The 1,153,433-nt window shown below is 36.6% G+C and overlaps 2 protein-coding genes, 3 long non-coding RNA genes and 1 other non-coding gene across 11 annotated transcripts in view; 2 read left to right on the forward strand and 4 right to left on the reverse strand.

Moving 5' to 3' along the window:
* Positions 1–63,810: 63,810 nt before the first annotated feature.
* B3GALT1 (beta-1,3-galactosyltransferase 1) lies at positions 63,811–847,526 on the forward strand. 2 transcript variants are annotated; one of them, XM_007494310.3, is made up of 7 exons: positions 63,811–64,886; positions 355,030–355,124; positions 410,376–410,405; positions 516,732–516,794; positions 673,837–673,944; positions 783,557–783,707; positions 840,349–847,526. In XM_007494310.3, the coding sequence occupies exon 7, from the start codon at positions 840,566–840,568 to the stop codon at positions 841,544–841,546; it is 981 nt and encodes a 326-aa protein (XP_007494372.1). In that variant the 5' UTR covers positions 63,811–64,886; positions 355,030–355,124; positions 410,376–410,405; positions 516,732–516,794; positions 673,837–673,944; positions 783,557–783,707; positions 840,349–840,565; the 3' UTR covers positions 841,547–847,526. The 2 variants fall into 2 exon arrangements, with proteins under 2 accessions (XP_007494372.1, XP_016289177.1); XM_016433691.2 differs by lacking the exon at positions 673,837–673,944.
* Positions 601,170–606,794, reverse strand: LOC103099215 (uncharacterized). The gene is made up of 2 exons (XR_001629962.2): positions 606,555–606,794; positions 601,170–601,351 (listed from the first exon to the last, which is right to left on the reverse strand). It is a non-coding gene; the product is annotated as an uncharacterized LOC103099215 (long non-coding RNA).
* Positions 660,406–670,708, reverse strand: LOC130453712 (uncharacterized). The gene is made up of 2 exons (XR_008911224.1): positions 670,646–670,708; positions 660,406–660,752 (listed from the first exon to the last, which is right to left on the reverse strand). It is a non-coding gene; the product is annotated as an uncharacterized LOC130453712 (long non-coding RNA).
* A 3,849-nt stretch (positions 847,527–851,375) lies between the features above and the next one.
* LOC130454168 (U6 spliceosomal RNA) lies at positions 851,376–851,482 on the reverse strand. The gene has a single exon (XR_008911841.1). It is a non-coding gene; the product is annotated as a U6 spliceosomal RNA (small nuclear RNA).
* A 15,890-nt stretch (positions 851,483–867,372) lies between these two features.
* On the forward strand, positions 867,373–927,411 carry LOC103100215 (uncharacterized). 2 transcript variants are annotated; one of them, XR_001629964.2, is made up of 4 exons: positions 867,373–867,706; positions 873,231–873,425; positions 915,451–915,577; positions 926,684–927,411. It is a non-coding gene; the product is annotated as an uncharacterized LOC103100215 (long non-coding RNA). The 2 variants fall into 2 exon arrangements; XR_001629966.2 differs by lacking the exon at positions 915,451–915,577 and having other exon boundaries at positions 867,408–867,706.
* A 439-nt stretch (positions 927,412–927,850) lies between these two features.
* Positions 927,851–1,153,433, reverse strand: part of STK39 (serine/threonine kinase 39) — a 364,512-nt gene continuing 138,929 nt past the window's right edge. For 2 of the 4 annotated variants that reach the window (XM_007494315.3, XM_007494318.3), the window contains 14 exons: positions 1,135,458–1,135,567; positions 1,135,220–1,135,321; positions 1,132,691–1,132,824; positions 1,118,039–1,118,087; positions 1,117,869–1,117,934; positions 1,041,719–1,041,787; positions 1,041,062–1,041,184; positions 1,040,894–1,040,923; positions 1,031,603–1,031,665; positions 1,027,636–1,027,703; positions 986,529–986,581; positions 977,485–977,553; positions 937,691–937,755; positions 927,851–929,426 (listed from right to left, as the gene is read on the reverse strand). In XM_007494315.3, the coding sequence (XP_007494377.2) occupies positions 929,352–929,426; positions 937,691–937,755; positions 977,485–977,553; positions 986,529–986,581; positions 1,027,636–1,027,703; positions 1,031,603–1,031,665; positions 1,040,894–1,040,923; positions 1,041,062–1,041,184; positions 1,041,719–1,041,787; positions 1,117,869–1,117,934; positions 1,118,039–1,118,087; positions 1,132,691–1,132,824; positions 1,135,220–1,135,321; positions 1,135,458–1,135,567 (1,076 nt within the window). In that variant the 3' untranslated portion in view covers positions 927,851–929,351. Of the gene's footprint in view, positions 929,427–937,690; positions 937,756–977,484; positions 977,554–986,528; positions 986,582–1,027,635; positions 1,027,704–1,031,602; positions 1,031,666–1,036,352; positions 1,038,908–1,040,893; positions 1,040,924–1,041,061; positions 1,041,185–1,041,718; positions 1,041,788–1,117,868; positions 1,117,935–1,118,038; positions 1,118,088–1,132,690; positions 1,132,825–1,135,219; positions 1,135,322–1,135,457; positions 1,135,568–1,153,433 lie in introns of those variants that run through there. The other 2 variants (XM_001367443.4, XM_056793976.1) reach the window with 2 other exon arrangements.

The raw sequence follows: 1,153,433 nt of genomic DNA on the forward strand, positions 1-1,153,433 counted from the left end.
ATCTCCCTTAGTGTTTATTCAGCTCTTCTCCATTATATTTCATCCTTCCAGTTCCTCGATTTGCTCATATGAGTCTGTCTTAATATGAAATGCTCTCTGCCCTATTCTGCTTTTTATATATCTTTTTCAGTTTGAATTTCATCCTAGGTCTCATTTCACTGAGTCAAGGTGATATTTTATTTAGTTCAAATTTATTTCCTTGCATTAGGATTTCTAATTCATTTTGGTTGTTGCACATATTTTATGTGATTTGATGATGACTCCAGTTTGAAAGCAAAGTTTGAGAAGTGTGTGTGTGTGTATGTGTGTGTGTGTGTGCTTGCATGTGTGTACATTCACACACCCACGCATACTCATGCATGCATTTGGGGCAAGCTTTTTAGACCAAACTCCCTCCCCAGAGGGAAGACAATGGGTATTACATTATTTGCACACTACACATAGTTCTTGGCACATGGTGAACATTTACTTAATAAATCGTTGTTGACTAAGTTGACAAAAACAATTAGATTAATGATAGGTCTATTATTGCAGCCCCCAATACCAAAGGAAGTATATCAAATCCTATGTTTATCATTATCTGAACATATAATAATTGGTATAGTCAAAGATGCCTGGGGTCTGCTCAGCCTGGGTATATTGGTAAAGGACTCCAAGCTCCCTTTGTCTACATCAGTATTGAATCACATAGATTCTCCCTGGGAAACACTAATTTCTTAGTTTCAATTATTGTGTTTTCATTTCTCAGAACCATCCAGGGAACTAAGGTTGGTGGTGGTGAAAGGAAGCATGTATTTCCTTGTCTCTCTGGCTTAAGAGTTAGTTTCCCATGAAATGTTTTATAATAAAAATAAATGCAACAATTGGATTAGAATTGGGCATGGCTACATTTATTTTCCCTCAAAATCCAGGTCAAACTGTAAAAGTCAATATAAAGGATAAATTCTAGATTACAGGGTTATTCTTTTCTTTCTGTTTTTGAGTCTCTCTAACATTCAATTTACTCTTTTTTATTTTACACCTTGAAATCATAAAAATGTATATCTTATGTTTGAAAGTTTTTCAATCAAGGAGCCACAAAGTATGTTTTGTATGATGGGGAAGCATACTTAAATGTGGAAAATCTTCTTCAATGAGGACTGACTGAAACCAAAAGGAGTTTGTTAAGTAAAGACTGAGCAGAAAATCCAGTATCCCACAGTATCCATGTTGGTTCACGTTTAAAACTTTTCTGACCCTGTAATGTAGATGCGTACTTATAGATTATTTACATGTACAATATGCATGTATGTATTTCTCCATGTACACATGCATGCATAGCCATTGCATGCATGTTCATATCTGAATAAAGGCACAAATAATGCAAAAGAAAAAACACTGATTGTTCACAATTATCGTATGCTTTATGAAAACTGTATTCCCAACAGTTCTTTGAGATTGGTAGTTTAAGTATAACAAAAGCTATTTTGCATTCAGTTGTTTTCAGCCACATATGACCCTATTTGGGATTTTCTTGGCAGAGATATTGAGCAGTTTGACATTTCCTTCTCCAGCTCATTTTACAGATGAGGAACTGAGGCAAAGAGAATTAAGTGACTTGCCCAGGATCACACAGCTAGTGACTGAGACTGGATTTGGATTTAGGATGTTAAGTCTTCTGCAATCCAGGCCCAGGACTCTCTCCACTGTACCACCTAGTTTCCCCATTTCTATTTTATAGATGAATAACTAGATTCAAATATGCGACCTCACTTAGTTAAAGACAATGCTTGTGAATGGCAGAGTTCAGAAAAGATGCCAGATCTCCCATCTCTCTAGACTGGCAGTAACTCCTGAATAAAGAAAAAATAGTACTTGTTGAAAATTTAATTATCTTCAGGGAATGAAAGTGAAGGATTATATATCATGCCTCCTGCCTCAATCCTTTTGCTGACATGAAAAGAAAGCTGGAAGCAAGACTTAACTTTTTAAATCAATGAAATTAGCAAAATAAATTGAAGATGACAGGATATATCCAGCACAGGCCGCTGCACATGGGCATGAGGATTCTGAATAGCTCAGAGACAGAGATATCATTGCCAACATTGCAGCCAGCGCTGCAAGTGACTCATTTCAATATGGCAACAGTTAACCCGGCGTCATTATTGTAAAGATTTGGTTCTAATTCTGTGACACAGAATCTAATTCTGCAACTCTGAACATTTTCTATTTCCAAAATCAGAGACAGTTATATCTCAAAATACATTGGACCGAGGACTATGTAAATGTGTCTGATTCACTTCGATTGACTGCAACACCTGTCCACTGGGGCATTTATATGCCAAAGGCCCAGAGTTTTGATCTCTTTACCTTCCTAAAGGCCCCAGGTCAAAGTCTCTAATCTCATCACCTAAAATAGAAATAAAAAAGAAATCCAGAATTCAAGAAACAAGGAAGCCAACTTTTCATGAGGTCAACTATTGGTTTGAAGAGGGAGGAAGTGTCCAAGGTGCCCTCATAACAGTGTCACTTGCCAAACAATCAGTAAAGCCAACAGAATGAGTGAAGCCAACTAATGCCTTTTTTTAATATTCCCCCAATTCAAGTGCCCCAGTCAAAAACTTTTTCCTAATAACATGGTTAGCAAACCAGAACTATTTATTAAATATCCACAGATGTTCAAGACTCCCTAAGACACTGATATCAACCAAATAGAAACAGAGGCTACTAACTTATATGTAAGAATCCCAATGGGCTGCGTGTTAACTTGGAAAAATAAATATTAAGATTATCTATGTTCTTTGGTGTTTTTGTTTATTTTGTTAAATATTTCCCATCTTACATTTCTTACATTTATACTTGTTTTAATTTATTATTTCTATATTTATTTTATATTAATTATATTTTAATTCTGTTTAGCCCAAATTGCAGAGAAGTGTTTGATATTGGTTGTATGACAGATTGATTATAAAAACACAGAAACAGGTATTCCAGTGGGGATACACCCTTAGGGTATTTTATGCATGCACCAAACTCAGTGAGACAAAGGAAATGATTAAATTGAACTACATTCTAGGCATAGGAAAGGGCAGAGTCTACAATGAGAGCCAGCATTTTTGTCTAACATTCCTAGCACACCTTTTCCACAACAATGTGGAAAACATACCAGACCTAATTCTGAGTGAGAAAACTAGAAAAAGTCAGCATGAGTCATTTTTCTAGATGAGGACAGCTTAGGAAGTGAGAGTCCTCCAGACACTGAGATCAGAACTGTCCAGAAGCTAAGTACAGAGGGCCAAAGTGAAGGAGGGATTCCAGAGCCTTGGGATGGAAAGTACCTATGTGACTCTGAGGCCAAGATTAGAGTAGGGACTCACTTCTAGACCTTTATGCCTAAACATGAGCCTGCAGTGGAATAATTAGTCCTGAAGACTAAGATAAAAGCAGAGTCAGCAAGTCAGTCACTCTGAACCCAAAAAAGTTCCTAACAGAGCTAACAGTGACTGAGTTCAGTTACCATACCCAAACTCAACCACACAAAAACCAAAAAGCACAAACCTGGGTCAGGAACTTGCAGAGCTCATATCAAGGAGGCAATGAACAAAGCTCTCTTCATATTTCACTACCTTAGAAACAATGAAAACTTGCAGGTCACAAGATTGAGCTGTAAAAATGGTGGAAGTACATAAAAAAGAAAGAAGTTCAGGCCAGAAATTTCTCCCCCACTCCCCAACAAAAATGAACAGAGCCCAAAGTTAACATGAAGTCAAAAGTAAAAAAAGTAACCTGGAAGAATGAGTAAACAAACAACAATAAAAAAAGAACATGATCAATGTAAAAAAGTAACCTGGAAGAATGAGTAAACAAACAACAGTTAAAAAAAGAACATGACCATGAAGAGGTACTATGGTGGCAAGGAACCTCAAACTTCAAACATAGAAGACAATGACAGGAAAAAAAAAACATACCAAAAAACCTAGAAACAAAACTTCAAAGAAAAATAAGGATTGGACAGAAGGCTATTAAGAACCCTTACATGAATAATGGGGAAAATGATTCCAAAAACTAAATAAAAGTTGCAGAGGAAAAATGGGAAAAGAATTAAATGTTATGCAAGAAAGTTATGAAAAGAAAAAGAAAGCTTGGTAAAAGAGATATAAAATATTACTGAAGAAAATAACTCCTAGAAATTAGAACTGGCCAAGTGGAAATTAATGACTCCATGAGATATCAAGAAATAATAAAACCAAGTCAAAAGACTGAAAATAGAAGAAAATGTGAAAGATATACTAAGAAAAATAACTCATCTGGAAAATAGATCAAAGAGAAATAATTTAAGAATCACTGACTACCTGAAGTCCATGAAAAAGAATAGAGGCTAGACATTGTATTTCAAGAAATTACAAAGAAAAATCACCCATAAATCTTAGAAACAGAAGAAAGAATAAAAACTTAAAGAATCTGCTAGTCACATCTGGAAAGAAACCCAATATGAAAAATCCTAGGAATATTATGCCCAGATTGTAGATTGTCATAGACAGCCATACAGAAAGAATTCAAGTACAATGGAGCTATACAATCAAAATCACATGAGATTTAGCAGTTACTACTATAAAGGAGCAGAAAACTTAAAAATAACATTCAATAAGGTAAAAATAGACAAAAGGGGAAAATGTATTTTACTAAATGGCACTGTAAACAATTATTTAATATCAACATGGAACATATATGCATCAAATTGCATAGCATCTAATTTATTTTTTAAATTTTATTTTCATTATCATTCAAACACACAAAACCCAGACCCCAAAAGAAATTGTAAAAAAGTGATGTAAATCATGAACCTAGCATTTGATAAACCAAAAGATCCTGGCTATTGGGGCAATTACTCACTGTATGACAAAACTATCAGGAAACTTGGGAAATTGTCTGCCAGAAGGCAGATAGAGAGTAACATCTCTATCATATACCAAAAAATGGTGAGTCCATAAGCAAATTAGCAGAATAGTTAATAAATTACATATTAGGTCTATGGAGAGGGTGAGTTCATGATTACACAAGAGGTAGATAGACTCATGGGAAATAAAATACATAATTTTGATAGCATAAAATTTTAAGAGTTTTATATAAACAAAATCAATGCAGCCAAAATTAGAAGGAAAAAAAAAACAGAAAGCTGGGGGGGAAATTTTTGAGGTAAGTTTCTCTAATAAAGTTTTCATTTTTAAACATATGGGAAACTGAATTAAACTTATAAGGATAAAAGCAATTTCCCAATTGATAAATGTTCTAAGGATAAGAATAGGCAAATTTTAGAGTAAAACAATCAAAGCTATCAATGAAAAAATGCTCTAAATTAAAAAAAAACAATTACAGAAATGCTCTGATATACTATGTAGTACCCATCAGATTGGCTAATATAAAAAATAACATACCATAGAAGATTTGGGAAAATTTGTACACTAGAGGTAGACCTGTAAATAGTCCAATCACTCTGGGAAACTATTTGGAACTATGCCCCAAAAGCTTTTTAACTATTCATGCCCCCTGATCCAGCAATAATACTACTATTTCTAAATTCCATATTAAAGAAACAAAAAAAGGATCTATAAAAATACAAATATATCTCGCAACTACTTGTGGTAGCAAAGAAATGAAAACTGAAAAGATGCTCATCAACATGGGAATAGTTGAATAAATTATGATATGTAAATGCAATGGAATACTATTGTGCTATAAGACATATGTATGATTTTAGAAAAATAAAACTGGGAGGATCTATTTGAACTGATGCCAAGTAAAGTGTGCTGAACCAAGAGAACAATATGCATAGTAAAGGCAATATTGGAAAGATTAACTTTGAAAGATTTAATAACTGAACAATATAGTGACCCTACAATTACAAAGGGCATGTGATATGATAAACTATCACCTTCCATATAGAGAACTGATGAATTCAGAGGGAAGATTAAAACATATTTATCAATTTCTTTTTTCTTTTCTTTTTTTAGAATATGGCTAATTGGGGTATTTGTTTTGTATAACTATAAAATAATAAAACAATTAATTACTATAATTTCAGAGATTAATCCCAGTTCTCTACAAAATCAGTGAAGGAAATATTATTTATCTCCAGGCCAGCTCTACCCTGCTACCCACAATGTTTTTGAGGTACCTACTAGGTCCTCTACTCTGTCCCTACCCTCCTGCCTCTTTTATCTTTGGTTAATTCAAACTAGTTTTAATATTAGTCTGAGTAAGAACATATTATATGTGTTAAAATAATAATCTCATTTCTCCTTTCCCCTGATGCTTTTAGTCTAAAATAGGAAGAAATATTGTTAGTCTCTAACATGTTGGTACTTCTTATCCCTTTATTCCTCTGACTGCATACAGAGATACAGCTACATTGGATTACTTGCAAATCTAAGAACATTATACTGTATCACCCTTTTCTTTGACTTTTCTATGGCTCTCAACATGTCTGGATTGTGCTTCCCTTTCACTTCCGCCTCTTAGTTTCCTTGGCTTCCTTCAAAACTCAGCAGAAATCTCAACTTCTGTGGTCAAGGGAAATGAATAGGCAGTTTTCAGATGAAGGAATCAAAACTATCAACAAGCATGTGAAAAAGTATTCTAAATTCCTCTTGATTAGAGAAATACAAATAAAAACAATTCTGAGGTCCAACCTCACATCTAGCAGATTGGCCAATATAGCAGCAAAGAAAAATGACAAATGTTGAAGAGGATGTGGCAAAACTGGGACACTAATACACTGTTGGTAGAGTTGTGAATTGATCCAACCATTCTGAAAGACAATTTGGAACTATGCCCAAAGGACTTTAAAGAAATAATAAGGAAAACATACTTGTACAAAAATATTTATAGCCACATTCTAATCCAAAAGATTGGGAAATGAGGAGATATCCATTTATTGGGGAATGGCTGAACAAATTGTGGTAGCTGATGGTGATGGAATATTACTGTGCTGAAAGGAATGATAAACTGGAGGACTTCTATGTGAACTGAAAGACCTCTAGGAATTGATGCAGAGCAAAATGAGCAGAACCAGGACATTGTACATGAAAACTGATGCATTGCAGTACAAGCAAATGTAACAGACTTTTCTACTAGCAGCAATGCAATGATCCAGGACAATCCCAAGACACTTATGAGAAAGAATGCTATCTATATCCAGAGAAAGAACTGTGGGAGTAGAAGCACACAAGAAAAACATATGATCTATCACATGTGGGGATTTGATTGGGCTTTTGGCATTAAAGGATCACTCTATTGCAAATATGAATAATATGTAAATAGGTTTTGAACAATGATACATGTATAACCCAGTGGAATTGCTTGCCAGCTCCAGGAGGTAGGGAGGGAAGAAGAGTGGGAAAATCATGAATCATGTAACCATGGAAAAATTTTCTAAATATATAAATAAATTTAATTAAGAAAACAAACAAAATTAGTTCACCAAATTCTAAAAAAAGAAAGAATTTTCAAATTAAAAAAGAAATTTCACTTTCTGCAAGAATCATTTCCTGTACTCCTAACTGCTAATAAAAAAATACAGAATACCTTCATCTACATATCATATTTGTACCTCATTTCATATCATTTCTCCTATTAGAATATAGTTTTTCATAGGCAGGGTCAGTTATTTTCTTTTCTTTATATCCCCCAAAGCTCAGCACATTCCTGGAATGTAACATGTGTTTAATATATGCTGGTTGACTGCATTACTGAATGAATGAGCATTAGTTAGTAGTAGTCTCTCGATAACCGAGGATGACGATTGTCTTTGTGTGTTTTCATCTATGACTGATGAATGTGCACAAAGACCCTTGTGCGTGAAGGAGATTTAAGTGGAAAAGTCGATGCACAGAGACAGTCCCACTCTCTCAGCATTGGAAGCAACGAAAAATTGTTATGTCTGGAGACTTCCTCAGCTGCATTGGGTGGCCGTGTTGTCCTTTGTGTTCCAACATGCCCTAAGCACTCCACAGTGCCTTGCTGCATTTCCATCTCAGCCTTTGAACCTTCTTATTGGTTTCTTCCACCTGTTCAGCCGAAGCAGTCTTCACATGCTGGGTGAGCAAAGCCCTGGTTCACCAGGGGTCGATGACGACCCGATGGCTACCCTCACAAGGTTTAGCCGGCCTGTCGAAGCCATTGAATGAGCATTATGGTGTCCTAAAGAATCTCCCCACTTGTTTCTACCCATTTTTCTCTTCTCATCTTGGACTCCTCTTCTCCTAAACAATATTAGTCAACAACCAGCACTAGAATTTTTCTAGCATTCTTTATGGTGAGCATCTTCCTCCTTTGTTCCTTTAACAGCAGAGGGAGAAATTCTTCAATCATTAGTGAATGGGATAGGAAAGGCTGTGCTTATTCTTAAGAGGGAAGAGAAAGTGGAAAGTTGGTGGGGAATGGACTTCTTTCTCCTAGTTTCAGATTCAACTTCCATCTTTCTCTGTGCCCATTTCCTGCTCAATCTTCACCCTGCCTCATCCAACATTCAGAGAGAAGATAAATAGTGAATCAAAACTTCCCATCTATCCATCTCACCATGTACCTTCCATCTCATACTTCATTTGCTCTCATTCAATCTCAAATTGCCTTTGGGAAGAGAAGTAGCACCCTCCACTCAATAATGAACATTCTTACACTTGGTCAAATCCTTCACATTCCAGAGGTTCTTAATTCCTTTAGATCACCTTCCAAATCCATTTCCCACCCCTGTCACCCAATTCCTTATTCCCATCCCCTCAACTCTCCCAACATAAGGCTTCAACTGAATACCACCCAGGCCTTCCATTCGATCCTCAGCTCATAATTTTTCTCTCCCCCAAAACCGACCCTAACTTTCTTCCATCATATTTTCCTTTCCAATCCTTCCATTAATATTTGTCACTTAAATCTGGCTCCTCTATGAGAACACAGCATTCTCAGTCAACCTTTCCAATAGTAGTTTCTCCTTTACTAATTTCTTTGGTTCACATGTTGGGCAGGCAGTTGTAATGCCCCTTGATCACCATCAGCACTTCCAGATTCTACTCCTACCTCCATCACTCATTGACCTCTTCTTTAAGGTTCATGAGGTTCATATCTACCACTGAATCAAAATCCTGCTAACTGGCCCATAGACCCCCCAGGTAACTTCCTTTTATTCCTCATTGAGTTTAGTACATGGCTCATAATTTTTTTCTCCCCAAAAACCTACCCTAACATTTGGAGACTTCACCATACATATTAACTCTTCTTCAACACCTTAGCCATTTAATTCCTCAACCTTCTCACTTACCATGAGATACTCCTCCACCTCACCTCAGTCACACACAAACATCATCATTTCCTTGATCTTGCCATTGCCCACAAGTGTATCTCCACCTTGTTAAAAAATTCTGAACTCTCCTTACCTGACTATAACCTCTTCACTTTTCATCTCTCTCACTACTGTCCCTCACAAAACCCTGTTCTTTTTCCAAGCCACAAGTCCAATCCCTTGACCCCTAAATTCCCTACCAGTCCACCTGCCCTATATTAGCCACTCTCTGCTCTTTTCTCCTCCTTAAGACCTTACTGAACCAATTCAACATTACACTATTCTCCTTTCTTGAATCACTAGTCTCCTTATAATATTACTAAGTATCCTCTACCAATCCTTAAATTGCTGTCTTTACTCCTACACAAATGGTGCTGAAAAAAAGTGAAGAAAAGTATGAAACATTTCTGGGTCCACTGTAAGTTTGTTAGGAAATGCCAAAGGGACCCTCAATCCAAGTATACTTCCTCTAATAATTCTTTAGCTTCTTTCCCTCTCTGAAAACCCTCTCCTCCTCCTTCTCAGTTAATATCTTTGCCTTATATTTTATAGAAAAAAAATAGGTGATTTCCAAGAGTTCTTATTTTTCTCCTCTTTCTCATTTCCTAAACACCTTTTGTCATTTTGCCTTTTGCCATTACCTCTTCCTTCACCCCCATGTCACATGATGATGTGGCCCAACTCCTTACCAATGCTGACTCTATCTTTTCAAGAAATCTCATTCCATCCCATCTCTTCCAACAAAATGTCTCCTTTTTCATTTCAATCACTCAATCACTTATTTTCAGTGTCTCTCTGACTACTGGTTCATTCCTTACTGTCTACAGTCATGCCTGTGTCTCCCCAAACTTGAAAAAAGCCTTTATTTTATAATTCCATATACAAAAATTGTCATCCTATATTTCTTATGCCCTTTGTACCTAAACTCAAAAAGGAGGTCTATAACAGGAGTCTTCATTCACTTCCTTTCCTCTCATTCTGTTATTAACCCTTTATGCTCTGGATTCCATCTTTATCAGTCCAACAAAAGTTCTCTCTCCAGTTATCTACAATCTATTAGTTGCCATATCCATATGGCCCTTCCTCAATCTTCATTCTCCTTCAACTCTGCAGTTTTTAACACTGTTGATCACCTTTCTCATTCTTGATATTCTCTTTTCGCTAGGTTTTCAGGATATTACTTTCTTCTGATTCTCCTTTTTAATATCTGACCATTTCTCAGACTAGGCCATTAGATTGTAAGCTTCTTCTTTTTTTTTATAACTCTTACCTTCCATCTTGGAATCAATACTGTGTATGGGTTCCAAGGCAGAAGAGTGGTAGGGGCTAGGCAATGGGGCTTAAGTGACTTGCCCAGGGTCACACAGCTGGGAAGTGTCTGAGGCCAGATTTGAAACTAGGACCTCCCTAGATTGTAAGCTTCTTGAGAACAAGAACTATATTTTGTCTCTTTTTGCAGTCCCAGGGCTTAGCACAATGGTTGGCACATAGTAAGTGCCTAATAAGTATTGATTGATTGATATTAAAAAGTAAGCAGCTAGGTGACACAGTGTAGCCTGGAATCAGGAATACCTAAATTCAAATCCACTTTTAGATACTTAATAGCTGTGTGACCTTACTTGAATCACAATTTCTCTCTGCCTCAGTTTCTTCAACTATAAAATCAGAAGAATAATAGCACTTTGTTGTGAAAATTAAATTAGACAATTTGTCTGGTGCATTATAGTGACTATATAAATGCTAGCTATTATTATTTTTAAGTACTAGCTAAACTATTCAGAGAAACTTTACAGATTTTACCACCTGAAATGAGATAAACATAATATGAAGAGTTGAAGAACATGGCTAAGTATCCTGGGAGAAAACTTCCTAAAATAAAATATTATAACAGGATTAATATTCAATTCTATATTACCTCCCCTGTGAATTCTAGGAGCCTCATCAGAGCAAATAAGTCAGAGTTGCTACCATATATCATCTATGTGTTATACATACCCATATATTTGATGAAATGTTTTTCATATCATATATTTATTGTGTCCTTTTAAAAGAATCACTACTGTTTCTGATGAGGCTAGATGGAATAGTACCAGATTTGAATTCAGGAAGTCTTATACTCAAATTCTCTATGACACTAATTAATTTACATATGTATTGAAGTAATCTGAATAAAATTGTAAAATAAAGTACACCAAAAAAAATTCAATATTTGATAAACTCAGGAACATAAACTACTTGGGAAAGAACTCTTGGGAAAACTGGGAAGAAGTTTCACAGAAAACATATTTAGGTCAGCATTTACATCTTATATTTCAAGAAGTTCCAAATGGATAATAATTTTTTTAAAGTTACATTACCAAAAAAATGAACAAAAGGGGTGGAGTTATATATCTCTACTAAGCATAGAGGGGAAGTTCATGACCAAAGAAGGGATAAAAATCACAAAAGATAAATTGATCATTTTAATTTCATGAAATTGAGCTTTTACATAAAAAAAATAGAACAACTGGGATAAGAAAGGGAAATCAAATGAGAAAAAACCCAACACAGCTATTTAAGATAGAGCTATTCCCTAATATTTTCATTTTCTATGAGGTTGGGAAATTGTCAGCTTCATCAGCACTATTCTATTTAACAAACACAATTCAATGTTATCATCATATATTCAATGCCAGCCCCTCATTGTACATTAATAGACTTTTCCCAAAATATATGTATTGATGGACCATTGTCTCTCCATCTAATTGCTTGTCATCGTTTGGGCAATAGAAATATTTCATATACTCCTTTTTATCTGATGTAGATTAGTAAGTATCTTGAGAGGCTATGGATAATTGGTCCAGACATAACGGTCCCATGGACACCAGAATATTCTTAGCAGGATACTTTTGTGGAAGCAAAGAACTCTACACAAAATGATTGTCCATTTATTAGGGAATATCTAAACTGTAGTACTTGAATGGAATAGAATATCACTGGGGTTTAAGAAATTATAATTATTAAAATTTATAGAAACATGAGAAAAACTTATGTCAACCGGTATATAAAAAAGTAAATGAAACTAGGAAAACAATATACATATTGATTTCAACAACATAAATTGAAATAATAATAAAATAATATTAAATACTATATACCAAGTCTTGCTATATAGAAAAACTGATCTTTCATTGTAAATGTGGAGGAATTCAGATGTGGAATACTAGATATTGGCAGGCATGGTTAACTTGTTTACTGGTTGCAATAGGAAGAGAGTAAAGGGTTATATGAATAAAGTGAGTAGGAAATAGGGCACTGAAGTTTGTTGATTAACTACATTTGATAAAGAGAAAGACACGATAGTTGATGAAGCATTACTTCAGCAGATATTTCTCTTTTTTATTTAATTTAATTATTTTTTTGAGCCTGGGTCTCTCCATCTCTCATAGGTGGGTTATGCATTAGCCATTTGCAAGTTAACTTCACTGTTTATTGGCAAAAAAAAAGTTTTGATTGGTTCCATTTCCAACCTAGACCAATTAACTCTTCCATAGACACTGAAAGTAAGTGTGGTAATTAAAATATTTTGGGAGCAAGGGAAATATATAACAATTATGACCACTGAAATATGTTTTCTACTGTGTCTTGGTTTCATATAAATAGAAGATGGTCGCTAGGGAATATATTCCCAATTTATGAATATGCCCAAGCCAACTGGGTTTTATAGAGAAATTTAATTTATAATACACTGATTAATCAATAGAAAAAGAGAGAAAGTAAGAAAGGAATAAGAATGAAAGGTCTCAAGCCAATAAGGCCTAAACCTCAGTTCTAAGAGATAAATCAGTTAGTTGGTTTTACCACTCACCCAAGATCTCTCTAGGTAAGGCTTCTCATGCCAACCTCAGGCTCCACCTTCAAGAGAGCCTCCTTTCAAGAAATGTTCCAGAGAATTCTCATCCTGACTCCTCCTGAGTTCTCCTTCCACAGCCTCCCTCAAGACCTCTCCAGGAGCTCTCCCTCCAGGACCTCTCTCCTCTCAGACTCCTTCAGAGCAAAACCTCTCAGAGCAAAAAAACTCTCCTCTCCTCTGTCCTCAGACCCCGCTATCTTTAAGGAAACCATCTAAGTTCCCTCCCCTCAGTTCTCACATCTACCAATCACTGTCAATGTCTCCCCTGTGCCAATGGTGGCTCTAGTTTAACCCAGGACCGCCCAGAGGTCTGTGGCTTTGCACATGTCTGTTGAAGGGCATATTCTCAAATAATTAAATCTTGATCTTTGCTGCAGCCCTTCCTAAATCCTGTTACTCTAAGTAGGGTGGAGATTGTATTTTCCAAGACCTGGTTCTGTCATTCCAAATATCTCTATTGTATCAATTCTAAAATCAATCATGACTCAAAGAACTTCCTGTTCTATGCTTAAGCATAGGTCAAAACCCTTTCCATTGTTTAGCAAAAGGTTTCTGTCCTAAAGTAGTCTTAAGTAGGGAGGAGAAGGATCCTCCCATGCCAAGGGGTTTCACATTCCAATAGAGTTCTTACTATCAGTAGGAAATTTTTTCCAGTATGAAATTTTCCAATGGTGAAATTTCCAACATTCATAAGTCTAAGAAATTTTAAGGTTTACATAAGGCAGGCAGGCAAAGATATAGGAAGGGAAGGTGAAAACAAGCTTCTATTAGAGGTCTATTTTGTGACACACACTGTGCTAAGTGCTTTATGAATATTATCTCATTTGATCCTCACAACATTGCTACATGGTTGGTTTTGTCATTATTCCCATATTATAGATGTAGAAAGAGGTTAAGTGAATTGTCTAAGACCACACAGCTAAAAAATATTTGAATCTAGATTTGAACTCAGGTTTTCCTGATTCCAGTCTTAACACATTAACCACTGTGCCACTTAGCTGATGGTTCATCAAATTGGAATTAGACTTAGAATGGATACCTCATTAGTTTTAGTCCTACTTCAGCTCAGAATTTTGAAACTCAAATAATCTATCAGCCTCAGTCTTCTCAATAGGAGAGACTACAAATACTCTCTTGACAAGATAGCCAGTGCCTTAGGAAGGAAACAGGTCAATATTCTTTTACTACAACAGCAGACAAAAGATATAGATAGTAAGGAGAGAATGAAAGTGTACAATTGATTGAACAGTAATGCCTATGTCTTTGGTGGATAGATTCCAAGACATGCCAGAGAGAGCTGAAGCTGCAGATATTTTTAAAAATTCACCCTCTGATCTAATATATATGTACTCCCTCTCCCAGCTCCTGCATCTTGATTTGGCAATTCCCAAACTCTTAGTCTCTCTTCCAAAACTCCTTTTTTTTAAAGTGAAAGTGAAAACAGAAGAGACTATGGCTGGGGCACAACACTCCTTGGGGACACAAGGCACATGTGGGTAACTAACAGCACTGGTAGATCTCTGACCATAGAAAATGAAACCAGAAAGATGGGGGCCATACTGGATTGATGTTGGCTATTTTCTTTCTTATGTAGCTTCTCCTTCTTTTCTAGCAAAGGCATTCACTGAAACAATTTGATGCCAGCTCACTACTCTCTAACAATTAGAGATGCTGAAATGTGTGCTGGAATGCCTCCATAGTGGATGGGCTCCTACTAAAGATGCATTCAAGGATATTCAAGCTTTCAGTAAGTCTTGGATTAGATGACTGACTTCCCTTCTATCTCTGAGATTTTATAAGGCTTCTCTTGGTAGCAGTGTTGAATATTCCAAAGCAGAAAAGAAAACAGTGGGGATACAGGAACTACATGGAGAGAGATAATATAATGGAATGTGTGGTGGACATGGAGTCACAAGGAACCCAAGTTTGCATTTCAGCTCTGATACAAGTTACGTGACTTTGGATTTAAACTCATCAATACTCAGTTTTCTCATTTGTAAAAAGGAGGTCATAATAAAACATGCAAAGAGAAGGATTTGTGAGCATTTAAAAGAAAAAATATATTTTAGTTAAAAATATTTATCTTGATTTTCTTCTATAGAAAGAAAAAATATATAGAAGTAAAACATGGGAGCAAGAGCATTGAATTTGAAACCATGGGACCTAAGTAAAAATCCCATCTCATTTCTAACATGTCTGTGTCCTTGGACTAACACTTAACCTTTCTGGGTCTCAGTTTTTTTCATCTTTAAAATGAGGATTTTTTTTCCTATATGCTAGCTAAAATTCTTTCCAGTTCTAAATTTGTAACTTAGAAGTAAATATTCTAGTCTGAAGATATATGGGGAAAAGATTTGAAGTAAAGTCACATAATTCAATGAAAATGGACTATATTCCCTCAAAGAGGAGTGTCAGAACAAAGAAAGAGAAAGAAGGCAAATGAGACTATGGTGATTATCATGACGATGATAATGATAATGACAACAACAATAATAACAATTCTTTGATTACAGGTTCCAGATTTCAACATTATGGGTACTTTCTCCAACAATGCAAATAAAAACTCATCCACTAATTCTCATTCTGCATATCCATTTCTTCCCCTTGTGAATTTTAAAATCTCCATCTTGCTTGGTCTAGCACCCAAAATTGTGCACACCCACACTACACGGGCATGTGCTAGTCAATGACAAATCAGAAATAACTAACTGCCCACCTGGGCTGTCCTAAGCCAAGCTTGAGCCAACCATTGGCACTTGTGAGGCACAGGAAGTGACGTAGAAAGCAGCCTCTGGAATTTATTCACTTCCTGTGGACAGGGCTAGATGCCAGTTTGTGCTACAAGCTTGAGCAAGGTGGAGGCCCGCAGACAGCTTCCCTTCAGATCGGTCACGTGAGTCAAGGACTGATTTCTTCTCTATCTTGGCCTTTTGGGCCTAAACTCTCTCTGGCTCCTTGCCAGAGGTTGAGTAACCCCTTTCCCTTTTCTCCTCTCTCCTTCTCTCCCTCTCCCTTTTCTTACTCCCATTGTGATTAAACCACCATAAATTCCATTCTAACTTGAGTATTTCATTTTAGGAATTTCATAAGTAAATTCCTTGGTGGCCATAGTTTTAATATTATAACAGTCTTCAAAGGTGAAATTTTCACTACAATACCCTTGAAGATCTACATCTTATGTCATAGGGTCTTTCAGTATTATGCGAATGTTAGTAGAACTCTTAAACCATCCATTTATTTGCATTCACCTCAACAGAATCAATAAACATTCAATAAATAAATAAATATTAAGACCCTAATATATACCAGGTATTGTGTACCCTACCCTATTTGTCTGGTTATAGATGCCTCTGATACTGTCTTTAATGCTGATTCTTCATAAAAGATGATAGAGAAGGTATATGGACTGATCTGATCTCTACCAAATTACCCCCCCAAAAAACAAGAATACCTCCAGACAAATTCAGAACAACATAACCCAGAAAAAAGATTTGATGAAGTAATTTTTCTGTCCAAAACAATAGCCATATAAGTTGTTTTGGACAGAAAAAATTACTTCATAAAGGCTCTAGTGCACTGGGGTGGAGATAAAGCACAAAAGAATATGTCTGGGGAGACTTCACTGTGGCAACAGGCCCTGGATTCAGCTGAATGAGCAGCAGACTTCTTGAACTCTCAGCCAAAGATAGTAAGGAAAGGTTGGACAACTGCTTGGAATGATATTGTAGGGGTCCTTTTGTTGAGTCTGGGTAAGACTTTTGTTGCATTGCCCATATGCCGATCTAGGTAGTAATTGTGGGCCAAGATTTCTGGGTGAGGATAAGCACTATCACATACTAGCACTTGCTACTATAGGGGAACAAGGGACTTTGGTCACATTTCCAAAAAGTAAAAAAGGTGCTTACTCACAGACCAGAGCATAGGCTTGGGGAATATTAAACATATCTCTCCTAACAACATGCCACCTTAGAAGAACTGAAAGCTGATAGATCCCCTGGGCCAGCTCTGATGGCAGCTGCATAAAGACTTTGAAGGTTAGAACAGTGCTCCCTTCACCATGGTTACAGAACCAAACTTTAACTTTTTTAAAAAATAAGGTAAAAGAAAAAAAGCTTGAAAATGAGAAAACAACAAAAAAGGACCCCAAAAAAGAATGTTATTTTGGTGACAGGGAAGACCAAAACACTGTGGCATTAAAAGCCTTCACAAACAATATAAATTGTTCTCAAGCTCAAAAAGAATTAATGGATGGGATCAAAGAGAATTTTAAACATGAAATAAGAGAGGTAGAAGAAAAATTGAGAAAATAAATGAGAGTTATACAGGATAATCATGAAAAAGAATCAATAGCTTGGTAAAGAAAGTACAAAATACATGAAGAAATTAATAACTTAAAAAACAGAATAGTCAAATTGGTAAAAGAAGCACAAAAATCCAATGAAAAGAACTTCTGATAAAAGCAGAATTGTCCAAATAGAAAGGGTGGTACAAAAGCTCATTCAAGAAAATAATATCTAAAAAATTTAAATTGGGTAAATGAAAGCTAATGACTACATGAGACATCATGAAACATTCAAATTAAGTTAAACAATGAAAAAAAAGAAAAATGTGAAATATCTCATTGGAAAAACAATTGACATAGAAAATAAATCCAGAATAGATATTCTAAGAATTATTGGACAACCTGAAAGCCATGATAAAAAAAATGAGCATAGACATATATTTCAAGAACTTATCAAGAGTTGGAGTCAAGATGGCAGAGTAACAGAAAAGAAAGTTGGAACTACTCTTAAAATCTTCTTAAAAAATTAAAATTGTGCCACACAATGAATACTGGATTCATAGAAACAACAAAGGATGAAGTGAAGTAATTTTCCTGTGGAAATCAACTTGCAAGGTAGGCAAGGAGGATCTATTTCACTGGATCTATTTAAAGGAGAGGAATTTGAAGTAAAATTGCATACAATGGAGTACAAGCCATATACCCACCCCTACCTTCTATGCCATGTTTCCAAATTGGTCACAAGCCAACTTTGAGACCCTGAGATCCTGCCTAAGTCAACAGTAGAGTACTCCATGCCAAACAATGGAAGTCCAAATCCCTGGCCTAAGCCTGTAGCAGGTCTCAGTTTTATTGAACTTGGCCCATTCAAACCTATTGTGTACAATCTAGCCCCAGAGTTTCTCACAGTGCTTTGAGTCCTAAAAACCATCACATCAGTACCACAATAGGAGAACATTTAGAAATAACTGAAACTTGCAGAAAACTAAAAGTAGAAAAGCAGGTAGCAGCAAGGAAAATGATATTCAGAGAATACTGGCTCTATCTTGAGAACAGAGAATGCCTTTAAGATAAAAGTATAAGTTTTAAAAAATGACTGGAAAAATGAGCAAATGGAAAAAGAAACAACTGATGATAGAAAATTGTTATGGAGACAAAGAAGAATGTGGAATTGATTCAGTAGTGAACAGTGAGAGAAAAGCAACCACATAAAAACTACAAAGAAAATGGGAATTTACTCTCATCAGAATTGGCTCCGAGAGGGAATAACAGCCAGATTCATTTTGGGGGTATAGAATCCTATCTTTTTCTATAGAGAAATAGAAAGGGTATTAGAGAAGTAGAGATGAGGAGTAGAGAAATAAGAGAGGAGATATTGGAGGTAGTGATTAAAAAACCCTATAGAGAAGTAGAAGGGGAATAAGAAGGATTCTGGTAGAAAGGGGAGTAATATAAGGGAAGTGTAATTGGGGGAGTCATTAAAAGCAAAACACTTGTGGGGAAGAACAGAATGAAAAGAGAAAGTATAAGATTAAAAGGGGAAAACAAGATGGAAGTGAATATACATATGATAATCATAACTTTTAATATAAATTGAATAAAATCACCCATTAAATGGAAGTAGATAGCAGAGTGTATTAAAACCAGTATGCTATGATGTGTTCTATATAAGAAACATTTGAGGCAGGTAGACGAACATAGATTATAGGTAAGGGGATGGATAATAAGTCATTACTGACAATGTACTTGTACATCAATTAATCATCAAGGATTTATTAAGCATCTCTTGTGTTCCAGACACTGGTCTTGGTGCTAAGGGATAAAAAAGTATAAAAACTAGCTTTCAATGTATTGGGGGAGATAGCGTGGAAATATGTGTACCTATATAATAAAAAATGCAACATTAATAAAAGATAGTTAAATATTAGATAATTTGATAGGGAGAGGACTAACAATTTGAGGGTGGGGCTGTCAAGAAAGACTTCAGATAGGTGATAATTGAGTCACATCTTGAAGAAAGGGATCCCATGAAGAGTTTTAGAGAAAGAGCACATTGCATACATGAGAGATAGACAGAGCAAAGAAAGAAGATAAGGAATGCCATGTGTAAAGAACAAAGAAAACGCCAGTTTTCCTGGATTATATACTACTAGAAAAATAACAATATATAACAGTGTTATAAAGATATATCATGATTTAATATATTTTATTTTGATTATTTTATTTTTAATTATAATTTTTGTTTTTTTAGATTACATATCCATACAGTTTTTAATATTCATTTTCTGACATTTTGCCATCTATTTTCTGTTCCTTCCTCTCATCCCTTCCCATTTCCCAAAAGGCAAATAATATGATAAAGGTTGTACATATATTATCTCTTAATACATTTTTCCATATTCATCATGTTCTGAAACAAGACACATACTGCTTACACTAGAGAAAAATTCAAGAAGGAAATAAAATGAATAATTATATGCTTCATTTGCATCCAGCCTCTGTCTGTTCATTCTTTGCAATATATTGTTTCTCATCCAGTCCCTTGGAATTGTCCTGGATTCTTATCTTATTGATAATAGTTAAGTCACTTACATCATACACTATTGTTACTATGTATGACATTCTCCTTATTCTGCTCACTTTACTTTGATTCATTTAAATCTTTCCAAGTTTTTCATCATCTTATTCATAATTTCTTATTGTACAATAGCACTCCATTACAATAATATACCACTACTTGTTCAACCATTCCCCAATTGATGTAGATCCCTTCAGATTCCAGTTCTTTGCCAACACAAAAAGAACTGTTATAAATATTTTTGTGCAAGTAGGTAACCTCTATCTTTAATCTCTTTGGGATATAGACCTAATAGTGACTTAGTCACTATTAGTATGGTTTCAAATTGCTCTCCAGCATGATCATATCTATTGACAGCACCACCAGCAGTGTATTAGTATTCCAAGTTTTACATATACCCTCTGAAAAATATATATAATTTTATTTTTTGCCATGTGTAAAGGGTGAATATTATGGTTGAGAGTGAAAAAAAATCTAAATTTAAATGGTCGCCAAGGGAAATCCCAAATAATAAAATAACCAATTCAGCTGCCAAATTTTTATGGTGATTTAATTACAAGAGGAGGAAGAAAATATTGGAGGGAGGGGGTGAGAGAAGGAAAGAGGGAGAGAAGGAATGGAGTTTAGCTCAGAATCACTCTGGCTTAGGCTGAGCCAAAGCGGGCATTAAGGCCTTGGATAGCCAAGGCAGAGAAGTTAGTCAGTCCTTATCACTCATGTGACGGGTTTGAAGGAAAGCTGTCTGCGGGGCTCCTATAAGCTCAAGCTCCAGGATCAAACTGAACTCTAGCCCTATCCACAGGAAGTCATGAGAACTCCAGAGGCTGTTCTCTACCTCACTTCCTGCGTCTCACATGTGCCAATAGTGGCTCAAGCTTGACTTAGCACAGCCCAGAGGTCTGTCCTTTTATTTTTTGCACATGTCTGTTGAAGGCCATTTTCTCAGATAATTAAATCTTGAGTTTAATGCAGCCCTTCCTAATCTTGTTAAACTAAGAAGGGAGGAGAAATGTATTTTCCAAGACCTGATTCTGTTATTCCAGGTATCTCTAGTGTTATTGATCAGGAAATAGCTAAATCAGATCTTCTAAAGAATGGTCTGATTAGGGTGGAATAGTTTTGAAATTCACATGTTAGCCAGTCTCTTAGGTCTAAGATGATCCCTCAGAATTGTTTTAATTTGCATTTCTCTAACTAATAGTAATTTGGAATATTTTTAAATGACTAAAGATAATTTTAATTTTTTCATCTGAGGATGCCTGTTATTATGCTTGGATAATTTGTTGGAGTCCTTTGTATTCTTATTAATCTAATTCAGTCTCTATGTATTTGAGAAATGAGGCATTTGTCAGAGATACTTGCAATGAAATTTTTTTCTCTAAGTTTGTTGTTTGTCTTTTAATTTTAATGTTTGCATTGATTTTGTTCTGGAAATTCTATTAATTTGATTTAGTGAAAATTATATATTTTATATCTCAAAATGTTCTCTATGTCTTATTTGGGCATAATCTTATCTTATCCATAGGTCTGGGAGGTAAACTATTTTGTGCTCCCCTTAATTTGTTTGTAATATCTACCTTTATTTCTAAATCATATATTCATTTTGACTTTACTTTAGTATATGGTATGAGGTGTTGGTCTATACTTAGTTTCTGCCATCCTGTTTTCTAGTTTTCCAAGCAGTTTTTGCCTTATATTGAGTTCTTAAAAAAACTTGAATCTTTGAGTTTTTCAAACACGAGGTTACTATGTTCAGTTAACACGTCTAGTTGAATGCTTAACCTATTCCATTGGCTCACCACTCTATTTCTTAGCTGGTACAAGATTGTTCTGATGATTGTCACTTTATAATATAGTTTGAAATCCAGTACTGCTAAGCTACCTTATTTCATATTTTTTATCTTGATATTCTAGGTCTTTTGTCCTTACATATGAATTGTGTTATTATTTTCTCTGACTATATGAAATAATTTTTGAGTAGTTTGATTAGTATGGCACTAAAAGAGCAAATTATTTTAGGTAGAATTGCCATTTTTATTATCGTGGCTCAGTCTATGCATGAGCAATTAGGGTTTTACCAGTTATTTAGGTCTGATTTTATTTGTGGGAAAAGTGTTTTATACATGTTTTCATGTAGTTTTGGCAGGTAGACTCTCAAGTATTTTATTTTGTCTAAAGTTATTTTAAATGGGATTTCTCTTTCTATCTATTGCTGTTGGACTTTATTGGCAGTATACTGAAGAGCCAGTGATTTTTGTGTTCTTATTTTATATCTTGTAACTTTATTAAAGTTCTTAATTGTTTTGAAAAGTTTTTGTTAATTCTCTGGAATTGTCTATCATATCATCTGCAAAGAATGATTGACTAATTGTCTATTCTAATTCCTTCAACTTCTCTTCATGTTATAGCAAGTATTTCTAGTAGAATATTAAAAGGGAGTAATAATAATGGGCATCCTTGCTTTACTACTGATCTTTCTGGGAAAGCTTCCAGCTCATCCCCATTACAGATGATGCTTGCTAATGATTTAAATGAATAGTATTTATCATTTTGAGAGATGTTCCATTCATTCCAATGTTCTCTAGTGTTTTTAAGAGAAAGGAGATTGTATTTTTGTCAGAAGCTTTTCCTGAATCAATTGAAATAATCATAGTTTCTATGGATTTTGTTATTGATATTAAAAAATTATCCTAAATCCTAAAAAATCCTAAAATTGAACCTTCTATGATTTCCTGGTATTAAATCCAGATGGACATGATGTATCCTTGTGATATATTGCTTTTGAATTTGTGATCAAAACAGGATGATTTCAGAGAAACCTGGAAAGAACTGATGCAAAGTAAAGTGAGCAGAACCCAGAGAGCATTATACACAGTGATATTAATATTATATGATGAATATTTATGAATGATATAGCTATTCTTAGCTATACAGTGATCTAAGAAAACAAGGTGAAAAAATCAGAGAATGAACTGATGAATTTTGAATTGTAAAAAATAGACTCGAATACAGGACTACAATCCCCACAAGCCTTTGCTCCACTTCCCCAAAATGCTTTGTAATCTCACGGGAATTCTGAGGTGGGCCAAGATCGAGGAAGGATTTCAGCTGGTGGCAAAGGTTTTTGGGTCTCTCTCTTGCTTATTTTTGGACTTCAGTTTTGGGGCAGAGGCATCTCTTCCATGATGTGAGGTTATTTTGTCTAGGCCTCTGGCCTAGACACATGTTTCTTACTTGTATATTCTTTAATCCTTAATCCTTAATAAACCTCTAAAAAATATAATACTCCTTGCAGAGAGAAACTAATTTCTACCTGCCTCAGTCTCCCCATATTCCTAAATTTTAATCTTTACAGAATGCAGACTAAAACATACTCTATTTCACTTTATTTCTTCATTTTTATTTCCATTCTCTTTTATAAAATGACTAATATGGAAAAATATTTTACACTTTTATACTTGTAAAATCAGCATCATATTGCTTGCCATCTCAGAGAAGGGGGGAAGAGGAAGGATGGGAGGGTAAAAATTTGGCTCAAATTAATAAAATGTTTTAAATGTTTTTCCTGTAATTGAGGGGGGAAATAAAATATTTAAAAAAATTTTTAAAGAGTTTTCTCAGTGAATTTTCTAGCTTTGGTCATTTAATCAGGGATATATAGAAGTCCTCTTTTTTATTAAATATCCATTTTTTCTTCTAAAGTATTATGTTTAGTTTTGCTGGGTAGGTGATTTTTGGATGTAGCCCTTGATCTTTTGTCTTGTAGAATGTCATATTTCATGTCTTCCAATCCTTTAATGTAAAACTTTTAGGTGCCATGTAAACCTGACTGTGGTTCCAAATATCTGAAAACAGGATTTTTTTTTTTACTTCTTATAGTATTTTCTTCTTGACTTTGGGAATTTGGCAAAAGCAGTTTTGGGATTTTGAAATTTGGAATTTCTTTTAGGAAGTGATTCTTTCCATTTCTATTTTCCCCTCCCACTCAAGAACATAAGGGCAGTTTTCCTTGATAATTTCTTTCATTCTGTTGTGTATGTTGTTTTTGAATCATGGCTTTCTGGAAATCCACTGATTCTTAGATTATCTCTCCAGGATCTATTGTCCAAGTCAATTTTTTTTTCCGGTGAGTGAATTCATATTCTCTTCTATTTTTATCATTGTCTTGAATTTGTTTTATTGTTTCCTGTTGTCTTATTGAGTCATTAGCTTCAATGTATCCAATTCTTAGTTTTAGAAAACCATTTTCTTCTTTAATACTTTGTGCTTCCTTTCTTGTAGAATGATGTTCCTGTTTGAGATATTGTATTTCTTTTATTTTTTTTGTAATCAACTGTTTTCATCAGTAAGATTTTGTTCTAGGCTGTTGATTTTTTTTTACTCATACTTCATTTATTTTAATATATTTTTTACTTTTTTAATTTAGAATATTTTTTCATTGTTACATGGTTCATGATCCCTCCCTTCTCCCCACCCCCCCACACACTCTTTCCTCCCTCCTCCTAACTTGGACTAGCAATTCCACTGGGTTATCAATGTGTCATTAGTGTTGATTTTTTCTATTATTTTCTTTTTAAGTTTCTTTTAAGTTTCCTTTTATTTTTTTTATCCTTCTTGGAACTCTTCCAGGAATTTGTTTTGATCCTAACACCCATCCACATTTTCCTAGGAGGTTTCACATGCTGGAATTTTTAAGTTGCTATTCTCTTCTATGCTTACATTTTGGTCATCTCTGTTGCTACAATATTTCTCTAGTGTCAGTCTTTGTGTCGGTCTTTTGTTCATTTGGTTTTTTCCCCTTTATTTAACCTATATGCTGAAGTTTAGTGCTCTTCCTAGGCTAGAGGGAGTACTATGCCATTCTTGCACTGTACTTTTTTCCACTGCTTAGGGAGGGTTCGGCTGTCTCAGTCCCAGATTCAGCACTAAGCACAAGTGGCCTGGTTGTCTGCTCTAGGGGAGATTTGTAGCTATTTTGTTCAGTTGCAGTTCATTCTGGGTCCAGTCAATTCTACCCAGTCCCACCAGGGCTGGGCCTCTTTGGGCTAAGTTTCTTGCTCTGCTACCCACACTGGGTGATTCCTGGCTTCTGTTATACTACTGGACTGTGAAGGTCTGCTGTCCTCCCATTGCTCCCTGTTCTCTATCACATTGGTTTCTGTTCTTGTCCTGCTGAGACTTTTGAGATTTAAAATAGTGAAACCCATAAACTGTAGTGAATTAAAATGGTGGAAGATATAAATTGTGATAGATATAAGGGAGGGTGAGTAAATTTGACCACAGAAAATGTTTCACTACAGTGTCTTAGTTTTTAAATCAAATATAAAGTGGTCGCCAGGGAAATATTCCCAATTATTCAAATACCCAAGTCAACTGGGTTTTATAGAGATTTTTAATTAATAATATAATGAGGAATTAGAGAAAGAGAGAAAGAGTAGGAAAGGAATGATTATGAGGGGCCTCAGCCAATATGGCCTAGACCTGAGTCTTAAGAGAGAGAATCAGTCAGTCAGTCTTTTAATACTCACCACAAGGTCTGCCTAAACAAGGATTCTAGTGACACCAGGCCAGCTCCATCTCAGCTGACTTCACCAGAGTGAGCTCCAGCAAGACCTCCTTAGAGATTGTCCTCCAAGAGCTTCCCTTCTCCAGAGCCTCTCTCAAGAGATTCTTCCCAAGTGATCCTCATCAGAGATCCTCCAAAAGGAATTCTCCAAAAGGATATATCCTCAAGAGATTCTGCTTTTTTCTTATATAGGGGTTTTCTCCCATGTCACCTCCCCTAAGTCCCTACATCTACCAATCACTGTAGATGCTTTCCAAAGGACTGCCCATCTAAATTCCTGCTAAGTCGACCAATCTCCTCAGTAAATCTGAATCAGAAAAAATGCTGCTGTGTCGACCAATCTCCTCAGTAAGTCTGAACGAGAGAAAACACAGCTGAGTCAACTAATCTCATCAAGAGAAAACTTGCCCAACCCTTTTACATACCTAGCATCCCATTGTATCAATTCTAAAAACAGGCCTGGCTCAAAGAATTCCTTGCCTTATTATAAGCATGGGTCCAAGTACTTTCATTGTTTAGCAAGGAGTTTTCTCTCCTAAAGCAGTCTTAAGTATGGTTGGAGTAGAGGTCCTCCCATTTCTGATCCTGGCAAGTTCTCACATCAAAATGGGGAATGTTTCTCAGTAGGGAATTTGTTCCAATTAAGAATTCCCTGATGGGGAAATTTTTAACATTCACAAGTCTGAGAGATTTCAAGATTTACAAATTCGAGTAAGAAGTATGTGCTCTTTCCCCTGCCACTCGAGCTGTATTGCATCTGACTTTCCCCAAGGCTTGTTCAAAACTCGTTCCTCCTACCCAAATGAGATGGGTCCTCCTTGTTGTCTCTCAAAGTTGTTTTGGCCCAAAGAACCACTTCACCTCTTCTGTTGGTTCAGCTGTTCCAAGATGTGTTTTCAATAATTTTTGTTCTTCTATCATTGTTTAGAGTATAATTGGCAGGCTCTAAATACTTCTTATTCTGTCATTTTAGCAACTTCTATATCAAGAATCTCATACTTCTCTGGATCACCTGTAGTTTTCTTTTCTAGAGATGATGATAGTGTGTGACTCATGGTCTCATTAGTGTAGCCCAAAGTATAGCTTTTTTTTATTTTAGAAGAAAGGGGTGTAATTTAAGATCATTCATTACAAACACTGCACTTTTGAACAAAAATGGTTCAGTCTTATCACCATCCAGTTTTGTGTAGAGGTATGCCAGTACTTATTTAATAACTGACTCTCTGAGTGGAGGAAATGTAAGCAGTTTCATCTGCACTATTAACATTTTTAATCACTTTCTTAAGTCTAGGCAATCAATAAAGCAAAACCTGAACAAGCTGATCCCAGTATAGAATTGCTAATGATTATGGACAAAAGAAGACTCCCATCAAACAGCATTACTTCATTCCAATGTTATTGTTTTCAAGATTTATATTCCTAAGAGTGAAAGACAACAGAAACACAGAGAATTGTGATAAGAAAACAACTAAAGAAATAAAGAGGCTGAGGTTGAGGTTAGGAAAACAAAAGGATCAAATGGAGAGAATCAAATTAATTGAAAGAGCAACACAAACAATTTAAGTACATTTAAACATCTTGGGATAGGAAAAGCAAGTAAAAAGGGAGAGAGAAACAGCAAACTGGTGAAGATAAAAAAAAGGAAACCAATAAATTTTGGATGAGGAATAGCTAGATAGGCATACTAATATACTTTTAGTGTGTCTATAAATTGGTCTAACTGTTCTTGAAAGTTATTTGGAATTTTGCTTAAAATATTGCTCAGTGGGAGAGGACTTTTGGTCAAGATGGCAGCTTAGAGAAAGCTAAAGTTCAGAGCTCCAGAAACCCTTTCTTACCGATCTCAAACTGAATGCTCCTAGGGCACCGAAATTCAAAAAAACAACAGAATAGACCCCGGGAACACTCCTCCTGGATCTGGATCAAAAGGTAAGGCCCCCCCAAAGTAAGAACCCTAGATCACTGGGATCTAAGGGATAGTCAAAAGGAAGATCCCAGGACCCATCCCCCCCAACCCAGAGTGCTGAATCCGAGGCAGCAGCAGGAACCTCAGGGCAGGCAAAAGGGCCTCGGGAGCCGGCTATTCTGAAGGTCACATCCTGAAAACAACCTGACTCAGTTGCAGGGAACTCAGAGAGCAGGGAAACAGAGAGAGACTGGGGGAGCCTGTAGCCCCCTGACCAGATCCTTCCATCTGAGTCTCAGGGAAGGTCCCTGCCTCAGGGCATACTCAGTCTGAGGTTAATCCTATCACCAACCCACAGAGCTCCTGGGAAGCCACGGCCCCTCCCCCTCAGAGTGCAGGCTCCTATGGCCAGCAAAGGCATTGAAATAAATCTGAGAGTGTCAAGCCAGGTGCAGAGCATAGAAGTAAGGCAACAGAGAAGCATCTGGAGGGAACTGAGGAGGGTAGTAACACCAAAACACCGAAACACCAGCAATTCCTGGCTTCCTGGGGAAGACAGACAATTTGCCTGGGGCTAAAGCCACTGAACACCAGACAGATAACAGAAGAAACAGCCCCCCTCACTCAGATAGAGATGGCAAACATCACAGAAGCAAAAAAGCCTCAAAACAACAAGAAAAACAAAAAGGGGGCAACTTTGGACACATTTTATGGAGCAAAAATACAAAAAACAGAGGAGATAGAAGAGGAAACACAAGCAAATGCGCCGAAAACCTTCCATAGGAAATGGAAACGCTCCACAAATTTTGAAGAATTAGAATCAAAAATGATCAGAACAATGGAAGCCTTCTGGCAGGAAAAGTGGGAATTAATGCAAAAGAATTTCAAGCAACTACAAAACCGGTTTGACCAAAGTGAAAAGGAAAACTAGGCTTTAAATGTCAGAATTAGGCAACTGGAAGACAATGAGCAGATAAAAGAGCAAGAATCAATACAGCAAAGCCAAAAGATCAAGAAATTAGAAGAGAACATAAAATATCTTGCTGACAAGATAACAGACTTGGAAAATAGAGGAAGAAGAGATAATTTAAGAATAATTGGACTACCAGAAAAGCCAGAAATAAACAGCAAACTCGACATCATAATACAAGATATAATCAAAGAAAATTGCCCAGAGATTCTAGAATAAGGGGGCAATACAGCCACTGACAGAGCTCACAGAACAACCTCTACACTAAATCCCCAAAAGACAACTCCCAGGAATGTAATCGCCAAATTCCAAAGCTTTCAAACAAAAGAAAAAATCCTACAAGAAGCCAGAAAAAGACAATTTAGATATAAAGGAATGCCCACCAGGGTCACACAAGACCTCGCAAGTTCCACTCTGAATGATCGTAAGGCATGGAACATGATTTTCAGAAAGGCAAGAGAGCTGGGTCTTCAACCAAGAATCAGCTATCCAGCAAAACTGACTATATATTTCCAAGGGAAAGTACGGACATTCAACAAAATAGAAGATTTCAAACTTTTTGCAAAGAAAAGACCAGAGCTCTGTGGAAAGTTCGATATCAAAAAACAAAGAGCATGGAATACCTGAAAAGGTAAATATGATGGAAAGGGAAAAGGAGAAAATTGTTATATTTTCATTTATTCAAACTCTCTTCTATGAGGACTACATTTATATCAATCTATATATATTAATATATGGAAAATGTAATGTGTAAGTAGGGAGAAAAGAAAAATAAAATAAAATAACCTTTCTCACACAAAGATTCACACGGGAAGGGGAGGGAAAAAAACTCCTATAAGAAGGAGAGGAAGAGAATTTTTACTTAAACCTTACTCTCAGGGAAATCAACTCTGAGAGGGAAAAACAACCAGATCCATTGGGATGTTGAATTCTATCTTACCCAACAAGGGTAGGGAGAAGGGAAAACCAAGGGGGGAGGGAGGAGGGAAAACAAAAGGGGAGGGAAGGAGAGGGGGGAGGGTAAGGGAACAAAAAGGGAGGGGCTAGAAAGGGAAACATATCAAGGGAGGGGACAAGGGGGACTGATTTAAAGTAAATCACTGGATTAAAAGTTTAGAGCTAAAGAAGAAAGGTTAGACTTAGGAAAGGATATCAAAATGCCAGAAAATTCACAAGTCACAATCATAACTTTGAACATGAATGGGATGAACTCACCCATAAAATGTAGAGGAATCGCAGAATAGGTTAGAATCCAAAACCCTACCTTATGTTGTCTTCAAGAAACACACATGAGGAGGGTAGATACCCACAAGGTGAGAATTAAAGGATGGAGTAAGACCTTCTGGGCCTCAACTGATAGAAAGAAGGCAGGAGTGGCAATCATGATATCTGATAAAGCCAAAGCAAAAAAGACCTGATTAAAAGGGATAGGGAAGGTAATTATATTTTGTTAAAAGGGACTTTAGATAATGAGGAAATATCACTAATCAACATGTTTGCACCAAATAATATAGCACCCAAATTTATAATGGAGAAACTAGGACAATTGAAGGAAGAAATAGACAGTAAAACAATATTAGTGTGAGATTTGAACCAACCATTATCAAATTTAGATGAATCAAATCAAAAAATAAATAAGAAAGAGGTAAAAGAAGTGAATGAAATCTTAGAAAAATTAGAGTTAATAGACATATGGAAAAAATAATTAGGGACAAAAAGGAATACACCTTCTTCTCAGCACCACATGGCACATTCACAAAGATTGACCATACACTAGTTCACAGAAACATGGCACAAAAATGCAGAAAAGTAGAAATAATAAATGCAGCCTTTTCAGATCACAAGGCAATAAAAATAATGATCAGTAATTGTATGTGGAAAACCAAATCAAAAATTAATTGGAAATTAAACAATATGATACTCCAAAATTGTTTAGATAGAGAAGAAATCACAGAAACAATAATTTCATCAAGGAAACTGACAACAGTGCAACATACTTTCAAACCTTTTGGGATGCAGCCAAAGCAGTAATCAGAGGTAAATTCATATCCCTGAGTGCATATATTAACAGACTAGGGAGAGCAGAAATCAATCAATTGGAAATGCAAATAAAAAAACTCAAAAACAATAAAATTAAAACCCCCCAGCAGAAAACCAAAGAGAAATTCTAAAAATTAAGGGAGAAATTAATAAAATAGAAAGTGATTGAACTGGTTTAATAAATAAGACAGGAAGGTGGTACTTTGAAAAAACAAACAAAATAGACAAAGTACTGGTGAATCTAATTAAAAAAAGGGAAGAACTAAAGCAAATTAACAGCATCAAATGAAAAGTGAGACATCACCTCCAATGAAGAAAAAATCAAGGCAATCATTAAAATTACTTTGCCCAATTATATGGCAATAAATACAGCAATCTAGCCTATATGGATGAATATATACAAAAATACAAACTGCCTAGACTATTGGAAGAAGAAATAGAATTCTTAAATAATCCCATATCAGAAAATGAAATCCAACAGGCCATCAAAGAACTCCCTAAGAAAAAATCCCTAGGACCTGAAGGATTCACAAGTGAATTCTATCAAACATTCAGAGAACAGTTATTCCCACTACTATACAAACTATTTGACATAATAAGCAAAGAGGGAATTCTACCAAACTCCTTTTATGACACAAACATGGTACTGATTCCAAAACCAGGCAAATCAAAAACAGAGAAAGAAAATTATAGAACAATCTACCTAATGAATATAGATGCAAAAATCTTAAATAAGATACTAGCAAAAAGACTCCAGCAAATGATCAGAAGGGTCATCCACCATGATCAAGTAGGGTTTATACCAGGGATGCAGGGCTGGTTCAATATTAGGAAAACCATCCACATAATCGACCATATCAACAAGCAACCCAACAGAAATCATACGATTATTTCAATAGATGCAGAAAAAGCCTTTGATAAAATACAACATCCATTCCTATTGAAAACACTAGAAAGCATAGGAATAGGAGCGTCTTTCCTAAAAATAATAAACAGTATATATCTAAAACCATCAGCCAATATCATCTGCAATGGGGATTAACTAAATGCATTCCCAATAAGATCAGGAGTGAAACAAGGATGCCCATTATCACCTCTACTATTTGACATTGTACTAGAAACACTAGCAGTAGCAATTAGAGAAGAAAAAGAAATTGAAGGCATCAAAATAGGCAAGGAGGAGACCAAGTTATTGCTCTTTGCGGATGACATGATGGCCTAATTAAAGAATCCTAAAGATTCAACCAAAAAGCTCCAAAACCTTCCAAAGGAAATGGAAACTCTCCACAAACCTATGAAGAATTTGAATCAGAAATGACCAAAAAGATGGAAGCCTTCTGGGAGGAAAAGTTGGAAATAATGCAAAAGAAATTCACGCATCTACAAAACCAGTTTGACCAAACTGTAAAAGAAAACCAGGCTTTAAAGGCCAGAATCAGGCAGCTGGAAGACAACGATCGTGTAAAAGAGCAAGAATCAATAAAGCAAAGCCAAAATACCAAGAAATTAGAAGAGAACATAAAATATCTCACCGACAAGGTGATAGATCTGGAAAATAGGGGGAGAAGGGATAATTTAAGAATAATTGGACTCCCAGATAAGCCAGAAATAAACACCAAACTGGACATGGTGATACAAGATATAATCAAAGAAAATTGCCCAGAGATTCTAGAACAAGGGGGCAATACAGCCACTGACAGAGCTCACAGAACACCTTCTACACTAAACCCCCAAAAGACAACTCCCAGGAATGTAATTGCCAAATTCCAAAGCTATCAAACAAAAGAAAAAATCCTACAGGAAGCCAGAAAAAGACAATTTAGATATAAAGGAATGCCAATCAGGGTCACCCAAGACCTTGCAAGTTCTACTCTGAATGATCGTAAGGCATGGAACATGATCTTCAGAAAGGCAAGAGAGCTGGGTCTCCAACCAAGAATCAGCTACCCAGCAAAACTGACTATATACTTCCAAGGGAAAGTATGGGCATTCAACAAAATAGAAGACTTCCAACTTTTTGCAAAGAAAAGACCAGAGCTCTGTGGAAAGTTTGATACCGAAAATCAAAGAGCAAGGAATACCTGAAAAGGTAAATATTAAGGAAAGGGGAAAATGTTATCTTCTTCTTTTACTCAAACTCTCTTCTATAAGGACTACATTTATATCAACCTATGTATACTAACATGTGGGGAAAATGTAATGTATAAATAGGGGGTAAAGAAAGACCAAATAGAATAATCATTCTCACACAAAGATTCACATGGGAAGGGGAGGGGAAGAAAACTCCTATAAGAAGGAGAGGAAGAGGGGGGGGGGGTACTTAAACCTCAATCTCAGGGAAATCAGCTCTGAGAGGGAAAAACATCCAGATCCATTGGGATCTTGAATTCTATCTTACCCAACAAGGGTAAGGAGAAGGGAAAACCAAGGGGGGGAGGGGGAGAGGGAGAACAAAAAGGGAGGGAAAGAGAGGGGGGAGGGGGAGGGAACAAAAAGGGAGGGACTAAAAAGGGAAACATCAAGGGAGGGGACAAGGGGGACTGTTTCAAAGTAAATCACTGGACTAAAAGGTAGAGCCTAAGAAGAAAAGGTTAGAATTAGGGAAGGCAATCAAAATGCCAGGGAGTCCACAAATGACAATCATAACTTTGAATGTGAATGGGATGAACTCACCCATAAAACGTAGACGAATAGCAGAATGGATTAGAATCCAAAACCCTACCATATGTTGTCTTCAAGAAACACACATGAGGAGGGTAGATACCCACAAGGTGAGAATTAAAGGATGGAGTAAGACCTTCTGGGCCTCAACTGATAGAAAGAAGGCAGGAGTGGTAATCATGATATCTGATAAAGCCAATGCAAAAATAGACCTGATCAAAAGGGATAGGGAAGGTAATTATATTTTGTTAAAAGGGACTATAGACAATGAGGAAATATCATTAATCAATATGTATGCACCAAATAATATAGCATCCAAATTTCTAATGGAGAAACTAGGAGAATTGAAGGAAGAAATAGACAATAAAACCATACTAGTGGGAGACTTAAACCAACCATTATCAAATTTAGATAAATCAAATCAAAAAATAAATAAGAAAGAGGTAAAAGAAGTGAATGAAATCTTAGAAAAATTAGAATTAATAGACATATGGAGAAAAATAAATAGGGATAAAAAGGAATACACCTTCTTCTCAGCACCACATGGCACATTCACAAAAATTGACCATACATTAGGTCACAGAAACATAGCACACAAATGCAGAAAAGCAGAAATAATGAATGCAGCCTTCTCAGATCACAAGGCAATAAAAATAATGATTAGTAATGGTACATGGAAAACCAAATCTAAAACCAACTGGAAATTAAACAATATGATACTCCAAAATCGGATAGTTAGAGAAGAAATCATAGAAACAATTAATAATTTCATCGAGGAAAATGACAATGGCGAAACATCCTTTCAAACCTTTTGGGATGCAGCCAAAGTGGTAATCAGAGGTAAATTCATATCCCTGAATGCTTATATTAACAAACAAGGGAGAGCAGAGATCAATCAATTGGAAATGCAAATGAAAAAACTGGAAAGCGATCAAATTAAAAACCCCCAGCAGAAAACCAAATTAGAAATCCTAAAAATTAAGGGAGAAATTAATAAAATCGAAAGTGATAGAACTATTGATTTAATAAATGAGACAAGAAGCTGGTACTTTGAAAAAACAAACAAAATAGACAAGGTACTGGTCAATCTAGTTAAAAAAAGGAAGGAAGAAAAGCAAATTCACAGCATTAAAGATGAAAAGGGGGACAGCACCTCCAATGAGGAGGAAATTAAGGCAATCATTAGAAATTACTTTGCCCAATTATATGGCAATAAATACACCAATTTAGGAGAAATGGATGAATATATACAAAAATACAAACTGCCTAGACTAACAGAAGAGGAAATAGAATTCCTAAATAATCCCATTTCAGAAATTGAAATCCAACAAGCCATCAAAGAACTTCCTAAGAAAAAGTCCCCAGGGCCTGATGGATTCACCTGTGAATTCTATCAAACATTCAGAGAACAGTTAATCCCAATACTATACAAACTATTTGACATAATAAGCAAAGAGGGAGTTCTACCAAACTCCTTTTACGACACAAACATGGTACTGATTCCAAAACCAGGCAGGTCAAAAACAGAGAAAGAAAACTATAGGCCAATCTCCCTAATGAATATAGATGCAAAAATCTTAAATAGGATACTAGCAAAAAGACTCCAGCAAGTGATCAGAAGGATCATTCACCATGATCAAGTAGGATTCATACCAGGGATGCAGGGCTGGTTCAACATTAGGAAAACCATCCACATAATTGACCACATCAACAAGCAAACTAGCAAGAATCACATGATTATTTCAATAGATGCAGAAAAAGCCTTTGATAAAATACAACACCCATTCCTATTAAAAACACTAGAAAGCATAGGAATAGAAGGGTCATTCCTAAAAATAATAAACAGTATATATCTAAAACCAACAGCTAATATCATCTGCAATGGGGATAAACTAGATGCATTCCCAATAAGATCAGGAGTGAAACAAGGATGCCCATTATCACCTCTACTATTTGACATTGTACTAGAAACACTAGCAGTAGCAATTAGAGAAGATAAAGGAATTGAAGGCATCAAAATAGGCAAGGAGGAGACCAAGTTATCACTCTTTGCGGATGACATGATGGTCTACTTAAAGAATCCTAGAGATTCAACCAAAAAGCTAATTGAAATAATCAACAACTTTAGCAAAGTTGCAGGATACAAAATAAACCCACATAAATCATCAGCTTTTCTATATATCTCCAACACAGCTCAGCAGCAAGAACTAGAAAGAGAAATCCCATTCAAAATCACCTTAGACAAAATAAAATACCTAGGAATCTACCTCCCAAGACAAACACAGGAACTATATGAACACAACTACAAAACACTCGCCACACAACTAAAACTAGACTTGAACAAATGGAAAAACATTAACTGCTCATGGATAGGACGAGCCAATATAATAAAAATGACCATCCTACCCAAACTTATTTATCTATTTAGTGCCATACCCATTGAACTACCAAAATACTTCTTCACTGATTTAGAAAAAACCATAACAAAGTTCATTTGGAAGAACAAAAGATCAAGGATATCCAGGGAAATAATGAAAAAAAAACACATATGATGGGGGCCTTGCAGTCCCTGACCTAAAACTATATTACAAAGCAGCAGTCATCAAAACAATTTGGTACTGGCTAAGAAACAGAAAGGAAGATCAGTGGAATAGACTGGGGGAAAGCGACCTCAGCAAGACAGTATATGATAAACCCAAAGATCCCAGCTTTTGGGACAAAAATCCACTATTCGATAAAAACTGCTGGGAAAATTGGAAGACAGTGTGGGAGAGACTAGGAATAGACCAACACCTCACACCCTACACCAAGATAAATTCAAAATGGGTGAGTGACTTAAACATAAAGAAGGAAACCATAAGTAAATTGGGTAAACACAGAATAGTATACATGTCAGACCTTTGGGAGGGGAAAGGCTTTAAAACCAAGCAAGATATAGAAAGAATCACAAAATGTAAAATAAATAATTTTGACTACATCAAACTAAAAAGCTTTTGTACAAACAAAACCAATATAACTAAAATCAGAAGGGAAACAACAAATTGGGAAAAAATCTTCATAGAAACCTCTGACAAAGGTTTAATTACTCATATTTATAAAGAGCTAAATCAATTGTACACAAAATCAAGCCATTCTCCAATTGATAAATGGGCAAGGGAAATGGATAGGCAGTTCTCAGATAAAGAAATCAAAACTATTAACAAGCACATGAAGAAGTGTTCTACATCTCTTATAATCAGAGAGATGCAAATCAAAACAACTCTGAGGTATCACCTCACACCTAGCAGATTGGCTAACATAACAGCAAAGGAAAGTAATGAATGCTGGAGGGGATGTGGCAAAATAGGGACATTAATTCATTGCTGGTGGAGCTGTGAACTGATCCAACCATTCTGGAGGGCAATTTGGAACTATGCCCAAAGGGTGCTAAAAGAATATCTACCCTTTGACCCAGCCATAGCACTGCTGGGTCTGTACCCCAAAGAGATAATGGACACAAAGACTTGTACAAAAATATTCATAGCTGCGCTCTTTGTGGTGGCCAAAAATTGGAAAATGAGGGGATGCCCTTCAATTGGGGAATGGCTGAACAAACTGTGGTATATGTTGGTGATGGAGTACTATTGTGCTAAAAGGAATAATAAAGTGGAGAAGTTCCATGGAGACTGGAACAACCTCCAGGAAGTTATGCAGAGCGAGAGGAGCAGAACCAGGAGAACATTGTACACAGAGACTAATACACTGTGGTATAATCGAAGGTAATGGACTCCTCCACTAGGGACAATGCAATGTCTCTGAACAATCTGCAGAGATCTAAAAAACACTATCCACAAGCAGAGGATAAACTGTGGGAGTAAAAACAGTGATGAAAAGCAACTGCTTGACTACAGGGGCTGAGAGGAAATGACTGAGGAGAGACTCTAAATGAACACTCTAGTGCAAATACCAACAACATGGAAATGGGTTCGAACCAAGAACACATGTGAAACCCAGTGGAATTGTGAGCTGGCTATGGGAGAAGTGGTGGGAGGGGTGCGGGTGATGGAAAAGATAATGATCATTGTTTCCAATGAATAATGTTTGTAAATAACCAAATAAAATAATGTTTAAAAAGTCAAAAAAATAAAATAAAATATTGCTCAGTGGAATAATTTATGTCCAAATAAGACATAAATAACATAATAAGATGTAAAATAGATTACTTTACAGTAAATTAAGAAGGTTTTGAGCAAACAAAACTGACAACCAAGATTAGAAAGGAAATAACAAAATTGGGGAGGGATAATAACAAATGTCTCTGACAAAGGCCTCATTTCTCAACTATATAGAGAACTGAGTCAAATTTATAAAAATGCAAAGGATTCCCCAATTCACAAATGGTCAAAGGAAAGGAATAGGTAATTCTCAGATAAAGAAATTAAAAGTATAGTTATGTGAAGAAATGCTTCAAATCACTATTAATTAGAGAATTGCATATTAAGACAACTTTGAGGTATCATGTCATACCTATTAGATTGGCTAATATGACAAAAATCATATCATAAATATTGGAGGAGTTTGGAAAAATTGGGACATTAATATACTTTTGGTGGAGCTGTGAACTGATACAACCATTCTGGGGGTGGGTGGAATTTGGAACTATGGCCAAAGGACTATCAAACTGTACATACTCTTTGATCCAGTAATACTACAACTAGGTCTGTATCCCAAAGAGATCAAAGGGGGAAAGGAGTAAAAAAAAATGCATATAAGCTCTATTAGTGAAAGCAAAGAACTGGAAATTGAGGCTATGCCCATCAATTGGAGAATGACTGAACAAGTCATGGCATATAATTGTAATGGAATACTATGGTACCTTAAGAAATGATGAACATGATTAAAAAATAACAAACCTGGAAATACTAAAATGAAGTGATGCAAAGTGAAGTAGAACCAGGAGAATATTGTACATAGTAACAGTGATAATGTATGATGATCAACTGTGAATGATTTAACTATTACCCACAATGCAAAGACAACATACTACTCCAAGATGCTTGAGGCTAAAAAGGTTATTCGCTGCTATAGAAGGAATGAATGCAGTCTGAATGCAGATTGAAGTGTGCCATTTTTTATTATATTTCCTCTATGTATTTTTTTCTAGTATGAGTAATATTTGTCTTCTTTCACAATTTCATGAAAATGGAAATATATATTGTTGAATAACACATGTACCTATATCATTTTACCTGTCTTCTTGGATAGGGGCTAGAAGAGAGAGGGAGAGAGAGAAAATATGGATTACACAATGTCAGAAAACAATAATCAAAACTATATCCACATGTAATCAGGGAAAATTGTTTTTAAAAGTAACTTTTATTTTTTTTTCCATTTGAATTAGTTTATTTAGTCAATTTAGAACATTATTCCTTGGTTACAATAATCACATTCATTCCCCCTTCTCACCTCCACCCACTCTTCCCGCAGCCCACATGCAATTTTATTGGGTATTACGTGTATCCTTGATCAGAACCTATTTCTATGTTGTTGATGTTTGCACTAGGATGTTTTTTTGGTCTGCATCCCCAACCATATCCCTTCGATCCGTGTATTCAAGCAGTTGTTTTCCTTTAGTGTTTTTACTCCCACAGTGTTTCCTCTGAATGTGGATAGTGGCTTTTCTCATAGATTACTCCTAGTTGTTCAGGATCACTGCATTGCCAAGTTCATTGCATTCAATTATACCACAGTGTATCCGTCTCTGTGTATAATGTATTCCTGGTTCTGCTCGTCTTACTCTGCATTAATTTCTAGAGGTTGCTCTAGTTCCCATGGAATTCCTCCAGTTCATTATTCCTTTGAGCACAATATTATTCCATTACCAACATTTATTATAATTTGTTCAGCCATTCCCCAATTGAAGGGAATCCCCTCATTTTCCAATTTTTGCCACCACAAAGAGCACAGCTATGAATATTTTTGTACATGTCTTTGTCCTTATTATCTCTTTGGGGTACAAACCCAGCAGTTCTATGGCTGGATAAAAGGGCACACATTAATCAAAATTATTGATTTTACATTTGTGATTTTTTCCTAGCTCTTGCTTGGTTTTAAAGTCTTTCCCATTGATCTGACAAGTATACTATTCTGTGTTCATCTAATTTGCTTATAGTTTCCTTCTTTATATTCAGGTCATTCACCCATTCTGAGTTTATTTTGGTGTAGGGTGTAAGATATTGATCCAAACCTAATCTCTTCCATACTGTCTTCCAATTTTCTCAGCAGTTTTTAACAAATAGTGGGTTTTGTTCCCAAAGCGGAGATCTTTGGGGTTATCATAGACTGTCTTGCTGAAGTCATTCACCCCAAGTCTATTCCACTGATCCTCCTTTCTGTCTCTTAGACAGTAACACATTCTTTTGATGACCGTTGCTTTATAGTATAGTTTGAGATATGGGACTGCAAGTCCTCCTTCCTTTGCATTTTTTTCATGATTTCCCTCAATATCTTTGATCTTTTTTTCTTCCAAATGAATTTTGTTATGTTTTTTTCTAACTCAGTAAAAAAGTTTTTTGGTAGTTCAATGGGTAGAGCACTAAATAAGTAAATTCATTTGGGAAGGATTGTCATTCTTATTATGTTAGTTTGACCCACTCATGAGGAATCAATGTTTTTCCAATTGGTTAGATCTAGTTTTAATTCTGTGGAGAGTGTTTTATAGTTGTGTTCATATAGTTCCTGTGTTTGTCTCAGCAGATAGATTCCTAGGTGTTTTATACTGTCTAGAGTGATTTTAAATGGAATTTCCCTTTCTAATTCTTGCTGCTGAAATGGCTTGGAGATATATAGAAATGCTGATGACTTGTGTGGGTTTATTTTATATCCTGCAACTTTGCTAAAGTTGTTCATTATTTCAACTAGCTTTTTGATTGATTCTCTAGGATTCTTTAAGTAGACCATCATGTCATCTGCAAAGAGTGATAACTTGGTTTCCTCCTTGCCTATTTTGATGCCTTCAATTTCTTTTTCTTCTCTAATTGCTACTGCTAGTGTTTCTAGTACAATGTTAAATAATTGAGGTGATAATTGGGCAACCTTGTTTCACTCCTAATCTTACTGGGAAGGCTTCTAGTTTATCCCCATTGCAGATGTTTGCTGATGGTTTTAGATATATACTGTTTATTATTTTTAGGAACGACCCTTTTATTCCTATACTTTCTAGTGTTTTCAATAGGAGTGGGTATTATATTTTATCAAAGGCTTTTTCTGCATCCATTGAGATAATGTCATTTTTCTTGTTAATATGGTCAATTATGTGGATGGTTTTCCTAATATTGAATCATCCTTGCATTCCTGGTATGAATCCTACCTTGTCATAGTTGATAACCCTTGTGATGACTTCTGGAATCTTTTTGCTAGTATCTTATTTAAAATTTTTGCATCTATATTCATTAAGGAGTTTGGTCTATAGTTTTCTTTCTCTGTTTTTGACCTGCCTGGCTTTGGGATCAGTATGATATTTGTGTCGTAAAATGAATTTGGTGGAACTCCTTCTTGGCTAATTCTGTCAAAAAGTTTGTATAATATTGGAATTAGTTGTTCTTTGAATGTTTGTTAGAATTCATTTGTTCATCCATCAGGGCCTGGGGATTTTTTCTTAGGGAGTTCTTTGATGGCTTTTTCAATTTCTTTTTTCTGATATTGGGTTGTTTATGTAATATATTTCTTCTTCTGTTAATCTAGGCAATTTATATTTTTGTAAGTATTCATCCATACCACCTAGATTGCCATATTTGTTGTCATATAATTGGGCATAATAGTTTTTAATGATTGCCTTAATTTCCTCTTCATTAGAGGTGAGGTCTCCCTTTTCATCTTGGATACTGTCAATTTGGTTTTCTTCTTTCCTTTTTTTAATTAGACTGACTAGTACTTTGTCTATTTTATTTGTTTTTTCAAAGTACCAGCTTCTAGTCTTATTTATTAAATCAATAGTTCTTTGACTTTCACTTTTATTAATTTCTCCTTTGATTTTTAGGATCTCTAATTTATTCTTCATCTGAGGATTTTTAATTTGTTCACTTACTAGTTTTTTTAATTTGCATGCCCAATTCATTAAAGCCTGCCCTCCCTAATTTGTTAGTATATGAACTCAGGAATATAAAATTTCCCCTCAGTACTGTTTTGGCTACATCCCATAGGTTTTGAAAGGATGTCTCATCATTGTCTTTTTCTTCAATGAAGTTATTTATTATTTCTATGTTTTGTTCTTTAAGCAATTTTGGAGAATTGTATTGTGTAGTTTCAATTAATTTTTGATTTACTCTACATGTATCCTTACTAATTATTATTTTCATTGCATTGTGATCTGAGAAGGTTGCATTTATTATTTCTTCTCTTTTGCACCTGTTTGCAATGTTTTTATGCCCTAAAACATGGTGAATTTTTGTGAATGTACCATTTGCTGCTGAAAAGGTGCATTCCTTTTTGTACCTATTTTTCTCCATATATCTACTAACTCTAATTTTTCTAAGATTTCATTCACTTCTCCTATTTCTTTCTCATTTATTTTTTGGTTTGATTAATCTAGTTTGGATAGAGGAAAGTTCAGGTCTCCTATTAGTATAGTTTTTCTATTTTTTTCATCCTGGAGCTGCAATAGTTTTTCCTTTAGAAATTTGGATGCTATGCAATTTGGTGCATACATGTTGAGTACTGATATTTCCTCATTGTATATACTACTTTTTATCAGGATGTAATTATCTTCCCCATCTCTTTTAACTAGATTTATTTTTACTTTCACTTTGTCAGATATCATGATTGTGACTCCTGCCTTCTTTTTATCACTTGATACCCAAAACATTTGGCTCCATCCTCTTACTTTCACCCTATGCATATCTACCTTCCTTATGTGTGTTTCTTGTAGACAGCATATTGTAGGATTTTGGATTCAAATCAATTGTGCTATTCACTTGCGTTTTATGGGTGAGTTCTGTAATATTTGTTGGGAGAGAATGGTGGGAGGATATGAAAAATCAAGGGATAAAGTGAGGTTTGTATGGGAGTATGGAGAGAGGGAATATTGCTTGGTGAGGCAAAGGAGAGAGATGACCCCTGCCGACAGGAAGCAGCAGGGGTCTGTTTCTCATTGAATGACTGAACTGATGTTCAGCTCCCTCTATGCACAGAAAAGATAGTCCACTTATCTGACTGAGAATTCAAATAATATAAAGTTTAATAACCAGTTGAGATTGGAGGTTTTTCTCAGCTTTTGGAGTTGAGGCCAGGCCCCACTGTCTGGTTGTGGGTTTCTTTCCCTCCTGTCTACTCTGTATCTGTCCTTGCTTTGTCTAATTCAGAATCTTAGCAATAGACAGAAAGCAAACAAGAAAATTTCTGACCTTCAGAAATGATTGGACCTGAATCTTTGGGCTGAACCAAGAAGAGGCACAACACACCAGACTGGGCTGAATGAGCTCCTCTCTCCTCCAACACCAGGAGGGAAGCCCACACTGGCAGGAAGGAAGTGTTAGTCACAAGACCCCACTGCCACTCCCAGTTGGACCTTCCCCCACCAACTGTCAGTCTTTTTTCCTTTCCACAGTTCATTCCATTCATATTCAGAGTTATGATTATTAGCTGTGTATTTCCCAGCATTTTTATTTCTACTCCTGGTCCTGCCTTTTCTTCTTTCTCTATTTCCTTCTACACCAATGTTTATTTTTAATCAATCCCCCTAGTTCCCACACTTATTTTACTTACCTTTCTACCCTCCTCCTTTCTTATTCCCCCCTTATTTGCCTTTCAGTCTTTCTAAAACTATCCCCCACCTTTTCCCTCCCTTATACTGCTTCCCCCCCAGTCCATTTGTTACCCTCCTAATCCCCTATAAGGTGCAAATCTATTCTCTTCCCCAATGGATTGCATTATTCTTCCCTCTTTGATTCAATTTCAATGCACATAAGAATTGAGTATTTCCTATTTTCAACCTCTTTACCCTTCCAGTGTATTGATGTTCTCCCACCTCCCGCCATAAGCTTATTTGTGACATATAAATATATAAATTTACCTCCTTTTGTTTCTTTTCCCATTTCTTTTAGTATTAATCTCTTTTTTAACTCTAGTTGTGTGTGTGTGTGTGTGTGTGTGTGTGTGTGTGTGTATATATATACACACACACACACACACACACGTATATGCATTTATACATACATATATCTATATACATATTTATGTCTTGTCATTTCATCCTATACAGTGTGTCACTGTTCTCACTAAATGTAATTCTTCTAGCTGGCCAGTTGAAAATAACAATTTTTAAGAGTTACCAATGACCTCTTTTCTAATAGGGATACATATCATTTTAACTTATTGAGTCTCTTTAAAAAAGTTTTTTTTTGTTTTGTTTTGTTTTGTTTTTCTTTTTTTCCTCTTTTTTAATTACCTTTTGATTCTCTTGAGTTCTGTGCTTGGGCATCACATTTTCTGTTCAGATCTGGTCTTTTCTTTATAAATTCTTGGAATTCTTCTATTTTGATAAATGACCATTCTTTCCCCTTTAAGAATATAGTCATTTTTTTCTAGGTAGTTGATTCTTGGTTGTAGATCTATTTCCCTTGCTTTGGAATATCACATTCCATGCATTTCAGTCCTTCAGTGTGGATGCAGCCATATCCTGCATTATCCTCACTGTGGTTCCATGGTATCTGAATGACTTCTTCTTGGCAGTTTGTAGTATCTTTCCTTTGGTCTGATAGTTCTTGAATTTGGCTCTAACATTCCTGGGTGCTTTCAGTTGGGGATTAAGTACAGGAGGTCATCTGTGGATTCTTTTAATTTCCCCTTTTCCCTCTTGTTCTAGAATATCAGGGCAGTTTTCTTGAATAATTTTCTGTAGTAGTATGTCCAGGCTTTTTCTTTTGCCATGGTCTTCTGTTAGACCAATGATTCTTATATTGTCTCTCCTCAAATGATTTTCTAAATAATTTGTGAATGAGATGCTTAATATTTTCCACAATTTTTCATTCCTTTGGTTTTGTTTTGTAGTGTCCTGCTTCATTGTGAGGTCACTTAATTCTACTTGTTGTATTTTGGTTTTAAAGACTGGATTTCATCCCTGGCTTTTTGGTCATCCTTCTCCTTCTGGTCTGATTTTCTTTGGAGGTCATCTTTCATTCTCTTTACCTCATCTTGTAATAAAAATATGTAAACTGACTGAAACTGTTACTTGTTGATTTAGAAAAGGTTAACTGAGGTAACTGTTTCTTCACAATGGCTATGGCCACAGAGGCTGCTACATGGACCTGAAGCTGCCAATGGAACCTGAGGCTGCTTATTTGTAATGGAGGACAGAAAAATTCTGGGGGATGCCACACACACACACACACACACACACACACACACACACACACATACACAGGGAGACTAGTACACAAGGGACACTGCTTATAAGGGACTGCTCTGGGGGATCTGCCTATTGATCCCTAACAATGGCTGATCTATTTCCTAACTCTATTTCCTCTATGATCTATTTCCTCCCTCACTCCCTCCTCCAACCCTCTTCCTCCTGGCACACTTCTCCTCCCAATTTTCTCTTCCCTCTGAGTGAATTATAAAATACTCTTAAGTTTCTATCTCAGGTAAGGGGTTTATTGGGATAAAAGGATGGTAACCTGAGGCAAGGGGGATGAGGAAGTCCCTAATTTAAATGAATGATTTTAGAAAAGTTTTGAGGAAGTATTCGAGTCACAAACTGTGACTCTGAGACAGGGAGGTGGAGGACAATGGCTTTTCAAGATCTTCTTTATTCTTCTAAAGCTAGGTTTCTCTTTCTTATCAGTTTCAACTGTCCAAAGTCAGAGAACTTCAAGTAACCAAGTCAGCCCCCACCAGAGTCCAAAAGCCAAGTCAGCTTCACAATAGTCTGTCAGCCAACTTCAAACTCCAGAGAGCAAATGTGTGTCCCCCAGTCAGAGACCCAGAGACCAAAAAGCCCCCTGGTCAACTCCACCTATTCAGAGCCAGAGATACAAAGTCCAAAAGCCAAATTTCTCCTCCCTGAGTGTGGCCAGCAAACCCCCAACTCAGCTCCAACTGCCAACAACCCGTGGACATTCCGTTAGAACCCTGGGTTTTGCATTTTAGAGCTAGATCTCCAGTCCTGCATCTTGGTCCACAGGTCCTACAAAAACTTCTCTCTTCATATCTCTATCACAATCTCTCATCTCCTTTGCCTCATCTTTCATCTTCTTTGCCTCATTTTCAAACTGGTTGATTTTGGCTTTCAAGACACTATTTTCTGTTTCCAGGTGACTTATCTTAGTTTTTAAATTATTTTCCCAATTGTCTTCAGTCTCTCTTAATTGTGTTTTGAATTGCATTTTGAGTTCTTCCAAAGCCTGTATCCGATTTGCTGGGATTTTTGTTTTATTACTTGCCTCCTCCTGTGTATTGTTCCTTCTTGCTTTGTTGACTGTGCAGAAGCTGTCAATTGTAATTTCTTCTTTTTCTGTTGTTTGCTCATATTTACCCTTTCTTTGCTCCCCATATTTGTCTGTGCTCTTGCTCTTCTCATTTTTTTGGTTTTGGGGGTTTTCTGTCAGTCTCCCCTCTTGGAGCTTTGTCAGATCTCTCAGTGCAGTCTCTGGGGGAAGAGTGTTGGAGCTTGGGCTTCCCTGAGCTCTGAAGACTTTTGATGGGATTAAGTTCAGCTGGGTTGGACTGGATGTGCTCTGAGGCCAAAACCTCCTGGAAGACTGGAGCAAAATGGAGGGTCTCAGCCATTCTGACCAGACTGCCAGCTCTTTGCTCCCTCTCCAGCTGCTTCTCCAACACCTGTGTCCAACATTTTGAGTCTGGCACAGCCACAGTGCCTTTGCCCATTCAGAAGTTCCCACTGCTCCTGGAGGATTAGCACTCTAGGTGGGGGGGGGGAGAAGGGTCCTGGAACCTTCCCTCTGCCTTCCCCCTAAACCTGAATGTTCTAGGATTCTGGCTTTTGGGGGGGCTTACCTTTCGAATTGACTCCAGCAGGAGGGTTCCCCAGCTCTGTGTTGTTAGGTTTGATTTTCAATCCCCTAGAAACATTTAGTTTGTGATAGGTAGGGAAGGGTTTTCAGAGGTCTGAACTACTGCTGCTCCTAAACTGCTATCTTGACTCCTAAAAAATAAAGGTAACTTTTATGAGGATAATGAGTTTTAAAAATTAAAATATTGCTCAAATACCTGCACCATAATACAGAACTCTCACTTCTGAAAATATATGACAGAGTGGCCAAAATCATAAAGAAAAGTCTAATCTGTACCAAAATCTTTTTAGAAGCAATTTTTTGATGTAGTAAAGAATTGGAAACTATGTAAATGTTCATGGATTCAAGACTATACATGTGGATATAAATGTAATGGAATATGAGCTTATCCACCAATTCCTTTGATATTACTTTATTGTAAGAAAAGGTGACTATGGAAAAAAAAAGAAATGATGGCTGTGGAGATTTCAGGGGATGGCAGAAGATATATAAAATGACACAGAGTGATATAAGTTGAACCTTAAAGACAATTTACCCAATGACCCTGGAAAGAATATTAAGCTTCCGTTAAATGCTACATAATTTTAATGACCACATCCAGGTCTAAAACTACTGCTAAAACCCACCTTTTCTGCCTCTGTAGGTATGGAGAACTCTGGATGTGGAATGTGTGCTTTGTTGTAGACATTTAACACATTTCTGGTGATTGATTCTTTCAGATCCAGTTGATGCCATTCTTTGTTTCTTTAGAGTTCTTACAATTGCATTTAGTTGATTGGTTTTACTATGTTGCCTTTTTTTTGTTCCTTTTAAAAACATTTTACAAGAGAAGACTCCCAAAGTAAAAGTGGCAGGGAAAAATAAATTTGAAACTGAAGGAAATATAAATACAAAAGTTTTCAACACAAATAAGAAAATAGAGAAATTCAGCAAAATTAAATAAAGAGGTTACTATAAAAATGGTAGCAAATCTATTCCATTATATTTCTATTCATTATCCTCTTTGCAATTTCAACTAAAAATATTTTTCTGACAGTCTGGTTCTATTGGGTCTTGCACCAAACTTTATGAAGATTAATTTTCCCCTCCACTATTTTTTTCAACTTTATTATATGATCCCGCTCATAATCTTCTCTGTAATTCTTCCTCCATGTTTATAAATTACTATACTTGGGTTCCATGTTTCTCAATTCTGCAGATGGAAGAGCCTCTGGGTTATTTTGGCCTCATTATTCTGATGATTGATTAATATTGGTTAAATTTATCTAATAAAATGAAATGAGGTAATTTCTTTACTCTTGTCTTTCTAATTTTTCTTTCTTTTTCCACTTTCTTTATTTCACATATTTTTAAGTCAACAGCTCACAGATTGGTCATTTTGGAGCTGTTGTAATTGCATTTAGTAACTCCTCATCTATGCTTTCTTTTTGATTCAATATTGATTTTGACCTTTAAAGTAACCAACTGGTTTTACTGCACACAATCAGCCAATCGTGAATACTTCAAGGCTGATAATCAGTCACTGTTTATCATTAAATATATGTTTCATGTTTTTGTGCTGCTCCTGTTCAGTATTCACCAGGACTAGAAAAATTCTCTACTTAAAGGAAATTTTCATTATGCATTGGCTTGTGGATATTCAGTAAGCCTTTGATCTTTTTTGGTTCTTAATGCTGCAACGTATTCCCACATAATTTTCACTATTGTCCTCTGAGCTTACTTTTATATTGAAAGCAACAAGTGTGAAAGTATAGGTGAATTTAGTTTGAAACATCTCAAGTTTTTCAAAGATTAGGCCTAGTAATTCAGCTTGTTTAACAAAGCTTAGTACACTGAATGCAATTTTCTTCATGTTAGCCCACTGACAATGCTCATAACATTAATAGTATAAGGCAAGATGGCCAAACAGCCCTTGAAATAGTATTTCCTATTTCCTTTGAATGTACGAAAAAATCCAACTCAAAGATAACCTTTCTTCACTTTTCTTGGAAGAATATGTGAGCTATTTTTCCCCTTAGTTGCTATTTTTTTTCTAGTTTCATTTATGGCAAGAAAGACCATATGGATGTAGTGTGTCAAAAAACATTCATCTTTGGGTAAACCTCTCACATTTATACACCAACGTTTAAATTAATGTCTTTTAGATTATCCAAAAACTTTGCCAGATTCTCACTACTTTCTCTTTACTTTTCCACACTGTTATAACCATCATTTCCCAGAGAAATGGAAGGTCATTATCAATTTTTATCTCTTTAATAGTTTGCCATATCCAAATAAGCACTTGATTCCGATTTAATCCCCCAATAATCTCCGAAAATATGTAGACCACTCCTCAAATAGCAACTGCAAACTGTTGCAGGGGCTGTACTTGAAGCTTTTACAGCTGGTATTCTGCTGGAATAATTTGCAAGAACTCTGGGTCACCTCTGTGCAATGATGAAGCATCAGGGCAGGACTTTGTTGAGGATCAATACTAATGATACTAATAATAATGATAGCTGACAAATGAATCCTTTATTATGAAAGTCAGGATATTGAGGATTAAAGTATGGTCTTCCTTGCCAAAAGCTACTGAGAAGACAAGTGAGATCAAAGTAGAAAAATGTCCTGTACTTTTTGTCAATGAGGCAGTCATTGGTGACCTTGGCAAGCACATGGAAAGGAGTAGATGAAAATATGATGAGAATATGATTTTTAGGATCCTGAAAGAACTAAAGGGGTCTCAAAACAATGTCATCATGGAACAAGATATTAATCCCATCGACTGCAACTTCTGGAAAGAATTTAGATTAGATTAGATTAGATCTGTTTTTTTAGGAAAATCACTTTGGCAGGTGAGTGGGGGATGATTTGGAATAAGAAACGATTTGTGGCAGGTTGACCAATTTAAAGTTAATTTTGATAGGCAATCAGTCTTGTTTAAATACTAGGGCAACATGAGGGGGAGATGGGAGGCAGCATGTGTCAAGTAACTCGGGCCACTACCATCGCTTCGGCTACCATCTTCTCCTCAGATTCTAAGGAAGTAGTCCAGGATCCTAAATCTAGGAGCCTTGGGAAGAGTAATGTGTTCATCCAAGTGACCTTAGAAATCATTATCTTGGGTGAGAAATGGGACTTTGTAGTGATTCAGGGTAGCCACTGGTCCTGCAGGTGATTATACTAAAAACCCAAAATATGGATATAAATATAAATATAAATATGAATGCTACCATAGTCCTTGATACGTCCAGATGTCTAACATCAAAAATGTATATGATTTTTTAAGTAGAAAGTCTTTAAAGAGGCACGAGGAACAGCTAAATAGCACAGTGAATAGAGTACCCAACCTGGAGTTGGGAGAACCTGGGTTCAAATTTGGCCTCAGACACTTCCAAGCTGTGTGATCTGGAGCAGGTTACTTAACCCTATTTACCTAGCTCTTGCCCTTCTGTCTTGGAGAACCATGTGACTTTTCCATTTCACTTAAAGTTGAAATCTTCCATGTGTATTGTCTCCTCCATTAGAACATGAGCTAATTGAGAGCAAGGACTATCCTTGTCTAGTTGTATTTTCAGGGTTTATCATACTATTTTGCACATAGTAAACAGTTAATAAAATGCTTCATTCAGGCAATCATTCTTTCATAGTCCAGATGAGCAGTTATGGGGACTTGAATTATAATAGTGTTCAGTTAAGTACAGAGAAAGAGAAAAATACAAGAGTCATTTCTGCAAAGGGATCAATGACAAGATTTGACAATGAATTTGCTTAAGAGTAAGGAATCAAGGATGATATCATCATTGGGAATGTTTGTCCATGGGTAGATAGTGATGCCTTCAATATGAATAGGGACATTCCAAAGAGATAGGGTTTTTGAGGGAAGGAAATGAGATTTTTTGGACATAGTTTGCTTGGAAGTTGGTGAATAAATGATAATTTAATGAAGATAACCCTAGAATTTTAGTGACAGAAATTGCCTTACCCAGGACCATTCATGGAGAAAACTGGAAAATTTAGCTTTAATCCCTCCTTCCCAATGTATGGTTCTTCTCTCCTTTTTGGCACTTATAAGACAGTGGAGAGATACTTAGCACATGGAGGTTTTATTTCTTTTATGAGTCACCATAACACCCACCAGTCATTGTGGTTTGACTAAATTAACAAAATTTCATGAGGTGAAAATTATGCTAGATTTGGAGTCAAAGTAACTGGCTTCTGGTCAAGGTTCTCCTGCTTACTCCCTGAAGGCTAAAGTCACTTAATTTTCTATCTCATTTTCTTCATTTGTAAACTGAGGAGGTTGAACTAGATGATTTCTAAGGTCCCTTCAAAAGGTAAATCTCATGACACTTTGACAAGATCAAATAACTTTAATTAAAGAGAAGATAATTGTATATAGGCAGTGAGGAAGAAAAATCATTATTTCATTAAATATAAAAAGTTTATTATAATTTTAAAATTTATAATAAATTTCCTAATCTTGAAAATAGAGTTTGTTTTTCACAGAACAATAAAAATTTCAATTTTAAAAACTCAGTTGAGGCTGCCAAAAGAATATTATTTCACATTTTCTGTCCTTCTGAAGGCCTTTTTTTGTCTTATTTTTGCTGCTATGTACAAATATTCAGAAGTTAATATATATAATTTTGGCAAAAAGATAGGTGAAAGATGCCCCAAATGTTAATGCATCCTTGTCTCTACTCCTTAAGGTAGATTCTAGTACTTTGCAATATGCTTTTCATCTTGGGGGAAAAAAGGTTTAAAAATACACAAAGAATGAACTTCTGAGGTAAAAGGCATAGTATGGAAGTGGATTTAAATCACCAAATCATAGGATGAATGCCTTAGAGATCAAGGTTTTACTACTTTTAAACTGCCTTAAGTACTGACAGTCATTGTAAAGAAATTCATCATGAATTAAAGTTCTGAGTTTAAAATATCCTTCTAGGATATGTCTACATGAACCTGTTTCAATTTCATTCAATTAAGATTTATTACATTTCTACTGCGTATCTAAGTGTACCAGATTCTGAAAAGGGAAGACAGATCTTGACCTCAAAAAGCCAGGGATCTAGATGGAAAGTTGAAATTTACCCACCTGAAACAACAAAGGGAACAGCACAAAACAGAAAATAATTCAATTTGATGTTGATAGGAAGTGCACTCAGTGATCAAAAAGGGGATGAAACTGGGGGAGATTAAGCACTAGTAGGGTATTTACTGAAGCACAAAAAGTACCTTCCAATGACTGGTCATTATTTTCCTTGAAAACTGTAAAACAAAATAGAACTGTGGGACTCCTCATATCTGGTTGGCCTGAGCATTAAAACCAAGTGATTTCAACTCAAGCCTACATGCTATCTCTTTGAATACAACCAATCATATTTTTTTTATAAAAACCCTTACCTTTCATCTTGTAGTCAATATTGCATATTGGTTCAAAGGCAGAAGAGTGGTAAGGGCTAGGCAAGGGGGGTTAAGTGACTTGCCCAGGGTCACACAGCTGGAGAGTGTCTGAGGCCAGATTTGAGCCTAGGACCTCCCATCTCTAGGTCTGGATCTCAATCCACTGAGCTACCCAGCTGCCCCCAAATAACTCTAATTTAATAATTCCAGAATTCTGAAAAAAGACTATAATAGAAATTCTGAAATTTCCTAAACTGGCATAGCAATCTGTAAACCCCTGGACAATCTATTAAATAGGGTCCTTTAATCTGCCTAATTAATGCTGCTTTAAATCCCAAAGCAGTAGATGGATTGTTTCAGCTGGAAGAAAATTTGATTTTTTTGTGAATCTACCTCTGATGAGCTAGGATAATTGGGAAAGACATTTTGAAGGTAACGGATAGGATTTGAAGAATGGGAAAGAGGTAACATTTGGTGTAGACAAGACAAAACATTTGCTGAAGGCAAATAAGGCACTCTGGCTCCAGAATGTGTGTGTGTGTGTGTGTGTGTGTGTGTGTGTGTGTGTGTGTGTGTTCAGTGGGGAATAGGAGAGCACTAATTCATTCTCTAGAGTGGAACTGAAAAATTGAAGTCATTGGATGCTACCCCTGCCACTGTTTACCTATTATAAAATCATATTTTCAAAGGATTGTTGTAGATGTCTTTAGGTATAATTTAAATCATCCTTCTAATTAAAATCTTTCCAATCCATCACCAATACAGATATTCTGCTGGACCTCTTCCACATGATGATTTTAATGCTCAGACAGCCTAGAAACAAATTTCATGTTTAAATTAATTATTTTTATGTTTCTTAAGTGACTATTTTCCATGTACCAAATGAATTTACATTGTCCACTGGTGTTAATTCCCAGAACTTTCCAGTAAAACAATCAAGCAATAAAAAGTAAGAGTCTTTAGATTTTGTTTTTGCTCAAGAGAAATTGTACTTTGTGCCAATTATCCTATTACTCTCCAGAAAATTATGATGTTCTTCCCTCCAGAGGCTCTATGTGGGAGCACCAATACCAGCTATTGGAACTTTTTCTACAGCTCAAATAGTCAGTTTGCTGCTTTTACATAACATGGTTTCCTGTCCAAGTCCCAGAAAGTAGAAGTTTTTGTTTGCATGATTAAAAAGACACTAATTAGGCAGATTAAAGAACCTCATTTAATATGGTAGTAAGAAGTTTCCACACTGTAACAGAAACTTGGGACAACAGGGAGCTCCTACTATGAACTCCTGTTGTAGCATCTTTGGGATAATTGAATCTTGCTGTGTTCAACAAGTGTCCTGGGGACTAAGGATCTACCTTTCTTCTGACATTGAACTTGTTCAGAGGCTGACATTGAAGACTTGCATTATAAAAGTGGAGCAGCACTCTGGGGCTGAGTTAAACCCCATCTGGAAAGAATGTGTCCTCATAATCGCCTTTCCGTTTTCTTTTTCTCGTGCATATTAACATTCACTCTACTACAAAGCTCTCCTAAAAGACCTGAAGCCTTAAAGAAGTTAAAAATGTATCATGCTGGGGATCTGCCTTATCTCACCCTACACAGCCATGTTTCCCAATGCCTGTGTTATAAATATTTATAATTAGGGTCTCACTTTAAAGTACTTGATAATAATCAAACTGACTTTTTGAAGAAGTGGGGCACTCAAGTACTCTACATATCCAACTGGCGAACTCAGAACAACTCAGCCCCTAACTGTGGGGAGAAATTAATTGCCCAGAATGTACACAGTCTTCACCAATACATGGAAGAGAGATGCAAAGGGCAAACTGCTATCGTTAAATCTTTACAACGTTCAAATATAAAAGTGAAATATGGGTTTACAGCAACTTGTTAGGAGTGGATCGAGTACCTGGACCAGAATTAAAAAGACCTGAGTTCACATGCAAACTCAGACACTTTCATAGCTGTGTGACTCTTGCCAAGTCACTTAACTTGTACCTTTCTTAGTTTCCTTCTCTGTAAAATGAGGATAATAGTAGTACTATCTTTTGGGGTTGCTGTGATGATCACATTTGATAATAATTGTAAAGTACTTGGAAGAGTACCCTGGTATGCAAGGAGACACTGCATACATGGCATTAGTTTATTATTATTATTATTATTATACTTTTGCATAATTCTATTAAAGGTGGTTTTTATCTTCAGGCTTAGTTTATGGCAAACATTTCAAGACTGATATGATAATGATTTGTTCATATATTTAGTCACCCAAAAAGGAACTCACATAAAGAACACCAACAATGGTGTTTATAGACAGCATAAAAGTAGATGTTTCTTAGCAGCCTTTGCCCATCCTCACTTTTTTCCTGCCACCGCCACTGTGGAAGCAGAAGAGGGTCTTAGAGGTCTGAGGGCCATTTTGCATTTCTCTTTGCTTCATAGTTTGTCATGTCTAAAGACTCCAAAAACCAAATGGTTGTCCTGCTGGCCTCTATGCTTGTTCTTGGCTATAAAGGACATTTTCATCTTTGACGAATTAAAGTATAAATGAATCAGGTAAGTATAAACCATAGTTATGTATGATCATTTAGTTAGGATAACAAGGCAAGGCATAGCTAAGGATCATGGCAATGTGGACTCCAAAATCACTGGCTCATACTAGTGAATTTGGAGAATCTCTTTGAGATTCATTAATGGATTTTCCCTCGCAAAATGGAAATAACTACAGCTAAGTAATTGTGATTTTTCTGCGTTTTAAAATTTGTTTTCACTCAATCTTGTTCATACATATAAGTCCTGTTTACTATCAGATAAAGAAAAAAATGGACAAAATTTAGTACACAGACAATATGTTTAGAACATTATCTGGGAATAGACAAGTAAATATGTCCTGGATGAATTTCATTCATGATAAAGTCTCATATAGCCTCAAGCAAGGCAAATTTAGAAATATGTGATAATTTTTTGTATCGTGATGTAAGGCCTTCAAGTCCATTATTTGAAGTGTATTGTATTTTCTCCCCAGGAACACAAAGGTGCTCAAGCCATCCCTCATTGTGTCTCTGGAGTCAACATGCGATGTAACAGGGGCAGGACTGGCCTCATACGCTGGACTTACTGACTAAGCAACAGAGTCCAACTCTCATTTCAACAGTATTGCAGGTTCAACAGTAGGCAAGTTTATCATTTACAGAGAGACAAAGGGAGCAGGTGGAGAGAGAGGAGACAAAACTCTTCTTGGAGACCTGATTTTATGGAAACTAAGAAAGCAAAATTTCAACAGGAAACTTCATTAATATTGATTAGTCCAAATGTTCATCCCCTTTGACTCAGAGGCTTCACTGCTGTTACAAACCCGAGGGATTTCAAGGGCAAAAAAGAAAAGCCTCGAAATCAGAAAAAATATATTTGTAGGCAGAACTTTGTGTAGTAACAAAGAAATGAAAACAACGATGTTCCTGGACTGGGAATAATTAAACAAGTTGTGCTACATGAATGTTATAGACTATTACTGTGCTTTAAAAAACAATGAATATGATGATTACAGAATTCATGGGAAGACATATCTGAACTGATGGAGTGACATATGCAGAAACTAGGAAAACATTGTAAATAATACTACAGAAATGTCATTAGAAGAGTAACAACAAAACAATTAAAACTGAAGCCAGGGAAATAATAATGACTAAGCTTGGTCTGACTGAAGAGTAAGAGATATGAAAAGCTATCCCCTTCTGCTTCCTTACAAAGATGGAGCATTATTGGTGTGGAATACTTCATATAATGCCAAAATTTTTTTGATGTATTGATTAATTTTGCTGAACTTTCCTCCCTTCTTTTTAATTCTTTGATTAAGTAAGTCAAATATTTTGAGGGTTGCTCCCTAGAAAAGAGAAGGCAAAGGATAATTAGAAAATGTAGTTAATCTAAAAAAAGTTATCAATAAAAATTAATCTCAAAAAAGGAAATATTAGTCCAGTGTTATATGTTTTTTATGTTGGATCCTCCTCAGTCTTTTCTTCATTACTCTTCATGATCCCTTTTGCAGTTTTCTCGGCAAGGACCCTAAGTGATTGTAACATATACATGCAAGCAGACATAAAAATAAATTTAAAAAAAGATATTTTACTAAAGAAAGAGAAGGACATTCATTGCATCTTTAACAACAGCTTAGACTAATACTATCAGAGCAGAGGGATAGTTTGGTGCATTTGATTTTTTAAAGCTTTACAAACCTAATCACTAGAAAGTAATTATGTAGCAGCATAATAACACACAAGAGTCTATTGATCAAAATTTCCCTTTCTCTATGGACTCCACAGACTTCCATGAGTCAGCATCAGTAAAGGCTAATGATGATTCATGTTCTGAAATTTATATGGCACCAATCCCAGTGAAATCAACTTTGACCTTTCATTAGCATTTCTCCTCCTCCCAAGCCACCAGAATTAGGTTCTAATCACACCTCCTATGCCCAGCAAATCGATTGACAGACTGATTGAGGACTTGAGGAAGGACCAAGGAAAGGTGATGGTTCAGGGTGCTACAGAGAAAAAAATATACTGGGATTATTGCCAACATCTGTCAGATAATTGTAAGAGAGGCCAGAAAATGAAATTACATGTGAAATTTTAAATAAAGTGAAAAAATTGTGATTAAAAAAGAGCATGTTGATTTTTGACATTTGCCATAGAAATCCAGTAATAAAAATATTTGATAAAATCTGTATCATAACTATCTACCTATCTATCTATCTATCTATCTATCTATCTATCTATCTATCTATAACAGACATGCACAGAGGAAATTGTAGAGGGAAAAGAGATAACAAAGAAATAAATGCATGACAAAGAATTCAATGGATTGGATTCACTTTTAAAGATAATGTTACATTCCCTGGGAATAGAAACCTGGGTCTAGAGTCAGGAAGACCTGAGTTTAAATCTAGCTTTAGAAACTATTCATTGTGTTACCCTGGGCAAGTCACTTAACCTCAGTTTCTTCAACTGTAAAATTGGGATAATAATAATGCCTACCCCTTAGCATTATTTTGAAAATCAAATGAGATATTTGTAAAGAAGTTCAGTAATAGGTCCTCAAATCATTTTTGTTAATCCTCTTTCCATGGAGAATATATTCAATTTCATTTCTTCAAGTACAGTGATGAATATATGATCTCACTAATGTGAAGACTCCATATGGCTGACAACCCATTCATCTCTTTATATACTGTCCACATCATTCCATAAATCTTCCATAGAGTATCTACCCAAAGTGGCAGAAGTTTTATCCAACTATTTCAATATTTCATAGATATAAGTTCAACAAGTACCTATCTATTATCCTTGACTCTTGCCATATGCCTCACTCACCTCCTTTCCTGCTCCTATTCATTCCATTTGATATTTTATTCCAGCTTTCATAAGGGATCCTTGATAATAACTTAAACACACACACACTCTGCATCTTACCATTTCACTTCGGTTAACTTAGAATTTTGCTTCAACTGAACTTGTGATATTCCATGATTTGGAGAAACATAGCATGACTAGGACATTTTTTTTTGCTGAATATATTGTTGCTAAACTAGGACATAGTTGCTAAATATGGGTTTGTTTGTTTGTTTTTGTAGGAAGGAGTAGTTTGAGATTACTGAAAGTGCATGACTCCTTAAATGTAATCTACTTGATCTCTCTACTATATAATTCCAAGCCCAACTCATTTACAGTTTCTGTCTTAGATATATGTAGCAAAAGGCTTATTCAATAGACTGGTTACCCAACTCTCTATCATGATCCAGGCATGCCATACCCTTGGTGTTATGTCTGTGGATTAACAGGTTGGTCTCTGGGATTTCAATTATTCTTTCAATCCTTGAGTGAATAGTTTTTATTTGCCATGCAGCGCTTGGAAACAATTTAAATGATCACTTTTCTGGATTGTTGTCTTTAGGCAGACAATCTTAGAACTCCCTGTCTTATTCTATCTATGCTATTAGTTATCAATTCTCTTTGCAGGCACCTAGGTCAGAAGCATTAGAATGAATGAACTTACCCATAGGTCAGAGAGGGCTCATAACAAAACTTGTTGAAAACAACAAGAGACTGGTGAACAATCCTCTTCAGAGGCCCATAAAAATCTGCCCATTATTTGTGTTCATACTAAATAATTTTCAGGTGGTTGTTCATTATCCTTATGATAAGGAGGCTCTTTATGAGGCTAAGTAGTACAGTGGAAAGGGAATGTTTGTGATGACGTTAAGCAAACCCCTTAATCTCTCTGGACCTCAGTTTGATCAACTATAAATCAAAGCGGGGCTTCCAGCTCCAAATCTGTAGTTTTTTTGGGTTTGGTAATTATGGACATTCTGAACCAGAGCTCTGTCCTCCAACCCTCTATGGTACTTCATGGCTCTTCCTGGATTACTCCAACTAGATGTCAGTCAGTCTATAGTTTGTGCTGCCCTCAGTTCTCAGTTCCTTCCAGATGGGTAATGTAGGTTGATGCTCTGTATTGCTGATTCCATAACTTGGCTGGCCATGCTAAAATTCAAACACATCTCCAGAACAGGTCAGCATTTTCCTTTTCACTCCAGGTCAAGCTTCCACGTGGCTGAAGCTAGGATACCAGGAGAGAGAGATGGGAAGGAACATGTTCCAGGCAAATCAAACCATCTCTACCATCTTGATCACCATCTCCCTTCAAATTCTTTTTAAAAAATTTCCAGATTGCATATTGATAACAATTTCCAACAATCATTTTCTGACATTTTGTGATCTATGTTGTCTCCCTCCACCCTACCCAAGACGGTCATCATTATGATACAGGTTGTACATGTGTTACAATATAATACATATTTCCATGTTTCTTATGTTGTGAAAGAAGATTCATATTGTTTTCACCACTGAAAAATTCATGGAGGAAATAAATTGAAGGATGGAATGCTTCAGTCAGCAGTAAGGTTCTATCAGTTTCTTCTGTCAGTGAATAGTCTTTTTCATCATGAGTCCCTTGGAGGTGTCCTGGATTCTTGCATTTTTATGAGTTAAGTTATTCAGAGTTGATCATCATACACTATTGTGCCCTTCAGATTCTAATGAAGGCAATCCCTGAGTCTGAGCCCAAGAGCCTTGGGAACAACAGTAATCCCTCAAACCACCAGAAAGTTTTCCAACCTAACCGTTAAAGGAGGGGAGAATTGGGAGACCAATAACCTCATCACCACCAGTGAAAAGTGCTGTCAAACTTCTATTAACACTCACATAGGCATGGATAGGGTCTTCCAGATCACTAGTCCCACTTTCAACCCAGCTTCCATAGGCATCATTCTAGAGAAGCAATCCCTGTGAAGAAGGGGGCAGTCATCCTCACTGGGTTCCACACATAGGGCAGGTAAGCCAGACTACCAGAAGTAGTAAGGCACCTAATGGGAGATATGGAAAGCAACATGTGCTCCCAAGTCAAACTGCCTCCATCCTCAACTAACATTTCTTCTTAGATTTTGATAGAGAAATCCCAGTGTCTTCAACTCAAGAGCCTTTGAGAAAGTAATGCTTCTCTCCCAATGACCTTCACCATTATCAATGTGAGAAATGAGTCCCATGGAGATGTATAACATGGCAGCTACTCCTTCAGCTATTGAAGACCTAGAAGAAAAGTTCTTGCCACCAGTCTGTGGCACTGTCAAGGGGTACATCAGAAACTGATACCACTGTATCAATCAAAATGGTATTGGAAGTATCAATATCTGCTTTGTGATAGCACACTAAAGTCATGATTATTCCAACTGATTTAGCAGCTAAAACTTTCTAAATGTTTTGTTCTCCTTATTGAAATATAAACTTTCTGAGAGAAGTAGCTGTCTCATTTTTCAATTTGTATTCTCAGCACTCAGCATAGTACTAAACACATAGAAAGTGCTTAATAGATGCTTCATTCATTCAGTGCTGAAGTTCTATGACCTAATATTCTTGTATTCTAAAGGTAAATCGCCCCAGGGCATTGGTGGCTTCAGTGTCTTTCATGATCTGATTCCCTTTCCAATGATTCAGCAATGGTCCTTTGGCATATCAATGACATCTTCCAGTTTAGAGGTTCATATGAGTACCCCAATTTTCTCTCAATCTCTTGTGATTCTCTGTTAGGATGATTCAGCAGAGTTATCCAAGTTATCTGGGTATGCTTTGAGGAAAGGGAGGGGAAACTATATATTACTAAGTGTCATGAAGGAAAAGCTTTTGGTCCTTAGTACATTCTTATATTTATGAGTAATAAATCTCTAATTCTAGCCCTGGCTTGAGGTCTTTCTTTCATTTCCCAACTCCTGAGAACTTTAGAATATTCTTCAAGGTAATGCTTAAGTGTTATCTCCTATGTGAAGCTTCTTCCAACTGCTCAAACCTATATCTCTTTTCTGATCCTCAGTAAAAGTTTCTCCCCTGAATTTCACAAAATTATAGAATCTCCCACTATGACTTTACAGATAATTTTGCCTAACTGGATCACTTTACAGATGAGGACACTGAAGTGTGATGTTTTATAATTTTGTTATTTTACATGGGCATATTTTCTCCAGGTCAAGTCTGGAAGTGCCTAAAAGACAAGGATCATATTTTGATTTAATCAAGGCATCTCAAAGCAAAAGATCATCTAATCTCACCTTTTCTGAAATAGGAATTTCATCTGTGGAACCCAAAGAGCTATATGGTCATCTAGGGGTGTGGAATATATTGAGACAGCCCTTTCAATTCTGGAAAAACTGTAATTACTAAGAAGGTTTTCCTAATATTAAGCCAATATCTGACTCTAAAACCTGAATTAATTGGGATTTCTCCGAATTTCAGTACATACAACTTTTATGTTAGTATCTCCATCTGTAAGTCCCACTAGCACTTAAACCATTATATGTCCAAAACCAAGCTCATCATTTCCCCCTTGCTACAAATTTCCTTTATTTTCCCTATTAAGGCCAGCATTTGTCTTTCCTTACCATGGAGATAAATTCCAGATTCTTTAGTTAATTATTGTTACAGGTGGAATTTGACAAAATTCTCTTACTCCTGAACCACAATATGTTCTGAGAAATTTAGCCTTACTCAAGAAGCAGGTTTATGGCCCTATTTATGAAATTTTGATTCTTAAAATGAAATTAATTTATCAATGTTCAGAAATATAAATATGGATGATCTCATATTTTCTGAGTTATTTCATAGCTAAGAGACATGGGGGGAAAAGGGGGAGAAATAAGGAAGGAGGAAGTGAAGTTGGGTCTAACATATGGAATGGGAAGTGCATCATGCAATCAAGAAAAATGGAGCTAATGATCATTTCATTTATTATAGAAACTATAAGATGCTACAAATGTATACTACCCTGCACAATTGGAAAAACTGCATGAACAAGAACTACAACTGCCAATCCTTCAAAGCTGAGCTCAAATACCACTTATTTCTTGAAGCTTTACTTAGTTCCCCAGCCTGAGAGATGTCTCCCTCTTTGAAACTCCGAGAGTACTGTTTTCTACCATTTCATAGATATTTCATGTGTTTCTATTTTGTAATATACAATGTCTTTATGTGGGAATATCTTATCTGTCCTACTAGTTTGTAAGTATCTAAAGGGTAGGGGTGTATCATTAATTTTTGTGCTTTTTCATTCTTGAGCTATCATACTTTACACATATTAGATGTTTAATAAATTAACTTGAGGTGAATTGGAAATGCTCTCTCAAAGGTAAAAAAAAAGTTTGTATGTAACTGAAACAGGTAATAACAAATTAATTAAATAAATAATAAAATAGGTAAAGGCCATTAAAATGAACTAAAACTGGTCTATCCCTCCAACAAATATCGACACTTTGAAGAAGTTTAAAGGTTTTAATCTTACTAACTGACATAAAATGAATGGGATATAGGTTTACTACTCTGTTTAATTTTCTTGCTTTTGCATCTTCATTGATTTTTACTGTTTCATGTAGGTGTCTGTCACTATGTAATTTAAAATGGAAATTTATTGCAGAAAGAAAGAAAAAAAGAGGAAGAAAGAGAGGGATACAGAGAGAGAGAGAAAGAAAGAAAACCAAATGAACTGAAGCATTACATTAACATTATAACAAATGTTCTTTAATAATAAAATTAATGAGCATTAATATAATGCTTTCCAAAGGACTTTAACTCACGAGGTAGGTAATTTTATTATATCAAATTTACTGATAAGAAAACTGAGACTAAAGGTTAAATGACTTGCCCAGCATTACACAGACAGTATCTCAGGCAGGATTTGGAGTCCAGCCTTCCTAACTTCAAGGCCAGTACTCTCTCCACTGCAGATCCCAGTTGTCTCATGATGTTTGACCCTCTGGTTCCCTTAGTCTAACTATATTGTTGGTTCTGGTTTAAATGAAATTTCCTTCCTAACATGGGAGCTCAATGTTTTCATGACCAAGTATTTTACAATACCAAAATGGTTTGGAGGTTGAATTAGAATATGTATGTATATCTATAATTTCCTTTAAAAGTAGCTTTTAAAAATCCCTTTGAATTGAAAGGCAACTAAATTCTGATTAATGATAATAATTAATCTTGTCCCAGGGTATCGGACGATGGCTCAAAAGATAGAACTTGTCTTTCTATTGATAGGTATGGACTATTACAGCTGTTGGAATCAATTGATTGGTTTTTCCTCCCTCCTCCTTCCCTTCCCTCCACTCTTCCTCCCTTCCTCCCTGTTCCCCTGTTTCTCTCCCTCCTTTCTTTCTTGGAACTGGGAAGTGAGATTATATGTTTGAAAGGGCTCCTATAAGTCATTTTTAAAGTTGAAAAGCATACATCCTCCAATCATAGTTCTCTAGTTGTATAGCACAAGTACCAATTAAAATAAAACAAACTGCTTTTAATGCTATGAAGCCCTATGAGATTATATATTTGTTTTTCTTAAAGACAATGCTTCTCAATTATTAAAATCATTTATAAAAATTATTTGTAATAAACTATTGGATTTTGATAAAATATATTTTCCAGATTTTTTAGTTTAATTTCAAAATGATCTGGTTTCTAAAACCCTCAAGTATTTCAAACTATCTTAAAATTTGATGTAAAGGTATGGGGTGAGTTAAAACTAAAGGCAAAGTCCCCCCTCAGAATTTCAATACTATTGAGTAATTTAATAACTTTTTACAGAAATGAACAATAAGCTCTTACTTTAAATAGGTCCTACTTATTTAAATTACTATGTTAAGTTGGGAAAGGACCTTCATTTTTCTGAGATTCCACTTGTCATTGTACAATGGAAAGGGGTTAATTAAATACTCTCTAATCTTTTCCATCTCTTTGCTTCTTTTAATTTCATATATATATGTATATATGTAATATAAATATACATAATTCACACAGTAAAAACTCAAACTAATTTATTTTATATCTGTTTATAAAAAAACAAATGTGAACTGATCAATATTTCAGTGGCCATAATATGATATACTCCCGATATGATAGAATTGCTATTTCTTGTCTGGACAAGGAAAATGAAATTCAAAAGCAAAGAGTACTACAGTAATTGTGTCAAACCATTTAGTAGTTAAAGACACAGATGACACCTAGAAAAACAATGTTGAGATTTGTCCTGATAATTTGCTTCCTCACATTAGGTTAATAATTTAGTGAGATTTGTTTGTTGTATGAAGGTGAAGTATGAAATCAGACAGAAAATTCATAAAATCACCTTCTCTCTGCTTAAAGCAAATATTAGCTTTTTCCTGGATTTATCAAAGCTATATTTGTAATTTTGGGTAGAAATTGAGGAAAATCTATGATGACTACATTCATCAGAAAGCAAGAGAGATTGAGGATAGTGTCACTTTAGAAAAAATGGTAAAGCTTAATTCTGAGTCTCATATAAGCATCATATACACACAGGTGGCAGTAGGACACTGGCCATTTCTGCACCAATCCTTTGTGGCACATACAATTTACTAATATTTCTTTGGTCTACAAAACAATGCAATTTTCCATTCCTACCTTTTTTTTTATTAAAAAAAAAAAAGTAGAGAAAGCTTCCACGGATGGGGGAAGCAGCCTGAGTTTTCTGGGTTTGTGCCATCACTTCACTTTGGGTGTGAGCCAAAAAACTTTGCATCTTTCAGAGCTGATTCTCCAGAGAGACTTAAAGTGGCTAACAAGTATTTCATGCTTCAGAAGGGGGACAGTGAGGCATCTCCCTACCACCATTTCTGTGATCATTCTCCAGTATGCATCAACGGGTCTTTGCCTCCCACAAGAGGGGTGTGTGTGGGCGTGAGGAGGGATTTTTCTACGTAGATTAGTTCTAGGAGAGCCCAGTGTAGAGCTGGAACCGAGACCTCGCAACAGCCTTGGCTACTATAGGAAAAATGAAGAGGTCGGCTTTGCTGCGCGGGTTGCTTGCCAGTATGATCATTTGCGTGATTTCTTCCAGGCCAAGGACCACCTTTGGCAACCTCGCTCTCCGACAGTGAATGTCGCTTACACACTTGCCCCACGGACTGTGAAACGGAGAGGCAACGATGTCGAACGGCCATGCCACAGTTCTGGGGTCAGAGTCACCCTGGGGCGCCCTTTTCTTTAGAGCCTTGGACTTCATTCATCCAGACCCCAGCGAAAGCGCCCCCGGCCCATCTCAATAAGCCCAGCCATACTCAAGGCACTTACGGGAACCGGGCGAAGGGCCACCTACCCAGTACCAGTACCACTCTCACTCCTCCTTCTCCTCCTCCCCCTCCCCGCAAACCCATAAGCATCGCATTCTCTCCCGGAAACAACCCTGCTGAGCAAAGGCGGAGGAAAACCTTGGGCCTTCCGCTCTGATTGGTCTCCCCCCGCCGAGCTGGGCGAGGCAGCGATTGGCTGCCGGCTGTTGTCAGTCGGGGGAGACCAGTGCCATCCCTGGGTAAGTGGAGCCGGCCGGGGCTTTGGTGCTCCCGCTGCCGCCGCGGCTGCTCCGGCTGGTGCAGCTGTGGCGAGCTCGCGCGGGGCGGCAGGCGCTGCTGCCGCTGCTGCTGCTGTTCCTGTTCCTGCTGCGGGAGCTGCTGCTACGGTAGGAGGAGGAAAAAGAGGAGGAGGACGAGGTGGAGGAGGAGGCGGTGGCGGCGGTGGCGGTGGTACAAGAGGAGAAGGAGGAGGCGGAGAAGTGATGCTGGCGCCAGGGATCCGGGCAGCGGCGGCGGCAACAGCATCACCGCCGGGAGTGCAGCTGCAACAGCCCAGTTGTCATCCAGCCGGGCGGCCGGCCGAAGACAACAAACCCAACTGGTAAGGTCCAGTCCGGAGGGGATCCGCGGGCGTCTCTGGCAGCCTCCCTGTGAGCTTTGGGGATGGGTTTTGCTGGCTGGCAGCTGAGTGGCCGGAGGTTGAGCGTGGTAGGCAATTCAAGGTGCAGGGTGAGAGCACCCTGCCCGGTGCCACGGACAAGGGTAAGGCGCAAAGCAAGGATGCTTGGGACTAGGGGCGCGGGTCCTGGGCGGGCAGCGTGACTGCTGCTGCTTCTGCCGCTGTTGCTAGCCGCCGCTGAATCTGTGACAGACTTTGACAGCAGAGAGATTGCATGGCATGTGTGCTTGTGAGTGTGACTGTATGTGTTTGTGTATTGCACTTTCCAGTAAAAAGCAGCGGATCTCCCCCCTCTAATGTGCATCGATGTCCTTCAGGAACTGAGACTTGGATGAAATAGATAGGATGCTCTTAGAGAGAAAGGGGAAAGAAAGAGCGAGAAGCGTGATATGAGCAGCAAAGTCCGCCGTGGCTCATAAAGAGCCGAGTAAATTGAACTTTATTGCTATAATTAAAAGAAAGAGCATTTGGATCCGATCGCCTGGGGACAGCGGATCCAGAAAGGCACCGTAATGTCAAAGCTTTTCTTTGGAATTCTGGAGGGGAAGAAAGAGTGTTGGTAAATGGGAGCTTAAAGGGGAAGAAAAGAAACAGTGCAAGAAGGATGGCCTTTGGGAATGAGGACTATTTGTAGTATAAAGAACGAAAAAGAAGAGACATCCCATACTTTTTCTAGAGACTGCGGATCCGCCTTACATCTTTGGGTTTCAGAAAGGAATAGAGAATCTCCCTTTCTTACCCCACCCCCCGTCCAAATCAGTCACTATCTGTAGTCTCCGGAAGCAGCTTCATGTTATGTTTCTCCAATACATTGCCCACTTTAGGGCAACTCTTTTGTACCTGCTTCCCAAGTAGGAATGAGGGAGTCATCAGTAACTGTTAAAGGGGCAAAGATTTTGGAAAGGACTTGCGATGTCCTATAGTGGGATGAGAGGAGCTCTTTGCTAGTTGAGGGGGGAGAAGGTAAGAAAGGAAGGTGGTACCCAAGCAAAGATAAAGAGTGATCGAAGGAATGATAGTTATGAGCTACTTTCTCAGAGAAAGTTCCTAGTTCCAGAAGGTCTGGAAAACAGAACAGTCTTCTATTAATCAGAGTTTTAAACCATCTGTTTCAGCAACTACCTCACTAGCACTGTTAGTGCTGTTCTTCTGGCATGAGCAAACGGCTAAGTGTATGAGTGAGTGCGTGTGTTTTGTTTTGTACCGAAAGACCTTAAAATGAACGCGCCTTTCATAAGTCCCTGCAGATGGGAAGTGCTGCTTGTCTGAAACTAGATTTCTGTCCCTCAGTGGAATGAACCTGCTGTTAGTTAGTTGTGCAACGTGTCCAAACTTTTAATCCTTTCATGATATATATATATATATGTATATATATGTATATGTATGTATGTATATGTATATATGTGTGTATATATATATATATACACACACACACTAATGGTTGGTTTTCTCAGTTCCACTCTTAGTTTAAAAAAAATTGAAATACCTCACATATACCTAAGAACAGAGTCAGACCTGTCATAGTGAGTCAGGGAAAGGCTTATGTACTTGAAGGGGAATATGAACACCAAAGAACTCCCACCTCAATCAAAATTGATGAGAAATCCTTATTGCAGGTAGCTTCATCTTCTTCTGATGATTGTGCCTTTTCTTATTAAGCTGTTTGCTTTAACATTAGGTGTCTAACTAATTTCACCAGGAGGAAAAATAAAAGATTTTGCTCAAGAACAAAAATAGAGGAGACAAAGACTGTTCCTTTCTGCTTTCATAAAATGTTCTCTAAATTGAAAGTATACTTGTAACTTAAATACTGAAGAAAATTAATGCAAAGACTGTTCAGATTATTAGAGAATTTCACTATTTTCTCTATTTTTCCAATATAGTTTACTTTTTCATTACCCCTTAGTGTGAGTTTTCCTCAAGTTGATAATGAACCATCTATAGTATTCTCTACAGTGTTCTTAGATTTGTGCTTTAAGGCAGTTCTAGATTTTTTTTTATCATTTGGTTAGTTTACTTTTGTTTAAATGCATTTTAATCACTTTTTATTTCAACACTTAAAAGATCTTAATTGTGTATGCATTTAGACAATTGTTGCTATTTTTTTTTCCCTAGTAGCTTTCACATCTGGCTCAGTATCTAAGACTTTCTGAAGTAGCTGAAGGGAATATAGGCTGGTGGCTATTGCATCTTGACATGCAATTTGCTTTTTTGTCATTATTTTTAATATTGCTGAATTGCAGAAAAAGTAGTCTTTGTAAAAAGCTTGTTGAAAACACTAAAAAGTTGATTTTCTTCTAAATTTTATTTATGATGTGTCAGGAGTAGTTAAATAAAATGATTCAAAAACATGAAAAATTAGCTGAGCAATCAGTGAATAATTGACAACCATGAATGCAGCTATTCTTAGTAGGTATTTAAAATGTATATGTGGAACAAGATGGGGTAGCTTATTGCTTCACAGTATTTTACTGTAGTATTTTTCTGTTTAATCCAATATGAGATAGAGTATATCCTAGAAAGTGTAACTAACATGCTTTTCAAGGCCTAACCATGCAATAATACATTTTCCCTTTAAACATGTTCTTAGATTTTTTCAGTCTTTTATGAGAAAACTACTGTAATTGTCAGAACAATTATTTTAAGAAGCACTTTGTCCAAAGTCTGAAGATAAAGAATTCATTCTGAAAATTGGAATAAGGAACTGGTTGGTGTAAAAGTGGTATATTCTACACAAGCAATCACAAGTAGGTAGAATATATAAACATGCTTGTAAGATAATTTCTATATCCCTATACGTATGAAAGGTAGCATTAGCCTTCATGAAGGGACAATTATTTATACTTCTGCAAATACACTTCATCCATGACATTTTCCTCCATGAAGCCCATAAGCTTTGATTCTGCCATGTTTTCTTGATAGCTTTGCTATATGGATGGTTGTCAATTTGACAAGACCATAGGCCATTACATTTGTTTTGGGGCCTATACCAGATTTTACTTTTGACATCCAAATGTAAAGGTTACAGAAGGAACTCACAAAGTAATTTCTGATCTTTGCGCTATGAATTATTATTATGCACATTTTAACAAATTTAATCTTTAAGACAAAGTTAAACTTCTTTTGAAATATAACATTTTCAAAATGAATATGCAGCAAAGTTTAAGTGGTTTTTTCATGCTTATTTAATCATTTATTAGAGAAATTTAAATATAAAATTAATTGTCACTGCAGTATGAGTTCTTAGCATTTGAGATGGAATCCTGATATGTCTTATTATAAACCTAGGCCAGTTTATGAAAGGAATATTAGGGAGATTTAAAAAAATCAACAAATTAAAAATGTTAAAATCAGGAGGAGAACCCCAAGAAAAAATAATACAGCTTAGTCACCTGCCCTTGGGAAGACTAAAACCAAATATCTCAGAAGGAAAAGCATTCATCTGGGTTTTAAGACTCTTACTTGGAAGAATCCACAGTCTCCCACAGTAAGTCTTCTATTATGCATAATTATTCTGATTGGTCTCTTCTCCTTCCAGGTATCTTACTCCCTACCTTCATCCCCACATGCCATTATAAAAACAACAAGAAAACAAATTAGCAAATTAACATGAAAAGTGGAAAGTTGATTGTTTTAAAAGTCAAGATCATAGAATTCTTTCTGATCATAATTGGATAATCTTTATCCTTTACCATCTGCATCTGACTTAAGAACTACAGTTTTGTTGTTGTTTGATTTTAATAGGGCCTATGATTTCATCGGTGTAGCAAGCACCTGGTTAGGAATTCCCTATTCCTATATACATGTGGCTCTTAAAAAAATTGCCAAGGGTTAGGAGACCAAGTTCCTAGTGTCACATAAACAATATATTCAAGAGATGGAATTTGAATTCCCAGGCTTCTTGTGTCTAAAGCTGTCTAGACTATGTAATAGCTCTTGGTCTCACCTAAATTACTTTTTTTAAAAGATACTTCTTTCCATCCAAATCTATATCTATACAATTACAAGTTCCTTGGCAATTTATGTACTCAGCAGGAAGATAACTAAAGAAATGAAAAAAGTGGTATTTTTCCTTTTTCCTTTTTTAGCATAAATTGAGCATCTCTTTCATTCAAAATTAATAATAATTATTGTTCTCTTTATATATACATATATTATATTGCTTTCTAGAATATTTCAAATCTAATGAGGAATTTTAGGAGAGGACTCCCAACCATAAATTCTAATTCCTTCAAATTGAGTGAACTGTGTACTCTTGTATAGCAGAGAGATTTTATTTTCCCTTAATGCTTAAACTGCTAATTTAGATTCAAAGACTGAATTTCTAGTAAAATATTCTAAAATATTTCTAGACTTTCAAAGGGAGGTTGAGTTATAAGTTAATATTGTTATATATTTCCCCCCAAATTACTGTTTCTCTGTTTGTCTATCACCTTTCTATTTAATCTATCATACACACATATATAAATATTTATACACACATAAGTTCTTCCCCTTAAAGTAGACCAATTACCTGAAGATAGAGTTTGTTTAATTTTTACCACATTTCTATTATCTGATGCATAAAACATTGTTTTCACTTGTGATTTCAGTTTGACTTTCTGGCTTTCCATTTAATTATGAAATAACTTCGGTCTAAAATAAGTCATCATACCAATAGTTTAAATCTGTAGATGACAATGTAACACAAGTTCCAAAAATTGGAATTTTGAATTGCATTTTTAAATCAAAGAGAAAAATTTAATTGCATCTTTGAGAAATTGTATGAGATAAATTACTATTGACCTATTCATAACTTCTTTCTGTTATCAGTGTATTAGAATAGTAATTCTTCCTAAGTGTTTTTCCTTTCTCAAAGTGAGAATCTCAAAGTGTTTGTATATTCAACCTAGTTTTAGACAACTAGAAAAAAGTTCTGGCAATGCAATTTCATCATCATCATCATCATCATCATCATCATCATCATCTTCTTCTCCTTCTCCTCCTTGTTCTTGTTCTTGTTCTTCTTGTTCTTCTTCTTGTTCTTCTTGTTCTTGTTCTTGTTTTTCTTCTTCTTGTTCTTGTTCTTCTTGTTCTTGTTTTTGTTCTTCTTCTTGTTCTTCTTGTTCTTGTTCTTGTTCATGTTCATGTTCATGTTCTTGTTCTTCTTGTTCTTGTTCTTGTTCTTGTTCTTGTTCTTCTTGTTCTTGTTCTTGTTCTTGTTCTTGTTCTTGTTCTTCTTCCATATGAAATATCAGTTCTGAGGCACAAGAGTGGTAAAGGTGAGGCTACTGGAGTGAAATGTCTTGCTTAGGAAGTGTCTGAAGCCCAATTTGAACCCAAGACCTCCCATCTTCTCCCTATATCATCATTTCTTTTGGCACCATAACTAAATCAATATTTTTTTTCCCAAAGAAAAGAACTTTATAGTCTTTTATGCATTGAGCAGACCAAGGAACCAATAGGGAAACAAAATCTTTTGAGTTAGTTATCATATTTAGCTAAATTTAACATTTCTCATTATTTTAAGGAAAAAATAATGCTGAAAAATCATTAGCTTTTCTTGTGTGTTTTAACAAAATGTTTCTAATTTCTATTTTTAACACTTGAGAGTACTCTTGAGTCACTCATTAGGGTTTTTGTTTATTTGTTTTCTTGTTACAATTGTGTATACATTAGAGATGACTGGAAATTTCACTAATAATTACCATTTGGCTACTTGTTACTTGGATAAAGGTAATAACACATGCCCAAATGACTGATCATTTTGGTTTCAAGAGAAAAAAAAAACTTATTTTGATAAAGAAATCACTACAAAATACTAGAGGTTACTGACTATGTTCACTATTTTTTATGTGATTGCTTTAGATATTATATCTATACATTTCCTTAAAATCATTTATTAAATTATTTAGTGTTACTAAAGTGCATGAGAATACAAGGGAAATTTAAAAGAGAGAAATAAAATGGAGTTTCTAATTTTTCCAACTCCATTAAATTATAAAAGACTTGTATACACCTCCTGTCTACTGTACCCCTGTTTTTTTTAAGTTCATGTCCTCACTTAGGTAATAAGATAGCATAATTTAGGAAGAAGGCTACTGCTTGGCACTGACCGGCACAATACAGCCTTCATAGTTTTTGGCTTACAGAGGCACTTCTTATCTCCCAAAATATACAACAGCACATCTGAGAGGCTGGTTCCTAATTGATCATATTGTACTCTATTTTGAGGTATTCTAGTCAGCATTCTGTGTGGTCACCAAAGACCAGCTGTTTTCCAAGGAAAGAGTCACAAGGTCCAATGACATCTGGAGATGATATCAGGGTTGAATCATAACAGTAAGATGTGAGGTTTTCCTACAGTGACTTGAAACTCAGTTAATCAAAGGGAAACCAGTACTTACTTGTAAGTATCTGTGAATTTTAGATATTATAAGATAAATATTGTGGTTTTATTTCTAAAATTAAACTGTGTACTAGTGAATAAAGAATAAAGACTTGTAGTCATACTTCCTTAGTTATTTATCCACATTTTTATTGTCATTTCTATATTTGAGACCTGAAAAAAATGAACTTATATCTTTATATTCTATATCCATGGAATGGAGGGGTAATATTAGATAATTGTTTATTTTGTGAGAATTACTCACAGACCCAGAATGAAAACTCTGATCTAAAAACATATGCAAATAATATTATTTTTGTTAGAAATAAGAAAAGAGTGGGTTGTATCTTTTTATAATTAGCATTTTTCCTTATGTCATCATTATTCCCATGAAAATAATATTTTTTGCTTATTTTCAGTACACCTCAGTGTTAAAATTTGCTTATCAAAACAATCACATGTTTTGATCATCATATATACTTATTTGTTTTATATTTAAATATAAATTTATTATGACAATAAATATTTAATTTTCCATAATAATAGGGTTGTTCTCTCTGTCTCTCTTTTTCTTTCTTTCTCTCTCTTATATTGATGAGATCTGATCTGAGATTTTTTTCCTTTGTCTATGATATCTTCCACTGCTTCACATACATTGAGAACCAGTCCCTCAACACCCTCACAATCATGTCACTTCCAGCACTGACTTCCTCCAAGTATAATTGTTATAACTCAGATGCTTTCCCCATTTTTGTTCTCTTTAGTACAATTTCCTTCTCAAATTTAAGCACTGCTGAAACAATGATGTTATAGTCCAACTGTGGTGAAAAAAGTTTGGAATGATGAATTTTTGCAGATTTTTTACATTCTCTAACTTGTTTGTCTGCCCTTCTAAATGTTCAGGTGATTTTACGTAGGCATTCTTTTGGAGCCTTACTTAAAGCTATTGTTTGCTTTCCTCTGCTTGTCTTTGCTTCTTTGAGACAGTATTTCTCATAACTCATAATTCTTCCTCTTCTTCCTAATATTTTAGAAATAACTTATGTGTGAGATAATTGTTATATTTGACTGATGTATTTGTCCAATTGTCAAGACAAGTGTTTAGAGATTAAGGTTGTTGGGTATTTATTGCAATATGTTTTCTTCTATTTAAATTAATAGCCTCACCTAATGATGTTTGAACTAGCCTTCATATGTGATTTTTTCTTCTTTAAATATGAGTATAGTATGAGACATGGACATTACTCCTTCCAAACACATGAGCTTTGTGATCATGGTCAAATCACTTAATTTCCCCGACCTTTAGCTTTCTCATTGCTTAAACGAAAATAGTAATTCTGATAGTAACTGCCACACTGGGAATTGTTTTAAGGCTAAGATTAAAGAATACAAATAAAGCATATTGCAAATCAGAAATGGATACATAAATGTCAGCTGCAATCATTTTAATAGAAACACCATCCTTTTCTCATTGTGTCAATCTGTCACAATTATGTACCCCATAATCTATTTTTAGCAATACAAATATGTTTCATTGTTATCTGAAGAACTCTTCTAATTTTTTGACAACTATTTGTATATTGGGTCAGCTGGAAAAAAAATTAAAGAAAAAAAGAAAACAAAAACTTTTTTCCCCACACTATTTGGCAAAAAATTCAAAACAAACATGTCTTGAGCTCTCTCTCTGTCTGTCTCTGTCTCTGTCTGTCTGTCTGTCTGTCTGTCTGTCTCTGTCTCTCTCTCTCTCTCTCTCTCTCGTCCACTCATGGATCATGCCAACATTAGACTCCTAGCACTAGGGATTATAAATAGGTGCCACCAGACCCAGCTCCCTTTCTCTCTTTAAATACTTTTTTCAGTGTTCCTTTGCTTCAACTTGATACCAGTCCAAAACTCTTCTTGCAATTTTAAGCTACTAAAACTTCAAACTGTGTTAAGATTTTTGTTTGGACCATTTTTTATATTTTAAATTATATTAAGGTATTTTTGGGGTACTGCCTGAATTTTCCAGCTTCTATAACAGCAGTTGAGAATCACTGGAAATCCAGTGTCAAAGGTTGTCTTCCAAACTATTATGCTGGAAGTCAAATATTTGACTAGTGTACCTTTTAGACAGATGTGGTCATTTTTAAAGAAAATGAGCCATTTGATTATACTTTATTGTCAGCACTATGCTAAAATGTATCAAGAAGTATTTGGCTTTTTGCCCACTTGGTCCACTTTTCAGAGTCCTTTTCTACTAGAATCCAATTATGTTGTTATCTCTGCATAAATGACATGAGTGAAGAACTTTAATTTTCTTTTTTTCAGGATAAAAACAATGAATTCTGTTTGGATTGGAATAAAAACTATTAGATTTCATTGGTTATACTTTTAATTCTTATTTTATCAAATTTAACTCTAAGCAATACTAGATATTGAAAATTAACAAATTAATATTGTGCCTGTCTGTGTTGGACCTTACAATTTAAATGCCATTTAAATTTAGACCACAATGAACAGAAAACTATACTTCATTTCACAAATCAGGAGACATCAACCTCCTGCAGATAGAAATTTAGCATTCCCCCTCTAGCCCCAACACAGACACTCTACTCTCCCTCCCTCTCTCTCTCTCTCTCTCTCTCTCTCTCTCTCTCTCTCTCTCTCTCTCTCTCTCTCTCTCTCTCTCTCTCTCTCTCTCTCTCTCTCTCTCTCTTCATTGTAGCAATCAGTGGTAGCAGAATGGAACCAGATGTACCCATCAATAGTGATGAGCCTTCTTCACAATAAATCTTGTATTTTAAGAAAACTTCTTGATCTGTTGTATGGAGAGATTTTCAGGGGATGATTTTTCTTAATCTTCTGTCTTATAATTTAATTCAACAAATTCATTAAGTATTGAAATTTGTGGGTATTATGGATGGTAAGATTTGTAGAGTTGTTGTATCAAGGTTTGATATATACACACAGAGGGTAGGCCTGAGATGCAGTTTGTAGGCCCCAAATGCTATCTGACTAGTTGACAACTTGATAAAAACAGTAATTAAGGTTTATTAATATCAAATAAAAGAGGAAGGGAGGAGGACCAAGGAAAAGGAGTCCCTAAGCTTATACTCTGGATAGTCCACCCAAACTCCTTGCAGAACCATCTTCACAGTTCTTCAGGCTGCTTAAATCTATACTCATTGCTTATTATTCCCACACTATTTATCTAGCCTGACCTAACTGGTCCTCCAAATAAAAGGTAGGTAAGTTAAAAGTTTGTCAAGATATGATAGCTTGAACCCTTGGAGAGTTCACCCTTTTTGGCCCAAGCCAAGATGGCGATGCCTTTCCCACAGACAGTCCACTTCACAAGGCTTAGACAGATTCCCTCACAGGAAGTTTCTTCTTTAATCACCCCTGAAGGATAGGAACAGCTCATTCCAACTATCTCCATGTGTCCACTTTTAGGACATCCCCCCAATCCAGAATAGTCTATAAAGTTCTGTGTATGTGGCCAGTCCCTCTTTTCACAGTTCTATATTGAGTCTCTTATGCAAAATCTTTATTTCTTGAATGCTGAGAGAGAGAGAGAGACAGAGAGGGAGAGAGAGAGAGAGAAAGAGAGAGAGAGAGAGAGAGAGAGAGAGAGAGAGAGAGAGAGAGAGAGAGAGAGAGAGAGAGAGAGAGGGAGGGAGAGAGAGAGAGAGAGAGAGAGAGAGAGAGAGAGAGAGAGAGAGAGAGGGAGGGAGAGAGAGAGAGAGAGAGAGAGAGAGAGAGAGAGAGAGAGAGAGAGAGAGAGAGAGAGAGAGAGAGAGAGAGAGAGAGAGAGAGAGAGAGAGAGAGGGAGGGAGGGAGAGAGAGAGAGAGAGAGAGGAGATGCCAGCACCCAGTGAGAACTGTCTGTGGGAAAGGCCTCGCCATTTTGGCTTAGGCCAAAAAGGGTGAACTCTCCAAGGGTTCAAGCTATCATATTTTGACGAACTTTTAACTTATCTACCTTTTATTTGGAGGACCAGTTAGGTCAGGCTAGATAAATTGTGTGGGAATTAGACAGTGAATATGGATTTAAGCAGCCTGAAGACCTGTGAAGATGGTTCCTTGCAGAACCCATAGGAGTTTGAGTGGACTATCCAGAGTGTAAGCTTAGGGATTCCCTTTCCCTGGTCTTCCTCCCTTCCTCTTTTATTTGATATTAATAAACCTTAATTACTGTTTTTTTTTTATCAAGTTGTCAACTAGTCAGATAGCATTTTGGGCCTACAAACTGCATCTTAGGCCTACCCTCTGTGTGTATATATCAAACCTTGATACAACAACTCTACAAATCTTACCATCCATTATACACACATATTTCAGTATGTATTATATGCCAAACACTGAGTTAAACAATGAGGGAGATACATAGTTTAGATAAGACAGTTTCTGTCTTCATGGTACTTACGGTCATTATGAAATTATACAAATATAATTACTTATAATACACAATCATACATGATGACAAGTCTTCTATGGAAGCAGGAACCAGAAGTTGCCATGAAGAAGAATTATTACTAAGAAGGCGTTCTCACAAATCACAAAGGAGAATAATCAAGAAGAAAGTGAGAGGTGGCCCTGGTGATCTTGGCTTTTTTACTTGAAACCAGTGTTAGTCTATGACTGACTAGACTATTTAATTCTAATACCTCTTCTTCCATGAATAAAAATCAAATCCTCTTCTCTATCTTATTCTACATCTCTTGGACACTTCCATTTTGTAACTGTTTTTTTTTAATGTGGTACCCAGAATGGATCACATGATTACATAAAGAATCTTTCTAAAGCAGAATATGTGTGTCCTTCATCTTGGATACTCTTATTTCCACTAATATGCTCTAAGGTCACATTAACTTTTTGCATTACCATAGCTTGTAAATGGCTTATTTTAAACTTACAGTTTGTTAAAAATCTCCACTTCTTTTTCCCTTCACAAAAATCATTGTGTACCCATGCTTTTCTCACACAGTAATTGCATAATTAATTTACTTAATCAAAATATAGAATTTTAAGTTTTATCATTTTAAATTTTATATTATTTTTAGTGACCCATTGTTCTAGACTGTCAAGATCCTTTGGGATCCCTATTTTTCCATTCAGTATGATGTTATTCTCATTTCAAATCATTTTCAAATGAGATAACCAGTCATGTATGCATTCATCAAAATCAGTAATGAGTGCTGAACAAAACAAGCATAAGAGTGCATCTCTAAGATCTACTACCAGAGATCTTCCCCCAAATATCTCCCCTTAGGTTAACATCAATGCATTCATCACTGATTTGAGGATTTGAACTGAGTCATAAAGAAAGCTAGGGATTGAAAACAATTAGGGTAGGAGGGAAGGTACAGTAAGCTTGCAGACACATAGTGAAAAGCCATAGAGTTGAGGGTTCTGGGAAAAGAACAGTTAAGTAAACCATTGTGGCTGAATCTAACCTAAGTGGAAGGAAATAAAATATTGAATAATAGAAAAGTAGGAAAGATCCAGGCCATGAAAAATTTGTGTCCCCATTGCCTTCAAAAGCATTCAGTAGGAAAATGATTGTAATATCTAACTTTTTGTAGTCAATTTTGTTATTCCATCACTGGTTATTATTATCACTAAAATTAATACTATAGTATCTGTTGTTCTGAGTTGCTTGCCATTTCCTTCTCTAGCTCATGTGGTAGATGAGGAACTAAGGCAAACAAGAAGAAGTGATTTGTCCAGGGTCACACAGCTAAGTGTCTGAAACCAGATTTTAACTTAAGAACATGAGTCTTCCTGTCCCCCAATCTATCTAGTGTGATACTCTAATGTAAAAATTCAATATATATATATATATGTACATATATATATATAAATACATACACACATATATATATATATATATATAGAGAGAGAGATTATAAGAGAAATGTTATCATATCAAGAGTTCTTTACAATAATATATCTTGAGTAGATCTCCAAGCATATTGCTTCTATGTCTTCCTCTTTATGATTTCCTAGAATTCCCAAGGGATAGTGGATTAAATAAAAACAGTGAATCCCTAGACCTCTTTCCTTATAAAATTAACTATAGGCATCCCTCCCACACTTTTCATTCCACCACCTCATCTCACCAATGAAGGATCTCACAGTTAAGTCTTTTTTTGTGTGTGTGTCCCTGAAGCAAAGCTTTAGGTTCCTGAAAAGCACCTCCACCTCATTAAATTAACCTCTTTCATCTAATTTTTCTACATCTAAAACCTTTAAAATTTGGTTTGCAGGTTGGTTGCTTGATTTTTAAGTTATAGTGAACTCAGTTATCCATGGAATTAAGAGAGAGTTATAGCATCATTACATGAAAATGAATAGAAATACACAACTTCATTTTAGCCAACATATCAATATACTTTTCCATTGTCTTTCTGACAAGTAGCAAATATGAGGATATGAATCTCATAGTCTCTTCTTTATAAGTATATAAGTATAAGTATATAAGTAACTCCTGGTTTGGGTTCATTTTCTTTAGGATAATCAAGAGAAGAGAGGAGAGTAAAAGGATAATCAATACTTTTATTTACCTGTCTCTGCTTAATTAAAAGGTGACTAATTATCATTTCAATTTGATATGTCATTTATAACCCATTTTCAGTTTTTATATTCTGCTTGTAATTAGTCAGTTAATAAACATTTATTAAGAGTCTGCTATATGATAGGCACTGTGCTAAGTTTTGAGGTTACAAAGTAATGTAAAAAGCAGCCCCTGATTAGAAGGAGCTCCCAGTCAGTTGCACCAAGATGCAAGGGACTAGGTACAAAGAAGCTATAGGCAGAATAAATTGGAGATAGGCAATAGAGGGAAGAAAATAGATTTAAAAGGATTATAAATGGCTTCTTGTAGAAGGTGAAATTTTAGTTGGAACTTGAAGGAAGCTAGAGAAGCCAGAAGGCAGAAATGCAAAAGGAGAGAGTTCAGAAAGCTGGCTCACTGAATATTTAAGTGTCTGTCCCTGTCAATAAGACTTCCTTTGCTCTTGCAATACAGTAATTAATGGGAAAAATTTACATTCACCAAATCAAAGAAAGTTATTTGGCATTGTGCTTTTGTTATCTGGGCCTTTTTGTCTTGATGACAGACATCCTGATTTGATGGTCTCATAATTTGAAAGCAAAGATAACTTTGGCAGTATATAGAGTTGAGTTGTGTTTCCTTTTCTTGAATGATTATTGTTCAAAATACTGGGGTTAAATCTATTCAGATTTATCATAGTGGATATTAGCATTTATAGTATCTGATCAGTCTTCTTTCCCTAAAAAGGCAAAAACTTACCATGTCTGTTTCTTTTTGTACATATGAAATTATGAAAAAATGCCACAAAACTCTAATCCAGTGATTGTGGAGTTTAAGAACTTAATAATTAACTTCTGTTTACTGAGAGTTTCAATTCTTAAAAATCTAATCCTCCAATACTAAAGCAGTGTTAGTCCAGCTGTATTCCTGTAAGATTCAAAGTCATATTTATCATTAAACAGATTTACCAGATGTAAAACTGACTTATTAAATAGTGTAACATCTAACATTGGAGATGTTTTAAATGGAATAGAACCATGTGGTTGCTTCTATTAAATTATATTATTGTTGTATTTAAAGTAATTTAATTACTTCTCATACCAATGACATAATCTCAACCTCATGAACAAAGAAAACCTGGCATAATTGTAATAGAGAATATTAAATGTCACTGTCATTCTATTTGAAGATACATCTTTCTGTGGTAATGAAATAGTGTAATAATCTGAACAGCCTCCAGAGCAAAATATTCGATTTAGCACTATGCGATTACTGTGCAATTAGTCTTCCATGAGTTATTCTTTTCAGTGTTTTAAGTAACTTTTATGTAATGAATACTAACATAAAGTTAAATTACTATATTATAATCTGCAAACCATAGAGCAATAAGCTTGAATTTTGAAGGTGGCCTAAGGAAAATAATTTTTGGATAAAATAGAATTGAGAGTTTGATTTCCCCAAGGTTTACATATTAAATTCTTCATTTTTTTGTTCTTGCACACATTTTCATTTTTGTTTTCAAAGCAGCTACACTGTATTCTGCACAATCATGTACATGTTCTGGTAGAGAATTTTGCTGTATTCAAATAACTATGACAATGATTTATGCTGTCTGCTAATAATGTCTCATCTAATCATTCTGAGAAGGCTTAGTGTCTGTTCTCTCATGCTCTCGAAACCACATAATATCAGTGAGCTCCATATAACTTACAGTACCAATAGGGTTCCATTGCAAAAACCAAAGACACAAACACAAACACAAACACACACACCTCTTGTGAATATTTTAACATATGAATTGCTATCTAACTTAATGATAGTTTGGTGAATATGATAATTTTTCATATACTTAGAGTAGAGGGAATAATATTCATTGGTTAGACTCCTACTTAAATTTGAATTATTTTTTCATATAGCTGAATAACATTTATTGAGTGCTTAATTCATGTGTTGTACTGTACTATGATGGTAATGCAAAGAACAAAGAGAATGTAGAGAGCCCATGTGTAGAGTAGAAGTAACTCAAGTAGGCCAGTAAATGGTAAGGCATGTGTTTAAACATCTATAAATCCGGATAAAATAAAAGTGCAAGTGGAGAGAAAGACAGACAGATAGAGAGACAGATAATGTCAGAGAGAGACAGAAAGTTGGAGAAATAGAAATAGAGACAGAGAAAAAAGACCAAGATCAATCACAGGACAGATCTATACAATTAGGGAGACATAATGTGGATAAGCCCAACAAAGGAAACTGAGGCATTTAGGAAGAGAATGTAACATTTAGTGTTAATAAAACCCAGAACGGAGAGTGCAGGAGAAGAGGGTGATCAACATGTCAAATGAAAGAGAGAGAAGTAGAGAGTTGAAAAAAAGTCCATCAAATTGAGCTCCTAACTTTGGAAAAACATAATTTCAGTTGATTAAGAGCTAGGTTTGATGACACCTGCAAGAGAAGAAACAGTCAATGGATGTGCCGTTTTCCTCTAAGATTTTGGCTGGTAATGTGATAAAAGATCATAAGATGATTGAGCCTACTGGACATCAGATAGAGATGACTTAGACATGTTTGAAGACAAAAGGAAGGAACCAATAAAAAGGGAGAAATTGAAGATTAGTAAAGAGGAGGCAATCTACTGGAGAAGAAGGGAGGAAATTAGATCAAGCAGTCTAGTATCAACTACTGGATCCATCAGAGGTCAAGAATCTTCCTGAACAAAGCGAATGGTTAGGAGGCTTTCTGAATTTCAGTAATGACTGAAAGAAAAATGTGAGATAAGCAGCTACTTCAGATCCAAATAAGGCTTCCTGCAGAAAGTAAGATTTGATCTGAATCTTGGAGGAAGCCAGAGATTCTAAGAGATCTAAGGAAGAAGGGAATGCATTACAGGCATGAGGGATACCCAGTGGGAAAATACAGGTGTGAGACATACTTCAAAAGAAGAATCAACAGGATTTGGTAAATGACCAATAACAGAGAACATACAGCAACAAATGTCAAAGAGGACTATAATTTTGGTTCAGGGTGCTCAATAACGTTGACAGAGTTTTCAGTAAGGAGACGCCGGCCAAAGAAGCTAAAGAATTGTGACAAAACTAATAATTAAAGGGATTTGTTAGTGTTTTACTTTTTGACATAGCACACATGCCATGCTTATCTATGCTTCATTGCTTCAATGGATACATGATCTCCTAATTGAGAACACTCTCATCAATGGTGCAGAATGCAGCTACCAAGACTTTCTCATCTTGTTTGATTCTAGTTCCATGTCCTTTGACAAACCTACAATATACCCAGTTTCCTAAAGGTCTTCCTCTAGGTTAAAAAATTTATTTAAGTACTAGAGCAATGCCTGGCTTTCCATTTCTCATTCCTTGCTCTTGCTATGTGGCCTATTTCCTTTTCTTGGGTGATTCATCAGAATCCTATCTTTTACATCTTCATTGGTATCTAAATGACTATTGGTCATATGCTGTAACCTACCTATATCTATCATATGTGTCTTCATTGCTCTTTTAATAAGTTACATTTTTGACTTTTTTAGAGTTTGGGACATTCAGATAGTTAGAAAGATGGATGGATGGATAGATGGGTGGATGGTTGGATGACAGATAGGTGGATAGAGAGATGGTAGCTAGGACAGGTACATGCATAATCGTATGTGTGTTTATGTAAACACACACATATACCAACATACATATATTCACAACTGACACATTTTAAGAACATTATCATGCATGTAGCATGTGTAGAATAATCTAATTAAAATATTCTGACTATATAATTTTGGACAGTCTACTTCATCTCTCTGAAAAGCAGTTCTTTCTCAGTAAAATGAGAGGGATGAAAGGCTAGATAATATCTAAGGTCTCTTCCTACTCTAAATCTATGATCCTAAAAATCATGGTAAGGGGCAAAGGGAACTTTTTTATTTTGTTATTTTCTACTATATCATCTCCCACTTCAATTCTTATTAAATGCATGCAACCATCTATATAGCATTTTCTGTCTGCATTGCTTTTGATACTGATGAAACCACTGTTGCCTTAGAGAGACACTTTTATCTATCTCTTTTTATCTCCTTCTTTTATCTCCCTAAAGGATGTAATGCACTTAGAGAGCACGTCAAATGAAAATCAAGTCTCTTCCACTTAGAGAGAATTCTAGGAAGTGAGCTGGGGATGGTCTTCACTGGAAATATCCTCATATGCATGATGTGTCCCCTCTGTAGTTTGCAAGAAATAGAGTGATACTCTTTAGGTATTATATCATGATTGACATTCCCATTTGATCTATACTTATAGAGGAGTAGGAGTCATATCTGCTATTTCTTTGCTTTGAGAATCCCATGGTTCTATAATTATGATTATAATCTGTAATTGTAACTTGTTTAGAGAATAGAGTTAAAGAATTTTCTGAATGGTGTATGAGAGATTGTGTGTGTGTGTGTATGTGTCTGTTTCTGCAAGAAAGAGACAAGCAAGACAAAGGGATAGTCAGAAAAAGACAGGAAGAAATTATAGGGAGAGACAGAGAGGAACAGGGAGAGAAGGAAGTTTATTTTTTTTTCTTTTGGACATTTGTAGGGAACATTATATATATTATATAGATACAGATATGTATATGTAAATTATTTATAATGACAGATGATTTGGTTCATTTAGATGAATATATAAACAGATGCCCAACCTAAATGCAACTTGCTTTATGAAACCTTCCTGAATTTCTGACTTTCAGAAGTGATATTTTTTGAATCCTTAACCCTTGTGCCTTTCTCATACATTTGTGTATTTTGTATAACTGTTATTTGTATTTCTGTTTTATTGCCTCCACTATATTGTAGACTTATTTATTTTTATATTGTCCTCAGTCACAGAACAGGGAATTTCATGTAGTTGGAACTTAATAAGTATTTGCTGAAGTAGAACAAAGAACAAAAATATGTTTAAAACTCCTCAGTACAAAAACTCCCTTTAATTGACTCAGTTACTCTGTTTTGGCCCAGATTATGTCAGCCAATTATATCTAATTTAAGAAGTGAAAATCAATCAAGATGTTTAAATATTAAGGTTGTAATATTTTACCACTGCATTACTTGTCTAATTCCTGCTTCAGAGACAGGCCACTTTCTGCTCATTTCTCCCCTTTTGTTCTAGCCTTTATTTTTGGTGTTGACTTGGAGAACTGCTAATTTAGGGAGATACAGAGAAAGACAGACAGAGAGAAAGACAGAAAAGCAACAACAATAAAAAATATTTTTCCTCTTTTATGCTGTTGCAATGATTCTTGGGTTCCAATGAACAGTAACCAACTTCTTCTTTCTCCAAATGTGTGAATCAGAAACTCTAATTTTTACAATGGCCAGAAAGATCAGAGCGTGCTAAATAGAATGAAACCATTTAATCAGTAATGGCAATTGAAATGTCTTCATAACAGGACATACTTAACATAGGGCTTCATAAACATGTTGATGTGGCTCTGGGTCTACTGTGAGTCTGGAAAATCTGTGTCAGTCTTAAGTTGATACTGGTCCATCAATCCATACTTTACCTGTCTAGCCTGAATAAGGCAGGAGGGAAGACAGCAGCTTCATTCAGCCTGGCATAATTTAGGCTGTCACATCATCTCACTTGGGAACTCCTTTCTTCAGAAAGTGGCCTTTTGGTCATATGTATGTCAGTCAGTTGTTTTCTTCCTCAGTATGATCCTGACAGATGCACCTTGATTTATACTTCCCATTAGGAAATACAAGACTCTTACAGATCCTGTCAAAGGCACAGGTCACTTGTAGTCACATATTTTATTTGATCCTTTTCCCCACTTTTTTTGGCAAAAAGCAAGCACTTTCTTCAGACAACATTTTTCAATCTCTGCAATGTATGTATTTGCCTCCAACTCAGTATATTTGTAAACTTTATTAGGAATGATCCTTTCTTCTGACCTAGTATCTCCTGAGAGAGACATGATATTTTTTGACCCTCACATTTCCTATACGATCATGTCCTATTCAGAGTGACACCACTTGGGTTAGCAAGGAATGCCTACTTCTACAAAAATTTTGTCAGAGATTTTGGAACAGAATGGCTTTTTATTGGTCAGTATGCTCAACATAGGTGACAGTGTTAAAACTGCTTTTACCACCCCCCCCCAAATTCAAACCTAGCTTGTTGTACCTGCTTTCAGAGTTGAGCTGGAAGTATGACAAAAAAAGATGAAACTGAGGGGGGCAGTTGGGTGGCTCAGTGGATTGAGAACCAGGCTTAAGGGCAAGTCACTTAATGCCCATTTTCAAGCCCTTACCATTCTTCTGCCTTGGAACCAATATACAGTATTGATTCTATGCCTGAAGGTAAGAGTTTAAAAATTAATTAAAAAATTAAAATAAAAATAAATTAAAAATTAAAATAAAAGATAAGACTGAAATTGGTCATCTCAAAATGGGAGTCAAATTCCAATAGGTTCTAGGGGACAGTTTGCCTTTCAGTTATTCAGTTAATCTCTTCACCCACTATGAATTGAATCTGGCTGTTTAAAAAATTTAGACTTCTATCTGTCACCACTTATATGCAATTTTAATTCTACAAATATTGGCATAACAACCTTAACAAATATTATATTAATTCTGTATTTGATAGTCATTGAACAACCCAATGAAGATATCAGGTCATTAGTTGATGTGACATTCAGTAGTTTCATTCTGAGAAATGATAAAGTACACATATTTCCTGTCACTTGTTTCATAACAAATTATTTATAATTATTGGTTTATATTTAGTTAATATTTCAGGAGATATTGTTTTCATTATGTTTTCTAAAGGCTTTGAAAGATCGTGCAAAAATTCATATCATCAAGAAATATTTTAATCAAAATAAAAAATGTGTTCTCTTTAAATAAGTTGAGAAAAATGGCTTAATTAAAAAAAAAAGCAGTCCTGCAGTTTGTCACTTACATCTTCCATAAAAAACAGTTCATTTTAAATGATATTCTACAAAAATTCATTTGTGTAATTCATTTGGTTATACTCTAATGTTACCTTTTCAGACACCAAACTCTAATTCCTATTGTATCATAACACAGTTTCAACATTTCCCATAGCTCTCAAACTCCTGCAGGGGAGATACTTATAAATTATCCTCTGTAAACCCCTAGGTGGAGTGCTCAGCAAATGTTCATTTGTAATCATGATGATGCTGTCCAAGTTAGAATTCTTGTGTTTCAAATTAAATATATGCTGAAACCTTTAAATGAAGTGTGTTATCTAAAGAGAAAATAAAAGTTAGGAACCAGCAATGCACGTGTCTGCCTCCATCCCAGTACACTGGAAGTATTATTTAATGTTACTCACTGCCTAAACATCTTTACTAGAGAATTGTTATGAAAAGGAAAAAATAGGAAAGTTGCCAATTACAATATATATTTTGAGATATAAATGGCTGCATCCACCAGGAACAGAAATGAAATGATATTATTTTTATATAGTCTTATCCAGCAAAATGGTTTAATTGATATAAAATGAGAGACTAGACTGTCCTGGGTTATCATCTGTCCTTTTTTGAGAGGTAGAAAAATAGGGAAAGAAGAACTGGCTTAGCAAGTCTTAACTCTTCCATGCTTTCTATTGATACTCAAACCATGGCAGGGAAGACAGCATTTTCTCTACTACTAGAGGCAGGAAATTTTTGGTTTTGACTTTGTAACCCCCAGTACATTACACAGTGTTTTGTACATAGTAGTTAACTACTTAATAAATGTTGATTGTATTTAATTTAATTGATTCAGTTGCCTGGATTGAGTTAAATCTTCTCTAGAATTTATTTAATACTCAAGTTATTTTCTACTGAATTTAAAACTTTTGTTTTGCCAGCCCATTGGAACTTGGAAAGTGTCTAGATTTTACAACTAGTTCCAGGTCTCTCAGATGTTGTATCCTTAATTGTAGGCAGTGGTCACCTGTACACCATTTCTGTTTAACCACTCATAATCAGATTAGCTTTTAACCATAAATATTTCCAAAGATATAGTCACAAAAATACTAACTTATTTCCCTAACATAAGAGCATAACTTCACCCTCCCTCTACCTCCAGCTTCCTTAGTACCAATTCTGGCTCTAGGGAGGGAAAAGGGATCAGGTTCCTAGTTTAGCTCAGTTCCCATAGAACACAAAATGATTTCCTTGTGTAAAACCCCATTCTGGTTCAAGTCCCAGGTTCCCTGTCTTCTCCAGACTTCTTTGCCAGGCTTCGGGCTCCAAGGTCATCATCCTGGCTTCATGAAGATCACCTTAGGCATCTGAAACTAAGGACAAACAATACAGAACAGAAACAAACACTTTCCATCCATTCCTCCAAGACTAAGTAAAAGAAGGAGAACTGAGGAAGGAAGCCCCTCCCTTCTCACCTGTTCTGGTCAGTAAATGTGCCACAGGAAGGAACAAATAGGTAAGAGGGGTCTAATAGAGGATAGAAGAAAGAACATGGCAGAAAAGAGTGACTGGTTAAGTCTCAACAGTTTTAAAGATGCAGTCATCCAGGCAAAGGAAACTGCCTCTACCCCATGTGCTAAAGGGAGAGACTTCTAGATTAATCAATCTAAGCAAGCTCCTCAATATTAGATGAATTGGGCATGCTCAGAGAAGCCTGGGATACACATATAAAATCCAATTTTCTAAAATTATTGCATTAAGAGAGCAGTTCTTTTCTTTAGAAAAGCATTCTCCATATTTTTTAGATACTAATATCACTTCCACTTAATTTTTTTAAATTCATTTTTACCAAGATGTGCCTTGCATTCAATCTTTTATTATCTTTTCAAATATCCTTTTAAACTCCTGATGTACAACAGTCAAGCAGTGTTGCTGTCGTCTCATCCTGGTTGGTTGCAGTTCACTCACACTGACTCTTCATCATCTAGTGAAATATGCAAGTTGTGATAACATGGATTCAAACACAAAGCAATGTTTTAAATGAGGTAAGAAAATGTTGGAAATCACAACACCAAGCTGTGATGAATGAATGAGCAAACTGAGTGTAATGCTAATACAACTCCTCCATTCTGTTCTTGGTATTGAGAAAGAAAAAATATTTTTAAAAAAGGAAAGGGAAAAGTTATGAAACTTACATTTGATTTGATTTTTATATATTTTTTTCAGTGTAGCACAGCAATGCTAATAAATTTTGGGAGAGGTTATCATTCAAGAAATACAGATAAGCTAATATCATCATGTGCCATGGGAGCATGTCTTTGTTTTTGGCATTGGGGAGGTAATTTAGGGATGATGTTTTTTTTTTTTCTAAATAGCATTTTAATTTACCAGACTCCATTCCTCTTTCACCAATGCCATAAAACCCTATGATAAACAAGTACTGCCAGCAAAACATATCAACAGATCATTAATTTCAGAAAATGTATGATTTGTTCTGCACTTGTAGCTCACTGGCTCTCTGCTGAGAGATGAGGAACACGACTTATGATCAGTCTTCTAAAGTCATGTTGTCTTTAAATGTTATTTTTTCATTATTTAGGCCATTATATACATTGTTCTCTTGGTTATGTTTACTCTGAAACATCTAATATATAGCTTCAAAAATTTCTCTTAATTCCTCAAAGTTGTCATTTCTTATGACAATAATAATCCATTTTATTCAATTAATGCAGTATTTTTATCCTATCTCCAATTGATGGGTGCTTGTTTTCTTTCCAATTCCTTGCCTCTTTTGGAGTTAATGCATTTTAGTTAATTATAATCTCTTTTTTTTTTCTCAGAGTTTATGTATTTGCTCTTTTCACCACAGATCAGTCTAATTAAAGTCTTTTGATGGAATTGGATATAACAGATACCTCCATCCCTCCACATATCCTACTGTCCACTAGAATTGTATTATTTAAAAGAAAAATATCTTAAATTTAAAGATAGGATTCCTGTATGAAAATCATTATTAGCATTTTTTCACCTGAATTTTCAGATAAAAAACTCAGCTGTTTTTTGAATGTTATGTAAATGAATTTTTATTTATCTAAAAAAATTCAGAATCTGAAAGCTAATGTTATATTAGAATGTCGAGAGAACATATTTTGCTGAAAATATGAAATATTTTCCTTCTTGATAGATACAAGCTTTATTCAAAACCAAATTTTTAAGAAGTCATAATCTGTAGCTAGGTTTTATTAAAGGCTTAGTGAAAGTCCTTTAGCTTCAGTCCATTAGTAATGACCATTGCTGGAAAGATGCAATTATAATAAAAGGATTCTGTTTTTGTTGTTAGTGTTAAAAAACTAACAATTCATCACCCCAGTAACAGGGCCTTGAAGCTTAATCTAATTTAAGAAAAGTTGTTTTTCATTGTTTCAGTAACTGACTCCATTCCCCAAAGCTAGCCCAAGTACAACTTGGACTCCTCTTGGCAATTATTTTTAGAAGATGAATTAATGAATTTAAAGTCTTATCTTTTGGTTTTCTAGAATTAGTCCTTCCTATGCAAATGTCATTTACACAGACATTAAACAAATAACAACTCCATTTCAAAGGTTTCTCTATGATATCATGAGAGTTTTTAAAAAATAAATTAGATAAAAATTCAGAATTCGTATATTTATTATGTACTATATTATATTCAGAAAAAAATTATAATTTAACATTCATTGGTTTCAATTCACCGGTTGGACACTAGAATATAAACCGATATATACAGCCTCTGTCTTGCTCATCCTGGATTCCCTAAGCTGCCCGGGCTTTCCCCCAGGCACCCCTGCTAAATTGCCTTGCTGCCCTAGCAGTTGGGTTCCTGGCTGTTTAAAGCTGTGAGAAGTCTCTTTGAAGGAGATCAACACTGGAACTGGAGAGGCCAGCTCCAGGGTGGTGTATGGCAGCCAGGAATTACACATAATTTCTGCAGCAGGGACAGTCATGTTTGTTAAATGCTCTTAGCCTACTCTTTACTGGTGAGCCCAAGTGAAAAATGTAGCCCCTGTTCTGAACAGGGGTTTAGAACACTTGATATTTATAGCTGGGGAAGAAGGAGGCCAAGTTTGGAAATAGTCCCCGATTGGCCAGCTCGTGTGTAGAGAACATCTGAGCGGGAGGTATTTGTTTCCCTGGCTTTTATGTTTCTTTATAGGCTTCTTTGTCGTGAATAATAATGGCAGGAGCAGATTGAAAGGTGACCTCATTCTGTCTAGCTACCTATTAGGGACGTATTTACAGTGATTTTGTTACTAATCTCTGTAAACTCAAGACTGTTTCTGTAATACGCAGGTATATAATTTGACAGCACATTTTTGAGATGGCTTGGCTTAACCTTTAAAACTTCTCTCACTCAACTTACCTTCGGACCTTCCTCTGCGCCCCACCCGCCAGCCAATCTTTCAGGCTACGCAGATGCATGCTAGAGCCACACAAACATAGTAAAAAAGCACAAGTATTGTTGCAGCTATACATATGCGTCAGGCCGAGTGTTGGTGTCTAGAACACATCACTTACAGCCTGTGAACTAGGAAGTGGAGTCTCAGAGACCCCGGCAGCTAAGCACAGGAGATAATTTAGCAGGAAAAGTCCTGAATGTAAGTAACATTTTTACTTTCAGACAATAAGCGCTGCCTTTGGATGAGAAAAGCAGTAACAAACAGTGTTTCCCCATGTTGGAAATCAAAGGCTGCCGCTTTATTTAATAAACATTTCTCCTGTCATTTTGATCTTGGACTTGAAAAGGAGTGACATTTGGATATTTTTAAGCAACCACAAACATAGATATGTTTTAAGCCCAGTTAAATTCTTTTTTGATGACATAGAATTTCCTCAGGCATTTTGTGTCAATGGGAGAGACTGTGATTTTATGGGTGTTGGAACTCTTGCCACCCATGGAGCTCCCAATCCATTCATAATGTATACACATTCAGTAAGCACTGCCAGAGCTAACCCTATGATGTCATATGACTTCTCTGGGAAAGGATATAGGATCTAGGACTCAAGCCCACTTCCAATTCACCGGGGTGTAGGTTAACCAAGCCAAGCGTTCCCTAGAATTATCCATTTTCTATTACTTCTTGTTTATATAAGGCTTCTGCCACAGCCAAGTTTAGAGAAGTTTCATCATTGGCATTATTTTTTATATTTTTCATCCTCATCATCCTCATCATCAACCCATCGCTGTGATCATCCCCCAGATAGGACTTAACGGTTTATAAACCTTTTAAGGCAGGTAGTAGAATTCACAACTGTACTATAAAATGAACTTGCCATTAAATATGTGCCTAGAAAATAAGGAGTTAATAAGCTCATCCAAAAAAGATTTGCAGAAGTTTTGTGCCATAAAAAAATGACACATTTGAAGAATTCAAGGAAATGAAGATATGGAAAGACATGAATGGATGCAGAGTGAAGAAAGCAGAACTAGGATAGCGATCACCTGAGGGACTAATAATGTAAATGGAAACAGCACTAAAACTGATCTGAATTCAGATTAAATGCAACATGGGAAGCTGGGTTGCAAAGGAATGGTGAAAAACATTTCTTTCATCTTGGCAAAATGTAGTGAATAATGGATAGGGAATGTTGCATATGCTCTTGGTCTATGATTTAGTTTTGCTGACCTGTTTTCCTTTGTTGCAATGAAGGATTCTGCGACTGAGGTCTTATATGAATGTGACTAAGGCATAAAAACAAAAGCAATGAGACTTAAAAAGAAGACACGTCAAAGTAATAGAAACTAAGTAATGTAACGACAACTATAGTTATATATGTAAACGGTCTACTTAAAATGTTTAGAAAAATTGTATTTAGGTCAGAGGTAAGATTTTCAGGCATCAGGTGCTTTCTTTGAGAATTGCTGTTTATTTAAGGAAAGCAATGGGGTTTTTAAGGAAATCTTCAAGAAAATGAACTGTGCTAACAAATATTGTGAGAGGGAAATAGTCAAAAGAGTGTATTATATAAATATAAATATATATATATGTATATATATATAAAGAGTCAGAAGAGAGGCTTCTGATTACTGTGCTCTTATTTACATTATCAACATTTAATATGTACAATTTAAAAAATATTTTCCCCAATACACTTTAATGGAAATGTAAGACAACATGTTTATTCAAGTAAGTAAAAATAAAAGAGAAAAAATTTCACCTGTAAAGTTGTTTGTTAAAAAAGGTTACTGAGACCTTTCACTTAAGTTTACAATGTGCAGGAACCAGAAAAAAAAATAAACCCTGGCACCTATTTACTTAATAGTTCAATAATTCAGGGAAAAGGAGAGAAAGTACTTAAATCTATGTAGTATTTAAATTTGAAATTAAGTGTCTTGTTTATAATGACCATTCTCTTATTATTAAGCAAATATTTATCTTTGTCAGTATCATAATTAGAAAATCTTGTGCTTGCTATTCATCTGTATCTCAACTTATCTATCTTTGTGTCTTTCTTTCTATCTAGATATGCAGAGTTGTGGGCTGTGTTTTCCCAGGATTTAGGGCTGAATTTCACACTGCTTCATTTATCATTATTTAAGTTGGAGATGGTCTTTTTTATACATCTACATTTTGCCACATTGCCTCAATTTTTTTCTTTTTTACTATATGCTCTCATACTAAATATAAATTTTCAAGCTAGTGAAAGAAAATGACGCCTTGTGAAAAATATCTTTTATAACATCTTATTTTTCTTTAGATGAAATATAAGTTATTCTTGTCTCTGCTTGCCCTTCTGTGTTGGGCATTTATCCAGTCATTCCTAAATAAGTCAGGGAATAGATTCTGCTCTCACCAAAACAGGGAATGAACCATACCCCTAATTCCTAAGTTACAACTAATGGTCAGCAAGAAACTGTGCTTATAGTTCCTAGGTTGTTCTTCCAAAGTAAAAATGAAATGTAGTAGATTCCATCCGATTAAGCCATTTGGGGATGACTTAATACATTTAACAAGTTCAAAATGTGTGGCATCTATTATTTATAAGCTTTTTAATAAAAGAGGGAACACTAATATTGAATGAAAAATTATACAGAAATTTCATTTGGGGAAAAGATATCTCTTAGCTAGTGGAATATAATTTTAAGTAATATTAAAATGTTTTATGCATCTAAGAATTAGAGGGTAGGAGATGCTTCTATCAAATATGATAAAAAATGAGCCTCTCTTCTGGTGGGTGCTATAAGTGGAAAGTAGTATTTCCTGGTTTCACAGTGTATTGAATTTGGCCATTTTTAAAAGGTTGAAGAGAAATAAATTTAGCTCATATCAATTTGCCTTATTTAACTTCAGGCAATAATTCCTGGAGAAGGTTTCTTATCAAATCATATATGTAAAGATAATCTTGTTAGCTTTATGGCTCAACATAAAGACTGCTCTTTCCTTTGGGGAAAGACTTGCCTCAGGTGTAATGATTTTTAGATGATAAGTTTTTTGAGGGCAAGCATCATGTCACATTTCCTAGTTGTCACAGTGGAGAGGTTACTGGACTTGGATAAAGAAGAATTCAAATCATTCCTCAGAGTCTTAGAATTATTCCTTTTCCATATTCATATTGGAATCACCTGCATTATTTTTATAAGAGTTTCCATAAGGAAGATAATATCTTTCAACATGGGTCAAGAAATTCAGTTCAATTGATTTTAATTCATAGATATTTTTTGAGATTTTTATTTAGTGCAAGATGAAATTCCATGTAATCCTGTGTTTGGATAGTGAGACAAGCCATCCTAAGAGTTTGAAGACCCAGGTTCAAGTTACCCCCTGACATATACTTTGTGAGCCTAGATAAATTACTTTTGCTCTCCATGATGAAAGCAAGGCTCTTAAAACTATAACTTGAAAGAAAAACAATAATCTGCTTTGGGAGAAAGAATTTCCTTTTTGGGAGTCCCCTATACCAACAAATTTATATTTCCAGTAAAAATATGTAAGATACAGATTTTTCTCTACAGTGATAGAAATTGATGTATTTTTATTTCAATGGAATTATGATTTAGGAAAATTATAATAATTATAGCAGTACTTATTCTATCAGGAGGGGAAAGACCCATATTAGTAAAGCTGTACTGTGCATTGCTGTTTTGTGTTGGTTTTTATACAGATATTTTATTGTTATTGCTGTTAGTTGTTTTAAAATCTTTAATTAATGATGTTTTATTGTATTTACACTTGAGCCTTTTAAAAAGTGCAATTAAAAAATTAATAAACATTTGTGCATTATCATACAAGATACTGAAACTGCCAGAACAGAATGTTAAGGCTTTTAAACTATAATGTTACCTCCTGCAAGGAAGGTTTAAGAAACCATATGCTTTGTAGATGATATGTTTTGGAGCTCTGGTAATAGAGTACAGATCATTTTGTGAGTCTAGGAGGTATAGCTCTAAACTGATTTCCATATGTAGTCCATGGAACAAACTAGGCAAAATAAATGTTTTGCTGCATGCTTGGTGAGTCAGTTTAAGTATATCAGTATCAAAGAGCATTTAATAAATGCCTACTTTTTACAGGCATTAAAGAAAGAAAATATCTTTTGGGGATTAAACCCATTCCTGTTTGGGACTGATTTTTAAATTGCTCAATGAAAAAAATCTACAAAATAAAGATTATCATATATAACTATATGATGATACAAACACAAGTGCTGGTATTAGATCAATTATTTTTGTTCTATATAAACCAATTCTAGACATTAATAATGGCTATGCCAATATTTCCTTATTGTTTCATGATTATTTATTAATATTTTCATATTTGTCATCTTATATACATACTAAAGGAGCTTTTTATGTGTGATGGATATTATTGTTATATTTGGGTCAGCACCATCTTTGATGTGTTATCCCCCTTCAAAGTGTAGCATTTTTACTATTTAGTTAGTTCTTCCATTGCTCTTAGTCAATTTACAAATGTTTATTGAATCATTGCTATATTCAACATACAGGGGTAATGTATTTTCAGTGGCATCTAAGATATCTCTGTTCTAAAGGATCTAATAATAGTTAGGGAAATATTTTTTACCAGATCTGATTTCAATGGAATTGTAAATTCCCAAAGAGCAAACTACCTCAACAATAGAGATTGACATCTGCCCTTCAATTTTTGTGATCATTAAAAAATTGCCTAGGCTAACTGAAAGTTAAATGAATTTTCCAGAATCAAGTAGCAATTATATGTCAGAGATGTGGCTTAAACCCAGGTCTTCCTGACTCCAGTGCTTGCTCTAAAAATAAATGCCATTCAGTAAGACACATGCACATGAAAAATGATCTGGCAATCAGTAAAAATATGTGACAAATCATTTGTAATACTATTTGGCAAATTCATATGCTGTGATGCAAAGTTGAGTTGCCAGTCTTTGGTGTTATGGGGAATTTCCACATGGGGAGATCCTCTCACTGAAAAATTTAAAGGTCTAAACCCAAATGGAAAAGTGCTAAATGAGTGATAATAACAAGAGGTTCAGTAGTGATGAGATCATTGTGGATTGGCTTTCTCGAAGTAGTGAAACTTAAAAGATGGTCCTTGGTGTTTGGGTAGGACTTGGATAAGGTGGAAAATTGGGGAAGCACATTCCATAAAGTGAAGAACAAAGTCCCTCAAATAAATGTGTTCAGGCGATGGCCAAATGTTATGATTAGAATAGCTTTGATGGATCAGAATATTCATCTTGGGGAAATAGAGGATTTAAGTTTGAGAAGACAACATAAGAACTGTACAGAATGATAGGTTTGGAAGAGATCTTAGGGATCATCCAGTCTAACCTCTTCCTTCACATGCACAAAGACTTAAGCTTAGAGGTGAACTAACTTTGGAAAGCTCATAAAGTTAGCGTATGGAAAGATCATAAAGTTAATTCCAAAACTTGTTGTTATGGAATTTGAACTACAACTCCTGATTTAGGCAAATGTTCTCTCTATTACTCTATGCACAGAAATACTGTATTCAAATAGTGGAGAGCTGTAAATGTTACACTGAAGAATTTGAATATTATCCTATAGGTAATAGGGAGCAATTCAGATGATTTTATATAGGTTGCTTATATAGGTTGCTAAAAAAGGAAATTGAGGAGGGAAAATGCTTGTTTAGACTATTATATTAGCCTAGGACTAATTTGTGGCATAATAGATTTGAGTGATATGAAAAAAGTATGCTATCGTTGTAAGAGACTAGGACTTGGGGGGTGAGAATTTGGATTTCAGTTCCTGCTCCACCATTAATTTAGTTGTGAGACCTTTGGTATCCTCTCTTAGCATCCATCTTCTCATCTGAATCATACAATTAAGATCAGTCAAGGCATCTTGGAGCTAATCTGTATCAAAACAGGAAACCTTTGTATATTCTTAAAAAGTGATAATATATGCCATGCTGGAGGACCTTTTGTAATGGAGAAAATATCAGATGAGGCAATTCTAAAGTTCTTCCTCAGTTCATCCCCAAATCTGCCTCACTGCTATGTCCACCTTGTTTTTCTTCCTGTTCTTTTAGTCTCAGGAGAAAAAGTCTTCTTGTGCAGAAATGGTTGGAGGCAGTTAGGAACATGCAGGAGTCAGCATATGCAGGCTCTGGAGAGCTGATTGTAAAATTTTCATTGTAAATTTTACACCTTGGAAATCAGCAAAAGCTTCAAATTTGGGCCTGATTTATTCTTTCATTGTCTATAGATTTGAGAAAAGGATGGGAGGAGTTAATAAAGCAGATTAAACCTAAAAGTGTATCATGTGTACATTTTATTTGAAAACTCAGAATATTTATCAGAACATCCTTTGAGTCAGTTGTCATGTTTCCCTTTAATTTTCTCTTCTCCAGGCTAAGCATCACTAGCTTATGCAACCTTCTTCTCATCATACTGATCATCCTTCTTTGAATACTCTTCAATTTGTCAATGTCTAACTGACCAAGATGAGGACCAAAGAACCAATACCACTTTAATTCCATTAATGTTGCCTCTTCAATCCTCTTAATGTTGTTGATCATGCAATTTCTTTTGACTGCAGCCTTGCACTGTTCATTTGTATTGAACCTGGAGGTCTCTGAAGTACCAAGATTTTTTCATGTGAGCCATTGTCTATTTGAAGCTAGTTTATCTTTAGAAAGTTCCTGGAAAAATCTGATACCCAATAACCATATCCAGGTGATGTGTGCTAACATGGATCACTCCCAGGACTTTGTCTTGGGCCAACTTCTCTTTTAATTATTTGGTGAATATATATCAACTAGGTGGTACAGTGAATAAAGCTCTGGTCCTGGAGTCAGGAAGACTTAAGTTCAAATCTGATTTCAGACTGTTACTAACTGACCCTGAGCGAGTCGCTTAATTATTCTTTGCCTCACTTTCCTCATCTGCTTTTTTTAATTCCCACAACCCTATATATTATTTATAAATAATTAATTGTTTAATTATTTATTATTAAATTAAATTAAATGAGATAATGTAAAGTGCTTAGCACAGTACCAGCCATAGAGTAGATGCATTGTAAATATTATTTTCATTAATTTCATACTTGTGTTATCAACTTAACTATTTTAGTATACATTTATTAATACAATTTATGCTATATTGTCATATTGTGTTTTTATTATCAGCTCCTTTGGATTCAGTTAATATCCACAGGCTGATTCTTATTATCTACTTATTGAGCCCTAATCTGTCACTTGACCACCAGTCTTGCCTCTCCAATTACCTATTAGACTTTTTGAGCTGAACAGCTGATGGACATCTTAAATTTAGTATATTCAAAACTGACCTCATTATTTTTACCCCCAAACTCACCTATCTTCCTAACTTCCCTATTCCTGTTAGGAGAAACACCATCGAACCTAAGAATTATCCTCAGCTCTTCATTTTGTCTCCCTCCCCCTGTTTAATCTGTTGCCAAGGACTGGTGATTTTACTTTTTTGTATAGATACATCTTTCTCTCCTTCTACACTGGTACAAGGTCTTCTCACTTCATGCCTGGCTTAATGCTACAGCTTTCTGTTTGGTCCCCTTGACTCAACTTCCCCACTCCAGTCTTCCCTCATTCATGTACCAAATAGATGTTTCTATAGTGCAAATGCAAAACCCTCCCACTCCAAAAAAGCCAATAGAACCCTATCACCTCTGCTATAAAATATATTAAGTCCTGTTTGGCATTCAAAGCCCTTCATAACGTATGCTTCATCCCAACCTTTCTCATCTTCTTACAATTTGACCATGCTCCCCACCCACCCCATATATTCCCATGCTTTCTTTTCTGTCTCTCACACAAGAGGCTCCATCTGCTCCCTCTAGGCATTTTCACTGACTCCTCCATGCTTGGAATTCTCTATTGCATCAACACTGCTTTTGGCTTTCTTGACTTCCTTCAAGTCCCAGCTCAAATCTGTTTCTACAGTAATTATATACCAGTCTCTCTTAATACTAGCACATTTTCTCAGTCAATTATCTCCATTTATACTATATATAGTTAATTCATTCGACTGTGAACTCCATTAGAACAGACTGTCTTTAGCCTTTCTTTGTAATACCAGCACTTTGTATATAGTACCTGGCACATAGTAGGCACTTAATATTTATTGATCAACTTATTGGCAATGTAAGGTCTTGTATTAAGGAACAGCCATTTGTACTTCTTCCTTTCTCTGAATTATGATAAAATGACTTTGCAGCTATTTTCCTTACATGTTTAAGGAATTTGCCTATGTCTGTGAACTTATGCAGCTAAGCCCAAGTTCATAAAGATTAAAAGGGCAGTAATGTAGCTTCTAGAATATCTGAAAGTTTACAAAAATGATGCAATCGTTTTTTCTGCCATTTTATAGGTGAGAAAACCGAGGAATAGAGAAGGTAAGCAATGTGTCTACTGTTTGATAGCTCAGAAATATCAGAGCTGAAATTCAATCCCAGATTTTTTAACTACAAGCCCAATTCTCTTTCTACACGTTTTTGTCATTATAGTCCTTGTTAGGTTCGGCCCATAGAAATTCTAGCTTTCTTTGGCAGAGTATTTCATTTTGAGAATTCATTTTACTTACTTTCTAAGCTTTATCATTTTCCAACTCTCTTTCCATCTTTGTCTTATTATTTGGATTGAACTTCTTTTTGTATAAGTATTGTCATTTCCTTTCCTGCAGAAATATTTATTAAGGGCATATCTGTGTGTGACACTGAACAGACTGAAGAAAAGAGACAGTTCTTATATTCCTAGAAATTTATAACCTATGCCAGAAAATTTCAATTTGGGTAGATATGGCTAAGGACACATGACAGTTGAATAAAAAGTATATACTCAAAAAAGCATTTCTATAATAAGAGAATATAGCTGCAAAGATATTAATAGAGGGAGATGAATGAAGTAGCAATCAAATAAAGACTATATAGAATGACCAGCCTGACTTTCTGATTTCACGTCCTTCTAACTGGAAGCTTCATTTAACACTTATTCAGGTTTAGCTTTGCTTTTGGCCCTGGAACCAGTAAAGAACCCTGGGAACCACCTTTCCTCCCTAGACCTCCCTTTCCTTCCTATGAATAGCTTATTTGGACATAGTGAACTCCCTTTGCACCAAGACATAGCCTACATACCCACAGCTTTATTTCTTTGATAGGGATTAAAAAGCTTACTGATGCTTCAGGGAGGGGGAGAGGGAAGAAGAAGGGAAGGAGAAAATCTGAATTGCATAATGACAAAAACAATCATCAAAATTATTTTTACATGTAATTAAAAAATAAAATTAAACAAAAAATGTGTGCCTATGCTTCTGCAATACTTTTGCAATGACCCAAAACTTTGTGTCTGCTTTCTTCTATAACTTGCTATGGGAACTTCCATTGAACTTCCTGGTAAATCTGTAAAGAAAAATCTGTAAAAAAAAATTGTAATTCATTGTCACTAGGTTTTTGCTTTCTATACTATACTTTCTATACTAAGGAATAGTTCAACACCTACAAATGTATTTCTGCATTTCTGAATGCAGAATGTCACTTCTACATTGAATTTTATAGAGAAGAAGATAAAGGCTTCAGATCCTACAGAAGGAATCTTTTGATAATAACTAAGAAAAAAATTGGGAGGCATTCTGATCAAATTTTAAATTAAGATCTGAGCACATAGTTTTGCCCATCTTACTTTATGAAACAATTTTCATTCAAACAAATATTAAAAGCTTAATATATATTGCCTATTAGTAATAAACAAGTCTTTGGTAATTGTCTGAATGCATGAGAACTTAGGGATATGTGTTGATCGTCCTGTAACAACTGTTTGATTGAGTAATAATTCAGTTCAGTTTATGTAAACCCTTTGAGTGTCTAAGCTCTGATAAAGAAAATGAACAACTATTAAAGTCATTATTTTAATAATTTCTGTGAAATAACCAAATTAGGTCATGAGTTATTATGGCCAGGTAAGCTTATAGTCCTTTTAGCAGGAAATTGATTGTCTTTGAATTTTAATTTCTTCTTCTGTAACATAACATCTACCTGACTTTGTTGTGAGTATGAAATAAGATTATATTAGCATATAAAGTGCTTGGCAAAAGCTTAAAGTGGCTCTACTTTTGAGAATAGTTTTATAGTTTGGGTATTAATTGCTCTATAATTTTTTAAGTTCTCATATTCAATGGAATTAAAGTAAAAGTGGTCTCAGGACAAAGAACGAACCTATTTTTGTTCTTTTTAATTAATATTCAGTGAACTATTGTAGAGGTACTTAATATTTTTGTTAGTGAATAAAAGTTTTGGAATGTAGCTTAGTCTTCAATAGATTTACTGAAAGGATCTAGATTTCAACTATAACAGAAGATAGTATTGACAATAAGTACACCATCATGTCCTCATATAGTTTTTGTTTCTTTAGTGTACCTGTATTTTGATATTTTCTTAACTTTTTATCCCACATGTATAAATATTATCTTTATTGTATTTTATTATATAGTATTCATTGTGGTGACCATCTTAAAATATTATTCTAAAATTTGCAGGATTCATATTATATCTAGGTCCACAGTTTCATCTGTGATCACCATCCATTCCCAGGACAGTTTATTTGTTGAATTCTCAAGGATATTTTAGGGTTCATATCTTCTATGGAGTTTTTTGTTTCCATTCTTGAATTTTGGTATTTCAAAGGACAGTATATCATCATATAAGAAGATAATTTCAGAGTTCAGGATCATGGAAGTACTAAAATTATAGACCATACCAGGATCTAAAGTCTGATTGTTCTTATAGATGACTGATGGATTTTAAAAATATGTTACATAAGCTAAGGACATTGATAAATTGGAAGACAAGGATGTCTGAAAGGATATTAACATTTATACTGAAATTCTAGAGTAGATATTGGGGTGGAGAAAACAGTGAATTAACTACTGCACTTTAAAAAAAACAGAGAGGATGCTTATCACTAATAAGTTATATCGACAGTTATATAGAATGGAGGATGATGTGAAATAAATCTTAAAAGGTGAGTTTTATGGGTGATTGTAGCAGAAACAGGGTCTGAAAGTGCATTTAAGAGCAAGAAAAATACCTATTCTTCCTCCTGAGCCACTGTTTGGAGTGGAGACTGATATAAGAGAGGAACACTCAGTTCTGAAGAGTAGTCAGCAATACAGTATCTTAAGGAGGTAGGCAGATTTCAATGAGGGTAGTTTATTGATGTGAAAACATATTTCCTAAGGGCACAATAGAAAAGTAGGGGAGAAGAATTGGAAGATAAATGAGATTAAGTATAATGAAATTACAGAACAAAAAAGTTTGGTCTCATCAAATGGCACATGAGCATTGCAAGAATAAATGGATTTTGCTAGATGTAAGTAGAGGAAGTAATAGCAAATTGGACCTTATGTCCTCCATGATGATAACAGGGCAACACCTCCCTCTTTGTTCAGACGCTGATGAACAAAGGAGTGGAGGCAGCAGGTAGATTGGGCCATGAGTTGTGTTGGAAAATAACTGATAATCATATATTAATTTTAAAGTATAACATTTTTCATATCTACCATTTGATATTTGTCTTCATTTTCTTTGATTAGATTGCTTTTGGTGGGGTGGGGAATGGGAAATTATTTACTCTGAATTATTATTTGGCATTTATCTATTTTTGATTGAAGGATCCAGTCAACTACACTCTTTATGACTGGTTTGAGAAGTATTTATTAAAAAGAGGCTATTGTATTAAAATATTTCTGAGGTAAAAGTTGCTTGATAACTACTTATTTCTTTGAAAATGTTTTATTGGTGTCTTTAGACATTAATAATCATTTCTGAGTTAATATCTCATTAGCTTCATCTTTTCCCCCTAGTAGATTTCTCTTGAAACAGAGTAGAAGAGTTAAACAAAAATACCTAATTAATTGGCATTATGTGAAAATATACACTGGTAGAGACAGCTCAGTGGTTCAGTGGATTGAGAGCCAGGTCCAAAGATGGGAGGTCCTGGGTTTAAATCTGGCCTCAGACACTTCCTAGCTGTGTGACCCTGGCCCTTACCACTCTTCTGCCTTAGAACCAATACGCAGTATTGATTCCAAGACAGAAGGTAAGGCTTAAAATATATATATATATATATATATATATATATATATATATATATATATATATATATATATATATATATATATATATATATATATACACATACACTGACTTTAGCCATTCAGCCATAATGTCTCTCTACCAGGAGAAGCAAAATAGATTTCATTAACTTTTTCAATGAGCATCATTATTTTTCATTTATGAAAAGTTTATCTTCCTAAAAGTGAATTTTTAATTAATACTACTGAAGTGTTTGGGTAACTTTCTGGATTCTCCACTTTTCTCAGTTCTTATTTAAAAATAATATTTTCTTATTCACTTCTTCCACAATTATTTTTCCACTTGTTCCCCCATTGGGGAGGGGTATGCATGCAGAATAATACATTGATATCCTGATACTTATTCATTTTTTTGTTTCTACTTTTGATCCCTGCAACAAAGGTTATGGACAAATTAGCCATTGTTTTCATATCATAGTATTTCATATCCATAGTAGCCAGAGCAATTCACAGTTCCACTCACAATATCCTGGTGAACTTATTTTCTACAGCATCAGCTTCTCACTTTTTATAATATCTGCCAGTTGTAGCCCTAGTTATTGACATTGATATTTCTCTTACTATTACTGAGGAGCTACTAATTATCATACTTTGGTTACTTTGAGACAATTTATAAAGTTATATAATAATGTTTGTTTCTTCTAATGTTTGTCACATCATTTTAAAACATTAAATCTAAAGGGAGGTTTCATGGCCTTCTGATATTTTTTTCCACGTTCTGGGCTATAGGTCCTTCATGCATAAAAATAGAAGATAACTGTCTACCTAGTTTCTGGATCTTAAATATTTTGTTGTTTGGCACAAATTGGCTGCACACTGTTATATTCTCTACCCCAAACCTTTGTCATCAGTAGCTTATAGAATGTATAAACCTTTTGGAGGGATAGTTTCAAATGTCTTTATTGGAGGAAATAATTTTACTCAATTTCCCATATAATAGGGCAGTTGATTAGGTTATTTGAAATGGGAAAAAAAAATCTTTAACAACATGGAAGTGGAATGGGGTCACCAGAGCTACCAAAAGTAGGAAGTATTTACCACATAAATTACTGTTATTAATCTCATAGGTAGGAGCCATCAAAAGCCATATGGTTCCCTATGAGCTAATTACATTTCGCTGCCTGTTCCTATATTCTCCTGAAGTTCTGCCTACCTTTTCTTTATGATTAAAATGGATTTGCAGCAAAGATTTTAAATGATAAAAGAAGAACCAGATAAAGAGAGGGAAGTAGGGGCCATCTAGGTGGCTCAGTGGATTTTAGAGCCAGGCCTGGAAATTGGAGGTCCTGGGTTCAAATCTTGCCTCCAATGTATAATATTGCCTAGCTCTTATGGCTCTTCTGCCTTTGAACAATACACAGTATTGATTCTAAGGTGAAAGGTTAGGGTTTAAGAAAAAAGTAGGAGGAAAAGTCTTATCACATGACACGGGGCAAAATGGACCAAAAAAGACGTTTATTGATTCAGGTAATGGCAATAGCTAGAAAGAAGTGTAAGGAACTGTTCCAGGTGTGGAAGAGAGGTTAGAGGTCTTGGACTCTGATATAAGAAAATAGAATAAAATATAAAAGTTAATGCAGTTATAGAGAAGGGAAGTGAAATAATCAAAAGGACAAGAAGAAAAAAGTAGGGGATCACTTGAAAGCTATTTCTTTAGGCAATATAGAATTGCACTATTAAAAAAAGAACTCAATAGTTATGGGGGATTGCAATAAAGAGAATGAAATAAATATTTAAAATAAAATAATGGCTAAAAATATTAAGGGGAAAATCCCAGTAGAGCCAGGGTGCCCTGCAATCAATCCTTCCTAAAAATGAAACATCAATAGGATGATATGTAAAATTATGCCAGCAAGAAAAATATTACCTTCTCTTACCAATTGTTTAATACGTATCTTATGTATCTTTTTTCTTCTCTGATAATCCCCCACAAATACCTTTTTAAGATCCTTGTCTGTTCTATTTACCATAATTCAATCTCAGGTATTGCCCGCCTGAGATATATTCTGTACACAAAGGATTTGACTGGTCATGAGACCAGCTGTGGCTGTTACCTTTCTGACAGTGTTTAACACCAGCTTTCAGGACTTTCAGACTCATTATCTCTAAAATAACACCTTCACTGGGCTTCAGAGAATCTTTTCAAAAGATGAAGAAAGACGATTAAAGGAAAATGGACCATTATGGAGGTCCAAACATGCCGCTTCAGCGGGACATTCAGAAATAAATACATTGTTTGTTTCTTTTTTTTTTTGGTAGAATCTTCCTATCCTGATTAATTTCTGCTGACTTTTTATTGTACACATTCTGAAATATCTGTGAATAGGATCAAATTTGAAAATGACAAATGGTCACAATCATAGGAGTGCCTTCACATTTTCATCTCTTTTAATCCCTCTCTGATAATATTGAGAGATAGTACTGCACATTGTGACCAAGTTAGAAAGAAATACCCAGAAGATGAAAATCTAACACTATTTGAGGCTCTTTAGGTAGGTCACAATCCCAAGAACAAACCTGTTTTTACTTCTAGATTATATAATAGGAATGAGAAAGTGTCTTGGGGGCTTTAGTTTTCTAAAAAAAGTCGTTACCCCAAATTCTAGTTATTTGCTCAGGTTTCCAAACCTAAGATAACTCTTTTTTTTATAGGTCCAACTTAGAACAATTCTCTTAAACCTTATGTTATAATGAAACAAAACAGTTTATTTGGGAAAAGCATGTATGTGCAGGGGTTTGCTGGAAATAGCCAAAGCTGGATCTGAAGATCTGATTATTGAATTTTTGGTGTGAGAACTTATACTCCAGAAATCTATAAAAACTTCAGATCATGGTTTTGATTTATTGTTTTGTTGCCAGTCTTAAGAAAGTAATGGAAAAAAAAGTTTTAATAATACATATCAAACTTAAAAGTGAGTTGTGTATATATATATATGTATACATATATATATATATATTTTTTTTCCCCAGTGAGCTCATTGTTAAACATCTATCAGCATACACCTGGAAAAAGGCTGGCTAAGTTCAGCAGTTGTCCCTCTGAGGGATATTTTACCTGGAGAGAGGACAGAAACCATTAAGTCTCATCAACATCCCTCTTTTCACTTTTATATTAACACCCCCAATCACTACTCCCAGTGCAATTCTCCCTTATCCCTAGAGTGGAGAATAGTCTACTTACTATCCCACCATTCCATGCCTTAGTAGAAGATTTCCAAAGTTTATTATCTCTTTTTGTTTCCTACTACAACCCTGCAAGTGATTATCTCTGTCACTCATGGAAAGGTGACAGCATAAAAAAAATGGAATGCATTATAGAAATATCAATAATAGTAGTTTGTTTTTAACACCATAAAGTATTTAGATATTAGATATTTATATATTAACTTTTAGATATGATTGTACATATATAGCTTTTTTTTTTCTTATTCTTCTGCTACAATAGGATATAGAACTGTCACTGGTATAGCTAGGTCAAAGAGCAGGAATTCAGCAGTAATTTATTGTACATAATTGCAAGTTGCTTTCCAGAATGGTTTGACCCATTCATGGACTTGTTTCCCTTTTGTCCTTCTTATATTTGTCACTTCTTGGTCACTTTTACCTGATGAGTGTGAGATGGAATCTCAGAAATGCTTTATTTGCATTTCTCTAATTATTAGTGATTTGAAGAATTTTTCATGTAGCTATAGATAAACTGGGCCCCCTTACTTGAGATTCTCTCATGCATATATACTACATGAACATAGATCATGAGTAATTCTCCAGCTATTCTCCTATACTCTTAGAATCCCAATTCTGCCCATCACATTCTCAGTTCTGCTTAGTACAGAAGAGCCTGGGAGCCTTGATGTTTTTCCAATACGAAAGAGGAAGAATAAAAACATAAGAGAAAGGATGAGATAGCAAGAAACTTTTAGCTTTGTCAAACTGCTAGTCTATTCTTATTTTCTTTTTTTTTTGTCTCCCATAAATTTACTATGGCAACATATTGGCCCTCCACTTGACCAACAAATATGGGCCTTGTTGGCACTAAAGCTATATCAGAAATGCCACAGGAATGACAGTTTCTTTGGAAACCAGCCCGAGAAGTTAGGGTCACATCTCAAAGGGAAGAATTCTTATTTAAGGATCACTTTGAAGGTAATATATCTTTTGAAGATCATGTCAACACAACAACTTTTAGAAAAAAATGTTTTAAAAAGAAAACAAAACAATTGAATCATGATAGGTGTCAAATGCAATGATTCCATAACTTTAAGATGCTATCTCCTTTCCTTTTTAAAAAGTTTAAACCATGGGCTATCAATTGAGGAATAGGATCTTCTCTGCAGAAAGCCCTGTTTACCCTACAAAGCATTTTTACATGTGGTTGCTCCCAAACACCCTTCAAAAGGAGGAAAGTCTTCATCATTCATCCCATTTTTCTAGTAAAAAAAAATAGGCCTAGAGAGATTACTTAAACAAGGTGTCCAGTAATAGAGAGGCTGAAAGTGGAGACAATTCAGGAAGTGACTTGATTGATTAATTTATCAATTAATTAATCATTCATTCATTCAGTTATTTATTTAAATTTTTTTTGTTCCTGGTTTGTTTGTTCATTTATTTCTTTTTTTGAGGACTAAGTATTTAGTGATAATGACCTGCACTTACTGTATTTCACAGAGTATTGTAGTCAAGTTGTGTGTATCTTTGAGGGCAGGGTGTCTTTTGCCTTTATTTATATCTCCAGCATTTAGCACAGTCTCTGGTGTATAGTAGGTATTTAATAAATGCTTAATGACTGGTTGGCTGATAAATAAATTATAAACTTAGCCATTTAAAAGATATAGAACAGCTATTACAGCTTTGTTTGAGGTTGTAAAGGACAAAGGAAGATTGAATCACAGAGTGTTCTTAGAAGATCCACAAAAACAGGCTTCAAATAGAAGAGCGGAAAAGCAAGATTAATATCTTTAGGGAAAAAATTGTGGCACGTAATTCCTTAAGTACTTCATTGTTTTGGAGGTTTATTTGGAACATAAGCACAAAATTATTTTCTCTCCTTTAAAGATTGAGAATAATAAAATTAAATTAAAAGTTAATTGCTTTGAAATTTGGCCACCATGAAAGGTTGACAAATTTCCCCAGAAGGTGCTAATCTCCATAGAAGTAGAAAGGGACAATGTGTTTTCTTCTTAACACTCTGTAAACTTAGAAGAAGGGAGTTGGGAAAATGTTAACCTACCATCAGGAAAAAACAAACAAACAAAATCCATGATGTTCACTTTGGGGGGGGGGGAGATATTTTGTTAATCACCAAGGAAGAGGGCATGGTTTGACCCTTCTTTGCTAAATAAAATTCTTAATTAGAATAACAAATGTTGTAGTAAGTTGGGTCAGGAGTATATATATTAAATAACTGAATAGCAAATATAAGACGCTTTAATTTTAATAAAACGCCAGACAGAAATGCCTGAAAGAAAACCAAGTACTTCAGAATGAAAAATCAGGGCTAGGCATCCTGAGAAGGTGATTTGGGAGATTCAGAAAATAGAAACTGAAAGCTCGAGACTAACTTCACTAAAAGATTTACATCAGCTCTCATAAAAATTCAGCTGATATGCCATTCTTAATGGACCAAGCATGAAAAATATAGAATCCCCATCATGCCTCAAGGATTTCATCAAAAAGGTGGACTTTTAAAAAAGAAGATATCCTTGAATTGTTTGAAGCCCAACATAACTTGAATAAAGTTCTAATTTAGTCTCATTATTGCTGAAAATACCTTAAAATGAAATGTATTTTTGAAGCTGAAACATTTTCTATGAAAATATTGGTAGAATAGATAGGATCATTTCTTCTCAATGGTATATGGAACCTTTACAAAAAATGACCATATGTTAGGATACAAAAACATTATAGTTAAGTATAGAAAAGCAGATATATTAAATGCATCCTTTGTAGATCCTAATGTAATAAAAATATATAGAAAGGACCATAAAGATACAATGTAAAAATTAAGTGTAGACTAAATGATTTAATCATAAAGAATGAGTGAGTTAAAAATCAAGCCATGGAAGTAATACAAAATTTACTAAAGAGAATGATAACAATGAGACAGCATACCACAGTGCATACAGCAAAATGAGCAATTACAGGAAAATTTATATCTCCAAATGCTTATGTTGATAAAATAGAGAAATAAAAATCAACTAACATGCTTGAGAAAAAACAAATAAAAATCTCCAACTGAAGACTAAAATAGAAATCCTAAAAATTAAAGACAAGATCAATAAAATTAATGTAAGGAAACTATTGAGTTAATAAATAAATCTAGGGGTTTGTTTTATGAAAAAAAATCATTAAAATAGATAAACCAGTGAGTAATATGATTTTGAAAAGGAGATAAAAAAGCCAAATTACTAGCATTAAAGATGAAAAGGGTAAAATATACCACCAATGAAGATGAAATTAAAGCAATTATTTGGAATAATTTTGCTCAATTATATGCCAACATATTTGCTCAGTTATATGCCAGGAACTTAATTTAATTTTTTTTTAAATAGAAAAAAAGAAAACATTGGTAGCAAGTATCCTGACCATTTCCCTACCAAATAGGTCATGCAAATTTGGTCATTGGTAAAATGAAGTTATTGAATTAGATTTTCCCTAATAGAAAGGCTTTCCTGATGTAAATCCTATGGTTCTAGGTTCTGAAAACAAAGTCCATCAAGTTACACTAATTACAGACATTTAAACAAAGCCATATGCTATATATCTATGGTTCCCTAGGACTGACTAATGACATCCTACTGCACAGTTCTGATAAATAGTATCATCTGTATATTCTTTCTTAAACAAAGAGGCCTTTCCTCAAGAATTCTGTTTCTTGATGTTATTTTCTTGTTCAATTCCTAATTTTCCCACTGTACGATTACATTGCTACTCATTAGCAGACTGATCAAATCCTCAAAATGCTTAAATTATTGGAAAAAGCCTTGAGTCTTGGGGACATCTCATGTGACATACGTAAAGCATATGGCAAATGTAGTTGTTGACAGTCAATATTTCTGCATCTTCATAATAATAATAGATGATAGATAGTATATTTACACATATATACACATGCGACTCTCTAAGGTTTGCAAAATGCTTTTTGGCTAATAGCAATTGATCCTCATGTCAGTTTTGTTGAGTGGATGCTATTATCCCTATTTTACAATTGGGGAAATGAGGCACATAGGTGAGGAATTTGTCCAGGTAACTGAGACTAATATATGTCTAAGGCTGGATTGGGATTTAGAGTATTCCTTATTCCAAAGTCATTAGCTGCCCCTGGGAAACTGAAGAATAGTCAGTGTATTCCAGAGACAACCAGACATTTGGCATAATACAACCTAATTTCTAATCTAAAGGGAAATCCCAAGAAATATAAGGTAAACCATAGTACATGCTTCTAAATCCACATTGTTAATTTTTTATTTTAAATCTGATTATGGAATAAAGTAATCATTGTTTGGGGAAAGAAATGATCATGAAGTAATCAAGTCATGTTTTAATCAAGCAAAATTTTAAATCTTTTTGTTCATACTCCATAGATTGTCAGTGGTCTTACAGAGTTGAAAGAGATCTTAGACACTACTGAGTTCAACTTCATCTTTTTACAGTTTAGGAAACTGAAAACTGAAGAAAGCTAAATGAGTCTTTTCTTATCACAGAGCTTTGAGGCAGGATTTGAACTCAGATCTTCCCAACTCCAAGCCAAATCTTCTAGTGATCAACTGTGCCAGAAGGCTGCCATTATTAACATTGTTAAGTCAATCTATCTCTCTATCTTTGATAAAGAGCTTTGGCCATTGTATATCTCCAATGATGTGCCACTTCCAGCACTTTCTCCATAAATTCTAATCCAATATTCCCAATGAGAAATTGACGGCCTTTTCTTCACCTGAGAGCCGAAGCCCCTTAGTATGTGTGTACCCCTCTTGGCACTTCAATATTCTGTCTTTGTGTGTAGAAGTTCCTCCTGAACTGTATACTCTGGGAAGACAGAAATCACTTTTTATCTTTTTATTACCCACACCTCAAAGTTTTTATTGTCTAAATAAATGAACTAATGAAAATGTCATTCTTCTTCACTCTTTTTTTTTTAACTTCTGTGTTTGGGCAGATAAGGACTCTAAATGAAAGATAATTGGCTGTGGGATATTTAAATCATGAAAAATGGTGATGGTCATTAAGGGAAAAAGAAAACATTTATGGAATGAGGGAATGGTATTTTCAACCTACTCATTTGAGAGAGTGCACTTGAACCATTGATTTTAAGATTCTCAATCATTCTCATGCAGGACTGTGTTCAAATAACTCAATAAGGTTTTCTTCCAATCACAACGTATAAGGTTTTCATACAACAGCATTTTGTCTAGACATTTAATTAATTTGAAACCCTTACCTTTTGTCTTGGGACCAATATGGTGTATTGTTTCTAAGATGGAAGAGTGGTAAGGGCTAGGCAATGGGGGTCAAGTGACTTGCCCAGGGTCACACAGCTAGGAAGTGTCTGAGGCCAAATTTGAACAAAGGACCTCTCCTCTCCAGCTTTGGCTCTCAATCCAGTAGGTACCAAGATATCCCCAACTAAACCCATAATTGAATAGAAAGGGAACTGAGCTCAGCTAAGGAATTGAGTCGAGATGGAGTCAGTGATTCACTCAGTTGTAATAATTAACTACTTGCTGTCCTAATCCTCTTAATGCCCTCAGTTTCTAACAGACCTACAATTAATTAATTTGTTCATTTGTTCACTGAACAAGCATTTCTAAATGTTTACTTTTATTCAAGGTACTATGTAAGGTACTTAGAAGACAAAGATTGAATCAAAATCCAACAACTTTGCACTTAAAAAGTTTATATTCTTACACTTCCTAGCTGTATGACCCTGGGCAAGTCACTTGACCCCCATTGTCTAGCTCTTACCACTCTTCTGCCTTAGAACCAATACACAATATTGATTCCAAGATGGAAGGTAAGGGTTTAAAAGAAGTTTATATGCTATGAGGAAAATTTGACATTTAAACATATAATTAAATATCATATAATTTGAAAAGAGAAACATTATTTACTTGAAAGAAATTATGAGTAACTTCCCATAAGAAGTATCACGAGCTTAGCCTTGAAGCAAGAATTATCAAAGATGGGGAGTGAGGACTTTCCAGACATGGAAAACAACCCATGCAAATGCACAAAGGTGGGAATTGGCCTGCAGATGTTCCTATTTGGAAATACCATGGGAAGGCGATTGCTATGAAATGTGTCCTGAAAGGTAGCTACACTGAAAGGCTTTAAATGGTAAACTAAAATTTTTATATTCAACATGAAGGCAATAAATGATTGCCCTAATTATTTGGTAATATATAGAAATGCTGATGACTTATGTGGGTTCATTTTGTATCCCACAATGTTGCTAAAGTTGTTGATTATTTCAACTAGCTTTTTGGTTGATTCTCTAGGATTCCTTAAATAAACCATCATATCATTTGCAAAGAGTGATAACTTGGTCTCTTCATTGCCAGTTTTAATACCTTCAATTTCTTTTTCTTCTCTAATTGCTACTGTTAGTGTTTCTAGTACAATGTTAAATAATAGAGGTAATAGTGGGCATCCTTGTTTCACTCCTGATCTTATTGGGAAGGCTTCTAGTTTATCCCCATTGCAGATGGTGTTTTCTGATGGTTTTAGATATATACTGTTTATTATTTTTAGGAACGACCCTCCTATTCCTATGATTTCTAGTGTTTTCGATAGGAATGAGTGTTATATTTTATCAAAGGTTTTTTCTGCATCTCTTCAGATAATCATGTGATTTTTGTTGGTTTACTTGTTAATATGGTCAATTATAGGGATGGTTTTCCTAATATTAAGCCATCCTTGCATTCCTGGTGTGAATCCTACCTCGTCATAATGAATAACCCTCATGATTACTTGCTGGAGTTTTGCTAATATCCTATTTAAGATTTTTGCATTTATGTTCATTAGGGAGATTGGTCTATAGTTTTCTTTCCCCGTTTTTGACCTGCCTGGCTTTGGAATCAGTAACCTATTTGTGTCATAAAAGGAATTTTGTAGAACTCCTCTTTTGCTTATTCTGTCAAATAGTTTGTATAATATTGGGAATAGTTGTTCTTTGAATTTTGATAGAATTCATTTGTGAATCCATCTGCCTCTGGGGGTTTTTTCTTAGGGAGTTCTTTGATGGCTTGTTCAATTTCTTTTTTCTGAGATATGATTATTTAAATATTTCTTATATTTTTCTATTAATCTTGGAAATTTGTATTTTTGTAAATATTAATTCATATTATCTAGATTGTCATATTTATGTCCATATAATTGGTTCCCTAATTATTTGGGAAAATTTGCTTAAAGCTTAAATTTGCTTCTTTATAAGTTCTATCCACTCTTCATTCTGTCTTTTGTGGTATTTCTTCCTTACCATCTTGATTTGGCAAAATGCTTGTGTTTTGACCTCCAAGTTTGGTATAAGATGTATATATTCAAATTGATATTATATCCTTGGTAATTTGAAAATATAGTATTAACTTCCCATATTATGCCTAATGTAATTTAACTAAGCATTGTGCACTGTGTATTTTGTGCCTAAGGCAATTTCATCAGAAAGGACACAATTTTGTAAATGTAAAAAGAAAATGACATTTTTGCCACAAGAATCTCTGAGAAGTAGCAATGACCTTGTGAAAATTTAAGAACTTCATTTTGACTTCAGAGAATACTTGCATTTTCTTTACTTTTTTACTTCTGGAGCTTTAAGACTTTAAATAGCTTTACTGTTCTGTCTCCATCAGAAGTAGAGGAAATAGCTTAGTCTCAGGTGAAATTATTGATGGAATTAAAGACATAAAACTAAAAAGTGCCCTGTCCAAGAACACTTGGCTTATCATGTAATTTTTATACCTGCTACTTTAATATCCTATCTTCCAAACTGAAGTGGCTTTATGATGAATTTATCACATCTCACAATAACTGCAGAACCATGTATAAACTTCCCTTTATAGGCACAAGATAGAGACATATGGCATTACAGTGGTGAATGTCTCTTTTTATATTTTGCTTCAATCTTATTTATGTCTTGGAACATAATTTCAAGAATAAAAGATTGTTCTACTTTTTTGTTTACGCTAATCAGAAAGGTGGGTCTAGGAGAAGTGATTTACTCTTGCTCACCTAGACTAAGAAAATATTGTGAACTGATTTGTTATGCTAGAGACATTTCTGTCTTAGCAGTGGTGCTTCCCTTGATTGATCTGACGGTTCAGAATGGAAATATATTGCCTATAGCTTTCAAAGGCCTACTTTGTTGGTCCAATTGTATTAAGTACATATCTCAGTGTACAGAAATTCCTTGGGTGGAACTTAAAATAACAGTTTAATTTTGCATCCCTTCAAAGTCAAGCTCAGGTAGTCTGCCTTCACTTGAATTTTTATTTTCAATTTGGATTCCCCTTGCAATGCTTGCTTAAAAGAAATATAGCCTTCACACATATTTACACACACACACACACACACACACACAAACACACACACACACACACATCCCCCCCTACCACCACCACCACCAACAGAGTAACAACAAGGATAACAAGAGCACAACAAGAATGGCAAAAATATTTACTTGTCCTGATCTAGGGGAGGAAGTTAATATCAGTTTTTAGGATCATAAAAATTCTAACAGTTTCACTCCATACAGCTTGAACTGCTTCAAAACTTCAAGGGTCATTGCTTTTAACAGTGTGGGTTGTGATGTAGTGGACAAAAGCATTGGACTTTGGACTGGGAAGAATGGTGTCTAAACCTCCCCTTAGGCAACTATTAACTACATGACCCTGAGGAAATTACTTAATTTCTCTGTACTTCAGATTCTTCATCTGTAAAAGAAGGACTGGATCTGGTGACTCCCAAATCCCAAATAGCTCTAGATCTATGACTTCTAATTTCAGCCCTTCTACCACTTAGGATACTGTTTGATATGACTGCTTTTGTTTATGGCATCATCATTATCATTATCACCATCATCACTTCATGACCAAACTTCTGGTGATGAATTTCTCTTAGCTTGACTGGTCCAGAGATGACAGTCTGTTTCCAGGGGAGAGTCTGTACTCCATTGGCATGGACTTTGAAGGCTCACAGTCATCTTTCCCTTGAAATGAGTCATTGGCGTGGTTCTGCTGCTGGGATGATGTAGAAAAGGGTACTTTAGGACTTCACCTTCTGCCCCTGTGTATATAAGAATAGCAATGATGATGATGGTGGTGGTGGTGGTGGTGATGGTGATTACTGCCACTGACATTTTTAGTCCTTTTAAGTTTCAGAGCAGTTTTTGTCATTTCTATAATAACTCATCCTTCCAATCAACTGTAAAGCAAATTAAATGGCAAATGAGAAAATTGACATTGAGTGAGTCCTCAAGGAAGCACAACTAAGTCAGTGGGAAATGGAATTCTACCATGGCCTTTCCTAACTCCAAATCCATCATTCTCTTTAGTTAGATGATTGACTTTTAAGGAAAGTGGATTTATGTGTATGTCCATTTTTCTTTTTCCATAAAATTTCACACTAAAAATTGTTTCAAGGGGCAAATAGCAATCTAATAATATGAATACTAAACACAATGACAATAGTATTTACATAATGCTTACCATGTGCTTTGCACTGTGCTAAGCACTTTATAAATATTGTAACATTTTATCCTCAGAACAACCTTGGAGTGTAGTTGCTACTATTATCCCTATTTGGGAGATGAGGAAACTGTGACAGCTAGAGCTTATGCGATTTGCTTTAGAGACATAGAGCTAGCAAGTGGCTGAGGCAGGATCTAAACTAAGGTCCACCTAACTCCAGGTCCAACATTCTATGATTCACTGTGGGCACCCAAATGCTTCTAGTGGTAAATAAAATTGAGTTTATCTTTCCAAATCAGAGAGATCATGCCTGGTTAAGGATCAAAATCAATTGGTGTTAATGGTCATCATCTCCCAGAAAGATCTTAAGTAAACTAGAACCTATAAAAGAAAATATTCTCAACTGAATGCAAAAGTAAATGGTTAGCATGGTGAAAAGAGCAATGAAGTAACAGTCAGGAAAACTGGATTCTCTAACTTTCCAGTGTGTAAGACTTTGGCCAAGTCACTTCCCCACATTATTCTCAGTTTCCCCAAGTGCAAAATGATAAGTTTGAAACAGTGCCCTGTAGATTCCTTTCTATCTTTAATGTCTTCTGATTCTATAGTGACAGACTTTATAAGGTAACCAAAATGATAGCAAATCCATCATCCTAGTTTGCATTTATGTGCTGCTCTTCTTTTAAGGTACTTGGGTAAATATAGTCATTCAACAAACCTCCAAATGTTGGGGTAGACGTAGAGTTTAGGTGATTTTCGTATGTTTAACATATCAATGAATAGAAAGAAGATTGTAGGTATGCAGATGAGTTTTATTTATATTTTCAGCAAAAAGATGGTGATCTCAATAGGACTTCATTTGAATAAAATAAGCTAAAACAAAGTAAGGCCCCTTAGGTAGAAAAATTAGTATAGTCTTAGAACTAGAAATAATATGAAGAGGCTATGTAGTCTGTTTCATATAGAATTATCCTAAGCCATCATGGCTTACTAAAAACTTTTTCCAGAGAAGATTCCCAGAGATATTTAATAGTTTCTCCAATTTTGCACATCTACCCTCTCAGTTTTGAATGACACTACTAGAAAATGAATGTTACTTTGTGGTAGGTTTTTCCTCCCTTGAATTATATCTATGCTTTTATCTAGTGAGAAATTATGAAAAATATATTTTACTCTTATTTATTTGAAATAATGCTGCAAGTAAAAAAAAATGAAGCCTGACCCACGAAGCAGGTTTTGTCTACCATTTAAAGGATCTTACCTGATACCAATGTGCAACAAAACATGAAAAACTCATTCAATACAGACAATATAGAGAATTTACAAGAAATGTAATAAGTAGGCCAAAATAGTAAAGGTTTAAGTTATTTATTTGAAAAGTCCAGTGTTATTTGAATGGTATTCAGTAATTTACGTGGAGATGAATAGTATTAGTTTTAGGCAGAGTTTTTGACTAGTTTACATAGTTAAAACATTACATGGGTGACAGATGATTGGAATACATTTTACACAATGTCCATAACTTGTGTTTAGATTTAACCAATAAATCTATCCAATAAATAGAAACACTGATGTTCTGTGACTACACTTCATTTTATTATCTTTATTTTTTTATTATTATCAAATATTTATTGGGTGCCAACTATTGGCAATGCCAGGGTCCTTCACATTTTCAAAGAATGGCATGGTCTCAAATTTACTTTCTCGTTGTTTCTACTGCTTTTTAATTGGGAGAGGGAAAATTTTGGGTCATTATTATGCCACAGTCCACATTCAGTCCAGAATTAGCAGTTTTAATATTTTTGTATTCAACATTTTTGAAGAGTAAACCTCAGCAAAATTGACCCAAATGAAAAGACCTTCATCACACATGCAAACCATGCTGGCTCTAAGAGCAACAATGGGCACTTTGAAATCCACAGCAAATTCAGTCCAGATGCTCATAGAACCATAAGAAAAACCTTCCAAAAAAGGATTATCTAGCCCCCATTAACTTCAAATCCAGTTATCTCTAGGGGAACATGTGACAGTTTGGTTCAACCATGGTAACATCTCATAACCTCCTGAGCTCTTGTGACTGACCTGGACTAGCTGATGCCTACAAATTATAGAAACAAATTGAATAGGAGAGGTACCATCTGAATGGACTTTGTGCCCTGGTGACAAGAGGGCCTCCCAGGAGCAAATCTAGTTCTGCCAGAACACTCCTGGGTAGAGAAAGCTCTTTCTAAGCATTGGATCTAATTACTAGGTCATGGGTGATCTACTCCCCAATGGTTACCAAGACAGTGGGTTTTTCAAACATTGCCTCAGTGGGTTACCATTGTTTCATCTACAATGTAGGAAATTTTCAGACTTTATATCCCAGTTCAGGTCTCTATGGTGACTGTACTGAATATTCTGAAACCTGGCTCGGGATTTTTCAGCAAGGCAGTGCCAGTAGATAGAGTGATTTTCTTTTCAAATTCTGTAGAAAAAAGATTTCTGAGGCCTTGCTTTCATTTCACATTTTGTGAATTTATTTTTTAGCCCTTACAACTTCTCTTTACATGGATCCTTTATTAGTCTGGATATTTGGAAAAAGCAAACCCAAAACAAATCCATTTTTTTTTCAGTCTAGAAAATTTTAATTGGTCTCTAGACAACCTAAGGATATGAAAGACTTTAAAAAGCAGCCTTGAGCTACTCTTTAGAGGATCCAGATACAAGTTAAAGCTGCTAATAAACAAATCATTTTTTCCCTTTTAGATGGATATATTTCTTTTTATTTGATAAGATCTGAACTAAATTGGCATTCACCTTTTTTGGTCCAAATGTTTTGCTTTGCTCTTATGTATTTCATCTAAATTTTTTAGTTCTTTCTCAAATTTTATTATTAATAAGATATGTTTTTAACTGTGAAGAATTTCTTTTTAAGTTACAATATACATCATTATGCGGCAACATGGTATAGGAAGACCTAGGTTAAATCCTGGCTTTCCTACTTACTAATTTTGTGACTCTATGCAAGTTATCTTTTCAGAGACTCAGGATCCTCATCTGTAAAATGGGAATAATTATAACACCTAACTCATGAGATTCAATGAGGGACAAATGAGATAACACACCAAATGCCTTATAAATCTTAAAGTACCATAAAAATAATATATCATTCTTATCACCATCATTGCAAGGCAGAGATAGGAGGTGGCATATGGCAAGTAAGTCAAGCCAACACCACTACCTCTGCTCAGACCATGATGCAGTTAGGTCAGGACCCCCAGGAAAAGCAGCATCTTGTAACCTACCCTAATCAGATGGCCTGCTTCAAGTCTGGTTTGCCCTCTGCCCCATTACCATCATGCAGGGTATCTACCTAGAGATTCAAGGGGACACATGCTTCCATGAGTTCTTCAGCCCCTTCCTCCTTAGAATCCACAGCTACTGATGACTTGAGAAAGAATGTTCTTTCCACAAAGTCTGTGCTACCATCCAGTGGCTCAACATTAGAAGCAGAAATGTTTTTTATCAATGGAAATGACATTAAAGTTGATATTTTATCATCTGCTTTGCTGCTGCTCTTCAAAGATCACTGGACCTTTACATCTGACTTGCAACAGAAACTTCCTCCCTCTTTTTGAATGTGAGCTCTTTAAGAACAGAAATTGTACTGGTTTTCCGTTTGTACCCCCAACATTTAGCAGACTGCTTTGAACATAGGAAGTACTTAACAAATGCTTTTTCATTCATTTGTTCACTGCTTTCAGTTACAATGGGTGCATACTGTTGGTGTCCCAAAGATAGCTTTTGATGTGGATCCCTCTAAGACTCAGATTTAGTAGAAAGTAGAGCAGAAAATAATTCACAGAAGCTGGATATGATTTATATACATTTTATTTTTTCATTTCAAGGCATTGACAAGAGACAGTAACATAATAAGGGATGAGTAATGTGATCACTGTTTATTTGGTTTTCTGGAGAGTTTTATTTTATATTATATATTAATCTTGCCTGAATTTCAAGGTTCCTGTGCCCATCTCCAAGAAAACTTCTCTATTGAAGCTAGAGTTTTAATTTCCCTCTTAATATTGAAAACCAAACTTTAAAATTACACTTTGATTCTAATAAAATGTCTTATAAACTGAATATAGCAATATCCTTCCATCTATATAATATTGTTAAGTTCAAGGTCTAATGCTATGAAATTTTTAGAATTGATACATCATATGACATATATTATATTGCCTGACATCTTGGGGAGGGGTGGAAGGGAGGGAAAGAACATAGTTTGCAAAACGTCAGAAAATGATTCTTAAAAATTATATCAACGTGTAAAAATTTAAAAAAATTGAAAATAATTAATACATTATGATACCTTTAATTGCCAATAAGCATAGGCCACTATTTCTAGTGGGCTACAAAAATGTTTTTATTTTTGGCATTATCTAAACAAAAAAAATTATGGAGGGCTAACTATGGTGGCCAAAGGGTTAGAAGGTCAAAATTCTAGAACTGGATCTTTGACTTATTAACAGTAACTTCTATAATTAATTTAAGCCTCAGAAACCAATTTGCATAAAGCTTCAACTGTCCAAAAAACAAGCATATAAATAAATAAGTAAAGAAATGCATAAAAATGATAAATGAATGAATATCATTTGTTTTATGTGAGTGGGAAAGGTTACTCATGTGGTTAAATATGATTATGAAATGTGATATGAGCAAAAGTGCTTTGAAAACAGTAAAGTTCTATGTAAAGTAAGGTGATTTTATTGTACTAATTATTAAATTATCACTATAATTAATTAAAGGTTTATTTATATTTATTTTTAATAGACATTTAAGTGGTACAATAGATAGAATGCTGGGCCTGTATCTGGGGTTCCTGAACTTGAGTTCAGGCACTTATTACTTGTGTGATCCTAGGAAAAACATTTACTACCCTCTGCCTCAGGTTCCTAGGCTGTAAATATGCATGATATCTGCTCTCCTATCACTTTCATGAGGATAAAAATAAAATAATATTTGTAAAATACTGTGCAAATATTACAACTATAAATGCTAGCTATTATTATTAATAAGATTCATAAGGTTTCTTTTGCATTTTATCTACAAAAACTTTTGCATAAAAATTACATTTTCATTCAAATGAAACTTAAATCCCTGGTCATTCATTTCCTCGTTTAGTGATAAAATTAACCATGGTGATTTCAACAGAATGCCAAACTTGCTGCTTGATGGAATGGAATTATAAGTAAAATCAATTTTGAAAACTTTAAGATACCAAAATTTTCAACTTGTAATGGTGAAACCATTTTTAACATATTGGATTGTGAGGTAAACATCAAGTGCCATGAATTCAGTATCTTATAAATTTACCATTGACCAGCTGTATCTTCAGTGGTGAATCTACTAGAATACCTTCTAGTGGGAAGGCACTTTTCATCTAAATCCTCAATAAAATATTCATCTTTGAGGATCTACCAATAGACTTTAGGCCTTCTGTTAGGCTCCTTACTACTATATGGTAGATATCAATGTATCACTCAAACTGACCACCTGCTAGATTTTTATTCCTGGATATATGACCACTGTACGGGTTACTACACATTCAACCTTTAAAATGGAAAGAAAATAAGTAGTTTTTATTTTTTTTGCATCTAGAAAATTGTCCAGTCAACATGATGATAGCTAGGGCCCAATTAGTGCAAGTAACTAATCCCTTGAGCTGATTCAAACATGCATGGTGTATTTTCAGTAGGCTGCAAACAATGACTATTTTCACATAATTATACCTTTAAATAGTGAAAATTCAAATACCTGTGACCCCTTTAGAGGATTAATTATTTGCCTTAATCATGTACTGGCTATACTTTAGGTTTTTTTGTGATATATAGAATATACATTCCCATGACTCTCATATTCCCACCACACATGCACTCACACACACACACACACACACATGCACATACATATACATCAGAAGAAAAAGCATCTTAAAAAGAAGTTGTGATTCTTTTGTGGAAATTTTAATCTATCTAGGAAGCTACTTCCATTCTAAAAAGGGCCTTTCATAACTAACAGAGTGCCTGCATATCAGCCCTCTGACAGTCCAACCTCATTGCCTATTTATGGCAAAAGAGAAGAGGGGGAAAAGAAAGGAAATTTGAAATTAGCTTTGCTTTGTGAAAGGACAACCAGTACAACAAATCAAACAAGGTCCACAAATTGCTGTGGAGGAAGGGTTAGACAGGTGAAGCCAACATCAGTTAAACAAGAGGAATTTTATAGATTTATAACTAAGGAATCTTTTGTATCTTTGAATTTTTACATCTTGCTATTCTCCTTCAAGAGGGAAATCAATACCATAAGCATATATGAACAAGGAGAGAATTTAAGGGATGTGAGTTTCAGAAAAGAAGACTGAAAAATATACTGACAGGAAAAAAATGCCTTCCTTCATTTGATTTTCTTTCTCCCCTTACTAGTTTATTAAATGTGCACACTTGTGCTCCCATACAGCTGTAACCTGGGGCTTGACTTGATAAAATGACAGAGATGACATGACTGACCATGTGGGTGAATGACCTGCCTACAGCTATTTTAGATCTTGCTGCTTTTCATAACTCTATTCACCTCATAAGCTAGATGGGACTTAAAAGAAAATGTTCCTGCTCAGTGTGTGCCACACTTGTCTGCCTGCTCGTGCTGTCCACATACTTCTCACCTGAAGGTTATCTTCACTGTATTTCTTCTGACCTCTTTGTAGCTAATGCTCTCACTTAAACTCACTTCATGGCTGATTTTAGAGATCTAGTTTTCTGGGCTACTACTAGCATTGCTGGAATGCCAAGCTTGGTGCTCTTGTTCTTAGGTGGTCATCCATTTATCCAACCAACTATCGCTGAGATAACAAGTCAAATTGAGGCAAATAGATTAGGTGACATTGCCACACAGACCAAAACTCTACATACTCTCAAGCACCATCTCCCCTCATGTCCTGATGGAGAAAGCCCAGGTCTCTGCATCTAAGAGTCTTGAGAATAGCGTTTGCCTCCTAGAACTCTAGCCTGTTCTACATAGAAAGCCTTGTGACCATTATCAAAGGGAGTAGTTATTGTGCAGAAGGGGTATACCTTCTTCACATTCCCTATCAACTGCTAATAATTGCCATTAAGAAGATAAATACAAGAACCTTACAAGGGGAAACACCTGCCAGACCACTTATCCTATTTCCATTACAGCCATTCAAGCTATTTTCCCAGAAAGTAACTTCCATGAAGATGAAGTTCTATATTTATTTTGTGATTGTTATAGCCATAGCTTCATCCTGAAGACCCAGAAGAGAAAGCTCCCAATGACAATGTACTTGGTCCTATCAAATCATTCAATATCTCACATTAATATGATTAAATCAATGAAAATATCTAAGAAGCTATATTGCCATCTACTTTGTATCCAAAGGAACACAAAGTCCTTTTTTGCCTTATAGCTGAAACCTTCCATATGTATTGTCTCTCTATGAAAATGTAGGCTCCTTAGGGACAGTATGAAACTGACTTCCTATTAACAATAAAACAGCAAACAGTAGAAGCTCCAGAGACTTGAGTGGTGGCCTCAGGCAAAAACCTTGCTCCTTAGCTCCATACACAGAGAGCCTGCTCTCCTCACTCAGACTTCTGACTGGAAAGAGAAGGAAAAACCACCAGAGTGATGGCAAAAAAACACTCAGGAAAAACAACTTCCCAACACCAATAAAAACAAGAAGAAGGCATTGACCCTGGATAATTTTTATGGAGGAAAAGTCCAGACTACAGAGGAAATAGCAGAAGAGGACATACAATTAAATAAATCCAACCCTTTCCTGCCCAAAATGGAAATTGACCTCAAGCTCTTGAATTTAAATTGGAGTTTATGAGAAAAGATGGAAGGATATTGGCAAGAAAAATGGGAAATAGTTCAAAAAAGAAAATAACATTTTAAAAGAATGGAACCCCCAATTGGAGAAAGAAGCCCAGAAATAAAATGAAATGATAAATAAATCAGATACCAAAATTAAACAGCTGGAAGCCATGAAAAGCAGGATAGAACAAACCAAAAAGGAAAATCAAAAAATTATAGTGGAAATTCAAAAGATTATAGTGGAAAACTACACTCTAGAGGCCAGAATGGGGGCAATTAGAAGCAAATGATCTTGCAAAACATCAAGAATTAATGAAGCAAAATCAAAATATTGACAAAAATAGAAGGACATATGAAAATATCTCACTGAGATGATTGACCAAGAAAACAGGTCTACAAGAGACAATTTGAGAATCATTGGTCTACCTGAAAACCCAGAAATAAACAGAAATATTGACATCATACTACAAGAAAATATCCAATAACACTGCCCTGACATTCTTGAACAAGAGGGAAAAATGAACATTGAAAGAGTTAATAGAACACCATCTACTCTAAATCCTCAAAAGACAACCCCCAGGAATGTAATTGACAAATATAAGAGCTTCCAAGGTAAAGAAAAAAATTTACAAGCAGCCAAAAAGAGATAATTTAGACATCAAGGAGCACAAATCAGAATCACACAAGGTTTGGCAGCTTCCACACTAAAGAACCTCAAGGCTTGGAATATGATATTCAGAAAGGCAAGAGAATTGAGTCTTCAATCAAGAATCACCTACCCATTAAAACTGACTATATACTTCCAGGGGAAAGTATGGGCATTCAACAAATAGAAGATTTCCAAGTATTAGTAAAGAAAAGACCAGAACTAAGAGGAAAGATTGATATCCAAACACAAATATCAAGAGGAACATGAAAAAGTAAATAAGAAAGAGAGAGAGGAAAGGGGGAAAATGTTTTTTATTTAAATTTTATTCTTAAAGGGCTTCAATAAGATCAAATTGTTTATATTAATATGTGTAGAATGCTATTTGTAACTCTCAAAAATTATATTCACTATTATAGTAATTAGAAGATTCATTCCTAGGTAAAGAGATTGGAGTAATAAGTGGTCTAAGATGATATGCAAAAAAAGAAAAAGGGAGGGGGTATAGAAGATGGCACCAAGAGAAACTTGAAAGAATAAGATAAATAGGATAATTGATATCACACAAAGAGGTGCCTGGGAAGGAGACGGGAAGAATACTGTTATAAAAAGGAGAGGAAGAGAGTGCTTAAACCTTACTCTCAGTGAAACAAATTCTGAGAGGGAAAAGAATTTAGATTCATTGGGGTATAGAATTCTATCTTACCCTACAGGGAAAGCAAGAAGGGAAAAACTAAGGGGGAAAGTGGGGTGGGGAGTACAAAAAAGAAGGGAAGGGGGGACTTAGTGGACACTAAAAAAATTAAAAAGGAACAAAAGGAGGGGGCAGAAAGGAAACTAGAATAAGTGTGGGAATTAAGGGGAATGACTAAAAGCAAATCTCTGGTCTAAAAAGATATAGTGAAAGAAGAAAGGGCAGAACTAGGAGAGGATATCAAAACGTTGGGGACTACAGAGGTGGTAATCATAACTCTGAATGTGAATGGAATGAACTCATCCATGAAACAAAAGCAAATAGCAGAGTGGATTAGAAACCCAAATCCTACAATATGTTGTCTACAAGAAACACACATGAGGCAGGTAGATACAGAATAAGGATCAAAGGCTGGATCAAGATCTATTGAGCCTCAGCTGAGAAAAAGAAGGCAGGGGTTGCAATCGTAATATCTGACAAAGCAAAAGTAAAAATAGATCTGATCAAAAGAGATAGAGAAGGTAATTATATCCTGATGAAAAGCCATATAGACAATGAAGAAATATCAGTACTCAACATGTATGTACCAAATGGTATAGCATTCAAATTTCTAAAGGAGAAAATAGTAGAGTTGAAGGAGGAAATAGATAGTAAAATTATACTAGTGGGAGACCTGAACCTTCCTCTATCAGATCTAGATAAATCAAACCAAAAAATAAGTAAGAAAGAGAGAAGAGCTGTGAATGAAATCTGAGAAAAATTAGGGTTAATAGATATGTGGAGAAAAATAAATAAGGGCAAAAAGGAATATACCTTCTCTTCAGCAGCACATGGTACATTCACAAAGATTGACCATGTATTAGGGCATAAAAACATGGCAAACAAGTACAAAAAGCAGAAATAATAAATGCCACCATTTCAGATCATAATGCAATTAAAATAATAATTAGTAATTGTACATGGAAAGGCAACTCAATAATTAATTGGAAATTAAATATTATGATTCTCCAAAACTGGTTAAAGAACAAACCATAGAAACAATTATTAATTTCATTGAAGAAAATGATAATGATAAGACATCCTTACAAAATTTGTGGGATGCAGCCAAATAAATAATAAGGGGAAATTTATATCCTTAAGTTCATATATTAACAAATTAAGGAGGGCAGAGGTCAAAGAATTGGGCATGAAAAAAAAACTCCAAAGGGAACAAATTAAAAATCCCCAGATGAAAACTAAATTAGAGATCCTAAAAATTAAAGGAGAAATTAATAAAATTGAAGTGAAAGAACTAGTGAATTAACAAATAAGATTAGAAGCTGGTATTTTGAAAAAATAAATAAAATAGACAAAGTACTAGTCAATCTAATTAAAAAAGGAAAGAAGAAAACCAAATTAACAGTATCCAAAATGAAAAAGGAGACCGCAATTCTAATGAAGAGGAAATTAAGGCAATCATTAAAAACTATTTTGTCCAATTATATGCAATCTGGGTGATATGGATGAATATTTACAAAAATATAAATTGCCTTGACTGACAGAGGAATAAATAGAATGCCCAACCAAGTCCACATCAGAAAAAGAAATTGAACAAGCCATCATAGAACTCCCTAAGAAAAAATCCCCAGGGCCTGAAGGATTCTATCAAACTTTCAAAGAACAACTAATTCTAATATTATACAAAGTATTTGACATAATTTGCAAAGAAGGAGTTCTACCAAATTCATTTTATGACACAAATATACTACTGATTCCAAAGCCAGGCAGGTAAAAAACAGAGAAAGAAAACTATAGACCAATCTGCTTAATGGACAGATGCAAAAATTATAAATAGAATACTAGCAAAAAGAGTCCAGTAAGTGATCATGAGAGTCATTCATTATGATCAAGTGGGATTTATACCACGAATACAAGAATGTTTCAATATTAAGAAAACCATCCACATAATTGACCACATCAACAAGCAAACCATCAAAAATCACATAATTATCTCAATAGATGCAGAAAAAGCCTTTGACAAAATGCAACACTCATTCCTATTGAAAACACTAGAAAGTATAGGAACAAAAGGATCTTTCCTAAAAAATAATAAACATTATATATCTAAATCCATCAGCAAGTATCATCTGCAATGGAGATAAATTAGAGGCATTCCCAATAAGATCAGAAGTGAAACAAGGATGCCCATTATCACCTCTATTATTTAACATTGTACTAGAAACACTAGCAGTAACAATTAGAGAAGTAAAAGAAATTGAAGCTATTAAAATAGGTAATGAGGAGACCAAGCTATCACTCTTTGCAGATGATGTGATGGTCTATTTGAAGAATCCTAGAGAATTCAACAAAAAGCTAGTGGAAAAATCAACAACTTTGCTAAAGTTGCAGGATACAAAATAAACCCACATAAATAATCACCATTTCTATATATCTCCAACACATCTCAGCAGCAAGAGTTAGAAAGAGAAATTCCATTTAAAATCACCCTAGACAATATAAAATACTTAGGAATCTATCTGCTGAGACAAATACAGGAACTACATGAACACAAATACAAAACACTATCCACACAATTAAAACTAGATCTAAATAATTGGGGAAAAAAACATTCATTGCTCATGGGTGGTATGAGCTAACATAATAAAAATAACAATCCTACCTAAACAAATTTACTTATTTAGTGCCATACCCATTAAACTACCAGGAAACTTTTTTATGGAATTAGAAAAAACTATAACAAAGTTCATTTGGAAGAACAAAAAATAAAGAATATCAAGGGAAATATTGAAAAAAATGTGAAGGAAGGAGCTCTTGCAGTCCCAGACCTCAAACTATACTATAAAACAGTGGTCACCTAAACAATATGGTACTGGCTAAGAAATAGAAGGGGAAGATCAGTGGAATAGGCTTGAGGTAAATGACCTCAGCAAGACAGTCTATGACAAACCCAAAGATCCCAGCTTTGGGGACAAAAATCCACTATTTGACAAAAACTGCTAGGAAAATTGGGAATCAGCATGGGAAAGATTAAGTTTAGATCAAATTCTAACACCCTACACCAAGATAAACTCAGAATGGCTGAATTACTTGAATATAAAGAAGGAAACTATAAGTAAATTAGGTGAACACTGAATAGTATACTTAAAGTGTCAGATCTTCGAGAAAGGAAAGATTCAAAGACCAAGCAAGAGTTAGAAATAGTTACAAAATGTAACATTAATAATTTTGATCACATCAAATTAAAAAAGTTTAAAAACAAAACAAAACCAAGGTAACCAAAATTAGAAGGGAAGCAACAATTTGGGAAACAACCTTCATAACAAAAAACTCTGACAAAAGTCTAATTACTCAAATTTATAAAGAGCTAAATCATGTGTACCAAAAAAATCAAGCCATTCTCCAATTAATAAATGGGAAAGAGATATGAATAGGCAATTTTCAGATAAAGAAATCAAAACTATCTATAAACACATGAAAAAATGTTCTAAATTTCTTATAATCAGTGAAATGCAAATCAAAACAACTCTGAGGTATCACCTCACACCTAGCAGATTAGCTAATATGACAACAAAGGAATGTAATAAATGTTGGAGGGGATGTGGCAAAATTGGGACATTAATGTATTGCTGGTGGAGTTGTGAATTTATCCAGTTATTCTGGAAGGCAATTTGGAACAATGCCCAAAGGGCTCTCAATGATTGCCTACCCTTTGATCCAGCCATAACACTGCTGGGTTTGTACCCGAAAGAGATAATAACGAAAAAGACTTGTACAAGAATATTCATAGCTGCGCTCTTTGTGGTGGCAAAAAATTGGAAAATGAGGGGATGCCCATCAATTGGGGAATGGCTGAACAAATTGTGGTATATGTTGGTGATGGAATACTATTGTGCTCAAAGGAACAATGAACTGGAAAAATTCCATGTGAACTGGAATGACCTCCAGGAATAGATCCAGAGAGAGAGGAGCAGAACCAGGAGGCCATTGTACACAGAGACGGATACATTGTGGTACAATTGAATTAATTGAAGTAATAGACTTCTCTACCAGCAGTAGCAATGCAGGGATCCAGTACAATTCTGAAGGACTTATAAAGAACACTATCCACATTCAGAAGATCTGTGGGTATAGAAACGCAAAAGGAAAAACAACTGCTTGATCACATGTGTCAATGGATATGATTGAGGTTATTAACCCTAAATGATCACCCTAGTGCAAATATCAATAATATGGAAATAGGTCTTGACCTATGTTGACATATGTAAAGCCCAGTGGAATTGTGCATTGGCTATGAGAGGGGGTTTGGGGGAGGGGATGCAAAGAACATGATTTTTTAATCCTGGAAAAATACTCTAAATTAATCAATAACATTTTTAAGAAGCACTTAATAAATATCTCTTCATTTACTCATTCATCAATTCATCTATGTATAGCATTTTTTCTCAGAACTAATGATGGGGAACATCAAATAGTAAGGTAAATAAAACAGAGTAAAAGATATCTTTATGCTTTTGTTTGAAAAGTTAAAAATTTCTGTGTAGAGAATTTTCAATCTTTTATACAAATAATGAAATCTCATTTTTAAGATTTTCATTTTTTCAGTCAATACACATTTTTTGTGTCTACTATATATCAAGCTCTCTGTTAGATACTAGAAATACAAAGACAGAAGAAACTGTTCCTGCTTTGGAGGAGCTTCCATTGGAGGGTGGGGACAGCAATGTACCCACAGAAAAGTAAATACATAATAAGATCAGAGTAGATACAGAGTAGATACATTTCTGATACCAGGCTCACTAGCAATTGTATAGAAAGCATGATAGGCTTCCTCAGGAGGCAGTATTTGACCTGAACTTTGAAGAAAGCCAAGGAAAAACATTCTGAAAGTGTGTAAAAACCCAAGCGAAATCACAGAAATGGGAGCTATGGTGTTCCATGTGAGTAATATCAAGTAAGTCAATTTGGCTGGGGAATAGGATGTCTAAAATTGAGCAATATGCAGTGTCTGTTAAGATCACCTGGAGCCAGATTGTTAAGGTCTTTAAAAGACAAAAGGGGGTTTGTTTTTTCATCTTAGAGACCAAAGAGAACAACTGGAGCTTCTTAAGTAGAACTATAACATGATTAGAACAGTGTTTTCAAAATGCCTTTCAATTTGTCCTAACACGAGGCATTTTTCTTGAACTCTCCAGCAATGAACTTTGAGCCCCTTGGCTCAGTTACATTTTCTGCTTTCTATTCCAGCCTTGGACAAAAACCTATTTAACTGACACAATCAGTTTTATTCTCTATTCTCTCTATGCCCTCCCACCTCAAACACTCATGGAACTGCAAAAATATTGTTGAATATTTTGTCAGATCTGGGCTTAAATCACTAGCTTTGTGACCTTGGGTGAATAATTTTTATCTCCCTGAGAGTCAGTTTTCTTGACTGTAACATGAGAAGAAGGTTGAGCTAGATGACCTATAAGATCCATTCCAGCTTTAAATCGATGATCCTTTCTACCTATGTTTGCATTCCACTTTATACTTTATTTTGGAGGAAAGAAGTCATTGAATATTTTGATTCTTAAAGCAGAAATCTAAAAGCTCTCTTTCCGTCACTTATTAGCAACAGATATGATGTTTTCATGTCTCAGTTCACATTTATTAAGCACCCACTAGATGCATAGGTACATTGTGAGCAGGAGCTATTGCTTCCACTGACAAAGTGCTCCCTCTTCTAATTGATGCAGCACCCTACTTACTCTCTGCTATTGTGGTGGTGCTGGAGGGAGCCCAGGGAATCCTCAGGAGTGTCTGTATCATACCTTTGAGACAAGTTATTTTAGCAGTAGGGTATCACTTGACCAGAAACATTCTGGATATTTGCTATTCCCCAAAGGCTGGAGCACCATTTCACCATAGTCCAGGAGTCTCTGAAGTTTTCAAGGGACCTTCCATTGCAAGCTCCCTGAGAGGGTTCCTCTAATTCAATTCAGTCTCCACTATCAATGTATCATTCTTTTATTTATTTATGTACTTATTTTAAAAGTCTTTACCTGCTGTATTAGGATCAATATTAATTATTGGTTCCAAGGCAAAAGAATGGTAAGGATTGGACAATTGGGTTTAAGTGATTTGCAGAGGATAACAACTAGGAAATATTTTAGGCCAAATTAGAACCCAGGACCTCCCTCCTGTCTCCAGACCTGGCTCTCTATTCACTGAGCCACCTAACTCCCCACCTCCCACCCCCCAATTATTATTTTAGAGAAGGAGTGAATCTGTTATTGTGTCAGGATATGCCTATCCATTTTAGGGTAAACTTACTAACAGGGTTAACTTCTCTGGGAAACAGGTGAGACCTGCTCATTGACTGTCCAAACGTAGGCTGGCTTATTGTATTTAGAAGGTTGTTGGGTTTTTTTTAGTCTATGAATATAGAATGAAGTGTGTCGTAACCAAACATCACTGTGTGTGTCTTCAGATTTGTGTATAACTCTTTATTATAAAGACTTCTGCATAGAATAATAAATTAAACATTTATATAGAACTTTAAGATTCCCATAACACATCTCACAGTTTACCTGTGACGCAAAGAATGTAAACATCCTGATTTTAAAACAGAAAAACTGAGACTTGGATGTTTAATTATAGTCTTAATATCAGCTAGTAGATATCAGACTGAGATTTGAATCCGGATTTCCTGGTGTCTAGCACAGGTTTGGGGTTTTTTCTTATACACTTCTTGCTTCCTAGGGCTTAATCCCTCAAGTAAATACACATGCACAATTTGTATTTTAGAAATCATCCTCCAGTTCCTTGTCCTCTGCTTTTTTTTTTAATTCAGCAAACACATTTTTGGATAGTGATTTTTCTTTTTGTCTTTCATGTTTTGTTTTTCAAAATGACTGATTTTCTGGATCGCTGAGTCTAATTTTGTTTAATTATAGTTTGAAAATTTGTACTGAATCCCAGATGCCAGTGATGGATACTTTTAAAGAGAATAAAGTATTTAAATGTGAAGATGCACAGTGTATGCTTTTCTGTTTTTTTTTTTTTGTTTGCTTTTTGAGAAGAAAAAATTGAAACAGAGCATGAAAAATGTAATGAAATGCTGCTCAGGTACTAAGGCTAGTCAAGTTTTATTTTTCAGTGTAAGGAAAGAATTAAAATTACAAATAACCCTGCAGGAAATGGAAAGACACATAATTGGCATAAGTAGGCTAAAATATGTTACCAACAGCAATTTGTGTTCAAAAAAATGTTACTAAAGACATGAATAATCAGAAAAGATAGTGGACCATGTAGCAAAAATGAGAGATAATAAGATGGACAGCTAAACTGGTGGACTAATGTCCTTATGATGATTTTTTTTTAAAGCAGGCCTCTAGCATGCTGGATATAGGCTATATGGAGGATTTGTGAATAAATGTGATCAAGAGACAGAAATGATAAAAAGTGATAGAGGGCAGAAATTTGCTGTGGTAATAACCACATTTGTGACATCATAGTTCCACCATGTTCTCATGTTGTTTTGAGAATTCATTTCTGTCTCATTAATCCAATTCAAGGAGCATGTATGAAGTACTTTCTATGTACAATAGATAAAGTAGGTGCAAAAAAACCTTAAAAAATAAAACTACATTCCCTACCCTTAAGTAGCTTACATTTTGCTAGGGAGGAGGTTATACTATATACATAGATAAACAGATGGTTAAGTTACATAATGGGAATAGAAGAAGGAAAACAAAGTATTCTGGGAAAACTTGAGAAAGGAAAGGATACATTTGGTGGGGTAATGAGAAAAGGCTTCCTGAATGAAGTGGCACCTGAACTGGGTCTTTTTCTGATAATTTTCTTGAAAGGTTGAGTTGAGGAGAGAAAACATTCCAAAGATGGCAGAAGGAGTAAGTAGTTTGTTGACCTGCAATAAATTCAGGAAAATCGAAAATGACATGTTGAGCACAGGGAGTAACTAGTAGTCCAGTTTATAGATCTCATGGGCAGAAATCATATGGGAAAAAAGCTGGAAAGTAGTATTTAGCTTGATCATAGGAGGCATTAAATTTAAGATCAAGGGATTTGTATTATATTCTATAGGCCTAAGATCACTTAAATACTCCTCATAGTAGCAAGACAATTAAGTTAGCCCCTTTCCCCTTCACTATTTCAGGAATGGTGCTCTTCATGAATATAGGTTGGGTGTCCAACTTATCCTAAGATTCCTCATATTATATGGGACATGATTTATTGGTATTCACCTAACTTGTCTTAATTAATATAGTTAATTTTTTGTAAAAAATTGTCTCTACTTTCCTCCCCCTACTCTTAGTCTAACACACATACACAAACACATATACACTCAGAAAGATTGTTTGGAAGTTGAACAATTAAAAATGATAAAATATACACTCATGAGGGTCCTTGAATATTCTAAAGTATTGTTTAGTTCAAGCAGATGCACAGGTGTACCTCCTTTGCATAAAAGTAGTGTCAATAAAATTTTTGTGAATCAAATTATACTGGCTTCTGACACAACTATTTAAAAGTGTCTCTGTCCCCCGTACTCTCTCACATCCTGAGCTATAAACAAACACTTAAATATACTAGCAGGAAGTTTATGTTTAAAGAAAACCAGCTGTGAATGCTTTCTTAAAGTGAAGAACCTTTTAGCAATGCAGTAATTACAGCATAATTGATATGGTTTATAGCCTCAAATTTTTGTATAAGTATTGCTCAAAAAGACATTTATAGCTTTTTCATATTTTTATTAAAAGCAGTATTCAATTTTAGGTATATACACACTAGCCTCTGGCTACATTTCTTCATAATCTTCCAGTAGGTCTGAGTATTTTTCATAGCACAGAACAAGCTATTTATTGCCGTGAATGAAAAAGATCTCTCATTCTAAATACAGTCATTTCCTTATCACTAAATGAAACCTTCAGAGAATCTGACTCTTTATCTTAAGGTTAATCAATCTGAAAATAATCAAGCTGGAGATATGCTGTATCATAATTAAGAATGATCTTAAATCAGACACCCACTGAGAAGAAGCATATATTCCCATGAGAAGATGAAAAGAATTTTGGAAATCTTAATTAACTTGGTAGACTCAGTGGGGTGGCACGTATGGGAACAAAGAAATGACATAACAAGATTCTTGTTTTTTTTTTTTAATCCAGCATTTTTTATTTCCTTTCATTGTTTATTATGTTTCAGTTTGTGATATAACAAATGTTTCTGTTCATCTCTGTGGCTGAAATAAAGGAACAAAATGGTATGTATTTAAAAATGAATTTCTTCCATATAAATTCATAGTTTTGTTGTTGTTCAAAGCACTTCATTTTAATGTTTGAAAGTATTTTTTGAGATTTTACTCTCATACTGGCACTGAAAAATCAGTTTCCTGAAAAGTGAAGACATGTTTTTCCCCCACATGTTTTCCAAGTTAAGTAAGAAGAAATAATGTTCTCAAAATTCTCCAAGATTCCTGAAAGTGATTTCTTTCATTGCTGTATTCCTAATATTTTGAACAGTTCATGGCACATGGTAGCATTGAATAAATATTTGTTGATTGATGTTCATATAACCTTTTAGGTTTGTGAAGTATTATAATACATTATTTCATAGGAACCTCACACTATCTAGGTTTGGTTGTTTCTTATTTGTTTGTTTTTCATTGAGATCTGTGCTTTTATTTGTGTGGGAACTTTCCCATAGTTGCATATCTACAACTTAGTGCTGCAGGAAAGGTGCCTATCTAGCAGTACTGGAAATATTTGAGTTTAGTTTTAGTCCTACAATCATTTGGTTATTAATGTTGGTTTTGAAGGAAGAAAATTAACAAATTGCAGGGGTATTGTCATCATATGCTAATTTAATGATATATCACATATAGTAAACACAAATGTAGATTTATTTAATGTAAGAAATGATCTTATATACAATGAAATTATGAAGCATATGCTAAAAGGTATAAAAATGCCTGCAAATAAAAACATGGCAAGATAGAGAAAGCCATAGTTACCGTGAAATTGAAAGAAATTAGTCCATCTTGGCAAGTGTGCAAAATTTAAATTTAGATTTGTCCAGGATGACTCTGGAATTATTTTTTTAAATAAGTTTAATTAATTAATTTAGAATAGTTTTCCATGGTTTCATGAATCATGTTTTTTCCCTCCCTTCCTTCCAACCCCCTCCTGTAGTCAATGAGCAATTACACTGGGTTTTACATGTGCCATTTGTCCATACCTATGTCCATATTATTAATATTTGCACAAGGGTGATCATTTAGTCTATATCCCCAATCATGTCCCCATTGACCCATGTGATCAAGCAGTTGTTTTTTTCTGTGTTTCTGCTCCCATGGTTCTTTTTCTGAATATGGATAGTGTTCTTTCTCATAAGTTCCTCAGAATTGTCCTGGATCATTGCATTGCTTCTAATAGGGAAGTCTATTACATTCAATTGTACCACATTGTATCAGTCTCTGTGTACAATGTTCTCCTGGTTCTGCTCCTTTCACTCTGCATCAATTCCTGGAGATTGTTCCAGTTCCCATGGAATTCCTCCAGCTCATTATTCCTTTGAGCACAATAGTATTCCATCACTATCAGATACCGCAATTTGTTCAGCCATTCCCCAATTGAAGGGCATCCCCTCATTTTCCAATTATTTGCCACCACAAAGAGCACAGCTATGAATATTCTTGTGCAAGTCTTTTTCCTTATGATCCCTTTGGGGTATAAACCCAGCAGTGCTATGGCTGGATCAAGGGGCAGTCAGTCTTTTAAAGCCCTTTGAGTAGAGTTTCTGGAATAATTCTGAGACAAGTGACAGATGAGATATAGTCTTATATGCATATAAATGTAAACTCTTTGAGAGGAGAGGCTTTTATTTTTGTTTTTGTATCCCAAGTGCTTAGAACAATTCCTAACACATAGTAGGAGCTTCCTGATTTCTTAACTAATGTAAAGTTATAAAATACTGTTATCAGTTCCTTTATAGATGCTTCAAAATAAAAAAACTCAACTCAGGATTAAGCAAACTTTATTTCCAACACATCAAATAATGTGTAATATTTTAGGATATGTGATAATATTTAAAACATGTGTATACCAATTTATCTTAAGGCTGTACTTTGTAGGAAATAGACTTGTTGAAATTGACATGTGTTTAGAATATTTGGATGAACATAGCAATAATGCATGAAATGCTTAAGAAAGGGACTCTAAATAGGTTTGATCAAAGGAATATAAAAAGATTATTCAACTGAATTGTTTACATTTATGTAATGCTTTAAAATACTCTATAGTTTGCCAATGATTTTTATATTTAATTTCTCATTTGATTTTCCCAATAGTCCTTTTTATAGAGTGCCTTTTGATTCTTTTTTAGTCTGCTTCTATAAGTCTTTCCATGCTTTTATGAATTCTTCATTTTGCTGTTTCTTGTGGTATAAAATTACATTCATATTCTGCAATTATGGGAGCAGAATCCCAAATTGCTTTCCAGAATGGTTGGTCCAATACGCCTTTCTACAAATATTGTAACTTTGTGTAATCTTATACTTATTGTGTACACTTTCTTACTTTCAATCATTAACCCCTTAGAGCTGGATCTGTTCTCTCCACTTAAAAGAGACTCTTTTCTTCTAGATGACCAGCAATCCTTGTCAGAGTAAAAAATATTAATACTAACATTGTTCTCTGTGATACAGATCTAGGTCTACCTAAAACAATTTTATTTAATTTGTTATTTATCTATATCCAAACTATTTCTATCTTAGAGATATCCAAATTACCATAGTCCTCTATGCACTTTATATGACACTTCCCAAAGATTTACAGATATTTTGAACAAGAAGTTATATTAAAATACAATCTGAGTTAGAATTCCAGAATTGAGCAAGTATGTCTCTATCCCACTTCTCTTCAACCACAACCCTTGGGTTTCCTCCCAGAGATTTATTTTGAGAATCTAAATGGAAAAGAGTGGGGGTTGGAGGGAGCAGCAGGGTAGCTCAGTGGACTGAGGGCCAGGGCTAAAGATGGGAAGTCCTAGGTTCAAATCTGGTTTCAGACATTTCCCAGCTGCGTGACCCTGGGCAAGTCATTTGACCCCCATTATACAGCATTGGTTCCAAGACAGAAGCTAAGAGTTTAAATAAAAAAAATTGAATAGTAGGCAAAGAGAATCCTTTTATTGAGGGGAAGAAGGCACTTCACATGTGATGAACACTAGTCAAATCCCTTCAGAAGATAAAGAAGGGGAATTGCCCTTTAATTTAATCTCCTAATGAAAATCATTTTTTTCCTTTTGTGACAATGTACACCCACATTTATAAGAGGCTTTTCCAAGGATTTTGGAGAAAAGTATTATTTCTTAATATATTCAGTTTTATAAAAGGGAGATTTGAAATATGTTTCAATATCTTTTCATTGCTAAGTCAAATGGTTTTTCTCATAATTCATCATCCTTGATGTCACTATAGATTTTGACATTCTTGATCATCCCCTTCTTGGGTTTTTATGAAATTGTCCCATGCTAGCCCCCCACCCCATCCTGTATAAATGTTCCTTCTAAGTCTTCTTTGTCAGACTTTAGTCAATAGGCTATCCTTAATGTGGCAGTGTAGTCCATGATACTATTCAGGAACCTCTTCTCTTTCTATAATCTCTCAGTTCCCTCATTCACTCAATTACCATGTCTGCATTACCCCTCACATCTAATAAGCTACCAAGTCTTATTTATTTTATCTCCTCAAAACATTACACCTTTCTCTCTTCTTACAATATAACCACAATTTGGCACCAAAATAGTTCCATTAAAGAGAAATAATTTTTATCTCTGCTACTTCAACTCTCTGTCAAAAAGCCAATCAATTCTGTCAGGAATCAGGAGGGTGCTTAAGAAATGGGAAACATCTCTGCTGGCAGGTTCACTATTCATTTCTGACACCAGGCTGGTGCAGTATTGAATACTTTAATTTATGGAAGGTAGTAGTCTGAAAATAAAAGCCATACATTCTCATGCACTGAACCAATTTCAACATTTCTTTATGACTACTTGGGCCAAGATTTTCTGTTCTTAATAAAACATTGAAAGTTAATGTTTTCAAATAAGTTTCATAATTGACAAAAAACTCATTTGATCAAAGAGTCATTGACTTCTAATGTATACAAAATGTATGTGTAATTGAGATAAAAACATCTTACATCCATCATGAAATGGCTATTTTGTTGTTTTCAGACTTTAATTGGATAGAGCATAATTGAAGTCTTTACTTGCTATGACAGAAAATTGGTGTACATTTTTTACCCCCTTAGAAATTGCCAAGTGAGATGATGCTCATCATTCCTCTCACTCTGGTCCTTTTTAAGGCAACAACTGGGTCAACCATGCTGCTCTTTTAAGCTTCATTAAGACAATTCAAGCAAAGAAAAGCTTTGTACTTTAATATGACTTTTTTAACTGATTATTTCCCAGCAACAATCCAGATCTAGAAGTGAAAAAAATGAAACTGATATTTTTTATGTTATTCAACATCTATAGATGAAATACATGATCTTAATGAGATGGTAAGAGCATGTGCTCTTAAAGGATTCTTAAAATGTGTTTAATAATGAACTATATGTAATTTGAGGGCCATCTTAGTTTGGTTTAGAGTGACTCATTGGCAGATTAGCCACAGGTACTGAGTATTTTAGCTATGGTGTCTCTTAAAGACTGTTAACTAAGTCATAAAAGGCTTATATTCAGTGTCACTATAAGGTATATCATACTGAAACAATCCTACTTACCCCTCACATCTAATAAGCTACCAAGTCTTATTTATCTCCTCAAAACTTTACACCTTTCTCTCTTCTTACAATATAACCAAAATTTGGCACCAGAATAGTTTGTTAAAGAGAAATAATTTTTTATCTCTACTACTTCAACACTCTGTCAAAAAGACAATCAATTCTGTCAGGAATCAGGAGGGTTCTTTGAAATATGTATCCGTTTTTCATCAAAAATATATAATGGTGACATTTTTACTGATTATGCCTATTCATAAGCTCCTCTATGTGAGTAAGCAAGGGATTTTTGAGAGTCATATTAACTTTTTAAGGAAGAATGGTAATTTATTGCAATAATATAATAATTTATTTAAAAGTTTCAAGTAACCATAGTTTTTAGTCATGGAATATATGTTATCCATAAGCATAAATACAGATAATAGAAATGCTTGTGCTCTTGCCTTTGCATGTTTTAAAATGTTTTACAGTGACATATAGATAAACATTTCCCCATACATTCTGTTGGTTGTTTTAGAATGTCTGAAGATGAAAACAAAACAAAACAAAACAATTTATCTGGTATTAGCATATGCATTCCCATTCCCAGGACAAACAAATGACCATTTGCATACCACCAAAGACCACCTCTTGGAGTTTCCCTGAAATTAACAAGCAGTTTGAAGCCAATGGAATACTGTGGGTCTAACCAACACTGAACATTCTCTCCTTTCTCTTTCCATCCCAATAATGTGAGTGGAAAGAGAATAGATATATGCCACACTACCCTTCCCATATTATCTGTCTTTATCTTTTAGGCTATAATAAAGAGCTAAACTTAATAAGTTAATATTGGATAAGGATAAATGGAAAGCTCCATCATGGAAGCTAGTAATCAACTGCGTGAACACAAGATCCCAGAGTCATGGGTACAGTGATTAAAAAAATACTGGAAAGACATATACAGTGATACAGAGTGAAGTGAGCAGAACCAGGAAAATGCTGTACACAGTAACAGCATAATGTATAACAATCAAAATTGAATGATAACTATTGTCAGCAATTCAAAGATCCAAAATAACTCCAAGAGATCCACTAGCCTAGAAGAAACTGATGGAATATGAATGCAAATTGAAGAATAGTTTAATTTATTTCCTTTATCAATTTTTCCTTATATAAGCAACATGTGTGTCTTCTTTTGCAACATGATGAACATAGAAATGTGAATTGCATGATAATACATGTATAAACTACATTTTATTGATGAGGGGAAGGAGAGGGATGAAGGGAGACAACATGGATCACAAAATGTTAGAAAATAATTATTAAAAATTATATACAAATGTAATATGGAAAATAAATATGTAATTTTCTTTTAAAAAAGGAGTTACGGATAGAGAGTAATCCATGTGCAAAAGATCTGAGAAAAGAAAATCAATGATTTGAAAATTTAATATGACTGAATACCATAATCTGGAAGCCAAGAAAGCAGAATGAATTTTAAGTTGTGCTAAGGGTAGGGAGATAGGGAGGATTACACATAGAATATCTGAGTAAATAGTCATGACTAAGCCTTTTAGCACTATGAAATATCAAAAAAGTATGATAAATAAAATTTTACAATAATAATAGGAAAAAATGAATGAATTATCATAGGAAAATATTATTTCCTAGGAAGAGGGAGAAAAAGAATTGAGATAATGAATAAACAAAAGAAATGACTCTAATACAATTAACAGTTATTTTGGGATAAAAGTCATGCTCACCTCAAGGATACCACTAGAATCCTCAGATGGAGGGCTCTAGGAGCAGCTGTGGATAGAATAAAAACTAAAAGGTAAGAGGGAAGGGACAATGGAGGGGGACAAATTCTAAGGAATAAAGTATACATGTACAGCTAGTAACTATGACAATGAGCATAAATGAATTGACTTCACCCTTTGGCTGAAAATATATTGCAGAAAGATGAAAAAACCCCCAGTATCTGACAATGTGTTGTTTACAAGAAACACACTGAAAATGAGAGACACACATATACTGAAGGTGAAGGGCTAGAGCAGAGTATACTATGCCTTACCTGATCCAGAGAAGATAGAGTAGTAGTTATGATAACTGATAGTGTTAGGGCTAAAATGTATATAATTGGAGGAGATGAATAGAGTAACTATATAATGTTGGAGGGGTAGAGTACTGTGGATAATAAAGTCTTTTTAAAAATTTGCCTGTTTGCTCCAAGAGTTATAGCATCCAGATTTTTAAAGGAGAAACTAAATGAGATACAGATGGAAATAGTTAACAAAATAATAATAGAAGGGGATTTTAATTGTCCCCTCTTAAAACTAGATGAATCTAACTAAGAAATAAATAAGAAAAAAGATAAATAAAGAGATAAATACAAATCATATATAAGTTAAATATAATAGATATTGAGAGAGCCCATACATGCCTGTGTGAGACAAGTAGTAGATTTAAGTCGGAATATACAAATAATCTGAACATAGTTTTTAGTGAGATACCAGTGGTTTAGAGAGCATAAATATTAAGCAAAAGCTGTACTTTGACATTCAATATACTATGGAGATAATCCTGCATTTTAGAGGCGTTGTGACAATGGAACAAAAGTTTCCCTGGCTATGACCAAACTAGAAAGCCTTGGTTTTGGAAAGAATATGATCATGACAACAGATTGTGCCTGCTGCCTAAGGACTAATCTATTTAAAAATGGCCCTGATGATGTATGTCAAGTGAGAACCTGATGTGTTAAGTTGATCAAATTAAATGCTGATAGCAATATGGAGAAATGGGCCTAATATTACATTACTAGAGCAACTGTGAATGCTTTTTAGAAAATAAGATATAAATATACATTAAAAGTTATAAAAGCTGTTCATGTTCCTTGACCTAGGGATTCCATTACTAGGATTTGGCCCTAAGCGCATGACTGGGAGCATAAAAATTTTGTATATGAAAAATCCATAGAAGCTTTGTTTGTACTGACAAAATAACTGGAAATAACACAAATGCAATGATTGGGAGAAATGGCTAAATAGAATGTGATATTTGAATGTAATGGATTGTATTATGTTATTAGAAATGACAACTATTGAAATTATAGAGATAATAAGGGAAAGATAGGAAGATAAGAGAAGAGAATAAGAATTATATATATTATCATTGTATTAAAAAATAACAGACACAAAATCAAGAGGAAAAAGTTTTAAATTAAAATAAATCCAATGAGAACTCTAAACACAGAATGTTTTATTACCATATTTATATAGTTTACATATTTTAATAAATCATAAATAATGTAGAATTTGTCCTTTTAAACATAAATTTTATGCATTTGTTTATTTAAATTTTGGTGGTAATATGGTTGAGTATATAATAAAAATAAAATTCAAGGGAAAATAAATTGTCTCTACTAACATGTTGCAATAAGTATTTTTCATTTATTGCAATAAAACAAGCTTATTTACTTTAAGAAGTACAAATATTCATTTGATTACAACAAAAATATATATAGAAACAAAAATGAATTTGATGTCACACTTTCTCTTGGATTATGGTGTTGTTTTTTTCTTCTTTTTCATGACTTTGATTCAATAAAAAGTTAGCTAATTCCTGTATCTAATGAGCATCTTTTCTCTAGGAGAGGTGTTCTTCATGCATGCTGTTCTGCTGAGAATACAATAAAATTACCCTTTCCTTCTCCCCAAAAAACAAAATAAAATAAAATAGAAAAAAGAAAGTTAGAGAAAGTCAGGGAGGGAAAACAGTAAATTAGCAACAACAAAGGAAAAATGAGTAAATTATAGACATCTTCAGTGTAGTTAATTTTCCAAAGGAGAATTAATAGATCTATTATCAGTTTTTAAAATGAATATAAAAACAATGAAGAAAGATATGTCAAGATTTAACATGAGATTCAGTAATTTGTATCAATTGTTAATACTCCAAACTTTTTAATAAATAGATTATTAAACTCCTTAGTAAACTGTTATATTCTCTGAGGAAGAGAAAAGGCCAGTGTGAAGACAAACATAGAAATGTAAATTAAAAACACATTTAGAAAATGTTATAAGTATAAAACTAAAATTATAAAAGAAACTAAAGGCTTAATTCATAGGGGAAAAGAGGTTGATTAGGAAACCTAAATTTTTAAAAAATAAAAATATGAATAATTATGAAGTTTGAATATATAAATTCCTAGATATCATACATTTCCTGAAATATTGAATGCAGGAACTAAAGAAGTTGTTAGAATCCTTAGAATATTATCATAAATGAGTGACAGATGTAACTTACCCATAACAATTGTGTTTATGTTCCAATTTTGAAAGAGGTTTATTGAGGGAAATACTCTTCAACACCTCTTGGAAATAAAAAGAGATAGCCTTTTAGCAGTATGAATGGGAAAAGGGAATATAACATTATTAAATTATTCACTGAATGTAATTTCAAGGAGAAGAAACCAATGAAGATATAGGGATAATGATCTAAGCAAGTGATTCTAAATCAGATTCCTATCTGGAATTATGATAAAGATACAAAATTAAAAAAATAAAAATAAAAATAAAATCCTAGAATTTTTGACAGTGTAGAAAGAGTAGGGGGAAAACAGAGTTATTATATGTGTAAAGGCCTTGATTGACTTGATAAAATCTAAATAATCAATACTATAAGTTGTATTGAGAAGAAAAATTATATTAGTAGATATAATCAAAGGAAAACTAAACATAATTTTAACATTAACTGTAAATGAATTGAAGATGCTTATACAAAGAAGAGAGTTGTAGAAGGAATGATTTTTTCAAAGATAATTAAAGTTGTCTATTTAATATCAACTTATAATTCATAATCAAAAATTAGAACTCACAAACTAGAAAACTAGAAATAAAAACCTCTCAAATCCTTCAGGAATTCTCTAAACTCTGAAGGAACAAGTAATAGACCCACTCTGGGACTTCAGCTTTCCAATGTTAGTAGGGTTGGTAGAGTGACTCTAGAACTCTAAAGCATGTGATATATAGTATCCTTCTTATTTATGCATATATTTATGTGTGTATAAATATATATATATATGCATACATATACATTTGTGTATATGGCCTTTAACTCTATGTTCAGTTAAGTAATCCAATGGAAAAGAAACACTAGATTTAATGATGAAGATAATTAAATAGGAATCTTATAGAATGTATATATAACTATTTATACATATGTATTGCTTGTATACACATGGTACTTTAAAATACCTTGTTTATGCACTAGACCAAAAAAGAACTCATAAAAACAAAGTCAGATATTTTAAATGCCTTCCATTAAGAAAATTTTTCAAGAATAGCAGTATTGGAATTATTATTGAGATTACCGATGGAAACTATCAAATGGAGTATTTGAAAGGATACTGTAATGATATATTGAAAAATTATTTATTATGATCAAGTTGGATCCATATAAAGAAACCAGGGATTATTTAGCATTAGAAAAAGTCAGCATAGTACACCAGTGTGTCAATAGATCAGTGTACTCCCTCCAGGGATACAGATCACAAAACCTTTGTACCTGCCTTTCCTCCTATAATAAATGTCATTAATAACAAAAAAAAAATAAAATGAGTACAATAATGGATATAGAAAAGATCTTTGATGAAAATATTTTATTAAAAGCTTACCTAAGTTGAAATACTAAAAAACATAGGAATAAAAATATCTCATTGATACATTGTTCTTTTTAAATCTACCTCAGTCAAAAATCTAATATTGTATGTAGTATAAAATAATGTGGAAGTATTTTCAAATAAGATAAGGCATGAATCAAGTATGCCCACTGAAGGTTTATATGACATTCAAAGTGAAGTGAGCGAAACCAGGAGAATACTGTACATAGTAAAAGCAATATTTTAACAATGATTAACAGTGAAAAGCTTAGATACTCTGATCAAGGATCCAAGATATTCCAAAGAACCCATAATAATCCATCTCAAGAAAGAAAATGATAAATTCTGAGTACAGATTGAAGTACGTAGAGAACTTCCTCTACTCATCTAGATCAAGAACTCTGCTTTACTTTAAGAGTCTTGGGGAAGGGAGAGTCAAGATGGTGGCTTAGAGGCAGCAAGAGTTCAGACCTCTGAAAATCCTTCCTCTCTGATTAAAAACAAAATGCTTCAAGGGGACTGAAAACCAAATCTAAGAATAGGACAGAGCTAGGGAACCCTCTTGCTGGACTCAACTTTTATTTTTCTTGCTTTTGTTTGTTTTATTTTTTGCAACATGGCTAATATGCAAATTTTTGTATAATTTCACATACGTAATTTTTATGATATTAATTGCCTTCTCAGTGAGTAGGTGGGAGGAAAGGAAATAATTTTGAATTCTATTTTGAATTGTATGTTAATATTTTTAAATATAAGGGCGAATATTTAATCAAATATAAATGTAAAAAAGAAGAAAGAAAAAATGTATGAGTATAGTATTTGCCATAGACTAGAAATGTTACATACTTGAATAAAAGGAATCAATAAGAGAGACTTAACAGAAATTTGTTGTTCTAATAGTTTCAGTAAAGTAGTAGGATATAGTTTAGTTGATAAAAATGATCAATATTCATACATAGTAACAAATCATAGAGGAAGACTATTCCAAAATAATGACCAATAAATAACATAATATTTGGGCATTACCTTACAAAGACATGAGGTATGATGACATTTAATGTTAATGCCAGAAATCTATTGAAAAAAATTAAATACAGCTTGTAACAATTAAAATTATGGAAAACTGAGGCAGGTAGAAATTAGTTTCTCTCTTCAAGGAGTATTATTTTTATGAGGTTTATTAAAGGTCAAGGATTAAAGAAAATACAAGCAAGAGAAGCATGTGCTAGGTGGGCCATAAGGCCCACCCAAATTTCACTCACATCATGACACGCGTCTGTTTGCCAGGGGAGACAGGAAGAGAAGAGACCCCACCTACGGCGAAGACCCTTTAAATCATAATTTGCTTTTGGCCTAGGTGAGAATTCAGTGAGATTACAAAGCATTCTGGGGAAATGGAGCAAGGACTTCTGGGGATTGAAGTTCTGGATTCAAGTCTCCATTTTTACATTCCCTCGTTTGATCCTCTGGGAAGAAGGACTTCCCCAAAGGATCATAAAAACATAATCAATTTAAAGATTACAATAATTTGAGGATAAGAGAAAAAAGAACAAAACCAATAATGGATGCATTGATAAAAAGCCAGTTAGGAGGCAGTCCTCTTTGGCATGAAAGTATACATACAAATAAATGTTCAATCAACCACACCCAAATTTCATTTTTGTGCAGCTTGTTGTCTGGAGGCTTCTTCATGGTATCTTCTCCAACAGTTCAGTTTCTGGATTCAGTGAGGTATCATCTTTCTTTACCTAAAATTATCCTCAAAAGGAATTTAAACTTTGCAATTTAAATAATGATATTTTTTACATTCCTCCATTAAGAGGGTGATTGAAAAAACACAGCATCACTTAGGGATGCATGGCTGAGGTATGAGGTATTTGAAACAATTGGCAAGAGAAATTAAAAAGATAGCAGAAAAATCCAAAAGAAAAGAAAATTTCTGGATGAAAATAAAGGGTATCAAAGTCTTATGTGTAAAAACTCCAAATAAAAGAAAATAAATCTATAACAGGTTCTTGAATCAGGGCCCAATCAAAATGATCTAAGCAATGATGCATTTACCCAGTCAATAGCCAGGACTACAGAAAGTTACCACACTATGAATGACAGAAAAAAAGGACTAGATTATAAAAGCCAAGGTAGGAGCCAAGTTCGAGATACTTGGTAGAATGTGGAACAAAGAAGACCTGTTTTTAACACATGTTAAACAGGCTCAACCTCGAACCCCAAACATGTTCAAGTCCTCTTTGTCTAGGCTCAAAGTTACATCAATCCCACAAGGATTGGTTGGTCTCTTTGACCTTGTGCTCGATTGGCACTATGCAGTAGCTCTTTTGTGTATATCTTTTCCTGGAATCAGACAGAATCATTAAATAAAGTCCCATAATTTCTTTAAACAATTAGTGGCATCATTTTTATAGTCACAAGCTTTTGGGGCATGCATTAGCAAATGTATCTTAAACTTATATTACTGCAAAATCAAAAAGTTAAAGAAATCTTAATACTGGTGACATGCTTCAAATATAAAAAAGGAGAGAAAAATAAAAAATACTGAAATAGTATGTTGCACATGCAAGAAAATATAATAATAAAAGTCTTTAAAAATTCAAAAATATAGGCTATAATCATTGACACAGTGTGTCAGCTAAGAAAATATAGAATGCAAGGCTTTCTCACCAAAAAATGAGATCCATTTCCTCTTCATATCTGGCCATGATCCACTGTAAGTATGAGTAAATTAATTGAACAAGGTAACATTTTTCATTGTTAAAGAACAGTAGTGCAAATATGTGGTTATCAATATCCCCAAAATTCTCAATAACCCAATTAATTATAATAGCAAACAAACATACTATCATATTTCACATGAGTTGCTATATGGCATTTTAAAAAACCTATGAACTGATGGATATTTGCCACAATTTTTACAAATGTAGCAATCTTTCAACCTTGGTAATAAACATATTTTTTAACAAAGTAAAACTCATCTTGGGTTAAGAACATAATCAAGAAATCTAGATATCATTCTGGTGGAAGTAAAGTAGTGAGCTGAAGAATATAAATGAGGGGTGCTCCTTTGGAGACTTTTTAGGGGTACAAATGCCTTGAGATTAAATGCCCCAACTTCCATTCACATATTTAGAAATGTGGGAAGGTTGGGGGTTATAAAATGTATTTCACTTCAGCTACTAGAATGGGCCTTACCTTGTGGTAGGGGCAGGCAAAAATGACCAGAGATTTTTTTTAAAAAATTTCAAAAATCATGTTTAAAAAACCCTTAAAATCAGTTGAGATATTTAGCACATTCAATTTTCCAAAGGTTGTTATAGCAATTGTAGCCAGTTCTGATGAAGTCCATCTATTCTCTATGTGACAACTTACAAAGGCAAAAATATAAAGGCTGTTTTTTCATATATGGCCTTAATTACAATGATCTAAATATGGTTATAGGGGAAAAGTAACAGAATTTAACAGTAGTTAACCCAGTACATTAAAATGATTCAGTGCAACAGAATAATATTGAATGCAGTAATATATGAATTTAAAATAACAAAGTTAAACCTTAAACAAAGCAAACAGTAAAATGCAATAGAATACAGAGATTTTTTTATAAACCTTTGGAGTCTGAAATGCCTTAGAATATATAACCTCCAGTCTTTAAGTTCCTTGGGTTCTTATCCATTTAAATGTCTATTGTCAGAAGGCGGATTGATAAGGGGTAAGCAATGAGGTCCAAGGGATCTGCTCAGGGCCACATGGCCATGAAGTATCTCAGGCCAGATTTCAACCAGAGATCTCCAGTCTCTGGGCCTGGCTCTCAGTCCACTGAGACACCCAGCTGCCTCCCCAAAGTTAGCTAAAAGGTTCTACAGAGCTGAATATTTTCCCTGACAGGCAGGTGAAGTCAATAACAGGATCAATGCAATTAAAAGATATTCTTGTAAAATAGCCATGCTTTTAAGTTCCTGCTTGAAAAAAACTTTCTTCTTTCCCTCTTGTCTCTCTCCCCTCCAATACCGCCTCCTGCTCCAGTCCCCATGGCTAATCTGAGCCTAAGGGAAAATTACCCCATTTTTACCAGCTGGTAGAAATGAGTCTTGAGTGATGAGCGGATCTGCTCCAAGGCTAGAGTTTGTTAGGCAGGTAGGTCACCAGGTAATTGCAATCTAGGTTGAATCAGGTGGGCCAGGTGAGCGAGAGAGAACACCGGGGTGGGCAGGGCCAGGACAGGAACGCAGACAAGCAGCAGGGCCGGGAGCCGGAGCAGGGCCAAGATGAGTCAAAAGGCTAAAAAGGCTTGAATAATCGCAGCTTTGCGAAGGTAAAAAACCTTGGCTAGAGAAACGTGCTTAAAAAAATATTCTAGGCAGTAGCTATGAAAAGCTGAACTAAAGTAGAGAAAAGAATCAGAAGATTGAGATATTTCATTTTCCCGAAGTGGTCTCCAAACTGTAAAGATTAAAATTTTGGGAAACTGAGGCAGGTAGAAATTAGTTTCTCTCTGCAAAGAGTATTATTTTTGTGAGGTTTATTAAAGGTCAAGGGTTAAAGAAAATACAAGCAAGAGAAGCATGTGCTAGGTGGGCCATGAGGCCCACCCAAATTTCACTCACATCATGAAATGTGTCTGTTTGCCAGCGGAGACAGGAAGAGAAGAGACCCCACCTACAGTGAAGACCCTTTAAATCATAATTTGCTCTCAGCCCAGGTGAGAATTCAGTGAGATTACAAAGCATTCTGGGTAAGTGGAGCAAGGACTTCTGGGGATTGAAGTCCTGGATTCAAATCTCCATTTTAAAAAAGCTGTACTTAAATTAAGAAGTAATTTCTAAATGGGTGTGGATTACAAAAATGTAAAAAAATGAAAGAGATATCAAAAAGAGAAATAGAGAGTAGAATGGTATTACCAGGGCAGAAATTAAAAGTCAAGTAAACAAACATTTATTAAGTTCTTACTCCTCACTAGTCACTGTGGTCAAAACAATACAAAGTATGGAAAAGACATTGGGGATATCCTGTGTAGTATAGAATAAAAATGTAGAAAAGTTGAAGTGTAGTGAATGAATATCTTGGTAGCAAGTGTATCAGTTAGGCTCATAAAAAGAAACATACACATTCACAGGCAAAAATACAAGGAATTAGCTAGGCAACATCCAAAATACTGATTTGGGGCAAAATGCCTTTGTACTAGTGTCTTGTAAAACATACAAAAATTTTTTCAGAAACATATGATCTAAACATATAAAGTCATAACTTAGTAAAGAATGAAAGCTTATATATTTCATATGTATGTGTGTGTGTATGAAAATTTGGGAGGAAGATGATCCTTAGCATGCAAAATAAAAAAACCTATCAATATAAACTAAATAAGAGTAAAACTTGGGCCTGAGATTTCATTAATGTACAAACTTCCTTACCAACTAAGTAGAGAACTTCCTCTACTCATCTAGATCAAGAACTCTGCTTTACTTTAAGAGTCTTGGGGAAGGTGGAGTTAAGATGGTGGCTTAGAGGCAGCCAAAGTTCAGACCTCTAAAAACTCTTCCTCATTGATTAAAAACAAAATGCTTCGAGGGAACTAAAAACCAAATTTAAGAACAGGACAGAGCTAGGGAATGCTCCTGCTGGACTCAACTTAAAAGGTAAGCCCCCCCAATACCCCAAATTCTAGAACACTCAGGTTTAAGGGGAAGGGATAAGGAAGCTTTGGGCAGCCATCAGTGCTAGTCTGGAAGGAATACCTTGCTGGCACAGCTGTGCCATGCTCAGGGCGTTGAACACAGGTGGCGGGGAGGCAGCTGGATGAGAAGCTCAGAGAAGCCAGCCTACTCACAGCCAAGACACTTTATATCACCCCCTCCCCTCTCCCCCTTCTCCAGATTTTGGCTCAGGGCACATCCAGCTCCACAGATCAACTCCACCCTGGCTCAATCTTATCAACAGGGCAGATAAGAAGCATGCAGAGGGCAGGGAAGCTCAAGCTCCAACACTGCTCCCCCAGACTGCACTGAGAGCCTTGCAGAATAAGATCCAAGGGCAAAGGCTGCAACAAACTACAGGCAAGTGAGAAACCCATCTCCTTTTCAGCTTCTTCTATCATCTGGGGAAGACCTGACCTCAGGGCTCAACCTGGCCAATTGGCAGAACAGAAAAGCCCCTTCAGAACAGAATACCCCAAACCCAGAGATCCAGCACATAATCAAAAGAGCATGATTACAGGCAATTACAAGGGGGGAAAGAAGGGAAAATATGATTAAACAGCATAAACAAAGAAATTAAAATCGACAGCTTCTATCCAGGTAATGAACAAAGAGAAATTTGAACAGAGGAGGACCAAGGAATACTAAACAAAAACACAGAAAATCCAGCAAATTGGACACAGGTTTTGGAAGAACTCAAAATACAATTCAAAACACAATTAAGAGAGGCTGAAGAGAACTGGGAAAAGAACTTAAAAAACAAAATAAGTCATGTGGAAACAGAAAATAGTGTCTTGAAAGCCAAAACTAGCTCGAAATTGAAGCAAAAGGAGATGAAAGATGCGGCAAAGAAGATGAGTGATGACCTCCAAAGAAAATCAGACTAAAAGGAGAAGGATGACCAAAAAGCTAGGGATGAAATTCCATCTTTAAAAACTAGAATCCAACAACTAGAAGCAAATGACTTCATAAGGCAGCAAGAATCTATTAAAAAAATACAAAGAATAAAAAAATAGGGAAAATATGAAACACTTAATTCACAAAATGACAGACTTAAAAAACAGAGCCAGGGGAGATAATTTTGAGAATAATTGGACTACCGAAAGAGCTTATAAAAAGGAAAGCCTTGAATATCATTCTACAGGAAATTATCCAAGAAAACTGCCCCAATATTCTTGAGCAAGAGGGAAAATTAGAAAATGAAAGAATGTACAGATCACCTCCTGTATTTAATTCTGAATTGACTACTGACAGGAATGATATAGGCAAATTCAAGAACAACCTGATCAAGGCAAAACTATTACAAGCTACTAAATAGAAGTCATTCAGATACCATGAAACCACAGTCAGGGTAACACAAAATCTGGCTGCATCTACCCTGAAGGACCGAAAGGCATGGAATATGATAATCTGGAAAGCAAGGGAATTAGGTCTACAACCAAGGATCAAATACCCAGCAAAACTGACTATATTCTTGCAGGGGAAAGTATGGTCATTTAATAAAATAGAAGACATCCAAGCATTCATAGAGAAAAGCCCAGACATAAACGGAAAATCTGATGCCCAAACACAGAGTTCAAGAAAATCACCAAACTGTAATTAAGAAAGGGGGGGACACTTTTTAAGGGACTCAATAAGTTAAAATGATTTGTATGCCTATCAGAAAAGAGGTTCCTCTGGCTATCACATGTGTCCTCGGTCCAAACTCTTTTCCATGTTGTTGGTAGCTTGACTACAGATGTGGAGGGGATATGATTGAGGAAAGACTCTAAATGAACATCTTAATGAAAATATCAACAACATGGAAAAGAGTTCAGACCAAGGACACATGTGATGCCCAGAGGAAGCACGCATTGCCATTGGGAGGGGTGGTGGTGGTGGGAGAAGAAAATAATCTTTGTTTCTAATGAATAATGTTTGAAAATGACCAAATAAAATAATGTTTAAAAGGGAAAAAAATAAAAGATTTCTACATGTGCATCCAAATAAAAAAAAAAGAAAAGAGGTTATTGGTAACTCTTAAAAATTAATAAGGGTACATAGAGAGGCAAATAAAAAATTAATTGGAAATTAAAAAATATGATTTTCCAAAATCAGTTAGGTAAAGAACAAATCATAGAAACAATTAATAATTTCATTGAAGAAAATGACAATGATCCTTTCAAAAATCTATGGGATATAGCCAAAGCAGTACTCAGGGGGAAATTTAAAACCTTGAGTTCATCTATTAACAAATTAGGGAGGGCAGAGGTCAATGAATTTGGCATGCAAATTAAAAAAAAAAACCTAGAAAGGGAACAAATTAAAAATCCTCAGATGAAAACCAAATTAGAGATCCTAAAAATCAAAAGAGAAATTAATAAGATTGAAAGTCAAAGAAGTATTGATTTATTAAATAAGACTAGAAGCTGGTACTTTGGTAAAAGAAATAAAATAGACAAAGTACTGGTCAATCTAATTTAAAAAAGGAAAGAAGGAAACCAAATTGATAGTATCCAAGATGAAAAAGGAGACCTCACCTCTAATGAAGAGAAAATTAAGGCAATCATTAAAAATTATCATGCTGAATTATATGGCAATAAATATGGCAATCTAGGTTATATGCATGAATATTTACAAAAATATAAATTGCCTAGACTAACAGAGGGAGAAATAGACTACCTAAAAACCCCTTATCAGGAAAAGAAATTGAACATGCCATCAAAGAACTCCCTAGGAAAAAATCTCCAGGTTCAGATGGATTCACAAATGAATTCTATCAAACATTCAAAGAACAACTAATCCCAATATTATACAAACTAATTGACAAAATAAGGCAAGAAGGTGTTCTACAAAATTCCTTTTATGAAACAAATATGGTACTTATTCCAAAGCCAGGCAGGTCAAAAACAGAGAAAGAAAACTATAGACCAATCTCCTTAATTAATATAGATGCAAAAATCTTAAATAGAATAATAGCAAAAAGACTCCAGCAAGTCATCATGAAGGTTATTCACTATGGTCAGGTAGGATTCATCCCAAGAATGCAAGGATGGTTCAATATTAGGAAAACCATCCCTATAATTGACCATATCAATAAGCAAACCAACAAAATCACATAATTATGTCAATTTTTTGACATAGATACAGAAAAACTCTTTGATAAAATTCAACACCCTTTCCTATTGAAAACACTAGAAAGTATAGGAATAGAAGAACCTTTCCTAAAAATAATATACAGTATATATCTGAAACCATCAGCAAACATCATCTGCAATGGGGATAAACTAGAAACCATCCCAATAAGATCAGGAGTGGCCATTATCACCTCTATTATTTAACATTGTACTAGAAACACCAGCAGTAGCAATTAGAGAAGAAAAAGAAATTGAAAGTATTAATAGGCGATGAGGAGACTAAGGTATCACTCTTTGCAGATGATATGATGGTCTACTTAAAGAACCTCAGAGAATCAACAAAAAAGCTAGTGGAAATAGTCAACAACTTTAGCAAAGTTGCAGGATACAAAATAATCCCACATGAGTGGCATTTCTATATATCTCCAACACATCTCAGCACCAAGAACTAGAAAGAGAAATTCCACTTAAAATAACCCTAGACAATATAAAATACTTAGGAACCTATATGCCAAGATAAACACAGGAATTATATGAACACAACTTCAAAACTCACCCCACACAATTAAAACTAGATCTAAACAATTGGAAAAAAACATTGACTACTCATGGATAGGACAAACTAACATAATAAAAATGACAATCCTACCCAAATTAATTTACTTATTTTGTGCCATACCCACTGAACCAACAAAAAAACTTTTTACTGAATTAGAAAAAAACAAAACATAACAGAGTTCATTTGGAAGAACAAAAGATCAAGGATATCCAGGGAGAATCATGAAAAAGATGCAAAGGAAGGAGGCCTTGCAGTCTCACATCTCAAACTATACTATAAAGCAGTGATCATCAAAACAATTTGGTACTGGCTAACAGAATGAAAGGAGGATCAGTGGAACAGACTTGGGGAAAGTGGCTTCAGCAAGACAGTCTATGATAAGGCCAAAGATCCCAGCTTTTGGGACCAAAACCCACTATTTGATAAAAACTGCAGGGAAACTTGGAAGACAATATGGGAGAGATTAGGTTTGGATCAACATCTCACACTCTACACCAAGATGAAATCAGAATGGATGTATTACTTGAAAATAAATAAGGAAACTATAAGCCAATTAGGTGGACACAGAATAATATACTTGTCAGACCTTTGTGAAAGGAAAGATTTTAAGACCAACAAGAGTTGGAATTACAAAATGTAAAATAAATAATTTTGATTACATTCTATTAAAAAGTTTGTGTACAAATAAAACCAATGCAACCAAAATTAGAAGGGAAGCAACAAATTGGGGAAAAATCATCATAACAAAAACCTCTGACAAAGGTCTAATTACTCAGATTTATAATGAACTAAATCAGTTGTAAAAAAACAAAAACAAAAACAAAAAAACCAAGCCATTCCCCAATTCATAAATGGGCAAGCGACATGAATAGGCAATTCTCAGATAAAGAAACCAAAACTATTAATAAGTACTTTAAAAAGTGTCTAAATCTCTTATAATCAGAGAAATGCAAATCAAAACAACTCTGAAGTATCACCTCACACCTAGTAGATTGGCTAACATAACAGCAAATGAAAGTAATGAATGCTGGAGGGGATGTGGCAAAGTAGGGACATTAATTCATTGCTGGTGGAGTTGTGAATTGATCCAACCATTCTGGAGGGCAAATTGGAACTATGTCCAAAGGTCGATAAAAGACTGTCTACCCTTTGATCCTGCCATGGCTCTGTTGGTTTTATGCCCCAAAGGGATAATAAGGAAAAAAGACTTGTACAAGAATATTCATAGCTGCGCTCTTTGTGGGGACAAAAAAGTGGAAAATGAGGGGATTCTCTCCGATTGTGGAATGGCTGAAGAAATTGTGGTATATGTTGGTGATGGAATACTTTTGTGCTCAAAGGAATAATAAACTGGAGGAATTCCATGTGAACTGGAATGACTTCCAGGAATTGATGCAGAGTGAAAGGAGTAGAACCAGGAACATTGTACACAGAGACTGATACACTATGGCACAATCTAATGTAATGGATATCTCCATTAATAGCAATGCTATGATCCAGAACAACTCAGAGGGATTTAGGAGAAAGAACACTATCCACATTCTGAGGAAAACCTTTGGGAGTAGAAACGCAGAAGAAAAACAACTCCTCCATTACATGGGTCGATGGGGATATGATTGGGGATGTAGACTCTAATTGATCATCCTAGTGCAAACATCAACAACCTAGAAATATATTTTGATAAAGGACACATGTAAAACCCAGTGGAATTGCACGTCGGCTATTGGAATAAGTTCAGGGAAGGGAGGGAAAGAATTTGAATCTTGTAAACAAGTAAAAATGTTCTAAATTGTCTAAATAAAAATTTCTCCCCAAAATAAATTAATTTTAAAAAGTCTTGGATATTTGTTAGTGTACTAATATGTTAAATGCCTCCATCATCCCAAGATTTCATCTAGAATTTCCATACTCTATGAAGAATCATGTGGTCTATTTATCCTATTATATCTATTAAATTGACAAGGCAATAAAAGTTGGAAAAATCCAATGTTTCTGCATCTGTGGAAAAGGCTGTGCATACTAATTCACTACAAGTGTCAATTGTAAATTATTCTGATAGTTTGAAGTTAGCAATTAGGAATTAGTATAACAGTGACATAGTAATCCGTAGTGAGATGCTATATGCCAAGGAGGTTAAAGACAAAAATAAAAGAAACAAAACAAATATCTGTCTGAACTAAAACTTTCTTTGCAACTCTATTCATAGTAGCAAAAAGCTGGAAACAAACTAGGGGCCAAACGAATGGGGGATAGCTTTAAAATTACATCATATGAATGCAGTGAAATATTATTGCACTATAAATACTAATGAATGTGAAGAACTTAAAGAAATATGAGAAACCTTTTGTGAACTGATTCAGAGTAGAGGAACCAGATGCATAAAGAAATATTCATATTCACCACATCTTTGGAAATGAAGGTATTATGCAACAAATCAAGTCTGTATAAATGTTAAGTTGAGGCACATTGTATATAATCAGTTCTATATAAGCACAAGTTATATACAATCAGTTCTAAAAACTTGTTTTGTATAATAGTGTTGGAGAATTGTCTTTGCAACTCTTTTATTCACATCTTTTTATTGATGTTTTATTATATACCGTCTTCAGAATTAGGAATTTGAGGGTCCAGCTCTACTCAAGTCAGGCCACATTTAGAATTTTGTGTGCAGGTCTAGATTTCACATTGTTGAAAAACACTGACAAATTGAAATGGGTTTAGAAGATTGTGATCAGAATGGTGAGATTTTTTGAAGGGATTTAAAGTGTTTAATGTGAGGAAGAGATGGCTTGAGGACATTATAGCTATCTACAAATATTTAATGATGCTTTATGGAAGACAGATTGATATCCTATTTTTGAGAGGTTATGCTCCTTAACTGTGGATGGAAGCTGCAGAGAAGCAGATTTAGATCCACAATATAAGGAAAGCTTATTAATAATTAGAGTTATCCACAAATGGAATGGACTGATTGCTTCAGGAAGTCTGGTATTTTTTCTCACCAAGAGTTTTAAGAAAAGATTAGGTAACCATTTATTAGGAAAATCATTCCTGGGATGTTAAATCAGATAGTATTTGATGTCCTCTCTATCTAAGATTATATCATCCTATGGTTAATAGTTTATTTTAATTCACACAAACACACACTTTCTCTAACTTTCCTCTTTTGCTTATTTTCCTCTTTCTTCTAATTCTTTCTAAGTTAATTTAGGAACCATACCCTTTCTTGATTATATTTATTATTCCTCTCCAACCCCTAACTCTATTCATAGCTCATGTGGAAGGGTAAGAATCATGGTCATAATAAAATTTATGTCAAAGTAAATCACAACTATTAAAATGAAATTAGACATGAAAAAGAAGCACTGTTAGCATAGCATAATGGAAAAAGGGCTAGATTAAAACCAGAAGACTTATGTTTTGGACCCTCCTCTCACATTTACTGTACTCAGGTGACCTTAGACATGTATATCACTTATTTTCTCTGAACTTGTTTACTCTTTTTAAAAAAATAAGTAATAATCCTACCTATGTAACAAAGTAATTGAGGAGGAAGATATTTTGTGAACAATGAACTACATAAATTTTATCTATTATTAGCAAACTCTGAAACCTTTGAAAGTATTACAGACTTCCTTCTACATATGTACATACCTACAATTTTCCATTTACTTCCTTTTCTTCTTTAATCAAATTTTTATTTTCCCACAAACACCAGTGATGATAATAAACCCACTTATTTTTATCTTTATTGCATTCTTATTCAAATTTATTGTTTTTCTTTTTGAAGTAAAAATTATTAAAAATTTAACCAGGAAATATTCATCAACCTTTTTTTTTTTTACTTCTATGTCCAGAGCCCAGGCCTAGATGCTCTAGGGGATACAAAATTTTTTATGAACTATGATCCCTGTTCTCAAGGAGGCTAGAGTCTTGCTGAGTAGATAAAAACATGTTAGGTAAAATAATGATCTTTATTTTGCCCTGTAGTATTTAATATTTTATTTAATAAATTGAATAACGGTAAGGTTGACATATTTATCAAACCTAAACATGACTCAATATTAGAAGGTATTGCTAAGCAACTAGGTGGCAGAATGGATAAAATGTTAAATCTGAAGTCAGGAAAATTTGAAATAAAATCTGGCCTAAGACACTTGCAACTGTATGATGTTGAGAAAATAATTTAACCTCTCTCAGTTTCTTCCTCTATAAAGCATTTATATAATTGAAATAAGCCAAATTTTGTCATAATTTAATTTAAGTTTAATGAATATTGTGAAGAAGATTTTACTTCAGGTTTGGATTCAGTTAGATGGCCTCAAAGGTCTCAGGCAACTTTGTGATCCTGAGAATGTGGTCAAGATCTAGCATAGTCAATATTATAATAAAGATGTTACAAAATGACTTTAATTAACTGTTGTGACATTTAATTTTAATCAAACAATATACCTGTTATTAGCAAAACAGTAGCTAAATTCAGATACATACCCAGAAGCCTGGCTATATAGGGCTGTGATTTTTCAAAACCTTTCAGTTCTCGCAAGGACTAAATACTGTGGCAGGATGGAAATCTACATTGTTGGAGATAAATAATTACACATGAAATCCTGAGTCCTTTTGGTATTGAAGTATAAGACTTCTGGTTTCTAGTCTTGCAACCAAATGATTTTCCTCTATTTTTCATTATAAATGGCATCAGTTTGGTTCTATTAGGGGTTAAATTGTTTTTTATAAATTGGTTCAGGGATTTCTCATTTCTAATATCATTTCTATAAGAAATACTGTTCTGAAATTCAAACAAATGAGATGATCAAACTTTAGAATCACAGTCTACTTGTTAGACTTATATCATTTCCACTTGAAAAAAGAAGAGCTTGTCATCTGCCAATCAATGGACATTAAGTTCACTTGCTGGAATACTTAACATATTACTAAATTCTTGTGAGCAATCTATGAGTAGATTGCCATAAAAATAGATGACTGTGTGTGATAGACCATGAATGGGCACACTATCAATAAACAAAAAACAGCAAACCATTGGAATCATCCATTCCAAATAATGCAAGGAGGCTTGTCTTTTAAAACAGACAAAAAAATTTAACAATGAACAGAACAGAGATTCTAGGAAGGGAACAGGTAATATCAAAATGGTGATTAAGATAATTTCAAAACCTCACTTGTCTTGCTTTAGAATATACATTTTATAATTTTTGATCTATTAAGAAGAGCCCCAGAAGTCAAATCTCAAAAAAATATCACAAGACTTTTCCTTTTTCATTGTGACTGGCTGGCTGGTTGGTTTTTTAGTATTATTAATGATTATTTATCTGTTTCTTTCACATAATCACTCTGACAAAGTACATGTACCATTATTTAATTCTTTTTTCTTCTTAGTTTCTCTTTTGATTTAAAAACCTTCCCCTCCCCCCAACATCAGAGTTTGAAATTCGAAGAAAATTACCTGTAACTGTCTCTCAGAGTTCTTTTATAAATACATGGCCCAGGGTAATAGTACAGAACAGCCAGTACTAGGCGCAGGAAATCCTCTCAGCAAGCTATTCAGTATTTCCATTCCTTTAAAAAAAATCTACATAGATATAGTGTCTGGCAAAGAAATAGCAATACATGAGAAACTATGATGAAGTACAATTAATTCTGGGAAATTTAGTGTATTTTTCCCCTTCATTTTCCCTTTATTCTTATTCCTTTTTCTTCACTGTCACCCTCATTTCACCTTCCTATTTATGTTATTTCCTTCCTTACTTCAGTGGTGTTCTCTTTAATTTTTACTGTATTATTTTGCTTATTTTATTCCCTCTTTTCCATTTTTCTGTTTTTAAAAGAAAGCTAGTTTTCTCCCCAGTTCTAATCTGCTTCATATCTTCCCTTCATTTATCTCCCTTTATTCTTGTTCATGTATTTTTTCTTTTTCATATTTTCTATTCCTTGTTCAGCCACCCATATTTCTTCTCTCTCTTTTCCCATTCTTCAGTCTTACATGCACTCTTCTCTAAAGTGCTCTATCTTTTTCCTAGGCTTTACTGTCTTTGGAAATTGAACTTAGAAGAACATTCTCCCCATCTCTTATTTTCTCCTTCCCATTGACTTCTTGATCATTTCCACTCTCAGTTTCTTGTACTCTAATCTTGCTACTTCCTCTCAAAGTACAGCTTTTTTCCTCTTTGCTCTTTGCATTCCTTATTGTCTCTTCTTGCCTGCTCCTTACCCAAGTATTTTTTTAACTTTTGTCCTCACCTCTTTGTATATTACTCCCTTCAATTGACCAGAATAGCAGCAACTTATCTTCTAAGTTTTTAGATACTTTAGACATTCTCTGTTATAGTCTGCAGAACTCAGTACATGAATTGTTAAATACTCTCTTGTTTCCCTTCCCTTCCCCTCTCTAACTAGGGTTTGACTAGAAAAGGGAAAGGGGCATTCTGGTCAAAGCTTCATCCCCTAAAGATAATGTAACATATAACAAGTAGGTGTAATAGCAAATACAGCACATAATAACAAATAACTAGACAATAACTTCAGGCTCAGACCATTTTTGTTATCTTTGCCTACTTCAATATTTTCTCTTCTATAGCTGTGCACTTTGTGGTGGCAAAAAATTGGAAAATGAGGGGATGCCCTTCAATTGGGGAATGATTGAACAAATTGTGGTATATGTTGGTGATGGAATACTATTGTGCTCAAAGGAATAATAAAGTGGAGGAATTCCATGGAGACTGGAACAACCTCCAGGAAGTGATGCAGAGCAAAAGGAGCAGAACCAGGAAAACATTGTACACAGAGACTGATATACATTGTGGTACAATTGAATGCAATGGACTTCTCCATTAGTGGCAATGCAGTGATCCTGAACAACCCGGAGGGATCTATGAGAAAGAACACTATCCACATTCAGCGGAAAAACTGCGGGAGCAGAAACACAGAAGAAAAACAACTCCTCCATTACATGGGTCGATGGGGATATGATTGGGGATGTAGACTCTAAATGAATATCCTAGTGCAAACATCAACAACATGGAGATAGGTTTTGATCAAGGACACATGTAATACCCAGTGGAATTGCACATCAGCTATGGGAAGGGTGGGGATAGGGAAGGGAGGGAAATAATATGATTTTTATAACCAATAAATAATCTTATAAATTGACTAAATAAATTAATTTAAATCAAAAATATTTTCTCTTTTACTGTTTATAAAAATTCTTTGCTTCTCCATCTCATACTTAGGGTTCTCTTTCTCTTCAAATCACTTAGGTTTTGTTTTATTTATTTACTTACTGATTTATTAATTAATTCATTTATTCACTTATTGATTTGTTTATATAAAATGTTAACTCTCTGAGGGAGCATTTATTTCTTCCTTGCCTGTTCTAGCTTCTAGCAGAGTATCTTTCATATAATATGACATGTACATAATAAATGTGTCCAGTTCAGTAGGATTGGAATGAATTAATTCATACACTATTATTAGAAGAAACCTTTCAGATCATTGAGCCTAACTTCTTCATGTGACATATGATGAAAATGACATCCAGAGAGGATAAATCATTTCTTCTAAGTTATAGAGTTGGTGGCTGGCAAAAATAGTCAGACAATAATTAAGCATTGGTTAATGACCAGATCCTATGACTTGATACTCATTCCCCACACCAGTGTGCTCTTCTTGCCATCTTGTCAGTATTCCTTCCCACACTTCCTGTATTCTACAGTTCTACCATTATATTACATGTTTTTTTCTTTCTTCATTTCTTAAGGAATAATCAATGGCATCACTAGGAACAAGAAATGCATTATTAAGAAACTGAATCAAATTAAAACTTTTGCTAGAATTTCAGTTCCATACACTCAGTTTATCTGAATTTTATCCAGCCATTTAATGAATCAACACTGTCACTATGTCTTTATTGCGAAGGTAGAATGATATGATCCAGGTGATGGTCCTTTAGGTGGATCTATAATTAATTAAATAATCACAATGAACAAGTACTGGTCAATGAATAAATGTCACTTGATATGAAGGCAGAAATAGCTGAGACTCATTCAAGAACTTTGAAGTAACCAATTGTATAGAATAACATTTTTATTTCGGGATTATTAATAAGGTCATGTTTGGAAAGGTGATTTGTGACACACCTGTGGAAGATTTTTTTGGATAAAAAGTTAAGGAGTTTGGACCCAAAACCAAACAAATTTAGAGTTTGGAGAGGGGCTAAAGGTCATATATATTGCCATCAACAGGAACTTCCTCTCTAGAAAATTTCAGACCTGTGGTTATCCAGTTTCTGTTTGGAATCTTCAAATGATGAGGCATTCACTGCCTTACAAAGCAAAGCATTATTTAAATTTAAAACAGCTCTAATGATTAATAATTTTTTCTTGTGTTCACCAAAATATTTCCTCTTTACAAGTTGCATTATTCTTACTCCTGTTTTCTATGATTACATACCATGTCTAATCCATTTTCCACATGAAAGCCCTTCAAGTATTTTTAGAAAAGTATCAACATTCCTCTGTTTTAAAATTTCCAAGTTCAGTTCTTTAAGCAAAGTATCGTAAAGTAGTGGTTTCAGATCCCCTCATTATCGTGGTGTCCCTTCTCTGAATGGTCATCACTTTTTCAACTTCTCCTTAAAATGGGATATCTGGAGATGAACATTTCAAGGGATTATAGAATAGCTTCTTTTCTGTGGACTCTATCCTATTAATTTGGTCTAATATTTCATTAGCTTTTTTGGAAGTTACATCACACTGTTGACTCATACTAAACTTGCAGGAAACTAGGATTCCCATGTCCTTTTTCATAAAGTGCTATTAAACCAACTCTTTATTGTGAATTTGACTTTTTAAAGCCTAAGCGAAGAATTTTACATGTGTCCCTGTCACATTTCTTCTTGCTAGATTATGTCTATATTCCCAGATCAGTGGAAACATTTTGAATCTTTATTGTGTTATCAAGCATATTATCTCTTACAGCTTTGTGTCATCTACAAAACTTGATAAGCAAGTCCTATCTGTCATCATTGAATTAATTTTAAAAATGTTGGCCAGGCCACTATGGCGGTGGCATGTAATAATATGAGAATTAACTAACTTGGAGTCAGAAGTTGTCAGTTCAAATCCGGGGAAGGCTGTCATTTACAGCCTGTTCAACCTTGAGCATATTCTCTCAAGTTTTCAATTTCTCTATGTGAAAAATGAAGAAATTTAGAATAGATTACATTAAAGGTTGCACAAAGATTCTATGATTTCTGGGGTCAAGAACAATTTTGTAGCAAATAAGTAAAGTCCTAACATTTAATTGATTCCAGGGCATTAATCAGAGCCTTTTGGTATGACTGTTCAATCAGGTGTAGATTCACCAGCCATATTGTTATTCAATTCACACATCATTACCTTATATAGAGAGATGTTATTGTAGACTGTCAAAAATTTTCTGAAATGAAGAAGTGTTATGTCAACTGTATTTACCAAAAGGGTACTGGCAATTTACCAACTTAATGAACTTATCAACAAAAGAAATGTCATTTCACATCTCCAAGGCTTTTTTCCCTCACCTATGAAACAGAAATATCAACACATGAAAATTGCTTCTAAATTTTCCCATTTTTATGGAAGACATAACTATCTATCCAATGAAGTTTCCATGCTTAGAGTCATTCTTAAGACTTCTTTTTCTTTTACACCTCATAGCCAACCAGCTTCTAAGTATTTTGGATTCTACCTGTAAAATATATTTCATATTACTCCTGTTTTCTCCTTTTCTATGGGCCAGGCCCTCATCATCTCTTGCTTTGACTATTTCAATGATTTCCTTATTGATCTTGCTGCTTTTGGATTGTCCTCTCCAAACTACCCTTCACTCAAATGTCAATTTGAAAATCCTAAAATACTTAATTGACCATATCACTTTCTATTAATATTTTTTCCTCAGTGGCTCCCTATTGTCTCTAGTTTAAAATTCAAATTCTATTGCCTCACATTTATTGTCCTACACAAGCTATCCTTCACTTACTCCTTTCAGTGTTATTTCATATTTCACTTTTCACCCCATTCTAGTTAAACTGACTGGCCAGCTTCAGTGAAGGGCATCTCAAAAGAAGTGAAATTCATTAAGAGTTGATAGGATCACAAATTTAAAGATAAAAAGGACCTTATATGTCACCTAGTTTATTACCTCCCCATTCTATAGATAATGAAAGTAAGATCCTTAGAAATGATGTACTTTGCCCAAATTCACCAAATATATAGCAAGAAGTTAGATTTAACTTTATTTCTCCAAATCCAAAAGTCTTTCCATTACATTACATCCATTCAATAGTGCCTCTATTTAGCTGTAATGCTATTACAAAAGCAGATTCCTTCCATATAACTAGCAAATTCCATAGGGTGTCTTGGTACATAGGATATTCCTTTTATAGACAGCCTAATTACAATCCAAGAACAATAGGGAACTTCTTAAGAATATACCACCAATAGTCAAGTCAACAAGCATTTACTATGTGGGAAGTGCTGTGCTCTCCTCTAAAAATACAAACATAAGCAGAGAGAAAGACAAGTACTACCCTCAAGGAGTTTATAGTCTAATTGAGAGAGAAAACACATAAAGGCAGAACCTAAAAGAGGTGAGGGGAAGGCAACCATGTGATGGTATGGTTGAAAACCTGTGGGGAGAGAGAAATGAAGACATGAATTCCCTGGACATTTTCTTTCAAATGGAGATTCTGGGAGGAACCAATCAGAGGAAATTGTCAAAGTAGCAGAGATTATTTCTTGTGTAATAAAGGCCAAGAGTAGATTAAAGTCCTTGCATGAGAACTCTAGGAATGGAGTGAACTTCCATGGTAACTAATGAGGACTCCCTTTTTAACTTAGGAGCATCAGATTTTAGATATGGAAGGGTCCTTGCACATTATCAGGTGAGGTTCCCTCTTTTTATAAGTGAAGAGAACTGAAGACCTCAGAGGGAAATGACTTGTTGAAGACAATCCAGGTGGTATTTAGAAAAACTGAGCTTTTGATTCAAGTCTTCTGAGTCCAAATGCATGAAACAGATCCAAGGTCAGCTATTAAAATTTGTTTCCTTGACTTTCCCTAGACTATATCTCTTCCTTAGATTCAACTAGACTCAGGAACCTTCTGCGAAATTCTCTTCCTAGTGGTAGTTTTGCTTGGAATATGGGTTTGGAAATGGAAGCTTTCTCTGGAATTATAGATCTACTTTCTTTCTAGGCCATGTACTTGATAGTAAATTCCATCTTTGACCTCCTAAGAGGAGTGCTAGAGTCTGAAAAAGTCAAAAGGAATTATATTCTCCATGCTGCTGCTTCTAATGCATAACACCTGCAAAAGCTGCCTAGCTCTCAAGCTTTCCTAAAACAATATATAGCATGTCAGGCATTGTATTTTTTTCTTATCCTTATAAACATATGAAGGGTTGGTCCAACTTGCAAAGATTAAACTTATACCTCCTCAGGACTCATTGTGATGGTTGTTCTTTTCACAAGTAATACAATATTAAGCTCCCCTCATTTAGGAAATTCCTGAGTCAGACATCTATGGCTGAATCCTTTAAAGAGTTTCTGTCTTAAAAAAAAAGATGAACATGGACACTAATGTGCAAAAAAAATGCCAAATCTTCTGAGAGAAAAATGTAACTTGTTTTTAAGCTATTTTGGACTTGCTAATTTCTCTTAATTCATTTTCTTTTCTGTGGGAACAGAAAAAATTAATAATCCTGAGGTCATTTAAAGCAAAAAAGGAGAGAACAACCATATACCTATTGCATGTGAGGTTGGTATAAACCAAAAGAAAATCAGGCAGATGAATGAATATATTCAGCTTAATTCATTCTCCTTTGTGTTCACAAGGAAGCTTTGAAAATATTTTCTTCAGACAGGTGCTTGTGTTTTCTGAGCCCAGTGACATGGAGAGCAGAAGGAAGAAATAGCTTGGCAGAATAATAATCTGCAAATCATTTTGGATGATTTAATACAGATTACAGAACCCAACCTACATCAAGAGCTTTTGAATGGGCCATTGTATATCATACCACGGTATAATAATTGTGCCTTATATTCTTAAGCCACTTATTGTTTTCAAAGCATAATTTCATTCAATCCTGTTATCATTCCTGTGTAATAGACAACACACATATATTGTTTTCCCCATTTTGCAGATGAGAACCTGAGACTTAGAGAAGTTGTCATTTGGTCTCTCTAATGTGGCATGCTGTGATGCTTACAAATCATCAAGAAAACCTGAAATTAAATTCAGAAATTATTTAATAAAGTAGAAAAATATGAATACATTTGGGGAAGATTTTCATAAAAAATGTTTTGTGCTAAATTAATGTGGAGGAAACTATAAGAGCAAAAGCCTCTTATGACAGTTATTATAATTTAAAACATTAATGTGATAATTGAGGAAATTAGTAAAGCTCTGATAAAAAAAAATTCCATTAGTTTTACATGTGAAATTTGTTGGCACTGTCCCCCATCCCACGTTGTGTTCCTAGTAGACCTTATATATATATATATATATGTGTGTGTGTGTGAATATATATATATATGTATACATATACAGACAACTTCCTTAATTCTTCCAAAAGACCAGCTATCACTCACTATGTCATCCAGTAAAGGAATGCCATATCTTAATTATCCAAAAAGTGAAGTTCTTTTTGAGCCACAACCCAGTGGCCTCATAAGTTATTTGCTCTGGTACATGTGCCAGATAATCCTTCCCTAAAATCTGGAGTGTCCCCACTGACAACCAGAGGACCCAGCCTACAAACCTATATAGTGCTTCCCTCCTTGCCTGGAGCAGAAACCAAGCTCATAGGGTAAGACAGAGGTTGTGAGAAGCAATTTAGATTTAATTACTTCCAGTCACGTCTAAAATTAAACTAGGAGATGAAAAGGAATGTTGCTCAAAATATTAAAATATAAGCTCTACCATCTCTCCATAGTTACTGAGCCCTAACCACACCTGCCCAATGCATTCACAGATTGAATCTTAGTAGGTTCTGATCTTTGTTTATTATCCATAGAATGGTTGAACAGGAACTGAATTAATGCTCTAGATGCAAGCATTTGCCTACAACCATCTCATAGCCTTCCTCCCAATCACCCTCATAAGAACTTTGGGCAAGGAGATGACTGCACAGCTTTATTTCTTAAGAAAGCAATAGAGCCAAGACTATTTTGCTTCCTGTCACAGGTTCAAAGCTCAGGAACAATGGAAAATGAGGAAGATTAAATTGTCCTCAGTTCCCCCTCCTACAGATACCTGGTAGTCATTGACACTGAGACCAGTGCCTGACACTGGTCACTTCTTCTTGGGAGGTGATGGAGGGTAAAAACTATGTCTCTGATCCTCACTGCTTGAGGCAGCCTGATTGCTTCCAGGCTTCCCTCTTGTTGCTCATGCCACCATGGCCTCAGCTGCCAACCCTATCATTTCAGAGGAAGTTCCTGCCATCCGGTTCTAAGAAGAGAATAGTGAGAGGAATAACAGCAATATCAAGAAGGACAAAGAGGAGTGTAGCACTCGGGTATCACTGCCATTTTATCCCCATCCTTGTCCTACTGTCCCAAAGCACTCACTGACCTAGAGATTGTCATCATCACCTCATTTGCATGATATAGCTCACAAATCCTGCTTCATTTGCTTACTACTGTGGCATATATGCTGTGTCTGATGATATTCCCAAAAATTAAAAAGGAAAAAGTAGAACTACTGGGTAATGGCAACATATGAATAAAAAAATCTCAGAATGCTAGAACTAGTTCTAAATTTGGAAGTCAAACATTAGGTCCAAAGAGATGGAGCTACTTGTATAAGATTACACAGATGGCAGCAAATTTAGAACTAGAATACAGGCCATCTGACTTCTGTCCTTTATTTTTTCTGTTAATTTTTAACTTATCAATTAGATTTTCTTTTTTTCCCTGAGAATAGTCCATATGATGGTTTTCTACCTTCTCTCCGTACTTTGTTTTGCTCTTGGTCTTCTTGAGACAACTGACTTCCTTACTCTACTTTATAGAACTGGATAAAATTCTAGAAGAGGCTCTTCATGTCACTTTGACCATTGGCACCAGAGAACCGTGAATGAATCCCCTTTATGTTATATTTTAGCTGAATAACAAATTAATATAATTTCTTATTTTCTGAAGTTGATGTAGAGACAGTCGAGCTGACATAGTCCTAAGAGAAAAACATATAACTTGTTTTAGCTTATTTAGGACTTGCCTATTTCTTTTAGTTGCTTTTCTTCTCATGAGGGACAGAAAGGTGGGAAATCCTGAGATCACAAATCAAAAAAAAAAAAAAAGGAGGGAATAATCATATATCCAGTGCACCAGAGAGGTTAGCATAGACCAAAAGAAAATCATGCAGTTGAATTAATGTATTCAGCTTCCTTTAGGACATACATTTAGCTTTAAGCAGCAAGAGGAACCTGTCAAACTTTGATACTGAATGGGAAAATGCACCATTGTCTTCAACTTTACATCAGCAAAAGACCACAAGGTTTATCTTGCAGGATGGCCCTAAAGGAGTTTAATCAAGGATTTGAACATTTATTTGCCAACCAGAAAAAAAAAGCCCCCTCCCCTGAGCAATGCTAGCCTTATTCAACGAATATTTATCAAATGCTATGTCTCCCTTGCTAACATCCCCCTGCACTATTCTTGTCAACCTTTGAATCATAAATAAGATTCTCCAGAGTGTTTCAAGGCATAGCAAATCAAACATAACAGGACTTCAAGAGCTAGAAATTCCCCGTTTATTCTTCTACCAATCTTGTAAGGAGAAGGAATTTTCTGTCAGTTAAACACTAAATTGTTCCATTCCAATATGAATTCCCCCTTCTATTAGAAGCTCCTCTGGAAAAAAACTAGAGGACTAAATGACTACACAATACATTTTTTTTTCTTCTAAGGATGAGAAAAATATGACACCTTTATCTTGAGCAAGCAATATATAGACCAGATGAATGATGAGACTCCTTAACCAGTCATATGTAGGGCAAATTTTCCTGAGGGAAAATTGCCTTTGGCATAAATAAAAACACTGTTTAACTTTAAATCAGGTTCATTAGTAGGAATCTAAGCAGTATATTCCCATTCATCTTTTATCACTCTAAGACAACTTTATTTAGGATCAGAAGACCTTGTTTTGAATCCTTTTACTGACATTTCCATGAGGTCACTTTTCTTCTCTTCTTCTCTTAGATAAAGGGGCATGGACACGATAGTCTGTAAAACCCCTTGTAGTACAAAATTTAAAATTCTATGGACAATTTGATGGAAAATATTGACTCAGTTCTAGCTATGATATTGATATTAAATATGATATAATCATATTTAAATATGATTAAAGCTTGTTCTGGTCCATATCATGTGTCATTCTCATTGGGGGTTGCTGAATATAATTTTAGAAAGTAGACCCTTTGCAATCCACTGCTTCTAGTGATTGTGCTTCCATGTATACTGGTCCCTCCTCTCTTTTCATGGTTCTTCAAGGCCTGTTTATGGTACATAAACCTGCTAAGCCAACTTTGTGTATTTATACAAGGATTATTAAATAAAAGTCACAATAACCTTTCCTATACTTGTTCAAAAACTCAGTCTTTTTCTTCAGTTTTAAAGAGGATTGACATTTTTTGTTGCTTTCCATTTAAGCAGTTTGCACAGAGAGAAACCATGATCACCTGAAACATCTGATTAGGAAGTCTAATTAAGACTTTATAAGATTTGCAATTAAGACTCTATATTTAACTTTGTGTGTGCACAAATCACTGTTAACTTTACAGCCTTGGCTTAATATTGTGATCAAGGTCTATTACCTTTTCTTGCATTTTCAAATCTTAGCAATTGCTAAAACCTTTCACCGCTAACATATACACAACTAGGACCTTTTACTTTCCTTATTTTTTTGTGTGTGTTGCTTCTCAAATATGGCCAAATCTGTCTCTACCTGTTAACAAAGCAAAACCATTGAGAAGTGAAGAATACAATCAATTAGCCAATTAATTGTCTTTGAAGAAGTTGTTGTTTGTTTCTTTTTTAGGGATGACAAATATGAACATTCAAGCAGAATCAGTTCCCATATTGGCCATGTCCAAAAACCTGTGTATCATTCCACAACATTAGCCCATCATTTCTCTGTCATAGGAGTGGGTAGAATGCAGAGATGTTCTAGAGTCTACTCCCAGCATCTCATGAAAGCTGATTTTGTTGATTTTCTAGACTTAAGAAGATGAGGGAGAAATGTTAATAACACAGATTAAATTTGAAAGTGTAAAATGTGTGTGGATTATATATCTAATAAATTTGTGTGTATGTTCCCAGAGAGCCATTTGCCAGGTAGCATGCTTTATCATTGTTCCTTTGGATTTGTGGTTGGTTATTGCATTGTTTAGTAACAGAAGGCTTGAGAAATTTTTTTTTTACTTTATATTACCACTACATTTACTTGATATGGTAGAAAGAATAGTAGATTCGTAGTTAGAAAATCTATGTTCAAATTCTGATTTGACCACTTTGTGATCTCAGTGACTTTTGGACAAGACACGTAATCTTTCTGGGTGCTAGGTCTCTCATTTGTACAGTATCAAGATGACCTCCAAGTTTCCTTTTCAGATCCAATTTTGATTTCAATATAATTTAAAATTACAGCCTGATAAGATATTTTAGTATTATGAAGTTTCAGTTCAGGTTTGTTTGGGGTGTATATGTTTGGTCTCCTCAAATAAATAATCAAATTTGCAGAAATAATGACATTTGTGTAGTTCTTTCCCCATAGTGCAAGAATCTGTATATAATCAATGCTTAAGAGATGTGGACCAACTTCATAAAAGAATATTCTAAGTGCATTTTAAATCACTAAAAATTTAGCAGTTGAATGGTAGAATAGGAGGAAATGCTAAGGACTGGTAAAATATATTCCATATTTGGAGTAAAAGAACTTGAATGAAAATACCAACTGTTTTTTTTTTTATCATCAGTGTGATCATGGCAAAATCACAACCTATCTAGATTCAATTTCTTCACCTAGAAAGTGAAAGGATTGGATTAAAAATCAATTCTTAACCTTTTCATGTCCTGGACCCGTTTGACAGTCTGGTGAAGCCTGTAGGTCACTTATTACAAAAATGTTTCAATGAATAAAATGAAATATATAGGATTATAAAGGGAAAATTATACTAAAATACTAATATGAGCTTTTTTCCAAAAACAAGTTCATAGACTTCATGGGAAATGCGTTTAAATTATGAATCCTTTTATCTAAGATGGAAAATGAGATATACAGTTTGGGACATAGACAATGTAGGAAATTGGCTTAGCCATGTTTATCTATTATAGTGGTTTTGTTTTGTTTTTTCTTTTTTTACCCTGTGAGGGGGAGATAGGATGGACAGAAGATAAGTGCTTATTAATTGAAAAACTAAATTGTTAAATGTTAAATTCATAAATCCTTTTAATGCATTTTCTGATTAGGAGGAGCAAGAAGAGTAGATACTTTTGAGTGCCAGTTGGGAAATGAAGGCAAAAGTACTTAAAGTTTATATTTTTTGCACTCTAATTTTGCATTGTAAGGTGAAAAAGAATACTCATTTTGACTAAATAATTAGAATATGTGAAGTGCTTTGTAAAACTTAAAGCACTCTATAAGTGATTATTAATATTGATATTAATACTATTTGAGGAGAGTATATTAAAAAAAGGATTTGAGCTTAGAGATATATTGATTATATCTTGGATTATATCAGCCATGATCGAGGACATTGGTATTTTTCTTTGTAAACTAGGTAATAGAATTTATGTTGCATCTACTCACTTTCCATTACCCCAAGGACCCCAAACTGTACAATGGGTGAATAAAAAATACACACTACCAAGCATTGTGTTAGTAACAGATGGTTTTTGTTTGTTTGTTTTTACTAGCCAAGCATGGTTTGGAGTGTATTAAGTGGGGGTAATGAGGCAAGCATTCTTTTGTGGGTGTGGAACACAACTTCATTTTTACTCAATAATGGATATAAAGCACCCCAAATGAATGTGAATGTATATTCTTAATTATGGTAGAGATTATGGTTAAGAAAGAATCATGTTATGGGGAATCTGAAAAAGGACTCCATTTTTACTTGAAAAAATTTAAAGTTAATATACTAAAGATAAAAATTATCTTTCAGACAAGTATATTTTGGTGAAGACACAAAGCGTTTCCTTTGACTACTGGTCCAATCTAAAAACCAAATTGACTAACTAGATTCAGTTCCATTACTGAGCTCAGTAATTCTCTAGGTTTTTGTCCTTTTTGTTTTTAATGAAAGCAGTGATGTTTGAAATTAACAGTAATTAAATGAAAAAAAAAGTTACAGTTCGGGTGTTTTTTTTTTTAAGGAGAAGAAAAGAGCCAAAACATGTTCTTCAGGATAAATGTTAGCTTGTTCACATTGCATGGATTATAGGATTGTGATATTCATTGAATTGACATTCAGAGGGACCGCACCCTGTGCTCATATCCAGGACTGGTTTGTTTAGATAGTAGGACACTGAAGGGCCAAGGCTGTATCTGTATAATTGATGTTAGCACAGCTTTGAATATGTGGCAGTTTGGATGAGAGAACTTATCTGGGTGAGCATAAGTTATGCTCAGGTAGCTTTTGCTTTTGAGACTCCAATGAACAGTTGGAAGTTATTGTCACAGAGAGGGCTTTCAGATTTTTGCCTCTGTCTCCCAGAAGAGAGAGAAGGGTTCCATAGCATAGGGTGAAGGGTAGTAGAGAAGCTAGAATGTGAGAATTTAAGGGGTGGTATGTAGACTAAGGAAATTAGAAGAAGCTATTAATAATGGAACTTCTAGATGGAAATACCCAGAGGAAATTGATGGTGCAGGATGAAAGTTCAGACTAGAGTTTATCTCAGGATATATAGATGTGGGAATCATTCCATAAAGCTAATACTTGAAGCCATTGAAAACAGATATTACTGAGGAAGAGAATGAAGCAAAGGTTGTCCCAGGGCTGAACACGGGTATCTATGCTAAGGAAAGAGGAGAAGGATGATGGAATGAGCAACTGAAAATGAGCAATCAAAAGGATCAGAGAACTACTTTGAGGCACTACAACTTTATAAACAAAACAAAGTGAAGCAAAGACATCACAATTACCTGGTAATTGCCAAGTAATTGCTTATTTGAGGCTGCTAGTGGGTACAATGAATGTAGGATTGAGAGTCAGGAAGACCTGAGTTCAAATTCTGTCTAAGACACTTACTACTCATGCACCCCTGAGAAGTCACTAAACTTTTCTCAGATTGTTTTCTTGCCTATAAAAAGCACCTACCCTGTTGGGTTACTGTTTGGAACAAATAAGATAGCATGTAAAGTATCTTGCAAACTTTCCAAGTTCTAAATAAATGCTAGATATAATTGTTGTCATTGTTGTTTTAAACAACAATTAATTATCTGGGATTAAATTATATTCTTGGATGACTAGCACTAATGAAATCAACTAAATAGCTAGATTTTCCCATGGACCTCTAAAATGGGAATGAGAGCATTACCCATTTTTTGCATCGAAAACAGAATTATCTTTCTTCGAAAACTTTACCCCATCCTCTTATTTTTCTATTTATTTCAGGGTCACTACTGGTTTTTCAGACAATCAGACTGCCAACCTAAGAGTCATTCTCAACTCTTTAATGTCATTTTCCAACCCTAATTCAATCAGTTGTCAAAATTGGTCGATCCTACCTCCTCAACTTATTTAACATCCATGTTCCACTTTCTAAAACTGTCATAATTCAAATACCCAACATTTACTTAAAGATAAACTCAGTTTAGCATTTGAAGACCTTCATAATCTGGTTTCACCTCGATTTTGTTCTCACCAGCTCCATCTCCAAGATGATTACTTATTTCCTCTCATGTTCTCTCCATTGTCATTAAACTACTTACTGTACCCCATAAAAGACTTTCCATCTTCTGCCTCTCTGTCGTTAGATAGGCTGTCCTGACTTTCCCTGTTGTGCTCTCCCTTTCACTTTACTTCTTGGGATTCCTACTTTCCAGGCTCAACTCAAGTGCTCTTCAGTACAAGAGGATTTTCATGATTCCTCCAGGAGCTAGTAACCTCATCCCAAGTTACTCTCTATATCAATCCATTATTTACTTATCTGAGAACAAGCTGTGATATCCTAGCAAAATATAAATTCCTAATCCAACCATTCTGGAAGGCAATTTATAATTGTGCCTTTACATTCTCTTTGATCAAGCAATACCACTACTAGGTTTGTACCCCAAAGAGATAAGGAAAAATATTTCTACAAAAATGTTCATAGCCATGCTCTTTGTGCTGGCAAAAAAAAAAAAAAGAAAAGGAAAATGAAGGGTTGTCCCTTGATTGGGGAATGGCTAAACAAATTGTGAATTATGATGGTGATGGAATATTATTGTGCTGTAAGGAATGATGATCTAGAGAAATTCTATATGAAATGGGAGAATTCCAATGAACTGATTCAGAGTGAAATGAGCAGACCGAGGAGAACATTGTACATAGAAAGTAATACATTGTGGAACAATCCAAGGTAATGGACTTTGCTACTAGTAGCAATGCAACAAACCAGAACAATCCTTAAGGACTTAATGTGAAAGAATGCTATCCACATTGAGAGAAAGAAATATGGGATTATAAATGGAAAAGAAAAACATATGACCTCACTTATCCCATGTATATATGGGTATGTGATGTGGGGTTCAGACTTTAAAAGATCTTTCAAAAGCAAAAATGAATATGGAAATTGATGAAAATATTTTCAAATTAAAAAAAATAAGTTCCTTGAGGTCAGAACCTATTTCATTTTGCTTTTGTATATCTTATGTCTAGCATTGTGCCCAGTAGGTGGTAGATATTCTTGCTTAATCAATTGTTATATTTCTGAAATTGTATGTTACTGAATCTAATAGTACTAGCAGAATCAGGTTGATGAAGGATAACTGATCTGAAAAAATTAAAATTCATGTTTTTAAATCAATTTAGACATATATTATGCAACTTCTTTTTAAAAGCTTATGAAAAATATATCTGATCCTAATAAAATCATAAGTGCATTTTTTATTTTTTAATGTTTCATTTTTGATTTGACATTAACTCTGAGACTTTTTTTTTATCAAGAGAAGAAAAAATTCACAAAATCCCAAAATTTGAAAGCAAGGTATATAATAGAATGCAAATGCTAAATAAAATAAGGTGCCATGAGTGACTCCAAGATAATTAAAACTCAAAAATATTTGTAGTGAGGCCATTCATTCTGCATGAGGTAATGTATGTAAAATGTGTTATAAAACCTTGAAGCAGTACATATGTGTTAGCTAATAATATATTGTGACATCGTCTAGGGTTTTGAATAATGTTAGAAGTCAGATCTGAAATAAGAGTCTTTTCTCAAGTGATCAATGTTGAATTTTAAAACTTTATAATTACATGCAAAAATCTTTCCTGTGATGTTTATGCAATTTGGTATATGTTTCACAGATACTGAAATGTTTCTTGTTCATTACTTAGTAGACTGTGAGAAACTGAAAGATGTCTTTTCAACCTTACTTTCCTCACTATGAGACCATAGCATATCAATAGCCATTGTTTACATATGAATGTAATCATGGGTGTCTTTGATTTCATACAATTAATCTATTTCAAAAAAACAAAGGACAAATCAATATTTTGTTGAATTAACTCATATTTTATATATAATAAATACTCCAGGCATTAAAAATGTTCTGGGTGAAATTTTTGTAATGCTGATGATCTAATTGATTCAATTCAAATATATTTATTAGATGCTTAATATATGCCAAATGCTGTACTAGGCACTAAAGTGTTTTTATTTAGATTTTAATCATTCAGTTTTGAAATGAACCTTACACTTTGAAACTTATCATCCAATCCAAAATGCAAGGACTTTTTATTTCTTTCATTATCAGAATTATAATGAAAAATTTAAATTACTCAGACAAAAAATACCAACAGTAGCTTCAAACCTAAAGTTGGGTATAAACATTGCTTACAATAACCCTCTTTTCTAGTCTGTCAGCAAGGACTTTATTTTTGCATTTGAGAAAGTGAAAATGGTTTTCTCTTGTTTTGTTTACACTGGTTTTTTAACTTTTCTAATAAGTACTCACATCTCACATTCCATATTATAATCATTTGTTGACATCATTGAAAATATTTTCTTGGAAAAGATAATGAAAATAGCATTTTTTACACATTACATATATTTTGAGAAAATCAAAGTGTCAACCTTGAACTGTAATTATCTTCCCTCACTGAAGATTTTTCTGCTTTTGCTCATGTTATTTATATATTAGTAAGACATCCTCTGTACAATACCTTATACCAAATGTATGAAACTTAAAAGCCATAGTTATTGGCTATCAATCATTTGAGACCTTTATAAATTATGATATTAAATGAATTAAGAAAATTTCTTCTGTCACTCCATGTCATAAGAAGTTTGTTTTTCTCTCCCTCTACCATAAGGAAAGACTTTTTCTTCCTCTAACTCTTCCTTCCAGTTATTTACTCTTTAAGGTTAGAAATATAATCTTGATTGAGCTTCATGCCTTCCACTTAGCATCAGGATAATAGAGAACTTAACTTTCTAGTGGCCAAAAATGTTTTGCCAAATGAAGTAGTTTGTTATATAAAACAATTTTTGGCCTATGTAATGATGAAAGGTTTTGCTGCAATGTAATGATAAGAGTATTGGATTTAGAATCAGAAAACTTGCTTTAAATCCCAGATATGTGATCTCAAGAAAATCATTTAAGTACTCAGATATATTCTTTCTTTATATGTAAAAATATAACTTTCTCCTCTACCTTTCAAAGTAGCTGAGAAGACAAATGAAATTATGGGCTTAGAGCACTCCATAAATGGCTATTTTTATCAACTTCATCATTTCTGAATTCATCATATTCAGTTACTTAAACATATGTTTTAAAATAATATATTTTTTATTTTTTCCAGATTATGCCAATACAGTTTTTTGTCTGATTTTATGCAATTTCTATTCTTTCTCTCCTACACCCCCTTCAAAGAAGCAGATAATATATAATATTGGTTGTTAGTATATTATCATATATTACATATTTTCATATTTGCCATGTTGTAAAAGAAGTTATATATTGCTTTTGTTAGAGAGAAATTCATAGAGGGAAAAAAGTAAAGAATGATTATTTTGATTTTTGTTCCAATTCTATCTGTTCCTTCTATGGTGGTATATAGCCTTTTTTTTTTTATCATGAGTCTCTTAGTGTCATCCTGGATCCTTGCTTTGTTGATAATGTCTGTCATTCACAGCTGATTCTCATACATTACTATTGTTACTGTATAGACTGTTCTTCTTCTGCTCACTTCACTTTGCATCACTTCCTATGACCTCCGAGATTTTTGGGGGATCATCTTGTTTGTCTTTTGTTATGGCACAATAGTATTCCATTATAAGCATAACCCATACGCCTTTCTTTTTTTTTTTAAATATATTTTATTTGATCATTTCCAAGCATTATTCGTTAAAGACATAGATCATTTTCTTTTCCTCCCCTCCCCACCCCCCATAGCCGACGCGCAAGTCCACTGGGCATTAGATGTTTTCTTGATTTGAACCCATTGCTTTGTTGATAGTATTTGCACTAGAGTGTTCATTTAGAGTCTATCCTCTGTCATGTCCCCTCAACCTCTGTATTCAGGCAGTTGCTTTTTCTCGGTGTTTCCACTCCCATAGTTTATCCTTTGCTTATGAATGGTGTTTTTTTCTCCTGGATCCCTGCAAGTTGTTCAGGGACATTACACCGCCACTAATGGAGAAGTCCATTACGTTCTATTATACCACAGTGTATTAGTCTCTGTGTACAATGTTCTCCTGGTTCTGCTCCTCTCGCTCTGCATCACTTCCTGGAGGTCGTTCCAGTCTCCATGGAACTTCTCCACTTTATTATTCCTTTTAGCACAATAGTACTCCATCACCAACATATACCACAGTTTGTTCAGCCATTCCCCAATTGATGGGCATCCCCTCATTTTCCAGTTTTGGGCCACCACAAAGAGCGCAGCTATGAATATTTTTGTACAAGTCTTTGTGTCCATTATCTCTTTGGGGTACAGACCCAGCAGTGCTATGGCTGGGTCAAAGGGTAGATATTCTTTTAGCACCCTTTGGGCATAGTTCCAAATTGCCCTCCAGAATGGTTGGATCAGTTCACAGCTCCACCAGCAATGAATTAATGTCCCTATTTTGCCACATCCCCTCCAGCATTCATTACTTTCCTTTGCTGTTATGTTAGCCAATCTGCTAGGTGTGAGGTGATACCTCAGAGTTGTTTTGATTTGCATCTCTCTGATTATAAGAGATGTAGAACACTTCTTCATGTGCTTGTTAATAGTTTTGATTTCTTTATCTGAGAACTGCCTATCCATTTCCCTTGCCCATTTATCAATTGGAGAATGGCTTGATTTTTTGTACAATTGATTTAGCTCATTATAAATATGAGTAATTAAACCTTTGTCAGAGGTTTCTATGAAGATTTTTTCCCAATTTGTTGTTTCCCTTCTGATTTTAGTTATATTGGTTTTGTTTGTACAAAAGCTTTTTAGTTTGATGTAGTCAAAATTATTTATTTTACATTTTGTGATTCTTTCTATATCTTGCTTGGTTTTAAAGCCTTTCCCCTCCCAAAGGTCTGACATGTATACTATTCTGTGTTTACCCAATTTACTTATGGTTTCCTTCTTTATGTTTAAGTCACTCACCCATTTTGAATTTATCTTGGTGTAGGGTGTGAGGTGTTGATCTAGTCCTAGTCTCTCCCACACTGTCTTCCAATTTTCCCAGCAGTTTTTATCGAATAGTGGATTTTTGTCCCAAAAGCTGGGATCTTTGGGTTTATCGTATACTGTCTTGCTGAGGTCGCTTTCCCCCAGTCTATTCCACTGATCTTCCTTTCTGTTTCTTAGCCAGTACCAAATTGTTTTGATGACTGCTGCTTTGTAATATAGTTTTAGGTCAGGGACTGCAAGGCCCCCATCATATGTGTTTTTTTTTCATTATTTCCCTGGATATCCTTGATCTTTTGTTCTTCCAAATGAACTTTGTTATGGTTTTTTCTAAATCAGTGAAGAAGTATTTTGGTAGTTCAATGGGTATGGCACTAAATAGATAAATAAGTTTGGGTAGGATGGTCATTTTTATTATATTGGCTCGTCCTATCCATGAGCCATAATGTTTTTCCATTTGTTCAAGTCTAGTTTTAGTTGTATGGCGAGTGTTTTGTAGTTGTGTTCATATAGTTCCTGTGTTTGTCTTGGGAGGTAGATTCCTAGGTATTTTATTTTGTCTAAGGTGATTTTGAATGGGATTTCTCTTTCTAGTTCTTGCTGCTGAGCTGTGTTGGAATTATATAGAAAAGCTGATGATTTATGTGGGTTTATTTTGTATCCTGCAACTTTGCTAAAGTTGTTGATTATTTCAATTAGCTTTTTGGTTGAATCTCTAGGATTCTTTAAGTAGACCATCATGTCATCCGCAAAGAGTGATAACTTGGTCTCCTCCTTGCCTATTTTGATGCCTTCAATTCCTTTATCTTCTCTAATTGCTACTGCTAGTGTTTCTAGTACAATGTCAAATAGTAGAGGTGATAATGGGCATCCTTGTTTCACTCCTGATCTTATTGGGAATGCATCTAGTTTATCCCCATTGCAGATGATATTAGCTGTTGGTTTTAGATATATACTGTTTATTATTTTTAGGAATGACCCTTCTATTCCTATGCTTTCTAGTGTTTTTAATAGGAATGGGTGTTGTATTTTATCAAAGGCTTTTTCTGCGTCTATTGAGATAATCATGTGGTTCTTGCTAGTTTGCTTGTTGATGTGGTCAATTATGTGGATGGTTTTCCTAATGTTGAACCAGCCCTGCATCCCTGGTATGAATCCTACTTGATCATGGTGAATGATCCTTCTGATCACTTGCTGGAGTCTTTTTGCTAGTATCCTATTTAAGATTTTTGCATCTATATTCATTAGGGAGATTGGCCTATAGTTTTCTTTCTCTGTTTTTGACCTGCCTGGTTTTGGAATCAGTACCATGTTTGTGTCGTAAAAGGAGTTTGGTAGAACTCCCTCTTTGCTTATTATGTCAAATAGTTTGTATAGTATTGGGATTAACTGTTCTCTGAATGTTTGATAGAATTCACAGGTGAATCCATCAGGCCCTGGGGACTTTTTCTTAGGAAGTTCTTTGATGGCTTGTTGGATTTCAATTTCTGATATGGGATTATTTAGGAATTCTATTTCCTCTTCTGTTAGTCTAGGCAGTTTGTATTTTTGTATATATTCATCCATTTCTCCTAAATTGGTGTATTTATTGCCATATAATTGGGCAAAGTAATTTCTAATGATTGCCTTAATTTCCTCCTCATTGGAGGTGCTGTCCCCCTTTTCATCTTTAATGCTGTGAATTTGCTTTTCTTCCTTCCTTGTTTTAACTAGATTGACCAGTACCTTGTCTATTTTGTTTGTTTTTTCAAAGTACCAGCTTCTTGTCTCATTTATTAAATCAATAGTTCTATCACTTTCGATTTTATTAATTTCTCCCTTAATTTTTAGGATTTCTAATTTGGTTTTCTGCTGGGGGTTTTTAATTTGATCGCTTTCCAGTTTTTTCATTTGCATTTCCAATTGATTGATCTCTGCTCTCCCTTGTTTGTTAATATAAGCATTCAGGGATATGAATTTACCTCTGATTACCGCTTTGGCTGCATCCCAAAAGGTTTGAAAGGATGTTTCACCATTGTCATTTTCCTCGATGAAATTATTAATTGTTTCTATGATTTCTTCTTTAACTAAACGGTTTTGGAGTATCATATTGTTTAATTTCCAATTGGTTTTAGATTTGGTTTTCCATGTACCATTACTAATCATTATTTTTATTGCCTTGTGATCTGAGAAGGCTGCATTCATTATTTCTGCTTTTCTGCATTTGTGTGCTATGTTTCTGTGACCTAATGTATGGTCAATTTTTGTGAATGTGCCATGTGGTGCTGAGAAGAAGGTGTATTCCTTTTTATCCCTATTTATTTTTCTCCATATGTCTATTAATTCTAATTTTTCTAAGATTTCATTCACTTCTTTTACCTCTTTCTTATTTATTTTTTGATTTGATTTATCTAAATTTGATAATGGTTGGTTTAAGTCTCCCACTAGTATGGTTTTATTGTCTATTTCTTCCTTCAATTCTCCTAGTTTCTCCATTAGAAATTTGGGTGCTATATTATTTGGTGCATACATATTGATTAATGATATTTCCTCATTGTCTATAGTCCCTTTTAACAAAATATAATTACCTTCCCTATCCCTTTTGATCAGGTCTATTTTTGCATTGGCTTTATCAGATATCATGATTACCACTCCTGCCTTCTTTCTATCAGTTGAAGCCCAGAAGGTCTTACTCCATCCTTTAATTCTGACCTTGTGGGTGTCAACCCGCCTCATGTGTGTTTCTTGAAGACAACATATGGTAGGGTTTTGGATTCTAATCCATTCTGCTATTCGTCTACGTTTTATGGGTGAGTTCATCCCATTCACGTTCAAAGTTATGATTGTCATTTGTGGACTCCCTGGCATTTTGATTGCCTTCCCTACTTCTAACCTTTTCTTCTTCGGCTCTACCTTTTAGTCCAGTGATTTACTTTGAAACAGTCTCCCTTGTCCCCTCCCTTGATGTTTCCCTTTTTAGTCCCTCCCTTTTTGTTCCCTACCCCTCCCCCCTCTCTTTCCCTCCCTTTTTGTTCTCCCTCTCCCCCTCCCCCCCTTGGTTTTCCCTTCTCCTTACCCTTGTTGGGTAAGATAGAATTCAAGATCCCAATGGATCTGGATGTTTTTCCCTCTCAGAGCTGATTTCCCTGAGATTGAGGTTTAAGTAACCCCCCCCTCTCTTCCTCTCCTTCTTATAGGAGTTTTCTTCCCCTCCCCTTCCCATGTGAATCTTTGTGTGAGAATGATTATTCTATTTGGTCTTTCTTTACCCCCTATTTATACATTACATTTTCCCCACATGTTAGTATACATAGGTTGATATAAATGTAGTCCTTATAGAAGAGAGTTTGAGTAAAAGAAGAAGATAACATTTTCCCCTTTCCTTAATATTTACCTTTTCAGGTATTCCTTGCTCTTTGATTTTCGGTATCAAACTTTCCACAGAGCTCTGGTCTTTTCTTTGCAAAAAGTTGGAAGTCTTCTATTTTGTTGAATGCCCATACTTTCCCTTGGAAGTATATAGTCAGTTTTTCTGGGTAGCTGATTCTTGGTTGGAGACCCAGCTCTCTTGCCTTTCTGAAGATCATGTTCCATGCCTTACGATCATTCAGAGTAGAACTTGCAAGGTCTTGTGTGACCCTGATTGGCATTCCTTTATATCTAAATTGTCTTTTTCTGGCTTCCTGTAGGATTTTTTCTTTTGTTTGATAGCTTTGGAATTTGGCAATTACATTCCTGGGAGTTGTCTTTTGGGGGTTTAGTGTAGAAGGTGTTCTGTGAGCTCTGTCAGTGGCTGTATTGCCCCCTTGTTCTAGAATCTCTGGGCAATTTTCTTTGATTATATCTTGTATCACCATGTCCAGTTTGGTGTTTATTTCTGGCTTTTCTGGGAGTCCAATTATTCTTAAATTATCCCTTCTCCCCCTATTTTCCAGATCTATCACCTTGTCGGTGAGATATTTTATGTTCTCTTCTAATTTCTTGGTATTTTGGCTTTGCTTTATTAATTCTTGCTCTTTTACACGATCGTTGTCTTCCAGCTGCCTGATTCTGGCCTTTAAAGCCTGGTTTTCTTTTACAGTTTGGTCAAACTGGTTTTGTAGATGCGTGAATTTCTTTTGCATTATTTCCAACTTTTCCTCCCAGAAGGCTTCCATCTTTTGGTCATTTCTGATTCAAATTCTTCATAGGTTTGTGGAGAGTTTCCATTTCCTTTGGAAGGTTTTGGAGCATTTTCTTTTATATTATCTTCTGTCTGCTCTGTATTTTGTATTTTGGCTCCATAGAATGTGTCCAAAGTCGCCCCTTTCTTCTTATTTTTCTTGGTATTTTGGGGCTTCTGTGGTTCTGTGGAGTTTGCCATTTCTGAATGTGGAGGATTAGTTTTTCTTGTCTCTGTCTGGTGTTCAGAGGCTTTAGTCCTGGGCAGATGGTTCTATGAGCTTTCCCTGGGTTAAACTGAATATGCCTCACTGGAACTGGGATGGAAGGGTCGGACCACGAGGCCACACTCTCCCCCCCGGCTCGCTTTCCGGAAGTTGCCTTCAGAATCGCTGGCCGTGAGGCTGTTTCGTCGGCCTGCGGGGGGATGGGCTGTAGCTAGCCCAAGCTCCGAGGGCAAGGACTTTCACTGAGACTTGGATAGCAGGATCCAGCCTGTGAGGCTGTCTTGCCCGCCCTGAGGGTTGCTGTTGTTTCGACCAGCTCTCTGCAGCGGAAGCCCCAGGCAGTAACTTTCACCGGGACTGTAGAAGGCCCTGAGGGTTCTGCTCTCTGAGCCCAGCAGGGCTGTGGCTTCCGGGAGCCTTGGACTCTGCGCTCCTACCCCTGAGGTCCAAGTGATCTCGGGTTCTGGCTTTTGAGGGGAGCCGTACCTTTTGAACCGGTTCCAGGTCCAGGAGGAGGGTTCCCAGGGTCTGTGCTGTTGATCGTTTTGAATTTTGGCGCCTTAGGAGCTTATCGTTTGAGATCGGTCGGGAAGGGTTTTCAGGAGATCTGAGCTTTAGCTTTCTCTAAGCCGCCATCTTAACCGGAAGTCCCAACCCATACGCCTTTCTACGATTGATGGGTATCACTTAAATTTCCAGTTCTTTTCCACCACAAAATGAGCTCCTGAAAATATTTTGGTAGGTTTCCCCCAATATCTCTAATCTTTTTGTGACAGAGACCTAAAAGGGTTATTGCTGAGTCAAAGACTATGCACAGTTTCATGACTTTTTGGACATGTCCCATAGCTCTACCAGTAGTGTCTTAGTGTCCCATTTTTTCCAAGTTCACTCCAGTATTTATAATTTTCTTCTTTTGTCCTGTTAGCCAGTGAGGTGGTAACTCAGAGTCATTTTAATTTACATTTTTTATTCAATAGGGAATTGGATCATTTTTTCATATGACTGGAGTTTTAATTTCATCATCTGAGAATTATATTTTCATATTCTTTGACCATTTGTGAATTGATAAATGCTTTGAATTCTCATAAATTTGACAGTTTTTTATATATTTGAGAAATGAAGCCTTGGTCAGAGAGACTTACTATAAAGGTTATTTTGCAGTTTGTTGTTTGCCTTTTAATCTTGCTTTTTTTGTACAGAAACTTTGAATTTAATGGCTCAAAATTATCTACTTTACATTTCATAATGTTCTCCAAGTCTTGTTTTGACCTAAATTCTTCTCTAATCAACAGGTCTGACAAGCAAGCTATTTTGTCTTTCCTTAATTTGTTTATGAGATCACCCTTAATTTCTAAATCACGTATTCATTTTGATATTACCTTAGTATATGGTATGAGCCTTTGATCTATGCCTAATTTCTACCATATTGTTTTTCAGGTTACCTAGCAGTTTTTGTCAAAGTTCTTCCAAAAGCTGGTTCTTTTGGTTTATAAGCATGTGTTTTGTTTTTTTTTTGTTTGTTTCTAACATGTCCTGATATATTACCTAACTAACTGGGAAATCCCCTCTTTCTTGGCCAATTGGAATACTTTTATAAAATATACTTAGCTTATATAAAGGTGATATTGACAAGGTACAGTGGATAGAATTCTGGACTTAAGTCAGAAGATGACTTTGAATCCTGCCTTAAATATCTACTTGTATGACCTAAGTGAGCCACTTAATTCTTTGGTACTTCAATTTCCTCATTTGAAAAATTGCAGTTATGATAAAAGCATTATCTTTATTCATTCAAAAAACACTTATAAAGTTTCTATTACCTATTTACATTATACTAAATGATGAGAGTGAAAAACAAAGGTAAATAAATCATTATCACTGTCCTCAAGGACCTGATAATACAGCTAAGGTAAAAAGTATGTGCTCAGGTGAATTTACAAACTAGAACATGATTTGGCACAAGAGAGATATAACCTGTGGATGAAATAAGTAGATACATAGTTTCAGTCTCCATGAGTTTGGCCAGTGTTCCCTTCTCTTATCTTGATAATGTGAAAAACTGGATTCTTTAAAATTTGTAGTAAATAAACTGGGACCATTCTTCCAGGCTAGTAAATCATTGCTGCAGACTATGCTTTATTAAAGGTTGGTAGTGTAAGCTAAAGGTCATTAGTTACAACAACACTTATACAAATAGGGGTTGTGGGGCTTAAATTGGGGCCTTCCTTATTTAAATTGTAAAAAAGTCATTTCCCCATTTATTCTTTTCTGAACAGACGCACTTTTAACCCCACTTTGACTTCATGTCATATAATTATTTATCTTCTACTCTTTCATGAGGAAAAACTTTTTTTCTGCTCTAAATTGAGTAATTCAATAAAAGGGTCAAAGTATCCTCTCTTTTCTCTTTAATCCTCTAGTTTTTCTTTGTATTGCATCTTCCTCGCTTTCTGAATGAATTTTTTTTCATTTTTTTCAGTTATATATAAGAATTATATTTTTGATTAAACTGAATTTGGGCCCATATGCATGAACTATTGAAAAAAGAAAAGCAACAATTTGATTTTCCTTTGTGCTGTTATTAGAAAAATTTTTGTGACTCGGGTGTTTGTCAAAAAGAAGAGGTTAAACTAGATGGCTTCTAAGGTCCTTTGTAGCTTGAAATCTAAGATTTTATCATTTAAAAAGATTTAAAAATTGTGAAAATCTCTAATTTAGTAAGTTATACCACCCAATAAACAGGCAATTGCCTTCTGGTATTGTATTCTAAGAAACTACATTTAAAATATTAAAAAACTACAGTAACAAATATGTAATATGAGATGAAAGAGAATAGACAAAAACAGCAAGGTACCCTACCAAGAAATACTCTCTGACCATGATGTGAAACTTTGGCCAGACTGCTGTGTCAATTAACTTAAATGGCAGGACACAAAACAAACCCATATAAATCATCAACATTTCTATTTACCACCAATAAAGCCCAATATCAAGAGATTAAAAGGTAAATTCCATTAAAAATAACTGTAGACAATATTGAATACATGGAGGTATACCTTGCCAATATAAACTTATGACTACCTGAACACAATTACTAAACACTTTTCACACAAATCAATCAGACCTAAATAATGAGAAAAGCATTAATTACTTATGTATATAGCATAAACCAATGTAATTTTGAAAAATTTTGCCTAAATTAATTCACACCTTCAGTACCATACCAATCAAATTACCCAAAAAGTTATTTCATAGAGCTAGAAAAATAATAATAGAATTCATCTGGAAGAAAAAATACTTTCTAGAGAATGAAGGGAAAAAATTATGAAGGAAAGATGTCTAGCTCTACAAGATCTCAAACTACCATAAAGTAGTAATCATCAAAGCAACTGTTCCTGGCTTAGAAATAGAGTAGTAGGTCAATGGAATAGGTTAGATAATAAAAACATACTAGTTAATGACAATAGCAACCTATTGTTTGATAAACCCAAAGATCTAAGCTTTGGGGGAAGAAATTACTATTTGTTAAAAAAAATCTGTTGGGGAAACTGGAAAACAATATGGCAGAAACTAGACATAGACCCACATTGCACACAATATATCAAAGTAAAGTTAAAGTGGTTACTTGATATAGAAATAAAAGGGGACACCATAAACAAATTAAATGAATGTAGAAAAGTTTACCTGTCAGATTTGTTGATAAGGGAAGAATTTATGACTACACAAAACATAAAGAACATTATGAAAAATGAAATTGATAATTTTGATTACAATAAACTAAAATGTTTCTGTACAAACAAAACTAAATGGAAATAAAATTGGAAAGAAACAAATTGGGGGAAATTTTATAGCAAGGATTTATTTTATTTTATTTTATTTTTTTTAGAGTTACTGGTCCTTTATTTCCTTACAGAAATTTAACCAACATGGCAACCATGCCAAAAGAATGAAAATATTTTTAAGACATATGTACAAATGTACACTTCAGAAACAACCAAACAATTAAGATGCAAGAACAATCATTGCATTATGAATTAAACATGACAAATGGATCGAAATGCCAATGCAATAAATGGGATTACAAAGGCACTTTATTACACAAAAGGGGAAATGAAAACCTGAAGCCTCTGTAGGGGAGACTGAAGAGTATAGAATCATTGCATAATCACAACTTTAAGGAAGACAAATAAACAGAATTTAACAGATATAGGATTCAGTGTGATCCACTTTTCCAAAATGAATGTAAAGAAAAAAAACGCTTGATCTCTAAAATAGAGAACAGACTCAAATTTATAAGAATACAAAGCATTCCTCAAATGATAAATGGTCAAAAGATATGAATATGAAGTTCTCAGAGGAAGAAATTAAAACTAGTCATGAAAAAGTGCTCCAAATCCCTCTTAATTAGAGGGATACAAATAGATACAACTCTGAGATTCCAATTTACACATATGAGATTGAATAATTTAACTAAAAAGGAAAATGATAAATGTTGGAGGGGGTGTAGGAAAATTGGAACACTAATACACTGTTGATGGAACTGTGGTCTGATACAACTATTCTAAAGAGCAATATGAAACCATGTCCAAAGGACCATAAAACTATGCAGCCCTTTGATTGAGCAATACCACTACTGGGTCCCTGTCCTAAAGCAATCAGAAATAAGGGAAAAGAACTCTTATAAGGTCTTTTTGTAGAAGCAAAGAGGTGGAAACTAAGGGGTATCCATCAATTTGGCTAAGCAAATTGTGATATATGATTGTAATGGAATATTCTTGTGCCACAAGAAATGATGAACAAGACGAGTTTAGAAATACCTGGAAAAACTTATATAAACTGATTCAAAGTGAAATGAGCAGGCTCAGGAAATCAGTATATATGGTAACAGAAACGTATAATGATCAACTATGAAGGACTAAACTACTACCATCAAAGAAATTTTCCAAGATATCCACAAGGAACTCATGACGAAAATTTCTATCTACAACCAAAGGGATAACTTTGATGGAGTCTGATTGCAGATCAAAACATGTCATCTTCCACTTTATTTCCTTCATGAATTTATTGTGTGATGTCTTCTCTCAAGGCAATAGAAATGTGGAAACATAAATTGCATGAAAGTGATGATATAACCTATTTCAGACTATTTATATCCTTTGATGGTGGGTAGGATAGATTATCAATCATAATATGTCAGAAAACAATTGTCAAAAGTTTCTTCTACATGGAATTGAAAAAGAATTAAAAAGTAAAAAGAAATCAATGGACTACATGGTTTTTGCTCTTAGGAAACTTATAGTCTAATTGAAGAGAAATAACACACACACACATATATATTTACTTACATATATATCTGTAGACACATTTATAGAACAAATGCAAATTAAATATGATACTAAGTAATAATAATAATAGTAGCTTGCATTTATAAAATGCTTTGTTTTGCAGAGGACTTTTAAGAACTTTATTTCTTTTAATCTTTACTATAGTCCTGAGAAGTAGATGCTTTTATTGTCCTCATTTTAGCAATGACTAAACTAAAGTAGGCAGAATTAAATTGGTTTCTAGCGGGTCACACAACTAATGCTGGAACCTGGATTTGAATTTAAGGCTTTCTGACTCTAGATCCTGTGCTTTATCCATGTTCAAATTACCTCAAAAGATCAAATAGAAGAATAATCAATCAGCAAACACCAATCAAAGGATTCCTTAAGTGAGCTAATTCATATAGAAGTAAAGAAAAAGGAAGAGAGGAAAGCTCTTCACTTCAAAGGGGTTGATAGCATCAAAGTGAAGAAGTCAGCATTTACTTTTTGCTTATTTTAGCTAAAGCAACCAAGATTAGCTTTACTATGTTGCTTTCATTTCCTCTTCTTCTAAAAGCATAGGTCTGATTGAACAACGCCCCTACTCTTTGTTCATCATTATAAGTCCTTCATAATTTGTCTCCCTCACCTCCAAACTACTTTTCCATACCTCTTATTACTTATTCAACTCCAGGTATGTCTCCTTGTTGTTCCTAGTACAAGACATTATATCCCCCAACGTTAGGCACTTTCACTAGTTGTTTTTCATGCCTGGATTTTTCCCTCTCTCTCTCTCTCTCTCTCTCTCTCTCTTTCTCTCTCTCTCTCTCTCTCTCTCTCTCTCTCTCTCTGTCATATATATATATATATATATATATATATATATATATATATATATATAACCACCCTATAACTCATCTACTCCACCTGCCAAGATATTGAAAGTCCTCCAGAGGAGGTTAGGCATTTAAAGTAATATTATCCATGTTTTACAAATTAAATGAAACTTAGAGAGGTTGAGATGTTGCCCATCATTACACAGCCCTGGTAGGTGTTGTAGAAAGGATTCAAACTCATTCCAGTACTCTCTATTACACCTTATTTACATTCAAATAAATATTTATCATGTACTTCTTGGATGCAAAGCACAAAGCAAAGAAATATTTATAGCTCAAGACAGAGATAATTTAACACTTTTCACAGTGTTTTATGCATAAAATACTTTCTAACAATCTATGTAAGGAAGGCAGTGTAGTATAACCCAGAAAACTGAATCAGGTACTAGGAAACCTGAGTCCTCACCTTGGATCCAATAGCAACCAAAATTTTTAGAGTTGAAAGAGACTTTAACAGCCCCCTAATGGAACCATTGTTCAAATAGGAAGCTATATTTAAAAAAAAAACAAACACTCAAGTGGTTATCTAGCCTCTGCTTAATGATCTCCAGTCATGGGGACATCAGTATATAAAGAAGCAACCCATTGTATTTTTGGATAACTCTAAGTTTTAGGAATTTTTTCCTACCATCAAGCTTAAATTTGTCCCTTTGAAATTCTTTTCCATTATACTTGGTTCTCAGTCTTCTAGTGTCTAACAGACCAAGTATAATTTTTCTTACCCTGGAGAGCCCTTTATATACTTGAATATGGGAAGGAATTGTAAACTAAGGGAGTGCCCATTAAGTGCAGAGTGATTGACCAACAGATAGAATATAAATGTAATGATATACAATTCTGCCCAGAAAAATGACCTAACAGATGATTTTTAAAGAAACCTGGGAAGACTTCTATAAACTGATAAAGAGTGAAGTGAAAAAAGAGGACAATTTATACAACAAAAACAATATTTTGAAAAATGTACAACTTTAAAAAGACTTAGAGGGGGTACAATCAAGATGATGGCTTAGAAGCAGCAAAAGTTAATTCCTCTGTGAAAACCCTTCCATACCAATCAAAAAAAAGCATTTCAAAGGAGAAAGAAAAGCAAATCTAACAACAAGAAAGAGCTGGGTGACCTTCCTGCTTGATTCAGCCTAAAAGGTTAGCAGGGAAGTTTGAATTCTCTGGTTTAAGGAAAAGAAAGAAGGAAGGACCCAGTGCCCCTCCTGTACCTACTGTGCTGAGACTTGGGTGTTGTTCAATGGGATCTCAGAGAGAGGGAGTCAAATGGGACAGAGTACTTTACTACCACAACTATACAAAGCCCAGGGCTCTGACAATAGCTGACCAGAAGGCTGGAGGAGAAAAGCTGAGGAGAGGGCAGGCTGGTCACAGCTTCCAGCCTCCACACCTCCATTTTTCCCCAGTACATCTAGAAGTTTTGGCCTCCGGGCACATGCAGCTCTGTAGATCAGCTCAATAGTAAGGAGAAGAAACCTCTAGAGGGCTGAAAGACCCGAACTCACAGAGCTAATAAACAACCAGAAAAAGTCTACAAAATAGACAGAAAGCCAAACTCAACAAGAGAGAGCCAAAGTTCTCTCCTACTTGAACCAACCTGAAAGGCAGACAGATAAAATCAAATTCTCCAGTATAAGGAAAAGTTCCAACACCCCTACCCCACCTACTGTGTTGAGATCCACAGTAGGAATCAGGCTGACTGGGATCCCAGAGTGAAGGCTTTGGTGGTACCATTACAGGAAGCTCTGAGCTCTGACCAGGCAAATGGCAAGGAGGTAGCTGGCAGAAAGGAGTCAGAGAGGAGAACCAAGGGTAAATAACTTCAGCTTCTGTTCCTTCATTTTCACCCTCAGCCTCTGATGACAGCTGAGGAATAACTGTACTCAGAGTGAATTAAGAGGATAGATCACCTTCATCAACCTAATCCAATTAATCAGTGGAGTAGAGAAGAAGACCCTTCAGGGCATAAAAACCCAAACTCACAGATCCAGCAAATAAACATAGGAGCAATAATACAGCCAATAAGGAGAGGGAAAGAAGGGAAAAAATATGAGTGAACAACAAAAAAAGAAAAAAAAAGAATTTATAATCAATAGTTCCTATTCAGGTAATGAATAAAGACTAAATGGACGAGAAAAAGACCAAGGAACACCGAGGTAAAACTCAGAAACTCCAGTAAATTGGACTCAGGCTTTAGAAGAACTCAAAACACAATTAAAAAAACAATTAAGAGAGGTTGAAGAAAATTGGGAAAAGAACTTAAAAGGCAAGATAGGTCATCAGGAAAGACAGACACATGAACTAAATCAAGAAAATAGTGTCTTCAAAGCCAGAATTTACTAGCTCAAAAACAAGGCAAAGAAAGTAAAAGATAAAAACAATGACCTACAAAGAAAAATAGATCAAAAGGAAAAAAGAGGATACAAAACTCAGTGTTGAAATTCAGTCTTTAAAAATTAGAATCAAACAATTAAAAGGAAATGACTTCACAAGGCAGCAAGAATATATAAAACAAAATAAAAAATTGAAAAAATTGGGGAAAATATGAAACACCCCATTGATAAAACAACACACCTGGAAAATAGATCCAGGAGAGATTATTTAAGAATTATTGAACTCCCTGAAAATCATGACCAAAGAAAAAGCCTGGACATCATTCTACAGGAAATTATTTAAGAAAACTGACCTGATATTCTTGAACAAGAGGGTAGAGATTGAAAGAATCCACAGATTGCCTCCTGTATTAAACCCCCAATTGACAATACCCAAGAATGTTATTGCTATGTTCAAGAACTTCCAGACCAAGGAAATGATACTACAAGCTGCTAAGAAGAAATAATTCAGACATCATGGAACCACAGTCAGGACTACACAGGACCTGGCTGCATCCCCACTGAAGGACAGGAAGGCATGCAATATGATATTACAGAAACAAGGGAACTGTTTCTAAAACAAAGAATCAAGTACCCAGCAAAAGTGACCATATTCTTGCATGGAAAAGTATGGCCATTTAATAAAATTGAAGATTTCCAAGCATTCCTGAAGAAAAGACCAGACTTAAACAAGAAATTTGGTGCCCAAATACAGAACTCGAGAGAATGACAAAAGGTAATTAAGAAAGGAAAAAAATAATTAAACGACCAAATAAATTCAATTTGTATTTCTGTATGAAATGATGATAATTGGTAACTTTTAAAAATGTTATTATCTTTGAGGTAGCTAGAAGTATACATATAGCAGTTACAGTGATAAATTGTACAAGATGATATAACAAAACTATATAAAAACTATATAAAAGAGAGGACAATACTAAGATAAATGAGAAAAGAGATAAAATGGGACAAAATATATTTCACGGGGGAAGTGGGGAGGAGAAGATCAATACTATTGTAGGGTGGAAGAGGTTGGAAACAGGTAATACTTAAATCTTATGCTTATTGAAGTTGACTCAGAGAGAGAACAATGCAATCCATTGGGGCAGAGAATTGTATTGAGCTCTATAGAGAAGTAGAAGGGTAATAAATTGGAGGGTGGGGAGGGGAGCAATACAAGTGAGGGAGAGATTGGGAGGTTGTTTAAAAGGCTAACTGTAGTAACAGGGGAATAATAAGAAGGGAGGAGGTGGGAAGGGAAATAGCATTAGGAAGGGGAAGGGGGGAATGACTAAAAGCAAAAAGTTTGAGAGAAAGGTAAGGTAAGAAGGAAGGAGAAAAGGCAGAATCAAAGGAAGAAGTCAAAATGGAGGGGAATGCACAGACAGTAATCATAACTGTGAATGTGAATGGGATGAATTCTTCTATAAAAAGAAAGAGGATAGCAGAATGGATTAAAAACCAGAATCCTATAATATGTTGTCTCCAAGAAACACATCTGAGGAAGATAGACATAGTAAAGGTAAGAGGGTGGAACAGAATTTACTGGGCTACAACTAAGACAAAAAAGGTAGGAGTAACAATTATGATCTCAGACAAAGCTAAAGCAAAAATAGATCTGATTAAAAGGGATAAGTAAGGTAATTACATCTTAATGAAAATCAGTATAAACATTGAAGAAATATTTGTACTCTGCATATATATATACATCAAATTGTATAGCATCCAAATTTCAAAAGGAGAAACTAAAGGAGCTTCAGGAGGAAATAGATAGCAAAACCATACTAGTGGAGGACCTCAGCCTTCCTCTATTAGAACTAAAAATAATTATTAGAACCAAAAAATAAATTAGAAAGAAGTAAGAGAGATGAATGAAATTTTAAGAAAAATTAGAGCTAAAATCTATCTGGAGGAAAATAAATAGGGATAAAAAGGAATACAAGATTTAAAGCATTCTGATGAGCTGTGATTCCAGAAAATCAGAGTCAAAGGATGCTACCCACAACCTAACAAGAGAAGTGATGAACTCAATATGCAAACTGAGGTGTACATTTTTGGACATTTTGCCAATTTGGGTATTTTCCTTGTTCATAATATAACGATTTTGTTTTGCTGAGAGGAAAAAAAATTAATTCTTAAAAAATCAGATACTTTAACATAGCCATTATATTCCTCAAATCTTATTTTGCCGTGCTAACTATCCCCAGTCCATTCATGCTATCCTTAGTTTTGATGGAGTTTTGAAAAGTTTAAAAATTATTTTAACTATTCCAACTATGCTAGTACCCCTCTCTACTCTGTAATCTTGATTGCTAAGCAATGGCACTTATAGCTCAATCACTATTTGACCAACAGTGGGTCACTTAGATTTTCTGAGTCTTGGTTTTCTGACGTGTACATCAAAGAGTGTTGTACTAAATAACCACTCACATCCCTTTAAAGCTCTAATAACCTAAAAATCCATATTCCACTATTGTCTCTTGACTATAACTTTCAACAAGTAGCTCTAATACCAAAGTTCAACACCAGAGGGCAGGGATGCCTGTAACACAGTCTTGGGTAGCACTGAGTACAGGATAGACAGCATTCACAGAGACCAGTTCAGAATTTGGTCAATTAACTTGACTCAAAACAAACACCAACACTGAAAATTGACAGCCAAAGACAAGAGAGGAGTTATTCCTAACAAAATATTTTTTGTAGCATTGACGTATCTATAAACAACAAGATTCAGATACCAGACTGATTATATATGGGATCTAGGCAGATGCCTCTGCATTTAGTGGTTAATTCTAACTGACTTTTGCTCATCTCATTTCCTAAGGCAGCTTCTCCCTGATATCTGACACTTGCCTCAGGTACACCACTAAACTATTAAGTAAGTAATAAAAAGATAGAATAATTTCATGCTTAACACTGAGGACCAAGTCTAAGAATGTCTGTAGTTTTTCTTTATGTACTCTTAAAATTTACTGTAGACATCATCTTCTGAAATACCAAATTTTATTATGTAATGAGATTAAATGCAACTCTAGTGACCTGTAAATTATGTTAAACCTTTAGTTGGGATTCATTTTTCCCCTTTTTGTAGTACTCTTTTGCCAAAAGAAATGATGGCAAGAGATGATTTTAAAAAACCCTGGGAAGACATATAAACTGATGCAAAATGAAGTGAATGAACAAAATAGTTTTATTCTATGCTGCTTGTTCTTTCTTTTCTATTTAGAGTTTCAGAGAAAAATAACATTTTTTTCTCATATAATTTTGCTTAAACCAGACTTCTCTTCAATGATCCTATATGTAGGTAGCAAGTACCGAATTTGTTCTATCGTCTGGTCTCCATGGGCTTTATCAACATCCACTGAATATTTTTAGACATAGAAAAGTAGCATTATAAAGTTTCTTGATATTCTCTACTGAGAATGACATGAGATTGTAGAAGATCTTTCCTATATTGCTGGGACAAAGAGGTTCAGTTTCCTGGGAAGTCTTTTATCTGTTAGAAAATCAAGTTTAGAGGCAGTTTTGGGAAGAAGTGATGTGGGTGAATGACCATGAGCTAGGGCTGCTAATGGAGGCATTTCAGTGCTGTAGGTTCTCACACCATTAGGAAAAGAGACTCTTGGTGCTCCAGCCATTAAGTAGGATCCCTGTGAACCAAGGATGAGTTTATAGCACATGGGGATGTGGACATGAAGGACAGATATTAAATCTAATGGGATTGGGGAATAGGGAAAGCAATACTAGGAATACTTGGATAAGGAACTGTGCTGGAACAGAGGAGTGGCAGAGTCTCTTCCCAATTATAATCATTCTAGAGATACATCTTAATGTGTCTGGATACATGGTCATCCCTGTTATTATTTTTCTTCTTCCCTTAGAGACTACTCTATTTAATTAATTCATTCCACAATTTAGCATAAGTTAATTGAATACTTTCTGTATGTTACTATTAGGCTTTTAGGTCCTAAAGAACATTTAGTTTCAAATAGAAGAGATGTATATATGTTTTTGTACTGGGGGCAGAGCATTCCAGGCACAGGCACAGGGTTTTGCTTTTCCCTGATCCATTGCATAAATGTTCCATGTCCTGTATGTTCCATCCCCTGAATCAAGCACAAAGCCACTTGGAGGTTTTCTGATCGTTAACTGTGCAAAAAAGGACAAAAAGTCAGGTTAAAGGTGCCCTTTTATTCCCCATAGGTACTGATTTTTGGCCCTTTTCTATCTAAATGACCAAAGCAAAATTCATTCATTTTTCAGAGTAAAATCAGATTCAGAGTGTCCTGGACATTTCCTCAAAGAATAACTCATAATGCTTTACTTTTTCTTACTATTCTCCATCTTCTTCACCATCACTAACCATCCTACAACTAGAAACCAATATGTCCTCCTGGGAGGATCACTGGTTTTAGAATCAGAAGAGCTAGTTTTAACTCTTCCTCCTCCTCCTCTATTATTTCCATATTGTGTAATAACCGACTTTCTTTACTCTTTTGGTTCTGTTATTATTTTCCCTAAAATCTTAAAATAAATGATCACCAAAGTCCCTAGGTTTTGTTACTATTAGTGGGCTTGGGATATAGGTATAGGGTAATCCGAAGTGAGCCAAGAGAAAATGAGAGAAAAATTTCTAGAAGTAAGAATTTAATGATGAAAACATATATTGGGGCAACCTGACAACTCTGCTAAGTGGTAAAGGGTTTTTCTTAATTTGAGATTGACTCTTTGTATGGCATGCAGCAAATGGAGTCATGACCAATTTTGTTGGCCAAATGTTTCTCCCATCTTTTCTTTTCCTCCTTTACTTGTAGGCTTCTGAATGCATATATGAAGAGAGTTATTACTTATTACCTGTGGCCCTACATTGATAGTCTGTGCCTATGGTCTCTATTGCTGATTGACATAGACGAGGATTGAAATAGGCTCATTATTAGAACTTCTGTTGCCTTTTTTCTGCCAGAATCTAGTACTACCCTTCTATGTGGTTGCTAATGTCATTCAGTCTGTCTTTGAGGGTACCCTGGATATCTGAATGGTTACTGTCTTTGAGAATGTACTATTTACTACACGTGAAGAAGGATCTTTTCCAAAAAGAAAACAATAAAGTCTTTGCCTCCACCCAACTAAGTTTATGAGATTACTGTGAAGGGCAGGTCTTTTTTTATTGTCATAAATTCAATTGAGAAATGAGGTATAAAAACAAAGAGCAACACATTTTAAAATATAGTTTTATTTCCACACCCAGGTAGATTCTCTACATGTGCAAAATATCAGAACAAGTGTAATTCAGATCCTGCCTTGTTCCAGTATAAATCTTCTTAGACATTGACACATGTATTATTAGAAAGTAGAATCTTCATTACAAAACGTTACTAAGTACAATGGGATTTCAGAGTAAATTTAGCTTTATAATCCAAGTATACCATGGAAGGCTAAAAATACATTTCATAATTTCATAGAACTCAAAGGATATTATAAGAATAAATTTCATCTAGTCTAAATCCCTCCCCTCACCATTTGACAAAGGAAGAAATGGAGATCTGCAAAGTCTGATTCCCAAGGTCATATAATTAATATAAGAATGGGGTCTTGGACCCTTGTCTCCTATTTCCCAAACAGATGATTTTTCCCTTATGCCATTTGTTTACTTCCTCTACTCTATTATCAGAATTAATGACTTAATGGACATCTCATTCTCCTCATTAGACATTTTAATTAACCTGCAATTTTTAGCCAGATATATTGACCTCAAAAATAAATGGCAAAATGGAATAAATTAAATCAATTTTATTATTCCATTAAAAGATTCATTTGGTTTAGTCAGGTGGGAAAAAACCTAATAAAATTAGTAGTCCTATTAATTAAGTACACTAATATAATAAAGGTGAAAAAGTATTGTAAAAATCTAATTTGGCTATGGGATTATGGGACATAGTAGCTTACTGAATGACTTGTTACTGCAATTTCATCTTATTTACATTCACTGTGAAAGTTTTCAATGCCTTGACAAATTCCTATTTTTTTAAACTTCAAAATCTATAATAGATTGGTTTTTCTCTAAAGTAGCCTAAGGGGCATTATGAAATGAACATGTACTGAGATGGAAAAAACCAAATGACTTAGTCCATTGCTGCTATTTTCTCATTTTTTGTGACCACTAAGCTTACTTATAAATTCTTCAAAAAAGAGAATATATGTTGGCATATATATGCATTTATATATGTATATATTATATATAATACATCATTGCCTTTTAAATAAATTGAGTACATTTACTACAATAAGTTGATATTATTTTTTACACAGTAGATTTTTGAGTCAAATGACTCTAGGGCCACCTACATAACATTTACCAAGTTGGCATTTTTTTTTCCTTTTGAGTAAGCCTAATTTCTTGCTTAAATTGTAGCATGTGTTGTTTGGCATGCATTTTCTTTTCAGGCTCATTTTAACTTACATATCCTATATATAGGTAGGAAAATAATTGTATCAAATAATATAATTAGTCTTCCTTCCCACCTAAATCTCAATAACACCTTGCTTGCAGTATGGAAATATTGCATTTCAGAAACAACCTTTTGTTCATGAGAGTACTGAAAGATATTTAAAGGAATGTGTGCAATTTAATGGGATGCTACCTGCTGCATCACTTGTGACATTTTCTAAAGAGCAAAACTTGAATAAATATATAAAATAAATATAGAATAATTTTGAGTAGCAGGTGGTGCTGGGGGAAAAGAGACAGTATGTTTGCCAGCAGGCTTGTGTAAGGGGAATTTCTCCGAAAGGAGCAATCTAGATAGGAGAGACATTTAGGAATGGTCGATGTATTTAATCCTAAGGTTTTTAAAAGAATATATTAAAATATATTTGTAATAAAGTAATGGAAGAATGAAAATGATTTTTTGAAATACATTTTCAAGTAAGGTAAATTAAATACTATCTAAAATGCCTAATAGTTGCTGTAAGGGTTTTTTTTGCGTGTGTTCTGAGGGCAAAATCTGAACTTAAATCATCCAACAAATTAAAAATAGCAAAACATTTTCTGAAAGCAAACCATCTGTTCACTTAAAACACCAAAAACAGGCTGGTTGAAGAAGATGGTAGGGTTATTATGAGTTAGGAGTAGAAAACTCATCTCAAGAGGAAGGATGTTGTTCAGCTTCATGCCCTACTTGAGTTAATTGTTTATTCCAGCCTAGGAGGAAAGGTAAGTTAGAAATTCATTTTATTGGAGTGCAGAGAGCAAGAAAAATAACTAAGGAAAATTCTAGTTCAGCTGAATGGACTTCCCAGCATGTGGTAAGGAGGAACAAAGACAAGAGTCCTCCATGTGTGAGCACAATATGGATGCTTTTCTTAGAAGCAAGATGGGATGCCTCACTTTTGGGCAAATCACATTGCACACTTGTGTTTCATTAATACAACTCTATTATATGTGACCGGAGAGTCTTCTAGGTACTACTTTTATGGCAGAACACATCCTTTTATTTTGTGGACAAAATAGCTCATAGGACTGTAGATTCTCACTGATACTAGGAGAGAGAAAAAATAGCATTTCCAAGAACATATCAGCTTTTTGACTGCCAGAAAGAAGTCTCAATCTGGTTATAAACAGAGCCAGTACATTATATAAAAAGAACAGTCTGTCATCGACTAAATTACACTACTGTTTCTCTGTGAACATCTTTTATGGCATAGCTGGGCACTAGGATTTTTTATAATATACCTTTGCTAAGAAAAGGTTTTCTTCTCCTTTTCCTAGAGAAAAATTATGCTATATATGGTTTCAGGAACTGGGTCTAACAGTTTTAAATAATTTTAGGAAAAAATAGAGATTAGAGGGAAGGAAAAAAGGGAAGAAATGAAGGAAGGAGAGAAGAAAGTAAGGGAGGGAGGAAGGAAGCAAGGAAGGATGGTGATAGCTTAAAACATTACCTTAGACTGTAACTATTTCTATAACAAGTTTTCCTAAACCAAAAAGAGTTACCATAATATGAAATTAAAAAGAACAGAAATTGCTTTTTTTTCTTTCTTGTAAAATCTTCTTGTCAAGTAGGAGCCAAGACTAACCTAGATTTAAATAACTAGATCCTTCATAAAACATGAAGGAGGAAGATGAACCTTTATTGTGTAATATACAATGAGCTGGACTTGAGATCAGGAACACCTGTGTTCAGAAGTTTATAAGAAAATATGTCAGGATATTTATTGCTGACCTGTTCTTATCTGTGGTAAGTAGAGCTACCCTATTTAAGCTGTATCTTGGGTGAAAGAGTGACAGTAACACATAAGAAAATGATGTCAAAAGATGAAATATTACTGAGGAAACAAGTGTCAACAGTAATAAAATTTTAATGGCACACCGAGACTGATCAAAATAACTCATAAAAGGGCAAATTTCCCAAAGAATGGGAAACACTTCTGGTGGTGCTTTTTTCCAAAAGTGTTAACCAAGAAGAAAGTAGTAACACTGGCTATGTTTGCTCTTTTATGTCTTTAAAATATTCATGAGGATAGTTGGTCTATGCATTTATTAAGAATATCTTCCATAGTGAAAAATGTTGGAGGTGATGTGTCAAAATTGGGATGTTATTACACTACTGGAGGAATTGTGAATTAATCCAACCCTTCTGTACTTAAGCATCAAGTTTCCATTTTATTAAATGACCATACTTTCCCCTGCAAGAATATGGTCACGTTTGCTGGGTACTTGATTCTTGGTTGTAGATGCAGTTCCTGTGCTTTCTGTAATATCATATTCCATGCCTTCTGGTCCTTCAGTGGGGATGTGGCCAGGTCCTGTGTAGTCCTAGCTGTGGTTCTATGATATCTGAATTATTTCTTTTTGGCAGCTTGTAGTATCATTTCCTTGGTCTGAAAGTTCTTAAACTTGGCTATAACATCCCTGGGTGTTGTCAATTAAGGATTTAATGCAGGAGGTGATATGTGGATTCTTTCAAACTCCACTTTTCCCTCTTGTTCAAGAATATCAGGTCAGTTTTCTTGGCTTATTTCCTGTACAATGATGTGTTTGTTGTTTTATCAATGGGGTATTTCATATTTTCCTCAATATTTTTATTCTTTTGATTTTGTTTTACATATTCTTTCTGCCTCATGAAGTCATTTGCTTTTAACTGTTTGATACTAATTTTTAAAGACTGAATTTCATCCCTGACTTTTTGATCCTCCTTTTCCCTTTGATCTATTTTTCTTTGTAGGCCATTGTTTTTATCTTTTACTTTCTTTGCCTTGTTTTTGAGCTAGTAAATTCTGGCTTTGAAGACACTATTTTCTTGGTTTAGTTCATGTGCCTCTCTTTCAGATGACCTATCTTGCCTTTTAAGTTCTTTTCTCAATTTTCTTCAACCTCTTTTAATTTTTTTTAATTGTGTTTTGAGTTCTTCCAAAGCCTGAGTCCAATTTGCTGGAGTTTCCGAGTTTTTCCTTGGCGTTCCTTAGTCCTGTTCTCTTCCATTTGTTCTTTGTTCATTACCTGAATAGAGACTATTGATTATAAGTTCGTTTTTCTTTTTCTGTTGTTTATTCATATTTCTTTTCCCTTCTTTCCTTCTCCTTATTGGCTGTATTCTTGCTCCTATGTTTATTTGCTAGATCTGTGATTTTGGGCTTTTCTGCCTGGATGGGGGTTTTTCTCTGCTCCACTGATGAACTGGATTAGGTTGATGGAGCTGACCTATTGTGTTAATATGCCTGGAAGCCAAATCTTCCCCAGTTGTCTGCAGAGGCTGAAGGTGAAAGTGAAATTGTGGAGGATGAAGTTAGTTACCCTTGGTCCTCCTCTCTACTCCTTTCTGCTAGCCACCTCCCTGCCAGCTGCCTCATCTGAGCCCTGAGCTTCCTATGGTAGTACCAAGGTACTCTCTAGTGGTTACAGCCTTCATCCTGAGATCCCACTATCAGTTGAAGTACTACAGGCTGAGTCCTGAGTGAAATAGGTGGGGGAGGGTTGTTGGATCTTTCTTTCAAACCAAAGAATTCTACTTTATCCATCTACCTTTCAGGTTAGGTCAAGTAGGAGAGACCTGTTGGTCTCTCTTGTTGAGTTTGGCTTTCTGTCTATTTTGTAGACTTCTTCTGGTTGTTTATTAGCTATGTGAGTTTGGGCCTTTCAGCCCTCTAGAGGCTTCTTCTCTGTACTGTGGATAAACTGGATTAAGCTAGTTGAGCTGATCTGCAGGGCTGAATGTGCACTGAGGCCCAAAATTCCAGAGGCTCAGGCCTAGGATGGGGGTGTGGTGGCTGGAGGCTGTGACCAGCCTGCCCTCTTCTCTGCTTCTCTCCTCCAGCTACCTCCTTGCCTGCTGTGGTCAGAGCCCTGAGTTTTGTGAGTTATGGTAGTAAGGTACTCTGTCCCATTCGGTGCCCTCTCCTTGAAGTCCCACTGACCACCCAACTCTCATCACAGTAGCTACAGGAGGGGCACTCTGACTTTCTTTTTTCCCCTTAAACCAGAGAATTAATTTTTCCTACTTCTAAGCTGCCAGCTTGAGTCCATCTTTTTCTTGTATTAACCCAACCATTCAGATGGGCAATTTGGAATTATGTCCAAATTAAGTCCAAAATGTCTTTAAAAGAATATCTGTCCTTTCATGTAGTCATACTACTGCTGGGTTTGTAACCCAGAGATAAGGAAAAATGCTTGTACAAAAATATTTATAGTCACACTCTTTGTGGTGACAAAAAATTGGAAAATGAGGGGATGTCCCTTAATTGAGGAATGGCTGAACAAATTGTGGCATATGTTGGTGATGGAATACTATTGTGCTAAAAGGAATATAAAGTGGAGGAGTTCCATGGAGACTGGAACAACCTCCAGGAAGTGATGTAGAGCGAGAGGAGCAGAACCAGGAGACCATTGCACACAGAGACATTATACACACTGTGGTACAATCGAAGGTAATGGACTTCTCTACTAGCAACAATGCAATGATACAGGACAATCGAGGCGAACTTGTGAAAAAGAATGTTGTCTGCATCCAGAGAAAGAAGTGTGGGAGCAGAAATGTAGAAGAAAACATATGATCAGTCACTTGATTTGATGGGAATATGATTAAGGTTTTGGCATTAAGAGATCAATCTATTGCAAATATGAATAATATATATATATACACGTATATGGCATGTATAACAAATGGAATTGCTTGTCAGCTCAGGGAGTGGGGAGATAAAAGGGGTGGGAAAATCATGAATCATGTAACGATGGAAAAATATTCTAAATAAATAAATATATTTTTAAAAAGGATATCTTTCATAGTCACCTGAAACTAGCATAAGGAGTCAGTTTTCTATAATAGATCCCCTTCTTTACAATCCTATAACTTATAATAGTGCATTTAAAAAAATAAAGATACTGCCATCTTTTGTTTCAGTAAAGGGTTATTTTCTTTTTGTTGGTTTGTTTTTACATCTTTGAGATGGTAGAACTAAATGCAGCCTTGAAGGTTTTCTTCAAAGTCTCACCCTCCATTTCTCCATTACATTTATAGACTATTCCTAAACACACGCAAAACATTCGTTTCAGCAGTCTATTTAGTATGGCCTTCCAGATGGGTATAAAATACCGAGATATATACTCACCTTAGGTTTTCACCACTGTCACTGAGATTGTTCTTTGATACATCAAAATAAAAGAAATATTCACTATTGATGACAGCAGTCTCCAAAAGTTGCCATTTGCAAATGAAATTGCATCAATCACTTTGAACATAGAAAAACTGTGGAGATTCCACAGCTATATCCATAACCATGTAATACTAACTATTCACCTTGAAAAAGCATTGCATTTGGAGCCAGCAAAGACATGGGTTCAACTCCCACCTCCATTGCTTACTAACTGTATGATCATGGGTAAGTGTTCTAATCTCTCTGAAATTTGCTTTCTCATTATATAAATTGTATCCATTTCCTGTTACATATACTTAGAGTTATGTCAGCAGACTATTTCGAGTTTAAATAATATAAAACTCTTAGGAAAATGTAAAGCATCCTATAACTGTCAGCTATAGTGTCATGTTATTCAACTCTCTCTCTCTCTCTCTCTCTCTCTCTCTCTCTCTCTCTCTCTCTTTCTTTCTCTCTCTCTCTCTCTCTCTCTCTCTCTCTCTCTCTCTCTCTCTCTCTCTCTCTCTCTCTCTCTCTCTCTCTCTCTCTCTCCTGTACAAATAAAAACAGTCCTAGGATGAGTCACTATCATGTGAATTCTTTTATGTTTAATATTCCACAAACTGTTGCATTGGCAGACAAAATAACTGCTGTTTTTTTTGGTAATTGAGTAAAAATATAATAATATAAGTTCATCTTCTGTAGGCCAACTGAAAGCAACTTCAGGAGAACTCCAGTAACATATAGGACAATGGGGAAAATGGATGCCTTATCCTATTCACATAAGATTTTTATTTTTTGAAGATTGTAAATATTAAACATAATTATGTCTATTGAAATGTTTCCCTTAAATGTTTATGTATCAATAGGTCTAGGAAATTGTAAGAAATATTTTTTCTCTGTAATAATGCCCCATTTCAAGTGAAGTTTATTTGTTGAATTCTCAGGGATATTTTAAGGTACATATTTGTAGCACAAGGATTTGTTGTCTGTTCACATATGAAAGATAGCTTTTGATGTATTATTTTATCCAATAAATTGTATCTTGCTTGGTATTCAATAGATATACATTTTTTCAGCCTATAGTGATGTTTCACAGTTTCTATCAATTCTTTCCAAAATCGATAACTCTAGGTTCTTTAAGATATTATGGCCATGATTATTAGTGGCTGTGACACCTGACCTAAATTTTCATCATAAACCTTATGTTTTTATTTAAAAAAACTTGCTTGACTCTGCCTTTATTTTGATATGTCTATAGATAGTTAATTACATTTGCATGCATGTCATCCATAGATGGCCTTTGATTTCCCTCATATCTTCTTGTTTCATGAATTACATCCAGATATGATAAACAATTTGAGAAATCTAGTTGAATGTTGAATTATTAGCAGAGTTCTTAATATTCATTTGGTTTGCATCATGAAGATTTCATTATTAAGTTTTCAGTAAGAGCATTTACACCTCAGAAAGTGACAAAGAATACGAAACAGGGTTTGATTGATTGTTTTGTTGATTATCTAGTCCTAAGAAAGTAAGGGAGAAAAATATTAATAGTGCAGGTTGAATTTTAAAGTGTCTCAAGTATAAATTTTGGAGAGCTGGTTGTTAAACATTTGCCAGCACACCCATTCATTTAACTATATGAGCAACCTATCTATCAATCTGTATGTACTCTGTCTAGGGAATTATATGCAACAATTTTCTCTGTAATCTGTATATACTGGATAAATGATTCAGATAGATAATTAATTGAGCTTATAATTGAAAAGAGAAAAATGAGGCTAAATTACATTTGAGAAACTGTATAGTAATTTCAAATATTACAAACTACTTATAATTACAAAATCCCTTTTCTTTAATTCAAGTGTTCTCCAGTTGTCATTTTTATGACTGTAGGTCATGGAATACCATGATCTTAGAAGAAGGAAAAATAACTTAAAGTGTAGAAACAAAAATGGTGAATGTAACTAGACTTCAGTGTATTGCCAATAACAATTTGCACTTGAGAAGTTGCTTTTAAAAATCAAGTCAAGACACATTTAATGAGAAAAAGAAGTGATCTCTTCATAGTGAGAATGAGAGAATAGATTGTCAGCCTGTATGGAACACTGTTGAGACTTTAAAAGAATGAAGGAGAATGTCAGAAAATAATGTGACCTATTCTTCAGAGAATTTTGAGGAAAGACATGGATACCAAAGATTTAGAGTGAAAAAGCAAAAGATTTACAAGGGTAACAGCATTCACCAGAGGAAATAGCACATACACAGCTATTTTTCTTCTGCATGAATAATATATCTTACATGATAACGTATGTATAATCATAGATCCACTGAGGTGACCAAGTGCTCAGGAATATATCACATAGAAAGGTTTCCTTGTTTCATATAATGAGAAACTGGGTGATCCCACAAGCAAGTCAGAGGGCCAAATGTCTATTGAGGACAGATTAGATAGAATCTTGGAGGGAAGGAAGCTAAAAGATTATCTAGTACAATTCAGTTCTGGACAGGAATGACCTCTGTGACAATCCCCACATGAAGCATACAACTCCTGGCTCAAGACTTCCAGTGAGAGCAAATCTATTATCTCCATTGTCACCCTTATTAGTGTGGGGGCAGTTCTAATCAGTACGGAGATCATTGGCAAGTAAACAAGACAAAGGATAAAACTCCCTGTACCAAAGAGATCAACATCTTCTCTGCCAAATAGTCAGAGAATTGGCTAGGGCACAGAGAGGCTAAATGAATTGTCTAGAGGAACACAGCCAGCTGTCATTGTCTCCATCATCATCATCATCATCATCATCATCATCATCATCATCATCATCATCATCATCATCATCATTGTATAGCAGTCGTAGTTGTAACTGTAGTAATAGCAGCACCTGGCGTTTATATAGGACTTTGAGGTTAGCAAAAATCTTTACAAATATTATCTCATTTTATCCTCACAACAACCCTGTGAGGTAGGTGTTTTTATTATCTTCATTTTATAGGGGATGAAACTGAAGTAAATGGAAGTTATGTGACTTGTCAAGAGACATATAGAAAGTGTCCAAGGCAGGTCTTCCTGATTCCAGGCTCAGTGCTCTGCCCATGATTCATATTAATATGAAATATTCCTCTCTGTAAGTCTCCAACCAGTCCTTCGTTTTCTACCCTTTCCCAGTAGGACACAGCTTAACTTTCCTCCTACTTAGAGGCCTTTCAGTATTTAAAATCTGTCAGTTAACATACCCTCTCCAAGACTTTTCTTCTAAGTGAGCATTTAACATTTAAACAGTCCCTGGTGATGCCCTCCTCAATGTGGTCATTATCTTTATGATGTCCTCAAATGTATCAATGTCCTCCCCAAAATGTTGCACTCATTATACATTTGGCCTGATCAAAGCAGTGTAGAGTGAGATATTACCTCCTATGATAAGAACTCTGTGTGCCTACGAACGCACTCTAAGCTTGAATTGGCGTTTTAGTCTGTAATGTTCCTTCCTCTCTATGCTCTGTCTCTGGCTCTCTGGCCTTTCCCTACCATGTTCTTGAAAGCCTCTCACCCTATAACTTCACTCCTCCTGGAGACTTATCAAACTCTAACCACACTTCAACCCTGGACTCCTTCTTCTAGTTGGCTGATTCTTCTCAAAACCTCCATTTTAACCAAAGTGTCCATTCCTGACATGCTTTATTCCTCTGACTCTCTGGACTTTATGATGCCTGCATGAGACACTTTTTTTCCCAACCCCTTTTAGATCATGTTTTCTTATGGCCATTGGACTCTAAGGTCTTGGAAGACAGGCTTATCTTTATTTCTTCTTGTATTTTTATTCTCAGTGCCTGGCATAGTATTTGATATTTAACAAACACTTAATGAGTACTCCAATTATCCTGTGAGATAAGGAACCAAGAATCCTGTCAGATCAATATTCAGCAGCATCAGCTGAACCCCCAAACCTTGGGAATAGTAATATCTCCCAGATCAAGAGACTTGCTTCCACCTCAGCCCCAAAAGCCATCATTGAGGAGAGAAATAGAGAAAGTCTGTCTTCCTCATCACCTCCTGTAACTGATGTTGATCAAGTGTTACCAACAGGCAACTCCCAGACCACTGGTCAGGCTTCTCCTCCTCCTAACAGCAGCCTTATGGGCTAGCACCTGCTCCCATACATATGATAGCCACAAATATTAAAGACTTAGAAAAGAAAGTTTTTGTCACCATAGTTCTTGGCATTAACAAGTGGTTCAACATCAGTAACTTTTATGATTTCATCAGTGGAAATGATATTAATAAGGAGGCATTACCGTCTGCTTTGGTGCCCCAAAGGACTATTGGACTTCTCCATTTGACTTGCAACTGAAATCTTACTTATGTGTTGTCTCCCTCATTAGAATATGAGTTTCTACCGTTGGTTTGATGGAATTGTGAACTGATCTAACTATTCTGGAGAGCAATTTGGAAACATGTCCAAAGGGCTACAAAATTGAATACCCTATGATCTTGTAATGATACCACTACTAGGTTTGTGTCCCAAAGAGATTTTTAAAAAAGAAATGGAAAAATGACCTTTACCAAAAAAAAAAAATTATAGGTGCTCCTTTCGTGGTGACAAAGAACTGGAAATTGAGTGAATGTCTGTCAGTTAGAGGAATCGATGAATGAGTTGTGGTGTGTGATTATAATGGAATAATATTGTGCCATAAGGAATGATTTGAGGCAGAACAATTTACTGTAAACCCGGAAAGACCAATGAACTGATGTAAAGTGAAGTGAGCAAAACCAGAGGAGCATTGTAAATGGTAACAGCAATATTGTATAATGATCAATTGTGAATGACAGCAAAACAATGATTCAAAACAACTCTTAAGGACTCGTTTTGAAGAATGCTATCCACCACCAGAGAATGAACCCATTGAGCCTGAATACCATTTTCTCTTTATTTTCTTATTATTTTTGGTGATATGCATCTTCTTCTGCAATGTAATGAGTAAGGAAATACATTTTGCATGATAACACATGTAAAGCCTAGAACAACTTTCCTACCATCTCAAGGAGGGGGGAAGGGAGTGAGAAAGGGAATGAATGTGGAGCTTAAAATGTCAGAAAACAAATGTTAAAATTGTTTTAAATGCATTTGGAAAAAATAAAATATTACCAACCAAAAAAAAAAAACAAAACCCAAAGACAGGAAGAAAGAAAGTGAGAAAGAAAGAAGAGAGAGAAAGAATAAAAGAAAGAAAAAAGAGAAAGAAAAGAAAGAGAAAGAGAAAGAGAAAGAGAAAGAAAAGAAAAGAAAAGAAAAGAAAAGAAAAGAAAAGAAAAGAAAAGAAAAGAAAAGAAAAGAAAAGAAAAGAAAAGAAAGGAAAGGAAAAGAAAGGAAAAGAAAGGAAAAGAAAGGAAAAGAAAAGAAAACAATGTGAGTTCTTTGAGGGGAAGGGCCAGCTTACTTTTCTATTATTATCTCCAGGGCTTAGAACAGTACATTATGTTATTTAGAGGCAGTTAGATGATATGGTAGATAAAATGCTGGGCTGGGAGGAAGGGAGACAAGTTCAAATAGGGCCTCCAGGACTTATTAGCTGCGTAACCGTGGGCAAATTATTTAACCTTGGTTTTGCTGTAGTATCCTCAGCTGTAAAATGGGAACAATAACAGAATTTACCTTACAAGGTGGTAGTAAGGATCAAATGAAATAATATTTGTAAAATGCTTAGCACAGTACCTGGTTAAATAAATAAATATTTATTTCAGAATTTTTTATTTCCTTCTTCCTTTATATAAAATAATGCTTAATAACTGCTTCATTCATTCATTCATTCAAATAATTAGTATCTCTAGTTTATAAAGGATTGATGATTTGTCTCAACATTCTTCACCTGATTACCATTCACCTCACTCCAATAATACTGCAGAAGGACATATCTTTGAAACCTTGACATACTACTTTCCTTAGGTTTTTTACTCATGGTCTAAGTTATAGGGACTCTGGACAAAGGACAAAGTACAGTTTATCTCCCTGTTATAAAAATACTCATTATTATATGGATGTGGATATATCATATCACCTGAACTAGAACTATTTAGCATGCAAAAAGAACTTTTTAAAAGATGATTTTTAAGATGGAACGTTAAAACTTGAAACAACTAGATTTTTTAAATGTCTCCCTGGTTTTAGTTTTATTAATTTTTCATGAATAGATGTTAGATTAGACATTAACTCTTGAGTTAAAAAAATTTGAAGTTGACTTCCCAAGATTAGGAAGCAGAGCATATACACCAAACAATGGAAATTATGTTTCTTCTTTGCTGAATCATTATTAATCTTCTCTCTAAATACGGATAGATCCCAATATCATTTCTGTATAACCTCTCCCTGTGATCTTACTTCCATGAGTTGAATAAAATCTCCAAACAGATGACTACCAAGTTTATACATCCATCCCTCATATCTCTTGTGAATGCTACCCTTGCATTAGCCCTGCCAGTTTGTTTACCCACAGCATCTCAAAGTCAACACATCCAAAATTATTTCTTCATCTTCACCCCAGCTTCTCTCCTCCAAACCTCCCTCTTTCTGTGGAAGGCATTTTTATTCTCCCAGATCCTCAGGTGTGTGATCTCAGCCATGTTTTAAGTTTTGCCATTCTCTCACCTCCAATATTCCATCAGTTACCAAATTCTGTTGATTCCACTCAACATCTCCCACATCTGCCCTGCCCCACCCTATCTTTGCACTAGTATTTACTACTACTTTCATCATCTCTTGTCTGAACTATTACAATGTTTTCCTAATTGAACTCTCTTCTGTCAGGTTCTCCCTGTGCCTTTCACAGTTGATAAATATTTCAAAGGCACAAGTATGAAAGCATTCTTTAGCTTAAGCATTTTCTGTGGCTCACTATTAACCCTAAGGGGGAAATATGTAAATATGTTCTTCAACCTGGCATTTTCCTCCAATCTATCCCTTCAGCCTTATTTCATATTCCTTCCTTCATGACCTCCACATTCAGGCATTCCAGACTAATAACTGTGCCCTGAACCTGTTATAACACCTACTTCCTTTTGAAAAATTTCACATCATGCCCCTTATGTGGAATGTATGCTAACCTTACCTTCACCCATCATATGCCACATTTTCATGAAAAAATATTTGGTCTCTCATCCATTTGCTATTTGTTTTTTCCACAAATTTTCCTGGGACCCCCATTCTAGATCTCCAATCTTATTAGCCCCCTGTATTTTCTTTTTCATGTTTTTTTAATATATTTACATACATGTATAGAAATATACTGTATAAATTAGATAGATATCTATTAATATTATAGAATATAAACAATTTAAAGATAAGAACAATTCCATTTTTCCTAGCATATAGTAAGTGCCTAATAAATCATTGTTGACTATTTAATAAACTCTCATTTTTGTGATTATTATAGATGTAGACACATAATAAGGAAATTGAGTTGAATTTGTATTATCTCTACAAAATGTCCCAAACGTTACTTCAGGGTAAAATATAATTTCTATATTTCATTTTTAAAATTTACTTTCTTCACCTAAAAACTTAGTTAAGGAAAAGGAAAACAAATTATGGTTAATTGAAACTATGATTAGTTGTACTTTGGGCAATAAGGGTTATGCTGTATTCAATTTCAATACTACAAACCAATTTTCTGTCCTGGGTTACAGAAATTTTAACCTCAGACTGCAGAGATACCTCATAGGTGAATAAGCTAACTGCAGAAGGATGTATTTCTTTAATATATCTTCACCTGTACTGTTATGGTTAGATACTCAAGACTATATCATTTGAAATGCTTTTCTGCAATTTCAGCTCCTGAGTGCTTTTTTCTTGGTTACTTTCATATGAATCATCTGGCATTCAAAACCTTTTGCTTAGAAATGTTGCTGCAGTATGTCAGTGTGATGCTCGGTTCCTTATCTTGGTTCCTTAGATATTTAACATTTATCTGATGGGACCTAGAACTACTTTTTGATGCTGGACTTTCTTCTTTCATCTGTTATACCCCAGACACATACAACTACTTAGCGTGACTGTTTCACTAGTTTTAAAGGATGATCTCTGGTATAGATTCTACTTGTTTTAATGATAGTTATCATTAGATGAATGGAACTTGGCTGAAGCTCTATCTGGATGAGCTTGAACTGATTTATGTGAACATGAATTTCCAAAATTGACTGATTTTAATCTTATTTTGGAAGAACACCAACAGATGAGTTTTCTTCTATCACTTATTATTAGGTTTTACATTTTTTATATCTCCTTTTTATCTCCTAGAATGCTTCAATATTTCCTCCCCCCTACTTCGAGAATCAGTCTGGTTAAACCAGATGTTTATTGTCCTTTCTGCATTTTAATTTAAGGTATCACTAAGACAAGAAAATTGTCTGAGACCCAGCCTAACTAAGATGAAAATGAGGAGGCAATGATATTGGCAGGTACATGGTAACATGGGAAAGAGCTAGAGATATATTACTCATCTTATTTTTTGGCCGGGCAGGTCACATTGCCTAGCCTTGACATAACCATTTAATTGATTCTTTTGTTTTTCAACTGATTTCCCTGCCATCTAGTTAGGGTTGCTTGATTTTGTCTTCAAAATTCTGTTGTTTACATTATTTCCTCTTACAGTGTTCTGTTTCTCATCTTCTCGTTTTTGCTTTAACCAGGAAGGTCACAGAGTCTTCTATCGCTTAATATTTCATTCATTCTGTCTTCCCTGCCTCCTCCTACCTTGAGCATAAGCCAAACATGTAAGACCTTCTCCTCCATATCTTCTAAATTGTTTCTTAAAATAACTTCTGAAGCATTTTCAGGGATCATCTTGCACTGAATGTGAATACTAATCCTGAAGGATGGAGGAGATGAGAATCACAAAAGAAAGAAGACAAAGTTGAGATATGAAAACATTGAGAAATAGTGAGACTCATCCGGAGATTTATTTACCCTCTGACCTAGTTTGGTTGGTTCATTTGTCTCCCTTGTTTAGAATATAAAGCCATTGGTCAAGAACTGTGAATTCTCTGATACTGAATGTCGATTATCAATATGGAGTGAAAACAATGTAGTTTCAACAGAATCCTTTTTAAATCATCCATAGTGGGACGAAGTCTCCATAAATAAAACTCCTCTTCTTTGTTTTCTATGGAATATATTGGTCATCATTAATTGCTTACCTATTATCTTACAGAAATTTTCAGATTGGCTTTTTAAATGTTTTTAAATTATGGAAAGATAGTCTTAAAAACAGAATACTGTGTAATGAAATTGAACAAACCAACTATCAAATAAGGGATAAGAAAATACAACTCTTTCCCCTCTGAAGAAATAGAGGACTATGTATATGGAATGTATTAACTAGTAAAGTGTTAATTTTGCTCAACTTTGTTTTGTCTCTTTTTAATTCTTTAGCAGAAAAGATTGATTTCTTTGTAAAAGAGGGGTGGGATTTATTTGGAAATGAAGATGTAAAAATAAAGAATCAATAACTTTTAAGTGTTATTTAGTATTTTACAGTAGTTTTAATTTGAATAGAAATTTGAGACAAAATATACATGGAACCCTTTTGCAACATTTCTATAAATATGTCATATACTACAATGACACTCGGCATTCATTTATTCACTTTAAAATTAGCTTATATTGCTATCTTTTGTTTTTACATAGTCTATTTCTCCGGAGGAGGCATACTCTCATCTTACCTTCCCAGAGAGGCAGGGCTTTGTAATAGAGTAGAAAAGAGGGAAAATAGATTTTAAGATGTATAAACAATATATTCAAAAAATTCTGAAATTACAAATGCAATACTGCACACCTGAAGTTCCCTACCTCTGCAAAGATAAGGGAAAAAAAAACAGAAGGGAGCCTTCTCACATCTCTTCTTTGTCCATTAGCATTTCACAGCATTCAATTTTGCTTCTTTCCTGGTTGGCATTTTTTACATTTGCATTTTTTTTATTCATTGTGTATGTGAATTTTCTTATTCACTTTGCATCATTGAATGCCTTCCCAAGCTTCTCTTGTCTTTCTCTCTCTCTCTCTCCCCCTTCCTCATTCTCTCTCTGTCTCTGTCTCTCTTTCTCTCTCTCTCTCTGTTTCTCTGTCTCTCTCTCTCTGTCTCTCTCTCTGTCTCTCTGTCTTTCTGTCTTTGTCTCTCTGTCTCTCTGTCTCTCTCTCTCTCTCCACTTTTCATCCTCCCTTAATTCGTATAAGTGTGCAGCCCTGCCTGCCCCCCTTCTCTCCATTTCATGCAATGTCTTTATGTGACATTCATTTGTAATGTCCCTTTCCAAAGATTTATTGTGTTCATTCTTCCCCATTGAACTTTTGAGAGGACTCTATGATATTGTCTCAGTAATGATCATTTCAGAGTGCCAGATATTGTTCCTCTACCTTTATTTAATTATTAATTTTGGTGTCATGGCCTTCTCTCTTTGAACAGAATAACCAATCTTTTCCATGATATCTTCTTCAAATTTGTCAATGATATGCCTTCTGGGATCCTAACCATTTACTTTTCCTTTAGTGGAAGTAAGTATTCTTCAGGGACTTTCCAAGTCAATATTCTTTTGTGTTGACCCACATCTTTCATTTATGGTTGACCTGGAAAGATAATATTCATCAAGTCTTAAACCTTCCTTAGTGTTTATGAGACTTTTCCAAGCTCAGCCATTGCTCTACACAAAATCAATGAAGACAAGTCAGTTAAAAGTAACATGTTAAAGCAAGATATAAAGTCTGTCCAATGTGGCATTAAAGGAGTTAAGGCAGTAGGGTCCTGGACCATTCACCCATTACCAGAGCTATTCTCAAGGAATTGATACCCAGTTACAGAAATGTAACAAATTCAGCGGTAGTGTGCTGACCATCAAAATACTTTTTTTGTGTGTTTTATATTTCTTTAATGATATATACATTGTTATTTTTTTTTACCTCTCTGGATATCAGCTTTTATAGAAATATCTTAAGAATCATACATTTCTGAGGAAAACATGTTAACTTTTTAAAAATAATATTTTATTTGATCATTTCCAAGCATTATTCATTAAAGACAAAGATCATTTTCTTTTCCTCCCCCCCACCTCCCATAGCCGACTACATTGTTATTTCTACATCATTAATAAGTAAGCCCCTTGAGGGAAGGAACATTTGTTTCGTCTCTCTCCCTATTGCTTGGTACCTAGAATGCATCTTATAAATGCTTGCTGGACTGAATTATTGAAATTGAAAATAAACTTCTTCCCTAACTATAATCTTCATCATGCAAAATCAACTCTCCCTCATTTTCAAAAAAATACTGTACAATCAATTTCAGAAACAAAAATTTTTCTTTAATAATATTACCCTTAGACAGTTCTTCCCTTTTCCCTTCCCATATTTCCCTCATGAAGTATTTGTAAACTTCTCTGCCTAAACATCTCATGTTGGAACTACAAAGATTATCACAAATATTAAAGAACAGAAATTCAGTTCTTTGACTTCTCTACTGAGCAAAAGGATACTGATTAGTTTGGTTTATATTATTGAGATGTTACTGTCATTTTTAAATAACTAGGAAACATATATTACTTTATATTTCTTATGAAAAGTAATTGAATTGATATTGATTACAGCATTATGGAACAAAAAGTTCGTTCCAACTTTTTTAATGGTGAGGACAAGAGGACAAGATTTATCTTGAGAAAATACACATCATTTATTAGGTATATTCTATGTTTTTAATTTTACTTTCTGCATTTATTGTAATTTAGCTATGGGGGTTGTTTTTCTATTATACTGATCACTCAGAATTAAAAGCAGATAGTAGATAAAAGGCTACAAAAAGTTACTCTCCAGGGCTTTTGGGAAGGGAATTATTTGGAATAGTGGGGGACTTAAAAGATTAAAACATTAAGACATTAAGAAGTAACATTTTTTCTTAGTTTAGCTATTTTAGATGAAAATTCTTTTAAAATAAATTGTTTATCAATGGCTTAAAACCGTATATATATGAAACTAGGTCACTTAGCTTTCTTAGGCCTTCGTTTCCTAGGCTATAGAATCATAAAGTTAGTTTAGATGACCTTGAATGTCCCTTCCAGCTCTAGATATATGATATATGATTATGGCCTTTAAAAATTTACCCTTAATTTTTTATTTACACATAGAAAAACATTTTTGACAATTGTTTTCTGATTGCAATTCAGATTATCTCTTTTCTTCCTTTCCCCTTCCCCAAGGTAGTAAATAATCTGATATAGCCTTTTCTTAACGAATTGCCATGAGTATTATGAATAAAGCATCAGAATTTTAGAGTTAGAAGTAATCTTAGGAGGCTACTTAGTTTAAGTTCTACTGATGGAAGCACTGGAAATTACTCATGAAAACTTACTAAATGCTTAGATGAATGAATTGAATGAATGAATGAATGAATGAATGAATGATTGGACAATCTTACCATCTATTAGGAATCCTTTGATTTAGTCTCTGTGCTCCATGATAATGACAAACACCTTTGGCAAGTTTAAATGCCCTCCCCCCTGACTCATTTAATTATTAATAGAGGATTTTTGAGCAAAATTGTGTTTATTGTTACACTTTCCACAGTGCCTTGCATAATTTTGATATTTACACGAGAGACACCTTTTTGGAAAAGAGCCAGATGGGTGGTGTTTTGCCCAATCCCCTCAAGTTTTTTAATGGACAAAACACAATAAGCCCTGGGTGACTTAATGTTCTCCACACTTTTCATTGTGTGATTACAAAGATGTGATCTACCAAAATATAGCAACTGAGGAAGACCAGTTATTCCTTTCTCATACCCTCATCAAGGCATTAGAAATACATTTGAAAGGCAAACATAAGCCCTTCAGGTGTGTAGATTGTTCTCACTAAAACATTGTTTAGATGTTCTTACAGATTAATAAAATAGGAGAGTTGAAATGGATGTGAGAGATCATCTACTTAATTCTTTTCTTTTCATTTTTCATTTTAAGAAAACCTTATCAAATGATTTCCCCAAGTTCATACACTGACTTTGTTGCAAATCTAGAACTCCATCTTTGGTATCTAAACCTCTATTTCAGTGCCCTATCCTCTCTCATCCCTATTCTTCATTAGAATAATGGTCTCAGGATCAAATTAGTTCTAAAGGGCTATTTTCCCTTAAGGATTAAGGAATTTTAATTAAGGATTTTTTAATCTTTCTCCTTACTATCAAGTTATCAAATATTACCTTTTGCTATTGTCGTTATGCCTCCTTATCTTATTCCATGAATCCTTGGTGTTTTTAAGGGATTAGTGTATGGTGAGCTGGTACAAGTGTCAATAACAGCAAATGCAAGTGTCATTTGAAGATATGAAAGTATCAACAACCCTAGACTATTTATGGCAAATGCACTAGAAACAGAATTTATTCTTTGGGGAATTGGTTGGAAAATGAGTAAAACTGAAGAAAGATCTAAGCCATAAATTTATTAATAATGGAGGAAACCAGATCTATTGTGTGGGGAGGGGAAAATTTAGCAGCTCATATCTAAAACCAAGGAGGAAATCAATCCACAAATCTGGGTCAGAACAACATGGTCATTTGTTTCACCAAAAGAGATAATAATTATCAACTACTTACCACATATTAGTTATTATTATTATCATTATGACTTCATGAGTAGAATGAAAGACAATGTAATTTTATGGTGATTATAGTCAGTTCCCCATCACTTTAAGCCCCTTGTAACTTAAAGCACTGTCATTCTCTATTGCTGTCCTCCTTCTTTCTAAATTGCTTCTTCTGGTTTGCCATAGACTCTTTCACAGGCATACATTCTGTATCTCCTCCCAGAATTTCTTCCCCTTTCCCTACAAAAACCCCAAGGGGCTGAGACATGCCAAATTCAGATAAATTATGGGACTTTTGCCTCATAAAAACTCTAAGATTCTAAATATAAGACTCTTAACCTCTCATTGCCTCTAGGAAACTGAAAATGACTGAAGATCTGTATCCGACAACTTTATTACCAGAAGTATAATGAACAGCTGCCAATCTACACCCATGGATACAGGACAAGTAAAGGGAATAAACATTTATATAGGACTTAGTATGTGTAATGCCCTGTGTTAAATGATTTTTCCAAATATAACCATATGATCCTCACAACAATCCTGGTACATACTTGCTAGCATCCCCACTTTAAAATTGAGGAAACTGAGGCAAAGAGAAGTTATGCCTAGGGTTACACAACTAGTAACTTCTGATGTTAGATTTGAACTTGTCTTCCTGACACCAGTCACAGAGGTCTCTCCACTCTGCCACAACCAGCTGCTCCACTGTGACACCAGCTGAGAGAATTTCCCCAAATACATTTCTTTCCCTAGATGAAATCACTTTAATTAATTAACTTAGAATATTGTTCCACAGTTACATGAATCATGTTCTTTCCCTCCCCTCCTTCCATCCCCCTCCTGTAGCCAATGAGCAATTCCACTGGGTTTTACATGCATCATTGATCAATACCCACGAAATCATATTTAAACCAAATAAATACGTGATAATCTCTAATTAGTTGTTTTATATAATAGCTTTCAACATGGAAGTATTTTCTTTGTGTAAGGGGCCACAAGCTCCAGGTCATTCCCTTATCCTCAATCATAGTATAAGATCAAAGTTCAAGCTTCACCTGTTTTAGTAAATACTTCTCTAATTCCTCTAACACCACTTATGATTTCTCTTCTCTCTCTCTGTATCTCTTTCTCTGTCTTTCATACACACACACCTATATGCATTTTGTGAATTCTCACTTTTCTCTATTCCCTGCTCTCACATTTTTTTCTGAATCCTCTCAATAAGTCCCATTATCCAGCCTTTTATCACATTTCTTTCTAACCAACGACTACCTCACCCAACTGCTAATTCTCTAGCTCTTCTAATTCATTTTATCCAGGCTAGCTCCTTCCTGTACTGTAATCAATAACATCCTAAAGCTTAAATAGGCTGGAAGAACTACATGCAGCTACATGGCCCTCTCGCCTCCTCTACATAGCTATTCTTTCTTTCCTGTTGAGCTTTATCCTGTTGAGCACATCCAAATTGCAACAAAGTCTAATCTTGCTAGGATTGTGTATAAATAAGTTAGTTCTAAGGGAACAACTTAGGGGTTCTATCAGTATCTATCTATTTCTTCTATCTATCAACCTATCAATCAAATAAATTACATAAGCTTCATTTCATAGACTTTAAAACACCTATTGTGATTACTTAGACACCATTTTCCATCTCATTTCTCTTTCTTTCCTGTGTTCTATTTCAGTGGGTTTCCCAGATGTTTGAGGTATTATCCTTTGTTAAGAAGCACCATAAAATGAAAACTTTTTTTTTAATTTGAGGGTTTTTTAGTTGCTGTTCTGTACTTTACAAATATCCTCAAAAATAAGCATTTCCACATGTAGAATAAAAAACTAGGATTACACATGAACCTATGCATGTTTCACATAGCCAGCATTTTAAGGACTTTAATATGCTCAACATATTAGTTTCAAAGCTGTCCTGTTTGTGTTTCCTACTGAACTTGTTTTGTTCTGTAAATGTTTTTAAGAAGGATTACAATAACTCTTTTCTTTTTCTTCTTTTTTATACCTCAGCATGTCTTCCTTTTCCTTTTAAGCCCCCCAGATAGAAAAAAAGTCTCTCTGTTGTAACAATTAAGCATAGTTAAGCACATATTAATAATAACACTCACTGGTTATGACCATGAATGTATATTTTGATCTGTCTTTTATACAACCTCTACCCCTCAAGCAAGATAATATGCTTTATCATTGGTCCTATTGAAAACATTTCTATGTTTCATGAATTAATTATGCAAAGTATATACCTTGCTTAAGAATTATACTAGAAGAGTTAAAGTCAAGGATAAAATCTAGTTTGGAATGTAATTCCAGTCCAAGCAGTGGTTTAAAGTCTTTTAGACATTTGAAAATGACTCACTGGTTCATAACAAGCAATGGATATAATTTTTCTTGACTTTAGCAAGGCTTTTGATTCTGTCCCTCATGACACAGTCATCAATAAGCTGTGAAAATGTGTTTCAATCCATACTAACTTTCCCTGGGCATGCAAGTGAATGGGGGGCTTATGCTCTTAAGGGCTGCTATCAATAGAGTAGAGTCAACCTAAGGGGATATTATAAGTGGCTTTGCACAGGGCTTAGTTCTAGGTCTGGTGCTTGTGAATATGACTGAGTGAGAGGCGGATCAATAAGTTTGTAGCTGACATAGAGCTAGGAGGGGTCACAATAATCTTTTTAAGATAGGCTTAGAATTCAACCTGACCTGACAAGTTAAAAAAGTGGGGACAAACAATGAATTGTGATCAATGATTCAAAAAAAAACTGTGGAAGAATAAGCAGGACAAAAAACAGGATTGTCACTTACTGTGGGAAGTCATTGAAGAGAAAGCTGATCAGTTTATGGTGACTCAGTTGGAGTCAGTAACAGTTACTTCTAGAATATTTATATATATTAATAAAAATCATAACACTCTGTAATGATATATGAACCAGTTGATATAATGTAGAAGTTAGTCCTCTTGCTTGGCAGGTGTGAGTTAATCATTGGAATGCCAGGATTCCAGAATAACTGGCTTTCACACTTAAATAATGAGATGAAACATTTAAATCAATTAATGAAGGGGGTAGATCCATAATCAAGGGAAGAATCATCATGCCAAAGAGAAAGACAGTAGCATCAACAGAGGGAATATGGAAGCCAAACTCTGAAGTCATTAATACCACAGAATTCTGGGTTGCAAGAGATCTTAGAAGGCAGCAGAGAGGTAGCTCAGTGGATTGAGAGCCAGGATTAAGAGATGGGAAGTCCTGGATTCAAATTTGTCCTCAGTCACTTCCTAGATGTGTGAACATGGGCAAGCTAATTAACCCCTATCCTCTAGCCTTTAATACTCTTCTACCTAATAACCAATATATTAAAAGAGAAGGTAAAGGTTATTGTTTTTTTATGTTTGTTTGTATTGAGAGACAGGCAGACAGACAGACAGACAGACAGACAGATAGACAGACCTTATGGCCCAAACTCTGAATTTTGCACACTTGAAAGCTAGGATTCAAAGAGGATATGTGACTTGCCTGAAAACACATCAGGGAGAGACAACATGAAATTATATGGCATGGCATAGTATGATATTAGCATAATATAATATAATTGATATAATACAGCAATACAATATAGATATAATGTGATAGATAATACTTCTTTCTTCTGAACACAATCAGTCAATCAATAAAGATAGTGCCAAGCACTATGCTAACTACTGGAGATACAAAAAGAAGCAAGAGATTGGGTCTACTCTCAAGGAGTTTACAATCTAATAGGAGAGGTAACATGCAAACAAATCTATACAAAGCTGTGGTATATATATATATATATATATATATATATATATATATATATATATATATATATATGTGTGTGTGTGTGTGTGTGTGTGTGTGTGTGTGTGTGTGTGTGTGTGTGTGTGTGTATACACACAGAATAAATAGAAAATAATTAAGTGAGGTTAGGTATTGGCAATAAGGGGGTGGATGAAGTTTTCCTGTAGGAGACTGGATTTTAGTGGGGATTTAGAGTGATCCACCAGTGTGGCAGCAGAAACACAACTCCCAAAGTCATTCAGGCTGTAAAAAGATCTGGACAAGAATTAGGAAAATGTATGTTCAACTTCTGCCACTATGGACATGAGGACATTGTATTTCTTCTCTAAACCTCTCTTTCTTTTCTTGTGAAATAAGGATGATAGTACTGCTTTAATTACCTCCTAGGGTTGCTGGAAGTATCAAATGAGTTAATATATCTAAAGCAAACTTTAGAATATTCTATATATTCATCATTATTGTCTATTAAGCTATAGATAAGAGCCATGCCATGGCATATTAATTTCTGGTGTGGTAGACAGAAGATTCAGTTTTATCTTCTGTCTCATGCTATCTGTATGACCATGAGCAAGTCATTCAATTTCTCAGTGACTCTGGAAAAATTCCTGAAACTCTAAGTTATTAATGGGTCGCTGGTATACATTGGTGGAGAGGGTTTCCATACCTAGAATATTGATGAAATAATAAATCTGGTAAAGGGCCCCCTTTTAAAAAATCACTGAAAACATTATTTACTTCAGTGAAGAAAGTTTTTACATTCACTAAATTATAAAAATATTGAAGAATTGATTTTAAGTACTCTTGTTAGTGCCTAGTTGGAAAAAAAAGAAACGATGGAAAAATTCTATAATCAAAAAGAATTATGTTATTTTCTCTATAAAAGTATATTTACTATTATGAATAGTCAGCATTAATGAAACTTTTTGAGAAAAACTACAAAATCTGGCTCTTTGGAAACAGGTCAGCTTATTTTGAGGCTCCTCTGAAAACAAGACAGTGTGTGTTGGCTCATATCTGTAGTTTCTGTAATAGAAAGAGACAGAGATTTGTGGATCCTTTGAGTTGGGAAGTTCTGAGCTCCAATAAGGCTAAAGTCAATCAGATGTTGTCACTAAGTATGGCACCATTATTATAATACTTGAAGGAGCAAAGGTGCTTGGTTTCACATGACTCTGAAAGAGATTTGGGTAAGGCAGAAGGATTACTATCTTGACAGGGGCTCTCTTCACCATAACACTTCCTAAGGTGGAGCAAACCAGGGAATGTGAGAAATGGAGATCTAAGCGGCCACTGATTAGCATTGGAGTTGGGTCCATGAGTGACCCATTACACTTAAGGCCTATGTGAAAGAAAGAAAGAAAGAAAGAAAGAAAGAAAGAAAGAAAGAAAGAAAGAAAGAAAGAAGAAGGAAGGAAGGAAGGAAGGAAGGAAGGAAGGAAGGAAGGAAGGAAGGAAGGAAGGAAGGAAGGAAGGAAGGAAGGAAGGAAGGAAGGAAGGAAAGAAAGGGAAGGAAGGAAAGAAAGAAAGAAAGAAAGAAAGAAAGAAAGAAAGAAAGAAAGAAAGAAAGAAAGAAAGAAAGAAAGAAAGAAAGAAAGAAAGAAAGAAAGAAAGAAAGAAAGAAAGAAAGAAAGAAAGAAAGAAGGAAGGAAGGAAGGAAGGAAGGAAAGGGAAGGAAGGAAAGAAAGAAAGAAAGAAAGAAAGAAAGAAAGAAAGAAAGAAAGAAAGAAAGAAAGAAAGAAAGAAAGAAAGAAAGAAAGAAAAGAGAGAGAAAGAGAGAAAGAAATAGAGAGAGAGAAAGAGAAAAAGAGAGAGAGAAAAAGAGAGAGAGGGAGGGAGAAAGAAAGAAAGAAAGAAAGAAAGAAAGAAAGAAAGAAAGGGAGGAGGGAAGAAGAAAAGAGAGAAGGGAAGAGAGAAAGAAGGGAAGAGAGAAAGAAGGGAAGAGAGAAAGGAAGAAGGAAGGAAGGAGAGAGGAAAAAATAAGACAATGCTGGAGTTTTATTTTATTTTTAGCATCTTTATAGCCTAAAACATCTCATTTTCAGGAATAATCAAGGATATATCAAGATTCAAATAAGGTAATGTTCATGAAGTGAATTCAAAGGTATAAGTACAGTTATGCAACTCCAAGTAAGTCATCAAGAGGGAAGTCCATTCTGTCTATTACACTAATCTTTGTTGTTGTCACTCTACTCTTTTAGTCAAGGTCTAGGCCATTTTCTACCCTTTAATACTGACATGGTTCAGTTTTTTTAAGATAATGGACTATTCTTAACACTTAATTTAACATCACTACTACCCCAATATGAATTTATCTCCTCCCCTATCTTCCCAAGTCTTCTACTTATCATAATAAAAATTCTAGTATTCGCTGAATTAAGATTTGGTTAGTTTGTTTCCTTTTCTCTGATATTCACATGATCCACTCACCATATTTTTATTATTCTACACAAACAAAAGAAACATATCATATGACTCTTCTGCTCCTCATTCTTTTCATTCTTTAGATTTTTTATTTTTTGGTTAGCTTTCATTAATTGAATGTCAATTTTATCTGTATGAACTTCACTTGGAAATGAAGAAATTGCAGCTTAAATGGGGCATGGAAAAACTAAGTAGTTATTTGCTTTCCATCTATTTCAAAAAATTCCAGTACTAAATGTTTACAAGCGGAGTTTCTACCAAAGCTTGGCAAGCCTACAGAGGCCACAGGTGCTATTGGCATGACCAATTACCAACTCATCTCACTTGGTTGTTCAACACACCACCATTCCTAGTGTCCTGTCCAGAATCTTAGATTTCTGCACACTAACTTTGGCTAAAGGTACCTCTTCATCCAACACTAATATATCTGCAGCCAAGATCACAGCTGCTGGTGTAGTCTACCTCTGCCAAAGCCTTAGCAATAGGCATTAACAATCAATCAGCAGGGTCTACAACTTCCAGCAGGTCCAGTAGCTCTAGCCATGATTGTTTTCCTCACAGCCAAATCTGCCAAATGCAGACTAGAAAGCTTTCTAGGCCACATTTCCCTTTTAATGATGCTGGATAAAGGGGTACAGACAGCTCAGGTACTTCACAGGGCGCTTGGTGGGCTGTTGTCACGCTATAGCATGCTGATAGTTTGGGACCAATTTGCTGGCAGGAGTGGTAGATGGTGCCAGTAAAGGTGGAAGGCACTTCCAGAACCATCAGCATCATATGGCTCCTTCATCCAAAGCACAACTGTCCCAATACTCAGTGTTCCCAGCAGTCAATTTGAACCAAAAAGAAAAAAGAGACAACATATTTCCCCCTTAAACCAGAATCATTATGCTTATGTCTTTCTAGGGCTTTAGCCAAGCTGACCCAGAGAACAAGTAGCCTGTTTGGTGTGTTTGACAATTTCAACTCATAAACCAAACATGGATAGATCTATCCTGAACACACACACACACACACACACACACACACACACACACACACACACACACACAGACAGAGACAGAGACAGAGACAGAGACAGAGAGGAAAAGCGCCAAAATATAGTGCCCAGGTAAAACAGCATGTGGCTTCCATGGTATAAGTTTTTTCCCTAGATTTAAGAAAGGACCTGCTGAAAGACCTAGCTCTATATCATATCATTATAAGAGAACTACTGGCATCTCCAAAATAATTTTTCCTATACTCTTAAGTGACATTGAACAATGAATTCTGACTCTCACTCTAATAATATGGAAGACTGAGATGGCCTGGGGACTTCATGTTGCTTTTCATGCTCATGACTTTTCCCTCCTAGACTATTCATACAAATCTCCACAGTTCAATATATTATATGAATGATTACTGAACAAATCAAAATTGCTTTTGGAAGTGCAATATGAATTAAGGAAGAAAATTATTCAGACTTGGTTCCTGTAGCTGGGAGTAGGATCTCATAAAAAGCAAGGAATGAAATGGAAATGAATGAGTCGTTGCCAATAAATGGTTTGAGACAGTCACTAATTTGAAAATAAGAGGTTGTGAGTGAAATGAGGAAAGGACCAGCTTTTAAGTAATTTCAGAGGCATAGCTTTAAGTAAAGGTTGGTTGGAAACCAAATTGAGTAATACAAGCAATATGTACAAATGCAAAAGGGAGCTAACCAGGTTTTTCAGAAACAAATAATTTCAGGGAACCCTACAAACTGGAAATTGCAGTTAACATTAAAAAATTTTAGCTATCATAAATGACTTATAGAGTATAATATCTTATTTTCATTCTTAAGGTTGTTGTGATTGCCGAAACACAGACTACAAATTTAAAGAACTTAGAGGACAACTGAAATATCTTTGGTGATGTTAGTTACATTCCTTAATATTAGTTAGTTAGATGTTAATTAGATCCTTCCTTCCTTCCTTCCTTCCTTCTTTCCTTCCTTCCTTCCTTCCTTCCTTCCTTCCTTCCTTCCTTCCTTCCTTCCTTCCTTCCTTCCTTCCTTCCTTCCTTCCTTCCTTCCTTCCTCCCTCCCCCCCTCCCTCCCTCCCTTCCTTCCTTCCTTCCTTCCTTCCTTCCTTCCTTCCTTCCTTCCTTCCTTCCTTCCTTCCTTCCTTCCTTCCTTCCTTCCTTCCTTCCTTCTTTCCTTCCTTCCCTGCCTCGAGAACTGATAGTTTCAGAATGTTGCTGTGGTTAAAAAACTCTTTGGCCTGTGGTCAACATGTTGCTGAGGCTTCCACACTCCAACAAGAAAGGCCCTCACATTACAGATTTGGTCTGTTACTAGGACTGTACTTTAAATCCTTCTAGCATGATAGGAACTGCCAGAGACTGGCCCAGTCCTTGAGAAGTCAGTATCACCCCACACTATGAAAAAGCATCAGATTAAGTGCTTTTGTAGTTTTCAAAAGCATATTTTTAACACTTACTTAAACATTTTGGATTCTTTAATAGTGACAGCTGCTCTCCCTATGAACACTTTTCTGAGTCTTTCAAATTTTCCCTTTGAATTTACCTACAAATCTAAAAAAAGCAGTAGTTTCCATTGTACTTTTTTTTTGTTTTTTAAACTTTAATTAACTTAAAAAGTATTTTCTATCCCTCTCACTACCAACTACATTAAAAAAAATAAAATTAGAGAAAACAAGTCCCTTGTAACAAACAATAAAATTTCTTTATTGGCTTTTCCAAAAATGTCTGTTTCATTCTGCATGCTAAGATTATCTCCTTTGTCTAGAAATAGGTAGCATGTTTCATCTTTGGACATCTAGAATTATAGTTGGTCTTTCCATTCTTCTGAGTTCTCAAATCTTTAATTTTTTTTTATTTTTATAGGTTGTTAGACATAAATTATACTCTTGATTCTTCTAAGTTCACTTAGCATCTGTTTATACAAGTCTTCTCAAGTTAATCTGACATTGTTCTATTTCATCATTTCTCATAGAACATGTGTTCTTCATTACTGCCATACTTTGTTCATTCCTTCCCCAGTTTATGGACATCTATTTAATTTCCATTCCAGAAAGAGCTGTTACAAAAAAAAAATGTACTCATGTGTTTTTCCCTCTTTGATCTCTTTGAGGGATAAGCTACAGGGTTTTATCACTCATGGAGTCAAGGGACACAGGTTTGTTTATGTAGATATTGCCCTAAAAGGGATGTCTGAACTATTTCTGCTGAATATTGGGAACATTTGAATAGATGAGTATTTCTTTCTTTCTTAAAAATAACTTTTTACTTCATAGTGGAAAATTTTCTTTTAAAAAATAAATTTCATTTATGTCTTTTGTTGTTCCATCACCTAAATTTCTCCCAGTATTTCTTTTCTTCTCCTCTCTCACAGAGTAATCCCTACAACAAATAATATTTTTAATTTTGATCAGTATAATATATACTGTGATCTATACCTGTGATTCTCCTTCCACTGCAAAGGACTGTGGTGGTGGGGAAAGGAGGAGGAAGAATCTTCTAATAACTCTTATTTGGTACTATGCTTCTATTTTGTAATTCTGCAATGTTCATTTTGAATTATTTTGATTTATAATCATATATCACAACTTATTAAATTGTTTTTTTCTTTTCATTTACATTGTTGTCATTATGTGTATTGTTTTCTAGGGTCATCTTGCTTCAATATATATTGGGTCACTTAAGATTTTCAATGTTTCTCTTTATTAATCATATTCAGATTTTTTTAAAACATAGCAATGTTTCACTGTATTCAGGAACCACAATTTATTTAATAATTCCCAATTGTTAAACATCTACTTTTGTTTCCATGGCTTTGCTGGCATGAAAAAACTGTTGCTATAAATATTTTCATATATATGCTAAATTTCTCCATGTTAATTATCTCCTTGGGGTATTTGCCTGATAGTAGAATCTATGAGTTGAATAAAGGGTATGAAAATTTTAGTCAATTTGTATAATTCCAAATTACTCTTCAAATTAACTTTACTGATTCACAGCTATACGAGTAATGCATCTATGTGCCTATCTTTTCATTGCTCCTCCAATGTCAAATTTCTGGTCCTTTTTGATCATTTGATATGAAATCTCTGGTGTATTTTGATTTGTTTTTATATCATTTTTAATGTTTCCAGATTACATATCTTTATAAAATTCAATATTTGTTGAGAAATTTTGTAATCCACATTTTCTCCTTCCCTTCCAGTCTTCCCCACTTCCACAGAAGGCAATTAATATGAAATAGATTGTACATATATTATCATAATATACATATTTCCCTGTTCATAATGTTGTGAAATAAGACACATATTGCTTACAATAGAGAAAAAATCATGGAAGAAATAAAAATGAAGAATGCTATGTGTCTAAATACATTTGGAGAATGTCTGCTTTTTCTATGGCAGTAGATATTCTTTATCATCAAGAGTTCCAGGGAGCTGTGCTGGGTCCTTGCCTTAAATTATTCATAGTTGATCATCATATATCATTGTTATTACTGTGCATTACATTCTCCTGGTTCTGCTTTCTTTACTTTGCATCATCACATCATATGTCTTTCCAGGTTTTTCTATAATCATCTCACCATTTATTATGGCACAAAAGTATTCTCCTACAATTATATTCCACTACTCATTCAGGCATTCCCCAACTATAGGACATCCCTTCAGTTTCTAATTCTTTGCCACCACAAAAAGATCTACTATAAATATTTTGGAATTTTTGCATTTCTCTTATTATTGGTTATTTAGAACATATTTTCATGAAGTTGCTAATAATTTTATTTTATCTTAAAATCTTAAATCTTAAAATCTTAAAAATAAGAATTTGCAATTCTTCTTATTTGTTACTATTGTCTAGTCACTTATCTATTGAAGAGTGGTTAGTCCTTTCAATAAGTTTATAAATTAGGTTATTATTATCCGTATCTCTCCTGTGGTAAAGAAGATGAACTTAGTAAGTTAGTGCGGGATTCTGAGAAATTTAAGTTCCTTTGTACACTGTCCCATTTAAGAAGTGTGTCATTATCAGATGTGTCCACAAATGTATAAGATGGATTGAATAACATGAAAAAAGTTTATTCTGTTTTTTACCTGTGGAAGGGGTTCATAACCATTTTTGTGTTTTATGGATTCCTCATGTAGGCTGTTGAAACATATAGATCATATATCAGAATGATATTTTAAATACATAGATTCATGAAAAGCATATTTTTGACAAAGAAAGCAATTATGTTGAAATATGATTATCAAAATATATATTTTTCTAAAAATAAGCTTACAGATCTTAGATTTAGAACACCTCATTTAGGGTAACATTTTTAAACTCTTACCTTCCATCATAGAGTCAATACTCTGTATTTATTCTAAGACAGAAGAGCAGTAAGCACTAGACAATGGGAGTTAAAGTGTCTAAGGCCAGATTTGAACCTAGGACCTCCTCTCTAGTCCTGGCTCCCAATCCACTGAACCACTCAGCTGCCCCCCAGGATAACAAATTGAAAGAAAAACAAAAGTACCAATTTAGGCATTCTACCAAAACTGTATCATATCATTTAAGTTTGAAGTGGCACTTCTAGCAATCTGTAAACAGCATCAACCACTACTTTTTGTCTGGTACAAGATGAAAGCAAACTGAATGTTTTGGTACATGCCATTCACAGATCACCATAAATTCTCATTTGCATGGGAATTGTGCATACATATGAGACAACCTGCAGATTAGAGACATCTGAGTTCTGGATAAGTCATAATGGTCATAAAAGGAAGGAATAAGGATAGAGAATGGCCCTGTGATTTCATTAGCATAAGGAACTCCAGATAAGGAAATGACTTCTAACCAAGTTTGGACTTAATGTTTTCCAAGATCCTTTCTATGACTGAAACCATGATCGTAGGATAACCTTAGAAGTTATACCCTTTAGTTGCCTACCACATTGAGAGGTGATGGTCACTTTTAAAATACTATCAAGGAGAGGATTTACAAGCCAAGCCAAGCATGCAACACAAAGTATAGTACCTCAGCTGTCAATCAAAAAAGAACATTCCAGATAGAATGTTCCCAGGAAAGGCAGTTGGAGTCAAGCCAGGATGAATGGAGAAGAAGCTCTGAACAGGACCCCTGTTAGCTTCTGTACTAGGCTGAGCTGAGGGAGAAATTTGTGAACTAACTTTTGTTGGTGGCTGAGTGTGGTGAAGAAGATATTGGTATCTCTGAGACTTGAGTTTGAAGGAAGAAGAAAGAAGATTAAACAGTTGTCCTCCCATCTCTCCAACAGACTTTTGTGTCATAGCTGTGACAGGACTGACATTTCCCCAAATCCTCTTAACCCTCATTATAGACTAGCGACAACCCCATCCCTCTCACCTCATCTTCCATCCTTGTCCAGTTTTTCCCAATAAACCCCCTTTCATGAGAAAGAGAGAAAGAGTATCTTTTCTAAACCTCATAGTCCACTCTGGGAAGGAGGGGGGAGGGGCAAAGCTAAAAGGCTTCAGAAGTGTGAGGTGAAGGGAGGTATTGAGGGAAGAGGAGGGTTGGAAAATATTAATCAATTAGTCATCTAGGGAATTGATAGACATCCTCAAGTATTCCCCTAGTATCACTCTCTCTTTTACAACTAGGCACTTTCAGGTTTCCCCTAATATTTTTCTAGTCAATCCAAAGTATCCATTTATTACAACAGATACCATAGTATATAGTTATTACAATGGACACACCAGCATCCTATTTTTTACAATACTCATAAAAATTTGTATCAATTAATGTAGTCATTTTTCAGTCATGTCTGACTTCACGACTCCATTTGGGATTTTTTTGGCAAAGATACTGAGGTGCTTTGCCATTTCCTTCTCCAGCTCATTTTACAGATGAGCAAACTGAAGCAAACAGGGTTAAGTGAATTGTTCCGGGATCTATTGCTATTAAATATTTGAGATTTGATTTGAACTCAGGTCTTCCTGACTCTATGCTCAGCCCTCTATCCACTATTTATGCTGGGTCTATTTGCCCACCTCCCTGAGTTCCCCCTACCTTTTTTGTTCTCCTTTTCCTTCTTCTCGATGGGTTAAAATAGTTTTCTATATTCAACTGATTATGTATGTTATTCCCAATTAGTGCCAATTCTGAGGAGAGTTCAGTTCAAGAATTACCCCAAACCCCCTCATTTTTCCTTGTACTATATTAATTCTTTCATGCCTCCTCATGTGAGGTAATTTTACTCGAACTATCTCACCTTTTCTCTTTTCACAGTGAATCGACTCTTCCTAAGCCCTTGAATTTTAAAATAGTATTCCATTATAGTCAAATTACTCCATGTTCTCTGTTTGCATATGCTTCTTATTCATTGTGATAATAGTTATAAAGTTCTTAAGTATTTTCGGTACCTTCATCCTAAGTTAATTAGGTTTCTTAGGTATTTAAAATATCATAGATATTAAGCATTTTGGTTATCACCTTACTAGTAATATAATTGGTTTAACCTCAGTTCCTTTTATTGCTTTAAACATGTTAAATACTTTAGGATACTATAGAAATGCTATATCATATATACATACATATATATCATACTATAGAAATTGTCAGTATCCTAGTTACCATTTTCCCATGCAAGAATGTGATTAGTTTAACCACACTGATTTCCTTTTTTTTTAATTTACTTTTTTATGCGTCTTTTGAGTGTTAATTTAATCACAGAATTCTCTTTTTATCTATGACCTTTTCATCAGAAATGCCTGAAATTTCTTTCTTTTCATTAAATATCCATTTCTTCCCCTACAATGCTCAGTTTCCCTGGGTAGGTGATTTTTAGTTGTTGAAAAATTGCTGGGTCCTGTGAAATCATTCCACAATATTTTATTTTTTCCCTGGCAGTTTGAAGTTTCTTCTCCTTTACTTGAGATTTCTGGAATTTAGCTATAATAGTCCTTAGCTTTGGAATTTCTTTTAGGAGGTCATTGGTGGTTTTTTTTCAATTTATTTTCTTCTCTTGTTCAACAACATTAGGTCAATTTCCCCAAATCATTTCTTTCAGTTTGGTGGCTTTCCGGGCAATCCAATGATTTTTTGACTTTCTCTCCAGGATCTATTTTACAAGTCAGTTGTTTTTTCACTGACAAATTTCAATTTTTTCTATCTTTTTCATTCTTTAGAATTTACTGTTTTCTGCTGTCTGATGATACTGTTAGCTTCTATTTATCCAACTCTAATATTTAGGAAGTAATTTTCCTCTTTGAAACTTTGTACTTCTTTTCTTAATTAGTTTTTTTTCCTGTTTGATATATTATATTTCCTTTTTAAGGAAACTGTTGATTTTCCTATCATTTTCTTTTCTAATTTTTCTTCTAAGTGGCTTCACACATTTTTATTTTTTCATTGCTGTCTTTTCTTTTTTTGAGTGTGTATTTTAGTCATCTCTCTTGTGAGTTATTTTTTCTAGCATCAGACTTTATCTCTATCTTTTACTCATTTGGGGACTATTTTTTCTCTTGATTTTGTCTATATTCTAAAGCTTAGTTCTGTTCCAGGAGGTGGAGGGAGTATTTGTACTTGTACTAGGCCTAGAATTGGATTAGCTGTATTAGTCTCAGATTGAGCAAGCTGCAGAAGTGGCATGGTTGAGCTGCTGTGTGGAGGTTTGCAGCTGCTCAGTTCAACTGGATGTAGTTGGATTCTGCCCCATTCTATGGAGGGTGGACCTTGTTGTGTTGAGTTCCTCCCACTGCTGCCTGCACAGTCAAGCGTAAACTCTGTTCTGGTTGGATTACATGTGACCATTTTCCTCTCACTGTTGCTTATTCTGTATTGTGTTGGTCATCCCTCTTACTCTCCTGAGGCTGGACTAGACCAGCTATTTTCATTCCCCTGCCTCTTGGGTGATATTTCTCCTAAGTCCCTTTGGGGCTTGTGAAGCACTCCCTTCTCATACCCCAATGAGGTGAGTCCCCCTTGCTGTATCCTGACATTGTTCTGAGCTAGAGAACTACTTTACCCCTTCTTCTACTGATTCTGCTGCCCCAGGATTTGATTTGATACATTTTTGTTCTTTGATGGTCATTTAGAGGGTGGTTTGTGGACTTTCAGTGTTTGGTACTTCTCTTTCTTGGCCCAATCTATTGCTGCCACTGCTGCTGCACTATTTATACTATATCTATTTTTATATGTACTATCTCCCCTATATTAGTGTGAGCTCATTGTGAGTGGGAATTAAAACATTGTATTGGTATCTTCAGCATCAATCATCATGCCTGGCAGATAGCAGGTGCTTAATAGAAACAAAATGATTGATCATTTAGAGGTTGTTTTAATCTCACTATGGGATGTAAATGGTTAACGACTTATTTTGAATAAAAGGAAAACTAGTTTAATATATTTGCTATATAATAAAACAAAGGTTGACAGTGTAAGGTGGCAATTGCAACACACCTTGTAATTGGTCCTAGGAGAGCTACTTACTTTGATGCAGTTAGTCACCCAGTGATTCTGAGATTCTAAAGCTATATAGCCACGGTCAGAGAGCCAAATCCTTTTGGAATTAATTACCAAATGTATATTCATTGGAGCTTATTACAATTAGGATGATTGTTTAATTGAGGTCCATTTTCAGCTATACTAGTTAAAGCTCAGTCTCTGAACCACATATCCACACACTGGCATGTTATGATTTCATCTGAGTTGTAATGATGATCGTACAAAAAACACAAAATGGCAAAATAGTCAAATTTTCCATACAAGCGTGAACCATTCTGAGGAATGGCTTTGAAGCTTTGTTCCTTAGGTAGGAAAAATGATCCTTTGAAGATGAGTACTTCAGCAAGACTTCATTTTATCTGTAGATGACTAGATTTATCATTGTTCTACTCCCATAATTATTATTTAATGAGAACTCTTGAGATTTCTACAGCAGACAGTATATCCAGATTATAAATATAATTATTTTGATATATTCATAATAATGAAATTTTTGTGAACTAGGTCAGAACCAAAGATTTTGTTTTTCAGTGAATTTCTCAGTAAATTAAATAATTGTTATTATTTTTAAAGATTATAGTCATAAATTTTAATAATGTTTAGCTGTAACTTCTTAAATACCTTTCATTTCTTTCTGTTAAATAATTTGAGTCATAAATGAACTGTAGTGGGGATTTTCCAGGCTTGGAGTCCTTTAAACATTTATCCTTTCATAATTTCTGAGTTCCTATTATAAACTTTCAATACCTATTAAAATGATAAGAAAGCAAAACCTTCAGCTCCAGAGCTGAGAGTAGAGTTTGACACTAAAATTAAACAAAAAGCCCTATTGATACTTAATTTGGGTACATATCCATTTTAGGTGGGGCACCATCTCTGTAATTATGGGAAGTCTTGTACGTAGTAGATCATTAATAAATTTTTGTTGAATTGAATTGAGTCGAATTATGACACAAAGAAAGTATTACAAAAGGTCAGAAAGGAAACTGGGATACAAAGGAAGGCTTCCTGGAAGCTTCAGTATCTGAACATGTAGAGCACAATAGGTAAAACTGTTTTTCATAAGCAACACTGATACAGGAGGGTAGCAATCTTGGATCATATCAGGCCAAGGTGGGAGGGTGAAGGATGGGAGGGGTACATCACATGTGTATGTATGTATATGTACTTCACTGTCCCCAGTTCCATGGGCTGGTGGGTAGCCCAGGCATGGGCAGAATGAACCCTCCAATAAAAGGCTCCCCAAAGCCATTCTATCTCAAACCAATACAGAATTTTAGACAAAGAGCTTCAGTGGCACTAAGAGTTAATTTCTCCCATGAGACAAGGCAGTGGAGGTAGTTTAGACTAGTGGTCTGCATGAACCCTACAACACTTCTGGGTGCAAACTAGATTAAAATGCAACTCAGAAATTTTTAATCAAATAATTCAATAAATGTCCATGTGTATTCTTAAGGGATCCTAATGTATCATTTAGTGACCCTTATTTCTATTTTGAGTTTGACACTGCTGGTGAATTTTCTGAGTTGCTTTAAAAGGATGATGGTTGGACTATAGAAAATGTATCTGATTGTGTCCTATCGAGCAAGATAATAGAGGATGGAACAATGACTATTAGTTTAACCTTCCTATGGATACATTTTAGGGGTTGGGAGGTTCCAGTCAAATCTATTTTTCACGAGCACACAGAATGGGATTCTTAGGATCAATAGCAATTCAACAGGCAGAAGGCAGGGGAAAGTGGAAAAAAGTAGATGAAGATGACAGAATAGTATATGTGTATTGTAGGGGAGGCAGATTTCAGATACTGGGAAGAGCAGGAACAAGGAAGCAGAAAAATGCTGGAAATAGAGCATTCTAGCTTAACTGAAATATAGACTGTATACAGGGGGGAATAGTTTGAAATACAGTTGAGCAGGTAGGGTATCCTCAGACTGTGAAGGGCTTTGAATACCAAGCAATGGATTTTTGAACTTGACCCTGCAGGCTATAGACAAATATTGAATTATTTTGAACAGAGAAAATTAGGTTCATAGCTCTAGAGCTTTCAAGGAATCCAGAGGCTAGTCATATAGCCTGCTCATTTAACCAACGAGGAAACTGAGGTCCAGAGAGGTTTTATGTCCAGCCAGTGGTCATATAGAGAGTGTCAGAGATACAATTTGAAACAATTTCCTCTGAGATGAGAACTGACACTCTTAACCCACAGTGGTGTAACATCTACCCAAAACACAAACAAGTTTGACAGTGGTATGATAGATGTTTTGGAGGAAAAGGAAGTGGATACCAGAGGTTTATGGGAGAAGTCCATGGAGTCTTTTCTTTCCTTCTTATCTCCTTTGAATTATTGGTACTATAGAGGGAAAGAGAAGAAAAAATCAGATATATTTTCCATTCTGTTTTTATACTGAATCTAAATCATTCCATAAATATTATCCCTTGACCTCATTCCATTTTATCATATTTAACCTGTATGTGACTTTATTTGATATGTAATATATGTCTTCCTTGTAACCTAAGCCCTTAAGTATGGTGCTGAAATTTTTGTGAGTCTCTCAACTTTTTAGCTCTAGCTATACTTGGAAAGATGACTTCTTTCGATATTTCGTGTTGGCAACATGTTAGTTTGAGGTATTATGGTTGGATATTTTCATTGGGCCTCCGAGTGCTATTTAGATCTATATACTACTTGTCAAAAGAGAGGTATGAATGAATGAATGAATGAAAGAATTCTATTAAGGCCTACAAAAATTTCATAGTCATTAACAAATTTATTACCCTTATTATAGCCTGGTGAGAATGAGAGTTCAAAAAGTATTACTCCTATCTCATAGATGGAGAAATTAAGACTCAAAAAGTCTAAATGATACAAATTGAAAATGATGGAGTGAGACTTGAACCCAAGTCCACTGATGACAAATCCTTTGTTATTTCTCACATGCCATGATAATGTTTAGAAGAAAAAAATCTTTGCAGTAGTTTTCTCTACCAAAGGTCAAATTTATAAAATATATAAGAAATAGATTCAAATTCATAAGAATAAGAACATTCTCTGATTTAAGGAAAAAGATTTAAAGGGCAACCCTCAAAGAAAGAAGCAAAGGCCATCTTAGCAATATGTAAAATTGTTCCAAATTGCTAGTAATTAGAGAACAGCAAATTAAAACAATTTTGAGATTCCACCTCACACACCCATCAGATGACTAAGATAATTATAAAAGAAAAATAACAAGTGTCTTAGGGGCAAATTTTTTTCTTTTTTTTTTCTAATGGGGTGGGCAGTAGACAGGAAAGAAAATTGATTTTGTAGAGTAAACAAAAAGAAACATTTTAAATTCTCCCACCAAAAGAAATAAAAAACCAAAAAATAAAGTCTCCTGATTTTAGTCTAGTGTATAGAATATTAGAATTGTTCTCTGTTAAGACAGAATGAATTTACTGCCCAAAGTTCAAGTACAGAGTATTGGCCTAATATTTCCTTTAATGAGGCAATACTTAGAGTCATGCCAGTAAGACCTTTATGAAAGACTAGAGTATTTCCTAAATTTCCTCCCACCACTTTTTATTTTTAACAGTATTGGCAAAGCTGTTTTAATTCAGAACTTACTATGGGTTGTGTCCCCTGAAGAATGGTTCCCTAGATGATTGATGAGCAACCAGGTGTAAAACTCATAATATGAAAGATTCAAAAACCATCTTGTTATACTTCTGGAGCCAATAGCACTCAAAAGAATCAGAGACCCCAAGCTGTATGATGTAGTCTGTTATATGGATGTAATTATAAGCCATATAGAGTTATAGGGAAAAAAAGGAAAAAAATTCTTATTATGAAAGAAATTTTGGGAGGGAGGGAAAGAACGTGGATTGTAAAATGTCAGAAAATAATTATTAAAATTGTATTGACATGTATTCCAGGAAAAAATAATAAATGAGGTCAGAGGTTTCTGGAAGGAAAGGCTAACTGTGACTGAGAAAAAAAAATTAGAAAGAAGGAAGGAAAGGAAGGGATTCGTCCTTTGTGTCTTTAAAACAACGAATTAGCACCAATATAATCAGCAGCAACCAAAAGGAAAATTTTATGTATTTTGTCATTTCCATGGGATTAAAATGTCCTTCTAATCTGAGGAATTCATATATTTTGATGTAATTTGGTATGAGGGAATTTTTGTCTTGATAAAAACATGGAGTGTTTAGTTTATCATTTTGTAGTTTAAAATTCAGAGGAAACAATTTTTTTTCATCCTATCTTTACCTGCATCCTCACCCTGGAAATAGTGAATTGCTTTAACAAATTTACACAATTTTAAACAAACATGTCAGTTTTCATTGCTAATTTTTCATTGCTTTGTCAATATGTCAGTTTGCCTGTGATATAGATATGTATTGCTATACTCACTTTACATACAGCATAACTAGAAAAAATAGTAGGTGAGGTTGTAATTTTCAGAAAACCGCCTCCCTGTCTCTGTGTATAAAGATTACACTGAAGCTAAGTTAAATGTGCCTGTATTTGACAACCTAGTTTTCATTGGAAAGGAATGAGCAATCAACTAGGATACCAATTCATTTATGTTGCCCCCCACCTTTTTTTGGCTGACAGTCTTTTGCTTAAATATTGGGGCCCAATTAAATATGGAGGCAGTGATTAATTCAGAGCTGTTTTCAAGGTAACAAAATAAAACAAGACAACCTGAATCCCAAGTGTGTCCCAAGAAGAGTGAATTTGCTTTATGTTTTCTCCATAAAAGTCAATTCTTAACAGTAAAAGCTTCATTTAAAAAGTCATGTTGAGGTTACATTACATTTTCAATTAAAGTTTACCTGCCACTAACAACTTAGGATAATGCTCCAAATAACTTTTCCTTAAAATCATTAGCCAGTGTAGCTTGTGTGTGTATCTTGTTTATTTTATACCATATCTCTGATTTCATTGGAGCAAGTAATTCCCAGTGAATAAACTGTAATAATAAACATTCCTCTACCCTCAGTCTTTGTCTCCTTCCTCTTCCTTTTTTCTTCTCCCCTTATGTCTTCTCCTCCTACCTTGTGTCTTTCTCCTCCCTTTCTTTCTCCTTCTCTCTTAATAATATATCAATGTATAAGTTATGCTCATGCATATATCAATATGTAGTTTATTTGACTCAAGTTTCCAAATTTCATAGATTCATGAAGGACCATTATTTTTCCATAGTCATAGATGCAGATTTTGTTAATAAAGTGCCTAGATTCCCAGCATTTCCCAGCAAGTTGTTTCTACGAGTCATAGCCTTCTATGCCCTTTATACAGATGAAGGTAAATACTTTAGACTATTGATCAATGAATTTTAAAAGATTCAGCATTTTTGATGCTACTCTGTGGAAGGTACTACTATTCTTGGGACTAACAAAACTAGAATGATATTAATTAGACTGACAGTCTTAGAGATTATCTAATTTTCATTTTAAGAATGAATCAGGTACGGTTCAAAGAAATGTGAATGGCCAGAGGTCACACAACTAACTAGGGAATTTCAGAGAATGGAATTTATTCCCACTCTGGTGATTTCTCCTATATATAGTTATTTACTGTTTGTTTTTTCAGGTATTCTCACAAGATTTTCCCCATTTGTGTTCTCCCACCCATAACAAGAATTGAGAACAGTGCCTAGAAAATTGATCGGGGACTTAGAGGTATCCTCAGGTACACTACTCTATCAAACAGATCTTGCCCTTTCTTGACAGTATCTTGTCTCCTAGGTCCAATGGCATCCCATGCAATTGTAGCATTTTTTGCTTGAATCCAAAGTGAGGAATGATGAGCTGAACAGAACCATGTGCTTGTCTCAAAAAATGAAAATCCTTACTATTAAAGAAACTCAGAGAAAAGATGGTGATCCCTGAAAGAGAGATATCCTGATAGGGAGATCTCAGCATAATAATGCTGCTAAATTAGAGCTCTGATTCTTGACACTTTGGGGCTTGAGAAAATTTTATACATGCTCTGCAATTTCTGCAGTCCTTTTTTGACAAAATTTTCTTTGTAAAAACAGAATATAGTAGGCTTTGATGTTAGCTTAGAAATCATTCAGATATAATTTGCTAGGGAGAGTTTTCTTCAAGGACCTATCCTCTAAATGTGCTCAATTCTTCCCACTTAATTGAAAATCATTAAAGAAATAAAGTAGTTTGCAGCTACCCCTTCATACCCCAAACTTCATTTATCAATGCAAATACATTGTTACATTCCTCTGCCCCACTGGAAACCATGTATCTCTTAAAAATTTAAATTTTCTTTGTATTTTATTTATGCCTTTTCTCTTGCTTTTTAGTTGTCTTCCTTTTAGAGGGTCAAAAAGGTGAAGTTTTGTATGCTTAAGCTTTGTTTATCCTACTAAGAAAACCAATTGAGCTGGGACACCAAGGTATCATCAATGTAGCTCCCATGCATGGTATGCCTTGGGAAAAATGACCTAGGAGTTTAATGTCCATGATATCCAGAAACAGATTAAACTGGACTAAAAACTCCCTGCCTATGTCTTTGAAATGAGCAACTAATTGGTAAATATATTTCTTTGAGGGAAATGTAGTACTGATCTTTTCTATATTCACTAGCAAAAGCCCTTGTCCTAAATAACATATGTTAGATTCTTAAGTAGCAGAATATGAAAGTAAATTCCAAAGCTTCTCATTTTACATAGGCAGGTGGCAATTACTGATGTTAGCTAATGGCCAAGATAACCACAAAAACAGTAAGACACATTCATATAGGACTTTAAGGTTAGCAGAGTGCTTTATAAATACTATCCTACTTTATCTCTTGATAACTCTGGGAAGCACATGCTATTTTCATCTTCATTTCACAGAAGAGGGGTCACACAACTGGTAAAACATCTGTGACAGGATTGGAACTTATGTCTTCCTGACTCCCTCTGCCACTGATCAGACTTCCAATTGACTAAATCAAGGTGCCATTGACACCTTTCAGTTCCCAAAACTCTTAAAATTCATTTCTAACCCATGAATTCAAGGTTAAGAACACTTGGGCAACATGATCTTTAAGATCCTTTGACTAAATTAGCCTTCTTTCATAGTTAGATATGATGAGAGATAAAAGGAAAGGCTAAATATTGTATTTTCTTTCCTTCAAAAAATGTTCAGACGAGATTGGAAGATTAACATCAATGGAAAAAAATGCTACTGTTGATTAGATTGACAATTGGAAATACTTCAATTATGAAATGGTAGAGTAAAACTGCAAGTAGGTATTTCAGATGTCCCTCCCATATCTTAATTTATTATGGTGTGATGGTAGGAGTTGGAAATTCCAGTAGGTGAAGTTCCTCCCTGGATATAAATTGACAACATTTTTGTGATTTAGATCATGAAAGAGTTTCCTGAGAGGTATTAAAAGGTTAAGAAGTTCAGCAAGGCTACAGAGCTGGTACATATTAAAAGAAATGTTTAAATCCAGGTGATTTAAGTTGTAAGGCCAGTGATTCATGAGTGTTAAAAGAGTTTTGAAGAGATCATTGGGGTCCGTAGATAAGTAAAATAAAAACAATGCTTCAAATGATTTTTAATATCCTTCCTTTGTACTCTATCTTTTATTTTATAGGGAAAGCTTCCTGAAGAATGTGAGAAACTCTTTACATTTTTTTTCAGTGGAAAAAGCATCATTTAATGAATATTGCTACAGTAACAGTATAATTAATTCAAGTCAGCAGCTATTTATTAAGTAACCATTATGTGCCAAGAAGTATAAGTTCTAGGGATACAATAAATGGCAAAAAGGTCCCTGCCCCTGAGGAGCTAACAATCTAAAACAACTATGTACTAAAAAGATAAATAGATTTCATTTAAAATTAACTCAAAAGGAAGGCATAAGGACCAAGTAAGGCTTCTTGTGGAATGTGGGTATAATGTGTCAGTTCATGGAAAATACCAATTTGCAAAGGACAAGGACTTTCAGCCCAGAATATTTTCAGACAAGCCTTTCTTTGATGGTTTCAGCAGCTTTCAGGGTCTGGTGATACTTCTGACTCTTCATACCACTTTTCCTCAAAGAACTAGCAGCTTCTCTGCTCACTACCCAACTGGCTGCTCTAACAATACTTTTTTAGGTTTCAGGTAACAGCAGCAGTGCATCATGTGAAATCGGGCCTTTTTTTAGTCAAATTTGCCTTTGGATTCACAAAACAGCTGGGGTTAAAATACCCTTTTCCTTGGCATCCTACACTTGAAAATTTAAAGTAATACTTAAAGTGAACTCAGATGAATTATCTTTGAGAGGAGAGAGAATTTGCTCATCACTGAAATAACAGCAACGAGGTTCCCAATCCTCCTATCTGTTAATAGTTCCCCTTGAGATTATCTCCAATTTATCTTGTCTATATCTTGTTTGTATACAGTTGTTTGATGTTGTTCCCTTCCTTGGAATGAGAGGTCCTTGATGGCAAAATTATTTTTCCTTTTCTTTGAATTCCCAAAGTTTAGGATGGTCTCGGCATATAGTAGTTGATTAGTTATTAGACTTGTTTTGAGAAGTATTTCCAAGTTTGCAAAGCAATTTCCACAAAACCACCCTATTAAAGAAGTAGCAAATTTACTATAATGACTCTTTAAGATAAAGAAACTGAAATTCAAAGTTTAAATGATTTCCCCTTTGTGACATAGTAAATGTCAAATGCAAAATTCAAGTGAGATTTTGTTCTCAATTTAGCATTCTTTCTTCTATACTCTCTTGTTGTAAAATCTAAGTTATACATGTTTTTCTAGCATAGCTAATGGATAACATGTTGAAGGTTCTTCCAAAAGGGGCCTGAAAACACACGTTAATAACATAGACATCACCCTCTAAGAAATGGGTTTGAGGGCATCGCATCTCCTCAGAAACCTGACATGTGTATGGGATGCATCTGGATTCCATCCCTCTAGGAGGCAAGCAGGCAGTGTGAAGCGTAAGGGCAACATTTAGCTTAAGAGCAGACTGAAGATCTTTGGAGTAGGCTATATGCCCAGTAAGTGGAAGGGGCAGGAATTTCTTCCAAACCCCACAAAAACAATACCTCTGATCTCTCCAGCCACGAATGCCTCCATCTTCCCCTCATATTACTGTGAATTTTCTTTCTGTGAGTGATTGTATGTGAACAAACACAATATGCCATATTTGTGTGTAAGCATTTCTGTATAATATATATATGTATACTAGATATACTGTACATGCAGCATATAATTATGCATAACCATGCACATGAGAGTATATATACTTATATGTACTATTAGTGTAAATGCATGTGTGTATGCTTGTTTATTATCTGAATATATGTGTACATGTCATCTCCCTCTCCCAATAGAATCAGACCTTTTCAGAAGACTTGGGCTATCTCGTTCTTAGGTCTGTATCCCCAGCAACCACCAGTGGATCAGGCATATAGTAGAGTACTTAATAAATACTTGCTTCCTTGATTCCTAACTAAAAGTATGATTTGTATCTCTATGTTATTCCATGCTGCCTATTTAATAATTCTATCCAAATTATTAGTTATTATATTATGTATTATATTATATATTATATGTTATACCCATTATAATACATTATATAATATCATATTAATTATGCTATCTTCTATTATATTATGTACTGTTATTGTTATTAGATAATCATATAGAAGTGCTCTCATTGTCTCTATTCAAAATTCAGTGCTCAGTCAAATTATATTTAGTGTTTTACAGGAGAAAAAAAATATGCTCAACATTGTAGACTCATGGAAAATAACCAAAAGCCAATGCATAAAGGCATATAGGACATTGTCCAAATATATTTAACATAGAAAATATACAATGAAATCCTTGGACAAGTGTGAAACTGGAAAAAAGTTACTGGATTTGAGCAAGGATAGTTAAAGACAGCTTCATGTAGGAGTTTGATTTTTGAAAGAGTGTTTTAAGCTAAGCTGAAGCTGACATCTCCCAGTCATTTTCCTTTACTGTATGTTTCTTCACAATTTCTCTTGCAATCCAAACTGCATTATTTGCTGTCCCTCAAACTCCGCCTCCTATCTGCTACCTTTCTTCCTTTTGTATCTGTCCCTTTGCCTGAGGAAATTTCAATATGCTGCTAGATTACTTCAAGTGAAGGGAGTGGGGGTTGCACTGTGTCCAAATAAACAGATCTTGGAGAAACTGCAAGGCCCCAGTCAAGACAGATATCCTAGGAAAACTGTAAGACTCTACCCCAGCCCACAGCTGTTGAATCCTCCCTTTAAGCTACTCTCTATAAATATGCACTCTCGGGTTTGCCCCAGGATGGTTCTTTTGGGGAACCATCCTAGTGCTAGTAAATAAACCTCTCCCTGCTTCCTGTTGCATTGTCTTTGCGTGTTCCTTTGTGGGGTACTTCCACTCGGACCCTAAAACAAGGCTCAGTTCATCAGGCAGTCCCTTATATGTCCTCAGTTCTTCAATTCTTTTCCTCACCTCCATTTGTTAATACATCCTCTCCTGAAATGATTATATATAAATATATATATATATATATATGATCAGATAGATAGACAGATGGATAGATAGGTAGATGGATAGATGGATGAGTGGGTGGATGGACAGATATATAGATAGAAGGATGGATGAATAGATATATGGATGGATAGATAGATAGATAGATGGATAGATAGATGGATAGATGATAGATAGATAGATAGATAGTTAGATAGATGGATAGATTGATAGATCTGTGTATATTTTATATAACATTTCCCCCCAATACCCTCTAGAAGTATGTAAGCTCCTTGAGGCCAATGATTCTTTTTTGAAAATATTCTCTTCTTACCTTCAGAGCTTCCCATGGTATTTTTCACTTAGTAGGTGCTTAATAAATACTTGACATAAGAGGAATTTCTTTTTTTAATATTATTTTATTTAGTCATTTTCAAACATTATTCATTAGAAACAAAGATCACCTTTTTACCTGCCCCCTCCTCCAACCCCTCCCACTGGCAATGCGTGATTCCTCTGGGTGTCACATGCGTCCTCAACCCGAGCTCATTTCCATGCTATTGGTTTCCTGAGTAGGGTGTTCATTTAGAGTCTCTCCTCAATCATATCCCCTCCACCCCTGTAGTCAAGCTGCTGTCCTTGGTGTTTTAACTCCCACCATTTGTCCTCTGCCTGTGGGTAGTGTTTTTTTTTTCTCCTTGGTCCCTGCAGGTTGTTCAGGGACACTGCATTGACACCAATGGAGAAGTCCATTACGTTCGATTGTACCACAGTGTATCCGTCTCTGTGTACAATGTTCTCCTGGCTCTGCTCCTTTCGCTCTGCAGAAATGGAATTTCCCTGCTTCACATATTTAGGATGAGATACACTGCCTATTAGACTTTGAGGCTCCTGGATATGGTGACTATGCAAATTTATGACACCCTTATTACCCTCCAGAGGTTGCTACAATATCCTACGATATAGCCACATGAAACTTGCCAAAAGAGTAGATGTTCAAACTTCTTTTTCCTGCTCTACTAGTTTGTGGTATCTGACTTACAAACTAGCCTGAGGAAAGGAGTCTAAAAGACTCATTATCTACATTTCTTAGAATTATGGCAGTTTTGTTTTCTTTTGAGATATAGTATATAGTAGTAGTCTCTCAGTAACCGAGGATGACGATTGTCTTTGTGCGCTTTCATCTATGACTGATGAATGTGCACAAAGACACTTGTGTGTGAAGGAGATTTAAGTGGAAAAGTCGATGCACAGAGACAGTCCCACTCTCTCGGTGTTGGAAGCCTGGGTTCATTGGCACGAAAAGTCGTTACACCTGGAGACTTCCTCAGCTGCATTGGATGGCCCTGTTGTCTTTTGTGCTCCAACACGCCCTAAGCACTCCACAGTGCTTTGCTGCGTTGCCATCTCAGCCGTTGAACCTCTTATTGGTTTCTTCCGCCTGTTCAGCCAAAGCAGTCTTCGCATGCTGGGTGAGCAAAGCCCTGGTTCACCAGGGGTCGATGACGACCCGATGGCTACCCTCACAAGGTTTAGCTGGCCTGTCGAAGCCATTGACCAGGGTGTGGCCGCTGCCACATTCTAGCAGCTACTGGGAGCCACAAGTGAGAGCTGGGTGTCAGGTGAGGGTCAGAGGTTGGAGAGCTGCCCTAGGAGGGCACGACAAGCCCTCCATACCAGAGATACTACCCCTCCCTGAGCACCCCATACACCCCTCTTTTATTATCTTTTGAGATAATATAGAAATAAAAGGTGGTAGAGATTGACTTGTAGAAGAATCCACCTTCTAAGAAGAATTTAGCAAAATCCCTTAATTAAAAAAACGATTAGTAAAAAAAGCCCCTGTAAATATATGATAATGCATTATCTAGGGAGTAGGTTATGGTGGAAGAAGCAGTAGCCTTTGAATCTGACAAGAGGCTCCAGATCTTCACATTAAATAATTATATAGAAGTCATTTAACCTTTATGAGCCTCACTTTCCTCACTTAGATAATGGGAATGGGAATAATAATAATTAGCAATTATATAACATTTTGAGGTTTGCAAAGCATCTTATACTGACTATCCTATTTGATACTCATAATAGCCCTGTAAGTTAAGGATTATTATCATGCCTATTTTATGTATGAGAAAAAACTGAGTCTGTGAGTGGTTAAGTGGCTTGGCCCTGGTCACACAGCTAGTCTGATGCAATTTGAATTCAGGGCTTTCAACTCAGGCTAGTGCTTGACCCATTGCACAAACCAGCTACCTTAATTGAATTTGCATTAACTATCACAAGAACCCTGCAAATCTCAAGGGCCTTCACAAATGAGTTGTTATTCAAAAAGAATTAAGTGATTTTTTTTTTACATTCCAATTGAGAAAATATATTTGAAATAGTTAATGATAATGGAAAAGGTTCCTATGTCTTTCGTAGCAATGAAGTAATGTGATGAATATACAATAGAAATCAGTTTATAACATGGAAGCTTTGAAATATCCAAACAGCTTAGTTCATTATGCTGTAATGTGCTAATCAGTCAAGGAGTATTTATTGAGAAAGACTGTTCTAGGTACTTTGATCTGAGGTGATAAAGCCAACTTTGCGGCCTTTTGCAATATTAGCTCTCTAAACATGTCATAGGTAGGAGATTCTGTTTAAGAATCCAAAGTGTGGAGGAGGAAGATATTGGAACAAGGAGTTCCTCGTTAAAGAGAAGTCTATTTTGGACCATTCTTGGGCTTCAAAATGAGGAAAGGTGCCCAAAGATGTGGTTTTTATTAGAATCTAAAAATGATGGTGACCATAATATGATTCTCACTCAGTGGCCTGGCAGCTTAGAGTAATATACAAGGATGCACAGATGCCAGTACTTCATTGATCACTGAAATGCCACCTGCTAAAATGCCAGTGGGAAGGCATAATTAAAATTATGTAATCTGAAGCAGAGCCCTCTTTCACTGAAAACTATGAGATGAAGTACCTCCTTGGTCTTAAACCATGGCAATTCCTGAAATATTTTCAAGAAGCCACCGGAACAAAAGTCCTTTCAAGCCATGTTTAGATTGAGGCAAGCCTATAAATTTTGGGACCTCTGTCGTCTCCTACTCATTTTTTTCTGCACCTGTCAGGAAGGATGAATGGTTTGGCAAAAGCATTTTCCATATCTTCTAGCCAAAGGCATGTTGACAAGAGGGGCTGTGGACTCACTGCAGTAACAGACGGCTATATTACATCTTATTTCCTGCAACAAACAGACAGTGAATTTGAAAGTATTCTGTTTTTACTATGTGCCTTGGGGTGGTGGGTGGGCAAAGGAGGGAGAGGACTTTTTCCCTTTTAGCTTTAGAGCCAACATTTTATCTGAAACAAAATATACACCCATATGCCTGTACTTCTCCCAGATGCTTCTCCGATCTAAGTTGTTTACTTGTATGTGGTACATCTTGCTAGTGGTTTTGTGTCAGGCTTACCTGCTGCAATAAATCTGCCCTATTACCTAATATGCCCCAGCAAATAACTTGCATTTGCAATTTTAAGCATTGTTGGCAACTTGTCTGAATAATAGACACTTAACAAAGCATTGAGAAAAGTTTCCATTTGTTTCTGGCAGATGAAACCTTGCAGTTTGTGGCATGAAGGAGGTGCAAATCCAAACACTCAAACGTTATGTCCTCATTTCTCTCTTAACAGCTTACTGTATTGAAATGATTCTGAAGAGTAAATTTATCTTTTATTTTGCACATGTAGTACCCCACTGCCAAATTCAGGTTCCTAAGACTTACTTGAGTTGTCTATCCAGATACTGTTTGCAAACTTGTTTTTTCCTCTGCACTTCCCCTGACCAACCAGAATTAATCTGATTGCAATGGGAAAGACCATTTTCTTAACTTAAAGTGTGAAGTTTATTTTTAATAAGCTTAAATGAAAGCACCAACAATTCCATCACCCAATTGTTTCCAAAAAATATGCTATATTTCTAAGAAATGTAGATTGGGTTTCCTAGGATCCTTTTCCCAGGCTGGATGGATACTAAAAAAGCAAGAAAACAGGGAAAACAGTTTAGCTTATATACTCTCTTGGCATTCTTCATGCTGTTGTATTTGGATACTTTGGCAAAATAGAGGAGAGCCAGAATGCATTAATTCCTCACCTGCCCAGTCAGCTAGCCGACCTAGGAAATGAAGATTCCAAGGGGCAGTGATTCTCAGCATCAGATCTGTGAACCAGTGAATTATTGCAACTCTGGCTTCTCAGAAGAGAAAGGGAAGATGACTGTGGCCATTGCTTCCTGGAACAGAAGAACAGAAATCTTCTGTTAGAATCATTTCCTGGCTCTACATCTGTCTCTTCTTTTTTTTCCAGTTGCCTGTAAGAATCCCGTATTTCTCATCAAAGTTGGTACCCACTCTCTCTACCAGGTAGACTGCAGATACTCACCTCCAACCAAAGTCTATGTCAGCAACCAACATCATCTGCTCTACTCCACAGTGGGCTGAGCGGGATGTAGTTCTCATGAAAGTCATCTCCCTTCACAAGTGTTTAGGAGACATATAAGTGCACACAATGACAAGGAGAATAACATATAGAAAAATTTTAAAATATTATAGAGGAATGGAATATCCATCCTCATGTCAAAAATAATTGATCTTACCAAAAGTACTGTCTTGTGCATTTAGTCTTCATTAATGTCACTTTAAAGAGATTACAAACAGTTCAGTAACATATTTGAGAAAATCACTTTTCCCCTCTATTTGTAGATAATGTACAATTCTCCTACCATGCTGGGTAGAACATTGCTAGCTTTTGGTTCTAAGAATTATCTCCTCAGGCAAATTAGCAGGAAAGCAAAAGACTTTTTATGCTTAACTGTCTTGAGTTGATAATGGGAATTGGATTTACCCAGTCTTTTTCTTTCCATCATTTTGTGCACAAATGTACATGTACAACTATGCACTGTTACAAGAGTCCCATACCTTTTTAAATGATTCAGGAAGAAGTGTTCCCTTTCTGAGCAAAAATAAAAGATCTCTGGAAAGTCTTACATTGGAATTTGAGGTAGATCAATTGCTATTTAAATAATGAAACTGATTAAATATTACTAACATCAATTTTTAAGTTGCAGTTATTTCCTACTGGATCCCCCTTTTTTCTACATCTGGACAGTGATACAAGTAGAAACCAAAGATCTGCCTTTGTAACCTTCTTCCAAGTTATAATATAGGGTGACTTGGAAGTTAAAGAATATTTTATCGATTTGGTACTCATCTTGGATAAATGTAATATAAGCTTTGTTGAGTGAGGTTGGTTGATTGATAGCTTGGTAAGTTCTATAATCATTATAATGATATGCTTTATTCCTTTGCTGCTAAGTTAGGATTCTGACTTTTTAAAAACTTTATTTTTGGTTCATTTACAGAGAATAATAAAATGTTGGAATTAAAAGAAATTTTAATAGCCATACACATCTACAAAGCTAGCTACTAGCAGAATTAGGACCGGAAAACAATTCTTATATTTTGAACTCAATGCATGTTCCCTTCATTTTACTACAATAATTCCAACTCTGTCTTTCTATCTCTAAATTGCACCTTTTGTACTAATGGTCAAACTTCCTTCTTCTTTCTCCCTGTTTTGTAGAGCTAGTGGTAACCCTCAAAGAGACACAAGTTCATTAGTCATGAACAATAGGTGTGTTTTTTGTTTGGTTTTTTAAATTTTTTTAGAATAGGTGTTTTTTGAAAAGTAACTTATACTGAAGCTTTAGTCCCTTAAAATTCCAGTTAAGCAATAGAATATGTTTTGTGTTATTAAAATAGTTCTGATGGGGGAAAAAAAACCTTCTGTCAATAGAGCTATGACAGAACATTCAGAACCTAGAACCCTCTTACCTTTCCAGTATTCTTACACTTTACTTCTGAGCACATAAAGACCAAGTGAAGCTGTCCTCTGGCTTGTTCATAAACAAGACACTGCATCTTTCCCCTGCGGATATTTTTAGCTGTTCCCCATGCCTGGAAAACTCTTCTTCTTCCTCACTGCCCACTGACCTCCCTGAATCCATTTAAGTCTCAAATAAGTCCCTACCTTGTATTAGAAGCCTTTCTGAACCTCTCTTGATTTTGATGCCTTCTCTATATTATTTATTTGTCCTGTATATAGTTTGCTTTGTATAAATTTGTTTGTATGTTGCCTCTCCTAATTATAAACCCCCGAAGACAGATAACTGTCTTTTGCCACTTTGTGTACTCCCAGCATTTATTACAGAGCTCAGAAGAGTAAGCACTTAATAAATGTGAATTGATTGATTTATTGATTAATTGGTTATTATAGTATTGAAATTGGCTATTATAGTATCTTACATAAAGCATAAATCCCTTGAACTAAAAAAAACAGGTCATATAGACTCATTTTCGAAGACTTCCATCAATAGAGAACTCCCTAACCTCCTATGGAGATCTCCTATGAAGTTCATTTTTATTTTGGACAGCATTAATTCTTAGGAAATTTTTCTTTATGTTGTGGTGAAGTTTTAAACCCTTTAGGTTTAATCCATTAGTTCCACTTCTTTTCTCCAAGACCAGGCAAAATATATCTAATCACTCTTAATCCTTCAGATTTTTCAGGAAGTCCTATATAGTCACTATTAATTCGTTTTATGAGGCTAAACATCTGCAGATCCTTCTAGCAATCTTCTTTTAGCATGGCTTGATACCTATTCCTCATCTTGATTGTTCTCCTGTGGATAATTTCCAGTTTATCAATTCTCTGTCCAAATTTTAGAATTGAAGGTTGATTATGTAAAAGTATATCATTGAAAATAGATTTAAGATAAACCTGCACCAAAGTAGTTGAGAAAGCTATGAAAATACAAGCAATTGTCAAGGGATATAGTTGAAAGAGAAGACCTAAGGGATAAGAGCAAAATATTACAGAATATTCACCTTAAAGTGATGGAAAGAGGAACATAGGATTGTGAAGGAGATAAAAAGGAGCAGTCAGAGAATTGGGAGAACCAAGAGAGTATGGTGTCACAGACACTAAGAAAAAAAGGGAGTATCAAAGAGGAAGACAGAGTCAATTTGATGTGTTTCAATTCATTAATATTTTATTAAGCTCTTATACATCCACAAGATATGTCAGGTACTGAAGGAAAAAAGAACTTGGTTTCATATGAAAAAAGTATGCAGTCTTTCCCCTCAAGGATCTTAAAATTTAATTCCTATATAATGCATAGAAAATTCTTGACAACATATAAAGGGTCAGAGTGATATGAGAGAACAAAGGAATAAGGGATCATCAGAAAAACAGTGAAATAGGTAGAATTAAGAGTGGAGAGCAAGGGGTAAGCCATTCCTAATGAGTGGGATAGCATGTGAGAAGATACTAAGGTAGGAAAGTCTAGAACAAGAATAAATAAAAGATAATAGGTGTATAAAGGGTAAATCACAAAAGTACACAAATGTACAAATTACTTGAAACAAGTAATATTTTTCATATAGCTTTATTTGTGATAGCAAATGCCATATATTTGACTCTTGTCTGACTTATAGCATCATACCTTGATCAAAAGAACTGTATTGAGTTCGTTTTACCAAATTTAGGTAGTTTCATGTTTATTGGATGCTGGATTCTGTGTCATACACACATAACACCGAACTCTTGTGTTTTTAATTTGGTGGATTGCAAAAATGCATATGACACAAAAGAAAGATGTAAAAGTTGTACCTTTTAATATACATACTTCAATAAAGTGGTTTTTGGTGTGGAGACATCTATTTATGTAATTCTGCCACTCAAAAAAAACTGCTGTGCTTCTATATTGCCTCTAGGATAAAATTCAAATGAATTTGCCTTTAAAATCCTTTCACAAATTGACCTGAACCTATCTTTATAGTTTTGATATCCATTATTCTCCTTCCTAAACTTTACAGTTCAGCTAGAGTGCCCTATCTCTTCCTGTTAAACAGTACTCTACCTCTTGTTTCCATACCCTGGCAATGGATGTTCTTCTGTAATGCACTTCATCTTCAAATGTATGTCATAGAATTCTCTACTTTCTCCAAAATACTGCTCAGGTATCACCTTCTATACAAAACCCTTCTTGAATATCCTCAATGACTAGTGTCTTCCTCCCTAACTATTTTGTTTTCAATTACTTTATATTTATTTTCATTTATTAATAATGAGTACATGAATATTTTGTCTTCCATATTAGCACATGAGCTCCTTGAGATCAGAGATCACTTCATTTTTTAAAAATATTTGAATCCTCAGAATCCACCACAATCCATGGCCTATAGTAGTCAATTAAAAATATTTGGCTGATCAAAGTATATTTAAAAAGTTATGCAAAAAAGTGCAAACTATTAACAATATATAAAGTTTCTCAAAATCAGTAAAAAAAGGAATAGATTAGAAAACATAACAAAAGATGGAAATTGTTAATACTGGAGAAAAGAGAATTGGATTCAACAAAATGTAGGTAGAATTGATCTAATAGTTCTGGAAAACAATTAGACATTTCACCAAAAAAGATAAAAAAGGAAAATAACTCTTCATATTCATGAACCCAGCAATTCTTCCTTTAGACTTGCATACCAAGGAGGTCAAAGGAATGAAGAAAGGTCTAATTTAAACTAAAATTTTTGTGAGCAACACTTATTTTTTATAATGGAAAAAAAGTAGAAATAAATTAGACATGCCTTCGGAATTGATAAAAAATTACGAAACATGAATATTATGGAATAATATTGTGCTTTAAGAAATATTGACATAAGAAATAAATTCAGAAAAACATGGCATTTTTATAGATTTTAAGAACTGGAAGGGTCCATAGAAGTTTACCTGGTCCAACACATAAATGAACAAAAAAATCTCTTATTTTTCTAAAGAGATATCAATATGCTTTGTATTTACATTAGATTTATAGGTTATTTCCACTTCCTAAGAAGATACTTGTCACAAAGTAAATGAAACTAATAATAGTGATTTCACCTGAAAATGTATGCAAAGGGTTATATCTATACCACCCCAACACTCAATTTTTTAAAATTGAGAAAATGTGTTTTCTCTGTCTCTCCACCTTTACTACTTTGGGAAAAAAAGGAAAAGAAAAGCTAATTTCTTACATCAAATATGCCTAGACTAATGAAAGAGATTCCCTCAGGGTCTGATAGTGAAAAGCACAGATAATAGATAGTTAAATACTTTATATATATATATATATATATATATGTATGTGTGTGTATGTATATGCATATACACACACACACTAAGTCCATCACTTCTGTAACAAATGACATGATTTTTCATCAGTCCTCTGGAATTATAAATGGTCATTTTATTGATCCTATTTCTTACAGCTTTCAAAATCATTTGTATAGTGTTGTATAAATTGTTCCCCTGGCAAAGAATTTTAGCTTTCTTGAGATGTTCATTCAGTAAATCTATACAAAAATCAATGACACCTCTCCAACTTTGATGTGGTCCATATTGAGGAGTAGAAACTTTCCCCATTTCAAGTAAGTTCACTTCCTTTTTTTGCCTTAGTTTCCATCTGTAAAATGGGGATGATAAAAAGCACCTAAATTCCAGTGTTTAGAGGATCAAATAAAATAATAATAACAATAAAACATTCATCACAGTGCTAACCACATAACTCCTACAAAAATGTTGGCTATTATTGCTTTTATTCTTATTTCTCAAATGGTCAGATGAATCTTGCTAAAGTTTGCAAAGATATTTACGAACATTCAAAAACAGTGTCAACATATTTTAAAAAGTGTTACTCATCTGGATTTTATATAAGTAGTAAAAAGCATATACTTTTAAAATAGTACTTATGAAACTTGGAGATGATTTTGCCTTTGCTTGGATGACTTAGAAAAATTGAAAAAAATATGTTTCCATTGCCTAAAAATTATCTAGAAGTATGAAGAAAAGAAGTTGGATAGGGATTTCTGATTGTACTCATTTCAAATGAACCTAAATAGTTTTCATACCTTCAGAAGGAGGCCACTTGGGCAAGTCATTGAAAAAAAAAGGCACAGCTTAATAAATATGAATATGCTTATGCATATGAATCACAATGTATCCTACAAAACTTTTTCCATCATATTCTGTTATCTACATTTAATTTTTTTAACAGAAAAGGAGTTCACATGGTAAGAGTAGGACATAGTACTATTAATAGTTTAGCATTTAATATTTCCCAATTTTTTGAGAGTTGGATGTTGAAAATCTGCCATGATAATACATTTATAAAAGCTCCTTGAGTACTTTTGAATCTATTTTGCTATTACTTCTTGCGTTTTTAGGTCAAAATACTCAAGCAGATCCTCTCACAATACAAAGGCCGAGGAAGATGTTTTCAAAGTGTATAAGGGGGAGTATATTGCTCTGTATTGTAGGTACTCATTAGTAAAAGATAAGACCTCTCTCTTCAAGTCTGGATCACACATCTCCTATGGACTGTGCATAGCTCTAATATTTAATCCGAAGTAAGGCAAACCCAGGACATTTCAACATCTTACAGGATGTTTTGTTATTTCTACCCCTACAGATGTTGAGTCCAGTGTGTCCTTGGGATTAGTGGGTAATTCATGGATGAGAAAAATCTCAAAAAACTTATTGAAAAAAGTAATGTGATGCAATTACAGTGGAACATAGAAAATATAAGAGAAGATAACCAAGAAACAATCTAAGCTTCAAAGTTAGAAATTCAGAAGGCTAGGTGAGATAACATGATCTAAGCTTTAGAACAAAACCTTCAAAGCTTGGGCAAGAAGAAGGGGTTAGAAAATGCAAAGCACTAAGTCAGAGAGGAAGATAAAGTCTAAAAAAGAATCACTGGATATTGCATTATGCTTTCCTTTCCCTTGATCAGCTGAAGGCAGCACAAAGATGGGCTTTAATATCATTGCTCTTCCTCAAGTACTTCCCCATATCTCCAAGTTACCACTTAGTAGGATAGTATTGGGACATTTCCACCAACTCAAGGGTGAGAAAGCTGTACGTTAATTTACTTATTCTTTCTTCATTTCTGTGGTTTCCATTGTACCAGCTTATAAAAACAACCAAATTGCTACCCTTAAATCTATTAGGACTTGAACTCTAGACATTTCTGAACCAGAAGAATAAGGAAGGATTCAGTGGCTAAAGTTTGATTCAGAAAAAGTGATTGAGAGCAAGTTAAATAATCTAGTTTATAAGCCATGGGTCCACTATTTGTTTTATTTAGTAGGGGCATATTTATGGTTCATCACTTGGAAGAAATATTGGTATGCAGTAAATGAATAAATATTAATAAAAGTAATTACTAAATACCAGACACTAAGTTAGAGGTTAAAAGACACAAAAGTATGGAGGAAGACCATGAAAGAAAGGGGTAAAGACTATGCAAAGCCATGGAGAGAGGAAATAAGATCACATGAACAAGTAGTTTGTCTAAACACAATGTTTAAAAAATAGCATTTAATCAACTGTAAAAGCAAAGCTAGAGGGGGCAGCTTGGGAGGCTCAGTAGATTGAGGGCCAGGCCTAGGGATGGAAGGTCCTAGGTTCAAATGTGGCCTCAGACACTTCCCAGCTGTGTGATCCTGGGCAAGTCTCTTAACCCCCTTTGACTAGCCCTTACCACTCTTCTGCCTTGGTGCCAATACACAGTATTGACTCCACGATGGAAGGTAAGGATTAAAAAAATCAAAGCTAGAAACAAATTGTTAAAGGTTTTTCATACAACCTAGAAGAGTTTATATTTCATCCTGGAAGCAATGGGGATCCACTGAAACTTCTTGAACCATACAGTATAGTAAGGTGTGTGCTTTCAGATTATGAATTTAATACCTGTGAAGAGATTTGTTTTTAGAGAAAGAGACTGCATGTAGAGAGACTAATTAAGAATTTAAAGCTATGACATTACATTTTTGTAATAAATTTTGTTTCTCTTGCCTTCTCATTGAGTAAGGGAAATGATGAAGGATAGAGAGAATACAGAATAGAAAATAAAATAAAATTGAATTAAACAAAAAATAAGTTATTGCTTTAGTCCAAATTAGAAATGATGGGGTAGTGAACTAGAATTAAGGTGAATTGAGCAGAAATAAGAGCGGATGAGGATGTAAAATCATTAAGATTAGGCAACTTGTATATGGGGAGGGTAAGGGACAATGAATGAGCAGAACTAAGATAACTATATACAACAGAAATATTTGTTGAAGAATAATTTATGTATTTCTACATATAGAGAAATAATTAATAAAATAAAACAAGGCAGGGGAGAGAGAGAGAGAGAGAGAGAGAGAGAGAGAGAGAGAGAGAGAGAGAGAGAGAGAGAGAGAGAGAGAGAGAAATGTAAGGGAAGGGGAAGGAGATATATAGGGATTTTAATGTAAAAAATAAACAAATGAAAGTTTCTAAAGAGTCAATCATGACTCCAAAGTTGTGGACTTGGGTAACCAAAAGAATGGTAATGCATCCCACCAAATAGGTTGTTGGCAAGAGAGGTGAATTAAAGAAAAATAAAATGTAATTTTTAAATTGCATTTCAAATAAGATGGGACACATTCATGACATTTATCAAGCAATTATAGTTAAAAACTTAAAATTCAGGCAAAAAATGAGAACTGGATGTGGTTTTGGGGGTCCTCTTAATAGAGATGACAGTGAAATTCACAGAGCCTGATGAGATGAACATGAAAGCAAATGTTGAAAAAGAAGAGCCTGGTCAGAGAACTGCTAGATGCTCCCTATGCACAAAGAAGGCTAAGAAGAATGGTTCAGAGAGTGAGGAAAAGAATAAGGATAGAAAAGAGTCTATAAGAGAGGAAAGTTTCTAGATGGTGAGGGTGGTGGATAATCAAATACTACAAAATGATCAAGAAGTATAATGTCTGCGGGGAAAGGCCATTGGATTTAATAGTATCATTGGTGGCCTTGGAGAGGTCAGTCTCAGTTGAGTGGCTTCATGGAAGTCAGATTGCAAGGGGAGTAATAACTGAATGGGAGATGAGGAAATAGAAGCAAATAGTATAGTTAGATTTTCAGGTGATAAGCCACACCTGATCATTGGAGTTGTGGGAAAGTTGTCACTTGGCTGGTCAGTATATATTGGGATGCTGGTATGGAAATGTTGCATATTTTCCTGGGTATCCTCTCACTCCCATGGATGGTTCTCAGTAACTAAAACTGCATGTGAGGCATCAACGCTCCTGGGAATGAAAACCAATTTGGATAAAAGGGCAAGTTTGAGGTTGACACATAAAATTTTACATAGAATTCCATTGTGGAAGGGAGTATAAACAAGATTTTAAATGGGACCTGTGATACTTTTCAAGAATCTGGTAAATGTCTTCTGCCTTTCCATTAAACCGTGGTTGATGAACCATGCAAAGTGGAATTTTTGCTTTTTAATAAAGGTTTTAATAGTATAGCCCATAAACGTGAGACAAACTTAAGACTTCAAATGGAGAAGAGTTTGGAAGAGAAACTATTGAACTTGAAAATCTCCTTTCAAAAAAAGAAATCATCTCTACTTTCAGTGGAAAGTCCTGCACAGGAGGAAAATAAACTTTCTTGCTTAAGGCAACTAATAGGACAGCATCATATAACCCTGGAATAGGAGGAAGTCTATAAGAGTCAGTATTACTATATCCAACAAACTTATTAACTTCTCTGTGGTATCCTTTGCCTGGTCACGTATTTTGCAATTAGTCATAAAGGCAAATATCCAATTTTATATATGGCTACCAATATTCCTGGAGATGACAGAATTAATATTATAAGTAATCAGTCATCTGTAAAACCATTTGTGTCTAACAAAGTACTTTTCTCTCAACAATCTTGTGAAATATATTATTAAAATTTTATTACCTAAATTTTAAGGGAACTTGAGGTTCAGAGAAATGAAGTTATTTGCCTAAGATCATATAGCTTAATAAGTAGCAGGACCTAGATTTGAAACTAGGTCTTCTGACTCTAGATTCAGTGTTCTTTCCTCTGTTGTAGTATAAGTAGCAGCCTAGCTTGTATGACAGAGTCTATGCATAGATTCTCTTGGAGACTTCTTCAGACATGAACAGGTAGACACCTCTCCAAGATGCTGCCTACTTCAGCTGTACAAACTGAGGCAGTGTGGACCTTGTTTGTTGGTGTCTGGTTGTTGGCATCCAATCCCTGTAGTGCAGACTTAGTAGGCTTAATTCAGGTGAAATGCCTATAAATTGCCAGGTATGACAAGTGACAACTTTCCCCCAACTCCAATGAATTAGGTGTGGCTTATCACCTGAAAATGTCTACTGATTGTAGTGTCTTAGCATTTGGAATCATAAGATTTGGACCTGAAACAGATTATAGAAATGACCTTGTATTGCCCCCTCATCATGCACATATTTAAACTGGAATCCCCAAAAGGAAATGGAGTGAAAATAAAGCTAATTGTTGTATAACTGTATGAATAAATGATCTACAAAGGAAAAATAAAAGAAAAGAACCCTTCATTCTTTCCTTGAAGAGGTGGAGGACTTTGGGTGCAGGATGTTGTATGTGTTACTTGGCAGTTTCTGTGTCAGTTGGTTTTGCCTAAATCTTTGTTACAGAAATTGTCATCATTTGAGTTAGGATGATGTATGTCCAGAAATGACCAAGATGCAGAAATAAGAGGAATTAATGGGACTTTTTTTAAAAGAGAAGAATAGCTTGACCAGGTTCATATAGGTATTCCGCAACAGAGATGAAATTCATCCTATTGCATGAAGGGTAGTGATACCATAGGAATAGTTATAGATTTGTAGACAGAGGACCAAGGTTCAAATCTATACTCTTCTATGAAGTACTTTTGTAACACCATTCATACCTGTAAAAACAATAGTTTACAAAGATTGTTGAAAAAGTTCTCATGCCATGGACCTTTCTGACAGTCTGATAAAACTTATGGACCCGTTCTCAGAATAATGTTTTGAATACATCAAATAAAATATATTACAACAAAAATCAATTATATTTAAACAATTAAATTTCCAACCACACAGTCTGCTTCCCTGGAATTTACCCATAGTGACCTTGGTAATCTGTGGAACCAAGGCTAAAAATCTCAGTTTTAATGAAAGAATTATATTAGCTGACTTTATAAAATCTTTTAACAGGCAGGTAAGTGGTGTAGTAGACAAATCTCTGGACCAGAAGTCAGGAAGATTCATTTTACACAATTCAAATCCAGGCTCACTTACTAGCTATGTGACCCTGGGAAAGTCACTTAATTGTTGGCCTGAATCTCCTCATTTGTAAAATGAGCTGGAGAAAGAAATAGCAAGCTACTCCAGTATCTTTGCCAAGAAAACCCCAAATGGTGTCACATAGATTGGATATAACTGAACACCAAAATCTGTTAATTAAGGACTAAATCCAGTGTTCTTTTCATTAATCCACAATGAGGAGATAGTAAAGTTAACTCTGCTGACATCAAAACCAAAAATATTACCTAGAAGATTGTGAACAAATACAGTTAATTAGAGGGATACTGAATTCTCTTTGATGATTTCTTCAAACTTCACAAGTGGAGTTGACCCCAAAGTTTCTTCTTCTCTCATATAATGTGATTCCTCTTGTCTTCCCATACCAAACACACTGGACTCACCTTTGCTGTTGGACTAAACTCTAATTGGTAGGAGAAAAGACTAATAAAGAGAGGATGCTTGACTCCTTCCTTTAGGACAAGGGGAATAACTATTAATGCCCTTTGATATGTGAAAGAGAAAGCTGTTTTTTTTTTTGTAGCAGGTTTTTTATAGCAGGTGCATGATTTCACTGGATCATATTTTCCTCTCCTTAGGAATATATATCCCTGGGCAAAATCTGCACTGGATCATTATTTGGGAGACCATAGCAAAGTTTTTGTTTTTTAAAACTTCTGTCTTAGAATCCATAGTCACATCAGTTCCAAGGCAGAAGAGCAGAAGGGCTAGGCAGTTGAGTTTAAGTGACTTGCCCACAGTGTCTGAATCCAGATTTGAAACCAGCTCTTCCTGACTCCAGGCCTGGTACTCTGTCCATTGTGCCACCTAGCTCCTCCCATAGCAAGGTTCTTTGGTACTGGGTGCATAGATGTCCACTATAATCTTCTGGAAAATGTGAGAGAGTTATTACATCATAGATTCAAGTAGATCAAGATTGGGAACAAGGTCAATTTTCATAGAAGTATATGGAATGTTCTCACTTTTTCCAATGTCCAACAAAATTATTTTAGCTATTTCAGGGGGTTGGTGAAAGGTGATGTTAGAGAAACTTGGTGATAAAATAGTAGTAGTATCCTGCAAAACCAGGAAATCATTTTAGTCTTTCGAAGATATCAGCATCCTCCATTATCTTATAGTTTCACCTCACAACACCATTTGTATTTTCACAAATGGATTATAATATATCACAGATGTTTCATCACCTTCCTCTCAAAACTTATATCTTTACCTTGGCAAATAGTTAGGCCTGATCAGTAAATAGGAATATCATCAAGATAAACCATGATCCTATGATACAACGATTCTTGGAAGAGGAAATCTGAGAACAATAAAAGACTTCACAAGATCTATACACAATTATATATTCACTCTGGCCAAATTGGCTCTGGAAGACTCTTTTCTATCCTTTACCTTTTCTTATGCAAATCAGCTTCATAATTCCCTGTTTTCCAGTTCAAGATTGAGGAGGACTTTTTTTTCTGAAAGAGAGGATAAAGCAATAGTGAATAGACCTAACAGATTTACAGCTCTCTGCTCATTCCACAAAATTGCAGTGGGTCCTGAGCAATATTAGCTTGGTAAGATTCTCCAGATGTACAGCATAGACCGATACAAGATATTGTGTGAGGTCAAGAAAAATAGAGGGAGAAGGATGTGACTTCAACTAATGAATAATAAGTTGTTTTAGTGGAAGGAATCATACAATCTACTACCTTGCATCTTATGTTAGTGAAAGTCTGGCCTCCTTTCCACCCACCTCCACTAGTCCTCATTATTCCCCACATAAATACACAGTAAATATAGTAATGGGTAAAGACAAAGGTCACTCATGGAAAAGGCTACTCTCTAGTCATTGTCAAGTGTCAAGAATCAGACCTCAGTTATTGAATGGATTTAAATACACAGAAGAAAGAGATTCCTACAAATACCTGATTGTTCTTTGCTGCTAATGTAAATTATATTTTGTGGGAGAGAGGGCTACTGTTGAGATTGTTTTTCCCTCCTTTCTTCAGACAAGAGAATCCCTAAGGCTCTTCTATGCATGAAGGAGAAAGCAATCTGGTAGGTTTTTTGGATAGGTCATATTCTCCCCTCCTTTAGAATATTTGATTCACAAACTATAAGAAAAACAAGATTGAGTAGCAACCTTGTTTTCAGAGTTTATAGAAGTTGAATAGTGAGAATCATTCCAAAAGCACTTTCAGTCAAGTTGGTGCTCCTTAGCTCAATCATGCATTATTCAGAATAGCTGTGGTAGAAATGACCAATTCAGTATGAATATATTGAATGCTTTAGATTATGCCGAATAGCCTTTGTGAGTCAAATGAATAACCATAATTTTTGACAAACTTTAAAAATGTGAAATCTTTTTTAGTAATCTTCACTTGAACTTTTTATTGTATCAACCTTTATGGCAACGTTAGATTTTGATTGACTGATTTATAGCAAAAATCCACTAAAGAATGAGCCACAATTCTTTATCCATCTATGAACTGAGTGATTGATTAAAATCAATTTTTAAGTTTGATCAGTCAACTAACCAACATGCATTATTAAGCATCTACTATTTTCCAGGCACTGTACTAAGTTCTAATTATACAAAACCCCAAAAGAAGCAGCCCTTATTCACAGGGAACTTATATTTCTATAGGGGGATAAGTACATTTAAAAGTTTATGAAAATAAATCCAAGGTATTTTGTGGAGAATGATATCCTTGCATTGATGGAAAAGACAAAGTCTTGTGAGAAAGATAGTGTTTGATCCGAACTTTGAAGGAAATTCACGATACTATGATATAAAATTAAGGAAGCCATACATTTCAGACTTGGAGTAGAGGCTATAAAAAGGCACAGATAAGATAAGCAAAGTTAATGTGTTAAGAACAGCAAGGAGGATAGTTTAGCTCAATCCAAGAGCAAGTGAAGTAATGAAAAATAAAGCCCAAAAGGTAGATTGATAAAACATTAAACAGCAAGTCTGTAACTAAGAAAGTTTCCTTATCAATATTTATGAAAGAAAGGGAGAAGTTGAAATTCTGGTCCATTAACCCTTCCTTGGCTTAATGTGTAAAATGAAATGTAAATATTCTTAACTCATCATTTCAGGGATGAAGCTATAGCTATGATATCAGAAGAAAAGGCTAGAGTGGGAGGATATTTTAGTTTTGGATTGTGAAATAAGTACATTTATTTTCCTGGGAGTAAGGGAATTAATACGAAATGTCAAAAATGACTTTTAATTTCTTTCATGCTTCATGTGATTTCATTGATATTAAAACCCCATCCAAGAGTAGAATTAGCTATATATTCATGATTTCTCATACAGAATGACTTTCTGGATTTCATTATATCATGACTACTAATGAAGCATACCAACTCTTGATGTGTTTTCTTTTACTCTTGCTACTATCCAACAGTCAGCTTTTTTTCTGATCAAACTTCTTATTTCGTGATGGCTTTTAAATCCACCATTGCCCTTTGGGTGACACATTTTTTTCTGAGTGTAGCATATTATTAGTGTTCCATACTCCAAATTCCATAAGAATATTGGTATTAAAAACGTGGGCTTTTCTTACAGGGAGAAGCTTCCAGTCATTAAAAGTCCCAGATGATGTCCCAGAAAAAAATCCAACCAGTTTTATTCCTCCAAATCAAATCTGTAAAAATCATTATCCATATATAGCATGTCAACATGGACTAACAGTCTGTCTATCAGAATATGTATCATGGTTTGGACAATAGAAACTCCATCCATTTTTTTTAGTTAATAAGCATTTATTTTTTAAATAATATTTTATTTGATCATTTCCAAGCATTATTCATTAAAGACAAAGATCATTTTCTTTTCCTCCCCCCACCCCCATAGCCGATGCGTGATTTCACTGGGTATCACATGTGTTCTTGATTCGAACTGATTGCCATGTTGTTAGTATTTGCATTAGAGTGTTCATTTAGAGTCTCTCCTCTGTCATGTCCCCTCAGCCGCTGTAGTCAGGTAGTTGTTTTTCCTCCGTGTTTCTACTCCCACAGTTTGTCCTCTGCTTATGCATAGTGTTTTTTCTCCTAGATCCCTGCAAATTGTTCAGGGACATTACATCGCCACTAATGGAGAAGTCCATTACATTCGATTATACCACAGTGTATTAGTCTCTGTGTACAATGTTCTCCTGGTTCTGCTCCTTTCGCTCTGCATCATTTCCTGGAGTGATGCATTTGGTTTCCATTTGGTTTTTTATTGTACATGTAGTCTACTTGGATTCCTTACTGATAAATCCAATTTAAAAGGCTCTGACTTTTTCTGAGAATTTATGTAATTAGCATAGTATCACCTACATACAAATAGGAGCATCTGGAAAACTTTGTGACCTGTAACAAATTCTTTGCTCATTTGGATTTTCTCTAACAAAACCTTGAAAACTAGACAAGAACCAAGGACATGCCTAACTACAAACAAATATGAGAATAAAAAAAGAAAAGAAAAACGGTTAAGTAAAGAAGGGATCCTATTTCAGGTGAATTTTTTCCCTTTTCTAGACAGATATTTTAACAGAATTTTTTTCAAGTCACTAGATTTCTTTCTTAAATTCTGTGAGAATATTACATTTCCATCTATGTCAGAGTGAGAGGACTGCAATCTTGGTTGAAGTAATACTTATAATTCACCTAGACTTTATTTTTAAATTTTTATTTAGTCAAATTAGAATGTTATTCTTTGGTTACAAGAATCATATTATTTCCCTCACTCCCCTCCCACCACCATTCTCATAGCTGATGCACAATTCCACTATTACATGCGTCCTTGATCAGAACCTATTTCCATGTTGTTGATGTAAGGGCATTATATTCATTCAGAGTCCATATCCCCAATCGTGTCCCCTAAACCCATGTAATTAAGCAGTTATTTTTATTCAGTGCTTCTACTCCCAAAGTTTTTCCTCTGAATGCGGATAGTGTTCTTTCTAATAGATCCCTCCAAGTTGTTCAGGATCACTGCATTGCCACTAATGGGGAAGTCCATTACAATTGATTGTGCCACAGTGTATCAGTCTATGTACAATGTTCTACTGGTTCTGATACTTTCACTTTGGAGTAGAAGGGCCTTTCCTAAAAATAATAAACAGTATATATCTAAAACCACCAGCAAACATCATATACAATGGGGATAAAATAAAAGCCTTCCCAATAAGATCAAGAGTGAAACAAGGATACCCATTATCGCCTCTATTATTTAACTTTGTACTAGAAACACTAGCAGTAGCAATTAGAGAAGAAAAAGAAATTGAAGGTATTAAAATTGGCAATGAGGAGACCAAGCTATCACTCTTTGTGGATGATATGATGGTTTACTTAAAGAATCCTAGTTCACAATATTGATTCGAAGATGGAAAGTAAGGGCTAAAAGAGAGAGGATCTAACTCTATCTGGAAAATTCCTTGGCTTGCCAATGTCCTGCACATGTTGTTTAGGAATATTGGTACGATATTTGGTGTTATTTCCAGTTAAAACATTCAAAGCAGACCAATACAGTGGTCTTTCTTTCAAAGACTGGCACTTGTGAAGCTTGGGGAAGGAGAGAGTGCATTATATTGTTTAAATGCGAGCTTTGGTGTACTTGCTGTTGCTGTACTTCATTATTTAAATTGCTTGTGATCATTTCAGCTGCTCCAAAGGATCCTCTCTAAACTGGTTCTATACTTCTCATGAAGGGTTTAAAGAAAATTTTAAAGACAATTAAATTAGAATTTAACTATTTAAAGAAAACAATCCTAGAGGATCTACCAAAAAGCTAGTTGAAACAATTAACAATTTTAGCAAAGTTACAGGATTCAAAATAAACATAAGTCATCAGCATTTTTATATATCTCCAACCCATTTCAGCAGCAAGAATTAGGAAGAGAAATTCCATTTAAAATCACCCTAGATAAAATAAAATACTTAGGAATCTACCTGCCAAAACAAACACAGGAACTCTATGAACACAACTCTATGAACTACAAAACACTCTCCAGGCAATTAAAAATAGATCTAAACAATTGATTGCTCATTGGTGGGACAAGCTAAGGTAATAAAAATGACAATCTTATCCAAATTAATTTACTTATTTAGTGCCATATCAATGGAACTACCAAAAAACTTTTTTAATGAATTAGAACAAAACATAACAAACTTCATTTGGAAGAACAAAAGAACAAGGATATCCAGGGAAATCATGAAAAAAAAATGCAAAGGAAGGAGGACCTGCAGTCCCAGATCTCAAACTATGCTATAAAGTAGTGGTCATAAAAACAATTTGGTAGTGGCTAAGAGACAGAAAAGAGGATCAGTGGAAAAGACTTGGCGTAAATGACCAGCAAGACAGTCTATGATAAACCCAAAGATCCCAGTTTTGGAAACCAAAATCCACTATTTGATAAAAACTGCTAGGAAAATTGGAAGAAAGCATGGGAGAGATTAGGTTTGGATCAACATCTCACACCCTACACCAAGAAAAACTCAGAATGGGTGAATGACCTGAATATAAGGAAGAAAAATATAAGCAAATTAGGTGAATACAGAATAGTATACTTGTCAGATCTTTGGGAAAGGAAAGACTTTAAACCAAACAAGAGTTAGAAAAAATCACAAAATGTAAAATCAATAATTTTGATTATATCAAATTAAAAAGCTTTTGTACAAACAAAACTAATGCATCCAAAATTAGAAGGGAAGCAACAAATTGGGGGAAAATCTTCATTACAAATACTTCTGACAAAGGTCTAATTACTCAAATTTATAAAGAGCTAAACCAGTTGTACAAAAAAAATCAAGCCATTCTCCAAATGAAAAATGGGCAAGGGACATGAATTGGCAATTTTCAGTTAATGAAATCAAAAGTATTAATAATCACATGAAAAAGTGTTCTAATTTTCTTATAATTAGAGAAATGCAAATCAAAACAACTCTCAGGTATCACCTCACACATAGCAAATTGGCTAACATGACAGCAAAGGAAAGTAATGAATGCTGGAGGGGATGTGGCAAAGTTGGGACATTAATTCATTGCTGGTGGAGTTGTGAATTGATCCAACCATTCTGGAGGGCAATTTGGAACTATGCTCAAAGGGCACTAAAAGACCTTTTGATCCAGCCATAGCACTGCTGGGTTTGTACCCAAAGAGATAATAAGGAAAAAACATGGTCAAAAATATTCATAGCTGCACTCTTTGTGTTGTCAAAAAATTGGAAAATGAGGGGATGCCCTTCAATTGGGGAATGGCTGAACAAATTGTGGTATATGTTGGTGATGGAATACTATTGTGCTACAAGGAATAATAAAATGGACTTTCCATGGGGACTGGAACAACCTCCAAGAATTGATGCAGAGTGAGAGGAGCAGAACCAGGAGAACATTGTACACAGAGACTGATACACTGTGGTACAATAGAATGTAATAGACTTCTCCATTAGTGGCAATGCAATGACCCTGAACAACTTGGAGGAACCTATGAGAAAAACCTCTATCCGCATTCAGAGGAAACACTGTGGGAGTAGGAACACTGAAGAAACACAACTGCTTGAATACATGGATCGGATCGAAGGGATATGGTTGGCGATGTAGACTCTAAATGAACATCGTAGTGTAAACAACAACATGGAAATAAGTTCTGATCAAGGACACAAGTAATACCGGATGAAATTGTGCATTGGATTCAGGAAGGGTAGATGGGGGTGGGGGGGGAGGGAGGGAAATAATGTGATTATTGTAACCAAGGAATCATGTTCTAAATTGACTAAATAAACTAATTCAAATGTAAAAAAAGGAGATTTAGAACACTTTTTCATGTGCTTATTTATAGTTTTGATTTCTTTGACTGAAAATTGCCTATTCATGTCCCTTGCCCATTTTTCAATTGGAGAATGGTTTAATTTTTTGTACAATTGATTTAGCTCCTTATAAATTTGAGTAATTAGACCTTTGTTAGAAGATTTTGTTATGAAGATTGTTTCCCAATTTGGTGCTTCCCTTCTGATTTTAGTTACATTGGTTTTGTTTGTACAAAAGCTTTTTAATTTGATGTAGTCAAAAATATTTATTTTACATTTTGTGATTCTTTCTATGCCTAGCTTGGTTTTAAAGTCTTTCCCCTCCCAAAGGTCTGACATGTATACTATTCTATGTTCACCTACTTTACTTATAGTTTGCTTCTTTATGTTCAAGTCATTCACACATTCTGAGTTTATCTTAGTGTAGGGTGTGATATGTTGATCCAAACCTAATCTCTCCCACACTATCTTCCAATTTTCCTAGCAATTTTTATCAAATAGTGGATTTTGGTCCCAAAAGCTGGGATCTTTGGGCTTGTCATAGACTGTCTTGCTGAGGTCACTTACCCTAAGTCGGTTCCATTGATCCTCCTTTCTGCCATTACCAAACTGTTTTGATGACCACTGATTTATAGTGTAGTTTGAGATCTGGGTATGCAAGGCCTCCTTCCTTTGAATTTTTTTTAATGATTTCCCTGTATATCCTTGATCTTTTGTTCTTCCAAATGAACTTTGATATGCTTTTTTCTTGTTCATTAAAAAAGTTTTTTAGTAGTAGATATGGCACTAAATAAGTAAATTATTATGGGAAGGATTTTCATTTTTATTATGTTAGCTCATCCTACCCATGAGCAATCTATGTTTTTCCAATTGTTTCAAATGTATGGAGTGTGTTTTGTAGTTGTGTTTGTATAGTTCCTGTGTTTGTCTCAGCAGATAGATTCCTAAGCATTTTATATTGTCTAGGGTGATTTTAAATGGAATTTCTCTTTCTAATTCTTGCTGCTTAATTGGTTTGGAGATATATAGGAATGCTGATCACTTATGTGGGTTTATTTTGTATCCTGTGACTTTGCTAAAGTTGTTGATTATTTTGACTAGCTTTTTGGTTGATTCTCTAGGATTCTTTAATCATATCATCTGATATGTACCTGAGACTCTAATCCCCAGAAGTCCTTGGATACTTCCCAGGATGCTTTGTAATCTCAGTGAGATCCTCACCAAGGCGGGATCAAAAGTTCTATTTAACTGGTTGTAAAAGCCTACTGAGCAGCTTCCTGTTTCCACTTCCAGGTAGATTCGTCTCTCCACCTAGCAGGCAAGATGTGAGTGGTTGTGAATGGCCTCTCTGGGTTTAGACACGTGCTTTCTTATTCTGTATTTTCTTTAATTCTTAACCTTTAATAAACCTCAAAAATATAATACTCCTTGACAGAGAAACTAATTTTTACCTGCCAAACTGTGGCATAAGTTTTACACTTTTAATCAAACCAAACATTAAACTCACTTATGCAAATACATGTAACAATAAATATTAGTGAACTACGTACATAATTTACATATATACATATAGTATATATATACAATATATACATGAATGCCATACCTATGTATATATGTACACTTAGGTATACTTCATAATTACACATATTTACATATATGCATACAGCATAATACACTTATTTGCAATTCTATTATACGCCATATTTACATATATTTACATATTTATTCACTATTTTTAATAGTAATGTCATATGTTTGTGTTGTGTAATGTATGATGTAGTACAAGTCAGTATCTAATTTTTTTTATCTTATTTTACTTAATCCTAACTAACTAATCCCTATCTTCAAAATTCTTCTAACTAGATTTCTATTCTTAAATTAAATCTAAGTATGTAACTATATTTTGTTAGTAAATAACATATCTATAGCTAATCATAGCACTGTTAGTACCCTAACTATGCACTGTTTCACTTATTTAAGTAGTGATTCAATTAACCTAACCATATTTATGTTTTGTGCTTATGTTTTATTATGTTGTTACCTTTGCTATATTATGTTATTTTGCTATTTTAATGTCACTGTCTTGCTGAGGTCACTTAGCCCAAGTCTATTCCACTGATCCTCCTTTCTGTCTCTTAGCCAGTACCAAATTATTTGATGACCACTGCTTTATAATATAGTTTGAGATCTGGGACTGCAAGGCCACCTTCCTTTGTATTTCTTTTTTCATTATTTCCCTGGATATCCTTAATCCTTTGTTCTTCCAAATGAACCTTGTTATATTTTATTTTCTAATTCAGTAAAAAGTTTTTTGGAAGTTCATTGGGTATGGCACTAAACAGATAGATAACTTTGTGTTGGATGGTCATTTTTCCAATTGCTCAAGTCTAGTTTTAGTTGTGTGGAGAGAGTGTTTTGTAGTTGTGTTCATATAGTTCCTGTGTTTATCTCGGCAGATAGATTCCTAAGTATTTTATATTGTCTAAGGTTATTTTGAATAGAATTTCTCTTTCTAATTCTTGCTGCTGAGATGTGTTGGAGATATATAGAAATGCTGATGACTTATGTGGGTTTATTTTGTATCCTGTGACTTTGCTAAAGTTGTTGATTATTTCCACTAGGTTTTTTGTTGATTCTCTATGATTCTTTAAGTAAACCATCGTATCATCTGCAGAGTGATAGCTTGGTCTCCTCATTGCCAATCTTAATACCTTCAATTTCTTTTTCTTCTCTAATTGCTACTGCTAGTGTTTCTAGTACATTGTTAAATAATAGAGGTGATAATGGGCATCCTTGTTTCACTCCTGATCTTATTGGGAATACATCTAGTTTATCCCCATTGCAGATGATGTTTGCTGATGGTTTTAGATATATACTCTTTATTTATTTTTAGGAAAGACCCTTCTATTCCCATGCTTTCTAGTTTTTTTTTTAATAGGAATGGGTGTTGTATTTTATCAAAGGCTTTTTCTGCCTCTATTGAGATAATCATGTGAATTTTTTTGGTTTTCTTGTTGATATGGTCAATTATGTGGATGGTTTTCCTAATATTGAACCATCCTTGCATTCCTGGTATAAATCCTACTTGATCATAGTGAATGACCCTCCTGATCACTTGCTGGGGTCTTTTTTCTAGTATCCTGTTTAAGATTTTTGCTTCTAAATTCATTAGGGAGATTGGTCTATAGTTTTCTTTCTCCATTTTTGACCTGCGTGGTTTTGGAATCAGTATCATATCTGTGTCATAAAAGGAATTTGGTAAAGCTCCCTCTTTGCTTATTATGTAAAACAGTTAGTATAGTATTGGGGTTAGCTGTTCTTTGAATGTTTGATAGAATTCACTGGTGAATCCATCAGGCCATGGGGATTTTTTCTTAGGAAGTTCTTTGATGGCCTGTTGGATTTCTTTTTCTGATATGGGATTATTTAAGAAATCTATTTCTTCTTCTGTTAGTCTAGGCAATTTATATTTTTGTAAATATTCGCCTATATTGCCTAGATTGGCATATTTATTGCCATATAATTGGGCAAAGAAGTTTTTAATGATTTCCTTAATTTCCTCTTCATTGGAGGTAAGGTCCCCCTTTTTATCTATGATACTGTTAATTTGCTTTTCTTCTTTCCTTTTTTTAAATTAGATTGACCAGTGCTTTATCTATTTTGTTTTTTTTCCCCAAAGTACCAGCTTCTAGTCATTTATTAGTTCAATAGTTCTATCACTTTGGATTTTATTAATTTCTCCCTTAATTTTTAGGATCTCTAATTTGGTTTTCTTCTGGAAGTTTCAATTTAATTCACTTTCAAGTTTTTTGATTTGCATGTCCAATTCATTGATCTCTGCCCTCCTTAATTTTTTAATATATGCACTCAGGGATATGAATTTTCCTCTGAGTACTGCTTTGGCTGCAACCCATAAGGTTTGAAAAGATATTTCACCATTGTCATATTCATCATTGAAATTATTAATTGTTTCTATGCTTTGTTCTCTAACTAACCAATTTTGGAGTATCATATTATTTAATTTCCAATTGATTTTTAATCTTGCTCTCCACTTACCCTTACTGATCATTATTTTTATTGCCTTATTATCTGAAAAGGTTGCATTTATTATTTCTGCTTTTCTGCCTTTGTATGCCATGTTTTTATGAACTAGTGTATGATCAATCTTTGTGAATGTGCCATGAGTTGCTGAAAAGAAGGTGTATTCCTTTTTGTCCCTATTTATTTTTCTCCATATATCTATCAACTCTAATTTTTCTTCAACCATAAGTTTTACATCAGAATTCCTTCTAAACCAAGCTTCTAGATCTTTTAGGCTATTTACACAAAGGCACACAGAGGCATGAGACTTGTACACAATACACCCACAGATATCAGTAAGGGGCCCATAAGGCATTACATCACACAACTTCATATCCATTACAGAATTTATACAATTCATTTTGAATATTTAGTGACAATAATTAGGGAAAGATACAAAAAGAAAATAAGATATACACATTACATAGTCATACAATAACATTAGCATAGTACTAAACATGCCTGATGACATGTTAAATTCCATAGTTAAAGTATTATTCAAAATAATATTGTTACAATGCACTTAATACATACAACATTTAAGATATTATAATTATATTTTAAAATTAAAAAGAAAAGTTTTCCCAAGATGGCTAGTACAAGATGGCTGCTTGGGGTCTGTGATACAGTCAAAATAACCTCCCTTAAGCAAGGCAAGCCCTCAGAATTCTATTTGGCTTTCTCCCTCAGCTTCTAGCAGCCTATAGGTGGATTAAAATGTTGGTTACTTAACTATACTTAAGAAATATTATACATATAATAAACATACAATATTCCTACCTGGATTACCATAAAATTATAATAGGAATTTGGTGAGGAATAAACAAGAGGGAAAAGTATAAAAAATCCAGATTTATTGGTTTGGAAGGGTGAGGAGGAAAAGGGATTTGGAGAATTGTTACAAGCTATCTTAAACTCTAATTTCTATAAATCTATCAATACCTATCTTATTCTTAGCTAAACAATAAGTTACTCCAATAACCAAATTTCATAAGTGGAGTCCAATCAAATAGGTCAGGATCTTGAGGTGATAACTGTCCAAACAGGTCCAGTGGACCTGTTTGTCCAGTGTGTGTCCAGTGGACATAAAGTGTGTCCTTAATATTGTAATGATTAAAATAGTGGAAGACATAAACTGTGGCAGTTAAAAGAGTGTTTTTGGCTTAAATTGTGATTGTAGAAAATATGGTTTCAAGAGAGTGTCTTGTTTTTTAATCAAATATAAGGTGGTCGCCAGGGAAAAAATCCCAATTATTAAATATACCCAAGTCAGCTGGGTTTTATAGAGAATTTTAATTAATACAAATGAGGAATTAAAGAAAGGGAGAGTGAGAGATAGAAAAAGGAAATAATGATAAAAGGATAGGTCGGCTCAGGTGAGCCCTGGCCAACCCAGGCCCAAGCCCTAAGAGAAAGATCAGTCAGTCCTTTATCCACTCACCACAAGATCTCTGAGAGGAAGCCCCAAAAGAGTCCTTCAAGGCAGCCTTTCCCAGCTGAATCCTAAATCTGAATGTCCCCAGCTCTCTCTGAGCTCCCTTTTAAAGCGAATTTTCTCCTATGTCACCTCCCCTAAATTCTTACATAAACCAATCACAGTAGACATTTTCCAAAGGACAGACCATTCTTAATTCACACCTAAGAAGGCTTAAATTTTTTATTAAGTTCACACCAGAAAACCTCTGAGTAAGTTCTCACCTCTTTGTTCCTTGTAAATTCACAAGTTGCCTGACCTTTATAGGTACTTAGCACCCTTTTGTATTAGATCTAAAAATAGGCACAGCTTAAGAACTTTTGTCTTTCTATAAGTATGGGTTTAAGTATTTTTCATTGTTTAGCAAGGAGTTTACAACTTTATCTTCCCCTAGGGCATGCCCAAGTAGGGGTGGAGTAGAGTTCTCACATCCCTGATCTAAGATCCTTCATTGTTTAAAATGGGGAATGGTCTTAACCAAATCTTATGAAGTAGGGTCTAAGAATTTTTAAGGTTCACAATATTTTGTTCAAACTGCCAGCAGCCAGTTAAAAAGATTTCTCTCTTCAGTTGGTATCAGGAAAAGCCAGTGAGTCCTTAGCAATATAGCTTGGTAAGATTCTTCAGATGTACAACATAGACTAATACAACATATTGTGTGAGATCAAGAAAAATGGAAGGAAAAGGATGTGACTTCAACTAATGAATAACAATTGTTTTAGGGGAAGGAATCATACAATCTTAGTGAAAGTCAAAAACTGTTTTTCAAGCCTCCAACCAAGGATCTTCCAGGAGAGAAGTGCCCAGACAGTTGGGTATTTAGAACCTTTCCCCAGATCTTGACCCTGAGGCTCCCATATGACTCTCATTCACATTCTTCTGTCAATCACTCTGACATAAGCATTACTCAGTTTGTTGCCAAATGTCCTTTCCCTATCACACTATTTAAGATTTTTGGATCTATGTTCGTTAAGAAGATTAATCTGTATTTTTCTTTCTCTGTTTTTGACCTACCTGGCTTTGGAATCAGTACCATATTTGTGTCGTAAAAAGGAATTTAGTGGAACTCCTTTGCTTATTTTGTCAAATGGTTTGTATAATATTGGGATTAGTTGTTCTTTGAATGTTTGATAGAATTCATTTGTGAATCCATCTGGTCCTTGGGACTTTTTCTTAGGGAGTTCTTTGATGGCTTGTTGAATTTTTTTTCTGGTATGGGGTTGTTTAGGTATTCTATTTCTTCCTCTGTTAGTCTAGACAATTTATATTTTTGTAAATATTCATCAATATCACCTAGATTGCCATATCTATTGCCACATAATTGGGCATAATAATTTTTAATGATTACCTTAATTTACTCTTCATTAGAAGTTAAGTCTCCCTTTTCATCTTGGATAATATCAATTTGGTTTTATTCCTTCGTTTTTATAATTAGATTGACAAGTACTTTGTCTATTTTGTTTGTTGTTTTTTCAAAGTACCAGCTTCTAGTTTTATTTATTAAACCAATAGTTCTTTGATTTTCAATTTTATTAATTTCTCCTTTGATTTTTAGGATCTCTACTTTAGTCTTCATCTGAGGATTTTTAATGTGTTCACTTTCTAGTTTTTTTAATTTGCATGCTCAGATCATTGACTTCTGCCATCCCTAATTTGTTAATATATGAAATCAAGGATATAAATTTCCCCAGGAGAACTGCTTTGGCTGCATCCCATAGATTTTGAAAGGATGTCTCATTATTGTCATTTTCTTCAATAAAATTATTAATTGTTTCTATTATTTGTTCTCTAACTAACAGATTTTGGAGAATCATATTTTTTTAATTTCTAATTAATTTTTGATTTGCCTCTCCATGTACTCTTACTAATTATTATTTTCATTGCACTGTGATCTGAGAAGAATCCATTCATTATTTCTGCTCTTTTGCAGTTATTTGCAATGTTTTTATGCCCTAGTACGTGGTCAATTTTTGTGAATCTACCATATATTACTGAGAAGGTGAATTCCTTTTTGTCCTTATTTATTTTTCTCCACATATCTACTAACTGTAATTTTTCTAAGATTCCATTCACTTCTCTTACCTCTTTCTTATTTATTTTTGGTTTGATTTATCTAGTTCTGATAGAGGAAGATTCATGTCTCCCACTAGTATAGTTTTTCTATCTATTTCATCCTTGAGCTCCAATAGTTTCTCCTTTAGAAATTTTGATACTTTGCCATTTGGTGCATATAGGTTGAGTACTGATATTTCCTCATTTTCTATACTGCCTTTTATAAGGATGTAATTACCTTCCCTATCTTTTTTATTAGAGCTATTCATTTGAGTTTTATGGGTGAGTTCATTCCATTCACATTCAGTGTTATGATTACTTCCATATGTGTATTTCCCAGCATTTTGATTTCCACTCCTACTCCTACCCTTTCTTCTTTCATTATTTTCGTCTACAGCAGTGTTTTGTTTTTAATTGGTCCCCCTAATTCCCACCCTTATTTTACTTCTCTTTGTACTCACCTCCCTTTTCTTTACAGTCTTTTTAAACTACCTCCCCACCCTCTCCCTCCCTTGTATTGCTTCCCTCCCCTCCAGCCTGTTTGTTGCCCTTCTACTTCTCTATAGGGTGCAAATCAATTCTCTGCCACAATGTATGTGATTGTTCTTCCCTCTTTGAGTCAATTTCAATGCATCTAAGGTTTGAGTAGTTCCTATCTCCAACATCTTTACCCTTTGAGTTTATTGATGTGATTGCCCCCTCCCACCATGCAATCCTTTGTGACATATAAATTTACCTCATTTTGTTTCTTTTCCCATTTCTCTTACTATTAAACTCTCTCTATATATATATACATATATATATATATATTTATACTTACATAAATCTATATTTATGTCTTGGCATTTCATCTTATACAGTGTTTCACCATTCCCTCTAAGTATAATTCTTCCTACCGAGATAATAAAACAATTTTTAAGTTACCAATATCCTATTTTCTTTATAGGGATACATGTTTTAATTTATTAGGTCCCTTAAAAAAGGGTTTTTTTGTTTTGTTTTCTATTGTTTTTTTCCCCCTGTTTTCTTAATGACCTTTTGATGATTCCCTTGAGTTCTGTGTTTGGGAATCAAATTTTCTGTTCAATTCTAGTCTTTTCTTTACAAATGTTTGGAATTTTTCTATTTTAATAAATGACCATACTTTCACTTGTAAGAATATAGTTAGTTTTGCTGGGTAGTTGATTCTTGATTGTAGACCTAGTTCCCTTACTTTCCGGAATATCATACTCCATGCCTTTTGGTCCTTCACCTGTAGATGCAGGCTGATCCTTGTTACCCTCACTGTAGTTCCATGGTATCTGAATTACTTCTTAGAAGCTTGTAATATTTTTCCTTGGTCTGATAGTTCTTGAATTTGACTATAACTTTCCTGGGTGTTTTCAGTTGGGGATTAAGTGTAGGAGGTGATCTGTGGATTCTTTCAATCTCCACTTTTCCCTCTTTGTTATAGTCTTCTGGTAGACCAATGGTTCTTAAGTTGTCTCTCCTGGAATGATTTTCTAAATCTTCTGTTTTGTGAATGAGGTGTTTCATATTTTCCTTAATTTTTTCATTCTTTTGATTTTGTTGTATAGTTTCCTGCTGCCTTGTGAAGTCACTTGCTTCTCATTGTTCTATTCTGGTTTTCAAATACTGAATTTCATCCCTGTTTATATGATCTCTTTTTATCCCCACAATAGCCCTGTGAAACAGGCAGAGTAGATAGTATCACCTCTCTCTCTAAGAGATGATGAAACTAAAGAGAGGATAAATGACTTATTCAAGTTCAGATACCTATTTCTTGAAGGAATGCACACATTTATTTTCAAACTTTAGGGTAGTATGTAAATGTCAGCTTTCTTGAACCTAGGATCATCTGTATTTCATAATGGACCATCAGAGAAAATCTTTCAGTTGAGAGTGCATATGTCAGATATAAGCAAGGTATTCTGACTTAGTACTAGGACAATTCCTAACTCATGGAAAGCACTTCATAAGGTTGTTGATTGATTGATTAAAATGGGCACATATTCTAATATGAAATCTTAAAAATCTATTTATACATATACATATATAATATATGAAGATTATTTGAAATAGAATTATGGTTTACCTCAATAGAGTTCTTTTATTATCAGACTCCAAGACTCATCTCGGGCTTTAGGTCAAAGAGAAAACTTCTTGGACCTTGGAAATACTATTTTAAAGAAAGAGGGAGAATTAGAGAGAGACAGACAGACAGACAGACAGGCACAGACACAGACACAGACACAGACACAGACACAGACACAGACACAGACACAGACACAGACACAGACACAGACACAGAGTCAGGGACAGACAGAGAGAAGATTCCAAGTCTCTAAGGCATTGCATCACCATTAGGCCCAAGATTTTAATTTATAAGGCTGTAATCTTCTACAAATGGGTCTTGAAGAAGTAGTGTGGGGAGTTTATTGCATGCAAATAAACTATGTTTCATACTACTTTGCTGAGGGGAAAAAAAGATGAGTGAGGATTTTTCATTTGTGAACTATACCTTCAGCCCCAAAGAGCAAAATGGAGCAAAATAGAAAACACCTACCTACTATTTTTTTAACTTTTCTCTTCTGGTTTGGCAAGTTTAACTTCAGATATAATGGGAAAATATTATCTTTCCATTCATTTTTATTTTGCACCATAGCCTTTCCCTTCTCAGTGGTCAACCATGTCATTCTTAGCTCTCCAGATTTAGTGGTAGAAGAATGATTCCTCTTTTCTCTTACCACTTTCTCATTTTTCACAGTTTTTCCTTTGGCTTTATCCCCAGGAATGTGTTTTTTGAATTTACCAAAATTTCTCTTCACTCTGCCCTTCCTTGTTCTCCCAGGCTATCATTCATTCTCATGCTTATTTTCCCCCTTTTTTCTCATTCTTAACTCTACGGTTTACCTTCAACTACACATTAACATCTAACTGAATTCCATTGCCTTTTATCCCCATTGCCAATTATATCTATAGTCTAGCAAAGGAAAATATGAAGTATATAAGAAAACAAAATTTAATTCACAAGAAGTGAATAGATGATAAAGGATAACTACCACATTGAAAAAAAACCTGTTGAATCTAGGTAGACTGGACTATCCTCTCCTTTTATTAGTTGACATGGCTTAAATTCAGTCCTTGAGTAACTTAGCCTCTAAAGAAATGACTCAGTATCTGCAATAAGTGGCACTATTGAGTCCTGAAGACCTGAATTCAAATCTGACCTTGGATACTTATTAGCTACAGGATTCTCAGCAAGTTTCAACTCTGTTTACCTCATTTTCCTTAATGTTAAAATGGAAATTATAATAGTATGTACCTCCAGGATTATGAGGATCAGAAGAGATAATATATGTAAAACACTTAGCAAAAAATGTAATGCATAATCAGAGCTTTATAAATGCTTATTCCTTTCCCTCTCAAAACTCTGGCTACTTACATTCCCTCACTGTGGATCTCCAGAGAAAATAATTTAAAGCTTAAGATTGGATCATGTCTAGGGCCTCCCCAAAATAATGTTAAAATTTATTCAAGGTACAATGTAATGTAGATTAGGTACTGGACAGCTTTCTATTTCCTTCAACACAAAAGAGATGTTTAAAGTATATATCTCCTAAAATGCCTGTGATTTAGGTTTATCTTTTCTGAGAAGCATTTTAATAGCTGCAAGGAATAGCATATCTCCTGTAGTGCAGCCATCATTCATTAAGAGATCTTGGAGTTCATGACCTCTTAAACTTATGAGCTTGCCTCCAAGGCTGGAAATGTCCATATTAATTTGGTTATGTTCAGGATCCTGAGATTCATTCTCAAGCTCACCTAGTTTGCACATATTTTCAATGCCATATGTTAGCCACCAAATGTGCCTGGAGGGAGGGAGAAAATCCCTGACCCACTCACCTGAAGTCAAAGACAGAGCTTCACAGAATTCCCATGTGCTTGAAGGATGGGTAAAGAAGAAGCACTGGAAAGTTGTCACTCATTTTAAAAACCACTGAGTGGGAGGAGCACCTAGTTGACTAGGTGGATTGAGAGTCAGTCTTGCAAACAGAAGGTCCTGGGTTTATGGCCTCACTCACTTTTAGCTGTGTGACGCTGAACAAAGCACTTAATTCCTATTGCCTGTCCCTTCTGTGTTCCTCTGCCTTGGAAACAATATATAGTATTGATTCTAAGATGGAAGGTAAGATTTTAATGAAACCTACTGAATGAGCAGCTTTTTCTGGATTAGTATCTAATCCTCTTTGACTCAGTCCCATTCTCTATGATTCCATCACAGTGACCAGAAGACATGTCCTTAGAAAATACCAGGAGGGTTGGGGTCACCTCAGCTCCATAAATACTCATGGGGTATGCTTCACTGAATTCATTTAGGAAGAAAGAAGGAAGGAAGGAGAGAGGGAGTGACAGAGAAACAGATTAAGTGGAAGCATAGGATGATGTTATCATCTGAAATTGTGGATCTCTTTTCTTCTGATTACTTAAAGGTAACAAATACCTACCTGACTGGATTACCCTGCTCTATTCTTTAAAAGTCTTACTTATGACTCTAATTTTACAATAGAAAATGGAAGCTTTAATAATCCATTTTCACAACCTTTATCCTTTCTCTGAACCATCCAGGCTTCTCTATTAAAACAAGCAAATCTTATTTCTATCCACTCTCAGCTTTCTATAATCAAATCTTCCCCTTGAAACTTGGCAACTGAACCCATGTTTGCCTTACCATCTCTTGAATATTTTCCAAATGAAACATTGCTACCTTCAGGGTTTTTTGGTTCCATTTTGTTTTGGGTATATTTGGTAGTGATTTCATATTTAAAATATATAGAGAAAGGTTACTGTTTGAAATGAAGTATTTTATCTTGATTTATCCTCTACTAATTTATTATATCATTATTCATGACTTAAATATACAGTTTTAAGTGAAAATAGTTCCTTAGTGAAGGGGATAATCTTCAAGATTCTCTCAGTACTAATTCTATAAAAAGACATTAAGTGCATAGAATCTAAGGAGTTCAAAAAAACACCACTTCCATAACTTTTAACTTTTAGCTCTTGAGAACAAGAGATTATAATGATTATTGAGAATGTTTGACTTATGAATGTTTGACTTTGGATCATAGCATCCTTTTAGAAGAAACTTAATCTGATATCATGTACTAACTCCCTTGTTTGCTACTATCCTGTATTGTAAATGAAAAGGAAAATCTCAGGCATGGTCTGAGATGTCAGAATTTGGCATCTTATATCATCCTAGGCTTATTCCCTTGTGATTTCAGAAGACTGGATTTGTTCTTTCTGCTTACAGGAAAACAAAATAGATAGGAGCATTTTTCTAGAGTCAAATGGAAGAAGAAATTAGGAAATATGGCTGAGTCATGCATGAGGCTAATCAGTAATGGAAATCCAAAGCCGTCCTGAACTTCTATATTACCACAAGCCTCTCTTAGTATTCAATGGAAATAATCCACCTCATAGGATAGTATGTTTGCTTTGGTTTCTTGTTTATATGCTTAGCATCATTAAAAAGACTTATCCATTGACTAAAAAGTTTAAATATATATATATATATATATATATATATATATTCATCTTGGGTCCACAGTTTAACTGTGGCCAAATATCTCTTTCTGAAGTCTTTGCTAAATGCTTTGTGTCTTGCAGCTTTTGTCCATGATGTGCCAGCAGCTGTTGTTTGTTCGATATGTTTTATTTCTGTTTTCCTTTGGTGTACAATGAATGGAAGGAGTTAGGGAGAAGACTAAATGACAACAGCAAATTAAAATCAACTAATCCAACATAGATTTGTTAAACACCAACTGTGTTTCAGGTACTGAGGTAGTTCTGAGAAGTAGAAATATAAAAACAAAATGGTTTTTGCCTTTAAGGAGATTACATTCTACTTAGAGAGAAGCAATATGTATGCACATAAGTAAAGGCAAGAGTTATATGTGTATAGATAAAGTATATAGAAAAAAATATATTCTATATACACATCATATGCTATATATACATATGTTGAATATATGAACATATATACATAATAATTCATGAATATTCTGGTATTATTCTAAAATAAAAACTCTCATTCTATTACTTAAAAAAGGAACTACAACCTATTTGGATTCCTGATACTATATTTTACTGATCTACTTAATAGAATTATAAGATAAAGTAGAAATAAGTTACAATTATTCACTGTTGATTTGTTCATGATATGAATGTGGCTTTCTAATACTTATGAACATCATGTATTCTCTTATGTGTGTATATGTATATGTGTGTGAATAAACTACAGGTAAATCAGTGGAATGGGTTAAAAAGGAACGATCAGAAAAATGAATTTAACTTGATTTCTGATAAATTTGAGAACATGAATTATATAAGGAAGCATTCCCTATTTGATGAGAATTGCTGGGAAAAGTGGGAAGCAGTTTGGCAGAAATTAAGCTTAAAAGAGCTTACATTGCTTACCATAAGAAACTCAAGGTGGATACCTGGTCTGAACGCTAAAAACTCATAACATGAAAACCAAACAGAAGGGAACTAAATCAGGTATGGCCAGGAAAAGAGTTCTTACTAAAACAAAAGATAGACATAATGACCAAAGAAGGAATAGATCACTTCATATACCTGGAATTTTTTTTCTCATACTTTACATGTACTTATTCTATAGACGCTGCTACAAGAAATTGTTATAAGATAGATTTCAGATTGTATCTGTCTTTAAAAACCAAATATTTTGAGATTGAGCCTGCAGTCTCTTAAAGCTGAGGGCCCTTCTGTCTAGGTGGAGTGGTCAGCCAATTAATGAAGAAATGAGAGACAACTGAGTGCTCAGACCTGTGCTTAGGCATCACACAGTTGTTCTGCTCTACACATAATTCATGTTTATTATATAGCTTCAATGAGTACATGCTTTTCTGGCACACAATTATTTTTCAGCATCCATGATCTTCTACAGATAACTGGATGTGCCACACATTAACAAATCACTTAACATTCTGTGATCATTTACCCTGTTGTTACTACAGAAATATTCATGATGGAGATAAATGATATAGACAGGGTGATCTTGAGGTTAGTTCCCCCTGACCTGTGGGATGACTAGCTAGGAGAATCATTGTTACTCTTGATCAGCTTTCACAATCAATAGCAATTACTTAGGAGATGGGTAACAAAATATTTCACAGCTAGGTACGGGGAAAAAGGACAGTTTAAAGCAGACCAGAGTTGGAATTTTCCTCAATTTCCAAGTCACATTTTACTTGTGTTTCATTAAGGCACCTTGAAATGTTGCCTGATTATTGTAAACAAAATAAACTAATGAAGTGTGTCAATAGCTTGTGTTTTGGTGGAGTGATTGTGGTGATGCTTGTGTGTTTGGCTAACAGATGGTTGTGGGGCCTCTGAATGTACTTGTCCTAAGAGAAAAAAGGAGGGGGTAATGGCTAGTGATCTTTAGGTTTTATTTCTGTGAATGTAATACTTTTGGGGTAATAATCTAGGGAGATTAAAGTGGGACATATGTGTGTCAACTCCATAGGTATTTGCTCTCATATTATTTCTCTTGCACTGGGAAGAGAACAATAGTCATGACAATTCCATTAGCAAGGGAAGTTAGTGGGAGAAGTCACCCAAAGGGGGCTGAGTGGGTGCCTCATCTTTTCAGAAGACTGCTCTGCAGCCTTCATTTCCCAAATTGCAACTCTATCAGACAGCGAGGGTATGACGGCTCTCCACACAAATACTTTCAATTTCAAACTAAGGGAAGTAATAGCCTCATGAACTATTGAATGATATAATCAGACTTGTACATTAGGAATTCTTTTGGAAGCTGTGTGGAGAATGGAATAGAGAAAGGGGAGATTTGCGGTAGGAAAACCAATTAGAAGTCTATATCATTAGTACAGGTGAGAGATATTAAGGGCCTGAACTAGGATAGAAGCTGTTTGAGTGAAAAGTTGGCAGAGGGCTGATTGGAGATATGTTGTGGAAGGAAGATTGATAATAACCATAAGTAGATCAGATATGGATTTGGGTTGTTGAGAGTGAATGAAAAGTTGCAGATGACATAACAATTATGCACCTGGATAACCAAAAAGACAATAGTACCCTGATAAAAATAAGTAAGTTGGAAAGAAAGGTAAATTTCAGGGGAAAGACAATGAATTTCATTTTGTGTAAATTAAATTTGAGGTAAAATTGTGTAAATTAAAAATGAGGGACATGTGGGTAGAGATAACCAGAAAGTAGTATTAATATTGTAGAATTCTCAGTTCCTCATGCAGTAAAGGGTAAAAGTTTCACATTCTTTTCCCTATATAAAGGGGATCAATGAGTCTTATTTCATTTGATAGTCTCATAAACTAAAGGACAGGATCATATGCATAGAGTTGTGTGGAGCAAAAGGGTCATAAATGTCTTGGTTTATGACCCCTTTTCCCCCTGTGATCTTGAAGAGATGAAGTCAATGCTTTTCAATTATGGAAGAATTGAGCTTAGTGGTTTGAAATGCTCTGATATCACCAGGTGGAAAAGATATTATGGAAATGGGAAATGGAAGGAAGTAGAGGTGTCTATCTCTGATTAACAAGAAAAAATAAGAACAATATATAAAATACAAATCATTCTTTTTGAGTCCTGTGGAAAGTGGTTAAAAAGGAAAGAAATTTTTGGAGAAAAAATTCCAAACTGTAGTTATGAGGGCAAAAGCAATTATTAGCCTGTTCCTGACATTTTAGAGATGTAGCTCATTCCTTTCCATGGAGTCTATCCTATCTAACCGTTCTAAATAAGAAATGATATAAACTGGTTTTGAACTGAGCTCTCCTTTTCAATGTTTTGCCTTTCCCAAGCTCGAAGGAACTAAATTATCCTATCTTTAATCTTTAATCTAATTTCTTGGAAAAGTCCAACTGATATATGGAGCCTTTCTGAACCATAGTTAATTTAAATGATTTATACAAAGACTTCATTACTGGAAACCATGTGCTCCATTCCATTATGAATTTTTTAAAAAGGAGTGAGACTTCCCAAGATATCTTGTATCAAAACCAAAGCATTAAGAAATACAATTAATGGCCATGATATATTGTTTCATTAATTTCTTAAAGGAGTAAGCAGGAAATTCAAGACAATAGAATCCGAAGTCCTTAGTATCTTTTTATAAAACTCTCATTTTTCTTCTAAAGGAAGAATAGTATCAAAATTTTTTGAATAGGCCTTTTCTTATAAGACCCCCCAAATTGCTACTTCCTAGCATATATTTTGTTTCATGAAACAAAATCCTCTAGGAAAAAATTATCATTCTACTGCCTTTTTTTTAGTGGAGAATGGTATTTTGAGCCCTAATATCAAAGTCCTCATATTATCTATTAAATGGAATGATAAGTCACAGCAAAGTCCATCATTTACTGTTGGCTTATTCATGGTGTGACTTAACCTCAGGCAAATGACATTTTCAAATAAGTACCCACATCCCAGTTTTTTTCTGTCTATATTTTTATATAAATAAGATGTCTGGTCAGTATAAAATCTTAGAATTTCAAAGCATGATGAGGATTTTAGTACTCATTGGGGCAATGATCTGATTTTACCTATTAGGAAGATGAAGCCCAGGGAAGTTATTTGCCTTAGGTCACAGAGCAAGTAAGAGCTAATCTAAGACCAGTATATAAATCTCATGACTTCTAGTTCAGTTCTTGTCCAGTAACATCTTATTATAATATTAACATGAAAATTTTCTTAAGAACATGTCTCTTAGATTTAAAAAAATTAACCCCTTCCTCATGGAAGTTGTAAACACTAAGTTTGCAGATAAAGCCCAGCTTTGCTTTTTATCTCATTATTTTCATAGGCTAGACAATAATTTATTGCATTTTTCCATTTTCAACATAGACATAAGAGTTAATCAGGAAGACAGAAGGATATAGAAACGAAGACACTAGAATATATTAAAACATATATACTTATTTTCTTTGAAATATTGTTAATTCCTAGGTGCAAAAGTGATATTCAAATGTGATTAAAAAATCAGCTCCTGAAGCCAAAAATATACTTTAAAGTATGTGTAACAACCAAGCTAGCTAACATAACAAAAAAAGAAAATGATAAATGTTGGAGAGAGTGTGAAAAAATTGAGATAGTAATATGCTGTTGGTAAAGCTGTGAACTGGTGTAGCCATTCTGGTGAGCAATCTGGAACCACACCCAAAGGGCCATACAACTGTGCATACCTTTTTACTTAGCAATACCTCTACTGTATCTGTGTCCCAAAGAGATTAAATATAAGAGGAAAGAACCTACTTGTTAAAAAATCATTCATAGCAGCTCTTTTTGTGATGGTAAAAAACTGGAAACAGAGGGGGTGTACATTGACTGGGGAATGGCTAAACTAGTTGTGGTATATGCTTGCAATGGAATACTATCATGCCAAAAGAAATGTCAAGCAAGATGATCACAAAAAACATGGAAAGACTTATATGAAGTAATGCAAAAAGAGAAGAACCAAAAGAATGTTGTACACAGTAAAAACAATAATATATGATGAGCAACTGTGAATAACTTAACTATGTTCAAAAAGGCAAGGATCCAGGACAACCCCAAGGGAATCATGATATAAAAAGGATCTCTACCACCATAGAAGGAGTAGAAAGAGGCTAAATGCAGATTAAAACATATTCTTCATTTTATTTCCTCCACTAATTTTCTTCTAGCATAAGCAATATGTATCCTGTTTCACAATATGACAATGATATGTATGTATATATATAAAATATGATATGTATTATATGACCTGTATTATATGACCTGTATTATATAACCTACCTTCTTAGGGAAGAGGAGAGAGTTAAGAGTGGGGGAAGAGAACATGGTTTTCAAAATGTCAGAAAATTAATATTAAAGATTGTACCAATATATAATCTGGAAAAAATCTGGAAAAAAATAAATAAATTGAAATACCTTTTTGCATTTGTTTGGATAATTGAGGATTGACTAAAACAAACCAAAAGGACATATAAAAATGAGTGGAGGTCATTGGAAAAGATTGCTGGATTTGCACTCAAGGAACTTGATTTCAAATACAGTACTCCTACTTACTACTCTCCTTTGAATCTCAGTTTTCACATCTGTACCCTGAGAGGACTAAATTAGATGACTTCTCAGTTCTTTCCAGCTCTGGCACATAGTAGGCATCTTAAAACATGCCTGTTGAATTGATATAATCAACTGCTACTGTCTTCTCTCCCAAAATTACTTTGTATTTTAGACATGTCAGCAATCATTTATTGAGTACCTACCATGTACCATTGCAAAGCACTAATTTTATGTATCTCTTCTGTATATTTGTCAGAATAAATGCGTGTGTGAATGTTTGTGTAGATGTCCACATATTTTCTCTCTTTATAGAATATAAGTTCCTTAAGGGTAGGGACGAATTAATTTTTGTCTTTGCTGAATACAGTACCTGATACATAGCAAACTCGTAACAAATACAAGTTAAGTGATTGATTATGACTTGGACTTGAGTAGACATTTCTTTACAGTGACATTTTTCCCCTTTCTCCAAAGATCTGTATAACATGAAACTCTCTATAATAAATAAAAGCTAAGTGATATTGCCTCTAGAAATACTCCATCATATCTCAGTCATTTGTACATTCTGTTTCTCAAGAAAATACTTTGTTGTGTTATGTCTGCCCTGCCTGCCAATGAGCCTCTTCTGCACCATGATGTGGTCCCATTTCTTGAGACCTGACTTATGATTCTTACTAAGGTCTTCCTTCTCAAAAAAATATAAATCATAAAATCATGATTTGACCAGTAAAATTTTACCAGTTAAAAAAACTTTGTAGAGAACAAAATCTTGAAACGACATTGAAAAGAAAGCAATTACTCCAGTAATTTTAAGAAGATAAAACTAGTTAATGGCAAGAAATTTGCATGAAGCTCATGAAATATTTAATAGAAGATATATGCTTAACACTGAGTGAAGTGAGTCCCCAGCAAATTTAATACCTCATTATTTCAATACTTCAAGGATCTATGATTTAATTTGTGCTAGTACTCCTGCTACCCATGAAGAATATTGCCCTTTCATGCCTTTGTAGACATTCATCAGTTTATCAGTTACTGTGCCGGAAAAAATTCATCACTTCCTGGCCAATGTACTTACTAAGGCTTATCTTCACATAGTGCATATGTAGCCTTTTTCTGATGTTTTACTCAGTCCTTTACTCAGATGTTTTACAATTTGGATTGACCACTAGAATTTGTACTATCCTGGCAGTCTTCAGGAATCAAGATCATTGCCATTTCATAAGCAATTGAGTAGGATCTTAGTTGAAGGTTAATACCTCATTTACTCTGTTTTTTTTTTTATTTGTATCTGTGACCTTTTTGATGTTGATATGCCCTTCAGTGGTCATCTAATCCAATACCCTCCTTTTACAGTTAGAGAAAACTGAATCAGAAAGAGAGGAAATAACTCCTATATATGTATAGAGAGAGTAAAGAGTAAAACCCATATTTGTGTCCAGGTCCTGTGATTTCCAAATCCAGCCCTCGTTCTACTCTCTTCTTGCTGAATCTGATGAAGTAGAGACTACTTTTTTATTCCTTTGAAGTTTCTAGCATAGTTCTTGGCATATAAACAATGCCTATTGAAAAGAACAAACTATGACTCCTGAATGTATTGCTTCTTTACCTAAAGGGTTTCAGTAACAAGAATTTTTCCTTCACCTCAAAGAGGCTGAGAGTTAACTAGAGAATGACATAAAATTACAGTATAGAGCCAAACCTCTGCCTAAATGATAACAATTGTTCTAACTGGAGGCTCAGATTCTCAGTGAACCACTTGTTTGTTTTCCGTTTAATATAGATTCCTTAAATCAAAAGAAGGGGAACCTGAGACTGTCCTAGTTTTTACTGTCCTAGGCTTTTTTTACACTGTATTAGGCTTACCACAAGTAGAATTTTATAACAGAATATTATATAAAGATCATTTGGCAAAACTGAGGGATGTTTAGTCTGGAGAAGAGAAAATTTGATGGAGGGAAGACAATTGGTATTTTCAAAAATCCATGTCTGTCACATGGAAAAGGAATTAGACTTTTTCTTACTCAGACACAGAAGAAAGAAGTAGGTGGAAATTGCAAAAAAAGACATTTAAATTTGCTATAGTGAAACCTCTCTTTTATTTAGAGCTATTTGAAAGTGGAATGAACATCTTCAAAAGACAATGAGTTCTCCCTGATTGTATTTCTCTAAGCAAATGCCTTTCATTGAGCATATTAAAAAGGAATTCTTGTTCAGGTAAAAGTCAGACTACATACATACTGAGACTCATCCCTTCCAATTGTATTATTCTACAAATCCATAGCATATATCATCACTTGTGTCTATGCTGTTGTTACCTGAGATATTTTACAGGAAGTCCACCTAGACTTAAACATTGTATTGATTTCAATGGCACATGTGAGAAGCCCATGAGTTATTTCTCACCTCCTCTTAAGTAACTCTTTGAAGATATCCAATCTACACTTTCTATAATCCTCTCACATCTTCCAAATACTTCTCCAGCTAAAATTTACTATCACCTTGCTATTCCTACTGACATTGTTATTTTAACGGTGTAGGAATGTTTATAAAATGCTATTTAATGAAGCTAACTGATCAAGAATAATGAAAGAGGTACAGTTCCCATCGGTTTTTTTTTTCATTTTTCTTCTTACTTCATATATATTCTCTATTCTCTGTTGGCTAGTCCCCTTTTGCTTTGTGCCATCAGCCAGAGTTCTGACACAATGAAATATGAAGGGCCAAGCTGTTTTGCTTGTAAAAGGTGAGTACAGAAGACTGTTCCATAGTAAATATAATGAGAGATCAACATCCTGGCTTTAAAAAAATTTTTTAATGTTTTTGTTCTTAGCGTTTAAGCTATTGTAGTTCAATCAAACCTTTTTGGATGAGGGGAAAAGGCTCTATGTAAATAAATGCAACCTACAATTTATGCAATTAATCTAGAAATATAGATAAACCTTATGCTTTTCACGTTTCTGAAAAAGTGAGGTGAATTTGATGTCTCCAATAACATGGGGGGGTGAAAGATTTTGGTTGTTTAGAGTAAATATTACTGTGAAAAGATGTTCTTAACTTGAAGTTCTCAGGAAGATTTAAATACTACAGTTTTTATTATTATTTTAATTTTCCAGATTACATATTGGTACAATTTTTAATATTGATTTTCTTTCATTTTTAATCCCTGCTCTCTCCCTCCCTTTCTTCTCTCCCCTATTCCTAAGAGGGCAGATAATATGATATAGTGTGGATATATTATCATATAATACATAAATCCATGTTCATCATGTGAAAAAATATATGTTGCTTATACTAGAGAAAAATTCCAAGAAGAAGTAAAGTGAAGAGGGTTATGCTCTTGGACTCCTTTTGTTCTTTCCATGGTAGTGGATATCCTTTTTTGACATGAGTCCCTTGGGATTATCATGGATATTTGTCTTTTTGATAATTGTTAAGTCATTCAAAGCTGATCATCATACAGTATTTGTACAATATTCTCCTGGTTCTTCTCACTTCACTTTTCATCATTTCAGATGTTTTTTTCCAGTCTTTTGCGATCATCTTGTTTGTCATTTCTTATGGCAGAATAGTATTCCATTACAATAATATATTACAACTTTATTAGCCAACCCCCAATTGATGGACATCTTTCAGTTTAATTTCTTGACACCACAAAAGAGCTGCTATAAATAATTTTGCATAGGTACTTAAATACTACATGTTTTGACAAAAAGGTTTTAACATTTTCAGATCAGAAGCAGACTCATATATATGTGTATATGTATGTATTGTATATGCCCACATTCATCTATATTTTATACATATACTTCATTTAATTCAATCATTCATTCACTCAATATTTTTAAGTATTTGCTAAGTAAGTACTGAAATAGGAATGATTGTAAAAATGAATAAGACTAAGTAATATTTGTTTAGTTGGTGGCTTCAATAGATATGTTATTTGAAATTGAGTAAATCTGCTTTTATTTTGAAGAGATTTCTATCATTATTAAAATCATTTAGGTTAAAATAGTTGGGTATATGAGATGAATGACTTTTTCCCTTATATTGTCTTGATAATTATTTCTATCACATGGATTTCTTTTAAAAAACTCACTACGTGGGGGCAGGTGGGTAGCTCAGTGGGTTGAGAGCCAGGCCTAGAGAGAGGAGATCCTAGGTTCGAATCTGGCCTCAGACACTTCCAGCTGTGTGACCCTAGGCAAGTCACTTAACCCCCCATTGCCTAGCCCTTACCACTTCTGCCTTGGAGCCAATACACAGTATTAACTCCAAAATGGAAGGTAAGGGTTTTAAAAAAAACTCACTACAGGTAGTTGATGCCTAAACATAATACTTTAAATAAAATGTAAGTCCAGTGAAATATTAATAGCTATTTTTGATATCAACAGATATAACTTATTTCCAGGATAGCAGTTGAAAAAAAATGTGTTAACTAGAGTGTTGCTCTTTCAATAGTTCCTGGAGTATTTGACTTTGAAAGGGATGATATTCATGCTCTTTTGGTATAATTCACTTTGTTTAAGATCTAAGAAATTCAGTTGTTCTCAATAGTTTTTAGCATAGGATAAAGATCAAAATAATATGCCATCTTCATTCTCAACAAAATAGTTTAAGCTCATTCATCCCAGTGTCTTCCATAATTTGTATTTCTCCAGGTGAGTTTTTAAATGCTGTAGAGATGAAGTACTCTTTCATGAGGCTTAATTTTGAGTCTCATCTCTGTGATGTCTTAGAATCATTAGGGATCCCAATCAATGGGAAGGCAACATGGTTTAATGGAAAGAATCATGGTTTTGGAGTCAGAGGACCTCGGTTAAAATCCCACTTTTAATACTTAACCCAAGGGTGACCTTGGGCAAATCATTTAATAACTTCACTAGGTTTTAGTTTTCCCATATATAAAATAACAGGGTTAGACTACTTGACCTCTGAGGTTATTTCTAGGTTCACTTCTCTGATCTGATCTTCTAGTCACAGAATCTTAGACCTAAAAAAGACCCTACTCAGTCCATTTGTAGCATGAGCAGGAATCTCAGTATCATTACTGACAAAGTGATCATCAAATAAGTGACTCCAAGCCCAGTAAGAGATAAATAAATGAAACAGTATTTGTTAATGTTCAGGCCTCTATTCTGACATGTGAGTACTCTATACCAAAACAAACAAATTTTATTTTATTTTATTCAAGTCCAAAACATGTTTTTATTAGTGCATAGGAAAAGTCATTTTGAATTTGCTTCAGTGACTTTTTTGCTTTCAAACGAAGCCAAGTTTCCTCAAAAGGATGACTGCATCTAGACTCTTAAGATCAACTAAAACATCCCTATTCTGAGAAGCCTTTCCTGATTCCCTCTGAATTCTAATTCCTTCCCTTTAGTGATTCTCTAATTTATCATGTATGCATCTTGTTCATATATATTTTTGAATTAATTTATTAAGTCAATTAAGAACATTATTATGTCATTACAAGAATCACACTATTTCCTTCCCTTCCCTCACCTCCACCCTTCCTAACAGTTCAGACAAAATTTCATTGGGTATTACATGTGTCCTTGATCAGAACCTATTTCCATGTGGCTGGTGTTTGCATTTGGATGTTCACTTACAGTCTACATCCCCAATCATATCCCCTCGATGCATATATTCAAACAGTTGTTTTTCTTCTGTGTTTCTACTCCCACAGTTTTTCCTCTGAATGTGGATAATGTTTTTTTCTCCTAGATCTGTCCAAGTTGTTCAAGATCACTGCATTGCCACTAATGGAGAAGTCCATTACATTCGATTGTACCACAATGTATTGGTCTCTGTGTAAAAATTTTTCCTGGTTCTGTTGCTTTCATTCTGCATCAGTTCCTGGAGGTCATTCCAGTTCCCATGGGATTCCTCCACTTTATTATTCCATTGAGCACAATAGTATTCCATCATCAACAAATACCAAAATTTGTTCAGCCATTCCCCAATTGAAGGGCATCCCCTCACTTTCCAATGCTTTGCCACCACAAAGAGTGCAGCTATGAATATTCTTATACAAGTTTTTTTTTTCCTTATTATCTCCTTGGGGTACAAACCCAGCAGTGCTATGGCTGGATCAAAGAGCAGACAGTCTTTTATCTCCCTTTGGGCACAGTTCCAAATTGCCCTCCAGATTGGTTGGATCAATTCACAACGCCATCCGGAATGCATTAATGTCTCAATTTTGCCACATCCCCTCCAACATTCCTTACTTTCCCTTGCTGTCTTAGCCATTCTGCTAGGTGTAAGGTAATACCTCATAGTTGTTTTGATTTGTATCTCTCTGATTATAAGAGATTTAAAACACTTTTTAATGTACTTTGTAATGGTTTTGATTTCTTTGGCTGAGAACTGCCTATTCATATCCCTTGCCCATTTTTCAATTGGAGAATGGCTGGATTTTTTGTACAATTGATTAGCTCTTTATAAATTTGAGTAATTAGACCTTTGTCAGAGGCTTTTATTATGAAGATTGTTTCCAAAGTCATTGCTTCCCTCGAATTTTGGTTCCATTGGTTTTGTTTATACAAAAACTTTTTAATTTGATGTAATCAAAATTACTTATTTTACATTTTGATTTTTTCTAGCTTTTGTTTGATTTTAAAGTCTTTCATTTGCCAAAGATCTGACATGTATACTATTCTGTGTTAACCTAATTTGCTTATAGTTTCCTTCTTTATATTCAAGTTATTTGCCCATTCTGAGTTTATCTTGGTGTAGGGTGTGAGGTGTTGATCCAAATCTAATCTCTCCCACACTGTCTTCCAATTTTCCCAGCAATTTTTATCAAATGGGTTTTGGTCCCAAAAGCTGGGATCTTTGGGTTTATCATAGCACTGTCTTGCTGAGGTCACTTACCCCAAGTCTATTCCACTGATCCTCCTTTCTGTCTCTTAACCAGTAATACATTGTTTTGATGACCACTACTTTATAGTATAGTTTGAGATCTCAGACTGAAAAGGTCCCTTCCTTTGCATTTTTTTCATGATTTCCCTGGATATCCTTAATCTTTATTTCTCCCAAATGAACTTTGTTATGTTTTTTTCTAATTCAGTAAAAATGTTTTTTTTGGCAGTTCAATGGGTATGGAATTAAATAAGTAAATTAATTTGGGTTGGATGGTCATTTTTATTAAGTTAGCTTGTCCTATCCATGAGCAACCGATGTTTTCCAATTGTTTGGATCTAGTTTTAATTGTGTGGAGAGTGTTTTGTAGTTGTGCTCATATAATCCCAGTGTTTATATAGGCAGATAGATTCCTAAGAATTTTATATTGTCTAGTGTGATTTTAAATGGAATTTCTCTCTCTAATTCTTACTGCTAAGATTTTTTGGAGATATATAGAAATGCTGATGATTTGTGTGGGTCTGTTTTTGTATCCTGAAATTTTACTAAAGTTGTTGATTATTTCAACTAGCTTTTTGATTGATTCTCTGGTGTTCTTTAAGTAGACCATCATATCATTTGCAAAGAGTGATAGCTTGGTCTCCTCACTGCCAATTTTAATACCTTCAATTTCTTTTTCTTCTCTAATTTCTACTGCTAGTGTTTATAGTACAGTGTTAAATAATAGAGGTGATAATGGGCATCCATGTTTCACTCCTGATCTTATTCGGAAAGCTTCTAATTTATCACCATTGCATATGATGTTTGCTGATGGTTTTAAATATATACAATTTGTTGTTTTTAGGAAAGGCCCTTCTATTCCTATACTTACTTGTGTTTTCAATAGGAATGGATGTTGTATTTTGTCAAAGGCTTTTCTGCATCTATTGAGATAATCATGTGATTTTTGTCGGTTTTCTTGTTCATATGGTCAATTATGTGAATGGTTTTCCTAATATTGAACCATCCTTGCATTCCTTATATTAATCCTACCTGGCCATAGTAAATAACTTTCATGATCACTTGGTGGAGTCTTTTTGCTAGTATCTTATTAAGATTTTTGCATCTATATTAATTAAGGAGATTGGTTTATAGTTTTCTTTCTCTGTTTTTGATCTGCCTGGCTTAGGGATCAGTACTATATTTGTGTCGTAAAAGGAATTTGGTAGAACTACTTCTTTGTTTATTCTGTCAAATAGTTTGTATAATATTGGGATTGGTAGTTTTTGAATGTTTGATAGAATTCATTTGTGAATCCATCTGGACCTGGGGATTTTTTTCTTAGGGAGTTCTTTGATGGCTTGTTCAATTTCTTTTTCTGATATGGGGTTGTTTAGGTAGTCTATTTCTTCCTCTGTTAATCTAGGCAATTTATATTTTTGTAAATATTCATCCATATCAGCTAGATTGCCATATTTATTGCCATATAAATGGGCATAATAATTTTTAAATATTGCCTTAATTTCCCTTTCCTTAGAGGTGACGTCTCCCATTTCACCTTGACTACTATCAATTTGGTTTTCTTCTTTCCTTTTTTAATTTAGATTGACAAGTACTTTGTCTATTTTGTTTGTTGTTTTTTAAAGTACCAGCTCCTAGTTTTATTTATTAAACCAATAGTTCTTTAATTTTCAATTTTATTTTCTCCTTTGATTTTTAGGATCTCTAATTTAGTCTTCATCTGAGGATTTATAATTTGTTCACTTTCTAGTTTTTTTTTTAATTTGCATGCCCAATTAATTGACCTCTGCCCTCAGTAATTGGTTAATATATGAACTCAAGGACGTGAATTTCCCCTGGAGTACTGCTTTGGCTGCATCCCATAGATTTTAAAAGGATGTCTCATCATTGTTATTTTCTTCAGTGAAATTATTAAATGTTTGTATGATTTGTATGATTTCTTTAACTAACCGATTCTGGAGAATCATATTGTTTAATTTCCAATTTATTTTTGATTTACCTCTCAATGTACTCTTACTAATCATTATTTTCATTACATTGTGATCTGAGAAGGTTGCATTCCTTATTTCTGCTCTTTTGCACTTGTTTGCCATGTTTTTATGCTCTGTTACATGGTCAATCTTTGTGAATATACCATGTGCTGCTGAACAAAAGGTGTATTCCTTTTTGTCACTATTTTTCTTCACATATCTACTAAATCTAATTTTTCTAAGATTTCATTTACTTCTCTTACCTGTTTCTTATTTATGTTTTGGTTTAATTTATCTAGTTCTTATAGAGGAAGGTTTAGGCCTCCCAGTAGTATAATTTTTCTATTTCATCCTTGAGCTCCCCTAGTTTCTCCTTTAAAAATTTGGATGCTATGCCATTTGGTGCATACATGTTGAGTACTGATATTTCCTTATTGTCTATACTGCCTTTTACCAGGATGTAATCACCTTCCCTATCTCTTTTAACTAGATCTATTTTTACTTTAGATTTGTCAGATATCTTGATTGCTACTCCTACCTTTTTTTTATCAGTTGATGCACAATATATTTTTCTCCATTCTCTTACTTTTACCTTATGTGTTTCTACTTTCCTCATTGTGTTTCTTGTAGACAGCATAGAGTAGGATTTTGGATTCACTCTGCTATTCGTTTGTGTTATATGGGTGAGTTCATTCCATTCACATTCAGAGTTATGATTGCCAGCTGTGTATTTCCCAGCATTTTGATTTCTACTCCTAGTCCTTCCTTTTCTTCTTTCACTATTTCTTTCAACACCAATGTTTTGTTTTAATCAGTCCCCCTAATTCCAACCTTTGTTTTACTTCCCTTTCTACCCCCTCCCTTCTTATTCCCCCCTTATTTTCTTTAAAGTCTTTTTAAACTACCCCTTCCCTCCCTTGTATTGCTTCCCTCCTAACCAGTCCATTTGTTAGCCTTCTACTTCCCTGCCCCAATTCTCTGCCCCAATGGATTTTATTGTTCTTCCCGTTTTGAGTTAATTTCAATGCATGTAAGAGTTGAGTAGTTCCTATCTCCAATCTCTTTACCCTTCTGGTGTATTGGTGTTCTTCCATTCACCCCCTATGAACTTGAGATTCTTTGTGACATGTAAATTTACCCACTTTTGTTTCTCTTCCCATTTCTTTTAGTATCAACCTCTTTATTTATCTCTATTTGTATACACACACATATATATGCATTTAAGCATACATATATCTATATACATATTTATGTATTGACATTTCATCCTATACAATTTGTCACTTATCCCTCTAACTGTAATTCTTTTAGCTGCCCAGGTGATAATAACAATTTTTAAGAGTTACCAATGATGTCTTTTCTTAAAGGGATACACATCATTTTAACTTTTTGGGTCTCTTAAAAAGTGTTTTTTTTTTGGTTTATTTATTTTTTATGTTTGTCCCTCTTTTTCAATTACCTTTTGATGATTCTCTTGAGTTCTGTTTGGGCATTAAACTTTCTGTTCAGGTCTAGTCTTTTCTATACAAATGCTTGAAATGCTTCTATTTTGTTAAATGACCATATTTTCCCTGTAAGAATGTAGTCAGTTTTGCTGGGTACGTGATTCTCTCTTGTAGACCTAGTTTCTTTGCTTTCTGCAATATCATATTCCATGCATTTTGGTCCTTCAGTATAGATGCAGGCTGATCCTATGTTTTCTTCGCTGTGGTTTCATGGTATCTGAATGACTTCTTCTTAGCAGCTTGTAATATATTTTCCTTGGTCTGATAGGTTTTGAATTTGGCTATACTCTTCCTGGGTATTGTTAGTTGGGTATTAAGTATAGGAGGTGATCTGTGTATTCTCTCAATGTCCACCTTTCCTTCTTGTTCTAGAATATTAGGGCTGTTTTCTTGGATAATTTCCTGTAGTACAGTGTCCAGACTTTCTCTTTTGTCATGGACCAATGATTTTTGTCAATAGACCAATGATTCATAAGTTGTCTCTCCTAGAATGATTTTCTAAATCTTCTGTTTTTTTTAATGAAGTGCTTCATATTTTCCTCAATTTTTTCATTCTTTTGATTTTGTTTTATAGTGCCCTGATGCCTTGTGAAGTCACTTGATTCTAGTTCTTGTATTCTACTTCTTAAAGTCTGGATTTCTTCCCTTGCTTTTTCTTCATCCTCCTCCTTCTGGTCTGATTTTCTTTGAAATTCATCTTTCATCTTCTTTTCCTCATCTCCTTTGCCTCATTTTCAAGCTGGTTGATTTGGGCTTTCAAAACACTATTTTCTTGTTTTAGTTCAAGTGCCTCTGTTTCCAGATGACTTGTCTTAGTTTTTAAATTATATTCCCAGTTGCCTTCAGCCTCTCTTAATTGTGTTTTGAATTATATTTTGAGTTATTCCAGAGCCTGTATCCAATTCTCTGCGGTTTCTTTTCTTTTCTTTTTTCTTTTTTGCTTGGTGTTCACTCATCCTTCTTTGTTCTGTTTGCTCTTTGTTCGTTGCCTGTATAGAAGTTGTCAATTTCTTTTTTCTTTTCAGTTGTTTGCTCATATTTACCCCTTTTTTACTTCCTGTAGTTACCTGAGCTCTTGGTCTTCTCATTTTTTTATGGTTTTGCGCTTTTATTTTCCATCTTCACCCTTGGAGTTTTGTCAGTAAATATCTCAATGAAGTCTGGGGGGGGAGGTGTTGGAGCTTGAGGTTCCCTGACCTCTGTAGGTTTGATAGGATTAAGTCAAGTAGTGTGTGTGGGAGGGGTTTTTGAGCTTGAGCTTCCCCCCCCACTCTGAAGACTTTGATTGGAGGTAAAAAACTCCTGAATGGGTGGGGGGACAATATGGAGTGTCTGTGCTGCTGCAACTGTTGCCCACTCTGGGCTCTGCGTTTCTTCTCTAACTGCTTCCCCACTGACAGTGTTGGACACACTCTGAGCCTGGCACAGCTTTGCCCATAAGGTTCTCCGTCCAGACCAGCACCTTTGTCCACCCAGAGATTCCAGCTGCCACTGGAGCCTTAGTACTCTAGGTGGGGGAGGGGTCCCAGGACTTTCCTTCTTCCTTACCCTTAAACCATAGTGTTCTCAAATTCCGGCTTTGGGAAGCATACCTTTTAAGTTGAGTCCAGCATGGGGATTCCTTGACTCTTGTTGTTAGGTTTGATTTTCAGTCCCCTAGGAGCATTTAGTTTGTAATTTGTAAAGAAGGTTTTTCAGAGGTCTGAATGTTTGCTGCCTCTAGGCTGCCACTTGACTTCGCCCTTCAAACAAATTTTAAAATATTCTTTGATCTCAAGGATAGGCAAAGCAATGTAAATCACTAAGTTCAGGGAGATACTCTCAAAGAGGAAGGCCATAGATTCTAGTGGGGACTGGGAAATCCTGGTGATGAAGATAAAACTTGAACTTTGTATTAAAGAAAACCAGGGAAACTAAGAGACAACAGTGAGGATGGAGAGCATTCTAATCATGAAGGATAATGACTGGAACAGCATAGAGAGGGAAATTCAATGGTGTATGTAGGAAACAACAAATAACCTTGTATAGCTGCTTGGCAGAGAATGTTGTTATTATTTGTGTCCCACATTTTGTTACTTCATGGACCAAAGTATACCAGGTCTGTCCAGGGTGGTTTTTTTTTTTTTTTGGCAAAAAATCTCGAGTGAGTTTGTCATTTCTCTCTGCAATAGATTACAACAAATAGGAGCTAAATGATTCACCAAGGGTCACACAACTAATACGTATTTGAGGTCAAATTTAACTCAGTTCTTCCTGACTCCCGGGCAGTTAGCTGCCTCCCTGGTAAAGTACAGCAGCCAGTAAAGTGTAAAAAAGATGTGAAAGGTAGGAATGGGTTGGCTAGTGATGAATTTTAAATATTAAATAAAGGGCCTTATATTTATTTCTGTAGGAAGTATGAAACTACTGGAGTTTATCTGGGGGGATGGAGGGAGTAAGGCAGGAATGGAATGGATCATAGCATGGTCAGCCTGGCACTTGAAGAAGACTTATAGGGAGACTTGAAGGATGGAGAGCAAATAGGAGGCTGCCACAATAATCTAAGTGAGAAGTGATGAAAGTAGGCATTTGTAATAGATGATATTTGAGGGGGTATATTTTGATAGATTAATATCCATCAAATAATAACTAATGGATCAAGTAGTTGTCCTCTTTTTGCCTAACATCCTCCCTTTTGTACCTCCCTCTTAAGAAGCCTCTCAGCCTCTCCTCCCCTCTTCTTCAGTCTCCTTCAAAGTCACTCAGTGTGAGCTGTGAGGTTTCAATGAAATAGTTCTTAATCTTCTTTGTCAAACAAGGGGTTTATTTGGGGAAGACAGGACAAGGGTGAAGGATGGAGGTTAGAGGGGTGGGATAGCCCTATTCTCTACAGTGAGTGTTAGGTTGGAGGATATTGAGAGAAATAGCAATTCAGTCACTAGCATGAAACAGAGCCAGTCAGAGAAAGAGATATAAGAACTCTTTTCCTTCTTCTGCCTTCAAATCAGCCAGGTCACCTCCAACTTGATTATCTCCAATCCCAGAGACAAAACCAGCTTCTTTCTTCAGGTCAGCCAGAAAGCCCCAAAACCAGAAAAAGTCCAGCAGTAGGCTTGGCTCCAAACTGCTTTTCCTGGTCACATTCCAAAAGAAATCTTCATTTGACTGACAGCTGACCCATCTCCAGCTTCTGTCCTTTGCATGCATTTTCTTATAATTTCTCTCTTCTCCACACCTTAGTGAGATAGTTACATGAATGGGGGGAAAAGGATGTTTATGAAAGATGTGGAAGTAAACAGTTGAGAGTGAAAAAAGAGATTGTGCACCTACATGGCTGAGAATATGGTGATGCTCTTGATAGTAGTAGAGAACTTGGGAAAAGGAGAGAGTTTGAATGGAAATATAATTTCTGTTTTGGATATTAAATTTGAGATGTCTGTGGATGTATAATTTCAAATGTTCAAAAGGCAGCAAATATAACTCTGGACCTGTTTCAATTTGTCATTTCTATCATTATTAAAATCCTTTAGGGTATATGAGATGAGTGACTTTTTTCCTTGTATTATGTTGTATTATACTGAATGATAATTGTATTATCTTGATGATTAGTTCTAGCACTTGAATTTCTTTTAAACAGCTCACTACAGGTTGATGATGCCTAGACATTAACAGGTAGATAATGCCTAGGCATTAATTAATTTAAATAAAATGTATGTCCAGCAAAATATTAATATCTATTTTGACACACACACACACACATATATATATTATTTCCAGGATAGCAGTTGAAAAAATGTGTTATTATACTTCATCTATCCCTGCCCCCAGAAATGGTACCAAAACTAAATATAACATTGCAGGTGTGTTCTGCAGGCCATGGCAAAACACAGCAGGACTGTGGCCTTACTTTTTTTTTATTTGTAAATTTTTATTTAATTAATTAAGTTTGAAGATTTTTACCATAGTTGCATGACTAGTGTTCTTTCCTCCGCTCCTCCTAACCCCCTGCCATAGCCAACGTGCAAATCCACTGGTTTTTACATGTGTCATTGAGCAAGACCTATTTCTATTTTATTTATATTTGCATTAGAGTGATTGCTTAGAGTCTACATCCCCAATCATATCCCCATCGACCCATGAGATCAGGCAGTTGTTTTTCTTCTATGTTTCTCCTCCCACAGTTCTTCCCCTGAATGTGGATAGTGTTCTTTCTCCTAAGTCCCTCAGAATTGTCCTGGGTCATTGTACTGCTAGTAGAGTAGTTCATTACATTCAATTGTACCACAGTGTGTCAGTCTCTGTGTACAATGTTCTCCTGGTTCTGCTCCTCTCACTCTGCATCAATTTCTGGAGGTCATTTCAGTTCACATGGAATTCCTCCTGTTCATTATTCCTTTGGGCACAATAGTATTCCATCACCAACATATACCACAATTTGTTCAGCCATTCCCCAATTGGAGGGCATTCCCTCATTTTCCAATTCTTTGCCATGTGGCCTTACTTCTAAGGCACATTGTTATCCTATTTTATGGTGCCCAGCATGATGACCTTTTGGTTATTGTCATACTGCAATACTCTCATTGATTAATCTCTCATAATTCATAATTTATACAAACAACTAGAACCTTTTCAATGAATTATGATCTGGCCAGGCCTGCCCTGTTCTGTATTTGTGTGACTGAGTTAATGTCTTCTCAGCATCATTAATATTTGTGATTAGCACTCAGCTATCAATTTAACTAGTTAGGATTGCCTCAAGAGAATATTAAGCAATTAACATTCATGATGGGATATTTACTGAAAAGACAAAGTGAAATCTGAAGTATAGATACATCTTCCCAAGCCAGAGACATCCTTTTTTCCTCTATCACTTCCATTTCTAGTTAGAGTGGGCTCAAACTTAAAACATTTGCAAAAAAGCATTTGTCCTACCATGCTCATTTCTAAATTCAGCATTACTAATGGGCAATGTAGTGTAAACAAGTTGCCAAGGTTGCCCCCTGCTAGGTGAGACTTCACAGGACATTCCTTAGGGCTACAGCAGAGCCTCAACTGGCTTGCCTCTGGCTAACCCACTCTGACATGACCTCCTGTCACTGGATCACTGGAGATTCCTCCAAATTGTTGAAAGTCACAGCTCTGTAAGTTCAGGAAAATTCAATCCAAGCAGTGCCAGAGGTAATATCAGGGCCATGAGAGTCTAGCCGCAACCAAGTCAGGAAAGCCTAAAACCTCCCTTTCTCCTCAAAAGTGTACACATCTAGTTGATTGACACCAGACGAAGAGACTGACTTGACCTGCATCTTCCTTTTCTTTGCACACACGGTTCCAGCTTCACAGTTACTGAAAAGACTTCCCTTACCAATCTGCAACCACAAGGACCATAAAACTGTGCACATCCTTCAACTGAGCAATACCACTGCTGGGTCTGTGAATTAGAACAGGGCTCCTTCATTCTATGCTATCAGACATACCCAGAAGCGAGTTTAATCCAATTATGTATACTTCCAGCACTGACCTCTCATCAGCCAACATGCCTTTTCAACATCATGAAAACATTTCTAAACCTCAATTAAGTATGTTTTTGTAATGATGGGAACAAAATGCTCACGCTTTTGTGACTAGAAATAGTCATATGTTTATTTGACTATCATGGTGAATACAGTAAGATTTTTCTTCCTGAGTTCAAATCAAAGCTCAGACACACTAGGCGAATGACCCTGGGCAAGTTACTTAACCCAGTTTGCCTCCGTTTCCTTTTTTTTTTTCCAAATGATCTGGTGAAGGAAATAGTAAACAACTCCAGGATGTTTGCCAAGAAAATCACAAATGGGGTTATAAAGGGATGGACACAACTGAATAACAACTGAACATATATTACTGGAAGCTAGTAGATACTTAATAAAGAAATGATTGTTTAATGGATGTATCCTTAGAGATGAAATGTTTTCTTCTTTTCTCAGTGCTATCCAATTTCCAAGCTTAGATATAATCACTTGAGACCTGCCCTTGTTAATGATGAAGAAGAGATTATTTCTTTTTTGTTTATTTGGCAAAGTGTTATGGTAGAGAGAGTATTGCCTCTTAACTCAAAAGACCAGGTTCAATTCCTACTATTATAGTCTACTGTCTGAAACTTGAACAAGTCACTTAATCTCAGAGAACCTCATTTTCCTCTTATGTAAAATGAGGGGGATGGACCAAGTGGCCTCTGAGGGTCTGTCTAGTTTTAGATCCATGATCTTCTGTGATCCTTCCCTATGGACACAACTACTGTAGAAATAATTATCCTCTTAGAAACATAAAACTAAATGAACCAGTCCTTTCTAATTATTGTTCTTAGTATTTTGGGATGCATATACATGGTTATAATAAAAATGTAGTAGCATTAAGCAGTTTACCAAGTTTGCAAATGCACTGCTGTTGTTTTGTTTTTAAGTAATGAGGGTTTTGTTCCCATTCAAAACTGCCAGAAATGCTCCCTCTCTATTTTTTTAAAATTAAGCTTGGACTGCATAAAATTATTTTGAATTGTTTGCAACAAAGGTCAACCTGCAGTGTTTATTTTGTATGGCAGTTGATTATTGGGAATTTTTTTTTGATCTGGGAAAACAACACTAGTTTCTGCTTATTCTTGGCCAATCTTAGACAAATAAGTTCAAATTTAGAACTTGTTTGCAATTTTCATCCTAATTTATATTTATGAAACTTACAATCATAGAGTCAATAGCATTTCTCATTTGGTAGTTCCCTGCTTGGCTTCCTTTGTGTCTGAGAAAAAAGAATATTTTTCATATTTGGAATCAATTAAATGATATCAGTCATATGTATTGAGTTCATAATCACACATGAAAGGAGTTTCATTTACTTTTTTTGGTGATTCCTTGAATCTGAAATAACCCAGGAAATTCCAAAGGCTCATAGACCTCTGTTTTCAGGAAAAAATGAGGAATTGCTACTTAAGGTAATGAAGTAGCAGTTGTGGATTTTAGGATCTTCCCTTGATTTATAATCTGATTTTTGTGGCTTAAATCTCTGACCTTAGTTTTTCCACTTACATACTATTTACAGTTTTATATAACATTTGAAGTATTGAATTTTACACGAATTCCTTGAATACAAATCTTGAGGAAATGTTCATACCTTAAGACAGGTTCTGAGATATTTTACCTAAGAAACATTCAATTTATCAAGCACCTACTATGTGTCAAACACTTGCTAGGCAATGGGGATATAAATACAAAAATGAGAACTATCCTTCTATGCAAAGAGCTTAAATTACTTCTATAAGCTATCAATACAAATAAACAGATAAGTAAATAGAAAATATAAGGAAAGCAAATGCAAAGTTAAAAGCCTTGTTTGGGAGTAGGGAAGGGAAGCATAGTTCTCTTGTAGCAGATGATGTGAGCTGAGCCTTGAATGGAGCTAATTCCAAGAACTAGAAGTGTAGAAAGAAAGCATTGTCAGAATGGGTGACAGCCTTTGCAAAGATAGGACATGTAAATCTTGTATGTGGGTAACAGCAAGATCAGTTTGGCTAAACTGTGGAATCAATGAAAGAGACTAAGTCGAAAAAAATGTCTGGATCCAGTTGATGGAGGGCTTTAAATATCATACAGAGATATTACTTTGTCTTAGAGAAAAGGGGAAGTTAGTAAAGCTCCTTGAATGAAGAGTGGCATGATCACATCTGTAGTTTGAAGAATGTCAATTTGACATCTCCAATGAGCTTGTTGATAGTTTCCATTTTAGGAGGCATGTTCTGATTTTTTTTTTGGATTTCCTCCTCATTCTCCTCTTTTCCTTGGGTACTCCCACCATAAAAGTTTTCAATAGTCACCTTTTTCCCTTTCTTCCTGGAGGCTTGATTTTGGGCCATGTGGGCATCCCTTTGGTGGTTTTATTCCCCTTTCCTTTTTGGTCTGGGGTCTGGGTTATATGGGCGGGTTTTCTGTGAATTTAGGTTGCCTCAGACTAGTTCTTCCCAGCCTCCAAGGTTTCTTAGAGCGCTGGGGCCCTGATCACAGCCAAACTGCCCAGGTGTTCAGCTCCGCCCAGATAATCAGCAAGTGATCCGCCCCTGGTGTTTAGCTCCACCCAGATGCTCAGTGCAACTGCCCCGAGTACAGCTCCATGGACCCCTTTGATCAGCACCAGGTTCTCCTGTGAAACCGCCCTGAGACATTTTTCCTGGCAGTTCCCAGATCCCAAGGACCCTGGAGTGCCCCCCCCCAGACAGAGACGTTCCCCACTCACTGTCCCAGTGAGCACTCTGGTAGCTCACTCTGGTTTGGTGGGGAAGGTGGTGGGGGGAAGGGCGGCTCAGTTCACTTTTCTGTGCAAGCTTTTCCTCCTTCTTATTATAGTGTGGAAATGTTCAAACCCCACGTACCTTTGCCTCTGTGGGGTGGGGTACTGGGGAGTACTGGGGAATCCTTCTGTTCCTCCAAAGGTGATTTTTATGCTCCTTTGATGTAGTCTATTTCATTTGGTGCCGGGGAGAGGAAGGCTTCTAGATTGCAGCCATGATTACCCGGAAGTCAAGCCTTGGAAGTATTAAGAAAACCTGGGTTTGAACTCCAGCATTGGCTCATAATTTTACTAATTGTGGAAACTTGGACAAAATCATTTAACCTTCCTTGGTCTTCAGTTCCTTGTCTATAATATGAACTTATCTTTTTAAAAAAAAATTTTTTATCTTTTAATGTTCCATCCTACTCTAACATTTTAGGTGTTGGTCCATGATGAAGATCCCAGATTATTGTATGAATTTGCAATAAAAACATCAATTTTCTACTTCTTAAAAGGGTTTTGGCTTGAGGTATTTGGTAGACATCCTTCAAAGAGCTCAGTACAATACATAGAGGGTTTGAAATCTCTAGAAAAGATGGGAAATTTATGTATGTGATATATATCACATACATATATATTATAAGCATATATAACACATGGAATATATGTATATAGGTACGCATATAGCTATAAACATATGTTTGTCATGCAGTTTGATGATTTGAATATCGTTTCAGAAAGGTGTTGGTTGGAGACTTCTGCCTCATAGATTGGTATCTTTCAACAGAGTCATCATTCTACCATGAAAACGGGCTCTGTGACTTTTGGTTACTTAGTTCATTATTTTCTTTTAGAGAAGTAGGAGTGGGAGTGGGTTGATTGGAGAAATTCATTATACTGTAGTTTCCAACGCCTTGATCCTGTCCAGTGGGGGAAAATGAAGTAAAAATCTGCTAAAAATAGATAAGCTGAATATTGGATAAACAAGGTGAGGAAAACCTTCCTTCTTTGTTTTTTTTTTCTGAAAGAGCCTATGGGGATCTTATTTTTGAACATAGCCTAGTAATTAATTAGCACATATTAAAAATGCATTGGTTTTGAGAACAAAATCAGTTGAGATTGTGTTCCAGCATTGGGCATAAATAGGACTGTTCCTATAACTAGCAGTAAAATTGGAATTTGAGATTCTTTTAAGAATTTAAAACTATTATTGAGTAGATAAATTCCTCCATGGTTTGATAAATAATAACTAGTGTTCTATGCAAAGGCACCCAGTAAATACTTACTGAATTGAATTTGGCCCAATCACACTGACTTAACATCACCGGCCTAATCCCCACCTGTCATAAAGCTGTATTTATTTATCAGATCATGAATTACTTCTGCTCTTCTCCACCGGCTCATTTTTTGCTTATCTTCTTGAAATGAGGAAACAAGTAACCTTTCATTTGAAAGAATGAGTAGCTATTCTATTGAATGACCTCCTTAAACTGCCAATTTAAAGATTATTGAATAAAATGGATTAAACATGAGTATTGTGAGAGACTTGAGGAACTTCCGGTCAAGATGGCGGCTTAGAAGCATCAAAAGTTCAGACCTCAGAAACCCTTCCTTACCGATCGCAATCTGAGTGCTCCTAGGACACCGAAATTCAAGCTGAACAACAGGACAGACCCTGGGAACCCTCCTCCTGGACCTGGATCAAAAGGTACGGCCCCCCAAAAGCCAGAATCCTAGATCACTCGGATCTAAGGGGTAGGCAGAAAGAAGGTCCCAGGACTCATCCCCCCCAACCCAGAGTGCTGAGGCCACAGCAGCAGCAGGAACCTCAGGGCTGGCAAAAGGGCCTCAGGGCTGGCAATTCTGAAGGACTCACCTTGAAAGCAACCTGAGCCAGTCTCCAGAGAGCCCAACACAGATGGCAGGGAAACATAGAGAGAAGGGGGAAGCCTGTAGCCCCCTGGCTGGGTCCTTCCATCTGAGTCTCAAGGGAGGTTCCAACTTTAGGGCACCAGCTGAACCCAATCCCATCAGGAGCCCTCAGAGCTACTGAAAGGACAGAAACCTGAGGGCCTGCAAAGGGGTTGCTCCAAAGGGCATTCTTTAAAAGCAACCTGGGCCAGTCTCCGGGCATTCAACACAGATTGTGGAGGAGGAGGTTTTTTTGGTTTGGGGATCATTTGGCCCACACCACCTGAACTTAATCCCATCAGGAGCCCTCAGAACCCAGGGAGGCCAGGACCCCTCCCCACTTAGAGAGCAGGGTCTTTGGAAAAAACAGAAACCTCAGGGCCTGCAAAGGGGTTGCTCCAAAGGGCATTCTTTAAAAGCAACCTGGGCCAGTCTCCGGGCATTCAACACAGATTGTAGAGGAGGAGGTATTTTGCTTCATGGCTCATTCTGCCCAAACCAGCTGAACCTAATCACATCAGGAGCCCTCATAGCCCAGGGAGGACATGACCCCTCCCCCTTAGAGAGCAGGGTCTTCTGAAAAAACCAGAAACCTAGAGGCAGAGTCAAGATGGCAGCCTAGAAGGAGCATAGACCTGGCAGCCTGACCAGAGCTTTGGAGATCCTCCATATTTGCTCCAGCCATCCAGGAAGCTTAAAACTCAGAGCAAACCCAGCCCAACCAAGCTGAACTTAATCCTATCAAAAGTCTCCAGAATGCAGGGAAGGCCAGGCTCCCCACCCATCCTCATTGACTTCTGGACTTTAAGCCAATCAAAAGCTTCCAGAGGACAGGGAAGCTCAAACCCCCAACAACCCTCCCCCAGAGACTATACTAAGAGATCTGCTGTTAAAGCTCCAAGAGGGGAGACTGATAGAAGTCCCCAAAAAACAAAAAAATGAGAGGAACAAGAGCACAAACAAATATAGGGAGTAAGAAGAGGTGAATTTGAGCAAACAACAGAAAAAGAAGAAAGAAACTACAATAGACAGCTTCTACTCAGCAAATGGAACAGAGGGGGAGAGATCAGCAAACGATAAACCAGAAATCCCAGTGAATTGGATACAGGCTATGGAAGAACTCAAAATACAAGTAAGGGAGGCTGAAGACAATTGGGAAAAGAACTTAAAAATTAAGATCAGTCATCTGGAAACAGAGGCACTTGAACTAAAACTAGAAAATAGTGTCTTGAAAACCAAAATCAACAAGCTGGAAAATGAGGCAAAGGAGATGAAAGATGAGGCAAAGGAGATGAAAGACGAGGTAAAGAGGATGAAAGATGATCTTCAAAGAAAATCAGACCAGAAGGAAAAGGATAACCAAAAAGCCAGAAATGAAATCCAATCTTTAGGAACCAGAATAAACCAACTAGAATCAAGTGACCTCACAAGGCAGCAAGACACTATAAAACAAAACAAAAAGAATGAAAAAATTGAGGAAAATGTGAAGCATCTAATTCACAAAACAGATAATTTAGAAAATCATTCAAGAAGAGACAATTTAAGAATAATTGGACTATCAGAAGACCACAACAAAAAAAAGAAAAAGCCTGGACATAATACTAGAGGAAATTATCCAAGAAAACTGTCCCGAGATCCTAGAACAAGAGGGGAAAGTGGTGATTGAAAGAATCCACACATCACCCCCTGTATTTAATCCCCAACTGACAACACCAAGAAATATTATAGCCAAATTAAAAAACAATCAGATGAAAGAAAAGATATTACAAGCTGCCAAGAAGCCATTCAGATACCATGGAAACATGGTGAGGTTAACACACAATCTGGCTACATCCACACTGAAGGACCAAAAGGCATGGAATACAATATTCAGGAAAGCAAGGGAACTAGGTCTACAACCAAGAATGAAGTACCCATCAAAACTGACTATATTCTTACAGGGGAAAGTATGGTTATTCAACACAACAGAAGAGTTCCAAGCATTCATAAATAAAAGACCAGACCTGAACAGAAAAGTTGATGTCCAACCACAGAACTCAAGAGACTCATCAAAAGGTAATTAAAAAAGAGGGGGAAAAACAAAACAACAACAAAAATTGTTAAGAGACTCAATAAGTTAAAATGATATGTATCCCTATAAGAAAAGAGGTGATTGGTAACTCTTAAAAACTGTTGCTATCATCTGAGCAGCTAGAAGAATTACACTCAGAGGGAACAGTGACAAACTGTATAGGATGAAAGGACAAGACATAAATAGGTATATAGATATATGCATGCATAAATACATACACATGTGTATGTATATATATATATATATATATATATATACATACACATGACTAGAGCTAAAAAAAGAGGTTATGACTAAAAGAAATAGGAAAAGAAACAAATGGGGGTAAATTTATATGTCACAAAGAACCTCATGGCAGGAGGGGGGATAACATTGATATCCTGGAAGGGTAAAGAAGTTGGAGATAGGAAATACTCAACTCATACGTACTTCAAAACTGACCCAAAGAGGGAAGAACAATCTAATCCGTTGGGGAAGAGAATATATTTGCACCCTATAGGGAAGTAGAAGGGTAAAAAATGGACTGGTGGGGAGGGAAGCAATACAAGGGAGGGAGAGGGTAGGGGAATTTTTAAAAAACTACAGGGGAAAATAAGGGAGGGAATAAGAAGGGAGGGAGTATAAAGGGAAGTAAAATAAGGGGGGAGAACTAGGGGGACTGACTATAAATAAACATTGGTATACAAGGAAATAGTGAAAGAAGAAAAGGAAGGACCAGGAGTAGAAATCAAAATGTTGGGAAATACACAGCTAGTAATCATAACTCTGAATGTGAATGGAATGAACTCACCCATAAAATGCAAGCAAATAGCAGAGTGGATTAGAATCCAAAACCCTACCATATGCTGTCTGCAAGAAACACACATGAAGAAGGTAGATACACATAGGGTGAAAGTAAGAGGATGGAGCCAAATCTATTGGGTATCAAATGATAAAAAGAAGGCAGGAGTAGCAATCATGATATTGGACAAAGCCAAAGTAAAAATAAATCTAGTTAAAAGAGATAGGGAAGGTAATTACATCATGATAAAAGGAAGTATAGACAACGAGGAAATATCTGTATTCAATATGTATGCACCAGTGGCAGAGCATCCAATTTTTAAAGGATAAACTAGAGGAGCTCAAGGATAAACTAGATAGAAAAACTATACTAGTGGGAGATCTGAACCTTCCCCAATCTGAACTAGATAAATCAAATCAAAAAATAAATAAGAAAGAGGTGAGAGAAGCAAATGAAATCTTAGAAAAATTAGAGTTCATAGACATATGGAGAAAAATAAATAGGGACAAAAAGGAATACAACTTCTTTTCAGCAGCACATGGTACATTCACAAAAATTGACCATGTACTAGGGCACAAAATCATTGCAAACAAGTGCAGAAATAATAAATGCAACCTTCTCAGACCACAATTCAATAAAAATAATAATTAGTAAGGATACATGGATAGATATGAGGAGGAAATCCAAAAAAAAAAATCAGAACATGCCTCCCAAAATGGAAACTATCAACAAACTCTGGAAGATCTCAAACTGGAACTTATCCAAAAGATGGAAACCTGGAAAGAAAAATGGGAGAAAGAGATCAGCAGTCTGACCGATAAGACTGCTCAATTGGAAAAAGAGCTCGAAGCTTCCAATAGAAGGGCAGACAAAGCTGAAAAGCAAAAGCAGTCCCTAATGACCAGAATTAAGCAACTCAAAGAAAGTGAGATCATAAAACAGCAAGAATCAATAAAGCAAACCCAAAAAATTAATGAATTAGAAGAAAACATAAAATATCTCACTGAGAAGGTCACCGACTTGGAAAACAGAGGAAGAAGAAACAACCTCCGAATTATCGGTCTCCCAGAAAAACCAGAGATAAACAATAAACTCGATATTATTCTACAGGAGATTATAAAAAAAGATTCCCCCCACATTCTGGAGCAAGGGGGCAAAATAGAAATAGAAAGGGTTCATAGAACACGCTCTATACTAAATCCCCAAAAGACAAACCCTAGGAATGTAATTGCCAAATTCAAGAGCTTCCAAGAAAAGGAGAAAATCCTACAAGAAGCCAAGAAGAGGAGCTTCAGATATAAGTGGGCTCCCATAAGGATCACACACGACTTAGCGGCTAACACACTAAGAGACCGCAAAGCATGGAACACGATATTTAGAAAGGCAAGAGAGCTAGGTCTCCAACCAAGAATCAACTATCCAATAAAACTAACTATATACTTCCAGAGGAAAGCATGGGCATTCAACAAAATAGAAGATTTCCAAGCATTTGCTAAGAAAAGACCAGAACTTAGTGGAAAATTTGATATCCAAGCACAGAAACCAAGAGAAACATGAAAAGGTAAATATGAAAGAAAGGGAAAAGGAGATAAATCTTATCTTTTTCTTTAAGTCAAACTCTCTTCTATAAGGACTACATTTACATCAAATTATATGTATTAATATGTGGGGAAAATGTTTTGTGTAACTCTCAAAAATTGTATGCATCATAAGAATAGTTAGAAGGAACATGCATAGGGAAAGATTGGGGCATCAAGATTTGGGGAAAGTGGGGGCACAGAAAGGAAAAGGGAGGAAGGAAACATCGATAACACTAAGATCTACTTCAAGAAATAGGGGGGGACTTAATAGAATAATCTTTCCCATATAAAGATACACATGGGAAGGGGAGGGGAAGAACTCTCATATGAGAAGGAGAGGAAGAGAGAGTGAAGTGGAATTACTTAAACCTTACTCTCAGTGAAATCAAATCTGAGAGGGAAGAACATCTGTATCCAGGAGGATCCTGAATTCTATCTTATCCATTAGGGCAAGAAAGAAAGGAATATTAAGGAGGGTAAGGGGGTAGGGAGTATAAAAAGGAAGGGAAGGAGAGGGGGGAGGGGAAGGGAGCATAAAAAGGGAGGGGCTAGAAAGGGAAGCATATCAAGGGAGGGGACTAGGGGGATTGACCCAAAGTAAATCACTGGTTCAAAAGGATATAGCTAAAGAAGAAAGGACAGAACTAGGGGAAGATATCAAAATGCCAGCAAATGCACAAGTGACAATCATAACTTTGAACGTGAATGGGATGACCTCACCCATAAAACGTAGACAAATAGCAGATTGGATTAGAACCCAAAACCCTACCACTTGTTGTCTTCAAGAAACACATATGAGGCAGGTTACACTCACAAGGTTAGAATTAAAGGTTGGAGTAAGACCTTTTGGGCCTCAACTGATAGAAAGAAGGCAGGAGAATCATGATATCTGACAAAGTCAAAGCACAAATAGACCTGATCAAAAGGGATAGGGAAGGTAAATATATTCTGTTAAAAGGGAGTATAGACAATGAGGAAATATCACTAATCAACAGGCATGCACCAAATGGTATAGCATCCAAAATTTTAATGGAGAAACTAGGCGAATTGAAGGAGGAAATAGACAGTAAAACCATATTAGTGGGAGACTTGAACCAACCACTATCAAATTTAGATAAATCAAACCAAAATATAAACAAGAAAGAGGTAAAAGAGGTGAATGAAATATTAGAAAAATTAGAGTTAATAGATATATGGAGAAAAATAAATAGGGACAAAAAGGAATACACCTTCTTTTCAGCACCACATGGCACATTCACAAAAATAGATCATACACTAGGTCACAGAAACATGGCAACCAAATGCAGAAAAGCAGAAATAATAAATGCAGCCTTTTCAGATCACAAGGCAATAAAAATATTGATCGGTAAGGGTACATGGAGAGCCAAATCAAAAATTAATTGGAAATTAAATAATATGAAACTCCAAAATCAGATAGTTAGAGAAGAAATCATAGAAACAATTAATAATTTTGTTGAGGAAAATGACAACAGCGAGACATCCTTTCAAACCTTATGGGATGCAGCCAAGGCAGTATTTAGAGGGAAATTAATATCCCTGAGTGCATATATTAACAAATTAGGGAGGACAGAGATCAAGGAATTGGAAATACAAATCAAAAAACTTGAGAATGAACTATTTAAAAGCACCCAGAATAAAACCAAACTAGCAATCCTAAAAATTATGGGAGAAATTAATAAAATCGAAAGTGACAGAACTATTGAGCTAATAAACAAGACTAGAAGCTGGTACTTTGAAAAAACAGACAAAATAGACAAAGTACTGGTTAATCTAATTAAAAAAAGGAAAGAAGAAAGGCAAATTAACAGCATCAAGGATGAAAAGGGGGATCTCACCTCCAATGAAGAGGAAATTAAGGCAATCATTAAAAACTACTTTGCCCAACTATATGACAATAAATATACCAACCTAGGTGATAAGGATGAATATTTACAAAAATATAAATTGCCTAGACTAACAGAAGAAGAAATAGTTTTCTTAAACAATCCCATATCAGAAAAAGAAATCCAACAGGCCATCAAAGAACTTCCTAAGAAAAAAATCCCCTGGGCCTGATGGATTCACCAGTGAATTCTATCAAACATTCAGAGAACAGTTAATCCCAATACTATACAAACTATTTGACATAATAAGCAAAGAGGGATTTCTACCAAACTCTTTTTATGACACAAACATGGTACTAATTCCAAAGCCAGGCAGGCCAAAAACAGAGAAATAAAATTATAGACCAATCTCCCTAATGAATATAGATGCAAAAATCTTAAATAGGATATTAGCAAAAAGACTCCAGCAAGTGATCAGAAGGGTCATCCACCATGATCAAATAGGATTTATACCAGGGATGCAGGGCTGGTTCAATATTAGGAAAACTATCCACATAATTGACCACGTCAAGCAAACCAACAAGAACCACATGATTATCTCAATAGATGCAGAAAAAGCCTTTGATAAAATACAACATCCATTCCTACTAAAAACACTAGAAAGCATAGGAATAGAAGGGTCTTTCCTAAAAATAATAAATAGTATATATCTAAAACCATCAACTAATATCATCTGCAATGGGGATAAACTAAATCCATTCCCATTAAGATCAGGAGTGAAACAAGGATGCCCATTATCATCTCTATTATTTGACATTGTATTAGAAACACTAGCATTAGCAATTAGAGAAAAAAAAATTGAAGCCATTAAAATAGGCAAGGAGGAGACCAAATTATCGCTCTTTGTGGATGACATGATGGTCTACTTAAAGAATCCTAGAGATTCAACCAAAAAGCTAATGGAAATAATCAACAACTTTAGCAAAGTTTCAGGATACAAAATAAACCCACATAAGTCATCAGCATTTCTATATAATTCCAACACAGCTCAGCAGCAAGAACTAGAAAGAGAAATCCCATTCAAAATTACCTTGGACAAAATAAAATACTTAGGAATCTATCTCCTGAGACAAACACAGGAACTATATGAACACAACTACAAACCACTCTCCACACAACTAAAACTAGACTTGAACAATTGGAAGAACATTAACTGCTCATGGGTAGGACGAGCCAATATAATAAAAATGACCATCCTACCCAAACTCATCTACCTATTTAGTGCTATACCCATGGAAATTCCAAAAAAATTTTTTTACTGATTTAGAAAAAACCATAACAAAGTTCATTTGGAAGAACAAAAGATCAAGGATATCAAGGGAAATAATGAAAAAAATACAAAGGAACGGGGCCTTGTAGTCCCTGATCTCAGACTATATTATAAAGCAGCAGTCATCAAAACAATTTGGTACTGGCTAAGAGACAGAAAGAAGGATCAGTGGAATAGACTAGGGGCAAGCAACCTCAGCAAGAGAGTATATGACAAATCCAAAGATCCCAGCTTTTGGGACAAAAATCAACTATTTCATAAAAACTGCTGGGAAAATTGGAGGACAGTGTGGGAAAAATTAGGTTTAGATCAACACCTCACACTGTACACCAAGATAAATTCAAAATGGGTAAATGTTTTGAACATAAAGAAGGAAACTATAAGGAAATTAGGCGAACACAGAATAGCATACATGTCAGACCTTTGGGAAGGGAAAGACTTCAAAACCAAGCAAGAATTAGAATGAGTTACAAAATGCAAAATAAATAATCTGGAATACATCAAATTAAAAAGTTTTTGTACAAACAAAACCAATGTAACCAAAATCAGAAGGGTAGCAACACATTGGGAAACAATCTTCATAAAAACCTCTGACAAAGGTTTAATTACTCAAATTTACAAAGAACTAAATCAATTGTACAAAAAATCAAGCCATTCTCCAATTGATAAATGGGTAAGGGACATGAACAGGCAGTTCTCAGCCAAAGAAATCAAAACTATTAATAAGCACATGAAAAAGTGCTCTATATCCCTTATAATCAGAGAGATGCAAATCAAAACAACTCTGAGGTATCACCTCACACCTAGCAGATTGGCTAACATGACAGCTATGGAAAGTAATGAATGCTGGAGTGGATGTGGCAAAGTGGGGACAATAATTCATTGCTGGTGGAGTTGTGAATTGATCCAGCCATTCTGGAGTGCAATTAAAAAATATTCTGGAGGGGAACTATGCCCAAAGGGCGATAAAAGACTGTCTGCCCTTTGATCCAGCCATAGCACTGCTGGGTTTGTACCCCAAAGAGATAATAAGGAAAAAAACATGTACGAGAATATTCATAGCAGCTCTCTTTGTGATGGCCAAAAATTGGATAATGAGGGGATGCCCTTCAATTGGAGAATGGCTGAACAAATTGCGGTATATGTTGGTGATGGAACACTTGTGCTCAAAGGAATAATAAAGTGGAGGAATTCCATGGAGACTGGAACAACCTCCAGGAAGTGATGCAGAGTGAGAGGAGGAGAACCAGGAGAATATTGTACACAGAGACTGACATACTGTGGTACAAGAGAATGTAATGGACTTCTCCAGTAATAGCTTTACAATGTCTCTGAACAACCTGCAGTGAACTATGAGAAAAAAAAAAAAACTATCCTCAAGCTGAGGACAAACTGAGGGAGTAAAATCCCCAAGGAAGAGCAACTGCTTGACTTCAGAGGTTGAGGGGACATGATCGAGGAGAGAAGCTAAATGAGCACCCTAATGCAAATACCAACAACAAGGAAATGGGTTCAGAGCAAGGACACATGTGATACCCAGAGGAATTGCCCGTGGGCTATGGGAGGGGTTGGGGGGGAAGGAAAAGAAAATGATCTGTTTCCAATGAACAATGTATGAAAATGACCAAATAAAATAATGTTTTAAAAACTAAAAACTAAAAATAAAATAAAGTATAGACTTGATCCTACCACAAAAAAAAAAAAACAAAAAAGAAAAACATGAGTATTGTGTTGTCAAAAGAATTTTTAAATTCAACTTAATTCAACCAACAAGTATTTAGTGAGACAAGATAATACAGTGGAAAGAAATAATGGCTCTCAAATTAGAGGACCTCATTTCAAGTTCTACCTCTGATACTTCTTCAGCAGATCATTTAAATTCTCTGGTCCTCTGTTTCTTCATTCATAAAATGAGAACTGGACAAAAAGGAATATTCTGTCCACTGAATACAATACTAGAGCCAGGAAAGAAGTCCGTAACTACCTACATGGAGTTTAGTCTAGTGTGCACAAATGTAGATAAAAATAATAAATGATAAATGCTTAAGAAGCAACATGGAATCATAAAGCAACAAATCAACAAAGGCCAAATAATTCATAAATTCTGAGGGAATCATTAAGTCAATAAACATTTCTTAAGTGCCAACTATGTACCTGCCATTAAGCTGTAGTCAGAGGTTTCAGAATCATTTTTTTCTTTTAATTAATTGTTAAAATGCCTTTAGAAGGTGAATTGTGAGAATGGGAGGTGAGGGGGAAAGAGGGAGTAGAAAATAGACCAGGAGGAAAATAGCAAAGGAAAAGTTTCACTTTCTATTTCCTTCTACTATTTGGTGGTCAGAGTTGATGAGGACTGGGATAAGAATTATACATTCTCTGTGTTTTTACATACAATAGGAGAGCAGAAGAATTAAGTCTGGCTTCTGACTTGGAAGCAGCAGTTACCTGAAGAATTCAAAGGAGCAGATCAAAAGGATAGAGGGCTCACAAGTAGCCAGGCTGGTGAGGCAGCCACAAGACAAAATACATGCTAATTCTTCAAACCAAAAATATAGAATTAAATGTATCTCACTGTTGTACATATTCACTTTTGTTCTTCTTAGAAAGGGAGTCCAACTCACTGCATACATATGCATATATATATATGTTAAGAATATGTGAAAATTTAACTTAATATTCATCTTGAATGCTGATATCAGCATCTGAAATTTGTGCTATTTTTTCACAGTCCTTTTCAAGGATAGATTCTGGCAATCTGAAAAAATGTCTGAAACCTCCTTTTTCTCCATTACTTCAGTGACATATCAGTGCATGAAGGTCAACCAGGTCATTATATGAACTAAGGAGCCAAGCCTGAGTGGAGCCTGTTTGGTTTCTCGACACACAAATAATGTGCCACTATTTTGTCAGAACCCCCCTGCCACCATTATGAAAGACTCAGTACTGATAGTCACCCTAAACCATTTGGAAATCAATTTATAAGCTGGCTTGCATGATTTTCTTATAGACAACATAATGCAATCAAAAGATTACACGTCCTCTCTTGAATCATCAGATGTCTGGAGTCCAAATCCTATTTCTGATATCTGCTATTGATGTGTCCTTGAGCAAGGCACATGGACCTCAGGATCCTCATCTATAAAATCCAAAGTTTTGGTCAATTAGATTATCTTTGAAGTCCCTCGTAGAGTTTTTATTTAATGGCTGAAATTGTCATGTTGACATCCTTGGGAACTACTCAAGTTTTAGTCACTAATTGTATCTGCCTCTCAGGTATGACACTAGAACAACCCATTAAAAAGAAGGAGCTCAATCTCATTCCTTTGTCATGACAACACCAAACTTTTGATTTGTCTGATAATTCCCCTACGTGGACTGACCTTATTCATTAAACTCTCAGTTTTAATGCTTGTGGAAGACTGCCATTCCTGACTGATTGACAAGATATAAACTAATCTGTCTGCTCCTTTTGTTTCCCTAGTACTCATTAATTATGCTGTATCTTGTGCCCTGTGCTAAAGTGTTTCTTCTTGCCCTCTTTCTATCTCATGCCATCTCACTGTACAACAATAGTCCTCTATCATTTGTTTTTCACATAAACACAAAACAGTATTGAAAACAGTAAATAACACTTCAGTCCTAAAAAACTTGCCATTTTCCAAGGTCTCATTTTTTAGACTACAGGAGCTTCAAGCTTTGAAGGTACATAGAAGCCGTCAGTAAGCCTTTACTTTGCTTTTCTGTATGTATGATGAAATAATTTATCCCAACTTTGCATCTGCCAGTTTTTCTAAGGACATACTATCCCCATTGAAAGCCAGAAATCATTAATCCTATTCCATCCGCTTTGAAAATTATGCTTTGAGGCTCGGGGGCATTCCCATTTTCCATCATTCTCATTATTCTTCTGACTTCCTTGAAGATTGCCACAAAGATGAGAGTAATTTCATTAGCGTCATCTGCAAGACTTAACATTAAATGGCAAGTTGCCTTTCTGAGATATTGTTTTTTAGACCAATGGGAGATCATTGGTGAACAAATGAGTATACGTGATAACATAAATAGCAGATAAGATAAATAGCAGAATAAATCTATTATACAAGCTTACTTTAAGCCCTTTCCAATGAGAAATGGATCAAAAAGAACAACAATATTTTCCATATAAAAAGCTCTACCATACTAAAGGAATCTAGGATTCAGGTGAGCTTGTTAGGACAACTTTTTTTGAGTTAAAACAAAGATAGATCAGTATTGAGCATTTCTGAAAAGTTAGCAAGTTTATGAACATGGTACAAATAAGATCCTCTTCATACCATGACCTACAACATCTAATTTCAACTGGATCTAAAGGCAACCAGATTAATGTGGGTATAACCCATGGCAGCCCCACCCAACATTTGGCATGTGAAATTATTCTGCCTAGGTTCACAGGTCTTATTAATTCCATTTCTAAATCTGCCCTGGAATAATTCATTGCTATACATAACAGTACTTTCTATCTGACTCCTATCCTTGAGAAATTCTCATGGGATTTTTAGGCAGTGGGACTGTAGGATGTTTGTGATGTGGGATAGGATTTAGCCTAATGGAATATATTCAGATCTTTTGCTAGGAAAAAAGAACATAAATGTGCAAACATAGTAGTATTCTGCCCCTCCTGGTACATTTGGATTCAAATTCTTCTTTTATCTATTTTTTCATCTTCACAGGGAAAGGACCTGGCAACTATCTCAAAATATTATTTCATCTTTAGGAAATCCCCTCTGATGCTTCCCTCCAATAGTCCAAACTCTGTGAAGGCAGAAAGTATTTTATTTTTGGTGCTTATATCTTGAGCTCCTAGCAAGATGTTTTGGTTTATTCTAGGCAGATCAAATATTTGTTGAATGAATACATTTAACAAAGGTCACAAGATTATCTAAGGAGCTACATTTTCTCTAGGAATTCAACTCTAGCCAATTGTCCAATTCTCCTATTAATTAATACATTTGATCTTTTTCATTTATGACTTTCCTGTTTTGGTCCTCAGGTGAAAAAATCATATACTACCTGCTATATTATACCCAGAAGCCACCTCACAATTCTGGGACCCCATAGCTAATAATGTCTTTGTACCTCTTGACTTCTTGCCACTCTAATGGCAATGATATTTGTGACATCTCTGAGTTTCAATTTCCTCATTTGTAGAGTAAAGGGGTTGGATTCCTCTGAGGAAATTCTCAGCTTAAATTTCCGATCCAATGATTCTGTGATTTCATGGAATTTTAGGATGTTATTCCTGCTTGTTAAGGAAGAGCTTATGTTGACATCTGTCTGAGGACTATCTTATAATTTTTTTGAAAATTTTGCTTTGAAGTCCAGGGACATACTTATCTCCAATGACTCTCACTGTACTATTGACTGCCTTAAAAGTTGGCATGGAAGACCAATTTTGTCAGCATCACCTGTGAGTCATATTTTAAATTAAATGACAGTGGGATTATTAACAATGGGATTTTCAAAATCTAGAGAAAATTGAAGACTGAAACTGCCTTTTTCTTGAGTTTTCAGTAAACCTTTCTCCAGTTAGTATCATATGTCTTTAATTCTGGCAATGAAGATAAAAATTGATTGCCCAATTGCTTTCTTGTTGTTTGATTTTATGCATGTTTTCATTAATTTTCAAAGCTGTAGGAACTGCCAGAAAATCCCAAAGAGTAATATATAATATAGAGCAAAGATAAATAAAAATATATGGGCATGTGTTTTTAGTTTCAAGGGATTTTTCTCTTTCATTCAAGATTACATATTGAACATTAGTCTAAATTCTCTTCTTTGTCTCCAGAAGAATACTCATGACATGTGATCCTGAGGAGATAGCAATAGAAGCCTGGGATTCAGGAACCCCACAGATCACTTCGGAAGAGCAAAACTACCTGCTGCATGTTACGTTGATATATGTAGTGTGTCATGACACACAGAGAAGATGTATGCCTAAGACTGTGCTTCTATTGAGCTTGTCTCTCAGTGCTAAGAATGACCATTCGTAATACGAGTACTTAAGGCAATAGAAAGGAGAATTAAATTACAGAACTGTGACTTATTTGAATAAGATAGAAGAAAGAAAAAGGGACAGTGCAGTAAGAATCTATAATAATGTGAAAGTAAGGTCCAATGAAACAGTTTTAGTAAAACTATAACATATTACTTTAGTTTAATCTCTATTGAAAGTTACTAGACCATTTTATGGGAAACATAATGTCACCACAAGTGCATTTCTAACAAAAAATAATAGAGGACATTACCGATTCTGCTTTGATGGCCACTGCAGAGAAGGTATTAGTCCCATTTGTCTGTGTAACTTTGAAACTAATAGAGTGCTATTGTCTATAAGCATTCACTAAAAAAACAAACAAACAAAAACTATTCAACATATTTTTAAAAAATATAAATGTTTTATTTTCAAATGCAAGATTAAAAAGAATTATAAAAAAGTAATTGGAAAAGAAAAAATCATAAGAGATTTGATAAGCTTAAATGATTTACATTTCTACGTGGAAAGACAGTAGTAGTAATGCCTAAGAACTTTAGCATTATTATAGTAGTTGAAAGGGGTATATAGAGACAGTGGTCATTTTTTTTATCTTTTTTTAAAAAATTTTAAATATATTTTAATAATATTTTATTTGATCATTTCCAAGCATTATTCATTAAAGGCAAAGATCATTTTCTTTTTCTCCTCCCCCAAACCCCCCATAGCCGCACGTGATTCCACTGGGTATCACATGTGTTCTTGATTTGAACCCATTGCCATATTGTTAGTATTTGCATTAGAGTGTTCGTTTAGAGTCTCTCCTCAGTCATGTCCCCTCAACCACTGTAGTCAGGAATTTGCTTTTCCTCGGTGTTTCTATTCCCACAGTTTTTCCTCTGCTTATGGATAGTGTTTTTTTACTAGATCCCTGCAGATTGTTCAGGGACATTACACCGCCACTAATGGAGAAGTCCATTACGTTCGATTATACCACAGTGTATTCTGTGTACAATGTCCTCCTGGTTCTGTTCCTCTCGCTCTGCATCACTTCCTGGAGGTTGTTCCAGTCTCCATGGAATTCCTCCACTTTATTATTCCTTTTAGCACAATAGTATTCCATCACCAACATATACCACAATTTGTTCAGCCATTCTCCAATTGATGGGCATCCCCTCGTTTTCCAATTTTTGGGCACCAAAAAGAGCTCAGCTATGAATATTCTTGTACAAGTCTTTTTCCCCATTCTCTCTTTGGGGTACAAACACAGCAGTGCTATGGCTGGATCAAAGGGTAGACATTCTTTTATCGCCCTTTGGGCATAGTTCCAAATTGCCCTCCAGAGTGGTTGGATCAGTTCACAACTCCACCAGCAATGAATTAATTTCCCTACTTTGCCACATCCCCTCCAGCATTCATTACTTTCCATAGCTGTTATGTTAGCCAATCTGCTAGGTGTGAGGTGATACCTCAGAGTTGTTTTGATTTGCATCTCTCTGATTATAAGAGATTTAGAACACTTCTTCATGTGTTTATTAATAGTTTTGATTTCTTCATCTGAGAATTGCCTATTCACGTCCCTTGCCCATTTATCAATTGGAGAATGGCTTGATTTTTTGTACACTTGATTTAGCTCTTTATAAATTTGAGTAATTAAACCTTTGTCAGAGGTTTCTATGAAGATTGTTTCCCAATTTGTTGCTTCCCTTCTGATTTTAGTTACATTGGTTTTATTTGTACAAAAGCTTTTTAATTTGATGTAGTCAAAAATATTTATTTTACATTTTGTGATTCTTTCTATGTCTAGCTTGGTTTTAAAGTCTTTTCCCTCCCAAAGGTCTGACATGTATACTATTCTGTGTTTACCCAATTTACTTATGGTTTCCTTCTTTATGTTTAAGTCATTCACCCATTTTGAATTTATCTTGGTGTAGGGTGTGAGGTGTTGATCAATTCCTAATCTCTCCTACACTGTCTTCCAATTTTCCCAGCAGTTTTTATTGAATAGTGGATTTTTGTCCCAAAAGCTGGGATCTTTGGGTTTATTGTATACTGTCTTGCTAAGGTCTCTTGCCCCCAGTCTATTCCACTGATCCTCCTTTCTGTCTCTTAGCCAGTACCAAATTGTTTTGATGACTGCTGCTTTGTAATATAGTTTGAGGTCAGGGACTGCAAGGCCACCATCATTTGTGTATTTTTTTTTCATTATTTCCCTGGATATTCTTGATCCTTTGTTATTCCAAATGAACTTTGTTATGTTTTTTTCTAAATCAGTAAAGAAAAATTTTGGGAGTTCAATGGGTATGTCACTAAATAGAAAAATAAGTTTGGGTAGGATGGTCATTTTTATTATATTGGCTGGTCCTACCCATGAGCAGTTAATGTTTTTCAAATTGCTCAAGTCTAGTTTTAGTTGTGTGGAGAGTGTTTTGTAGTTGTGTTCATATAGTTCCTGTGTTTGTTTTGGGAGGTAGATTCCTAGGTATTTTATTTTGTCTAAGGTGATTTTGAATGGGATTTCACTTTCTAGTTCTTGCTACTGAGCTGTGTTGGAGATATATAGAAATGCTGATGACTTATGTGGGTTTATTTTGTATCCTGCAACTTTGCTAAAGTTGTTGATTATTTTAATTAGCTTTTTGGTTGAATCTCTAGGATTCTTCAAATAGACCATCATGTCATCCACAAAGAGCAATAACTTAGTCTCCTCCTTGACTATTTTGATGCCTTTTATTTCTTTTTCTTCTCTAATTGCTACTGCTAGTGTTTCTAGTACAATGTCAAATAGCAGAGGTGATAATGGGCATCCTTGTTTCACTCCTGATCTTATTGGGAATGCATCTAGTTTATGCCCATTGCAGATGATATTAGCTGATGGTATTAGATATATACTGTTTATTATTTTGAGGAACGATCCTTCTATGCTTTCTACTGTTTTTAGTAGGAATGGATGTTGTATCAAAGGCTTTTTCTGTGTCTATTGAGATAATCACATGGGTCTTGTTGGTTTCCTTGTTGATGTGGTCAATTATGTAGATGGTTCTCCTAATATTGAACCAGCCCTGCATCCCTGGTATGAATCCAACTTGATCATGTTGGATGACCCTTCTGATCACTTGCTGGAGTCTTTTTGCTAGTATCCTATTTAAGATTTTTGCATCTATTTTCATTAGGGAGATTGGTCTATAATTTTCTTTCTCTGATTTTGGCCTGCTTGGTTTTGGAATCAGTACCATGTTTGTGTCATAAAAGGAATTTGGTAGAACTCCCTCTTTGCTTATTATGTCAAATAGTTTGTATAGTATTGGGATTAACTGATCTCTGAATGTTTGATAGAATTCACTTGTGAATCCGTCAGGCCCTGGGGATTTTTTCTTTGGGAGTTCTTTGATGGCCTGTTGGATTTCTTTTTCTGATATGGGATTATTTAATAATTCTATTTCTTCTTCTATTAGTCTAGACAATTTATATTTTTGTAAATATTCATCCATATCACCTAGGTTGGTATATTTATTGCCATATAATTGGGCAAAGTAATTTCTAATGATTGCCTTAATTTCATCTTCATCAGAGGTGATGTCCCCCTTTTCATCCTTGATGCTGTTAAATTGCTTTTCTTCCTTCCTTTTTTAAATTAGATTGACCAGTACTTTGTCTATTTTGTTTGTTTTTTCAAAGTACCAGCTTCTTGTCATAATTATTAACTCAATAGTTCTATCACTTTCAATTTTATTAATTTCTCCCTTAATTTTTAGGATTTCTAGTTTGGTTTTATGCTGGGGGTTTTAATTTGATGGCTTTCGAGTTTTTTTTTTTTTATTTGCACTTCCAATTAATTGATCTCTGTTCTCCCTAGTTTGTTAATATATGTACTCACAGATATGAATTTACCTCTGATTACTGTTTTGGCTGCATCCCAAAAGGTTTGAAAGGATGTCTCAACATTGTCATTTTCCTCAATGAAATTATTAATTGTTTCTGTGATTTCTTCTCTAACTATCCGATTTTGGAGTATCATCTTGTTTAATTTCCCATTAGTTTTGGATTTGTCTCTCCATGTACCCGTACTGATCATTATTTTTATTGCCTTGTGATCTGAAAAGGCTGCATTTATTATTTCTGCTTCTCTGCATTTGTATGCCATGTTTCTGAGACCTAATGAATGGTCAATCTTTGTGAATGTGCCATGTGGTGCTGAGAAGAAGGTGTATTCCTTTGTGTCCCTATTTATTTTTCTCCATATGTCTATTAATTCTAATTTTTCTAAGATTTTATTCTCTTTTTTTTACCTCTTTCTTATTTATTTTTTATTTGATTTATCTAAATTTGATAATTGTTGGTTCATGTCTCCCACTAATATGGTTTTACTGTCTATTACTTCCTTCAATTCTCCTAGTTTCTCCATTAGAAATTTGAGTGCTATATTATTTGGTGCATACATGTTGATTAGTGATATTTCCTCATTATCTAAAGTCTCTTTTAACAAAATATAATTACCTTCCCTATCCCTTTTGATCAGGTCAATTTTCCTTTGGCTTTATCAGATATCATGATTGCCACGCCTGCCTTCTTACTGTCAGTTGAGGCCAAGAAGGTCTTACTCCAACCTTTAATTCTGACCTTGTGGGTATCTACCCGCCTTATGTGTGTTTTGTGAAGACAACATATGGTAGGGTTTTGGATTCTAATCCATTCTGATATTCATCTTCTTTTTATGGGTGAGTTCATCCCATTCACGTTCAAAGTTATGATTGTAACTTGTGGAATCCCTGGCATTTTGATATCCTTCCCTAATTCTAATCTTTCTTCTTCCACTCTACTTTTTAATCCAGGTATTTTCTTTAAATCAGTCCCCCTTGTCCCCTACCTTGATATGTTACCCTTTCTAGTCCCTCCCTTTTTGTTCCCTCCCCCTCCCCCCTCTTATTCCCTCCCTTTTTTTGTTTTCCCTCCCTCCTACCCCCCTTGGTTTTCCCTTCTCCCTACCCTTGTTGGGTAAGATAGAATTCAAGATCCCAGTGGATCTGGATGTTCTTCCCTCTCAGAGTTGATTTCCCTGAGAGTAAGGTTTAAGTAAAAACTCTCTTCCTCTTCTTCTTATAGGAGTTTTCTTCCCCTCCCCTTCCCGTGTGAATCTTTGTGTGAAAAAGATTTTTGTATTTGGTTTTTCTTTTCCCCCTATTTACATATTATGTTTTCGCCACATGTTAATATACATAGATTGATAGAAATGTAGTTCTTATAGAAGAGAGTTTGAGTAAAAGAAAAAGATAACATTTTTCTCCTTTTCCCTTTCCTTCATATTTACTGTTTCAAGTATTCCATGCTCTTTATTTTTCGATATCAAACTTTCCACAGAGCTCTGGTCTTTTCGTTGCAAACACTTAGAAGTCTTCTATTTTGTTGAATGCCTATAGATTCCCATGGAAGTATATAGTCAGTTTTGATGGATAGCTGATTCTTGGTGGAAGGCCCAGCTCTCTTCCCTTTCTGAAAATCATGTTCCATGCCTTACATTCATTCAGAGTGGAACTTGTAAGGTCATGTGTGACCCTGATTGGCATTCCTTTACTTCTAAATTGTCTTTTTCTGGCTTCTTATAAGATTTTTTCTTTTGCTTGAAAGCTTTGGAATTTGGCAATTACATTCCTGGGAGTTGTCTTTTGTGGATTTAGTGTAGAGGGTGTTCTGTGAACACTTTCAGTGTCTGTATTGCCCTTTTGTTCTAGGATCTCTGGGAAATTTTCTTTGATTATATCTTGTATTACGATGTCAAGTTTGCTGTTTATTACTGGCTTTTCTGGTAGTCCAATTATTCTTAAATTGTCTCTTCTCCCTCTATTTTCCAAGTCTATGACTTTGTCAGTGAGATATTTTATGTTCTCTTCTCATTTCTTGGTCTTTTGGCTTTGTTTTATTAATTCTTGCTTGTCTTCTAGTTGCCTAATTCTGACCTTTAAAGCCTGGTTTTCCTTTTCAGTTTGGTCAAACCGGTTTTGTAGACGCATTAATTTCTTTTGCATTATTTCCCACTTTTCCTCCAAGAAGGCTTCCATCTATTTGATTATTTCCAATTCAAATTCTTCATGGGTTTGTGGAGAGATTCCATTTCCTTTGGGAGGTTTCTGAGCATTTGCTTGTGTTTCCTCTTCTATCTCCTCTGTATTTTGTATTTTTGCTCCATAAAATGTGTCCAAAGTCTCCCCCTTTCTTCTTGTTTTTCTTGGAGTTTGGAGGCTTTTGTGCTTCTGTGCTGTTTGCCATCTCTATCTGAGTGGGGAGGTCTAGCTTTTCTTATCTCTGTCTGGTGTTCAGAGGCTTTAGCCCTAGGCAAATTGTCCATTCTCCTCAGGTATTCTGTCTTTCCGAGTAATCCAGGAATTGCTGGTGTTTCAGTGTTACTGTCCTCCCCAGTTCCCTCCCAATGCTTCTCCATTGCTTTACTTCCACACTCTGAGGCTGGCTTGGTACTTGCCGCGAGGTGTTTCTATGCCTTTGCTGTCCAGAAGACCGTCTTGCCTTTCTAAATGTCGTGTTCCATGCTTTGTGGTCTCTTAGTGTGTTAGCCTCTAAGTCATGTGTGATCCTTATGGGATCCCCCTATATCTGAAGCTCCTCTTCTTGGCTTCTTGTAGGATTTTCTCCTTTTCTTGTAAGCTCTTGAATTTGGCAATTACATTCCTTGGGGTTGTCTCTTGGGGATTTAGTATAGAGGGTGTTCTATGAACCCTTTCTATTTCTATTTTGCCCCCTTGCTCCAGAACATGTGGGCAATTTTCTTCTATAATCTCCTATAGTACAACATTGATGTTTTTGTTTATCTCTGGTTTTTCGGGCAGACCAATTATTCTCACGTTGTCTCTTCTTCCTCTGTTTTCCAGGACTGTGACCTTTTCAGTGAGATATTTTGTGTTTTCTTCTAATTCATTAATTTTTTGGCTTTGCTTTATTAATTCTTGCTGTTTTGAATGCTCACTGTCTTCTAGTTGCTTAATTATGGTCATTAGGGACTGGTTTTGCTTTTCAACTTTGTCTGTGCTTCTATTAGATGCTTCCAGCTCTTTCTCCAATTGTGAAGTCTTGTCTATCAGACTGCTGATCTCTTTCTCCCATTTTTCTTTATAGAAGGTTTCCATCTTTTGGGAAAGCTCCAATTTGAGTCCTTCCAGAGCTTGTGGATAACTTCCATTTTGGGAGGCATGTTTTGATTTTGTTTGGTTTTCATCCTCTTTCTCTTCTTTTCCTTGGGTACTCCCACCATAAAAGTTTTCATTAGCACCTTTTTCCCTTTCTTCCTGGAGGCTTGATTTTGGGCCATGTGAGCCATTCCTTTTTTGGTGGTTTTATTCCCCTTTCCTTTTTGGTCTGGGGTCTGAGTGATATGGGCGGGTTTTCTGTGAATTTAGGTTGCCTCAGACTAGTTCTTCCCAGCCTCTGAGGTTTCTTAGAGTGCAGGCCCCTGTGCTCAGTGCAGCTGCCCCTTTTCTCAGCATGGCCTCCCCTTTGCTCAGCACAGCCTCTCAGCATGGCCTCCCCTTTGCTCAGTGCAGGATTTTCCCGTGAAACCACCATGAGAGGTCATTTCCTTGCAGTCTTTAGATCCCAAGGACCCTGATGTGCCTTACCAGACAGAGATGCTCCTCACTCTCTCGCTGTCCCAATGAGCACTCTGATACTTTACTCTGGTTTGGTGGTGGTGGTGGTGGGGAGGGGAGGCTCAGTTCACATATTTGTGCAAGCTTTTCCTCCTTATAGTGTGGAAATGTTGAAGCCCCATGTACTTTCATTTCTGTGGGGGTACTGGAGAGTCCCTCTGTATTTCCAAAGGTGATTTTTATGCTCTTTTGAGGTAGTCTATTTCATTTGGTGCTGGGGAAAGAAATCGATTCGTGTCTAGATTGCACCCATGTTAACCTGGAAGTCCAGAGTTGTTTTGATTTGCATCTCTCTGATTGTAAGAAATTTAGAACACTTTTTTCAAGTGTCTATTATTAGTTTTGATTTCTTTAAATGAAAATTGACTATTCATGCCCCTTGCCCATTTATCAACTGGAGAATGACTTGATGTTTTGTATAATTGATTTAGCTATTTATAAATTTGAGTAATTAAAACTTTGTCAGAGGTTTTGTTATGAAAATTGTTTCCCAATTTGTTGCTTCCCTTCTAATTTTAGTTGTATTGATTTTGCTTGTACAAAAACTTTTCAATTAATTGTAATCAAAATTATTTATCTTACATTTTTTCATTTTTTCTAGCTCTTGCTTGTTTTTAAAGTCTTTCCCTTCTCAAAGATCTTACAAGTATACTATTCTGTGTTCACCTAATTTACTTATACTTTCTTTCTTTATGTTCAAGTCATTCACCCATTCTGAGTTTTTCTTGGTGTAGGGTGTGAGGTGTTGATCCAAACCTAATCTCTCCCACACTGTCTTCCAATTGTCCCAGCAGTTTTTATCAAATAGTGGATTTGGGTCCCTAAAGTAGAGATGTTTGGGCTTATCATAGACTGTCTTGCTGAGATCACTTACCCCAAGTCTATTCCACTGATTCTGTTTTCTGTCTCTTAGCCAATAACAATTTGTTTTGATGATCACAGCTTTATAGTATAGTTTGAGATATGGGACTACTAGGTGACCTTCCTTTGCATTTTTTTCATGATTTCCCTGGATATCCTTGATCTTTTCTTCTTCCAAATGAACTCTGTTATGAATTTTTCTAATTCATTAAAACATTTTTGATAGTTCAATGGATGCTAAATAAGTAAATTAACTTGGGTATGATTGCCATTTTATTATGTTTGCTTGACCTACCATGAGCAATTGATTTTTCTCCAATTGTTGAGACCTATTTTAATTGTGTGGAGAGTGTTTTGTACTTGGGTTCATATAGTTCCTATGTTTGTCTCAGCAGATAGATTCCTAGGTATTTTATATTATCTAGGGTGATTTTAAATGGAAATTCTTTTTCTAATTCTTGCTGCTGAGATGTATTGGAAATATATAAAAATGCTGATGACTTATGTGGATTTATTTTTTATCATGCAACTTTGCTAAAGTTGTTGATTATTTCCATTAGCATTTTGGTTGATTCTCTAGGATTCTTTAAGTACACCATCATATCATCTGCAAAGAGTGATAGCTTGATCTCCTCATTGCCTATTTTAAAACCTTTTATTGTTTTTTCTTCTCTAATTGCTACTGCTAGTGTTTCTAGTACAATGTAAAATAATACAGGTGATAATGGACATCCTTGTTTCACTCCTGACTTTATTGGGGAGGCTTCTAGTTTGTCCCCATTGCAGATGATGTTTGTTGATGGTTTTAGATATATATATATACTGTTTATTGTTTTTAGGCAAGACCATTCTATTCCTATGCTTTCTAGTGTTTTCAGTAGGAATGGGTGTTGTATTTTGTCAAAAGCTTTTTCTGCATCTAATGAGAAAATCATGTCATTTTTGTTAGTTTGCTTATTAATATATTTAATTATGTGGATGGTTTTCTTCATGTTGAACCATCCTTGCATTCCTGATATAAATCCTACCTGTCATAGTGAATAACTCTCATGATCACTTGATGAAATCTTTTTTCTAGTATCCTATTTAAGTATTTTTGCATCTATATTAAATAAGGATATTGATCTATAGTTTTCTTTCTCTGTTTTTAACCTTCATGGCTTTGGAATAAGTACCATATTTGTGTCATGAAAGGAATTTGGTAGAACTCCTTCTTTGCTTATTCTTTCAAATAGTTTGTATACTATTGAAATCATTTGTTCTTTGAATATTTGAAAGAATTCATTTGTGAATCCATCTGGTCCTGGGATTTTTTCTTAGGGAGCACTATGATGGCTTGTTCAATTTCTTTTTCTGATATGGGCTTGTTTAAGCATTCTATTTCTTCCTTTGTTAGTCTAGGCAATTTATATTTTTGTAAATATTCATCCACATGACTTAGATTGCCATATTTATTGCTATAGAATTGGGCATAATAATTTTTAATGATTGCCTTAGTTTCCTCTTCATTAGAGGTGAGGTCTCCCTTTTCATCTTGGATCCTGTCCATTTGGTTTTCTTCCTTCCTTTTTAAAATTAGATTGACAAGTGCTTTGGATATTTTATTTGTTTTTTCAAAGTACCAGTTTCTAGTCTTATTTATTAAATCAATAATTCTTTGACTTTCAATTTTATTAATTTCTCCTTTGATTTTTAGGATCTCTAATTGAGTCTTTATCTGAGGATTTGTAATTTGTTTACTTTCCAGTTTTATATTTTATTTTGCATGCCCAATTCATTAACCTCTTCCCTCCCTAATTTGTTAATATATGAACTCAAGGATATGAATTTCCCCCTGAGTACTGCTCTGGCTGCATCCCATAGATTTTGAAAGAATGTCTCATCATTGCCATTTTCTTCTTTGTTTCTGTGATTTGTTCTTTAATCAATTTTAGAGAATCTTATTGTTTAATTTCCATTTAATTTTTGATTTGCCTCTTCATGTACTTTTACTAATTATTCTTTTCATGGCATTGTGATCTGAGAAGGTTGCAATTTTTATTTCTGTTCTTTTACAGTTATTTGCAATGTTTTTATGCCCCAGTACATGGTCAATCTTTGTGAATATACCATGTGCTGCTGAAAAGAAGATGTATTCCTTTTTGTCCCTATTTATTTTTCTCCATATGTATACTAACTCAAATTTTTCTAAGATTTCATTCACTTTTCTTACCACTTTCTTATTTATTTTTTGGTTTGATTTATCTAATGAGGATAGGGGAAGGTTCAGGTCTCCCACTAGTATAGTTTTTCTATCTATTTCATCCTTGAGCTCCACTTGATTCTCCTTTAGAAATTTGGATGCTATGCCATTTGGTGAGTACATGTTGAGTACCACTATTTCCTCATTGTCTATACTGTCTTTTATCAGGATGTAATTATCTTCCCTATCTCTTTTAACTAGATCTATTTTTACTTTGTCTTTGTCAGATATGATTGTGACTCCTGCCTTCTTTTTATCAGTTGATGCCCAATATATTTGGCTCCATTCTCTTACATTTACCCTATGTGTGTCTTCCTTTTTCATGTGTGTTTCTTGTAGAAAGCCTATGGTAAGGTTTTGGTTTCTGATCCACTCTGCTATTCACTTGCGTTTTATGGGTGAGTTAATTCCATTCACATTCTGAGTTATTATGATTACCCGTTGTTTATTTCACAGCATTTTGATTTCTCCTCCTAGTCCTGGCCTTTCTTCTTTCACTATTTTCTTCTACACCAGTGTTTTGTTTTTACTTGTTCCCCCTATTTCCCATCCTTATTTTACTTCCCCTTTTACCCCCCTCTTATTCCCCTCTTATTCTCTTTACAGCCTTTTAAATTTAACTATACCACCCTCTCCCTCCCTTGTACTGCTTCCCTCCCCACCAGTCTGTTTGTTACCCTTCTACTTCCCTATAGGGAGCAAAATTGTTCTTCCCTCTTTGAGTCAATTTCAATGCAACTAAGAGTTGAGTATTTCCTATCTCCAACTTCTTTACCCTTCCAGTGTATTGATGTTCTCACCTCCCCCGCCAAGTGCTTCTTAGTGACATATAAATTTAACCCATTTTTTTCTTTTCCCATTTCTTTTTGTATTAATCTCTTCTTAAACTCTATACATATGTATGTATTTATGCATACATATATCTATATACATATATACATATTTTTGTCTTGGCATTTCATCATATACACAGTTCCCTCTCAGTGTAATTCTTCTAGCTACCCAAGTGATAATTTTTAAGAGTTACCAATGACCTCTTTTCTTATAGGGATACATGTCATTTTAACTTATTGGGTCTCTTAATTTTTTTGTTTTGTTTTTCTTTTCCCTCTTTCTTAATTACCTCATGATGATTCTCTTGAGTTCTGTGTTTGGGCATCAAATTTTCTGTTTAGTTTTCTTGGATAATTTCCTGTAGTATTGTGTCCAGGCTTTTTCTTTTGTCATGGTCTTTCGGTAGACCAATGATTCTTAAATTGTCTCTCCTGGAAAGATTTTCTAAATCTTCTGTTTTTTTTAATGAGGTGCTTCATATATTCCTCAATTTTTTCATTCTTTGGATTTTGTTTTATAGTGTCCTGCTGCTTTGTGAAGTTGCTTGCTTCTAATTGTTGTATTCTGGTTTTTAAAGACTGCATTTCATCCCTGGCTTTTTGGTCTTCCTTCTTTTTCTAGTCTGGTTTTCTTTGGAGGTCATCTTTCATCTTCTTTGCCTAATCTTTCATCTCCTTTGCCTCATTTTCAAGCTGATTAATTTTGGCTTTTAAGACACTGTTTTCTGTTTCCAGATGACTTATCTTGCTTTTTAAGTTCTTTCCCCAGTTTTCTTCAGCCTCTCTTAATTGTTGTTTTGAGTTATTCCAAAGCCTGTGTCCAATTTGCTGGAGTTTCTGTGTTTTCGCTTAATGTTTCATGATCCTTCTCTGTTCCATTTGCTCTTTGTTCATTGCCTGGATAGAAGCTGTGGATTGTAATTTCTTTTTTCTTTTTCTGTTGTTTATTCATATTTCCCCCTTTTCCCGCCTGTGGTTGCCTGTGCTTTTGCTCCTCTCATTTTGGGTTGGATCTCTGGTTTTGGACTTTTCTGTTAGCCTTCACCCTTGGACCATAGTCAGCAAATCTCTCAGGGCTGTCTGTGGAGGGGGGTGTTGGAACTTGAGCTTCCTGCCCTCTGAGAGCTAGGTGAGATTAAGTCCAGCTGATTTGACCTTACAGAGTTGGATGTGCCCTGAGGCCAAAACCTCATGGGGGTGAAATATTGAGTGTCTCTGTTGCTGCATCTAGGCTGCGCATTCTGCATTTCTTCTTGGACTGCTTCCCCACCATCTGTGTTTGATACTCTGAGCCTGGCACAGCTCTGCCTGGAAGTTATGACCTCCAGATCAGCTCAGTTGCCCAGAGGTTCCAGCCACAGCTAGAGGGTTAGAGCTCTAGGTGGGGGAAGGGTCTTGGGACCTTCCTTCCTTCTTTCTTCTCCTTTAACATAGATTTTTCTTGAATTCAATCTTTTTGGGGGTGTACCTTTTAAGTTGAGTCCAGCAGGAGGGTTTCTTGACTCTGTCCTCTTCTTAGGACTGGTTTTCTGTCCTCTATGAGGCATTTAGTTATTCATCGGTATGGAAGGGCCTTCAGAGTTCTGAACTTTCACTGTCACTAAGCTGCCATCTTGACTCCTCCTCCTCTCATCAACATTTTAAAGATATAATTTTCTTTTAAATACATTCCTCATAATTGTGAACTGTGAGTATATTTCACTGAATGAAACAGATCAAAACAACAACAACAAAAAAAACCAAAGTATTTTTTTGAGTTTTTTTAAAGTATCAACAAAGTGGGTGCACCACACTTGGAAGTTTTGTTTGTGTTTTTCTATAAATTTTATGGACATGTTATTATATCTTCAATATTAAAAACTAAGCCACAATATTAAAATAAAACATGTGCAAGTCAGAATTCCATTAAGGCAAAAGATTCTTCATAATAAAAAAAAAAACAAGCTCAGAAACCAGAGCCAGCTGCATGCCATATATTTTCCAACATAAAAAATATACAATTAAATAAAAATAAAAAATCCCATTGAAAATTTTATTTTGTGGCTGGGGAGATGATAACTCTGACTTGCCTCTTTTCTATCTATGCATAAAGTCTTGATAATACCTGCAACTCCATTATTTGCATATCAATATGATTTTTAGTGAAAAGTAGTATGAAGAAAAGATGGAGGGAAAATAGAAAAAGTACAATGCCTGGCACATAATAGGACTTTAGGAAGCCTTTCCCCAAACTGTCTTATTTCTAGACCCTTCCTGCCTTTAATTAATTCCTTTTTGTGCTTTATATGTATTTATTTTCATACTGACTCCCCAATTAGAGTGGCTGCTACTTAGTAGGTACTTAACAAATGTCTATTAAAATATTAATAAATTCAATTGAACTGAATTGAGAAATGGAAGAAAGTCAAGAATGTGAAGGGGTTTTCTCTGATGAAGAACCACTAAATAATTTTAACAAGCCATTGATCATTGTTGGAGCTCAGGTTCCTCATTCCTAAAATAACTAGATGACCTTTTGGTTCCCTTTGAGCATTGTGTTTCTTTTCTTTTCTTTCTTTCTTTCTTTCTTTCTTTCTTTCTTTCTTTCTTTCTTTCTTTCTTTCTTTCTTTCTTTCTTTCTTTCTTTCTTTCTTTCTTTCTTTCTTAATAAACATTATTTTATTTAGTCATTTCCAAATATTATTCATTGGAAACAAAACCCATTTTCTTTTCCTCCCACCACCCTCCCACCACCACTCCCATAACTGACGCATGATTCCAGTGGGTATTATATATGTTCTTGACTCGAACCCATTTTTGTGTTGTTGGTATTTACTCTAGAGTGTTCATTTAGAGTCTCTCCTCAGTCATATCCCCTCCACCCCTGTATTCAAGCAATTGCTTTTCATCGGTGTTTTTACTCCCACAGTTTATCCTCTGCTTGTGGATAGTGTTTTTTAGATCCCTGCAGATTGTTCAGGGACATTGCATTGTCCCTAATGGAGAAGTCCATCACCTTCGATTGTACCACAGTGTATCAGTCTCTGTGTATAATGATTTCCTGGTTCTGCTCCCTTCGCTCTGCATCACTTTCTGGAGGTTGTTCCAGTCTCCATGGAATTCCTCCACTTTATTATTCCTTTTAGCACAATAGTATTCCATCACCAACATATACCACAATTTGTTCAGCCATTCCCCAATTGAAGGGCATGCCCTCATTTTCCAGTTTTTGGCCACCACAAAGAGTGCAGCTATGAATATTCTTGTACAAGTCCTTTTCCCCATTATCTCTTTGAGGTACAAACACAGCAGTGCTATGGCTGGATCAAAGGGCAAACAGTCTTTTATTGCCCTTTAGGCATAGTTCCAAATTGCCCTCCAGAATGGTTGGATCAATTCACAACTCCACCAGCAATGCATTAATGTCCCTACTTTGCCACATCCCCGCCAGCATTCATTACTTTCCTTTGCTGTCATGTTGAACAATCTGCTAGGTGTGAGGTGATACCTCAGAGTTGTTTTGATTTGCATCTCTCTGATTATAAGAGATTTAGAACACTTCTTCATGTGCTTGTTAATAGTCTTGATTTCTTTGGCTGAGAACTGCCTGTTCATGTCCCTTGCCCATTTATCAATTGGAGAATGGCTTGATTTTTTTACAATTGATTTAGCTCTTTGTAAATTTGAGTAATTAAACCTTTGTCAGGGGTTTTTATGAAGAATGCTTCCCATTTTCTTGCTTTTCTTCTGATTTTGGTTACATTGGTTTTGTTTGTACAAAAATTTTTTAATTTGATGTAATCCAAATTATTTATTTTGCATTTTGTGACTCTTTCTAAGTCTTGCTTGGTTTTAAAATCTTTCCCTTCCCAAAGGTCTGACATGTATACTATTCTGTGTTCGCCTAATTTTCTTATAGTTTTCTTCTTTATGTTCAAGTCATTCACCCATTTTTGAATTTATCTTGGTGTAGGGTGTGAGGTATTGATCTGAACCTAATCTTTCCCACACTGTTCTCCAATTTTCCCAACAGTTTTTATGAAATAGTGTATTTTTATCCCAAAAGCTGGGTTCTCTGGGTTTGTCGTATACTGTCCTGCTGAATTCACTTACCTGAGTCTATTTTACTGATCCTCCTTTCTGTCACTTAACCAGTACCAAATTGTTTTGATGACCACTGCTTTATAATATAGTCTGAGATCTGGGACTGCAAGGCTGTATTTCTTTTCTAACATTGCATTTTTCTTAAGGGGAAATATAACAACAGTTGCCCTAAAACAGGTATGGGGAAACATAATATAAACACTGCTTTAAAGAATTGTAAAGGTTGATTTTTTCAGATTCTGACTCTTCCCCTCTCTTTCCTGCTCTTTCATTTTTGCCCATTTCCCTGCCTATCATTTTTAGTATTTTATGGGCCTAGAAAGGAGCAGAAAGCCCATCCATTTGATTTACCACTCATTAGCAGTTCTAGTCAGAGATATGGGGGTGGAAGCAAAAGTAATTGGCTAAAATCAGGCATGCCACTTACTTGTTATATGGTTATCATTTATCTACATCATTCTGGCTACCATTTGAATGGGTAATAAAAAACCAAGCTATTTATCATTATATTCAAATTTAAATAGTTATTTCCAAACAAGCCAGGGCATTTTTGAATTAGCATGATGTAGTAGAAAGAACATTGGATTCAGAGTCCAAAATGGCTCTAATGTTTATAAGGCTCTACAAGGCTGGTCAAGTCCCTTAACTTGTCTCACAATCTTTGTTCTATACCTTCTTCATAGGGCTACTGTGATAAAAAGTACTTTTAAAATGATTATTGTATCAAAATAATGTCAGAGATAAAAGTTATACTTCAGCCCTTTTCTGTGGTTTGACTTTCTTGTTTTAAGTATCTTAAATTATGATCCACAGACAGTACATACATCCACTGTCTTGGTGTCTATTTAGAGTTGATCAAGATTTCCTATTGTCAGTACACTTTGTGATCACTTCATTTTCCATTTGCCATACTGAAAAATCCTGGCAGACTGCCTTGGCATGCATGAAAAGGACAGGTCTGAGATACATTTAGTTATGTTCAAATATATAGGGTTGTCTATATATCTAGGACTCTTTTCTCTACTATCAGGGAACCACTTTGCTACCTTTCTAAGTCAAAAACTCAACTAATACAAATTCAACTTCTTAAAAGCTGTTTCAGAAAGATTTTTTTCTTCTTTCTTTTATTTTTCCCCAATTGCATGTAAAATTTTTTCAATATTTTTCAAAGAATATTGAGTCTTAATTATCTGCTTGCATCCCTCCCCATAAAACCCACACCCCTTCTTGATGATAAGCAATCTCATAGATTTTTCATGTGCAAACATTAAAATATTTCTTCCATATTAATCCTTTTGTGGAAGCAAACTCATATAGAAAAAAATAAAGTAAAGGTTTTCTTTGGTCTGGATTATCTCAATCTACACCCTGCCCCCTTGGAAGTAGATGACTTATTTTATTACAAGTCATTTGGGATAGTTTTAGAACATGTTATTACTGACAATATCTGTTATTCAGTTGTTCACTGTAAAGTATTCCTGTCACTGTGCAATGTTTTCCTGGTTCTACTTAATTCACTCTGCTTCCATTCATGTAAATCTTTCTAGGTTTTTTTCCTAATCTCCTCCTGCTTATCATTTCTTACAACACAATAGTATTCCATGACAATCATATACCATAGCTTACACAGCCATTCCCCCATTGATTGGTATCCCTTTATTTCCAAATCCTTGCATACATAAATAGAGCTGCTTTAAATATTTTGGTACATATAGACCCTTCCCCTTTTCATTTTTTTGTTTTTGTTTTTGCTTTTTATTTCTTTTGGGATACTGTGAGATTTAAAATGGTTGAGGTCTTAAACTGTAGTGAGTTAAAATGGTGGAAGATATAAATGGTGATAGATATAAGATAGGGTGAGTAAATTTGACCGCAGAAAATATGTTTCACTACAGTGTCTTGGGTTTTAAATCAAATATAAGGTGGTCACCAGGGAAATATTCCCAATTATTCAAATACCCAAGTCAACTGGGTTTTATAGAGAATTTTAATTAATAATATAATGAGGAATTAGAGAAAGAGTAGGAAAGGAATAATTATGAAGGGCCTCAAGCCAATATAGCCTAGACCTGAGTCTTAAGAGAGAGAATCAGTCAGTCAGTCTTTTAACACTCACCACAAGGTCTGCCTAAACAAGGATTCTAGTGACACCAGGCCAGCTCCATCTCAGCTGACTTCATCAGAGAGAGCTCCAAGGAGACCTCCTTAGAGATTGTCCTCCAAGAGCTTCCCTTCTCCAGAGCCTCTCTCAAGAGATTCTTCCCAAGCGATCCTCATCAGAGATCCTTCAAAAGGATTTCTCCAAAAGGATATATCTCAAGAGATTCTGTTTTTTCTTATATAGGGGTTGTTCTCCCATGTCACCTCCCCTAAGTCCCTACATCTACCAATCACTGTAGACACGTTCCAAAGGACTGCCCATCTAAATTCCTGCTAAGTTGACCAATCTCCTCAGTAAGTCTAAACGAGAGAAAACACAGCTGAGTCAACTAATCTCATCAAGAGAAAACTTGCCAGACCCTTTTAGGTACCTAGCATCCCATTGTATCAATTCTAAAAACAGGCCTGGCTCAAAGAACTCCTTGCCTTATTATAAGCATGGGTCCAAGTACTTTCATTGTTTAGCAAGGAGTTTTCTCTCCTAAAGCAGTCTTAAATATGGTTGGAGTAGAGGTCCTCCCATTTCTGATCCTAGCGAGTTCTCACATCAAAATGGGGAATATTTCTCAGTAGGGAATTTGCTCCAATTAAGAATTCCCAGATGGGGAAATTTTTAACATTCACAAGTCTGAGAGATTTCAAGATTTACAATACAAACATAGTAATGGCATTGCTGGCTCAAAGGTTATGTACTGTTTTATAGCCCTTTAAGCATAGGTCCAAATTACTCTCCTTAGAGATTGTATCAATTCATAACTAGCTCCACAATGCATTTGTGTCTCATCCCATCCCCTTTTACACATCCCTTCCAGGTTTTATCATCTTCCTTTTCTGTCATAATAGCTAATCTGATCGGTATGGGATAATACCTCATAGTTGTTTTGATTTACATTTTTCTAATTAATAGTGATTTAGAGCAGTTTTGCATGACAATAGAGAGATTTCATTACTTTGAGAACTATCTGTTCATATCCTTTGACCATTTGTCAATTCAGGAATGGTTTATATTCTTAGGTATTCAACTGATTTCTCTATGTATTTAGAAATTAAGCCTTTATCAGAGAGACTTTAAAAAAAATTACATCATTATGACTATTATGTGCTACTTTCTCTCCCATTTACCCAGTTTAGTTTCTGACTTACACTACCCTCAATTTGCCCTCTTAGCTATCATCTCCACTTCCCTTCTCTTATCCTTTCCCCTTCTTTAGGGTAAAATAGCTTTCTTTACTCAATTTATTGTGCATGTTCATTGAGCCAATTCTGATGAGAGTAAGGTTCACATACTTTCCTTCCCATCTCTCCCATCTTCCAATCTGCTGGGAATGCCCTTTCATGCCTCTTTTATGTGCAATAACTTACCCTATTATATTTTTCCTTCTCTTCCCAATTTATTACTTTTTTCATTCCATAGTTTAATTTAATCTTTCAGATTATCTTATCATTATCATCTCACACTCTTGCCTGCTATCGTTCTATGCATACTCCTTCTCACTGCCCTAATAATGATAAAGTTCTTTGGCATTACAGGAATCATCTCCCCACCTAGGATTATACACAATTTAACCTTACTGAATGTCTTTTGCTGTCTCTTTCCTATTTACTTTTTTATGATTCTCCTAAGTCTTATATCTGAGAATAAAACTGCCCATTCAACTCTGGTTTTTTCATCAGGAATGTTTGGAAGTCCTCTATTTCATTTAATACCCATTTTCCGCTTAAAGGATTATATTAAGTTTTAATGGATAAGTGATTCTGGTTTGAAGTTCTAGCTCATTTGCCCTTTGGAATATCTTATTCTACATACCCCCATTCTTGACTGTGTCCCCATGATATTTGAATTATTTCTCTTTGCCTGCAATATTTTCTTCTTTGCCTGGGGGTTTGGGAATTTGACTATGGTATTTCTATAGTTATCCTTTTGGGATCTCTTTCAGGAGATGATCATTACATTCTTTCAATTCCTATTTTATTCACTGGTTTTGGACTACATTTCCTTGATGATTTCCTAAAAAATAATGTCTGAGCTCTTTTTTTTTTATTGTGGCTTTCAAGTAATCCAATAATTCTTAAATTATCACTCCTGGGTTTAATTCCAGGTCAGTTGTTTTTCTATTGATAAATTTCATGTTTTCTTCTTTTTTTTCCATTCTTTTGACTTTGATTATTTCTTGACGTCTCAAGGAGACATTAGTTTCCACTTGCCCAATTGTAATTTTTAGGACATTATTTTCTTGAGTAAGCTATTGAACCTCCTTTCCCATTTGATCACTTCTACTTTATATATATATATATATATATATATATATATATATATATGTGTGTGTGTGTGTGTGTGTGTGTATGTGTGTGTGTGTGTGTGTGTATACTTTATTTATTTTTAATTCTTTTCTTCAGTGAATTTTTGTACCTTTTCCCAAAAGCACCAATTATGCCTTTCAAAGAGTTTTTCTCTTCAGTGATTTTTATATATATTTTTCTATTTGACCAATTCTGCTTTTTTAAGTAGTTCCCTTCTTGGATTTTTGTGCTTCTTTTCCTAATTGGCCTATTCTTTTTTTTAAAGTATTAATTTCTTAAGTATTCTTTTATGCATCCATTACCAACCTGTTGACTCTTTGCATCATTTTCCTTTATCCCTCTATTTCTTGTCCCAGTGTTTTTTCAGCCTCTCTTATTTTATATTTGAAATAATTTTTGAGCCCCTCCATTAATTGTTTTTGGTTTGAGAGAAATTCATATTTTTCTAAGACAATGGTTCTCAAACTTTCTAATGCCGTGATCCCGCAATTCAGTTCTTCATGTTGTGGTGACCCCAAACCAAAAAATTATTTTGGTGGCTACTTCAAAACTGTAATTTTGCTACAGTTATGATTCGGAATGTAAATACTTGATATGCATTATGTATTCTCATTGTCACGGCCCAAAGGTTGAGAACTGCTGTTCTAGGAAGCGTTTGGTGCAGCAATATCATCTTTATAGTCTTCTTCTGAGTCTGATACTATCCTGTCATCAAAATAACTTTCTATGTTGAGTTTCTTTTTTGTTGTTAGCTCAGTTTCCTGCCTTTTCCTTTTCCTTTTTCTTTTTGTTTAAGACACTGATAAAATTGGGATATGTAACTGTGGTGAAGAGAACACTGGTCCAAGCTTCAGTATTTTTGTGCAGCTGCCTTCAGAATTGACCCTGGAGAATCTATCTAATTTCATTTTTTTCCAAGGTGGCATGATGTAAGGAGAGGTATGTTTAATATTCTCTCCACATGTGCTCTTCTCTGTGAGTAACTGCAAGCACTCTTTTAAACCTTTGGAACTGTGAATAGGGTCCCCTGCTCACCTGTGGCTGCAAGTGCTTGGTGTATGCTGGTGTTCCCCTTTTCCCTGCAATGGTGCCATATGACTATCACCTAGTTCTGTTAATGTGCGAGAGTCCTATAACCAGAGCTAGCAAAAGGATCCTTGTAATATCTTGAGGAGTTGTCAGACCCCCTCCCCCATACCATCTTCTGTCTGAAAGTTCCAAAAACCTTGGCTGCTGCTTCAGTTTCAACCAAGGCCTGTTGCTGCTCCAGGGCCTGCCCTGGCACACTGTGCTCCACCACCATCATGGTGCAATGGATGCCTTGTACTGGCCTTCAAAGTTGTTTTAGGCTGAAAAATTATTTCATTTCCCCTTTTATGTGGAATATGCTGTCTAGAATTCATTTTGAAGCATTATATTATGTTATTGCTTTGGGGAAATTAATTTTGGGTTCCTGTACCTTATCCACCATCTTGACTCCACCCTGACAAAGAACTTTTTAAATAAACAATATTTTTGGAGAAATATGTTTGTTTTCTCCAATAAACAAAACCTACATTCTACTTAGTTGTTGATACTTTCCCCCAATGAAGCTAGCTTTGGAGAAGTAATAGAGAATAATAAATATCTCCATCAACTTAAGCCAAACCATTTAGTAGGGTTATTTCCTCTTAAGTCATTGCTTTAAAATGGGTTGAGCACAAATTCATCTATCACTGCTATCCTGTGCTAATAAAATAAGCCACCTTCCAGGCTTTACCATTACTGATCTTAGAATTAAAATGTGAAGAGATGAATGGGCAAAAATAATAATAAATTGTTCAGAGCAAAGCTTTTAAAATTCCATTAAAGGCCTCTCTACAATAAGGACACTAATTATTTTACTCCTTTTTGTTTGTACAGAACTTAATTATATGGAAAGTCATTGTGACAGAAAGACTCTTGAGCATGAGGTTAAGTAATTCAGGACACCAGAATTGTTTGGTAAATTTATTTTTCTGGGACATTAATTTTCAAGGAAAAGGAGGCTTAAAGTTTGTAAGAATCCCTGATCCCAGGATTTCTATTTCTGTCCAGAACTATTACTAAATCAAAGAGGATAAGGACTCCAGTGCTGAAGAAAAAAACATCATTCTCAACAAATCCAGACTTTTTATTTCCAAGATCAACTCTTCTATATCCAGATTAGATGCCATTACTAATGAATCTGATCTAGTTGAGTTCTACCTTCTTTATCAGAACTCAAGCTGTCAACACTTATCCTGAATCCAAGATCTACTGCTGAGGATTTTTTTAATGGTTCATATCTTCAGAATTTTTTCAAAGGAACAATGGCCGAGTGCTCCCTGTGTTAATCCTCATTGATTTTTCTTCATCCTCTGCCATCTTTCCAAATTGATGACCTCAGATCTCAGATTCAATCACTCTAGCTCTCCTGGATACAGTACCTGGAATGGACCATTTATTTAGTGGTAATTCTAACCAATCAAACAAAAGCCTATAGCTAGTCCCTCAGCTTCCTCAACACCACAATCCTAACTTCTGATGGGCTTGGAGCCCACTAAAGATAAAGATTATGGAGCTAGGACCAGAAGGGACTACAAAGATCATCTAGCATTTCATTTTACAAATCAAGAAAATGAAGCCCAGGGTGATTAAATAATTTACCCCTAAAATACATAGGTTGCAAATTCCCAAGCAATGATTAAAAGAAGTCCCTAAATGCTAAATCTTGTTCTCTTGAAAACCAACTTTAAAAAGTTATTTAAGGAAAGCCAAAGCACAAATAGACTTGATCAAAAGGGATAGGGAAGTTAAATATATTCTGTTAAAAGGGAGTATAGACAATGAGGAAATATCACTAATCAACATATATGCACCAAATGGTATAACATCCAAATTTCTAATGGAGAAACTAGGAGAATTGAAGGATGAAATAGACAGTAAAACCATATTAGTGGGAGACTTGAACCAACCACTATCAAATTTAGATAAATCAAACCAAAAAATAAATAAAAAAGATGTAAAAGAGGTGAATGAAATCTTAGAAAAATTAGAGTTAATAGACATATGGAGAAAAATAAATAGGGACAAAAAGGAATACACCTTCTTTTCAGCACCACATGGCACATTCACAAAAATGGATCATACACTAGGTCACAGAAACATGGCACTCAAATGCAGAAAAGCAGAAATAATAAATGCAACCTTTTTCAGATCATAAAGCAATAAAAATATTGATCAGTAAAGGTACATGGAGAGCCAAATAAAAAATTAATTGGAAATTAAATAATATGATACTCCAAAATTGGTTAGTTAGAGAAGAAATCATAGAAACAATTAATAATTTTGTTGAGGAAAATGACAATGGTGAGACATCCTTTCAAACCTTATGGGATGCAGCCAAGGCAGTACTTAGAGGAAAATTCATATCCCTGAGTGCATATATTAACAAATTAGGGAGGGCAGAGATCAATGAATTGGAAATGCAAATCAAAAAACTTGAGAATGAACAAATTAAAAACTCCCAGAAGAAAACCAAACTAGAGATCCTAAAAATTAAGAGAGAAATTAATAAAATCTAAAGTGATAGAACTATTGCACTAATAAACAAGACTAGGAGCTGGTACTTTGAAAAAACAGACAAAATAGACAAAGTACTGGTCAATCTAATTTAAAAAAGGAAAGAAGAAAGACAAAATTAACAGCATCAAGGATGAAAAGGGGAATCTCACCTCCAATGAAGAGGAAATCAAGGCAATCATTAAAAACTACTTTGCCCAACTATATGGCAATAAATATACCAACCTAGGTGATATGGATGAATATTTACAAAAATATAAATTGCCTAGACTAACAGAATAAGAAATAAATTTCTTAAATAATCCCATATCAGAAAAAAAAATCCAACAGGCCATCAAAGAACTTCCTAAGAAAAAATCCCCAGGGCCTGATGGATTCACCAGTGAATTCTATCAAACATTCAAAGAACAGCTAACCCCAATACTATACAAACTGTTTGATATAATAACCAAAGAGGGAGTTCTACCAAATTCCTTTTATGACACAAACATGGTTCTGATCCCAAAGACAGGCAGGTCAAAAACAGAGAAAGAAAACTATAGACCAATCTCCCTAATGAATATAGATGCAAAAATCTTAAATATGATACTAGCAAAAAGACTCCAGCAAGTGATCAGAAGAGTCATTCACCATGATCAAGTAGGATTTATACCAGGGATGCAAGGCTGGTTCAATATTAGGAAAACCATCCACATAATTGACCACATCAACAAGCAAACCAACAAAAATCATATGATTATTTCAATAGACGCAGAAAAAGCCTTTGATAAAATGCAACACCCATCCGTATTAAAAACAATAGAAACACAACTACAAAACACTTTCCACACAACTAAAACTAGACTTGAACAATTGGAAGAACATTAACTGTTCATGGGTAGGACAAGCCAATATAATAAAAATGACCATCCTACCCAAACTCATCTATCTATTTAGTGCCATACCCATGGAACTTCCAAAAATTTTTTTTTACTGATTTAGAAAAAAACCATAATGAAGTTCATTTGGAAGAACAAAAGATCAAGGATATCCATGAAAATAATGAAAAAAATACAAAGGAAGGGGGCCTTGCAGTCCCAGATCTCAGACTATATTATAAAGCAGTGGTCATCAAAACAATCTGGTACTGGCTAAGAGACAGAAAGGATGATCAGTGGAATAGACTCGGGATAAGTGACCTCAGTAAAACAGTATATGACAAACCCAAAGATCCAGCTTTTGGGACAAAAATCCACTATTTCATAAAAACTCCTTGGAAAATTGGAGGACAGTGTGGAAAAGATTAGGTTTAGATCAACACCTCACACCCTACACCAAGATAAATTAAAAATGGGTGAATGACTTGAACATAAAGAAGGAAACTATAAGAAAATTAGGCAAACCCAGAATAGCACACATGTCAGACCTTTGGGAAGGGAAAGACTTCAAAACCAAGCAAGACTTAGAAAGTTACAAAATGCAAAATAAATAATCTCAACACATCAATTTAAAAAGTTTTTGTACAAACAAAACCAATGTAACTAAAATCAGAAGGAAAGCAACAAATTGGGAAGCAATCTTCATAAAAACCTCTGATAAAGGTTTAATTACTCAAATTTACAAAGAACTAAATCAATTGTACAAAAAAATCAAGCCATTCTCCAATTGATAAATGGGCAAGGGACATGAACAGGCAGTTCTCAGCCAAAGAAATCAAAACTATTAATAAGCACATGAAAAAGTGCTCAACATCTCTTATAATCAGAGAGATGCAAGTCAAAACAACTCTGAGGTATCACCTCACACCTAGCAGATTGGCTAACATGACAGCTATGGAAAGTAATGAATGTTGGAGGAGATGTGGCAAAGTAGGGACACTAATTCATTGCTGATGGAGTTGTGAATTGATCCAACCATTCTGGAGGGCAATTTGGAACTATGGCCAAAGGGTGATAAAAGACTTTCTGCCCTTTGATCCAGCTTTAGCACTGCTGGGTTTGTACCAAAGTGTTATATATAATGTACCAAAGAGATAATAAGGAAAAAGACTTGTGCAAGAATATTCATAGCTGCACTCTTTGTGGTGGCCAAAAATTGGAAAAAGAGGGAATGCCCATCAATTGGGGAATGGGTGAACAAATTGTGGTATATGTTGGTGATGGAATACTATTGTGCTAAAAGGAATAATAAAGTAGAGGAATTCCATGGAGACTGGAACAACCTCCAGGAAGTGATGCAGAGCTAAAGGAGCAGAACCAGGAAAACATTGTACACAGAGACTGATACACTGTGGTACAATCGAAGATAGTGGACTTCTCCATTAGTGTCAATGCAACATCCCTGAACAATCTGCAGGGATCTAAAAAATACTATCCACAAGCAGAGGATAAACTGTGGGAGTAAAAACACTGATGAAAAGCAACTGCTTGACTACAGGGGTTGAAGAGATATGACTGAGGAAACTCTAATTGAACACTCTAATGCAAATACCAACAACACAGAAATGGGTTCAAGTCAAGAACACATGTGATAACCAGTGGAATTGTGCATTGGCTATGGGAGAGTGAAAGATGGTGAGGGGGGGGGAGGAAAAGAAAATGATCTTTGTTTCCAGTGAATAATGTTTGGAAATGACCAAATAAAATATTGTTTAAATTTTTAAAAAATTAAAAAATAAACACTAGAAAGTATAGGAATAGAAGGGTCGTTCCTAAAAATAATAAACAGTATATATCTAAAACCATCAACTAATATCATCTGCAATGGGGATAAACTAGATGCATTCCCAATAAGATCAGGAGTGAAACAAGGATGCCCATTATCACCTCTATTATTCGACACTGTACTAGAAACACTAGCAGTAGCAATTAGAGTAGAAAACGAAATTGAAAGCATTAAATTAGGCAAGAAGGAGACCAAGTTATCACTCTTTGTGGATGACATGATGGGCTACTTAAAGAATCCTAGTGATTCAACCAAAAAGCTAATTAAAATAATTAACAACTTTAGCAAAGTTGCAGGATACAAAATAAACCCGCATAAGTCATCAGCATTTCTATATAATTCCAATACAGCTCAGCAGCAAAAACTAGAAAGAGAAATCCCATTCAAAATTACCTTAGACAAAATAAAATACTTAGGAATCTATCTCCCGAGACAAACACAGGAACTATATGAACACAACTACAAAATACTCTCCACACAATTAAAACTAGACTTGAGCAATTGGAAAAACATTAATGCTCATGGGTAGGATGAGCCCATGGCCCATCATAGCTGTCCCTTATAAACAAAAGTTCTCAGAAAATGGTCTGTAACAATTATCAGATACAAAAATAAAAACCTGAGAAACTGTCTAGAAACTCTCAATGGCATAATAGAAAGTCACAGAGCAGGCTTGGAAGCAAATACAGTGGGTCAAAGAAAATCCAGCCAAGGAGAAACAATTTGCTGCCACTCATATTAAGCCTCTATAGAGCCACTGACTCAAATGTTTTGACAATCTTGCTTGTGTTTATTTCTTACTTTATAATTATATCTCTAGAGGCAGTTCTTGAGCCAGAGAATGTCTTCTAATTCTAAGTACTGGTCTTGGAATCAGAAGACTAGATTTTTAAACCCTACCTTTGGTATTTAAATAATCCTGGGCACGTTTAACAACCTCTCAGGGCCTCATCTATAGTTCACAATTTACCAAGAATATGTCATAGACAAAATACTCTATTATAGCCTACCAAGAAGAAGACAAAAATTAAATTGTTCCTGTGTTCCAAGAGCTTTCTTCTGTAAAATGTGGACAATATTAATTTCTCTGTCTCTTTAAAAAAATTACATAAACCTTTAAATGGGATCAAAATTGAAGATAGGGGTTTTTGTTTGGGGTTTGTTTTGGTTTTGGTTCTTTATGTGTTTGTTTGTTTTTTTGTTTGTTTGGTTTTTTTTTAATATCTTCACATTACCATCAGCAACACAGTGGTATATATACAATCTATTGATTCCATGAGTTTTTATGAACTACCCACTACACTTATTTTTTTAACTATGTGAATTACGTATATATGTGTATGTGTATGTGTATGTGTATGTGTTAATATATCACTTTGGATTTTTTTTGTATCCATTTTTCTCTTGATTTTGTGGCTGTTATTTTTTAATTTAATTATAATATGTATTATACTTATTCTCTCTTTTTCTCTTTTCATCTCTTCACATATTTCAGTTATTTTCTTTATATTTCCAATATTTGTCATTTCTAATAACATAAAATCAGAAGATGATCTGTAACAAGTATAAGATAAAAAACAAACCTGAGAATGCAAATATCATCATCTATTCAACCATTTCTACCAATCATTGAATTTGTGCTTTTTGCAAATAAACCTTCCATGAATATTTTCATTAACACACAACTTTTTTTTATCCACTCAATAATCCCTGTATGTCCTACTTCTAGCAGTGGGATTCCTATGTTATTGAGTATGAATATCTTTACAGCCCTTAATATATATTTCCATCTTGTTTTTTAAAGAACAATTCATGTCTGCTCTAGCAATATATTGTTAGGCTTGTTTCTCCACGTTTCTATCAGTATTTAATTTGATCATTTTAACCACTCTGGTTCTCAGAAAACATATGTTACTAGGACCATATTTAGCTAAATTGGTCCTTAGTCAGCAGAAACAATCTATTGTCAAGACTATACTTTTGCCAAAATCAAGTCGTTCCAGCTTGGTCATGTGCAGTGGAACTTTTGTTCCAGTGCCACAATCACTGAGAGATGCCATATTATCCATAGTATGATAACTGTGTAAAAGTAAAACTTTGAAGAATATATATGCTCTATAAACCTTTGTTGTCCCACAAGAAACCATATTTGGATTATATGTATGCTCGGGGTTAGATCTACTGTTAGCCTCATGCAGGTATGTGAGGGCTCTCCAGAGAGCTAACTTATTTAACTTATCTGAGATTCTATTTATTTGCTTAACTTCATCATTATTTATTTTTTGTTTAGATTTATCTAATTCTGAGAGGAGAAAATGAACATCCCCTACTATTATTATCTTGTTATCTATTTCCATTTGCCACTCATTTAGTTTTTTCTTTATTCTATAACACTTGTTACATACAGGTTCAATATTAATAATGGTTCATTGTTCATAGTAATTCCTGTCCAAACTTAATATAGTTTTGCTGTTTATCCCTTCTAGTTGTATCCATTTTAACTCCAACTCTTTTGGAGATAATGGCTGCTACCCCTGTCTTCTCTGGACCAGCAGAGGCATAGTATGTTCTGCTCCAGCCCTTTCCTTACCTTCAGTCTTTTCTGTGCCTCTCATTTTCAGTGTTTCTTATAAACAACACATTGTCAGGAACTAGTTTTTTATTCTTTCTGCTATTCATTTTATTTACACGGGTGAATTCATGCACTACATTCCTTCTCAACTGTTTGTCCCCCACTTCCCTTGACACATCCCTACTAAGATGTCCCATTTCCTTTGACCAATCCCTCTCCAATTCACACTGCTTCCCATAAAGTCTTCCTTATTCCTTATTAAAGGCCCTTTGCCTTTCTAATTCCAAATTGGCCCACTTTTCCAAAATTCCTTCCCTTGTCCCTTCCCACTTACCTTTTCATTCTTATATTATCCTCCTTTCCAAACAATCCCTCCTTATCACTCTAAAACTGCCCCCCCTAGTTCTTGATATGCATTTGACTTTTAAAATACCCTTACTTTCTTGTCCTAGAAGTCCCTCACTTATCCCCTCATCTTACTCCACTACTTCTTGATATGTTACTTTCGTCTAGTTTCCTCTCTTTCCTTATTCCCTTGTCCTCCTTCCTCTTGACTTACACTTCTTTCTCTTAGTCCCTTAGTCCCCTAAGGGAACTCTATCAGACCCTCCCTTATCCCATCTTCCTCTCCTATTTCTCTTAATGTTGAGATTTTTAGATTTCTAAAGTTATGTAGATTGTTCTGTCCTTATCCTAGGTCTGATGAGAGTAGGGTTCTAATGATAACTTCCCTCCCCTTCTCTTCCTCCTCTTCTCTTCCACTCATTCCTCATCTCATTCCTTTTCCATATAAGATAGTTGTTCTGCCTTATATCCTCCTGATCTGTTCACTACCATTTTGACTCATTCCATTATATTCACCTTGTCCTTGAGTCTTCCATTCATTCAAAATACCCATATAATGATGCCATTCCTGGGGGCCACAGATGACATTTTCCATCCAGGAATCAAATAATTGAACCTTTTGATTTGCTCATGATTCATCTTTCATCATTATCTTTTTATCTTTCTTATGTATCAAATTTTATACTGAGTTCTAGATTTTTCTTCAGGAATAGTTGAAACTCCTTTAGTTCATCAAATATCCATTTTTCAAATCTTTTATAATTATGCTCATCTTTTCTGGCTATATTGTCTTGGTTGTAAGGCCAGTTCTTTTGTGATATGAAATACTGTGTTCCATGCCCTGCATTTTATAGAGGTTAAGTCTTGTGTTATTGTGACCATAGCTTTCCAGTATTTAGTTTGTTTCTTGTTGCTTATAATATTTTCTCCTTAATATGGGAACTATGGAACTTAGCCATGATGTTCCTGTATATTTTCATCCTTAGATCTCATTGAGGTAGAGTCAATAGAGTCTTTTGATTTCTATTTATCCCTTTTTCTAGAATTTCTGGACAGTTTTCCTTGATTTCTTGGAGTATGGTGTCTAAACTTTTTTTATCATAACTTTCCTACAATATAAGAATTCTTATATTGCATCTCCCTCTTATATTTTCCAGGCCTGTTGTTTTTGTGATAAAATATTTCATATTCTCTTCTATTATTTCATTCTTTTGATTTTGCTTCATTATTTCTTGATGTCTTAAGGAATTGTTAGTTTTCTCTTGTCCAATTCTAGTTCTTATTTTATTGATTTGTTTTTTGAGTTTCTAGATGTCTTTTTCCATTTCAATGATTTTTCTTTTATAATTTTCTTGATTTTCTGCATTACTTTTCCCTAATTTTACCTCAATCTCTCTCATTTAGTGTTTGAGGTCTTTTTAAAAATTCTTCCAATAGTCCTTTTTTTAGTTTGTGGTCATTTATAATATTTCTTTGCTGTTTTTGAGGTACATATTTTTACTTCACTGTTCTCTGAGTTTGAGCCAAGATCTTCTCTGTACTCATAATAGCTATCAAAAGTTAGTTCTTTCTACTTTGCTTGCACAATTTTTAAAATATTTTTTTAAATTTTAGCTACCAGACCAATAGCCTTTGTTTTGTAACTCAAATATATTTAACTTGATGACATTTCTTCCAGATGCTCTTATTTGTGGATAGAGTGATGTTGAAAATATTAAACCCCATAATCCTGCTGGATCTCCTTATTGTGATCCACAGCCACTCAAAATAAATCAACTTAACAATCCACACAGAAAAATGAAAATAGATAAAATTTTTATATTACCCTAATTATGCTTTGTAATTTAATGGACAGCACAAATATATTTTGGACAAGCAACGAAAATGTACAGTAATCTCAATGCAGAATTAAAATTTAGCCAGCTGTGCTGAATTTGGAATATTTTATAGAACTTTCAGACATACATATTTTTAATCCTTATATTCTATGTGCTATATGACTGGAACATCCCATTTCCAGAGAAGTAACAATTATAGATGACCCAAGGAACAAAAGTTATATCTTGGAAATATGCATCCTGCAATGTATGACCAATAATTTTGTGCGTGTGTGTGTGTGTGTGTGTGTGTGTGTGTTCAGCATAGCATAATGAATAGGAAGCTGGTCTTTGAACCAGTAAAACTAGGTTTAAGACTTATCTATCTCTGACACATAATGAATAACTTTTGTGCTCTAACAACACCCTAAAACTATAAGTTAACAATTTTATATTCAATTATTAAGAACTTACTTTATTCAAGGCACTGTGTTAAATTGCAAAGTCCCCATTGTAAAGGGAGTTTCCTTATCTATGAGTGCCCTATTTCAATGAAATCGTAGGTACAATCTCTATTCTTATCACTACTTGTGTGTAAGAATTGGCCTTAAAAGTGGAATTAAAGGAAAAGGAAAAGGTGATATGTTGGTCATATAGTAACAGAGAGGATAACAAATAGGAGGATGGAATTCTTGCTTCACAGGTACCCATGAAATGTTAGAAGATCTAGAGGGAGATTTCTAAAATATTAAGTAAAGCCTCCAAGGAGAATTTTAAGGAGGACACAGACAAGGAATTAATGTGATTTTAAAAAAGTGTTCATATTAACTACTTCTTTAGTAATGGATGAAGTACCCACATGATTGAATCATTGAAGTACTGAATTATAATGCATTTCGTATGTAATATTGTATGACATCAGAATGCATTTTGGTGTCTCCACCTACGAAACTGTACATCCCATAAAGAAAGGGTTTACAACTGATCCAAACTTTCTCCAGCATAAAGATACCTCTCTTTATTCAATAGATACCCATAACTTTGTTAAATAGGTGACTCTCCATTAATTTAGATTTCAACAACTTCACAATTCAAAAGCTACTCTACAAGCTGCCTATACTCAAAGATTTCCAAGAATCTACTGGAATTTTAGTTTAGTTTTGTCATCTTTAAGAATCCAAGGTCTTGATTTTGCCAATATGAAGTGCCAGAGCAGAATGTTAGGAAAGGCTGGACAGTACTATTTGTACATTATCAGGAATCTAGTAGGTGTTTTTTATTAACAGCCTGAACACAGAAGGGGATTGAAGTTGGATGTTTTTTATTCATATGAGTCTTTTTCTTGTCCCTTTTCCAAATATGTTAGAAATCATGATTTCCCTAATATTCTTTCTTATGCTGTGACATATTTGAACTAAATGCTATTAAAGGCTGACCACAGGATTAGGAACAGCAGAAGGGATTATGCCTAGAAATTAAGCAAAAAAAAAAGAAAAAAGAAAACAACTAGAAAGGGAAAAAATCATCAGTACTCCTAAGGGGATTTTTTAAAATAGAAAGTTCCAATCATTTTAATTATGCTGTCTTGGGGCACATCTCCAAGATTAAAATAAAATGTGAAATTTTGGGGAAAAAATCACAGGTAGAAAAGGAAAGTATTTCTATTAAATGTTCCATTTGCCCAGATGGATGATCAAACAATTGCAAACAACAGAGAACATCTTAGGAATGTGAGATTGCACCAACTAAAGTTTGATTATGATTTCTCTCAATACGTAAAAAGGGCCCTGTGTTTCAGATAACTATATGCATTCTTCTTTTAGTCCTCAATTCCATGTTTAAACTCCTGCATTTTTTCCTATTAATGGAACTTCTTCCAAACCAAGGATATTAGTTCAGAGACTCAAAGTGCCATTAAGGGGATTAGTTGGAAGGACTGATTGCTGTCTACTATTGATTAAGATTAAACTAAGCAATCCACACCTAGACTTTCAGTTATGCAGAGTTCCTTGCATGTTCCCTCCATAATCATCCTTTTAAAATCATGTGAATTTAACTCTATACTACCATAAAAGTATATATAGGAATCTTTAGAAAAACTCTCTTGGAATTAATTTGAAAAAAAAACACTTTTTACTAGTAATGGAATTATATTACATATTCCTTACTTTTTGTTTGTTTCATTGCATTTATCTTCTCATTTCTTCTTTTATGTTATTTTCTCTTTCCCTAATAAAGGGGAATATTTTAAGCAATGAGGTCAGTAAACCACTTGTACAAAATTATTTATAGCTGCTCTTTTTGTGGTGGGAAAGAATTGGAAGTTGAAGGGATGTCCCTCGATTAGGGAATGACTGGAGAAACTGTCATATATGATGGTGATGGATTACTATTGTTCTGTAAAAACGATGAACAGGATTATTTCAGAGAGAGATAGAAAGGTATATGTGAACAGATGTAGAGTGAAATGAGCAGAAACAGAACACTGTATACAGTAACAACAATATTGTAGAATGATTAACTGTGATATGCTTTACTACTCTCAGCTATATAATGATCAAGGACAACTCTGAGGAACTTATGACAAAGAATGCTATTCATAGACATTTGAACTATTTGAATCAGAATGCAGATCAAAGCATATGATTTTTTCTCTTTAGTTTATTTGGGTTCTTATTTAAGGATTTTAGTTTTATATTATTCTCTTATAAAAATGAATAATATGGAAATATTTCTTGCATTATATATATATCTTGCATATATCTATCTATCTATCTATCTATCTATCTATCTATCTATCTATATAACCCAGATTGAATTTTTTCCAACTCTGAGAAGGGGGAGAGAAGGGAGGGAGACAGAAAATTTGGATCATGTAACTTCAAAAACTTCATGTGGAAATATGTTATTACATGTAATTGGTAAAATAAAATATCTTTATAATGAGAAAAATATGAAGTCAGTAAACCAATAGAGGAAGAAAATTATCTCTTTAGGCTAAAGTAAATTTTCAGGCTCCCTAAAATTCTGATTAAGGAACAAATGGGTGTGGGAATTTGCAAATATGGACTCTTAGATTTAGAAGAGAACTTGGAGGCTCTTTGGTCCAACTTCCCATAGGTATCCCCTCTACTGAGAAATGGTCATTCCACCTGTGCTTGAATAGTTGTTGTGAGGAAGATCTAATTATCTTGAAGAGTAAATTCTATTTTTTTGGAGAAAAATATTTTGTTTTATATATTTCACCATGAAATATATTTGCATATATTTCTCCATGAAAAGAGAGGTGAAAGTATTTACCTGAAAACTTTCTGTGTTGGAATACTGCCCCATTCGTGATTGTAATTTGTTTGCATGTGAAATATTACAGCTGTCATGGGCTCAGAGTTATAACTAATATGCATGCTGCTGATTGTTAGGAGAGCCTTCAAATCCCTCACTGGCATCAGAGTCACCAGGAGCATCTGCACCTGTCTTCCCAGCTGAGGCTGACTTGCTAGAAGGAGGATCATTTAGCATCATATTTTCTACAGGGACAGTTATGGATACAACCTGCCATTAGACTCTAAGATAACTGAGCTTTGTTAAAAGGAGGACTCAAACTGAATGAAATACAGACATACCTCATTCTATTGTGCCTCACCTTATTGCATTCAGCAAGTATTGCATTTTTTACAAATTAAAGCTTTGTGGCAACACTGCATTAAGCAATTCTATTGGTGCCATTTTTCTAATAGCATGTGCTCAAATCATGTCTCTATGCCATATTTTAGGAATTCTAGAAGTAGTTCATACTTTTTCATTGTTTATAAATGTGTAACAGTGATCTGTGATTAATTAATTTTTGTATTAGTATTGTAATTGTTTTGGGATGCCACAAACTACATCCATATAAGAGGGAAAAATTCATTGCTAAATGTATTTGTTCCTACTGCTGTTTCTTCTCCCTCTCCTCAGGCCTCCCTGTACCCAGACACTTGACAATATTGAAATTAGGCCCAATAATCCTATAGTGGCCTCTTAAATATTCAAGTGAAAGGAAGAGCCAAGCAGTGCCTCAAACTTCACTGTTACCTAATTTTAAGTAACTGCCACAACCACTCCAACGTTCAGCAGCCACCCTGGTCAGTTAGCAGCCATCAACATAGAGGCAAAACCCTCCTCCACCAGGAAAAAGATTGCAACTTGCTGAAGATTCAGATGATGGTTAGCATCTTTTAGCAATAAAATATATTTAACTAAGGTATATACATTCTTAGATATAAAATTGTTGTACAATTAAAAGACTACATAAATATATAAATGTATCTAATACATGCAGGGAAACTCAATTCACGTGACTCAGTTTATTATAATATTTGCTTTATTTCAGTGGTCTGGAATTGAACCCACAATATTCCCGAATTATTCCTGTAGTTTAATTTAGAGAAATTAATCAAATTCTGACTCAGTAATTTCAGAAAATAAAATATCTTGGTTGAAGTAGAAACTATTTCACTAAAGATTTTTTGGTTTATAATTCAGTAAAAAAAAAAATTGGATACTTTTCAGTTTGAAGTTCAGCAAATTCATGTTGTTTCTCTTGATTCAATTCAAGAACATCTTTAAAAGTCAGCACTTTCTCCCTGACCAAGATAGGGAAGAACTTGTCTCTACAGATTCATCCTTATCAATACTAGGTTTGAGGAAGAAAGTAATAAATTAAAAGCATAGAGGTTTCTTCAGGACTCCATTGTTAAAATAATTTCCAAAAATGGGGAAGATTTTTAAAATAATCTGAGTTGGCTGGGGGACAGCGAGGTGACTCAGTAGATAGAGTGTCAGGCCAACAGACAGGAGGTCCTGGGTTCAAATTTGATCTTAGATGCTTCCTAGTTGTATGACCCTGGGAAAGCCATTTAACCCCAGTTGCCTACCCCTTATTGCTCTTCTGACTAGGAACCCATACTCAGTATTTATTCTAAGAAGAACGTAGGAGTTTTAAATCAATATAATAAATGATCTGATTTCAAATTCTAGAAATAGGTTTCTGGTAGCTATGTAGCACAATAGATATGGTGCTAGGCTAGAATCATCCCATGGAGTTAAAATCTGGTCTCAGGTACTTATTGGCAAGTCACTTAATCCTGTTTGCCTCTCTCCTACCTCATCCTATCAAATGAGCTAGAGAAGGAAATGGCAAGCTACTTTAGTATCTTTACCAAAACAAAAGCAAAAACAAAAACAAATGGGGTCATGAAAAGGCAGAAAGAAATAATATGAGTCAGAGAACAAACAACAATATCAACAATAACAAAATGGATTTTGGGGAAATACTTGTGAACTCAAGAATTCTTATAAAAGGAAATTAATTACTTTAGTTAAAAAAAACATTGTGTTCTATATGAGTTCTAACTTTTTTACAAATATATAGAATTTTTATTAATTATTGAGGTTTTACTAAATCAACTTCAAAAGTACATAAAGCTCCTCAACAGGGTTAGAGTACAAAAAGACCAGATGAGTCTACTGCCCATTACTCTGAATTGCATTGGCCTGACATCGTTCTTGAGGAAAGGCATGGAGTACCCAAACAAATCATCGAATCATAGAATTGGGCCATAGATTTCATTTAATCACTTCTTATTTTTATAGTTTATTTGTAGAGCTCTGAGGAAGGCAGCATTAACATTTTATCACCATCACACAGACAAGAACACCAGGGCTTGGAGAGACTGAGAGTGTCTGAGAGAAGATTTTAACCCAGGCTTCTAACTCCAAATACAAATTCTTTTCAGTAGCATTTACATTGCTCCTGCCCCTGCCAACCAAAAAAAGGGGGGAAAAAAACTTTCCAGGCTTGCAAACTGTAGAGAAGCTGTTTGCCAAGTAAAGTCCATGAAAAATGGATTCATCGCATTAGAGCCATCCATGATCGACTGCCAAAGCCAGCTTATTTCCTTTGCTAGCTCCAGAGGAGAATGCATGTAATGTTATGTGGATGGAAAGCCATCTTAGAGAACATGCTAGCTGAGCGCAGTTTCTTACTGACTCAGATCAGCGTTATTACAAACTTGATGGGCTACTTAAGGCTCTGTTAGGGATTTTTAGATCAGAAAAAAAAAATAGACACAAGAGATTACGGACCAGAATGTGTTAGTTTTATCTCACAATTCAGTAAAGCAATAAAACAGCCTGAGAGAAACCATAGACAAGAATGTCTAAACCTAACAGTTTTCTATTTCTCAAATAGGAATACTTGCCATTACTAATGAGAGTGAAGTGTAAAATTGCGGTCTAGGGAAAGTAAGTAAGTAATTGTAGAAAAGTCCTAATTTCCCCTAGAGAAGACAATGTGGAATTAATATGACTTTATAATGGGAAAAGAGTACATTAGTCTCAAAGGTGGGTAAAGCTAAATAATAAATTATGTTGATAGTACAAATAGAACTCTCCAACAAATAATATATCAAAAAATTCTGATTACTTTATGTATCTTTGGTCTGTGCAAGATACCATGGGAAAACTACGCCATGTGCTAAAGAAGGAATCTGGCCATCTTCAAATGCAGAATTATGCATTTGTTCTTTCACAGAGAAGCTTTAGAGATGATTCTTTATTTTTCCCTTTGTCTCCATTAGAATATCTTTTCTTTTTCTTTTACTTTAGAGAAACTTCAAGAACTGATCAGCCACATAGTAAAGGGATTGAATGAAAACATGGCAGCCATACTTTGAGAGAAGAACAGAAGTTCTCATATAAAGGTAAAAACTTGTTTTTATTTTCTATACTGTGTTTCTTAATGTTATGAAGTTCATGAAACTATAAAATGAAAATCTAGTTATTTTTTTCTAAATAATTTATAAATTAAAAAGTGATCCAAATTTTAATAGCTTGATTGTATCATGACTTTTCACAATAGAGTTTTTCCTCTTAAAAATATTGACATGATCCTTGTATGTACTCATATCTATATATGGATTTGAGACCCTAGAGATGGGCTTTCTAGAAGAAAAATGACATTGAGCTTCCCTATTATTCATTTTACAAAGTTGATATCAGCTAAAAATTCTTAGTAGAGGTAACAAAATAAATCAGTGGATAGAGTGTGAGTCCTGAAGTAGTCAGGAATATGAGTTCAAACCTGACCTAGATGAGCAACTCTGGGCAAATCACTTTGGCCTCTGTTTGCCTTGAAGGTAACTAGGAGACTCAATGGATAGAGAGCAGGGCCTCGAGTGAGGAAGACCTGAGTCCAAATTTTTCAAAACTGACCTCAGACACTCACCAGATTTGTGCCACTGAAAAAGTCGCTCAACCTCTGTTTGCCTTAATCCACTAGAGAAGGAAATGGCAAACCACTCCTTTATCTTTGGCTAGAGAGCGCCATAAGGGGTCAGAAAAAAGTCAAATACAACTGAACAACTGAAAAACAAGGTTCAATCAGTACTTGTGCTGTTAATCCCCAGGGACATCCTCATAAAATATCCAAGAACTTGTCTTCATCTCCTAGCACATCACAATGGCTTCATCTCAAAGCCCAGAGAACCAGCCCCACCCCAGCCTTTGAGACGCCTAAGCTAGTATTTGAGCAGACCAGGCAAGTTCTCCTCTGCCTCCTGGACTCCTCTCTGACACCAAACTGGATGAGAGTCAGCTCGCTTTGGAAAATTCAAATGCGAGACGATTGCACGGTATCATTCATTCATTTATTCTTTCACTCATGCAACAAACATTAAGTTCTTATTTTAACATACTATGTTTTAGGGATACAAATACAAAAAAACAAATATTCCTGCCTTCCAGAACTTAATCAGTTCCCTTGAGTGTTCTGATATTTTATAAATAAAGTCTGATTCTGTCTTGTCCAGGTGTTCAAATCTATTCAATTCAGGAAACATTTATCAATTGCCTATGATGTGCCAAGCACCACGCTAAGCACTGGGGATACAAATTAGAAAAGAAAGAGACTTAGTCCTTAAGGAACTTAAATTCTAACAGGGAAAGACAACATGTAAGAGGAAACTTAAAAGGGGGGAGAGAAGAAACAGGGGTTTATCTGATAGGGAATGTCTTGTTCCATTGGGCTGAAATGAAGTGGAACTGCAAATGGAAAAGGAGAGAGAACAGCAAGTACAATTCCACCTCTCTAATAAGGAAAGCTTTGGGCCAAGTTACATGTTCTAGCCTCTAATCTTCCAATCAGAAAAAAGAGTAGCCAAGGATTCTTAGCCTTTTTATGTCATGGATGCCTTTGGATATCAGGCAAAGTCTGTGGACTTCTCAGGATAATGTTTTTAAATGTATCAATCAAATACGTAGGATTGATTACAAAAGAAACCAATTAATCTTCCAATCTTCTAATCAGAGAAAACAGTAGCCAAGGATTCTTGGCCTTTTTATGTCATGGATGCCTTTGGATATCTGGCAGTCTATGGATTTCTCAGGATAATGTTTTTAAATGTATCAATCAAATACGTAGGATTGATTACAAAAGAAACCAATTAATCTTCCAATCTTCTAATCAGAGAAAACAGTAGCCAAGGATTCTTGGCCTTTTTATGTCATGGATGCCTTTGGATATCTGGCAAAGTCTATGGACTTCTCAGGATAATGTTTTTAAATGTATCAATCGAATACATAGGTTTGATTACAAAAGAAATCAATTACATGGAATTAAATTATGAATATAACTTAAATATATTTTTGTGGTTAAAAACTTGAATCTAGCCTAAACTCTTCACCTTACATGCGAGAAAACTAAAATTCAGAAAAATGCAACGATTTATTCAAGATGACATAATTAGTAGCAGGCAGGATTAGAATCCAGGCCTCCTGACTTATACTTCATGCCCCTTCCACAATAATATATTCCACTTGAGGATTAATGTGAAATTAAGAGTATAATCTCTTGAGTCACATCAATCTTCAATCACTTTCCAGCTAGTGGGCCCAAATTGGGCCTTGATTGAACCTCCTAGAATGGTTACTGGTCTGAGGAGCTCTGCAAACATCCTGGTTTAATTGAATACCCTTGGTATAGTCTAAGATCGTCCAGGCCACTGGGGTCCAACTTGAGTAGAATCCATTCATGAGGGTGTCTTCATGCCACATATTTACTTAGGAAACCACGTGTCAACATGCTTTATTGGTTTTTATTTTTATTAATTTGATAAATATCTCCCAATTACATTTTAACTTGGTTTGGTTGCATTTGGGAGTATTGTCAGGCATTTGCTGATATACATTTAACCTGTCTAGGTCTAGGTCACCTCAGAGAGCTGCCCTATGGCCTGGGGATGCCCCTTGGCACGACAAGGATTACCTTGACAGACAGACATCCTCACTTGGTCTATTAGGCATAAATGTAGAAATTAGAGCCTCATACAAAGCTATCATCTTGTTCAATACAGCTAATTATAAGAATTGATGTGTCCTACCCAGGAAACTTTATTTTATTTTTTAACATAATTTGATATTGACTTAAGGGCATTGGGATTGAGAGTTTAAGCTTTGTTCACAAGCCGTATTTCTGTGTTAATTCAGTTTTTGGAATTGCAGTTGTGTGTGTGTCTGTATGTACACATATATGTTATGTGGATGCTGTTACTTTTTTCAGTGTAAAGATATGTTATTTTATCAATTGCATGTAATAACTATGATGCTGTTATTCACACAAGTGTGTGTAACTACCGTTACCACCTAATCCTAAATCCTTTTTGTGATATTCAAAATTTCAATCTTTTTCATATTCCAACAAAACTAAATTGCATGGTAAATTAAGAATGATTTTCTTCAAAATGCTGCATGCAAATACTGGAAATGTTAGTCTAGTAACGGGCCAAGATTGAGTCCCTGGAAGCTGTTTAATGCCAGACAGGAGACAGAATGGATGTCTCTATTTCTGTATGTGCCATGAAGGAATGACAAGTAAAGGGGAAGCCACTCTGAAAAGGGCCTGCCAAGTTGTTTGATGTACAAGACTAAACACCACTAAAATGTTTACAAAGTCAAGAAGAGATGGACATTTTTGTGGTTCCTATTTTAATTGTCAATCAGAAAAGGAAAACTAAAAGAATAAGAAGTTATTTTTAATAAAAGAACAGAAATATACAAAATTGTAACATTTGTCTAATCTTATAATTTTTATATATTTTATATATAATGTAGTTATCTTTTTATATTTTAAACATTTTAATGTAGTTCATTTTTAAAATAATGTAGTTAATAAATGATTATTTTAAATGATTATTTTTAATATTGGTTTTTGTTGCTGTCATTCAGTCATTCAGTCATGATAAACTCTTCAGAATCCTATGGACCATATCAGACCAATACTATCCCTGAAGTTTACTTGGTAAAGATATTGAAGTTGTTTATCATTTCCTTCTCCAGTGGATTAAGGCAAAGAGAGGTTAAATTATTTGTCCAGGGTCACACAGCAAGTAAGTATCAAAGACCAGATTTTAATTTAGATCTTTCCAACTACAGGCCCAGCACTCTATTCACTGAACCATCTAGTAACCCAATATTAACATTAATAACTGAATATTAACTATTAATTTATGCTGTGCTAACCCCCAGTTTGAGGTGAGGTGTTGTGGTTTTCAGTTCAATGAGTCTCTGTTATGAACTTTTCATGATAGGAGACAAAATACAGATGATAAAAAACCATAACTAGGACAGAGACATTTGAGTTTTGTACTAGAACAGTTTAATTCAGGGGAATCTGATGGCATTGCTACTTTAGCAATTGATCTTTACAACCAGTTAGCAGTAATAATTTAATTTTTGTTTTCCTTCCATTATTTTCTTTCATATTTGAATTTGGTGACCTCTTTGGGGTTTTCTTGGCAAAGATCCTGGAGTGGTTTGCCCTTTTCTTCTCCAGCTCATTTTACAGATGAAGAGACTGAAGCAAAGAGGATTAAGTGACTTCCCAGGATCACACAGTTAATAAATATCTGAGGCCATATTTGAACTCAGGTCTTCCTGTCTTCCTGTCACTGTCCCATCTACTGCAACACCTAGTTACCCCAGTAGTTTAGGCAAGATACTATATAACCAGGGGCTCCTCCCTCAGCAACAGCACATTAGCTGATTTCCTCTAACCCCCAGACTCATTTGCTTCATTTCTGATCATTATTTTTGCTTCAGTTGTATCTGACTCTTCATGATCCCATTTGGAATTTTCTTGGCAAGGATGCCAGTGGTTTGCCATTTCCTTCTCCAGCTCATTTTACATGAGAAAACTGAAGTCAACAAGGCTAAATGACAGATTATAAGTATCTGAGGCTGCCCCTCTTCGTGTGATGTAATCTCCTTGACCCCCAGCCTTCATCCTAGCATAAACTGGTCTAAGATCTGAGACCTGTGCTCATGGTTTCCTCTTTCCTTCAAGTGCTTGCCCCAGACTCAGGAATTGTGTCTCAGAGTTAGTTGTGTCTCAGAGAAGATGTTTTTCTGTCCCATGAAGATCTTATCCTCCATTTGACAAGGTACATGAGATATTAGAGAACTACTCAAGAAAATATGAACTTCCCCTTCCTGTAGAATCAAATCCACTTATCTCATTTTAGTCCCTCTGAAATAGGATAACTCAAAAATGCTTTCTCCATATCTTCTTTATCCAAACTTGCCATTCATTTAATAAAAATCAATTGGATACTCATCCCCTTAATACATAAGAATGTAGTTGTTTCATAAAGTTAATTATACAGCCACGTATAATTTATGGCATCTTCCCTTAAGTCAGTGTTACAGTAGAAAGATTATTGGACATGGAGTCAGAGAATTCAAACTCTAGTTCTCCCACTTACTAGCTGAGTGAGCATGGTCAAGTCATTTAATCCCTTTGTAACTCAGATTCCTTGTCTTTAAAATGGGACTGAATAATGACATAACTGTAATAATGAATAATGATACATTGTTACTCATTATTATAGTTATGTCATTACAGTGCATACAGCACTGAACTTGGAAGACCCCCCTTCATAAGTTCAAATCTGGCCTCAAACACTTATTAATTGGGTGAATCTGGGCAAATCACTTAATTCAGTTTGCCTCAGTTTCCTCATCTGTTAAATGAATTGGAGAAGGAAATGGCAAAATACTCCAATATCTTTCCCAAGAAAACCCCAAATGGGCTCATGAAGAGTAAGACATGACTGAAAAACGGTATCTGTTCTATAAAGTTTATAGTGTGTTTATGAAGAAACCTTTCTCTAAGCAATTAAGTTCATGTAAATGTGATATACCATTAAAAATTATACTTTATAATGCTACCCATGGACAAAGAAGGAATTGTTGAAGTCTGATTGCAGATCAAAATGTGCCATCTTCCACTTTACTTCCTTTACTAGTTTTTTATTGAATGTGTTTTATTCATCTTCTTTCAAAACATGAGCACTATGGAAAAATTGGAGAAAAAAGAACTATATTTTATCATATATTTTGTTGGCTTCTGTCTCTCCTCATGTGATGGGAACTCCTCCATATCCAACCCTCAACTTAGCATAAAGTTTTCTGGTAAGAGATATGAGATATTTCCTTATGGTCTCATCCCCTCGTTCCTCCAAGTGCTTGCCCAAGGCTCAAGAATTGTCTCAGAATTCGTTATGTCTCGGTTATACAGTATCCTATCTAAATTATTGGGAGCAACTAGGTGGTGCAGTAGATGGAACACAGCACTTGGAGTCAGGAAGACCTGAGTTCAAATAAATTAAAGAAATAATGACTATTAAAGGAATTCAAAGAATCAATAAATCAGCATAAACTGGAGTAATTAGAGAATATTTCCTAAGTGAAGTTTGATTTTGTGCTGGGCTTCAAGAAATAAGCAGGATTTCAATAAGTGGAAAATATGTGGAATAGATGGAACCTATGGGGGAACTCCAGGCCTATTGTTCCTTTCAAATGTTTCCAGATATGTTAACATTTGTCCTTTATTAAAATCAAATATCCCTAAAAGAGGTAATTAATACAGTCATTTATACTTTAATATTAATTAGTTTATTAGCCTTTTTCTGCAGCCAGATTCTGGTAGAGAGAAATCTGATGGTGATACAAGGACACTGGTTAGTCATACAGTGGGGTAGATGAACACTAAGTACACTCAGAAGAGGCAAAGGGAGATGGAGATGGATGTCACTACAAAGGAATTCGACTTACCTAAAAACATTACCTATCATCAACTCTGGTTGAAGGGAAAAGATGAAAAGAGTAAGCATTGAGAAACATTTATTAGGAGTAAGGATGGGTAAATGAAAAAAAGATTAAGTTGCAGAAATAGGAAATGAATCATATCATGTCAAGAAATAGAAAAGGGGGTGATTTCATTAAGGAAAAGTGATTGTTCAGTGTCAAATGCTAATGGGAAATTTGAAAAATAGAGGGAAGGAAAGATGACTAGATTTGGACAAACAATGGCTGCCTTGAATAGAACAGTTCTGGTAGAGAAGTAAAAAGTGGAAGATGAGAGTTTTCAAATACCAGATGATTCATCTTACAATTAATGATATTTCTCCTTTTGCCCTATATAATATGAAACGTGGGATCTGGAATACTGGAATATAGCATTCTATCTTATCTACAAAATTAGTGTTAAAATGTCTAAACAAGTATATGCAAATACAATTTTGAAATTAACTTGTGAAGTTTGGACACCAGTAAATTTGTCTTTCCTTGTCTTCTGGTTGGGGACATGCATTTCATACTTTTCTCATGTATTGTGATTGCAAAACATGATTACATGATTTCAGAAAGACAATATAAGGTAAAGCTAAGGATATATCTTTTCAATTGAGCAAGCAATCAATACAAATGTATTTATCATGCACTATGTATCAGACACTATACTAAGTGCTAGAGATTACAAAGTTAAAATGGAAAGTCTCTTCCTTCAATGAAGAGTGGCAATGTCTACACTGAATGTGTGTTGATATATGAAAAAGAAATAAGGTGATTTGGTGGGGGTGGAGTGGGGAAGGGAACCATTAAGCAGCTAGTGTGAACAGGAACAGCTCCAAGTAGAAAGTGTCAACTAGACTGAGTTTTAGAGTTTCTAAGATGAAGAAATAATAGGTAAGTGCATCCGAGGAATGGGAGGTAGACATTACAAAGGTATGAGGAATGGAGTATCTTGTCAGTAAGTAAACTGGATAACTACCTAATGGCCAACTCTAAGACTGTCTTCATTCCTCATTTATTTTTACCTCTTTGTTTTGTTTGACATTGAAACCCATATATATGATGGCATTCAGAAGCTTCCTGGGCTTTATATCCTATGGTGAAGAGGTGCTCTAGTATCACTCTCCTTACAGATTTCTTTAACCTGATAGGTGATTTTTTCAGGTCGCCAGCAAAGCTGGCATTTAATCAATTGGGCAAGCCTGCTTTGGGGAAGTCTGAAAGGATTTTCTGAGTTTTAAGAAAGCAGTTAAATTAACACATATATATTGTAAGATAGAGTTAAGCTGGGGGGCCTGTCAACTCTGATAGTTTCCTTTGATATCTCCTTTATTGGACAGTTTTTTTTAAATGTCTAAGAATCAAAACTTAGCAGGAAGGACTATCTTAGCATACTTCTGTCAGCAAGCTAATAAAAGATAATCAGAACTCAGGAATTTGTAAAATTGGTAGAGTCAGTTGTGATTCTCAGCTATCCGTATTCTAGCTAAAATTCATTTTAAATGTATTTCCATGTTATGAGTTGCTCCTCAGCAAAATTTTAATTTTAAATTAAGTTGGATTTAAAACTTTTCAATGAATAAAAATATATGAGGAGAACAGATATAAAGGAAGAAGAGACATTAAGGAAGGTGTCACACCTTCCTTACAGTTAATACAATTATAAAGAGAAATGAGGTGCTTGGAGAAGGTGTAAATTCTCCCTCATAGAAATGCATAAGCTAAGTTCAAATAACCATATAATAAGCCTGCTACAGAGTAGATTTCTTTGGGGTATGGTTGTATTGGGGTCCTGCCTAATCTCCTCCAACTCCAAAATCTGTGATCCTATGAAGCTTGAAGATATGAAAAAAAAACTTTTTTCATGAATAAAAAGTGAATGGGTATGTAACTCAAAAAGTCAGTGACCATATAGATTGATCCTTTATAGAACCCTTTCCTTCTTCCCCTTTAGAATCCAGTTCTGTCCTTTCCCTTCCACCTAAGTCTTTCATATTTCATTCACATCTAATTCCCATTATTCCAATATTTGAGTACTATTATCATACATTAAATTAAAATGAAAGTTGCTGTGTTCCAATTCCCAAGGATATCTGCATTTTAGATTTTATTCCTCAGTATGAATTGAAATTTTGAAACAACTTTAACAAAACCTTAACAACATAAAATTTATAATTGGGAATCAGAAAGAGCAAGTGAAGAAGATAAAAGATGACTAGTTGGAGAAATAGGAAAGGATGTAATGTATCATGTCAAGAAATCCAAAAAGAAGATTAATTTAGTGAGGAAATGGGAAGTAGTCAGTGTTAAATGCAAAAGGGAAGTCAAGAAAAATAAGGAATTGGGTATTTCATTATAACATTTCAAGTGTAGGTGGTAAAGGGAGATTCATTTAGGTAATACTACTACCTATCAAGCCCTGAGTTCAGACCAGAGACAACTAACAAGTGCTTCCATCCATGAGCATTGCCAAATATTTATCCAATTCATTATTCATCAGACAAGTCTTAAGCATAATTTTGTACATAGGCTTGTGTTGGGTGTTAACAAGTATGCAGAATTTAGATAAACATGATCCCTGTCCTGAAACTTATGGAGATATCGCATATTTACAAATAAATAGTATATGGAATAATGTAATGTTTGATTTATAATACTGTATATTTTTTGCTCTATTTTGCACTTTCATTTTATTTTTCTACTTTTATTTCATATTAAAGGCAATCTGTGGTTCTTGGAATTACACTGTGATAAGTTTCTTGCTACTTTTAATTAAACTGCCTTTCCCCCTTAAACTCGACATTTAATTTGGCTGAATTTGTTAGCAAATGCAAAATTTTAATTAGAACACCATATTTCTTCTCTACTACTTAATATTTGATGTACTGTAATTGATATTATGGTTCAAATTAGAAAGTTTTAAGATAGAATTTATAGTAGAAATTATTTGTGGGGAAAAAGCCTCTTTTCTTCTGCAATGAGCTGGCTTATAGAGTGGTAAAAAAATCCTCTTGGGTTATATTTCTTAGAAGGTGAAAATATACTAGGGTAACTATCTTCCTCCACTGGATGCTGGTTGATATTAACAGGCTTAGAGATAAAACTGTGATGAAAAATAACTGATTCATTTGAATACGGGAAAGATTTTAAATTGATATTTCTAAATGAAGATCTGAAGCCACCATAAGTGGAACTTAGAATGGAAGAAATTTCTAAGCTTTTAATGTAGATTAGTCATCTTTCAATATCAAAGACAGATTTTCTCCCTTTCTAAAATAAGAATATTCATAGATTCTCTTCCTTCAATTTCAGAAAATTGAAAGTAATTTGCTTTATAAAAAAATAGAAGTCATAAAGGGAGAGTAGATAAGCAATACAAATGGTGCAGCAAAAAATAATTCTTCATTTGAAGTTAAAGGAATTCTAGATCTGCTACATGCTAAACCCATGTGACTTTGGGGAGATTTGTTAACTTTTCTTGGCCTCCTTTGACATCTATAAAATGAGAGAGTTGGACCAGTTAACTTCTAAGGATCCTTCAGTTGTAAAGTGATAATCTCAAAGATCTAGAGCAGATGATGCTACCAAAAGCTTTCCAACTTCCTCCTCCAGTATCTGCAATAATAATTCAGTAGAGAATATATAAGGAAGAAGCGATATTTGGAGGTTACTTGTTTTGAGGAAAACTGTATAAATTAGTTGGACTCCTCAGTGTTACTTGTGTTCAAGGGGAAAATGTTTCCCAAATATTCATCTAAAAATGTTCTTCTTCTCTTCCATTCACCCATATAGCTCTATTAATAAAAATGTTATTTGAGAGTTTCAAGTACCATCCTTACCCTATGTGTCATCAGCCCTAAAGTGAGCAGTCCAAGTTCAGAAAAGAGAGAGATTTACAGAAATCTCAGGTTTGGATGCTTAATCTTCCCCTGTATTGTGTGGCTATTTAGAAAAAACATTTACTTTTTAATAACTTGAATTTTGTGAAAAATATTCTCTCTATTTCATATTTACCGTGTAGGCAAAATACAATATTTGTTTGTTCCAAAATAGTACTCAAAATTAGTGAAAACTAAAGAGTCCAAGAAGCTTATAATGTTTTCCTGCTTTTATAGATTGGTAACCTCACAGTAGGACAGCTAGGTGGCACAGTGTATATGTTCAAATAGATAGAACATGACATTTGAATTCAGATTATCTGTATTAAAATCCTGTCTTTATTACAAAATATATGATCTTGATTATATCACTTAACCATTTGACCTCAATTTCTTTATTTTTTAAATGAAGAAACTAGACATCTAAGCTCCATTATAGTTACAAACTTCAGTCTCTTCTGGCTCCAAATCTAAAAACACTGTGAATAGCATGTTCTTAAAGTGAGATTTTTTACCATCTTGAAGGGTAGATAAGAAACTACAATAGTAAAGGTCCCCATATGCTCATCCCCAACATCAAATAGTTACCAATCCAGTGGAGGTCAACCTCATTTTAGTGATTTGTTCAGTGTGCATATTCAATATGAATACATAATGTGAATAATTTTGTTTTAATACATTAAATAATATCTGATAACTTGGCATCTACCCAAAATTTCTCCTTGGAGTACAATTGAACTGAAAAATCTTTTATAAAGTAATGCAAGCTCATTTCTACTTTAAATGTTCTTTTAATGAGACATTCAATCATAGGTGGTACCCCAGGTCTCACTCACTAGACATGCCTTGCTGATCCAGTTCAGTGCCTTGCTGAAAATATCATCTCTTCCCATTCTTATTCCTGATGATGAAATGAAGACTCATAGAATTTCAGTAACCTAACATCACCCAGCTAGCTAGTGACAGAAGCCACCTCTCATGATTGAAAGTCCAGTGCTCTGTCCACTATTTCCTTTTAGTTAGATGCTTGATTTTGCCAATTTTTATAGAATTTTTGCTGGTCTAGAGCTAACTTCCTTTGACTTTTCCTTTCAACTACTCTTCTCTTAACTTAAGCAAGAGATAATCTAATGACTACTCTCTGTGAAAGAGAAATTTAAGAATGGGGATAGCAAGGAGAAAGTTGGGAAAGAATAACCCTAAGAAAGACTACCTATTACTGAGACTAATATAATCAAGAGAAAAGAATGCTAGATTCACAGTTAGAAGACCTTTTCATGAATTAGGTTTCTACCATATATTGGACAGATAACTTTGGGCAAGTGGCCCACTACTCTTATCTTTGGTTTCCTCATCTGTAAAATAAAGATAAATATATTTACTCTGCCAAACTCATAAGCTTTTTGTGAAATTTTATTAAACTTAAGTGAGCTATACTGTATAAAGTTTTTTGAAAATTTAAAGCAATATTCAAAAATATGAGCTACTGCTATTATTATAGTTCATTTAAGCCACAACTTTAGCAAGGAACCTAGAAAAAATAGGATAAGGAAAAATACATAGCTATTCCCTTCCTTATAATACAACCATATCCAACCAGTAAGTATAAATTACCTTTTGAAAATATGTGAATTTTAAAATTAAGTTCATTTTTTCATTTAATTTATAATATTTTCCCATGATTACTCATGTTCTTTCCCTCCCCTCTTCCCTTCACCTCCTGTAGCCAATGAGCAACTCCACTGGGTTTTAAAGGCATCATTGATCAAGACCTATTTCCATATTATTAATAATTGCAATAAAGTAATCCTTTAGAGTCTACATCCACAATCTTATCCCCATCAAACCATGTGATCAAGAAGTTGCTTTTCTTCTGTGTTTCTATTCCCACCATTCTTTTTCTGGATGTGGATATGTGAATTTCTTCACAGAATATCAGAAATGGAAGAGTCCAACAAGATTCCTTCTTACAGTATTCCTTATAAGTGGTCATCCAAACTCCTCTTAAAATTTTTTCTTTGAGAGAAATATCATTAATTCCAAGGCATCCCATTACATTTATTAAGTAGACTTTTTGTTGTCATATATTTATTTAAACAAAGTTTTCTTTTAATTTTTATTTTTCCAGATGACATCAATACAATTTCTAATATTCATTTTCTGACATCTTGCAATCCATGTTTCTCCTTTCCACCCCTAACCCCTCACCAAGAAGACAGGTATTATGATATAGGTCATACATATATTATCATATATTAAATATTTCCGTGTTGATCATGTTGTGAAACAACACACATATTACCATCACTAAAGAAAATTTCATGGAGAAAATAAAGAATGTCATGTTTCAATCTGCATTCAGACTCTGCTCCTTCTATGCTCCATTTTTGCTATGAGTCATTTGGAGTTGCTTTGGATACTTCTTTTTTGGTAATAGTTAAGTCATTCACAGTTTATCATCATAATTGTTGTTCTTATTGTGTACAACATTCTCTTTGCTCTTCTCACTTCAATTTGCATCATTTAATATTATTAATTATTATTATTATATATAAACATACATTTATATATATAATATTTATTATATATTTATCATTATATATAAATAATTTATACTAATATAAATATTATTATTAATTATTAATATAATGGCACAGTAGTATTCCATTGCAATCCTATACCACAACTTATTAAGCCATTCCCCAATTGATGGACATCCCTTCAGTTTCCAGCTCTTTGCCACCGCCAAAAGATCTGCTAAAAATATTTTACAATGTAGAGTTTCATATACTTTTTCTTTGATCAACATAGGAAATAAAGCTAATAGTGGCATTTCTGGGTCAGAAGGTACACAACATTGTATACCTCACTGACTCTAATTCCAAATTGTTGTCCATAATAGTTGGATTAGTTCAGAGTCCCATCAACAATTTATTAGTATCCTCATTTTTCCACATCCCATTCCCGTTCAACATTTGTCATTTTTCCTTTTTTTATTTTAGCGAACTTTATAGTTTTAAGATGATATTTCAGAGTGGTTTTAATTTGCATTTCTCTAAATAGTAATGCTTTAGAGCATTTTTCATGTAGTTATGTATAGCTTTGATTCCTTAATCTAAAACTGTTTAAAAACATTAATGTTTTTAATAGGGTTAACTATTTAGGAACCTAGGTCATTGAAATCAAATTAAGCAGTTTTGGGTTTTTTTTTTGGGGGGGGGGGGCTCATCTTTCCATAAAATGTGTATTTCCTAAATTATAAATCAATTAGCATGACCAGAGTGTCAAATTAAATAAGAAACTCTGAGGACTCAATGAGTATTCAAAAAAGTACATATGGTATAATTTAAAGAATAAGAAAGCAAATTCATGTTTTGATTGTCCCTTGACTAACTTTTCAGAGAAGTTTTAAAGAATAATTAAATGGAAATAAAATGAATCTTTGTGAACATAGAGTGATCTTTAAAGTAAATATAAGGATTCCTAAGTGTGAAATTTATTAGGATTAGGGTAATTTTTTCAGAATACAGCAATGAAAATCTAAAGGAAAATAAATGAGGATGTATGATATATTTTCTCTTTTTTTGGTTTATTAAAATGTGTTGTTGCCCAATGAAATAATTTCTATAAAATATTCTGCAAATCTCATGATATTGTAACTGTCTATTATTCTTACAACAATCCAGGCATTCATATAAGTGGTCAGCCATTATAAGGTAATCTCATTATCAAATACTCATTAAAACAACAGTCTTCGAAATAAAATAAGACTGGTAACATTTTAATAATGTAAAATCAACCTATAATCACAGTTAATGTTATATCATTAATAAAATGGAAAGTACTCACAGGGCATTATGAAGCAATTAATGGTATTTATCTTTTAAGTGAAATGCAAATAGAAAATAGCTTAATCAGTTCTAAATTTTGAGATACTTTTTCCCAGTTGACAATTCAAGAAATGTTAATTCATATTTCTGTAACAGAAAGATGAATATCAATTAGTCTAAGCACACCACAGAGCTATTTCTGCAGTAATTAAATTTGCTAAGCTTTACCTGGAATTATATTTAAAATTTAAGGCTTTATTCATGGTTAGCTTGAAACCAAGATATATGTGAGTTATGTACTGCTTTAACTGTGTTACTGTTGACATTGTGAAATCTAAAATATTGAATAAATTGTGACATTATATGTAAAGAGGCAAAATTCTATAGCCATTTTAATATCCACTCCAATTATTGCCTCCTCTTCAAATATAGCCATTCCAACAGAGAAGTAACTAAAAGTGATTAATGTGATCATTGTTGGCAATGGCTTCCTCTAGGATTGGTGAAAGACCAGTGAACAAAATACAACCATTTCAAGATTTACACATTCCAAATCAGTTAGATGTGGAATTCAAGTGGCAGATTTTTATACTCAGAATGCTATTACTTCTTCATTTTTATCCCTATAGCCCTTACCCATCCACTCTTATTGGCCAAATGAGTATAGAAAAGAAAGATGAACAGACCTGGAGAAATGGAAAAAGTTTTGCTTTTATTTCATTATGACAGTGGCTAATAAAAAGTAATCAGAAATTTTGGCTAAATTATTAATAGCTTCTGGATTACTTTTTAGATATCTGTCATGCCATTCCTTAATTCAAAAATAATCACTGTGGACTCTTACTACAGATATAATAAAATGAATATAGAATCATAATCTGGATTTAACTTATATTTCCAATCATATCTTCCAAAATTCCATGAAACCTTGACCCCATCTAAATTACTCCCTATCTCCTCAACATGGTTTATACTGTCCCACACACATATCTTTGTTCTTAAAATTCTCGCTACCACAAATGCCTTTCATCTTCCCTTTCTGTTTTTCCAAATCCTTATCATCAATCAGCTGCAGAATGAAATGCCATTTTCTCTGACCATTCCCAATTCAGAAATTGTCTTCATTTTCTCAACTTCTATAAAGCACCTATTGACTTATATGACTTGAGTTCAAAACCCATCTCTGTCACCTATTGTGTAACTTGAGCAGCTTATACCTTGTCTGGCCCTTAGTTTTTAACTATAAAATGAGGGGGTTGAACTGGATAATGTATAAAGTTACTTTTAGCTATAAATCTATATTATCTTTGCTCTTGTGAGATGCATTAACCTCATGATCTAATCAATGAATTAAAAATTTAACTCCTTTTAGACCAGAGATAGAGGTGCATTTCAACATTATATCCTCAATTCCTAGCTCAATTATGTACATAAAGATTATGTTAAATTTTTAATTTTTTCTAAATTACATATTAATAATAACATTATAATTTTTAATATTTTTCTACATTTAGTAAGTCATATTTTTCCCTCTTCAGCTCTTTCTACTTCCCCAAGGAGGTATATAATATGATATAGGCTATACATGTATTATCATATAATGCTTATTTTCCTGTTGTCATATTATGAAATTAGGTATACATTACTTATGATAAAGGAAAAAAAATTAAGGAGGAAATAAAGTGAAGAATGGTACTTTTTATATGTTTTAGAAGAAATTGCATTTTAACTAAATGGTTTATGTGGGATGGCATGAAGTGAGGACAATATGCAAATGTTTCAAATTGAAAATGGATTCCTGGGTGATTCAATTTGTTTGTCTTTTCCTAGACCTGTGACTCTAGACCTAGATTTCCTAGACCTCTTGATCAATCCCAAGTAAGAAGAAGCTCTATTCCTTTTCTTTAACAGTGTCCACTTCAATTAATAAATAAGCATTTACTAAAAGCCTGCTAGCTAGGTGTTACAGTAGATATGGTACTGGATCTGAATTCAGAAAGATCTGTATTGAAATCCACTCTCAGACACTTACTACCTGTTATCCTGGCCGAGTCACTAAACCCTGTTTGCTTTAGTTTCCTCATGTGTAAAATGAGCTGGAAACAGAAATAAATGGCACACCACTCCAGTATTATAAGAATACTTCAAATAGGATTTTGAAGAGGAAGACATAGATAAAATGACTGAAAAACAACATTTATTAAGACATAGAGGAAGTAACTGCTGACATCAGACAGACAGAGCTCTGCAGAGGAGGAAGCACTTGACCAGGAGACACTGAGTTTTGAGATGGGAGGTTTCCAGAGGGAAAATGCTCAGTCCTGTCTCCATCTTCTGTCTGGGATATCATGCTGGCCAAGAACACCAGGTGCAGAGTTGACCAGGCAACGAGAAAGGGAAAAAAATAACAGCAAAGGATTTTTAATTGTATTCCATTTGACACATACTTCTTTCTTAAATGTATATATTTGTTTGTTGCTTACATTAAAATTACTAGAAATCTCATCTTTCTCTCCTTTCCTTGCACTAAAAAAAGACATTGTCTGGCAAAAACACATATAAACTAAGTCTTTCATGTTTTCTGTTTAATCACTTCTTTCTCTGGAAGAAGATATTCACAAATTATTATTCAAATATTAAAGTGTAGCTGTACATAATGTTCTCTTGTTTTTCCTCATTCCTCCTTTCACAATTTCCTGTAGGTATTTCCTCATTTAAAAAAATTAACCTACTTATAATTTCTTATGGCACAGCAGTATTCTTTCACAATCACACGTCACAACTTGTTCAGCCATTCCCCACTGCAAACTGTTTCTTGAGTGACCGACCCATGTTGGGTTCCATTTCTAGAAAACCAGGGAGATGTAGATGCTTAATTGATGTTCTTGAAAACCAACTCTAAGGACAGCTAGAAAAGAAAATCGTGAGTTTGGATGTGGCACTTCTGGATCTGATGTCAGAAGACTTAAGTCAAATTCTGCTTCTTTCCTTTGCTACCTTTGTGACCTTAAGCAGTAAGCTCTCTGTACCCCATTTTTTCCCTATTCAAAATGAGGAAGTAGGATTTTAATCTCTCAGATCCCCTCCAGCTCTTAAGCAGGTTCTTGGTTTGGAGCTAAACCTTTAAGCAGAAGGTATAGAATTATTCTAAAAGCTTAATTTATTGAACCTCAACTATTTGCTGAGAATAGACAGAACATAGAGAATTAGACTGGGTTCCATACTAATCTAAAATATTTGAGACTGGATTCACCTAAGGTCTTCTGAATCTAACCCTAACCTAAATTCAACTGGAAATAGCAACTATCTGAAGAAAGTGCTTCTAATTATTCTTTAGCCATGAAAATAAGCAACCAGTCTGTCCAAGGGCTCAGCAAAATCACACTACATCTGAGGCTACGCTTGGTAATTGATTTTCATGAAACTGTTTGTGGGGAAAATTATTTGGTGTATTTACTGCACGTGTTTTGCTTTTATTTCATTATGAGAGTGACTAGTAAAAAGGTATATGGATGATTAATATGGGGATGTCCATGCTAAATGGGAATGGGATCTCTTAAGTTTTGTAAGACTGTATAAAGACCAACAGATCTTTTTATTTCAGTAATGTTTTATTTTCTCCCAATTTTATGTAAAAGCAATTTTTAACATTCATTTTCTCTGATTTTGAGTTTCAAATTCTTTACCTCCCTCCTTCTCTGAGATAGCAAGCTTTTTGATATACATGTTACATATTTCCATATTTATCATGTTGTGGAAGAAGGTGATCTAATGGATTCTAAAAATAAATTTCAAGGCAGTATTCTATGTTTTGTGCTTACACACACACACACACACACACACACACACACACACACACACACACACACACACAAATGCTTCCAACAAGTCAGAAATTATTAGCAGGTCTGAAGAATCTTATTACTGACAATAAGAAAAAAGACACATAGCTTTGAATTGTGACTCTCTACTTGAGTAGACCATAGCTGGAACTGCTCTTAACTACCTGAGAACTCTGCTGTCGTCCTTGGAGCAAATATCTGAGACATGACTGAGACTTCTAAGATTCATCACATCTCCAAACGTCTATTTCTTTTACTTTATTTGTGAAAAAAATATTCTAACATAATCATTCTATTTTGGAACACAGTACAAAAGACTTTGAGAGGAAAAATAAGAATAGGAAGAGATTTGGTTTCCTTGACATCATCCTCCTCTGTTGGGGCCTGAACTGACATTAAAAGAACTAACTTGGTTGTTTCTATTTCTCACTCCCAGTTTTCAGTGACAAAAGTGATATTTAACATATTTTTCCTGGATAAAATTTCAAAGAATATTTAGAAAATAAATAGCTGGTTTTCTAAACTGGATTAAAAAGCAGAATTTGTGGTCTAGTCCTGGGCCCAAGAGATGTTTCAAACAACGAATGGAGAACATATTAAGAAGACCATCTATTCTTTTAAATGAGTAAAAGTAAAAAATCTGCCCATTTGCAAGCAATCTTTTTATTTCAGATTTTAATGCTACCTAATTAACATTTTTTCCTCAGCACATCAGGCAGGAGGAATGACCCATTCTTGTACTGACCTTCCCTAGGGCTTTCATTTAAAATGGTTACCTTTTCCAGTGAGGTCTGCGACCAAGGAGAATTCTGGCAATGTCTATTGCATTTGCTGTTTGCCAAACCAAACAGATATAAAGATATAAGCATTAAAGGAAAGGGAAACAAATATGGCAATTAATTTTTTTATTTGAATTTGCTGGTGATTGTGTATGTCTCCCTTTAAAAGAAAGTATATGTTGATTTTAGGAAGACAGTGAATAAGGAATTATAAAGTACCAGGCATACTTTATAAAGTACTATTCTATCTGCTATGAAGTGAACCTATCTCTTTTGGAATAGTCAGATATATGAATCTGGGTTTTGGATTCTCCCCAACTTTCTTGCAGAGGAGGTGGATGGGAGAAGCTCAGTTTCTCATTCTCTGAAAACACACACTAAAAAAATGATTTTTCTTACCTCTGACAAAGACAGCCCAAAAGACAAAAATCATTTTGTTCAAATACTTCAAAAAGATAATAATTTAAGAACCATTTTAAAATTCCTCTTTCCTAGAAAATACAGCAACTACAATTAAAGTTTTAAAAAATTAATTACTTCTCTGATGAAAAAGTGACACAAGTTTAGTTCTTTTGAAGAAACTGATGAGAGTTAATAGGATCACAAATTGACAACTATCTGGAAGATAATTTTCAAAGAACTAGACTTTCTTTACTGATGTTTTTTTTCTTTCTTCAAAGCTCAGTTTATTATGCAGAGAAGACTCTGTTCAGTAAAGCTTGTAACAGATGATTGATTTCTCTGTTCAACTGCAATTTTCTTAGTCAAGATATTTACTTCCTTTTGTACCATAATAGGTGACAGTACTAAGGTTGGCTACATATTAATTTTCATTCAACTTAATGTACACATATTAATAGTTTTATTTGCCCATATAAAGTACTTAGGTTTATAACATGTGTATTTATTTCTTGAATAAGTTGTCATATTTTGATATCAAGCTGAAATAAATTAATTTTTACATTAACAGGTATTTAGATAATATCAGATTAGCTATAGTAAAATGATGATTTTTGCATTCATCAAGAGTAAATTGTCTTTGAAATTATACTCAGAGTTATAAAACTGTAGATACTTTTGATGTAGCAATATCATAGATTTATTTCCTAAAATGTTCAAAGAAAAGGGAAAGAAATTATATATTATATAATATGTGGCAAAAAATTTCAAATTCCCCATCAATTGGGCAATGGCTTATAGGTTATGGTATGTAATTATAATGGAATACTATTGGGCCATAAAAAATGACAAGCGAAATGATCACAAAAGACCTGAAAAGAATGATATAAAGTGATGCAAAATGAATTGAGCATACCAGGAGAATGTCATACACAGGAACAATAATGTATCAGCTTTGAATAACTTAACTGTGTTAACTATGTTCAACAGTCTTTATCTTACTAAAGAAACAAGATAAAATATTTAGTAGTGACTTACATTTTCTCTAAAAGTACTCAGAAGTAAAATATAAAAATAAAATGATTAATTTGTTTATTGAGTTTTTGGTCCTTACAATGATATCAGCACATGGGCATTCCATGGGTAAAGTTAAAGAAAATATTTCTGAAGGTGGGATTGTACACAAACAATTTCTGTTTTATAATACAGTCCAAGTTAAGTGAAATAAAAACTTTAAGGGATATTTCTGTATTAGAAACCACCCCCAACTCCAGTAGTAGACTGTGTGTGTCTTGAAGACAAGGACAATTTAATTTTTGTTATTACATATCCAGAGTGCAGGACAGTGCCTTGAACATAATAGGTACTTAATTGATGCTTAATGAATGAATGAGCAAATGAAAAAGACATTGAGCTATAAAAACAAACGTATATCATAATTTTGAACTGCTGAAAATATAAGTTAGGCATTTAATGAACAAAACTTAACTGGAAACACAGTACATGTTTTAATTATGTCATTCTTTCTAGGTTCTTAAATCAGGCTACAACATTTTCTGAAGGAAATTAGTATTTTTTTTTACTACTTTTGGAGAATACAGCCCAATACCTTTACTCTTAAACATGAAATTATTTTAATATATTGTCTTTAATGCTCTTACATCAAATATCTTTTAAAAACCTAAAACATATATGACTAGTATAAGGAGTAATATTCATCATGAGTTTTCCCAAAGCATTTTGAAACAGCACGATTTTTTCCCCATTTCCCCAAGAACTGCATATATATACGCAGGTACAAATCATACAGGATTCATTAGTGTTCATGCCAATCAACCTCCTTCAAAAACAAATACTTAATTTACTGGAGTAGGAAATGCCTCCATGTTGTTCTGATAATTAAGTCAGAGTGTACAAGAATGTCTGAACTGAAAGGCACTGAACGGTGTTAGTCAGCTGGGTTTTACTCAATTGGCATCAGCTGATAAACTAGGCAATCACAGAGAAGCATAAATCCAGGCCCTGAAATGCTCATAAGCAAACAGATTACAGCTTCAAGGATGATGTGCAGCTATTTATTGTTTTGTCTTTACACAATGTAAAAAGAGTCACTTCCATTATGGTTTATTACTATCGAAATATTTATATTGGCTTTTAGTTTTGCTTCCCCATGTAAGCTGTCCACAATTGCTTGTTTTCCTGTGAAAATTAAATCTATTTGCAGAACAAGACAACCTACTTCAGTTCCTATAGTAAAGTGAACAAAATGCTGACCATGGAGTCAGAAAGAAAGACCTAATTTTAAAATGACCTTATACTGACTGTGAACAGAGACAATAGACTTAACCTTTCTACCTCAATTTCCTCAGTTGTAAAATGGTAATTAATAACAACTACCCCAAAGGTGAATATGAGAAAAAAAGAGAAAAATGTCGACTGCTTTACAGTCATTAAAGTGCTACATAAATGCTTGCTACCCCATTCTATTTGCACTGAAAGATGTGATATGGTAATCGACATCTTATCCTCTGAAATTGAGATAGACTGATCATCCTTGGAAATCCCATGAGCCTATTAGATTATCTAGACTGTTCTCAAGCAGAATTAACAATGTTTTTTTTCCATTTGAATAAGTTTATTTAGTCATTTTAGAACATTATTCCTTCGCTATAATAATTACATTATTTCCATCCCTCCACTCCAACCACCTTACCCACAGTCCACATGTAATTCCAGTGGGTATTACTTGTATCCTTGATCAGAACCTATTTCCATGTTGTTGATGTTTGCACTAGGATGATCATTTAGTCTACAACCACAACCATATCCCTTTGATCCATGTATTCAAAAAGTTATTTTTCTTCAGAGTTTTTACTGCCACAGTGTTTCCTCTGAATGTGGATAGCATTTCCTCATTGATCCCTCCCAGGTGTTCAGGGTCACTGCATTGTACCTAATAGAGAAATTCATTACATTCGATTGTACCACAATGTATCAGTCTCTGTGTGCAGTGTTTTCCTGGTTCTCCTCCTCTCACTCTGCATCACTTCCTGGAGGTTGTTCCAGTTCCCATGGAATACCTCCACTTTATTATTCCTTTGATCACACTAGTATTCCATCACCACCATATACTAAATTTGTTCAGCCATTCCCCAATTGAAGGGCATCCCCTCATTTTCCAATTTTTTACCACCACAAGGAGCGCAGCTTTGAATATTTTTGTACATGTCTTTTTCCTTATTATCTCTTTGGGGTACAAACCTGGCAGTGCTATGGCCGGATCAAAGGGCAGTCAGTCTTTTATCGCCCTTTAGGCATAGTTCCAAATTGTCCTCCAGAATGGTTGGATCAATTCACAACTCCACCAGCAATGCATTAATGTCTCAACTTTACCACATCCCCTCCAGCATTCATTACTTTCCTTTGCTGTCATGTTAACCAATCTGTTAGGTGAGAGGTGATACCTCAGAGTTGTTTTGATTTGCATCTCTCTGATTATAAGAGATTTAGAGCACTTTTTCATATGCTTATTACTAGTTTTGATTTCGTTATCTGAAAACTGCCTAATCATGTCGTTTGCTCATTTATCAATTGGAGAATGGCTTGATTTTTTGAACAATTGGTTTAGCTCTCTATAAATTTGAGTAATTAGACCTTTGTCAGAGATTTTTGTAATGTAGATTGTTTTCCAAGTTGTTGCTTCCCTTCTAATTTTGTATGCATTAGTTTTGTTTGTACATTTTAATATGATGTAATCAGAATTATTGATTTCATATTTTGTGATTTTTTTCTAGCTCTTGCTTGGTTTTAAAGTCTTACCTTTTCCATAGATCTGACAAGTATACTATTCTGTGTTCGCCTAATTTGCTTATAATTTCCTTCTTTATATTCAGGTCATTCACCCATTTGAGTTTATCTTGGTGTGGGGTGTGAGATATTGATCCAAACCTAATCTCTTCCATACTGTCTTCCAATTTTCCCAACAGTTTTTATCAAGTAGTGGGTTTTGATCCCAATAGTGGGGATCTTTGGGCTTATCATAGACTGTCATGCTGATGTCATTTACCCCAAGTCTATTCCACTGATCCTCCTTTCTGTGTCTTAGCCAATACCATATTGTTTGATGACCACTGCTAGTTTGAGATTTGGGACTGCAAGTATCCTTCCTTTGCACTTTTTAAATGATTTTCCTGGATATCCTTGATCTTTTGTCCTTCCAAATGAACATTGTTATGTTTTTTCTAATTCAGTAAAAAAAGTTTTTTGGTAGTTCAAAGGTTATGGCACTAAATAAGTAAATTAATTTGGGTTGGATTGTTATTTTTATTATGTTAGCTTGTCCCGCCCATGAGCAATCAATGTTTTTCCAATTGTATAAATCTAGTTTTAATTGTGTGGAGAGTGTTTTGTACTTGTGTTCATATAGTTCCTGTGTTTTTCTTGGCAGATAGATTCCTAAGTATTTTCTATTGTCTAGGGTGATTTTAAATGGAATTTCTCTTTCTAATTCTTGCTGCTGAAATGGGTTGGAGATATATAGAAATGCTGATGACTTATGTAGGTTTATTTTGTATGCTGATACTTTGCTAAAGTTGTTGATTATTTCAACTAGATTCTTGGTTGATTCTCTAGGATTTTTAAGTAGGCCATCATATCATCCACAAAGAGTGATAGCTTGGTCTCCTCATTGCCAATTTTATGCCTTCAATTTCTTTTTCTTCTCTAATTGCTACTGCTAGTGTTTCTAGTACAATCTGAAATAATAGAGGTTATAATGGGCATCCTTGTTTTACTCCTGATCTTATTGGAAAGGCTTCTAGTTTATCCCCATTGCAGATGATGTTTGCTGATGGTTTTAGATATATACTGTTTATTATTTTTAGGAAAGGCCCTTCTATTCCTATATATTATAGGGTTTTCAATAGGAATGCCTGTTGTATTTTATCAAAAGCTTTTTCTGCATCTATTGAGATAATCATGTCATTTTTGTCAGTTTGCTGATTAATATGGTCAGTTATGTTAATGGTTTTCCTAATATAGAACCCTCCTTGCATTCCTGGTATGAATCCTACCTGGCCACAGTGAATAACCCTTGTAATAACTTGCTGGAGTCTTTTTGCTATTATTGTATTTAAGATTTTTGCATCTATATTAATTAAGGAGATTGGTCTATAGATTTCTTGCTCTGTTTTTGACCTGTCTGTCTTTGTGATCAGCACTGTATTTGTGTCATAAAATGGATTTGGTAGAACTCCTTTTTGGCTTATTTTCTCAAATAGTTTGTATAATGTTGGGATTAGTTGTTCTTTGAATGTTTGATAGAATTCATTTATTAATCCATTAGGACCTGAGGATTTTTTCTTAGCGGGTTCTTTGATGGCTTATTCAATTTCTTTTTCTGATATATGGTTGTTTCCATAATCTATTTCTTGCTCTGTTAGTCTAGGCAATTTATATTTTTGTAAGTACTCATCCATATCACCTAGGATTGTCATATTTGTTGCCATATAATTGGGCATAATAGTTTTTTATGATTGCCTTAATTTCCTCTTCATCAGAGGTAAGGTCTCCCTTTTCAATTTTGATACTATCAATTTGGTTTTCTTCTTTTCTTTTTTTAATTAGACTTACCAATACTTTGTCTATTTTATTTGTTTTTTCAAAGTACCAGCATCCAGTCTTATTTATTAAATCAATAGTTTTTTTACTTTCAATTTTATTAATTTCTCCTTTGATTTTTCAGATCTCTAATTTAGTCTTCACCTGAGGATTTGTAATTTGTTCACATCCTATTTTTTTAATTTGCATGCCCTTTTCATTGACCTCTGCCCTCAATAATTTGTTAATATATGAATTCAAGGATATAAATTTTCCCCTGAATACTGCTTTGGCTGCATCCCATAGGTTTTGAAAGGATGTCTCATCATTGTCACTTTCTTCAATGAAGTTACTAATTGTTTCTATGATTTGTTCTTTAACCAGTTTTGGAGAATTGTATTGTTTAATTTCCAATTAATTTTTATTTACCTCTCCATGTACCCTTATTAATTATTATTTTCATTGCATTGTTACCTGAGAAGGTTGCATTTATTATTTATGCTCTTTTGTACTTTCTTGCAACTTTTTTATGCCCTAATACATGGTCAATTATCGTGAATGTACCATGTGCTATTGAAAAGGAGGTGTATTCTTTTTTTGTCCCTATTTATTTTTCTCCACATATCTACTAACTCTAATTTTTCTAAGATTTCATTCACTTCTCTTACCTCTTTCTTATTTATTTTTTGGTTTTATTTATCTAGTTCTGAGAGAGGAAAGCTCAGGTCTCTCACTAGTATATTTTTTCTATCCATTTTATCCTTGAGCTCCACTAGTTTCTCCTTTAGAAATTTGGATGCTGGGGGCAGCTGGGTAGCTCAGTGGATTGAGAGCTAGGCCTAGAAACGGGAGGTCCTAGGTTCAAATCTGGTCTCAGACACTTCCCAGTTGTGTGACTCTGGGCAAGTCACTTGACCTCCATTGCCTAGCCCTTACCACTCTTCTGCCTTGGAGCCAATACACAGTATTGACTCCAAGATGGAAGGTAAGTGTTTAAAAAAAAGAAAGAAATTTGGATGCTATGCCATTTGGAACATACATGTTGAGTACTGATATTTCCTCATTGTCTATACTGCCTTTTATCAGGATGTAATTACCTTCCCTATCTCTTTTAACTTGATTTGTTTTTACTTTGGCTTTGTCAGATATCATGATTGCAACTCCTGTCTTCTTTTTGTCATTTGATGCCCAATACATTTGGCTCCATCCTCTTATTTTCACCCTATGTGTATCTAGCTTCCTCATGTGTGTTTCTTGTAGACAGCATAGAGTAGGGTTTTGGAATCTAATCCACTATGGTATTCACTTGCTTTTTATGGGTGATTTCTGTAATATTTGTTGGGAGAAAATGGAGGGAGGATTTGAAAAACCAAGGGATAAAGTGAGGTTTGTATGGTGGTATGGAGAGAGGGAATATTGTTTGGTGAGGCAAAGGAGAGAGATGACCCCTGCCGAGAGGAAGCAGCAGGGGTCCGATAAGTATTATTTGTTGTTGAATGACTGAACTGATGTTCAGCTCCCTCTATGTACAGAAAAGATAATCCACTTATCTGACTGTGAATTCAAATAATATAAAGTTTAATAACCAGTTGAGATTGGAGTTTTTTCTCAGGTTTTGGAGTTGAGGCCAGGCCCCACTGGCTGGTTGCAGGTTTCTCCCACTCCCGTCTACTGTGTATCTGTCCTTGATTTGTCTAATGCAGAATCTTAGCAGTAGACAGAAAGCAAACAAGAACAGTTCTGACCTTCAGAAGTGATTGGAACCTGAATCTTCGGGCTGAATCAAGAAAAGGCACACCACACCAGACTGGTCTGAATGAGCTCCTCTCTCCTCCAACAACAGGAAGAAAGTCCACACTGGCAGGAAGGAAGTGCTAGTCACAAGACCCCACTGCCACTCCCAGTTGGCCCTTCCCCCACCAACTGTCAGTCTTGTTTCCTTTCCACAGTTCATTCCATTCATATTCAGAGTTATGATTACTACCTGTGTATTTCCCAGCATTTTGATATCTACCCCTGGTCCTGCCTTTTCTTCTTTCTCTATTTCCTTCTACACCAATGTTTATTTTTAGTCAATTCCTCTAGTTCCCACCCTTATTTTACTTCCCTTTCTATCCCTCTCCCTTCTTATCCCCCCCGTTATTTGGCTTGCAGTCTTTCTAAAACTATCCCCCACCCTTTCCCTCCCTTGTACTGCTCCCTCCCCCCCAGTCCATTTGTTGCCCTTCTAATCCCCATAGGGTGCAAATCTATTCTCTGCCCCAATGGATTGCATTATTCTTCCCTCTTTGATTCAATTTCAATGCACTTAAGAGTTGAATATTTACTATTTTCAACCTCTTTACCCTTCCAGTGTATTGATGTTCTCCCACCTCCTGCCATAAGCTTCATAAATTTACCCCCTTTTGTTTGTTTTCCCATTTCTTTTAGTATTAACCTCTTTTTAGCTCTAGTTGTGTGTACGTATATATACATACACAAATGTATATGCATTTATGCATACATATATCTATATGCATATTTATGTCTTATCATTTCATCCTATACAGTATGTCACTGTTCCCTCTAAGTGTAATTCTTCTAGCTGCCCAGTTTTAAAATAACAATTTTTAAGAGTTACCAATGACCTCTTTTTTTATAGGGATACATGTCATTTTAAATTATTCAGTCTCTTTAAAAAAGTGGTTCTTTTGTTTTGTTTGTTTTTCTTCCCCCCACCCCCATCCTCCTGCTTTTTTAATTACCTTTGGATGATTCTCTTGAGTTCTGTGCTTGGGTATCACATTTTCTGTTCAGGTCTGGTCTTTTCTTTACAAATTCTTTGAATTCTTCTATTTTGTTAAATGACGATTCTTTCCCCTGTAAGAATATAGTCAGTTTTGCTGGGTAGTGCTGGTAGTACAACCAAGGTAGCTTGGTTGTAGATCTATTTCCCTTGCTTTCCAGAATATCATATTTCATGCTTTTTGGTCCTTCAGTGTGGATGCAGCCATATCCTACATTACTCTCACTTTGGTTTCCTTGGTATCTGAATGACTTCTTCTTGGCAGCTTGTAATATCTTTTCTGGTCTGATAGTTCTGTAATTTGGCTATAACATTCCTGGGTGCTGTCAGTTGGGGATTAAGTAAAGGAGGTGATCTGTGAATTCTTTCAATCTCCACTTTTCCCTCTTGTTCTAGAATATCAGGGCAATTTTCTTGAATTATTTCCTATAGTATTGTGTCCAGGATTTTTCTTTTGTCATGGTCTTCTGGTAGACTCATGATTCTTAAATTGTCTCACCTCAAACGATTTTCTAAATCCTCTCTTTTGTGAATGATATGCTTTAGATTTTCCTCAATGTTTTCATTCTTTTTGTTTTGTTTTATAGTGTCCTGCTGCCTTGTGAGGTAACTTGATTCTAGTTGTTGTATTCTGATTCTTAAAGACTGGGTTTAATCCCTGACTTTTTGGTCATCCTTCTCTTCTGGGTCTGATTTTCTTTGGAGGTCATCTTTCATTCTCTTTACTTTATCTCTCATCTCCTTTGCCTCACCTTTCATCTTCTTTGCTTCATCTTTCATCTTCTTTGTCCTATCTTTCATCTCCTTTGCCTCATTTTCAAACTGGTTGATTTTGGCTTTCAAGACACTATTTTCTGTTTCCAGATGACTTATCTTTGTTTTTTAAATTCTTTTACCGATTGTCTTCACCCTCTCTTAATTGTTTTTTGAATTGCATTTTGAGTTCTTTCAAAGCCTGTATTCAATTCTTTGGGATCTCTGTTTTATTACTTGCCTTCTCCTGTGTATTGTTTGTTTTTGTTTTGTTGTCTGTGCAGAAGCTGTCAAATGTAATTTCTTTCTTCTTTTATCTGTTGTTTGCTCATATTTATCCCTTCTTTTCTCCCTGTATTTGCCTGTGCTCTTGCTCCTCTTGTTTTTTTTTTTGTTTTGTTTTTTTGTTTTGGGGCTTTCTTTTAGTCTCCCCTTTTGGAGCTTTGTCAGATCTCTCAGTGCAATCTCTGGAGGAGTGTTGGAGTTTGAGCTTCCCTGTCCTCTAGATGCTTTTGATTGGATTAAAGTCCAGCAGTCAGTGAGGGATGGGTGTTGGAGCTTGGGCTTCCCTGATCTTTGAAGACTTTTGATGGGATTCAGTTCAGCTGGGTTGGGCTAGATGTGCCCTGAGCCCAAAACCTCCTAGATGGCTGGAGCAATAAGGATGGTGTCAGCCCTTCTGTCCTGGCTGCCAGCTCTTCGCTCCCTCTCCAGCTGCTTCCCCACTGCCTGTGTTCCAATGCTCTGAGCTGGGCACAGCCCTGCCTGCAAGGTACACCCTCCAGACCAGCACCTTTGCCAGTCCAGAGTTTCCCATTGTCCCTGGAGGCTTAGCCCTCTAGGTGTGTGTATGGGGAGGGGTCCTGGGACCTTCCCTCTTCTTTTCCCCTAAGCTGGAGTGTTTTCGGATTCCAGCTTCTGGAGGGTGTACCTTTTGAATTGAGTCCAACAGGAGGGTTTCCTGGATCTGCCTTGTTGTTAGGTTTGATTTTTAGTCCCCTAGGAGCATTTAGTTTGTGATCAGTAAGGAAGGGTTATTAGAGGTCTGAACTATTGCTGCTCCTAAGCCGCCATCTTGACTTTGCCTCTAGAATTAACTTTTAAGTAAAGCTGTTAAAGAATATTTTGTTTTGTTTTTTCAAAGTAGAGAAATGTTTGATCGGCCCACTAACAAATGCCTACACAATTTTTATCAGAATGATCCATGTTTCCAAATATCTTAGTGATTTAGTATCTGAGGAGAGGGTAAAGGGATCATGTAGTATCCAGACTGTGAAGTAATCTTTAACTTTTAGTTTTTAGAAAATCTTTATGAACTACAAGTTGGTCTTCTTTTAGACTCAATCAGACTTTCAAATGTTATCTGTGAATATATTCTATTTCCACAATTGAAATAATTTGTGAAATGCTCATATTTTGTATAAATTTTTCCACAGGAACCATGTTTGTTTTTGTCAATGGAACAAAGGAGAAAGAGCTATTTTGGCATGGGGTTGGGTGGGAGGAAGGAAGGGATGCCTGAAAAGATGAAAGTTGAAATAGGTTCTGGCTCACTGCATCAGAACCTTAGTGTTTCATAGTTTTGTTCTCATTAACCAGAAAGTATTAGCACAACCCAATACTACAGGATCAAATTCCCCCCAAGGGAAATCTAATTCTTTAGGATTTCCATTGAATATGCTTATTAATGATATCCTACTTGAATTTCTCACTCATGACACAAACTTCTTATTAGTTTATTTGAAAATTCCTTGAATGCAAAGTAAGTTTTTTTACCCCCTGGAAACAATTTTAAATCTAGCAAAACATTTAACTGTAATAACTTACATTGTTCACCTCTCTCAACAAGTTAGTAGTCTCTTCTAATAATCATGAGCTGTTTGTTTCTGAGCTTCTGCATGTCCTTTTATTTCCCATTTTATACGTCTCTTATTTTTCATTGATTTCCTTTAGAGTAAGAGGAGCAGTGATCCAGAAACAACTCATGAATTGCATTATCTAATTTAATTAAGGTGAACTGAAAGTTTCTCTCCAGATTCAGCAGTCAGTAGAAAGCCTAAAATGAAAGCTTAAGCTGGTTTCGCGATGGACATATGCTTATGCCAGTTACTAGAATGATACCCTCTTAGCCATTTTCTTCCCATTGGTTTAAGAATAGTGGCCCAATTATTGTTTCATCAAAGCTGGATTTGTCCAATATATCTGTTTCTCAGTGGTGCTGCATTTGTTCCATTCTCCTGTACCATTTTTCATAATGATTGATTTAGGGTGTTTTTAAAATGATACCAGTGAACTATGGGGAATAGGAAAAAGACTTGGAGAGACAAGGTTAGAATGAAGGAGGCACAAGTACCAAGCAATTCCTTGACTGCCTGATTCCTCTACTTTTGGCACAGTCATATGTCTCTTGTTATAGGGCAAAGCTGGATCCATGGTTCAGAAGGACACACAAGAACTACAGGTCAGAGTAATATATTAGGTCAAAACTGGGCAAATATGAGTTAGCGTTACATATATCACAAAGAGTAAGGTAGCACGTCCAAAGATAGGCAGACAGTCAGGAGAGAAGAAATCCACAGGAACCAAAGAGTTAGGAGAAGGCAGAGAATCACCAAGGCAGAAATTGTAGTCCATTTGGAAAAATCTGGGTAGAAGAATGATGAACATTTGGAAAGTACTCCAATCCAAGCAGTGAGATCTGGAGGATGAAACAACTTCTGCTTCAGTGAGGTGAAAATTTTGGCAATATTGGGGACCAGTCTTGAAATGTGTCCAAATGACAATTCAGCAATTTATCACACTTTAGCAAATTCATACAAAAGAAAGTTGGGAGTATAACTTAGTGGTCAAGAGGCATTGTTTTGCAAAATTCTCTTCAAAACATTAGATATAAACCTTTCCAAATAAAGATGATACAAGGGTGGGATCTGTTCTCAGACCAAGGCATTACCTGCAACTGTTTGCATGAAATTGCTGTCAAAATAGTTGATTCCTATCAAATAGATGTGACTTCTAAATAGTTACTAATGAAACTTGTATCCCCAAGTTATATACATATATGTATGATTACTTCTATCTTCTTCAAGCTAAAACATGCACATATTTTATCTTTTACATAAATTTATGTACTATTTTTAGAAAGGCTTTAATCATTGCGAGTTTTAAGTATTTCTTCTGATAGTAAATAAGCTTTTCCTTGGGGGGGGGGGGAAACATGTGAAGAGTAAGACTATAGCATTTCTACAATTGCATATTTAACAAGACTAGGAAAGTTTCTTTGTATCTGGCTTTAGACTAGTTAAAATCTAGATCAATTAACAGCTAATTAGAGCATGTTCATTGAATTAAATTCAATAGACATTTATGAAGCACCTCATTATATAATGAAATAATATTGGTAAAGTGCTTAGTACAATAGCTAGAACACAGTAGGTGCTATTGGTTTTTTCTTCATTTTTTTTTTAGTGGTGTCTGACTTTTCATGACCCTATTTGAGGGTTTCTTGGCAAAGATACTTGAGGCATTTGCCATTTCTTTTCCAGGTTATTTCATAATTGAGGAAACTGAGGCTAGCAGGATTATGTGACTTTCCCAAGGACACACAAATAGTGTCTGAGACCAGATAAATCTTCATGACTTTAGACTATTCATTGTGGCATATATAAATGCTTATTCCTTTCCCTCGCCTATTGAATGTGCCTCACTGTACTAGAAACTGAGAAAACAGAGATAAAAATGAAGCAGGCTAAGCCTTTAAGGAGATTACATCCTAATATGAAGGATATGACTCGGACACAGGTTAAATAGGAGCTGGACCTGTGATCATATTGGTATAGGGATCTCCGAGATAAGAAAACTCCCTTTATCAATGCAGGCCAGCACCTTATTTGCAATTTATCATCTGAGAGTTGCTTATAGAGGACCAAGATATTGAGGCTGAGGAATATATAACCAGTACTTTTTCATGGGCAAGACTTGAATTCAGATCTTCCTGTTGCTAGTACCAATTCTCTATCTACTAAACCACGTTTATCTGTCCTACAGGTAGGATGTATTCAAATAAGTAATCCTCAGCAATAGGAATCCAGAGCTAGTCCTGACACTGAGAGGATCAAGGAAGACTTAACATAAGAGAGTTGATCTCTGCTTGCACCTTGAAGGAAGGTGGGAATTCTGAGGGCTGAAGATGAGGAGTGTTTTTCAGGCACAGGGGATATCCTCTGCGAGAAGACAGGAGATAGCATACTGTGTGTTCAGAACAGAGTAATACTGTTTATACAATGTGAAGCATTTCAAGGAAGCTAATAAGAAGGGTCTGACAATTTAGGCTGGAACCAATTATGGAGGTCTTTAAATACTAGACTGACAAATTTGTATTTTATCCTGTCCAACACAATTCCACTCAATAGGATAGTCCTGGACAGTTTTTATTAAATACCTACTACGTTCAAGATACTATGGTAAATGTCAGGATACAAAGATGATGGATTCATAGAGGCCAGAAGCAATCATTGAAGGTTTTTGATCAGGAGAGTGACCTTGTCAGATACCTTAATGGGATCAAAGTGTCAGCCTTATTTCCTATATTTTTACAAGTAAGTTTCATGCTGAGGGGGGGGATATTATGAGAAAAGTCATTTTTAAAAGTGTAGATAGTTCAGAATCATGTTCTTTTCCCCCATGTCTGGCAAAAACAACTACAAACTCATATCTTACTGACTGTCATCAACGACATTTTTTTGCATAGGAAAGACATCACCATTTAGACTGACATTTTATTTTTATTTTTTTCCTTTTTAAATTTTATTAAATTTTAATTTATTTAAAATATTTTCCATGATTACATGATTCACAATTAGTCCCACCCCTCTTCCATCCCCCACTCCTGGAGATGACAAACAATTTCATTGTGTTATACATGTACCATTGTTTAGACTGACATTTTAACTGGGGCGCTGGACTGAGCTTATTTCCCATTAAATTCCCCTCAGAGATTACTTTGAAACCAGTGGGAAAATGATATGTAGATCATATCTTCAGGGTACAAAGCATAATTGAGAAATAGGCTTCCTGATGGAATAGTTATTATTAAAAATTATTCTTTAATTGTTGGAACTGTCCTATTCAATTGAATGATGCCTACTTGAAACTTATCAGTATGTATTTATACAAACAGTAAACTACTAAACAAGCTTAACATGAATACCTTTTTCAGATTTAGAATGGCAGTTAGTATATTGCTAATAAACATGGATATTGTCAATATATCAGTATCATATTTACCATATGTTTATTGCATATTAACCAGATGGTTTTTTCCATATTAAATTTCATTCTAGCTTCATTGAATATATCAAATTATTTTTTAGGCTTTTGAATTTTTATGTAATACTTCTACTGTGCTTTTCCCCAAGCATTCCTAACCCAATTTATATTTCAAGAGAAATGTAATCCATATATTTCTGTTTCATTTGCAATTAAATCATTCAAATTTTATTTAGGAAGGATCAATTCAACCACCTGAAAATATTATGCATTTTGTTTTCTAGTAGATATGACTAAATCACTAGGATTGAACAGTCCTCCTCACCCAAGAATTACAGAGAGGTGAAAAAAATTGGGTTAGCTACTGACTAAAATATACAAAATCACTTTAAAAATGACAACTGAAACAACAGGGACAGATTATCAATATGAAATTCATTCATAAGAAGGAATCCAATACAGAGCCAGGAAACAATAGATTAGTGCTTCATTTCCATTGGGGAGGAAGAAATATAATTTATAATAAAAATTAAGATAACTGACCATTTAAGGAAAATTGTTGGGGGAAAGACACATTAACTTGATCATTTTTTAACATTTCACACAAATACATACACACACACATACACATACTCTTGAGCTTGCTTCTCCCCAAACTTTCCATACTGCCTTCTGTATCTTTTGAACAATATTGCTCTACCAGTTTATGTTTGCTATTAGGAGGAATAATAATAGTTCATATTTATAAAATTCTTTAAATTTTATGAATCATGTTAATCACAATAATATTTTATAGTTGGTAGAATGACCATATAATTTATTTCAATTTTATAGATGATGCAACTTTGGCAGAGTAAGGTTAAGTAATTCACTTACAGTCATATTGCTAATGAGTTGAAGTCTGAGCTTAGATCTACTGATATCAAGTCATATAGCTCTACTACGTGTGCTAGAACATCCCATCAGGAGACTTGGGGTCTTCTTCAGGCTTTGAAATTTACTAGATGCATGAGCTTGAGCAAATCATATAAATTTTGTGAATCTTTTTCTTTTTGATACAAATGTGCAATTTCATTAAGGAATTTGTATAACATTTATGTCATCCCTTAAAGTTTGCAGAACATTGTATATATTATCTCATTTGTTACTTACAACAACAATGGTAGAATGATGCTAAGGAACTCTTCAGTGGATACAGATCCGTGATTTACTCATTTTCATTAAATGAGATTAATAATTCTTAGATTGACTGCTACAAAAGTATAAGAATTAAAATGTGTAAAAGAAATTATTTGCAACTATGGCACTTCAATAGACCCATTACCTCACTGATATGAGTATTTCTTCCAATAGTACAGAACAGGTGGTACAATACTTGCAGTCACCAAGGGCTGACTTAAAATTCTGCCTTAGAGACTTAGTAGCTGTGTGACCCTGGGCAAGTCAGTTCACTCCACTCAGATTCAGTTGCCTCATCTATAAAAATAGGGATAATAATGCCACCTATCTCATAGGATTGTTGTGAAGACCAAATGAGATAATATAATATTAAACATTAACTATTATTTAGTCATTGAATAAATCCCTTCTAAAGCAACTGGGTGGCAAGAATATAGAGTGCTGGGAGAAAAGAAGGAAGACTCTTCTTTCTGAGTTCAAATCTGGCTTCAGACATTAACTGTGTGACCCTGGGTAAGTCACTTAAACTCTATTTCCCATACTTCATTGGAGAAGGAAATGGCAAACTGCTTCAGTATCTTTGCCAAGAAAACCTCATATGGGGTAGTAAACAAGACTACCATATAACTCCACATGAGATAATGGACATGACTGAAAACAACAGAACAAAATCCCTTCTTATCCTGAGAAAACCTACCTTTTTTGTAAGTGCTCGACAGATAATCTTCAGAAAACCTTGGAGGATGGAGGATAGCTTCTGGGATTTTTTTGGTTTGGTTGTTGTTTATTTTTTCTTTCAACATTATCGGTGAGAGGACCAGTGCAAAGCTAGAGCTTTCCTTTCACTATATAATTAGCCCACCTCCTTTCCCAGCTATCTATCTTCTTGATGAAGTCTTTCATGCCATTTTTTTATACACAGGTCATTATTGCTAATGTGCTATAGCTTGTACCCAGTTTGTATCAGGTGGCTGCCCTTTGGATCATCCACAATTATAATTATTTTTGGATGTTGCTATGTTCCATGCTACACGCTAAGTAAATATGAATTGCTGTTTTCAGCAAAAAAAAAATAAGTGTAAGAGCATTAATACATTCATCTAGGTTTGTCAAAAAGTCTTCATCATCCTACATCCATTATATGCAAGCTGCCGTTTTTCTACCTGATTACAGGAAAGGGAGAAATTTTACTGCTTAATCAGTTGAAATGAAGCCTGGGAATATCTTTGTGATGGGCCGTAAGTACTAAACAGAGTTTAGATTTTAGCCTATAGGCAATGGGAAGCTGTTGGATATGTTAAGCAGGAAATTTGAAATAAGCAAATATGTTCTTTAGGAATATAAAATGAGGAACTGAGTGGAAAGTAGACTGGAGAGAAGCAAAGTTTGAGGCAAGATCAGTTTAGAAGTAATTGTACAGATGAGAAGGAATATTTGAACTGGAATGGTAGTTGTGTTATTGTAGAAAAGGGGTGTAGAAGGGAGATGCTATAGAGATAGAATTAACAAAACTTTACTATCCCAGATGCCTACTAGCTGTGTGACTTTGAGGAAGTCACTTAACCCTGTTGGCCACAATTTACTCATCTGTAAGATGGGCTGAATAAGGAAAGAGCAAGCCATTCTAATATCTTTGCCAAGAAAATCCCATGGATAATATTGCCCATGGGGTCATGAAAAGTCAGGTATGACTGAACAACAACAAACACAACCAGAGGGATATAAAAGTATTTTACTCTGGTCATAGGTGGAGAGAGTGACCCTTTCTAAATCTGCTGTTCCTTCATCATATTCTGCTTTTGGCTCCATATCTATGTTAATACAGATCTATTGGTGCCACATTCATTATCCTTCAAGAATAATGTTACCATAAGTAAATTTAAACTTGAGTTTTCCTTTTTATTACTTTATAATCTTAGTTATTATTTATATTGTATGTGTACATATATATAATATAATCTATAATTATATGAGTATCTTCCTATAGTATTTACACTCGATACATTTCATGCTAATGTGATATTATTCCCATGCTACTTGAATTCTCCCATATATGTTATCTTCCATGAAATTTAATACTGATGTGACCACACCAGATTTGCAAACTTAACATGACAAATTAAGAAATCCATGTTCTCCAACAAATCATAAAAGGGATTCCCCTCATTTAGTGGATCCATTCTTTTGCCAAGTAATAAAACCTGGATATATAAATAGTAGATTGTGAATTATAGACAATCAGAGTCTTAATTGATGATCATGAGTTATTTATTGTCTCTCTTTTCCCTTGACATGTTCCCATGCAATTGTTCAGTAACTGGACTGTGGAGAGTCCCAGTGTACATTCTTAATTTAAATGATCCTAATTTGCATCAACTATAAAATCTATAAATATACCAGATGTGCCTTAGGATATTTAATTCTCTATACTGGTGATTTAATTGTCTCTTGCTTCATTGTGTAGCTATTTAGTTCCCAGTAATGAGCTTTTTTCTTTTAATTCCACAGGTAGAAAGTATAATTTTTGTGGTTAACTTTTTCCTTCTAAAAATTTAATAGCCTTCCATGGTGGTTAGGTGCAAAATCGACATGACCAGGTGAAAAATATCAGACAATTCATAGTTCTATTTCATTTAGATACAGTTTCTAGACCTTACTGCTGCTCCTGAGAACTTTCTTTCCAAAATCTAGGCTTCCTATGGATTAGCCATTCCAATCCTCTACTTCCAGGCAAGACAACATTCAGATAATATTCCCCCTTTGTAGAATAAATGAATTCTTCACATAATCCAAGAACAAATCACTGTGGGTATTCCTTCCAACAGTGTTGATAAGCAGTTATTTGGCCAAAATAATTAATTACCAAGGAGATAAAGTACTGGTTATGAACTTCTCTGTATTTAGCTAGCCTATGTCTAAACCATTTTTTTTGCTTGCTTTGTTAACAGAACATTTCCAGTTTAGTAGGATTTTATACAGCTCCAATGGTACTTCCTCCCAACAATGAAGCATCAATGACAATGCTAGTGGAGGATTTCTTAAACTGTTCATTTTCCTTCTGAAGTTCTCTTAGGATGGAAAGTTCACAACCTACTTCACTAAACAGATGGTACCGTGGACAGAATGCCAGTCCCAAAGTCAGAAAACCTAAGTTCAAGTCCAATCTCAGACACTTACTGTGTGGCCCTAAGCAAGACACTTAACCCAGTTTGCCTCAGTTCCTCATCTGTAAAATGAGCTGGAGAAGGAAGTGGCAAACCACTCCAGTATTTTTGCCAAGAAAACCTGAACTGGAGTCTCAAAGAGTCAGACATAACTGAAAAATGACTGACAGTGACAAACTAAAATGATAGCCTTCCAAACTGAATCACGACCCTTCCCTACTAAGTAAGCCCCTTTTTTCTTATTGGTTGCCTTATAGAGACAAAAAACAAATGAATGGCCAATGTCCTTTTAACATTACTTCTTTTTGTATAATAAAACTGTATCACCAAGACTGAATATAAACAGTATTGGTTCTGTATATGAACCTGAAATAAGCTCTAGTTCAAAACTCATCTTTGCTACTTATTTAGGGCAAGTCACTTTACCTGTCTTGCCTTCAGTTTCTTCATATGTAAAATGAAAGAGTTGAACTAGAGGTCCTTTTCAGTTATGAATCTATAATCCTATAAAATACCTTTGGAAAATAACTGATTAAATCATTCAGTTTTTCCTGACTAATATACCCCAACTGCTAGGGAAATGGATGGCATCTAATCTCCCTTCCAACTATAAAACTCTGAATTTATGAATGTTTTATCATCAAGCCTTTTTCTGGATGTAATCATATTTGTTCATCTTTAAATCCTTTAACTATTTTTTTCTTTATATCTCTTTCAAAATGTAGTCATCACATTGAAAACAATAAAGGACTCATGCTGACTAGAGAATAATTAACTCCTAATTCTTGTCATCCTACTAATGCATCTAAATAGCATATTACCTTTTTAAACAATAGCATTACCATGATTCATGCTCACATTGGAAGGGATGTGTAGGTGCATGTGAAAGGGATGAGGTCAAAGGGGGTGGATGGAAGGGACTGTAAGGTATGAAATGGACAAAGGATCAAGAGATGAATAGTTCACTTGACAGAATTAATGAACTATTAAAAACACATGAGGAGGATGTTTACAACATATAAAACTTTTCATGTTTTATCTCTAATATCCTACATTAGTCAGATGATGCAATATTAAATAATTATTGCAATCTGAGTTTAACTAGAAACAATAAGTCAATGGAACAGAGTGAATTTTGAGCCTATTTGAGAAATATTCCAATGGATAAATATACATATGTGTATATGCATATAGGCATTGATGTGCATCCATAAGGACACTGGGTTTCCATATATTGCCCAGGCTAGAAGTGCAAGTCATTCACAATTAATCCCATTTCTAATCAACGGGAAACTTTAACATGCTTCTCTTCTCCCATGGGTTGGTTTGGCCCTCTGTTCCTAGCCACTCACTTATTGATGCCAGACTTAACAAAGACTCAAGCAGTTTTAGGGCTACTTCAGATTGGAACTCCCAATCTCCAGCAATCTATGAATCTCAGTTTAGACATAACAAAGATTGTGTGCCCAACTGTCAGTGGAATAATATTCTTGATCATAATAATAAACTGGTTATAGCAATGTCATGTTACTGTAACAGTCAGGACTAAGATGAATTATTTAATAAAAACAAGACTACCTTTGAAAGCCAGCCAATAAGTAAGTCAGTCAATAAACATTTATTTAGTGCCTACATATAGGGCAACTAGATAACTCAGTAGATAGAGCTCTAGTCCTTGGAGTCAGAGGACCTGAGTTCAAATCTTCCCTCAGACATTTCCTGGCTGTGTGACCCTAGGCAAATCATTTAAACTTGGTTTGCCTGGAGATGGTAAACTATTCCAGTATTTTTGCCAAGAAAACTTCATAGGTAATATGGTCCAAAGGGAAACAAAAGATTAAGACACAACTGAACAACTGAACACCTACAACAATTTATGATCCAGTCACTGTGCTAAATACTAGAGCTGATTAAAAAAACCCTCAAAAGACAGTCCCTGCCCTCAAGGAGGTCATATAATAATATGAAAATATAAAAATATAATATAAATATATAAAAATAGAAGAGAAAAAGAAGCATGTACATACAAGCTTTATACAGGAAAAATTGGAAATAATTAAAAAGGAAAGCAATAATATTGAGGTGTTGGAAAAGTCTTCTAATAGAAAATATGATTTTAGCTGGGACTTGAAAGAAAACAGGGAATACAGTAGGCAAAGATGAAGAGGGAAAGCATTCCAGGCATGGGGGTCAACAGTGAAAATACATAAAGCTTTGTATTTCTTATGGGTCTGCTTCATTATTTTCCACCCAGACAAATTCATACTATCTCCTGACCCTCCCATCTGTTCTCTTTTCTCCCTCCCCTTTCCCCTCCTCCTTTCTTTTTTCCTCTTTTTTTTGCCTCCTTCACTCCTCTTTTCCTTCTGGTACCTCGTGGTCCTTCTCTGTAGACTGCTGTAGCAACATATTTTGATTAACTAGAATCAGCATGTCCTCTCTTTGCTTGGTACAGTGGCCTTTGTTCTGGATTTGAAGTCAGAGAATTTGATTTTAAGTCCCAGATCACCATTTACCTACCACCTGTATAACCTTGGGCAAATCTCATAACCTCTCTTGGTCTTAGTTTCTTCATCAGGAAAATGAGAGGTGAAATAAATGTCTTCTAAATTCTTTTAAGCCTAACCTATAACTGCCTATGAAAAAAGAATGACTACCATTCAAAATGACACAGAAATAGTTTGGCATTCCTTCGAAATATCATTGGTTGGGGCAATAGTTTGTGTTTGTATATTTTATTGCTGAGAGATATGAAAAATGCTTTAAGTCACAACAAAACATTAGGAAAATCAATTCTTTCTTTATTCAAATACAATGCATGTATTCAAAATAGAAAATGTGATAAAGTGGGGTTTTTTTTTGTTTTTAATCTAAAATCATTTTTTAACCATTTTAGCCATTCAATTGTGTACATCCTCATTGAAGGGTAGGATGGCTGTGTGTGTGTGTGTGTGTGTGTGTGTGTGTGTGTGTGTGTGTGTTTGCCAGGACATATTTATATAAACCTGCAAACAGGTGGGATGTATTCTATAAAAGTCTAGTTCTCTGTCTCTCACTCCTTTTCCCTCTCACCTACTCTCACAATGAATAATAATAACACCTTCCCACTTGCTTTCACATACAGTCCCATTCTCTCAAACAATGAATTTAGATGTGTGTGTGTGTGTGTGTGTGTGTGTGTGTGTGTTGTAGCTTTGGTGTGTTGTTTTTAAATAGAGAAATATGGGGCAAGCATTAGCTCCTGACCAGACCAAGTAGGAATATTGGGTTGATAAAGGTTTGTTTTTTTTTCTAAAAGTCTTAGTGTAGGTTTAAGATTTTTAAGCTTAAAATTATATATGTGAATATTGATGGGGAGATCAAGTCTCCTGATCTTGTCCAGGCTGGATGTGCAGAAACTTTTTACAGCTAAAGCCACTGCTAATCAACAGGGAATCTGTAACCTGCCTTTCCTATGCTGGCTCATTTGCTCCTCCAGCTTGATACCCTCCTTTTGCCAGTAATTTAAGCTTATTAAACACTAACCTACTCTGAGAATTTTGAGATACTCTTTTGTTTTGTTATTTTGTTTCTATTTTTTTTATTTTTCCTGAGGTACCCTCAGACAAGAGAAATTGAAAATGTTAGAAGCTGAGAAAAATAACAGAATCTTAGGGTTGGGAGGGACCTTGGAGGGCAATCATTGACTGCAATTCCTAACTGAATCTTGGCAAAAACACTCTTTAAAATGTGTCCTTCAAGCCCCCTTCAGGCATGTAAAACCAACCCTCTCCCCAGGCAGCCCACTCACCATTGGACAGTTCTAAGTATTACAATGTTTTTCTTTATATCTAATTGAAGCTTATTTCTGTCTCTTTCATGCAGGACAAATTAGGGGTGATCTCAAAGGGACGGCACTAATATCAAGGAGGATCAGAAATGATTCTTAAAGAATATGGGACTTGAGCTGAATCTTGAATAAAACCAGGGAAGCTAGGAGGTCGCTAAGAGGAGAGAGACTATTCCAGGCATAGGAGACAACCAGTGAAAATGCTCTGTCAGGAGATGGACTGTTTTGTTCACAAAAGAGAAAAGAGGTCAGAGTATGTGGAGGGGAATTACCTATAAGAATTATGAAAAAGTAAGAAGGGGACTGGGCTATAAAGAGATTTAAAATACAAGCAGAGAATTTTATGTTTGATACTAAAGGGAATAGGGAGCCATTGAAGTTTATTAAATGGGGAGGTGGAGTAGGGAGTTCCATGGTTAGTCCTGCCTATGCTTAAGAAAGATCATTGACAACTTAGTTGATGGACCAGATAGAGTGAAATGTTGTCAGAAAGAGTGATAGTCAATTGCAATAGTCTAGGCATGCTAAGGAAATGGAAGACCTGCACTGTGGTGATCGTGTCAAAGAAAGATTAGAATGTATATAGAGAAGAGGCAAAGATAGAAATGACAGAATTAATTAATGTTTGGAAAGAGTGAGTAGTCAAGGATGACACCTAAGTGTCAAGGAAAGAGGAAGAGAAGGGAAGAAAGAAAGGAAAAAGGAAAAAGGGGAAGGGGAAATAGGAAGCGGGAAGGAGAAAAGGAAGGGAAGTTGCTCTTTGTGTGAAATACAAAATAGTGCTTTATTTTAATTTTGGTCAAAAGCCTGGATAAAGTAATTAAATGCCACTAGACATTATGCCTAGAGAAAAACTAATATGAATGTTACCTTTCACACTTATTCAAGGGATACTTAAGCCTGGAGATCATTTGAATTATACATTATTACCCATATAGAGTATCCAATGAGATCTGAACAAATTAAACCAAGTTTGTAATAATTGAGCTAAATTTAGAAAAATATAAATGTCATTTTACCTAATAGTTAAAGTCACTCTGGTTAAAATTAATGATAAATGAATGCAGTTCAGTGAGAGTAATGTAAAGTAGGTTAATCTTCTCAAGCTCATGCAAGTGATGTCAGCCTCTGGTCTTTCCCCTAAGGTACAAACATGATTTGAATTTTTTAAAAAAGCTTTAACAGAACACTGTTCTTTTTAATAAGTATTTTGGTCAGAAAGAAATTAATTTTAAAACTTTTGTAAATATGTTTTGGTAATACAATTCAAAAGTAGGCATATGAGACTTCCAAGGACATCCACACACAAATTCATCAATGCAAATATTTGTGGAATTCAAGAGAAGTGAAGGTATGCATTATATCCAAAGGTGATGCAAATCATTATTCATCATTCCAGCTAAGTTCAAGGGAATGCATTACTCTGCAGAAAGGGGTCACCCTTTTTAAACAGAGTAATATGTTTTTAACCTCAACCTGAAGAAAAAAAGATGGTGATTTATGACCTCAATGATATGTTTCGTGAAAAGAAGGGATAGGGTTGATTATTCAGTCTGACATTGCAAAATAAACCAAGGTTACCTGTAGATCAAATAAACAGGCCATATTCTAATTACATTGAAACAGGAGTGACATACTTGTAGCCTTTATAGCTTTTGTCAACATAACCAAACTGTTCTTTATTTTTCCATTCTTCAAGGACTCAGCTTGAGAGATTAGTGAGAAAGGTAGAAGGCAAAATAAAAAATAATATATCCCAGTCTTCATGCAACAACGTTAATAAGAGACCAAAAGACTTACATGGAAATATTTTTGAAAAGGCATTATTTTTTCATTTCAAATCCTTATCAAATTAATGAACTTTTGTTTCTCAAAAAAAAAAAAAATCATTCCATAGAGCAAGAAAGGAATCACTGATGGTCAGAGCCCTTGATTTAGATATGTTTTATGTTATACTAGTGAAATCCATTCAACCCAGCCAGTCGGAATCATTTAAAGAAAAGCATTCTTTCTTTATTGTAATCTTGGAATTTTAGAATATTTTTGTACTACATTTATGACCAAGAGCAAGACACATCTCTAAGTTATCATAGTTTTCCATTTCTAATCTTGTTCTGTATGAAGAAAGCAATTCTTTTTGATGCCTAACCTAGAAATAGAGTAACTAGCAACTTTAAGAAGAAGAATACTTGACAATGTGGGCTTTTAGCTTCCAGTCCATATAGGGTCACAATAGATATAATAATAGTTGGCTACTATGGCTACATCATTACATATCAGTATCACATGTTAAGTTGACCAAAATGAAAGTTCAGTAAGACTTCATTGGATTGAATATTTTGTATTCAGAAGTTGTCAGAAGAAAATTTTTAATGTAATTACACAGTCCTATAATGTTTCTATTTCTTTGCTTTTAGAAACTCATCTCATGATTTTAGTTTGGGGAGAAGGTTTGTATTTAAGTTCTTGCTGGATGACTAGAGATGTTTCATAGGATCATAACCCAGGCCAACACCCTTTTTTTAAAATACAGATTAGGAATTTGAGAAACAAAGATGTTGATCTCTTGAACAAAGCAAAGAAATAAACATATCTCTAATTTAAAATTTTATCAATACTTACCCAAATGAAGAAAACATCATTAGCACTACAACAATTTCTAAGGAAACAAGGGCAGCTAAGTGGCACAGTGTTTAAAGTTCTGAACTTGGATTCAGGAAGACTCATCTTGCTGAGTTGAGAACATTGACTAGATAGGTGACCTTGGACCAGTCACTTAATCCTATTTGCCTCAGTTTCCTCATCTGTAAAATTAGAGAAAGGAAATGGCAAACCATTCTAGCATATTTGTAAAGAAAACTTCTCATGGGGTCACAAAGAGTCAGACATGACTGAAAATGACTGAACAACAAGAAAATCATGCCCTACTTTGAGGGCAGGCTTGATTAACCCAAGATGAGCTCTCCACAAAAGGACTGGGGCAATAATATAATAGGAAAAAAAAGACATCAATTGAGTAAACTAATAGTAAAACTAATTAATTGAGTAAACTAATAGTAAAACTAATAATATGAGTAAACTAATTTATAATTACCTTAAATTGTCTTTTAATCAGATAGAATGAAGACTCTTTAGAGGGAGTGATTACAGAGGTAGTCAGTAGGTTTTTTAAAAGTAATTCTTCAAGTAATATTCTTCAAATAATTTTAAGCTATGATTGGCTTTAACTTTCTTTGTATCCTTAGCCTGGAACATAGTAGATGATTCATGAATGTTTATCTACTGACTAACTGATAAAGAGTGTTTAGAAACTGTTAACTGAAATCCAAACCATTGTTTAATCTTGACTGTGAAATTTTGGTTTTGTTTGTGATTATCTTAAAGGTAATTTTCAATGCAGGGAAAATTGCCCATTTTCCAACTTTTCTTTTGCTTAAAATTATGTAGATAGAAATGCTCAGAATTAGAGTAATTTAATTAATAGTTTCTAGCAGGTAAGTGCCTAAAACACAAAGTACATCATTATAGTTATTGTTTTTCTATCCTTCAACATTAAGAAAAGTCAAAGGTTCTATATTTATACCTGAGGCATTTTCACTCTAAACTCAGTACCATATCTGCTGTGCCATACTTCTTTAAGCAAAGATTACATGGGTAGAGTTTAAAATATGAATAGCATAATTTCTACTTTGAGTAGATTGTGAATTTTGTGTTCCCAGCAGTGGTACATCCCCTTTTTCATTCACCAATAACTTTAGTTTGAAAAAATGGTGCTTAGAATCCCTTAAAAAAATCAATTTTCTATGAAAAAAAATTTGAAGGAAGGTGGTCTAGCAGTACCAGCTCTCAAACTGTACAATAAAGCAGTAATCATCAGAGCAGTCTGGCACTGGCCAAAAAAAACAGAATGGTAGATCAATGAAATAGATTAGGGGAAAATGACCTTAGCTATCTAGTGTTCGGTAAACCCAAACACCCTCAGCTTTTGGGATAAGAACACACTAACAAAAACTGCTCAGAAAATTAGAAAACTGTATTGTAGAAATTTGGTATAGATAATATCTCACACCTATACCAAGATAAGGTCAAAATGGGCATATGGTTTAAATATAAAGAGTGATACTGTATGAAATTAAGGGGAAATAGAATAATTTGATGACAGATCTATGGAGAAGGGAAGAATTTCTGAACAAAGAGATAGAAAGCAGTATAAGACGTAATTGAAAATTTTTGAAAATATTACACTTAAAAGCTGATTGGAAGGGAAACAATAAACTGGGAAAATTATAACAAAATTTCTAATGAATGTCTTATTTCTTAGATCTATAAAGAACTAATTCAAATTTATAAGAATACAAATCATTATATTGACAAATTGTCAAAAGGTCAAAGGATATGGACAAGAATTTTTCAGATGAAGAAATCAAAGTTATCAATAATCATATAAAAACATTCTAAATCACTCTTGATTAGTGAAATGCAAATTAAAGCAACACTCAGGTACCACTTCAGAACTACCAGAGTACCAAATATGTTATTAAATGAAAGTGATAAATGTTGGAGGGGACAAGGCAAAATTGGGACACTAATGTATTTTTGGTGGAATTGTGAACTGATCCATCCATTCCAGAAGACAATTTGGAACAATGCCCAAAGGGCCAGAAAATTGAGTATACCCTTTGATCTTATTCAGTCCATACACCAAAGAAATCGTATTAAAGGGGAAAAGGGGAAAAGATCTACTTGAACAAAAATATTAATAACAGCTCTTTTGTGGCAGCAAAGAATTGGAAACTGACAGAATGTCTTTTATGGGATTGCTAAACAAAATATAATATATGTTGGTGATGGAATACTATTATGCTCTCAGAAATCTGGGAAGATCTACATGATATGAGGCAGAAGGAAATAAGTAGAACCAGGGGAACATTGCACACGGTAACAGCAATATTGTACAATGATCAACTGTAAAAACATGGTCGCTCTCAAAAATGCAATGATCTGGGACAATTCTGAAAGACCTATGAAGGGCAACGCTGTCCATCTCCAGAGGAAAAAAAATGTTAGATTTAGATGACTGTGGATCAAAACAAACTATCTTTCACAGCAGTATATTTTCAGTTTTATTTTAAAGTTTTGGTTTTATATGAGCATGCTGTTATAACAATGACCAATATGGAAGTATATTTTGCAAAATAATACATGTATAACCCAGAACAAATTGCTTACAAACTCTGCTTAGGATAAGGGGAAGAGAGGGAAGAAGTTGGTTTGGATCTTATAATTTTGTAAAATGTATGTTGAAAATTATTATTATTTGTAATCATAAAAATAAAATATCTTTGAATTAAAAATTCAATTTTCTTATTTTCACAAATCCTTACTCAAACCCATCCCAAAGCAATCCCTGAAAGAAAAGAATAGATAATTAAATTTAAATTCTATAAAACTTTTGTCATATTTCTGGATCTGCTATTCTCCAACTATATGCTTTGTGCAGACTATTTAGTCTCATAGTATCTCCATCTTTAACTGAAATCTTCACCAGAACCTTAGGCACGAAGAGATTATTTTACTTGACTTGGATGAGTTTTCTTCTGTCCATAGCATCTGATGAAGATCATTTATAATAGCCTAGAAAGAGTATGAATTGTGCTTCTGGAAAGGATTCCTGCCCTGAGGAAACTACATATCTTTTGAAATATTAAAGTAATAATATTTATAACCAACAACTCCCTAGACACATTTTGAAGACCTATAAGATAGCATACAGTAAAATGTTGAGTTCTGAAGAAAGATGCTATATAAAAGTAAAATATTAGCTATATTGATTTTTTGAGAACACCATCATCTTTGCCTTCACATGTCACCTAGTATATGACAAACCCCCTCTTAAAAAAGAAAAAAAAAAACCTCCAAGGATCCCATCTGCTTTTCCATCAAAATGGCATTGGTATGAATTCTAAGTGTGCTGAATTTGTAGTTTCTAATATCTGGGTTCAAATGCCACATACAACACTTACTAGTTACATAACCAATTCAGGAAACTCTTCCCAATCTCAGTTTCCTCCTTTTAAAAATACATATAATAATACCCAAAGTACTTACCTAATAGGGTTTTTGTGAGATTTAAATAACATAATGCTTACAAAGCATTTTGCAAAAATTAAGGTATATAAATCTAAGTTATTGTTACTAGCTACTTTATATTGATATAAATAAAGTAAACCAATTTCATCAAAGTGTATTTTAGATGATTTCTAAAAAATAACCTTATTTTATTAAAATTTCTAAAAATTATATTGACATCACTTAAATTTTCCCTGTATTCCTCTTGCTCCTCCAATAGCTATACTATTTAATTTTTCCCTTCATATGATGCATTCTGTCATATACATAGTTATATTCATAAACCTTTCCCCTATCAATAATTTGAAAAGTAAATTCTTGTTTTTTTACCTCATTTATTCATGATGAGATCTAGCTAAGTCACATGTCTATTAAGATATTTTCTCAGTGCATGGTGTGGCATGTTGGTCTAACTATAATTTCTTCCATACTAGTGTCCAATTTTCCCAGCAGATTTTTGTCCCACAAAATCCCCCTAGTAATTAATAACTAGTGAGTTTATCAATCAATATATTGTTGTTTTTGTTTTCTTCTGTATATAATCTGTTCCAATAATGTTCCTTTCATTTTTAAAGCATTATCAAAAAGTTTAATATTATTATGTTTAGTTTGAAATCAGATACTGGTAGGCTCCCTTCTTTCCCAATTTCTTTCATTAATTACTCTTGAAATTTTTTACCTTTTCTTCCCATATTAATTTGCTGTTTTTTTTTCTAGCTCTATAAAATAGCCCTTTGGTAAATTGATTGACAGAATACCAACAAGTAAATTTAATTTAAATAGCATTGTACTTTATATTAGGTAAGCTCAACTTATCTACATAGCTTGTAATCATTTAGGCTCATTCTACCCACAAATAATTTATGTTTCTCTAATTATTTAGGCCTACCTTATTTCTGCAATGTGTGCTTTATATTTTTATTTAAATAGTTTTACAATCTTGATAGATATACAATACACATGTAATTCTTGTAGTTTATAATCTTGATAAATATATTTCTAAATATTTTAGAGCTACTGTAGGAATTTTGAATGAAATTTCTCTTTCTAGTTCTTCCTGCTGTAGTTTGTGGGTGATAAACAGCAATGCTAATGCCTTATGTGGTTTATTTTGTGTACTGCAACTTTCCTAAAATTATTGTTTTAAATAACTTTCAATTTACCATCTTAGTTTCTCTAGGTATGCCATTATATCTTCTGCAAAAACCAATGATTTGGTTTCACTTTTTCCTGTTTATTACTTCAGTATTATTGCTTGTATTATTACTATTGCTAGCATTCTAAAACTGTTAAATTGTTTTGACAATAATAGTAGCCAAACCTTATTTTCATCATATTTTAAAGACTTCTATCATTACTCAATAACAGACAATATTTGCTTTTGGATTTAAATTAATATTATTTTCCAATTAAGAAGAACAAATCAATTTATTACTAGGATAATCCTGATCTCACGCTTTTGATCTTCCTTCCTTTCTTTTTAATTTATTCTTCACATCCTTCCCTCAAAAACACATCTTGAGACACTATTCCATTTCCTGTCCTGCTCTTCTTCTCTGACTCCCTAGAGTCCTCCCTACCCCACTTTCCCCCCTTTTCCTCCTATTTTCCAATTGAGTTTAATGTATTGATGGGATGAACTCATTTGACTGTCTTTATCATTGTCTCACATGCAGAGGCAGAGAACAGTGTATAACTGAGTAACTGTATTCAATCTTCCTTTATCTAGTTCAGAGGAAAGTGGGATTTGTGGCATACACTTTCACTCTACTCATTTTTTCATGATATAAACTCTTCACTGTACATCCCTTCATAATATAGTAGTGATTTCCCTCTCTCTTCTTCCCCAGTATAGTTCCCATGTCCCTCCCATTTTAGTATTCTTCCAAGAACATTCAAACAGAATGCAACTACATGCAGATTTTTATCTTTCTCTGTTATGCTAAAAGATATTAGGGTTGTGAGAATCCCCTATTAACATGTAAACAGTCTTTCCCCCACTTATTTCTTTTAAGTGAAATAAAGGTTTGTACTTTTTTATTTTTCCCTTGATGCCTGCATTCATTTAAAAAATGATTGCTCAAGTTTGGCATTTTCCTCAGAAGTATTTGAAAAACCTCTAATTAATTATAGACCCATTCATACACACACACACACACACACACACACACACACACACACACACACACACATACACACACCCCCTCACCCATAAGATTATATTTAGTTTTGCTAGATAGATAATCTTTCATTCAAAGTCTTTATTGCCTTTGAAAATATCATATTCCAAGTTCCCCTTTTCTTTAAGGTGTCAGCTACTAAGTATCGGGTGATGGTTAGGATGACTCTTTGGTACTACTTTGAACTTATTTTTGGCTACGTGTGTGCAATTTGTTTTCACTTAAAAGCTCTGGATTATAGTTTAGATGACTTTTAAAAAATTCTTTCTCGACTGTCAATTTTTCCTATAGTTAAAGCAATTGGAAAAAAACACATTTTATTACTTTAAATTGTGATACATGATACATGTATAACCCAATGGAATTGTTTGTCAGCTCTGGGAGGGGAGAGAGAAAAGGGATAGGAAAAATAATGAATCATGTAAACATCAAAAATTATTCTTAATTAATAACAAAAAATAAACATAAAATAAAAATAAAAAGTTGTGATACTCTGAATAATCCTTCAAGACATGGAGCACTCACTGCTATGAAATCTAGCATACAGTTATTACTATTTATTCTGTTATAATTTTTTATGTCAAGATCAATGCTTTCTATTTAAATTTCTCTGTATTTGGAAAGAAAATAAAGGATTAGAGTATAATCTTTTCCTTAAGAAGAAAGAAAGTTCACAGTTACATGGAAATCTTTAGATTCCTTCTGTACTGAATAAAGCATAAACTCATACAATATGCTGTTTTTACTGTGAGAATGGAGAATTGTTTGCAAAAAATAGTGGCCTTCTCTCTGCTTTTGCAGGAAGCATTTCATTCTTCCAGAATTTTTGTTTTAATATTAGGGTTCTCTTGCCCAGGACTTTTGGAGAAAAAGCAAACCCCTTACTCTGAACTCTGGCAATCCTGTTCTGATTTAGGAAGGAATACAATCTCTACCTGCAGAAGGGAAGAAAAAAATTTGCTCATAGGATAATCTAAGTCCATTTAAAAATGTTAATTCTTTTTCCTTCAAAAAAGAATGCTATGACAATCATTTACATTCTAGAAACAATTTTGACATTACTTAGTGATAGTTTGTTCCTTCATTTTTTACTGATACTATACTAAATAATTTACTTAATGAGAGTTGATTTACAATTTTGGAGGGAAAGTGTTAATTTCATAGTTGACAGTTTCATGTAATTATGACATATCAGAGCTGATGCGATGTTAGACTTCATCTTTTTAAAACTTGATGTAAGAGTGCTGATCAATGATTTAAAGAAGCTGAAAAATACATTGGATTTTAATTACTGTATAATCTAAATTTTAAGTGAGAAAATGTGGTAATTCTGTTTTGAACTAAACCAATGAGAAAATGAAATTTTAAACTTATTCTATAGTGTTTCAAGTTTTTATCACTAGGAAATTTATCTGCAAAAGAGATTATAAATATTGGATAGTGTTCTACTTAGTAATATTCTTAATAAAACAATAATGTCTAGGCTATTATTTTAATGCTGTTTATGAAGCCAAATGACATTATTTATTTAAAAGTTATGATAGAAGTATAAAATCAATTTTGATCAAAGATTGCATTGATATATTGAGATAGTTGAGATCAAACTTAATGAAACTTCTGATGTTCTTTAAAGGTATTATTGTATTGATGCAGGAAGGGAACTTACTGCATTATGACTGTCATATACTCCTGAGAATAATGAATGAAAAGTATCATAGAAAATAGTTTATTAGAATTAGATGCTTAAATATGAAAAATAAGATTAAACAGTCAGGTTGAACATATAAATAATCAACTTCCTCAAGAGAACGAATGGGAGTGAAATGACCTCAAGGACTAAAAAATGTCTATTAACAAAGAATCATTTGTTCCTCTTTAGTGAAAAATAATAGACAAATTATAAATAAACATTGGTCTCTATGTAGACTTCTGATGATAATATTTTCTCTATTATTAAAAGGATATTTCAAGAATGATTAATTCATCATCTGTTATTTCAGATACTAGACATTTTTATTTGCAAAGAGGGATAAATTTCAAACCAGAAGCCAAAAGATCTGAATTATAAATTTGATTTAGGAACTTTGTAAAGCTACTTCACTTCTTTTCTTCAGTATAGTATTACAGTTTGTGAAGTGTGAATAATACATGGCCTTTTATCTCTCATAAGGGTAAAAGAAAGATGTTTTTGACGTTTAATAGATCTGAAAATACTGACATCTGTGGTATTCATTCAATCTACATATGTGAGACGAATACTGTGTTCAAGGTACTATTTTAACCGCTGAAAGAAATAGAAAATAAATATGAATAGACCTTGCCAGGGGCGGCTGGGTGACTCAGTGAATTGAGAGCCATGCCTAGAGATGGGAGGTCTGAAGTTCAAATCTGGCCTCAGACACATCCTAGCTGTATGACCCTGGGCAAGTCACTTAATCCCCATTGCCTAGCCCTTACCACTCTTCTGCCATAGAACCAATATACAATACTAATTCTAAGACAGAAGGTAAGGGTTAAAAAAATAATAGACTTTGCCTTTGGGGAGCCTATTAAAGGAAAGCCACATAGTATGATTGAGAGGGAATTGACTTGGGAGTCAGAAGATATGAGTGAAAATTCTACCTCTGATCCTTCCAATCTGTGTGAGCCCTGTTAAGTCATTTAACAAGACACGGTCTTAGTTTCCTCATGTGGAAAATGAATAGGTTTCCAGTTGGCCTCTGGAGTTCCTTTTAGCTTTAAATAATTCGTCTTAAATTATTAATATTAATAGCTCTCACTCATACAGTGCTTCATAAAAATACTTAACATGTTTTGTTTCTTGTTCTTTGCAAAAATCCTATGAAGATAATGGTGCATTATTATCTTCATTTCATAAATGAAAAAAAATTTAGCAGTTTTCCCAATTTTGTCCAACTAATTAGTGGTAAAATTGAAACTAAAACCCCAGTTTTCTGTTCTCAATTCCAGTGCCCTATTACTTTATCAGAGTGGGTACAGAATATTTTATTCTGACTGGTAATGCTTTCTGGAGAAGGAAAAAAATAGCAAACAGAAAGTAGAGAACCTAAGTTGGGAAAAATGGACTCTCAACCTCTGACATAGGCATACAAGCAAGACTAAAGAAGGGTTTAGAAGATATCATCAAGAATATATATATAAACTATTATAGACCATAGAATGATTGAAGGAGCACAATTTGTGTAAAAGCACACAGTTCAATGACACACAGATATTCAGGCAAATTAATCAAGGAAACATAGACATCCTACATAGTCAACCTTATTGCTCCTTTATGAAAACGTCTTCTGATCTTAGGATCACAAAATTAAAATTCAAGTGGATCTTCAAGACTCCATCTCCTCATTTTACAGTTCAGGAAATGAAGTTCTAGAGGAGTTAAAAGTACTTTTCAAAGCTACATGGGTATTAAATTGAGCTCAAGTAACTTTTCCAAAGTCACAGAGGTATCACATGGGATTTGAATCCATATCCAACATAATTTTTGCTGCACCATATTGACTCTCTTCCTACAAAATGAACAGTTCAATAATGGCCAGAATGGATCATCTAAAAATCAACAGCCATGTAGTTCTGGCTGTCCCTGCTTTTATCTTTATAATAAAAGCAACCACAGAATTGGACAGAGATTACTGTAGTCATCAGACCTATAGAGCTTAATGCCATTTTTTTTCCTTCTCTAAAACTTAACCAAACTGCCTAGGCTTCCTTACTGTGGGAATGACTTAACTAGATTACATTTAAGGGATTACCATTTTAGGTTATTTTTAGAATGTGGAGATTAGTGATTATTGTATCCATCCCACAATTTTCTCTTCTTCTGTGAACTTTTAGAATATCTAAAGTCCAGCATACATTAGGTAGTCATTTGCTGCCTCTTATAGTTATTTAATAACTTGCTATAGGGAACTTGTCTCTACAATTAAGTTTAGATTTCTTGAGATCAAGCACTAGACATCATTACTCTTTGCATATACCAAAGTATCTCACAGAGAGCTGAATTCTGACCCTTACTCTAACCCTAACTCTGTTTCCAACTCTAACCTTAACCCTAATTTCAACTCCAGCTTGAGTTCTAACCCCTTTGCTCTACAGTTAATAGAAATTAAATAAACATCAAGCTACATTAAAGTATATTTCATGCCAGATCATACATGCTACTATTTTAGGCAGAACTGAGAGAGAGATATCTAGGAACTCAATTTTCTATTGGAATAAAAAGTATTAATCATCTCATTGTTGAATAAGCACATATTTTTGATAATGTTAAAACACTCAATTATATGCATGGGAGCTAACAAATGTACCAGTTAGAAGCATGAATACACAGTAAGTCAGATTCTTCTATTACATTAAAGAAATTATGTTCTATTGTTTAATACTCTAGAAACAAATGCTCTTCCATCCATCAAAGGATATTGTTTACTCTAAAAATACTTTATTTGGTCCCAGTACAATATGATTGTGTATACTTCAATGTCCACCAAATTCAACCTCAAATACTAGCCTCAAAACAAAGAGCCAGAGCCCCATTTTGCCTTTTAACATATTATCTGAGATTAACATGAAAGAAACTATTTTGCCAAAAATATATAGAAATGCATCCAAAAGCCACTATTATGAGCTCTATCTAAATCTTTGTACTCTGATGAAAAAGTATGCCAGGCAAAACCAATTCCCCATTCAGAAACATTTTGTTTTTCTAGATTTCAAAAGCCTAGTTATGAGGAACAGTGTATCAGTCCTTTGGCAATACCTGAAGCATTTACTTTGGTGTGAGCCCACTTGTTTTATAGCTAAATCCAAAGTAACTGTAATAGGTAGTTGCATTCTCCAACATAAATATCCTTTCTTATTTTTCTCTTCATTCTTTTCTGTTAAGGGACTTAGAACGATGCAGGTGATATTAGCATGATAATCACAAATTACATCATATTTATATGTTATATCTTAAATCTGTGATATATATTCATATTTATTGTTTGACATAAGTATGAACATAATTAATTTATAAAGATAGATGTGTATATATTTAAATGAAATCCAATTATTTATGTTTCTGGAGAAAGGCTAGATATTTGACTAGAAAGGGTGTCTATTTAGGGCATTTGTATTTAATCATTTGAATAGAAAATGAAATGATTGATCTTATGCTAAGAATCTCACTAAAACTTGGAACATCTATTTTTCTTTCAGGAAAACCCGGTGACAGTTTGACGACCAAAGGTAAATGTAATGCTTTTGATTCTTTTCCAATGATAGATTATGTATCTCAAACTCAGAAGATAGATCTGAAAAAAAAAACACATATCTAAGATCTTCAAAGGTCACATCTCTTCTGTTAGGTATGGAAATTATTTATTAGATTTATAGAGTGTAGACTAGAGGTTCTCAGTCTTTTGTGAGAAAGGGTTGCTTTTCATTTCTTTGAAGATGAGGTCAACTGAATGAAATGGAAGTGTGCTGTCAGTGAAATCCCTGAGACGAGCAGAGGTCAAAGAACTGTTGGCAATCACATTATTGTATTGGCTGAGAATCTTGGCAAACCACAGAGAAAGGGATACCATGATGATTTACAGTAGGGGAGAGAATTGTGGCAAAAGCAGCAGAGTTGCTTGTCTACACAGTAAATTTTGAAATCTACTGGTGATTCTCAAATTCCTGTTACTTAGGGGACCCCAAAAATGGTAACAAAGTAAATTCTGATTAGAATAGATTTTTCAACCCCCATAGTGACTTTTCATTGGCATTCAAGTGCATTCTCACATCATATAGTAAATCTACTCTTTAATGTTCCCAAGGTCCTGGAATACACCTTCTAACTGCCATTTTCCCCACAATACTTTATACTAAGCAGACATGACCTAAAAATATAACTAGTTCTGAAAATCATTAGCAAAGAACGAGGGGAAAGTTGGTCTGATGAAGAAAGGGAAAACATCTAAGCTAGATCTTAAAGAAAGTACCAGATTGACAAACAAATTGTCCATTCATCTTTCTGTGTAGTTAAATCAAGTTCTAATTAACACTATATATGAACTTTATTGAGCCTTTTATATAGAACTTTGTTATACAATTAAGTATGAGAAAACTTTAAATATCCTAATCATTTTGCAAGCCATTTGTCTCCCACCAATGCTTTTGTTGACATTTTAACCTTCTATTGATTTGTATCCTATGCAAACTGAAATGTGTGTAACTCTTGGTCACCTCTTAAGCCATTTTGGGGGAATTCGGGCACTTGGAAAAATGTTTTGATCTGGAAGGAAGTTATTGCAAAATCTGTCTATAAGCATTCCTCAGAATTGGTATTAAACGGGAATTGGCAGGAATAGTAGGAGAATGGAAGGAAATGGGGAAAGTCGGCAACCTCTTTCCACCCTGCCATATCATAGGGTCTAAGCTACCTGGAGGTTGAGTAAAGGATCCCTTTGAAGTCAGAAAGTGAGATGTAAGAGGGAATCTACTAAGGATGCACTCAGGACTATATTTCCCTCCTCCCTGATAATATGATCTAGTTAGCACAAGGATAGATATGGTAGAAAGTGAAAACAGAGGGAAAAAGTGACTGAGGAAAGACTGAATTTACCCTGCAGGTGATAAAATATGATGGCTATTGGCAAGCCACAGTCAGTATTTGTCTCCTTCCCTCACTTCACCTCCAGGTAATCCCAGAGGTTTCAGACATCCTTTTTGGCACCTGACAACTTGTCTAAGAGCACAAGAGCAGGTAGTCAGTGTATAAGGTAGTTCTAAGAAGGGACAATGAATATCAGGAAGAAATATACTCCCTAGGATTTACCATTTGAGGTCCAACAATAATAGCTCCATCCTATTTCTGGATTTCTCCTGCACTGTATCCATAGGTTTCCAAACCTTTTCTTTGGATCAGATATCAAATAGGCCTTTATAACCCAGATATCTGATGAAATTGTTTTCCAGCAAAGATATGAACCAAAAAGGCAGCAGTCTTAGAACAAGGCAGCTTTGATCAGGACAAAGCTCATGTTCTCCTAGACAAAAATGTAATAGTGCTCATCATTAGCATGAAATTAAAGGAGCAGGGAGGGAGCAAAGAGTTATACATTTAAAATCAGGAACTCCTTAAAGAGTTATGTATCCTTGCAGTGTGATTTCGCTTTTTTTGTCCAATATTGATAGTTTCTAAGATATCAGTTAAATCTTGGATAATTTCCTAAAACCTGAATGATGAAGGGAATTCTCAGAAATAATTATGTAATTTCTCCAAGGACTTTGCCTTCACTTCTTACCACTGTTATAATATTATAGGATTCAAACAAAACAGGAGAGAAATCTTAAGAAATCTCTGTGACATTTCTATATTTATCAGTCTTATAAAAAATACAATATGTTTTGAAAAAATAGATAAAACTGCAGGATCTCATAGTGAGAAGGGGTTTTAGAGGTCATCTAGTCCAATCCATACTAGAGCAAGAACCCACTCTGCAAACATTCTGGAAAGATGGTTATCTGATCTCCACCTTATGACCCCCACAGCTCTGGTATTAAATAGCTCCCTACTTTCCAAAGTATTCCATTTCACTCTTAGACAGTTTGGATTGTTCAAAAGCCTTCCTTTATAATGATCTGACCTGTAATATTCTCTGAACTTTCTACCAATTGTTACTAATTCATTGAACTGAGGCTAAGTAAAATAAATTTAACCCTTCATCTATTGGGGAGCTTTTATATATTTAGTGCAACTTTCATCTCCATACCCCTGCATTAAGTCCTTACCCCTCACCAAATCATTTTTATGTAGGGTAAAGATTCTGAAACTCTTCAACACAGCCTGTAGTTGCCTTACCATTTAGATTTTCCTTCTCTGGATGTGCTCCAGATTGTAAAAATAGGAAAAACAAGATTCTCTAAACTAAATCCTTCATTTTAGAATTCCCCTAGTAGATGCTAGGAAGATTAATTAACTCCCCTTCAGTCACATAGTTAAGTAGTTACAAAACTGGACTTGGAATGATGTTTTCTAGGTTTGCTCATTCATGTTCATTTCTATAGATTGTGGAGTTTATTATAAAGATGATTTATTCCATGATTTTCATGGCAATTCTATTTTGTCCTTCTTTAAAAAATAGGCCAATATGAACCAAAATTAAGATTCTTGAGTTGTTCTGAAATTTTAATAACATTGTGAAGATGGTAAGACATTTTTGCCATTGGGCAACCAATGGTCATTCCCTTTATATTTTGACTCAAAGGATTATCTGTGTTGTTATTTTATAATAAAGGTGCTTTGTGTCCTTGAATTTCCCCCTTGGCCACTCTTGAGTTTCATTTATTATTCCTTAATGGCAATCTTAATCAAGTCTTAAGTACTGGAATGTCTTATTAAACATCTTTAGGGCTTTATTATTTTATTTCTGATTACACAACCAAAATATATAATCAAATATTTATTGTATTATGGTTATTAACTGTATAACAGCTTTGCTAAAGCATAAAATATAAATTATTGTGGATTTCATTTTTTAAGTTAGATTAAGATAACAGGTGTTAGAAATAACCAAAATCATAACAGAAACTAGGATTTCATTGTTAAAATGTGTTCTTAAGATCTGGAAGATGAAAGATAGATAGATAGATAGATAGATAGATAGATAGATAGATAGATAGATAGATAGATAGATAGATGATAGATAGATAGATAGAAGATAATAGGCAGAACCAAAGAAATAGATAAAAGTGAATTTCAGACTTAAAGAGAGAGATACAGCACAGAATCATCGATTTAGAGAGAAAAGGATTTTTTGAGATTTCATAGTTCAAACCCCACAAATTTTTTGAGGAAGCTAAGAACCTGAGAAATTATGACTTGCCCAAAGTCACATAGGTAATACATAGCTAAGTAAGGATTAAAATCTGGGTCTTTTGACTCAAAATCCAGCACTATTTCCACGGTTTCTTTATATGAAAATCTTGAATTCACCAAGGCTGAATCAGCCCTAGAATAATACATTTAAGTGTCAGGAGGGGTCTTTGAGAATAAAATCCAGTCTTTTCATTTTCCAGACGAGAAAACTGAGCCCTTTGGAGGCAGAACTGGGACTAGAAAATGGGGCTCCTGGCTTCTGGTCCAATGTTCTTTCAGCTCTAAATGACCCAGATCAGTGACTTTGAGTCAAGAGACTTGGGTCCAATCAGAATCTGCTCATTAATACCCTATGTGGCCTTGTGAAAGTCATTCCATCTCTTAGGAATACAGCTTCCTCATTTGTGAAACAGTTGGGCCAAACTAGATGTTTTCTTCATATCATAACTTCTGTTACCATGCCATAACCTATTTTTCTTGGTCATCTAAGCATGAACATTGTCCTTGGGACAATCTAATTTAGATTTGCCATTTTGGACTCATGACCATGTTTATGAGGCTTTTTAGCTTAAAACATTTTCCCAAATTATCTACCCATCAATCATCAGAAAAGCAGTTGGCAAATATTCTGCATTTTGCTATTAATGGTAATTGTTTTTAAATCAAAGAAGGATTGAGATGAATACTATAGAGCCAAGTTGATGAACCTATGGCGTGCATACCAGAGTGTGCCAGAGGGGGCTCCTTCCTCTTCCTCTCCACAGGCACCTAAGGACATTTCTCATATCACCCACCCCTCTGCCCAGTAGCCCAAAGGAAACACTTCCTCCCTCCTCTGTCTGAAGTAACATGGCTTATGGGTTGCAGTTTGGGTTACTCAGTCTCTAAAATGTTTGCCATCACTAGAATAGAGTATGAGGCAGATTCTAGCCACACTCATAAAATGAACAAATTTTAACATATTGGCTATCAAAACTATATTTATAGATCATTATTCAATGGATATACAGGAATGGTGGCTTTTGTTTTGTTTTGATTCTTATCATTCCATGACTAAGACAGATGACCACTGTGTAAACTGTTTTTGTCTCTACATCTAAATAAGATCTTTATAGTCAAAGACATTCTGAAATCCTCAGGGCAATGCTTAAAGGAATCCGATAGGATCTTATAGATGACAGTTAAACCATCATGAAGGAGGAAAGACAGTTTGTAAAATCTATTCTTGCTGACTAGACCCAAGGAAGGGGGAGAGCATGAGGAATTCACCTTCTGTTCTCAGGCGGATTGGGCTATGCTTCATGATTCCAGGCTCATATTCCTGGGGTTTAGTAGCCTCAGAGATATTGAGGAAAACCCACTTAAGGAAATTACAGTATTCTATCAGAACAGGAACATGGAGTGCAACAGCCTCAAGGGATCTGGACTGATTGCCCTTTGTTTGGCATTTGATTGTGCAGTGTCAGTCTTCTCTCTCTATTTTTTTTCTTCTCCCTTTTCCTATTTCAAACTTCATGATTTTAAATGGTACAATATTGAGGTTTTCTTTCCATAACACTGAGCTGTATATCATACACAGGATACAGCATAGAGGCTCTAAACATAGCATCACTTTGTAAAAATTATCTATGAATTTCAAAGCTCAGTAGTACAATGAAATATGAAATATGAAAACTATTTGAGACAAATGCATTATAGAACTACTTTGCTTATTGTTTTTAAAAATATACAGATGATACATAAGTGATAGATAGATATAGATGTGGATGTGTATTGTGGTAGAGGCATGAAGAGAGAGAGGACTTGTAAGCCAAGATGCAAGAAACAAGCTGGGGACCTAACCTGCCTGTCAATCAAGAAGAAGATTCCAAAAGGAATGTTCCCAGGAGTTGGCAGTTGAGGCGGGCTGAGGACCCTTGTGGGGCTGACTTGGTTTTGGGAGCTCTCTGACCCTTCACCTTGGCTTTCCTCCAACTGTTGGTCAGTCAAATCTCAAAGAGAGAGAGAGAGAGGTTTCCCCCTTGGTCAGAGAGCTCCCAAAACCAAGTCAGCCTCACAAGGGTCCTCAGCCCGCCTCAACTGCCAACTCCTGGGAACATTCCTTTTGGAATCTTCTTCTTGATTGACAGGCAGGTTAGGTCCCCAGCTTGTTTCTTGCATCTTGGCTTACAAGTTCTCTCTTTTCATGCCTCTACCACAATGTGTAGGTATAGACTTTATATGTGTGAATATATATATGTATATATAAAATATATTTTTCTGTCCTTTTCCTTCCCCTTCTCCCCTTATACACACAGGCAAGTATGTACACATTAAGCATATACATATAATTTATATAATACATATATGTTTATTCAAAATAAATATATTTGTGCATATTTAATACAAATTATATTAATTTTTGAGAAATTCAATTATATGTACATTTATAAACATATATACATAAAGACATGTATTTTTGCATATATGTGCATATATATCTTTATATACACATATATTCCTCTTTCTATTTCTAGTATCTTTATAAGGAATAAGAAAGTTAAAGGGAAATAAGAAATATTCTAAAAGTGTATTTTTTCTAAATTGAATTTCAGTGAAAGTCAAATCTACTAAAAATAAGTATATTTCTCATCCCAAAGAAAATGCTTAATATTTCATTGTTCCTTTCAAAAAAATTTGAGGATGTTGCAAGCTAAATTAAGCATAGTTATCTTCTGAATTAATTAAAAGTTCTATTCTAATCCTCTCTATCATCTCTACCCATTTCAACTGTTCTTTCAGAGTTTCTCTTTATATTATTACCATTTCGTGACTATAAAAGATATCATTGCTATCACCCAAGTGCTTTTATTAATCAGTCATGTGCATATAATATTAGACTCTAAACAAAAGGAAGATATCAAAGCCCTTGCCTTCTCAGTGCTATAGTCTAAAGGAAATGTCATAGCCAAGAAAAAAAAAGAAATAACAAGGAAGTACAGAGATTTATACAAAAATTTAAATCAACAAACAGTAATTTTAATCCCACCATGTATAAGATACTATGCTAGATGGACCCAAGGGATGGGAAAACAAGAATGAATGAGATTTCATCCAAGCAGCTAAAATTCTTATAGGTAAATTCAGCATGTAGATATTTTGTATAAGAAAAAAATGGATCCCACCTGTGTAGCAGAAATGAACTCATGTGTATCTAGTAAGAACTGATGTTACATGGCTCAAAGGGAGACAGAATATAGACATTTCTAGCCTCTTCTCCCTTCACTTCTCTCCAAGGTGGACTTTCATTCCTACCAGGAAGGGGAGCAAAAGGTTGACCCTGTAGGTTACTCTGCTCATCTCAGGGAGAGGAGATATCAGAATAAAATTCTATCTTTCTTCTCCCTTACATATTATTAGCCTAAGTAATACATTCACATTAATTCTGATTTCTGATCACTTTGTCATTTCTGGTGGATATGGGAACCCTGAATTTATATCCAAGACTTGATACCCTTCTCATTAAACACCAGATGCACAATGCACACTCATAACAAAGAAACCCATTTATAAAAAATAATAGCAAAACAGAAATCAGAAGAAGTATATATAGGAGAATATATACCAGGCAGTACAGATTGAAGGAGCTCTCCCTTTGGGAGCAAGGAAACTCAGCTCAATTAAGAGAGACTATCCTTGATCTCACCCAAGGACAAACTGCCCAGTCTCTTGAATATCAAGCTGTATATATGAATATGATGGAAACTACAAGCTCCTCTCAAGTCTTCTAAGAGTCTTTTCCTTCACAAACCTGAAGTGAGCTTGGCCTCTTCCATCTTCTCTCTTGATACTGAAAGCTAGAAGTGATCAAAGGAACTTGATGCTTTTTATGCTTAAAGAAAAGGCTTGAGACTTGATGAATCCCCAAAGGAGACTTGCTCTGAAGAATTCCAAAAGGCTCTGACCCTGGAGAGTCCCAAAGGAGGACTAATGAGGGCTGGAGCTCTTTGTCACCAATTCCATCCTACCACTCCTACAGAGCAGGGCTTCACCTCCTGTCACTAATAAGGACAAAGTTCCATACAAATAGACTTTGGGAGAGGGATTACTGGTGTAATACAAACCACTATGATCTTCACTGCTTTCAAGGCCTGACAGATTAAATTTCACTCTTTCTCCATAGATCTCAGGAGAATTCTCTAGTTCTTTAAGGGGATTATAAGTGAGTGTTTAGGTCTCTATCAAAGGTTCCAGCTCCACCACCACCACCAGTGATGTCCTCACCCCCAAATATAGGGAGTAGTACCTACTCTCAAGTTACACTTATCACATGTAAGGGTTAAAAATTAAAGGTTGGTCTAAATGTATAAAAATGTGATTGCTAAAATATATTACTCAAGTTAGTATAACTTTTTATAGTAGTTTATTTATAAAAGGATAAAGAGTGAAAGTAAGGAAATGAGAGAGATAGTAGATAATTACACTGACCCCTCTGAACCAGAAAGGGCTTCAAAGGCCCCAGCAAAGAGGGACCCAGAGGTAAATCAAACAAGGGTTCTAGCCATAAGACTTCCTCCAAGATGAGGGGCCTCTCCAGAGGCTAGTACCTCCAGAAAAGCCAGGAAAAGGAGTCATCCTTTTTCACTCACCCATGTGGTAGTTCAAGGGAAGAGATTCAAGAACAGTCTCACCAAATTTCAGAGTCTCAGGTCCATGAAGCAGATCCATCACCAGCCTCCAACTCCAACTCCAACTCTGAACTCCAAAGAACTTACTTCACAGGAAGTTGCCACTGCTTTTAAAGACACTTCTTTGCATCACTTCCTGTGCATTGCTTCCACTTTATGTGGACCAATTGTAGCTTTAGCTTTCCTTAGAACTGCTCAGGGGGCAGTCAGTCATTTCTGATTCATCACCCACTGTAGCACACATGGGTCACAGACATTCCCATACTTATGGATAAGTGGAGTGTATATACTTCTGGTGATTGAGTCTAAAAATAGGTGAGAGGAGCGTTAATCCCATATTCACACTACTAATGGTCAAATTAGCTTTTCCAAAGTCACATTTACTTCAAAAAGAATAATTAAAATTATACACACTTATTACTTCAACATATATTAGAAGCATGATCCTTCTCCCTCCCCCCCATTCCCTTATATCAACCCCTTTGGGGAGGGGAAAGGAGTCAGGTTCATAACTTAGCTTGGTTTCCTTAGAACACAGTGTACTTTCCAAGTCCAAAACCCTCCTCTGGCTCCATTTCTTGGCACTTTGGCTTCTGAGGGCTTCCATTGTAGCCTGACTGGTTTTACTATCCTGCCTGCAGTTTTAGCCCCAAGGTTTCCATGACTTGGACTCCAGTTCCCAGAAGTATTACTTTTGGCACCAGATCTGAAGATAACAAAATAGCACAAAACCAAATATGATTAAAAAAAATTAAAGTTACAAACAGCCAATCAAATGAGATAATATACTCATATAGTAGGGGGTACAGTGGCCTCCATGACTGGTAATCTGGATGTGCTCCTAAAGCTTTTCTGGGCAAGTCCATGTTAGGAGGACAACATTCTAAGATAAACCTGGACGTAAATATACCTTATAAACAAAATAGCTGAAAGAAGCTCAAAAGAAAATATTAGTCATGAGGAATCAGAAAAGCCCTTTCCTAAGAAGTGTCAATTGAGTTGTGTTTTGATCGAAGTTATTGATTCTATAAGGGAGAAATAAGACTTGTAAGGTAGGTAAAAGCCAGATATAGAGTTCCTTAAATGTCAAGGCAAGGCATTTCTCTTTCATCCTAAATGAAATAGAGAGACATAGAAGATTTTTGAGTAGGGGGTGACATGGGGACATTATCATTTCCATGTTTTAGGACCATTAAATTGTCATTTATATAGAGAATGTATTAGAGAGAAAATGGATTCAGAGAAAAAGTTGTGAATTATGAGACAATTGAAAATCTCTCTGTTTCCAGGAAATTTAGAGAAGAGGTAATAAGGACTAGAAATTAGGTAGAGACAGTGTGAATAGAGAGAAGGCAGATAGGTGGCATAGGGTATAAATTGGTAGACTGGGAGTCAAGAAGATCTGAGGCAAATACTGCCTCAGTCAAATATAAACTGTGCTACTCTGGGCAAATCACTTAACTTTTACCTACCTAAAGTCCTCCATCTATAAATTGAGAGGGTTGTACTCAATGGCCTTTAAGGTCCCTTCTAGCTCTGAATTTCTCACCCTATGATTCTATAAGGAAGAAATATATAAAGATGTGGGGAAGCAATAAGACTTGAGGATGAATTGGATCTGGAGAGTGAGAAAAGAAAGGAAGAATTAAGGATACTCTAAGTTTCCTTTAACAGAAACAAGAAAAACTGAGTTGGGGTTGGAGAGGGCAGGGAGAGGTGACATTTAGGAGATTAATATGCGATCTGTTTGGGCCATACCAAGTTTGAGATGTAGATGGGATATCCAGGAAGAAATGCTTCAGGACATCTGAGTCTAGAGTTACATAGTTACAGAGGAAAAAAAAAACAGCCAAGGCTATAAATAAATTAATACTTGCATTATGCATGAATTTTTAAATGTTCACAGCTACTGTTTTTTTTTTGTTTACCCAGTTGGGAGGGCATTCAGTAAAGAGAAAAACTTCTCACCTCAGTTGCACTGTCAGACTTTATGAAGGAGGTAAAATTGTAGGAAAGTGGAATTCAGTATCTTATTGAATATACAACTCTGTTGCACTGAAGTAGCACATCTGTATCTATTTGAGCTTCTTGCTTACATTATATAGGCTCTTGTAATAACTGCCACATTCAAAGAAGTTTCACTATCCTCCCTCCGTTTAGAGACATAAATAGGTTAACAGCCATGACAGAGATAACTCTCAAGGGAAAAGTGAGATATTGTCAGATCTATGTTAAAAGTTACAATATTGATCAATTAAAGTTTTGAGAATGTCATACTATGAAATACAATAAGATAGAATATGTGATATGGTGATCCCATTTGCCATATGGTATGTTACTATATTGTATTTCCTTGGGGAAGGCACTGAAGATAAAAAAAAAGGATTGAACTCTTTAAAGGTTTATTGAATAATCATCACAGTTTGAATGGTTTTTGATTATGCCAGTATGCACAGTAATAGAGAGAGGACAATGAAAATATTGAAACCTCTAGATGTATACTGTTCAGTTCTCTAGCTATTTACTTTAGTCAAATCTGAACTAGTGAAAAAAATGAAATCTCCAAGGATTTTCTTAGGGATTATAAGAACAATCCAGATGAAACCAAAGCCAATATATAGCATGATTATTGGTGGCATTTTTCTTTTTTTAATAGTGACAACCCAATTGTGCTTTGGTTTCCATGGTAAGGTAAAAGAAGTATTAATGCAAAAATTTTTCAATGTTGAAAGTTTCCACAGAATCATCGAAAAACCAGTTAGGATTCTAATTATGGAGAATTCACCTACTTGGGGTGCTTAGATAAAAAAGAATCCTAATTTAAGCATAACACTTAGAAATTAGGGCAAATGAAGCATGAAACTAGATGACGTGAGAAAAACTTTCTTGCTTTGGCTGCTCAATGCACTTTCAGTAATCCAAATGTAGAATGATTAGAGCATATGGTGGTAGTTGATGCAATTTTTTAAATATGCCCAGTATTTTATTGTTGTTGTTGTTGTTTTCATAGTTGTTGCTTAATAAACATTTGCTAGATTAAAGAAAGAGACATGCATTAACAAAAATTCATGAGAGAGCATAAGAATATACTCTATGAACAGGTACAATGACACATTCTTGTAATTTCTGCTGCTGAGAACCTGAGGCTTAGTGCATAACTTGAACTTGAGAGTATAGTATCTGGGGTACAGTATTACTAAAGCCAATCAGATATCTTCATTAAGTCCAGAATCATAGTATTGAACCTCCAAGGACAAACCAACTAGGTTGGAAACAGAGTAGATCAAAGCTCCTCTATTTATCAATAATATGCTCAGGCCTATGAGCATACTGCTATATTTCTAGTTTAGTGAGATAGGAAGATCCAATCTCAAAAAAAAAAATAGAATATATTCTATCGAAGAATAACACTGGAGCTTTAGGATGCCATATGCAATTTTATAATAAATAATTTTAAACAATCTAAGTGTCATAGTTGGTACTTCTTTTCTTTATTTTATTTAAAAGTTTTTGTTTTGAGAAGCATGTAAACTAAAATAAAATAGTAAACTGAAGGAAAACTTTTACTTCTTGAAGTAGAGAGGATAAACTGAGGGGAAACTGTTTCTTCTTACAATGGCTGTTGTTCTCTGGCTTTGACTTGAGAGAGCTGCTACAGGAACCTAAACCTGCTTATTGGTGAAGGATGTAGAACAGAAAATTGCTGAGGGAAGCCACCACACAGAGATGCTGGAACACAGGGGACTACTTATAAAGGAATGCCCTGCGGTTTACTCTGGGGTTTTTGCTTCCTGGTTGCTGATTGATCAATCTATTTCCTAATCTCCTTCCTCCCTCACTCCCTCCCTTAACCAACCTCTCCCTTTTGCTTCTCTCACCTCCCAAATCATCTTGAAGCCTTTGCTTCTTCCTTCCCTCCTAAGTGAACTATAAAGATACTCCAGTTGCTTTCTCAGTCAAGGGGATTATTGGGATAACAGGATGGGAAACTGAGGTAAGAGAGATGAGGATTTCCCTAAACTATGGGGATAATTTTAGAAAGGTTTGAGGAAGTATTCCAGTCACAAACTGTGACTCTGAGACAGTTAGGGAGATGGAGGACAACAGCAATTCAAATTCTTCTTCACAAATCAGTAAGGTCTCTCAGCTTAAACCCAGATAGAAACAAAGTTCAAAATCTCTCCTTTTCTCCTGGCCAGCTCAACTCTCTTATAGACCACCAACTCAAAAGCTTCTCCCCTGGTTAGCTTCTACTGCTCAGAGCCAGAAAGACAGAGACCCCGTCCTCAAAAGCCAAATTTCTCTTCTCAACAACTGCTCAAAGTCAGAGAAACAGAGTCCAAAAAACCAAGTCAGCCCCCCCCCCCAGGGTCCTTTCAGCCAGCTTGAAACCTCCAGGAAAAAAAGTGACTTCCAGTCAGAGGCAAAGTCCCCTCCCCCCAGTCAGCTCAAACTGCCAGCAACTAGGGACATTCCATTGGAACCCTGGTTCTTGCATCTTGATCCACAAGTCCTGCAAAATCTCTCTCTCTTCATGTCTCTATCATAATTCCCCCCATTTTATTAGCAAAAAATGAAACTTGCATTTTCTTTTCCATGATACTTACCTCATTAATAACAATTCTATCTTGACTCTTTGCTATCTGAAATATACTCTTACCCCCCCCCAATAACAAATCCTAAACTCATCTTAGCTGTTCTATCTATCTAAATACTAAACTAAGAATGGGTCATAGGAAAATGGTTTAGGTAGGGGAATTACATGAGCATAGTTTCCATAACAAAACAAGTAACCTTTTCCAAATCATCTCAACAATAAAATAACATATTGAACTTACAAATGACTTATCCTAATGTCTATATAAATGCACTAAGTAAAATTTCCTAGAGACATGAAGAGAGAGAGGTTTTGCAGGACTTGTGGACCAAGATTCAAGAACCGGGGTTCCAATGGAATGTCCTAGGTTGGTGGCAGTTTAAGTTGACGGGGGGGGGGGGGGGGTGGGACTTTGTCTTTGACTGGAAGTCACTTTTTTTCCCTGGAGGTTTGAAGCTGGCTGAAAGGACCCTGGGGGGGGGGGGGCTGACTTGGCTTTTGGACTTGGTCTCTGACTGGAAGTCATACTCTCTCTCCCTGGAGGTTTGAACCTGGCTGAAAGACCTTTGTGAAGCTGATTTGGGTTTTGGGGTTTCTCTGGTTCTGAGCAATTGAAGTTGACACTGAAGAAGAGATTTTCTTGGTGAAGAAGGAAGAAGATTCAAACAGTTGTCCTCCATCTCCCTAACTGTCTCAGAGTCAGAGCTTGTGACTAGAATACTTCCTCAAACCTTTCTAAAATTATCCCCATAGTTTAGGGAAATCCTCATCCCTCTTACCTCAGTTTCCCATCCTATTATCCCAATAAAGTCCATTGACTTAAAAAAGGAAAGGAAAAGAATATCTTTATAGTTTACTCAAGTGGGGAGAGAAGGAGCCAAGGCTTCAAGAAGAACTAGGTGGAGAGGGTTGGAAAAGGGAGTGAGTGAGGGAGGAAGGAGGTTAGGAAATAGATTGAAGAATCAGCCATCAGTAGGGATCAACAGGCAAACCCCAGAATAAACCCCAGGGCATTCCCTTGTAGGCAGCTCCCCTATGTACCAGCATCCCTGTGTGGTGGCATCCCTCAGCATTTCTCTGTTCTACCTCCATTACCAATAAGCAGCCTCAGGTCCCATTAGCAGCTCTCTTTCTCAAGTCAAAAGCCAGAGAACAGTTTACCTCTCTATTTCAAGAAGAAACATTTTCAGTCAGTTTACCTCTTCTATTATAAAATATACACTTTGAAGCTTGCTTTTTAGGCCACGAGGAGGAAGGATGCTCAAAAGGGGTACAAAAGTAAAAGGTACAACTACAAGTCATTTCCAATGCCTCCTTTAGATATAAATGATTAATGGAGGGGGGAAACTCCCCTTTCTAAACGTCAACAGAGACAAAAAGACAGGATTTTTATTGATTATATGGTACCATTTTTTGGAAATAAGAAATGAATGGAATTATACTGAAAGGGCCATTCACTCAGTAATACCATTACTAGGTCTATATCTCATAGCTGTCAAAGATAGGGGAAAAGAACTTACTTATACAAAAAAAAAAATTTGTGCCCTTGCTGTTTGTTGTGGCAAAGAACTGGAAACTGAAGATATGTCCATCAATTTTGGAATGACTGAACAAATTTGGATATATAATTATAATGGAATACTAGTATGCCATAAGAAATTACTATCAAGATTAAAAAAACCTGGAAAGATTTATATGAAATGATACAAAGCGAAATGAGCAGAACCAGGAGAATACTGTGCATATAAACAGCAATAAAATATGACTATCAACTGTGAATGACTTAACTATTATAGCAATATAAGGACAACCCCAAAGGGCTCATGATGAAAAAGGCTATTCACTTTAGGACTAATGGAATCTGAATAAAGATTGAAGCATACCATGCTTCACTTTATTTTCTCCATGATTTTTTTCTCTCATGTCTTCAAATATATAATAAATAGTAGCATAAAAGCCTTAGAAAGAAAAGAAAGAAATGAATATTTACTCTTAAACAAATCTGAATACAATTTATCCCTTCCTAAATTGATAATTTCCTTTGAAAAAAATAACATCCATTCTACTACGTAGAGTACTTGAAACAGCCTAAATGCTTGGTACACATTTTAAGAGACCTGGTAAAATGCTCTGCCTCCTTGTGACCTTCAAGTATTTGTTTACAAAATACTTGATCTTACCAACCAATTAATTAGAAACCATGTAATGCATTATAATAAAAAAGGAAGTTGCCTCTTCATATCACAAAATGACAATATTTTTAATTAAGTTAGTGAAAAAGTATGTTATTAAATTAGCTTAAAAACCTAATTTTTTATTAAGACTTTTTGAATTAAATCATTAACCAGCATGACTTCCTTCCTTGCCAAGAATGGTCACCTTCTCAAAAGAAAATATGCAACTTTCACCTTCCCAATTAGAATCATTTCATTGTGAATCAAAGTAATAAACTACTTGGCTAAAAGATGGGAATTGCTTTATTTGATTAAAATTTTATGTGTTTTATATATGTTTTAATGTTTAAATAGTTTGGCTCTGAATGCTACAGTTGGCCAGAGAGGCATTTGTCTTGGATTTCAGGATCATGCCAACATTTCTCTCTATTTTATCTCTTTTCTCTTGGTGAGATATAGTAGGAAGAACACTGTATATACATCAGGAGACCTCAATTCTTGTCTTGACTTTGTCCCTCTATAGCTATATGAATAGGAAAAACACAGAACTCACATATACACTCAGATACCCTGTATGCAATATGATTTACAGAGATGCAACATAATGGCTCCAGTGCTATTTTTCCAAAGGATGGCAGCCTCATGCCTACCCTTAGAAAAGGCTTAAGTACATACCTATGTCATTCGGTGACTACAGTATCTATCTAGAATCTACTGATCTAGACTAACCAAAGACCTTGGACTGAACCAGAGAATCATAGTAGGAATGAAGAAAAATTCATACTACCTTAGACTCAAGAGGAAAAATCAAGACTATTTCTAGACATTTTTTTCATCATAATCAATACATTTTTATTTGTTGCCCATATGTGCCAGTTACTGTGCTAAGTGCTGGAGACACAGAGGCAATGGACTACCTGCCCTCAAGGAGCTTATGATATAATTTTATATTGAGGCTGAACCATTTATAGCATCTTGAGTCACAGCTCATTTTCAAGTAGTGTCACTCATTAAAAAATAAACCAAAAAAAAAAAGACCATATTATAATGTCTCCTCCTTCTCCTTTCTCTCATCCACAAGTATGAGCCACTTTTTCAAAGGATTTGCTGAGATCAAGGTATGCAATTACCTGGCATTTATCTGATCTACCAGTATAATAAGCCATAAAATATATGTGAACCAGCTTTGTGGGGAAGAGTAGAAAACTCCACAGAGGGCAGCTAGGTAGGTGGCTCAGTGGATAGAGTGCCAGGCCTAGAGTTTAGAGATCCTGAGTTAAAATCAGACCTCAGATGCCTCCTCGATATGTGAACCCAGTTCCCTATTCCTTATTGCTCTTTGGTCTTGGATCCAATACTGAGTATGAATTCTAAGACAGAAAAGTTCCACGTAAGTCCTAGTCTTGGTGCATCCCTATATTAGGAAAGTGACCCTGAGATTCATAAAGTATTAGCTAGAGGCGTGAAAATTCTGGGAAGTTCTCCTGTTCTCTAAGAATGGACTTGGCATCCAACTGAATCTGCTATCTGAGAACTATTCTGAGAAACACAGAGAAGTGCATCATGAGCCTAGTAAATAGGGGATGAAATTTTAAGTTGTGCAAATACTTGCAAGAAATAAAACTAGCAAATAACTCACTTTCTTTTTGAAATAATAGTGATACATTAACAGAATGGAAACAAAAGATGCCAAGTATCATGCCATCTATAAACGTCCTTCAAATATATATTTAACTATTGATAATTCAAGTTTGGGAGCCTCATCCAATGTTCAATGAGACATATTTATAAAAGGGTATGAATCATATCAATATCAATAAGCTCAATTCATTTATCCATAACTGCTTTATATTTTCTAGTCTCATTTATAGTGTGAATATAAATATTGATGTTTGAAATCAAGTACCTATTTATAAAAGAATCAAAGCATATCAATACTGATAATACAAAGATGAGCATAGAGGAAGACAACAAATAATGCATTGGAGAATGTGACTTATAATAAATAAACTAAAGGCAACAAAGGGTTTTTTTTTAAATGGACAGTTGTGACAAGATATTGGTATCATAAATTGGGAAATAATTCAGAAAATAGGAAATAATACAGAACCCGACATCACCATGGTCTGTTACAATGACCTATAGAACATTAGCTAAGGTAAAGTGATCACCACAAGGAGACCAAATGAAGTCAGAAACCACCTCTGCCAAAAAAATATTTTATGTCCTTGACAGGCTGAGCTAAGACATCTACTAGCAACACCAATTTGGAATATAAACCCATTTATAATATCTTATTGTGGAAGTCAATACAAGATTTATTTGTCATATATATGCATAAAACAGTGAGGAGAAACAAAAAAAGGAGAACGGTTTGAAAAAAAAGCAAAGACCTAATCAAGTCATATTTTTTTAGGAACACTTTTGGATGAAATTGGAAGGAAGACAACAAACTCAAACAAAATAAAAAATATTTAAAAACTTTTTCATTGCAAATTTTTCTTTTTCAATTTTAATGGAGTCACCTCCTTTAGAATCTAATATTGTAGTGCTCAAAGTACTGAATGAGGAAGTAGAAACATCATTAAAGAAAGAGGTCACTCTAATGAAACAAACCTAACATGTGGAAGGAATATGTTACAGGCAATACAGTTTTTAGTACTATATCATTAAATCTCAAGATATTGAAAAGAAGAAAAGAAAGTGAAAGCCTGGGAAAAATAACAAAAAGTATTCTTAGTAAAACTGATTAAAAAAGAGATCAACAACTAGTGCATCATATGGCTGACTTCTTATCTCTGCAAAATTTTATGAGACTGACCTAAATTTAGAATGAGTAGATTTTTGATGAAAATATGTAAAGGGTCAGGTAGGCCTCTTCAAATCATATTCTCTAGGAGACCACAGTGTTGTATTTGTACAATTGACCTAAGACTGCAGCAGATATGAGATCCAAGTGTGTTTATTATTCTTTGACGATAAGAAGCATTTGAGTTGAGCAAAAATACAACTATTCTTCCCACAAGTTGTCTCTTTACCTATGTCAATACAATTGGAATTTAACCTCCTTGAAAACAATCCCAGAACTCATGAATCAAAGAAACTAATTGTTCTACCAATCATACAGGAGAACTGCTGAAATCTCAACGCTCTGAAATTCTCCAGACATAAGCATGAATCTTTCTATAGACTGTTTCCCTCTTACAGCTAGGAAATCATCTTGAAGTCTATTTGTTTTCATAGAAACATGCACAGAATTGCATAAAATAGGAATATATACACTTATAACGTATTTTCCACTATATTGTCCACTAGACAATGTCTAGCACAGAGTCCAAATGGAAAAATAATCCCAATAGGTAGGGAGAGGAAGTTGTCAGACAGGTGCTCCTCTTTGCAAACGGCATTGTAGTCATTGCATTAAGTTTGTAAAACATTTTTAGAGCATCCTAAATTAGATCCACACTTACTCCCAACAATCCACACAAGAAAAAGCAAGTGTATGAAGAATATTCATTGCAAACATTATTATATGCAGTGAAATAACCAGACCATTGAGCTAATACGTAAAAACCAATGATAAAAATAAAAAGTTATTTATATAGTACTTTAAGATTTACAAAGCAGTTTACATATATTATTTCATCTTATCCTCATTACAATCTTTGGATGTAGATATTATTAATATAGATTTTTCAGCTGTGGAATCTAAGGCAAATAGAAGTTAAGTGACTTGCCAGTGTCACACAACTAGCAAGTCTAAAGCCAGATTTAAAACCATACTTTCCTGAGTATAGATCTAACATTCTATCCCCTGCACCACTAGGTGCCTCTCATATGTATTAGACTGACAATGAATCCGAACATTGAACTGGACCCAGAATTATGTAAAAGGAAGAGAGCAGCCTAAATTCATTTAGAATACCCTATTGTATTTTCAAGGATCAGAAGCTTCTTCAAAAAAAAATTCCTCCTTTTAACACCTACATTCTTTTGTCATTGAACATGGCTATAAATCATGAACTATTGCAATATCTTGGGGAAATAGTTAAAATTGTGGGTCACACAAAGGAAAAATATATTATGGTTGCAAATTTGATATGGCATATTTCTAATGATGAATTGAATGCAAAAAGTGGCATAAAATATGGTATAAAAATGACATATGAACAAAAAAGAGATGGGCCAGTCATGTGGTGAGAGTGAGATTGAAGGATAGATAGCTTGCGGGCTATACTAGTACCAATATATTCTCAAGCAAGGCTTGAGGAATGCTTCCAGCATATTGAGTAGAATGCAAGTGGAAAATTTTATGGTAAGACTTACAGGATAAAAAGATGTGGATGACTTGGTATCTGACTCATAGAAGAGATTACCCACATCAGGGAGATAACAAAGCCATAGAAATATTGGGGTATAAGTTCAATGGCTAAACATTGGAACTGTGTCAACTTCTCGAGCAATACAGAGAATTTGTAGAACATTCACAAATGATTATAGAGATGAAGGATCTCATATTTAGCTGCTTACATTTAGTATTTTCTAATGGAGTTCTCTTGTATCTTCTATCTTGTATCAAACTTCTTCATGGTCATCTTTCTGGAAGGTAATGAGAACGAGACATGTAAGTAGAAATCAAATAATCAACTACTTTTGCCTTTGAACCTCATTTTGCAAATCTATATTCTATCATGCCAAAATTACAAAAATCACAAATTTATTTACTTGTTCAGTTTCATACCAATCAAACTACAAAAGGATTATTTGTAGAAAAAGGATAAATAATTTAAAATTTGATGTAGTAGATCAAAATGTAATGAATCTCAAGGAAATTAATTTCTTAAAATGTGAAGGAAGTGAAGCTAGAACTACCAGCCCTCAAACTATACTTCAAAGAAGGAATTCCAAAACTCTTTGATATTGGTTTAAAATTTTAAAAGCCAATTGTTGGAACTAATTAGGTAAACAATATAAATAAGCAAATGAAAATATTAGCAGAGTGTTCAATAAATCCATAGACTCCCAACTCCCATAATAAGGAATGTTTAACAAAAACTGGTAATCAGGGAATAAAGAACATAAGTTTATTAAGCATTTACAATGTCCCAAATATAATATTAATCACTGGAAATTCAAATATAAGCAGAAGGAAAGCCTCAACCCTCAAGGCCAGAATGACCTTAAGTCCATGCTTGAAGTGGAGTCCTAGAAGGAATTCACGAATGGGAGACTTGGTGCTCATGTTGGAGAGATGTTATAGGGTAAGAAGGTCCCTGGCTCTATAACAGATTTCAGGGTAAGAATGCAATTGGGTCATAATTGTAGAGTCCAGAGAATCTGAAGCACAGCTGAAAAGGAAATAAAGCTATAGGGAAAACTGGAAAGCATCCCAGAAGAAATTAGTTTTAATCCTTTAAAGGTCATATCATAAATAAATTAAAGGACTAAGGAAGGAAATTCCTTTCACAAGTATGGATAAGGGAAGAATTAATAACCACATAAAGAATAAAGGATCATTGAAAGTAAAATGAATAAGTTTAGCTAACAAAACTGAAAAGGAAATAATCAACTAATCAACTGGACAAAAAAACCATGGCAACTATTTTCTCTGATAAACATCTGATGTTCAGTATGTGTGAAGAATTAATACATATTGAATCAGATACATTAGAACAAGAGCATTATTTAAGAATAAAAGTTAAAGTATATGAACAGGCAGTTCTCAAGAGCAACAAAAAGAGCACTATACAAAAAAACACTCATGAAAGAATATACCAAATAATGAATAATGAGATATATACTAATTAATATAATAATAGAGAAATATAAATTAAAATAATTCTTCCTCAGACTCTTCAGTTTAATATGGATAACAAATAAAAAGAAAAACGGCAACTGTTGAAGAGGGTACAAAAAGAACCAGGAATTATTCCATTCAAGAAAGCAATTTGGAACTATATCAAAAATCTCATTAAACTGCATAACTTTTGACCCATAAGTACCTCCACAACCTCTACATCTTAAAGATAGCAAAGAGGGAAAAGGACCTATATGTATTAAAATATTTGCAAAAGGTACTTTTTTTTTTTGGTATAGCAAAGAAATAGATGTAAAAGGGGTAACCATCAATTAACCATTAGCTGAGAAGTGGCTTAACAAATTATGGTATATAAATGCAATGTAATATCACAATCAAAGAAATTATGACAATTTCATAAAAACGAGAAACATATGTATGAACTAAAAGCATAGAGCATTGGAGAAAATTTACATAATAACAACCTAAAGAAAAATAATTTTGAAAGATTAAAAAATCATGACCATGCAATAACCAAATACAACTCAATAGGATGGAAGATGAAGCAAGCTACCCATCTTCTGACAATAGATTTAAATAATGAATTTAAATGGTTAATGGATTTACATAAATAAGCATTTATTATAGTAGGCAGTGTCCTAAGCCCTTGGAGATGTGAATAAAGACAAAAATATTCTCAGTCTTCAAGAAACACACATTCTTATTGGGGAAGCAACATATACATATCTAGAAACATACAAAATATATATTGGGTAGATAGACGATATTAGTGTCAGGGCATATAGAAAGCACATTGATAATTCAAATTTAGGAAATGTGCTTGTTCATTTTTCTTGACTACTTATTCATTATGAGTTATTTTTTCTTCATTTCAATGGTGCTGGTTGACTGAGAGGAATGGGAAAGGAACAGAATTAAGGACAGTAAAAAGAAAAGAAGGTTAATTAATGTATCTAATGGAAAATGAATAGAAGAGAAAATAAGGAAGTTCAGAAGAAAACACAATCATGACAGCTTTGAATGAATAGGTTGAATTTAATTTATACTTTTCAAAAAGAAAGATGTACAAATAGAAATTCATGGTTTCATATACAATCACCGTTCACTGTTTGCACAATTAATTATTAAAAACTGTTCTAGATGGAAGCTAATGGTAAAGAAGTAAAATAAAATAAAGACTTATCATATACCTATACAATGTTAGAGTATGTCTAGTCCTTCTCTCTTTCCTCCATTTTCCCTATGAAGTGACAGTCTCAAAGAGACTTGCTAACCTGTCAGAGTTAGGGCTATAACCTGAGACTCCTGACCTATGGTTCATTGATAGCTTGAAGTATTCATTAATTCAATTTCTGTCCAACATTTTACCTTGGAGGCAGTAGCAGCAAGAGTTCCTGAAGCCTCACCATATAGTCCAAGGATAACAACAAGAAGAAGGATGCCGGCAAGTCATACTAAAAGAATAAAGACCCCACGAATAGGTCTGGAGGCACAATTAAGAAGAAATGATCCAAAGGAAAAGTCCAAGACAAGTTCAACATTTTGGTTCTTTTTGACAAAGCAATATATGACAAACTCTGCAAAGAGGTCCTCAACTGTAAACTTCTCACCCCTTCAATAGTCTCAGAGAGATTGAAGATCTATGGCTCGCTAGCCCTGGCAGCTCTTCAGGAACTGCTTAGTAAAGATATAATGAAGTTAGTTTCTAGACACAAAGCACAAGTAATATATACTAGGAACACCAAAGGTGGAGAGGTTTCAGCTACTGAAGATGCATGAAATGGTTCAATATTTTTGTGTGCATTTTGAAAAATAATGTATTCCAATAAGAATAATCAATGGAGTTCAATTGATTTATTGAACACCAACTATTTCCAAAGTTTAGTTCAGGTATTATTCAGGATATAACATTAATACCCAAGGGAGTTAGAAGAATTTCTCTAAAATAGAACATCAATGACACATGATAAGAACTATTCATCAAGTTACTGATGAAGAAAAACTTTATTAGAATAGACGATATTGTATTAGATTGCAGAAAGAGTTTGCTTGTTGAATAGGAACACTTTTCCCTTTCAAAATTTGCCTACATATATTTGGCCTAACATCATCTCTCATTGAGATCTTTGGGATCTTGGACTTGTTATTATCCACCATATTTGCTATCCTTATCATTATAATGTCACCAAAATTTTTATGACATCTAAGTTTTTATTCAAGTCATTGATAAAAAATGATCAAAGGAAAGAAACGAAAACCAGAGCTCTGTAGCAAATAATTAGAGACATATATAACCCTTCTGGGTTAACAACAATCCATTAATCATCAGTCTTTTGAGTAGAGCATTCAATTTTTCTTTGATCACAATGGCTATAAATTTAACATTGTCATTTAAAAGAGGGAGTGAGAGATGCAGCAAAAGAAAGACTGGGAATCTTATAACTATTCTGCCTTTTCAGGAGTCAATAACTCTTTTCTCCTGGATAATTTGTGAAGACTAGAGCCATTTTTAAAAAAATATTTATTTTTATATTAATAAGAGATTTCCACATAAGTTTTATGATTCATGTTGTCTCCCTCCCTTCTTCCCTTCCCCCTCCCAGAACTGACAAGCAATTCAATATGGGTTATACGTGTATTATCACACAAAAATTATTTCCATATTCCTTTTTCTAAGTGACTAATCTTATAGAGCCAATTTTTTAAAACTAAAACTAGTTTCCACTGGTGAGATGATCTAAAATAAACTTATTCCAAGCACCTTCAGTGAGCAAATTCTAAGTTATTTTCTGTAGTTAGGGCTGTGTTAATTAATATCACTACAGTTTGGATGATTGGGAAAATGTAATTTCAAAATTAGGAAAATAGTAGAGTTAATATCTAAGACAGAGGATAATAATATTTGATCATTTTTCAAACAGTGTTCAAATAAATCTGTTCCTTTCATTTAAAACTGGGAATTGTCTTTTTATTCATTATGCACAGAATTCTGATTGGTTTTGATAATCCAAGGCCATCTCAAAGACAAGTCAATTTATGAAGACTTATGCATCATTACAGGAAAAGAGATTGTCCCTGAATGTGTATATTTTAAGTCTAGGAAAGTGACATTGACAGTGGTAATTAATTTTATTTCTGACAAAACTATTACTGTTATATGTATTGCTTTTGGTTTAAAGTTTGTTTTGATGTTTCAGATGCTTCTTTTATACTTAAGTAAAAGGCAAGCAAGGAAAAAGAGAAAGCAAAAGAATTCTAAGGATATCAATCTAAGTCAGAAATTCTGGCACAGTTAGGAGGAAATGATGGTCCCATAAAATAGTTTTAGTTTCAAAGTCAGTAGAAGCACTTAAACAACCAAGAAAGTCTTGATAATGGAATTTTTAAAAAGGTAGAAGTCAAATTCTAGATCATTTATGGACTCTGTTGACTGGTAAAAGGCAATAATGGGCATCACTTTAATTGGCATGGATTCAGGTTGGGTACAAATTCAGTATTTAAAATAGACATAGTAATGCCATTTGTATTTTTCATTGCTTTGGGTACGTGTTAAGACATTTGACTTTCTCTTTAATTTTTATTCCTAGGGTTTTTATTATTTAAGTAATATTTAATGAAAAAATATAAAACTACTATTAGTATTAAGATATTTTTCAATACCTTTCTCTTTTCTTTTCAAGTTTAGAGTAATAAAGTTTATCCATTTTAGAAAATGTTGACTAGAGCCATAACTAGAAGTTCTGATCCTATGCAAAGCACCACAAAATATGCCCAGGGAAAACCAGATAAAACACATCCTAAAATTATCTTTTTTAAATAAAATCTATAATGGGCAGACATCCAAAAAATCCTTGAATCTTTGAACACAGGTCATGTAGAGTGAGAAATTATTGGACATCTTCTTTCCAAAAAAAGAGGTAAAGAGTCCATAACACTATAGAGATCGTGCTTGGTAAAACAAAAAACAAACAAACAAACAAAAAAAACAAGATTGGACAGAATGGAGGAGGTCCTCACCTGAGATGAAGCCCTTAGAGGAAAGAAATTCTGTAGTTGATTACTTCTATTTTAACAAATTATTTTTGTTAACCAAATCCTCAGTTCTTCCTAACTACTGAAGAAATACAAATGCTACTTCCGGGTAAATATGGCTGCAATCTAGATGCCACACGCTTCCTCCCCCCGGCACCGAACGAAATAGACTACATCAAAGGAGCATAAAAATCACCTTTGGAGGAACAGAAGGACTCCCCAGTACCCCAAAGAGGCGAAGGTACCTGGGGTTTGAACATTTACACACTATAATAAGAAGGAGGAAAAGCTTGCACAGAAACATGAACTGAGCCTCCCTTCCACTGCCCCACACCTCCCCCACCAAACCAGAGTGAGCTACCGGAGAGTTCACTGGGACAGCAAGTGAGTGGGTAATGTCTCTGTCTGGGGGGGGGCACTCCAGGGTCCTTGGGATCTGGGGACTGCCAGGAAAAAATGTCTCGGCGGTTTCATGGGAGAATCCTGTGCTGAGCACAGGGGGCCCAGGGAGCTGTACTCAGGGTGGTTGTGCTGAGCATCTGGGTGGAGCTAAACACCAGGGGTGGACCACGCACTGATTATCTGGGCGGAACTGAATACCTGGGCAGTTTGGCTGTGATCAGGGGCCCAGCTCTCTAAGAAACGTCAGAGGCTGGGAAGAACTAGTCTGAGGCAACCTAAATTCACAGAAAACCCGCCCACATCACCCAGACCCCAGACCAAAAAAGAAAGTGGAATAAAACCACCAAAGGGATGGCTCACATGGCCCAAAATCAAGCCTCCGGAAGAAAGGTAAAAAGATGACTATTGAAAACTTTTATGGTGGGAGTACCCAAGGAAAAGAAGAGAATAAGGATGAAATCCAAAAAAAAATCAGAACATGCCTCCCAAAAAGGAAACTATCAACAAGCTCTGGAAGATCTCAAACTGGAGCTTACCCAAAAGATGGAAACCTTCTGGAAAGAAAAATGGGAGAAAGAGATCAGCAGTCTGATAGATAAGACTGCACAATTGGAGAAAGAGAGGGAAGCATCCAATAGAAGGGCAGACAAATCTGAAAAGCAAAACCAGTCCCTAATGACCAGAATTAAGCAACTTGAAGAAAGTGAGATCATAAAACAGCAAGAATCAATAAAGCAAAGCCAAAAAATTAATGAATTAGAAGAAAATATAAAATATCTCACTGAAAAGGTCACAGACTTGGAAAACAGAGGAAGAAGAGACAACCTCCGAATTATCAGTCTCCCAGAAAAACCAGAGATAAACAATAAACTCGATGTTATTCTACAGGAGATTATAAAAGAAAATATCCCACAAGTTCTGGAGCAAGGGAGCAAAATAGAAATAGAAAGTGTTCATAGAACGCCCTCTATACTAAATCCCCAAAAGACAACCCCCAGGAATGTAATTGCCAAATTCAAGAGCTTCCAAGAAAAGGAGAAAATCCTACAAGAAGCCAAGAAATGGACCTTCAGATATGGGGGGGGGGGTGGGGGGCTCCCATAAGGAAAACACATGACTTAGTGGCTAACACACTAAGAGACCACAAAGCATGGAACACGATATTTAGAAAGGGGAGAGAGCCGGGTCTCCAACCAAGAATCAATTACCCAGCAAATCTGACTATATACTTCTAGGGGAAAGTATGGGCATTCAACAAAATAGAAGATTTCCAAGCATTTGCTAAGAAAAGACCAGAACTTGGTGTAAAATTTGATATCCAAGCACAGAAAGCAAGAGAAACATGAAAAGGTAAATATGAAAGAAAGGGAAAAGGAGATAAATCTTATCTGTTTCTTTAAGTCAAACTCTCTTCTAAAAGGACTACATTTACATCAAATTATATATATTAATATGTGGGGAAAATGTTTTGTGTATCTCTCAAAAATTGTATGCATCATGAGAGTAGTTAGAAGAAACATGCATAGGGAAAGATTGGGGCATTAAGAAGATTTGGGGAAAGTGGGGGCAAAGAAAGGAAAAGGGAGGGGGGGGAACCATCAATAATACTAAGATCTACTTCAAGAAATAGGGGGGACTTAATAGAATAATCTTTCCCATATAAAGATACACATGGGAAGGGGAGGGGAAGAACTCTCATATGAGAAGGAGAGGAAGAGAGTGTGAAGTGGAATTACTTAAACCTTACTCTCAGTGAAATCAAATCTGAGAGGGAAGAACATCTAGATCCAGTGGGATCCTGAATTCTATCTTATCCAACAGGGCAAGAAAGAAAGGAAAATTAAGGAGGGTGAGGGGGAAGGGAGTATAAAAATGGAGGGAAGGAAAGGGGGGAGGGGAAGAGAGCATAAAAAGGGAGAGGCTAGAAAGGGAAGCATATCAAGGGAGGGGACTAGGGGGACTGACCCAAAGTAAATCACTGGTTCAAAAGGATATATAACTAAAGAAGAAAGGTCAGAACTAGGGGAAGATATCAAAATGCCAGAGAATCCACAAGTGACAATCATAACTTTGAATGTGAATGGGATGAACTCACCCATAAAACGTAGACAAATAGCAGATTGGATTAGAACCCAAAACCCTACCACTTGTTGTCTTCAAGAAACACATATGAGGTGGGTTGACACTCACAAGGTTAGAATTAAAGGTTGGAGTAAGACCTTTTGGGCCTCAACTGACAGAAAGAAGGCAGGAGTTGCAATCATGATATCTGACAAAGCCAAAGCAAAAATAGGCCTGATCAAAAGGGATAGGGAAGGTAAATATATTCTGTTAAAAGGAAGTATAAACTGAGGAAATATCACTAATCAACATGTATGCACCAAATGGTATAGCATCCAAAATTTTAATGGAGAAACTAGGTGAATTGAAGGAGGAAATACACAGTAAAACCATATTAGTGGGAGACTTGAACCAACCACTATCAAATTTAGATAAATCAAACCAAAAAATAAACAAGAAAGAGGTAAAAGAGGTGAATGAAATCTTAGAAAAATTAGAGTTAATAGATATATGGAGAAAAATAAATAGGGACAAAAAGGAATAAACCTTCTTTTCAGCACCATATGGCACATTCACAAAAATAGATCATACACTAGGTCACAGAAACATGGCACCCAAATGCAGAAAAGCAGAAATAATAAATTCAGCCTTTTCAGATCACAAGGCAATAAAAATATTGATCAGTAAGGGTACATGGAGAGCCAAATTAAAATTAATTGGAAATTAAATAATATGATACTCCAAAATCGGTTAGTTAGAAGAGAAATCATAGAAACAATTAATAATTTCATTGAGGAAAATGACAATGGTGAGACATCCATTCAAACCTTATGGGATGTAGCCAAGGCAGTACTTAGAGGAAAATCATATCCCTGAGTGCATATATTAGCAAATTAGGGAGGACAGAGATCAAGGAATTGGAAATGCAAATCAAAAAACTTGAGAACAACAAATTAAAAACCCCCAGGAGAAAACCAAACTAGAGATCCTAAAAATTAAGGGAGAAATTAATAAAATTGAAAGCGAAAGAACTATTGAGCTAATAAACAAGACTAGAAGCTGGTACTTTGAAAAAAACAGACAAAATAGACAAAGTACTGGTCAATATAATTTAAAAAAGGAAAGAAGAAAGGCAAATTAACAGCATCAAGGAGGAAAAGGGGGATCTCACCTCCAATGAAGAGGAAATTAAGGCAATCATTAAAAACTACTTTGCCCAACTATATGGCAATAAATATACCAACCTAGGTGATATAGATGAATATTTACAAAAATATAAATTGCCTAGACTAAGAGAAGAAATAGTTTTCTTAAATAATCCCATATCAGAAAAAGAAATCCAACAGGCCATCAAAGAACTTCCTAAGAAAAATTCCCCAGGGCCTGACGGATTCACCAGTGAATTCTATCAAACATTCAGAGAACAGTTAATCCCAATACTATACAAACTATTTGACATAATAAGCAAAGAGGGAGTTCTACCAAACTCCTTTTATGACACAAACATGGTACTAATTCCAAAGCCAGGCAGGCCAAAAACAGAGAAAGAAAATTATAGACCAATTTCCCTAATGAATATAGATGCAAAAATCTTAAATAGGATACTAGCAAAAAAGACTCCAGCAAGTGATGAGAAGAATCATTCACCATGATAAAGTAGGATTCATACCAGGGATGCAAGGCTGGTTCAATATTAGAAAAACCATCCACATAATTGACCACATCAACAAGCAAACCAACAAAAATCACATGATTATTTCAATAGATGCAGAAAAAGCCTTTGATAAAATACAACATCCATTCCTATTAAAAACACTGGAAAGCATAGGAATAGAAGGGCCTTCCTAAAAATAATAAACAGTATATATCTAAAACCATCAACTAATATCATCTCCAATGGGGTTAAACTAGATGCATTCCCAATAAGATCAGGAGTGAAACAAGGATGCCCATTATCACCCCTACTATTTGACATTGCATTAGAAACACTAGCAGTAGCAATTAGAGAAGAAAAAGAAATTGAAGGCATCAAAATAGGCAAGGAGGACACCAAATTATCGCTCTTTGCAGATGACATGATGGTCTACTTAAAGAATCCTAGAGATTCAACCAAAAAGCTAATCGAAATAATCAACAACTTTAGCAAAGTCTCAGGATACAAAATAAACCCACATAAGTCATCAGCATTTCTATATAATTCCAACACAGCTCAGCAGCAAGAACTAGAAAGAGAAATCCCATTCAAAATTACCTTAGACAAAATAAAATATCTAGGAATCTACCTCCTGAGACAAACACAGGAACTATATGAACACAACTACAAAACACTCTCCACACAACTAAAACTAGACTTGAACAATTGGAAGAACATTAACTGCTCATGGGTAGGACGAGCCAATATAATAAAAATGACCATCCTAGCCAAACTCATCTATATATTTAGTGCCATACCCATGGAACTTCCAAAAAAATTTTTACTGATATAGAAAAAACCATAACAAAGTTCATTTGGAAGAACAAAAGATCAAGGATATCCAGGGAAATAATGAAAAAAATACAAAGGAAGAGGGTCTTGCAGTCTCAGATCTCAGACTATATTAGAAAGCAGTGGTCACCAAAACAATCTGGTACTGGCTAAGAGACAGAAAGGAGGATCAGTGGAATAGACTCGGGATAAGTGACCTCAGCAATACAGTATATGACAAACCCAAAGATCCCAGCTTTTGGGACAAAAATCCACTATTTCATAAAAACTCCTTGGAAAATTGGAGGACAGTTTGGGAAAGATTAGGTTTAGATCAACACCTCACACCCTACACCAAGATAAATTCAAAATGGGTGAATGACTTGAACATAAAGAAGGAAACTATAAGAAAATTAGGTGAACAAAGAATAATACATATGTATCTTTCCCTTTGGGAAGGAAAAGACTTCAAAACCAAGCAAGACTTAGAAAGAGTTACAAATGCAAAATAAATAATCTGGAATGCATCAAATTAAAAAGGTTTTGTACAAACAAAACCAATGTAACTAAAATCAGAAGGGAAGCAACAAATTGGGAAAGAATCTTCATAAAAACCTCTGACAAAGGTTTAATTACTCAAATATACAAAGAACTAAATCAATTGTACAAAAAATCAAGCCATTCTCCAATTGATAAATGGGCAAGAGACATGAACAGGCAGTTCTCAGCCAAAGAAATCAAAACTATTAATAAGCACATGAAAAAGTGCTCGACATCTCTTATAATCAGAGAGATGCAAATCAAAACAACTCTGAGGTATCACCTCACACCTAGCAGATTGGCTAATATGACAGCTATGTAAAGTAATGAATGCTGGAGGGGATGTGGCAAAGTGGGAACACTAATTCATTGCTGGTGGAGTTGTGAATTGATCCAACAATTCTGGAGGGCAATTTGGAACTATGCCCAAAGGGTGATAAAAGACTGTCTGCCCTTTTATCCAGCCATAGCACTTCTGGGTCTGTACCCCAAAGAGATAATAAGGAAAAAGACTTGTACAAGAATATTCATAGCTGCACTCTTTGTGGTGATCAAAAATTGGAAACCGAGGGGATGACCATCAATTGGGGAATGGCTGAACAAATTGTGGTATATGTTGGTGATGGAATACTATTGTGCTAAAAGGAATAATAAAGTAGAGGAATTCCATGGAGACTGGAACAACCTCCAAGAAGTGATGCAGAGCGAAAGGAGCAGAACCAGGAGAACATTGTACAGAGACACTGATACACTGTGGTACAGTTGAATGTAATGGACTTCTCCATTGGTGTCAATGCAATGTCCCTGAGCAATCTGCAGGGATGTAAAAAATACTATCCACAAGTAGAGGATAAACTGTGGGAGTAAAAAAAACGATGAAAAACAACTGCTTGACTACAGGGGTGGAGGTGATAGGACTCTAAATGAACACTCTGGTGCAAATACCAACAACATGGAAATGAGTTAGAAACAGGAACACATATAATAACCAGTGGAATCGTGCATTGGCTATGGGAGAGGGAAGGGTTGTGGGGGCGGGGGGGAGAGGAAAAGAAAATGATCTCTGTTTCCAGTGAATAATGTTTGGAAATGACCAAATAAAATAATGTTTAAAAAAAAAGAAATACAAATGGTACTAGTACCCTCTCAGTATTAAAGCACTGGGACCAACTCTTGATTGCCTCAGCTTAATTATAGCTCTAATATTGACATGTGCTACTTATATGATTGCATAGAGTATTTCTGAGTCCTTTAGTGTTGAGAGAATAGATGTTATCACCACCAACTGAGGTACATAAAGCTTTTATAGATTTTCTTAAATATCCAAGATAATCTTATCACAAGTAATGAAGTGTGCTATTCAAATAAATGAGAATCTCTCTAGTTCTATTCATGCTGGCCAAACATCCTATAATATTTATAGTTTTTTTCTTACCCTCTAAATTCTATCATGCATAGTAGTTTGCCTATTTAGGCTCTTTGCTTCTATTTTTGTAAATAAAGCTCGTTTCCGGATTGGATCTGTTATTCCTTGGTATCCAGGAGTTCACTCAGTTCTAATGACCAAATGACACAGTACCAGTTAATATATTATATTCCTGAGAAAAGGCATCCACAATGAGACAGGTATGTTACAGTCAGTCCAGAATTATACCTGGAGGGACAGCAAGAAAATTTGATGCTGGTTGCCCTAGATTGGAGGAAAGGAAAAGTTGCTGGTTGGCCTGTTAATTCAAGATAATGAGGGAGAGAAAATTAAATCTGGAGACTTCCTTTCCCCTATCCATAGCAATAGTGATCTATTTTGACTTTTTATACTTCTATCTCAAAATATCCCTAATAAGACATCACCGTGGTTCACATTTTCCCTAATGACTTCTCCTGTATATGTGATTTCTTTTATTTCATAAGAATAAAGCACATAAAAATTGGAAAGGGCTAAAGGGAAAATAGAATCCATTGCAAACTTTAAACACTGACTGAGAAGAAAGTTTTCTTTTGTCATCATTTTCAGAAAAGTAATTTTCCCTTTCATATAGAGAATAGGACATTAATAATTAAGAAATATAACATATTGAGAATTGCCTTATTACTCCAAAAATATGCATTTCTCATTTTCATTAAGTAAACTAAAACATGTATATGCATATTTACAGACACACTTATTATATATATTTAAAGGTACATTTTTTTACTATTTAGAACATTGTTGAATTTTGTTTGACACCAGAGATGACAGTAAATGTGATTAATTGCTGTTCATAATTGCAGTTTCATTTCAGTGGTTATTGCTTGTCAGTATCAATTAATAGCTCTACGAAAACCTCATTCATTTTAGAATATTAAAGAATAATGGCTTATGGGAATTATGCTAAGCTAGCACTTTCAATTAAATTTTGTATATTATAGGATACTGAATGATAGCGTATGGTTTATAATAGTAAGCAGCAATGGGTTATTGTTATATTGTAATTATTATAATTATGTATGTTTATCTGGAGAATGATAATTAGTATTGTCATCATTTAAAAATAGACAATTGTACTTAATTTTCATTTAATATTCAGATTTTGAGGTCCATTATAGAAGAGCCTGACTGTCACAATTAATTAATCTCAGCAGTTTGTAGCCAAATATAAAATGACTTGTGATGTGTCTACAAGAATGAAAGTTTTGAATAAAAATTATCAGATATTGAGGTTCAAAGTATGAAGTTTTTAATCTATATTATTCACAGCCTGATCTTGAGTTTTCTATTTGATTTTCCATCTTCTAAATACTTTTCCATATACTAAAAATAATATGAATTAGTAAGAATAGAAATAAGTAAAACAGTTTCTGAATAGAATCTAGCATAATTTGTTAAATGATAGAATAACAGGTGAAAACTAACTTTACTTCCATATACACTATATATTCCTGGAAACTTTGGCCTGTATTAGAAGTTGGTAAAATTACATGCTATTTTCCCGAAGTCCTAATCTTCAAAGCACTGAGTATTAAAATTAGAAAAGTCTTTAGGAGACTAGATATCTAATCATTAATTCTGGATAAAAGGAATGTAGCCTTAACTTACTTGAATTTGCTACTTTAATAGTTCATTCAGTAATTCCAGTACTTCAATGGTGTAGCAATCCAGCCCATAGACATTATGGGGAGACAAGGAATGTGAGTGAGCACATGGCCATCCTGTGCATGGCAATAAATTTTATTGCCAGCGTGGGATGGCCATGTGCTCACTCACATTCCTTGTCTCCCCATAATGTCTATGGGCTGGATTGCTACAAATGGTTTAAAATACTAAGAAAAAAAAGAAGGAAAAAGCTCATGCTCAAAACTTCAGTTTTCAAGTATAATTGAGAAAATAATTAGCTTTGATACTTTGTGATAGAAATTTCAGAAATGAGGTCAACTAACTAAATCTAAACCAATCTAAACCCTTTGTTTATAGAAACAATTATAACATTTCTCATAAAGTATTATAGCTTGGACCACACTAGCAGTTACTTAGCATCAATGTAGAGTAAGACCAATTGATTATGTGATTATTGCCAATTACAGTAACAATAGTACAAAATGTCAAACTCATAGCCAGGAGGTTAAATTTTTTCCCCAAAAGAGATGAAAATGAAATTGGGCAATGTTTAATAAAATAAATAAAAATACAATATAACATAGATGATGTTACTTTTGATTTTCCAAATCACTATGAACCATTAGAGATCATTTGGTTTGATATTACTGTTCTACTTTCTCTTCTGCATCATAGTTTCTCAGATATTTTAATACAGGTATCATGCTGCTTGCCTTTTTTAGTTCCCAATATGACATGTTCTATAGAATCTTCACAGTCTTGGTCATCTGCCTTTGGATACATTCTAATTTGTCAATATATCTTGAATTAAAAATAATATTCCACATGGGTATTTTCAGACCATTAAATACAATTGAAAGATTATTACCTACATTGTCGTAGGCATTCCACTTTAGGTAATGATGCCTAAAATTGCATTGACTTTTTTAGTAGCCAGAGAATTTTGTTGAATTGTTTTAAATTTACAGCCTACCTAATGGTCATTTTTTCACATTAAATACAATTTAACCATTACTCCCCAATCTTTATGCTTGTCCTGTTTAATTTTGACCCTGTGTAGAACAATTTTCCCCATGTGGCCATTAAATCTGACCTTTTGTTTTGAGCCATTTTTTAAACCTATATGTTTTATATCTTGATTCTTTTATTTAATATTTTTCTATAATATCTAATTATTATTTATAATATTTAAATATTCTTTGTCCTTCTCATCATTATTTTACCTACAAATTGGATGAGTATGTTATTCATGTCTTTCTCCAAAGCTTTAATCAAAATATAACATAGAATTGAACCAGCCCCTTTATAACACCAAGAGATATTCTTCCAGTTTGGCATGACTTAATTACTAATAATAATCTCTGGGTAAGATAGATCAACCACCTCAAAACCATTAAGTTCATGAAAGCAACATTTCTTCATTTTGTCTACATTGCTGTCATTAGAGATATTTTCCAACTATTACTAGAATAAAAATTTAGTCTCTTCTAGACATAATCCTGAAAATTCCCTAATTGCTTTTTCATGAAGCTTTATGGAAATAATCAGTAAGCTCACTCAATGTTCTTTTCTTCAGGGAAATCACATTTTCTAGATGCTAAAAAGAAAGAGGCCCTTCAAAGACAGGAAGATAATTTACCTTGTCATCCTATGGTTTGTGTATTTGCTCACTTCTTTAAAATTAAGGTCCTAGAAAGATAACAACCAGGGTGAGCCCATGGAACTTAAAAGCACAACCTAAATGTGCTAAAGAGGTTAGCATCCTTTCCCCTACAATCCACATTTTACTCCTTCACTTCACTCATTCACACTTAATCATTCACAAATAAACAACTTTATGCCTTGCTATAATTAGAATTCAAACTTACCAAATAGATGCATTGGGATAAGAGAAAAAAGCAATTCATTAAAGATTTCCTTTTTAAATTTTTTTTAAATTTAACTTAATTTTTTGGTTACAATACTCACTTTCTTTCCCTCCCTCCCCTCCATCCACCCTTCCCACAGCCAATGCACAATTTCATTGGGTATTACTTGTATCCTTGATGAGAACCTATTTCCATGTTGTTGTTTGAACTAGGATGTTCAACCATATCCCTTTGACCCATGTATTGCGGTTTTTCTCATAGATTTCCTTTAAAAAGCTCTTTGCCCTTAAAATGTATAAATCCTATTTATAAAAATTTACATATGATTTTAAAGAACATAATTATAAAGCAAGATGCACTGATACAAAAATTACTCATTTTTGGCCTTGAATTAACCAGCTTGGCAAAATCAAAACAACTAGATTATTGCCAAAGCAGTGTGCCATAGAGGATGAAGCACTAGCATTGCATTGAGACCAAGAAGACTTGGGTTCATCCCTGGACTCTAATATAAACTGGCTGTGTTATTCTGGGCAAGTCACTTAATTTATCAAGGCTTTACATTGCAGAGAAGATGCTGACCTACATGTATTTGACTAGACCAATGAAATCACAAGTCTGGTCCCTATCATCTAACATGCTGTGTAGACAAACAGAAATAGAATTTTTGAAGGAGGATAAGTATAATTGCTTAAGTGGTATAAGTCTTTCTCATCATCTAAGAGCATTAAAGAATGCTGAGGATAAAATAGCTGACTTTGTGATTTAGTACCTACTGTAGTGCCTTATACATAGTATATGCTTAATAATTATTTGTTAAATGATTGAGTGAATTGATTAATACAGACCACAGTGGTGAGAATTTAGTTAATTCATCAGTTATCAGATGCCCCAATCTCTGTGGAAAGGAAGGAATGGTATAGTTATTATAGAGTGCTGGCTTGTCCATGTAAAAGTCTTCTCTATATACAGTTTGCTTGTCTAGAAAATTGGAATAAAAATATCAGGGATGTCTATTTTACATGGTTGTTTTGGAAGATCAAATGTAATAATGAGTATAAAGTGATTTGTAGGTTGTTTTCTTTCTCCCCATTTGTCTTTTACCCTGATGAATGAGTGACCACATCTTTCTTCCCTTCCTAGTCCATCTTTTAACAATTACTGTGAATAATCTTAGATGGAAGCTATTATTTATACATTCTTCTACCTTCTTGCCTGTTCTTTTCCAAGTCCCTATCTTCTATCTTGAAATCAATACTGTGTATTGGTTCCAAGCAAAAGAATATTAAGAACTGGGTGATGAGCATTAAATGATTTGCCCAGGGTCACACAGCCCACATTTGAACCCATGATCTCCTATCTCTAGGTCTGATTTTCAATCCAATTCATGCCTTTTATCAGGTCATGCCACATACCTGAAATTCTGTCATTCCCCATTTTTACAGCCATTCTTTGAGATACATATTTAATGTAATCTCTTCTAGGAAACTCTTCTCCCTCCCTAGATTTTAAGATTATAAAATCAAAGATCATAGATGTAGATATGGAAGGGATCTTAGAGATCATTGAATCAAAAAAATTTTACAGGTAATAAAAATTATACCAAAAGAGCTTTAGCGAGTTGCTTAGGATCACCCAGTTAAGTATGTGTATGAGGAAGGATTCAAATTCAATTCTTCTTGATTCCAAACTCAAACTATATACGAGGTCACCTAATAATGACCTTCCTCATGGAGTTTTTTATTTTACTATTCCCTAATATACTCATCATATAGTTTTGTAGCTCCCTGCTTTAATGTCTAACACCTCATGTACTTTAAATACCTTGAAGTCAGAAACCATTTCTTTTTTAAACTGAATATCTCTCTTCTTAGAGCCTTCTTTGTTTTGTTATCTAAATTCATTTGTTTGTCACACAAAATTCCCAAGTCCTTCTGAAAAAGAACTAGGGTCTGAATGCAGACTGAAAAACACTGTATTTAATTTTTTTCTTTATCTTTGTTTCTATTTGAGAATTCTTCCACAAAATGATTTATATGGAAAAAATATTTTACATAACTACACATGTAGCATCTGTATCAGATTGCTTGCTGTCTTGGGGCAGGGGAGTAGGGAGGCAGTGATGAGGGAGGGTCAGAAGAAGGGAGTGAATTTCTAACTCAAACCTTTTTTAAATGCATGTTAAATGAATGATTTTATATAATAACGTGTGAAAAGTAAAATATTACTTTAAAAAATTCCCTAGTATGTCCCTCTCTCCCTCTATCCTCCTTAGAGAAGGTATTATATGACAAAAGACAGATGTATATATAAAATTATATCTTGCTTGTTTCTATTTATCAGTTTTTTTTTTCCTGAGATGGACATATACAAGTCATTCTTCAAACAATATTTCTGTTGTTGTATATGTTTTCTTGGTTCTGCTCATTTCACACGTCATATTTTCATGCCGGTCTTTCCATGTTTTTTCCAAAATTAACCTACTTGTCATTTCTTATGATACAGTAGCTTTCCATCCCAATCATATGCCACAACTTATTTAGCCATCTCCCAATTGATGGGCATCCCTTCAATTTCAAAGAAAGCTGCTATAAATATTTTAGAACATATAGATTCTTTTTCTTTTTCCCAGATCACTGAAAGAAATAAACCTAACAGTGGTTGGATTTTTTTATATGTCTTTAGTCATAATTTCAGTCTGAAGAGACTCTTTTATAAGAACTTCACTTATTCTCCCTCCAGTTGAGTCAATGATAGGTCTCTATAGTCAAGCCAATAATTTCCTAGTGATCAAAAAACATTCCTCTTTGACTCAAATGTGTGCATATATGGTCACATGGTCCTTGCAAAGAAGGATATAAAACTCTTTCACAATCAAAATAGCCAAATGTTTTCCATAGCTTAAAATTCTGTTTTCCATGTTTATTTCTCCATAACGTAATATAAATCCTTAAAATCCTAAACCTATCATTTCATTTTTGCCGGAAATTCCTTATGTGGAAATTCCTCTACCACAATAGATTGGTCCCTTCTCTTCAGTTTATAGTCTTTGAAAGTTGTCTGGCTTACTGAGAGATTAAATGGCCTCCCCAGAGTTATCATAAACAGGACTTGAACCAAAACCTTTCTGGAATGCTGTTCACTATGCCATTTATTATAATAAATTCATATTAATGTTTTTACTTCTCTTTTTTTAGGAGTTCAGCATTAGGATGAATAGACGTACCTATAAACCAAAGGATTATGTTATAGAAGACATTTCTAGAGGCCACGTAGCCTGAATGTCTGGCTCCAAAGATATACCAATATTAACTAGACAGAGTTAGGGAAATATCATCAAATTTGAGATTTGGAATAGATTATCTCTGAGATTATCTCTATCCTTTCCTGGTCAAGTGTCATACTCTTGAAAGGTGCTGAACCTTGAATAATAAAACTCTTATATCATATATCTATTCTGTATGTATGCCAGGAGGCTTTTGATATGATGGAAATATTGGTAAATCTGATGAGTCTATTTCTCTTAATATTTTGTTCAATTCAAGATCTCCTGTTTGTATTTGACATCCATTCCTAGTTACAGCTAATTATTTTTTGTAGCAATAAGTGATGGGATTGTTAAAGGCAGTAGGATTCTTCCTTTTTCTCTGATTTAGGATGTTAACACAAAGTCATTGGTGGATATAGGTAAAATGTAGGCTGTTCAACCCCTAGGCCAGAAGTCTATCCATTAGTGCTTTCTCTGATGATACCATCAAGTCTGAGATTTCCCCTCTGGTAAGGGCTAAATGAGTATTAAGCAGGATTTTCCCTATCCCTATCAATTTCCACACACTGATTTTCCTCAACAGTTTCTAACAGACAAAAAAGCCATCTCTTAGAATCAAGCAGAGAAATCTTCAGGCTGTTGAAATATATTTTCTCTCAAGAACTCAGTAAGGAAAATGCTGCTGTTCTAATAAAAAAGTTTCTGGAAACCATAACTCTGGCCCTAATAGAGGTGAAGAGACGACAATTGCATGGTTCTGAAAGCACTTATGCTCGTAAGCATTAAGATAATCTTTTTCTCATTTAAATAAATTTCAGAGCAACCTCAGAAGTTGGAAGTGAATGGGCAGATAGTGATAGAACAAGTACTCCAGGGAATTGGGGACACTTAGAGGGCAAACCCACTTTTTTTTTCTGGTGCTCAATTCTGATATTCAGACCAGAGTACTGTGGCACATAATAGGGAATCTAATAATACAGTGGGAAATATTTCTGTTCTGTAGAATGAGAGGAAGGCACAAAGGGAACAGATGGTGATAAGTTTTTGGTGATAGGGCAAAGCATTAAATAGTCGTTGACAAAGCTTGCCCCCAGTTATAATAGCAGTGGCAAGGCTTAAATCATTTTTTCTTTTAAATTGTGCATTGACTTTCTTTGCCTACTAATAAGTCTTCTGCGGTTGAAGTCAGTTGGCTGCCTGACTTTGCTTTTCTCTGCTAATGTAACATGGCCTACTCTAGATTTGGAAGAGAAACTTTGTTTAACTCCTGGATGGAGGGCAACACGGTTTCGATTTCTGTTTGTCATTTTCAATCAATGCTTCGTCTGACATGGCTGAAATGAATTTTGCAGAAAGCAGCTTACCTTCAAATATTCCTTTTCTGGGTCTGTGCATAAACCAGAGAAAACTAAAGGAAAAAGAAAGCCATGTGGGACAGCATGAAAAACAGCAATAACAACAACACCTTGAAGTCCACAAAGAGCTGAGCTCAAATCCTCTACCTGAGCCCTTGGAAGCTTTACTTAAGGCAATGCACACTCTCCCTGAGTCTCAGTTCCTTCCTCTGCAAATGGAACTGGCGATACCTATTGATCATCCCCATCAAAAAGGGCTTGTTGTGCAGGTTAAATGAAACAATATGGAAAAAGGGCATTTGTAAGCAACATAAAAATGGCCTCTATCATTAATTATTCTAAAGTAATATCAAGAATTTTGACCAGTTATCTATTCTTCGTTTTCACTGAAGACCAAATTAAAGGAATCTGTTTTATACTGCTGAATTTTGGTAGAAAGAAAGATGATATCTTAATCAAATTCTTTTTCATTAGTCTGATTCTCTTTAATGATCCAATTAATTCAAACAGAAGGCTACTAGGCTGCTTGCTGAAAGTAGAACTTATTTTGTTTTTCTCTTTTCATGTATTGAAAAGTCACAGCACCACAGAATTTGAGAGCTAGAAGGGATTGAAGAGGTCAAGTCCAACCCATATTGGAATGGAATCCACAGTATAACATACCCAAAAAGGTCATCACCTTCTGATTAAAGACCTCCAAAAAGAGGGTAATTACCACCTCTTCAACATGATAGTGTTATCAGGACAGCTAGGTGTCTCCGTGGATGGGGCCAGACCTGGAGATGGGAAGTCCTAGGTTCAAATCTAACCTCAGATATTTCCCATCTGTATGACCCTGGGCAAGTCACTTAAACACAAATGTCTAGCCATTATCACTCTTCTTCCTTGAAACCAATATTTAGTGTCAATTCTAAAATAGATTATGAGAGTTAAAAAAATTAGAGCACTACAGACATGAGAAGAAAGCTATCACGTTTCTCCTGAATACTCTTCTCTCTAGGTTAAACATCTCTAATCCTTTCAACCAATCTTCATATGATATGAACCCCTTTTCCTTCATTATTCTGGTTGCTGTTGTCTGAGTACTCCTTAGTTTATCCATATCTATTAAACCAGATATTCTCTCTCCTTATATATGCAATGGAATCATGAACATTTTTATTTAAAGCAGCTACTTTTATTCCTCTAAAATTAAACCTTGCTATTAAAAAAAAAATAATAGCCACACAGTGCAACCTTTTAATCTGTTCTTATTTCTTACCTCAATCTGCTGCCCCCACCTTCCTCAACCCTTCAGAGGACTTGTTGTTAATATGTGGGCTCCAATGTACCCTAGGCAGTTAGGAAAGGAACCACAAGGTTGGTTATATTTTAATTCTCAGATTTTCCCATTCAAAGAATAATGCTTGTGGTGATTGGAGAAACCCAATTTCCTATTACCATTCCTACCCTTTGTCTTAGTACTGCAGAAGGCAGTGACCCTAATCCCAGGCAGAACTAATACCTCCCTTCTTTACCATGTAGCCTTGAAGAGATAGAGAGTACCCATTGCTGGAAAGCTCTCCTAGAATTGCTATGTTAAAACTGTTAAATCCGGACTTGTTTTTAGTTCTGTTGGCCATATAATTACTGATTAAAATTTTCCTGACTCCCTCAAACTGTAGTTACTGGTGCTTTGTTTTGTTTCCTAATGTTTGAATAGTGATTTCATAGGGCTTCAGTCTTTTCTGGAGGGTACAGTTAAATTGTCTTACATGGGCATGGACTCTATTCTTTGCTCCTGAAATCCAGGCTCAATGCTGGAAATGACGCACTCTCACAAGATCTTAAATCTGTAGTCAGTTAAAATTGTTTGGCTGTACTTCAGATTTGCTCATTTTAAGAAGTTTTTACTCCTCAATGAATCCAAGGAAATACTTTTTTTTTAAACCACTGGATCATTACATGATTTGAATACCGTAGTTACTTTGCCAGTAGTTAGTTGCATAATTGCAGGCAACTTATCCATTTGGATTATCAGTTTGCTTTTTCTATAATATAAGCATAATACCTGCCCATTGGCAAGTATCAAGAGGTTGTTGTGAGGGAACGCATTTATAACCAAGAAAGAATTTTTTAAATGCAATTCTTATTGTTACAATCATTTATTCTTATAATTTCCTACAAAGTGCAACTAGAAATAATCCTAGGATAAGTTGTTGTCTTACTATTTTATTTTATATTTAATATTTTACAGACTTGCACAAATTAAAAAACTTTTTTGTGACTGAATAAACATGTTAGCTCATCCTCTATAGGCCATCTCAGAATAACTCCTTTAGCAGCATAGGGAGTAGAGACAACATGCACTTCTTTTCATTCCCAAATAATTTTTATCTCCTCTCCTAAGTATCTATATTTTGAAAATTATTCATTCAATATAACTTGGTTACAGTGTTTGATATGTCAGGATCAATTCTTGTGCATTAATATTATGTCTGGGCAATGTTTGTCTATGAAAATGGTCTTTTCTAGTATATGCTGTCATCTCAGTTCTGTTGACTATTTTGAGGTCTGTATTTGTTGGTTAACAATTTGTCCTTAATCAGACCAGGAAAGAGAGGAATTTTCTGATATATAATTCCAGACACTGAATCAATTCTTCTTAATTATCCAAAAAATATTAAGTTTTTGAAGCTTGAGATAGTGTAATCTAGGAATCTATGTTATTATTGCATCAAGATTCCTCAAGGATTTTTGCTCTAATTGCTTATTTTAACTTTTATATATTTATGCTTCAATTGTGTTTCTTTTAAACATCATATTATTGGCTTTTTTATTTTCTAATTTAATCTGTTAACTTCTTCCATTTTATGAATAAGTTCCTCCCATATGCATTCAATATGATAATTACTTATTCTCTTCATTCTCTTATCTTATTTTTTTCTTCTCAATACTTCTCTTTCTCAATAAATTTCAAATTATTTCAACCTGTTTTTTATCTTCTCTTTCCTATCCCCTCTTCAAGCTCAGAGTTTGTTTTACCTATGACTAAATTCTCCCTGAGTCTACTCTCCCTCCTAAATTCTTTTTCAACTTCTCTTCTTGTTCCTGTGTTTTCTCTTGTTGAGTTGAACATATTTACACACCAAACTTGTTCATGTGTATTCTGACCTCTTTTGACATTCTTCAAGTGTTTACAGTATACTATATCCTATACTAGGTGCTGAGGATACTTCCTTTGATTGGATCCATGATTTCAGTGATATTGATACCTACCAATAATGCAGTTCAAAATTTGTCAATGCATTTTGTCATGTGCAGCTTTGACCCATGTCCTCTTTCAAATGCTGGACATGGAGCCCACTTTTTATGCTAAGGACTTCTTTCAGGATCTCTTGACTCTGTATGTATCTCAGTGGAACACAAGAAGCGTCAATTAATTTGCCACATGACCAATCACGTTTTTTTTAGTCATATAGTTCTATAATGTCCTTTATGCCATTATCCTACTTATTTCTGAATTGTTAATATTCTGCAGCCTAACAACACCCATGATGTACCTCTCCATTGCCCTTTGGTTGAACTGCAATTTTAATTCTTCAAAAACTATAGTGCTTCATGATTCACCAGAAGAATATTGATGTGAAAAAGTGAGTCTTAGTTTCAGAGGGAAGCTTGAGGTCATTCAAATGACTGGCAAACTTCCAAAAGCAAGTCAGTCTGTTCTCTTCCCTCCTGTTAAATTCTTGTCCTAGTTTTATTATCCATCCATTGTGTCTGTTCAATAAATACATACTGATTCCCCAGGTCTCCAAGTTGCCTATCCAACTCCATACCATTGTCTTGACAATAGTCATTCTTCATCCACTTGATTCTTCCTGAATGCATAGTTAGGCTGAACTGTTGTATAATAATGGGTCTCATTTAGGAAATTGGTCAATAAACCAGAGTTTGATGATTGAGACAATACATCAATAAACAGAGTCTTCTAGGGGACTTGATCCTTTATAGGAAATCCCTCTCTTCAGTTTGGTTTCTATGCTGGACGTCATCCAGAACAGAGACAAACTCCTTGGGCTGGCATATGTTGTCCGTTTTATGCCTAACTTGACATTAATGATCAAAAAAACATCTAACAACATCATCTCTGTTGCAATTGCATGGAATCCTGTATAATTTTGAAATATGCATAGGAGACAATGTGCTGAAAACTAACCCTTAAGGAGGCATATTATTCTACAAATACTTTTTCATATTATAAAAATAAGCATAAATATTTTTATTCTCTGAAGTTCTGTAAATTTTTAAACTACCTGGTATGATTCAGAATTTTGTTTGTGACAGCCTACCTTCCCCCTTACCCTGAAAGACATCCTCAGTAATACATAGCTGATTTCATAAAGATTTCAGAGAAATAAGAAAGTAAGTATATGAAATTTGTTGCTGCTGATTTTTCAGTTTCTTTTTCTTTCTATGATAATAAAGTCTGTAATGGTTTCTGTGCATTTGGAATCCCTTCTCCTTTCAGGTATCTTTAGTATTAATGTCTGAAGACCCTCAAAATTGTGCTGATTCCTGCATTGACCTCCATTCTGCTTACTTGGCTTAGTTCAGCTGCTCCTTTTGTCTTTGTTTACCATAATATTGTTTTTACAACTTCTGCCCATGAAGCGCATAAGCAAACTGATGTGATTTATTGTTGTTGAATCATTTAATTTATGTCTGATTATTTAAGATTCCATTTGAGTTTTTTGGAAAATACCCTAGAGTAGTTTGTCAGTTCCTTTTCAGTTTTTTGCTTTTTTTTTTTTACAAGTGAGGAAACTGGAGTGAACAGGGTTAATTGACTTGCCCAAGCTCACACTGCTCTGTGTCTGAAGTCAAATTTTAATTCGAGGAAGGTGAATCTTCCTGGCTCTAGGTCTGGCATTCTATCCACTGTACCACCTACCTGCCATGAACAAGATACTTCATCTCTTCTCTCTCCACATTTTCCTTGGCTGTCCCCCAATCTTAGAAAGCTCTCCCTAAGATTCTACCTTTTACAAAAACTCTTTCATAATACTCATCAAAGCCAATGCCATCCCTCTGCCAATTACCTCCAATGTATCTCCTCTGTGGCTTGTTTATATGGGAGGGGGAGGTGTATGCATACACACATATGTGATTGTTTGCATCTTATCTCCATTAGACTCTAAGCTCCTTGAGGGTAGGGACTGTTTTTACCTGACTTTGCATATCCAAAGAATAGTATATTGCCTGATACATGATTGATATTTAATAAATGCTGACAAAAGGACAAAAGACAGGCAGAAATAAAGCCAAAGAAACAGACAAGCACCACTAAAATTAAATGGAGACAGAAACTTATTAAGAAAGATACAGAGATGAAGACTGAGACAATAAGAGTGAGAGTCAAGTGTGATGATTTACTATAATTTACTTTATTATATAAATTCTGGTTGATCTTTCCATTCTTTTACCTATTATAGGTCTCCATATCTTTGGAATGACATTGCTTAGATTGATTTCAAACTGTTTTCTTATTTTTCCCTTCACTTTTTCTTACTCTTTTCCCAGGCAACAACATTGTTCATAACATTTAACTATTATCTTCCACAAGATTTTTCTTAAGACAAATGGTAGTTCCTAAGTCAGTTTTCCTCATAGCTACCTTTTCTCTTTTCTTGATGTGGAAACCAAAATTTCCTGTCTGAGAGAATGCCTAGGTTCTTTTGGCCCCTTCATAGTGAAAACTGATTTAAATCAGGGAATCTTCCATAGTTAATTGTGATCGTGTCAGTTTCTCTTCTTTAATATATTTTCTATTTTTAATCCGCAACAACCTATTTAAAAAGATAAATTTGGAGCTGCCTCTCTTGTGTACCATACCTTCTCACTTTTATTCTTTATTCTAATTTGGTATTGATTATATAGCACTACTCTAATAAATTTCTATTCTGATAATACCCATGGAAGTGATGCCAATTTGTGGGGCAGCTAAATGGCTCAGTGGATAGAGTGCCAGGCCTGAAGTCAGGAAGAAAGACTCATCTTCCTGAGTTCAAATCTGGCCTCAGATTCTTACTAGCTGTATGTCTCTGGGCAAAGCACTTAACTATTTACTTTAGTTCCTCATCTGTCAAATGAACCAGAGAAGGAAATGGCAAACAATCACAGTAGCTTTGCCAAGAAACTCCAAATGGAGTCACAAAGAGTCAGACATGACTGAAACAACTAAGCAACAAAAATCTTTTTTCCTATCATAATCAATTTCAGTTTTCTGATGTTATTTTGTCTTGGCCTGTCTACGATTTCCCAACTGTATTCTTGAAGGCATTATTGACAATATCTAAGTATAAGGCTTCTGGGCAGTAAAGAAGCCTTAGCTTCTCTCATCTCTGTCATTTATTTTCAAATTATTTTTCCCTTATGTTTATTGCCATCTTTCTTTATGATTCACCTTTGCATTTAAATAATGAATTATTATAGATTATAGAGGCAGGTAGGTGGTTCAGTGGATAGAGATTCAGTACCATAAAGTCGAGAGGATCTGGGTTCAAATATGCCTCAGTCACCTCTAAGGGGCTTTTTTTGAATGTATAATGATTTCATTTAGGAAGTCTTATTAAGTTCTTTTAGGGGTAACATGTCATATTTAATAGAGAGCTGGACTGAGAACCAAGAAGAGCAAATTCCATGTTTTGCCTTTAATATAGCTCTTAATACTTGGCAAGCCATTTAAATTCTCAGTGCTCCAGACAAATCTTCAGGACTACAAATTGCAGAAAATGTCCCGACTTACATAAGTAAAAGGAGTTTTCTCACCTGGGACAAAACCATTCTTTATCTATGTCAAGTTCATCATAGAATTCCACCTCTTCATCCATTGCAATAGATATGGGTATACAAATTATAAGTAACCTCAATATATTGTGTCAAGGGATCTTATCCCCTCCCCCTCCTGGAGGGCAAACCGAGTTCATCAACATTCCTCGCATACCAGAGTTACCTCCATGAATGTGAATAAAATAAAGCATACCTGGAGCATTACTGGGTGTTTTGGCATGGATTCTGGGAGAGATCAGACAGGTGAGAGAGAGAAAGATTCTTGGAGAATAGGGACACATGGTCTGAGAACTTAGAGTAAGGGAGAGATTTAAATCTATACTTATTTAACTTTTCTATTAATAAACTTTATGAAAAATAATAACTGGTAGATATATTAATTTTAAATATAACATATGGCAACCACCTTGGTTTATTTCAGATTCTTAAATTCTTCTGAGTGACTTTTGAGTAAGTGCTTAGGAAGACAGAGAAGGTAAAATCAGACCAGGGAATTATTTTCCTACTTGCTGTTAAAACCTAGTCCCTTCTCTCTCATAGTTTAGCAATCTTCTCTAGTCCTGGCTGCAAATGAATAAAGTGCTATATTGCTGCAATTATCCTACAGACTTGTGGGAAATAAATCACTTTAATTGGGCCTTGCCTGTGATTCAAGGACCTTTTATAGCTTTTTTTTACTCAACATTTTCGACACATTAGGTTTTTTTGGGGGGGGTTTTTTGGTATTTCTTATAATTTTTATACAGAATATATTTTTTGCTCTTTTATTTGGGATTTCTTTGTGGGGGTTGTTTTTCTTTTGGTAATTGTTTCATATACCTCATAAGTCAGTCATGTATCCCAGAGTGATTCTGGTGTTGGTCAACACCCTCCTCCGGGGGGTTGTGCACGTGTAATTACCCTAAAATTCAAGATTTAAAATCTTTTGCATAAACTTCAGGGAAAGAAACTTCCCAACATTCCTAATGAAGAAAGTGGATCCTTTTGGTGAAGGTACTGAAAAGATGTGTGCAGATGCCACACACCACATCAAAAGATCCAGAATGAACTTTGGATATAATAAATTGAACTGAAGGGGGTTGAACATTCTTATTCTGAATGTAAACTCTAATGCCAAAAGAGACTTCCCCTAATTGGCATTTTGTCAATGTGTCTATGAATCATTTTTTTTTGGTTTTCTCATATTTTCCTCTCATCTTTAACTCTTGTAACTTCCTCTTAGAAAGTGCAATATTGTATGTACTTTTACCTAGACGATATTTAGAGGTGTAAGATAATTATGTTTCAATGATCACTTGGGGTGACTGGTCTCCCAAAGGATCACAGGTACTTTTTTGTGTCAAGGAATCTTATCCCCTCCCCCTCCTGGAGGGCCAACCCAGTTCAACATTCCTCACATACCAGAGTTACATCTGTGAATGTGAATAAAATTAAGTGGGGTGGAGCATACATGGGTCTTTTGACATGGACTCTGGGAAAGAGCAGACAGGTAAGAGAAAGGAAGATTCTTACAGAATAGGGACACATGGTCTGAGAACTTAGAGTAAGGCAGAGATTTAAATTTATGCTTATCTACCTTTTCTATTAATAAACTTTATGAAAAATAATAACTGGTAGATATATTACTTTTACATATAACAATGGTCTTTTGCCAAATGTATATTACATATACTATAATCTAGGAGGATCAATTATATTTCTTATTGTCTTTGAATTCACAATAATAACCAACTGCTTTATTTTTCTCTGCAAAGAGAACCTACTATGTTCTACAACTTATTCTTGGCTTATCATTTAATTCCTTTAATAGTGTGTCCATTTGTTGGTCACAGACAAGTATCACCAGGCAAATAGTATATCACTATCTACTATTGACTATCCACAACTTTCCCAGACAAGTAATAGATCACAGACAAATATCATCCATCTAGCATGAGCTAAGTCAATATTCCTAAACTTTCTAAAAATTGTACACCCCTTGCTCTTTGCTCCTTTGTTTTGCCACAATATACTTTTATTGCAGAAGCAAGAGGGGATAAATAGTTCATTATCAAGTGGTCAACCTACTGCCAATGAACAACTCTGTACAAAGTCTGTCACCAGGCCAATATCTGAAGGCTTTCTCACATGGTAGAATCTAGATAGCCTTTGATAAACCCAAGGTAACCTCAGATACCCTGGTTAGATTTCAGAACAGACATTGCTGAGCATTCAAACAAAAAACAGTTACTGATCTCCAGAAATCTTCCTTCTCTTTTTAGCTAGTTCACTCCCTAATATAGGTTTGGAGGGGAAACGTATTAATGATCTTTTGACTCTGAAAACTTCTAACTAGCTTCTCTATTCTTGGTTAAATCAATATTATAAATAGTTTCTGATTCTTCCTTGGAGATTTTCAATCTACAAGGAAATAGATCTTCCCTGAAAAGAATAGAAATTGACTCTATTGATCTGCTGAGCAAGTCTTTTGTCTTTTTTATTTGAAAAAATATCTTTGAACATCATTAGATTTTATAGTTCCTCTGAGTTTTTTGTTTTCTGATTCCAATCATGTTAGGCCACCTCAATACATCTGTCCAAATAGATAAGTAATGAAAAAGGGCTGTACCACAAAGACAGAGATGATGTTCACTCAATCAGAGTATGAACATCAGAAACACAAAGGCTTCTGAGTATAGCACTAAAGAGATTATTTGGACCACCACAGATTTTCGATCCATGCATCTCTTTATCGTAGAATTTTTTTTTCTGTTTGTTAGATTTTGGTAATGTCTTATGAGCACTGCAAATAATGCTTCCTAAAATTTTCATCTTGAGTTTCTGTTATTTTATGGTTTTGTTAATAAACTCCTAACTCAGTGTGCTTTCTCTACTGTGTATGTGTGTCCTGGTGATATAGTGCAATATGACAATGTACCATCCTTGCCTCAGGTTATCAGCAGCTTGCAGTGTGACAGTACTAAGATGGAAGAGGGGCCCATCTTTAGTTAACTGATCCTAAAAGAAAAAGAAAACCAAATCCACTTTTCTTGGTTCATCTCCCAGATTATAGAAACTGACTGCCTCATTAATGATTAAAACAGCAGCTGTTAATGTCTTGGAGCAGGTTGACCAGTTTAATTATCTTGGAATCTGGCTGAATTCCTCTCTTCATTTAGCCAACATGTGGATTTCACTCTCTCCAAAGTGAAGTCAGGACATGGAAGAGTGAATGAAATTGGAAAAATCTCAAGTAATTCCAGAAAGCCAAGTGTCTCCTCCTCTAAACTCTATAGATATCTTTTACCTGATGGACATTGCAGTAATCATGAACATTATGTAAACAACTTGTCATCTATTATTTGCCCAGTTTGTTAGTATACTCCCTTCAGACAACAACAGCTCCATTTTTGTTCTGAATTTCTCCATATAAGACCATCAGCATTATCTTATTTGAACATGGAAGCAAAATCATGACATGTCAGTATATTTGATATCCATATTTAATGCTGGTCACACATACTTAATTTTGAGATTCCAACAGTTCACTTTAATGTGCCTAGAGCCAATGCAAATTGTGGATTACAACGATGCACTTTGTTGCAGCTTCAAATATCAGCACTATTTCAAAGAATTTCCCATTCCTTGTTGTCTTCTGGGCACAGGGGAGTGTACACAGTTTGAAGAAGGGATGGAGGTTTGCAATTTTAACTTCAGTTTTGTTAAGTTTCATTTGATATTTTAAAAAGATTATGATCTTAACATCAATAATAAAAATATACTTTAAAAAATATTGACTAAAGTTTACATATAACTATATCAATCTCAATATTCTTCTTCTGTGTCCCTTCCATTGTTTTTGTCTATTCACTTGTTTTTATTATGTTATATCATTTTAGTCAATGTATAAATTGATTTAGTTCTTCTTTCATCCTATTTTTATATACTGTGAGTACATATTTATATACCTCATAGTTGCGATAGTGAACTACGTTGTATACTACATTAATGTATTGTTTTATATGACTATTCTCCAGATACTAGAAAATTGGGGTTTTTCATAATCTTTTGAAAGTTTACACAATGCTGCTATAAAAATATTTCAATAACCATTAAGTTGAATATAAGTTTCTTGAAGTTAAGGATTGTCTCACTGTTGTATTTGTATCCCCAGTGCTGAGGACATAGAAACTGCCTAATAAATATTTATTAATTGATAAATTTTTTATTTTCCCTTTTAGATACTGTGTGAATGTAATACTTCTGGCAATATGATTATTGTTGAAGTCAAAGGGCATGACTTTTTTATAACCTCACACTGAAACAAATCATTTTCCAAAATAATTTGCCAATTGGTAGATGTGATTGATAAAGGATAGGTGTGCCTGTTTTTCTATGATTTTAATTTCAAAACATTTTCTGTTTTGTTTTTCTTTTTGTAAATTAGTTAAGTGTGATATGGTACATATTAAAGAAACTCTAAGCTATTTTCATGACTGTCAGAATTACCACAATCAGGGATATAGACTGGTTGAATAGTGGGAGCAGAAAGGGAGACTCTACTGCCAAAAATGCTAATGGTAAGGCAGCCTAATAAAATTGGAAAAAATACAGGATTTGGAATCCAGTCATCTGGGACAAGTCTCTGTTCTGTTGCTCTTCTTACTACCTGTGTGATTGTGGCAAATGGTTTAACCTCTTTGGGCCTTAGGCTCTGCTCTGTAAAATGAGGAAGTTAGAGTAGATGACCTCCATGTTTCCTTCTAACTCTTCTTGGCCTTTGAGGACTTAAATTTCTGTGTCACTGGGAGATTGCCCATGAGCATATTATTTAAAATAGAAAGAACCCAAGTCACTGGCATCTTAATATTAGAGGCTGTATTGACACAATAGATAGGGAGCTGGACTTGGAATCAGGAAAACCTGAGTTCAAATCTTGCCTCAGACATTTACTAGATTGTGACCTTGGCAAATCACTTAACCTCTCCCAGCTTCAGGTTCCTCATTTCTAAAAATGAGGATAATATGTGGACCTATATCTCAATGTTATAGGGAGAATCAAAAGAAATAATATTTATTAAGGTCCCTGTAACCCTTAAATAACTATATAAAGCAAGATATTATTAGCTATAATCCTGATTATATTTATACTGTGATGATAGAGCTCAGTGTAATAATAATACAGATCAGAGGACATCTAGAATTTCAGAAAAACTCCCTGGTTTTGAAGATCATCTGAGGGTTAACCCCCCCAACCCAAAGCCATAGCTCATAGTCTCCACTAACACATTCACTTTTCACTGGGCACAGAATGAATAAAAGTCATTTAAACAAACAGCATAGCCAAGAAATTAACACACGAGATTTCTTTCCTATACACATGCAGTACCTGATCCCACAAGCTACCATACCACCATTTAGGGGGGCAGATACTCAGAGGATATATAGAGTAAGGAAACAGGTCATGTGAAGGATACACACCAATTGATTGATCAATAACAAGTATTTGAAATTCTACTATATGCCAAACACCATTCTAAAGGCTGGGGATATAAAGACTAAAATGATAGCTACTTCTCTGAAGTAGTTTTCATTCTGCTGGGGATAAAACATTTTCATATAAAAGTATATTCCAAAGATTTCTTAGTTATTTGCAAATTATATATTGTGTGTGTGGGGGGGGGGGGGGTAATGAAGGGAGAGTCACTAGCAGCTTGGAGAACCAGGTAAGGCTCTATATAGTAGATAGAAGGAAATAGGATCCTAAGAGATGTAAGTAATAAGGGAGTACATTCCAAAAATGGGGAACAGCCAATGTCAAAGCAAAGAGATCAGAGAGGAAATATTATATGTAATAAAAAACAGCTAACTGTGACTACAAAGTATATAAAGCTACAGCAACTACAAAGTATATAAAGAAAAGTATCATATAAGACTGGAAAGTAAGCTGGAACCAGTATATACAGAGCTTTTTGTGTGTGTTTGGGGAGGGAGGCATGGATTTTTGTTGTTGTAAAGGGCCTTAAGATTCTAAGTGAAATCCTCAGAATTAATTATAGCCATTGTTTTTATGAACTAAAAACATCATAAAGTGATGTCTTGACTTGCTCATGAAATGGATTTAAGTGAGGCAAAGTTACTCAAAGTCATCATCATCATCATACTCTCTCTTACTCTCAAAGTCATCAAGGTCCAGGAGCAAGACAAAAGTTGGATGGTAGGTGATGGCCTTGGTATCTCTGATAGGGAACCACTAGCATTTACTCAATTGAAGAGTGATGTCACACCTGTGAATTAGGAGAATCATTTTTATGTTGATTTGGAGGATAGATTAGAGTGAGAAAGATGAGGTAAAGAGAATAGTCAAGAGTATAGGAAAGAGGTGATGAGGGCTTACTTGAATTAGAGTAGTGGCTATGTGAGTGGAAAGGGAACTGGTGTGAGAAACACACAGAAGTAGAATCAAAAGACTTGTCTAGTAATTTATTAGGTACCAAAGGTGAGAGCAAAGAATGCCTCTAATCCTGCTGAAACACCAATATTATTCTGGTGATATCACTATGCTGGACATTTTATTTCTCTACTAGATAAATCATCTCTGCTAGGCATCTGTTTTCTCCAGTGCTATTTATTGTCATTTTTCCTTTCTGCTCCCAACTTATGTGATTCTTTTCTTCAGGACCACCTGTTGACTATCCAAAAAGAACAGTATGGCAGCTCTTAAATATGTCACCATATGTAGCTGCTGAATAAAAGCCAGGCATAATGCATGTGGATTAAGATTAAGTATCTTCTTTGGATTACGTCTCTGGGGCTGAATCAAAATCTGTTGCCCCTTGGTATCCCAATGAGATAATAAGGAAAAAGACTTGTAGAAGAATATTCATAGCTGCGCTCTTTGTGGTGGCAAAAAATTGGAAAATGAGGGGATGCCCTTCAATTGGGGGATGGCTGAACAAATTGTGGTATATGTTGGTGATGGAATACTATTGTGCTCAAAGGAATAATAAAGTGGAGGAATTCCATGGAGACTGGAACAACCTCCAGGAAGTGATGCAGAGTGAGAGGAGCAGAGCCAGGAGAACACTGTACACAGAGACTGATATACTATGGTACAATGGAATGTAATGGACTTCTCCATTAGTGGCAATGAAGTGATCCCAAACCACTTGGAAGGATCATCTATGAGGAAGAACACTATCCACATTCAGAGGAAACACTGTGGGACTAAAAACACCAAAGAAAAACAACTGCTTGATTACATGGGTCAAGGGGATATGGTTGGGGAGGTAGACTCTAAATGATCATCGTAGTTTAAACATCAACAACATGGAAATAGGTTCTGATCAAGGTCAAATGTAATACCCAGTGGAATTGCCTGTGGGCTACAGGAAGGATAGGGGTAGGGGAGGAAGGGATAGAATATGATTCTTGTAACAAAGGAACAATTTTCTAAATTGACTAAATAAAATAAAAATTAAAAAAAAAATCTGTTGTTCCAGACAACTATCTTGATTCAGGGTTAAAAAGTCCTTGTAATTCCCATGTAATTCATTTTGAAAATCTTGTGACCCTTAAAGAACTATTTGGTGGGTATTGCCAAAGAAACATCACAGAAAGCTTATAGAAACTGGGCTACAAAATGCACATTGCTTCCAAGATCCTTGTCCAGCTTGACATACAAATAAATCCATGCATGTCAAAAGAAAAGTAGGCAAATTCACCTTCATTCTCCTGGTCTATATTACAATTTTTATCATATATATATATACATACACACACACACATATATATGTATATATATATATATATATATATACATATATATGTCAGCAGCCATTAAAATGAAGCAAAATACCCTAGATTTTGTGTTCTCATCAATGTAAAACCTTGCTTCTTCCCTAGGAGAGGGTAAGAAGAGGTATAGTCAGACACATGCATTCTTAAGAGCATTTATTCATGGGTAAAACTATGTAGTACAGTAGAGACAATGCTGGACCTAGAGTCAGGGAGATGAGTTCAAATCTGATCTCATAAACTTCCTAGCAATATGACCCTGGTCAAGTCAATTAACTCTATTTGCCAAGGTTTCCTCATCTATAAAATGAGGATAACAATAACACCTACCTCCCAGGATTGTTGTGAGAATCTGTGAATTTTAGATTGCTCCACCCTACTTAGTCTAACAAAAACAGGAATGTCTACACCAATACTTAAGAATTAAGTATTTAGGAGGATGGCCTATGACCGATGTGCTAGCAAATGACAAATCAGAAACAACTGACAGACTCCTGGGCTGTCCTAAGTCAGGCTTAAGCTACCATTGGTACATGTAAGACATAGGAAAGTTATGTAAAAACCATCCATATATTTCACATCACTTCCTCTCTTCAGCCCCTTTGGAGGCGGAGAGGTGGCTAGCAGAACGTGCTGAGCATTTCAGCATCTTGGGTGGAGGCTGCTTTTGTCCAGGTTTAGTGGTGAGTTTTCCTTGATACCAAACTGGAAGAAGCTGAGTAGCCTAGTTCAGGTGAGGCATCTTACTGAGCTCTATTGGAGTTTAGGCTGATTCTTTCTCCTTTACCTTCCAAACACTATCCTCCTAAAAAGCCACCAATCTTCTTCAGGGACCTCATGGCAGAGGACTTTGAACTCCCCCTGGCACAAGCCAGGTGGGAGAAATCCTACACCCTTTACCTATCCCTTCTTAATTCCTTCCCTCTCTATTAATTAAACCACCAAAAAAAAAAAAAACTGACTTGGGTATTTTATTTGGGATATTCTTTGATGACCAAAAATAAATTAGATTAGGTCACAACCCTAAAATTACCTTTACAAATCAAAGAAGATAAAAACTATAAAGTGTTTAGCACATAGTAAATGTGATATAAATGTTAGCTAACTATGATTACTCGAATGACTCCTAATATTCCAGGGTCTTTGTTTTCCTGTGCTATGTATATTGCTAGGAAAGTCTATATAGGGTTCTACAATGGACCTGGACCCCTTTGAAAAGTAAAGCCTTCACTGAAGAGTTTGGTAATTATGACTCCCTATCACAAGTTTTGCAACAATTAAATCCTTGATAACACCTGCTAAGCCTTTACTGTTACCTTGGGCATGATAGTATTATCAGTCATCGGACCTTCTGTAGTTATAGGACCTTGACAGTCAGCAGTTATGGGATGTAGTTAGGGAGTTTGAATTTCTTTTTCAAGTGATTCTTTTCTAATTTGTGTATTTGAATTTGTAAATTTTTTAGTCATATATTTTGGCTATCTCTCCACTGGAAAATGGGTCTCTCTTTTGAATATGTGTGGAATTCTTTATATAATTTAAATGTTAAGTTTTATTCACTACATTTGCCACAAATGTTTCCAGTCCACCTAACTGACTCTTACGTGTCCTTTAAGCCACAACTTAAATTGTACCTTTGTTATTAAACCTGCCTCAACAACTCTAACTTCCTCTTTCCTACCCTCTTACATCATTTCTGAATTTTGTCATTCATTTGACACATAAGATTTTATAGGGCTTAGAGTTGAGTACCATATAGCCTCATACTGATTATCTATGTCTGTGTGCCCTGTCTGATCCAAGACAAGAAGTCTAGTCACTTATTACAGTCCCTGAGGATAGAGTCCTAGCTTCTATTTATTGTCTTTCCTTCTGCCACATTCCTTGGGCATCGTAGATATATAATGAATTATTTGTTGGAGATTCATCTAGTCAGCATTGTATTGTAAAGTAAAATCTAGATATAGTTTTGGTGATTTTCTTCCTAATGTGCCAATTTATTTTAAATACTGAAGCAGCTCTTTAAAGCTATGTATTGTTTCTCTAGTTTTCTGATAAAAAATGACATATTAAATTATCCTCTGGCACGTAGAACAATTTCGGTATCTAAGAGAGGTTTCTTGAATAAAATTGATTGAATTGCTGGGATAGCTAGGTGACTCAGTGGATTGAGAAACAGGAAATCCTGGGTTCAAAGCTGGCTTCAGACCCTTCCCAGCTGTGTGACCCTGGATAACTCACTTAACTTCCATTGCCTAGCCCCTACCACTCTTCTGCCTAGTAACTAATACACAGTGTTGATTCTAAGACAGAGAGTAAGGGTTTAAAAGAAAGAGAGGGAGGAGGAAGAAACAAACAAACAAACAAAGCAAGCAGGAAGGAAACAAACAAACAAAATAGGCAGGAAGGAAACAAACAAAGAAGGCAGGAAGGAAACAAACAAAGAAACAAAGAGAGAGACCTAAATGTATAAAAACATCATGGATCTGCAGTAGCTCTTCCCAGGTCTTAGATAGCAATTATTTTTAAGTGATTATGAATGTTTCTGTATGCTTCCTGTTTAAAAGAGAAATGACTTTAATACATCCATATATTGCATTTTGGAAGCAGACATTGTATCTTGGAGCATGGGGAATGAATCAAAAGAATCATTGCATTGAATCATAACATTTCATAGGCCTGAATTTCAGTGCACTGCTAATACTAGCAATGATGAGAATTTGCTCACACATCTTGGTCATTGTTTTATAGCTTTAAATGTGGCTGGTTTTCTTAGCCTTTGAATATTCAGCTAGCACACTATAAATCCATCATGTTTTTGAAAACAGCAAGCACAATACTGTGTATTTGTGAACCTTATTTCCTATTTCCAATTTTAATTGTGGTAGTCTCTGGATCATTGATCTAGAGCCAGAAAGAATCTGAGAGGATATGTAGTCTAACCCCATCCTTTTGGGATGAGGGAACTGCAACTCTGAAAAATGAAGTGACTTGCATGTAGCCAATTACTCAATCTTCTTTGCAAACTTCTCTAAAAACTGTTTCTGTTTGTGATGTGTGGTAAGTGGTTAATTGGCTTAAACAAAGCAAAATCGGCAATATCATTGGACGAATTTTTCACAAGGGCATGATGAAGGACAGGGATAAAGGTCCACCCATGATTGACCATCTGCAGGGGAAGGCTCTCTCTGAAGAACATTTAGGGCTGCTGTCTACTGCTAGAAAACTCTTTGTACCTAACAGAAGAATGATGGAGATCCTGAGCTGAAGGCCCAGCAGTCATACTCAACATGAAGTTTTATGCCTTGATAAGAAAAGCTGTAGTATTCAAATCCTGAGTCTTTGACCACAGAACAGATCAAACCAAGTCTGAGACACCATGGAAAAGCATGGCGCAGTGGCTGTACAGCATAAAGTTAAAGGGAAATTTTCCATTTGTCAAAATTTAATCTACTCAAGCAACAAATCGCCAGACTGAATTAATTCAAGCATCAAGTCTGAAGTAAACTAGATTAATTAATGAACAATAGATTAATTTTGTTCAGAATTATCTAGCTCAAGTGTATGATCCAATCATTCTGTCAATTGACAAATATTCATTAGAATCCACCCTGAGCTCAGATAATTAACTAATTAATTTATTTATTGCCTTTGCAATGGGGGTGGATCCTGAGGAAAGATAAGAATTGGCTTGACCCTCAAAGAGTTTATAATCTAATTGAGAATGTTATTAGCATATGTGAAAAAATGGCAAAAAGCACATGACCCAAAATAGAGACTTCACAATGCCTTTATGTAATTCTTAAATTCTAAAAATTTAGTGTAGTTTATAGGTTGGCTAGAAACAAGAAGCCAAGGACACAGGGAGGCAAATTAAATCTTCTTGTCACTCACATGGTCTACAGATCTCCTGGTCATAGACCTTCTCAAATTCAGTAGCCTCTTTCTATTTGTCACAACTCTTTAATGAGATGATATATATATATATATATATGACAATCAGGTAATATAACTTTCATAAACTTTCATCATTTTGCTTTCAAAAGCCTTGTGAACTTCTTTTAATTATACCTAAAACTTGAGTTATTAACAAAGTGCATAAATATTTTATGAGGACTCTGTCATTAAGCACTAAATTGTATAAGACAGGTTCAAGTTCATTAGTAAAAGGGAGATCTGTAAGGACTGAACAGTCCAAGAAATACCTCATGTAAGAAATGAGCCTTGAATTATTTGTGGAACTTAATCATTTAATCAGTAAACATTCATTAAGCTTCTACTATGTGTCAAGAACTGTGCTAAACTCTAGAAAGTAAAAAAAAAAAAGAGAGAGAGGCAAAAGCAAGTCTCTGCCCTCTAGGAACTTACAATCTAAGAGAGGAGATAAATAAATATATACAAAACAAGCCTATACAGGATAAATAAGAATATTGAACAGAGGGAAAGCGGTGATATTAAGGGGAGCTAGGGAAGGCTTCCTGTAGAAGACTGGATTTTAGTTAGGACTTGAAGAAAGTCATAGAAGTCAGTAGTCTGAACAGAGAAGGGAAAGTGTTTGAGGCATGAGGGACAGCTAGAGAAAATACTCAAGAGCCATGAGATGTCAAATCTTGTTTCTGGAATAGCCAGAAGACAAGTATCAGTGACCTGAAGAGTACATGTCTGAGAAGGAGGTGTATGAAGTTTGGATAGGTTGGAGATGGTTAGGTTATTAAACGGTTTTTGAATGATGCCAGATAGAACATTCTGTACTTGCTCCTGGAGGCAACAAGGAGCCTCTGGAGTTGATTGAGTGAGGAGCGGGTGTGACATGATCAGATCTACATTTAAGGAAAATCACATTAGAGGCTGAATAGAGGATGAATTGGAGTAGGGAGAGCCTTGGGGCAGACAGACCCACCAATGGGTTATGGAAGTAATCCAGGTGTGGAGTGATGGGGATCTGCACTGGTCTAGTGAAAAGTAACAGAGGAGAGAAGGAAATGTATTCAAGCAAAGCCATGAAGATGAATTTGGCAGGCCCTGGCAACAGTTTGGGAGGGGGGTGAGAGAGCATGGAATCTAGAATGAAAAGTCTATAAATGATGCCATCCCAAGGGCAGGGGGGAAATTTAAGTGAGTGCATTAAGATGGAAATGAACATGGTGTTTTTACAGGACTGATTTAAACAAAGGAGACATGTTAGAGAGCAGTGGGAAATAAGATTATATAGGAAAGGTCTGGGCAAATAATGGCAAGGAGTTTTAAAAGTCAGAGAGAGGCATTCATATTTGATGTAGCAGGAAAAGAGGGAATAGCAGAAAGTTTCCAGGTAGGAAGAAAAGTAACATGATGAAAGCAATATCTAACAAGATTAATTTGATCACTGAGTGAAAGATAATTTGAAGAGAGCTATATTATATTATAGACCTTGGCTATAATAGTGAGCATTTGCATAGTGCCTTAAGAATTGCAATGTGCTTTGCAAATATTATCTCATTTTATCCTTCTAACAATGCTTAGAGGCAAGTGCTATTATTATCCTCATTTTACAGATGAGGAAACTGAGGCAGATAGTATAAAGGTTAAAATTATGGTTGAGACTGAATGTAATAATTATATTTGGTCACCAAAGATTTTATTTATAAAATCCTAATGAAACACCCCCAAACTCAGCTCGAAATTTTATGGTGATTTAATTGATATAGTGGAGGAAATTAAGAAGAAGGGAGAAGGAAGGGGCTAGTACCAAGCGAGAAGATTAGGAGATCTGGAAAGTAAGGTTTTGAGTATGAAGGAGGAAAGAATCAGCCTGACCTCTGAAGGGGCTCAGCTAAGATGCCCGAATCAGAATTAGCTCAAAGGCAAAACTCACCACCAAACCCAAACAAATAACTGTCACCACTCCAAGATGTAGGAAAGTCTAACACACTGCCAGACAGAGTTGCCTTGGTTTTATGTCACTTTCCTGCATCTCATCTGTACCAATGATCACTTAGCTTGACTTAGGACAGCTCAGGGGTCTTTCTGTTTTTCTGCACATGTCTGTTGAAGGCCATTTCCTCAGATAATTAAATCTTGAGTTTGATGCAGACCTTCCTAATTTTGTTAAACTAAGAAGGGTGGAGAAATGTAGAGTTTCCAAGACCTGACTCTGTTATTCCAAATATCTCTGTTGTTACTGATCAGGAAATAGCTAAATCAGATCTTGTAAAGTACAGTCTGATTAGGGTGGAATAGTTTTAAAATTCACAATAGCCACTTAAGTGATTTGTCCAGCTTGTGTCTAAGCATGTTTTGAACTCGGTTCTTCCTAACTCTGTCCATATCTAGGACTCTATTCATTTTGCCATCTCACTGCCTTTAGCAAGAAAGAAATGTGGAGGAAGGGAGCAGGAGGCTGGGACACTGTTGCTAAAATCTAGATACAAGTTGATAGTAGCCTCAAGTTGGGTTGTGGTAAGAGAGACTAAGGAAAAAGCAACAGGACTTGGTGACAGAATGTGATAGTTGAAGGAGAAAGCTAAATTATAAGGAGTCAACCTTCCAAACCAAGAGGGTAATAAGATCACTAACAAATATCAGGGAGTTTGGAATGGGAGATGATTTAGAGGAAGAGAAGGGAAACAAGAGAGGACAATGACAAGTTTGTTTTCAGATGTTTGACATTTGATGTGTCCAAGAGATATCCATGTGGATATATCCCCTAGGGAGTGAGATACCCTATAGATATAACTTTCACAGTCATCAACATAGAGGTTGAATCCATGAGAATGGATGAGGTCTCCAAGGGAGATAGTGTAATTAGCAAAGAGCAGGGACACAAATTAACTAGATATTTACTTAATGTTCACTCTGCTTCAGCAATATTTATTAAGTCACCTTATGGTGCTCAGTACATAAATAGTTGGCAGATTGATTGTTAATGTCTATGGTCCTCTATTATGTGGAACTACATTTGCTCAAATAAGAATTTTGTAGAATTCATCTTTTTTTGTTGTTGTTCTAGCAATGAGATTTTCTTTCATGTTAACCAGTGATTAGTTCTCTGGAAAAATATGCACAGATAACTATTCCTGTATTAAATATTTGAGATTCTTATTATATACCCTATATCTCCCAAGCCACTAAAGAAAACAGTGCCCCAAATCTAGACTAACTCTACAGTAGATATTCCATAAAATTATTGTTTATTTGGTGTGGAATGGTTTGACTCTTGAAATAAAGGAATAGGAATTAAGATGGTGTAGCTGGGAATGAAGCAAACTAGGGATGAAAGAACAGGTTAGGGAAAGTGACAAGAGAGAGGAAAAGCAAGGCAAAATTCTGAGAAAGAAAAGAAGGGGAAGGAAACAAACATTTATTAAGCATCTACTATGCAGTAAGCACTGTGCTAAGAGTTTTACAAATATTATAGCAATTTATCTTTATGACAACCCTGGGAAGAAAGTGTCCATTTTACTTAACCCCATTTGACACTTTAATTAACCCTATTAGAAGAATTTACAACCAATCAAGAGAGTGTTATAAGACCTAAAATGAACAGTGTTAAATTCAAGATTCTTTATACAAACTGTGCATACACTTTAACCCATCAATACTACTTCTATGATTGTATCCTCAAAAGATCCAAAAATGATGAGAAAGAGGAATCTATTTGTACAAAAATATTTGTAGCAGCTCTTTGGAAACTAGGGGGATGTCCACTGATTTCTGAATGACTAAACAATTTGTGGTATATAAATGTTAGGAATGCATTGTGCTAAAAGAAATGATAAGCAGGAAGATTTCAGGAAAAAAATCAGAAAGATTTAAATGAACTGATGAGAAATAAAGGGAGCAGAACCAGGAGAACATTACACATAGTAACAGCAATATTGTATGATGATCAACTGTGAATAATTTGGATTTTCTCAACAATGCAATGATCCAAGATGATGAAAAATGCTATCTACATCCAGAGAAAGAATTGATAAAGTCTGAATGCTTACTGAACCATACTATTTTCACATTATTTATTTTTCTTATTTTTTCCTTTTATTTGTCTGTGTTTTTCTTCAAAACAGGACTAACATGGAAATATGTCTTGCATGAGTGCATATATATATATATTTTTTTTTCCTATATCAAATAGCTTATCATCTCAAGGCGGCAAGAGGGAGAGAATTTGGATTCAAATAAAAAAAAACAACAAATGTTAAGCATTGTTTTATATCTAATTGGAGGGAAATACTAAATTTAAAGAGAATTTTTAAATCAAAAATGATTTTACCCTAATATATTGAATTATAATTTAATTAATTTGGGGAACACTTTTTGAACATTTGGGGAAACTGAGGCAGATAGCTATTATGAGACTCGCCCAGGGTCACCCAGGTATTAAGTGACTAAGGCTAGATTTGAAATCAAGTCTTTCTGACTTCCAGTTCAGTACTCTATTCATTGCATCATCTGGCTGCTAAATTTTACAGGAATCAAAAAACATTTATGATGATGCAGTTATATCTAAGAGACTGTAGATAACAGCTACCTGTTAGTCCTAAACAGTTAGCTGAAACTGGATGAACAGTGAATAGAATGAAACTTCTGGCTGTCAATGACTATTCACCCAAATCAATGAATTTTCTCATTTGCTGTCCTGTTTACTTTTGTGGTTCTGCAGAGCATAAAGCAAGATTGAGTTAAAAGAATCTTTGTGGAGATAGCTATGTGGCACAAGAAATAGAGCATCAGGCCTGGATTGGGAAGAACCTGGGTTCAACTCTAACCTCAGACACTTCCTATGTGACACTGGTCAAGTCTCTTAACCCCAGTTGCCTAGCACTTGCCCTTCTGTCTTAGTGTTTTAAATGCTTGTGTAGACCGTTACATATTATAAATACAATAGAGGATAGCTACATGGCAAATATATGGACAACTTCATCATGAATCATTTTATAGAGGCAGATACACCACAACAGTAGGTCACCTTATCCTGGTTCACACTATGGAAGAAATTTTAAAAGCCCTAGAACTAAAGAGCTGTCCTGGAGGCAGAGGCAACAATGATCAGTAGTATGAGTGCAGACTCAGAAGCGATGGATCCCAAAACATCATGGGGTCAAGGCACTCACTGAGCTGATTAATATAATTTCCAAAAATAACTTTGGATAGAAAGATGTGTGAAGCCTTGATAATACACAGGATGAGCTGATCTCTATGCCACAGCTTAGGATGAGTGTGAATTCATGTTTGTATTTTTTTTTATCAGATGGTTTTTATCAGATAAAAATGAAAGGACTTCCTCTGCATTCAAAGCTTCAAAGATCCATATAAGCAGAGACCGAGCTCCTTTATTTGTGTCTGTGTGTGCATGTTGTAGGTAGGAGTTGGCAGAATGTTTTCTATGCCTTTATCATTCATGCTTATCCATTTCAGGGCAATTTAAGTATTTTCATGCCTCTGGCTGACTTCTTACCTACGTGTGTGTGTGTGTGTGTGTGTGTGTGTGTGTGTGTGTGTGTGTGTGTGTGCTTTAAAAAAAGAAATCTCTTTGGAGCTTTATTAGGAGATATTAGTTCTCTACTCTGTGGTTGCCTTCTTCAGTAATGGAACATACATCAGCTGGTAATGGTTAATTACTTTGCATACACACATTTTTGTCTCTTGAGGACTGAAATGAAATCTCTTTCTCTTAGCCTGAAAGAATACAGGTATTTTGTCAGGTTCTTATTTCATTTGGACCACCAGCAATGGCAACATTTTAACTTAACCATCTCAACCATCTCTCTATGTAAAAAGGATACAAATACCTCAAAAGTCTGAAGAACAAAGGTGTATATTTCTAACTTAAGCTGGGCAGCATGCCAATCAATCAATATGCACTTATTAAATACCAACTATGGGTCAAGCACTAAGGACACAAGTGTTGGGGGGAAAAAAGGAGGCAACCATTCTTTTTTTAACATTATTTTTTTTATTTGGTCAATTTCAAACACCATTCCTTGGTTACAAAAATCATTTTCTATTCCTCCCTCCCCTTCCCACACCCCTCCCCATAAACGAAGCCCAATTCCACTGGGTATTATATGTGTCCTTGATCAGAACCCATTTCCATGTTGTTGGTGTTTGCACTAGGATGTTAATTTAGAGTCTGCATCCCCAATCATATCCCCCTTGACCCATGTGATCAAGCAGTTTTTTTTTTCTTCTGTGTCTCTATTCCCACAGTTTTTCATCTAAAAGTGGATAGTGTTCTTTCTCATAGATGCATCCAAGTTTTTGAGGATCACTGCATTGCCAATAATGGAGAAGTCCATTACATTCGATTGTACCACAGTGTATCAGTCTCTGTGTATAATGTTCTCCTGGTTCTGATCTTTTCACTCTGCATCAATTCCTTTTCAGCCATTCCCCAACTGAAGGACATCCTCTCATTTTCCAATTTTTTGCACCACAAAGAGCACAGCTATGAATATTCTTGTACAAGTCTTTTTCCTTATTATATCTTTGGGGGTACTTAGGGAGGTCTGAGCAGGAAAATTGCCCAGCCTTGGAAGTTCAGCAAGGAGCTGCCTGGCCTTGGAAGTTCAGAACTACAAATATGCCAAGGTCCCAGCTGCAGTGGGTACCAGATAAAAACTTAGAGGCCAGGAAAACCCCAGTAACATAAAAATGCAAAGGTCCCAAGAATAGATTGTAACAGATAAAGGCCTGGAGGGGGGAGCCTACATGCTGAAGGATATTTAAGGCCCAGCCTTAAGGAGGGAACTCGGAATACTTTTGGATGAGTTTCCACTGGTGCACACCAGTACAATAAATGGCCCTTTTGCCTGATTGCATTGTCTACAGGTCTTCCTTGGTGGTGGGCGAATAACCGGACCCTAACAGTACAAACCCAGCTGTCCTATATCTGGATCAAAGGGCAGACAGACTTTTAGCACCCTTTGGACATTGATCCAGATTGTCCTCCAGAATGGTTGGATCAATTCACAATTCCACCAGCAATGCATTAAGGTCCACATTTTGCCACATCCCCTCCAGTATTCATTACTTTCCATTTGCTGTCATGTTAGCCAATCTGCTAGGTGTGAGGTAATACCTCAGAGTTGTTTTGATTTGCATCTCTCTGATTATAAGAGAGTTAGAACACTTTTTCATGTGCTTATTAATAGTTTTGATTTCTTTGACTGAAAATTACCTATTCATGTCCCTTGTCTATTTATCAATTGGGGAATGGCTATTTTTTTGTACAATTGATTTAGTTCCTTATAAATTTGAGTGATTAGACCTTTGTCAGAGGTTTTTGTTATGAAGATTGTTTCCCAGTTTGCTATTTCCCTTCTAATTTTGGTTACATTGGTTTTGTTTGTATAAAAACTTCTTAATTTGATATAGTCAAAATTATTTATTTTATATTTTGTGACTCTTTCTAAGTCGTGCTTGATTTTGAAATCTTTCCCTTCCAAAAGGTCTGACATGTATACTATTCTGTTCTCACATAATTTACTTATAGTTTCCTTCCTTATGTTCATGTCATTCACCCATTATGAGTTTATCTTGGTGTAGAGTGTGAGGTGTTTATCCAAGCCTAATCTCTCCCACACTGTCTTCCAATTTTCCCAATAGTTTTTTTTATCAAAAAATGGATTTTTGTCCCAAAAGCTGGGATCTTTGGGCTTGTCATGGACTGTCTTGCTGAGGTCACTTACCCCTAGTCTATGCCACTGATCCTCCTTTCTATCTCTTAGCCACTACCAAGTTGTTTTGATGACCACTGCTTTATAGTATAGTTTGAGATCTGGGACTGCAAGGCCACCTTCCTTTGCATTTTTTTTTCATTATTTCCCTGGATACCCTTGATCTTGTTCTTCCAAATGAACTTTGTTATGGTTTTTTTTTCTAATTCAGTAAAAAAGTTTTTTGGTAGTTCAATTGGTATAACACTAAATAAATAGATAAGTTTATGTAGGATGGTCATTTTTATTATGTTAGCTCATCCTACCCATGAGCAGTTGATGTTTTTCCAATTGCTCAGATCTAGTTTTAGTTGTGTGGAAAGTGTTTTGTAGTTGTGTTCATATAGTTCCTGTGTTTGTCTCGGCAAATAGATTCCTAAGTATTTTATGTTGTATAGGATGATTTTGAATGGAATTTCTCTTTCTAATTCCTACTGCTGAGATGTGTTGGAAATATATAGAGATGCTGATGATTTATGTGGGTTTACTTTGTATCCTGCAACTTTGCTAAATTTGTTGATTATTTCCACTAGCCTTTTTGTTGAATCTCTAGGATTTTTTAAGTAGACCATCATATCATCTGTAAAGAGTGATAGCTTGGTCTCCTCATTGCCTATTTTAATACCTTAAATTTATTTTTCTTCTCTAATTGCTATTGCTAGTGTTTCTAGTACAATGTAAAATAATAAAGGTGATAATGGGCATCCTTGTTTCACTCCTGATCTTATTGGGAATGAACCTAGTTTATCCCCTTTGCAGATGATGTTTCTCTGATGGTTTTAGATAGATACTGTTTATTCTTTTTAGGAAAGACCCTTCTATTCCTATACTTTCTAGTGTTTTCAATAGGAATGAGTGTTGTATTTTGTTAAAGGCTTTTTCTGCATCTATTAAGATAATCATGTGATTTTTGTTGACTTGCTTGTTGATATGGTCAATTATGTGGATGGTTTTCCTGATATTGAACCATCCTTGTATTCCTGGTATAAATCCCACCTGATCATAGTGAATAAGCCTCCTGATCACTTTCTGGAGTCTTTTTGCTAGCATCCTATTTAAGTTTTTTGCATCTATGTCCATTAAGCAGATTGATCGGTAGTTTTCTTTCTCTGTTTTTGACCTGTCAGTCTTTGGAATCATTACAATATTTGTGTCATAAAAGGAATTTGGTAGAACTCCCTCTTTGCTTATTATGTCAAATAGTTTGTATAGTATTGGGATTAGCTGTTCTTTGAATGTTTGATAGAATTCACTTCTGAATCCATCAGGCCCTGCTGATTTGAAATACTGAAAATCTTCTATTTTGTTGAATGCCCATAGTTCCCCCTGGAAGTATATAGTCAGTTTTGATGGATAGGTGATTCTTGGTTGAAGACCCAGTTCTTTTGCCTTTCTGAATATCATGCTCCAGGCCTTGCTGTCCTTTATTGTGGAGGCTGCCAGGTCTCGTGTAATCCTGATTGACACTCCTTGGTATCTGAATTATCTCTTTTTGGCATCTTGTAGGATTTACTCCTTAGCTTGAAAGTTCTAGAATTTGGCAATTACATTCCTGGGAATTGTCTTTTGGGGGTTTAATGTAGAGGGTGTTCTATGAAGTCTTTCAATGTCTATTTTGCCCCCTTGTTCAAGAACATTGGGGCAGTTTTCTTGGATGATTCCTTGTAGTATGGTGTAAATATTTCTGTTTATTTCTGGCTTTTCAGGTAGACCAATTATTCTCAATTTGTCTCCTCAGGACCTGTTTTCCTGATCTGTTACCTTATCAGTGAGAAATTTTTATGTTTTCTTCTATTTTGTCAGTCTTTTGACTTTGCTTTATTAATTCTTGCTGTTTTGCAAGATCATTGGTTTCTAGTTGCTCAATTCTGGTCCTTAAGGTCTGGTTTTCTGTTATAATCTTTTGGTTTTCTGCTTTAATTTTTTGGTTTTTCTGCTATAATTTTTTTTATTTTCTCTTAGAACCATTTCCCACTTCTCTTTCCAGAAGGCTTCCATCTTTTTAATAAGCTCCAATTTAAATTCTTCCATAGCTAGTGGACAATTTCCATTTTGGGGGTAAGCTTTTGGGTTTATTTGAATTTCCTCCTGTTTTTCCTCTGTAGCCTGGGTTTTTCCTCCATAAGAATTTTCAAGGGTCACTGCCTTTTTGTGTGAATGTTTCTTGGATGATGTCTGCCCCTGGACAGAATTTTCCATCACTGTGGAGGGTTTTCCTTCCCTTTTTAGTTAAAAATCTGAGTGAGCTGGGCAGGTTCTCTGTGTATGGAGTTAAGGAACAAGGTTTTCTACTGAGGCAAGCTCTTGAATCTCTGCAGCCGCCAGTCTTTGCAGCTCTTCTCCGTTCAGGATTGCCCACAGTCTGCACTCCCCCACCTTCCAGGGTTTCCAGTATAGCTGCTCTCAGCAATAGGTCTTTGTTAGTCCTAGCTAGCTTCCAAGGACCTAGAGGTGCACCCCTTGCTCTCCCTAGAGGTGCTCCTCGCTCACTCACTGATTCTGGTGCGCTGTCTCTGACTCTGGCTCCATAGGTGGGGTGTGGAGGGTAGATCAGCTCACATTTGGGTGGGAGCTTTTTCACCCCCTTGTAGTGTGAAAATGCCGAAATACCATGTACCTTCAATGCTGAGCCCTCCTGTAGAGTCCCTCCATTCTTATGGGAATGTTTTTTGTTTGTTTGTTTGTTTTTGCCTTTTGAGGTAGTCTATATTAGTGAGTGCTGGGGAGAAGAAGCATCCCGCGTCTAGACAGCTGCCATGCTTACCCAGAAGTCAGAAGCAAACATTATTCTAAAAGACTGTATTCTTTGATGGTAGTTGACTTTTTGAGAGCAAGTGTGTAATGGACAGATTACTAGATTCAGAACGACAGGCAGCAATTATGTGACTTTAGGTAGGTCACTGAATCTCTCTGGACCTCAATTTCCTCATCTGTAAAATCAAAGGGGTTAGACCTCTTAAATCCCCCACAATTATGATCTTATTATTCCATATACATATAAAAGTATAAAGTGAATAAATATATGCAAAATAAATTCAAGGTAGTTAAATACAAGGTAATTAGGGAGGGAAGGGATTAGCATTTGGGGTATCAGGAAAGGCTTGTAATAAAACATGATGTTTTGGCCACATCTTTTTTTTTTAAAACCCTTACCTTCCATCTTGGAGTCAATACTGTGTATTGGCTCCAAGGCAGAAGAGTGGTAAGGGTTAGGCAATGGGGGTCAAGTGACTTGCCCAGGGTCATACAGCTGGGAAGTGTCTGAGGCTAGATTTGAACCTAGGACCTCCCGTCTCTAGGGCTAGCTCTCAATCCACTGAGCTACCCAGCTGCCCCCTTGGCCACATCTTAAAACAAAAAAAGGAATTTGGCAAGGCACAATTATGAAGGAAGTATCTTCTGAGCACAAGGAACAAAATCAATTTAAGAGCATGGAGATGGGATATTTGATGCTATATGCTAGAAACTCCTATGTAGGCCAGTTTTGCTGGAACATAGAATGCTAGAATGGCCATTGCTTACAATAGTCACTCTTGCATTACTCATTAGTGATTGGTACTGGGCTAAACCCATAGTAGACATTCCATCAAATATCTACTCAATTGACTTGGAAGGAGTTTTCATCCATAGGCCTTTGAAGGTCACATCCTTCTGCCTCTCTTTTTCTCTCTCTATTCAGTGGAAATTTCCCAAGATAAATGTGAAAGCCTTAAGATTCTAGAACCAAAGTGGTTTTTTTAAAATTTAATTTAATTTTTTTTTTTTGCAGAAACAGGTCTAGTATATATCTAGGCTGACCAATTTAATATCCCTAGATGACACTTTTATAACCTAATGCCTTTTGATATATGTAGCTGGCACAGATTCTAGGGCCATATGGTATTCCTTTGGCTCATTGGCTTGCCACTGGACCAATGTTTATAGTTATCCCTAAGGTATATACAATGTGGTAGAACTAGTAAGGACCAGTGCCACCAATTTTGGCTGCAAAAAGAACAGCTATAGCTATCTCACTAGGCATGAAAATAGCAATGAGTTTCCATTTCTTGCCATATCTACTTTCTTTCGTGGGTTTGCACAATCACCCCATTGATTTCTATCTGCATATTATGCTATTAATATCTTCCCTACCAGAAGCTGTCTGGCTCTTGGTTAGGGCTTTGTGCTAATGAGCCTGAGATCTCAGGTTGAATCCCCATTAGTGCCAGTTAGCTATACACAAGGGAAAAGCTGTGTCCACAAAAGACTACCATCCAAATTCCTAACTTAGCCAGTCATTTTGTAGCCACGTGCATCAATTCTCTAGCAGAAAAGGGATCATAGGAGTAGCCTCCCTTCTGGAAAATTAAAATGCTCAGAAAATTAGCATCTTGTAAAGGAAAGATACACTTTCACAAGTGAGTTTCAACCTATTAACATTGTAATTTCAGAAACTTGAAACTCTCTGAATTCCTTCCAGAAGCTAGAGAGAAAAAATATCAACTCATACCTCTCTGCACTTTCTGGGGTACAAAGTACTTTCTTTCTAACAGCCTCATGAGGTAGCTAACATAAGTATTATATGTACATTTTATAGAGGGATTATGTGACTTTCTGTAATTATACAGCTTGTATACCAAGTGCTTTTTGGTGGAAGAAAGGATATGAACCTAAATCGAAAATAAAAAGTACCATAGGTATAGGCTGACAATTGGATAGGTAATCTCTTTTAAAAAAATACATCAATTCAGTTCAACAATCAATGATTACATATTTTGATGTGCCAGGCACTCTGTGCTAGACTTCTGGTACCAACAACAACAAAAAAGAGGTGAACAAAACAGTTATCCTCAAAATTCAGTCAATTCAAACAACTTACTTACTTCATGAAAAATTGCCCATCTTCCACAACCTATATAGTCCAATCCAATGATTCAGGCCCCTGATTCTTCTTTTTGCCCATGCAGAGCAGGTGAATTACTGTGTTTTATTTTCTTGAAAAAACAGATAATTACTTCAATTACCTACTTGATTGAGCCTAGGTGAACTCAAAGTCTGCATCTACACATGTAAATCTGATATGAACTTCCTTACCTATGTGGAGTTATTCAGGGTTAGGGAATGCTCTTGCAAGGGGGCAGTTTAGTGACTCAGTGAGTTGAGATGCAGTCCTGGATATGGGGGATGCTAAGTTCAAATCTAGCCTCAGATACTTCCTAGCTGGGCAAGTAACTTAACCTCCATTTTGCCTAGCATTTATTGTACTTCTGCCTTCATAATACATGCTATCAATTGTAAGATGGAAGGTAAGAGTTTTTAAAAAAAGAAAGAAAATTTTACTGAAGAAAAATGAAGAAAAGTTATTTATAATCTAATGTTTGTATTATATACTCAAATAAATAAGGATAAAAGATTAATTAGCTTACCTAGACTAACAGTGTTCATGCTAGGAATGAAATACCCACTTATTAGTATCTTCCATGATGAGATTTTTCATCTAACTTTTATGAAATTATTCTCCAGGCTGAAAGCTCACCATCATATCAACTAAATGGATTTCAGTGGGTCCATTTTCAATTTTTAAAATCTATTTCAACAAGGCTCATAGTTGCTTAACATTTTTTACCAGACAGACACTGTTTTTCCCCAACTCTGACTTAAATGAAATAGAGGAAAAGACATCATATTTCCTATCTTCCATGGTAATCATTTTGATACAATAGTGTGTTACAATCTCTTCTACTTACACTATTGATCATTAGTTGCAAAATATTCAGCCTTTTCCAGCCTAAAAATTGCTACTGCTAATGGTCTTTTAATGTGAACAAGATTTTATTCTTTTCCATTATTGTTTTGTGTAGCTTTTAGAGTCTAAAGTGATATGTTGCTCACCCCTAAATAGAAGATAAGACAATTGAAAACGGGGAAAATGAGATCCAATTCTATGAGATATAAATTCAGAAAGTCTGATCACATTTTTGCCAATAGTTTTTGAGCACATTATCAAAACCTCCATCTGCACATCATGTTTAATAACGCATTACAAGCTCTTCTATAGATGATACCTCCCATTGTATAGGTTGTGGAAGATGGGCAATTTTCCATGAAGCAAGTGTTGGAGAAAGCTGTGAGTTAGTGGGTGTTTCTTCCCATATGTCATCTGAAATATCCCTGAATTAAACATTTTTGTTGTGTGTCACCAAAATATGTGTCAGCTTGTGGGGGAACATTGCATCTTCTGTCCTTTATATTCTTAACTTGGAACAAACAAACTGAAATCAGATTCTTATTGAAACGCATGGCATTGTGTAGCTTGAAGTGCTATTGCTACAGAATTGAGCAGTTCTGTTGAAACACCAGCTGGACATATGTTCTTCTAAACCCAGACAGGTTATGACAGTGGGAAAGTTAGTCATTTCCAGGGTCCTAACCACCTAGTTACCGATCATTCATTAGAAGTATAGAAAGGGGAGTGATAAGCAAATTTGAGCATTTATTATATTTTTATCTATATCGAATTAGAAATATTCTTCCCATATGCTTTGTGCTTTTACAAGAATGAGAGGCTTTCAATATCAGGATCTCTCTGTTTTCTTAACTGTTGCTTATTTAGGTTCTTATTTAGGTTTAGGTTAAGAGAAAGCTAAATCAGGAAACTGAAACCAGATAATGGGGGGGAAGGGGGGGAAGAGCAACCATGACTTAGAAGGCTAGTCTGTTGTAAGATCCATACAAAAAAAAAAAGATAATCTATATTTCAAGAGCAGAGATTGTCAGGATGACAATAAGACTGTTATGAGGTAGCTCCTTATCTGAGAAAGAATCCTGGCTTAAAATCAGATCTAGCCTAAAATCCTGGTTATTCCATTTAATAACTCCCATTTACTAACTCCATGACTATGTCAATTGTGGAGAGTCAGTTATCTGACCTGTGAAATGGAGATGATAATATTTACATTTCATATCTCACAAAGTTGTGCATATCAAACAATATAATATATGTGGAGCACTTCATTAAAGCCATATATCCACACAAGTGTGTTGCTATTCTTACTCTCCTTCCAAAATGAAGCAGCTTTACAGGAGGACAGTAGTTTATAAAGATGTTGAAAATGCCCAGATTTTAATCATCTCTTTGTATTCGAAGAGTTCATTCTTATATCTAACTAGACCTCCTTGCTCCAGTTCAAGCCCATTTTCTTTTGTTCTGCCTTCCAAGAAAGTGTATAACTGTTCTAATCCTCCAAGCAAGAGTCTGTCATCTACTTGTCCATCATCTAGCTAACCCCCAGTTTTCATATTCTCCAGCTAAGCAGACTGAACTCCTCTGATTTCTCATTACATTTTATTTTTTTCATTATTTTCATCAATTTCATTTTTTTCTTTTAGCCCTATCTTCATTCTCCATGTTTTCTTAAAGCATGGAACTGTAGATTGCACAGTCTACTCTAATATTAACCCAGCTTTTTACGTTGCTTATATTTGCGGTTTATATTTATACTTTTTTACATACAAGGTTTACAAAGTACTTTTCTCCCACATAGTGCTATGAAATAGGTCATATAATACCTTCCTATATAATATGTGAGGAAATCAAAGTTCAAGTTGTGCAATTTGCTGAGAGTAACAAAACTATTAAGTGTCTGAATTTAGATTTAAATCAAGATTCTCTCTACTTTGTTGTACTGTCTCCCAGGATCTGCTCTATGCTCTGTAAAGAGGGAGGATATTTTTTTCAGGTCTTATATAATTGTTCCACTTTTTAACTTGATTGATTTTTTTTTGTGAGTAAACCAAGTAAGGCTATTAAAAAATTCTTATACTTGACTCTAAACAACATCAGGCAATTAATACCATGTTTTACCTAAACTTCTTAGTTCCCCAGAGCTTGCACACAGTAGAAACTTAGTTTTGTTTGTTCAGTTTAACTAATCGGAAATAAAACAGTTAACTGACTAATCTCCAATAGAGAGGAGCTCCTTCAATTTCCTGTTAAGTTAGACTATGTATAAAAGCCCCAATACATTTCATAAAACCTATAAACTCTTTCAGCAGGTGCTGAACCTAACAACAGACAGGAAGACTGGTTCACATACAGATGTCTATTGTCAATATGAACCCCAATCTACTTTTATTCCCCCTTCTGCATCCTCTCTCCTGTTTGCCATAGAGAAGATCTATTTCTACAAATTTCAAACTTCGTGCCAACCTTTCTCTGTTTGCTGAATTGCTAAGAAAATTCTTCCTGTGCACTGGTAAACTGTGGAAGGAGCACACAAAGGTCACACTGTTCAGATCCCAATGTCTATGAAAGCCAAGTTTTGAGACTATTTTCTGCCCTCCATGCCACCATAGGTCCTCTGTTCCCTGCTTTTCTTCCCTGGCCATGGATATATATCTAAGTCTATAGCACCTTTTTATCAAAATAATTGTTTAATAGTTTGACTTCTTTCTTCTACTCAACTGCATGATTTTGTAAAGAGCTTATTGAACGTGGAGATGATAGCACAGTGAATAGAGCTCTGGGCCTGGAATCAGGAAGACTGAGTTCAAATCTAGTGCCAGACACATACCAGCTGTATAACCATGGAAAATAACTTTAACCCCTGTTTGCTTCAGTTTCTTTATCTATAAAATGGGGATAATAACAGTACCTACCTACCATTATTATTGTGAGAACAAGGGAGATAATAAATATAAAGCACTTGGCACAGTGCCTGGCACTCAGTAAGCAGGAGAAGATGCCATCCATTATTATTATTATTTATTGTTACTATTCTTCTGAGAGACATTCTGAGAGCTATTTGGTATGAGATTCTGGGTATTTAACTTAACCTCTCATTGCCCGAGGCAACTCTCTAATAGAATAATCAGTCAAGTAATTAATAAGTATTATCCATTTGAGTTTACAAAGAACAAAATAGAACAGTTCCTGGCCTTGAAGACTTTGTTGTTTTTCTGGAGATTTATTGCATATTATGGGGAAAGATATGCAAAATATATGTGAGATAATTTGGCAGATACTAATAGCTAGGCAAATGCTATCAATTAAGGAACTATAGCTGATCTCTTTTGGTAAAGGAAATTTCCTTATTGGTAATTCATTACATCAATGAAATTGCAGGAACAGGTAAAAAATCTGGGGCCAACTAGGCAGCTCAGTGGATGGAGTGTCATGCCTAGAGTTGAGAGGATCTAGGTTCAAATCTAGCCTCATACACTTCTTAGATGTGTGACTCTGGGCAAGTAAGTTAACAGCAAATGCCTAGCCCTTGCTGCTCTTCTGATTTACAATTAAAACTAAGACAGAAGGTAAGAATTGTTTGTTTTTGGTTTTTGGTTTTTTCCCTAATCTATAGTAGGGGAACAATTGATGATATAGTACACAGAGTATTTCTGGAGTTGAGAAGACCTGAGATGAAATTCTGCTTCAGATATCCACAGGGCAAGTTATTTAACCCATCTTACCTTTAGCAAGTGTCCTGTAAAGGTCAAAATTAATAGTTGGACAATAATTTGATGAAATTGTGTGGTCACCAATATTTATTATATCTCAAGTCAGAAATTTATTTACAAAATAGAGAGGAAACAATAAAGTAAAGAAATATGAAGGGGATAGAAAAGTTATCTATCCTATCTTAATCCAGGCAGAAATTGATTAGCTCTCAACCAGGAAGGCTAGTAGTGAGTAATCAGGCAGCCTCCTCCAAGATGGAAGCTAGTCTCTGCAGAGACTAGGAAAGGAGTCAGCCTTTCACTCACCCCATGAAGTAGTCGACGAGTCAGAGTGCAAGTTGAAACTGATTTCCAACCCCATGATCCAAGCCACAGTCTCCAGTTAAGCTCCCTTGAAGACTCTTTCCAGTCAGGAGACTATCTCTACAAAACTGGCACAAGCCGCAGGATTTATGGCTTTTTATGGTTATTTCTTCTCCCTGCTTCTCTTAACAGGGGCCAATCACAGTTTCTAAATTGTCTAGCACAGCCTAGGGGGCAGTGTTTGTGGGAACCATGTCTAGCCTTCTGGAGGGGTAAATACTCCTCTCAATACCCAGAAGGATTCATAGATTCCTGGCTGGTTGAGCTGTAAACTCTGATCATAGAATTCACAAGTTTGGGACTGAGTTAAAAGGGTAGAGCTCTAAGTGACTTGCAAGTTCTCTAAGTACCTTTCTAGCTTCTCACCTAGTACCAAGTAGGCTTTTCAATCTCATTGATTCCATTCAAAAGTATACAAAGGAAAGTTAATCCTGTCTTCACAATAAAGTAGGGGTACTTAAGTTAGTGTTAACTAAAAATAGACAAAGGGAATAAAGGATTCTCTTTCACAAGTGTAAACTCAGAGAGAACAAAGAATTCTCTTTTACAATCCTCACCTGCAAAATAGGGATAATAAGAGCACCCACTTCCCAGTGGTTCTAACTTTTATCATAAAGTTCAATGTAAGTAAAGAACTTTGCAAACTATAAAATGCCACATAAATATCAATTAATATCATTATGTCCTTCTCACTCTACTTATAGAAACAGCTTCAATGTGGGAGTTTTGCTGTCTTAAATTGCAAGTGATCAAAACTGTGCAGATGGAGGAAGCCAAGAAATATACAGACATGAGTTCAAAACCTTAAATATATGTTTTCCTCAAACCAAAGTGCTTAGAAGAAAAGAACTTAGTCCTTTTGGAAATCTGTGTAGGGTGAAAACTGCTGCAATTTCAAGTAACTTTAAAAGTTCTTTGCTTTAATTGAGTTATTGCATTAATAGCAACAAAAGAGAACATTTGAATAGGAGAACAGCCAAAGAATAAATAATTAAAATAATTAGCCCATTTACATTAGAGATTTCCTGGGCTGGATGGGTTTTTCAAACTAAGAAATTGAAAGGAGTACTATCCACACTGATTCTTCTCTTCAGGGCATTAGCCCTTTGATCTGAAGTTGATGCTGTCTATTTTAGGGAACTATGTAGGATTCAGAAGAATTGAGATGGTTCAATGTGTATGGAATGGACCCCAAAAAAGTGATTGCTTAGCCACCACAGTGCTATATTCTATTACAAATATTGGTAACAAAAGACCATCTTTCTAGAAAAACATAATTTTCAGAAGACTTCAAAACATCTCTAAATACCAAAACCAGAAAGTTTGATTGGCTTCTGAATTAATGTAATTGCATACATTGATAGTATGACCTCTATCAAGAAATTTGCATAAAATCACTTAGCCATTCTAGTTTGTAGATTACTGTATTTTTTTTTATTCATGTGATTCTAAGAGAATAATCTGACTTTTTTTGTTATTCAATTCTAAATCACTGACTTGTATCTAGGGAGGAAAGGGAGGAAAAAAGAAGGATATTCCTATTGTGGAAATTTCCCTCCACTGATGAAGATCAACATTTCCCTACAAGTTACTCTTAGATGTTTACCAGAGGCCCTGAGAGCTAAATGACTTGCCCAGGTCACAAGTCATAAACAAGATAGTAGGATCACAGATATACATCTGAGAGGAGCCTGAGGTTGTGACCTTGTTGTGACTATTCCAGTGTCACAAAGTTGGCAAGTAGCACTGGAGACTTAAATACAATTTGGTGCTTTTTCTATTTCCTGACTCCAATGTCTGTTGTCTATCCATTATAACATGGTCATGTTAACTATCTACATATTTATATGCTCATAGTTTAAATAATAACATATTAAAATTGCAAGGAATGGAGCAATAATGGAATAAATCATGCCAGGAGATCAGAACTAAGAAAATATTTAAGTATATGATATTAGCTCATGAGGTCATTGATCTAGAATTGGAAAAAAATCTCAAAGGCAAATTGTCCAACCACCCCAGAATTTCAACTCAGAATTTCTGGCTCCAGGGTCAGTGTTTTTTTAAGGATCAAGGTTTTTTTTTCCCCTTTATTTTTCATATACATATGTATGTATATATATATATATGTATATATATATATATGTTTTTCATCTATATGTAACTGTTGTGTTTACTGAATGATTCATGACAAAAATAATGCATTTGTATAAAATTTCCCTTCATGTATAGTATCCCATTCCTGTAGCAAAAGAACAACAACAAAAATAGTCCACTTTTCAAAATATTCTAGTTCATGGAGCACTTGGAAGTTGTATCTGCTCCAAATTCTAGCTCTCTACAAGATTCAATGGGAAATAGAAACTAGAAATGATTCAACTTTGGCTTTCTGAGCTCCATCATCACAGTTTGAGTGGCTCTTTGGACACATCCTCTCAGCCCCTTCTCTTCGTCAGCTTTTAGATTCTTCCAGGATGAAAGTAGGGATTAGATTAAGGCAAATTCCCTTCTGCACAGACTGTTATCTTTTTGTAGGAAATAATTTCTCATATCAAAATCTTTCACATCCATCTGGCCAAACTGGGGCACTCTCCTCTTGCCCGCAGATAGGGTTGAACCATTCCCACAGCTTCACAAAGATGTACACAATTCAAGTTTGTAGACAGGCATGGCCATCAGTCAAAGCATGGCCGGATCTGCCATGGCCAAGCAAGGATTATTTGTTTTTCTCTCTAGCAAGAGCCTGGCAAAAACAGTGATTCTAAAACTCCAGTGGGTTTGGTTAAGATATCAACTCATAGAGGGAAAAGTAGTCTAGTGCCTCAGTTTCATACAAAGGACCCTAGACTAGAGTATCTGCAAAGATAGGAAATCTAACCTGCATAGATCTAGCCAACTGAACTGAGTCCAAAGTTCAGGAAAAACAATGGAGATAGGAAGGCCTTGGCCTGCTTTCTAACCTAATTTTAACCTAATTTTATAGTTTGCTTCTTCTTCAGTCTGGGCTATGAAAGATCAGGCAATGTGTGTTTTTGGTCAGGGAGAGACAGAGCCCACTAGGTGCTGAGAGTTCTGATTATGACCCTTGCAGGAGGCTAGAACTTATAGAAATGTCTTATACCTGACCTAGGTTCTCCAACAGTTTTTTCTAACATTTTTTAAGAAAAGATACTTGGAACTTAAACATTAAGAGTGCTATAGGAAGGGAATGCTGGCAGAGAAGCCCCTTAATAAAGCAGGGGAAGGGGAAAAGTGGCTAAATCCTATACTTTTTTCTGGGAATCCCAGCAGGCAATGAAGATTAGGCTGAAATGTCAATGGGAGATCTACCAAGTAAGGTGTCACGATCTTCTAAATGATCCTAAAATATTAATGGGGGATGCCTGCCTTACTAATTTCCTTTAAGAATCGTAGGCACTGTGCTAGGCAGACACTGGGGATACAAGGCAAAAATGAAACAGTCCCTCCTCTCAAGGATCTCAGTTTGATTCAGAGGATTACCAACTAAGCAAGCACCCTTCAAATTCTGAATCTTATAAAATGCAGCATATATAGTGAACAAGAATGCAAGACCTCATAGCAAAGACTTGGGTTGACCTCTATCTTATGGCACTCGGCTGCTGTGGCACCCTGAAACCTGCTTGGGCTCTACACAATTAAACTGTTTGAGCTGTCCTCCTAATCTGTAAAATGGAGATTTTTAACTGGAAGAAAAGAACTCTTAAAACTTATAATAACTATAGAAATGTGAGTTTTCATAAAGTTCTATAAATATTATTTCTAATTGTATATTTCAAAATTTAAGGCTGTAATAAATGATTAAAAAGTTCAATTTTCAGTTAATTATTTGGTTGGTTGTCTACACAATGCAGCAAGTGGATTAACAAACCATTTCTGAATTGGAACTGTTTGTCCTGAATGGGGGAACCAAAATCTAGGTGAGAAGACAAGATAATGAAAAGGTCAATTTGGAACTGTTGTTTAACAAAGCAGATTTTTACCAGGGTTAGTTTCTCTTGGGTGTAGGAGGTAAAAGTAAGAAAAAAATTTAATAACTAATCAATTGGACAAAGTAATCAGAAAAAAATAATGGAGGAGTACTGGGTTTTAATCTTGTGTCTTTCTCATTTGCAAATAAGAGGCAGGGGAGCTGGATTAGATATCCACCTCTCAATGTGCCTTCTTGTTTTACAATTCTGTGATTCTCTAACTGTTTTGATACCAGCTGGACATGGCATAACAAGAATTAGAGAACCAAAAAATCATTAGATGTTGCCTTATTTTTTTTTCTTGAAATGTACCTGTGAAGAAAAAGTGAAGGAGCTGGAACTATTTTGCTAATGAGAAAAAAGACAACTAGAAACATTTTAAATTGTAGTATGAGACACTTAGGATGTTTTAGAGAAAATGCTCATAGAGATCTTGTGGTTAGAAGCAAGAAACTGGTTGCTGAGTGAGGATATGGTTCTCCTTTGAAAAAGAGTGAGATTCTCACTTATTCCTTAGTATTTTAGGTGTAGTCATAGTTGAAGGCAGGGGAATAGAGCAGATAACTTCCTCAAAGTCCCCTTTTGGCCTTATGAATTTAAGAATTTAAGACGTGTTGGAGCCTGTCACTCCCATTTTAATGATTAGGAACCTTTACAACACTGCAAGGTTAAGTGGGTTAAATCAGGTCATCACAAGGTATAGAATATCAGAAATTCAATTCTTTATTCCCTTCCCTATCCAGTAAGCCATTATTCTTCCAAATGCTACCCTAACCACTACCACCCCCAAAAAATTTTTAAACAAGGTAAGGACAGTTACAAATAGGTTTTGAGTGTGTGTGTGTGTTTGAAGCTACTTTTTAAACACGAACATTGGTCATACTAAATCCTTTTCCCCCCCTCATACAGTCTATACATAAATGTTGCATTTCTTATTGTGGTCTCTCCTATTATGATTCCACTAGAAAATGAAACTTTTTTCTGAACTATAGTTAAAATTCTTAGAGCCAAGGAAAGAAATAGGGTAATTTTTAGCAAGTGCCAACAATTTCCATGTGAATGGGGCCTTTATTAAACATATTTTAACACTCCTGTGGATTAATAATGTGTTAGCAGAAAAAGACATGTTGAGCTTAGCTCAATTATCCTTCCATCCCAATTATACTGTGACATTAAATCTTGTGACATTTCATAAGAAAGGCCATTTCACCCATGGCTACCTCGAGTGCAGACAATTTATGCAACAGTGTTCCCATAGACAAAATTATGAAAAGCAGGCATTCTGGTATGCTGATATGTCTAACTGTCCATGTAAATTAAATAAGGCTTAGCAAAATATATACATTGTTAATATTGTGATTACCTGGTACCTGAAACAAAAGAATGATTGAATTACCACACCAACAACTTCATCATAAAATTAAACATAATGTACACCAATAAAAAAGAGAGGGTACAATAAAAGGATTTTGAAAAGCGTTCTTATCAATGAGAGACTAAGTGAAAGTTGATTTGAGAAAGCTTTGTCCACCCAGCAAAGGATTTGGACTTGAATCAAGCTTAGTGTTTCTTTAATATAAAGTTAATTTACCATTAGAGAGTTCCAAGACCAACTTGTCACAGAGCAACTGAAGCATTGGAATTTAACTGTTGATTCTTTAAGCTTTCAACTTGATCTTATTTTAGTCATTTTAGTTAATAGGTTCTGATTGCATGCTAAATAATCACTTAAAAATGTTGAGGAAAAGGGGATTAAATAATGATTGGATTACATGGACAATAACAAAAAACTAGTGGGACTGATCCCCCAATCACCACCACTAATTTACTATAAAGAGAACTTTTTAACCATGCTGTGAAAATAGAATAAGAAAGAGGATCTTCGATTAGGATATTCTGATGAAGATTCCTAGAAAATGGAAGTTTGCCTTCATTTAAAATATTCAGGTTTAGTTTATATATTGGGAGGATAAGAAGCAGAATTTGACAATTTTGGTTAGGCAGCTCCTTGGCATAATACTATTAATAAATGACCGAGTCAGGACATAAAAACCATTTTGTCTGATTTTTAAGCTAAAAATATTTAACATCCCTTCTGTGTTGTCTAGAAGGTCTGGCAAATACTTTTCTGAAGCTTAGATTGCTGACCTCAGTGTTATCCTTTCTATATCCTTTATTGAAACGTCTAGCTCCAAGCATCTATCCGTCCTATTTTCTTTTCCTTTTTTTATCCCTAAAAAGTTTTTGAAAATATCATATATGATAAATGCATTGTAGGGTAGGGACAATGAAATATTTTCCACTGAAGTGGTATGTACTTGACATGTAGAGCAGCTGGCAATGTCTCCAACCACTGCCACAAGCATACCCAGAGGGAAAAACAGTGGCCTCACAAGGTCATATCAGGCATAAGCAACAGCTGCGCCTGTGGTACAAATCATCATTGGCTGAAACCCTATTGTGGTACTAAGTGCTTCTATCTATGAAAACAAGTCCACTCAGTCATGGATCTAGAAATATACTCAGACTGACACACACAGGACCTGCCATCCTAATTGCCTTCCCCAGCTATAAGGAATACTAGTGAGTACAAACACACCCAGAAAAAGGCTCTCAGGTCACCCTGGATCTGCTATTTCATTGCAGTGAAGATTTCGAATTACTTCTCTCCCTCCCTTTAAATTCATTCTGCCTCGACACAATACTGATGTTTGTTCTTCAGCTAACGGGCACATGCCAACAATGTCCTGTTACTCTTCTGACCGTAAATACCCTGCTTCATGATTGTTGCTGGCAATGTGGAAGTGCCAATGCATTTCCCATAACAGACTGAGCTTTCTCCCTTCCTTGCAGGTCAGATCTGCTTTGCAGTTTTTCCTTTGACTAAATGCCATACTTCATCTTAAGGACCTTCCTCTTCCAAGTCTCCTCTACTTCATGGAAGATGGATGGAATTTCTCTAGATGTCTTTTAAAACCAACTCATCAATCCCTCTGCATAGATGATTTCTATCCATTCCCCTGATTGCCTCCACTCTAGTTGTGATGCTTGAACCCTGAAGATATTTTGGCCAGCTGGCTAACATGGGCAGTAGATGTAAGGCAAATACCTATATTCTCCTTCATTTATTGTTGTTGTTCAGTTATTTTTCAGTCAGGTCCAACTCTCTGTGACCCCATTTGTAGGTTTTTTGGCAAAGATACCAGAGTGGTTTGCCATTTTCTTCTCTAGCTCATTTTACAAATGAGGAACCGAGACAAACAAGATTAAGTGTAAATCAAGCTCAAGGTCTCACAGCTAGTTAGTGTCCGTGGTCATATTTGAACTCAAGAAGAGGACTCCCTGGGCCACTTACTTGTCTTTCATAGTTTATATAGTTAGATTTTGTTATGCTTGCCACAGGTCCTTTATTATATGCTCTTTTCCCAAACAATGATCATGGAGTATTTGATGTTATTTTTCAAGTCAATCCTAGAAGACTTATTATGTCCCTGTATCTACTTATTGAATTTCCATCCATGCTTGAAGATATGGCTCAAATGCTGAATTCTCTGTGAAGCCTTCTTTGACACTTCTAGTCACCCATCATCCTTTCCAACTTGGACCTGTGCAGAGAGCCATCAAAGACCACAATGTTTGACATGGTTACACATGGAAACCAGGGACTGAAAAGCAGCCTCCAGAAAGGATGAAAACACCCACTGAAACCCCACTAAGTGACTTTCCTTATTAACATGCCCTTATTATTGGAATTTCTATGATTATTATTCTTATTTAGCCCCAGGAAAAATAGACAAGAGCAACATGCTTGCAGGGTTAATACAGATGTCCCACTCAGTCCTCCCAGGATATTACCGGGATATCCCACTTACAAAATTAAACCAAAGAATTCTTATATACCCACTTAGATAGGACCCTCTTTTCTAGGCATAAAAACTTCTGGCAAATCTGTGCTCTGAATTCCCCAAACTATATCTGGGTCATGTTGAGTCTACTCTCTGACCCTGCACTTAGCAACAATGTTTTGTTGACTATCTCCATAGGTTTCCTGTCTGTTGTTAGGTTCTATGGAAACATGTATGTTGAGAATGAAACTGTGTGCCAAGTATATGTGTGATCATGAGGGTATAAAATAAAGCCAGGCCTCAGCCAAGGTGGAGTAGTTTATCTTGTGAAACCTGTGCTGCGGGTTGAATGCGAAAGCTGTGTCCCATCCACCAATCTTCCAAGACCCCATTCCCCTGTAGGAGACTGCCCCACCCCACAGGAGACCTGAAATTAAACCTGTTCTACACCTTTCCTATGTGTTTATCATTCATCATTTTTATAATGTTATGCATATATTATAGATTTCAAATTCTATTTCAGAGTTTTTTATCACAATCAATTGTTGCAACAAGTAGAATCCTGGAATTTTCAAAAAGATTCCCATTGATATATTATTTATATGACAATTTGGAAGCCTTCTAGATTCCCTGGTTTCCTTCAAGTCTACTAAAATTTTACCTTCTCCAGCATATGTGTTAAATTCAGGGGTACAATTTAAGCCAAATTAAAAAGTAATTAGGAAAGTGGTTCAGTGGGTTGAGAGCCAGACCTAGAGATGGGAGGTCCTGAGTTCAAATATGACCTTAGATACTTTATAGCTGTGCAACTCTAGATGAGTCACTTAATCCTCATAGCCTAGCCCTTACTATTCTTCTAAAATGTAAAGTAAGGATCTTTTTAATGTAATTGAGAAATCTTTAACAAAATAAACGAAAATATAATGCAACAAAAATAATGTGTGATTTCTAAGTCAATATGTTGCCAATATGCTCAAATTTCCATTTGAGTATGACACCACTTTCTATAGAAATCCTTTCCTGTGGAATTCCATATTCTAGTTCTTTTCCTCTGCTGATAATCTCTGTGCTGTGTATAGCTTATTTGTATATAGCAGTTTGTGTATTGTCTCTCCCATTAGACTGTGAGCTCATTGAGAGCAAGGATTTGTCTATCTGGCTCAGAGGAAGGAATTACCACCTAGTTGAAATTATAGGTATCTGAAGTACATTTGCCTTCATTTAACATAGTAGATACTCCAATGAATCTGTGATCCCATTAATGAAGGTATGCCTTCCAACAATGTGTGTGCGCGTGCACACACACACACAGACACACACACACACACATATATATATATATAATATTTACATATTATATATAATTTTAAATTCTTACTTTCTGTCTTAATATAAACTCCAAGTCAGAGGAGTAAGGACTAGGCAAACAAAGTTAAATTAAGTGGCCTAAGTGTCTAAGGCCAAATTTGAACCTAGATCCTCCTAGTGATGATGTATATTGAAGTCTATTTGTGTTTGGCCATCCTTTTTTCCATAACCTCACATAGTTTCAACATATTAGATCTACCCAATGTGCTACTGCCCCTCTACATGAAATCTTCATTCTATCTTTTCCTGTGTTCTCTAGAAAAATGCCCCTGGATCATCTCCTTCCCCTTTCTTATCTTTAGGCTCTCCCTATCTACTGGTTCCTTGACTTATGCCAACAAAAATACCCAAGTGACCCTGTTTCTCTAAAAATATTCACTAGATCATACTCATATATATATATATGTATATATATACATATATATATGTGTGTGTGTGTGTATACATATTGAGATATAATCCACTCTATTTTATTAACTAAAATCTGAAAAATAACCTATACTTAATACTTTCTCAACCTCCCTGATATTCTTATAAACTTCCTTCAGTCTCATATCCAAATTTGTTATTCAACTTAAACATTTTCCTCCAAAGTTACCAGTGATCTCTTTATGGAGAAATATCATGGTTTTCTCAGTAGTCATTCTTCCTGACCTCTACTTTTGAAACTATCAACTGCTCTGTTCTACTTGAAATCTTCTCTTTTCTGGGTAATAATAATTATGGATCATTTATAAGGTGCTTACTATGCACCACGTATTGTGCTAAGTGTTCTCTAATTATTATCTCATTTGGTCCTTATAGTTCCTAGCACTGCTAACTCAGCTGTCTTAACTGGTTCTTCCTAGGCTACTTAGATAGTTCATCATCCAAGTCATGGTCACTACTGTGGATCTGTTCCAGATTTATGGAACAGATTAATGATTTTGTTATTTCCTATGGCTTCAATTCCTATTTCTGTGCAAATAACTTCCAGGGATGGGTGTTGGGGGGCAGAGGCAGAGAGACAGAGAAAAAGAGAGACAGAGAGATAGATGATAAAGAGATAGGTATCCAGCCCCATTCTCTCTCCTCAGCTCCAGTTCTACATCATGAACTGCCTTGTAGACAGCTTGACCTAGATGTTCCATATACATCTCAAGCTGAACACAATCAAAACAGAAGTTATCATCTTTTTCTTCCCCAAAGCCCACTCCATTTCTGTACTTCTGTTAAGGGCATAAACACCCCTTCAATGACTCAAATCAGAACTTTGGTCTCCTTGACACCTCATTCACACTTACCTCACTTATCGAACCAATTGTGAAATCTTATCAATGCCATCTTTTTTTTCTCTTCTCTCTCTTTTTTTTCTTTTTAAAGTTTGATTATTGTGTTTTGTTTCTACTTTAAGTTTATCAAATCACTCTCCCTTTGAAGAGGCCTCTTGTAACAAAGTAAAATAAAGCAGTTAAGTAAAATTAATTAATATGGAACTCTCATCTAAAAATGCATGCAAAATTTCACATCTGTAGCTCTCACACATCTTTCTATTTTTTAATTAATACAAATCTATTTCCTCTCCCTTCCAATACCTCACAGAAAAAGGAATTTTTTGGAACAAATATGTAAAGTAAAAAAAAATTTCCTTCAAAGGCTTTGAACAAATCTATATGTTTCTTTATATACCCTAAATCCATCACCTCTCTGTAATGGATAGCATGTTCCATCATTAGTCCTCTGTAATTATGAATTGTCACATTTCCCTCCCAGACATTCCTTTTTTCTTCATTCATGAATTCACCATCTTAATTCAGGCTCTCATTACCTCTCATTTGAACTAGTGTTATTGCATCGTATTTGGTCTCTGTCTCTAAATTCTCTCCACATTAAAGTTTATTGTACTCCATATCACTACCAAGATGATTTCCCCCAATTTCTGACAGATTTTTTGCTACCCATTAAAGTCAAGTGGCTTCCTGTTGCCCCTAGGATCAAAAATAAACTCCTTTGGTATCTAAACCTCTTCAAAATCAGACTTCAGTCTTCCTATCTCTTTCACCATGGCATTATATGTTATTTTCCCTCTGCTTAATAATAGTCATTGAAGTTGTAAATGTGAACTCCAGTTAACTGTGCCCACAAGATTTATCTTGGCTAAATGGCCATCTGCCTTCTGGGTTAGCAGGATGGCTTGGTACTATATTGTGGTACAGACAGACTGACAAACTTGCTTTTCTTCCTTTAGAATTTTCAATCTCCTATCTCCATGCTTTTGCAACTTCCATCTTTCATTCCTTCATTGCTCTCCTTCCTCATCTCTGGCTCTTAGAGTTCCTGACCTCTTCAAGAGTCAACTCAGAAGAGCACAAGTATATATACACATAAGCATGTACAAAGTTTTCCATTTAACTGCATAGCACTTGAGAGTACTTATGGATCTCATTAAGTAGACTCCACTGAATGCACAATCCACTGAATGTCCATCCAAAACAGGAACCCCGAGAGGACATCTGCATCTATAGGGACGTTTTACAATTGGACTTTGAGCTATATCTACTTGACACTGGCAAATACCTTTGGTAAACATGCATTTCTTTCTTCATCCTCAGCAAATTCTAAATGCAATGGGATCTTGTATTCCTATATTTTTCTGGAAATTGTGTGTTGATAAAGGTTGTGTGTACTGGGTAATAACACTTTCAGAAGTCTATCAGTTCCATCCTAATACTCTCATCAAGGATGCCCTCAATGTATCTATAGATTATTCTCATAAAAATTTAATATAGATGGGAAAGTAGTCAGAGTAGACACTTAATAATAGTCACTGAAGTTGTAAATGTGAACTCCAGTTAACTGTGCCCACAAGATTTATATTGGCTAAATGGCCATCTGCCTTCTGGGTTAGTAGGATGGCTTGGTACTACATTAGCTCTCCTTCAAGGGAATAATCCCTCCACTTTACTATATACTCCAGGGCAAGGGAATTATGACTCTCTTTTTGTAAAATTTAAAAATGGTACATAGAATGAATAAAACATGGTGCTCCTGTGGACATGTTTCAATGACCCTTTAGCAATTAAAAAAATCATCTCATGCTATCAATTGCCAAAGTTATAAAAGTAATTAAAATGAAAACACCTACTATATATAAGCTAAAGTGTCTCTAACTGCTGTGGTAAATATGACATGTTATTACCTAGAGACAGCTGGCAGCTCAATGGATAGAGTACTAAACCTCGAATCAAGAAGACATGAGTTCTAATGTGACCTTGAATGTGATCTTGGGCAATCCCAACATATTTGTCTCAGTTTTCTTCCCACCTTTGTTTTCAAGGAAGACAATGCTGATAACTGTTACTACTTGGATGGATTTGTTACTGAAAAGCAAAAGAAGAGAACTCATCTTTCTTTTTTTTATTTTATTTAGTCAATTTAGAACATTATTCCTTGGTTACAAGAATCATATTCTATCCCTCCATCCCCTACTCCCACTCTTCCCCTAGACCACATGCTGTTCCACTGGGTATCACATGCTTCCTTGATCAGAACCTATTTCCATGTTGTTGGTGTTTGCATTAGGATATTCATTTAGAGTCTATATCCTCAATCATATCAATCTCGACCCATGTAGTCAAGCATTTTTTTCCCCTCCCTTTGGTGTTTCTACTCCCACAGTTTTTCCTCTGAATGTGGATAGTGTTCTTTCTCATAGATCCCTCAGGGTTATACAGGATCACTGCATTGTAACTAATGGAGAAGTCCATTAAATTCCATTGTACCACAGTGTGTCAGTGTCTGTGTACAATGTTCTCCTGGTTTTGCTCCTTTCGCTCTGCATCACTTCCTGGAGGTCATTCCAGTTCCCATTGAATTCCTCCACTTTATTATTCCCTTGAGCACAATAGTATTCCATTACAATTTGTTCAGCCATTCCCAATTGAAGGGCATCCCCTCATTTTCCAATTTTTTTGCCACCACAAAGAGCTATGAATATTCTTTTTCCTTATTATCTCTTTGGGGTACAAAACCAGCAGTGCTATGGCTGGATCAAAGGGCAGACAGTCTTTTAGCTCCCTTTGGGCATAGTTCCAAATTGCCCTCCAGAATGGTTGGATCAATTCACAACTCCACCAGCAATGCATTAATGTCCTAACTTTGCTACATCCCCTCCAGCACTCATTACGTTCCATTGCTGTCATGCTATCCAATCTGCTAGGTGTGAGGTGATACCTCAGAGTTGTTTTGATTTGCATTTCACTGATTATAAGAGATTTAGAACACTTTTTCATGTGCTTGTTAATAGTTTCGATTTCCTTAACTGAAAATCGCCTATTCATATCCCTTGCCTATTTATCAATAGGAGAATGACTTGATTTTTTGTACAATTGATTTAGCTCTTCATAAATTTGAGTAATTAGACCTTTGTAGGAGGTTTTTGTTATGAAGATTGTTTCCTTATTTGTTACTTCCCTTCTAATTTTGGTTTCATTGGTTTTGTTTGTACAAAAGCTTTTTAATTTGATGTAATCAAAATTATTGATTTTACATTTTGTGATTCTTTTTCCTAAATCTTGCTTGGTTTTAAAATCTTTCATTTACCAAAGATCTGACATGTATTCTATTCTTTGTACACCTAATTTACTTATATTTTCCTTCTTTAAGTTCAAGTCATTCACCCATTCTGATTTTATCTTAGTGTAGGGTGTGAGATATTATTCCAAACCTAATCTCTCCCAAATTGTCTTCCAATTTTCCCAGCAGTTTTTATCAAATAGTGGATTTTGGTCCCAAAAGCTGGGATCTTTGGGCTTGTCATAGACTGTCTTGTCACTTAACCTAAGTCTATTCCACTGATCCTCCTTTCTGTCTCTTAGCCAGCACCATATTGTTTTGATGACCAGTGCTTTATAGAATAGTGTGAGATCTAGAACTGCAGGGCCACCTTCCTTAGCATTTTTTTCATGATTTACCTGGATATCCTTGATCTTTTGTTCTTCCAAGTGAACTTTGTAATGGTTTTTTTCTAATTCAGTAAAAAAGTTTTTTGGTAGTTCGATGGGTATGGCACTAAATAATTAAATAAGTTTGGGTAAGCCTGTCATTTTTATTATGTTAGCTCGTCCTACCCATGAGCAGTTGATGTTTTTCCAATTGTTTAGATATAGTTTTAATTCTGTGGAAAGTGTTTTGTAATTGTGTTCATATAGTTCCTGTGTTTGTCTCAGAACATAGATTCCCAAGTAATTTATATTTTCTAGGATGATTTCAAATGGAATTCCTCTTTCTAATTCTTGGTGCTGAGATGTGTTGGAGATATATAAAAATGCTGTTGACTTATCTGGATTTATTTAGTATCCTGCAACTTTACTGAAGTTGTTGATTATTTCCACTAGCTTTTTAGTTGATTTTCTAGGATTCTTTAAGTAGACCGTCATATCATATGCAAAGAGTGATAGCTTGGTCTCCTCATTGCCTATTTTAATACCTTCAATTTATTTTTTTTCTATTTTAATACCTTCAATTTATTTCTCTTCTCTTTTCTTCTCTAGAAACAATAGCCTAGTACAAAGTTAAATAAGAGAGGTGATAATGGGCTTCTTTGTTTCACTCCTGATCTTATTGGGAATGCATCTAGTTTTCCCCATTGCAAATGTTGTTCACTGATGGGTTTAGATAAATATTGTTTATTATCTTTAGGAAAGACTCTTCTATTCCTATACTTTCTCATGTTTTCAATAGGAATGAATGCTGTATTTTGTTAAAGGCTTTTTCTGCATCTATTGAGATAATCATGTGATTTTTGTTGGTTTGCTTGTTAATATGGTCAATTATGTGGATGGTTTTGCTGATATTGAACCATCCTTATATTTCTGGAATAAATCCCACCTGATCATAATAAATAACCCTTGTGTTGGCTTGCTTGAGTCCTTTTGCTAGTATCCTATTTAAGATTTTTGCATCTATGTTCATTAGGGAGATTGGACTGTAGTATTCTTTCTCTGTTTTTGACCTGCCTGGCTTTGGAATCAGTACCATATTTGTGTCATAAAAGGAATTTGGTAGAACTCCCTCTTTCCTTATTTTGTCGAATAGTTTGTGTAAAATTGGGATTAGTTATTCTTTGAATGTTTGAAAGAATTCACTTGTGAATCCATCAGGCCCTAATGATTTTTTTCTTACAGCATTCTTTGATGGCTTATTCAATTTCTTTTTCTGTGTGACATATAAATTTACCCCCTTCATTTTCTTTTCCCATTTCTTTCAGTATTAACCTCTTTTTTTAGCTCTAGCTATATATATACATATATACACACATATGTATGTATTTATGCATACATATATCTATATACATATTTATGCTTTTCATTTCATCCTATAGTTTGTCACTGTTCCCTCTACGTGTAATTCTTTTAGCTGCCCAGGTCATAATAACAAATTTTAAGAGTGACCTCTTTTCTTATAGGGATGCATGTTATTTTAACTTATTGAGTCTCTTAAAAAAGGGGGTGGGGGTTGGTTGTTTTTTGTTTTGTTTTGTTTTGTTTTTCCTTCTTTTTTAATTAACTTTCGATGATTCTCTTGAATTCTGAGCTTGGGCATCAAATTTTCTGTTCATGTCTGATCTCTTCTTTACAAATGCTTTGAATTCTTCTATTTTTTTAAATGACCATACTTTCCCATGTAAGAATATAGTCAGTTTTTCTGAGTGGTTGATTCTTAATTGTAGACCTAGTTTCCTTTCTTTCTGGAATATCTTATTCCATGCTTTTGGTCCTTCAGTGTAGATGCAGCCAGATCCTGTGTTATCCTTGCTGTGGTTCCATGTTATCTGAATTACTTCTTCTTAGCAACTTGTAATTTTTTTTCCTTGGTCTGATAGTTCTTCAATATGGCTATAAAATTCCTGGGTGTTGTCAGATGGGGATTAAGTACAGCAGGTAATCTGTAGATTCTTTCAATCTCCACTTTTCCCTCTTTTTCTAGAATATCAGAGCAGTTTTTTTGAATAATTTCCTATAGTATGATGTCCAGGCTTTTCCTTTTGTCATGGTCTTCTGCTAGACCAATGATTCTTAAGTTGTCTCTCCTGGAACAATTTTCTAAATCTTCCATTTTGTAAATGAGAAGCTTCATATTTTCCTCAATTTTTTCATTCTTTAGATTTTGCTTTATAGTGTCCTGCTGCCTTGTGAAGTCTCTTGATTTTAGTTATTTTATTCTGGTTCTTAAAGACTAGATTTCATCACTGGCTTTTTGGTCATCCTTCTCCATTTGGTCTGATTTTCTTTGAAAGTCATCTTTCTTCCTCTTTACCTCATCTTTCATCTCCTTTGCCTCATTTTCAAGTTGGTTGATTTTGACTTTCACGACACTATTTTCTCATTTTAGTTCAAGTGCCTCTGTTTCCAGATGACTTATCTTAGTTTTTATGTTCTTTTCCCTATTGTCTTCAGCCTCTCTTAATTTTGTTTTGAATTATATTTTGAGTTCTTCCAAAGCCTGTGTCCAATTCACTGGGTTTTCTGTTTTATTACTTTGTGTTCCCTACTCCTCTGTTCTGTTTGCTCTTTGTTCATTGCCTGTATTGAAGCTGTCTATTGTAATTTCTTTTTTCTTTTTTCTGTTGTTTGCTCATATTTACCCCTTCTTTACTCCCTGCAGTTTTCTGTGCTTTTGCTCCTCTTATTTATTCATTTGGGGGGGGGAGGGTTGGGGCTTTTCTTTCAGTCTTCCCTCTTGGAGTTTTGTCAGCATATCTCTCAGAGCAGTCTGTGGGGGAGGGGTATTGGAGCTTTTGCTTCCCTGCCCTCTGGAGGCTTTGATTAGATTAAAGTCCAACAGTCTGTGGGGGAGGGGTGTTGGAGCTTGAGCTTCCCTGCCCTCTGAAGACTATTGATGGAATTAAGTCCAGCTGGGTTGGGCTGGATATGCCCTCAGGCCAAAACCTCCCAGAAAGAGGGACCAATATGGAGGGTCACCCCTGCTTCAATTAGGCTGCCTCCTCTGTGCTCCTTCTCTAAATCCTTCCCCACTGCCTGTGTTCGATGCTCTGAGCCTAACACAGCTTTGCCTGCAAGGTACTCCCTCCAGATCAGCTCCTTTGCCCACTCAGTTTCCATCTACAGCTGGAGCCTTAGCACTCTAGGTGGGGAAGGAGGAGTACAGGGATCTTCCTTCTCCCTTCTCCTTAAACCCGAGTGTTCTTGAATTCAGGCTTGGGGGGGGGTGTATCTTTTATATTGAGTAAATTGAGTCCAGCAGGAGGGTTCCTTGGCTCTGTCTTGTTGTTAGGTTTGATTTTTCAGTCCCTTAGGAGCATTTTGTTTGTAATTGGTAAGGAAGCGTTTACAGAGGTCTGAACTTTCTCTGCCTCTACACCGCCACCTTGACTTTCTACTGTGTCTGTCTCCTAGCTGCCCATAATAGAAAATGAATGGAAGCAAGAGAACCAATGATACTTGTGTTCAAAAAAGAATTAAGAAAAACATGTGAATTTAGTTCATCTCCACACACTTGTATTTCAACTCAGTAGATCTTTGATTATACTACAGGACTGGCCACTTTTTCAGGCACTGCATTAGTGGATACTTTATTAGAAGTATAGCATTTAAGTATTATTGAGTTTCTGATTTTGACAGTTTGATTCTGAGCATACTGAAAAAGTATAACATCTTTGAAGTTTTCCAGTCTTCCCCCTCCATCCTTTTTCTGACACATTTTTTGGTGGCAAGTCACTACACCCTTTGCTAGGCCTTTGTTTTCTTTTCAAAAATATGAGAGGCAAGGACAAATAATCTCTTATGTCCTTCAAAAAGGTAGTAGTCAAATCAAAAGAAAAAGGAAGAAATCCCTTTGAAGAAAAATAGCCTACAGGTGTCCAGTGTAGAGTCAATGCACTCTCTAAAGGTACCCACAGATAAAACTGGTCCAGGATTCTACCAAGTTATTTCACAAATTCACTTTCTACAAAAGTACATCTAGACTCCAACTCCAAGTTTGATTATATTCAGCTGAATTTATTGGTCTGATAATAGCTTGGTAGCAATCTGTTTTCTGCCAAGAGATCTTTGCCCCTAGTGTAAGGGAGAAATAAGAGCTAATGTGACTGACTGCTGATATAGAGTCTCCCAGAGTAGCAGGTAAACTCCCACTGGTGACCATTCGCAGCATCAGGAGCACTTTTCCAACTGGGGAAGTGTGAAATTATACTGAGAGCCAAGAGAGAATAAGTAAACAAAATTGGAATGAAGGAAAGGTAGGTTATATGAGAAATAGATTATTACCATAAGAGAATATCAAACAAGCCTTAGGAAGTGACTATGTGTAAGGAAATCTGTACAGGATACTGGCAGAGTTGGAGAAGAAAGAAGACAAAAAGAAAAGTAAGTAGCTAAAGAAGCAGTCAGAATAAAGGGAAAAGTGTTAAAGATGGCATATGAATTTTTAATGGCATATGTGACATGGAAATCACATTAAAATACTGATATATATTAATTTAAGGTCGCCAAGGAATTCAGCTATGTAATTCCTAAATGAAAACTGAAGTCAGCAGTCAACCTTTTATGGAGTTTAATTACAAACAGGAGGAAGAAAGGTATTAAGAAGAGAGAGAGAGAGAGAGAGAGAGAGAGAGAGAGAGAGAGAGAGAGAGAGAGAGAGAGAGAGAGAGAGAGAGAGAGAGGGAGAGAAGGGAATAGGGCTTAAATACCCCCTCTGTTTAGGCTGGGCCAAAAGGCCCAAGCCCTTAGATAGCTGAGGCAAAGAAAAGAGATCAGTCCCTATCACTCACATGACCAAAATGGAGAAACAGTCTCAGGGGCCTCCACCTCCAGCTTCCTTCAGAGCAAGCTTCTCAGAGCACAACCTCTCAGAGCAAAAACTCTCCAACCACCTTCAGAGCCACCTCGCTCAGAGCAAGACCTCCTCCTCTTCCCTCAGACCCCGCTATCTTTAAGGAAACCATCTAAGTTCCCTCCCCTCAGTTCTCACATCTACCAATCACTGTCCATGTCTTCCCTGTGCCAATGGTGGCTCTAGCTTAACCCAGGACTGCCCAGAGGTCTGTGGCTTTGCACATGTCTGTTGAAGGTCATATTCTCAAATAATTAAATCTTGATCCTTTGCTGCAGCCCTTCCTAAATCCTGTTACCCTGAGTAGGGTGGAGATTGGAAGTTCCAAGACCTGGTTCTGTCATTCCAAGTATCTCTATTGTATCAATTCTAAAATCAATCATGACTCAAGGAACTTCCTGTTCTATGCTTAAGCATAGGTCAAAGCCCTTTCCATTGTTCAGCAAAAGGTTTCTGCCCTAAAGTAATCTTAAGTATGGAGGAGAAAGACCCTCCCATGCCAAGGGGGTTAACATTCCAATAGACTATCAGTAGGAAATTTTTCAAGTATGAAATTTCCCAATGGTGAAATTTCCAACATTTATAAGTCTAAGAAATTTTAAGGTTTACACATACCAAGCTATAGAAAAATAAATATTGTGATATTTGATTTTTCTTCATGAGAAGATATTGGTGGCATAAGTGAATAGGATGATCTGGGAGTGAGAAGCCATCTGGCATGGATTCAACTCTTTTAACTCAGATCAGAGCTGGGAGGAAGGGATGGACATGAGTATGGATAACTTATTGCTCCTGTTTGTATAGATACGTTGATATTATATAAAATTGTTTTACTACATCTTTAGCAACATAGTGGATGGCAAAAATGCTACAGAATATCAAAGTTGAAAGCAACTTTGAAAATCATCTAGTTCATGCAGAAATCTGCTCTACAATAACACTGACAAGCACTTATTCAGCTCAAAGGTTACTAATGATGGGGAAGTATTTTGCAAACAAGGATTTGCATATGTTTTTGTTTTTTTTTTTATCCAAAAACAACCCTGGTTAGCAGGTGCTATTATTATCCCCATTTTATAGCTGAGAGGTTACGTGATTTTCTAAGAGTCATACAGCTAATAAGTGCTGGAGTTAATATTCCAACTAATCTTTCCTGACTCTACATCCAGCATTCTATTATGTTGTTTAGCTGCCAATCAGATACTTCCACTGTTCCCCAAGCCAGCCTGTTACACTTTAGAACAATTCCAGTTATGGGAAAATTTTTCATTAATATTTTTTCCATTATAACTCAAATCAGTCTATCTACAACTTTTGATTGCCAGATCCAGGGGCTTATTCTCACCTACCTAACCACTGTGTATCAGTTAAACAAACAAACAAAAACCCTTTACTTTCCAGCTTAGAATCAATAGTAAAAATCAGTTCCAAGGCAAAAGAGCTATAAGGGCTAAGCAACTGAGGTTAAGTAACTTGCCTGGAGTCACACAGATGGGAAATATCTGAGGCCAGATTTGAACCCAGGATTTCCTGTTTCGCCATTCACTGAGTCACCCAGCTGCCCCTATTTGTATTTCATTTGATGCTCTTGACCACTCCATGATAATATTCTCTCTTGGCTCTCCTTTCACTATATGACTGTTCTCTCTTCAATACCCTCTCTCTATTTTCTGTTTGATGAAAGACCCCAAAGCCTCTCTTTTTCTTTTTCTCTTCCTCTCTTTTCTAATCTTTATCAGTCTTAACCAGTTCCATTGCTTCAATTATCAACTCCATGCTCATAACTACCAATAGCTATTCTAAAAAGAATGGCAAATTATTAATAACTGTATGAAAGAATGCTCCTAATCATTAATCATGAGAGAAATACAAATCAAAACAACCCTTAGGTTTCCTCTCAGACCCAGCAAATTGGCAAAGATGACAAAAGGCAGGAATAGTCAATTTCAGAAAGATTGTAGGAAGATAAGTACTAGTAATTCATTGTTGATGGAGCTTGGTATGAATCAATACAATTACTTTGGAAAACAACTTAGAATTACACAAATAAAATGACTAAAATTCCCTTCTCTTTTACCCAGAGATTCCACTATTAGATATATAACCTAAAGAATTCATGACAAGAAAAAAGTCCTTATATAGACCAAAATATTTAAAGCAGCACTTTTTTCAGTAGCAAAGAACTAGCTTCAACATAGATGCTATTGATTAGGGAATGGCTAAATAAATGATGGTAGAAAATTAATGGAATTTTATTGTGCTGTAAAAAATGAGAAATGTGATCAACAAAGAGAAGCATGGCAAGATGGCTCCAAAGAGACTTTTGGAGATGACAGGGGTGTGTGTGTGTGTGTGTGTGTGTGTGTGTGTGTGTGTGTGTGTGTATTTAATCATGGTTTGCTTCTGTAATGCAAATGAGCACAAAACCCTTGAGATCATTGGAATGACCCCCACTTCCTGAAAGGTTGAGTTCCTGTTTCTATACTCTATGGTCTAGCCCATGTCCTTAGTGCTGTTTTTTTTACATGCGACACTTCATTTCCCAATTCAGTGCCTATATACAGTAACAATTAAAATTAGTTTCTCTGCTAAAAGTATTATATTTTTAGAGGTTTATTAAAGATTAAGAAATAAAGAAAATACAAAATAAGAAAGAACCTGCAATCTACATCTTGCCTGCTAGGTAAAGAGCCGCATGTGCCTAGATGCAGAAGCAGAGAGAGAGAGGGCAAAGTAGGCTGAGAGTCAGTTTAAATACAAATTGTGTTCTCACACTCAGGTGAGGACTCAGGGTGATATTATAGGGAATTCTGGGAATACCAAGGACTTTGGGGAATTGAAGTCTGGGGTTCAAATCTCCATTTTACAATACTGACTTTCTCCCATTCCTGGCATTTATTCCATCCTCCACCCTGTGTCTTAGATTCCCTTGTTGTTTAGTCATTTTTCAGTTGTGTCTGACTGCATAACTCCATTTTGGGTTTTCTTGACAGTGATACTTGAGCAATCTGCCATTTCCTTGTCTAGTTCATTTTATTGATGAGGAAATTAATCCAAACAGGGTTAAGGGACTTGCTCAGGGTCACAAAGATATTAAGTGACTGAAGCCAAATTTGAATTCAGGTGTTCCTGATTTCAAAACTGGAACTCTATCCACTGTCCCACCTAACTGACTCTTAGAATCCTTCAACTCCTTCAAAACTCAGTTTAGGCACCAACTTCTACACAAAACTTTTCCTGGTTACCTTAGCTCCTATTGCCCTTCCCCTAATACCTTAAAAAAGAAAATTACCTTTATTTCATTTTGCATATACTTATACATGTACATGCTCGCCTTTAAAAAAATCTCTTTTATTGCTATGAACATGATAAACATTAACAAGGATGAACATGTACACATTCAAAAAACAGAAAAAGGAAACCACCCAAAAATTTGAGTCTCCATTATATACAGCTTTTGCAACATGTCTATTTCTATTCTAGTTCCAACTAAATTTGATAGTTCCAACACTGAGTTGCTCGTATGGGTCCCATTCTGTATTTTCTTTTGCTCTCTTATTTGTATTTTTAAATGGTTCATCAATGTTCTTTTCTGATCGTATTATCATTTAGTCTACTTCTTTTCAAAACTCTCTTATTCAACAAGAGAATAAAAACTCCCTAAGAAGAGGAACATTTTAATTTTTAGTTTTGTGCCCCCATTACTAGCACAGTTTTTGGCTCCCAGTAATCTCTGAATAAGATTAATAAGAGAAGGTGCATATATTTAGAACTGAAAGGGACCTTATGGAACCCTTCATTTTATGTCCTTAAAGGACCTTATAGCTCCTCATAGGACAAACATTTTCATTTTATAGATGAGAAATCTGAAGCCCAGGAAAGTTCAATGGCTTACCTAAAGTCTCATGAGAGTGTGTCAGGAATCTGATTTGAACCCAAGTCATCTGACTCTGGAGGCAACATTCTTTCCACTGTGTAATACTTCTGATTAATTGATTGATATGGTGCCAGAGAGTTCTCAGAGTTCTCTGTCTTCTGACAAATCTTGCAATGACCAGATCTCTCAGTCTTGATACAGGGGCCCATAGTTCATTCATGGAATGGAGCATTGAGACTAGTATAGTAACAAAATTTGTGCACAATCAGACAAGCAGACTAAAGAGCTGAATCTGAACCAAGAACCATGACTCTGATGCATGGATAGAACATCCAATCCAGATTAATTTGCATTTAATAATTCTCCAAAGATATAACTTTAGTTCCAGGGAAAAGTGGAAAGTTAAAATCATTATCAAGATAATGGATAATTCAGGTAATTATTTGAATCCAGAACCAAAAAAAATCCCACTCTTGAGGAAAAACATGGGAAAAACCTAAAATATTTCATTGTTTTCAGCTCATTTTATCTCTCAGCCTTTTCATATAAAATAGGAATTCTCTTATTTCTTTTTAGCTAAAAGTAATTTATTCTGTTTTATGTTCACTTCTAGGCACTATATTTTATAAAGGACAAAGATGAGCTATATAGGTACCTAGGAAGACATCAAAACTATGCTACATAAATATCTGTTAGAGGAAGTAGAGATATTTAGTTTGGAGGAGAGAAGATGTAGAGAGTACATGATAAATATTTTTATGCAACCCTACTTTTACCCAAGCCTGGGTGATTTTGCTAGCCACAGAGCTATCCCTCAGAAAAACCAGACCAGCCTTGGGCAGAAACTGAACTACATTCAAATACTTGGGGGGTTGTAACAATGAAGTGGCATGCTAGAGCTTTCATTCTAAGATTATCTCCAATTTCTCCTGCCTATATCTTGTTTATGCATAATTGTTTTCAGGTTGTCTTCCCCTTTAGCTCCTGAGCAATAGCTTTCTATCAATTAAAGTTATCTAGAAGTGGGTCCAAGTGGTCAAATAGTAAATGCTTTATTAAGTTTGCTCATTAATTGGCTGATTGGTAAACAATGAAGTCCCTCACTGGAAGTGTTTAGACAACAGCTAGATGCGCACGTGTGTGAAATGCCATTGAAAGGATTCTGGCCTAACTATGCATTAGACTAGATAGTCTGAGGACCCTCCCAACTCAGAGATTATTCTATCTAGGAGAATACACTAAGGATTATGTCTTAAATTTGTCTATCAGATTTACACCTGGCCCAGTGTCTAAAACAGACTCACTTTATACATTGTCTGAATTTGCTGGATAAATGTTTGGTGCATCATTTTGTTTCTACATATTAAATCTATGCCGGTCTGCATTTTAGTAGAATATTTTTGTTTTCAAATGTCTTTTAGAATGCAGAAAACTGCACCTGCTGCAACATATCTGTTTCTTCTCAAAAGAGTTCCCAGGGTTCTTCATGATTTCCTTCCCCCTTTTCAAAATTCTCCTGATCACATCCAAGCTGCATATTAGAACTCCGTATATAGAAGCACTGAAAAGTCAGGGATTTATTTATACTTTGGGGCATGAGTGAGATAACTGATTTCCGGGTGGAAAAATGATCACGATCATTTATGTTGTAAATAGGCATTGCCTGTGAGTTGTATTTAATAGATGAAATTCCCAGTGGTGCCCAGGGGCATCTGGATATCTGTGAACTGTTACAATGCACCAGGCAGAAAGAGGTAGAGTAGGGCCCAGGGTAATGGAGTTGAATCCTTGCCAGACAATCCAAGGTTTTCGTGGAAATGAATTAACAACAGTGTCACAGACTTGCAGCTCACTGCAGTTGTTGCTGTGGACATTCATCTAAAGAACCAAATATGTTGATGAATGAACCCCTGTAGCTTTTCAAATGAGTATCTAGTCACCCTTCAGCCTCTGTCATTCCAGGACTGCAGTGCTGACACTGTTAGAGATCTCAGAGACTTCTTTAGCTCTAACTTTAAGGATGACTTTGCTTCTAAAAAGTTTTATCTTGTCCATTGGTGCAGCAGCAGAGTCTTAGACATGTCAGCTAAGAGATCATTTGCAATCCCAGGAAATAAAATCCATCATATTTCTGCTCTGCATAGAAAAGAATATCTAACAGATTGTTTAATTTGAAAGAGAGCGCAAGTAGGCTTCTGATGAATTGCTTTATCTCCTTACATTACTGGGAGACAGCTGATAAAAATGTCTTCATATATAATCATTAACAGTGGGACTTTTTAGGGGGTGGTGATAGCCTGTGGATATACCAAAGAATTCAGACCCCCTCAGCCTCTATCAGTATGCTGATTAATCATGGTATTAAAGGACAGTTCAGGGAAATTAGCAATCTCTTTGAATGATCTGCTTTTATTACTAGATTGTTAATTGATGAATAGTGGACCTAAAAACCCTCAATTCTTTGCTGTAATAATATGTTTACAGTAAATGAGACATTAACCTTTTGAAAATTCTTTCCTGGAACCCTGGAGGCAAGGGGGGAAAAAAAGGCTTAAAAGAGACTTTTGGTAATGGCAAAGTGAGTGTGTGTGTGTGTGTGTGTGTGTGTGTGTGTGTGTGTGTGTGTGTTTAAGCAGGCTTTGCTTTTGTAATGTGAATGAGTCCGGAACCTCTGAGAAGAGCCAATTATTTTAATAATCCTCACCTCCTAGTAGGCATATCAGAACTTCAGCTTCACCAAGTTCCAAGCATGATATCTTGGTGTTAGGTGGCCAAGTCAGTCCTCTTTGTGTTATGAATTCTAATACCTAAAATTTCAACACCTGTTTTGTTAAATGGGAAAAGTCATGAATTGATAACAAGGTTCACATCCCTGGAAAATGGGGATCATTCTGACAGCTTGTCAGTCAAAGCTGTCAAAAGCTTTCTTTTCCTTCCTTTCAATAAGTTTTAGTGTTTCTCTTCTTTTTCTTTTAGAAAAAAAATTTAAGAAGTAGCATGTCAAAATTACAAATGGCAAAACCTAGCTAAGAGACAGTAGTCTACCTTGCTTTCAGAAGGCAGACTTGAGCTGGATTGTTCCCTTGTTCCATGTACAATATCAGCTTGGTTCTGTGATAGTTTTCTCATTGTAGCCACAGTCTACACCAGTCATTTTCTATGTCTTGAGGGGGGTGTCCATATATTGTTAGAAGTTAAAACAGCACTACACCCTAAAGTACTTAAAATACTGCAAGGTGATCAGTGAAATAGCTAATATCCCCCCAAAACAAGCACATATACTTATAACCCTCACTCTGTCACTAGAGAAGGAAAGAAGTACCCAAGGACGTCTAAGGAAATAGACCTTAGTCATCCCGGAGTTTTGCACTAGAGAAAGGGAGAAAAAGGAGGAAGATATAGAATAGTGTACATCAGTATCAGTTATTCCAGTCCCTTTCCTGAAACAAAAAGGGGTGTTCAGGAATCAGCAGTTCTAATCATCCTATTCCCTCTAAAACCTTCAGTGGCTTCCCATTGCCCATGTATTAAAGCTAAAATGCCATTGCATATGGTATCAAATTTTCTCCATAATATTATTGAAATGTGTCCTATCTATAGTGAATCCCCCACAGGTACCCCATGCTGCAGTCAAACTGAACTATCTATGGATTACTGAATGCCTGGAACTTTCCCACCCATTTGCCTCTTTCCCATGCTATTCCCCCTGCTTCTAATACCTCCCACTCCAAATGGAATCCTCTTCTCTCTTATAATTATAGTAGTGATAGTGATCATATTGATAATTATAATTGTGATCATGATAGTTCTCATTTATTTGGCACTTTAAAGTTTGCAAAGAATTTTACATGTTATTTTCTTTGATGCTCCCTAGTACCTTCTTAAGGTAGGTGCTATTTTAATCCTTATTTTACAAGATGAAGAAAAGGAAGCTGAGAAAGAGGTTAAGTGAGCTTCCCAGAAAACACAACTAGTAGGTGGCTGAGGCAGGATTTGAATTTCAGTCATCTTGTTCCAAATTCAGTGCCTCCTTCTCCATGAAGACTTCCCTATTGCTCCATAAAATGTTACCCTCTACCATATTCATATTGCACTCTTATGGTAATCATTATATTTTTGTTTGATAGTTATTGATTTACTTGTGATATCTTTCCTACAATAGCATATATAATATAGGGGTGGGGATTGCGGGCTCCATATGTATATCACACCATATGTGGCTCAATGACTACTTCAAAACAGGCACTCAGATAAATACATGTATAATGCAGTTGAATTGCTTGTTAACTCTGGGAGATGGTTAGGAGTTGGGTGGGCAGAAGGGATAGAGACAATATGAATCATGTAACTTTGGAAAAACTACATATAAATTTGTTAGTGGCATTTTTAAAAAGAGATCAATAAAAACTTCTTTTAAAAGCCAATAAACAAACAAACAAGTAAATAAATAAATAAATGACCAAACAATTAAATAAATAGATAAATGAATGAATACATGAATGAATAAATGGATAAATAAATGAATAAATAAATAAATAAAAAGGAGACAGTAGATTTTATTTATTGAAAAGAAAGGAATCAAATATCAGGATTTGTTTCAAATTTCAAGTCAAAAGAATTTTGAAATTAGAGGAGAGTATAAATATAATGAAATATAATACTCATTTTATAAATGGGGCTATTTGGCCTCAAAAGAGATTAAATAATTTGCCTAGGGCTAAACAACTAGTTGGTCAAGTAGGTGGTACAATGGATAATAGAGTGCTGGGCCTGGAGCCTCATGAAGACTTGAATTCAAATCCAGACTGAGGGACTCACTAGCTGTGTGACCTTTGGAAAGTCACTTAACCCTGTTTGCCTCAGTTTCCTCATCTGTAAAATTATCTGGAGAAAGAAATGGCAAACTGCTCCAGTATCTTTGCCAAGAAAATCCCAAGCAGAATCATAGTCAGAAACTGAAATGGCTGGATAGGGGCAGAGCCAAGATGGCAGTTTAGTAGCATCAAAAGCTGGAAGCACTCTGAGAATCCTACTCACAACAGCTTGTTTTCTAATGTGTCTGATACAATTAAATTTTTCTTTGGGGGAAATTTATTTTTAAATGATTAATTAAAATTATCACCATAAAATTTTCTCTCACACAAAAAGGGACAAAGCCCTAAAATTTTATAGAGATATTTAAATCTCTCCCTGGTAATGTCTTTGTATTTCCAGCAAGTCATTTCTATCCTTCATTTGCCTTCCCTATATAGACATGTGTCACAAAATAAGTATGATGATTCATTGGGGAGCTTTTTAGTTGTTTTGTTTTTATGAAACATCATCAAGAAGCAGAAAGAGTTTAAAGAAATAGTGAGAAAAATCAAATAGATGTGCCTAAAAGTTTGGGGGACAAGACAAAGACAGAGGGGGTGAGATGGGACAAAGACAGAGAGGTAGGGGGGAGGAAAGACAGACAGACAGACAGACAGACAGGCAGGCAGAGAAAGAGAGAGAGAGAGACTTTTGGTAAAGAGTCAAAAGAAAAAAAAAACCTTTTGTAGCTTTTCTTCAAGTTTCAAAGGGGAGTGACCACTAGCAACATTATTTAGTTCTCTTTTCTCTATAGTGAAAGCTTGGCTGGCCACTGAAACCAACCTGCCATGATTAGTGTATATTCTTTTCAGATTTTTTTTTTGGTTTTTTGTTGAGACCTTTTTGTTTTAATGTCAGATTCATTTTAAATGTGTTCTCCCCTATCCTTATTCAGAAAGCAATCCTTTATAAATTTTAAAGGCATCCTTTCAAAATAATGTTAATTGTTGTTGTTCAGTTATTGCACTTGAATTTCCACCCTTCATGACTCCCTTTGGGGTTTTCTTCCTGGTTTTCCATTTCCTTCTCCAGTTCATTTTACAAATGAGTAAATTGAGACAAACAGAGTTAAGTCATTTGCCCAGGGTTACATACATATCTAGCAAGTGTTTGAGGCTGGATTTGAAGTTGGGTCTTCCTTACTCTAGACCCAGAACTCTATCAGTACCACGAGGCTGCCTAATAACAATTATATCTAGCATTTATATAGCATTTTAAGCTTTGCAAGGTACTTTATGAGCATTATCTTATTTTATCCTCACAACAATCCTGGGAGATAGATGCTATTATCATCCCCATTTAACAAGTGAGGACACTGAAACAGAAAGTTGTTACGTGACTTGCCCAGTATCACACAACTACAAATATCTGTCTGCATTTGAACTCAAGTCTTCCTTTCCCCTAGTCCTGTGCTCTATCCATTATGGTACCTAGCTGCAAAAGAAAGAAAAAACAGTAGATGAAAATAAATAATTATCAAGCATTCACTTTTTCCCCCTTAATATCTTCTCTAATCCGCTGAAAATAAAATGTATCAAGACAGTTGTAAAATTCCTGCATCACTTAAACATAATTAAGCAAAATTAATCCATTGAGAGGTCATTTCTGAGTATATGGCCCATATTCTGCATATTAGTTCATCATCTTTCTATCAGGAGATAGGCAGCATTCTTCTCTATCAATACTCTGGAATGATGGTTGATAATTGAGTTTATTACAATCCCTAAAACCCAATTCCTGGAATCCACACTGCAAGTTGCCTGTAGGGACCTCATTACCATCCCATCACCACAATTGTTCCCAGTGAAAAGATGTTCCCTTTACAACTATGTCCTTTCTCTATTCAAAACTCTCAGTATTACCCAAGACTAACCTTTAGTTCAGTCCTCACCATAAAGCCAATCTCTGACAGATAGAACACTGTCCCTCCAGGAGTACAATTCCCAAGATTCCAAGGGTTTCAAAAGTTATTTTTCCCCCATGACCCACAAGAGAAGTTCAAATAATCAGTTTTGCTTGAGTGCAAACACACACACAAACACACACAATATTGCCATTATTACTACGGTTTTTATAACTTTCTTTATTTAGGGGGTAGGGATTGGAGAATTCTTTGCAATTTTCAACAGCAATGCAAAATCAAGAGCCTCTGTTCCCAGTGGATTTTCAATAATCCACTTCATTATGCCAGCATAAAACATCTCAATTTGCTACTTCATCATTTTCATGAGATTATAGACATTAAAAAGGCATTTTCTTCTTAACATTCCCAATTGGAGCACATTTGAATTGTTTAACTCAAGGTATTTGCTTATTCTTCATTCTTTCATGTAGTATAGAAATCAGTCTTAAGTTCTGAATGGATCTAACTCAATTCTTTTCTTTAGTTGAATGTTCTGGACCAAGTTCTAAAACAGATTTGCTATATGTTCTGCACTACACAACAGCATCTCATTTTTAGTAGTTATTGTGTTCTAACTCATTTCCTATTTTTGATAGGATAACTGGACTGATAGACCAATGGGGTTCTGGTAGATTAAAGAGTGCCTGGATTTCATCAAGGTATGTGAAATATTATCTTATAATATTCTTGTAAATGATATGAAGAAATGTGAGTTGGATGAGAACATTCTTAGGAGGATTCTTAGCCCGTTGAATTATTGTACCCAATGTGTGCCCATTAATAGATTGACGTCAACTTAGAGGTAGGTCTCCTGGGATGCACCACAGAGTTTAGTCTTTAGACTTACCAGGTTCATCAAATCAGTGGAATACATAAAAGTCATGCTTATCTGAATTGTAGGTAAGACAATATTGAAATGGAGAGTTAATATGATAAATGACAGAATCAAGGTTCACAGTGATTTTAACAGGGTAGACAAATGAGTGGAAACCAACATGATGACATTTAATAGGGATAACTATACGTTCCTGCATATAGACTCAGGGAAAACTGCTACAGCATGGCAGAGATCCAGCTTGAACGGCATTTATGTGAAAAAATACCCTAGCAATCTTAGGTGACCACAAGTTCAAGATAAGTCAACATTATAGCACAAATGTTTTAAAAAATACAAAGTTAACAATGTCGATTGCAGTTATATTATTGTCTAGTTCAAGGAAATAGTAATAAAGCATATTCTGCTTCAGTCAGACTTCATTTAAAACTCTAGAGTCAGTCCCAAGTGCTGCATAATAAAGGAGATGTTAACAAAATAGAGAGCCTATGAAATAAGATAACAAACATAGTGAAGATTTGGGAAACCATAAAAGGTGAGGAATGATTAAATAAATTGATGTAAAAGGGTGTGTGTGGGGGGGGGGGGGAGACTGGAAGAACAAAACTTCCAAGTGCATCGGCTTTAATATGACATGTACAAATCATACAAAGTCACTGAGTCTGCAGACCCTAAACATCAGCATCAACATGATTTTTATAAACAAAAGAGGAATGAAGTGAGGAGGTTACAGCAAAACTACAAAAACAAACTGAGGAATGAGTATCCAGGGGTGACTGAGGTATGTCTAAGATGGGGTTATTAATATTCCTAACTTTGAATTAGATTATTACATATGTCCACCATGTGGCTAACTTGTTTTGAAAGGGGGATTTGACAACCCTCTAAAAAGGGGCCACCAAAAGTTTTGGTGGAGTAGACACTCTCCATCCCCTAGCCAGTTTATGACTGGCTTGTAAAGAAAGGAGGAAAGGAAGACTATTTCAGGAGGGAGGGTGTGTTGGATAGGAAACTAACAAGTATCCAAAAAGTAGAAAGGACCTGTTGATGGTAGGGGAATTCAAGGGATTTTGACACACAGCTACTTTGATATACATTCTTATAGTTAAATGATTAATATAATTATCTTCTTATACCTAAATGATTAGCTTACTATTAATCCTAAATATTAAAGCTGACTTAACTCAGCCATTAAATCATAGTAGCAGGGACTATTTCTGACTTCAAAATCAGATCAACCAATAGTTACTTTTTAATCAATCACAATTCTTAATCAATAATCTAATATCACTGTGAAAGTTTAATATATAGATACCTTCTGTTGCTCCCTCTAATTCTCCTCTACAGTCTTGAATGTTTCTAAATTGCCACCTTGCTGCCTTCTGATACGTTTTTCTTTACTCCCCAAAATCACTTTGGGACCAGACTCTGTCCTGTGTGTGCCATTGATTTCATAACATCAGTTTCTTGGGCAGCTAGGTGGCACAGTGGATAGTGTACTGAGTCTGGAGTCATGGAGCTGTGAGGTCAAATTCAACCTTAGACACTTATTAGTCCTGTGACCTTGGGCAAATCATTTTTGCTTCAAGTATTTGACTCAAGAGTCCTCATTTGTGAAATGGGGATAATAGCACCTACCTCCCTGTGAGGATCAGATGAGATATTTGTAAAGTCCTTCATACAGTGCCTAGAATACAGAAGGTCTGACTAAACCCCTATGGTCTGATTTACCTGCTCACTCATCTCCCACATGTACACTTTGCTTATTCTTTCCAAAAGTGATGAGTAGTCCACTAGTCAGCTCACCTCAAGTGAAGTCTCTGCCCAAGGGTATGATGGTAAATGTTTAACCACTGGACATGTACACTTAAGATATGTTTTTAAGTTTTATCTTCATTATTAACATTTTCTCTGTCACTTTCAGTCTACAAAGTGAACAATAAATCAAATCCTGATTTGGAGTCTTTGTCCATTTCTAATAGAAAGTGGTGTAAATACTTACTCTGAAAATTAAACAATCAATTCTCTGGAACCCTTCAAGCTTGCCCCAGCTCTCCCTTGTCTCTGTCTCTCCATGAATCTTTCTGATCCCTTTGCTCATCTTCTTGTCAAATCCCCAAACTCCTCAAGCTCTAACCAGACTAAATCACTTCTAATCAGAGAATGGGAAAAGCTTGGCTGGACTTGGAAGAAGCCAGAGAAGTCCTTTAGAATCGCCCAAAATACGTCAAATCCTTCATCTACATCACAACTTTAAATGTTGCAACACAACTGTTGTGTTGCCCTTATTGTCTCCCTCTTCTAAGCAGTGGTCATAGAGGTATTCAAAGAAGTCAAATCATATTTTGTGTTTGTGCACAGTTATTTCTATTTTTGTATCCCCAGTTCTTATATCACCTCCCTAAGAGTTCCTTTCAACTGAGTTAACTTCCATTTAGAGTAAATATATTTGTATGTACAAAATTTCTTCTCCTTTTTTATTTTAAATTTTGATTTTTTTGCTCTACGTATGTAGCTATCTGCTGGTTGTCTCCTTTATTACTATGAAAGCTTGCATGCAAGGGCCATGTTTTTGCCTTCTTTGTAGCCTTAGCCCTTATAATAATGCCTGGTATATAATAAACACTTAATAAATCTTTAATTTCCTCCCTATCTTTCTATAATAAAGAGTGTATGCAGACATAAAGGCGAAATGCAACCAACTAATAGCAAACTGCCTAGGATATGTAGCTGCTTTAGTAGAAAGTCCCACTTTCCTCCTCCACAAATCTGCTAGAAAGCATAGTAACTGGCCCATTGAATCACCACTGTTCATTCCCTGTGACTACCTCCTGTTACATCCCCATTTGGGGCTGTGGCTGTCTCTTACACTAATGTACCTCCTGGGTCATGAGGTAGCCCCCAAATCTGTTAATCTGTTATAATTCCCTCTTAATGGATCAGTGTTTAAACCCCCCTTTGCAACTACATCCCCTGCTATGGACCACTTCCACAACTCCCTGATTTAACTCTTACCAATCAGCGTTCTGCCTTTCTCCCCTACTTTCCTCAAACATCACCTCCCTCTAGAGCAATTAAGAAATTTTGTTTCACTGTGTATATGCACATTCTGTCTAACTTCCTACTTATCTGCATCATGGGGCCTAATTTGCCCAGGCTAGGAAATATTTTGATGCTGAGAATGGTTACATGAAAGTTACTGTAGCCTCCCTCTTTTTTTGTCTACAGAAAATGTCACCATTAAAATCCCTCATAAGCCCCCAACAAAAACCAGAGACAATGATGCTTCAAAAGAGACAGCTTTTCAATGCTGGATGATGGATGGCTCAGGAGTGATTTAAAGTGCATATATGCATAAGTTCTATATCCCAAGGCACTGAAAAGGATACAGTAAATATTTCTAGTGGAAATGTATCTCTATGCAAATTACGTATTTGTTAGGTAAGGTCAGAAATATGTGACTTCCACTAAAAAGTAGTAAGTAATAATGTCTTTAGCAGAAAGTGGGGAGGGAAGAAAGGGAGGGAGGGAAGGAGAAAGGAAGGGAGGAAGGAAGGAAGGAAGGAAGGAAGGAAGAAAGAAGGGAAGGAAGGAAAAAGGGAATGAGGAGAGAAAGGAAGGAAGTAAGAAACAAAGAAACAAAGAAAGAAGGAAAAAGAAAGAAAGGAGGGATAGAAGAAAGGAATGAGGAGGTAAAGAAACAGGAAAGGAAAGAATGAGTTAAGAAGGGAAGAAAACGGGAAGACATTAAAAATGAAATATTGTTATATTGTGTATTAAATACTATTTTGGTTTACCTATCACATTTCCTTTCTGACTTTCTGCTAAATCATTGCTCTGGTGCCTCATTGGCATATAGAGGTAACCTTGGGTCATCTAAGAGTAGGCCAGCAGTACACAAGTTATTGTAGGTTCTTCCAATTTGGAAAAGCTTTGAGTATTTTACCTGCCGGCAGACTGTGTGTCAGTCATCCAGACTCTTCTAGTTAAGCTGGGATTTTTTTTTTCATATATTTATTGTCATGTAAAACACATTGCCATATTTGTCATTGTTGTAGGAGCAAACTCATACATAGGAGCATACGTAAGAGCAAACTCATACAAAACCTCAAAGTAAAACCACAAATGCACTGATATGAAGGATGATTCCAACAGTTCTTTCTCTGGAAGTGGATAGCATTCCCCCTTCCATAAGTTCTTCAGGACTGTCTCAGATCATTACTTTGCTGAGAGTAGCCAAGTTTTCACAGATAATTATCATATAATATTACTATATTATTGTGTGCAATATTTTCCCAGTTCTGCTTAGTTAACTCTGCATCAGTTCCTGTAGTTCTTTCCAGCATTTTCTGAAATCATCTTGCTTATCATCCCTTACAACAAAAAGTGTTCGATCACTAAAATATACAATAATTTGTTCAGACATTCCCCAATGGATAAATATCCCCTCAATTTACAATTCTTTGCCACTACAAAAAGAGGTGCTATAAATATTTTTGTATTGGTAGGTCCTTTCCCCACTTTATTATCTCCCCATTTATTATATTATCTATATAATATTATCATATTATTATCTATATATTACATATAGACCCAGTAGTGGTATTACCAGATCTAAGGGTACACAGACAGTTCTATAGCTTTTTGGGCATAGTTCCAAATTACCCTCCAGAATGTTTGCATCAGTTCACAATTCCACCAACAGTGCATTAGTGTCCCAGTTTTCCACAGTCCCTTCAACATTTACCACTTTCCTTTACTGTCATATTGGCCAATCTGACATATGTGAGGTAGTACCTTAGTGTTGTTTTAATTTGCATTTCTCTAAGAATGATTTAGAAAATTTTTTTCATATGATTTTTGATGACTTTTATTTCATCAGTAAATTGATTACCCATATCCTTTGACCATTTATCAATTGGGAAATGGCTTATATTCTTATAAATTTGACTTGGTTCTCTATAAATTTGAGAAATTACACATTTATCAGAGTCATTTGCTATAAATTTTCCCCAGTTTGTTGTTTCTGTTCTAATTTTGGTTAAACTAGTTTTGTTTGTTACAAAAACTTCTAATTTAATGTAACCAAAATTATTTTATATCTTATAATATTCTCTATCTCTTATTTGGTCATGAATTCTTCCCTTCTCCAAAGATTTGCCAGGTAAGCTATTCTGTGTTCCCCTAATATAATTATGGTATCACTCTTTATATCTAAATCATATATCCATTTTGACCTTATCTTTTTAAGGGGTATGAGATATTGATCTATAACCAGCTTCTGCCATACGGTTTTCCAAATTTCCCAGCAGTTTTGTTAAATAGTGAGTTCTTATTACACAAGATGGAATCCCTAGTTAAGTTCTGAAAGACTTCTAATTAGTGAGACAGCATAATATAGTCAATAGAGTGCTAGACTAAATCAAAAAGAGATAACTTCATATCCCACTTAAGTTACATATTTAGCTGTATGACCTAGGAAGGTCCTTTAATCTGTTTGGGCATTGGTTTCCTTATCTATAAAATACAAGGTTGGCTACCAGATGATGATTTTTTGTTCTCAACCATAGCAACTCATGAAAACATCTTTTAAATTGTAGTGAGGTAGTTTCTGTGCCAGGTGAAGGCAGGTTGACATAGTTGTTCAGTTGTTCCAGTCATGTCTAATTTTTGTAACCCCATTCAGGGTTTTCTCACCAGAGATACTGGAATGTTTTGCCATTTCCCTCTCCTACTCATTTGACAGACGATGAACTGAGGCAGACAGGTATAAGAGTCTTGTCTAGGGCCAAACAACTAGTAAATGTAGGAAGCCAAATTTGAACTCATGAGTCTTTCTAATTCTCTATGCCTGGCCCTCTCTCTACTGCACTAACTAGCTGCCCATGTGCACATAGAGGGAACCCCAAATCCTTGCCACAATGAATTAGATGTTTTTCTATATGCCATTCTAATCACGTTAGGAAAAATCCACAAGCTCCTCAAGAACTAGTGGTAATAGACCCCATTTCATTTATGTTGAAATATACCATTTCTTACTAAAGAGAGTTTCAGAAAATTAATTATTTTATTCTCATTTTTAAGGAAAAGATAAATTTTGTTTGTGGTCATTCATGACTACAGATAAGAATCTGTACCTCAGAACCCTCTGAAAAAAAACAATGAGAAACTGAAAAAAAAAGCACAGAATTTTACACTATGTAGAATTTTGTTATCACATACTATTGATCAGATCTCCTATACAATGCCATGAAACAGTTATCTCCCGACTACTGAGAAGTTATGAAATAGGATTTCCCTAAAGGAAATTGTTTATGGTTTCAAAAGAACTAATTGCACAGCTTGCTCTCAATATTTTCCAGTTTGATGACTGAGTTGTAGTGAGGATATGTTTTGAAGACTAAAATGTGTGAGTTGTTGTTTTGTTGTGGACATGCAATGTGGTACAGTCAGTTGTTATGAATAAAATTATCTCAAGAGATTGATTTTGGGGTAAGATTATCAGTTTTTTTTATTATATCAGGTTTATCGGTTAGTCCAGCATCATGACCAATAAAGTGATATAGGTTTTCATGGTTCTCAGGACCAAGGGATGATCCCAGCTGAGTCAGGCAGCCCAATAAATAGATGTTTAGGAGCTCATTATTTAACCCCTCCTTTGACCATCCCAGATACCTTTAATTGGTGATAGCTAATTAAGAGGTTGTCCATCCACCAATCCATCTGTACCCATCCCCAAAGACAGAAGGGAAAGGACTCCTCTACCCTTCATCTATTAACCAAATTCTATTAAAAAGGAAGACATTCTTTGGGATTCCCAAGGACAAAGAAAATGCAAAAAGCTACAGACGAGATGGTATATCTCATCCAGATCCCAGACACCAGAATACACAATAATTCCCCCTAACACATGGGAATTTATACAGTATGTGAAAAAAATTAATACTTACAGAATGTAGACATAGTCTCACAGTTAAGATGATCTGTTTTTAATTCCTACTCTACATATACTGGCTGTGTGTTATTTTCGAATTGTTTAACTTCTTAGTTGTGCAAGTTGTTTAACATCTCAGAACCATCAGGCAACTCTGTAGTTGTGGAGCAGGTGTGAATATACATACATTGGTAAAAGAGAATTCTTTCTGGGGATTTTCCCAGATTCTTTCCCCAGAAAGAATTCTCTTTTACCCCTTTCCCAATGAAATCACAGGTCTGGACCAAAGCATTATTATCATCTCATATCTTTTTTTTCAATAGGTTTCAGAGAGAAACAGTCCCAAGACAAGTTACTACCCTATTATTCTTTTATATTTAATGTTTTGCAGGCTATTGTACAGGTGGACAAGATAACTGCTTTTTTGTAGCTGAATAAAAGCATTAAGCTAGAAGCTCATCTCTATAGGCTCACTGCAAGCATCCTCAGCACAACTGCAGTAGCAGAGAGGACAATGAAACTACCTTATCTTGTGCCTACATGATTTTGATCTACTCATACTGGGCTTCTGTGTTTTGAATGCTTTTAGTACCATTTTTGAACTCATAATGCATAGCTCATGTATTTGGCCTCTATTATATAGTTTCTTGATTTGTTATTGATCAGTGTTATATCCTGACACTGATGAGCAAAAGTTTGTTCTATGATAATGATTTGGCTCTAGTACAATATATTCTCCAAAATATTTAGAGACAAATGTTTATAGAATAGGATTTTGCTATACTTCAATCCACGGAAAGTAATGAGCTTCTGGTGTATAATTCTAGTCCTGAGGTCATATCTTTGCACATATTTGGGTAGGTACTGTTTTCAAATCCAGCAAATTTACAAGGCAAGGAAAACAGGAACTTCAATACTCATAGAAAATAATATAACCCACAAGTAGATTTATATGTGTCATTGCTACCCTATTATTTCATTCTTATTCTTTTGATGGAAATATCTATTAAACATTTATTTGAGATACTTTTCTTAAGTGTTTCTGGATCGATTTTTGGTGGATGTGGGCAGCACTTCTCTCTGTAATGATGCCTTAGCTCTCATACAGTTTATTTATTGATTCTCAAGGATATTTGGAAGTTTGTAATTAGAGGACAACGATCAGTTTTCTTTTAGTTTATAAAGACAGAAAGTTTCTGGTGAATAATTAAAACAATTTGATGGTATATTGGTATATATCTAGTCAATGCTAAAAAATTTCAAAGTGAAATATCACATAGCTTCTCAAATTTTATTTCATATCATCATCACCATCATCATCTATTTCAAAGAGATTTGGATAGAAACAGTCCTGAAATAAGCCAGTATCCTCTTATTATTTTATAAGTAATATTCTATAAAATTTTACATAGGTGAATAAAATAATTGCTTTCTATAATCACATAAAAGCATTAGGCTTTAACCTCACTTTCTGTAGTCTCACAGAAAGAACCTTTCGTACAACTCTGGAGGCAAACCAAATAACTCTAAGAACACATCTCTCCACCCTGTCCATATGATTTTTATCTCCTATGTTATGTATCTTAGAGATTGTTACACTATGAAATGATGAAATGAAAATGAAATATGAAATGTCCACATGCCTTCCATCTCTTCTTGAGTGAAGCGTGTTCCCTGAGGGAAAGCCACAAGGAGCCAAGCAGGGCCAGGAGGAGCTGGGTCTTTCCAAGCATCTTCCATCTACCTCAAAGCAATGATCTCCATTTGTGGAAATTGTACCAGAAGAAGGCAATTGCCAACTCCTTCTGCCAGCCTGATATCCCAACTGAGATGAAGTGAATTTCCAGGGCTAAAAGGAGAAACCTACCCTTTAATCATAAGCCTTCTATCTCATTCCTGCTACATCTGACTCCTTGAGGATAGAGGAAGAGGAATGTTAGTAGGGAATGGAACTTTTTTCTCCTTTTGTTTAGATTTGACTTTCCATCTCACACTGTATGCCTTTTTTTGTCTACCGTTCACCTCTGATCCAATTATCTGATTGTGCTTCTTGTCTCATACTATATTAGTCTGCAGCTGAACTCCATTCTCTTTTGGGAAATGAAGAGACACCCTCCATGCAAGAATAAACATTCTTATACCCAGTCATAGCCTTCACATCCCAGTGATTTTGATCTTCTAAGGTCATCATTCAAACCCCATTCCCCACCTCCCACCACCTTATTCCTTATATCCATCCCCCTCTATTCTTCTAACCTAAAATTATAACCAAATTTATCATTCAGTTCTTCCATTGTTCTTTATGAAATATCTGGTTTTGGGGCAGCAAACTTCCTGTTATCTTAAACCTTTTCTCTTTTACTCTTTTCATTTATTAGTTATTACTGAAATCTGGCTTCCCCCAGTGACACAGCTCCTCTAGCCATCCTTTCAAGTTCTGACTGCATCTTCACTCATTGGCTCATTGATCAAATTTGGAGAGTTGAAACATTTCTTGCCACTTTCAATTTCTCTCCTTACCTCCACCACTCAGGAACATCCCCTCCTTTGAGGTTTATGTTCTTGATATCTATGACTCCATTCAAATCCTGGCAGCTGTCATCTCTAGACCTCCTGGTCACACCCTTTCTTTTCTCAATAAGTTGCTCCCTGGCTCACAGTTTTGCTCTTCTCCCCAACTCCTGCCCTCAGGAGAAATTGAAAGTAGACTCCAACGCACATATTGACTTTCCTTCATACTCTCCAACCTTTCAGTTCCTCAACCTACTCACTTCCAAAGAGTTAATTCTACACCCTATTTCAGCCACAAAAAGATGGTCATACCATCAGTCTTGCCATCACTCACAAATGACTACAACCATGTTAAAAAATTCTGAAATTCCAATTTCTGACCAAAGTTTATTGATTTTCACTTCTCTCTCTCTCTTTCTCTTACAAATTCTACTGTTAATCCACATACTGGACTCTAATTTCTTGTCTCCTCATTTCTTTCCCAGGACATCTTCCCTGCCTCTTTTCCCCATCTTGACCTCTTGTGATCCATGTTGTCTCTACCCTGTCCTCTCTCTCTTGAACCTTGAGTGCCCTTATCATTTGCTCAGCACTGGATCACTTCCACCATTTGCTGCCCCTTGCTCCTAAAACAAGCCACTACATGAAGGTGGAGCAAATTATGTAGTCATTCTAAGTCCAAATCAAATTTATTACATAGCCTCAACTGGGCCCTGACCTCTGCTAGACAAACTTGCTATATCTTTCCATCCCCCCCCCTACAATATCCCATTGTTCTCCATCCCCTGTCTCTCTACTGAGAATCCTGTTTTCTATTTTCCAGAAAAAATGAGACCATGAACTCTCTCTTCTCTCCTCTGCCCCATATTGTATTATTCATATGCTTTTTTCCAATATTACTTCACACCTATCCCCTAGAATGAAGTAGCCTTACTCTTTACAAAGACTAACTTCTCTAGCTACTCAAATTTTCCTAATCTTTCCTATCTCCTCCAATAGATTACCTCCTCTGTCATTGCCATGACACTTTTTTTTTCATTTATTTTCAGTCTCTTTCTGCCTACTAGATCATTTCTTCTTGCCTACAATATAGTGATGTTTCTTGTATCCTGAAAAAACTGTCATTTGATCCTTTTGTTCCCATAAATTCTCTATATCTCTTCTGCCCTTTGTGGCAAAACTACTTGAAAAGACCATGTACAAAGGTCCCTCCACTTTCTCTTCTCTCATTATCTTCTTGGCCTCTTACAATCTGACTTCCAACCATATCATTTCTAACAGAACTGCTCTCTCCAAAGTTAAAAATGATCTCTAAGTTGCCAGAAATCAGCTAACCCAAGAAAAGAGAGAAATGGAAATATAATAAGATATGCTATGAAGCTCCTAAGATGAAGATATAGTCAACATTTTGGACAAAGCCAATGGCAAGTTTGAATGGCTTAAAGGTTAATCTGGACCATTTATGATGCTGTTTTTAGCATGCAAAAACCACAACAACACTTGTCATAGAGCTGAAAAGTATATTTGAGCTACAAAATAAGTAAAAGGAAATTCAAAATGAAAGTAATTTGTAGACTTTTTTCCAAATCTCTTTTATCTCCTTAAATGTAGTCATGATACCTCTACTCCCCTAGTTAGGAAAGAAGGGTAATATTATAGAATCAATTACCATATTAAAGAGTGTTTTTTTTTTGGTTTACTTTAATTTAAAAAATTATTTTCATTGTTACATGATTCTTGTTTTCTCCCTCTCCTCTTCCCTCCTCTTCACAGAGGTGACAAGTTTCAATGTATTATACATATGTTATGATTCAAACTCTATTTCCATATTAATTTTCCTAATAATTTTTAAACCAAAATCCCAAATTATATACTCATAAAAATAAGTGATAAATCATATGCTTTCTTCTGCATTTCTATACCCACAGTTCTTTCTCCAGATATGGATAGCATTTTTGTTATAACTCCCTCAGCACTGTCCTGAATCACTGCATTGCTTTTAGTAGCAGAGTCGATCACATTCGATCATCCCACAATGTCACAGTTTCTGTGTATAATGATGTCTTCATTCTGCTTATTTCACTCTGTATCAATTCATGTAGGTCTTCCCAGTTCTTATAGAAATCAAGCAGTTCATCATTCCTTATAGCACAATTGAATTCTATCACCATAATACACCACAATTTGTTCAGCCATTCCCCCCAAAACAGAATATTCCCCAGTTTTTAAAATCTCTTAGGGCTACAAACCTAGTGGTGGTGTGACTGGATCAACGGCTATGCATTCTTTTATAGTCCTTTCAGCATAATTCCAAATTGCCTTCCAAAATGGTTGGATTAATTCACAACTCCACCAGTAATGATTAGTGTCCCAATTTTGCCCTTTAATCTCCAACATTTATTATTTTCCTTTAGTGTCATATTGGCTACTCTGCTAGGTGTAAAGAGGTAACACAGAGTTGTTTTGATTTGCATTTTTCTAATCAGGAGGAATTTAGAACATTTTTCTGTATGATCAATGATAGTTTTGATTTCTTTATCTGAAAACTTAATATTCTTATCCCTTGAATATTTATCAATTGGTTTGTAAATTAAGTCAAATAAGTTTGACTTAGTTCTTTGTATATTTGAGAAGTTCGACCTATATAAGAGAATTTTCTTATAAAAATGTTTTCCCAGTTTCTTGCTTCCCTTGTAGTTTTAGTTCAATTGGTTTTATTTGTATAAAAAACTTTTTAATTTAACATAATCAAAATTATTTATTTTACATCTTACAATGTTCTCTATTTGTTGCTTGGTATTAAATTATTTCCTTCCCCATGGATCTGACAGGTATATTGGTCCATGTTCACCTAATATATTTATAATAAATTAATTTTTATGTTTAAATCATATACCCAGTGGAGTCAAGATGGTGGTGTGGAGGCAGTGAAAGTTCAGACTTCTGAAAAACCTTCCTTACTGATTACAAACTAAATGCTCCTAGGGGACTGAAAAGCAAACCTAACAACAAGACAGAGCCAAGAAACACTCCTGCCAGACTCAACATAAAAGGTATAGCCCTCAAAAGCCTGAATTTGAGAACACTCAGGTTTAAGTGGAAGGAAGAAGGAAGGTCCCAGGCCCCTACCCGACCTAGAGAACTAAGCCTTCAATGGCAGATGGAACCTCTGGGCTCAAGATTTTGGCCTCAGGGCAAATCCAGCTCAATCCAGCTGGACTTAATGCCATCAAAGCCTTCAGAGAACAGGGAAGCTCAAGCTCCAACATCCTTCTCCCACAGACTGTGCTGAGAGATTTGCTGACCTTGGGTGAAGGCTGACAGAAAATCCCAAAGGTCCAACAAAAAAAAGAGAGGAACAAGAGTACAGGCAACTGCAGGGAGTAAAGAAGGGGGGGGGCAAATATGAGCAAACAACAGAAAAAGAAAAAAGAAATTACAATCCACAGCTTCTATACAGGCAATGAACAAAGAGCAAAAGGAATAGAGAAGGATGAGGGAACACCAAGTTAAAAAACAGGAACCACAACAAATTGGGTACAGGCTTTGGAAGAATTCAAAATATAATTCAAAACACAAGAGAGGCTGAAGACAACTGGGAAAAGAACTTAAAAAGCAAGATAAGTCATCTGGAAAAAGAAAACAGTGTCTTGAAAGCCAAAGTTAATCAGCTTGAAAATGAGGCAAATGAGATGAAAGATAAGCTCCAAAGAAAATCAGACCAGAAGGAGAAGGATGACCAAAAAGCCATGGATGAAATCCAGTCTTTAAGAACCAGAATACAACAATTAGAAGCAAGTGATTTCATGAGGCCGCAGGACACTATAAAACAAAACCAAAAGAATGAAAAAATTGAGGAAAATGTGAAGCAACTCATTCACAAAACAGAAGATTAAAAAAATCATTTGAGGAGAGAGAATTTAAGAATCATTGGTCTACCAGAAGACCATGACAAAAGAAAAATCCTAGACATCATACTACAGAAAAGTATCCAAGAAAATTGCCATGATATTCTAGAACAAGAGGGAAAAGTACAGTTTGAAAGAATGCACAGGTCACCTCCTATATATAATCTCCAAATGACAACACCCAGGAATGTTATAGGCAGATTCAAGAAATATCAGACCAAGGAAAAAATATTACAAGCAATTAAGAAGAAGTCATTTATATACCATGGAACCACAGTGAGGATAAAAGGATCTGGCTGCATCTACACTGAAGGACTGAAAGCCATGGAATATGATATTCTAGAAAGCAAAGGAATTATGTCTACAACCAAGAATCAACTAACTGAGTATATACTTACAGAGGAAAGTATGGTCATTTATCAAAGTAGAAGAATTCCAATCATTTGTAAAGAAAAGACCAGAACTGAACAGAATATTTGATGCACAAGCACAGAACTCAAGAGAATCATAAAAAGTTAATTAAGAAAGAGGGGGAAAAGGAAACAAAACCAAAAAAAAAACTTTTATTAAGAGATTAAGTTAAAATTATATAAAATCATATCCCTATAAGAAAAGAGGTCATTGGTAACTCTTAAAAATTGTTATTATCACCTGGACAGATAGAAGAATTACACTCAGAGGGAATAGTGACAAATTGTATCAGGTGAAATGTAAAGACATTAGTATGTATGTAGATATATGTATGCATAAATACATATAAACATAGAGATAAAAAGAGATTAATTCTAAAAGAAATGGGAAAAGAAACAAAAGGGGATAAAATTATATATCACAAAAAAGCTCAGGACAGGAAGGAGGAGAACATCAATACACGAGAAAGGTAAAGAGGTTGGAGATAGAAACTACTCAACTCTTAGGTTCATTGAAATTGACTCAAAGAGGGAAGAACAATCAAATACATTGGGGCAGAAAATTGATTTGAGCCCTATAGGGAAGTAGAAGAGTAACAAGTGGATTGGTGGGGAGGGAAGAAGTATAAGAGAGGGAGAGGGTGGGAGGTAGTTAAAAAAGACTGTAAAGAAAATAAAAGGGGAATAAGAAGGGAGGGGGTAGAAAGGGAAATAAAATAAGGGTGGAAATTAGGGGCACTGATTAAAAACAAAATATTGGAGTAGAAAGAAATAGTGAAAGAAGAAAAGGCTAGGAGCAGAAATCAAAATACTGGGAAATACACAGCTAGTAATCATAACTCTGAATGTGAATGGAATGAACCCACCCATAAAACACAAGGAAATAGCTGAGTGGATTACAAACCAAAAATGTACCATATGCTGTCTACAAGAAACACACGTGAGGAAGGTAGACATACATAGGGTAAAAGTAAGAGGATGCAGCCAAATCTATTGGGCATCAACTGATAAAAAGAAGGCAGGAGTCACAATCATGATATCTGACAAATTCAAAGTAAAAATAAACCTAGCTAAAAGAGATAGGGAAGGTAATTAGATCCTGATAAAAGGCAATATAGACAATGAGGAAATATCTGTACTCAAAATGTATGCACCAAATGGCATAGCATCCAAATTTCTAAAGGAGAAACTAGTGGAGCTCAAGGATGAAATAGATAGAAAAACTATACTTGTGGGGGACCTGAAACTTCCTCTATCAGAACTAGATAAATCAAACCAAAAAACAATAAGAAAGAGGTAAAAGAAGTGAATGAAATCTTGGCAAAATTGGAGTTAGTAGATATGTGGAGAAAAATAAATAGGGACAAAAAGGAATACACCTTCTTTTCAGCAGCACATGGCACACTCACAAAGATTGAGGTCAAAAAACTATTGATTTATTAAATAAGGCTAGAAGCTGGTACTTTGAAAAAACAAATAAAATAGACAAAGTACTGGTCAATCTAATTTATAAAAGGAAAGAAGAAAACCAAATTGACAGTATCCAAGATGAAAATGGAGACCTCACCTCTAATGAAGAAGAAATTAAGGCAATCATTAAAAACTATTTTGCCTAAGTATATGGCAATAAATATAGCAATCTAGGTGATATGGATGAATATTTACAAAAATAAAAATTGCCTCGACTAATAGAAGAAAAAATAGACTACCTAAACAACCCCATATCAGAAAAAAGAAATTGAATAAGCCATCAAAGAACTCCCAGGAAAAAAATCCCAAGTTCCAGATGGATTCACAAATGAATTCTTTCAAACATTCAAAGTACAACTAATCCCAATATTATACAAACTATTTGACAAAATAAGGAAAGAAGGAGTTCTACCAAATTCCTTTTACAACACAAATATGGTACTGATTCCAAAGCCAGGCAGGTCAAAAACAGAGATAGAAAACTTCAGAACAATCTCCTTAATGAATATAAATGCAAAAATCTTAAATAGGATACTAGCAAAAAGACTCCAGTAAGTGATCATAAGGGTTATTCACTATGTCCAGTAGGATTCATAGCAGGAATGCAAGGATAGTTCAATATTAGGAAAACCATCCACATAATTGACCATATTAACAAGGAAACCAACAGAAATCACATGATTATCTCAATAGATGCAGAAAACACCTTTAACAAATACAACACTCATTCCCATTAAGAGCACTAGAAAGCATCGAAATAGAAAGGCCTTTTCTAAAAATAATAAATAGTATATATCTAAAACCATCAGTAAATATAATTTACAATGGGGATAAACTAGAAGCCTTCCCAATAAGATCAGGAATGAAACAAGGATGCCCATTATCACCTCTATTATTTAACTTTGTACTAGAAACACTAGCAGTAGTAATTAGAGAAGAAAAAGAAATTGAAGGTATTAAAATATGCAATGAGGAGCCCAAGCTATAATTCTTTGCAGATGACATGATGTTCTACTTAAAGAATCCTAGAGAATCAACCAAAGAGCTAATGGAAATAATCAACTTTAGCAAAGTTGCAGGATACAAAATAAACCCACAGAAACATGCATTTCTATATATCTCCAACACATCTCAGCAACAATAATTAGAAAGAGAAATTCCATACAAAATAATCCTAGACAGTATAAAATACTTGGGAATCTATCTACCGAGACAAACACAGGAACTATATGAACATGACTACAAAACACTCTCCACACAATTAAAACTAGATCTAAACAATTGGAAAAACATCGACTGCTCATGGGTAGGATGAGCTAACATAATAAAAATGACAATCCTACCCAAATTAATTTACTTTTTTAGTGCCATACCCATTGAACTACCAAAAAATGTTTTTACTGAATCAGAAAAAAGCATAACAAAGTCCATTTTGAAGAACAAAAGATCAGAGATATCCAGGGAAATCATGGAAAAAAAAATATGAAGGAAGGAGACCTTGCAGTCCCAGATCTCAAACTATACTATAAAGCAGTGGTCATCGAAACAATTTGTTACTGGCTAAGAGACAGAAAGGAGGATCAGTGGAATAGACTTGGGGTAAGTGACCTCAGCAAGACAGTCTATGATAAGCCCAAAGACCCCCATTTTTGTGACCAAAATCCACCATTTGATAAAAAATTGCTGGGAAAACTGGAAGACAGTATGGGAGAGATTAGGCTTGGCTCAACATCTCTCACACTACACTAAACTCAAAATGGGTGAATGTCTTTAATATAAAGAAGGAACCTATAAGCAAATTAGGTGAACACAGAAGAGTGTACATGTCAGATCTTGGGGAAAGGAAAGACTTTAAAAGCAAGCAAGAGTTAGAAAAAATCACAAAATATAAAATCTGTAATTTTGATTACATCAAATTAAAAAGTTTTTGTACAAACAAAACCAATGCAACTAAAATTAAAAGGGAAGCAACAAATTGGGAGACAATCTTCATAATAAAAAAACTCTGAAAAATGTCTAATTACTCAAATTTATAAAGAGCTAAACCAATTATACAAAAATAAAGCCATTCTCCAATTGATAAATGGGTAAGGGATATGAATAGCCAAATTTCAGTTAAAGAACTCAAAAATATTAATAAGTACATGAAAAAGTGTTCTAAATCTCTTATAATCAGAGAGATGCAAATCAAAACAACTCTGAGGTATCACCTCACACCTAGCAGATTGGCTAACATGACAGCTATGGAAAGTAATGAATGCTGAAGGGGATGGTGGCAAAATTGGGACATTAATGCTTTGCTGGTGGTGTTGTGAATTAATACAACCATTCTGGATGGCAATTTGGAACTATCCCCAAAGGGTGCTAAAAGACTATCTGCCCTCTGATCTAGCCATAGCACTGCTGAGTTTGTACCCCAAAGAGATAATAAGGAAAAAGACTTGTACAAAATTATTCATAGCTACACTCTTTGTGGTAGCAAAAAATTGGAAAAGGAGGGAATGCCTTTTAATTGTGGAATGGCTGAACAAATTGTGGTATATGTTGGTGATGGAATACTATTGTGCTCAAAGGAATAATAAAGTAGAGGAATTCCACATGAACTGGAACAATCTCCAGGAAGTGACACCGAGTGAAAGGATCAGAACCAGGAGAACAATGTACACAGAGACTGATACACTGTGGTACAATCAAATGTAATGGACTTCTCCATTGGTGGTATTGCATTGATCCTGAACAACTTGGAGGGATCTATAAGAAAGAACACATTCCACATTCAGAGGAAAAAACTGTGGAAGTAGAAACACAGAAGAAAAACAATTGCTTGATTACATAGGTCAAGGGGATATGGTTGGGGATGTAGTTTCTAAATGAACATCTAATGCAAACACCAACAAAATGGAAATAGGTTTTGATCAAGGATACATGCAATACCTAGTAAAATTGCCAGCTACAGGAAGGGTCGAGGTAGGGGAGGGATGGAGATAACATGATTCTTGTAACCAAGGAATAATGTTCTAAATTGACTTAATAAATAAATTTTTAAAAAGAAAATCTTAAGAAAATAAATCATATACCCATTTTGAACTTATCTTGGTATAGGCTGTGAGATATTGATCTAAGCCTACTTTTCCCTATACTGTTCAAATGTTCCCAGCAGTTTTTTTTTTCAAATAGTGGGTTCTTATCCTAAAAGCTGGGATCTTTCAGTTTATCAAACAAAAGATTGCTGAGGTTATTTACCCATAGTCTATTCCACTAATCCACCCTTCTATTTCTTAGCCAGTACCAGATTGTTTTGATGTTCACTGCTTTATAGTACAGTTTAAGATCTGGTACTGCTTTGCCACCATCCTTCACATTTTTTTTTCATTAGTTCCCTTGATATTCTTGATCTTTTGTTCTTCCAGATGAAATTTGTTATTTTTTCTAATTCTCTAAAATAATTTTTTGGTAGCTTGGTAGATTTGGCACTGAATAAGCAAATTAATTTAGATAGGATTGTCATTTTTATTATATTAGCTCATCCTACACATGAGCAATTAATGTTTTTTTTTCACAATTGTTTAGATATAGTCCCTTGTATTAAGTGTCTTTTATTTGTGTTCATATAATTCCTTTGTCTGGGAAGATAGATTCCCAAGTATTTTCTATTGTCTAGCATGATTTTAAATGGAGTTTCTCTTTCTAACTCTTGCTGTTGATTTTTGTTGGAAATATATAGAAATGCTGATGATTTATGTGGATTCATTTTGTATCCTGCAACTTTGCTAAAGTCATTTCCACTAGCTTTTTAGCTGATTTACTTGTATTCTCTAAGAATACCATCATATCATCTGCAAAGAGTGACAGTTTAGTTTCCTCATTGCCTACTTTAATTCCTTCAATTTCTTTTTCTTCTCTAATTGCTATATCTAGCATTTCTAATATGATATTAAATAATAGTGGTGATAATGGGCATCCTTGCTTCAAGGAGAGTTATTATATTAAGAAAACAGGTTCAATTTTTTTTCCTTTTTTCTTTTTTTAATTTTTCTTTTAAAATATTTTCCATGTTTACATGATTCATTTTCTTTCCTTCCCTTCTTCTCTGCCCCACCCTCCCCAAAGCTGACAAGCAATTCCACTGGGTTGTACAAATATTATTACTTGATACCCATTTCCATATTTTTCATTTTTGCTATAGAAGAATCTTTTAAAGCCTAAACCCCAAATCACATACCCATATATACATGTGATAAGTGATGTCATATGTTTTTCTTTTTTATTTCTACTCCCATAATTCTTTCTCTCAGTGAACTTCACATTCTTTCCCATAAACCCTTCAGGAGTGTCCTGGCTTGTTATATTGCTACTAGTAGAGTTTAGGTTCAAATCTTGACTCAACTTGCTTCCTGTGTGATTTGGGACGTCAGTAAAGCTATCTTCTCCTTTGTTTTATTCATCAGTGAAATGAGAGGATTGTACTAAATAATCTCTAATGTCTCTTTTATCCCTGAAGCTTTGACTCTAGTAATTAATGAGAGGCCCCAGCCATGTTCACTTCCATCTTGGTTTGATTCATTCTCTGCACTTCTCTACCTCCTAACCAGCCACCTCCCTACCTCATTAGAGATACCCTCCCTCAGAGATCTACTCTCCTGATTTATGACCTCCTAGGCCAGACTAGCATTTCATTAGTAACCCCAACTATGCTCACTTCACTCTCAGCTAGATATAAACTCTCCATTTTCTCACCAGCAGTTTTAGGCCACAAGAAGATAATTTTCACCTCTTTCTTTTTCCAGATTCCTTTTGTGAATTTTCTTCTCCCATTAAAATGAGTAGACAATAATTTGTTTGCTTAAATTTATATCTTCAGTGTTTAGCATAGTACAGTAATTGTGAACATTTTAGAGACCTGCAACCCTCATGCCTCATATGAGCTGCCCTCTTAACCTAGACTGGGGAGAAAGGAAGTGTTCCCATTGGCTTGCTGGGTAGAGGGGCAGATGATATGAAAATTGTCCTCAAGCATGGTGTAGAGGGAGAAGAGAGCAGCCCCCTCTGCCATACATTTTGTCATATTTATTATATTAGCTCATCCTACATATGAGCACTTAATATTCTTTCACAATTGTTTAAATCTAATCTTGTGTGGAAAGTGTTTTATAATTGTGTTCATAAAATTCCTTTGTTTTGGAAGATAGATTCCCAAATATTTTATATTATTTTCTAGTGTGATTTTAAATGGAGTTTCAAACTATAGGTTCCCCAACACCAACATAATACCTAGCACAAAGTAAACCATAAATATTTTGGGCCTAACTACATAATTTATTTATCTATCTATCTCTCTGCCTAAAATATATTTATCTTTATGTCTTTCTCTCTCTCCAACCTTGGGTGCCAGATATGCTTGGACATTACTAACTTATTGGCTCACCCAAACAATTTTGGAATTTTAACATCTATCACTCAGTATATGTTTTAATCACCAATCCTAAGAGATACGTATTTTCAAAAGGATCAAACCATGAATAGGTTGATTTATAAGTTCGTGAAAACAAAGCCCATAAATAATAATGCCCATCTGTGAGCAGTTCTTCCCACGAGACCTATATAATCTTAATATTTAAGATATTGTCCTGCAAAAGGGTTCAGCAAAGGATACCCAACATAGGGTTGTTGGTGTGGGTTGTTTTATTTTTCTTATTTATGAGCACCTTCATGTCTATCATTTTTGCTACAACTTATGACTCCGGTAGTTTACAGTAAATGTCAATGTTAGTTATTCAATGTCATAGCCCTTTTTTTCCATCCATCCTACTTCATTAGATCTTCAACCAGTTCTCAGCAGATTTCATGGATCGCTTAACTTGATTCAGTATCCTATGTTGGTTCTTTCTAATATCCTGTTTCACTAGAATTCATTTAGGCTTACTGAAGTTCTCCTTGGCTGCCAATAGAGAGTGATTATTTCTTCCCTTGTACTAAGGTTCCATGACACCAGCTCTCACTTTTAAGACTCTCCGAAGTCAGGAACTACCTTTCCCAGTACTCACGAGTCCCCCATTACCATTTGGCTACAGGTAATTTTTCAGCCTCATGGCACATCTTACCCACTACCTTGACTCTATGACTATCCCTTGCATCAACACCTTCATTACTCTAGGGCAAGGATTCTAAATCTGAGGTTCATGAACTTCAAAAAATATTTTCATAACTATGTTTCAAAAATATATATTTATGTTGTAATCTTATGTATTTATGCTATCAAAACCATGATTCTGTGAAGGTATAAGTAAGCTTTACTAGCCTGCCAAAGGATTCTGTGATATCAAAAAAGGATCCATGGTCTAGAGGTAAAGAACTACCTAATCTTATCCTTATTGTCTCATGTTCCTCCAGGAATCCTCCTGGGAAAGCTGAAGAGGAGTATTCAAATTCCCTGTGACTGTTAACTCGGGCATCTAAAGGATGAAGGAGACTTGGGGGAGGAAGATCAATGCACTTCCTAGCAATAACTCTATATTCAGAGAGATAGAGGTAGAGGTAGAGATAGAAAAAGAGATAGAGATAAGAGTCACTCGTTCATAGGTTCAAGAGATCCTAAATAAGTAAGCTACTAGTTTTAATGTCTGATTCAAAGAGTAGGAATTATCTGTGTTTAATGTTGGTTTGATTTCTGTATAAAGCAAAACTGAGCACAGCTGGATGCTTAATGAAGGCCATTCTGATTTGGAAATTTCAAAATCCAGAAGCTGTTGAGAAAAAGAAAAAGGCCTAATTTAAAGAAAAATGCTTTCATTAAATACAGTATAAGTGCAGTGTTGCTAATATACAATAATGAAAAATTAATCTGTATTCAAATGAATAAATTTTCTTTTCTTAACCTTTAGGCACTTTCTAATTTCTTTAAAATTTGTAAATGCACTGTTACCTTGAATAATCTCCAGTAAAGCAGAAAGACATTTTGAGGACAGGCAACTGTAGTCCAAACAAAATTCATAGCATTATTTACATTTGAGATTAAATATTATAGCTTAGAAGGAAAATTAATTGTATATTTCTGGTACAAAGGTAGAGACTGTTAAAAAAGCATTAAATCCTCAAAATTATGAAGACAATAAATAGGTAAAAATAACATGGATTTGGAATAAGTAGCAAATGAAATGTGTTAAATTCTAGGAATATCAGCTTGTGTCATTAATATGCAAAAATGTTATAATCAGATGTTAGTATATTCTGATTCCTTAGTTCTATACACAGGAAAATTCTTCTAATATCATCATTTGGAATAGCTTAGCAAACACCTTCATGCATTAAATCTTACAAAGTTTTCAATTATGCTCCTCTCACCTACCTTCTCAAATGACCTTTAAGTGACAGTACAATTAAAAAACAAATTAAACAGTCGAGATGCTCTTATTTCTGGGGTTCTAAAGGCCTCAAGAGGATACAAGCATGGCATCTCTTTGGCTAGGCAAATTTGTCCTTCTGTTTAATAACTATTAGGGATGGAAACCAGAGCTTTGCTCCCATTGGTATAGGTAACTCCCAAGTGAGAAAACCCCCTCCCCCACTGCATATGAGTACTTCTTTGCAATTTAGAACATCATAGACTTGCCTAAAGGACTGAGAGAAAATGACTTAGACCGTCACAATCAGAATGTACCAGAGGAGGGACTTGATAGATTAAAACTAGCATATATAAAATGCTTTAAGATTTGCAAAACACTTTACGAATGTTATTTCATTAGATTCTAATAATAATCTTGGGAAGTAGATGCTATTATCCCCATTTGTACAGATGAAGAAATTGAATCAAGCTGAGGTTAGATGATGCAGATAGGAAGGGTTCTTAAGTGTGGATTTGAATTTGTTTTCCTCTTTCTGGGTCTAGTGCTGTGGCTGCTGCACCACCTACCATCCCCACTGACTGAAGGCCTGCCTAACTCTTGAGCCAGCTCAAAATACAGTGTGTTGTACTAGCTCTTAGTAACTATTACAGAAAATTCTTTGTGATATCTAACCTAAATTCCTTCTGCTGCCTTCTTCCTTCATTTCCATTGTCAACAGGATTACAGAATGGCTGGTCATTTTGCTTCTTTGAAAAAGTCATTTTGGTATTTGAAGACCCTCTTTAAAAGAGCTTTTGAAGCTCCCATGCCCAGGGCAGTGTGTAAAATCTATTAATGGACACAATGTCTGTCCTGCAGATCATCTGTTGAAAAGAGAAACCCTGGCATGAAGGGAGAAGGCAACTGGGATAGGAAAGGCTACCCAAGAGAGAAGGTCAAGTGCTGATGCTTACCTGCCCTGGGTATGTTATGGTAGATTCATTTGTGAGATATGTAAGTTTATGTGCATTGATTGGTCAATGCAGGTATCAGTCCATAGAAGTCCATAATCTAGTCTGTTAAAAGATAATGAATGAGGGTGAAATTGCCCTCTTTAAAATGAAAAGCCCAAGGGTAAGTCAGCTGTTGCAAGCATCCCAGCAGCTAAAGGGATTTTTTTAGTGATGGTAGCTGTCACTCTCTGTAGGTACTGATACTGATGGTCTTGCTTTAGCCTCATTATCAGCTGGTGATTTTGCTTTCTTTTTAATGGTTATTTCATCTCTGGTTGCTGCCCACCCCCATTTTCTATCTGGAGCCATTACCATAGATTCTTTTGATCTATTGCCATTGAAGAATAAGCTGAAGTTTATTGTCTTCTTCAGCAATGTTTGGAAAAATCAAACTTTTATGTATACCAGTTGGAACCTTTTAGTCCTAAGCTCAGTGGAAGTTGGTGCCTCAGGATCTGGTTCATGGTTTGAGAGAATCTTATCTAACTACTCATTGCCACTTGTTAATAGAGTATAGGTCAGAAGTTATTTAACATGGGTCCCTGAACTTGTTGATAGGTTGATGACAAGTTGATTGATAGATAGGAGAAAAAGAGAGAGAGAGAGAGAGAGACAGAGAGAGAGAGAGGGAGAGAGAGAGAGAGAGAGAGAGAGAGAGAGAGAGAGAGAGAGAGAGAGAGAGAGAGAGAAAGTTTGTGTGTTTAAGTATTAATATTTTATTTATTTGGTATTCTGATATGTTTTATGTCATGCATCTAAAAACATTCTCAAAAGGGGTCCAAAAACTTTACCAGACAGAAAAATAGGTCTATGATTCAAATAAAGGTTAAGAAACTCTAGTGTATGTGGTAGTAGTCTCTCGGTGACCGAGAATGACTATTGCCTTTGTCCATTATTATCTATTGATGTACCCTCATGTGGCTTTGCAGTCCAAAGGCTGAGGCGCAGAGTGTGTGGCACATGGGGCCTGGGACACCAATTGTTACGGGAGGTGCGGGTGTGGCCTGGTGTCGGCGTTCACGCGCAGCAGCAAGACGTCGACGTCGCTCATCTTCAAAGGTGGCGGCGGCATGGTGAATGTGGGTTCGCCAGCTGCTTCTGTCAGAGGCAGCGAGTTCTAGTTGCTTTGGTGTCATGCCAGCCCACTTCAAGTTGGACTTTAGCTGATCCTTGAATCTTTTCTTCGGCCGGCCTTGTTTCCTGAGTCCAGCTGACAGCTCACCATAGAATACCTGCCTTGGTATTCGCTGTGGGTCCATGCGGATGACGTGTCCAGACCATCGTAGCTGGGTGTTGAGGACCATGACTTCGATGCTGGTGGAGTTGGCTCTGTCGAGGACTTCCTGATTGGTGATTCGGTCCTGCCATCGGATCCTCATGATTGACCGGAGAGAGCGTTGGTGGAATTGCTCCAGCTGTTTCATGTGCTTCCGGTACAGTGTCCATGTCTCACAACCGTACAGGAGCGAGCTGAGGACCACTGCGTTGTACACTTTGAGCTTCGTCGCAGTGCTTACACCGCTGTGTTGGAGGACTTTGGAACGCAGCCGCCCGAGTGCCTGGCTGGCCTTTTGGATCCTGGCATTGATCTCGTGGTCTAGGGACCCGTCGTTGGCAATGGTGCTGCCCAGGTACTTGAAGGTGTTGACGTTAGAAAGCTGCGTGCCATCGATTGTAATGCACGACTGGTTCGCTGGCCTCCCTGGTGCAGGTTGGAACAGCACCTCTGTTTTGCTGAGGCTGATAGGCAGGCCAAACAGTTTTGTTGAGGTGGAGAACCTGTCCACGATGGTTTGGAGATGATTTTCTTGGTGGGCCCCACTCATCTCTTACTTGTGTCTCCTAGTAGCTGCTAGCATGCGGCAGCGGCTACATCCCGGGCAATGGCTTCAACAGGCCGGCCAAACCTTGTGAGAGTAGCCATCGGGTCGTCGACCCCTGGTGAACCAGGGCTTTGCTCACCCAGCATGTGAAGACCGTTTCGGTGGAACAGGCAAAAGAAACCAATAAGAAGGTTCAACGGCTGAGAGGGCGAAGCAGCAAAGCACTGTGGAGTGCTTAGGGCGTGTTGGAGCACAAAGGACAACACAGCCATCCAATGCAGCTGAGGAAGTCTCCAGGTGTAACGACTTTTCGTGCCACTGGACCCAGGCTTCCAACGCCGAGAGAGTGGGACTCTCTCTGTGCACCGACTCTTCCACTTAAATCTCCTTCACACACAAGTATCTTTGTGCACACTCATCTATCTAGTGTATGTAGCAAAGAGTATTTCTCTAAAGTATCAGCCTTGGGAATCAATCTACAAAAGTAAGCAAATTTGATCTCTGATGATCACTTTTTACAGATTCTTTATAACCTTCCCCTAATCTTTACTCTTCCATACTTTATAGGCTCTCAGGACTCTCATCCCAAGTACCCCACCCCCTTTCTCAGCTTAGATAAAGCCCCAAATTTTTTTCATATTTCTTTCCTTTACTTTTAATGTACATAATATACATTCCTATACATTTAAACTCTTCTATGACATAATAGACAATCTTCATGAATTTCTGTGGGTATATATGTACACATATCTATGTATACACACAAACACACATATATAACATCATCAAGTGACCATCTTTCTAGTTCATGAAGATCCAGCTGAATTGAACCTTCAAGAACAAATAAGATTAGCTAACATTTATACAGCACCTCAAATTTCACAAAGTCCTTTACAAACATTGTCTCATTTTATGTTAGCAACAACCCAAAGAGGTAGGTGTTTTTATCTGAAATTTATAGATGAGGAAACTAAGGCTGAGAGAGGTTAAATGACTTTTGGGGAAGAAAAAGGAAAAGAATTAAAAGGAAAGGAAGGGAGAGGAAAAAGGGAGTGGATGAGAGGAGAGAAGCATAAAGGAAAAGAGGGGAGAGGAGAGTAGAAAAGAGGAGAGAAAGGGAGAGAATGTATGGAAAGGAAACAAGATGGTAGTTTGTGGGGGAAGGGTCCAACTGGGAGTGGCAGTTGGGTCTTGTGACTAGCACTTCCTTCCTGCCAGGGGGAACTGGCTTCCTGGAGGTGGAGGAGGAAGGAGCTTGTCAGCCCAGTCTGGTGTGGTGTGCCTCTTCTTGGTTCAGCGAAAACATTCAGGCCCAATTGCTTCTGAAAGTTAGAACTGTTCTTGTTTGCTTTCTGTCTACTGCTAAGATTCTAAAAAGACAAAACTGGACTGATATAGAGTAGACGGGATTGGGAGAACCCTCCACCAGCCTCTGGGTCCTGGCCTCAGTTCTGAAGCTGAGAAAAAAATTCCAATTCCAACTGGTTATTAAACTTTATATTATTTGAATTCGCAGTCAGATAAGTGGACTATCTTTTCTGGTCATAGAGGGAGCTGAACTTCAGGTTAGTCATTCCAGGACAAACCGTTCTTATTAGACCCCTGCTGTTTCCTCTCAGAAGGGGGCATCACCCTCCCTTGCCTCACCAAGCAATATACCCTCTCTCCCCTCTCTTCTCCATACCCCATACAAACCTCCCATTATTCCCCATTTTTCCAATCCTATTTCCTTTCCCAATAAATATTACAGTTTTGGGCAAGCCAGCTAGGACTACAGGCTTTTGAAATGTATGCAGGCCCAATTTTTTCAAATTCTTGACAAAATAGGTTGGAAAACCTTGCTGGCTCTGACGTGGTGGTGCTCACTTGTAGTCCTAGCTACTCGAGAGGCTGAGGCTGGAGGATCGCTTGAGCCCAGGAGTTCTGAGCTGCTGTGTGCTATGGCGATCGGGTGTCTGCACTAAGTTCGGTATCAATATGGTGACCCCTTGGGCACAGGGGGACCACCAGGTTGCAAAAGCACAAAATAAAACTAAAGAACAGATAGAAGAAATTCAATTAGATAATGATGTAACAGAGATTAAAGAGAAAATTTTTGGAGCAGTAGAACAAGCTACAAAGAAAGGAAGAAACAGAACTGGCAACATTCTGTAATACACAAACTATAAATGAATTAATTGAAGCATATGAGCAAACAACAGAAGGGTCTAATGGGGACAAAAATGCAACAACAGAGAACATTCAAATTATCAGACCTCCTGGAGACAATGGCATGGAAAGCAGGGATGATAGTACAAAAGAAAATACCAATGACATAATAGAAAAGTCAACCTTAAATCCTTATGCAGAAGAATTCCAACCAATAGTAACATGGCCCGTGTGAGGCGGAAGAAACTGGGGCTCTTGGGGTATATACAGGAAGGAAGTGCTAGTCACAAGACCCAACTGCCTCTCCCAATTGGCCCCTTCCCCCACAAACTGTCAGTCTTGTTTCCTTTCCACAAAGGGAAGAAGAGAGGAATTGAGAAAAGTAGAAATGAGAGAAGAGGAGAAGGAAGGGGAGGAAAGGAAGGAAGAGAAGGGGAGGAGAGGAGAGGAAAAGAGAGGGGAGGAGAGGAGAGAAAAAATAAAAGAAAAAAAAGATGACCTCTTTCCACACACATAGCTCAAAGGAGAGTTTTCTTGTGATGGGGGTGATATAATGGACAATTTCTAGGATGTTACAATGTAAATAACTTCAATACCAGCTAATGGCCACAGCTAGAAAGGACAATTAGGAAGTGTACTCATTGTGCTCTTGTGTATTTTTTTTATTTTCAAGGCTAATTATTTGTTGTTTAATTAAGGATTATGTCCTAATCAGAAGTATTACCAAGTAAAAATATTTGCCTTCTGGTTTCCTGCTATGAAATTCAATACTTATGATCTTCAAAGGTACTTATAAAATGCCAACACATTACTAATGGCGGGTAATCAAGACAAACAATTTGTTTGGATATATAAGTATAAACAGAAACACCCACTGATGCAAATAAATACCACTGATGAATTTATTAATTGTCCTTTTCCCATTCTAGTAAAATAACTTACCATAAAAGTCTTAGTAAGCAAAAGATGGAAGTATTCTCTAGTGATCTGAAAGGGTTAATGTAACCTGTAAAGTTACCTGAATTTGCTGGAGACTGAAAATGAGTCGAGATATCTGAAGGAATTTCGTACTAATTGAGCTCCAGAAAAAATAAGAAGGTACATCAAAATGTAAATATAGGGAAGATGAACTTCCAGCTGGGTGTCAGGCTTCTCCAAATGCAGCAGTGCTCTCCAGTTCAGCAGTTTGGTTGAGTTTCATGTTAAGAGTTTGGGAGAACCTAGAATAATCAGCATTGCCTCATTCCATTTTCATACAGTTCTATGTAGTGTAAACTAGTTCATAGTCTCATTATCACATTAATGAAGAGATGGATGGAAAGATGAAAGCAATGGAAATATTATTCAAGATGAAAATATAATCTCGATCTATAACTTTCAATCCTACTCTATACCCTACTTTAGAGTTCTTTGGCCTTTGTTCCTGTAGAAGCTATAATTGCTTTCTTTCAGGAAATGAATATTATCCTATGAGGTTATATGTTTTCTTAAATCCACTGTAATAAAACTACTATGGCTTCAATATATGGCAAAAAATTCATCTCCTCTAAGATTATTTCTGTACCTTACTATGCACTTCTAGCCATTCCTTTACATTATATCATTTTCAGAATGAGGACATCCAGTTTATTTTTTATATTTATTATATATTTATACATATAAATATATTCATATGTTTATTTTATTTGTTTATATGTATTTATATTATTATCTTATATAATAGCAGCTCTGTTATTTTAGACTTACTCATTTTGCCTTTGAATTTCTTCTCTAATGATTCAACATTTTGTTCTTGTCTTCCCTTTTCATACCTCGTCTTTTTTTCACATTTTAGCTTTTACTGGAATTCCATTAAAGGTAGTGACTCAGTCTTCAGCTTTGTCTCTCATCTCAGTGATATTCCACACCACCAAGAAGACTGGGTGAACTATGATGTTCACACAGTCCACATGTGTACATGTAAATGAATGACTTATTTGAAAAATTATTCCTGGATAATAATAAAGTCTGAAACTGGGCAAAAAGACTAATTAAACTTTTGCCAGATCTCTGCTTGCTTTACTGTGCTGTTTTCATTGAAATATAAGAAAAATGTTTCTGAGAAGCAACTAGAATTTCTTACGAAGAAATAACCTATAATTGCCAATTTCTTTTTTTTCAAAAATACTGAATTGCTGTCTAAGAACTGGTCAATCCCAGCTGATCAACCCATTAATGATTTCATATCAGCTTAAAGGATTTAGTATTCCCCTGGGCCAAATCTTGCTCCATAAAGAAGAGAGGCCTAGGCCTAATTGGAGAATAAATCTCAAGCATGAATCATGAGAAATATAGATTTTATTTTATTTTCTACAAATAACTTGTCAAGGAAGTGCACTGAACTTCAGGAAAAACTTAGGGTTGGACAGTCTTTAAAAGGAAAGGAAAATAAGAAAGTATAAGCTCCTCCATCTTTTTCCCTGGAGCCATTTAAAATCCAAGTCAAGTATGTTTTTTGTTAAAAAACAGTATAGACCAGTTTGCAACTCCAAAGGCCACAAAATGCCATAGAAATAAAAATGGATGGCTAACCTTTGAAGTAGTACTAACTGCACCACAATTATTCTGACCTTCATCTGCTCAGTCCTTTGGCAGGAGCTTAGCTATTCATTTATTTAATACTTTTTAAAAACACAGTAATATGATTAAAAAAACACATTTGTTTTGGCTAATACATCTGTATCTAATGGAGTCATCCAGACTAAAGAGACATTTATAGTCTTAGAATATTATTATGTAATCAATAAAATTAAGAGGTAAGAAGTCTGTAAATTCAAAAGAAAGAATGTATACTTCAAACACTAAAACATGCCAATTCCCTCCCTGAATTGTATTTCAAATTCGAATGAGGAAATGTGCTAATAGCTGCTTCTGAACTTTGTTGAAGGAGAGCTTTTGAATCATGTTACAATCATCTTAGTGGCTTGATCTACTCTAAAATAGTTTTTCCATAACTCAGAGAAATTCCAATGCCAAGGAGAAATTGATGATGAATAATACTTTGGACTTAGGTGAATAGATGGAGCAACCAGGACACCTCAAGACATCCACCAGAGGAGAAATCAGAGTAAATTCAGCTTGCTAAGAGAAGTACACCTGGAATATAGGAAAGGTGGCATCTAGAAAATGACTCATGAAAGCCTTTTCCACAGTTCACATTTAAGGACAGGCCTAGTCGATGACTAACAATCCCAACCCCTTGCTCCCTGGAAATAGTTACAATAAAGTAGAGTGACAGAGGGATCTGGGCACGGTGGTGTGGAATGATAAGCCCCAAGAGAAAGGTGCAAAGGCCATGATACCTTCAGCAGGGTACAGGGATGACAATTTCCTCTGTAATTTGGATAAAACCTTAGTTATATTCCCTTAAATATGGCCCTTATACAATTTAAGTGAGGCTAGTTTTTATCTCTATATGTGAAAAAAATCTGACTTCCCTCTCCCCAATTATATCGTTCTCTTCTGATTGGCAAGTTAGCATTGACTTCAAAGTGTTCTTTGAGTGTGGAAAAATTGGATGAAATCATAGAAAGCAATGGGAATAAAGTTGCATCTATACCTTTGAGGATTTTTATTTTCTCTGTTGAAGTATGTTCTTATGAATTAATGTCCACCAAGGATGACTTCCAAACCCCTTTCTTCCTACTTTGAAAGGAGTGAGAGACACACACACATAGAGAAAGGGGGGGGGGGGGCGGACAACAAAGGTGGAACAAATACCACTCATGTATTTAAAGGTAATTTGATAATTTAATAAAATGGTGTGGCTAAGTTTTTATATGTACCCAAGGAAGAAAAAAACTATACAGGAGTCCCTTCAAGTATTGAATTATTATTTTTAAATAGTTAAGATTTATATAGTGTTGTATATAGTACTAATCTCACAATTTTGTGAGGTAGGCAATTCAATCATTATAATTTCTATTCTATAGAAAGAGAAATTATAGAGGAATGAAGCTATTTACAAAAGGTAATAGAGTAAGTCAATGAAGGAGCTGAGATTTGAATTTAAGACATCCAATCCCTGGTCCAGCATTTTAAGAGTGGCTCTGCTTCTTATTAGCTGTAGGCAATTCAATCACTTAGTTTACTTGAACCTTAGTTGCTTTATCTGTCAAAACAAGAGATTAGAACAGTTGGCTACTGAGAGGCATATTTTGCCCTAAATCTTTGAGCAAATCCAAGTCCAACACCTCTTTCCACAGCACCATTCTTCCTCTCTAATTATATATCAGCAGAATAAAAAGATTGCTCTCCCCATCAGATAGACGGATAAATGACAGGCAGAATAATGGTAGATGATAAAATATAAAAAGATAACAGGTGACATTGATGTGAGAGAAAGAGAAGTGAGGATGAGAGAGAGACACAGAGAGAGAGGACAGCAGAGAGAGAGAGAAAGAGAGAGAGAGAAGGAGAGAGAGAAAGAAGGAGAGAGAAGGAGAGAGAGAAAGAAGGAGAGAGAAGGAGAGAGAGAAAGAGAGAGAGAAAGGAGAGAGAAGGAGAGAGAGAAAGCGAGAGGGAGAGAAAGAAGGAGAGAGAGAAAGAGAGGGAGAGAAAGAAGGAGAGAGGAGAGAGAGAGAAAGAGAGAGAGGGAGAGAGAAAGAAGGAGAGAGAAGGAGAGAGAGAGAAAGAGAGAGGTAAAGGGGGGAGAGAGAGAGAGGGAGAGAGAGAGGTAGAGAGAGGGGGGAGGGGGGGAAAGAGAGAAGCAGTGAGAGAGAGAGCAGAGAGACAGAGACAGAGAATAAAACATAAACTTGGTTAAGGTTACAAGGCATTTAGTTTCAACCTCTACAATTTCAAGAGTCTCAGCAGAGAGGCAGTGGGAGAAATAGCATAAGCTATCAGAAGACTTCTTGGATTTGGAGGCAAAGGACCTGAGTATGGATCCTAAATCCAACTACTACCCAGTGTGACCTTAGGCAATACCTTGACCTCTCAGATTGCTAGATTCCTGATTTGCAAATTAAGGAGTCAGACAAAATACCTTCAATGATCGCTTTTAAGTTCTACATCTTAAGCTGCACCTGAAGCTAGGGAGGCTAATTTCAGCAATCAGTAGTCTCTAATTATTTCTTTTATCCAAATGAGTTGTCTATATATTTAAAATTGCAGAGAGAAACTAGAATGGATAGAACCTTCTCTAATGCTTATGTTTGTATAGCTTTCCACTTGTAGGTTGAACTAAGAAGTTAGGTAAAGCAGTTGAGACATATCTAATATGCTTACATACATGAAAGGAAGCCATAGTAGAATACAAAGCCCCTTGGAAATAGCATCAGAAGACCTAGATTTAAATTTCTTATATCACTCTCTGTGTAACCTTAGGCAAGTTGTTTAATCTTCCTGAGCCTCAATCTCCCCATCTGTAAAATGGATATAATAATACTTTGTGAAGACAAAAATGAGTAATATTTAGAAATCATTTTGTGAGAAATAAAATGCTTTATAAACAATGGATCAGCACTTAATTATCTCATGAAGCTGAAAAAGCACTTTGTAAATACTCTATAATTTTATGCTATCACTTGTATGAATCCCCTGGAATTTTAGAATAATTATGCCTTACATTTGTCACATCCTTGTCACTAGGCCTCATTTTTCTCATTTGAAAAGTGGAGGGATTGTGGGCAACTCGGTGGTTCAGTGGATAGAGCACAAGGCCCGGAGTCAGGAAGTCTCATCTTCCTGAGTTCAAATCAAACATTTACTAGTAGTGGTCCCACTTAAATCACCTAAACTGTTTGCCTCAGTTTCCTCATCTGTAAAATGACCTGGGGAAGGAAATAACAAACTACTCCAGCATCTTTGCTGAGAAAACCTCAAATGAATGTCTTTCTTGACTCCTCCCCTCCACCTTTTCAAATTACCAGGTATTTTTCTTAGCTTTTTATATATTACATCCCCTAATGGAATGTGTGCTTCTTAAAAGGGGGGATTTTAATAAAAAATCCTTGCCTAGAATAATGCCTGGCACATGGCAGGGATCTTAATAAATACTTGTTTAATTGAACAAAATAGAGAATGGTTTGAGAAAGCACTCCCATAGGGATTGGGGTATTTCAAACAAAAGCATATTCTAGGCCAGCCTCTTTCTTATATCTGACTCCAATTTTTCTATTCCAAACTCATTGTTCCCTTACAGTTTAAATTTTCAGTTTTTATTTTTATAATTTTCTAAGAACCTAAAAAACTAAAAGTTTCTCTTGCTGACCCACATTGAACACTTCTTTCTCTGACAAGTCAGAAAAAAAAATGCAGATAACTACCTACTGTGTTTTCATGCCTTCTTTTTACTTGCATTCACCTCTCTCCTTCCTGAAAAGATTAAAAAATAAATTGAATTCAGCTGGGCTATAGTGGATCAAATTTAAAGGTGTCTGTCAGCATTTGAGGGGATTAAGATTTTCAGGGTAATATTAACCTGCCTGCACTGGGGTTCTGTTCTGGGCTTTGAGTCCAGGGGAGTCCTAGTGATGAATGTCCCTTCCTAAGAGGGAGAGGCTTTTTCCACCCCTCTCCCATATCCTCTTGTCGCCGACAGAGGAGCCTTCTCTCCTGTTCATCTCTATTATACCCAGGTCTTGATGGGAACAGAGAGTCTAAATATAATATTGTGCTTATTGCCAATATAATATGATTAGATGGCCACACACACATCTAGCTGAATAAAAATTGCACCCCTAAAACCATCTATCTTAAAGAAAATATATAGGTATCCCATGAAAAAACAATGCCCCCCGTTCTATTTTGGAGGCAGAGAGAACTTAAAATTCAGAATTTTAGTAGGATTTTCCTGATTTGGTGTTTCTGACCTCCAACTCTAGTACTCTTTTCTCTTCTGTATCACATTACCTCTCAAAGATGCGAATGGGAAACAGGAGAGGAGTGTGTGGACAGGATATCAATAGATCATTCTCATTTGTCCTCTCCTTTTCACCTGATCCCTTTTCCCCATTTCTCCCAGGCACATTTATTAAAGAATATTCTTTGCAGCTCATTGAAAATGAGAGAGGATACTATGGATCTCCAAAATGGCATTCAAAATGGGTCTGTGATATGAAAGCTCCCAGATGACGTGTCACTCCTAAAGACTGCCCCCCAGATCTCTTTTTATATAAGAAGAGTCCTTCTTCTGACATGTTAGTTATACTTCCTTCTTTTAGGGATATCTAGAATAGTGACTGGGGTGGAGCAAGATATTATCTGGCACCTCCATATCCAAATGCACATTTTGGCATCTGAGGATATCAACTGGTTGATGGCGGTGAGAATGCAAGGCTAGAATATTTTCTTGTCAACTTCAGATATACTAAAAAGAAGGACATGATGGATCTTATATATGGTATAAGGTTCCATGAAGCCACCTGATCTACAATGTTATAATGAGTAGGAAGGAAAAGAGAACTTAAACTATTTGAGGGGTAAAAGGAAAAAGGAAAAGACAGATAAAATTCAGGATACATCCCAATTATCTTGCAACTGCCCGGAGGATGACCTTAGATTTTTCTCTCAAGTGAGGAATCAAAGACCTCAGAGAGACACTGATCAGCTTCTCTCCTCCTTGGGGATAGCACATGAAATGCTAACTAGGATTCCACAGATGACAGGGGAATACACTTTCACCACACAGTTCTTAACCGCAGAGTAAAGCCATTAATTAAAGCTCTGTATAACTGTATAAGCATGTTTATATTTTATAGCAAGTAATATTGAATCATTTACATTCTTCAGAGTAAGGAAAGGATAGCAATACAGCTGCAAAAAATCTAGTCAGAACCATAACTTTACACATCTAAAGTTTCAAAAATTGCAGAAACCTGGCATTGTGGGAAATGGGACAACAGCTAAAATTTCGTCTGCCCTGACAGGGATCTAGTAAAGTTTGAGATGTGTGTATGGTACTAAACGTACTTGTTTTCTATACAAGTCAGATTTAGGGTGGGAAATCTGATTTTTTGTTGAACAAAAAAGAAAGGATTTCCATGATTTCTATAAAATACTGAGTTGTGGTCTGTATGGTACTTGGGGCATCTAGGTGCCATAGTAGATAATATGCCAAGCCTGGAGTCAGGATGCTTCTTATTTTAAGTACACTAAAATCTAGGATGCTAGATTCTGAAAGAAGTTTACAACAGCAATCATTTATTTTAAATTGAGTAAATTGAACCCCCCCCCCAACTTACATAACTGGTTTAAGATCCTAGTGGCAAGGTCAGGACTGAAACTCATGCCATTGTAAATCCCATTCTAATGCTCTATCTACTCTACTATGAATATCTCTTCAATCACTTGGTTATACCTAGAGGGGTGTGTGTGTGTGTGTGTGTGTGTGTGTGTGTGTGTGTGTGTGTGTGTGTGTGTGTGTGTAATTATTGATAGACAGATAGATAAATATATGTGTGTGTATTTTTCAAACATTTGAAGACCGACTACCATTTCTCTTCCCCTTCAGTCACCTTTTATCCCCCAAAGTTTTACAACTTTCAACCAATTCTTTGTATATCAACCTCGTATATTATATTCTCCTGTCTTCTTCTCTCTATATTTCCCAAAATGTGATGGCCAGCTGTGGCTTGAGCAGGGGAGAATATATTATATTTTCTGCAGGGAAAATAGGTGGTGAAATGGAGAGTGTCAGGATTGAAGGCAAGAAGACCTAAATTCAAATCTGACCTAGGACACTTACTAGCTGTATGACCCTGAGCATATCACTTCAATCTGTTTGCCTCAATTTATTCATCTATAAAATGAACCAGAGAAGGAAATGGAAAACTACTCCTATATTTTAACCCAAAAAACTCTGAGAAAAGATACAAAGAGTGAACTAAAGAAGACTAAACAAGAACAAAAAATTATGTTTCTTCCTTTGTTTGAACACTGTCTTTTTTCTTTATTTTTTACTAATTAATGCAATTTTTAATATTTCTTTTCTGACATTTTATAATCCATGCTCTCTCCCTCACTCTCCTCCCCCTCCCTGAAATGGCAGATAATGATATAGTTTTTACATGTGCTATCATGCTGTATATATTTCCATATTCATCATGTTTTTAAAGAAAGCAAATATTACATATACAAGGGGAAAAACCTATGAAAGAAATAAATCAAAAAATTGTATGTATAGATCTGCATTAGTTTTTTTCTATAAGAGTGGGTAGCTTTTTTTCTCATAAGTTTCTAGGAGTTGTCTTGTAGCCTTGCACTGCTGTTTATAGGTTATTCACATTTGATCATCATACATTATTGCTGCCATTGTGTAGAATGTTCTCTTGTTTCTGCTCATTTCACTTTGCATCACTTCATATAAATCTTCGCAAGTTGTTTTTTTAATGATCCTTCTGTTCCTCATTTTTTATGGCACAATAGTATTCCACTACAATCAGGTACTACGACCTCTTCAGTCACTCCCCAAATGATGCTATCTCTTCAATTTTCAATTCTTTGCCAACACAAAAAAGAGCTGCTATATATCTTTGTATAAGTAGATTTTTCCTTCATCTTTGATACCTCTGAGATACAGACCAATTGCAATTTTGCTGGGTCAACAGGTTTGCAAAGTTTTATGGACTTTATATACCTCTTAATGTAGCTTAGTATTTCCTTTTTGGGCTGCCATGACAAATTGCTGTTTCCTATTAACTTTGATGTAGTCTATTGGAATTCCTAGATCTTTTTTCCTGTTACCTAGCTACATCTCCCTATCTTGTAACAATGGAGTTGGTTATTTAAACTCAAGGGAAAGAACTTCTTTTTATTTTTTATATAAAATTTAATGTTATTTCATTCAAGTCATCTTTCTGGCCTGTCAACTTATTTTTAATTAACAAACAGTATTAAATTTAGGATACCAAGTTAATAGTAGGCAGAGTACAGGACTTGGAATATTGGGAAGACTAGAGTACACTTCTTTAGACACTAACTAGCTATGTGATACCAGGCAGATCATTTGACCTGTCTCATCCACAGTTTTCTCATCTGTAAAATGGAAATAAACTTACAGAGTTGGTATAAGGAATAAATGAAATCCTATATCTAATGTGCTTTTCAAATCTCAAAGTTTTGTATAAATTTTGGTTATTACTGTTATAATTATTGATTATCTCTCCATGCATTGTACCATCTGAAAAATTTAACATGGTATCGGTATCTTTATTGATCAACTATCAACCATTCATTACTCAATTTAAAAACTTGAATTAAGCACATACTTTATATTACATATATTATATATAATGTACATATTACATGTAATGGAAGACATTTAAAAGTAAGACATTGTTACTCTCATAACAGCACATAATTTATTAGAGAGAGATTATATATAGAGAGAAATAAATATATTTTAACTTTTAAATATCTGAAAGGATATAGGTTGCTATGATATTAAAATAGTTTAAAAATAGATTAATTTCCAGAATGAAGGCAGCTAAGAAAATTATATGGAAACTACACATAGGAAAAGGATTGATTATTATTTGTCATTTTTTGTTCTTTGTAATGATGATAGCTCCATCACATACTTGAATTAATGCCTTTGTGATTTCTCTTTTACATGTGATAGAATTGTATAATAAAGAACTTTCTATCTTGGTATATGCATTATATATTTTATATCCTCACCAGGAGAATCATTGAAAGCTAGACTGATTTTTGTCTTATATCTCTGGTAGCTAGCACAAGATCTTGCAAATTGAAAGTGCTTCATCTATAGAATTGAATAGAATTTGTATTTCTCCAAAGAATTTGTAAATTGGTATATATAAAGAGGTATACATATACAAATATCTTAATATACCATGACAAGATCACCAGGAAGAATGTGGCAGAGAAGAACAATTTAAGAATTAGTGAATTCCTAGTCAGTTGTTCAGCTAATACTGTAATCTCCAGTAATTTATAAATTTAGATAAGATTGTAGTCCTTTTTCTACATGTGTAACATGTAGATATATTATTTCAGCCTCATTTTTACTGCATGCATAATGTTTCAAAAACCATTAACTACCTGTATGTACTAGGGAAAATTACTCAGTTTCTCTAAACCTCAGCTTCCTCATTTGTAAAATTAAACAGGTTGAACAAAATTACCTCTAAGGTCCCCCCAAAATCTAAAATTCCATGTCTTGTAAAATTTTAAAATGATTTTTAAATTCCAGCATAGTTCCTGTTCTTGTGATTTCACTGGTATAAAAGACCTCCCAGGTGAGGGAACTTCCTTTACTCATGCAGATCAATATTTTCTCGGTGACTTCCTGTCTTTTGGAGTTGACTAGAGCCCTGAGGAATGAACAGACTTGCACAGGCTCCCACTGTCAGTATGTGGCAGTCAGGACTTGAACTCAGATCCACCTGGCTTTAAGCTAGCTTTCTGTCAACTTTTGTCATACTGCTCCCAGAACATATTGTCATTTACTGGAAGCATTCATGGGTAATTGCAGATGCAAAGGTTAGTTGAAATAAATTAATATAATGAAAATGTGGTGCCATTAGGACTCATTAATGAATCTTCAGGTTATTCTTGCTTTCTTTGGTTATTAAATCAAGATGATTTTAGCCATGATTCATATACACATTCCATTTAATTATAAAAATATAACCAAAACAATATTCAATTTTAAGTGGGATAGTCCAGAAATCTGAATATTTCACCTCTTAATTATCATCACTTTTATTTTTTTTCCAATTTTCAAAGTGGTTCTTTAACTCATAATAATACTTTTTTTAAAAAATATATTTTATTTGATCATTTCCAAGCATTATTCGTTAAAGACATAGATCATTTTCTTTTCCTCCCCCCCACCCCCCATAGCCGACGCGTAAGTCCACTGGGCATTAGATGTTTTCTTGATTTGAACCCATTGCTTTGTTGATAGTATTTGCATTAGAGTGTTCATTTAGAGTCTATCCTCTGTCATGTCCCCTCAACCTCTGTATTCAGGCAGTTGCTTTTCCTTGGTGTTTCCACTCCCATAGTTTATCCTTTGCTTATGAATAGTGTTTTTTTTCTCCTGGATCCCTGCAAGTTGTTCAGGGACATTACACCGCCACTAATGGAGAAGTCCATTACGTTCGATTATACCACAGTGTATTAGTCTCTGTGTACAATGTTCTCCTGGTTCTGCTCCTCTCGCTCTGCATCACTTCCTGGAGGTTGTTCCAGTCTCCATGGAACTCCTCCACTTTATTATTCCTTTTAGCACAATAGTATTCCATCACCAACATATACCACAGTTTGCTCAGCCATTCCCCAATTGATGGGCATCCCCTCGTTTTCCAGTTTTGGGCCACCACAAAGAGCACAGCTATGAATATTCTTGTACAAGTCTTTGTGTCCATTATCTCTTTGGCATAATAATACTTTTTAAGTGCAGGCAGTTTAAATGATCTAATCACTTTTTGTCAATACATGAATGCAAATAATTACATGTATGTATATATATATATACACACATATACACACACACACCTGAATATCACTATGCTCTTCCTACTATATTACATGTTTAGGATATTTGTTGCACATAAATATATATGCTGTGTGTATACCCATCTCTCTATATGCATATATACCTATATATAGTCAGCAACAGGTTTAGTACAATGTTTGTCTTGCAGCCAGGGAGACATGGGTTCAAGTGCAACCTCAGACACATAATGGCTGAGTGACTCTGAGCAAGTCCTTTAAATTCCCTGTACTTTAAGCAAGTTGTAGAGAAGGTAGCAACCTGAAGTGTTAGAGGGAGTTTTCTCATTTGTGAGTGCTTTTTATAGAGAGAGATAATTTTTAAGTTGTTTCAGACATATGTAACTCTTCATGACTCCATTTGAGGTTTTCTTGGCAGAGACAGTAGAGTGGATTGTCATTTTCTTCATCAGATTATTTTACAGATGAGAAACTGAGGCAAACAAGTCAAGTGACTCGCCCAGGGTCACACAGCTAGTAAGTATCTGAGGTCAGATAAACTAAGAAAAAATTAGTCTTTCTAACTACAGGCCTGGTGTTCTACCCACTGCACCATGTAGCTGCCCCAAAGGAAATGTAATAGTTCCATTTTATTCTGCTCTGCTCAAGTCACATTTGCCCATTACATCTTAGGAAATATACAGGCAAGAAGACAAGAGAACATAATATACAAGGTTAATATAGAAGGAACTGGTTAAAATTTGAAAAAAGCAGGAACTTTATCCTGGCTAAGAGGTGACAGGAGGGAGGAAACTTCATAGTTGTTCTCCAAATTGACGGGCTGTCTTGCAAAGGAGCACAGACTGGCTCTGTTTGGTCACACAATGTCAAATTAGGAGCAGTGGCTGAATGTCAAAGGGATAGATTGAGGTCCCTAAGAATACCTTGCTTTGAAAGGTGAGTGAATCGATCATTATTACAGGTTTTCAAGCAGATGCAAGTGGACCAGTTATTAAGCATACTATAGAGGGATTCATGATCAGTTTCAGTTTGGACTAGATGACTACTGATGTCATGTCTGAGTTTTGTGATTGTGTGATTCATATAAAACTTATGATAGCTTATCTCTATAATCCCATGTATGATTGCAAAGCCTTGTCTCCACTCGTCTATACTTCTGGAAAAACCAAAGATTTATTCAGAATCAATGTCCATAAGATATATATAAACATTCTTTAATATATGTGTGTACGTATTTATAGATTTTTAGAAGGTCTAAAGGGCAAAAATGATTTTGGCCCATCAAAATTTAAGTGAATTCCATAATTCCAGACAACACAGTGTTACTCATTCCATTGTTGATGATAAATAGAAACTCAGATGAAATCAAAATCACGACAGTTCCCTTCAAAAATATGGTTCTTGCGTGTGGTTGACAATCCTCAATACCAAATGATTATAGGTCCTTTGGACCCTGCCAGGAAACACGATATGACTAATAAAAGGGGAGTGAAAGAAGCTCTCATGTTTAACCAGGGACTTTGGGAGTGGAAATGCTGAAGGGAACATCAATGAGACTAAATGATGGATCACAGTAGTACCTGTAGTCAGCATTTTATAAGCATTAGTGACAGTTCCATATATTGGCATTTTCTGAATTGTATTGTAGTGAGTAAAAAATATTTTTTGATATAGGTGCAATTCTCTGAGATAAACAAAAAAATAAAATGAACACCTATTTAATGACAAGTGAAATCTTTTCTCTGGGAAAAGGTGAACTAAAGTTCCCTGTTTCCCCTGCCCACATTCTCTGAGGAGACAGCCTGAATGAAGGTCAGTCTTCAGACCATTGACAATTCAAGGGAGAAATGCAAAGAGGTGCTCTTTTCAAACCACCTGCAGGGAATCTCTTGTGTCACAGCATGTTTGGGGTTCCCTCTGAGTTTCCCTCTTTTATGGATAGCTTTAAATGCAGAACTTGAAAGGACAGGGACAGTTATGATTTTTGTTTCAAGTTGCCCCAATATATTTATACAAATTGATTTTATCCTCATGTTTTCATCTTGAGATCTTGCTGTCTAGAGAATTTGGTAGGCTTTAGGACATCATTGCAACGATTTGATAATCAAAAAAATTTGTTCACTCAACCATATGACAGCAAATAACCAACCTGATTGTGTTATTGTTGGGTATTTCTTGGGAGGTTACATGATCGAGTCAGGACTTGAGCCCAATGCATTCTAAGTCAAAGTTAGAAGTTGAAAACCAAATTCCATAATACTGTGATGTTTCCCCATTGGAGAGGCAACAATAGCCTAAGTAGGGCAGTGTATCTTTGTCATATGTATGCAACTGAAGGGAGAGGAAAAGAGTAGTCAGAACCTTATGTTAATTATTTTATTTTGCTGCTCCAGAGCCTGAATGTTGAATGTACATAACAGAAAAAGGAATTATGTATGCAAGACTGATCTATGTCACAAATTCAGTCCAACAGCTGCAAAGCTGAATCTGTCAGCTGAGCTGAACCTTTCAACCCTGCATGTGTCCAGTGGCAGGCACTAGATGTGATATTTAGGCTCATGATTTCCTCGCTTTCAGTGATTCTCCAATTTATACAGCCAATAAAAACTGAAGTTTTCCTATGCCCCATCTCCTTTCTCTAAGAATCGGTCAGGCATTAAATATTTAGTAAGCATATATTGGGCTTTGCAAAAGATTTTTGGCACACTTAGTGCATACACCTATATGCATATACATTTGTGCAGACCCACCAGCCAGTAATCACCCTTACCTTTCACAAGACCCTTCTCCCTTCCTTACCTCACTCAAAAGGCTGTTTTTACAACTTCTTCTCTTTAAAGCCTTTTCTCCATGCTCATTTTAACCCAATTTCATCACTATAAAAATTTCCGGGGAATGAAAGGAAACACCATGGCCATCTGCTGTGAGTTCTCTTTTGCTATTCTTCTGGGAGTGATCTTGATGTTCACTTGATGACTGACCAGAAAGGGTTTCTCCAGCTAACTTAATCACTCTGATCTAACAAAATTCTAAGTGCATACATGAGTATGTCCACTGAACTCCTTTCTATGTTTGATAAGAAATATCCCTGCCAAGTGCCTTGTATTCTCCTAATTACCCAGGCCTTCTGATTATTGTAGAATTTTTTGATGGAGTGATTCCATAATCGAAAGGTATAACTAACAATCTTTATCCCTGGAGCAAGGAAGGGATAAGTGAGAGAGAGAGATAAAAATTCAGTACCCAATACTCCATTTGGTGGGGGGAGACACAGAACATACTCATACATAGGGGAAGCAGTGACTAAATCTCCTAGGACACAATGAAGACCCTGCTGGAAGAATATCTCTATGGGTGGGAACAGGAAGAAGGGGAAACCAAAACATTAATAGGAATAGCTTAGAAAGAAGTAGTCTAACTTCCATCATTCCCATGGTACAGCCTGGATCCCTCTAACTTCAGGGAGGAGTGAGACAAGGAGATGAACAAATAGATAGAAGGATAGTGAAGGAAGGTATGACAGTAGTCTCTTGACCCCAAGATGTGCCTGTGTGTGTGGGGGGGGGGGAATTAACCTTTGGTAATGGGAACCAGACATAATATTGGAGGTAGGGAGAATAATCAAGGTAGGGGAGTACCATGGCACCCCAGTGATAACATGAGGAAAAAGAGGTGATCAAATAAGAGGACACAGCACAGGAATTATGGAGAACCATGAGACTTGTAAGGACTTACTGGGGAAGGAGGAGGAGGAGAAAATGTAAATGTGTACCTTAAATATCTAAAGTCTTGGGCAAGAGCCCCAGTCAATCTATTCTAGTTATGTCTATGTCCCAATTCATTGCTGTCTGAACAATTAAAGGCTAGTTTTTCAATACTTTCTTCTAATTAACTTTCACAAGAACACACAACCAGTGCATGTTTTGAAATGGAAAAGGAGTAGGACAAGATAAAGAAGACTAAAGACAGGAAAGAAAAGCAAACTATTAAAATGCTAATTAAAATAAAAGATTTTGCAAATACCAGCTAAAATAAAACATTATTCCTATTTCTGGGGATGATATTTACAAATGCTTATAATAATTATTTTGTCTCAAGCTGATTATTTAAGTTGACACTGATGGAAGACTGTAATTACCAGAGCTTTTTCATTGGGCAATTTCTGGGGGAGTGAATGTAGTCAAAAGCCCAATATTTTGATGGAAAGAAAAAAATTATGAACTATGTCTAACAATTTAATTCAGCTATTCCATGAGAAAGAGTGAGGAGGGAGAGAGAGACAAAAAAGAGGGAGGAGAGAAGGAGGAAGGAAGAGAAGAGAAAAAGACAGAGAAAGAAATATAAAGAACAGATGGAAAGGAGAGAGGGATGGGGAGAGAGACAGAGAGAGGATAGAGAAAGCAGAAGAGAGACAGAGAAAGAGTACTCTCTTTACTGGCTTCAAAATAAACTTCACCTCTAAAACCTCAATGTCTTATTATTGAGGAGGGATGGGTACTATTTACTGGAGGATTTGAAAGGTATTCCCACCATTGATTAGATGTTCATCATTGTCTTCAATTAAAGAATCCTGCTTATACACAGCAGCAAAAAGAAACATTTTTCTGGTTCAGCTATTGAGTTGATTTAGGAGGCATCCTACCAGGTTTCAGGCTAATTTCTACAGTCTTAATAGATTTTTCGATTGCCCTTCTACACAAGAGATTACCTTTCAAACTTTAGCCAGTTGATTCTGGTATCTAAAGCTATCCAAGTACTTAATTGTATGTCTATAGCCTAGAATTTTATTTTTGGAATATTTTTTCAATACATTTCCCCTTTATTCCAAACAACTACAGATGTTACTAGGCAAAGAGCTTTCCTTATCTTGCACCATAATCCATTCTCCTTGTTATCTTTATACAGGACTGCTTACTGAGGAACAAAATGCTCCAGTATTTGACTTTTGAATTAGGAATCCACTAGCTACCACTGTTTCTTCTATATATTATCAGTAAAATTTGACTTTGGAATTGTCCAACATGTGCTCACCATCCTAATATTTTTGAAAAACCAGACCTGCCAGAACTCTTATAAAAATACTAAAGTATGAATAACTGAAATAGAACAGAATTTAAAAAAATACTTGGCTATGTTTTGCATGAAATATTTTTTAAATCTCCCATTAAACTTTGAGTAGCACCTGAGATTCGGGATGATGGAGAACAAAATTGAATATGCTGCCCTGGACTAAATGCCAAACCCCATACTGGAAATATGTAAAATGAGGCATATTATCTGAATAGGGGACATTTCTTGCCCATCTCTAAACAAATTATTGTTTTTAAAATATTTCAGGCAACATCTGGTCAACCTCAGGTCATTTAAAATAAGCATTTATGAGTAATTTTAATAGTTGTTTTTCCCCCAGAGTTGACTAGTGGACTTAGTATTTTCCTTGCTAAGAAAGTGGTCACCAAACCATGAGACATGATTTCTAAGTAATGCTTATAAGTAAATATCTGCTATCTTCCCCTTGTCCCTTAATTTCCTTGATTTCTCAGCAACTTCTGTAATGGCAAATTATCTACGTATCCATTATGAAACACAGGGAACTAGCTGGCAATATTTTCACCTCAATCAAAGACAGCTTGGTGTGAATGATAGCAAATGGGGTCATAGTAGGAAAAATGGTGATCTGACTTTTAGAAATGGTGAGTGAAGGCTGGTGAAAGAAGAGAGACCCCATAAGGGGAGCATCCCCATAAGACATCCCCTTAGAAAGACATCCTTATAAGAAGGATTCCAGAAGAGGTCCCTGGTGGGAAGTCAGAGGCAGATTACACATTAAGGTAGTATAGGCTATAAATTGATTTCAATGCTAATAACAGGGACAGTGACCCTCAAAAGAATAGCCCTGAAAACCCTAGTTGTCTCCTTCTAGTTATAGCTCAGCTACAAGTTTATTCTCTTGCATCCTTGAAGATAATAAATAGGGTATCTTCATCCTCCAGACTCAAATAAGAACAGGCATCCTACAAATTAGGACATAGTTCTATGGGAATCCAATAGCCAGAATGAGAAGTTGAATACAGTCTACCTCTTTTTTTCCTCCTCCTCCTCCTCCTCCTCCTCCTTCTCTCTCTCTCTCTCTCTCTCTCTCTCTCTCTCTCTCTCTCTCTCTCTCTCTCTCTCTCTCTCTCTCTCTCAGAACTTGCTATTACTTTTCAGGTCTTCTCAACTGATGAATACTTTTCTTTAAAACAAAAAAAAAACCTTATCTTCCATCTTGGAGTCAATACAGTGTATTGGCTCCAAGGCAGAAGAGTGGTAAGGGCTAGGCAATGGGGGTCAAGTGACTTGCCCATGGTCACACAGCTGGGAAGTGTCTGAGGTCAGATTGATGCATACTTTTCTGGAATTAAGGGATCAATTTATAGGGTGCCACAGTACCTTCCTTTTCTATTGTATAAAAATTGTATTTGGTTTGCTTTTTCTCATTATTTATTTATTTGATTAATTTACTTAATTAAAAATGTGTTGAGAAGCCTTCTCTCTCTGCTCTTGGACACATTTACAAAATTGATTTTTTAGCTCAGAGTGGTTAAGTGACTTGGTGCTGGTACAAATAGTGAAGTATCAGAGATCAGATTTGAATTCAGGTCTTGCTTATGTTAGGTCCAATACCCTATCTCTTCTGCCACTGTACCTATCATACCATGTACCCATAGGACAAGAGGAGAAAGTAAAAATATGCTGTCTTTCTTAGAAAATTCAATGAGATTTGAGTAAAGAAATTGTGTCCTTTTCATGAATCCTCTACTACCATGTAGTCAGCATTTAACAAATATATATTGAATTGAAGTCCAGGAGGATGGAGGTAAGAAAGAAGAAAAGGAGACAAACCAAACATTCTTGCTATGTGGAGACATAGTGAGATAGAAAGAAGGAATGGAGAACCTGTTTAGGGCCAGATTTAATGTAATTTGTGTAAAAAGTAGTTAAATTAGTATATTAGATCTACTGCTGTACTCTTCCCATTGCTACATGTTGACCACTTTAGAGGCTTTTCCTGTTTGTTGTTCATTCAGTTCCAGTCATGTCTGATTCTTCTTGACCCCAATTGGGATCTTGGCAAAGATATTAGTCTGATTTCCCACTTCCTTCTCCAGCTCATATTACATATGAAGAAACTGAGGCAAACAGGGTTAAGTGATAGGCCTAGGATCACATATCTAGTAAGTGTCTGAGGCCAGATTTGAACTTAGGAAGAAGAGTGTTCCTGACTCTAGGCCCAGCACTCTATCCACTGAGCCACTGGCTCTCCTGTCTTAGAGGATATAGAACCTTTCTGTTTGTTTATTTTTAACTAAAAAACAAGTTTGAATAAAAGACAGTAGCCAAATATATCCTTTTAAATTTTTTCCTCCCTCATTTTTGACTTTCCTTATTTTTATTTTTATTTCATTTATTTATTTTACTACTTTATTTCCTGACCTATACCCTGACTTCTGTGCCCCATTCTGTTATCCTTTCTGTATTGTCTGAGGTCAGAAAACCTGGGTTTGATTGCAGGATAAAACACTTGCTGGACAAGTTGCTTCAACTTTTGACATCTCAGTTTCTTTATCTGTAAAAAAAAAATAATAATAATCCTGGCACTACTACTTCTCTGAGTTGTTAGAGGAATGCCTTGTAAACCATAGCATGTTATGTACCCATAAGTAAATTCCCTTGATTTTCCATTTCCATTTTCCTGTTGTTTCTTCTTCATTTGCTTCCTCTGGTCCCCTAGTTCCCTAACCCATGACCCTATATCTCTTTAACCCATGTCATTTTCCTTGCATCTGTCTCTTTAGGTGCCCACGTACAGATATGGGTGATTTTAAACAGACATACTGATGGAGAGTGAGAGAATTAAGAGGAAGCAAATGGTCCAACACTTATTCTGAGTCAAGCAATTAGCCACAGAAATTCAAGAGAAGCAACCAGTAGAATTCAAAGACTTTAATAAGAAAGTATTTCAGAACATGCCATATTAAAAGATTCTTCTGTTAAGAAGTTTCATTTCATTGGCAAGTAGAAGGGATTTGGATCTTCCTCACCATTCTTAGCCCAAGAAACACATTAGCTCATATCTGGGCTGCTAAAAGTCCCAATATCCCTGCTGGCAGCCTCTCCCAGCTCCAGTCCACCCAATGCATCATCGCTTAATTAAATCTTCCAGAATGCACAGTTGTGACTCTTCACTTCACTATCCAAAGACTTATAAAGCCTTCAACAGTTTCCCATTGCCTACATCATAGTCATTCTCACCTTCCTGCATGCTGTTGCTCTCCTGCTCAGAATCGTATAAAATTTCTACATAACTTCAGTGCAAAACTCAAATCCCATCTTTTTCATAAAGTCAGCATTTCCTTGGAGCAGCTAAGTGGCACAGCAGATAAAGAACCAGGCCTGGAGTCAGAAAGATTCATTTTCCTGAGTTCAAATCAAGGCTCAAATACTTACTAGCTGTGTGACCCTAGGCAAGTCACTTAACCCTATTTGCCTCAGTTTCCTCATCTGCAAAATGAGGTGGAGAAGGAAATAACAAACAAGTTCAGTATCATGGGGCCATGAAGAGTTGGACAAGACTGAATAACAAAACAAAACAGTTTACACTGATCTTTCCCCTCTCTGAATTCCTGAATTCCTATCTTATAGTCAATAACATAGTTTTAACACCTAATTGTTCTCCATTTCCTGTATGTATATATTGTCTTTTTTAAGCATCTTAAAGGTACTTCCCTGTGTGACTCTTTCCTCCTCACTAAAATGAGATGATTACCCTAAAATTACCTCTGAGGTTCCTTCCAGCTCTAACATTCTTTGAAACTGTGAATGTTTAAAAATATATTCTAATCCCCATGAAGTCCAGGGCACATGGTAGTTATTCCATAAAAAAATGTCTTTATTAATTTACGGGACAAGGTTAAGAGTCCTATTGTTTGGAGTTAGCTACTACAACTGACATGCTTCTTTTTCTCCCTCCTCACAATGGTGTGGACAGTGGGAAGAGCATTGGTGGCAGAATTCCTGGGCCACGTGCTCCATATGACATTTGCTAGTTTTTATCCTTTTAAGGACATTTAGTAGGGCAAAAATCTATGAACATGTTTCCTAATCTGTACAATGGAGATATCTATCACAGAAGTATACAGTGAGAGTCAGTGAAATAATGCATGAGTACTTTGTTACCATAAAGATAATCCATAATCATTCTATTCCCTAACACTTTGATGGTGGTGATGATGGTGATGATGACAAAGAGGATGCTAGCTAGCTTTTATACATGGCTTCAGAATTTGTAAAGCAATTTACATCTGAGCTCCTGTAATCCTCAGTGATCCTCACAACAGCCTGATGAGGTAGATGCTATTATTATTCCACTTTTTACCGATGAAGAAACTGAGGCTGACAGTTTAAGTGACTTGTCCAGTGTCATACAGCTGATGTCAGAGCAGAATTTGAATTCCAAATATAATGTCTACTTATTCTCTTCAATTAAACAGTCCATATCGTCCAAATAAATCACCAGACATTTTTAAAGATTTTACTCCATAGAAGCCCTGGCTAAGTGCTGGGAATACAGTAAAGACAAGCTCCCTGGCCTCAAAGAATAAACAGTTAAGTACATACAAGGTATGTAAACCATCTACTGGGAAAGTCAGCGATAATCTCTGAGGGAAGGCACTTCACTAGAGGCAAATATACTGCCTTTTAAATGAATTTACCTTGTGATCATTGGAGGTTTTCTTTTTGGACCTGGCTTTGAAAATGACAGCAGTCAATTTCAGCCCAACCCAGAAAACTCTGTGACAATAGCCGCTCTTTCAAGGTGCCAGCTCCATTGGTAACTCATCATTCTCTCTAACAGTGTGTGAGTCTAAAGTGGGAGAGACAGTATAATAATGGAAAGGCTGAGTTCCCCACCTCCCAGCTCTTCCTTTTACTTTGTCCTACTTTCTCCCATTTCTGTCCCTATCTCCCTCCCCTGCCACACTCCCATCCAGCTTCATTTTCCATCTCAGCAGTGTGATTTATCTATAATCACTGTGATTTATCTCTAAGTTCTTATACCTAGCCTAGTGTCCTATGCCCATTCACTCAAGAAGAAAAAAACCCTTATTGTCCAGCTGTGGCTCTTAGGCCATCTCCTTATCCCTCTTCCTAATCCCCCCCCAAAAAAAGCCAGTCACCCTAAAGCCAGGAATGCTTCTCCTATTCACTTCTTCCTGCCATTATGTATTGAGCTTCTTCCTGATTTGGAGTGAGAGACATTAACAATAAAAGTTCTTTATAGAGGATAGCATGGAGACATTTTCCTTTGACAGAGGAAAAAAAATACAGAAAAGAATGCCATGCTTTTAAAAGAATTTTTTCCAGTAAATTAAGCTCCAGTATTAATAAAGCTTTGGTGGTGTGGCATGAATTCTCATTCTCCATATAATGTTTGTCAGATAAAAATTCAGTAATCTAATTTATAAATTTTAATGCATGGCCAAAGAGATGGGAATAAAGAGAGTATACAATCATGGAATTTCAAGTGCCTTGCCCTTTAACCATCTTTCATATTTGTCCATTCAGCTTTGCTTCATTCCATCCTTAGTTTTGTCCTTCATCTGCTTCCTAATATGAAAGTCAGAAGCCCCAAGAATCCTCTGAGCTTTCTCATTGAACCCCAGCACTGCACTGTAATAAAACTCATTCCTGGCTGTTGTTTAGTAAACATATTCACCTCACAAAAACTCCAAATCCTTTAAAACTACTAATCATACACAAAAGGAAAAATGGTATGAATAACGAAAGTCTAGTCTAGGGATTCCAACATTTAATCTACTTGCTCAGTCACGTCTAAGTGCTAGACCCCCACATTCTATGTGCTCCCTTAAAAAAAGTGCAAGAAATAAAGCTAGTAGAGCGTTTTATACCTGGACTTGCCCTCTTGCCTAGCAATCACAAAGAGACTTTTTCAAGTCTATTTGTAGTCTGGTGTCTCCAGTAATGTGCCTAATGAGATATGGTAAATCCCTTTCAAGTAGCTGGCAAAAGTTATTAAACATAGAAGCTTTTGAAACTGACATGGGGTCAGGCAGCAGGATTAACACCCCAGCTATTTACCTCTGACAGCCCAGCTTTAAATGTGTAAACTTGGGCCACAAGTGCTGATTACTTTGAGATTCTAAAGGAGATTGGTGCATATGAAAAAAAGCAAAATGAAATTCAAAACAGCAGGTATAATAGACTCAGCCCAGGGATATGACAATTTAAAAAATAAAGTTGACAGATAAAGTAGTAGAAAACCCCAATGCATTTGGCATAACCCATGTTAGGCCATTAGTGCCTTACTTACAAGCCTGTGGGAAAAGTCCAATCCTTAATAATAATAATAATAATAATAAGCTTGCAAATCAACACATTGTGACACCCTGATATAAAAACTATGAAATCAGAAGGAAAGAAAATACTACCCCCAAGCGCAGCAAATTCAGAAAGGATATTTTGGGAGTCGAATGCTTTATTTTGGGAAAGGAAAATAGGAATAAATTTGAATTTTCTTATTGACAGTTGGTAAATCATCATATTCATTTCTATTTAACTATGTGGTACAGATGGATGGGCTAACTTCTCTTAAATTCATTTCTTGAGCATGGATGGGTGTGAATTAGCCCTAGAAAATTATGTGAGTTTTGCCCTATTTACTTTGTGAAAAACTCAGGATTGATTCAATATTATCTATCTTTTCTGAAGCTTTAACTTGTCATTCGATGATTTCAACAAAGACTCTAAGGAAATGTCAACAAATGAGAAATACAAAACTAGATATGTCCTTGTGTGTAGACCTACTTCCTTACATATTTAAGAGGCAGAAGCTAAATTATGAACACTCAACTAATAAGCAGTTCTTTATCCTCTTACATTCACTGGAAGGAAGAACACTGGCCACCCTCTCCTTTACTGCTTCTCTCGGATTTGCCTTTCTTGTTCATTAATGCTCATCACACACTCACTGACCAGCAGATATAGTCTAGTTTGATCAATAGTCTGATTCCATTATCTCTGTGACTGATGCTAACAGGCCCCAACTCAATCCAGTTGTTGCCAGCAGCTCCCTTCATCCTGAGCATCCCAGAAGATTTTGGAACACAGGGCACAGAGCAACCAAAGCTAGGTTCTCTTCCACATCTAATTCATTCTCACCATGAATGTCAGCCTCTAGCCCATCCACCTGTGCCCCCATACCCATGCATGTCCCTTAACAGGAAAGGACAGGCAGATAACTGCCATTCTGGGCTTCCTTCTCTCCTGTCAATAGGTTCTTATTTTATTTAGCAATTAGCAGGTCAAGTTAAAGCAATAAGCATGATTTAAAAGCTTAATTTGTAAGAGGTACCTGGAATACAAAGACAAAAAGAAAAAACAAAAGCAAAGGGACAAGGACAAAAAACAAAACAAACAAATAAATGAACAACAACCAAAAAAAGAAAAACAGTTCCTGGACTCAAGGAGCTCACAATGACATCAGATGATAAAAGAGGGACAAAGATGGAGTATGTGTAAATACAAAAAAAAATTGAGGACAAAGAGAGCATAGACAAGTGGAGGGATCATGAAAGGCAGGAAGTGGCAACTAAGTTGACAGTGGAAGCAACTTAATGCTTGTATGAGGTGAGGTAAAAAGGAAGATTGTTCCAGGAATGGAGGCCATTCTTTGCAATGGTGTGGAAGGCATAGGTAGAATGTGAAGGTCAGAGGACCGATATATCTACAGTTGGCTAGCTTAATTAGAATGTAGAGTATATGAAAGCAGTAATATGAAATGCCATATTTTCCTGGAAAAAATAAGTTCCTTCTCTTTCTCCTGTCCTAGAATTTGGAAGGTCTAAGAGAATGAGACTCAATAACGGAAAGGATGAGCAGGGATACATTATTTTTTTTTCCAGAAGGAACCAAATTCCCATAAACAAAGTGGGAAAGATAAGATGGAAAAAAAACATAGAATTGAGACACATTAAAGGGGGCAATATATAAGTGGGGTACGGGGAAGATATGGATTGTGGAAATGAAAAGGAATGAAAATAAATTACAGGTAAAAGGAAGTGTTTTGTTTCAATAGATGGTCCCTAAATCACAGGGAAAAGACAACAGGAGAGGAGAGTCTACTATTCACAGGATGGTTGAACTCTTTCAATTTGTCCCACCTCCCTCTAGGATCCTCTGATTGCTGGACATGCCATTAATGAAAGAGTGAAAGCATCAGCTTCCATAATTAATCATTCCAAACACTGGAGAAGTATAGTGATAGGGGCAAGGAGTTTTATGCTATTATAGGGGTTAGTGTTTCCCTGTATTTCTGTACCTTATTCAAGTTTATTTTATAAACTTTAGTGTATTATTTAAATATGAGTTGTTATTTTGTTACTATGATCATTGTGTTATGATTAAAATCATCTCAAGAGACTGATTTGGGGATACGAATTTAAATGTATTGATTATATCTGGTTTATTTTTTAGGCCAGCATTATGACCAATAAAGTGATATAGATCTCGATGGCTCTCTCCTACCCATGGAGTATAGGCAGCTTACTAAATATTTTTGGAGTCCATTATTCAGCCCCTCTCTTGAACATCCAAAGATATCTTTAATTGATAATAGCTAATTAACAGGTGGTCCATCAATCTAGCCACCTCTCTCAGTATCTACATCATGGGGAACATCTACAAAGGAAAAGGAACTTTCTCTCCTTTGATTATTATATAAATTCTGTTACAAGGGAAGACATTTCTTGGGATTCCCAAGGACAAAGAAAATACCATATTTCTCCCTAATATACAGGAATTAATATAATATATGAAAAACAATTTCTCACAGTTGTTATGCTATTGTGAAAGCTTTTCCTTTCTGCCCTTCTCCTTAGTGCTCTGAAGTCTTTAGACTAGGTTGTGTCAAAAAAAAGGCCAAATTGTCAACTATTGGAGTATCTTTTCCTTAAGAGTTTCTGAACCAAGTAGAGATATGAATTGAAAAGTTTAGTACATCTCCATTTGAAAGGCTCTTTAAAAGCAACTCTTCATGAAGGAAGAAGTATGCCAGTCATCCCTGTCATACTACTATCTGTTGCCTAGTACTTTTACTTCCTTCTCCCCAGGCAAACTTGGAAGTGGACTTCTTTTACTGTCGTAGTCATGAAGAATTATCTTGGTCTACCTCTTTAAATTCAATCAAGGAGAATGGCATTATCCAGATCACCCATTGAATTGGTGTCTATCCCCTGGGAAAGGAGACCTTCAGGGTCAGATGATCTAGATGGCAAAACAGAAAACAAAGATGTTACCCTGCCTAGTGTGACCAAAGTGAGGACCATATAATTTCAAGATGACTCCCAGTGGCATAGTCTCAAGACTGCACAAACCTGTCCATTTAACTGGTCCAGTTCCTAAGAGAGGAACATCCTACCAAACAGTCCTCAAGTACATCATTTATCCCTTGACGTGAATTAGGAAGTTTACTTACCTAAAAGTTATCCATTATAATGCCCAAATCCAAATAATTTGGACTATTATTTAGTTCTCTTACAGAAAATAATTATTGACAAAGTGAAAATATATACAAATAAAATCAGAATAGTTATGTTTGAACCTTGTAAAAGGATTCAATAAATAAGTAATCAGTAGATAAATGTCAAGTCTTTACTCAAAGACTTCAACAATTCAGCAAATATTTGATTTTCTGGGACCATAACAAAGACATATAAATTTTCCACACTATCCAGGACTGATGAATTTCAGGAAAGCTGTTTTTGATATAAAATGACTTGACTTAAAATTTTTATTTTTCATTTATCAAACATTGATTTTTTTCTTCCTTCTACACCCCCATCACTTAAAAAAGAAAAAGAAAGCCTTTGTAAGCAGCCAAACAAATTCACATGCTGTCCATGTCCAAAAATGTATTCCACATGATGCATGTTATCCTATGGATCAAGAAGTAGATAGCAACTTACCATCTTAGGGAGAGGGGAAGTGGAGAAGAAAGAAAAGAAGACAATCTGGAACTCAAATTAAAAAAAAATTAATAAACAATTGTTAAAAGAAAGGAAGTAGCTAGCATTTCATCATGAGTTCTCTGTAGCCATGATTGATCATTGCATTAATCATTGCATTATAGTCAGAAACTTTCAAACTATACATTATAATTATATAAAAAAGCAAGCCAGATATATCCACCTAAATTTAAAATAGCTTTTACATAAAATATGTTCTCTATCTGCTTCTTATCCTATAAATTAGTCTCCAGAGAAGAGAAAGTTTTCTAGTTATTGTCTTTAAAGTTTCTTGATGTTTTAGTCATTTTAATTATGTAAAATGATCTTGCAGATTTGCACTTAAGTCCTAAGACATGGGAGGGGTTCATCTAAAAATAAATTAGTGGGTAATTATGCATTTTCATTGAAAATTAAGTATGACTTAGTATTGGATTTAGGTACCTGGTTTTGCAGAGTATATCCACATTTGTACATTAAATCTGTTCCTGATAACTTCTTTCACAAATAAAAGTATTTCAAATGCATTAAGGGAATATGCAAATTGAAGGATTCTTATGGTGAAGATACCTTTTGTGGAATGAATAATTAGCCCTTAATTTGATTTTATAAATGCAGATTTCCATTAATAAGTTTCAGAGTAAGGACCTCCATCAAAAACAGGTTCCCCAGAAAACTATCAAGTTCCAAAGCATTCTGTGCATCAACAACTACTCAAAATTATTGGCTGACTAACCAAACTTGATGTTTTTACTTTCATCAGTTATTAGTACAAAATCAGGAATGTTTAATCAAAAAGTATAACAAATAGAGTGAAAAGAAAAGATATTCCCATGAATAGGATACTTTTTTCCCAGAGATGAGCATACCACCAATAGGGAGGTCAAACATGTTGAAAATATATGTGACAAGTAAGGGGACGAGGGGGGAATGTTTATAGAGAGCACAAATGGTCAGGACAATCATGTGGCATACACAAATCACCCCTTTGATGTTATATTGCTTCTATTGTTTTCTGGTAATGTCTTTGTGCTAATTACTTCGTGTTGCTCCTCTCTGCTGAGGTTTACCTTGTGGTTCCTGAGCTACTCTCTACTTCTATCTGCTAGAGTATAGCTATTTTTTATTTAGTGTACTATTTATTATTTAGAGTACAGTAGGTTTTTTTTCAGGGTCCTTTAGCCTCTTCAGGACCATCTACTTCTTTCTGATACTATCTATTAGTGTAGAGTAGCTAGATAGCCTCTCCCAAGAAGGGAGAATGGCAGCTCTATTAGGGAAAAGTTATCAGTATATGACCAACTGTGAATGACAACTATTATTAGCAATGCAAGGATCCAGGACAACTCCATGGGACACATGATGGAAAAAGTTATCTACTGCTATAGAAGGAATTGATGGAGTCTGAATGCAAATTGAACTATGCCATTCTTCACTTTATTTTCTCCATGAATTTTTCTCTGGTGTGATGTCCTCTTTCATGATATGACAAACATGGAAATATTGAATTATATGATAATATGTGTATAACCTATATATTATCTGCTGTCTTAGGGAGAGGAAAGAGGTGGGAGGAAGGGAGAGAACCTGGATCACAAAATGTCAGAAAATGATTATTAGCAATTATATCAATATGTCATTCAGAAAAATAAATTAAATTTAAAAAGAAAAGAACATCTGTTATAGCTTTTTACTACAAGAGCTGTTATTCTCCCTGTTTGGGAGTGAAAACCACCTGGATATTGCAGGCAGCTAGATGGTGAAAAGGATAGAATGCTGGGCTTGGAGTCAGGAAGATTCATCTTCCTGAGTTCAAATACAACCTCACACACTCACCAGCTGTGTGACTGTGTAAGTCCTTTGACCCTATTTCCCTCACTTTCCTCATCGATTTTATTAGCTACCTTTTTCCTGGGGTAGTCTTAATTTTCTTTTTCTAGACAACTCTAATTTTGGATTAGAAATCTCTATTATAATAAGGAAAAAGACTTGTACAAAAATATTCATAGGTGCACTCTTTGTGGTGGCAAAAAATTGGAAAATGAGGGAGTGTTCCTCGATTGGGGAATGACTAAACAGATTGTGATATCTGATGGTGATGGAATAGTATTGTACTGAAAGGAATAATGAACTGGAGGAATTCCATATGAACTGGAAAGACCTCCAGAAATGATGCAGAGCAAAAGGAGCAGAACCAGGAGAACATTATGCACAGATACTGATACACTGCGGTACAATCGAATGTAATGGACTTCACTACTAGCAGCAATGCAATAACCCAGGACAGTCCAGAGGAACTTATCAGAGAAAGAACTGTGGGGACAGAAATGCAGAAGAAAAATATATGAAAGATCACATGGTTTTCTAGGGATGTGATTAGGGTTTTAATGTTAAACGATCACTCTACTGTAAATATGAATAATATGGAAATAGGTTTTCAACAATGATACATGTATAAGCCAGTGGAATTGCTTGTCAGCTCTGGGAAGAGGGAACCAAGAGGTTGGGGGAGGGGGATTATGAATCATGTAACCGTGGAAAAATATTCTAAATTAAAAAAAAAATCTCTCAACTCCTATTGAATCTTTTTCTGTGAGTCTTCATCAGCCTTAACAAAAGACCACTGAATTTTTGTGAGAACTGATGACATTAGATTCTCCTTTCATCTAATGTCCTTGACTGTCATACAAATGTAGGTTCGAATGCAAACAAAAGGCTAAGTGAATCTGGTGGAAAGAACTGTGAACACCTATCCTTTTTCCTATTCTTGTCTTTATCATTATAAGTCAGTGACTTTCATGTTGACTTTCAGTTCAAAGAAATTTCACATTTCTGACTTCTGCATGCTTTGTTTAAAGTAGACTACAGTTCTACTACCATTTGTGGAACCCAATTTTGGTTGGGGCAAATAACATGCGAGAAAATAAAAATACTAGGTCTTGTAAGAATTTAGCCACAATCTTCAGTTTTCATTTTTGCATCATGATCTCCAAAGAGATCATCTCTTGTCCTTTTTTTTTTTTTTTGCTCTTCAAGCTCCTATTGACATTCAGGAGGTGTTTTCAGTTTGAAAGTACTTTCAGATCGATGGTTTGGGATTTTAGAGCCAATTTATAATATTATCTCTAAAGAATATATACTAGATTTGGAAAAGTCATGGTCATTTCATTGCCTACAATTTTTTTTAAAAAGTTTCCATCAAGGTTAACAGAAAAGACACATATCTTCTTCATTATCCCTTTAACATCCCTGTTTGTCTCAGACCTACCTAATTATAACTGCTGCTACTACAACCACAATTTCAGTAACAAAAAATGCTCCATAGTAAAAGAAGGTTGGAGAGAATATGAAGTCAAAAACAGTGTGTCATTCACAAATGTAATCTGTCTAGAATTTAATATACTGACCAAGCTGGTATTTCTAGCCTTATTTCAAATTAATCTTCAGATATTCCACCTTCTATCCAAACTATACATTCTAGCTATTCTCTGAATTTGGCATTCCAGCTCCCATCTCCCTACACTTGTCCAAGCTGTTCCCAAAATCTCAAATATATTTCTTTAACCTCTTTACTTTTCTATCTTGCAAAATCTTTATCCTTCAAAGCACAATTTAAATACTATCTCCCTCCTGAAGTCTTTCCTGATTCTCATCCCCAGCTCTTAGTGTTTTCTTCTGCCTAAAATTATATTTTAAAACTTACTTTTCTATGAATACTCTTTCAACAGTAGAATATAAGCTCCTTGATAGCAGGAACTATTTTTTATTTGTGTCTTTGTATTTCCAGGTCCTTTCACAAGAGGAACTTAATACATGTGTTTATTTGACTTGAATGAAACAAAAGAGATGATTTCAATCATTCCAATTAATTTATTCAGAGGATGTTTTATTCACTTTAATTTATTGTTAGGCATTCAATTCCATCTTAAAACATAATCTTTTTTCTCAATTATTTCTGTCTTCCTTTTGTCTTGGGAGGATATGAATGATCGAGCTCTAAAAAAACAAGAATTTTCTATTTCTGGTTCTCCCTCCTATGTCCTTACCATATGCCCCCTATGTCTATCAGGTCTACAGTATATTCACAGAGACCTAATTCTTCAATGAGAGTGAAAAAGTAAATTTTCTTAATATTCTTTTTTAGTCATGTCAGTCATGTCTGATTCTTCATGACCCCATTTGGGGTTTTCTTGATAAATATTCTGAAGTGGTTTGCCATTTCCTTCTCCAGCTCATTTTACAGGCGAGGAACTGAGGCAAAGAGAGTTTGAGTGTCTTGCACAGGATCACACAGGAAGCATCTCAGAACAAATTTGAACTCAGGAGCACTCTATCCATTTTGCTATGTAGCTACCTTAAATTGTCTTAATAATAATTCTAGAATATTGTATTAAATGTCACCCAGAAACAAATAAAAGTTCCTTGTTTCCAGTATCTTCTATTTTATATATACATATATATGTATGCTGTCATAGTAAACCTATTAAACTATATTCATTATGTTATTCGCCCTTCCAAAAATATTAACAATAAAGTTCAGCTTATTTACCTAACATTCAAAGCCATCCAAAAAGAGGTGCTTGTATACTTTACTTTCACAGACTTATCTCACACTTCTTACTACTCCAACACTTCACTGAAGCCAATCTAGTCTCTCTCTTGTCCCTGAAACACATCTTGGTCTTTGCCTTTTTCTTAAAATTTCTGCCTTACTCATAATGCCCTCTTTCTATTGCTCCAACTATCAAAATTCCACTTATTTCTAATGCTCAGATTTATCTTTTCTCCTTCATGGAGTTTATATCACTTATTTCCTAGGCTCCTCATCTGAGCATGACAGACCATCTCATGGAGTCTCTGCTATTATCTTCTTGTATGTTTAACATTTCACATGAGAGGTAACGTGTTATAGTAGGCACTCGAAACTAAACCCTTTGATAAACAATTGAAGAAAGAAGAGATAATCAATGATAATGAGGTTGGAGAGTATGCCAGTCATATTTGTGCATCTGAAAAGATGACAGAAGTTTGTATTTTCTGGTCCCAGAGAATGGAAACAAGAGTAATCAACAGAAGTTTGCAAAGACAGATTTTGACATCCTTAGATGAAAGTTCCTAACAGTTAGTGTTGCTCCACAATAAAAGAAGCTGCCTTGGGAGATTTTAAGTTCCCCTCTCACTGAAGATCTTCAAACATAGATGAAATTGCCACATGTTGAGCATGATGTACCTGTTCAGGTATAATCAATCAACAATTCTTTTCTTAAATAATTATTGTGTTCCAAGGGCAGCTAGGTGACACACTGACTAGAGTGCTGGGCTGAGAGTCAGGAACATTCATTTTTTTTTTTAGTTCAAATCTGACCTCAGACGTTTACTAGCTGTGTGACCCTGGGTAAGTCACTTAACCCTTTTCCCGTCAATTTCCTTATCAGCAAAATGAACTGGAGAAGGAAATAACAAACCACTACAGTATCTTTGCCAAGAAAACCCTACATGAGGTCGCAAGAAGAGTTGCAAGTTACTGAAAGGACTCAATAATAACAATATTCGGTTCAAGATTCTATGCCAGAAATGACTTACAATGAAAGAAATAAAACACAATTACCTCAAAGAACTTATACTCTTTCAGAGGAGACAATCTGCAATCATACAAATATATTCAAAATAAGTATGAGGTAATTTTTTTTGAGAATGAAACTAGTAACTGAAAAGACCCCAGGTAAGAAATGGTGTTAAAACTGAGCTCAAAGGAAACCCAGGGGAAAAGAAGAGTGAAAGATGATAGGAGAATGCTTTCCAGTGACAGAGTATACCCTGTGCAGTCATGGAGATGAGAGATGTGTGTTGGAAGTAGCAAGTAGGCTAGGCTGACTGTTCCACAGAGAATATAAATCTTAAATAATGTTAGAAATATAAGTTGGATCCAGATTGTGAAGTTTGTGTTTGATGCTAAGATAATAGAGATCAAAGGCTAGACCATACCGTGCCAGGTGCCCCAAAAGTCTTACTGCAGTTTTAAGCTATTAAAGTTTAAAATATGTAGGTAGATTTCAAGAAGTCTATGAACTTGGATGCAGAAAAAATTTAGTCTTTGTTTTGATTAACCTTAAATGAATTTAGCATTTCCTTCTATTATTTAAAAACATTACTCCGAGGAGATAGACTTTCCCAGACTCTCAAAGAGGTGGGTCTCTGACAAAAGAGGCTAAGAATCACAAAACTAGACAATCCTCTTTGAAATGAACCTGGTGGTTGTGGGAAGGGGTTTAATCATTTAGTTGTAGATTCGATCTTGTAATATCACTTCATAGCTTTAAACTATTAAAGCTTATAATTGCACCAAGAACCTGAGAACATAGTGTATTAAATTTTAAGGTTATTTTCTAAACTGGTATTTTATTATTATTCTTTTTTCCCTCGTGATAAATGCCACCCATGACTAATCTGTTTAGAAAATGGACTGAATCTGAACAACTTCTTGATATTAAACAAGGAATCATAGTGTTTTTAGCTACCCATTCCCCAAAGTGAAATGTTTTTGCCAAAATCACTTCCATATCAAAAAAACAGTAAGAAATAGGTCAAACAAAGTAAAAATAATTTTAATTAAGAAAAATACTGTGAAGAAATTCTAGCAAAGTAATTCTCACCAAAAATTAAAAGAAAAAAAAACAGCAAAAGCTATATTTACCAGGCCCATGAGTCATCTATCCTCATTCCAGCCCTGACAGCCTTTTTGATCAGAGCATTGATTATGAAGTCAAAACTAACTACAAAGGTTTGGGTTGGCAAGCAGTCACTAAAAGCCCTCAGTAACCCCCTGGAAATCCATTAAAGGAAAAACTGGCCTAATGATCACCATGAACCCAGCCAGAATAAACCATGGACTTCCCCCTACGGAATGGTGGGTACTGAGTTCAAAAACATCAAAAGTTACATTGTCCTTCAACTTCTACCCCCAAAAGGAAATCTAGTGGAAACAGATATGTTTATGAAAGATATGGGGAGGATTGCAGGTGTAAATCACAAAAGACATTCCTACAACACTTTAGTTCTCACAAATGCCATTGGCAATCATGTTCATTTATTTCCTCAAGCTTTCCATCATGTTCTCCAAAGTATCTGGATGCCAGGGAAAGTAGTTCTAATTTCATTTCAAATTGGCATACCTGTCAGGTATGGAGCTCCCCCTAGGTCAGGAGTTTTTAACCTGAAACTTCAGAAAATCTGTGATCAGATTTCAGGGAATCTGTGAACTTAGATGAGAAAAAAATTATACTTTTCTTTTTAATAACCTCTAAATGAATTAGAATTTGCTTCCATTAAAAAAAAACACATTATTCAGAGAACAAGGTTCACTAGATTTAAACTCCAAAAGGAATCTATGCAAAACAAAAAAGGGTAAGAATCTCTGAACTACATTCTTCACTTTGAATGAGTGTGAGGGAGGGAGGAAGAAGGCAAGAAAACTGGAATACCGCCTCATCCAATTCAGTTCAATTCTTGTTGAATTATGTGCACACTACACACAAGATATAAGATCTGGCATACAAAGACACCAACAAAATGGTTTCTGCCTTCAGGGAGCTTACATTCTATTATTAATCAGTTCTTCCTCTCATTGGGTACACCATGTCTTGTGTAGGAAAGACTCTCAGTAGAATGTTAGAGAGTTTTCCCTGCTAAAAGAAGAATGAGGGTGATAAGAGGGCAAAATCTGGGGACTTAAATGCTAATCCAACCTGAATAACATGTGCCTCCTATCAGGAAATGCAAGTAGGTTCTGAGGCCACACCAAAAAAAAATGCATTCAGAGAAGAAATCACTGTTGAATACAATGAATTACCAGCACAGTCCTGATTTCATTTTTGAGTGGCCCAGCAGGAAACACTTATGAATTCTCACAGCCCACACCCATAGTTTCCTTAATCTTACAAATGTATTTGAACAATTTTCTCCTAGTATTAGAAAACTTTTTCAATTCTCCTGTACATGTATTTTTCTCAAAATTCTAGGGCATCCAAAGCTAAAGCACTATGATAGGAAGAGAGAAGAATGTGCTTTTGTGCACTCTGCCTCAAGCATGTAATTGGAAAGAAGAAAACCATCAGAAAAGAGAAAAAAGATAAGACATTCAGGCATTGAGTTGGCATTTTTTTTAAAAAGTGATGACTTACACTGGATAACTGAGGGATTGTTCCATTGTAGAAAGGGAAACACAAGCTGCAAGGCTAGAATAGATAGTCTACAGCATATTGAGTAGGGTCCCTTCATAGTCAACTTTGGTGCTTCTTTATCCTTCCCAGTATATATAGTTTGGAGAAAAGTGAACTTCTATCAGTATTTAACAATAAGTTCAGGTGCAGATAATAAAGAATAAATAACTTCTGAAGTGTAAAGTGAGGGAAGAGCCACAATCATGGATTGTGAGCCATGAACCATGAATTGCGTTTCTGTGTAGCCTTCTGTTGTATAAGACGTCTTGACTAGGGCTGTTAGTATATGATACTGTTTTATTTGAATTTGATTCTCTATTATGAAATAAAAATGTATTAGATTCAAAATTTTCATTTATCAAAGATTTAAATCAAAACAGTGTCTTATATGGGACAAACATTAGTTTTGAAAATAGAAAACTAATCATAAAAATAATTAATGAATAGGATCTTTATCTCAAATGTTGTTCAGTCATTTCAGTCATGTCCAATGTTTTGTGGTTAAAGTTGGAATTTTGTTGGCAAAGATACTAGAGTGACTTGTCATTTCTTTCTCCAGTTCACTTTACAGATGAAAAAACTGAAGCAAAAGAGATTAGTGATGTTCCCAGGATCACACAACTAGTAAATTTCTGAGGCCAGAAATGAACTCAGAAAAATGCCTTTTGGCACTCCATCCACTGTGACTTCTAGCTGCCCCTAGGTATTTTCATATTCCCCATTAAAATGTTTGCTCTTTGTGGGCAAAAGATGATGGCCTTTCTATGTATAATAAATGTTGACCTTATGACCATGGACAATAGTTAGTTTTTACATTTTATCTGTTTGAAGATTTTTATCAATAAGTAGAAATTTTTTGCCAGATAAATCTTTTGATTAATGTTTTTCTTGAACACTCAAGATATTATCAAATTAATAATAAAATGTTTATTACACTTTTAATTCATATTAATAGCATTTATGAAAGCAATTGCTTTTTGAACTCATTAATTCTAAAATATTTGCAATTTTAATTTCCACATAATTAATGCAGAAGATTTAAATAAACTTATAAAGGGGGGAATACTAAAGTACTTATTCTACTAATTTTCTAATGAAATACTTCCATTGGCTAGTGGATTTAATGGTATTTTTACATATTTTAGTTGAATGCATAAATATGTTTATTAATCTGTCTGCTATTGAAAGAATCAAGTAAAAACTTATTAATTCTGTCTCAACGACATTCTGAATCTTTCCCCTACCAATTCATGTAATGATATGTTAAACAAAATAATACATTTTTAGACAGTTGCTCTGTTTAACACTTAAGGGTGAATTAATCTCAGCATTTTTGTATACCTATCAACATTTGTGTTTTCAGGCATTTATATACACAAGCATTAAATTACCTGGAGCAGAGACTTCTTTTTTATTTTTTCTTTGTCTCTAAAATTTAAGCACAATACCTTTTGTAACATAGAAAGTATTTAATAAATATATGTTCACTGATTCTTTTATTGAAAGGAAAACACCAAAGAGATAGAGATAGCACAGACCTTTTGGAAAAATCTGCATGATGGTGTTATGAAGGGAATAAAATGGAAATGATTGGAGAAATAGAAAGAAAACTAAAGCTGTGGTGCCTTTGAAGCCAAAGACAGAGATTGCATCCCGTAGAAGAAGGTGGTTAATGTTAGAAACTGTAGAGAGGTAGATGAGGATGATGATTCAAAAGGCCATTGGGTTTGACATTTAAGTTAGGTAGAAAAATTCACCCTTTGCCACTAGTGAATTTAGAGGGAAGTTTTGGTAAAGTGGTAGGTATGGAAGTTATTTTGAAAGGTACTGATGAGAGATTTCGTGATGAGAATAAAGGCTTTGGATATAGACATTTTTTCAAGAAATATAGCAGTAAAAGGTAGAAAAGAGATGGTTCATTACTCAAATGTGCTAAAAGGATCAAAAGAAGTCTTTTTTATGATTGGGAAGATCTGAGCAGGTTCACAGACAAATCTACTGAAGCAAACAGTGATGGAGAAATTGAAGATACTTGAGAGAAAGATTAAGAGGATTACCACCACAAACTCTTGGATAAAGTAAAAGACACATCATTTAGTTATTTTAGCCCTCCCTGAGAGTCTTAGCTACCACTTCCACAACCCCTGCTATTACCACCCCCAAGAAAACAGGTAATGGAACATGTGAAATCAAACAATTCCCAAATGTCATTCAATTCTAAATCTTGTGAAAGAACTACATCCAGATCTCTGAGTTGATAAGCTCAGGGCCTAGAACTGGTTCTCAATGCTACTACTCTTTTGTTCACTGATCAGTTCCAGGAAATAAATTCACACAGAACAGATTAACAATCCCAGTCATAGAATGAGTGGAGTGGCCCTGAGGACCTGTCCTTGGTCCTGCTGTTCAACATTTTTTTTTTTAAAATCAGTGGTTCAAGTAAAGGCACATATGGGAATTTGGCAAATTTGCAGTTGACAGAAGGTTGGAAGGAAAGCTAACATAATGGACTTTGAATCATAATTTAAAAGCTTTCAAAAGTCTAAAAGCATGTGCTGATATTAAAAAGATAAAATTTAAGAAGGCTAAATATACAGGATTTCTCTTGTTCTGCTTAGTACCATAGGACAGAATTAGGAGTTGTGGGTAGAAGTTGCAAAGAGGCAAATTTAAGTTTGATGTAAAGAAAACTTTTCAACAATTAATGCTGTCCAAAAGTAGGTTCCTTGCCACTGGAGCTTCTCAGGTAAATGAATGATGGGTATTTTCAGTGCTATTGTAGTGGGGATTCTTGGTCAGATTCAAAATTATCTAGAAGTCCTTTTGCATGAAGAAGTGTCATGTTCAATAAGCCTGAAAAGGTAGGGTGGTGCTAGATTTTTGAGGACTTTAAAAGCTAATAGAGATTTGCCTCCTTTTTTCTCATAGATAGTAGGTAGCTACAGGTACTTTTTGAGTAGGAGAATAATACAATGGTTGGAAAGGAAAGAAATAAGCTATGTGCTGGGCACTATACTGTGATCTTTTATAATTATTAATCCTCATAAAAAACTGATGATGTAGGTAATGTACTCCCCATTTTATAATACAGAAAACTGAGGCAAGCAGATTAAATGACTTGCCTAGGGTCACAAAGCTAGTAAATAGAATGAAAGTAAAGAAAAATAAAGGGATTATTAAACTGTAGCAAATTCTAGTTTTCTTAATTACTTCTTAATACTTATCAAGATTCACATCCAGATTCTGAATCTTTCAAAATATGGGTTATTAAACATGTCATTTAATGACCCTGGATCTGTAGGAGTGATAGCAGGGGGGCTTCTCTATCTAGGAATTTCTTTCATTTTCAACCTGTTCAGTCCATTTCTGATCTTTTGTGGGACACATGGTGACATAGGGGTAAAGAATTCCAGTTGTGGATGAGGATATGGGCACTATAATAGCTATGGGCATGGTATTTTCTAGGAAAGTCCCAATAGGAATCTACTAACCTTTCATAGAGAGCTAAGGGTCTCATTGCCCCTGACCTCAGAATACTTCATGCATAGAGCTCTATACAATTAGAGCCAAGAGACCAATACTTAATTTTTCTACTATGTCCTAGAATGCTTCCCCATGAGCTGTCTGGATTTACCCCCACTTTGCTGTTGCTGGTCATAAGGAGTATATCTCCCCTCAACACATTCAGCCAAGTGCTCAAGAAGCTGATATAGCTTATGATTCACATCAATGCCAATGTCCTCCAGGTGGTACCATCAGATTGTGCAAGCCTTTGGACATAAGATCCTGCTGGACAATGGAGAAATCAACTACAATACCCTAGGAAGCATCATCTTCAAGTTGGCTGAGAACAGAAAGGACTGTACACAAGGAAATTCTGAGGCAGGGCCCTCAAGTATGAGAGATCCCTTTGTGATCCTGGACATTCTACTGATGTTTGAAAACAAAACAACAACAAAAAAACTGAGATTCATGAATAATGAATACCACTATAGTGACTGTGTCCTGAAACTCATCTATCACAGAGAAGGTAGCCCTCAGGAATGGGTTGAGTCAGAAGGAAATGGAGGCATGGAGTGCTGCCCAACTACATATAGAACTGCCAACTGAAGTGGTACATTCTGGATATATTAGAGGAGTGAAAGCTCACTCAGCATTAATACAGTTTCTATCCACACTCCTAGCTAGAAGATTGCCTAAACTTTATGCCACTGAGGCTTAACCTATTTATTAGCTCTATTGGCCTTGTGTACCTGTTATCCTAGAACTTCTTGCTCCATCAGACCCTTTAACAGGTGTCTCCTGGGTAAGCAGATCTAAAAAATCTAAAATCCTCTCCCAAATCCTCTTTGATATTTTGCCAAGAGGACAGTGTTTTATTACTCCCATGGGCTCCTCCTCTCCCTTTCTCTCAGATAACCCTACTGGGTTAAGGGGATTGAAAGTTGGGAAAGTTGGCACATAAATGGAGATCACTTTGGACACAATGCTCAACTGAAGAATGAATGTACTAATATATTTTTCCCTAGTATGCTTCACTGGCATTTTTGTGCCTCTGGTCTCATCTATCATTCATGTTTTAGAATGATTATTTGGCAAGAGGAAGAAACTGGTCAAAATGATACTCAGGGGCTATAAAAACTTTAGGAAAGAAACATGTTGCCCAGTGCATCATCTGTTTTACTCCATAAACTATGTGGATACAGAAAGCAAAGGTATCTTTGGAGCCTAGAAAAGGAGAATTGCTCAGGGATCATTTTTCCTTACCATCCCTGTCCACTTTCCCTTCACTTCAGGAATAAAGAAATTCATTATATGAACTAAAATCATCTACTTCATTCAAAGTTTATTCTATAGGCTCCTTTATGATTCAGCTCAAATCCTGCCTTCTGCAAGAAGCTTTCCTGGTCACTCCCCTCCCCCCATATTAGGGCTTTTCTCTGGAGATTACCACCCATTTATACTGCATATATCTCATAAGCCCAATGAGTACATCTGTCTGCATGCTGTCTCCTCTATTAGAATATGAGCTCCTTAAAGGCAGCCAACATAGATATGCTTTGCTTTGTATTCTAAGAACTTAGTATAGCGTCTGGCACATAACAAATGCTTAATAAATATTTAATATTGAGGAAAGGCTTACCAGAGCTTTTGAAGCAATACTTCCTCTAATAACATGTAGCAAAGTGTAGTTCTTTGTTAGGGGTTGAATAAATGTTCATGAACGAAAACAAATATATCTTTGAACATTAGTTTTGCTATCTATAAAATGAGGCTAATATAATATATCTACCTCTCAGGCTAACTGGGAGAAAAGTGCTTTGTATACACTTTTTGTAAAAAAAAAAAGTGTTCCAAATATGCAAATTCTCATTATTATAACAGTCCCTCTAAATCTCACTTTTTAAATTTTAATTTATATTTATTTTTATTTTTATTTTATTTAATCAATTTAGAACATTATTCTTTGGTTACAAGAATCATATTCTATCCCTCCCTCCCCTACGCCCACTCTTCCCGTAGCCCATGCACAATTTCACTGCGTATTACATATATCCTTGATCAGAACCTATTTCCATGTTGTTGATGTTTGCACTAGGATGTTCATTTAGAGTCTACATCCCCAATCATATCCCCTCAACCCATGTAATCAAGCAGTTGTTTTTCTTTGGTGCTTTTACTCCCACAGTTTTTCCTCTGAATGTGGATAGTGTTCTTTCTCATAGATCCCTCTGGGTTGTTCAGGATTACTGCATTGCCACTAATGGAGAAGTCCATTACATTCGATTGTACCACAGTGTGTCAGTCTCTGTGTACAATGTTTTCCTGGTTCTGCTCCTCTCACTCTGCATCACTTCCTGGAGGTTGTTCCAGTTCCCATGGAATTCCTCCAGTTTATTATTTCTTTGAGCACAATAGTATTCCATCACCAGCATATACCACAATTTGTTCAGCCATTCCCCAATTGAAGGGCATCCCCTCATTTTCCAATTTTTGTCACCACAAAGAGTGCAACCATGAATATTTTTGTACAAGTCTTTTTCCTTATTATCTCTTTGGGGGTACAAACCCAGCAGTGCTATGGCTGGATCAAAGGGCAGACAGTCTTTTATCGCCCTTTGGGCATAGTTCCAAATTTTCCTCCAGAATGGTTGAATTCACAACTCCACCAGCAATGCATTAATATCCTGACTTTGCTACATCCCTTCCAGCATTCATTACTTTCTGTTGCTGTCATGTTAGTCAATCTGCTAGTTGTGAGGTGATACCTCAGAGTTGCTTTTATTTGCATCTCTCTGATTATAAGAGCAAATCTCACATTTTGAAAGAGGAATATTTTCTTCCCCCCCCCCATCCCAGTTATTCTTGTTACTGCAATTTAAGTGCTGATTTAGTCAGCTCTTGATTGCAATTTGGAAAAGCCAGAGAACCAAATCAAAGTTGGAAACTTGAGGTGATTCAGGACAATGGAGAGCACACAACTGGGATAGCATTTTTAATTAGAAAAAGTCAGCTGTCTCCATTTTTTCTTTTTGGTTTAGTGATTTATTTTTTTATTATTGATTTTTTGCCAATGTTTGTTTTTTGCCTTTGTCAAATAGTGTTCTAGAGTATCCATGTAGCTCTAAGTTACAATGTCAAAAATATAGAGTGGGTGAATACTAGCATGATTAGACTGAAACCTGGGAAAACGACCAATAAAAGGAAAGCTCCATTATTGCAAATCATGCTGCAATAAAAGTGGCAAAAACCATTACAGAAACTAAGAGATTTTTAATATTGTTTGTGTTAATATATCTCTATTCCCACCTTGTAAAATATCTTTACATTATTCTTGGATCTCATGTATCTCTAAAATATGGGAGAAACCTCTGGATCAATCAACAAGTATTTACTAAACATTTTACTAAGCATTGTACTAATTATTACTAGTTGTGCCAGGAAGTGAGGATATAAAGGACAAGTACAAACCTGTCCCTAACTTGAGGCAGTGTGTATCCCAGTGACAGGAAACCATATGGACATATATAAGTATGTAAATGGGTATCCCTTCCACATTGTATCTTTCTCCATTGTGGTTTTGATATATCACAGGGGGAATTCTGTGAAAGCTGCAGATCATATGTGATGGCCAGCAGATGACACAGAAAATGTATATAATATTATATAATATATGTATATTTTATCTTTTAATACCATAAGTACATACAATTTGTTTTTAAAGTTAAAATAAGTAAAAAGTTAAAGTTTGTGAAAAAAATTGGAAAGCTAGCAGAGGACACAAAAGGCTAGAAATGTTAATAATGCCTGAAATGTAGCCTGGGGCCAAATACTTAACCCACATTATAAAATAAGGTACTATAAATACCTCCTGAAAGGAAAAGAAAAAAAAATTCATGTTTCTTCTCTGGTCAAAAGAGAGGGCCAAAAAGTTTTATGTGGTTGTTCCAGATTGCTGGGGTTACCATGCTTCTAACCCCAGCAATGTGGAAGGTTTACCTATGCTTATAAATATGGGTCTTCAAGTATCTGCATGCATTTTCCTAGGGCAGAAAAAAGAATGAGAATAGTTTTCAATGGATTAAGGATAGTAAATGGAGATAGCCTGTCAAATGGGGAGATATATGTAAAGGGCTTTGCAAATGTTAAAAGTGCTTGATAAATGTTAGCTATTAGCTACTTGGAGCTCTCATCTTACACATGCTGCTTCTTGTCTCTTGTTAGCCTTAGCCTTTTGGTGTAGCCAGATAATTCCTATGAAGTGAATGGCCTTAACCATTGTTTTAGTAGATTATCTCCTTTGGTTCCAGATGTTTCAATTAGCAAGGTTTATTAGCAGAGGCAGCTTTGATGCTTTTTTAGCTGATGAGGATCTCACTGTGAAGCCCTTTTATGAAGGTGGCATGCCTGGGGCTCCTGTGAATTGGAAAACTTTCAAGGTGTATCCTTCTGATCCCTAGAGATAATATTCTTCTAATACCTGCATTAGAAGCACACACTTTTCACAATCAACAAGTCTCTGTTAATAGACACAAGTTTCTCCTAATGATATTATACTGTCTAGTATTTATATGTCTTCAAGATTTCTACCTCATCTGGTCTGTTCCCAAAAATTAGCTAGGAAGATAGATTCTATTATTATCTCCACCTTATAGATGAGGTAACAGAGGCTGAGATTAAATTACTTGTCCAAGATCACATAGCTAATAAGTATTTAATCAGTATTTGAATTCAGGTCTTCCTAATTTATGTCCTTCACATTGTCCACTATGCCACTTATCTGCCTAATAAATATTTTTAGAAAAGGATTAGCATATTGGACACCTTGACAGTCAAGTGGTACTATAGAAAGTATACTGGACCTGAAGTCAGGAAGACTCATCCTCATAAATTCAAATTATGCCTTGGAGAAGTCACTAAATCCCATTTGCCTCAGTTTCCTCATCTGTAAAATGAGCTGGAGAAGGAAATGGCAAACCACTTGAGAATCTTTGCCAAGATAAACTCAAATGAAATCACAAAGGATCAGAAACAATTGAACAATATGCACAAGAGAAATGAACTACAGCATCATATTGAACTGTGTCCTCCCATATCAACAGACCAATCCCCTGAAAAGAAAATGTTGTGCATTTATCAATCAGACTACGTTTTGTAGACATATTAATTTTACTTGGCAGTTAGATTCAGAAGTTTATGCATCATGTTCTAAAAGAGGATATTTTTTACCACTGGAGTATTTAGTATTTTCTCCTCTTATGAAGGCTCTAAAATCATAATAAGGATGCAAAAGCTGGAATGTATTACAGGAAGCTGTCTCAGGATGCTACTTTGCCTTCCCTTACTGTCTGTGCTGCTGTTCATTTTATGACAGTGGTAATGCTGATGAATCCTTTAAGAGGAACTTGCCCTGTATTTTAAGAGGCATGCCATTAAGAAGCAGGCTAATATAGCATAGAAGAACTTTGGGATAATTATAAGTACAGTCTAAGTGAGACTCTATAGACATTGCAAACTTGCTCCTTTCTAATATGGTACAGGAAAGTAGTATAGATATTCTGTGATCAAGACATGCCATTTTCAAACTTTCAACTGCCAGTACTTCTGTATGATTGCCAGATATGCATTACTTGCATGTTGATGCAGAAACCTTGGCACAGACACTTTCTCTCACCTAACAGAGATGAGGCCCATGTCATATTAATGACTGATAAAAGAATCTTTCCAAATATAAACCATGAGGATCTATTCTTTGAGTACTCATTTAGTGGCTCACAATGTAATGTTAGCTACAATAATTTAAGATTCTATGATAATTAATAGGGACAGCATTTCTTGGTCTGTCGCATCACATCTCTAGATTTGATAAATTGTCATTGTTACTCTAAGTCCAGTGCATTCTTTTGTTCCTATAATTTCCTCAGATTCCTATTTGATCAGCCAGAATGAAAAAAAGAAGCTGCTATACTTAAAACCCAGATTTTTGTTTTTATCATGAGTCTTAATTTTTCAATGTAATGTGTTTACTCACTACTAGAACCACAGGAGGCATAGAGTAAGAGGACTTTATCATCCTTTCTCCCAAATTCATAAGCCAATATATAAAGATGGTTAGAAAGAAATTATATACATATTTGTTTATACACATATATACATATATATATATGCAGTGCTATTAAATATAATATATACAGGAGAGAGAGAGAGAGAGAGAGAGAGAGAGAGAGAGAGAGAGAGAGAAAGAGAGAGACAGACAGACAGACAGACAGACAGACAGACAGACAGAGAGATGTGAAGGGGAATTTTTTTTATCTTAACTTAATCAAGTACTTGGAGTGCTGCTCCACCCTTTTAACCTAATCAGTCAGGAACTTATGAATCTTTTTGATAAGAGTTCACATCCTCAGGACTGGAGGTGGATCCTACAGTCTCTGACTCACTGGCAGTGCTAGGCAATAGGCTAGGCACTATGTGATAGACAAGTTCATAGTGAAAGGAAGAGCCAGAGAGATAGGAAGTGATGGGGAGAAAACTGCTTATAAAAGCCAGCCAAGAGCATTCTGAGTAACTTCTACTTCTTTTGTGCTGGTGGCTCTTGCTGAGGAGTATTCTGTGGCACTTCTTCTGGAGGACTTCTGCCTTGATGTCTCTGTGCTGGAGGATTTTCTTTGTTGAAGGACTTTTGTTTTGGAGGCTGGGACTCTCATTGGAATTTTGTCTGGGTGAGAGCTAGATTTCAAGGAGCATACTTAGAGTTGTAGGCTAGACAATTCCCCTATCACCTTCCTACACTTCCCTCTTTACAATCTCTACCCTGCTGTAATAAAACTGCTAACAGCCTTGGACTTAAGAGTTAATTTTATAAATGGTGACCACAATAATTTTTTTTAAATTCTTATATTTGTCAAACCCATTTTGAATTGTTACAGAGAGCACCTACCACATTCAAGAAAGCCCTTAGCTTATTTTTTGTGACATGAAGGTAAAAAATTCCCAACCCTAAGGTTGTTATATTTTAATAGTGAGAAGGGTTTAAAAAATATACACATGCATAGGATACACAAAGCAATTTTAAGACAAAAGAGGTACCAGCCATTTGGGGTGTCTAGAAAGGTCTTTTGTACACCTGGGCTTGGCTTCAAATGGAGGTGAAACCAAATTTATTAAAATCTTAACAAAATGGCTAGAATTTTCATTCAAATCTTCAGAGAGAAAAATAGCATTATTTCTCAAAGACAGCATGTAAAAACTTGGTGGGATTTTAAGTCTAGACCCAAAATGTGCATAGTTCTTTGCATTTCATCAAGCCCCAGAGTGATTTCTATAGTCCAATGGTGGGTGTTGAATGAAGTATTTCTACCTCAAGACTTAGTGAGGAGTATGGGGGAGAGAAGGAGTAGAAACCCCTTTGGAAATAGTGTTAACTCTCTGATTTCTTGGGGAGTATTCTGTAAATTAAAATTTCAGCAACCTTGAGAAGAAAAAACTGTCTGTACAGATCTCTATGTAGCTTCTAAGCTATTACTAATAAGTTCCATTTCTTCGATGTGAAAATTTTCTGTGAGCTTCTAAGTTAGATTCTCAAAACTTTAGGTCACATATTTGTGACCATGATGACCCACAGGAAAACTAAAAAACTGTTGTCTATTTAAGGATATCAGTGCTGTACAAATAGTCAAAATGATGCTTCTAGGTCCTGACCAATTCTTAGTACAGTACCTGGCACATAGTAGGAACTTAATTAACATTTATTGACTGACTAACTGATCACACAATTCTGCCCTGTTATGCTAAACCAGGCTTGTTAAATTATATGTGTTTGCATATAGATACAACTTAAGTCTTAGAACTTAGATATATCGAATGGTAGATGCATCCTGGGATGAGCAAATATAACTCCTAGATGGCCTGGAAGAGAATATATAACTTCCACAAATGCCTACCTTATAGAAAATGGCCTAAGAGAATTTAGCTCATTTTATGGAATGGAGGGGGGGTAGTTTAAAAAGACCATAAAGAAAATACAAGGGGAATAAGAAGGGAGGGGGCTAGAAAGGGAAGTAAAATAAAGGTGAGAATTAGGGGGACAGATTAAAAACAAAACACTGGTGTAGAAAGAAATAGTGAAAGAAGAAAAGGCATGAGTAGGAGTAGAAATCAAAATGCTGGAAAATACACAGCTGGTAATCATAACTCTGAATGTGAATGGAATGAACTCACCCATAAAACACAAGCAAATAACAGAGTAGATTAGAAACCAAAACCCTAGCATATTCTATCTACAAGAAACACACATGAGGAAGGTAGACACACATAGAGTAAAAGTAAGAGGATGAAGCCAAATCTATTGGGCATCAACTGATAAAAAGAAGGTTGGAGTCACAATTATGATATCTGACAAAGCCAAAATAAAAATAGATCTAGTTAAAAGAGATAGGGAAGGTAATAGCATCCTGATAAAAGGCAGTATAGTCAATTAGGAGATATCACTACTCAACATGTATGCACCAAATGGCATAGCATCCAGATTACTAAAGGAGAAAGTAGTGGAGCTCAAGGATGAATTAGATAGAAAAACTATACTGAGTGGGAGACCTGAACCTTCCTCTATCAGAACTAGATAAATCAAACCAAAAATAAATAAGAAAGAGGTAAGAGAAGAGAATGAAATCTTAGAAAAATTAGAGTTAATCAATATGTGAAGAAAAATAAATACAGACAAAAAGGAATACACATTCTTTTCAGCAGCACATGGTACATTCACAAAGATTAACCATTTACTAGGGCATAAAAGCATTGCAAACAAGTGCAAAAGAGGAGAAATAATAAATGCAACCTTTTCAGATAAAAATGCAATAAAATAATAATTCTCAAGGGTACGTGGAAAGGCAAATGAAAAATTAATTGGAAATTAAATAAAATCATTCTCCAAAATCAGTTAAAGCACAAATCATAGAAACAATAATTTCATGGAAGAAAATGACAATGATGAAACATCCTTTCAAAATCTATGGGATGCAGCCAAAGCAGTACTTAGGGGGAAATTTATATCCTTGAGTTCATATATTAATAAATTTGGGAGGGTAGAAGTCAATGAATTAGGCATGCAAATTAAAAATCCTCAGATGAAAACTAAATTAGATATCCCAAAAATTAAAGGAGAAATTAATAAAACCAAAAGTCAATGAAGTATTGACTTAATAAATAAGACTAGAAGTTGGTACTTTGAAAAAACAAATAAAAGGGACAAAGTACTGGTCAATCTAATTTAAAAAAGGAAAGAAGAAAACCAAATTATCAGTATCCAAGATGAAATGAGAGATCTCACCTCTAATGAAGAGGAAATTAAAGTAATCATTAAAAACTATTATGTCCAATTATATGGCAATAAATATGCCAATCTAGATGATATGGATGAATATTTACAAAGATATAAATTTCCTAGATTAACAGAAGAAATAGAATACATAAATAACTCCATGTGAGAAAAAGAAATTGAACAAGTCATCAAAGAACTCCCTAAGAAAAAATCAGCAGGGTCTGATGGATTCACAAGTGAATTCTATCAAACATTCAAAGATCAACTAATCCCAATATTATGCAAACTATTTGACAAAATAAGCAAAGAGGGAGTTCTACCAAATTCCTTTTATGACACAAATATGGTACTGATTCCAAAGCCAGTCAGGTCAAAGACAGAGAAAGAAAACTCTAGACCAATCTCCTTAATGAACATAGATGCAAAAATCTTAAATAGAATACTAGCAAAAAGACTCCAGAAAGTCATCACAAGGATTATTCATTATGATTAGTTGAGATTAATACGAGGAATGCAAGGATGGTTCAATATCAGGAAAACCATCCACATAATTGACCATATTAACAAGTAAACCAACAAAAATCATATAATTATTTCTATAGATGCAGAAAAAGCCTTTAACAAATACAACACTCATTCCTACTGAAAACACTAGAAGGTATAGGAATAAAAGGGTCTTTCCTAAAAATAATAAATAGTATTTACCTAGACCCATCAGCAAACATCATCTGCAATGGGGATAAATTTGAAGCCTTCCCAATAAGATCAGGAGTGAAATAAGGATGCCCATTATCACCTCTATTATTTAACATTGCACTAGAAACACTAGCAGTAGCAATTAGAGAAGAAAAATAAATTGAAGGTATTAAAATAGGCAGTTAGGAGACTAAGCTATCACTCTTTGCAGATGATATGATGGTTTATTTAAAGAATCCTAGAGAATCAACTAAAAAGCTAGTAGAAATAATCAACAACTTTAGCAAAGTTGCAGGATACAAAGTAAACCACATAAGTCATCGGCATTTCTATATGTTTCCAACACATCTCAGCAATAGGAATTAGAAAGAGAAATTCCATTTAAAATCACCCTAGACAATATAAAATACTTAGTAATCTATCTGCTGAGACAAACAGAAACTATATGAGCATAACTGCAAAACACTCTCCACACAATTAAAACTAGATCTAAATAAATGAAAAAAAAACATTAATTACTTATGGGTAGAATGAGCTAACATAATAAAAATTACAATTCTACGCAAACTAATTTACTTATTTAGTGCCATACCCATTGAACTAAAAAAAAAAAACCTTTTTACTGAATTAGAAAAAAAAACATAACAGTTCATTTGGAAGAACAAATCATTTTATGGATGGAGAAAATGATACAATTCTTTGAGGAAAAGAATCTACCATTCCATCTCCTCATTCAATAGGCACAGGAAAAACCAGATACTTTCTGAGAAATATGTAGTTTAATCTTCACCTTCTATCACTAGAGCACTCAGCATACCCTTGAGAGCCATAAGACTCTCTATTAATTGTAGAACTACTACAAGCTTCTGCCAGGCCAGGTGGAGTACATACCATTCCCCTAAATACATTTTTCCAGCCAAAGTGGCATATTTACTTTTCCCTGTATTTAGCATTTCACATCCCTCCACCAGACCTTTGCATAGATCTCCAGAACACAAGTAGTTCTTATAAACCATAGCTTTCTTCATGCCCCACTCATATCCTATCCCTTATTAAAAAATTTTGATCCCTTTTGTCATTAGCTCTTCTCCAATTATCACATATTTTATGTAAATGTATACAATTTATCACACTTTTATAAAGTGCTTATGATTATATTGTCATATCTTGTGTTAGGCACTAGGGACACAAAATGAAAACTACCCCTACTCTCAAGGAGCACTCATTCAAATGGTTAAGATAATATGTATATGTATAGGTACATTTCCATACAAAAACAAGATATGTACAAAGAAGGTATAAGGTAACCTTAGAAGGGAAGAACCTGAAGCTTGGAAGATAAGGAAATGGAGTCTGAAGAGGAGAATAATGTAGGAAAATCCTAAAATGATAGGAAAAGGCCAGGTTGTGAAGAATTAGAAATGAAGTGAAGTGAAGAAATAGAATGCCAAAAAGAGGAGTTTATATATAAAGGAGGAGATTAAAGACAGAAGCCAAGATTTATGGGGAGGGAGAAAAGGAAGAACAAAGGAGAGACAGGGACAGAGACAGAGAGGAGGAAGAGGGGGAAGAAGAAAGAAGAAGGAGGAGGAGGAGGAAGAAGAGGAAGAGGAGATAATAATAATGGTGGTGATATAAAGTTAAACTCATCCTGCTAGTTGTTGAGTGAATAAAGGCAAGAGTCTAGCTGAGCATAGATAATGGTCTGGAAAAGAACTGAGGGATAAATGGAATGGAAGTCACAGTGAGGAGGAAGAATAGGTAAAGGAGTAGTAAAAAGATAAACAGATGGAATGATAATGAGAGAAAGAAAATAGAAGGAACAAGAAAAGAAGAAGTCTAGGAAGAAAGTTGTTTTTCTTTATAGAGAGTACAGTTAAACTGTATGGGATTGAAAGAACAGACATCAGCAGTTGGAGAGTGGCCTTTAATCCTCATAATGAAAGGTTAGGTATCACTAGAATATGGGATCAATAAACTAAGAGCCATCTTAGATTAGGATCTTAGATTAAGTGTATCCTAATCATTTGGAAATTAATCCAGGCAGAATATAAATGAATTGGAGATGTTTCATTAATAAAGACATATTTAAAAGGTTCAGAGTCTCCTCAAAATTCTAAATTGGCAGACCCTGTTGCTGAACCCCCAGGAAGTCTCCAGTAGAATATATACTTCTTGAGGGCAGGAGTTGTTTCTTTCATTTCTGTCTTTCTAGCTCCCATATATTTGCTCAATGCCTTGGACTTCATATGTACATTATTAATGTTTGTTGGACTACACTGGAGAACAAAATCCTTTTTCTATTAATTATCAAGGGAGTGGGAAGATGAAATTTCCCAATCTGGGATAAATCCACAAAAGTTTTCCTCTGAGACCTTATATAATAGCCTGATTACTCAACAATGGATCAGAGAGAAGATAATGATGATTAGACTTTCACCCAAGAGGATGCAACAGAAACATGATACACAGCCAAGTATTCAATGAGCTTGTAGTATAGCTTCATTTAAAATAATATCCTGCATAAACCAAGTAAAGAATAAGAAAGACAATATTAATGTCAAATTTTGCGATATAGAAAACTGCTATAGATAACAGTTCCTGGTACACAGTAAATGCTTGATAAATGTTTTCTTCTCTTTTTTATATAACTATAATACATACATATATCTATTCATGTATCTACTCATTCATCTGTTCATTTAAGTATCCATCACCTATCAATATATCCTTTCATCCATCCAACTAGACATCTAGACATCTATCTTTCTTTCTATCATTCCTAAGGTCAAACTGAATATTGTTATTAACATTCATTATTCTAAGCAAATTTTTTCAATAATATTTTATTTTTCCTAATTACATGTAAAAAACAATTTCCAGCATGTTTTCTGAAACTTTGAGTTCCAACTTCTGTCTTTCCTTCTGTCTTGTCTCTCCCTGAGAATTAGCAATTTGATGTGTTATGCATGTGCAGTCATGCAAAACATTTCCATATTAGTTATGTTGTAGAAGAAGATGCAAATTAAAAAAAAAACAAAGAAAATAAAGTAAAAATTGTATGCTTTGGGACAACTAAATGGCTCAGTGGATAGAGAGCCAGGCCTAGAGATGGGAAGTCCTGAGTTAAAATCTGGCCTCAAATACTTCCTAGACCCTGAGAGTCACAACCCCAGTTGCCTAGCCCTTACTGTTCTTCTGCCTTGGAACTAACATTTAATATTAATTCTAAGGGAGAAGATAAGTTTTTTTAATAATACACTTCAATCTGCTTTCATACTCCAATACTTCTTCCTCTGGAAGTGGATAAAATTTTTCATTATGAATTCTTTGGAATTGTTTTAGATTTTTGTGTTACTCAGAGTAGCTAAATCACAACTGGTCTTTGTATAATGTTACTGTTACTATGTACAATGTTCTTCTGTTTGTGCTCACTTTACTTTGTATCAGTTTGTGTAAATATTTCCAGATTTTTCAGAAATGATCCTGATCCTAATTTCTTAGAGCACTAGAGTATTCCATCACAACCATTTACCACAACTTCTTCTGCTATTCCCTAATATGTAAACATCCCCCTCAATTTCCAATTCTTTGACACCACAAAAAGAGCTGCTATAAATATTTTCATACAAATAGGTCCTTTTCCATTTTTTAAAATCTCTTTAAGATATAGATGTAGTAGTGGGATTGTTGGATCAAAGTACACACAGATGATTCTATGGATTGATAGCATCTACAGATATGCCAGATTATCTTGTGTGCCTTTATTTGAATCATTGATTTTTTTTTAAATGTTGAAACAGAAGGACCAAGGACAGATCCCTTAGGGATCTACTCAATCTGTGAGTGAGAGACTTAATCTGTTGTATGTGAACTAGGTTCTTGGAACTGATCAGTGAATCAAAGAGTAGTAGCATTGAGAACTAGTTCTAGTACCCTAAAATTATCAACCCACAGATCTGGACATAATTCTTTCATAAGATTTAGAATTGAATAGCATATGGGAACTGTTTAGATTTCACATAGTCTTTTACCAGCTTCCTCTAGGTAGGATGGCTAGAGCAACAAGGGAAGGATAAAAATAATTCCATTGTGTCTTTCTTTGCTTCATCCAGGACTTTGTTTTAGTAATTATCACCTCTCAAGCATCTTCAATCTCTCCATCACTATTTGCTTCTGCAGATTTATATAGGAACATGCTTAGATCTCTTTACTATTAAAAAAGATTTCCCTTCATCCTTTAGCACATTCAACTAATGAATCATCTTTCCTTTTTACTATTATACTCCTTGAAAACTCTATATCCAATATCTTTATTCTCCATTCCAACCCTCTCAATAATTCTTTTTTTTTTTACTTTGCCATCTACTAAGTATCGGTTCCAAAGCAGAAGAGCAATAAGGGCTAGGCAGTTGGGGTTAAGTGACTTGCCCAGCGTCACAGAGCTAGGAAGTATTTGAGTCCAGATTTGATCTTAGGACCTCCTTGCTCTAGGCCTGGCTCTCTATCCACTGAGCAACCTAGCTGCCCCTTACTAAGCACTTATTAAAGATTTCCTCTGTACTACATACTGTGTTACCTGTTAGGTATACAAAGAAAGACAAAAATATGATCCTTTCTTTCAAGGAGCATATATGTGGTAATGGAATTATAGGAGGAAATGGTTCCAGAGTCAAGTATGGAAGAAAATAAAGGAAGGAAAAAGAATGAGTATTTGAGTTCCTCAGGAAGAATCGACTCTAAAATGAGCTGCAGAAGGCAATGAAAAACCACTTCAATATCTCTCCAAGAAAGCCACAAATAGGGCCAAAAAGGATCAAACACCAGGGAAATAACCCAACAATAACAAAAACTATGTGCCAGGCTCTGTGCTAAGCACTCTACAAGAATGATTTCCATTTGGTCCTCACAATGACCCTGTAAGGTATGTGCTATTATCTGCATTTACAACTGAGGAAACTGAAGCAAACAGTGCTTCAGTATCTTGCTATTGGGGCTCAGAGCTAGTGTGTGAGGCTAGATTTGAATTTTGTCTTCCTGACTCGAAGTTGAGCATTGTACCACCTGGCTGCCAGCTAAGAGGAGGTGGAAATATGAAATGGTTAACAAAATATAGTCAAGTTTGACTGGAGTATAGAGTATATCAAGGGCAGTACTGAGAAATCAGACTGGCATAGCAAACTGGAACCAGATTGTGGGGGCTCATGAATGCCATAAAAAAAGAGTTTGTACTGTTTAGACAACAGAGAACCACTAGAGATAGTTTTAGCAAGAGAATGATAGGATCAGAAAGGATTTCTCTTAGGTAGGTTATTTTTGCTGTTATATGAAGGGTATTTTGAAGAGTGGAAATATTATAAAGAAACAACAAAAAAGAGAGAAAGCCTTAGGTTCAGGTAAGAGGTAATGAGGGTCAGAACTAAGGTAATCTATCTATTGATAGATGGTTTGTTGTTCAGTCATCAGTCATGTCTGATTCTTCATGACCCCATTGGCCATAGCACATCAATATCCTCTATGGCAGTGATGGCAAACCTTTTAAAGATGGAGTACTGGGTCCCACCCCCACACCCCCAGACCAAGTGCCATACCCTCCCCAGCATTGAGTGCCAGGTGACCCCTATGCCCCCCACCCCTTACCACTTCCATTGGACTATTAGGCAGAGGGGAAGGTGAAGTGAGGTATGTCCTTAGTGAATATAGAGAGGGGGAGAGGAGTGGCCCCAGCACTCTGCTCCCCTCCAGCTCTTCCTCCTGTGAGCCACCAACCTCATCCCCTGTACCCTCCCATTGGCTGCTGGGCAGAGGTGGGGGTGGGGATATAAAAAGTGTTATCAGTTATGGTGAAGAGGGGGAAGGGATCAGCTTCACCCCAGTCCCTCTGCCTTTCTGGTTATGAACTCTAGGGGTCGTGGGGAGGGAGGTCACATGCCCACAGAGAGTGTTGCATGTGCCATCTTTGGCTCCCATCTCACATCATCACTGCTCTATGGGGTTTTCTTGGCAAAGATACTATAGTGGTTTGCCATTTCCTCCTCCATAGGTTTAAGGTGAAAAGAAATTAAGTGATTTGCCCAGGGTCACACAACTAGTAAGTACCAGAGGCTGAATTTGAATTCAAGTATTCCTGATTCCAGGTCTAGTACTCTATCCAGTGAGCCATTTAGCTGCATAAATTTAGTATACACCAAATAGTATTATTGCATATATTATCAAAGGAACATCTTTTTTAAAAAAACCCTTACCTTCCATCTTATAATCAATACTGGGTATTGGTTCCAAGGAAGAATAAAGGCAAGGGCTAGGCAATGGGGATGAAATGTCTTGCCCAGGGTTACACAGCTAGCAAGTGTCTGAGGTCAGATTTGAACCTGGGACTACCCATCTCTCAGCCTGGCTCTCAATCCACTGAGCTACCCAGCTGCCCCCAAAGGAACTTCTTTTTAATCATAATTCAAATATTATAGCTTGTTACCAAGCCAGTAGCTGTCACAAGTGAATTTTCTAATAGAATACTAAACCAAAAATTCATTTTAGTTTCTATATTTTTAAAAAGCTGTATCCTTTTATGAGTTAATATTATTGAAAGATGAAAAAACTATTTGAAACTTTATTGAAGGATTAAAGTCATTATAAGAGAAAAGGCATAATGGAAATGGGTCTCAATCCTCTTCCAAAGGCATTTTTTCTTACTTTTCTTTGATAAAATATTTCATACATGTGGTAGTCTATTTTATAAAAGTAAAAGACTAATACAGATTTAATTGTAAACTGAAATGACCAATTTTCCTTAGGGCCACATTTGGACCATGGTATGATTTTATGCAGCTCCTAGAAGGTTTCATTCAGGAAAAGAAAATTTCCAGTGCCATTTGAAGCATTACTTTTTAAATTAAACCGGAATACTTGGCTAATAAAACTCACCTCTCTGGTTGCATACAGAAATTTGATGCTGCCCTATAGGAGGCATTAAGGAGGACTTCTCACAATTTGGAATTACCAACTGTTTGAATTCAATTTATAAATGATTAGAGACACAGAGCTTATTCAGAGTAAAAGTTTCATATATGATACAACAATATATTGCTTCAGGAGTTAAAGAGTTGAGAATTTTTGTCAAGAGATGTGAAAGCATGGGGGGAAACTGAGTTAAAAAAGAAACATTTGTTTTTAAGGACAATTTTGTTCCTTTTTCTGTTTTTTTAGAGAATATATTTTATAGAATGATTTTTAAATGTTTGAGATAATATATTTCTAAATTACTGTCCAGACTTTACTCTGTACCATCCCAACTCCCACAATGATTTCTAAAACTTATTCAAAGGAGAGATTTTCTTATGTAAAACTATATACAGTATTGAATCACTACCAAAAAGAAAAGTCAGCACATGGAACTTAGTGTAAGAAATGCACTTTAAAATGTTATAGAACACAGAACATTTTTAGGTATTTGGCACAATAATGGAGGCTAGGGTTCTGCAGAAGGGATATCCCTTCTGCAACTTAGGAAGGCATATTTGTAAGACATCACTGCTAACTGGTTTTCCCCTGCTTCAAATTCCTGGATCTTCTGAAACCTGTTGGAGGGAAAAATAGACTTTGTTGAAAATTCTTGTGCTATATCAAGAAATAAACAAAACATGGAAAGACAGAGAAACATCTCAATCTAGACAAATCTTCAGTTTTCAGAGGATCCTGACAATGTTAAAGAATGAAGCATCAGACATAACATAAACTGCTGGCAAGGCCAGCTCAGAGAATAAATATGTGGAGACAAAGGTCGCTGTGGCAAATGTTATATGCAATGAATTTTAGATGTTTGTTTCCTCCTGTTTTTTCTTGGTTTCTTGAGTCTTGGAAACAGAATTTTCTCCAGATATTATGTCCAGAAAATATCTTAACTTCCCCATCTATATAATGTTGATTCTTCCTACCATTTTCAAATACAGTGCTGATTTTTATAAAGTAGTTAAGACTAGGAGAATTTAGATTCCTTAAAGAACTGAAATAGATGGCTCCTTTTTAAAGAAAAATTAAAAAGCATATTATAGTGGTGAATCTTAATTGATTTCCCAAATCCACTGAATCTTTCAATGAATATAAAATCATTTTTATGAATTAATCAAGTTAGAAAATCACAAAACTTCAGGGCTGTAAGGGACACAATCCAAATTATATATGAAAAGGAATCCCCACTCAGGGGATGACTCAGGGAACAAGTACTCCTCCAAATCTTTTCTTGAAGATTGACAAAGAGAGGGAAACTGACTATACTTGGAGTCTGCCTGTTCCATTTTTGTGTAGCTCTAATTTTTAGGACATTTGCCCTGATAGCCAGCCTGCTTTTTCAACTTCCATCTTTTGTTCTATGGAAATCAAATCCCCTTCCATTTGACAACCCTTCAGATACCTGAAGGTTGCTACCATGTTTGCACTTTTCACCTTGTCATCTTTTCTCCAGGCTAAACATTCTCAGTTTCTTCTTCTGATCTTCAAATTTCATGGACTTAAGACCTTTCACTTTTCTGATTGCTTTTGGAATTTTTTTTCCTTCCTAAAATATAGTGTCCCAAATAGAATATAGTACTCATTTTATGGTCTGACTAGTGCAAAGTACAACATAATCATCACTTCTTAATGCCTGGAAACTAGGACTTTTTAAATATACCCCCAAGATGTCATTAGCCTTATTGGTTGCTTGGACACACATACTATTGATTCATGCTCAAAATCCACTGAACCTCCCTGCCCCCATTTTTTTTACAATATCTCTCTTAGCTTGTACTCTTAGCTTTTTTGAAACCACAATTCATCCCAAATAAATTTAATCTTATTTGATTCAGCTCATAAAGATCTTTTTGAATCCTTACTGACCTCCAATAAGTTAACTATCCTAATATAAAATCCATTACTTAATATCTCTGTGTATAATCAATTTTAGCTTCTTACCTTACAAAGTGACCATAACTCTATGGAGACCTATTAACTAGTATAGATATGAATATAGATCTCTATATATTTTAATTTCTCAAAAAAATTCAATTTTTAAGAGAAAATTGGTGAAAAATTCTCTCCCTTTTCCTCTCTGTGACTTCATATGCAGTGGGTATTTTATTTTAAATCCCTCATTTTAAATCCCCAAAGAATTATGGATCATATATTCCTTTTCCTCAACATATCTTCCTGCCTTCTGGAAGGATGAAGAGTAATCAACTTTCTAAAGACTTTCTTTCTTTGTTGTTTTTTCTAGTTTGGTGAAGGTGGGTTTGGGTGAGGGGGCTGATGGGGTGATGCAAATTTTAAGGGGAAGAGAGGAGGCAGAGGCATAAAAGAATCTCTGTGTGAGAGGATGTTGTTGGGCTTGGGGGTTCCAAATGTCCCAAGGCAACATTTTCCCTCCAATATGAGAAGTAGATAGAGGTTTTCTTTTCCATTAATCCTTGGCAGATAACTGGCTTTGTTTGATTACATCTTTAATTGATAGGTTGTATTCCTAAGTATTAGGTTCTCTAATTACAAATGTAAACATACAAGTCCTTCTTACTTAACGCACCTTAACAATTTCTAAATCACTCACATTGTGGTTGCCCTGCTCTTGGGTGAAACCTTAGAGCCTGACATTCTAAATGCTAATTGCTTTCTTTTTGTCACTGATAATTCACTCCAAACACACCTTTTTTGATGGAGGATTAGTTCTACATAAATATTTTGTGAATGAAATATCAGTAGAAAGTAAAACCTCTGCTTAAGATGCAGAGAGCAGCTTTGCTGCTATATGTCAGTGACTTAGTTTGGCCTTATTTCTCCTGGGCCACAACAGCACCTGAATTCCTATAATATACAATTTGAGAAGCTCATAAGCAAAAAGTTCTTGAAAATAGCTTCCACAAGGGGTGTGCTTTGTATCCAAATCCAGAGATAATGTGCTAGGGATATATTTGTTTGGGTGGGGGTTATTGCTTTGTATGAATTCACAAAAACACATCATATCTAACCATATTTGGAATACAGAATGAGAGGGAATTTTCTTGAAAGCAAATTCCTGTAATTGCAAAAGCTACGTCTTCAATGCCTTACACATGGAGAGTTTTTAAAAGTAACAACAATACACCCCTCTTCCTAGCATCTAACCTACGTGCTTAATGTATTTGATTTTTTTTCTGCTATGTACCAATTAACCCTCAGAGATTCCCAGGGATGTAGGTCATTTTTATTCATGGTTTCCTCTATGGAAAAGGAAGTCTTAAGAGGTTAAGTGATGTATTTGACCAAGGCCACAGAAGTCAGTTGCAATTCTGGGATGGAGACTTAAGCTATTTCACATATTCCCACTCCATTATGAGATGCAGGTCTCACCTATTCCCAAGAATTGCAAGAATAAAATCCATCTAAGAACTGCTTATAAAATGATTCCAGTTGAAAGTGATATTTGGTTGTCAGTGATCTTTGAAAAAACTGTGGAAGAGCAGAATAGGTGCCCTAGGATTGGAGTTGGGTGAAAGTAGTTTGGTTTTCAAAAAAGAGGGGAAAAGTAGAATCTATAAACTATACACTGCCTCTTGACTTCTATTCCAGGCAAAATTCTAGAGCATATTACTTAAGAGATAGTGTATGATGAGCTTTTAGAAGTAGAACTGGGGATCCCCTAAATTAGCATGAGCTGATTAAGACCCAGTGACTAATCTCATGTCTTTTTTGATGAGATAATTAGCCTGATAGAATGGAAAGTTGCTATAGGCATTGTACACCTGGGTTTCAGTAAGGCTTATGACAAAGACTCTCGTGGTATCCCTATGGACATGGTTAAAAGATGGGGGCTAGATGACAGTACAGTTTAGAACTAAAAAGAAATAACATTCTTGAGCCAATCAATACAAAAATAAACATTGATTTAAGTGCCTACTAAATATTAAACAGTGTGCTGGATGATGGACATGCAAAGTCAAAAATGAAAATAGCCTTTCCTACTCCCAAAGGAGCTTACTTATGTGATATGTGGAAAAGCAACATGCACACATATGATTATATGATTATATAGGCTGGAATAAAGGTTTTTAAATATCCAAAGGAAGAGATTTTATTTGATTTTTGAGGCCATAAAGAGCCCTTGGAGCTTACTGTTCAGAGAACTGACATGGTCCTATATTAGCCATATCACTGTGGATGGGAGAAGAAATAGGATTGAAAGAGATAAACCAATTAGGAAGAAGGGTAGGTACAGATAAGAAGTGATGATAACCTGGACTCAAGCTGTGAATATGTGCAAGAACAGAAAGGGATGAAGGCAGAATTGACAAGACTTGGCAACTGAGTGGCTATGTGGGCAAGGGAGAGTGAGGTGTCCACACTTACTATTATAAATAATTATTAATGTATTGATACCAACTGGAAGAAGTTCTCTACAGAAGGGCACCAAGATCTGTCTTCTATTTTTTGCAACATTATTATCAGTGGTTTTCATGGAAGTGTTCAGGTTATTCACATGTAGATACCACACGGCTGGGAAGGAAAATGAACATATTGAACAAAGGAGTCAGGATCCAGAAGGGTCTTGACATGCAAGAATAATAAGCTGAGTGTAATAAATTATTACCTCCATTTCAGATGAGTCCTTAATGAATAAATCTAGTCTCAGTCTCTCTCCTGAGATTCAGGCATTCAGCAGTCTATAGAATAGCTCCATTTGGATGTCTCCATACATTTTAACCAACCCTATCATCAAACTTTTCAACAGCTATTGAAAAAACCACACCAGCTTTTCAGTCATCCATTTCAATGAAGATTCAAGATATAGTGTAGAAGCAATGAAATCCTGGCCTCTCATGGTGTCTCTGTCACTATCTATGTGATACTGAGCAAATAACTAACTCTCTGGGCAATCCAAGTTTCCTCCTTTCAAAATCGAGGGGGTTAGAATAAGTCATTCTTTCAGATCTTTCTCTTCCTGCTCTAAAAATATGTGATTTTCATGAATCAAGGACATGGTAGCCATGCTATATAGTTCCTTAAAGAGCTCCCTGGAAGCCTTGGAAAATCCCATTTTCTTTTTTTTTTAATTTTTATGTATTTATTTTAGTCAATGTAGACCATTATTCCTTGGTTGAAAATCCCATTTTCTTAAAAGGTATCAAACATTGACCATAATCGTCACTTTGATTTGGAGTAGGATTTTTATCTTTCCATGTAAATATTTCTGTAGCATTTAATTCCTAAATACTTTGTGTAGCCCTAGGTCAAGTCACCGTAGCCAAACTGGCAGCTGTGGTTAAAGAGGATAAACATCTAGAGAGACATCTGTTATAGTTGATACAGTAGACTGCCATGCCCAAAGGGCTCTTTGTTATTGGGCACAATATCTTACATAATTTCACATCTTGTTTTTGTTAAGTCATTTTAAGTCAGTTGTGTCTGATTCTCCATGACCCCGTTGGAATTTTCATGGCAAATATATGGAGATGTTTGCCATTTCCTCCTCCAGCTTATTTTATAGATAAGGAACTGTAATAAGTGACCGATTAATCCCAGGGTCACACAATTAGTGTCTAGAATCAAATTGGAGGTCAGGAAGATTAGCCTGCCTGACTTTAGTCCCAGCAGACTATCCATTGTGCTCCCTAGCTGCCCCCTTCTTCATTATCTAACCTGAATCTATTTCTTTGGATTTCTTAGCCCAATCAGTAGACCAACTTACCCACATAGGTTTTGAAATATCTTTCCTTAGGTAGCTGATCTCCTAGGATGATTTAGAAGGGAGAAGTAATATAGAGGGGGCTACCTCACCTTTGAGACTAGTTGAACTTAAAAAGTTATATTCATCCATAATATGCTAATTCTTCTCCTCTCTGCTTCAGCCGAAATCATCATCTTCAAATAATATTTACCAAGTGCTATGGCATTCATATATGCAGGTGACAATATACGTAATCCCTCTGCAAATGAGCTAACACAGTAGTGATAGATTATTCAAATCCACACTCTTTTTGTCTCTATAGAATTTCTCTATAACTTCCAGTGTTTCAAAAACAGTTCTAATGGTTTTGTGAACTCAGAGAATTCTAGAACCTGAAGGGACCTTAGCGATCATGTAGGTCAATGCTTTCATTTGGCTGATAAGAAAACTGAAGTAAAGAGTGTTTAAATGTTTTGTCCAAGGTCACATAGCTAATTAATAGTGCATTTAGGTCTAGAACTCTGTTTTCATGACTCCCAAACCATTTATTTCCTCCAATTCACTCCACTGTCTATTTACTAGGCTTAACATTTTCGAAAGTGCCTGAAAATGTGCCATTTGGTCCAAGATCAAATTGAAAGATAGCTGATATTCAATCATCTTTCCCGTTATCCACTGCTCCTTCAGGTGTTGTTTAGAATAAATCACTATTATGGGACTCTGATATAATTGCTGTATAGGTGACTTATAAATGTGTAGATCTTAGGAAAAAAAAAACATTTGTTCCTTTTTAATTCACAGGTGAAAGTTTTTCAGGGTTGTTAATTTACAGAGGCATAAATTCCCTAAATGCCTATGCAGTTACAGCCAGAATGAAATTATATTGCTTCTCTTTGACAGTTTATTCGTATTGGCAGGCAAAGTATCTCCTGAACTCCTTTATTTTAAATTACATGGCAACAGTGCTCACCAAAAGAATTACATAAGATTGTTGGGAAAGAGGGATTAACATAAGCACAGCAGTGACATATCCATTCTGAAAGGTTTATGAAGCCTAGACCCTTCTGGATTCTCTAAGACTATAAGAAATATGGGCTTTTCAGAATGTGTTGACAGACAAAGCAAAGTGAATAGGTTGAGGCAACTATTTGGATAATTCAGATCTAAAGCTCTCCTGTGATGGTGGTACCCACAACAGAAATTAGGAAGGTCAATGAAAGGGTAGATTTAAAGGAAAGACATCTATTTGAAGTAATTCAATAAACTCCATATTTAGAGCTGTAGTTATTGAAACTCAAAAGGATATTTAATGGTAAGGTGACCTGAACCATAAGAGTCAGTCTTCTAGCAACAGAACTAAAGATAAGGAAGATGAAACCCAGAGTTGAATAATAAGGACCGACATTTCTATTTTGGTTTTAGTGATGGTAAAGTACTTGGCATTAATGACAGCCACACAGTTATAATTATACCCATTTCTCAAATGAGGAAACTGAAGCCTAAAGAAGTCAAATAATTTTACCAAGATTATATAGTAGTAGATCCAGGACTCAAACCTAAGAATCCTGACTCACTGGCCTATATATTTTCCTGTTAAAAAATAAAGTCACCTTTTACATGCTTTACAAGAGCTCAGATCTTTTCTTTTCTTTTGTTCTTTGTGGGAGATGATTTTCCTGTCTGTGAGAGATAGTGTTTTATGATTATTTTCTTAGATAGTACCATCATCTCCATCTAAAGATTTGGGGATTACTGAATCTTTTTCTAGTTGATCATCTTGGATTTCCTCATATTTGTTAACTTCTTTGCTACCTTTCTATAAATTCTTTCCTGGTATCTCTCCCCAACCCTATTGCCTTATTAGTATCTTCCTCTTTTAGGCTTTTGTCTTCTACTAGCTGATTCTAATTATATTTACTAATTGCTTGGTCTCTTTCTCTGGTCCGCTAGTGTGCCAACAAGATCAAATCTCTTTTTCTCTGATGGTTGCCCATCAGACACAAACATCAAGGGTCCTTCAGTTAATTTGGAATCCTAGACCTCCATCCAGTAGGACTATTGTGACCCTAAATAACCCCATCTTGCTGAACAAAACATTACTCACAATTCCTAATTATAGTATCAAGTCTCTATCACAAATAATTTTTAAGTTTTAATAGTCTGCATTATTGTCACTCAGGACTATCTCTCTCGTTTATAATATTATTGCCATAGAACTAACTGAATCTCACCTACAATCATGTATTATGAATTAACAATATCAGAATAGGGACAGCGATAAACATTTATTATATAGGATCAAGTTCTGTGTTAAGTGCACGTTATAGACATTATCTCATTTGACCCCCTCAAGAACATGGTAAAATGATTATTATTATTATCCCCATTTTTAGATGAGGAAACTGAGGCAAACAAAGGTCAACTGACTTGTTCAAGGTCACACAACTAGAAATTATCTAACGCCAAATTCAAACTAGAATCTTTCTGACTCTAAGCCCAGTTCTTCATGCACTCTTTCGTTAGCTATCTCTGATTAGCTATATTAGGTAGAAGATACCTCTATGACCTAAACCAACATGAGATTTTTTTTCTTTTACCATAAACAAAGACAAGCTCTTGGAAAAAAATGTCATCCTGTGTCAATCTAATGGTAGTAATAACATGTTGCTTAAATCAGTGGATATGGTTAAGGCAGAAACTTAGGAATTATGGGAAATTCCTGGTAGATGAACACAAATGGCAGACTCTTCAAGGTGGTGGGTGAATGATGAATAGTAAATGGCCAATATATTGCATGGGATGATCTTATAGACTCCTTCATTTCAGATATTTTCCATTCCACCATTTCACCCATGCTTCCTTCCTATTTTTCCAAGCTGGAATAATCATGAGAATGACCAGAATGGTCAGCCTAGTCATCCTACATAATTAGAAGTAGTCATTGTAGCTACTGCCTCCTTTAAAAGTAATTCTCAAGCTAGAAGATAACTTAACTGGCTAGATTATGAAGTTTCCCAAACACTATTCATAAATGAACCTGAACCTCCACCCAGGAACTAAAAAAAAAAAAGTAAACATTTCCCAAATAGCACTAAATTCCATTAAGAATACATGTTCTCTGTTTGTTTGCTTCCTTGATCCTGCTAAATATTTTAGTTCATGCCTCACCTACTTCACCTAAAGAAAAAGGTCATTTCTAATTTATTTATTATTAGTTTGCCTTGATAAAAATCAAAATGGGAATGTGAATCAATTTCAACAAGTTTTGGCTATGAGACTTCAAGCTTGGGGAAAAAATAGAAATGAAGGATTATTAGACCTCAACACCATCAATTTTTTCATTATTTTTAATGTTCCTTTTTGAGAGGAACTGGAAGTAGGAAGATTAGACAGCCCATTAGGATTTATGAACATAGACTTTCTAATAAAGTCCCTTCAATGCTTTACTTTGTGCAAAATTAGTTTCTTTAATAAAAACATGCACATTATTCCATTCTAATATTCCAATGCATTTGTCTAGGATTATTTGTGGACCATACAATTTTATAGCTATTTGTGACCTGATCTTGAGGTTTTCTCCTAAGGAAAAGTCTCATTGACTCAAATTAATTTCTTAAAAAATGTTCTGGGATTTAAATCTACAATGTTAGCAATTGAGTGGAGCTAATGAATTCACTTCCTCTTCATGTCTCGTTAGATATTAGATGAATCTAGCAACATTACTTTGCAATAGAAACATCTGTAAAATTAAAAAGAAAAATGTTAATAAAAATAAAATGTAGGTTCAAACAAATTTTCTTTCCTCATTGATTTCCAAATCAATACACAATCACTGGGGCAAAGAAGGGATTCTCTACATTTTAAATTTCTCCATTAGTTTTGCATTTTTAAAGGAAAGTTGTTTAAGATTTAGCTTTAGTCATAATCAAACTGTTTTTGAAACCATATTGAACTACAGTGGGAATCATAGTCCAAGCATAAAGATTGTTCCTCTGTTGACAACTACAAACATCCTTTTTATTTTTCACCCTATGAGACTCATCGGAAATGGATGTCCAAGAAAACATCTACCAATCCACTTTTAAGCTTTCAGGACCCAATTGCAGCAAGTATCAGCTACCCTGATACAGTCACTTCTTCAGACAATGGAAAGAGTTGCTTTTTTACATGTCAGCTACAACAGGAGCTTTGTTATAGTTGTGGCCTTTAAAGGTATTTTGACAATAGGTATCTTCTAAACTAGACTTGGTTTTTAAAGTCATATTTCTTGGATTACAGTAAAAAAATGTGTATTTGGAACACATTTAAGTCTTCTGACCAGGTTGATTGGTAAATGGTCACTTGCCTAACAATTCCAAAGTACTAAATTGGCAAAACTCTCTTGGTAAAGTCAGGTGATTCATATCTTCCTAACTCCTTAGGAACTACAAAGGAGGATGGAGGTTATTTATAAAACAGACCTAATGAACTTGAGGGAATCATATAACCCATTTTTCAAAAGCCCTGACCTTTGGTCTTAGAATCAGTACTGTGTTTTGATTCTAAGACAGAAGAGCAATAATGGCTAGACAATGGAAGTTAAGTGACTTGCAAGAGACACAGAGCTATATTTGAGGCTAGATTTGAACCCAGGACCTCTCTTCTCTAACCTTTGACTCTCAAGTCCATTGAGGCTCTAGCTGCCTTTCCAGACAACCCATTTTATAAAAGTTATATGTTATTCCAATTTTAAGCCCTATTTTAATGAGCACTGAAAATATTTAAATGAGGCCATGCTGAAGGATTTGGTAGCCATGGCAACACGATGCTGAGAAGGCACCCAGAGCTTGCTAGCATATTAGAACAAATAAGCTATGGTTCTTTCCTTAGGGTTTCCCTTTAAGGACCAAGTATAGGAGAGAAAGGTAATGAGAGTGAAGGTAAGAGAGGATTCGTTTGTAAGCACTTTTTATATGTTTTGAAAAATGAGAGAAATGCAAGATCAGAAAAAAAAAAGATGGTAATCCAGGGTGCTATCCAAAACTAACCAAAAGCAAAGTGACACAGGAAGTGCTGAATGAGAGAAGCTAGACACCTGGAAAGCAATTTAAGACCCTTATGAGGAAGTCTCAATACGGTTTCCTGCAAATTAGAATCATTGACCATAGTGTGGGACCAAAGAGTGATATGATATATTGAAACATTTAAATGAATTGCTTTTATAGCAACTAGTGCCTTACTGTGGATATGTGAAATAAAATCACAAAAGAACAATTTTAAATGAGCTTACTGCAACAAAAACATGATATTGATTGTGCTTGCAGTTAGTCCTAAATTTCTAGTCTTTATTGTGAGGCATATGTACTAACTCATTCCAGGGGATTGTAAGTTAATAGTGTACCTACTGTTTAATATCATATTAAATTATGAAATATAGGTATCAAATATACAAATCTGGATTTACATGATAAAATGTTCAATATTCTATAATTAGCAGATATTAAACAGTAAAAATCCTTCATAACTGATTATCTGATCTTATAATCCTTCCAGTTTTAAAAATGAAGTCAGGTGAGAAAATATGACTGCAAAAGTCTGCTTAGGACACTCAGTGGACCTTTAGGATTGGGGGAAATGATCAGAGTGAATTTATGTGGCAATGGTTTCTCTGAGGGTGAACTGAGGCATATTTAGAGGTCCCTGGGGTTGAGCTAGTTGATGTGCTTACTAGTTGATGTAAGACTCATCCTTCTAAGAGTCATATCTAGAACCTTCTTCCCAATGGATCTGCAATTTCATTGTTTTGTATGTTCCCTGCAATGATACATCTTAGAACTCATCTATGTCTTCATATTCCTTGCAATTCTTACCAGTGTACTTCTATCAGTTCTATACAAGGATCTGTCCAACATGCCAGGGATCTTCCTCTGCATTACTTGTACCCCAGTGCTACACACAGGATACTTTATTCTTCATCCTCACTTCAAGGCCAGATCACCTCTTTTCTAGTCATACATCCATTTGTTGATATCATTTTAGTGTTTTTATTTATGCATATCAATGATAATATGCTAAAGCTTACTTAAATACACTTTAAACAAATTCAACTCAATAAATACTGAATAAGTGCTGATACATCCAAGATATTAGCCCTAAAGGTGGAAAGGTAGTACAAAGCCTTGTATGTATCTCTACAACCTTTTACCCTCATTAAAAGAAAACTCTTGCTTTCTATCTTGGAATCAATACTAAATATTGTTTCCAAGGCAGAAAAGTGGTAAAGGCTAGGCAGTTGGGGTTAAGTGACTTGCCTAGGGTCACACAGCTAGGAAATGTCTAAGGTCACATTTGAATCCAGAACTTCCCATCTCCAGGTCTGGCGCTTTATCCAGTGAGCCCTCTAGCTGCCCTGATGACCCTAAATTTTCATTACTGTAATATGATTTATATCCATTTCACATTATTCTAACAATTATTGGTGATTAAAAAAAAAGTCGGCTGTTGTTTCAAACAGAAATTTGGAGTTTTGAAAAACACTGTATAATTTATCAAATGTAAGTCTGCCTCCTTATTTCAAACTCTTCAGTTGTGAGCCCATTCATTCATGGTTCATCTTCAGCATGTTCAAGGTGAACAAAGTCTATATCCTGCCCTTCCTACTGCATGTCACAGTATGGAAAATATGTCTTTTTCGTCCACTTGGCTCATCCAAGTTAGATAAACCAAATTCTTTTAAGTGATTATGATTCTCCATTAGTCTAGAAATGGTATAGTCATTCAAATACTTTTATTTTAGGATGAAAATATGTTGTTTATTGAAGCCCTAGAAAAACTATAAATCCTCTTAAATCAGATCTATACCTATACTCACTGCAAAAAAAACTTTTTCCTAAGAAATATAAATATTTACTATTTTTCTATGTAAAAATTTCTAACAACACATTTTATTCTAGCAATTAAAGTTAAAAGATTCAATGGTGGCAGTCATCTCTCTCTTATATTTACTATCTACAGTAAATTTCATTTGGCTTAATTTTCTTCTGAAAGGAAAAATCAAATGATACTTTGTTGTTCAATAGCAATATAACCTGAAAAGATTGTTCTTCTTGATATTTTGGAATGTTTGGTTTTGTTGATTATTAATTCAACAGGTTAAAAAAGAAATGAAAGAAATGAAGCATACATTTAAAAAATTTGTAACAAAGCCAATTTTTTTTGGTGAAATTCAATTCAGAAACCTTTCTGATCATCAAATGGTGATACTATGCTATGCTCTGGGACTACAGACAAAAATTAATTGCCATTTGGCTTGATGGAAAGAGTTCTCAGGCCAAGAGGCTTCATGATGACAAAACCACAAATCTTCAATGATTCTAATGTGGGGGATTAATGAAGAATAATAGAGTGGTTTTGAAACTGTTTATTTAAACACCAAAGTGAAGGATTAGAAGAAATAGTTGAAAGGGGTCATTGGGTCTATAGCTGGGTTCAGTGGCACAATTCCTGAACAATAACTACCTTACCTTATCAAACTTGATAGCAGAGGTTTCCAAGGCGTTTCTTTTTCCATACAGTAAAAAGGATTTTTGACCTTTTCCTGAGCATGCGCCTTAGAGAAAATGATGAGGTGGGCTTTTCATGCAGGTTCCCTAGAGATTCAATTCAATCCAATCCCCAATAAGTTTGATGAGCCAAGAAAAGGAGAGAAGTCCATGAAAGTACAAACTGACAGCAGAAGAAGTTAAATTATAGCTCTTAAGGAAGTCACAGTAGCAGAAGGCTTTGCTAAATGCATGATTGAATCCTCTGAGAGTCTCAATGGGGAAATTGATATGCTGGTAAACCAAACTCAAGTTTAAAACTTTGAAATGCACTGAGTTTTGGAGAAAAACCCCACAGAGTTTATGAGTAAATGGTTGCATAATTTTCATCATATGAAGAGGCATTATTAAAAAAAAAAAAGGCAGAACTGCAATCGAACAACTAAAAAGCCAGCAGGAGAAAGAAGCAAAGGAGAAACTTTACTGAATGTTTCAGCAGATGCTAATAACTGTGGCTGTCTCTCTAAAGAGAACAGAAAGCAAGGAGCCTGACGTTTTAAGGGACTCAACCTCCTGTGCTCATTTAGCCCCCTGATGAAGGAATGTAACTGAGCTTGAACAGTCTTGTATAGAAAGAGGAACCAACAGAACTTTGCACTTTCCCCAACTAAGTGAAGAGTCACACATGAAGAAAAACTTCCATCTGGTTTGGGACACTAAAGCTACCATGAATCTTTTAGAAGCCATAAACCTAAGTGGGGGGAAAGAGAACCCTCACTGTGAAATCTAATTCCGTCAGAAACTAGCATGTGCGCCTTATGGTAAACTGGTGGGATACACCAATGGTAAGTTTGGATTTTTCCCTTTATTAAACTTAAACTGTTGATAGTGCCTTGAAAATTTCTACCTCTTAAATGTCACTTGATGTTCCTGGCATGTTCCTGCACCCTCCCTGATAAACTCTTTTCCTTTGGTCTTTACACTAAGCTTATCTCACAACTATTCTTTCTTTACTTCCTCTCCTGGTTTCTTCTACCTCAAAAACTTGGGTGTTGCCAAGATTCGATCTTACGTTATCTGTTCTTTCTTTTTCCCCTCTCCTTCAGAGAGCTGATCCATCCCACTGGCTTCAAATGTTGTCACTTCTATGCTGATTTGTCCTAACTCTATGTATTTCTGGGGCATTTTTCTCAGAAGAACTCTAACTCTATAAAGAACTAGCAGTCACCAAATCCACTTAGGTGTTTTTCAGTTACTAAAAAACACAGCATACCCCTTTCCAAAGTTGTCACCTTCTCTCCACTTTGACTTGCTTCCAGATAAGGCTCAATAAGCTGCCAAATCCTGAGGATTTCCCAAGTGACCACAGTCATGCCTGGGCAACTGCAAGTCCTTAGAAATTCCTCCCTTCTCTCCCCCCAGGGACTAGTCTTGTCAGCATCCAGGTGAGTCAGTTCAAGGATGTGCAAAGTCACCCAGACAAGAGAAAATCACATCAGACCAAGTTCTGTGTTTCCAGTAAACCTTTCTGAATGACAGATTTGTTTATGGGGCCAGCCCAATAAAGGCTAATGTGGAAACAAGATGTATCTAGGTGAACAAGATGGTTAAGAGCCTCGAGGTCATACAGAAGCAGATTCATATAAGGAACTGGGAGGTGTTCGAACCAGGGAAGAGAAACTGGGTTTTGCTTTTGGTTTGTTTTGTTTTTTTTTTTGGGGGGGGGAGTGATTATATTCTTCAGGTATTTTAATGGATGTTATATGAAAGAAGAGACTTGTTCTTCTTGACCCGTGAATTCAAAACTAGGAGTTGTGGGTCAGGCAGATTTAGGTTTCAGAAAGACTCTATCTTTTTTACAGAAAGTAATAAAATAAAACATCTTAAAAGATAGAGCTAACCAGATGTGAAATGAGCAGCCTTAGGAGACAGTGAGTTTTATGTCACTGGAAGTCTTCAGTCAAAGTCTTGATGACCACTTGTCAGAGATGTTGAGGATGCAGTTCCTATTATTCCTATAAAATGAAGCTTCTACTCACAGATTCTCTGAGTGATGTGGGCATTCAGATAGGCCATAATTCATTTAATTCCACTTACCTTTCACTTTTTAATCTCTCTGCTCCCACAGAAATCCAATTGTCATATAGATCCAAATTTCTTTATCTCCTATGGACAATTTTTAAAAATCAAATTAAAACTGAATTTAAGTAGTTTGTTGTTGTTCAGCCACTTCAGTTGTGTCTAAATCTTTGTGCCCCCATTTAGGGTTTCCTTGGTAAAAATACTAGAGTGGTGTGTCTTTTCCTTCTTTGGTTCATTTTACAGATGAGGAAACTGAGTCATAATATTAAGTAACTTGCCCAGGGTCACACACTTACTAGCTGTGCACTGAGTCTTCTTTCTTAGTCTTCAAAGAACTGAGAATCCTGATTATATTACATTTTTTTTCATTTCTTGGCACCTCAGCAATGTTTTAAAGGCCTGATAATTTTATAGGGAGTTTATTGCATTGCTTTATTAATGTAATTTTATCATTGAGTTACACAATGAGTTCTTATTCATCATTGTCTCTTTTTTTGTAATTATGTTTGAACTTTTTGGTTTGAGTTCCATTTTAAGGCTGATGAAAAAGGACTTTACAGACTGAGAAATCTCTGAAAACAAGTTGTTTTTAATTTCAAAAACTTGAAATCCTGCTCACTCATCTGAAAATACTAGTTCTACCATCACCTATTCCATCAACCTGTGAAATGAACTTGGAAAATGGAAAGAATCATGGAACTTTAAGACTGGAAGAACTATTAGGATTAGAGACCAACTTGTCTAATCATTTCATTTGAAGTCCAGAGAAAAGACATAACATGCCTGGCTTCACACAGCTAGTTTGTAACAGCTCCAAACCAAGAAACCTAGTCTTCCAGCCTCTAATCTGTTATTTCCCTTCTAGCATGCCACACCATGCTATCTAACTCCCTTATGGAAGAGAGACAAAAAGCAGGGTAGCTAAGTGGTGCAGTGGATTGGGTGCTGGGTCTACAGTCAGAAAGATTGATCTTCCCATTTTCAAATTGGCTCTGACACTAACTTGCTATGTGACCCTGGGCCAACCACTTAACTGTTTGCCTCAGTTTAAAATGAGCTGGAGGAGGATTTGGCAAATCACGCCAATATTTTTACCAAGAAAACCACCAAAATGAGATCACAAAGAATCAGATACAACTGAAAAATGACTAAATAACAACAGATAATCTCTAGGAAGTCATAAAGGTTCAGTGACTTGCTCAGAGTCACAAAACATTAATAAGTCAGAGGCTGGATTTGAAGTCACATCATTCTGACCCAAGTCCAGTTTTGTATTTATCATGCCACCTGCCTGAGTATGAAAAAAGTTACAGAACACTGTCAAAATTATTCAAATGCATCCTGCACTAAGAAAATGTCATATTCAACACTCTGAACCTCCTGAACAAAAATGTTGGGGAACTCTTATTCATATTATATAAGGCTTCTTCTCTTTACAGAAAGCTGCACTGCAGTGTTTCTCCTCTGCATTAAAGATTTGTTTCACAAAGAATTGATTTACCCACAGTTTTTCAAGAACACATCTGCAGCACACCTGGATAGAAATAGATGTGTGTATATCCATATGCATGATGAAGCCTTGGTGGAGATTCTGTCAGCCTGAAAACTTACTGCATTATTTGCTCTCTTGTCCTTTATTATGTACAGCAAGGCAAGATAAATCTTTAACACTATCTGTTACTTAGTAGGCACTTAATAAAAATATGTCGAATTGAATTAAATACTAGAATTTCCTCTACTTTGCTTTTTAAGCAAAAGAAGTAAAGGAAAAACAAAACCAACAAATTGCTGTCAAGAGTTTATTTGTCAAAATAACTCCTAGAGCTGAATCTGGCATTAGTAAGAATCAACCAAAGCTCCTATGTGTATCACCTCTGCATCTTCACCCTCTTCTAAACACTGAACAATAAGATGCATCTTCAGAATAATCATTTTAGATACAAGGAGATTTTGATTCATCAAAGTGAGATAGGTGCTTAGTATACTGAACTTACTAAGGCAGGGATGTGAGTCAATGTATTTTAGAAAGATTTTATTTATAGGTTTGAAAGAAAAGTATTTTCTATTTAAATCCAGAATTACCCAGAAAAAGCAATTCACCCAAATGTCTTGTTTCCTGAGCCACTGTAGATTTTATTCTGTTACATACTGTGTGGAATAAAGGAATGATATTTCTCAAGCTCCTTTCTTGACTTAATGCCACTCCATTCAGCCTGTGACTCCCTGGATGACTTTTCTACCTGTTCCTCTTCTTCTCTGATTGGTCAGTTCCTCCAGCGTCATTCTTTGAAGAAGTACTCATGTCAACCGTGCTCACTTCAAACTCAAAGCATCCACTCACTATTCAGATAGTTTTTCCATCTTGCCCCAAATGGAAACCTTCCCTATTCCCTTCCAACCTGGTCATGCAACAGCTTTCTTTTTATATATTATCTTCAGTCCAGTAGACTGTAAGCTACTTGTGGGAAAGACTGTCTTGTCTTTCTCTTTGTTTGTACCTGTAGTCCTAGAACTTATTATAGTCACTGGTACATAAGTCCTTAATAAAAGCTTTATCCATTTACTTACATACTCTTTTTTTTTTTTTTTTTTTTTTTTTTTTTTTTTTTACAATTTCATTTTCTTTAATGACAACAAAGAGAAAAGACATTAAAAGTTTGGGGATGCACTCAAAGTAACATTTACAGGGAAAATTATATCTCTAAAACACTTTCATTAACAAAAAGAGAAAGAACAGATCAATAAATTATGCATGTAATTTTTAAAAAATCACAATACATTAAAACCAACTGAACAACAAAACAGAAAATTTGATCATTTCCATGCATTTTTCATTAAAGACAAAGATCATTTTCTTTTCCTCCCTCCCACCCCCCCGTGGCCGACGTGTGATTCCACTGGTATCATATGTGTTCTTGACTTGAACCCATTGCCATGTTGTTAGTATTTGCATCAGAGTGTTCGCTCCGAGTCTTTCCTCTGTCATGTCCCCTCAGCCATTGTAGTCAGGCAGTTGCTTTTCCTTGGTGTTTCTATTCCCTCAGTTTGTCCTCTGCTTTTGGATAGTGTTTTTTTCTCCTTGATCCCTGCAGATTGTGCAGGGACATTACACCACCACTAATGGAGAAGTCCATTACGTTCGATGATACCACAGTGTGTTTGTCTCTGTGTACAATGTTCTCCTGGTTCTGCTCCTCTCGCTCTGCATCACTTCCTGGAGGTTGTTCCAGTTCACATGGAATTCCTCCACTTTATTATTCCTTTTAGCACAATAGTATTCCATCACCAACATATACCACAATTTGTTCAGCCATTCCCCAATTGATGGGCATCCCCTCATTTTCCAATTTTTGGCCACCACAAAGAGCGCAGCTATGAATATTTTTGTACAAGTCTTTTTGTCCATTATCTCTTTGGGGTACAAACCCAGCAGTGCTATGGCTGGATCAAAGGGTAGACATTCTTTTATCGCCCTTTGTGCATAGTTCCAAATTGCCCTCCAGAATGGCTGGATCAGTTCACAACTCCACCAGCAATGAATTAATGTCCCTACTTTGCCACATCCCCTCCAGCATTCATTACTTTCCATAACTGTCATGTTAGCCAATCTGCTAGGTGTGAGGTGATACCTCAGAGTTGTTTTGATTTGCATCTCTCTGATTATAAGAGATGTGGAGCACTTCTTCATGTGCTTGTTAATAGTTTTGATTTCTTTATCTGAAAACTGTCTATCCATGTCCCTTGCCCATTTATCAATTGGGGAATGGCTTGATTTTTTGTACAATTGATTTAGCTCTTTATAAATTTGAGTAATTAAACCTTTGTCAGAGGTTTTTATGAAGATTTTTTCCCAACTTGTTGTTTTCCTTCTGATTTTAGTTACATTGCTTTTGTTTGTACAAAAGCCTTTTAATTTGATGTAGTCGAAATTATTTATTTTACATTTTGTGATTCTCTCTATGTCTTGCTTGGTTTTAAAGTCTTTCCCTTCCCAAAGATCTGACATGTATACTATTCTGTGTTTACCCAATTTACTTATGGTTTCCTTCTTTATGTTTAAGTCTTTCACCCATTTTGAATTTATCTTGGTGTAGGGTGTGAGGTGTTGATCAATTCCTAATCTCTCCCACACTGTCTTCCAATTTTCCCAGCAGTTCTTATCAAATAGTGAATTTTTGTCCCAAGACCTGGGATCTTTGGGTTTATCGTATACTATCTGGCTGAGGTCGCTTTCCCCCAGTCTATTCCACTGATCCTCCTTTCTGTCTCTTAGCCAGTACCAAATTGTTTTGATGACTGCTGCTTTGTAATATAGTTTGAGGTCTGGGACTGCTAGGCCCCCCTCATTAGTGTTTTTTTTCATTATTTCCCTGGATATCCTTGATCTTTTGTTATTCCAAATGAACTTTGTTATGCTTTTTTCCAAATCAGTAAAGAAATTTTTTGGGAGTTCCATGGGTATGGCACTAAATAGATAAATAAGTTTGGGCAGGATAGTCATTTTTATTATGTTGGCTCGTCCTACCCATGAGCAGTTAATGTTTTTCCAATTGCTCAAGTCTAGTTTTAGTTGTGTGGAGAGTGTTTTGTAGTTGTGTTCATATAGTTCCTGTGTTTGTCTTGGGAGGTAGATTCCTAGGTATTTTATTTTGTCTAAGGTGATTTTGAATGGGATTTCTCTTTCTAGTTTTTGCTGCTGAGCTGTGTTGGAGATATATAGAAAAGCTGATGACTTATGTGGGTTTATTTTGTATCCTGCAACTTTGCTAAAGTTGTTGATTATTTCGATTAGCTTTTTGGTTGAATCTCTAGGATTCTTTAAGTAGACCATCATGTCATCTGCAAAGAGTGATAACTTGGTCTCCTCCTTGCCTATTTTGATGCCTTCAATTTCTTTTTCTTCTCTAATTGCTACTGCTAGTGTTTCTAGTACGATGTCAAATAATAGAGGTGATAATGGGCATCCTTGTTTCACTCCTGATCTTATTGGGAATGCATCTAGTTTATCCCCATTGCAAATGATATTAGCTAATGGTTTTAGATATATACTGTTTATTATTTTTAGGAATGACCCTTCTATTCCTATACTTTCTAGTGTTTTTAATAGGAATGGGTGTTGTATTTTATCAAAGGCTTTTTCTGCATCTATTGAGATAATCATGTGGTTCTTGTTGGTTTGCTTGTTAATGTGGTCAATTATGTGGATGGTTTTCCTAATATTGAACCAGCCCTGCATCCCTGGTATAAATCCTACTTGATCATGGTGGATGACCCTTCTGATCACTTGCTGAAGTCTTTTTGCTAGTATCCTATTTAAGATTTTTGCATCTATATTCATTAGGGAGATTGGTCTATAGTTTTCTTTCTCTGTTTTTGACCTGCCTGGTTTTGGAATCAGTACCATGTTTGTGTCATAAAAGGAGTTTGGTAGTACTCCCTCTTTGCTTATTATGTCAAATAGTTTGTATAGTATTGGGATTAACTGTTCTCTGAATGTTTGATAGAATTCACTGGTGAATCCATCAGGCCCTGGGGATTTTTTCTTAGGAAGTTCTTTGATGGCTTGGTGGATTTCATTTTCTGATATGGGATTATTTAAGAATTCTATTTCCTCTTCTGTTAGTCTAGGCAGTTTGTATTTTTGTATATATTCGTCCATATCACTTAAATTGGTATATTTATTGCCATATAATTGGGCAAAGTAATTTCTAATGATTGCCTTAATTTCCTCTTCCTCAGAGGTGATGTCCCCCTTTTCATCTTTGATGCTGTTAATTTGCTTTTCTTCCTTCCTTTTTTTAATTAGATTGACCAGTACTTTGTCTATTTTGTTTGTTTTTTCAAAGTACCAGCTTCTTGTCTTATTTATTAAATCAATAGTTCTATCACTTTCAATTTTATTAATTTCTCCCTTAATTTTTAGGATTTCTAGTTTGGTTTTCTGCTGGGGGTTTTTAATTTGGTCACTTTCGAGTTTTTTTATTTGCATTTCCAATTGATTGATCTCTGCTCTCCCTAGTTTGTTAATATATGCACTCAGGGATATGAATTTACCTCTGATTACTGCTTTGGCTGCATCCCAAAAGGTTTGAAAGGATGTCTCGCCATTGTCATTTTCCTCGATGAAATTATTAATTGTTTCTATGATTTCTTCTCTGACTAAACGATTTTGGAGTATCATATTGTTTAGTTTCCAATTAGTTTTTGATTTGGTTTTCCATGTACCATTACTGATCGTTATTTTTATTGCCTTGTGGTCTGAAAAGGCTGCATTTATTATTTCTGCTTTTCTGCATTTGTGTGCCATGTTTCTGTGACCTAATGTATGGTCAATCTTTGTGAATGTGCCATGTGGTGCTGAGAAGAAGGTGTATTCCTTTTTATCCCTATTTATTTTTCTCCATATGTCTATTAATTCTAATTTTTCTAAGATTTCATTCACTTCTTTTACCTCTTTCTTATTTATTTTTTGATTTGATTTATCTAAATTTGATAATGGTTGGTTTAAGTCTCCCACTAATATGGTTTTACTGTCTATTTCTTCCTTCATTTCTCCTAGTTTCTCCATTAGAAATTTGGGTGCTATATTATTTGGTGCATATATGTTGATTAGTGATATTTCCTCATTATCTAAAGTCCCTTTTAACAAAATATAATAACCTTCCCTATCCCTTTTGATCAGGTCTATTTTTGCTTTGGCTTTATCAGATATCATGATTGCCACTCCTGCCTTCTTTCTGTCACTTGAGGCCCAGAAGGTCTTACTCCATCCTTTAATTCTGACCTTGTGGGTGTCTACCCGCCTCATGTGTGTTTCTTGGAGACAACATATGGTAGGGTTTTGGATTCTAATCCATTCTTCTATTTGTTTACGTTTTATGGGTGAGTTCATCCCATTCACGTTCAATGTTATGACTGTCACTTGTGGACTCCCTGGCATTTTGATATCCTTCCCTAATTCTAACCTTTCTTCTTCAGCTCTACCTTTTAGTCCAGTGATTTACTTTAAATCAGTCCCCCTTGTATTTCCCTTTCTACCCCCCTCCCTTTTAATTCCCTCCCTTATTTTCCCCTGTAGTCTTTTTAAAAATTCCCCCCCCCCCCTCTCCCTCCCTTGTACGGCTTCCCTCCCCACCAGTCTGTTTTTTACCCTTCTACTCCTCTATAGGGCGCAAATCTATTCTCTTCCCCAATGGATTGGATTGTTCTTCCCTCTTTGGGTCAGTTTCAAAGTACGTAAGAGTTGAATATTTCCTATCTCCGACCTCTTTACCCTTCCAGTGTATCGATGTTCTCCCCCCTCCCGCCATGAACTTCTTTGTGACATATAAATTTACCCCCATTTGTTTCTTTTCCCATTTCTTTTAGTCATAACCTCTTTTCTTTTTTAGCTTTAGTCATGTATATATATATATATACATACACATGTATATGTATTTATGCATGCATATCTCTATATACCTATTTATGTCTTGTCCTTTCATCCTATACAGTTTGTCCCTTCCCTCTGAGTGTAGTTCTTCTAGCTGCTTAGGTGATAGCAACAGTTTTTAAGAGTTGCCAATGACCTCTTTTCTTATAGGGATACATATCATTTTAACTTATTGAGTCTCTTAAAAAAAACCTTTGTTGTTGTTGTTGTTTTTTCCCTCTTTTTTAATTACCTTTTGATGATTCTCTTGAATTCTGTGGTTGGACTTCAAATTTTCTGTTCAGGTCTGGTCTTTTATTTATGAATGCTTGGAATTCCTCTGTTGTGTTAAATGACCATACTTTCCCCTGTAAGAATATAGTCAGTTTTGATGGGTATTTTATTCTTGGCTGTAGGCCTAGTTCCCTTGCTTTCCGGAATATCATATTCCATGCCTTTCGGTCCTTCAGTGTGGATGCAGAAAGATCCTGTGTTATCCTCACCATGTTTCCATGGTATCTGAATGGTTTCTTTTTGGCAGCTTGTAATACCTGTTCTTTTATCTGATTGTTTTTGAATTTGGCTATAACATTTCTTGGTGTTGTCAGTTGGGGATTAAAAACAGGGGGTGATCTGTGGATTCTTTCAATCTCCACTTTCCCCTCTTGTTCTAGGATTTCGGGACAGTTTTCCTGGATAATTTCCTCTAGTATTATGTCCAGGCTTTTTCTTTTGTCGTGGTCTTCTGGTAGTCCAATTATTCTTAAATTGTCTCTTCTTGAACGATTTTCTAAATCGTCTGTTTTGTGAATGAGATGCTTCACATTTTCCTCAATTTTTTCATTCTTTTTGTTTTGTCTTATAGTGTCCTGCTGCCTTGTGAGGTCACTTGATTCTAGTTGTTTTACTCGGGTTCTTAAAGATTGGATTTCATCTTTGGCTTTTTGGTCGTCTTTTTCCTTCTGGTCTGAGTTTCTTTGAAGATTGTCTTTCATCCTCTTTATCTCGTCTTTCATCTCCTTTGCTTCATCTTTCATCTCCTTTGCCTCATTTTCCAGCTGGATGATTTTGGCTTTCAGGACACTATTTTCTTGTTTTAGTTCAAGTGCCTCTGTTTCCAGATGACTTATCTTAATTTTTAAGTTCTTTTCCCAATTGTCTTCAGCCTCTCTTAGCTGTGTTTTGAGTTCTTCCACAGCCTGTATCCAATTCGCTGGGATTTCTGGTTTATCGTTTGCTGATCTCTCCCCCTCTGTTCCATTTGGTGAGTAGTAGCTGTCTATTGTAGTTTCTTTCTTCTGTTTCTGTTGTTTGTTCAAATTCACCCCTTCTTTCCTCCCTGTATTTGTCTGTGCTCTTGTTCCTCTCATTTTTCTGTTTTTTAGGGACTTCTATCAGTCTCTCCTCTTGGAGCTTTAACAGAGGATCTCTTGGTGTAAACTCTGAGGGAGGGTTGTTGGGGGTTTGAGCTTTCCTGTCCTCTGGAGGCTTTTGATTGGCTTAAAGTTCAGCAGTCAGTGAGGATGGATGGGGAGCCTGGGCTTCCCTGTGTTCTGGAGACTTTTGATGGGATTTAGTTCAGCTTATTTGGGATGGATTTATTCTGAGTTTTAAACTTCCTGGACGGCTGGAGCAGATATGGAGGATCTCTAAAGCTCTAGCCAGGCTGCCAGGTCTATGCTCCTTCTAGGCTGCCATCTTGACTTCGCCTCTAGGTTTCTGTTTTTTCAGAAGACCCAGCTCTCTAAGGGGGGAGGGGTCGTGGCTTGCCTGGACTCTAATGGCTCCTGATGGGATTAGGTTCAGGTAGTGTGGGCCGAATGATCCCGGAGCCAAAAAAGAAGAAAGAGAAAAGCAGCCACCTCCTCTTCTACAGTCTGTGTTGAATGCCCGGAAACTGGCCCGGGTTACTTTCAAGGCAAGCTCCCCGGAGCACCCCCCTTGCCAGCCCTGAGTTCTCCGTCCTCTCAGCAGCTCTAAGGGCTCCTGATGGGATTAGGTTCAACTGGTTCTTTCAGAAGACCCTGCTCTCTAAGAGGGGAGGGGTAGTGGCTTGCCTGGACTCTGATGGCTCCTGATGGGATTAGGTTCAGGTAGTGTGGGCCGAATGATCCCGGAGCCAAAAAAGAAGATAGAGAAAAGCAGCAACCTCCTCTTCCTCAGTCTGTGTTGAGTGCCCAGAAACTGGCCCGGGTTACTTTCAAGGTAGGCTCTTCGGAGCCACCCCTTTGCCAGCCCTGAGCCCTCTGTCCTTTCAGTAGCTCTGAGGGCTCCCGATGGGATTGGGCTCAGATGGTGCCCCGAAGCTGGGACCTCCCCCGAGACCCAGAGGGAAGAACCCAGCCAGGAGGCCACAGGCTTCCCCCTTCTCTCTATGCTTCCCTGCCGTCTGTGTTGGGCGCTCCGGAGACTGGCTCAGGTTGCTTTCAAGGTGAGTCCTCAGAGCCCTGAGGTTCCCGCTGCTGCCGTGGGCTCAGCACTCTGGGTTGGGGGGGATGGGTCCTGGGACCTTCTTTCTGTCTACCCCTTAGATCTGAGTGATCTAGGGTTCTGGCTTTTGGGGTGTGGTACCTTTTGATCCAGGTCCAGGAGGAGGTTTCCCCAGGTCTATCCTGTTGTTCAGCTTGAATTTCGGTGGCCTAGGAGCACTCTGTTTGCGATCGGTAGGGAAGGGTTTCGGAGGTCTGAACTTTCGCTGCTTCTACACCGCCATCTTGACCGGAAGTCTCTACTTACATACTCTTATAAAACCTCCCAATTACCCTGCCTTTTCCAAATACTCAACACTCCTCTCTATTCACTTCCTCACATTCAAGAAAGGGTCTGATTTTGAATTTCCTTTTGGAGGCAAGAGAACTAGATTTAGATTCTTTATGCAATGGAAATATACTACAGTCTCTTTTTGTGTCTAAGATGAAAAAGATGCAATTCCTTGGATCAGTCCTTCCTGTCAGGAATTTCCTTTGGATACCTTAGAGAACTTTTCATTTCTCTGGCTATTTGCCCCAACTCAGATGATCTGGAAATTTCAATGTGACATTCCCAAAGGTCAAAACCAATGTTCCATTACAAGCATGCAAAGGTCAACATACAGTATTATTTAGGAGTTAAGGGAAACAGATAGGAGTTGCAATGAAGCCCACCAGTGAGCACTTCTCTCTCAGAAACTTATAAGGGCTCAGTGATTGAAATTATTTCCTTGGCAAAGGAATGGTTGGCATTTGCTCCTCCATATCAATGTTCCTATCCACAGCCCTTCATCTGTGTGCTTTCTTTCTAGACCATCTCAACAAATGCTACTATTCATTATATCTCATCACTGTCCTCTGTGTCCATTTCCTACAGCTTCCCTTGGTTTCCAAGAGGTAACCATTTATCATACTGCCCTTCCCTCTTTGTCCTCTGTCATTTTACAATTCTACAAACCCCCTTACTTCTTCCCTTTTACAGATGATCAGGATCTAACAAATGGCCCCTTAGTGGAAAGAGAGAATCTCTGGCTGAGTTTAAAGCCTTAGTATCTACAAATCAGAGTGATTTCATTCTTCTTTTGTACACCTGCACTCAAGGATGCAGGTCTCGTATATAAGAAGCCTTCTTTAGGAGCACGGGGTGCCCTTTCCCTTGGTCTCTCTCCTCAGTGCCACTCAAGGGCATAGCAGCTTATTACAGTTTGTGAACCCCAGCATCTGAGTCATTTGTATCCCCACCTATCTCAGGGTTTTCTACCGAGTCTAAGGGTTGGGGTAGGGATTGGGGGGAAGTACCAGTCTCTCTCTGAAATTGTCCCTCTATGCTCCTATGCATCTGGTGGGTTATTTAAATAACCTGGAATTCCTTCTCCGTGGAGCTAAGGGAAGATCCCAAAACTGACTACTGCTAGCAGAGAGAAGAATCTTTAAACCTTGCTACAGAGATATTATCTGTGTATTGCCATACGAACCCTGGAGAGCTGATATATCTGAAAATGGTACTGTTACTGAGATTCCCATTTTAATTTCCAAAGAATGAGATTTTGAAAATCAGATGGGCCCAAAGTTCTCATTTCCTAAAAGTGGAAAGGAGAAAAATGATTGATGAATCACTTGTTTGTGATAACTATTTATCAGCTTTAAGAGAATTAGCTGATTCTTAGAAAGATATCAATGGTGGATATAAAGGTTCCTTTGTAAATACATCTGCCTAGTAGCTAATGCATGTTTTCTCATAGATAAAAATAACTCAAATGAAGAGCCTTATTTTATTCCTAAGTGCTGTTGACTTTACTGGAAAAATTGAGGATTTTTTTAAGATCTTAGATCTTCACATTCCTTTGTTTTCACTCAAGCAGATGTCCTTGATCAAAAATTAATTAGTATACAATCTAAATCTGTTCTGTGGTTTGGATAATTGCAAATCCATGCAGTATGCTGGTATGCTAATTCCCAGCACCATCACCACCCTCCCTTCCTTCAAATTTTCAGGTAAGCTTCCAAATTTTGCAGAAGTTTTCCAGTCAGGAATTTTGAAGACAGATGCTACTTGGCAGGAGTCAATAGAATCAGCAAAGTTGCTTTTAGGGCCCCCATTATAGCACTAGCATTTTGCTACTGCATCAGTTGTGGACCCCTTAACACCTGTTTTAATTTCTCATCCATTTCCAATTACACCCACCAAAATTGGGTGCATCAGCTGCCAGCTTGTGCTAAGATCTGAGTTTTGAAAAAGTTGAGCTGTTTCATTGTTCATTGTAAACTGCAAATGTCCATGATGCTTTGTTGTCAAGCAGGAGTTCTCAAGTGTCTCCTGCTCTGCTCTCTCTGGGCACTGACTAGTCTAGGCTCCTCTGAGGGCTCCTGGGAGATCACCATCTGCCATATAACACCCAACTGAAAAAAAGGCCAGAAAAGATGGTCATTTTCATCCCATGCAGGAAACATGCTGGTGGTCAGATTTTATTATACAGCATGATAGTACAAAAGATGATCTATCTGGTAGGGCAGAAGATGAATCAATCCACCTGTCTCCTGCCAGAGAGGAGATGCATTTAAAATGCAAAATGAGACCTACAGTTTTTTTGGATATCACCAATATAAAAATTTGTATATACAAAATTAAATATTTGTTATTTTTGGTTTTTATTACATTACATTATTATATTATGTTATATTATATTTATTAATTGGAGGACAAAACTGGAAGGAAGGGAGATGAAATAGTTGTTTATAAAATAAGTAAAAGAGAGACAGAGAAAGAACAAAAAACTCCCCGATGAGGAAATTCTGCTGCAAATTATAGTCAAAGAGAATTGCTTAGAACACTGAAGAGTTATAACTTGCCCAGGATCACGTAGAGTGTTTATATGAGAGGCAAGATTTGAACTCAGGCTTACCTGACTCTAAGACTGTTTCTGTAACTTCTCAGCTCCATTGCCTCGCATCACTAATATGCTGTATTGTTTTCTGAAAAATGCTGTGCTACAACAAGTAATATTTTCCCTTCTGTTCCTGGGAGAGCACTGGAAGATGAATGTTCATGTATGTTGAAGGACAGGATAAGATATTGCACAATAAGGATGAAATTGTCATTGGTTTGCTTTATATTCTATACATTTTAATAAGCAAATTCCCATTTAAAGGCATTAAATCTTCTAGCTTTTGATTCCAGTAGGACTCTATGTGTTAGGAAAGTAAGATTCAGCATCTCATGTGATGATTATATAATTCTTTGGTATGGAGAAAATCTCAGGAAAACAAATAACATATATGCATTCCTAATTCAAAGAAGGTTCTATCTGTTGGAAAATTTTTAGAAAACCAGATACTTCTCTGAAACAAGAATATCTTAATATTGTTGTTAATTGATTCACGGTTTTAAAAGTTGTTTATATGCCAAACATAACTCTGGAGCCTTTCTTTAATGACTTTGGGAAAGGAGGAATCCTTACAGAGATGAGGGACTCAGTTTAGCACAGTTTTTTTTTTCATTTTATTGTAGCAAAGTCTAAGATGAGCCCTGATAGCAAACAATTAGAATTACTGGATCCCAAGTAAAGGAATTTACATACTAGGGTGAAACTCTGCTCTAGATCCACAGAAATAATGAATAGACCATATTTGGTCCTAAAGAAACCTAGTATCTAATGAGATGGGTAAATGTCCTTTTCTTACAATTTTGGTTCCTTATACCCATTTCCAAGTTTCTGGGTAAGATTTACTTAAAATTTAAAATCTAGCAGGTCCCCAAAGGAAGAAGCAGATAGGTCCTCAATATAGAATGTAAATCAGGCATGAGCCAAGTATTTATTTCATGCAAAAGAAATGTTAAACACAAAAGGCTATCAAATGAATTCAAAGTATCAGCATGCAATAACTAATGTTTCACTCTCTCAGAGAATGAGACAAACTTCCGAATGTGAACCAGTCTGCAAGAGCTACACTGGCCCTTCACTCTGCCCTTTCTCCCTCAAGGGCTCTGTCTTGTTCTTGACAGCCAGGCCAAGGGTTGAGTTCCTTCCTTTGTTGGGATGCAATGCAATCCCAATGCAACAACTCCCCACCCCATGAGGCAGCTCTAACGAAAGGACTCAGGCTCACAAGGCTGACCCCCAGGACTGGATCCCATCTTGGGAACTCTGGTCAGCCACCTATCATTGGGAAAGGAAACCCCAGGAAGTCAGTTCCTAAGGGAGCAGCTGTGTTCTCTTCCAGGGTGGTAGGAAGAATAGTTGGCATTTGTTCCCATCTCTCTAGGCATTGACTCAGATAGACCCACCGTGATCTGATCCACTGAGATAGTAGCTCTCCCTGTTCAGTGATTATGTAACTATTTATTGCTTTATTGATTATGTCCAGTTAATCATGTCACCATCCCCAAAATGTCTGTGTCCTTCAGCAAAAGGGGGATGCAGGGGCTCTATCATCCCCCAAATCCTCAGCAGACAAGATCCACTGGAAGCAGGCAGGGCACCGTGCATATATCCTATTGTGTACACACTAGAGACTTAATAATGCTTGTCCAATGACTAGTTTACATCCTAAATACACATGTCAAACATTCCACTGGATATAAATTTTAACTGCCAACAAGTAACTAAACTGCTGAGTTTGATCTTCTAAATAATTAGGATAACAATAGATAATCTATTTGGGGGTACACTTAAACTTTTACTTAGGAAATATTCTATTCAAGTCAACAAAGGTTTATTAAGCGCCAACTGTATTCCCAGCTACAATTTAGGGCAGTGATGTCAAGAGGCATCCCTGGCTCATTTCTGACAGAAGTAGTAAAAATGAGTATAGTAGCATGGGGAAAAAAGGATGGATTAGGCGTCAAAGGATTTGTGTTTAAAATCCACTATTCCTTTGACCATGAGAAAGGCTCTTCCCCTATCCCTCTAGGTGATGCAATGGTTAAATGCTAGCTATAAAAGCAGCAAAGTGGTTTAGGATATGGAACACTAGACCTAGAGACAGGAAGTCCTGGGTTCAAGTCTGGCCTCAAATACTTCCTGGCTGTGTAATGCAGGGCAATTAACTTAATTCCCATTTATGAAACCTTACTACTATTCTACCTTAGAACTGATTGGTGCTAAGGGAGAAGAAAAGAGTTTTAAAAAAATAATAATAAATATAATAATAATGAAATAAAAATACATTTAAAAATCTGGAACCTGGAGGAATACCTGAATTCAAATTGGGCATTAATCATTCCCTGACTGTGACAAATTATTGGGCAAATTCATTAAACTTCTGTTTGTTGCAGTTTCATCAAATCTAAAATGGGTATAATAATAGTACCCACATTAGTGGGTTGTTGTGAGAATGAAATGAAATTATATTTGGAAATCACTTAGCACAGTGCTTGGCACATAGTAGGTTCTTAATGAATGCTTGCTTCTTCCCTCCTTCCATCTATTTCTTCATCTGTAAAATGAGGATATTGGAATATATAACCTTGAAGGCCCCTTCCAGCTTTAAATCTACAATCTTGCTTTTGAGTCCATTTGTTTTTCAGGTTTTTTCAGTTGTATCTGTTTGATTTTGTGACTCCAGTTGGAGTTTTCTTGGCAAAGATATTGGAGGGGGTTTGCCATTTCCTTTCCCAGTTAATTTTATTGATGAGAAAACTGAGGCAAATAGGGTTAAATGACTTGTCTAGGATCACAAGGTTAATAAGTGTCTGAGGCTGGATTTCAATTGAGGTCTTTCTGACTCCAGACTCAGCACTCTATCCATAGAGTCACTCAGGCTGCCCCACTCCTTTCCACCTTTCCATATAACCCAGGATTATACTTTGTGAAATCTTGAGACCAAAGAAAGTGCACCCAAATTGAACCAAAACTGTGGGATGTGTTTTTCTCTTTGAATATTTAGGCTGAGGGGAAATCACAAGTTTATATTAATCTGCAAAAGGGGGATTTAATTGAATGGTTCCAGGAGAAACACTTAGCATCTCAGGAGCTCACAGCTTACCCATCTGCAAGCTGTTTTAATATGAGACACTACAGGGACCTGTATGTTTGCCCAGAAACAGAGGTCACTTCTTTCCTGAACTCCTTAGTTCAGGTTAGCTGTGGTTGAATGTATGGGAAGCTGAACTGAGGAATGAAGAGATCTGGGAGTAAGAACAGATGGCCTTAGAATAGAGAAATTAAGAAACGCCCAGGTGCAGAGAAAACACAGAGAATTACTACAGGAAGCCCAGAGAAAATACAAATTGGAAACAGAACAGCACAAAAGAAAGATGCCTATAATATGACCCTAAAAGATTTCTTCCTCCTTGCTCACTGGAAAGAACCCAACAGTTACTCTCTTCACTTTTGAAAACAGTGACACTTGGCAGAGGTAAGGGATATGATGTTATTTCCTAACATAATGGGGACACTCAAGTACTCAACAACCTCATAAAAGAGTTGAACTAGAAAGATAAAGTATAACTATATTAGTATAAAATATTTTGTATGTAAATATAAATAGATTTTATTTTATGTAAAGACACCATTAATAAAAAGCAGAAGGATTTAAACTGAGTAGGAATTTCTTCAGACAAAAGTCCCAGAACTATCCACCGCAGGTTGGACAGTTATCTAACCACCAAAAGGAAGTGAAAGTAGAACCAAGAAAAAAGATGAAAAAAAAAAACAGTGGGCTGTATCAGCTCTATTATTAAATCCTTGTGAAGAGCAAGAAGAGATCTTGTGTTCACCAACAAGCCACCCTATCACTCACCCCATCCAAAGAAAACTGATGAATTGTGAGCAAGCTTTCCATAAACTAAGATGGACTAGACAAAATAAGTGTCCCAAAATTGGGAGTAGGGAGAAGAGAGAAATGATGTGCTGTTTCAGAGGAAGAAAAGAATGAGGGGAAGAAGAGGTGACATGTTTACAAAGAATTGAGAACATTTAAGAAAACATTTATTTCAATAAAACCACTAGAAAATGCTCTATGAGCATGATTTATTAACTACTGGATAACTTGGGTGCTCCTGGGTGCTCCTGGAATATCCAGAGATCCAGAAGAAAGCCCCCCCCACAAGCCCCTCAGGATATTTCTAAGAATGTAAGATTTGGGGGAAAACATGGACAAGAGTCCCATGAGATGAGAAAATATGGCTGCTTTATGATGTGTATTCTTGATGTGCTAAGTAGTTAGATGGCGCAATGGGTAAGAGTACTGGTCTTGGTATCAGAAAGATCTATATTCAATCCTGCCTCAGATACCTATTAGGTGTAAGATCTTGTACAAATCTCTTAATCTCTCTTAGCCTCAGTGTTTTCATCTGTAAAATGGAGATACTAGCACTCACTTTATAGGGCCATTGTGAATCTTATGAGAAAGGAGAAAGGGAAAAAAACATTTATTAAGTGCCTACTATGTGCCAAGCACTTTACTAAGCTCTTCACAAATATTTCATTAAGATAATATATGTTCATGTAACCTTGGAAAACTTATGTGTAGATTTGTTACTGAAATAAAGAAAATTAAATTTTATAAAAGATAATGTATGTACAGCATTTTGCAAACCTAAACTTTTTAAAGTATCACATAAATTCTATTAATTATCATTATTAAAACTATTGTTTCCCACACACACATGGAGGAAACTACAGGTCCATCAAAGTATTGAAGTATTATCACTGTCATTTCTCATCCTTTGGGACAGGGAGAGGGACTGGCTCTGTGATTTCATTTGTACAGAGATCACTCAGATGAGGAAACTCTATGGTTAAGTGACTTTCCCAAGACCACATAGCCAAAATGCAACAGAGCCAGGACTTCCTGACCTGCTATGCAATCCTAGCTCTCATTTTCACCACTTGCCTTCAGGAATAGTTAATCATAAGTCTTTCCAGGGTCAATCTTCTCTCTTAACAATAAGCCCTGAATAATCATCTCATCTCAAGGAGTTTGCCTAAGGTTGCCTCCCAGATCAGAGAAGCTGAGATCTCTAAGCAAAGGAGGAGAAATGGGCTTGCCAATATCAATGCTTGCAAAAAGAGATGCTGGAATGAAAGCAATATAAATTAGGGTAGATATCATTTTGATGAAGGAAGTTATTATCATGAATGACATGTGAATTCCAAGGATAAACCAGAGGCCATTTAAGCTGCCATGACTAGCTTAGAAATTTAGTGGTGAGCTGTAACTATCAAATCATAAGTAAGAGTAAAAACTGACTAATGACCTTGAGTAATATTTTAAAAATACCAGTCTCATCTGCATTAAACTGCATTTCTGAATGCTATGAAATTTCCAAAACCAAGAAGAGCCAGTACAGCAAGGTCCCTATTAGTGCAAGTGATGAATCTCATGAAGACATTTCATTATTCAAATTCACATTGCTTATTTCTATTGAGCTGGAACTAATTACCACATTTTACATAATTATAACTTCAAATAATATCACCCTTCAAGGGACTCATCCACACATTATTCGAGGGAACTTAACTGTTCAGCAATGGCCATCAACTAATTAGTAGAGAACATCCAGCCAGGTTTGGATGACAATTTGAAAATCACAAATGGAAGATTTAGGGCAAAGGGGCCCAATGAAGGGGCAGAGCCCTCCCCCATCAATGTGAGAGGAAAGGGGAAGGGCACTTTCAAGTTGAAGGACCTTATAAAAACAATTATAAGTGAGAAAATAGGTAAAAGAAATGAAATAAAGCAGGTTAACATCTGAACAAGAAGAAGCAGGGAAGGTCAGCAGACGCAACAAAATTGCCTTGAATCAGCAGCTAAGGAAATAAAGAATTAAAAGGTGTTTTTAGCCACATAGACTATAGAGGCCGCAGACAGTACAATTAACTGTATGCTGAGGACAACCCGGTAACCAGGAGCACAAATGAAATTTAGGCCACATATATAGTTCTTAATTTTGATCATTCTAAACTGCCTTAAATTATATTGTCATGTAAATATAAAAAAACAATCTACATTTATCTGAAATTAGGAGGCCCTGTGAGTCTGGAAATGAAATGGGAAAAGTGGTTTCGTGTTTTGCTGATCCCTCTAAATTTCTGCTACACAGAGAGGACAAAGAGGAGTGGATCACAAGAGCAACTAGACTACTTTTCCAAAAGTATCCATTAACCTCAGAGAAATAAAGGAAAGGGTTGCTTGCCCCAAACTGCTTTTAATTTGTCCACAAAGGGGGAGAAGATGACACATGACACCCTGGGATGCAAGAAGGAGCATGTGGGACTATTTAGGAATTAAAACTAATAATTTGTTATTTGCCATAAATTCAGAATGCCATATACCTTGCCGAACTGATTTCAAAGAATAGGAAAATAGAGTGAAAATCAAATAGTATCCCATGCTGCTCTTGAGCCAAAGGGGTCAGAGAATAAATCCTAATCTGGCTGAGATTGGTGTACTTAACACACATCCTTTGGTTTGTGTTGATATGTCAATATGTCGAGAGCCTATGATTTGGGGTTGATGCTTGACTAAAAATATTCTATTTGGAAATTTAGAAAGAGAGGCTAATGAGATTAACATTCTGAATATGAAATAAATCTAGACTTTTTTTAGAAAACCTATAGATTCAGAAAGAATGGATTTAAAGAATGTCCTGCTTAGATCCTCACTTCTACCTTTTAGAATTCCTGGCTTGCTTACCACCTCCTAAGGAGGTCTTTCAGTATTCCTTGTAGTAGGAGATCTAGACCTTGAAGGCAGTGTGGCAGAGTTGGGGAGGGGGAGGAATCTAATTTTTAATTCAGAGGATTGATCCAGGTTCTGCTCCTAATTACCTTTGTGAGCCTAAAGTATTACTGAACATCCCCTCTAGAATTACCTTCCATCAAATCTGTGTCTATCTTATTCGTATATTACTATCTGCATGTTTTCTCTCCTATTGTGATGTGAGCTCCTGGTAGGGCAGGATCTTGACTTTTCCCTTTCTTTGTATCCCCAGAGTTTAGCACAATGCCTGGTTAACTGACTCTCTGGACCTCAGTTTCCTCTGCTACAAAATGAGGGGATTAGACTAGATGATCTCTAAGGTCCCTTCTAGCTCTCAATCCAATAGCAGAAATTGCTGTTTACTCATTTGTCAAGTTATTTTTTTTCTGATCGCCTAAACCAGTTAATGCAACTTCAAAATGGTGAGCAATTTCTTCCCTTACTCATCCTAGATAAGCAGCCTAAATCTTGCAAGAAGCTTTCCACATTTCCTTAGAGATAATTCAGTAGTTTAATAGACCTCCCATACAGGATTTTTCCTGATGTTCAGTCTATTTTTATCTCTCTGGCTTCTAGCTCTTATTCCTTTTAAAACCTTCAGCCTCATGCAAAACAATTACTCTCCTTTCTGGATGTGTATGCCTTTCATTTGCTTGTTGATTCCCAACTTTAAGTTCAAACTGTTAACAATGGAGAAAAACAATGAATTACAAAATCGACTTTGTTTTCAACAAGTCCTAGAAAAGAAAGGCTGCTAAAAAGCTGTGTTTATCACCTGTTTCTGACCTGCGACTATATTTACAGAGAGGCTTAATATGTCCTAGAATCAAGTGACCAGCATCCTTACTGGGTGGTTTCATAACTATGACTAATATTTATTATTAGTGTTTGATGATGAGTTAAATTAATGGAAAGCAAGATGATACAGTGGAAAACCACCAGCTCTAGAATAGAAGGGCTTGGCTTTGAATCCCAGTTCTTCCACTTCTTAGCTGTGTGACCTTGAATAAGTCACTGAATCTCTCTGAGCCTTACATTAATGCTATTCAGCCATTTGGTTGTGTCTGATCCTAGATGACCCTATAGACTTTGTCCATGGGGTTTTCTTGGAAAAGATCTGGAATGGATTACCAATTCCTTCTCCAATGTGCCCCTATTTTACAGATGAGCAAGTGAGGTGGATAGGGGCTAAGTGACTTGCTCAGGGTCACACAGCCAGTAAGTGTCGGGTCTTCCTGACTCCAGGCCTGGTGCTCTATCCACTGCACTACCTAGCTGCCCAAAGCCTCAGATTACTCCTCTAAAAGATGATAATATTGGACCAAATTACCTCTGAAGTCCCTGCCAGTTCTAAATGTATTCTCTACAAAATAAATATACTGCCTTAAGGTTTGCAAAGCATACTCCTCATACCAACCCCATGAATTAGATAGTTATAAGCAATGTAATCCCCATTTTACAGATGAAAAAACTAAGGCATAGAATGGTTATGCTACTTGCCAAAAGTAACACAGCTGGAAATGCTAGATCTAGAATAGGAGTCCAGACCCTTTGATTCCAAATTATGCCATATTGTCTCCCAAATAGTATCCATCTGCCTGCTAGCATTGCTCCAAAGTTACAGCTTCTCACCAATCACTGGCATTTTAGTAACAGCTGGAAGCATCAAAGCCCAACTGCTTCCTGTGAAAATCTCTACCTTGGCTCATCCATTGCTTGCAAATGCCCTTCTTTTGTATGCCTGCAGTTGTCTTGCTTACTGGCCAAGCCTGACTCAATCTGTGGCTAAGTGGATTACTCTGCTGATCTGGGAAAACTCTAACCTCATACAAGATCCTAGAATCAGCATGCTTTAGAGTATCCAGGACCCTAGACAACTTCTAGGGCAAATGTCTTGTTTTATAGATGGGCCAATTGAGGTCCATCGAAGCTATGACCTGCCTAACCTAATTGGGAGTGGGAAGAGGACCCAAACTCCCGTGTTAAGGCTCCAAGTATAAAACTCTTTCTGCAATATCGCACGATAACCTATTCCCCTGCCCCTGAGTCAGCTGGATGACCCATGCTACGGATGACCCATACCCCCTCCTCAACTTCTCCACTACAGGAATTCCCAACAGTGTAGATGAAGGACATTAGGACTGGAAGCCAAGCAATAGCAGCTCTCACTTTGGGCTTCCATCCTTAAGCATCACCAATCTGTGATCATCCACTCTTTCCTGATAGGTGGAGGAGGATGTGTTTGCATGTGCATGCATCTGTGTGTGTATGCCTGTTTATATGGAAAGAGGGAAAACTAGGTAGGTTATTAGGGAAGGAGGAAGGAGAGGAGTTTAGTTGTTCTGCTATTCAATGGTGTCCCTTTCAAATATATACCAGGGTTATATATAATATATATGTAATATAAATATATAATATATAACCAGGAAGGGTTACACATATAATGCAAGCATACTGCCCTTTGTGAATACTCCCCTGACAAGGAAGTCTACGTTGAGGAAGAAGCCTCCTGCCCAATTGGAATCCCAGGTTTTGTGCATTGAATTGAATAGTCAAATAGTCAAAGAGTCAGGTTGTTTTCTCCTCAGTGGAAGACTGGGAAAAGTTCTGAAACAAACAAAAATTCTGAGAATGTTCATTCCAAAGACACAGTGCTCTTTTTGAGCCTTCAATAAAAGAAACTATCACAAAAGTTAATCTCTGAATCTGAAGGAAAGGTAATGAACTACAATGGCAAGGAGGCTCTTGGATTCTTAATTTTAGAAGAGATTGGGGGCAAAAGAGTAGAGGGGCTAAAAGAAGAGTTAGACAAAGAGACAACAATGCTGAAGCTATTGTGATGAGTCATTTTTGATGCCAGTTTTGAGACTAAAGACCACTATGTCCATATTTTTAAAATTCTTAAATATCTTTTTTCAATTATATGTAAAACATGTTTAACATACATTTAAATTTTTTTCAGTTTCAAATTCACTCCTCTCTCAGCCCTCTCTGTCCATATTTTTTGAGAACTACAAAATCAATTTTCTCTTTGTGCCTTTCACTAAGAGGCATTTAAACATATGATTTTCTCTATTTTTTATTTTTATTTATATAAAATAACTGTGATCAACCATAACCTTTTTTATACAGCTGGACATGTCAGTAAGTATGTAAAAAAGCATTGAGCCTGGAGTTAGGAAAACCTGAATCCAAATCCAGCTTCAAATAATTCCTAGCTGTGTTACCTTGGACAAGTCACTTCATAGGAGCTTGTATAGGTTTCCTCAACTGTAGAATATGGATTATAATATTTACCTTTTAGACCTGAAGTAAGGATAAAATGAGATGTTTGTAAAGTGTTTAACAGTGCTTGGCACATAGTAGCTGCTATATAAATGTTGGCAGTGGTGATGATGATGATGATGATGCATTACTAGAATTTAATTGCATGCAAAAGAAAGGGCAATGGAGGACATCAGTAAATAGCTTAGTTTACATAGAACATAATTAGGTCAGAGCACTAGACTGCTGTCAAAAATGCTAAGGAATGAGCTAATTTTTAGAGAACCTTATAGTTAATGATTTCATTAAGAATTTTATTAACTCCTAAATAGCAAAGGCAATCTATGTGAAGCAGGGCCATTTCATCCCTATGGTAAAGTGATTACTTCTTTTTAGCCAGTCAGATCATTTTGAAAGTGAGTGCCTTCAGAGAATCTTTTCTCTTCATCTAAAGAAGCTGGTGGGTAGAGGTATGTACCAAAGGTAGTTCCCACCTCCTGGGCCACCTAATGGGAGGAAAAGGATATGTTCTGGAAAGAATCTATCCTACACAAAATTTCTAGGATGGTAGTGAGAAATATAAGAGCAAGTGCCTAGTTTATAGTTGGTTTCTTTTTAGGCAGCCAAACCTTGCTTCACAGTGACATCTGTTGGTTACACATTTTAAGCCATTATTAAGGTAACAATTTAGTAATCAGTTAAGACCATGGCTAAGTTTAAGTAATAACCACCTGAAATGAAGGATAGAAGACTTAGAAGTGGGGGTAAAGAATACCCTGAGGGGAAAATGGGGGGGAACGTGTTCATTTATTACACTTGCTCCTTCCTGGCAATCTATGAGGCAGATAAGTCAGAATAAGCATTATGTCTATTTTATAGATGGAGGAAATTGGGACCCTTTACTCTAAGCTGCTTTGATGAGATTGTTATTCCTGAAAACTGTTAAAAAGTATGTAATTATTTTAAACCCTGACAAAATGTACTATCTTAGCCACTGGTATTGGTCATATCCCAAATAACAGGAAGTGGAGAAATCATTATGTAAAAAGTTAACCTAAAAGAAATTGCTATACTTAGCTCAAAATTTTTCTTTTCTATTTATTGCAGTTCCTATTATTAATAGCATAATATAATATCAAGCAGTGAACTTCAGTGATCATGTTGGGCAGAAAATCACTGTGTGAAAACATTGTGTAATAATTAATAATTGGAATATAAGTCCACATAAAGGCTACAGCTGGTACAGATGGCAGCAGCCCACTTACTGAGAAGAGTATACCACTGAGCATCCATCTCCCATTTTTAAAATACTAACACCACATTAAATACTAACACCATTTATGATCCTCTCTAAAATCTTGCACTCATTTTCAGAACCCTAGAACCAGATTGCTTCAGAAAATGTCATCTCCCTCTTTCAGTTCTTAGAGCTTGTTTCCAAGAAAAAAGAAAAAGGATTTTCTTAAGAAAGCTTAGTAGAACTGTGTCCAAAGAGGGTTGTAACAGTTCCAAATACAACATCCTCAAATAATATTCAGCCAACCATTCCACCCTGGCAGAACTGTTCCCAATTGTTAAAAGTAGGGATTTAAAACACACACACACACACACACACACACACACACACACACACACACACACACACACACAACTCTCTCTTTTCCCTAATCTCATTGTGAAAAAATGAAATAATAGATTTGTAAGTGCTTTGAGTTCTCTGGATAAATCCCACCATCTCTCTCCTTCTGCTCCTGTTCTTGATCAACAGAATATTGCTGGAAGAAATCAGACAACCATGTCAATTTGGTCCAAGCTAAATTTATATCAAAGGGGCCTTCACAGCTGCTCAGTAATCCTTTTATTCTTGTCACTCATTCTCTGTCACACTCCCCACAATGGCCATTCTGCCAACAGAAGAGTTCGTTAACAAATATTTATTAATGTTAGTCAACAAACATTTATTAAGTGCCTACTATATGCCAGGCATTGCTAAGCACTGAGAATACAAAAAAAAAGTAAAAACACAAGGAGTTCACAATCTAATGAGGAAATGAATGCAGATAACTATATACAATCAATATATGAGATAAATAGGAAATAACCAATAGAAAAAAATACTAGAATTAAGAAAGATTAGGAAAGATGGATTTTCATGGAGACTTGAAGAAGGCAGGAGATACAGATGAAAAGGGCAAGCATAAAGGGACAGTCACTAAAAATACCTAGATTTGGGAGAAAGAAATGTTTTATTTGAAGAAGAGCAAGAAGGCCAGTGTCATTGAATCACTGTGAATGTGATGGGGTTTAAGGGGTAAGAGGACTAGAAAGGTAGGTGGGGACCAGGTTATGAAGGGCTTTGAACTCCAAAGGATTATTTTTATTTGATCTGGGAAGTGAAAGGTAGCCACAGAAGTTTACTGAGTAGGGAGAAGATATAGTCAGATCTGCCTTATATTCCTGACCTTCTTTCCTCTCTTAGAGTCCTTAACTCTACCCCTTCCTCCTTATTTCTTAGCACATGACTTTGCCTCATATGATACTAAGAAGATCAACATTAACAAATAGTTAATATTTGTTTAGTGCTTCACCCTATCTCATTTGGTACATATAACGATTCTCTTCCTCTACTCCTCAAATTGTTTCTGTTATCATCGATCTTCCCCTTCTCTACGGTTTCAGAGGGAGAAGTGGTGCTTCTTGCTGAAGCTAACTTCACTTCTTTACATCGCTTCTTCATCCCTTTCTTCTCTTTTATGGCCTTATTTAGATGTCTTTATCATAAATCTTTTCTCTACCTCTCTCTCACCTCCTCTTCTAAAAAGAGAACAGTCCTAAAACATTCCTCATTCAGCCCTACTATTCCCTCAAGCTTTTGCTCTTTTTTTCTCCTCTTTGCTCTTGAACTTATATAAAAATATAGTCTACACTATATGCCTCTACTTCCCCCTAAACATCCATTCTTTGTACTCTTGTGATCTAACTTCTGTTCTCACACTAATGAAATGATTCTTTGAAACTCACAAATAATTTTCCCCTTTCTCAACCTAATGACTTTTCTGGCTCCATCCTTTATGACCTTTCTGCAGCATTTGGTATGACTGAACATCCTTCTGCATTATGATATTTTTCCTCCTTAGGTTCCCCTATTATTCTTTTGTCTCTGTCCACTCCTCTGTCTCCTTTTCTTTCTCTTCATCCTCTTCACTTACTTTCTATATTATTTCTCTTAATGAGGATATCAATTTCTTTGTTTCAGTTAATATCTCTACACATGTGACTATACCCACACCCCAATCTCTCCTCAGAGTTCCAGTTTGACATTTCTAATTACCTACTGAATAACTCTCTCCACCTGAATGTTCTTCTAGTTCCTCAAACCTAACATGTGCAAAATTGGACTCATTTTTCTTATCTTTTGCCCTGGAATATTGTATTTAATTCTTAAATGACCTTCATGCCTCTAGTGTATCATTTGTCCAATAGATCTTTCATACATTTATTTGAGGAATTTTCCTAATGCATCTCTTTCATTGTGTTACTTGTCTAATCAAAACCTTTAGGAGAATCTCACTGCCTACAAAATAAAATATTATATACTGATCCAGGCATTCCAAGACTTATGCAGTTGGCTCCAACCAACATTTGTAGTTCATACAATGTAATATGTTACTAAACAAAATTGTTGTATCAAACAGATTGGATTACCTCATCCTGATCTCTCCCTTCTCTGGGTCTTTGCCCATGAAGTTCCTTCTGCCTGGAGTGAATTTCTTTCCACTCCTCATGTCCATCTGTTAAAATCCCTCCTTTTCTTCATGGATCAATTCAGGTATCACAGTCCCCATGAAGTCTTCAATTATCTTTTCCTTAACCTAAAAGTAATCTCCCTCATCTCACCTTTCTCATGGCACTTTGCCAGTACCTCTCTTTTTGTATTCCAATATTTCCCTCATTAAATTTTAAGTTCTCAGAACCCAAGGTCTGTATCATTGTCATAACTGAATCTCTAGTACCTAGTATGATGCCTTGCATTAAATAATGTCTTAGTAATAGTTAGCATTTTGTAAAAATGCTTTAATACTTATGAGGTGCTTTATACATGTTAATTAATTTGATTCTCACAAGAACCTGGGGAGGTAGCTGCTACTATTATTCCCATTTCATAGATGAATAAAGGCAATCTGCAAGAGATTAAGTGATTGGCTCAGTGTCAAACAGATATCTAGTAACTGCCCTAAGCAGGATCCAATTCAAGCCTTCCCTTCCCTTCCTAACTCCAAGTCTATTTTCTATCTAGTTGACCATTAGCTCCCTAAATAAATTGCTAAATAAAAACTGTGCTTAATAAACTTTTGTTGAAATGAAAGTAAAATAAATATCATATAAGAAAAATATTCTAGGAGTAAAATGCCCTTATTGTATCTGATTAACCTGGTCATAATATTATGGCATAACTTGTATGGGTATTAGTTTAGAAACTGCTAAAATTAAAATAGCCTGGTTTGTCAGGATTTTTCTGAGAGGTATCCTAGAATAATTGTATCTGAATTTCTGTAATTTTACAATGCAGTTCAAGCTCTTTAAGGAGCTTAGTTTATGTAAAACCATACCAATTATGAAATTGTTTTATTAGTAGAAACAGTGTTATAACCCAGAAGACATTGATATAATAAAATCATTATAATAGAAAAAGGTCCTCTAGCCCAGGTACAATATGCCAATCTGTTATTGAGACAGAAACCACATAATAATAAGCAACATAACTAGAAGTATCTACCACCTTCTGAACTACTGCCAAGACTGGTATGAATATTTCTATTAAGATGTTGAATATAAATCACCATTTCTTTGCACTATTTCCAATATTATAAATCTGATGTTATTGTTTCCACATTTGTTTTTGCATGTCTGAGCAACATGTACATAGATTTTTTAAAAGATTTTACTATATAGGTTTCTATATTATCAATTAGAAATCTATTTTATATTGCTATATTATCTAAAAACTTTTTTTCAACCAGTCAACAAAGATTAGTTTAATGTCTTCCTGTGTGTCAGGTACAGGAGATACAGAAACAAATTGAAATAACTCTTGCCCTCAAAATATTTAAATTATACTAGGGAGATAAAATTATATATGTTAATATATAAATACATATGCTATATTTAAGACATAATAAATATACAAAACACATATAAAAAGTTAAATATATAAAAATATACCAAATAAAACATGGCATTTGTTGTATCCTAGTATTAGTTCATTTCAAAAGCAAGAAAAGATAGCAAATCATAAAGGTCAGTATCAATGTTAGCACTAGAAATAGTCTTCCTGACCAAGATTCTTTTGTATACTTATGTAGTTGATACCTGCCCTCTGTCTGCTTCTGACTACAGAAGTTTTTCTTACTCTTTTTTAATTTCTACATTCTGCCTTAATATCAATATTCTAAGATAGAAGAGTAGCACAAGCCATATAATTGAAGTCCAGTGACTTGCACAGGGTCACATAGCTAGGAGGCTCTTTTTCACTTTTATAGTCTTCTTATACTTATTCTCTTTCATTGTCTCTAGGATCCACTGGAATTCCTGTTGCTCCACTTTCAACAATTTGCCCTAGCAATTCCCCTAAGTAGTTAGTTCTTCTACTTTAGCTCCACTCCTTTGCTTCTCTGCCTTCCTTCTAAAGTCATCTTAAATCTTATCTCTTATAAGAGGTTTTTCCTAGTCCACTTCAACTCTTCCAAAGTTAGAACATTCTCTCTGAAATCAACTTCAGTTTACCCTGTATCTGTCTTGTTAGTACTTAATTGTTTGAAAATGAATGGGTCAAAGAACAAATCATAGAAACAATCGATAATTTCATCTTAAAAATGACAATGAGGAGACCACACAGCAAAAGTTATGGGATGCAGCCAAAGCTATACTTAAGGGGAAATTTATACCTTGAAATGCTTACATCATTAAAATAGAGAAAAAGCAGATCAACCAATTGGGTATGCAACTAAAAATACTAGGATTTTTAACTTCATAATACATAAGCTATTTGGAAAAATAGGGGAAAAGGGAATCCTTCCAAATTTCTTTTATGACACAAATATGGTACTGATACCTTAATCAGTAAGAGTTAAAGAAAGAAAGAAAACCATAGACAAATCTCCCTAATTAACATTGAGGCAAAATTTTTAATTAAAAATACCAGCAAGGAGAGCAATATAGAACCAAAACCAAAGGACCATGAAACAATGCATATCCTTTGATCCAGAAATGCCATTACTGGGTCTATATACCAAAGAGATCAGAGATAAGGAAAAACCTATACAAAAATATTTAGCATCTCTTTTTTTAGTGGCAAAGAAGTGGAAATGAAGGTAATATCCATAAGTTTAGGAATGGTTGAACAAATTGTGGTACATGTTTGTAATGGAATACTCTTGCTCCATCAGAAATGACAAGATGGGTTTGGAAAAACCTGGAACGACATGAACTGACTCAAAGTAAAGTGGACAGAATAAAGAAAAAGTACATACTTACATACATACATACATTCATATATATAATACATATACAGAATATATATATACACACAGAGAGAAATATTGTATAATGACTAAATATAAAGGACTAAACTTTTATCAGCAAAACAAGTTTCTAAGATATCCATAAGGGACTCATGATGAAAAATGCTATCCACAGCCAAAGAACGAACTATTGGGGTCTGATTGCAGATCAAAGCATGCCATCTTCCACTTTATTTTCTTCATGGGTTTTTATTGCATGTGTGATATGTATCTTCTGTCATAGTACAAGCTATATGAAATATGTATTGCATGAAAACATTGGCATGTTCTATAACAGGCTATTTACTGCTGGGGAGAGAGGGAAGATGGGAGAGAATGTGAATCACATAATGTCAGTAAACAATTGTCAAAATTTGGTTTTATATGCAATTTAAAAAATGTTAAAGGAACAAAACAAAAAGTTTTAAACACTTTAACTAAAATAAAAGTATGTAGTAATTTGCATTCCCATTAGAAAGTGAGCTCCTTGAGAGAAGAATCAGATTTTTTTCCTTTTCTTGCACCCTTAAAGTTTAGTACAATAAATGGCACAGAATTGAAGCTTAATAAATGTTTGTTGACTGACTAAATAACACCCACAGAATTTTCCATTGAGCAAACTGCACCTCATTGTCTCATACTACTGAGTTACTTAAAAAAAGTATATCTATACATACATATACATAACTTTTACCTATATTAGAATGAATAAGGTCTTGTTTCAAAGGCAAAAGAACAGTAAAGGCTAGGCAATTAGGGTTAAGTGACTCATCTTGTGTCCTATAGCTAGGAAGTGAGTGAGACCAAATTTGAATCCAGAAATTCCCATCTATAAGCCTGGCTCGCTATCCACTGAGTCACCTAGCTACACCCCTCCAAAAAAAAACCCATATTTTCTCTATTAGTCTTATAGTATATTAGAATATATTGTTTATTGGTCAGAATTTTTTCATTTGTGTTAATCCATGTACTCAACGAAGTTATTTCTTTGTTTGCTAGATGGTTTCAGTTTGGAGATGAAATAAAGATAAGAATAGGAGCTGGTGGTTAAGTTGGAAAAAATTGGCTTTGTCTCTATAATACTATATAAGCATGTTGGTGAACCTATTGCACACATGCCAGAGGAGATTACTCAATTCCCCCTCACCATAAATGCCTGAGGACATTCCTCAGTTCATCTGTCCCTCTGCCCAGCAGCCCAATGAGAGCATCTCCTCCTTCCCCTGTCTGGGTTTTGGTAGGGACTCACATACTCACATGCAGATTGAGGGTTGCAGTTTGGGCACCAAGTCTCTAAAAGGTTCACCATCACTGCCAGATAACATCTGAATTGGAGCATTTTATATATATATATATATATATATATATATATATATATATATATATATATATATATATATATATATATATAGGAGAATTATATATGTATATATATATATACACACATACATATACATATATACATATATATATACATATATAATTCTCCTATATATATAATCTCTATGTTGTTCTACATCATAGTAATACCTAAATAATATAAAATTTTCTATTTTATTCAGATATTTAAGCATAATTCAATGATAATCATGGTCTAAGGCATTTCTACCAAGAAATCAACCATTATCCCTAACTTGTAAACTATATCTATCCTACTCCATCTTGATGTTCTGAGCTGAGCTAAGAGAAAAATGTTAAGAAATTCCCCACCCAAAAAATGGACATATAAGAATCTCATTTATTTATTCAACAAATATAACTAGGGTTGCTGAAAAGGACTTGAATTTTGAGTAAGATTTTTGAATCATGACTGTGTTATTTACATTTCTAACCAAGAACAGATTCCTCTGCCACACATTTTTACATTCCCTGCTATTATTCCTAAATTCTGTTTTCCTTCCTGAGATTAGACTGAATTGATAGGTTTCTCTGGTTAGTAGGTGCCTGACTTGTGTTTAATACATCCTCAGAATATATTACAAAATACTTATTGTCCCAGTTGAAGGAAGAAAGGAAGAAGAGGGAATATAATTTGCTTCTAGGAGCTACTAGTGATGTCACAAGATTCCATCTTGTTATGCCATTAAGTTTTTCTTCTTGTTTAAAGTTTTGCTTTTTGGACCAGATCCTATTCTCAGACAGTGCCTGCCCATGGAGGTATATTCATCGTTGCAAACATTTGGTGTTACAGACAATTTGGTTTATGTACCAGAGCAAATATACATGGTTTCAGGCAATTTGTTTTATGTACCCAGAGCAGTTTGGGTGTCTGCACATAGCCCCTGAGTCACCCTTGATGCAGAGAATCAGAAATGCTGAGAACAACAGCAAGATCTTGGTCAAGATATAAGGAAGTTACCACCAAAAACTGGGGAAAGGGAAATAGTCTTAGGAGGTAGCTGAACAAGGAAATAGGAAACCACTCAAGTATCTTTGCTAAGAAAATACTAAATAGGGTGACAAAGAGTTTGCCCTGACTGAAATGACTAAGCAGCAAGAAAAAGGAGGAAGAAACAATCAAAAAAAGAGAGAAAACTTTCAGTTCAGGGGACTTTTGGAAAGAACATAATTTGTGCCAAATATGCACTTACCAGAGAAGGAAATTTTCTCTTCAGAGAAATAAAGGGCAAGGAACTGAAATTCAGAGGCAAAGTTAGGATTTGTTTTTCTGTGAAATAAATGAATGCCATACCCTGAATGAGAGAAGAATGACATTTTAAAAGTTTCCTCTAGATATGAAGAAGGCAGGTTTTCTATATTTATAACATTATTTCCTTCACCCATGCTGACATGTTTTGTAGGATGAGCAAAACAGGACAATCCTTGTGGTCATGAGAGAACTGCTTTGTGCTCCCAATTCTTGGTATATTATAAATCCTATCCTGTCTATTCATTTTGATTATATTCTCCTAGGAAATTATCATTTGTCTTGTCTATTGCTTTTGGCAGAAAAGAGTAGTGTATGTAAGAAGGATAAAGGAATAAACCTAATTAGTGTTTTCAAAAGTTAATTGTTGTGACATTAGTTGTTTATTTTTGTTTTCTGTATAATAAGCATATGCTTGGATGTGGGGTGTGCAATTAGAGCATTGTAATATAAGTGTAATTTCCATTTATGGTGGATAATTTCTTCTACTGATATTCTGAAGCTAATGGACCCTTTTAATTCATTAAAGATAGAATACTGCCTTTCCTCCCTTTCTCTTCATATCACATAAATTTATTATGAGTTATTTAAACAATGACTGACCAATGTTCAATTCCATCCAAGGAACCATAATAACCCAAACAAAAAAGGTTTTAGCATCTCTGACCTAGGAAGGAATAGTCCACTAGCTGAATAGTCCAGGTATACTGCATAAAGAGAAACTTCAAATTGCTCCTAAGTCCTCAAAAATCTTTTATTTAGGTATTTATATTTCCTTTAATAAAGATTCTATTCTTTTTTACTTATCTTACTGCAATCATGACTGTTACTTGTCCGCAATTCCATCAAAAATGAAAGAATCATTTAAAATCTATTAACACAATGGCCAATGTATTTTGACTTCTTTAAATTCTTTTGGACAACCACAAGCTTTTTATTCAACTGCTTATGAAAGTTTGTTTCCTACAATACTTTGCACTATGGTTTGAAAAATCATTTCCCAATTGTTTAATTATTACCCTTGAGATATACATTATTGTTTTTCTAGATCTCTAGAGTAATCTTTTACTCATTTGATTGCTAAAGTCCAGAATAGGTAAACTTCCATTATATTGGCTTGGCTTACCTATGAGCAATTGATGTTTCTCTAATTATTTAGGTCTGTATGTCCATGAAAAGTGTTTTATAGTTGCATTAATATGAGTTCTATGTGTGTCTTGGTAGATAGACTACCAAGTATTTTATATGTTCTATAATTATTTTGAATTGAATTTCTTCTTTTATAAATTCCTTTTGGGTTTTGTTGATAATAAACAGAAATGTGGATGATTCCTGTGAATTCATTTTTTGTTATCTTGCAATAGTTAAATGTGTTTGTTCAATTAGATGATACTTAGTAGTGATATTTAGAACTCACAATAAACAAGTTGGAAGAACTAGACTCTTTAAAGAAGCAGCACAAATTTTATTGAATTCTAAAAATAAGCAATGGAAATGAGTGAAGAGTTATCTCTTACTCATATATGTCACTCGTTAAAAGTATGACTTCTCTGAGTCTCAATTCCCTTATTTGTAAAATTTAGTTAATGATATTTATACTCTATACATTGGGGGATAATTTTAAGAATCAAGATAGATACCTACATAAATATTTACATATACATTTATATATGTATAAGTATGTGTACAGCACACGCTAAAATGTAGAGGGCCATATACGCATAAGCTACTATTAATATGGAGCTCTTGACAGAAGCAAAGTGTAGAGAGGAAAATGCTCAGTTAACCAGTGACTTTTAAAAAATCATTCCAGAATTGTTCTTGCTAATATACACCAATGATATTTAGTTAGGTTTCATTGTATATGATAATTTCCTGACTATCTTCACAGTCAATCCTCAGAATAGAGAACAAATAATATGCCTATGTGTATATATAATTTATATACATGTACACATTAAATCATATACATATTAAAGTTCATATCCTTTGGATGATATTCTGAAGATTAAATATGAAGATGGTCCAGAAACTTATGTATTATAAGATCTTACTAAATCAGATCCTTCTAATTAAAAAGTAGGGATCTTTTGACCTGGACTCTGCTAAGCTATAAGCACTATTAGAAAATTATTTTTAAGCAAGCTAATAAGGTAAATATAGGGAAGCAAGGTTTAACTACTTTAGAGATTTTTTTAACTCTTAGACCATCACTTTAATGCACGAATTCCATCTTGAAGTGGACTCTATCCATGGTTTCTCATCCTGCATTATTTTTTTAAACCCTTGCCTTCTATCTTAAAATCAATAATGTGTATTGGTTCCAAGGGAGAAGAGTGGTTAGGCAATAAGGGTTAAGTGATTTACCCAGGGTCACACAGCTAGGAAGTGTCTGAGGTCAGATTTGAACCCAGGACCTCCAATCTCTAGGTCTTAAACTCATTCCACTTATTGTGCAGTCTTTCCAGAAATCTTTCACAGTTAATCAATATACCTAGCATGTCTATATTCATGGTCACCAATATAACATTCCATTTGCTATTATTCCTTTTCTGGTTGTCCACATCATTGATGATTCCTTTTATTCCACTTGTTGCTCATATGTCATTGCTGGCAACATATCAACAGTCTACTGACCCCCACCATTGTGTCTACCCATTACCCTTTAGATGACCTGTAATAAAGATACTTCTATTACTATAGTGTGCGATGATTCACAATGTTACAGCATCACCAGGAAAATACTGAGATTAAAGTGATGCACTTTTGAGTCATGGGGCTGTTTGGGATCATTGAATATCTATGGACACATTAAATCATATACAAATTAAATTTCATATCCTATAATTTCCCAAATAGAACCAGGGCTTCTCTCTTCCTCTACATTTCTGGGCTCAGGTCATTGTCTATTCATGATTCTTATCAAAGATGCAGGAAAGCAATAGACTGCCAAGAAAAAAGTATCTCATCATGAAAGCAATGACTATTCCTTATCTACTGGTTCTTTTCTGTATGAATTCCCAAGCCACTTTCTTTCTTGGGTCCAAGGATCTTTTTAAGGACATGATGCTTCTGGACTCATTCGAATAAGCATAATACTATGAGAAGAGAAGCACCTAAAGGATTTCACCTTTTATGACAAAGACCTCTTGTTAATCACTTCACTAGCATTTGTTAAACACCCTTTTTATTCCAAACATTGTAAGACGAAGAAAATACAAAGAAAATCTCAAAGATATCTTTAGGCTACAAAGAAAGCCCTCACAACATCCCACGCCCAAAATGGTCCTTATTCTCAAGGAGCTGACAAGTTATGTAGGGAAGGGCTAGACAACATGCAAGCATCTAAGTGTAAAGGAAATGTGTAAAAGGACCAATTTGGAATAACTTCAGAGGGGAGCAATTAAGAGTAAGGGAGATTAGAAAAGGCTTCTTGCAGAAGTTAGAACTTTAGGAACTTTAGCTGAGGTCAGAAGAAAGGTAGAGATGCTTCTTCCCTTGAAATATATTCCATAAAATTAGCTAACACTTCTGGCAAGCAGACATCTTTCTATTCTTCTGTTTGACAATAATCAAACAAAATTACTTTTTGGTTGCATTGATAAAGGAATATTTATTGTATGATCTAAACATATGCATAGAAATTTTTAGGTTGAGAAAGTTTTAAGAATTAATTGTGCTCTACCTCCAAAAGCATTTTTTGTCAGCAACAAAGAGTAAACACAACAGGTCTTATAGAATGTGAACTGCTAGACAGAAAGAACTTGTGGAAAGTTTTTTTTTTAAATATATCTTTGGCCCCTAGCACAATGCCTCACAAATAGTAGAAACTTAATAAATATTATTTGTATAAGATTAGATTGGGATTTTATATTCTCTTCACCTTTCTGACAATTATGTGCCTGAGATATGGAATGCTGTGGACAATTTTCTGATGAAATGTGCATATTCTTTTATGTTTCCAACAGTTCTAATCTTAATATATGCAAATATCAGTCAAATAAAATGTTATAGACCATAAAGTAAGTATATTGTTTCCTAATCAATGTTTCCTCACTTGCCATTTTTGCCATGTTTTTATAATCTTTAGCATTCTTTTAGCTTCTTCTAACTCTTTTTGAGAAAGCTTGAAAAGCATTTCCTCAATACCTTCAAACTTATTCTATTCCAGTACAAATTTCCTCTCTTTATGGCCAAGCTGTGTGAATGAAGTTTCTACTACATCTTGTAGCACATTGGGTACTCGGGTGTTATTGTTCAAATATATTAATTCCACTCTCATGGATGATGAAGATAGATCATTACAAAAATTTCAGCAGATTTGTTCTGTTTCACATCTATTTTTCTTTTGGTTTTTGGTTTTGTGGAGGGGCAGGGTTGTATTCTATGCTCCTGGAATCATTTAACTTCTTTGGATCTGATACCACACTTTCTGTAGTTTGCCTTTCTCCTTTTCTGAACTTTTTGTGAATCATTACTACTAATAATCTACCAGTTTTCTCCTCCAAAATATACAACTAGGTCCCAATTAATATAAACTCCCCTGAAAAGGTCACAGTCAAATTTGCATTGACCATTTTAAATACAATTATTATTTAAAATAGTACAAACTCAAGTACATCAACCACTTTATAGGATTCATTATTCACACTAGTTGAGACCTATAAATACTCCAAATTTTTATGTTGTAAGTATTTTTCTTGATTGTCCTGCCTTTCCCTTCACCAAGGCAGTCAAGTGTTTGCTGGCTGATAAAATCTTAGGCCTTCTTATTGTGAAAATGTTGAAAATACTATCAAATACATTATTTTTCTCCACTACTCAATTTTTGTTATTTTTACCTACTTATTTAAATGAATTGGACCTATTATAATTGCATTCAGCATCTTCTCACCTTCCTCCTGTCTTCTAATTTGGTATTAAGTTTGCACTTTGCTCTGTTAATTATCTGATTGCACACAGACAATTATCTGATTGCATTCTCACATAAGTAACTAGTGATTTCCTGTATGTTAAGATATAATCATTTTTTTTATCTTTTGTATTATTGGCTGGTCTAGGATCTTCTGAATCTTTTTTGAATGAAATATTTTAGATATAGGTATCAATGTTGACATATATATAGATATATAGATGTATATATGGATATATGTGTGTATATATAAACATATAGACAGGTATAAGGTTTTTGAGTTAAAAGAAACTCTTTGACCTCTTTCATTTCTTAATCCAAAATAAAATTTTCCAACATATTTATTTACTTTCATTCCCTAAGGTATTTCCCCAATTTATTTCCTACTTTTATGTACATATATGTCTGCATTGTTCCCAGTTTATTTATATGTTCCCAATTTATTTACCCAACTTCCCAATGACATATCAATGAGACATATTATTATTTGACTTGGTAAATCTTGTCAAGTTCTTCATATAATTTATCTTACTTCTTTATGTACTACTACAAATATTGTACATATTCCTAAACTATCTTCATGGTCTAGCCTTTGCCTATGCATATCATAATCAATGCAAAGCAAGATGACCAAGTTTTCCATGAAATTATATTACAAATTGACCTGAAGTTCACAAAGTCTCTAAAAGAGAAATTTGATAGCCTTTCATTTAGTTAAAACTTCTTACTGTCTTTAGTTTTCATTTAGAACAAGAATTATAGTGTGAATCTCAATCATTTTTCTGTTATCTATTATCTGGTACAATTGTCTAGAAATGAATTAACAAAAAATAATCTTATTTATAGAATACCAGCAGTTAAATTATTGTTTGTAGATAATTTAAAAACTGTAATATTCTTAGCACCTTTCACCCTTTTCCATCTCTCTCTCTGCTATCATGGTACCTGCATAGAATCAGGGGCCATTTCATATTTTTCCATTTCATGGGTCAAAAAATGCATGATTATGCTATTAGGTAGTGCTACTTATACATAGTACCTTCTTATACATAGCTAGATTGGTCCTCAGACAACAGAAACATACATAGTCTATCATTAGGACCTCACCAATAGCCTTGCTAGCTTGGTATATAATCTGCCAAAACTTACTTTGCCATTGGAATAGACTTCTAAAACTAAGGGTCAGGGGCAATTAGATGGCTCAGTGGATTGAGATTCTGGCCTGGAGATGGGAGATCCTAGGTTCAAATCTCACTTCAGACACTTCCTAGCTAAGTGAAACTGGCTAATTCTAGTTGCCTCACCCTTACCACTCTTCTGCCTTGGGACATATACTTAGTATCAATTCTAAGACAGAAGGCAAGAGTTTACAAAAATGAAAACAAAAAATAAGAATTCAGGAAGTTTTAGTCTATTAATGACATAGAAATAGATTATATAAATCTCTGTAAGTATATAGAATGGAAAAGTCTCATCTGTTCATTAAAGTATACACAACAGGACTCCTTTCTGGAAACCTTGGCATCTGTGTCAGTGAAATAGAGTTAGTGAGTACTTAAATGAACTAAAATTATACCTAAAAAAAGAAAGCAGTAATTTAAATTGCTTCCCTTCAAATGATTACACTTAAACTAAAGTTGTTCTGTAGTTATAATTCTCTTTGCTTTGCTTTGATTTTACAAACAAAGTTGAATGGTACAAGAATTCCCTTCTAGTAAGCCTCTACTAAGGCTTACTAAGATTGAGGATTGTTTAGATGGTTGATTTGTTTGTTTTTGATTTAGTAACCTAAGTGACAAAGCTTCAAAAAATTCCCCAAGAAAATTATTTCTTGGTTGCATGGAACTTGTACTATGTGAAATTATATTTATGGTAAATATTATAGTTGGTTCCAGCCCAGTGGAAAGATGTGGTTTGAATTCCAATGCAACTACTCCTTAGAATTCATTATTCACCCCACTTGATACCTAGCTATATTATTTGTTTTTTAATGAAACCAATGAGAAAGTTTTCTTAGTTGTTGTTGTTCAGTCATGTCAGTCTCTTCCTGCCCTGATTTGGAGTTTTCTTGGCAAAGATACAGAAGTGATTTGCCATTTCATTCTCCAATTCACTTTACAATTGAAGAACTAAAGCAAATAGGATTAAGAGACTTGCCCAGGGACACACAGAAATGAAGTATCTGAAGCCAGATTTGAATTTAGGAAAATGAGTCTTCCTGACTCCCGGCCCAGTGTCCTATCCACTGTACCAACCTAACTATAATTTTCTTAATATCTATCCTTTATCTCTTTTTTGTTAATACCATTTAATTACTCCTTATAATAAACTTTCATTACTTGTTGAGTTAATCCTACGAATGATCAATGGAAAGTTAGTCAAATGTTCAAGGATAGCATCTATTAAGTTCCAGACTGCATCTTATCTTCTAGAACCCTTGGATCTCAAGAGAGTCGCCCAGATCAAGCCAATGGGAAAGCTGAGGTGTTAAGAGTTGGCCTTTATCTTATCTGAGAATATAGCATTTCCCATAGAGAGGAACTGAAGTTCTCAGATGAAGGAGGAAACCTTTTTTGATAATGAGGAATCCGCAATGCTTTAACAATTCCTACTCCTTTGAAATTAAGAAATGTCTGTTTTTAGAGTGGAGTTGGAATAAAAATTTTACTTTGGAGAAATGGGGCACAAAAGGACTTCCTCTTTTCCTTCAATTGCTTCAGAATAGCAATCCTCTCCTGGAGCTATCCATGGTGCTTGCCTCAAGTCTGTTTTTCAGCCTGATTTTCTCATCCTGCCTCATCTACACAACTCATGATTCAGTTTATTTGTCAATGCTACCTAGTTCCTATCTACAACATCAATAGCAATAGCTTTGTATTTATTAGTAACTTAGTAATTTGTCAGTAAATGTGTTAGTGTCCAATCCTGACCTTTCTTATATCACATTTTTACCTAAGTAGTCTCTTAACCATAATCCTGATGACCTAATTCTGCTTCTGATTCAGGGACCATACTGCCCCAGTCCTACTGACTTACTTGAGAAAGCAACAAATAAGACTTGTCCCATATATAGACAGATGCACCAATGTCTTATATTGTTTTACTTGAGAAATGACAAGAAAAAGTCCCTGTGACCAAATAACTTTCTTACTGGTCTTATTTTAGTTCCTAAAATTCTCATAATGTGTGCTCCTTTAAAGGATATAGTTAATCATGAAAATATTCTGTAGGATGGGTAATGGAATTAATCCATTAGCACTTTAGTGGACCATTAATCTTATATTAGCTCTAGTTACCTAGCAAGTATCTGAAGGAACGGGAAACAGTTTGGAAGGGAGCAAGAAAGGGTCTGGAGCATGGAGCACTTAGATGAAGGTCCTTGAACTATAAATGAGAGTTCACTAGGAGCTGGAAGTAAATGAACTAATGGAAAGAATCAGAATAATGAAAAGATGATGGAAGGACATTGAAAAGTAAGTTTAATCTGCCAAACAATTATGCCCATGGCCTGGGTTTATAGTTGCAATATCTTAGCTTACCAATTCCTATCTTTTCTTTGGTTCTTTAAGTGGCAGAACCAAACCAAAAAAAAAAAAACACGTTATGACAGTCTGGTATGATGATATGGAATTAAGAAAGAACAGTGGGGAGAAAGTTCAGACCCTGAAACTGTAGTGTGGCTGACAGTGCCAAAGAGTAGCCAGCACCTCTTGTTCTACTTTCTCACATATTGGCAAAGAATACTCAAGTCCACAATGTACACCCTCCTTCCTATTTGTAGGAAAAGGTCTTTTAGTTTTTTCTTAAATTCTTTAAAATTGTATCCCTAATCTTTTTGTCTCCTTGCCAACCACGTGTACTTTCACTGGTATTCATCAGTCAGTCACCATTCTAAGGCATAATTTCTATACTATTCTTTTCCTGTCTGTGTCTGTTTAAACTGTTGTACCAAAACTAAACTCACTACATCCAGGACAGAGGCAATGACAGAGGCTGAGCAGAGAAGAACTATTTGTAGCCAAACTCTGACAATCTTTCTGTTGGTCCTCTTAGCTGCAGGAGGCTCCTACACCTTTCCAGTAACTTTTCTCTCCAGCTAGGCATTAGCCTCATTAGCAGACAGAATACCAGGGGGAAGGAAGGGCATGCTGAGCTTATGTCCTCACCTCTTTACCCAGAAGGGTGCTTGGCTCATCTCCTCCTGGCCCTGAAGGAAAGAATAGAGCCCATTGTCTCTTTATAGAAGCCCAAAATAGAATTGGCCTTTTCAGATGCTGCATTATAGTTTAAAAGCTCAAATCTATTATCCTGTCTACTATCACCACTGAGGCTCTCACCAACTATATTGCTCTCTAGGTTTCTCTGAGTCAATTTCCAAGTACTTTCCCCTAAGCACATATCAGTTTGAATTTTTCCAGTTTGAATCCCATTTCATTATTTTTTTAATTAATCCCAAATTTAATGCCCTCTTACTTAGTTTTTAATGTTGTCTGCAACACCTTCCAATTTAGAATGTTCCCAAATCTCACTAACAATGCATTTTCTTGCTTTTATGAACCTTTGATCTAGTGATTAAAAAGGTGCTTTATATTCATGTATTTCATTATAACACCTTAAATCAACTTGAGAAGATTGTGGGTTGGCAAAAGTAGTATTTTTTCCCTTAGAGGTCATAGACTGATTCAGAAGGTTAGATAATTTTAATATTAAACAATTTATCTCTGTGTCTTTCTTCTCTTGTCATCAAATGAGCTGTTTATAAAGCATTTAGCACAGTTTTGGCACATAGTAAGTGTTTATTAAAAGCTCATTCTCTTCTTTTCAGTCTGTCCCAAATCTTCTTGGGACTGCCTTCTGTCCCAGATGATATTTTGCATCCTGAATTCTAACTTCATAGTTAAGGATCTTCCAGGGTCAGCATAAGTGTTATTTCTGAGCTCTTGAGCAAAATTTTCAACCCTATCTATTTTCTAATTTTCTTATCCCTCCTTCCCCATATTCTCCCATAGTTTATTTTTATTATCCCCTGCCATGGTTTGGTTCCCCTTTTTCTCCTAATAATCCAATTCCTTCTTGGAATGAAGAAATTATTACTTTGATTTCTGAACCACTATGAATTGATGAAATTCCTTTGTCAGTTTTGCTGGGTTCAACTGTTAACTTAGTGCATTATAGATCTACCTTTCGCTTCATTTGAAGTACAAAGTATGCCCAAATATGAAATGCTATTCAATGTAAAAACCAAATAGGCACCAAGAAAAATTATAAATACACACAGTATGACTCACATGGAAACATGTATTATATGATGGCACATGTAAAACCTAAATCACACTGCCTGCCATCTTGGGAGGGGAGGGTTGGGAGGAAAGGAGAGAGCCTGGATCACAAAATGTCAGAAAATGGTTATTAAAATGATGTCAGCATTTAATCTGGAAAAAATAAAAAAATAATTAAAAATCATAAACACAATGAAAAATCCTCTATAATAATGATAAAAATGCAAAATGACTATAATTAAAGCAGACACTTTGTGAAGTGAATTCCTCTCTAAATCCATTAAGCACAGACAATAGAGCAAAAATGAGAATTCACTAAAGGGATGAAATCGTAGGTAGGCTAGACATGTGGCACAGTTTTAATGATATTGTAAAATATTATGGTAAGATTTTTAGTAAAATCTACTCTGTTCAGTTCATCATAATGGGAAAAAAAAAGATAAAGATACAGAGGAACAGTGATATGATTAGGAATCCAAACTCTTCGGAACTGCAGAGCTAAAACTGGGCAATCACATTTCAACTTTCAACAGATGGTCAGAATTACATCCTGCTCGACCTTTTCCTTAATGTTCAACTTCCACAGTGTCACAGTTATAAGTAGTAAGTAATGTGATTGGCAAAGATTTCGTTTCCCCAGGAAATCCTTAACCTGATAGTGGTGGTGGTAGAGAGAAACAGCATCATAGTCTCTGCAGCACAATGGCCTCAGCTGACATGTGATATGACAGCAGGCAGTTATAAAGCTGAGACCGTCCCTGTACGATGCCAGAGTAACTGGTTTTTCAGTAAGGTCCATCAAGGAGTCAGTCAATTCAGTAAAGGGTAAAAAAATAACATTCATCATTATTATTTAACTTTAATAGACACTAACAAAAACAGCAAAAAGGGGGTATGGACAAATGTTGAAACTTTTTAACCAGTTGCATTAATACTGGGTAGACAAAACCATGTTCTATTTAAAGATTCCATAATGGGATCCTGCCTCTAGATGGCTCAGGGGATTGAGAGCCATACCCAGATATTTCCCAGTTGTGTGACCCTGGGCAAGTCACTTGACCCCCATTGCCTAGCCCTTACCACACATCTGCCCTGGAACCAATACACAGTATTGATGTTGAGATTGAAGGTGGGGGTTTTCTTTTTTAAAAATTAAAAAATTAAATTCAAAAAAATCCATAAAAATCAGGTTTATATTGCTAAAACATAAGAGAACTGAATGAATGCTAAAAGAAAGACCTATTAATTTCTATAATTATAAAAAGTCAATAAGATCATTTTTGTATGATTTAAAGATTTTTCAAACCTATTATTATTCACTCCTTGAAAAATCTTGTCAGATTGATAGAGCATGTACCTGTGACACAGAAAAGGGTGAAGACCTAAAGGTGTAAAGGAAATTAGAGGTCATTTAGTCCATCCCTCTCATTCTCAGGTGATAAAACCAGACCAAAGTGTTGAAATGGTGTGCCCTAAATCACAGTCATATCAAAGACAGGATTCACATTGGGTTCCTCTGAATCCCAAACCAGGACTCTTTCTACCACACAACAATAGTAAATGACTTGTCTAAGGTCACACAGCAAGGGCCATACTTAGAACTCACATCTCATGTTTCCCTACCCTCTATTTGTCTTTTTCTACATGGATTCATGTGTGTTTAATAGCACAGCTTTACTGCCATGCTTGGGTCAGATCACTATGGAAAAAAGTCATCCTCCAGTGTTTACAAATTAGAAACATTCATGGTTTCTGGGATAACTGAGGAGGAAAGCCCTAGCATATCTTTCAAGACAAGGGGCGAGATCCTGGGAACTATTAATAGGTTTAGAAATGCCCTGCTATTCTAAAAGTAGCTGGAGCTAAATCCAGTCAAATAGGAATCCTACCCTAACTGAAATGATATGAGGTCATTAGGCACTTTGTCATTCATTGCTTACACCTAAGAAATCATATCCAGCTTTCGAGATCAAGGAACTAAGACACAGACAGTTTAAGTTCAAGGTTATAGAGTGAATCCGAGGCACGGTGGGAAAGATCATCTCAGGATACTGAATCCCAAAGCAACCTGCCATCTATCCAGCCAGGATGCCTCTTGTGCACAGAACAGGAATTTTCCTAATTGCTTTATTGACATCTGAGATTGTATTTATGGGTCTATAAAATACTTGGCTGCTAAATAGATTCCAGAGCATGAGTTCAGGGAATGTTGTACCAGGGACTCTCTGTAATGACATCTCCTAGTGCATTTCAGTAAGGAAACAAGCAAAGAATGTCTTCCCAGGTCAAAAGAAGAAAATAGCAGCAGCCTTTCAATTCACTCTCTGCCAGTTTCATAATCTCCATCTCCTCGTGTCTGTTCTTTCCACTAAGGTAGAACATCAGGTTACAGCAATTTTCAAGTCATTTGGCATTTGCTATGAGGTCAGAGTTGTTTTTGGTCTTTTCCCCAGCAATAGCCTAGACAGAGAGGTAGATAGATAGATTAGTAAATAGATTGTATAGATATATGCTATACAGGAAAAATAGATATAATATGTGTAAATATATATACATGTGTGTACAAAATAAATAAGATTCTACATGTCTTTTCAAATAATTGATGACCCAGAATGACTAATGACTGAGTAGTCACCCAGAAAGGTCAAAGAAGTTTTCTCGGTGCAGGTATGAACCACTAACAGTGGCTTGAAAGCAAAAGGTATTAAATTCAAAACTAGAAGGCATACCAGAGGGCATTGTTCCCCTATTTCCCCATTTCTAGCATTGAGGACCACAGAGAAATGATTAACCCAAAGTCATGCAGGTATTAAGTAGAAGAACAATAATTTGAACCTAGATCCCCTAAACGTAAGTACAAGTCTCTTTTCAATTAAAGTTATTGAGTTTCTTTTATAAAACACCCTTCCTTCTGAAGCTTGGCCAAGACATACTAAAGATTCCTGAATGTGAACTTCAAAGAAGTGGAAGGAACTCATGAAAGAACCACATATTTGCTGTTGTTGTCATTGACTGATGGATTTATTGCTAGATATTGAGGATACAGAGACAAAAATGGAAGTGTCTGTGATCTCAAAGAACCTACTTTCTTTTTTAAAGGTTTTTTTTCCATACTACATGTTGATAACATTTTTAATAATCATTTTAGAATCATATATTTTTTAAATTCCTTTTCACGAACAGGAATCCCTCCTTCAAGCCCCAGAACTGGGGAACCTGACCTCCTGAATCAATATTATCAAAGGTACCAAATATACTGCCCCCTTACCCACAATATTCTCCAATGCACAAAACCAGATTACAGTGTATTTGGGAAATATTTAACAAGATAAATGAAAATACAGTAAGATATAAGTAATGTTAATAGGTAGTTTTCTAAGTAAAAATTTAGCACACAGGGATCTGTACATACAGTTTATGGGCCAGCTTTGCTACTTGACTGCCCTTTTTTTAGGAGTTGCTTAATAAATGTTTATTGATTCATTGATTGATTAACTATGACAAAATTCTTTGAGAACAATACATACAAATAGAACAATGTCCTTTTAATTTTGTGAGATTATTGAGTTGATTTTGCAGAATTTTACATGGTGGTTGGTGAAGCAGCCTCAAGTTAAAGAAGATCTGGGTTCAAATACTACCCCTAGTCACATAATGGCTGTGTTGCTTTGGTCAGATCATTCCTCACCTCAGTGCACCAATTAACACTATAAATTGTAAGATAGTTGCAGAACTGCTTTGGAAGAGGTAGTTTTCTCACCCAAGGTTGCTTGCACCAATGTGTGAACCAAGAACATTTTTTTGGTCACTGGCTTTCAACAAATAAAGGAAGAAAGAATGACTTTCTGAAAACCAGACAGGTTTCCTCCTGTTAGATTCATCTTTTGTCCTATGAAAGATTGCTCTTATATTTTTGTTTTTTTATGTTATTTTCCAGTTCTGATTCCCCAGCTACTTTTTCTGTACCCTTTTCCTCTCATCATTTTCTTTTGCTTTCAGTATCCTCTTTTCTTCTCCTTTTCTTTCTCTATTTTTCTTTCTCTTCCATTTTCTCTCCTCAGACCTCTTTCAAATCAACTAACTGCTTTTACACATTATTTTACATTTCTTTTTTTCAAATAAAATAAAAGAGTCTATAGTTCAGAATTTCTGTTCTCTGTCTGTGGGGAAGAGAAAATAGTATTAAATATATCTGGCCCAGAAGAGGAATTCTCACCTACAGCATTAAGAAAGAAATTACAGTTTTCAAAAACCATGTTTCATGGTAGCTTAGGTCAGCTTGGGAAGCCACAACAAATGTGAAAAATGATGTTTCTGAGAGGCCCAAGTTATATCAGATTTTGCTCTTTTACTAATCAGGACTCAAGAATGAATTTTAGAAATTGAGCTCTTTAAATACATTTCCTTCCTAATTCAAGCACCTGGCAGTTGAAATTCCAGTGGGTCGCTTGTACACCTCTTGCCTTTAGAGAAGCTCCACATCTCAACCGGTTCTATCAAAGTGGTTGCCAAAAGGGAAGGAAGTCTTAATAGCCCTACCTTAACCTTTTCTCTAGTCAAGACATATTGGCAGGTGGGCAGGAGGGTGGGCAAGATGCATTCACTTGGAAGAGGAAGAGAGACAGAGTCAGAGCGAGACAGTGAATTATATATGTGAGTATATATGTATATATATATATATAGTTTTATTTATATATATATACATATACATATATATATATATATATAGTGTATTGTCTATCCAATGCACATATACCTTCAGGAAGAAATTACAAAGCTCATTTAATGATCCCAAGCTCCTTCGAGGAGCAAAAGTCATTTTAAAAACCAAATATGACTTGTGACAACAAAGAGAAGCTAACCAAGGGAAATAAATACTAACCCCACCCCAGCAGCTAAATGGGTGGCACAGTGTAAAAAATGCTGAACCTGGAGTCAGGAAGACGAGTTCAAATATGGCCTCAGAGACTTACCAACTGTATGACCCTGGTTTCTGTGCCTCAGTTTCCTCATCTATATAATGGGAATAAGAATAATACCTACTCCATAGAATTATTTTGAGGATAAAATGAGAAGGCTTGTAAAGCACTTTGCAAAGCTGAAAATGCTACAAAATTGCTAGATATTGTTATTAGTCATAATTCAATAGTCCGTATTGATCCATACATCTCTTTTGATCCTCACAATTACTCCATAAGGTAAATATTATTATTTCTCTTGTTGTTTCCTCAAATGAGGCAACTAAGTAATATAGTAAAGTTGCTTCACTAGGGTCCTAAAGGAAATAACTCCAGTATGGAAAGATCCATATTTCTGGCATTAAGTTCTATGCTCTCTCTACTTGCTCCCTGTTGATTTTACTATCAATACCCACTCAAGTGTTTCATCAATGAAGGCATTATTCTGCAAAGATGCTTTTCATGGAACAATGTCATCATAGCAAATACTGAGAACTAAGGGGATAATTTATATGAACGTGTTTTGAGAAGTATACGCATGTTTACAAAATAGAAGGTTATACTTCTCATCATTGGTGGAAAAGAGACCATTATAAAGCATCACTAGGATTACATAATTAAGAGGCAACATAGGCTAGCATGCAAGTTCTTAAATTGGAATCCATGGGAATCCATGATTAGTTGTTAGGAGGTCTGTGAATTTGGAAAGGGGGGGGGGAATGCAGCTTATTTTCACTAACCTCTAATTGAAATTTAGCATTTCCTTTCATTATGAATGTAGGTAGCAAAAATTATGGTGAGAAGAGGTCCTCAGGTTTCATTGGACTGTCAAATAGGTCCATATCAAATAAAAAAAAAAAAGTTTAAGAAACCCTGGTGGAGTAGAAAGAACCTGGAGATAAGAGCTGAAGACATTCAGATTCTTAACTTATGATATATTTGTTTGACTTAGAGCAAATCACTTTAGCTTTCTGGGGTTCAGATTGAACATCTACAAAATAAAGAGGTTGGATTGAATACCCTAAGAGGTCTTTTCCAGTCTCCAAATCCATGGCATCTTTGATCTTTATTTCCCCAATTCCAGTCCCAATGCACATAGTAGGTAGGTATTTAGTGAATGTTTATGATCAAATGAATGAATGGACAAACACGTTTGCTACTGTCCAGAAGAGAGTTTCTTCCTGAGGCCAAAGAAGGACAACAGTTGTTTGAAGGGAGTAACTGTTAAAATCAGCCCCACCAAGTGATGAAATGGTAAAAAAAAATAATAAAGTGAGGTCAAAAAACCCCTTCCACAATACCAGCAAAAGGACATTGGCAAGGTCTGATTATTCCCAAATTGGTCTTGAATTTTTACCAAGAGTGAAGTTTTCCCATAGAAAAGCACAGGCACTCATTAGGAACCACCCAACTGTGATCCCTTTGTTTGTTTGTTTTTTTCTTTCAGTATAAAATACCACTGAAGCCTGCCAAGCAAATACACAAAACAGTTCAGAATCTCTGTGCTGACAGAATTATAACAAAATGATTAGCAAGAGAGAAAGAGTGAGAGAGAAAGATAGACAGAAAGACAGAGACAGTCAGAGAGAGAGATTTCAAAGATCAATTACTTAATTGTCCTTCCAGAGTGGTGTGTGAAATTCCCCCAGAAAGACACTGCAATCTGTATTGACTCTCTTGCTGCTTGTTTCCAGCCAAAATCAAGTTAAGGCTGTATTCTAAACCTGGAAACAGTTCTCCTTGGAACTGTACTTCTCTAAGAAAGAAAGAAAGCCTAGTCCTCCTTGAAATCTGCCATTGTCTGGCATACTTTATTTTGTCGGGTTTTCCCTTGAGAGCCCTCGGTTTGAATAGCTTATCTATTAAGGCAGTATCATTAGTGACCATTCCTTTATAGATAGAAATTAAGGGCCTCTGCTTGGGGGCCAGCTTTCCACTCATTTTTCAATATTGTGGTAGTAAATTCCAACCCAGATTGCATTCCCTAAGCTCTTTTTGTCTTAGACTGGATTAAATGATCATCCTCTCATGTGTGGCCTCTGGAAAATAGCCACTGTGAGGGTGAACAAAAGGAGAAGCTTATAATGATTCTCAAGTCCATCTCTATTGGTCAGAGAGTTTTTAAGAGAGATAATTTCTCCCTGAAAGTAGAGAGTCCTTCATTTTGACCCTGGATATGGCCAATGGGAGCAAGAGGAAGGAGATTTTGGATGTTTCTGACAGAGATTAAAAACTTATAGAACCTCTAAGATAAGAGGTTAATAGTCTTTAAGACTTCAGAGGCACTTCAGTAAAAAACAAACAAACAAAAACAATGAACATCTTGGAAGGGGAGGGGGGATGATCAAGGAACTGGGAAGTAGCCAGTCTATACAGGGTAGGAAATTTCAAAGATGATTCTGACCTCATTTAAGGGCATTTAAAAAATAGTCCTACTTTATTAAGATCTATTTTTTTTTCTTGAAAAGTATTGGGGTAGCTAGGTGGCTCAGTGGATAGAAAGCCAGGTCTGAGGATGGGAGGTCCTGGATTCAAATTTAGACTCAGCCACTTCCCAGATGTGTGACCATTGGCTAGTCATTTAACCCCAGCTAACAAGTCCTTACCATTCTTCTGCCTTGGAAATGACACTTAGTAGCAGTTCTAAGATGGAAAGTAAGAAAAGAAAAGCAATGGAAAATTTCTGATATTGTTGCTTTTAGACCTTAAATTACTTTTTCCCTCTTCCTATTATATCTACTGCTATGCTGAAAAAGATTTGGTTTAGTAGCCTGTTGTTTAAAAGTACTTTGGACAATTGGGGAGCCTAATGCTCGTGTCACTTGTAGGCAATATAATGAAAAAACTTTGAAATTACAGCAAGACAGTGTTCCTTCAGGAATCAGCACCATTTGTAAAGCCACATTACATTAGACAGAGCTTAAGTGTAATAAGGCATTCTCTAAAAGTAATTTGGTTTGGCAATGAGACATTTTAAGCAAGTTTCATGGCATCTTAGTACCTCTGTTTTCTCATCTAGGAAGTACAGATAATGTTTGAAGTCCAACTCATAGAAGGGAGCTGCCTATTAGAATGAATAGATGAAATGTTCATAGTTAATTGGCTGACTGGTACACGCAAACCTGTATATAGTCTTTAGGGTCTTACACCCAGGGACTTGTTTATCAGTGAAATCAATTTATAATGAGATCCTTTGGGTCTTTCATTATTCTTAGGAGAGAATTTGAATGAATACATCATCAATTCGATTCAATTCTACTAGTATTTATTAAGTGTCTCTTATGAGTGAAGTACTAATCTAAGCACAGAGTCAAAAATGAAGGTAAAATAGTCCCTGACATCAAGAAGCTTCCATTCTAATGGGGGAATACTATGTGTACACAGAAAAGAGTGGGGGAAGAGGGGAGGTGATACAATGAAAGGACAGAGAATATACTAACAAGTAACGGAAAGGGAAGATATTTTATTTTATTTTTTAAATGCTTTGTAAACTCTAAAGCACTATATAAATGCCAAGGATTTTTTTGAAATTTTTATTTAATTTATTTAGAATACTTTCCCATGGTTACAAGATTCATGTTCTTTCCGTTCCCCTCTTCCAATCCCCTCCCATAGCTGATGAGCAATTCCCCTGGGTTTTATATGTGTCATTGATCAAGACCCATAAGGGGAGGTATTTTAGAGGATATGAACCTTTAAGGAAGATTATGATTCTGAAAAATGGAGATGAGGGACTGCATGAAACACCCAATCCTTTCCCAACAGCTACCGACATTTTGCAAATATCCCTATTTTTGTTGAGTGCCGCCATTTTTTTCCCTTTCAAACTGATTTCAAATGTGTATAGTCTTGGTGTTATCCTGGATAGCCTTCATGCCTCACTCTTTCACCACATGTATCTAATCAATAATCAAGTATTGCTCTTCCCCCCCTTCTCTACTCACAAAGCTGCCCTCTTGTTCCAGCCCTTAACACCTCTTGCCTAGAATCTTTTGATAACTTCCCAATTGGTTTCCCTGCCTTCAGTATACCTCTGCTATATTCCATTCAGGCCAAAGTTATTTTCCAAAGCACAGATCTGATCATGTCTCTCCCTTACTCAATAAACTCTAGGATTTCCCTATGACCACTAAGATCATATGTAATCTTGTAATATTTATAGGGAAAATGTGTTGGGGATTGAAGAACAGGAGATACTGAAGGTTTTGTATCAGGGAATGGAGGAGTTGACGGGACAGAGGGAATATGGATGCTGGGGTGGTAAAAGGAGAGATATGCCCCCTACTGAGAGACTATTTTTTGAAAAATGGGCCACTTATGATAGCCTGAGGGGATGTCTTCTCTATAGATTGATGTTGCAGATAGATATCCCAGAGCATGTAAGCACGGACTCTCCTGAAGGACAAGCCTCCCCCCCCCCCCCAGATCAAGGTCGCCCAGCAGGGATCCAATAAGGACCATTTATAGTTGACAGGCTGTCCCGAGGTTCAGATCCCTCTAGGTCCCCTGAAATTATAGTCCTCTTATCTGACTGCGGTTATTTAAATAAAGATAAATTTTAGTAACAAGTTCAAATTGGGAGATATCAGGGAAGAGGGAATCATGATTTCCCTAGATTGGGTTTGAGTCTCTCTCAGCTTTTGAGCTGAGGCCAGGCCTCACAGGGTGGTGGAGGGTTTCTTTTATTCCTGTCTATGCTAATCTATGCTAGTTTTCAATGTCTTAGCAGTAGACAGCAAGGGGAAGAAAAGTTCTGACTTTCAGAGCTGGTTGGACTTGTCTCTTTGGGCTGATGCCCCTAAAGACTGGCTTTACTGCCTCCCTTAAGTCCTTTTGTTCAATGGCACGATCACAGGAATCCAGGTAGAGCACACAGTTGGGAAAATCAGGAATAGAGGCACTTCTATCTAGAGAGAGGAAGAGAGACTCCTTCCAGTATTGTGGATAAAGTATTGTGCAAATCTTTAAAGTGTTAACAAAACAATTAGGCCCAATTATTTTTATTATTATTATTTTTAGCTATAATTAGTTAATAGTTCTTACTCTAACTCAAAGGCTTTCTGAGGATTAAATGAAATAATACATGTGAAAAGTGCTTAAATGCGATAGTAAGTTGTTGTTATTAGCAACTAGTATATCCAGAAGTGTGAAACTTAATGGGTAGAAGGCCTGCCTTAGAGTCAGGAAAAACAGAGATTGTACACTATCTTTAGTATACTCTAGCTCTCTGACTATGGGCAAGTTTTTTAATCTTTCAGTGACCTACTCACTTCTCCAAAAATAGAAATTATAGATGAGTGTCAAATCTTCATCATTGAAGAGAGATGTTGAACTAAGAGTTCCCTCTACTGATGAAATCATAAGTACAGATCAAAAAGGAAAAAATCTAGGAAGAGTAAAAAAATATTTTCTAAAAGGGTTTTCCATCATAATATACTAGATCATTTTTCAGATTGCCCCAATCAATCAACAAGTATTTACTAAGCACCTACTGTCTGCCACCAGGCTCTGTGCTAAGTGCCAGTGAGGCAAAGAAATGGAGTTCATGTTCTAATAAGGAAGAGAACATGTAAATAACCACGTACACAAAGCTTATAGACACACAGTAGATGGAAGGCATCTTAGATCAAAGGCACTACTAGGTGATAGATGTGATGGAGGGGAGGAAGTTTCAGGGAGTGGAGGGACAAAGGAGAGGCTGGAAAAGTGCTCTTTCAAAAAATGAGTTTGGAGGTGAGTCTTGAAGTCAAAGTGAGGAGGAAGACGATGTCCTGTAGAGTACAAATAAATCATCCTTATTTCAGTTATTTACTTAGCTTTCCTACATGTGTCTTCCCCCACCCACCCACCTACCCAAAACCATTTTAAATATAAGAGGAAGGAGGGAAGGAATAAGTATACATTAAGTATTTCCTATGTATTGGACACAACAAATATTAGCCTCACACATACCATGCTTTGGACACCAACAGGTAAGGGTGGAAAACAACAAAAATGAAATCTAGTCCATTACTGGAAATCATCAAATGAGGGGAGCAGTAAGTTTTAAAGTTTCCAGTTTATGTCTGATTGATTAAACTAAGGCATGGGAATCTAATGGAATGCTACAATCCCATTACAATGAAAAATATGGAGAATCTAAAGAAATTTGGAAAGACTGGCATGAACTCATGTGAAGCAAAGAAAGCAGAATAGGACTGTATAAAATTTAAAAGAAATGTATATAGAGATGAAAGGAAGAAGACTAATAAGCTGTCATGGATAGAATGTATGCAGAAACATACTTTCAAGTGCAAATGCTTGTAAATCTATGTATTTGTATTTCCTGTTTAAATTGAAGTATATAATAAATTATTTTTATTTTTTCCAAGTATAGTGTAGCTGAACTAAAGAATTACCAAATTTTTAAGGATTTTCATGAATCATATCACTAAATGGTCTTTGGCTCTGTAAAATGAATCATTTATTTGGATTCACAAAGAATTCCAGATTGATGCCACCAAAGAATTAAATAAGACCAGGATATTAGGGAAGGATTGAGAAAGACTGAAGTTCCCTGATTTTCCAGGGAGTGAGATTCCCATCTGTTCTCTTTCCCTAATGAAGGTGCATGAATCTAGACATGTCCAAGTGCTTTGCTGTGTTGGACCTTGGAACAGCTGCTGCCTTAGCTTAGCATTTCCATTGGGAGGAAATTTAGCCAAAAGACTGTAATTTAGCTCTTGGGCTTCTAAGAAGTATTTAGGTAAGGAGTTCCATTACTTCTCCCCATCTTAAAAGATGAATAAGAAAAGATCTTTATTCTATTTCAAAATACAAGAGAGAAACCTAAAAGTTAATGTGATAAAGTATAGCGGCAATCCCACTAAATTCATTTATTTGTAGTAGGAAGTCATCTTCCAAAGCCTTTAGTGTCTTTATCTCAAATATATAATGAAGTATGAATTCTCCAAGCAAAGGTTAACAAAGGATTTTGTCTGCCAGTGATTGGCTATCTTCCAGAGAGACTGCAATAGTCCATCAATTAAAAACTCCTACAGATAAATTCTTTCTTTCCCCATTGAACATATTCAACTCCTGTTGACTTCAGTGACTGCAGTGCCTGCAGAGCCACTATTTTGTCGTCTCTTTACCATTTCAAGGATCCCTGATTTCCTGGGTTGTGTACTCTATCAATGATGATAGCACCCCTATTATAGAGCAGCTTGCTTATTAGTCCCACATTTAGATTTTAATAGAGGTTCTTGCCCAGGCATCTATGAGTAGATTTGGACTGGCTTCCTTTTAATACTTTGCATTTAATTTTATGTGTTTGGAAACACTATTCTAAGAAGTGGTCAGTAGCCTTCCCCACACTGCCAAAGGGGTTAATGATTTAAAAAAAATTAAGAATACCTGAATCAGAGGATCACAGATTTGTATCTGGAAGAGAAGTTAGAAGCCATGGAACTGAGACCTAGAAAATTGAAGTGACTTGAAATATCACACAGGTGGTAACTGACAGTGTCAGGATTCATATGCAGGTCTAATTCCAAACTTTCCCCCCTATATCCTACAGACTTCAGTTAAAAATTTGATCAAATATAATATTTATTCCATACTTGAAACCATCACTAAACTGTTTTCCAAAGGTTTTTACACAAAGCTAGTCAGTATTGTAGAATCAGAAAGTGAATCCAATAAGTGTGGAGCTAATTGCTAACATTGGGAATTTTAAATTTTTATTCCCCTCACTCAAATTTAGAAGCCAATGAGTAGTTCTATAAAGTCCTTGGACCTTTCATATTTGGTATGCAGCTCCTACTTATTAATGTACTTATTATCCACAAAAAGACATGGCTCAATGTGCATAATTTCACTTCTATTTATTCATTTGATATATCTGCTATGCACAAGTCCTTCTACTAGATTCTATAATAGACAACAATGATGAATAAGACATGGAATTCTACCCTAGGGAGCTTAATGTCTATTCTCTATATCAACATACTTATAATAAAATGACAAGTGAAGTTTTTATTTTCTGAATAGACTTCCTGAATTTTATAGCTAAAAGACTTTAGAGACTATCTAGTCCAATCATCTCCTTTTATGGAAAAAGAAACTGATACCCAGAGAGGTAAAATGATTTATCCAAGACTCTATAGTTAGCTATTCAACAAATAATTGTTTGTGTCAAAGCCACAATAATGGTTCTTCATGGTAAAATTAGAACTCAAAATCTCCTAACTCCTAGTTCACTTCTCTTTCTCTTGTACCACACAAGCTTAATTAATTTTCTTTATAAAATGCCTTCCTGATAGTTGGAAGGTTAGTCAATCAATTGGATAAGTTGATGTATGAAATGATGGTTTGTGACTATTACCACATCTCATTCTTGCTAATGTACTCACTAGAATGCTGTGAATAGGAATAGCCTTAGACAAGGGTACAATACTCATATATTCTAGGAAACACCAAAAAAGCTTTCTCAAGCAAGATTCACAATGGCTGGAACCTTCTATACCCCTATTAGCATTTCATTCCTCTGTTCTCAAGCATTGTTTCCTATTAATTGTGCATACCCTTGGGTTGGGTTACATATTGACCTTATTTCAGTCACTAATACCTTAGCATAGTGTATCTTTTGTGCAGGTAATGGCTATCTGAGAAAAGATTCTCTAGGGAGAAAGAAGATGGAAGCACCAAGTACTGCCCTAGTAGACTGCCTGGTAAAAGGGACCTGGGTAGCCAGTAGGCAATATAAAGTACTTGGAGAGAGTTGGAAGTTGGAAGAAGGGCACTAAAAAGGCAGGGAGAGAGTAATAACTTCACCATTTTCTCCTAGGGTTTGGCATTCTATGATAAGGTACAAGAGCATAAATAGACACATACACAATACTTATATCAATGGTTCAGGTGACTAACATTCCTTGTTTTCTAAAATAAAAAGCCCAGGTCGCATGCTTTCTTTTCTAGGACAAATCTAAATTGAAAGTATAGTGAGCAGGACTCATAGAAAATTGAAGAACTAGCTACAAGATGACTGCTACTAACTAGGAATTAAAGGGGATTGGAAGGTGAGAGGAATCTTTATGAGGGTTTATCAGTGACTAAAGGCTTGCTTTATTTTCCGGGTTTTTTAAACCTATTAGAATTAATACATGCAATTAAATTAAAGGTCTTATTTAAATCATGATTATTCATCTGGTTCACCAAATTAAAATAGGAAAGGAATGTAGATACTTGTTCTCTAAATTGGCAGATGCTGAGCTCTGGCTATGGACAGCTAGCTATATTTCTTTGGAAGGGAGAACAAAAACAAAGGGAAGAGGCCACTTTAGTCAGGGAGATTTTCCCAAATAGATCAGCAAATTGTTCCTCAGAGAGAAAGGAAACAGAAGAATCTTATGGAATTCCTAGTACATCCACTACTAAGTGACTTACAGGTCTAAGTGAGCCTTGGAGATTTGAACAAGAAAACCTATTGATAGAGAAGCCTTTCTAGAAAACCCTTTGATACACTCTCCCTCATAGGAGCCAGCATCCTTTGGACCAAATATCTATGATCTTGAACTTGGCTCACCTATCATCCTTTCCTCATCTTGAGAATATGAGGAGATTGGACTAAATATGTCTTCAAAATCATTTTGTTCTTTTTGTCTTAAGAATCATTTTTGTTGTTTGTCGTTCAGTTATGTCCGACTCTTCAAGATGCCATTTGGGGTTTTCTTGGCAAAGATATCGTATGCTATAGTAAGTGCCTTTCTTCACAGTCAAAGGAACAGAGATATTAGAAATAATATAGCAAGGAACCTCAGCTGCAATCTAGTCTTATTTCCTCATTTTGAAGATGAGGAAAATGATAGCCAGAGGAGGGAAATACCAAACCTGATGCTACACAGGAAGGAAGCACAGAGGCAGAATTTAACCCAGATAATTTGATTCCAGATTAGGCACTCTCCTTACTGTACAAAGGATCCCACATAAGCTGAGTGATTCATAAAAGTATTATACATCCCTCTGAGGCTGAACTAGGGATAAGTCTTTAAAGACCACGGAAAACATCTTCAGTTTCAAATACTCATAATATACAGTCACTCGCATAATTAATTGAGTTGTAATGATATGACTAGCTTCTTCATCTGTAAAATAAGGGATTTGGAGAAGATGACCTCTAAGGTCCGTCGCCGCTTTAAATATAGCCTTCCCTCATAGACAGATGCCATAAGAAAAGTTGACCTTGTAGTGTGAATGTGTATATAGCTGGCTTGCTGAATGGAAAGTAAATGAGCTCCTACCAATTAACATGGCAACTAATTGTATTTAGGTTGTCTTATCTCCTCTTCTGCACCTAAGCATCTTCTCTCTGCCCATCTGTTCCTTTCACTCAAGGCTCTGGAATCCTACTCTGTGGACCGGATTTTCAGTGCTCAATATAGAACAGAGTAGATTACCTTAGAGTCCAACCGAAAGGCTTCTCGAGAATAAATCATTGCCCTGGTGAGACAACAAACATTGATTTTGTCGTTAACGTGTGTGAGCCATCTTTCTTCCATTCAACGGACTATAAATCGTAATTGTCAATATGTGTCCTCTAATTTCAGATTATGTACTTCAGAATAATGCACTGAAGGATCATCTTTTTGATCAGTTATTGATCACAGTTTGGGGGACCACGGGCATAGATTAAGTGCAGTGTCTCTTGCTACCCGGTAAGTAACTTCCAGCCATGTGAAGCCTCAAAACTGTTTTCATGTCTTAAACCAAGTTTCTACAACAGCATGTCAGAATTGTGACACTTGGTGTTATTTTAACTGCAAAAATAATTCCTTTAAAATGCCTTGAAAGGCAACTGGAGTTCACTTGGAGACTCTGATTATGTTTAATAGCTTTGCTGTCAGATAATGAGTCATGATCTCTTGCTATGCAGCATTCCCATTTGTGTTTACACCTCCTTGTGGCTGAAAAAAGAAATGGAGGAATAGCTCAACTGATAGTTACAATTCTTACATTTTAGACAATGCAGAGGCAAAATGATAATAATAATAAAGAATGGCATAATAAGGAACAAAAATAAACTCCTTTGGCAATTTTTAAATGGTGGTTACACATGTGACCTTGTAGATCTGTGGCTAGTGTGTTGGAGTCATTAGAGGTAGGTACAGGAGTCTGATTGCTAGAAAAAACTTGGCTTTATTCCTATCTGAAAATGCAGTAGCAAAAAGAAGTGTTTTTTTTTCTTTTATATTTGCTATTTCTTAGTGCAGGGAGATGAGATAGTGTGGTGGAGTAAAAAAGAGAACTGGGTTCAAAAACAGACAAACCGAGTTCACATCTGGATTCTACCATTTCCTTTATGTGTACCTCTCTGGACTTGAGTTTCCTCATTTTTAAAATGAGTACATTGGACTAAAGCAATGGTGTGAAACTCAAATTAAAACACTAAACCATGTTTAGGAAATCCTGGGGACTGTGTGTTCCGTTAGAAGACCACATACTAACATATTATCATTGTTTGATTGTATGTCAGTTTATTTTGTTAAATATTTCCCAATTATATTTTGCTCTGGTTTTAGGACACACTCTCTTCATTTGACCCCAGTCATGTCTTTGCCACCTTTGGACCCGAGTACTTCTAAAGTTCTTTCCAGCTTTACAGCCATAGACTATTTATAAGACTTTTTAAATATGGAAATTAAATTTAAAAATTTTATAGAAATAAAACTGATGTTGCCAAGATTAAAAGGAAAGCAATAAGTAGAGAAATCATTTTTACAGATTGTTTCTCAGATAGAGGTTTCATACCTAAAAATAGAGAAATTTGTCCAATATACACTCACAGACCATTTTCCAACTGATAAATGGTCAAAAGATATGAATTGTTAGCTTTTGGATGAAGAAATCAAAGCTACTTATAGTTATGTAGAAAAATGCTATTAAAATGTTATTAATTAGAGAAATAAAAAATAAAAACAATGTTGAGACATCTCACACCTATCAGAATGTTTAAAATGATAAAAGGACAAAATAACAAATCTTAAAGGGGAAATGGAAAAATGGGGACATTAATACACTGTTGGTAGAACTGTGAACTGATCCCAGCCATTTTGGAAAATAATATGGAATTATGCTCAAAGAGTTCCACATCTGTGTATACCTTTTAACCCATCAATACTACTGTTAGTCTTATTTGCTAAGGTGACCAGAGAAAAAGGAAAAGAGGCCATATTGAAGGAATGCCCATCAATTGGGGAATGACTACAGTTGTAGCATAGGATTGTGATGGAATGCTACTGTATCATAAGGAATGACGAGCAGGTTAATATTGGAGAAACATTGATTTATATGAAATTATGAAGAGAGAAATGAGCAGAACCAAGAGAACAATATATATAGCAACAGAATTACTGTTTGAAGAATGACTTGTATATGACCACCTCCAGAGAAAGAACTAATAAATAGAAATAAGTAAGACATAGTTGTACATAAACATGGATCTTTTTGTCAAATGATGCCTTTTTAATGGAGGAGGCATGGGAAGGAGTTCATTGGGGATTTCAATGTAACAAACAAATAGATAAATGAAAAAAGGGTATAAATGTCATATTAGAATACGGTTTGACTTAATTTTATTCTGTAACTATGCATTCAGATGCATACAAATTGGAAACAGAAAGCTAAAGATTTTATCAGTCTTATAAAAGTGTCTTAGGACCTGGATGTGAATCTTTGCTCAGACACTTATTGCTCACATGGCACTGAGCAAATAACTTAATCTCTGAGCCTCAGTTTCTTCCCTTTTATCCCCCCAGTAGAATGAGGCATGTGAAAATGACTTCTATATCCCTTCGAGCTCTAAATCCTGTGATTTTGTGATCCTGGGAAGGGATGAGATTGGTGTTTCTGGGTCTCCTTGGTTGGTGTGGTCGAAATCAGGCTGAACACCCTGACTCTTTTCCCCTTTTCCAGAATCATTCTTTAAGTCAGTCCTTTAAGATTTGTCAAGATTTGGGCACTTGTGATATAGTGTACATTTGGTGTTCTTTGACTAGTCCTATCAGAGCAACGGCAAAGCTGTTTAGTTCCACCTGGTGAAAAGTATTTGGAGTTCAGTCTGTGTTGATTATCATCTATGCCTGTGTCAGCTTACTCTCCTCACTTAGAGGGAAATTTGGGATCCCAGCAGAGAGAAGAAGGGGTAACCATTGCTCAAGTAACTCTCCAGGGATCATTTAGTGCATATTTACCATAGAAATATTAGCAACCTAAGGTTCTAATTGCTTGTGATGGTATATCAGTGAGCAATGCTGAGACTTCTCTGAATACCAAATAAAAAGTTTTATTGGAAAAATTAACAGCCATAGATATCACTTGCTTTTATGATAAAGACTACGTTTAGCTAAAATTAAAATTTTTCTTGACAAAGCCTTATTTATATCTCTGCATGAAAATTAAATGCAAAGTCTGTCATTTTGGTGCTACATTGTTCTGTGTGATTCTTAGCAGCAGAGAGTCATAAATTGTCTGCCTCTTTTGACACATAAAAGAGCCTTTTATATTGTTAAAGGAGTTTAAAAGGTGTGCAGAGAATTTAACCTGGAAATTACAACATTTTCAAGAGGGAAAGTAGAAACAAAGAATGGTAGACATTTTAAATTAAGATCAGTTATTATAATGCAGGATGCTTTATGAAACAAGGATAGAAATTCTTTTGACCTTTATGTGTACATTTAAATACTCATGAAACATTTCTCCATTTTATGACAAGAATTTGAAGGACTTAAAAATAAAGTAAATGGATAATGCCTGGCATTAATCACAAGAAGGCAATTTATAGCCTATTGCCTTTACAATCATTAGGAGACCAGTTTGACTTTCTCTGCTATTTGGATAGGTTTCTTATAGTCTCTTAGATGGAAATATTATATTTGTTATCAAGCAGAGTACTGGCTTTTACCATCAATGTGGAATATTGGCTCTTCTTTAATTCTACAATGAGCTGCTTCTCTAAACAAGTTTTATCAGAGAAGAAAAGGAGATGTGTGGCATGTCTAAGGAATCACAACTGTATGGGCTTGAGGAAGATTGTGTTTGTATATATTGTGCATACATTAATCTATATATATATACAAATATTAGAGCATATTTACAGAAATATAAATGTATTTAAAACATATATATGTGCACACATCTGTATATATTACAACAGCAGGTATTCTATATATTTATATAAATTCACAAACACACTCACCTAAGACCGTAGAACTTTTACAAGGTACAATAGATAAAGCAATGACTAACTACTGAGATAATTTCTCTGAGACATCTTCTTGTAATGTAATGATAATAGAACTAATATTAAATAGGGGTGCTAGTCAATTGATCACCTGGGATGGTGTAATTTGGACAGCAGTTCCTAGGACTATAGCACTAGGGTACTGAGATGCCCTCTCCAGCAATTTTGGGGAAGTTATTAGATGCTCACTGAAGACAACCTAGTAGCAGCTCTCCTCAATTCCTGGGGATGAATACAAACATTAAAGCAATTGTTGAGTGAGAGGCACATTGGGAAGTCATGCTATTCAGGTGATGCAGTGAATCTAGCTAACACTGAATGACAGGCTCTATTTTACAGAACGCTGCTCTACTAGGGCTGGTGGGGCACCTAGTATGTGCAGAGTAGAGGGAACAAGAATAGAAAGTGAAAACTATCCCTATTCTTGCAAGTGATTGTTGGAAAGGAACTCTGGATTGTAATAACTATGTTGTTATTGTTCAGTCATTTTCATTCACGTCCATCTTTCCATCACCCCCTGATAACTATATCTGCTTTAAAAGTTATGAGCCTTTGAAATAGCTAAAAGAAATTTCATAAAAAGGAAAAAAACAGACTCATTGCAAAAAGAAAATCATGGTCTTTTGATCACTGTACAATGAGGAATTGTTCATTTAGCCTTAGGGGAATTCATTAATGTGGGTAGGTATCTGTTTTGCATTTCACTTATTTTTTTTAAATTTCTCATTGTAGCCATTATCTACTCATTGACCATTATGCATTTTATTAACATCATCATTATCCCTTTTATTATTATCATCAACTAAAATAATTGCCTCAGTATTTGCTTCTCTCTGGATTTTCTTCTACTATTTGCATGTCACTAAGCAAGCATACTTAGAATTAATAAGACAAAATATGACCTATCGCTAGCAGATAATTGAGATCACTGTGGTAGAAAATCTTCATCTTAAGTTTGATCAAAGGGCAAGGATCAAATCTGATGTCTACTGAGTCTCTTAGTTGCCTATTCTAAAGGAATGGCTCCTTTGGGTAATAATTCAATCAATCTATATTAATCATTCAGAAAATATTGATTAAGCACCCCTATTTGCCAGGCACTATGCTATGTACTGGATATACAAAAAAGAGGAAAATACAATCCCTGTCCCCATGAAATTTACAGTCTAATGGAGGACACAACATACAAACAAATAAATGCAAAACAAGCTATATACCAGATATGGGTTACCTCAATAAGTAGTGCCCACCCCAACAATGGAGATCTTTAAGTAGAGGCTGGATGGGTCCTCCCTTAGGTACAGATTGGACTAGGTGTCCAGTCCTATTGAGCTCTGAGACACAGTAATTTGGGTTCCAACACTAAAAAACTGTGTGACTAGCTCTGTGCAATAGGTAGCCAGGGAACTAATATTTAGGGTAGGGGGTGGTTTGCCTCTATTCAATATTTGGGGGATGAGCAAGATATCAAACATTTCTCCAGAAATTGTCTGAGTCCTGCCATATGTTATGTAAAAATAATAGCAAGAATTGCAAAAATATAAAGCAATGAATTGATTATTGATTATAAACTGATTTTAGATACTCTGCTTGCTGGGCTTACAAAGTATCTTCAGTTTATATCAGTGAAGTAAAGCTCATAAGTTAACTTCTCTTCAGGGCCAAGCACAAGGACAAAAAAAAAAAAAGACTTGTTATAAATAATAAAATATTTAAGGGATTTCTAACTCTAAAGGATTCTAACAACACCCAAATAAAACTCTCTGGCTCTGCAAGGAACTGCTTCTCCTGTGTCCACAGGCTACACTGATCCTTCCTGATCTGACTAACCCAAAATTTTATAATTCTAAATACACTAACACTGTTATCCTTACAATTCTTAATTTCGCCTCCAAGTTATAAAAATAACAAAGCCTCCCTGGATGAGCCTCAGAAATAATCAAGTTAGGACTCTGAGAGAGAGAGAGAGAGAGAGAGAGAGTAACTCCCAACTCCCTCAGAGTAACTGCCACACCCAGAGCGTGTAACTGTAACAGAAAAACCATTAAAGCTGTCAACATTTGAAACTGACACTGTCTTAGATCTACTTCAAACTCCAATTCTTTCTCAAGCCAGCTTCTCTACTTCTTATCTCTAAACTAATATAACAAGATTTAATTTCTAATATCATCCTTATACACATCACCAGAGTGGAAAATGTGGCCAAAGTTACTCCAATGACAAGGAAAACCCAGTTCTCAGAATCATTCCACTAAGAGAAATACAACTACACAATCTATTGAGCAGCTAAAAACATAATCACTCTGCCAGCTCTTTTTTTCTCTCGCAAAATATGTACCAAAAAAATGCAGGATGACAACATTTCGATATGAAAGGACCTTCAAGGTCATCTCTTTCCAAATGCCCTCATATTATAGATGAAGGAACTGATTCCCAGAAAAATAAAATTATTTTATCAAAGCCCCATAGCCAGAAAAGAACAAAATTGGGACTTTTCTCCAATATTCTAATATAAAATCCATTATTTCTTTTGCCAAGCCACTTCTGTAACACCATATTCAGACAAGATTTTTCACAGAATTGGCTTAGTTGGATGGTAGCTTGAGTATTATTAGGCATAGCCTATTCATTCATTCATTCATTCAACAAGCATTTATCAGTGATTTAATGAGATTACAAAGAGAAAAATGAACAGAATTGAAACAATCCCTGCCCTCAACAAGTTAACATCTTAGTGGAGAAAAAAGAAAGAAGTTATGCATGTAAGTAAATACAAAATGTGAGGGAAAGAGAAAGTTTCATGGATGTTTGTGAAATAAGCAAATGGTGCAAAGACAGAGGTGGAATATCAGATATAAGTATAGCCGAACTGTCCGACTAGAGTATAAACAATAGAGGTAGTAATGTATAACAAGCCTAGACAAGGGGGTTGGAGCTCTTTCAAATGAAGGAGTCTCTATGTTGTCCTGGAGGTGATAGGGAAGGGTAGAAGCAATATGATAAGACCAGAGCTTTTGGAATATTCCATTGACAACTATGTGGAAAACGAATTGGATTGGAGAGACACTTGAAGGAGACCAAGGAGGTTAAGATTGAAGATCTTATTAAAATTTTCCAGCTATCAGAGTTACTTTACCATAAAGAAATTTAAAAATCATGAGGGATTTTTGGTGACAGGTTGATTGGGCGTCTAGTTTTCAATGGAAAAAAACAATTCTGGCACAATTCATCCCTATCCAACTCCTCCACTCAGTTTCTCTGGGTTGTAAATCCCTGAGTTCTCAGGGATCACAGCTGTTATATCCATGAAGGGACATTGTGAACATAAAAATTTCTTTAGAAGAAAGGTCATAAAGTATTATTATGGCTGGTGAAAAAGTGATTTGTTTTTAATGCCAAATGTTTGGAGATGAAGCCTTTTGTGAAATTACATAATAACCATTCAGTCTAATGGCCATGTAAATTTTCCACAATTGAAATTTTATGGAATTTAGGAAATTCGGGTATCAAGTTCAAGCCAAAGACAAAGATCTGATGCATTTTATGAGATGTCTAATTTTCTCAAACTTAATTTTAGAGTTTCCCAGATACTCAGATTTATATTTAATCCTATGAGTGAGGAGATGCCTAGGTTTTATATGTAAATACAACTGAAAAGTGACTAAAGTTTTTATCATGCCAAATGAAGGTTTTAAAAATGTAGTTTCCTTTTGAATATAATCCCAGAGAATGTTGACATAAAAAGAAACAGTAAATAAGAGGCTAAAAATAGCTCAAAATCAAAGCATAGATCAAAGTCAAATTGAGATGCCAAGTGAAAAGGGGGGAAAGATAGACTGTTTTCCCAAGCTGCTCATTCCTCTTTCCCTTTCAGGATAGATACAAAGAATCCAGGAAGAAGGCAATGACTCCACTAGTTGCCATCTACTTCTTGGATTATAAATTGGGTTGGGTTGGGTTGGGCTGTCCCTGCTTCCTACTCCTTTAGGGCAGGGAAGTGGCACAGAAAATAAACTGTCAGACCTAGAGTGGGGAAGATTCATCTTCCTGGGTTCAAATTGTACTTCAGACACTGGGCAAGACATTTTACCCTGTTTTCCTCAGTTTCCTCATCTGTACAATGGATTGGAGAGAGAAATGGCAATCCATTCCAGTATCTTTACCAAGAAAAGCCTAAAAGAGTCCCAAAGACTCAGACATTACTGACCAAAGACTGAACAACAATAAAGAATGTTTCTTTAGGGTCAAAGACTCATACTTATAGCCTCATACTTAACTGATTACCTAGTCCAACCCATACATGGTCAGGAATTCTTCCCACATTGTGTATATCCTCTAACTAGTCTTCTATATTCATCTTTCAGACCTCCAGTGATAGGAAATTCATGACCTACCATGGTAGATTGATTATATTTTTGGAAAATTCTCCTTGATAGGAATGATCTTCCTTATATCTATCCTAAATCTACTTTTCAACTTCCATCCCTTACTCCTAACTTTTGTCTTATGGAGACAGGCAAGATGAGCCTATTCTATTTTGTACATTTCTAGGATTTCCCCAATCTAAAACTTTCATTGTCTTGTAAAAAAGGAAAATCATATTTGTCTGACTTATACTTGATAAACATCCCCTGAATTGTAGCAGTCGTAGATTTCTCTTCTAAGCACTCACAAAGTATCCCCTTTGTGCATTCTAGTATTTTTCCAGAAATTTAAGTCAAGCTTTCTTGTCATTTTAGAAGCTGGCAATACCATTTGTCCATCTGCAAGCCTGTAGCAACTTTCTTGTGTATAAGGAACAGTGAGAAGTATCCAGAGTATTCAAGGGGGAATAAAGTATAAGAAGAATGAAGTGGGCAGAGGGTAAATTGTGAAGGACTTTAAATGCTAAACAGAAAGTTTCATATTTGATTCTGGAGGTAACTGGGAGCCACTAGCACTCATTGGACAGAGGGGAGAAGTGGCCAACCTGTGCACTTGGAAGATCACTCTGGTGACTGAATGGAGAATATACTAGAAAAGAGAAATGCCTGGAGACTGTCTCTGCTGTTTCAGTGGAAGACATTAAGGGCCTGTACCAGAATGGAGACAATCTGAGCAGTGAGAAGATGTCCAGTAATAGCATTGAAAAGGTAGATTCAACAAGATTTGGAGGGCGTTGGTGAAGAGTTGAGGATTACCCCTAGGTTGTAATCCTAGTTGATTGGCAGGATGGTAGTGTACAGTAACAGGAACGTTTGGAAAAAAAAGTTTTGGGAAAAAACAACAATTGAGTAAATGAATAATAAAGTGAATAATTCACATTAGGACCCATTAAAATTTTGATGTCTATAGGATATACATTTTGAGATATCTAAAAAGTAATTGGGAATGTGATATTGGGAGTTTAGGAAGAGGTTGGAATGAAATAAATAGGATTAAGAATTATCTGAATAGAAATGACAGTTGAATCCCTAGGAGCTGGTGAGATCACTAAGGAAACCAGAATAGAGAGAAGAGACCAATGACAGACCTTTGAGGTTAATGATGATGGCTTTCAGGGGACATGACTTGGATGAAGGCTATGAGAGGGAACGGTTAGAAAGTAACAGCATCTCCTCATTTACCTTTGATTTAAATTCTTCATTTATAAATTTTTACTCTATACTGTTCGTCTGAATATTATTATAAACAAAAGAAAAAAACTTTAGTTAGCTAACTGTATTGTTGTATTATTCCTAATATTCCTAAACAGTTCATATTTTAAATTATGTATCCTATATTCTATCTTTGGTATTCTGCTTAGGAAGCATAGGATATCTATATTTTCTTTGCTTAATTGTATTTCAGGCTTAAGTGTAGAGGTAGATTCAATGAAAAGCCATATACGTAGTCCCCAACCAACTAATAGTTGGCATTCCAAAAGGATTGTTCAGAACTCATTTGGCTTCATCATGCATGCAAAGTGGTTTCAGTTCTGAAGAGGTTCCACAAAAAAACTATTTAACTTATAATGTAGTTGAACTATAGTATCCATGGTGAGAGCCTGAGCTTCCTGGATTTCCATATGTCACAGGAGGGGAAGGTTTTCTTTCTTGTTTCCAGGGCACAGCGTAGGGAAATTTTGAAATCAGTGAAATGTGGCTTTAGCTGTTTAGCTGTGTCAGTTTCTAACCTTTTAATTTCCTTCTCCTCCTCCATCTCTCCCCTTCCAGCCACCATTCCCTTCATAGTGTCCTGAAAGCCAAAGCCCCCAGGCTCCAAAATGACCTACCTCTCCCTCCCAATAAAAACTTACTTTCCTTTAATGCGCTGATCTCAGCTGCCAGTTAGGAGGAGAGCAATCTGATTGAATTAATTCACAGTAATTGGGAATGACTGGAACTAGAACCTTGACCCTTGAGTGACATTTGCATTTTACAAAAAGGATGTTTATGGATCAAAATGGATCTGGCACTGATGGAATTTCATTCAGTTTGGCAAAATTCTGAGCCCATGGAGAGAAGCAAACCAGTTCAGGCAGTGAGGAGGAAATCATGGAACAGAGGGACCAGCTCTGCCTGGGAACAACTCTCTGAGGCTCTTCCAGATTTTCACAGCTGCCCCTCTGCCTTGGCTGTGAAACCGGCACATTTTCTAAATCTCAAACCCAATGACTCTGGTTGGAAGGTTCTGTCAGGAGTGATGGTAGAGGGTGCTGAAAGAGAAGAGCCAACCTCGTGGAGTACTCATAGGTCATTTTAGAGTGGAGCTTTGTCTAAGCTAAGAAGCTCCTTTGTCCCAATACCCAGGAAGATTATATATAAATATTGAGTGTTGATGGTGAGTCATGTTAATTAGAAAAAACCAATACTTTTTGCTGATATGCTGAAATCGATACTGTTTTATTATGATATTCATCTCTAATTAAGTTAAGCTCAGCAGGCTAGAAATGGAGCACATATTTGCTGGTGAAATGGAATTTGAATCAGCCTGTGCTTCAGGCTTGAGTTGAAGAAGTGAGAGCTCGACTTTGGGAAGTGTTTCAACTAGATCGCCAACCTACAACAACCAGATGCCCAATATATGTATGTACATACATACATATATATTTTTTTAATACTACTGAGACTCCTTTGGTAAAGCAGGAGGGAGGAGTGTTAAAACATCTAAAGGCAAAATGGTAGAGAGGAAAGAATACTGAAATCAGGGACAGGGGACCACAATACAAATGCCAGAACTACCATTTATTACCAGTATAAGTGAACAAGACACTTAACCTTGCTAAAATTCACTCTCCTCATTTGAAGGGGGGGAAAAGAGGAAATTGGAGGCAGTTGGTGGCTCAGTCGATTGAGTGTCAGACTTAGAGATGGGAGTTCCTGGGTTCATATCTGACCTCACATACTTCCTAGCTGTGTGACCCTAGGCAAGTCACTTAACCCCCATTGCCTAGCTCTTACAACTTTGCTGCCTTTGAATATGGTATTGATTCCAAGATAGAAGGTAAGAGAAAAAAGAAGGAAAGGAAGGAAGGAAGGAAGGAAGGAAGGAAGGAAGGAAGGAAGGAAGGAAGAAAGAAAGAAAGAAAGAAAGAAAGAAAGAAAGAAAGAAAGAAAGAAAGAAAGAAAGAAAGAAAGAAAGAAAGAAAGAAAGAAAGAAAGAAAGAAAGAAAGAAAGAAAGAAAGAAAGAAAGAAAGAAAGAAAGAAAGAAAGAAAGAAAGAAAGAAAGAAAGAAAGAAAGAAAGAGAAAGGAGAAAGGAAGGAAGGAGGAGAGAGAGAAATAAACAAACAGAGAAACAAAGAAACAAAGAGGAATTTTGACTAGATGATTTTCAAGGTCCCTTTTCAATTCTAGATTTATATCATATGTATGGCATAATTCTTTTATTATGGAGCAACTAGGTGGCACAATGGATGGAGTGCCAGGCCTGGAGTCTGGTAGACTCATCGTCCTGAGTTCAAATCTGTCCTTAGACACCTCTTAGCTGTGTGACCCTAAGCAAATTGCTTAATCTTGTTTGCCTCAGTTTCCTCATCTATGAGCTAGAAAAGGAAATGGCAAATCATTCCAGCATCTTTGCTAAGAAAACCCCAAACTGACTTACAAAGTCAGACGTGACTAAAACACCTGAACAAGTTTTTTTGGTTGAGGTAGCCAGTGATGAGGAGACAGGCAACATTTAACCAGAGGCCTATCTAACCACGAATATACAAATAAATTGCATTATTATAGAAGTCTATAATACTTGACTATGTAAGAACATTTTCACTGTAGGGAAGTTTTTTTTTTTCGAATTCATACTAACTCTTCGTGTTCTTGTGGTATCCCCAAATATGTCTTCACTTACTTCAAAATTCTCCCATTATATATGCCCTAAAGTCACACATCAGGAGAGTAGGAGTGAAGACTCAGGAAGGAGGTTTGCTCTTCTCTCCTGACCTTAACACGTCAGATCACAAACTAAAAACAAAAGGAGGTGACCCGCCATGGCCCTCGTCCTGTATTGCCAAAGGTCCCTTGGGATTGATCCAATTTGATGTCATATTTATTAGCCTCCTATAAGGTGCCGGGTTCAGTACCAGGAACATCCAGCTGTGCACACATCATAAAAACAACAGATAATTAAAGATGTAATTTCAGTGTCCTCACTGTAGGTAAGGATTGAGGTGTAAACACTAATGACACTATTGGGGAAGCACTGTGAGGCGATCTCTTTATTATGCAGGCCTGTAACACCCTTGTTATTTCTCCCTCACTTTAATGAGTACTGAATTCACTCAAAATATACTAAGAGAGAGTCTTTATTAAACATGATATTAAGCAAAAAGGTTAGGCTGTCTTTGGGAACTGCAGGCAATTACTGGAAAATGTAACTCCTAATGGGAGGAGAATTGGAAAAGACGTTGGCAGTGTTCTGTCTTCCTGATCCACACCCCCAGCTCTGCGGGCTCTATAGGAGACAGCTGTGATATGGTCCTATGTGTCCTGTGTCCTCAAATGTCCTTTTATGAGTGTGAGAGATGTAACATGCCAAACCTACAGAGCCCATACGTCCTGAGCCTGGTATGGAGCAGGGACGGCTAGAGCCAGGGGTCCTCTGAGAAAACTTAGCTCCATTTCCAGGGAAGCTCATGATCCCATTCCAGAATAAAGCCAGCGTTGCTATGCCTGGCCCAGGATTCCCATCTTTTCCATCTGGAAGTGAGAGAGAAAGAGACAGAGAGAGAGAGAGAGAGAGACAGAGAGAGACAGAGAGAGACAGAGAGAGAGAGAGAGAGAGAGAGAGAGAGAGAGAGAGAGAGAGAGAGAGAGAGAGAGAGAGAGAGGAGAGACAGAGACAGAGAGAGACAGAGACAGAGACAGAGAGAGAGCAGAGACAGAGACAGAGACAGAGAGAGAGAGAGAGAGAGAGAGAGAGAGAGAGAGAGAGGAGAGACAGAGACAGAGAGAGACAGAGACAGAGAGACAGAGACAGAGAGAGAGGAGAGACAGAGACAGAGAGACAGAGAGAGAGACAGAGAAAAAAGAGAGACAGAGAGAGAGGAGAGAGACAGAGAGAGACAGAGACAGAGAGAGAGAAAGAGAAACAGAGACAGAGAGACATGGCAGCAAGCTCACACAAGGCAAAATCTCTCTCCTTTCCACACCCTGGCAAACACAGAGCTGGGACCCTCCCGTGTGCGTGCACGGAGGAGATGGAAGTGCCAACTACCTAGCTGTGTTATCTTCTCGTGTAATGGGGGTGCACATAGTTTCTATAGATTTTCATTGATTTTATGTTCATATAGACCTATTAGAGTGTTATTAAAATTCCTTCACCATTATGAGTGTTTGTTTATTTTGGCTGAACCACTCCTGGGGAAAGCGTAGTATAAAAAATAAATGATGGAGTTGTCGGATTTATTTTACTCGGGTTATTCTGAATTCCATCACTGAAGTCTCAGTCCAAGGTATTAGTTTGAAAGCCTCTATCACATAACGGGATACCCATTAGAGGAGGCATTAAAGGTTCACTTAAGGATACAGCCACACTTGTTTCATTCCACATGAAAAATTAAACATAGAAGTAACAACCATCAATAATGCATTTCCCCTATGTGATTTTTATAGACTGGGAAACATATATGTGTTAAGCATTTGATTAAAGTAGAAAGCTCCTGGTTCTTTGGAGTACAACATTGGCAATTGTTAACATGGCCAGAATCATAGTGAAAATGAGATTCCATATATCACTGAGTGACAGAAAGACCCTCATTAGGGGGAGTGAGAGTTGTTTTGATGCATGGAAAAGTTGAATAATGTGTGGACCCTAGTTGCAGATTTTCCTGCACAACCATCATATCCAACAACTAAACGTAGCATACTGAGGAAGGAGCAAATTCAGAAACAGCAACGCATTACAAAAATGACAAAAAAGCATCTTTGAAAAAAGCATTTCCTAAAACCTTACATACATAGCTACAAGAAGTAATGAATTCCTGAACTTCTAGAATTGTTATGCAAGTTGCAAAAAGATTTCATTCTTAGGGGACAGTCTATTATCCTCTATTTTTAGGTAAATTTCTCTTCACAAAATTATCAGACCAAAGATAGATTTTTTAAAAAGCTATAAATACTGAGTTTTTTTTTTAAATTTCCTCTCTTTTCCTTGTTCTCCTTCTCGCTACCTATAATTCAAAGACTGCTATATCAGACTGCTTAAAAAATATTTGGTGACATTGGGAGGCAGTGTGGGATAGTGGATAGAGGACTGGTCTTAGATTTAGGAAGACTGAGAGCAAATCTTGACTTTGGTGCTTACTGGTTGTCTCACTATGGGCAAGTCAGGTGCCCCAGGTAACTGAAAACATATTGAGAATCTGCATCTGTATAGTAACTCTCACAGATAAAATCACAACTAACTCCCCTCAACCCCATCCCAAAGTAATGATAATAAGGAATGTTTTGAAGAGATACAAAAGGAGCCTCTGGTCATCTGGGAAAAAAAGAGAGAGAGAGAGAGAGAGAGCTGCTGGGTTTTAAGCTTTCCATGTTAAAGGATGATGCCTAGATATTCTCCAAAAATATGTACAAGGGATGTGGCCCACAGCATGAATGATTCTGTGGCCTCCCAAGATAGTCTAAGAGAAATCTGTAATATAGCCACAGAATTTACCTTCTGACTTCTTGATCTTAAATCATCAGATTTTAGGAAGATAGATTAGATCATATAGTGGCTAGAGGTAGGTCATTGGGTCCAATCTCCTCATTTTACAGATGAAGAAACTGAGACCAAGAAATTTTAAGCGACTTAGACATATTGCCATTGTCTACAAAAACAATCATGAAAGTATAGGAAGGCATAGTCTTTAAAAGAGTAATAACTGACATCTAGAGGGATAGGGACTGAACCTGTGCTTTTACCCAGAAAGGAAACTTCCAGATGAAGAAACTGAAATAATGAAGGTCTCACCTTCTCTGCAACTTAAGAGTCTAAGAGTTGCTTAGAATATTGGGGGGGGGGGGTAATAGACTTTTATAGTGCTTTAAAGTTTGATACATAATCTTCTAAGACTAACAACAACCCTGTGAGAGACAGAAACTAAGACAGAGAGAGACAAAGACAGAGGGAGACAGTGAGAGACACAGAGACCAAAAAAAAGCAGACAGTATTTTGGGAACCTGATGAAAGAAAATGGAGAGTAAATTATGCAGGGAGGGAGGAACAGAGACAGAGAGGGGAGGGGGGGAGAGAAAGATAGATATATAGAGAGAATATTTATGTATGTGTACCCATATTATATATATATATATATATATATATATATATATATAATACAGAAAAGAAAATAAGAAAATTAAGGCTGGAGAGATATATAAAGTGATTTGCCTGCAGTCCCACAGCAAGTTTCAGAGTGTGGATTTGAATCCAGGTCTTCTTAACTTCTTAACTCCAGGGACAGCATATATCTATATGTCATGCTATCCTTTGCATCTAAAAGACTTTTCCTGTGGGAAAAGAAAAAAAATGTATAGCAAAATTAAATAAGCACAAGAAAATCTAAAGAAATAGGAAACAATGTGAGTTAATTATATTTCAGTGAGTTTTGTCAAATAGCGACATTCTCTCTTTTTTTAATCAAGAAAACAGGCTCCCATTTTGAATTTCTGTAGCAGTTTTTTTTCCTTCTGGAGAAAAAGCTAGATTTTCAAATTATGATGCTGTGTTGATACAAAGCAGTTTTCCCCCTTTGAAAATTGTCGTTATAGCCATTATCAGATCAGTGCAGCCTCATTCTGTGTAGAAACAGTATACATGAAAAAACAGATTTATCAAAGTTAAGAATTAAATCTCAGGTAGCCCAGAAGTCCTTATGAAGATTACATTTTTGATTCAATGGGATCACGGTCTCTTCTTTTCTACCTTTCCATCCATCTTCTCCATATTTACTGGTGACACCCTTACTCAAAGCCTCTTTCCATTTGTCATTTGCACATTTTCTGTGGGGACTGGTGCTTAAAATTGGCTGAGCTGAGGTTACCTGGGGCGATGGACCAGTTACTTCACAGATCTCTAACCAACCAGGAAAAGAAAAACATTTGCTGTGTCATAAGCATCCTAATGTCCCTTTGTTCAGACAAGCACAAGTCTTCCCATAGCAGGGGAGTTCGCTGTCTGCAACTAGAGATAAGAAATCGATTTCTCCCCTTCCCCTCCCCTCCTCCAACATACAACACATTTGGGGGGGGGGGCTCTCCAGGTGCATTCGGTTCAGACATTGTGGTGGGATCTCTGTGGATCTAAACTTGTTTCAAAGCCAAGGTCAGAATCAGATGATACACGGGAAAGGTTAGAAATCCAAAAGCAAGATCACCAAATAGAGGGCTAATTGGAGCAGAAAAAGGAAGGGACTAAATAAGACAGGACCAAAAAGGTAAAAAATAGGAGATAGCATAGCAGAACAATGTAGACAGGTTGGGAGTTTACAGTCTCCTGTCCCCTATTAATAGAAACACTGACCTGAAGATCTATACAGGACTATTGGTTATCCAATGATACCAGTCACCAAAAGTTGGGTCACAAGAGCAAGCTTGCTCTTAAATCATAAGAGAACTCTCTTTGAGATCACATTCAAGAATGACACAGGATCACAGTCTCATAGTTTTAAATCTAGAAGAGACCTAATAAGTCATTTAGTTCCATCCATTCATTTTACAAATGAGAAAACTGAGCTCAAGAGGTTAATAGACAAATAATAATAGCTATACTGTCTCTTCTGATCCTTACAACAACTCTGGGAGGGAGGTGCTGTGATTATCTCCATTTTACTGATGAGGAAACTGAGGCAGACAGGTTAAATTATTTGTCATGAGTCACATAACTAGTGTCTTAATACATATCAAAGGTCACATAGGTAAGTAGCAGAACAGATTTGAATCTGTATCCCCTTAATCTTGTACTATTCCTACTACCCTACATTAAAAGGAGGATAGACTGAGTTTATTTTCCCCATACTCTCTAGAGCATGGGTATCAAACTCAAATAGAAAAAGAAACCACTAACTTGTAAATATTCTGGCTATATACTCCATTGGTTTTAAAATATACCGGTATCATCTATGTTTTATTGGGGGGGGGGATTTATTTTGTTAAAAATCTCATTTACATTTTAATCTGGTCCTTGGGGAAGGGAGTGTTGCCCCACCAGGCAGACCAAAACTTGATATCTCTCCTCTACAAAACTTTCCAGATATTGAAAGTTCTAAAGGAAGTCTAGAAGTGCAACATTGTTCCATTTAAGCTTATAAAATTCATGTACAGAGATTGAAGAACTAACTGAATAGTATTTTCTTTCAGTGGCACATGCAGACAATCAAGGGTTTGGATTCTTGATTTTTTTACTTTACTGGTGTGTCTCCTATAGCTTCTTTTATAGTTGCCAGTAGGAGATCTCGATGGTGAAAGAAAAATCTCAATTCTTGTTTTAATAAAAATTAATTCTTCTTATAAGAAATTATCTTAAAATTACCAATTTTTAAAAGAAAATTTTATGATAAATCCTTGGTATAGATGTCTGTTCACTTCTTAACCTCTATTTCCCCATCTCTAAAAGGGGAATAATATTGTAGATACACACACACATATATAACATGTAATATGCTATAATGTGAATGAAACATTTACTTAGACTACTGTGTTCAAAGCTTTGTTCTAAATACTGGAGAAATCTTAGAAAAGTAAGAGAGCCGCTCTTCTCAAGGAGCTCATATTCTATCAGGGTACACAATGTATATGGAGGATTTCAGCTACAAATCAGATGGATGACTCATTTTCTTAAGGTGCATTGACAAACTGAAGTTTTAGTGCTCTTTCACACAGTTGCTGTGAATCTAAATGAGATGACATATGTGTGGAGGCAGCTATGTGGCTCCATGGGCAAAGTGATAGATTTGGATTCAGGAAGACCAGCCTGAGTCCAAAACTGACCTCAGGCATTTCCTATATGTGTGGTCTTGGGCAAGTCATTTAACCTCTGTATGCCTCAGTTTCCTCATCTACAAAATGTGGAAACTTATAATACCTACCTCTCAAAATTGTTAGAGCACTTTGTAAACTTTAAAGCATAGCTATTATTATTATTATTATCACCATTATTATACCCTTTGCAAATGGCAACTAGGCAGCATGGTCAATATAATCCTCATTCTAGAGACGGGAAAGCATGAAATTGAGTAATATCAGCTGACTGTTAAACGTGTTATCCTGAACAAGTCATTTAACCCTTGCACCTCAGTTTCCTCATCAGTAAAATAAGGGAGTTGGACTCTATATCTTTTAAATCCTTTCAACCCCTAACCCTGTGATCCTTGGAACTGAGTTTCAGATTATTACCCCAAAAAGCTGACATTTCAAGTAAACTATTTCTATCCTTTCTCTCCCTCCCTTCTCTTCTTCCTTTCACAAATATTTGTGGATGCCAGCTTTATGAGAACCCAAATAAGACAATGGGCCTGGGGGATGATGGGGAAATTCAAAATCTTTAAAAACACAGAAGTTGTATTCCCTTTAATATTCCAATTACTTTTTGAAAAACAAAAACCCACTCTTCCTTTATAAATGTTGATGCTGAGATGCTAATATAGGAAATTTCCTAAAAGGAATTTTTTAAGCTTCCTCTAGAGAACACCATTAAATCTTCTACCCAGGTCAACACAAATGCCCCAGGATTTCTTTAGATATTTTAAAAGAAACAATCAAAACAAAAATTCTGTAAACACAGAGGAAATCTCACAGAGAAATTAATGAACATGAAAAGAGAGAAGGTAAGAAGTCAGACTTTGCTGCTTAATGATTGATTTAGGTGCTGATTGATCTAAGGGCCCTTCACACTTATAAAACAGGATATGGAGAAACCATTTTGTGAAGAAAGAACTCAACCAAATAGACCCTGTGAGGTTAGAGAAGTGTTTAGTTTGAACATTTTGAAAGAAGGATTTCAAGAGAAGCTCAATTTAGCTAACTTCAGGCTGAAAGAGTGACTGAACTGATAAGATCCCAAAGGCAAAATCTTTTCTTTGACAAAAACTAATCTTAAAAAAATAGAGGGGGAAAAATGTGCCTTGTGTTAGAATACAAAAAAAAAAAGATTTCTGTTAGACTTGTTATTGTAAAACTGTTGCTTTCATCTGCCCAGAAGATGAGTGAAATTGAAGCTAAGCCACCATATAGGCAAATGGAAGATATTTGCTCAACCTGATGCATATATCTCCATAGGTAGTCCTAATATGCATTCCAAAGAGAGCCCTGGTCTCATTGCTATTAAACTTCATTCCGGGTTTAATCAATTTAATACAATTAACATTTATCAAACCCAGCGCCATGCTAGGTGCTTAGAAAATGCCTACAGCAAATGGATGGCTAATGTAGGTTTCTTCCCATGATATAAGGAAAACTCAATTTTTTTTTAACATATACAGTACAGAGCCTCCCTTTTTCTTTAAACTTATAGCTTTTTTTTAGAGGGGGGAGCTCACAATAGAAAAGGGAATACATGCATTAGACTTTAAAAAAGAGGAGGATAATGTCAACTAAAAGTAGGGAAGACAAGATCTCTGGAACCCCCGGGCAGCTAACTGACTCAGTGTGCCAGCCTTTGAGTGAGGAGGACCTGGAGTTCAAATCCATCCTCAGACACTGACTAGCTGTGTGACCCTAGGCAAGAAATTTAACCCTGTTAGCTTCTGCTTCCTCACCAGGAAAATGAGCTGGATAAAGAAATGGCAAACCACTCCAATATCTTTAAGAAAATCCCAAATGGCATCCAGAGCAGTCAGACACTACTGAAGCAACCAAACAACATGGAACCCACTACACCATCCAGCATTCTTAGAGTGGGGCTGCTAGGCTAGGGATTTGCCCCGTTTCCATACTATCACACCAACAATCCAGAAAACCTCCTTGTCTCTCTCCTACACAGTCATCTTGCCCAGAACCAGGCTCTGTGTCATTTCCCTACTTCCCCAGACCCCAAATTTCCAGTTCTTCTTCATGTCCTGTCTTCCCAGACTATAAATGTAAGCATCTTAACAGTAAGGGCTGTCCTGCTTACTTATATTTCTATCCCCAGCACTTAGCATAGTACCTGGTATAAGCTTAATAAATATTTCATCATTAATTCATTGTCTGGCCTATGTCCCTGATGGGAGTAAAAGGGAAAGCCAGTACAGGAAAAGTGGAGAAAATAGAGTCCTTGGTCAAGAGAGGCTGGTGAAAGAGGAGACAAGTACAGTCACTGCCCCCACCTATGATCAGATTGTTCTCATCTTGCCTTTGGTACGAGGTTCTTGTAAAAGTCTTGAGAGTTAATTAGAATATTTTCACATCCCTTTTCATATTTGATGCTATCCTATGAAGAAAACAGCAAAAATATGACTTGGCATCATTGGGATTCTTCCCCAGTCACAAAAGAAAAATACTAAATTAATTGAGACTAAACAGGTAATATTAACACTCCCCAACTGTGTGACCAAAACCTGAAAGTCAATGGACCCCAGGCCTCCTAGCAAGAAGACTTCCTAGATTCTAAATTTTGCCCAGAAAAGATTGACATGGAAGGTCAGCACTATTTACACAGTGAATTATTTGGACAATCCATTTTGGAAAAACTCTAAAAGATGGTAAACCTGAAAGGCACAGTTTTCAAGGGCCATTGAGGAAGAAGAGATATGAATAGGAGTATACTAGAGCTAGCTCAGAAACATTATTGTTAAATTTTTTGTGGCAAAGAAGTCAGCAAGTGCTACAAATCCATGTTCAATTTATTGGGGGGGGGGGTTGTGTGTGTAATTGATTGCCTAAACTTAACTCAAAAGGCAATATTATAGAGCTTTTTTGTGGCTAAAAAAATTCATACTTTCTTCCTAACCTTCTGACGAACTTGTTAAGCTAGATTAGTACCCCTGAGCCCCAAATCCAAACCAAAACTTAAATTCTACTGGTACATTCTTTAAAAGCCCATACTACTATGAGGAATCATTGAACATTAATAGAGGAGGTTTTGTTGGGGGTTTTCCCAAAGAAGTAGAGAAAATAATTATTTTAGCTTCATTTTTTCATACACCTTGGGTAACCCTACATATAATAGATTAAATATTCACCTCTCTAATGAGCATTGCATTTTGTAATCCCATTCCCAGGTGTACACCATTTTTAAAAAGAATTGTTTATTGATTTATTTCAAATCAGGTAAAGGACCTACAACATAATAGGGCAAATAATGATTCAAAATCAAGGAAGATTCAACATGTTGGTATTTGTTCAGTCTCAGACTAATGAGAACATTAGAATATGAAAATATGTAATGACTTACAACAAATGAATTTTTAAGCACACTAAACGTCTAATTGCTTGGATGGGAACACAATGAGACATTGGCATCAACGTGGAGTCAATTGTATAAGCCAAGTTGAGGCAAATAAATAGTACTGATGTCAGGAGTCCATCTTTTGAACAAAGAAAGGGCTACCCATGATTGAACCTGCCAGGGGCCAGTCTTTATTCTGACAAGAGTTTGGAATCCTGCAGGAGGTCATTTCAACTTCACGGGTCAAGGTCAGTGGACGTTATTTAACATATCATTTTGATTATTACAACTCTGTGTGCTTACTTAGCTGCAAATACAGCAGCCTGGAAACTCAGCAAGCTGAGAAAACGATGAGTGCCAGGGGCTGAACTGCATCCTCTTCTCATTATGAAATAATTGTTTTAGCCCAGTACGTTCAGTAGTGGGACTCGTGTGTGCATGTATGAGTGTGGCAGTCATAGAATTGCATTGAGGGGGAACAGAAGCCTAGATTGAAATCATAAATGAGAATTGCCATGTCCCAATTGGGGCCATCCCATATTTATAAGTCACATAGCCTCTGGGCTAAGGAAAGTGAGAGCCCCTTTAGTATATTCTCTGTCAAGGTTGGTTGGAGCAAATGACACATTTCTAGTGGAAAAAATTGAAACCAAACCTAATAAATCTGTTGTTTATGCCCTAAGGTAATCTGGCTTGATTACATTCCAATTCTAAGTGATGTGGTTCACAAGTTGCTTAAACCCATATCCACCAGTTGGCCAAACCACCATTATTCTTTTCTCATTTGATTCACCTATGTCATTTGGAATAAAAACGAACATTACTCTGAGTATCAAATAAACTTTTACAGCAATACAGCATGATTACTCAAACTGACTAGCTTATGCATATGTTTATAAACACTTTAAAATCCAAGTTGAAACTCATATGACACATCTCCATGACACCACCTCATCATGGAAAACTCAAGAGGGTAGAGACTTTAACAGCAATCTAGTCAAACCCTTAAATTTTTCAGATGAAGAAAAAAAAGCTAGAAATTTTATGTCATTTAACCGAAATCATCCAAGCATTCTGGTGCCTACCTCAGTGTATATTCCACCAAAACTGTTACATAAAGAACTACTTTTCCATATCTTTCTTAGATGTGTGCAAAGAGGGAGTTAGAGGACCATAGAAACTAAATATGTTACTTAAAGTACTTTCTAATATATTTCTCATATGGGGGATGCAAAGGAGAGATTAATCATTTATTAAGCACTTACTATATTCCAGCAACTGTGCTAAGCTCTTCATAAATATTATCTCCTTTTATGTTATTAAATTTTAACTTACTAAATTTATTAGAATATAATTTTGGCTTATTTATTTCATAAGCTAGTGAGCTCAGTCCATTTCAACAATTATTAATTAAGGTTCAAGGCAGCTAGATAGCACAGTGAATAGAGAATCAGGCCTGGAGTCAGGAGGGCCCAAGATCAACACTTCCTAGCTGTGTGACCCTGGGCAAGTCACTAACTCCAATCGCTTCACCACTGTCACTCTTCTGTCTTAGAATTGATACTAAAACAGAAAGAAGGGTTAAAAATTAATAAAAAGCAATCACTAATTAAGCATCTACAACATGTCAAGCACTGTGCTGGCTTCTAAGAATATAAAGACAAAATGAAATGATATCTACTCTCAAGAAAACAACACTCTGCTGAGTGGATGGGGCAAGCCAATAGATTTTGCATTAAAACTGAGGTCTTCCTTACAGACTCTGTTGGCATCACTGGAGTCATCAAGTTATTTTCCAGGCAATGTTCCATGAGGTCACCACCCTCGTGACACTTTTAAATATAGTACCATCTTTGGATGGTTGTTCTATGTCAAAATAGAACAAAAAATTGCAATATTCTACAAGCTGCATGGACTAACAGAGTACTGTACTTGGAGTCTGTTAGATCTCAGGTTTAATCTCCCCTCAGCTATGTGACCCTAAGAAAGCCTTTAAACCTTACTCAGCCTCATTCATCAAATGAGGATAATAATAGTCCCAAACTCACAGAGAGTTTGTGAGTATCAAATGAGATCATTTTTATAAAATACCATGCAAGCCCTTAAAGCATTATATAAAGGTTAACTATTAGTAATATAAAAGTAGAGTGATCAAGTCAACCAATCAATTATCCCACTCCACTTAAAGTGACAAAAATCTAGGCTTATGCTTTGCCAGGTAAGAATAATGAGTAAGGGGTATGAACTAGCATGAACAAGTTCTGAAGATCTCTAGTCAATCAATTTCAATCAATATAAATCATAACCTTTAGAATAAGCAAAATTAAAATCCTTTAGGAAGGTAGTTGGTATGCTGAATAGTGTACTAGACTTGGAGCCAGGAAGATCTGAGTTCAAATCTAGGCTTTACTTCATAATTGTGTGACCCTAGATAAATCATTTAGCCTCCATTTGCTACAAATTCTGAATCTGTAAAATAAAGATGATAATAATAATAATACCTAACTCACTGGGTTGTTGTGAAGATCAAATAAAATTATCATTGCAAACATTAAAGTATTTCGTAAGTATTAGCTATTATTATTGACCAATACAAATGTTCTTGAAATCCTTTGGATGAAGGGTAATGGCATTTCAGAGGAAGTAGATGTTTTTGGATGAGGAGTCTTGGTCATTCCTTGTGGATCATATATAAAATAGCCAATGTGAGGGGTGAGGAGGAAAAGCATATTGGCCCCATCTTCATTTCCCCCGCCTGCCTTGATCCTAGAAGGATTTTATGGACTTCATAGGACCAGAGGATTTGGACTTTCCATTGGCATCCTACCAGGGTCCACAGAACATTGGTAACCATTAGTAGTGTCTCCATTAAGAGCTAAGGATAAAGGAGACACAACAAGGAGTGGCTACAGCAGGGCTTTTTGGTTAGTGCAGCAGAGAAATTACTCCATGCTTAAGATGAATTTCATGAGTACTCCTTGAAGAGAAAAGAATTCCCAGTAGCGAAAAGCTGTGAGTTACCCCTTTGCTACATGTGGTCACTAAACTTGAGGCTCCTTTCCCGTATGGCGTACTGATGGGAAACGTTTAGTCATAGATATTTAGGGGAACTATCTTATACCAACTCTTCTTACAATACCACATTCAGAAGTACCCTTTCTAAAAATTGATTAAGTCTAGTTAATTTGCTATAAAAACTAGATTCACTCCTGCTCTATCTTCCCAGGAAGACTGAATGCAAGTGCAATAGATTTTTTTTTTACATTCTGACAATTCTTATGTCCATTAAATACATAAATATAATAAGAATAAAGGCTGAGAACATGTATACACTCTCGAGCTAGCCTAATGTGATTTAAAATGTTTTACCTCTGGAAGCATCCATGGAAATGGATAAAATCTAAGAATAAACTAATGGTCTTCAATGGACAACATCTATATGAAATTAACCTACAGAGAAGATTCAGCAAAATATGACATGTAGATTTGCTTATAGAAATGGAAAGGTTTTTGGTGACAATTCAGGACCACATCATTATCAGAAATTATAGAAGTTCATCTTTTAGAACTCCCCCCCCCAATAGTTAAACAATCATTGTAGATTATGCAAGAAAACGGTAGAAAGTATGCAATACATAGTTTCTCTAGAATATATAGTATTTTATAAAATACTATCCATACAAGTCTGTAAAAATTTAGCACTTATTGAATACCTACCCCCAAAACTTTCAAAAGTAAGTATTATTAGATATTTAATTCATGTAGGAAATTTTCAGCTTTGTTACTTTATCCTACTAGAGTTGCACCAAAGAAGCTTTCACTGGACCTGCTGATGTTAAGCTTGCATGCTAATACTTCTATTCAAGTCCAAAAAGCAGTTATTTTCCCTTCACTTACAATAATCTATAGACATATAATAGAATAATAGCAAGGTAGCAACATGTTCCAATATTGTTGCTCTCTTAAGTCCATGAAAAAAGAGAGAATGAGGTGATGATGATGTAAATCAAAAAGATAAAATGGTGCTGCAATTCCAGACCTAGATTCTACTGGTTGGAGAATGCTGGTTGTTAAAACCATATGAGCATTTACAGCTCAGAAATCAACAAATGTTATCAATTGAGGTTGGATTTATTGTTGGGTTTGTTGTCTAGATTCCAAAAAAGTGATGGGAGAAAATGTTCAATGTACAGATTGAACCTAAAATGATGTCATGCCTCCATGTTCTTCAAGAGGCAGTTGTTGACCATTTACCCACACCCTCAGATAACAGGGATAATGATAACTGGTATTTGTATAATATTTTAAGGTTTGCAAACTACTTTGCATATACCTTCTCATTTGATACAACAAACATGGAATGAAAGCATCAATAGTGCTATTCTCTTTTTATAGAGAAGGAAACCGACTAAATGAAGTTCAGCAACTAGCCCAGATTCACCAAGCTGGGAGAGTCTGAGACAGGATGGAAGTCTGTGTCTTCCTAACTCTGAGACAAGCATGCTATCTCCCATGCTGTGCACTGCTACAGTTCATTTTACTCCAGTCAGAAGGCACAGAAGAATAATAGATAGTATCTCCCTCATCCAAAGCACATACTTCATGGTGTCTGCAATGGCATTTCCAAAAAATAGATGGTTTATCTTTATAAGCTAACTAGGATTGAGTGCCAGGACTGGACTCAGGAAGACTTGAGTTCAAGTGCAGCTTTAGATACTAGCTGTGTGACCCTGGGCAAATCATTTAACCCTCAGTTTTGGTCTCAGTTTTTTTTTTCATCTGTAAAAATGAGCTGGAGATGGAAATGACAAACCAGTCCAGTACCTTTGCCAGGAAAACCCCAGGTGGGGTCGCAAAGAGTCAGACACGACTGAAAAATGGCTACACAACAAGTCTCATAGGTGAAGTAACACCAGAATTGTTTTTATCTGATTATAGATTTTGTTCAAAGAAAATACATTTATCATGGTCAGCCGATAACAAGAAAGAGATTTCCCCCCTCAGTATTAATAAAGCTGCTTTCCTATGAAAGCTTGTTAACTTGTTTGGCTTCTACCTCACAGGTCATAGGATAGAGAAGTTCCTCTGGTAATAGATGCAATTATTTCCATGACAGGTATATATTTGTTCTCAAACATACTGAGGCATAAATTAAAATGTTAGATACTGAAAATGACAACTGGACAAACAAAGGTTATTCCCAGTGTGCAAAGTGGGTATTTGCTTCTGACAAATTTCTAAAAAGGATCTATTTCTCCTTGCCATCACCAGAATTTCATCCAGACACCTAAACATGTCCTTCCATTTCTAAGTGCATTTAAAGGGAACTGAAAATGTGGATGGGAATTGAGTTACACAAGACCCGAACACGATCTGTATTCATTTTAAAAAAGGGAACTATGCCCCTGTCCAAAATGCTTTGGATCTGTGCCTATAAGAAAGGCAGACACTTTTAATTTTTAAATCTAGTCACTAAAAGTTTCTAGAGGATCCTAAGTTTCTTAGAACGTCAGCTCACTTTCAGAAGTGCCAATTCTGTTCGCCTCTAAGATGCTTACATGGACCAAAGTACATCAGGTAAAAATCTTATGTTGTGTATACCCTTCATTTGGGCGTCTAGGTAGAACGAGGGACAGAGAGCCAGGTCTGGAGTCAGAAAAAACAAATCTGGCCTCAGACATTCACTAGCTGTATGACCTGGGTAAGTCACTTCTCACTGTTTACCTCAGTTTACTCATCTGTAAAATGAGCTGGAAAAGGAAAAGGGAAAAGGGAAAAAAGATACTCCAGTATCTCTGCCAAGAAAACCCCAAATAGCACCACAAAAAGTCAGACATGACTGAGACAATTAAATGACAACATTTCTTCAGCGAGGATCATTATGCCTCCACTTTCCCATTCTATGTAATTCTTACCCATGTTCTCTGTGAATCTGTCTCACTCTCCAGATGAATTGCTCTGATTCTTCTAATATTTCAGCGATTAGGGAAGCATATGGACTTTCAGTCTGTTATCCCTCACTTATAGTAAACCAGCCCACTTCCTTTTTCTAGAAAAATACAAAAATAACAGTTAGCACTACATATATCATACCTTAAAATCTACAAAGCACTGGACAGTTGTTGTCTCACTGGATCCTCACAACAACTCTGAACTATTATCTTTACTTTAGAGATGAGAAATCTGAAGCTGAGAGTAGTCAAGTGACTTGCCCAGGGTCATATAGCTAGGAAGTCCCTGAAGCAGGATTAAAATGGAGCTCTTCCTTCTCTACCAAGTCTACTATTTTTTCCACTGTCTCACCAAGCTGCCAAAGGCTTTGAAGTCTTTTATGCCACAATTTTCATGGAGGATGTCACGGACCATGGTCTGCAGGCTCCTTTCACCCACCATGCAAATGTCTATTGCCCTTTGATTCCTACAATTTTGAGTTTTCTTAAATGTGATGTTCTATAACATGAAGTCATACAATATCACTGGAAGGATATTGGTTTTTGAAAGATGCGTCTTGGTGGCAGTGATCATATTGGTAATATTTAAAATGTTTAACATGTTTACAGATGTTATCTAGATAAGCACATATACACATATATACATTTTTATAAGTTGTGTGTGTATATAATATCAGGAGAGGAAAACTTGAAATTGAATCCCACCTCTGACATATTAATTGTGTGACCTTATACTAGTCACTTAATTTTGTTATGCCTCAGTTTTCTTCATCTGTAAAATAGAGATTATAATAGTACATACTCACAGAGTTGTTGTGTGATCAAAAAGATTATAAATGTATGCATGTATGTACACATGTATACTATTACACTAATTCAAGGGGCTGCCCATGCAACTGCAGGTCATCATCTGGGTATTATGTAGATGCAATTTTGCTTTTTCAATGAATGTTTAAAATAATCTCTTTCAAATAGCTATTAATTTCTCTGAAGAGAAAATAAACCTACTGGGGAGCTAATGTGAAGTAATTGCATGAAAAAAAAAAACTAATTCAAAGCATCTTCCATTAAGGAACTTTTCCCCTAAAGAGTCCTGTACTCTGTTTACTGTGTCTTTCCATCTGAGGCTTTAATCCAAAGGATAGAAGCTTCAGGTACTGTTCTTTGTGTTCCCAGAAGAATGAGTTCCTTCACAGTCAATTAATCAACTAGCATTTATTCAGGGCGATTTATGTGCCAAGCACTGTGCTAAGTAAGCAGTGCAGATAGAAAGGCCAAAGGCAGTCTCTGCCCTCTACGGGCTTATGATCAAATATCATCTTGATGATCTGTCTGTCTGTCTGTCTGTCTGTGGGAGATAGGAGGGAGTCAGAGGGATTGCACTGTGCTGGGTAGATCACTAATGAGTGCTGACCAGAGACTGGTGCTCAAGCTCTGAGGCCCCTTCTTTCTATATGATACAGTAAAGAATATATAAATGTCATCATATGATGCCTTCCAATAGATAAGACCAAGCCAGTTAAATGGCATCATACATCTCCCTAAAATCGGTTTGACCTCAGTCAAGGAAGAATAGTTGTGTAAAAAGATTTGCTTATCAGATCATTACTTTTGTAAACTATTTTATGTCCTATTTAAATGTATGCTATTAATGAACCAAAGAGGAACTGTCCAATGAAATGGTTCATTAATGGCTAATTGAGGCAGTAAGCATGTTATCTCCCTTCCCACCTTTCTGTTGAATAAGCTTGACTGACATCTATCATAGATGAATGAAATCATCTAAATTATAGTCACTTCAGAGCCACTGAACCTTGAACTTATTCCCTTGTTTGTAAATTGAGAGAGTTTGACTAGGTTTAAGTCTATAGTTCTATTGGCCTTAGTCATCTTAAACAAATTCAGTTTGGAAACTGCCTGAAAAGAATACCACTCATATATCTTTGGAGACTTTCTCCATCATAGACATCTATTTGTTTAGATTTTTTGGAAATTTTTATTTAATTAGTTAATTGAGAATATTTTTCCATGGTTACAAGATTCATGATCTTTCCTTCCCTTCTCCCTATCCCCCTCCCATAACTGACACACAGTTCCACTGGGTTTTACATGTGTCACTGATCATGATCTATTTCCATATTATCGATATTTGCACTAGGGTGATCATTTAGAGATTGATATCTATTTTTGTTGTTCAGTCATTTTTCAATCATATCTGACTCTCTGTGACTCCCTTTGGGGTTTTTCTTGGCAAAGATACTGAAGTGGTTCTGCCACTTCCTTCTCCAATTCACTTTACATATGAGGAAACTGAGGCAAATAGAGTTAAGTGGCCTGCCAAGAGTCACACAGCTAGTAAGTGTCTGAAGTTGAATTGAAACTTGGGAAGATGAGTCTTCCTAAATCTAGGAGAAGAATTCTATCCATTGAGCCACCTTGATCCCCATAGGCATCTAGAGTCAATGACTATGGCAAGGAGCAGTCACTAGAATCTGCAAGTCAGGCAACAGTGTTAATGATCATCATGGGTCCTATGGCAGGATCAATCAGCTTGTTATTGAAATATAATAGGGTAGTCAAAGGAGGTTAACCATGCCAGTGAGTTGTTTGTACTCTAGTTTAATTGTATATCATACTCAAGAGCTCCAGTGCATCTCATTCGTTATGTAGCTTAAATAAAGAAGGGTATTCTCTTCAAAAATATAGATTGCAGCCATCCCTATATACCCATTTCTTCTAACTTTTACCTATGTTCTCCCATCAGTTCACCAAAGCCACACAACTTGCAAATAAAAAGCCTAGCCCTTGACTCCAAATTTGGTGATTTCCCCAGGATATCAGTTTACTAGTATTTCAGCACTGGAGGAGAAGAAAAATGATAAATGATTAAGAAGCCCATCCAACAGGGATCTTTCTCTTTCTTACTCTTGAAATCATTAGGATATCAATAGAGCACATGAGACATCCCTCCATTGTTCTGCTCTCTCCATGTGGTTAGTACATCTGCTGTTGTTCATACATCTCTTTGAAGACATCTCCCCCCTTCATTATCATTCATACTTTGGTGTTTGTAGTGTGTTGCAATCCATTCACACTAGTCGTGTTCCCATGTGTGATACACATTTTTCTGTTCTTTATAGACTACAGTGTTCCATGATTGCAAGTGTACAACCCTAGCGGGCTATTGGCATTAAAAATATGGGTCTTTCCTTCAGGGAGAAGTTTGGAGTCATCAAAAGATCTTTGCAATTTCCCAAAGGCAATCAAAATTGCTCTCCTCCTCCTGAACAATCCTGGGACCAACTCAATGTCCATTTGAAGTGTCTGTCTAAGATATCTATACTGATGGATGAGCTCTATAGGTTATCCATCTAACTGGGTGTCATAATCTGGACAAGAGCCATTCGTTATCCTCTTGCTTTTTCCTGTATGGATAATTAAGCCAAATTCTTTTGAGTGATGATGGCTCTCCTTTAGGAGTTTCTGCAGCGTTCTAAGGCTTGATGAAATCAGCACAGTGTCATCTGAAAAATAAAGGCTCATATGCATAGACAATATAGAAAGCTCACACCAAAAGCTCAAGGTACATGACCCAGTATAGGGCTTGTTCATAATTGTTTTCTCAGTCCCTAAGCCACTCGCTTTCTTCTTTGATAGGTTACCTAACCTGTGGTTGGGAAAAATACATTACAGAGACCCCATTAATCAGTAAGATGTCTAGAGACTTATAGATATGCAGAACAAGGTCTTTTGATTAGTTGCATATGTATTTCAGTGTGCAATTACAGGATTAAAGGTCATTCCCTTTTGATGCTTCCTTATTAGTCACTTAAATATTCTAGTACTTCTAAATGGAGAACATATAAAATAAGCTACTTTTTTTTTCCCAAGCTCAAATCAACAACTGCAGCACTACTGATTAAACTTTATTGATACCTGTCAAGAGATAATTATCTTTTAATGGAGCTGTCCAAATGTTTCTTAATTCCTTTAATATAGAATTCTTCTAGCCAAAGAAAAACATTCCATTAACCCTTGGAAAGTACTTGGAAAGAACAGTCCTGGAGATTCTAATGCTAGTCTTATTACAAGTCATTACGAATACAAATCATTTGGGAAATTCTGAATTCTGGGACAGCATTTTGCTTCTAAAACTCAAAACCTCTCAGTTGACTTAGGCCAAATTTTTCAGTGTAATACCTTTGTAAGCAAGTGGGAAAGTTACTGACATCACATAATGTTTTAGAAAGCTAATCTTAGAATCATTAAGGCCTGGGTTCCAATCTTACCTTTGACATAGTAACAGGTTGACCAAAGGCACATTGTTCTTCAGTGACTCCAATTAATTGGAAAGCATCCAACTTGCAAAGAGTTGCCAATTAGCATGGGGGGGGGGTTCCCATGCCAAAAGTTATTTCCCTGAAGAAAATCACATAAATAGACAAAATAATAATAACATTGACATAGTGAAAATATAATAAATGGTTGCTGAAGGAATTTCACTCGATGATCCTGAGTATAATATATTTGGAGCCAGAAGTGACCTCAAGGATTTCCTTTGAAAGAGGAGATAACTTTACCAACTTGCCACAGGGGTATAATTGGAACCTAGGTTCTTTGATTCCAAATCCAGCAATTTTTCCACTGCAGCATAATGGCTCCTTACTTTCCTTAAATTTTACCATAAGTTCTGAACAACATAGTTCCTCCCTAGCAATCCAGCAGCAAATAACAATAATAATAACAATAGTTCACATTGGTGTTGTGCTTTAAAGTTTCCAAAATGCTTTACAGAAATGTTGAATGAATTCACTTATGAACAAATGTCAAATCATAGGGGCGGAGTCTTAGGCAAGAAGGGTGCATTAGGTTTTGTTTTATTCAGGTTCCGTTTTAAAAACTCTAATGAAAAGGTTAGACTGGCAGTCAGCTGGGGTTCTTAATGTCTCAATTCAAAGATAAGTCCCACTCTATGCCTTGAATTGCTTCTCCACTTTGAATTACTTCCCATCTTGAATAAGATTGAAAGATTATTTTAAAAGTCTCACCCTGCAGGGCCTTTTTTCACTGGCCCAGGTTTACGTGTTTATTTGCTGAACCATCATACTGCTGTTAAACTGGTGATAATCCAATCACTGAGAGTGATTTCCATTTGCTCCAAGCATCTGCTATTGCATTAAACTAACTAGGCAACCCAGGAAATTCAATTCCATAATGGTCATCCCTAGAAAATTTAGTGTTTATCAATGTCAGAAAAGAGATTTGCTCACAGACCAAAGAGAAGTCCACTTTCCTTACATTCTGTCTCTCTGAGTCTCTCTGACTCTGTCTGTCTGTCTGTCTGTGTCTCTGTCTGTCTGTCTCTCGTGCACACACACACATCCTTACACAAGACGGGGGGAGGTAGATTAGAATATGTAAAATAAAAATGTGTTTAATTTTTGATTAACAGTCCAAGCTCTCTCCTTTCTTTCAGGCTGGAGAGGTTGGCATCTTTCGGAAGCCCATTTTCTTTGTAGTCTCCTAGAACTTAGCTCATAAAACATCAACTCATTCTAATGACCCTCTTTAGAAAATGATCTCATAAAATCCAGCCTTTGATTTCTCCCTTGAGAGCAGTGTTCCACAGAGTCCATAGTTTACGTTTTCCCATAGAAATATGACAGCATGAACAAAATATGAATGGAAACCAAAGGCTGGAGCATGGACTCTAGACAGAAGATTATTCTGCCTTTGTCAAGAAGGCCTCTGCTCGCAATGGATCATGAGGAACTTGTACAAAAGCTCAAACACAAGGAGGGATAGTAAAAAGAATGCTGAACTTCATAAGCAGAAAGTTGGGTTTAGATCCTGGGTCAGATAGTAACTAGATGTGTAGCCCTGGGCAGGTTGCTTTAGCTTTTTAGGCCTCATCCTCTTCATCTGTGAAATAGGCATAATAATATTTGGCATATTATATAGGCATTGGCAATAATATAGGCATCATAACAGTTACTGCCTTAGCCCATCAGAGAGTTCCTGGAACCTCGGTCTGTTACATGTCACCCTCTCCTCCAGAGTTTCTGGTACCCATAAATAGGTTTGGTATTATCTTGCTCTCTGGCATTGACTCAAGTCCCACCTGAGTGTGTTCCCCCTCATTTTAGGGGTACTCATTATCCCAGTTACATTTAACACTTAAATCGAATTAGCATCTACAAAGGAATATTGATTCCAAATACATAGCATGAACAAACATACGAGCATGATCCCCCTGGTACATAGGAGCATAATTTCCCCCAAAACTACATCACTCTAGAGAAGAAGTTTATAGCTTAACTCAAAAAAAAAAAAGAACTCAAAATGATAGAAAATGAATGCTAGAAATTATTTTATATGTAATGGGGAATACAATATTACTTTAAAACCTAATCCCACCAAATTCCAAGTCCAAAGGCCTCTGTAACTGAGTCTTGATACCTTGATTTCTCAGGGCTTCCCTGCTGGATTGTCAGCAACATCAGGGCTGGAATCTGGATCTCAAAGTCACCATCCCTTGAGCTCTGGGTAGTCTCCACACCAGCACCAAGCCTTGGAAAATCCAAAGGAAACAGACCGGAACCCCAACACATCTTGGGGTGCAGTCAGGCTATAGGACCTAAAAGGGAGAAGGATTCATTCCTCCCATTCTGCTTAATTTACAATACTTATGCTACAAATAAACAAGATCTTCATCCGATGAACCCTACTGAAAAAGAGAGATAGCAAGACTATCCCAGTCTGATTATTTTAAAAATACAGCCTGTTCCTTTTATATTATTAATGGAAATGGACTTCTCCTTCTGACATAGTTGATTAACCCAGAATATCTTTTCCAAGAAGAAGAACCCTCTTAACTATTATATGGATCCCTCAATCTTAGGTGCTTTAGGAATCACCATGAAGCAGCAAAACTTCATTATTCATTATTTATTATTATTATTATATTATTATTCATTATTCATTCATAATATCTCCCTTATCAAATGGTTGTTAATCAATCACAATAATTTCTTAAAAGCCTACTGTGTGTCAGAGCCTGGGCTAAATGCTGGGAATAAAAAAAAAGATTAAAACAATCCCTACTTGCAAGGATCTGGGAGAAAACATTATTTTTACAACTGTTGTTGTTTTTTTAAGCATTAGGAAGCAAAAGAACATAGTCACAGCATCTCCTGTGATTCCTATTCTCTGTTTGATGCATAATTTTCAGAGTGCTGGATTTTTCCCCCTGACACAATGTAATTTCATCTATCCAATGCCTTGTACAACTGAAAAAGGTGCCATGCCTCCCTTTGCAAATAAAAGAGGAAACAACATGAAATAAGTCTATAAAGAAATTGTGAATTTGATACAATGACAAGAAAACTTACCCAGGTCATCCCCCAAATCAGTACATATGAGTACTTTGCACAGCTGGCAACATCAGTCTACAAGTCATTGAAACTCTTGGAATAAGCACTCTGTGGAGAATTCTATTCTAGAGCCTAGAGAGATGGAAAGAAAATGGCAGACAGCCTCTACCTGTGAGGAGAGGTCCTTTGAATAGAGAGGAGGGGAGGGAGATAGTGCAAAAAGTACATGAGAAAATATAGAATACATAACTGGATGGCATTTGTATAACTACGGTAGTTGTGCAGGGCTATAAATATAAATGCCGAGAAAGTCCTGTTAATGCAATGATTGAAGCAATATAAAGGATATATAAGTATTATATAGTCAGTATGGTGTTTTGGAAAGAACATTGCAGTCAGGCCTGTGTTTGCATTCTGGATTTTACACTTATTACTGACACAATCTTTACCCTTCTGGGCTTCATTTTACCAAAATGCAAAATGGGGTAAATGATTCTTATACTACCTATTTCACAAGATTATTTAAATATATATATATTGAGTAAATCATAAAAGTAATCCATTAAGTTATTATTTTTGTAGAGCCAAAGTTGACAAGTTCAGTAGCCTGTCCAATGTTAACCTCTCTATGTATTATCCATTAAACCACATTGTCAGCATTATTAACTATGTTATATATAATATATAGTGTAGTAGAGTAGACTGAAGAACAGGCAGGATTGCTCAAAACCAATCCCATTCCCACCTCAACCACTGATATCCTATATGTGGACTCCAAGAGCAATTCATTTTAGTCTCCTCTTCCTTGGCTATCCTAAGTATGAAATGGTAATGTTAAGCAACTTTAGGTTTCTGAAGATACAGACAGAGGAAGGAAGGAAGGAAGGAAGGAAGGAAGGAAGGAAGGAAGGAAGGAAGGAAGGAAGGAAGGAAGGAAGGAAGGAAGGAAGGAAGGAAGGAAGGAAGGAAGGAAGAAAGGGAAGGAAGGAAGGAAGGAAGGAAGGAAGGAAGGAAGGAAGGAAGGAAGGAAGAAAGGGAAGGAAGGAAGGAAGGAAGGAAGGAAGGAAGGAAGGAAGGAAGGAAGGAAGGAAGGAAGGAAGGAAGGAAGGAAGAAAGGAAGGAAGGAAGGAAGGAAGGAAGGAAGGAAGGAAGGAAGGAAGGAAGGAAGGAAGGAAGGAAGGAAGGAAGGAAGGAAGGAAGGAAGGAAGGAAGGAAGGAAGGAAGAGAGGGGGGGAGGGAGGGAGGGAGAGAAGAAGGAGATTTAGAAAGAAAAAGAAAGAGCAAGAAAGAAGTAAGGAAAGAAAGAGAAGGAGGAAGGAAGGAAGGAACAAACAAATAAAGAAAAATGTTAGGAATAAAATTATACTTTACATCCAAATAAGTGAAGTGGGAGTAATCATTCTATAAGCTCTCTGGTTTCCTTTCATACCAGTACAACTGCCCAGATAATTAGATTTGATACTGCTTGCAGTTTATTTCCTTTGTTTGCACACCCTCTTTTCAAAGTCCCTGCCTTGATGTTAGCCTCAATTTATGGCTACTGCTTAACTGTGAATTCACTGAATATGGTTTCTGGAAAATGTCAAGTAATAATCTATTAAGCAAGGGCAAAGGTAAGTTAGAGAATCTTCTAACTTCCTGTTGGGGAGGGAAAGGAGGATAAGAGACCATTAGCATCATTATTTAATGCCTTCTGAGTGCCAGTTTCATCTCTAACTTTACAAAAGTCAAAAGGGATTTAATCCCATGATGCAATGGTTCATTCAGGGCTTAAGAAAATTGATCATTAAAAAAAAAAATACCAAACAGGTAAGTAGACAAGCTTCAAGTTTGACATTAACATCGAATAACTAGGGCCAATATGTTGGGCACTTAGCACTTAGAGAATAATTTATGAGACTATTATAAATGAGTTCCCTGTGCAATCTAAGGTTTTGCCACTTACTGTGTGATCTTCTATTATATCACCTCCCAGATCTCAGTTTTCAGGGAAGAAACGTGATAGTGTGAAAGGAGAAACAAAATGGGAGTAAGAAGAGTTGAGTGGGTGTGAGTCAAAGCCCTGCCATTAAGCAAGTGACTTCATTTCTCTAGGTTGAAAACTCCTTATCTTTGAAATGAGGGGGATAGATTAAATGATTTCTAAAGTCCCTTTCAGTTCTGAACCTTGTAATCTTGTGATCTGCTAAAAGAATGTTTTTAAAAAAGGAACATAATAAAAGCTTTGTCTCTCAAAAAGTCAGTGCAAAATTTCCTCCAAGGATAAGAAATGACAAACTCTAAGAAACAGATGGATAAAGCCTAGATCAGAAAGTTATAGTACCCTCTTAAGTCAGGGCAATTTGGATTTTCTTTTCTGGTGTCTGAACAGCAGTTAGGTGGTACAGTCCATAGAGTCCTGGGATGGAGTCAGGAAGACCACTGTTCAAATCCAGCCTCAGACACTTACTAGCTGTATGACTCTGAGCAAGTCATTTAACTATTTGCCTCAATTTCCTTATCTATAAAATTAGCTAGAAAGGAAAGTGGCAAACCACTCTATCATTTTTACCAAGAAAACCCAAAATAGGGCCACAAATAGTTGAATATGACTGAAACAACCAAAACAACTCAATAACAACAAACACCAGATAACAACCTACCAGTCTTCAATACCCTTCACAGAATACATAGATAATATTTTAGAAATAGAAATAAAGTGAATTAAGCCAGGAAAATATATGATAATGGCTCAGTTTGAAATTGAACAACGAATTGTGAAGAATTTTAGTGGCCTTTTCCTTGCTATAATTAGCTCCCCATTCAATTTCCTGCCTCTGTTGTGTTTAATCTGCTTCTCTCTCCACTTTTTACCTCCCTCCTCCTCAAAGACTCCTTTTCTCTTCCTTTTAACTCACCTCCTCCCTTCACCATGCTTATAATCTTTCTACTTTTTCCCTTCTTCTCCATCCCTGAAATGCAAGAATGAGGCTGGCATGGTATCAAATACTAAATCAGGTCTCCTACTTCCTATCTATATGACTGTGGGCAAGTCATTTCACTCTCTCAGCCTGATATTCCTATCTGTAAGAGTAGGAGACTGGACTAGATCAGCTAGGCTTGAATCAGGAAGACTCATCTCCATGAGTTCAAATCTGACTTCATATACTTAATAGCTGTGTGACTCTGAGCAAGTTTAAACTTGTTTGTCTCAGTTTACTTGTTTGAAAAATGAGGTGGAGAAGGAAATGGCAAACCACTCCAGCGTCTTTCTCAAGAAAACTCAAAAATGGCATCATGAAAGAGTCAGGCAGGACTAAAATGACTGAACAAGAACAAAGGTCCTTCCAAGCTCTAAACTCTTCTGACTTTAGTTTCTCAGGACATTAGCTGTATAAAATCTCAGATTATATTCTTCTTCCAACTGGACAAATAAAGAAAGGTCTCCTCTCTGCTGTAAACCTTAAAATTTCACAGATTTATGAATGTTAAAAATTTTACTCCACATTGAGGAATCCTCCAATTCCCTACTTGAAATAATTCCCTACCAGATAGTGAGAACTCTACTTGAATGTGAAAACTCCTTGCTATGGGAGTATCCCTACTCCACCCCTACTTAAGACTGCTTTAGAGGAGAAAACTCCTTGCTATGGGAGGACCTCGATTCCACCTGTACTTAAGACTGCTTTAGGGCAGAAAACTCCTTGCTAAACAATGAAAGTACTTGAAAACCATACTTATAAAGGAAAGGAGTTCTTTGAGCCATGCCTGTTTTTGGAATTGATACAATGGGATGCTAGGTGCCTATAAAGGTGGGGCAACTTGTAAACTACTTAGACCTAAAAGGTGAAAACTTACTCAGAGGTTTTCTCTTAATGAAATTTGTCAACACAGCAGCATTTTTTTCTGACTTACTAAAGAGATTAATCTACTCAGCTGTGAATTCAAAATGGGCTGTCTTTTGGAAAACATCTAAAGTGATTGGTAGATGGAAGAACTTAGGGGAGGTGACATAGGAGATTTTGCCCTTAAAAATAAGAGCTCAGAGAAAAGCTAGGGGTCATTCTGAAACATTCAGATTGAGGAGGACTCATTCTGAAACATTCAGATTGAGGAAGGACTGATTCTGAAACATTCAGATGGAGGAGGGAGCTGGTGAAAGCAGCTGAGATGATGCTGGCCTGGTGTCACTAGAATCCTTGCTTAGGCAGACCTTGTGGTGAGTGTTAAAAGACTGATTGACTGATCTCTCTCTCTCTCAAGACTCAGGTCTAGGCCATGTTGGCTTAAAGCCCTTCATACTTATTTCCTTTTTCTCTCTTTCTCTCTTTTCTTTAATTCCACATTTGTATTAATTAAATCTCTATAAAACCCAGTTGACTTGGGTATTTGAATAATTGGGAATATTTCCCTGGCGACCACCTTATATTTGATTTAAAAACCAAGACACTGTAGTGAAACATATTTTCTGTGGTCAAATTTACTCACCCTCTCTTATATCTATCACAATTTATATCTTCCTCCATTTTAACTCACTACAGTTTGGGGGCTTCACTATTTTAAATCTCACACTGCCTAGTTGTCCTACCCGTTCCTTCCTTTGTTTCTGTTAGGAAATTGAAAGTTGGGATATATGAGTAAATTTTAAGCTGTCAGCAAGGCAGTTTTTTAATTCTTTTTTTGGTCCATATCTATCCAGTGACAAAAGAAAAGTCCTGGAAGAGCATAAACTTATGCTGGCAAGCATAGGTGAAGGTTGGGTTAGCATAAAACTGAACAGAGGATGATGAGATGCTTGAGCAAACTGTGTGCTTTGAACCCTCCTCTTCTGTTCTTCTGTACCAAAAGGAAGGTCCCACTGGAAGAACAATCCACTAGCACCTCATTAAAGAAGCCAGGAGAGCTCATCAACTCCGACTTTCAAGCCCATTGCTAGTGGCAAGAACTCTCTCTTACCTGACGCCTGTCAGCAAGCAATGAGTCAAATGTAAATGATGGATAAAAAAATAATAATAACAGCCTGGAGCCCACAGCCTTTGGCCACGAATTTGGGTATACTGAAGAAAGCTATTCTAGTTGCAATGACGTATTAGCCCCGAAGCCAGACTGGTAATGGGGTAGGAATCATTGGATGGTTTGGGCAATGGGAAAAAAGCTAAATACCAAACTTTTTTTTTAATCTTACCATATATGTGCATACATATGTGTGTGTGTGTGTGTGTGTGTGTGTGTGTGTGTACATCATAAATATAAAGTGAATCAACAAAAATGTGTACTAACTGGATTAGAAAGAAGAGTCCTAGCAGTGGGGAAATCAGGAAAGGCTTCATAGAGAAGATGGTGCCGGATTGTAACTGATCAGAAAAGAGAGATTCTAGGAGGAATTCTAGGAGGAAGTGCATTTCAGGCAGATGAAACAACCAGTGAAAATGCATAGAGATGAGCAATGATGAGTATGAGCAACAGAAAACAATGAGTTTGGTCAGATAACAGAGTGCAGAGGAGGGAGAAATGTCCAATCAGGCTAGAAAGATGGGATCATTTGCCATCATATTTGCAAATGTGCTTAAGCCTGAATCTTATGATCTAAATCAGAAAGAAGATATGGATTCATTGGCAGATCAGTGAAAATATTTTATGATGGTTAATATGTTAAGACAACAGATCTCTTAATAGATTTGGAAAGATAAATTTTATTTCTTGTAATCATTCTTGAACTTTACATAACCTTTTATCATGATATCATTTGAATGGATGGATGGATGAATAAGTAAATGAAAAAGCTTCACTCTGGTGAAGACAAACTCAGAGAAGAAAGGTAAGAGGGTTTTATTTAGCACACCAAGGCTATAGCCCTTAAGTCCACCAAAACAATCCTGATGGGTACACATTTTCAACAAGGAAATGAGATTAATGCCAATGCAGCTTCAGGTCCTTCACCATTATGGTGGCACAGGGAGATGGGATCCATGGGCATGCCTAAGGGTTATTTTCTAGCCAATTGCATGCATACCCAAAGTCTAAAAGGTCATGGAGTCACTCAGAGTGACTCTGCCACCAGTGGCTGATTTTGAACAGTGCCCCCTTTGGTATTAACCATGCAGCAGCACCTCAATCAGACCCAAATTGCTCTTCTATTTTCAATTGTGTCATCCTAATCTCTGTTCCTTATAATTTGAGAGTTGGTTTGCACCAAGGTAGGCACCATTAACACAAGCAATACCTGATCCCTGTGCAGATATATAAGGGAAAACCCATGAACTAATACTTTAGCCATGAAAGATTTGGGAATCAAAAGATGAGCCATTGCCATGGGGACCTGGGTTCCTTCTCACCCTCCTGGAACTTGTTCCTGGCTTTCCAAACTGAGATCACGTAGGCATTAGTGCTGTTGAAGTTGTCGGGAATCCAGGCGCAGCGCTCTTGTCCTACAAGTGTTCATAGCCCTCTCCTCCCTGCCAAGAGGAAATCCAGAGCCAGACTGTTGGATACGTTCATGGACCTCAGCATTAAGATCCTTCATTGCACCTATGGTTTTATGAACAAATACTTACAAAAAATGTGTTCATCTTATTCAGCAGTGCTATACTGTATCCAGTCTCCCCTACATGGATAATGAGATGGAAAAGGTACTTTCCGTCCCACTCACTAGAGGGGGAAGTGTAGTAGAAACTTGGGGGCTGCACATTTGCATTGCAAGAGTATGCTAGGGGGTAACGAGATGGTTCAGTGGATTGAAAGCCAGACCTAAAGATGGAAGGTCCTGGGTTCAAATGTGACCTCTGGCATTTCCTAGCTGTATGATCTTGGGCAAATCATTTAACTCCCCCCCCCCCCCCATTGCCTAGCCCTTACCACTTTCTGCCTTGGATCCAATACACAGTTATTGATTCTAAGGCAGAAGATAAGGGTTTTATTTTTTTAAGAGTATGCTAGGAGGCAGAGTAAGTGTGTGATGAAGGCCAAAAAGCACCTGCCCCAACCCACATGTGCCTGTCCAATTTGATGAGAGCCAGTCATAAATGCATTTTTTGTTACTTAGGAAATAAAATTCCTGTGGAGCTATCCCAAAGAAAACAGTCTGCTCATGTGTGCCAGGCTTCCCAGTTTAAGAAAAATTCTCAGAAGGCATTTTCCATCCTGAATAGTCACATTTCATTTCAAGGATGGGGTATAATTACATCCCATTTGCCATCCCATTTCTTGACCTTGTATACCATTTTGCTCATAATACAGAACTGGCAGCCTGACAATATGTTGCAAGCTCAAAGGGGGCTGAGAATTGCAAAAGGTTAGTGATCTTTTCCCAATTAAAAGTGAATGAGTGGGAGGACTCATTCTTCCAGCCCATGGCAGCACAATTTGGTGGTGTGTTTAAGTTCACTTTATTGATTGAAAAATAATAATCACACAAGTTCTGGATGTCTTCCCCCACGCCCACAAGGGGCATCCCTTCCCCCAAGGACAAGGGGGCCTGTGCCGTTGGTCCCATTAAAGGTCCAGGTGATAAGCTGGATTAGATGTACAAACACGTTGGCCTCTCCTGTTCTCCCAGTCCCAAGGGTGCAAAGCAGGGCATAAAGCAGCAAACCACAAATATAGAGGAGGTAGCAGGTAGGGGATTAGGTCCTAATTATCAGAGTCAATCAAACCAGCTGCCAAAGTCCATGGGTGTTGGGATCCTTTTTTAGCTTAACCCAGGGGCAATTCGAGGTTGTTTCTTCTGCTGGGCTGATGTCAATCATGGCACACTTCACCTGGGAGTGATGTGTCCTGCCTGTCTGCTCAGCAACCTTGGTGGCAGGAAGGCTAGTCCGTAGGATCTGGAAAAGCGTCTGCCAATGGCCTAACTGCTCTTTGTACAGCAAAACATATCTATCGCCCACAGATTTTGCAGTTCAACATCATCCATCTACAGGTGTTCAAAGGGCCAACCACCCGCCACCATCTTTTTGTCATGGTTCTTTTCTGCAGGGAGTTAACCATTGACAAGAAAGGTAGCTGGAGGTCACACCATGGGCCTCTGCAGAAACACCACAGGCAAACTGGGACCAGAGAACTTTGTGGCTAGCACAAGGTTCCCAAAAAATCAGAATCAGTGGAAGCAGAGGGGATAAGCAGATTACAAAATAGGCGCAGGTTCATTCATACCCAGAACTAATAAAACATGCAAAATTGTAATGGGGTGAATAAAGAAAACCAACAGAGCAGCAGCTACTTGGGTACCATGACCTTTGGCAATGCCCATGGTCTCACGGAGTCTGGCAAGCACTTCCTGCACACTTCTCAAACAGGTATGGCTCAGAGCAGGTTGGGGGAGGTATTTCCTCAACCTTCTGCAGGTTCCAGGCCATAGGTGGAGTTTCTCTAGGAATTGCCGCTAAAGTCTGCTAATTATAAGACTTAGTATAATTTAGTAAAATGTGACAGAAGCTAGCCCAGTCATCCCTTATAGACCTAATCTTACTTACAAAACCTCTATAATACGATTATCAAGTTAAGACCCCAGAATTCACTTGAAAGTTCAGAAAATCTCAGTTTTTACATAGCTCTTACACATTATAGAATTCACCCAAACATTGTATCTTATTTTAGCTATGCTATCAATAGACTAAAGGAAGAGTCAAAAAAAGAAAATCAGTGAAGGCCTAATTGGAAAATGAGCCCTTTTGTCTTAATATCAGATACTTCAAAACAGGGGAGAAAGATTATTTAAAGTTTTATTTAAAATTGTTAGTGCAATGTAACATGTAAGATCCTGAATTTAATCCTGAGAACTTATTAAAATATATTTGAAGTTTGTATTTCCCATTAAAAACATTTGGAAGCAAATTGTTTAGGTTTGTGTATATGTACACACACATGAATTTATATAAATTGTTTATATAGACACATATATGTATATATACAATATATCCTAGTCCTTACTTTTATAAGTCTAATCTTGCTGCTTTCTCAAAGTTTGCTATGCCATTAAATATATATATGTAATATATATTTTAAAACCTTTACATCTTTATCCTATCCCACTCTTTAGAGGAGATCTATTATCCCCATATCCTGAAATCCTGAAAAATGAGATACTTCAGGGCCCTAATCTTATACAGGAAAATACAACCATTAGCAAGGAGATGACAAGCCTAAGACCTCTCCACTTAGTTGCTCAAGATATGGAGTAGTTCAATGGGGATATGACTGGAGATGTAAACTCTAAATGATCACTCTGTTGCAAATTAATAATATGGAAATAGGTCTTGATCAATGATACATGTAAAACCCAGTGGAATTGCACATTGGCTACAGGAGTGGGGAGGGAGGAAGGGACGGAAAGAACATGAATCATGTAACCATGAAAAAATATTCTAAATTAATTAATTAATTAAATTTTTTGAAAGATATATGGAGCTGACCAAAAATTTAGATAAAAAATAGTAAGATCAGATGTTTTAGTACTGATCTATTAATTAATAGATTTAGTATTGCAATAATGAAACTTCCTCTGTTATTATGCCCTACTTATAGAAAATTACTATAAAAAGTAAAAGATACATAGTTATCCTAATATCAAATACCAGTGGTATATTCTTTATTTCTATTGCTATTCATATAAACATAGCCACTTCTGATATTACCTTGCCCCATGGTACCAAGAACCTTGGTGCTGAGAACTTTCTTTTCCTAGTCTTCATTAGCTTCATTACCTCATTTCTATATGAGTTGAGTTGGTTCCTTGGATGGGATAGCTGGAGAGAGAGTAGGGGAAAGATTGAAAGCAAGGCTAGTGGTTGGTGGGGGAAGAAGGGCAGGGTGTTGCTGCTATTTCCAAGACTTTTAGACTTACCTTTTATCAATGACACATGGTCAATGATGACAAGGATGGTAGATCCCTTCTCCACAAGGGATGCTCCCCTGGACAGTGATTGTATAAGCTGATTTGTAAACAATTTTGGTTTTGGGGGCTCTTGGACTCAGAATCCTAGGCTGTTTCCATCAAGGTCTGAGCAGATGATGGTCAAGCTGGTGGTGGTGGTGGTTTTACCTATCTGGCACCTATTGTCGCATTCCCTTTTTCAGAGTGACCTGTGATGTAGGTACGACAAATATTATTGACCCCATTTTGCATGTTTCCAAAGTTCACATAGTCAATATGTAGCAAAACCGGTGCTCAAATCCAGTTGTCTTTATTCTAAATCCACTGTTCTTTCTTGGATTTCCCTTCATTGCAATAAAAGGCAAAACTGCACTAAAGTTAGCAATTAATTTGGTAGCTTTCTGATACAATTAACGCTCATCAATAATCCCTTGCTTTCAAGGTCTGGTAATTGTTGAATCACACCTGTTGCATTGCAAATGCCTATTGAAATCCAAACCAAACCACAGCACTTGAGGCTCTTAGAATTTTGAAGGTTGAAGTCATTTTGAAGGTCCATGGAGTCAGCCATGCCAGCAACTGACAGGGAGGGCAGAATTTCATCCAGCACGGCTCAGAAAACATAATCAAAAAAGAGCAACAAGAATCAAAGAGCCACATATTTTATTGTTCTCACGCTGCTACTCAAATTCACAACTGTTGTTATGAATTTCAGACTAATCACTGGGCGACAGAGTGCTCTAGCCATCTGTTCAGAGCATTGTGCAACCCTGTTAAAAGATTTACCACATATGTAGTCCTCTCCATTTAATACCACTTACCCTAAAAACATTCTAAGATATTTCAAGTTTATCAAAATGTCATTGTGAATGTCAAAAAAACTCTCTGAATGCTAACTGCCGAGGCCTGCCTTCCCCTTTTCCACCCCGTGTCAGAACTGCAGACAGTGCTAGAAGATATTTGGGAAAACACAACATGGGAAGTTCATTTTTCATCTTCGTTCTGCAACCTCGAGTACAGTCTCAATCGCATCTCATAACAATGAATCAAGAGTTGACAGTGTTCCTTATAAGTACAGACTTCTATGGCTAATCGGATCAAAAATGACAAATACTTAGGAAACATGTGGCTTGGACCAACACGGCTTTGGACAATCAGCTTTAGCTAAGCGTGTTATAAAATAGGCATTCTGTAGTGTGAAAGAATCACTCAGATCATCTGGAATCAATAGGCAAGAAAAAGGCAGAGATTATGATGACACAGAACTATGGGTTTGTCGAATACTCTGGTGATGCTTGTCTCCCAGTACCACTCTCCATCAGAAGATACCCACAATGCTTTGCTTCCATTGTTTTGTAGGAGCAGTGATGATCTGGTCATGCCCTAACAGAGTGACTTGATTCACAGCACATCATTTATTGAATAGATTGCTGTGTTTTTAGAGAACAGAACAGCTGTCTCGAATCTCCTCCAAAATGCCACTCGGAAACTATGGAATTGATCAAATGTAAAAAAAAAAAGAAAAAACAAGCTAAAATTTCAGTCCTTGAGACTTCAGTGAAGGTACTCCTCTGCAATGATTTTATTTTTGTGGCACTGAAGTTGTTCCAGGAGGGTCTGACTGGCAGCACTGAGTTAAGATGACAGTTGTTCACTTCACAGTTGCTAACAGGATATATGCTGAAGGGCTACGTGAAGGACTTCCCTAACTTACCTGAAAAAGCTCCAATATAAATTTATGCATGTAAAATTTTTGACTCCTGCTTGCCTGAAGATCCTTAAAAGAAAAAAGAATTCCAAATTAAGAATGAACCATACATCCACCTTTCTATCATTAGCTCAATCAAGCAACAAATATTTATTAAGTGCCTATTATGTACCAGGTATTAGTTAAGCACAGTTTCATTTAAACAGTAGCAGTGACCAAAGCAGATTCTCTCTAATTCCTCACATGTCAAAAAAGCAGTATGATATAGTTCATAGAGAGCCAGCCTTGAAATCAGGAAGAATACTTTTCAAATAGTACCTTGTCACATATTGACTCTATGACTGTGGGCAAGTCACTTAGTTTCTCAGTCTCCAAGGCAACTAAGACTCCATTCTTATGCTTCTTCCATTCAACCACCAAAGTAATTTTCCTAAAACTTATTTCTGAGCATGTCACTATATCATACTCCCTGTGAAGAAATTGCACTGGCTCCCTATCACCACCAGAATCAATAGAAAATTCCTTTTTGATATTCAAAGCCCTTTACATGCTAGCCTTCTCTCCCAATCTTTCCAAAAGTCTTATATTTTATTTCCATGCACTTTTTTGTCTCAAGGGCATTGACCTCCTGGCCAATCATTGAACAAAACACTCCATCTGTATATTCTGGACATTTCCCCTTGCTGTCCCCACACCTGGGATCCCTTCCTTCCTTATCTCTGCCTTCTGACTTACCAGGCTTCCTTCAATCCCACCTGAAATTCTTTCTTTTACAGAAAGTCTTTCCCAACCCTTCTTAATTCCTCCTATTATTTGTTTCTATTTATCCCAAATATAGTTTGTACATATGTTTTCTTGTTGTGTGTCCCCTACTAGATCATGAGCTCTCGAGGGCAAGGACTATCTTTTTCCTTGTTTTTCACATGCCCAGCACTTAGCACAGTTCCTGGCACATAGTGGGCCCTTAATAAATGCTCATCAATTGACTAATGATCTACATGAGTGGAGAGAGTTTCCATACCAGGAACTGCCCACACCTGTGAATTCACATCCAAACAAATCAGTAATCATTTATTAATTACCTACTATGTGCCAGGCATTGGCCTGGATATTGGAAATAAAAAGATAAAAACAGTATGGAATATTCCCTGCCTTTAATGAACTTATACTCTACTGAAGAAAGAGAAAATATGCTTTCCTCATTGCATCTGATACCTAACCAGATGACAAGCTTTTTGATAGGCTTGAACTAATGAGCCAAATTTTTCATATTAGCAACTAATGAACTTGGGAGATGCCAAGATGGCTCCAGAAAAGGGAATTGCCATATGAGAGAAGAAGCCTTTGTGTAGATACCTATTATAGCTCTAATTGGAAAATCAAATGGCCCTCAGCACTTAAATACTTACAGAAGTAGACCATAAAATATAACCATATGGATTTGTTTATCTGTGAACCCCTAGGGTTCTGTCACATACTTTTTTAATGTGTGAGAAAATGCACACAGTATTTGACCAACTTAAAATCACAAAGAGAAGTTCCATCCAGAGAGTGGCAAATCTAGCTCAGTTTCTTCTCAACATCTCCCTTCCTTCCCATGGCAAATTTTCAGACTATTGTCTATACTTTGACATGAAAAGCTACCTTATTATTCCTGTCAACACTAAATCTGTCTGGAGGTTTACTTTTAATGGGGCACATTTCCATTCTTTGAGTTTCATCTCCATCCATAAACACTCCCAGCAAATAGAAAGGAAAAAAGATATAAGATGTTACTTAAGCAGAAAAAAAAATGAATCCCAAGCCCACTTCTATTTTCAAATACTACCAATAATTTTTGTTTTAGAAATTCCACAATCAAGTAGGAGTGGCTGGGGGCAAGAATTCGAACTCTAATGGTCTCTGTGGCAAATGCCAGCAAGTTGAAGCTTAGAGCTGGTGATCTGGGAGGCCTGCCCAAATCACCAGGTTGGGAAAGACCATATTTCAAACAATACAAATGCCCTCCTTCTCTTCTCCAAACCAATCCACTTTCCAAATAATATTATTCCTTGACGAAACAAAGAATTTGATTGATGAGCCTTCATTTTCCCATTGGTTAAACGAGCACTATGGGTGCCCTTTCCCATAGGCACATTGTTGGGTTAATATCAGGGCACTAGATCCTAGACTGGGCAGTTACAGAGACGACAAGGTACAGTGCTGGTTCTGGACTCAAAAGGATCTCAATACAAATGGTGCAGGTCACACTTTCTATCGATGAGTCTATGCACAAGTTAGGTAGCCTCAATCAATTTCTTCATCTTTAAACGTGGAATAATAATACCTTTAGTATCAACTAATGGGGCCGTTATGAGGATCAAATGAGATAAAAGTTTATAAAAGTATTCTGTAACCTTGAATGTGCTATTTTGTGGAGGGAATCACTGCTAGACCCAAGGGGACTCTCGACCCTGCACCCACACTATGCCAAAGGGACGCCTCTGTTCTAGAGCAATGCACATAGTTCAGACAAGATTTAGTCATTGGGAATCCTGCACCCTAATGATTATGGGGGCTGGGTGCCCATTTCTCATACTTTTCAACTAGTTAAGTTCCCCCACCCCAGGGCCCTACAGAAAAAAAATCACTTACAGCTCAGATTGTCAGTTTATGTTTAAGTCTCCCCAAGGAGTAGGCAAAAGGGTTTGTTGTTGTTCTGGCATGTCTGATTTTTGGTGACCTCATTTGGGGTTTTCTTGACGAAGACACGGGAGTTGTTGGCCATTTCCTTTTCCAGCTGATTTTACAGATGAGAAAGAAAGGGTTAAGTGACTTGCCAAGAGCCTCTGAGGTCAGATCTGAACTCAGGAAGATGAATCTTCTTGACTTCAGGCCTGGCCCCGTCTCCTATACCCCTAGCTGCTCCTAGAGAAGACACTTAAAGTAAAATGCACACCACATACTATTCTCCATACATGAAAAAATCTTAGACGCTCACAGGACACATTGACAGCACTTAAAAAATGGCTCACTGACATAAGTATCCGTGCAACGTGCTTTGAGCCTCGTATCTACACCTCATCAGAAGCTGAAGTGTGTTGCAGAAAGGACTTCTGTTGGCTAGACATTTCACCTTTGCTTTGTACTGTCATCTGAAAAAAAACAACAGGCAACGAAAAAAGGATTTTCAACTCTTCTTCTTGTCAGTGGTCACCTTCTCTGATGAGATACTCCCTCTCATTGCCAGGCAGCTTAACTCAAACACACACCCTCCAGACTGCATAGTCATAGCATCCCTATGTCTCATGTCATGTCACGTGGGTCGTGTTGTGTCATGTGTGCCGTCCTGACATGCCTATCAGAAAGGTCAGGCTTGTCAGAACAGACACACGTGTCGGGAATGGCATGTGTGTCAGAAAGGGCATGTGCGACAGGAACAGAGCCTGTATTAGGGCCAACACATGTGTCAGAAAAGGCCACACATGTCGGGACCAACTCGTGTGTCGGAAAGGCCATGCGGGTCAGGACCGGTGCCCATGACAGAAAGGGCACGTGTGTCAGGAACAACAGGCATGTCAGAAAGGGCATGCTCGACAGGGCTGCCGCCTGTGTCGTACCGACACATGCGTCTGAAAGGGCACATGTGTCAGAACGGGCACTTGTGTCAGGAAAGACGCATTTGCCTGCCACGACCCATGTGACATGACAAGACCCATGTGACACGTCAGGAGACATGATCCCTAATATACAAGTGAAAAGGCACTTAGTAGCAAATATCTTTTAAAAGAATGTAATGACCTGGCTATGCCTTGCATTCCACCCTACAGTACAAGATTCATGTTCTTTCCCTCCCCTCCCCCAACTCTCTCCCATAGCGGATATGCAATTCCACTGGGTTTTACATATGTCATTGATCAAGACCTACTTCGATATTACTGATATTTGTACTATGGTGATCAGTTACAGTCTACATCCCCAATCATATCCCCATCAACCCATGTGATCAAGCAGTTGTTTTTCTTCTCTGTTTCTCCTCCCAAAGTTCTTTCTCTGAATGTGGATAGTGTTCTTTCTCATAAGTCCCTCAGAATTGTCCTGGGTCATTGCATTGCTGCTAGTAGAGAAGTCCATTACATTAGATTGTGCCATAGTGTATCAGTCTCTGTGTACAATGTTCTCCTGGTTCTGCTCCTTTCACTCTGCATCACTTCCTGGAGGACATTCCAGTGTCCATGGAACTTCTCCACTTTGTTATTCCTTTTAGCACAATAGTATTCCATCACCAACATATACCACAGTTTGTTCAGCCATTCCCCAATTGATGGGCATCCCCTCGTTTTCCAGTTTTGGGCCACCACAAAGAGTGCAGTTATGAATATTCTTGTACAAGTCTTTTTCCTTATTATCTCTTTGGGGTACAAACCCAGCAGTGCTATGGCTGGATCAAAGGGCAAACAGTCTTTTATTGCCCTTTAGGCATAGTTCCAAATTGCCCTCCAGAATGGTTGGATCAATTTACAACTCCACCAGCAATGAATTAATGTCCCTACTTTGCCGCATCCCCTCCAGCATTCATTACTTTCCTCTGCTGTCATGTTAGCCAATCTGCTAGGTGTGAGGTGACACCTCAGAGTTGTTTTGATTTGCATCAAATGCTAATTCTTATGTGTAGTCTGCAGGAAGAAGGCAGGAAATGGCTGTGCATTATCTGTACAACAATTCATGTACACCTCTGTACAATGTTACATCTGCAAAGACAAAAGAAAAAGCAATTCAATACCAAGGTAATTTTTTCCCACTTGTTTGACATAGTTGAGGAATTGATGTGCTTGGACCCAGAGAGATATGATTAAGCAAAAATGGTCACTAAGATGGAAATGATAAGAATAAATTAGAGAAATGAAGAGTTTAATATTTCAATTAGTTAATTAATGAATTAGTAAGTTCAGTCCACAAGATTCTATGTGATTTATTTCACCATTGATAGTCTTTGCAAAAGATAGTGGGAGCAAAGTCTGGTGGGATATTCCCTGTATGGCAGTTTGGAAATGAACAGTCCATCATCTTGTCTGCTAAGAATGGCAAGTGGGAGAGAGGTAGAGGAGGGAAGGAGAAGGGGACAGGGATGAAATAGAAGATCCTGAAATTTACTACCTCTGTGTTATAATGATGATGTGATTCCCATACCAAGCAAGGGTGGAGAGGGTAAACCAAAGATGAGAAGAGGGTGACTGTCCCTAAATATGATTCTTTCAAAACCCAAACTCGGATATCACTTTCCTCTATATAAAGCCTTTCCTAATACTGTCCCCTCATACATACATACATACATATAATCATATGTGTCCTCTAGATATTTTTCCTTATATTGATGTTTATTACATTAATTATAATTATATTCAATTTATTATTATCTTATTTATATTATTATATATTTAACTTATGTATATATTTTCTCCTCTATTCAAATGTAAACTCTCTGAGAAAAGGAACTATTTTATTTTTTTCTTTGTATTCAAAGCACCCGGCACAAAGCGTTTTCAGTCACGTTGAACTGTTTGTGAATTTGGGGTTTTCTCAGCAAAGCTATTAGAATACTTTGCCTTTTCCTTCTCCAGCTCATTTCAAAGATGAGGTGACTGAGGTAAACGGGGTTAAGTGACTTGTCCAGGATCACAGAGAAAATAAGAGTCTGAGGCTAGAATTGAACTCAGGAAGATGAGACTTCTCGATCCCAAACCTGGTACTCCATCCATTGCCCCAACTAGCTGACTTTGGCACAAAGTAGATGCTTAATAAATGCTAGTTGATTGAGTGATTAAGTATATTTATCATGAAACTTTTCATCATTTCATTCAATAAGCCTAAAATTAGAGATATGGCAAATGTCTGTGGTCTCATAGAGGATGTTCTTTCTGTTTGCCAGGCTGCTAACTACAAGCAATTTGGGGAGTTTTCCATGCAGTTGTCATCTTCCTAAGGCTCCTTTCCCACCTCCTCCTAACTCCTGACTCTGAGTCACCCCGTGATTCTTCCACACACAGAGTGGGAATTCTTTTTCTGGACTCTCACAAAGGTGAAGTCATTCCCTTCTCAGCACATAGCTGGCTATGAAATGGGATTTAATTGTTATTTTCTCGCCACAGAAGGGACAATTTGAGGAGGATAGGTAGGAGTCACTGGCCATCTAAAATAAAGCAACTGGATAATGTCATCCTTTTAGTTCCCCAGTGATTCTAGAACTAGAAAAAAGCCAAGTCCTACAGTCAAACAAAATGGAATTCAGTGAAGTGACTATGGCCATTAACTTCCCCTATCATGAGAACTACATTTGTCTCATTATGTTGGAGAATTGTTGTTTGTTTGTTTGTTAACAAACTGGTAACTTCTAGCATGAGGCAGAGCTGATGACAATGCAAAGAGGACAAATAAGAGTAGCCAATGACAAGGGATGAGGTTTGGGGGGTTCTCCGTCTCCAAGAGAAATGGCATTTGAAGCAACGACAGAACAGTTTTAGACAAAGAGGACAGAGAAGTATCCAATCTACCAGCCTTTAAGCCTTCTGAAATTCCTAAAGCACTTTATTATTAATAGAAATAGCTTTAACATTTGCAAAAATACATTATCTTTGTAAGCTCTTAGAAGGTGTAATGGAAAGAATACTAGAACTGAAGTCAAGAAGAACTGAGAGCAAATTCAGCCCCAGATATTTACTAGCTATGAGCCCCTGTTTGCCTCAGTTTCCTCATTTGAAAAATAGGAATAAAATTAACTGTTCTCTCCCAGGGTTGTTACAAAGATAAAATGAGATAATAGTTTTCAAGTGTTTTCCAAATCTTAAAACACTACATAAACACTTGCTCTTATTATTATCTAACAACTCTATGAGGAAAGTCCTTTTATCTAGTACTAATCTCATTTTACATATGAGGAAACTGAGACACAGGCAGATTAAATTACTTGATCATAGTTACACAACCAGCAGGTTTCCAAGGTAAGATCGGAGCCCAAGTCTTCCAGAAGCTATGTCAACTACTTAAAATGAGATATTTGTAAAGCGCTTAACATAGCGCCTAGCACATAGTAGGTGCTCTAAAATGCTTCTCCTCTTTGCCCCTTTCTAGAACCATATTTAGATCTGCAAAAGTGTCTCAGAGGCTATTTAGTCCAATGCTCCCCTTTTACAGATGAGGATATTGAGGTCCAGATAGATTCAGTGACTTGTGTCATAGTGACAGTGACAGTGACAGTCATAGAGGTAAGCATCAGAAGCAGGCATTGACCCTAGGCACTCTGACTCCAGAGTTGCCACCTTTTCCACACTGCTTTCAGCCCTGTCCACCATGGCAGCCTGTCTCTGCTCTTCTCCGGCTCGGTCCCCTCAGACATGAAGCTAGCCTTTGCTGGGAGCACGCCTCCAGATTGTACCAAGTGCCTTGAGCTGCATATTCAGAACCTGCATCATTTGCTCCTTGTAGCTGACAGCGTCGGGGTGGCCTCCAAAGAAAGATGTTCGCCTCTACCCAACCCCATTTGCACATTATAAATGCAGGGGTATTTATACACGGGTTTGTTATTGTTTTGCAGAGCAGCGAAGTAATGAAATTTCTCATTACCATGCAAGAATTCACGAATTCAAAAGAGTAGGAATGACTGTAGAAACACAAATTAAAATTGAAAATCTCTTCATGCATCAATCCTTGACTCAATACATGCTTCCATTAAAAACATGATAAAGCTCACAGATGGTGGCCTTGGAGCTGACAATGGGAATGTCTTTAAAAACCAATGGGCCTGATCGGAAGCCCTGTTGGAAATAAAAAGGTGCTTCCAGGGCACTTCTGGGATGTCCACGGGGGTCTTCCCAATAAAACCCCCTAGCTAAGGGCGTCCAGCCTCTGTGGCTATTGTGATGCATCCTAAAATACTCTGAATTGTAGTAAGAGATCCCCTCCCTAGGTCGGTTACCTCACATGTAAAATGTAGGGACCAGCCTAGAAGTGTTCTAAATCTCTTATAATCAGAGAGATGCAAATCAAAACAACTCTGAGGTATCACCTCACACCTAGCAGATTGGCTAACATGACAGCAAAGGAAAGTAAGGAATGCTGGAGGGGATGTGGCAAAGTAGGGACATTAATGCATTGCTGGTGGAGTTGTGAATTGATCCACCCATTCTGGAGGGCAATTTGGAACTATGCCCACAGGGCGCTAAAAGACTGTCTGCCCTTTGATCCAGCCATAGCACTGCTGGGTTTGTACCCCAAAGAGATAATAAGGGAAAAGACTTGTACAAGAATATTCATAGCTACGCTCTTTGTGGTGACAAAAAATTGGAAAATGAGGGGATGCCCTTCAGTTGGGGAATGGCTGAACAAATTGTGGTATATGTTGGTGATGGAATACTATTGTGCTCAAAGGAATAATAAAGTGGAGGAGTTCCATGGGGACTGGAACAGCCTCCAGGAAGTGATGCAGAGTGAGAGGAGCAGAACCAGGAGAACATTGTACACAGAGCTGATACAATGTGATATGATCAAATGTAATGGACTTCTCTATTAGCAGCAATGCAGTGATCCAGAACTATTCAGAGGGACTTATGAGAAAGAACACTATCCACATTCAGAGGAAGAACTGTGGGAGGAGAAACAGAGAAGAAAAACAACTGCTTGATCACATGGGTTGAGAGGATATGACTGGGGAAGTAGACTCTAAACAATCACCCTAGTGCAAATATTAATAATATGGAACTAGGTCATGATCAACAACACATGTAAAACCCAGTGAAATTGCATGTTACCTACAGGAGGGGTTTGGGAGAAGGGGAGGGAAAGAACATGAATCTTGTAACCATGGAAAAATATTCTAAATTAACTAATTAAATAAAATTTCCCCTCCCCCCCAAAAAAAGAATAGTATAGCCCAACTACAAATTAAAGAGATCATTGTATAATATATTTAGAGGTGAAAGGGACCTTAGAGGTCGGTGAGTCCAACTCCCAGATATTTAAGATAAGGAAACTGAACCATAGAGAAGTTACAGTGACCTACCCAAGGTCACACAGAACAAGAAAAACAGAATCCAGTTACCAGATAGGGTCAGAAATATTGATATTGGGGCCTGGGTTGAAACAGGAATCAAAGTTGCAATTACTAGACATTTTGTAGGGGAAAGAAAGGGTTGTATCAGAGTTCCTACTCACCATCAGGGAATGCTGGAGAAATAGACTGTGCCTGGAGAATTTTGGAGATAGCCACCAGAGATGAGAAGTGCTTGAAGATCTAAAACATCAGAGTGTACCTGGCAATGACTTCTCCATTTAGACCTTCTCACAGTTAATCTCTGCTAGGCCAACCCAAACTTCCCCAAGAGTACTTACAGAAGTTGCATTTTAGGTAATTTCCAGCTTCGTTTTTCTAGCAAGTGGACAGAGCCTCATTCTACAAATTGGTGTTTACTGTAGCAAGTAATGCAGTTCAGAATGTCATTTAAATGCCTAGGAGCAAATTAATGGCATGATTTACAGTGATGAGGCCCATGACACACCAGTCTATATCATGTTAATAGTGATATGTTGTCTTCTATTTGCTGAAATAAATCATAGAGCTAATTGGCAAACTGTTCCTGAAATGGCATGCTTCATTGGTCCTCTAACAACAGCATTTGTTCCTAGAATTCTTCATTTGGGGATTTCCTTGATAATTTGGGTGCCATCTAGACTACAGTACTCCTCTGGCAGGAGGAATGTTCCTTTTGGGGAGTAATGTTCACCTCAAAAACTATGCCCCAGGTCACTCCCCATCTTCCAGCTCCCTTTTGTGTGTTGGTTTCGAGAATATAAAGTCCTTACAGGTAGTGATTGTCTATTTGCTTATATTTGGGTCACTAGAACTTAGGACAGTGCCTGGCACATAGTAAATGCTTAAAAAATCAATGTTCTTTTCTTCCTTGCTTGCTTCCTTCCCTTATTCCTTTCTTCTTTCCTTCCTTCATTATTCCTCACATCCTTCCTTCTTTCCTTCCTTGCTTTCTTTTCTCCTTTCTTCCTTCCTTCTTTTCTTCCTTCTTTTTTTCCCTCATTCCTTCCTTCCTTCTTCATTCATTCCTTTTTTCCTTCCACATTCTGATGATCTGCCCTCTTTCAAGGAACCCAATTAGTCAGATCCAAAAGCCCTCTAGTAAAGGTGTAAGAAAAGAGAGTGCCTATCACCATTTGTTTCTCCATTTTTCCACAATGGTTTCAGGGCAGTAAACTATCTAAACTCTTCAAATCAGCAAGAACTGTTGATTCATAGGTGTTACAATGACAGCTATTTCCATTGCTCATTTCCAATAATTCTCCCTAGTCAGCTCTTCTGAATTCCTGGGGTATTAAATCAACACAGGAGCAAATGACGGGCCGGCAGCTTATTCGGTGCATTTGCGTGGGCTTTAAAGCCACCGGTGTTACGTACTGCTGAGATCAGGTCTGTCACATAGTTCACCTTGAAAGCATGAAGCTTCGGTAGCTCGTATGTTTACTTCCAGAGCTGGCTGCGTCTCTTCCATGCTCACTCGGGATTGATTTTATGATGTTGCTTCCAGGTTAATGCCATGGAAACCTCACTTCTCTTGTGAGCTCCTCTCTGCCTAGTTAGCAATTTACTAAGTTAATAGAAGGCCGTGGCAGCCACAAATAAATATAATCACACCGTGCCATTCATTCTTTGGTCTAAGAAGGCAGGCAAGGTGCAGCATTTTAAAACAATATATGTTTCTAAATGAAATCTCAAAGATATGTCGTTTTGTCATTTCTTTGGAAATTGTAGCCAAACGTTTCAGAGCAGTCTCTTTTCCATTTAGCATTCATTCATTTAAAACACTTTCTCAGTTCCATCCTACCTTGGGGCCAAGCACTATGGAATGTTCTTTGGGACACCAGGACCATGTCAATGGCAAAAGCCAGAATATCATTGGCCACAAGTAGGGTCTGGCCAGTCCATCCATTTCTGCCAGATAAAATGATCCATAGGAATCAAAACACTTGAATTCTTCCTGGTAGAAACTGTATTGATAGTTGTCAGCCAAAGAAGAAGAAGAAGAAGAAGAAGAAGAAGAAGAAGAAGAAGAAGAAGAAGAAGAAGAAGAAGGAGAAGGAGAAGGAGAAGGAGAAGGAGAAGGAGAAGGAGAAGGAGAAGGAGAAGGAGAAGGAGAAGGAGAAGGAGAAGGAGAAGGAGAAGGAGAAGGAGAAGGAGAAGGAGAAGGAGAAGGAGAAGGAGAAGGAGAAGGAGAAGGAGAAGGAGAAGGAGAAGGAGAAGGAGAAGGAGAAGGAGAAGGAGAAGGAGAAGAAGAAGAAGAAGAAGAAGAAGAAGAAGAAGAAGAAGAAGAAGAAGAAGAAGAAGAAGAAGAAGAAGAAGAAGAAGAAAAGAATGATGGTCTTCAATTAGAATGTAGGACAGTGCCTGGCACCTTATTTTTTTTCAGCCCAGATCTATGATTTTTCCTTGTTTGTTTGTTTTTACTGTAAGAGAATTCTTACTGTTGAAATTAGCTCCACTGATGGAGATCAGCAACTCACCCATCACATAAAGACTTCAAGACTTGCCAATGGTATTAAGAGGAGAAGGGCCAGACCTCTGATCACACAGTCAGTCATAAAGGGGCATAGAAAAACCTGAACCAGCTGGGGTGGGAGAGGCATTCCCATTGACATTTCCTTTTCCTATCAGGAAATATTTCCTCTGCGATGGGAAAAGCCAGTAGACCAACTTGCCCAGGATGTGCTGGCACAACTAGCCCTGCTTTTTTTTATGCACACCTAGTTAGTTGATAATGGGAAGCTAGGTGGCACAGTGGAAGGAGCGCTGAGACTGGGCTCAGGAAGACCTTAATTCAGATCCAACCTCAGACACTGGGCAAGTCACTTAACCCTATTTGCCTCAGTTTCTTCCTCTGTAAAAATGAGCTAGAGAAGAAAATGACAAACCACACAGTATCTTTACAAAAAACATTTTAAAAAAGTCACAGAGTCAAATACAACTGAAATAACTAAATAACAAATAGCTACTAAGCATGTGACACTGGTGGCCAAGCCAGGAGTCAGGAAGATTCATCTTCCTAGGTTCAAATTTGGCCTCAGACACTTACTAGCTGCATGACCTTGAGCAAGTTACTTAACCCCGTTTGTCTCAGTTTCCTCATCTGTAAAATGAGCTGGAGAAAGGAATAGCAAACAACTCCAGTATCTTTTGCCAAAAAGACCCCCAAATGGGGTCATGAAAAGTCAGACATGACTTAAATGACTGAACAACAAATGTGACACAAGCCATGGTCCCAGGTCTATCCAGCTCTGAGATCTGCTCTCTATCAGCTATGTCTACCATGATAGAGACAGTCAGCAGCAAAGCCTTATGGTTAAGTTCTGGGAGAAATTTTACCTCTGTGGTGATTCCAATATCATTAACACAGAGATGCATCATTGATGAAAGGTCCACTCTATGCACTTCTGCCCCCCAAGTTAAGTTCTTGCTGCAAACTTGGCTGGCCAAGCCTACCAAAAGTAGAGTCAGAATGCTCTCATGGGAAGGGATTTTTTTGCTTTGGGAATTGTTTTTCTTGTTTGACTTCATTGTCACAATTTTTTCATTTGATTTTGCCTTTAATCTGGTTAAAACACACATATTCAGCGGTTATATGATGGTATGTTCAATAAATTAATTTTGATAGTTTACATTTACATCCCTCTGGTTTTGGAATTTGAGCATTTATACTTTATCAGAGAAGGAACTAGAGCTTGAGAGAAATGAGGCAACTTGGCCAAAGCTAGTACTGGGACCCAAACTTAGTAATCTTTTGTCTTTAAGTTTTCTTGACTACTTAATATAATTTCTCATAGTTTCATAATATAAATTAATATGCTATAAATACAATTAACATTAATATATGCTATTATAGTTTTCTGGCTACTATGATAAAATTGCTCATCATTTTATAATTTAAATATAATAAATATTAATATGTGATGTTACAGTTTTCCTGACTACTTAATATAAAAATTTCTCATAGCTTTATCAAATAAATTAATATAATATAAATATAATTAACCGATATAAGTATAATGTTATCATTTTCCTGACTACTTAATATAGTAATTTCTCATACTCTAGTATATTATCAGGATTGAATTTTTAAAATTTTTCATTCCTGCTTTGAGAAGGAATATTCATGGTTCTGTATTCTCTTGGGAATTGACTTCAGTCAGACTCTTAGAAGACTGCCTCCTTAAAATCTTCAAGAAATTTCCTGTTGGGTGAAATAGGGGCCTGTCTCATTTCCATTCCATCTAAAAAAGCTTGCATTAGAAAGACTTGGGCCTTTCAGAAAACAGTGACTCATATGCTTGCAATAGCTTTTTCCCTTCCTGATGGAGCTCCAAATCAGGTTTGCTTCTTGTCTCTTCCACTCTCAGATGTTATCTTCCATGTTTTTAAAATGCAGATGCATTTTATTATAATAGTTGTCCATTAGCTGGTTGGTCATTACTTCATCATTAGTCACCACATCAAGGTATCTGTGCTTTTCCTCTTTCAAAAACTGGTGCCATTCTTGCATATTGTCCTCTAGTCAGCTTTCTCCACTTAGCTTCTCTGTCCTTCTTTGAAACATTCCCTGCTTTTTTTCATATATTCTCATCTGTAGAATGTCTCCAATTTCTGATTCTACTTGGAGAAATTGGGTTATGTTCAGAAGTTTCGACATTCCACTTACTTCTCTCCCAGAATACTCTTTTTCATCCTGTTCTAACTACATACTGATTGCTTTTCCCACCTCCAGATATACTTTCCCAACACCATCTTCCTTAGCAGGTCCAGCCATGCTGCTCACAGTCCACTGCTGGCTCATCCATTTGCCTGCTCCACCTCCATATCATCTTCTCAGCTTTTTGGAATGGTCATACTCTCCCTAATCCAATGTCATATTTGAAAATTGAGGTTAAGCTGAAAGACAAAAGTCCAAGCATGATCAATTTACTAGCTAGGTTAGCAATAACCAATAAGTTGGGTCAGTGGCCTTTCTCAAAAACCAAAGATCACCAGATAGTCTTACAAGACTTCATATGGCATTTGGAATTACAAGAGAGGTGGGGAAGACAAAGAAATTTGTTACAGTGTAGACAGCATCATGGAGATGAGGATAACATGATGATTACATCAAGGACTACTTCCCTTTGTCATTAAGAGATGCTGATTGATTTATAAGATATTGTAATTATACACATAATTATATATGTATATATTGACTTATGTATATTGTAGGCTTTGTTAGTGGACCTGAGTTAGCAGACTCCCTAGTATCTAGAAAGGTTTCTTAGGGAGATAGACTTTCCATGGTATAAGGACAGTTCAGAGGCAACAAATCTCAAAGCTAGCTTCAGGTTTTAAAGATGACACCAGATGTCTTGGTATTTACCCAAGAGGGAATAGTATAGAAGATGACAATATTTTTCTTTTAATTAGAGTGACTTATAGTCAGACTGACATTTAAACTAGCTCAGATTAGAAAGCAAAATTCCTGAATTAACTAAAGGATATAGAAAGGGAATTTAAACAGCTATAAAATAAATTATAATATGAAATCAGTATGATATAGAATCAAGTACAAAGTGGAATTAATTTTAATTTCTCACCAGGAATTCTAAATGCCAGGCTTTCTTCTTCATTCACCTACTTCCTTTGTCCATGACCATTCCCACAACTGGAACCACCCAAAGTCTCTCTCCAGACTTACTAATCCCCTCACTGTACTCTATATAATACCTACTCCAGAAGTAATAAACTTATTTTCACCTTCAACTTTTTCCTTCCTCATTTGTTCCAACTTCTTGAACTCTCTGAAACCCAAATTCCTGATAATACTATCTCTACTTACTCTTTCCACCCCTTATTGTACCTTTATTCAGTCCCCAATTCATTGTCCAAGATGGAAAATTAGTACTCCTTGTGCCCCATTGCCACTTCCAAACTCTTCCCCTACCACTATCATTCAGTAACCTCTCTTCCTATTTGGTTCAGTCAATCCACATTTATCAGATACACTAACTTTCCAGTTCCTTAACTTACTCATTTCTAATGACTTACTTCTCCACCCTGCCTCAGATACAAGCAAAAATGGCCAGACTCTTGATCTTGCCATCATGTATAAATATTCTACTTCTGTTTTCACAAGTTCTGAAATTTACCTGATCACGGTCTTTTATCATTCCATATAACCCATATATAAGCCATATGCCAATTCCTCCATCCATTCTTTCCGTTCATTCCTGAGCCATCACCTCAGCACTGGTGCCACTCTCTTCCCTTTCCCTTCTTGATGCCATAGTAAAGTGGTTCAAGTCTATAATACCCTCTCTCCTCAAAAGTCCCTTTGACATTTATACTTTCATCAGTCTTGACCTTCCAAGCCTCAGTCATAAATATCCCCACCACTATCTTTATTCCTTTACAGATGCTGTTAAAATCTTTCACCTGCACTTAAAACAACTCATTATCTTTTCCCAAAAACTATCTCCTCTTCCCAAATTCCCTATCACTATCATAGGAATCACTAGCCTCCCAATTACTCACATTCACAATGTGGGCTGTCATTCCTGACTCTTCATTTTCATTCACCATCTCTGACATATCCTATTGCTTCTACTTCCATCATTAATGTCAATTTCTCCAATGCGTTCCAATGTATTTCCATTTCCTATAAGTTGGATAGTCTACTAGCCTCTTAAATTCAATGTGGCTAAAATAAAATTCATGTTTTTCCTAAAAAAAATACCTACCCCTCCTCCCACCTTTCTTAATTCTATTGAAGGCAATGCCATCTTTAATTCTGCCTTTTTTGTCATACTCAACTATCAATAAATTGCCAGGTCCTACATGTTCTTAATCTCTTCCACTCTCCTTCTGTCAATATACTAGCATAGGCTTTCATTGTCTGGGTTCTCAAAACACGCCATTGTGTACTCTGAGTCTATGAAAGGCCTTTCCAGCACAGACTTATTCCGTAACAGGACACTGACTTATTGCCATATAGAGCAAGTCACAAAACACCAGATGTCTGGGCAAGAAGGGACATAGAAACATATCGTTATCAAGGAGGGTTGCCTTGGGAGACTCAGACAATAAGGCCAAAAGGCACCAAAGGGACTCATCCTATCTATTGACCCTGATAAAAGTCCAATAGGTCTCCCAGAAAAATAGCTTAGTCACCTGCAGCCTCTGTACTAACTGCTAAAGTACTCAACTTTTTAGCCCAGTACCTGGCACAAAATAAACACTTAAGAAGTTTATTCAGTGATTAATTGACTATAAACCATCTGTCTCTTTCCAGGCTCGCCAAAACCCCCAGCTAGGATGCTGCCATTAATTAGTCTTATTCTGACTTAGTATAAAAGCCTCCTCACTGGTCTCCCTGCCTCCTGTTTCTTCTCCTCTCTATTTCATCTCAAACACAACTTCCAAAACAATCTTCCCATGACAGGGGTTCAACCATGTCATTCACCTATTGGAAACTCTTCATTGCCTCTCTATAACCAATGGGAAAAATAAAAATATAAATAGACTATTAGCCCAGCATTTAACCATTCACAGTCTCATCACAGCCTATGTTTCTAGGCTTATTTTGTATTCTACATTTCAGCAACTAGCCTATGTCCTTTTTCAAAAGATTCTTCCCTCCTCTTGGGACATGAATTTAGGCAGCCCGTCCCACATGCTTAGAAAACACTCTTCACCACCTTGACCTGTGGAAATCCTCTGATCCACCTTCAACCAGCTCCGATGTTAGAGCTTCTCTTTTTCCTTAAGCTTTCCCAGACTTTTCCCATCCTGAAGATTAAAGTATCCACTTCTTCCTCCAGGAACTTCCTTAAAATACTTTGGCTAATTATCTCCTTAGCCTCCAGGACTCTGTCATTTAGTATACTTATTATGGACATGTCTCATTCTCTTTAATTTTAGTATGTTTCTTGAGGGTTGCTTTTTTTTTCATCCTTGTGTCCTTGGTGCATAGTTTTCATGCCTTGAATATAGGGGGATAGGAATTAGACCTGTAATTTCACTGATATACAGATTTCCCAGAGGAAAAAAAAATCTAACAATGTAGGTAAGTCCCTTTTCTGTAATTTATAATCTTAGAGAACTATCTTTGTTTTGGGGATATTTTGTGATTTCATTGGCTTAAGGAACTCTCAGTAAAGGAAGATCCTTTACTAAGGCAGGTCTGCAACTTATAGTCTTAGAGAATTGCTTGGAGAACCGAGTGGTTAAGTGACTTGCCCATGATCACACAGACAGTTTGTGTGGTATAGGTGGTGTTATAGTGAAGAAAATAGTGGTCCTGGAATCAGAGAATCTGGGTTCCAATTCTACTGCTTGTGTTTATTGCCTATATGAATTTAAGCTTAACCTCCCTAGGCCTCAGTTTCCTCATCTATAAAATGAGAGGGTAGGACTAGATGGTTTCCAACATCTTTCCCACTCAACACCTGGGAGCTTATTTTGCTATATTGGATTGAGGGAATGGAATGGCCAAATGAATTGCCAAAATAATATGTTTTATAGGAATTCAGAGTAAAAATCAAAGCTATAGATCTGGAAGATACTTGAGACCAATTCCTCAATTACGGTCAAGGAACTTGAGATCTTGGAAGTAAGCATCAGAGGTGGAATTTTAACTTAGAGTCAGGGTTTTTCTATAGACCTACAGTTAGAAGAAGCCTCTGAGATCATATGCTCTAAATCTTTATTTTACAGATTAAAAAACTAGGGCTCAATTTAAGTGACTTGCCCAAGATTTTGAACCCAGATTCTCTGACTCTACATCCAGTGTTCTTTCCTCTGTGTAACAACATTAGAGGAACCTTTTGCATTACTGTCACCTTGATAAGAGACTGGGGCAGGAAATCAATTATTCAGGGGCAGCTCGGCAGCTCAATGAATAGAGTACCAGGCCTGGAATCAGGAGAACATGGGTTCAAATGTGATTTCAACCAATTCCTAACTGAGTGACCTGTGGCAAGTCACTTAACCCCATTTACCCAGTCTTCTAGCTTAGAGTTATTAATAGGAGAGAAAATAAAGGTTTTTAAAAATCAATCCTTTATAGGTGTTTTAGCATCCATGACATCTAACACTTAGATATCTGGGGAAATGTCTGGATAATTGGTCAGATTTCTCACTTTTTATTCATATGTTTTGTTATTTTAATATGATCATAGTGGAAAGTATTTTGCTCTAAGATAAAGTGGGCTTCTTACCCCTTGTATTAAAAACATTAATAGCTTGGAGTCAGCATAGGAAATTCACACTATTGACCAGGATGGAGAAGTGTTTCCCATTGGTACATTTTGCTAAGGATATCACTTATCTTGGTTGGCCTACTAGCCCAATCCATCTTTTAAATCAAATTTCCCAAAAATATAGAATTGACAGTGGCATGCTTCAGTGGTTTAGCGCTTAAAAGATGGTCTCACTAGACCCATTAATTAACTCTCAGTTTTTAAATCCTGCTTCTGTCTTAGTCTCTCTAGCCATTTGGGTTCCTCTTTCATATCCTGGTTATTCATTTCTAACCCGCTGTAAATATTTCTAACTTTTCTTGAAGCATGGATTTGTTCTCTTGTGTTTAACACCAGTCGAGTTCAATTATTTTTCAGTTTCATTAATGACTGAATAAACTGAAACCTTGCAGGGAACCTAATGAATTTATGTTTTATTCAAATAAGTCTGGTTGAATTTGATATTTTTAATAAAGGAACATACACATTGGAACATGATGATTTAGTTCAGAAAGCAAAGGAACGAAGTTCCTTCTGTTGACTCATTGTTGCATTTGAAGCATTAGAAGAAAAGAAATGCCAATTCCTAGGATATCAGCCCACAATCCTCCTTGATGGCATTTTGAAAAGTGGCTCTTTTTTCATAGTCCCCTCCATTTAAATGAGAATCACTTTGTCCAAGAAGCTAATGTCTCCCTGAATGAATCACAGATCAAGAGACCAGGAAACCAGATGCCGTGTGTATACATTTTCATTCTCAAACTTGAAAGCCATTCCAAAAATAGCATCCTCCTTTTTTGTGACTATGGGGAGATTGGTTTCATTCATTCCCACTGCCTGTGAAGAGTGAAACCTGTTGAGCAAACCTTCTTCATTTATTATTAGTTTTTAATTATGAGTTTGTTAACATGAAAAACTGTGGACTCTCATCCTAGACACATGACGTTAGGATAATTGGATGATAAGCTCCATCACATTTTGCTCTATTTTCCTTTTCTCTAACAAAAAGAAAATATAGCATCCCAGAAATCCAATCATATATGCATGGAAACCAAAAAGAAATGACTGTTTTCTACCCTAGAATTAATAGAATATGGTAAAAAAATAGCAATAATAGTAATAATGATAATTTTGAAAGCTTCAGGATTCCTATAACTCTTTCTGTTAAAAAAACAAACTTGGCTCTGCATAGAAGGAAATTAGAGGTCAACTTGGAAGCAATATGGTTGGATTCCTTGTGAATGCCAATTAAGAAGATTCTACTGTAATCTCAACTTTTTCCATGTGTCCCCTTACCTCTATTCACAAAATCAACATACTAGTTCAGGGTCTGGTTTACTGAAAAACCTAATAAATAAGCTCTACTTCAAATCTCTCCCCAAGTCCAATCCATTGTCCACATAGCTGCCAAAATTATATTCCTAATGTACAATTAGATCACCTCACTCCCCTACCCTAGGAATGCCAATGGCTCCCTATTTCCAATAGAATCAAATAAATAGAAACTCTTCTGATATTTAAAATCATCTACAAACCAGCCCTATTTTATTATTCATTTCTAATTTTATTATTTTTTTTCCCTTCGGACCCTGGTCAAGTCAAACTGGCCATCTGATACATGAAACTCCATCTTCTGCCTCTGTTAGTACCTTAGCATTGACCTTCCTGCAGGTCAAGAATGCAGTCCCTCCACTTGCACTCCAGTCAATACCTTCAAAATACCAATAAATTTCCTTCAAAATTCAACTCAAGTAAAATTTTCCAGATGACTCAAGTTACTAATCCCTTCTCCTCCCAGCTACTGCCAATTTTCCAAATGATCTTCTATGTATGTTGTGTATATATACTTGTATGTTGTTCGGTGGTTTCAATTGTGTCTGACTATAATCCCATTTGGGGTGTTCTTGGCAAAGACACTGGAGAGGTTTGCCATTTTCTTCTTCAGCTCATTTTACAGATGAGGAAATTGAGACCAACAGGGTTAAGTGACTTGCCCAGAGTCACGCAGCTAGTAAGTGACTGAGACCAGTTTTTTAAACCCTTACCTTCTGTCTTAGAATCAATACTGTGTATTGGTTCCAAGGCAGAAGAGGGGTAAGGACTAGGCAAAGGGGATCAAGTGACTTGTCCAGGGTCACACAGCTAGGAAGTATCTGAGGCTAGATTTGAACCCAGGACCTCCCGTCTCTGGGCCTGACTCTCAATCCACTGAGCCACCCAGCTGCCCCTCCAAGACCAGTTTTTAATGTATGAAGCAAGTCTTTTTGCCTCCAGTCCTGGTGTTCTATTCACAGTACCACCTAGCTGCTCTAGTCCTACCTCTCCCTTAAAAGGCAAGGAAACCAAGACCTGAAAAAGCTGCCTAGGAGCAACTGGGTAGTATAACTGGTAGAAACCCCAGACATGGAGTCAGGAAGACCTGAGGTCAAATCCTGATTCAAATGACTAGCTGTGTGACTATGGTCATTCCCATGTAAAATGGGATTCAAAATGGCACCTCCCCTGAAGAGTTCTTGTGAGGATCAAATATATTAAGAATCAAATGAAGAGACCTATGCAGTACTTAAATAAATGCTACTGATTATTAATTTTTTTAAAGACTCACTCTTCAATCTTTAAAGTTTACAAAGCACAATCTTCCCAATAATCCTGTGAGGCAATTAATTCAAATATTTTTATCTTATCCTCTGGATGAGAAAACTGATTTTCCAAGAAGCTCAGTGACTTGCCCTCATCTTTTGATGTAGCATCACTGCTTTTTCTACTTAAAAGCTTCTCCTTAGACTGGTACAGTTTAGAAATCTAGGAAGTTAATTAAATGAAGGCTGAAACTGTGAAAAAAATGAGGTTATTTCTTCTTAGGAACTGAAAGATGTTCCTAGTGGCTTTGTTGATATTCTACTTACACGTCCAAAAAGTTGAAAAGTGGGAGGTTTTCATGAGTTGTTATGGTCCCCACTGTACACCCCCACCACCAAACACACACACACACACACACCCCTCCCCTTGGAAAGGTGATAGCAATGCAGAAAGATCCCTGTGATGTTGCATAGAGGAAAGAACACTGAATGTAGTCAGAGAATCTAGGTTCAAATCTTGCTTCTGCTGCCCATTACCTGTGTGACCTTGGGCAAGTCACTTAAGTTACCATGGGCCTCAGTTTCCTCATCTGCAAAATAAAGGTTTAGATTTCATATGATCTCTGAAGCTTCTTCTAACTATAGATCTATTTTTTAAAAAGTGAGAGGACCTGAATTCAAATGCTTACTTCCAAAGCCTCCATTTCCTCAACTATAAATTAAGGAATTGGTCTCTTGAGGATAGCCTTTCAGATTAAATGACTGCCTACAGGGAGGCCAGCCCTTAGGTAGCTGTCCATCACTGGGTCCCTCCTCAAAGCCTTTTCAGCTGACGAGGACCTAACATAGATGATGGGGGATTTCCCCACTGGTACAGTATAGAGTCACCTTCATACCAAAATGAGAAATTGAAGGAACATTTTAATTTCAGATAAGTAAAGACTTCAATAAAATAAAAAGCATTTGGCAGGGGATTCAATCATTCATTCATTCAACAAACATTAAGTGCTACCTATGAGGGACACAATATGGTTACAATGGGAAGAAATGATTGGAATGAGTTGAGTTCTGATCCTGCCTTTGCCACATATTATCTGTGTCACCATGCAAGTTATTTAACATCTCCAGGTCTCAATTTTTTCTTGTGTAAAATTAAGGTGTTGGTCAAAAAGACTCCTAATGTTCTTTCCAACTCTAAATCCTATCAATTTTTAAATCCTCACCTTCTATTTTAGAATCATTACTGTGCATGGGTTCCAGAGCAGAAGAGCACCAAGGGCTGGGCAATGGGGGTATAGTGACTTGCCCAGGATCACACAGCTAGGAAGGGTCTGAGGCCAGATTTGAACCTAGGACCTCCCATCTCTAAGCCTGACTCTCAATCCACTGAGCCATCTGCCTGCCCTCTAAGTCCTATCATTTTGCATGCAAGGCAGGGTACTAGATCCTGGTGATAGAAAGATAAAATGATACAGTCCTCACACTCCAGAACCTCGTACCTCCTGAGAAAGGATACCATCGGAGCTAAGAAATTGCAACTATAATATGAAGTGTGCCATGATGGGTCAAAGGAGCTATCTTACAAAATGCTCCCATCGATTGAAGAATGGCTGAACAAGCTATGATCCATGAATGGCAGTCAATGCCGGTCAACAAGCATTTACTAAGTGACAGCTGTGTGTCAGGCTCTGGAGATTCAAAGAATGGTTAAAACAAAAAACTATCTCTGCTCTCAAGAAGCTCACAGTCTAGCAGGGGAGATAACTGGCCACCAAGTACACACGGGATACACGCAGGATAAATGGCAGATGAGCTCAGAGGGAAGTCGCCTAGAAAAAGGCTTCTTGCAGAAAGCAAGATTCCACCTGAGAACTGAAGGAAGTTGGGGAAGTTAGGAGATGGAGATGAGGAGGAAGAGACCTACAAGCCTGGGGGCAGCCAGTGTAGATGTCTGCATCCAAGAGATGGAGTGTCATGCTCAAGAAACAGCAAGGCCAGTGCCAATGTATCAAATGGGTGAGGTTCATAGGCTTTTAAAAGCTGAATAGATTTCATATTTGATCCTGACAGCAATTGACAACCACTGGAGTCCATTGAATAGGGAGTCACAATCGGTCTCATAATGTCAGAATGTAATGGAATACTATCTTTCTGTAAGAAATAAGGGGCAAGAGGCAGCTAGGTGGTTCAGTGAATAGAGTGCCAGGTCTGGAGACAGGAGATCCTCAGTTCAAATATGGACTCAGACACTTCCTATCTGTGGGACCCAAGACTAAGTCACTTAGCACCAATTGCCTACACAACTCTTTTGTTCTGGAAGGAAGGAAGGAAGGAAGGAAGGAAGGAAGGAAGGAAGGAAGGAAGGAAGGAAGGAAGGAAGGAAGGAAGGAAGGAAGGAAGGAAGGAAGGAAGGAAGGAAGGGAGGGAAGGAGGAAGGAAGGGAGGGAGGGAGGAAGGGAGGGAAGAAGGAATTGTCGTGCATTTGCATCCTCATAATATTTCCTATAATGCTAACAAAGAATTAGGTTTCCATTCTCATCTGTCAAAACTCTCATTGAATTATGGGTATGAGGGGAATGGGCAGTAAGGAAGTAAGGAAGTTTGGTCTAGTGGAAAGAACTCCTCTAGCACATGACCTGTCTATAGCCTAACCATAATCACCCCTCCTTGGAACCAAAAATTGGTAGGTATCAATTCTGAGACAGAAGGTCAGAGGGAGGGAGGGAGGGAGGAAGGAAAGAAAGGAGGAAGGAAGAGAGGGAGGGAGGAAGGGAAGGAGGGGACAAACAAACGAAGGAAGGAAAAGACAAGATGATTTCAAAAAGTTGTGAAGACTTGTCTGAATTGCTGCAAAATGAAGTAGAAACAAAAGGCTAATCTGTACTATTAAATCAATATAAACACTTAAGAATTCTGATCAATTAAATGATCAGCAATGTTTCTAGAAGATTAATAAAGAAAAACACTAACAACATCATGACAAAGAGATAATGAGCTAATGGAGAATAAGAAATTCATGTTTGGGCATAGCTAATATGGGTGTATGTTTTGCTTGGTTATAGTTTCATAATACTTCTTTCTTTCCTTACTTTCATTTCTTTCTTGTTTTCTTTCCTTTCTTCCTTCTTGTCACAGAGGGACTGAAAAGGGAGAAGTTTAAATGAAGGCTTCCTATTCAAAAATAATCATAATTTTTAAAAGAAGAAAAAAAATTGAGGATGGGGAGAACACTTTCAGATAGGGGATCAGGGAATGTTTTTCCCAAGTGATATTCAAGCTGTGTTGATGGAAGAGAGATTTCTCAAAGGCAGAGATGAAGAAAAAGTATATAGGAGGATAACTTGTGAAATGTTTGGATAGAGGAGATGAACTGTCATACTCATAGAACAAGTACATACTCATAGAACATAGTTATATTTGGTTGGAACAATGGAATGCTTAAAATTAATTTAGAAATGTACCTGGAAGCAGATTGTGGAGGGCCTTACATGCTAAACTGGGTTTATAGTTTATTCTTTAGATAATGCAAAACTACTAGAGTTTTGTGAAAAAGGTGAGAGCATTAATCAATAAATCAACAAGCAGGGGGCAGCTGGGTGGCTCAATGGATTGAGAGCCAGGCAGGAGGTCCCAGGTTTAAATATGGCCTCAGACACTTTCTAGCTGTGTGACCCTGGGCAAGTCATTTAACCCCCATTGCCTAGCCCTTACCACTCTTCTGCCTTGGAAACAATGCACAGTAATGATTCCAAGATGGAAGGTAAGGGTTTAAAAAAATCAATCAATCAATCAACAAGCATTTCCTACTACTTTCCAAACTATGCCAAGCATTAAGGATGCAAATGCAAGACAGTTACTCCCTTCAAGGAGCTTCCATTTTACTCAATAATTAGACAGATGCTTTAGGAAGATTATGTGACTGTGCATGATGGCTTAGAGTGTAGAGGAAGACAGAGATATCCATCAGGGAGCTTTTACAATAATCCAGGTAAAAGGTAATGACAGTCTGAACTTGGATAATAGCAATATGAATGGGAATAGGGATATGTACGCAAGAGATATCATGTAGATAGAATAAAAAAAATTTTTTTAAGTGATTTGGATGTGAGAGAATGGGGTTAAGAGTCAGGAACCATGTCTGATTTCAGTGCCTGAGCCAATAGTAGTGCCATAAACAAAAATAGGGAGGGATGTTAATGATTTAGAAAGGAGCCAGAGCAAACAAGTTCAGGTGGAGTTATGGTGACTCTGAGATGATGATGGGAGATTCAGGTAAAGAGGTCAAGTAGTTAGAGATGCAGGATAAATTCAGGAGAGAGATTAGGAATAAGCATAGGTGCATTTGGAAGTTATCTGAGTAAAGATCATTGAACTTGTTGAAAAAATAGATGAAACCACAATAGAGGAAAACATATATGGAGAAAAAGAAGATGGTCTAGGAAATCCCTTTGGGGACAACTACACTTAAAAGGTGGAAGAAAAAGTAGAAACAAAAAAAATGGGAATAGAAATGATCAGACAGGTAGGAGGAAAAAAAAAGATGAATAAACAAGTGGAGAGGGGAGTGTAATAAAAGCCAAGGGGGAAGACTGTACAAAGGGAGCAGGTGGCTTACAGTGCCAAAAACTACAGAAAGGCTAATGAGTATTAGGACTGGGGAAAAATCATTGAATTAGTAATTAAGAGGTCATTGATGACCTTTGAGAAAACACACACCTTGTCCTTATCCAGATGGCTAGAAAGGAAGATGGATTTAGGCTGGTTTACTTATATTCCTGCCTGAATTAATCCAAACTTTCAAGGTCTTTCCAGCCCAATAATTTCCATAAGTCCAGAGACATCCATATTAGCATGGGCAATATTTCCTTGAAAAAAAAGTTGGGTTTCAGTCAGACTCTTTATTTATTTCTATGGGGTACACATAGGAGACTGCCACCATCCAAATTAATAGAAGCCGTTCTGATGGCCACATCTAAGCATCCTTGCCACAAGTGATGGAGTAGCCTCTAAATCTGACAGATCTGAAATACAGTGTCCTTTCAAGAACTTCTAGGGGTAAAACACTGAGGAATCTGTCCAAAAAGAAAGTCCATATATTTCCAGGAGTTGGTTGAATTGCCCATGACGATAATCACCCCTCACATAATTAAAACTGATTTTCATAATTGTAAAATCACATCTCCTCTTACCCTGTCAGTGGCCTTTTCTGGCTTTACTCATGCTATCTAGTGTCTCTTATCTACTGCTAATAGAAATTTGCTTAGTGTAAAGTATCTAAATGGTGTGTTTTCTGGTGAAAAAATAGGAAAAGAAATCATACTTCAAAGTAAATATCAAAGATCAAACCAATTAGAATCTAAAAATTGAAATATAGCTATGACCCATAGCCAAAAAGGTCTTAGCTTCATGTAAAACTCTTTCTGACTTAGTGAAAGCATTCTTGGTAAGAGTGCAAGCTCTGTCTCTAAGACTGGCCATTTAAATTTTAATACCAGTCCAATATCTGTGACACTAAGCTTTTACTTATCATATGAACATGAAACCACTTGTTTGGAGAATTGGGAGAGGTAGAGGCAAACTGGTATATACGGACCCCTGCAACAGTTTGGGATCAAATAGCATTTTTAAACCTTTACCTTTGGTCTTAGAATCAGTATAATACTGTGTAATGGTTCCAAAGCAGAAGAGTGGTAAAGTCTAGGCAGTGGGGGTTAAGTGACTTGCCCAGGGTCACACAGCCAGGAAGTGTCTGATGCCAGATTTAAACCTAGGACCTCCCATCTCTGGTCCTGGCTCTCAATCCACTGTCACCTAGCTGTCCCCAATCAAATAGCATTGTGAAGTCTCCTTCGCAAATTTTTATGTCTCAGAATGTCAGTTTCCCCTGCTAAATCCATTTTTAGCCATTTCTCTTCCTATTCATCAATGGCTTGAGAAGTTCAAAATCTCCTGTTACAAGTAGCCACACATATTTAGATGGTTGATTCTGCTGCCAAAAAAAATTAATCCCTGAATCCCCACCCCAAATACAAATTATTTCTCTGTGCTCTTTGGTTAATATGTGCCACAGCTCCCATCTATTAGCATAGATATTTGAGAGCTGACAGGATTTTCTTAATGGTTATAATATACCCAACTCCTGTTCTCATTAATGAAGCAATCTAGTCTAACATTCAGTCCAAACTCATCTTTTCTGCCTAATTAAGAGGTGTTTTCTACTGAGTAAACAAATTAATCTATTTCTGCATGATTCGGTCTAAGCCCCTGGATTGGCTGGCAATGAATCGGCCTCGCCTGACTGATATCTGTCATCTATCAGTATCACAGGCGGTGCGGAGCAGAAACAGACAAAAACTCCTTCACCCAGGAGACCCCAACGCGGCGCTTTGAAAGCGGGAGGAAACAGAAGTGGACGGGCTGCCGCTCATTCTCCTTTTATAAATAGTTCTGAAGATGCGTTCTAGGAGGACCCCTTCGTGTAAGGCAATTTCTTTGTGACGCAAATCTAATTAGTTAAAAAGGAGCCTGAAAGGAGGTGTCAGGGATGGAGCACTGGGTCTGGAGTTAGGAACACCTGACTTCAAATCCTGTCCTCGATATTTGCTCGCTGTGTGCCCCTGGGCGCTCTTTACCTCTCTGGACCTTGCTTTCAAAATATGTAAAATGAAAGAGTTGAACTCAATGATCTCTAAGGTCTAAATCTAGAATCCTATTTAATCCAACTCTGCCACTTATTAATTCTATACTATTTGACAAATTTCTTAAAAATCCCTAAGTCCAGGTTTGGGTTTTTTTGGGGGGGTGGTTTTTTTTTTAAGAAAAAATTCTTTATTTTTCAGGTTTACTATTTTTTTATTTTTTTAAATATTTTCTAGGGTTAGGGTTACATGATTCATTTTTTCTCCTGCATCCCAGAGCTGACAAGCAATTCCACTGGGTGATACAAATGTTCTCCAAGTCCTAGTTTTTTAATCTGTTTAACAGGAATGATAATTATTGTAGAGACCAAACAACATCATAGAGTGTCAGAATTGGGAGGGACTTCAAAAATCATCTCGTCCAAACCCTGCCCAAATGCACGTACAATAAAATAATGCCAATAACTGGCCTTCTGCATAATGTGTTATGGTTTGCAACGTGTCAGAGAAACACAGATTCTCAGAGTTGGAAATGACCTCTGAGGCTACCCAGCCTAAGTTACAGCAGAGCAAGAATCTTCTTCACACTTGTACTCTGAAGTCTTCCAATAAGGGGAATGCGAACACCAGCTCAGAGAGGCTCACAAGAGCTAATTGTTAAATTTTCAGTGTGAGTATTTACACTTCAGAAACTGACAAGTGCTATAAATCAAGTTTGATCTGTTATTTTGGCTGTCTAGATTTAAGAAAGTGATAGAGAAAATATTAGTAATGCAGATTAAAAGTAAAAAGGAGCCATGAGTTTGTTTTGCTTTGTTTTTTGGAGAGTCTGTTGTTTAACATTTACCAGACAACTCCTAGAAAGTACTCTTCACTTTCTAAAGTAGCCCACTTGACTTTAGGCCAGCTCTAAATATTAGGAGGTTTTGCTTAAAACCATACTAAACAGGGGCAGTGAGATGGCTCAGTAGATGGAGATCCAGGCTTAGAGGTCCTGGGTTTAAATCTAACATCAGACGCTTTCTAGCTGTGTGACTTTGGACAAGTCACTTAACTCCCATAGCCTAGCTTTTACCACTCTTCTGCCTTGGAACCAAAACTTAGAATTGGTTCAAAAATGGAAGGTAAGGTTTAAAAAAAAGATAAAATCTGTCTGTTCCATCTCCCCCATTGTTCCTAGTTCTATTTCTATCTGGGGCAAACAGAGATAATCTCTTTGCTTTTCTAAGAGATGATTTTTCCAACATTTTGGAAGAGCTATTATGTCCTCCCTCCCTCCCTCCCCACCTCACATTTTTCCTTCTCCCTCCTATCCATCCCCAGTTCCTCCGATCGGTTTACATATGGCATGAAACCAAAGCCCTTCATTAATCCTGTTTGTCCTTCTCTGGATGCTGTCCAACTCCTCAACACTCCAGATGTGGTCTGCCTTGGGGAGCGTTGAAAGAGGGAAAGCATTCAGTAATAAGGTGATAATCCTGCCCTGCTCTGGCATGGACAACATCTGGAACGCCGTATTTCAGTTTCTGCTGCCTATTACTTATTTGCAATTAGTTATTTGCACGTTGTCACCTCCATGAGAACATGAGCTCCTTGAAGCCAGGGACTGCAGTTTTAGCTTTTCTTTGTATTCTGTGAGTAATTAATAAATACTTGTCAACTGACTGATTGTGCACAATTTAGGGAAAACTTTTTTAGGCTGGAATATGTCCAGAGAAAGATAAACAGAAGAGTGAAGACCTTGAGTCTACGTCATATAAAGATCAGCTGGAAGAAATGGAAACGTTTGGTCTGGAGAAGAGAATAGGGCAGGGAGTACATGCTACCCATATCTTCAAGTATTTAAATGACTGCCTTGGGGAAGAGGGATTCCACTTGCATGATGGCACAGTGGATAGAGCAACAAGCTTAGAGTCAGGAAGACCTAAATTCAAATCCTACCTCAGACACATACCAGCTGTTTTTGATCCTGGGCAAATTACTCAACCCCATTTGCCTCAGTTTCCTCATCTGTGAAATGAGATGGGAAAGGAAATGGCAAACCACTCCAGTATCCCTGCCAAGAACAAATGGGGTCATGAAGAATTAGGCATGAAAAAAATGACTAAAAAACAACAAAATTTGACCACAGAAGGATCATTTAATAGAAGTAGCAAAGAGACAACTTTAGTCCTGGCTGTGATAAGAATGTGTACTACCTGAAAGTGGAATGGCCTGTTTAAGGAAGAATTAGGTTTCTCCTCACTGGAGTCCTCTGAGTAAAAACCAGATGACTAGTTATCACGTACATTATAGTAGAGATTCTTTGTAATAATCATCAATAATAATAATAAATAATAGCATTTGCAAAGCACTTTAAAATATTCTTTTCTCTTAGCATCCCTGGGTGGTAGGTGCTCTTATTCTCTTCATATTTCAGAGGAGGAAACTGAGGCAGCAAACATCAGGTAACAGACCCAGAGTCGTACAGTGTAGGAAATGGAATTTAGACGCAGATCTTCTGTCTACTGCACCTCCTGGTCGTGGGCTATACTCGCTGGCTGCTGAGGTCCTTTCCAGCTCAGATTCTCTGATTCTCTGAATCTTACTGCAGGCAGAAGCTACATTAACTTTCTTGGTTATCTCATCAAACTGTTGACTCATACTAAGCTTATCACCCACTAAAACCCCCAGATATTTTCAAATGAATTGTCATCTAGCCTAAGAAATGAAGCTAGGCAAGAAACCAAACAGGCTGTTTTTAGCGTTGCTCCCCCAGAAAATTGAGGACCCAAAGATAAGCTGGGAAGCATGCAGAGGAAAGCAGCCAGGATGAGTAAGGGTGAGGAAAAATGGAAGGAACTGTGGATAGTTAGACTGTAGGCTAAAAGTCTATGGTGGGTCATGTTAGCTAAGTATGTGAAGATCTGTCCTGTTTGGGGAGTCATGGGAATTCTTATTTGTTTGAGGGCTGGTGATCTCCCCACTACAGGGAACTCCCAAGAAGCTCCTTTTATCCATGCAGATCTCAAATGTATTGCCTGGGGCATTGAAGGTTTAAATGACTTGTTCAGAATCCCACCACCCCTGGGACTAAGAGGAAGAATCTGAACTCGGGTCTTTCTGTATAACAGGCTTCTGGGGACAAAATGAATGGAGCCCAGGACTTGGAGTCTGGAACACCTCAGATGCTTGCTAGCTCTGTGACCCTACTCAGGACCCTTTTGTTTGCCTCAATCTCTTCCACTGTAGAAAGTGGAGTAGCAGCTACCTCTCAGAGTCATTGTAAGGATTAAATGATATATTTATAAAGTAAAATTTGTAAAGAAAATATGATATATTTATAACGCAAAAAAAAAATAGCAAAATCCCTAGCACATAGTACATATTAAAGAAAAACTCATTCCCTCCTCTATCTTCTATCCCTCTCCATCATATCGAAGAGGTGGCTTGGGGTATGGACTGTGGACTTGGAGTCAGAAGACCTGAGTTCAAATTCCATCTCAGACACTTATTAGCCATGTGACACAAAACAAGGCACTTAACCTCTATTAGTTTCATTTTCCCCATCTATAAAAGGAGAATAGAAACAACTTCTTTCTTTCAGGAGTCTGATTAGAATAAAAAAGAAAAATTAAATTTTCTCTCTAAGCCTTAAAACATTATATCAATGTGGGGCAGTTTTGATGGATAGAGAGCCAGGTCTGGAGACAGGAGTTCTTGGGTTCAGATGACCCTGGGCAAGTCATTTAACCCCAATTGCCTCACTTTTACTGCTCTTCTGCCTCGGAACCAGTATCTAGTATCTAGTCGAAGACATAAGTAAAGGCTTGAAAGAAACAACAGTAGACAAATGCTATTTGTTATTGTTATATGTGAGTGAGCAGATTTTAGCAAAGACATGCATAAAGATATAAATATCACGCCCATCAAATTTTCAGATGATGCAAAGTCAAGAGGGAGAGCTAATATGCTAGATGACAGTCAGGATCCAGAAAAAAACTTGACAGGCTAGAGCACTGGGCTGAATCTAATAAGATGAAATGCAAAAAGGATAAATTGGTTTCTTTAAAAAGGTGACTTTACAGGTACAAGAAGGGAGAGGCAGGATTAGAGAGAGGTTTATCTGAAAAAATCTGGAGATTTTAGTGACCTTTAAACTTAGTATGGGGCAGTAGTGTATTATAGAGTAAAGGTAGGTGGCATAGTGCATAGAGAGCTGGGTCTGGAGTCAGGAAAGTCATCTTCCTGGTTTCAACCTGACCTCAGACACTTACTAGCTGTGTGACCCTGGGCAAGTCACTTACACTCTATTTGCTTCAGTTTCCTCTATAAAATGAGCTGGAGAAGAAAATAGCAAACCACTCTAGTTTTTTTGATAAAACCCCCCAAATGGAATCACAAAGAATTGGACTTGACTGAAAAATAACAATGAAGGCTTTAGGACAACTAGGTGGTGCAATGGATAGAGCACTGGGTGTGGAGGCAGGAAGACCTGAGTTCAAATCCAGATGTTAGCATTAATTTGCTGTGGGACTCTAGGCAAATCAAATAACCCTATTTGCCTTCATCTGTAAAAAAAGCTGGAAAAAGAAATGGCGAAGCCAAGAAAATCCCAAATGGTGTCATCACGACAGAACAACAACAAAGAATGATCTTAGACTGCCCTAAGAGATGGTTTGCTTCTAACCTTAAAGAGATGACAAGTCTTCTGTGTGTTCTGGTCAAACTGCCTGTATTTAGTTCTGGGCACCCCAGTTTAAGGAGGACATTGAAAAATGGGAGATCATTCAGAGAAGGAAAACAAGGACCATTAAGGAGCTTGTGTGTCTATTATTTGAGGACCAGATGAAAAAATTGGAGTGCTTGTGTGGGGAACAGAAGAGCAAGTGGGGACACAATGGCTACATTCAAGTATTTGAAGAGCTATTGTGGAAAAAGCTATTTTGCTTTTTGGGAACCTAAGGACAGAATCACAAGCAATGGGGGAAAGCTGACAAATTAAAACCTGATGTCAAAAAAAAAATAACTTCCTAATAATTAGAACTAACCAAAGGTGAAATGGGCTGACACTTGATGTAATGGGTTCCCCTTTACTAGAGGCATTTAAGAAAATACCATTTTGTGTTGGGTAAATTGCATCAGAAATTCTTACTCAGGGATGGGTTAGATTAGATAGTCCCTGAGGTCTCTTCTAGGCTGTGCCATTCTCTATGTGAATCATATCTTGAAACTCTTTCTAGGTTCCTCCTGGCAGTGTACCAAGAGTAGGCTTGACAAGTCTCAGGAGATTCTCTGTCCCTTCCTAAATGCATGCCTAAGGAAAATACCAGACCTCCATATCAGACATGTCAGTTTGACATATGGCTGCTTCCTTAGCTCCTAGTGGGGAATCACCTGCCATCACAACAGGTATCTTCTTCCTGAGGCTAAGAACAGATGCCCTCACTCTTGGTGGCATCTGTGAATTCCCCTTGTTCGGTTCAGTTCAGTTACTCTTCCTTAGAAATTTCAGCTCTTTCCTCTGTGGGGAGAACTTCATAAGCATCATGCATTTCCAGGTTCTTGAAGCTGTTCTTCTTCCAATTCAACACATGTTTCACCTTTCTGACTTCCTGATCTTCAAGCCCCCTGGTTTGAATTCTCTTTTGTTTTGAGAGCCTCCTTTTCATTTTTTTTATTTTCTCTAGCATCTATCCTATTAGTCTTCAGGGCACAACTTCACCTTCACTGCTAAGCTGGACAGCAGAGAAGTCCTTCTCTATGCCTTCAATCTCTTCCAGAGGGGGCACCAGTTTGCTTCTATTATTTCCATTGTTGCTGACTGCCTGTAGCAGAAACTGGAAGAGCACAATCTCAGCCAGCCACAAGAAATGTGGCATCTCTAATTTTTCCTTAATGCTGAAGTTGAGAACCTTGGCTATTTGGGTTTGTTTTTGTTTTTTTTTTACTTTGCTGGATTTCTCCCACAGACCTGTTCAATTATCAGGGGCTCAGAAGTCCCCATTGTCTTAGTTATCCTATCTTATAAAAAACAAAAGTTCTTGACGCTACTATTTCCTCTCCTTATTACCTAATTTCTTTGTCATAAATAGTACTTAGCAATTCTTATGCTACCTGAAGTCAAAAGACTTGTCTTCCTGAGTATAAATCTGGATTCTGATGCTATCTGAGTAAACCTGGTCAAGTCAATTCTCTCCATTGGCCTCAGTTTCCTTATCTGGAAAATGATCTGGAAAAGGAAACAGCAAACCATTTCCAATATCTTTACCAAGAAAATCCCAAATAAGGTTATGAAGATCTGGACAGGACTGAAAAAAACAACTAACCAATAACAAAACAATGCTACCTAAGTGTCTCCAATCTGCCCCTAACCCCCCCAAAAAGGAACCTTCAACCATCTGATGTCCTGAAATTTCCCAGAAGTTTCAAATTACTCCTTACGGCCTTCCATTGTCTTATCTATTTCCAGTTCATTTTGTTCACTATATGCATGAATACACATTACATAAACTTTAGAATCCAAAATTGTAAAATGCTATAGAAATGTAAAGTTACTATTATTATTGTTATTTAAAAATGAAAACCACCATTTTATTTTTTTGTTCTTTATGATGCAAATAATTATCTTGTTATTGTTACTTAACTTCTCTGAAATACAATTTTCTCAACTATAAAAATGAAGGTAGCAATATCTGTGGCAGCTCCCTCACACAATGATTGGGAAGATTAAATGAGATAATGCAAATAACGTGTTTTTAGTCATTAAAACATTGTACATGTCAGCTGTTATTATGAATAGTCCTATTATGTTATTTAAAATGTGAAATACTAGGAAAAGCCCCTGGAATCTTAGAGTTGGAAGGGATTTAAGAAGTCTTGTAGTCATGCCTATAATTCCCAATAATCTCCTCCGAAGCAAAGCTGGTGAGTAGTTATCCATCCTTTGCTTAAAGTTCTTTAGGGAGAGGGAACTTATGGTCTCCTGAGAATGATAAATTTGGGGATCAGGGGATGTCATTGTTTAAATTCCAAATGTGGCTTATTGTGTCATTCATTTCTCCTCCCTGAGTCTTGGTTTCATCATTTGTGAAATAGAAGAGTTTGAAATAAGACTAGAGGTTCTCAACCTGAGCTCTGCAGACTCCCAAAGGGTCCATAATTTTGGTTTTCTACATTTTTAATAACCATGTTTCAATTTAGTTTCCTTTATAATCCTATGCATTTCACTTTGAGCATTTGAGAATATTTTTCATAGAAAGTGTTCATAGGCTTCACCAGACTGCCTAATAGGTCCAGGACTCAAAGAAGGTTGTCCTCTTTTTTTCCAATATTAATTTTATTTTATTGATTAATTTAGAATATTTTTCCATGGTTACATGATTCATGTTCTTTCCCTCCCCTCCTCCCAACCCCCTCCCATAGCCGATGAGCAATTCCACTGGGTTTTACAAGTGTCATTGATCAAGAAGTATTTCCATATTATTGATATTTGCACAAGGGTGATCATTTAGAGTCTACATCCCCAATCATATCCCCATCAACCCATGTGATCAAGCAGCTATTTTTCTTCTATTTCTGCTCCCACAGTTTTTCCTCTGGATGTGGATAGTGTTCTTTCTCATAAGTCCCTCAGAATCGTCCTGGATCATTGCATTGTTGCTAGTAGAGAAGTCCATTACATTTGATTGTGCCACAGTGTATTAGTCTCTGTGTACAATGTTCTCCTAGTTCTGCTCCTCTCACTCTGCATCAGTTCCTGGAGGTCTTTTCAGTTCACATGGAATTCCTCCAGTTCATCATTCCTTTGAGCACAATAGTATTCCATCACCGACAGATACCACAATTTGTTCAGTCATCCCCAATGAAAGGTCATCCCCTCATTTTCCAATTTTTTGCCACCACAAAGAGCAAGGCTATAAATATTTTTGCACAAGTTTTTTCTTTGAAAATTTTATTTAATTAAGTGGCTTAGAATATTTTTCCATGATTACAAGACTCATGTTTTTTTCCCTTCCCTACCCTGACCCCCTCCTGAATCTGACACGCAGTTCCACTGGGTTTAACATGTGTCATTGCACAAGTGTTTTTGAAGATTGTCTTCTTCATTTAAATGATCTCTGAAGTCTTTTCCAGTTCCAGTCCTAAGAGCTTACTCCTTTTTATTTAGATGGTACGAAAGCACAGACTAAGGCAGTATTCCCCAAGCCCAGGTTACAGTTGTCAGGTCCTAAGGTCTGATTAGCCTGATAAATAATCTGAGCCTAAAGAGACCCCAAGGTGAAGCGAAGCAGAGCCAATGAATGGACACCGCAGGAAGCTCACCTAATAGGATGGCCAAATGAGTCAGCCAAACTGTTTGTCCTCTCAATCTATTCTCTTGAGCAGTAATGCAATTGCATGCAAGCAAATCAGAGTATGAGTAAAGCATTTAGTGTTGGCCAGCTCAGTATTTTGACCCTATCTGCTAGTCTGATTGTTGTTGTTCATCTGTTCAGTTATGTCTGACTCTTCATGACCTCATGGACCAGAACATGTGAGGTCTTTCTATTCAATACTATCTCCCAAAGTCTGTCCAAGATCATGTTCATTTCTTCCATGACACTTTCTATCCATCTAATCCTCTGCCATCCCCTTTTCCTTTCGCCTTCAATCTTTCACAACGTCTTGGTCTTTCCCAATAATTATTGTCTTCTCATTATGTGTCCAAAGTACTTAAAGCTTCAGCTTCACTATTTGACCTTCCAATAAATAACCTGATTTAATTTCTTTAAGAATTGACTGATCTGTTTTCCTCAGGACTGACCAAATAATAAAGACATAATACTTTATTGACATATTGGCAATGCAATTTTATACTTTATCGATAATTTTCCCCCTTTTGTTCACCACTGGCACTTCCCAATACCATCACACCCTTGGAACAAAGAGAAACTCAAACAAGATAGACCATCATCATATCCACATCTGACAATGTAAGCAATACTCCTAACTTGGCACTATCAGAAAGGATAAGTTTTTGTCAAGTTTTTTGACATTAAAGAAGATGAAATACTATCCATCTTGCCATTTCACTAAGGTCCACTGGATCTTTTCATGCCCTTATCCCATAGAGTTAAACTTTCCTATATAGATTGTCTGCCACATTAGAAGATGAGTTCCTTGAGAGCAGAAATGGTCGTACTCTATTTGTATGCTTAGTGTTTAAAATAGTGTTTCTCATAGAACTTAATAAATTTATTCATTCATTCATTCCTTGTGGAAATTGTTCTACCGTGCCTTTATGTTTCTCTGAACTCCTCATTTTCAGTGTTTCTTATCAGACAATATCCCATTATATTCATGTCCCATAAATTCATTTGCTTAGCCCTTCTCTAATCAATGGGCACTGCCTTTGTTTTCTGCTTTTTTGGCTACCACAAAAGGTGCAGTGAAGAATATTTTGAAATAGATGGGACCTTTATGTTTTTTGACCACTTTGTCATATATTTCCAGTAGTAGTCATGAATAGTTTAATGGAATATGAATAGTTTAGTAGCTTTTCTCATATAACTCAAAATTCTTATCCAGGATGATAAAACTAATTCTGAATTCCACCAATAGTGTATTAGTTTGTCTTTCCATAGACTTATTATCAGTACTGATGATTTCTATCTCATATCAACTTTGCTAATTTATTGGGTATTCACTAAAGCCTCAGAATTGTTTAACTTCTGTTTCACTTATTATAAGTGATTTGAAGTATTTTTATACGGCTTGTGATGGTTTACATTTCATCTTTTGAAAAATGTCTTTTTGAATCTTTTGCCATTTTGTCTTTTGGGGAATTGGAGCATTGACATCCACATTTATACATCTCATGAAGGTTGCAATTACCATTTTCTAACTATAACTCTCAGTAGAGCTATGTTCCCTATAAATTCCACAAAGGATGTAAATGTTCTATCTGCTCCAGTGTACTCCCTGACCATCCCACCATGCCAGTATTTAGGGGAAAGATTTTAAAAACTTTTAGATTAAATCACCACATTAGTGAGACTCAAATGGGATTTGCTATAGCTTGTCATTCTAATATCATTGAAGATCATGCCATCATTCTTCATCCCTAACAAACTCCAGATAATAGTTTGTACTTCAATCAGTGAAGAAATGTTTATAAAACATCTACTGGTGTTAAGAAGCTGGAAACGGGAATTCCTTCTCCCAAGGGGCTTACATTCTATCAGGAGAAACAATATTTACATACAAAAATATATACAAAATAAATACAAATTCATTTGGAGAGAGGCATTGGGAGCTGAGATTATCAACATTAATTCATATCCTTTGCAGCTAAGTCAGTGGTTCTCAACCTTTCTAATGCCGTGACCCTGCAGTACAGTTCCTCATGTTGCAGTGACCCCAAACCAAAAAATTATTTTGGTGGCTACTTCAAAACTGTCATTTTGCTACAGTTATGATTCGGAATATAAATACCTGATATGCATTATGTATTCTCATTGCTACAAATTGAGAGGTTGAGAACCGCTGAGCTAAGTGGTGCCTCCGGGAAAATGCTGGACTTGGAATCAGGAAGACCTGATTTCAGTGCTTTTTCAGAAAGTTATGGGACTGATAAATGGTAACCTCTAAGCCTTAGTTTCTTTATCTGTCAAATGAGTATAACTATAGCACCCGCCTTGCAGAGAGTTGTGAGGATCAAGGGAAATAACATAGGTAACGCTCACTTTATAGTGCTATATTAAAATAGTTACTGTTAATAAAAGAGGGGGAATAAAGAAAAATTTCCCATAGAACATTCTGCTTAAGCTGAATACTGAAGGAAATTGGAGGCATTAACAGGTAGAGATGACAAGGTAGTGCAGATCAGGTATAAAGGACACCCCGTGTATAAATGGAATTAGGAGATGGAATAGCTTGCATGCGGGTAAAAATGACTAATTTGGCTAGACTATAGTTTGTGGAAAATGGAGTAAGGTATGTAAATGAGGTTGGAAAGGTAAAATAGGACCAGGTTATAAAGAACTTCCAAAGTCAAATAGAGGAGTTTGTATTTAAAATACGCAGCCATGTGACCCAAGGCAAAGGTCACTTATCCCATTTGCTTTAATCCATTGGAGAAGAAAATGGCAAACACTCTAGTATTTTGGCCAAGAAAATCCCACACATGACTGAAATGGCTGAACAAAAAATTGGCAATTGGGCACCAGTGAAGTTTATTGACCAAAATATACCATATTACTAGTGAATTGGGCAAACTAGAATGTATTCTTCAACAATTAGTCTAACAGGGATGAGTGGATTTCTTGAAGCCAAAAACTCAACTGCCAAAACTACCATCTTCCCTATGTAACATGATCATATTTCTGCATAATTTGATATCGTTGTTGTTCAGTCATTTAGTCATGTTCAACTTCTTGTGACCCCATGAATTGTACCATAAGTGGAGTTTTCTTGGCAAAGATACTGGATTGGTTTTCCATTTCCTTCTCCAGTGGATTAAGGCAAACAGAGGCTGTGACTTTTCCAAAGTCACACAGCTAGAAGTATCTAAGGCTGGAATTGAACTCAGGTCTTTCTGAGCCAGGCCCAGGATATTTTATTCACTGACCCATCTAGCTACCTCCAGATACTGTATATTCTAGGAACCTCAAATTCCAAGAACCAAGTAGTCAGTCCTGCAACCTCTGGAGGAGGTGTATGTGTGTTTGTGTGTGTGTGTGTGTGTGTGTGTGTGTGTGTGTGTGTGTGTGATCACAATACCCCTTTACCAAGAATATCAGTTGTTTGTCATTGGAAGGTAGTTCTTCCCTTTTGTACAAATAAAAACCTGTCTGGCAGCAAAGGAAATGGAGAGCATGTGACATAGTTGGGTCATTAATGCATTGCTGGTGGAATTGTGAATTGATACAGCCATTCTGGAGGGCAATTTAGAACTATGCCCAAAGGGCACTAAAAGACTGTCTGCCTTTTGACCCAGCCATAGCACTGCTGGATTTGTACCCCAAAGAGATAATTAGGAAAAATACATGTACAAGAATATTCATAGCAGTGCTCTTTGTGGTGGCAAAAAAATGGAAAACGAGGCGATGCCCTTCAATGGGGGAATGGCTGAACAAATTGTGGTATATGTTGGTGATGGAATACTATTGTGCTAAAAGGAATAATAAAGTGGAGGAATTCCATGGAGACTGGAACAACCTCCAGGAAGTGATGCAGAGCGAGAGGAGCAGAAGCAGGAGAACACTGTACACAGAGACTGATACATTGTGGTACAATAGAATATAATAGACTTCTCTACTAGCAGCAATGCAATGATCCAGGACAATTCTGAGGGACTTATGAGAAAGAACGCTATCTACATTCAGAGAAAGAACTGTGGGAGTAGAAACCCAGAAGAAAAACAACTATTTGATCACATGGGTTGATGGGGATATGATTGGGGATGTAGACTGTAACTGATCACCCTAGATCAATTATCAATAATATGGAAATAGGTCTTTATCCATGATACATGTAAAACCCCGTGGAATTGCTCATTGGCTACCAGAGGGGGGAGGGAGGGAGGGAAAGAACATGAATCATGTAACCTTGGAAAAATATTCTAAATTAATCAAATAAATAAATAATCTTTAGCAAAATGTGGGCAAAAGGAGGCAGTGTTTTCTTTCTAAGCCCAATGGGAGCTATCCATCTAACTCAGAGTCATGGGAACTTGGAGCTGCCTGAGACCATGGCAATCATGTAATCTCTGCCTTTTCTACTATAGACGATGAAACTGAAGTTTGTGGAGGTAAAATAAATTGTCTCAAGCCACAGAGGCCCCAATATTTCCTGACTCCAAGTTCAGTTTTCTTTTTATCAAATCATGCTAACTTCCTTAAGCCTTGATTTTTTCCCCTAAAAATTCTATTTCTTGTCTCTTTGCCCATATCATTAAAGCCAGACTCAACCAGCATCCCTTCTAAAGCCTTCTCTAATTTCCCCAAATGGGTCCTCCCTAATCTGATTTCATGACACTTCATACTCCTCTCATAATTCTAATTTATATTATATTGTTCTTCATACCATTAGGGGGTACAGTGGATAAAGTATTGAATCTACAGTCAGAAAACATGAATTCAAATCTGCCCTCATAGTCATTACTTGTTGGACTCTAAAAAAGTCACTTAACCTATCTGCCTTGGTTTCCTCAACTGTGAAGTTCTCAGGGTTGTTGTGAGGACCAGATGAAATAAATATTTGTAAAGCTCTTTGCACAGTGTCTTGCACTTATAATTGCTTGCTTCCTTCCTTCCTTTCTTCATTTATTCTTTCCTTATTTCCTTTACTAGTTTGTAAGCCCCTTGAGAGCAGGAACTGTATCATATTCTTAATTATACCTGTCTAGCAAGTGACTAGTACAGCTGTCTTGCTCTTTTCCTTTTCCTTTTTTTTTGGGAGGGGGGGTTGAGAAGATGGAGGCAGTGACTGGATCTAGTCTTGTAATTTCATCAAAATAAGAACTCCCAGTATAAAAATTCCTACAATTGGGGTCAGCAGCTCAACTGTAATTTACAGCCTTACAGATATCGTAGGTTGCTCTAAAAGAGGCTTTTCTTCCAAGAAGAAGGAGGCTCAAGTACAGCTAAATGTATCCCCATCATACTACATCTGTATTTTTGTGTTCAGTTTTGGCCAGTATAATTTACGAAAGGATGGTCACTGCACAACTGGAGAGTGTCCAGAGGAGGGAAGCTGGGTGAAGGGCCTTGAGGACTTCTTGAAGGAATTAGAGATGATGAGTCTAGAGAAGATTCTGGGAGGACCTACTAGCTGGCTTCAAGTGTTTGAAAGCTGTCATACGGAAGACAGATTAGACTATTTCTGTTTCTCTCCATAGGGAAGAACCAAGAACTACAAAAAGGCAAAGGCTAATTTAATTGTTTGTTTTTTTAATTGATATCAGATTCCCAATTCCTAATAAATATAGCTTCCTAACAAGTAGAGCTGTCTTAATATCAGAAAGAAAGAAAAAAGAAACTTCCTAAAAAGTAGGATCTAGTTGAATGGACTGCCTTAGGTGGTAGTAGATCATGCCTCAATGATGATTTTTTTTAGAAAAAACTGCATGTTCACTTGCTTGAGATTTTACATTAGGCATTCCTGTGAAACCAAGTTTAAAATAGATGGCTGCTGAGAAATAACTAAAATTCTATAATTCTGAAGGTTAAGTGATCCAGTCAGTAGGTGTTAGAGACAGAACCTGAACCCAAGACTTTCTTGACTCCAAGACTATCTACCCTCCTTTCACAGAGAAGGCATTTAATAACAGTTTAACTTATTTAAGCTTTTGATAATTAGATTGTTGAGATAATTTTTAGTGACATCTAAATTCTAAGTTCTCTTAAAATGGGTGCCATTAAAACATCAATTGTTGTAAATAGATCCCATTTTATATGGGTCACCATCTAGTTAGTGATTGATGTGCCTTACAAAATAACTATATCTTCTGCCCTGAATAGCTCAATTGTGCTTTGATTGCAACATCTGATTTTTCAAGGTTCTTGGATCTCAAATACTGTAATCATTTATACATAATGCAATAAAGACTTTTTGATTAAAGTTTCTATTCAAAAATAAAAACTGATATTGGGCCATTGTTGGATGATGGGTGGGTGCTGGGGTTGGAGAGGTCTTTCTGAATCATCAGAAATTTCAAAATACATTTTAGTGCCTATTGATTTCAACAATGAATTAGGTTTGACTGCAGGTGATTGGAGTGTTTTGTGCATTTAAAGGACATCTGTGATTTGAAAGGTAAGAATAGGAAGGAGACAAATGCTCTGTTGCCACTGTCCCATTGTTGCTAATAGAATCTCATCTAGCTAGTAGCCAGCAGTGAAAGCAGAGAGATCAGTCTGACCTTTCTCTGGGAGTCAGGGGCCCTTCCAGAGCTGTTGGCAACTCGGTGACTTAGTTCTGAGCTTCATCGCCTTCATGACCAAAGGCCTCGTAAATGAAAGTGCATTCAGTCCATTTATCCCAAACTCTCCCAAGGAATACATTTGTTCTTATAAAGTACACTCTTAGTGACCCATTCGCACTCTTGCTCCATCACATGTATCAAGATACCCTTGAGTGGTCTGCAGTTCCAAAGCATGCATTTAGCCCAGCAAAGAGGAACAGTATTTTACTTTAATAGAGGTATATTTCATGGGACCTTTTGTATTTATTACCATCTTTTTCCGGGGGAAAATGCCAGGAGTACACACATACACACTGGCCCTGATTTGTGCCTCTTTTCTCAATTTTCATTTTCTCACTGCAAGAGAAACCCCGATTAGATGAGAGAGAAAGGTGAACCAATTGGTACTTGGGGTCTGGGCCATGAGGGTTTAAATAGAGGGAATAGATGGGATGCTGGAGGTGCAATATCTTTGGGGCTAAAATCATGGCGAAGTTCAGTGAACACTATAGCATATCAGATGATTTCTACTGTGTTTGAGTGTGGGTGTCTGTGCATACACATCTGTGGCTGGGATCTGCTCTACAATCATTTAATATCAGCAGTTGAACAAGGCAGCACTCTATATTTGACCACTACTTTGTTTTCTTTAATCTTCAAAGAAAATATTGTTTCCCCAGGTTGTATCTAATAATACCTGCCTCCTGTTCTGCCCCCAAGAAAAACAAGAAACAAAGCTGAAGATATCTCATCAGATAATGTTTATAATAGAATGCTGGAAAATTCCATGCACATTGGCTGAGGTCAGTGACTGATTTATTTAAGGGCAAAATGATTTCTTTTCAGGAAAAATATAGGGATTTCTCCTGGGCCCAAAATCAAAAAGGAAAAGCAATCCACACTCGAGCAAAGAAAGGCAAAGATGTGGCTTTCCTTCCCTAGCTGCTAACCTTGTTCTTTCCTGCTAGTGTGCCCTGCTGAGTATCTGCACTCCTAATGCAATAAAGAATTACAATAGCTCCGGAGACAGCACTGCATATTGAGCAGGACAAACAAAGCTTTCAGGACCCCCAGAGATCTGGAGAGCCTACATTTAATTTTAGAAAGTTCAAATTGGTGAGAGTGGACCAAGATAATTTTTGTTTTTCTATTTTCAGGCAAAAATGGAGTCAAAATTGCTTACCACCCTCCCTGGAACATTTTTCCAAGTATAGTTATCTCATGCCAATCTCAGGCCTTCTGCAAAGCTGCTATGTGTTGGTATCAATATTTCCCACATAGGTCTCCTGCTTCAAGTACCAGGTGGCTCCATATGTTTTAACCCATTAACGATTTATTGATTGGCCTCTAAAACCATTATTAAGGAGTTAATAATAGAATTCTAAGGTGACAAACTTCAAATCCAGTGGGGACCTCATAGGATCATGTAGCAAATCTAGCATAGTGATGTCAAAATCAAATAGAAACAAATCCCTTCAGGCTATATATTGATTTAGAAAGCCGTAAATGGACATTATCTATGTTGTATTGTGGGGAAGGGTCTAGGGTTTGACACCTCTGATCTAGTCCAAAGCTATATAGACATGGTGCTCTTAACCACCATTTTGTTAAGTTATAGAGTGTCAAGGCAGAATGGTAATGCTTATGAATGAACTTTTCTACAAACTGATTTTGCCTCCTGAGGAAACTACAAGCTAGAGAGAGAAAGTGATTTGCCCAAAGTCATAAGGCTGGTGTAGTTAGTATCAGATATGGATTTTGACCATAAATCCTCTGATATTAAATTGGTTGTTCTTCTTCATTGTCACAGAACCTCATGTTCTGATTCTTGACTGGGTCCTCAGGAAGCAAAATCAGTTTGTAGAAAAGTTCATTCATAAGCATCACCATTCTGCCCTGACACTCTATAACTTAACAAAATGGTGGTTAAGAACACCATGTCTATATAGCTCACAGAGGTCAAAGAAGGAAAAACAGAACATGGGAGCAAAAATATTCTTAACAGCCCTTTCTGTTGTGGCAAAGAATTGGCAATTGTGAACTTTAAAAACTACTCCACCCTACTTAGATCATACTTTAGGGGAAGATAAAGTTGTAATCTCTCGATTGAACAATGAAGGTACTTAGTTCTCACTTTATAGTGAAGCTAGAACTCTAAGCTAAGTCTATTTTTAGATCTAATACAAAAATTAATTTTTAAGGGTCTTAATTCTGAAGACCCTTCTCCTGAAATCCCAGTTTCTCATGTTCCTTATCCTACACAAAAACCAATTTCAGCCCAAAGGAAATCTCGTCCTTCTAAAGAAACTCATCTTAGTCAAACTGACCATTAGGTACCAAATTCAATTAGAGGCCTGTTTCCTCTAAGAGAAGTACCTGAAATAGACAGAACAGGGATGTGGTGACTTTAAGGCACAATATACCATTTACTCCCCAAGAAATAAATTAATTTACATGAAATATTCTGACATATGAACAAGATCCCTTTCTGGTAACAAAAAAGATGATAGATATATATTTTTTTCAATATAATTCATCTTACAAAGATGTTGAGAACTTGCTACAGGCTTTTTTAACTGAATGTGAGAAAAATAAAATAATTGCTTATGTCAACAAAACCCAAGGGCACAATGCAGCACACTGGCCATCTCAGGATCCCGAATGGGACTATAACAACTCTAAGGATTATCTACAACTATACCATTGTAGAGAGGCCATCTTAACAGCAATGAGAGAGTGTACAGACAGTACAGATAAGTGGACAGAATTTGAAAGAATTACACAAAATGAGGAAGAGACACCCTTCAGATTCATGGACAGAATAATTGAGTTTGGGGGTAGACACCTGGATTTTGACCTATCTAAAGAAAGTTGCATAAGACAAGTTAGAAGGCACTTTTGTCAATAACTCTTGCAAAGTGATTAGGAATTATTTTAGAACACATTGCCCAAGATGGCCGAAGATAGACCTTGAAGAATTGTGGAAAAAAACTCTATATATTTCAAAGGGAAACAAAGTAAAGGAGGAAAATTCAGACAGAAACTCACCACCAAACCAGACAATAGCTTGTAGCCACACTAAGATGCTGAAAGGCTCAGCACGTAGCTCTCAGCTAACTCTCCACCACCAATCAAAGAAAGAGAGAAAGAGAGAGCAAGTCCTCTTGAGGGACAAAAAATCTCAAATATATAGATCTTTCATCCTTGCATGTCCTCCTCTAAATTTTCACTTCTACCAGTCACATTAAAGGCTTTTTTCTCCAGGACTGCCCATACTTTTAGTTCTCATCTTTGTTGATTTGATAATATCTTTAGAGGTACTTAACACTTCTTTGTTAAGTTCACCTTTTGTGAGTTACTTGACCTTTTTGTGATTAATTTAACCTTTATAGTTACTTAACACCTTTTTGTATTAGATCTAAAAAGAGACTTAGCTTAAAGTTCTAGCTTCACTATAAAGTGAGAACTAAGTACCTTCATTGTTCAATCAGGAGATTACAACTTTATCTTCCCTTAAAGTATGGTCTAAGTAGGGTGGAGTAGTTTTAAAAGTTCACACAATGAAGTGAGTTTTCCTCATCCACTGGGAAATGACTGTGAGTACCTTCATGTTGGACTATGTGCTCCTTAAGAACAGTGACTGTCTTGCTTTTCTTTAATGTCCGGTGATTATCATGGTGTTTGATATGTTATAGGCACTTAATAAGAGTTTATTGATTAACTAGATGGCTGAACAAATTATAGTGCATAACTGTGTTAGAAATTATTATTTTGTAAGACATGCTGAAAGAAATAGATTCAGATATACCTGGAAATACTTGTATGAACTGAAATAGAAAGAAGTGAGCAGAATTAGGAGAATAATTTACATCAGGACTATAACACTGTACAGGAAAATAACTTTGAAGCACCTGAGAACTCTTATAAATAGAATGATCAATCATGACTTCAGAAGACTAATGAGGAAAACTTCTTCCCACCTCTTGACAGAGAAATGATGAATTTTAAGGGTAGAATGAGACTTGCATTTTCAGACACACACACACACACACACACACACACACACACACACACACACACACACACACACACAAAATACCAGGCTTAATACTTCCATGGGTGACATGTTCAACTCCTCATTCCTTTGGAAAACTTAAGTGATTCGATCTGTTTGGAAACAGTTGTTGTTTTATAGAGTTGCTTTTGTCGATGAAAACCTAGAAAACAGCTTTACGCTTTGGAAGAAACTCATATACTGATCCCATACTGGGCCTCTTCTTTGCCTCGTTCCACTCCATCAAGAGCTCATTGATCTGAGAGTGAAGAGGAAATGCTAGAGGGGATGAACAATTACAGAATTAGAGGGGTCCTCTCAATATTGCATGCCTCTGACCACCTCATGCAGGTGACTGGCATCACTCTCAATAATCATCATGGAGAGCAACATGATCAATATTGCTGCTTTCATCTGGACCAAAATTAATAAGCAGTAAAACACTCTATTTTTCTACTCATTATTATAAGGCGCCATCTTTTGAATATGAAAGTGATACTACTTCTACATTTTTTCCAACAGAAAATCTGTTACTACCTCTTCAACACTGGGCAAGTCACAACAAGAGACAATCAATCAGACCAAATAATCTTTCAGGTTCCTCCAGTCTCTAAATCCTATGAGCATATGCTCTCTGGGTTTGTATCCAACCACATTCTCTCCTAGAATATGCTATGTGGTTGATAACAAATTTTATCTCTCTTTTTTTAAATCATCACTTTCAGTCTTAGAATTAATTCTATGTATTGCTTCTAAGTGGTAAGGGCTAAGCAATTTGGGAAGGAAGGTGTTAAGTGGCTTGTCTAGGACCACACAGCTAGAAGATGTCTGAGGGCATATTTGAATCCAGAAACTCCTCATCTCTAGGGATGGCTATCAGTCCACTGAGCCATCTAGCTGCCCCCCAGTGGAAAAATTTTTGAGGAAGCCAACCAGGATAATGACCATGGAAGAGAATCATAACAGGACCTAAGTCTGCTAAATTTAACCCTAAGCACCATGCTCAAGTCACCCAACTTAAGCAGAAATACCCAACTTTAGTGCCTACCAGATGGAATGTCCCAATTCCCCAAGAATATTTCCCTGTAATTTGCTTACAGGATATGCTAAGATTAATCAAATGTGCATAGACATGCACCATTATTAATATATGTCATTCACAAACCTTTTGCTCAAATTCCATTGGTGTCTAACTTTGGGGTCTAGAATTCACCCTTATTTCTGCAAAATTCTTGCTTTGCAACTTAAGGAGATTTTAACACCAAAATTCAGAGCAGGGTATATGATTGTTTTGCAGGTAAAATTCTGCTCTACAAAAATCATGTGAGAACAACTCTTAGTTATTCTCATCAAAGTTGTGTTTGTCAGTAAAAACATTCCCGTGACTAAATAATAAGAGTTGGAAATTGCATCAATTTTCTAAGACAGTGCTTCACAAACTGAATTCCAGGGACCCTCAGTGTTTTTGCAGGATGTGAATAAGAATTGTATGAGAAAATTTCCATGCAAGCAAGATTTCCCCTTACAGATATTAAATATGAAAATATTTACATAGCCATATGTACTTATATAGATAATGTGCTTTAGATTATTTTTATTGCTTGAAATAGGTTAAATTTCCTCTGTTCTGAACTGAAATGTCTTTGAACAACCTTTATCCAAGGGGTATTCAAAATTACTAAATTCTATTCATCTACCACTCAGCTCCCAACCCAAGACAGGATTTATGGATTCTATCAATGTATTTCAAACCCAAAAGTATCCATTGACCAAATTAGTTTGGGAAAATTTTGTTCTAGAAATCCCACAGCTCTGTTGATAAATGGAATGCTATAAAAACAGGTGGAATTTTTATTTGATTCAAATAGGTTAGGTGTAGTTCATTAGGGAAGCAGGGGAATGGTCCCTTCTAGTCCTCTGATTCTATGTCGCATCTCCTCATAATATTCCCTACAGTGCTGACAGAGACACTGAGACCCATTTTTATGTAAGGGGAAACTTAGTTTTCCATTATCATCTGTCAAGACTCTCATTGAAGTTGTTATCAATTCTGAGACAGAAGGCCAGAGGGGGTGGAGTAGGGAGGGAGGGAGGGAGAGAGAGAGAGAGAGAGAGAGAGAGAGAGAGAGAGAGAGAGAGAGAGAGAGAGAGAGAGAGAGAGAGAGAGAGAGAGAGAGAGAGAGAGAGAGAGAGAGAAAGGGAGAGAAGAAAGAGAGAGAGAAAAAGAAAGAGAAAGAAAGAAGAGAGAGAGAGAGAGAGAGAGAGAGAGAAAGAAAGAAAGAAAGAAAGAAAGAAAGAAAGAAAGAAAGAAAGAAAGAAAGAAAGAAAGAAAGAAAGAAAGAAAGAAAGAAAGAAAGAAAGAAAGAAAGAAAGAAAGAAAGAAAGAAAGAAAGAAAGAAAGGAGGGAGGGAGGGAGGGAGGGAGGGAGGGAGGGAGGGAGGGAGGGAGGGAGGGAGGGAGGGAGGAAGGAAGGAAGGAAGGAAGGAAGGAAGGAAGGAAGGAAGGAAGGAAGGAAGGAAGGAAGGAAGGAAGGAAGGAAGGAAGGAAGGAAGGAAGGAAGGAAGGAAGGAAGGAAGGAAGGAAGGAAGGAAGGAAGGAAGGAAGGAAGGAAGGAAGGAAGGAAGGAAGGAAGGAAGGAAAAGAATTAATTCTGGCTCCAGACTCAGAGAACCTGGATTCACATCTCATTTTTTTAACCTACTGTCTATGTGAGTTTAGACAATCACAGAATAGCTCCTAGCCTTCATACCTAGAAAAAAGAGTGTTGGTCCCAGAGCCATCTAGAACTTTGGTCCTAGGATCATCTGGCAACATACTCACTGAATAATTAGTACAAGAGCTAAATGGACAGGTTTAAAAAATAATAGCTATAATTTATATGACACATAAAGATTTGCAAAAGATTTTACAAATGATATCTTATTTGATCTTCACAAAAATCCTAGGAGGTAGGTCCCCATTTAATGAGCAATTACATTACATTAGAAAGAATAATGTATCTAAAATGGGAATCCCTGGGTTCAAATCCTTTCTCTGGCATTTAACTACCTCTAAGACCTCAGGCCAGTCTTTTCCCTTCCAAAGGCCTGTTTCCTCCTCAAAGTGGATAACTTAGATGGCCACTGAAGTCTTTTCAAGCTTTCAAATTCTGATCCTATTTGTATTTCAAATAAATTACCTACTATTAAAAGAAGATCCTCACCAAAACTTGGTCATAATGATGATTTTCCCTCCAGGTCATTCATTTTAAGCTATAACCATTCATGGATGGCTGTTGAAGATGGCACAGTAGAAATCGCTGTGTTAGGAGTCAAAAGATGTGAGTTCCAGTCCTGTCTCATTGCTAACTAGCCGTTATACTTTTGGGCAATTCTCCTCAATAACCTAAGCATCAGTGCCTTCATCTTTCAAACAAGGGGGATGTCTAGGATGTTAGCAGTCTCTAGATTCCAGCAAGCCCTAACATTTTAGTGTTCTCTGTTAAAATCACATCTGTATCTGCCTCTTCAAAAGTGCCTAGTACATGGTTAGTAAATCTTTGCTGAATTACATCTCATTGAACAGATGTATTGGTGGGGAAGCAAATGCTACAAATATATTAAGAACCCTTGCATGCACACACACACACACACACACACACACACACACACACACACATTCCTATACTTATATGTGAGAAGTAGCATCAGGAAGACAGGAATACATGATCCAACCTGATCATGAATAAATCATGAAAGCTCTTTGAGCCTCCATCTCATCATTTATAACATGGAGATTTCTTTTACTAACTATTTCATGGGGCTCTTAGGAGGCTCAAGAATTTGAAGGGCTGTCCAATGGAAGGGGCATTTGATTTATGCTCTATCCTAGAGAGTAAGAGAAAATACAAAAAAGGGGGTGTGTGACAAATTTCTTAACAATTAGAACCATTCCAAAGTGGAATGGGTTTAATCAGGACAGAATGGGTTTCCTCTTAGAAGTTTTCAAGCAAAAGCAGGCTAGAAGACTATTCATTGGCTATATTACATAGAAGATTCTTGTTCAGTATTTGTGATTGTTCCATTGTTTCTGCCATGTCCCACTCTTTGTGACCCCGTTTGGGGGCTTTTCTTGGCACAGATACTAGAGTGGTTTGCCATTTCCTTCTCCAGATCATTTTACAGATGAGGAAATTGAGGCAAACAATATGAAGTGATTTGCCCCAGATTCATTTAACTAGTAAGTGTCTGAGATCAGATTTGGACTTGTGAAGATGAGTCTTCCTGATTCCAAGCCCAATGCTCTCTCCTTTGCACTAACTGGCCATAGTCATTGAGGACCCTTCTAAATGAGATAATAACTCCCCAAATCCTGTAAATATTAAATCCCTATACAAATCGGTTATTATTATCATTTCTTTTCTATTATCAGCATCATAAAATATCAGTTATTGGTTGAACAATATGTATACTGATATGTGTGTGCATATGTTTGTTTTGTGTGTGTGCCATGTAACAGTCTTAGACCCCAAAAGAAAGTGCCAGCGAGTTCCTTCCCTTGAATTCAATAAAATTCAACTAATATTTACAACCCGTCTCCCATGTGCCACTCAGTGCTGGGGACACAAAGTTGAAAACAAAACAATACCTTGCCTCGATGAGCTTAGATTACATGGAGAGGATATGGAATTTTCAAAGATAAATAAATTGAAAATATATGCAAAGTATTAGAAGTGAGGAAGGAAGTAAAACACGAACAATGTGAAGGAAAGGGAAAAGGGGACTTCAAAGGCTTCCCGTGGTATTAGAGCCCAGCTTGGAAAGGAATCGGGGGAACAGGGAACCACTGAAGCTCCTCAAACAGGGGAATCATATGGTTAGACCTTTGCCCAAAAAGGGGGGCCAGAGTGGGTGGAATTAGGAAGAGATCTCTCTTGATCCAGGCTCTCAATCTAGATTCAGAGAGAAGACAAAATCATTTGAATGAACCAATGTTTAAGGAGGAAGAAAAAAAAAACTCTTCCCTTAACAAAGAACCACCTGCCATCCAAAAAAAGCATGGCAGGCACCACCCAACAGAGAATTCCTCCAAATAAAAACCAATTAAACCATCTAAAACAAGTCTCCTCTTTAAAAAGAAGGAGACCCTTCTCAGCCAGCAAATAAAAGTTCCAGCCTCCTCCCTTCAGAGAGTGGCAGTTTATTTTCTTGGACAAGTGAGAAGTCCAGGATGGAAGGGGAGCGAAAAGCCGGGACCATTCGCTCAGGTCAGAGGATTCCGATTTGGGCAATAATAGCGTCGAACAAAATACAATGTTCAATTCCTGTGGGATCCTGTTGTTTTGCCTATGCTCTCCCCAAGCATGAATGCTCCAAGAGGCACCAAAGTGCACTCGGATTGGACCTTGAAAGCGAGCCTGTGTTTGAGCTCCGCCTCCACCTGGGACAGGTGCCACTCCGATTGCGAGAGGTGGAGGGCTTCTCAAAGAGCTACCAACCCACAATGGGAAATCAGACAGCGAAACAAATGAAACAGGCCCCTGGATACTGGGCAGCAGAAGTGGGACAGATGCAGAAATGACGGTCAGGGAGAGAAGCGATGGGAGCTTGGAAGGACCGGAGGACCAGATGTTCCCTGTGATGGGTTGTGAAATGTGGGGGAGGTCTGTGGTTCGAAAAGCATTCATTCTCCTCAAACTACTTCCAATTTCCTGGTCATTTTAAGAACGGTTTTTCACTTTAAAAAAATACACATAATTACTATTGCAGAATGGAACCGTGGAACCGAATCCTTCTCCTGGGGGCTTTGTCGTCCTCAGTGGGCAAGCTGACAGCAGGCCACTCGCGATCCCTTTTCCACTTTATATGGGCTCAGCGGGGCAGTGTAGAATGGTAGTCAATTTTCTTCAACTTTCCCCCATTCCACTTAGCAGCAAGCATGCTAAGAAAAGCCTTCTAATGGCCAGAGTAGGACTATTTCTGTGATGGGCTATGAATGGATATAGTAAACACTGAGTCACCCATCACTCAAAATCAAGCGCCCTGGCCATATGTCCCAGTGAGGTTCCTATTCTAGCTGCCTTGTGCTCCAATAATGACGCTTTTCTCCTCCATTCAGGCTTGATTGTTCATTCCTAAAGTGGGCATCTCAGCCATGCTCTTGTAACTGCCACATTGCGAAGATCTGGAGGGACGGGGGAGCCATTCTCCAGAGACATTTCTGCCTTAATCTGGCTCTGTTGGTCCGGTTGCCAAAGCTCCCTGCTGTCTGTCCATTCTTAGAAAAATGAATGACTTAGGGGGCAGCTGGGTGGCTCAGTGGATTGAGGGCCAGGCCTAGAGACAGGAGGTCCTGGGTTCAAATTTGACCTCAGAGGAGCTGTGTGACCCTGGGCAAGTCACTCAACCCCCCATTGTCTAGCCCTTACTGGTCTTCTGCCTTGGAACCAATACACAGTATTGACTCCAAGATGGAAGATAAAGGTTTAAAAAAAATGAATGACTTAAAGGAACCAAGAGCTCTAAGAGGTGATGAGTGGAGCTGGGGAACAATCCTCTGACAGAACTCCCAGTGGGGACCGAATCACTTAGACTCTGGTCTTCAGTTTCTTCTTCTGTGGAAATGGGTTTGGGAAAGAGCATGGACCTCACAAGAATGCTGTGATTAGGGGATTAGGGGACCATAGATGGAGAATGCTGAGCCCCCAATACATATAAAGTTATTACTAAGTGCCTGAACACAAATGCATTTGTATAGCTAGAAATAGACAAATAGCAATTGATTATTAATAATCCCTGTAGAGCTACACAAGCTGTCTACTATCCTTCAAGGAATTCATTTTGAAAATAGCTAAAGGATAATTATATGTGGCTCAATGGATAGAGAAGCAGGCCTGAAGATGGGGAGGGGAAGTCTGGGTTCAAAAATGATCTCAGACACTTCCCCAGTGTGATCCTAGACAAGTAACTTAACTCCCATAGCCTAGCCCTTTGCACCCATCTGCTTTGGAACCAATACTAAGATGGAAAGGGGAGGGGAGTTATTATTTTTCTAATTTTTTTTATTAAAACCCTTACCTTCTGTCTTAGAATCAATACTGGGTATTGGGGCCAAGGCAGAAGAGTGGGAAGGGCTAAGCCATGGGGGTTAATTGACTTGCCCAGGGTCACACATTGAGGCCAGATTTGAACCCAGGACCTCCTGTCTCTAGGCCTGGTTCTAAATCCACTGAACTACTATAGGAAAGAATTTCTAGCAGGGCATAGCAATGCAGGCTGACAGGCTGGAATGGTTCAAGATCAAAATTCCACAGACCTTGGTTGGGTCAGGATTCTAGGGCAGTTGGAAAATCTCTTTTTCTCTCCAGCTAGTCAGACTGGAGGGTTTGCCTTGTGGTCTCTCTGAAGAACCAATTGAGGAGCTGCCAAGGACTTTGGATTATCAAAAAAAAAAAAAAGGTTGAGTGAGTGCTCCCCTTCACATTGTGAATGGTGAGAACCTTCTCCCTTTTTGGACATTGTGAGGACACTACATCTTGATCTTGCACCATCCCAGGCTGCCAGCCTGCTATGCCCCACTAGCAATCCTTTCCTACACCACCCAGCTGCCCCCCCCCTTTTTATTTTTTAAAGAAAGAAATGAAATTGCTGGAAACACTTTGATATTGATTGCTTGGTTGGCTCCATACAGAGAGTGTTGGTCTTGGAGTTCAGGAGACATTAGTTCAAATCCTGCCACAGACACTGTCAAGTGTCTAGACCCTGGGCAAGGCACTTAAGTTTGGGTGTAAATAAAGGGCTTAGATGGTACCTAAGACTCAGGGCTGTTGTGAGAATCAAACAGGAAACAAAGAAAGTGCTTTGTAATCTTCAAGTATTTTGATTAGGCACAAGCCATTTCTGCCTGATAATATATAATATTAAACTGTTTCCATGAATATTTTGTGACTTTGTTGAGTCAATTCAATTTAATAAATTAAATTAAATGTAAGATTTATATGAGACACTGGTCTAGGCATTTATACAACAATGAAGAGGTCGCTGTCTCTGACTTTGAGGATTCTGTAATCCAGCAGTATTGGGGGACATCATTAAATAAAGGGAGAGGGAGGGGGATCCGTGTTTTATATTGTCGACAATGCCAGGCACTACTGTCTCATTCGATGCTGGCAATTACTGTGGGGAGGTAGGCGTGATGATCATCCCCATTTTATAGTTGAGGAAACTGAGGCAGATAGAAGTTCACCTTAGCCACTCGGCTATGAAGTGCCTGAACCTAGATCTGAGCTCCCATCTTCTGGACTCCAAGTCCAGGATGCTCTTGTGGCAACCTACCTACATACAGGACATGAGTAACTCTAAGGAAATAAGTATATTGCAACAGCACAAATTATGTTATAAGATTTCCAAAATATGCTTTCGCTGACTAAGCCACAGTGACTAATTTTAAGCATTTTGTACTCAGCCCAGACTCTTGGTCATAATTGATTTGAATGCTTTGGTTTGGTTTTGGTGGGACATGGAGGGGGTATTAAGGCAATGACTCCTCCTCCCCACCTTCAAAGATCCTTTCTTTTCTTCATAGAGAGGGTACGGGGTCAGGGGGGCTGATTTACTCACTCATTCATCCTTCCACCAAATAATCCCCTGCTTGCCTGGTGCAGCCTAGGCTGCCGAGAAGCATTCTTGCTTTCAGAGGGCTTACAGTCTAATTGGAGACAGAGGATAGGATATAACCTCCTGAATAGCAGGGATGGTTTCAGCCTTTGTATTTGTGTGCCCTGTGCCCAAACCAGTGCCTGACACATAGAAGATGATTTTTAAGCACGTGTTGATCAAGGCAGCTAGGTGGCTTAGAGGATAAAGAGTCCGGTGTGGAGATGAGAGGTCCTGGATTCCAATTCGGCCTCAGACACTCATTAGCAGTGTGACCCTGGAGAATTCGCTTAGCCTGGCAGCCTCAAGCTCTTCATCTATAAGAGGAGAATGCTAGTGTCTGTTCCCTTTGGGCTGCTGTGAGAATAAAATGAGGTCATATTTGTAAAGTGCTTTGTAAAACTTTAAAACTCTGCACCAATGCCAGTTACTTGTGGAAGGGTCTGGAAAGAGAGAGCCAGCTAACTCCTCTCTCCCCACTGGTCTGGGAAGGCATATGGCTAAAGACTTCAGTTCTCTAGCTCCCCAGAAGATCACTGTGGCTTGAAAGCTTGCTGCCCCTTCAATGAATGAATGTTACATCATTTACCCAGACAAACAGTCAGAAACCAAACCTTTATATCCTCTGCAATGGCATATTTCCTTTGCAACACACCATACATTTTCATTAAATGAAGGTACACCAGCTCTCCTTATACCTGAGGGCAGCAAAAGCCTTAACTTCCCCCTCTTCCATTTTCATTTTGTCCTCTCACACATGGCAGGAAGAGAAGTCATCCGTCTTCTCTCAGTCTCTTAACCCGACTGTCCCCACTTCATGGAAACTGAGGCACAGAATTTGGCTACAGAGACGCTCAAGCTCCACCATGAAGAACAAGAGGCTGACCTTTTATCCCATTCAATTTTGGGATGTGATGATATCCTCGCTCTGAAGTTAGACTGTGAGCCCTCAGAAGGCAAGAACACCTCCCTGTGTCCCTCATAGAGCCCAGGGCAGCACTCTGCATTCCAGAAATATCTGTTAGATGAATGAATGGGGGAGTCACTATCCATTTACAGGGACCCCCTAGCTCTTCCCAGTGAAAGAAAGTGAAGGAAAAGAAAAGTGGTTTAGAAGGGTAGGAGAGGAAGCTTCGTTACCACTAAATAGTAAAGACCCAAGGACCCTGTGTTCCTTCTCCAATACTCATTAACTAATTATAGATCAGCTATTACCTCTATTTGCTTCCCTAATGGACCGCCACTTTCAGCAGATAATTTGTTAAATGGACAAATTGGAGGTGCTTCATGACTGACCCTGTCCTTTGGGACTCAGATTCTAGACAAGCCAGGATCAAATGTGAGTTATATACACAATTCTAACTTTTAAAATGTGGGAGGGTTTCACAGTCAAATTCTACCAGTACAAAGATTGAGAAAAAGACACATGTAAAACCCAGTGGAATTGTGCGTCAGATATGGGAGAGGGTTGAAAAGAACATGATTTTTGTAATGCTAGAAAAATGCTATAAATTAATCTATTAAATAAAAAATTTTTAAAGAAACTTAGAAAACTATGATGAGGCAAATCTATATTTCCACTGACTCCTAAGGTCCATATATAGTTGACTGAATGAGTTTCACTATAGCTAGATAAGTCCCTTCTGCTAGTGACATTATAGAAGAGCAATTCAGTAGAAGCTTCAAGGTCTGACATAAATGATTACTTACGTGAAAGAGTGGGTGGCTAATTTTAAGGGTAGACTAATTCCCTGGGAAAACAAAACTTAGGCAGTCAACTCTCAATTACCTGCACAAACAGTAAGGCACATTTGTACTAATTATCCCAAATAACAGATTTCCAAAAAAAAAAAATACATTTTCTTCTTTGGCTCCCACATGTGTGTTTGAACTAAAATTTGAATTCAAATGACTAAGTCTGATATTCTGAGAAGTCTTAATACTTCTACCTTAAATAACCAAGTTTTACTTTTAAGAGGTCAGGAAGACTCATCTTTCTGAATTCAAATCTGGCCTCAGATGCTTACTAATGGAGAAACTAGTAATATAATATTTTATGATCTCTATTAGTTTCATATTTGAGGCTGTCCATTCTCAGAAATTACAGAGATTGGGGAAAACTGCCAAGTAAGGAATTTCCAGTCGTTTTTCAGTCCTTCACAACTTTTTATAACCCCTTTTTGAGGTTTTCTTGGCATAAATATCTTCTATCTTCTCTGGTGCATTTCTTACAGATGGGGAAACTGAGGAAAACAGGCTTAAATGACTTTCCTAGGGTCATGCAGTCAGTAAGTATTGGAGGTTAGATATGAACTCCTGAATCCAGAGCTGGTACTTTATTCACTACATCACCCAGCTGTCTGGTGAAATACCACTCAATCAATAAATATTTGTTAAATAGATGAATGGAGGTGTCATAGTGCTGACCAGAATACTGCATGTCAGATGGTGGGGAGTTATTTGTTTGCTTGGCCTCTTATTTACGGATATTGACAAAGATGAGTTGGCATCAGAAGGTTTGGGTTCCTGTTCCTGCTCTGCTACTAGAAAAAGGGGGAGCGAGGATTACAAAGAGCCAGCACCGCTTCATCGAGAACAAGTCAGGACAGCTTACATTGACTTCCTTTTCTGGTAGTTATTAAACTGCTTGATGAGGGAAATGCAAAAGATCTAGTTTACTAGATTTTAGCAGAATATTTAATAAAATATCAACTACTCCTCTTGTGAGAGAAATGGGCAAATGTGGAATAATACCGTGATAATACCGTGAGATGGATTTGGAATTGGCTGAATGTTCCGACAGAGGAATCATTAAAGCCTCAATGTCAGCTTGGCCGAAAGTCTCCAGTGGAGTGCTCCAGGAATCTCTGCTTGGTCCTGTGCTATTTAACATTCTTATCGGTGACTTAGATAAAGGCACAGACTGCACGCCCATCAAATTTTTAGATGACACAAAGCTGAGAGGGACAGCTAACATGCTGGATGACAAAATCAGGATTTGAATAGATCTCGACAGGCTAGAGCACTGGGCTGCATCTAATGAGATGAAATGCAAAAAGGATAAATATAAAGTCTTACACTTGGTTTCAAAAAAAGGTGACTTCACAGGTACAAGATGGGACAGGCAAGATTAGAGAGAAGTTGATCTGCAAAAGGTTTGTGTGGACTTCAAGTTCCATATGATTTAGCAGTGTGATGTGGAAGACAAAAAGCATAAAGCAATCTTCAGCTGCCTTAGAGAGCCTTATTTTTCAAGTGTAAATAAGAGTTCCTACCCTGGGCAGACTAGATCTAAAGTATCATGTTCAATTCTTGGCACCACAGTCTGTGGAGAACGTTGGCAATCTGGAAAGCGTGCAGAGGAGGGCAACAAGGAAAAGGAAAGACCCTTTATTTAGTCCCTGTCATCTGAGGATCAGATGAAGAAATTGGGAGTGCTTAGTGTGCAGATCAGAAGATCAAGAGAGCACAATAGCCATATTCAAGTATTTAATGGATTGTCATATGGAAGAAGGGCTACACTGTCTGACCCAAAGAGGCAGGAATAAGGGAGAAATTTCCATCAATAGATGGAAATAGCAAAGGAGCAAATTTAGGTTTGATATAAAGAAAAACAATTGTTTGTGTTGAGCTGTGCCCAACTCTTCATGACCCCATGGATTGTAATATTGTCCAGGAAATTTTCTTGACAAAGATACTAGAGTGGTTTGCCATTTCTTTCTCCGGTGGATTAAGGCAAATAGAGGTTAGGAGACAGCTAGTAAGTGTCTAAGATTGGATTTGAACTCAGGTCTTTTTGACTCCAGGTACAGCACTCTATCCACTGAAATACTTAGGTGCCTCCTAAGCAGACAGAGGTTAAGTGACTTACTCAAGGCCATACAACTGGTACATGTTTAAGGTCAGATTTTGATTCACTTCTTCTTGATTCAGCACTCTATCTACTGAGCTAGCTAGCTGCTTCTAAAAAAATAATTAGAGCTATTCAAAAGTAAAATGGGCTACCTTAGGAGGTAACAGTCTCTCCTTTATAAGAGGACTTCAAGCAAGGCTGAATGATCATTTGTTAGCTATGTTATAGTAGGATTCCTTTCTGATAGGCATTGGACAAAATGATCAGTGAGGTCACTTCCAGCTCTAAAATTCAGTGACTCTGTGAAATGTTAGCTCTTAGAGCTCTTATCTGTAGTTGGCAAAGCATTGGAAACCATCCATTGGGAAATGGCCAGACAAGGTATAGTATATGAATATGATGGCATTCTATTGTACTATAAAAATAGTGAAGAAGGTGTTTTCAGAGAAGTCTGGAAAGACTTGAATGAATATGGCAGAGTGAAGTGAGCAGAATCAGGAGAACAATTTATAAAATTAAAAACAATATGTAAAGACAAATATCTTTGAAAGACTTAGTAATTCTGATCTGCCCAATGACTAGCCATGATTCTAGAGGCATCACAAGCTACCCATGATCTAACAAAGAAGCAAGGATTCACAATGCAGATTGATACATATATACATGACTGTATATACGTATGCATGCACAGATGTGTGTTTATGTGTGTGCTCATTTTAGAAGGGTTTAATGGGGAGGTTTGTTTTGCTTGATTATAAATATCTGTTATAGGGGCTTTGCTTTTCTTCTTTTTCCAGTTGAGATGGGGTGACATGGAAGAGAAGGCAGCTCTTGGTTAATTAAAAAAATAAAAATTAATTTTAAAAATAAATAAATAAATATAAATGTCAGCTATTAATATTAAGCCCAACAGAAAGAATCCGCCTGCTGATGGAGAGTTTACTGCATCATTTTTTTTTCACAGCTGTTTTCCCAAGGGCTCTTTCAGTCCTTGTTTGGTGACTATTTCATTCTATGTTGATCTTTAAATGTTTAGTATAAAAGGCTCATAAAATTCTTATCTAGGATCTAAAATTCAAGAAGACTGAGAAAGTCATATTTTTATGTGCTGTAAAGTAAAAACCCAGCTGCTATATTTGCAAGGTCAGATTGTGGTACCTATTTAAGTCTTTGAATATTGCTTGTACGGAAACTCATCCATTGGCATTTAGAAAATTACCTATGAAGTACATTAATCCTTAGGAAAGGTGCAAACAGTGTGGGGGAAGGTCTTGCACATTCTGAAAATTGACTAGCCAGGCACCCCTCTAGCTAAAGAAAAGTGTGCAAACAGTGTGCCTCAGAGATGAACTTCTAGCTAATAGCATGAAATTATTGAGCTTACTGATATTTTTGGCAATTTGCTTTGGGACTCATTAGCTTTGCTTTTACAACTGAAGGAAAATAATTCAGCATCATCTCAGAGGCTCATAGTCCATGTAAAGTTGCCCACTGAAAGCAATGCAACTGAATTAATTTAGAATTTGAAGTATGGCATGGTAGTGGGAAGAGAGCACAGTCCAAGAGACCTTCGCATTTTCCTAGTTGTATATCTATAGGCAACTCACTTAATGAAATGTATTTAATTAATCCAGAACTATGTGCCAAGCAGAGGAGATATAAATAGAAAATTGAGATGGGTTTGCCCCTCAAGAAGGAGCTTACATTCTAATAGCAAAAGACAATAAGTAATAGGTAAAGTCACAGGGACAATGGGTTAAGCCACAGGATAGTCAAAAGGTGAGTCCTTTCCAAAAGTAATGAATGGTAGTATTAATTCGGTGTTAATTACAATAAGTAATTCCAGAGACATAAAGAAAAAAAAAAGAGTCCTTACCCTCAAGGAGCTTACATTCTTTCAAAGGAAAACAATATGTACTCAAATAGGTAATTATAAACTAATTTCAGGAAAGAAGGCTAATGGAACAAGCATTTATTAATACCTACTATGTGCTAGGGCCTGGACAAATAACTTAACTCTATTTGCCTCAGTTTCCTCATCTGTAAAAGGAGTTGGAGAAGGATATGGTAAACCACATCAGTAGCTTTGTCAAGAAAACTCCCAATGGACTTAGAAAGAGTTGGGTACAAGCAAAAACCACCTGAAAAACAAAAACCCTCTCCTTCATTTGTCAGTGATCTCTCCCTGCTTCCAAATTACTTTGCATTTATTCTGTGTATCTTTAATATGGTGGTTGTCATATAGTAAATAGAGATAATAATAACTGAGTCAGTAAGACTTAAGTCCAAAGTGCCCTCAAAACCCCAGGCAACTCTCTAAAACCCCAAGGTTGAAAAGCAACTGTCCATATGCCTTGGGGGAGGAATTTCATATACCTGGAGAAAAAAATTATATATACTTATTATCTGTGTTCATTAGCTCTCCCTCTCAAAATTATACCCCCAAGAATGTAAGCACCTGGTGGGCAGAGGCTATTTTGTTTTTCTCAGTCAACAAATATTAATTAAAAACTTTGTACCAAACACTAGGAACAAATATTGGGGATACAAAGGTAACAACAGCAACATAATAGCTCCCTTCAAGGATCATATATTCTAGTATACCCTGTAGTAACTGTATTTTGAACTTTGTACTTGTTCATTGTATATTTCCCTTTTTCCTTTCTTTGATTAAATCCCTAGAATAGGATAGTATTAGATAGGATGATATAGTTGAGTGTAGGTTGTTTATTATTTTGGGTAGAAATTTTAGTTTAAGGAATATACAAGCTTGTCAAGTGCACAAATGCCAAAATAGTGTTTTCAACACAATTTCAGCTTTGTGCAAAGGGGGGACTGTAGTAAAGGGATTTATCAAAGCAGGCTGACAGCATTAGATGCTGCAGGCCAGGATTCCAGGGAGCAAGGACTGGATCGACATTCCAAGGCACTGAAGAGGAGAGAGGCAGTTGGGGATTGAAGTGGACTCTCTCTGGAAAGAAGACAGAGAGGGTTTGGCGGTGTCTCTGAAGGGAAAAGACTTTGGAACTACCAGGAAATTGGACCATCTTTAAGGAGTGGTTGAGTGGGTTATTACCACACACTGGTGGACAATGAGAGTTTGTTAATCCTCATTTCCTCCTGAATCCTGTAAGGTCTCTGTACCCTAAGACTGTTTGACCTAAAAGGAGGACTCTGGTGTTGTGAGAATCTTGGGCCCGGTAGACTTTACTAATCTCTCTCTAACTTTAATTACTCATTTAATTAGATAATTTAGGATAATTTGGGAAATTTAGTTTTTAATATCTGTGGTGGGGTTAGAAGTTAGTCCTCCCCTGATTCCTTCCTTTTCCCCTTTTATCTAAATAAACCTATTATTTTATATATTTATAGTTAGTTGATTCCCTTCCCTTCCTCCCTTTAGTTAAATAAACTTTTATTTTCTATTTATGTATAGTTTGAACCCTTCTTTTAACCCTCCCCATAACAACCTTGAGAAGGTGATACTATGGTTGGTACATAGTAGTTATTACCAAATGTTTGTTTAATTGAATAGAATTGAAATTGAAGCCAATAAAGTAATTCCAGTGGACTCCATTTATTCATAACTAGGGTTCGTCCCATATTCTCACTATTTCTCTATGGCACTCTGAGCCAAGCACCACACAAGTAAATGCCAATAATGATCATTTAATGGCTATGTGACTCTAAACTCCATGATGTTAGAAGTTGTACATTGTTCATCTCTGTGTCCTCTACAAAAACTAGCATGATCCCTGAAATATAGGTAGACTTCCAATAGATAATCATTGAATGGATTTGCTGAATGATTGATAAAGTTTTGGCTTGACCATGCAAGAAAGAGAATCAAGATTATCATGATGGTCTAGAAGTGATAAATAAATATAAATGAATAAACCCTATGTTTTTGTCTTCTATAGACTTTTATACTTTAAAAAAATTCTTAACTTCCATCTAAAAATCAATACAATATATTGATTACAAGGCAGCAGAGTGATAAGGGTTAGGCAATGGGGATAAAGTGACTCACCATGAGTCACACAGCTAGGAAGTGTCTGTGGTCAGATTTGAACCCAGTACCTCTTGTCTCTAGTCTAGCGCTTAATTCACTGAGTCACCTAGATGCCCCCTCTATTAATAAACAATAATATCTGATGAATGGCTTAGCTTGGGCTAGATAACTTCTAATGTCCTTTTTAAACTCTCTGATCCTAAACTATCTTTGTCTAATCATTTTTCATCACATGTATAAGCCCTGAGACCAAATAATTTGTTGTTTTTTTTAAGTAACAGGCTTCTGTCCTTACTTTTGCTGATCTCAATAATTTCATTTATTCTCAATATTCTCTATACTTTGGTCTCCCTTAGGATTCTCCAGGGCACCGAGTAAGAGCATCTCCTGGCACTCTCCCGTAAGTCCCCTCCAGAGTTATCCTCATCGTCAGGCAGATGAAGACTGAACATTGTGTATGACACAAAAAGTGAGAAGAAAGAGGACATGACATGCTCTATAAAACAGGTAGGATCAAATCACTTTGGTCAATTATGTGGTCAACCATTGTGAAAATGAGCCATTCCCGAAGAATCAGAAACCATTCAAGTTAAGCATCTAAAAGAAAAGCAGATGGGGCAAGGAGCAAGGAGAGGAGAGAAGGTCCTCTCTCTTCTTGGCTTTGTCCTAGCAGGTGTATCTAGGACCTTAGAATAAAAGGCTTTTCAACTTGATCAAAGGAAAAATTGGATGTCTCAGTCAAGTCTGACTTTTCTCCTGATTTATACAGGCAGCTGTCTATGAAACTTTGAGCTGATTTTAGGTGTCACCTTTCTTTTTACTAATTAGGAAGAAATACTCGGGAGTTAAAAAGGAAAAAGGGACTTCTTTGTTCAGAGATTTCTAATTGGATGCAGTTTCTCCAGGGTCACATTTAATTGATTTAGGAATCATCCCTGTTGGAATAACCTTTTTCTAGATGTTACTTTACTTTGATCATTCTTTAAGTTGAAAACAAAGTTTTATGCCTTGAAGGTTTCAAAAGTAAACAAGTCCATTTTCAAATAAGAAATGATGAAATTTAAACAAAAAAAAAAAAGCCTATCAACTTCTCCTTTGCATTTGAATTACCCAAAATACAGAGTTGTATGGTAAATGTTTAACAACTGGCTTTCCAAAAAAAGCAAGAGTTGTTGAGATATCCTCTATATGAACATTTTCTGCATCATTTTCTTAAATCTAGAAAATAAAACAATAAATCAAGCCTTAATTAAAAGTTTGTTGATTTTAGCGTGTAAATATTCATATGAAAAATCTCTGGGAGATGATACCAGCAGGTTCTAAGCAGTCCTACCACAGCTTAAAGGCAGAGAGAGTAATGGATAGAGTAGGATTTGCATCCAGAAGAAGTGGATTCAGGTTCAGCCTCTGACCCACATATTAGCAGTGTAATTTCAGTTACTTAGCCTCTTGCTAAGACAGAATGGTTGCTGGTATGAATTGGCAGAGAGTGTTTCCTTATCAGAATTTCCTAAAACCAGTGAAATCATAGCTCTGGATTATACATACAGACACATACACACAAAAGGAAAAAAAAATGAACTTGCCTTTAGCCTTTCTTTTCTTCAAAAAACTCTCACCTTCCATCTTAGAATTAATACTGTGTATTGGTTCCAAGGCATAAGAGTGGTAAGGGCTAGGCAATGGGGGTCAAGTGACTTGCCCAAGATCACATAGCTAGGAAATGTTTATGGTCAGATTTGAATCCAGGACATCCCATCTCTAGGTATAGCTCTTCATCTACTGAGCCCCTGGATGTACCCTAACTTTAGCCTTTCTAGGAGTGTACAATATAATGAATGGAATAAGAACTCTTTTGGGAATCAGATGTGTGTTTTAGTCCTAGTTGACAGTTGAGTTGAGCGCCAGTCCTAGAGACAGGAGGTCCTGGGTTCAAATCTGGCCTCAGATACTTCCTAGTTGTGTAACCCTGGGCAAGTCACTTAACACCCATTGCCCAGCCATTACTACTCTTCTGCCTTAGAACCAATACCTAGTATTGATTATAAGATGGAAGGTAAGGTTTTTTTATTTTTTTTAGTGTTGTGAATGTTTGCCTGTATGTAAAACAAGAAAGCTGAGTTCTCTAGGATCTCCTTCAAATTTGTGAATTCATGGCATCTAAACTATGTAGCTAAATAGCACACACACACACACATACATATATATGTATGTATATATATATATATATAGTTTCCAAGAACTTTTTTCTATATATCAATCAATAAACAAGCATTAAGGTCCTGCAATGCACAACTACTACATTAAGTGGGGGAAACAAACAGATGAAATATAATTCCTGACTTTAAGGAGTTTATGATCTAATCTAATCATATACTTTCAAATAAATATATACAAAGCAAGTTCTATAGAAATAAGTTGAGAAATAGCATGTTAATAGAACAAATGAATAGGAGATAACAAAGAGAAGGCATTCAAATTAGAGCAGGGGGTGGGGCAACTGGGTAGCTCAGTAGATTGAGAGCCAGGCCTAGAGATGGGAGGTCCTGGGTTCAAATCTGACCTCAGACACTTCCCAGCTGTGTGACCCTGGGCAAGTCACTTAACCCCCATTGCCTAGCCCTTACCACTCTTCTGTATTAGCACCAATCCACAGTATTGATTCTAACATAGAAGATCAAGGTTTAAAAAAAAAGAATTAGAAGAAATTGGGAAAAGTTTCCTATAAAAAGTGGGAGTTAAGTTGGGTCTTAAAGGAAGTCAAGAGAGAAAGCACTCCAGGCATGAGAGTCAGCCAGAGGGAATGTCCAAGGATGACAGATGGAGTGTCTTGTTCATGAAGCCAGGAGCCTGGTGTCACTGGATTGAGGAGTTTATATCAGACAGTAAGGATGTAAAATATGGAAAAGGTAGGAGATGGCTAGATTATGAAGAGCTTGGAATTTCAGAGCATTTTGTATTTGTTCCTGGAATCAATAGGAAGCCACTGGATTTAGGAGGTGGGAAGGTGACGTGATCAGAACCAAATTTTAGGAAAATCACTTTAGTGGCTGAACGGATTGGAATGGAGAGAGACTTGAAGCAGGCAGGTCCACCAGCGCTATGGCAATAGACCAGGCAGGAGGTGATGAGAGCCTGTAAAGGTGGTGAGAGTGTCAGAAGAAAGAAGGGGATGTATTCAAGAGAAAAGGCAAGGGTAAAATGGACAGCTTGGAGATGGGGAGTGAGAGATAATGAGTGGTCCAGGATAGCTCCTAGCTTGTGAGCCTGAGGGAGTTGGAAGATGGAGCTGCCCTCTACAATAATGGGGAAAGTGGAGGGGAAAGGATTGGGGAAACATAAATTTCAGTTAGAACATATTGAATTTAAGACATCTAGTTCTCTGTGTCTGAAAGGCAGTTGGAGACGGGAAATTGGAGATCTCATAAAAAGATAGTAGATTTGAGAATCATCTTTCAGCATCTCTGGGAGCTAAAAATAAGGCAAACACTATGGAGGCAGTGTGGTTCAATGAGAGATTTTGAGATGGGACTTCAATTTGAATCCTCAGTCCTCCCATTGACAAAGCAACATAAACTTTATACAAGTCACAACATAATTTATCTTGGTTTTGGCATTCTCATTTGTAAAATAAAGGGCTTAGACTAGATACCTCTTTTAGTTCTCTAAACTGTTGTTTTTTGTTGTTGTTGTTTTTGTTGTTGTTGTTGTTTTAAGGAGGCATTGAAGTGTACTAGATATACTCCTTGGCTTTGGAGTCAAAGGACCTAAACTCATATCCCATCTCTGTGACCTTAGTAGACAACTCACTTAATCTCTCAGATTCCCCATCTGCAAAATGAGGATGTTGGCCTCTGAGATCCCTTCCTAGCTGAGGCCTGTGATCCTGTGATCTAGATGTCTCTCTTTCAAGGAACAAAGGCAATTTCTGGATATGCTAGGACCTAGGATAGAGAGTTGACTTTGCTCTGAATGAGAGACACATAATCACATTTCATAGGTCACAGATTTAGTCTTGGAAGGAACCTTAGAAATCATTGATTGCAATCATTTCATTTTGCAGATGATAAAACTGAAGTCAGCATAAAGCAAAGTGCATGATATATGCTTTATCTTACTTGAAAAAAGGAAAAGGACTGACTCAGCCCTCTGGGGATTTGACTGCCAAGCTACTACTTCCTTAACTTTCCCTCTCAAACAGTCCTTGGATATCTCTGATTATTATAGCATGAGCCCTCGTTACCACATCCTTAGATACAACAGCAAATCCATCCTGAAATCAGGTTTAGGGCCTTTGAGGGCCTTCCACTGAGGTCAAAGAGATCCTCATAAGACAGTCAAGCAAGGACCCATGTCAGTCAGATAACTAGCATTTATAAAGCACCTACTGTGTGCTAAGAACTAGGGATACCAAGAAATGCAAAACCTTTCAATAGTGACAGTAACATGAAAAACAACTCTGTATACACAAGATATATCTAGAATAAAATGGAGGCAAACAACAAAGGGAAGGCACCAGAAGTAAGAAGAATGGGGAGAGGCTACATGGGGTTTTGTTGGGACTTGAAGGAAGTTAGGGAAGCTAGAAGGCAGAGATGGGGAGGGAGGATATTCCAAGCTCAGGGGAAGAGTCAGGGAAAATGTCTGGAGTCTGGAAAAAGACTCTTTGGGGTGAGGAACATAAGGAACATCTCATCACAGGTTATATATATATATATAGTGAGGAGTTCGATGTAAGAAGATAATCATGAGAGGAATCCTGCAAATTCTCAAGCCTTACCTATGCATGAGATCTCTAGGGGTATCTATGAGCGATACACATTGCTAATAATGATAGATCATCATTAATACTAAAGTTATATGTATTCAAAAGAGCCTTAACTCAGCACTGATTCTAATGAGCCATGCTATGTTAATTGTATAGCTTCCGTTTATTCCGCCTCACCCTATAATTAGCACAGTATTGAAAATAGAGTTTTCCATGACATTAAAATTCACACCCAGCACACCCTCTAATTATTTTATATCTCCACATTAGTGCCTGAGCTTCTCCTAACAATGGGCAGGATTGTATTTATTGCTTATTAACAGAAAAGGAAGCATAAATAAGCTCCTACCCAAAAAGTATTAAAACTATCTTCATTTTCTTTTGGAATGCAGAAAAATAGGGGTGAGGAGGCAAAAGAGAAAAGGAAGGAAGGGCTCAGAGATCTAGATCTGAAAGGACTTTAGAGGTCATCTAGTTCAACCTCATTTTACACATGAGGAAACTGAGATGGGGAGGGGGGATTAAGGAGTGAGTTCCTCATAGTTACACTGGTAAGGAGCATCAGAGTTGGGGCTCAAACATTCTACTTTACCATCAAGGGAGAAGGAAAGAGGAGGAGGGGGACACTGGCCGTTGGGAGAATTAAGAAAGTTTTCATGTAGGAGATGGTGCCTGAGCTGTCTTGGAGGAAGAAAAGAATTCTAGGATGAGATAATACTTTCTAGGTATGGTAGATGGCCAGTTCCAAAAAAAAAAAAAAAAGGAGAACTCTATGTGAGAAATAGACCAATTTGGTTGAATCTTAAACTATGGGAAAGAGAGTAATGTATAATAAGACTGGAAAAATAGGTTGGAACCAGGTTACAAAGTGCTTTAAATGCCAAGCAGAGGTGTTTAATGTTTATCCTGAGGGCAATAGGGAAGCCAATGGAGTTGTCTGAGTAGAAGAGTGATATGGTCAAATCTGCTATTGAGGGAAATCACTTTGGGAGCTCTGTGGAAGGTGGACTGGAGTGGGTAGTGATGGAGCAAGAGACCTGGGTGAAAGGTGACCTAAGCTGGTCACTTATTAGCACAGAGAAAAGGGATCTGATGGCAGAAATGTCATGAAGATGGAGACAAGGTGGGCAATTGATTAGACATCTGAAGGAAAATGAAGAATCAAGGATTTTGCAGAGGTCACAATCTTGGAGACTAGAAAAATGGTGGTGCCTTTGACAGAAATAGGGGAGTATGGAAGAAGCAAGTTTGTGGGAGAAAGATGAGTTTATTATGTCTCCAGTACATCCAGATTGAAATGTCTAATAGTCAATTGGTGCCCAGGTGGTATCCTTCATCAGTTGCAACCTCCCACTTTCTGATTCCATTTTCTCAATCACTACAGCACAACTTCTCAAATCATTAGTAAAAGCAAAGGTTATCTGCCAGACAACAGTGGCATATGTCCAATTTATGTTGAACTGCCTTGTGGGTTAATGAATACAGTTCTTCTGGAGCAACTTGCTCTGAACAAATAAAATGCCCAGGGAAAAAAATGTGATGGATGGAGGTCACACCATGTTAGTAAAATGGGCATTTAATAGCCTTACCAACAACATAGTGTTACTCCTCTCAGGAATCTAATTATGCCCTCAGGCACCACAGTCATGACCCAGCTCTCCTTTATTTTGTTTCTGTTACCTGGGCCGTGAGGAGAAACAAAGACATTTGTAAAATTAGACCACATGGCCATCAAAGTTCTGGTCAGTAAGGGGACATGACTATGGAGGGACCCAGAAAAAAAGTTACACAAGTGCTTTAATTCCAAGTGGAGAAGTAGAGTCCAAAGTCTGAAGAAGCAGCGCATGCAAGGAGGAACAACCCTTTTCTAGTTCTTCTCACCATGTTATGAAGGTATCTCTGAAACCTGGAAGGTTGGAGAGCAGAGAATAAGGTTTGGCAGGTCATAGCAAGCCGAAAAAGCTTCCAAAAAGGCCCAGGGACAGAGAATATGCCTGACATTTGAGGACAGATGTTATGTGCCAAGAGGCTCACCACCTTCTAGAAGATGGGCTATCAAGTGATAAATTGTATTTGATATTAACAATCATCAAATCATCTCCTGAGATATAGAGAATTTACCTTTTTGTATTGGTAAAGAGACTATTCAAAATCACAAATACTAGGATCATTAGACTATAGTTTTCAAGCTAAAAGATACCTCAGAGGCCATCTTTAATTTACAGATGAGGAATCTGAAGTTCAGGGAGATTAAACCACTTGCCCAAGGTCGCACATACAATTTCAGAGCTGCTCTTTTTCAGTGGAGTGGAGTGCCTTATGAAGTACAGAAAAAGCTACTATTAGTGAATGGTATAGCCGGTATAGATTTGGATGGAAAGACTAGGAATGTGACCAATAATATTGCATATTGTGTCATTCTTGAAAAATTGGTATGACACCATAGCTATTTAAAAATATGTTCCATAAAAGTAAATTTTTGCACAAAAACAGACATATATACTCACATAAATCTTCCATGATGTTCATGTATATAATTATTTCAACTCTTTTGACTATATTAAGTAATTGAGAAATTAGTTAATTCAATCAAAAATAATCTAATGGATTTTTTAATAGAATCTACTAGTTGTAGAGACAGCATAAACTGTATATTTGCCTCTTTAAAATGTTGCATTTCTACCAGTAGAATGTAAGCACCCTGAGAAAAGGATTTTTTAGCTTTATCTTTGTAACCATAGCACCTAACTTAACACTGCATTAATCATTGCTCACTGGAGCAAAGTGGATTGGATTGGACTGGAGAGGAGAGGATGGAGAGAAATGGAGTGATGAGGAATGAAATTGATTAAATTGAAGAGGAGTAGAGAGGATTGAAGTAGAGTGGAAAGGAGTAGGTTGGATTGGAAAGGTTGAGGAATGGAGTGAATAGGAGCAGAGTAGAAGGGAGTAGAGTGCACAGGAGTTGAGTAGATTGGACTGGAGAAGAGTGGAGTAGATTGGAGGGGAAAGGAGAGGAGTGGATTGGAGGGGAGAGGAGAGAAATGGATTCCATTGGGGAAGAGTGGAGTGGCATGGTGAGAAGAAAAATAGAGTGAGGTAGAGAGGAGTGTAGTGGAAAAGATTTAAGTAGAGTGGAGTGAAAAAGAGTATAGAAGAGAGGAGTGGGGTAAATTGGAGTGGAAATTGCACTAGACTGTTAGCAGGAAACAGTTTTACCTTAGGATTTATCAGCATTGTGTGTTATGTGACATCTATCCAGTTACTTAATATCACTGAACTTCATTTTCCTTATTTATAAAATGAATCCATTTCTGAGTTCAATCAGTTGTACACATAGGTATCTTTAAAGACCAAATTCTCACTGGGACCCTTTGAAATGGAACTTCTACATATGTTTGTAGGACTCCCTTCTAAGCTACTCACCCAATTTGCACTTACACACATAGGTCTGTTCCTCTCAAGGGCAAGTATATATATTAGCCTTCATTAGGGTTCTAGGAGCTATGGTTTTAACAGTGTTGTCCCTGAGCCCCCCACCCATACATTAATAAACCCTTTAATAAACATTAATAAATGTTACCCATTAACAAACAACCCTTGTTGCATTACCTTTTAGAAAGGAGATTTGCTGAGGGAAAAAATAGTAAGAACAGCTGTTAGGTGCCATTTCCCTCAAAACTCTGGATGCATAACCTCTACCAGTTTCTCACAGAGTCCACAGACAAGGGAAGTGGCCACCAATATAAAGTACAATAGTAGTGAGTCCTATGTCTAAGGGAACACGTGTGGCAAAGGAATACTGCTCTCTTCTGGCCCTAGAGGTATTTTTCTTCTTTGTGTAGTGCCCATAAAGTTCCCTTTCGGAATACCTCTCTGCTGGCTTCCATTACAGGGGATCATGTCCTCTCAAATTGCTCATGTCCTCAGATAACTTCCACATCTCTCTATATCTTCTATCATCGGCCACCGCCATTCTGGTGACCACTGCTATTGCCCACCAGTTGGAAATCTCTTATGGGATTTCTAAATCTTCCAAACTCACAAGGTCTCCTGGATATTTCCATCTCAGAGCATAATTTGCCTAAGATCAGAAGGAATTAATGCAAAGAGATGAAAGAAGCCATGCACTCCCAGACACCAGGGCTAAGTGGAAGATGGCGCTGCCACCCAACTCTTGGAGAGCGGAGTGAGGAAAGGGTGAACAGCCCCTTTTGGACGCCCACTAGTTCTGGTTCAGCAATTCCTGAGTCATCTGTCCTTCCAACTCTGCAGTCATTTAGAAGGCCTTTGAGCCTCACTCAGACATGACTGGGAACAAGTCCCGTCCCTTCACGTTTCCATGTGGTTGGTTGGCCTGAAAAGGGGAAAGGTGCTCCAAAGACTGACTCCCATAGACCAATCCACAGCCACTTATCAAGGTGCACTCATCCATATTTGAATGCATGATATTTCAGCATTTATGTTTCTGTATTACCTTTTAGTAGCTACATCTCCTAAACTATTGAAGATAATAAGCCCAAACGCTGGTATAACTAATGGACATTCTCCTTTAGCTAAAGTGCATCTGTTGTGGCATCTGGCGACTGTAACCCATAGAGAGTATTACATGTGCACATGCAAAATTGAGTAATTACTATGTAATTATACTTTAAATTTTGCATTCATTGACTTTCTCCTCAAATCTGCATTTTTGGAATATTTACAATACTAACACCACTTATTCAGTGTTGTGAATATTCAGAATTGGAGAAATCCCATATTGAAATTTTCAGGTCCCATTTCCAATTCAGAAATGTGGGTCTTACTATTTTGTAGACAAGGCAAGAGAGTAGCAGGATCAAGTCACCTACAAGGTAAGAGTTAGAAGAGGCAAGTGGGGAAATAGTTGAAATGAGAGCAGTTGGAAGAGGAAAGATGATCAGGCTATTGTTGACAGTAAGGTTGTGAAGCAAGGAAAAAAAGATTGTGCCAAGACATAAATGGTAGAGAAAGTTAGCAAAAGGCAAAATTTCTTAGGAGAACAAAAAGATTCTGTTGATAAAGGAAGCTCTTCAGAAATCGTGAAATAGTATTCATTCTATATAAGGTTAATCCCTGATGGTTTTAGAAGTTTAAGGGAGGTGGTACCATGGATGGAACATTGGGCCTGGAGTCAGAAAGGCCTAACTCAAATATAGCCTTAGATTCTTACTGGCTATGAGACCTTGGGCAAGTCACTTAACCCTGTGAGTTTCAGTTTCCTTGTCTTTAAAATGAACTAGAGAAGGAAATACCAAACTACTATAATATCTTTGCCAAGAAAACACCAAATGAGATCCCAAAGAGTTGGACATAACTGAAACAACTGGACAACAATACATAAAGGAACCAATAACTCAAGGATGTGTTCTAGATAATATATTAGAGTTCTGGAATTTTACAGTTGTGGAAATTAAGAACTCATTAGTTATTTTCACATGGTCAAAACAGGGCCAGAGCAATGAGTGGAAGCCAAGAGTTTCACCCTCAGTCCCAGACAGAATTCATCAAGACACATAGAATTCTCCCACTTTCAAGAAATAATTGGACACCAAGAATGGGTTCAGACTTTGAAGCTGCTGCAGGGACAAATATTGATAGTGTTCCTCATCCTAACTCTACCTGCCACTGGGGACACTTGTCACTGAGGCTTTCAAAAATGTTAGGACTTTTCCTAAAATAAAAGAAATGGGGCTCCATTCCTTATTTGCAATAACCATTACATTCTCACCACTATTTGTCTAATTTCTGAAGTCTCAATTATATGATAAATACCCAAGCTCTAGCAAATAGCCTATTAGAAAATCAATTACTTGACAATCAGATTAACACAAGACTATTTCATTTTATGAACAAGTATCCAAATAGCCAATCTACAAAAGAAAAGCCCTAGTTTAGGGATGGGGGGGGGGCATGCAATATAGCAGCCACACTTAGAAAAAGGGATAACTCGAGAGCCTCACAGTTATCCATTCATTCTTTTGCAGGGAGGAGGCAGCAGATGGCACCATTATAGGTCCACAGCAGAAGTAAGGCTATCCCCATCAGTCATTAGGCTAAATAGAGAAGAAGTAAGCCTAACAGGGCAGAAAGGCTCAATCCTGGGGGTGATCAGTTTCTTAAGGGTCGGGGAAGGGTTGATTTGTAATTCCTCCTCCCCTTGCCAGACTCCCCTGATTATAGGAGATGAATCAACACCTTATATTACACATTATGCAAATTATAGTGGTAGTTTGGCACTTAGCTTCATCTCCCTGCCAGCCCCTGGATTTGCTCCTGCTGCTGTTCATGGAAAGTCAAAATAAACTCATTCCCCTTCTTTCCTGGCTGCCTTGTCTCTGAAATATCACTTCCTTCAAGCCTATGGCTTGGAGGCTCAACTTCATGGCAGATGGCACAGTCTCCCACACAGCCTGTGTACCCTGAGGTCATATGCTGGAAAATTAATTTGTCCAAAGCAAAGGGTAAAGGATCAAGGGCTCTGACAAAAAAATGTAAAACTCTGGACAAAATGTGGTGAGATCACTGGATTGTTTTCATAGCGAACAGTGCAAACAGAAGGATTGTATAAAGGATAAATTGTGAGCCCACTTCTCCCTGTAAACTCTTCTCCTTGCAAATGAAAGATGCCTTTAGGCATCTGAGAATGCTAGAACTATAAGGTACATTAGACCTCTCTAAGTACAGCCCCCTCATTTATCCATGAGGAAACTGAAGCCCAAAGAGGGATGCCAAAAGGTACAAAACAGATGAGTGGCAGAGACTGGATTTGAGTTCAGATTTCCACTGAAGTACAAACCCAAAGTTTTTCCCACTATACCACAGTAATGGTGTCTTTAGATAGATGGATAGATAGATAAATAGATAGATGGATGGATGAATGGATAGATGGGAGAGAGAGAGAGAGAGAGAGAGAGAGAGAGAGAGAGAGAGAGAGAGAGAGAGAGAGAGAGAGAGAGAGAGAGAGAGAAAATTTAGGATAAAGATAAGGCAGTTAGGTGGTACACTGGGACCTATAGTCAGGAAGATCTGAGTTCACATTTGGTCTGATACTTAGTAGGTGTATGACCCTGGGTTGATCACTTTCCTCATCTAACAAATGGAAAATGGAGATAATAATAGCATTTACTTTCCAGAACTTTTTTTTGAGGAATAAATGAGATATTATGTTTCCTTTATTTAGAAAATTTTTCTCAATTATATGTAGAAATAAATTTTAATATTTGTTTTCTCACATTTTGAGTTCCAAATTCTCTCTCTGTCCTCTTCCCCCTCCGTGAGATATTAAGCAATTTGATATAGGTTATACCTGTGCTATCATTTAATACATATTTCTATAGTTGTCATATTGTGGAAGAAGATATATATCATTTAAAAAGGAAAAGCTCATAATGAAAACAAAGTGAAAATGGTAGGCTTTGATCCATATTCAGACTCCATTGGTTTTGGTGTTTTTTTTCCTTTGGTTTTGGATATAATTTTTCATCCTGAGTCTTTTGGAATTGTGTTAAATCATTGTTTTGCTGAAAATAGGTAACTCATGATGGTTATACAGTATTGCTATTACTGAGAAGGGTTGTCCTGGTTCTGCTCACTTTACTTTGCATCAGTTCATGTAAGTCTTTCCAGATTTTACTGAAATTGTCCTGTTTATCACTTCTTATGGCACAAAATCATTCCATTTTAACCATATACCACAGCCTGTTCAGCCGTTCCTCTCCTGATGGGCACCCCTTTAGTTTCCAATTCTTTATCACCACAAAAAGAGCTGCTATAAATATTCTTGTCCAAACATGTTCTTTCCCCTTTTTAAAAAAATTTTAAACCCTTACTTTCCATCTTAGAAGTATTGATTCTAAGGCAGAAAAGTGGGAAGGGCTAAGTAATGAGGGTTAAGTGACTTGCCCAGGGTCACATGGCTAGGAAGTGTCTGAGGTTGGAATTGAACCCAGGACCTCCTGTCTCTAGGACTGGCTCTCATTCCACTGAGATACCCAGCTAACCTCCTTTCCCCATTAAAAAACAAAAGTCTCTTTGGAATACAGACCTAGTAATTGTATTGCTAGATCAAAGGATATGTAGAGTTTGACAGTCCTTTGGACATAGTTCCAAATAGCAAATGAGGTATTATTTGTAAAGCACTTAACATAGTGCCTGGCATGTACTAAGCACTATCTAAATGTTAGCTATTATATTTTTTTTTATGGAAAACAACTTCATTATTACAAGTGATCAAGCACTGAATGAGATGGACTTCCTTGCTGAGCTGAAGATTTTCATGTGATAGCCTTCCTTGCCTATAGAGCTCTGAGAAAGCCTCAGCTAACCAAATTAAATGGCCTCTTAAGAGATCTTCCTTTGTAACTCTGGAATCATACAGTTAAACATTTATTTGAAATCATCTAGTTTCATTTTTTGAAGTTTGAAAATCAACTACACGACATATTGTCATCCTCCTCATTATTATTACCCACAGCTGGGGTCTGCGGTAAAAGAAACATTAATTCTGGCATAGATATCAACCCCCCCCAGGGTAGAAGTTTGCTCTGGCCTGAGAAAAGCCTGAGAAAGAGCCACAGAGGAAGCCACAGCAGCAGTGGTGTCATTATTGGTAATAGCACCCTAATACACTAATGGCATTTGCAAGATGGGAGCTTCCTCTGGGGTCCTACAGGTCTGGGCACACAACAGCCATCTCAGTAAACTGCCGTGCAAAGTAGGCTCCGTGAGCATGGAATCAGTATAAGGATGGAGCATTCGCTTTTTAAAAATGTGGGGGGCACCCAGAAAGAGGGACAGGGAGGCACACTTTAGGATGTTTCCTATAAAGTGCTAAGCCAGCTCCAGACTCTGATTGGGTCATTTTTGGGGGGAAGGAGGGGAGGATGGCACCAGATTTCTTATGTGTCTGAACCCCAAGTGTGAAAAAAGTGCTCTCTGTTTTCACAAAGATCATCTATCCTAGTGTCAGTTAAATAGCTCCATCCTAGCTCAGATCGCACTTGTTCATTTGACTCTGATCACAAATGATCAATCTCACGCACACCTCCTACCTTCCAGCTGTAAAACAAAGCAGTAAACCTTTGAGATCCCATATATAATAGATCTCTCTACTATAAAATTAAATTAGTCTCTAGTAATAGAAATATTATATTTTATGAGGTTTATTAAGGATTATTAGAAATCCAGGAATAAAGGAAATACAAAATATAGGCAACCACATGCCCATGGCTGATTAGCCAATTTAGAAATCCCCACGCTTAGCTTACTTACTACATCTTTGCAAAAAGCAGGAAGAGGCAGAGGTAAGCCTTGCTGCCAGTTTAAATACTAATTGTGATCTCGCCTAGGTGGAGACTCAGGTGAGATTATAGGGAATTCTGAGAAGTACCAAGGACTTCTGGGGATTGAAGTCTAGGGTTCAAATCTCCCTTTTACAGTACCTATAGAATATCATGCATCTAAGCATTCAAAATATCTAGAAGCAGAATATACTGACATGCATACAGACAAATACAGGTGTCTATATCTATGTATATGTATTTTTAATTAAATCTGTGTAGGTCATGAGCTAAGAAATTCGACTTCAATGTTACTTGTCCATCATTTATTTCTGCTCTGTTTCTCATTCAAATGATCTGCAATTGGGAATTCTAGAACCTGAAGCAAATTCAGGGGAGGAGCTCCGGGAGAAACTGTGAATCTGGGGAGAGCCCAGGGTTATTTATTGAGTTCATCTGAGGTGTCCCATGTGGCACTGATACATGAGGTAGTCCACTGTGGTAGGACTTGGGTTAGGTTATCTTAGTGGTGGGAGAAGGCAGACCTCCTCCCCAGGAGGATGCCCAGCAGTGAGATGATGTCCAGGAGGGGAGGTATAGACCAGGGCATTCATCTTTCCCCAGGGCAACAATACCATGGGGTGCACATTCCTTTCCACAGTGGGTCCTCCATGATTTTTAGATCTCTTATGGTTCCATGTTGGTCTGAATGACCACTGCAGGGAAGAAGAATACCTCTGTAGCCACATCAGTGTGTTGTAGAGAGGAAACATGTTCTGGTTTCTTTGTTGTCATGCTGAGGCAAAATCCTTGGTATCCATGGTAATTATAGCCTTTTCACACAATAAAAGGGTTCATCCTGACCATCTCCCTATTGTTGTTGCTGTTGCTCAGTTGATTTAATTGTATTCGACTATCCAGGACTCCATTTGGAGTTTTCTTGGCAAAGATATTGGAGTGGTCTGTCATCTCCTTCTCCGGCTCATTTTATAGATGAGGAAACTGAGGTAAACAAGGTTAACTGACTTACCCAGGGTCATATAGCTAATAAATATATGAGGCTGGATTTGAACTTGGGTGTTCCTGACTCAAGCCCAGTACTCTATCGACCATACCACATAGCTGTCCATAATAAAGAATTTATATTACAGTTCTAATGAAGAAAGAAAGAACCTCTTTAGGTTCTTATCTGCCCCAACAGCAGAGAGGACCAAACCAGGAAAGTTCACTGACATATTGTTCCAACCCATATCCCCTGGAAATATGTTTCCTAATTAGAAAAGCACAACAAAACAGATCAGGAAAAAAATCTGAATTAGCCTGCTGATCACTATTCCTATACTTATTCTTCTGGAAGGAAAGAAGAAAGGAAGGAAGGAAGGAAGGAAGGAAGGAAGGAAGGAAGGAAGGAAGGAAGGAAGGAAGGAAGGAAGGAAGGAAGGAAGGAAGGAAGGAAGGAAGGAAGGAAGGAAGGAAGGAAGGAAGGAAGGAAGGAAGGAAGGAAGGAAGGAAGGAAGGAAGGAAGGAAGGAAGGAAGGAAGGAAGGAAGGAAGGAAGGAAGGAAATCTTTTCACATAGGAAATGAACATAAGAGGGCATACAAATTCAGGTGATTTTCTCTAGCTAAGTGTATCCTCCATTCTTTGCCTTATTAGGCACAAGAGATTATTAACTCAGTTCAAGCCAGATTGCAAAAATACTGGAATGGAGTAGGGTTTGGCAAGAATGTTAATGTAGCTTTAAAACAAATAAAATAAAATACAATACTGAATGAAAAGTTATTCCCTGCCCTCTGCTTTTTAACAAACAAAAAAATGGCCCACAGAAGTTACTTAGCTCAGGGATTGACAGGAGATGAGATTTCAACATCTTTGGCTCTCCCCACCAAAGAGCAGGTCATGACAGAGGCACCTGGATAATTCCAAGGAGGCAACACAGGACAGGGGAAAGGCTGCTGGTCTGAAGTCAAGACTTGGCTTAGAAACCTGGCTCTTGAACTTGTCTTTTCATAGCTTCATTTTCTTCATCGGTGAAATGACGGTATTAGACAACATGGAATCTTTGGTACCTTTCAGCTCTAGGTCTGTGATCCCTACCTGGGAATCATTATTGTTTTGCTCTCAAAAGGATTGACTCTTTACCAGTTTCATAATCTAAGTTCAAATATTTCTATAATTTTGACCATGATTCTCACAAGGTTTTGTCCTTCAGAATTATGAGATTTTCATATCCTCTTCAAGTTGCAGATTAGCATATTTTGATGACTCCAAATACTGTGATTTTTTTTATTTCCTTTTACTTTTTCGAGTCTTATGATTTCATGAGTGCCAGGAAATTTTGTGACAAACTTCATCTACAAATGCATATTGACACTTTCTCTGAAATTTATAGACTTAGTGAGTTCCTTGGGGACACTAGGAGATAATGGGATTTGCCCAGGGTCATGTAGACAGCATGTTTTACAACCAGAACACAACTCTTTCTAAGTCTGAGATAGATTCTTGTTTAGGCTCTACTGTTTCTCTAATGTTTCCTCAATGGAGAAAATTTTATAGATATGAAAATTGTATACACCTAGGCATTGAAGGACAGACCACAATAGAATCTTTAAACAAGAAGGATATTCCAGAGCTCATCACATTCACCACCCTATCTTCTAGTATGCCTAAAACCCAAGACTTCAATAGCATGGCTTAATGGAGAGAGGAGCTGGGGCTTTGGGACATCTTGGTTGCACAGTGGGCAGAATACTGGGCTTGGAATCAGGAAGACTTATCTTCCTGAATTCAAATCCAGCCTCACCCACTAACTGGCTGTATGACCCTGGCAAGTCACTTAACACTGTTTGTCTCAGTTTCTTCATCTGTAAAATGATCTGGGAAAAGATATGGCAAATTCCTCCAATATCTTCGCCAAGAAAACTCCAAAGAAGGTCACAAAGAGTCAGACCTAAGTGAAATGGGTTAACAACAACAAAGAGGGAAGAATATGATCTTAAGATTAGAAGTAGGTTTTAGAAGTGGAAAGTAATTGAGAGATCAACTAGCTAAAACTTTCATTTTGCAGATTAGAAAACTGAGACCCAAAAAGGGGATCTTGAATTGCCCAATGTTCCACACACAGATTGTAGCAGAGTTAGAATTCAAATCTCTATTCCTTGACTATATATTGAATGTCCTTTCCTAGAGAAGAACAGAGACTTTCATAGTCACCCATTCTAAAGCTTAGACAATAAAATCTCATTCTTTCTGTTTTTCTACATGCCAAGGGATCATATTCCTTACATAGTTCAAATCAATGAAAAAAGTGAATACCGTACTAAAAGTTATATTTCCCAAATTCCAGATGGCATGAAACTGAGCTTAGTACAGTGGTAAAATCTCAAAATGCCCAGGACAAGAGCCTTCCTGGTGCTGAGATAAATATACCAATCATAGTCAATGCTGTCTGAACTGAGGTGTAGCAAGTTCCCCTAAAAAAATGGAATATCCCAGGCTACTGATGTGAGGAATAATCCTAAGTTCAGACATAAACTAAGAAGTCTTGTTGAAATTTTCTACATTAAAAAAACAACCTTTATTGTTGTTTAGTCATATCTAACTCTTTATGACTCATTTAGTGTTTTCTTGGCAAAGATACTGGAATAGTTAGCCATTTCCTTCTCAAGCTCGTTTTACAGATGAGAAACTGAAGCAAACAGGGTTAAGTGACTTACCCAGGGTCATAGAGCCAGTAGGTGTCTAAGATGGTTGCATTTGAACTCAGGTATTCTTCACTCTAGGCCAAAACTATCCACTGCAGACCTGGCTGCCCCCTAGTCTGGAATGGACCAGCTACCATAAGATGTGATGAGCTCCCCATTACTAGAGATGCTTGAACTAAGGCTCAATGACCATTAGCTGAGAATATTTTAGAGAGAATTCATGCTTTAGAAAAAGGTGGAACTAGAAAAATCTGCAAAGTGCCCTTTCATAGTGAGATACAATTATTCTATGATCTTACTTAAATTCCTCCAGAAATTTCCTTTCCAAACATAGAGCAGATTCTCTCAGCTAAAATCTCTGAAATCATACCTAGCACAATAGTTCTAGAAATTGGCTGTTCTAAGTGCATTTTAACAAAATTCTAGAGACAAAACCAAAAACTATTAAGAAACTATTTCACCTTCCAGTGAAATCTCCTTCTACAAAGCTCCATCAACATTTGATAGTGACCTGGAGGTCACCAGGACACTACTGCTCTCATATCACTCTTTTTCTACATGACTTTACTTGTAGCTGCTCCACAATTGTGTAACCTAAGGCAAAAAAGGAATAAAATTATTCATGATTTGATAAGGGTCAGATGTGAAGGCTGGAGAAGAGGTACACTTAAACTCCAGAAAACATGCCTGGTGGGTTCTAGCACTAACCACTCAATCAGAGAGATGGTTGAGATGACTTCTTGATGAGATGCCCCAAATCCCTAGTAGACAAAGCAAGTAACTGTTGGAGTTGGCTAGTCCAAGAGACCTCAGAGGTTCATCCAGTTTGAACCTCTTATTAATCCTGGAAGCCTATGAAATTAATGCCTGGGGAAAGCAGCATCCTCATTCAAGTAAATACAATTTGATTGAATTCAATTACACAAGTTACTTTTGTAATTACAACAATTACTTTGTTGAGAATTGAGTTACAGAAACAAAAAACAGAAAGACTCCCCTGCCCTCAATGAGTTTACATTCTTATGAGATGATGAGAACACAGGTGCCAGCAAAAAATTCCAAAATAAAAAGGGTAGAATTGAGCAAAATAGGAAACTGCTTCACCCTAAAATTGAAAACAGGGTTCTAGCTTCCATTCCCCTGATGAATGAACACTCAGAGAAAGAAGAGCCAACTCCTGAATCCCATCTTTTGATTGATTTCGTCCTGCCCCATTCCTGGCAGTGGCAGAGGGCTAAGTTATCCTTTTAGGGTGGTATGAGTGTCAGTGGCAAGTAGTATGATTTCAGAGACTTCAGCCATCAGATTATTTATTGTAAGGTCTTCTCTCCATGACACCAATAAATCAAAACAGGTGGTTTTTCTAGAACAAGCTTTTATAGAAAGAGGGCCATTGTTGTTTGTTTGAACAGTCTTAGCTCTGAACAGGTGTAGGGCCAGTGAAGACCATGAAAACTGTTAGAAACAAAGAAGAGTGAGTCAAGGAGTGAAACTGTGCTGGACTCCCAACACATAATACATACACCCACCTACACAGAAACCATACACACACAAAAGGTTCTGTTCGCACCCACTCTGTCCTAATATAACTGCAATTTCTTGTTCCATCCTTTAAAAAGGAGACAACAGTATTGGAACTAAAAACATTAATAAGAAATGCAAATTTGGATAGCTCATGATAATTTACTGAATTACTACACCCAGGGCAATAGTAGTCCCCACTGGGTTTGGTCCTCCCTCATATCTGAATTTGCTTCCAAATAAAAATACTAGTGCTATAATCATGATGATAAAAACAACAATAAAAATGCTTTCCTCACAACAGTCTTGCGTGGTAGGTAGTGTAAATCTCATGGTCCTCTCTTTGTAGATCTCAGGAGTTTCCTGTCCCAGTGAAATTGCAGGTCTTTATTAAAGGCATTGAGAAAAATATTCAGTAGTGAAGAATCAAACCATCATTCCTGGATTTTTGACTAGGAACCACCTTCTGTAATTTGTAATGCTCATGTGGCATAGTAAGTAGAGAGCTAGATCTGGATTCAAGTAGTCATGGAGTGTGGCAAATGGCTTACACCCCCAGAACCTCTGTTTTCTCATCTATAAAATGCGGATAATAATAACATTTTCCTAGCAGGTTTAATATAAGGACTGAAATCCTCCTTTTGTAAGTTCAACATAAATATCAACAATTATTCCACTGGCATGAAACCATTAATGTCTACTTTGGGGGTCCAACCATTTAACCAGTTTCAAATGGATCAAACTGGCCTGTCATCTGGCCTGCCTTTCCATAAGAGGCAGTATGGATCAGTGGATAGAACAGAAGACTTGGGGACCTAGAATCAGAAAGTCACTAGGGGTGTGAGCCACTGTTAGTGACCTTTGATAGAGTGTGGAAAATGGGGGAGATGCTACAATATTAAAGAACAAATTTACACTTTTCAGAGGAGGGAAACTAGAGCCAGCTATTATTTAGTAGAGTTTAATGGGAAATGAGTGAAAAGATGTAAGCTTCTCCAAATCACTGGAGAGCTTCCCAGAATTAGGATAGATTGTTCAAAACAACAACAACAACCAAAAAAAAGCAGAATTGATTTGTGGAAGACAGAAAATATTTAACTAGGCAAAGAATATTGGTGGGGAGAAGAAGCACTGATCAGAACATTCTTGATCATCTCATCCCCCAGCTCCCATCCAGTTCATAGACAAAGTAACAGAGACAATTCGATTTCCTTGTCTGAAGATGCAAAGAAGAATTTTTACTCTGTTACCTCTCTACAAGATATGAGGTTCGCTTTGATGGAATTACAGAGGTGGCTATAGCCAAAGATCATGCCCCTGTTGGCTGGTAAAAAGCAAGGTTGACATTTCAGGAAGACAGTCCAGTAAGGAAGATGCTCTAAGGAATGTGACCTCTGTCTTTTTGAATACTTTCTGCCCTGACCTTATACTAAATAGCTGACTGGCTCCACTACTCTCTTTTCTGAAAAACTAGACATTTGCCCTTCTCTGATCCCAGAGTTGTTATGAAGATAAAATGAATTAATATTTGTAAAGTGTTTTAGAAACCTTAAAGCTTTACAGCTAGTTTATCATCATCATCATCATCATTCTTACCACCACAACCACCACCACTACTACCGCTACAACTAGTTTTCTCATTTACCACAATCTAGCAAAGGTCATTGACAGTGGCTTATTCCAGTGACCTTAGATTCCAAGTCTTTTGTTGTTTCCATGATGTCTCTGATGGTAAATTAAGCCACCATTTGGAGAATATTTTACTCTTTAAGATCAGAAGGGTTTACATGCAGAGTAACTGCTGCACAGAAGTAATACTACATGAATATGTTATTTGCTTTTGTTTTTCATAATAATAATCATGATAGCTAGCATTTAATGAGCCCTTCATGGTTGGCAAAGTGCCTTACAAATACCATCTCATTTGAGTCTCACAACTCTGAAAAATAGGTGCTATTATTATCATCCTAATTTTACCACTGAGGAAACTGAGGCAGGGATTAAGTGACTTGTCCAGGGTCACTCACCTAATAAGTATCTGAGGCTGGATTTTAACTCAGGTCTTCTTGACTCCAGGTCCACTGTTCCATCCACAGAATTACTGCTATTATCAAAATACTCTTGTGACCTAAGTGAAGGAATTAAGTGTAACTCCAGTCACCCACTATTAACTTCAAATTTCAACTGTTGATCAATGTAGTAGACAGGGCACTGTATTTAGAAACAGATAAAAAGATGACAGAGTAAGGAATGTTCCATGCTCACCTAAACCCACCTCCAAACCAGTCATCAAAGGAAAAAAATGCCTCAAAACAATTTTTGGAATGACAAAATAAAAGACACATTGAAACAATGTTTCAGCCAAAGAAAACAAAGAAGTGCAACAGGAAGGATAAAATTTGGGATAAAATTTGAGAGTAGTGAAATTAGAAGCACGAGGAGCAGCCCAGTGCAAGCACATGCTAAGGAACTTGAAGAGTGCCCAAGGACAAGCACATCCCAGGGAATCCTCAGCAGAAGGAACAACCACAAAAATCAGAATTGAAAAGAAAATTCGATGATCAAACTTGACACTCAAGAGAAGCATAAAAAGGTAAAAAGAAAAGAGAAAATTCAAAAGATTCAATAAGGTTAAACTGATTGCATTCCTACATAGGAACATGTTAACTAGGATGCTTAAGATACCTAATTTAAGATGTTTAAAATATTTAAGGTAATCAAGGGAAATTATAGTGTTAAACTGATTGTATTACTACATAAAATGATATCTAAGATACATAAGGTATCTGTGATACTTGAAGTACCTAAGGTACCTAAAGTACTTAAGAAATCTAAGGCATGAAAGACACTTAAGAACTTTATCACTATTAAGGCAGTAGATAGGATGAACAAGTAAGATGAATATGATGAAATGATATCCCAAAAAAAGCAAAACAAAATCAAGGGAATAGAAAGAGGACTCTGCTGGGAAAAGAGAAAAGGAAAGAATATCGGGGGTAAATTTTTTCACACGAGGAAGTGTGTAAGAATCAATGCAGTGGAGGGAAAGAAGGGGAGATGGGAGGCAGTGCTTAAACTTTACTTTCATTGGAATTGGCACAAAATGAGGATAACATCTGCATGCAGTTAGTTATAGAAATTTTTCTTATCCTATAGAGAAGTAAGATGGAGAGAAGGAACAAGAAAAGGGAGTGGGGCAGAAAATAGGAAGGGTGAATTAAAAAAGGTGGTAGTCAGAGCAAAAAATATTTGTGAACAGGAAAAGGATGAAAGGAGATAAAGGAAATGATAAAAAGGGGGAAAATAAGATGAAGTACACAGTTGCTCATCATAACTATGAACGTGAATGGGATGAACTCACCCACAAAACAGAAGATAGCAAAGAGAATTAAAAACCAGAATCCCACAATATGCTGTCTATAAGAAACACAGCTAAAGCAGAGAAATGTACAGAGTAAGACAAAGAGCTGGCACAGACTCTACTACGCTTACTTATTTGTACAAAAATATTTATAACAACTCTTTTTGTAGTAACAAAGAACTGGAAGCTGAAGGGATGTCCATCAATTGCTCAATGGCACAAGAAGTTGTGGTATATGATTATAATGGAATACTAGTCCACCATCAGAAATGACAAACAAGATAATCACAAAAAAAAACTGGAAGGACTTGTATGAAGTGATTCAAAATGAAGTGAGGAAAACTAAGGGAACATTGTACACAGTAACAGCAGTAATGTATGATGATCATCTGTGAATGGCATAACTATTATCAGCGATGCAAGGATATAGGACAACTCCAAGGGACTCCTGATGAAAAAGGAAGTGATCAAGTCTGAATGCAGATTGAAGCATGTCATTCCTCACTTTATTTCCTCCATGAATTTTTCTCTAGTGTAAGTGATATGCATCATGGAAATGATATTAGAAATATGTATTACATAACACATGTATAACTTATATCACATTACCTATCATCTTGGGGAAAGTTGAGAGGTAGAAGGGAGGGGGAGAACATGATTCAGAAAATGTTAGAAAGTGGTTATTAAAAATTGGACTGATGTGATCTGGAAAAGAAAAACAAAACAGAGAAACTGGTTTCAAATCCTGTCCCTGTTAGTAACAATATAGGTAACAAGAGCAAGTCACTCTCTTGCCCTGCTTCCTTTTTCATTATTAAAATGAGAGAGTTGGACTAGGTGGCCTTTATGGTGCCTTCTCACTCTAAATTTATGATTTGGAGCTTCTCTGAGTCCTCTTTCCCCTAGGACCCTGAAAGAGCTACTGTCTCTCTCTGTCTTTCAAAGCCTAGCAAACTGTTGGGGAGTGACTTGGACTGTGAGGACTATTGAAGCCCTGTGTTACTGCTGTGAATATAGCACTCTATACTTTGAGAGCCTTTGAGATGTTAATTAGTTATTCCTCACATCATTCCTATTACCTGAAGATGCAATTTACCCTCTTGAAACTGGCAGCAAAATGGCCTCTCTAAAGAATTTTCAAGTATATTAGATCCTACTTAACTAAATCTCTAAAGATATTTTCTCAGAAGAGCAATTTTGGAGGGTGAAATCATAACTCCCAAAAACTTTCCAAGGGTTACACAATATCATTGCCAGTTTGGATGTGACACGAGCTGAAGAATCTGGTTAGGGGATTTCACAGAAGAACAAAGCAGCGTAGCTATTGGAAGTGATGGCTATGTCTATGGCAACCCAAGGTGAAGAGCATTATTTGCATCACTCTATCACTCCATGGAGATGCAATTCACACGTATTACAGCAATAACAGAACAAAATGGATGTAATCACAGAAGACCTATCACAACATCAAGTCAGATAATTTCTAAAAAACAGTTTCAAAAAGACATTCAGGGAAGAATAATTCAATGATTTGACAGCTGACATCCCCTGAAAACTTTGGGAAAATAGTCACCTCAGAAATGTTATTCTGCTATATTGTATTTACTGAATTTTTCTTTAACTCAAGTGAGAGTACATGCATGTGTGTGTGTCTTTGTGTAGACGAGGTTCACTGGAGAGGTATGGATAATCTCTACTGCTAAAAATTCTTCATTTATCCAAATATTTCATACTGAAGTTACCTAAGTTCAGTTCTAAAATTAGAGGCAATATTCTGTCTTCAGGAGAAATAACTAGAGAATATGTAGTCAGCAAGAGAGTTGACAGAGATATGAGATGCTAAAAATCAGAATTACTTCCCAGTGTCGCGCACAAACACATTAACAAATAAATATAACCAAGTAAAGCAGATTAGCACATTCTTAATGTCTGAAAATGGATGCCTTAGTTCTGCACCAATAGCTCTCCTCCTCTCTGTCAAGATGTGGTAAGCTTCCTTCAATATCAGTCCTTTGGATTCTTAATAGTTAAATGCACTAATAAGAGTTATAAAGGTTTTTTGTTTTGCTTTACATTATAGTGGTCATCGTGTAAATTATTCTTCTATTTCTACTTATTTATCTCTATATTTGTCCAAAAAAGTCTTCCCAGAATACTCTGAATTGTCATTCCTTTTAGCCCAATGATATTCCATTACATTCATAAGACATGGTTGGTTCTAGTCATTTGGGATGTACCAAGGTGCTGCTATTAAAGAGAGAGAGAGAGAGAGAGAGAGAGAGAGAGAGAGAGAGAGAGAGAGAGAGAGAGAGAGAGAGAGAGAGAGAGAGAGAGAGAGAGAGAGAGAGAGAGAGAGAATAAATAGATTTCTCTCTATCCTTGATTTGGGAGTATATGCTTAGTAATGTATCACTGAATCAAAGGACATATACAAAAAACTACTCTGCTAATTAGTGACTTTTTTTTTGCATCATTCTAAATTGTTTTCTTGAATGAATGGGTCAATTCACAGCCCCACCAAAAATGAAACAGTGGACTTATTTTCCCACATCCCCTCCATCATTTACTACCTCCAATTTTTTTTCCTTTTTCCCTGTCCTTAAAGAGTATATTACTTGCCTCCTCATAAATTCCTGCTCTAGAACAGTGATAAACAAGAGAGTTCAGTAACATCACTTGTTGATGACAATGATGGGGCACAAGATACATAGGGTTAGACATGAAAAACATGTTGATGCAACCTATGATATTCCCCATATACCCATCTTCATCCTCATATAAAGAGGGGAAACATACAAAATATGATTTAACAAATTTCTTTAGCTATTTTCAGCAACTGGAAAGGTGTGACCTACTCTAATGCTTCAAAAGTCTTTGATTTCTTAAATTTGGTCTCTCTGCACTGATGCGAATCCTAATCCACTCCACATGTTACTAAAGAGAAGCATGTGCTAGAGCCAGCTTAACCTGTGAGCAGAATGCTAAATTTTCAGTAGGAGCATTTACACCTCAGAAATTAGCAAACTGTTAAGACTTGGTTTACCTAAGTTGATGGACTAGACTTCATATAGTGGAGGGGGAGATCTTAATCATTCAAATTAGACTTAAAGGTGTGTCACATTTTCAGAGAGCTAGTTGTTAAATATTTCCCAGCACACTCCTGGTAACGGATTTAACAAAATGCTATGACCAAAATTAAAGCAAAACATAAAAGAATTCTCTGGCCTGCTGATAATAAGTCTCTTTGGGCATAGCTTCCGTAAAGCCTGGACCACAGATATAATCTGGAATCAGGCCATTCATTACTCACAGAATTTCCAATCAATTAACAAGCATTTATTAAACTCCTATCGTGTGCCAAGTGCTATACTAGGCAATAGTTCTACAAAGGCAGAAATGAAGCCATAATTGCTCTCAAAATTACATGCTTATGAGCAGGGGTGGGGGTATGGAGTGAAGCATATGTACAAAAATAAATATATGCCAAAAAAAAGACAGTATGGGGGGTGAAAAGAGGAAAGAGACAATTTAGGTTAGAAGACCTCAGAGATGATCAAGCCTAATCCACTTCTGAATGAGTATCTCCTCTACAATATCCTGACAAGTGGTCATCCCCTAAAAGCCTTTTCAGCTGGGTTGGACTCTGTAAGTAAGCTCTGACAGCTTGCATGCTACTAGCAAGGGGAACCAAGATCGCCTCCATGCCCCAAAGAGGTACCAGAAGGACATTTTAGCAGAGGATGCCTGTTGTCACTGTGGGTTCAGTTGGAGCAATTAACCTGGTGTGTGTGTATGAGTGTGTGTGTGAGTGTGTATGTGTGAGTGTGTACGTGCATCTTTGTATTTATAGCATGGGTGAAGTAAATTTAAAGTCTAGATCGTGCCCAGCATCATTTAGTGAAGGCTTCCCTCCACCTCTATCATTTTCCCATTGAGCTGCCAAGTAGGCACTGGCATCAGCCTCCATTCCCAGGGAAGGGAAATTTGCACCATTCATCAGATTATTGTGGTTGTTGTTGCTGCCGTTGCTTAAAGACATCTGAGCCCCGATGAATCTGTTAGCTTCTTCTCTTGAAGATCTTAGCGTATGATGTTGCTGCTTAGAGAGTGGGGACACTTTTTGTGGGAACACACTCCACTTAGAGAGATGCCACATTTGTGGGAACACACTCCAGTTCCCGTTGTGGTAGATGGTGTTGATGGACAACTCGGGTCAGGATCTGGCTGACAGTCAGCCTGCCCGCCCTTCTTCTTGGAGAGGGTGCCAACAGGAGCATCAGGCCAGCAAGGCACGAAAAGATAAGACTGACTCTAAGATATCTTCTCCAATGGCTTGCCAGGAACTTCCCAGTTTGCTTCACTCTTTCAGCTGACAGTCTCGTCTCTAGAAAGCCTTTGGTCAGTGGTAGGCAGAGCACTTATCTGCAAAGGAGGTAACATTTCGCATCATTAACTTTCTTTTCTCATTTCCACTTGGATGAGCATAAGAAACACAAAAGAAGGTTGGTTATGATGGGGGAAAGAACAATAGGAAAAGTCGCAGTCATGGGACATTGCCAAGAAAGAACTGGAGGAGTTAAAAGGAGGATGAAGACTCAGGCCAAATAGACTTGAGTAAGAGCCACCAAGTGACTCCCAAAAAATACCATCTTGCTTAAATCAATACATTGGTCAGTCCACAGATTATAATTCTGCAATGAAGCAGAACATTAAAATGTTTTTAAAGCAATAGAAGGCATGAACATTATAGCTATAATAACCATTAACATTTTAAAATGGCATTTTAGGGGCAGCTAAGAGACTTAGATAGAGCCCCAGGCCTGGAGATTGCAGGTTCTGGGTTCAAATCCACTTCCTAGCAATGTGACCCTGGGCACATCACTTAACCCTATAATCTAGCCTTTGCCACTCTTCTGTCTTAGAACAGATACTAAGAGAGAGGGTAAGGGTTTAAAAAAGAAAAGAAAAGACCTACCCTATGCAAGGTACTATTGTGAGTGCTGGAGATAAAAGCAAAGACACTTAACAAACAGTCCATGCTCTCAGGGAGCTCGAGCTCTAGTGGGGGAGACTGTCTATAAAGAAGGTGTGTACCAGATAAATCAGGGGGAGGCTCAGAAAGAAAGGGGTCCAGTTAAGGGGATCTGGGAGGTCAGCCTTCAGCTGAGACATAAGGAGACGAGGAAAATTTAAGAGGTAGAGATGAAAAGGAAGAATATTCCGGGCCTGTGGGACAGCCAGTGAAAAAGAACAGCAAGAAGGTGGGTTGGTGGGTCACAGTACATGGAGGAGAATAGGGTGTAAGAAGGTTGGAAATGTAGGAAAAGGCCTGTTTAAAAGGACAGCCTTAAGGCAGATATAACTTCTACCACAAATTAGGGGAAGCTTGGTGGTGAAGTGGACAGAGCCCTTGGCCTGGAGTAAGAAAGATTCATCTTCTTGAGTTCAAATCTGGCTTCAGACACTTACTGGCTTTTTGACCCTGGGCAAGTCTTTTAAGCTTGTTTTCCTCAGTTGCCTCATCTGTAAAATGAACTGAGGAAGGAAATGACAAATCAACAAAGTATCTTTGGCAAGAAAATCCCAAATGGGGTCCCCAAGAGTCTGATAGGACTCAAAAGTGTGACTGAACAACAAAAACAACTCAAGGCGAGAGACCAACCAGAAAGAAAAGGATGAAGACCTGCACCATAGCCAATAAATACTCTTCTCCATGGCAACCATGGAAATACTTGAAAAGAGATATCACATTTCTCCCCTTTCTTTTCTTGCCCCAGCTAAATAAAGATCCCAGTCCTTTCAACCACTGTTCATGATCTCAAGGCCTTTCACCATTCAACTTATCAATTTCTTTTTAAAATGTGATATCCAGAAGAGAATGCAGCTCTCCAAAACAATGCACAGTATAACATTTTATATTTATCCCTACTGAATGTTATCTTATTCCACTCCTTTTATTTTAGAAATGTAGCATGACAGAGAAGATAAAGAACTGTCCTTGGAAACAGGGAGACCTGGGCTTTTGATTTTGCCCTTGAGGACTAAATCTCTCAGTGCTCCAAGCAATTATCTTAGGCCATTTTTTGTTCTTTAGTTGTTTCAGGCATGGCTCACTCTTCATGACCCCATTGGGGTTGGTTTTGTTTTGTTTTTTTGTTGTTGTTTTGTTGTTTTTTTTTTTGGCAAAGATACTGGAGTGGTTTGCCCTTTCCTTCTCCAATTTATCCTACAGATGGGGAAACTGAAACAAAAAGGGTTAAGTGACTTGCCCAGGGCCACAAAGCTAGGAAATGTTTGTGGCTGGATGTTAACTGAGCAAGCGGAGTATTCCTGACCCCAAGCCAGGCACTCCAGCCACTGAACCATCTAGCCGCCTGCTTCACTAAGGCTATAAATTGCAGGAAATGTCCCAGCCTGAATTGGAAGAGGCAGTTTCATCCCCCCACCAATGAAATAAGAAGTTCGGTGCCTTTGCTGCTATACAGCTTGCTAGGGAATGTGCTTTGGCTTCCAGCTCTGCTCTGCAGTGTTAGCTATGCTTGTGTCCTCTATACGTTTGCTAACCTGGCCATCTCTCTAGGCCTTGATTCAAGACCTGGATTAAATCTTTGCAGTAAATGAACACTCTAATGCAAATAGCAACAACGCGGAAATGGGTTCGAGTCAAGAACACGTGATACCCAGTGGAATCGTGCGTCGGCTATGGGAGAGGTGGGGGGGGGCGAGGAAAAGAAAATGATTTTTGTTGCCAATGAATAATGTTTGGAAATGACCAAATAAAATAATGTTAAAAAAAACAAACAACTTTGCAGTGGTGGAGAGCCAAGCACCAAAGCCCGGGGGCCTTTTACAGAGACTTCCCTCCAAAGCTGAAAAAGGAGGATTCATGAATCCTGTTTGTGTTCAGCTACTCAGCCTATTTTGAAACCCCCTGATTATATTACGGCACAGCCCACCTCTCTTCATCTTGTCCACAGGGCCAGCGTGAGGTCTCTCGTTCCTGGATATTTGTTAACCAGCCCCTTCCTCAAGCATTCACCTTTTTTCTTTTCATCCAGCAATCAAACTCAAGTCCAGCAGACTAGCATGTGAACACTTCTTTCTCTGCCCTTTTTGGAAAACCAGTGGATGAATAAGCATTTATTAAGGGGCTACTATGTGCCAGGCACCGGGCTAAATGTTGGTGATACAAAGAAAGGGCGTCCTGGCTCTCAAGGAGTGCATCATCTAATGGAGGGCACAGCTGTAAAGATTAAAATTTAGGAATATGGGGAGACTGAGGCAAGGTAGAAATTAGTTTCTCTCTGCAAGGAGTATTATATATTTTAGAGGTTTATTGAAGATTACGGATTAAAGAAAATACAGGATAAGAGACACGTGTCCAGGCCATAGAGAGGCCTAGACACAACCTCAGCTACATTATGAAAAAAGCCAGGCCTGCCCCAAAACCGAAGTCCAAGAGTGAGAGCCTTCAAAAGCCTTTGAATCAGCTGAAATGCCTTCTCGATCTTGGCCCAGGTGAGATTACAAGGCATTCTGGGGAAGTGGAGCAAAGGCTCATGGGGATTGTAGTCCTGTATTCGAGTCTATTTTTTACACAGCATGTGAACAAGAAGAAAGGACAAATTGGAGATAATCAACAGAGAGAAGGCACTCGCATTAAGAGGGATCAGGAGGGGTCAGTGGATTGAGAGCCAGGACTAGAGATGGCCTCTGATGCTTCCCAGCTGTGTGACCCTGGGCAAGTCACTTAACCCCCGTTGCCTAGGCCTTACCAGTATTCTGCCTTGGAACCAATACCCAGTATTGATTCCAAGAAGGAAGATAAGAGTTTTAAGTTAAAAAAAAAAAGAAGTATCTGGAAAGGCTTCTTGTAGAAGATGAAACTTTAACTGAGTTTTAAAGGGAGCTGGAGAGGCCAGAATAATATTTTACTCTTCTCAAAGCTAAAATTCTGATTTCAAGCCATTATTTTACTACAATATTGTAATCAATGGTTATAGAGCTGTTGTCTCAGAAATAAGATGGAGTTTAGAATTCAAAACGAAGTTCAATAAGTGCTTCATTTTATAATGGAAACCAAGAAGATTACACATACAATATAACTGTCTTCAGTAAATGTTCCTTTTTTTAATATGTATCTTCCATCTTTCCATCTTATAATCAATAGTATGTGTTGATTCCGAGGCAGAAGAGTGGTAAGAGCCAGGAAACGGGGGTTAAGTGACTTGCCCAGGGTCATATAGATAAAAAAATGACTGAGGTCAAATTTGAACCCAAGATCTCCAATCTCTGGGCCTGACTCTCAATCCACAGAGCCCCCTAACTGCCCCCTTCAATAAACTTTCTTAAAGGTAGCCTGGTGAGCACCAGGCCTGGAATCAGGAATTACTGAGTTCAAATCCTGCTTTAAATGCTTACTGACTACGTGGCCTTTAGCCTCAGTTTCTTCATATATAAAATGAAATGGAGAAAGAAATAGCAAACCACTCCAGTAGCTTTGTCCAGAATACCCCCAATGGGGTCCTGAAGAATCAGACACCACTGAAACAAAGGAAAAATAACCAAACTTTCTAAGGTGTAATTCATGCTTTCATAGAATCTAAGGGTAGAAATGGACCCTAAAGGTCACTTAGTCCAATTTCTTACCCAGTTCCTCATCTACAATGTGTCTGACAAGTGGTTATATTGCTTCTGTTTGAACATCACTAGTGGCATATAACAATTCTCCAAATGAAATCCATTTCTTTTTTTAACTGTTGTGCCTGCTAGAAAATCCTTTCTTCCCAGTGGAATCGGCATCAGCTATGGGAGAGGTGGGGGGGGGGGGGAAAGAAAATGATTTTTGTTTCCAATGACTAATGTTTGGAAATGACCAAATAAAATAATGTTTAAAAAATAAATAAAATTTAAAATAAAATTTAAAAAAATCCTTTCTTCTATTTAGCTGAAATGCATCTTTTTTTATAAAGTCAATCCTTTAACTCTCACTTTGTCTTCTAAGGCAATAGATAAGTATGATCCCAGGACAAAAATGTTGGAGACAGCTGACGAGATCCAGGGGCTTCCAGAAGCAACAAACGTTCAGTGAAATCAGCAAAAGTGATCACTAAGCTTGGAAGGATAACATTATGAAGGAGGGTTGAAAGGGTCAAAGGTTAGCCTGTAATGACAAAGGCCAGCACGAAGCCAATGGACCTTAGAGAAGTGTAGAAAGAGGAGAGTTATAAAGGAAGAGCTGGTCATTCTGCTTCTAGCACGCCCAGGAGAGAGATTTCCTCAACCAAAGAATAGGGTTATTTTGATTTGCATAGCAGATATATATCCTACAGTGGATAAATGACTGGCCAGGAAACCATGGATGGATGAAAGTATTCTTTAAGGACATTCATCTGTTATAAAATTCGAAACTCATCAAGCAACCTTCTGATTACTGGTCCAATAACGTGGTAGTAGGGAAGAGGGACCCTGGCCAGGAGATCTAAGTATCTTCGTCTGTGAGGCAATTTATCTCCCTTTACAAATTAATAAATTAGTATTCTGTCTACCAAGTCAATCTCATGTGAGTTCAGTTAGCATGAATCAATTAAGCAGGACCTGATCACCCATGAACAACTTGATTAAATCAATTTTCTTAAGCTGCCAGATTGAAGATCAGACCATGGAAAAAGAGACGGAAGGCAAAGAATCTACAGTTTTAGAACTAATTCAGACTCCCTTCTTTATAAATGAGGGACATAAAACCCAGAAAAGCAAAGCTAAGGATATGCTGAAGCCAGCTCAAATTAAATCACAAATTCACAATATTGTTAACTTTTCAGTATGCTCCAAATCAAGATTTTTTTTTCATTGTCTAGACCAAAGGAAGTTATGGAGAAAATATTAAATCAAATTAAACTTGAAAGGATACTGTGTATATTTTACCCTAGAAAGCTGGTTGTTAAAACATTTAACAGCATATCCCAAGATAAACAATTAGTCAAAGTCCTGGAGCTACTTAATGGCAAGATTCCAACTACAATCCATGTGTCCTAATCCTCACCCCATGACCTCTAACACCATGAAGCCCACCAAGCTACAATTTTGTCAAGATGGTACAAGTATTAAACAATAGCAAAAAGAACACTTTGTGGATCTATAGATAATTTTGTTTCAAAAAAATTCATATTAAAATTTTGCATTAAACACTATCCACTTGTTTTATTTTAAATTCTTACCTTCTCTTCTATCCTAGTATCAATTCTAAGAAAGAAAAGAAGTAAGTGCTAGACAATTGGGGTTAAGTGACTTGCCTAGGGTCACACAGCTACAAAGTGTCTGAGACCAGATTTGAACCCATATCTTCTTGACCTCAGACCTAGTCCTCTATCCACTGTGCTACCTCACCACTCCTATCCACTTATTTTAACCAAATTTCTTAAAATGTCATTCAGTAATCCATCCAATTATATAGTCTACTATCTTTTGAACAGAAGAGAACAACATGACAAAAACAAACAAACAAACAAACAAATGGTTTGCTTTAAACCTTGATTTCCTATGACACTACCATTGCACTGTTAGATACGTTCCAGGAAAGAGACTATTTCCTTTCACAACTGACCTGTTTCCAGTTACATTCTAAAACCTTTCAAGAAGTTCTGCTAAACTTTCTGAATATCTCATATGCCCTTAAATGATGTGCCAAGGCAAAGCAAATAGCTTGAAATCTTCTAGAAAATCACCTATACCATCTTCTAGGATTTATTTGGGAAATGACTGTAAAAATGCAGACCTAGAAACATAAAAAGGCCACAGAATTTCATAGAAAGGTATTCTTAATGGACCAAGAAAAATACTCTTTTAATGGGAATTTTCAATATCTTAACATTTTTCAGCAACAACTCGATGTCTTAAATTGCCAAGAAAGGTGAGACTCTCAGCTATGCATATGAAAAAAAGAAGTCATTGAATCTTTTTTACCCCAGTAAAGCCTGATCTTTACCCTTGGTTAAATATATGGTTTTTTCAGTTCATGAAGTTGGAAAGCCAAACATTCTGCCTTTAGAAAAAGCACACCTTCAAGGTTCATTCTGGGATGAGCAGTGGCCAATGATTTCTTTTCTCCGAGAATTGACTATGATATAAAAACAAAAGGCATCAATAAAATAGTTTAAGTAGATCTTCTATAAAAAAAAAATCAGAAGCAAGAAAAACTTGTCTTTCTCATCTACCTCTGGTCAGAGTGATTAGCAATGTCATGACATTAAAATCAAGAAAGATGGGTATAGAAAGCCTTCATTCATCCTACATCCATATGCTGAGCACATATGATGCACAATATGCTTTTACTCATGTAAAGTCTGTATCAGATTGCTTGCCATTTCAGGGAGCCTGGAGGGCAAGGAGAGAAGGAGGGAGAGAATTTGGCTCAATCTTTTCTTAATGTTAAATTTTTTTCTTGTAATTAAGGAAAAAATAAAATATTATTGAAGGAGAAAAATCATCTAAATGATTAGGCCACCTCAGAGCATGGGTTCTTTTTTACCTTCATTGTGGAAAGATCCCCTCTGGCAGTCTGTGAAGCCTATTTTAAATGCAAAAAATGAAAGAGAGGATTACAAAGGAAGCCAATTATACTAAATTATAACTTTCAAGTTTTTTCTTCTAATTTCACAGACCCCTGGTTAAGAACCTGTGTGCTGGAGTAAGACATCTTACAGACAGACACTGAAATAAGACACAGTCTATCCATCTCAAGATGTTAGCTGTGAAAGTCAGGAAAAGAAAAAAAATAATACTTGGAAGAGGTAACAGAGTCCAAGTGATGGGTCATTATTTTTTCTAAAAAACTAGGAAAAGCCGGTGCCTATTCACAAGCAAAAGAGAAGTCAGTGAAAAGTAGTGATTTGAGATAAACATAATAACTGATGTTTATATGGGGTTATAAGTTTCACAAAGCTCTTACATATGTGATCTAATGTGATCCTCTGGACACCCCCAAGACATAAAGTCATTATCATCCACTCCATGATAGAGATGAGGAAATAGGCCCAGGGTACCACAGCCAGCTCAAAATGAAGCTGTGTCCAAACCCAGGTCTTCCTGATTTCAAATCTGGCATCCTAGCCACAAGAATCGACTGGCTCTCCAAATAGTTGTGTGAGCTGGATGCTCACTCATTAGATAAAGAGGGATTAGAGGAAAAACTTAGCTGAAGGAGGCAATGGAGTGAGAGCCAGATCTAGAGATGGGAGGTCCTGGCTTCAAATATGACCATGGATACTTCTTAGCTATGTGACCCTGAGCAAGTCATTTAACCCACATTGGGCAGCCTCTATCTCTATCTCTCTTTCTTTGGAACCAATATATAGAATTGATTCTAAAATGAAAGGTAAGGGTTTCCATGGTGGGGAGAAGGGAAGAGTACATGAAAAGGGGGCTGCTTGGTGGTGGATCAGTGGATTAAGAGTCAAGCCTAGAGATGGGAGGTCCTGGGTTCAAGTATGGCCTCAGACATTTCCTCAATATGTGACCTGAAAAAGTCACTTAACTCCCATTGCCTAGCCCTTACTACTCTTCTGTCTTGAAACCAATACACAGTATTGATTCTAAAATGGAAGGTAAAGGTTTTTAATTTTTTTAAAAAGAACATAATTGTATCAGTGAACCACAGAAAAGAAAGAGAACATTTTTATCCTCTAAGACTGCAGGAAAAACTAAAAAATAATTATAGAAACAAAAAAAGGTATAGAAGAAAAGCAAAATATGGGAAATCCATCCATACCCAATGGTCGTGTTCATTGTGAAGTAAGAATCGAGGTTGATAATCTATGATGGTGAGGAAAGGAAGAAGATAAAGCAATTAAGGAATCTAAAGAACCCTAAGGTCAACTTTTCTGAGTTGTTTTTTCAAGTGTATGTTGAAGCCACTCAAAATTACGGTGAAAGATGTGGTTGATCACATTATTATGATAAAATTTTAATTAATTATACAGTAGTTACTACCATAAGAACTAAGTATATTTATACACTCAAGATTTCAGTAACCAAGATTACTGATGAAATACTATTCCAATGCACATGTTCTTTTGTTATCATCTCCCAAGCCTTCTGTCTTCTATGAAGAAAATAATTCATATGATTTCCATTGTGCTGATTTCTAAAAGTTTCCACTAACTGCATGAAGGATAATTATACATGTACTTCAATAAAACTTCAAAAGGCTTTAAAAAACTGTCATGGTTCCCCATTTTCTCAAGACTCAACTATGAACTCCTCTGATATTTGATATTTAAAGTCTTTTACAACCTGGTTCCTGCCTTCTTTTCTAGCCTTCTTATATATCCCTCCCCTCCACATATTCTATACTCCAACTATACCAAATCATTTGCTTTTCTTCACACTTGTCCTCTGTCCCCATGCCTTTCCACTGACTGTCCCCACTCTCAACCATTCCCACAATGCTGGTCCTCCTCTTCTCTGCACCTTGGCATCCCTGACATCTCAAGACTCAGTTCAAGTGCCAACTTCTACAAGAATCCCTTTCTGGTCCTTCCAGCAGCTAATGCCATCCCCCAGCCAAGATAACCCTGTATCTGTTTTATATGTGGTTTGTATAATCCTAAAAATGTATACTGTCTCCCCCATTAGAATGAAACCATTGGAGGGCAAAAACTGTTTCTTTTTTTTTTTTTGTCTTGGTATCCTCAGCACCTAGCAGAAAACCTGGAACATAGTAGGTTCTTCAATTCTTGACTGATTTACTGATTCATGATCTCATCAGTGTAAATACTTCCTTCACCAAAGTAGATTGTAATGCCTTCAAAAACTTAGGCAACAATCTTTTCAAGTTGGTGAGACTAAAAGAAATCTATTACCTGGGGGCCAACCCTATAACAATTTCTGTTGTTCAATTGTTTCAGTCGTGTCTAACTCTTTATGATTTCATTTGGGGTTTTGGTTTTTTTTAATATCTATATATTAATTTCTTTTTTAAGCTTACTTATTTAATTAATTAATTTAGAATATTTTTCATAGTTACATGATTCATGTTCTTTCCTCCCCTCCTCCTACCCCCCTCTCAGAGCCAATGAGCAATTCTACTGGGTTTTAAATTTGTTATTGCTCAAGACCTATTTCCATATTATTAGTATTTGTACTAGGATGATCCTTTACAGTCTACATCACCAATCATATCCCCACCGATCCATGGGATCAAGCAGTTGTTTTTCTTCTGGGTTTCTACTCCCACAGTTCTTCCCCTGCATGTGGATAACATTCTTTCTCAGGAGTCCCTCAGAATTATCCTGGATCATTGCATTGCTGCTGGTAGAGAAGTCCATTATGTACGATTGTGCCACAGTGTATCAGTCTCTGTGTACAATGTTCTTCTGGTTCTGCTCCTCTCACTCTGCATCAATTCCTGGAGGTTGTTCCAATCCCCATGGAATTCCTCCACTTTATTATTCCTTTGAGCACAATAGTATTCCATCACTAACATATACCACAATTTGTTCAGCCATTCCCCAAATGAAGGGCATCCCCACATTTTCCATCTTTTAGCCACCACAAAGAGCGCAGCTATGAATATTCTTGTATAATCCTTTTGCTTTATTATCTCTTTGGGGTACAAACCCAGCAGTACTATGGCTGAGTCAAAAGGCAGACAGTCTTTTAGTGCCCTTTGGGCATAGTTCCAAATTGCCTTCCAGAATGGTTGGATCAATTCACAACTCCACCAGCAGTACATTAGTATTCTTCATTTGGGTTTTTCTTGACAAAGATACTGAAATGACTTGCCATTTCTCTTTCCAGTACATTTTAATGATAAGCAAACAGTGGTTAAAAAAGAAGGTTAAGTGACTTATTCAGGATCACTATAGCTAGTAAGTTTCTGAGGCCAGATTTAAACTCAGCAAGATGAATATTAATGATTATATTTTGGACACTCTATCCACTGTACCACCTAGCTGCCCTCTAACAATAATCTTCTCCAAACTTAGCAGGATGGTCTTTTAACTGGGTATAATCCATTGCTAGATTTTTTTTTTTAGATTGGGTAAGACCTTCCCAGAGGTTATAACTACTGGCATAGCCTTTGGAAACCCAAGGCTACTACCATATAAAATGAAATATTAGAGTGAAACTTCAATGGAAGAGTGACAAGTGACCATCTAGTTTCTAATGGAACAATTTACTACAAAAAAGAAGTTACAAAGCAATTACTTCCACTTTGATTTTTTCTTAAACTCTGAATTATAAGAGTCAACATTCCTTGATGATTCCATGGCATCAGACATCATAGGATCATTGATCTAGAGCTGGAAGGGACCTCAAAGGTCATCTAGTTTAACTCTATTAATTTACAGTTAAGGAAACTGAGACTCATGGCAGTTAAGCAACTTGCCCAAATAAGAATCAGAAACAAAATTTGAACCCATGTCCTCTGGCTCCAAAAGCAGTCTCTTTCCACTATACAATATTGCATCCCCGTCTTTTGCATTCATAGACCACCCTTTCACAGTCATGTAAATATACTAGTCTGGAAACATGATGTGATTCTGGTGCTTTTGAAAAATACTAAATTTCCATTTGCAAAATCTCAACTGTAAATATCATTGCATGCAAATGATAACTATAATTCTAGTGACAATTCCTCTATCACTGTTCTTTTCAGAAATTCAAGGACTTCTTTTACTGACCACATAAAATCAAATTGAAAGCATCTCATTGAGATAGTCAGCTTGGGGTTTCAAGTTATTTGTGTGCAGGAGCCAAATACAAAAAAAAAAGCTGCGTTTACACCTTCAAACACAGTCTTGTATTGAGTTTTCCTTATAACCTCGTGGGGAACTGTCTCCAGATTTGCCTCTAAATGAGATTAGATTCTTCTAAAGGATTCTGTTTGGGGGGGCTGCCACACAAAATGTGCATGGCTCTTGAGTGAATAATGAAAATCCTTAATAATGATATTCCAATAAACTTAATACTCATGAGTAAAGAGGCATATGTAACACAGAGCCAGTAAAATGATAAGAATAAAAACCTAGAATCCATTCATGTGTTCCTGGATTCTGTACCACCCCAAAGTCTTTGAGTTAAAAGCGTAGTTCATCTTCTGCGATGAATTACCTAAAGGAAATATCTCCTTAGCCTATGTAAATTGTAGATATTAAATATCTCTCCTCTAACTAAAAATATCCCATTAATATCAGCCTGAGGGAAAAAAATGGACCAAATGAAAACTCGTGCTTGAGTCCCATAGCTCATCATTTTTAAAGTCTCCCAGCTGCTGTTTTTATTAGTACCATGTCTCTCCTCTCATCCTCTTCCCCATTTCTAATAAAAATCCCTGCATTTCCCATCCCTGTAGAGAAGCCCCACACGGGGCCTGAGAGTGTTGCTAGGCTTCCAGGCTCTTATGATTAAGCAAGTGATTGCTCTGCCCATCTTTAAAAACATCTTTTATAAGTCACAAAACTCAGACCCACAAAGGAAGTCAAGCATTTATTTTCAATAATGAGACATTTTCATCCTCAGTATTTTTTTCCCAAAGAGAAATGTAGAGATGTTAGAAAAGTCTCTAAATTCTAGAACCAGTGGAACCATGGATCTGCAGAAAGCTATAATCTTCCCTTCTAATTGGAAGAGCACGTTATTCACAAATGCACCAAATGTGCCTCTGGGAACAGCAAGGGCCCTACATCCCCACCAAGATAGACTGATGCCACCCACTTTCCGATTTAACTTTCTTCTAGATGGTGGCGGGGTTGGGGGGACAGACAAAGGTGAGGCATAGCTCTCGAGTATACTCTGAGGTATCTCGGGGCGAAAGGACCCAGAATAAAGTCATTTCTTTCCAGCTGGGGGCAGGGAATGGCTATAACTGCCAAGTGCTGATGAATAGGCTCATTGGGGTTACCATCCTCACCGCCCTCTTTGATGAGTGACTTTCAGCTGTGAAAGCTAAATTAAGGGTCTCTTTGAATGAATGCTTGAGTAATTAAATGAAAAGGAATACATTTGGCACTATTTTTTCTTTCTGGGGCAGAAGAGTCAGAACATTTCCTAGAAGCACTTATGTATTTATCCCTCCAAGGACCCCAGTGGCGTCCGGAACCCGAGTCCAAGAGGAGGGTGAGGGGAGGAAACCTTTCTGAGAAGGGATCATTGGAAAAGATAAGAAGTTAGCAAGCTAGGTAACATAATGGTCTATGCGATTCTTCTGCTAATGGCCATTATCTGCTGTTAATGGTACTTTATTTCTACTTCCCTGTGCTTATTTAGAGCAGGGAGGAAGGGGAACAGGCAGTTGAGATTCAAGATAACCACAGGCTGATTGAATGCTGTTCCCTTTGGGATGTATTGATCAGTTAGCCCTCTCACACGGACTTTGTGCATTTCCCTGGACGAAGAGGACCCTTTGCTTTCCCTCGTCTAACGGTTCAGAAGAAAATAGTTTTGAGAGTCAAAACATTTCCTAAAAGTCCTTCTCTGGTTTCGCCCGTTTCACGAGGTGATGTGCCCGTGTGTCTGTAGCTGTTCCTATCATTCTGCGCCATCCAGCTCCTCCAGGAATTATGCAAAACCCTCTCGCTTCCCAAGGAAAAGAAGCAGGTAAAATGGTCCCTGCCCTAAAGGAGCCTCCGTGCTCCTTGGTGATCGATCCAGTCATTCTCCTTTACAGACACCGCATCTTTTTTTCTTTCTAAACCACTGTGCCCCATACCATAGAGGCCAGCGATATCCAACATAGAGCCCGTCCCATAATACCGCTGAGCGCTCCCAAAACAGATTAAAATATAATCGGGAAGGATTTAGCAAATAAAGAAAAATACAATATAATACAGGTGATATTAATAAGCGGCTTTCCAAGGCAATATGCTTCTATGGAAATCCTTATGCTCAATGAGAAGCCAAGTCTCCTTTTAAGCTTAACACCAATGATATTAGTTGCTCTTCAGGCTTGTCCAACTCCCCATGGACCATGGCCAGTACTGTCCATGGGGTTTTCTTGGCCAAGATACTGGAGTGATTTGCTGCTTCCTTCTCCAATGGACTAATGCAAACAGAAGTTAAGTGACTTACCAAGGGTCACACGGCTGAGAGTGGGTTTGAACTTTAGTCTTCCTGACTCCCACTGCTGCATTCTATCTGTTAAGTCACCTAGCTGCCTCAAGCTACCACCAATATAGACATTTGCTAGCTCTAATAATCTACATAAGAATAGTCCAATAATAATCTAATAGTAATAAAATGTAATAATACCAACACTAGCTCACATTAATGCAAAACATTATAGATAAAAAGCACTTTCCTTATAATAATCCTGAGGAGGGAAATTATAATCATAGAAAAAAGAAGAATTTCTATTTATATAACACTTCAAAGTTTGCAAAGTGCTTTACAAACATTATCTCACTTGATCCTCACAGCAACCCAGGGAATTAGGTGCTATTATTATCTCCATTTTACAGATGAAGAAACTGAGGCAAACAGGAAGTATTTTACTAGCCAAAATTATACAGAAAAGAAAACACAATCCTCAAAAAATGTTCATTATGACAATATGGTGTAGTGGGAAAACCTCAGTTCTTGAGCCTGGGAGTCAGAAGGACCTAAATTGACGGTTTATATATATAGTCCATACTAGTTTAATAACCAGGAGCTGGTTACTTTCTCAGTATTCCCAGACAATTAAATGGCTAAGTTATAGTTGAATTGTCCCATTGCTTTAGAAAAGGGTGGTTCCACACTCTTCCAGTAACTTTGAATGAGTTACAATTCTAGCTCTCACACTTACCAGAGCTTGGATTCCAGCTTGGTTGGTTAACTCCATGACCCTGGTCGTTATTGTTCAGTCATTTCAGTTATGTCTGACTCTTTGCGATCCCATTTGGGGCTTTAATAGCAAAGCTCCTAGAGTGCTGTTTGCCACTTTTCTAGGTCATTTTAAAGATGAAGAAACTGAGGAAAACAGATGAAATGACTTGCCCACAGTCATGTAACTAGTAAGTGTCTGAGACCAGATTTGAAATTATAAAATGAGTCTTCCAAATTCCAGGCCTGGCACTCTATCCACTGTGCCATGTAGTTACCCGCCATGACCTAGGACAACTCACTTAATGTCTCTAAGACTCAGTTTGCCTATTTGTAAAGTGGGGGTTATAATATTTGCACACTCTCTCTCTCTGAGTAGTTGAAAAGAAAGCTTTTTTTGTAATGTGTTATAGAACAATACAGATGAGAACTGTTATCACTACAGTAAAGTTCCCTCCTAATATTACTGAGCCAATGACTTTGTCCCCACTTTTCCCACAGCTAATCCAGAGATTCAGTGAGGAGAGTTCTCACATCCCCAGCATTCTGTGGAAATTATCTGCTACAAATAATTCACTTAAGTGAAATTTTAAAGAATACAGTGATAAACTACTGGGCAAGCACAAGGTTGCATACCTATCCTGAAATTTGGTGGATCTGCAATTCATCTTATCTAAGACAGATTGTAATGATGGATGAATAAAAGGATAAGGTCAAGGCAAAAACCTTGTATTCCTGCCAGAGGGGGGGAGAGATAGAGGAAGAAAGAGAAAGGAAGAGGGAAAGAGGGAGAGAGAGAGACAGAGACAGAAAATGGGAGGGAGGGAGGGAGAGAGTTCAGACTGGGTTCCCACAAATGGTTATTCCCATCTGCTTTGGAACTAATTTGCTTCATCAGCCACTGGTTTTCTTTTCAGAGCTCTTAATTGGTTGTTACCACTTTACCCTTCACAATCTCTCTTATGTTGGAGGATGTTGGAAGAAGAGCTCAAAAACAACAAATAAATTAATAGTTGTAAAAAACTGCTACTTTCCTAAGTGGGTCTTAAGCCATAGAAGAAATTCATTATTTGGATAAATGACCACTATGGTACCTTACAACCTGGCTTTTATGTAATTTTATGAGAGCCTCTATCCTAGTCATTTTTTTACACTAACAGGAATATCATTTCATCTCAAATTTCTCCCCTTGGGACACTGACTTAAAAGTTTGAGAGGGAGCAGAAGAAGATTCATTTACCCAAGATTATGAAATTTGGCTGCAGTATGTCCTAAAGAACTGTCCTTAGGGCAATGAGGACATGGATTCAAGTTCAGAATCTCACCAAAACTGAGTATATGATCCTGGAAGAATCATTTTAACACCCCCCCAGGTAATTCTATAAGACTACAAGTTATAGAGAAGTTGTTGACTTACATTGGGAGAGATGGTCTACTTGCCCAGAGTCCTCCATACCAAAGTGACCACAGAGCCATTCCCTATCTCAGTCCCTATTCTTGTCCTAAGACTAATTACTGAAATGGGAAGCATCAGTTTCAGAGGCTTTTTAGGAAAACAGCTGAATCATGAAGCTTTTGCCCAGCAAGTCAATTGATTTTAGTTGATAAGTGCCAGAGGTAGAATTTTCATCCCAAAATATGGAGAGGAAATCAAGGGCACAGTGTCATCTACTTGACCATGACTGATAGGAAAGTTGATGTGGCTTCCAAAGGAGGAAATTAAATTCAGTGATACAATAAACATTTAAGTACCCACTTGAAGAGATTTTACCAAAAGAGCACAACGCATACTCTCCTATTTCTTAACTTTATGACAAAGAAGAGGAACTCTTTATAGTTTCTTTCATAAATGATTAAAAACAGCAGTCAATCAAACATCCTTTTCAATGAGAAACATAAGCTTCTTGAAATAAAGGTTCTACCACATTAATTCCCTGAAAAGTGAAATAGATCTCATTATCTTTCCCCTAAAAATTTCCTTCTCCTCTCTTCTTGCCTGTTTCTGTCAGTGGTATCACCCTTTTCCATCATTCAAGGTCATGATGTAGAATGATCTGGGATTCTTTTGCCTTACTTATCCTCACATTCAATCACTCTCCAACTCCTGTCTTTTCTTTCCTTGCAGGTATCTCTTCAATATCTCTCCTATTAGCACTCTCCTTAATACTTTTCTTGCTACCATCTTTATGCAAACTTCTCTTCTGGACTAGCTTCCTGTCCTACATCCTTGCCACTAAGTTAGTTTCTCTCTCCTTACTTAATCCTATTACTTCCATATTAATCTGCCCAATGAACAGCTCACCTGCTCAAAATCTTTAAATCCTCCTCATTACCTTTCCTCTTTTCCTTGGACTAACTCAGAGGTAGGGAGTTCAAGATTATTATCCCCATTTTACACATTCTCTAGAATATCTCCTCCATACATAATAAACTTCCTATCTTCTTCAACCTTTTCTTTTCTCCCTTTATCTTGCCCTTACTGCGATCTGGTTCCCTCCTGATGACACTTGCTGATTCTCTCAAGCACCTTCATTTATATGCCCAACTCACTGGTCACAGTGGGGGAGTTGGATTACTCCTTGTTTCCCATTTTCACTTTGAGACTCTCTCTACCACCATCACTCAGTGACACCTCTCCTTCTTTGAGGTTCATTCAATTTGTAGTTATCATCCAGTCATTCTAGTAGCTATTATCTACAAATCTAGAGGAACCCCCCTTTCCATTTTTTAGGAGTTCAATGAACTCCATAATTTTTCTCTGCTTCCCAACTCCTGCCCTCATACTAGGGAACTTCAACATACATAATTACCTTACCTTTCCAATTCCTCATATTTCTCATGAGTAGACCATTTCCCATGATCTGCTCCTCTATCCCATCTCAAATATGAATAGATTGCCTAATCTTGCCATGACCCACAGTTCTCTACATCCATGTTCATGAACTCTGCAATTTCTTTTTTTGATCATAATATTTTGTAATTTTACCCCTTTTTCCTTCCCAGACCATCACTTCTACATTGGCTACTCTCTCCTTCCCCAGCTTGACTCCTTGTGAACCAATTCGGCTCTACATTGTCTTCTTTCCAGTCTTTTGCTTCTTTATTCTAATGAAAAATTTACCTTCTAAAGCCCCAGTCTTAGATTCCTCCCACCACCTGCTCCCTTCTCCTATTGTATAATACTGAAAAAAATCACAAAACTGTCTTGACTTGAAGTTTATGTTACATAATCTCAACTGGGCCCTCACTGTGGCAAGGTAATCATTTTACACCTCCCTAATTTCACTTACCACAAAGGTTTTCCCAAAACTTTTCATCCCTTGCCCACCCTCTCACCTGAGGATATTACTTTATATTTTCCAGAAAAGATAGACACCTCTTACAAAATAAATTCCCTCTTTTCTCCTGTTTCTCACTTCATATCACACAGATGCCTTCTGTCACCAACTCTTCATTCACCTCCTGCATCACAAAAAGAAGTAGCCATTCTCCTTGCAATGTACAACTGATCCTCTATCTTTTCCATTAGATTCCCCATATTTCATTACTTCTTATCTACTGGTTGTTGACCAACATTTCCATGTCTCCTTCATCCTCAAATAACCCTCACTTGATCAATCCATTCCTCTATCTACCTTTTTTCTTGGCTAAATTTCTTGAAAAGGACAAAAATAATAGATGCCTCCACTTCCTTTTCTCTCACCCTCTTCTTAATTCTCTGCAGTCTAGCATCCTACCTCATTATTCAAATAAAGTTCTTCTCTCCAAAGTTTCCAGTGATTTCTTAATTGACAAATCTAAGAGCATTTTTCCAATCCTCATCTTTCTTGACTTCCTTTCAACCTTTGATCACTCCATTTTCCTTCCTTCTTTATTTTCTCTTGGTTTTCGTGATACTGTTCTATCTTAGTTTTTTCTACCAATTTGATTACTGCTTAATGTCATTTACTGAAATATGATCCTAGTTATACCCACTAACCATGGATATCCCTCAAAGTTCTGTCCTTCTTTACCTTCTTTTCTTCATCTATGATACTTCACTTGTTGTTGGTCTTATTAGTTCTAATGGCTTCAATTACCATCCCAATACTGATGTTTCTCTGACTTCTAGCTCTAACCTCTCTCCTGACTTCTATAGTCCCATCTATAACTACCTATTAAACCTACCAAAATGGCCTGTGGACACCTCAAACCCAACATATCCAAAATTGAGCTCATTGTCTTCCTTTATTATCCTTCTCTCCCAATCCTTCTTCTTTCTACCTTCTCTATTAGTGACAAGGGTCCCACCATATTCCTAGTCACTACTTTTTATTGTAGACTCCTCACTCTCTCATCTTCCACATCCAATAAGTTGTAGCCCCTAACATCTCTCTTCTAAGCCCTCCTTCTCTCCTCTGACACTGCCACCCCTTAGCACAGGCCTGCGTCATTCTGGCTACAGTCTTCTGAATTGTTTCTCTGCCTCAAGTCTTTCCCCTCCAATCCATCCTCCACTCTTAAGTCAATGTGATCTTCTTAAAATGCAGCTCTGACTCTCCCTTCTTTCAGGTCTTAGCTAACCTCCCAACTTCAATGAGAAGCCATTCCAGGGCCTCCTTAAACTGAGTGGACATTGTTCCCCTACATAGCCTTTTCTCCAATTAACTTGGACTCTTTTGCCATTCCCTGGAAACATCCATCCCCTTTCCACCTGTCCTCTCACTGTTCCCTCTGATAGATATCTGGCATTTGAAAGAGCACTCCCTTCATCCTGTGCAGCTCCCTCAAAAGCCATGCCCTCTATGAAGCCTTTCTAACTCCTTAGTCATAAGAGATCTCGATCCTTTTCCTGCTGAATCTTTCTGGCCTGGGCTTTTATTATCCTGTATACTTTTGTGATCTTAGGCAAATCATTTGGCCTCCACCTTCTCATCTGTAAAATGAGAAGATTGGGTTAGATGACCTCTAGGTTCTCTTCTAGATCTCATCAAAGATCCTCTCACCCTATTTTGTATCAGTTGGTCAGTAAACATTTACTGAGTGCCTATAATGTGTTATGAACAGCTAGGTGACAGAGTGGATAGAGTGCCAGGCAGAGAGTCATGAAGACTCATCTTCCTGAGCACAAATCTGACCTCAAAAACTTAATAGCTGTGTGATCCTGGGTAAGTCACTTAACTTGGTTTACCTCTATAAAATGAACTGGAGAAGGAAAGGCAAATCTCTCCAGTATTTGCCAAGAGAAGTCCAAATGAGCTCATGAAAAGTTGGACAGAACTGAAAAATGACTGAATGATAACAACCCTATGTGCCAAGCATTATGCTATATTGTGCTAAAATGCTAGGAATACAAAGAAAGGAGAAAAAAATAGTCCTCACTGTCAAGGACCAAACTGTCTAATGGGGCATACCACCTGCAAACAACCACATCAAACAAGCTCTAAACAGGATAAATTGGAAATAATCAACAGAGCAGCGAACTAGGACTAAAAGTGATCAGGAAAAACTTCCTATAAAAGGTAGGATTCTAGCTGAGACTTGAAGGAAGCTAGGGAAGCCAGGAGGCAAAGAAAAGGAAGGAGGACATTCCTTTTATGGGGAGCAGCTAGTGAAGGAAAATACATGGAGTCCAGAGTTTTGAATGTCTTATTTAATTAACGGCAAGGAAGCCGGTGACATTAGGCTATAGTTTACTATATAAGATGTAAGAAAAATGGACAGGTTGGGAGAAGAGCAGGTTATAAAGGGCTTTGAATGCCAGAAGATTTTATATGTGATCCTAGGATGATGGGGAGCCCTCATTTATGGAATAGATTAAATCTGCACTGTAGAAAGTTCACTTTGACAGTTGAGTAGACGATGGACCAGAATGAAGAGAGATTAATGGCAAGCAGACCAATCAGCAGCTTAGCATAATGGTCTATACTTATATATATTATATATACTACATGCTGCACCAACTGTATATGGTATATACAACATTGTAAATTGTATTTAAATAACATAAAATGATAAGGATTCTTGTATATTACCTTGTTTTTTATGTTTGCCTAAAAGAAATATTTGCATATAAAAGATTCTTCTCTAAGAAATACTGGGAATTGTATTTATTTTGTTATATTATTATTGTTACATATTGTTATTACAAAAGTTTATTTTAACAGAAAAAAAAGAAAAAGAAACGAGGTGATGCGGGGCTGCACTATGGTGGTAGCTGTACCAGAGGAGTGAAAGGGGGCATATATGAGAGATATTAGGAAGGTATTGTCATTATTTTTGTCAATGTCTACTGAGAAGCAATTTGAGAATGGCCCTGACTCATTCATCTTAGTCTCTTTTTCAAACTCTAGCATAAGTCCTGGCACATCATAAACATATGGAAGATGTTTATTGAAGGGAGCATCTGGGTGCAGCCTTGGGGTTTGGGTTCAAGAGACCCATCTGGACCTGGGTGGTTGGAATAGATGACTTCTCTCTTCTGGTACTGGTTCTAAGCACTAAGGAACAAAAAATGTGTTATCACAGAAGGGGTTAAAGCCAAGCCATAAATGGATGATCAAGGAGGGGGTGAGTCAAGAAGGTGGAAGCGTGGACACTAGGCTTTTGCAAGGTTAGCAATGAAGTAGGAGAATGAGAGAAAATGATAGTTGGAGAGAATAAAAACCTCAAAAAAAGGATATTTTAGTGTGGGGAAGAGCTGGCCATCTTTGTAGGCATATAGGAAACAACCAGTAAGAGAAGAAAGTGAAGGTACATAAGGGAGTGAGGGAAGGAAGGCAGATTACTGGAACAAGATCTTGGAGGAGCTGGGAGGAAATCGGTCTAATCAACTGTGCAGGTAAAGGAATTAGCTTTCTACTTGAATGAACCAAAGGAAAATAAAGAGTTTTAAGAGAAAGGGGAGAGAAAAGAGGTAATGGGCTATGTAGTAAAGCCCACAGAGAAGAATATTTCTGGCATTCTCTTGGAATGTTTTGTTTGGAGGGGTTAGTATTTCACAGATGACAAGTTAATGTGTCATCAGTGTCTGCAGTTGTGTTAGAGGAATGACAAATGTTTTGTGTACAACTTTCTGTTCTACTAATACATTAATTTTTTCTCTTAAACAAAAGCAAACAACTGATTAAAAAAACCCTCAATTACTGTAGTGTAAAAGAAAGACCCCTCAATGGAATTGTGTTAGGATTCTCAGTATCTTCTCCAGAGTTTAGCTAAGTGTCCTTTACCTTCTTTATAGATTTTTGGCTTGAATTTTTTGTCTGATTTGTTGTCTAAGTTTTGCATTTTTTATCTATTTAATTTTAGCACCAGAACACTATAGGAAAATCTCTAATTTAACTCACCTAGACTGGGAAGTACACTTTCTCACCATTCCCCTTTCTTCAGATCTCAACACTCCCCTTCCCTCTCCTCCCCCTACAAAAGCCTTTCGACTTTTTACTAATGCTACTCTCTCTATTTACAAGACTGTGTGGGATGTACCGGAAGGACTGGCATCTCTGATGTGAGGGCTTGCTGAGCCCTTTTCAAGGCTGCTCATCCACTTGCATTGTGTACCTGCCACCCAGCTCTGTGGTTACAAGAAGCTGTCATGTCATCTTGGCAGAAGTCTAAGCCAGATTGAGGGTAACTGATGGATCTCAAACCCATTGGTAAATTAGGGAGATGTCTAACCCAACCATGTAAAGATTTCCTGATGGAATAGGCAGGTGAGAACAGTTTGTTCCAGGGGTCATGAAGGCTTGAAACAGGTGCTGTGGAGCCCTTAGAGCATGGTTAGGTGTCAAAAATGTCACGGTCATCCCCTTTATCCCAGGACATTGCCAATCATCTTGACTTTGGTTTTGCTACTGGATTCCAATGACTGGAAGAAAGAGTGAGGCTGATGACTATATATTTCTGCCTCACTTAAATCTGATTCAGGAGCAAGTCAAGATATTACCTGTGGTGCCATTGTTCTCTTTGAAAACAAAGAGATGGGCAAAGAATCATATGACCAGAAACAGTAGAACCAACATTTTATCTGAGCAATGAATTCAAATTAATTCTTTAAACAAATATCAAAAGATAACTTTAGATAAGGGTCTTGGTACAATGAATAGAGTACCTGACATGAAGTCAGAAAAGCTTATTTTCCTAAGTTCAAAGTCATTTAACCCTGTTTTCTTCAGTTCCTCATCTGCCAAATGAATTGGAGAAGAAAATGGCCACCATTCCAGTATCTCTGCCAAGAAAAGTCAGAATGAAGTCACAGAAGTCAGATACGGTTGAAACTACGAGCAACATCAAACCTTTAGAGAATAGAGATTAAGCTTTACAATCACTTTGTGTCACCCTTGTAGAGAGTGAGAACAAAGGAGTGTTAGAATATGGCACCTTCTTTCTCCAGTGTGAATAGAGGCAGTTCAGAATTGCCTCTGTCCATTCCAGACAATCAGCCAATAAGCATTTGTTAAGTGCCTTGTATATGCCAAGAGCTGAGTGCACAAAGAAAGGTAAAAGACAGCTCTAACCCTTGAGGAGCTCACAGTCTAAAGGGGGAGGCAACAAGCAAACAGCTGTGTACAAACATGATAAATACAGGATAAAGAGGAAAGACTGAACAGAGCACTAGGACTCTCAGGGATTGAAAGGGTCCTTATGGAAGATGAGAAGAAACTTGGCCGAGTCTTCTAAAATAATAAATAGTAATATTAAATGACAAAAACTAGTATTTAGGTTACATTCTAAGGTTTGCCCAGCACTTTATAAATATTATCTCGCCTAATTTTCAGAACCCTAGAAGGCAGGCATTATTATTATCCCCATTTACAGATAAGGAAACAGAGGAAGAAGGTAGAGATTAAGTGACTTGCCCAGGGTCACACATTGAGGTAGTGGCTGAGATCTGGGCTGTAGCAGCACTGACCTTGCCCCAGGGCTAATACAGCCTGTTGGTCCCCTCCAAAGTCTTCCTGGAACCTATCATCCATAGCAGAATATTTGTTAGTTAATTAAGAATTAATTAGGAAATAGGATATTGTTGATAGATGGATAAAGAGGGTAACAAATATTCTGCTACACCTCCCAGTAGGTGCCTCCCACCCCTGGGAAGCTGGGTGCCAGCTCTGAGCAGGGAGGGATAACAAGCACATCCTGATTCACAAGCCTGCTCTTCTTAGGTGAGATACAGGCAGATGGAAATGGATCCAAGTCACCCCAATACCAGTGAGTCTCTGGTCCCTCTCTTCACACTGGCTCACTTCACTCCATTCAAACCTTGCTGAGCTGAACATCCCTGTCTCTTTCTGTCTGTCTTGATCTTTCTCTGCCTCTTTCCTTACCTCCTCCCTTTTCCTTTTTCTTCTTTCTCTCCCCTTGCCCAGCTCTCCCTCCCTTCTTCCCTCTCTCTCTCCTTCAGAACTCTCAGTAGTCTCATATGTATGCCTTTTTCCCCTCTTGGGAAGTCTTTTTTAAATCTTTAAATCTTTTTAATTACAGATAAAAACAAATTTTAACATTTAGTAGTTTTCTAAACTTTTGAGTTCCGAGTTCTTTCCTTCCCTCCTTCCTGGAGAGGAGAAGCAATTTGATAAAGGCAATACAAATTTGATATAGATCATACAAAACATTTCCATATTGGTCATATTGTGGAAGCAGACATTTTTGTAATGAAGAAGACCAAGTGAAACATAGAATGCCTTGAAGATCTGCATTCAAACTCCATGAGTTCTTTCTCTGGTGGTGGAGAGCATTTTTCATCCCAAGTCCTTCAGAATTGTCTTAGATCATTCTATTGCTGCGAATAGCTAAACCATTCACAGGTGCTCGCTGTGTAGTGTACAAATGCTCCGGCTCTGTTCAGACAAGCCTTGCTCCCTTGCTTCCTCCAAGCCTCTCCTATGGGAATCTTACCCTGATTGCCTCTACTTGCCAGTGCTCGGTGACACTGTTTATAGATCCGTTTTAAATAACGCATGATTGCAGGAGAGTATAAACTCCACCAGGGTACGGTCTGTTTCTGCAATGGACCTTGGTACCCCCTTACTAGACACTTTGCCCGGTGAAAGAGTGTCATCAAGGCTTATTGGATCAAACTGAATTCAGTGCCAGGACTAAGGTCTCCTCAATGGAGCAAGCCCTCAGGCAGGACAGAGTCCCCACGTTGCCTGGACAAATCACACCTTGTCCAGATGGTAGTCCAGGTTTCTCTGCTAACTATATACCAAGGGACTCACATCAAGGTCTAATTACAAAGTATTAACACTCTAAAATGTTGTTCCTCCAAAGAAGAATATATTTACAGAGGTCCACGCTGAGAGGGCAATGATTAACTCAAAGCTGTGAATCATGGATAGTAAATATTAGTAAATACTAGAAAGTATTGCATGGAGTCCAGAATAAGTTTAGAAATTCTCTATACTAGCCAGAATACACCAGATCTGGAGTATTGGGCTAAGGCTCAGCTACACACTTTATAAAGGACAAATTCTTGTGTGTGTGTGTGTGTGTGTGTGTGTGTGTGCCATTCATTATTTTTTCTCTAGCTCATTTTATTTATTTATTATTTTTAATTGAAATTTTTAATTTAATTAATTGATTTAGAATATTTTTTCCATGGTTACATGATTCATATTCTTTCCCTCCCTTCCTCTCCCGCCCCCAACCAAAACACAATTCCATTAAATGTGTCATTGATCAAGACCTATTTCCATATATTGATGTGTGTACCAGGTGTGATCAAGCAGTTGTTTTTCTTCTGTGTTTCTATTCCCACAGTTCTTCCTCTGCATGTAGATAGCATTCTTTCTCATAGATCCCTCAGAATCAAAGGACAGATTCTTGACTGCACTGTACTAGATAACAGACTTTGGAATTTTTTGTCCTAGACCTTCCCCCTCCAAAGCCACATTCGGTTGTCCTGTAAGTTTGACACAGCTTCCCATCCCTCTTCCTTTTCCCCTCACTGGGGATTTCTATGCCTCTGTGAAAGGTGGAGAATGTTGTGGGTTTCTCCTGAGAAATGCTTTGAGGAATAACATCTCCTTCTACCTCCCTCACCTTGCCCCTATTCCCATCTTGGAGTTGTGTGCTTTGTTATTCAGTCATGTCTGACTCTTCATAACCCCATTTGGAGTTTTCCTGGCAAAGACACTAGAACGGTTTGCCATTTCCTTCTAAAGCTTATTTTACAGATAATGAAACAGAGGCAAACAGGGTGAAGTGACTTGCTCAGGGTCATGCATCTAGTAAGTGTCTGAAGTCAGATTTAAATTCAGGAACATGAGTCTTTCTGATTTCAGGACTGGCATTCCTGACTGTGCCACCTTGCTGCTCCAGAAAACTAGTTTTGGATCTCTATGAATAATAAATCCCCTAATGTTTTGGTCTTAGATATTCAAATCTGTATTATTTGAAGGTATAATTATATAAAATATGGTTATTAGGTCTTGCCCATTGAAAATGTATGGTGTGAATTCAAATAATGCAACCATTCCAGGAGATTCATTATTCACACTAATTGGGACATAGTATACAAGCAGTTAAAGAATGTTTTGCAAATATTCATTCCTTTGGGTTAACCTCACTTAAAATATAAATAGGGAGAAAATAGGGTAGAACAGCATCTAAGGGCCCTCTCTTTCCGATGTCAGGCTCTACAAAGGCGATCTAAAAAAGCTTGAAGGAAAGAAAAAACTGTCTAGGGATAAAAGTAAAGAACAAAAGGAATTGCAATAAGGGGCAAGGCTGTGGCCCCACGGCTCATGTCTAATGAGGACCCCTTATCATTCCTTTAATAACAACTTTAGCAAAGAAAAGCAAAATATCCTATTTTCCAATAACCTCATTTTTGTGTAACCACAAGTGCCTTCTGTAGGCACTTGTGCTGTAGGAGCTGTAGGAGGTTACTTTTGTATTTTGATCATAAACAGGACAAGATGGCAGGGGAATAGGAGAAGGCAGGGTGATGCTATTAATGGGCTCCAGGGGATAAGAGGAATGAGCAAGTAGGGGAGCCCACATTATAGGGTCTGGAAAAGAAGAGCAATTAGCACAGAAGCTGTGGAGCAGCTATGTGCATACAATGCCAGGCCTGGAGTTAGGAGGACCTGGGTAAAAATCTGGACTCAGACACTTCCTAGCTATGTGATCCTGAGCAAGTCACTTAATGTGGACCTGTCTAGCTCTCCCTGCTCTTCTGTCTTAGAATTGATACTAGAGAGGAAAGGGGAAGGGAAGGGAAGGGAAGGGAAGGGAAGGGAAGGGAAGGGAAGGGAAGGGAAGGGAAGGGAAGGGAAGGGAAGGGAAGGGAAGGGAAGGGAAAGGGGAAGGGGAAGGGGAAGGGGAAGGGGAAGGGGAAGGGGAAGGGGAAGGGAAGGGAAGGGAAGGGAAGGGAAGGGAAGGGAAGGGAAGGGAAGGGAAGGGAAGGGAAGGGAAGGGAAGGGAAGGGAAGGGAAAGGGAAAGGGGAAGGGGAAGGGGAAGGGGAAGGGAAGGGAAGGGAAGGGAAAGGGGAAGGGGAAGGGGAAGGGGAAGGGAAAGGAAAGGGAAAGAGAAAGGGAAAGTAGGCAAGGGGAAGGAAGGAATCTATAAGGGGGAGTCTAGTTCTGAGATCCTTCCTAGAATTCCCTCCAAAATGTGAAGGAGCAGTGGGAAGGCCCTCAGTCAGAGCAAGAAAGCCTCTGGGTTTCTGAGGTATCCCTTGCTTCTCTTTGGAGATTTCAAAGAACACAGCAAAGCACATCCTTTTTATCTGCTTCCCCTAAATTTTTCCATCAGGAGTTTGGCAATATGAGGGCCTCAGTTTGGACAGTGTTTATTACAGGTCAGCTGGAGCCCTAGCTATACTCTGAGTCATGCTGCTAGGAGACATTCTAATGTTCATTTAAGAAGAATCATAACTACAATGAGCTATTGCAGGCCTCCCTCCTATGGCTCATATATTCACATTCCACTCTTTGCTTAGACAACATGGTGTCTATTGACTCTGCTTTTATTCATCCCTGTCTTCTCATTTTATTATGATGATTGTGCTTAGGAACATGAGTCTCCATCCATAACCCCAGTTAAATTCTTTCAACACAGTGCATACATCGAAGTGCATAGTTTATTCTAAAGCTGAGTTTGTTGAAATTCACATCCATTATCTCCTATCTCTGTCTACCAGGACTACTGCAATATGCTCTAACAAGGAAGCGAGAGACAATTTTTTACATGAGTGAACTTTGTAACCTGGCCTACCTTTAAAAATGACATGACGGAAATTGGGAGTTCATGGAAAGAATCAGAAGCTCCTAAGAACAACTTTTTAATTTGAATGCTAATCGAAGTGCTCCATCACCTCCTCTTAAGTTGGTGACCCCCAAATTCAAATGTCTCATTTCCTAGGATCCTTCTATACTTATAGGTGAATTCTAAGGAATCAAACAATTAGGAAAGACCAGTGTAAATTCCCCTGCTATATAATATTGAAATTCTGGGCTCTAACCAGAAATAATTGCCAGGGGCTCAGGGAATGAATGGTCTCCTCATGAAAGGGAACAAACAGGAATGGTGTGTGTGTGTTGTTTGGGGGGGAAGGCTGTCCATCTGGAAAGCTGGAAATCAGGAGCAGGAGCTGGAAGAGGAAGGAGGCTTGGTGGGTACTACTTGGTGGGGGTCAAAATGGAGCAGGGGCAAGAGCAGCAAGCAGAGAATTATGAAACAAGATAATGAAAAGTTTTTCAGTCAATAAAGAAATGGGCATAATCAAGGAAACAAAAGAATCAGAGTACTGGAGGTCAAGATTTCCACAGAGCAAAAAGTTTTCTTTGAATAGAGAGTCTGATGTGAATTTAGACAAAGGGAAAAGATAATAAGGCACCACTGAATAGAGAGCTTGATGTAAATTAAGACAGAGAAAAGGGATGATGAGGTACCAGAAATGAGGAATCAGAACACTGGAGGTCAAGATTTCCATAGAGCAAAAGGTATTCTTTGAATAGGGAGTCTGACATGAATTAAGACAGAGAAAAGAGGATAATAAGGTACCACTTAATAGAGAGTTTGATGTGAATTAAGACAGGAAAAGGATGATAGCGTACCAGAAGAATGATCAAAGCAAATCTTACACATATGTGTAATTGGTTTGAACCAACAGTTTCATTGGGGTGGAGAACTCCTAGAGAGGAAACATCTGAAGCTCAGACACTCTTCAACTTAGAGTCTCAGACAGTTCCCTGGAAACTTCAGGAACTGCTTGATTTACCCAAAAGGTCACTTAACAATAATGCACCAGTGTAGGACTTAGATACATATCTTTCTGACTCTAACCCAGAATTCATTTTTTTCTTCCTCCCACTGCATTCTCTCTCTCAACATACCTATGTATTGAAGTTCTATAACTTCATGCGAACAACCTAAGACAGGTGAGAAGCCAGGAATCAAAGAGAATACAGGTGAATTAGTCAAATGCATTTTGTAATGGGCAGAATATTGGACTTGGAAGCAAGAAAGTTTGATTTCTACCTGTGGGTTTGAATTCTACCTCTGACTTATTGTGACATGCATCATTCACCTTCTCGGACCTTCTGTTTACCCATCTCTAAAACCAGGAAGATAAACTGTAGTACTTCTTAACAGGCTCGATTGAGGCTATATGTAATACTTTTTAAACATGAACTGAAACATAGATGTCAATTATCACGTATGAAATTTCTAACAACTAATATGAATCAAATATGGAGAGGCAGAAAGATGAAGTAGAATACATATTGGGTCTGTGGTCATAGAAGTTTGATCCAAAGGCTAATTCTACTATTTACTACTTTTCTGACTTTATAGGAATTATTGCACCTAGAGTGTGCTGGTAAATGCTTAATGATAGACTCTCAAAAAATTGTATAGATGAAGCACTTTCATAGTTAACCTAAATTATTGTCATTTTCCCAATCACATTCTTAAGTCTAGACGATTAACAAAACAACAACTCAAGCCCTGATATTTTGGAGGTAGAAAGGCTCAGATTCAAAATAGTTCTCATGAGTCAACCTGGTTCCAGCTCATCTTTGAGTATACCTCTGCAGGCTTCAGTTTCCTTTTCAGATCAGCGACTTCTAAAGTCCCTTCCTGCTCGTACAACTATGATCACCTTTGTTACCTCTAAGAATAATGATTATATCAGGAAAGAGAAGGAAGGAAAGAGTTTAGACTTGTGATTTTCTTGGTAAGAAAAAGGGAGGGAAGAAAATAAGAATTGATGAAGCACCTACTGCACACTGTGCTAAGTGCTTTATAAATATCCTATCTGACCCTTTTCCACAACCCTACAAGGGAGGTAGGTGCTCTTATTATCCCCATTTTATACCTGAAGAAAATGAAGCAAACAAATGTTAAGTTACTTGCCCAGCATCACACAGCTACAAATATCTGAAGCAAGATTTGAACTCAAGTCTTCCTACCTCCAGGCTCAGCACTCTATCCACTGTGCTACCTTACTGCCTCTTTATTGCTTGATTCATTCATTTGCTCCATACAACAGTCCTGGGAGGTAGTTTCTACCACCATCTGTCCCTGTCTTATGGATAAAAGAAATCAAGGAAAATTAGGACAAGTGACTTGCCCACCTGGCCTCTGCTGAAAGAGGAGGGCATTAGAAACCATACAGTCTTCATGATATCTTAATAACATTTATTTGAAATGTCAAAACATGTAAACAAACCTAACCAACAGTGTACTTTCTTGCATTTTGCAGAATTAAGAAGACGTAGATAATCATGGAAGCCATCATCGTGGGGAGGAAGAAAGTAGAGTGACGAGCCTCCCGACGATACCTATGAACAATCTCACAGTAACTTGTATTTATCGAACTTTAAGATTTTCAAGTAATATGCTGCCTTTTCAGGATGAAGAGATGTTAATGGTAAGAAGGCTATTTATTCAGTGCACTGAGTAGAGGAGCTTCAAAGACAATGGCTTCAAAGGTCTCCTGTCTCTATGTTTTGACAGTTGTATGCTGGGCTAGTGCTCTTTGGTACCTCAGTATAACTCGTCCTACTTCTTCCTATTCTGGCTCACGGCCATTTACTAACGTTGCTGCTGCCAGGAAGAATGTGACCTTTGGTAATATAAGAACTCGACCTATAAACCCACATGCATTTGAGTTTCTCATAAATGAGCCCAAGAAATGTGAGAAAAGCACCCCCTTCCTTGTCATCCTCATTAGTACCACTCACAAGGAATTCGATGCTCGACAGGCTATCCGAGAGACGTGGGGAGATGAAAACAACTTTAAGGGGATCAAAATCGCCACTATCTTTCTCCTAGGGAAGAATGCTGATCCTGTTCTCAATCAGATGGTGGAACAAGAAAGCCAGATCTTCCATGACATCATTGTAGAGGACTTCATTGACTCATACCATAACCTCACCCTCAAAACGTTGATGGGGATGAGATGGGTTGCCACTTTCTGCTCAAAAGCCAAGTATGTCATGAAAACAGACAGTGACATTTTTGTAAACATGGATAATCTCATTTATAAACTACTAAAACCCAACACCAAACCCAGGAGAAGATACTTTACTGGCTATGTCATCAATGGAGGACCCATCCGGGATGTGCGCAGTAAGTGGTACATGCCCAGAGATTTGTACCCAGATAGCAATTACCCACCGTTCTGCTCAGGGACCGGCTATATCTTTTCAGCCGACGTGGCAGAGCTCATTTACAAGACCTCACTTCACACGAGACTGCTTCACCTTGAAGATGTATATGTGGGACTGTGTCTTCGGAAGCTGGGCATTCACCCTTTCCAAAACAGTGGCTTTAATCACTGGAAAATGGCCTACAGCTTGTGTAGATATCGCCGAGTTATTACTGTGCATCAGATCACACCAGAAGAAATGCACAGAATCTGGAATGATATGTCAAGTAAAAAACATCTCCGGTGTTAAGATTTTTATAGATGTGAATATCTTTTATTTTCTTCCTTCCTTCCTTTCTTTCTTTTGTCTTTCTTCCTTCTCTCCCCCCACCCTTCTTCTCTCCCTTCTTTTCTCTCTCTCCTGCTTCCTTCCTTCCTTTCTTCTTTTTAATTTGGAGCCTGCTTTGGTGGTGGTTTACAGAGGTCACTATGGGAAATGAACTTGTGAAGGAGCTTGTAAAAAGTAATTTTCCCCACCCCTCTCATGTCTTATTTCCTTTCTTTGATCAGCTGGTTTACAAATGTCACATTCTCATTATACAAGTGTTACACAAGTTAAAAGTGCCAGATGCCAATCGCAGGGCATGGAGTATTGCCATTTATCAAAGAGCAACTCCCAAACCCGTGCATCCAAAAGGAGATAGATACTGGCTAAATGGTGCACAGCTAGCTACTATGAACCTGAGATGGAAATCTGGTTCTGAGAGAGGGAGAGTCACCTCACTATAATGCCTTCATCGCATTTCTTCAAAGAGAAAATAACTTTTTTTAGAAGCCCATTTTGAAACACACACAGTCAAGACAGTGAGTGGGAGTGTTTATGTTGTGTATGATACTTGTGTTGAGTTTTTTACATATATTGGCATGTATAATGTGTCATATTCACAATTCTGTCCCCAAAAAGAACTTGCTACTGGCAGAAAGACAGAATTTGGGTGAGTGGGAATTTGAACTTGAGAATTAGACATTCTGTAGGTTCAGGAAACAACTTGATTGCTCATCCAAGGTTTAAACACATGGTCAGAAGGTGGAATGTATATAGAATGCTATTTAACAAAATAAATAAGCGATGTATTCTTAGTTCTTTCAGAACAAACATAAAATTGTGCCTCCAAGGAAAATTGCCAAATGTAATTTTACCTACTTCCATCCAGTATGGAATGCCACTGAGTATACTTGGAGTGTGGGGGTCATGTGGGCACAGGATTCCAAAGAAGAAAAACCAGCAAAGCTGACATTTGGCCAAGAAGATGCTACATCACATTGCAAAGAGTGCAAATTACAAAAGCATGGAAAGAATTAGAACCATGGAAATAGGAAGGGGCTCTCCTAACAAGAAGGGAAATGGTGAGCAGGTACCAAATGTGACTGCAGTGCCCTCGGTGTGTCCTTTAGTACCGCTGAATGTTGGCAAGGTCCCCAGCATTATATACAATCGCATCAGCACTGAGGTCTTCTCAGGGGCAGAGTTACATGAGATTTGCAGGTCGGGTAGGGAAACCTAGCTTCCATTCCTTTCTGGGTTGCAAGATTCACAGTGTCACATGAACAAATGATGAAACCTCAGTGTGCCTCAATTTACTCATTTGTAAAATGGCAATTAAAAATAACCTACCTCCCAGATGCTGTGAAATTTAATTCATGTTTGCTAAGTACCTTGAAATCCTCAGCTGAAAGGTGCTATGTATGTGCAAAGTATTATTATCATCATCATCATTATTATTATTGCTCTAATACCAGTAACCAGTAAAGAATGGTGAGAGGCAGTGGAGGCATAGTGCCTAGAAGGCTATCCTTGACGTCAGGAAGACCTAGGTCCAAGTCCTACTTCTAACACTGTAGGTACATCACAGTGCTACGAGCATTCCTACTCTACAGTTTCTGATCTGTATTGGTGAAGAAGAGCTCCTTACACAGATTAAAATCATGGGTCCAGTTTCCATGCCACCCCCAAAACAAAAAAAGCAAACAAGTCATTATTAGTAGTAATATACCACATATGTTAATATAAAATTCTCCACAATTAATCTTGACTATTGACTATAATATTGACTATTTATTTCTTTCAAAGTTAGATCAGAAGTTCTTAACCTGGAGCCCATTAATTTTTAAATTTAATTAATCATTTAATTTAATTAATCAAAACATTTAAGTTTTGATAACTGTATTTCAATATAATTGGTTCACTTTTTTTTCCTATATTTTTTCTTCTGTGTCTTTAATAATAGTATTATGAAAAAGTGTCTGCTTCAGCTGACTGACAAAGGGGTCCAACAATGCACCTTTGGAAAGCTGCATAATTAATTATGCTCCCTCTGGCATCACTTAATGAATGACTATTTCCTTGCATTGAATGCTACCTACCCCACTGTACGGAAGGATATGGTGTTTTCCAAGATTGGAGGGCAGGGCATATTTTGTGGCAGAAACTTCTGCCTTTTTAGATGTTAGAATAAGCTGAGTGCAGGTGCATGGAGAAATATGCAACTTGAGATATCTCCATTCGTTTGAATTAAGGCCTCTCTGGGAATTTGGAGGACAGGAGAAATTCATTCACCTTTCCTGAAGGAAGAATAAATAGATCAAACTTAATTCCAAATCAAACGTTGATGATAACCATACCTATTTGGAAAATTTACTATACATTGGCAAACTTCGGTTTGCTTATTATGATCTGTAAGAAAAACTCCATGAAGTAGAAATCTTGTTTTTCTTGTCCCTGTTTTGGTTTTTAGATTGTCTTGGGCCTTCAAAAATATTCTTCTGGAAAGTTCTGCAACTCTCATATCCCCTGAGACGTAAGACCTAGATAGTCATTAGTTTTAACAAATATATATTTTAGGAGTCAATGAGATAGTTTATTTCAGTCTGGACAATACAGGGAGAAAAACATTGGAAAAGTTGGGGAGAAATTGGGTCCCACAAGATCAGTCAGCTCCCTGGCCCAGTAGTTATTGTCAATTCTTGAACTCAATGATTTCTTCCTAGACATTCAAAACATCACATATATTTGTGTTTACTCTCTATTTAATTGTTCCACAGTTGAACTGGGCCCTTGCTTTGCACCTATCCCACACCCAGCCAACAACTCAATATCAAGGAATGACACATTATGAGCATGATAAATATATAAATATATATTTCTTATATATATGTTATAAATATATACATATTACAAATAGACCTCCCTAGCCTAAAATGGAACAAAAAACAAAAATAGTAATTATTATTATTTTTGGAAACTTCTTTAAATTTCCTGGGTTTAGTTTTTTTGTTTTGTTTTGTTTTGTTTTAATGCACAGAGGACAACATGTAAATATCCATCAAAGACTATGTGTATATATTTTAAAAGAATCATCTCTTTAACTGTACATACAGAGGTGGGAGTCAGCCTGCTGTGTAACATTTGGCTCTGCATGGGGCTTGTTTAAGCATCGATCTTTGTCTCATCTTTCTGTAGCCTTAATTAAGCATGTTTGCCCTCCATTTTTGAGTGTTTGAAATATTGTTTTTATGTCAGGTGATCAAGAAAAACCTCTCATTTACTACTTATCTTAGTTTTCTAATAACTGGTCAAAAATCAAGGCTCCAATCACTTGGGAAACCATTAGAAAGATTTTTGTATCCTTTCTTGGATTTGGAGGGCAATGAATGATGGCACAAGAGTTAGGAACACAAGGGTTCAAGGCCTGCCTTTAACACCTACCTACTGGCTGGATGAACCCTGAGGTAACTCAGATAACCTCTAAGTGTTCTATGCAGGGCTGCATTTGTAGTGGGAGTTTCCTCCCCAAGGATTTTCCTACACCAATAAAATCACAAGGCCAGCTTCCTCTCTATCCCTATCCCATTCTCTTCCCCATTCCTATCCTTATCCCTATCCATTCCTTTTCTCTGATTTTAAACACAATCCCAGGCAGCAGCCTCCATGGGGGTCATGTAGCCGTCAGTTTTTCTAATAATCTGTTTCTAGTACCTCCCATGAACAGTTTTAATTTTGCACAGGATGATGTTAAGGACCCAAGTTCAGTATTTGCATTCTTAATGTTCCTTTTTCCAATGAAACTTTCAGGTTTTCGTTTTTTAGATATACGGTTGCAAGGATTTGTTCTTTTCCTATAACATGGCAAATGCCAGTTGGAATATAACACTGGAACTCTAGAAATCACTAGATTTCTAGGAATCAGAATAGGAGGAAGCTCCTGTTTACTTTGGATGGAATTTGAACCCATCTAGCCTATTGGATGGATATGTTGGGGGGGGGAGTGGGGATGAAGGGAAGAACCCCTTTGCAGAGGGGTGAGGGGAGGACTTTTTCAATATAACTTTTCCTATTAAAGGATGATGGAATATTTAACCCAAAGCACCTGGGATTGATTTTCTATCTTTCATAAAATGTGATTTCAGTGGGGGGGGGGATTAATTCTAATTTCTGCTGTAAAGGGATAAATGGTTTTTATAAACAAAAAGCAACTTGTGAATGAAAGAAGCAATTTACTAGAAGAGCTTGTTGATTAAAAAACTGACATTTAGGTGTATCATTATATATGAATGGATGTATTTATGTATTTATTTGTCAAAATTGTATATATTGTTTCATCAAAAGTGTCAGTAAAAGTGCACTCTTTGGGTTCAAAGTATTATTTAGGTTTATGTGGGGTTGCTAGTCGAGCTGCTAATCAGAATACTATTTTTTGTATTAATGTCAGAAAACAACAAAAAAAGGCAAATGGAATCTGAAGGTGAGTGTACAGTTGGCTTCTTCACCTTCTTCTTGAAATGTAAACTCTCTGTTGACTGGAAAGCACGATGCTAATGTATAGGCCCATCTGTCATGAGGAGGATTATTGTTCCATAAAAGCTGATTTTTTAACCATTGGGAAAAATAAACAGAAGGAGAACATATTTTTCACTTTATCTGCTTCTTTTCTGAGTCTCCTCTATGAAACGCTGGCATTTTCCAGTGTTAAAATAAACAGATGTTCTACAATTTACCATTGACCTGCCCCAACAACCAACTTCAATATGTCTAACAGCTCAGAGACCACGAGGAGCCACCAAATTGTTCAGTGCTCCTGAAAATTTCATTATGACCCCAGCACATTCGGGGAAAATTGACTTCAAGAGCATTTGGTCTAGTGAACCAAATGTTGGTCTATAGTACACAGAAAACCCGAGCCTTTTTTGCCAGCCCCCTTTGGCCTTCGATGACAGTGGGACCTCTCCACAGCCAGAGATGGCTTCAATAATTCTTTCTTTTCCCCTTAGAGAATAATACTGAGTTGATAAATTGCTTAGAGAGCTTGGAGTGTTTAGTAGGGACATATCAGGTAAAGTTGGCCCTCCTTGGGTTTCACTCTTCCTAACATCTTTGTAATGCTGCACTTTGATTAGATGTTTGGACTGTGGCCAAGAAAGTGCTGGTACCTGTGTTTCCAGGTCAAGAGTTGATAGCTATTTATGGGAAGAGGGCTCTGTCCCTGCCCCGTGGGTCATTGCTAGGTGCCTTTGTATCTTATTGGAAATGGAACGATGATTCTAACCTCCTCTACACCAGGAGAAGATATTCAAGGCACAAAGATCCCCCCAGTGTGGCCAAATAGTTCCATTAACTTACCTTTTGGAAATGCCACAATTTTTAAAAAATTTCATTTGAACTCCTTCAAAAAGGACTCTCAGCTAAGGAAATGGGGGGATATCCTGCTTGAAGACTAGCAGCATGGTACCATCTCTATGTTGCCAGGGAAAAGACAATGTAAAAATGAAAATGAATTGTATTAAAAAAAAACCTGACAGCTGCATATATTTCAGAGATATTTCCTTTTCCTCTCACAGAAGCTTTTAAAAAATGATAAAAGCCTGATTCTAATTATAACAATTACCCAGGGCTTAATTAATATATTGCTTAAAGATGTGTGGGTATTAGAACCAGGAGGGTGGGTTTCATATAGCTTGATTATCATAATTACAAGCATTCTATTTTCTCATTTACTTAATTGATTGTCATAGATTTCCAGATGAATTCACACTGCTGGAAGAGAATTGAATACATTTCTGGAGGGAAAAAAAGGAACCTGGGCTATTTAGAAAATCAGTGTGTCCCAGAATGTAATCCCTGTAGACGTGAAATATTGCCTGGATGATATCTGCTTACCTCTCTCTTGGTCAAATGGGTATTTTTGTATGTGTAAAATGAAAGAGAAATGAATAAAAAAATCTTATTGATTCAACTACATCTATAATGACACTGGTTCCACTGTCTCTGCAGCTAAAGGTGCCTGATACACAAGAAAAATCTTCCATTTAGTTTTCCTTATAGAATCTATTAGTTTGGTACATTATGTCAGCTATTTGTTATGCCTCTTGCAATGACCTCAGCCCTCACCTGAAGGGACCACGACATGAGAGGTGATTTATTCTTTCTGTGAGGTTTATTCCAAAGCATTTACTCAGCAGAAGCTGCCTTACATGTCAAGTTGGGCAGACTTACGTGTAGTGGTTATGTGATGAAGATTATTTTTCAGTAGGGCAAGAATGACATCATTGAATATGAATTGTGCTAAAGGAGTTCAAAAACCATCACCCAATTCTTTCAAAGATTTGGATTTCCAGCTTTAAGATGGAAAAAGCTTGAAAACATTCATCTTTTGGAGTAGTCATCCCAGTATGCTTCTAATATTTAGGTAAGTGTTTGGAGAAGTCCATTATGTCAATGTCACATAAAAACAAATATCCTTCCCCAAAAAGTAAGAAGGGAGAGAGAGAGAGAGAGAGAGACAGAGAGAGAGAGAGAGAGAGAGAGAGAGAGAGAGAGAGAGAGAGAGAGAGAAGGAGGGAGGAAAAGAGGGAAGGAGGAAAAGAAGGAGAGGGGACACAGAGAGAGAGAGAAAAGAGAGAGAAAGAGACAGAGAGAGAGACAGAGAGACATAGACAGAGACAGAGAAGGAGGGAGGAAAAGAGGGAAGGAGGAAAAGAAGGAGAGGGAGACAGAGAGAGAAAGAGAACATGTAGTGTTACATGAATAATTAAAAACAAATGTTTAACAAATGAAAGATCATGCAGCTAAAGAATACAGGAATTTAGAAACAAACTGCCATTGATTTGATAATTTCTAAGCTTTATGAATAGGTATTAATGAGACAGAGCAGGTCAGAAATCTATAGCCCCACTCTCTCAGCCTCTAAACTAGAAACTTTAATAGAGTTTGGGTAGCTCAGAGCTCACCTACAGTTCTGAGGAGAGCAGAGAACAATCTATAATTTCCAATTATATTTTTTTCCTCTTGGAAGGCAAGGATTCTCTAGAGAACAATCCATCACTTGCAGGCTCATTAAAAAGGCAGGCCCTCTGCATCCAAGGATTTTTATTCACACCTGTCTCTGACCACAATCTACTTCAAACAGTCTGGCTGAATCTCCTTGGTTGACTTTTCCACTTGTTTCTCCTTTATAATAGTTTCCCCCCAATTGCTCATTTAGTCTTCCTTTAACAAAAGATAACTCCATAAACACAAATCTCTCTTCAAGGCAGGCAGTAAGGAGAGTCTGGGCTGACACGAAAGGCATATCATTCTCAAGCAGGCTACTCAGCTTCTGTCAGTGAGAGGACCACAGGCAGTCCAAAATGAGGAACTGAAATGGCAGAGCTGAGCGACCCTGGAGAGTACAAGAGGGGGGATCAGTGTGAGCCAGTGAGGTCCTAGGCAGAGAGCGAAGGTACAAATCAGCAAGAGGCCAGGATTCCAGATAGAGAGGCAAAGGTTAACATTAGCAAAAGGTCTGGAATTTAGTGGGGGAAATTGAGAGCTCAAACAATGAATCTTCACAGTGAGGATTTCAAGAGCCCCCCAAGAAAAATCAAGATGATAGAGTGATAGCCAGTCAGTCAGTCAGTCAGCAAATATTTATTCTTAAATGCTTACTATGTACCAGACATACTTCTAAGCAAAGGGGATATAAAGTAAGTCAGAATGCAGTCAAGGAGCCTGGACAAGATTGAGTCAAATCTTTGCACCCATCTTTGCCCTTGTGATGGTCACCGTTAACACTTTGTAAAAACCAGGCACAGATGCATATTTGGTGACGAGAGGTTGGCCACTTTGTGACTCCAGATGATACACAGAATTAGGAAATGCCTCTCTATTAGTAACCCAGCTGTTCTCACTTGCATTTACCAATTCTCTCCCAGGAAGCCCATTACCAGTCCATGAAAAAAGGTCTGCCAAAGAGGCGAGAGACTGTTTTGTCAGTGATCTGTGACTGGGGGTAGGAGGGGCATTATTGGTGGTACGGTTGTCATACCTCAGGAAGCCAAAGAATCGGCTGTGGCCCTGGAGAATCCCTGTTCTACAGAGCTATGTGGGGGTTTCTTTCCTGCCTGCCCATTTATGGAAACTGTGCGTGTCTCTCTAACAGTCCATAATGTTGCATCAGGGATTTAAGGTCTATTTGAGGGTGTAAATTGGGAAGATATAATTCCTCTACTTGAGATTCCTTTGGAGTGTGTTCATTTCTGAATAAATGGGAATATCCAGTGATTTCTACTCAGCCCCACCTTTCTCCAAAAGTTGCCCCGGATCCCACAGTTGAGGCAGTCTTGAACCAAATACAGACTATTTTGCTGTCTTAGAAATTGCATTTTTAGGGGCTGGCTGGGTGGCTCAGGGGATTGAGAGCCAGGCCTAGAGATGGGAGGTCCTAGGTTCAAATCTGGCCTCAGACACTTCTAGCTGTGTGACCCTGGGCAAGTCACTTAACCCCCATTACCTACCCTTACCACTCTTCTGCCTTGGAACCAATACACAGTATAAATTGATTCCAAGATGGAAGTCAGGGTTTAAAAAAAAAATTAAAAAATTAAATAAAAAAGAAAATGCATTTTTAGGCCTGATATCTTCCCACTTTTGAATATACGCCCCCAAAATTGAGCATTTCTTGTCAGCAGTTGACAGCAAAAACCAATTCCTCTGTTTGGCTAGCTGGTAACCTTCAGGTAGATGTCAGCCATAAACCAGCAAGGCAGCATAGTAGATAGACTGATGGAATTGGAATCAGGAAGCTCTAGGTTCAAATCCAGGTTCAGACTCTTAAAAGCTGCGTGATCTTGGGCAAATCACTTGATCTCCCTTTAGATTACTTTCACATCTATAAAAAGGGGATAATAGCAGCATCTACCTCATTGAGTTTCTGTGAGACTCGCAGGAAATACTATCTAAAGTGTTTTACAAGTCTTGAAGCATTATATAAAAGCCAGCTATTATTTAATTGTTCAGTCAATGAGAAAATTCAACTGCTGACAGTAATCTCCTGAAAATAAAACAGCAAATCCTGCCAGGACTTACTGTTTGTTTGTTTGTTTGTTTGTTTGTTTTAAGGAACAGTTTCTACTCCTGCCCTACCAAGGAGGCTATGTCAGTGGGGCACAACGTCTGGCCAATTATACTAGACAGGAAAGGGTCTGCAATGAGTGCTGAAATAAGCTCTCCTTCCGGTGCTATCCTCTAATTCAGTTTGGGGAAACTCTCCAGAAAAGTAGCCGCCAGGTCACCGCTTTTTTGCCTTCCTCTGCTCATTTAAAAGTTGAAGGGCTACAATGTCCCCTTGGGGATGGGTATGCCAAGTGGCTCCAATCATAGATCTTTGGAAGGGTTGAAATGGAAACACTTCAACTTAAAAAACAAAAGAATATTTTGGAGCTGCTTTTAAAAAATAAAAAGTAATTTTTACACCACATTTTACTTTTTCTAAAATTTTAATATTAGATTAATTAAATTAATTAAAACTAATATTTTAGTTATTTAATCATTTTTAGTCATTTCTGACTCTTTCTTACCCCCTTTTGGCATTTTCTTGGCAAAGATAATGGAGTGGTTTGGTAGTTACTTCTCTAGATCAGTTTAGGAAACTAAGGCAAATAGGATTAAGTGACTTTTCCAGGGTCATATGGTTAGAAAGTATCTGAGGCTACATTTGAACTCAAGAAGAGGAGCCTTCCTGACTTCAAGTCTATCACTCTATCCCACCTAGCTGCCCCCCAATAAACCTCCCAATCTCTTCATCCCACCAGCAACTGAGGAAAGAAAAAATATAGAATGCCTTGTGGGCGTCCCTGTCATCCTTGTGCAGGGACCTTGCTAATAAAGTCCATTTCACTCCCATTTTAGTGTATGTGTTGCCAGAGCGAGCAGATCTCATTTGTTTTTATATGAAGAGATTTGCTGATGAGTTGCTATTAATTCCTCTAGGGAAAAGTGTTCTCATCTTTTCAGTCTCCTCCCCTCACTAACTCCAGAGAACTTCTTAAACCCTCCTTTTGCCCCCAGTTGGTTCAATCTAGTGCTTGGCATGCTTACTTAACATTGGATGTCTTTCCCAGAAATGAACTGATTTGTAGGCATGGCTTCACAAGTATCATTAGCCTCATACATGACTATTTTTAACCCTGTTTGCCCTGAATTGACTTGGTTTTAGCCTACCAAATAATCAAAGGAAGTCCCTGTCCCTCCTGGGAAATCGAGAAACAATTAACATTTTGCATAACCCTCAAAGCTAGTGGGGAGCTTTGCATGCTTCATCTTCTTGATCCTCACAACCAGGCTGCAAGGCGGGCATTGCAAGCATTATTACCCCCATATCATGGATGAAGAAACTGAGTGCAGTTTCTCTTCATGGATTACTATCTACTTTCTTTCTATTATACCGTCCCATTCCCTAGATATTACAACATACTCAACAAGTGTGCAGCTTATTGGTAGTAGAGATGTTATCATATAAAGCTTTACAAATTTTTTTAAAAACGAAGAGACTTGAGATGACTTTAAGAAGGTCAAAGAATGGGGCAACTAGGTGGCTTGGTGGATAGAGTGTCAGGTCTAGAGACTGGAGGTTCTGGATTCAAATGTGGCCTTAAATATTTCTTAAGTATGGGACTCTGGGAAAATCACTTAACCCTAACTGCCAAACCCTTGATAAATAGTATCAATTCTAAGACAGATGGTAAAGGTTTTTTTTTTTTTTTAGGCATTGGTGTGGGGTGCAGATAGGTGGCTCTGTGGATAAAGAGCTAGGTTTTGAGACAGGAGGTTCTGGGTTCAAATTTGGTCTCAGACAATGCCTAGCTGTATAACCCCGGGCAAGTCACTTAACATCAATTGCCTAGTCCTTACCACTCTTCAGCCTTAAAACCAGTACAAAGTATTGATTCTAAGATGGAAAGTAAGGGTTAAAAAAAAACAAGTCAAACAAGAAAAAGCAGGAAACATGGAGAGCACGATTATTTAAGGAAATAAACTAGTAGTGATAAAGGAAAATTATTTGAAAGAGGGAGATAGGAGAAGGAAGAGCAAGAGTAAAGAATGGGACATGAAGTAGAAGCAGAATTAAAAATATTCTCATTCAATTTTTTCCAATGTTTTTCTGGATTTTTGCCAGAGTAAAGGGTCCAAGTGAACTCTACAAACCTTTGTCCTATTTCTAACTTTATCTGATATGATTCTAGTTTTCATCAAATTCTCTTAGAGGTAGACAGGAAAAATCTGGCTCTTAAAATACATTTCACTGTGAATTCACACCACTGATTTTTTGCAATGACAGGATGCTTTTTCAATTTAAATTTTCTGATATGTTGCTTTTCCTTTTACCAAGGTTCAAGTTGTGCCTTCCTTGAGATGGCTTCCTAGAAGTTTCTAGTTTTAGTAATGTGGCTTTCTAATCTCCTAAAGACATGGAAAAGTACACCCACAAAGAGTTGGGTACTTTCAGAGAAGGGGATATTTCAAGACTTCACTGACTGCACCACACAAGTGACCCTACCATGTTCTTCTGATCATTCATGTTTCCAATATGGAGCTAAAGGAGAACCACATCTATCCATGTTCAAGGCTAGAGTGTCATTGTTGAGTACCTTTCTTTACTATAACTAACCAAATTTTCTTGTAGCTGTGGAAAGAATGACCCATGACATCCTCATTTCATCCCCAATATTGAACCTGAACTAACGGGGTCCCTACTTGAGTTAGAACACCCCATTAGTTGTTCTATTATAAACTCATTCATTTATTCAACAAAGTATTATCCCGTTGTCTATCATGTGTAAGGAACAGTGACAAGCATGGTGTTGCATGCCTAAAATCAGAAGGGAAAGGAACTAGCATTTATTAAGTTCTACTATGTGCCAGGCATTAAGCTAAGTACTTTAGAAATGTTATCTCGTTCTAGCCTAACGTGTCTTTGTGAGCCTTTTCAGATCTCGTTTTTATACTGTAAGAAGTGCTGGTTCCTCTCTTAAAATTATAAATACAGCCTGAATGCCAAGCATGGTTGATACTAGGCTGCTTTACTGGGACATATTATAAGCAGAGAAAACCAGAATGCTTATCTCTTATTCGTCAAAGTCAGTATTTCTACACTTGGATAAATAAATCAAATAGACTAGAATAAGGACTAGATTATATTCTATCAGCAAGAGAAGAAGCTGAATAGAGCACTGGATGTAGAGTCCAGAGACTAGTTCAAATCTTGTCCTGGACGCTTACTAGCTATATAACTCTGGGCAAGTCACTTAACCTCTGCTGGCCTCAGTTTTCTTTTTGCAGAATAGAAATGATCATTGTACTCACCTCACAGGATTGTTGTAAGGATCAAATGAGATACTATATGTAAAACACTCTACAAATATTAAAATGCTATAAAATGTCAATTATTTTTATTTGATTATTATTGTCCCTTATTACAAAACACTGTGAGGGAAATTGCTTTGAAGGCCAGCATGGGAGGCAAGTAGGTAACTCAGTAGATTTGAGAGACATGGGCTAGAGATGGGAGATCCTGAGTTCAGATGTGACCTCGGGCACTTCCTAACTGTGTGACCCTGGGCAAGTCACTTAACCCCCATTGTGTGGCCCTTACAGCTCTTCTTCCTTAGAACCAATAAATAATAGTGATTCTAAGACAGAAGGTAAGGCTTTTATTTAGAAAGAGAGGAAGGAAGGAAGGAAGGAAGGAAGGAAGGAAGGAAGGAAGGAAGGAAGGAAGGAAGGAAGGAAGGAAGGAAGGAAGGAAGGAAGGAAGGAAGGAAGGAAGGAAGGAAGGAAGGAAAGAAGGAAGGAAGGAAGGAAGGAAGGAAGGAAGGAAGGAAGGAAGGAAGGAAGGAAGGAAGGGAGGGAGGGGAACTAGGCAAAGGATGGGTCTGCTCATTTGTATTCTACCATTACCAGCCATATTCTTTTGGAGGGAGGGTTAGAGAAGGTTGAAATGTGCCTAGGGCAAGCAGCATAAAGCTTTTGGGATACCAGGCTAGAATGTCTTTTAATTGGTACAGGAAATTCATGAACTTGGAGACTCCTTCTGCTAATGCAGATTAGCATCTAAGCAGCATAAAATGTAATCTCAAATCAGCTTTTTAATGGATGGGGCAGGAATAGAGCAGAGTAGTCCAGAGCAAAGTTCATTCACTTGAGGTGTTGAGGTGAAGTTAGGAGAGATAGTTAGTGGGTTCTTATTTCAATCAATTGTCCTAACTTGGTACGAAGTTCAGTTCCATCTTTTTATTTTTTTAAGTCATTTCTACATCCCAGTAACTCCTGCCCCCTACCTTGAAACAAATAAGTGCAATCAAGCAAAACAAATTAACACAATGTACATGTCTGCACATGTGTGCCTCATTCGGCACCTGTAGTGTACCATCTCTGCCAGTCTTTTCTCAAGTCATCATTCTCCAAACGTGACAATTAACTATTGCCTTGATCAGCTTGACAAAGTCTTTCAAAGCAGTTTTTTCCTTGACAACATTATGATCTTCATTTAAATTATTCCCCTGGTTCTCCTGACTTCCCTCAACTCTGTTGTTTTGTACCTTAGAGTCCCAGTAGCTGCCTCGGGGCACCCCACTCTACCCCCCTACCAGTGCCCTTCCCTAGAATTTTATGTATATTCTTCTCTAAAGTCTTTGTCACTTCAGACAAATGAAAGAACCATTTTTCTGATTTTTCAACAGGCCGAATTATTTAAGAGTTGGGATTGGGAGAGAAATAATTAAGTGCAATAAATTGTATAATGGGCAAAGAAAATCTGTCTAAAGACTACTTGCGAGGGGAGAACTGTCAAAGCTGTTTCTTCTGCCTGACATAGCAACTGTGTCTAATGTGCTTTCCTTCCTGAGAGTATGCAATCTGAGTTGAGAATGGCCACTCAGAAACAGTTTATCAAAGGGCCTCCATCATTAGCTATCAGATTCTACCTCTGTCCTAGGCTTGGTGTAGATGCTCAATCAATAAGGTGTTAAATAGAATCTAGTCGCAGACTAAGTAGCCAGGGATCTGTTATGCACAATACACAAAGAATTGATCCGCAATATTGAATGGAGATCACTGAAATGTCCCACCTCTATCTCTTCTATAAGAATAAAAGATCTGAAACCTCATCCAGGTATGAGACTGGAGCATTCCTTAAGTCTTTTCAAAATCTGTGTGTTTCCCCTGAATTTTAAAATGTAAAATAGTAATCGCAGTCCTCCTTGCCCTCAGAAACAGAAGAGAGCACTGAGGCATCTCTGGATCCTTTTCCTTTAAGTGCAGAGCACAAGTGGATACTTTTAGATAAGATTACCTTAGAGTAGAAGTATCAAACGTGAAGCCCATCATGGGCCCCTTCCCGGTGCTGCCTGAACCAGGTTAAAATGTAATTGGGCAAATGTTGCTAGTTTATTGTTACAGTCATGTCCAACTCTTCCTGAGCCCTTTTGGGGTTTTCCTAGCCAAAATATTGGAGTAGTTTGCCATTTCTTTCTCCAGCTCATTTTACAGATAAGGAAACTGAGGCAAAGAGGGTTAAGTGACTTGCCCAGGGTCACACAGATAGTATGTGTCTGAAGCTGAATTTGAATACAGGTCTGTATGACTCCAGGCCTGGCATTCCATCCACTGAGCCACCAATTGGAAAATACTTAGCACAATAAATATTGATACAGTAAAACACAGCTAATGTTAATATGTGGCATTCTAAGTCAATTGCTCAGAGGGACCCTTCTGCAAGGGCTAGTGATGTTTATTCTATATGAGTTTGGCATCACTATCTCAGAGCTTTGATACCCAGTTCTAGTTTTCCAAAACACCCAAAGGGTTATCGCAAAGGAGCTTCAGTCAGTCCACTAGGATTCATTAAGTTCCTCCTTCCTTGTGCAAGGCTCTGTGCTAAGTGCCAAAGGATACAAAGGAAAGCAAGGACCCATCTCTAATCTCAGGAGCTCATGGGCTAACAGGGAAGGTGACACAAATACAATTCTAGCCAACAAACTATAGGCAGGATAAATTGAGGGGAGTCTCAGGAGGAAGACACTACACTAGGATTAAGGGGGTCTGGATGAGGCTTCTTGCAAGGAATGGGGCTTCAGCTGAGCCTCGAGGGAAGCCAGGAAAGCTGTGAGGCAAAAATGAAGAAGATGGGGAAGCCCTTTCAGTTATGAGCTGAAACGTCACGCATGAGGACTAGCAGGGATGCCAGGATCATCATGGTACAGAGAGGAGAGTAAGGGGTAGGCAGGAAGGGCTCAAGCTTCGAAGTGCTTTAAAGCCAAACTGACATTTTTCTATTTGATCCTGAAGGTAATAGGAAGCCATTGGAATTTGTTGAATGAGAGGTGACATGATCAGACCTTTAGGAAGGTCACTTGGACAGCCAAGTGGAAGGATGACTAAAGTAGGGAGAGATTCATGGAGGGGAGACCAATCAGCAGGCTTTGGCGATAATTCAGGTATGAGGTGATGAAGGTCTCTACTGGAGCAGCTGCAGTGTTAGAGAAGAGAAGAAGGTGTAGATAAGAGATATTAAGAAAGGCAGATAGGTGGAGTAGTGGACAGAGAAAGGAAGATGAGGTCAATTATGATTTCAAACACTAGTAGCTGTGTGATCCTGGGTAAGTCACTTAAGGTGGTTTGCCTCAGTTTCCTCATTTATAAAATGGGCTAGAGAAGGAAATGACAAACTACTCCAATATCTCTACCAAGAAAACCCTAGATGTAGTCACAAAGAGCTGATCACAACTGACATGACCAAAAAACCACAAAGTAAGAAGCCACAGGACTTGAAGACAACTGACTTGATTCAAGAGTTGGAGAGAGAGTGAAGAATTGAAGATGATACCGAGATTTCAAGCTTGGGTGGCTGGGCAGGTGGCAGTGCCCTCTATGCTAATAAGGATCTTTGGAAGAAGGGAGAGTTTGATGAGTAAGATAATGAGTTCAGTTTTAGACATGTTGAGTTCAAAATGACTACACACAATGTGGTTTGAAGATGTTTTAATGCTAAAAGGACATTACTTGTCAATTCATACAAAAAGATAATTTTAATTTGAAATTAAAATTTCCATCCTACTATCTCAATTTTCTTTGCCTCATTGATTTTTTTAAATGGACTGCATAAATTGACACAGCTTAGTCCATGGAAGCATTCCTAAATGAATAGGCATTGGAGATGCAAGGATGGAGGTCAGGAGAGAGGTTAGGGCTTGACAAGTAGGACTGAGAAGTAGAACTGCCTGAAGACAATGATCATTGGTGCTTGAGTTCATGAAGTTAAATAGAAAATACAGAGGGTCTAAGACATAGCCTTGGGGGACACAATGATTAGTGGGGGTAAGTGGCTAAAGCTTCAACAAAGGAGGAAGAAATTAAAAAACATCTCAGCAGGTTCTCAAAACAAAACCAATTATTTTTCATTTTTATTTAATAAAAGGAAATATATACCATTTAACACTTTAATTAAAATAGAGACAACAAAAAAAATTAACCATATATAAGTTTTCATCTCAGAAAGAAAAAGGCTCAGAATTTCTGACCTAGAGAAATAAGAAGAAATTTTTTATCCGTCCTCCCCCACTTTACATGTTGGGGAAAAGACCAGCTAAACATAGAAATGTGCAGGGTCCCCTAAAAGTCCCTTTATAGGAAAGAGGATCCAAAAGGATTGAGAAAACCTGGGTTCTGATACCTATTCTGTTGTTTACTTCTTTAATCACTGTATTCTTCATCAGTTACTGGTGATGATGATTGTGGTGCCTGTATGACCACTTTGGTAGCTTTGTGTTCTCTCATTCAATTAAAAAATCCTTGCTAATTCCTTAATGTGGGCTGCTAGGAAGTATGGTACATAAAGTGTGAACTTGGAGTCAGAAAAAAAAAATCTTCCTGAGTTCAAAACTGGTCTCGGACACATACTTGCTACATGACCTTGGGCAAGCCACTTTAACCCTGCTGGCCTCAGTTTCACCATCTGTTAGATGAGCTGGAGAAGAAAATAAGAAACCACTATAGTATATTTGCAAAGAAAACCCTAAATGGGTTCATGAAGAGTCAGACATGACTAAAGAACAATAAAAAACAAACTGCCAGATATGAACTATGCTAAGCACTTGGGAGCCAAATATGATAAAGAATTGAGTCTCTCCCTCCAAAAGTTTACAATTAAATAGGGGGATTAAGAAAATACACTTAATTAAATTGTTAATTAAAATGTTAAATAAACCTACAAATAAATGTAATACAAAGTAGAGAGCAATTGAAACAAAAAAAAAACACATAAAATATTCTAAGAAAACTTGAGGGAAACATCTCTTTCCACTAAGGTTTTCAGGGAAGGTTTGGGGGAGAACAATCTTGAAAGAAGAAATATAAAAAGTGGAGGTAAAAACAGCTAGGTGACTTAGTGGATCGGGAGCCAGGCTTAGAGATGGGAGGTCCTGGGTTCAAATTTAACCTCAGATATCCCTTGCTGTGTACCTAGTTTTTGTGTTTCTTCTGTTTTAGAACTGATGCTAAAACTGAAGGGAAGGGAGAGCGTAGGGTGTGGGTGAGAGAGAGAGAGACAGACAGACAGACAGACAGAGACAGACAGACAGACAGAGAACATAAAGGGGGGAAAAGTAAAATAAGGCAGGAAAGAGAGGAGGAGAGTTTAGGACAACACTCTGATGCCCTTAAATGCCAGGATTGGATAGCTATACTTTATAAGTATGACATTTGTAAAATAAGAGCTTTGGATAAAATAATCTGGAAGCTAGTATTTCTAGATCCTGAGGCAGACACATCCTTTGATTCCTCTGTTTGGATGTCATTCTTATACCTCCCACCTTGAGAATAACTGTTTTTTTTCTGTAAACTTGTTTATCTCCCCAGTGCTAGATAACTTAATCCAGTGGTGGTGAACTTTTTAGAGCCCAAGTACCCAAACTGCAGCCTCACACTGTATGTGAGTTTTCCCTTACCAGAGACAGGGGAGGGAGGAAGCACTCCCATTGGGCTGCTAGGCAGAAAGGCAGGTGAAATGAAAAACATCCTCAGGTGAGGGAGAGAGGGGGAGGGAAGTAGCTCTTTCCAGCACTCGTGCTATAGGTTTGCCAACAGGGACCTGGTCAGTGTTCCTCAGTCCTTTGGCAGTGACATCAATCCCTCTGCCAGTAGTCTTAGTGTTTCCTGAGGATACTAGGTTAAGTGTCCTTCCCTTAGTCATTTCCCTAGTGTCAAAAGATGCATCCAAATGGGGTCCCCCCAAACCCCCATTCAGCTCCAGTCATGTCTGGCTGTTCCTGACCTCATTTGGGGTTTTCTTGGCAGAGATACTGGCAACTCTGTCCTTTAAACACCCAATAAGGTCTCCCACATCTTCCTAGCTTTCTAGCAGAGCTCAGCTTCTGCCTTAGGGACTGAGATAGGTTTTTATTTATGACAAAGAGGCTTAATATAATGGGAATATTTATATAGACTCGGTTGCCACAGGCATCTCAATTTTTTTCCCCTTATTCCCAGGAAAACAAACTGATTGGGTAGAATGTGGATCCAGAGTGTGTGTGGTACACAAAACATCGTTTTTCTGTGCAAAGCTGCCCCCAGTGGGAGTATTTCATCCTGCTCACAGCTCATCTAACACACACACACACACACACACACACACACACACACACACACACACACACTCATTTGCAGGTTCAGAAGTAATAGAGTGATCAAAATACATTAGCAGCTATAGTCGTTGGATAATTAACACACTTCTCCCATAACAAATAGCGGGCTGCATGGAGATATCCAATGCCCCTCACCAATTCTCACTTCTCATTATCTGCTTCACTCCAGGAGAAGCAAACAAGACCCCAGGATTTCTGCTTGACTTGAATAGGCAAGAGCACACTGGAGATTCAGTCTGTAGCGATTTTTGGAGATTATCTCGTCTAATCCCCTCAATTTATAAATGAGGAAACTAAGGCCCAAGGGATTCCAAGTGATTTGCCAAAAGTCACACTGCAAGTAAATAGGAGAGGAAGAACTACAAGCAGTCTTTTGATACTTGGCTCAATGCTCTCCCCACTAGGCCCCCTCACCTTCTCCCAACTCTCTTTCCGTCTGAGTTGACCTTCCATTTAATCTGTATATATCTAGTTTTTGTTTATTATTTCCCCATTAGAAAGTGAATTTCTTGAAGGTGAAGATAAGGACCCTATTTTTTGCTTTTTCTTTTTTTTTTTTATCCATCCACACTGCTGAGTATAGTGGCTGGCACATAGTAGGAATTAATAAATGCCTAGTGACTGACTGATTTCCTTTATTTCATCTCACACAAACTGCATTTAGCCTTTTACTTTTCATACAGATCTGCATTTTTCATTGTCTCATTGTGGTATGGAGGAGAATTCTTTAAGGCTAGGTCACAGGTTCTAACCTCCTTGTCTCTGTTTATCAAGCTCCTTATCTTCTAAATTCAACATAATTTCTACCTCCCAATGTGCTACCTCTCAGTGAAGCTGGTCCTTGCTCCTCTCCCTCCAACCACCATTTGCTATTCCTTTCTTCCTCCTCAAATTGCTTTTATTTTTTTAATTTTACATGCATATTATTTCCCAATAGTAGAACTCCATTGCTTTTTGGGCAGGGATACTCTCGTTTTTGTCTTTGTATCCCCATTATCTATTGTAATTACAAGCATAATAAATGTGTAATAATTGTTTGCCAAATGAAATTAAAATCCTTGTTAAGATTCCTCCTGAAATATATGGCAGTTAATAGTGTTGTCTACTGTAGAAGAGTTAATGGTGTATAAGCAGGTCAAATTGGCCCAAAACCTTAACTCTGGGCTTCAGTATAGGTTCAGTATATGGAAGATTCTACAAATCATTTTGGTTCATGCCATCCACCCACAATTTCCTTTGGGATCCTCATAATTTGATTCATTTGGGTCCCATCTAAGGTCTTCCCGGATAACTCATATCTAGATCTCCAAAGATATGAGTTTCAAAGGATCCCAGTTCTACAGAAAACACTCAAGCTAACAATATGTGGTATTCCATGTCGTTTTAACTGGCCATCCTCTCTGCCTGGAATGCTCCTTTTTTTTTTCATCTCCACGTTCTAGCTTTTTTCTCAGTTCAAATCTCAAGCTGAAAACCTTTGTTGGTCAGTCTTCTGTAAGAGTTAAATTTAGGGTTTAAATTTAGGGTTTTATGCTAAATATGAGAAGTCTAAAGTAATATTGTGGTTGCAAATTTTAAAAATATTATAGCTTCAGTCAAAATGACTTTTAACAGCTTTATTTACAAAAAGATGTAAGAGTGAAAGTGAAAAAATGTAAGAAGAAGGTAGAGAATTGTCTAGCCTACCACCCTAAGTGTTGCTCCAGTGTCAAACTCAGCCTTAGCAGGTCTTTCCCACATAGGATCTCCACATGGATTTCCTAGTAATCCTCAACCAGAAGTCCCAGAGGTGTCTTCAGCCAGAGTTCCACCAATGCAGCCTCCTCCACAGTCAAGGCAAGAATCTCTGTCACTCACCTAGCAAGCTGATGCAAGACCAAGGAAAGAGTCTCCTCCTCCAGTCTGACTCACCAAAAGGAGAGGAAATGACTGAATCCTCGAGCAGGCCTTTTTAAAGCCATTTTCTTGATGTCACTTCCTGTCACTCCCCCACTTTACAGGAACCAATGGAAGCCATTCAATTTGCCTAGCAATACCCAAGGTGGGGTGGGTGGGAGACGGGGTGGTGACCTTTGGCGGTATGAGCTTACTCTAGTAAGTGACTCATGAACTCTTTTTCTTTCTCCATCTCCCAGACCCCAAATCCTTCTGAGATTATCTACTTCCATATATGTATATATGTACATATATTATATATTTGATTAGAAATATATGACATATGAATATAAATAACTTGTATATGTATAGTTTTTATATATTATATTCACAATAGAATGTGAGCTTCTTGAGGGGTGGACAAGAACCCTGTTTTTAAATTTCTTTATATCCTCAGTGGCTGGTACACAGTACTCACTTAATAGATGCCTGTTCATTGATTTCCTTTATTTACCTCACACAAAGAGTACAAAAAACACAAAGGACTCACAGGAATGACTAACTAAAGGAGATACCTCTCCTCTCTCTCTAACAAGCCATGCCTACCTACACAGTCCTTCAGACCTAAAGAACCACCTTCCAGCTAAAACTCCTCCAAAAAAGGAATGGAAAGAGAAACCATCTTCCAGTGACCTCCAAGTTCACACAAGGACCAATTGATAATGTTATCATAAGGTTGGAGCTCCCCCAAAAAGCTGTCCCCACTTGGAATAGTAGAGAGTCTATTCCTTTCCCTTCAGAACTTTATAGTTCACAAAGCTCACTCTATTATTGATTGGCAAGTTCTAGATTTCCTTTTCTACATTGTAGCTTTTTCAGTTTTGGGTCCACACATAGTGCTCTTTTTTCTAGAAGTTTTGGTCTAGGAATTAAGTACTATCAAGATAAATTCTATATTCCCCAAAACTGAGTCTAGGAATGTTTGTTTCTCTGCAATGCAGCTGTTTGTTCCCTGGGATAGTCTGCTCTCTGGTCTTTGATCTCCATCTGTCCTCCCATCCCTAGTAGTCAGAGAACTGTCTAGAATGGCCATGACTTAATCAAATCACTGTCAAAGAGGGGTTGAGGTATCAACAAACAGCAGGCTTGTGGAAGAGGAGTATACCTACAATCCTGTCAGTAGGGTGTCACTGGAGATGTCCATATCTGCTAAGGAGGAATGAAAAGAAAGACCTCAGTTGTATTAAGTTTACCAGATTACTTCTCATCACATCTTCTATCCTAATATTAGGTTTTTAGGTACAAAGTTGAAATCTGGTAAGTTCTTTGGAAGGAAGAAAAGAAACAAAAAGGAGCCTGTATAACTAACACTTACTGATATAAAATGAAGGTGAAGACAGACGAAAATGGTTTTTAAATGACCACAAAGACCCTCCTGATTTAAGCTATTTCTCAGTGCTGACACCTCTCCTTCCAATTAGTCAGACCCTGAACTTTGGACTGGTAAGTATTTACTTCCTCTTGCCCAGACTAGACCGGACACACCACTTCTGACCATCTCTGCATCATGCCCTCCCACTTCCCTTTTCCAGTAATCATATCAGCTTGAAAGGAAATGTCAGTCGCCCCATGATTCCAGTCCCCATGCCCTCTGTCTTTGTTGCCCAAAATACTTTCCTGGTCACCATCCCCTAGATTATCTTCCTGTTATTATTCCTATTTTTCCCTGTATTATCTTCCTCCTTTAGAAGGTAAGGTTCTAAGGTAATGCCTTAGATTTACAGTGTTGGTGAAGGTTTTCAAGTTCGTGTGCCTAAACTGCAACTTCAAGCTAACTTTGAGTGCCCTCCCTACCCCCTACATTACCCTGGAATGCAAATGGAGGAAGGGTTCACTTTGGGCAACTGGTCAAAGGGGTAGGGCATGCAAAAAAGTCCTCAGGCACTAGGAAGAGGGAGAATGGAGCAGATCCTCAATGCCAGCTAGGCACATGTGCCAATACTTCACCAAGGCCACCTTAGATTTTAAGGCAGTTAAGTAGCTCAGCTGATTGAGAATCAGACCTAAAGATAGGTTTTGGGTTCAAATGTGACCCTCAGCTATTTCCTAGCTGTGTGACCCTGTTCAAGTCACTTAACTCCAATTGTCTACCCCTTACCTCTCTCCTTCCTTAGACTCAATACATAGTAATGATTCTAAGAAGGAAAGTCAGGATTAAAAAAAAAAAAGAATGTGAAGTCTTTAGGTGCAGCTAGATAGCACAGTAGTTAGAGCAGAAAGGCTGGAGTGAGGAGGACCCAAGTTCAAATGACCTCATATACAGCTTATGTGACCCTGGGCAAGTCATTTAACCCCTTTGCCTAACCCTTGCTGTTCTTAGAACTGATACTAAGGGTTTTTTTTTTTTTTAAGTAAGATCCTTGAGTTAGATAACAGTCCTGCTTATTTTCATTGTTACCCACAACATTTAGCATAGTGATTAGCACAATAGCATTTAGTAAATGTTTTTTGTTCATTCAAGAAACCAATAGGCATTTTTTAAGCACCTACTTTATGCCAGGCACAATGTTGATTTCCCTTCTGCTTCCTACAGTGACATAAGTTATGGTCATCCGTCATATTTTGTTCAATGCTGCTTACTTTGCCCTGTGACCAGAAAGAAGCTTCTGCTTCATCTAACACAAAAAATAGAAACAGTTTGGATTTCTAGCAAAACCCAAGTCTACAAAAAAGGGATTTGAAATCATTTTTAGTTATAACCCAGCAATGGATTTGGAGTCAGAGGACCTGGATTCAAATTCCAACTGGACCAGTTTTCTGGACCAGATGGGAAAAATTGGTCCCTTTTACCAGGGATCGGTTTCTTCAATCGTAGAGTGCTAGTCTTGGACTCGATGGCCTCTAAGATTCCAACAAGCTCTCAATCTATGATCTTATGAAAGCTCTTCTTCCCTACAGTGTCCCCCCCCACCCCCCATATCTCCAAACATTTGCTCTCAGCCATTTGTTTGTTTGTTTGTTAAACCTGTATCTTCTATCTTAAAATCAATCCCAAATATTGGTTCCAAGGCAGAATAGCAGTGAGGATGAGGCAGTTGGGGTGAAGTGACTTCCCCAAGGTCACACAGCTACAAAGTGTCTGATTCCCTTTGGTTTTTAAAGGAACGACTGAGATCTCTTCATAGATCTAAACCTGTGTAGCAAATTCTAGTATTCTTTGAATTTAGTGATATTAGGAGTCAGTGGAGAGGGCTAGAGGGTAGTAGAGGTCTGTCTTTTAGTCTTTTTTTTCTGGGAATGGGAGATGGAAGCAAGTTAAATTTGTATAAATATCTTTGGGAGGCAAGCTATTATGAACTCAGTCTGGGTTCAGATCGGAAGAAAAGCAGCTTATTTCATCCAGAGGTCTCAGAAGCATCTCAATCCTTCAGGTCGACATTTCCTCTTAAGTCAAGTCATCAAGCATGCATTAAATGCCTGCTGCAGGCCTGGCCCTGGGTGACGCCCTGAAGAGTGACTTTAAAATGACTTCTTTTTAAAAGGTGAGCTTTAGAGACTGCCCTGAATAGGACATCTGGACCAGGACTGTGGAATAGATTTTCTGGAGCTCGCGGGCCAAGTTGAGATGGATGGCTTAGAGGAGAAAGCCACTGTGCATCACAGAACAAGCAGCTGGGAGAAGGGTAGGGCTCCCATTCTCCCATAGAGATGAGAATGGCTGCTTCCTGGCAATGGTGTCAGTGGGGCCCAGGAAGCGCAGAAACATAAGGAAGATGAGTTGACTGTTTTTCCCAAGGGGACCAAGTGTCTGATCAAGGAGAACAGATTGGAATGAAAACCGATCGCTTTCCAAACCCCAAGTCAATTTAGTATAGACAGATTGTTTCTGCTTATGGAAGTCTAGTTTTTGAAACACTGGGCAGATTGTCTGAGGACCGGGCGTTGATTCTGTGAATTCTGGAGATGGAGGCCCATCCGGAGACCCAAAGGGAGATTTCAGGCCGGAGAGTGGAGAGAGCCTGTCCTCAGGGTACTCTTATCAAGGCAAGCAAGCAGGCTCAGAGTGGGGGGCAGGGCTTACTCTGAAGGGACAGGCCCCCTGAGTGTGGAATGGAAGCTAATGTATTCATTTCTCAAGCTAGCCTGGGGTCTGAGATGAAGGAGGAGAGGAGATAAGACAATTGATGGGGGCTGGGGGATGGGAGGAAGAAAAGAATGACCTGCAGCTTTAAAGACTCTGTCCTATACATTTCAGACCCTGAACCCTCATAACCAGGCCTGAGCCTGCCTCTCCCTCCTGTCTTTCCCTGTGTTCTGTTCTCCCCTCACTGAGCACACCAGAAGATGAGGAATGAATGCTACATGGTGAAAAAGGGCACTCCGTAATGGAAAAACAACTTGGAAAACACTTCAGCCTTTCAGCTCCATCACTAACTCTGGTTTACAAGTTTATTTTCTGTTTGCAGTGATGCAAAGCCACGCAGCCTGTGCTTGCTGGCAGGAATCCAGTTTGATGAAGCATCGGTGGGGTGTCCCACAGCATGGGGACATGGTGGGGCAGCCAGCCAATCACGGAGAGCTCCCTGCCCAAATGGTGGCCTCTTTGCCGCGGTCAGACCACAAGATTCTCCGTTTGGGCCGAGTGTGTCATTCTGAGAAAACTGAAGATGCCGTAGAAATGTTACCTTAGGAAGCGGGGCTCTTCCCCAGACCCTCACCTACTGCTGCCCAACCGCTGAAGAAGAGGCGGCCAAAGCCAGGCATTGAGCACCACTGGAGTGCTAGGGCTGCTCCTGATCTCTCTTAGATGACTTCCGGAGGTGGGGGCAGCTGGCGATCGGAGAGAGAAGCTGGACCCGAGTCCTTTTGGCTCGGACTCCAGGCTTGCCCGTATCGCTTGAAGTCTCAGCGCAGCTAAGTCTATAAGTAATGGGGAAATGGCCATGACCGGTCCTCCTGTTGTCTACACACCAGCATGGCAGAGCAGTGGATGTCCTTTTCCGGTTGAGGGAGTGCCCTTCGCCTGGGCTCCCTGGTCCTGAGCAAACAGATCTACCAAACAGAGCCCCGGACTTGGTGTCAGCAAGACCCGGGCTCTGATCACATTGCTGTGCATCCTTTCTTTTTGAAGAGGACCAATGACATCACACGGAGTCAGGCTCTTCAGAGCCAATGAGGTCCCCATAAGACAAAAGCCAAGACAGCCGGTGATAGCCCAGGATGCAGTAGATGACCCTGGCCGCCTTCATGGGTCTGGGAGCAAATTGTTCTCATCCGCCCATTATGACAGGGAAAGTCTTCCCATGCATGAGGTAGGCACCCCATAACCCAGGATGGGTAGCCTGGTTTAGCCCATCTGCCGTGATGGTCTTCCTGGGGGCGGGGGGAAAGGCAGACACCAAAGGAGGATGAGCAGCCCCAAGAAGGGCTCGTGCTCTCTGAAGATCTGATACATCTCCAGACGTTTACTAAGTGAAAAATGAGTCAACTATTTATTAAGTACTCGCTACAGTCTAGGCACTAGAGAAACAATCCCTATTCATGGGGAGCTTCCAATCTGATGGGGGAGGCAATAAGTACCTATGTAAGTATATAAAACACATACTAATCATTTTGTGAGGCAGGGAATTAAGAAAGGGAGGGAGTGGGAAGAAGGGATCAGGAAAGAGTTGTAGCTGAACTACATCTTTTTTTTTAAAGAAAAACCCTTACCTTCCCTCTTAGAATCAATACTGTGTATTGGTTTCAAGGCAGAAGAGCATAAAGGTTAGGCATTGAGGGTTAAGGGACTTGCCCAGGGTCACACAGCTGGGAAGTATCTGAGGCCAGATTTGAACCTAGGACCTCCTGTCTCTAGGTCTGGTTCTCAATCCACTGAGTCACCCAGCTGCTTCCCACACCCTGCAAAAATAGACTTGAATCCAGGACTTCAATCCCCAGAAATCCTTGCTCCACCTTCCCCAGAATGCTTTGTAATTTCACTGAATTCTCACCTGGGCCAAGAGCAAAATCGTTTTTTAGAGGGTCTCCGCCCACTGCAGGCTCTCTGCTCTTCCTGGCTCTGCTGGCAAACAGACGTGTCTCGTGATGTGAGTGAAATTTGGGTGGGCCTCATGGCCCACCTAGCACGGGTTTCTCTTGCTTGTATTTTCTTTAACCCTTGACCTTTAATAAACCTCATAAATACAATACTCCTTGCAGAGAGAAACTAATTTCTACCTGCCTCAGCTTTCCCCAAAATTTTAATTTTTACCACCCCCAAACTATATCTTAAAGGAATAAAGTGGGGAAGCTAGGTGGCTCTGTAGATAGAGCACCAGGCCTGGAGAAGGAAAGTTCTGAGTTCAAATCTGATCTCAGACCTTTCCTAGCTGTGTGACCCTCAGCAAGCCACTTAACCCTAAATGCCTAGCCCTAGTCTTTGGAACAAAATCTTAGAATTGATTCTAAGAGAGAATCTAAGGGTTTTAGAAAAAATGGGAATAAAGGGGCTCTATGAGGATTGCATACAGAGCATGTGGAAGAGTCAGTGCACAAGAGATAAGAGAGTTGTGTGTCAGCAACAGAGAGAAGGCTAGTTTGGCTGGATCGCAGAATGTGGGACCAGCAATAATGTCTTGTGAATCAGGAACTATAGATTAGGGCCAGCTAGTGAAAAGCTGATTGAATAAGGGAATCATGTGGTCAGAACTTCACTTAAAGGAAATAACTTAGTATTGGGTGGACAGGACTGGTGAGACTTGAAACAGTGAGACCAATTAAGAAGTTGTTATAATCCAAGGGAGGGGTAATGAGGTTTGGAACTATGGTCCTCTCTGATACGTTAGTGAAGAGAAGTCAGATGAAAGAGTTGTAGAGATAGAAATAAGAAGAGTTGGCAAATGAGGGAACATGAGGTTAAATGAAGAGCTAAGGGCTGAGATTATGAACCTGAGAGACCAGAAGCCTGTTGGACCTTCAAAAGAGATAGGGAAATTTGGGAGAAGGGAGGATTTGGGGAGGGAGGTTGGGGAGAATGATTAAGCCAGCAGAAAGTTCATATTGATTACTGAAAGATGGTTGAAAGGGGGAGTTGGACCAGACTGCAAGGCCTTGAATGCCAATCTAGAGAATTTGAACTTTATTTGGTATGTAGCTCTCTGAGAGGGGAGAGGAGCTTCAAGGTAGGAAGATAGAGACAGGACAGAAGTTTTAGATACCACGAGGGGGATGGCGGAGTCAAATTAGAGATACGAGGTGATCAGAATGAGTCTTTATTAATTATCAATGAGCCACAGCCAAGCTCTGATCAAAGGACCATTCCGAAGGCTTTTACCAGTCCAGAGATCCATATTTAATACCACACAGGTCAGAGAGATGAATTGAGAAAGATTAAAGATGGAGCTTGGCCAGAGGCCAAGCTCCTGCAAGGACAGCCATCAGCTAGCCTGAAAGAGAAGGAGAGAGAGAGTGAGAGAAGGTGGAGCTTGCTGGGCTACTTATACACTTTGATACACAGTACATAGGGATGATCCTCATTGGTTAATGACAAGGCATAAGTGTGGTTTCTCTTGACCAGGCGAGAACAAAGAAACTTGTTTTCCCGCCTAACCTGGGGGAAGCTGGGGTCAAAGGTCAGAGGCCTTCCCAGCCATGAGCAATACTGAGCATGCTCAAGACTGAGCATGCTCTCTTCTAAGGCAATCTGCACATACCAGCCGTTCCCCTTGCCCATAGCTAGGGGTGGACTGCTACATTGTAGGTAGTCAGATAGGCAATGAAAATTGAAAGTGGTGATTTAGGAAGAGCAACTTGGCTGTTCTACCTTGAATGGTTTGGAAGGGAAAGGGACAGGAAGAAGTGAGACTTAGTAAATCATTGTAATAATCTAGATGTGAGGTAATAACATGAGATAATAATGAAGTCAGATAGTAGCTATGGAAATATAAAGGAGAAACTAAATGAAAGAGATGTTGAAGCAAGAATAGATGTGTCTAGGCAAACTGATTGGACAGGGTGAGGGAAGAAAGAGGAGAGTCAAATTTGATTTGAAGTTTTTAGCTTTGATAATTAGAAAAAGAGTCCCATTGACCCAGAAAAGCAAATTCAGAAGGGGAACTAATTGGGGGAGGGGGGAGAAGAGTTCAATATGAGAAACTTAAGTTTGAGACAAAGGTAGGACATCCACATGCAAATGTCCATTAGGCAGTTGGAGTTTAAAGACTTAAAAAAAGTTTCCCCCACATTCTGCCCGCCTCCTACCCTAGTCTTCAAACCTAAACACTACCAGTTCTTTCACTAGACCCTCATGTGACACTGGAAGTACCCCAGCCTGCCACATGTGATTGATCAGGTGTTTTTCAGTCACATCCTACTCTTCATGATCTAATTTGCAGTTTTCTTGGCAAAGATACCAAAGTAGTTGGCCATTTTCTTCTCCCGCATTTTACTGACTAGGAACTGAAGCAAACAGGGTTAAGTGACTTGCTCAGTGAATGTCTGAGGCCACATTTGAACTCAAAGACAAGTCTTCTTGATTCCAAGCCCAGTGCCCTATCGCCTTTGCCATCTAGCTGCCACATAGGAGGTGCTTAAGAAATACTGACTGACTAGTTCAAAGCCATTCACTATCCCATTTACCTACTCTGAACACTCTCCCTTATCAATGTCTTCACCAGAAAGTGACTCTCTAAACTGAAAGGAATACTCCAGATCTAGTCTGGCCAGGGCAGAGTATAGAGGGACTGCCACTTCCCCATTCCTGAAAGCTATGCTTCTCTCAGTAAGTACAAGGCCACCCTAGCTGTTTTTGGCCTCTACATCACCCTGTTAACTCATATTGAGTTTGTCATATTTTAAAATCTCCATATCTTTTGCACAGAAACTGCTGCCTAATTTGGCCTCTCCTATAATGTATTTATGAAGTCAATTTTTTGAACATGAGTGTAAACTTTAACGTTTGTACACTCTGAATTAAATTTTCTTAGATTCAACCTCGTGTTCCAGCCTGCTTGAATCTTCTTGAATTATAATTCTGTCATTCAGTGTATTAACTATTACTCCAAGAATTCTGTGACCTGAAATTTTGATAAGCCTACCATCTATGCTATCCAAGCCATGAATAAAATCCTTAAATGGCACAGGACCAAGTATGGATCCCTGGAGCCCTCCTCTGGACATCTCTTGCCAAGATGGTATTAAACCATTAACTATTACTCTTTGAGTCCAGTCATTTAACAGGTTCCAAATCTATATAATCATATTATCATCTAGCCCACAGCTCTGCATCTTTGCTTGTCTGAGTAGAATGAGACCTTCATAAAGCATCTCGCTAAAATCAAGGTAGACTATATCTATAGCATATCATTCTTCTGATTTATTAGTCAAGTGACTCTAAAAAAGTAATAAGGTTAGTTTGGCATAACCATATTGGCTCTTCCCTTTGCTACATGGTCACTAGGTATCTTTTTCATGGTTCATTATAGGATTTCTCCAGGAATCTTGGATAAACTTACTGTTGTTATTTAGTGTGCCAATGCAATTCTCTTCTCTTTCCTGAACACTGAATATTTTCTCTTATCTAGCTCTGTAGTAACTTTCCCTTTTCTTCCATCTTTCAAATATTACTGATGGTTTCTCAATCATGGGGTAGATAGATGGATAGTAGATAGTGCACTAGAAAGACTCGCTTTCAAATTTGACCTCAAACACTGTATGACCTTGGGGAAGTCACTTAACCTCTTGTTTCCCTCCCTTTACTCAGTTGTAAAATGGGGATAATGAGAGCACCTATTTTGTCATGAGTATCAAATGAGATAACATTTGTACTGAACCTATCCCAAGGCTTGGAACATAGTAGGCATCATAACTTCTTCCAAGGCCAGTTCCTTCAGTCCCTGGAAATATAGGTCATCTGTGCTAGGTGATGGGAACTCATCAGGGGCCACAAGGTGCTTTCTAACTATTTCCTTGCTTGTGCTTCATATGACCTACCTCTTAGTCGTTTTAGTCCCCATATTTCAAATGCAGTTTTTTTCCCCCTTAGGCAAAGAAGACAGAAACATAATAAGAACCAAGCAGCTTTACCTTCTCTCTGTTGTCACTTTTACCCCAACCAATGTGTGCCTTTCATCCTTCTAATTTCCTCTTCCACACAGAGCCAAAAAAAATCCCTTCTTGTGCCTCTTTTGACTCACTAACTTGATCATTCATCACTCATCCAATGCTCTTAGAGAAGGTAGCATTAGGGAGGGTCATCCTTTACAAGGATTTTTCTATCAACTAAACTTTATCCAAATTCCAACTTTTATGTAGATGTTGCTCACTCTTGAAATGGTCCACACCCAGGAGGTATGGACCTAAATTCTAGACTTGCTCTGGGCTTTCTTTCTACCCCAGGTAACTGTAGGACACATTTCAATTCTCCTTAGTTCAACTGAAACAAGTTTGGGATTTTTATTAAAGTAATTTTACTTTAGTAAACTAGAAAAAATGCAAACAAAAGAAAAAATTAAAAACCATGAAAATGGGTTATTTTATAAAATAATAATTTCCTTTCTGAGATTAATTACAATCTTTCTGCAGATTAATTTGGCAGACAGAAGCCTGAGGGCCAATGAGCCTCTATCTGGATTCCTTACTTAATCACTGACTGAGGAATCTAACTCAAACCCTTTCTAAAATGTTTCCCAGTTCTTCAGTGTTTTCTGCTCTAACATCTCCTGTGGTCAGTACCTCATTCTTTCAAGGACAAGGTCCCCTGCTCCTCCTCCTTTTTTTCCAGAGGTTTGCCTGTTTAATCAACATCATATTTATATAACATCAGTCAGATTTACAGGAGGAGCCTCCTTCCTCATCACAGACTTTACCCTTGTAACCTGAAGTGTCTCACAAAGCACAGGACTGGCCATTGTTTTTCAGAGGGTGGGAGAAGAAAAGAGGTTGAATGGGGAGGGGGTTCCAAGGTATAGTTCTAGGGATAGGGAGTGTGATTAAAATGAACACCCTAAATGAGACCTACAAAGGGGAATGGAAGAGTCAGGAGCGTGTACCTACCTAATCCGTAGGATAATAGGTTATTAGTGAGAGGGAATTTATCAATCACCTACTCTAACTCCCTTGTTCCACAGGTGAGGAAACTGAGACCAGGTGGGGTAAGTGACTTGCCCCACAACACACAGATAAAGAACAGAGCTGAGAGTTGAACTCCCATCACTTGAGTCCCGTTCTAGAGAGCCACTTTCTTTGCTTCCTTCTACCTGAATGCTCATCCTTCCCTTTCAAAGAGGACCAGTGACATCATGGGATGGTGTCTTCGCTTACAGGTGCGTTAGATTTAAGTGAGGCAGAATTGCACAAAATCATCAGGCTCACTCTCTAGATTCCAGTTTCGAAAATAGCCAACATTCTAAGTAGAGGAAGCAGGTAACTGTCTTCTGTATTTTTTGGGCTGGGTAGACTTGCCTGCACCAACTTCTTTGTCAACTAGTGCTTGAAACAGATTGATTCATTCAGATCTTGAAGGCTTTCCTGTCTTCCAGACTCCTATTAAAATGCCGTCCTTTAAAAATAGTCCTGAGAGGGATACTACATGAAGTCCTTATCAACTTATACCTTATGGGATTAGTTGACAGCTAGCCAAGAGCAAGCTGGAGGGCAGAACGGAGAGGGGTCATCTCCAAGCTGGAAACTAGGTGACACAGGGACTTATTTTGCCTACATCACAATGTCTTCAAGGGCTTAGCCCTGGTTGTGAGACAAGAAGTGGATGTGTTTGGAGGGATTAGCCAAGCAGCAGCTGAGCTCAGTTTTGTTCTGTCTTAGCCTCCTACTAGATTTGGCATAAAAGCCAAATCAATAGAGTTGATGCTATAAGAGCCCTATTGGGACTTGGATCTAGAATTTTTAAGGGAGATGGAGTATCATAACACTTAGAAAAAAACTGTGGTTTCCCAATGCATTGACTCAAGCCCAGGTGGTGCTGAGGGCAGGCTAAAGGACTTTGAAGGTGGGATTTGATTTTGTCTTAAAAACAGTTTGTTGATTCCCTTACTGATTAGTCAGCAGTTACTGGCAGTCCCAAATAGAGATAGCTAGATTTCTGAAAGCATCCAGTCAACTAACATTTCTTTCAAAGAAAGAAAAAGTCCTTTTTGTCCTCTTGAAATAGAGAAATAGCCTCAGAGCTGACAGTTCAAGGATTGGAGTAACATCCTGAGTTGTAAAACAAAAATCCTGAGAGTTCAGTGGGAAGATTTTTTAAAGAGGAATGGTTTCATTTCTTAAGGGGCTCTCAATTATAATTTTGTGTCCACACATCAGCTGGTAAAATAATAGCCAAAACCTGGAGAAATTCTAATAAAATCTACCACACAAAAGCCTTAATGCTGCAGCTAAATTTCTCGGTGATAAAGGAGAAAGACAAGGCTGACAGGCTTTTAGGCAAAGGGAACTTGGGCAATTCCCAGGTAAACAAAGAAAGATGCTGTCTGTATGAACAGGAGCAAGGAAAGGGCTTCTTTGTCTGAGGTGAGAAGCCTCTATGAGGCATTCACAGGCACGAGCAACCATGGAAATAAATACGAGAATATAAACCGATCTGCCCAGCACTTGAGAGAAATCAAGGTGGGTCTAGAGGAAATCCCAAAAGGCTGTCGAAGGAGACTGAGCAGAATCTGTCTCCTTCTCTTCTCCCACTCTCTCTCCCAGGTGAGCTCCTCCTGAGGAAGGAGGGGGAGTTTATTTGCTTCAGATGAATGACTGTTCCAGGATAAAGGAAGGAGAAAAGATGGTTAAGAAGAGTGAGATTAATCCTAGATTTGGGTGGGATGGGGGAGTGCCAGAAGAAGAGATTTCATATATATAGATATTTAGAATATCTATAGAGCTTCTGCAGGATCTGAGAACTCTATCCTTCATTCTCCCTTCAGTTAACATGGCTATAACGGTGTAGAGAGGCTGGAGACAGAAATGGAAGAAAACTTCATAATAGCAAGTGTGAAAAACATGGAATTTGGAATTGTGGAACATGAGTTCAAATCCCAGTTGTGTCACTGACTACCTCTGATCATGGGCAATGTCACAATCTCTTTAGTTTTCAATTTTCTCTTCTATAAAATAAGAGGAGGGTCAGAGATCTGTAAGCTCCTGTAGGGCTAAAGGGAGTGTTGGGAAATGTATAACAAGTACACAAAATAAAAAAGAAAAACTATGTCAACAAACATATAAATTTAGTCTGTTTTATTATCATTTTCTCCATCACTTTCTAAAATCAAGGCAATCAAAAAAAAAACAATGAATCAAATCTTGATTTGTAGCTTTTGCTGATTTCAGGGTTTAAATGTTCACAATGAAATTTTATCAATTGGTGAGCCTGTTCCAGCTGGCTGTAACACCCACACACACACCCTGAGAGCAATCATTTTTTAAAAATCAATCAGAGAAGCCAGCATGTCATAGTAGATCAATGGTTGGCCTTAAAGTCGGGAAAATTAGAGGTCAAGTCTTGCTTCTGATAACATACTGGCTACGTGAGCCTATGTGGATAGATCACTTATCTTCTCAATGGCCCAAGCCCTTCTCTGTCTATGACCATGCATGACATGACAGAGAAGATATCGATTGATCCACACTGGCAGAATAAGCTTTCCCAGAATGTCCTTGGAGTTCCCTCTACCAATAAAATCACAGACTGAGTTTTTAAGAGTTGACATCTCTATTGAGTACTTTTTACTATAAAGAATACAAAGAAACCTGATGGCTCCTGCCTCTCAAGAGTTTACAATCCAATGGAGAAGTCATTGACATTTACATGATATTATTGAGCTCTAAAGGGCAGTACATGCTAAGTGCTAAATGAGTGTTAAAAATGAAGGCTCTAGACAAGTCATAGGTGGGGCTGAAGGTGGCTGGAACCATGACCAGTTGACCATGCACCCAATGAGTTAAGAAAAGATTAAAGACACCTTGGAGTCATCCTCATACAATCTTAAGCTTAGAAAGAGAGGTCATTTTTGTCCAGCATGGTAATGGATAGCAATAATGGATAGAAAGCCAGACTCAAAGTCAGCAAGACCTGGATTCAAATCTTGCCCTCTAACACATACTGACTGGATGGCCTGGATCTTCATTTAACTTCTCACTGTTTTAGGCAATTCTCTAAGACAATAACTGGACAGAAAGTAATGACTTGCATTGACAGAGGGAGTTTCCTGACCCAGTTGTGCCGTATTCCAATGAAAACACAGTTGTAGCATCTATCTCCTATTATTATGGTCAAGAATATCCTCATGGAAGAGATTGAAGACTTAAATAAAACCTTGACTTTTAGAATTTCACTTGGTAAAGGGAAATGGGTAGAGTATTTCGGAGAGGTATGAGCAATGAATGGAAGTTGATAAATGTATGATTCATAGTAAAGACATAAAATTAGAAAATCGAATTAGAGCAAAGTGGGATTTAAATACCATATCACAAAGGCTGGTTTGGCCAGATTAGATTTGAATGCCAAATAGAGCACATCTTTGAATCCAGAGTAGAGAGGAAGCAGTACACTGGAATTTACTGTGGAGGGAAGTGACAATCAAACCCTGTGCTTTAAGAAAATCACTTTGGCAGTGCTTTGAAGGATGGATTGACAAGGGTGGAAGTCTTAAAGCATGGAAACCAATTAGAAGGCTGTCTTAACAATCCAATTTTGAGATTGTGAAAGCCTGGACCATTTCTGTGAATGGAGAGAAACCGATGGATCATGAAGAAGTAGATGCAGAATCAAGAAGATAGGACATTTGATTTGCTATGTAGAATGAGTAACTGAGAAATCAACACTTACACCAAAGTGGTCAACCTGGATGACTGGCAGAATCATGCTGCTTCAACAGAAATATGCCTATTTGAAAAAGAGTAGGTTTGAGGGGGGTGGAGAATTAATTCTGCTTTGCACATGTTGAGTTTAAGAAGTCTGTTTGAAATTAAAATATGAGAACTAAAGAAAATGAGAAAGGTTTAAAGTAGTATTCTTAACCTTTTTTTAGTGGTATAGTTGTCTTTGGCAGTCTAGTAATGACTGAGGACACCTTTTTCAGAATAGTATTTCTTAAAGACATAAGAGAAAATACCTATGATTACAAAAGAAACCAGGTATATTGAATTATGGCTATAAAATATTTTTAAAAATAAAAAACAAGTACCTGGACTCCAGGCAAAGAATCCCTATTTGAAGTTTGGATTATTAGCTTTACTGGACACTGTACTTTAGGTACAATATCCATCATGGATCAGTTGGAGATTTCAAGGGAGGAAGAAGGGAACAGGTGGGTAAAGAATGGAGGAAACAGTTTATAAAAACAAAGCAAGAGAGATCTAGATTCTGGAAAGGCTTGTTGGAACTGAACCCAAATGAAGTGAGCAGAACCAAGAAAACAGTTTGTGCATTCACAGCAGCACTGGAAAAGGCAATAACTTTGAAAATCTAAGAATTATGGTCATTGCAATGACCATTAAAGACTTCAGAGGATAGACAATGAAGCAAGCTTCCCACCTCTTGGCAGAGAGATGAACTGACTACAAGTGCAGCATAAGGCATGCATTTTCAGACTCAACTCCAAATCAACACAAATTTGTTTTGCTTCATTGTGCTTATTTGCTACAAAGGAAGATTTTTATTTTGGGGAGGTGGGATTGTTGTTGGAGGAACTGAGAAGCAGTGAGAGCCACATAGAAGAGAAGAAAGTGTCAAGAAAACATTTTTTAAAAATACACAGAAAGCAAAAGAAAGTTCAAAAGGGAATATACAAAGATAAGCAATATTTGTACTACTGTGTTAAATTTAATTTGTCTTTTAAAAATTATAGATTTTGGTAGATTCACAGTGTTCTATAAAATCCCTTATCTTTTTTTCTATCTGCGGAGGATCTAGACTTGTTTGAAAGCACCAAGAGGAGGGAAGATGCTGACTATATCATAGAGAAAGGAGAGACAATGAGACTAGATTTAAAAAATCATTTAACCTCACTACTTCTTAAAATATTTTTAAAAGTTTATGAACTTGGCAGTCATCAACAAGCATGGCTACTTCCATGTACCAAGGACAGAAAAAGAGGCTTGCATATAAAACTGGGAATCTGCCAACATCTCCAGATTTTTTTAAAGACAAATTAAATTTAACATGGTAGTACCAACATTTTCTGTCTTGTCTGTAGCTCCTTCTGAATTTTCTTCTGCTCTCCCCCATTATTTCTTTTAGGTAAAGGAATAAGCTTTAGAAAAGGAAGAAAAGAACTTGGCAGTCATCAACAAGCATGGCTACTTCCATGTACCAAGGACAGAAAAAGAGGCTTGCATATAAAACTGGGAATCTGCCAACATCTCCAGATTTTTTTAAAGACAAATTAAATTTAACATGGTAGTACCAACATTTTCTGTCTTGTCTGTAGCTCCTTCTGAATTTTCTTCTGCTCTCCCCCATTATTTCTTTTAGGTAAAGGAATAAGCTTTAGAAAAGGAAGAAAACACCCTTTCCTTTGATTTAGGAGAAAAGGACTAGAGAACAGATAAAGGATTTTGAAAAAAGGAAGATACTTGGAGATAGAGAGGAGGGTTGATAAGCTTGCACCCATTGACCTTGACATAAAAGCAGAGGGTTAAGAAATCTACTGAGGGGGAAGTGGGATTTGGAGTTTCCATAAACATTTACAGAGATTATCTCAACCATTTCTTTTTCTGAATTCAAGCTAAATGCTTGTTGATTGATTTTGTTGATTAAACTGCTGCCCAGATGTTCACTCTTATAGTGGTCCTGGGAGGAAAATAAGTAGGGGATTAACACTTCTACTAGCTATAGGGAGAGAAAAAGTCGAGAAGGATTGTGGGATTTACCAGAGTCACAGAATGACATGTGTGATGAAGACTGGGTTAGAAATGGGCTCTAGATGATTAAAAAAATCCAAGGTGGAGATGAATTGCTTTATGCTTCATCTGGTCATTCTGACTCTTGGTCCAGAGCTCAAGTGACTAAGCCAGCCTTCTTACTGGCTGGTGAAATTTAGAGCTGGATGGGACACTAGAGATTATCAACCCTAACCACTTTATTGCAAACACACACACACACACACACACACACACACACACACACACACACACACGCCTAAGAACTTCAAGAGGTAAAGTGCTTTTATGAGCAGAGCCAAGATTGATACCCAGGTCTTTTGATCCAAAACTGAGCATCCTGCATGTTCTGCCTAACACTCAAATCAGCAAATAAAGTTGGGTGCTGAAAAAATACAATGCCTTAGAGATCACAGAATGCTATATTCTCTAAATGAGACACAGAATCACATTAGGGACTTTTTAAAAAATTATGATTATGAATAGGATGACTTCAGAATTATAGATCTTTAGGCAAAATGAATACTTGATGTGGAGATTCAAGTCTTAATTTAACTTTTCATTTTTATCAGAAACTAAGAGCTTTCCTATATAAAAGAATGTTTCCTAAAAGCCCATGTCCACCATAGGAATTAACTAAATTCCATCATTTGGTCACTTGACCCTGAAAGAGTCCAGGGACAGCTCATCGTCAGGAAATGATCTGGTGGTTACTACCTGTCTTTTTTTAATGAGATATCTCTTGACTGAAGTCTCTCCTTTAGCATCTTACCCCAACTGGGTCCTGCTCTCCCCCAAATCCTTCATTTCAAATATTAATCCAAGAAGAGAAAAGGCTAGAATCTGTCCTGTGAAGCGCTGAACCTGTGATCCCAAGGGAGATTATGGATTTCTGAAACACCTGTGGGAGACAGAGGGTGAAAAAAGATAAAATGAAGATAAAATGTTCTGTGCCACGACAAGTTATTCTGAACTGCATCGAGGCTGCCAGACCATTAGGCTTTGCTTCAGTTTTTGCATCAATACCACTCAGGAGATGGCTTATTTGTAAGAGGAGCAGGATTCCAAGATATGCATCCATTTGTAAAAGATGACACAGCACCCATTCTGCAACTAATACTGTGTTCATGAACTTTACCTGTGACTAAATACATTTCACTCCTCGCACCTGAGCTCCAGTAATTGGTTTTTGCAGTGGTGAACACAGCCACCAAAGGGGGAAGAGAAGCCCAGCTGCCTTGCTGTGTTTTGAAATGGTTGGACTTCAGATGGAAAAAAAATACTGAACCCAGGTCTGATTTGGCTGCTGCTGAGGTCACATCTTAGGTGGCTGCCAGCTAGGGGGTAGGAAGGGAGTAGCAGGTGGCTCAAGAAGAGCGGGTGACTCTGAGGGGAGATGCCAGGGGAAGTGGCTGCTGAGGAGAGGCAGTGGTCAGGGCTGAGGGGCATCTGGAACCCAGACAGAAGTGCCCACTGACACAGGCTGCTGGTTCTCCCAGAGCACATCTGGCCAGTAGAGGTTTTCCCCTGAAATGCTTAATCAGCCCCTAAATTATAACTCATAATCACTTCCAGGCTAATGGACCTCTGGGGTCAGGAAAGCCATTACCTGGTATTACAAGGCTTTTCCTGCAAAGGAAATCAGATGGATGGATTATCTCGAATCGTGCCTCCAAGCCAAGGCATGCGGAACCCAATGTGAAACGTCATCAGTCTGTTCTCCAGGGTCTCAGAATGTTTTCAGAAAACCTGATGAAGTGGCCCACTAATTAATACTTTGAATATTAATGATTAATAATGTATTGATACATTGCCTCTCCCTGATAGTTTGCTTTTTACACTGTTTTCAGCTGATGATAATATTAGACAATAGGACTGGAGGAGAAATTCATGTGGCAGAGCCCCTTACGCCATACCATGGAGAGTGTGGCAATGACAATCACCACAGACTGTTTAGGTTCATGGATTTGGTCAATTAAAACTCAGTATAATCATTCTTTATGAAGCAATTTAGGTAGGGGGTTTGGGCTTTTGGGAGAGTATTTTATGATCTTCTTTTCAGGTTGACAATTTATTTAAATTGTGACTTTTTAATTGAAATTTTATTGATATATTTTGCTTTTATATTAGAAATATTTACAGATTATTTTGTGAGAGGTCTCCTATGACAAAGTAAAACACTATAGCAAAATTAATAATAGTGACCCCTTCTCCAAGAACATGGAATATTTCACACCAGGAGCACCCTCCCACCCACCCCAATATCTCTCTATTTAAAATAAAAATTACAAGAAATCTATTCTCTTACCCTCTCACCCACACCTCCATATATATACATATATGTGTGTGTGTGTGTATAGATATAGATATATACCCTGAATGTAAAATCAAGCAAAACAAATTGCAACAATGGCAAAAATAAAAATATACCTTCTGCACCCTAAATCTATAACCTCTCAATAACATTCCTCTGGAATCATAAATAATCATTATGCTTAAAATTTTCAAATTTGTTTGTTTGTATGGTGTTTTCCTTACTATATAAATTGTTCTCCTATTTGTACTCATTTCATTCCTCCTCAATTTATAAAAGTCTTCCAAAATGTCCATTCTTATAATATTATTATAGTATGAATTGTTTTTTATTTCTCCTTCCCTCACTCTGTATCCGTTCACACATCCTTCTAAGTTTTTATGGAATCATTTATATCCTCGTTTCTTACACTATTCCATCAAACTCAGATACCATAACATATATATACACACATATTTCTCACCTGTTGGACATCCTCTAGCTTTACAGTTATTTTGCCATATGACCCCAATAATAGATAGAGATAGAGATGGAGGTAGAGAGGTCTTTTCTTCTTTCTGATTCTTTTGGGTAGAGTTCAAAAGGCAAGCACTATTTAAGAACTTTTGGTGTCTAATTCCAAATTGTTTTCTAAAATAATTATTCCCATTCATAGCCCAAAAGTGTGTTAATGTATCTATTATCCATGACCCCCTCAATCATTTATCATTTTTATTTTTGGCCATCTTTGGCCCTCTTAAAGGTATGTGGTAAAATCTCAGAATTGCTTCTGGTACATCCTGGCATTGTGATCCCATTTGGGATTTACTTGGTAAAGATACTGAAGTGGTTTGTTATTTATTTTCTCCAGCTCATTTTACAAATGAGGAACTGAGGCAAATAGGGTTAAGTGACCTGAGGGACATAGGGTTAAGTGACTTACCCAGGGTCACACACCTAGTATGTGTCTGAGACTGGATTTGAACTCAGGTGTTCCTGACTCCAGGTCTAGCACTCAATCTACTGCACTCCCTGTCTGCCCAAATGCAAGCATTAGAAAAGTTAAAATTACTTGGTAAGGGGTGAGGAGGAAGAGATCACCTCCACTTATGGGGATCATGGAAGATTTCTAATCAAAGAAATTAAAGTGTACTGAGTCTTGAAGGACCAAGGTAGGATTTCAAAAGGCATAAATGGGAGACAGTGTTTCCTGGGAAGCAGGAAGCCAGAGAAGCCTGACATGTGTCCCAGGGACAGCAAATAAGCCAGTATGACTGGCAATGAGAAATGTAAGCTAAATCTGAGAGTAGGTTAGAGCCAAACCTTAGGGTTCCCTGAATTCCAGCCTAAGGACCTTAGTCTCTATTCTATGAGCAATTGAAAGACACTAAAAATCTTTGATTAGAATATGATCATATATATTCACAAGGGAAACGTGCACACTGGCAACTATATGTAGGACTGATTGGAAGGAATAGATACTGGAGGGAGAGAGACCAATTAGGATGCTATTGAATTAGTTTATCTGAGAGGAAATCTGGGGACAGAGTAAGGTGTGGGCAGGAGGAATCATAAGACATTGTGGGAGAGACGTTTTGGAAAAAATAACTGCTAAAATTTGACAACTAGTTAAATGTAAGAAATTAAAAAGAGTAATCAAAGATAATTCAGATTGCTGACATGGGTCACTTGGGCAGATGGTAGTACCACTGTAGAAACAGAGACATTAAGAAGGTCAGAAATATAATAGTTATTTCCTCGCATGGAAATGAGCTCTGTGGTGGTTTACTCAAGTAAGAACTGAAAACAATATGGCATTTTTGTCACTTTCATTTTTATTGATTTGTTTTTCTATTACATACATTGATAAGATTACTCCCATTTTGTAAGAGGTTTCTTATAGAAAAGGAAAATCATTAAGTAAAACTAAAAATTAGTGTTGTTTAGTCATATTTTGGTTGTGTTCAATTCTTCATAACCACATTTGAAATTTTCTTAGTGGGGGGAGGGGTGCAGCCAAGATGGAGAAGTGAACCAGAGCTATTCCATGTCACCACAAGCATCTTCTCTGACCAATATAAAAATATCACCACAAAACAAATTACAGAAGTAAAAGTCACAGAGTTAAACAACTTTCAAGAAAAGAAAAACCCAAAAGGTAGACAAAGATCATCTGGGGAACTAGGGTGAGAGGAGAGGAGAGCCAGCACGAAGCTGTAGCAAGGAGGGAAGAACAAGCCACCCCATACACACACACACACACACCCCACATCTGCAGTCCCAGGTTCAGAACCTAAGTTCAAGATAACATTTGGACTCTAAAATCCTGCCTGGACAAATAGTGGTGCAAGCCAACCTACACCCCTTGAAATTTCAAACCTGTGAAAAAGTCTGGAGTGGGGCTGATACATGTGGGCCCAGAGCAAAAGAAACCTGGGCTCAGGATAAAGACATAGTATACACTTTGGAGTGGTTAATAGCACTAAGTACTAAGTACTGGTCTTTCTGCCTAAAGTTTAGGGGGGAGCTCCAAGACAGAACAATCAAGGGTACACCTGATTGGACCAAGTACACAGCCAGACCAAAATCCTGAGCCTAAGCCTGGGGCTAGAATTTGATTAGGCCCTGACTTGATCAAGATCAGAGTGAGAGGACACCTGGATGGCTCAGTGGATTGAGAGCCAGGCCCAGAGATGGGAGGTCCTGGGTTCAAATCTAGCCTCAGATACTTCTTAGCTATGTGACCCTGGGCAAGTCACTTGACCCACACTGCCTAGCCCTTACCACTCTTACACAGACAGAAGGTAAGGGTTTAAAAAAATTTTTTAAAGATCAGAGTGAGATCAAAAGCTTATACCTAAGCCTGAGGCAAGTCCTTAAGCCATTAGCATCTCAAGGGTCAATTGAATCAGCAAGAAGAAAGGGCTCCCAGAGCTTTCAGCCCTTAGACCCAGAAAATAAGCTGAGAATAATATCAAGCAAGGACTGAAATTTAATAGGGTACCCCAAATTCCCAGAAAACAGAGCCTACATATAATTAGAGAAAATGAGCAAACAACAAAAAAGCATCTAACTATAAAGATTTTTTATGGAGACAAAAAGCAAATTACAGACACAGAAAGGGACAGTGAAAGCAAAAGAAAGACACCCAAAATCCAAAAGAAAAATATGGTATTTGATAAAAATTTTCAAAGAGCTGAAGAAAGACTTCAAAAAGAAATTAAGAGGCAGAGGAAAAGTGGGAAAGAGAAATGAAAAAGATGCAAGAAGGAAGGAAAGTGATGCAAGGAGAAATGAAAGTAATGAAAGAAGAAATGAACCAGTTGAAAAAAGAGAACCAAAAACTGACAGAGGAGAATCAGGCCTTTAAAATCAGAATTGACCATCTAGAAATTGATGATTTAATGAGAAATCATGAAACAATAAAGTAGAGTTAAAGGAATGAAAAAACAAAGGAAAACATGAAATATCTCATTGAAAAAACATCTGACTTAGAAAGTAGGTCTAGGAGAGACAATTTGAGAATTATTGGACTACCTGAAAGCCACAATCAAGAGAAAATCTTGGACATCATATTACAAGAAATTATCAAAGATAACTGCCCAGAGATCCTCAAATAACAAAATAGAGGGAAGCTTGGTGGCTCAGTGGATTGAGAGTCAGGCCCAGAGATGGGAGGTCCTGGGTTCAAATCTGACCTCAAACATTTCCTAGCTGTGTGACCCTGGGCAAGTCACTTAACCCCCACTGCCTAGCCCATACCACTCTTCTGCCTTGGAACCAATACCCAGTATTGATTCCAAGATGGAAGGTAAGATTTTAAAAATAAAATTGAAATTGAAAGAATTCACAGATCACCTCCAGAAAGAAATACTCATATGACAACTCTGAGGAATATAATAGTTAAGTTCAACAGCCACCAAGCTAAGGAGAAAATTCTCCAGGCAGCCAGAAAGAAATTCAAATACCATAGAGCTACAATCAGAATCACTCAGGACCTAGAAGTTTCTACATTAGAGGATCGAAAGGCGTGGAATATTATATTCAGGAAGGCAAAAGATTTGGGTTTACAACCCAAGTCACCTATCCAGCAAAACTAAGTATATTCTTTCATGGGGAAAAATTGGCATTCAATAGCATAGAAGATTTCCAAGCATTCCCTAGGAATAAGCCAGGTCTAAACAAACAAACAAAAAATGATGAAGTCCAAACACAAGACACAAGAAAAGCCCCAAAAGGTAAATATGAAAGGGAGAATTTAAGGAACTCATTAAGGTAAAAATGTTTATATGTCTACATGGAAAGAGGATTTCTATATTTCTCAAAAATTACTCTTAGTAGTAGACAAGATAGAAGGAATTTATGCAGAAAGAGGGTGGAGAAATAAGCTGATTATGATGATTTGATGTATTTGATGATATATGATGAAATTATGTATATGTAAATGTTATAATATGGAATTATATGTATATATGATATGTATGCATATGGATGATATGTAAAAAAATCAATCAAGGGCTGAAAGAGAAGGTTGCACTGAGAGAAAAGGGAAGGGAGAGATAGAATGGGGTAAATTATGTAACATAAAAAGGCATGAAAAATCATCATAGACAGGGGAGGATAAGGGTGGTGATGAGCAATGCTTAAACTTTACTCTCATCTTAACTGGTTCAGAGAGGGTAAAACAAGCATACTCAGTGGGATATAGAATTCTATCTTATCCCACAGAGAAGTAGAAGGGGAATAAGACAAAGGAAAGGGGAGGTAATTGGAGGAGGGGGAAGTGGGGAAAGTGACAAAAAGAAAAATACTGGTGAGGAGGAACAGAGAGAAAGGGAATAGAGCAGAATTTAAAGAAGCTTTCTTGGCAAAGATACTGAAGTGGTGTGCCATGTCCTTCTCCAGCTCATTTCACAGACGAGGAAACTCAGGCAAACAGAATTAAGTGGCTTACTCACTTAAGTGACTCACACAGTTAGCTAAGTATCTGAGATCCCATTTGAACTCAGGTCTTCCTTATTCCAAGTCCAGTGCTGTATCCAATGCACCACCTCACTGCACATACAATAATCTTATCCATCTCAAAACTAATGATCTATCCCTCTTGAAAAGATCATAGGATCATACATAGACCTAAATCTGGAAGGGACTACAGAGGCAATCTAGTCTAGCTCATTTTACAGATGAGGAAACTGAGGTCCAGAAAGGTTGTTTTTCTCTCATGTTTGTCAAGGCAGTGTCAGAGGTTACATTTGAACCCAAGTCCTCTGATCACAGAGCCAATGTCTCTTCCAACATACTACTTCAAACGTAAATTCAGTTGTTTTTTTTTTCTATTCCAGGCACAGTGTAGGTTTGGGGTTTTTCATTTTTCTACATGATCTATGCATTCATTGATATAGGGGACTTCCTCTCCCATTACCAGCCTGACCTTCTCACAACCCTTAGTCTTGGACTATGGGCTCTTTGAGGGCAGACACTGTCTTTTGCTCCATTTTGCACACATACCACCTAACACAGTGCCTGGTACATAGTAAGTGCTTAATAAGTGCTTATTGCCTGCCTGAAGGTCTTAGAAAACTACCTGGAGAATTAACTGAAAGGTTAAATGACTTGCCCAAGGTCAAAGGTGTCAATGGTGAGACACAAAATGCCTTCCAAACTCAAATACCAGCTCTGGAGCATCCCATGCCAATTTCTAGTGTTTAATTCAGCTAATTTTGTGTGTGTGTGCCTGCTACTTCAAGGCAAACTGTTGGGTCCTGATCATGCAAAGACAAAAGCAAACTGACCTCTGTCCTCTAGTAGTTTCCACTGTGATATTCACTAATGTTACCATGTGCTTGGGGAAGGAGATAAGTCCAATGGCTTAACGGGAAGACCTGAGATTCTAGGTTATTTTTTAATACTTTTTCATTCCCTTGAGTAGGACATCTTCAGCTCTATCCTGTGCCCTTGGCCCTTTCCAGCTTTAACTGGAATGCTGACCGTCCGGCTCTTTGCAAACCACTGACAGGGGAGCTTACAGGATGATACCCTAAAGCCCAGGAAGCCTCTGGTTCAGTTTCAGAAGATGAAAAGCCTTTATGTTAACTTCTCACTCAGCTTACCCAGACGACTGGTCTTCTTTGGCATGATTAATGCTTGCTACATGGGGTAGAAATGGTTCTGGGAAAAAGGTTCCTCATGTGTTATAAATTCTGTGTGTAACGTGAAAGTGTAGGAAGATCGATAGGCTCTTTCTGGATACAGGGGCAGCGGAGAATAAGTACATTACCTGCCTCATATTTATATGCACTTAAGTTCATTATTTGGCTTTTTATACAACTCCAAGTCAAAGCATAAATACAGTAGTTGAGGATTTTCAGATCCTTACATTTATTTGTGCTGAATTCTGACAGGAACACAATACCTGATGTATGCTAATATATTAGCAGTTGGTTGGCATTTTTCTTAAATCCCTGAGCTTTCTAAGAAAAAAAGTGCTGAACTCAACATTAAGAGCCCTGGGATCTGGAGGAGTGAGGTGGCACAGTGGACGGAGTGCCAGGCTTAGATTCAGGATGACTTGGGGGTAAATCTGGTCTCAGACCCTTCCTAGGCTGGGACTGAACAAGTCACAACCCCATTTGCCTAGCCCTTGCCCTTCTAGCTTAGAATTGTTACTAAGACAGAAAATAAAGGTTTAAAAAAAATGACTTGGGCTCCAATGTGTTCTAGCGAGCTGTGTGACTTTGGGATTAATTTTTCTGAGCCTTAGTTTCCTCATCTGTAAAATGGATGGAATAAAACTTATCCTGTCTATACTACTCAGTGCTATTGTGAGGGTCAAATGATACATGTGAAAGAAATGAAAACTATCAAGTATTTACCAGAATTACAATTATCATCTCATCCATGAGGCCATTGTATTTGATAAAATTTAATTCAGTAACAGTTATTAAGCTCTTCCTATGTGCCAGCACCAGGAATACAAACAAGAAATAGTCCCTGCCTTCAAGTAGCTTCCAGCTAAAGGGGAAAGACCACCCACAAAAGGAAGCTGAAAATGGGAGGGAGCAGCCCCCAGTAAGCACCAGGAACAGGGGATATTCTATGGAGCTAGAGTCAAGCAGAGCTGCTATGTGGTATGCCGATCCTGTGTATGTCCTCCCTTAGCACAGTTCCTGGCACATGGTAAGTGCTTAATTATTGCCTGAGTGCCACAAAGGAGAAGAAGGCAATCAACATGAATTTGTTTGCTAAGCAGGGGTGGCAGGAGCAATTACAAAGAGAAGTAATTATCTATCTTGGAATGTAACTGAGGCAACAGAGTTAGAGCTCTTATTCTCAGGGAATTTGCCTAGAATTCTGAACAACTAATGGCATTTGAAAACTTGGTTTTAAATTCACATTATCTTTTTTAGGAGATGTAATTTTAAAGTGGATTTTATTTCTGAAATTTGGGCAGCTTTCATATTCTCTTTTGTGGTTGGTTGGCTCTATGAGATGTTTGTTTCGGTTTTCAAATGGCAAAATCATTCTGCAGTAACAGACTAAGATAAGTAGCACCAATATACAAGAAAAGAGAGAGCATATAAAGTGAATTTAAGGAAGCAAGACTCAAAAGGGCCCTGCTCATTTTGGGGGCCTATGGGTAACTTTGGCAAAACTCAGTTTTCCCATAATATCTGATTATAAGTTGTCTTATAAGAGTTCCAACTTGGTAGCCCTCCTATGCATAAATGATTGAGCCACAGTGTCGAATGCCAAGGTATCTCATCATTGATTTTGGGGGGCATATTTAAATACCATACTCTTCTTCAGAAAGCTCTTTCAAAGTAAGGTACATTGAGACCATCACTGATGGTTCTTGTTCAATCACTTAAGGACATTTTATCTCAGATGCCCCCTCCCCCATTTTCACTCCAATAATTCATTTCAACATCCCCTAGAGCAGTGATGGCAAACCTATGGCACAGGGCAAAGATGGCACACAGAGTACTCTCTGTCCACATGTGGTTGTCCTACCCCCCTTCAAGTTTGTCACTAAAAAGGCATAGGGACTCTGGCAGGGCTTCTCCCCCCCACCCTCCATCCTGCCTAAGGACATTTTTTCACATCCCCACCCCTCTGCCCAGTAGCCAATAGGAGCACACAGAGGTTAAAGTCGGTGATTCACAGTCAGCAGAGCTGGAGGGGAGTAGAGTGTTGAGGCCACTCCCTTCCCCCTCTCTACATTTGCTGAGGACATTCCTCACTTCACACCCCACCCCTGCCAAGCAGCACAATGGGATTGCTTCCTCCCTCTTCTGTGTAGAATAAAGTGGGGGAGCACTTGGTGTGGAAGAGGGGAAAAGCACATGGTGGGGGAGGGGCATTCATAGCATTTTGTCTGGGGTGTGTGGTGGGGGTGGGACTCAGCACTCCATCTCTAAAAGGTTCTGCATCATTGGTAACTTGGGAATGCAATTTTTCTGGCCTATTATCTCATTTTAAAATCACTTAAGGAAACAACATGAAATTCTCCAGTCCCCAAATCAGTGCTCTCAGTCCAAGACACCAACTATCCATTCTCCTACCTCAAAAAAGAAACCATATGGCTGGTTTTATGAAAATCCAAATCCATCCCTCATTTCTTTGGCATTATTTTTAATTCCCTGCACCTCAAAGAGACTAACCCTCAATCTTGCTACTGTAGTCCTTGAGAAGACAATAACAAAGCTAGAAGCTATATAAATAGCACATTAGCTCTGGTCACCCTGAGTGGAGATATTTAATCCTGGCCAGGTTACTTTAGGCTAAAAACGAAAATCTTTTGTATTTTTTAAAAAGCTCCTCATAGAGTAATAGAATGCTCTCCTGGTGAATGGAAATTATTTCTCACATTGACACACTAACCCCCTTTTTCTTTTTTGTCATAGAGCTTTCTGAAAAGGAAAGGATGAAAGGATTTATTAAAAAAACATTGAACTTCCTCTAAAGAGGAAGATAAAGAGAATGATGGAATGCTGGTCTTGATATCAGGAAAACCTAAAGTCAAATCCTGCATGATACATTTATTAGCTGTGTGACCTGAGACAAGTTATTTGATTTCACTACACTGCAATTTAATAATCTGTAAAAATGACAATAATAATAGCACCTACTTTGCAGTACTGCTTGAGACTCATGAGATAGCATACATGGAGTACCGTATTAACTTTAAAATGCTATGTAAATGTTAGCTAGAATTATAGAATTCCTTAAATCTTTTTCTCTGCTTTTCTATTTTTATTTCTCTTTGAATCTAGTTCTTTCTCTCTTTTCCTCTCTGTCTGTCTCTGTCTTTGTGACTGTCCGTCTGTCTATCTCTATCTCCCTATCATCCCCTCACTTTCTCTATAGAAATACTGACCTGGTGTGCAAGGACTTCTAAGGCTTTATGATTCATTCCCTTAGTTCATTCATTTGTTTGTTTGTTCCTTCCTTCCTCCCTTCCCTCCTCTCTTTTCCCATTCCTTCCTTTTCTTTTTTTTTTAAATATATTTTATTTGATCATTTCCAAGCATTATTCGTTAAAGGCATAGATCATTTTCTTTTCCTCCCCCCCACCCCCCATAGCCAACGCGTAAGTCCACTGGGCATTAGATGTTTTCTTGATTTCAACCCATTGCTTTGTTGATAGTATTTGCATTAGAGTGTTCATTTAGAGTCTATCCTCTGTCATGTCCCCTCAACCTCTGTATTCAGGCAGTTGCTTTTTCTCGGTGTTTCCACTCCCATAGTTTATCCTTTGCTTATGAATGGTGTTTTTTTCTCCTGGATCCCTGCAAGTTGTTCAGGGACATTACACCACCACCAATGGAGAAGTCCATTACGTTCGATGATACCACAGTGTGTTTGTCTCTGTGTACAATGTTCTCCTGGTTCTGCTCCTCTCGCTCTGCATCACTTCCTGGAGGTTGTTCCAGTCTCCATGGAACTTCTCCACTTTATTATTCCTTTTAGCACAATAGTATTCCATCACCAACATATACCACAGTTTGTTCAGCCATTCCCCAATTGATGGGCATCCCCTCGTTTTCCAGTTTTGGGCCACCACAAAGAGCTCAGCTATGAATATTTTTGTACAAGTCTTTGTGTCCATTATCTCTTTGGGGTACAGACCCAGCAGTGCTATGGCTGGGTCAAAGGGTAGATATTCTTTTGTCGCTCTTTGGGCATAGTTCCAAATTGCCCTCCAGAATGGTTGGATCATTTCACAGCTCCACCAGCAATGAATTAATGTTCCTATTTTGCCACATCCCCTCCAGCATTCATTACTTTCCATAGCTGTCATGTTAGCCAATCTGCTAGGTGTGAGGTGATACCTCAGAGTTGTTTTGATTTGCATCTCTCTGATTATAAGAGATGTAGAACACTTCTTCATGTGCTTGTTAATAGTTTTGATTTCTTTATCTGAGAACTGCCTATCCATTTCCCTTGCCCATTTATCAATTGGAGAATGGCTTGATTTTTTGTACAATTGATTTAGCTCATTATAAATATGAGTAATTAAACCTTTGTCAGAGGTTTCTATGAAGATTTTTTCCCAATTTGTTGTTTCCCTTCTGATTTTAGTTATATTGGTTTTGTTTGTACAAAAGCTTTTTAGTTTGATGTAGTCAAAATTATTTATTTTACATTTTGTGATTCTTTCTATATCTTGCTTGGTTTTAAAGCCTTTCCCCTCCCAAAGGTCTGACATGTATACTATTCTGTGTTTACCCAATTTACTTATGGTTTCCTTCTTTATGTTTAAGTCACTCACCCATTTTGAATTTATCTTGGTGTAGGGTGTGAGGTGTTGATCTATTCCTAGTCTCTCCCACACTGTCTTCCAATTTTCCCAGCAGTTTTTATCGAATAGTGGATTTTTGTCCCAAAAGCTGGGATCTTTGGGTTTATCGTATACTGTCTTGCTGAGGTCGCTTTCCCCCAGTCTATTCCACTGATCTTCCTTTCTGTTTCTTAGCCAGTACCAAATTGTTTTGATGACTGCTGCTTTGTAATATAGTTTTAGGTCAGGGACTGCAAGGCCCCCATCATATGTGTTTTTTTTTCATTATTTCCCTGGATATCCTTGATCTTTTGTTCTTCCAAATGAACTTTGTTATGGTTTTTTCTAAATCAGTGAAGAAGTATTTTGGTAGTTCAATGGGTATGGCACTAAATAGATAAATAAGTTTGGGTAGGATGGTCATTTTTATTATATTGGCTCGTCCTATCCATGAGCAGTTAATGTTTTTCCATTTGTTCAAGTCTAGTTTTAGTTGTGTGGCGAGTGTTTTGTAGTTGTGTTCATATAGTTCCTGTGTTTGTCTTGGGAGGTAGATTCCTAGGTATTTTATTTTGTCTAAGGTGATTTTGAATGGGATTTCTCTTTCTAGTTCTTGCTGCTGAGCTGTGTTGGAGATATATAGAAAAGCTGATGATTTATGTGGGTTTATTTTGTATCCTGCAACTTTGCTAAAGTTGTTGATTATTTCAATTAGCTTTTTGGTTGAATCTCTAGGATTCTTTAAGTAGACCATCATGTCATCCGCAAAGAGTGATAACTTGGTCTCCTCCTTGCCTATTTTGATGCCTTCAATTCCTTTATCTTCTCTAATTGCTACTGCTAGTGTTTCTAGTACAATGTCAAATAGTAGAGGTGATAATGGGCATCCTTGTTTCACTCCTGATCTTATTGGGAATGCATCTAGTTTATCCCCATTGCAGATGATATTAGCTGTTGGTTTTAGATAAATACTGTTTATTATTTTTAGGAATGACCCTTCTATTCCTATGCTTTCTAGTGTTTTTAATAGGAATGGGTGTTGTATTTTATCAAAGGCTTTTTCTGCATCTATTGAAATAATCATGTGATTCTTGCTAGTTTGCTTGTTGATGTGGTCAATTATGTGGATGGTTTTCCTAATGTTGAACCAGCCCTGCATCCCTGGTATGAATCCTACTTGATCATGGTGAATGATCCTTCTGATCACTTGCTGGAGTCTTTTTGCTAGTATCCTATTTAAGATTTTTGCATCTATATTCATTAGGGAGATTGGCCTATAGTTTTCTTTCTCTGTTTTTGACCTGCCTGGTTTTGGAATCAGTACCATGTTTGTGTCGTAAAAGGAGTTTGGTAGAACTCCCTCTTTGCTTATTATGTCAAATAGTTTGTATAGTATTGGGATTAACTGTTCTCTGAATGTTTGATAGAATTCACAGGTGAATCCATCAGGCCCTGGGGACTTTTACTTAGGAAGTTCTTTGATGGCTTGTTGGATTTCAATTTCTGATATGGGATTATTTAGGAATTCTATTTCCTCTTCTGTTAGTCTAGGCAGTTTGTATTTTTGTATATATTCATCCATTTCTCCTAAATTGGTGTATTTATTGCCATATAATTGGGCAAAGTAATTTCTAATGATTGCCTTAATTTCCTCCTCATTGGAGGTGCTGTCCCCCTTTTCATCTTTAATGCTGTGAATTTGCTTTTCTTCCTTCCTTTTTTTAACTAGATTGACCAGTACCTTGTCTATTTTGTTTGTTTTTTCAAAGTACCAGCTTCTTGTCTCATTTATTAAATCAATAGTTCTATCACTTTCGATTTTATTAATTTCTCCCTTAATTTTTAGGATTTCTAATTTGGTTTTCTGCTGGGGGTTTTTAATTTGATCGCTTTCCAGTTTTTTCATTTGCATTTCCAATTGATTGATCTCTGCTCTCCCTTGTTTGTTAATATAAGCATTCAGGGATATGAATTTACCTCTGATTACCGCTTTGGCTGCATCCCAAAAGGTTTGAAAGGATGTTTCGCCATTGTCATTTTCCTCGATGAAATTATTAATTGTTTCTATGATTTCTTCTTTAACTAAACGGTTTTGGAGTATCATATTGTTTAATTTCCAATTGGTTTTAGATTTGGTTTTCCATGTACCATTACTAATCATTATTTTTATTGCCTTGTGATCTGAGAAGGCTAAATTCATTATTTCTGCTTTTCTGCATTTGTGTGCTATGTTTCTGTGACCTAATGTATGGTCAATTTTTGTGAATGTGCCATGTGGTGCTGAGAAGAAGGTGTATTCCTTTTTATCCCTATTAATTTTTCTCCATATGTCTATTAATTCTAATTTTTCTAAGATTTCATTCACTTCTTTTACCTCTTTCTTATTTATTTTTTGATTTGATTTATCTAAATTTGATAATGGTTGGTTTAAGTCTCCCACTAGTATGGTTTTATTGTCTATTTCTTCCTTCAATTCTCCTAGTTTCTCCATTAGAAATTTGGGTGCTATATTATTTGGTGCATACATATTGATTAATGATATTTCCTCATTGTCTATAGTCCCTTTTAACAAAATATAATTACCTTCCCTATCCCTTTTGATCAGGTCTATTTTTGCATTGGCTTTATCAGATATCATGATTACCACTCCTGCCTTCTTTCTATCAGTTGAAGCCCAGAAGGTCTTACTCCATCCTTTAATTCTGACCTTGTGGGTGTCAACCCGCCTCATGTGTGTTTCTTGAAGACAACATATGGTAGGGTTTTGGATTCTAATCCATTCTGCTATTCGTCTACGTTTTATGGGTGAGTTCATCCCATTCACGTTCAAAGTTATGATTGTCATTTGTGGACTCCCTGGCATTTTGATTGCCTTCCCTAATTCTAACCTTTTCTTCTTCGGCTCTACCTTTTAGTCCAGTGATTTACTTTGAAACAGTCCCCCTTGTCCCCTCCCTTGATGTTTCCCTTTTTAGTCCCTCCCTTTTTGTTCCCTACCCCTCCCCCCTCTCTTTCCCTCCCTTTTTGTTCTCCCTCTCCCCCTCCCCCCCTTGGTTTTCCCTTCTCCTTACCCTTGTTGGGTAAGATAGAATTCAAGATCCCAATGGATCTGGATGTTTTTCCCTCTCAGAGCTGATTTCCCTGAGATTGAGGTTTAAGTAACCCCCCCCCCTCTTCCTCTCCTTCTTATAGGAGTTTTCTTCCCCTCCCCTTCCCATGTGAATCTTTGTGTGAGAATGATTATTCTATTTGGTCTTTCTTTACCCCCTATTTATACATTACATTTTCCCCACATGTTAGTATACATAGGTTGATATAAATGTAGTCCTTATAGAAGAGAGTTTGAGTAAAAGAAGAAGATAACATTTTCCCCTTTCCTTAATATTTACCTTTTCAGGTATTCCTTGCTCTTTGATTTTCGGTATCAAACTTTCCACAGAGCTCTGGTCTTTTCTTTGCAAAAAGTTGGAAGTCTTCTATTTTGTTGAATGCCCATACTTTCCCTTGGAAGTATATAGTCAGTTTTGCTGGGTAGCTGATTCTTGGTTGGAGACCCAGCTCTCTTGCCTTTCTGAAGATCATGTTCCATGCCTTATGATCATTCAGAGTAGAACTTGCAAGGTCTTGGGTGACCCTGATTGGCATTCCTTTATATCTAAATTGTCTTTTTCTGGCTTCCTGTAGGATTTTTTCTTTTGTTTGATAGCTTTGGAATTTGGCAATTACATTCCTGGGAGTTGTCTTTTGGGGGTTTAGTGTAGAAGGTGTTCTGTGAGCTCTGTCAGTGGCTGTATTGCCCCCTTGTTCTAGAATCTCTGGGCAATTTTCTTTGATTATATCTTGTATCACCATGTCCAGTTTGGTGTTTATTTCTGGCTTTTCTGGGAGTCCAATTATTCTTAAATTATCCCTTCTCCCCCTATTTTCCAGATCTATCACCTTGTTGGTGAGATATTTTATGTTCTCTTCTAATTTCTTGGTATTTTGGCTTTGCTTTATTGATTCTTGCTCTTTTACACGATCGTTGTCTTCCAGCTGCCTGATTCTGGCCTTTAAAGCCTGGTTTTCTTTTACAGTTTGGTCAAACTGGTTTTGTAGATGCGTGAATTTCTTTTGCATTATTTCCAACTTTTCCTCCCAGAAGGCTTCCATCTTTTTGGTCATTTCTGATTCAAATTCTTCATAGGTTTGTGGAGAGTTTCCATTTCCTTTGGAAGGTTTTGGAGCATTTTCTTTTATATTATCTTCTGTCTGCTCTGTATTTTGTATTTTGGCTCCATAGAATGTGTCCAAAGTCGCCCCTTTCTTCTTATTTTTCTTGGTATTTTGGGGCTTCTGTGGTTCTGTGGAGTTTGCCATTTCTGAATGTGGAGGATTAGCTTTTCTTATCTCTGGTGATCCGAGGCTTTAGTCCTGGGCAGATGTTGGTTCTATGAACTTTCCCTGGGTTAAACTGAATATGCCTCACTGGAACTGGAATGGAAGGGTCAGACCACGAGGCCACACTCTCCCCCTAGCTCGCTTTCAGGAAGTTGCCTTCAGAATCGCTGGCCGTGAGGCTGTTTCGTAGGCCTGCGGGGGGATGGGCTGTAGCTTTCCCAAGCTCTAGGGCAAGGACTTTCACTGCGACTTGGATAGCAGGATCCAGCCCCTGAGGCTGTCTTGCCCGCCCTGAGGGTTGCTGTTGTTTCGACCAGCTCTCTGCAGCGGAAGCCCCAGGCAGTAACTTTCACCGGGACTGTAGAAGGCCCTGAGGGTTCTGCTCTCTGAGCCCGGCCGGGCTGCGGCTTCCGGGAGCCTTGGACTCTGCGCTCCTACCCTTGAGGTCCGAGTGATCTCAGGTTCTGGCTTTTAAGGGGAGCCGTACCTTTTGAACCGGGTCCAGGTCCAGGAGGAGGGTTCCCAGGGTCTGTGCTGTTGATCGTTTTGAATTTCGGCGCCTTAGGAGCTTATCGTTTGAGATCGGTTGGGAAGGGTTTTCAGGAGATCTGAGCTTTAGCTTTCTCTAAGCCGCCATCTTAACCGGAAGTCTTCCTTCCTTTTCTTTCCCTAATTCTTCCTTCCATCTTTCCTTTCTTCCTTCCCTCCCTCCCTCCCAATTTCCCTCCTTCTCTTCCTTCCCTCCTTTTCTTTCTTCCTTCTCTCCTTCCCTCCTCTTCCTTCTTTCCCAACTTCCCTCCTTCTCTTCCTTTCTTCCTTTCTCTCTCTTTCTGTCTTTCTGTCTTTCTGTCTTTCTGTCTTTCGCTCTTTCTTTCTTTCTTTCTTTCTTTCTTTCTTTCTTTCTTTCTTTCTTTCTTTCTTTCTTTCTTTCTTTCTTTCTTTCTTTCTTTCTTTCTTTCTCCCTTTCTCTCCTTCTCTCCTCTCCTTCTCTCTTTCTCTCTTTCTCTCTTATCTTCCTTCCCTTCTTTCTTGTTTTTCAACTAGACCCATGTTTGGATTGGTGTAGGAAACTCCTAGTGTAGCTATTCCTTCTACCATTACCCGTAAACAATTGCTGTACAACTAATAGTCTAAGAGAATCATCTAAAACAGTGGTTTCAGAGTCTTCTCTGGAGTCTTGCTGTCTTGTCTGACATCTCAAGAGGATAGTCAAAAGTTAAGTGACTGTTCCACTGTCATATACCAGTGTGTCAGAACAGGGCTTGGACTTCCAGACTCTGAGGCTAACTGTCCACTCTACTCCTTGGAGCTGCCTTTTCCCAGAGATTTCTATAAAAAGCTCTACTCTGGTTGGGAGTCAGGCATTTGGCTTCCTGGAGAGTAGAAAAATGAGCTCACTTTGAGGAAGCTATAGGATAGCAAGCATAACTTTAACGCCATAAATGATTGTGACTGAGGTCTTTATTGACATCACTTTACACTAGCCTTGCCCAGGCCCTAGTTATTATCCTAAATTTCTTTGGTTCAGTTCTTTGACTGTGACAGGAATCTCAGGATACTTAGAGATGAGCTGTTGACTATGAAAACAGCTTGACAATCGCCATTCTAACCATCATTAAATGGCCATAAAATGGTGTTTATGCGTGTTGTAATATTGGTCTTGTCCGTAGTGACCAAATAAATTATGGAAGTGTCACAATACATGACTATCAAATCTGAATATTTAATCAGATTGACCATAATGTAATAAGCTTCAAGGAAAATAAAGGACCATCTTTTTTCTCCAGTGGAAGCTTTTCTACTCACTTGGCAGAACATTCATCCAGGTTAGATCATTTGTCCAGTCCCTTATCCAACTGTTCCAGTAGGTTCCTGCTATGTGCGTCTGGGCTATAGGCAACATCCCAACTACCAGATGCCATTGATTTGTGAGTTGAGCTTTCCATGTAGGCCATCTTTTGTCAGATATATATTTTTAAAAGCATCATTCCAGCCATTATTCATTACAATGAGAATATCACTGTGGAGACTTTATGCTTTCTATAGTTATAAAAAAAAAAAACAGTTGTTTCCTTTCTCTTAAGCCTGGTCCTCTAATAGTTATCTTCATAACAGTATATTAATCTGCCATTTTGTATGTTTGGACACTTTCACAGGTCATTCTAGGAGCCAAGAGCTGGTACAATTTGGGGGAATGAAGGAAGCAATGAGACAAAATGGCTTTGGTTTATGATCACAAATTTAGGCAGTGGAAGCCACAAACTGAAGTCAGCAGTCTTGGTAAATTGTCTTGGACTCTTTTGGTAGAATGCCAATACCATCTGAATGACCCATTTCCCAAATGTTTTAGATAATATAAATCTAAGAATGTGCTGAATCCTTGTAAAAAGAAAATTAAAGTGTTGGTAATTAAACAAACATTCTAAATTCTTGACAACTCACTCTCTGAAATTAGATAGGAAAAATTGTGATCCACTCAACAACTGTTGTATATAATAGTGAGTGGATCACTAAAAGGTCACACACATGTACACATATAACTAGAGTTAGCATATCTCTCTGATTGACCAATCCCAAGGCAGGCAGTGACTCTGGACGATGGGCAAGTCATGGAACCTCAGTCTACTTCAGATTCCTCAGCTGTAAAAGGGGAATTCTAATAGCATCTACCTTGCAAAGCTGTTGTGAGGATCACATACGATAGTACTTAGCTCAGTGGCCAGCATGTAGTACATGTTTAATAAATGCCAGGTATCCTTTTCCCTCCCTCAACCTCTAAATCCTGCCAGTGACACAAAACAGTTGATTCAATCCCAGTAGCTTTTTGGCCATTTTGGACTAATGAATAAAGACACGACTGCTATTAGAAATAAGTGACAGAAAATTTGCTTTGACATAAGACCCATAAGATGTTTTCCTAAAGTGGTTCTCAAATAAAACGTCTGCCACCACAGAGCCCCTCTCCTCCCTCTAAACAAAACGGCTACCGATTTTTAAATTGACTGGTTGAGTTTATTATACCTAAAAAGAAAAGTAAATGGCACATGACATTTGAAGTTCTTTGTTTCTTTTACTGTGTATTTGTGAGTCTTCACTTAGATGGTCAGATTTGGGGGGTAAAATAGATTTTGATAAATTTTGCTTTCATTTCATCTTCATTGCTGCTGCATTTACCCTTTACATTTTTGATACTGACAATTTTACTGTTTTCTTTATGTTTTAAATAAAATTGACCAAAGGTTTTGAAATTTTATTATTTTTTAATAAGACCCCCTTCTAGTTTTCTAGTTTTATTTACAATTTTTTTCCTTTCAATTTTATACACCTCAATTTTCAGGATTTATTTTGGGGTGTTTAGTTGGGAATTAACACTTGTGCTCAGCCTACACATGAGCAATAAATATTTTCCCAATTGTTTAGATCTGTCTTTGTGTGAAAAGTGTTTTGTAAATGTATAGATATAATTCCAGTGTTTGCCTTGGCAAGTAGGTTCCCAGGTATTTTATATTATCTAGAGTGATTTTAAGTGGAATTTCTCTTTCTAACTCTTGCTGCTGGACTTTGTGGATAATATGTAGGAATGCTAATGATTTATGTGAATTTATTTTATAAACTGGAACTTTACTAAAGTTATTACTTCAACAGATTTTTTAGCTGATTATCTAGGATTCTATAAGTATGGCCTCATATCATCTGCAAAGAGTGATAGTTTCCTTTCCTCATTACCTACTTTAATTCCATCAATTTCTTTTTCTTTTCTTATTGCTAAAGTTAGCATTACTAATACAATATTAAATTATAGTGGTGATAATGGCATCCTTACTTCACTCCTGATCTTATTGGGTAGGCTTCTAAATTATCAGCATTGCAGATGATACTTGCTGATGGTTTTAGGAACATTCTATTTATCTTTCTGAGAAATGACCCATTTATTCCTAAGCTTTCTAGTGTTTTTAATAGGAATGGTTGTTATATTTTGTCAAAGGCTTTTTCTGTGTCTATTGAGATAATCACGTGATTTCTGTTGGTCTGATTATTAATATGGTGAATTATGTTGGTAGTTTTCCTAATATTAAACCAGCCTTGCATTCCTGGTATAAATCCCACCTAGTCATAGTGAATGATATTTGTGATATATTTCTATAGTCTCCTTGCTAATATCTTATTTAAAAATTTTGCATCTATATTCATTAATGAAATTGGCCTATAATTTTATTTCTCTATTTTTGTTCTTCCTGGCTTAGTTATCAACATCATATTTGTTTCATAACAAGAATTTGGTAGGATTCCTTCTCTACCCATTTTCCCAAATAGTTTATATAGTATTGAGATTAATTGCTCTTTAAATGTTTGATAGAATTAATTTGTGAATCCATCTGGCCCTAGGGAATTTTTCTTAGGGAGTTCATTGATGGTTTGTCAATTTCGTTTTCCAAGATGAGATTATTTAAGTATTCTATTTCCTCTTTTATTAATCTGGGCAATTTGTTTTTCTGTAAATATTCATCCATTTCATTTAGATGGTCAGATTTATTGGCATATAATTGAGCAAAATAGCTCCTAATGATTACTTTAATTTCCTCTTCATTGCTAGTGAGTTCACCCGTATCATTTTGACATGCTTATTTTATTTTCTTCCTGCCTTTTTGAAATCAAATTAACCAGTGCTCTATTTATTTTATCAGACAACCAATTCCTTGTCTTATTTATTAGTTCAATGGTTCCTTTACTTTCAATTATTAATTTCTCCTGTAATTTTTAGGATTTCCAACTTAGTCTTTAATTGAGGATTTTAAATTTGTTCTTTTTCCAGTTTTTTTAGTTTCATGCTCAATTAATTGATCTTCATTTTCTGTGTTTTATTGATGTAAGCATTTAGAGATATGAAGTTTTCCCTGATTACTACTTTGCCTGTATCCCATAAATTTTGGTGTCTTCTCCTCATTGTCATTTTTGTTAATGAAATTATCGACTATTTCTATAATTTGTTCCTTGAACTACCCATTTTTAAGCATTACATTATTGAGTTTCCAGTTCATTTTTATTTGTCTTTCCATGGAGCGTTATTGATTATAATTTTTATTGTGTTGTGATCTGAAAAATCTATTCCTTTCTATTCCTGTTCAATTTTCTCCAGAGAGCTATTAGTTTTAACTTTTCTAATATTTCATACATTTACTTTACATCTTTCTTTTATTATTTGTTTTGATTTATCTAGATCTGAAAGGGGGAATTTTGAGGTCCCCTACTAGTATACTATCCTATTTCCTTCTAAAATTTATTTAATTTCTTCTTTAAAAATTTGGAGACTACCATTTTGCACATATATGTTTAGTATTGATATTACTTCTTTGTTTATAGTACCTTTTAACATGGTGTTGTTAATTTTATGGTTGGAATGAATATATTTAATTGGTTGCCAGGGATTTAAGAAGTAAATCCCCAAAATAAATTACCAAAGCCAAATGGAATTTATGGTAGTTTATTTTACAATAGAGGGAAAATATTAAGGAAGAGAGAAAGAGAGGAAAAGGAGAGACAGAGAGAGAGAGAGAGAGAGAGAGAGAGAGAGAGAGAGAGAGAGAGAGAGAGAGAGAGAGAGAGTTTCAGCTTCCTCTGAGCTAATTAGAGATTCTAAGGCCCCAGCCAGGGGAAAGGAGTCTCAAGACAATGGGCCTTTCTTGGAGGCTGATGCCTCCAGAAGGCCAAGGAAAGGAAGTCAGTCTTTTACACTCACCACATTTCAGTTCAATCAGCAGATTCCTTATCAGCCTCAACTCCAGCAGTCTCCACTCTAAGTGTGTCTCTTTCAAACTCCCAGAAGAACCACCACCACCACCGCCTCCCAGAAGACCCACCTCCATTCAGTCCCTTGTCTCTTTCTTTTAAAGACCTGTTTTCTTGCATCACTTCCCCTAATTTCACATCTACCAATCACGGTTGACGCTCTGCTTTAGGACTGCCCAGAAGGCAGTTAGTTGATTCTAATTCATTACCCACTATCACACAAGTGGGTCACACACCTCCTACTTCATGATTAAGTGGGATATTTACACCTTTGGTGATTAGATCTAACATTGGCAGATCTTACCATTCAACTTTAAGTACTATGCTTACATTTTGGGGGGATTAAATCAACAAATAGACAGGAGATTACAATTTAATCTTCACTATCAAGGAAGAGCTAAGTACTTTAATTGTTACAATCAAGGGAGAGACAAATCCAATCTTCACCATGTAATTTCCTTCCTTATCACCTTTAATCAGTCCTGGTTTTGCTTTAACTTTGTCTGGGATCATGGTTGCTACTCCTGCTCCTTTTACTTTATATTATGCACTGCTCCATCACCCTACCTTAACTCTTTGTGTGTCTCCCTGCGTCAATAGGATTCTGGTTTTTAATCCACTCTGCTATCTGCTTCCATTTTATGGGTGAGCTCATCCCATTCACATTCACAGTTATGATTACCAACTGTGTATTCTTGTCCATCTTTTTTCCCTTTTGATCTTTCTATATTTCCTTTCACTTGGTCTCTCCTCACAGGTGCTTTGCTTTTTATCACCCCCTTTATACACCCCCCTCTCTCATAAGAGAGGAACCATCAGTTAATAAGACCATATCTGGTTTGTCTAAGGGAGTGTCCAAGAGATTATCTTGAGGCTTTTCTGCCATGGACACTAGTGTTTCACAACTGTGTAATGGTTCTCCTGAAGTTGGTAAATCTGGAAGCAAGGTGGCAGGGTTAAGAGCTGTACAGCATTTCAATGTAATGTTTCCACTGTTTAACAAGGTGATTTCATACTTTGTAATTCCCTGATCCGAGAATGCCTGTGTTCTATGACTAGCATCAATGCTTCTACCTCATGTTGCTAATCATAGAACAAGGGCATTCTCGGATTAATATTAGATCAACAGTTTTTGTCACTAGTAAGGCTGTAGCAGCTACTCCTCTAAGACATGGTGGTGTTCCTGATGCTACTGGGTCTAGTTGGGCAGAATAATAAGCAATTGGGCACTGAGAAGGTCCCAAAGTCTGAGTTAAAACACCTGAAGCTACCCCTATTTGCTCATGTACATACAAAGTAAATGACTTGTTGTAATCTGGGATGCCTAGAGCAGGGGCAGACAGGATAGCCTGTTTTAGATCTGATAGAGCTGACAGGTATTCTGGCTCTAATTTGAGGGGTTCAGGGACCAAATCCTTTGTTAGTACTATAAGGGGTTTAGTAATTTACAAATAGCAAGAAATCCATTGTCTACTAAACCCTGTTGCTCCTGAAATTGCTCTCATTGTTTCTTAGTGGTAAGAGCACTTAAATTTTGAATGTTTTCAATTTGTTTGAGAGAAATAGAGTGGGCACCTGCAGTAAGGACGAACCCCAAATATTCTACTTTAGGGAGATACCACTGAACTTTATTCTTTGAGATCTTATGCCCTCTTTTGTGTAGTTCCAAAATAAAGTGTTTACTATCTTCCTGACATGCTTCTGCATCTATTGAGGCCAAGAGTAGATCATCTATGTATTTGATTAATTTACTATTTTTAAATGTTATATTATCTGTGTCTTGGCTCAAAATTTGTGCAAATAAATGTGGGCTTTCCACAAACCCTTGTTGCAGACAACTCTATGTATAATGAAAGCCCTTCCAGCTAAAAGCAAAGATATGCCTGGAGTTCTCATGTATGGGTATGGAAAAGAAGGCTGAGCACAAGTCTACTACTGTAAAGTGTATAGGTGTGCTAGGAATAAAGGAAATAATCATATGTATGATGGAAACTACAGAGTGTCTATTTAAAACATGGTTGTTCATAGCCCTCAACTCCTGTACAAATCTATAGAGGTGTTTATCATCTGGCCCCCTTTTTGGTTTTTTAACAGGCAGGATGGGCATGTTGTATTCAGATTTACAAGGGATTATTATTCCCTGGTCAATTAATGAGTTTATTGCTGGGGTAATACCCTCAATTGCCTCTTTTGAGAGGGGATACTGAGGAATGGAAGGAGGTGGGCTAGATTTAGTTTTAATCTGCACAGGAACAGATGATTTAAGTAATCCTACATCGGAAGAAGGTGTGGCCCAAAGAGACTCCAGTATATCTGCAGATATTACAAAGGTGGGATGCTCTTTCCCATCCTGACTCTCTGAGAGAAGTACAGGGACTAATTTTAAAGATTCTTCAGGTACTTCCAATGATAAGGAACCATCTGGGTATCAAGTTATTGTAGCTCTGAGTTTGCAAAGAAGGTCCCTCCACAGAAAATTTAAAGGGGAGTCAGGCATCAAAACAAAGTAATTTTGTACTTTTAGAAGTCCTAGAGACACCATTCTAGGGAAAAGCTTTTTAACTCTTTGGGATATCCCTGACACTCCCATTACATTCTCTGAGCCAATAGAATAGCAATGTAAATCAGGTGTAATCTTTAATAGAGACCTGGAAGCTCCAGTGTCTAGAAGACACTCATAATAGGTGTTACCCACCTTTAAGGTGACATGGGGCTCATCATGTGGATAGGGACAACGGGTAGTAGGACATCAGGGTCTGGAAAATCAAAGGTTGTGTCCTCTGATTCCTGTGCCTCAGCCTCACCCCCGGACACCTTAATAGTATTTGGGGAGTTCCCTGGGCACCCCCCTGAAGGGTACCCCCCGAGGGGCATTAGCACCCCGAGTATTTTTTGGACGAGCACCACTTAAGTTATATTGTTGTGGAATCATTTGGTTTGAGCTGTCATTTTCCCAATATCTATTCCTATAGTTATCATTCCTAAAGTTGTGGCTTCCATTATCATTATTATAGTTATTTCTATAATGATCACTTCTATAGTTGTTATTAAACTGCATATTCCTTCTGATTGCCTTGAATAAAGTTCTACACTCTATCATTCTGTGACCCTTCTCACAGAATTGGCAGGTAATGGATTGATAATTAGATTCCTAGAGAGGGGCAAGTGCCATTGGTTGAGTATCATGCCCTCTTTCCAGTTTAGCAATCTTTTAAATATGTCAATTGTTTCTCCATTTTCTCCATGAGATCATTATTCTCTTCGTCTTTTTCTTTGTTTCCCTTTAAAACATATAGAGCTGTTTTCCGCAATTCTTCAAGGTCCATCTCCGGCCATCTTGGGCAATGTGTTCTAAAATAATCCCTAATCACTTTGCAAGAGTTATTGACAAAGTGCCTTCTAATTTGTCTTATGTAATTTTCGTTAGAAAGGTCAAAATCCAGGTATTGACCCCCAAACTCAATTATTCTGTCCATGAATCTGGAGGGAGTCTCTTCCTAATTTTGCTTAATTCTTTAAGATTCTGTCCACTTATCTGTACTGTCTGCACACTCTCTCATTGCCTTTAAGATGGCCTCCCTACAACAGTATAGTTGTAAATAATCCTCAGAGTTGTTCTAGTCCCCTTTAGGATCCTGAGATGGCCAGTGTGCTGCATTGCGCTGCTGGGTTTTATTGACATGAAAAATTATTTTATTTTTCTCACATTCAGTTAAAAAAGCATGGAGTAAGTTTTCAACATTTGTAAGATGGATTATACTGAAAAAATATGTCTGTCATCTTTTTTGTTACCAGAAAGGGATCTTGTTCATATGTGGGAACATTTTGTGTGAATTCATTCATTTCTTGGGAAGTAAATGGTATATTGTGCCTTAGAGTCACAACATCCCCGTTGTGTACTATTTCAGATACTTCTCTTAGAGGAAAAAGGCCTGAAATTAAATTTAGTAGCTGTGGGTCAATTTGACTAGAATGAGTTTCTTTAGAAGGACAAGATTTCCTTGGGCCTGGAATTGGTTTTTGGGTAGGAAGACATTTCCTTGGGACTGGGATTGGTTTTTGGGTAGGAGGACATTTCCTTGGGACTGGGATTGTTTTTGGATAGGAGAAGGAAAAGGAGAAACTGGGATTTCAGAAGTTTGGGTTTCAGGAGAAGGGTCTTGGGGATTAAGTTCAGCCAAGATTTGTAGACCATGAGAGAACAAGTCTGTTAGCTGAGCTATAGGGAAGGTGTTTTCCATCTCCATTTTGGGGAAGGGAATTTCCTCATTTAGAGGTTAAGAAACAGGACTGTCAGGTTCAGACCTGTTTTTGGTGGGGGTAGATATTTGCCAAATGATCCTGTAAGAAGCATTTTAAATTATCCAATTGGGTTTACATGTTCTCCTATATTTTAGCCTCATTTTATTTTAATGTTTTCCTATGTTTTAGCTTCAATTTTTTTATGTTAGCATTTCTTAGTATCTTAGTATCAAATATCTTAGTATCAAAGTATTTAGGAGTACAAAAATGAAATTACCTAATAACATAAGAAATTGGAGGGATCCTGAAATCAAATTCTTCAACTGCCTTATAAATGTCAGATAATGTAATATATATATATATATATATATATATATATATATATATATATATATATATATATATATATATATATATATATAGTAGTTATTTTCCTTGTGGGCCTCACAAAACACATGAGGAGGACAAAGCCAAAACTTTCTCCAGGTTTCTCTCAGTGCTAATTAAGAGTAATCTAGGCAGTATTGTCAGTGAGGGTTGCCTAATTGAGTTAATTTGGTTGTTTGTTCCCTGAGGGAAAGGGGATTCATAGGTAAACAGCTTTCCCAGTCCTGCCGCTTTTATGTTAAAAAAAAAAAACACAGCTGTGTTCAATTCAAATTAAGGAGAAAAGAGAGAGAAAAAAGTTTTATATTCACCTGCTCTAGCAGCTGTGTTTTGAAGCTGAGTTAGCTGTTTAAAAGACTGACTGACTTGAGGAAGTAACAAAGCGAGAAAGGAAAGAGATCTCACAGAAATTTGAGGGTCCTCATCACATCCCTTCATGGTTGCCAGACTGTAAGGATAATTTAGGATTGTGACCTAATCTAAATCTAATTTTTGGTCACCAGGGGATATCCCAAATAAAATACTCAAGTCTGTTTGGAAATCTATGGTGGTTTAATCAATATAGAGGGAAGAACACAAGAGAGAAGGAAGGGTATAGGATTTCACCCACCTGGCCTGTGCCAGGGGTAGTTCAAAGTCCTCCACCACAAGGTTTCTGAAGAAGATTAGAGGCTTCTAAGTGGATAGTGTTTAGAAGGTAAAGGAGCAAAATCAGCCTAAACTCTGAGAGAGCTCAGAGAAGATGCCTCACCTGAACTAGGTTACTAGGCTTCTTCCAATATGGTATCAAGGGAAACTCATCACTAAACAGGACAATAGCTGCCACCACGCCAAGATGCCAAGATGCTCAGCAAGCTGCCTCCAGTCACCTCTCCCCCACCAAAGAGGCTGGAGAGAGGAAGTGTTACCAAATATATAGATGGTTTTACATCACTTTCCTACATCTCACCTGTACCAATGGTAGCTTAAGCTTGACTTAGGACAGCTCAGGGGTCTCTCAGCTGTTTCTGATTTGTCATTTGCTAGCACATGTCTATCAAAGGCCATCCTCCTAGATACTTAATCCTTAAGTATGGGTGTAGACATTCCTGATTTTGTTAGACTAAGTTAGGTTGAGTAATCTAAAGCTCACATTTTTTACCACCTCCTCCTTATCTTATCCCCTGCTACTCTTCTATAGGGTAAGATAGGATTCTATACCCCAATGCATATGTTTATTTTTCTCTCTCTGAGACAGTTACAATGAGAGTAAGTTTTAAGTATTGTCCATAACCACCCTCATTTTCCCCTCCACTAGTAATAGTTTTTCACTCCTCTTTAGGTGAGATAATTGGTCCCATTTTATAAAATCTCTCCCTTCCCTTTTCTTTCAGAGTAATTCTTTTGCTTAGACATCAAATTTTCTGCTTAGGTCTGAACTTTTCATCAGGAATGCTTGGAAGTCTTCTATTTTATTAAATGGCCATTTTCCCCCACTGAAAGAATGTACTCAGTTTTCCTGGATAGGTGATTCTGGGTTGTAAACTTAAGCCTTTTATCTTCCAAAATATCATATTCCACATCTTCCTATCCTTTAGTGTGGAGGCTACTTAGTCTTGTGTAATCTTGACTCTCACTCCATTGAATTTGAATTGTTTCTTTCTGTGTGCTTATAGTATTTTTCCTTAGTTTGGGGACTCTTGAATTTAGCTATTCCTGGGAATTATCATTTGGGGATTTCTTTCAAGAAGTGATCTGTGGATTTTCTCTCTTTTACTCTCTTGTTTGAGAATATCAGGGCAGTTTTCATTGATAATTACTTGTATTATAATGTTCAGCCTTTTTTTTTCCAGAATGGCTTTCCAATAATTCTTAAATGTCTTTCCTATATCTACTTAATTGCTCAGATATTTTTCCAATGAGATATTTCACATTTTCTTCTGTTTTTTTTTCATTATTTTGATTTTGTTTTATTATTTCTTGATGCCTCATGAAGTCATTAGCTTTTGGTTGCATGTATTTGTTTTGTTTTCACTGTCCCTTTCTTTGCCTGTGCTGCTCTTTGACTCTACAACATTTTTCTATTGTTAGGTATTTTTTTATGTTTTCTCATTTCCCCAGCCTTTTTCTTGACTTTTACTTTTATTTTAAAGGTGGGCTTTGTTATCAGGGAAAGGAGGGCACTCTCTTAAACTTTAGTTCTTCCTTGATACTGCCCTTAGCCTTATTTCTGGGTTTCTGCAAGTTTTAGTTCTTCCAAGGTGGTATGATTGCCTGGGAACTCTGAAAACTACCTCCCAATGCTGATTCAATCAACCCCTTGAGACTGCTGATGACTTGCAGAGCTCAGCATACTGTGGATTACCCTAATCTTGGGCTCAGAGTCTAGCTTCAGGCTTGGACAGGGGCTTTAGTTTTAGTGAGTTTGATCTGGTCTGGCACACTGTGGATTGCTTTGCCCTAGCACTTTGCCTTGAGCTTTGGTGAGAGCTCACCAGGTCTGGGCTCCCACAGGCAGGACACTGGGGACTGTCTTGTGCTAGGGATTGAGGGCTTAGCTCTGGGTTTATATTGATCAGGAGTGCCATGCAGACTTCCTCAAATGGATTCAGATCCTCACTACAAGCTTGGGCTGGGGTTCCTGGCCTTACTCTGGCCTTACAAAGATCAGGTATGCATCTCAGACTGCCTCCTTCTGGGCTTACTGAAAGTTTGGAACTTTATTGGTATGTGTTGGGCTGCACTGTTTTTGGCAGGGTCTCAGCATTTGGATGTTGGATTGGGTTCAGGTTCAGAACCTGGAACAGTAGATGTTTGAGGGTGGGGCTCTTTCTTATTCCTTGCTGTAGCCTCCTGCTGGCTATGCTCTTCTCTCACCCCAGTGCCCCAGATGTTTTCTTCTTACCTTTCAGGTTGTTCTCTGCATGAAAGTTACTTCATGCTGTCTCCTTATTGGTTCTTTCACTCCAATATTCATTTTGTGGCATTATTTTAAGGTTTGTTGGAAAGGATTCTCATGGCAGTTTGAGCTTTCTCTGCTTCTACTTTACCATCCTCCCTCTGCCTCCCTCCTGGATGTTTCTGTTTGAAGTGTGTTTCTTGTAAACAACATGCTGTTATATTTTGGTCTCTACTCTATATTCCTACCTGCTTCCATTTTATAAATGAGTTCATCCCTTTCACATTCACTGATATGATTACTCTGTAATTCATTCCATCCTATTTTTTCCATTTACCCACCCTCTTTTTATCCTGTATCTCCTCAAAAGTCTGTTTTGCTTCTGAGCACTGCTTTTGTTAATCTACCTTCTTTTTTATCAACCCCTTCCCTTTCTACTATTCTATTGGCTAAAAGAGATTTTTATACCCAACATAGAATGTATGTATATATATATATATATGTGTGTGTGTGTGTGTGTGTGTGTGTGTGTGTGTGTGTGTGTGTGTGTGTGTGTGTACGTATATACATATTCTTCCATATTAAAATAATTTCCATTGAGAGTGAAGTTCAAGAATTGCCTACTGCCCCCATTTTCCCCTCCTTTGTAAAAGCTCTTTCTTGAACACTTTTTTATGTGAGATAATCTTCCTCTCCTTTTCCCTGTGTATTCCTCTTTCTCAGCTTTTAATTTTTTATGTCATCCAAACATAATCAAATTATATCCATCCCATTTGTCTATGTAGACTCCTTTCAACTACCCTAACAATGATTAAGTTATTTTTTTCAGAGATATTTTATTTTACCAACTACATGTATTAACAATTTTCAACATTAATTTTCTGAAATTTTCTGAAATTCATATTCTGAAATTGTCTCCCTCTCTTCCTTCCCTTGCCTCTCTTGACCATGGTAGGCAATATAATCTGGGTTATATATATTGTAATGTAAAACATACTTCCATACTGGTCACTATTGTAAAAGAATTCTTACATAAAACCAAAACCACCAAAATAAAACTATAAATTAACTAATGTGAAAGATAACATGCTTTGATCTGCATCTGATTCCAACAGTAAGGATAATGTTCTTAGGAGTTTCAAGTACCAGCTTCCCATATAGGAATTTAAAGTTTAACTTTATTAATTCTCTTATGATTTCTCTTTCATGTTTACCTTAATGTTATTTCTTCAGACCTTGTGTTTATATGTCAGGTTTTCTACTCAGATGTGGTTTTTTCATCAGGAATGCTTGAAAGTCCTCTAGCAACCCTCATAATCTAGCTAGCACAGAAGCCAGGTGAGATACAGAATAGGCAATAATGGAAGAAAGTCAGTCCAATAAGGTCCAGACTCAATGGGATTGGGCAGACCCCAACCCAAACCAGCTTATTTGAATAGCTGTAAACCTCTACACAGCAGACCAATTAGGCTGATTTGGCAGAGTGCTTAATCTGCAAATGAGACAACTGAGTCAATTCCAAGCACAGTAGAAGTAGGGACAGCCCTCCCTCCACCCCAGAAATGGAGCTAAGCTTTAGAATATTGACAAAATCAAAAGAAAAAATAACCCCCAAGTGAGCAAAAGATAAAGAAAAGCTAAAAAACCTTAACAAGAAAGATGATACAAGCTCAGAGGAAGACAGCAATATAAAAATGAAAATGTATGAAGCCTCAAAGGGAAATTGTGAAATGATGTCAAGCCCAAAATGAACCCCTAAAAGAGTTCCAAAAATGGGTAGAAAAACAATCAATAAGAAAATCAGAAATAAATTATAAAGCAAAATGATAGGAAAAACCAATAGCTTAGAACAAAAACTTACTGAAGAAAGATTTTCTGAAAAAGGAAATGCAATACCTTCAAAGGGAAAATAATTCCTCAAAGAAGAAAGAACAAAGCCTCAAAGATGACAATGGTTCCCTAAAATTAGAAAAGTGGAGGCTAACAATTTCATGAGACAACATGAAACAATATAACAAATTCTTGCATGAAAACATGAAGAGAATTTGATCTCTCTCATTGGTAAAATAACTGATTTGGAAAATAGATCTAGGAAAAATAATCTTAGAATCATTGGATTTCCTGAAAGCCATGTTATAAAAAAAAAAGAAACTGGACACCATGTTGAAATAAATTACCAGAGAAAACTGCCTTGATGTTCTTGAACAAGAGGAGAAAATAGATATTGAAATAATCCACAGATTACCTCAAAGAAATCCCAAATGCTGGAACTATTATAGTCAAATACCAGAAATCCCAAGTCAAAGTAATTTGAAACTACAATCATAATTCACAGGACCTAGCAGCTTCTACATGAAAGAATCAGAAGGCATGGAATATGATATTCTCCAATGCAAAAGATCTAAATCTGCAACCAATATTCACCTACCCAGCAAAACTGAGCATAATACTTCAGGGGGAAGAAATGGATATTTAATGAAATAGAGGAATTGCAGGATTCAAATTCAACACTCAAAAGAAGCATAAAAAGGCAAAGAGAAAAAACCTCAAGGAAATTAGTGGGGTCAAACTAAATCTCTGAGTACAAAAGAACAATTAGGATACTTAAGTACTTAATATTCTTAATCAAAGGAAACAATGGAACTAAACTGGTTACATCCCTTGCATGAGAAAATGATAATGAATACTTAAGAAACTTATGGTACAGGAGGTATTTAAGACACTTTTAAGATGCTTTAGAGTAATCAAGGAAAACAATCCAGTTAAAGTGATTATATTACTAGTAAGAAGGTGATGATATCTATGATACTTGAAGTGCCTAAGATATCTAAAGTACTTAGGATGCTTAGGGTACCAAAGATATTTATGAATGTTATCACTGTTTGTGCAAAGAATAGGAGTATATATAAACAGAGAACAGGGAGTAAGTTGAATATAATAGGATTTTTTTTAAATCAAAGGATAAGAAAGAGTAATATACTGAGAAAGAGAAAAGGTGAGAATGTTGGGCATAAATTGTCTCACACGAGAAGGCATGAAAGAATCAATATAGTGGAAGGAATGATGAGGGGATAGTGGGCAAGGCTTGAACCTTACTTCCATTGGAATTAGTACAAATTGGAAATATCATTCACACTCACTTAGGTGTAGAAATCTATCTAACCAAATAAGGAAGTAAGAAGGGGAGGAGAAACAATAAATAGGGTAGTAGACAAAAGAAAAGAAACTTGGGGAGGCAGATAAACAGAAGCAAAAATGTTTTTGAATAAAGACTGAAAGGAGAGAAAAAGAAGGATAAACAAGAAAAATAAGATAGATGAACCATTGCTTAATTTGAATGAAAAAGAAAGAAGAAAACCAAATTACCAGTATTAAAAATGAAAAGAGTGAGATTACAATCAATGAAGAAGAAATTAAAGCAATTATTACAAGTTATTTTACCCAATTATTTGCCAATAAATATGGTGACCTAAATTAATATTTTAAAAAATGTAAATTGCCTCAATTAACATAAGAGAAAATAGAATACTTAAACAATCTTATCTCAGAAAAGGAAATTGAATCATCAATAAACTCCCTAAGTAAAAAGCTCCAAGGACAGATGGGTTCAAAAGTATGTTCTACCAAACATTTAAAGAAAAATTAATTCTAATACAACATAAACATTCAGAAAAATAACTGAGAAAGGAACTCTACCAAATTTGTTTTGTGACACAAATATAGTGCTAATTCCTAAACCAGGATGAACAGAGAGAGAGAGAGAGAGAGAGAGAGACAGAGACAGAGAGAGAGAGACAGAGACAGAGAGAGAGAGACAGAGACAGAGAGAGAGAGAGAGAACAACTATAGACCAATATCCCTAATAAATGTTAATGTAAAATTTTTAGACAAAATATTAGCAAGAAGTTGACAGCACTCATTCTTCTCACTGTACCCATTGCTGGTATAATAGGGAGAAGTAAATAGTTATAAGAGAATATGAAACCTAGTAAACCTAGAACATATTGAAGGAAGATGAGTAGTAGGAAAAAAGGTAAAAAAAAATGAAACTCATTGGAAGAGATATATCCTTGTCACTGTGAGATAACAAGAGAAATTGGAACTGCTGAAGCACTCAAGAAACTCACAGATAAAGTTCTCTGGGAAAGTTTCTATGAGAACTTCCTCTTTCTTTAATTTTTACTTCAAATTGTAGTCACCCAAATATAAAACTGCAAATAGTTTCTGGGATCTGGGTCTTTGGTCATCAAGAGAGACTACTTATCCCATTTATTGGTTACTGCTAGCCTAACTAATAAATGGATCAAGCTCAGCTCTGTGGCTTTTTGTCACAATGCCAGTGTGATTCTCTTTACTAATAGTTCATGTATCACTTTTAAAGAAACAATATTTTTCCCTCGAAGGAAAAAAGGGTCTAATTGGAAGGTATTATCCAGGACCTCTTCCTGATTCCTATTTTATATGAAGATGCAGGGCCATATTGGCAAACATTTTGGTCTAGAGCAGATAACAAATAGTCAATCATCAATAATTTATAGTTATCCCTTCCACATCACAGGGGATAAGGGCACAGTATCCCTGTGGTCTGGAAAATCTGCTTTAAATTTTTTGGCCCTCCCTTCATACCAGAAAATTAGTCTGAATTTTTTCTTTTTTCTCTTATGAGCTATTTATAATACCTTATTGTAAATATTGGATCAAATATGCATCTCTGAGATATTAATTTTTTCTGTATTGGTATGTGGCCTTTACGTGATGTCTGAGGATTCTCTAAAACTCCCAAAACAGTCCATTTAATTTCTTATGCTGACCCCATGACATATTGAAACCAAGATGGGGAAAATTACAATGTGGAAGGCATAACTGTACTTTTTTTTTTTCTTTCAGCAAATATCCATTGAGCACCTACTATGTGCCAGGCTTTGTGCTAGGCTATGGGATTATAAATGCAAAAAAATTAAATAATTCCTAATTGGAAGGCCCTAATATTCTAATGTGGAAAATGACAAGTATGTATAAAGCTCCGAACATATGAATATAACGTGAATAAAGATAAACATATATACAATAGCCTGGTACATCCCATGTGGCTGGGGCCTCTGGTTGGGTCTCTAGGCCTGGCTGTGGCTCTGAATGGAGCCTGGAGAAAGTGCTTAATTTCAGGCCCACACCTGCTCCTGACCCCTAAGGGATAAAGGAAGGCAGAGTCAGAGGAGACGCATGGCGTGTCTGTTTGCTATTACAAGGCGGTTACTAAATGGAACTTCTTGGATGACTTCCTGGAACCACAAGAGTCCTGGGGAAACAGTTGGAATATTATCAGAGGCTCAGGCTCAGTGGCTGAGGCTTTCTTCATTGGCAGTGATTGATGACTCAGTGTTCTACACCCACATGAAGGGTGGCTGTTGTCAAGTGCCAGGACAGGAGCCATCCTGATCTGCCATCTAACATGGACCAGAAGGGCAGCCTGGGGGCTCAGGAGATAGAGAGCCGGGCCTGGAGATGGGAGGTTCAAATATGGCCTTGGATGCTTCCTAGCCATATAACCCTGGGCAAGTCACTGAGCCCGTCATCTCTCCTTCACTGCTCTTCTGCCTTGGAACGCATACTTCGTATTGCTTCTAAACTAGAAAGTGAGGGTTGGTTTTTGTTTTTAAAGATGTCATTAGGAGAATCTAACTCCTACTAAAAAGATATTTGGTTCAATATTCTTTCCAGGATCAGCGACTCTAGCAAGAGGCTGACATGTCGAGGAGCTGGCACCTCAGTCTTGCCCCTCTCCCCACAACCAGAGACTCCAGGCGATTTCCCTTTGGGTTAGATCTGGGATTCCTTCTATCAGACTGTGAGAAATGCTCCCAGTGGGAGAGTTCATTTGCACTATGTACTGTCTGTTATTTTCTTATCTGAATACATTCTCAGATTTCTGTTTGCTAACAACTTGGGTAAATGGGTTTGTTTGCTATTTTCTATTTGCAGTCTTCCTGGAACTGGCATTTGGTGGGAAGAAAGACAAGGGTATCCAATACACTCTATGCTGGATATACTTATCTGTTCTTTCTTTTAAAGTTCATCTATGAGGAGATAGGAAACTTTCCTTGAGAAAGGTCTCAGGATGAGAAACTCAAATTCATGGAAGTTTCCTCCTATTTCTCTGAATTTGAAATATTCATCAAAATTCAGTGATGAAAATTGATAGAAAAGAAGCTTTGTGATGTATATAAAAGGAGTGGCTCATCCAGGCCTAGGTGGTAGAACTAAGGAAAGTGAGGAATAGGGGGGAAATGACCACGGGGGAAGAAAAGCTCTTCTTGAGCCCACCAGTCTCAAGGATAAGAAACCAAAATCCATACAAATCTTCTCATATTGCTCTGAATTGTTGTTCATCAAGGCTCCTAGTTTTTGTGTAACATTTACTTTTCTTTGTATACTAGAATGGTTTTATTGATTAAATTCACAATAAAAGGGAAATTTTGATTATTAAAAAAGAAATTAAAGATGTATTTGGGGGGAAAATCAAGAAGTTGATGAGATCATCTCAGGTAAGGATAACATGAGATGAGGGAAAGGGTAGGAAAAACAAGGCAATAACTAAGTATACCTGTAGATATCCTTCTCAGATAATTCCCAGTGGAAAATAGCTTGGGTTCCAAAAGGTCCTCTGTAAATTGGTTGTTCAGAATTCCTAGCACATTTTGCACAGTAGTTAAGTTCATGGTTCCACAGAAACCTACTTAATCCAAAATGGAATAGTCTGAATTCAAGATCCTGCAATCAGAGGAGTAATTTATTTAATATAGGAATGGAGAGACAGACAGACAGACAGACAGACAGAAACAGAGACAGAGGGAGATGAGAAACAGAGAGAGACAAAGAGAGAGACAGAAAGACAGAGAGAGAGACAGAGAGAGACAGAGAGACAGAAAGACAGAGAGAGAGACAGAGAGAGAGAGAGACAGAGACAGAGAGACACAGAGAGAGAGACACAGAGAGAGAGAGAGACACAGAGAGAGAACAAAAAGGATTTTCCATTTCCTAGTGCTGGGATAATTACCAAGCAAAATTAATACAGAAGTGAAATTCAACTTTGTTATCTCCCCATACTTCTATTGCCTCTCTCCTAAGGCCCCCATTTCCCCCCGTGTTTTTAAGCTTCTTACTGTGCTTCTAACCCAGATCCACTTCAGCTTTGTTCTATCTCTGCTTCCCTTCACAAGGATTCTATCCCACAAAATTGCCTTCTCATTGTAGCCCTCAATAAAAGCTCAAAAAAGATCTGCTAGGTTCTTGGGAGAAAAACCCTACTCTCAATTAATTTATACTGATGTATGAATGATTGATTGCCCCTTAGACCTCTTAGAGGCATTTCAATTTTTAAAGAGATGCTTGGTAATCTAAAGGAATCTTCAATTAGTGGAATTTCAGGATATGAAGGGGTACAATAAAAAATTCAGATAGGGGAGTGAAGACAGAGATACTCACTTCTCTATGGGAGCCTTTATAAATTTCATTTTCTGAGCTAAGAAAATTAAATGGAAGCTTGCATGCAATTTCTAAATTTATATTCTAGGACGAGGCACCAAACAATAGAATGTGAAACAACAATCACTCCACATGTGTTCTGAGATCTGCCTGGGCCCCTTAGTCCCTTCTCAACCCCTGTGGGAGGGTGCACTGACCTTTATCAAATCCATGATCCCATCCTTCTCCCTCTAACCTTCATTCGTACCCTTTTCCACTTCCTTTTTCTTGATGCCTAAATAGATGCTATTGTGCTTCCTCCTGTTCACTGCTAATCTTAAGAGAAGAGAAATCTCCACATTGCTTCCTTCCTCTTTGTCATCAGTCACAATGCAAGTATTTATTCAGTGCCTGCCAAAGCGCTGGAGACCCAGAACAAAGAAAGGTAAAAACAATCCTGGCTCTAGGAGCCCCCATTCTATGGAAGAGACATGCACACTTTCTTCCTCTCCTCTGCCTCTGCATCCCAACTTTCCATCAGCACTGGGCTCCTGGGACTGCTCTACCAGAGACTTTCCCCAGTATTTGTTATTGTTGAGTCATTTCAGTCCTATGCTATTCTTCGTGACCCCATATGGGGTTTTCTTGGCAAAGATACTGGTTTGCCATTTATTCCTCAGGCTCATTTTACAAATGAGGAAACTGAGACAAACAGGAATAAGTGACTTGTCCAGAGTCGCACAGGTAGTAAGTGTCTGAGACCAAATTTGAACTCAGGTCTTCCTGCCTGTAGGCTGTGTGCTGTATCCACTGTACCTCTGGTTCCCCCCCAGATCCACACCCCTGGGGGGGGGGGGCTAATGCTTTTGATGGAGGTGGGCAGTGTTCTGAAATCTTGTATTTCTCACTAGTTCCGCATCAACTGTAAACTGTCGCCTCAGCATTCATTGAGCATAAATTGCAGCGTCTGTATTATTCATCAGTTAATCATTCTGGATTGTTAATCACCTGTACTGGTTCTGTACTGTTCTGTCCACCGGCTTTGTGCTGTTCTGTATTATTAATCACTTGTGTTGTTCTGTATTTACCTTCATTCTGAACTGTTAGGCATTAATAATTCCCTACAGTGGTTGTCTACCATACTCTAGCCTCCCAATGCTGCCATCTTTGATGCAAGAATTCCAGAAGGGCAGCGAGATGTCTTCTACAGTGACAAATGATGGCAGGTGGGAGAATGGGGGCAACATGGGGCAGGGGCGCTAAGGGCTCTGGCAGTCCTGGGGACTCCCCCAAATCTGTGCATGGTCCGTATTCCCTTGCTGTGCCATCAAAGTCACCTATGATTGTCAGATCCCAAACCACACCCTTAATGCCCCACAAGACCCTGGGGTGGGCTATTCTGAGAAAGGTTATTTCCCTGGAATGGGAGGTGACAAGCCCCCAGACCCTCAATAAATATGCAAATCCTGATCCTGGGGCTACTCCACCAGTTTCCTGGCTATTCCATTAGCTCAGGGCTATGGGGTTCTTCCATCATCCCTTGGGCTACTTCATCAGCCCCAGAGCTAGTCCATTAGCTCCAGGGCTACTTTATCAGTCCAAGGGCTACTCCAGTAGCCCCAGGCTGTTCTACCAGCCTCTTGGCCATTTCACCAGCCTAGGCTATTATTCCATCTTAAAAACCTCTTCTTTAAATAAAATTCTTTATGGAACAGTTTTGAGACCCAAAGTTTGGGGTGAGACCCTGCTACCATCCTGGGTGTGTTTTCCCACAATGCATTATCTTTGTATACAAATACTTATGTGTATGTGGTCTCCACTAGTAGGATAGAAATCTCTTGAAAGCAAAGACTATTTCTTTTCTTTTCTTTTCTGGATTTTAGTGTCTAGTCCGGGACCTAGGCTATGGTAAGGGATTAATAAATGTTCATGGGATTGGTTGATTCCTTGATCATCTCATACACCTCTATGGAATAAATTCTCCTCTCTGTGCAGATGTATCTCCAGCTACAATTTTTCTCTTGAGATAGGATACAAATCTCTAACTGCTTGCTGGGCATCTAGGTTGCATGGTATTTCTATTTCTAATAGAGAAACTAGATGTCCCACTAAAAACTTAAATTCAGGACACACAAAACTAAATTCATTAACTTTAATAAAATATAGGCTACTTCAAAGCAAGAGATGTTTTGGTTTTTAATCCTCAGTATCTAGCAAAAGATCTTGCACATAGTAGGTGCTTTTTAAAATAAGTGTTTTCCCCCCAGACTACATGTCAGTATAATTTTCAATAATTATTTTCTGACATTTTGAGGTCCATGTTCTCTCCCTCCCTCCTACATCTCCTCCTTTTCCAAGACAGAAGATAATATGATATAGATGGTACAACTATTATTATACAATACAAATGTGCGTTTTTATCATGTGAAAGAAATGAATAATGGCATCCTTCAATCTGCACGTGTTCAGACTCTGTCAGTTTCTTCTATCGTGACAGATACCCTTTTTATTTTTTTTCCTCCCCTTCTAGCCTCACTTTTTTACTTTCTCCCTCTCTCTGTCTCTGTCTCTGTCTGTCTGTCTGTCTGTCTCTGCTTCCCTCCCTCTCCCTGACTTTTTGTCTTGGAATCAATACTATATATAGGTTCTAAAACAGAAGGGCAATAAGAACTAGGTAACAGGAGTTAAGCAACTTGCCCAGGGTCACAAAGGAAGTGTCTGAATCTAGATTGGAACCCAGAACCTCCTGCCTCCAGGTGTATTTCCTTATCCACTGAGCCACCTTGCTGCTCATCTAGATATCCTTTTCTCATCATGGGTATGTTGTCTTAGATTCTTGCCTTGTTATTAATAGTTAAGTCATTCATAGTTGATTATCAAACATTTTTATTGTTAACTACACACAACATTCTCCTAAGTCTGCTTACTTTACTTTGTATCCTTTCATATAAATCTTCCCAGGTTAGTTGGTGATTTCTTATTACTCAATGGTATTCCGTTACAATCAGATGCCACAACTTGTTCAGCCCTTCCCCAATTGATGGACATCCCTTCAGTTTCCAAGTCTTTGCAACCACAAAAAGAGCCTCTATCAATATTTTTGTATAAGCAAGTCCTCTTTTCCCTATCTTTGATCTCTTTGGGATAAAGACCTACTAGTGGCATTGTTGGGTCACAGTTTAATGGTTCTTTGGGTAATAGTAGGTGCTTTAATAAACATTGCCTGAATTGAATCATTTCCCCCTTAAACCTGCCCCCAGTCCCAATTGCCCCATCAACAATGACTGTACCACCATCTAGGCTTGAAATACTTGATTTGTATTTGATTCTTTTTCCTTTCCCCTTACTCCTGGCCCCCAATCAATTGCCTAATTCTGTGGATTACTGTGGTTCTAATGCCACAGCATCTCTCCCATCAGCCCCTTTCTCTTCAATCACATTACCATTGCCCAAGCTCAAGTTCTTATCCATAATCCTTGGATTCTTGTAATAATCCCTGAACTGGTCTCCCAGCATCCATTTCCTAGCCCCTTCCTCTGCTCTGTCCCCCAAAGGGACCCCAAGATAATCCTTTCAAAGGGCAAGTCTTTTCATTTTACTCTTCTGGTAAAAAATCTTCTGCTGTTCTCTTTTGTACATAGAGCAAACTATAAACTTTTCAGCTTAGTATCTAATGTCTTTTACACCCTGGCTTCATTCCATGAAGTCCCAATTTATACTGACCCTTCTCTACTAATGCTTCAAGTCCCACCAAATTGGGCCATTAAGCTATTCTCTAATTATATATGCCTCTGTGTATTCAAATGGACAAAGTCTACATCTAACCTGTTCCTGTAGAATGGTTTCTTTGAAGGTCAGATTGTATGTCAATATTTTCTCTCTGCATCTCCAATCTCTCTCCAACAGGACTGAAAGAGATCTCTCCCTCATCGTGTTTTCCTGAAGCACTTTTTCCCTGGATTTTCCTTTGCCTTAATCATCTTCCCCAATTTGACCTTGAATTAAACTTATTGGCCATATGTGCTTTATACCCATTTCATTAATATATAAACTCTTTGAAAGCAAAGAACTGACTATAGATTGTTTATGTTTTGGGAATCTAGACCAATGAATGTCCTGTACATAGCAGGTACCCAATAAATGTATGTTAAACTGAATTGGGATACATCGAGTTAGATAGTTTTTTAGAATCTTTGATATGAAGGGAAAAAATCACTGTAAGCTGTAATTTCTTCTTGGCATTTTGGCTGAATGAATTGCTTTGGGGCTTTATAAATATGGCTTCCTTAAATGTTAGCTATTTATTGCAAACTCAAGGGTACCAAATAAGTAAGCGAATGTGAAACTTCAAGGTCCCTAAGGATGTCAACAGGGGCTGGGAAGGAAGGATTCAAGAAGTTGACTATTACTGTTAGTATTTCAGTGCCATCAGATCCTCTAATAAGCATTTCTACAAACCTTAGGGTTTAAAGGTCATTTTATTCCATCTAATCCAGACACAAATAACCAACCAAATACCTTTCTTGGGTAACTATGAATTTGTTCCCTGCCATTGTCACCGGGAATACATATTTTGAGGTCAGTTCATATATAATGAATTTGGCCCATATTGATGTTCCTTGATCATGGGAGAGTAAGTTTAGAATTAGAGATTGAACAATGAACTGAATAAAGCCCATAGGAGTAAATCCTAAAATTGACCATTGGGTGTTTAGAAACAGAATATGCTATTCTGGTTGGGGCTTTATAATTGAAAATCTGTTACCCTAAAAAAGAACTACATTTCCCAGAAGCCCACTGACTTCCTGCCATTACGTATTTCCTATAGATAGGGTATATTAGGCAGGGACATGGAAGGTCCCATCTCTTTACTTCCTGTCCTGAGCTTGGTGGGGGTAAGACAAGCATTTAAACTGGTTGATCAGCCATGGGCATGTGGTCTTTATTTTGTATCCTCTTTATTCCTTGATTTCAAATGATTGCTTAATAAACCTCTAAAATATAGTATTTTTATTATTGAGATTTAATTTTAAGTTTTACAGGGCAAGATGGAACTGCTGATGTAGAACTCTAGGCCAGAAGGAAATATGGCGGGTTCCCCCTAGGCCTGGGAAACTGTTGCTAGAGAGGGTGAAATCTCTACTTAGGAATTTAGAGTTAATTTTTTTTCATTAGTGGCAACTCAATAACAAGATAACCAGTTGTACAACAGGTGCCAAGGAAGTAGATGCTAAAGAGAGGTCTTAAAGCTGGAGCACATCATTCCCTGGCTACGTACACTGGGGGACAACCAGGATCTTAGGTTCCTGTGTGAGGTCCTCTCATTCTCACAATGCTAACTGGAGAACTATTGGTGACTTGGTCATTGGGGCAAGAGGAAAAAAAGTCTGACATTATTCTGAAACAGAGTAGGAGTCTAAAAAGGAATGGATTGATTTTTGTAGCAGCCCTGCTGACAATTCAAGCCTATCCTTTCTGTCCTGCCTTAAAGATCAGCAGCAATTGTGAATGCTTCTGTATTTCCCAGATACAGACTGATTTTCTCAGCGATCTTGCTGATTCAACTAGTCTTGTCCATCAATCACATCAAGCTCATTTGGGGCAATTGACTGTATTTCTTGGAGCCTGTGAGGGCATTTGAAACTCTCCCTGGCTTTTAAAGGCTACTGAGGAAATGCTGAAGTTGGTTATCCCCTGGAATATCTGGGATTTGGGGCATTCTTTTTTTTATCCTCACCTTCCATCTTGGAATCAATACTGTGTATTGGTACCAAGGCAGAAGAGTGGTAATGGCTAGGCAATGGGGGTTAAGTGACTTGCACAGGGTCACACAGCTGAGAAGTGTCTGAGGTCAGATTTGAACCCAGGACCTCCCATCTCTAGGCCTGGCTCTCAATCCACTGAGCTACCCAGCAGCCCCTGATTTGGTCATTCTGTATAGCTTCCATTGCAAATTTCTTTACTGCTCTAACTGTAACCCAAGGAACACATGAACAAACATTTCTCCTTCAAAGAATCTGCCCCTTGTACTGCCATGCCCAGAATCTTAACTAGGATAAGCCAAAGAGACTAGTTCACATGCTGCTGAAAATACTTCCAGACCTGCAGCACCACATAGTCCTTTGAGCTAAGCAGTCAATTAACAAGAATTAGTTAAAAGGTTGTTGAGTCATTTCAGTCATGCCCAACTCTTTGTGATCCCATTTGGAGTTTTCTTGGCAGAGATACAGGAATGGTTTTCCATTTCCTTTTTCAGTTCATTTTTATAGAGGAGGAAACTAAGTCAAACAGGGTTAAGTGACTTGCCCAGGGTCATATGACTAGTAAGTGTCTGAGGCCAGATTTGAAATTAGAAAGGGAAGTCTTCTGGATTTCAAACCTGGCGCTCCCTTAATTAAAATAGAGAAAAGAAATAAAATAAAAGGGAAAAGGAAATACAAAGGGGCTCCTATTCAGCCCCATTCTGTTCTCCCTTCTTCATCCTTCCCAGCAGCCCACGTCCTCAGAGTGAGTTGTCCTTCTTGCTAATTGTGGCTCTGTGTGTATCCACTGGATATAAAACTCTGAACACGGTCTTGTATGGTTTGCTTAATTTTATTAGAGGAAGGCTCAGTCCTTATAGAGCTTACAGTTGAATGGCCAATCAAGATAGGTTAAGACTGGCTGTGTAGGGAGGGAAAAAAGCACATGTTTACAAAGAAATGTGTGAGCAGGATAATGCCAGAAGGGGAAATCAGGAAGCTGGCAGGCTACAGTTTCTGAACTGAGAAGAGATGGGAAGGATGCTATGACTATCTCTCCCTGACATAAGCAATGCCTTTTTAGACTACAATGCAACAGTTCAGTTAAGCAAGTACCTTCTTTTCTTCTCCATATTTAAAATCAGAATCTTTTGGTACAAATTGGTCTCAAAGAGCATCAAAACAGAGGGAGAATATGAAGATGGAAACTAAAGAGAGGAGGAACACCGGCGGGGGCGGGTGGGAGATATTCAAAGGCAATAGTCATGAAGGACTAAAAGCAATTACTACACATCTGGGAAAAGAACAATCAGCAGGAGTGAAAGAAACTCAGAACAGAAAACATCCATTGCAACCACTTCATTTTTCCAGGGGCAGCTAGATGGTGCAGTGGTGTGAGGAATGAAATCAGGGAGCTCATCTTCGCAGGTCGTGTGTCCCTGGGCAAGTCACTGAACCCTGTTTGTCTCAGTTTCCTTGGCTATAAAATGAGCTGGAGTCAGGAATGTCAAACCACTCCAGTATCTTTGGCAAGAAAACCCCAAATGGAGTCACAAAGAATTAGACACGACTGAAAAACAACGGAACAAATATGGCAACTATAGCAAATTTTACAGAAGAGGAAATTGAGTATCAGTGTACTAGAGCTAATTTGTCCAAGATCAGGCCACAAATTAGTGACAAAACCAGGATTTGAGTCACTTTGAGCCATGGAGTCTATTTGACCCCTGGTTCTGCCCTTAACATTTTGCTGCCCTTTGAATCAACTTGTTACTTTGCTATTGTGGAGATAGAACTTAAAAAATACAATTAGGGGGCTGCTGGGTAGCTCAGTGGATTGAGAGCCAGACCTAGAGATGGGAAGTCCTAGGTTCAAATCTGGCCTCAGACACTTCTCAGCTTTGTGACCCTGGGCAAGTCATTTGACCCGCATTGCCTAGCCCTTACTGCTCTTCTGCCTTGGAACCAATACACAGTATTGATTTCAAGATGGAAGGTGAGTTTTAAAAAGTAATAAAAATAAAAAAATACAATTGATTTCCTTTTCTTCTCTTTACTTATTTTTTCAAATTTTGAAGACAAATGGTCACCTGAATCCAGTCCTCCAATTCACTTCCCATTTCCATATCATGCAAGCTTCTCCCCTTTTCCAGCTTGTCTTTATGTGGTTTTCTCCCTTTAGAACACGTTTTTTTTTTTTTTAAGGACAGGGACTGCTTTCATTGCTTGTATTTATATTCCTATCTCTTAGCATAGCAACTAACGTAAGCACTTAATACTGTTTTCAATTATAAAAGTGCTGCAAAAACTACCTTTTAAAAATTATCTAGATTTTTCTTCTCCAAGAAGACCATCAATCTAGAGCTGAACAAAAATGGCAAAGAACACCCAATTCAATTCAGTCATTTTACTGTTGAGCAAATAGGTCTGGGGAGGTTAGAGATAGCGTTTGACCTCGGGTCCTCAGACCCCAGAGCCAGTCCTCTTTCCAAGTTTGGGGGTATCCTTCTTCCCTACCCCATCTCCTGCCTCCCATTTCTTAAATTCTTCTTGGTGCCTTGCTTCCTTTTCCATATTCTTGTCAGTAAAGAGGTGAAGATGAAATCAAAGTGAGAGATCTAGCAAATCCCACCCAACTGCAGTCATGCCTTTTGTTTCCATCCCCATAGCACTGATGTGCCAAGAGTTCCGCCATATTCCCTTGTATAGTGTTACCAGTCAGTGGGTAACGTGTGTCTTGTCTCTATTGGACACGAGCTTTCCACAGCCAGGAACCCATCTTTTCTGCTTCTTTGGTTCATGGAGAGAGCTCCTCACACAGACTTCCACACATCCTCAGAAGGCAGTGGCTCAACAGGATTATTTCTACACGGCCCCTTCACTGGACATGCAGGGAGTGTTCTGGGTCAGGGCAGGCAGTAAGCAGAGTGCTGCCCTCTTTGCATTGGAAGGGAGGCATCCCCTCTCACAGCACTGCCTTATGTGGTGCTGACCGATTACGGATTTAGAGTTAGCAGACCCTTTGGGGCTCAATGAGGCTCGTGGCAGGCCCACAAGATTTAAATGTCTTTGCCTAAGTGGGATGAGGCCTCTCGGACTCCAGCTCAGATGGGGTGAATCTTTATTTCTTCTCTGGGTCTCAGGTTGCTGATCCGGAATGTGAAGAGGATGGACAAAACAGTCTCTGTTTTCCCCAATGCTCTGGGATTCTAATTCAGAGAACATCTGTCTGATTGCAATGTGCATTTTTGTCTTCCCCAAGCTAATTTGAGTTAATCTGCAAAATGGCTCTCTGTCCAAATGTCCTTTTCTCCCCCTGGAGGGCCTGCCTCTTGCTAATTATTCTTCGGAGGCATCTTTTTTGGAGGTGAGAGCCTGGTGAGCAGGATAAGTATTACTATGTCCCACTCGGGCCCCAAATCTCTTATCTGACAAAATCTGACTCTAATACCTCATGGAGATGTGGCAGTGCCCGAGGCTTTCTCAAGGACTGCATCTGTGCTCTCTAAGTTCTGGCAGGGCCTCACGAGGCTGAAAGGTCTCATGGAGGGTCTTCCAATGGGCTCTTTATGAGATTAGAGGACACAGAGTGCTGGGTCTGGAGTCTAGACCCGACCACATTCAAGCCTGGCCTCAGGTACTGACTAGTTGTGTGACCTTTGGCAAGTCACCCAAGTTCTGCTTGCCTCTGTTTCCTCATCTGTAAAATAAGGATAATGATAGATAATTACAGCTCCTTCCTCTCTCAGGTGGTGTTGTGAAGATCCACTGAGAGATAATTCTACAAGCATGAATGCAAGGCCTGGCCCACAGCCAATGTGACATGGGAGGAGGAAAGAAGCCTAGCTCTGCTACTTTTGGACAGGCGAGCTTCCATGACTGCTGCTTTAGGCAAGTTCAGAGATTCATCCCCGGGTTTCCTTCTCATGAACTGATGAGAATTTTTAGCCCTAGGAACAAAGCCAGGTTAGGATGGGAGTTTAGATTGGGGTGAGGGGGCTTCCCACTGATTTTCTGTGTAAGAGAGGATTTACAAGCCAAGCCAAGCATGCAACACAATAGTAAAGGACTTCAGCTGTCAATCAAAAAATTCCAAATGGAATGTTCCCAGGAAGGGCAATTGGGAGAAAGCCAGGCTGAAGAGGGAAGAACCTGGGAACAGGTCCCCTGTTAGCTTCTATCCTAGGCTGAAGGACCCTTGGGGGGGTGGGGCTTCTGGAGCTAGGCTGAGAAGAAATTAACTTTTGTTCGTGGGGTGAAGATATTGGTGTCTCTGAGATCTGAGTTTGAAGGAAGAAGAAAAATGATTAAACAGTTATCCTCCCATCTCCTTGACAGACTTGTGTCACAGTTGTGACAGGACTGACATTTCCCCAAATCCTCCTAATCCTCATTATAGACTAGGAATAACCCCATCCCTCTCACCTCATCTTCCATCCTGTCCTATCTTCCCCAATAAACCTCCTTACCTGAGAAAGAGGGAAAAAGTGTCTTCTCTAAGCCTCACAGTTCACCTTTGAGTTACATAGAAAGGTGACTGAATAACAGGGGGGAGGGTAAGGGAGGCAGGAGAGAGTGGGTGGAAAACTGGGAGGTGAAGGGTGGAAGGTAGGAAAATATCTTGATCTATTAGCCATCAGTAGTGAACAATAGGCAATCCCAGAGTATCCCCTCTAGTAGTATCTCTCTATCTCTCAGAAGTATCTCTATCTCCATTATAACTAGGCACCTTCCGATTATCCCTAGTATCTCTCTAGTCAAGCCAGAGTATCCATTTATTACAACTAGAAATATCATCAGAGTATCCAGTTTTATTACAGTTCCCAGAGAAAGGCCTAAGGTTTTAAATTCTACATTAGGCAACAGGAGGGCAACAATGTGAAGAAACAGGTAAAAGAATAAAGGCCCAAACACAATCTCTGTGCAATACGCTTTTATTCTCCTTTTACCTTTGCAGTCATCTTTGAGTAATCGTGTAAACAATAGAATGGAATGAAATTACATTAAGTCGTATGCAAATGGCTCTAGAACACCTTAACAATTATGACAAGGCAATTATAAATAACTTTTCTTAGTAATATATATTTGCTGTTTTAAGTACATTTTAAAGAGCTGCCATATCTAGGTTAGCTAGGAAAGAGTCATGGCATGGTTCAAGGAGTCTACCTCCTTGACAATATACTCCAATTTTTGAAAATCCTAAGGTTTTACTAGTTCCATAATATAGATCTAGATAAGTCACATGTTAAGCAGAGGGCTACTTGGGCCAAAAGACATTTATCCTTGAAACCTAATAGCAATTTACCTTTTAGTCATTGCACAAAGCCCTTTCTATTATTTTCTCTCCATCTTGGTTTTCTGCAGAATTTCAAGTAAAGCTCAGATTCTTGTTTTTTTTTTCTTTTGTTTTTCAAGTTTTTATTTTTATAGAAACAAGTCCTATCATCGCATAAGGTAAAGCCAAATCGGAGATGGGCAGAGTTAGTTAGCAGTCTAGCTTAATGGCAACATCATATAGTAAGTATTCTAGCTCGTAGAAGCCCCAGGAAAGCAAAACTTAAGCCAAACGTATGTATTGGATGCATATGAAACTCCTAGAACTGAGACTATTCTAGAATAAAGCAGCCTCAGGCACATTCTTAATATTAATGTCTGCAAGGCACCTCCCACTCCCTAGAGACAATCAGATTGTGGATTGGTTTATAGACAAACAAACCAACATAATACGCTCTAATTCCTAATTAGGTCATTTCAAAAACTAGAAGTTACAAATACTCCAAAGATATACCTGAAACTTTTTTTTTCTTTAAATAACAGGAGATTAACTGCAAATAGCACATAATCAAACCATTGTTTTCCTTATAGGTAAGATGTATAATGCATAAATATATGAAAAATAAAATTCACAGTCAGTTTTAAAACTAGAATTCAAGTTTGGCTAATAAATCTTAATTTTTATAAGTATATTAATTTCTAAATACAACATAAAAGAGGCAGTATTGTCAGATGTACAATTAAAGTATTATCACAGAAATTTTACAATGAAAGAAGAAATACATTTCTGATAGAAAATTCCTTTTATTACCAATAAATAGGGCCACCTGAGTGCATTTCCAGATTGGTTTCAGTTAGGGGAGATCCAAATTGGTTGCTCAGAATAGTAAATAGCTTTTGGACAGGTTAGCAGCAGTTGTGCAGCTGTGGAGTTTGCTGACTCTAATGTGAATTGCTGGAGCATGACGCAGAACTCGGTGAGTGGTGGTGGGGTGGTGGTGGTGGTGGTAGTGTTTGGGGTTCTGTTGTGTTGAATTCTTTCCCCCCCTTCTCATCTACTTAAGCAGGTCTCTTCACAATCTTCCAATTTTGCTGGGGATGAGGGTGGGATGGGGAGCTGAGGATGACATCTAGCCACAGGCATCAGCTGACACTCAACTGCGCAAAGCCAATCAGCTTCACCTCATCAGGGATCTCCGTTCCATCACAGCCAGAAGCCTGAAAAGAGGAGAAAAACTTTCAATAATGGCTCATTGTGTTTTTCTTCTTAAGTGTCATAACCACACACTCGACTGCTTGACTAAACATGGTCCACAGGGTCCAGGAAAGTGGTGGAAAGAGATTTGTTACGCGGCGTGTGATTTGGATTACAAATAAGGCCAGTGGCCTCAGTTAGTGCCAGTGAAGTGTTACCCTAATAAATGTACACCAGTCTTCTCCACTAAACAAATCTGATGTTTAAAAGATGCTTTTGGATTAAATGTTGTTAATTAAAAATGGGAGAGTGCAAAAATGAATGGATGGGCTCCAACTAATCTTTCCCTTAAGTATTCAACAACAATTAGCTCATCCTAAGAAAGTCCTGGGCAAAAAATAATCATCTTTAATTGAAATAGCTAATATTTCGATACCATTAAATGCTTTATCTTGAAAAATGTCCTAGGAGATCATTTGTCTTGGAATTTCTTAGGTCATTGGTGAAAACTGATGTCAAACATTCAACCTTATTTTCCTACTTCAAGAATCTGTGGGACTTGTCAAACTCTTGTCCCCAATACTCTCACGTATTTCTGAAAGTTCTTCATTTTCTTTCCTCCCTAACATCCAGTATTTTGCTCACCTTTTCTAAGCTGTCCCCTTCATGCCATAGGGCGCATAAATCAAGGTCTAGACACTATACTGTTCAAGAAATGGGGGTGGGGACAATAGAAGATTGATAAATAGTGTTGAATGGTGAATCGCACATCAATAACACTGTATGACCCTTTTCTTGGCAAACCTCCTGCTAAACTACTGTCACAACAATTAGTCTCCCATGGAAATGAGCCCTTTAAATCTCCCTCCAATTCATCACAATTAACCTACTTAGCATTAGTTGGTATGTGTGTTTAGAACACTACAAAAAGACAGTCTATCAAATGGACCCATTAAACATAGTACATGCAAGTGGGTAAATCCACGTTCCTTGAAGATAAGCTAAAAGCTATTCTAGAATTTCAAGTAAAATGTCTTTGAAACTCTTTAAAAAAATCCAATCCAATCTGAATAGTATCATTTATTCCATGTCATTTACATTTTCTCTAGAACACTATCATATCTGCTAACTACTGGCGTGAGTTCGGGTAACATTTGAGATAGCTAAGAGAAGACAACTGGAAGAGGCAGCCGGGGCCAAGGTCATGGCGAGGCGGCCCGTCGGGTGCCTGAAAAAAGCTACGCCCGACCCTGGGCCGTGCCTTCCTTCATGCTGGTCACTCCTCTGCTCTCAGGAGTTCCCGTTCCATTCCGTGCTTGGGCCAGCTGGTTTGGGCTTTCATGGCCACACGGGGCACCTCTAAACAGCATCTTCGGATGGTGTGGCCTTAGTCACCAAGGGGGTGACGCTAGAGTATGCAGACAGTTCAGCATAAACCTAGGATCGTTACCAAAAAATAATATTTTAAAAAGCTGTCAGCACGTCCTTCTCTCTTTTGTTCTATTATCACTTTCCCCCCTTATCTAAACTTTCTCAACTCTAAGCACAGGAAGAGCTGAAGCATCCTGGATCCTGGAGCACAGGGTAAAGGAAAGGTAGGGAAGCAAACATTTTTACAATTCTTACAAGGCTTCTTTCAGGCTGCAGCCCTCAAGGCCCCCCACAACAGCTTCTCTCCCCAGAGAAGCAACATTCCACAACTATGTGTGTCTCCTTGCTGTTCCTTCTCTGGTTTTAGCCACCTGATTAAGTCATGCTCAAGTAGGAAAGAATATTACCGCCCCCCCAAACTTTCCAGGACCTTTCCATTAAAAAAAGAGGGCACACGTAGGGCTGTGAATCCAAATACAGCTCTCGCTGAATTTTAGTAGAACCCTGGCTAGATGCTTTTATGTTATCAGGGGAATTGCAACGATCGGGAATGAGTAGGGCAGATAGGGTGCTGGGCCTCGAGTCAGGGCCTCACACACTTACTGTGTGGCCCTGGATAAGGCTCTTGAATGCTGTTGGTCTCAGTTTCTCTGTCTGTAAAATGGAGCTAGCACTAGCACCTACGTCACAGGACTGTTGTGAGGATCAAATGAGACTGTGATAAAGTACTCGGCACAGTGGCTGGCACGGTAAGTGCTATTTAGTGTTTTATAAAAAGGGCCGTGTGTGCACGCTTTCCTAGTGCCCTGTAAAAATCACATCACCAACGTACCGACTCCCCTTCCATGTGAGCTGTGGGAATGGGAAGAACAGCGCGCCTCTGGGCCAGTTATGGAAGCTCCCCACCTGGACCCAGAGGCCGCCACCATCCCAGCAGACGGTGCTTTAAGGGCAAGGAAGCCGTGCCTCGGTCCATGCTGCTCCTATGGGATCTTTCCTTCTGAGCATCACTTTTCAGGATGAGGCTGGGGCCTGCCATTAGGGCCCCCCCAAGCCAGGAGACTGCCTCAGGGGAGGTCGCTGCGCTCCAAGCTGCCACCTGAAGCCCTTCTCATGGGAGCCGGAAGACCTCAGAAACCACCTTGTGCAGCCCCTCTCAGAAGGATCCCTGCCGGCCACGCTGGCCACTGCTTCTCCAGCCTCGCCTTCTCAGCCCCACCCCCTGAACCCACTGCCTCCCGGGGGCCCGGGGGAACAAGCAGACTTATTCCTCCTCCCCATGGCAGAGCGCTCTTCTCTTGTGCTCCTGCTCCCCCTCGGCCCAGCGTGGCCCCCCTCAGAGCCTCCGCCTCCTCAGTGACTCGGGAGAAGGATGCTCGGAAGCCCTTCTCCCCGGCACATCCACCTCCCTGGCCCTCGCTCCAAGGCCAGGCCTCGCTCGCTTTAAGCCCACCATGACAGTTTCCTCTTGAGAGAGGCTTTCGTTTATGGAATTTATTCATGGAAACCATTGTTATAAGACCAGGCCTAGTGGCTATGAGGCCTTCCTGATGGTTTCCCTTTGAGGCGGGCTATAAGCTTATGAAAGATACTCATGAAAAACACTGGCAATAATATTTTTCAGGGGTTGGTACAACTGTGTCCCCCAAACAATATTTTGTCTATGGCCAGACTGTTTTTCTCCCTGACATACAAACTCCCCAAATACTATGTCTACTGCCAGCTTGTTTTCTCCCTGATTACAAACGCCACAAACAACATTTGTTTCAACCCCCTGATATGCAATTTGGTCAGCCCCGAGAGAAGCCATCCAAAATCATGAAGGCACTTAGGAACACACCTTCCCTGGAGCAGCAGCACACCCTTCTCCCAGCTGAAGGGTCATTTCCCCCCACACCGCCGGCCCGCCCACCGGCCTCGCCTTAAACGTAAGCTGAATACCCAGACAAGGGCCTGACCTGTTGAAAATGACACCATGAACCCAGATGTAGAGAACAAGGGGCCACGGGGGAACCCTACCCCCCCAGGACTCCCTTACGCCAGAGGACTGTCAGGCTGATGGCAGCCAAGCTTCACTGCCTTCCCTGCCATCTCCTTCCAGTGGCCCTGCTGCCTAGCTGCCCTGTTCAAGCTCCAGAACCACCATCATATCAGTGCTGCCACTGAGACTGGGAAGGTCTATGGAGCTATTCTTCCAGAGCTCCACATTTCCCTGCTACGACTAAATCAAAATCCATCTCCCACGCCACCGGGCCTCCTCCATTAAAAGTAAGCTCCTTGCGGACAAGGATGAGCGACTTGTCGTTTTTCAATTTCTATTACTTAGCAGAGTGCCTGACACAAAGGATTTAGGAAAGATCCATCCATCCATCCATCCATCCATCCATCCATCCATCCATCCATCCATCCAGTTCTGGGGCTGGAAGGGGCTTTAGGGCTTCTGTGGTCCAACTCCATCAAGGTAGATATGAGGAAAGTGAGACCCTGGAGTGAAGTGGCAGAATGGGGTTACTGAACTCCAAGCTCAGCCCTTCATGCTCCGCATTCCACCAAGCCGTACTCTCCGCCTTTGTCTGCGCCACGGGCCCCTTATCAGCACAGCGGACTCTCTGAGCAGAGGTGGTTCATATTAGGGCATCGGCACTCTCGGCGGCACCCCTACTGCCCAGGCTTTCTGAAGGGCAGCGGCCACACCAGAGTTAGGGAGCGGACACAGTAACTTCCCTGGCTCATGGGGAAATTCTGGGGCTGAGGGGTCTTCATAAAAGAGAGCCCAGGTCTTCTGGAAAGGGATCTTACACGTTGCTTAAAGCAGCCTCAGAGGTACCACATCTGGTATTCACCTAGTTTTCCTTCTGATTCCATCTTGGGTCTTTACATTCTACTCTCCTCATCCTCCCAGCAACCTCCTTCCCACTCCCAGGAACACAGCATTAGATCATGTAGCCTGTATGATCCAACTGATTGAACTCTCCTCTGCATTTTCTATTCCACTCTTCAGTGCTGAAAAATTTACCCTATCTTTGCAGAAGAAAGACTATAATGCAGAGGTTAAACACATACAAATCAGATATGATTAATTGGCATCTTATTTGTGTTCTACCTTCAAGAGTTAATTAAACATTACTTATTTCTAATTATAAAAATAGAAAATAGGATGCTTCCAGAATGTTATACCTTGGAGAGATGTATGAAAAATGGAATAAAAATGACTCAAAAATCCCTTTGTATTTAGAAAGATTGTGCAAAATAAGAGTATAGTACCCACATGTCATATTTTACTTTAGCAGGAATACCCTCTATGGCAGTGATGGCAAAATTTTTAAGAGACAGAGGGCCATGCCCATCCCCCACCCAAGACTGAGAGCCATGCCTCACCCATCAGAGTCAGAGTGCTGTGTCTCACCCCCTACCCACCCTTTATCCCAGCCAGGAAAGGAAGAAAGTGCTCCCATTGGGCTACTGGGCAGTGGGGCAGGTGATGAGGGGCACATGTGGGACAGAGGGGCAAGGGAGTGGCCAAAGCAACTCTGCTCCCCTCCACCTCTGCTGCCTGTGGGCTACCTACCTTCTCCCCTGTGTGTTCCCATTGGCTGCTGGGCAGAGGGGCAGGAAATGTGAAAAAATGTCAACAAGCACAATAGAGAGGGGGAGGGGAGCAGCTCTGCCCAGTCCCTCTGCCTTTCTAGTAACAAACTGGGGCGGGGGATATTGGGGAGGAGGGTCACCCGCATGCCCACAGAGACCGCTCTGCATGCCAGCTTTGACACCCATGCTATAGTTCACCATCACTCCTCTATGGCATCTGTGCTTTGGTAAAAATGAATGCAGGAAAGCTTTGAAATCTTATAAATCCTAGCTAGAGAAAATACAAATATTGGACTTTATTGAGCATTTTGTCTAATGAATTAAATGAAGATAAATTTTTCAGCACTAAACACTGGAATAGAAATTGCAGAGGACAGGACAGTAATCAGTAGGAGAAGCTAAATCACACCAGGCTACATGACTTAATGCCATGTTTCCAGAAGTGAGAAGGAGGTTGTTGGGAGGATCAGGAGAGTAGAATTTAAAGAACTGAGATGGAGTCAGAAGGAAAACTAGGTGAATAGCAGATGTAGTGTCCAGTTTAAGTGACTAGTACCCCTGAGATTGCTATAAGCAACTAGATAGAGCCCTTTCCATAGAAGTAGAGAATCTCTTTTATGGATACTAATTCGATCCTTGGCTCTTACTTTTTTCCTGTACTAAAAACATGTGTATATTTCCTGTACTAAATATGTATTATACATATTCTATATATGCAGATATATACATATATACAACACACATGTATATTATACATAATATACCTCGCTACATATACATTATATATCATATACAATTGTTTATCATACATAAAATAGAAATATACCTCGTATACAAAAAATACATGTCTGTATGTATAAGATTTTAACAAGTATTTGACAGCAGGTTAAATGAGTGGAGGCCAAGTGATCTACTAGTATTTGTTTTAAAAATTCTTCCATACATTTGAAAATTTCCAGAACCTTGAAAAGTTGCCTTGAAAACCAAAAACCAATCAAAATGAGATATAGTTAAATATTAAAAGCAATTTAAAAATTTTTACAAAGAAAAAGATATTACCAAAAGTGGCATGAGGCATTTGAGGTCTTTTGTACAGGCAGTTTTCAATCATGGGCTACAGATTTTAATCCAAAATGTTTGAAAAAGATCAGTTCTTTACATAGATATCAGTTCTTTACATAGATATCTTTCCGAGGCAAGTCTTCTATACCATTTTTACTGTTATGCTAGGTGGCATAATATCATTTGGAGACATTTTTACAAAAGGTATGTAAAAAAAGAACAAAAACAAAACCAAAAAAAACCCTGCAGAACATACGTTCAAATTTTCTATTTAAAATCACAGATTGGTGTCTTTAAGGAAGCAGAGCAACCTGAGACGTTATTTGTCTGGTTATGTAAAAAGGTATGCAAGGACCAGGCTAGAACCAGAACTGAATCTCTTGGCCTCTTCAGGTCTAAGTATTATGTTAATAATTTATAAATTATGCATTAATTAGTTCATTTTAAAAGATAAAAGTATTTTGAAGATGGAATGTTTTGATGTATAAAATTCTAATCATAATTCCTGAGGCGAATGAAAAGAAATCTATAGTGGAAGTTCATTTCTATATAGTGCTTCAGGTCCGTCAAAATGCTTTTCTTCACAATTTTGTAAGGTAGGTAGTGGAAGAATTATCATTCCCATTTTATTATTATTATTTAAAACTTTACCTTCCATCTTGGAATCAATACTGTGTATTGGCTCCAAGGCAGAAGAGTGGTAAGGGTAGGCAATGGGGGGGTCAAGTGACTTGCCCAGGGTCACACAACTGGGAAGTATCTGAGGCCAGATTTGATCCTAGGACCTCCCATCTCTAGGCCTGGCTCTCAATGCACTGAGCTACCCAGCTGTCCCCATCATTCCCATTTTAAATATGAGAAAACAAAGACTCACTTAACTAAGTTAAATGACTTGCCCAAGGTTATCCAACCGCTATATTATGAGTTCAAGTCTCAGCTCCATCATACAGTTTCTTCTATTGAAATGTCACTTTTCAGTCCTATTTGCTCAGAAATATCTCAAATGAATGATCTACTGTTTTTAAAATTGCACATGACTTAGAAAATACATTGCAAAATTGCAGAATTACAGGGCTTGAAAGGTGACTGATATTGATTCCTGAGGGAAGGCCAGAATTGGTAATAAGTTTTCCCATCTTTAATTTCTTGTTTTACATCTCAACACAGCATTCTTTTATTCCCCAAACAATGTGAACTCCTCAGAGACATTTCTTTTTGATGCTGTGGTTGTTTTTTGTTTTTTTTTTAAATGCAGCCCAGTCACTAGCAATCAGATAAGGGCTAAAAGCCAGAGTGCTAATTGGCAGCAGCCTGGCATTTATTGTAACGAATCATTCTGCAATTTTGGCTAAGCACATTTTCAGTTAATTTTCACAAGGAATGAAAACTACAGATCATCAATAAATGTAATTCACAGTAAAGTCTTGGTCTTTTACATTTTAAAAAATATCTAGTATTTATGTTGACTGCATCTCAATGCTTTTGATTTGTAGTTTTAAAGTGAACCAACCCTTTTGGGCAAGGCTGTTTGACATTTATTAATCGCCTATGATGGTGCTGGTGCTGTGAAAGCACAGGGAAAACTAGAACCACCCTTGTCTTCAAGGAGATCGGGAAAATGAAAACTAGCTAAGGGTGGCCTTCCTCTGCATCTACCCCCAGCGGCCTTCTGACCATCGGGGAGATGTCAGGGAGAAGCTGTCTGATGAGGCCACAGCAGTAGTGTCTGATTTCCTGGGAAGCACAAGTCACCAACATCTCTCTTGTCCAGTAGTAGTTATCATCACTGAAAACTTATCACTGAAATAGAGATGGTTCCCCTGCAAACTTGGGGCTCCCCAATATCACTCCTTTGTTCACCAGGCACCCACGACCGCCTCTAAGTACTTCTTGTCCTTTCAGGGCAACTGCACCTCTATTCTGAAGATGCCCCAGCACACCACTCATAGCACAGTCTGGAGGCGTCCTCACAGGGACGGGGCTCTCGATCTGCATTGGTTTTGAACAGTCAAGCAATGCTTCCCAGAAGTAGCCTCCAGGACTAACAAGTGATCCCTTTAACCCTCAAGCCAGGACTGCAAAAGAGAAGGAAATGGGCTCATACAATGAGAAGTATCTTGTCAAGAAGGGTGTTCTGTGTTCCTGATTAAAGACACAGATGGATCCCCAAAAAAACAAAAGGGAAGAAAAACGGAACAAAATGACAGAGCTGTTCTTTGTATTCATTACCTGCCTTTTGAGTCACTTGTCACAGCCTTTCACTTACCAACTTAAATGTCAATGTTTTTAATGCTTTGGGGTCATCTACAATCTTCTGCAAATTCGCAGCAACTGTAAAGTAAAAAACAGAGAGGATGATGGTGGATGAGAGGCTTGGAGTACCAACTAGCTTTCCAATCAATGAATCAGAATGGCCCTCCATAAAGGCTCTTTCACATAGACAGTGAGTCTGTATTTTCAGGCTGCAAAACTGCTGTGGGCAAAGCAAACAATAATATTTGGAGCAAATGGACTTTTTGATGACTTTTGCTCATGCACACTTAAAAAAACCATAACCATCCCTCCCCCCACAATGCCCCATTCTATAAAACAAGAAATTAAATAGAAATGAAGTTGGTCCCCAACGATTCAAATGCTTAGCCTCATAAACAATGAGGCTAAAGAGCTTTATGGGTAAGTAGAGAGTGATATAAAATGAAGAGATATTAAAATCATTCCTTTCTTTGGTAATAAGAGGGCGGGGGGAGAGTAAGCGCATGTGATCTCCTAACTTACAAAAGTGATCTGTTGTTCATATCTGCTCCTAACACAGGCAGCAAAAAATGGCAGGTCGTTTCTACCAATCAGGTGCTCATGTTGACTCTGAATCACGGTGATTTGTTGAATCATCTAAGTACAATCTTGAATGGTATCACACTGAGCCCACCACGGTCAGAATCTAATTCTGTCATTTCAGATTCAAAACTACCAATGACTGTATCATTACCAATCTCCCCCCATCCTTTGCATAAATATATAGTTTTTTTTAAAAAAAACAAATTAAAAAGCTAATGTAGAGTAATCTAAAGTTCACACTAAGTTGTCACCATGCACTGGATATTTCAGTAAAGAAATCATTTTGGGGGCAGTTGGTGTGTCTCAGTAGATAGAGAACCAGGCCTAGAGGCTGGGGGTCCTGAGTTCAAAGTTGGCTTCAGATACTTCCTAGCTATGTGAGCCTGGATAAGTCACAACCCCCATAGTCTAGGCCAGCATTGGCTAACCTTTTTGAGATCACATACCCAAACTGCACTTTCAAGCCACTTGTGAGCCTCCCCAGCTCCCCATTACCCCAGAGAGTGGAGGGAAGAAGTGCTCACATGGGGCGGCTGGCCACAGAGACAGAGCATGTGGAAAATGTCCTCAGACTGGGGAGCAATGCCCTCCATGCGGCAGGGGCACAAGTGCCACATCTTCACCAACATGGGCCTAATCCTTACCAGTCTTCTGCCTTAAAATCAATACTAGTATTGATTTTAAGGCAGATGATAAGAATTTAAAAAAAAGATTTTTTTTCCCCCTGTTTTTCCCAGCAGGCTCTCTGTTGACTAAGACAATGATAATAGTCTCACTTTGGCTTTTACTAAATATAAATCCCAATTCATTACAATCAAATAGATCATTGTTTAAATAATTTAAGGAGACAAAACAACAATTATAATTCTCATTTTCCAAAAGAGAAAAGAGTTCCCTCTTCTACAATTAAGAGCTTTTAAATTAAAGCTAAAATGATTGAAGATCTAATTGCAAGTATGTAGACATAATGCCTTGAAGAGGAGTACTTAAAATAGTAGAACATAACCTGTTTAAAGTTTGGCCTTTAGGTCAATTGGAAAAAAAAAAGCTAGCAGTGGGATCTCTGCAAGTCAGTTCTGACTTCCTTATATTTGGTCTAAGAACTGCAGAGATACATGCATGCACACACGAAATATATTTTCAATTCAAACTATTTCTCCCTAATGAGTCTAACAACAACTATCTCTTTTCCATGCTCATTTCCTCCGCAACACTATCTTTCAGTTGTATTCAATCATGTCTGACTCTCTGTGAGCCCATTTGGCATTTTCTTGGCAAAGATTTGAAGATAAGTTTTCCTGATTCTAGGCCCAGCACTATATACACTGTGCCATCTAACTTCCCTTCCTCCAATTCCCTTTAACATACCACCTATCATCCAAAGCCATCAGTGAGAGATGTCCTATTTTTTAATTATCATCTCACAGTCAGTCTTTTCCCCTCCCCGGAGTATCCTGAATCACAAACCTATACATTTACTTCACCAGGAAACAAGGTTTTCATTGTTTTTTTTTCTTTCTCTACACATTTTCTATGAAAGAAAAAAAATCTGTGTGTTTTAAAGTTAGAACATTCTGACTATGCAAATTGTAGCAACTGAGCACAACACTCATTTTCTTAAGAAATAAAATGTTGTAGTGGCTTCTCTGATTTGGGCTGTTTCATGGGCAGCCATAAAGTTGTCATTTGAATTTTGCTCCTTTCCATCACAAACAGTCTCTCAGTTAATACTGATGATTTACTACCTCATTCCAGACCCTCTATTTCACTCTGCTCTAGTTCCATCCCCAAAGCAGGGCTCAAACCTATGCAACAGAGAGCCCTTGCTTGGGTGCACACACATACCATGGCTGATTTTCCATGCGGCTTCAAAAAGTGAGTTGTGTACTGGAGGGCAAGATTGAGCTGTTAGCTATTTAAAACAATCACCCTAAAAACTATGTTCTCCAATTGTGAATCCTGTACCCCAGGGACATTAGAAATTCAAATTTTCTTATTCAGCTCAAAGCGAAAATAGCAAAACTGGCCACTTACCTGATTACTTATCCCAGCTGCTAGGCTTATTTTCAATTTACTTGATTCTAATTTGTTGTAAAGTGCTATAAAACACCTTCATTTAACTGACATCACATAAAATTCAGAGTGATGCTAATTTTTTTCCTCCAGTAGCAGCAATGCTCATTAAAAGGAAGGGTGATCACTGTATGGTTTCCCTCCCCCTCCTCTTACTGTGCACCTGGATTTCAAAAATAAAGATGTTCCTTACCTAGGGTGTATGTAGAAAAGGGCTGGGTGGTGGTAGTGGTGGTGGTGGTTATTTTAAGGTTTTTCAGGCATGTGCTGATTATGCCAAGATTCTTGTTTTACTTGTCTCCAGCCTCCAAACAAAACACACTTCTAAACCTGCTCTCCCCACTCTAGGTCCCAGTTGTCTCAATTCAAATTCCTACCAATGCTTTCTTATTTTCTGAGTAAAACATCAGGAAAGACCTGCTCCTACTTCTCCCTTTCAATTCTCCTTTCCTACTCCTTTCTTTCATTACCAAGTGCTTTCTCTGATCATTTCTCTTGTCCAAAATGTTTATAAGGGATGGAAGATACAGAGGAAAGGAAAAAGAAGGTGCTATGTCTTCCAAATAAGTCACTGAGTGGAAATGCCCTTGTTGATGCCGGTCATACCTCTGTCCTTTTCATTCTTCTAAAAGGTCTTACAAAGAGAGTGATTCCCTCACATTGTCTCCTCAAGTGGTCCCCAGTATTCTTATTTAGGCAAGAAGTTTATATTTGCATTTTGAGGATGACAAAGTCCTCTGAGTCCCATGTTTATGAAAATATTAATAGTAACCACAGTATGAGAAGGAATGTGATGATCAAAACCTTCTGTTTCCAAATAGGGAAGGAAATGAGATGATTTTGGATTAATCTATCAAAGAAAATACAGAACTGAATTGCTATTTCTTTGGCAGCTCAAGTCTGGTATTATACATTCCCTGTTTCTCTAAGTTCCTTATAAGATGTACTATTTGATACATTCTCACTTTGATGCTGGAAAATAACAGTTTTGTAATGCCTGTTTATATTCTTTGTGTTTGTATTCCTAGCAATTAGTCTAAAGAAACAATTTGCTTCCCAAATACAAACATTTCAGAAAATAATCCCACAAAGGGCTGGTGGCTGGTTGTCTTTATTTAATTTGATTTACTTCTCCAATAAAAGCTATAAGAGAAGTTCAAGGTCTGCTGTATTCTAATAAAGGCAAGAAAATTCTTGGCTAAGACCAAAAGAAGTCTCTTTAAGATGACTGGTGGGTATTCACTTCACAGAATGTCTCATCCAGTAAAGGACCAGCATCCTCTTTGTACCTCATTGGGGACGGTACAGCCAAGACACTCCTGGGGCCACACCACAGAGTAATAAAAAGAAATGGTCTTCACTGCCTAAGAGAACTTATGGCCTAAAGAAGGAGGAAAACACCAAGCAAACATAGAAGATATGTGAGGATGGAGCAAGGCTAATGATCTGCACTGGGAAGTATATTAGAAATTGGCTCTTTGTCATAACTAAATTAATATTGCTAAAGATCTGCAACTATTACTGTTTGGAGTGTGTGGGTGATACACACCACTAGGCCCTGTTAATGAGCAAACGATGTATGTTTATTTGCAAGGCTGAACAGAAGCCAAACCTTGGACAAACTCTTAGTTGGCATAATAGCAAAGATGTGAAACTGACTAAAGTCAACGTTAATTTTGACATTAGCCAAAATGAGTTCTATGGGATTGATCTGGCACAGGAAAAATATCTGATCACAAAAGCACACACACACATCATAAATAACTGTAATAACAGCAAGAAAAATGTAGAAGTCAAAATGAAAAAACCTACAACCACAGAAGAAAAGGAAAGGGCATTTAGTTCCTATTATGTATCATGTGAACCTTAAAAATTCTCAGACCCTACTTCATAAGGTTGGGTTAAGACCATTCCTCATTTTCAACAATGAAGGAACTTAGATCAGGAATGTGAGACCTCTACTCCACCCCTACTTAAGCCTGCTTTAGGGGAAGAAACTCCTTGCTGAACAATGAAAGATACTTAAACCCCTACTTATAGTAAGGCAGAAGTTCTTAAGCTGTGCCCATTTTTAGATCTAATACAAAAGGGGGCTAAGTACCTATAAAGGTCAGGCAACTTGTGAATTTACAAGGAGCAAAGAGGTGAGAACTTACTCAGAAGTTTTCTGGTGTGAATTTAATAAAAAATTTAAAGCCTTCTTAGGTGTGAACTAAGAATGGTCTGTCCTTTGAAAAACGTCTACTGTGATTGGTAGATGGGAGAACTTAGGGGAGGTGACATAGGAGAAAATTCCCTTTATAAGGAGAGGAAAAGCTGAGTCTCAGGACAGTCAGAAGAATCTCTCTCTGGAGATGGATGGCTGGCTGAACTGGTGTCTATATTCTTGCTTGGGACAGATCTTGTGGTGAGTGATTAAAGACTGACTGATCTCTCTCTTAAGACTTAGGCCTTAGGCCTGGGTTGGCCAGGGCTGGCCAGGGCCGGCTTATCCTTTTTCATTATTCCCTTTTTTCCTCTCTTTCTCTCTTTCTTAATTCCTCATTTGTATGAATTAAAATCTCTGTAAAACCCAGTTGATTTGGGTATCCTGGCGACACCTTATATTTGATTTAAAAACAAGACACTGTCTTGAAAACATATTTTCTGCGGTCACAATTTAAGCCAACCACTCTTATATCTGCCACAATTTAAATCTTCCACTATTTTAATTACTACAATCAGGTCCCGTGCTTGGTGCTTTTTACAAATATTATCTTATTTGATCCTCACAGCAACCTTGCAATATAAGTATTATTATCTCCATTTTACAGTTGAGGAAACTGAGATAAGTCAAATAAAGTTACCTCCCAGGACCACCAAGCTAATAAATGCCCAAGGTTGGATTTGAATTCAGTTCTTCTAGACACTAGGTCCAGAATACGATCCAGTGCACCACCAGTGCTTCAGTAAAGACAGAAAGGCAAGAAAGAAAGGAATAAATACTATAGCAGTAGTTCTCACTGAAATTCACTTAAGGTTACGAGCATTTGGCATCAATCTAAAGTTTAACCAATTTGATCAATCTTAAAAAGAAAAGTTAGCCAGGATAGAGTTTTATTTTAAATTCCAATAACTTTAAATTGAGTAACTGAATGTTTGCTTTCATTTGGTTACAAATGGTGGGACAGTCTTGAAACTGTTGCTGGATGGCGAGGAGAAAAGAATTGAAGGGATAAATTTTAAAATAAGCCCAAACTGAAGAAGCTGATTATTTTGGTCCTGAATTTTCTTTAGTGATTTAAGGTGTTTTCTGTTCTAAAGTTTTAGTAACAGGAGGAAAGTGTCATGATTGTAGAATTCATTAGCAATTCTATTCTACTGGCCATTTCTAAACAGGTAAGGACATTAATCAATAAAGCTAGTACACTGCCTTGAATTGTGGAGACAATTCATCTGGACATTCTGATTTAGTACTATTTTGGAATGAAACAGAAGAAGAAAGTAAAACATCTGGGTGAAGAATGACCAATCTTTTAAGTCATGGTAGCTGAGAAGGCTCTACATCAACTGGAATTGAGATAAGACTTAATTTCTTCACTTCTAAAAAGCAAAGAATATTAGTATAAAGCAAAAGCAATTACAGAATCTTCTCCAGGATGCTACTTGAAATCCTCTGTCATGCTTTCAAAATGGCAGGTTGTCATTGTTGTTCAGTTCTGTCTGACTCTTTGTGACTCTGGAGATTTCTTGGCAAAAATCCTACAGTGGTTTGCCATTTCCTTCTCCAACTCATTTGATATACAAGGAAACTGAGGCAAGCAGGGTTAAGTGACTTGCCCATGGTCACACAGGTAGTACGTTGTCTGAGGTCAAATTTGAATGAAGGTTTTTCAGACTCCAAGCCTAATATTCTGCCCACTGTACAACCCCGCTACCCCAAATAGCAGGTAGAGATGAGTAATTTTTAAAAGTATATTCTGAAGCTAAAAACCTTATAGATTTTCACAAAGATTATATATCTTATTTGTGCTATTTACATTGTCATAAAATTTCCAAGAGACATAAACTACCATTTTAAGAGTTTCTTGGGAGCAGGTAGAGGGAGGAGAATAAGCATTTATTTATATAGCATCTAATATGTGCCAGGTTTTATGGGGGAGAATGGATGAGGGCTGAGTTTGTTAACAGTGGCAACAAAAGGCATTTAAGATTGACACACAGAAGAATTAGGAAGAAAGAAATTTGAACAAGATACATGAAGGATAAATTGGAAGAAACTTCAGAATTAGAAAAGACACTAAAATTTAAGTTTCTTCCAGAAAGTGGCCTTTTATTTTATTTATTTTTTTAAACCCTTATCTTCTGTCTTAGAATCAATACAATATATTGGTTCCAAGGCAGAAGAGTGGTAAGGGTTAGGTAATGGGGTTGTCAAGTGACTTGCCCAGGGTCACCCAGCTGGGAAGTGGCTGAGGCCAGATTTGAACCTAGGACCTCCCGTGTCTAGGCCTGGTTCTCAATCCACTGAGCTACCCAGCTGCCCCCCAAGACAGTGGCCTTTTAGCTTGAGACCTAAAGGAAGCCATGAAAACCAGGATATAGAAGTGAGGGGGCAGACCATTCTGGTGTCGGATGCAGCCAGTGAAAATGTTTTGGGTCAGGAGATGGTGGGTCTTATGTGAGAAACAACAAAGAGGCCGGTGTCCCTTGATACCGGAACATGTGGAGGGAAGTAAGTTGGAGGCCTGGAAATTGAGGAAGGAGCCAAGTTATGAAGGGGACTGAATGGGGGAGGTAAAGGGGTCCAAGGTGCCCTGAAGGAAGAGCCCCTTCATAGAGGGCCTGGCCTTGGGAGAGATTAGAAGGCAAGGAGACTAACCACAGGCTCTGGAAGGCATCTTAGGAGTCGGGTGCTCTAAGGCCTGCTCTTGTGGTGAGGCAGTCATCCAAGCCCGGGGGCAATACAAAAAGGCAAGAAGCTGGGGAGGGCTGGGGAGCTGGGCAGTCATGTGGGCGCCTTGCACACCTCACCTCTCTCTAAGCACTCCACGGTGCCCGCCTCGGCCAGCCTCAAGGCTGCTACTACAAACTCTGCTCACCTACCACTTGTGCAGTCTTCAGACACCCCTAGGTATGACTGCTACGGCTTCTTGGAGCCCCAGCCCTGAAAGGGGGCCATCTAGCCTTTCATGTCCTCGGCTGTTTTGGGGAGGGGTGGAAGGATGTAGGAGGCAAGATAAGGAATTGTGTTGTGGGCATATTTAGCCCAAGACGTCTTTGGTCATTCGGTTTGAGATGTCCGAAAGGCAGCTGGAGATGTAAGATGGACAGTCAGCAGAGAGCTGGGGGCAGGAAAGGTAGATGTGAGAATCAGCGGGCACTGAGAAGATGCATTAAATCCAAGAGAGCTGCTGGGATCACCAAGTGAAGTAGCACAGAGGGAGAAGGGCAGGGCCCAGAGGGCTACCAACGCTGAGAGGGTATGACTGAAGGAGGATCTGGCGCAGGAGAAGAAAGAGTGGTCCGATCAGTGGGAGACAACCAGGACAGAACCGTGTCCCAAAATCAGCCTAGAGAGAAGCGACAATAAAGAAGGGGAAGTTATCAATAGTATCGAAGGCTACAGAGAGGCCAAGGAGAATGAGGGTTGAGAAAAAGCAACTAAGAATCACTGGCAATTTTGGAGAGAGAATTTTAGTGGACTTCCCAGGAGTTAAGAAGAGTGAGAGGAGAGAAAGTGGAGGCGCCTACTGTAGGATGGCCCTCCTGAGGAGTTTGGCTACAAAGTTGGGAAGAGGTATACAGGATGATGGTGAGCGGGACGGAAGGATCAAGTGCAGGTTATTTCAGGATAGAGGAGATGGAGGCCTATTTATAGGCAGGAGGGAATGAGGGTGTAGACAGGGAGAGTAAAAATAAGTGCTAGAAAAGGCACAACAAGGGGGGCAATCTGTTGGAGGAGACTTTACATTCATTTCTTTCAAATGTGCTTTGTTCAAGAGTCATATGCTACAGTGTCTAGTTAGCTGAAATTTGTTGCACAGTTTGAGACTTAACCCTAATGACTTTTAAAATGGGAAAAGTTCTGAAAAAGTTAAAATTAATGAGACAGCAAATATAGTCATATGAAGAACACTATGTAAATTGCAGGGCAAAGCAGCCAACTGAGGCAGAGCCATCTGGCACAAACACAAAGAAAGTACACAGAGAACCTAAAAGCTTCTGAGCCCAGGATTTGTTTGCTAAACTCCAAATAATAACATTAGAAAGGCACCTATACAGCCTAGAAGGGAAAGAAAGCTAGGCTTAGAGCATCTCTGATAAAGAATATCAGGACTGAAGGGAACCCAGAGGTCCCTCTGAATAGCAATCCCATCTACAGTACCTTTGCATGGGTAATGACAAAACCTCCCTTAGAAAAATCTTCAAAGACTTCAGGCTGCGAGGTGGCAGAGTGATAAAGCTTGGGCCTGGAGTGAGAAAGGCATGAGTTCGAATTTGATTTCACACTTACTAGAGCAGGGCAACCCTGCTCAATTCATGAAAACTTCTGTTGGCCTCAGTTCTGTCATCACAATTGGGGGTGATAACACCTACCTTCCAAGATTCTTGTGAGGACATGAAATGAGGTACTATTTGTAAAGCTAATTTAGCACGGTGCCTGGCACAGGCAGGTGATATATAAATTTTTTAGCTTTTGTTTTTATTATATTTCAGATATTATCTAATAGGATAGAATGGGACCAGAAACTGCCCCCACTTTCTGGACACTATACATCTGCTAAGCTCTAGCTTTGTTGTGGCTATCATGTTATATTACTATCTTATATAGAGCTTATTATCTATTAAGCCACTTAGATTCCCAAGTCACACCTCCTCTGATACTTCAGAACTCATCCCCCTTCCAACCCCCCCAAGTGCAGAACTTTACATATATCATTATTTGCGTTAATCCAATTAGATCTGGCCCACTATTCTAGCCTAATAATACCTTTCTGAACCTTAATTTAGATGATCAGTTCAAATAACCAACCATTCCAATATGGTTTTCCTTCCTAACTGTAAAGGTCTGTCACTTATAGTTCTGCTCACTATGCCATTTATACCTTCACACAAGACACTGATAAAAAAAAAAATTAAACAGAATCTGACTGAGAATCTGGTTATCCAACTAGTTCCATATTCAGCTAATTCCACTATCATCTGTGGCTTACATTTTCCCATTTTTCTCCAGAAGGATCTTGTGAGACTCGAATTCCTTGCTAATAAGCCATATTTTAATAATGGATTCTAGAATCCATTTCCTAGAGTCTTGGGTCAGTCCCAGAAGGAACAGCTTCTGGGTTATTTTTCAAAACTTGAAAAATAAAGGTTTAGCAGGTAGTTTCAGACGCAGGCAAGGGCTGAACACTTCACTTGACCAAAGCTATTCAACAAACATTTATAAAATGTCTATTACTTTTACTGGAAATATGAAGGCTCTCTTTTCTTTGTTCGTAGGCTTATATATTATGACAAAGAGACAAAGATCTTAAACTACAAAAGGCATCACTAAAGTGATCAATTTTTAGGAATCAATTTAGCATTAATCAATCAGTAAACATGACTTCCTTCCCAGTTTTTGATAGGAAAAAGTCAATTCATAAGACTCTTTCCACTTGGCTTTACAGAATTCCTTGCATTTAAGTGTGTGCAAGTAGAGTCATAGGATGGGGCAGGTAATAAAAAAAAAAAAATCACTGGATCTGGAGTCAGATTTGAAACCCAGTTCTTCCACTTACCACCAGGGTGACCTTGGCCAAATCAGATAACTCTGAGTCACAGCTTTTCATCTTTAAAATGAGAGCCTAAATTAAAAGCCCTTTTCTATTTCTTCCTATATCTATGATCCTATGAAGTAGAATGCTTCCTAATTAGAAGTATAAGCATTGGTCATTTCTTAACATGCTTCAAAGCACAGTCATTATGAATTTGGGTCTTATGGTATAAATCTACCTCATCAATGCAAGTCCAGGTTATATACTGAAATGCCAAAATAGTAAAACAAAATCCCAAACTTCATGGACCCAAGGTTAGGAACCCATAGAATCCGGAGAAAAGGAAACACAAAAGTCTAGGGCCAAAGGGTAATAACAGATAATTATAAGAATTTCTTTCAAATAACCTAGAACCTAAAGGTCAGAAAGATCAAAGGATGAAACAATTTTCATGGCTAGAGTTTCAAGATTTCCAAAACCAGAGGTGAAGCAGGGACAGCAAAATGGAACATATAGTTTGATTAAAGAGAAAATTGTGAGGGAGCACAATAATAGGAGGATCTTAATACAAGAAGCTTGGTGGTAAAGACAAGAAACTATCTTACAACATGAAATCTTGTCTAATCTTGGTTCATCCAAAATCTTGTCTAGTCCTTGGCTAGAGACCTTAAGAAAAACAAATACATGTGATGGACAAAGGGCCATGGAAATGCTAAGACACTGATGCTTACTTATGGGTAAGCTGTCTCAGATCTGAGTCACCAGCCAAGGAAGTTGGTTCAGCAAAAGGTCTCATCATCTCTCTAGCCCTTAGCTCTGAGTCTGGAATCAGGGAAGCCAGTAAGGCATGGGTCTGTCTGGGTAAAGAAAAAAAGAAGGTCGTGGTGGGAAGGAATAATGTCAACCCTTCTCCTTTAGCTGGGCATTCAGAATATGATCCTTTTCTAACTTCTTCCTCTTTATAATAATTGCTCACACTTAGAGGTGCTGGGCTTAGCTTCATTTACATTTTGACTACAATTCATTCATATCAATGTTCTAAATTATGCCAGGGATTTGCATCTGTAATCTCTGACCTATGGAAAGGCCTTGCTTCTCTTTAACCTTTTCTGTGTCATTGGCAGATTGGTGAAACATTAGGACACTGTTTTTAAATGCATAAAATAAAATACGTAGAATGAAAAAGAAAACTAGTTATAATGAAATACATATATCAAAATATTTTTTTTAAAAACAGGCTCATGGGTCCCAAGTTAGGAATCCCTGTTTTAAAAGAACTGTAAGAAATAGTAGTTTGGGAGTGATTATAAGGTCCTTTTCTTTCTCCAGAAAGTAAACTTGCTTTAATCAAAAAGCTATATGATATGCTAACTTGGGAGTCACAGAATCTGGGTTAAAAATCATATATCGACAAGACTACTTCTATGATTCTGGCTATGTCACTTAACCTCTCTGTGTCTTCATTTGTAAAACTAGGGAGTTGGACAGAATAAGGTCTAGAAGTCACAGAAGTCATTTCTATGTCTATGGCTAAGATCCTCAGAAAAATAAGGTGCTTGGACTGTCCCCTTCCACTGATCTGCCTAAAAATGTAAAAACTGTCCTACTGAGTCGCCTAGCTGCCCCAATGCAGTCTATTCCTAGGATATCTCCAACTGTTTCCTTTCCCTGCTGTGGAACAAAACGTCCTCTTTTCATACAGGATGGTGGCCCCAAGGATGAAAAGTGTCTGGCCTCATGGCTCAGGGCTTGTACTATGTCAGGTGGCACCTGGATGGATTACAAGGATGCCCCTACACCCAGGTCATGGCGTAGGAGTGACAGTTTCATCTGCTGAGGATTCAGGACCATTCTGATGTCTATGAATTCACACTATGTGTACAGTGTGGCCGTGGTGTTGGTACTGATCATCATAATCATATTGTTTTTTGATACTGCTTGTTCAGCAAATCAGTTGGGGCTCAGTGCCCCAAGTGCCTCCCTAAGGCTAGGAAGTTGTATTATGGTTTATAGCTTTACATTGACAGAGGAAGGTTTTAAAGCGGATGGAGAGCTTTCACTTTGGTAGAGGGGATTTCTATATAGCAAGTTCCCCATACCAGAATTTCTCAAACTGTGGGGTCTTAGAAACAGAAAAGACACCTTTCCTCTTAAAAATTACTGAGGATTCCAAAAAGCTTTTATTTATCTGGATTATGTCTATTAATATTACTGCATTAGAAATTGGAATATGTCGATATTATCATGAAAATAGTTTTGACCTCAAAGACCTGCTGAAAGGCTTTTTAGAGGGCCCTGTGGGTCCCTAGAATGTATTCTGAGGTCTGATGTCCCATGCCAGGGCAGTTGTTAAGAACAGCCCGAGGTCAAAACTTTTATGTAAAAAACATTCTTGGACCTGGCTCATCAACTCCTGCCCTGTATCAATGAAATCACAGGTCTGGACCAAATATGCACATATGTATATATAAAAAAATCACACATGTGTGGGTATATATGTATGTATATACATGCATGTGTGAAATTTGTTTAAATATAAAATTTGGCCATGAATAAAGGTGGTCATTTTAGGTAAACACCAATCATCAGTATTTGTTGCAGACCTAATATGAACAAGACCCTGTTTTCTAAGCTATAAAGAGATATGTGTGTGTATTTTTTATTCATACATATTTTGAAAAGCCTTAGCTGAATTTAAGTGACCCCAAGAATGTTTATCTTTTAAACTGTTAACAATCTATGATCCACCTTTACTTTATTCATAAGTTAACCAAGGTGGTTGTCAGGAGGGGAAAAATGTCAACGGCTCTATTCACTTATCTTTTGTACAGTTTGTCTTCACAACTAATCACATAGGATTTTTTTCAGGATCTGATTTCACTTGTATTTGCATGTCTGGCACTACCTGCTGAGCAATGAAATGATTTATTTAAAACTTCAATCTTGATTTGAAGGGGCAAAGGCAAACCTTAAGTGCACTGTCAGAGCATTTCCCTTAGAGCTGACATTGGAGATGCCTATCAAAAAGCTTCTTTTTTTTATCAGAAGCTACTTGAAAGAATGGCAAGGGAAATAAGAAAGCCTGTGGTGAAGATCTGATAGTTCACTAAGGAGAGAGTAGTGCCAGAGGACTGGAGAATGGCTAATGCATTTCTTATACTTAAAAAGGAAACAAAAGGGCAATCTAGAGAATAACAGCTGTTGGGAACTGTGGTCCTAAGAAAGATACTGGAAATTCAGATAAGGAGGAAGATTACTAAATGTATTATTTATGAAGAGGGCTTGAAATCACAATTTCCCAAAATTCAAATTAAGTCTAACCAACATGCTTGGATTTCTAGCTTGTTACTAAATCTGTTACCAGATTCCCCCCCACAGAGAGAGGATGTGATTTGGCTGGATTTAGACACTTGCTACTCTGTCACACAACAGACTGATTTATACTTTCACAAGTAGGCCATACTGGTAATGATCTGAAATCAGACTCCATGTTGGTTTCTGGGACAGAAAAGAGAGTGAGATAAGATAAAATTCCTCTAGCTAGAGAACAGGAAAGAAGAGGTGCATCCAGGTCTTTAGGAGGCTCAATGTAGTATGGTATCTATCAATGTAAATAAAGAACATGAAGACTCCCAGGAAAGGGAAGCCTTTCTACAAGTGATCTAGTTCCTGCAGCCAGCCACTAATAGGAGGTACATGGAATTATGACAAAGAGCTACAATCAAAAGCTGTTCGAAATTAAAAAAAATTGAGACAGCAATTGCTTAAGGGTGATCATTAATAATGCACTATGGAGAAAGGAGAAAAAAACTCAGAACCATGTCTGACAGCAGAGACAAGGGCAAACAGACTAGGCTGCACTCAGAATCAGGGACGCAAGATGGGCCATAGTGATTCTATTGAAGACAGTGAACATCCATTCACAGTGATCTCTTTCTTCATACTAGAATTCAAATGAAAAAGGACAGGTACAATTCCCTATATCAACCAAAGTAGAATGATTCAAGTTTTAGAGGGACATACATACATTATTAGGGATCTAAGATAATATAGTTTATTGATGCCACCTAATGGTATATGCCATATTCAAAAGATGAAGAAACTTTTTTTTTTAATTATAAGGACCTGAATCATTCCAAGGAATATTCAGCAATCCATAGACTATCATGGTTAAGGTAATATGTGCAAAGTTTTAAAAAGCTATTGAATTTCTCCCACAATGCATTATATGTATGTGTGCACACACATATACAAAGACACACAAAAATACAAACAAAAGTAATATCCCTTTTTCACATTTATTTTGGTAATTTGTTAGATCTATTATTTAAAAAATATAAATTTTATTGCTAGATTTTAGTTTTGGATCTCCTAAACTTCTTCCTTATCCTTTCCTTTGAAAAATATAAATTTTATTGCTAGATTTTAGTTTTGGATCTCCTAAACTTCTTCCTTATCCTTTCCTTTGCCTCATCTAGAGAGGGCCATCTTATGTAACAAATATTTTTCTTTTAAAGAAAAAAGAGGAAAAAAACCCTAGTTAAATGGGCTTTATAACATATTAAATATTAATAAAATTTGACATGGTTCATACTCATGACTTCTACAAAGGGAATGGAGAGAAGGGAGCCTTCCTTCCTTACTTGAGTTCATTATTTTATTGGATGTACTTGTGTCCCTCCAACTGGGCAATTCCTAGAGCTTTTAGGCACCTTCTCACATTGTGAGATTCTTGTCCACATTTTTTCATAGATCTTTCCTAGATGTACAGAGGTTCTCTCCAGGCCCAAGAGGCTCTTCTTTAATGATATGTACTCATGTTGTAGCACCTTGGTAGTAAGCTTCTTTGGATCGTGGGCCATTTTGTTTGGACTTTTGCATGCCTGGGGCCCAGCAGAGTGTCCTGGCAGCATGGTGGAGGTCTGTAACCAAGAAAGGTAAAGCTAAAGCTGGCCTATAAATGCCCAGAATGGCCCCACAAGCACAGGACGATTTTCAGCACAGAGTGGGGTGGGAGAAGTAGAGGCAGAATGGCTGGAGGAGTCCTGCAAGGCAGAGGGTGTTTCTTCAGCAAAGAATTCCCGATATATCAAAGAAATCACAGGTCCAGTCCCCTAAACCCTTCTCCTCTCCATCAGAGTAATTAAGTGAAGCACTGAAGGTGTATTCCTTGCTGCATTTTAATTCCCTGCTGTCATTACTTTTCACAGAAATCTCTAATCTATGAAGGCAGTGTTCAAAAAGGTTAGTTATGTGCAAAGCCTTTACAGTCTTTAAAGCCTATCAGATATTAAAGATATGTTAATCTTGAAAGGAATCAAAAACATTATCACTACTTCTTTATAGTGACATCTTTTATTCAGAGACCTAGAAATAATTGTTAATGCTAATGGATTATTTAGGAAATAACTACTGAAATTCTAATGAAAGGCTTAAAGAAGGGTTGTGGAGTGGATGACTTCAACTATGTGAAATCCTCAAAATTTAATATTCAGATTTTTTGGGACAAGAATTGTTGAGTCACCTAAGGATGATCAAGTCTCCAGACCAGTAAAATAATATACATAAATTTTCTCTGTTGCAATGAGATATTAATTTCAGTGCCTAGTATGGACTCCATTTGGGATATAGAAATATAGATAATAGAAAAGTAGAGTATTACTCTGACTTTCTGAAATTCAATTAACAGCCAAATACAGGCAGAAAGCTAAAATGTTTGCAGAACCAATTTTATTATGGTGACTTTGGGTGTACTCATCTACAGCCTCAATTCTGGGTATTTCCTTGGGCAAGTGAGGAAGTTCCACAGTAACAATGTCACACTCCGTCCAGTCTCTCTGTCTCTGGTGCATGATTCTTTGGGAGAAGACAAACTATCTACTTTGTTCTAGGATTAAAGATGTCTCTCTCTAAAGAGCTAATAATTCTCTTGACGAGCCCAACTCTTACAAAATCACTTGGTCCTGGGGCCTCTCCCTGGCCTTTAATACTGCCTTATGCGCTGATCAAGTTAATACCCTCCTTGGATTTAGTCATAGACAAATACATGGCAAGATCCAGCTCTGAGGCAGAGAAAAGCCAGTTCAACACACACAGGTTTCAGGTTCCTGAGAGGTAGACTGTGGGACTGCACGAGCTCTTTAAGTTAATATGTACACACTGGCAGACTCCTGAAAGCTCCAGAAGGGTTATGGAGCCCCAGAAATGGCAGTGGGTTCTCGAGTCCAATGTAAAGTCGTAGGAATGAGAGAGCAATTGTGGGAAGAGTGTATAAGAGTGACAGGAAACAGGCAGAGGAAGCATGAAGAATTTGTGGGCCAAGCCCCCACACAGATGAGAAAGCTCTGGGACTCTGAGCTGCATGGACTGTGTAGGTCTGTTGGGAATGTGGCTCTCCATGCATTCTGAGTTCTTTCCCCATTTGGGTGATCCCAATCAGGGCATTACTCGATGCCCAGAGGACTCCACAGACCTCTGGGGAAAGCAGAACTCACCAGCAAGGGAATGGGAGTTTTGTCTGTTTGTGGCCTGGGATGCAATCCACTGGGTTTTCATTGGGTGAAAAAAAGCCCACCATGGAAGCCACATATTGTTACCTGGAAGTTTTGCATGGGACCTAAGTTTCCTCCTTTGTGATGTAGGAAAAAGCCCAATTCTGATGTTCTCAGGAAAAATTTTGGGGACTGACAAGAGCCAAGAAGAGGAATCTGGGTGAAAAGTAACCAGGACTGAGTCTAGTCTCTGTACCCCAGAGCTTTGATTCTGAGTCTTGGGTTATATTACTAAAGCAAACATTGTACAGACAGCCTAGTAACTGTCTCAGCAGATACCTGTATTCTACCTCCTTGGACTGAGCCACCGAAAAACGCACAGAGAGGCAGATAAAAGTTGGTTTGATTTCAGTGCCTGGTATAGACTACATTTTGAGCAATTAAATGGATAAAGGGCTTTTCCTCGTGTTTTTTTTTTGGGGGGGGAGATAACCTAGCAATGCCACCGTTAAATGACAACCTCTAGCCATGAGAAATCGCTTGTGTCTCCCCTGCGAGGTCTCTTGTGGAACTTTTTAGTTAGGGTGGTTTTCCTACTGTGACTATAGGACAGAACCCCCTTGGACTAAAGCAGGGGTTCTTAATATTTTTCTAACCAAGGATCCCCTTTGATAATGAAACCTATGGACCTCCCCTTCTTAAGATAATGGCTCTAAATAATTGAAGAAAATGCTACATTTCAATTAGAGGTTATTGAAAACAAGGATGCAATTTGTTCTCCATCCCCATTTGCTTAACCTCTAAACTCTATTCTAGCCTCTTATCTAGGGAAGATAATTTGTCTTCATATAATGAAGTCTAATCTTCTTTTCATTCCACACTGGCATTGCCTCCCACTTGGAGGAAGGAACAAGCTTCAAGGTACATGACTAGAAACTCTAGCCTACTTTGCCTGGAAGTAGTATAAATGTCCAAATCTTCAGGAATATTCACTTTCTGTTTCTCTTTCCCTTTCAGGCAGCCAGGAGGGATGGCAGCAGTGGTTCAGTCTTCCTCATTACTCTGAATCAGTGCTCACCTTAAGCTGGGTTCCCTCTTCCTGATAGCTGAAAAATACATGCACTCTCACATATAAACAAGACCTTCTGGACCTAACAAAAGGCTATTTCACCATAATCCTCTTTACAAGTATAATTCTGTGTTTTTTATTTTTTTAAGATTTTTAAAGATTCTGTTTCCATGCTACTCATGTCATTGTTGAGCCAATAATTTTAGCTGATAGTCCATATACCTGACAATTTGCCCCTGAATGATTTAGGAATTCCCCTGATAACTTGTGTTTCATGGTTCTCATTAAACAACTCTCTTTCCTGAGTGTCTTTATTTTGTAAGATTTAATTTTTTGAGTATCTTATATTCAAAACCTGAAAGATCCCAGGAGGCCTGAGTGCCAGCAGATTTAGTGTATATAATGCTTGTTAAACCCTCCCCCTCCCAACCAGGGAATTCATATAAATTTCAAGGTAAGAATAAATAAAACACAATGAAAATGTTAAATCTACTACTCAGAATAAAATATAATATAATGTGTCCCAACATCCAAGGCAAATGGATTTTAATTATTCATTGTTTTAGCTGTAAAAGTCCCTTCAATTCTATTTTTGCCAATAACCAAGGGCCAACTCTGGGTATCAATGTCCTTAACAGTAAAATGAAGAGGTTGTATTAAATGATCTAATTGGCAAAGTCCTGGTCAACTTCTAATAGCTTCTGATTTGGTAACCAGGCAGATAGGCCATCTTATCACTATTCTTGACATTTCTGAATGGGGTTGATTTTCTGTAAAATTTGAAAAGAGAGGCCTATTTATTTAGTTCATTTCAGTGTTAATTACATCTAATCAGTCATCACAAATGACGTTTAAAAATTTTGAGGTAAGAGCTTTAAGAATATGAAAGAAGGAATATGCTATCAATCACATATTTGGGACATGTTTAAATAAGTACAGTTTAAATAAAGAAACTATCTTGATCAAATTCTGCCTAACTAGATGGAATCCATGTCTAAACTTAACACCAACAGAATGTCAAGAATGTTTAATGTCAAGAATGAAGCCAAGGTTCTGAGAACATAGACAAGGATGATGGTTCAAACACCAAGTACAAGGAACGTGGAGTCAAGAAAAAGCAATAATTAAAAAAAGAAAGTTTTAACACAACAGATGATGCAACAAGGAGCCAACCTAGCTGTTAACAAAATATAGCTGCACAATCACATTTAGAGCACCATCTCACCGTAACAAAGGTACGACTGCTTTGGGGAACAAGAGCCAGAGAGGAGGACAGCAGGAGGTTAGCACTTGAAGGAATATACAGGCCTTATAAAGACAAGTGTGCAAATAGGTCCCATAGGAACTTACTCATAGACCAGACATTTTGGCAAGATTATGCAGAGGATTTAATTCTGGATGACTGAAAGTTCAGTAAAACATGTATTTCCTAAGAGTTCATCTACCTATTGAGCCACAATGAATTTTTCAAACGTGCACCCAATTTGTAGTTGCAGCTGAGGCTTCATTTTGGCACTAGTCAGGAAGGAATATTGGCATTAAGCTTTTAATGAGAAATGGTGAGATAAAAATGATGAATTCATTCCTACATAATGTAGTAAAAAACGATTACACATCCAGCTTTGTGTTTCTCAAACATAATTCTGGAATGTAGAAACCCTTGGAATGCTCATTTATACTTGGGCCATAAATCTGAGAAGCTCTGTAAAAGTTCAATCTTCAACTTTCAATAGTATTACACTTCTGGCTACTGGAGAGCAAAAATGTTCAGGATATTAAATAACCACCTACACATGTGTCCAACACACATACACACAAGTCACACAGGCATGTAATAAAACAAATGGAAGGCCTCATAAACCAGTCTTTCAGTAAAATCACCTAAATGCATAATAAATCAAACATCAGATGTTAGAATAGTTAATCAGCAATTACTGGTCACTCATGTCAAGAGGATAACAAAAGCAACCATCACTTAGGAGGGATCCTGAAGCTGATGAACACAATAAAACCATAAAGAATTTCAAGTAATACTCTTAGCAAAATAAAATTAATTTATATAGCGTACCAGTAAGTTCATGGAATGTGGCAAATGCTTTAGAAATGCTTATATTTTTCTCTAGGTCAGATTTGACCCTGGTTCAGCTTACCACGATCCATGCCTTCTCAGTAAAATTCTTGGTTAATTTCTCTCAAAAATTCTCCATAGAGGACCAACCAACAAATATTTCTGAAGTCCTATGTTCAAGAGAGAAGAGGTGGAGATACAAAAATAAAACTGAATTCTACCCAATAGGCTGCTGGAGGGCCTTCCTTTAGAACATCTAAGATTTCATGGCAATCAGTCCAGCATCTGAGTTGTCCAAGTGTTCTCCCTTATCTCTCTAGCTACATGGTCTTTCACTTTCCCTTTTCTAAGTAAGTGTATACTCCTATATGATATCCATCATGTTATACAATTTTCCAGAAATGTTTTTTGCTTACTCTCCTCCTGCTATTTTATTCTGGGCTTGGCTTACTTATTCACCTGTAGTTGTTTACCTTAGATACACATACTGATATACGAATTCAAAATATAGCTTATCCAACAACTCGGCATCCTTAGGACAACAGGCATTTTCCATCATGTCCCTTCCATTTGGTTTTTCCTTTGCTGAATGTTAGGTCCATATCTTTTGAGGGCTGTGGGGATCAATGAGGAGGCTTTGGAGCTTGATGAAGTCCATGTCATTGACAAAGAGAAACATCTAGAGGTTCACACCAGGTATATGTAGGAAATCCTTTCTCTTCTTGGGCCTTTGAATAGGACATCCTTCTTGACAGGGCCAAACATCTTATATTTTTAAAAATGACTGGACTCCTATATATTGCTCAATGTACCTCCCATAATATTCTTCCTTTGACCATCTACCCAATTCCTTTGTTTCCCACCTTTGAGAGGTAAAAGGATACATACACTTATGTGCTTCCACATCTCTTCTATTTTCCTAACTCACTTTGATTCCCATGAACTGATAAAAAAAAGCACGAGGTGATCTCTATATCACAGAACGATTACATACCTCCTGAATTTGGGGGAATCTGGGTACTTTGGACACTACGGAATTCCATGATATCATAAACAATGATGAAAAGGCCATGGACAAAGTGAGCTCTATTCCCTGATCTGAGAGAAAGTAGTAACTGATCAAAACTTTTTGCATAGAAACTTCCTAAAAGTTACCTTCCCTGAGATACAGATATAGAGACTGGACTCTGGATGGCAACACCTGTCCGTGTGGTGAACAGCAGCAGTGGCCGCACTGAGAGAATACTTTCAGGAAAGCTATGGCTCTGAAAGTAACACATGCAGTTTGCTAACATTTAGAAGCAAGTTTATATTGCAAGGTCTCCAATATAGGTGCTTTAACTAATTTCAATCTTGCTGCTACATGACACAGTTTGATCAGACTAGGCCTCTTCCCCAAGAGGGAAGAAGAGGAGCACAAAGTAAAAAACAGCTAGAATGAATGATGAATTCATAAGTGCAAATCCTTGAATGGCAAAGTAATTTTCTCAATCTCTGCATTCATCCTTCTCTGCCTTACTCAAGATTGATATGTATCCAAAGGTGACTTGAGGTCAGCTTACCTTAGACTGGTGCCTTTGTAAAGACTTGGGAACCTTTTGTCCTCTTGAGCATAAAGCAGAGCCTACCCTAAATACCTTAGCCAATTCAGAGTCAGCCTGCAGCTCTAGCAGGAGTAGTTTCCTGGTTCTATCACATATATTGTTTAAACCAGATCCAACATCAATAGCAACCAATAGCAGTGAAGTGGTCAAGAGAACATGTATATCTCCTTTTATGTACCTATGATCAATAAACCCTGAAGTTAGATTACTGGAGTGTGGGGGTTATGTCTCTTTCTTAAAACCCTGATCCAGACAGATAGACTAAAACAACACAGGACAAGAGATCTCCAAAGATGCTCAGCTGAAGATGTGCAATTTCATTCCCTCAGAGAATGTGATTAAGATTTGAGAAAAATAATGTGTGATGAAATCGTTTCTAAAAGTTCAGTTTGCTACCATTTGAATATATATTTTAAAAATACTCTAATTAAAAAGTCCATGACCTGAAACTGAGAAAAAAATAATAGTAGGTCAAGTTGTGGTTTTGAATATCAAACACAGTTAAGAAAATTGAGTAAAGTAGCCCCACTAAATAAAAGTAACCCAGAGAGCACAAACTGATTCTAAAAGATTATTTTTTAATATACAAATCCAGAGGAAGTAGAACAAGTTTGATCTGTCTCTTCTATTTGAAGTACATACACAGAGAAGACAGATCAAAGAACTGACCTACTAAGTATAGAAATCATAAAGACTAGTTCAGGTGTCTCTTTTATTTTGATGTTCCTTGATGATGAAAAAGAACACTCTAACAATAAATTTCAATGGACTGTGATCTGGGACAAAAGTCAATCAGTAAGTATCTACTGTGTGCCAGGGACTGTGCTAGGTGCAACACAAAAACAAAACGCTTCATGCCCTCGATGGGCTTACATTCTATTGGACCTGAAGGCAAGGTAATAATATGCTGACAGTCAAGAGAATTTCCAATATATAGAACAAAGTGAATGATGGGAACAGGAAAAATGATTTGCTGATGAGAGCCCCAAAAGATGAAAGAAAACCGTTTTAAAAAAAGATTACATGAGCTTTTGGGACCCAAGAATGCTTCAAATTTCTCATACTGTTGAGGTATCGTTTTCACCCATATGGATTTCTTCTGGTACGTGCTAATATTGTAAACATACACACACCCAGAAGACACTAGTTCAATTTCTTCAGTTCTTGAGGTCTTACTGTGAATCTGCATCTAGTCTGGAAACAAATGTTTACTCCAAGACAAACAACTCTGATTGTGCTGTAAAAGAAAATATTTCTTCAGATAGATTTCCCAAAGGCTAAAAGTCTGGCTTTCACCTGACCATTTTTGGTTTGAAGCTTAGTGATAAACTCTTATCAACATTAAGAAATGAATATGAAAGCCAAGGGAATACAAGTCGGTGCTTAAGACATTAATGAAAAACACAGACAAACTATTCCATACCAAAGCACATTGCATTGAGGAAAAAGAACCTCATTTCTAGTAGGCAACCAGCTCATTTTTGCTAAGTTCTATCCATTTCCGTGTATGGCCACCATATGTACAGCCTTGTCAATAACCATTTTCCCACTTCCCAGCAAAGGGAATTACCCAAGTTGAGATAAGAGTAAATTTGAAGACTAGACAAGTTATTAAATATGTTAAGTTTCATGAGATTTTGATATTTATCTTCATGGGTTTAATCCATATGAAAAAATTACAGAGACTGGAAGTGCTATCATTTCATATTTAGTAACCTGGAAAAAATATTATATGTGAATGATATTGATTAAAGGCTGTGCAAAAATAGGTCTCCATAGGAGAGCCAAAGGGCTTTGAGACTCTTTCACATTTAACATTTGTATCTGTTACTTTTATCCAATATAAATGTCATGCTTGTTATCAAATTTTCATAAGATACAAAGACAAGCTGCAAGCTAGACAGATAGCAGAATTAAAGTATCAATAGCTGAATCTCAATATTTCAATTGATCTGTGATCTCACTGATATGCATATGGACCTCAGCTTTGCAGATCACAATTCCTCTCATTCTGTGTTTTTTCTATCAGCCCTCTCTAGGTGGTCTGCCCATTCTGCTGTTATCTTCCTCTAAATTTCTGGGCAGAATATAATAAGCAACAATGCAGCACATGAACTTTCCGTTGAGTATGCTCTGCTCTAGCTACATGACCAAATGGCCTTTTCTGGTCATATATTTCTCTGAGGATATCTTTTACGTAGCTCCTTGCACACAAATCTTACACTGTATCTTGTATAAAAATGTGCTGAAAATGACAAAATGATATTTAATGAGAAGCAACATAACCTTCATTTTAGCTATAAAAGTCAATTTTATAAAATACAAGTTGGGGAAAATGTATATTTGTCTGCTGCTCATATGGAAAACATCTAAAGGCTGTGGCTACAAGGGACAAAAGCGTGATGTATGTGCTCAAAAGAAAGACAAGCAAGCAAACAGAAACAAAACCAAAACAAAGCACCACATTTTAAGAAGGATATTGATAATTAGGAAAACATTTAGATAGATAAACAGAACAGTGGAAGAAAATAAAAATGAAAATGCCAATAGCTTGCATTCATCTAACACTTAAAGATTTGCAAAGAACTTTACAAATATTATCTGACTTCATGCAAACAACCCTGGGATGTAGGTATCATCATCAGCATTTTACAGATGACAATACTGAGGCAAACAGGTTAAATGGCTTGCCCAGAGTAACAGAGCTGCTCCAAGGTTGGAATTGAATTCAGTTCTCCCTAACTTCAGGTTCAGCACTCAATCTACTTCCATCTACCTACTTATCTAAGGCCTAGAATTATGTTATGAGGAGGAGAAACTGAAGCCATATTTAACCCAGAGAAGAGAGAAACTAGATAGGATTCAATAGGCAGTCTTCAGGTAATATTAACATATTTCCAAAAATGAGGTTGGTTTTACTCTAACAGATAGGAAATGACCAGTTTGCCAATGTGAAAAATGTAAATTTAACTGGCTATCTGTAAATGATTGAGACCACTGATATAAGCAAAATATCAACATCTATATAAAAATAGAAGAAAATAAATAAGAAGGGATAAGAAACTACAACTCCAAGCTGACCTATTTAAATAGGCTTCCATTGCAGAAACACAGGCGGCAGATAATAAACATCAATAGATGCTATTACCATTAACTAAAAAAGTTTAACTGATATAAGCCAATTGCCTCACTGAGAACCTTCTGCTCCACCCCCACCACCCCCAAGTGATAAATACCTTAGCCAAAATAAACTTCATCTACTCAAGAAGCAAAGAGAAAGAGTTTAGGACATAAACTCTTCTGTTAAATGTGAAGGAGGAAATTCAGGTGGAAGGTTACAGAAGGTGACATCCCATAAGACAGTGACAAGTTTACAAAAAGCTTACGAAGAGAGCCAATGATGTGAGATTGTTTTGAAATCACTAAACCTGAAGGAGCATAACAAAAGAGAAGTGGGCCAGATCTGTAAAGCTTTCTATAATAAGCTCTTTTCTCCATGGGGGACGGGACGTGAGGAAGGGAGTAGCTGCACAAAATTACAGACTAATATTACAATGTCTAATATGCTACATGAGAAAAAAGAAAGGGTACTAAAGAAAAAAAGGCAGAGAATATAGTTGAATTAGACCAATTACAAAAAAAGAGGTTGATGCTATAGATAATACAATATTTACTGACTGGTCCTCAGAATAATTTTCCTAAGGGAGAACATCCAAGGCTTGGGGGAAAATAATCAAGCTTTTTATCATTATCAAAAAAGCTGATCAGAATAACAGTATTGACTATATTATAATGACAAAACAAAATAACAATATTAAGTCATGTGCCTATTTCCTCATTTCTACAAAGTTTTTTATGAGAATAATTTACACATCAATAGAGAACATCTTTGAAAAAGGTATGAAAAAGGAATGGACAAATGTTTGCAAATGACATTCAACAGTAGACCACACTGTCAGTCATATAACATGACAGAAGCATGCATAAAATACAAATTCCCACTGTGTGTATTGTTTGACAGCTACAAAAAAGTTTAAATATGTAAAGCAAAATGTCATTTAAGAAACTCAAGGCTAAAAAGGCATTTTCCATGTTAAAATCATAAAGATTCCTTGAATGATGCAACAAATAATTTTGCTTGATGGTCTCCGTATTACTGTCAAGATAGGCATGAAACAGGCAAATCTATGCTATTGTCCCACTTATGGTATACAAAAATATGAAAAGCTCAGAAATATGAATATGCAGAAGTCTCTTAAGTACATAAATGTTGGACAATCACTGTGGGTAGACAATGAACTGGGTGAAGAACTGAAGGGGGGGGAGGTTAAAGTGTATTTGGGAAGTTGTGTACAGAACTTTGCAAGAGCCCAAGCTTCTCCCTAAAAAAAAAAAAAATCCTATTTTTTTAATGGTAAATAATCTTATGGTGGTTCTCATATGGCTGCAAATCATTGAGAAACATGGATTCCAAAGAATAAAAACCAAAGAAATGAAGTTGGAGGATAACTTATAGGTAAAGCAATGAGGAAACTTAACAATGAGTTGAGTAGCATATATGCAACAAAAATTACATGGAAAAACAGTATATAGGATATTATCCAAGATATATTATGATTAGGAAAATGAGGTATCTGATCATGCAGCGAGGGTGAAGGCTGATGCCTGGGAAGCTGGCGTATCCACCTACCTACTAATGTCAAGAGATCTAGAGGAGGGACCCAGCCATTTGAATGAACCTGATATAGGGGCTTTTTAAAAGGACACAGAAAAGAGTTCACAGTCTGAGAAGACATGGATGATCTGTGATTTGTATATTGGGATAGAAGGTTGACCCACACTGAAAAATTCGTGGATTCATAGGACTGCTAAAGATGACCAAGGGAGATGAAGTTTTTAAACTATAAATCCCAAAGAATAAACTGTTAGCATAGTATTTGTTTGGGTTAAATTGTCATCACCAAAGCCGAGAATGTTTGCCAGCTCTAACCCAATCACTACTACTGAGTCCAATCCCCCTATTAGGGATGTATAGCAGAAGCATAGTCCCGGTCCCAACACCAGCAGGGTTGAAGGGAGAACAGGCTGGGGTGGGTGCTCTACTGGCTCACCAGCAGCTTCGTAAAGCACTGGCACTAAGAGTTAAGGTAACGAGGTCAGAGGTCACTTGGCTTCTCGGCACTAGCATGGTCGAGAGACTGCTTTAATTTAGGCAACTAGCCTTGCTGCAGGAAAATTAACTTGACTTCCCTTCAATTACTTTGTTTGGGATAGAAGGTTTGTTTGACACTTATGAATATGAACATTGTCCGTACTTGGTGCAACTATAATGGCAATGGTTATTATGCTTTAAGGGTCATTTCAGAATGAGCTTTTATTCGTGGGGGAAGAAAGGTGATGTTCTAGCATAGGAATATATCTCACCATCTGGACTTTAGGATTTGCTTGTTTCATGTACTATAAACTGTCACTTAATGTTAAGAAAGAGCTTGAGATTAATGCTCAAGCTTTGCTTTTGCTAGGAATTCTAATTTCTCCTGGATAGAATAATTGGATGTGGGCTATTACTGGAAGGTGTCTGAAGTTCTCCTGATCCCCAAATATTAAATTAGTATGAATTACCTTTCAATGCATTAGAGCTTAAATGAGCTCGGGTAGTGAAATATTTAAACTTAGTTATCTCTAAAACCCTCCAGGGCTATTTTCTTGTCCCTCTGTGAACTCACCTCATATTAGAACTAATGGGAATTATATGTAGGTAGCAAAGGGACAACAGTTAACGTGAAATATCCAGTTAGGTATTGTGAAGGGGAACAAGGATGATGGGGAAAATTTGTTTGCTCTTTATTAAGGGAAAAAATCCACAAAGTACATCTGAGGCCCATTTTCCCTACATAGTCTTGCTGATGCAAATTTTCATGAAAGATGTATGTTTCATATTGGTTCAACAGGTTGATGATCCCAACTGAAGGCACTCCCTGTAAAGGTACATCTGTGCCTCCTCGTCCTGTGTAAGATACACATCCTCTGTTTCCAGCCCTAGTCTCTTTGGTGAATTCTATGCTTGAGTCTCCAACTGCCTATTTGGATCTTGCCATCCATTCTCCATAGGGAATGCACTCCACATGCTGAGTCCTTTGACACTGGATATGGGGGACCTCCACAGGCTATCTGGTCACTAAGTGAGAAAGAAGAGAGACAAAACAGAAGACAGCCCTGATGCCCAAGCCAGAGTCATGGGATGCACCCATTGCTAGAGTGTGTGACATGAAAGACGAACCAGCAAAGAAGACTGAGAAGGAACATCTGTTCTTGCTGGGGAGAAAACTAAAAAAAGAACCCTGTTACTAGAAGGCATCCAAGAGCAGAGCATGGTGAACAGCTACATATTTTGCTGACAGATCAAACATTCAGAAAAGACCATTAAAAAGTGGAGGAATTCCATGGGGACTGGAACAACCTCCAGGAAGTGATGCAGAGCGAAAGGAGCAGAACCAGGAGAACATTGTACACAGAGATTGATACATTGTGGTACAATCGAAGGCAATGGACTTCTCCATTGGTGTCAATGCAATGTCCCTGAACAATCCACAGGGATCTAGGAGAAAAAAACACTATCCACAAGCAGAAGACAAAGGAGTAAAAACACCGAGGAAAGGCAACTGCTCAACTATAGGGGTTGAGGGAATAAGATTGAAGAGAGACTAAATGATCACCTTAATGCAGATACCAACAACATGGAAATGGGTTCGGATCAAGGACACATGTGACACCCAGTGGAATTGCATGTTGGCTATGGGGGGAAGGGGGAAGGGAGGAGGAAAAGAAAATGATCTTTGTTTCCAATGAATAATGTTTGGGAATGACCAAATAAAATAATCTTTAAATTAAAAAACAAGCCATTAAGCAAGTCAGGTGAAAGAAGCTCAGGTGAAAAGAGAAGCCTTTGCCATCTCCACTTTTCCCCACCTCCATGCCCTATAATTCTTCAACTTTACTTGTATTTACTTATCTAGGCCAAGATCATTTCCTCTCAGTAGAATGTAAGTCCCTTGAGGGGCAAGGATGGTTTTGAAGTTTTCTCTGTATCTCTGGCACTTAGTGCTTTGATCATAGTAAAGATTTAGTAATGTTTATTGAATTTGAACTGGATTCTGATGATTACAATTTGGTGATTTTGTGGAAACTGATAAAAGAAAATGGAAATATACATAAACTGATATATCCATATATATTCAGGTACATAGATGTGTATTATGTTCTGTTATTCATTAAATATCTGTTAAAATGTAAAAAAAGAAAAGAAAAGAAAAGAAAAGGCCATTAAATTCATAATTTAGAGACCACTGATAACTCTGGAGTTTTAATAGTTTTAATAGAGTAATGGGGCTGAGGGTCAGATTATAAAGTGGGGACAGGTGTGACAATTGCTTACAATGGCCAAGGAGAAGGTGAACAAAATAAAACAGGGAAGAATAAATAACTCCAGAACCTTTTTCTTTGGCTGGAATTACTTGTTTTGCTTCATTCAAGTAAAAGAGCTCTGACCCTATTTTATTAACTTTTTTCAACAAAAGAAACAGTGCATAAATATATTATGTTTCAATAGAGACAATGTGAACTATGATTATGGCTAAATCTCAAAATGTTATAATTTAGCTTATAGTGGAAAAAGATTTTGAATTTTATGTTCTTATTCCTGGTCTCCTAACTGTCCCTGATTGACCAGACTTTCTTAGAGTGGATACTTAGAAGTTTTTCTGTGCTTCAAAACAAAACAAAATAACCCCTTCCCCCAAATTTGCCTTCCAGGTCAATGGAAATGATATAAGGTAGAACCCTGTAGTCTGAGCCCAAGATTATTTTAGTTTTCTTGCCTGCAAAACTTAGCCAGACGCCTCAGTGGCTAACCTTGTTTAACAGGCTGGGGAAGTAATTAAGAAAGATTTGGTGCCTAAATTGTGGTAATGCAACTGAAAAAGTGTGTGTTGGAAAAACACCACTATGTTTTTTATAACTGCCAGCAGGTAACCAGTTACTGACTCTGTTCCTCAAGACTCAGAATTAATAAGCTGCTAAAATATCCACAAATAGATCATTTTTGGATTGTAAAAGCACAACCAGCTTCAAATTTAAGAACTCAAGCTTATCTGCTCATAACTAGGCTTGGCAAATACTTCTTTATTTTCCCTAAAGGGCAACAAATGAAAGGCATGGAGCCAAATTCTTGAATTTTATAATTCTGAGCACCAAGTTAGCCCAATTCAAAGACCAGAGAAAGAAGATAAAGAGAATGCTAGGTACTGCATCTCAAAGAACTACAGTCAAGTTTGTTTCTTTGCTCTCCTAATTGAGTCATCAAAGGAATCTGGTGCAGAAGGATATCACCTTGACTGATTGCCTCTTATTCCATATGCTGGGTGAGTAAGGACAGATAGGTGTGGTTTGAGATTGGGAGACTGGCATAGGTGAGCACACTAGTCGATATGCTGACAAACATAAACACCTACTTGTTTTGTATTCCAGGCATCAAAACACATTTAATGGATGACTGAAAAATTGGAAGTGGGTGAAAATAAGCATAGACATAGAACTTCTACTACAGAGGATCCCTAAAACACTCTAAAGTTTCCATCTACTAGCATGTGAGAGCTTGCCTAAATCTGGACTTGAATGCTTGAATATGCTCTGAGATTGCAAAGAAAGCAACTTCATTGGAGGATTGAGCCTACTAATAAGATGATTTAAGGGTTATAATTTCCAGCAGCTCATAAAATTTGCTTTGTGAGCAGCAGGAGTTGGCAATTATGGTTTCTTTGTGTTCAAATTCTACTAGGGATTGACCACAGTGAAACAGAACGAAGCCAACAAAGCTTTGTCACAGCTGAGTCTGCAACCAAATAGACCAAAATAGAGAAATTTGGTCATGCAGCCTTGAGAAAGTAGTCTATTGATACATATATTCCCTTCTTCAAACTTCTTGCAGACTTTTCCTGGGCCTGTCTTAGGCATTCCACTCAGCGACCCCATCTCCCAATCTCATTGATCTAGCTTCCCATTACGTTTCGAGTTCTTTTAAAGAAGGCCTAGGGCTGAAATCTGCCTCTGTGTCGCTAGGCCTTCACATGGGGCTCTGCACATAGCAGGTACTTAAATGTTTGATGAACTGAAGGTATGGCATGGAGGGGATATTTTTGGCTTGGCTGGAGTTCAAAGCCCCACTGTGGCAATGGCCATTATTCAATGGATTACAGCTGGAGAGTCTGGGATCAAACACTGACTTTCCTACTTTACCTTTGTGTTTGTAAAACTAGTCATTTAAGGTCTTTGGGCCTCAGTTTCCTCATCTGTAAATGAGGGCAAGGTATCAAACTCTCGTTCCTGAAGCAGATTAAACTGTCCTTGGGAAATGTTAAAATAAATTAAACAAAAGTACTATACATCACAGCTAATGTGAATTTGCAGTTTTCTGGCTGATAAGGATCCATTTCTATTTGAGTCTGACACTGCATTCTAAGGTATCCTTTCAGAGTGAACCAACAGGAAGCCCACACCTGCCTCTCAGACACTCCCAAGTGTCCTCTGAGTTAGACTAAAATGCAATTAGAAAATAATTTTAAAAACATATCAAAATACAATAAAACATTGACAATGTTACATTTTAAACCCAAGCCACTACACGGGCCATTAAGGGATACTTGTATATGGATTGTGTCTCTCCCTATCCCACCCCACCTTGCCACCCTATTTGAGCCTGACACAACTGCTGCATCACCTTAAGCAACTTCATTTTTATTTTCCTGAACCTTGGTTTTCTCCTCTATAAAATGGGGACAAACAATACTTGTACTCTTTACCTCACAGAGTTATGGCATGGGAAGTGTTTTATAACACTCAAAGCACTAAGCAAATGTGAGCTATTAATACTATCAAACAGTAATCATCATGACGATTCCATTATATTCTAATCTAGTTAACATTTTTAAGGGAACTATGTTCTACAACTCATCAACAAACTGAGTCAGACATTCCAAGTCTCATCTCTGCCACTTTTTACCAGCTGTTCCTAATGCCTGGCATGCCCTCCCTCTCTGACACAATCTCTCTCTTCCTTCAAGGTGGAGTTTGAGTATCACCTTCTACATCAAAGGTTCCTCATAATTTTGAGCCTTTGGACCCCTTTGCAGTCTGGTAAAGCCTATGAATGGATCTCTTCTCAAAATAATGTTTTCTTAAATATGTTAAAAATACATAGATTTAGAAAAGAAATTACTTGAAAAAACTATATTATACATAAATTTTAAAGTATGTATATTTTAAAACTAAATACACATACATACATAATGAAACATTTTTTAAAAGTTGACTGACTCCTCTGTTTCACATGGAGCTGTTGCTGATCTTCTCAACTGATGCTACCCAGCTTTTGAGACTATCTTGTATTTAATGACTGTGCATTTCTATTTATTTTCCTTAGACTTATTCTGAGTAGACTTCTATTTATTTGTTGTCTCCTCCATTAAAATGTTGGCTCCGTAGGGGTGGGGATTGTTTCAGTCTTTGCATCTGTTTACCACATACTGAGCACAATGCCTGGCATTCAGTAGGCTCTTAATAATTATTGATTGATTTGACTGATAGTAGCAGTAGCAGAAGCAGCAGAAATAATAGTTATCATGATGCTGGCTGACATTTGTATGGTCCCCTAAGGACCACAATGTACTCTATATTCATTATTCCATTTGAGCCTCTTAGAAATCATAAATAAACAATAATGATAATGTTCATTAGAAAACTCAAGTTTTGTGAGTTATACAACAGAAATGATTCATTATCCCAGAATTCAGAATCAAGTTCAATCAGGGAAATTATAGGTATTATGTTGTGTTTTAAAAGAATGATACAGAAGCACCTTTTTTGGAAAATGTCAATTATTGTTCGTGTGTTGAAAAATTCCACTCAATTCCAAAACTCAGATGCAAGATATAAATTCTATCCCCAATTGTGCCAAATTGTGTGCAGGTGGTTTTCTCTCCTTTTAACAAAGGGGGGGGACCAAAGCCAAGCAGCTGAGCAGGTAGTATGAGACAGGCACACAACAAAAAGACACTATAGGTTCTGGCTCTCCTTTGTATTCCTGTTTCTGATTCAAGGCAACTCTAATTCCTAGAAAAATATGATGTCCTTTTACATTTTTTCTTCCCATTTACTACCTGGGCTTTGTATATTTCTGGTGATAGATCTCTGTCTGTGTCTGTCTGTCTGTCTGTCTGTCTGTCTCTGTCTTCCCCCTCCCCCCCAATGTCTTTGACTGTCTCTCACTTAGATACACTCATGTAGTTGACTTTCTATTTATATCCTTTCTTTTGAATAGTTTAATACTACAAGGATTTCATCAAATTTTTTGTTTTCTTCTAACACAGATTATAACCCCTCCATGCTTTAGTGTTTGGTTTCATGTGTTGCGAAGGTAAAACAAAACAAAACAAAACAAAAAACTGATCCCTTAGGATCCCAGCCCTAGTTATGAACCTCTTAGAACTTAGCTAGGCAAATCCATAGGAAATGGTCATATGGTCCATCCCTGGGCCCATACCCCAAACTCTCCCAATTTAGGAAGATCTGTTTAGATTGTGCTGATATCATTTAAAAAATTAAACCCTTACTTTCCATCTTAGAATCAATACAGTATATTGATTCTAAGGCAGCAGAGCAGTAAGGGCTAGGCATTGGGGGTTAAAATCTGAGGCCAGATTTGAATCCAGGCTCTCCATCCACTGAGTCACCTGGCTGCCCCCTGCTGATGTAGTTTTAAAGAACTCAGGGTCACTACCACAACATATAAGAAGGTAATGTTTTGTGTCTACTCAATTATTCAATAGAATGACTGAAAAGAACTCTCTAAAAATTAATTATCCCACTCCCAACCAAAATACATGCTTTGAAATTTTCACAACAAAAAACTTATAATTTGAATGGATCCTCAATTTATCTACAACTTCTCTGCATCAACAAAATTAGAAGTTCACCCTTATGAATCTGCAAAATTAGAAGGAATGATACTCATAGGAGCACAGCTTTCATCCTGGAAGGGTCTTAAGAACTCATCTTGTTTTCATTTTACAGATGAGGAAACTGACCTGATGCGCTTTGTCCTAGGTAAGACAGCCACAAAGTATCTGTGGCAGACACTGGACAACAAACTCCAGCCTTCCAACTCCAGAGCCAAGGTTTTCCTGAATTAAAGTTTAAATATTTCTTCTGGCACTCACTTTCAATGGCTCTCACTGTATGTTTTCCTCTTATCTGAGGTTCACAAACACTTCTGTAAAGTTGTAAATAAGGGGAAATAGAATCTTGGGAAATGAGAAACAGGACACCACAGCTGGCATCTTCAGAAGCAATCCTTAGAAAAGAGAAAAAAATCCTCCAAGATTTGGCTCATGCTGCCAGGAAAAATATTCCCAAGTTGGCTCCTATAAAGAGAATGGAGCAAAGCAGAGATGCCTCTCCTCCCCAGGCACCTGAAATGCCTCACCCATCCCAAGGTGGACAGCTCCTGAGCCCAAGGCACTGGCCATATCTTTACTAAGTATAAGCAGGGCTGAAAATACCACAGCACTCGGGACACACAGATGGGTTTTCCAATATCTGGAAAGATGACCCACACGAGCATGAAAGCTCCCATCGAGGCTGGGTTTGGCAGAGCAGCTCAGGGGATGAGAGCCCACCTCCAAATCTCCTCACTAGAAAGGAAGGCCCCAGGCCACAAGGCAGGTTCCCTCTTCTCCAAGTCTTCTACACACCACAGACTGCAATAATTGCTGACTATTGCTAAGTTGGACACAGTACCTAGCCCCATGGTCTCCACATTCCTCAGAATGTGGGTTTCAGTTTGCAGCCTGCCTGGGAAGGAATATACCTGGACTATTAAATAAAAAATAGGTATACAGTATTTGCCTCAAATGTTCCCAATTCCTGAATAACAATAGCAAGTCACTTTTTTTGTTTTTTGTTTTTTTTTAACCCTTATCTTCTGTCTTAGAATCAATTATAGATTGGTTCCAAGGCAGAGGGATTGGGCCAGGCAACTGGGGTTAAATGACTTGCTCAGGGCGTCTAAGGCCAGATTAGGAGATGCAAATTTCTATCAATAAGACTGTGCAGTCCCAACTTTAGAGACTGACCTTAAGACAATCATGTGACTCTGGGGGCAAGTCACAAAAATAAAACACCCCCAAACAAAAAAACACAACCTAGTATCCTCTATGTAACACACACACACACACACACACACACACACACACACACACACACACACACACACGTGTCTGCCTTAAAGAGTAAACAGGCAGCTTTGAAGGCAGAAGAGACCAAGTATGACAGCAAAGCAAAGCAAATCCACCAGTTTCCTTTTCAGATATAATATACAATTCAGAAGAGTCGAAGACATAAAAACTGCTTCAAAAGCCTATGCCAAGCAATAATTGATCCAGGAAAAACTATCCTTCCAACCAACTAAATTTCCTCTCTGGCATGCAGTGAGAAGCAGGCAAGGTATATAAAAGGTCCCCTTCCTAAAAACCAAGGCTTCTTCTTATATAATTATAATGACCAAGGGCAGCCTCAGAAAAGAGCTGATAATGGCCAACATTTATATAGCACTTTAAGCTTGCAAAGTGCTTTTCAAGTATTATCTCATTTCCTCTTCTCCACAATCCTGGGACTTATATACTATTGTTATTTCCATTTTTACATTTGAAGAGACTAAGACCAAATGAGATTAAATGGCTGGGTTATTCAGCTAGCAAATGTCTGAGGCTGGATCCGGATTCAAGTCTTCCTGACTCCAGAGCTCTATAATACACTTTGCTACCTAGTTGACTCATTTATCTTCCCTCCCCCTTCTTTGTAGATTTGGGAAACAATGGCTATGGGGATACTCTTGGGCAAGGATATGTCTTGGCTGCTTTTACAAAATTATCCTCCCCCCTTTACCTTTTAAATTCTTTATCACAAGGGATAGCTTACTCAAATTCAGGGCAAAGGAGAGATGATGCATTCAGAAACGAACATCATGTAAAAAATAACTGAGTCCAGTAAAATAAGGAGAACTAGCATTAATATAGTACCTACTTTGTGGCAGGCTCTGTGTTATGTGCTTTACAGATATGACTTCATTTGGTCACTCACTATAACAACCATGGGACAGAACTGCTATTATATCCATTTTACAGCTGAGGAAACAGAGAGAGGTCAAGTGAAGCATCTAGGGCCACATAGGTCAGAAAATTTAAAAAATGAGATTAAAATAAAAAAAACCCACAAAGAGTCTTATAAAACTTCATAGTTATGGAAAATGCAACAGATATGGAAAATGCAACAATATCTGTATCTCTCAAAGTGCCTCACAGAGTACAGGGACCATATTAAATTAATAAGTGAACAAGCCTTTATTAAGAGTCTCTTATACTCCCAAGCATTCTGGTGGTCAATAAATGCTGATCAAAGCATTTTGTAGCTGGATGGATCCTCCTGGTTTCATAAAGAATCTGAGGTTAGCCCAGGGAGGCCTGGGGACCTGCCACCTCTGAGAGTCCAGCTGAGGGCTGCTCAACCCAAGCTCCATGCTCCTTCCACCATTCTGCCCTGATGAAAAGAACTGGTTTATTGTCTCTGCAAGTAACAGCAACATGCCCTAAAGCCATAAAGACTCAGTGTACTAGTCTAATGAGCCAAAAGCAAATGACTTTAAAAAGGAATTTTATAAGTCAATCCAGGGCCACAGTAAACGGCCTACCGTCTATTTCTAAATTTCCACTGTTTGCTGGAAATGTTCAAGAACTCAAAATAATTACAACCATGTTGATACCTGCCATGAATCAAGCATGTATTAAGTGCCTACTACTTGCCAGGCACAGAGGGCTATCATGGGGTTAAAAGGCAGTGGTGTGACTTTGAAGGTCTACTGCCAACTGGCTTTCACCCTCTATTTTCACCCCAAACCTCTCTACAGTAACTTTCCTTGCTGACTGCAGCTAGGAGAGAACAATCTGGCTGGGCCGGCCAAGAAGCTGTCTCTTGGAAGAATATTCAAAGACGGCTCTGTCTGCCATACCTTGCTAGGCAGCTCGCAGGATTTATTAAAAGGAGCAGAAAGACTCTTATGTTTCATAGAGCCTTTGCAGAAGTTGGGATGATGGTTTCCTTTGACACATTAGAGAGAGGCAGAATTTCTGCATGCTTCAGCTGAAAAGGGGAATGCCATTTATCAGCTTCATTCAATCAGAAAGCAAACCTTTCACCAAAGCAGGGTTAAGCAAACTAATCTCCTTCCTTAGCCTTTCCTATTCGGTCAACCAAGGAATTTTAGAACTTGTCTAGTGCCATTTCTAAGTCAAGACAGAACCAGACACAATAGGCATGTTTTTACATTCTGTCCTATCTACCAGTTTTTTAACCCTTGAAGTTAAGTTCAAATTCTTTAGCCAACAGTCACTCAGGAGGGCTCACCAATTTTTATCATTTCCCAATTATGCAAAGCAAAAAATCTTCCTAGAAGGTACCTCTAAATAAGTGCAATGACAGTTGGCTTATTACTTGAGTCTATAAGCATTGCATTTAATTTTTGTTCTACTCTGTCTTTGCACAAAGGCAATCATTTCATGTCCCTATCAGTCTTCTTCTTCAATTCAAATTCTATTTTATGAAGAGGTGGAAACCAAAAGAAGGTTACCCTGGAGCTAGGTATTGAAGATTTTGTGAAATCTCCATTTGTTGCTGTTTCAGTAAAAGTTGTAACATTCACTGGTCCGTAGCATACAGTTTTTTTAACCCTGCTATTGCTTTTTTTTTTTCAGGAATTTTTCAGTGTCATAAAAACTTACTTCAAGAAAAAAAAACAGAAAACTAGGAGATTTTTAAAAAGTAAATCAAAGAATTTGATGAGATAATTGGGGAAAATCGAATACCTCAAAAGCCCATTTGAAATTCTATTTGTAATATTCTCTTTTCTTTCTTGTCCAATCTCTGAGAAACCAGAATACACATTTGAAAATATAACTTGAACTTTGCAAGCCTTTAAAGCAACTGATTTTGTGGTACTGTCTGAGATTCCTGTCTAAGAATTTTTTGTTCTTATGCAATTGAAAATTATCTTTTTCCAAGACATTTGATTCATTTCAAAAACATAATCTTCTCACCCTTATAATACCTAATTGCTGATCAGATGATAAAACCAGATATACCATCTACTATAATAAAAATATGAATAAGGACAAACTTTCTTGTCATGTGTGACAGAAGACTATATCACTGTGATAACCCAATTTTAAATTACTTAAATTCATATCACCACATAATGAATATATGCAGACACCTAGTTATAGTCTCAAATACTACACATAAGAATATTACTATTCTAAGAAAATAAGTAAAGAGCAAACAACTTTAGGAGAATAGAAAGGAATGAACAATGAAGAAATGGAGAGAATCTATAGATGTACATTATATTTTAAAAAATATATGTGCATATACACATTATTAGTTATTAGCTAAACAGGAACAATGAAGGTAAATTGAATTGACAAAAGTATCTGAAATGAAATCATATGTAGGAAACATAAAACTCAGAACTTTTACCACTCATCTCTTGCTTTCATCATGTATTCCAACTCAAAGTTGGTAGCAACAATTCAGATCCCGAGACAATTTAATCTTCAAAAACATTCTTTTCAGGTAAGAGAAAGGGTAATTTTTAAAAAGAGATATAGATTATTATTTTAAATCTCAATTCATTTTTTCCCAAGGTTTTTTCTTCTTTCTTCTGAATAGATAGTATTTTACCTTTTCCAATAGACTGATGATTTTAACTTAAAGAACTCTGAATCAAAGTTCAAAGTACAAACTTAAGTTGAATTGGTTCGTTTTCTTGGACCTCAACTAGAAACCAATTAGAGAGCAAAAAAGAAACCCACAGGATTCCATAACGGTTAGGTAGCAGAATGAAGTGTGACACATAGTGCGTTAACTTCTGGAGGGGCAAAATCAATACATTTGCAGAAGGAATCAAATGTATAAACGGTCTGTAGAGTATGTACTCTAATGCCCACAAGAACTTGAAGAATAATGTCACTAATTGAAATGTTGAGGAAATTGATAGCTTCTGTATATTGTTTTTTAATGATATAATTTGGGTCATGGCTATGGTTCATCAGATGCTGAGTCATCCCCAATTACAGTTGTTTATATAAGAAAAGAAAAGATGCTCTACAAGAAATTGTTTCATGACATGATCTCTAGAAAATCACTGAGGTGAATGAATAGTGGAGACCAAACATGCATTTATATCCATACATGCACAAGATGAAACACCACTTATCCAGCACAGCCAAGGAATAAGGTTTCCACATGTCACTTTTTCAGATAACGGAAGCTTACCCCAGTAAGCACTTCTCTGCCACCTTAAACCAAGGATATGGAACAGAATTTACCCTTGTCTTGATGACTCATGGTTATCATTATGAACACATTCACTGTTTTATGCGATAATATTGCCCTCAAGGGCTACTGAGCAAAACAGAGATATTAGCCTGTGCATTAAAGTCCCCAGATGATTATGCTTTTAAAGATCTTGCCATTTATAGATGGTTCTTCTGCCTACTCCAGGCTGTTGTCTATCATTCCTTGATGCTGTCAGGATGCCTTTTTCTACCTTGCCTTTTAATTTGCTGCTTCTCACCTGTGGTGGGTTAGGAAACTGGAAAGGCAACCTTGTTATAATTGTGTTTAAAATAAGAGTAAAATAAATGCTGAGGGAGCTCTGTGATGAATAATGTTTCGGCTTTAGTAAATGGACTTTGGAATGTTTGTTTTTGCAGTGATCTATGTTACTTATTCCTGGGTTTCTGGCAGTTTTGGCAAGGTGAGAGGATTGTTTAAATGACTTGTGGATAAGCAAGATATTAGTGTACATTAAAAATTACTTTCTTATTTTTTAGAAATATAAAGGAAACACATCCCAAGATATATTCCTACTACATACAAAGTAAAAATTCAAGCAGAATTAAGAAGCTTCTATATGAAGCAAGAATCATTCCCTTATGAAAACATTTTTCTAAGCACTTCTACATTTGGCATATCAACAGACAAAGATAATACTGCATACTAAAAAGTGATTTACCTATAACTACATCATGACCATCAACCAGGCCTGCAGAGAACAGCTCCTGAGAAACGCCATCTGCCGTGTCTGTCCAAATGTGAAATGAATATGTATCAGCCATAAAATAAAAATCAATAATCCAGTGAAATCTAAAAATACATATACTTTTTGATACCCAACTCTGCCTACATATGCTTTTAATTAAATTTCAAAGTCTACTTTAAGAAGAAAATCCAAAGGGACACCATGATAAATTTTTATCAGCTATAATTAGCATCTTGCCCATCGATTCAGTAGATGCTACATGAAATTATTACTTCATTCTTGGTAAACCAAGAAATTTTTCTTCTCTATTGCCTGAATTATTCACTAAATGCACTTTGGCTTATTGTGTCATAACTGCTCCTGGTGGCACTGTTCTTCTTTCTTACCAAGGTTAATACCAGTAATCTTTCAATCCAACTCAATCTTTAGTAACTAGTGAATCGAGATTTAAGATAAAGGTGGAATTACTAGTATCTGATACATCACAGATTTGGCACAAATACTTGAGAGACTCCCAGAATGAGCCTTTTAAATTTGTCCTATTAAAGAATTATTTATCTTGATACTGATCATTTGAAAGTAACAGATATACATTTTCTTACAAAACACAATAGGATAAAATAATTAAGCCTCTGGTGATGTCTGTAGTTAGCAACTTTCTTATAATGAGGGACCTGAAAGAGTTGGCAAGAAAAGAACATAAGTGATCCAGCTTTAATAAACATTACATTCCTGGGGATGCCAAGATGGCATACCTTAGAAACCAATAAATATGATCCACTTCGAATAAATGTACAATTTTCCTACAAAGTGGAACCAACCAAAGTTGGACCCTGCTGGAGTTGGAGAGTTAGAGAGGAAGAAGAAAGAACAGGGAAAAAGAAGACCTCAGGTCTAAGAGGCAGAGGGAACTACTAGTGAGGAAACACCTTTTACTAAGGCAAAGCAATCAATATTTATTAAGTACATACTATGGGACAGCATTGTGCTAAGCACTGGAGAAAGCAGCTAATTCTCTGCAACTTATAGTCTTAGGGATTTTCCTAGGACACAGAGAGGTTAGGGGACTTCTCCAGAATGACAAAGCCTGTATGTATCAGAGGTGGAACTTGAACTCAAGTCTTCCTGACTCTGAATCTGGCTCTCTAACCCCCATGCCATAGTCCTTCTCAGAGGCACAAATAAGACATTTCCCTTCATGGAGATTAGTCTATTACCTGCTCATATAAATCATCCCAACGAGTAACATTTCTGGGCTCAAAAGGCTCCAATTACACTACCTGATCTAGTCTATATTACACTATTTTCCCCTGCATCCAGAACTACAACTAACCAAGCAGAGGGACGAATACCAGAGCAGGCAGAGATCACTTGTGAGGAGGTCGCAATGTCAGCATCTTCCTGGACTCCAGAGATATCAGGCGCCTCCAACAAAGCCTGGGCTATATCATGCTGGGATGTCATCGTATGTATGGATATGCTTGTGTATATACATATGGTGTGAAGGCAGGGGAAAAGAATGTGATTTTTTAAAATATTCGGTATTAGAGGGTCATCCAGGATACTTAAAATTTTAGAAATCTGTCTGTGAAAGGAATTAGGTTGTTAATTAGTGGATTGAGTACCAGGCCTAGAGATAAGAGGCACTGGATTCATATCTGACCTCAGATACTTCTTAGTGGTATGACCCTGGGCAAGTCATTTAAAACTCCACTACCTGCCCCTTACCACTCTTCTGCCTTGGACCCAATGCACAGTACTGATTCTAAGATAGAAAGTTAAGATTAAAAAAAAAAACCTTGTCTTCCCACTCTAATACCTCTTCCCCACTACCTACCCAATTTTCATAATTGGTTGTTTCAAAAAGTAGTTTTAATATGTATTTCATAAACCTTCTGCTTACAAAATTGACAATCACCTGACATTTTGTTCATTTCTTTTTTGGATGTAGAAGGAAAAGACTGAAACAAAGTTTTTGTTGTTTTTTTAATCTGGGATCTATGAATTTATTTTGTTTTATAATATTTTGATAGTTATTTCAATAGAATTGATTTTCTAGGTAATCCTACATATTTTATTATATTCATTTAAAAATATTCTGAAAAGAGGTCCACAGGCCTTGCCAGTATGCTCAAGGGTTCTATGACACTCAAAAAAGAACCTCTGGACTAAAACACTGCAAGAGGAGATCCACCAGAGCATGAGATGTTCAAAGAGGATTTATTCCTCAGAATATACCTAATAGTATATAAATAAAATAATACCTAATAATAATAACCTATGAAACAGTAGCAAAAAATCTAAGGCACCATGATCAAGAAAATCTAGAGGGTGCAACAGAAAATACCACCTTCTCATTTTTATGTCTTTTCTCCCGAATCCCTGCACCTGTCACATGTCACAATGTCTTGCACATAGTGGGTGCTCAATAAATGTTTGTTGTCTAGCTTAAAAGCACATTGGTTCATTACCTCAGTCATCCTTGAAGTTATACTGAGATTTTACAGCACAAAAAGGTTGAAAGATGGGATATTTTAACAGAGCAAAAACGAGGGCTAGTCTGAAGTGTAGCCAAAGCGACTGATATGCATAAATGTCTGTGAATATCAGCACTGCTAAGCACTGAGGGAGTCCTATTAAAATTTTTGAAAATGACAGGCTGGCTGCCTGTATAGGGCACTCCTCTGTGTTTTTGTGTGTTTGTGACCATGATTCTGTGAAAATACTGCTTATCCTCCCATCAGATATCAACGATGAGATATGGCAAAATAATCCTTTGAAATACAGGTGAGAATGAAGTGATTCTTAGTGTGCTGATGAATTCTGGCTTTAAAAGTATGGTAAAAAAATGATGCATGTCAAGACATAAACCTGCCCCAGCCTAGGAACAGAGACCCCAAGACCCCAAGTGACTCTAGAGGGGGGAAACAGATGGTCCCTAGCTGAGGAGGAAAGGTTAGCTTAGACAAAACCAGAGGCAGATGTCTCTGGGAACAAAAACTGGAGCATCAAGAGAGTTTAGGGAGAATAGCCTTGGAATAAAAAGATCAGTAACAGCCTACCTGATTGGGCAGCAAAACCTAGAATCTAGTTCTTCATCAAAGTTTAAACCAGCTGAAATATGTGATTTGTAGAATTTACTTTGGGGAAGAAGTTAGAAGGGAGAAGAAAGTAGGATGTGGTAGAGTGCTGTTTGTGGGGTCAGAAAGGCCTGGGCTTTGAATCCTAGTTGTGACCAGTAGCAATCCTGAACTTAACCTCAATGAGTGGCAGTTTTCTCATCTGTAAAATGGGGATTTTAATAACATCTACCTTACAGGGTTACTGCATATGAAGCCCATATAAATGAAAGCTGTTATTGGTAAGAGAGATATAGAGCAAGGTAAAAGAACAAATAAACTTCTGAATTCAGAGCATGAAGGTTTTTCAGAAAATACCCAAGTATAAAAAAAATGGGAGAAAATAGCCTTGGGAGTATAAGGAATACTTTTCTGCCCTTGTTAGTAGCCAGGGAATTGAGGAGTACGGTTAGGCAGAAAAGGTCCCAGTCGAGGGTGAGATATCCTAAGTCAATGAAACTGAAAACTGAAAACTACTTAGAGAAGGCTCCTGCCTCAACTTTATGATCTTGTAGGGCTGAGAAGGGCAGCTCTGGCCAGTCAGGCCACAGCAAGGAAATTGGAACTATGCTCACATTACAACCACAATAGAACAGAAGAAATTTAGGCAGGAAAGAGCTAAGGAGAATGGTGTACTTTTCTACAGGTAGAAGACCAGCACTGAGTGAGCCCTCTAAATTTGTTAACCTTTTCATCTGTTACTTCTCTCTAACACCAAAATATGTTTCCCTGTAGTGCTTCATAATCTTTTAAATCACCTATAAGATCAATGTGCTGTCTTGGGATAGGGTAACAGGGGCTTGTTATTGTTTCCTTGCATAGAATTTAGGGCACCCTGGAAATCTAGGAGTAAAAGCAGAGGCTTGGAACCAGAAGGAGGCACTGAAGACACAAGATGCAGGCTCAGATGCTAGCAATAACAACAGCAAATGAGGTCAGCTGCATGCCATGATACTCATGAGGGATCATAGTTATCACTTTAGAGCTGGAAAGGATCTTGGAGGTGGGTGTTTCGACGTGATTTTCTTTTGTAGGTTACTGCTCATGACTATAGTCTAGGAGAATCATTTGTGAGTATGTGTGTAGATTTCCCTAAAGTAGAAGACAGAATCTTCTAATGTTTGCTTTATATTTGTCAACTGTATTTTCCTTTGGCCTAGATCTGGTATTCTACTAGTTAACTGCCAGTGAGGAAACTCCCTCTGTTAATGCAGATCATCAGCAATTCTTTCAGCAACTAATCATCTAGGAGGTAGAGGCCTGAGAGAATGAAAGGTAGAGGGTCCAGAGTCCTAGGCAGGAAGTGTCAGAAGTAGAACTTCCAGATTCCACTGACATACTCTGCTCACTATGCCATGATGACTGTCTTAATGAATATGGACTTGCCAATAGGTAAATTATTCTTGTGTTCAATGCAGAAAAATATCTGAAATGGTGGAATAGGCTACAAACAATTTCAAATTTGCTGTATTTTTATTGGAGGATAGATTCATTGTGCCTCGGTTAGTTATTAGCCAATTACAGCATTGTCCAGTAAATGCTGCATGACAGCAGGTCTAGAATATTGTCTGGCAACTGAGAGCAGAGAACTTTGATGAAAAAGTGGCAACTGATGTTGCCAAAGAAGCACAACTGGTGCAAAAATAGGAATACATTTCTTTGTTGCCAGTAAAATTACAATTGACTTTTATTATGTTCATCTTTAATCCTTCAGATAAAATGAAACAAGATAAAAATACCAAATGAAGTCCTTACTTGGTATTCTTTCAACATTAATATTTTGCTGCAAGGTTTTATCCACATTGACTGGTCAATATTCTTGCTTCAAATTTTGCTGAAAATTGTTAAGTCCCCTGGCATCATTAAGGGGCTACTTCCAACTTTAGACATTAATTGTAATATCAGTCACAGAGGCTAATATTACTCTCCAGAGATAAGAACTGTAACTTTGGCTTAAGACTGTAAGTGACTAAGAATTAAAACTCTAGCCAAAACTATCATGGTGGTTGTAAATCTATGGAAATGATAGTGGTTTGTTAAGCTATGTTGGGGGTAGTGGGGGATGAATGACCAACTGGGAAAGAATGCCTGGAATTCAATTTCCTCTCCATCAATCTCTTTAGAGGACTTCTTTTACTGAAATGACAAGTGTGCATGGCATGAAGTCTTTTGTGTCTTCTGAACCTCACTGGCCATATTTATCTTTTGTTGTTTTTCTCTAATATCAGAGGTAGACTTCCTCTGGGTGAATTGAACATCTTCTCCTCAAAGTTCAATCTCATTCTCTCTCAGTATGTAATTTCATCAAAGATGTCCCTTCTCTTATCTATCACATATCTCATCTTACACACTTACACACACACACACACACACACACACACACACACACACACACACACCTTTGCCTTTCTTATGACTCTGTTAACTGAAGAAGCCATTGTCTTATCTCATTCCCCTCTGCTTTACTGCCAGAAAGATTAGACTACACGCACCAGTTCCATTTGGCCAACCATTCACTCACTTCTGAACACCTTGTAAGTTGGTGGTACTTGCCTGCCACTGCTGAAACATCTCTCTCTGACTGGATATCACTAAATCCACAGTCTTTTTTTTTTCCTGGCCCTCATTCATCTGACACTCTCCTAGATATTCCCTTGACACTGTTGACCATACCACTTATTCTTGTTACCCTCCACGTTCATTGAACTTCTATGATTCTGCATCCTCATGACTCTCCTACTAGCTGATGGATGCTTTTTGTTTCTATCTTTGCCCAGCTTCCCAAAATTTTCCTTTTGCACTTAAATAGGGGGTCTCTCTCTTCTCTCCCCCAAAATTCTAATTCACTGGTCTTCTCTCTTCACTCTTTCTCATGGTGACCTTAATCACTCTCATGGTTTTAATTATTATATATGGAAGTTGATCCCAAGTCTCTATCCAATACCCTTACCCTCTCCCCAGAGCTTTAAAACCATATTTCTAGCTGCCTGTGGCTGGTAATCCTCACCTAGATTTCCTGCTGGCATTTCAAACTCATTAAACTTACTTCATTTTCCCTCAGAGATGGCCCTCCTTCCCAATATCACTATTTCTACTGATGGCAACATTTTACCAATCATCCAGACTTAGAACATGGCATCATTTTTGGCTATTCCTTTTCTCTCACTTTCCTCCATCTAATCAGTTGTCAGCATATATCAATTATTGTATGACAATATTTCTTGCAATCTTCTATGTTTCATTCGCAATGCAAATACCCAAAATTTATCCCTCATTAATTCTCTCATATTCTCTCTGTTCTCATTTCCCTGTTTCTGGTCTATCATTTTACCAAACCATCTTTTACAATGCTGTACAAGTAATGGTCTTCATGTACAACCTGATCATGTCACTTATATTTGCATTTACCTACAATGGACCCCACAATCTCTTGCTCCTGCCCTTCCATAACAACTTTCTAGCCTTATTGCACATTACAACTTTTCTTCACATTCTCTATATTCAAGTTAAAAAGAACTTATTCTCAGTCCTCTTTTCTCATCCTGCCCTCTCCTAAATTCTATCTTTGTTGAAACTGTCACCCATGCATAAAATTAAATCCTTCCTCACGGACAACTCCTACTCTCTCTGTTTAAGATTTTTGTTTCCTCCAAGGCCCAACCCAAGTGTCTCCTCCTTCATGAAGTTTTCCCTAATGATCAGAGGAGAAAATAGTCCTACTATCCTCAAATTTCTCATAGCAATTTACTTGGACATTCTTTTTGTACCCAACATTGCTTTTTGCATGTATGTTAAAGTCCCTCAATCCCTACCCATCTCCTACCATTAGACTATAAACTCCTTGAGAACAGGCTCTGTGTCATATTTATTTCGATATCTCCAGTGCTTAGCAGACTACCTTGCAAAGGAAAGGTATTTCCTATTTTCTAGAATGGGTCAAATTAACTTTAGATCAAAGATTAGAGATTTTAAAATAGTTAATGGAAATCAAAAGCTGAGAGAGATGTAAGAGTTCCTGGCTGCCCCTCAGTAAATTTAAGTCACTAGGTCTGGAAGAACTATATTACAAAGAAATGAAATAAAACTTGTGCTAATAGAAGACCAGCATTTACAGGCAATATATGGAGGAAAAAAGTACCACAGGACTGCAGACAGGCAAATATCTCAGTTTTCTAAGAAGGATTTTTCAAATTATAAGTCAGTAAACTTGACTTCAGCTTCCAGAAGAATTTTTAGTACACACTATTAAAAGAATAGTTCATGAGCACTTAGAAGGTTAAGAGGTAAATATTAGAAGCAAGCAAGGATCATGTTAGACTAACTTAATTACCTTTTAGAGGCCCAGTATAACTGCATTTTATCCAGGTATATCCATGGAGATGTATTAGGTTCAATGGATTTAGAGCATAGTGAATGATGAAATCTATAGACTGGTGATCAATGGCTCTTGGCCAACTCAAGAAAGCATTCTTTATAGGAATGCCACAAGGACAGATTCTTATTCCATTTTGTTCGATGTTTTTTTTTTCAGTTATTTGGATGGTGACATATTTTTCAGATCTATGCATGGCATGAAGTCGTGAAGTCTAACTAACACAATGGAAAATAGAATTAGGATTCAGAAATATCTCAACAGGCTAGAACAATGGGCCAAATCTCAGAGAGCTGCTGGCATTGTGGCATAGTGAAAAGGGCACTGTAATGGGAAATTCAGAAGATACTCGTTTGAGTTGTTATTTTTCCACTGAGTATTCATGTGACCCTTGAGCAAGTCACTCATTCAGCCTTGAGCCTTGTCTGAGCCTTGTCTGCTTCATCTTTATAATGAGTGTTTGCAGGGATTGAGGAATGTCCAATCAAGTTGTCTTGCATAGCTATAATGGGATATATATATATATATAGGCTGTTCTTTCCACAGTACCCCCCTGCCTCTTTAACTGGGGATATTTAACGTAAAGAGTAGAAGACTTAGAGAGGATGACATAGTTGCCTCCAGTTATAAAAAAGGCTATCATATATGGAGAAAAAGGCATTAGTTTTGTTTTCTTTGACTCTAAAGTAAGAATAGATAGAAACTATAAAGAGAGTTCAGCTTGATTTAGGGGGAAATTCCAAACAGTAAGAGCAATTGAAGAGGAGAGTGATGTCTCTGGAATCTATCAGATATAGATTCTTATCAAAAGTGGAGGTTGTGTGGCACCTACACAGGAATATTTAGAAGTGGGCTCCTGGCAAAGTGTGAATTGAATTACATGGCCACCTAGGTATCTTTAGATGCTGGGATTCCCTAAACATTAACTGATATGTGTTATTTTATTTAATCATTTAAAATATTTTTATTTTGCAAAGCAACTGAGACAGCTTTGAGTATATAAAATTAACTTAGAATATGAAAATCCTACTCAGCTGAAAGATGGGCATTAGACCTACTCATATTCACTAATGTCTAAAGTAAATACAAAATCTTCCAACAATTTCTTACACCACACTTCCATAAAAGCACAACAGAGAAGGTAAAATCAAAATGTGTTATATTTCTCAATAGAAAGTTTGTCTGTGGTTAGGTTCTTATTAGGCTTTCTGTCTAATTCTCATTAGGTCTAACCTGATTTCTTGTAAGCTCTACTTCAATGTTACCTGCATCTATTTCCAGGGGTGAGCTAATATACACAATCGTATTATTTATTACATATATTCACATGCATAGCACACAGTAAAGCCCTGAGTCACTGAGATTCAAATGATCATAAGGATTTTGGTTTGGAATTACTATAGTGTTATGAAATTTCTTTTTGGAGAAGAAAAACTTTGAAATAGTAACTTATTAACACCAAACCAGTACTCAACTTCTGAAATGTACTTTTAAGCAATAAAAGAATAATTTCAATTAAAACCTACCTCTTCCTGGAGTAAACTCAAATCGTATGTCATTAAGTTCCTTTCTGGAGTTCCTGAAATACATTATACACAACACATTAAAATCTAATGAAGCAATGCTTAATCAAACTAAATGTATTCCAATTTTTATACAAGTTGATGTTAAGATGCAAATAGCATTTTACAGTTTGATGCAATAGTATTCCCATGACTCAAAGATATACATATACACACATACATACAGTACATAATAAAAGAAAGAATTTACGGATTTGAATAGCATTTGCCTAAAAGTAGTTCTCAGCTTACAAAACTAATCATATTTATTTTTCAAAAATTTGCATCATATTGGTAATAACAAATCAAACAAGATAACTGAAATTCCTAACATCTTATTTCATATCATCCTGCTTTATTTTTACTTATCCCAAGCGATCCCTAATTTTGCCCATAATTTCCAAGGTACAACTTACTTTTATCAAATCGCATATCATCAAGCAACAAAAACATGCAGGAGAATGGTAAAATAACAGAATAGGGCTTGGCCTCATTGCATTGACACAGGAAATCCTTCTACCCATGTAGCTACTGTTTAAAATACAGTCTTAGAAAGTTGCCCCCATTTATAATAATGCCACATATTAAAGAAGTGCTTTGCTGTTTACTCTGGCTTTCACATATATCATTTCAATTTAGTCTCAAGATAACCAAAGGAAGAAGATATTTTACAGACAAAGACTGGGGAAGTTGAATGACTTATCCAAAATCAATAGTTTGGAAAATGGCAACTGGTGGGATCTGGACCTATAGCTTCTAAACCCAAAATTCTACACCAAAGTCCAAACATTATAATTATACAAAAGAGGGGAAAAAACCAGTTAAGATATGAATTATGTTGCTAAAGAAAACACTGCAATGAAGAATCCCCATGTTGAATTATTATCTATTGCAATTTCTAAAGTTCATGTAATCCAATATTAAGGTCCCATATCAACTGATGAGTTTACAATCTTTTCTTTTGATGAAGACATTGGAAAGATCCATGATTTCATTGAGAAAGAGAAGTCCTGATGAAGAAATTCCTTTTACCAATAAAAGATAGCTCTTGCTCTGCAACTTATGGTCTAGGGCACTGAGAGGTCATGGGACTTGCCAGGATAACAAAGCTAACTTTCATAAAGAGAGAAAAATTAGTAGCAAATACCCCTTTAACATTAAAAAAAAAAGTCTGAAGAATGGAACAAAGATTCTGAATACATTAACAGTTTTTCCACTTATGCTAATGTTAGGTAGTGAAGGCACATATATATAAAGAATTTGAAAAAAACTTTTCTTTTTGTCTATATGCTATTATAGGGCATATGAATGAATGCAACAAAAAAAAAAACTAATAAAAAAGCACAATTTGAAAAACTGCAATGGAAAAGCTAGATCAAACAGCAATTACTAAAGGGAGAAAATATGTTAGGCTAAATCACTGAACTGTTAAATCATCTGACCAAAACCTATAGGGAAGGAATATCTGAATAATGCTGTATTTGAATCATTCTGACTTTCCTTTTAATATATTTAAACTCCTCACTGGTGCTGCACACTGCTGTTGAGGTGATGCTGGGCTTCCATAGTATGCCAGAGCAGGGCAGACTGAAGCAGAGTCTATCAAGTTGGAAAGGTTTCAGTATGGATATGTTTATATGCTGCTGTCCGAGAAGCAGCCTGAGATAAGAGAGGTCCATTAGAAGAAGGGTTGAACCAGGCAATGAATCTTTTTGGCCACAGCAACTCATGAAGACAATTGTGATTTCAATTGGTAAACAAAGTTCCTAAAACCACAAAAATGAAATCTGAAGCAAAAAATATTTAACTGTGTCACTTACTATATGGAAAAAAAAATAAATCCTCTTCAATATGTGAAATTCTCTACAGTTTCCCAAACTAGATTCATGGGCTCATACCCTTTGGATTGGAAAGAGCCCTTAACGATCAGAGTCCAAGTTCCTCATTTTGTAGTTGAGGAAATGAGCCAAGGGGGCATAAAAGACTAAGGATTGAAATATATTAACGGATCCCATAAATGCTAGAGAGTAGATATGAATGAAAGGAATTCTTGTAGAATAACAGAGGGCAGGTAAAATTTTGGAGCAAAAGAGGTCAAGATAAGTTTATTTTTTAAAAAAGGTAAATAATTTTTACAAGAACATAATTTCCTATTTAATATTTTAGAGGGAAAACAACTCTTGCAATACATTTTCTGAGGTAATTTGTGCTCACACCTTCAACACCTAGACATTGTTATTCAAATTAGCTACTGTTCATAACACTCAGGCTATTTAGTCATTCCTTTATGAATCTAAACCTAAAATATTCTCTTTCTTTGAAAAGATCAGGATGATGGATTGTTAGCAGTAGACTTGTCCCATTGAGATGAAATACAGTTGGAGAACTGCCTAATTGGATCTGAATACTGAAGGTCATTCTTTTATAAAGAATTAATCTCTTCAATCTCATCCTTAACACCTTTAATTGAAAGTACATTTACTTTAATTGATATGGCACAGGATACTCTTGATTTCAAGGAAACTGAACATTTGCATGATTTAAGGCCAGTATATCAATGCAATTTTATGAAAGCAGCTTTAAAGACAAAATTGTCAAGTTTCAAAACACAGGTTTTCCTAAAAGTAAATAAAACCTTTAGGCTAAACCCACCTGCTCCTATTATAAAAATGCCACAAAATCCCAAGAGAGTAGCTAACTTACTGTATGTAAGTCAATGAAGATGAAACCTCTTTCTGTTATGAAAACATATAGCCCTTCTGCCAGCAGCAGAAAAAGGAGAAGTGCTATATTTGGAGTTGGAGGACCTACATTTAAATTGCAGCTCAGCTAGTTACTATGTGATTTCAGGCAAATCACTTAACTTCTCTGTGACTCAGTTTATTCACTCTTAAAATTAGGGAGTTCGACTTGACCTTTAAGGCATCTTCTACCCCTAAATCTACCATCTTATGAAGTGAGTTTTCTGCACTCTGACCCACTGGCCTAGAATGTGGAAGAAATTAAGCTAGGTCTGAAGAAGTCAAATTTTAACAGCTATGAGAAAAATAATTACCATTCTCAGCACTTGGACTGGATTATGTCATACTGTGGGTTCAGTGACAAAAAAACGTAACACTGAGATAGCCCTGTTAAACAGTATGAGAAAAGCCTGATGAGAGTCAGCACTGTAAAATGGATAAAGCTCTTGGCTTTGGATTCAGGAAGACCTGGATTCTTTTAGACTCTTTATTAGCTGTAAGACCCTGGGCAAGTCACTTAACCTCTGTACCTCCAAGTCTTCCTGCAGGATGAGAAGATAGACTAGATGGCTTCTGAGGTCCTTTTCAGCTTTAAATCTACATCCTTATGAAAATTCCTAATTAAATTCTCAAGTTGCAGAGATTTCCCCTTTTTAAAGTCAAACAACAAGGATTCAAGAAAGAATTTTATTCATATAATGCCTTCTCTCTCTTTCTGTCTCTGTCTCTGTGTCTCTCTCTGTCTCTCTAATTAGTAGAGAATTAGAACTAGAACCCAAGTGTCCTGAATCTCAAATTTAAACAATATTGAATCTGATATTTGAGTAATAAGGACAGAGAATTGAATAGAAATATTTTTAAAACAAATACCATCAACAAGCAGGTTATGTTCTCCAGCCACCTCTTGATGGGAAACTCACTATTGAACAAAGCAGTGTGTTACCTTTTTGTCCAGCTCTGATTTTGCCAAGTTACTGTTATTTATCTTCTCCACCCTGACACCCCTTCTATTGAAGCAAAATCTTTTACCTCTGTAAAACTTTTACCTCCTGTCCCATGTTCCCCCTTTTGGAGTCAAACAAAGCCAAACTAATCCACTTTTACAGAATTGATCTAGACATAATTCACAACAAAATCACATTCCTCGTCTCTTCTCCAGTTTTAATTAACATCTTAACATTATCCAGTCCCATACATCAATCATGTATGGTTTTCAGTTTCTCACACTGTCCTGGTGGCCATGTTTTTGACACATTCTAATATCTTTCTGAAAATGCAGTACCAAAGACAGAAAAGAACTATCACCTTCCTCATTCTGTATTCTAGTCTATTAATATGGCCCGGGACTGTTATCCATTTCTACTGACTGAACTGAGCTGGCAGTCTATGAAAATCCTCAGGTCTTCTTTCTCTTTCTTTCCAACACACATACACACAAACACACACTGCTATTGTGGCATGCCCTCCTTCTGGCTATACTCTGATGCTAGTCTTCTTTATTCTATTTGGTTCATCATTCTGGCCTGCCATTTAATGAACACTTAATCAAATGATTATTCAAGATTACCCATTCTAGCATCCATCATTCTAGAAGACACAACTTCCTATCACTCATAGATATGATAAACATCACTTAATAGGAATGTTGAAGAGAAAAGGACCAAGACATCACACCTCTGTCTTCTTCAGGATCAAATATAAAATCCTCTGACCTTCAAAGCTCTTCATCACTTTCATGTTCTACCTTTCCAGTCTTCTTACACCTCACTAATCCCCACATTCTCTGCAAACCAGTGACATGACCTCCTGCCATTCCTCCCAATATGGAGATCATCAACAGAGGGAATGCATTGGCATTAAGGAGGGTCAGAAAAAAGCTTCTTGAGGAAGGTGAGATTTGAGCAGAAATTGGAAAGAAGCCTGGAAGTCAGGTGGTAGCGATGAGGAAGAGAGAATTTCAAGCATGAGGACAACCAGTGAAAATTCACAGAACTGGTAGCTGGCACGGCTTGGGGGAGAAAAAGCAAACAGGCCACCATCACTGGATTACAGAGAATGTGGACACGAGCAGGGGGTAAGAAGACTGGAAGGAAGAAGGGATCAGGTAGTGATGAGCTCTGAAGGCCAAGAGGATTTTATATTTGATCCTGAAGAAGACAGAGATCTACTTAAATTTACAGAAGGAGGGTAGCAGAACAAACATAGGTTCAAATTTTATCTTCTTAGGTATTTACTAGTTGTGTGACCCTGGACAAATCACTTAGCCACTCTTACCTCACTTTCCTGGTATGTATAATGAGGAAAACAGCAGTACCTATCTCCCAAGATTGTTGACGATCAAAGGATATAATGAATGCAAAGAACTATGCACTTAAACCCATAACGCACTATTTAAGTGCTATTGGTATATTCAGAATATTTTTTTCTTCAAGTATTGATGGGGAATGAAAAAGTCACCAAATAGTCCCCACCCAAGGAGTTTACATTTTTCTGGGGGACTGAAGAAAATTACCCCATTGAATAACATAAAATAATAACAATAGATAGAATCTTCAAACATTTTCCCATTCATTCTATGTAAAGGAAATAACATACAAGCAGAGGTGAATTTAATTTCAAAGGTACTTTCTTCCCAATGAATAGGTCAATTGACTTAGAAAATTAATATCAATATAATGGGCTTTTGTAGTCAATTATTCTTCTCTTCAGCAAGGAAACAGAAAGCAGACTCATATATCTGAATCTTTGGGCATGAAGTGCTCCCAAGGGGCAAGTAAATCTTATAATCAGGCAGGCACTCTTAACTATGACTCAGAGCTATTATCACTTAAGAAATATAAAGAAAAAGATTCAGAGGCAGAAAAGCCAAAATGTGTACAAAAACAAAAGTAACTTTAAAAAAAGGTCATTTCTTCTGATAAATGTGATATATCAAAATACCCTGAGAAAGTAAGTGTCCTTATCATGCATCTTGTAAAAAATATCATTATTTAAATTGCAAAGTTTAAATTCCTTTTTAGAAGAATTTTAGGTTAAGAAACATGATACCTCTCTGAATCTAGAAACTGAACTGTTAGAGGAGACACCATGAAGATGCCTCCAGATCACAAGCTGCACAAAAAAAGAAATCCAAATTGAACTTTGGGTGTGGTTGATTGAACATTTATTTGTATGTATACTTTCATGCCAAAGGGGACTGCCCCCTAACTGGCTTTTTGGCAATGCATCCAGCAATTATTGGTTTTGGTTTTTTTCTCTTATCTTCAAATTACTGTAATGTTTAAGTTGACTATGTGTTCATGATCCTTTTTGGGGAAACTTCTCTCCCCAATAACGATCAAACGAGGGAATGTAAAAATAGACTTGAATCCAGGACTCCAATCCCCAGAATCCTTTGCTTCACTTCCCCAGAGTGCTTTGTAATCACACTGAATTCTTGCCTGGACGAGAACACAAATGATTATTTAAAGGAGTTCTCCGCCTACTGAGGGCTCTTTTGGACTTCCATTTTGGAGCAGGCGTGTCTCTTTCATGATGTGAGGTTATCTTGTCTAGGCCTCTGGCCTAGGCATGTGTTTTTTCTTATTCTGTATTTTCTTTAATACTTAACCTTTAATAAACCTCTAAAAAAATATAATATTCCTTGCAGAGAGAAACTAATTTCTACCTTGCCTTCAGTCTCCCCAAAATTTCAATCTTTACAGTCTCCAATTCAGGCCAAATCAAGATAAGAGTATTTTACTAATATCTATTATATACCTCACAAAATAGTAAAACATAAAGATAAAAAAGAAAAAAAAACTTGCTCTTTGCCTTCACATATATGACCATCTCTCTGAGGGAAGCATGACGTTACATGTAAAAACATTAGAGAATACAGCTTATAAGTAAGTACAGAAGCATAGTCAATAAATATCACAAGTACTTGGAAAGTGGGGGTCAATATGTGCTGGAAGCTACAGGTGGGCCTTGAAAATGGGTAGAAAATAGATAGACAGGAAGGAAATATTCACCTTAGGTTAAGGATATAGCATGAAAAATACAATAAGCAAGGATAAGAGCAAGGTATGTATACTTCATTTATAAAGTTAGATAGGTTATGGTAGGGACAAATATGCTGGGCTTCAAAAACTAGAATGAGAAACCTTATTGAATAAAGAATTGAATTGAATAAAGAATCATTGCAGGTTTTGATCTCTCCCAGAGTTCAAAAGTCCCAAGAAGAAACCTAAAGTTTGCACGACCATTCTAAGAAATCTGAGTCAAGGTGAAAATAGGTTGTTTCTACATTAGTCCAGGACTCCTCAGAAGGGTAATATGTCCCATATTATAGGATTATAGATGTGGAGATGGGAGGGACTTTCCAAAAATGAGTCTAATCCCCTTAAATTTATGGTTAAGGAAACTGAGGCCAAGAAAATAACTTGCTTCCAAGTCACATAAGTAGTAAGTAGCAAAATCAGGATTTGATCTCAGGTCTTATGACCATAAACCTGACATTTTTTTCACTGAAAAATACTGCCTTCCTTAAGACACATCGAAGAAAAGCTTCTAGCACAAGTTATTAGACTTAGCCAACCAAATGCTATTGTAGGAAAGTGGCAGTGTGTGGTTTGACTATGCTTTGATGGAATGTGCCACCAAATCATTCCACTCATCCACCTTAAAACCTTGAATACTCACAGCTTCTAAATGAGTTGTTACAACATATGAAAAGGTAAAGATTAAGAAGAGACTGATCAAGAGGCTTTGGGTCCTCCTACTGTTATATAGATGTTAAGATCTATTTTTCCTGAAAAATGAGAAAAGTCTAGAGATCATTCAGTGCTATATGATAACCTCTCAACATTCTGGTCTGCCTCACAGGGAGGATTTTTAGGAAAATGATTAGACATGCCTGCAGAATGGTAGCAAGGTTTTTTCCCAAAGGCCAGGAAAAACAAGGATGGAGCAACCATGTTCTAAGGTCCCATTAGGCCACTCAGCATCTCATTCACGGCCCAGAAGCCCCACCTCAGATGTGGGGAAAAGTCAAATAATTACAGGTTGATTCAGATTTCTCTTCAAAAAATAGTATCTGATGCAATCTACGAGTTAGGTCTGAATTTTTCCCTTAACTAGGGAGTCTTGAGCCTATTTGTGAACTTTAGCTTGACATACCAGTTTGGAACAATTTCTTCCAGGACTAAAATATTGAAAGCAGGCTTTAGCAGTGCAATAGATTCCACAGACTATCAGAACACCAAGAACTCTGCAGCTATGTAGCCTGTGGGGAACAGCCTGGTTGTATGTGATTTTACACATCTGTCAGCTAACTTGAAGATCCAAATAGAGACTTGTGCATATGGGAATCACTGTGGGAAACCGTGATACTCCATAGGCTACAGCTGCCTAGGAATAGATTATGGTATGCATAAAAAGTTTTCACCACACAAAGCTACAGTATTTACAATCTTTGAAAAGCATCGTTCATGCTGAAATGGTCCAAAACAAGTTACTAATATAACCATTCTTTAACATCTAAGTAAACTATTCTGAACACCTAAGTGGCGTGACCATCCGATGTCGAGTGAGTTAACCACCTATATAAACAGTGAGCCATGAAAGAACACAGGCATTCTGAGCAAGGGTGGGGAGAGAGGCTCTCTCTACTCCAACATGGGAAACTGTGCTTAAGGAGTCAGAGCTTGGAATTTCATGTGTATGGAATAACAGAAAGGGTCTTTGGCTGGCCTGCAGTTAGCATGAAGGAGAATAATGTATAAAGAGCTTGGGGCTTTAAATACCCAACAGATAAGTTTACATTTGCGCTTAGAGATAAAAGGGAGCCACTAGTTTATTCAGCGTGGAAGTGATGTAGTCCACAACATCCTACAGCTACTAACTGAACAGCCAAGTTTGTCCCATAATCATAAAGCATGATTCTCCTGTCTTTTTGCTTTATCTGAACCTGAAAAATTAGTAGAAGCACAATATTTACTCTCTGGGTCTAAATTGAACCTGCTCTTAATCTCTAGAGCACAAATATATTGCACTGGGACCGAAATGTTCAAGGGAGATAAATCATTTGTAGTGGAAACCACATAAGCCTCGCTGGAAATTTCCAAGCACCAACAAATAGAAATAAGATCCTCAGGTTAACATCAAACTTACTTCTCAGTGGTACGCCCCTAAGAAACCAAGGCCTACATTCATTTCCAAACAATGCCATTACCAGAAAGCAGATAAGCTGCTCATCTTTACTTGCATATTTTTAGAGTTGCAGTTAATGTTCACATGATACTATTTTTTTGTAATTAAATAATGCAATTGGCCTCCATGAACCATGGGACCAGTATTATTACTTTATAGTCATCTCCAGGCAATGTTGTTGGGCAATGTGCATGCCCACTGCCATAACTATGCCTCAAAGGATCAGCTATGTTGTCTGAGATGGGGGGGATGATGTGTTATTCTTATCCAAGAACAAATGAAGAAAGAAAAACATCCCAACCCACTTCTACCAAACCCTTCCCAATCTGATCTGTGTCATCTAGATCTCCCAGTCTGATGACCCATGACAAACGCTCCCTTTAACCTCGGGACCTTCTCCTTAGAGCGGATATGTAAAAGAGGTGAGGCCAGGCAAGGGGGAAAAAGAGAAATTATTAATGAATCACTTTCCTTCTAATAGAAGGAAATAAATCTCACATTGCCATTATTCTTTTTAGTAAGGTGATAGATCTGCTGTCAGTACTAGGGTTGTCTTTTAAGGAGGTGGCTTTTAGACTAAAAAGCCAACACACACCTTTTCAAAATGATTCACAGAACAAGCTGAACTTATTCTGACCACGCACACAGGCTTGGGAAAAAATTACGTGACTGATGATTTGGGTCAAAGATTTGAAAGATTCAGTTGGCAAAAATGATTAAGCTGTTTATCTAACACTGGGTGCAGAAAAGAATATTCATGAGATAGCTTTAAAAATGTAAGAGTAAACAATTTGGCAGCATCTTGAATAAAACCACAGCTTTCTATAAGGTTGAGTCCAGACTATCTCATTTGAGGGAACAGAATGCTCTTATTCTTACAGCACTGTATTATAGGGTACTAAAAATAAAGATGCACACTTGTCCAAGAACGTAGACATGCTGTTGACAGGGCTGAGTAACTAAGGAGATCCCTTAGTGCACCAGATGAAGGGGATATAGCAAGATGAGACCAGAATGAATGTGAGACTATAAAGCTAAAATTACTAACCTGCTGAAATTATTAGTTAGCAGGAAAGGACAAAGGAAAAAAAAACATTTATTAAATGTCTACTATGTGCCAGGCACTGTGCTAAATGCACATATTATTCCATTTGACTGTCATAACCTGCCTTGGGAGGTGTTATCTATTCTCTACAATATCTATTATCATCAATTATCTCCTTTTTACAGATGAGGTAGGCAATGTATGGTTAAACGACTTGCCCACGATCGTGGTTAAGAATACTTGAGGCAGGATTTGAACTCAGGTCTTCCTGATTCCAGGTACTTCGCTCTATCCACTGTACCACCTCACTGCCAAATCTATTCTTCATAAGGAACTGTTATGAATCAGCTTTTGGCTATGCAGTAAATACCTATGTGACCCTCTAAAAGTCACTTGATTTTTATAGACCTAAGTTTTCTAATCTGTAAAATGATAGTGATGGACAAGATGACTAGCTCCAAGGTCCCATTTAAATTGTGAAATGGGATTAGCTTGAAATTATCTGTCAGCTCAATTCAAAAAGAATCTGAAAGATATCCAACATGTTCTATGTCATCCCCCAAGCCTTTCTTTTACAGATTCACATTTATTAACTTTGCTTTGTTTTATTAAAATAACTAGAGATTGGGAAGTAAACTAAGGTACAAGGAACATAAAAATAGAACCATGCCCAGTAGACCTTAATTTTGAGCTGAACTGAATTCAATGAACACTGACATTCACCTGAGCAAATGGTGACGATCCCAAAATATATACCTTTCTAGCATTTTATGTTGTAATTTGGCAATTTGTTTGTGCTAGAGGAGAATAAATAGATAGCATTCACATTGTATACACCATCCATTAAAGACATCTGTGAACTTAAAAATACTTCCATGCTGCAAGTTCAGAATCCTATCGTAATGATCATCATCGCTGCTGTTATTACTAGAGCTGTCATTCAGAAAGGCTGTAGGCTAGCAATGATTGCACGGAACATGAAGAAGATAACATTTCACTATCATACCCTATTATCAACATTAAAAACCCGTTTGGATCTCCAAAGGAACAGCAGGTACCAATTTAATTATGTACCTTTCCGGAGCACAAGTAGATTTTTGCTCTCAGACAAATGAAAAGAAAAAGTAGAATATTCACTTATGTTTGCGCCCCAGTCTACTAACCTCCTTTCAGCCTGGTGATGAGGCCGTTGACAAAATATTCTAAAATGCAATGAAAGGGTTTTCACAAACCAGTCCCAGGCTGTCAAACAGCTGTGTTGGACTGGGTTATCCACACTCAGTCTGGAAGCTTCCTCTCTCCAGAGTACCTTATTGATGCTTTTGTTGGATTACCTGAGCATTCTCCAAAGCAAGAACCAAGAATGCCTGGGTTCATTTCTTTGCCTGCTCTTGGAACAAGCCTAACTACTGTCCATGAATGTGCATTTCAGTCTCCTTAACTGACTGATCATCAATGGGCATTTCTGTTTTTTGACTGGTGTTCCTCATGGCTTTTAAATTCAGTAATTAAAAACAAAGAGGTTATTATTATTATTTTAATCCTGAGATTAAGGTACAAATGGTTCTCAGAAGTGTATGGGATGACACAATTTGTTTTACTGTGAGGAGGATTGGAGGGATGATTTTTTCCTTGCCTCTCATCAGAAAATCTTGGTGAAGATACGAGATAAAAACAATTCCGAAATTCCAAACTACACACAGTGTAAGTAGTTTGGTGATTTAAATGTGATAAAACATGCATGAGAGACTTAACACTAGTATAATTCCACATGTATTAAAAATGTGGTAAATGCCTCAAAATTATATGGCTTGTGATGATTCAAGAGATGTATACTGAACACATATTATGTGCAATGACACTGCCATGCATTGAGGGAGACAAAAGATGAATAGAACATAGTCCCTTCCTATGAGGAGATGAATCTTTAATAAGGAAGATTAAAAGGGGCACGAATAATTAATAATATGATACAAGAGTCCATTAGTGCAAAAAAAGAGTACAAGGCTCTTGGGTTTTTTTTTTTTTAAGGGAGGTAGAATCAGAGGACTCAGATTACAAATCGTAGGGGAATTCAAGGAAGAATTTGTAGAAGATGAAGCACATGACCTGAGCCTTAAATTACATGCAGGATTTTGACAAACAAGAAATAGAAGAAATAGCATATAAGGCTGAATGAATAGTGTGTACCTAGCTGATGGCTGAGCCAGTACTATAACACAGACTTCCTAACTCACACTTCAGGGCTGATTTCATCTAACAGAGGAATAGTGGGAGTTAAGGCTGAAATGATCATTAAGGACTTGAAAAGTCAAGATAAGTTTTGAATCTTTTTGCCACCTTTGGAAAAGATTAATCTGGAACTAGCATGAAAGTAGACTGGACAAGTAAGGTTGGAGATTTCTAAAAAAAGATCAAAAGGCTATTGTGATAATCTAATCACAGAATAATGAGAGCTAATAAAAATGGAAAGGTTCAAAAGAATCTGAGAAATGTGCAGAGTTGGAAACTATTGAACCTGGTATCTTGGATGTGGTGAGACAAAGGAATAGGAGAAGTCAAAATGCAATAAAAAACATGTCTTTGAACCTTGGTTACTAAAGAATCACCATTAATAATAATAGAGAAACCTACATGTAATGGGTTGTTATTTTTCCTTTGTGGAGGAGGAGGCAAGATAATGAGCTTGGTTTGTAGCAGGCTAATGTTGAATTACCAGGAAATACTCTGGGTAAAAATGTCTAGCAGATAGTTGGAAAGATGAGACTGGAATTTGAGAACAGTCAAGGAAATAAATGTAATATATATGTGTGTGTTTGCTATTCATCTAGAGGGAGGGAAATATATGAGAAAATGACAATAAAGATGACCAAAGACTGCAGTAATGACCCTAGCTTAGTGAACCAAATCACTTCTCATAAAAAGAGGAAAATCTCTAAGATTATCCTTTGCAGAACAGTTAGCCATTTCCTTTGGCAGAGGACATACCCTCAAACGATGGAAGAGTTTTTAACACTCGAAATACAGACAAAAGTCTTTATCCCTACTCTGCCCCCTGCAAAAAAGGGACCACCAAGTGTCTACCTATTATGAAAAAAGAAATAAAAAACCTCAAATTGCAGTTAAACTATATTTTGTCTTGCGATTAAGTGATTCTGTAGCTGCTACTAAATTTTAAAGAAAAATTCGTGCCTGCACACACACTCCTCTCCCTCCCCCAAAACTCATATCCAGCACAAACATATATGCTTGCTATAAATTCCCCTTGCTGGGATGACAGAGAAAGTAAAATTGTAGATCTTATTTAAGTCAAGTCAAAAGAAGTGTCACAGCCACAAGGCAGACCTCCGCAGAAGATCTAGGCCACTGCTCAAGCAATGACTTTTTTCAAATGCCTCCGTGGGTTTTTCTCTTGAAATGTACTGTAAGCTCCTACTATTTTATAAAGATTTGGAATTCTCACATAAGATTTCATATTGCAAGTATTTTCAAGTTCACCTTGTCTGACCTGGCAATTCAAAGAGTATTATTATTCTATATCCCCAAGGTAGAGTATCTTAATTTCCATTTTGCATTTGAGTTCTGGTTGCTTCATATAAGTGAAGTTATAAATATCTTTGGGCAAAGGTGCTCCTAATGTGAAAGAATTGTCTGTTGGGGGGGGGATCTTATAATAGAACAACATTAAAAGCTACCTTTATTTGGGGCTTTAGCAGTTTGACAGTAAACTCCATAAAGCCTTGGAGTATAGGGCTTTGATAAAGAAAATGATTATTCTGTTCTCCAAGGAGGTTTTATTTCTTAAAAACTTTTCTCCCCTCCACAACATGCTACAGTGTATCATTTTTCTATTATCTCTTTCTTCCAGAGTTCCATCCCCTAGGCAGAAACACCAACAAGTACCTATAGTTATTTTGGAGGGCTGGGGGAAAGGTCCCCAAGAAAGCTGTGGAGTACATCAGTGGCACTGTCGATTTAATGTCAGAGATATCCACCTTGTAAAATCCCTCTCTTGCTCCTCAGACCCAATAGCTTTCTTCAGATCCAGCTACTATGCTAGAGCGGGAAACTGAAAGGGGATGGGGAGATAAAGTCATTCCATGTGCAATTCTCATGCCAAGGCTGCTGCCCTAAGCCTGCTGTTGTTCCTGAACTTGGTGACTTTGATACCTCAAAGTCAGTCTTAGGGTAACATATGTCACCAAAGACTGGCTCTGCTGGATCATCAAAATGACAATGTCCCAAAAATCTTGTGAAGTATTGCAAAAAAGACCAAAATGCATACAGGAGTGAAGCCCAAAGACAGCAACCACAGTGGATAGGATAATAGATGTGGAGTGAGAAGGACCTGGAGGCAAAACTGATCTTAGACACTTAGTAGATCTTCACAAGGCACTTAACCATTCTGTGCCTCAGTTTCCTCATTTGTAAAACGAAAGAGTCAGATTCAAGGGTTTCTAAAAATCCTTCCAACTCTAAATTTATGAACCGATGATGCTCTGGGGGGAAAATTATCAGTGCTAAAAATCAGGCTAAAGAAAAGACTGAAGAAAAGATATTTTTAAAAGTGAGAAAGATACCACAAAACATTAAATGAGCATTTCCTAAATATCTAGATTTCCCAAATTCATATACTTTTATGGGAATTGGGGGTAGAGAGTAAGGACATAATGATAGTGAAGGAATAAAAGAAGAAAGAACATGAATGAAACAAAATATACAGAAGAGTGAAGGAAGTTTAAAAGGAGACATATACATGGCACTTACACCATGCTAAACTTAACATACATGTTGTTTTAAAGAAATATAATGGTGGTAATAGTAGTGAAGCACTTTGAAACACAGGCAAAGAAGAAACAAAGGCCAGGAAAGGGGCTCATGGTCAGAGGGAGTCAGACTGTTGTGGAAGAAGGTAAGGGAGACTGGGGAGAGACAAGGGGCTGAAGTAGGTGAGCAGCAGAGAGAAGAGGAAGTGAAAGCAGGCATTAAGCCTCATAAACACTAGGGATGTTTAAAACATAGCTGGAGGCTTATAGCTAAAATTTAGTTTAAAAAAAAAAGTCAAAATTCACAAGGTAGAATGGAGCAGAAGAAACCCAGCCAACCTGGAGAATCAAGAGTTTGGATTCTATCCCATTTTTGCTATAGAAGACCTATGAAACTGTAAGTTCCTTCCCCTCTGTGTGCCTCAGTTTTCTCATCTGTAAAATGAGAGAAGATTGACTACACGATCTCTAAGGCCCTTTCCAGCTCTAAATTAGCAATCTTCTGATCTGTTCTAGTTTGAAAATCCCACACTTTTCCTAATAAAAATCACCATCAACTCTTAGATTTCTTTCTTCTGCTCCACAAACAGCTACCAACTGGAAAAACTGCTTGTCAAGTCCTATTCTCCTCCACCAAAAATAATCAGAAGCAAAGCGTTCCGTATTCATCCATTTTACAAAGGATTCTGCCTCCTCTGAGCACTACCGCACTTCTGATATATAGCACTCTCTGTGGCACTGCATTGTAAACTGTCAACTAACTGAATGTTTTATGTGTGGTCCAATACAATTAGACTACGAAGTCCTCAAAGGCAAGGGGCTGCCTTCTCTTTCTTCTATAGATATAGGATTTTATTTCAGCCTCTCTCCAGGAGGAAGTTTGGTTCAAAGGAGAGTCCCTAATTGGGTGTCAGAAGGGCTGGGTTTGAATCTCACCTCACCCCCGAGTGACACTGGGCACATCCTTTAATGGCTCTGGGCCTCATTTGAAAAGGGGAGGGGGCTGGCTTCTCCAGCTCTAGACAGCCCTATGATTAAAGACTATCTCTATCTGACCATGTTTAAAGCAAATCTCATTCTCATTGTTATTCTTACCCCCTCTCTCTGCCAAGCTCATGCCTCTTCCAAAGGCTCGAGTTCTCCTCTCACTCACAACACTTAACTAGTGGCATGACTCTAAGTGTCATTACACTTTTGCCAACTTTAAGGTTCTGTATCTGTTCATAACCTTAACATCAACCCTGACTATTCTCTTGCTCTCTCTGTCTCTGTCTGTCTCTCTCCCCTCATATCCAGTAACTTTCCAAGTCTTCTCCCTCTACACCACTCACATCTATTCTTTATTCTCCATTCAAACAGCTTCTATCCAGTTCAAGTCCTTGTTGACTCTCATCCAGACTACCCTGTCGTTGTTGGTCTTCCTGCTTCCCCATCTCCAATCGATCTGCCACTGAACTGCCAAATTGGCATTCTTAAGAAACAGGTCTGAGCATGCCATTCCTTATCCCAAGCTCTAGGATGAAATACACAATTATTAGCACAGCAATCTGGCTCCCACTGACCGTTCTGGTGTTGTTTCATAGTACTCTTTTCCACGTACTTTCTATTCCAGTCAACACGACCTCCTGAGTCACTGTCAATCCATAAAGTGTTCCATTGCATAATAAAAAGGGGAAAGGACCTACTTGTATAAAAATGCTTACATGCGAACATGGAAGGCAGAGGGTTCGTATGGAGTCTGTGCAGCACAAATAGAAAGAATGTCCATACAAAGTAGCCTGGAAGGGAGGAAGCTCTAGTAGTCGGAAACAGAGGAATGGCCCACACTGAGATGGCACACAGCAGTCATTCGGCTACTTCCAGCCCTGCCTGAGCTCAGGAAGATGGCAATGTGAAACGGAGGGGGTGTCCATCAGTTAGGGAATGGCTGAACAAACTGTCATATATGTTGGCAATGGAATACTATCATACTCTAAGAAATATTAAGCAAGGTGGTTTACAAAAAAGCTGAAAAGATTGGCAAGAACGGATGCAGAATAAAATGAGCAGAAATGGAAGAACACTGTACACAGTAATAGTAATGCTGTATGGTCATCTGTGAAAATTGGGCTGCTCTCAGCAATGCAATGATCTGACAGGGAAAGCTGTCCTCCTCCAGAGAAAGAACTGTTGGTGTTGACTTTCACATCGGTATATTTATGGTCTTATTTTGTGGTTTTGGTTATGTATGAGTTTGCTTTTCCAATAATGACTGATATGAAAGTATGTTTGGCATGACAATAAATTAAAAAAAAAGGTTTTTAAGTATTCCATCACCCACCCCTATAGCTTTGCACAGGTGGCACTGCACATCTGAAATACCTGTACCTCATGGCCTTCTTCAAAGTACAGATCCAGGATCTTTCCTAATGTTCCCCCCGGTTACTATCTTCTCCCTCTGTCTGTAATCCACCCCCTTCCAGGAGAATGTGCATCCTTTGGGATCTAGCTTTCTTCATTTTTCTCTTTGCATTCTCAGGATGTGACACACAGAAATCACTAATAAATGTTTTTTGAATTTTATTTGTATTCCCACAGTAACTAATAGAGTGTCATGCATTGAGTAGATAAATGCTCATTGGATCTCCTTTGGCAGAATGACCATATAATTTAATTAGTTGGGTAATTAATTATGAGACCGGGTCTTCCTATCTTGTCCAGAGTGGAAATGCAGTGGACACTTAGGGCTCAATCCCAACACTGAAGCACAGGGGAAGTTTTGCTGCCCTCCGCTTTTCTAATATGGGACAGTTTGTCCCTCGTTAGGTGGCTTGATGGCGATCTGCCTCCAACAGCTCATACCCATGAAAGGGGACTTACTGCAGACCCCTTGCTGCCTTTAGCCCTACAAATGCTAAGAACTCTGGAGCCCAAGCCATGCACTAGGCTCAGCCTCCCCCAGCAGCAGTAGAAATTATAGGTAGGTACTACTATGCTGGTCCTATCATTGATTTCAGTTGTGCTATCTGATTTCCTTTGTACTTAATTTGATTTTTTAACTTTTCCAAGCAAAAGGCAGAATTTGTGAATAAAATGTTTTAAATCCTGGAAAGTTTCTTAAATACCAATTGGGTGGGGCAGCTAAGTGGGGCAGTGAATACAGAACTAGGCCTAAAGACAGTCGGTCCTGGGTTCAAATCTGACCTCACACACTTCTCATTTTCTCATTGTACAACCCTCTGCCTCTTATTGTCCTTCTGTCTTGGAATCAATACTTAAGATTGATTCTAAAACCGTAGGTAAGGTGGCTTTTTTAAGAATTCCAATTGGCAACACAGAGGAATATTATGTGAGATAATACTTGTAAAGTGTTTAGAACAATGCAAAGGACATATTAGGTGCTTAATAATTGTTTATTCTTTTCCTTCCAAGAAAATTAGTAATATAACACAGTTATATAAATTTTTTCTCTTAATTTACAATTATTTTATAAATATTGATGCTCAAAATATGATAATAAATAAAAATAATTGCAATTAAATGGTACTTTAAGATTTGCAAAGCACTTTAACAAGCTTTTGAGATTGTTTTTAAAAGCTAAGAACTCATCAGAGCACTCCAGGATAAATTTATTTTTCTCTAGAGCAATAGTCTTTTTTAAATTCAGAGATATTTTATTTCCACAATTACATGTAAAAATATTTTTCAACATACGTTTTTCAAAATTACAAGATCCAAACTGTCTCTTTCTCTCCCTTCCCTCCCCTAACTCAGAGATTGTAAGCCACCTGATCTAGGCCATTCATATATTATGCAAAACACACTTTCATATTGGTCACTGGTAGAAGAACACACTCCTACAAAACTAAAACTCCCAAATAAAACTGTAAATACACTGCTGTGAATGAAAGATAGTATTCTTTGATCTGAATCTATCAGACTTAAACAGTTCTTTTTCTGGAGATGGATAGCATTCCCTGTCAAAAGTCCTTCAGAACTATCTCGGGGGCAATATTCAAAAGCGTTACTTAAACACCATTATGTTCAGAGCATCACACTTAGTAACATTAAGGCTGTACATAATTTAAAAACCAAATTCAAGCTCACATTGCATTTGTGACTGAGCTAATATTATCTTCTCAAACACAAGGGAACCCAGAAGAAAATCCAGACATAAAGTAGTTATCATTTTATCTGATTCCAAATGTTTTTTTCACAGAGAGCTCAAAGGCAATCATCAGCCAGTGTGTTGACAAATTCTCTGAGTAGAGGACTTAAAGTTATTCCAAACTTTATACTTTAGCCCACTCTGATTTATCATACCGGTGAAGATGCAGCATGGTGAAGAAAAGTGATGGGTCCAATGGAGTAACCCCAATGCAAAAGGCCTGCTTCCAGAACAGAAAGTATCTTCATTTATTTAGTTAGAACAAAAGCTCTAGAGCTTGCAAATGAAGGTAAGTGTACAGAAAAGATAATCAAGTAATGCTGGGTTTCTAAGAACGTCTTAGGTAGGCACCAACCAAGTATATTTTTTTGGATCCAGAGAATGTTTATTTGAATTGTTAAAAATAATAATAATTCATGTTTCTCTTAGAAACCAAGTTATTTAGCATTTATTTAATTTGGGCAAGCTCATCTGAGCACTGGAACATATTACCACAAAAGTCATATTGAGTTTTATTTTTTTGAATTTGTAAGGAAAAGGTACTGAAGAATTATCTCTTTATGATGGTTTGAGTTCAACCTTATCTAGAAAGAGGATAATTTACACAATCATTTATACTATGTTCCTGTCTCATGATTAATTGAAGTCCACTTAAGCTAGGGTAGCTAGGTATCTTTAATAGATTGATCCATTATTACTACCTTCTCTTCCTTTAAGTTTATGGCATCTAATAATCCTCTGAACACACTGGTCATCCTTCCTTAAAACAATTTTCAAATGCCAAATTATTCCAAGAAGCTCCTCTTCTACTCTATGCCTCTGGCTCCATACACTCTTCTCCTTCTATAAGCACTCCCAGCTTAAAGACACCCTAACTGTGAATTCAAATATATCCTTGGTCAGGGTTTATTGAAACTGTGGCCAAAGCTCTAACATTTTCTTCCCAGAAGGCAAATTAACAATGCTGCTGCTGATGTCATCAGTAATGGAGAGTCTTACATATATCTCACTTTCAACTTTCTCTATTTTATAGGTGAGGAAACTGAGGCGGAGAGCAGTTTAGTGACTTATACAGGGGGCACAGAGATAATAGATATTCCAGCAAGTGGTAGGTTGGTAAGTTTCTGACTCTTGAGGGTTAAAGGAATCCAATGATGGGTCCAAGATGCCATTATATCTCAGATACCTGCTATGAGCAAAGAGATATTTGATGGATGAGGATAGAATGGACTCTTACAATATGTAGCCCACTGTATCCATTCCATAAATGAGAAACACTTCTGGGTCCTTGGCTAGAAACAAAGATGGTGGCTCAAGTTTTGGATTTTGCCAATGTAGCCATTTCTTAAAATTAGCCACACAACCAAGCTGGAGCAAAACAAGGAATTTGTTTCAAAGAATCCCATGTTCCTAATGTTGGAGGGGTGTTCTATCATAAGAATCATGGGTCTAGTCTAAACTATAGGAGTATTATAGAAACCTCTGCCTTTAGTGTTGTACACTGTTTTGAAAATATTTGATAAGAATGATTCAAGAACCAATTCTATGCTATAATCAATATTTTCTAGTGAGAAAAAATAAACATTTTATTAGCATTTATATTTCTCTATGTTGTTTTATAAAGATGTAAAGGGGGAGGGTTATGTATTTTTTATGTCCAGAGCACCACTTAGCACACTAAGTGCTGAACAAATATTCAAGGACACTCTAAGAGGAAAATGTAATCAAAGATAAGAAGCATATGGGGAACACAGAACTAAAATGGGTGGAGGTGGGGAGTGGAAGAGATATAGACCATCAAAAAGACAAGAAACCACTTATAGTGCATCAAAGAGAAACACTATCCTTTATCATAAGTAACACAGAATGGTCAGTTGTTCTAATTCACAGCCCCCACCACCATCATCAGTCTCCTGTCTCTTATTTCACCATCAAGTTTATGACTAAGACTTCTACTGAACAATATAGTTTTCTAGTTCTCCAGTGGTTATCAAAGGAAGGAAAAAAATATATTCTGGGAAGCTTGTTTTCAAAGAAAGCTCCAGCACTGACATGTGCTTGTTACTTTTCGTGACCAAGAATTTTGAGCAAGAAATCTTCCCACTTTTCATCTCCAGAGACTTCATAAACAAGAGCTGAAATAAGTTGAAAACAGTACCCCAAATTACTCAAATCTGATCAAGAGGACAAGTCCTAGGAGACAAACCTCCCAGAACAATCTGAAGTAGAGAACTGTTTAAAGTGCTAAGAAGAGCAGCAGATTCCCTGCTCAGACAGGGAATGTGCTTCCACTTGCAGTCAAGAAAAGTAGTATAACAAGCTCCCTCTTTATGTCATCTCACAGGGAAGCATGAAAAACAAACAAACAAAAAACTCTTGCTAAATAAAATCTTGAAGGCAATTACTAAAACCATTAGTACTACTTTTAATTTTACTATCTTGAGGAGTTGAGGATGAATAACACTGAGGTTGTGAGTCTGGGGGATTGGGAGGCTGGTGGTTAAAATAGTACCAAGGTTAGTCTGGAAGAGGAGAGGGGAGGTAATGAGTTCAGTTTTGACACATTGAGTTTAAATTATCTACAGGACATCCTGTTTGTGATGGCTAGTAGGCAACTGTAAATGTGAAAGTGGAGATGAGGATTAGGGCGAGATAAATAACTCTGGAAATCATCTGCATGAATGCAACCTTCATAACCAATCCTTATCCCCAGGACCAAGGAGAGTACCTTGCACACAGTAGGAGCTTAATGATCATTTGGTTTTGTTTTTTTCAATTGATCCTTGAAAAAAATTCTCCCTACAGTCTTGGATCTTCCCTGAAAAGTAATCTGACCTTAGGCAAGTTACTTGGTCTCTCTGAGCCTCAGTCTCCTCAAAAGTATTGTAAGTGAATTGTAGTAGATCATCTTTGCACTGAAATCTCAACCATCCTTGTGAGTAATGGACAGCAGTGTACCCATGCCCACAAAGCCCTATGCTAAAACAAAAACAAAACTGTCTTCTTTGATCATATCCAAAGACTCTGTGTGTGTGTGTGTGTGTACACAGCTCTCTCACTATGGAGAGTTTTCGAAATCTAGAGGACTTCTAATTAATCCCCATGTGTTTTTCTACCACATCATATATTTACAGGTTTCTCAAATTCTGGGAGTACTTTTTAATAAGTGAAAATTAAATGTTAAAAAACACTTCATATGGCCAGTTTCCAAGAACTGCTATATCCAGCTACTATGCCCTGAACTTATAACTAGGAAAGTACTTAAGTTGACTCTTAGTATTTTCTTGTTGATAAGCAGAAAATGACATTAAAAAATATGAGGAGATGTAAAATCTTCTAGCTATAGAGCCAGGGCCCTGAAATTTCATAAATACACACAAATCTTGGTCAAGAAGGTCATTGCTTTTGCTTCAGCTTAAAAAGTCACTCAGACCACTGAAAAGTTAAGTGACTTGTGCAGGGTCCCAAAGTCAATATATATCAAATAGGTCTTAAGCCCTAGTTTTCCTAGCCTCAAGACTGGCCCTGTATCCTCTATGCCTTATTAAGCAAACCCTTTAAAATACCATAGCCCCTCCTTCTGACCCCCAACAGATTTGTTATTGTGGCAGATAAGGTACCCAGAAAATGAATTTTGTATAAACAATTTGGTATTATTCTGTGCCGATGCCAACTCTCATATTTACAATCTGTTTTAAAAAAATACTTTCTGATGTGACTGTCACAATATTAAATGATAAGGAGATGCTAAAGGAACAATTTAAAACCAGTGCAAAGACAGATATTTGCAACAATTCTTAAAAATATTCTGTCTACCAAACTGAAACCATAACTAAATGTAGGAGGACATAAAAGATGTGGCAGGGAACTTTTTCATTTAATTCAAGAAATTTAGAAATGAGAATGGCTAAGTAGTCCAGTTTGGCTGGAAGCAAAGTAGTTTATGAAAAGAGATTTGAAAAATGGGCTATAACAAAGCCTATTGGAGAGGGTCTGGAGAGAACAATTAGGAGTTTATGTTTTATTGTGTAGGCAATATAGGAGTTTTTTGAGCAGAAGAATGACAGTAATATGTGCATTAGGAAAGATCACTTTTGTGGTGGTATGAAGGTCCAGTTTTAGGGAAGGGAAAAGATCAGAGGGAAACTCGATAGGAAGCAAGTACCCGAGTCAAGTTCATGTTAGTGACTTAGTGCAATGGATAATTCAGATCTTAAGGGAAAGGTCAGCAACAAGCATTGATGATGAGGCTTCAAGCCCACATAACAAAAGATGGTACTACCAGTAAGAGTGAAGATGGAAATTCAGAGGAGGAAGAAGTTTGGGTTGAGGAAAAGTAGGAGGCAAACCAAGAGAAAACAACCCTGAGCACCAAGGAAAAAAAGAAAGGGGTCAACTGTGTCAAAGAAAATAAGGTGTAATAGAATAGATAATCTGTGGGACTAATTCTGGTTGTAATAACTGAAATGTACTCTGGCTGACTGGAGAGCTACTAGGAGACACCTGAGGCTGCCTAGTTATAATGGAGATAGATGAGAGATAATGAGAGATGATGATAGAGGAGATTACTCTGGAGCTGCCTATAGATCATTAATGGCTAATAAATCAAGATATTTTCTACCCTCTTCCTCCCTTCACCTCCCAATTTCCACCCACGCCTTCCTGCCTCCCTTTTCCTTCCTCCCTGTTGGTCAGCCACCTTTCTATGTAACTCAAAGGTGAACTGTGAGGTTTAGAGAAGATGCTCTTGTTCTCTTTCTCAGGTAAGGAGGTTTATTGGAAAAAAATAGGACAAAATGGAAATTATGGTAAGATTGGGGTGAGAGGGATAGAGATGACCCTAATCTATAAGGAGAATTAGGAGGGTTTGGGAAATGTCAGTCTAGTCACAGCTATGACACAGAGACAGTCAGAGAGATGGAGGACAACTGTTAAGTCTTCTTTCTTCTTCAGTCAGATAATCTCTGCTTGAGTAATTGAAGTCCAGACTCTGTCAAAACCCACAAAAATCTCTCTCTCTGCCTAGGTCAGGGAAAGCCAGTCTCTCTTGGTCAGGAACCCCAAAGAAGAGGTTTCTCCCTTGGTCAGTAACCCCAGAGAGAGAAAATCAGTTCCTCCCCCTGGCCAGCTCCAACTGCCTCCTCCTGGGAACATTCTGTTTGGAATCTTCCCCTTGATTGACAGACAGGTCCTTCACCTTGGTCTGCATTCCTGGCTTGTCCTGCAAATCCTCTCTTTCTTCATGCCTCTTCCACAAAGTCTCGGATGGTAAGACTTGAGAATAGATTATTAAAGTTGATGATGAAAAAAATGAATAACATGGAAATAGGTATCAAATGATAACATTTGTACAACCCAGTGGAATTGCTTGTCAGCTCTGGGAAGAGGGAGGAAAGAGGGAAGTGAAAGAAAATGAACCATGTAAGTATGGAAAAATATTTTAAAACAAAAAGTAATTTGAAACTTGAAAAAAAATTCTAAGTTGATGAAATCCTTGGTCACAACAGAGCTGAATGATAAGGTCAGAAGCCACAGAAGCTAGACTACAGGGAATGAAAAGAGTGAGAAGAGAGCAAGTGGAGGTACTAAATGGAGGCATGATTTTCAAGGACATTAAGTCTAAGAAGGAAAGTGAGATATAGAATGGTCACTAACTTGGACAGTAAGTAGGATCAAGTAAGATTCTTTATACAGAAAGGGGAGATTTGGATCATTAGGAGAAAGGAAGACAACAGCAGATGAGATAAATGGAGAGAAGAGGGTGGCCAACAGCGGCTAACTCCAAAGAGAGGGAGAGATGTACTGTGGGAAGATGATAGATTAGAAAGCAAAGCTTCTTTCCCCTTCTGAAACTCCTTAAAACAATCAAAAATAACTCCTCAGAACTCGAGCAAAATGTGGCAAAAATAGACAGCAGTCTGTTGTGAGGCTGAACAGTCAGAGGTAACTATGGAGGAAGGTTTCTGACTTCCCTGGCCTCAGTCTGAACACAATAGGCCCTAGGGGCATAAACAGAGCAAACAGTGGAATCAACAAGGCACTACCTCACCTGGTTTCCTGAGCCCCAGAGCCTTTACCCCAAGGAGGCCACTGGAATGGGCAGGCCCAGGACCAGGAGCAACAGTGCTTGCTGCAGCAGCATCTCAGGAGCACCTGCTGGCCCAGAGCTGGGGGACAGAAGGAGTGGACACTATAGAGTCTGTGAGCAACAGATCCTAAGGGCAGGAGCTCAAGCCTCACTGCTAGGAAAAGAAGGACTTTGGAGGCCTGAGGAACAAGGACTAGTCACCTACTCAGTTCAGAGCTATGGTGGCAGGAGTGAAGGAGTGAAGAAATAGCTCACACTGTTGACTCTATTTGCTGAGGGACTGAGGCTTGTCAGTTGTGAATGTGGGTTCAAGACTTTGAATTGCCAAAAGCATAAAAATAATTTTTAGTGTCTTGATTTAAAACAAAAATAAATGGTCGCCATGGGAAAAATCCCTAATATGAAATACCCAAGTCAGCTGGGTTTTATGGAGATTTTAATTAATACAAATGAAGGAATTAAAGAAAGGGAAAGAGACAGAGTAAGAGGAAATAATAGGAAGGCTAGGGCCTAGGCCAATGGCCTAGGCCTTTCTCTTTAAGAGAGAAAACTAAATCAGTCTTTAATCACTCACCGCAAGATCCTTCCAAGCAAAACTCTAGTGTTCAGAGAGACCCTCCAGTTCATCTCCTGATCTCAACTAAGTTCAGCCACCGAGAGACTCCAATTCAGCTTTCTGAGCTGAACTAAGCCCAGAGGCCTCTGATATCCTTTTAAAGAGAATTTTCTCCTATGTCACCTCCCCTAAATTTTCACATCTACCAATCACAGTAGACGTTTTCCAAAGGACTGACCATTCTTAATCCAAATCTTGTTATCACCTTCTTAATTCACATCTTATCACCTTCTCTGGGTAGACTAAAAATTCTGAGTAATTCACATCTCTTTGCTAAGCTTGCCCTTTTAGTAATTAATTTGACCTTCATAGGTACTTAGCACCCTTTTGTATTAGATCTAAAAATAGATTTAGCTTAAGGGCTTGGCTTCAATATAAGTATGGGTTGGGGACTATTTTCATTGTTCAGTAAGGAGTTTTACAACTTTATCTTCCCCTAAGGTATGCCTAAGTATGGGTGGAGTAATTTAAAAGTTCCCAATACATTCCTGATCAAGTATTTTCATTGTTTAAGTGGGGAATAGCCTTAACCAAATGTTTTAAGGTAGAGTTTGAGAAGTTTTAAGATTCACACAGTTGTGGTCACTCCCAGGAAACTGGAGTCCTTGGGTGCTGCCATAGGAGGAGGCAATCTGTCTGTTCACAGTGACAGTGGAAGAACTACCCAAAGGCTCTGGTTGGAATATCTAAGGTCAATCATGGGCTAGGGATTGAGTGGGGAACCAGGAATACATCCAACTCTGGACTATAAAAACTGCAATAAATAAATAGGATCCATGAAAAAACAAAAACACACAAAAATCCTCAAACCTGAGATCACATACCTTAATGCACTAGGAAGCCTGGTCCTCCAGCAAAAAGTAAATATTTAAGTCTATTAGCCTGGCAGCTAAAATTTTAAAATTAAGTAAATAAATAAAAATGAGCAACCAAAGGAAAAAAGAATTCAACTATTTATAGCTATTATGGAGACAGAGAAGACCTCGCCTCAAACTGAAGGGACAGTTAAGTAAAAATACCTACTTCAAAACCAGAAAATAAATACAATAAATGGCCACAAGCTCAAAAAGAAATTTTGGAAGAGCTGAAAAAAGACTTAAAAAAAGATGAAAGAGGCAGACAAAAAATTGGAAAGAAAGACAAGAGCAATGTAAGCAAATCAAGAAAACTGTGAAAGAAAGATCACCCAAATGGAAAAAGAGATCCAGAAACTCATGGAAGAAAAAATGTATTAAGAACTAAAACTGAACAAGGGGAAACTAACAATTTCCTAAGACAATAAGAAAAAACAAAACAAAATTAAAAGAACAAAATAATGAAGCATTATCAATATTGAACCTGTAGGCACCAAGACTTAGAGCATCCAGATTTTTAAAGAATAAACTAAAAGAGATACAAATGGAAATAGAAAACAAAATAATAATAATAGTGGGAGTACTTTTAATTTGCCCCTTTTAGCACTAGATAAATCTGACCAAAAAATAAATGAAATGAGTTAAGGAGATGAGTGGAACCTTAGATTAGTTAAATATGATAGATATGTGTAAACCCCCACTCCCCTGCACAAAGTAGTAGATCTAAACCTGATCTAAACATAGGTTCCAGTGTGACAACAATGGTTTAGAGAGCATAAATATACTTCAAAAGTCTTATATTAATGCACAATATATTATACAGGTAATCCTGCATTCCTGAGAGGTCGTGGAATTGGAAAAAAAAGTTCTACTAGGTATGACCAAGCTGGAATGATTTGGTTTTGGAAAGACTTTGGTCCTGGCAACAGACAATATGCTGCCTAAGTGCCAATCTAGATAAATATGGCCCTGGTAAGGTATGCAAACTGAAAAGCAGATAGGTTAAGGTAGTCAAATAAAATGCTGATAAGAAAATGGAGAAACAGGCCTAATATTGCATTACTAGAGTAACTGGATTGTTTTTCAGAAAACAAGATGGAAATATACATTAAGAGCTATAAAGCTCTTCATTCTCATTGATCAACAAATCACATTAGGCCCTAAGGATATTATCGAGAGGGTAAAAAGCTGTGTATGCCTAAAAATATTCATGGAAGCTTTGTTTGTAATGACAAAATAGCTGGAAATAACACAAATCCAATGATTAGAAAGAATGGCTAAATAGGCTGATATTTGAATGTAATGTATTATATTATCAGAAATGACAAACATTTGAAATGGAAAAATGGCATGGAAATATAAATAAAATATATGAAGAGATTAAAATTGAAAAGTGGAGGGACTTTACTATGGAGGACTTCTGGGTAAACATGGAGGCAATCTAGACACGGATTGCTTCCTCTCCCCCAAACTGAACAAAATAGTCTACCTCAAAAGATCATAAAAATCATATTTGGAAGATTAGAGGACTCTCCAGCAGCCCACAGCAAGGAAGGTACTTCCACACTATAAGAGTGAGAGAAAGCTCACTGCCAAGCATGAGCTGAGCTGAGCTGCCCTCCCCCACCCCGGAGTAGGGACCAGGGCACTCACTGGAGACAGTGAGTGAGTGAGTGAGGAACATCTCTGCAGTGAGTGGGGAGCACTCCAGGGTCCCTGGGATCTAAAGAGGACTCCCAGAGAACTACCCCTCAGAGCGGTTTCACTGGAGAGCATGCAGACTGCGTGGACTCCTGAAAACTGCTAATGCCTGGAGGCTCTAGAAATGGCCTGAGGCAAAATCTCCTCCGTTCCTCGATGCAGTGAAGGGTGGAGGAACTCCAGGGTCCCTGGGAACTGACAAGGACTACCAGGGAACTACCCCGCAGAGCGTTTTTACAGGGGAAGCCTGCATGCTGGGGAGAGAAGAGACCACAGACTGCGTGGGCGGGGGTGCCAACAAACCTCAAAGGCTGGGAAGAATCAGCCTGAGGCAAAAACATCAATATCCACCCATTTCACTCAGATTTCTGACTGACCACCAAAGGGATGGCCCAGAGTGCCCAAGATCAACCCTCCAAGAAGAAATGGAAAATAGTGACTATTGAAAACTTTTATGGGGGAAAACAGACAAAAAAGACGATGAAATGCAAACAAAATCAAAACACACCCCAAAAAATGGAAACTATCCACAAGCTCTGAAAGAACTCAAAATGGAGCTTATCCAAAAGAAGGAAACTTTCTGGCAAGAAAAATGGGAACAAATTCAGAAAGAGGTCTTCAGCCTGACAGACAAAATCTCACAATTGGAGAAAGAGCTGGAAGCCTCTAATAGAAGGGCAGACCAAACTGAAAAGCAAAACCACTCCTTAAAGACCAGAATTAAGCAACTGGAAGACAGTGAACTTGCAAAACAGCAAGAATTAATAAAGCAAAGTAAAAAAATTAATGAAATAGAAGAAAACATAAAATATCTCACTGACAAGGTGACAGACCAGGAAAACAGAGGAAGGAGAGACAACTTGAGAATCATTGGTCTACCTAAAAAACCAGAGATTAACAAAAACCTCAATGCCATATACTTTAAGAAATCATCGAAGAGAATTGCCCTAATGTTCTCAAATAAGAGGGCAACATAGAAATCGAAAGTGTTCAAAAGACAACCCCCAGGAATGTAATCGCCAAATTCAAGAGCTTCCAAACTAAGGAGAAAATATTACAAGAAGCTAGGAAGAGAAACTTCAGATACAGAGACTCTTCGATAAAGATCACACATGAACTAGCAGCGAACACACTAGGAGACCATAAAGCCTGGAACACGATATAAAGAAAAGCAAGAGAACTGGGTCTTCAACCAAGAATCAGCTACCCATCAAAACTGACTATATACTTCCAGGAGAAAGTAAGGGCATTCGACAAAATAGAAGATTTCCAAATATTCATAAAGAAAAGACCAGAACTCACTGGAAAGTTTGACATCCAAACACAAAGAGCAAGAGAAAGATGAAAAGATAAATATGAAAGAAAGGGAAAAGGAGAAAAGTGCTTTATTTTTTCTTTTATTCAAACTCCTGTCTATAAGGGCCACAATTAAATCAAATTTTATATACTAACATATGGGGGAAATGTTATGTGTGACTTTCAAAAATTGTATGCATTAATAGAGTAATCAGAAGAATCACTCATAGGGAAAGATTGGGGCATTAACACGATTTGAAGGGGAGGGAGAAAAAAAGAAAGAAAAAGGAAAGGGGGAATCAATGAAGGTACTAAGATATATTTGAAGAAATATAAATAAATTAAATAGAACAATCTTTGTCACACAAAGATATACACGGGAAGCGGAGGTATAAGAAGGAGAGGAAAGTGCTAATTGTTAATACTAAAACCTTACTCTCAGTGAAACCAACTCTGAGAGGGAAGAGCATCTAGATCCATTGGGATCTTGAATTCTATCTTATCCAACAGGGTAAGGGAGAAGGGAAAACCAAGGGGGTGGGGGGAACACAAAAAAGGAGGGAAGGAGAGGGGAGAGGGGAAGGGAACAAAAAGGGAAGGGCTAGAAAGGGAAGCATAACAAGGGAGGGGACAAGGGGGACTGATCTAAAATAAACCACGGGTTTCAAAGGTAATAGCAAAAGAGGAAAGGCCAGAATTAGAGGAGGATATCAAAATGCTGGGGAACTAACAAATGACATTCATAACATTGAACATGAATGCGATGAACTTGCCCATAAAATGTAGACGGATAGCAGAGTGGATTAGAATCCCAAACCCTACCATATGGTGTCTTCAGGAAACACACATGAGGTGGGTAGAAACTCACAAGGTCAGAATTAAAGATTGGAGTAAGACCTATTGGGCCTCAAATGACAGAAAGAAGGCAGGAGTAGCGATCATGATATCTGACAAAGCCAAAGCAAACATAGATCTGATTAAAAGGGATATGGAAGGTAAATACATCCTGATATAAGGGAGTATTGTTAAGATAAAAATTTAGGCAAAATTGTGGCAGGAAAAAATTAGTTTTACTCTAGAAGTATTTAATTTTTAGAGGTTTGTTTAAGATTAAGAATTAGAGAAAATACAAAATAAGAAAAGCATGTGCCTAGGCCCAGAGAGCCCGTTCATCACCACTCACATCTTGCCTGCTAGGTGGAGAGCCATGTCTCCTTGGAAGCGGAAGTAGGAAGAGCGCCGGTAGGCTTTACAACCAGTTTAAATAGAAATTTTTGATCTCACCCAGGTGAGGATCTCAGTGAGATTACAAAGCATTCTGGGAAGTGGTTACGGACTTCTGGGGATTTGAGTCCGGGGTTCAAATCTCCATTTTACAGTTTAGACAATGAGAAAATATCACTAATCAACATGTATGCACCAAATGGTATAGCACCCAAATTTCTAATGGAGAAACTAGGAGAATTGAAGGAAGAAATAGATAATAAAACTATACTAGAGGGAGATCTGAACTAACCACTATCAAATTTAGATAAATCAAATAAAAAATAAATTAAAAAGAGGTAAATGAGGTGAATGAAATTTTAGAAAAATTAGAGTTGATAGATATATGGAGAAAAATGGATAGGGATAAAAAGGAATAAAACCTTCTTTTCAGCAGCACATGGCACATTCACAAAGATTGACCATACACTAGGTCATAAAAACATGGCATACAAATGTAGAAAAGCAGAAATAATTAATGCAACCTTTTCAGATCATAAGGCAATAAACATAATGATCAGTAAGGGTATGTGGAGAGCAAATAAAAAATCAATTGGAAATTAAATAATATGATGCTCCAAAATCGGTTAGACAACAAATCATAGAAACAATTAATACTTTCATTGAAGAAAATGAAAATGGTGAGACATCCTTTCAAACCTTATGAGATGCAGCCAAAGCAGTACTCAGAGGAAAATTCATATCCCTGAGTGCATATATTAACAAATTAGGGAGGACAGAGATCAATGAATTGGACATGCAAATCAAAAAACTTGAAAGCAAACAAATTAAAACCCCCCAGAAGAAAACCAAATTAGAAATCCTAAAAATTGAGGGAGAAGTCAGTAAAATTGAAAGTGATAGAATTATTGAATTAATAAAGAAGACAAGAAGCTGGTACTTTGAAAAAACAAACAAAATAGAAAAGGTACTGGTCAACCTAATTAAAAAAAGGAGGGAAGAAAAGCAAATTAACAGTATCACAGATGAAAAGGGAGCCCTTACCTCCAATGAAGAGAAAATTAAGGCAATCATTAAAAACTACTTTCCCCAACTACAATGGCAATAAATATGCCAATATAGGCATGAATATTTACAAAAATATAAACTTCCTACACTAACAGAAGAAGAAATAGAATTCTTAAATAATCCCATATCAGAAAAAGAAATCCAACAGGCCATCAAAGAACTGCCTAAGAAAAAATTCCCAGGGCCTGATAGATTCACTAGTGAATTCTATCAAACATTCAAAGAACAGCTAACCCCAATACTATACAAACTATTTGACATAAGCAAAGAGGGAGTGCTACCAAACTCCTTTTATGACACAAATATGGTACTGATTCCAAAGAGAGACAGATCAAAAACAGAGAAAGAAAACTACAGACCAATCTTCCTAATGAACATAGATGCAAAAATCTTAAACAGGATACTAGCAAAAAGACCTCAGCAAGTAATCAGCAGGGTCATTCACTATGATCAAGTAGGATTCATAACAGGAATGCAGGGCTGGTTCAATATTAGGAAAACCATCCACATAATTGATCATATCAACAAGCAAACCAACAAATATCACATGATTATTTCAATAGAGGCAGAAAAAGCCTTTGATAAAATACAACACCCATTACTATTAAAAAACACTAGAAAGTATAGGAATAGAAAGGTTTTTCCTAAAAATAATAAACAGTATATATCTAAAATCATCAGCAAACATCATCTGCAATGGGGATAAACTAGATGCATTCCCAATAAGATCAGGTATGAAACAAGGATGCCCATTATCACCTCTATTATTTAACATTGTACTAGAAACACTAGCAGTAGCAATTGGAGAAGAAAATGAAATTGAAGGCATTAAAATAGGCAAGGATGAGACCAAGTTATCACTCTTTGCGAATGATATGATGGTCTACTTTAAGAATCCTAGAAAATCAACAAAAAAGCTAGGTGAAATAATCAACAACTTTAGCAAAGTTGCAGGATACAAAATAAACCCACATAAGTCATCAGCATTCCTATATATTTCCAACATATCTCAGCAGCAAGAATTAGAAAGAGAAATTCTATTTAAGATTACCCTAGACAATATAAAATACTTGGGAATCTATGTGCCAAGACAAACCCAGGAACTATATGAACACAACTACAAAACACTCACCACACAATTAAAACTAGACTTGAGCAATTGGAAAAACATTAACTGCTCATGAGTAGGACGAGCCAATATAATAAAAATGAACATCCTACCCAAACTGATCTATCTATTTAGTGCCATAACCACTGAACTTCCAAAAATTTTTTTGACTGAACTAGAAAAAACCTTAACAAAGTTCATTTGGAAGGATAAAGGATCAAGGATATCCAGGGAAATAATGAAAAAAAAAATACAAAGGAAGGTAGCCTTGCAGTCCCAGATCTCAAACTACACTATAGAGCAGTGGTTATCAAAACAATTTGGTACTGGCTAAGAGACAGAAAGGAGGATCAGTGGAATAGACTTGGGGTAAGTGACCTCAGCAAGACAGTCTATGACAAACTCAAAGACTCCAGCTTTTGGGACAAAAATCCACTATCTGACAAAAACTGATGTGAAAATTAGAAGACAGTGTGGGAGAAATTAGGTCTGGATCAACACCTCACACCCTACACTAAGATAAACTCAGAATGGGTGAATGACCTGAGCATAAAGAAGGAAACCATAAGTAAATTAGGTGAACACAGAATAGTATACAGGTCAGATCTTTGGGAAGAGAAATACTTTAAAAGCAAGCAAGACATAGAAAGAGCAACAAAATGTAAAATAAATAATTTTGATTACATCAAATTAAAAAGTTTTTGTACAAACAAAACCAATGTAACTAAAATTAGAAGGGAAGTAACAAATTGGGAAACAATCTCCATAACAAAAACGTCAGACAAAGGTCTAATTACTCAAATCTATAAAGAGCTAAAGCAATTGTACAAAAAAATCAAGCCATTCTCCAAATGATAAATGGGCAAGGGACATGATGAATAGGTAGTTTTCAGCCAAAGAAATCAATACTATTAATAAGCACATGAGAAAGTGTTCTAAATCTGATAATAAGAGAGATGCAAATCAAAAGAACTCTGAGGTATTACCTTACACCTACCAGATTGGCTAATACGATAGCAAAGGAAAGTAACGAATGCTGTAGGGGATGTGGCAAAGTGGGGGCATTAATTCATTGCTGTTGGAGTTGTGAATTCATCTAACCATTCTGGAGGGCAATTTGGAACTATGCCCAAAGGGCGCTAAGACTGTCTGCCCTTTGATCCAGCCAAAGCATTGCTGGGTTTGTACCCAAAGAGGCAATAAGTAAAAAGACTTGTACAAGAATATTCATAGCTGCACTCTTTGTGGTGGCAAAAAATTGGAAAATATGGGGATGCCCTTCAATTGGGGAATGGCTGAACAAATTGTGGTATATGTTGGTGATGGAATACTATTGTGCTAAAAGGAATAATAAAGTGGAGGAATTCCATGGGAAGTGGAACAACCTCCAGGAAGTGATGCAGAGTGAGAGGAGTGGAACATTGTACACAGAGAAAACATTGTACACAGAGACTGATACACTGTGGTACAATTGAACGTAATGGACTTCTCCATTAGTCTCAATACAATGTCCCTGAACAACCTGCAGGGACCAAGGGGAAAAAAAAACTACCCACAAGCAGAGGACAAACAGTGGGAGTAAAAACACTGAGGAAGGACAACAGCTTGACTACTGGGGTGGAAGGGATTTGATCAAGGAGAGACTCTGAATGAACACCCTACTAAGGAAACCAATAGCATGGAAATAGGCTCTGGTTAAGGATGCATGTGACACTCAGAGGAATCACGCATCGCCAATGGGAGGGGGGGGGAAGAGGGAGGTAAAAAAAAAGGTGATCTTTGTTTCTAATGAATAATGTTTGAAAATGAACAAATTAAATAATGTTTTAAAAAAAAGTGAACTATGATCATTTTTTAAAAAAAACAACCACAAAATGAAGAGCAAAAAGTATCAAAGTAAAACAAATCCAAAGAGAACTCAAAATCAGATGTTTATACTAGCACACATTATAATTTATGTATTTTTAAGCAAATTGTAAACAAGTTGGAGTTTGTGTTTTTACACCTAATTTTTAGAATGCATTTGTTTATTTAAATGTTTGTTGGTGGTAGTGGTAGTTACTACATATATAATTAAAAACTTGGCAAAAATCAGAGTAAGGCAAATAGGATGGAGAAGAAAGGCGGTAATGGGATCAAGGGTACATTACATGTAGAAGTGAAGACCTTGGTGAACAGAAAAATCAAATACTTTGGTATTATACCAGAGTACGGAGGAAATGGTGTTAAGAAGCTGGCAGATGAGAACAAGAGAGGAAAGAGTTCTTGGAAGACTCAATTTTTTCAGAAAAAATGAGGCAAAGGTCTCTGTTAAGAGGATGTGATGTGAGAAGAGAGTGCTTTTGGAGACTTTTTGTAGAGAATAGGATAGAAAATCAATTAGGGAAGACAGGCACTGCCTTACTACAGTAATGGCCTCACTAGGAAGAGATAACATAAATTTAGAGAGGATCCGGTTAGTATGGTTATGAGATTTTTTTTCAAATTCTGGATCAGTAGCAAATGTGAAAAAGAAGAAGTAGGTGGTGTTAAAAATCAACGGTTGGAATCTGGCAAGAGATGGATGGTAGAAAGTCGAGGGAATAAGGAATTTAAAAGCAGAGGACAGTGAAGAATTGAGCTGATTTATACCAGGGCAGGATTGGAGAGGAAGGGAAGTATCACCAGAGCCTGGGTGACAGAATGCTGTGGAACAGGGAGACTGGAGGGTCATAATGAGGATGAGAGGAGTGCGGCACAAAAAGAGAGAAGGAACAAAAGGAGACGGTGATCAAAAGAATTCCTGAGTCCTCAGTCTTAGAAGCAGTGCAATATCAAGGGTAGGATGACATTCATGTGCAACTAAGGTAGAGAGGAAAAGAACAATAGAGCATAGGAATTGAGTAAAATGGGGAACAGAGGGATTAGGATACTTGGGATACTTAAAGGAATAAAATATTTGTGAGGGTAAAAATTGTGGAGTAGAGAGAGACTGAGTCAGACAATGAACTTGAGAAAGGAGGGAGAATGTTCTCTGGGTAAGTAGGTAATAGCCCCCAGGTTCTCAATCAGGAGATAAATTTAGAGACTGTGAGCCTTAAAGAGCTAGATGGTCCTCAATGGATAAAATATTGAAAACGGAGACAAGGGAATACAAGTTCAAATCTGGACTAGGTGTGTGATCTTGGCCAAAGCACCTAACTTGTTTGCCTCAGTTTCCTCATCTGTAAAATAGGGATAAAAATAACACCTACTTCCCAGGATTACTGGAAAGAGAAAATGAGGCAATATTTGAAAAGTGCTTTTCAGTCTTTAAAATATTATCTAAAATGCTAGCTTCTAAAATAATTATGACTAGTATTTTGTTATTGTTATTAATATTAGTATTATTAATAACTGGACAAGTGAGATGGAAAGATGGATTATGAAATAATTTATAATAAATCCTGGAAAAGGAAGTTCTGGAATGCAGTGTTATCTAAGAGCAACGAAGCTTCAGTGAGGCTCAAAAGATGGAAGAATAAGAGTAAGAGTTTTAAAGAGTTCTATAATAAATAACAACAGTAAAAGCAAACATTTATATAGTGACTACTACTATGTGCCAAGCACTGTGCTAGGTGCTTTAAAAAGATTATTTCATCTTATCTTCACAACAATTCTGGGAAGTAGGCACTATTGTTATCCCCTTTTTATATTTGAGGAAACTGTGGCAAATAGAAGTGACTCGTCCAAGGTCCCTTAGCTAGTAAATGTTTTAGTCTGGATAAGAACTCATTCCTGACGCTGGGCTCAGCAGCACACTACAGTGCCAACCAGCTGCCTACAACTTGCAAAATTCCTCCCCTCAACACCAAGATCTATCCCTACCAATTATTATAGAACTCAGAACATTAATAAGTTGAAAAAAAGTTTCAATTATTGTGGTAACTAGAAAAACAAAAGAATATGAACCAGACAGAACACTGCCTTAAATGAGCATCAGACTCATTAAACAATCTAATATTTAATGCTATCTTTTAAAAATAGAAGTTAATAAAAATGTCACATATACTTGACTGATTGGTGTCTATAATTATCTCTTTTATACGCTCAAAAATGACAAACAAGCTAAGTATAAACACAGACATACAATTTTAGAAGAAGAATCTCTAAACTTCTGGCTAGTGCTTTAGGTAGCTTGAATTCACTCTCACCAAATTGTAATATGAAATCACCTGCTTCCTTTATTCCATTGAATATGTCATCAGATCAACTGAAGAGAAACCAAGATGTAGTAATGATAGAAATGAACTAGTGATATAATATTAAAACATTCAATTTATATTTGAGGCAATTAACCTACTTTCATCATGACGACCCATTTTATAGATGAGAAAAAATATCAAGATCTCAAGAGAGGCTAATTTACAGTTGAGTGTTTTACAATTAATAAAGAGAAACTGTAATTTAAAGAACAAACTTTGGCAATAATTCTCACACTGGATGGCAAAAGTAAATACCAAATTATTTCAGTCACCCCCCGCCCCCATGGGTCCTTTCCCCTTTCCACAGACGTAGATAAGGCCTGGAAGACTCATCTTCCTGAGCTCAGGCAGGGCTGGAAGTAGCCGAATGACTGCTGTGTGCCATCTCAGTGTGGGCCATTCCTCCGTTTCCGACTACTAGAGCCTCCTCCCTTCCAGGCTACTTTGTATGGACATTCTTTCTATTTGTGCTGCACAGACTCCATATGAACCCTCTGCCTTCCATGTTCGCATGTAAGTGTCATCGATGCAGGATTTACGACTCTTCCAACTTGGATCCTCAGCACATAGCACAGGCATTCAATACATGCTTGCTGATTAGTTGGTACAGTTTAAAGGCATTTGGATTGAGATGACCTGGGTCAGAATCCTGGCTCTGCCACTTACTGTCATTATTGTTCAGTAGTTTCAGTTGTGTTTAACTCTTTGTGATGCTGTTTGGCGTTTTCTTGGCAGAGTTACTGAAGTGGTCTGCCATTTCCTTCTCCAGCTCATTTTACAGAGAGGGAAACTCAGGAAAATAGGGTCAAGTGACTTGCTCAGGGTCACTTGGCTAGTAAGTTTCAGAGACTGGATTTGAACTCAGGAAGTGGAGTCTTCCTGACTCTGGGACTGGCACTCTATGCACTGCATCACTGAAGCCAAGGAGGCCAGTCTAGATGATCTCCATGATCTTCTCCAGCTCTAAATCTATAATCCCATTATAGTTGAATACCAAATATGTGAGTACTAAGCATGTACCTAGGGTAAGGGAAATCCTGAAAAGGAATCACAAATGACTTTCTTGTATTAGAACAATGCTGCAGACCTCTAGTTTTCGGTTGGGATGTGATTCCTATACGGCATTACACAAGGGATATAGAGGCAGCTACATGGCACAACAGTGAGCACCGGGCTTGGAGTCAGAAAGTCTTCTGTTCAATCTGGCCTCAAACACCAGGTGTATGACCCTGGGCAAGCTACTTAACCTCTGTTTGCCTCAGTTTCCTAAACGTAAAATGGGAATAACGGAACCTACTTTCCAGATCATCCTGAGAATTTAATGAGACAATAGTTTTAAAGTGCTCAGTTCGCAGAGTGCCCGCAGGGAGTGGTGCTATATAAATGCTTATTCCCTTCCTCCTCTCTTCCCCCTTATATCAAAGAGGATCAGTTCAGATATAGAATAAACTCACAAAGCCAGAAATTCTCCCTACAGATTCAAATCTTCTGAATAGCTCAGGAAATATGGGTCAGTTGATTTTCCTCTTTAAATGTAGTGGAAGAAGAAAGCGCATACAGTTAAGTTAAAAAATGAACCTTATTCTTCAGGAGAAACAATATATCTCTGTACACTGTCAGAAGCATGACCTCCCATATTCTCTCTAATAAGCTAAGTGATGTTGTTATAAGATGAAAACCATTCTAAAAATTACAAGAGACAATGCCAATGAGAGCAAGCAGAAGGATAATTCCTAGGTACCTGTTTTATGTTTCCTCATCGTTATGTATTTATTCATAGCATTTGTATATGCCAAAGATTTCAAAAAATGCTGGGAGATATGTGAATGACAGGGAGTCTTATAGCAACAGCTTTCTAAGAATTCTACCCCTCCCCTAACAAACCAACTCAAGCAACAATGTGAGAATTTACATTTTCCAATGCTAAACCACTGAGGACACAAATCAACCAATTAAAACAATAGGGCTTGAAAAGAGCACACACATGTGGAGAGGAGAACATGCAGGGAATGGGGGCTGAGATGCAGGAATGCAGGAGCAGCAGTCAGTGGTGACAATGGGAATGGCTCCTTTCTCTCTCACCTACAGCCTCCTGCTCAGTCTCCTTGGCTAAAAGCTCTCCCTCTGTAGTCTACCTTCTAACCAGCTGCCAAAGCCATCATCCTGGGGCCCTTCCCTGCTCCAAGACCCCCTGTGCTCCCTCCTGCTTTAGGACAAACACTCACTCCTCAGCCTGGTATTCTCTTCCCAATTTCAGTTCCCATTCACTCCTTTCAACGCTGCGTGCTGGTGTGCTGGTGCTCCTTAAACTCACCATCTCACCCCCCCCCCATGTCCACTGTACCCAGGCAACAAGGCCAGCAGGGCCCCTCACTCCCCTCCCCTCTCCTTCTTCCAGCCCTTGTTTCTGACTGCTCTCCCCTTCACTTCTCAGGGTTCTCTCCCACCTCAAGCTACCCCATCTTTCCTTATTTCCATGACAGTTGTGTGTTGCAAAGGTGTCTGTGAGCTCGGTGACAAAGGGGCTGCTAGAACCCTGCCTTGAACATAGTAGGAGGCTAAAAACATTTGATGAACTGAAATGTAGAAATGTAAAGAGATGATACACATGAAGGCATGCTGTGAGCTGAAAAGAAATAGACCTGATACTTATGTATTCATTGTTCCAGAGTACAGTCAACAACACTTGATTTTCAAAATTAAGAGTGAAAACGCTGCTTAACGTGCAACATTCATGCAAACCAAAATGCCCAAATGAGGTTTGGCTACAGATTAGATTTTGTATCTTTTATGATTGATGAAGCAAATTTAAAAGTTCTCCTCTGAAAAGAAGACATACTGATTTATACAAAATATGCACTGGACCATCAAATTAATGTTGGACATTAACTGGCTAATGTTGTACATTGGAAGTAGTTAAATATTAGTCATAATACTGATAACATCAAAAGCTTCATAGCTCATGTCACCACACCAACGAATGTTTTAAAAGCTTAAATTACTGTCTAAAATCTTTCCTTGAGGATAAATGTGTATTATTAATGGTCTGCATCAACAAAAATTTCTGTATTCAAGACATGTTTGTTTTTGTTTTAATTTCAGATCCATAAGAAAAATGCAATCCAAAAAAGCTTAGTCCATCTTTTTCATTTGCCTAATTAACTAATCTACATGAGATTCCATAATGATTATTAAAGAAAGTGATAAGCATCACTTGATGTGAAAGTGTGTATTAATATACTACTATGAAGCTATACTCTGTGTGTATGTGTATAGCTATGTATGTACACATGTACAGCTATGAAGATATACACAAAACACATAAGATCTCTGCATATATATATATGGAGAAAGGCATTTTGCTCTATTGCAAATTGATCATTTTAAGAGGAAAGTTTACATAATGTTTAAAGAATAAACTGAGCTTGTCACAAAAATACTTAACAAGGATCTAGTCAAAGTTCTTTCAAAAGCCGCAGCTCCTATTCACTACATAACTACAAAGACTAGACATAGTCTGGAGAGGCACCATATTTGTATCTATTTCCTAGAAGACTGAATGTTCTTTCAAAATATATCTGTCATTTCTCCACAGTGGTTGATCAAACCTGCCAGTGAAAAATGTTCTGAGCAGGCAACTTGTAATACAGCCATGGTTTATTTCTGTCAGAGACTGACTGCTGAAGTGTGAAAGAAACTCATTAAAAATCTCTCACTGTGATCCTACATTGCAAGGGGGGAAAAGAGAAGGAAAGGGGGGAAAAACCCTTAATGAAGGGTACACTGAGCTTGAAGTCACATTCATATTCTGCTTTTCATTTCTTCTTTGGTAAGCAATTAGAAGAGAGCAATTAGTTCACAGAATACTGCAATATAGCTGACCATACTAGGAGATTAAAGAGGTTAACATTTTTATTTCATATTCATATCATGAAAACTTAATGAGGTGATAAGAAATAAGATTCTAAAGTCAAAAAGGCAACATTTAAAAAAATCATTTACCTTAATCTTAGAACAAGATTCACAGCACAAGAACTTTCTGTAAATTCTTCATTAACATTAGGCTGACCCTTTAAAAACAAAAGAGTTCAAGGTGTTATAAGATTTATCAGGAAATAGTTCCATTACCTCTTACTGAATTAAGACAGCACTTTGCTTCTGAAAACTTGAAAAGCACTTACAAATACCTTCTCATGTATCCTCAAAATACAGTGTTGGAGATACGGGGCTCCAATTTTTCTGAGAACATGTGCAAAGAAACTTCAAAACAAAATTCTAATTTTCAGGACAGAAAAAAAATTACCCATTGTACCTTTGAGAGGAAGAAAAATGGAGAAAATAGTCATCAAAAGAATAAGTAGGCTCTTTAAATAGGAGTACTTGGCCTGCTGCCAATAGGTCCTTGTCCTCACTCATGGGATATCACTCCTCTTCAGAACATGAACAGTGAAGAAGAGACAGTAAGGAAAACAAAGGGGGAAAACTCATGACTCAGTAGAAAGAGAATGAATTCAGAATTTTAGAAAGGCAGGGGTCAACTTCCACATCTGTTCCCTACCAGCTAGGTGGGCTCAGGGAAGTCAAGTTACTTTCCTGATGTTCCATTTCCATATCTATAAAATGGGGATAACATAAATTGTGCAAGCTATCTGGTGGGGTGTCTGGGATGATCAAATGAGGTAATAGGTTTGAATCCCTCTATAAGTAGAAAGTATGTACCCATTTGGAAATCATTCATACTAGTCCATACCGCACGCAAAATGGGTTATCTTTTTTTAAACCTTTCTTTCCCACCATCGTAGGCTGCCATTTGCTCCTTGTCGAAATGGGGGCTCTACATCTGCTGCTTCTTTTCCACAACCCAATCCTTCTACTTACTGTTCCCCTAAAGGTGAACCAAGTCTATGAAGTCATTTCCCTACTACCTGGTTTTCCCTTTACTCACTGACGGGAACCAGCTACTTTGTCATCCAGTTAAAATCTCTGGTTTGTCTAAAAATGCTCTGCTGGTGGTTGGTACAAAGCGATTATAGCATTGAAAACTGAATTGAAATTGAATTGAGAGGTTTGAAAATTAAAATTGAAATTTTTGAAAATTAAAAAGAGAGGTTCTAGTGGGAATATGGAGAGAAGAGAGTGCAGGAAGGCCATGATTCAAATCCTGCCTCACATTTGCTGGCTTTCTGACAAAGTGATATTCCAGAAACCCAGCCTTGAACTTATCACTCCATTCTTGGGAAAGCTTCTCATCTCTAGGATCAGCTACAGACCCTTCTATTGAGCATCTGAAGTCCTATCTAATTTTACAGCTTTGTCATAGAAGACGCCCATCATATACTCTTTACTCTTGCTAAACTGTCTTCTTCTTGCTGTTCTCACACAGGGCCCTCTCTAAACGAGCTCCAGCCTTAGCCCAGGCTGCCTACTCCACTTGAAATGTATTTTTAATACACTTGAAAAGTCTCTCCTTACCTCATGCTCTTAGAATTCCTAGCATCTATCAAAACTTAGCTCATATTCCTCTTCTTTGAAGTTGTTCTCCAAACTATTAATGCCTCCTTCTTCAAAATTACTTTGTATTCATTTGGCATATGTTTCTATAACCTTACAGTTATCTCCTCCAAAAATAGATAAACTCCTTGAGAACAACGGCTGCTTCATTTTCTGTTTGGGTATTTCCATTGCCCAGTTCTGTGCCTGGAACACAGAGGGTGGTCCATAGATTTTTTTCTTTCTGAAGTAGTTTCAAAATTGTGTGATTCTAAGGCAGTCACAAAGCCTTAACTTCTGTTTGCCTTAGTTCCTTCATTTGTAAAATGAGGACCTAATCCTCCCTGGGTTGTCATGAGGACCAAAAGAGAAAATATTTGTAAAATGCTTAGCATACTGCTTGGCACAAAGTGCAAGTCCCCAAAAATGATGGTTATTTATAATTATTACTTTATTAGTTTTCTCAACTGCAAAGAGAGGATAATAAAATCTATCTCATAGGGGTTTTATAGGATCAAATAAGACAATATAGTCAAAATTCTTTGCAAATCTCAAAAGGCTACATAATTATCATCTAGTAGTAGTTGTTGTTGTAGTAGTAGTAGCAGTCATAGCAGAAGTTTGTAGTTGTAGTAATCAATCATTCTTCCACTAAGTAACTAAGTGTAGTTCTGGTAGAAATTTGGAGTTGTAGTAGTTGTCAATAGTCATTGGAGGAGGAAGAAGAGGAAGAGTCTCATTCTGCCACTAAGTCAGTAGGTGACTTCAGGCAGATCATTTTTAATATCTCTGGGCCCCAATTTCCTCCCCTTTTAAATGGGAGCAGAGTTGTCTTGGAGTGTGTCTATATTTTCCAACACAACCTACTATGTGAACTAAGAAGGTATCTACATTGCTTGGAGGGCTGTTCTGCCCTCTTTAATTTCGCCACAGCTGCTCTCAGCAATGCGAAGGATAGATACTAAGAAGAAAATTAGAAAGAGGCCAAGGTGGGAGAGGAAGCATTTGGAAGGAGAACTTAGTTGATGTTTATAGGTTTTATGAAGTAGTCTTAGTTTTGTAGACCGGCTACATATGTCCAGACTAGCTGCTAAGAAACACCAACTTAAGAGTTGGAAAAGATATTACAGTTAAAATTGCCCAGTTATAACTGAGGAAAGTGAAGCCTAGAGAGACTAAGATATTTGCTCATGGTTAAATAGGTAACTGGGTCATGTTTTGAACCCAGACCCTCTGGTTCCAAATCCAGCCCAATTTTCATAGCACCCCACTGCCAACTTCTTCTGTAATTCTAATTGTTACCTTGATAATATATATTACTTTTATAGAAGAGACACTTAGGAGAATTTGACTAAAACTTTAAATTGATTTGCAATCCTCAAAGTAAAAAATCAGTACTACCAATGATAGCTCAAGTGCCATTTTAATTCTTTGGTACAAAGTCACAGTAAATCTTCAATGGAATAAAGACAAGGTCTCCCTCATCTAGTATGCTCTTCCCTAAATAGTACTGCCTCCTAAAAGACCATATGAGACTCTCCACACAAATTACATTTGCTATAGTTATTTTAGAGGGTCTACAAGGTGATTCAAGACATTTGCTTTAAGAGCAAAAACAAGAGATAAAAAGAGCTTCTGAAGTTTGCTAACAAAGAATCAAGAAATAATGAGGACTAAGTAAGAATCAGGATCCTAGATCAGTCATCTTCTCTAAGATTAAAATAAAACAACAATAAAAAAACAAGGTTGGAATATGGAATCTTATTTTTACTATTTTCTTTTCCTTCATTAGTTCACATAAAACTAGCAATTTAAAAACGCATATAGGAATTCATTTTTGTTCTAATTCTATCACCTAGAGCAGTGATAGCAAACCTATTACATGGATGCCAAAGATGGCACACAGAGCACTCTATGTGGGCACTGGCCACCCCTCTCTGCCCCCAAGTTCCTTACTAGAAAAGAAAAGCAGAGGGACTCAGACAAAGCTGCTTCCCTCCCCACTCCAGTCTGTCTGATGAAATTTCACATGACCCACCTCTCTGAACAGAGGCTCACAGGTGGCAGAGCTGGAGGGGAGCAGAGTGCTTGGCGATACTCCCTCCCCCTCTCTACACTTGCAGAGGGCATTCCTCACTTCACCCGCCCCTCCATCCAGCAGCCTAATGGGAGCGCTTCCTCCCTCCCCTTTGTGGGGTAAAGGGTGGGGGCAGGGCCCAGCACTCCATCTCTAAAAGGTTCTCCATCACTGACCTAGAGGCTAGAGGTCCTCAATGGAGATTACATCCATATATATATATATACATCCAAATAACAAGGGTTCTTCCATTCTCCAGATAATCAAAACCAGAAACCTTACAAGCCCATCATTCAGAAGCATTATTTTGAAGTTATCAGTTTTCCTTATTAAAATGTTGGTGTCCTTTCACATTCTTCTTTGAAGTGTCACAAATTTAAAAGCACAGCTGCAACTACATACCTGAGAGTCCTGTATAGAAAGTGACTGTATCTGCTCAGGTATACTGCTGGCGTTCATTGTAATCTGTCAAAAGAGTAATGCATTAGAGTACTGAAAAGCTCCAAATTTATAACATTCAAGTTAGTCTGATGATGATCAAGTCTTAATGATAAGAAACATATCTACTATTTTCAAAAGGTAAATAAATTAAGAAATGAGTGACAGAAAACATTTTGTTTGATCTACTAGAGGTGATAATGGAAACGAGTCATAAGACACATGTAACTTGTGGCATAATCTAATAAAATATTAAAGGATCCTAAATTAAAGGATACTTGCTTAGCAGAACCTTTGTAAAGACCCTTTAATCATTACCTTGAAAACGTATCAAAAGGAAGATCTAACATACATAAAGGTAGTTTTTTGGGATGTGTATTTTGTTCCCATCAGAGAAACACGGATCCAGGGTGGTGTGCTGCACTTGCCCCTCAAAGTCTGAAAGGTAAGGGGCACTAGTAAAATACCCAAGTGATTTTCTTCTCCAATATCTCTTTCCTAACCTCTGTCCCGCAGCCCACCCCTAATGACCTAGCACTTCACAAGAAGCAGCAATTATGAAAGAGAGAAAAAAAACTCCCCATATCTCATCTCCATCTCAGTCCCCAATGAATAGATACCATCAATAATGCTAAATGAGGGCAAGTTTTCAAAAGTGAAAGGAAGCCAAAGCTTATTATTTCTAGCTATACTCAAAATGACTATGTAAGAGAACAGAATGACCTGAATGTATTAGTTATTTCACTATCTGGAAGGCATGGCACTGAACCATGTGATCACTTGAGGTGTCTTTTAGTTCTATGATTCCACCTCCTTAATTAAGGTCTAATTGGTACCTTGCACATGGAAACACCCAACTATTACAGTTTCAAAGAAGGAGGCATCCTGTCGGTAGCTATGGAACCACTGTAGCTAACTCCTTTTATCCCAAAGAGATCTCGCAGAGTGCTCTAATACTCCACATTGGTCTGGATTGTATTCTGGATGACCTATTAATTCTGCATGTTGACTCAGAAGACAAGACTTCATTTTTTTGTACACAATTCCAGATCCATCTTAGAACAAGGTAGAATTAATTTAGTTAATGAGAAGAGCTGGGGAAAAGTTAATTCTGGCTACTTTTCTGGCAGTTCTCTGAGGTACTGAATCTGTCCTTGCACTAAAACTAACCCAGGAAAGGCCATTCTTCTCTACCTGACTTGTGAAGTGTCTCCAGAGATACACCATTTGGCTGCTGCAGAGATACACATCCAGCTAGAGTAGGTGTGTGGGGTAGCCCAAGGAGTCCCACAAAGGGTCATCTCCCTGAAATCTCCTCCCTCCAATTCCCAGAGGCCTACCATGGCACCTGAAATGCCACCAATGGGATTCGTTTCTTTAGATTAAGGCAGTGACATTTCTCAGCAGACTTCTGCGAAATATAAATATTTCTAGAGAGGCTAACATACCAAGCTATTAGTTATGACTATTTTAGTATAAATTTGAGTGTTCCAACAATCTACAATAAGGGCACAGACCCTAGAGGAAATAAGTATTCTGGTAGGGAAAGAAGTAACAGTTTGGGAAGTTTGGGTCATGCCCAGGAGGTGAGTGTGAGAAGGTGAGTAACTACGAAGAGGAGAGGGTTCTAAACAGAGGAAGGAGCAATGTGAGGGCAACTTTTTGCCTGGGAATCACTTTTATCTTTACCTTTTGTAATTTCAGAAATACAGAACATTTTAACCCCCCCCCATCTCCCTAGTTTTACTATATATATATATATATATATATATATATATATATATATATATATATATACACACTAGAGTATATCCAGCACTAGACCTGTAATTTAAATTGTTATAGGTAAATTCAAGTAAGAAGACTCCCTGTACCAATTTAGATCAGCCCCCATCTCTGCAACTGACTGTTAGGGAATCATTGTGCTATAGCAATGAGGGTTAGTCTCACTTTTCCAGGGTTACCCAGTCAAAATGTTAGAAGCTAGCTCTATTATTTTGCCCCTCATATTTTTAATATGGCCTTATGAAAATATTTTTAAAAACAGGGTTCAAAGACTTTAGTCAAATGTAAAAAACCTGAACTTTAAATGTTACCTTCCCATTTTCCACAAACAGAAAACATAAAAAAAACCTTTTAAAATCCATAGATGTAATCAATCATTAAAAAATTAGAAATATAAGTGTAAATGAATCTAAAATTTAATTATAGCCTTTGAAAGGTATATATATATTTTTTTAAATTGGGAATTACTATGAATTTCAGTGTGTTTCTAGGTTTGTTTTTTTAAAACCCTTACCTTCTATCTTAAAATTGATACTGCGTATCGGTTCTAAGACAGAAGAGTGGTAAGGGCTAGGCAATGGGGGTTAAGTGACTTGCCCAGGGTCACACAGCTAGGAAGTGTCTGAGGCCACATTTGAACTTGGACCTCCCTTCTCTGGGCCTTACCCTCAATCCACCGAGCCACCCAGCTGCCCCGTTTCTAGTTTCTTAGCTAACAGAATAAATTTGGCCTATATTTAGGCTGAATCATTTTCCCCATGCAATGAAATCACGGAGGTTGAAAGGATAAGCTCCCCTGAAACATACCACTTTGGAGTAGGCATGACTGTCACTTCTGTTCATCATGCTCTTCAGCTTTGAATGAACATGTCTAGAGTTTTATAAGGGAGGCTATGTCAAAAGTGCAGATCTTCACAAATGCAAGGCAGAGATTATCCCTGGTTTTTAGCTTGGACTTGGGGTGCATGGCAATGCCAGTTGCTTGAGGGTGCTGCTTCTCTGAGTACTCCTTAATGAGAATGTTGGGTATGAAACACTGACCTCATAGAGATTTAGGGCACACAGCAGTAGTTACTAGAATCAAAATCCATCTCATTTTCCTTTAGCAAAGATCAAACAGGCACAATGCAAAACTGATAAGAAGGCATGCTTCCAATTAATGAAATGAAACAACTGTTAATTGTCTATGAAGTGCCCAGTGGGCAGCACCTGTGGCTCGAGTTAACCTTGGAGGCCAGGAGAGGCTGGGAACAAAGGCCATGTCTGATACAGACTGGCTGGGTGACTCTGGGCAAGTTCTTGACCTTGGAGAGCCCCAGGCATAGCAAGACTAAGTTGCAGAGAGAAGCAGGGGTATAAAGTTATGTCACCTGAGAGATCCCTATACCAAAGAAATGACAGACCCAGTCCTGATGCCCACCCTTCTGTGGATGGCCCTGCTCTCAGCTCTAGACGTACTAGCCAGGCCCTCCAAATTGCAAATAATATCAAGAAAGTATTAGTTCACAGGATGGCTAAGTTTCAAAAGGGCCAAAAGGGGGCAGGGTTCTCTGTATATCTACAAGGAGCTCCCACTCTGCTTTCTTAGGCCCTCAAAAACAATTTGCTGAATAAAAACATGTTACCTTCTTTAATCACATATGCAATAGTGAAATGACCACTTCTTCAAACTGAATCAGTGGGTAGGAAAAACAACTGCCTCTCTGGTATAAGCACCTGTTTCACTGGTGGTGTGAACTCTGGCAAATGATTTAACTTCTCCTAAGTTTTAGTTTCCTCATCTGTTAAATGGGTATAATAATGCCTACCTTCTAGGGCTTTGTGAAGATCAAATGAAAAAGCTCATGTACCTAAAAGGCTTTCTAAATCTTAAAGCACTATGTGAACATGAGCTGCTGTTATTATTATAACCTGGATGTCTGGTTCTTTCTGATGAAAATTCTAAGCAATCCTTTTAGAAACATAGTTCCTGATTTTTCACCATCATTATCTCTTAAGCTTAGGAGAAAAAGGAATAAATCCATAATTAATAGTAAAAGGTGATGATCTTCCTGAATTGGTTTGGACAAGAAACTGGAGACCTTTAAGAGCAGGGGTAGTTTTTCCATCATTGCTTTTAGTTAAAGACAAAGACTTCATAAAAGAAAGGCAAATTAGGGATATAAAAACTCAAATTAAGAATATAGTATTGGAGAATGATTATTAGATCTTCTGGCCACAACAAAAAGTAAAGGAATGGTGGGACCTGGGTGAGGCTGAAGGACTTCTAACAGAATGTGGTAAAAATGTATTTGCATAGAATTTTTCTAATCTAATCAAAAGGCTAAATTTACAAGGAAAGGGGAAGGGAAAATCTATGAAAAACTAGGAAACTAGATGTCATAGAGAGTAGCTACAATGAAAGAAGAATAGAGATGCTCAGGAATTCACAAAAGAAAAGAATCTAAGAAATCTGCCAGCCACAAAATCCATAGTTTCAGATAGTTATATACAAATTTACTAAGCATGGATAACAAGTAAAGCAAACTCAAGATTCTAATTGAAGGAGGCAAATTTGACTGTAGGGTATCTCTGAGAATTGGTGGGATGGGACCCATGACTTGAATACTGTCTCTAGAAGGATACAGGTTTAAAGGTTTTTTTTTTCTTCCAGAAAACAGGTTAGGCAAAAGGGGATATAGGACAGAATATAATATTCTATATTAAAATGATAAACGAATGTGAAGAAATCCAAGAATGGGGTGGGGTATGGAGGGGAGAAGATAATGGAGAACACTGAAAGATTAACAATTGTAATAATGATATCATCACCATAGTATATTTCAGTTTCCCAGTTAGAAAAACAGAAATATCCTTAGAGTTCTTACACTGTCAAAAGATTAGCTAATAATTTCTTCTCTTACCTTAATGATAATTGAATACTTCAAAAGGTGAAGGAAGCAACAATGAAGCTCCTTGTCTTTTCTCTTTTCCCCAAAAAAAGGGGGGACCAGATTCTCACCATGAAGGAGGTTGCAGAAATAGAAATAAAATGAAACGTGGGGATAAAATAAACATACTAAAGAGACAGTAAGAGAGCACCTAGCTGCCCTTAATGATTCTAAGTCACCAGGCTCAGCTGAACTATATCCCAGGGTACTAAAGGAATAAGGAAAATGTGTACCATAACTTACTGCCAAGGATTCTGAAAAATCATGAAGAATGAGAGGTATGCTACAAGATTGCAAGAATGAATGTTGTCCTGACTTTCAAAAACTCAAAAGTGGAGTCAACATAATATAGGGTTTTTTTGGACTGGGTCAAAAGATTGGTAAATCGGGATAATGTGTTTCTCTGTCTCTCTCAGTCTCAGTCTCTGTCTCTCCCTCTCCCTGCTCCCACCAACCTCTTCCAACCCACAGATATATATTTATAGGTATAGATGTTACCTACACTTAACAAAGCATTCCACAAAGGCTTTCATGACATTTTTTTTAATAGAAAGGATAAAAAACCTGAACTAGGTGAAAGCATACTAAGGTTCAGAACCGACTGAACCTAATGAGTCATCATTGAATGTTTTAAGGTAACTTGGAAAGTCATCTCTAGTGAAGCATTCTATGGATCTGGATATGGCTTCAAGCCATTTATTATTTTTCAATGGCTTGGATAAAGCCACATATGGTAGAAGCAATTTGGTATGTTGGGTAAAGTGTGGGGCACTTGGAGTGAGGAAGATCTATGTTCAAATCACACCCTGAAACCTTAAGAGCACAGTATAACCTAAATCATTTACTCTCTTTATACCTCAGTTTCTTCCTTTGAAAATGGAGATAAAAAGAGGTTTGGCACTCACATTTTAGAGATGCGGTGAGACAATATATGCAAAGCACTTGGCAATTCTTAAAGTGGCGTCTACCAACTGTTCCTCATTTTTATTGTTATTTCTACTGCATACTTATCAAATCTGCCTATTGTATAGGAAGTTCAAGAGAAGCAGTTAACAGACTGCATGAGACAGGTAGGACTCAAAAAGACCTCAAAAGACAAGAATGTTTGACTAAATAATAAGGCAAATGAAAAGATACACATAAAAGTCTAATATTTAGGTTCAAAAGAATCTACTTTAGAGCATAAGAAAGGGTAGATATTAATTGAAAACAGTTGAAACGGAAAATATCTCAATAGGAATTGACTCTGTGACATGGTAGTCATTAAAAACAAAACCCCAAAGTAGGATTTGTAGGTCCTATGAGGAGAAGCACAGTGGTAAGGCTCATTGCCATCCTTTTCCTTGGGCAGGCTACAACTAGAATAACTGGGTCAACTCTGTGCCACACGTTAGGAAGGACACTAAAAAAACTAGGATGGAAGATTACCAGGATGTTTTCAAAGGTCTTAAATGTTGCCATATTAGTTAAAACAAGTACCTGGGAATATTTAAGCTTAGAGAAACCTTGGGGAAAGGAAATACAGATTTTATAGCAGTTATCAAGGCTTTCAAGAGTTGTCATGGGGAAAAGGAGATAAGATGTGTTCTGTTTGGTCCCAGAGGGCAGCCTAGCAATCCTAGGTAGAAATTACTGAGATGACTCAGGTTGCATGTAAGGAAGAATTTCCTAAAGATTGGAGTTCTCTGGGCTCCACCTCAGTGAAAGTCTTTAATGAGAAGCAAGCTTGTCAATTGAACATGCTATAGAAAGAATTTTTTTTTCAGTTATCATGTATGAGAATTGTTATTCTGGATATTTACTGAGTGCTTTAAGGTTTGCAAAAAGTTGAAAATACATGATTAGAGGTGAGTCTCCTAAAAACCTTGTACTATATAGGATGCTGGAGGGGTTATTTTCCCTTTTACAGATGAGGAAACTGAGGCTCAGAGAAATTAAATGACTTGCCTGTGGTTGCATAGTAGTAAATGGCAGAGGAAGGATCTGAACGGAGATCTTCCTATGTCATTTTAAGTCCAGCGCTCTATCCACCACACCGGCTTAGGCTAGGGGCTCTTGGACTTCCCTGGCTAGCTCTCAGCTCCTAGGATTCTGTACCCGGGGAAGAAGCGGCCTACAAGCAACTACTCCATCTACTTGACGAGTCAGGCAGTCTTTTCCATTCACACAACCTGGGCACCAACATCTAGCCCCGATATAAGAACTAAGCAGTTTTTCTTGCTCTCTCTTCTTCACCAGATTGTGAAATACCACTTAGCAGGCAAAACACTGTTTTGGACCTCATTTCATCCAGAAGTCATAGTCCTATAGAGTCTCTTCCTGATCTTCACCAGAATTATGCATTTACCTGTGCTCTCCATGCTTACCTTAGACTTAGAAATGATGTAAACACCTGATAAAGCACTCAGGTGTTGATGAAAGGCACCGTAGTGTTGTGGAAAGAGTGCTGGACTTGGAGACAGGAGAGACCTGGGTTCAAATCCCACCTCTGACACTTACTAGCTGTGTGACCATGGGCAAGGCATTCAACCTCTCTGAGCCTCAGTTTCCTCATCTGTAAAATGGGGATAATAAGAGCACCTACCTCACAGGGTGTTCTGAGGAACAAATGAGACAACATAGGTAGAGGTTTTTAATTCTAGAACCTTTCTGATGTATTTATGCATGATTGCAATGGTGTATAGATGTACATTACAGGATCAAAATAGCACCTAAAGATCACATCTCTTTGTACTCCATGCATCTTCATTAATTGATTCTTTCTTACACTGCTACTAACTGAAGGATTCCTAACCCATATCCCACCATTTTGGGAAGATGCCAATTACCTAACCATGATACCAAAATAGCGTGTATGTGCACATGTATGCATGTATGTGCATGTGCCCATGTGTATGTATAATAAAAAACTGTTAAAGTAGTAGGTTAAAGTAAACTAGAATTCTTTCACAGAGATGTTTATACCTAAAATAGAAAAACAAATAAAATCTGGGGTATAAGACTTATCAAAAATGTTTCTGAATCATACACTGGTTTCAAAATTTATTTTTTTATAAGTAGACATTTTATTAGGGACTCAAAAGTGTCTTCTAGACATGAAGCTAAATGAATAACAAGTTTTAAAATCTATTCCAGCAGCTTAAAATGTCGGTTAATTGAGAGCATTCAGTTGGTGTCTCTCTTTTCCTTTCCAGGCAGTAAAACCTTCTTGGCAAGAGGATATTACTTTCCAGTTTTTTTTTTCTTCTTAAACTCTGAAAGCTATTTCAAATGGTATTATAACATACCTGTCAATCTTCATGAGGAAAAAACCACACACCTATCAGTCTGCACCCATGATGTAAAGATTAAGTATCAGCCAGACAAGTTCTTATAGTACATTAGTAATGGTTGAGTCAAAGCTGATACTGGAGCCATTTTCTTTCCTAGGCTAGTTTTTTTATAGCTTTATAACAACAGTGGTTTTTTATCCATGACTAGGGGGTCAAATAATGGGCAAAAATGAGAAAGCTGGCACAGTATAAGGAAGTATTCACAATAATTGGAAGAGATCAGCCTTTATGCCCAATGTGACCCAAGTTACTAAAAGTTTCTGCCACATTGAACCATTACACATTGTAAAACAGGATTCAGTACCTGGTGAAAAATAGATTATTTTTATTCTTGGGAGTGGGGAAGGGAAAGCAAATCAATTCAATTACAGGATAAATAGTAGAAGAAAAATTATATGAAGAATATTAAAAATTATCAAATGGAAAGGCACACAGAAGAGACCAGTCAGATTCCATTTAAGTGCAAGGAAAGAATGGGCAAAGACACAAAACAGTAGTAGTTATGGAAGATATTATTTATAAGTAATATAGGAAACTATCATAACAGGAAAATTAAGGCTTGATAGATTGGACCATTCCTTCTGATAAGTTCCCACTGACTAGTGTCATTGAGAAAACCCAAACTTCAAGGCTGGCTACATTTAATCAAATGAAAATGCCTATTAATCAGAGGATGTTGGGTATAAGCATAGGGAGAATGAAGGATGCTGGGTTATATGGAACATGATTTTTTTTCTTTTTTATTTAATTTTGAGTTAAGCACATATTAATGACTCTTTCTGTACAATATTTAAATCTATTCTAACAGCCTAAAATTTTCTCTAAGAGAGTTAGCAATTCCTTTGAAACATGGCCATCATTAGTCACTAGGAAATGCAGAAGTTAATAGGATCCAAAAATGAAAGTTGATCAAAAGATGACCAATTCTAAAAGAGAAGCTGCTGATAAAAGGCTATTCCCTTGCCTAACCAAGATTCATGGGAGACTTAAAAGATCAAGACTTAAAAGATCATCCTGAATTTGCTGGACATTTTAACCAGCTACATCCTGTTGACAAGAAATGATGATGAAATATTACCTTTGTTTCTATGTTGTTTTTCAAGTAGAGACTCAAAACCTCCAAGTGTTTCCTCTAAATGATAAGTCTCAAATAGATATTTAAAGGGGCAAGATAGGAGTGAGATACAGAAGGGAGGAAAACAACTCACCTCTGGATTTTCTTCTTTTACTCTTCGTGACTGTAAAACAAGTATCCAATGTTAATGCACAAAAGCTAACAAGTTTTATTTCAATGCCACAAAAACCAGAATACCACAGATTAACCAGTTCTACTTTGCTAGGAGTGTCAACCCCCAAATTAAACAACTGCCTTATACCTTTTCCTGAGAAAATGCTGCTTTCCCTTCTTCGCTCTTTTCATCCATTTCATCATCACTCCATTCCCAGTCTCCGTCTTCTGTCTTGTGCAGATGACCACTTGATCCAGGAACCCTTCGAACCTATTGAAACAGCACACACCCAGACTCTTCAGTCATTCTTGTTCACACACACATACGAACACCCATTGCCAAAGCTTTCACTAACATGTCTACTTGGTTATTTGGCATATGACCCGCCCCAGCAATTACCTACGTGGTTATGCATTCATAAGGCAACTAAGTGCTGATTTAAATTTAAAAGGACCACATGACCTGAGTCACTATTCAGGACTCCACCTCTTCAGAAAATATTTTGTTCTCTGGAGCATCACAGGAAGACCTATTTTACTAACGGGTAGAACAAAATATTTTGGAAGATGAAGGAGACTTAAGAAAATATAAGGAAAATTATATGAAATCAAACCCTTATATTCTCTTATAACACATTTACTAACAACTGCACATACAATGCCATATGGAAAGAATGAGAAATACAAAAGAAAATGCATGCAAGCAACATATTGCTGATGGGGCAAATACACATAAATAAGGCAGCGTAATGAAGCACACTAGGAGCACCCAGCGGTCTAAAGCCTAATTCAAAAAAACAAATACCCTTCGGTTGCCATCTTGCTCTTTTTCAGAACCTGACATCATGCTTGTTTTCCCAGGATTCTGCTCAGCCTACTTGAGCAAAACAAAACAGCATCAAGACTATTCTTAACACACCTTGTAGCATTTATGAGACTCGTGAGATTGCTAGGAACACAGCATGATAATCAGCATCCACACTGCTGTTTAGATTATAATCAGCCTTTCTTAATTATTTCAAATTATTGAACTAAGGCAAGAGTGATCCATAGCGCATACTTTCCAAAGACCTTATAGCTGAAATGGCAAAACTTTAAAAAAAAGTGGGGGCAGGGGGTGCGGGATGGTTTGGAATGAGGTTTTGATTCTTAAATATTCTGTGCAAGAAAAAAAAATCAAGAAGCCATGTAATTAGCAAGTATACACCAACAACCAATGATTCATGTAATTATGTGACTATATGTAGAAAAAAATCATTCTCCACCTCACTCCCAACCCCCATGGCTATTTCAAAGTGGATTCTTGAATTCTAACAAAAGCACTAGAACATTTACAGTTTAGGTTAACAGTTCCACATGTCAGCTCAATCTGACATTTAAAGTACAGAACAACGGCTGACTCCGAGGCTGATTTGGTATGAGGGTCTAGGAAAAGAAAGCCATTAACTGGGGCTTGGGAGTTTGTTGGAGTTCTAACTCAGTTTCCACCACTGAAAGTTAAAAAGCAACCAGAAGATTATTATTCACAGCTTCTAAAATGAGCATAAATAGCTTTTATTTGCAAAAGAAAAAACACACACACACACACTTTTGAGGCACATTAGGTCTTAATGTAAGACACCTCTTGTGACCAGCATGAAAGGTTTTCTTTTTGTACTCAGAGGTACTGTAAAACTCTAGTATAAAAAGGATTTTAATGGGACTTATTGATGGTGAGGAGAACTACTATAAAAGAAATGAACTTCAAAAATTTTAAAACAGATTGCTTTATTTAAAAGAAAATGAAGAGAGAGCTATGGGTGAAAAAGTATTGTGTTGTTGAACCATACAGTTAAATTAACTAGGTTATGAAAAAGTTTTAAAGTTGAGAATTTATGTCATGACGGCAACATGAAAAAACACCTCAATGCTTCCAATCAAATAGAAGAATTGAAAGGTATCTCTAAATGACATAACACAAAAACATACCATTATCTAGAAATGGGAGCAACAATTGAATTTAATCTACTTCAACAAACAATAGGTACCCCAGAGGTGTAATGTATTGGGGGTATAAAGAAAGCAAAGTCTCAAATTCAAGAAGCTTATATTTCACCTAAACAACTGTAGCAATTTAAGCTTCCAAAGCATAGGGATACTTTTCTCCCCTTTGTCGCCATGAGATAAAGAGCTGGCCTTTTGACTCAGGAAGTCTCAGCATCAAGGCCTGCCTTTTAACACTCAACAGGGGGTTAGCTGGAGTCTTACCTAGCAATTATTTTAATCTCTCAGTGGCCCCCCAGGTGATACTCTGAGATCTGTGGATCCCTAAAATAATGGACAAGCTGCCAATCCACTCCACACAAGAGAATTTCAGCACAAACATTAAATTACCTACCTAGCACCTTGTACCTAGTACTGACTTATTAAATGTTTGTTGAAGTGAATCAAAACCAAAAATACAGATGAATTATTATTCCTCAAGTTCCTACCAGAAACACTATAATTTTTTTTAATCTTGTGAGAGAAAGGAGAGGAAAGAGAGCAAGGGATGAGAGGGGAGAGAGGACAAAACAAAACTCTACTTCCAGTCTTGGCATTTAGTTTGCAATCTCCCCCTTCAATTCTATCCCTACAGGGTTTGATCCATTTTATTTCTCAAGTATGATTCATTCATAACCAATTAAATGGCCACCTACTTACATTATTTTTACTTTTGATGGCACTGACTTATCCACTTAGTTTTATTTACTAAAATCTAAAAAGATAAAATGTCAATATTTTACAACTATGAAGGGGGAAGAAAAGATTAACTTGCACTTAAACAGTAACTGTGATTAGCATGAAGAGAGCTCTGTTTTAAATATGTCCATGATTAATATAATGATATGATAGTAACTGTACCACAATCTGAATTTACCTTCCTTCTGTTAATCTGGGGGCTGAAGAGCAGGCTGAGGTGGAAGAAGAAGAAATTAAGAGAATCTTAGTATAATCTGATTTATAGCCTAGAAAGGAAGACATTGCTCTCTACTGGAGAGAATCAGAAATTGGCTATAAAAGTCCCTTTTTTGCACAAGAAAGTGAACTGAGCCTTTCAGAGCTGAAGTAACCAATTCTTTATTCCAATTAATGAGAGGAGTGCTTTTAGGAAACAACTTACTTTAAATTTACATATCTCTAAATGTATCTATCTATCTTCTGCAAGACCTTTCTAGAACTCACCTCTCTAAAAGCAATGTTGACATGGAAAGCTCTAAAAACAATGAAACCTATAAAAAACAAAATAAATTTTTAAAAATAATGTGAACAGAAAGGTAGCAGCAAGGCTTGGTGAAAAACAAGTCTTGGCACCAGAAGTCAAGTCCTGCCAACTACACAGCCTATCTGGGTGATTTCAGCCAAATCTATTTAATAACCTCTCAGGGGTTCTGGGTAAATTTCTAAGATTATAAACTTCCAAGAAAGTACTAATCTGCAATTAGTAGTAGGAGTTCTCAGTATCAGTGATATCACAGATCTAGTCCTCCCTATTTCCAATCTTGTAATTCGGACAATTAATGTCACTCTTGATGATGTGAAGGGAATAATGAGCATTTATATGGCACCTCTTATGTCTCAGACAAAGTGCTCAGTGATTTTTTATAAATATTATCTTATTTGATTTTCACAACAACCCTGAAAGATAGATACTAATAGAATATTATCACCATTTTACAACTGAGGAAACTGAAACATACAGAGGGGAAGGGTGTTAGTCACATGGCTACTAAGTGTCTGAGAATGGATTTGAACTCAGTTCCTCCATTCCAGGCACTGAGCTCTAGCGTCTGCTGGCCCCAGCTGAAAAGTGATCTCAAAGGTCCCTTTCAGTTCTAAATCTGTGACCTTATGTTCCTAATAATAAATTAGAGTTGTTCTTATTTATCTTCACCATTAATATAGAACTTTATAGTTTACAAAATCCCCCTCAAGAGGCTTTGGCTGGAAACATGAAATCAGGAGCAGAACCAGAGCTGAACTTTGTCTGCTGCCTAAGGACCTTCCTGCTTAAATAGGGAGCTTCACTATCAGGATGCAGAGGGAGGAATTATTTTGGTCATAGGACCCACAGAAGATAAAAATGCAAAGTATGCTCATTAACTTCCACATCTGCACTCTAAGAACACAGAAGTGAAAGGGAAGGGAAATGCAGAATTTACAAACATTAACCAAAACAGTGGAATTCTTAATGTGTAATATTTGTGATGAGCATAAACAAAAGAAGCTTATTCTATGGAGAAATACTGTGACAATCAAGCAAAAATTAAATACACATATAACTAAACACCCAGTGACTTAATGGGAAGAGGGGCACAAAAGACAATTAAAAAAAAGCAGGGACAACAACAAAAATACACCAAAGCTGGAAATAGTTTGTGAACCAGAAATGAAAGAGGACAAAGACCTGTAATAGATTCAAAAGTCTCATAGCTTATAGATAAATACTTTCTTGAAAGTGATCATTAAAAGATGCTAAGCATATATCATCAGAAGAAAAAAAAGGAGAAGAGGAAAAGGAAGGAGAGGACAGGAGAGGAGAATAGAGGAGAAGACAGGAGAGGAGGAAGGGAAAGGAGGAAGAGAGGAGATGAATGGAGAAGTGGATGGGGGAGAGGAAAAGAGAAGAGGGGAGAAGAGGAGGGGGAGGAGAAAAGAGGGGAAGTGGAGGAAAGGAAGAAATGAGAGAAGGGAAAGGGAAAGGAGAGGGGAGAAGTAAGAAGGGAGAGAGGAGGGGGGAGAAGGAGAGGAGAGGATGGTAAGAGGAGATGAGGGTAAGAACATAATAGATAAGAAATGCCTGGCTCCCAATGCAACAATTATTTCAGAAACAGCAGATTATCCCCTGCTTAGAACAAATGTCAAAATCAATACCAAATTAGAAGAAAGGATAAAAATGAGAAAGCATAATATACAATTAGAATAGCTCCAACTCAACTTCTTTAAATAATCTGCCAACTCCAAAAAAAAAATGGGAAAAGAACAAAAGTAAAGAAGTCTACTGGATACCAAACAGTCAGTACAAAGAGACCATGGAAGCCAAAAAATGCTGGCAAACATTTAATCTACTTTCCATGTAAAGACCTAATAGCCCAGGAAAAAACAGTATATTCATCTGCGAAACATAATGGAGGTGGATGGTGGAAAAGTATTCAACACTTCTCACAAAATGGGGGTGCGGGGGAAAAGACGGTTTTGGAGGAAAATGAGCCTGTAGAAAGATTGGAATGAGACGCATCTAGGACAGATGATCCTAAAAGCATTTCAAGATGAAATTGGAAAGAGAAAAAATAGATATGAAATGGAACAGATCCTGGTGCACATATGATGATCTACTCATCATATGTGAGAGCAGACCCACATCTGTGCTCCATCACTTGAGTACCAACTAAGAAAATGGCCATATCTTGAGAGGAGGAATTTGGGAACAGTGGCTGGACAGTAATTAATAAACAGAAGAAAGTTGGGTTGGAAATGACACGACTTTAAAGTCATTCAGGAATTTATTCCAAAGAGGCAAAAAGATCACAGCACAATTACCAAAAATTTGGGATGCAAGAAGGTATATACCTCCTCAACTCTATGGTTACCATTTCTTCTCCATGTCATCTGAGATTGTTAAAGGTTGAAGCATTTATTTAAGTATGCAAAGGGCACAAACAGATTTTTCCACAAACTCCTCACATTTCAGAGATTGGAGCTTTACAGGCACACACCTGACTGGAATGTATACAGAATAAAAATGCTTCTGTTCTTTTACTGTTTATTTATGATAAAACAGCATTAATATCAGGAGAGAAACATGAAACCTTAATGGCTTTCCTCGAAAAAGGAATGTCCCCAACATTGAATAAGATCATGACAGTCACTCAGTTAACAAATATTTATCAAGCATCCACTATGAACTAAACATTGTGTTAAGTACTAGAGAATTAAAAAAAGAAGAAGAAGCAAAAAGTGTCATTGCCTTCCAGGAGTGCACATGCAAGCAATTATGTATAAAAATAAAGACAAGATAAATTAGAGATCATCTTGATGGCAATGGCATTAAGGAAGACTGGCAAAAGTTTCTTGCAGAAAGTGGGATAAACTGACTTATGGCAGGGAGCAGCTAGGGGGTGCAGTGGCTAATGCAAGAGACCTGGAATAAAGAAAACTGGAGTTCCAATCTGGTCTCAGGTACTCACTAGCTGTGTGACCCTGGGCAAGTCACTTAACCTTTTGGAATTAATTTTTTCATCTGTAAAATGAGCCAGAGAACAAATGGCAATCCACTCCAGTGTTATCTGCCAAGAAAACCCCAATTTAGGTCATGAAGAGCCAGACACAACTGAGAGAATCATCTGTATAAAGTCCATAAACAATGTAACTATGGAGATACTATTTTTCAACAACTCACTGAATATCAACAGTTAGTGATACATAAAACTGGAAGACACACTCCTCCAGAGCAGTCATCAGTTTCATGGATGGTATTCTGTGTACACCCAACCAGAAGAGAGATTTCTCTACTAAGAGTAAGACCTCCCAACAATGTTTGTGGGTGAAAAGGGAATTAAGCCCCCAAACAACATGGGAAAACATCAGGAAAAATCCAACGTCACTCCAAAGAGCCTGGCCTCACCACCGAACTGGAAAGTGGATAAACAAAGAAGACTGCTCAAATGATGGCATCATTCACCTAGAAGTCCATTAAGTTAGATTAAGTGTGAGTGTGCATCCAAATTCTTTACACACAGACACATGCATACTGCAGATAGTGCAATGGTGAGGGAATTAGGTAGATTGCTGAAGAGACCCCAAGGGTCCAGCAGGGGCTGGTTTTGCCTTCTGCTGTAGCCTGAGTGCTCTGCACAGTGACTAGCACACAATAAGCACCTACTAAATACCCACTGACTTGCCTTGGATTGAATTTGGTTAACAGCATAGTAATTATCCATCTTTTTAAGACCAAATGATGCTATATGATTATGAAACATGGAACATAATTATCTCAGAAGAATGAAAATTATAGGTAACTCCAAGGGCAATGGGGAAAAAAAAGATATGATGGATGTAAACAGGCTGCAATACACATCACTGATAGTATATAAGAAATGATATAAAAGACATCACTGAAGGACTAAGAGAGGTTGGCAGGGGACATGTCATAGAAGGAAAGGATAGTCAATGAGTGGACAAAATGCTTTACTAGTGTATAAAAATGTATTTTTTTTAAAGATGAAATTCTCTAACTCATTAGGAAAATCCTCTATGATTTATGTCAAGACAAGGCAAGAATAAACAGTATTAGAAGGGGTTGTGAGCTACAAAATAAAAGGAATACCTACACTGGAGAGATCACAGATCTCTGAAAACATTTAAGATTTACAAAGTGGTTTACATGTCCAGTCGGCCTGTGAACCAAGTTCTATAAGTATATTTTACAAAAACCTCAGAGAATCTTAGAGACTTGGCTAAGTTGAATGGTTAATAGAGATTAAAAATCATGTATCCTGTGCTCTCTTCACAACACTACATCCTACCTTTCCCAAGCCCCCATTCCCCTACTTCTCCTTCTCTTCTTTCCCCTGTTCCTATCCCAAGAGGCAAGAGCAAAATGTTCAAAGAGTTAATTATTTTTATTGGAACCCTGAATGTATTACTTTAAATTGGATTTCTTCTATTAAACAATTCACCCATTGGTGAGAGAAAAACATAACAATGAATTCTATTCTCATTTTCCTGGGAGTTGGGGGGGGGGATATAATAATACAGATACTTTATATACACACTGTATATATACACACTGTAATGTCTACAAACTACTTTGCAAGGAGATGAGTTTAATTGATGTGATATCTAAAAATATATGCAATCTCAAAAATTCCTGTTTTTAGAAGTGACAGGTAACAGCAAGGTTAAAAAGACCTCTCTATGTACGATTAATCTAAAACATAAGAGAAAAAATTTAATGGCACTTCTTACTAGAATATTGTACTCCTGAATAGGAAAATTAGATTTCTTTCTCTTTTCTAGGGTTGGTCCTTCAAATCCAGGTGGGGACATATATCTCTACCAATTGGCCCTTCAACAAGGGCTTTCAATCTCATAGGGAAAGGAGAGTAGCTCAACAGCATAGATAAAAGAAACTAAAATTATGCCTTCCTCCATGCAAATGTACAAATTATTATAAACATGAAAGCTTAAATCTAGCAAATTGATTTTGGATCTAATGGCATAATGTTTGTATTTTTTTTTGGTTTGAAGTTGTTTTAACTTTTATATTCAAGTTATTATTTTTAAATTTTAAGCATAAGGAATATTTCTTCACATTATTCTGACATAAAAATAATTTATAGACCAGTGTTCTTAAAATATACAGCACCAGGGACCATAAAGAAATCCTGAAGCTAATTTTGGACAAAACAATCATGCTTTGACCTTTTAAACTCAGTAAATAATTTATTTTCAAATTCTGCATAGCATTTCTGGGTATATACTTTTATAATGTTGTATTCTTGAGAAGATAAGCAATATTGGCTTATGTGCCTTAATAATCTGATCCTTCAACTGGACAAGATGTCCTATATGTCAAATGATGGATTTTTATGACACAAACATAACACCATCCTGAAATGCCATAATAATTTTTAAATGGATACACATGTATTGAGTATAGTTTTAGCATTAAGTGTAATTTATTGCATTTTAATTTTCTGCAAATTTGTAATTAACTCATCAAATGTTTATTAGCACCAAGAAAATCCTAGTTTAGATAAGAAATTATCCTGGCCTTCATGAAAGTGATATTCTTCTAGTAGGGGATGACACACAAAAGAAAAACAATCCACCACATGTGCCAGGTAACAAGAGGCCTTCAGATACTTTTTTCCCTTATGGATGGGTGGTTCCACAAAGAAGTATTTTTCAGCTGTGACCCTGCTATTGTTCAGGAAATCTGAACCTAACAAGTTATTTTTGTCATGACAACTTGCTCTAACCCTTTTCTCCCTAGCAAAATACTGAAATTTTAAAACAAATACATTATATTGGCCAAAGTGAGGCACCTAGCCATGGCTAAATTCTCAGGTCTTTTAAACCATAATCTCTGTTAAATACTTTGAAAATGCTTCATTCTGCTAAATTTTATCACTTCTTCTGGGGGAAGGCAAAGGAAACATGGGTTTAATTGACAATTAGACTAAAAAAGGACTATAAAATTACAAATTAGCATAATGAAAAAATAATCATTCAGAAGTCTGGAATACTTTTAGTGAAGGCCATACTTTTTGCATCCCTATCATACATATAGCTGCTTAATGTAAAAAAAAAATCAAACTTGATAAATGCTGTTCTTCAAATAATTATAATGGGGTTTTGTTACTCTGGAAACCAGCCTGAAAGAATAATGCTATAAAATAGACCATTCAAAGGTTAGGAGATATTCTGAAGCAGCAGCACAAACCATAGAGTAATAATTACATTTCTGGGTATGTTCTGGTCCCATCAAACCACTTTTATGTCATATTACCAAGTTAAGGTGACAAAGAACAATGGAAAGGACTTGTGAGGGAAAAGTAGCATTCAATTTTGCTATTTTCTTTAAGTATTAAAGTTACTCCTGACTGGATGCCAAATGAATCTGTAACTTCAGCTATAAAATAAAAGGGAGGGGGTAGGTAGGAACTTTCAGTCTTGCAAGGAAGAGAAGGAAGAACAGGAGGGGAGGGGAGGGGAGAGGAGGGGAGAGGAGATAGAGAAATTTAAATTGTGGGCAATGGAGAAGAGAACCTTAGCAGAAAAGCTGCTCAGCCTATTGCAATGTTCAACCAAAAACAGAGTAAGGGAATAAAACTTAGAGGAATCAGAGGAAAAAGAAGGAAAAACCTGGGGGGGGGGGGGGGGAACCTTGCTATAATCTACATGCAGTTGTGGCAAGGTTAGAGTGGAATTTACTGAAAACAGGAAATGTTCTCACAAATAATAGACAAAATGTAAATCATGAGAGCCACAAAATCATGATGAGGTCAGGATTGGATTACATTACTTGGCAAAATGGCAATAGCCAACTTCTGCTTCCACTGATCCTAGCAGATCCTCTCTTTATTAATAAGCTTTATAAGGTCAATCACAAAGAATATCTCCTAGAAAGGTGCTTAAATGGAAAATGTCTGAGGTTATTTGAACAACTGTGTCTTAGTGTGCCCTCAGTGAGAGGCATACCTTACACGTTAAGACATATAATCAAATCAGAAGAGATTACCACCTAAGTATAATGTTGGTTAGAACTGAAATATGTAATCAACAAGACCACCTCAGAAAAGCTTTCCTTGGGAATTATACCTTTTAAGTGAGGCAACCACTTAAGCAGGGCCCTAGTAGAACACTACCTATGTCCTGATATTATAGATTATGTTGATAATTTAATGGATCTGTGATCATCAATATATTTCTTGATAGTTGATTCACTAGTGCAAATGACCACTTTTCTACTTCTTCATCTTCTGAAATTCTTGTCTATGTCCTTCAATGGGGATTCATCCAATGTGGTGGGGTCTTTCCTTTACATTTGTTGACTAGTTGTGGGTATTGAGAAAGAATATGTAGAATGATGTTTCTAGAGCAGCATCAATTCGGACCCAGGAGTCTTATAACGAGAGTTTGTAATGTTTCATTTTTACTAAGCAGTCTGACAAGACCAAGGTAAGAAATTTGAAAAACTCTTTAGAATTACCCCTGATGGAAGTATGGCTATAGAGTGTTTACATGAAAAGTTTTGCATAAGCATCCAAAATCCTGAGGACCTTTGTGTATCATCCATTTCAAATGGTATCAATGTATTCTTTGGAACTGTAAACTCAAGAGTCATAAAGTCCCAAGCAACACCTTTATCAATAACCTGTCAAAGTACAGAGAAACATATTCATTCCTCTATAAATAGCAAAACAAAGTTACACATTGCCATAAATAAGCGTGTTTTAAACATCCTTTTTCTTTAGTATTAGCAATAATATTTTCAACTTCTCAGTCACTCAATTTTCAACATCAGAATGCCACTTTTGACCAATGAGTAGGTATATACCCTGCTATCCCACTAAAATAGGAACACAGGTGGTTTTTTCTAACAACAAATTGGTGTAATAAGTATATAAAAAAAAAACAGAATAAAAGAGGTCTTTTAGAAGATCGCATGACCCAGATGACCCTTACTAGATCTGTATCTTATAAGGATGATATTAGAAATTGGGTATTGTTATATTCGTTTAGAGATAAGAAGTAGAGAAGCTGGTTTGAGAAAAAATTGGAGTTTGAAGCAGATCTAAGACAGAGTGCCAATTTCAAATGTTGACAGTGTGTGTGGGAGATTTTAATGGTTTTTCTGTGGCAAATGGTCTCTGGCAATTGGCAAAGTTAGACTCTCAGAGGGCTTGGGGAGGTAACATCTCTCTCTCTCTCTCTCTCTCTCTCTCTCTCTCTCTCTCTCTCTCTCTGAGGTAGAAGGAAAGGAGGGAAAGAACTGAGGGAGCTAAATGTTTTCCTTTTCCAACTTAGGAAACACTACTGACTATCTATTGCTATTTTTATAGATGGTTTATATCTGAGAAGACCACATAAAGACCTGGTCTTTGTTTTGGACTCTGAGTCTGTTAGGGCTCAAGGTCCTAGCTTGGTTCTTGCTAAGACTCAGCTAGCTGGCCTTTATTATTTTTATAAATTGGAGACAAAGTTAAGAATGATAAGGATAATAGTGTTAGGTTATTTAGAATGGAAAAAATTGGGGTTAGTCAAATCAGGATCAGTGTAGCCTATGGACACAGGAGAAGTGGATCCTTGTAGAATGAGGGAGTTTTATTTGGGTGGAGTTAGAATCCCTTAGAGTTAGAAATCCTTCTTATCCTTATATTTCAATAAATATTTTATTTTTTATAACAAGAGTCTCTTTAGCATCCTTATGCCTGGCCCTGAAAAGAAGTTCACTTATGAGTTTCACTTCACTGATATAAACTGAAGATATTTTGTAAGCACAGCAAGCAAGGTATCTACAATCAGTTTATAAACCCATAATCAATCCATTGCTTTATTATTTTTACAGCTCTCGTTATTACTTTTTACAATCCCCAAAAGAAGAAAGATAATGGAAAAAGATCCATGTGTACAAAAATATGTATAGCACCTTTTTTGGTGGTAACAAAAAGCTAGAAATTGAAGGGATGCCCCTTAATTGGTTAATGGCTAAACAAGTTGTGATATAATGATGACTTCATAATGAAATAATATTGTTCCATAAGAAATAACAAGTAAGTCAATCACAAAACAACCTGGAAAGATTTATACGAAGTGATGCAAAGTGAAGTTAGCGGAACCAGGATAACACTGTATAGAAAAATAACAATATGATGATCAATTGTGAATCAATTAACTATTATCAGCAACATGAAGATCCAGGACAACCCCAAAGGTCTCATAATGAAAAAGGCTCTCCATGGCCACTGAAGGAACTTTTGGAATCTGAATGCAAATTGAAGCATGCCATTCTTCACTTTATTTCCTCCATGAATTTTTCTCTAATGTAAGTGATGTCTTCTTTCATAACAATGAACACGTTGTATACATGTACATGTACACATTGTATACATGTACAACATATATCGTATTATCTACCATCTTGGGGGTTGAATAGGAGGGAAGGAGAGAACATAGATCAAAAAATGTCAGAAATTGATTATTAAAAATTGTACCAACAGTAAAAAAAAAGGTTTAATTTAATTTAAAAAAAGAGAAGTCAGGCAAAACAGTAATGGGTGCAGGGGAGGGAACACAAAACCAATCAATCGATCAATGAGTATTCATTACGAACCTAGTATTGCCACAATACTAGTGATATACTGGTGATATGAGCACAAAGAATGAAACAATTCCTACTCACGATGAACTTACATTCTAACGGGGTAGATGAAAAACATATAAAAAATATTTACAACATAAAGTTAAAAAATTCAAATACATACAAAGAGAAAAGGGAGTACTAGCAGTAGGGAACAGATCAGGAAAGGTTTTTTGCAATATCGACTGATTTTCATAAACATGTATTGTAATAAAGTTAGGCAATGTTTTGACATTTTTAATAATTTTAAAGCTTCCTTTTATGCAGCAAATTTTGGAAGGAAAAATTCTGACATTATAGTAATGTTGTAGATCATATACAGTCAATAAATTCCTTGAACACATAGGATATAAAGAACAAATCAGTGGCTCACTGTCGTCATAGTTATTAATGTTGGTCTTTCCAAATTATCTTGGCCTCGTAGGAGGATTGTCAGCACCTTTTCATGTTATGGACTAGGTTGCAATAAACTTTTTGCTGTGGTGTTTGCTGCAGACCTCACAAATATGTCTGGAAAATTTTGCTGTTGCACTTAAAAAATAACCTGACAACTTGGCCAGTTGCTTGAGTTAGGGATGATGACTACTTAGATCCAGCTCAATGTCAGCTACACAAAATGGCAAGCTGCCAGAAATTTATCCATTTCTTCTTTTCTCTTTCTCCTACATATAGGGAGTGATCAAGGTTCTTGTTGGGAAGGATGTGAAAGGAGGTAAAAGTAGATTTGTAACAGTTTGTTGGGGCATGGGGGTGGAACAGGAATAGGGAGCACAATAATTTCTTGACATTTTGGTACATGTAGAAATCCCACACCCCAAGCTATGTCCTAATAATAGGAAGGAAGAAGAAATAAAATACTGCATACTATGTGAAGTGGGCAGTTTCATCTACTATTTTAACAAGTAAATAAGTTTGTAACTAGGAAGTTGTAACTGCTATCAGCACTTTCCTTTCAATCTGGCCTCTTTTCTTTGATATGCAGACACTGGACCTTCCTGACAGGTACACTTTTCCCAAGAAGTCCCATTATTTAGAATATTCCCTATTACAGGATCCAGGGAAGTTTATTATCAGCTAAAGGAAGTATTTGACCCAATCATGCAGGCAGCACGGATGACAGAGACGACTGTGTGGCTCTTGCAGAATGCATTATGCTCTATGTACTTAGGTTAAGGCAGGAGGAGATATTAAGAAAACTCGGTAACCTTAAGTACCTATTGTACTTTAGAGGGAAAGCACTGTTATAAATGTTAAATAATAAAAACTCAGTTGATGTTGATCAAAATAGATGAGCCCATCTGCCTCTGAGAATGTGTGTTAGTGTCCTATTGTGTTGAGGATAATTTGAGGAAGCAAATAAATCCTTATTGACTTCCTGAATAATTTTGCCTTTGCAACCAGTTCTTTCTAAATACTTCCCTGGCCTTCTACAAAGAGGAAAGAGACTATGATCAACAAAATTCTGATGGAGAGTTAGTATACACAACAGAACTGAATTCCACTTGAGCTCCAAAGGCTTCAAGGCCAAATTTCAGGGTACCTCTAAATGGACAAGAGGCATATATCAGAAACCTAAGGCTGAACTGTTGCCAACATTTCAAATTTCTACTATCTCATCTTCTACTGTTCTTTATAGGTAATTCCACTTACACTCTTTTCACTTTTCCCCATCACCCTCATTAAAGAAGTCCAAAGAACAGATGGAGGTCAGGGACCTAATGAATGCCCATCTTTGTGGTAGGGGAAAATCTAAAGAAAGGAAAGGATACATGGTTTCACAGAAAATTGCCTCTCACCACTCTGGGTGGCACAATATTATTTTCTTGACAAGACAGAAACACAATTCTGCTATTTTCTTGGATTCATGGGTAGGGCTGGATAGAGAAACCTGAAGCACTGCATATAGAGAGAACAGCACATTTGCCACAGAAGTGACAAGTACAGCAGAAAAACAGATGTTCCACCCCCTCCTCTACAGTGCTTTTTTCCAAGCTGGCTCTCACTCCCTTCAAGCATGCTCTGGGCACAGCATGAAGTGCATTTATGTGTACTGCTGCCATTTTAACCTTCCCCTGGAAAGTGAACATTTCATTTGTTGTTTGTTAATCATGAACAGCAGAATTTATTTCAGACCAACAAGCATTTATTCAGGACTTACTATGGGCAAAGTACCATGCTTGGCATGAGAAATATGGAGATGAAAACAAAAGAACCATCGCCTACCAGGAGTAGCTTATATATGAGGGAGAGGAGGGAGTTACTACCTTCTTCCAGGATGGCTCTGAAATTACCCCAATCTACACACATCTGTCTTGTCTGGGCAATAACTGCAAAGCTCTCAGCACACAACCTTGCCCGCAGTAAGGGCGATAGAAATGTTAGCTATTATTACTATTGTAGTATAAATGGTTGTTTATACCCTGTCCCTCCCATTAGACTAGGAGCCCTTTGAGAGGAGGGACTTGTTTTTTACTTTTTTTTTTGTATCTTTAGAACTTAGCACAGGGCTTGGCACTTAGGAAGCACCTAATAAATATTAGCTGGCTGCTTAAATTACATCATCATCACTGGCACCACATAGCATTTTAAAAATGACAAAGTGGTTTACACATATTATCCCATTTAATTCTCATAACAATCCTGTGGGGTAGGTCCAACTATAATTCCCATTTTACAGATGGGGAAACAGAGGCAGATTGTGGTTAAATGACTTGTTAGCTGTATGTATGTAAGTATGCTAGTAAGTGCCTGAGACTGAATTTGAACTCAGGTCTTCCTGATTCCAACTCCAGGCCAGCACTTTTCTCACTGCATCAACTACACAAATAGATAAACACAAGGTAATCTAAAGAAGAAACCGGATTTAAAATAAAGAGATCAGAAAAAAGAACTTGGGGAAATTAGGTGGCTGAGTAGATAGAGTGCCAGGTCTGGAGACAGGAGGAGCTGGGTTCAAAACTGACCTCAAACCACCACTTTTCTGGAAAGAAGGAGGGAGGGAAGGAGGTAGGAAAAAGGACTCATGGAGAGCTAGCACATCTGCATCAGCCTTGAAGCAAGATAAGGATTCTGAATACTCAGTGATAAAACTTCTACCTCTTAATATCAAAAAGAAAACTATTTCCCAGAAATAACGGCAAGATTTTTGTTGTTGTTTCTTTAGGGAGAGGTGAATTAAAGAGTTGCAAAAATATTAAAGCACAAGACACTTTTGGCTCCTGGCCAAAGTCTCGGTTGTAAAATGCTTTGCTATCCTATGTTAAAAAGTTTAATTAGTACTTAAAAGGATATTGACAAAGCTGCAAAATAAACACATTGAGCATTATGCTAGACATTTCCCAGCAAATGGTTTTGAAGGGTTGCATGCTCTATTAGGATTATAGCATTTTGAGCTAGAAGAAATTTTTTAAAAGAGAAAATCAAGGCTCAAAGGGGTTCATAATGTTGCCTGACACTCTGCATTTTCTCTACAGTTCTCTAAGGGAAGGTAGGGACTATTTCATTTGTCTCTGTTTCCACAGCTCCTAGCACAATGACTAGTATGTAGTAGGCACTTAATGCTTACCTTCATAAATAATGATATCTTGTGTACCTTATAACAACCCCAAAGCAGGTAATATAGTTATTATTCCCATTGATCAGATCCAGGATTCCAAAAAACCCCCCGTTCTCTGATTCCATATGAATTCTTCCCATTCCAACATTCTGCCATCATTAATTCAAATATTTATTCCAATATAATCTCTAGAATAATCAAAGGAAACTAAAAGGACTTAAGTAGTTGTCCCTTATGTATATACAATCCCAGGGGGAACATCCAATTCCTCTTCAAAAATCCATGATAATGGGAGGCCAAAGATGGCATGCTGTCTCCCCAGACTCTGAGCCTTTTATTTTCATAATTTTCTTCAATCACTGAGTGTCTTATCAGAGCTGGTACTGATCTTGACTTGGCTTTTTCTGCCCTCTGTCCATTCAATTCAATAGTACTGTGGGATCTATAAGACTCTGTTCTGGGCAATGGGTAAATAAAAAAGGAAAGAGTCTATCCTTGAGGTGCCTATATTCTGCTGGAGAGATCCAACACAAACAAAAAAGAATAAGTCAGAGAGAAAGCAGTGACAGCCTGGAAGGTTATTGACACATTTCTCCTAGGAGCATAGATCTAGCAGTTTACAGGACCCCCAAGGCCATCTGACACAGCCAGTTCATTTTACAGAGGACAAAGTGAGGCCCAGGCGGTTAAAAAGCTTGTCCAAGCTCAGACAAGTGTGAGCATCAGAAGAGGAAGGAGAAAGCAGGTCCTCTGATTCCAGAAGATCTTTTCACTCCCACATAACTGAGAGGGGAGAAAGGGATGAGATGCATTCCACACAAGGTGAGAGGCTTCTGCAAAAGCAGGAGATGGACAATGGAATACTGAATCTGTGAGTTAGTTTAGTGCTCCAGTTTACCTGGAACATACAATGAGTGAAGTATAGTGCCTAAAAAGGCTGGGAAGGTGGCAGAAGTTGGATTGTGGAGAGCCCCCCAAACAGTTCAATTTTAGGAAAGTGACCAGATAAATAAGACCCAAACCTTGTAAGATTACTTTGGCAGTAATATGGTAGCTGAAATACAGAAGGGAGATAACAGAAGCGGAGACAAATCAGGAGGCTATTTATATATAGTCTAGGCTGGAGGTGATAAAGGGCTGAACCAGGACAGGCACCATGTTAGATAGAGACAAAGAATTCTATATTTTCTGGAGAAGTAAAATAGGCACAAAGTAGACCTCTGGATGAGAAATTGCTCTGGAAGCATTAAATCTAGAAACTGAATAATCAGCTACTTAGCAATGATTTCATATATACGTTTTGCTCATAAGAAGGATAGGACATATCAGAATAGCAGAAAATTTTCTTCCATCTACATTTATTTAACCAAGGGATTCTCAGACCAGCAAAGGAAAGGGTAGGAAGAAAAAAGTAATTAAACACCAGCTTACTAATGATGGTTAACATTCTTTAAACATCTAATCACTCATCATAGGATTTAAAGCTATAGGAGGCTTCAGAAATCACTGAGTCCCATTCATTTACATAAGGAATTGGAGGCCCATTAAGAGGACATGACTCACTCTTAAAATTTTACTATTTTTCATGTCACATTGGTTTTCCTGCATATTTCAGTGCTGTTGTGAGGAAAACATTTTCAAGAAAGTTACAGCATATGATTGTGATGGAATACTAGCGTGCCATAGGAAATGACAAGCAGGCTATATTTTGGGAAAACAGGAAAAGACCTATATGAAATTATGAAGATTATAACAAACAGAGTCAAGAGAACATTATATAAAGCAACAGAAATATTGTTTAAAAATGACTTGTGTATGTCTACCTCCAGAGAAAGAACTGATAAAGAGAAATAAAAAAGACAGTTTATATACACATATATCTTTTAGTCAATGATACGTTCCTAAGTGGGAAGTGAGAAGAAAGGAAGGTTTAGCAATGTATTTTATTGCAACAAACAAAAAAATTAAATTTAAAAAAATTTAGAAAGCTGTAAATAAAACAAGTTAGAAACTTCCTCAAGGTCACAAAGATATTAAACAGCAGAACCAGGATTTGAACTCAGTCTCAGTGACTTCAATACTCTTTCCACTCCACCACGCAGACACCTTAAAAAGTACTAAATAAATGTGAGGATATTATTATTGGTAAAATTGTACCAGACTTTGAAATGGCATAAAATCAGTCTTAATACTTAAGGGCACTTCAAACACATTTTCCTAAATGAAAATATTAAACTCTCATCATATCCGGTTTGCTCCACTACGACCATATTATGAGAGCTCACCTTGAAGCAGAAACAGTCTTGATTCTTCAAGACTGTACCAGCAGAGTACAAATTCTGGCAGGTCCTACCAAAGTTCCTAGCCTTTTGTTTGTTGAGGACTAGCTAAGGTTTCAGCAACTCATTAAACAGTCTATTAAGGCATGGAGTAGTTGTGATATGCATCATTGCAAAGAGCCCCCAAAGGATAAAATCATGGCTCCTTTAGGTATTCAAGTATTTTCTCTTTCTAAATAGCTTATTTACCCTTTCTAGGTTCTAAGTTCCTAGAAGGCAGACTTCATGTCTTATTCATCCATGTATCTTTCCACAAGCCTAAAAACTTGCGATTAATGAATCCATGTCAAATATGGCTTTATACCAATTCAAGGTACTTAGCAATTACCATCCTAATGCTCAAAAATACATACATTTTTTCACTAATTTTTTTTTCTAAAATAACACCAGCTATTTTGAATTATTTCCCAATATATAGGCTTAATTAGTGAGATAATACGAAGAAGCAGAAAGATACTAATAATACTTTTGGATATTAATTTTATTTCCTTAGGAGTAGGTGCTGGTTTTGCCCATCCTTAATAAACCTATGAATCCAATGTGAATTTTCACTGGACAATGGGATGTGGAATGTAGAGATGAATGGTACATACACCTACATATCATTTATTCCGGGGTGAGAGGGTAGGGTTTTTCATTTCCTCTTCCAAATACAATTCACTAACTGTGTTGATAGTGAAGTCAAAAATCAATTTAGAACCTTGGAATAAAGATCTTAAATCAATGTATGTTATTTTCTACAGAAAAAATTACTGAAGCAAGAAAAATGAGTAATTATATGTCTACCACATTTCGGTTTTTATATTAATTATAATATCTAGCTAATACTTAAATATGAGGTTAGATTATTTAATCATGTGAAATTTGGCATTTTTTCAAATAAAAATGAAGAAAATCAACATTCTTGCAGCCAAAATATAAAATGGGATTCTATTCTTCTTTGGAAAACCACCATTAAACACAGCAAAATTTTGGCTATCTAGAACAGAATGAATCATTCTACAAAGCTGATGTTTCAAAATAGCTTCCTTAAAGTCTAAAGGAAAATTACTTTCCAGTAATGTCAAAAGTTATTATGAAGATAAAAAAGTTAAAGCAGAGATGTGCTTAATTTAAGTGCTTCGATTTTATATTTTGACTTTTAAATGTAAATCTTTCTAGAATGTCCTCTACACTTTCTTTCCTCAATACTTTTCAATACTAAATACTACTCCTCAATTTCTTTCCTCTACTTTCTTACCTCAATAGACTGCAATGACTGTAAGTCAGGGATCCCCAAACTTTTTACACAGGAGGCCAGTTCACTGTCCCTCAGACGGTTGGAGGGCCGGACTATAAAAACCTAACCCTAACCCAAACCCTAACCCTAACTGGGCAGATACAAAGTGTGGAATCCCCTCCCCCAGATCACAGCTCACCATGCTGACGTCTTCCATTGTGCAGCCACATAATACTTTGTGTGGCGCCTTGTTCTAAGACACCATTCAAAGGATTGTGTCACCAGAAGTAGTACTATACATGAGCGCTGCCATATACAGTGCTCCTCTCACTGGCCACCAATGAAAGAGGTGCCCCTTCGGGGGCCTGATACATGGCCTCAGAGGGCCGCATGTGGCCTGGAGGCAGTTTGGGTCCCCTGCTGCAAGTGAATAATCTGTAGATAAACTAAAGGAAAGGGGGGGGGGAGGACCCCTGCTGACCCTTTCTTCACAACTCAATGTGCAGACACAGGAGTCAAGTCCCTCCCATCTCTGGGCCTGGCTCTCAATCCCCTGAGCCACCTAGTTGCCCTCAGGAACATGCTCTTTTCCCCCAGATTTTCTTCACCACTTTTGGCATCTGTGGAGCACTAACACTATTTATGCTTCATACTACTTTTCCTCATTTCTCTCCATTCTTCTTGACCTTGCTGTCCTTCTCTGCTTCCTGGAAGTCATAGGAAAAAAGGCTGGCTTTTTAGAGACATTGTCATTTACTCAGACCTCCTGTCTCATCCAACTGCTAGAAGTGATTTGAAAACCCATCAAGCATTGTACAAACCTAAGCAGTAACTATCATTATTACTGCTCAGGGTAACATGACCCATCATAGCATCTCTGGGTAATCTCTAGGTTGTTAATTTGCAAAAGCTGTCTCTATTTATGGCAGTATCTTCAGTGGATTTTTTTTTTTTTAGCCAAGATAGAGCTGAATTTGTAGTATATGGTGAACTTCTTTAGGTGATGAATTTTGTCATTTTTAAATTTAGTTTTGGTTTTATTTTATTATTATTTAATAAATGAATTTTATTTTATTATAAAATTATTTTCTTATTTAATAAATGAAATTCATTTGTATTATTAAATTGTTTTTTATTTAATAAATAAAATACCATCTGGTACATAATAGGTCCTCAACAAATATATGTTACATTTTCCTTTGGGGGAAGAAATGGAGAGGTGTTTTTTTTAAAGCTCAGAAACCACAGGTTTCCAGAAGACTATTATAGATAGCTCAGCTGATGATGATTACTAAAGGCTCAACTACCAGCCAGGAATAAAGTTAGAGAAATGCCAAATGAGGAATCTCCCTCTATCGTTGCAGGTCAAGACTCTGTCTGCAATTTCCTGTCTTAGACAGTTGTCAAGAACATAGAGATTAAGCTCAGGATTACCCAGATAGTATATGTCAGATGGGGAACTCAAACCTGGGTCTTTTCTTGGCTCTCATTTCATTATGCCTTTTGTCATACTGTATAAAGCAAGTTGACTGATATAACTATTGTGAGACAGTAAGTTTTTCTAATACTACCAAATTAAATCAGACTAATATATTCCAACTTAAAAACCCTGTAAACTAGCTGCCACAAGTTAACATGGATTTCAGCTATAGTAGCCAGAAAAGAGATAGACATTCTGAAAATGTTCCCAGCAGTCCACTAGAAATTACAAAATTTTATTCTGAACTCCTAGGTTTATCTATTAATATCCTGTACTCTAATCCTTATACCAAATATGCATTTCCTTGTATCTCCTGACCCCAGCCCACTTCTGGTAGAGGTACTAATGAGAAGTCAACAGTACAAGGTAGGCAACAGGGAAAAAGAGGGAAGGAAGCAAAAGTCAAAGGACATTTCCGGACTGGTTATTCAGCTACTGAATTATCAATGATTGACAACTCCATCAGGAAACTGCAAACATGCTGGCAGTGGCCACCTGGAAATTTGCTGATTGTTTCTGAGCTTCTCCTTTGCCCCCTCTCTGGGCCACCCTCAACCAATATATACCACTACACCCCCCATTGATGGAAGAGTAACTGAAGGTCACCCAAGCCAGAAAGACTCATCTATGTTATGAAAAATAAGGTAAGTTATATGCTTCCTCCTGCGAGAGAGATTTCACAAATCCCAATGTCACCAATTTTTCATTAGAACTGTGTGGTGTTTTCTTAAGCAAATTGTTTAAATTTAGTTTTAATCAAATTCAGAAAACATTGTTTTTACTAGCCTCAATGAAAATATGGTAAAATATATGCTTTTATATTACTTTGAAATGGATATGGATCACAAAGCAGTTTTAGTTTTATTTTTTAATTCACCTTTTTGTGCTTGAATAATATTTCTGTTTGTTATTCTGAACTTTGCAAACACCAACAAACATGAACGTTTTCATATTCCAAGAAGAATTTAAAAAAAAATTTAGCAAAAGGAAACATACATAGTTTGGAGCAATTAGGCAATGCAGTGAATAGAGCCGTAGGCCAGGGATTGGGAAGACAAATTCAAACTCAGCCATAGACACTTACTGTGTGACCATGACAAGTCACTTAATGTTTGCCTCCATTTCTTCATCTGTAAAATGGGGTTAATCATAAAAACTATATCCCAGGTGTATTGTGTGGATACTTATCCATGGAACATATTAATAGCCCTCTAAATGTTAGGTGGTAGTAGCTACAAAGGGAGCTCAATTAATTTGTAACATGTGATATAGGTGCAAAGATATTTTCTTTATTTGTCTTGTCAATGTGAAGAGACTATTTTGTTTCCCAAACTGCCTCTGATCATTTAATTAAACTAAAAAGTTTTAACTGAGTACAGAGTGATGGAGTACATAGGCTACAAAACAAGCAGCAGATAAGATTCTCAAAGAGCTTTTCAAGAACTCAGTTTCACTGGAGAAGTAAAGCAGACACAGACAGGAACTGAAGCATAGAGGTCTCCACCTGGGATCAGGAAAATGAATTCAAATGTGATCTTGGTAATTTTACCATCTATTCGATACAGGCAAATAAACTCTCTCAACTTCAGTCTCTTCATCAAAGCAAGGATAATGCCACCTCTATTTCCTCTGGTATGAGTCTCCAATGAAATACTATATGTAAAGCCCTCTGCAAACTTGCAAATGCTATAAAGCTTAAAACTACAAATATCCTTATGTATGGGTATGGGTATGGGAGGACAGAGAGAGAGGGAGAGGGTATTTAGATTAGCTTCATATCAGAAGGGAGACTCACATTAGCCTCAGAAAGAAGGGAAGAATTTTACAAGATTGAGAAGAAGAGGCTTGGCATCCCAGGTGGAGAGAACAACAGGACCGTGACATATTGAGGGACTGTAAGAAGACCAATCTGGTTAATAAATATTAGAATATGGGGCTGGATTCAGAATAGTTTACAGTTTATATGGTAGACAATAGGGAGCCCCAGAAGATAACTGAGAAGAGTGACAGGATAAAAACGCAATTGCTAGGAAGGGCATTCTGGCAGAGATGTAGTGGGACAGAGATGCCTGGTCTTAGTTCAACTCTCTCGTGGTCCATGATGAACCTGTCATTTAGCCTACGTCTTAGGCACTTTGTATGAAAAATGGGATAGAAATACTAGCTCTAAATACCTGATGTTTTATTTTGAGAATCAAATAAGATCAGGTACAGGGCACCCCAGTGTGCAATAATATAGCTATTAAAGCTTAAAATCTCACTAAGACTTTTGAGATACCCTGTCTATCAAATTCTTTTTGACTGAAAAAATCCAGTGTCAACTGGGGTGGTGGTAACGTCACTAACCTACTATTATTGTTGAGGGTTTTTTGAGCTATTCAACAGAGAAAAAAAATGACTGCATTTTGTAAATATGTAGAAGTGTTGGGATATAGTCTTATCTTCTATGGGTTTGCTAAAAGCATACTCAGGTAAACAGCAATGATGATATATACTGCATCCTGTTCCCATTATTCGCGTTAGACTTCCTCTACCAGGGCCCTATACTTTGAGAATTTTCTTCCCAAGTAGTTTAGAGGTCATAAGTATTCAGCATGCCAGCAATTATTAAGGATGTTGCTCTTAAATATTTATGGGTCAATGTGTTGTTTTTGTTGTTATGAATCCTGTCCCCAGAGCTGTCAAAGAAGTAAGCAAGTGCCTAAGGCACAATGTGGGACACTTTCAATATTATTATTTATAGACCTACATATTTTTGAGACCAGAAAATTCCACACTCTCTGTGGCAGGAGTAACACGGTGTTCAAACTCACCACAGTCCCAGCTCTGCATCCCATCCAGTTTGTGCTGGAGAAATTACTGTGCTGAAAGAGTGATAGTTATACTGTCCAACCCAGTTGCAATAATGAACTACTAGACTCAAATGCTAGCCCACAATATAATAAACACTTTGAACAAAATACAGCCTGGGCTGCCTCTCAGGTGCCATATAACTAAAGTGATTCAGCCATCTGAACATCTGTTGGTAAAGTAGGTGAGTTTCTTTCTGTCCATGACGTGCACACACAGGTAGCCTGCTGCAGCCAGTTTATGAGGCAAAGGGGTCAGCAGATGTTGGCCTCAGAAAGGCAGATTACATTTCCCCGCCTTCAGCAGGCGTGCTTCAGAGATCCCACAATCTGATGTCAGCTAATTGGCAAAGCAATGAAGGACCTTGGCAGAGTGAGGTCTGGGCATGTAAGTCAATTTTCAAAGGCAAGCTGGGTCTGACAAGGTGCAGACATAAATCCTGGGAAGTTAAAAGGAGAATTCTGTTTAAAAAAAAAAACAACCCACCAGCTCTTTGAGAAGCTAATTTATGCAGGAAGTAACAGCCATGCCTCTCAGAAAAATTGCACAGTGCTATGCAAATTTAATTGCGATTTAAAAGCCTGTGCTTTGAGAATTAATAACCAAATGGCTGGACCCCGTGTGAAGAAAGACTCAAACTATATCAGCAATGAAATCGATTGTGTCCTAGAACGAATATAATTATACTTGAGCCTCACTATAACACACTGATGACTGCAGAATAGAATTCATCATATAAATATCTCTCTTGAATTTCATCCAAAGTGGGTGGTGTGGGGGTAGTTACTGAAGTATCAACAGAACCTCATTCTAAAGCAATCTGACAAAGTAGGAGTTGCATAGCAGGGTCTCTGATACAGCTTTGTAAAAACCCTGGCCCATATATTCAGATTTATGGACCTTCTCAATCATCCCCTCAGAGCCTTCCTCTCTAGTTTCTCCCCCACCCTTGCCAAAATTCAGCTGAGGAGTACTTGTACCTTGAGCTTTCTGAATTTATCTTTTCCTTTCAACTTTCATATTTATAGCTACAATTTCTTTTTCTTTTTTTGGCTTTGGATTCTTTGGTTGTTGCTTGACTTAATTAAATTAAAATTGTTTTTAACAAATACAATTCTATTTAGCCTCCAACTTCCTCACTCTATTGAAAAAAGAAAAACCTTTGTCACAAATATGCATAGTCAAGCAAAATAAATCCTTGCATTGGCCATGTCCAGAAAACCATATGTCTCAATCTAAACCGAGTCTATCTCTTTTCTGTCGGCAGATGGGTGGCCTATGTCATCATCAGTCTTCTGGAAAAGTGGTCAGTAGCTGCATCAATAAGAGTTCTTAAGTCTTTCAGAAGTTGTTTATCTTCACAATGTTGCTTACAGATTCAATTTCAAAGACTAAGTCAGCCCAGGTTAACCAACATTTGATATAAATCTAAGAAGGGGAATAAATGCTGGGAAACCAACAGAGTCAAAATGAAAGAACCATGTGGAAAACCTACTATTTTTATAGTAATAAATTGTGCATACACTTAAGAATTATACTCACAATTTAAAATAAACAGCAGTTACTTGATGTTGTTATACTGACAGATTTTTTATATCATTTGTTTATCTCAGCTTGTAAACAAAAGGGCTTGTTAAGTCATCATTAGATCTAATATTTCAAGACATAGGTCTTGCACTTAACATCTTGCTTTGCCCTTCTCTCATACCGAAATTCTTAGAATATATTCATAATATGATTAGTCAGAAATTTTTAAAGTATTTCTAAAGGTCTTTATTTCTTCAGCTCTAATATAGTGTTGTTCTAACAACTTTTAAGGATTTTGTAAAATTAATAACTTCAATGGTATATGTATAAATTTCATTCATCATATGAAAATGTGTGTTTAAATAGACACATTTTTAAGACAAAAGTAAATAAGCTTTCACTGTGAATACAAAACACTAACTCAGAAAACTGAAAATAGAGAATCAGCAAAATCTAATAAGGAACTGAGCAGTATTGGTTTCAGTTATACTACTTTTGTCTATATCTAGTGAAATTACTTGAATTCATTAGCAATTTTGCCAATTCTATAAACTACAAGCACTTGCCATGTTCTCTATCTCATGAATGTGGTGTTAGCAAAAAGGAGTGCGTGCAAGTATATGTGTGTATGTGTTTACACAGTCTAGAGGGAAGCCACGTTATTATTAAACAAAAAAGGCCAATAAAAAATTAGTTATTATAAACCCATAGGGCTGCTTTCCCAACTCCACAAAATATTTAAGAGAACTACCTATACTCACATAGTGCAGACGAGTCAAACAGTAGAATCTGAACCAGATTAAAATGTTATTTGGAAATGTTTAACAAAACAAATGAAAATATCATACAACATAGGTAATGTTCATTTGTGGGTTTCTAAATCAAGAAGGACTGGCAGAGGTTGTTTTTATTTAAGTCTGACATTATTAGCATAAAGGGCACATAATAAAGGAATGAGAAAGGAATCTGTAGACTTTAATTAAAAAAAAAGTTTTACACCAGATTCCATCTATTCATTTATGAAACTAACTGAAAAGTACAGAGAATTAAAGATCCATTTTACTTCTGGGTTACTGATAAGGAAAAAGGGTGACAATAGAAGAAAGCACCACTTTAAAGGCTCCCCTTTAACAAAAAGTCTTCCATACATATATTAAAATCACAAGAGATGTCTTGAAAGATGGAGAAACATATAAAACAACAATGGCTAACATTTTCATAGCACTTGAAGATTTCAAAAGTAAATTGCATATATTATCCCTCTTGCTCCTCACAACAACCCTATGGGGTAGATGCTATTTTAATTTTTACTTACAGAAAAGGAAATTGAGCAAGGAATAGGTTGTTTTTCCTGGGGTCACCTACCTAGTAAGTGTCTGAAGCCGGACTTGGATTTAGATTTTACCAACTCCTACTCCAATGTTCTATCCATTAAGTAAAACTGCCTCTAATATAAGACAAATGCTCAATAAAACTGAATACCACTGACAGTCCAAATAGAAGGATTCTATACAGATGATCATATCCTCCATAAATTTATGTATAGCACTGTGCTTCCTACATTAAGAATTAGAGCACTGCAAAAATTCCGAAATGGTATACAGAGCCACTCAAAAGAATAACTGTACTAAAAAAACTTAAAGAATATCATTATATGTACATTCTTCGATGAAACAGCCCAATAAGAGTTTGTCCATAAGTGCATATAATTGGGAAAGGCATAATGCAAAGACAATGAGTTGTGCCTAAAATTGATTAGTTGTATTTGGAAGTTTGTGCAATATGTATAATGACTCTCAGCAATTCCAGTGATAGTATGATTAAGATTCAGAGAATATCACAGTTCCCAAAGAATTAAAGCTACAAATGCTAGCATACTGGAGATGCAAGGCAAATGGTAGGCATGCCTATTACTCATGAAAAATTATGCAAAAGAATTAACATAAAGGATATCTTTTGAGAGACATATGTAGCCAGTCATATAAGGAGAGTGAAGGACAACTAAAAGGAAACCTACATGCTTCACAGCCCTCCACACAATGTTAAAGACCTTTTGAAAAAACCCTTACCCCACCTCACATTGAATGGACTCCCAACATGGGGAAAAGTAGAACATGGAACAAAAGTCATATAGGGTTAGGTATAGATAGACTATAATCGTTTCACTGAGAGGGAATTCACTTATCAATAAACTCATACCTCTACCACTAAAATCTACAAGATGCTCTCATAATACTTCAAAGTTCATTATACTTTGAAGTATTATAATAATACTCTTAGTAACCAAGCTGCAAAAACAACAAATTATGAAATCCACTTTCAAACTGAGCCTCCTTTGACAGGAAAATTAATTTCCCCAATGACATACAAGAAGCAACCATACCTTATTCTGAGCTGGATTCTTAGCAAATAATGCCATACCAGGGGAGAATCCAGTTTAATATTTTAGAATACTTGTAATAAATACCTCACCACTGCTACTATCAATCTTCAAACTAACTACTTAAAAATTTTTTTTCATATTAACTTTACTGCTAACTTTTCTAATACTCTATCATGAAATGTCATTACCTTAAAAATTCTATACTTCCACAAAAAAGCTCTTTAAAATTTTCTCTATTAGAATAACCCCCCCTTTTGTTTCTTTTTTGGTATGTGATTTTTTTTAATTTTATATTTTTTTATTACAATAATCACATTATTTCCCTCCCTGCCCTCTATCCACCCTTCCCACAGCCGAAGCTCAATTTCATTGGGTATTACTTGTGTCCTTGATCAGAACCTATTTCCATGTTATTGATGTTTGCATTAGGATATTCAATTAGAGTCTACATTCCCAACCATATCCCTTCAACATGTATTCAAACAGTGGTTTTTCTCCTGTGTTTCTACTCGCGCAGTTTTTATTCTGAATGTGGATAATGTTTTTTCTCATAGATCCCTCCAAGTTGTTCAGGATCACTGCATTGCCACTAATGGAGAAATACATTACATTTGATTGTACCACAGTGTATCAGTCTCTGTGTACAATGTTTTCCTGGTTCTGTTCCTCTACTGTGTATCACTTTCTGGAGGTTATTCCAGTCCCCATAGAATTCCTCTACTTTATTATTCCTTTGAACACAATAGTATTCCAGTACCAACATATACCACAATTTGTTTAGCCATTCCCCAATTGAAGGGCATCCCCTCATTTTCCAATTTTTTGCCACCAAAAAGAGCGCAGCTATGAATATTTTGTACATATCTCTTTCCTTATCTCTTTGGCGTACAAACCAAGCAGTGCTATGGCTGGATCAAAGGGCAGACAGTCTTTTAGGACCCATTTGGCATAGTTCCGAATTGCCATTCAGAATGGTTGGATCAATTCACAACTCCACCAGCAATACATTCATTTCCCAACTTTGCCACACCAACTCCAGCATTCATTACTTTCCTTTGCTGTCATGTTAGCCAATCTGCTAGGTGTGAAGTGATACCTCAGAGTTGTTTTGATTTGCATCTCTCTGATTATAAGAGACTTAGAACACTTTTTCATGTGCTTATTAATGGTTTTGATTTCTTTAACTGAAAATTGCCTATTCATGTCCCTTGCCCATTTATCAATTGGAGAATGGCTTGATTTTTTGTACAATTGGTTCAACTCTTTATGAATTTGTGTAATTAGATCTTAGTAAGAGGTTTTTGTAATGAAGATTGTTTCCCAATTTGTTGCTTCCCTTCTAATTTTGGATGCATTAGTTTTGTTTGTACAAAAACTTTTTAATTTGATGTAATCAAAATTATTGATTTTACATTTTGTGATTTTTTTCTAGCTCTATCTTAGTTTTAAAGTCTTTTCTTTCCAAAAGATCTGACAAGTATACTATTCTGTGTTTGCCTAATTTGCTTATAGTTTCCTTCTTTATATTCAGGTCATTCACCCATTCTGAGTTTATCTAGGTGTAGGGTGTAAGATGTTGATTCAAACCTAATCTCTCCCACACTGTCTTCCATTTTCCCAGCAGTTTTTATCAAATAGTGGATTTTGGTCCCCAAAACTGGGATCTTTGGGCTTGTCACAGACTGTCTTGCTGAGGTCATTTACCTCTAGTCTATTCCACTGATCCTCCTTTCTGTCTCTTAGTCAGTAACAAATTGTTTTGATAACCACTGCTTTATAATACAGTTTGAGATCTGCTACTGCAAGGCCACCTTCCTTTGCATTTTTTTTTCATTATTTCCCTAGATATCCTTAATCTTTTGTTCCTCCAACTGAACTTTGCTATGGTTTTTCTAATTCAGTAAAAAAGATTTTTGATTGTTCAATGGGTATGGCACTAAATAAGAACATTAATTTGTACAGGATTGTCATTTTTATTAAATTAGTTCTTCCCACCCATGAGCAGTTAATGTTTTTCAAATTGTTTAGATCTAGTTTTAATTGTGTGGTGAGTGTTTTGTAGTTGTGTTCATATAGTTCCAGTGTTTGTCTCAGCACATAGATTCCCAAGTATTTTATATTGTATAGGGTAATTTTAAATAGAATTTCTCTTTTTAATTCTTGCTGCTGAAATGGGTTGGAGATATATAAAAATGCTATTGACTTATGCGGGTTTAGTTTCTATACTGCAACTTTGTTAAAGTTGTTGATTATTTCGACTAGCTTTTTGGTTGATTCTCTAAGATTCTTTAAGTAGATCATCATATCATGTGCAAAGAGTGATAGCTTGGTCTCTTCATTGCCAATTTTAATACCTTCAATTTCATTTTCTTCTCCAATTGCTACCAATGTTAAATAATAGAGGTGAAAATGAGCATCCTTGTTTCACACCTGATCTTATTGGGAATGCATCTAGTTTATCCCCATTGCAGATGATGTTTGCTGATGATTTTAGATATATACTGTTTATTATTTTTAGGAAAGACCTTTCTATTCCTATACTTTCTACTGTTTTCAATAGGAATGGGGGAGGTATTTTATCAAAGGCTTTTTCTGCATCTATTGAGATAATCATGTGATTTTTGTAAGGTTGCTTGTTAATATGGTCAATTATGAGGATTGTTTTCCTAATATTGAAGCATCCTTGCTTTCCTGGTATGAATCCGACCTGGTCATAGTGAATAACCCTCGTGATCATTTGCTGGAGTCTACTATCCTATTTATAATTTTTGCGTCTATATTCATTAGGGAGATTGGTCTATAGTTTTCTTTCTCTGTTTTTAACCTGCCTGATTTTGGGATAAGAACCATATTTGAGTCGTAAAATGAATTTGGTAGAACCCCTTCTTTTCTTATTCTGTCAAATAATTTGTATAATATTGGGGTTAGTTGTTCTTTGAATGTTTGATAGAATTCATTTATGAATCCATCTGAAACTGGGGATTTTTTCTTAGGGAGTTCTTTGATGGCTTGTTCAATTTCTTTTTCTGATATGGAGTTGTTTAGGTAATCTATTTCTTCCTCTGTTAGTCTAGGCAATTAATATTTTTGCAAATATTCATACATATCACCAAGATTGCCATATTTGTTGTCATATAATTGGGCATAATAGTTTCTAATGATTGCCTTAATTTCCTCTTCATTAGAGGTGAGGTCTCCCTTTTCATCTTAGATACTGTCAATTTGGTTTTCCTCTTTCCTTTTTTTAATTAGACTGACTAGTATTTTGTCTATTTTATTTGTTTTTTCAAAGTATCAGCTTCTCATCTTATTTATTAAATCAATAGTTCTTTGACTTTCAATTTTATTAATTTCTCCTTTGATTCTTAGGATCTCTAATTTAGTCTTAATCTGAGGATTTTTAATTTGTTCACTTTCTAGTTTTTTAATTTGCATTCTCAATTGAACACAAGGATATGGATTTCCCCCTGAGTACTGCTTTGGTTGCATCCCATAGGTTTTGAAAGGATGTCTCATCATTGTCATTTTCTTCAATAAGATTATTGTTTCTATGATTTGTTCTTTGACTAATTGGCTTTAAAGAATCATATTATTTAATTTCCAATTAATTTTTGACTTACCTCTCCATGTACCCTTATTATTTTCATTGCATTGTGATCTGAGAAGGTTGCATTTATTATTTCTGCCCTTTTGCACTTGTTTGCAATGTTTTTATGCCCTAATACATGGTCAATTTTTGTGAATGTACTATGTGCTACTGAAAAGAAGGTGTATTCTTTTTTTGTCCCTATTTATTTTTCTCCATATATCTACCAACTCTTAATTTTTCAAAGATTTCATTCACTTCTCTTACCTCTTTCTTATTTATTTTTTGGTTTGATTTATCTAGTTCTGATAGAGGAAGGTTCGTGTCTCCCACTAATAGTTTTTCTACCTGTTTCATCCTTGAGCCCCACTAGATTCTCCTTTAGAAATTTGGATGCTATGCCATTTGCTGCATAGATGATGAGTACTGATAGTTCCTCATTGTCTATTTTGCCTTTTATCAGGATGTAATTACCTTCCGTATCTCTTTTAACTAGATTTATTTTTACTTTGGCTTTGTCAGATGTCATGATTGCTACTCCTTCCTTCTTTTATCAGTTGATGTTTAATAGATTTGGCTCGATCCTCTTACTTTCACCCTATGCATATCTACCTTCCTCGTGTGTGTTTCTTGTAGACAGCATATGGTAGGGTTTGGGATTCTAATCCACTCTGCTATTAGCTTGCGTTTTATGGTGAGTTCATTCCATTCACATTCAGAGTTATGATTACCAGCAGTGTATTTCCCAGCATTTTGATTTCTACTTCTAGTCCTGCCTGTTCTTCTTTCACTATTTCCTTCTACACCAATGTTTGTTTTTAATCAGTCCCCCTAGTTCCCACCCTTATTTTACTTCCCTTTCTACCTCCCTTCTTATCCCCCCTTATTTTCTTTACAGTCTTTTTAAAACTACCCCCAACCCTCTCCCTCCTTTCCTTATACAGCTTCCCTCACTACCAGTCTGTTTATTACCCTTCTATTCCCCTATAGGGCATGAATCTATTCTCTGCCCCAATGGATTGGATTGTTCTTCCATCTTTGGGTCAATTTCAATGCACAATTTCAATGAGTATTTCCTATCTCCCACCTCTTTTATCCTTACAGTGTATTAATGTTCTCCCCTCTCCTGCCATGAACTTCTTTGTGACATATAAATTTATCCCCTTTTCTTTCTTTTCCCATTTCTTTTAGTAGTAACCTCTTTTTTTAACTCTAGTTGTGTGTATATATATATGTGTGTGTGTGTGTGTGTGTATATTATGCATACATATATCTTTATACCTATTTATGTCTTGTTATTTCATCCTATACAATTTGTCCCTGTTCCCTCTGAGTGTAGTTCTTCTAGCTGCTTAGGTGATAGCAACAGTTTTTAAGAGTTACCAATGACTTCTTTTTTTTATAGGGATCCATATCATTTTAACTTATTGAGTCTCTTTAAAAAAAAGTATTTTTTTTGTTTTTTGTTGTTGTTGTTGTTTTGTTTTGTTTTTTTTTTCCTCTTTTTTAATAACCTTTTGATGATTCTCTTGAGTTCTGTGCTTGGACATCAAATTTTCTGTTCAGGTCTGGTCTTTTCTTTACAAATTCTTGGAATTCTTCTATTTTGTTCAATGATCATACTTTCCCCTATAAGAATATAGTCAGTTTTGCTGGGTAGTTGATTCTTGGTTGTAGACCTAACGTTTCCTTGATTTCCGGAATATCATATTCCATGCCTTTTGGTCCCTCAGTGTGGATGCAGCCAGATCCTGCATTATCCTCACTGTGGTTCCATGGTATCTGAATGACTTTTTCTTGGCAGCTTGTAATATTTTTTTATTTGGTCTGATAGTTCTTGAATTTGGCTATAACATTCCTGGGTGTTGTCAGTTGGGGAGTAAGTACAGGAGGTGATCAGTGGATTCTTTCAATTTCTACTTTTCCCTCTTGTTCTACAATATAGGGGCAGTTTTCTAGAATAATTTCCTGTAATATCATGTCCAAGCTTTTTCTTTTGTCATGGTTTTCTGGTAGACCAAAGATTTTTGAATTGTCTCTCCTCGAGTGATTTTCTAAATCTTCTGTTTTGCGAATGAGATGCTTTATATTTTCCTCAATTTTTTCATTCTTTTGGTTTTTTTTGTTCATAATGTCCTGCCTTGTGAGGTCACTTAATTGTAGTTGTATTCTGGTTCTTAAAACTGGATTTCATCCCTGGCTTTTTAGTTGTCCTTCTCCTTCTGGTCTGATTTTCTTTGGAGGTCATCTTTCATCCTCTTTACCTCATCTCTCATCTCCTTTGCCTCATTTTCCAGCTGGTTGATTTTGGCTTTCAAGACACTATTTTCTGTTTCCATAAGTTAAGTTCTTTTCCAATTCATCATCATACCTTAATTGTGTTTTGAATTGCATTTTGAGTTCTTCTGAAGCCTGTTTCCATTTCGTTGGGATTTCTGATTCATTGTTTGATGATCCCTCCTTCTTTGTTCCATTTACTCTTTTGGTTTTTGCCTGTATAGAAGCTGTTTATGGTAATTTCTTTCTTCTTTATCTGTTGTTTGCTCATATTTACCCCCTTCTTACTCCCCTCATTTGTCTGTGCTCTTGCTCCTCTCATTTTTTTGGTTTTGGGGTTTTCTGTCCATCTCCCCTCTTGGAGCTTTGACAGAAGATCTCTCCTTGCAGTCTGTGAGGAGGGGTTTTAGAGTTTGGGCTTCCCTGTGCTCTAGAGACTTTTGATTGGATTAAACTCCAGCAGTCTGTGGGGGAGGGGTTTTGCCCAGCTTGGGATTCCCTGACCTCTAAAGACTTTTGATGGGATTAAGTTCAGCTGGTTTGGGCTGGATGTGCTATGAGGTCAAAACCTCCTGGAAGGCTGGAGCAATATGGAGGGTCTCCGCCTCTATGACCAGGCTGCCTGCTCTGTGCTCCCTCTCCAGCTCCTTTCCCACCACCTGTGTTTGACACTCTGGGCCTGGCATAGCCCTGCCCGCAAGGTACACCCTCCAGACAAGCTCCTTTGCTTGCCCAAAGGTTCCTGCTGCCACTGGAGGCTTAATGCTCTGGGGTGGAGGGGGGGGGGGGGTCCTGGGATGTTCCTTCTGCCTTCCCCTTAATAAACCCGTGTGTTCTGGGATTCTGGCCTTTGGGGGGCATACCTTTTGAATTGAGTCCAACAGGAGGGTTCCATGGCTCTGTCTTATTGTTAAGTTTGATTTTCAATCTCTTAGGAGCACTTAGTTTGTAATTGGTAAGGAAGGGTATTCAGAGGTCTGAACTTTTGCTGCTTCTATGCCACCATCTTGACTCCTCCTCTCCCAAAATAACCCCTTTTTTAAAAGGGTCTTCTGGTATTATTGAAACCTAGACCAAACTACTAGAGTTAAAAGTGATTACTTCTGATTCAAGAGAATAAACAGTTCCAGGGATGCCTCTTTCCTCTAGGAAAGTAACATAATCCCCACTTTTGGTAAATTGCCATTTCCTGATGTCCTCTTATAAAAAGCCGTGAGGACACTTTTGGCTAATGTTCCAGGAGTTAAAGACTCTCACCTTTAATTCAGAAGACACCTACCTCTTGGTGTGTCAGAAGATAGGAGGAATAAAAACTGATATTTTCTGAAAGGCCTTGCCCACCTGATTAAATGTACTTACCTACAATGATGGTATCCAACCTATAATTTAAATATCTTCAAATGCCTATCTTGTATATTTTTGTCCCATCAATGTGGTTTATCATGTTGTAAATTCATATAGGAAAGGAATCACCTCCATTTTAATACCCCATGTAAAGTACCTAAAACAAGCACTGGTGTTTTTTTTAAGCCTCAATAAATATCTAAGTAAAGGAGTTTTCATTTCTGAAATATGTTGAATTGTTTTTATTATCCACAACCCCACATACTCACAGGGGACTTAAGGGTCTCAGACAAATTTTTCTCACACTGAGGAATAAGGCAAATGTCACACTTTTAGTGTAGAGGGATATAAGAGAAGCAAAATTTGAACATGTGTACACTTTGATTTTTTTTCTGTGCTCCAATTAAAAGTGCTAGCACTATGGACGGTAATCAATTAATAAATTAATGACCATTTGTTAAAGGTCTATTATGTTCAAGGCACCAGGGATCCAAAGACAAGTCTTTGGGAAATCTACTTTAAATTGAGTCTCCTTTGACTGCAAAACTTCATTTCCCTAAAATCCCTTAGAATAGGGTACAAAAAGCACTTATATCTTTATATTGAGCTCTGTTCTCTAGCAAATAATCATATATAGTAGGGAGAATCTAGTTCAATATTTTAAAATAATTAAAATAATAAGTCTTTATGCTCAAAGAGCTTGTTTTCTCCTGGGGAAGACAACATATAACATACAATAGATAAATATTTAAATGAATCCAAGATGATTTTTTGAGAGAGAAGGCAGTAGGAAAGGCTTCACATAAAAGATAGTGATGGAGCTGAGACCTGAAGGAAACCAATCTTTCTATGAGGAGAGAATATGAGGAGGAAATGCATTCCTGGCATGGGACACAGCCAAATTCTGCAGTTTTCTCCTTTGTTGCATTTTTAAGAGTTAATCCCTTCCTCTTGTCAGTGATCAGCAGTGTCTCTTCCTTTTCATCTTTGTCAAGGATCAAAATGTCTCTAGGATCTTCAAACAAAGCTGGAAATGCCTTCTAAAAATTCTATAGATGATTAACCTACTTCTACTCAACCTACTAAACACTCAGGAGTGCTATCTCATGTTTTTCTAACACCAAGTCTCATTTTTGTGCTATTAGGGATTAGTAATATATGTTTTTGTCTTTCCCCCCACTCTAAGTTTCAGGAGAACAGTCACTATCTTGTATAAACTTGGAACCTCTCTCCCAAGAGTTAATATAGTAAGTAGTTAATAAATGTCTACCAATTGAAAGGTGCTTTCTACTTCATCCTGTATCCTCATTGCTCCACAAGGCCATTTCTTCTATGACATGAAAATGTTGGCCAAACCAATTACTATCTCCTTCAGATCTCACATTCCTTACCTAAGTTCCTTAAGGGAAGGAATTTTGTCCTTTTATCTCCCAAAGAACTTAATGATGCCTGGCCCAACATGAGTATGCAATAAATGTTCATTCATTTAACTGGATTACAGTCACAGCCAAAGGGCTATCTCTCTGTTGGCATCAGGGACAATATTCCTTCCCTTCCAATCTTTGTCTCTCTGTTTCTCAGTCTCCGTTTTGGTGCATGATGCTTTCTATGAGCATTTTCTTCCTTTTCCCCATCCTGGGCACCACTAAGGTATCCCTGACAGTCACTTACCCACAATCAGTCCAGTGGGAATTCGTTTTCCTTCTTCCTCTCTTCCCCTCTACATCACAAAACATTCCTTCCTCATCTCTTCCCTCAGCTCTCACTACTTATCTCTGCATGTCTTTGTGGGAAGGATCATACTGCAAATGGGTTAAAGTGACAGGGTGCACAAGATCATGCGTTTAGAGTGGGAAGTCCTACCTCCAGGACTGGAGCTGCCTAGATTCCCTTGCCCCAACATAGAAACATTAATCATTATTCTTTACTTGCTTCATTGAGTAGATGAAGAAACAAGACCAAAGAAGCTGAAGTAACTTGATCAGAGCTATTGGGAAGATCAGTGCTCGCACAGGGAAGAGCATCCATCTCTTTCTTATTCCATGAGACCATATCAGCTCCCTTCTTGGGCGACCCAGTTCCTCTCATCTCCCTGGCCTTGTAGGAGGCCAAACAAGAGAACATACAGAGATGTTTCTTAAATATCAAATGCTGCACAGGTCAGCTGTCAAGATTCTGTCTCTGTTTTTAATATGACAAGTGTGGTTGAGCATACCTGTACTCCCTTGATGCTGAGACAGTACCCATATCAGTCTGGCATTAATATGAGGGGCAGGGAGCCACCGAATACTCAAGAAGAGACAACTATGACCAAATTGTTAAGAGAACAGGTCAAAGACCCTGTGGCAATTAGAATGGGATTAAGCCCTTCCAGCCTAGGGAAGATATGGAGACAATCTTTAAAACAACAAATAATACTTCATAAATTTCCAATCCTTTTCTCTGGTTATTCTGGGAATCTAAATACCATCTATCATGATTACAGAGGAAAATGTGTTCTGAGCTATAATCAATGAATTACCCAATATTTATGAAGGGCCTACTATGCACCAGTCATCATTCCAGATACTGGGAGACACAAACAAAACAATTCCTACACAACAATAGCTTATATTCCAAAGAATGAGACAAATGAATATATAATGACTTACAGAATAAGAAGAATAAACACTAATAAATACAAGGTAGTTTTTGAGGAAAGACACTAGCATTTGGGGGATCAGAAAAGGCTTCAAACTAAGTGAGGGAGAAGAAAAGTAAGAAGAAATCAATTCCAGGAATGAACAGTGCAAAGGCACTTCAGAGATAGGAGGAGGAATATATCACATATGAAAGAGAGAAAAGGGCAGGTTAGTGTGACAGAGGCTAGCACATAAGAACAGGCTGAAGAGTGTGTGAAATTAATCACCTCAATGAGTGAGGGACCCCAGGAGTTTGGAATCTTGAGGAGGATGAGACTCAGGCTGGTAGAGGAGCTGGTTGCTCTCGGTCTTGAGAAGCTGAAGAGAGAAGGTAGGAAAAAGACTTTCTCCTGAGGATTACCCACATTTCCTGCAGGTGACTGGAAATCTTTCCCCCCCAACATTTCCCAATTGAAGGGACATTCTTTTTTTTTTATTTTAAACATTATTTTATTTGGTCATTTCCAAACATTATTCACTGGAAACAAAGATCATTTTCTTTTCCTCCCCACCCCCTTTCCCACCACGTTTCCCTCTGCCATAGTCGACTCACGATTCCACTGGTTATCACATGTGTTCTCGACTCGAACCCATTTTCCTGTTATTGGAATTTTCATTAGAGTGTTCATTTAGAGTCTCTCCTCAGTCATATCCCCTCAACCGCTGTAGTCAACCAGTTGCTTTTCATTAGTGTTTTTACTCCCACAGTTTATCCTCTGCTTATGGATAGTATTTTTTAGATCCCTGCAGATTGTTCAGGGACATTGCATTGCCACTAATGGAGAAGTCCATCACCTTCTATTGTACCACAGTGTACCAGTCTCTGTGTACAATTTTTTCCTGGTTCTGCTCCTTTCGCTCGCATCACTTCCTGGAGGTTGTTCCAGTCTCCATGGAACTCCTCCACTTTATTATTCCTTTTAGCACAATAGTATTCCATCACCAACATATACCACAAATTGTTCAGCCATTCCCCAATTGATGGGCATCCCCTCGTTTTCCAATTTTTGGCCACCATAAAGAGCGCAGCTATGAATATTTTTTTACAAGTCCTTTTCCTAATTATCTCTTTGGGGTACAAACCCAGCAGTGCTATAGCTGGATCAAAGGGCAGACATTCTTTTATCACCCTTTGGGCATAGTTCCAAATTGCCCTCCAGAATGGCTGGATCAATTCACAACTCCACCAGCAATGAATTAGTGTTTCCTCTTTGCCACATCCCCTCCAGCATTCATTACTTTCCATAGCTGTCATGTTAGCCAATCTGCTAGGTGTGAGGTGATACCTCAGAGTTGTTTTGATTTGCATCTCTCTGATTATAAGGGATGTAGAGCACTTTTTTATGTGCTTACTAATAGTTTTGATTTCTTTGGCTGAGAACTGCCTGTTCATGTCGCTTAAACATTTATAAATTGGAGAATGGCTTGATTTTTTGTACAATTGATTTAGTTCTTTATAAATTTGAGTAATTAAACCTTTGCCAGAGGTTTTTATGAAGATTGTTTCCCAATTTGTTGCTACCCTTCTGATTTTGGTTACATTGGTTTTGTTTGTACAAAAACTTTTTAATTTGATGTATTCCAGAATATTTATTTTGCATTTTGTAACTTTCTAATTCTTGCTTGGTTTTGAAGTCTTTCCCTTCCCAAAGGTCTGACATGTATGCTATTCTGTGTTCACCTAATTTTCTTATAGTTTCCTTCTTTATATTCAAGTCATTCACCCATTTTGAATTTATCTTGGTGTAGGGTGTGAGGTGTTGATCTAAACCTTTCCCACACTGTCCTCCAATTTTCCCAGCAGATTTTTTGAAATAGTGGATTTTTGTCCCAAAAGCTGGCATCTTTGGGTTGGTCATATACTGTCTTGCTGAGGTCACTTGCCCCCAGTCTATTCCACTGATCCTCCTTTCTGTCTCTTAGCCAGTACCAAATTGTTTTGATGACTGCTGCTTTATAATATAGTCTGAGATCTGGGACCGCAAGGCCCCCTTCCTTTGTATTTTTTTTTTGCATTATTTCCCTGGATATCCTTCATCTTTTGTTCTTCCAAATGAACATTGTTATGGTTTTTTCTAAATCAGTAAAAAAAATTTTTGGAAGTTCCATGGGTATGGCACTAAATAGATAGATGAGTTTGGGTAACACAGTCATTTTTATTATATTGGCTCTTCCTACCCATGAGCAGTTAATGTTCTTCCAATTGTTCAAGCCTAGTTTTAGTTGTGTTGAAAGTGTTTTGTAGTTGTCTTCATATAGTTCCTCTGTTTGTCTCGGGAGATAGATTCCCAAGTATTTTATTTTGTCTAAGGTAATTTTGAATGGGATTTCTCTTTCTAGTTCTTGCTGCTGAGCTGTGTTGGAATTATATAGAAATGCTGATGACTTATGTGGGTTTATTTTGTATCCTGCAACTTTACTAAAGTTGTTGATTATTTCGATTAGCTTTTTGGTTGAATCTCTAGGATTCTTTAAGTAGACCATCATGTCATCTGCAAAGAGTGATAATTTGGTCTCCTCCTTGCCTATTTTGATGCCTTCAATTTCTTTTTCTTCTCTAATTGCTACTGCTAGTGTTTCTAATATAATGTCAAATAATAGAGGTGATAATGGGCATCCTTGTTTCACTCCTGATCTTAATGAGAATGGATTTAGTTTATCCCCATTGCAGATGATATTAGCTGACGGTTTTAGATATATACTGTTTATTATTTTTAGGAACGACCCTTCTATTCCTATGCTTTCTAGTGTTTTTAGTAGGAATGGATGTTGTATTTTATCAAAGGCTTTTTCTGCATCTATTGAGATAATCATGTGGTTCTTGCTGGTTTCCTTGTTGATGTGGTCAATTATGTGGATAGTTTTCCTAATATTGAACCAGCCCTGCATCCCTGGGATAAATCCTACTTGATCATGGTGGATGACCCTTCTGATCACTTGCTGGAGTCGTTTTGCTAGTATCCTATTTAAGATTTTTGCATCTATATTCATTACGGAGATTGGTCTATAATTTTCTTTCTCTGTTTTTGGACTTCCTGGCTTTGGAATTAGTACCATGTTTGTGTTATAAAAGGAGTTTGGTAGAACTCCCTCTTTGCTTATTATGTCAAATAGTTTGTATAGTATTGGAGTTAGCTGTTCTTTTAATGTTTGATAGAATTCACTGGTGAATCCGTCAGGCCCTGGGGATTTTTTTTCTTAGGAAGTTCTTTGATGGCCTGTTGGATTTCTTTTTCTGATATGGGATTATTTAAGAAATCTATTTCTTCTTCTGTTAGTCTAGGCAATTTATATTTTTGTAAATATTCATCCATATCACCTAGGTTGGTATAATTATTGCCATATAGTTGGGCAAAGTAGTTTTTAATGAATGTCTTAATTTCCTCTTCATTGGAGGTGAGGTCCCCCTTTTCATCCTTGATTCTGTTAATTTGCCTTTCTTCTTTCCTTTTTTTAATAATAATAATCATATTGTCTATTTTGTCTGTTTTTTTCAAAGTACCAGCTTCTAGTCTTGTTTATTAGCTCAATAGTTCTTTTGCTTTTAATTTTATTAATTTCTCCCTTAATTTTTAGGATCTCTAGTTTGGTTTTCTTCTGGAGGTTTTTAATTTGTTCATTCTCAAGTTTTTAAATTTGCATTTCCAATTCCGTGATCTCTGTCCTCCCTAATTTGTTAATATATGCACTCAGGGATATGAATTTTCCTCTAAGTACTGCCTTGGCTGCATCCCATAAGGTTTGAAAGGATGTCTCGCCGTTGTCATTTTCCTCAACAAAATTATTAATTGTTTCTATGATTTCTTCTCTAACTATCCGATTTTGGAATATCATATTATTTAATTTCCAATTAATTTTTGATTTGGCTTTCCATGTACCCTTACCAATCAATATTTTTATTGCCTTGTAATCTGAAAAGGCTTCATTTATTATTTCTGCTCTTCTGCATCTGAGTGCCATGTTTCTGTGACCTAATGTATGATCTATTTTTGTGAATGTGCCATGTGGTGCTGAAAAGAAGGTGTATTCCTTTTTTGTCCCTATTTATTTTTCTCCATATGTCTATTAACTCTAATTTTTCTAAGATTTCATTCACCTCTTTTACCTCTTTCTTCTTTATTTTTTGGTTTGATTTATGCAAATTTGATAGTGGTTGGTTCAAGGCTCCCACTAATATGGTTTTACTGTCTATATTTCCTCCTTCAATTCTCCTAGTTTCTCTATTAAAAATTTGGATGCTATACCATTTGGTGCATACATGTTGATTAGTGATATTTCCTCATTGTCTATACTCCCTTTTAACAGAATATATTTACCTTCCTTTTTTGATCCTTCCCTTTTGATCAGGTCTATTTTTGCTTTGGCTTTGTCAGATATCATGATTGCCACTCCTGCCTTCTTTTTGTCAGTTGAGGCCCAAAAGGTCTTACTCCAACCTTTAATTTTAACCTTGTGGGTGTCAACCCGCCTCATATGTGTTTCTTGAAGACAACAAATGGTAGGGTTTTGGGTTCTAATCCAATCTGCTATTTGTCTGCGTTTTATGGGTGAGTTCATCCAATTCACGTTCAAAGTTATGATTCTCATTTGTGGATTCCCTGGCATTTTGATATCTTCCCCTAGTTCTGACCTTTCTTATTTAGCTATCTCCTTTTGAACCAGTGATTTACTTTGGGTCAGTCCCCCTAGTCCCCTCCCTTGAGATGCTTCCCTTTCTAGCCCCTCCATTTTTATGCTCCCTTCTCCTCCCCCCCTCTTCCCTCACTTTTTATACTCCCTCCCCCCACCCCCTCCTTAATTTTCCTTTCTTTCTTGCCCTAATGGATAAGATAGAATTTAGGATCCCATTGGATCTAGATGTTCTTCCCTCTCAGATTTGATTTCAGTGAGAGTAAGGTTTAAGTAATTCTACTTCACACTCTCTTCCTCTCCTTCTCATATGAGAGTTCTTCCCCTCCCCTTCCCATGTGTATCTTTATATGGGAAAGATTATTCTATTAAGTCCCCCCCTATTTCTTGAAGTAAGTCTTAGTATTATCGACGGTTCCCCCCCTCCCTTTTCCTTTCTGTGCCCCCACGTTCCCCAAATCTTCTTGATGCCCCAATCTTTCCCTATGCATGTTTCTTCTAACTACTCTTATGATGCATACAATTTTTGAGAGTTACACAAAACATTTTCCCCACATATTAATATATATAATTTGATGTAAATGTAGCCCTTATAGAAGAGAGTTTGACTTAAAGAAAAAGATAAGATTTATCTCCTTTTCCCTTTCTTTCATATTTACCTTTTCATGTTTCTCTTGCTTTCTGTGCTTGGATATCAAATTTTCCACTAAGTTCTGGTCTTTTCTTAGCAAATGCTTGGAAATCTTCTATTTTGTTGAATGCCCATACTTTCCCCTGGAAGTATATAGTCAGTTTTGCTGGGTAGTTGATTCTTGGTTGGAGACCCAGTTCTCTTGCCTTTCTAAATATCGTGTTCCATGCTTTGCGGTCTCTTAGTGTGTTAGCCTCTAAGTCGTGTGTGATCCTTATGGGAGCCCCCTTATATCTGAAGCTCCTCTTCTTGGCTTCTTGTAGGATTATCTCCTTTTCTTGGAAGCTCTTGAATTTGGCAATTATATTCCTAGGGTTTATCTTTTGGGGATTTAGTATAGAGGGTGTTCTATGAACCCTTCCTATTTCTATTTTGCTCCCTTGCTTCAGAATGTGTGGGCAATTTTCTTTTATAATCTCCTGTAGAATAATATCGAGTTTATTGTTTATCTCTGGTTTTTCTGGGAGACCGATAATTCAGAGGTAGTCTCTTCTCCCTCTGTTTTCCAAGTCTCTGACCTTCTCAGTGAGATATTTTATGTTTTCTTCTAATTCATTAATTTTTTGGGTTTGCTTTATTGATTCTTGCTGTTTTATGATCTCACTTTCTTTGAGTTGCTTAATTCTGGTTGTTAGGGACTGGTTTTGCTTTTCAGCTTTGTCTGCCCTTCTATTGGATGCTTCGCGCTCTTTTTCCAATTAAGCAATCTTATATGTCAGATTGCTGATCTCTTTCTCCCATTTTTCTTTCCAGGTTTCCATCTTTTGGATAAGTTCCAGTTTGAGATCTTCCAGAGCTTGTTGATAGTTTCCATTTTGGGAGGCATGTTCTGATTTTTTTTGGATTTCCTCCTCATTCTCCTCTTTTCCTTGGGTACTTCCACCATAAAAGTTTTCAATGGTCACCTTTTTTCCCTTTCTTCCTGGAGACTTGATTTTGGGCCATGTGAGCCATCCCTTTGGTGGTTTTATTCCCCTTTCCTTTTTGGTCTGGGGTCTGGGTGATATGGGCAGGTTTTCTGTGGATTTAGGTTGCCTCACACTAGTTCTTCCCAGCCTCCGAGGTTTCTTAGAGAGCTGGGCCCCTGATCACAGCCAAACTGCCCAGGTGTTCAGCTCCGCCCAGATAATCAGCGCGTGGTTCGCCCCTGGTGTTTAGCTCTGCCCAGATGCTCAGCGCAGCCACCCCAAGTACAGCTCCAGGGACCCCCTGTACTCAGGGCCAGGTTCTCCCGTGAACCCGCCCTGAGACGGTTTTTCCTGGCAGTCCCCAGATCCCAAGGACCCTGGAGTGCCCCCCCCCCAGACAGAGACGTTCCCCACTCACTCGCTGTCCCAGTGAGCTCTCCGGTAGCTCACTCTGGTTTGGTGGGGGAGGTGGGAGGGGGGAAGGGCAGCTCAGTTCACGTTTCTGTGCAAGCTTTTCCTCCTTCTTATTATAGTGTGGAAATGTTCAAACCCCACGTACCTTCGCCTCTGTGGGGTACTGAGGAGTACTGGGGTGTCCTTCTGTTCCTCCAAAGGTGATTTTTATGCTCCTTTGATGTAGTCTATTTTGTTCGGTGCCGGGGAGAGGAAGCGTGTGGCATCTAGATTGCAGCCATAATTACACGGACGTCCCTTGAAAGGACTTTCTAAAGAGGAACCTAAGCAGACTTTACCTCAGCTCCTGTTGCCCAGGGGTGAGTCAAACTGACTTTCTCTCAGGCTGACAAGGCCCAAGTTCCCCCCAAACTGAAGAAGGGAGGGGAAGGGGTAGAGACAGGGACCCTCTTTCCACTCTTTCCTTTTCCCATTCTTCCCTACCCATTATTCCTTTTGTATTATCTGATTGAGTTAACGTTAAAAGTTATCTGTTCTGTTCCCCAAGCTCAGTGTGAGTGAACAGATCAAGGGGAGACCCTTTGGTCTTGAGTAGTGGACAGGGGACAAGAGGGACAAGAGTAATTTGGGGAAAGCAGCTTTAGCTAAGGAGGGAATGCAGAAGGGGGAAAATCTTCAAACCCTCTCTCCTCTTTCTGAGGCAACCCATTACATCAGCTGTCTCCCCTGAACCTTGCTTTTGAAAAGGGGAGAGGGGTCTCCACTCTTTACCCCTCTCAATACTGAAAGTCTTAACCCCTCTATACAAATTAACCTCCCCTTATAATACATTAGCTTAGGGGTTTATTTTGGGGGGTGGATAAAGTAGAGGAGGGGGTAAGTAAGAGAAGGAAAAACAATAAGCTGAAAAGACTGGTTGGAGCCAACTTGTGAAGACTTTTAAAACTAAACAGAGGAATTTCTATTTTATCCTAGAAACAATGGGAACCACCAAAGTTTATTGAGTAGAGAAGTCATGAGGAATATCAATTTGGCAGCAGAATAGAGGATACACTGGACTCAGGAGAGAATTAAAATCAGGAAATCAACTGAAGAAAGCAGTTACAATAATCTAAGAGGTGATGAAGGTCTGAACTATAGCAGTGGTTGTAAGGAGTTGCCAGGGAAGTTGTGGCAGTAGAAATGGCAAGATGTAGCAACTTTGCTGTAAACTCTCAGAACACTATTTTCACAGGTGACTATACATATTACATAAGTTATATAGCAGAACCATTAAGAAATGCTATATACACAGACACACACACGCACAGACACAGACACACATACACATACATTGGCTATTTTCTAAACTAGATATGAAGCGTGGATCAATAACAAAGAGATAATAGATTTTTTAACATTTCCTCAAGGAAAAGGGGCAAAATATTTTTCTGTAAGGGAGAGAGAAACAAGATCATTTCCCATTTCAATGGACTCCTGGGAGGGCTTGGAAATCTTTTTGTCGTTGAAGTTTCTAGGTAATGGTTTTTATTATAAAGGGTAATTAATTCACTGCAATTACATAAAAAAATAGAGAGGCTGGAACACATTTCTAATTATAATTTGTGAATTCACCAAGAAGCAAAAAAAAAAAGGGAGTGAAAATTTTCCAGCCAAAATGGATATGATTCAGAGGGCTTTTAATAAAATATTAGTACTGTTGCAGGAGTCTACTAATGCTATATGTGTTCAACTCAAGAACAAGCATAGAAAGAAGGCTTCGTCTTAAGACGAAGAACAATGCTTTAGCTAAAGGATTACCAAGTTCCACAGTGACGGGAAGAAAAGGAATGTGTAGCACACTATGAAATTCGCTAACCTTAGGACATTAATTTCCTTAAGAAAATAAAAGATAATCCCTATGATATTTAAATATTATCTTGTGCACACTTGGGGAGCCAGAGGTTCCTCCTTCACAAAATGTTTGCATATGCATAAATGGAGAAAAAGCTGCTCATTAAAAAAGAATTGGCAGATTCAACAGAAAAAAACTGATATAACAGATTATTACTAACTAAACCTTATATGGCATTTCAAAACCTTAAAATGTTTTCCTCATAACAACCCTATTAATGACAAGGTAATAAAAATATTATCTCCATTTTACAGACAAAGGTGAAGTACAAGGAAATTATGTATAGTAAGTGACCCTATAAAAAAGATGACTAGCTTATAACCAAGGTGCTTGAGTTAGATAGGGATCAGGATCTCAGCCATGGATCAGCCAGTGATGGGTAATACAATGGGATTGAAATTGATTTTAAGACAAGAAAAGGGGAAAGTCCTATTAATAGTAGCCATATGCCTATCAGTAAGACTGAGTCTCTCAGAAATCTCCAATGTCAGATGAGAATAATACCTGATTTCTACTAGGGTCAGGACTTACCAAGGATCCAACAGTGGGAGAACTACATATCTAGAAATAGATAAGACCTTCAAGGGTAAACTGTTACTATAGAGCTCATCACTCAAGGATTAGACAGAAGAAATTAGCTAGGGATCATTACTACCCTCTCTCCCTCAACTCTTGCCCCCACTAGAGAAATGTTCTATTAAGTCGGAATCAGGGAACCAATAAAGAAAGTACACATGGAATCAAAATGGTGGGCTAATACTATTTTGCTGTGGATTCTAGTCACAAATATCATTTAGTCCTTTGCAAAGTCCAAATGTCATGCTTCCTGGAGGGCACTTCAACTAAACATTGATTGGAGCAACAATTTGATGGTAACATAGCAGTGGAAGGATAATAGATTTAAATATTAAACAATACCATACATACAGCTTAAGGAAGGCTCACACAACCATACAGACTTGGAAATAAAGGGAGATTTACTTCCGAGTGTCCCAACAAGTCATCTTTGCTATGTAAAACGTTCCATGCAATGAATGCTCTCATAAAGCTACTAGAAGCTTCAAAAGAAGTCATGAAACGATGAAAAAGTCCAAACTAAATACCAGCAAACCACTAAATAACTAGAATCTTAGAAAACTAGAATCAAATAAACCTTTCACCTATTGGAATAAAGTCTCCTTAAAAGCTCAGCATGAACATTATCTTCTACATGAGGTCTTTCCTGTTTTCCAACTATGCCCAGCCTGTAGCTAATGCCCTTCCCCCTGCATGAATTACCTTGTATTTATTTTGGACTTGCTACATATACTTATTTTTCATGTGCATATGTGTACATGTTATACATATTATCTTGTCCCATAGAATGTGAGTTCCTTAAAGGCCTAGAATTGCCTTTGTATCTCATATATTTGTTAAGTAATTACAATGTTGCTTTCAACCCTTATTAAATATGGAACCATGAATAAGCGATAGAACCCATGTCTCTGAGCTCATCCTTAAAATGAAAATATTACTTACAGTACAGGTATCTACTAAATAGTTGTTTAGAGAATCAAATGAGATAACATATTTATGGTGTTTTATACACCTTAAAGTTTTATAACATTTAAAGTGGAATTATCATTTTTATTGTTTGGTTATTTCAGTCTTGTCTAATTCTTTATGACTCTATTTTGGGGTTTTCTTGGAAAAGACACTGGCATGGACTGCTACCACCTTCTCCAGCTCATTTTAAAAATGAACAACTGAGGCAAACAGGGTTAAGCAACTCTCCCAGGGCCACAGAGCTAGTCAGTGTTTGAAGTAGGATCTGAACTCAGAAAGATTAGTTGTCCCAGTTCCAAACACAGGGCTCTATCCACTATGCCATGCTGCTCACAATTATCACTTTCTTTTAAAATGTATTATTAGCCACCAGATGCAATTAAATTGTGCATATCCTTTGATCCAGGAATACCACTACTAATTCTATACTTCAACAAGATCAAAATAAATGGAAAAGGATCTATATTTTCAAAAATATTTATAGCAGTTTTTCTTGCGGTAGCAAAGAACTGGAAACTGAGAGGAGACCCATCAATTGGGCATTGGCTAAACAAGTTTTATTACATGGACATGAAGGGTTACTACTGTGCTATAAGAAATTATGAAGGGGATTATTTCAGAAAAACCTGGGAAGACTCATATGAATTGACTGCAAAGTACACTGAGCAGAACCAGAAGAACAATTTAGCAATATTTTAAGTAATCAACTCTGAAAGTCTTCATAACTATTATTAATATAATTACGCACTATAATTCCAAAGGATTGGTGATCAAACTTGCTATCTTACCTCCAAAATGGATTGACTCAGAGTACAGATTGAAGCATATAATTTTTTTTCTTCCTTTTTGGGCGGGGTGGAGGTGAGGGTGGGGAGGGGGATGGCTAATGCCAACATGTGATTTGCATGATTATACATATTAGTTGTGAGTTTTGTCTATCTTAACATCTCATGGAGGGAAGGGAAAGGAGGAGAGAGATAGAGATAGGGAGAGACAAAGAGAAAGAGGCAATTAGGAACTAAAAAAAAAAAGAATGTTCTTTTAAAAAAATGAAATGAATTATTTGAATGTAAGCTCAGAGGCACAAGCTATTATGAGTTGAGTTGTTTTATAAAGCATTTATCCTAAGCAGTTTAAGAAATACTACTTGATGGAAAAAACTTTGTAAAGAATTGTAAAGATTTGAAAGAATTTGTGAAGAAAACTTGGTAAAAATGCTCTTAGATAAACTTGAATATCTTACTTGATAAACTGGCTACATAAAAACCAAAAGAACTTCAAATGGCCTTTTAAATTAGGGTTAAATTAAAGAATATTGTTTGAATTTCAGAGTTCTATATTATTATCTCTTGGTAATTTGTTCAAGGGCCCTTTTCTTTTCTCTTTGTGTTTATATGTGGCAATAAATTAAAACCCAACACATCCTAATCTAATTCTGTATTTGAATTTGCAAGTACTGATTGAGTGGGAAGCTTAGAAAATCCAAGATCAAAGTACACCCTGACTGAGAGCCATGAACTTTAATTTGCCTTATAAATACATTGATTATTCTGATTTTCAAAGCAAAAAATATACTAAATAAAAACATGCCAAGATATCTTCTCAAGTTCACAAACCATTTCTTTCACCCACATTATACTCTATTTGTAGTTGCTATATTTATGTGTTAACCCCTTTGGGTCTCAGAATTCCTCTCTGTAAAATAAAGGGGTTAGCCTTGATGATTCCCAAGATCATCAGCCCTCTAAATTCTATGATCTTGGATTTTATCTTATGTGACTGAACTGTCCAAAACCACAAGCCTCCTTTTATCCCCACCCTGAAGTGGAAAATAGTTTGAGATTATTCAAGACACATTTAATTCCACTTCTTTCTCAAGCACAAAACCTTCCTATACACCCATATACTCTAAAAGTAAAAGAGTCCTCCTATTAGTAGATCCTCTATTTGGATATTACAAACTCCTTAGATAGGTATTTAGACAGCCCACTTGATGTAGGAATTAGGAAGATTTCTTGGGTTCAAATCCAGTGACTCAAATGCTTACAAAGCTGAGTGACCTCAGGGTAACTGTCACCATTTATTTATTTAAGACATGGTGATGATAATAACTCTAGTACTTACCTCATTGGTTAATGATCAAATACAATAATATATGTAAGGTGCTTTGCAAATCTTAAAAGTGCTATATAGACTTCTGGTCAAGATGGCGGCATAGAAGCAGCAAAAGTTCAGACCTCGGAAACCCTTCCTTACTGATCTCAAACAGAGTGCTCCTAGGCCACCAAAATTCAAGCTGAACAACAGGATAGACCTGGGGAAACCTCCTCCTGGACCTGGATCAAAAGGTACCACACCCCAAAAGCCAGAACCCTAGATCACTCGGATCTAAGGGGTAGACAGAAAGAAGGTCCCGGGACCCATCCCCCCCAACCCAGAGTGCTGAGCCCTAGGCAGCAGCGGGAACCTCAGGGCTCTGAGGACTCACCTTGAAAGCAACCTGAGCCAGTCTCCGGAGTGCCCAACACAGACGGCAGGGAAGCATAGAGAGAAGGGGGAAGCCTGTGGCCTCCTGGCTGGGTTCTTCCCTCTGGGTCTCGGGGGAGGTCCCAGCTTCGGGGCACCAGCTGAGCCCAATCCCATCAGGAGCCCTCAGAGCTACTGAAAGGACAGAGGGCTCAGGGCTGGCAAAGGGGTGGCTCCGAAGAGCCTACCTTGAAAGTAACCCGGGCCAGTTTCTGGGCACTCAACACAGACTGAGGAAGAGGAGGTGGCTGCTTTTCTTTTTCTTCCTTTTTTTTGGCTCCAGGATCATTTGGCCCATACCACCTGAACCTAATCCCATCAGGAGCCATCAGAGTCCAGGCAAGCCACTAACCCTCCCCCCTTAGAGAGCAGGGTCTTCTGAAAGAACCAGCTGAACCTAATCCCATCAGGAGCCCTCAGAGCTACTGAAAGGACAGAAAACTCAGGGCTGGCAAAGGGGTTGCTCCAAAGAGCTTTCCTTGAAAGTAACCCGGGCCAAGTTTCTGGGCACTCAACACAGACTGTGGAAGAGGAGGTGGCTGCTTTTTTTTTTCTTTCTTCCTTTTTTTGGCTCTGGGATCTTTTGGCCCACACCACCTGAACCTAATCTCATCAGGAGCCCTCAGAGTCCAGGCAAGCCACAACCCCTCCCCCCTTAGAGAGCTGGGTCTTCTGAAAAAACAGAAACCTAGAGGCAAAGTCAAGATGGCAGCCTAGAAGGAGCATAGACCTGGCAGCCTGGCCAGAGCTTTAGAGATCCCCCATATCTGCTCCAGCTGTCCAAGAAGTTTAAAACTCAGAATAAACCCAGCCCAACTAAGCTGAACTCAATCCCATCAAAAGTCTCCAGAACACAGGGAAGCCCAGGCTCCCCATCCATCCTTATTGACTGCTGGACTTTAAGCCAATCAAAAGCCTCCAGAGGACAGGAAAGCTCAAACCCCCAACAACCCTCCCTGAGAGATTACACCAAGAGATCCTCTGTTAAAGCTCCAAGAGGGGAGACTGATAGAAGTCCCCAAAAAACAAAAAAATGAGAGGAACAAGAGCACAGACAAATACGGGGAGGAAAGAAGGGGTGAATTTGAACAAACAAAAGAAATAGAAGAAAGAAACTACAATAGATAGCTACTACTCACCAAATGGAACAGAGGGGGAGAGATCAGCAAACGATAAACCAGAAATCCCAGCGAATTGGATACAGGCTGTGGAAGAACTCAAAACACAACTAAGAGAGGCTGAAGACAATTGGGAAAAGAACTTAAAAATTAAGATAAGTCATCTGGAAACAGAGGCACTTGAACTAAAACAAGAAAATAGTGTCCTGAAAGCCAAAATCATCCAGCTGGAAAATGAGGCAAAGGAGATGAAAGATGAGGCAAAGGAGATGAAAGACGAGATAAAGAGGATGAAAGATGATGTTCAAAGGAAATCAGACCAGAAGGAAAAAGAGGACCAAAAAGCCAGAAATGAAATCCAATCTTTAAGAACCAGAGTAAAACAACTAGAATCAAGTGACCTCACAAGGCAGCAGGACAATATAAAACAAAATAAAAAGAATGAAAAAATTGAGGAAAATGTGAAGCATCTCATTCACAAAACAGACAATTTAGAAAATCATTCAAGAAGAGACAATTTAAGAATAATTGGACTACCAGAAGACCACGACAAAAGAAAAAGCCTGGACATAATACTAGAGGAAATTATCCAGGAAAACTGTCCTGAGATCCTAGAACAAGAGGGAAAAGTGGAGATTGAAAGAATCCACAGATCACCTCCTGTATTTAATCCCCAACGGACAACACCAAGAAATGTTATAGCCAAATTAAAAAACAATCAGATGAAAGAACAGGTATTACAAGCTGCCAAGAAGAAGCCATTCAGATACCATGGAAACACGGTGAGGTTAACACAGGATCTGCTGCATCCACACTGAAGGACCGAAAGGCATGGAATACGATATTCCAGAAAGCAAGGGAACAAGGCCTACACCTAAGAATAAAATACCCATCAAAACTGACTATATTCTTACAGGGGAAAGTATTGTCATTTAACACAACAGAAGAGTTCCAAGCATTCATAAATAAAAGACCAGACCTGAACAGAAAATTTGATGTCCAACCACAGAACTCAAGAGACTCATCAAAAGGTAATTTAAAAACAGGGGGAAAAAAACAAAACAACAACAAAAATTGTTAAGAGACTCAATAAATTAAAATGATATGTATCCCTATAAGAAAAGAGGTCATTGGCAATTCTTAAAAACTGTTGCTATCACCTAAGCAGCTAGAAGAACTACACTCAGAGGGAACAGTGACAAACTGTAAAGGATGAAAGGACAAGACATAAATAGGTATATAGATATATGCATGCATAAATACTTATACATGTGTATGTATATATATATATATATATACATGACTAAAGCAGAAAAGAGGTTATGACTAAAAGAAATGGAAAAAGAAACAAATGGGGGTAAATTTATATGTCACAAAGAAGCTCATGGAGGGAGGGGGGAGAACATAGATATACTGGAAGGGTAAAGAGGTTGGAGATAGGAAATACTCAACTCTTACGTACTTTGAAACTGACCCAAAGAGGGAAGAACAATCCAATCCATTGGGGAAGAGAATAGATTTGTGCCCTATAGGGGAGTAGAAGAGTAAAAAACAGACTGGTGGGGAAGGAAGCAGTACAAGGGAGGGAGAGGGTGTGGGGGGAAATTTTAAAAAGACTACAGGGGAAAATAAGGGAGGGAATAAGAAGGGAGTGGGGTAGAAAGGGAAATACAAGGGGGACTGATTTGAAGTAAATCACTGGACTAAAAGGTAGAGCTGAAGAAGAAAGGTTAGAATTAGGGAAGGATATCAAAATGCCAGGGAGTCCACAAGTGACAGTCATAACGTTGAACGTGAATTGGATGAACTCACCCATAAAACGTAGACAAATAGAAGAATAGATTAGAATCCAAAACGCTACCATATGTTGTCTTCAAGAAACACACATGAGGCGGGTTGACACCCACAAGGTCAGAATTAAAGGATGGAGTAAGATCTTCTGGGCCTCAACTGATAGAAAGAAGGCAGGAGTGGTAATCATGATATCTGATAAAGCCAAAGCAAAAATAGACCTGATCAAAAGGGATAGGGAAGGTAATTATATTTTGTTAAAAGGGACTTTAGATAATGAGGAAATATCACTAATCAACATGTATGCACCAAATAATATAGCACCCAAATTTCAAATGGAGAAAATAAGAGAATTGAAGGAAGAAATAGACAGTAAAACCATATTAGTGGGAGACTTGAACCAACCATTATCAAATTTAGATAAATCAAATCAAAAAATAAATAAGAAAGAGGTAAAAGAAGTGAATGAAATCTTAGAAAAATTAGAATTAATAGACATATGGAGAAAAATAAATAGGGATAAAAAGGAATACACCTTCTTCTCAGCACCACATGGCACATTCACAAAGATTGACCATACATTAGGTCACAGAAACATGGCACACAAATGCAGAAAAGCAGAAATAATAAATGCAGTCTTTTCAGACCACAAGGCAATAAAAATAATGATCAGTAATGGTACGTGGAGAACCAAATCAAAAACTAATTGGAAACTAAACAATATAATACTCCAAAATCGTTTAGTTAGAGAAGAAATCATAAAACCATTAATAATTTCATCGAGGTAAATGCCAATGGTGAGACATCCTTTCAAACCTTTTGGGATGCATACAAAGTGGTAATCAGAGGTAAATTCATATCACTGAGTGCATATATTAACAAACTAGGGAGAGCAGAGATCAATCAATTGGAATTGCAAATAAAAAAACTCGAAAGTGACCAAATTAAAAACCCCCAGCAGAAAACCAAATTAGAAATCCTAAAAATTAAGGGAGAAATTAATAAAATCGAAAGTGATAGAACTATTGATTTAATAAATAAGACAAGAAGCTGGTACTTTGAAAAAAACAAAATAGACAAAGTACTGGTCAATCTAATTAAAAAAAGGAAGCAAAAAAAAAGCAAATTAACAGCATCAAAGATGAAAAGGGGGACATCACCTCTGATGAAGAGGAAATTAAGGCAATCATTAAAAATTACTTTGCCCAATTATATGGTAATAAATATATCAATTTAAGTGATATGGATGAATATATACAAAAATACAAACTGCCTAGACTAACAGAAGAAGAAATAGAATTCTTAAATAATCCGATATCAGAAAATGAAATCCAACAGGCCATCAAAGAACTTCCTAAGAAAAAATCCCCAGGGCCTGATGGATTCACCACTGAATTCTATCAAACATTCAGAGAACAGTTTATCCCAATACTATACAAACTATTTGACATAATAAGCAAAGAGGGAGTTCTACCAAACTCCTTTTATGACACAAACATGGTACTGATTCCAAAACCAGGCAGGACAAAAACAGAGAAAGAAAACTATAGACCAATCTCCCTAATGAATATAGATGCAAAAATCTTAAATAGGATACTAGCAAAACGACTCCAGCAAGTGATCAGAAGGGTCATCCACCATGATCAAGTAGGATTTATCCCAGGGATGTATGGCTGGTTCAATATTAGGAAAACCATCCACATAATTGACCACATCAACAAGGAAACCAACAAGAACCACATGATTATCTCAATAGACGCAGAAAAAGCCTTTGACAAAATACAACACCCATTCCTATTAAAAACACCAGAAAGCATAGGAATAGAAGGGTCGTTCCTAAAAATAATAAACAGTATATATCTAAAACCGTCAGCTAATATCATCTGCAATGGGGATAAACTAGATACATTCCCAATAAGATCAGGAGTGAAACAAGGATGCCTATTATCACCTCTACTATTTGACATTGTACTAGAAACACTAGCAGTAGCAATTAGAGAAGAAAAAGAAATTGAAGGCATCAAAATAGGCAAGGAGGAGACCAAGTTATCACTCTTTGCAGATGACATGATGGTCTACTTAAAGAATCCTAGATATTCAACCAAAAAGCTAATTGAAATAATCAACAACTTTAGCAAAGTTGCAGGATACAAAATAAACCCACATAAGTCATCAGCTTTTCTATATATCTCCAACACAGCTCAGCAGCAAAAACTAGAAAGAGAAATCCCATTCAAAATCACCTTAGACAAAATAAAATACCTAGGAATCTACCTCCCGAGACAAACACAGGAACTATATGAACACAACTACAAAACACTCACCACATAACTAAAACTAGACTTGAACAATTGGAAAAACATTAACTGCTCATGGATAGGACAAGCCAATATAATTAAAATGACCATCCTACCCAAACTTATTTATCTATTTAGTGCCATACCCATGGAACTCCCAAAAAATTTCTTTACTGATTTAGAAAAAACCATAACAATGTTCATTTGGAAGAACAAAAGATCAAGGATATCCAGGGAAAGAATGAAAAAAAAAACACAAATGAGGGGGGCCTTGCAGTCCCTGACCTTAAACTATATTACAAAGCAGCAGTCATCAAAACAATTTGGTACTGGCTAAGAGATAGAAAGGAGGATCAGTAGAATAGACTGGGGGAAAGTGACCTCAGCAAGACAGTATAACGATAAACCCAAAGATCCCAGCTTTTGGGACAAAAATCCACTATTCGCTAAAAACTGCTGGGAAAATTGGAAGACAGTGTGGGAGAGACTAGGAATAGATCAACACCTCACACCCTACACCAAGATAAATTCAAAATGGGTGAGTGACTTAAACATAAAGAAGGAAACCATAAGTAAATTGGGTAAACACAGAATAGTATACATGTCAGACCTTTGGGAGGGGAAAGGCTTTAAAACCAAGCAAGGCATAGAAAGAATCACAAAATGTAAAATAAATAATTTTGACTACATCAAACTAAAAAGCTTTTGTACAAACAAAACCAATGTAACCAAAATCAGAAGAAAAACAACAAATTGGGAAAAAATCTTTATAAAAACCTCTGACAAAGGTTTAATTACTCAAATTTATAAAGAGCTAAATCAATTGTACAAAAAATCAAGCCATTCTCCAATTGCTAAATGGGCAAGGGACATGGATAGGCAGTTTTCAGATAAAGAAATCAAAACTATTAATAAGCACATGAAGAAGTGCTCTACATCTCTTATAATCAGAGAGATGCAAATCAAAACAACTCTGAGGTATCACCTCACACCAAGCAGACTGGCTAACATAACAGCAAAGGAAAGTAATGAATGCTGGAGGGAATGTGGCAAAGTGGGGACATTAATTCATTGCTGGTGGAGTTGTGAACTGATCCAACCATTCTGGAGGGCAATTTGGAACTATGCACAAAGAGAGATAAAAGAATGTCTACCCTTTGATCCAGCCATAGCACTGCTGGGTCTGTACCCTCAAATAGATAATAAGGGAAAAGACTTGTACAAGAATATTCATAGCTGCGCTCTTTGTGGTGGCCAAAAATTGGAAAACGAGGGGATGCCCATCAATTGGGGAATGGCTGAGCAAATTGTGGTATATGTTGGTGATGGAATATTATTGTGCTAAAAGGAATAATAAAGTGGAGGAGTTCCATGGAGACTGGAACAACCTCCAGGAAGTGATGCAGAGCGAGAGGAGCAGAACCAGGAGAACATTGTACACAGAGACTAATACACTGTGGTATAATCGAACGTAATGGACTTCTCCATTAGTGGTGGTGTAATGTCCCTGAACAATCTGCAGGGATCTAGGAGAAAAAACACTATCCATAAGCAGAGGACAAACTGTGGGAGTGGAAACACCGAGGAAAAGCAACTGCCTGACTACAGTGGTTGAGGGGACATGACAGAGGAGAGACTCTAAAGGAACACTCTAATGCAAATATTAACACCATGGCAATGGGTTCGAATCAAGAACACATGTGATACCCAGTGGAATCACACGTCGGCTAAAGGGGGTGGGGGAGAGGAAAAGAAAATGATCTTTGTCTTTAATGAATAAAGCATGGAAATGATCAAATAAAATACTATAAAATTTTTAAAAAGTGCTGTATAAATATCAGCAATTATTATATTTATGTTTCATTACTCATCCTAAAATGAAGGGGGAAAAGGACACAATCAAAAAGACATGATGAATCTGCTTCCCCCGCCCCCAATTCAATTTCATTTTGGAATTCATTGACTGAGGAATAACCCTTTGTCTGACTTCTTATCTTTCTAATTATAATTACATTTTGCTTCATCTATTGATTTTCAAACTTCACTATACCCTAGCAGGAACTTTTGAGGATGAGAATTAGGAGTAGGAAGGGAAAGTGTGGCACTTCGGGTGGTGCCATTAAAATTTTGCAGCAGGTGATCACAAATATTATTCAAAGTCTTGAATAATCAAGAATTAACCATTCTTATTATATAGTTCAAAAGCAAAGGAGTAGACAAATGAAAAGGTTTACCCCAAATTCATAAAGATGAAGGACAATGTGTAGACCTAGGTCTTATACAACTGAATCCTCCCTCCACCACAAAACTAAAATATATCCACCACCTCTCTGAGAAACATGTGGGTGACATTGCATATGTCACTTAAACTCTTAGGGTCTTTGTTTCTCATCTTTATAAATAAGGGGGTTGGTCTAGACAGCTTCTAAGGTCCCTTGCAATTCTTAATCTATGATGATTCTATGGTCTTGGACTCTTTACTCTTATTTAAAAAAAAAAAGTAAACTTTAATTTCACTCCTTTCTCTTTTTGCCCTAAAACTCCAGTAACTTCTCCTAATTCATTGTCTTACAAGTTCAGCTTTTGACTATACATTTCCACTTCCCACCCCCACATTACCTGCAATCAATAAATTCAATGTGACCCATTTCCCAAGGTATTAGAGAAGACTGAGATATTGAATGAAGGTAAAGACCCCTAAGTAATGACAATCTTCTCCAATAGGCAGCATATGTTAGGAAGCTAACTACAAGACGTGCACATGGACCAAAGGCGACAAGCTCCCAAAACCAAGGTGGAAAAACACCTATTCATTTCATCACAGTTCAAACGCCCAAACTGCAGGGACAATTTTTTCAATTAATCAATGAAGAAGCATTCATTATATATCTACTATATTCCAGGCATTGTGCTACATTCTGGAGATATTTCAGTAGTCTTCGATGCTTTCTGAATAAACAATATAAACATTCAACCATAACATCTTTCCATTTCTTTAGTTGCTTTCTTTTTTTTTTTTGGTCTAGCTGTTGTCAAACTTTTTGGTCTCAGGACCTATTTTTACAGTCTTAAAAACTACAGAGGACTCCAATGAGCTTTAACTAATGTGGGTTATATCTACTGATATTAAAAAAAATAGAAATTTAAAAACTATTTTTCTACCATAGAATTCATTTAAATTTAATTTAAAAATAATGCTAGTCATATTACATGTTAACATGAGTAAGTTTTATAAATATTTTTCAAAAAACATTTGTTGAGAATAGCAGTATTGTTTTATATATTTTTACAAATTTCTTTACTATCTGGCTTAAGAGTAAACTGCTGGATTGTCACACTTCTGCATTCAATCTTTTGTGCTATGATGTTTTGGTTGATATTGAATAATGATGACAATAATAACAACAATGATAACTGACATTTATATGGTGCTTACTATGTGTACTCCTTACAATGATTATGCCATTTGACCCTCAAAACAAGCCTGAGGGGTGCTGTTATTATTATCCTTATTTTACAAATGAGGAAATTGAGGCAACTAGAAGTTAACTGATTTGCCTAGGGTCACAAAGTCAGTAGATGTCTGAGACTGTATTTGAATTCAGTAAGAAAACAAAACAAAACAAAACCTGAGGTCAGCTAGACAAAATAAATAAATAGATAAAAACTACAAAGTAAATTTGAACTTCCTGACTTTAGGGCTGGTGCTCCATCAACTGCACTACCTGCAGACCTAGTAGAAAAAGGGATGAGTATTTTAATAGGTAAAATAACATATTAGCATTATTAATTGTTTTGACCTCATAGACCCATAAAAGGGTCTTGGGAACCCCAGGGGCCCTTGAATAACATTTTTGAGGGATAAGGCTTTAGTTAATCCCATGACTTTTGACTTTAACTGATTTTGCAGGGATGCTCCATATTTGCTTATAAATCAGTCACAATCACTGCTCTGCCATAAGTTAATTTTCTTTCTTTTTTTTTTTTTTGCTGAATTTCCACAAATCTAAAATAGTAATTCCCTGCCATTAAAAAAAAATCCTCTATTTCTCCCTCTAGCAAAGCACAATCGGGTATAGCTCTACATAGTAGCAGCTACCAAAGAAAAGTCCAAGTGAGTGAAAGGGAAATACAAAAGCCCACAACCATGAAGGTTTATTGAGCCTTGAAAGTTATCCCAGCTTCAAGCACTGGAAAAAAGAAAGAAAATAAGATATTCTGTTAGCACCACCTAGTGACTGATTTATGAGTCCCCCCAAAATTTTATTTGAACAAAATCAGTTTAAAATGACAACATCTTGACATCGCCTAAAGAAACAAAGAAAGACATTCCCCCTGAAGGGAAAAGGAATCCCAGGCAGACTGATGAGTGGACTAGAATTTAAGAGCACCTGACTTATCATCCTGGTTCAGTCAACATTTATCAATGACCACTTTATTGCCCTTCAGGCTGTCTTTTATTTATAAAACCAGTCAACTCTCCTTGAATGGGACACCTTAAGGGACACCTGATGGGTTGATACAACAGTGGCAACAAAAAAAGGATAAGTAAGAATTCCTGATCTAATTCAACTCCTTTTAACAGATAAGGCATATGAGGCCCAGAGTAGACAAATTAGGTAGCCCAAAGTCACTGCTGGTCAGTGGCAGAACCCAGACATGAATTCAGGTCTTTTGATTCTGAATTCCTCTCCCCTTTTCTTTTAAGCCCATCATGTCCCAGGAAGGTTTTTAATTCCTAGTTTTCCTCAGCGGCACTGTCAGGATGCTACAAGTTGGAAAAAAAGTAAAAACCCAGAGGTGTTCTTGGCCCTTCTAAAGCATATGTCAAACTAATTCTAAGGTGCTTCCCCAAAAATCATCTTTAGCTTATTTTTTTAACGTTTAAGATACTTTGCAAAAAACCTCATTTGCTTCCAGAGCTTTGAGAAGAGAACACAACTCAAAGGCAATGCTGCCCTCTGGTGGGCAAACATCTTCAGCACAATCGCATCCTCAACATAGCTCTTCAGCTGGGGCCAGTTCTGCCTCGTTTTCAAATCACATCCATCTCCATGCGTTTTCTTCCTGACTTTTAGATACAGGGCGGATGAGCCTAACTCTCCATCCCATACCAAGGTAAAGCCTTTTCAATACCCTCAATACTTTAGCCTACTTGAAATTCCAGTTCCCCTTTCCCTCACATTCAAGATTGATTTGATGGTTGTTCTCCACTGATACACTCCCAAATACTTTAATCCTCAGGTAAGTTACTCACAATTCACCCTTCATAATATGAGCTTTCAGAGCAGGAGGGATGCCTTACTTATCACTTTCAGTTTAATCTTCCTAAACCATTACTTGACATAAATAAGCAAGAGTCTCTCCCAACCCAAAAGCCAGAGGATCACAGATTTAGATGGAGCTAGAAAGGTTGGCCGAGACTGAATCCAACCATCTCATTTTACAGAGGAGGAAACTGAGGTCCAAAGCAGTGAAGTTTCCAACATGAGGTCAAAAAGTTATTACATATGCCTGATCTGGAATTCAAATCATCCTCTCCTGACACCCTACCTAGCTGCTACCCATCCCTACAAACTTATCTTCATCCCTCTCCTAGCACCAAGAAAGTATGCTAGTAAATTTCCTGGTAATGGAGAAATGTTAGACATCGCCTCACCTTTTACACTTTATTTTGTTCTTCTCTGAATATCTACATCAACTAGTACCTCTCTTAAATTCTTCTAGTCCTCCTATCATTTTTCAATACTCACAAATCCCATAGATGTTCTCATGGAATTCCACTAGTAACAGCTATAATCTGTAACCACAAACATACTATTTATTTCTTCCATTTTATTCTTTCTCTCCACTCTCTTCTGCCCCTATTTTTGCTCCATCTCCTTTTACCTTCTTTTGTACCCAATTCCTGTTTCTCTTACTTTCTCTCTTTCCTATGCTGACAGAAAAAAAATCTAGGGTAAAAAACAAAAGTACAATAGACAATGTAAGTACAAATAATAACCCCAAAGCAACAAGAGTTGAGTTACACTTTTGCTCCTTTTGCATACTGTTTCTTTCTTCATCCCACTGAAAAGTAACTGCAACATTAAAAGTAATTTTTTCAGCCTTCTTTTGTCAGAAGTATATACTAACAACGAGGAGTACATAGTAAATGTTTAACAACCAGTTGGGAGGGAGAGTGTAAAAGACATGTATCCATGACATACTTTTAAGTTTAATCTGCTTGAACATTTTCCCTATCACTTTCTTAAGTTTAGCCAATCAACAAAATAAATCAAGCCCTGCTTTTTTTGTAACATTTGCAGATTTCCAAAGTATAAATACTTACACTGAAAATTTTTAATTGACTTCTACAAAATCTGTACAAACTCAATGCAGCACATAATTGCTATCATCTAACCCACTACACAATGGGCTTCTAAATACTAACTTATGTTTCTATAGCACATTACAGTTTATAAAACTGCAGGCAGGGTAGTTCAAGTGGTACTATCCTTATTTAACAGATGAGGAAACAAAGGCTAATCAGGTCACAAAGGTAAGAGTAAGTGACAAGAGATTCAAACTCATAACAAGTACAGGGCTCCTTCAACTATACTATGCTTCCTCAAAACAATGAAGTCATCTCTTTTCCACTGTCTGTATTGTATCCTCTGTAACCCAAGTCAGACTCAGAGGTCAAAATTCCTCTTTCTCTACCATGGAAGCCTTCTCCCTCAATAAATGTTCTCTATAAATAGGATTATTCAAAGAGATTCCCCATGAATTTCCCATCTCAGGGATGAACTAACCAAAAAAAAAAGCAATAGAGAATACAGATGCATTCTCTATTCATGGACTGACCAAAAAGCCCACATAAGTATTAAACTTTCTAAGATGACTCATTGAACAGCAAGAATTGTTGAGGAAGTAAAAGATGTATGTCTTGGGCTCTTAATTTTAAAAAATCAGCCCTGTAGAGTGGGGAAAAGAATCTGTGAGTGCACAAATATGAGAATATTTACATCAAGAAATTTTTCACTTGTCTATTTGGGTTTTAGTTTATATGATTATTCTCTTACAAAAATGACTATGAAAATGTTTTGCGAGATAATAGATGTATTAACAAATATTGATTGCTTGCTAGCTGGGGGGCAGAAGGGAGAGAGGGAGATCATTTGGAACACATAACTTTGGAAAACTTATATGGAAATATTATTACATGTAATTGGTAAAAGTAAAATACCTTTATAATAATGAAAAAATAGTCACATCAAGTCAACACATGCCCAATTAGTAGTATTATCCAATCCCCCTCTAAAAAATAGCCCATCTAATATCATGCTTCTCGGTGTCAAATTCACTGGACTATTATTTATAGATTTCCTTCACTCCCTTTTTTCTTGGAAAAAGGGCAAAGCAAGCTTCAAGTGCTGACCTTGTCTCAGTCAAATTAAGGAAAAGAGGGTTTTTCAGTGCCAGCAACTCAGCAATCACATCTGCTAGTTTTCAAAGTACCCTAGCATACAAGTTCATCTGGGCCTGGTGACTTGAATTCATTAAGGGCAGCCAGGTGCTCTCTAATGATCTTAGAATTTGGAAGAGGGATTGCTTATTCTGCTTAACCCCAGAGACCAGAACCAGTAATAATGTGTTAAAAATTAGGAATAAGGTCATTTAGACTTAAGGAAGGAAGAAATGAAAGGAAAGGAAAGGAAAGAGTAAAGAAAAGGAAAAAAGGAGAGAGAAGAGAAGAGATAAGGAGTTAGGAAGAGAAAGAAAAATGGGAAGGGAAGGGAAGGAGAAGATATTGGAAAGAAGGAACAAGAAGAAAGGAAAAAGAACTAAAGTAGGAAGTGCTGAGGATTAAAATACAAACAAAAGCAGGACAGTCCTTGCCTTCCATAAATTTACATACTTAGCAAGATGATGACTGAAATGGATGGTCTGAGATTGGACAGAATGGATTATGTGACAGGTGAGTAGGTAAATATAATTAGGATAACTCACCCAAAGGAAAGCAATACTAATACCAATTTAAGTCCTCCAGGGCATGGCCTCCAAAGGACTGGTAGACTGAGGGCAAGGAAATAGCCTGGGCTATCACCCCAAAGTAGAATGAACTAGCTATGTAGGGAATGAGCTCACTGATGAGCTTTAAGCAAAGCTTAAATAATTGTCTGGGAGATTGTAAAGTGGGTTTTTCTTTAAATAAAGGTTGTATTAGATGGCTTTTTAGGTTAACTAATCAATTAACCAATAAAGGCTCATGGGACACCATTACAAATTTGCAGACAGTTCCTTCCCTTCCCTCAAGGAGCCAACATTCTACCAAAAGAAGTCGACATGATTTCAGAAAAAAATAAATTCAAGAAAAATACACACACAAACACACCCATGCATGCTATACACAAATTTTTAAAATACACTGCCATGGGCAGGGCTCCCTAATAACTGGAGAAATCAGATTTTCTTAAAAAGGGATCTCTTATGCCGCTGAAATTCTGTGATGCTATAAATTACATAATAGCCATTATAATATTATTATAATAATAATGCCATTATATGGTCACAAAGCACTTTGCTTTTTTTACTGAACACATTCTTATTATATCCTAATAATAATAAGCTTGCAAGGAAAACAAAACAAATTCATCGACTCAGTTTTACAGGAGAGGAAAATGAGACAGAAAGGTTTCCTGATTTGGCCCCAACCATAAGGAGCACATGCCTGAAGCATGATATTGCTGACTCCTAGCCCTGGGCTATTTCCACTAGGCCAAATAGCCTAAAAAATTGTTTTCCAGTTATACTAATACTCACGAAAATATAAGATTGTAATAGGAAAGAGAAACAGAAGATTCCCCTTAATATCCTCACTTCCTTCCCCGCCCACCCCTTCTCCCAAACAAACTCCCAGGCTGATATCCCATCAGGTTCTTCCTAATTCCACGGCTGCTAGAACCCCCAGAGCAGGAGTCTCAGGAAAACACAGCACAGAATGGATGAACACAAGCATTATCTATCAGTGGTATTTAACTCCAATAAAAATGGAGGCCACTAACCGTATATACATAAGGAGCCCTGCTGCGGGCCACATATTTTCTTGAAAGAACACTTAGAACATTATCTATATTCTACTCTACTTTTATTAATTTGATTTATTATTATGTCCTGATGACACTTTAATCTCGTTTGGCAAACACCAGAGCGCCCCAGGCTGCATGGGAACCCCAGGGCCTGTATTTCACACCTGTGTTGTCGATCAACCAGATGTGATACCGATGAGAAGTTACCATGGCCCAAACACATAATGCTGGGTCTGGAAAGGGATCAATGGCCTTCTCCCCTGTGGGAATCTAATGCATGAATGAGACAGTATCATATGAGCATTCTCTCAAAACTCCCCCAAAGAGCGCTGGAGGTAGGCCTGAGGAGGGTCCCCTGGGAAGCAGCAATGGGACAAGAAACCTCTTCTCTTCCACAAGGAGAAGTAAAAAGCTTGGGAAAGCTAATACAGAGGCACTGAACCTTCTCTTGGATCACCATTAGCAGTATTCTTGGCCTGAATTCACAGAGTACCATTTAGTCTAGGCAAGGCAGATCTCATTAAAGATCGCAACACTCCTGAGAGTATTAGGAGCAAGTATTGTGCCCATTTTACAGGCTGGAAATTAAAGAAAAGTCAAGCTGCTTCTCCAAGTCACATAGTCAACCAGAAAATCAAGCAAACAAACCCAATTTGGACTAGTGTTTTGCTCAAGGGTTAAAAAAAGGATGAGTGGGATAGATTCTATCACATTTACAATTATTTGAGGCAGCATCTTGGAATATCTTCACAGAACATTTTCTTTCAGTTCACTCAATTACTTAAGTTAACTTGTCTATATCATCTTTTCAAATTTAGAAAGAGAACCAATGGGCCTGGGGACACATATTAAAATGACAAATTATCTAATGATCTGTGACAAAATAGTTTGTCTGCTTATAATCCAGCAAAGCCTTATTATGAGGACAGGCAGATTCAACACCACTCTATCAACTCCCCCCCCCCCCCCGAAAAGTCGTGACCTGAGTTCTCTCCTCTGTGAAAGTTTATAACATTTAAATATAATAATACAGTATATCATGCACAAACATCTAGTTAATTTTATCCGCAGGTCAGTAAAATAGTAGGAGACCTAAGACACTTGACTGTGATTGGCTAAGCCTAAAAAGCTACTAAATTCAAGGAGAGAATTGCTTCTTCAGGCCTGCATATTCAAATAAACTGGCTACTGGAATACATAACAGTATTTTGAAGATGAGCAGCTAAAATCTAGAGACAAAAAACTAACTCCTTTGACTACAGCTTTTGCAGACTTGATTTTCCTATTCCCTGAAAGGCTTTCTCCTTACCTCTCTCTTTTCAGTTAATAAACATTTATTTAAGCACCTAGTACAAACCAAGTGCTGGGCTAACTCCTAAGGATACAAAAAGAGGCAAAAGACAGTAAGTGACTCCCCTCCAGGAGCTCACAATGAAATCGAAGAAACAAAAAGCCAATATATACCCAAAAAAAACAAATGTAGGATAATCAGAAAATCAAGAGGGAAGGCACCAGAAGTAAGAGGAGTTGAGAAAGGCTTCCTGTAGGAAGCTTGGCTAAGACTTAAAGGAAGCTATAGATTTAATTCAACATGTTTTGGTTCTTTCCTTTTGTCAATCTCACCCATTCCCACAACTTCAGTGATTCCCCTTTGGTGTATGAATCCCAAATCTCTGTCTTCAATTCGACCAACTTATTGAGCACATTCTGTATGTAAAACTGCTAGGGAGAGATACAAAGGCTAGATAACAAAGTCTCCATATCCCTGGATCCTACACTCTTAGAGGATGACATGACGCATAAATAAAAAATGCTTCATGCCAAGTGTATCGCAGAGATGTGAACAGTGTACAATAACAATATGTATATATAATGCTGTACGGTTTATATTGTGTTTTCTTTACAGAAATCCCAATTCTGCCATTTCCTACCTACCTTTATGACCTTTAGCAATCAATCAATAAGTACTGCATACCCAAACCAAAACAAATGAAGCAGAGCCAAGAAAACATACCAAAGCAAAGGAAAAGAACAATAACAACAAATCAATCATGACTAAATACTGTGAAATTTCTTATGACCAAGAGATATTAATTGCTCATGCCTGAACCAGGATACCATAATGGGCAGTCCCTCAATTAATTTACTTTTTCCATGATGATCTTTAAAATACCCAAAGGGTTGCTTTGTAGAACCAGGAAAAAAAACAACAATAAAATTTATCTAGAGAATCAAAAGTTTAAAAATCTCAAGGGAAATAATGAAATATGGAAGGAAGGAAGGAAGGAAGGAAGGAAGGAAGGAAGGAAGGAAGGAAGGAAGGAAGGAAGGAAGGAAGGAAGGAAGGAAGGAAGGATAGACGGAAGGAAAATTTTAAAGTGTCCTACAAACTGGTAACCATCAAAACTATTTGAAACTAGTTAAACAACAGAAAAGCTGATTGGTAGTGTTATAAGGAAGAGAGGGTTTTAACAAGAGAGGTGGTCTGCAGGGGAGAGATAAAGGAGGATAAAGATGCTAGAATGTAGAAGTAGGGGGTTGAGACTGTTAACTAGGGTTTGGAGGTCTCTCTCTGGATTTACCTGGGGAGACTGACTGCCTTTCCTGTAGTTGCCGATCTACCCTGATCCCATCCTACCTGCTGCCTTGCTGTTATCTGCTGTATTTCCTGGTGATCCTGAACATCTGCCTATCTGATTGTAAGACCAGATCTGGATTCCTTTTGGATCCAGGACCTTTCCTTGGGCCCTGCCTAACTGCTATTGACCACTACCTCTAATACCACATAAGGTGGGTGGGGTATTTAGGACAGATTTAGGTAGAGCAGGGACTGGAGTTTTTTTTAGGTCAAAGAGGTGAGGATTACTGTAGTTGAAACTCTATGAAGATTCCCTGTGACGGGACTATTAGACCTGGGAAATTTTAGTTAGTTGATATTAGTATTACGGTCATATTAATTCCTTTTTATCCTTTTCTTTTTGAATAAACACAACTTCACTGTTATTAAGTAGTCTGTGTGTATTGGTCTCAGTCTAGGGCTCTGCCTGGTCTGGGTTTCTGTTGTCCTTCCCAAACCACCATTATCAATCTGATATTGGCCCAAATCTTTCCATCAGATCCCATCCCCAATACCACCTTATTACAGTAGAACAGAATAGGTAGTGTAAGGATGATATTAGAAAATAATTATTGTTTTATTAGTTAGGGATAAGAAGTAAAGTGGCTGGCTTGAGAAAGAACTGGAGTTTGAAGCAGAGCTGAGAGAGCATGTTGATTTCAGATGTGACAGCTATAACTGGTTTTCTATGTCAATTACTCTCTCTGGCAATTGGCAAAAACACATTCTGAAACTCTCTCTCAGGGCTGGAGGAGGTAACATCTTTGCCTCTCTCTTTCTAAGGGAAAGATCTAAAGGAGAGCTCAGTGTTTTCCTTTCCCAACTTGGGAAACACTATTGAATATCTATTGGTTTTATAGATTGTTTAACTCTAAGACCAAAGAAAAGCATAACATGATTCTTGTTGAGACTCAACCAGCTAGCCTTTGCTATTTTATCATTTGAAGGTAAAGTTAAGATTTATAAGGATAATAGTGATAGTTTTTATTTAGATAGTATAAATTTGGGTTAGTTGGATCAAGGAGGATTAGTGTAGCCTGTGAAACACAGGAGAAGTGGTTCCTTGTGGAACCTAGGAGTTTATTTGGGTGGATTCAGAATCCTTTAGAATTAGAAATCCTTTATTTATTCTTATATATTTCAATAAATATATTACTTTTTATAATAAGAGTCTCTTTAGAGTCCTTGTACCTGGCCCTGAAGGGAAGTTCACATTTGAATGTCACTTCAACACTGAAGATACTTTTGATTACCTGTATCTTTTGAGATTCCTATTTCCCTGGAGAGAACATATTTTCGACTATCTAGCTATACTTGATGTTTTACCAACAAACACTGCCTAAGAGAAGTTTACCTGGAGATCTGGCTTGGTGGGCTCTGTGGTTTACCTCAGTCATACTCTGCTCTGAGTAAACTCAGTCATCTTGGGTTCATTCTGAATAATTTGGAGATAATTTTGAAGATTTATGATTATACCAACAACTGAGGATTGTAAGGTAGCTTAGAAAAGATTTGATTGAGGAAATTATCCAGAGTCAGAGAGGAAATAGTATAGACTGAAGACCAGAAGAATCCATCATGAGATGGACATTTATTGAGAGGTGGAGTTTTAGTACTTAGAGTCAGGGCATCCTTGTGTTTCAGTACTTAAGAGTTTACTCTTGATTTCTAAATAAAGTGAATTTTCTACAAATCAGTCTCTAAGACTTGTGTGCACTGGCCCAGTAAAGGAGGGTTCACTTTGCCTTCCTTTCACAGTGGGGAACTGAGATACTTACAGTCAATTGAGTTTCCTATAGTGGATATCACCGTCTATCCACATTATTTTTTCACTCGTTAGCTATTAAGTAATATTGTTTACCTCCCTTATCTACTTATCCTAGTCACTTAATACTTAATTTGCCTCAGTAACCCTTCAATAAAAGAGAGACACTGTTAGAAGGAGGATATTTGTCCAGAAAAACCCCACAGACAAAATGCAAGTGTGGGACACAAATAAATAACAGCAAAAATTCAACTGGTGAAGAGGAGGACAAAGGGGATTAATATATATTTAGTGAATTTTGAAGAAAATTAAGCTAGAAGCCACCAAAATAAAGAGGGGAAATTCACAGACCAGCTTGTACATTAAATATAAGGAAGAGGAACAATTCATTCAATACCCATTTATCAAGTGCCTACCACATTCTAGACACTAGGAGTACAATAACAAAAATGCCACTGCACACGAGTTTATCTTTACTTGATATAAAATAAAACACAAATAAGCACAGTGTGTGGGAAATTAAAAAGAGAGAGAACTAATAAATGTAAGATTAAAATTAATATCCAGTAACTCCAAGTATTATATTTTATAATATTTATTAACAATCACTTGAAGTAGAGGAAATAGAAAGGCAAAAGTTAAGCTGAGTAAAGAGAGGTTTTTCCCACCCCTGGTATTGGGAAAAGAGAGAAGGGCGGGGGGGGGGGGGGTTAAAGATACTTTATCTCCAAAACATATGGACATAATGTGAGGGCAAAAGTGGGATTCTGGGAAATGGAGTCCTGGAGTACAAAATTCTAATTACACTTAACAAAGGAAGAGCTACAGAGGCAGAAAAACTGGAAAACCAAGTGGTGTTCATCAGTTCAGGTAGAGATGAAGAGGCTAAAGAATGTGAACGTGATGGAGTATTACTGTGCTGTGAGAAATGATGAAGAGGATGGATTCCTGAGAAACCTGGGAATAACTTACATGAACTGAGGCAGACCGAAGTGTTCAGATCCAGAATATATATACAATAACAACCCATACTGTGAAGACAATTTTGAAACACTTAAGGATTATGATGATGAGACACTTAAGGACAATAATGCTCCTGGGCACTGATAGATTCAGGGTACAGAATTTAAGACATTATTGGACATGGACAGTATAGAAATTTGCTTTCCTTCGCTATGCATTATTTCTTACAAGGCTTTTGTTTTTCTTTTCCCTAACAAGTGAGAGGAGAAAGGGAGAGAAAAAGGATTTTGTTTATGAAAAAAATATTGAATGGGGGAAAAAATGGGGGAAGAGTTTGGACCTTAAAAGAAAGGGATATATTTTAATTGATACTTGAAGAAAAACAAGGATTTTGAAAAGAGGAAGAAAAGGGAGAATGCCTCTGGCCTGGAGGATGGTTTGTACAAATGTAGAGAGGCAGGAGTCGAACTGTTGAGTTCAGGAGCCTCTATGAAATTATTATTATCCACACCTCACTATGAGAGACTGTTGGAAGGAAGGAGTATTAGTAGGGGCATGATATCTAGGAGTTTTAAGACGAAGAGAAGAGATATAAGAGAGTCAACAACACTAAAAGAATGAGCTATTTATTGGCTTCTGATGTGTCACCAGGGTCACTGTAAGCACTGATGGCACAATGCTAATTAAACATGATATTAATTTACTGAACTGAGTGATTAAAATACATTTTTAGTGGTCACTAAATAGGAACAACACAGTTATTCCTCAATATTAGCCTGATTAATCTCACCTTTGATCATAGGAGTCCTATGGGATTGATTCAAATGCCAGTGCAAGATTTCAACATACAATCATCAGAAGTTGATGTTATATGCTCTTCAGGTCAAAATGATAAAGAAACAAAATTTGAGTTCACCTCGCTTTGGAGTGCAGAGTTTTGAAAGGAAAATATCCCCAAACAGCCTACTTTAAGAAATGTGTATATTTTGACAAGCCAGCTCTTAGGAATCATACCACCATTCAAAATGTGCCACTTTGCATTTATAGGAAATTCCCCACCTCACCACAAGATATGCAAAACTCATTACAGGCATTATCTTTTTGTTTTTATTATTATTGTTTATCAACATTAATACATTTCAGAAGGGGGTATGATGAATAGAAAATTGGTTTTAGACTTAGGAAGACTTGGATTCAAATTCTGTCACAACCAGTTCATTAACCTCTCCATTCCTAAGACCTTTAAAGTCACAACCCAGCTTCCAGTTTGAACTGCTGGAGAGTGTTTCATCATTCCCTACACCAAAGAAATCATAGGTTTGGAAAAACAATGACTTAGATGTGTGTGGTACCTTATAATTTACAAAACTCATTCCTTACAACACTTGCATTGAGAAAGGGATCCTAAGTATCTTCATTTCACAGAGGAGGAAAACTAAGATTGAAGGTTTTAGCTTGCCCACAGTGACTAGGATCTACATGTTGGAGCCAAGATTCACATATTCTAACTTCTAGGGCCAGTGCTATACTACCTCAGGCCACCTATTAACTATTTAATAGGCATTTAAAGCAACAACCTATTCCCAGACAATATAAAAATCAAAGACTCTAAAAATATTTTTTAAATGATCACCAAAACTTTTAACATATTTTTAGACAAATCCTGAAAGGACGGTATCTGTAAGGGCTTAATGAATTCCCTAGTCAAATTCAAGAAAACAGCTAATACCATCATGTTTCCGAAATCAGGAAATAATAAAATCAAAACCCTAGCTGCAAGAACCAACACATTTTATCCCCTAATCCTTATGTTATCTAGAAGATAAAAAGTCATTTTAACAACATCAAGTATTCACAGAAAACTTATTTCTTCTAAAATTGAATTTACAAATAGGTTTTTTTTTACCTTGCACATTTGAGAAAGATTGTGGCTTATTTGAAAACCTTGAGAGAATCATCTAATAATAATGAACAGAGAAGATCAAAGGGAAGATTAATAACTAAAAAGAAAAGGTCACTGTAATTTTTTACAATGACAAAGTAAATACTCTTTGTACTTAATTTCTTTTCCCCCACTCCTTTCTTTTTGAAATTGTGTAATTTTATATATACATATCTATGAATGTACATACATATAGCATCCATATATTTACATCTTTTTAGTACATATAGTTGAGGGTCCCATTTTAAGACATTGTCAAACCTGCTGGAGCATGTCTTGAACAGGAAAATTGGGGTGGTAAGACGAATGGAAACTCTACCATTTTACAAATGACAGATGCAAAGGGGGATACTTACATGGATCAACAGAAGAATAAAGTGGGACATGAGTTTTCTTAAAACTTCTGAAAGGCTACCAGAAGGAAAAAGGATACTTGCCCACAGAAAATAAAAAAAAGTAATTTTCCCACTAATTTGTTTTTAGATAAAGCTCTGTTAGATAGACAGCTCTCTCTTTCTCTCTCTTTCTCTCTGTCTCTCTCTGTCTCTCTGTCTCTCTGTCTCTCTGTCTCTCTCTGTCTCTCTGTCTCTCTGTCTCTCTCTCTCTCTCTCTCTCTCTCTCTCTCTCTCTCTCTCTCTCTCTCTCTCTCCTCCGCCCCCCGTTATGAGGATAAGATAAGTATAGTAGTAGAGATGAAGGTTTGGAGAGGACAAATGCATGAGACCTGAAGATAGAAGATTCTGGAAAGATAGAAGGAAGGATTAAGCAGGAACTCAAGGGCTGTTAGCTCTTTTTCTATGGATGTAAAGCTGGAGGGAGTGACTGCCAAATCCTGAGGTCTCTGATCCTGTTACTGTCCTTGTTGCTGTGTTTCCTGGAAAGAATGTCCTGTGAACCTGGTGCTAATCTGAACCAGCACCCAGCTATCTGCATTCTCAGCAAGCAGAGGTCTAAGTCCAATTGGACCTGGGACCTACCCTTGGGTCCCTGTCTAATCTGTCACAGACCAGTACCTTTATTAATAATCAAGAGAAGTTGTTGAGTGCATGGTAGCTAGAACAGAGTCTGGGTTCAGTTAGAGAGGAGAGGTGACAAGTGTAGACCATCAAATCTCTGAAGACCCTTCGTGAGAAGGTTTAGATCTGGGGTATTAGCTAGTGAACTAGTGACAGGTCCTCTTTTCCCTTCAAACCTCTCTGTGGAAATAAACTACACCTTTCATTAACTTTATCCATCTCTGTGACTGAGAAGTCTGTGTGCTTGACCCAGATCAGGCTCTGGCCTGCTGGGTCAGACTGCTGGTCTTTTCAACCCACAGTGTGGAAACCCTGATACTGGCCCAAAATAATCAATTGGTATCACATCTGACCATTTCCCTAAAACCCACCCAAAACATCTCTCTCTATCTCTGTTATGTCTCTCTCTGTCTCCCTCCCCACTTTCCCCCTCTCCACCCTCTCTTTCATATTATGTTAATTAACCAGCAAAAAGACTCAATGATTCCTTCCTCAGAATACTGTTTTACCTAAGATTACGTTGATTATATAGATGTTAGAAACAGATTACAAACAATACACAAGATTACAAAGGAAAGAAACTATATTGAAATATTGTTGCCTATATATAGTTTATCTCTGAACTTTAAAAAGATTATATATAATAACATATATAGAGAGAGATTATTTTTAATTGTTAAAACAGTAAATAAAGCTTTGCTCTTTCATGTATATATAATCTTTTTAAAGTTCAGAGACACTAGGTTAAGAACTTCCACCCTCTGCCATAATGCCTTGACAATTAGAGTTATTATGAAATGGGAAACACAGACAAGTAATAGTGTACTCCTTAGGTTGAATGGCCATTTATGAGTATGTTATAAAGAAAGCAGCATGCATTAGAGGGGCAGTAGCAGATAAGACAGTGGACTTGCAATTAGGAAAACTTAAAATGTGAATACTGCCTCAGAGACTCATTAGCCATGAGGTCAAGGCAAACCTTTTAACCCTACTAAGTTTTAGTTTCCTCCAATGTAAAATAATAGTCTACATTACAGGATTTTGTGTCTATCAAATAAGGTAAAATAGTCAAAGTGCTACATGAATAGGACATTATTGTGATTATAATTACTATTTATAAAGATTCTTGCTCAAGTATGTGTTTTGGTCCAAGTAGAATGGAACAATATAATTTCCAAGGTCCTTTCCAAACATGAGGCTATATGATTTCTATGATCATTATAGCTCTCGTTTCAATCACCATCTTTCTTTTAAGAGATGAGAAAAAAAGCCCAACATTTAAGTGGCAATTCTAATATTTTGGAATCTCAGAATGTCAGAGCTAAAGGGAACAAACATGAAAGTTATCCAGCCTAATTCACTCATTTTACCAAAAAGAAAACTGAGGCCCAAAATAGTCAAATGAACTGATTCATTCATTTAGCTGAATGGTTTTTACCACTCTAGTTAAAAAGTTGTGACAAAATACCTGTCATTAACAATCCTATATGCTTCAATGAAGTACTTAGAAACAAAATTATGTTAACAATACCAACTTCATTTTGTGTTGATCAATCAATAATATTTCTCTAGGAAATATTAATATAAATAATTGAAATTACCTAAATCTATGATTACCTTTTGATTTTGAATTATGTGGAATTTTCCAGTGCCACTTTTAATGTCAACTAGGGACAAATTATATGTTTATTCAAACACGACCAAAATGACTCAGCAAACACTTAGGTGAAAGAATACAGCCCCCACAAGTCTAAGTTATTGGGAGAGAAACTGCTTTGTAAAAAATTTTAGTCACTGAATCTAATATAAAAAGCAGTAGGTTTTTTTTGGGGGGGGAGGTATTCAATGTTATTCAGTCATTCAACCAACAAATATATCATGCTATCTAGTCAATAATTTATTCAAAATTGTTCTCTCCACAAAAAGTATATTGTATTCATAAATATTGTTTTGGCCCTACCTCACTTCAAAATTATTTTCAACTCCTCCACTTTCTTCCCACACCACCTGCACTAAGAAAGAGTGTAGCAGGCAATATTTCTCCTCAGTCATGTCTTCAAGGAAAACAAACAAAAAGCACATAAAACGTAAAGATAAAATATACCCTATTTCCTTAAGATCCTGGTCTAATTTTTTCTTGGGAATGCAGACCAATGCTCAAGGCACTCCATACTTATATTTAACTTTAAATATAAACAGAATAAATTAGCAATTTTCCAAATAAATTCATTTTTGTGAGTCAGGGAAAAAGATTTTATACATCAACTTACTGTCCTCAACACAATGCTCTCTTAAACAAAGAGGTTATTTAATATACATTTTAAAAGTACATATTTGGAAACAATCACCTAGGTCAAATAAAATTCATAACAAATCATGTTATTATTATTTTAGCATTAGAATATTTACATGAATGAGGGTAAGGAAGGAAAACATTTTAAAAAGCATTGGGTTCATATAATTTATACTTCTACTCTGGATATTCTATATCCATTTGGGCATTTAATGACTTCTACATATCTGCTTCTCACCCCATAAAGCTGAGGTATTCCTTAAATTGTATGTGAAATCAAGTTTTTATTCTCCCAGCCCAAACCTATAACTTCATCAGTGTGAGGGACCCAAAGAATGGAAATTCAGCAAAAGTCCTAACAGATTAGTTCCTGAAGTCCCTTTTATAATAGCTTTAAAACCTGAATTTGAAGTCATCAGCTAAATTCAGTCATGTTACATAAAACTTCAAAAAAATGGAGTATTAAGAAGTAAAATGTTCAATGATGGTTACTCCTACAGATAATATTATTCATAGTTCAGAATATTTAAGTTCAAAAAGCTAACCTCCTCTCTTATTAAAGAACTCAATAAATATACTACCTTACTGAAACAACTTAATTCTAGAGTATTCTAAAAGATCATTTTAACCATACTACTGAAATAGAAAATAAGGTAACCAAAAACCCTATTTTCATGAATCTCATAAAAAATGTGTAGAGAAATTAGTACTTTTTAAAAAATAACTATTTTAAAATAAATGATCTCTCTATGACTATGTGCCAAAATAAAATCTCCAAATATGTAAGCACAAAATCTGTAATAAGGCAGACAAACCTGGCTAAATCACTTTGAAAACTACAGTCCAGAATGAAAACTAATTTAATTCCTTTTATCCACCCATACCAATAAAAATATGTTATAATAGCAAATGGGTTTCAGATCTTTGATGAACAAATACTTAAAGCCTAGAACTCATTCAAACCAACTAACCTATCTTATTTTTGCCATTTAATGCTGTCTAAGAAGCTTGGCTTGATTTCATCCTTTTAGACCCAATTATTCTCAATGCTAATGGGGCTTACAGATATCTGAAATCCTAAAACCTCATTTTACCTATTAGCTTTTGCCTCCTTTCCCATCACTTTTTATCCCCCTTTTATCCATGTGAAAATGCCTCTAAGAAATAAAATGAAGAGGGTTGTCAGTAAAAGGATGGAGGGTTTTTGGCAAATTACCAACTAGAAAAATCAGTTTTGAAATGATCCATCTTTGCATGAGATAATGGCTTCCTCACTTCCCTGGGAAATCCAGTAGTTCTTTCAACAGAACAAACTCTTATAGGAATGCACCATCAGAAGGACCTTACCTTTTTGGCTCTTTGTGCAATATCTGGTGTTCTTGTGAGCAGTTTTTCAATCAGATATTCTCTATTCTGTAAAACAAACATTTCACCAGTTAAAATCAACCAAGGTACACAGAAATTCAACATCATCTCAAAAGAGCAGGTTGACTTGTGAGGGTTATGAAACAGTTTACCTTGGCTTTCTGGAAGAATTTGCATTTTAAAAGTTCTGCTGCTGTGGGCCTGAAAGATCAATAATAAATTAGAGTTGAAACAATGACCAGTCAATATATACAGTGCCTGAATGAAATAACTCAAATTCTGGCATATTCTTTAAAAGACCACTTTAGGAATAGCCAAACTAGGTGCTAAATTGTAAAATGCATCCATATAAAATAGCAGCAATGGTGTAGTTCTTGTCCGGATGATGCTATTTTACACCTGACAAGTCAAAATATGAGGAGTAAAATCAACTGATTCTCCTTGTCCTTGATTCTTCCTTCTCACAGCAAATTCTGTGTTTGGGAAAGGCAACAGAGTGACGAAGCTGCAAGCTAACTGCTTTTTGATATCAATAATGTAAGAATACAATCTGTGCCCAGTGCCAGGGCCGTGTGGAAGCCTAGGAGGAGAGTCACCCTGGGTGTCTGCCTTATCTCCTGCCCGTCTACAAGCAGTAGGAGGCCAAGGGCTGGCCCCTAACCAAACTGTAGCTTCCCCCTGTTTCCCACAACATGTGTTGTAGACAGAGTGAAATGCTTTCTGAATTGGGAGTCCAGGATTTAAAGGAGAAAGGCCTGAAGCAGATGAGCTCTCTGTTCTCAGAGTTTTCTATTTAACAGAACCATTATTATTTCTGCTAGGGTAATCATTTTTTCCCTTCCTCAGTAAAGACATCCAAGAAAAGAAGAGTGAGAGGGACCAGAAGATGAGCCCATGAAATCCTTTACCCTGTCCCTGATGTTCAGCTCGAGGATCACGGCTTAGAGAAAGCCCCTCCACATCTATCCTCACATTTCAAGTGGGGAAGCAGTTCTATCTCCAGATGATGGCACCTTTCCTGCCAAAACTACCAAGATGGTTCTCCATGAGGGTACTATTATGCAGGCAGCCCTGCAGTGCCAGGTGTGCCCTGGGAAAGTAGCTCAGCCTCCCAGAGGAGGAGGAGATGGTGCCTTCCTGTTGCCAGCAACAAGGACACATGACAGATGAATTGCCTCACCCATTTGGAGCTGGAACTTTCTGCATTGGAAGCTCCACATAAACTCAGAGGCCTGACTGCAATACCCAATCTGCCTCCAAAACATCACTGGCTAAAACTATTTCAATTGCTAAACAGGTGAACAACAATGGACCAAGGCTGGAGGGAGGGGGGAGAGCGACTGAATCAATAGCCCACCACATTCTTCTACTTCAAATAAGAAATTTATATATGCCAAAAAAGAATCAAGTAACTTCTAAGTGTTCTTGTTAATTATCATTACATGTCTTAATTTAGGGATGTTTTGCTGGGAGTTTTTGGTTCTTGTTTTAGCTCAAAACATTGGGGAGGTGGAGAGATGTGTAGGTTGGGATGTGAGGTATATATGAGTTTTCTGATTATCTTTGTATACAAGAAGTTTAAAAAAAAGGCAGGGGTAGGAAGCAAGCTATCCATAAAATGTGATGTGAGACTTGAAGATATATTTGATTAGATGATAATAATAATAATGATGATGATGATGATGATGATGATAGCTAGCATTTTTAGGTTTTCCAAAAGCATTTTACAAATAGCATATTCCATGCTCACAGAAACCTTGAAAGGTAGACACCTCTTAATCATCCCATTTTACAGATGAAGAAACTGAGGCACGTAGTAATAAAATAACTTGTCAAGGGTCATACAACTAATAAGTGTCTGAGTTATGGTTTTAACTCAGATCTTCCTGGCACCAAATCCAGTGTTCTATCCATTGTCACCCCACCTCTCCCCTTACCCCCGCACAGCTGCCTTCATTATTTCACAACCTAAAACAAAACTAAGAGACCTCCAAAAGACAGGAAAATGACTGTCCTCTTTTAAAAATCACAATACATTTAAAAATCATAAAATACTAAAATACTTGATAGGTCTCAATTTGGACAAGTTATCACTGCTTCTAGCACTTCGTTCTCGAGTGTATAGTTTAAAGTCTGCATTAATGACCTTGTAAAAACTGTAAGAATCCACTCAATACAATCCTGAGAGTGAGGTAAATAGAATGAGAAAGAGAAAAGGAGGATGCACAAAGGAGGAACTCAAGTAGGAAAAAGAAGCTCCTCTTGCTCTCTCTTAGTTACCGCTCCTCCTTCAGGACAGAGTACTTTCACTTCACAACACCAGACTTACAGGGCATGGAGTTTGGGCAATCACATTCTTTTCTTTCACATCATAATTTCTAAGTTGACAAGAAAATCAGGTCCAAAAGCAAAATAAGAAGAGCCAAAAAAGGAAGGGGTGGGGGTGGGGGGGGAAGCTTCCATTTCTCTAGACCTTCCTTCCCACAAAAAAATGAGCTCCCACCCCCCATCCCAACCAATATGACATAAGAAAGGGGTCCACAAATCACAGTATTTACTTTTTTTAATTAACAAATTTAATCACTAGGTACTGCCTTACCAAATGTGTTTAAGGCACTGACACAGTACATGATTAACTCCACTTTCTTCCCAAGACTAAATGAATGATTACAAGTTTGGTAGAGGAGTCAGTAATTTCTCCCAATACTAACATAACTAATGTGAGGATGAATAGAAAATGAAAGACCCTAGAATGAGACCCAACTGGTAAGCATCATGGATTTGGATTTCAGAGTTAAAAAGTATATTTAAGACCATATAGTCCAACTGCCTTACTTTCCAGATGAGAAAACTGAAGGTTAAGTGACTTGCCCAAGATAACAAAGAGCAGATTTTAAGTAGGATCTATACCCAGGTCTTCTGTCAAGAAGTCAACTGCCCTTCCCACTGTAGTGTAGGAATATGTTAGGGATAGAGTGATTTCTGAGATTAGCTAGAAAAAGGGAATGTTGATACAAGCCCTGGGAGAGGAGTCTGGGAAGGAAAGAGGAATTGTGGGAGTTTGAATTGACAATAACTGACTTAATTCCTTCTGGGATTTCCACTGAGTTGGAAGGAGGTTTTACTCTCTGCCTAAATTTCCACCAAGCTGGAGGGAGGTTTTGCTCTGAGAGATTTTCCCTAGATAGCCATAATTTCATGGAGAAATTATTGACTTCTTGGTGGAGAATTTACTTTGGAGAGAGCCATTTTCCCTGAGTACAGAGATCATCTGCCATGATCCATCTACCAGAAATCCTCTTAGGCTAAGGTAATACAAAGATTTTCATCTGGGACTTTAGGTTACTTAGGGCAGCCAAACCCAGGTTTTCCATTTCATTTTTTTGGTTGTTGTTGTTAATCACTAGTAGGCATATCAGGTTAGAGTCAGATAGTGTGTGGGGGAATTTTTAGGTAAGTACAGGGAGCTGTAGTCAGGGCCCAGTGAAGAAAAAGAAGGCTTTCCTTAAACAGGAGATGTAGAAGTTGGGTAGAGCTTAGTTTTTAAGAGTGTCAGGGTCTTATCTACCAGTTTCACTTACTCCTTTTATAAAATAAACTTTGCTTGTATTGTGCTTTACTGGCCCTGGGGAGTTCCATTGGGAGTTGTGGGTTGAATCATCTCATATCCCTCTAGGAGAGTTCCCTATTATAGTAGTACACTGCTTTGAGAAGAGGATGTAGAAGAAAAGAGGAAAGAACAGGACATGAAAAGAGAATATAAGAGAGGATGACAGGGATATAGGAATATGATTTTTAGAATGAAAGAAAAAACAGAGCACAGAACAAAATGAAAAGGCAATACAACTCGAACCATTTGGCTGACAAGAGATAGAGAAGAGAGATATCACAGTTATATTCTCTCCCCCTCCATGGTTACCAACAATTTTTCCATTGCAATGTAACACAATAGAAATACTGAAGCTCCCGGCCCTTAAAGGAAAGGTTCATGTTCTGAGTGACGATTCATTTCTAAGCTCTTGAAAATCATGCTGCATTCTACAAGTTTTCAGTTTTTATCAGGAGAAGATTAATAGCTCTTCTCCCTGAAATAAAGTAGGAGCTGGCAAACTATGGCCCAAGGGCTGCCCAAGGCTAAGATTGTTTTTCACAAGTTTAAATCCAATAAAACTTAAAATGTAAAAACCTTTCTTAGTTTGTGGGACAAACAAAGCAAAAGAAGGACCTTCTACACTTGTATTCATACACCTTCCAGAGATGCTAAGGGACTTGAAGGAAATATAGCCTAGAGCAAAGGTCTGGAGTCTGAAAAGCTTGATTATAAAATACATATTTCAATAACTGTAATTGAACATAATTGGTTACCCTTTGCAATACTATGCATTTAAAAACATTCTTGTGAGGAGAGGTATAAGATATTTTAGATTTCACCAGACCATGAACAAAGAGCCCCATGATACAAAAGTTAAAGACCTCTGGTCTAGTGATTGGAAAGTACTACTAATAAAAAAAATTTATGCTTTGCACCTTGCAAAAGTCACTTCTTGTTCCCCCTAAAGAAATGTTTAAGACGTCTGTATTTCTTATATTTTCTTCATGCAAAGTCAAGTTTCCTTTTTTTATTTTTATTTTTTATTTTTTTTCAATTTCAAATATTGTTACTTGGTTACAAAAATCATTTTCTATTCCTCCTTCACCTCCCCTTACCCCTCCCACAGTCGACATGCAGTTTCACTGGGTATCACGTGTCCTTAATCAGAACCCCTTTCCATGTTGTTGGTATTTGTAGTGGAATGTTCATTTAGAGTCTGTAGACCCAATCATCCCCTTTGACCCATGTCATTAAGCAGTTGTTTTTCTTTAGTGTTTTTATTTCCACAGCTTTCCTCTGGCTGTGGATACTGTATTTTCTCCTGTAACCCTCTGAGTTGTTCAGAATCACTGCATTACCACCAATGTGGGAGTCCATTAAATTGGATTGTACCACAATGTATCAGTCTCTGTGTACAATGTTCTCCTGGTTCTGCTCCTCTCACTCTGCATCAATTTCTGGAGGTTGTTCCAGTCTCCATGGCCCAGTTCATTATTCCATTAAGCACAATAGTATTCCATCACCAACATATACCACAATTTGTTCAGCCATTCCCCAACTGAAGGGCATCCCCTCATTTTTCAATTTTTTGCCACCACAAAGAGCGCAGCTATGAATATTCTTGTACAAGTCTTTTTCCTTATTATCTCTTTGGGGTACAAACCCAGCAGTGCTATGGCTGGATCAAAGGGTAGACAGTCTTTTAGCGTCCTTTGGGCATAGTTCCAAATTTCCCTCCAGAATAGTTGGATCAGTTCACAACTCCACCAGCAATGCATTAATGTCCCTACTTTGCCACATCCCCTCTAGCATTCATTACTTTCCTTTGCTATCATGTTAGCCATTCTGCTAGGTGTGAGGTGATACCTCAGGGTTGTTTTGATTTGCATCTCTCTGATTATAAGAGATTTAGAGCACTTTTTCATGTGCTTAATAATGGTTTTGATTTCATTAACTGAAAACTGCCTATTCATGTCCCTTGCCCATTTATCAATTGGCAAATGGCTTGATTTTTTGTACAATTTATTTAGATCTTTGTAAATTTGAGTAATTAGAGGTTTATCAGAGGTTTTTGTTATGAAGACTATTACCCAGTTTGTTATTTCCATTCTGATTTTGGTTACATTGGCTTTGTTTGTACAAAACCTTTTTAATTTGGTGTAGTCAAAATTATTTATTTTACATTTTGTGGCTCTTTCTAAGTCTCACTTGGTTTTAAAGTCTTTCCCTTCCCAAAGGTCTGACTATTCTGTGTTCACCTAATTTACTTATAGTTTCCTTCTTTATGTTCAAGTCATTCACCCATTCTGAGTTTATCTTAGTGTAGGGTGTGAGGTGTTAGTCCAAGCCTAATCTCTCCCACACCGTCTTCCAATTTTCCCAGCAATTTTTATTGAATAATGGATTTTTGTCCCAAAAGCTAGGATCTTTGGATTTGTCATAGACTGTTTTACTGAGGTCCCTTACCTCAAGTCTATTCCAGTGATCCTTTCTGTCCCTTAGCCAAAACCAAAATTGTTTGCATGACCTGAGATCTGGGACTGCAAGGCTGCCTTCGTTTGCATTTTTTCATTATTTCCCTGGATATCCTTGATCTTTTGTTCTTCCAAAGGAACTTTGTTAAGGGTTTTCTAATTCCATAAAAAAGATTTCTGGAAGTTCGATGGGTATGGCACTAAATAGATATTTTTCGGTAGGATGGTCGTTTTTATGTTAGCTCGTCCTATCCATGAACAGTTAATGTTTTTCCAATTGAACAGATCTAGTTTTAGTTATGTGGAAAGTGTTTTGTAATTGTGTTCATATAGTTCCTGTGTTTGTCTTGGCAGATAGATTCCTAAGTATTTTATATTGTATTAGGTGATTTTGAATGATTTCTCTTTCTAATTCGTTCTGCTAAAATGGGTTGGAGATCTATAGAAATGCTGATGACTTAAATGGGTTTATTTTGTATCCTGCTACTTTGCAAAATTTGTTGATTATTTCCACTAGCTTTTTAGTTGATTCTCTAGGATTCTTTATGTAGACCATCATATCATCCACAAAGAATGATAGCTTGGTCTCCTCATTGTCAATTTTAATATCTTCAATTTCTTTTTCTTCTCTAATTGCTACTGCTAGTGTTTTGTATTTTAATTTAAAATCTAAGAATTTTTTTTATTTTTGAATTTTTTTTTGTTTGAGATTGTATTTTTATAAAAATCCAAGAATTTTGTTTAAGATTGTACTGTTATAAAAAATTCAAAGATTTTGATTCTGCTTGAGAAAAGATCTTCAAGAAAGAAGCTTGAAACTTTTATATCCAGAGAATGAACTGTTGCAGAAAGATGCCGAAAACCTACACTTCATCAAGAAGATCAAGAATGAACTTTGGATGTGATTGATTGGACTGAACTTTTGATTGAACATTTATTGTAACTGTACACATTTATGCCAAAAGAGACTGCCCTTAATTTGGCTTTCTGTCAATGCGCCTAGCAAACATTGGTTTTGCTTTCTTTTCTTTTCTATTTCCTCTCTCACTATTCTAATTTCTCTTAGAAAATTGAATATTGTGTATATCTTTAGTTAGAAGTGAATTTAGAACTACAAAATGATTATGTTAAATGATCAATGTGGAGACTACTCTCCCAATGATCATCAGGGGGGATTGTAAACCTTAAAATTTCTTAGACTTATAAATGTTGGAAATTTCATACTTGAAAAATTTCCTATTGATAGTGGGAACTCTATTGGAATGTGAACCTCATTGGCATGGGAGGTTCCTCCTCCTCCCTTCTTAAGATTACTTTAGGACAGAAACCTTTTGCTGAACAATGGAAAGGGCTTTGACCTATGCTTAAGCATAGAACAGGAATTTCTTTGAGTCATGATTGATTTTAGAATTGATACAATAGAGATACTTGGAATGACAGAACCAGGTCTTGGAAAATACAATTTCCATTCCACTCAGTCCTAACAGGATTTAGGAAGGGCTGCAGCAAAGGATCAAGATTTAATTATTGAGAATATGACCTTCAACAGACATGTGCAAAGGGGTCAGACCTCTGGGTGGTCCTGGGTTAAGCTAGAGCCACCATTGGCATAGGGAAGACATGGACAGTGATTGGTAGATGTGAGAACTGAGGGGAGGGAACTTGGATGGTTTCCTTAAAGATAGAGGGGTCTGAGGACTGAGGTGGTGGGTTGGAGAGGTGGTTCTTGGAGAGTCTGCTCTGAAGGAAGCTGGAGGTGGAGGCCCCTGAGACTGTTTCTCCATTTTGGTCACGTGAGTAATAGGGACTGATCTCCTTTCTTTGCCCCAGCTATCTAAGGGCTCTCTCTCTTGGCTCTTTTTGGACTTCCGTTTTGGAGCAGGCGCGTCTCTTGCGTGATGTGAGGTTATTTTGTCTAGGCCTCTGGCCTAGGCACATGTTTCTTACTTGTATATTCTTTAATCTTTAACCTTTCATAAACCTCTAAAAAATATAATACTTCTTGCAGAGAGAAACCAATTTCTACCTCCCTCACCTGTCTCAGTCTCCCCAGTCTCCCCTAAATTTTAATCTTTAGTTTCTAGTACAATGTTAAATAATAAAGGTGATAAGAGGCATCCTTGCTTCATTCCTGATCTTATTGGGAATGCATCTAGTTTATCCCCATTGCAGATGATATTGGCTGTTGATTTTAGATATATACTCTTTATTATTTTTAGGAAAGACCCTTCTATTCCTATGCTTTCTAGTGTTTTCAATAGGAATGGGTGTTGTATTTTATCAAAGGCTTTTTCTGCGTCTATTGAGATAATCATGTGATTTTTGTTGATTTACATGTTGATATGGTCAATTATGTGGATGGTTTTCCTAATATTGAACCATCTTTGGATTCCTGGTATAAATCCCGCCTGATCATAGTAAATAATGCTCCTAATCACTTGCTGGAGTCTTTTTGCTAGTATTCTATTTCAGATTTTTGCATGTATGTTCATTAGGGAGATTGGTCTGTAGTTTCCTTTCTCCATTTTTGGCCTGCCTGCCTTTCGAATCAGTACTATATTTGTGTCACAAAAGGAATTTGGTAGCACTCTCTCTTTGCTTACTATATCAAATAGTTTGCTTAGTATTGGGATTAGCTGTTCTTTGAATGTTTTATAGAATTCACTTGTGAATCAATCAGGCATTGGGGATTTTTTCTTAGGGAGTTCTTTGATGGCCTGTTCAATTTCTTTTTCTGATATGGGATTATTTAAGAATTCTATTTCTTCTTCTGTTAGTCTAGGCAATTTATATTTTTGTAAATATTCATCCATATCACCTAGTTTGGCATATTTATTACCATATAATTGGGCAAAATATTTTTAATGATTGTCTTAATTTCCTCTTCATTGGAGATGAGGTTCCCCCTTTTCATCTATGATATTGTTAATTTGTTTTTCTTCTTTCCTTTTTTTAATTAGATGGACCATTACTTTGTCTATTGTTTATTTTTTCAAAATACCAGCTTCTAGTCTTATTTATTAGTTCAATAGTTCTATCACTTTCGATTTTACTAATTTCTCCCTTAATTTTTAGGACCTCTAATTTGGTTTTCTGCTGGGGGGTTTTAATTTGTTCGCTTTCAATTTTTTTTATTTGCATATCAAATTCATTGATCTCTGCCCTCCCTAATTTGTTAATATATGAACTCAAGGATATAAATCTTCCTCTGAGTACTGCTTTGGCAACATCCCATAAGGCTTGAAAGGATGTCTCACCATTGTCATTTTCTTCAATGAAATTAATGTTTCTAGGATTTGTTCTCTAACTAATCGATTTTGGAGAATCATATTATTTAATTTCCAATTGATTTTTGATTTGGCTCTCCATGCACCCTTACTAATCATTATTTTTCTTGCCTTATGATCTGAAATGGTTGCATTTATTATTTCTGCTTTTCTACATTTGTATGCCATGTCTTTATGACCTAGTATATGGTCAATCTTTGTGAATGTGCCATATGCTGCTGAAAAGAAGGTGTATTCCTTTTTGTCCCTATTTATTTTTCTCAATATATCTATTAACTCTAATTTTTCTAAGATTTCATTCAACTCTTTTACCTCTTTCTTATTTATTTTTTGATTTGATTTTTCTAAATTTGAAAGTAGCTGCTTCAGGTCTCCCACTAGTATAGTTTTACTATCTATTTCCTCCTTCTATTCTACTAGTTTCTCTATTAGAAATTTGGGAGCTATACCATTTGGTGCTTACACATTGATTAGTAATATTTCCTCATTGTCTATACTCCCTTTTATCAGGATGTATTACCTTCCCTATCCCTTTTAATTAGGTCTATTTTTGCTTTGTCTTTGTCAGATATCATGATTGCAACTCCTGCCTTCTTTCTGTCAGTTAAGGCCTAATAGGTCTGACTCCACCCTTTAATCCTGACTGTGTGAGTATCTACCCGCCTCAGGTGTATTTCTTGTAGACAATATATGTATGGTAGGATTCTGGATTCTAATCCACTCTCCAATTCATCTACATTTTATGGGTGAGTTCATCCCATTCACGTTCAAAGTTATGATTGTCACTTGTGAATTCCCTAGCATTTTGATATCCTCTCCTAGTTCTGACCTTTCATCTTTTGCTATATCTTTTTAAATCAGTGGTTTACTTTTAATCAGTCTCCCTCATTCCCTCTCTTAATATGTTTCCCTTTCTGGCCCCTCCCTTTTTGTTTCCTTTTTTTTTTTAGGGTCTGTTAATTTCCCTCCTCCCTCTCCTTCCCTCCCTTTTTGTATTCCCTTCCCCCCTACCTCCCTTAGTTTCTTTAGCTTCTCCCTTACCTTGTTGGATAATATAGAATTCAAGATCCCAATGGATTTCGATGCTCTTCCCTCTCAGAGTTGATTTCACAGAGAGGAGTTAGGTTTAAGTATTACCTATTGGTACTCTCTTCCTCTCCTTATTGTAAGAGTGGTTTCTTCCCCTCCCCTTCCCATGTGTATCTTTGTGTGAAAAAGAGTATTCTATTTAATTTATTTCTATTTCTTCAAGTATCTCTTGGTACCATCATAGATTCCCCCCACCATTTTTCTTTTTTTCCATATCATCTTAATGCCCCAATCTTTCCCAATGCATGACTCTTCTAATTACTATAATACAATTTTGAGAGTTACAAATAACATTTTCCCCATATATCAATATATATAATTTGATCTAATTGTAGCCCTTATAGAAGAGAATTTGAATTAAAAAAACATTTTTCTCCTTTTCCCTTTTTTTCATATTTACCTCTTCGTGTTTCTCTTGCTCTCTGTATTTGGGTATCAAACTTTCCACTGAGTTCTGGTCTTTTCTTTACAAATACTTGGAAATCTTCTATTTTGTTGAATGTCCATACTTTTCCCAGGAAGTATATAGTCAGTTTTGACGGATAAGTGATTCTTGGTTGAAGATCCAGTTCTCTTGCCTTTCTGAATATCGTGTTCTAGGACTTGTGGTCTTTTAATGTGGAAGCTGCCAGGTCTTGTGTGATCCTGACTGGTGCTCCTTTTTATCTGAATTGTCTCCTTTTTGGCTTCTTGTAAAACTTTCTCCTTAGCTTGGAAACTCTTGAATTTGGCAATTACATTCCTGGGAGTTGTCTTTTAGGGATTTAGTATAGAGCAGTGGTTCTCAACCTTTCTAATGCCATGACCCCAGAATACAATTCCTCATGTTGCAGTTACCCCAAACCAAAAAATTATTTTGGTGGCTACTTCAAAACTGTAATTTTGCTACAGCTATGATTCGGAATGTAAATACCTGATATGCATTATGTATTCTCATTGCTACAAATTGAAAGGTTGAGAACCACGGGTATAGAGGGTATTCTATGGACTCTTTCAATGTCTATTTTTCCCCCTTGTTCAAGAACTTCAGGGCAATTTTCTTGGATGATTTTTTGTAGTATGGTATCAATATTTCTGTTTATTTCTGTTTTTTTTCAGGTACACCAATGATTCTCAAATTGTCTCTCCTTCCTTTGCTTTCCTGATCTGTCACCTTGTCAGTGAGATATTTTATGTTTTCTTCTACTTTGTCAATCTTTTGACTTTGCTTTATTAATTCTTGCTGTTTTGCAAGATCATTCTCTTTCAGTTGACTAATTCTGGTCTTTAAAGGCTGGTTTTCCTTTTCAGTTTGGTCTGCCCTGCTTTTTGTGGCTTCTAAGTGATTTCTCCAATTAGAAGTTCTTGTCTCTCAGACTATTGATCTCTCTTTGAATTAATTCCCATTTTTCTTGCCAAAAGGTTTGCATCTTTTGAATAAGTTCCAATTTGATTTCTTCCAGAGCTTGTGGACAATTTCCATCTATTTGTGAAGGTTTTGATTTTGTTTGAATTTCATCCTCTTTTTCCTCTGCAGCCTGGGTTTTCCTTCTGTAAAAGTTTTCAAGGGTCACTGTCTTCTTCCTGTTTTTCTTGGAGGGTTGGTCTTGGGCACAATGACCTTTGGTGGTTTTCCCTTTCCTTCTTAGTTAGAAATCTTAGTGAGATGGGCAGTTTCCTGTTTGTGGAGTTAAGGAGTGAGGCTTTTGCCTGAGGCAAGCTCTCTAATCTCTGCAGCCTCTGCTGGTCGCTAGATCGCTCACCATCTGTGCTCTCTCTAGTGCGCAGAGGTTTCCTGTGTAACTGCTCTCAGGGGTAAGTCCCTGTCAGTCCTAGTCAGTTCCCAAGGACCTAGGGGTACCCCTTGATCACTTTAGAGGTGTCTTTCGCTCACTCACTGTTTCTGGTGTGCACTGGTTCTGACTAGGTGAGGTGGGGGAGGGTAAATCAGCTCACTTTGGGTGCGAGCTTTTTCTCCTTCTTTTAGTGCAGAAATGCTCAAACCCCACATACCTTCAATGCTGGGTCCTACTATAGAGTCCCTCCATTCTTCTGAAGATGGTTTTTATATTCTTTTGAGGTAGTCTATTTCATTGGGTGTTGGAGAGAGGAAGTCACTAGCATCTAGATTGATGCCATGATTACCCGGAAGTGCAATTTCCTTATTTTTAAAAGAATCTTTTAGATCTCTTCAGTCTTAGAAATCCTAAGCCTGGCACTGAGTCTTTTTTTTCAATGGCTGGACATTTCATCAACTCAATTATCTCTGTATGAATATTACATAGACACATATTAATTACTTAATAAATTTTTAAGCATTAATTATTCTATAAATGTGTGGTTTTGCATAATATTTTAACATATCCAGGTAGATTTCATAATTAGTTTATGGAACTTGCTGAAAAATAATTCATTGTTGATAGAAGGAATGAGGGGGTATTGGGAGAGGAGCAATATAAGTATTGATGCTGCTTATGAGTCATTTCTCTTCAGCATTTTCATTAATGACTGTAATGAATGAAAGGCTTACTTTAGTACTTACTTTACAAACTAGAAAAAAAGAAGATATGAGAGGACACCATTAAAATTTAAAATCACTTTCACCAGCCATAAGCTTGGTGACAAATAAAAGGAAAGAAGTTCCATTAAAGAAAATGATTAGAGTAATATAATAAGAGGATAAAAATAAGGTACAGATGTGTGAAAAAATGCTAAGATGAAAATTAAAAATGCATTATCTGGGAATGGCAAAATAACAATTCCATTATAAGGAATACTATTACCATAGGCTTATTAAAGTGACATCTCCAAGTGTGGACTCTTATGTCAGAATGGACAAACAAAATTAAAAGTAGAGAACAGGACCTACAAAGAATGGTTAAATTGGAATTGTTGAGTCAAAAAAAGGATGACTTAATCAAGAATATGAAAATATTTTATATAGAGAAAAAAGGTTTTAACTTATTGCAAGCAGGATTTAGGCAAAAGAAGAGGGAGAACTTCCTAAAGCTATAGTTATAAAACAAAAGAAGTGCTACAGAAAATACATACTTTGTCATAGATTTTGATTGCTATATACTAAATTGTCTGGGAAAATTTTAGAGTTCTATAATGGAAAAAAAAGGTTGGACTCAGAGAATGAAGATTGGAGCTGAAATGAATGAAGACCAGCTCCATCATTTACTGCCTCGATGATTGTAGGTGAGATGCTTAATTTTCTTAGACCTCAACTTCTTCCACACTTTAAAATGAAAGTGCTAGAATACAAGGCCCCTATTTTTTTCCAGCTCTAAATCTTATGATTCTAAGCATTCTGCTATCCAAGGAAGAAGAATGGAAAACCCAAACAATTTCTCAAGATCCTGTCTACTTCCATGAGTTTACTACATGATTCTGAACATTATACATACTAATCAAGGTCAGAAATGGATTATTTGTAACTAATATGAGAAAGGTCTATATGTGGTATATGAATCAGTAATTCATATAACTAATAATCCTAATGAAGTAATAATGATTACTGAAACCTGTCACAGCCACCTGGGGTATTTCAAAGTCACAGACAAAAGTTAAGAAAGAAAAAATTGACTTTAAGTATACATGTTCACAATATTAACCCAAAAATAAATGGGAAGCATTACAGCTAATTGAATACCACTTCTTTCTTCTGTTCATGATTAATTTTTTTAATGGATAATCTCCTTAATCTTCTCTGACAATCTTATAAGTGGTAGAAGCAGTTTATTCTCTACTGAAAAAACAATTCATGCAAAATTGAATAGCCATGCCTGGTTTAGACTAAAGTTAACAAGATATTCAAATAATACGAGGTCAGCTTGATCTACCCTGTCCCAGATGTTAGAAGTTTTTAAATAAAGTACTGAAAATTTCCTTTGATTTCTTTATTTCATGAAAAGAGTCTGTTAATGCCTACAATAAATATTGTCACCAAGTCCCCATGCTATAAAGGTCTTGCTGCTTTTACCTACTGAATTCATCTACAAATGAATGACAGGTATTCTCCAAACACTCTCTTTCTTCTCTCTATGTAATTATTCCTTGACAAGAAGGACATGTGGGGCCAACGTGTCAATTTGACTCAGGGAACAGCCCCATCATTTATAACCCTTCCCACAAATAGTACTTAAATCAATGTGTGTGCGTGTGTGTGTGTGTGTGTGTGTGTGTGTGTGTGTGTGTGTGTGTGTGTGTTTGTATCCGCACATGTGCATGCATATAGGTGGTATGTTTCTCTGGGCCTCGTTTCTTTTCTCATCAGTAAATAGTGACTGGAAGAAGTGATTTCTCAAGGTCTGTTTCTAATATTCTATAATTTTATGGCTTAGATCATGTCATCAATTTGTCCCAGTAAATCTGACATACCTTTTAGAAGGATCTTTCTGAAGACATAATGAAAGTAATTTTCTAAAGGACTTGCCATATTTTTTCATCATTTCTTTGTCTTCTACTCCTGTTTCTAAAGTGGGAGGATCATTTTGCAATGTCAACATTAACACCTATATTGAAACAAACAAAAAGAAAGTTTTAGTATTTTCCTTCCTGAGAGGAAGCTAATTTCAATAGTCCTTGGGATTTTAAACATGGTATCACCCCCCCCAAAAAAACCCTGATATAAAAACTTTCCTCAAAATTACATATTTTCATAGGTATATTAAGAATTTCTATTTTCTTTTATATAAACATGTATAGATGCTTTATAATTTTTTAAATTATTACATATTATGAGATCTATAATATATGTTGAGAATCAAACATGTTTATTTCATTTACGAGCTGGCCAATATACTCTGAAAATGCAACATTATATATCCACTGTAAGAGTTTCATTTTAGAAGAGAAAGTTAAACAATAATGGCACAAAATACTAACAACTAACAAGTGCCAGTCTATTGCCTCTGAATCTATGTCATTCTAGATTGGGATATTTATAAAGACACTGAAAAGAGGAGGATTTTGGCAACATTTCACCTGGTACAAATCTCCAATTAGACAGTTTTTTGTTTTTGATTTTATTAAGGATATGGTCAAAGTGTCATGCTAGTAGAGAATTGTTTCTTTTTCAGAGTTGGTCCTCTAAAGCCTTCAAAAGAACCAAATCACTTAAAGAGAAAGTAGGTAATTGTCTTGTTGGACCAATAACAATAATGCCAAAGTATAGAATTATTGAAGCTATGACTCGACATCAAAAGTGTAAAAAGTAAGTTTCAGGCTATTCACAAAATCCAAATAGCTTCAGAGTAAATTCAAGAAACAGACATGAAACAATACACTATTTGCAACAAACCAGATGAAATAACTTCGAATTTTATAGCACATTACTAAAGGTAAACATCAATGAACCATATTCCAAGGTGTAGAATAATTTTCCACTTTTGGAAATAAGAAAATATACAGGCAACCACTGAGTAAGTGTCCCAAAGTGAGGTTGAACGACAGAGAAAGGGATCCTGAATAAGAATGTGTGTTAATGAACTGCACACAGTTCAAAAGATGTTAGACGTCTGTAGAAAAAAAAGGAACACAAACTTAAGCCCAAAAGGTGCAATTCCTTATCTTCAAGGGCCACTTGAAATGCATCTATCAGCAAATTCAAAGGGGAAAGGGAAAAAAAAAACCAGCTTCCAAGAGCCCAAAATTATTCATTTTTGAAAAATAGATTTTACAAACAAATTATCTTAAGCTACAAAATGTAATTCAGTCATAAATGCACAGATCAGTATTAGTTTGTGCCAAATATATGTGTCTAGATTCTACTCCAAACTCTTGAGATCAGTGAATAAATATTTGATGAAAAAAAAATGTACGATTTATTATTCAATGAGTATAACAAAAAAATGGAGAAATCAGAAGAATTGTAAAATATGAAGAAAGGCTCAGAGTTTTCAGGCTGACTAATCTGATTAATCAGTCATTATGACTGGAATGAAATAGAAAACATTAGGAGGGGAGGTAGAAAGCAAAGAACAAAAAGAAAAAAATGAAAAAAAGAATGGTGTTCAGGGTGTAGGGCAGAGAATTAACACTATCTACCCCAGGGAAAATTAAACAACTTTGGGTCTTCTCATCTTAAATAAGACATGTTTCACACACTAAAACATAATAATTAAAGCTTCTCAACCTCAACATTGGCCCAGTTATCTTAGCACTTGGCTCATGGGTTCAAGAGAAATCAGGCTTGTAAGCTACGTAATATTTTAGCAAAAAATATGATTATACCATTTAAAACAGACTACCTCTTACTTACTTACTTACTTACTACCACCCCAGACAAATCAACAGAAGGTGATACTTTTATAGGGTACTAACAAATTTAATAAGTCTGTTAGATTGGGGAAACCAGCCACAAAGCTGATATAATAATATCTGATATTTATGGAGGTCTTACCAGGCACTCTGTTAAGCACTTTACAAATAATACCTCATTTGATCCTAACAATAATCCTCCTAGAAGATATGTGTTATTATTATCCCCTTTTAGACATGAAGAAGCTGAGGCAAACAGAGCTTAATAAGTGAATTGCCCAGGGTGACACAGCTCATAAGTGTGTGGGGCTGGATTTGAACTCAGGTCTCCCTGACTCTAGGCCTTGCAATTTATCTGTTTATAGCTTTCAAAAGAAATAATGTCAGTGTGTGTTACCTATGAACCATAATGAACCTGAATTCTTTAGTTAGCTCCACCTGCAGAATGTAAAGCCTCAGTTCTGGCAGGTATAATCAGTTCAGTCACTCACAGAGCACTGTTCTTTCAACAACATAATATTAATGCTGATCCTAGAGGTTCTGTTCATTCTTAGGAAGACACAAGAGAAAGAACTGCACTTAAGAGTATCAAAGAGACCCCTTGGCACCAAATTGAAGATCAGAGCTAAAATTTTCAATGGTAATTACTTTCATAGGAGGATACTTGTGATAAGGTGCAGCTCCTGTCGCCAATTCGATGGCCGTTATTCCAAAACTCCACATATCAGCCTTGAAGTCATAACCTCTCACCTATTGTTGCAAGAAGGAAAATAGATTTTAATATCACATACATACTCATGTAACATATCCACTAATATTTAATTAATGACATGGCTCTGGAAAAAAAATTCACTGTATTCTATCAATAATTCTATAACCTTTTTACCTGTTCCATGACTTCAGGTGCCATCCAACAAGGGGTGCCAACAAATGTTTTCCTTACTTTATTTCGGGTAACATCACCTCCTGTTGCCAGGAAAGCACTTACACCAAAATCTGCCAGAAAAAGGGACAAATGGCAATCATTTTATTTGTGTAATACTTTCTTATCTCTAGGAAACTATAATACTTATCTTTGGCATTTTAATGATGATACACAGATAATTCACTACAAACATATTCACATCAGCCCAAATACCCTGCACAGGCTCTCAGGAGATAGCTTTTTGTGTGCAAAAAATATCAACCTTACACAAACTGTTTACAGGATTACCTATGAAAGATATTACAAGAAGTAATCCTTTGGCTGCTTTACTTCTATTTTGCCTTCTTGATACCAAACTGACTTAGTGTTTTATTTTTTAATTTCATTTTTAATCAAAAAATGAAAAACTTCTATTGTCCACGTGCTCCCTCTCTGACCTCAGATATCTCTAGGCACCTTAAGCAAAACTATGACAACATATCTATAAACACTATTACGTTTAAACCAAACAACATGCCCAGATGTGTCTAAATGTAAGAATTAATCAAGAGAAAAAAGTCAAAGGTATGCAATGACTTCTTTCAATGTTTGGCTTTAGGATAATTCTTCTTAAATATCTTCTTGTGAGTGCTAAATAATACTCTTTTTGACATCTGTAATCCATTTAAAATTCTTTCACAAGGAAACAAATTAAATATAGGTGGGACAGATGTATGAACATAAAAGGTCTGTATATGGCTTATGAAACACAAATGGGCAGTTTTATATAAAGAAGAGGAAAAGAAATGGAGTTGCCAAAACAAATATTAGTACAAGCCTATAAAAAGGACCATATTGAAGTAATATAGCAAGATTGAAAGACAGTAAATGCTTTTCAGAAAATGACAAAATGCTAAGCAATCTAACATCTTAACAAAATTGCTCTCATACTATGAGATTTAAAATAGTGAAGCCCATAAACTGTAGTGAGTTAAAATGGTTGAGGTTATAAATTGTGATAGATATAAGAGAGGGTGAGTAAATTTGACTGCAGAAAATATGTTTCACTACAGTGTCTTGGTTTTTAAATCAAATATAAGGTAGTCGCCAGGGAAATATTCCCAATTATTCAAATACCCAAGTCAACTGGGTTTTATAGAGAATTTTAATTAATAATATAATGAGGAATTAGAGAAAGAGTAGGAAAGGAATAATTATGAAGGGCCTCAAGCCAATATGGCCTAGACCTGAGTCTTAAGAGAGAGAATCAGTCAGTCTTTTAACACTCACCACAAGGTCTGCCTAAACAAGGATTCTAGTGACACCAGGCCAGCTCCATCTCAGCTGACTTCACCAGAGAGAGCTCCAGGGAGACCTCCTTAGAGATTGTCCTCCAAGAGCTTCCCTTCTCCAGAGCCTCTCTCAAGAGATTCTTCCCAAACAGTCCTCATCAGAGATCCTCCAAAAGGATCTTCCAAAAGGATATATCCTCAAGAGATTCTGCTTTTTCTTATATAGGGGTTTTTCTCCCATGTCACCTCCCCTAAGTCCCTACATCTACCAATCACTGTAGACGCTTTGCAAAGGACTGCCCATCTGAATTCCTGCTAAGAAGACCAATCTCCTCAGTAAGTCTGAATCAGAAAAAATGCTGCTGTGTTGACCAATCTCCTCATGAAGTCTGAACAAGAGAAAACACAGCTGAGTCAACTAATCTCATCAAGAGAAAACTTGCCGGACCCTTTTAGGTACCTAGCATCCCATTGTATCAATTCTAAAAACAGGCCTGGCTCAAAGAACTCCTTGCCTTATTATAAGCATGGGTCCAAGTACTTTCATTGTTTAGCAAGGAGTTTTCTCTCCTAAAGCAGTATTAAGTACGGGTAGAGTAGGGGTCCTCCCATAGCAAGGAGTTTTCTCCCCTAAAGCAGTCTTAAGTACGGTTGGAGTAGCGGTCCTCCCATTTCTGATCCTGGCGAGTTCTCACATCAAAATGGGGAATGTTTCTCAGTAGGGAATTTGTTCCAATTAAGAATTCCCCGATGGGGAAATTTTTAACATTCACAAATCTGAGAGATTTCAAGATTTACAATACATATTCTTCAACTAGTCATATGTCTTCAGTTGTCAGGATGACAGTAATTAACACAACACATTTTGAAACAAATCAAGGTCATAATGTAGTAATGATTTATTTTGGGATCCCTTATAGCTAAAATATTAGATTATCATTGCAATTTGTTATTTAATATTGCTTTCAAAATGTTTCCTTGTTTTGCTATAGTAATTTCAGATTTTCATTATTTTAATTAAATGTACTAATTCTCCTCAATGATACTGAAAATATGAGGAAAAGAATAAATTGACAAAGGGAGTCTTTGTTCCTTTATCCTCTCATACTAACTGTTCAAAAGTAATTTCATTTTTTAAAGTATTTGGATTCATTTGTATGAATCTACCTAGATAAAAACACCTCCCAATTGTTATTTTAAGCAACTGTGTTTTATTAAGAAGTTTGAAATTAAACTGCTAGAATCAATGGATCATTCTTGGCAATGGGGAACAATAGTTTTTAAGCAGTATGGTTAAATGGATTCAATTAGCCTTTATTATATGTCGACTCTATTAGGATGAAGGAAAAGATAATGTAAGAAAATCTCTTAAAATGTTAATTTAATTTTTATTCAAAGATATTTTATTTCTCCAATTACATGTGATTACAATTTTAAAACAAACATTTTCTGAAGTCATGAAATCCAAACTGTCTCCCTCCCCCACCTCTCAGAGATGGTAAGCAATTTGATCTGGACTATACATGTATTATCATGCAAAACATATTTCCATATTGGTCATTGATGTAAGAAAATACTAGCATAAAAACAAAACCCAAAATACAACCATAAATAAATCTAAAGTGAAAGATAGTATGCTTTGTCTGCATCTGACTTCAACAGTTCTTTTTCTGGAGGTAGATGATGGCATTCTGTGTCATAAGTCCTGCAGAATTGTCCTAGATCATTATATTGCTGAGAATAGCTAAGTCTTTCACAGTCGATCATTCCACAATATTGCTGTTACTGTGTATAATATTCTCCTGGTTCAAGTTGGTATTTAAAAGGAATTTCTAATTCTAAAATAAACTCCCCTTATGAACCTTATATTAATTAATTTAAAAACTAAAATAATTTATTATTTATGGATATAAAGTAATTATGCATGATCTACAAATGTATTTTATTAAGACTATTAGTAGAAGGAGATTTTTTAATCTTTTTAAAAAGTAAATTAATTAATGATAAACCCTCTGTTAGCATCATCCAAATATAAGCATCTAAGATAAAAATGTACACTTGGTAACTTTTACAGTTTTACAGTTATGGAATTTTTTGTTTGTTTTTGTTAAGGATTCTCTCACTTTCTTATTACAAACTGGCTATTTCTATTGGGAACTTACAAAACTACTGAGGAATACTTAAGGTTAGAATACATTATTATTCAAATCCTTTCCATGAATATATATTTCACAGTTCACATTATTGTGTTTATTCATAATATCATCTAAGAAAAGTCACCTTCAAATCATTAAAAAGAGTTAGAAAATTTTAGTCTTAAATAGGAAAAAAAATGATAAGCCTACATCAGAATTAGAAAACATTTATAAAGTCTGCAAAAATATACAACTATATGCAATATACAGAGAGGAAAACAGTCCCAAAGTATAGTGTACCTACATAAACAAAAGTGCATTATGATGACAAAAATAGTGCATTATGATGACACAGTTAGACTAACATTCCCTCGTATTTACTTTGATTGCACTTATATGTGTATAGGTTATTCCTAGTAAAATATATCCTCCTTGAGTGCTGGAGTTATCATTTCTGTCTTTTTAACACTAGGGTCTAGCACAGTGCCTGACATGAAGTAAGTAATCGATATTTATTGATATATTGATGGAAGGTAATTTCAGATTCAGGTACTACACAACAGAATGAAATGGAAACAATAGTAATCAAATAGGGCTAGAAGAATCTTGATGAAGCCATCTAGTTCATCTTCCCCCCAAGATGAGAGTTATATAAATTACAGATTATAGAAATCAAAAGGTCCAATCCATCCTGCCACCAGTTCTTATACATGCCAAAAAGCTATGGATAGTTTTTACAAACTCTTGATCTAAACATCAAGGTGGTATGACAACATGCTTGGGTTTTCAGTTCTACTTTTCCCAAATTAACATCATTCTATTACTAGGACCCACATTTTCCAAATACGTGTTCTGTTCCTATTTCCAGCAATTTGCTCACTTGGCACAGAACCAAATGTAACAACTCTCAGAAATGTCCCATCTTTAATAGTCATTGCATCTTGAAAAAGCTTGCCACAAGGCCTGCTGCCCTTCCAAGTGAAGTAAATCCCTCTACCAGTGCAGAATAGCACTTCACTGCAACATCTAGTATTGTGTCCCACCCTCTGAAGCCTTTTCTGGTCCTTAATGTTGGTGCCTTCCCTCTGAGATTATCCCCAGTTTGTCCCTCACACATCTGTTTACATGCTGTCTCCCCCATTTGACTGTGAGCTCCCAATGGGCAAGGACTGTTTTCCTCTTTCTTGCCTCTTGTGTAAATGCCTTTTAACTTGGCTTGTGAGAGATGAACTTGAGCCCAGGTGGGCCTGGCTTTGCAGCTAATTCTCTAGGCACTACGGCAATACCTTTCATAAAAATAATGTAATTTAAATTATTTTTAAAATGCACAACACAAAATTTCTCATTGATCAAACTGAACAAGCATTGTGGCAACAAGCACCGTGGAGGGTCCAATTCCATAAACATATAGATATATAAAAATGAAGTACCTGCTTTGAGCCAGGAACTGTGAAAGGCACTGGGGATACAGGACAAATTTAAAACAATCCTTACCTTACCTTAATGAGGTTATATTCTACTGCATATAAAATTGTACAAAACACAGTCCAAGCCACAGTTCCTGCCTCTAAGAGTTAATGATCCAGTTGAGAAAAACATGATAAATACTTATGAAAAATGAAACAATACTGTATATTACTGAATGTTGATTAGTTGATCACATACCACAAATATAATACAGACTCCAAAGGCTAAAGAAATTCTGTGAAAAAAAAAAGATGTGATCTAGGATTCTCAAGAAAGATTTCATGAAAAAACATAACTCTGGCCAAGCCCTGAAGCTTGTGAGTGAAGTTTCAGATGAGCAAAGCAGATTCATCATGGCAGAAGAGAGAAATCACCAGAATGCAGGACAGGGGAAACCCAGAGATGAGCTGGCTCTGACCCAAGCAGAGGACTCATGCTTGAGAAGAATCAGGCCCAGGACTGGCTAAGCATAGTTTCCAGACTTACTTCTCTTCCCTTTTTCCTTGACAAAGATTTCAAATTACTTAATCTTTAAAAGAGTTTACCAGTATCAATGATACAGAAAACATATCAATCATTACTTCCAACATCCTAGGATGGAGTTCATTTGGACTGCTAATACGAATTTATGTGCAGTTGGGGATACTTTTATTATAGTTTTAAGACAATAAACTAATAGTTGCCAGGCACTCTGCTAAATAAAGCACTAGGGCTAAAGATGCAAATTAAAAAACAAAACAAAAAAACAAAAACAAAAAAAAAACACCCAGCAACCCCTGCCATAAAAGAGCTTACAATCTAACGAGGGGAAGACAACACAAAAAAGGAAGGGAAAAGTAAAGGGGGAGTGATAATAACTTCCAAAGAAGTACAGAAGCAGTGGGACTGGTGGGAAATGGAAAAGACTATGCTGGGCCCCATCAAACCCATGGCTCTGCCCTCCAATCAGGGACGCAGGGGCTACTCATAAGACATGAGTATGGAAGTTAATTCAATCTGGCAAGATAATATTTCACAAAAATGAGTTTTCATGGGAAGGAAAGCATGATGGAGAAATCCAAACCAATCCAAAAGCAGTGTCACTAATGGGAAATGGGATTCTCTTGTTCAAAAGAAACATTACTTCTGTTCTTGTCCACAGAGAGAGAAAAAGGAATAAAGAGTCAGAGCTGAAAAGAGACATCTAAGCTTGATAATAAGAAAGTTTCTTATCAATTAGTGGGATCCAAGAATGGAATGGGTGCTTAAAAAAGGAGTGAGTTCCAATGGAGGCTCCAAGAAAAAGAAAGGCTAGATGAAAGCCTTGTGAAGTAGGATGTAGAGAGGATTCTTGATCAAAAGCAACTTGCATTACATTGTCTCTAACATCTCTTCAAGGCCTGAGACTTTGTGACTCAAGAGAAAGCAGCCTATGGAAGACCTTGATAAGACATCTAGAATTGTTCCAGTAATCAGTACAGAGTTCGGGATATGGTCATGTTTTAGGAATATCAATGTGACATTAAATTAAATATTAAAGTGATGTTAAACATGAACTGGGGGAAATAGTAAAATTTAAGGCAGTAAAAACAGACAAGAAGGTATAATCCAGACTAGGGTGATAATTATGAAAATACAGAGAAATGAACAAATGAGGATATTTTCCAAAGGTACTATACACAGAATTTAATATGAGTGATAAAGGAAAATAGGCACCAAAGGAATTAAATAACTGGCCAAATTTCCTCAAGTTAAGTAATAATAAAAAAAAGTCACAATCCCAGCATTTCTAGTTAGCTGCTTGGCCTCATGAGTTCCACTGCTTATCATTAAGAGTCAAAGAATTTTCCTTTGAGGAAAAGGAAATGAGTAAGGACAAATCAGGGCAGTGAGGTTAATGGTCCAGAGTTGCCAAGCTCTCTGCTGTGTAAAGATCAAATAATGATTACTCAACACAGAAAAAAACTAATTTGATGTTCTCTTTTTAATCCTAAATGACATGTGCATATCCCCCAAAACAATGCCTAAGTAGTTTGATATGATTCCAAGTCTTTACTCATGAGAGAGACTTTCAAGATTTGTTACTGGTCAAAACAGAAATGTACTGCCAAAAAACACAGGACATTTTCAGAGATGCCTGCATTGGCTCTTCCAGAATCTCATGTTCTCCTCTAAAGTCTGCACCTAATACCACCTGGCTGTCATCAACAAATATCAGTACATTCTCACAGAGGGAAGAGTTGGGAAGGGCACCTTGCTTTGTTCTTGCCTTTCAGAGAAAGTTAATATGGAAAAAATAGAATTTCAATCAAAGGGAAAAAAATAAAAAAGGTAAATAGCAAACCTATAGTAACATAACATGAATCTCTCTCTGGGTGCATATATGTGGCATGCATGTGTGTATGTGTGCACATGTTCATGTGTGGTTATTGGTGTCTGTTCATTTGTTTCTTTTGGTGTTAGTAAGCAGAGAGGCAGAAGGAAGAAAAATCAAAGTTTGTAATGTATCAACAAAAAGCAGTTCTTAACGTTTTTGTGTAGTGGATGCCTTTTGGCAGTCTAGTGAGGCTAATGGATTCCTTCCCAGATAAATGTTTTTAAAGGGATAAAATATAGCAGATCAGAGAGGTGATTAAATATGCTGAAAGAGAGTTATCAAATTATTTTTTAAGTCAAAGACCCCGGGTTAAGAACCACTGGTATAAAACAAAACCCATATTGTGATTTAATTTTCTAGTTGCCAAAAATGCTAGGGCAGTGGTTTTACAACCATCTCACAAAAGTTCAAACAACAAATAAAAGCTCCATTTTAATATTAATAATGCTTTTATAGGAAATAGAAAAAGGATTTACACATCTGAATATATCATGACCATGACTCTGCTATCACTATTACTTTTTTCCTTTACTATTTTTTTAAACCCTTACCTTCCATCGTGGAATCAATACTGTAAGGCAGAAGAGTGGAAAGGGCTAGGCAATGGGGATTAAGTGACTTGCCCAGGGTCACACAGCTGGGAAGTATCTGAGGCCAGATTTGAACCTAGGACCTCCCATCTCTAGGCCTGGCTCTCAATCCACTGAGCTACCCAGCTGCTCCCCTCTCCTTTACTTTTTGAGGTTGTCAGTTTCCATTATCAAAGTTCCTATAAATATTTTTTATTGCTTCTATTCCAGATCTTACCTGTATTACTTCATTGGAAATAATGTCTGGAAGATCACTAAATGAGTTCATGATCCCAACTAATAAATGCTCCAAGGATATAAAGTTTTTTGGATGAAGAAACCAATGCTATATATAGGTATACCTATCAGAAATGGCTAAAATGATAAAAAGGCAAATGACAAATTCGCCTTGAAGGGGATAAGGAAAAATGGGGACACTAAAACATTGTTGAAATTGTAAACTGATCCAACCATTTTGTATAGAAATCTGAAATCAGGCCCCGAAAGTTATAAACTTGTGCATACCCTTTGACCTTGCAATACCATTATTAAGTCTATTGTCCAAGGTGATCAGGAAAAAAGGAAAAAATCTATGTTCTAAAATATTTATAGTAATTATCTTTGTGGTAGCAAAGAACTAGAAATTGAAAAGATGCTTATCAATCGGGAAGTGGCTAAATAAGTTGTGGTATATGATGTGATGGAATATTACTGCAAGGTAAGAAATGATGAGCAGTTTAATTTTTAAAAGCATAGAAAGACTTACATGAAAATATAAAGAATGAAATGAACAAAACCAAGAGCATATACAGCAAAAGTAATATTGTTGAAGAATAGATATCCACTTCCAGAGAAAGAACTTCTAAAAAAAGAAACATATATCACATAATTTTATATATTTGCATATTATTATATTTCCAGGATATATATTTTTAAAATCAAATGATACCTTCTCTACTACATGGTGGAGGGAGAATGAAAGATACTTGGGAACTTTAATGTAACAAAGTAATAACATTTTTTTTAAATTTCAATTAGGTGCTCATGCTTTACCTACTTTAATTGCCATGTTTCCATTCAGAGTATTTACCCAAATAAATAGCAAAGACTTTTCCTTCATCATTAACATTTCTTCAGGGAGGTCCTCAGCCTACAAGTTTTTCAGGTGGATGAGCTTCCATAGAGTTCCTTAACAAATCAATATGCTCCACCTCACTCCCGCTCTCCCCTTTTCAGCTATAATTGTAGCATTCACCATTCTAAGCCCTACTTCATCTGGTCTTGTAATGTTAGGATATTGCCAGCCAATGTTAGCGTGTATTTCCAAGTCCTGTTCTTCTTCATCTCTGTGTAAGGCATGAATTTCTTATTTTCATCATAAGCTTTGGTGTTTTAATGTGTCTAACTTCCTCAATTTTACTCCTTTCCTCATCTTATAAAGAGATTATAAAAAAACACACACACATTCATATCTGTGAACTTGCATGAATTTCTGACAGGAAATTCCAGATCTTTTTTACAATCCCCTTCCATATTTAATGTTATTACTATATCACATTTTATCTATTATGAAAACATAAGTAGACTGAATATGATACAATCACTAGGATGAACTGTTCTGGTTTTATTAAACTATTTATATGATTGAAGGGTGATTTCTGATCATCCTCATCCACTTTTCCTCACTCCCTGTTCTTAGATAAATCTGTACCATATAAAATAAAAAATTCACATTATTCTACCTTCTATCCAAATTAATATGTTCTTGCTTGGCCCAGTAATACCCCATCTAGGTCTGAATCCCAGAGAAATCAAAGATAGGGAACAAAGACCTACATGTGCAAAGACATTTATAGCAACTCTTTTTTTATGATGGCAAAGAACTGGGAAAAGAGGGAATGTTCAACAATTGGGGTGGCTGAAATGACAAGCAGGACGCTTTCAGAAAAACCTAGAAAGATTTATAAGAAATGATGCAAAGGGAGGAGAGCAGAACCAGAACACTGTACAAAGTAACAACAAAAATGGACGATAATCAACTGTGAATGAATTTACTATTACCAGCAATGCAAGGAATCAGGACAACTTCAAAGAACCCATGATGAAAAAGGGTACTGCTTTAGAAGGAACTGATAGAATCTGAATACAGACTGAAATGTGCCATTCTTTATTTCCTTCATGAATTTTCCTCTAGCATAAACGATATGAGACTCTTTTCATAACATGATGAACACAGAAAAATATACTGCATGATGGCACATATACAGCCCATAACATTTTACCGGCCATTTTGAGGAGGGGTAGGAGGAAGAGAGACAACATGGATTGCAACATGTCAGAAAACAATTATTAAAATTATATCTAATGTAAAAAAAATTAAAGAAAGAAAGGAGTTCATGTTTAGCTTTTTCTGTTACCTGGTTCATCGAGAACCACCAAACAAACAAGTAATCACATTATCTACCTCCCTAAAAACCTCTAATCAGGATGGTCTTCCCGAAGCCTTTAACCATAGAAAATTATAAATTAGAAATGACTAAGATCCCATGCCACCTCAAACATCAACTTCCTTGTTTCCTTTATTCTTAGATATTATCTCAAAATTCTATACTCTACTTCTACACTATTTGTGCCTCCACCTACCATAATCACACTCTATTCTGTATAAATGTATATAAAAATCTTGTCTCCCCTGATAGACTGTAAGACCTGTGAGGGTGGGAAGTGTTTGTTTTTTTCTCTTTAGCTTGAGATATAGTAATTAGTAAGCATTTGTTATTTGAAAACTCTTCTCTTTACAATCCTGCACAAAGGACAATGCTTTTAATCTTCATGTTCCAAGTTTTCTACATTCATAAAGCGTTCCATCTCTATAAAATGAACCATGAAAATGTTAACTAGGAATTGGTCTAGGCAGTGGTTATATTAGGGTTTTCTCAACTACATAGAATTGTTGTTGTTCATTCGTTTCACTCATGTTTGACTCTTTGTGAACCATTTTGGGGTTTTCTTGGCAGAGATCCTGGAATGATTTGTCATGTCCTTCGCCAGCTCATTTTAAAGATGAAACAATGAAGGCAAACAGGGTGAAGTGACATACCCAGGTGCACACAGCCAGTCACTATCCCCTGGGCAATCTAGCTATCACTCTCCATTTTTAAATACTTCAAAATATTTATCCATTACTTTCTCTGCTGAGAGACAGTGCTGCACAGCTTCTGGAATGCAGGAAGTCAAAAAGACCTAGTTTCAAATTCTGATTTTGATATTCCCTAATATCTATGTGACCCTAAAAAATCGCTTCGTCTCTCTTGGTCTCTAAAAGTACAAATGATAACCAAGTGGCCACCTGGATTAGTAGGTGAAGCTTCCAGACTGACAAAATCATAGAGTCCCTGACAAACTGAACAGGTTTCACCACCACCAAATTGGAGGTTCTTCTTGCCACGAGGCTGCTTTTAGGGTGCCACCCTTCCAAAGAAGATCATCTCATTCCTACTGGGAATGTCCTGGGTGCAAAGCAGCCTACAGTGATGAGAGGATTCATGTAGAACATGCTGCAAACCCCAAAGCACTAGATAAATAATATGGCATCAAAGACCACAACCCAGAACAACTAAGTGATTCCTAGAAGATCATCATTCTGTATTACTGGCAAAAAAGAGATAAAGGAAGACTCTCAGGTTGACCATCTGAAATGGATTCATTTTGTTGACATCTTCAGCAGATGCCAAACTTAAAACAACATTTGGATTGTTAAAAAGAATTACTTTTTGAAACAAATCAGTTAGCCAGCTAGCTAGCATTTCTCTTTAACTAAATTTGAGACAACATGACAAATACTTTACAATTATCTCATTAACTGCCCCCCAACAACCTTGGAGATAGATGCAATGATCATTTCCACTTTGCAGAAGATGAAACAGGTTAAGTGACCTGCCAGGGTCACACAGCTAGTTGGTGTCTGTGGCCACATAGGATCTAGGGTCTCCCTGACTCCAGGCCTGGGGCTCTAGCCACTGTTGCCACCTACCTGCGCTTAGAAAACTTTGGATAATAACATTTAAATAACACTTGAGAGATTGCTTTACAAATGTTAGCTCATTTCATCTTTACAACTCTGTGAGGTTGCTATTACTGTCACTTTTTCAGATGAAGAAATTGACTCTAAAAAGATTAAGTGACTTGCCCAGGGTCCCACAGAGAAACAAGTACTTGAGTAGGGGCTGGCTGACTCCAAAGTCCAGCATTCAACCCAATGAACCCTATACTATCTTGTGGTCCAAAACAGCATTCCTTTATGTTTTTAGAAAGTGTTTACATGGGGCAGCTGGTGGTTCAGTGGATTGAGAGACAGGCCTAGAGGTGGAAGATCCTGGGTTCAAATTTGATCTCAGAAACTTCCTAGCTATGTGACCCTGGGCAAGTCACTTAATCCCCCTCCATTGCCTAGCCCTCACTACTCTTCTGCCTTGGAATAAATATGTAGTATTGATTCCAAGACAGAAGGGAAGGGTTTTTTTCATTAACTTTTTTAAAATTAATTTATTTAGTCAATTTAGAACATTATTCCTTGGTTACAAGAACCATATTATTTCCCTCCCTCCCCTAACCCCACCATAATGGAAAGCTTTTTAAAAAATGTATACATAAGCTATCCTAATTAAGAATCTTTACAAGGAAAATAAACAATTTTATTTAGTGTGTTCTTTTTCCATTACACTTAGAAATGTGAAGAGGGGATTGCAAACAGGATGCACAGGTTTCTGGGACTTCCTTAAGAAATCTATTAGGCCAACTCTTGTTACAAGGAAATCACTTTAAAAGACTGATATATATTAATTTAAGGTCGCCCAGGAATCAGCTATGTAATTCCTAAATGAAAAACTCAAGACAGCAGTCAATCTTTTATGGAGTTTAATTACAATAGGAGGAAGAAAGGAATTCGAGATAGAGAGAGAGAAAAAGGGAGAGAAGGGAATAGGGCTTAAATACCCCTTCTGTTAGGCTGGGTCAAAGGCCCAAGCCCTTAGATAGCTGGGGCAAAGAAAGGAGATCAGTCCCTATTACTCACGTGACCAAAATGGAGAAACAGTCTCAGAGGCCCCCACCTTCAGCTTCCTTCAGAGCAAGCTTCCCAGAGCACACCGCAACCACTCCGGCCAACTCCTCAACCACCCCCCTCGAGTCTTCAGACCCCCCTATCCTTAAGGAAACCATCCAAGTTCCCTCCCCTCAGTTCTCACATCTACCAATCACTGTGCATCATTTTCCCTGTGCCAATGGAGGCTCTAGCTTAACCCAGGACCGCCCAGAGGTCTGTGGCTTTGCACATGTCTGTTGAAGGTCATATTTTCAAATAATTAAATCTTTGATCCTTTGCTACAGCCCTTTCTAAATCCTGTTAACCTGAGTAGGGTAGAGATTGGAATAATTAAATTTTGATCTAGGCTGCAGCCCTTACTCAATCCTGTTAGGACTGAATAGGGTGGAGATTGATTCCAAGTATCTCCATTGTATCAATTCTAAAATCAATCATGACTCAAAGAAATTCCTGTTCTATGCTTAAGCATAGGTCAAAGTCCTTTCCATTGTTCAGCAAAAGGTTTCTGTCCTAAAGTAATCTTAAGAAGGAAAGAGAAGGAACCTCCCATGCCAATGGGGTTCACATTCCAATAGTCAAGACCCACTATCAATAGGAAATTTTTCAAGTATGAAATTTCCAAATGGTGAAATTTCCAACATTTATAAGTCTAAGAAATTTTGAGGTTTATACTCTTTAGTTGTAAAGTTGCAGTGTCCAATATGTCATATGCTATTGAATGTCAATATCTGTTAAACTGGTCCTTCTGCACCCTCCCAATAATCCATAAATTCTAAAGAGTGATCATACCCAAAAAGGTTCCCCCACTCCAGAGGTTTCTTCAAAGGCTTCCCTGAGAAGCCTTTCTCTGTAAAGATAGGAAAGCTACAAATTGAAGGCTTATGTAGTTTGGTAAAGATTGGGGGAAGAAAAGCTACATACTGGCAAAGGAAAAAAAAATCCCTCCCAAAAATTGGGAAAAATAGGAACATTTTGGAAAATAAAATTTATTTTAGTATAATATAAGAAATAGTTACAATGTGCTCATATGTTGCTATTCACCTTCCCTCTCAAAACTAAAGAACAGAGGACCTTTGATTAATCAAAAGTTTTAAGAAGGTTCATTCTCGTTCAGTTTTTACTTTATTCAGTTCAATGAATTTAATATACTGACTGTGTATAAGGTAGAGCACTTTGGAATCACATTTCAACATCAACCAATAGTAAGCAAACATTTGGGAACAACGAAATGAACACAGTGGTGGGAAGGATATCTGTAGTCATGGCTCTGAAGTTTGAGCCCACTGTCTCCAGGGGTTACAGTGCAAAAGGGTAATTGTATCTGGTTCAGAAGATGTTCTGTCCTTTGAATGTATAATTTTTCAAAATAATTTATCACCAATTGAAATTTATCAGTTAACCAACAGAGAGAAAAAAAATCAGCTGGTAAATTCCCGCTAACATATACACTTCAGGGAAGGGGCAGATCACTGGATTAAGAGTCTGTAGATTCAGCTTAGCATCCTAAATAAGATTCAAAACAAAAATGACTTCTAAACTCTGTCCTAAAAATAAGTCCCACCTCAAAAAAAAAAAAACATGGTCCTGATCCCCACAAAATAACACTGAATAGAGAAGTGAAAAGAAAAATCAATCAATCGTGAGACATTTAATAGGCCCAGGTCTACAGCTTTTGTTTGTCAGCTGTCCCTACAGATAGAAATTTTCTATTTCCTGGTAAAAGAGTCCTGGCCTCTTCTTTTAAACATCAAAGAGCAAAAAATCTTACAATTTCATAGCTTTCTTCAGAAGATATCTAGACAAACTCCCTCAATGTATATAATGTTCAAGAAAAGTTCAAAAGAAAACATTTATTCTCTATTAGAACTCATATGGATAGGATCACTGAATCATCTCTCCTACATTTTTTTTTGTATTCTACAGATGAGCTACTATTTTAACTTTTAAAGGAGTGACTCCAGGCACTGAGCATAATTTGCATTTTGGACATGAAATTATCATCCCACACTAACAGGAAGAATGAAGACAACTGGGAAACAATTGAGCATTTGGAAAACAATTGAGCATTGTTTTTTCTAATACTGCTATGGCTGTACAATCCCCAAAGCAAGAACTTCCACCTGCATTTTCCATGACATCCATATCTGCCTTCCCAAAGAAAAGATGGAGGCACTAAGTGCACAAAGGGATACAGGTCTGCAAGGCAATCCATTATCGGCTCTTAGTTTTGGTTACTGATACAGTAAATTAGCCAGACCGATGGAGGGAGTTATTGGTGCAAATTATGATAAATGATGAGTAATTTCCCAAGCACCCTTCCCCAAAGCAATAAAACTTGTGATAAAAGGAGTAAGATTCACAGAGGGCTATCCAGATGGGCTGAGGCTGCCTCAGACTTAACATATAGCAGCTAGGTGGCAAGAAAAGATTCCCTATTCTCAAGCAATCTACTTTACAGATAATCCTCACACTCAGATAATCAAGAGTTGAGTGCAGTCAACTCTTAATGGATCTCTGCCACAAAATTAATTCCATCATCAAAGATACATAAATGTCACAGGCAATCTAACAACTTGTACCACCAAACTTTGGTTGGTGCTACTAAAAAAGAAGTCGTCCCCTTCTTGTGCAAGGTTATTTTCTTACTAAAGTGATAACATCTGAAGGTATAAGAACTCCAGAGATGCTGAATCAACAAACAGAAACAACAAAAAGGTATATGAAACATCAATAAATCTAAAATTTCAAAACAATGGTCATATATGTCTAAATGGTCATGTTCTTCTCAGAACTTATCATCAGAGACTCACTAACTCAGTTAGCAGAAAGCCTGTGAGAAGCCAGAATAAATCACTTCATATGTTACAAAGATGGTTTCCTAAGGGGGCTGATTAAAGTACTATACACAACTAAGAGGAATTATGTCATTTTTATCAAACTTACAGTACAGCTAGGCAAGGTAAATATAACCTCTAAAGAACTTTAAAAGAGATAAACAAATTATAATAAATGCATCTCTGTGAAACTTCTTGGGAACTCAATTCCAGAGGAATCTAACAAAAGAGTGAGCTTTATACAGTGAATTCTATATTAACCAACATTATGCTTACCAGAACTCAGGATTAACCACAACTCTTTAAAGAAAATATTAAAATCAGAATTTTTAAGAAACCACAGAATCAAAGAGTCAGAATGTCTCAGAATTAGAAAGGATCTTGGAGCCTTGGCATAATGGAAATAGGTTAAATTTTGGAATCATGAGACACAGGTTCAGATCCTGGCTCTATTATTTATGATATGTGTAACTTTGGGCAATTACTTCATTTCTCTGGACCTGTATCCTAATGTGTAAAATGAGGGGGTTGGGCTAAGTGACCATGAAATGCTTTCCAGCTCTGCTCCTTGGCCCGAAGACCCGCCTCAGAGACAAGAAAATGATTACCTCCTAAGATAGCTCATTCTATGCTTAGAGAATTCTAATCATTGGGAAGTTTTTCCTGATATCAAGCTTAACTTTGTCTCTTTGCAACTTCCCTCTACTGCTCCTAATTCTATCCTCAAAGGTGAAGAAGTTTAATCCCTCTTTTTATTCAAGTACCTGTCAAATACTTAAAAGTTATCATGTGCCTTCTAATTCTTTGCTTCTTCTCTAGGCAGTTTCCTCCCACAATTTATCCCAAGGCCACCAGAGTTGCCCATACCCTCCAAATAGTCTTCTTCACAATTCTCTCCCCTTCCTTATCTCTTGTGTTTTTTCTCATAACAAATCCCAAAGTACAAACATCAAGTGCAATCACCTCATTTTACAGGTAAAGCAACTGAAACCAATTTAGGATAAGTGAAATGTCCAAGATCATTTGGTGAAGTTAGAAACAGAGTTGGGCTAGAATTCAGAGATCACAATCCATTCTAGATAGAAATTTATGTCCACAATCATGATAATCTAAGCATCAACAAGACCCCTATCTAAAGGATGAAAGAAACATTAAATTGTGTTTCTGAGTTTGAAAATTGTATATTTTATTCCATGCTATTTTTTTTAAACTGGAAAGCAAAAGTATTGCATGTAAATACTAACACTATTCAATTCAACAAACATTTATTAAAAACTAGTGTGTACAGGATATTATGCCAGGCACCAAAGAGAAAAAGAGAAAAAAAGAGTCTCTGCCCTCAAGAAAGTTACATTTGAATGCAGGGGGTGGGCTGAGGAGCAGAGCAGAGAATCTAATGAGAATCCAGGGAAATAAACATAAGAGCACTGCTAGCCATTCAGTAGGAGGAAGTACCTCAGCTGGTCCTTAAAGGAAACTAGGAAATCTGGAAAGTGTAAGAGAGGTGTGTGTTAGTTCCAGACAGGGACAACCTTGGGAATACAAAGAAACAGAAAATGGCATTTTGGATTCAGGTACCAATTTGTGAGTTAGGTTGACTGCAATTTCTACATACTCGGAAATGATATGAAATAACTATGAAAAGTTAGATGGGGCCAGAGTACTAATGGGACAGGCTGAGGAGCCTATACTTTATATCAGAAGTAATAATGAGCTTAAAGATTGTCAGGGAATGACAGTCAGATATGTGTCTTGGGAATATTAATTTGGCATCTGTGTGGAAGATGGACTGCAGAGGAAAGCAAATGGAACCAGAGAGACTAATTAGTCAGCTACCTGGAAATAGATAGGATACAGAAAGTGAAGAAGGGAAAAGAGGAAAAACTGAACCCAAAACTGTGAAAGTGGATGATGATTAGAGCACAAGAAATAAGAAAGGCTGGAGAAGAGATGGGTTTTGAAGAAAATGGCAGATGTTCTGAAAGTGCCGAGTTTTAAATGCCAATGGGAAATAGGAGTGGAGATGCCTAGAGGCAGCTGAGGATGCAGGCCTGGGGCTCAAGGGAAATGGAGAGGAAGATTTAAAAGTCACTCGGGTAGACAATATTGAGTCTGTAGGGGCTGATGAGACCACTAGAAGAAGAATTTTTTTTAAAAAAAGAAGGAAAAAAGGCTTGCAACAGCTCTTTGGATACTCCCAC

Source organism: Monodelphis domestica, chromosome 4 (assembly GCF_027887165.1).
Source record: "Monodelphis domestica isolate mMonDom1 chromosome 4, mMonDom1.pri, whole genome shotgun sequence".
Classification (NCBI taxonomy): domain Eukaryota; kingdom Metazoa; phylum Chordata; class Mammalia; order Didelphimorphia; family Didelphidae; genus Monodelphis; species Monodelphis domestica.

Coding starts and splice junctions, on each gene's coding strand:
- B3GALT1 (XM_007494310.3), top strand. CDS start 840,566: ATGGCTTCAAAGGTCTCCTGTCTCTATGTTTTGACAGTTGTATGCTGG.